The sequence below is a fragment of the Puma concolor genome, chromosome C2, assembly GCF_028749965.1.
Source record: "Puma concolor isolate L17-30 chromosome C2, mPumCon1.1.hap2, whole genome shotgun sequence".
Lineage (NCBI taxonomy): Eukaryota > Metazoa > Chordata > Mammalia > Carnivora > Felidae > Puma > Puma concolor.
Genome location: NC_141675.1, coordinates 106,907,930 through 108,061,362, shown reverse-complemented (window position 1 = coordinate 108,061,362; position 1,153,433 = coordinate 106,907,930). Strand labels below are relative to the sequence as shown.

General features: G+C 36.3%; 2 protein-coding genes, 3 long non-coding RNA genes and 3 pseudogenes across 15 annotated transcripts; 3 read left to right on the top strand and 5 right to left on the bottom strand.

Annotated features, from left to right (window-relative positions):
• Positions 1–195,527: 195,527 nt before the first annotated feature.
• LOC147577482 (uncharacterized) lies at positions 195,528–323,127 on the bottom strand. The gene is made up of 4 exons (XR_015240334.1): positions 323,060–323,127; positions 215,034–215,281; positions 196,527–196,749; positions 195,528–195,606 (listed from the first exon to the last, which is right to left on the bottom strand). It is a non-coding gene; the product is annotated as an uncharacterized LOC147577482 (long non-coding RNA).
• A 108-nt stretch (positions 323,128–323,235) lies between these two features.
• Positions 323,236–531,593, bottom strand: LOC147577480 (uncharacterized). The gene is made up of 3 exons (XR_015240335.1): positions 531,321–531,593; positions 347,565–347,702; positions 323,236–323,279 (listed from the first exon to the last, which is right to left on the bottom strand). It is a non-coding gene; the product is annotated as an uncharacterized LOC147577480 (long non-coding RNA).
• On the top strand, positions 370,169–386,287 carry LOC112849846 (large ribosomal subunit protein eL18 pseudogene; annotated as a pseudogene).
• On the bottom strand, positions 418,838–422,382 carry LOC147577481 (four and a half LIM domains protein 3 pseudogene; annotated as a pseudogene).
• Positions 531,594–559,238: 27,645 nt separating the features above from the next.
• Positions 559,239–562,350, bottom strand: LOC147577479 (uncharacterized). The gene is made up of 2 exons (XR_015255831.1): positions 562,170–562,350; positions 559,239–559,488 (listed from the first exon to the last, which is right to left on the bottom strand). It is a non-coding gene; the product is annotated as an uncharacterized LOC147577479 (long non-coding RNA).
• A 4,496-nt stretch (positions 562,351–566,846) lies between these two features.
• Positions 566,847–787,850, top strand: ALCAM (activated leukocyte cell adhesion molecule). 5 transcript variants are annotated; one of them, XM_025913153.2, is made up of 16 exons: positions 566,847–567,499; positions 729,349–729,449; positions 733,155–733,374; positions 740,499–740,563; positions 741,997–742,084; positions 742,544–742,726; positions 752,194–752,321; positions 753,925–754,057; positions 757,848–757,960; positions 760,196–760,331; positions 760,439–760,572; positions 763,234–763,366; positions 765,172–765,210; positions 765,503–765,620; positions 783,790–783,906; positions 785,398–787,850. In XM_025913153.2, exons 1-15 carry the CDS (start codon positions 567,427–567,429, stop codon positions 783,875–783,877), a joined length of 1,752 nt encoding a protein of 583 aa, XP_025768938.1. In that variant the 5' UTR covers positions 566,847–567,426; the 3' UTR covers positions 783,878–783,906; positions 785,398–787,850. The 5 variants fall into 5 exon arrangements, with proteins under 5 accessions (XP_025768938.1, XP_086531668.1, XP_086531665.1 ...); XM_086675539.1 differs by having other exon boundaries at positions 566,848–567,499; positions 760,439–760,576; positions 763,238–763,366; XM_086675542.1 differs by lacking the exon at positions 765,172–765,210.
• Positions 787,851–866,958: 79,108 nt separating this feature from the next.
• CBLB (Cbl proto-oncogene B) lies at positions 866,959–1,081,916 on the bottom strand. 7 transcript variants are annotated; one of them, XM_086675534.1, is made up of 19 exons: positions 1,081,785–1,081,916; positions 1,079,691–1,079,874; positions 1,066,567–1,066,817; positions 989,748–989,894; positions 970,299–970,455; positions 962,279–962,400; positions 959,044–959,181; positions 955,394–955,481; positions 952,482–952,613; positions 941,766–941,969; positions 924,346–924,531; positions 922,409–922,777; positions 914,172–914,266; positions 901,690–901,836; positions 898,291–898,388; positions 898,044–898,175; positions 895,063–895,203; positions 886,821–886,940; positions 866,959–870,586 (listed from the first exon to the last, which is right to left on the bottom strand). In XM_086675534.1, the coding sequence occupies exons 2-19, from the start codon at positions 1,079,856–1,079,858 to the stop codon at positions 870,327–870,329; spliced, it is 2,955 nt and encodes a 984-aa protein (XP_086531660.1). In that variant the 5' UTR covers positions 1,079,859–1,079,874; positions 1,081,785–1,081,916; the 3' UTR covers positions 866,959–870,326. The 7 variants fall into 7 exon arrangements, with proteins under 7 accessions (XP_086531660.1, XP_086531659.1, XP_086531661.1 ...); XM_086675533.1 differs by lacking the exon at positions 1,081,785–1,081,916 and adding an exon at positions 1,081,268–1,081,425; XM_086675535.1 differs by lacking the exon at positions 1,081,785–1,081,916 and adding an exon at positions 1,081,140–1,081,162.
• LOC147577478 (UPF0688 protein C1orf174 homolog) lies at positions 1,081,493–1,144,782 on the top strand (annotated as a pseudogene).
• Positions 1,144,783–1,153,433: the final 8,651 nt, after the last annotated feature.

Below are 1,153,433 nucleotides of genomic sequence, written 5' to 3'. Positions count from 1 at the left end.
GAGTGAGTGTAATAGGCAAGAGATGCAATTGAGATGTATAAGATATTGAAAAAAAAATTAAACTGTCATTTTTGCAGGTGACATAATTGCGCATGTAGAATATCCAAAATAATTTACAGATAAATGATTAAGGTTAATAAGTGAATTTAAATAGTAGCTGGATATATGATCAACACAACACCTGTGATTACATATGCAAGCAACAAAATTAGAAAATAAAAATTCTCACAGTAAACTATTTCTAAGAGAATAAAAACATTGAACACGTAGGAAGAAATTTAATATGTTTTTTCAGAAAATTTAAAGAAGATAAGTAAACTGGAGATATAACTTGTTTAAGGCTTACTGGAACACACAGTATTTTTAAGATATTTTTCAAATTGACCTATATATTCATTTCAATCACAATAAAAAATATAAGTTTTTTTTTTCTTTTGGTGGAAATTGGTTAGTTGAATCTGGAACACACATATACACACACAAACACACACACAGGAGCAAAAATATCTAAGAAAATGCTGAGAAGGAACAAAGTGAAAGGATTTACACAAAAGAGATAGAAATTTAAGCTGTTTAAGACAGGCTGATATTAGCACAATGATAGACAAATGTGCCAATGATTGTAGAATTAGAAGAATTTTACCTTGTTTCAAAATAGAGTCATTGCAGATCTTATTAAACATAATGTCATACTGGAGTAGGGTGAGCCCCTAAATCAATATGACTGGTGTCCTTAAAAAAAGATGAAGTTTAGATACAAACATGCACATAGGGAAAAACAGCGTGTGAAGATAAAGGCAGATCTAAGTGTAATGCTTCTACATGCCAAGGAATGGCAAAGATTGCCAGAAAACCATCAGAGGCTACAGGGAAGGCATGGAACAGACTCTTCCTCGCAGGCCTCAGAAGGAACTAACCCTGCAGACATCTCAATCTCAGATTTCTAGCCTCAAGAAATGGAAGACAATAAATTTCTGTGTTTAAGCCATTTAGTTTATGATACTTTGCTACAAGAGCCCTAGAACAATAATATAAAATCCAAACATAAAACATAAACTCATAGAGTGTCTAAAAATACACAGAAGAAAATCATGGCTCCTACTTTGGAGAAAGGATTCTTCAAGAGGACACAGATATCACTACCACAAAAGAGAAGACTAATAAGTTAAACAAGATTGACTCTAAGAATTTTCAATTACAGAGTGAAAAATCAAGCTGCATTGAGGGAGAAGGTATATGCAATATGTAAAAATGGAAATTCACATATAAAGATTTCCTAAAAATCAGGTAGAAACAAATAAACAACACAACAAAAAAATAAAGAAGTTTAAACTAAATGAAAAGAGATCTGAATGAGTACTTCGAATAAAACACTTTCCAGATGACCAAAGAATATTTTTTAAAGTTCCCAACTTTTGACTCATCATGGAAATACAAAACTAAAAACATAATGAGATATCAGTACACAGTGACCAAAATGGTTAGAATGAAAAGGACTAAGTACTCCACGGTTTTGGTCAATAGTTGCAGCAATCGCATCCCCCATACTACTCTTTGTGGGTATAATTCCATAGAAACATCATCTACTAATTGATCTTACACATGCCCTACGATCCAGGAATGCCACCCATAGAAAAATACATATGTATGTATTCTAAGATAACATATACAAGGATGTTTATGGCTAAGTTATACAGAAAGTCAAAATTTGGGAATAACTTAAATGCCCACCAATAGCAGAATGAATGAATGGATTGTTATGTATTCATAGCAAAATGCTATGCAGCAAGGAAAATGAACAAACTACAAGTGTATTTAGCAATATGTGTAAATCTCAGACCAAAATTTTGAGCAAAGGAATCTAGACAAGAAATAAACATACTATTTGATCCCATTTGTAAACATTTCTAAAAAGGATGAAATTAATATGTAGAGAAGTTATTCAGGAAAGCATAGGGTAGAGATAGATCATAGAAGATTCTAGGTGCTGGTAGTGCTCTCCTCTTGATGAAGTTGGTGATTACATAAGTGTGTTCATTTGGGAAAATGCATTAACCATTCATGCAGTCAATGAGTATAATTTTTTGTATGTCTAATGTGTTTTAATATAAAAGTTTATTTTAAAAGAGACTCTGGGAAATAATGTTAGTTTTTAATAATAGTGGCGAGTAATTACTTTAGATAAGTAGCATAATAGTCAAATAACTTTTAATATTCATTAAAATAATACTTTAAAATAATTTAAAATAATTGTTAATACTGTTGCAATTTTAAAAGTATAATATGAATGTGAAAAAAATCTTTGTGACAAGTTTTGTCCTCACTGTTTGCAAAATGATTTGAATAAATACAATAAAATAAAATTCTACATTCTGAAAAATATTTATATTTAACAACAAAGTTTTAGCTCTAAGTACTGTAGCATGTCACCAGGATAATTATTAATTTGAACTCAGTGAAAGTATCATGAGGAAGACTTTCTAAGCTAGGATCTGACTTAAAATATGATAGCCAAATTATTCATCTTAGCCCAAGTAAAATTTCGTATTTCTTTTTCCAAGTGTCATAATTGGATTTTGGTTGGTCCACAGCTGGTTTAAAATTGTCAGAGGAAAGACTAGTGAGCTGATTTTGTATATAATATAGTATAACATAATATATATAATATTTATAATGCTTATATATGTAATGCATAATAGTTTAATGTATTTATATTTGTTATGTATGCATGTATGTGTGTATATACCTGTGTTTGCGTGTGTATAAAATCTGAATGCAAGATTAATTATAAGCTCCAAAGAAACCTTAGTAGAGTCTTAGAATTCAAAAATATTCTTTTTTTAAAAGAAATTTTTTTAATGTTTATTTATTTTTGAGACAGAGAGATAGAGCATGAATGGGGGAGGGGCAGAGAGAGAGGGAGACACAGAATCAGAAGCAGGCTCCAAGCTCGGAGCCATCAGCCCAGAGCCTGACGCGGGGCTCGAACTCACCAACCGTGAGATCGTGACCTGAGCCGAAGTCGGACGCTCAACCGACTGAGCCACCCAGGCGCCCCTCAAAAATATTCTTAAAGATGATGCATCTTCTGTAAAAAGTATGGGAAATTGTTATGCTATCTACAAGAAATCCACACCAATCAAAAAGAAGCTAGAATAGTTATATTAATATCCAGAAAAACAGATTTTAGGGCAAAAAAAAAAAAATGTTACCAAGGATGGAAAGGGCCATCTCATAATGATAAAGGACTAAATTCATCAAGGGGACATAAAAACATAAAAATCACAACTGTACGCCTAATAACAAAGACTCAAAAATATAAAGCAAACCTAACAGCACTTCAGTAAGAAATGAAGAAATCTATGATTATAATTGGTGATTTCAACACCCTTCTTGCAATAATTAGCAGAATAGGTATGCAGAAATTAAAAAAAAAGGATATTGAATACTTTTCCATACTGCTACAGGCTGAATTGTACCTCCCACCACCCAAATTTATATGTTGAATCCCAAACTCCCAGTACCTCGGAGTATGACTGTATTAGGAGATGGGGTCAGTAAAGAGGTAATTAAGTTAAAATGTAGTCATTAGGGTGGTCCCTAATCCAATATGACTGGTGTCTTCATAAAAACTGGAGATAAGGACACAGACATGCATGGAAAAAGACCATTTGAGGGAACAGGGAGGAGAAAGCCATCTATGATCCAAGAAAAGAGACCGGAGAAGAAACCAATCCTGATACTACCTTATTCTTAATTCTGAGAAAAGGCATTTTGATTGTATAAGAGCCTGTTGTGGGCAACTTTGTTGTGCCATATCTAGAAAACTGATATACATACTATCAACCAGCATTAATTGCTAGTTATAGGATACTCCATTAAACAACTATAGGACATATACTATCTACAACCTGTACATGAGAACAGATAAAGCATATTCAGAGCCATAAAATATTTAAAAAGGATTCAAGTTATACAAAGTACATTCTTTGACCATGGTGGAATTAAATTTGAAGTCAATAATAGAAAAAAAATTGGAAAAGTCCCCAAAATAATATGAAAGTAAATGCAGTTCTAAATAATACATAAATCATAGAAGAAATAAAAAAAGGAAATTAGAAGTTATTTTGAACTGAATGAAAATAAAAACAAACCATATCAAAATCTAGAGGACACTGATAAAGCGGTATTTAGAGAAAAGTTTATACCACAAAACACTTACATTGGAAAAGAAGAAACACATCAGATCAATGACCTCAACTTCTACCTTAAGAAACTAGAAAAAGAAGAGCAAATAAAGTAAGGAAAAGAAAAAAAAACATAATGATCAGAATAGAAACCAAAGATAAAGAAAACTGGAAAACAATAGAATTTTTATATTTGCTTGGGTTTATTTGTGGGTTTTATATTTTGTTCTATTGGCTTTCTATTATACACCAAAATACTGCATAGAGAATTCATCATAATTTTTAATAACCAGTAGTACAAATTCTAAATTTTTATTACATTTTTCAGGGGTTTCTTGGCTGTTCTTGATTATTTATTTTTTTCATGTGAACTTTAAATCAAACCTAATGTCATTCTTTTGGGGTCACTTTAATTGACATACATATTAACTTAGAAAGAACACATATATTTATGATATTCCATGTTCTGATGCCTTTGCAGTATTCCTTTCCATTTGCAAAGTCATTTTTGTGTTTTTGTATTGTTTTTTTTTAAAGTTTTACTTATGTAGATTTTGTCAATTGCTTGTACAGTATATATCCAGATATTTTTATGTTTTTATTTATTTTTTTTTCAACGTTTATTTATTTTTGGAACAGAGAGAGACAGAGCATGAACGGGGGAGGGGCAGAGAGAGAGGGAGACACAGAATCGGAAACAGGCTCCAGGCTCTGAGCCATCAGCCCAGAGCCCGACGCGGGGCTCGAACTCCCGGACCGCGAGATCGTGACCTGGCTGAAGTCGGACGCTTAACCGACTGCGCCACCCAGGCGCCCCTATTTTTATGTTTTTAAATGTTACTTTAAATGAAGTTTTTTCAGGGCACCTAGATGGCTCCGTTAAGCCTCTGACTTCAGCTCAAGTCACCACCTCACGGTTCATGAATTCAAGCCCTCATGGTTCGTGAGTTCAAGCCCCGCGTGGGGCTCTGTGCTGACAACTCAGAACCTGGAGCCTGCTTCAGATTCTGTGTCTCCCTCTCCCTCTGCCCCTCCCCCATTCTCTCTCTCTCTCAAAAATAAATAAATATTTAAAAAATTTTTAAATGAGGTCTTCTCTTATATGTCATAGCTATTTATGACATAGTAAGGGCAAAGATTTTCAATCTTAATTTGATAGTTTGCAATCTTTTTATTTGTATGGCTTTAAGATTTTTTCCTCTCTTTTCTCATTGCTTTTATAAGATGGCTACACATAATTTTCTTTTTACTTATTTAGCTTCAGAGTATTTTGTGAATTTGCCAGTACCTTCAAAGGAAAATGACTCACAGAATATTTGCCATTCTTTTGTGTTTCAGGTTTATATTATAACTTTTCCTGAACTAGAATTTCCTAGGATATACTTATCATTTCAAAAATTTTTAGTGTTTATTTTTGAGAGAGACACAGAGCATGAGAGGGGGAGGGGCAGTGAGAGAGGAAGACACATAATCCGAAGCAAGCTCCAGGCTCTGAGCTGTAAGCTCAGCCCATGCGGGGCTCTAACCGACCAACCTTGAGATCATGACCTGAGCTGAAGTCCAACATTTAAATGACTGAGCCACCCAGGCACCCCTAGGATATCTTTATCATTTCATATCTATAACTTATAAAATTAATTTTCATGTATCTGTCTCTGCATTTGACTGTGAAACTAAGAATAGAATTTAACCATTTTGTATGTCCTACATCTAGCACTCTGCCTGGATCTCTTTAGAAATTTAATAAGTACTTATTGATTGCATGATCCATCCATGTTTATATAGAAAAAAAATTGCTAAACATGAAAAAAGTATAAATTAAAAATATATATTTCATGGGTTCTATAACAATAACAGCTTCACATGAAGAGATCAATTCCCAGTTCAAATTAGTTATTTTTAATATAATTTACTGACAAATTGGTTTCCATACAACACCCAGTGCTCATCCCAACAAGTGTCCTTCTCCCCGCCCATCACCCACTTTCCCCTCTCCCTCGCCCCCAACCCTCAGTTTGTCCTCAGTATCCAAGAATCTCTTATGGTTTGCCTCCCTCCCTCTCTGTAACTATTTTTTCCCCCTTCCCTTCCACCATGGTCTTCTGTTAAGTTTCTCAAGGTCCACATATGAGTGAAAACATATGGTATTTGTCTTTCTCTGACTGACTTATTTCACTAAGCACAATACCTTCCAGTTCCATCCATGTTGCTGCAAATGGCCAGTTTTCATTCTTTCTCATTGCCAAGTAGTACTCCTTTGTATATATAAACCACATTTTTATCCATTCATCAGTTGACGGACATTTAGGCTCCTTCTATAATTTGGCTATTGTTGAAAGTGCTGCTATAAACATTGGTGTACATGTGCCCCTATGCATCGGTACTCCTGCATCCCTTGGGTAAATTCCTAGCAGTGCTCTTGCTGGGTCATAAAGTAGTTCTAGTTTTCTCTAAACATTTCTCATATTACTAACCTATCTTATCGAAATATCTGAAATTATTCAGAAGACTTAATGTTTTGGGTTTTCTATTTTTAACAAACCAAGACGTTAGGGAATTGTATAGATATATTTCTATCTTCTAAGCTAGTTTAACAGCAATAATAGCGTTTAACAAGAATTTCTGGGAAACTTGTGCAAACTATAGGAATAGATTAAAAATGTTTAAATATGTGGATAATTTAATAAATGAGGAAAATCAATGGAAATTGCTATAATGTAAATAACAACAAAGGAACAGATGATTTTGCTATTATTTCCTCCCCATATGCGTTAAAAAGAATGAAGAATTTGTACATGTAGGAGTATTTTTGAAAATGTCCATGAGGTATTATTTGGTTAAAAAAAATAAATGAGGAAAGAAATAATACTCAAAATCAGAATAATTTTTATGGTAAGATATCAATAAGTTTAAAGTTTTTCTACATATTTGTACACGTGCATTCATATGCATTGAAAAAGTCTAGAAAGGAATATCCCAAATATTTAATAACTTGTAACCTGGAAGGAATAGGATTGTGAAAGCAGGGATGTGAGGATACCGCTTTAAATGGGTGTTTTCTATGTTTATTGTTTGGTTAAAAATGTGGCAATACAGGGACACCTGGGTGACTTGGTGGGTGAAGCATCTGACTCTTGATATTGGCTCAGGTCATGATCTTCTGGTTCATGATTTTGAGCCCCACATTGGGATCCATGCTGACAGTGCAGAGTTTTCTTGGGATTCTCTCTCTCTCTGTCCCTCATCCCCCCCTCTCTTTTTCAAAATAAATAAATAAACTTTAAGAAAATATGGGGCGCCTGGGTGGCTCAGTCGGTTAAGCGTCCGACTTCGGCTCAGGTCATGATCTCATGGTCCATGAGTTCGAGCCCCGCGTCGGGCTGTGTGCTGACCGCTCAGAGCCTGGAGCCTGTTTCGGATTCTGTGTCTCCCTCTCTCTCTGACCCTCCCCTGTTCATGCTCTGTCTCTCTCTGTCTCAAAAATAAATAAATGTTAAAAAAAATTTAAAAAAAAAGAAAATATGTAGCAATATATAGTATTACATAACATTTTCAAGTTGTATAGATTTGCAGTTAATGAAAAAAACAAAGATAATTGGTTAGTCTACTGACTTAGTGAGCTTGCCCATGTCTTCCCTCACTCCTACTTATTATCTGCAGCTGCAAACTATGCCAGGTTAGTATTTTGGAGGGGAAATAGTTATTATTTCACATAACAGTAAAATCATCACAGCAACATTCCCTTGGAAATGTTGGATTGGAGTTGGAAAGTTTTCTATTTTTTTTTTTTTTTTTGCCAAGAAATGGAATCTTTTGCTATATTTAGGAGTGCTTTCGAAAGAGAATAGAAAAGGAAGAAGGTGGCAGGTTGGCAGTGTTTCTTCTTCTACTAAAAAAAGAAAAAAAGCTCACAACTTAGGAACTAAGGGAATCCTACCCTTGCTTCTTTCCCAGGCTCGGCTTCCTCTGGGAAAAAGGCTCTTTGGGAGAAGCCCTACGTGGCAGCTAACCAAGCTCACTGCTCTGTGACTAAAGGAACGGGCAAAGTGCCCCAGTAGAACTACCCCGAGAAAAAGATGGCTTGTAGAAGAAACTCTCCCTTCCCCCATTCAGCAAGAGCACAGGCCCTCAGGGAAATATTCTGCAAGGGCCAAATGCCAGGATTAAAGAACTAGAAACTCCTGCTTAAAATTCAATGAAAAGTTATGCTCCATTCAAATATGTCGGCATGTAAATATTGAAAAGGCAAGTTTATTGGAATGTGAAGGAAGGGGAGAAAAACAGTGACGCTGGCAGATAACACAGACTGACAGACAAGATCCATTAAGACAAGATTTATAAAAACTTTCTGTAATGACTAATAGTATTTAAGAAGGACAGGCAATCAGAGAGCTGTGATTCTTTAGAGAGAAGAAAAGATTCTTATTTTGTGCTAGTGATGGTATTTCCTGGATATCTGCAAGGATTTTCCTTCTTTCACATTCCAACACGAATATTTTTTTCATTCGCATTTTTGTTTTTCATTTCAAGTCAGTTATATTTGGACACGAACTGCACTTTAATAATGATTTATTTCAGTGATAGGGCCTTGAGACACTCTTCATTATCATGGACAGGCTCTAATTTTCTGGAAGAATCCAGAAGTAGATGATTGGAATGGTAATTGAATGGCCTATGCGTTCTAAACCTTTTCCCCAACACACATACAAACATACCACACCTTACATTGCTTTGTGCCCAAATCACATCCCTTAAAGAAAAAAAGAGGCATTTTGTTAGAAAAGCATGAAATGTTTAGTGGCTTGAAGATTGGAAATCTATTAGGGTGAGTTCTCTAGAAAAGAATCTGAAGCTCTATTTCTTTAGAAAGGCAAATGTTTATTTTAGTCTCCCTTCTATTCTAATAATGTCAAGTTTGCTTTCAGCTATTATAGCTTTATTGAAAAATATTCTAACAGCAAAAGAAGGAGGCAAGTAAGGGAGATGAAATTGGAGTGAATGCTTAATTGCTGATGGGAGCTGATATCATCAAGAAAATCTGCCCAGCCTCTTCACTTAAAAGATAATGGAAAACATATATTGCATTTGAATTCTCTTGAGTCTGATACTAGGTTATGTCCTCTGACTTCAAAGAATCAGTTCACTCCTTTTATCTGACCACACATGGAGTCTCTGAGCCAGATGAGAAATCATTTGATGGGGAAAAGGTAGTTTCCAAGGTGTTTACTTCATAAACCATGTAAGAATAAAGTGTACAACTATGGGGACATTGGCGGCTTAGGACTTGCTGCTTATTTTTCTTCTCAAAATCTCAAATCATTTCCCTATCCTTAATAATATTGTGGTGTTGCACCTACTTAAAGAGAATAGAAAAAGGATAAATGACAACTTCAGATAAATAACAAATTGATGGCAGAAGCAGCATATGATCCAGCAAGTGTTAGGCACCAGGCCATTGCACAAATCCAGAATCTGTCCTTTATTATTATACTCCAATGACCACATACAGAAATGCTTATGATCATGCATAGGTTCTGCTGTAACATTGGAAGACATTATCTTATTTATTTTTAATTACCTTATGCAATATTATTTCAGCTTTGTGCTCTGATGCCTTCTGCTCAAATGAGATTTTTTTTTTTTTTTGGCAGAATCCCCTTGGGAATTACAGCAATAGTGAGGAATGGTACACAGATAACAATACTTAGAGAGATAAGAGTTTAAAGTACAGTAGTTATAATTAGCAATGAGTTAATGACATAAAAAAAAATCACAGGATATGTGAGCATGAATTTACCGGAGTATGCTGTGCCCAAATGTTCTTCCAATAATCACTGTAAAACTATAGCTCTGGAACTTTGTTTCTGAGATTCAAATCACTTACAATTATGCAAAACCAACTCACTGGAAAAAGACATTTGCAGGGCAGAAAGATTGTTTGTGTAAGCATCATGCTAAGAGTGGAAAGGTCCACAGAAAGAGCTCCGAGGCTCACAATATCTCTTATTACCCAGGCTATTGTTTCCTAGCCACCTAAGTTCTACTTTAGTCTTGAAATATAAATACCATGGAAACTGTCACAATTACAGAATTTCTGCACAGAAAGGGCTTAAGAACTACAAATTGCTTAGAAGGGGGATTGCATATGGTGATGAAAGATGTGATCTGAAAACACACTAGCTTCTCTTGATTTGTACTATATAAATAAACAATATTGTGTTAGTAAGAATAGGAAATGCAAAAATATTTTCAAAAATACTACAAAAATTACTCTTTACCTGTTTAACTGGCTGATGACACAAAACGGGGAAACTATTATTTTTAAAAATTATAATGTACTTACTTAAATGTGGTACTTAGTTGGGATTTTAGAATCAAACTACAGGGATTTGCTTTCCTAATGATCAACTAATTATTCTAGTGACAAATTAAGTAGTTCTTTCTTTGCCCATATTAAGCCATAAAATCAATTAGTCTAAGGACTTTGTATGAACAATTTGGCAGTTTTTAAGTCAATTATTATTGTCATTATTCTCATTGTTTTACTTTTATTTGAAACTGCTGGGGTCCTTCCACTAAATGCAAATTTATCTCCTATCACTATAAATTATGTAGTCTTGATTACCAACAGGAGGGTCATTTCTGAACTGAGTATGCCTATAAAACAGAACGTTGGCCATTCTTGTGGCCAAATGACCAAATCAACTGACAGTAATGACCATTTTGCTGTATTACTGGAAACACTGGGCTGTAAAGAGTTTCAGCCTGGAAAAGAAGAATCTATCAATCATCACTGAAAGAAGAGACTAAGAGATCTGGGGGAGAGGGGGAAATCGGTAAGGTCCATTTATAAGGGAATTAAAGAGAAGGGCTGCAACATGTATCATCGTCTCAGCCTAGGTCGGAAAGAAAGAGTCCGTGATATAATAATTTTATAAGTCTATAATGTTGCAATGTTTGTTTATTTTATTATTAACTGTCAGTTTGTTTCTTTAGAAGTTAGTATTCAAAGATTCAGAAAAGAGTGTGATACGTTTACCTTTAAGGGAAGCAAGATAAAATGAATATGGGAAGAATATATTTTCCTACACAGATGTTATTGGTCCACAAGAGAGGGAATACTAGCAAAGGAGGAACAGCCATGGAAAAATTGGAAAGGAGTCCCTGGGGCTTGCTCTTTGATGGTGTTAACTATGATTTGGGTGTTGCTATTGGGGTGGGAGTAGAAGTCCTCCCATCCAACAATTTCAAAACAGTTGTTATGCCTTGAAAGGAAATTCAAATAAAAGTTGGCTGTTCTTTTTCTTCTTCTGAAAATCTTTCCTTCTCTTAGGTGTCTTGACAGTTGAAGTAATTTTTAAAATATACTCATATTGAGCTTTAGCTGTACACAGCTAGATGCTCAGAATTTTACATTTCACTTTATCTCAGAACAACATGGAAAATTCAGAATTATCTTCTATTTACAAATGGAAAATAGAAAAGCAGAACTGAGTTATTGCCAAGATTACACAGTAAGGTGAAATTTGGATTTACACATGTGGTCATTGATTCGAAAGTCTATTCTAAAACCCCATTAAATCATCCTGAATCAAGGGCAAGTGCTATAGGAAAATTATTAAATACAAAAATATAAGATGTAAAGGGTGAGATTTATTACTCAATGATTTATTTATTTATTTATTTATTTATGTATTTGTTCATTCAAATATTTATTCATTCATTTATCCATTCAGTGCACAATGGTGTGTTGAATTCAAAAACATAGAAACAAAATGTATATTTTTAAAATGTTTATCTAAATTCTAGTTAGCTAACATATAGTATAATATTAGTTTCAGATGAACAATATAGTGATTCAGCACTTCCAGACAATATGCAGTGCTCATCACAAGTGCACTCCTTAATCCCCGTCACCTATTTAACCAATCCCCCCATTTACCTCCATTCTGGTAATCACCAGTGTTTTCTCTAGAGTTAAGAGTCTGTTTCTTGGTTTGTCTTTCTCTCCTTTTTCCCTTGGTTCATTTGTTTTGTTTCTTAAATTCCACATCTGAGTGAAATCATATGGTACTTATCTTTCCTTGACTGACTTATTTCACTTAGCATAATACTCCCTAGCTCCATCCACATGATTGCATATGGCAAGATTTCATTCTTTTTATGGCCTGAGTAATATTCCATTGTATATACATACCACATCTTCATCAGTCAATGGACACTTAGGCTGTTTCCATAGTCTGGCTATTATAGATAATGCTGCTATAAGCACTGGGGTGCATGTATCCTTCGAATTAGTATTTTTGTATTCCTTGGGTCGATACTTACTAGTGCAACCACATCCTTTCCAATACCTCTTGTTTTTTGTGTTGTTGATTTTAGACATTCTAAAAAGTGTGAGGTAATATCTCATTGTAGCTTTGATTTGCATTTCTCTGATGAGTGATGTTGGCATCTTTTCACGTGTCTGTAAGCCATCTGTATGTCTTCTTTGGAAAAAGGTCTATTCAGGTCCTCTGTCCATATTTTTACTTGGATTGTTCATTTGGGGGGTGTTGAGTTGTACAAATTCTTTATATATTTTACATACTAACCATTTATCAGATAATGTCATGTGCAAATATTTTCTCCCCTTCTGTAGGTTGCCTTTGAGTTTTGTTGATTGAGAAAGAAAATATTTTAATTGTGTGCTTCTTAAGAACAAAGATAAAGTTAAAACTCCATATGCACTGTCGGTACAGATTAACATTCATTAACATTATCAATTGGAGAGATGAATATTGTCTGAATTCTAAGTAATGTACTACATAGGTCAGAGAAGAAAACATTTTTCCAGTCCAAAGAGTTTGCAGGTTTGTGCAAGTACCATCTAAAAAGGGAAAGAAAATATAGCCAAAAAAAACCCCCAAATTACACATATCCATTTAAGTCATCCCTATCACAGATTTTATTTTCTTAGAATTCCTTGTTTGTTTCTTTTACTCGCTTTAACACACAGTGACTTTAACAAAACAAGTTACTTAATTTATGAAGTGTAAGACAATGAGAAGAGAAGGAAGGGGTTTTAAAATCAAGAACATTCTTGTTTCTTCCATTGAAGGCACATGCTGACCAGCAGACTCAAGAAACTACAAAACCTCTCAGAATTTGTACTTGTGAAACTCTATGAACTTACATTCATGCCACCTCATAATCTACAAATAAATCTTGAAGCTAAAACACCTAAAAATGGACTATTCCATTATTAAGATGAAATATAGCTTTATTACCTTTAAAGTTGTTCTTTCTTCATGTTTCCATACACTAAAAACACATGATAAGAGTTTCTATGAGCACTGTAATGGATACTAGACCATGCTACTCTGTTGACAGAATAGTAAGACTAGTAGTCTGTTGACTACTAGTTTCAAAGTCTGACACATCCATCATCTTGTGAGTGATTAAGAGTCACTACGTCTAACAGACTTGTTGAGATATCTGAAGCCAAGCCCCGAAATGCTCCTAACAGGACCTGAAATTGACATTCATCATCAATAGGTATTAGAAGTCACTTGCAGAAATTTTGTTATGACCATTTCCAAAGAGAAATGCCCACATTTACTACCGGTCTGACACCTTATGGAGCTAATTCTTTTCCCCCATATTTTAGAGAGCATTTTGCTACTTAAAATTTAATAGGGTGTCTCATCTGATGTGCAAAACTCTGTAGGACATTAAAGTGGTAATTATTATCTCCATTCAAAAAAATGAAAAAAAAATGAGATAATGCATTCAATGTGATCAAGTGACTTGTCAATAGTCATTGCCGATACAAACCCACAGGTCAGGGCAAAACCTGAGCATGCTAAGAAGATAGTATAGAGCAATAAGCCTGAAAAGCTGACCTTCAGTCAACCCTCAGGAGCATGTTGGGCAACCTTATGGGCAGGAAACCACCTAAGTGGAGTTTCCATAATTGCAGAAAGGAGTTGAGAGGGGGGAAGAAAATTAAATCTGTGAGAATGTCAGAAATACTTTTTTTGAGGAAATTTACAAAGACAGTTTCAGCAACAGTTAAAAGGCTGTGTTAAATGAAGTACAGAGAAACTTGTCTGATACGTAGGAAGAGGTGATCAGCTTATAAACCTAACCATCATTTTCCTCTAAACCAAAAACTGAGACATACATTATACATTTAGAAAACATAGGGGGAGGGAAAATCAGAATATAAGATCATAGTGGAAACTTAGATCCTTCTGTTCCATCTCTTCATTTTACAGATGAAGAAAATAAGGTATAAGAGCATAAGGAGATAGCAAAATTGATAAAACAAATTCATGGCAGAGCTCTGACTTGAGCTCAGACTCTCTGAGTCTTAATCCAGTCTCCTTCCTACCACAAAATCCCAACTTCCTGCTATCTTCATGAAGGCAGTTAAGATGTCTAGAAATTCCTCTCATGTCCTGGCCTTACATTTTTAGCTTCAGAGATACTACAGGGTGGTCTTTTCTTTCTGTCTCTCTCACAACTATAGTGCTTTGGCCTGTTTTGTTTTATGTTTTTAGAAAATGTAGAGAAGGCTTGCATTGATGTGCAACATAGCCATTATTCCCATATATGTGAGATGATATCAAACTCAGATCTCTGTTTAATTCAGGGTTTAGATCAAAAGAATGAAGTTCTTACAAAGCCTCTTCACAAGAAGTAGTACTTGTCCAAAAGCTGATGTCGTCTGTTCATGACTAATCAGGTAGAGTGTCTTTGAGCACATGCTTTAGGGAGGTGTATTTTCCTTGCATGTCTGGCACAAAAGCAGTGGATTTGGCAGCCTTGTGGAATTTCAGGGGTTTTCCCAGCACCAAAATGAAAGGTTCCTTTCTTGATAGAAAAAAAGAGGTATGGCAGGTATTTTTCTGATTTTCCCCTAATTCATTTAGTACTTTTCATGAGAAGATCTAAAAGGAAAACTGAGGTGCCACAGAAATCGCTGTTGGCAATCATTTAGCAAGTATGCTTTGGTAGCACAGAGACACATAAACATTATAGAAAATATATATTTTAAATGTTCTATGTTCTTCCTGAGGGAAAAATTTGGCAATTTAACTTAATTGATGCCCCGAGAACAGAGCTGGAATGCAAAATGAGAGCCAAGGACCCACCATCAGCAAAACAACTCAGAAATGCATCTCATAAAAAGAACCTTTGAAATCAGAACTAAAAAAATAATAATCTATGGAGACAAGTTATGCTATGTGATTAGAAAGTAGGTACAATGAGGTGTAAAAAGATATTTTTAACTTGTGACTTAGTGCTAAGAACTTGCTCGGTGCTCAATAAACATTTGTTAAATAAGCTAAGTGAATTTGCTGCAATGAAAATACAGTTGACCTTTGAACACTGCAGTGTTTAGAGGCACCTATCCCCTCTGGAGTCAAAAATCCACATATGGCTTTTGAGTACCCCCAAATTTTACTAATAGCTTATTGTTGGCCATAAGCGTTACTGATAACATAATTGGTCAAATAACACATATTTTTTTTATTGTTATATGTATTATATACGGTATTCTTATAATAAGGTAAGCTAGAAAAAAGAAAATATTATTAAGAAAATTATAAGGAAGAGAAAATACATTTCCAGTGCTATGCTGTATCTTCAAAAAAAGAATATTCACATGTAAGTGGACCCATGTAGTTCAAACCCATGTTGTTCAAGGATTATCTGTATATATAGTTGAATACATAGGTAAATAGATAGATGAACACATTCGTTACATGTATTGAGTGTTTATTCTGTGCCGGTTACAGTGCTAAATGTTTTAAGTGCACTATTACATTGTAACTTTATGAAGTAAATACTGATTATGAAACTAATTTTATAGCTGAAGGAATGGTTCCAAGGAAGTAACTTGCCAAAGTTTGCTCAAATAGTCAGTGTTAAAACTGAAAAGTAATCCAGTTTTCCTAACTCCAGAGACCAAAGAATTAACTGCTAAACCGTACTTCATTCTCCATACTTAAGTAAACAATTTTCAATCAATGCTTTTTGCTTAGAAACATCACAGGAAAGAATTCTTGCTATTTCAGTTTTAATAGCATATGCAAACAATTGTCCTTTGCTTCTGCAGAATATCTTCCAGGCATACCCACATTCAAATTCACCAGGAATAAGGGCTGACAAAAAATAATCTAAGGGAGAGAAAGCTGTGCACAGTCAGTTCTATGGTTTCTCAAATACATAAAACTGTATAATTCATTATGTCTGACTATCCCATTATTAGACATATTAAAAAGATGGATAGTCCAAGTTAAGTGTCTGCTCCAGGGGATGTTGTCTCTTGTTCATTCTCAAGCTTGCATGTCTATGGTGCACCAAATGATTCATAATATAGACCTTTAGAAAAGCTGAATGTAAGTAAAACGTGAAATAGGGTTGGCATATTAAACTAATCAGCTCTGGTAAATGCCCTTTCTGCAGCCGGAAAGCAACCATTCTGCAGGTGCCCTCGTGATGTCTTGATGGACTTCCATCACACAGTTTTATCCTCAGCTTTTGCAGGGATCATTTCCCTCTTGGAATAATGTGCTCTACAGTTATGTAAATCATAGTGAGAAACTCTCTGGGTTATCTAGTGGTTCTGTTACTGTTGCCCAGGTTTAAACATAATTGTTCCTTTAGTGCATTATTTATTACACGTTGACAAAATTTGAAGTAATAATACAAAACAAAACCAGTGTTTTGACTCAGATACAAATAATGGTACCAAAAGAAAATATCTAAAGCTTCTTTGGTCTTGAGAAACATCTGGGAATATGTGTTATATTCATCCACTAAGAAAATTGTACCCAAGACTTACTAATTTCCAACTATGTGCAAAGTGCTAAGCAGGATTCTAGAAGTATTTTGTTCTACTGATGATTTTGTTGTGTTTCTTTTTTACCCTTAGATATCACAATTAAAAATAATTCATTATTAAAACATTTGAAATATATAGAAACCTTTAGGAAAATAATTTTTAAATTACCCTTTACCTCATAGCTCCAAAATAGCAATATTTATCATTTTATTGATATTCACCCAGACATTTTAAACACATATGTAGGCATGGATGTATTTATGCCTAAACTTAGATGCTGCTTCACCTTGTTATTGTTGAGATCATGTTTTTATCTCATTCATTTATATAGCAATATTATTTTGTGTGTCTATTAGGTTATCTATTGCTGCATTTAACATTACTCCAGAACTTAGCAACTTAAGACAACCCACATTTATTACCTGATGACGTCTCTGGATCAGAGTTCTAGCTATGGTTAGCTGAATTCTTCAGCTCAAGAGGCCATACAAGGTGAGATCAAGGTTACAAAGGGCTGCACTCATATAAAGTTTCAATCAGGGCAAGATTTAATTCCAAGCTCTTTCAGCGGTTGTTGGCAGGACTCTGTTCCGCATTAGCTGTTGCACTTAATGGTTTAGTTCCTGCTGCTGGTTGACGGGAAGTAACCCTCAGTTCCTTGCCACATGGGTCTCTTCATAAGGCACCTCAAAACACAGCAGCTTGTTTCATCCAACCCATATAATGGGAAGAGTCAGGGAAAGAGTTTCAGCAAAAATGAAGTCACAGCTTTTCAAAACCTAATTTCAGAAGTTACATACTGTCACTTTTGCTGTATTCTATTCATTAGAAGTAAGTTGCTATGTCAAGTTCACCCTCAAGCCAAACAGTGAGCAAGGACATGAATACCCGTAGATGGGGATCACTTGGGGCCATTTTAATGGGTGGGCATAGTGATATTCTTTTTACATATATTCTTTTAGGCATCCATTATTATTTCCTTTTGACATATTCTGACAAGGAGAATTATTTGATGAAAAGGAGGATAAAATTTAAGGCTTTTGTAATATTCTCCAAATATCACTCCAGAATTATTTTGCTAACATATAACCCCATTAACAATATGAGAAAAAAAAAGTCATCTTTCCTCTTTATCGAACACATTATTATCATAGCTTTAATCACTTCAATATTTTGGTGAAAAACATAGCTTTGATCACCTTAATATTTTAGTGAAAAACATTAAAAATGCTTTAATTTTCATCTCTTTGATAACATGAAATGCAATGCTTTTTTATATGCTTATGACTCACTCAGATTTCTTCCATTTTAAATTGCTCTTATTGTTTGTATGTTTTCCGATTGGGTTGTGTATTGATCGAAAAAAGTTAACTATGTTTAACTTTTGATTTCAACTTTCTTATTTGCCTTTTATGTAAATAAAAGTCTAATATATTAACATATATACATATTTTCCTCATTGAACTATAAGGCAAAGAGTTACCCACTAGCATTCCAATGATACTGTTGTTTTTGCAATAACAACAAAACAAACAAAAAGCACATTTGGAACTGGAAGCATTCAGTGTTTCTCAAGGGCCCACAGAAACAGAAAGGCTCAGATCATATAAAATGTTGCATCTGGAAGCAGTCTAGCCTGAAAGGTAGGAATATATGGAAAGAAAGAAAATAATGGTTTATACAAATGCTACGTGATATAAAAGTTTGGAAAGCGAGAGAAAAAAACAGTAAAATTGTCTCCATTATTGTCAATCTAAATAAAATATACAGTAGCAGTCTACATTACTTAGGAAAGATGTCAGTGTGATTTCTGAGTTTCTTTTTGATACAACACTGAATTAAAATGTCCATAAGTGGTATAATGTTTTTCAGTTTAAAGGAGAATTTAAATGAGAACACCAATTTGTTTATTTTCTTTGTGACAAATATTGACTCAATTATACTAGACAATGTTGAAGATACTATTTATTCTTATAATAATTAAAGTTCTAAAGTTCTAATTAACCAATTTGCTTCATTAATTGAATATCTTTAATGGAATACAATAGTAACTAAACTGATCAGCTTTTGTTCCTTTAAATGTTGTAAACACATTAGTAAATATGTGTCATTCTTGTCATTATTCCCACTACTTAGGGAGAGCCTCACTCTTCACACATGTTATTCAAGGCACAATTTAAGTACCATCGTTCTGATACAATTGTTCCTAATCTTACACTCCTAGATCAGAACAGTCTCATAATCAAGACATTGATGTTTTTCTATTCTTCAATTCAGTTTTGGTTGTCATTATTAGTTATTTTATTACTGCTTAAAAAGATCCTTATTTAGGAATGAACTTACATTTTCAAACATATTTAATACACTTTGGGAGCCACTGAAGCAATGAATTGTGACCTCGCTTAGAACCGTGTGACACATGCAGTTGAAGATAGAGGACTGAGCCGTTTCCACCTTTACCCCCTTCCAAACTGTTAGGATGAATTGTGGTATAACCACACAATGGAGTGCTAAACATCTGTCAAAAGGAAGAAGGCTATTTTTAGAAACACATAAAAATATTTTATTTCTTTGGAACAATTTCTGGGCTGTATTAAATGACAAAAAGCAAGGGAGAAAGAAGTATGAATAGTAAACACTTTGAATAAATAAAACGTTGAATAAATATGTTTCCAAATAAACTCTTTCTTAGACATCAGATGAAAAAAGTCTTCCATCAAAATGATAATATAAAGTTATGACATGGCAGACAATAGTATGTGTTCACCAGAACAGGTGCGTTGTTCTTCTTAACACACAGAAAGACATTTTTCAGCCTGTCGTACAGTTTGCCTCGGCCTTGAGACTGAGTTCTGGTCAACGTATGCAGGCAGATGTAGTGTGGCACTTCCGGGTCTGGCTGTGGGTCCTCCTGCAGCTTTCCCCACTGTCATTCTTTTTCTTTGACTGTCAGGCAGATGCAGAAGGAATCTAGATGTCTGCAGAGCCACACAAGAGAGGGAGCTGGTTTCAGCATGACTTTGGAGCTAAGCTCTCATACCGGCCCAAGTCAGATGTGAAGTGAGTGTGACATAGCTCTTTATTATATAAAGTATGAAAAATGTTGGGTGTTTTATTTTAGCAGTTGGCATACCATGACTGACAGACATAAGGTTCTGATAACCAGACCCTACACAGAGGGGAGCTGAAAGGAAATCCAAGAATGAATGCAGTTAAATAGGCCCCAAAAGCAACAAACCTATTGTTCAATACACCTGAACAACCCAGGGAGGTCTCTGGAAGGAGGGGGAAATGGTTAGCTGATAGGTTTGTGTGGAACTTTGTTTTGAAAGGTGGCCAGAGAGAATGGGAAGAAATTCAGAATTCTTTTCTTTTAATGAAGAAGTAACTCCAGGAAAAAGATGCAGAAAACAGAATCCTGCTCTACTATTTGGATTTGCAATGACCAATATAAATGTAGTCATACATCTGTGATTGAGAAGAGGAATTCCAGTGGCGATTTTAGATTATGTAAATAAATTATGTAAATAAATATTATGTAAGACATATTAATTGTAAATATGTATGTGAATATCAAAAGAAACAATGAAAAGAATTCTAAGAGGCTATTACTAGGGGGCAGCTTAGTGTGATAAATAAGGAGGCATAAGGATATTGCTACTTTACACACTATTTAGTATTATTTAGTCTATGTGTGTGTGTGTGTATGCATGCATACATATGAATGCATGATATATATGCAATTTTGATAATTAAATTTATTTTATATAAATAAAATTAATTTTGAAAAGGCAGAATAAAGTTTGGAGCAATATTTATAAGATAACGTAGAGTAAAAGCAGCCACTTTTGTATTCACAATCTTATCGAAATTGTTCAATCTTCTATCACCTGAGCATATCTGGATGATATTTTTTCTTGTCTCATTAATATATTTTGCTTAGTTGCTTCTTTATTCACACAACAAACTTTTTGGAATGTCCTCTCTTTCTCTCTCTCCTATTAAATTATATTTAATATAACTACATCCCCAACTCCTACAAAAAAAAATTCCCCACATCTAAAAGCTTACATACTTAGTGTGATATGCTGTAGGTTTTATTTGATACATTTTGACAGATGACTATATAATAATTAGAATAACTTTATCATGAAATCTTTATTCCCCAATAAGAATGTAAGCTACCTAGGAGACCAGGTGCCTCACAGTAGACAATGAATGTTGCTTGAAATCATATTAAATCAAATTATATATTTGTGTCACACTCAGCATCCAACACATTTTTAGGCACAAACTTCATTTAAAAATATTGGAAATTAAACTTGAACTCAAATGAACTGGGAACAGAGTATACAGGGGCAAAGATGAACAACTTTTAGAAACCTGAAAATCTCCTCGCTATCAGGTTAAAATATAGCTGATGTACAGTGGCACTAATAATTGTCTTTCATGATCATGTCCTGTGATCCCTTTCCTATTTGTCTACTATTTTCAAAGATGTTAAAAATTTAAGCAGATTGCAAAGAAAAAAAAAGTGAATGCATGTTTAAAAAACTGAGGTAGCAGGGGCGCCTGGGTGGTTCAGTAGGTTAAGTGTCCAACTTCACCTCAGGTCATGATCTCACAGTCTGTGAGTTCAATCTCCGTGTTGGGCTCTGTGCTGACAGCTCATAGCCTGGAGCCTGCTTGGGGTTGTCTCTCTCCCTCTCTGTCTGCTCCTCCCCTGCTTGAGCATGCTCTTGCTCTTTCTCTCTCTCTCTCTCAAATAAACATTAAATGACGCATTTGGGTGGTTCAGTCAGTTAAGCATCTGACTTCAGCTCAGGTCATAATCTCGTGGTTTGTGGGTTCAAACCCTGTGTCAGGCTCTGTGCTGACAGCTCAGAGATAAGAGCCTGCTTTGTATTCTGTGTGTCCCTCTCTCTCTGCCCCTCCCTTGCTCACTTTCTCTCTCTCTCTCTCTGTCTCAAAAATGAATAAACATCAAAAAAAAAAAAAAAACTGAGGTAGCATTTCAATAAGAAAATGTATTTATCTTTAGCAAAATTCCTCGAATAACAACTACCAACACACAGTAAGTATTACTACTTTTAATTTATATTTGAACATTCTGTCCACAGATAGGTGCTGTCTCCCGGAAGTACCCTAGAATGGGGCCTCCATCATCAGTGCACATTGGATGCAGCGCAGGACCAAACAGTACGTTTTCTTTCATTGAAGTTTATGGTCTTTAACTAATTTCAAACTAAGTTAGATCTCTAACATTAGTACCTGGCCAGAGACAGGCACTTACCCACTACCAATGTGTGTGTGTGTGTGTGTGTGTGTGTGTGTGTGTTGGGGGGGGTTGGTGGTGAAACGAGCTGTCACCATCAATTTCAGTTTTAAAATAGGAAGTCTGCTCTGTGTTTGAATACAGATGTTGAGGCTCCAAACACACAAATACTTTCTCTTAGCTAAGGCTTTATTTTTCCTAAGAAGGACAAGTATGTTAGCAGCTTGTTTATAAGGGGAAAATGTGAATGTAGAAACACATAAGGGCATGTGGGCTAAATCTGACAGCATGTGTGCTACATAAAGGTACAATTACAAAACTTAATAAGTGTGCCACATGTCGCATAAGAAATGAAAGCCATTCCTCAGGTTCTTTTCAGTCACAGCATCCATGGAGCTATCCACATAGGTATGGGGAAACTGTAAGTATCTTACTGGTACAGTAAATCCACTGGGTGAAGACCAAAGTATGATTTAAAAGGACATTCCTGTGACTCACAAAAAGTGAGCAGGAAACAAAAAATTAATGCTTTTATTTAATGATTACAGGCTAAAAAAATTTTTAAGTATCAGTTTTATGTCCTTACCCTAAGGTGGAGCTCAGCCTGGTATGCTAACTGGAAATTATTGTATCATTAAGAAACCCCAAATTACAGGGGCGCCTGGTGGCTCAGTCGGTTGAGCGTCTGACTTCACTCAGGTCACGATCTCGCGGTCCGTGAGTTCGAGCCCCGCGTCGGGCTGTGGGCTGATGGCTCAGAGCCTGGAGCCTGCTTCCGATTCTGTGTCTCCCTCTCTCTCTGCCCCTCCCCCGTTCATGCTTTGTCTCTCTCTGTCTCAAAAATAAATAAATGTTAAAAAAAAATTAAAAAAAAAAGAAACCCCAAATTACAAAATCATGATGAGGTCAGAATTGGTCACTAGATGCAGGCAGATTCTTATTGATTACCCACTATGTATCTTGATCTATGCTTTGCACTCTACATAAGTAATAGCTGTCTGGTGATTAATTTCCAACAAATTGCAAATGTCAACAAAGCCCAAAATGTTGAAGCAATGAGACCAGTAGAGTATCCTAAGGATTTCTAACAAAGTTGCACATCTGCTACCATGCAACAAGAGAGAGACCTGGTAAAGGGGCGGTCGCATCCTTGGAAAATGAAAGAGGAAATATGGTCATAAGTGTAAATGCAGGGTCAATGATAATACAAATGTCCTTGGAATGTCTCTAACCAATCATTTTTATCCCAGTTAGAGACTCTGAGCTTGTTTAGCAGGTATATATGTAGGGCAAGTATAGACGTAGGCAAGTATAGATGTAGGGTGAGGCTTCCCCTCTAACTACTCTGCTAGGTGGGTGTCTAGTTCCCTTACAGACACCTCAGGGAAAATTGTCCACATGTCAATTTCACAGCCCGCTCTTCCTCAGTTGTCTACACAGGACAGACACACAGAAACACCTATGTATCAAGGGTCTAGCATTTCTTCAGTGCAGCTGACAGGTAACGTGGGAACATAGGTAGCTAAGTGTTCTCCTACATCCAACTAAGGAGCCCTCAAGCTGAGACAAGGTGCAGGGTGAGGGCTCCTGTCTGAGTGAAGCTGGGTGGTCTGGGACACTCCAGGACATTCAAGTAAGGCCTCTCAGAGTGATCCTTCTCTGGGTCAAAACACACACAGCTCACTCTGGGAAATAATATTAGGTCCCAGCCCTTGAAAGAGCTTTTGTTTGCTCTCTTTCCCTGATCTTTCCCTATAGTTTCTCACAAAAATTTGTTATTCTTTCACATCCCACTCTTCCTCAATGTCCAACAAATACGCCAAACCTTACTTTCTTCAAACAGTGTTTCCTTTTTCATTTTCAAATTAAACATTAGAGCCCATTAAAACAGGTATAGGGAGGAGATTAGTCTTCAAATATTCCCAAAAGATAAAATAGAACATACGTTTCATCTCTCAAACACATCATAGAATGCCAAGTGAAACTGATAGTTGTTTTTCTACTAAAACAAGTTGTCCCTCTATGACCTGTCACAGTAAAAATAGCAGCTTCAATGAGTTTGAGATTCTTGAATACATAACCTCTGATCCTGATAATAATGGTGAAGATGGTCAAGAGACATTATTAGATAAAACCCAGAGACTAGGAACCAGCGGCTCAAGGGAGTTAAGAGCCCCAAGTCTCAGTAAGAAAAAAGACCAGCTTGGCAGACCAGTAGGTTCTGAATTTCTGTTCTTTTCGCAAAACGTACCAGTCTTGGAGTACAAGAAAGAACAGGAAGGAAATCAAGCTGTATAGCTTCAAAAACACAAAGATTCTGATGGCAGAAATAGAGGCAGTTCTCTTTTAGAAAGTGATCTTTTTGAAGTAATGTAGCAAAAACCTGTATAATTCTTATCAAATACTGAGAAAATGTGATGCTGTGCTAAATGCTTCCAAGAAATGAATGAGAACCGCAGAAGAAGCCGAACTCAATCCAAGCCACATCAGAGCCAGAGAGTTTCTGCTAGCTTATATGTAAGAATTGGTCATTTATAGAATTACTTCCACATATGTTAATATATTGTTTTGTCAAGCTGTAGTGGTTTACTCAGATACTTGTAATGTTATTTCCTCAAACATATTTTTATAGTTATTCTCAAGTCCTCAGGTAAAGAATACAATAAATATTAAAGCTTGATTATGCTACAGCCATAAGAATATTAACCCCTTAAACTATATAGTGGATGAGTGCTAAGGTGATCATGGTCAAGACACGGTTAACACCATTAGCTCATGAGCTGGGATGATTACTCAAATGACATGAAACTGGAATCATCTAGCTCTCCAAAAAAAATAAGATCTGCACCAGATCAATAATGTCTGAAACAAGTTGTCCTTCACTAGAGGTAGCCTCTGATTTGAGGGAATCAATAGAATAATAAGCATTTAAAACGTAAGCTAAATACTTAAGTATACTTCTCACCTCATTGTTATTCCTTAAACTTTAGATTGGACACCATTTCATTGATTTAATTGGTCATTTTCAGAGGGACAAGAATAGTCTTTATCAAATAAGAGTTAATATGATGCCTGATGAGATTATCTCCACAGTGACCTCAAGAAGATTGTTTCCTAAATCAGTCATTAAAATTAACATGTCCATCACACCAAAGACACAAAACAATTGCTTGCTGCTAAAAACTTCATGTAATAAAGGAGTGATTGGATGAATAATTTGAATACTGGAGCGCTATTCTCACTGTCATCCATTATTTAATGGAGAATATTGGGTAAAAAGCCAAAATAACACTTTGCTGAGTTCACACATAGTCTCAGAAGACCTTTGTAAGAGCAGGAGATTGACAATGATAGAATTAGTACTTATTCACACAGCAAATGGGTGTCTGAATATTTCCTTATGCTTCTGAAATAGTGAGAATGATGCACAAAAAGAAATAGAGTTACTTTCCTATTTTCCCCATATCTAACCAAATCACTGTTACTACTTTTTGCAGCTCAGATTGCCCTTATGCTGCCTGTACACTGAGTGACATGTCTTCTTGCAAGATACAGTTTGGTAGCATTCTAGAATCATAGAGTTTTAGTGCTCCCGTGTTAAGGGAGATAAGACATTATTATTAATCTTTGCATATGGCAAGGTTTTTAAATTAAAAAAGAATGTGTTATCCTAAAAAAGATAAAATGTGTTTTAATTATGTGTTCAATAGATGAGTGTTGTCAATGAAAATATTTAAGTGGCATCCAGTTGATACATATACATATCACAGAGACACACACACATAAGCGTATTCATAGTTGGAAAACAAAAACTCATGTTATCAAAGTAGAATGATAACCTCGGAGAAAAAAAATTATACAACAAAAAGACTTTTGGCAATGCTGTCTCTCAGGGAAAAAATATATAAAATTATAAGCTATTATATCCTCTCTCTTAAAAAATTACCAATACACATTATTTCCAAGACAAAGGGTTATTTTATCTCCAATATTAATGCTTATTATAATTTAGAGGTTGGAAGCATAAAATGGGACAAAATATTACAATAACCAAAGCAAAAAGAATATCTCAAGATTATGGATACCATAATCCTTGTGAGAGTTCATAAGCATGAAACAGTCATATATATTTTTTTAATTTGGATATAAAATGTAAGACAGCATCAGGAAATGTGTTGTTAATCAGCAACATATGAATATAGAATATCCATTCAGTCCACCTCTATGTTTATTGTGGGGACATATTTGAGACTCCAAATGAGCATGACAGTGTCTTATTGGAGATAGTTCTGCTTTTTTTTCTTTTTTTATATTCATCTTCCCTGCCTTATCTGGCATTACATATCACTAAATATGCAGAGTTGTAAGTTCAGCATGTTATGTTTTAAGGCAAGGGGAGTGTCCAACAATTTTATGTATGTATGTATGTATGTACATACGTATGTATTTGGAATAAGAGGGAGAAAAAAAAGCGTGTGTGCTCAATAATCTTATAGAATGTCTACGTTGGTGTATTAGGCAGAAACACGCTCCCTACCCCCAAAGGAAATACAAGCCAAATCCTTGGGACTAGAGAAAGTTATCTTTTTCTGAAAAGGGTTTTCTCAGACGTAATTAAGGATTTTGAGAGGAGATCATCCTGGATTACCAGAGTGGGCCTTAAATCCAGGGCCCAGTGTCCTTATATGAGACACACTTGGGAAATTTGACAGACAGAAGAAGGGGAAACAATGTGACCATGGAAACAGATTGGAGTAATACTGCTGATAGCCAACCAAAACTAGAAGAATGGAATCTACCCTAGAGTTTCTGGAGGGAGCAGTGTGCTGCTGACACCTGGAGTTCAGATTTCTGGCCTCACTGGCAGAGAATATATGTCTGTTGTTTTAAGTTAGCCAGTTTGTGGTAATCTGTTACATCAATCTCAGGAAACGAATACAGATGGCAAACAAGTTTACAATTGAAATCTTGAAATGGTGCTCAATAAAATTACTATGAATTGTAGGATGGGAGACCAGGGAAGAATATAATATGTGAGGGAAATAAGTGTCATCAATTACTATGCTATGTTCTAAGGGAGTAAAGAAATTAATATAAAATGAATACGGAAGGGTGTGTGTGTGTGTGTGTGTGCGCACATGTGTTTAAGAATGCTCTGTTTAGGAAAGACATTCAAGCCGCAGGGCAGGTTAGGGTTGATGAATGGGGGAGCAGGTGATTTAAGAGATCATGTCGTTGTAATTCTGCCAGCAGCTAATTGGAGATGAAACAAATGGGCTTTAGAAATAATGCGTTATCTGAAGATGATTTTCTCTCTGGGGTGCAGGGTATCAGTGTTAGAAGACTATGCGTTCTTGAATCCACCTCGAATTTGGTTTATGTGTGTATTATTTTCTACAATACTCAAGGACTGTGGACAAATAATTCCGGGACCTCAGCAGTTCCAATAACCAAACCAAAATTGTACTTTCTATTCAGCAATGAACATTTTCAATAGGGGGAAAATGTGACAGTAATAGCTCTACTCTATTCCCCATTCTCTTTAAGTACACTCCCTTCCAATCTGGTAGAAGTTGAGATTATACCCTAGTTGTACAGAGCTAGAAGTCAGTGTTATGAATTAGTCACGTTAGTATGTACCATTAGAGCTTGAAGCTCTAGAGCTCTTAGAGCTTGAAGACTCTAAGACCAAGTGATAGTTTAGAAAATTAGGGGCTATGGACTGTGCTGTAAGTGTACCAAATATATCTTCTAAGCATTATTTTCTCACTTGTGAAATAAGGGATGGAAGACAGTTACCATTAAAACAAATAGAAATTCCCCAAGGTAATTGATGATTCTACTTTATCAATCCTAAAAGAACCTAGAAATTCATACAGTATGCTAAAATGTGTTGTTAGTCAATTTCATCATGAAATAAGTAGTGTCCAAGGGCCCCAAGTTCAAAATGAAATACTAAGGGTTTGACACAGGCATTATGCTTTTCAGATAGTCAAATGATACAGGGACAATGACAGCTACTGTCTCTCCCTCTAGCCAGAATATCAGAGCAGCTTTTGTGTCTGCCTCAGTTGAAGGAAGAGGAAATTGAGAGCAAATGTTAAAAGTTATATGATTAAAGGTCATTTTATGCAAGGCTTTGGAAGAAGGGTTTGTTTTCATGGCATAGGTGTTGGTTTACTTCAAAATTGAACGATAATTTTTATTGAATCCCTTTGGATGACTTCAACCCCATTTGATATACATATTGGGCACTAATTCATGCATGTTAATGTTCAGTACTCACACCGTGAGAAAAAACCATAGTCACATCACAGAACTGGGATTGATATTAATATTTAACAGGCTATGGATTTCAACACATGAAAAGGAATGACAGCCAACTTTGGAAACTGGCCCAAGGGAAAAAGGTAAGAAAGAAGTTTTTCCTTATTCCCATTGAATAGCTGAGATATCTTTTTAGTATGCTGAATAAAGAGATAGCCTACAGTTTTTTTTTCTAACTATTTAGGCATCCAAATCTTTCTAGTCAATTGAATTGTAAGAGATCTAGAATTTAAGAACATTTCCTCATATTTGGTCAGAAAAAAATTTCTTTATAATGAAATACTTCTGGATGAAAATATTTCATAACACACAGAATTAATTTAAAAATCAAATTGTATTGAATCTTCTTGGGTGGCCAAATGAACAGAGATTTATGCTTCAGTTGGAATGTGACATGTGTTTTAATATACAATGTGATGATAATTTACTGTGGTGATACATTAGAATGGTGTTTAACAAATTAAACATTCCATAGTTAAAAGTTTCATGCAAGTGTACAGGAGAATGGAGAAACAGAAGTGAAATACATTTCCAGATCTCTGTTAAAAAAAACAGAATGGATAACAAAGAACACAAAACTTTTTACATAATTTTAAAAATATTCAAAAAAATCAAAGCTTGTACTGAGGAAAACTTATATTTTAATATTTCAGACAATTTGCTCTGAAAGCAAATTCTTATTTGTTAAAATACTAACAAATATTTAACAAGTAAATTTGTATTTAAAGAGGAGTACACCTAGTTAGTCTAAATAATTATAACATTTTTGGCATGCCTGGGTGGCTCAATCAGTTGAGTGACCGACTCTTGATTTCAGCTCAGATCATGATCCCAGAGTCATGGGATTGAGCCCTACTTCAGGCTCCATGCTAAGTGTGAAGCCTGCTTAAGATTCTCTCTCTCTCTCTCTCTCTCTCTCTCTCTCTCTCTCTCCTTCTACACCTTTCCCCCACTCATGCTCTTTCTGTCTCTAAAAAAAATTAGAAAAAAAAAAAGATTTAAACATTTTTATAAACATTTCAAATATACAAGTCAGTGTCCTGAGTAAGAAGTAAACATCCTCTGATTTTTCTGTGTGTCTTCAGCAGAATCAAAGTTCTCAACTACTTTAAAACATGTAGGACATCTAAGTACATATACCTTTAACTGTATTCCTTGAAATCTCATGGCCATAACTGGTATTTAGTCACTTACCAATGTACCAATCTATCTGCATATTACATGGGATTACAGATCGTAAAAAAGGAATAAAGTATACTTAAATTTCCATCGACCCCCTCCCCAGTCCCACACACAGAGACCCTATACATTTTGGAAAAACGGGAGATCCACAGATCAACAGGAAGAGAGAATAAAACATTGCAATTAGGAGAAACAATGTCTGAGGCATGAAGGTCACTGGTGGTCAGGGATACCACCTGGGTTACTTTAGTGAGGCCTGAAGATAGCAGCAATAGCTATAGTAATTAATAATGGCAATTGCATGCTGGAGGTGTCCAAAGAAAATAGTACAGCAAGGAGGTGTGGAGCTGCAGACGGTTGCTGAGAGAAGAGAAGCAACAAGGATTAGGATACGACCACTTGATACATAGGACTTTTGGAGGGAGAATGGAATGGAGCCTTTCCTAGAACATACTCTTGTATGTTAGTGGGGTCAAAAGATATAAAGCTTTTATGTGCTTTGAACTTAAGTCATAAGTCTGCTTGGTTTTTCTTATATCTTCAAACAATCCTATTTCTTGAAATTATGTTAAAACCAGATCAGTGAAATCTAAATAAGGACAATCTAAATTTATAAATCAAATAGGCAATTCATAAATATGTTCACAAAATGTGTGCAGTATACAAGGCATAATTCTAGGTGCTATGGGAAATTCAAAGAAGAAAAAACAACTAGCATTTGCTGAACGCCTATTTTGTGTCAAGTTCTGTCTCTCTTTTTGGTGGTGGTGGTAGTGGTGGGGATATGTGAGTAAGTGAAGACATACATAGAGAAGTAAAGTAGAGCAAACGCTTGAGCTCAGTGATGCAGGTTTTGGGTTCATTGCCCTGATGCCACACTAAGCTCTCTCTTTGACTGCATACCATTTATATCCATATCAAAAGATATCATAAACCACATTTATAAGGAAAAGTTTATCCTCAACTAAGTTTATTCTATCCTGAAAATAGGGATGACTATACAATGAGTGATTTCCTTAAAGCATTTTTTCACATCCTGTTGAAAAGCAAATATCATATTAGTGGTAACAGAATATAATGTATTCACATCTGTAGGACAGGTAGGAGAAGACAGATATAAAGTATGGACATAGTCAAGGGAGAAAGGAATTAAAAAGAGGAGGTGGGGCTGGTAGACTGAGCCATAAATATGGATCCTCAGTTCACTTGAACAACACTAATTACCCAATTTTACTACTCTCTTGTCTTTAATATATACATAACATTAAAATTAATCACAATAACAGTAAATCTTTCAAGCTATTTAAGTTATGTTTTGGTTTGCTATTACTATGTTGCAAATTACCACAAACTTAGCTTAAAACACTCATTCATTACCTTGTATTTTGGTAGTTCATTCTAAGTAAGTTCAGCTGGGGTCTGTGCTCAAGGTAAAAATCAAACTATTGGCAGGCAGGGCTCTTACCTAGAAGTTTCTAGACAGAATCTGCTAGCAAGTCCATTCAAGTTTTTGACAGAATCAAGTTCCTTGCAGCGGTAGGACTGAGATCTCCTTGCTGGCTGTCAGGGGCCTCTCTCTGTTCCTTATTGCCACTTGTGTGTTTTCTCATGTGACTTTCTCCATCTTCTAACAAGCAAGGGTACATAGAGTCCTTCTTAAACTTCCTGTCTGTCTGACATTTCCTTTTGCCACCAGCCAAAGAAAGCTCTCTGTTTTTCTGGATTCATGTGAATAAATAGGGATCACATAGATAATTCAGGACGATCTCCCGACTTTAAGGTCAATTATGCCATATAACACAACAATCATGCTCAGGTTCTAGGAATTATGATATCTTCACAAGGACATTCAAAATTCTGACTACCACAGTTATAAAATTGCACTCCAAGAAGTACAAAACACAATGACCAAGCAATACTGATTTATTTTTCCCTACTTAAAAAAAAAAAAAAAAAGAAACTTGAATCATGTGGTAGAATACAGGGGCTATCCATCTAGTTGTTGTTTTCTTCAGAAATGAAGAATGAAGACATAATTGTGATTGTCTTGCTCTGGAACATCTTATGGCTGCCTTTGTGGGAGCATTACCAAGATCAATGACTCTTTCCTTCATGTCTTCCACATTCAGATTCATAATCCTTCTAAATTGCCACGATTTCTAATATGCTGCTTGGGTACATGGATTTAAACTTCCACATTTAATGGACTTTAGAGATCAATATAGAGATGTCCTGTGCTCATGAAGGGTTCATTTTACCCTGTAATTGCAGTTCTTTACTGAAATTGAGAGGCAGTCAGAAGGCTTTTGAAAATGAACTTACTAAAGGGACTCAGCCCAGTCCTTATGCCATACATTTCAAAATGTGATCTTCATACCCCTAGGAAAAAACCTTTAAGACATACAAAATGACAATAGGAACTTATGTTTTTAAAAAATAAAGTTTGCCAAGTGGACTCTTTAAAAATATGTTTATAGGGGCACCTAGGTGACTCGGTTGAGCGTCTACCTCTTGATTTTGGCTCAGTTCATGATCCCAGGATTGTGGGATCAACCCCATGTCTGGTTCTGCACTGAGTGTGGAGCCTGCTTAGGATTCTCTCACTCTCCGTCTATCCCTCTCCCCTGCTCAGGCATTCTCTCTCTTTCTCTTTCTCTTTCTCTTTCTCTTTCTCTTTCTCTTTCTCTTTCTCTTTCTCTCTCTCTCTCTCTCTCAAAATAAATAAATAAACATTTAAGTTTTTAAAAAGATAAAAATAAGGGGCTCCTGGGTGGCTCGGTCGGTTAAGCAGCCAACTTCGGCTCAGGTCATGATCTCACGGCTCATGAGTTCAAGCCCCGCATTGGGTTCTCTGCTGACAGCTCAGAGCCTGGAGCCTGCTTCAAATACTGTGTCTCCTCTCTCTCTGCCCCTCCCCTGCTTGTGCTCTGTCTTCTTTCTGTCAAAAACGTTAAGAAAAAAGAAATAAAAATAAAAACAGGTTTTTCATACATTCTTCCAGTGTTTTTATCTACCACTTAGAAAAATGCCTTGAGAAGTTACCATCATAAGACATAAAACTTCTCTTCCACTTTATATATCATTAATGTAACATATGCTCAAAGGAACACCACAGAACCTCCACTATGCAGCATTTCGGGTAGCTTAACAGAAACACAGAGCACACCTAGACACAAAATTGTGTGTGTGTCTATTCACATATATATGTTTGTATGTATATATTATATACACATTATCGTAATCATCACATTCTCTAATTTACCTTCCTAAACTTGCACTCAGAAATATTTAGGCAACCAATTATAGGTTCCCAAAAGATATTTAATTTTTCTGCCTGTGTATTTTAAAAATTCATTGTTTGTAAACACGTGGCAATAGATATGGTAAATGGCATGTGCCTATCTCAAACAGATTATTACAAAATGACATGTTGTCAAAATAATTACATATTATTAAAAGTAATTTTCTGAAAGATAAAGATATTACCTATAATTCCACTTCCACAACGTTTGCACGTTATCTTTTATCTATGTGTACTTGTATATAGAGTATAAGTTCATTTTTTTCAAATATTGTTCAAATAACATTATACTAATAGAGACTGCTCTTGTGTTTTCATAATTTCCAAAGATTACATGATTTTCATTAGTTCCCTCAGCCATGCCTTTTTCATTAGATATTTAGGTAATTTCCAGTTTGGGTGCATTTTGTGTGTGTGTGTGTGTGTGTGTGTGTGTGTGTGTGTGTGTCTTGTCTGCAACAGAAATAGAAAATAATTAAATTACAGCAAACTGAAAGAATTTCTTATACATAACCTTGCCAAGTGCATGCTTAGAATTGATATTTTCTATATTTCATATGTGTCTGTTTTACCTTTTTGGTTCTTTTCCTGTTTCTCTCTACTAGATCATTGGCCCAGCTGATTTTAGCAAAGGCTTCTCACTTCTCGGACAGAGAAAAGCACACAGTAACTCGGACAGTGTTTCCCAAAGTGTTGTGCACACACTCAGGTGCTTGCTGAAATAGAAGAAACCCTGGCCCCACCACAGATCCATTCAATCAGAATCTCTATGGTGGTGGTGGGGGCTTCATAAGGAATATTTATTTTAAAACATTTCCCCAGGATTTCTCCCCTTTGCATGTTAGGAAAGCATTTTTTTTCCACTTTGCTTCTTCTATCCATTCTAATTTATTGATACAGTTTTTTTAGGAATTAATTTTAAAAAACAAACTAATCAAAGATTATTATCTATTGTTCGCTGCAGGGTACATTTTGTAAAATGATCTTTCATAAAATTGCCGTCTATGTTTAGAACTATTATTTATAAAATCATTACACTGAAGCCAGTCCACATTTTCCCTCTAATGCTGAGTTTGCTTGATAATTTTCTTTGTTTTTAAGTGCAAAACTGACTCACAAGGGGGCTTTTCTCAATGTCTCAACATCTGCTATAGCTGAATCTAGAATAGCATTTGAGATTCATTTGATTTCAAATTTATTAAGTTGTGCTACCTTCCACAACAGCATCTACAATCCTGTTTTTTTATTTGTTTCAAAAAGCCTACCTCTAAAAAATACAAGGCACTTACAGTTTGTCTTAAAGGGGCCATCTCCGCTAAACAGTTGTGCTAATCCAGACTCCTCCTCAGTGGAGAACTTAACTGCTGGAGCTAAAGTTGTACAGTGAATGGGTTCAGGAGGCTTCCACAATCTCACTCAAGAACTCAAGGTTACTGCTTAATACTCCTAACATCACAATTATAACAATAAAAAAATAATAATACAAATACATATTTTGCCAGTCTAATTGCTTTTCAAATATTAACTCATAAGACTCAAAACAATGTTATAATAAATACTATTAACCTCTCATCCCCATGATTCAGGTGATGATAGTGAAATGCAGAAAGGTTAAGTAAATTGCTCAAGGTCCCAGAGCTACTAGGCTTCATAGACCGGGTTTGATCTCTGCAGGAGATCTGCAGGGTTTGATCTCTGCTAGTCAGTTCCCTTAACCATTAGGATATGCAACAAATTCCTGCAAGAACTGGGTTCTGGTGGTGATTATAATCTTTCCTGAGCCAGTATGTTTTCCTAAACATGATATGGGATTTTCTTAAATATTAAAATGCTTTGTTATTTATTCCACCTCATTCCAAAAGTTAGTTGAATTTTGAAATTTAATGGAAACCAACAACAGTTGTATTCTGCTACCTTTGTCATTTGCAGGCAGTAATTAAAAAGAGATACTTAATTTACATTTTTGTTGATTTGCAATTCACATATAATTGTATGATCCTGGAGATAAGAACTATGAGTTATGCATTTTAACCTCTCACACAGTGACTGACCCAGTGTTTTGTTCATAGTAAGCGTTCAGGAAAAAATTTCACTCAGGAAAAAGTTACTAATTTTATCAAAATTTAGAATTTAGAGACATACACTCTAAAAGGTACATTTTGTGATTCTGGTCAAATAACTTAAAATTATATTCTTCCTATTAACAATTTTTATTTCAATTAAATTTTCTATGTCAAAGTAACTTGCACAAGGTTAAGCATTTACTGCAAAGAAAACATTTATACTATTATTGATGTCACATTTACTACACATATTCAATTAAAATTTTGTGAAAACTTTTCCTTTGTACAGAAAAAGGAATCTGTTTACTATAAAAATTTGTGCAAAATATAAAAGAATAAACAGAGAGGAATTATCCATAAAATAGCTATTCAAATTTAAATATCTTCAACACATCAGATTACTCATTTACATTCAAATTCTATAAGTCCAGCCTATTTATTTTAATACTTCTGTGGATAATCTCATTTTGTTTCATTTTCCTAAAGCAATGAGAATTGTAACAGTTTTTTTCAGAATTCTCTGAGATTTTTTTTGTTCGTTTAGTTTTTCTGTCCTAATATCTCAATTATTCTTGGGTTTGTAAGAAGTGTGTATGCTCTGTTGACAGCAGCAAAGCCAAATATAAATATGCTAGTTATTTATTCATTTATGTTACATTATTTGAACCACTTGAAAAAGAAATGAAAAAAAAACCCTATTTTACTCATAATAACAACCAAAATACAAATGGTGTATGCTTATTCCAAATGAGAATGAATGTAAAAAATATGACATATAATAAATGTTATACTTATTACATATTTATAGTATATAAGTTTGCTACATAGTTAATGCATGATCTATAGTGAGTTATAATATATATAAGATCTACTAAGATATAACCAAATTTACCACAGGTAAAATTTTGAATAAATGAGGAGACTAAATATAATAAATGCCATTTTTCTTCAAACTAATCTATAGTGTTTAGGTAGTCTCAGTGCTTTGCTTACTTGTTTATATTGTTTTATTTGACAGAGTAATTAGAAAATACCTCTGGGGATAATAAAAGGTGATAATATCAAAGAAAATTCTGAAAAGATTTGAAAAGAGTAATAAAGAATTTGAAATAAAATTTATTTTAAAGGTATAATAATTAAACTATGACACTGCAACAGAAATAGAAAATACATAAAATGAAGAAAATGCAGCATCAACACATTCCATCATATTAAAAATTCATATTTTATTTTCAAACTACCATTTCTGAAATATATATGGAAATAATTTTTGCTGTTTAATATTCCCAACTTCTAGTTATATTCCTTTTCTTTTTTCTTTTATTTTCCAGAATTTAATTGAATTTTCCCTATGCCTAATATATGATTTTTTTTATAACTTCATTGGTTCTGGAAACAGATTGTATTATCAGTAAGGTAAAACATCAAAATACAATAAATGCATATTTTCAGTTACTTTAACTTCCATTTTGCTCTTTGTCTTAATGTTTGAATTTCTGAGCTGGTAAAGCTAAGAGAATTTCATTAAAGTCGCAAATACATATTTATGTATTTTGGTGCCATGCTGTTCAGTACAAAATGATTTCTAACATTTATGTCTTTACTGTGAATTGTGTTTCTCAGAGATCTAAATCCCTTAGTCCCGTGCAGGTTGTTTTTAGTTGTTTGCTTGATTATTTTTCACTCTATGAATAGGAAGTTTAAGTTACCTTATATGACACTTGGTCATACGTTCAGGAGAATATGAAATAAGATTCCAGATGGCCTTTGACTAAATGTTGTCCATTTTGTACAAAAGTAGGAGGTATGCTGCGTCCATTCACTCATGTTCACATTCATCTCCCCCCCCTTGTCTCTCACACAATAGGGCAGCCTAGCAGAAAGAAGGGCGCTTGTCATGTTTTCCCTACTCAGGCTACTGTTTAAATAGTTTGTCAAAGATCTCTGATGTTCACTATATTTTTGATGCTCCTGATTGTATGTTTTTGCTCAAAGTTGAAGAGTGGTCTTGGTGTGGGAGGAAATATATTTTTGAATGTTAACTGAGCAGGAATTTAGTTGTGAGATTTTTATTCTCTAGTTGAGTTAATTTTCTTTTGGGTTATAATAGAGATTCTGACCTTTGCAGAAGGAACTAATTATATATGTTGTTGTAATGGAAATACTTGAAGATGTATTTGCCAAGTTTTTCTATGATTTCTGTTCCACATGCTTCCTTGTTTCCTTCGTTTCTATGGCAAACATGTTGCATTAGTGATAAATTGGGAAAGACCATATCAGAATTTGAAACTGGATTCTATTTTGAAATGAAAATACTTAACATTATTTTTCATATTATTACAAACATTAAAAGTGAAATTATTAACTATATTTTTATAAGAAAAAATATAACGTAATTACTTTCTCCCTTCCTCTATTTAATATTTCTGGAATAACAATGAATTTAGAAATTTGTAACCAAATGCTTATTGTTATTAAAATTTTAACTTTATGCATCTGCCGCAATATTTTTGGTATTTGCATTTTTACCTTTGTGTTTAACTAGTTTCATGGCTCATCACTAGTCTTCCTACTTCGATTTCTCCAGACTTGGGAGTAAGATGTTTAGGTCAGACAGATACAGAATGGTAGTATGTGTGCTCTAATTACTGATGGTGTGACCTTCACTCTCTGAGATTAAATTCCTTTTCTTATAAAATGAGATTAAAAATAATTACCTCCTGGGTTGTTTTAAGATTACATTAGACAGTGAATCTAAAACATTCATCATACGTCTGAGACATAATCAATGGCACTTAACAAATGGTAGCTATCTTAATTGTTTTTTATTTATACTCCTCTTTCTTTCTTTTGATTAAATATGTAAGTCATTTTGCAAAGTTTCTAAGGCAAAGAGTCTCCAAAAATATTTCCTTTTATTGCCTTTGCCAATGCGTGATAACTTCTTGATATAGTTACTGATTTTCTATTGCTGTCATCACAAATTACCACAGATTTAGGGGTTTAAAACAACACAGATTTGTTAACTTACATTTTGTAGGTTAGAAGTCTGACACAGGTCTCAGTAGACTAAAATCAAAGTGTCTACAGGACTGTGCTCCTTTCTGGAGGCTCTAAGGAAGAATGTTTCCTTGAATTTTGCTGTTTGTAAAGGATAGCCACATCCCTGACTTGCAACCCCTTCCTCCATCTTCAAAGCCAGCAGTGACACATTTTTCTGACTTTTCTTCTGTTATAGCATCGCTCTCTGTCTCTGACTATAACCTAGAAAAGTTGTCTACTTTTAAAAATTCATGTGATTATATTGGTCCCATCTGAATAATCCATGTTAATCCCCTCCCAATATTAAAATCCATTATCTTAATCACATCTGCAAAGTCCCTTTTGTCATGTAAAGTAACATATTCACAGATTTCAGGGATCCATAATATGGACATCTTTGGGCCACCATTTTTCTGCTTTCAAAATAGTACTACTTACTCATAATATTTTATGTTCATAATTTTATAGCAGTATCTTTCATATCGTATCTATTCTTACAGAGATGTTTGAGGTTAGTCCGTTTTTTTGGTATTTGCAGTTACATTGATGATGATGAGGATGTTTTTCTTGTTTGTGTAGAAACATTTGGCTTTTCATGACATTTAGAACATTAAAAAATATTGCTTATGCATTATTTGTATTCTTTCCTTTCTAGTTCTTAATGTATAAATTGAATTCCTCATATCTGTGAAACTATGCGTCCTTTTTTCTATAAATATTTGAATTTTTGCATTCTTTTTACATGATTCTCACTAACTTCTTTTCTCCGTCATTCTCTTAAACACAGAGCTGGTAAAGGGACTGCATATGTCCTAGAAACTTACCCAGACCTGTCCACACAAGGAATTCCAGAAAAACTTGAAGCATAGTTTGAAGAGTGCTCAGGCATTGAGTATCCTGTTGACTCCACAAACCCCATCCTCCATGGGAAGAGGAGACACACGGTGGAGCTCCCTACAGTGTGGTAACTACTGTAATGGGCTCTATCACCCTTATCTAAGCAAGCAGGTAGGATTTTCAAGCAATGAGAAAATAAATGATTTCGAGAACCAGGAGGTGACAGAGTGAATACTTGAGATAACTAATTGGTTCTCCCTTTCATTGGATGCTCAATTTTCAGTATCAGGAAGAAATGAAGTGTATGTCTTCATGGGAATAGGACTGGCAATTCCAAATAATTGGTGTCTTCAGTCTGACTTGTTCCCTGAAACTGTCTGCTACTCTCAAGTTTTGCAAGGTATGGAATTCAGATCCTTAGGTCCATGAAAAATAGAATGCCATTCTATCAGGTAAATGGGGACTAGGGTGAAAGGGGATGTAAGACAAGGGTTGATTGCATTTTCTCTAACAGTTGAGTAAGTAGCTGTCAAACAACAGTAATGGTTCTGTGTAAACCTGGAATCTATGCACCATTAGCCTTCCCTGCAATACTTTAAACATAACCATTCCACTTGGTGTTATTCCTTCTCTGTTAAGTTTGATCCGGGAGCACAGAGAGGCAGCAAGCAGTCCTAGGTTACTAATTCCATATTGCCTCTAAATAGTATTAAATTCTAAGTATTTAAAAGTAGCCAGAACCCAAGATGATGTTCAACTAGTACTAGTTTGGTAAGGCATGAAGTTTTGTCCAACCTAGCACATTTGTTGGGCAATACGTCTCTAGGAATGCCAAATTTGTGTTTATTTATTGCTGCTGCAGATAGAACTCCATATAGAATGTAACAACTTATTAGCTTTTCCCCTTGATAGAGTTGTTTGCTTGATTTTTTTTCTTATGCCTTGTGGGTAGGCTATTAAATATTCCACTTTGGGCAACATGCGATCCTAATATGCCTTTTCAGAACAGTAAATTAGAAGTAGAAAGGGGCAGGTTGGTATATTTAGAACATTTAAAAATTCAATGACCCAACAGGTCCTAGATAGCTCATCTTCCTTTAGGAATTATTTTGGCTAAACATAAAGACGACTAATAGCCTTGGGTGGTGGTGGTAATTACCCAAGGGGTAAATCCCACTTGCTACAAGACTACATTATTGACTTGATAAATTACAGCATTGCAAAAATAAAATGGCTTACTATCACGTTAGCCTCGGGGGCCTCTAAAAGTTATAGCTTGACTTCTGATTTCAAAGTTCAATGATTCACAAAATTCTTGAGGCCAGAAGTTAAAACCTCAGAAGAAAAATCATTTCTAAAATGTTCATCAGGTTGTGTGTTCAATGATTTATCATTGTTTACACACATATTGGATCAGTTTATTTGTTATCCACAATTTGTCAGATCAATTTCTGAAACACAAATGCACTTGTTCTTAATAATGTAGCTGGCTTTGTATCAATGGCTGCCTTATTTTATTGTTGGGCACAGTAATCAATACTACATACTTTTATTTGAGCAGAGTAGAGAAAGCTCTCTACTGAAAAGTACCTTTCTCACTTGTTGCTAAAGTGATGAAATTCTACTGCTTAAGACTAATTTTGTTGGGTAGAGCAGTGCCCTTTCTAGTTATATTTCTTCAAATGAAAGCTTGCCTCACAGGCAAAGACATCAGGTCACTAACACTTTAGTGTTATGTATTTCTCTCTTTTCTTCTCATGTTGGTAGCAGAGCACCCAACATCATCAGAATCCTAAGCATGAACTTGAGGGAAAAGAAACTTAAAAACAAAAGCAAAAGCAAAGCAAAGCAAAACAAAACAAAACAAAACCCTGAAAGGTAAGTGATGGGAAATTTTTAAAGAGGTTAAGTAGTTCTTTGAATATCTTTAAAGGTACATCTTCTGCAGCTATCAATGACACGAGGTCTCCTTAATCTCTACTGCTGAAGAGTGGGTCACAACTCTTCTTAGAATTCCCCATAGCCCTGTTGATAGTAAGCTGTAACATTTCACCAAAATTTTACTTACCACTCTCACTTATAGAGGAGTTAAGCACAGAAGCTAACCTCATAACCCTTATGGCTAGATATTCTGTATGCTCAATAGCCTGTGGGCCCATCTCATCTTCCTGCATCTTAAAATCTTGAATGTGTTTATATTCTGGAGGTTATAAATTTTTAACATTCCTCTGTGTGACTATCACTGACTAGACAGTGAATGGGTAGAGAAATCTTGGATGTTATCATTTAGCTGAGTTATCAAGACCAGTATATTTGTTAAGCAGTCTTTAAGATAGTACTCTGTATCTTATATCTCTCTCTGTAGCAAAATTGAAATGAATAATTAAAGAAAATTACATATCATTAACACAGCTAACAGAAATGTACTCAGAGTCAAGGCAAATGTTATAGAATCAGAGATCAGGAAAGAAGATAGAAATATTCTGCAACAGTGGGTATATTTTGCTCTTCTTGATATTGTAGTTTAATCACAGGTTTCTAAAATGAAAAACACACTTCTTTAAAGAGATTATAAAATTTTCATCCACCTAAACTTCAGTTCTCTGGATATGTGGGGACCAATGAAACTCTGCTATTGTAACATGTGAAATATACAGATCTGTGGTGATTTCCAGTTTCCACCCTGGTATCAATTTTAAAATATCCATAAATAAAACAAGCAACTAAGTAAATATTATTTAAAGAAAGTTTCCCCTGCATTGGTTCTCTTTTGATTCTGTTTATTAAACTTTTGAAACCCTTGCCTTTTTTTTTTTTCTCCACTGAGCTTCTAACGACATTGTATGTCAGAGCTTTCTGATCAGAGATATTTCTACCTGCTTTTAAAGACTGATGCAAACAATTCAGTGAATTGTATAAATGCCTTGTGGCTCTCCTTATTCCTTCAAGTGCTTAAATGAAGCCACAGATGTGGAGCAGGAAGAAATGAATGAACTCATTCATTCTGGGATCAGGGTTCCAGCTGTGTTTGCTGCACTCTTGATATGTTAAGTGCCAATTTGACCTCACCAGTAAGGAGATCAAAGATTACTGATGCCATAAAAATGCATTTTTTTTTTTTTTTTGCTCAGTTAGCCAAAGCGATGCACTAACCCCTCCTTTTGTGATAAGTTTCTTCCTTCCTTGTCACTGATTTGTAATGCTAGCTAGTAGTTTTATACTTGATTGAAGGTCTGGATTTTGGCCAAAATAAAGTGCGCATATATGGAATCCTACCTATTTCTTTCCACCTCCCCTTACCTGAATGTTTGGCCCCATCATTTCACATAATAAGTACCACCTACGTGGCTTCTATTATTGTGAGCTTTCTCCAGCATGATGCTACCACTGATTACGTATTCCAGGCCACAGACTCTAGTGTTATCCTCAGTACTAGCATTGGACAGTGAACTTCCAATACTAGTGTAACACATTATACCTAAATAAGTTCACACCAATTCTTATTCATTTTGGTAAACTGCTTTTTTTTGTCCTTAACCTACCATCTCTCCCAGCCCTGCTGAACTCACTCTAATTGGACATTCAGTCAAGTTAATTGCAATTATAAAATATCTAGTATTAATAATGTATAAAATAGGATATGCTAGGCTCTACATTTCTAAATGGAAAAAGTGAGACATGGAAAGTAAGTTTAGTAACATACAACATAATTATTGGATATGAAGAAGGAAAAAAAAAGAAAGGAAGGAAGGAAGGAAGACTGCCATGCCATAAAAAGTTGGCTCCTGAGACACTTAATTGAAAAACTGAAGCAAATGTATTTTTATTTATTTATTTTTGGACAAATGTTTTTTTTTTTTTTTTAACGTTTATTTATTTTTTGGGACAGAGAGAGACAGAGCATGAACGGGGGAGGGGCAGAGAGAGAGGGAGACACAGAATCAGAAACAGGGTCCAGGCTCTGAGCCATCAGCCCAGAGCCCGACGCAGGGCTCGAACTCACGGACCGCGAGATCGTGACCTGGCTGAAGTCGGACGCTTAACCGACTGCGCCACCCAGGCGCCCCTGGACAAATGTATTTTTAATAAAATTTAACTAAACTCTTAAACCTTAGCTAAAAAAAGAAAAAAGATACAGGGTTTGTTAGAAAAGATCTTTAAAATAGTTTGCTGATTTTCGGGAAAAGCCCATGACTTATTCTAACAGTTTTGTATTTGTTTGACTTAGAACTCTTAGTAATGGGGGCGCCTGGGTGGCTCAGTTAAGCCACTGACTCTTGGTTTTGGCTAAGGTCATTATCTCTTGGTTTTGTGAGTTGGAGCCCCACATCAGGCTCTGCGCTGACAGCATGGAGACTGCTTAGGATTCTGTCTCCCTCTCAATCTGCCCCTTCCCACTCGCGCTGCCTCTGTCTCTCTCAAAATAAACAAATAAACTTAAAATTAAAAAAAAAAAAACTTAAAAAAAAGAACTCTTCAGTAATGTCACGTTGTATTCCATCCCACAACTGACCACATTAAAGTTTGAAAAAGAGAAAAATAAGATTGAAAGAAAACACTGAGATGAAGGGTAGGCAATGAAAAATATCTACAAATCTATTAAATGGGAAAATATAGAATTTAGAGCCAAAAAGCAAATATTCAAGTCTCAGTGTCTTACTGATTGTATGATCATCAACTAGAAAAGCAATTTGCTTTGCTGAGCCTCAAATGTTTATCTGTAAAATTAGTATAATAATGAGACATATAACCATTCTTTCATAAATATTTTTTAATGTAAACCCTGTGCTAGGCTCTGTGTTTGGTCACTGGGATACAGAGTAGTCAAAAATGGTCAATTGCTCAGTACTCAAGGAATTTACAATAGAGTAAGGGAATAAATAATCACAATATTCTAATATTGAAATTGAGATATGTGCCAAAATAAAGGGTACATCATGGTACAAATTTTATAGCAGGGCAATCACTTAGGGAAATCCAGGGCAATGATAGATTGAAGTGGGATTTGAAAGAGCAGGAATTAACTATACTTAATCTGTTTTGAGAGCATGTGCATTCCTAACAGAGGGAACATTGTTTTAAAGAATGTATCATGGAAAGGAGCATGTTTGTTCAAGCAATGGGAAACTTTTAAGCATGCTGTAAAAAAAGACGAAAGACGGAAAATGGCCAAATTATCAATGGCCATTTACAATATATGCAGCATGGCTATAATGCCTGAGGTAACGTTAGTCTAAGTGTTTGGAATACATAAACTACTATATAAATGTTTGGTGTTTTTGCAATGCTAATCCAAGAAGTTAGTTTCACTCAAGCAAGAATGAGATTGCAATGTGGGAAAAACAGAAATTAATTCGACATTGATTAGCCTATGAGGCTGTAGATTGGGATCGCGTTCATTATGATATATGTCTTCAGCACATCCAAAACCAGATTTCATAGACATATTGAAAAAATAGACTTTCCCCATTGAAAAGTTGCACAAATGATACCCAAATCTGAGTTTGTACATTATGTTTAATGTGCATAAAAGGAAAAGGAAAACAATAAACTCTGAAAAATATATGCAACAATAATAATGAATGTGTAATTACTACTGTTTATAAAAGATACTTACAAATATTTTTTACAAGATGGGCTTTCTAATAGAAAAATAGAATAAAAACATGTATAGGTTATCTCAAAAAGAAATATGAATAGCAAGTAATATGGAAAAGATTTGCACCTCACCAATTTTTAAAATAAGAAAATTAAAATATGTAAAGTAATATATGTAAATAACATTATTAAAATTAGTTTATTATAGTAATATACATTACATATTACATGTGTAATAATTGTATATTATATTATATTATATGTTATTTATTATATATTATATGTTGCTATATGTATATCATTTTAATTTTATTATCCACGAGTATATATTATATATTGTATATTATATATCACATATTATAATACAATTAATTTAATGTATACTTTATATTACTTTATATGTATTGATTTTATTTAGTAAGTGATGACAAGATAGATGTGTGAAGGCCTGCTCACATACCCCTAGTACAAGTGTAAATTGAAAAGTATTTCTTAAAGACAGTTTTGCAATATATATTAAAATAACATATTTCCTTTGTCTCAGAAATCACCCTTTTAGGAATATGTGTAAAGGAAATTATAGACAAGTAAGGAAAAATATATACTGATGCACACACATACATTCATATACAAATGTGTATGGATATATCATATGCATATGTATACATGTATAAAGTGTTTATCATGGCAGTTTTTAAAATGCCAAAATCTTGGAAATGAGCTAAATATTCTACAATAAGGGGTTGGCTAAATGAGTTGTATATTTGTACATTAGACAACATGCAATCACTAAAGTTGATGATATGGGTGAACATTCTATGCAGTGCATATTATGGGATATTTCTTGAGTGATGAGGGACTTCTCTTATGTAATTTTGATAAATACTCCACCTTACCTCCCTTCTTGCAGGTTCACAATGCACATCAGCATGTGAACAGCTCCAAATCTCACCTATTTAATATAGTTTTATAAAAGTAATTTGATCATCAAAACCCCTTTATTACATAGCACCTACAGACGCTGCTGGAGTTATGCCTGTCAATTGCCACTTGCCTTGCTTTCTCTTTTAACCAAAATATTAAAAATAGATTTTCTCGTAGTTACAAAGAATTTAGAAAGAATTTAAGAAAACTGTATAGAGAAATACATTTTGGATATGCAGGATTCATGGAAATATAAAAGTAAAACAGGGGCACCTGGGTGGCTCAGCCGGTTGAGCCTTGAACAACCGACTTTGCATCAGGTAATGATCTCATGGCTCATGAGTTCAATCCCTGCATTGGTCTCTGTGCTGACAGCTCAGAGCCTGGAGTCTGCTTCGCATTCTGTGTCTCCATCTCTCTCTGCCCTTCCCCTGATCGTGCTCTGTTTCTGTCTGTCTCTGTCTCTCAAAAATGAACAAAGATTAAAATAAATAAATAAATAAATATTAAAAATTTTTAAAAATAAAACAAATTTGTAAGTATTGGAACAGAATATTTATGGGTAATATTAGTTCTTTATCCTAACATTCATCCATGGAAAAATAAATAACTTCGCCTGTTAAACAGTGGTGAAAAAAATAATCTTGAAAGTGTTTCTGAGAATTAAATGAGATAGTCTAAGTGGAACACCATGTGAATCCTGGCATGTAACAGACACTTAAATATTAATTGCCTCTTCTTCAACTGCCCCTATACCACACAGGGAACTTGTATGCTTGACTCAGAAACAGTGCCTTCTCTTGGCTTCTTCAAACAGGTCATTAAACATCCTTTTTTTTTCAGTTTCTCCCTTCTTTAATCAACACTTCCAGGGGCAAACCAACTAATGGGAATAAATCAATGTTTTATTCCATGGGTGAATAGTTGATGTTTCAAGCTCAAAAGACTAGAAAGTAGTCTACTCTGAAGGAGCACAGGGAAAATATTTTTGCCCTAGTTTGGTTTAAAGGGGATGTTTATTTCTCATTTATCCTCAGTTTCAGAAAAGGGCAAAGTTTTGGTGGAAAGAGTCTTAAACTCATTAGATGAGTAATAACGTGGGTTGAGGATATTTTCACATTAACATTGTTGGAAAATGATTTAACTAGTTTAAACATCTTGTTTTATTAAAGACACCTGGTCAACAGGATAGAAAGAACTTGGCCAATTTCAAGTGTCAAAGAGATGCTTGAAAAGGAGCATTTAAAATTTAAAATTTTAGGAGTGCCCGGGTGGCTCAGTAGGTTAAACATCCAGTTCTTGACTACGGCTCAGGTCATGATCTCATGCTTTGTGGGTTCAAGCCCCATATCGGGCTCTGCACTGGTGGTGCGGAGCCTGCTTAAGATTCAATCTCTTTCCCTCTCTCTGTCCCTCCCCCACTTATGTGCTCTCTCTCTCCCTCTCAAAAACAAAATTAAAATTTTAAGTGCTTTATTTTAGAGTTCTTCATTGAAGTCAAGATATCCCTTGAAGAGAAATGTATTTTGAAGTTTAGTAGAAAAGAGACTGAGAAAGATGGCAATCAACCAAAGGAAAATATTAAATATGGACATTAGAGATAAAGGAAAGTGTATAGATGTTGTAATAATAGCTGAGGCAGAAAAAACAGAGAACTCAAAATAATGTGGAAATATTTGAAAGGGAGACCAACTGGTTAGACACTCCCTTCCGATCAAGTGTCCCCCGTTTTCCCCAGTAAAGACCCAATTGATTAGGCAGCCACTAGTTTCTGGATGTATGTCAATAAGATAACCTGTTCAGAACATTCTCTTGCCCAAATGTTCCAGGTGCTCAAAATCCCTCAATGGCTTACCTTTGCCTACAGTATAAATCCAATTATTAAAGGTATCCAAACCCTTCTCAAATGAGATATTATCTTTTTTCATATATTCCATAGAGGGGAAATCTAAACTGATGAAGAGAAGAGCGAGTTCAAGAAAATATAAAACCATTGAAAGGCTTCAAAGTGATTGCCTCAGTGCCCTGTGAGCAGCACACATTTGATAAATGTTTGCTAATTGAAGCTAATTGAGCATTATTTCTTAACTTTTTCCTGCCTCAATATTTAGTTGCTATATATGTTTCAGGATACTTTTCTTGCCCGCAGCCTTTGCTGTGAAACGGCCATTTTCTGTACCATGTTACTATTTCCCCACCCCACCAACCACTCCACGTGTGGAACCATCTGTGGAAATTTTTATCCAGAGGGGCCTCTCTGTATACTTTTCTCAAAAATCTACTCACTGATATTCTAAAAAGGAAGATGTAGTAAACTCTGCCTAGATTGTACAAATTGAAAGGGAATAGGAATAAGGGAGATAAGCGAGTTAGTTCACTTAAAGGAGGAGAAGAAACAAGAAATACTATAGGCTGTGGCTGACTCTTCCTAAAGTCTTTAAAAATATATCAAATGCATTTATTGTTCAGTTAGATTACTTTCTTTCTGCAAAAGCATTTTTATAACTCTGAATATAAGAAAGTATGTATTCTCTGATTGGTTTGATTATTGTTTTTGTTTTGTTTTCATTTTTATTTCTGTTTTTTTTTCTTTTTATTACCTTTTTAGAGGAGTTTTAGGTTTATGACAAACTAAGAAGTACAGAGATTTCCCATATGTCATGTACCCCCATAAACAGCCTATCCCAATGTCAACATCAATCACAAGAGTGGTACATTTTAACAAAGGACAAATCTTACACTAACAGACCATAATCCCACAAAGTCCATAATTTACACTAGAGTTCATTCTTGGTGTTGTGCATTCTATGGGTTTGAAAAAATATACAATGACATATATCCATCATTATAATATCATACAAAACATTTTCACTACCCTAAATATCCTTTGTGTTCTGCCTGTTCATCCTCCAACCCCCATATCCAAGGACCTTTGAACTGTCTCCACAGTTTTGTCTTTTCCAGAGAGTCATATAGTTGAAATCATATAAGTATGTAGCCTTTTCAAATTGGCTTCTTTCACTTAGTAAAATGCATTTAAATTTCATTCATGTCTTTCTATGGCTTCATATCTCATTTCTTTTTAGTACTGAATAGTATTGCATTATCTGGATGTACCACAATTTATATATTCATTCACCTTCTGAAGGGCATTGTGGTTGCTTCCAAGATTTGGTAGTTATGAAAAAAGCTGCTATAAACACCCATGTGCAGGTTTTTGTATGGATACAAGTGTTCACTTCCTTTGGATAAATACAGTAGAACACAATTTCTAGATTGTATGCTAAGAATATGTTTAGTTTTGTAAGAAACCACCAAACAGTCTTCTAAAGTGGCTGTACCATTTTGCATTCCCATTGGCAATGTGTGAGAGTGTGTTGCCCCACATACTTGCCAGCATTTGATACTATCAGTGTTCCAGACTTTGGCCCTGCTAGTAGATGTGTAATGTTATCTCCTCCTTTGATGACATACGACGTGGAGTATCTTTTCATGTGCTTAGCTGCCATTTGTGTTCTTCTTTGGTGAGATATCTTTAAGGTTTGGGCTCGTGTTTTTCATCAGGTTGTTTATTTTCTTACTGTTGACACTTGTTAAGAACAGAGTGTTCTCAGGGGCATCTGGGTGGCTCAGTCTATTGAGTGTCTCACTATTGACTTTGGCTCAGGTCATGATCTCACGGTTCATGAAATTGAGCTCCGTGTCAGGGTCCATGCCAAGCTCATGTGCACATATGCACTCTCTCTCTCTCTCTCTCTCTCTCTCTCTCTCTCAAAATAAATAAATAAACATTTAAAAAAAAATAACAGAGTCCCCTGGATAATTTCAAAAAGGTGTCTTTTCCCCACCCCTTTCTGGAAGCACATAGGGATTTTCCCCCAGTATTTGCCGTGGGAATCCAGTCAAGTTTCTGGAGATAAATCTCACACTGTTGTGGGGTTCCCCCTATTACTGGGTCTCCCTAGAATTTTTAACTATTATACTGGTCCACACTAAGACTCCAGCAATTTGCCAATTGCATTTCAGGTCTTCCTCCCTGGCATTGGTTCACAGTGGTTCCACTTCCGAGTCTCTGTTTTGGTAAGCCACCACTCCCTGTATTCACTTGTATTTCTCTCCAGTCATGAGGACTGAGGTTTGCCCTGTGTTTTCCCCTCTCTTATGGATCCAAGAAGACTTGTTGATTTTTTAGTCTGTTCAATGATTTACTCGTTGTTAGGACCGAGTAGTGACTTCTAAACTTTTGTGTGGAACCCCAAACTGGAAAGTTCTTATTACAGTTCTTAAGATTTTAACACTACTGTTGTTATATAACAAAATTGTTGTCCTAGTTCTTAGTTAAGTCACACATCACACACACACACACGCACACGCACACGCACACATACAGAAATTCTGAATTTACTTGATTGTGAAGAGGTATGTTTATACTGCTCAACAAGAATCTATAGATCTATAGTATGGATGGGGTGCTTCATTTCACCTCACACAAATAAGCATGATATACTATGAAATGAGAGTAAGTTAGTCCTCATTGGTAGTGATGGAGAAGGACAGAAAAGAAAGAGCAATTTGAAGAAAGCTCACTGACAGAAGTGGCCTCATTTCTACATGGCCCCTAAAATAGAGAAAGTGAGCCTCTTGGGTGCTGAAGACCCCTGAACCTTAGTTTTCTTTCTCTTTTTCTGTATTTAATCGGCCCTTCTCCTTGAACCATAGACCTCTAATAAGATTATTTTGTCATTCCCCCTCAAATATTCAACATGCATTTCCATGTCTATTCATTTGTTGATGCCTTTTGTTGGTGTAAAGTTTCATTTCCCCTTCTTTCCAGCTATTACTTCAAGAATAAAATAAAGTATCACTTCTCCCAGGAAGCCTTCCTCAACCTCTGAAATCTTAAGTGACCAATCTCTCACTAAAGTCTGGTGGCATTTTTGTATGTACCATGTGTTCGGCACTTTATTTCTGCTACTTCAGTCTTGTCTGTGTACATCCATCCATCCATTACCTAATTGTAATTTCTTTTTTAAAAGTGCATTTATTTTGAGAGAGAGAGCCAGTGAGGAAGGGGCAGAGAGAGAAGTGGACAGAGGGTCCAAAGTGGGCTCTGTGCTGACAACAGAGAGGCTGATGAGGAGTTTGAACTCACAAACTGCAAGATCATGACCTGAGCTGAAATCAGTTGCTTAACTGACAGAGCCACCCAGGCACCCACCTAATTATAATTCCTCAATTGCCAAGTATTAATGTCAACTTCAGTGCTCTCAAACTTCTTGATGCTTCATAAAATTTAGTTGACTATGAAGATGATAAGGAGCGGTAGAAGACAGGAAGTCCTAAGCTTCTTAAGTGACTTTGTGAGAATGTTTCTCAAAGCGGATTTGCAGAGCACCTGAATTAATAACTCTAGAAAAGGTATTAAAGTGCAGATATTTTCCATAGACCTTTTAAAACAATATCTGGAGGAGTAGTGTGGGATCTACATTTTTAACAAGCTCCATATGTACTCACTACTTTACTGACCACTTAACCTACAACTGGAAAAAAGACATAAAGGTTACATATGGAACAAAAAGCAAGATAAGAATGGTGAATGCTCATGCATTGTGTTAATGAGGTACAGGAGAACTAAAATTTGGTCATATGGGTCTTCCAGATATCTTACATCACTCTTTGTAGTGTCTTATTTCAACTCTATTAAGAAGCTGAAACGGCATATGCCATACAAAAAATTCAATGCCATAACTTACAATGGAGAGCCTACTATTTTCAAGAAACTTTCTACAAGGTGCTATAGAAGAATTTTGGAAAAGAGAAATAGATTGATTTCCAATATCACTGTGTTTTGTTTGCTAGGGACTTTTCAGAATTATTTCAAAGATTGGAAACATGTGAGAAGTCTACAATTTTTTAGGGAGTATAAGGCTTTAAAACCAACAACAACGAGAATTATTCGATTAGGCTCTTTACCAAACACGGCCAACAGAGCCACATGTTTTCACCTCAGAAACCTCATTTCAATTATTTTGCCTATTATTATGTGGTATTCTCATTCACCAGCTACAGATGAATCAACTGCTACAAGTAGAGATGGTGCTGTATATCAACTGACAAGGAACAAGATAAGGATTAAAATTTAAAAAAACACCCGCTAGCTGGAGAAAGTGGCAGATGATGGGTGCATAACAAAGCCCATTACACCTGGCCATTAAGTTGGACAATTAACCTGTACTGCTTAAATTTTCCATTTTCATATGAACCCAAGTAAACATGCACTGATCTCTCTCTCCAAATTGTCAAAGCAGATGTTGGTATAAAGCTAGCTTGACAGGTATAAAAATATGCTGAATTATCCATTAACTAATTGCAGGAGTTGGCTAGAGCAGAGGTCAGCTCCGAGTGGCCAGTCAGACAGTCACATAAACAGCCTATCATTTTCAAAGAAGAAAACAAAGGATGATATTGTCAACTGATTTAAAGGAAAAGTCCACTGTCGTACACACAAAAACTAAATAAATTATAAAACGTAGATAATTTGCCACACTGACAGAAGCAAAATTAAGAGATTTAGTTTCTCACACCCATTTAATTCACTAATGTCCCTACTGAAACAATTAGCAGGGTGACATTTGCTGTAATTGTAATTTTTTCCCCTACATGTGCTTAATTTGCAGGAAGTTTAGCATCTGTGAGGCTGCTCATCTGACAGCCCTAGAGACTAAAGTCTGTTTATTGGCAGAGGAGAATGGCCGAGGCAGCCTTAAAGTCTGAGCTAATATTATCACCTTTGCCATGCTTGTTTTTCCTCAATCTGGAGGCTAGTGAGCTGGGAGAAAGAAGTCTGTGAGAACCATTAGACAATGATTAGTTTCATCTCCTGAAGTATGCATTTTGGGCTGGGCATGATGACATAAAACAAATTTTATATTAATTCCAAGACAAGATACTTTCTCCCAAAAAAGTCTTTTTAAAGATACAATATCCAGAAATCAAGAGTGTGCTTTCATTGCTAGAAAATGTTGAATTACACTTCCCGGGTCATATGACCAAAGTTTCATGATTTTCTGTTCGAAGTTTGCTTTTGCTAGAGAGGCAATAAAGTTTGTACTGATCAAAGCCCAGGCTGTCATCGGTTCTCATGGTAGAACATTGTTTCCAGCATTAACTATGATTTTGCCAAACTGTTTTCTGTTTCTGCATCTTACCTCCTTTTTCTCTAAACTAATGGATAATAACTAGTACTTATGTCATAAGATTAATGGGTTAATACACATATAGCACATAAACAGTGCTTGGTACAAGGAAGAAATAAATAGATATTACTGCTATTTTCATGGGGGAAAAACAGTAGTTATCTTAACAGTTACTTTACCTTAGAATGAGTCTTTATTTTTTGTGACATACATATGTAATTTCTCCATGGTCATCATGAATATTCAGGGAGAAGTGAATACATTCTTGTTCCTCTCTCTCTCTCTCTCTGTCTCTTTTCCTCATTTAAATCTTAATTAAAAACTATTTTTTTAAATGTCAAATTCTCAAGTTTTGAGTCTCTTTGGCCAACTTGCTTTCTCCCTCTAGGTGTTCATGAAGTACAACAACTCCTTTATACCACTTTGTGAGTTCATGGAATGAACTCATTTGTGGCTGGGAGTGGTCCCACAATATTACTGAAGTTTTTAGGCTATATTTTACATCCACTGGGGCTGTGGACATTTTCTGTGCTTGCTGCTGATTATGCTGGTACCTGCATAGCATTGTTTCCTTTATCTTCACTTAGGCCTTGCTTACAAATGTGTCTGAATAATTGATTTTGGACAGACCCAGCTACATAATTTGTGGGGCCACGTGAAAAATGAGAATGTGGTTTCCTTGTTAAAAATTATTAAGAATTCAGGGGCACCTATGGCTCAGCTGGTTAAGCGTCCTTTCAGCCTAGGTCATGATCTCACAGTTTCCCAGTTTGAGCCCTGCGTTGGGCTCTGTGCTGACAGCTAAGAGCCTGGAGGCTGTTTCAGATTCTGTGTCTCCCTCTCCCTCTGCCCCTCCCCTGTTCATGCTCTGTCTTTCTTTCTCTCTCAAAACTAAATAAAAATTAAAAAAAAAAATTTTTTTAATTATTAAGAATTCATTATAGCAGAGCATTAAACCAAGTACAGTTTCTTCTGAGTACAAGATCTTATATGACTGCCCAGGTCACATGGTCATGAAGCAGACCTTGATTTGAGATAATAGAACTTTTTATTCAGAATCTAAGCTAATCATCTGTTGGTACTTGCATTAGTGTTTTAGCAGTAAAAGTTTTCGTTTTTGTCTTTCCCGGTATGTGGACATAGACTCTTATTTATAGGTATTTTGACAGCCTTTAAATTGCAAAGTAAATATCCTTATTTTTTATAAGTTCTGATTTTCGCTGACTTCTTAGAAGCTTCCCGGAATATTTTAGGAAGAGAAAATACAAAAAAAAAAAAAAAAAAGGAACATAGATTTCATACCCAAACACGAGCCCTTGATCTCCATTCTGAAAGGGTTGATTCGTTGGGATAAGGAAAATTTACTAGAAAAAAAACAAAAATAAAGAAAAAAAAGAAAAAAGAAACAGAAAACAAGTGATGTGTCTGAAAATCTACAAATTCTCCTCTTATCCAGTCTCCGTTTATATCACAAAAACATTTTTGTCAATTGATTTAATGCTTTCATTACTTAACACCATTTATTAATATGATGTCTTAATTCTTTTGATTCTAATGACAGAATGATCAAAATATTTTTATGTGGCATTTCCTTAATATTTCTGCAATTTTTCTCCTCCTTTATTCTTATTGGGGAACTTTTACATAAAAACAGATTTTAAAAAGATAATATCATTCACTGTTTACCATTTTCAGTTGAAATGTTCAGCTTACAACATTATAATCATTTCCAAGAAAGCCAATTGAAAAACTGAAAAGTAGAACATTATGATGTGAAATAAGAGAACTAGAGAAAACTCTAATGGTAACCAAAATATAATACTAATGGCCTTAGGTCTCTACATACCAATTCACCAAGCATTAATCATACAAGTAAACCTATGGTTTTAATCGAAAGACATAGCTGCAACCTTTCTGGTATCACTGGTCTCTGGTATCACAGTAGTTAATTTATGCATATATCACCTTAAAGGTTGTAAAGGACTTTACATACATTTTGCATACATAGACAAAAGAGTCCTGTGAGGGCATAATTATTATGCCCCACTTTGTAGAAGATGAAGCTCTGAGAAGTTCAATGATATTCTCCAATGTCATACAGTTAATAGCAAAATGTCCTTTAAGATCTTGCGGGAGAGGGCATCAGAATCAAAGAGCAGAAGTGACATAATTGCAGTGGTTCACTGTAAGTTACTTGGAGAGTTAGAGGGAATGCATGACTGGTAAACAAAACATAAAAGAAAGACACCACAAGCTTATTCACTGCTTCATTCGTGTTTGTACCCATTCACACATGTATTCAAACATTCTTTCCTTTAATAACCACAGACCGATGGAAGCCACAACCCATGCAGATGGTTGTCTTTGTCAACTGAAAGTAGTAACATGAATATATTCTTGACTTTTCTTGACAGTTTCGAATTCTGCCAAGGAGGAAAAGTTTTTATTGAGGTGGAAATGGTGGAAATCTTGTGACAAAAAGGAATTGAGCACCAAGCTTTACAGAAAGCAGATTTGAAAGTCTTTAAATATTTTTCCTCAGCCTTGGCTGCAAATTAGACTAATATGAGAATTTTTAAAATAATGTGTTCATAGAAGCTTTCTTCAGAGGTTCTGCTTTAGTCTAGGGTGAGGCTCAGATGGGTGTGTGAGTGTATATATGTGCATGTGGTACGTGTTTGTAACTTTGTTTTGCAATAAGAAATTCAAGAAGGATAAACCAGAAACTGCAGAAAATAGTACCTAAGTGGGGTGAGTGGACTAGGGGAGAAGGAATAGGTCTGGGAAACAGGGTATGATCATAAAACAACTTGAGTTTTGAGTTTTGAAACATGTAGATATTTTATATATTTAAAACAATAAAATTACATTTAGAATACTGGGGGAAAAAACGGGGCACCTGGTGGCTCAGTTGATTCAGCATCCGACTTGATCTCAGCTCAGGTTTTAATCAGAGTCATGAATTCAAGCCTCATGTTGGACTCCATGCTGGGTATAAAGCCTACTTTAAAAATTACTGGAAAAAATCAAATATTAAAAGTAAAAGTAGGGGCGCCTGGGTGGCGCAGTCGGTTAAGCGTCCAACTTCAGCCAGGTCACGATCTCGCGCTCCGTGAGTTCGAGCCCCGCGTCGGGCTCTGGGCTGATGGCTCGGAGCCTGGAGCCTGTTTCCGATGCTGTGTCTCCCTCTCTCTCTGCCCCTCCCCCGTTCATGCTCTGTTTCTCTCTGTCCCAAAAATAAATAAAAAACGTTGAAAAAAAAAATTTAAAAAAAAAAAAGTAAAAGTAAACAAAAACTGGTGAGCACAGAATCTGAACTGTGTGGTTAGTAGGCTATATAGTTGAAAACAAAAAGAAATGCAAAGATATTACAACCCAATGTAACCTATGACCCTTGACTACCTCTTGGATAGGAAAATTTTTTTAAAGCTATAAAGGAAATTTGGATGATAAATAAAATAATTGGCATATAAAGTAAATGTCAGATTATATTATTTTATCAATGTTACACTTTTGGATGTGTTAAAGGCACTATGTTATGTAAAAGAATATCCTTGTTAGACACTTGCTGAAATATTTGGAGCTGAAAATACTAAAATTTCTTTTTGTGTTTGTGTGTGTGTGTGTGTGTGTGTGTGTGTGTGTGTACAGGTTGAGGGACACACAAAGAGAAAGAGAATAAATGTGGCAGAGTGTTTAAAATTGTTGAGTCTAGGCAAATGGTACACAAGTGTTCATGTTGCTATCATTTCAATTTTTCTGAAAGTATGAGAATATTCAAAAAGTGTTTTGAAAAATAAGATGAAACTGGTAGAAAAGAGAAAATAAATTTAAGAAAATTTAAACCATCACACGTAAAATTTACAAATTAAAAACAAAGGGAGTGACCAAAAGTAACATAAATAAAGGCCCTTAGTAATCAATCTGAAAAGATAAACATCCCCAAAGGAAAATAGCCTGCAAAAAAGAATAGAAATTTAATATAAAGAGCAATGTAATTTCTCATTTAATATAGAGAAATTCAACTTCACTAGTAATAAAAGAAACCGGCAGTTAATGTCATTATAATGCCTATCATTAAAGAGGTTCATTGAAATTGGTTTTCCTATAAAATCTTTCTGGAATAAAACTTGGTAAATACTTGTATAAACCCTTAATAATACACTTTGTGTTTTGGTTTATACATGATCATGGAAATTTTATTTCCAGAATTAATCATAGGAAATTAAGGATACCTCTAAGAGGTAAGCACAAAGACATTCATGATAGCATTGTGTAAAATGGTGAGAAATTATAAATAGCCTAAGTGGAACAAATAAAGACTTGGTAGTCTACACAATTGAATATGATATAGACATTAAAAGATATATAGTACAATTTTATTTATTGATATGAAAACAATGTTGCAATATGGAAGAAGAATAAAAGGTTATAAACCAGTTAGTCCAAGTGCCTTTTTATTTAAAAAACAGAATATGCTCTTAATCCCTTTCAACTGTTTCACCCATTCCCCGTCCCCCTTCCACACACACAGTTTTCCTCCCCTCTGGTAATGATCAGTTTATTTTGTATATTCTCTAAGGGCCTATTTTTTTGGTTTGTCTTTGTTGTTGTTGTTGTTGTTGTTCATTTGTTTCTTAAATTCTACATATGAGTGAAATTATATGGTATACATCCTTCTCTGACTGACTTATTTCATTTAGCATAATACTCTCTAGACCTATCCATGTTGTTGCAAATGGCAAGATTTCATTTCTTTTTTATGGCTGAGTAATATTCCATTGCATATATACACCACATCTTCTTTATCCAATCATGTATGGATGGACACTTGGGCTGCTTCTATAATTTGGCTATTGCAAATAATGCTGTAATAAACAGGGGTGCGTATATCTTTTCAAATTAGTATTTTCATGATGAGCACTGAGTAATATATAGAATTATTGAATAACAGTATTGCACACCTGAAACTAATATAACACTTTTGTTAACTATATTGGAATTTAAATTAAAAAAAAAGAAAAATGAAAGAAAAAAGAAAAAATGTATATGTAATATACATATATGCAAATAAACAAATGGAAGGAAATTTAATAATGTATTATGTATAGCTATCTTTGTAAGAATGTAGGTGGCTTTTTCTCATTTGTGTATTTTTATTTTATAATGATTTTTCAAAAATTAATTCATATTATCTACTTGAAAAAAATATCTTCAAAAAAGAGAAGCTTACAAAATAGTTGAGAGTGCTCTGAAGAGAGTTCTAAAAATAACACAGATTTTAAGGACTTTATTCAAATAAAGTAAAGGAGCATTTCCAAAAGCATCACTAGGTAGTGCTAAGGACAGTGGCAGAGCATCAAGGGCATGATGAATTTAATGCAAAATAACAGTGAAAAGGGATGGTCTGTTGTTGTTGTTGTTTAGAGCAGGGAGAGAGAGGAAGGCAAGACAAAGGAACAGAAAAGGAAAAGGAAAGGATAGAAAATAAGAACCGCTTACTGCACTTTCCTATCAATAAAAGTGATCTTTAGACTATTAAGGGAAGAGCAAACTTTGCTAACAATCAATGGCCTCCATATGAAAATTAAAAAAAATCATCAGAACCACGTAGACTCTCTAAACATGTTCGTTACTTGCCTCAGAAACATTATTCCTCAAGGAACTGAATATGACAGTTGATGAAAAACTGAGTCCAGTAAATATACTTTCAAGAAAACAGGAAGTCTTTGTGGAGGCTGCTTTGAGGCAACAGGCTTGAGCCATGGACACCAACGCAAGGCAGAAGGGCCCACAGGAACCACGGAGCTGAATACAAAGAGGCTCATTAAGTGACCCACTTGGAAATAGCCATAGGCCCTGACTGACCAATGGGCTACTTACAACCCGGCACCGTTTCAAAGATGATCCCTTACTCTATCACTGTGGCCCCTCACCACCTCCTCACAGTAGACAATCTCTCCTTTGCTGTCCTGCCCCCTGCTTCCTTGCAGTGTGTTCAGTGCACTTCTTTCTCCTTCGTTCTGTCTTGAGTGCATTCTTTCACCACCTGCATTGCTGGTCCCCGCCCAATTGGAACGCCTCACAGTTTTGAAATTTTCAGGGTGTCTCTCAGTTTGCCCATTCAAGAAAGTCAGTTCACCAAAACTTGACGTGCAGGATAGTGAATTCATGAAAATCTATTCGACAAATATTTTAACAGTATCTAGAACAATCTGCCACAGCTGAATATCCACCTGAGGCAAAGGTGGTGGGCTGGGCTGAAAAGGCAGGAACAGTAGAGGACAGTGATAGATTCAATGCAAGGGCAGAGGCAAAGATGGGGCTGAAGCAAGTAGGTACTTGGGCAGAGGTGGTGCTGGTAGCGGTAGGGTCAGGGAAGATGGGATAGGCTCCATAGTTCTGCGGAAATAGAGAAAACAGGGGAGGCATTCTGGCAAAAGCCAACCTGTGGCAAGTGGGAATCCCAGGGGCCAAGGGCCAAATTTTGCATGAAGATTATTTTTGAGTTAAAATCAATAAAACCCCCCAGCAGATTCAGGAAAGGCTCTTAACCCCCCACCCCACAACTGCCTAAAATAATTTATATAGAGGACATGTTCCAAGAAGACAACTATCACCATAGATACCTACATTATGATATGGTAGACAGAGAGGAACCCAACAAGGCCTATTTGATCAAAATCTTCTATGTCCCATTGTTTCTCAGTGGCCCAGCAACATTTGTTTACCATTTCCTTTTTCATCCTCCTGTAAATTGTTTTCCATCCCTTTGAAGTCTGAGACCCTTACCCACTTCTTCTTAGTTCAGAATGACATATATACCTCATTTTGCCTGACCTGTCTTTGTAACTTGTATTTCTATGTGGATTTCCCATAAGTACAAAATTAAATTTGATTTTCTCCTGTTAATCCTTTCCATGCCAATTTGATTTTTAGTCCTACTAGAAGTACTTGAAGGGCAGGGGAAATTCACCCTCCCAAACAGCCCAAACAAACATAACTCACATTATTACAAGATTACCAATATGTTATGAATTATAACATATAATATTATAGGTAATTTATAATGTATACTACCTTGAGATTATTCATAGTGAGCATCGGAGTGCCTGGGTGGTTCAGTCACCTAAGTGTCCAGCTTTGGCTCAGGTCATGATCTCGTGGTCTGTGAGTTCAAGCCCTGCATCGGGCTCTGTGCTGACAGCTCAGAGCCTGGAGCCTGTTTCAGATTCTGTGTCTCCCTCTCTCTCTGACCCTTCCCCCTTCATGCTCTGTCTCTCTGTCTCAAAAATAAATAAATGGTTAAAAAAATTTATTCATAGTGAGCATCTATTGAGTGTCCATTTATAGCTGACACTCAAGAAGTGTGTTTTGTTTATAGTATAACTGAATTTTCACAGCAACACTTTGAAGTATGTACAGTTATGTTCTTCACTTTACAGATGAAAAATACTGTTTATTAGTCTAGTGAGTCCAGACATGAGCATAGATTGAAATGTCTCCAAAAATGGGTGCCCGGTTTCCATACCATTTTAACAATTGGTTTTATACCTTTATACTTTTTAATTTTGAGATATTGGAAATTTATGAAGATAACTGCCATTTTTCAGAGTTTTTAACTGCTTTGGGATTCTCTCTAAAAGGGACATAGGCATTATCTATATGTTTGGCAAAGTTATCTACGCTGTGGGCGAGAGTTCCATATCATTAAAGACTGCAGAGAAAGAAGTATTGCCAGGCTTATCCCAGGTTCTACATTTCTCCCCTACACCCCGTTGTGGAGGGTAAACCATGACAGAGAACAATAAAGAGCTCACCAGCTCAGTGCTCTGAGATTTACCTTCGACAGCTTTGCCAGGAATTCAGGTTGAGTCTTATTCTCTGATAGTGATAACTACGCATCAACTTCAACTCTCAGTTTTCTTAACTAGACTGAAAATTTTAGCACATAGACTGTTTTGCTCTTGTTAGCAAAACCAACTGTACTCCAGACTGAATTCGGGTTCCTAAATCTTATCCCAAAAGCAGACACTCCCTAGCAGCCTAGGGACTTCTCAGATTCAAATTTTCATCGACCGTATTTTTAAGTATTATCTGCCCCAGATCATTCAGTACTGTTCATTGACCCTTAATCTGACATTCCAGCACCACAAAGAACATTTTATTGTTGGTCTTATTAGTGTAAGTAAACAACCATGTATAGATTCCCAATTACATGCTAGCTACTGAGATGGTTTCAGGAGAGAATATAAAAATAATGTACTACCAATACTCAACTGAGTGTTTTTTCTTTTTTAAAAAATAATTTTATTTATTTATTTATTTATTTATTTACTTATTTATTTTAAATATGAAATTTATTGTCAAATTGGTTTCCATACAACACCCAGTGCTCAGTCCAACAGGTGCCCTCCTCAATGCCCATCACCCACCCTCCCCTCCCTCCCACCCCCAATCAACCCTCAGTTTGTTCTCAGTTTTTAAGAGTCTCTTATGTTTTGGCTCCCTCCCTCTCCAACGTTTTTTTTTTTTTTTACTTCCCCTTCAGCTGATTTATAAACTACGTTAGCTTACCCCAGGCAGTCTCAAATTCAGGATTATATTCTGAGTATTTTGGTTATATTTACTTACCTTTCCTACTATATAGGAAAGGCCTCATCATATTATTCTAAGGATGATCAATATGCCATTGTTTGAAGGATCAGAATCTAATCCCTAGATACTTTTTAGATTGGTTCAAGCTATCGGAACCGAGGAACTTCTATTGGACTTCCAGAAAATTGGAACTTGTCAGGAGCCATCAGTTCTTTCTCATAATGGGCCCTGATTTGTCCTCAGGTATTCAGAAACTGTCCCAGTGTTCTTTCAGAGATCCCACTTAATGTGAGGAATTTTTTCATAGGATTTCCAAGGCCCTGAGCCCATCATTTTGAAACCAATTAAAAAAAGCAAGACCCTGGGGCGCCTGGGTGGCGCAGTCGGTTAAGCGTCCGACTTCAGCCAGGTCACGATCTCGCGGTCCGTGAGTTCGAGCCCCGCGTCGGGCTCTGGGCTGATGGCTCAGAGCCTGGAGCCTGTTTCCGATTCTGTGTCTCCCTCTCTCTCTGCCCCTCCCCCGTTCATGCTCTGTCTCTCTCTGTCCCAAAAATAAATAAACGTTGAAAAAAAAAATTAAAAAAAAAAAAAAGCAAGACCCAAATTCTAAGCATACTAAAACAAAATCAACCAACCAAACAATAAACAAATAAAAATAAACAAACAAAAAAAATCAAAATCCATATTCTTTCTCACACTGTATTTTGGCAAAGGCAATCTGAATCATTTGTGAGACTCCCTAAATGTCTCTCTTTCTTACAGATGATGGATATGATAAGGTATTTCAATTTCTTCATTGACTATTAACTTCATACTTTTTAACCTTCTTTTAGGGACGTGCTATAGTTCAAGAGTAATTATCTTTGGCGCATAACATAAGATGATTTCATTTGTCCTGGCAGTTGACAAATGTTTTATTTGTATTTGCTTAGTTTCTTTATTCTTTTCCTTTTTTTTGTCTATTTACTCCCGCTCCATTGCATAACGTAATTTGATGCTCTGTTCTATTTGTTTTAGCTCACAAAAAGAAATGTGGGGTGGCTTTGTGAAATGAAAACATTATAAATGAAGCTTCCTGGGGAGAAAAGTGAGTTGGAGTCAGGCCCCTGAGTATCAGTCTACTCATAGGCCTGCAAATGACTTTCTTTAGTACATCTGGTTCAACCTGACAGCACATTTCTGGTGTCATATGTACATTTGGATCCTCTGTAGAAAAACAACTTATATTATGATCTAACATTGTTGTAGGAATCAAACTGATTATAAACCAGTAAACATGCTGATATGAAGGCTACATGATTAATTTTTATCTTGTATATTCTCTCATAAGACAGTCTATCAGGAGATTTTCAGTCAATAGCAATAATTATGCCTCTTTTTCTAATAAAAATATTCAGTGAACCATTACTCTCTCTTGACTAAGAACTGGATAGGCAAAAGAGGAAGTATGTCTTTCAGTAAGTTGTTCTGACCTATAAGCTCAATAATGCCACCATGTATTAAACATTCAGTATCTTTGTTAAAATTAGAAAGTAAGCTTACTTGTACATTTTCTATATTACCTTTATTCACAGGTGATGTTTATAAATTTCCTTCAAGCTGACTTGAAGGAAGTGAGGTTTGCTTGATTTGCTCTTTTTTTAAGTGCTGCATTCTCTTTACCATTTCAGCTCAGGGTATATTTACTGGAATCTCATGCTTTGTTATTCAGAGCTAGATAAAAATGAATATTATCATGCAGCCTGAGTAGGAGGGTAGGTGGGGTAAGGGGTATAAGAGAGTGCTCAAAGTACTATCCCAAGAGAAATCTTAACAGGGGAAAGTCCTACTTCAGACCTTTTTAACTTAAAATTCTTGGTACGGAGCCAGTGGCACCCTTGGAGAACCCTGCAAACTCTGGGCATTCTGCTGCTCTTATCCACTCAACATGATGTTTCACAGTGGGTAGATTTGAGGGGAAGTTTGCACAGCACTTGAAATAATTACAAGAATAATGATTGGTTTGGACAAAATAATGTATTGCCAAAGAATATTGAATAATGGATGCTATGAGTAATTTCCCGGTTTAAGCTATCTTCCACCCAGTGTCAGAATGATTGCTTTTTTTGTAGTACCTAAACTGCATACGAGCAACTATCCATTTACTTGCAGTGGCATTAAATCCTCTTTCCTACAAACCATAAAAGCTCCATTTTCCCAGCTTGCCAACTTTTATCCTACCCACCAACTATGCAGTCAGAAATAGTAAAAAAAAATGTGGGGCCAACAAACTGCTGAACTGTTCTATCAAACAATATGTCAAGGTCTAGGTCTTTACTGCCTTTTATGAAAAGTTACTACTTTTCTTGTGAGTGTTGATCATCCATAGTTCACACAGATAGCAGTTATGTGACTCTGGGTGCCCTCCATTCACTACCACCTTAAAAGACACACTGATATTTATGAACACATAAAATCACACGTGATCTATTTATCTAACCAGATAAGTTCCATTATAACATCAACTCAATTAACAGCCATGAATCTTTTTCTGAAAAGTTGCCAGAATATAAGCCTTCTCTAACAAACGTGCCAAGGGTAAGTAAGTGGTTGAAATTGCCACAATATATTCAGATTTGACAAGCAAGTGATAATGTCTTGAAATAAAAATTAAACCATGATCAGAATGTTGAAAATGTTTTTCTTTACAGGGAATTGGGAAAGATAGAAAATCATGAATTATTTACTTATTGTCATTCTATAACTTTGTATGTGTAAGGCCCACACCTGATTTCACACACTAAAAATTAAAAAAACAAAAAAAACAAAAAAAAAGGGAAAATATCTCATTAATAATTTTTACATTGATTACTTAAAATAATATTTCTGGGGGAGCCTGGGTGGCGCAGTCGGTTAAGCGTCCGACTTCAGCCAGGTCACGATCTCGCGGTCTGTGAGTTCGAGCCCCGCGTCAGGCTCTGGGCTGATGGCTCAGAGCCTGGAGCCTGTTTCCGATTCTGTGTCTCCCTCTCTCTCTGCCCCTCGCCCGTTCATGCTCTGTCTCTCTCTGTCCCAAATATAAATAAACGTTGAAAAAAAAAATTAAAATAATATTTCTGTTATGTTGTATATATTGGATTAAATAAAACATAAAATTATTACTGTTTCATTTTACTTCTTTTAATGTGACACTAAGAAAATTTTAAATTATATATGAGCCTCTCAGATGTATCTTTTTAAAAAATTTTTTTTTACATTTATTTATTTTTGAGAAACCGAATGAGACAAAGCATGAGCAGGGGAGGGGCAGAGAGAGAAGGAGACACAAGAATCTGAAGCAGGCTGCAGGCTCTGAGCAAGCGGTCAGGGCAGAGCCTGACGCAGGGCTCGAACCCATGAACTGTGAGATCATGACCTGAGCCGAAATCAGACACTCAACCGACTAAGCCACCCAGGTTCCCCTCAGATGTATCTTTAAAAAAATTTTTTTTAAGTTTATTCATTTATTATTTCTGAAAGAGAGAGAAGAAAGAGCAAGCAGGAACAGGGGAGGGGCAGAGAGAGGGAGACACAGAATCTGAAGCAGGCTCCAGGCTCTGAATTGTCAACACAGAGAACGATGCAAGGCTTGAGCTCACCAACCGCAAATCATGACCTGAGCTGAAGTCAGAGGCTTAACTGACTGAGCCACCCAGGCACCCCTAAAATTATATAGTTTTAATATAGGACACATTCTGACAACATGGGGTGTGCTGTTTACATCATCAATTTAAAAATAATAAAGTTGGGGGTGCCTGGGTGGCTCAGTTGGTTAAGAATCCAACTTCGGCTCAGATCATGATCTCAGGGTTTGTGAGTTTGAGCCCTGCATCGGGCTCCTGCTGATAGCTTGGAGCCTGGAGCCTGATTCAGATTCCGTGTCTCCCTTTCTCTCTGCCCCTCCCCCACTTGTGCTTTGTGCTCTCTCTCTCTCTCTCTCTCTCTCTCAAAAAATGAATAGACATTAGAATTTTTTTAAATAAAAATAAAATAAAATAAAATATGTGGATGGTGCAAATTCCACTCTTGTTTTTTGTGTGTAATATGTTAGTTTTTTTAGGCAATGTTATAAAAATGTATGTGTAAAAGTCCAGAGATAGGAAGCCTTTAGAAAAGCATGTGTGTAATATACTACTATATATAAGTAACTTTAAAATGGAAATTAAAAGCCTATAATGTAGACTAATAAACGCTTTTCTTAATAGTTGAAACATGGACTATAGTTTGTAAAAAATAAAGTGTTTGCTAAAAACAAAACAAACAAAAGAACAAGGATACATATTAAATAGAACACAGAAAAAGAATCATCATTATATGAGAAAATACTAAGTACCAAAGAAAGAAGCCAGTTAACTAAAACTTGTCCTCATCCCAAAAAAAGGAAAATTGTAACAATACATACTGAAACAGTGCTAGTAGTGGATAGGGAAGTTTGGTTTCTGCCTTTAGCCTTGGGTTAGGGGTAGTGTCTTTTTCTTGGTTCTACTCAAAGTAGAGCCTGAGACAAGGGCTTGCTTGTCAGTAGTTTGCCTAATTACCTGATCTGAGGGAGGAAGACATGCAGCACAATGGGAGTAAAAGGGAAGAAAAGAAAAGCCAGTTCAAAAATGTCTTATCAAATTGAACCTTGATTTTAGGGCCTTTTGTGGAATCTTATGAAATATGTTGCAGAACTGTCTGCAACAGGGTAAAAAGGGGGTGGGGCACATTTCCCATTGTCTCCCAACTCCATGGGTCAGGAATAGATGCACAGGCATTTAATACCATCAGACTTCATTCATCCATACCCTGATAACATGGGTCTGCGTTGTGCTTGGCCCATACTGTGGTGCAGAAGAACCTGGAGACAAGAAGTGAAAAGTATGCTGAGTCCAAGACATGGGGTGATTCCATCTTCATGAAGCCCATCAACATCCTTTTGGGACTGGTTGCTGTTGCTGCATCAGTGGCAAATAAAATGAAGCAATACGATTTTGGAATGACGTGGGAGAGAAGTGAAAACATTAAGTGCCTACATGGTGCAGTTTTCCCACTCTGAAATGGGAATGATAATAGCACCTTCTACGTGCCATTGTTATGTTATGATTACAAAGTATTTAGCACACTGCTTGGTAGAATGCCCCTTCCCAGTGGGTCTAAATGCTTCGATTACTCAGGATCAGCTACATTTTTAACAAATAATCTCAAATTTTAATGATTTAGGAAATAAATATATGTGTGTATATAGTCCATTGTGCGTTGGCAGGAGGAATCTGATCATTGTGGTCACCCATGAATCAAGGCTGATGGAGTCACAATTGTGATGATAAGATTGATTTAAAAAAAAAAAGGAGGATGAAGAAGTAGGTAACATTTCAGAAGGACAGAATATAAACTTTTATATTTTACCTATGCAAGAAGCAGCTCAGAGAATGAAATGATATCTGCTTTCCAATGACCTTCTCTATGCTTGTGTCCCAAAGACCCTGATTTTCAGTCTTGTCAAGGACATTAAAGACCGTGTAACCAAATTACATTGAATATAATTGTATTAAAATCAAGATCATCAATGAGGAAAAATAGGGATAAATTACATATTCCACAGGTAGAAACTTGTGGTGGTTATTGAATACTACAAGGGTCAAACTGATGAGAGGTCAGAAAACAAGAAAGAGGTTGCATAGGAAAGAAGGGAAGTGCAGAGTCCCAAGGAGAACACAGCTGGGTCCTTTCTCTGTTATTCGAAAAAGGTAGAACAAACTCCAAGCCTTCTGCTGGCATCTTGTTTTCCAGAGCCCCCTCCTGCTGCGCTAATGAGGTGAAAAGTGACCTGGCTGTTCATTTTCTGCCTCCTTACTCAATAATGGTGCAACATGCTGCAAAGCTGACTGCATACGCTGTGTCAGAGATTAGATCATGCAATGCCTAACAGATGCTCTTAGGGTCTTTGAAATAGCAACTCTAAAGTTTCAAAACTGCATGTGTTTTTCATCTAAGATGCTGAAGGGGTAACAGTGCTCCTGCTAATTTCACACACTTTCGCATATGGTTCATTCATTACAATGCGTCACAAGCTAGTTGCCTACAAATTACTCTATTTGCCATTCCAATCAATAATTATGAGCTATGAGGAGTCCTTGAGTGTCCAATTTCATTGGGATATATTTTGCACTCTGATCCTCCCGTAAGAAAGTATCTTTTGAATGCATTAATATCAACTTTTAAGGTTAGCCTTGCAAACTCAAGCCTCAAGGTGCTTTTTCTTTTGTTTTGTCACCAGATGAAGGGTGTCTTTTTGATTATGGCACTGAAGTTAATGTGGACAGAACATATGTGTGTCTAAGGGTCTGTGTTCACCTGCACAGGGTAGGGAGGAAGGGAGAGGAATTTACCTGGAAATGAGTACAGCATGCTTTGTAAATTATACTTCAAAAAGAATACAGGGAAATAGGTTAACATAAAACAAATGCCAGATTTTTCTAATCATACAGTAATAGAGCAGCATGAAAACAACCCTGACAAGCTCTCTCTCTTTGGTCAGTAGTGAAAGGGGCCATAGATTGTTTTTTTTCCTCCCTGCATCAGAAAAGTAATGGCTTAACTAGGACTACTGAAAAAATGTGGTGTAAAGTCTGGGTCATTCAGTTTTCTAAACAAAAGAAAAGATTATCTTTATTGTGACAAAAGTCGTAGCAAGGGGAATACCACTAATCCCTTCAGGTAACACAACCTCATAAATAGGAATGAAGAGAGTAGAGTCTGGAAAGAAATATGCCATTTACTAGTGGGAGATTCAGAGCAGCATTCTAGTGTTTACATAGAATAAAATTCTTGAAGAGATGGCATAAATTTAAGTTCAGAGAATAAAAGATTTGGTCTTGAGTGCAAACTATATATATATATATATATATATATATATATATATACCTTCAGACTTCTTGAATGGGATGTTTTCCCTTCCTGTCCATTGCTATATCAAAAATATTTGAAATATAAACTCTTTCTATCATGTGGGAAAAGAATATGAAATTCTTAAAGGGATAAGTTTATTTGGTTGTTTAGAGCCTGGATCTAATGCGCCATCAAGTATTTTGTGAAGAAAAAGAAAGAGTAAAGAGGGTTTACAGAGGAGGCAAAGGGAAGCAAATATATGAGCTTAGAAGACTTAGCGCTCAGAAAGATTGTTCTCCCAGACCCAAAAGAAATAGCTGGAATGTGATCAAAGGAGAGAAAAGAAGACAAGAAACGAGGAAAAGAAAGGAGAGCAGGGTAGAAATACAAGATTATTTGCAACTTATCTAATGGAATCTTTCTAAACACCATAAACCTTTTACAAAGAAAAAAATTAGAAGGAAATTACTGGGAAGATATTGTTCTTGTTATTGAATTATTGACCTTACCTGTTCAAGGTCTTCAAGATACAGTTTGGTCTTGACACAAACATTTATCAAACTGTGGGTCCATAAGATGGAGTAATTATTTCAGGGCTCCCAGTCCTGAGAAGTGTCCTCCTTCCCAACTCTTTGGTCACCTACTGGTGTCAGATTCTTTAACTTCCCCATCACATTTGGAACATTGATAAACAATTTTCATTATAAAAGAATCTTTACTTTGATGCATCTGAATTCCAAGGAAAAGACATGATGAAGGGATATCTACTACAAACTGTTATGGACTTGTGATCAACCAGCCTGTGCAAATCAAAGGGAGAAGAGAGAGGAACTAGGAAGCATGTCTTCCTTCTCCAAACCAACACTCACTCAGGAAAAAGATGCTTATTGTATCCCAATTCACACAACCCAAGCTTTACGTCAAAGTAGCAATGGACCTCCTGAGGGTCATTGCTGATTTGCTTTGGAATCAGAAGGGAGCTGAGTCTGCCACAGGGTAGCTGACCTCTTACATACCACACACTACCTAGAACCAAAGAAGACTAGCCAAACTTGATCAGAAGCCAGATTCTTTTAGCCCACTGTTTTGTAGGAGGCATGCCCAAGGGCCCGGTTCCTGTTTAGCTTGTCCCATTTAGATGTATCCCCTCACGACACTTCCAGGAAACCCATACACCCAAGAAAATTTTTTTAAAAAATTCCTGTGCCTACACTTTAGGAATGAGTTGGCAACTAATACACTTTGAGGTTCTCTGAGCTAGTAATGTGGTTAATGAAATACTTTTATACAAACATAAAAAAACCACTGTTGACATGAAAATAAAAATTCCTTTATTCACTTCATGTGACTATTCAAGACACCTGTAAGAAGTGGGATATCAAAAGGAGGACAGGTATTTGCTAGGACAGAAGCCTGCAAACCTGTTACCTTCCTGGAGAGAATCTGCTTGCCACAGAAGCAAGGTAGGAAAGGATTGGTAGGTGGTTAGGCAATTCTAGCCAAGAACCCCAAGGTAATCTGACAAAAATAAGTATGAATGGGTCATATTTTATTTTATGAATTTTGGAGGTTTTTAAAGAATTGAGGACGCATGCTTATTTTTGTAATCTTTTGAATTCAGAGTTTCGGTATTCCTTCTGCCCACATCATATCTCCTGACCAGAGAGTTTTTCAGGGCCTTGATTCCAGTGGAGGTGGTGACAGGTCTCATTTCACGAGCAGACCAGAACACCCCTCAATGAAACTTATCACATTCAGGCCAGGGACCAAACACTGCCCACAGCACACAAGGAGAGCCTCTGCTAGATGACTGGCCTGAAGGATAGAGCAACCAAACACAACAGCAGAGTGCATTCAGCACACACTGGAGAATCTCCCTGCAGTGCCAGGTCCAGGGCACTAGCTGACCTCTTCTTGGTAAGGCCATTACATTCAGGAGCAGGAGATATAAGAAAAGCAGGAGGAGACTTAGACAAAATACAGAGGAATTTTTCCCAAATGAAGAATAAGATAAGGCAATGGCCAGAGATCTAAGAGAAACAGATATAAGTAACATGCCTGATTGAGAATATAAAGCAATGATCATAAGGAAACTCACTGGGCTTGAGAAAAGAATGAAAGACATCAGTGAGACCCTTGCCAACAGAGATAAAATAATTAAAAAAGAATGAAACAGAGATGAAGAGTGAAATAAAAAAGATTAGAAACACAAGTGATGCAATGAACAGCAGGCTAGAAGAAGCAGAGGAATGAATTAATGATCTAGAAGACAAAGTAATGGAAAGCAATGAAGCTGAATGAAAGAGAGAAAGAAGAATTATGCAAAACGAGAATAGTCTTGGGGAACTCAGTGACTCCCTCAGATGTAATAACATTTGTATTAGAGGAGTCCCAGAAGAAGAGAGAGAAAAGGGGGCAGGAAATGTATTTGAAGAAATTGAAGAAATTATAAATGGACTAAACACTCCAAACAAAAGACATGGGGTATCAAGATGGATAAAAACAAACAAACAAACAAAAACAAGCCAAACAAAAACAAAAACTTCCCTAAGCTGGGGAAGAAAACAGATATCCAGACCCAGGATGCACAGAGAATTCCCATCAAAATCAACAAAGGCAGACCCACATCAAGACATATTGTAATTAAACTGGGGAAATCTAGAGATACGGAAAACAAAACTTAGAAGCAGCAATATAAAAGAAGACAGTTACTTATAAGGGAAAACCCATAAGGCTAGCAGCAGATTTTTTACCTTCTCCAAGCCAGAAGGTAGTGGCATGATATATTTAAAGTGCTGAATGAGAAAAATCTGCAGGCAAGAATATTCTATCCAGCAAGGTTAACATTTAAAATAGGAGAAATAAAGAGTTTTATAGACAAATAAAAATTAAAGGAGTTCATGAACACTAAACCAGCCCTACAAGAAATATTAAAGGGAACTCTGTGAGTGGAAAAGAAAGACAAAAAGTTACAGTTTGAAGTAGGAAATACAAAAGCAGTAAAAATTGATATTTCTATAAAAAGTCAGTTAAGGAACTCACAAAATAAAAGGATGTAAAATATGATAACATATACATAAAACATGGGGAGGACAGGAGTAAAGAATGGGTTCAAACTTAAGTGATCATCAACTTGACGTAGACTGCTATATTCAGAAGAGCTTATATACAAACCTAAGGTAAATAGCACTAATAATATGCAAAGAGTGAAGAAAAAGAAATCCAAATATATCATTAAAAACATCAACAAAACATGAAAGAGAAAAAAACAAGATCAGAGAAAATCTCCAGAAACAACCATAAAACAAATAATACAATGGCAATAAGTACATATCTATCAATAATTACTTTGACTGTAAATGGACTAAACACTCCAAACAAAAGACATAGGGTATCAGAATGGATAAAAACAAACAAACAAACAAACAAAACAAGCCGAACAAAAGCAAAAACAAAACAAAACAAAACAAAAACCAAGACCCATGTGTATGCTGCCTACAAGAGACTCATTTTATTTTTTTTAATTTTAAATGTTTATTTTTGAGAGAGAGAGAGAGTGCACACACATGCACAAGCTGTGGGGAGGAGGGGCAGAGAGAGAGAGGGAGAGGGAATACCAAGCAGGATCCACACTGTCAGTGCAGAGCTCGCTGCAGGGTTCAACCTCACCAACAGTGTGATCATGACCTGAGCCAGAATCAAGAGTCAGACACTCAACTGACTTAGCCACCCAGGAGCCCCAAAAGACTCATTTTAGACCTAAAGACACCTGCAGATTGAAAGTCAGGAGATGGAGAAATATTTATTATGCAAACAGATGTCAAAAGAAAGCCAGACAAGCAATACTCATATTGGACAAAATAGATGTTAAAACAGAAACTGTAACAAAAGATGAAGAGCACTATATAATAATAAAGAGAACAATCCAACAAGAAGGTATAACAATTGTAAATATGCATCCAACATGGGAACCCTCAAATAAATCATAAATAAATAAATAAAATAATAATAAACATAAGGAAACTAACCAAAAATAATAAAATAATAGTAGGAGAGTTTAACACCCTACATGCATCAATGGATAGATCATCTATGAAGAAAATCAACAAGGAAACAATGGCTTTGAATGAAACTGGAACGCATGGACTTAACAGATATATTCAGAACATTCCTTCCCCAAATAGCAGAGTACACATTCTTTTCAAGTGCACATGGAACGTTTTCCAGGATAGATTACATATTAGTCCACAAAACAAGTGGACTAATTCAACAAATTCAAAAAGAGCAAAGTCATATCATGTATCTTTTCTGACCACATGATATAAAACTAGAAATCAACCACAAGAAATAATCTGGAAACACTACAGATACATGGAGGTTAAATAACAAGCTACTAAACAATGAATAGGCAGACCAGGAAATAAAAGAAGAAATAAAAAAGTACATGGAAACAAGTAAAAATGAAAACACAATGGTCCACAAGCTTTGGGATGCAGCAAATGAGGTTATAAGAGCAAAGTATACAGCAACACAGGCCTACCTTAGAAACAAGGTTATGTTGTTACATAACCTTACACCTAAAGGAGCTAGAAAGAAAAGAACAAATGAAGCCTAAAGCCAACAGAAGGAAGGAAATAATAAATATTAAAGCACATATAACATTTAGAAACTAAGAACAAAACAAACAAAACAAACAGTAGATCAATGGAAACAGAAGCTGGTTCTTTGAAAAAATTGATACAATTGATAAACCTCTAGCCATATTTATCTAAAAGAAAAGAGAAAGGACATAAATAAATAAAATCACAAATGAGAGAGAAGAAATAACCAACATCACAGAATTACAAATAACTATAAGAAAATATTGCAAAAAACTATACACCAACAATTGGACAACCTCGAAAAAATGGATAAATTCCTAGAAACATACATTACCAAAACCAAAATAGGAAGAAATAGAAAATTTGAGCAGACCAATAACCAGCAAAGAAATTGAATCAGCAATCAAAAAACTCACAACAAAAGTCCATGGCCAGATGGCTTTATTGGTAAATTCTACCAAACATTTAAAGAAGAGTTAACATCTATTCTTCTCAAACTATTACAAAAAATAGTAATGAAAGGAAAACTTCCAAGTTCATTCTATGAGGCCAACTTTATCCTGATACCAAAACCAGATAAAGACATCACAAAAAAAGAGACCTACAGGCCAAAATCTCTGATGAACATAGATGCAAAAATCCTGAACAAAACACTATCAAACCTAATCCAACAATACATTAAAAAAAATCATTCACCACAATCAAGTGAGATTTATTCCTGAATTGCCAGTGTGATTTAATATTCACAAGTCAGTCAATGTGATACTTTACATTAGTAAATGAAAGGATAAGAACAACATGATCATTTCAATAGATGCATAAAAAGTATTTGACAAAGTACAATATCCATTCATGATAAAAAAAAAACCCCAACAAATTAGTTTTAGAGGGAATATACCTCAGCATAAGAAAGGTCATTTGTGAAAAACCCACAGTTAACATCATCCTAAGTGAGGAACAACTGAGAGCTTTTCCTCTATAGCCAGGAACAACGTAGGGATATCCACTCTCACCCATGTATTCAACAAAGTACTGGAAGTCCTAGCCACAGCAATCAGACAACAACAACAAAAAAGGCAGCCAAATAAGCAAGGTAGAAGTAAAACTTTCACTATGTGCAGATGACATGGTATGAGTTGCTAATTATTGAAACTGAGTGATAAATTGATGGCTTTCCTATAATTTGTATATTTTTGAAACTTTACATAATAAAAGAGTAAAAAAAAGAACTGGGGAATTGTACATTTTCTAAGTCTGATATTATACAATGTAAAAACAAAATTATCAAATACTAAGGACATAATTGGAACACAAAATTTGGAAGCAAACGATGCTCACAAACAAATGCAGTCCATCATGGCCTTTTCTTAAAAAAATGTAAGAACTAGTATACATTCCTACATATATATCACTATATAGCCAACTAAATCTGAATTGCAATCCAGAACAATATTTTTGGAAATATTCCAGACTTTAAGGAATCTAATGATATTGCTATAATAAGACTATCTGTATATGATGTGTACACAGACACACATAGACACGTGCACACGCGTGCACACGTGCACACACACACACACACACACACACAGCTGAAATCTCATTCTTTTTTTGTCTTAGTTTCATTATCTGCAACTTATCTAATGCAATCATCCTCAACAGAAAAAGAAGAAAAAAAGAAGATGACTATCGGAAAACCTCAGTTCTTATTATTGCAGTGATTCAACTCACCTATATAATACTTTTAAGATGGGATTTGATCTTGTCACAGAAACTTACCAAACTGTGGTTCCACAAGAAGGCACAATCATTTCAGGGGTCGTGAGAAATGCCCTCCTTCCATCTCTGTATTACCCACATGTCTCTTTAAACCACTTATCACATTTGGTAATACGATGAACAGCCTTTCTCAGTACAACAGAATCTTCCCCTTGATTGGTGGGGTTCAGGACATGCTACCCCACAATATGGCACTTTGGCATATTGACTATCTTAAGCTGCAAGAGTCTGAGAGAATGGCAGAAGCTGGAAGGTCTGACTCACCCCCACCCAGCCTTCTTCCCTGAAACTGGCCATAAAACTCTCAAATGGGAAGTGCACTCCCTGTAGGAACATCCTTCTCTCCGTAGACAAAAGGACACTTAGAGGAATCCTAACAAACAGGTTTTGCTAAATCTCCCCCACGTCACCATAGTTACCTCATACTCTTTTAACCTGTCACATTCCTCCCCTGTACTCTTCATCAAACCTAGCATGAAATACTCAGGACTGTTTCTTTGGATCTTCATTTTCTTATAAAGGCTCTCTTGTCACATAAAACTTACATTAAATAAATTTGTATGCTTTTGTCCTGTTAGTCTGCTTTGTCAGTCTAGTTTTCAGAACCAGCGGGAGACCCTAAGAGGGTGGAGGAAAACTTTTTTCTCCCCTACAGATGATGTATCTGGCTTTCATGGAGAGGACATGATAAAGGAAAATGTACTGGAAATGTTCTGGTCTAGGCATTAACCACTCCTTTGCAAAGCAAAAGGACTAGAACCAGTAAAGACTAAAGTTTTTTACAGGTATAATATTCTTATTCGTTCCTTTAAATTTATATTTTAACAACTTACTAAACACACTCTACCTTCTCTTTAAAGTGGGAATTCCCATCCTTTGGGGGGAAGATTTTTATTTAAAGGTTATATTCTTCAGTTAAAAATATCACAACAGCATTACTTCTTTGTTTTAAATTTGTATCGAATTTAGTTTACTTTACAAAAGGCAATGACGCACTGTATTAATTGAAGAATTCATAGAAAGAATTCAGGGAGATTCATAAAGCCTAGAGTAGATTGATGTCATTTAACAAGTTTGGACAGAAAGGTTGGCTATCTAACAAATTGTTGGTTCAAGTTGTTCAACCAGACCAGATATTCAGGAAATTTTTCATCCATTGATACCTAAGTTGAACTCACAAAGTATGTTTCCTGAAAACATGAATTTGTTTATGTAAATGAATATTCTATATGCAAAATGCAGGCAGAAATTTCCATTTAGGCATGAAATTACCTTTTTTATGTGCATAGGAACATTTTGTGAGCACAGACATGGGACCTAAAGTTTGAGCATCTGAAAGCAGTAAAAACCTCACCAACTAGCTAACTGATAAAACAAACAAACAAAAAAAAACCCAAAAAACAAAAAAAAAAACCATGCTACAATTTTAGGTGCATGTTCTAAGAAACTTTCAGATTGGTCCTGACTTTAGCTTTAAATGACAAAATCAAGACCTAAATCACTTATGAATGTCTTTAATTCCCCACTTAAATAGTCTCATATCTGTATCAAGCCTGATGTTAGGCAGGACAGGCTTTCCAATCTAGTCTCTTTTTCATTCTTTATGTAACTACAGCTAATATTCTTATTCCCTCCTTTGGTTCATTTGTAAATCATATAGGGTATACTTGGGAATTTAAATGGAACTTATTATTAAGTTTTTCCTTTTTCTGAGCCATAATCAATTTGATTTTGATGACTGAACTAATCTTGTCCAATGATTTTCATTATCTCTTTTGTTAGCTGCTGCACCATCAATAACTTCAGGTGTATCAACCTTTTGCTGGTACATTACGATCTTCCTTACTCAGAGCAATTTTTCTTAAAATAATATCCTTTATTCTAATAAGCACATTGTGTTTTTCAAATGTCTCCAAGTTTAGAAAAAAAAATGTTTTGCTAAAAAGGAACAAGGTCTATTTTCCACTGCATCTTAATAGATCTATAAGTTCATTTTCTATACATTGCCTAACATATGGTCATGTGCCTGATGAATAGCTAATATTTTACAGGTGACACTGGCTTTGTGAAAACCACATTAAAAAATATATTGCAATATTTGGGCAAAAAAAGGATAAGTTTTACCATTGCGAAAGCGGTGTTCCATTTCTACGCTAGATTACCATTTATGCATTTTATTATGCCTTAAGTAAAACTAAAACTAAAATACCTACATTAACGTTATTCTGAAATTCTCTATCAAAGAAAGAATCAAAACTAGAAGCGTGCTCATATAAAAAAATATCAGAAAAATAAATGGAAAAAAAACATAGGCTTGGTTTTATTTTTAATTTCTATGACCAAAACTTTTCAGAATTTTTTGGAGGGGGGTGCTGGGAGAAGTAACAAAGATATATAGTTACTTATGAGGACATAGGGCAAATCTGCATATAAAATATGTAGGTTTAATGTCTTAAATGAGCAAGTTTGTGATTAAAAAAATTCTCAAAATACTTCCTATGAACACTAGCTCATCCAAAACATTTTATCTTAGGCATATTTCTGGGAAAATCACAAAGAGATATCATTCTTTTGCAATCAGAAATAATTATGAGAAACCTTTTAATAAATGTATTTTTATAACACCACTGACTACATAGAATTATTATTCTTAGAGTTAAAGTAATAGAATTAATAATTCCATGATCATAATACTGATCTTTTTATATAGGAATAAAACACTGATAATCAAATGCAAAGCAAACTAGTAATAGACCCCAGCAAATTATCCGTTATACATACATTTCAAGGCATCATGGCATACTTGCTTTAACTCAAAGGAAAAAAAATTGATAAGATTTTAGTTGTATTCTAATCAGCAGGCCCCTAACTCAATTCAAGTTAACCCTCCTATTCCGGATGCCAGTAGATAATATCCTGGGATTTGCCACAGGCTGGTGAGACTGCAAACCTATTCATTAGCATGCAGCCCGGTGGAAGAACTCAAAAAGCCTGTGCATAAAGAAGTGGAGGGACTCCTAGTTCTGCATACTGATGGCCTTGGAGGAGTCTGTGAGCCCCAGCTATCCTGGGAGCAGATCAGAAATGCATGACATTCTGAGTCTCGTCCTTTATCAATGGACAACATATTTAGTTTCCATTGGAAAAATTGACAGAATTTTCCCCAACTTGTGATTTGCCTAATGGTTTACAATCATTTGCCCACATGAAGGAACAATTAAAATAATGTTGGCTTAGGTCCAAAAACTTTGCATGAGAAAAAAAGTAACAGGAAGGTGGGGGAAGTGAATTTAAAGTTATGTCCTTAACTATGAGGAATTAGAATTGTGTAGTAAAACATGATAAACATTTAGTTATACATGTATTAAAATGCAAACAATTTTCCTGCTGAAAAAGTACTTTCAAGTTTTCCACTTGCATTTCTCTGTACACTTAGATTGGTCAACAAATAAAAATCTTAGCCCTTCCCCTCCATTGCTGACTCACTAAGCATTCCCTTTTTTTTTTTTTTTTATAAAAGGCAAAATCAGCTAGAAGCATTTAGATAAAACTGCCTTTAGAAACCTAAAATCCTCATTAGACAGAAAAAATAGAAAACATTGAGATGAAAGGTTAGCCTTTTTTTTTTAACAATATAAGGAGAATTTTTTTTTGCAGATAATTTCTGCTGCATCTTATAAGCATATTTCCTCAGTTTGAACCCAGATGACAGTGGTGACATTTTCCTTACCCTGCTCCGGTTTAAGGAAAACCCCAAAATAGATCAGCACTGAACACAGAGGACTCTGCCAAATTCCAAATCTGCAGCCCCAACAACACTCAAAATATTTTCAACATTTTACGCACAAGTAGCATGGTTACCCACTGCTTTTCAGAGCCATTTTTAAAAGCTTAATAGAGGATTATTTTGGATGAGGTCCTGCTCTAACACATTTCTGCTTCTTAGGCAAAGTCATGCTCAGGGAAGTATTACTTTATACTCTGGAATTAGGCTTAAGAAAGAATTGGGATATGCTTGCCTAATACAATTTACTACATCCTCTGGTATCTGGATTCACTAGAGATCAGGGAAGGGAGGGAGTGAATCAACATTTTGCTCTAGTTTCTATTCAACTCCTGGTTACCCCCGCAGGAGTAATCTAGAACTCTATTTTTCTCACCTTGAATCATTTCACTGCTCATTAGAAAGGTGATAACATTTGGAAGGCAAACATTATTTTCTTCAACAAGTATTTTCTGAATGCTTTGTGAGCAAATGCATTATACTAAGCTTTGTTGTAGGGATTTTACATTTTGTGAAAATATTTAAATTGCTTCCACTTGAAAAACAGCTGAGTGGTTGGAAATAGAGTGAAGCTGGGGGAAACAGGAGGCACTCTTGACCACTATTATTACATGTGCTTTGGATCCTTTTCCTAGAGCCTTTCCTTCTCCTCTCCTTCTCCTTCCCTTGCCCTTCTCTATCTCTCCTCTCCTCCTCCTCTTGTTCCCTTCTTCCATTATAAACTAATAGAAAAAGAATTAATTTCCAACACATTAGGAAAATTTGGCTCAATTGAGTAGCATAGGATTCACTCACGTGAACTTTACTTTTACCAGTTATGTCTTAAATTTTGGCTAAAGCAATAACATTTCAAAATCACAAACTTGTAATTTTGAAATACATGGGTTGTTTAAAGTTTATAATTTCATTGCTTTCCCCCCCAGTTCTCTTATTGAGCAAGCCTGACTTTCAATGCACAGTAGCTTCCTCTTCTATACCTATTAGTTAAGGGGGTTACACTTAGGCCTGCCCATAATATAATTTCTAGATGAATCTTATAATTTCTTCATTGTACTATTCCCTTTAGAAGTCATACCAATGATTTCTGATATTGTCTTTTACTTTTCTTGACCATCTACCAAATTTTAAGCTCATTGCTAACTAATGTAATTAGTTAACACATGTTTTCTTTATTTTTCTTTCTCCTATCCTATTCTCCATAATATCAGTTTCAGAGACTACAATCTGACTTTAAAGTTTCTTAACATGCTTCACTCCTATTAATTCCAGCTCCACTATTTTCCTTTTAAGTCATCTTATATCTTTTATCCTGTGTATTGGTCTAGGATTTTTCAGCTACAATTGGCATAAATCCAACTCAAATTTTATTAAAAGAAAATATTGGTTCATGGAATTGTGAAGTTATCATGGCTGGATCCTGATCAACCAAGAACCTTAGAAATCTATTTTTTGTTTTCTTTTTCCCAATTTCTTGATTATGCTGTGCTCTGTGCTATTTTCAGGCATGAGCTCCTCATATAATGACAGAGATAGTCATTTTTTAAATCTAGCTTTATAGGTCTTTTGTAGAAGATGCCCAAACAGAGATCTGTCATATATCTATCCTCTATATTCACACCAGTCAATGGAAAAAAATCAATTATTCCTGTGTGTGTTACCAAAGAAGACCACCAAACAAGATAAATAATTGAGAATTAGTTGGCCTGAAATAATTCCTTCAAAAAGGAAGGCACAGTATGTTGAAGGGTATATTAGTTTTCTATAGCTCCTATGACAAGTATCACAAATTTAGCAGCTTCAAGTAATGTAAAATTATTCTCTTATAGTTTTGGAGGTCAGAAGTCTGAAATGGTTTTACTGGGCTAAAATCAAGGTGTTGGTAAGACAGTATTTCCCCTGGAGGCTCTAGGGGAGAGCTGTTTCCTTGCCTTTTCCTCCATTCTTTCGCTCCTGGCTCCTTTTTCTATCTTCAAATCCACCAGCACACCATCTTCAGATCTATCTTCTCACTGAACTTTGCCTTCACCATCTCTTTCTCTGACTGATTCCCCCATCTCCTTTTTATATGGAAACCTTTTAATTACAATGGGCTCACCCACATAATCCAAGAAAATCTCCCCATTTCAAGATCCATAACTTAATTACACATAAAATAAATGTCCTTTTTGTTATGTAAAGCAGCATATGTATAGGTTCCAGAAATTAGAACATGGGCCATGTTTTAGGACCTTTTTTTTTTTTTTTTTTTTACCTACTACAATAAGCAAACCTAGAAACACCTTAAGCCTCCTAGCAGAAGAGCAATACTCTTTGAATGGCAGCCTCACAAATGGGGATATGATTGTGTCTCCCTCAAATACATATTTTGAAAGTCTAATCTTCAACTAGATGTATTAGTGAGTGAGCCTTTGAGAGGTGATTAGGTTTAGATGAAGTCAAGAGGATAGACCCCCTATGATGAGATTAGAGTGTCCTTGCCCAGAAAGAAAGGGACTAGGGCTCTTTTAGGCTGTCTCCATGTGAGAACACAGCAAGAAGATAGCCATGTACAACCCAGGAAGTGGGCTTTCACCAAAACCTGACCATGCTGGCATCTTGATTTTGGACTTCCAGCCTCCAGAACTGTGAAAAATAAGTGTCTGTTGTTTAATATACCCAGCCTGAGGTATTTGTTACAGGACCCTGAACTGACTAAATTGGAATAGAACACATTCCTAAAGGGGTGCCTGGGTCTACTGTAGGTTAAGCCTCCAACTTTGGCTCAGGTCATGATCTCATGGTTCATGAAATTGAGCCCTTCGTTGGACTCTGCACTGACAGTGTGAAGCCTGATTGGGATTCTCTCCCTCCCTCTCTCTCTCTCTCCCTCCCCCTCTCTTACTTGTACAGTGCTCTCTCTCTCTCAAAACAAATAAATAAACCTTAAAAGAAGAGAACACTTTTCTAAAGGAACAGAAGGATTTCCAGAAGAAACTCAGCCAGCTTCAGATATGTTTTTTATAATATTATTAGCCTTTAGTTGCCTGACATTATCTGGTATACTCAGTAAATAATCTGAAGGTCTCAACATTACTCATAAACTCTCACTCTTAATAGATGACTTTACTTTCTAAATCAAAGCTATATGCTATCAGAGCTTTATCAATATCAGTTGCTCTATTCATTTACCTTTATTTAAAAAAAATTAATGTTTATTTATTTTTGAGAGACAGAGCATGAGTGGAGGATGGGCAGAGAGAGAGGGAGACACAGAATCCTAAACAGGCTCCAGGATCCAAGCTGTCAGCACAGAGTCTGATGTGGGGCTCGCACTCACAAACTCCAAGATCATGCATGACCCGAGCCAAAGTTGGATGCTCAACCTACTGAGCCACCCAGGTATCCCTCACTTTCAATTTTTTTTTTGTTACTGTCTACATTCATTTCTATTGTATCAACTGAAACTAATAAATAATTAATAAATGATTCCCAAATCTTTATCTCTTTCCCAGATCCCTCTACCATGCTTTACTTTCAATCTTTCTTTGATGGGCATTTTTGCCTGAATGTCTCACTGGGATCCTTAAATCTTCATTTCAATGTCAAATTCATTTTCTTTCTTCTCAACTCTTTCATTCATGGATTTTGCTATTAATGACACCATCCTCATCAAAGTTGGAACCCTGGAGTCATCTTTGTCTTCTCCCCTTTTTGTTTCATTTCTAATCAGTTGCTAAAATTCAATACAGTCTATCTCCTAACTGCATGAATCTGTGTTTTATTTCTCCTTATCTCTCATTTGAACCACTACAGCAAATTTGTTGCTTCCATGTTGTCTCCCTCAAAGTTTTCCCAATAAATATTTCTAAAATGAGTTTATGATATTTTTTAGCATCTCAAAATTTTTCAAGTGTTCCTCAGTGCATTGAGAATTAAGTAATGATCCTTTACACTTGCATAATAAGGTTTTATAATTAACAAAGCACTTTGCATCCATTATCATGTTTTTTGTTACAAAAACAGGCTTGTAAAATATTTTAGTTTTTATTATGATCGAGGAAACTGAGATATGCAGAGGTGGAATTTTGTAATAGACTTATTTGGTAAGTAAGTGATATAGATTTATGTCATACCTATTGTACTCAAATCTACTCTCTTTTTTGAGACAAAGAAACTCTTCTTATTTGGGCATTCAGTGTTTTCTATTGGAAAGACATAAGCACACCCTTTAATAAAATTCTACTACCTAAACCTCTCAATTTTGAGTCATTATAATGTTATTTCTTTGTTAAGTCTCCATCCTTTCCCTTTTGTTAACCTATACATTCTTCTAATTCTTCATGAAATCTAGATATTGATTCAAACTGATCTCTTTCTTGTGCTTCCTTTCTGTGTGTGTGTGTGTGTGTGTTTGTGTGTGTAGGTGTGTATTTTTATTTTGCCCTTAAGCATTTGAAGCAATGATTAGTACAGACAGGACCTTTTGTATGTGAACCACTTAGGACAGAATGTTAAAATATTTTATTCCTTTCTAGAACATGCTTAAAAGAGCATGAGAATTCCTATGTTGGTTTTGACTCCAGCTTTCTGTCTTTAGCAGAATAAAGATAAGATGTATATTCTGACACTTGTTAAACACAGTAAAGAAAACTTTATCAGGACTATTTGCAGTAGGTGTTTATCACAATAGGGGAGAGAGAAGGGCCTTAACTCCAAAAACAGAAAGATAGCTGGGGATTAATAGTCAATAAGAAGAATGAGGGGGTCAGTGGATGAAAAAATTGCCAAAAGGAGATGATACAGGTAGGGAGATTATTGCTAAATTGACCTAATAGGAGTCTTGCTGAAGGCAGACGAAGATTGTCCAGATATCAAAAGTTGGGGATTTTCAATAAACTGACGTAGCAGGATTTTTGCTACAGCTAGATTAGGCAGACCAGTGACAGGGCCCAAGGATGAGGTAGTATTACAGAGTGCTCAGAGGAGGCTGCCTAATGTTGGTCAAGGAGAGAGTCTTCTTCACATTGTAGGAAGCTTAGGAGAGAAACAGTGGTTTTCTTCCCCTAAACAGTCATATTTCCCATTATAGATTCATAACTAATAATGTTTGCTGAACGTCTTACAGTCTGTTTGTAGTTTTATTTCATCTTATTCTCAGGAGGTGTTAACAGTTTAATGAGAGACTACCTCTCAGAAGTTGTCAAGGGATAGAGATTAGGTATCCTAGGCTTGGAAATGTGTTCTATGCATAGTGTCCATACTTTTCTTAATATTAACTACACTCCTTCTCCCAGAGTTTGCCTTTCACAACTGAGAAATAGTCACCTAATTTACCTCCATATTCCCTTTTGCTGCATTGTTTTTGCAACCTTTCTTTGGACTTTTTCTATTTCAATTTTAGCTATATCACACTGTGACAATTAAAGCTGTAAACATTTTTCCAGATGGCAAAGCATCAAAACAGTTTCAAAGTTTGAGATAATATCTTATATGTTCTTTTTAATATGACATATGCTAATGTTTGATATTTTAGTTGTGTTCTTGATCAAGTGAAATTTTAAGCTTTTAAGACTGAGGTGATAGCTTGCAGCTGATAATTATAATACAGATTGTTTTCTCATTCACTGCTTCCCCATACAAAAACTCATCAGCCACTTGTATATGCACTCAAAATTTGGTGAAAATTTGGTCTAGCCTACTGTAGTAAATTAATACTAATTTTATTTACCCTTATTTTCAGATCACATGTCCTGATATTTTAGTCATCTGAAAGATTTTTGCCTTCTTAAAATTTCAGGGTGGTATAATTGAGAAGTTACTTTTGAACTTCTCTAATTAATACATTGTTTTAATTTAATTTATATTTTAAACCTCAAGCATAGAGGGATGAACAGAGGCCAATGTTCATAATATTTAAACTCCATTAAAATAAAAGGTTTAAATTTTGTCATTCTTTTAAGGAGTAAAACAGTATAGATTCAGTTCACATCTTTTTGTATTCTTCCTGAAATCTATTCTCCTCATCCCTTTCCCAGAAATAACCACTTTGTTAAAATTGTTTTCCATGGATTGCAGAAAGACAGTCTTGGGAATCTGACAAAATCCAGTTTCTCTGAGCCAGGTGATCATCTCTCTAGACCAGGCTTCTATATTTTTATCTTTACTAAGCTTCCCCGTGGTTTTCCAGAAAGACAAATGAGTCTTTTGAAATTACGGACACATAATACTGTTTGATTTTCACGTGTCACATGATTTCACCTCTTGCTTCAGCTTTCACATTATAATTAACCAACCATCTCCAGGGTGTGCATATCTTCAAACAATGAAATGTCATTCTAGTGCAGCCTATGTGACAGCTGAAAGCTTACCTCTAAATTATAATCAAGAACAGGTCACATGCTGAGAGCAAATGCTGTGAGTATATTAGGTTGTCACCAGATTTATCCATTTTCATGCTAAATTAACTTCAGCAATAATCATTTAAAAATATCAAAAATATCTTTAAAATGTGATTGATCTGACCCCCATCAAGAGTTACAGGTAAGGTAATGATGAATTTTATAAGAAAAACACATTTAAAATTAAAATAAAAGAAAATGATATATCTTAATCTTTATTAATAGAAAAGATGAAATCTCCAAGTAAAAATAATATTTTCAAATCTTTAGAAATATAAGAATTAAAGTTAATCAATGTTTATTATCTTTTTTCTCTCAATAAAATTAATATTCTCAATAAAGAATAACATTCTTTTCAATAAAAATAACCAGTGAAAATTAGAAATGCCAGGGGAAGACCACAGTTAGCAATTACCTCTATCCAGCCACAAATATCTACAATAGGACAGCTAATATTAGCCACTGCAACTACTCAGGAACCATTATCAAATGGGATGGGTAATGTAACAGAGGCCAGAAAAACAAATCTGTGCATGCCAGGAGCTTATTCATTATTATTAATTGATGATTATTAACAAATAACTATAACATTATTTTATACTCAAAAAATCAATCTACCAGAGCCCATCTAGAGTTTCTCCACTTTTATATCAACAAACACATATGCAATGTGTAAAATGTAAAATGTGAATATGACATGGAGTAATCCATATCTAATTCTGGCTTTTAAACATCATTTAGTTTTATAAACAAGTTTTCTTTGCAATAAAACCTTTTTTTTTTAAATTAGAGTGTATCCATTGCAAAGGGAAAACTACAATTTTTAAATTGTCAGGGTCACCCCTATACTCCATTAATGAATTTGCAAAGAAAAAATCTTTTCCATCAGGCCTATAAGCTTTCCTTTATAATTTCACCTTTGGCTTCACCTGGGTGATAAGTAAAGTCTAGTAGTTAGCCAGGGGAAGCCAATAGAAGCTACTTACATAAGCTTTTAGGGTAAATGAAGTCCTAATTTGGACATTTTTCAATAAAATCACTCATCGAGGTAGAAAAGACACAAGAATGAATAAGGGATATGCTATTCAAAAGTTAGAAGGGAAAAAATGTATTTAAAACAAATAATAGCATTCCAATTTGTCAAAGGGCTTTAGCAGAGGAGTATACTAAGTATAATGAAAACAAAAAATCTTGATGGTGTCCAGGAATCAGGTATATTTCAGTTTTATTTAATATATATGTGGGACTTGGGAATACAAAAGAAGGATATTCAAATAGAGCTAAAAAAGTTTAATAATCTCTATTAAATGGTGTTACTCATTTTAAGAGAGCTATGCTTTTGATTACATAAAGTCTTTGTAATCTTCTCAACAGCTCTATGAAAGAGTAACACATGTCAGATCATTTTGTTACAATCACCCACCTGAACTGTGGAACATGGTTCTTTTATTTAATCTATTTGAGGTTCCACAAATCTGTACCTCTATTTTATTTATTGTTAGTAGTAGCCTTCATTTTATAAACTATCAGCATAATGTGAACTAATTTCAAACAGATTGGTGAGTCACTTGTGCATGTTTATTTTTCTAAATAGTGAAAAACATTCTTTTTTTAAAAATTTACTGTTTATTTATTTTTGATGGGGGGGGGGGAAGGGGCAGAGAGAGAGGGAGACACAGAATCTGAAACAGGCTCCAGGTTCTGAGCTGTAAGCACAGAGCTGGAAGTGGGGCTCGAACTCACGAGCCAGGAGATCATGACCTGAGCTGAAGTCAGTCGCTCAACTGACTGAGCCACCCAGGTGCCCCAAAGAAATTCTTAATCTACTCACTGTTTATAAAGTTGTAAACTTCTTTTATATATAAATACCTTGGAAACAGTCGACGTTAATAATAATCAGACACTGGAAGGTAGGACTGAGGCTGAATACTTTTTGTAAATTAATGTGAGATTAAGAAAGTGGAGGGCTAAAAATTATTTATTTATTATCTTAAATAGCTGTCTCTCCTTATAGTTCCATAGACTTGATTTTTTAAATTATTACTCAAGGTTACTTTCCATTCATCATTGATACAAATTTTGTAGTTTTAAGTTGAAATGCAATATTACACATTTGTATCTAGAAAATATTGGACTGTTCTTTATTTTATTTTTATCTTTGATCTTTTTTTGCCAATCCAACAGGTGGTAAGACACATAAAATAAAAAATACTACATAATGGAAAAGGGAAAACACCAATAAATTCAAATCAGTGAAGCAAGAAAATGGAAGTAGCATGGGGGTGAAGGAGAGGAAGGCAGAGGCGGGTTATTAAGAAAAAAATAGAAAAAATTATTTATAAAAGTATTATAATTAATGAATTATGGTTATCACAATATATGTAAATTTTGCATCATTATATTTCTAAGAATGTACAATAAAACCTTGGTTTGCAAGCATATTCATTCTGGAAACATGCTTGTAATCCAAAGCACTTGTATTTCAAAGCTAATTTCCCCATAAGAAATAATGGAAACTCAGATGATTCATTCCACAACCCAAAAATATTCATATAAAAATTATTATAATACTGTAGTATAATACAAAATAATAAAGAAAATACAAAATATAAAGAAAAATAAACAAATCAATCTACACTTAGATTTGAAAACCTGCGTGGCTGGTGTGAGGGAGACAAGAGAGAGGAGGATTATTGCATAAGATGACTTACACTATCACTATTAGATGGTGACTATAGTACAATATTAATAAATTCTTGTCATATACTGTATTTAATGGAACTGGCAATAAGGCAGCAGAGGAGAGGGTCTATATCTGCAGGCAGCCTGACCTAGAATGAAGCAAAGCATTCTTAAGCTTATGCTTGTATGGAAAAGCAAAGGACTGTCCATAGGTGCTTTGAAGTGACAAAAAATACACTGGTACCAGTTGTGGGCACCTTCCAATGTTCTGAAAACTCACTGATTTCTGCCAAACATTGCAGTGTGAGACCAAGGATCCAAGCATGGGAGACAATCATCCATAATCCCACAGGGACAGAGAGAGAGAAGGAATAACCACTGGCTAAGTTGTGATCGTGTGATGTTCGGTGTCACATACTACTTGTATTATAAGACATTGCTCGTTCATCAAGTTAAATTTTATTAGAAATGTTTGCTCATCTTGCAGAACACTCGCAGAACAAATTACTCATAATGCAAGGTTTTACTGTATTCTGAGGATATAATGGGACAAATGTATAAATATATATGAAAAGGATGTTCAAAAAGAAGTATTTTTATTACTGAAATATTGATGCAATCTGAATATCAGATATTAAGATATGGTTTCTAAAAATACATTTCAGTCATAAAAGGGGACAGAGGCAACATTTGAAAAGGAACTTTATCTTATTAACATGGAAAAATATTCATGGCGTATTTCTCAGGGTAAAAAGCAGGTTACAAAGCATAATGTACAGTAGATCTCCGATCTCATAAAAATAATTGTATACATTTATATTACATAGTGTATGCCTAGAAGAACATAAATAAAAATTTTAACAATCTTATCTCTTGTTCATTCAAATATATGAGATTTTCCCTTTTTCTTTTTGCTCACATGAGTTTTCTATTTTATTTTTTGCAATGAACATGTAAAACAAATTGTTCTTAAACCTGTCTTTGGGCAATTGGGCTCAGTTAGATGAGTGTCCAACTTTTGATTTTGGCTAAGTCATGATCCCAGTGTCATGGGATGGAGCCTCATGCCGGGCTCCATGCTGAACATGGAGCCTGCTTAAGATTTTCCTCTCTCTCTCTCTCTCTCTCTCTCTCTCTCTCTCTGCCCCACTCCCCCACTTGCACACTATCTCTCTAGAATGAAATGAAATGAATAAAATAAAACAAAATAAAATAATAAAATAACCTGTTCTTGATAGCACAGCTGGTGGAAAGAAAATGCTAATGTGGCACTGCGTCTTCTAAGATTTCAAATGAATTACAGATATAAAAATGTTAATGTATTAACTAAATTCATCTCTATTAGATGTGCACTAACTAAAGCTGATTTGAACAGTATAAAATGAGAACCAGAGTTGAAAGTCTTAACTTCTTCAAATATGAAATAAATAAGCCACTGTTTCCATCTGTGAATGCAAGATCACACAGATATTGTCTGTGCAGTGATCTCTATAAACATTGGGTGGTGATTCCATTTTAATTAAGAAGGTTCCAGAAAAAATAAGGACTGAGGATGCAGTAATGAGTAGGTTCCCTCTCACACTCCTTATCAGTTAACAGCAACTTTCTATAATCTCCACACTGCAGTTTCCGTTTCTTTTAAAAGAAATTCTCCCTGGTAAGGTGAGAAAATACTGATGCCAGTAAGCTGTTTATTCAGAGGGAGTATCCAGCATTATAACAACTTGTCCCAGATCATGAATATACAGTGCTGATGGGGTCCAGAATAAGCCAAGTATCAGAAAAATTATTTTGAGCTGAAAACTTTCTGAGAACAGATTTTGAAAGTTTGAAAACTTTCTGAGAACAGATCCATGAATTCTTTATCTGTCTAAAAGCAGAGACTCCCCAAAGACCTCAGTTGTCATAAATCCCCTTCCCCGGAGTTTCACAACCAGGGAGATAGACCCTCACTGCTGGAGAAGTCAGCACCACACCTAAACCGCTAATCCCACAAACCTACCATATCTCCCATCTGTTCTCTTCTCTTTGGGGGCTCTTTTGTCTTTCCTAAAAGTCATTTGTTTTCCCATAAGTTTCCCAGCTTCCTCACCTCTTCTCATATTAGAAGTCTTTCATTTTCCCAGGAATGCCCTTTGCCTCCTTTCCTACACCCTAATATGTTATATAAACCCTAAACTCTAACCACCTCTTTGAATCACATGTTTCTGTGAACTTCCATATGTACATTAATAAAAACACATAATTGAACTTTGGCTTTCATTTTCTTAATCTGTCTTCTGTCAGCTGAATTTGCAGTCACCCAAAAAAATGAACCTAAGAAGATAGGTGTAAAAGTTTTCCTTCCCCAAACTGCTTTTGCTGACATAGACAGAGATGTTTACTTAGAACGATGCCAGTAAATTTTTAGCATATTTTAAATTTTAATTCCACTGTAGGTAACATACAGTGTTATATTAGTTTCAGATGTACAATATAGTGATTCAACAATTCTATACCTTACTCAGTGCTTATCATGATAAGTGTACTCTTAATCCCCTTCACAATTTCATTCACCACCCCCCCCCCACCTCCCCTCTGGTAACCATCAGTTTGTTCTCTATAGTTAAGGGTCTGTTTTTTTGTCTCTTTATTTCTTTGTTCATTTGTTTTATTTCTTGAATTCCACACATGAGTGTAATCATATGGTGTTTGTCTTTCTCTGGGTGATTTATTTCATTTATCATTATACATCCTAGATGCATCCAAATTATTACAAATGGCAATATTTCATTCTTTTTATGGATGAATAATATTCCAATATATATATACCACATCTTCTTTATCCATTCATCTATTGATGGGCATTTGGGCTGCTTCCACAGTTTTTCTGTTGTAGATAATGCTGCAATAAACATAGGGTACCTATATCTTTTCAAATTAATCTTTTCATATTCTTGGGGTAAATACCCAGTAGTGGAATTCATGGATCACAAAGTGGTTCTATTTTTAATTTTTTGAGAAAACTTCATACTGTTTTCCACAGTGGCTGCACAAGTTTGTATTCTTATCAACAATGCAAGCGGGTTCTTTTTTCTCCACACCCTTGCCAACACATTTTTCTTGTTTTTCTTTTGTTTTATTTTAGCCATTCTGACAGTGTGAGTTGATATCTCATTCTGGTTTTGATTTGCATTTCTCTGATGATTAGTGATGCTGAGTATCTTTTCATTTGTCTCTTGGCCATCTGTATGTCTTCTTTGGAGAAATGTCTATTCATGTGTCTACCCATTTTCAAATTGGGTTGTTTTTTGGGGTGTTAAGTTTTACAAGTTCTTTATATATTCTAGATACTAATCCTTATCAGATATGTCATTGGCAAATATTTTCTCCCATACAGCAGGGTGTCTTTTAGTTTTGTTGATTGTTTCCTTTGCTGTGCAGAAGCTACTTATTTTTATGTACTCCTAATAGATTCTTTTTGCTTTTATTTCCCTTGTCTCAGGAGACATATCTAGAAAAAAATGTTACAGCCGATGTCAAAGAAATTATCAACTGTTTCTCTTCTAGGATTATTATGATTTCATGTCTCACATTTAGGTCCTTAATCTATTGTGAGTTTATTATTGTGTATGATATAATAGTCCAGTTTCATTCTTTTGCATGATTTTTCCCAGTACCATTTGTTTAAAAGATAATCTTTTTCGCATTGTATATTCTTGCCTCCTCTGCTGAAGATTAATTGATGATATAATAATGGGTTTATTTCTGGCCTCTCTATTCTGTTCTATTGATCTCTATGTCTCTTTTTGTGCCAGTGCCATATTGGCACTGTTTTGATTATTATAGCTTTGTAGTATATCTTGAAACTTGGGACAGTGATACCTCCACTTTTGTTCTTCTTTTTCAAAATTGCTTTGACTATTCAGGGTCTTTTGTGGTTCCATACCAATATTAGGAGTATTTTTTCTAGTTCTGTGAAAAATAATGTTGCTGTTTTGATAACAATTGAATTAAATCTGTAGATTGCTTTGGGACATTTTAACAGAAACTTTAACAATATTTGTTCATCCAATTCATGAGTGTGAAGTATCTCCCCATTTAATTGTGTTGTCTTCAATTTCTTTCATCAATGTTTTATAGTTTTCAGAGTACAGGTCTTTATCTCCTTGGTTAAGTTTTTTCCTAGGTATTTTATTATTTTTGGTACAATTGTAAATGGAATTATTTTCTTAATTTTTCTTTCTGCTAGTGTATATAAATGTGACAGATTTATGCATACTGATTTTGTATCCTGCACTGTACTGAATTCATCCAGCAATTGTAGTAGGTTTTTTTTTTTTATTGTTATTGGAGTCATAGGCTTTTCTCTATATAGAGTATCATGTCATCTGCAAAGAATGAAAATTTTACTTCTTTCTCACTATTTTGGATGCCTTTATTTCTTGTTCTTATCTGATTGCTGTGGTTAAGATTTCCAATACTATGCTGAATAAAAGTGGTGAGAGTGGACATTTTTGTCTTGTTCCTGACCTTCGGGGAAATGTTCTCAGTTTTTCACCATTCGGCAGCTATAAGGTTTTCATATATGTTGAGGTATATTCCCTCTAAACCTACTTTGTTGAGGGTTTTTTTTAATCAAGAATAAATGTTGTACTTTGTCAAATGCTTTTTCTGCATTTATTGAAATGATTATAGGATTTTTATACCTTTATTATTGAAGTGATATATCACATTGATTGATTTAAAAATATTGAATTACCATTGCATCCCAGTAGTAAATTCCACTTGACCATAGTGAATGATTTTTTTAATGTATTGTTAGACTCAGTTTGCTAATAGTTTGTTGAGGATTTTTTCATCTATAGTCATGAGAGATATTGGCCTGTGGTTCTCTTTTTTTGTGATGTCTTTATGAATTTGGTGTCAAATGAATTTGGAAACTTTCCTTCCTCTTCTACTTTTGGGGATATTTTGGAAAAGGTAAGTATTAACTATTTCTTAAAACTTTTTAATGTTTATTTATTTTTGAAAGAGAGAGAGAGAGAAAGACAGAATGTGAGTGGGAGGAGGGGCTGAGAGAGAGGGAAATATGGAATCTGAAGTGGGCTCCAGGCTCTGAGCTGTCAGCACAGAGCCAGTCGTGGGACTCGAACCCACAAACCATATCATGGCTTGAGCCAAAGTTGGATGCTTAACTGACTGAGCCACTCAAGTGCCCCTAGTATTAACTCTTCTTTAAATGTTTGGTAGAGGGGCGCCTGGGTGGCGCAGTCGGTTAAGCGTCCGACTTCAACCAGGTCACGATCTCGCGGTCCGTGAGTTCGAGCCCCGCGTCAGGCTCTGGGCTGATGGCTCAGAGCCTGGAGCCTGTTTCCGATTCTGTGTCTCCCTCTCTCTCTGCCCCTCCCCCGTTCATGCTCTGTCGCTCTCTGTCCCAAAGATAAATAAACTTTGAAAAAAAAAAAAAAAAAAAAAAAAAAAATGTTTGGTAGAAAAGGGGCGCCTGGGTGGCTCAGTCGGTCAAGCAGCCAACTTTGCCCAGGTCATGATCCCGAGGTTTGTGAGTTTGAGCCCTGCATCCGGCTCTGTGCTGATAGCTCAGAGCCTGGAGCCTGGAGCCTGCTTCAGATTCTGTGTCCCCCTCTCCCTCTGCCCCTCCCCCACTTGTGCTCTGTCTCTCAAAAATGAATAAACGTAAAAAAAATTTTTTTAATAGTAAAATAAATGAATAAATGTTTGGTAGAATTCACCTCAGAACGATCTGGTCCTGGACTTATGTTTGTTGGGAGTTTGTTTTCGTTTTTGTCTTTTTTTCTGATTCATTTCTTTGCTGGTAATTGATCTGTTCAACTTTTCTATTTCTTCCTGATTCACTTTTAGTATTTTATATTTTTCTAGGAATTTATTCATTTCTTTTAGGTTGTCTGGTTTCTTGGATATAATTTTCCGTAATATTCTCTTATACTCCCTTGTATTTCTCTGGTGTCAGTTGTTATTTCTCCCCTTTCATTTTTGATTTTGTTTATTTGAGTCCTCTTTTTTTTTATTTTTTTCTTTGATGAGTCTGGCTAAAGTTTTATAAATTTTGTTGATCTTTTCAAAGAATCAGCTCGTGATTTCATTGATCTGTTCTATTGTTTTTTTTTTAAGTTTCTTTTCCATTTATTTACACTCTAATATTTATTATTTCCTTCTTTTTGCTGGTTCTGGGTTCTGTTTGTTCTTCTTTTTCTGGCTCTTTTAGGTGTCAGGGTAGGTTGCTTATTTGAGATTTTTCTTTTTTCTTGAATTAGGCCTGTATGTCTTTAAACTTCCCTCTTAGAACTGCTTTTGCTGCATCCCAGAATTTTTGGAGCATTGTGTTTTCATTTTCATTTGTTTCCGTGTAATTTTTATTTCTTCTTTGATTTTTTGGTTGACCATTCATTGTTTGGTAGCATGGAGTTTAAACCCATGTATTTGTGTTCTTCCCAGCTTTTTTCCTGTGGTTAATTTCTAGTTTCATAGTTGTGGTCAAAAAAGATACATGGTATGACTTTGATCTTTTTTGAGAATTAAATTTGTTGAGACTTGTTTTGTGGATTAATATGTGATCTATTCTGGAGAATGTTCCATGTTCACTTGAAAAGAATGTGTATTCTTCTCTTTAGGAAGCAATGTTTTGAATGTATCTGTCATATCCATTTGGTCCAATGTGTCATTTCAAGCCATCGTTTCCTTGTTGATTTTCTGTTTGGATGAACTATCCATTGATGAAGTGATATATTACAGTCCCCTACTATTAATGTATTACTGTTCATAACTTACTTTTTTTTGTTATTAGCTACCTTATGTATATAGGTGATTTCATGTTGTGTGTATAAATGTTTACAATTTTTAGATCTTCTTGTTATTTCTGTTATAATATGTGGTGTCCTTCTTTGTTTCTTGTCACAGTCTTTGTTTTAAAGTCTATTTTGTCCAATATATTTATTGCTACTATAGCTTTCATTTCACCTTCATTTTTGTGATAAATGTTTTTCCATCCCTTCACTTTCAAATGCATTTGTCTGAAATGAATCTCTTGTGGACATTACATAGATGTGTCTTGTTTTTTTTATCCATTAAGCCATACTATGTCTTGATTGGAACATTTAGTCCATCTACATGCAAAATAATTATTGTTAAGTATACACTTATTGCCACTTTGTTACTTGTTTTATGGTTGTTTTGGTAGTTCTTCTCTGTTCCTTTTTTCTCTTGCTCTCCCCTCTTGCTATTTGCTGACTTTCTTTAATCATATGCTTGGATCCCTTTTTCTTTATTTTTTGCATATCTGTTACTGGTTTTTTTAATTGTGGCTACCATTAGGTTTGTATATAACATCTTCTGCATATAGCAGTCTGTATTAAATTGATGTTCACTTAAGTTTGAACCTACTCTTTATTCTTCCTTCTCCTCCCATGTTTTAAGTATATAGTGTCATAATTTAGATTCATTTATTTTGTGAATTTCTTGACTTATTTTTATACATACACTTATTTTTACTGCTCTTGTGCTTCTTACTTTTCTTACTCCTACTAATGATATTTTCTTTCCACTCAAAGAGTTCCCTTTAACATTTCTTGTAGGGCTGATTTAGTGGTCATGAATTCCTTTAAATTTTGTTTGGGAAATGTTTTATCCCCCTTCATTCTGAATGGTAGCCTTGCTGATAGAGTATTCTTGGCTGCAGATTTTTTTGCTTTTAGCACTTTTAAAATACTCTGCCACTCCCTTCTGGCCTGCAAAAGCTTCCACTGAAAAATCAGCTGATAAACCAATAGGATTTCCCTTGTATGTATCTGTTTTCTTTTCTGTTGTGCCTTTAAAATTCTCTTTATCATTACTTTTTTGTCATTTTAATTACTTTTGTGTCTTGGTGTGGACCTCCTTGGGTTGCTTTTCTGGGAACTCTCTGTTCATACTGGTCTGGATTTCTGTTTCCTTCCCCACATTTGGGAGGTTTTCAGCTATTATTTCTTCAAAGAAATTTTTTGCCCCCTTTTCTTTCTTTTTCTGGGATCCCTATAATGTGAATATTATTATGCTTGATGGTGTCACTGAGTTACCTAAGTCTATTTTTATTTTTTCTCTCTCCTTTTCAGCTTGATTACTTTCCATACTCTGTCCTCCAGGTCACTGATCCATTCTTCTGCTTCCTCTAGTCTACTATTTATTCCACTATTGTATTTTTAGTTTTACTTATTGATTTCTTCATCACTGATTGGTTATTTTTTATTTTCTATCTCTTGTTAAGGGTCTTGCTGAGGTCCTCCACTCTTTTCTCCAGTCTTGAGTATCTTTATGACTATTACATGAAATTCTCTATCAGGCATATTACTTATCTCTGTTTCATTTAGATCTCTTGCTGTGATTTTAATTTTGTTTTTTAATTTTAGTACCTATTCTTCTATCTCCTCATTTTTTCCAACTCTCTCTGTGTCTGTTTTTATGTGTGAGGAAAGTCAGCTATGTCTCCTGCTCTTGAAAGTAGTGGTCATGTGGTGCTCTGCAGTACACTGCTTCCTGTTCACCAGAGCTTGGCGCATCAGGGGTATCCCCAATATATGTTGCATGTGCTCTACTGTTGTGGCTGAACTATATTTGCCTTAAGTCCAGTCATGTGCAACGGCTTTTTTTGACTGTTGTGGGCAGGGTTTGGTTTCTGTGTTGTTAGTGGGCCAGTTTCAAGCCACCTTACCCTTGATTTGGGTCAGACCAGGCATTTACCAGAGTTGGGCTGAACTACAGGGTAATTTCTCTGTGTTGTCTCCTGAGAAGCTTTCATTGGGGGTGGGTTCTGCAGTCAGACCAAGTGTCTGCCCTCAGCCCACCACTGGGGCTGCAGTGAGATTGGTGTGTGTGGTTATCTTCCCCTCTTCCCAGGGTAGGATTCACTTTGGAGTGGTGCTAGTCCTTGTCAGGTTCCTTGCACACTGCCAGGCTTATGGTAGGAAAGGTACCAGTAAATTTTGTCAAACTTTTGCAGAGTAAAGACCAAATGCACCCTTTTCTAGTGGATATATTTCGCAATTAATACAAGTTGTTGCCATTGAATTTTAACTACAATTGATCTCAACTTAGAGCATAATCTAGTAAATAACATTTATTAAAGAAAGGAAGTAAGCTCATCTATTCTAGTGAATTCTGCCAACTTTATGTTTAAATCAGATGATAAAAATCAATATCTCTTTTATGAACCTTGAAGTTGTTTTCTCATTAATGAATAAGTAGATGACGTAATATAAATGAATAATATTAAAACTGAAATATATAGAAAAACATAAAGAAAAATAACAATTACCTACAGTAGAAGATGATGATGATCATAACCAATGATGACAAAAACACTGGCAATGGTGCTAATGAGAATAGGAGCTACTGTATATTGTGTACTTACACAATGTTGGCACTCTGTGTAGTGTTTTATGTATTGATAATGTTCAGCAATTATCCTACTTTCCAAGTGAGAAAACTCAAGTTTAGAGGATTGATTTTTGAATCAGAAGAAGGTAAAAACATTGAAGTAGAGGAATAGAGATCTCCTAGACCAACTATTTTAACAGATGAAGGTACAGAATGCCAGACAGGTTTAAGAATTTAACTAAAGTTGGAGCATTAGTTAGCTGCAGAGGTAAGATTATGCGCTTTCAGACTCAATTTTGAGTCCAATGTTTATTCGTATATATAATGTTTTTTTAAAAAGGTACGGTTTAAATCCCTATTTTAATCTCCAAATTATTTTATTATTATAATTTTAAATCAATGAAGCTCTGTACATTTTGCAAAGATTTTCCAGTTTATTTTCAAGAGCAATTGTTAGTGTATCTAAAAGCTATTCTTCACCTGCTTCCATCTTTCCAAGGAAAAAATTATTCAAAATACATTAATAATAAAAAATATATGGCCTTTTTTTTTTTTTTTTTTTTTTTTTTTTTTTTTTTTTTTACAAATTTAGCGTCTTCAGGGGTACCTGGGTGGTTTAGTCAGTTAAGCGTCCGACCTTGGCTCAGGTCATAATCTCACAATTCCTGAGTTTGATCCCTGCATCAGGCTCTGTGCTGTCAGCTTAGAGCCTGGAAACTGCTTCAGATTCTGTGTCTCCCTCTTTCTCTGTCCTTCCCCCCACTCATGCTCTGTCCCTTTCTCTTTTTCTCAAAAATAAATAAAAGCATTTAAACTATTAAAAAAACAAATTTAGCATCTTCTTTTCTCAGAGTTTTAAACAATTCATTTAAATGGTTTTACATCATCTGCAACAACATCCAAGGAAATAAAAAGTAATGTGTGTTCAGAAAGTTGTGCTGCCTGTTGAAGTGTGAGAGAGGTGGTCAGGGTAAAGTTAATAAATTTGTTTTTGCTTTTCAGTGGAGTGTGCCAGGTGCTTAAATTGTTCCGCGGTGACCTCCTGTCCTGACACCCCCATCTACTGTGATCCATTTTGTTTAAATGAAAAGACCAACTTTGTAATATAAAACACAGCTGAATCATTGACACTTCAATCAGCCATTATTATGCTGAAATCACAGTAGGATATCCCTTCTACCCAGAATGTACTGACACTAAAGTAGAATTGATTTCAGTCTGAAAATGAAAGGCAAGCACATCAATATTTGTCTATATCTGCATAATAATCTAGCATAGTTTTATTATAACTGTGTTCACCCAAGAGCAGTACTCATCATGAGATAGACCTGAATCTGGCTGTTTCTATTTACAGTTCTAGAAATAAGAAAAAAAAATGAGTTTGACAACTTTATTTATACAGGTTTAATAATTCCTATACTAGAAGAATATGTAGTGCGAAGAATGTCTTAAATTTGTAAATCACTTGGCTTTCTCTGACCTGGAGAGTTATTTATTGGCACAAATATTGAAGTTTACTGAAGGTTATTTTGACTTGTCAGATAGGTACAGACTTTACAGATGGCACAGCTAGAATAGTTCATCAGATAGGGGGTCATCAGTGTCAACGAAGAGAAAATTCACTGAAAATTAAGCGAATAGGCATTGGGCAATCAGCATTGCAATTTGGGAGACACAGATTCAGGTACAAACTTGAAGTATGTTCCCAGGAAGACAAAGAGGGGGCAGTTATACATGCAAAAGGCTACAAGTGTAGTTCTCATTCAGGTCCTCTATGCAAAACAAGGATTGAAAGTAGGTAAACTGGGATTGGTTGAGTTAATATACAAGTGAGGGATTGAAACTTGTTATGAATTGCATTGGCTCCTTTGGAAGTGGAGAATGCAGATGATTCAGGTGTGTGGTAAGGAAGCTAATCCAGGCTGAGGGTTTACAGCTGGCTGGAAGGTCTTTTTAAAAGTTCCTAGTTTCTTCGATGAGCATGTGCATAAATTCTTCTTCCCTTATGGCCTCCCATCCCTATTTAAAAAAAAAAAAAAAAAAGAAGAAGAATGGGGGCGCCTGGGTGGCTCAGTTGGTTAAGCGTCCGACTTCAGCTCAGGTCACGATCTCGCGGTCCGTGAGTTCAAGCCCCGCGTCGGGCTCTGGGCTGATGGCTCGGAGCCTGGAGCCTGCTTCCGATTCTGTGTCTCCCTCTCTCTCTGCCCTTGCCCCGTTCATGCTCTGTCTCTCTCTGTCTCAAAAATAAATAAAACGTTAAAAAAATTAAAAAAAAATAATAATGTTTATTTATTTCAGGGACAGAGAGACAGGCACAAGCAGAGGAGGGGTAGAGAGAGCCAGAGACAGAATCTGAAACAGGCTGCAGGCTCTGACCTGTCAGTGTAGAGCCCCACATGGGGCTCAAACCCACGAACCCACAAACCCACAAACCGTGAGATCATGACCTGAGCTGAAGTTGGACACAACCAACTGAGCCACCCAGGCGCCCCCTCCTACCCTATTTTTAAAAAAGCCACTCTTAGCTAGGCTTGTTCACTCCATTTTAGAAATCTCAGGTCCCTTCAGTTAGGTAAAAGGAGATTCCAAACCTATTGCCAATAAAAGAGATGTGGGAACAAATATATATACATGTGTATACAATGTGTATATATATATATATATATATATATATATATATGTATATATATACACATACCTGAATACATATATATGTGTGTGTGTGTATATATATAATATTTATATGCACACAATACACAGACTATGGCAGTAGAATCAAATTTAGATTTATATATCAGCATGGCTAAGCAAAGAAAATATGAAATGAATTACTGTGATTAATTAATTTAATTGCCTATTGTCTGGAATCAAACCCCTGCTTTTCAGAGAGAAAGATCAGGAAAATGAGCAGCTTCCCAGAGTTTAAGTTCTGCATTGTGGCTCTTAACTGAACAAGCAAGATTTGATGTTTTTAAAGCATACTCAATATTCTGTTTGCTTAAATTGAATGCGGAATAAAATCCTAAGCAAGACTACAAGTTTGTGAGGAATGTGTTGGCTTTTGTCCACTAATAAAGTTGAAACAAATCATGTTGTTGCCTAAAATGTTTTCTGGGCCAGATGAAAACAGGGACTCCTACATAATGCATATGTTCCATTAATTGCAGGAAAAGAAAAAAAATCACAACAATAACAAAAAACAAGCTGTAGTTTAGAGAGAGAACAGTACTCAATGCATAAAAATGCCAGCATGAGCAAGAAAAATAAAAAAAGACTTACAAATGAGTATATTTACATGCAGAAAAAGAATTTAAATAACCAAAGCAGGTGAGCCCTTTTAACAGAGATCAGCACATTATTTAACAATAGGCATTACATCTAACTCCACAGTTAAATCCATCTTGCAAGGTGAAGTGAAATAAGAGCAGCAACCTGAAATTGTCTACAATGGAAAGTACTCCTTATGCAGAGACATCAGATGTCATAAAACTTGAATCTATTCAACTTAGTTAAACACAAGGAGTCTTACTTTGAGAATGTGGATCTTGAAAAATCAATGAAAGATCCATCCAGAGTTCATGAAATTAGCTCAGATTTGCTAACTGTATATGAATATGATGGGACAGAATTGTTAGATTGGTTTTAATTTTTGCAAAGCCTCAACTTCATCTATAAAACAGCAAAAGATGAACCAGCAGTAGCCACGTGTTTGGCATAATTTAGTATATAAAGAGTTTTGGCACTTGGCAATATCTGATCAGAAAATTATATGAAGTCAAGTTACTAAGTATGCTAGAATCTGACTAATAAAGATACATAACAAACATCGTTTTCATCAATAAAATAACTTAATTTTTTTAATTGAATATGTATTATTCAGAAACTGTAGGCTTTAGTATGCTAATTAAATGACATTGACTCTCCAGCTATTTACATGGCTTTCAGCTCTCCAAAGCCAGTGACCTAGTCAGATTAATGTTGGCCTCAACTTAAAAGTCATCTGTATAAATAAATAATTCACACCCTCTGCATACTTATTGCCTTAGCAGTTTCAGTGCAGAATTCTGCTGGAATTATGAAAAGTTCAGTAGGGATAAAACTGAGAATGCAAATAAAATATATTTTAGACCATAGTCTACATTGGAGCATGAAATTGTAAGGTCAAAGTTGTATTATAATAAAGAGTTACAACCAAAGATAAAGACTTCTTTTAGTTTTATCATCAGCCTAAGACTAAGTGCTTAAAATATATGAATATGGAAATTCAATGTAACAACTGCATCTATATGGTAAAGGTGATTTGGAGAATAGGATATTAAGAAAAAATGCAGATCCTGGATGGAAACTAAAAACATAGTTTGAAATATAAATTTATGCCATATTTTGTTTTCTTTGTTTTGCATTTTTAGCTCTGTGTTAGAAAATGTATTAATCAAGGAGTGTCTGGGTGGCTCAGCTGGTTAAACGGTTAAGCATCTGACTCTTGATTTCAGCTCAGGTCATGATTTCACAGGTTCCTGGGGTCATGATCTCACAGGTTCCTGGGTTCGAGTCCTGCTTCAGGCTTTGTACTGACAGTGTGGATCCTGCTTGGGATTCTTTCTGTCTCCCTCTCTCACTGTCCCTCTCCTTGCTCATGCTCTCTCTACCTAAATAAACTTAAAAAAAATATTCTAAAATGGAAAAAGTCATTTAGATAATTTAAGCATTTGTATATGTGTATTTTATATTATCTACACGGATTAATCATTATTTCAAGCTGAGTTTCCTGAAAAAATGTTGGTTAACCATGATTTAGTTTGTTGGTTAACCATGATTTAGTTTGTTGTCATGTTCTATTTTAGTGACTAATTGTATTTTAATTCTCATGGGGACAGAATTTCAAAGCTGGCCAAAGGTCAAGATGCATTTAGCTTGATTCCTATTAAAAAAGAAAACATGGGGCACCTGGTTGGCTCAGTCAGTTAAGCATCTGACTCTTGATTTCATCTCAGATCATGATCTCATGGTTGGCGAGATGAAGCCCTGTGTAGAGCTCTGCGCTGACAGCATGGAGCCTGCTTGGGATTCTCTCTCTCCCTCTCTCTCTGCCCCTCCTCCCACTCTCTCTCTTTCTCTCTCGAAATAAATAAATTAAAAAAAACTTGGGGTGCCTGGGTGGCTCAGTTGGTTAAGCATCTGACTTTGGCTCAGGTCATGATCTTGCAGTTTATGGGTTTGAGCCCTGCATCAGGTTCTGTGCTGATAGCTCAGAGCCTGGAGCCTGCTTCGGATTCTGTGTCTCCCCTTCTCCCTGCCCCTCCTTTGCTCATACTCTGTCTCTCTGTGTCTTTGAAAAATAAATAAACACTAATTTTTTTGATTAAAAAAAATAAGAAAAATCTACACTAACTTAACAGTGTATGCCATTTTGTTCCTTGTGTAGTCCCTAATCTATTCATATGAAGGGAGTCCTAATTGCTTTATCAATTGCTTTAGCAAACTCTCTTATATACATATATTTTACATATACATATACATATACATATACATATACATATACATACCATAATATTGAAAGAGGACTTCAGCTACCCCATTTTGACCTCCATCTCTACTTTGTAATTGATTAAATTCTTTCCAGCTTATCTCTTGACTCAGGTAAAAGACCCAGCTGGCAAAGCATCCCATGATGGGAACTGAAATTACTCCCTGCAAGCAATAACCACTGCCCTGATGCCAGCAAGACCCCACATGATTGACATCAACGCAATGATCAACCTGATATTTACTGCCCACATGCACGTACCCACCACCGTTTGTCCATTTTCCTTCTATAAACCTTTAAGTATTTTCAGTACTTTGAGACAGTCTTTGAGACATTAGTTGGCTATCTTCCCTTTATTGGTCTCACTGAGATAAATTCCTTTTGTGTTTCACCACCACTCATCTCTCTGCCTCTGGATTTTGTCGGTGGCTGAGCCTGGACTGTTTGGGACCTGGACAGCCAGGTTCTCTTGCACCCCTATATCCCGGTTACAACATTTATAGATTGATCCATAATTTGTCGTAGATAGTAACATAATTTCTGAGATAATTTATTTGTCTGTCCAATATTAACAACACTGTTATTGATTAATATTAAAAATACTACTGTTTCTCAATATAACAATAACTAATGAAATGATAAGTGATCCTTATCAAATATTATTAAAATTATTGAAAGTATAAAGAGTTTTGCATGTAAATGTGTGTGTCTGTGTGTGTTTGAGGAAGTATCATAGTTGGGAAAACTTCAGCAATTTCAAGAATTAGAAATAAAAATAATTTGATATCAGGGCACCTGGGTGATTCAGTCAGTTAAGCGTCCGACTTCATCTCAGGTCATGATCTCACTGCTTGGGAATTCGAGCCCCATGCTCTGCGCTGTGCTAACAACTCACAGCTCACGCCTGGAGCCTGCTTCAGATTCTGTCTCTGTCTCTCTGACCCTCCCCCACTCATGCTCTGTCTCTCTCTCTCTCCCAAAAATAAGTAAATATTTTTTAAAAACCTTATTTAAAAAATGTAGGTTTTAATGTAAACAGTTTATCCATTTGTTTCCCAACTTTAAACTTGCAGTATTTGATTTCCTGTATGGAATCCTGGTTTATGTGCCACAACAGAATTTGGTAACATGTGTTGTCTCATTCACTGTTTGATTTGGGCCACTGGGTGCTATTTATGAAGATTAAAATTAGCTGCTTCTAGAAAACTTTGTCATTCAATAATTGTTGTTAAGTTCTACCTCCTTCTGGGTCATATGATCAAGTTCAAGTTCTGTTGGTCAGGTATTTATTGAAAAATTCTAGGCTTCACATCACTGTACAAATTCTTAAAAGGAAATAAAATGAGATGTGATATTTTCCTTCAAGAATTTGCAGACAGGATGATGAGACAGCATTAATATTTAAAGATATAATTAAAAAAACAAAGATATAATTATATTACTTTAAAAACTTTGAAAGCAACAATAATGAAAGAGAGTGATGGTTAATTTTATGTGTCAATTTGACTGGACAATGGGGTCCCCAGACATGTGGTGAAACATTATTCTGGGTGGGTCCATGAGAGTATTTCATGATGAGATTAACTTTTGAATCAGTAGAATGAGTAGAGCAGATACGTCTTCTTAATGTGAGTGGGCCTCATCCAAACTATTGATGTTCTTAATAGAATGAAAAGGTCGAGTAGGAGGGAACTCCTCCTTGCTGATTGCTTGAACTGAAACATTGTCTTTTCTGGCCTTCAGATTCAGACTAAAACATCAGCTCCTCTTGGGTATGGAGTCTGCTGACTTTCAAACTGGAACTGACTGTATCAGATGTTCCCGTGCTTAGGTCTTCAAACTAAGATTATAATACATTTCAGTTCTGATGGTCTCCAGCTTACTGTCTGTAAATCTTGACACTTGCTAGCTTCTATAATCATGTGAGTCAATTCCTTTAAATCAATCAATCAGCCCACCCTTTGTGTTCTGTTTCTCTGGAGAAGCCTGACAGACACAAGGCTAGCCACTGGGACTGTGAAGAAAGAAGAAACATTTTTCCCCAGAATGACTAAAATTATTTATTCACTTTTATGTTCTCCTTTCTCACCACCTCTCTACTGCTTCCCTCTACCCTTTCCAGGATCCAGAAATGTTTCATTGCTATAGTAGTAATAGAAGAGAATATTGTCAGAAATGTGGGAGAAATCTGCTCCAAGTAGAAGATCCTGAGCATAGGGGAAGATATCTAGATATTCAATGTTTGAAAAATAATGAGAGTGGTACAGAGTCTTATGATAATAGTTTGGGGAATTATTGCATTAGGCCTCAAGTGCCACACTAAGAGATCTGCAACGCTGGATTATAATGAAAACTTCAATATAAGAAGCAGTGATGGACTAGTAGCAATATGAGCTAGTATTTGAGTATGAGTAAGTACACTAAGCTTTCTTCTAAGTACTTTGTTTTAACTCACATAATCCTCCTATTCATTCTATTAAAATGTTTCTAATTTTGAAGTTTTACATATGAGGAAACTGAGACACAAATAAATTGAGCAACTTACCCAAGGTCATACAAGTTTAGTCACTGGTAAAGCTGGGATTTAAGTAGAAGACAAGGAGATATTAAAAGCAGAAAAAAAATTAATCAGAGTCTATTAAATGATGCAGAGGAGTTATGAGGTTTGAAATAAAATAATAATTATAGAAATGAAAAAGAAGTGCAAGGTGAAAAAATTATATGGTCAAATTATGCAGCATTTGGCTGCATAAAATGGATATGAAGCTAACAATGTCCAAAATGGACACCAGAAAATAGGAAATAGAAGAAGGCAAATTTCATTTTGAACATTTTACATTTGAAAAGACATACTATTTATGTATTTAGGAATGTAATAAATTTTTCTAAATCACTGAGTTGACTATTCTTCATGTGGCTGAGATTATTACTGTAAACCAAATATCCCTTTTTTGATTTAAATTCCCCAGTGGCATTCATCCTGGTTGCATTATGTGATTAATTCTTACCAGCAAAAATAATGAAGTTCAGAAGTGGTGCTTCCTGTCCCTGCTCCCTCATCCACATGACTGGAAAGCAAGGATACCTCCATGGTGTTGTTGCAAGATAGAAGTAGACTCAATCACTGACTCAAACTATGAAGGAGAGCCCTAATGAGAGAGGCGCATGACTCACATTGATTTGTGAAATGAGTGAAAAATCCAAATTTGATGTGTTCAGTCACTGGGATTTTAAAGTTTGGCTATTACTGAAGCATAGCATACATAACTTATCTTGACAAATATGTACAACAGTAAAAACGTCTAGCCCTAATACTACCTTTGAGATCTCTGACTTTGAGATGTCTTGTCGGATCTCTGACTCTTTCACTTTAAGCAACAGGGATAGAACAATTCCTAATTGGAATTGGAATGCTTAATTATTCCTAATATGGTTAAGAACAAACTAATAAGGTATTTAAATGTTTTGTAAATCAAAACCAGTGTATAAATAAAAAAAGGATTCATATTCTGTTGTTGAATACCAGTCAAATGTTATCACAAGCAACAAAAATATTAGGGCTACCACAAATTTTTTTAAAAAGGAGTTTATTGGGCTCTCAAAATTCATTAGAACGTAGGAAAATGTCTTGAAAAACAGTAGGATCTATGGTAATTTTCGAACTCCAACAGTCTACTAGCGAGGCCAAAGGCATCTGTAGCTATTGAACACTTAATATGTGGACAGTTTTAATTGAGATGTATTCTAAGTGTAAAATATATATATAATTTTGAAGAATTAATATACAGGATGTAAAGTAACTTATTAATTATTACAGTAAGTATCTATTGAAATGAAGACATTTTGCTTACATTGGGTTGAATAGATTATGAAAGTGAATGCCCTGTTGTCTTTTACTTTTTAAAATGCTGCTACTAGAAAACTTAGAATTGTATAAGTGGCTCTTATTTGTAGCTTCTATCACCTTTCCAACGGAGAGTACTGACCTAGACCTTTCACCTTTCCCAGAATAAGCTGAAGGCTATCTTACACCAAATGGGGTGAGCTATCTCATAAAAGGATCTGCCAAATAGCCTCCAACTGGAAAAATATTTTTGAGGTAGAAGGTAAAGGGGGTAGAAAACAAAGGAAGAATAATTGTCCCTATTCTGAAAATTGTTAAGAGAACACTTTTTTAAAAAAAGATAGTCATGATTCTTACACAAATACAGAACCAATACATGTCAGATTTTATCCAACTCATTATAATGTGAGAGCCAGTAAGATGCTGCAGCTGCTTCAAAGTTGAATTCCAAGGACCACATACAGAGAGAGGATAACAAATTCTGAAATTAATTTACAAAGAGATGCAAAATGGGTCTATCCATAGGACAATAATCACTTTCATTCCACTGGACACAACTAATTTGCATTTCTATGCACAAGAATATTTGGTATTATAATCAATGTTTTGTATTATAATCAACAATTTACATATTCAATGTCAATGATAGAGACACACATATGGGTGAACCAGAGAGAACACACATTAAATTTTTCCCCCATTTCAGAATCTTTCAAAACTTTCCTGGCAGGATGAAAAAATTAAGAAATGAGAATTTATAAAATTATTTTCTCGGCATGACAAGGGCAATCAATGGAAATTCTATAATCTAAATCATGACCTTTGAGTTGTAATATATTCTGTGCCAATGATGTATTTTTCACTGTTTTAAAAAATTTTCTCTATCCATTCATCAGTTGATGGACATTTAGGCTCTTTCCATAATTTGGCTATTGTTGAGAGTGCTGCTATGAACATTGGGGTACAAGTGCCCCTATGCATCAGTACTCCTGTGTCCCTTGGGTAAATTCCTAGCAGTGCTATTGCTGGGTCATAGGGTAGGTCTATTTTTAATTTTCTGAGGAACCTCCACACTGCTTTCCAGAGCGGCTGCACCAATTTGCATTCCCACCAACAGTGCAAGAGGGTTCCCGTTTCTCCACATCCTCTCCAGCATCTATAGTCTCCTGATTTGTTCATTTTGGCCACTCTGACTGGCGTGAGGTGATACCTGAGTGTGGTTTTGATTTGTATTTCCCTGATAAGGAGCGACGCTGAACATCTTTTCATGTGCCTGTTGGCCATCCGGATGTCTTCTTTAGAGAAGTGTCTATTCATGTTTTCTGCCCATTTCTTCACTGGGTTATTTGCTTTTCGGGTGTGGAGTTTGGTGAGCTCTTTATAGATTTTGGATACTAGCCCTTTGTCCGATATGTCATTTGCAAATATCTTTTCCCATTCCGTTGGTTGGATAAAGAAATTGTGGTTTATATACACAATGGAATACTACGTGGCAATGAGAAAAAATGAAATATGGCCTTTTGTAGCAACGTGGATGGAACTGGAGAGTGTGATGCTAAGTGAAATAAGCCATACAGAGAAAGACAGATACCACATGGTTTCACTCTTATGTGGATCCTGAGAAACTTAACAGGAACCCATGGGGGAGGGGAAGAAAAAAAAAAAAAAAAGGAGGTTAGAGTGGGAGAGAGCCAAAGCATAAGAGACTGTTGAGAACTGAGAACAAACTAAGGGTTGATGGGGGGTGGGAGGGAGGAGAGGGTGGGTGATGGGTATTGAGGAGGGCACCTTTTGGGATGAGCACTGGGTGTTGTATGGAAACCAATTTGACAATAAATTTCATATATAAATAAAAAAAATAAAAAAAAGAAAAATAAAAAAAAGAAAATTTTCTCAGTGGTTTTGAAGAAATAGCTCAGAAATTGACAAATTTTATACCTTTTAAAAACATTTATTTAGAATTAAATGTTTTTCCTGAAGCTCCAGTCTGGTAGGTATAACACTCCCCCCAAACCCATCCATCACCAAAACCAAACAACCAACCAAACAAACACACAAACTATCTTCACCCTGATTCCTGGAACCTGGTACCTTATTTATCATTAATTCATGATTAATTAATTAATTAAAGGGAGGCAGTTTGCAGATGAGATTGAGGCTGCAAACCATAAAACTGAGAGATTATCTGAGATCATCCAGGTGAGCCTGGTTTATAATCATATGAACACGGAAAAACAGTAAAGTTTCTCCAGTTGGAAGCAGAACAGATTGCAACAAAAGAGGTCAACAATTCTCACTCTGGGCTGATTTTTAAGAGAAAAAAAACCAACAGGTACTTTGTGAACAGCTGCTGGAGAAGGACAGCTTCTAGAAGCTTGAATGTGACCCTGAGTTGGCAGTCTCAAGAACATGGGTGCTTTCACCCAACAACCACAAGGAAATGCATTCTGCCAATGACCAGGGAGCTTGGAAGAGATCCCCCGGCCTCATATGAGAATGGTGGCCTCAGACAAAAGCTGGATTTCAGCCTGTGGGACGTGATCAGCGGAACCAGCTAACTAGGACCCAGACTCCTGAGTTATGGAAACTGTGAGATGATGAATTTGTCTTCTTTAAATTAGTAACTGTGTGATGATTTGTTATAGCAGCAAGAGAAAATGTAGATACCCACTCTTGTGCCAAGTTGCTCTTTTTTTTGATTTGGAGTTTTGGTCATTAGTGTTTAGATTGCAATCTCTTTTATATTTGTGAATGATATGCCATCACCCATAAAATGAAGTAAAAGTCTTGTCTGGCTTACTACTCTAAATACCGGATTTCTCAAAAATGCCTGAAACAACCAGACTGTAACATGAGAGCTGCCTGATGCAGTTTTCTTTTAGCTTATCTCAGGCAGAGCTTTGTTGTTCACTTTGAAAGAGGAAACCAACACTTTTGCTGGTTAGGGAGATAGGGCTACTTACTGGAAGCATTAAAGTGTTTAGTGCTCACATGATTATCAAGGATCATGTTACTTGATAATAACTTTGTACAAACTCTCTTCAGCTACAAAAAGGTTGGATGCAGGAGTCTTAAGAGGGATGCTGTCAGATAGGAGGAAGATCAGAAGTATTGAGTGATAAAGTATCTGGATAGGAAGTAAGGTTAAAAGTGTTAACTATTAACAGATGGGTCAACTAAAATAGGAATGGGATTAAAAGCACATTATAAATTTCTAAAGTTTATTAAACAGCAAATTTAAGAGGTAATTGGGAAGAATATTGCAGCTGGATTTTAAGTTAGATCATAACAAGGTTAAGCATTAAATAAAAGAGGATATATCAGGCTAGAGAAACTGATACAACAAACAGCTTTCCAATCTCAGGGCCTTAATGCTTTCTAGCCTGCATCCATAGTTCACTGTGGGGGTGGGGTTGGGGGGTTGAAGGGAGTGGGGAGGAAGGATGCCTCCACATGAAGCCATTCCACAATTCAGGCTTCTACCATGTGGCTCATCCACCATCTTATTGAGGAAAAGTAAGAGAACTAGGACCCATGAACCAATTCTGGCCTCAAACCTGTTTTCACTCTTTGCTCATGACATATGAGCAAAGAGTGGTTTTTGCATTTTTAACGGCTAGAAAAAAAGAACATGACAAGCACAAAATTTACTCACTGGCCTTTTCAGGAAAAAATATTGCCAACCACAGTTCTGGGGCCTTGGGAGCCCCAACCAGAGTCTCAGCATCTAGCTAGCATGTGAGGAAAAGGAGAGACAACAAAGGTTTGTGTAAGAGGTTTTAGAGGCCAGGTCTGGAAACGACAAATATACCACTACTCACATACTAATGATGATAAGTATTTAGTGGGGCCCTCCCTGCTCTCTGCAAAGCACAGTTGCAGGTACAGTCTAGGTCTGTGAATAGCTGCTAAAGTAATAGAAATTAAAGAATTATTGGACGTGTTTTACGGCCAGGGAAAGAGTTTTCATAATTTGCCATAAGACCAATTTCTGGTTAAGAAAACCTAAAATGTAAACATTTGAAAAATGTATAATAGAAAATAACTACTTTAAGAAATGTTAATTTGTAGGGGGGAGAAAACCCAGAAAGGTCTAAATTATCCAGATTATAAATTGGATGCCAAGTAACTGTGGTTCCTGGCATTTAAATATATATGTTAATATCATACAGTCATAAATTTGGCCTAACTCTTGAACACAAAACTTTTGGAAATATAAAGTATGTTGGTAGGCTTGTCGAAATGAAAATTAGACTTTGTCAGACAGCATGCCCAAAGCGGAATTAAGATTATTCTCTAATTTTCCCGTGAACTGTCCCAAACATAGGCTGAATAGAATTGCTAGATTCTTCTCGTTCCGTTAACTCTTGTTGCCTACACGTTATTCTTAATTCAAAACTTTATAAACATAGTCATAAAATTAGTTCTAAATAACCAAACACACTGAGCAGTGAGCAGTGTTTTATAAACATTGAACATAAGCCTAAACATTCAGGAACAATATATAAAACTATAAACATCACTACAGTATGAGTCTTATGCTAACTGGAAGTCATTCTTCCTTGAGTTTGGTGGGAACCATTCGTGAGTGTCTGAGAAAACCCTTTGTCCCTATCTTGCCAAGATGTTATTCCTTTATTGTCACAATTGTGTTTCATCTGCTGTTATACACATTGATTAATGCTGGACAACAGCAGACTGCTCGTTTTCTTAATTCAGAGCCAGTATATTAATTAAAAAATATCTTTCTTTCTGTCTGAAACTACTTAAAGATCAGCCTCTAAAGTAGTTGAAATAGGGGCGCCTGAGTGGCTCAGTCGGTTAAGCATCCAACTTTGGTTCAAGTCATGATCTTGCGGTTTGTGGATCTGTAGGGTTCACGTAGGGCTCTGTACAGACAGCTCAGAGCCTGGAGCCTGCTTTGGATTCTGTGTCTCCCTCTCTCTCTGCCCTTCTCCCACTCCACATTCTGTCTCTCTCAAAAATAAATATAAAAAAAAGTGTTTAAAATCAGTGAAATAGTTGATTACACAGATTTCACCAATCATTTCTCTTCTTCTGGCTACATCTATTATAATTTATATTGCTTACACCTGGGAAATGGCAAAGGTAGGGAAAGAAAACCTGTCAGTGTCTTTTCAGAAGACCTTTTCAATGGAATGCCTTCCACAAAGCACCCTCTGCAAGTCGTCTGCTTCATCTGTTGTGGGAATGAGTTTATTTGTTTCCTTCCTTCTTTGTGGGAAAATATCTTAGATGGTAAATGTTGCTTGCAACAATCACCTATATTTCTCATCTTCCTTTCCCTTTACAGTTGTTTCCTCCTTTGTTTATCAGGAAACACCAACCTCGTTCCACCACAACAGTTGTTGGGACTTCACCTTCTCTGTCTAATGTCTTCTAGGAGTTACTGTTAAAGTGTTTACTGCTTACTTGCATGTGGATTAAACACCGACAGGCCGTAGGTACATATCATCTGGTTGTCACCAGGCAGCCTCCCCAACTGGCATCTAGGAAAAGCAGTGAGAAGGAAAAACTCAGGGAAGAGTATCTGACCAGGATGTTAAATCTGCCAATCCGGTTCTTTAAACCATGCCTCAGCAATGACTGTGGAAACACTCATTACAGGGTTTCTTTACTGAAGGAAAAAAAAAAATGATTCTGCGTCATAAAGCCCTTGACTTTCCCTCCTAAATCTTGCAAAGGAGACGTTCTCCTTTGGCTGCCATCATCTCCTGTGGATTGCAATTTGCCACATTGCAAAAGTACATTTTGACTTCTTGAGAGGCTTGTGCTTTCCCATGTTGTTCTGTGAATGGGTTCTCAACCATCAGCCTTGTGCGTGTGGTGATTTCACGCCACACACTACCAAAAACTTGTTACAAGTCACATCCTTAGGGACTTTGTGCAGTGTGTTTACAGAAGGCCTTATGGAGGAATATGATCAGCCGTTAAGTCAAAGAAAAGAAAGGCTATGGAGATTTTCTTTGGTACAATGCTAGCTCTGTGTGAAAGTATTTTATGAAATCTGCGTTACTGAGTTGAAAAGATTCGTTAGAGTTACTTTACCCTGTAAAACTTGTGGAGGCTTTTTAAGTAATGAAAACCTAAGATTGCCCCTCTTATATATTCTCACAATCTCAGTGAAGAAAACCAGCCAACTATTTCTGTTATCTGTTCCCGTCTAATAGTAAATATAGAATATATATATTTAATAGATGTCATATATATTGATATTATATAAATATAATATCACATAATATAAAAATTATTATAAAATCACTATCTAAAATATATAATATAATATAATTTATAATATATACAAATAATATATAATTCACTACTTCTTTGAACTACCCTTGCTGTAGACATAATTGCAGTCTAGAAGCACTAAACCTACTCATACCAGAAAAAGACCTCAATATTCTCAATATTTTTACTTTACTTGAAGAGAAGTGGTGAATAATCAACTGATGAAAACTCATTTAACAAGTCATACCTCGGTCACTTTGCAACCCCTTCCATGAAGTGCGTGAATGTCCAGGTCACGTGGAATGTGCTCCCTCTCTATTTTCGAAAGTTAAAGTGCAAGGCTGGAAATTATAACTATATTAAAGCATAAATCAAGTTATTATGAGTTTTCTGTAAGAGACAGCTTCTCTGAGTGTCACCTGGCAGAGCAGGAGAAAGTTTCACACAGTCAAACTATTTTTTAAGAAATGCTGTGAATCTGAAGTGACATCTCCCACCATAGGTTGTAGATCCTGAGAAAAGCCAAGGAGAACACAGCATGACGAGGAGGGTAATGTGGGGCAGTATAGGAAGCAATGGAAGTTAAATCATGATGTAGGCATATGCCATGATAAAAAACCTGTTAGAAAGTAGCTTCCAGAAGAACATCAGGACAAGAGCAATGGACAAGATAAGTGGGGTCCCAAACTTCTCTGATTATCTGAATAAAGGATAAAGAAAGGATCATTAGCCATCTACAATTGAAGACATGAAAGAAATCAAAATAATGAAGAATGAAAAAAGATGGTAAGTGGATTGGGGTGTTAAAATTATAAAATAAGAAGGAAAAAGAAAGAAAAAAAGGTGTTCTTATTTGCCAGGTTTCTTCCTTAAAAGGCCATGGGGATGAGGTTTGCAAAGAGGAGCAGAATTGAGTAAGTGATATAAAATCCTGATGGAAGAGAAGAGCAGAAAGACATTGCCAGTGTCATTTTTACAAATATTAGTCATTTCCCCAGAAAGAAACAATGTACTGAGGCATAAATATTCAATTTTAATGAATTTGAAGGTGCTATAACTAAAACAATTCAATTGCTTAGGGGGCCACTGAAAGATTCATATTGAGAAATACAAATACAAATACAAATTTTTATCATTGAAAAAAAACTAGTTCAATATGGATGAGATTCAACTTAGTAGGTCAAAATAAAAAAATTGTTTCTTTTTTATAATGAGCCAATGGACACAGGAGAGGTTGTGAAATAATTAAGGCAAATTGGGATAAATCAACAGTTATGGTTAAACTGGTACACAGTTTTGTGTCTTGGACTTGGTAGTAAGTTACAGAGTAATGGCAACGTAAGAATAAATTATCTACGTTATATGTAACTTTGCATGGAGTGAGGGGAAGGAACAATAATTAAACAACTGTGCACAAATAATGCTCGGTATGAGGCTTAGGACATTATTTGACGTGATGTTTATGACACAAAGAATAATTGCATATTAAAAATAAGAATTACTAATTAGAGCATTTATTTACTAAGTGTTAATAATGTGCCATACATTTACCCAAGTGTTCTCATAAATACCATTTCATTCACACATGCATATACACAAGTTATCATGTGTACTAATACTCAAATTCCCACAGAATATTTCCTAAGAAACCTGGGGGGGCAAAGTGTGCCTGGTTTCACCGACTCAAGGAAGAAAAACACACAATAAATTTCTCAGTTCCTATCATCACCAGAGGAGTCTTTGGGGGCTCTAGAAGATAAAGGAAATAAGAGAGGTTTTAAAAATAGATGTGAAAAATAAAGAAGATGGTTTTCACGTTGTGATGAGAAAAGATAAGAGGCACCATGTAAAAAGTAGCTGAGCCTAAACAAGAGCTACAGCAGGAAGAAGACAGCTCTTGTGGAGTAAGTGAGATGAAGCATATTTATTTTTGAGCAGTCAGCTTCGTGTGAAGTCTAAATATGAGGGAAACGGGAATGGAGAAGGAAGACATTAATACAAACGAAGGGAGGATAAGCCAAAGAAAACGAATTAGAAGTCAACCAGAGATCGAAGCCAAGTTTCTGATGCAGGATAAGAAACATAGCTCAGAAACCAGGTAATAGAAAATAGCCACATTTGGAGAGCTGCAGGTTAAAAAGAAGAGTCTGAAAAAACTACACAAAGCCACACACTTATAGGTCAAGTAGTTCCTGAAGTAGGATCATGTAACCCAAGCAGCATAAGCACAAAGGAGGCACAAAAATGCACTTTATGCTCCTCCAAAGAAAGGAAAAAAATAAAATGTCCGTACAAGAAAAATTCATATGAAAGGAAAATACCATAGAAGAAGGAACTAATGTTGGACTTCTTAAAAAATGGTTGGGGCGCCTGGGTGGCGCAGTCGGTTAAGCGTCCAACTTCAGCCAGGTCACGATCTCGCGGTCCGTGAGTTCGAGCCCCGCGTCGGGCTCTGGGCTGATGGCTCGGAGCCTGGAGCCTGTTTCCGATTCTGTGTCTCCCTCTCTCTCTGCCCCTCCCCCGTTCATGCTCTGTCTCTCTCTGTCCCAAAAATAAATAAACGTTGAAAAAAAAAAAAAATTAAAAAAAAAAAAAATGGTTAGTAAAGGGACACACAAGTACAACAAAGGAAAAAAGGCAATTCCAACTATCTATTCAATTAAATTTATCCCACAATATGAATCTATTAGAATGAGTATGCCCACAACTAGCATTAGTTTTCCCAATTAGATTGGTTTTCCCAATCATCCCCTTAAATTAATTTTAAAGTGAAAATTTCTTAGAATTGGTTATCTTTGTGCACCTGTATGAGATCTATGAATTGGGACATATTAAAAACAAATTTAAAAAATGACTGGACTAAAAATGACCTATGGAGAAATTATTTGATTTCAGTTTCATTATAAATAAGCCAATAATTTATATGGCTGTCCATTCATTTATTTGATATAATTTCAAAAGCAATCTATATTCATTGTTAAAACTATAGAAACCCTCTCCACAGCAGCAGTGCAAACCTACAGGTATGACATGGTGTTCTCTAGATCATCTGTGCAAGTATCTCTGTATATCCTTGCATATACTTTTCAGTAGCTTGTCACAATGGTGAGGATGACCTTTTGGGTCATCACTCTGGAGTGGTGAAGTAAATGCCTGTAGATCAATTTGCAGAAAATCCATTCACCAATAACCATTCATCACAAGACCAATTTGCTGCATGACCAATTTGACAAATTATTAACTCCCCCAAAATGTGTATCTACTCACTAGTTACAAAGCTGATAGCAATCCCTATTTCACCAAGACCAGTCAATTTTCAGTGTCAGTTTAGGTACTGCAATTTCTTTTGGACTTTGAATTTTAGGTAGAATATACCATTTGTGTCTAAGAATTTTAAAGCTATAGATTGGGTCTCTTGCAAAACGGTTTCTATCCAGTCTACAACAAATGAATGTAGAGACACTGTCTGGGGAATTGTGAATCTTTATGTTATGTTCTGATAGCCATAAGGACTTAAACCAGATTCATATAAACCAAAACTGAATAAAAATAAATCATGACCCAAAAGGAAATATTTTATAAACATAAGGTTCTCAGGCTCTTTAAGACATAGGAAACTAATGTTGTATATATATTGTTATTCCTGCAACTAGAACTGTTTGCTTTACATAAATTTCCAAAAAATAAGAGTAACTGAGCTACATCAATGAGTAGTTATTCTCAGCAATAATTGGCTACACAGAGAAAAGAAATAGGGACTGTACATTTCAAATTCTTTAGCACTCTTTAAATGCTTAGTGTTTTATATACATATGGGTAACTTTTCCTATAGCTGCAGTTTAGACTGACAAGGATATGTGAAAATAGACAATCAGGTGAAACTTCCACTTGGTAGTTTAAAAAGCAGTTGGTCTCCGTGTCCATCTTTCATATTATGTATACAATCAAGCATGCACAAATAAGGCACATTATTACTTATTGGTTCAGTGGTATTAACAAATTGCTTTCATACACTGGATTTATTAGATCATCTATTTAGGAACTATTTTTAGAAAAATATAGACAAATTGACTATAGTTATTTAAAAGCTTGCAAACTTATAAGTAACTATCAGTATTTTGGAGGAAGAAGCAGAAATAAAGAGTAAGCACATAGTGTTTTTTTAATCTTTCACAACTTTATAAAGTCTCAATGCACTCTATAATTTTTTTAAATTATAAAGATAACACAAAAACAAAAATTAGAATATTACATTGATGAGAATAAATTGATGCAGCAACTATGGAGAAAAGTACAGAAGTTCCTCAAAAATTAAAAAAATAGAACTGCTATAGGCCCAGCAATTCTACTTTTGGGTATTTTTCCAAAGGAAACAGAATCACTATCTCAAAAAAGATATGTTCAGTTTCCTCCATGTGTCTCTCACACCACTTTCTATATTAAACAGTTTTAGTTTTATTCAGGAAATACCTATTGAATGTTTCTGGGGACAATAACTGGAATTTGTTTTTATGTTTATAGCTACATTATCTTTTTTCCTACAGCCCATCTCTTGGTTCATGTTGGGTCTTTGCTTTTATGCTGAGGGTTTTACTTCAAAGCCTGTGTCCTTGGTTATTCAGATGAATTTATTAACTAAGGATTATGTTAAAGTAGGTAGCTGGCAAAGGTTAATATTAAACCGGGTACAGGAATGCTTTCCAAACTAACCTCTATTTTGATTGAAAGTGAACTATTTGTTTATAACTGGAGCTGGTATTTCAACAGGCAGGGTTCACAAACTGGAATATGGGAGGAAAGCCGACAGGGTGAACATCGGATCTGACTGCCACATAAATGGGGTTTTACTCTGGAAAGATGAAGCAATTCAGTTTATTTTATTGCTCTGCCAAATTGTCTCCCTATTCTCCCACATATTGTTTCCTCCTTTTCTGTTGATGAGTTTCAGTTGATGCCTTACTCTGTTCACTACTTTATTAGGACGAAGCACCTTCCTAAATTCCCATCTCTCTGTGTAGCTATCAAATCATTTAACAATAGCTGTCTCCAGCTCTGTGCTATGGGCAAAAGCTGCTGTATTTACAGAGTGTAAAACAAAAGTTGTCCTAATAGCCAAGTTATTTTAATACAGTTCTTTAATAAATTAATCTGATGCTTCCCCTCTCCACCACTCTTGATGTAAAAGCTCTTTGAGGCTTCCTTGAGAAGAGCCTCACTTAGCTCCAGTGACTCAGACCAGTATTTCCTCTGAGTCTCCCCTAGTCATATTTACCTGCTATCAGTATTGCTGGAATCATGTAAAATTTCCCATGCAATCTTTCATATACTCTAACACCGTTAAAGCTGAAATAATTTTATAATTATTAAGTAAACCATTTTTATATAATTTCTATAATGATTTAGAAGGATTGAGAGAGATGTTCTTGCTTTACATCAGGAGCTAGAAATATGCAATGAAATTATTTTTAAGAGAAAAAAAGTCTAATATAAAAGGAAAGTCTCACTGATTCAATGACAAATATAATCCAAAATGTGCATTTTAAAAGTGGAATACTTTATTCAAAACATATTTAATCAAATAATTGGCTGAACAATAAATTTTCATTGGTGTATTTTCTAACTGGTAATCTTCTTTCTATCTCTCATTCGTTGGTAGCAAATGAGATCTGCTATAATCTGTACTTTTCCAACAGAGAGCAAATAGCTTTTAATACTGCCGAATAATATATTTAAGCAGAATTAATGGAGATGCGTAATATGATCTTAATTCCCTGAGATTCTCAAGTTTGATGGCATAAGTTATGATTTAATTATAGAACTAGATTTGTTATACATCTAGAATGATGGAAATCATCTCTCCTATCTTAATGCCAGCATGCATATAACATACTTACATCTAAAAGTGTATCTTTCTTTCAGAGCGCTGCAAATCTGTAGTCAGCTAACTCTTTGGACAGAGAACCATGTATTTAATTTTTAATCAGATTCTTACAAAATTAAGTACTATTACGACTCTCTTTGGAAATGACCACTAAGACGTAGCATGCCCCTCTCTAATAAACTTGTAACAGATACAAAATTGCTCGTGGGAATTCTTCTTAGAATTCGACATCTAAACTGGACAGCTGGTAAGAAAACATGTCTTTGTTGTCTTAGAATAAATCATTTATTTTTCAGCCCTCAAGAGATTACACCTTTGGCAACCAAACACTTTCTTGCCATCTGTAGCAGGTGGGAAACACAGATAGTTTGTGAAATTCTGGTTCATTTCAGTGGTCAAAGTAAATATTTATAGAAAGAATGTTTTTGATTTTATGATAGAAATTTCATATATTTTTAAGAAATGCTCCCCCTCCACTTCATCTCTATCAGGATGCTGTCCCTTTTCTGAGGACGTTACTGCTTTCCTTCCCAGAGATGTTGAAGATGGTGTTAGGAATTAGCCATTTAATGTAGTCATAGATCATCCCAAGAGTTATTTAATAACCATATTTCAAAGTGTGATTTCTGTTTTAAGTTCCATTGTTATCATATCCAGAAGATGTTAATTTCAAATTTCAATCCTATTTCAAATTTCACCATTTTTTCAACCATCTCCCTGTTTTCTCACTCTCAAACCTATGTAAACATTGTACACTATACCTACGAGCTAGCAGGGACTCCAAATTAGCATACAGTTTGAATAGCAATAATTTTTATGGATTTTCTATTTCCTATAGCTTTCTACACTTGAATGTTGCATTCAGGATTGTATAAATCTCATAATTTAATTATGTGTATGAACAAAACTCCTCACCAATTAATATTGTAATGCAGAAAAGATATATATATGTATATATAGTTATTATATATTCCTATGCATTTGTATTTATTATTTATATATTATATAATAAACTATATTATGGACTCTGAATAAACACCTAATTACCTGCTCTCAAATGAATGAATAAATATTATTTCAATAAAAATCTAGTTAACCATACAAATCAAAGTATTCTCAAGAAAGATAATTAAGGTTCCCCTTTACAACTGAGTCAGTGCCCAAAACATTAAAGGAAAATAAAGGATTTTCAACAGTAATTTTCAAGACATTCCTAAATTGATGCAGCTTTTTATTCAAGTGAAATATTGCTTGGAATTTCAGTATGTAAAATTGGAAAAAAGCGAGTATTTCATTGAGCAGGATAAAACAAGAGGGCGTATGCCCAACCTTCTGTCCCTGTTATCTCTCTTTGTGACATGATTCACTACCTCTAATCTGGAATTATAGAGTCCAGTTTAAAACTCATGTCTTATGGGAAAATTGATTAATGCTAATCATTGTGGTATACTGTTTGTACTATATACAACTTGAGGAATTAAACTAAGACAATATATATTACCTTGAAATTTAAAATTTATTTTATGTTTGATCTGGAAAATATAATTCAATATGGAATAATTTTGGAAAACAAAAATAACATAGCTAAAAATAGTTAAGATTTTCAAATATTTTAGTTTACATTCATTTTAGTTTATGAAAATGAAAAGTATGGAACTTATAAAATGGCAAAGGATATCAGCACACTAACTTCTTTATAGGGACCAGCTAGCTGAGCTAGTGATGGATCAAAGGAAACAACCTATTCCCAGTAAATGCTGGAAAGTGAGTACCCAATGAGTTAGTGAGCTCTAGAAATTCATTATCATTGAGGACATCTGCTTAACCCTGGCAGTCTGGAGACACCAGGGACTTTCATAAGCCTTTTGGCAAAGAGACTGGTAGCAAATCACAGAGACCAAGAGGAGGATAACTTTCCACCCACATAAAACTTGGACATAATTTAACACATAATTGCATAAGGAAAAATGAGAACAAAAGGCAAAATTTACCAGATATCAGAAGATTCTCAGAATCATAACTATTTATCTATTAAATCCTGCAGTTTTGAAGCCAGAATTTCTACCTGAATGGGTGCAAAAACTTCAGGCCAAAAGATTAAATAGTAATAAGCTGGTGAAATTTTTAGGCAACTGATTGAAGCAAGCAGAAATTATTTCTAGAACAGTGTACTTCAATAGAATCCTCAAATAATTCAAACAAATAGAGGTCAGAGGAATAAGCAGTTACCATTAAAAAAAAATCAACACAGGTGCCTGGGTGGCTCAGTTGGTTAAGGGTCTGACTTCAGCTCAGATCATGATCTCATGGTTAGTGAGTTTGAGCACTGCATTGGCCTCTGTGCTGACAGCTCAGAGCCTGGAGTCAGCTTCGGATTCTGTGTCTCCTTCTCTCTCTGCTCCTCCCCCACTCAAGCTCTGTTTCTGTCTATCAAAAATAAATAATATGCAAACAAACAAACAAACAAACAAATGAAATCCACCATCATAAACTTCAGCAGAAAAACATCCATGCAAAATAAGTCCTTGGAGATCTCATATATTGAAATTGTAAGCAATACGGTATAAAATAAATGTATTTTACATAGTTAAAGACATTCTTTGAAAATAAACGGAACATTTAAATAGAAAATAATTGACCAAGCTTATTTTGGAAAACAAAATCTAATTTTTAGAAATTAAAAATACAATAATTGGGGCGCCTGGGTGGCGCAGTCGGTTAAGCGTCCGACTTCAGCCAGGTCACGATCTCGCGGTCCGTGAGTTGGAGCCCCGCGTTGGGCTCTGGGCTGATGGCTCAGAGCCTGGAGCCTGTTTCCGATTCTGTGTCTCCCTCTCTCTCTGCCCCTCCCCCATTCATGCTCTGTCTCTCTCTGTCCCAAAAATAAATAAACGTTGAAAAAAAAAATTAAAAAAAAAATACAATAATTGAAATTAAAAAAAAAAAAAAAACAATAGATCAAACTGCAAACTGGGCTTAAATAAATAGGGACTTAGTGAGATGAGTAATGTATACATAAGGAAATTATATAAAGTAAGGCATAAAAAGATCTAGAGAAATAAATAGAAAGTAAAAATTAAGAGAGTAAACCAAGAAAAACAGGTGGAAAATTAAATTTCTATCATTATAAAAGAGAAAACTGGAATGAGACAATTATCAAAGAGAAATAGCTAATAGTTTTCTAGAATTGAGAAAAGATAAAATCACAGATTCAGGTAGCTATACAAAGTACAAGAAAAACAAGTAAAAAATGTCCTTCAGGATCGAGTATGTGAAATGGCAGAACACCAAAGAGAAAGAGAAAATTTTATAAGCAGAGATCAGATGGATTACCTACAACTGAATGACCATTAGTCCAACAGCTGCCTTCTAAATATCATAATGGAAATACAAATACCATGGATAATATATTCATAGTGATTAGAGAAAATACCATTGAATTAGAACTGTAGATCCATTAAATTGTCTTTCATGAAAGAGTCCAAAGTAAAAACATTTTCAAAATAACAAAAGTTTGTATTCACTATTTAAAAAAATATATCACTAAAATAATCTATAAAGCAGTGCTATCTAATGGAATTTTCTTCAATGATGGAAATATTCTACAACTGTCCTGCTCAATATAGTAAGCACAAGCTACATGTGACTTTGAGCTCTTGAGATGTCACTACTGTGACTGAGAAAGAGAATTTTAAATTTTAATTTTAATTGACTTAAATTTAAATAGCCATATGTATCTAATAGATATGTATTAGATAGCCAGTTCTAAAAATATGATTTAAGAAGGAATTATGTGCAAAAATAACAGTAAAATTATATATAAATATTAAATTATATAAAACAATAAAAATATTTTATTGTACTGTTAAGAAAATCAAGATATAAAACTGAAATCATAGCAATATGATCTGGGAAAGAGATAATTACAATTAGAACATTTTAAAGTCCTTGTTTAGTAGAAGAGTAAAGTAATATTGAGCTTTGATAAGCTAAAATAGTTCTAGTGAATTCTAGGAAGACTAATAAAAGGAAAACACTAACATATATAATTTTCAAACTAGGAGATATATGAAAAAGAGTGAGTGGAAGGGGCAACAAACTCAACGAAGGAGAAAAAACACCATATACAACACCATATTGTTGTATAATATGCAACAAATAAAGGGCAAAATAAGATGAGTAATTGCCATAAATCTAAATCTTTTGGTGATAATATTAAATGTAAAAAAATATTTTTTTCTACCAAAAAGATAAAGATTACCCAAGTGTGTTTTAAAAAGACCTAGCTATATGTAGTGAGTGTATAAGAATGTAAAATTATCATAAGACAAAGTAAAGAAAAATATATACCAGGTAAATATAAACCAGTAGAAAATTATTGTAGGTATATTAATATCAGAAAAAGGTAGCAGTTAGGGCAAAAATTTACTAAGGGTGGATATTTCTGTTAATAAAATGTTTAATTCGTAAGGATGGAGTTAAAATTTTTAAACTTGTAAGCACATAATAAAATAGTTTCAAATACATAATAAACCTGAAAATACTAATAAGAGAAATTCATAAAACTGGAATAATTATAGGAGATTTTTCACACATTTGGCCACCAAATTATAGATAAGAGAAAAAAAATAATGAAGACATGGCAGTTAAAACAACATAATTAACAAGAATGATTAAAGAAACACACAAATACTGTCATCAATGCAATCTCTTCATGCATACATGGAAGTTTTCATGAAAATCGACTACAGTCAAAGCCACCAAGCAAGTTATACCAAATTTCAAAAAAAGGATATCAACAGTGTTGTAGAGATTCTTAGGTGATCATCAAACCCATATCATCTTTTGAGAAAACAGCTGGATTACATTTCTCAAACTTAATTCCAGTTAACGAAAGAAAGTGCATGCAGTGTAAATTGCCACAGATGCTATTTTATTCAGTGAAATGTGAGCAGAAATGATGTATGTTTCTTCCAAGCTAGTACTATAAACATGTCCCACGAATAATTCTCCATGCTTATTCCAATACCACCTTTATGATGCTGTGCAGAGATACAGAAGCCCTTTGCAAAGATACAATAGCCATGATTTGAATGGAATTTTGAAACACTGCTTAGAGAAGAGCTTCTTTCTAATCGCGACCATGTATGTTGGAGGCTTCCCATAAAGGAGAAATTAATTTATATTTTATTAACTCACACAGATTTTAGAGTTTATCTCTTATAAAGCTAATGTTATTCTATCTAATACAGAACTTGGTATCAGAAACGGTATACTATCGTAGAAGAAACCTAAAATACAAATTATCTTAGTAATTCAGCATTCATTGATGGTGAATTTCTTATTGAATATTAAAGAGATGGGAAGATATGGAATGGTTAGCAAAACATTTGGAGACATGTGACCTATAATAATTTGAGAGGCAGACCATGTGTCTCCTGAGCCAGATACTTCAAGTAAATGGGTTGGAAAGAATCAGTGTAATAATGTATATCAGATTCTGATTCTGGTGACATCACAAGACAGATATGACTTCAAGTAAACATTTTCCATTTTTTGGCCAAAATAAAAAAAATAATAAAAAAAAACTGGCAGAGAAAATTCAGAAAAGTCAATTGTTGCTAGACCTCAAGCAGTAAGAGCTAATTCTAAACCTATGAAGATTCAAATCTGTAAAGATCAGTGTATTAGTTACCTATGATTACATTACAAATTACCTTAGGTAGTGGACCTAAAGAAATAAAACCTTAATCAATAGAATCCATGAATGTTACTTTATGTAATGTTTTTTTTCCAGATGTGATTAAGAATTTTGATATGAGGAGATTATCTGGATTATCAGGTGGGTCCTAAATCCAATCAAATGTGTCCTTATAAGAGAGAGGCACAGGGAAATTACACAGAGGAGTAAGGCAATGTGAATACAAAGGCAGAGATTGGAGTATATACAGTTACAAACCAATGAATGCCATAGCCACCAGAAACTAGAAGAGGCAACAGATTCTCCCCCAAAGCCCCGAAAGGAATGGTTGATACCTTCAGTTTGACACAGTGAAATTGTTTTCAGATTTCTAAGACTCCAGAACTCTACAAAAATCACATTAAACTACCTAGTTTGTGGTAATTTGTTATAGCAGCCATAGGAAACTAATTATACCCTAAAACTTAACAGCTAAAAAACCCAAATATTTGTTTTCTCATTGTTTCTCTCTGTCAGGAATCCAGGAGTGTCTCAGCTGAATTTTTCTGTTTCACAGTCTCTTCCAAGTCGGTGATCTAGGTGTCTGTAATCACCTCAAGTCTCAACTGGGGAAGATCCCTCTCCAACCTCACTCCTAAGGCTCTTGGCAGGTCTCAGAAGATCTGCTTCTAAGCTCACTCATGCAGTGTTTTCCACATAGATGCATCAGTTCATGGCAGCTGGCTTCCCCAGAGAACAATCTGAGAGAGATCTAGAGAGAGCACCGAAATGGAAACCACAGTCTTTTTCTAATTTAATCTTGAAAGTGAAATCCCATTACATATTAGAAGTGAGTCAATAAATCCAGCCTATATTCAAGGGGAGCATATTGCGCAAGAGCATCATAGCAGGGGGGGAGATCACTGGGGGCCATGTTAGAGGCTACCGACCACACAAACATAGATTTTATGAGTGAATACTTAAAAACACTGGAGAAAATCTTATCCTAAAGAGAGGCGGAGTAAGAGGGGAGGATGTTTTTTATATTCTGGGTGTAATTCTGTATATTCTGAAAAAGAAGTAAAAGTATTAGAACAGAAACCAGATTATCAATTGCCAGGGGTTGCAGGTGGGACGATAGACAATTGGCTATTGTCTTGGTGGGACGCTTAGTGGGACGGTTGGATGGCTCAGTCGGTTTCCTGTCCGACTTCAGCTGGGGTCAAGATCTCGCAGCTTGTGGGTGTGAGCCCCAGATTGGGCTCTGTGCTGACAACTCAGAGCCTGTAGCCTGCTTCAGATTCTGTGTCTCCCTCTCTCTTTGCCCTTTTGCACTCTGTCTCTCAAAAATAAATAAACATTAAAAAAATAGTAGCTTGGTGGTGATGAAATTATTCTATATTTTGACTGTGGTTGTAGTTACCTTTGCTCTGTGTGAACCAGTGACAACATTAAAGGAACAAATAAGTCTAATCGTATATAAGAATTTCTGGGGAAGAAAAATAAGAATACTCTTCAAATTATTTTATGACGTTAGAATAACCTGAGTCCCCAAATCAGAAAAGAACACTAAAGCATCAGAAAATAAGAGACCTATTTCATTCATAAACATGGACATAAAGTTAATAAACAAAATATTTATAAAACAAATATTTTCTTTAATTTTTTTCAACGTTTTTTATTTATTTTTGGGACAGAGAGAGACAGAGCATGAACGGGGGAGGGGCAGAGAGAGAGGGAGGCACAGAATCAGAAACAGGCTCCAGGTTCCGAGCCATCAGCCCAGAGCCTGACGCGGGGCTCGAACTCACGGACCTCGAGATCGTGACCTGGCTGAAGTTGGACGTTTAACCAACTGCGCCACCCAGGCCCCCCAAAACAAATATTTTTAAATGTAAAAGAGATAATATATCATGACAGAGTTGGATACACCCAAGGAATGCAAAATTAGTTTCTCATTTAAAAAAATCAATTAATATCTTTCATAAATATAATATTAATAAGTAATGAAAAGAATTCAATAAATGTCAATATCATTTACTTTAAAAAAAAAAAGTACTTCTCACAAAAATAGTAATAGGAAGAAATTTCCTTTCATGGATTTGAAAAGCTTGTAGTTACTCTTGCCAGTGTTTTGTAAGCAACAGCCGTCATGGATTTAAAAAGAAAAACAAAACATCTTCCCAAACTCAAAATAGTAAGGTACTAGTATGAATGAATTCCTTCATTTACCAAATTTTTTTGTTTGCTTATTTATCAGGCTTTTTTTCTTGTTAGTAGAATCCACTTTTGTTCAGAGTTACATTGGTGTCCTTACACATGTTGAGCAAGCAAAACCAGTCTAGGCTGTCATGATAATTTTGTATTCATTTGCCAGATGTGAATTTTCCAGTGTCCCACTGCAGCCAGTTATGGCCCTGTAAAACCTTTCTGGTGAATGGAATATAGCACGTGACTACAATTTGATTGAAATCGCTTCTAGAAAAACTTATTTTCTATTCAAAAAGAAGCATACACATGACAGCACCTTTCTTGCCTTGACATAAATACAACATCTAAAACTGAGGCAAGTCATCTTACATCCATGACACAAAAAGTAACCTGCTGACAATGAAACATAGAAGGATGAAAAGAGCCTAGTTATTTCAAGATACTGTGAAGCCATTATACCAATAATGGTTTTTTTTTAATTAATTTATTTTTTCAGTAATCTCTGTAACCAACATGGAGTTTGACCTCACAACCCTGAGATCAAGAATCTCATGCTCTTTATGTCTAGACTTCTTATCAAGTAGCCTTATTAATGTTTTTGTTTTTTTTAAGCGAATATAGGTAAAGAATTTTGTAATTGTAGCTGAAAGTATTCTAACAAATATTAGTAATCATCTTAATTTCTCATATGTTTAAATTATCTTTATTTCTAACTCATGAGAATGAAGATGGAATAATTGGTCCTTTTTCCTTGCAGCAAAATTATTTGTTCATATATCTTATACTGAAAATAATGTATATTCTCAAAGAACCCATGTTTCAGTTATAGAATTCCCTGTAACAAACTAATCCAAAATCTATTGGCTTAAAACAGTAATGATTTATTATTTTCCATTATTTCTTATAATTTTGAATGTTGGCTGACCTAGTTGGAGTTTTCTCTGTGCCATGTAATGTTGGTTGAGGATACAAATGTTCACTTACTTGGTTGTCTTTGACTAGAGGCATGGCTGGGACAGCACATTCAAGATGATTGTATTCACACTCATGGCACCTCCACTGTGGTATCTGGAATGCCTGGGGGCTAGCTGGGGCTGTTTCTTACCACTCAGTAATCAATTGTATCCTAGCTTTTATACTTTTGGCTGGATCCCAAGAGAATGCAATGGAAGCTGCCAAGCTCTAGAACTCACACATCACTTCTTCCTCATCCTCTTAGTTCAAACAAGTCAGAGAGCCAGTAAGGATTCAAGAGACAGAAAATACCTTTGTATCTTCATGAAGGAGTTTGAAAGAATTGTTGGTGGCCAATAATTCTGTTGGTTAACTGGGTAATCTACTTTTAGCCTGCTTGTAAATATCTTCCCCCTAGTCCCATTATACTTTTATAACAACATGTGCCATCTTACTGTAATACATAAAATAAAAGGTTATTCTATACAGTAAAGTATTGCTAAAAAAAAGTGGAAGGTAGTGTATAGCTTCAAATACATATTCTTTATTCTATATTAATTCAAGCTAAGTCATGGTTTATTGCTACAGAAGAACTGGAAGTAACCAAATGATTAATAGAGAAAAAGTGATAGTGCACTAAGATGCAACTATTTTTTCATGTTATATATTTTCTCTGCATTTCTCCTGCCAGACATTTGACTTTATTTTGGAAGGAAGGTACAATATGGCATTATTTTGCATTTTTATCTTATGATGTAAAGTTTCCTTTATTCAAATATAAAAATTATTTTTTACATTTTCCATAAAAATATATAATATAGAGATGATCGGAGAACATTTTTCTATTACCCAAAAATAACTTAAAGGAGTAAAACTACAAGTTATAAGACAGAGTCCAAAAGTGCCAAGTATGATTACACATGCATAGGTTGCATTCATAAATTATTATATATTTCTTTTCTCTTTAAAAATCTGTTATTTTAAAGCTTACTAAGGACTTTTCTGTAAAATTGAAGTAAATTTATTGTTTTGCTTTGTGTGTTTAAGAAAGGTCCTTTATGTATACACATATATATGTACATATATACATATATATTTGTGTATATATATGTATATAAAGCTCCTTTATATATATATATATATATATATATATATAGCTTCTTTATATATATATATATATATATATATATATATATATATAAAGCTTCTTTATATATATATATATATACACACACACACACACACACACACACACACACAATGGAATATTATTCCACCTTTAAAAAGAAGGAAAACCTGTCATTTGCAACAACATGGATAAACACAAGGGTATTATGCTAAATAAAATAACCCAGACAGAGAAAGGAAAATACTGTAAATACTACATGGTATCACTTATAAATAGAATCCAAAAAAGAAAAAGAAATGTCAAGCTCATAGAAAAAGAAAGTCAAAAAGTAATTGTCAGGAACTAGGCAGTGGAGGAAATAGGAAAAGTTTGGCAAAAGGGTACAAACTTTCAGCTACAAGATGAGTAAGGTCTGAAGCTATAATGTAAAATATAGCGATTACAGTTCATAACACCATATTCTATCACTGAAATTTTCTCAGAGAGTAGAACTTAAGTGGCCTCACAAAAAAAAGTAAATAAGCGAAGTGATGGATGTGTTAATTATTTTGATGATGAGAATCCTTTCATGATGCATACATACATCAAAGCATCATGTTGTACACTTTAAGTATCTTATAACCTACATTGTTAACTATACCTCAATAAAGCTGGGGGAGAAAGCATGGGTGAATTATCTAACGTATCATAGCTTGTAAATTCAAATATCTTTTTAAAGATATAACAAATAACTTTTAATTTTTTTAACGTTTATTTATTATTGAGAGACAGAGAGACACAGAGCGTGAGCAGGGGTGGGGTAGACAGAGGGGGAGACATAGAATTTGAAGCAGGTTCCAGGCTCTGAGCTCTCAGCACAGAGCCTGAGGCGGGGCTCAAACTCACAAACTGCAAGATCATGACCTGAGCCGAAGTGGGTCGCCTCACCAACTGAGCCATCCATGTGCCCCACAAATAACTTTTATAATTTATAGAATTTATTTTCTCCAGTCTAGTTAATCATGATTCTTTATTTTGTTACCTATTAAAAAAAAAAGTAACTTTTAAAATCCAAATTATCAAAAATTAAAACCACTTAGAATAGATGGGGTGCCTGAATGGCTCAGTCAGTTGAGCGTCTGACTTCAGCTCAGGTCATACTCTCACAGTTTGTGAGTTCGAGCTGAGCGTGGGGCTCTGTGCTGACAGCTCAGAGACTGGAGCCTGCTTTGGATTCTGTGTCTCCATATCACTCTGCCCCTCCCCCTCTCTCTTTCTCTCTCTCTCTCTCTCTCTCTCAAAAATAAGTAAAAATTTAAAAATTAAAGTAAAAAAACCAGAACAGATAATATCGTATTACATTTTATTGATCAGTACAACATCCTTAGTCTCCTCTATACACATACCCATGCATGTACGTATATACATATTTATGTACATATATACATATATGTATTTATAAATGCATGCATATATGCACTATAAATATATATAAAAAAATTATAAGTAAATATATTTAAAAAGAACGTTGAAAGACACTGGACTTAGAGAATTACTGTCATTACATCCAGTCAGAGAGTACAGCTGAATTGGTAATTAAATAGCCACATTCCCACAGACAGGTCTGCAGCTATGTAGCACTCATCCTGAGTATGAATGCATCGAGACTCATATTGAAAACCACCGTCAAATAGACTTACTTCAGGCATGTTCAATCTCTTTGGTCATAAAGTGCAAATTATGAAATTGGGACTAAAAGGAGTCACGAAATACCCAATTTTTATCAAATGGTACATACAAGGACAGAAGCTGAAAGGAAATTGTATATTTTAATGCATTGACACCCCAAAATGGTGACATTTGATGTTATCTATTAATAACGTGCCAGATGTATTTTTGGCTCAACAGAAGTAAGTTAGAGTCAATTCCCTCAATCATTTCTAGAAAAATTTAAACTAAAATTCAAAGCCACCCAAAATATTAAAATAGTACACAGACTGCTACTACCAATAAAAGAGCACTCCTTATAATCTCACTGAATTCTATGCAGTTTCCAATAATAGCAATTATATTATAGCTATTACAACATAGATTTGCATAGTGATTATTTGTCCAAAGAGCCCAATTTTATTTTATAGATGTTATTCTGCTCTACATAATACACTTCTGGAAGTAGGAGAAAGTAGCATTCCTACTTGGAATGGAATATTATGCAAGGGGGCATAATTTTATACTTATCCAAGTTCAAAGAAAACTATATTTTGTGAAACAACAGACCTGAAACAGATGTCTCTTAAACTCCTGGCCAGTGCCTCTACTTTAACTATATCCTCACAAGCCACTCTTTATATTAAGATTCCTGAAATATTTCTGCATGGTTTTCTGCCATTCTGTTCTACCAAGATAATGGGTAGCTGAAGGCCTGTGGTCATAGTGTGAGTTTAACATAGCCAACTGAGTAATGCAGAGCCAGAGAATGCATTACTAGTATGTCTGCCTTCGGCTGATTGGTTGATAATATCGTCTCCAAGTAATAATTTTGTTGCATGATTTGAACTATAGGTAGTTCTTCTTGGCCCTCTGACCTATGAAATGGAGGACAACAAAAGACAAATCATAGTGATACTTTACTCTATCACTTAAAATTCTTCCCTATTGACCTATTTACCTGTCTTTCTAGTTATAATCCTGTTGATATTTTGGCCTACATGGCCCCTGATGCAATAATGACAATTTTCCTCTTCTTTTTTCTCTAATAGCCTGATTTTGATCCATAGCCTTTCTCTGACTTGTGATTCTATATATCAGAACTCATATTCCATGTCTGAATCCAAGCACCACTTTGACAACAAGTTGTTCAAACTTCCTAGGCCAGACCACCGCGTCTGTCTCTTCTGCCTGGTCTTTCATTGGCCCTTTTGGCCTCAACCTTCAGCAATCTGTATTTGTAAGTGTCAAATCAAGCAGTCAGCATCTCGACCCTTTTCCTTCTCATCATGATTTCCTACGATAACATGTTTACCATCACTTTCCTTCCAGTGCAGCTTGAGTCTGTATAAATGTTTCAGTAAGGTACCTTCCTCAAATCATGCTTTTGTTCTTGATCTAATGTACTCTCCATAGGCTGTATTTTCTATAATGAGGATTCAGTGCCATGGTTACTATTTGGATACATCTTATTTAGTTGGCACATTCACATTAATACAAAATCAAATTTGGGGAATAGTAGGAGGACCCTAGACTTGCCTCATCCTGTGAACACAGCTAGATAAATATCAAATCATTCTGAATACCCAAGAAATCGATCTAAGAACTGAGAGCACAAACTGCACAACTAGAGGGAGAGAAGAGGCCACATCGTGGAAGGTAGGAGGTGAAGACATATGATTTGGGGAAGAAAAGTATCATGGGTGCAGTGGAGGGAGCCCTGGTGACAGAGAGAGGCAGAAGAGAGACAGAGAAAGAGTGAGAGAGAGAGAGAGAGGGAGAGGAGCACAAGGGGGGATTGCACAAGGAAAACACTTCCCGAAAGCCATTGACGGGGAAAATAAGAAGGGCTTATTTTTGTGAGTTTTTACAACCAGTTGGGCTCAACAATGGAAGTTTTAGAGGTCGATGGCATAGCTGGCATGGAGCCTTGTGGGCGCTGTAGTGCTCCTGCGGAGAAGGATGGCAACAATCACCCAAAAAGGGATGGCACAACTGAGGATCCCCTGAGATGCACTGGGAGAGACGGTTCCTCCTTCTTGGAGTGCATCTGGAAAAGGTGGCATTGCCTCTCTGGGGACAAAAGAGTCAGCGGGCAACTTTTCGCTCCCCAAACTATCAGCGTAAACTAACTTTAGTAAATAGCACAGTGCCAACACTCGTGGCCTGAACTGCTTAAATCAAAACCCACATCTCTGTGCTCTGCAAATACTGCTTTTTTGAAAAAGTGAGTTTCAGAACCAGAGCGGCAAGTCCCTCCCCAAGAAGACCAGCACAAACCCCTGCACACACCTTGCCTACTGACCATAAAGTTCTATAAAGCTTCAGCTCTGGTGGAAATGGCATCAGGTTTTTTTTTAAACAAGTATACCAGGGTACAACTAGTGAAAACTCACCATACTCTAGCCAAGGGCCAGACACTCCCCAGGGCAGGCAAGGAGAAATTCTGCAGAAGACTGACCTGAGAGAAAGAGCAGTCAAAACACAGCAGGAGAGAATACACAGCATACAGCAGAGACACTTCCTGAATTACCAGGCCCTGGACAGTATATGACCTTTTCTTTATAAAACCGTACTCTCAGGAGCAGGAAACACAACAGGCTTTCCTAATACACAGAGAAAGACAGAGACCTAGACCCAGACTTTGTGCCAAGACAGAGGAATTCATCCCAGAAGAAAAAATAAGAAAAGGTCATGGCCAGGGTTCTAATCAAAACAGATATAAGTAATATCCCTAGTCCAGAATTTAAAACAATAATCATAAGGATACTAGGTGGGCTTGAGAAAAGCATAGAAGACAAGAGGGAGGCCCTTACCACAGAGATAAAATACCTAAAAAGTAGTCAGGCCAAAATAAAAAATTCTATAACCAAGATGTGAAAATGACTGGATGTAATAATCACAAGGAAGGAAAAAGTAGAAAAATGAATAAATGATACACAAGATAAAATTACAGAAAATAATAATGGTGAAATGAAGGTCAAAAGAAAAATATTAGATCACAAATGTAGACTTGGGGAACTCAGTGACTCCATAAAGCATAATAACATTTGTAACATAGGAGTCTCAGAAGAAGAAGGGGAGAAAAGGGGGCGAAAGGTTTATTTAAGGAAATTATAAATGAAAACTTCCCTAATATGGGAAAAGAAACAGACATCCAAATCCAGGAGGTACATAGAACTCCCATCAAAATCAACAAAAGCAGGTTGGGTCACCTGGGTGGCTCAGTTGGTTAAGCATTGGACTTCAGCTCAGGTCATGATCTCGAGGTTCATGGGTTCATGGGATCTCATGGTTCAGGTCATGATCTCGCAGTTCACAGAACCCACAATGGGTTCTGTGCTGACAGCACAGAGATGGAAGCCTGCTTTGATTCTGTGTCTCCCTCTCTCTCTGCCCCTCTCCTGCTCAAGCTCTGTCTCTCTCTGTCTCTCAACAATAAATAAGTGTTAAAAAAAATGAAAAAAACCCACAAAAAACAAAAGTCAAAAGCAGGCCAACACCATGACATATCATAGTTAAATTTGCAAAATATAAAAATAAAGAAAAACTCCTAACAACAGCAAGAAAAAAGAAGTCCCTAACTTCTAAAGGAAGACACATAAGTTTAGCAGAACACCTGTCCACAGAAACTTGGCAGGCCAGAAAAGTGGCATAGTATATTCAATGCGCTGAATGGGAAAAATCTGCAGCCAAGAATATTCTATCCAGCAAGGCTGTTATTCAAAATAAAAGGAGGAAAAAAAACAGTTTCCCATACAAACAAAACCTAAAGGATTTTGTGACCACTATATCAGCCCTGCAAAAAATATTAAAGGAGACTCTTTGAGTGGGAAAGAAAGACCAAAAGTGACAAAGACTAGAAAGAAACAGAAAAAAATCTCCAGAATCAATGACAAAACAAGTAATAAAACGGTAAATTCATATATATCAATAATTACTCTGAACATAAATGAACTAAATGCTCCAATCAAAAAGACATACAGTGTCAGAATTGATTAAAAGAAAGAAAGAAAGAAAGAAAGAAAGAAAGAAAGAAAGAAAGAAAGAAAGAAAGAAAGAAAAAGAAACAAGACTCATCTATATTCTGCCTACAAGGGACTTATTTTAGACCTAAAGACACTGTGGATTGAGGGTGAAGGGAGCCATTTACCATGCAAATGGATGCCAAAAGAAAGCTGTAACAGCAATTCTTATATCAGACAAGCTAGATTTTAAGCCAAGGATTGTAGCAAGGGATAAAAAAGTGCATTATATCATAATAAAGGCATCTATCCAACAATAAGACCTAACGATTATAAATATTTATGTCCCTAACTTTAAATACCCAAATATGTAAAACAATAACTAACAAACATAAAGGAACTCACTGATAATAATACAATAATAGTAGGGGACTTTAACACGCCACCTACAACAACAGATATATTCAGAAGATTCATTCTAAAGCAGCAGAATACACATTCTTTTCAAGTGCACATGGGATATTCTCTGGAATAGATCACATATTAGGTCACAAATCAGGCCTCAACAAGTATAAAAATATTCAAATCATACTATACATATTTTCCAACCATAAAGCCATGAAACATGAAGTCAACCACAAGAAAAAAAATAGACAACAAATACATAGAGGCTAAAGAATATGTTACTAAAGAGTGAATAGGTCAACCAGGAAATTAAAGAAGAAATTTTTTTAAATGCATGGAAACAAATGAGATAAAAACATGAAGGTTCAAAACTTTGGAGATGTAGCAAAAGTGGTTATAAGAAGGAAGTATATAGCAACACAGGTCTATGTCAAGAAGCAAGAAAAATCTAAAATGAGCAAGCTAATCTTACACCTAAAGAAGTTAAAAAAAGAACAATAAATGAAGCCTAAAGCCAACAGAAGAAGGGAAGTAATTAAGATTGGACCAGAAATAAATGGTAGAGAGACAAAGAAACAAACAAAAAACACACAATAGAACAGATCAATGAGAAAAGGAGCTGGTTCTTTGAAAGAATTAATATGATTAATATTCCTCTATCCAGACTTATCAAAAAGAAAAGAGAATTGACCCAAATAAATAAATCAGGGATGAGAGAGAAAAGATCATAAACAACACCACAGAAATGCAAACGATTATAAAATAATATGAAAAATTATTTGCCAAACAAATTGGGCAATTTAGAAGAAATGGATAAATTCCTAGAAACATATAAACTACTAAAACTGAAACAGGAAAAAATAGAAAACTTCAACAGACCAAAAACTAGCAAAGGAATTGAATCAGTAATAAAAAATCTCTCAAAAACAAAGTCCACAGCCAGAGGCTTCCCAGGGGAATTCTACAAAAACATTTTAAACTGTTCCAAAAAAAAATGAAATAGAAGGAAAACTTCCAAACTCATTCTATGAGGACAGCATTGCCTTGATTTCAAAACCAGACAAAGATCTCAGTGAAAAAGAGAATTACAGGCCAATATCCCTGATGAACATGGATGCAAAAACTCTCAACAAAATACTAGCAAATAGAATCCATTAGTACATCAAAAGAATCATTCACTATGATCAAGTAGGGTTTATTCCTGGGCTGCAGGGGTGGTTCAATGTTCATAAATCAATCATCATGATACAACATATTAACAAAAGAAAGGATAAGAACCATACGATACTCTGAATAGATGCATAAAAAGGCATTTGAAAAGTACAGCATCCATTCTTGTTAAAAACCTTCAGCAAAATAGGGATACAGGCCATATATCATCCTCGGTGGGGAAAAACTGAAAGCTTTTCCTCTATGGTAAGGAATAAGACAGGGATGTCCACTCTCACCATTGTTGTTTAACATGGTACTGAAAGTCTTAGCCTCAGCAATCAGACAGCAAAAAGAAATAAAAAGCATCCAAATCAGCAAGGAAGAAGTAAAACTTTCACTATTCATGGGTGACATGATACTCTATGTAGAAAACCCAAGGGGCACCCGGGTGGCTCAGTCAGTTATACCTCTGACTCTTGATTTCAGCTCATGTCATGATCTCAGGGTTTATGAAATCAAGCCCCACATCGGGTTCTGTGCTGGCAGTGTGGATTTGGCTTGGGATTCTCTGTCTCCCTCTCTATGCCCCTCTCCAGCTCGCATTCTCTCCCTCTCTCAAAATAAATAAACATTAAAAAAAAAAAGACTCCACTGAAATATTGTGAGCACTGATACATGAATTCATTAAAGTTACAGGATACAGAATCAACATACAGAAAACTGTTGCATTTCTATACACCAATAATGAAGCAGCAGAAAGAGAAATCAAGAAATCTTACAGGCAATCCCAATATTAAGAAAGAAAGTAGAGCCACTCTGGTTGAGTAAGAAGTGGGAGGAACTGAGATTCTACAGCCTCTTGCCTGACACTCTAAACCACTAGAACCTTGCCACTTTCCCTGAGAAAAATGTGATTATCTCCAGTGTCTCTGCCTTTATTTTTGGTATTCACCAGTGCCTGGTACCAGCCTACTGCCATGATTTATATCGCACTTGCCTCACTTGGCTTCTTAAGTCATTCTGTAAGCCAGTTCTTACCTGGCCTATTTTGCATAACCAAAGTGCTAGCTAATAAATATGCTCTTTAACTGTCACCCACCTTTACCATGGGTTAGATTTAAGTCTAAATTCTTATCACAATGACTCCCAAAATTTAACTGAATGCTCTGTGTGTGTGTGTGTGTGTGTGTGTGTCTGTGTGTGTGATGGAAAGGAATCATTACAGTTGAAGGGAGATAAGAGATTAAATTTAAATATAATTGAGAGCATTTACACATTTACCCAATTCAGTTTGCTTTAGTTAGGTTCAAAGAGGTGAACAGTGTCTATCGTCAATACCAAAATTTCCAGGTACCTCTGCTTGACTTTGCCACTAATGATTGTGGTTCTATGGTCCACTGATTTCCATATTTTCTCCTAACCCTTGCCACACAGAAATACACAACTACCTTGTGATGAGCTACTCAGAGCTCATCTATTCTCTCTTACTCCCATTTGGATTCTAAAAAATCTTGTCTTATCATCTTGACTTATTGTTCTCAAACATCACAATGATTACCTCATTTTTAACCTCAGTAATTAAATATTATATCACTTACTGAGAATGTTCTTCATGAGTTTTGTTAAGCATTCCCTTATTTCCCAAAATTCTGGTCTTTGTAAATTTTTCAACTTACATGAATTTCTTCTACTGAAAAATAATCTCATAAGATTGTGGAATAGATTCGGGATTTCTCCAAAATCAATTTTCCTCCTTTTCATTTATTTATTTTGTTTTCTTTCTTTTAGCATAGGAACTCCTAATTTTCAAGTAGGCTCATAGCCTAAACTTACAGTAAGGCTGACAAAATTTCAGAAAATAAAACGTGAGCTGAAATAATGTGATCACTTGCTAAGTCATGCTGCTAGAAGGAAGGGACATGCAATATCTTTTTTTATTTTTTATTTTTTTCATCTTCTTATTGATTTTATTCTTTACCTTTTTTGTATTTTGTCTTTTAAAAAATAAACATTTTAAAAATTTTAGAACGGCTAGAGATTTACAGAAAAATTGTGCAGATAGTACACACAGCTTCTACTATTATTAATATCTTATATTGTGATACTTTTATCACAGTTAAGAAACTAATATTGATATATTTTGATTGACCAAAGGCTATTATTTGTTCATAAATCCTTAGTTTTTCCCTAATGTTCTTTTTTCTTTTCCAGGATTTCATCCCAGAAACCACATTACATTTATTAACCATGTGTAATTAAGTTCATTTTGGCTGTGAGGGTCTTATTTTTGGTGACCTTTAAAGTTTTGAAAAGGACTGGTTAGTTATTTTGTAGTATGTCTCTCAATCGGTATCTATCTGATCTTTCTTTCATGTTTAAAATGTGGCTGTATGTTTTAGGGGGAAGACAAAAGAGGTAAAGTGTCATTGTCACCATATTAGAAGTATATATTTTTAAAATTTTTCTTTTCAATCTTTATTTATTTTTGAGAGAGAGAGAGAGAGAGAGAGCACAAGCAGGGGAGGAACAGAGAGAGAGGGAGACACAGAATCTGAAGCAGGCTCCAGGCTCTGAGCTGTCAGCACAGAGCCCAACACGAGGCTTGAACTCACAAACCATGAGACCATTACCTGAGCTGAAGTCAGATGCTTAACCTACTGAGCCACCCAAGTGCCCCAGGAGTACATATTTTTAACATTAGTTATTAATGTTGATGTTACATTTAACCACCTGGCCATAGTAATGTTGATCAAGTTTCTCCACTGAGAAGTTGCTCTTAACAATGCCCTTTTTACCATATCCTTTTGCAAACTTTTTGGAAGGTTGTTACCTACTCTTAAGTGAGAATTAAGCTTAAACTTTTAAAAAGTGGAATATCTGCATAATTCTTAAAAAATCATCTACAGGGAGTTTTATCTATTCTCCTCCATTTATTCATGCATTTAATCATTTATTTATATCAGTTTGGACTCAAAGTATTTATTTTATAAAATGCTACATTATTTTGTTGCTAAGATTTTTCCAGCTTTGGAATTCTTTCCAAATTCCAATTAGGAATTCTTTCTGTTGGCTTCCATGCATTAGTGCAATAGCTAGAACTTCTAGTATAATGTTGAATTGGCATGGTGAAAGTGGGCACTCTTGCCTTATTCCTGATCTTAGAAGAAATGTGTCCAATTTTCCCCAATAATTAAGAGCAATGTTAACTGTAGATTCTTTGGTAGACATTCTCTATAAGTTTGAGGAAGTTCTATTTGAGGATGTTCTCTATTCCTAGTTTGTTAAAAGCCTTATTATGAATGAATGGCCAATTTTGTCAAATTCTTCTGCATCAATGAATATGATCATATGATTTTTCATCTGTACCCTTTCAATATGGTAGACTCTGCTGATTGATTTTCTAATGTTGATCCAGCTTTGTGTACCTGGAATAAATCCCACTTGGTCTTTTTATGCACTGGAGGATTTGAATTTTTAATGCATGCTCACTAGAGATATTGTTTGTTAGCTATTCATTCTTATTACACCTTCATTTGATTTTGTTATAAGAGTAATGCTAACCTCAAAGAATAAGTTTAAAGTGTTACTTATGCTTCTATTTTCTGAAGATATTTTGGATAACTAGTATCATATTCTCCTTTAGTGTTTGGTAGACTTCCCCAGTAAAATAATCTGGGCCTAGTGGTTTGCTTGTTTGGGCAATTATTGATAATTGACTCAATTCATTAAAGATAAAGGGCTATTCAAGTTATCTATTACTTCTGTGAGTTTCAGTAGTTTGTGCCTTTAAAGGAAGTGATCCATTTCATCTAAGTTATAAATTGGTGGGCATAGAGTTGTTTGTAATATTACTATGTAATACTTTTTATGTCCATGAAATCAGTAGTGACTACTTCTCATTTGTTTATGATTGTATTAATTTGTATCTTCTTTTTTGCTTGGTTTACATGGTTAGAGGTTTGTAAATTTTATTTATCTTTTCAAAAAACTAGCCTTTGGTTTCACCTGTTTTTTCCTACTTATTTTCCTATTTTGAATTTCATTGATTTTTAGTCTTTTATTTTCATTGATTTTTACTCTTTTTTTTTCCTGCTTCCTTTAGATAGATGTAAGCTACTCTTGTTACTCTAGTTTCCTGATGTAGAAACTGAGGCTATTGATTTTTAGATCTTTTAGCCCATTATATACACATTTAATGCTATAAATTTTCCTCTAAGCCCTGCCTTTTCTATTTCCTACAATTTTTGATAGATTGTTTTTTAATTTGCATTTAATCTAAAACATTTATTAATTTCTAAGACATCTGCCTTAACTTGTGCATTATCTAGAAATGTATTGTTTAGTGTCCAAGTCTTTGGAAATTTTCCAGCTATGTTTCTGTTGTTGATTTCTCGTTCAATTCCAATGGGGTCTGAGAAGATACTTTTTATGACTTCAATGCTTTCCAACTGGTAAAGCTTTATTCGCTTACTGTGATAGTGTAATCGAAAGGCAAAAATAGATTCTGCCTCCCCAATGTTCCAATTTTCCCCATGGAATAACACTGAGTGATGGTAAGATGATATGTAGCTCAGGTAGGAGGAATCATCTCACTGCCAAGGAGCCCGGAACCTATACGCGCAGCAGTAACGGGAACGTATTGATTCCAGCAGAAAAGTACTGATTTAGAGTGGTGAAAAAAGCGCCTCAGCCAAGACTTTGTGATAAGGAGGTGTTAGGGAAGGCACCTGAGAAGTGCATCAATGAAAACCCCAATACAGAAGCCTCCAAACAGAGGTGTTTAGGCTAGAAATGCAGGGGGTGAGTGAGTGTTCTAAGTGCCTGACTGCAACTCCTTTTAGAGAAATACAATTCACTGGCTGTGCACACATTCTGGTGTGGAGATAGCTGCCTCTTCTTCTCTAACCCAATGAACCTGCCAGGCAAAGCTTGTAATTGCCTGTGGCTGGGCCCAAGAGATCACACCTAGAATTTTGACCTGGAGCCAGACACATCAATGCTTCATAATGTTTTTTCTTGAAAATCAGACAACTTCTTCTCAGTAATGGAAATTGAGCTAAGTAGACCTCTTATATAAGGGTTACATTAATTCAGTTAGGAGCTGGGCTGTGTTTAATGTTTGCTCTAGCTATAGGTACCAAAGTCTTCAGATCTTTCCAATGTCCTTGCTTTTGTATCCCCTTTTGATTTGGGCTTTCTCTAAGTGCTTCTCAGAAAGATTTTGCCCTGTAGCTCTTTCAGCTGTAATGCACTACTATACTGGGGCTCTTGGTGTGACGACCAGTGAGCCATCTATGAAACATGTCTCTGTTAATACTTCTGCTTCTCTGCTTCATACTGACATTGTGTCAGTTTAGACCCCAAAATGAAAGTCACTTTTGGAACTGGCAGTGCCCTTCAGGACATTCACCCTAAAGGGAAATGACTATGTGTGGAAGCCATCCAAATCCTAGTTCTTACTAGAGTATGTGCGGGTTCTTCGGAGAGTGTGAAAAGGGTACTTCTTTCCTGATGTGGAAGAACTCCACTCCACCACTTCTTACTGCCTGGATTCCTTCAGTCAGTAGGTATCCTTGAGATACCTACTGAGACAAATATTGAGAAGACAGAGCCCAACAGTATTCCATCCATTTATATGACTCAGGTCCTCATCTACACAAGTTTAAAGGACATGTGTGAGGAGGATGTAGGCTCCTTCACTCTTGACTCCACCAACTCTTTTCTAGTCCTTTTCCTCTGTTTAACTGACACAGGAGCAGGTCAGCATGTTTGCTGGTTAAATATATATGTTTCTTGAGGTTGTCTTCCTTGTTCTGTCACTTTTAATTCTGCATGCCTCAAAGGCTGTAGGCTCCTATCTCTCCGGGGGTCCTTTCATATTGATTTGGTTTTGGAGTGATGTTGAGGGTTGTTAGGCCAATTCTGATAACTCTTAAGGCCAAAAGGAAAAGGAGAAGTATTCGGTCCCAACTGTTATAGCCTCTCTGAAAGTAGAATATGGGGTACTTAGTGCCTTCAGTGTTCAGCTATGGTCCGTAATTGCAAATCCAGGAGAAACAGAAGAATATAATAATCTTATTATGATTTTTAAACAAAGGGCTGTTCCTGTAGTTGATGTTTTCCACTTAAACAAATTTCTGATTCTTTAGACATATATAATAAAGGATTCCCTTGAAAACAATTCCCAAATTCTTCTGAAATATGATTCGTCTTCCCAAATCAGAGTATCTATAATGTTATCTCCCCTTTTTCGTAGATAGCACTTACCTTCATCTTACTGATACTCAAGAATTGAGAATTGATGTTTGTTAAAGGTCTGAAAACATTTAGCTTAATTTTAAAGACATTTTTTCTAAATCCTTTCAAATCTCAAAAGCCTTTCAATAGTAATTATTCACTGACAGATCAACATTCTGTAATCATCTCATTTAGAGCACGGAATGCAAATCCAGACTCAAGTGGGTGCAAAAATACTTAGTAATTTATGAACTGTGCAGAAAATAAACTATGGACATTCAGTCTGTCAGTGATCTGGTTAAGAGAGTATCCTAATGAACCATACACACTGCCTGGGGTTTTACCTTCTCTAATCAGTGAAGTGACCTTGTAGATATAATCTTCATATCCATCTATTTTCTCATATATCAAGTGACCAAATTCTACTGGAAAAGGAAGGGAGAACTATGCAGAAAATAATATGAAATCATTGAAATTCACCAAAATTTAAAGCCATGAAAAATCATAACTGAAAAGCAGAGTATAAAAAGTGAAGTTTTAAACATTTTTTACTATATTTTTTTGTTGATCACTCTTTCTGTAAGAAAATCAAATTTCATATAGATAGTACGTATTCATTAAAAAAACAAGTTGTAAAAATGGCTATAAATTTGAGCCTTAAACATTTTGTGTAATTACCAAAAGCAAAATAAAGATAAGTTAGTTTTTTCAAAATAAGATAATTTAAGCATCAATTTTCACAATTACATTTATAATTACTTTCTATTTTTCAATAGTTCATTGCATATAAAGAAGGTTCATTTATATAGAATGTCTAAATCATAGAGAGAATCTGATACTTTCAGATCACTTAACAGAATCTCAACTCTCTCTTACAGTAAATGAAGTTCCATTTGTCCATTTAAAATGCTGAATTTTTAATATGTCCCTCTGCTCTTCCTCTGTCTCCTCTTCCTTCAGTCCAGAAAGCCCAGTTCACATCTTAAAAACCCATTAACTTCCACAACATGCCACAGGATAGGAGTGGTGTGGGAAAAAAAGGAGCTTCTTGCCTTACCACTAACCTTTATATCAAATGTAAAGATAACCTCACAATTTTTTTTCTTTGCTCATCATGTACATTTGACGTGATGTAAGTTCATTAGTATGTTACCTTTACCATTTCCAAGTAAGATTTCAGTTTGACCTGAATTGTCTGCCACAGACACAGACTTTTTTACAATAGTAATTTAGGGCAATTTAGGACAAGTATCTACCAACTAAAAACTTGAGGAAGACTGTTAGGGAGAATTGAGGAACTTGAATTCAAAGATAATATTGTTTTTAAAGAGAGATGTGAAGTAATTTCTTCACAGATTTTTAAAGTTAGTTATATAAAACTATCAATTTTTAATGGGTACTTTGAAACACATATTCTTTCGTGTAATATTAAATCACACATTTTCCCCAATAATGCATATAAAATATTATTTTAAAATAATTGAGAAGAGAATAACAAAGTGGGAAGAGTAATAATAGATATTGTGTAATTAGTACTTACTACATGATGGTTCCTCCTAATATTTTACATATTTTATATGTTATTTTATCTTGAAATGACAGAAAATGGTACCGTTGTCCTAATTTCTAAGTGTTTAAAAGGAAGGTTGAAAAGGCTGTTACCAGGTAATAGCATATCAGTATTCCAACCTGGTTATGGTTAGCTCCAAAGGCTGTTCTCCTAACCACTCCCCTAATAGTTTGTAAATAATTGTGGCTTGCAAACAAATTTCAGGAGCAGCTCCAAAGGATGTTCTCGTAACCACTACTCTAATATGTTTGTAAATAATTGTGGCTTACAAGCAAATTTCAGGAGCACAAATGTTTCACAAAGGAAGATTTAAAATTTTTAAATGCTCTCTTATAGATCTAAAACTTTAGTTAGTTATGCAAAATCAGAGTACTTTTCTAACATAATTTAGATTGTATGATGTATCATTATTACAACATGCATTATTTCTTCTTCAAAGAGCAATCTCTTGGGACACCTGGATGGCTCAGTTGGTTAAGCGTCTATCCAACTTTGGTTCTGGTCATGATCTCATGGCTCGTGAGTTCAGGCCCCGTGTTGGGCTCTGTGCTGACAGCTCGGAGCCTGGAGCCTGCTTTGGATTCTGTGTCTCCATCTCTGCCCCTCCCCCACTCACACTCTGTCTCTCTTTCCCTCAAAAGTAAGAAAACATTGAAAAAAAAAATAAAAAAAAAACAGCAATCTCTAGCATCATTGATAATAGTAAATCAGCAAATTTGTCTTGGGAAAAAATATAATATTTTAAGTCATCTAATGACTAATTCTTTTTCTCCTTTTGATCAGATTGATGAATTATATAAACATATGTGTCCAAAATAAGGTTTGTTTTAGACAAGACTTCAAAAATACTCTGCAGACTGATTTTCATCTTGTAGGGAGAATTCCACACTCTCAATTTCTCTTAATAGTTCTGATGTACCTTTTAAATATAGAAAACCTTTTTATTATTTCTATTGATACTGTCAAAGGTATATACAAAATAACCTGATGTTAAGCTTGTTTTCCCCTATCCGATTTTGTAGCAAAAAGTCTACATTTTAAAAGACATAAACTTTCAGATGGAAATATAAAGGCTTACAAATGCATGCCCTTTCCCTACAAAATGGGTCACCACTCCTGCTTTTCTAAGTTTCTGTATCACAATGAGTGGATTTTTGCTCAAGGGACAAAACAGTCAATTTCTTTTCTTTATGACTGAAACTACATGGTGATCATCGAAATTCCATTTGACTATAACAAATAAATGACTCAAAAGAAAAAAAAAAAAGAAGTCACCTGCCAGATTCCAGAGGTAGCCTGGATTTTATATTAAATGACAATACTTCTGTTTCATTTTTCCAAAAATTTTTAAAAAAATTTTTAATGTTTATTTTTTTTAACGTTTATTTATTTTTGAGACAGAGAGAGACAGAGCATGAACAGGAGAGGGTCAGAGAGAGGGAGACACAGAATCTGAAACAGGCTCCAGGCTCTGAGCTGTCAGCACAGAGCCTGACGCAGGGCTCGAACTCACAGACCGGGAGATCACGACCTGAGCCGAAGTCGGATGCTTAACCGACTGAGCCACCCAGGCGCCCCTTGATGTTTATTTATTTTTGAGAGAAAGAGAGACAGACAGACCACATGCAGGTGAGGGGCAGAGAGAGAGGGAGACACAGAATCCGAAGCAGTTTCCAGGCACTGAGTTGTCAGCACAGAGCCCGATGTGGGGCTTGAACTCACAAACAGTGAGATCATGAGCCGAACAGAAGTCGAACACTTAATTGCCTGAGCCACCCAGGCGCCTTTCATTTTCCAAAATTGTTAAAAACTACATAGAATATGTCTGTGAAAGAGAACACAGTGGGCAGGTTCAGTAGGGGCTAGATACAGTTTTTCAAGAATGAAGAATGTAGTGAATGCCAAGTTCTACCTCAACTAGAACCCCATTCTACTAGGACTAAGAGAACTGATCCAAATCCTTCAAGAGAAGAAGCTCAGAGAAAAATAGCAGCAAAGTGAGAATAACAGTATATTGAGCAAGACTGATTTGTGATAAAATCAAACCAAATTACTTTTGTTTCCCAGTGTTCCTTTAAAATTTATTAGTGGAGATAATCATCCCCTGCCTCTGGGTTAAACATTAGAAAGTCCCATGACTTTAGGATTTGCCTCTTTTCTCTTAGGCAGTGGAATATGCAGATTTTATAGGGCCTAAAACTTACATATTTTGAAATTATTTCCTTACAGAAACAAACACAAAAATACAAATGATGTTAGAAATGAATATTTGTCCAGGAAGAAAAAATAAATCATAAGAATTTACACATTTTTTAAAGCGTTCACATACCACAAACATCACAAATGTCCCTCTCAGCTTTTCCCCTAAGTTAGACACAGGACAGGGATATCTACTGTCACCACTTTCATTCAACATACTACTGGAAGTCCTAGCCACAACAATCAGACAACAGCAACAGCAACAACAAAAAAGTAAAAGGTATCCAAATCGGTAAGGAAGAAGTAAAAATTTCACTATTTGCAGATGACATGATACTATATATTGAAAATCCAAAAGACTCCATTAAAAAAAAAAAACTGCCAGAACTGCTAAATGAATTCAGTAAAGTGGCAGGATACAAAATCAATGTACAGAATCTGTTGCATATAGGTGCATCAATAATGAACAACAGAAAGAGAAATCAAGAAACTGATCCCATTTACAATTGCACCAAAAACAATAAGCTATCTAGGAATAAACCTAGCTGAAGAGGTAAAAGATCTATACTCTGAAAACTAAAACACTGATGAAATACATTGAAGATGACACAAAGAAATCGAAAGGCATTCCATGCTCAGGGATTTGAAGAACAAACATGGTTAAAATATCTATACTACCCAAAGCAATCTACACATTTAATACAATTTCTATCAAAATACCGTCAGCATTTTTCATAGAGCTACAACAAACATTCCTAAAATTTGTATGGAATCATAAAAGAACCCTAAATAGCCAAAGCAATCTTGAAAAAGAAATGCAAAGCTGGAGGCATCACAATTCCAGACTTCAAGTTATACTACAAAGCTGCAGTAATCAAAACAGTATGACACTGGCAACAAAAATGGACACATAGATCAATAGAAGAGAAGAGAAAACTCAGAAATTAACCTACAATTATATGGTCAAGTAATCTTTGACATATTAGGAAAGAATATCCACTGGAAAGAGAATCTCTTCAACAAATGGTGTTGGGAAATTGGACAGCTACATGCAAAAGAATGAAACTGTACCACTGTGTTACACCATAGACAAAAACAAATTCAAAATGGATTAAAGACCCAAATGTGAGACCTGAAACCATATAAATCCTAGAAGAGAACACAGGTAGTAACTTTTCTGACATCAACTTTAGCAACTTCCTTCTAGATATATCCCCTGAGATAGGGAAAACAAAGGCAAAAATAAACTATCAGTAGTAGCATCAAAATAAAAAGCTTCTGAACAGCAGAGGAAACAATCATTAAAACTAAGAGGCAACATATGGAATGGGAGAAGATATTTGCAAATGACATATCTGGTAAAGGGTTAGTATCCAAAATATATAAAAAACGTATATAACTCAACACTCAAAAAACAAATAATCCAATTGAAAAATGGGCAGAAGACATTTTTCCAAAGAAGGCATACAGATGGCCAACAGATGCATGAAAAGATGCTCAATATCACTTATCAGGGGAATACAAGTCAAAACTACAATGAAATATCACCTCACATCTGTCTGAATAGCTAAAATCAACAACACAAAAAACATCAGGTATTGGCGAGAATGTGGAAAAATAGGAACCCTCTTGCACTGTTGGTGGGAATGCAAATTGATGCAGCCACTCTGGAGAGCAATATGGAGTTTCCTCACAAATTAAAAGTAGCACTACCCTATGATCCAGCAATTGCACTACCACATATTTACCCAAAGAACACAAAAATATAAATTCAAAGAGATACATGTACCTTGATGTTTATAGTAATGTTACCTACAATAGCCCAATTAATGAAACAGCCCAAGTGTCCATTGATTGCTGAATGAATAAAGAAGATGTGGTAGATATAAATAATGGAATATTACACAGCTATTAAAAAGAATGAAATCTTGGGGCGCCTGGGTGGCGCAGTCGGTTAAGCGTCCGACTTCAGCCAGGTCACGATCTCGCGGTCCGTGAGTTCGAGCCCTGCGTCGGGCTCTGGGCTGATGGCTCAGAGCCTGGAGCCTGTTTCCGATTCTGTGTCTCCCTCTCTCTCTCTGCCCCTCCCCTGTTCATGCTCTGTCTCTCTCTGTCCCAAAAATAAATAAACGTTGAAAAAAAAAATTAAAAAAAAAGAATGAAATCTTACTATTTGCAATGACATCGTGGAGCTAGAGAGTATTATGTGAAGCAAAATAAGTCAGACAGAGAAAGACAAATACCATATGATTTCACTCATATGTGGTATTTAAGAAACAAACAAGGAAGCAAAGGAGAAAAAAGTCCCGGAAACAGGCTTTTATCTATAGAGAACAAACTGATGATTACCAGGAGGGAGGTGGGTGGGGTGATGGGTCAAATAGGTGATAGGGATTAAAAAGTATACTTGTAATCACCATTGGGTGATGTATGGAAGTTTTGAATCACTATATTGTACACCTGAAATTAATATTATACTATATATTAACTGGAATTAAAAAAGTCTTTTAAAAATATTCATCTCATGTAAACACTGTATTCATGAGTGTATTCATCTCATGAAAACACTGTTTACCTGCCTGAAACACCCATGTAATAGCTTTTTTGGTAAATTTTCAACAGTGTTCTTTGATTACGTTCACATTCCAACAATTTTGTAGTGACTTGTTTTTCATAGAAACATACATCAGTTTTTATCATGATTTAACAAAAAAAAAATATTTAGGAAGTTTCTTCAGCTTCACACCTGTTAAATTTTTAAGATCATTTTGAATTTGGGGAAACTCTCAGGTTTTCTTTACGTATGAGCCGTCAGATGTCAAAAGTTTTATCAAATTTCTGAGTCTGTATATTACAAACCTTACTTCTACTTCCACTAGTCACAGCACTAATCACTACTTCTTGTGCTAGTAACAGCACGGAAACATTTAAGTTACAACGTGATTTGGTGGCTCTGCACCTTTGTGTAGTGGTGCCCAAGGAGTCCATGCACCGGGTAGCAGGGGCATTGCTGGGACCACTGCTACACCAGCAATACCTTCGCTATTCATGGAAGTGATTAAGAATGTAAATATATTCCACAGAACTCAAGTAAAAGTATCCCCAACTCAACCTCTCTGAAGCTGGATCCTAAAAGCATCGAAGACAGCATTAAAAAGCCATGATTGGAAGGCAAGTGTGACCCTGGGATGTCAGAGTGGAAAAAAACAGCTGTACTGATTGTGATTAAAATATAATTTGCAAAGTTTGCTAAAAACAATGACCATGTGACCACATTAGAGTGGATTCCAGGCTTGTGGCATTGAGGGCCCTGAAGCCTGATGTGTGTCTCAGTAAATCTGCCTCTGCTCTGTTTCGATAGCCCTACAAGTGGTCTTCTGGGGCCATTTTATAGGCTTGGGGGTGCAATTGTGCGTTTCTATCCAACTGTGTTTTCAGTGACCTCATATTGAGAGATGGAAATTGGCCATGGTGGGAGAATTTACACCATAGAAAAGGGCAAATGCCACAAATAAAGGCCTTTATCAGGGGTGGGGGTGGGGGAACTGCTCTTTATCAGCAGAACACTTGTCCTGCTGTCACTTTAAGTAACACATTTAAAACATAGAATGAGAGTTCAAGATAATAATCAATATTCAAAACTTGAATTAACATTAAATTAACTTTAGCCTTTTTCAGACTAGAAACCTGTCCTGGAAATAGGTTTAGAACTCAGGGTAGTTCTCTAGCAATTCTCCTTCCCCAGTTACCAACAGCTGCAGGTTCTCTGTGACTAAGGAGTCGAAAGGCAGCAGAAAGATCTTCTGGTAGTTTTGCATTATTTAGGCTTAGATTTTCAACTGACCCTTTTTCCTACAGGTATTTTTAATTTTTGTCTTGTTTCTCTTTCGTTTGCATATTGCTATTGCTGATTTCTCTGCTTCAGTTCCTTTGATTTGGGCTGAAGAGTGCAGTGCCTATTTCTAGAGAGCCGTTTTCAAGTTCTTTCACAGCCCCTAGAAATCTCAGAGTTCATCTCCAGTCTTCTGCTGCTAGGGTCCTTCTATCTGCTAGGTGCTTTCTTGAATAGAACACCAAAAAACCTCATACTGTTTCTCTCTCCCATGTGGCCCATTTGCAGTTCACAGAAGATAAGCATACCTCCCTTTCCCAGATAATTTTTATACCTTAACTGCATAAGTCACGTAGTTTTCTGAGCCGTGAGTCACCTATAAGCCCCCTGTGTCCATCTTCAACTTCAAGAACACGTTTTAAACATGCCAAGCAGGTTTGTGGAAGTCCCTCTCCTTTATCTGGAAGAGAATGTTACATCCTCCTACTACACTGTGCTTGACTGAGAGTTTGTCATAGGTTCAAGTCATATGTGGAATATATTCCCCCAAAATTCATATGTTGGGGCCCTAACCCCTACTACCTCAGAATATGACTCTATTTGGAGATAGGGGCTTTAAAGCAGTGATTAATTTAAAATGAAGCCCATAAGGATGGGCCTAATCCACTGACCGGCATCCTTACAAGAAGAAATTTGGATACACAGAGACACTAGATGTGTGAACACACAAAGTAAAGACCATATAGAGACACCGCAAGAAGATGGCTTGTCTGTAAGCCAAGGAGAAGCCTCTGGAAAAATTAAACCTGCTGACACTGATCTTGGACTTCTAGCCTTCAGACCTGTGAGAACACAATCTGGAGATTAGGATATGAATATCTTGGGGAGGAGGTGGCATTATTCTGCCTACCACATAGACCATCATCATGCTCAATAATGTCCTAGTTAAGAGTCTGGTTTTCCGCTTACACGGATCTTTGTTTGAATTCCAGTTTGGTGACAAAACATTATTTATGATTTTGGGTAAATTGCTTAATCTAAGTCTCAGTATCCTTTGACTGAGAAACTAATAGTATCTACCAGGTAAGTTTGTTGGTGGAATTACATAAGGAAATATTTATGATGTTCTTAGGGTATGGCACATAGTAAATGCTCAACAAAATTCAGCTATTATAATACTTATTATCAATAATTGAATAAAATGGATCTACCTCATACCTGCAACCATTTTATAATCAATTTTAATATCCCTAGACATCAATCTTCCCTGTGCACCAGAGTGGCCCATGTCATACTCCAGACTTTCTTTAAAGTATTCACATGCATTTCCAACCTCTGTGGAGTTTCTGATTAGACTTCTCACAATATAATGCATCTGTTCTAATTTATTCAGGTGATAAATGTTCTGTCAGAATTCTTAAACATTATAAAATTTCAACTATGATAGACAATAAGATGAACTTCCTATCTATTTCTCATCTCAGCCAGATAGCCCTGCTAAGCAAATATCTTCAGAGGCAATTCTGGCTAAGCATCCTTTTAACCTTCTCTAGGATGAGGTCAGCCAAATGCCTTTGTCCATATGCTTTCTAACAGCATCTCAGAACTCCCTTCATATCTTTCTTATTTATCATTAATGAAGTCATTTATCCAATACTTTCCCCTAAAACAGACACACACACACACACACACACACACACACACACACACACTATGCTGCTCCTTAACCAGTCTTAACACCCATGATGCTCATTAACAGACTGTTGGAATAATGTGAACACACTTTGAATACTACATAGCAGTGTACATGTGTAAGGCATCACACTGCTGATGCTTATCTTGACAATGGAGACATCTGACATGTTCAAGTGGTTAAGAAACACCTCTTCTAAAACTTTGTTAGCTATTCTTACTTCAATGACTAAAAAGGACTATCTATTGTTCTCCTGGAAGAAGATTATCTTGGTCATTATTTGTAGTAAAATAAAAATTAAGAAAGTCTTTGAAATGATATTATGCTTAAGTCCAGGGCATTCCTCCTGTGACTATTGCCTCCATAGAAACCAAAAGAAATAGAGCAATAATGTATACTCTTTGGCCTATATATCTGTTGCCCCAATATTTCATTATTCATTCTTATTCAAAATTAAATGTCAACTAAATAGAGGTACTACTATTATCCACTAGTCCTTCATTTTAAAATGTCCCTCCCATATTTCTATCTTGTAAATACAACCAACATATATAACACCACCTTCATTGTGTGAAAGTTTGCCTGATTTCCTTGGGTAATGAGTTCAAAAAATATTTATATTCTGGTGCTACTGTGTTCCTGCCCTGGTAGAAAATTAAACAGATAATGTTTCCATAATGCTTACACATCAGTGTGGATATAAACTATGTAAGAATAAAGTTTGTGTGTGTATTATATATATATGTATGTACATGCATATATATATATGTATCACTAAATATATCAACTCTACTTATACAAGTTTACTTGTGTATATACAGTGATAAGCACTGCCAAAAAAATAAAAGGCTAAAATAAGGAGCTATAGTCCCAGACGGTATTAGGGAAGTATTCTCAATGATAGTGGTATTTGAGGATAGGCCTAAGGGAAGATTGGAAAGGGCCAAGTAATCAACTGAGGAAGACCATGCTGCAGGGGTGGGTGAGGAGAGGCAAATGCCCTCATGTGAGCAGGGAATATATTCTGTATATATGAGAGGTAGCAAGGAGGCCAGTGTTAAATTAATGAGGGCCAGAATGGTTGAAACTAAGTTAAAGAAGTGGTCAAGGTTCAGATTATTTGGACTTGTATGCTGTGATAAGGATTTAGAGTTTCATTGTGAATACAACAGAATTCTGAATGGGCAGAATAACATGATCATACCTAAATTTTTAAAGAATCAGTGAGGCTGTGTTGTGTAAATAGCAACTGGTGAGGAGTGCAAAAGTCGAATTAAAGAAACCAGATAGAATTTTATTGTAAGAGTTCTGATGAAAAATGATGTCAGCCTTGTCTTTCGTTTTAGCAAGTGGTAACATGTGGCCAGATTCTGTATTTATTTTAAAAATAGATGCAAGGCACCTGGGTGGCTCAGTCGGTTAAATGTCTGACTCTAGATTTCAGCTTAGGTCATGATCTCATGGTTCATGAATTTGAGCCCCATATGGGGCTCCACACTGCCAGTGTGGAGCCTACTTGGGATTCTCTCTCTTTTCCTTTCTATTCCCCTCCCCAGATTCTCTCTCTCTCTCTCTCTCTCTCTTAAAGTAAATAAATAAACTTAAAAAAATAGGTCCAAGAGTATGTGCTCTCAGATAAGAAATGAAGAATAAGAGAATATAAGGTGTCAAGGATAATTCCAAGGTTTTTGGTCTATAAAACTGAAATGGCAGAATTGCCATTTGCTGTGATAGAAGTCCACAGGAGATAGATGAATGGTTTCCTGAATTCGAATAAAGAATGAGTCAAGTTTGGAATAGATGGGCATTGCTTCAGACAGTCTGGAGTTGCCATTTACCAAGACGGGGAAGACTTCAGGGTAATCAGGAGTTTACTTTGGATACGAAAAACTTGGAATTCTAATAAATGCTCAGTTGGAGGCAACAATTAGGAGTTGATTAAATACACAGAACTGGATTTCAGGGGGGAAAAAATTCTGTGTTGGAATTATACATTTGAAAGTTGTCAGTGCAATTATAGTATTTAAAGCCATATGACTGTATGAAATCATCTAGGACACAAGTGTAAACAAAGAAGAGAAAATGTTCAAGGACTGAGCCAATTTATTTTGATGAGTATATTGAAGCCCAGACTAATTAAGGGATTTCCTCTAGTTTAGCTAATGATCTCCAGGGCCAGGATTAGAAATACAATCTCCTTAATCTCTAGCCAGTTTTCTTTCCAATAAATTTGCCTCTACCTTGGGTTAAAATGTAAATATATATTTCCTGTGTGGCCACATATTAACACACCCAAAGATAAATAAATTCTAGGGGCGCCTGAGTGGCTCAGTCAGTTGAGCATCCAACTTCAGCTCAGGTCATGATCTCACAGTTCGTGGGTTCGAGCCCCACATCAGGCTCTGTGCTGACTGCTTGCTCAGAGCCTGGAACCTGCTTTGGATTCTGTGTCTCCTTCTCTCTCTTCCCCTCCCCCACTAATGCTTTGTCTCACTCTCTCAAAAATAAATAAATGTAAAAAAAAATTTTTAAAAGATAAATAAATTCTAAGGTATCCTTGTAGCTTTGAATATATCCAAGTATGTGGATCCCAAAGGTACCCTTCACCTCAGAGCATCATACAACCAAAAGTCATTGTGTAGAACAGATCAACACACTCTTAAGACATGCCTCCATATTGCAACTGCTGCCAAGACAAAAGTCCAGTCATCTACTACATCTCCAAAATAAAAATCCTGAAAAGAAAGGCATAGAGTTTATTGCATAAAGAAAATAAAATAATCTCTTTGTATCTCTTTCAATGGAATGATCACTTTCCCCTTGTATTACAGTGAAATTCATCATATATCTCAACCACCAGATAGGGAATTCCTGAGTGGCAAGGATCTTTTGTTATAGGTATTTGTACTCTCCTGGTTATAGAAATTGGTACCTGGCAGTTTCCAACAAATGGTTTTGAAGGAAAAAGTGAAAGAATGAAGGAAGGAAAAAAAGATGAAAATACTGTACCATTAACACTGAGAAGCCTAGGAATTGAGAGAATTTGTTAATTGACACTCATTAGTCCTGAAAGAACAGTTTCAGTCAAGTAGGGAAACTGGAAAAGATAACCCTAAGAAGTAGAATAAAGAAAGAGGAGTATTATGGAAGAAAGGGCGAGATCAGGACAGGAGAGCCTAGAACCTAAAAAAAAAAAAAAATACACACACAAGAACAATTCAGTCCAGATGAGAAAGTTTAAAGATGAAAACAAATATAATAGGTGTCTCAAGGCCTGAAGGATATGGAGAGAAAGAGATTAAGGAGGGCTGGCACACTGATTAGTTAGACTTGCAAGAGCAGAGGAAGTTTTTCTTATGACACAAGAAGGTAGTAAATAGGTCAAGATCATTTTGATGTAGAAAACAATTCAAAGAGAAAGGTGAACGCAATCACTGTGAGGTGGGAAGCAGGGTCATTCTTTGAAGTGGATATGATGGTGTTATTGGCTAGTGTGCAAAGTCTAGGAAAGTATCAGAACAGCCACTGTGAGGATTCTGATGAAAAGTCCCTGGGGGGGGGGGTGGGTATATGTTTTTCTTTTCTTCTTCTTCTTCTTCTTCTTCTTCTTCTTCTTCTTCTTCTTTTTTCCTTTTTTTAAGTGTTTATTTATTTTTGAAGGAGAGAGAGAGATAGAGCATGAGCAGGAGAGGGAGACAGAATCTGAAGCAGGCTCCAAGCTCCGAGCTGTCAGCACAGAGCCCGATGTAGGGCTCAAGCCCACAAACCATGGGTTCACACGAACTGTGGGATCATGACCTGAGCCAAAGTCAGACGCCTAACCGACTGAGCCACCCAGATGCCCTGGTAGATGGTTTTCTGAGTTAGAATAAAGGATGAGAGCAATATGAATTTGGAATGGAAACCGTATGGCTTCAAACAGTCTTTAGTGGAAAAAGTTTTACTGGCACTAATTTGTAAAATTATGCAAGTACAATTGAAGATAGTTCCCATCTTTGGAAAGATAATTTACTGAGAGTTTAATACAAACATATCACTTCTTGAGTAATTTACTGTGTGCTGAGGTTTCAGTTTAAGCTCCTCTCATGAAATAACTCATTTTATCCTCCACCAAATTCTATGAGATAGAACCTATTAACATCTCCAATTTAGATATAACTAACTGGGGCATAGAAGTAGGCCAAACTTTGAGCTGGAGTTCAGATGCCATGGTCTTAAACACAGAATAATGAGTGAGTGACCAAAGTTAAATAAATTTGTGTGTTCATATGTGTGTGAAGCCTTCTCTTTTCTTACCAGGACTGTGGTGACAAGAAAAAAAAAAAAAAAAAAAAGAAAGGGCTAAATCAAAAGCAGATCAAAGCTGGGACACCATAAGACAAAAATAATGAAATGAGACAGCAGTATTCTGAAAAATGGAAAATTTCAGTAAGAAAAACATGCATAGTGATTTAAGAGATGAAAAATCCAAAAATATGTGGGGTCAACATATTTCACTTGGTTAAAACAATATCTTTGGTAAAGGGAATGTTTGGGAAAGAGTCTTATTTAAAATGATAATGGCCATTAAAATTCACAATATAGAAATTTTAATCAGGTTAGAAGTGAACTTCTTCCAGGATTATAAAGGAATATGTATAAACTAGAAAATAACTCATTAAAGAATACTATATATTTTTTATGTCTTGGAATAGTTTGAGAGAAGGTCATTCACTCATTCATTCCTTTAATTTATTTAACACTTACATTTGTGCTTAGGAGTGTGTAGTGGCAATTTAATCACGCAGTAGTTAGGAAATGAACATAGACAATTTTGGTTCGTTGACTTTAGATGGCACCTGCGTAACTTTATCAGTGGAGTGTTTTGGCTAAAGGAAATTCTTTTGGTTGTCAAAATAGGAAAGTAGGGAGTTTCTACCATATTAGGTAAGAAAGAATGCTTACGAAAACAGCTCCTTTGGCTAGGCTCTGGAGACCTATGTCCAGTGGGTCTCTCTCACCTACTAGCTCATGACTTTGTGCAGATTGCTTATAGCCTCTAAGCTATAAGGAATTGATCTTTGAGGACCCTTCTGGCTCTACAGTCAATGAGTATCCAATATTAAGATTGCAGCCCTTATATAAAGAATATAATCATGACTCACTGATGATAAGGACTCCCTTCTTGACCAAATTTCACTAGGACTTGCCTTTGGCCCACTGAGCCCATTTTGTATAGAAATTCCATCTTTGATACCTAATCAAGTTCTTCATCTTTCCCGCCTTGATAATTAAGCAAGTTCCTTGTCATAATTTTCCATCTACTGCCTCTCTCACTCTGTACATTGACTATAAATCCACAGATGTCTTTGCTGTATAAGTTGAGTTCTGCTCTATACTGAAGTATGTGTCTCCTACCATAATAGCTCAATAAAATCTGATCTGCTCTTTTCAAAGATGCCCAGTGAAAATTCTCTATGACACTGAAGATATCAGAAACTGATCTCTACACCTATTGGATATAGAAATTTGAGATGAACACAAAGACGAAGAGAGAGAATACATGGAATCTGATTTCTTAATATTAATAAGCAAACTTAAAAATTAATACTGGTGTTGGGGGGTAGTTGTGGATATGTGTAGAATGAGAGAGACAGAGACAAAGGGAAACAGAGAGAAGGGACATGCAGAAAGATTGATTTTAACAAAGAGCTATTATGCAGATCTTTTTGGAAAGAAGGTATGGTATTATCTGTCTTCCTGAAAGATTTTGTGTACTGGCCATTGCAGAGGGCTCCATTTTTCCTCTTTATTTAAAAATGAGATAAAATTGTGTCCCTGTTCTAGTTTCTTTTTTTTTAATTTCTTTAAATGTTTATTTCTTCTTGAGAGAGAGAGATCACATGAGAGCGGAGGTGGGGCAGAGAGAGAGGGAGACAGAGGATCTGAAGCAGGCTGTGCGCTGACAGCAAAGAGCCGGACACGGGGATCAAACTCACATGGGACTTGGACTCAGGAACCGTGAGATCATCACCTGAGCAGAAGTCAGATGTCTAATCAACAGAGCCTTCTGGGCACCTCTATGTTCTAGTTTCTGATGGGCAAATGGGATGTTCATTTTCTATATTTGAAGTTTTATACAAATTAGATGAAGGGTTGCACAGATTGTGGAGTCCTAGAGCATAGTTCTTCCTTTCTTTGTCATATCCATGTTTAGCCATTTAAATTAACATGAAAACAATACACATAAATTTAAACAGTATTTAGGCTAGCCCATCATACCATGTTTAAATAATGAATAAAAGGTAATCCCTAATAATGTTTAGCTCCCCTATCCCAAGTGGAAGAACCTGTTCCAGCTCCAGTGGGATTTTATGAATTATATTTATTATAAAAAGATGTGTTTGATGGGGCGCCTGGGTGGCTCAGTCGGTTAAGCGTCCGACTTCAGCTCAGGTCACGATCTCACGGTCCATGAGTTCGAGCCCCGCGTCGGGCTCTGGGCGGATGGCTCAGAGCCTGGAGCCAGTTTCTGATTCTGTGTCTCCCTCTCTCTCTGCCCCTCCCCCGTTCATGCTCTGTCTCTCTGTGTCTCAAAAATAAATAAACTTAAAAAAAAAAATTTTTTTAAAAAGATGTGTTTGAAAATAAGACAATTTGTTCTTTCATTTATGATCCTAGAAGAGATATTTATTGTTACTGAGAATGTTTTGAATCACATGCTAGAAAATAAAGATTCACACCTAAAAATAGTTTGTGTTTAGAAACCATCTGAGAAAGGCTGCACATGCATGAAGACTATTTCACAGTATGTTGGTAAAAATTGTCATCGTTATTACAAAGGTCATAATTATGGAAGAAGGACTTTTACTTTCCATGAGCAGTTTCTCATACATTTATAATGGACAATACCTTACTTGAGATTATTAATTTTTTAAGTATTCTTATATAGGCCAATTATAATTTAGGGATTTAAGAACAGCAAAAAACCATTTTCTTGTATTAAGAATATTGATGGGGCGCCTGGGTGGCGCAGTCGGTTAAGCGTCCGACTTCAGCCAGGTCACGATCTCGCGGTCCGTGAGTTCGAGCCCCGCGTCATGCTCTGGGCTGATGGCTCCGAGCCTGGAGCCTGTTTCCGATTCTGTGTCTCCCTCTCTCTCTGCCCCTCCCCCGTTCATGCTCTGTCTCTCTCTGTCCCAAAAATAAATAAACGTGGAAAAAAAAATTTTTTTAATTAAAAAAAAAAAAAAAGAATATTGACAAAAAATATGAATGTGCACTTCCTGAAACATCTGGAGCTCATCCAAGCTGTCACCTTGGTTAACTTATTCATGATTTAAAATGATATGGAGGGATAAATGGAAAGTAAATCTAATTCACATTGGGAAGGAAGACTAGAAATTCAAATGGCAACTAAAATAGATTTATCACAGGATATTCAGTAAGTGAAGAAACAAAAGAAATGCATATCAAATCATAAAAAAATATTTAGAATACAAAGTAGCATGCTTAAAATGTTTATATGTAGCACTTACATATTTAAAATTCATACATTCATTCTTTGATATTGAAATAACCTAAAAGAGTAACTTGTAGGAAAAAGGTACACATAAATATAGATAAAAGAGGACATATAAGAAAACATCAATGCTTAATAGGTGAACTCAACAACTACCAACAAGGTGACTTTCACTCATTTTAAAACTACAGTGAAGATCATTAGTACTTTGGCTTTACTCAGTCCTGGGTCAAGTTTCAAAGTAGAACAGGTCTGAATTTGGTTGGCCAGCAGTTTCCTTTCAATAGCTTTTTTCTCTTTCTAATACTCATTCTTTTCCTAAGCAATTCTTTATTCTGCATCCTAAAAAGCCAGCTAGCCTGATTCTAGTTTGTTGTCAACATATCCCTGCTAAGCTTATTATATCTCCTAGGAGAGTTGCAATTTTAATAAGATTTCATATTATAAAAAAATTGTGTCTCTTTACGCAAACTATTATTAAAACAATATAATAAAAGAGAAACTTGAAAATAAAACCAACTAAATAATAATCCCAATACAATAGGCCAATAGTGGTTTTGTAATTTGTGCTACCTTTTAGTCTTTGACCATATACAAAATTAATGTTCATATAATTTTGAACTCTGCTTTTTTTTCTTATTTAGTACTAAATTGTATGACTGTGAATCATTAAATGATTTTTCAGTGTTTTGGTATTTTTTTAATGCAATACATCACATCTTAGAGATGAAAAGTTTTGTTTTGCTTCTGTATTTTTTTAACTGATTAAAAAATGAGTTTAAGAAATCAAGTGTAGAAACAATTTTCAAGGTCTCTAGAATAGTGATACTGCTTTTCAAAAGCTCTGTACCAATTTACAGTGCTACCAGTTAATGCATAAATGTACCAGTTTTACCCCAACCTCATTAGCATTGGGTATTATGTTCTTTAATTCAATAGGCTTTAAACGTACCTTTTCATTGTTTTAATTTGCAAGTTTTAATTACTAGAGAACTTATTCATGTTACCAGATGTTTATTTTCTACCTAGATTTTTTTTTTTAAATCAATTATCTACTTGGGGCGCCTGCGTGGCTCAGTTGGTTAAGCGTCTGACTTCAGCTCAGGTCATGTTCTCACAGTTTGTGAGTTAGAGCTCCACATTGGGCTCTCTGCTATCAACCCACAGTCTGCTTTGGATCCTCTGGCCCCCCGCCCCCCGCCCCTCCCCTGCTCTCTCTCTCTCTCTCTCTCTCTCTCTCAAAATAAATAAATAAACTTAAAAAAATAAAATAAATATCTATTCTTTTGAAGATCCACTTACCTACTGATATCTTGATATTTCGTAACTTTGAAAATGTACTCTGTACTTTCAACACTATCCATTTTTAATGTTTAATGTATTTTTCATATACTTCTTGTTTTCTATATTGTTTAAATTTATTTGTGTAAATTTAGATGAGATTCCTAGTGGCTTTAAACTTTTTTTGACCATGGTAATATAGGCACTGGTATTTTGAAAGGCATCTTAATTGTTCTGGCACTGTTCAAAACATACAAAACAGGGGCGCCTGGGTGGCTCAGTCGGTTAAGCGTCCAACTTCGGCTCAGGTCACGATCTCGTGGTCCTTGAGTTCGAGCCCCCTGTTGGGCTCTGTGCTGACAGCTCAGAGCCTGGAGCCTGTTTCAGATTCTGTGTCTCCCTCTTTCTGACCCTCCCCTGTTCATGCTCTGTTACTCCCTGTCTCAAAAATAAATAAAACGTTAAAAAAAAAAAAAACATATAAAACAGGCATGCTTCATTAACACCTTTACCATCACAGATCCTGGTAATGAGCTCTTTTATGCAGGTCTATGGTACAAAAAGATTCCTGATAATGAAATGCATCTAATAGGAATATGTATTTAAATTAATAAAGGCACTGTGATAATGCAACAAAAATGGCTAGGCTAAAAGGATTGAGAAGGAAAGTCATGGTAAAGCTATAAAATGTATAGCTTCTCAAATTAGATAGGGAAAGGCAAGTCATATTCTAATGCTTGGAGAATGTAAGCAAAATACAAAGGAATATAACTATAGTAATGAGATGACCTGACAAAAAATTAATCAAATATCATTTTTTTTTAGTCAGCTCCTATGTATTAGGTATACATACAACAACTATTACTGCAGTTTTGTTTGAGTCCTTTTCCAAACTTTTATGAATAGAGAGGAAAACTGAGATGTGTTAACTAACTTATTAAAGTTCACAGACCAAGACAGTGACAAAATCAACACCTAGTTCACAAATGCACTACGTTTGTTTTTCTTTCAACCTGGGTTTCAGGACTTCCTCACATTGTATTATATTGGACAGATGCAGGGAGGCAGGGAGTTAATAACAACCAAATAAAAAGAAACAATAAACAGTGCGAAACATTCTTGCAGTGGTTTTGATGGTTTGGCTAATTAGAGAATTGAGTGTGGTGAAACCTGTTTCAGCACACCTGGCACATCCCACACAGAGCTCAAACCCTGTTGCCAAAAAAATCATGTTAGTTTATTTCTTCATTGTCTTCATCTGATGTAGGATTCATCATGATAGCATCCAGATTTATTGTGAAATATTAATTAGTGAAATGGTACTAACTTCACTGATGTGAGGTTTTCATTTTTTCTAACACATTTATGTAAAGTTGCTATTAAACAAATACACTATTTGCAAGTTCTTGAAGAGCCACAAGACTTACTATGACATCTGAATAACATATATTTAGCAGAATTCTGGGCTTAAATTGAATTGATTTCTGACTTACTTGATAAAGATCTCTTCAACAATATTCGTAAGTTTTCTTTTTTCCTCTAAATTCTTCAATATTCTTTCACTGTATATATATATATATATATATATATATATATAGAGAGAGAGAGAGAGAGAGAGAGAAAGAGTTGGTACTTTTCAATTGCTAGAACTCAATTCCTTATCCTCATATGCAAATTCCACAGAAATATTTTAGTCTCATCTTTATATTCTTTCTCAATTTTTTAAGGAATGTAATTGAAGACTACTCCTGCAAGCCTAAAGTAAATATGTCATTGTTTTTCGGACAAGAATATACTTATTTTGGAATGTACCAAAGTTTGGCAACTCCTATAGTCTCCCACAACAGATTCCAAAGTAGATACTCCTGTTGAAATTCTAGATCTTGAATCCTGAAGGATATAGTGTCAAGAAATGTTGGGTACCAATTTAAAATTAAAATAGATGGTACGCCTGGTACCAGTCAGTTAAACGTCAGTCTCTGGATTTCGGCTCAGGTCATAATCTCACAGTTCATGGGTTCAAGCCTCACCCCTGGCTCCACAATGGCAGTTCAGAGCTTGCTTGGGATTCTCTCTATCCTTCTCTCTCTGCCCCGCCTCTCCTTCAAAATAAATAAATAAGCTTTTATTTATTTATGTATTTTTTAATGTTTATTTTTCAGAGAGACAGTGTGAGTGGGGGAGGGGCAGAGACAGAGGGAGACAGAATCTGAAGCAAGCTCTAGGCTCTGAGCGATTAGCACAGAGCCCGGCAGGGGGGCTCAAACTCACAAACTGGTGAGATCATGACCTGGGCCGAAGTTGATCACTTAACTGACTAAGCCACCAAGGTGCCCCAATAAATGAACTGTTAAAAAAATTAAACTAAAATAGATACCTGAGAAAAGAGAAGCAAGTCAAACCTGGTTCAACAAATAACTGAAAATAGAAAAAAACTAAGGTAAAATAATTTAAATAATAATAAAATTGAGGGAAGAAATTTATTCAGAAAGGAGATTAAAATTGGCTTAAAAAAGAAAGCAAACAAACCAGGAACCCAAAAGACACAAATATGTAAAGGTATAAACAGAAGCAGAGTGATTTTCAAGTAACTGAGCATTACAACCCAAGAAAATTTAAGAAAATACTGGGAAGTAAAGGGATTTAATATACTTAAGCATTTGTTCTTTCACACACTAGGGAAATAAATTAAGAACACATCAAATAGTCCCCATGGGTTCTCTTTTCTTTGCAAGCAACTAATCATTTTCACTTTTGCCTGCATAGCTGAAACCTCTGGAATGAATTTAGAGCAGATTATCAGTGACTGTTTTTGGTTGCCTGATTGAGTCAAAAGGGTGTAAGAAAATAGTTAATGGACAATTAAGATGTCTGCCTGTCCTGGGCCACAGATTCGTTTTTATTCTAATGTCTCTCAGCTGCTGAAAATTCAGAACAAAACAGGCTTGATATATAGAGAGCAATTAGCACTTTTCATGCATACACAGATTAGGGGCAACCTTGATGTTAGCAAGAAATTGGATGGTGGTAAAAGTTACCTTGAAAGAATGGTAGAAATGCCAAACTTTCGTAGATTTGCTACACCACAGGTTTGACATGCTACCATCTAAGTCCATCCCAAATCAGGAGTTACTAAACTCAAACTTACTATTGGAGCAATGCAAAGTCTTCCTGGATGGTTTAGAAACAAACAAGCACACAAACCGAGGAACAAAACAAGAAAACAGAACTTAGGACTATCTTTTGAAATGAACTTGTAACAATCAGTGGAATTTCTGTGGGAAGAACAAAGCTAATTACAAGTAGCAATAATGATCCCAGTTCTAGGAAAATAAAATTCCACCAACATATCCCTCTGTAGTTCTCCAGAATTGTACTGAGTCCATAGACTCTCCCTTGACTCACCTAACAGTTGAAGAGTTTGGAGTGAAGATCTGAATTCCCATGATTCTGTAACTGAGGTTCTGAACATTTTTAGATAAACATTATTTTATCTTTTCACTGGAAAAACTTAGACTATAAAATTACCAAATATTTAATACTCAATTCAAGTTAAAGACCGCGTAGGCTAGTGTATTCCATGGCACTTATGAGACACTTAAGAATAAGAATGATGAACAGTAAATCCAACTATATTCCCAACTTAAAGGACATTTTGGAATGATTTCTGTTTCTTTTGATGTGTAAATACACTTGTCTGACTATGATAAATAGACACATTTTTATTTAAAAAATTTTTTTAATGTTGATTTATTTTCAAGATTGAGAGAAAGAGAGAGAGAGAGAAGAGTGCGAGCGGCGGAGGCCAAAGAAAGACAGGGAGACACAGAATCCGAAGCAGGCTCCAGGCTCTGAGTTGTCAGCACACAGCCCGATGCAGGGCTCAAATTCATGAACCATGACATCCTGACCTGAGCCTAAGTTGGACACTTAACCGACTGAGCCAACCAAGCACCGCTGAGGTTTTTATTTTAAAATGTAGTAAAATATTGGGGTCCCTGGGTGATTTAGTTGGTTAAGTGTCCACCTCTCAATCTTGGCTCAGGTGAATGATCTCACAGTTTATAGAATCCACCCCAGCATTGGGTTCTGGGCTGATGGTGTGGAGCCTGCATGGAATTCTGTCTCTCCCTCTTTCTCTGTCCCTCCTTGGCTTGCATGCATGCTTTCTCTCTCTCAAAATAAATAAATAAATAAACTTAATAAAAAAAGTAAAATGTAGTAAAATATCTTCATAATATGGCATCAGAAAAGCAGATTAAGATCACATGTGTTTTTCCTGACTGGTTCTAGATATAATAATTTATGATACAATAATAATTCAGATCTGACAATCTATGTAGCATACCAACTGAGCATAATAATAGCCATACAGTGACTTTTTATACCTTATTATAAACTCATTTAATTATTAATCCATTCATGTTATTGATTTCTTGGGTACTTACTAGGGGCCAACAACCATGCAAGGTATGGGGTGGGGCTTCTCAACTGCAAAGACTCTTATTCTCGACTTCAATAATGTTAATATTTAACTAATGTTAGTATATAAAATATAAATCTTTCAGAGAAAACTCCATCGTTTTAGCTTTATTCTCCCAATAATAGACTGATTTCTTTCTTTATAAACAATAGAAGTGGGGATACTGCTTCCACTATGTTGTTTCCACCACTCATTCTCTCAGCAATTTGTGTCAGGCCAATGTTATCATCAAAATTCATATATCAACCAAAGTTAATGTTATTTTGACTGAGGAGAAACCACATATCCTTCACCTTTTATTGATCAGTTCTTAAGAGAGGAAATGCTGGTAAGTTACACATAATAAAAATAACACATAATACATTTTAATTTGTGAACAAAAGACACTGGCATGGACATGTAAAAGAAAGAAATACATAAGATAGATATAAAAATTCAGAGAAAGCATCTCCCTGAGAAGTTATAAAAATAGAAAGCAGAGAATAAAATACAACACAAAATAAGGGCCATATTAAAAAATAATAAATATATAACATAGCATAACATGGACCCTACTTCTATTGGAAAGATGCCAAAAACCTACTCTTGTGTCTCTGAGTAGCAACAAATGAAGTAGTTTGATGAATGATGTTCTGGGCCCTAGCTTTATCCACAGAGGTCACTGAGGCTTATTGATGATCCAGAATAGATAAAAGCATTGGGAAGAAGAATTACAGCACCACGAGTGACAGACTCAATCTGATTACAGAGTGCAAGTCTCTGTCATTCTCTGGATTAATATTGAGTTGTAGTTATAATGATCTTACTTAATATCATTGAGTTATTAATTAATTGTATAGGAAAGAAAAAATAACAAAAGAAAATAAAGTACCTATAATTTTGAAAGATGTAGAAAGGGGAGTCAGTAAATAGAATTTTCTTTTCTTTGACAGAGGCTGTCCAGAAGCCAGAAGCTCTGAGGCAGCTTTTTTAAGACTTGAAAAAGCTTGATCACAAGTGTCTTAGAAAGTTCAGAGGAACTAATGGAGGTCCATGTATCCCAATAGAGTGACAGGCAATACTTGTACATGGGGAATGGCAGGACCAGACCTTTGAGTTTCTCTGGAATCTTCATGTCTTCATTAGTTTGGTTTTCCATGAGCTTTATGGGTTATTCATAGTTGCTTCAGCTAGTGAGTGTAAGCAATAAAAAAGTAAGCATGAATTTTAATAACATTAATTTTGACCAGTATAAGTGCCACTAAGCAATACAGATGCATTTTTTTTAATGAAAAGGATGTTGTTATATGATAGACTTCTTCAAGCAGCAGTGACATTTTTTTTTTTCCAAAACATCTCTTACTTTGCTTTTTTTTATCTGTATTTCATACCTTTCTAAGCTTGACTTTACTAGTTAAGGTCACCAAAAGTCATTAAACCAGGAGAAAAGATGTATAAAAATTAGATAGCTTTATCCATATAATATTAACATTGCCACCATTTATATTTTTTGAGCTATTTTCAGCAACTGTACCAATAAAACTAAACTATAACATCAGGAAAGTGAAAATTACATTATATAAAGTTATGAAAATTACAGCAGAGGGAATATAGTCAATCATACTGTAAAGAAAAAAATTGTAATTTTAAATACTTTGTCAAATCTGTATTTGCATGATCTCAAAGCGTGAAGTATGGGCAATCTTAATTCAGTATTAATCGTAGAGTGGGAAGGGGCTATAGACATCATACATTTCAGGTTCCCATTTTCTTCTTCAATGTCTCTAGACAATGAACATCAAGCTAATATTAGCTTCTAGTGTGGACAGTATTAATAGTGTTTAACAACCTAGGCTCCGGACTAAGGCTTTGTGGTGAGTCCTGCCTTTGCCACCTTGAGCAACATACTAAATCTACTTTTGCAATATCAGACAAATTACTCAATTTTTGTGGCCTGCCATTTCTTTGCTTTAAAAACATAGATAATAATAGTACCTACCTCATTGGGTCAGCAAGGGCATTAAATGAGTAAATCACTGAAAACAGTGCCTGACTCATAGTGAAATCTGTAGAATCTTCAGCCATTATTAGGAGTAGACCCTGTGATTGCCTTATCCTTTGTTGGATAATTTTTAATATATAAAATTATTCCATATATTGAATCAAACCTACCTGCCTGAAACTTGGTCCCATTTATATTTCCAAAGGAAGAAATTTAGTGTTTCTTTTACTTAACAGTTATTCATAATTAGAAAGCAGGGCACATGTTCCTTCCTTCCTCCCTTCTTTCCTTTTGTTCTTTGTTCTTTTGGGATGAAACACACCTAGTTGTTTCTAAACATTTTTGTAACATTTTTCTAAACTCTTTGCCATCTAGCTTCCCTCCCCTTAGATCTCCAATTCACTAAAGCCATTCTTCAAATATAATATTTATATATATATATTATTAATATGAAAATCTAGTTACATACACACTTACGACTTCTCATTAGAAATCTTGTTTCCTTCCAACTAATTCAGTTTCATATTGCATTATTTTAATCTAGAGCATCACAATTTTGTTGAATGAGCATTCAATTTACTCATAAAATGATAGAACACGTAGAATATCAGAGTTGGAAAAGAATTTAAAAATTAAATAGTCTAAATTCCTTTTTCACAAATGAGGAAATTATAACTGAAGACTGGAGAGGGAAAACAATTTTACTAAGGTCCCAAGGCTTATTTTCCTAATATCAGTGAAATCAGACCCAGGCCCAGAATCCAAGACCTATACATCAATATTTTAAATTCAGCATCAACTCTAATCGATTGCTATTTGTCCTAATGGGGAAAATCTCAAATTTTAGCCTGGCTCCAAGGGAAAGAGTGCTGACTATTAGAAATGTTTGCCTTAGCAAAGAAATGGGAAATGGTACACTCTTACTACACATTTCCTAGTTTTAATCTAGAATCCTCTTAATCCAGGGTTGCCTGTGTGGCTCAGTCAGTTTAGGGTCCAGCTCTTGATTTCAACGCAGGTCATGATCTCCTGGGCATGAGATCAAGCCCAGCATCATCCCTTTCCATACTGGGCATGGATCCTGCTTAAGATTCTCTTTCTCCTTCTCCCTCTGCCCCTCTCCTGATTGTAAGTACACACCCCCTCTCTCTCAAAAATAAAATTTAAAAAATCCTCTTAATCCATATCATTCCAATACTGATTAAGCAATTGTTTTTTTCTGAATCAAAGTGAGAAATTTCACATTTATATTTATCAAAGTATTAATTAGTGTTTTGAGCCCATTCTAGTCTGTTAACCTATTCTTAAATCTTGATTCTGATATGAAATATATTTGCTATTCTTTATATTTGGAAGATACACCAATTTGAAAAGCACAGCAACTATATCTTTATCAAAATCATTCATTAAAGTATAGAACAAGGATATCTTTAATAATTTTATAATATCTATCTCACATATTTCCTAAGCTGGAACAGAAAGCAAACATTCCATCTGCCTAGGGTATATCTAAGAACAATCAAGGAACAGGTCATATTTCAGCTATTCCAATTTCCTTTTCAATATGATTTCATGGCAATATGTCTGTGAGGAGAATAATTACATGTACTTACTTTAAAAATACTATTATTTACTGAAAATAGGGGACTAAAAGAAAGAAGGAGTAAACGGTTTAGGAGAGGGGGTACATAGGAAAAAAAATGCTAAGGACAGACAGCTGCAGGGAGAAGAGGTGATATATTTCCAAGCTAACCATTTAAAAACTCAAATTAAAAAAAAAAAATTAGTGTAAGTATTTTATAGATCCAGGCAAGAACATCAGCTAGACCAGACAACTGAATTGCGACTCTGAAAAGGACTTCCCGTATTCCTTCACCACGAGGTAGGACAATGCCTAGAGCATTCACGCAGCATCTAGTTCTGAAGTGGAGCAGGTCACCGCAAGCCCCCAGTGCTTACTGGCCAGTTCAAAACATTTCACTCCTGGGACCATTAAAGGAGTAAGTTGTGGATATTGAAGCACTAGCCAGCATGACACCTGGCTGCCCAGGAAACATTTCATTTGCTATGCCTTAAAGGCAGCTTGCTTATGGGCCTTTAAAAATCTGTACTGGCTTCTCACTGCTATTAGAGAACACTAATAAGCAAACGAAATTAAATTCCAGCTTCTTTCTCCAGTTACCACAGATTCAAATACTGGGACTCTTTTTACTATATCTGTATTATGAACCGGGTCCTTACTTTTCCCTCTCTGCCAGTCCCAAAGCTAAAAAAACACATAAAGAAAAACCAAGAAAGCAAAACAAAACGTAAGTAATCAAGAAATACACTTCATGCTATAGGAGGAATTGTGACAGCAGCCAGCACCTGGGTGTGTGTGCGTGTACATATATATGTATATATATATGTACACACACACACAAGGAGCCATTGCAGTTGTGTGTATTTCTACTGCTCAGTCAAGGCAAACAGCAACCAGCTGGCTGTGACTAGCTCTGACTAATAAGCATAAAATGAACATAGGCTGATCCAGGCTGACTATCAGCATCTGTTGGGCCATTGTCTCTGCTGCTATGTCAGAGCAGAAGGAAGATCCAAACAGACAGCCTGCTATGAGGCAGAACACAAGATGAGGAGCCCCTAACCACCTGCCAAGTTTTTCGGTGGAGTAGCAATGGTAGAAAGGAGAGGTAGTGAAACCCACACAGAAGGTGCTTCATCCAGCCTATAAACTCCGTGCCTTCCCCTGGTGCACCGCATTTAGCCAGTTTTAAACAAAGGTAGTGAAAAAAGAGCCATTGATGGGTCAGGAATTAGGATTAAAGATCAGGATATGTAAAATCATTTCGTGCTTTATTACTCTTATCAGAGAGAGCCAGATGAACAAACAAGGCAGACCATGTATCACTGCAACAAACTGTGAGTTTTCCTCTGATCTGGAGAAGTAATATTGAAAAAATAAGCCATTTATTCTTATATCAATATGGGGAATAATTTACTTTTCACCTATTGTTTCCTCATTCTGCTGGGATTTCTGCCCCTAGCTCAGCTCTTTCCCTGGGCATATCTGCCACTTCCTGTGACCTCAGAAGCACTCAGGACCTTACCATTATGCTCAGAGTCTCCCAATGCTTGATCAGTCTACAAAGCAAACTTTTCATCTCTCCTGGCAGGATGGCCTTTAAACCATAATTTAAAGGCCAAGGCAGAAAACTGATGACAAGACAAAAAGTGCTATTCTTTCCAGTTTCTCTTGTCTAGTGTGCCAGATAGGAGGCTTGAAAATAATTATTTCCTTTTACTATTCCTCAAATAAAAATAAACTGAAAACCACTTGACATTTTCTAATAGGGTAAGAACCTCAGATTTCTGAAGAACGCTTCCTAAAATGGAAGAGTATGGGTGTGGAAGCTTAGCGTGTTAAAGAGTTGTGTTTTAAAAGCTAGAGAGATGTATGTGATTGGTATTGAAAGGGGGCAGAATGCGCCACTCCAAAATATACCGCTTTGTTACATTAATTATTTTGAGCCACAGGATCTTCATAAGCAGCAAATGTGGGAAGGCTTCTCTGAACTCCCCTTATCTACCTAAAGACAAAGCTGCCAAAATGAGCTCAGTCATCATAAATCCCCTCCTCAGGGGTTCAATCAACCAGGAAGGACCAACTCATCACAGGAGAAGAAAATAGAAATGGATGTCATACCCAACAACCTTTGTCACAAACTATCATACTTCTTACCTCTTCTTCTTCTAAGAGCCCATTCATCTTTCCTAAAAATCACTGACTCTCCCCTATGAGGCCAACATCTTCCCTCACCTTTTTTCTCATAAGATGCTATTTAATCCTAAATTCTAACCCACCTCAAGGAGTTAGTCATTTTTTTTTTCACTGGGTGTCTCCCATGAATACAAGAGGTATACGTGTTAATACACTTCTGTTTGTTTTTCTCTTATTAACCTGTGTTTTATTACAAGGGTCTCAGTCTAGAACTCAGGGGGTAGAGGCGATATTACTTTTCCTCCCTGGTAGTATGCAAACATTCAAACATTTGTGTGGTGGCTAAAGAACACATGTTACGAGTCTTTTAAAAAGAAAACCGAGAAAAACTGCTGTCTTAGTTCACAAGAAGACATTAAAGATAAGAGTGAGGAGAAGCAGAAGAGATCAGAGACATAGAATTTGCACTATGTAGTATAAACGCAAAAAAAGGGGGGTGGTTTTTGAACAAAATGTGATGATTTATAAACTGTGAATCACTCTGGGAGAGAAAAAAGAGATTGATGTTGCAAATTGGCTTGGCATTTTTATGTTTTCTAATTTTTCAGAAAGCCAAGTAGAGCACATTAAAAAAATCAGAAACTTGTAGATCAATGCTTTTCCATTTTCTCTGTGCATCAAAATTAGCTGGCAAAAGAAAAAAAAATAACTTTATACCCCTTCTTCTGCTTACCCTATAGTTTAAGTATAATTTAGGGGATGGAGCCAAGGGAAATGGGGAAAAGAGAGTTTGGGCACCATATAAAGTCACCTTTACAGGATTTCAGAAATCATATATGTGTGGTTTGGGGAAGTTTCGACTAGATGATAACAGAGAGCAAAGACTCCAGTCTCTTCAGTTACTGGAACTTGATATATCAAGCTTTTATAAGACCAAATAAAAAGTAAAGCTATATCGGTTCAGTTGCCACACTCAAGGTTTAGGGATGGATCCATAGAGAGAAGTGACTTTATTTATTACCTGCGAGGAACTATATCTCAGGATGGAGGTCTGATATCCTCTTTTCAGTGCCTATCCTTCTCTATCCATGGCTAAAATAAGAAAACAATCAATTCTGGAAATGTCATTATGAGTCTAGAGAACCCTTATCTTGAAGTGTGGGTCTCAAGTGAATTTGGAGGAGAAGTTGACAGAGCAGAGGGAAGAAGGAAACAGGGGTCACTTGAAAGTCTAGTTAACTCAGAACCAAAGTGCTCATTTAGCTTAGAAAGTTGAGTGAGACAACTGGGTATTCATATATAAGAAAAGAAATAAAATATTTATAAAGATAAATTATAAATTATAGATTTATAAAAATAAATTATGGTTGTCTGAAAAAGACTCAAAAGTGAAAAGATAAATTACAATAATTTTAGAACAAAAGACAGCACATATTTAGGGCCTCAGGATAAAGGTTCTTAAGTCAATCACAAAAGTCACAGATCATAAATTAAATAAAATGTAAATGTGACTATAATACACACACACACACACACACACACACACACACACACACAATGAACGTTACCATTAAAAAACTGAAAATTCAAGATGTAGGCTGGAAAAGAATACTTCAGTAATACATAACAGGGACAGAATTAGTGTACAGAATATACAAATACAATTTATATGTTAAAAAATAAATATAAAAAATAGGCAAATTTTTAATTCACAGAAAAGGAAATTCTAATAACCAATAAACATTTTAAAGTATATTCAACCTTCCTAAGGAAATGTAAATTAAAGCAACCAGAAAATACTCTTTAGCATGCCCCAGATTTGCAAGATAAATAATAAATGACAATTTCAGATATTGACAAAGGTAGAAAAACATTAACTTTGAAGCCCCTCTATGTGGAGTATAAATTGCTCCAACCCTTCTCAGGAGTAACATGGTAATATCTAGCAGGTGTACATAGAAAAGACCAGAAGTCTCACATGAAGGTATGTGAAAGGTATATATATATATATCCTTATCTTGAAGTGTGGGTATATATATAAGAGTCCTTTATGAAACTCTCAAAAGCACACAAAATAAATTATTCACTAAAGTACTTTTTATTAGCAAAACAAAATATAAACAATCAAAATATTCAACATGAGACTCAGAAGGTAAATGGTGGTATATTTTATATTGGAATTTTGTATAGCTGTTAAAATAAACAGACAAAGCCATATGCATTGGCATGTATATTGTATATTTGAAAGTTACTAAGAGTAGATCTTCAAAGTTTTCATCACAAGAAAAAAAATTGTAACTGGTGACGGATGCTAACTAGACTTATGATAGTGATCATTTTACAATCTATGCAAATGTTGAATCATTATGTCATACACTTGAAACTACTGTAATGTTATATGCCAATTATGTCTGAATTTTTAAAATATAATTTATTGGCAAATTGGCTTCCATACAACATCCAGTGCTCACCCCAACAAATGGCCTTCTCAATGCCCATCACCTACTTTCCCTTCTCCTCCACCCCTCATCAACCCTTAGTTTGTTCTCTGTATTTAAGAGTCTCTTATGGCTTGCCTCTTTCCCTCTCTGTTTGTAACTTTTTTTCCCCTCCCCTCTTGTCTTCTGTTAAGTTTCTCAAGATCCACATATGCTAAGTGAAATAAGTCCGTCAGAGAAAGACAGATACCATATTATCTGAATTTAAAAAAAAAACTACATAAGGTTAGGTGAAGAAAGGCAAGAGGCAGTAAAAAAGACAGAGAAGAGAGAAAGTTCATTGCTGTTGGCTAAACAACTTTCAGAATTAGTGGAAAAACACTGAAAGAGGTACTGTAGTAAATTAGTTTAATAGCCTGGCCTTTGAAGTCAAGCGGATCTGCACTCAAAATATTTATCTGGGGGCGCCTGGGTGGCGCAGTCGGTTAAGCGTCCGACTTCAGCCAGGTCACGATCTCGCGGTCCGTGAGTTCGAGCCCCGCGTCAGGCTCTGGGCTGATGGCTCAGAGCCTGGAGCCTGTTTCCGATTCTGTGTCTCCCTCTCTCTCTGTCCCTCCCCCGTTCATGCTCTGTCTCTCTCTGTCCCAAAAATAAATAAACGTTGAAAAAAAAAAAATTTAAAAAAAAATATTTATCGGTTATTTTCAATGTGATAGTAGAAAAATGCCTGATCTCTATAAGCCTATTGTGATTATGTCTTATATAAGAATAATAAAGTCTAACTTATGAAATTGTTTCAAGCATTAAATTAGGCAAGGAAATATTTAAAACTTTTCCTTGCTTAAGGAAATTGTTGAATTAAACAAAAGAAATGGATTACAATGATACTTTTTCCATCTTCTTTGCTTTTTGTCACATATTGTGCTAAATGCTAAAAACAATATGTTGACTAATAATACCATCTCTACCTCTACAAGGCATATTTGACCTTTATGAACTAGACCTTAATGACAAAGTCACACCAACTGCAACAGAATCTCAAGTATGGAACCTCTAACCTCCATATGTTTTCATTCAACCAACTGAACAATCAAAGGACCTAAAACAATCTCTCAAACCAGACAATCCATGATCATCAAGAACATCTCACTCTTTGGAAATGGATGCTGCCGTTATTGTAAAGGTCACTTCTTCAGACAAGCTTTAGATGAGGAGTCTTTTAGAGAAAGTAACATATTGGACTAATCCTGGCAGGATTCGATGATTATATTACATTATCAAGCTAGGCATATATTACATGCTTTAACTATGGGCTAAATGAGGTAATGTGCTCCACTTTTAATTGGTCTATATTTATTGACACATCATGGACCAAAAGCCATTTCAGAGCATTAGGTTCATAAATAAGTGAATACATTTTCTTGCAGCGTCTAACTACCAGATTTAAGATTTGAGTTTCTCACCCACTAGTAGCCAGTATCCAAGAAAAAATATACAAGTTGAGAAAGAAGTTTATGTATGTGCTGCTGTTGTCCTCAAGGTCTCTATCTGTTTCTCTCATTCGAAACTTCAATAACAGTGCTTTACGACAGCGCAACATAGAGTAAATTTTACGAGAAGTTGTACTGAACAGAATAGATTGTTTTACTTATACACATAGGAGTCATGGTTGTACTTCAATAGTATGCTTGTATATTGCAAAACAAAAATAAACTTTTAGAAGGTCAGAAACTGTGTTAGCTGACACTAACAACAATAGTAAAAACCTCACATTTTCCTTCCTATGCAATAAAGACTAGTTCTATAAGATTTTAACTTCTGAAATGATCCAAAATTGAACAAACAATAAGCTTCTAGTAATACTATATAAAGTGGTTTTGAAAAGCTGTTTGATTTGAGTAGGCCCTTTGTTAATATATTTAAACAAAACAAAGAAGATAGAAACAAAGGAAAAAAATTAAAAACAAAATAAAGAAGGGAGAAATAAACGGTACATTAGATAAAGCAGCATTAAAATAAATGTAGAATATTTACTTCAAGAGAACTTGTTCCAATTACTTAGGTCAAAGTTATGCAAAGGTAACTTGAGCATTTTGTTAGAAATGGTAAAACTAATTTTCAGTGAACCAAAAATATGTTCAATCTCTGAGAATGTATTCATTAGATAAATATTTATAGAACACATTCATCAGATACAAAGATGAAAAAAACAGTCATAACTTTCAAATAACCTACACTTTATTATATAAAGAAAACAACATGCACAATAAGAGGAAATGCATTAGCAGAAATCTTTTCAGATGTGGTTTTTAATCAAGTTTTGAAGGATGAATACAAGAGGATTAAGGAAGATGGCAGGGTATCTCATCCTAGAGAAACGAAAAAGCACAACTGTAAAAAGATATAAAACTGCAGCTTGTACTTGAGTAAAAATAAGTATTGTATGCAGTCTCCTGATGGCAGTAACACTAATCTTCCAATGGCAGCCTGGTTTCTCAATCTCACCGTCCACTTGAAGGGAAATGTCATTCTTTTCTGTCACAACATCTCCTCTCCCAGATCAACATATGCATCGTGAAATATGGCCACTTTGGCTCTACATTCTGGTCTCCTAGAGAGAGGTTAATGTTTCAACTTAATGTTTATAGCAAAGATTACACAGAAAATTTCAACCAATTTCAAGTGGCCGAGAGGGGAAGAAACTTGTTTTTGTAATTGCACTTTTGTTCTCTCTCTGCATCTTCTCCCACTCATCTACATATTCTCAGCTCCATGACCTAAAACAACAACAACAACAACAAAAACAAAAACAATGCCACTAAACTCCATGTGACCTGCCAGCTGTGACTTATGCTTAGTTTTTTCTCAAAAAATTTTAAAATTTATTTATTTTGAAAGAGTGCGAGCTTGAATGGAGGAGGGGGAGGTAGAGGGAGAGAGAAAGAACCCCAAGCAGGCTCTGTATTTTTAATTTACAGTTTAAAAACAGGTTACTCATTCTATTTTACATTTTCCCAAGTGAAGTATTAGAAGTTATTAGAGTGTTGTTAGTGTTGACTTTGAATGATGTTCTCATGAACCATGATGAACAACAAATTATTTCATAGCTCCACAATGTTTAAATGTAACAACAAGTTCTTGTCTGTGCTTCATGGTTTGGGAAGAAGTTGTGCTATGTCCCTCTTTATTATACTAGATTTCTGAGTTTTGCAAAGAGGGAATCTTTCTTCTCTTCGTTTTACTATCTCAAAGCTGTTTAACGGTCAAATGTAGTGAAACTCTTCTGTCAATCAAAAGATTGATAGAACACTGTGTTAAAGCTGGGGTCTACAAATGACTACTAGATTACATATGGTTTTGAACTTTACAAGGAATGTAAGAAGGCAGCCCATGATTAATTTTTCATTGGTTCTGTGAGTTCAATGGAGGATGAGATCATAGCAGATAATTTTTAAACAATGAAATGTAATGAAGTGATGTGAATTTTAGAGAGGTAAAGTGAATTCAGAAGCTCTTGCTAGGTAGTTTGGATCAACAGTAACTTTATGTTTCTTCCTGTCTCTGAAATAGAACTAACTCACTAGCAAATTTAAGAATTGGAGCCACTCATATATCTATGAGCTATTTTTAGGAGGAAGAAAATATTGGAAGAAAGTGTCACGTTTTCATACCTATACCCTGCTAGTAAGCTTTTCAGGGTTAAAAGTCAATTTCTAAGCAGGATCAACTTCATTCAGAAAGAAACTTATCTAATCTAATCATTGTGATTCAAGACAAGTTCTGGATAATATATTTTTTAAACCTACCACCTGTCATTCTACAAACAGACCCATACTTCTTGGTCTTAAAGGCTTTTATTTTCAAGAATTTCCTATTATAATGCAAATTGTACTTAACTGACCCTTTAGGCTCACAAAATTTTTTTCACAATTAGTTGGCAGTGTGGTTTGAGTAAGAATGATGGAAATGAAGCTCAGAATAATTGTTGAGTTCTGGAGAGTTAGAGAGACCTTCGGGAGAGGGAAGAGTTTGAGGTTGTTAAACTAGTCTGAACAGAAAAGGCATCCAATGGTCAAACAGAAAAAGCCCAAAATGTTTTGGCCAGAAGATCAGTTATTAGAGAAAACACAGGGAAATCCTTAAATAGATAGATGATTGTAGCCTAGCGGGAAGCCTTTTTCAGTCCAAAATCTCATTACTTACTGACAAAGCGTAATAAAGCTTCAGCCTACCTGTCCTGACAGAGCAGATCATATAGCATTCAGGAACCAGTCAATTCCATAATGGATGACAGTAGCTGGCATAACTCGTGGGCTAAACTCCTGATTTTTCAGACCATCTGGATTCCAATTTTTGCTCTATTACTACCAAGCTAGGTGGCCTTAGGCAAATTACTTAATCTCTCCAATTGTCAATGTAAACGTGGGATGTTGCTAGGGAGTCAGAGGGGAAACAAACCGGTAATAAATATAATGACTGCTTTGATGGGAATGGAAATGGTAGTGTAGAAAAAGAAGCAGAAGCAGCTTAGTTTGCCTAGGGGAGTTAGAGAAGGCTTCTCAGAAGAGGTAAATTGAGCTAAGATCTAAATCATGTTTAGGAATTTGCTAAATTTGAGCTGTGACTTTCATGCAACAAAAGCATTATGCAAAGACAAGAAGGTATGAGAGAGCATGGAGCCAACAAGGAATTTAATATGGCTGGAGTCTAAAAAGCAAGAGTAACATAATATAAACAAGGAGGCAATGGGGAACCACAAATTATTCAGAGCAGGAGAGTAACACTATTAGATTTTCTTGCTCGAAAGGTTACTCTGGTGACACTCTGAATTAAGTCAAAATAATATTACAAAATTTCAGCTGAGCATTGATGAGAACCTGAATTAGGGCAGAAGATAGAAAACAACGCACGATAGGGGAAATATTTAGAAAATGTAAACAATAAAGCTCAAAAATTAATAGGGTGGAAGAGAGGAAGAAGGAAGAATCCTGGAATGATCTGTTTCAGTGGGAGCCTCTGGGTGGGTGGTGTTGAGCGTCACTGAATTAAAGACCACAGATGTGATGCTGGGGCGCCTGGGTGGCTCAGTCGGTTAAGCGGCCGACTTCAACTCAGGTCATGATCTCGCAGTTTGTGGGTTCAAGCTCCGTGTCAGGCTCCATGCTGACAGCTCAGAGCCTAGAGCTTGCTTTGGATTCTGTCTCCCTCTCTGTCTGACCCTCCCCTGCTTGCATTCTGTCTCTCTCCAAAATAAATAAACATTAAAAAAATTTTTTTGAAAGACCCCAGATGTGATGCAGAAGGTAAAGAGACAGACCCCTGCAAAAGCCAAGAGGAAACAGGACTGAAAAATGCTTCCCTTCTTAAGACCATGAGCAACTATATGAAGCATTTCTGTAAGAAAACACTAAAAGAAAGCAAATCTCTAGTAAATAAATTTAAAAAAAAAAAAAGTAAATCTCCAATAATGAAAAATTAGTACCTAACAAGTAGCAACAGAGTTAGAATTATACAAATACAGCTGTACTGATGTAGGCATTTTGAACAGTTGTAGAGCAAAAGTTTCACATTTCTGTAATCAATTTGAATGTGGATAGATAGAAAGCCATTAACCTCAGGAACTGAAGATGGTCAGGCAAAGAAAGGAATGTAGCTACCATGAAGACAGAGATAATCGCCTCAGCTCCAGCAAATTAAAAATTTTAATTCATGGTAGAGGGATGAAGAACTGACAGCAGCCCAATTCTTAGGGCTCTTCGTAGCATGCTACTCATAACAGAACTCAGTTCAGTCAAATCCACATAGTCATGATTCAGTAGTGTAGTTTAAAATATTCTCAACAAAATTTTCTTTTTTTATAAAAAAAAAAAGCCCTACATTAAACATTTCAGAAATATAGAAGACAGTTATGTGGCTGGGATTTCAACTGACAATTTGTCTCCTGCCTAGAGAGACCAGGGTAGTAACTCCTCCCAACAATTTTAAAAGCCATTCTAAGTAAGGATATTTCTTCCTTGGTAGGCTAAGGTGGAGGTGGGAAGTTACCAAAAATAAGATTTTTTTTTAAATCCCAATACCTGCCCTAGGACTGGTCCTGTTCTTTCAATATAAAACTAGGGTGTTTTTCTGCAGATCTGTGGACAACAGCCAGTAGAAATCCAGTATTAGCTTGATAGTGACCAGAATCATTTTTTTTAACCAGAGAATAATCAAATGGAGAGCTGAGCTTGACAGGATAAAATTTTCAGTTAGTTGTAGGAGCTGTAGGATTACATGTGTAGGTTTCAAGAGAGGGTCCTTAGTAGTTCTATGTCTCAAAGTCTCCAACTACAACATTGTGTATAACACATGTCTGAATGTCTTGTAAGAGAAAGTAGAAGTAAGTGTGCATCAGATGTAGTGCTATCCCTTTTCTGGCATTAACACAGCAGTGCAAGTCTGACTAGTTAAGACCCGTATAATCTATTCTTAGACTAAAATCTCCTGATCATAGAGTACATTTCTAGTAGGTCTGCTTTTTTGAACTAATGCCAAAGGACGTCAGACAAATCCAGTAAGTAGCAAGCAAGGCAATTAATTGCCTTTACCTTTGCAGTTGCTCATTTCACTTTATGTCCTTGTAGTGGCTACACATTTACTAAACCACAGACTTGAATGTACTGAAATTTATGTTTTACAACTAAACTAAAATGTCTATTTTAAGCCACCATTCTGTCTGATACAGAAAACTTATTCTAGATGCTTACAGAAAACCCTCTCAAGTTCAGGATTTATAAGTTATCTCAGTCAGGTTTAAAACTCAGTCATTTTCTGGTATGTTCTTCTCTTTGCTAGAGCTGGTTCTAAACACCCTTGCTAATTCAGTGGAGTAATCGCCGAATCACTATCTCTCTGCTAGCCAACGTCCACATTCCATTCCAAAGGAGCAAGAGGACATACAGATGTTCTCCCATGTTACAATAAAGTACTGGAGAAGTCAGAGAGTTTGGGGAGATCTTTCATACTTAGACAAGTCTCAAGAGACTCTCCACAAGGCCTGTCATTATCTTCCATGTCATCCAAGAATCAAGTATAGGTGAATAATACCACTATGAACATGGGTACACACTATTTCTTTGAGATCCTTCAATTCTTTTGAGTATATACCCAGAAGTGGAATTGCTGGATTATATAGTATTCTTCTCTTCAATTTTTTCAGGAACCTTCCAAAGCAGTTCTCATTTTAAATTCCTACCAATGGTGCACAAACTGCCAATTTCTCCACATCCTTGTCAACACTCATAATTTTCTGTTTGTTTTCATACTAGCTATCTTCATAGATATAAAGAGATGTTTCATTGTAGTTTTTATTTGCATCTCCCTAATGATTGGTGATGTTTAACAACTTTTCATGAGACTTTATTGGTCATTTGTATATCTTCTTTGGAGAAATATCTATTTAAATTCCTTGCTCATTTTTTAAGTCAAGCTGTTTGTTTTCCTATTGTTGAGTTTTAGGGGTTCTTCATGCATTTTGGATATTAATCCCTTATCAGGAATATGATTTGGAAATATTTTCTCCTTCTCTGTGTATTGCCTATTCTGTTGATAGTGTCATTTGATGCACAAAATTTAAAAATTTTCATGAAGTCCAGTTTTTCTATTTTTTCCTAGCACCATTTGTTGAAAAGACTGTCCTTTTTCCCACCGAATGGTCTTTGTACTGTTATTAAAAACCATTTGGCCATATACATGAAGGTTTACCTATGGACTTTGTTCTATTACATTGGTCTATATGTTTTTCTTTAGGTCAAACACATTGCTTTCTTACTTTAGCTTTGTAGTAAGTTTTGAAATAAAAAGTGTGTGTCTTTCAGCTTTGTTCTTATTTTTTCAGGATTATTTTTTTCTCTTCAGTGTCACATGAAATTCCATGTGAATTTGAGGATGGGTGTTTCTATTTCTGCAAAAACGAAGTTATTGATATTTTTACAGAGATTGCATTAAATCTGTTGATCATTTTGGATAGTACTGACATCTTAGCAATATGAAAGTCTTTCAGTCCATGAACAATTAATGTCTTTCCATTTATTTGTGTCTCTTTTAATTTCTTTAGAAATGTTCTGTAACTTTTATTGTACAGCCTTTTACCTCCTTGGTTAAGTTAATTCCTAAGTTTGTTATTATTTTTGATGGTATTTTTAAATTTTTTTTTAGATTATTCATTGTTACTGTATATAAATGCAACTGATTTGCATGTGTTGGTTTTGTACCCTGATACTTTACTGAATTCACTATTAATTACAACATTTTTTCTGCATATTGTAGAGTTTCTCACATGTAAGATCATATGATCTATGTACACAGGTCATTTAATTCTTCCTTTCCAATTTGAATGTCTTTATTTCTTTTCCTTGACTGATTGCTCTGACTAGGACTTCCAATACTACTTAAAAAAATTTTTTTAATGTTTTATTTATTCTTGAGAGAGAGAGACAGAACATGTGTGAGGGATGGGGAGAGAGAGAGAGGGACATAGAATCCAAAGCAGACTCCAGGCTCTGAGCTATCAGAACAGAGCCCGACGTGGGGCTCAAACTCATGAGCTGTGAGATCATGACCCGAGCTGAAGTCAGATGTCCAACCGACTGAGCCACCCAGGTGCCCCACAATACTACTTTTAATAGAAGTAGAGAAAGCAGGCATCTTTCAAAAGCTTTTAGTCTTTTGTCTTTAAGTATGATATATACTGTGGGTTTTTCATGTATGGTTTTTATTGTATTGAGGTAATTTCCATCTATTCATCATTTGTTGAGTGTTTTTAATCATGAAAGTCAATTGAACTTTCTCAAATTTTTTTTCTGTATCATTTAGGATGATCATGTGCCTTTTCCCACCTTATATTCTGTTGATATGGTGTATTATACTGATTGATTTTGCTATGTTGAACCATCTTTGCATTCCAGGAATAAATACTACTTGGTCCTGGTGTATAACTCTTAATATGCTTCTGAATTTGGTTAGCTAGCATTTTTTCAGGATGTTTCCATCAATTTTCATTAGGGATATTGGTGTATAGTTTTCCTTTCATGTGGTGTCTTTCTCTGGTTTTATTTTTCTTTCTTTGAATGAGCTATGCTTTCCTGTTTCCTTGTTTTCCTTGTGATCTTTTGTTAAAAACTGAATATTTGAACCTAATAATGTGGTAATTCTGGAAATTAGATTCTCCCCTTTCCCATGGTTTGTTGTTGTTGTTGTTGCTGTTGTTTAATTTTTGTATACAGCCTCTGTGCCTAAGGTATAAACCTGAGGTCTTCTCAGTTCTTTTATGAGCCTATACCTTCCCCTGGGTATGTGCAGTGTCTTTCTAATTTCCCCTATATATTCAGGGGAAATTCTTCTTGAATGTAGTCACTCAGCCCAAGAGAAATAACTTGTAACAATGGCAGAAGTAGGACAACAGTGGATGCTCCCTTATTGTCTTCATCTCTATGATTACAAGCAGCAATCAGTGATCAGAAGATAGATACATGATATTTGGATGACAGGGTCTTTTCTGCCCACTCTGGCTCCACGAGCTGTGTATAGGCTGCTCTGGGACCACATGCACAGTTGCCTTCCAAAGGGCTAATGCTTGGGGAATGGGTAGCTACTACTGTGCTAAGACCTGAAATTGACTAAAATTAGCCACAATTTATCATTCACGCCTCTTCATGGAAGTTGTGAACCTTTAGTAGACTCCTGAATTCCAAACCAGTGACATCAAAGAGATTCTTCCAATACAGCTGTTATATTGGTGGGGATAGATTTCTGGTGCTTCCTGTTCTGCCACCTTCCCAGAAATGAAATTCAATTTTTTACCACTGCTTTTGCATTTATTAAGAATGTGTATGAGAAACAGCTATAAGAGAGACATTTTTTAGCTTCTTCAGAACTTTCTACTATATTATTCAATAATCATTATAAGGAAAATGTATAATACATTTTTACTATTTTATTTATTCATGAACAGTTTTATGTCTCCTGGAGTATATAGGTATGCAGTCTGTGATCTGAGGAGTGCTTTCAACCTATCTAGTCTTACTTGTGTGTTCATTGCCAGAAAGTTTGGGGCTAAAATGATTGCATAATTATTTCTTTTTTTTTTTTTTTTTAATTTTTTTTTCAACGTTTTTATTTATTTTTGGGACAGAGAGAGACAGAGCATGAACGGGGGAGGGGCAGAGAGAGAGGGAGACACAGAATCGGAAACAGGCTCCAGGCTCTGAGCCATCAGCCCAGAGCCCGACGCGGGGCTCGAACTCACGGACCGCGAGATCGTGACCTGGCTGAAGCCGGATGCTTACCCGACTGCGCCACCCAGGCGCCCCTCATTTTTTAAATCACTGTTTAATATCACTCCTTTTATTCTTTTAATGGAACAAAAATATCTTTATTCTCCAACTAGACTGTTTTTTTTTTTGTTTTGTTTTGTTTTTTGGTTTTTTTTGGTTTTTTTTTTGTTTTTTTTTTTTTTTTGTCATTTATTAGACTGTTTTATACTACATTTTAAACAAGGTCTGTTTATTCTTTATCTGTTGTATAATTAATGCCCTTATTCCTTCTGCATTATCCTTCAATCACCACCAGTTTATAACCTCTTAGTTCTGTATTTATTTTGGATACACTTTTTTCAGCTTTTTTCAGCTTTATTGAGTTATAACTGACATATAAATTGCAAGATACTTAAAGTGCACAATGTGATGATTTGATATACATACACATTGTGAAAGAATTTTCCCCATTGAGTTAATAAACACATCCATTACCTCACATATTTACTTTTGTATGTGTGTGTATGAGAACATTTTGTTCTACTCTCTTAGAGAAAATGTTAATGATATTACACAGTGTCATACATCAGATCCTCAGACCTTATTCATCTTATAACTGACTTTGTACCCTTTTTCCAATCTCTCCCTATTTCTCTTACCCCCCAGACCCTGGCAACCCCACTTTTCTACTCTTTATTTCTATAAATTTGACTGTTTTTTATTCCACATGTAAGTGATCCCATGCAGTATTTCTCTTTCTCTGTTTGGCTTATAATGCCCTTCTGGTTCATCCATGTTATTTCAAATGACAGGATTTGCATTTAAAAAATAAATTAATAATATTTCTCTGTGTGTGTATGTATCACATTTTCTTCAGATGTTTTTTATTAAAATTTTTTAATGTTTATTTTTGAGAGAGAGAAAGAGACAAAGTGTGAGGGGAGGTTGCAGAGAGAGAGAGAGGAGACACAGAATCCAAAGCAGGCTCCAGGCTCTGAGCTGTCAGCACAGAGCCCAACATGGGGCTCGAACTCATGAACCATGAGACCATGACCTGAGTTGAAGTCGGACACTTAACCGATTGAGCCATGCAGGTGGCCCACACATTTTCTTTATTCATTCAACAATTGGCAGACAATTAGGATGTTATTCTATACCATCCATTTCTTTACATAGCTGACATTTTTAGGTTTTACCTTTATTCTTAAGTATCTAAATATGTTTTGAAAGGCAACCCAATCCCTTCTGGAATGTAAAAGTTTATATGAATTATAAACAAGAAAACTTACTGCAAGCATAGTAATAAGTGTCAGTGTAGCAGGATTAGCTTCATCAAATGTAAACTTAAAGGATATCTTGTGGATAATTAATAGTCTACTGTAATCATCTTCTCACAGTGCATTCAGTATTAGTTTTATTCTCAATTATTTTAAAAATTAAAATTACAGTAAAAACTTAATTCGTCGATCAGCTTACCTAACATTTGATTGTTAGTATACTGTATTAGCAACAGTGTCATGCTTGCTCACTTAATCCCTAACTCCTAAACTCAAATATATTCCTTCGTTTGTATCTTCCATTAATTCCAGAGTTCCCTTTACTTGCCTATACCTCACAGGAAGACAGTTTCTCTTTTATTATACAAATGTTGCTTTACTTTATATCATGATGTATTTTTAAAACGTCAGGTATAAGTCAATCTTTCTTTTATTAATTTCTTTAATGTTTATTTATTTTTGAGACAAAGAGACAGAGCACGAGTGGGGGAAGAGTTGACAGAGAGGGAGACACAGCATTCAAAGCAGGCTCCAGGCTCCAATCTGTCAGCACAGAGCCCTATATGGGGTTTTAACTTAGGAACCATAAGATCATGACCTGAGCTAAAGTTAGGCACTTAACCAACTGAGCCACCCGGTGCCCTATAAGGCAATCTTTTAAGATTCAATTGTATTTAAATACATAAATTCTGTACTTTTAAAGCATTGAGCAGAAAGTATTGTGTGTGTGTGTGTGCATGTGCGTGTGAATTGAATCATCATTTTGTAAAGTTTCATAATTACTGGCTTTTAATGTGGTTCAAGAATTTTCAGTTTTATCTGTATTTTTTAACTCATGTTAGGTTATTATTATTACTATATTTGTTGCATTTGTTTCAAACCCAAAATATTCATTATTCTGATTGTTTAATTCTAAGAAACTATAATAGATGGTCTGTGTTTCATTATGATCTCCAGCAGTTTAGGAGTGAACTTGAAAAGTTTGGATTAAGGTTGACCATGTAAGTATTAACATTTAGCTGAGCATGTCAGAACAAGCAATTTGGGATTCATTTGGTGAGTGATGTTGGAAGCAAAAGTTGGATAGAGAATTAGTTACTTATTGGGGAATTAAAATGTAGCTTGAGTTTGAAAAGACTGGAAAGAAAGAAATCTGATGTTTTGCCATATGCTGGTGTTGGCTGGCATCTGTCTCTACAGCTAAGAAACATATTTTGTGGGAGTTCAGGAACTAGGCCATTAAATGACTCCATGAAAATATACCAGAATCATAAATAACATCATTGACTATTAAAGTTGGAAAGGATTTTTGAGACTATCCAATATAAGACTTCCATATTTTAGATTAGAAAATGATAGACCTAAAAATAAAGTGATTTCTCCAAGGATAAGTGTATTTGTAGCAATGTTTGAATAAGAATTTCACTTAGCTTTGTGCAAATATTAAATATCTCTCTTTTAAACTCAAAATGGAAAACTTTGCTTCAAATCCTCCCATTTAACACCCCTCTGTTTCTATGATATACTTCTAGCTCTCGTTAAACATCTCAGAAATAACATCAAGATGATACCAATAAAGATGTCCACACTGACCATTTCCAAGAACTGAAATCAGTTTCAAGAGACAGCACACATGAATGAAGTTGGCTAGAGCTTTTGGTAATCTTGAACTTTCATGTTCCCTTGGAGTTATTGTCCCTTATATTTTCTTTTCAATTTATACATTTACTCAAATATATTTTGTATCCAGTCTTGAGATAATTTTCTTAGTTTTTTTTTCCTTTGCTGGGAATGAGTGATGTTTTATCAATCGTTTAATTTCTCACAGGCAAGTTGTTAATGGTTCTTTAACTATAATTTGTCAGTGGGAGAACATATCAACTAGACTTTTGTTACTGAAGTATGTTCCATAGATCAGCAGAATTGATGTCATCTGGAACTTGTTACAAATTCAGATTCTCAGGCCCTATCTCAGACTTTCTGAATGAGAATCCACATTTTAGCACAATCCCTAGGTGGTTCCTATGAATATAAATGTTGGAATTACTGAAGAAGATCAATACAATTTTTGTAGATACCAAGATACCTACAGTAAGACCCTCTGTTATTGACAATTTTCAGTAAAAAGGAATAAAATAAGAAAGGGACAGCTAAACATGGGACATCCGATACACATGGATTAGACTATTTTTAAATATTTTATAGCTCCTTCTGTTATTAATTTAAGCAAAACAAAATTATAGTCTCCAAAGCCACATTATCTGTGTTAACAACATGGATTTTTCATATTTTAATACCCAAAGTTATGCAGATTTCCAGAAACAGAGTGATTATTTAAATCACTGAATGAATGAAAATGGCAACTCCGGGACAAGATTATAGCTGAGAGGTGGGAAGAAACAGTGCAGGAGACTGAAATACTTTTGAAAATTAATCATTTATAAGATAATAAATTCATATGTCATTATCTCATAAATGGAGTATGTTATAGACCTGAATACTCCCCACTCTTGCAACACATGTTGCCTCAAGTGGTTTTGTCAACAAAAACATAGGACATGTCAATCAAAGGAATACCCATTCTGCTTTCTACCATATTGGCAGAAACAATCTACCAATCTAAAGTATATATATGTCTTTGATTTGATTGGGTGTTTATAATGGGTCAAAGTAATTATTTTAAAACATTTTTTTAAGGTTTGTTTATTGAGAGAGAGAGAGAGAGAGAGAGAGAGAGAAACAGAATGCGAGCTGGGTAGGGAAGAGAGAGAGTGAGACACAGAATCTGAAGCAGGCTCCAAGCTCTGAGCTGTCACCAACAGAGCTCGATGTGGGGCTCAAACTCACAAACTGTGATATCATGACCTGGCCGAAGTCAGAGGCTTTACCGACTGAACCACCCAGGGGGCTCTGATTGGTAATTCTTCTTTTAACATGTTTGAGAAAGATAAGGAAATCTGGTGGAAGAGAAGCATTGAGATTATCATACTTTTGCTTCTTTTCAACAGAATTTGCTCTAGGAACCATCTACTTTAGGGAGTTAGTAAATTATATGTTTACTAAAACAATAGTCTATTATAGTAGGGAAAATAAGACCTACTTTTAAACAATTTCTATATTTGAGTAGCTGCATGGCATATCTTTCAATCTAGGTAGTCTGAGTGATAAACCAATGACAAATGCTATAAGGTGATTGATGAAAGCCATCATATAATTCTAGCCAATTGTCAGGACAATGATGTGCCACTGATCTCTCAGACAGATACAGGTGAACAAGTATCCACTATTGCAGTATTTTGATTGTAACTTGTAGAAAAAAGGTTACGAAATAGTTTCATTTCTAGGAAGAAACGCATTATTTATACACTTATATCGGCATATGCTACAACTGAAGAATTACAACTGAAAAGTCAGAAAGGAGGATCTTTTTTATTTTATTTTATTATTTTTTTAAATGAGGCTCCATGCCCAATGTGGGACTTGAACACAGGACTGTGAGATTAAGAATCGCATGCCCTACTGACTGAGTCAGCAGGTGCCCCAAGGATTGTATTTTAAATTGTTATTGTTCCTATTTCTAGTCTGTATTGGACTCAAAATAGGATAAAGCTTCTAAACACACAGGTGTAATGGGAGTGGCTACTACAACAATTATCATTTTCCTCTATACAACAAATGTTAGCCATTCAAGCGCAGAGATTATCATGATAATGGCTAGTGGAGACCTACAGGGCAGGAAACACCACCAATGTGCATGCTGCCTTTTCAAAGGAGGCTATAAAAAAAGAAAAGGGGAGCTAGCTATTTTCTTTAACAAAATGAGATGGCCAAAATAGATGTTTTATTAAAGGAAATTATTTGCCTCAATGTGTTATTCATGTTAAAAAACTCCACAAGTATGTGTTCAGATAATGAATAGTGGATGAGTGAATAGCTTTGGTATCAATAAACTCAAAGAAAAACTCTTCATATTTTCTTCTATTTAAATAAAAATGGTAAATAACTGTTTCAAATCTTTGATTAATAAGCAAGTGTCCTAGTCAGTTAATAAATACTAGTATTATGTTCATTTAGCAGGAAGTTGTTAATCTCCTACTAAATGTCGGACATTGTTTTAGGCTCGGAGTGTGTAAAAATGAATAAGTCACATTCATTGACTTAAGAAGCTCAGGGTCCAGTCAGAGTGCAATTAATGCTATGCCCAGCTCTCTCTTTTATACACAAAGCACTCATTTTTCCAGCTGCTGGGCGGGTTGTTGACTCTTCCCTGGATCCCTCTCTGAGAATTTCCCTTAGCTGAAGAAACCTGTTTGATGTAATATCATATCCCTTCCCCTGAGGTAGTCCACATCCAATGAGTAGTTGTTATGGGTGAATAAAATTCTGCCTCCCTTGCCTGAAGGCAAATAACTGTGAAGTAGTATCCCAGGAAGTCCTGAGGATTTGGTTGAAGCCTGCACTGTCACTGATTTGCACCGTAACTCTTTCCTTTACCAAAACCTATACCCTCATCTCCCAGTTGATATTGCTTCCGAGGGCTCCTCTGACAAACTCCTTGCACAAAAACCTCCATCTCAGAGTCTATTTCATGGAAAACACAAACTGAGAGCATTGATACCAGGAGGATGTCATGTCTGAGAGAATGGAGATTTGGAGCCAGCTGCAGGGCAATGAAGTGCCATCATTAGTGTATGTGGAACACTAATTGCTCTCGGAATGTTGTAGGAGTGCAACTGTCAGCATTTTCATGAGGGGTAAGCTGGGATAGGATACTGGTAAAAGAAACGATACTAGCCAATACAGTATCGTGGGCTTTTAAGAGTATATACAAAATATTAACTATATAGGCAATAGGAATCTGGTGACCTTTGCTGAATGACCCAGGAATATTGAGAAAGACTGAAAAGTTCAGGTTGTTGAATCACCAAGTGAAGGTAAAGTGTGAAAATTAGAGTAGCTCCGTGGCAGCGTAATGAACAGCATAACGAAACTCTCATCTCCTGCAACCGCAGGCCAAAAAAAGCTGAGGGTCAGGCCCAGGACATAATTACTAGAGTTTCATAGCTCCAGGGAAAGTTGAAATCCCTGCCCCAGCAAGTATGGTCTGTTAAGATCATTGTCCTGGGTGGAGAAAGATGGGGACCCTAAAACATAGAATTGAGTATATATAGGATGATAAATTCAAAACACTGAGGTTCTATAATACCTTGAACTCTCTGAACCTACACCATGAGAACTTGGATCGAAGAAAGTTACCAAAATAAGTAATAAAACACTGTGCCCCATGGTCACGATAGATGGGCAGTCAAATAGATTGTCAGAAGGTTAAGGGTTGCCATCACCCCAACAAGTCTCAATCCTTTACCAAGTTGCTGGTAGTGAGGCAATTTTCAGACCCGTGATCTACTGATTGAAGGAGGAAAGCATAATCTTTAAAAATCTAGTACTACCGGGGCACCTGGGTGGCGCAGTCAGGTAAGCACCCAGCTATTGACTCCAGCTCAGGTCATGATGTTATGGTTGGTGAATTCAAGCTCTGCATCAGGCTCTGTGCTGGCAGTGTAGAGCCTGCTTGGGATTCTCTCTCTCTCCCTTTCTGTCCCTCCCCCACTCATGTGCTCGCTCTCTCTTGTGCGCTTTCTTTCTCTCTCAAAATATATAAGTTTGAAAAACATCTAGTGCTTCTGGGCATAACAGGACAAATGAAAGGACAAATTATTGCCACTTGCATCTTCCATTACTAAGAAAAAAGCATAATATCTAAGTAGACCTCTTTGGCTTTTGTAGGCAATATATTCCAATTTGGGAATATAATGCTCTAGCCCAATTTCCAAGTGACACCAGCTGCCAGCTGGTAGAGGCAATCTGATCTAAGAAGTGACGAAAGTCAAAGGAGCAGCTATAAATCTATATTATAAAGCATATGACAGAGGTAAGCAACAGTGCCACTAAAGCATAGTAAAAGTATTCAACGAAGACCTGATAGGTTGTGGAGATTCAAAGAGGTCAGGGCAGTCTCCTCAAGTAAGATATTATCTGTCTCCTATGTGGCTCAATTTGAGTAGAGCCCTTAACCTGTCCCAATTATGACAATATAATACTCGAATTTTACATGCAGATATGTGTAACTGAAACCTAACTATTTGCCTAAAAGAATTAGGGGTGATCTTTTCTCATCTATTAAGAAGTTTTCAGGTAAGTTGTCCAAAGTTGGTATGGCAGATCCCTAATGTCACCAGTGACCCAGATTTTTTCTCTATTTCAGCTCTACCATTTTTAGTGTGTGATTGTTTTCCTCAGGCTCACAGCCTAATTTCTGAATCTATAGGCATTAATTTTCTTTCTCCACAGGTAGAATGAAAAAGAATAAGAATGGGAAAGGTCAAAGGGCAAATTGCACCAGGCAGAAGTCAAATGACTTTGTCCCTTTTAAAACATTTTTTCAAACACCTCTCCCAAGCAATTTCTGTTTCTAGCTCATTGACCAGAACCAGTTACTAGGCACACCTAACTGCCAAAGAATGTAGGGAGCAGCTGGTCACCTTGCTCCTTGAGCAAATGGAAATTCTGCTGATCAGGAAACCAGAGGAAACAGATAATGGGTAGACAACTAGTAGTATCCATAACAGGAAATAACCCTAAAAGTAACACGAGAATAAAGAGCAAACTATTTATCATTGTTACTATGGATTATATATGACTCAGTAAATTGGAAACTAATGTTATGTAATATCATAACAAGCTGTTTCCGAATAACATAAAATATATTACAATGGTTAGAAGAACTCACTAAAATAAGGAGGAGGACAGTTAACATGTTTGATGAAGAATCAATTGTATATGCAAAATAAAGAAGTTTAGGTCGATAATGTCGGAGCAATTTTTCCTTTCATGTACCATGTTAGTTTAAATTGCAAACATTAAAGATCAGGAAATAATCCAACTTACTGCAACTTCTGTTTAAGTACAACTTTCCATTGAACTCACAAACCCAATTCAATGAGCATTTTATTCACACTGTGACTTACACAGAATCTCAAAATGATTTATAAACTTAAGTAATACAATTACACAGTTAAATAACCACAAAGGGAGAAGAAAATTAAGAGAGCTTTAGGCAAGAGAGAAGAGACTTTCAAGAACTATATGAAAAGAAGAAGAGATAGCGTCAATGATGCAGAGAAATGCAAGAAGTTTCCTCCAGATGCCAAGAGCAATAAAGGAAAAGGCTTTTGATCCTATCTCATGAAAAAGTACCATGGAAGGAAGGGAGAATTAATGCCAGAGAACTGAGGGAATGGGCTGGAATGGAGACAAATATTTCTTGAAATACATTTTCTAGCCACAAGCAGATGTAAAATTTTAAAGAACATTGGGGATAAAAACAGTTTGAGATACAGAAATCATTTGATAGCACATGTATGTATATGGTTCCAAAATTCCTACCATACAACTAGACCCAGTTCTCGAAGCAGGAAATATGAGAACACATCTGCTTCACAGTCCTGACAAGACCAGCAGTATTGGATTAAAGGGCCCTCTACCTCCACCCTGATGTGCATATGCCACAGTGCTTGATGCATCGGAAATAAACCTGTTATGTAAACCTTCTGTTTATTTTATGTTAAAGGCAGTCCACACTTCAAAAACCATCTCTACTACAGGAAGAAATGCTATATATGTGAGAAGTCTCTTTATTCAGCTTCCCCACCTCCCATACCAATTCCATCAACTCCCGTACTTCTTTTATGTGGAACATTTAGTCACAGCCTATTCTTGTGGCTTATGTACTGGTTATGCACTTTTGAATGGAATTCTGAGGTATTATGAACACAGTACTAGATTTGAAGATTTAAAAACAACAATTTAGTAACTTTGCTCAGCTATTCTAGAGTATACTGAACAATGTGCCCTTAACTTTTTTGAATTTAATTGTCCTCATCTATGAGAGAGGATAACAGTTCAAAGACCACTGAGACAGAAACAAATAAAATAAATTTTATGACAGAGAGAAGAGATAAATGAGACATACTTAAACAGAAGGAAAGATGGCATCAGCTAAGACTAAAAAATTGGTTTATTCCAATATTGTAAAAGGAACTACATAAAACATATGTTGAGAATTTTAAATATATACATCTAAACTAGTCAGTTCAGTAAGTCCATTCTATAGGAAGTAGGATCAATTATGAGGATAATCTTTGCAGATGGAAAAGCACTGTGGCCATCTCTTCCACATTAACTCAACCATCCAGATCTGCTCTTAGAAATCTTCCTTAATATGGATGCTTTCTGGAAATGTTCTATCATCCTATTGTAACCAACCCATAGGATATCCTCACACACCATCTCTTCTCTGAAAGATATTTTGAAAATATAATTCTCCTTTATTGGCCTTTACACTGGATGGCTAATTAGTGTAAAATTTGTAGGATACTAACAGCAGGCAAAATTATATGTAATAGATACTGAAATAGCAATATTTGGTTACTCAAAACCCTGTCTTGTGCACTCTATTTGTGGTATAATGTGGATTTCATTAGCAGGTTTCTTTGCCTTTTATTGTCTTGCTTGATGGAAAGAGTTGCAACAAAAAGAAAAAGGCTAAATGGAATTGCCTGGCATGTGTACGTCAGAATGGAATAAAACCCACAGTTAGGAGGGAAGAGTGGGAGGAGACAGGAGAGCCAGCAGAGACCAAGATGGGGAGGACACTGGAAATGAAGGATTGACAGCTACTTGGGGAGCAGCTCCAGTGACAGGTTTTGGGGACTCTGATGAGAAGGGAGAAATTAGGACAATTTACCATGTGTCATGCCAAGCATTTTTCTGTTTTTCCACTTTTGTGTAAAATACACCTTTCCTTTCAAGCCTTTTATTTTTAATTTCCGACTTGTATTTTCTTTTATAAATGAGACTCTGCTGAGACAGGTCTTGAGGCAATGTAGTTAAGATGAACATAGAGATGTCTTTACAGAGACACTTTAAAATACATTATTATTTACACATACACACACACACACAAAGTTTTACAGTGGTGGAAAGATATGACTTTGAGAAAAGAAAAACTGACATACATTTAAAACAACAATTTTAGAGACACCATACATCTAGATTCCTCTGGGACCTGTTATGATCTACAATTAGAGTTTAGCACTGACAATATAAGACTGCTCTAGTAGTGTTTCTAATGAAACGGATGGGTTAAATGGAATAAATAATGCCTAGAGCAAAATAAATAAAGCAAATCATACACACACACACACACACACACACACACACACACACACACAGCTCCTATGTCAACATCATAAAACTTGCTTTTAAATCTTATTTCTCCTTCTTTTGAAGGAAGGGAGTATTAATATGGGGAGTTTTCCCTTCTATATCCCTCTGGCTACCAATCTGACCCTTACTATGAAAAACTCCTGAGGCCCCAAATGTACCATTTGCAATAAATTATAATCCAAGGCTCATAATTTTAATTGCTTTAGGGTGATTTCGTTCACCTCGGTTTGCTGTTCTCCTTGGCTTCCACATGATGTTTTCCTAAAGTCTCCATCCAACAGAGTTTGCTTATTAAAAATGTTGCAGAGAGAACAAGAAAGTGATGGATATAAAGAGCCAGAAGGAGTCACTATCATTTAAAATTGCTTTAGTCAGTGCAGTTAAGTGAAAACATATGTTGATAAGAGTCATATTTTTCAGTAAAGCATATTCTGTGGCTTAATTTGTTCTACAAGCCCAACCTCTTCCTCCCACTGTTTCTGTCTAAACACAATATTACTTTCCTTCTTTAATTATCTTAACAGCAGCCTGTAAATAAACACAATAGCTTAATTGTACTTATTTGTGAGCTATCTGCTTTAGTGTGGTTCTAAATGATTACCTTTTTCAATTATTTTTGTGAAGCTGCTGCTCATAAAAATAAGATAAAAGCCAGTGGCTACAGTAACAAAGAGTTGAAGAGTACATTAAGAATAGCAGAGAACTGCACTGTAGAAGGAATGGAAAGAGCTTCCAATACCAGCTAGTCCTACCTACTCATTAGAATTCATCAACTTCATTACCTGAGGCCCAGGTAAAGAACTAGCCAAACATTCATTAATTAGAAGAACTCTAAGAACGGCAGAATAGGAAATGCTGTGGTTTACCACCCAAATCTGCCTTCCACAGCTGAGGCACTCTCCAGCTGCTGGGAGTGTTGGCTGCTGAGATGTCACAACTTAGACCTCTCTACGAATTGTCCTCAGAGGAGGATGTGGTCTCACCCAGGATTACACTCCTTCTCTGGAGTATCCCAATCAAAGGACTGATCTATGTGGAAGCATGGCCCCTTGGACTCCACTTCAGATATCTCTGAATGTTCATACAAGCTCTAGAATTCCCCTTGAGATGAACGAAGGCCTTGGTGCAATTGCACCATATTTCAACTTCTCTCTCTACACATTTGGCTTCTCTCTTTCCTCACAGGAATTGTTCAGAGTAGCATTCTGCAATAAATAGTTTGCATAGAAATTTCCCCCTCAGCTTTTGTTTCCCAGGGAATCCAGTCTATGGCACACAGTGGGACCAATTTAACAGTTGTCTAATTGCCAACTTTGGAAACATATGAATATTCTAAAGTGTCTGAATTTTTAATCACATTTTAAAGGTCAGGAGAGTAAAGAAAATAATAAAGTGAGTAATTTGAATCCCTCATCAGTTATTCCTCAATGTTAAACTAAGAAATATAAGTTCTCTTATCACTGACAGTTATAAAACGAGTACTTTCAAAACTCGGTCACTTGTACTAGGCAAAGATTTACTGAGTCTCTGATACATATCCCACATAATGCAAAGAACTATGAATGTTAAGAGAAGTATGACACAGGTTCTGTCATCAAGGAGCAGATATTTAATCACCTATTTGCAATAAAGTGTATAATTGAAGTAATTAAAGTATGTATCATATAAAGAAATGGGACAAAGGAAAAATGATTACTCTGTTTTGGTGAATCCAAGGAATCCTCAAATAGAAGATATTTTAGCTGTAATTATAAAAATTAGTAAAGAGCTAATGAGGTATAAAAGGAAAAGGTGGGAAGAGTTATTCAGGCAACTCTAACATCATGTACTAAGGCACAGAGGCAACAAGGACATTCTGTTGGAGGAAATTCAAGTGATTCAAGATGGTTGTCATGGAAGGAAAGAGTAGCAAGACAGACAACGGGGTAGGATGGACTACGGAGATTGTCTCCCAAACTAAGAAATACACATATTCTCTGCAACATCATAAAACTTGCTTTTAAATCTTATTTCTCCTTCTTTTGAAGGAAGGGAGTATTAGTATGGGGAGTTTTCCCTTCTATATCCCTCTGGCTACCAATCTGACCCTTACTATGAAAAACTCCTGAGGCCCCAAATGTACCATTTGCAATAAATTATAATCCAAGGCTCATAATTTTAATTGCTTTAGGGTGATTTCGTTCGCCTCGGTTTGCGTTCTCCTTGGCTTCCATATGATGTTTTCCTAAAGTCTCCATCCAACAGAGTTTGCTTATTAAACTGTTCTATGTTTCAGAAGGAGCATCCTGGAAATGGCAGGGAGAGAATTTTAGAAGAAAGCAAGATTGGGAATAGGATAATAAGGTAAGATACTTGGGCACAGGTGTAAACCAAGACAAATGACCAGGACACAACGACCAAGTCCCCCTAATGCAAGCCTCCATTTTATTGATATGTGTACCCTCTGTCATGTTAACATGTAGCCAGGTCTTACGTCTAAGTATATCCCAAGTGACTATGCCAGAATAAAATCTAAGTGTCCCACAGTCATGTCTTTAGGAACCAGCTAGTTATCCTGGCAAGTTAATTTATGGTAGACTTTAATTATTCCATGTTCAACATCTCCCATATGTATCTGTAGTTGAACCAGGGTCTTAATGGATATGTCATGTCTTAACACTGAGGGATGAACCACTAATGATGAAATTGGAGGTTGCTGTGAAGTCTTCCTATGCCTAAGGTCAATCACATTTCCAACTACACACATCTCTTTCCCATCTCTTAGTGATAAAAAAAAATCAAATATCACTATGTTACAAGCTGTGCATGAAAGGAGATTATTTAAAATTGGAAGAAAAGAAAGAATTCTGAAACATCTAAACTTGTATTTTAAAACTTTACAAAGAGTATTAGGGTCCTCACATTCCAACTTTTGAAATATACAGATAAATCAACCAATACCATAAAAATAAAGTAATGAGCCCCATGATTAAGTAACTTGTCCACATTGGCGAAGAATCCAAGGTTACAATTCAGGTCACATGTATTCAATATTTCAATTCAGTCTTTTTTTCCAACACTTAATGCATAAAAAATCCACCACAATTCTACTACATTCTAAAAGAATGAGGCATATAATGGTGACTTGGTTGGAATTACAATAGCCAATGTTAGTAAATTCTTTTCAAGCCATTTTAATCGAGTTTTTAAGAAATTCTGCACTTACCCATTCAGCCGAGATTTTATAGAATCAGAATGTGTGGTTCATCTTTTGTAGATTTCTTTCTAAATTATGTTTCTTGTCAAAATTGTTCCCTTGGAGCAACCTGAGCAGGTTTCTCCATTGCTCATCTCTGACCACAGGGATACTTGTTCCTCCAGGTGTGGGAACTCGCTCTTCATTTAGGAAGCCAGTTTGAGGGCTTGGCTTCAAATCCTTCTTGGTCATACTGGAAGTTAAATAGATTCAATTCAATAATACTCAGCTTTTTAGGCTTCTTTCTTCTTATCCTTAGCAGTTATGTTTACTTAGAAACATGGAGACCAAACATTGAAAATTTCTTGAGTTACAGATCCTCAAAAGATAAGTGGAGGAGGCAGACAGAGGCAGGCATGAAAAGAACTCTATCCTCTGACCTCCCATAAAAAAATAGTCGATACACATATAGAGTCATGATTGTAAACTAAAGTGCTGGCATTATAAACCAACTGTAACAAATATATAAACTATTAGATTTGTGATGAAAATAGTCAGAGGAGAGCAAAGAATAGTTAGCAAGGAAAAAAAAAAAGATACACTAGCAAGAGATGCCAGGGTTACACCTAAGAGCTGCAAATCCTTCTATTAAATGATTTAAGATAAATAATATTTGGAACTTAAGTACATTAAAAAGTTTATAATAGAGTTTACAATGGTATTATCTGATTGACCAACACATTTTAAAATTGTTATTCCTGAGTTACATATAAAATGCATCAATGCTTTTAAATGAGAGAGATTCATTGTTAATCTACTAGAATTTAAATAAAAACTTGAAACAAAAAAAAAAAAAAAGAGAGAGAGAGAGAGGTGCCTGGGTGGCTCAGTCAGTTAAGCATCCTACTCTTGGTTTCAGCTCAGGTCAGGATCTCACGGTTCATGAGAAGCCCCACATCAGGCTTCTCACTGAGCATGGAGCCTGTTTGAGATTCTCTCTCCCTCTCTCTGTCTCTCTCTGTTTTTCCCCCTCTGCCCTTCTACCCCGTTCATGAATGCTTTCTCACTCTCGTGCTCTTTTGTGAAATAAATAAATAAAAACTCAAAAAAAAAAAAGAAAGAATCCATATTCTGTGCTATAAGGTAGCATTTTAACCAAGTAACAAATTTAATTCCATCATATATGATTTACTTTGGCAATTCTGTATGATGAAGACAGATAATGTTTATGAGTGAATATCAAATTAACCATGGCTTTTAAGAAGGAAAAAGCCATAGGCTTATTATTGGTGAAAAATTCTAAGTAGAGTAGAGTAATAATCTATATAATAAATGAAATAAAAGTAAGCTTTCAACAAAATAAAAATGATAATTATCCTTACGATAAATAAATAAGGTTCAAAAAGAGACTCACTGAAAAAGAACCACAAGTTACTATCTTTTTTTATGGATATAAGTGATATATCTATGTCAAGTAAATTACCAAACATTTCAGACCAAGCAGAAAATCTCAAGAACTCTATTATAAATTAGAGGTTATGTGAGATAAGCACTAGATAGCACCATTGATATTTTTCTATATGATATCAATATAATTTTATAACACATAGACTGTTACAATAATTAAATCAATGAAAATATGATTAGCAATTACATTGTTAGTATTGGGCATATTTACTAGTTAAAGTATATTTGATCATTTATAACTGTTATTAAAGCATAAAATGAGAAGATTTTGAGTTTTCGTCACAGAGTGTTGCTTGACATCTATTAAATGTTTAGATAAAAATGTATGCTCATGTATATGAGTTATTACTACATCAGAAAATCTAATAATGAGATTCAGCTTGCTGAAAGAAGAGGAAGGGGGTGTCTGGGTGGCTCAGTCGGTTGAGCGCCCAATATTTGATTTTGGCTCAAGTCGTGATATCAGGGTCATGAGATTGAGCACTGCACTGGGCTCTGTGCTGAGCAGAGCCTGCTTGAGCTTCTCTCTGTCTCTCCTTCAGTCCCTCTCCCCCACTTGCACTCTCTCTCTGTTTAAAAAAAAAAAAAAGGAAAAAGAAAGAAGAGAAAGGGAGAGGAAGAGGAGAGAGTTACATAAATGGCAAAGGATCTAAACTGATACAGTAACTTTTAATTCAGAAAAAGAGTTGACCACAGTATTTAATGTATATCTGTCAATTAGCATTGTCAAAAATACATGTGGTTTCATGTGATCTAGGAATGGGAATATTCCCATGGTCTTCATTACACTCTAAGCCACTTTAATTCTGATTCTAATATATTGATTAATTTAATTAACGTTATATGAAAGTTTTATTCAATTCTGATGAACAAGTGTAGTAAAAAATTTAAGATGGTTATCCACTCTGAGTTAAGTAAAAGTTTCAAGCTATAATTTTTCTTTAATGTAGTCAAGTTTAAAATGCAATACAAGGGGCGCCTGGGTGGCTCAGTTGGTTGAACTTCCGACTTCTGCTCAGGTCATGATCTCACAGTCTGTGAGTTCAAGCCCCGCCTCGGGCTCTGTGCTGACAGCTCAGAGCCTGGAGCCTGCTTCAGATTCTGTGTCTCCCTCTCTCTCTGACCCTCCACCATTCATGCTCTGTCTCTCTCTGTCTCAAAAATAAATAAACATTAAAATTTTTTTAAATAAAATAAAATAAAATGCAATACAAGTAGAGGCTATCTGCAATTATTTTTTTACAATTTTTAAAGAAAGAATTTATGTAAATCTTTTCATGATTCACAGTCATGCTGACTTCAAAATGATCAAATAGCATGTTATTGTTATCAGCTAGCAAGTAACAAAAACATGTGAAAAATAGGTGGAAATTTTTTATGTTAATTATTTTGCCTATATTTCATCACAGGGCAGGAATGCAAAAAGAGATAACACAAATAAATTTCACCGTTAAAAAATGATTCAGGCAACAGTTAAACAAAATAGAACAGTGAAAATCATATGCTCTGTTCTTTTAATGTCCTGCTACAAAGACAATATCACTTTTCTTAAACACATTGATTTCTTCAAGTATTGTATTTCCCTACAACACTAAAAGAATCAGATGTTAATGGGAAGATGGCTTGTAGATTTGCATGTGTGTGTGTGTGTGTGTGTGTGTGTGTGTGGAGAGAGAGACAGAGAGAGGGAGAGAGAAACACAAATGGAGAAAGCTAATTATATACAAGCTACTGTGCAATTACTAAAAAAATATACAGACCAAATAGAAACTGGAGACGTAGGCAAACAGAAATATATCTATAAACAGAAATTATAGAAAACTCAGGTTAAAATGTATTCAAAAAAGACATGGTAAGATGTATGCAAATGCCTATTTGTGGAGACAGTAGATGAAAAAGATGAAAAGCCATCCCAAAGTACCTTTTAGCATTGGAAAATTTCTAAGAGGTTTTCAGAAATAGACTTCATCAAAGATAAAGATGGGGGAATCCCCAATTTTGGTGAAATGGCAAAGGCTGATAAACTTTGATGTGATAGAATATGAAAAATTATGGACCAGCTAAAAGAGAGCTAAAGAAAAGGGACCTCATCCCCTAAAATTACCTCAGGTCCTTCCTACTCAGTTCCAAATCTGCCTCACATACCTACTAGAGGAAGAGATATGCACTCTAATGTAGAATAATTTAAATACTACTTAGAAACAGTCTGTCAATAGTAAGGCAGGCAATTAAGAATTGTATGGGGGGTGCCTGGGTGGCTCAGTCGGTTAAGCATCCAACTTTGGCTCAGGTCATGATCTTACAGTTCATGAGTTTGATCCCCGAGTCAGGCTCTGTGATGACACCTCGGAGCCTGGAGCCTATTTCGGATTCTGGGTCTCCCTCTCCCTCTGCCCGTCCCCCACTTGTGCTCTGTCACTCTCAAAAATAAATAAACATTTTTTAAAAAATGTACGGAAGGGGGAGCGCCTGCATGGCTCAGTCGGTTAAGCATCCTACTTTGGCTCAGGTCATGATCTTATGATTTGTGAGTTCTAGCCCCCGCATCGGGCTTTGTGCTGACAGCTCGGAACCTGGAGCCTGCTTTGGATTCTGTGTCTCCCTCTCTCTCTTCCTCTCCCCTGCTCACACTCTGTCTCTCTGTCTCTAAAATAAAATAAATAAACATTTTAAAAAGGTATATAAAAAAGAATTGTGTGAAAGTTGTTGCAACTGAAGTCTAGAGAAAGCTTCAACTATACCAACAGAACAACCAAAAGCAACTCATGAAGTAGAGGAAGAAGATAAGGAAAATGAAGAAGAGGGAAAGGATAATAATAAATAAAATTATATAAAACAAAATAGACACCAATCTTTATGTGAATATCTTGGAATAAGATAAACACCACAATCAAGTGCTTTACTTTGGAGATATTATGTACCAGCCTCATTAAATGTACTTTCAAAATGGGATAATGGTTGCATATAGTTGCTATAGACGCTAGAGATTCTTTAGATTGTGTGACCAGAGTACATAAAACAGCCGTGAACATTTTGTATGTCATTCTACATTTAAAAAATCAAAAGAGGTTCTCTCTTCCTCATTTGGTGCACTTTACTCTTGGTTAACGTGACACGTAAAATGTTTTGTGATTTTTAAAAAATGTCTCAGATGTCCTAGACAGTAAATTTTCTCATGTATTTTTAAAAGCTATGAAATTATTGAAAACATATTTAGAATTTTGATAAATTAAAAAGAGAAAATTACCTTGATGTTTTTATAGTTTCGTAGGGTAACATTGCCCTTTGCACAAATTATGTGTAATTATGCCACAGTGCTCATTCATTAAATTTAGAGTCATTCTGTATACAGAGAATTAGAATTATATTTTCATTCTTAGTTTTGGAATGGGGCTCATTTGACATGATATTTTATTTTATTTAGTTAGTTAAGTGCAGAGTTTTATAACTAAAATGATAGACCTACCTTAGCAAATGAAGAACCAATTCAGCTATTAAAATTTCTATGAAAAACCTGTATTCAAAACAATATGTATAATGTCAATTTTGTGCATGAGGAATTCTGACATGTAATTGAAGCAAAAAAAAAAAAAAAAAATGGAGCTCCATTAAAAATATCAGGTGTTTTTATGTCAGTATAAGAGCCTGAGAAACAAGGTAAAAAAGGAAAGTTAATTAATTGTTTAAGTCCTTAAGATATAGGGGTGCCTGAGGGGCTCAGCTGGTTAAGCATCCAACTTGATTTCAGCTCAGATCATGATCTCATGCTTTCTGAGATCAATCCTTGTGTTGGGCTCTGGGCTGACACACAGAGCCTGCTTGAGATTTTCTCTCTCCCTCCCTCTCTGCCCCTCTTTCTGTCTCTCTCTCTCTCTCTCTCTCTCTCAAAATAAATAAATAAACATTAAAATAATCCTTAAGACATAAAAAGATAAATGTCCATGAAGACTGTTGGGTTAGTGTAGTGGAATTATGGGTAATTTTATAATTTTCTTTTTTCTAAGCTTTTCTTTATTATAATAATGGTGTTTTTGCAAAAGTAAGAGAAAAAAAATTTTTTTTTTAATTTTTTTTTTTCAACGTTTATTTATTTTTGGGACAGAGAGAGACAGAGCATGAACGGGGGAGGGGCAGAGAGAGAGGGAGACACAGAATCGGAAACAGGCTCCAGGCTCTGAGCCATCAGCCCAGAGCCCGACGCGGGGCTCGAACTCACGGACCGCGAGATCGTGACCTGGCTGAAGTCGGACGCTTAACCGACTGCGCCACCCAGGCGCCCCAGAGAAAAAAATTTTTAAAACAGTACATCTTAATTCTTTACAAGTAGCTCCAAGCTTAAGGCATCAATGTTCATTTAGACCAGAGCAATAGCAGCCCAAACACTTAAGGAAATTCAAACAGCAGGTAAGTAGATGACTGAGATTACCTTTGTGATTGATTTTATTCAGCAAATATGATTTTTTTTTTTTTTTTTATTTTAAATTTTTTTTTTTTTTTTTTTTTTTCAACGTTTATTTATTTTTGGGGCAGAGAGAGACAGAGCATGAACGGGGGAGGGGCAGAGAGAGAGGGAGACACAGAATCGGAAACAGGCTACAGGCTCTGAGCCATCAGCCCAGAGCCCGACGCGGGGCTCGAACTCACGGACCGTGAGATCGTGACCTGGCTGAAGTCGGACGCTTAACCGACTGCGCCACCCAGGCGCCCCAGAGAAAAAAATTTTTAAAACAGTACATCTTAATTCTTTACAAGTAGCTCCAAGCTTAAGGCATCAATGTTCATTTAGACCAGAGCAATAGCAGCCCAAACACTTAAGGAAATTCAAACAGCAGGTAAGTAGATGACTGAGATTACCTTTGTGATTGATTTTATTCAGCAAATATGATTTTTGTCTAATATTCAAGAAACAAAGTGATTTTCCTTCCTTGTTGTAGTGTATATGTATCCTGCTCTCTTTCCTCTGAAGTATTGTCGTAAAACATGTGCTTTTCCACACCAAAGCTTAAACTCGTTTTCCTTTCTAATTCTGAAAGACGACAATAAAGGAGGTCACTCCTAACTGCCACCCACATTGTAGTGTTGAAAGTATTTCCCTATGTACCAAATAACCCCAGCAGGAGAGAAACAAGATCCTGCACTCCGTGTGTATCCTTGGACATTTCTGACGAGTAGAAAGAAATTTAAATACCAGCAGAGTGTTTCCACAAACTGACTACATACAAACATTTCTGCTCAAGAACAAAGCTACACCCCTCCTGAAGTGTCTGCTTTGCCAGTTACTTTGTTCAATGCAATTTGTTCTTGAGAAAATATTGTCCCTGTAATTCTACCCAGTCAGTGGATCCTTAAGCACTCTGTCTTCTAGTTGCAGGTTGTTAAAGTTAAACCATCTGCCTTTGCAGAATATGTTTTGTAATTATTTCATGGGTCAGAAAAAAATAACTTTTTCTTATTTGTAGCATTTCTGGTTGTCCACTGTCTCTCAGAAGTGGGTATGTTCGTTGCCCATTGACCCATCAGGCATCAATTTGATCTTTACTCTCAGTTATTACTTCTTAGTTATAGAGTGCAAACATCTATTTCACATGTACTTTCTAAGTAAGTTATAATAATACCCACAGGGGAGTCCATAGTTTCAATTATTAATAATAATGTCCTGAGTGAGAAGGAATTTACTTTTTGAAGTTAGATTATTTATGTTCTCAGTTGCTACCCACACATTTTTGGGGGTTGGGTTTGGGGGCATGTTTTATTATTATATTTTCTTGAGTTTAAGTGGCCTAAAATGTACAGCTCAACAGTGTCAGAAGTCATATTTAATACTCATAATTCAAGGATGAAAAACATTTATCTCCTCACAAAACAAAGCAATCTTCTCACCAAAGCATATTTTATCTGATATAAATGTGTTTATAATACGTAATACTTATCAAAACCCACATCGACTTCATTGTTGGTTTCTATTCTATTCAGCTCTCTCTCCCCCCTCTTTTATGATTAGCACTTTTTAAAGAAGTGCATCGTTTTATAACCGATGTTCTCTGTTTGCTGTGTATTTTTTAACTGACAAAGCAAACAAAGTTTCTGGAACAGCTCCTCTCACCACTATCGACCTCAGGCCAAGCCCAGGGAATGTTCTCAGGGAGGAAGCAGCCACTCCTTCCCCTGGGAAACATCAAGCTAAAGATATGAATAAACTAAGGGAACTTTAGTCCACTAAGACAACAAATATCAGTGAATCATTTATTTGGTGACTGGCTCTATTTCACCTCTCACTCTGTCATTCCTGTAAAAGAATGTAAAAGAAGAAAGTCATTGTGGTTTCACAGATTCAAATCTATAGTAACAAAGTGAGGTATTATGACCAGGTATAGCTGGTCCAAAACAGAAGATTCAAATGAGCTGTCAGGTAAGGCAAGAATGTGGTAACTCCCTGAGTAAGATGCATAGATTAACACAGCTTTTGGACTCTAAACACAAAGTACTTCCTTTACCAAGATGTTGGTATCTGAAAGAGTGGCCCATGTGACATCTGTCTAAAAAGAAAGTGTTTCTTCATATATATAAAAAGTGTTCTTTCCACATAAAATTAAACTTGGACACAGCTGAACACAGGCAAAGAGAGGTCAGGGATTACATATGATGAGAAAAGGTAAAGCAAAACAAAATAGAGCATAACAAAATAAACGTGCAAATGAAAATAATAAAAGGAATGACATAAACACATGATTTCCAACACGAACATGTTCCATTATGTCAAGTGAATTACTTACAGTATATAACAGAATTCCAACTATTTTGTGAAGCATTCCATAATTTAAAAACAAGTATTTGCCTTTTCACCATGCCCACAACATAAAGTAAAAATATGCCCCTTCGTAGAATATATAAGAGCCTTCGTTATCTCCTCTCATTCTGGTTTTTCTAATCCCTCCATACTGTGTTAGGTTACAGTCATATCAAATGATTAATCTCCAACAAAATCATTAATTTCACAAAAGTGCTCCTTCTGTCTAGAATGCCTTTGCAACTCACCCCTTGCACTCCTTTAATATTCCTCAGCCTGAAATAGTTCTACCTAATATGAAGACTATTTAAATGTCCCTTCCGGGGCGCCTGGGTGGCGCAGTCGGTTAAGCGTCCGACTTCAGCCAGGTCACGATCTCGCGGTCCGTGAGTTCGAGCCCCGCGTCAGGCTCTGGGCTGATGGCTCGGAGCCTGGAGCCTGTTTCCGATTCTGTGTCTCCCTCTCTCTCTGCCCCTCCCCCGTTCATGCTCTGTCTCTCTCTGTCCCAAAAATAAATAAAAACGTTGGAAAAAAAAATTAAAAAAATAAAAAAATAAATGTCCCTTCCAGTGCAAGTTCCTTCTTAGACATTCCTATAACATATCCTACCTGTCTTTATTACAGTCTTTTCCACATTGTCAAGTAACTATTGACATGTCTGTGACATTGCCTAATCTGTGTAAGGTAGGGGATCATATTTTGTTCATTTTAGTATTTGTAATATTATACACCAGTGAAAACCAATTTTTTTGTTGACATGTCTAGGAGATAAGAAATTATTGAAGGATATCTGTTTGGGTACTTTTCTCACAGTCAGTTTGTCAGTAAGAGCTATTCTAAGTATTCAAAAGCTCATTGGTAAAGGGAAACCATCTTAAAACTTTCTTCTAGTTAAAACTTACAATTTCGTGCCAAATATTTCTTTTTTTTTTTTTTTTTAATTATTTTTTTTTTCAACGTTTATTTATTTTTGGGACAGAGAGAGACAGAGCATGAACGGGGGAGGGGCAGAGAGAGAGGGAGACACAGAATCGGAAACAGGCTCCAGGCTCTGAGCCATCAGCCCAGAGCCTGACGCGGGGCTCGAACTCACGGACCGCGAGATCATGACCTGGCTGAAGTCGGACGCTTAACCGACTGCGCCACCCAGGCGCCCCTCGTGCCAAATATTTCTTGACATCAACTCGTTTCTGATGTAACTGTCAAGCCCCAATTATTAAAATTTATATATTTTTCTATTAGTTGTCAAAGAAAATATACATTCTTGGGAAACGTTACTGTGTATGTCACTTAGCAATTTTTAAATTAGGTACTATGGAGATACAAGACTGCTTTGTAAGTCATTGATAAATCACTTATAAAATAATACTTAGAAATATTGGCGTTGCAATTGATTCAACAATGCGTATTTCTGTAATATTTTGTCAGATATAACAAATAGTTATCTTGTCTTTATCAGTTGAAAATATACAGATTTGAAAATTTAGATCCACACAAAAACCTACATACAAATGTTTATGACAGCTTTATTCATGATTTCCAAAAATTGGAAGAATGAAGATGTCCTTCAATAAGCAAATGGATGAACAAACCATGGCACATTTATACAGCAGGATACTGTTTAGTGATAAAAATCAGTGAGCCATCAAGTCACACTTTGATGGGTAATTTTTTTAAATATTTTTAAACATTTATTTATTATTGAGAGATAGAGAGAGACAGAGCGTGAGCAGGGAGGGGCAGAGGGAGAGGGAGACAAAGAATCTGAAGCAGGTTCCAGGCTCTGAGCTGTCAGCACAGAGCCCAACGCAGGGCTCAAACTCACGAACTGTGAGATCATGACCTGAGCCGAAGTTGGATGCTTAACCGACTGAGCCACTTAAGGCGCCCCGATGGGTAAATTTTTAAAGCACGTGGCTAAGATAAAGAAGCCAGTCTGTAAAGGCTACCTAATACGTGATTCCACTTGTATACTATTCTGGAAAAGGCAAAATTATAGAGACAGTAAACAGAGCAATTTTTTTTTGATGAACTGGGGCAGGGCATTGAAAAGAGGATTTCTTTATAGTGCCTTATAACTATTCCAAATGGTACTATAATGGAAGATACATGACTAGAATGATCCATAGTGACTTCTTTCCAAAGATAACAGTATGAAAATTATAGAAAATAACTATACCCAGGTGACCAAAGTTAAAATCAATAGAGATAAACCATATTGATAGCATGTCATCTTGATATGATGTGATGAGAATGGCATTTTACCTCTGTGATTTTCCTCCTCAAAACACATAACTCTATATAATCATGACAGAAAAAAAATTAGAACAAAAGCAAGACAAATCCCAGTTGAGGGAAATTTTGCAAAATAACTGACTAGTACTCCTCAAAAACAAAATAAAAAACAAGGAAAGTCTGAGAAAATTTCATAGCCAAAAGAAACCTAAGGAGACATGATGAATGAATGTGATATGGTATTCAGGATAGGCCCCTGAAACAGAAAAAAGACAATAGGTAAAAGCAAGGGAAATCTGAATAAAGTGTGGTCTTTAGCTCATAATAAGTTATCAATATTGCAAGACAATAACACAGCAGAGATGTTTTTCTTGTTAACCTTGCACTTTCTCATTCTCTCTCCCTCTCATGTATAAACACACACGCATTCATTCACATAATGCACAGAAACTGACAAGCTATGGCATTGTTAGTGTTTACCTTTAGTAACTCCATTCTTATTTCATGTCAAAGAAGACATAACCGAGAAGAATTTGGGGTGTTTATCTAACATCTATGATAAAGATTACCTCTAAATCACAGCACTTCCAAATGTTTGAATCCTAAATTAGAAAAACTTAAAAAATCAAAATTTTTTCATTGTTTTATATATTTTATTTTTGATGAGTCTCTTCAGTTGATTAGGATTTTGTATTTTTTAAAAAGTGTATAGGAATCAGAAAGAAATTTTTTTAAATGTTTTTATCCTTCACAGAAGTGAATTCGAATATTGACTATTCTGTCCTAAATCTGTCCCTTTAGGAAACAGCTATATTGTCTTAATGCACGGAGGAAAGGCTTCTAGAAAAAACATTAAGTCACAAAATTACTTTTTGTAGCTTGAATCAAAAACTTTTGGGGCGCCTGGGTGGGTCAGTTGGTTAAGCGTCCGACTTCGGCTCAGGTCATGATCTCACAGTTCGTGGGTTCTAGCCCCGCGTTGGGCTCTGTGCTGACAGCTCAGAGCCTGGAGCCTGCTTCAGATTCTGTGTCTCCCTCTCTCTCTGCCCCTTCCTGCTCTCACTCTGTCTCTCTTTCTCTCAAAAATAAAATAAACATTAAAAAAACTTTTTAAAAAAACTTTAGGCCAACAACCCAGCTAGTGGATAATGAGCATAGTTTTATCATCTAGTTTCTACAAAAGCTGAATTCTTTGAGACTTGTCTGTTGTCTCATGTGTATATTTCAGAACCCATGCAATATATAGAGTAAGGCCATGCAACATATACAGGTAGAGGCCATGTGTTATATGAAAGCTCAGGGAACATAAATGTTCCAGAACTATGGGGTGTGGCCTTGAAGAGCTAGTAAAATCAGTATGCTACCACTGATGAGGAAACAAAACTGTGGCTGTATAAAGTTAAGCTTTAGCTCAATTTTTCTAAAAAAATGGGCTAAAATATTATTGAATTGGAGGAACACTTAATCTGCTGAGCCTCTGTTAGAACAGACAAAACTCATGATACTTTAATGTATCTAACCCTGTATTCAAATAAAATAGAAGAGATGAAGAATTCAGTGAATTGTGCAATTTTTGGAGTATCCTTCATATCTGCAATTAGCTAAGCCTTTTAAAGATCAAATTACTTACACACACATATGTGTATGTGTGTAAGGAAGAGAAAGAGTAAGATACAGAGAGATAGAGACAGAAATAGAGCTGGAATATTAAAACACAGTCTCAATAGATCTCTCTACTTCTCAAATTTATACTGAAGAAATCAGAAATTAGTTTTCAAATAACATCTCTTAAGCATTTATTACCCCAGTTATTTTTGGTATTTTTGCGGTTAACAAAAGGAATTCAGAAGTCTTGGATATAATTGGCAAATGCAAAGATGTGCCAGGTAATAGATTATCTTTGATATTTGGCTCCATTTCAACTGACAACTTCTGAAAGCATTTTTGTAATCCGGTGGATGCAAGGATAATGCCATTGTCATAATTTAAAATTATGTGATGAAGAGTTCCTTATCACATTTCTCATATGAAAAACACTCTTGGTCAAATTGGAAGGTATTTAAAAATTTTGCTTCAGTTTCTTGATATGCTGAGGGCCAATATGACAGCTCTGATCTTTGGTAGTTGATTAGAGAAAGGGACTACAGTTCATCATTTTCCATCATTTAATCTATCAAAGTAAAGTTTTGATTTATTTGATATTTGCATGCTAACAATTAAAGTAAAAAGAAGACCACTTTGAAAAACACATAATGCAAATAAAAAATTTAAATTATTTACCAAATCATTGGCAATGTAATTATAATTATATATGATTAAAAATTAAATTGAGTCATTTACATTATGGTAACACTGTCATAAATCTCTATGCATGTCAAATTTCTGTTTTTTATTGTTTTTATTTTTTAGACCTTATTAATTAATTAATTAATTAATTAAACATTTATGTAGTAATTCTGATGAGTCATATATGCCCCTGGATCTCAGAACTATACATATCTCTGTGAAGTAGACTGTTAGCCATTTTTTATAGGGAGTAAAGTAGGTCCCAGAGATCAGGTAACTCATCGCAGCACACACAAGGAGAGGTGAAGGAGCCAACACTGACAGCCAATAGTCTGGTCCAGAATCATGTTCTTAACTATTTTTTTCAGCTTTCTTTGTCAATTATACTTCAATAAAGCATGTTCTTAACTATTATGTCAAACTGCTTCAATTTCACCTAGGCCCTTACTGATATTATACATAAAATACAATCATTTTATCGAAGCAGAGCATTATCTTTCCATGTTGAATAACAACCATAAGGGTAGACTGCTTAATAAAGTATTACTCAGCATAAATGCCTAATTTTGAAAATATAAAATGAAGAAATTGTTTAAAAAATACAGTTTTATTATACAGAACATGTTAATCTCAGTTTGAACTGAAAACATCAAATTGTTTATGTTGTCATTCTTTTTCTTGTGATTTTGAGCTTAAAAATTGTCATTTAGTAAAAACTTACTGTTACTAATATTAAGTAATTGTATGTAGCTGACTGAGTACTTGCTGTAACCTGTGAAATTACAGCAACATTCTGAATTTTGTTTTGGGATTGATAGCAGTTTTACCAAAAGCTCAGTGAGCTATCACTATTATAAGAAAACCAGGGACCACCTAATTATCTCTAAATATTTCGAATAATTATTTTAGCAAGTAAATAAATATGTAAAGTCAAAATGACAAAGCCTCACTCCATCCTACTTGGTATGGAGAGATAAAGATAATTTTCTTTTCATAAGCTATTTTGAATTTGTCCAAACAAAGCCAAAGGGGAAAGAAAATTTTCCTACGATTTATCTATTACCTTTCCTTTTAACCTATTCAAAAATTCATAATGGTAAAATTATTAATCAGCACTATTATATAAATATTCTAAACATATATGCTGCAATTGCAAACTAATAACATTATAATGACATTATTGAATGGCGATACTAAAAAGTAGCATTTCAACTTTTCATAAATTACCATTTCAAAAATGTATTTTCTCGAACCAAATTTCTGAAATTGTGATATCTGTTCCAGAGTGGAATAACATCATTATAGAAATAAAAAATTATTGAATATTACAGATCATCACTGCATTTTTCTAATAACCTGACAGACTCTTTACAAAACATTTGATCATAACACTAGATGAAAAAATTAACTGGCACTCTAGTGCTATCTTCTTTGTAGAATGGGGTTGTAAAAAAGAGGTTGTTTTGAAAGGTGGGGAAAAAAGGAAATAAGTCTAGGCATGTTATACTAGATGTTCAGATGAAAAAATCCAGAAAAGATTGAAGATAGATAATTGGGAGTCACAAGTATAATGGACATTGAATGAGTGAAGGTTCTTTTTCCTTCAGATTGTGCAGGAAAACTATAATCTAGCGCAAATTACATCAGGATTTTTATACTTTTTGGGATCCACACTGCTATGCCTGTTGTCATGTAGAGTCAGTGTGACAATAGAGTTGTTTTTTAAAATCTTTCCCATCAGCATCAAACTTAACTCTTAAAAAAGAACCAGTTGAGGTTAGAGATGGGGAAAGGATGAATGGGTAGCACCAAGGATTTTTAGGGCAGTGAAAATACTCTGTAGGATACTGTAATGATGAATACTTGTCATTGTACATCTGTCCGAACCCATACAACATATAACACCAATAGTGAATTGTAATCAACTATGAACTTTGGTTGATTATGTTGTGTCAATGTACTTTATCAATTGTACTAAACATATGATTCATGTGGGGGTGTTAATAATGGGGGAGAGACAGCAAGCAGGGCAGGACTATATGAGAAATTTCTGTACCTTGCTGCTCATTTCACTGCTTTAAAGAAAATAGTCTCAATATTATTAAAGGTAAAAAAAAAAGAGCACATCTACTCAGAAGTCTTTCAATGGAAATAAACCTATGAAAGACAGTTTCCCTTGTCCAACTTGTGAGCAGTTTCTGTGTCCACTCCAATTTGGATGCCACTGTGTAAGAAAGATTCAGTTAATCCTGATCACCAAGGAAAGCAGGTTCTACTGAAGAGGCACCAATAAAGTAAGCATTTACCTTTTTCCTTTCATGATAACTTTGAAATTTAAAATTATTACTCTCGAGGTATTATAAGGAAACTAACATCTCAGATGTTTTCATACATCCTAGTTTAGAACATACTATGCTATATTCCACACTTCACAGCACTTACTTCACAATGTATCTAATTTTCTATAATTTGTGAAATTGAAGAATATGTTTTGGAGGCCAGTAGAAATCAGGGAGTTTCATGTTCAATATGCCAAACAAATAAAGGGTGAATTTGTCTTCCTCTTTGTTTTGCTATTTGTACTGTAATGTACAATGATATTGGAGGCAAACAATAGGAATTTTCTTTCAAAAGCTCCTTTCTTTACTTCAGTTTTTCAAACTCCTCCACAAATTCTTTATTTCCTTATTATAATACCAAAAATAGCAGCCAAGTTGTTCTTAAGCAAATGCTCAGTTTAAGGACTGCGTCCAATTATTTTCTTTTAAACTTGTGACCTGGTGAAGGAAATAGGGCCTCTTTCCAACAGGAGAGTTTACTTTTTTGTCATTCTTAGATGGGGGAGCACTGGGAACAGGAATAAAAACAGGCTTCATCTCATCCATGGGCACAAGGCCAGAGAGTCAGCATGCCTCCAAGTTAGAAAGAGCTGAGAGTGTTATAAAACATATTTCCACCTTTCTGCCCTTTTTGGGTTGAAAACAGCGTGGATTGTCTGCCTTGGCAGCTCCCAAAGTTAGTCACAAAAAAATACGGGAAGGCTCAGAAAATCCTTACTATCTAGAATGACATTCTTAGCTATGGGACTGAAAGCTACCTTAAAGAAAGAGACAAGATTTAATAACATAAAACTCCAAAACTTCATAGAAATATTGTTTTGGGGAAAGGTGAAGGGATAAAATAGGACTTCACAGATTTTCAGCATACTCCAAAGCATACCACAGGGGCTATGGCCACCTCTCCTCCACACCGATAGTGGATTCTAAAATGAACTATTTGACCAGCACTAATGGCAGATTCAATGAACTGTGTCACTCAATTAAAGATAATTCCATTTGCTTGGTTTTGTTTCACCAAAGTGAAATTGACCTTTGCATGTGTAAGTAAATTGCAAGGGCATCTAGTCCTTGGGAACTCATCAATACCTACAGGAGATACAGGTTCCTTATATATCAATTTAATAGAAAATAAGACCCATTTTTTTTTTTTGCCATATTCTGTACTTTACCAATTTCATAGTCATTTTAGTCTTTGTGGAATTAATTTCTTTATGGTATGGTACAATAAAAAAGAGATACTAAATTATGACTGTTCAAATTAGAAAATCAGGAAATAGAGTTAAGATTTCCAAATCAGAATGACTTTCTTAGTAGCAATACTGGTGTATGCCAAAATGTAAAGGGATCATAAGACAGAGACATGAGCATGATAAAAATGAATTTTAAGGTATCTGGAAGTAAAGGAGAATAAAATCTCTTCAAATGAGTCAGTGATTCAAAATGTAATGTATTGACCCTAAATACTCTCATCTCATCTCATATAAAAATGTTATATATTTAAAAGTTTTAATGCTTCCATCATTCCCTTTCATATATTCCAGTCCATTTTTTTACCATAAATCATGTAATATTCTTCCAATAACTTATTCTATCATGCTTTCTCAGATGTCTTGTTCTTCTTATTTCATGGTTATATATCTGTCAAACCTCAGTCATTTCCTAACCTTGCCTTAAAATTGCCTCTGGCTAAAATTAGCTGAGCCTCGTCTTACCTCAGATCAGGTAAAATAAACCTTGTGGGGGTGAGGTTCACCAATACCACTGAGCATGAACAGAAATATAATTTGGGCTAAATAGCAGGAAATACTCAAGGTTATCTATCATATAATTGAAGATCAAAATATTTCTTGGTTTTAGCATGATTTTAGAATTATAATTTCATTCTTCATTTTATAATTGTTAATGTTCAAAGCATAAAACAGTGGTATAAGAATGAGCTTTTAAAACTTTGCTCCTAAAGCACCTCTGATGAACCTTCCCAGATGGCCAGGAATTGAAGGATTTTTCAGCACTGATTTTTAGCTTTGAACCCTAGAAAGTTCCAGGAGAGAGTTTGTCACTCTAGTTTGTATGTGTGTGTATGTATGTGTGTATGTTCAGTGGAGGAGGACGGTTTGGATATTTTGGATGGGTTTTGGAGGACTATAGTTTGAAGTGATCCATGAAAAATGAGAAAGTTTTTAACAGTTAAAAATATTTAAGACCCAGTGTTAGATTTAAAAGTCATGCAACCTTGCATTCTGTACTATATCTGTGACCAGTTGAATATAAAGCCATGGTTTAGCTGTGCTGATGAAAACTCTCTTTTTCCATCCCCAGACTTCAAGTTAAAAGAGGTGTTTCACGTTTAGCATGTGGCTTTCAACGCCCTCTCAGCACACTGCCACATACCTTGGCAAATTCAAGGAATTACCACTTATATATCCCAACTCTAATAAAATACAGACTTCTAAACTGTTGATACACACACACACACACACACACACACACACACACACACACACACATTGGTTTATTTCATTGTGAAATATAACACGTATGAAATGTACACAAAATATAAATACACAGGTCAAAGGAGTATCTTAACTGTGCCCCTGTCACCCTGGCCATGAACTAGAACATCATCGGTGCCTGGCAAGCTTACCTCATACTTCCTCCCAAATAATAACCCTTTCCTCCAAAGTAGACCACTGTCCTGATTTCAATAATAATCACTTGTGTGCTTTATTCTTGTCTTTATCTTTCCAGTGTATGCACTATACCTCTCTAAACACTACTGTTCTACATTTCTAGTCTTTTCAGCTTTTACAAAGAGTATCAAACACTATGTATTTTTGTGTATCTGGCATCTTTTGCTCAATTTTATGTCTGTGATGTTTATCATGATGCTATGTGTTGTAGATCATTTATTACCACACAGAATTCCATTATATAAACATAACATAATTTATGTAACCATTTCAGTGATAATGAACAGTTGGATTGTTCCCAGTTTGCAGCTAACAAAAACAAAATTCTGCACTGAAAATTATTGTACATGACTTTTGCTGCCCAAGTGGACATTCTTCTGTGGTGCTATACTTAGTAATAAAATTATTAGGTTATAGAAATGAGTAACCTTTTTGAGTAGGTTATATCAAACTATTTTCTAAAATGGCTCTGAACATTTATATTCCTACCACCAATATATGAGTCATCATAGTTTTACATTGTTTCTCACTTTTGGTATGGTCAGTCTTTGTTTTTTAAGTTTATTTATTTATTTTGAGAGAGATAGAGAGAGCATGCATGTGGGTGGGGGAGAGGCAGAGAGAGAGAATTCCAAGCAGGTTCTGTGCTGTCAGCACAGAATCCAACGTGGGGCCCAAACTCACAAACTTTTGAGATCATGACCTGAGCCAAAATCAAGAGTCAGACACTTACCCAACTGAGGCACCAGGCACCCCTCAGTCTTCTTAATACTGGCCATTTCTTGATTAGTTATTGTGTTAAATATGTTTTCAAATATTTCATTTGAATAGTATCTTTTGTGGAGTGCCTTCAAGTCTTCTTCATACTTCTTTATTAGGTTGTCTGTATTTTTAAAACTTTGTCATTTTTTAAAATATTCTTTATATGTATCTTCTGTTAGTTATATATGTTTCAAATATCACCTCCCACACTGCAGGGTTCTGAAGAGAAGTTTGAATAAATTTTGCCTATCATTTCCTCTATGCTTAGTTCTTTTTTGTCACCTGTTGAGAAAATAGTACCTTACCTTAAAGACATGAGCATGTTTTCTAGTAGTACCTTATAAAAGTTATTTGAAACTTCAACTCCTGAAATTGATTTTTTCATATGCCATGACGTAAAGGTTACATTTCACTTTTTAAATCATGAATTTTACAGTTTTTCCATAGATCATTTCTTGAGAACACCACCCTTTCCCCTCTTTATCTTAAACTAAGTGTCTAAATATTTATGGGTCTGTGTGTGTAATCAGTACTATCTTATGTTCCTCTATTAGTACTGTCTGGAAGCAGTGCCACACTGTCTATATTATTATAACTTTAAAACAGGTCTTAAAATCTAATAGAGCAAGTTTTCCTACCTGCTTATTTTCCATTAATAATATCTTTCTTATTTTTATATGAATTTTAACATTAGCTTATATAGTTCTAAAGATATGCACACAAATGCACACAAACTCACATGTACATTGACACACACAAAGCAATTAAGATTACTTTAAAACTATAACTCAAGTTTGGAATAATTGACTTCCTTACAGGACTGTCTACTCAAATCTATAAATATGACAGATATCTTCAACTGGTTAGGTTTTTATGTAATTATCTCTATAGTCTTATAGTAACTTTTTAAAATAAATAATTTTTCTGTATGAAGATATTGGATATCTCTGGTTAGGATAATTTATAGGTGTGTCATTTTTTATGCTGTTTGGTGACATATTTACATTTCATTTTCTGCTTGCTGCAGCTCATAAAAATACAGGTGATTTTTGTATGTTGACTTAGCATACAACAATGTTTGTATGAAACAAACATTGTTTGTTATTAGTCTTACCTCATTGTTATTAGTTCTAGTAAGTTATCCATATAACTTTGAAAACATTGTTATTAGTTCTAGTAAGTTATCCATATAAACCTTTGGATTTCCTATATACACAATTAAATTGTCTAAATATTCACCTAAATTCACCTTTCTAATAGTTATAATTTTAATCTCACTGATATACCCTGATATATACTTGCTGAAATACTTGGGTGTATTTTTACATTTTACAATTTCCTTTTAATTTGTCCTACTCATTTTTTATCCTTTTTTCTGTTTTTGCAGTCACATTTGCTTTTTATTTTCTGTTAAAGAAATCTTTGCCTAACTCAATATTACAAATATTTTACCTGTGTTTTCTTCTAGAAGTTTATTTTAACCTTTACCTTTAGGACTATGATCCATTTTGAGTTAATATTTGCATATCATATGAAGTAAGAATTGAGGCTCATTATTTTGTGTACAGAAAAATTTTTAGCACCATCTGTTTAAAAGACCATACTATCTCCATTAATTTAATATGGCACTTTTGTCTAAAATCATTGACCATATACGTCATGACTATTAATGGACTACCTATTCCGTTTAATTCATCTGTGTTTATGTATTGTCTTGATTAGTGTGGATTTATAGAAAGTCTTTAAACCAGGTAGTAAAAGTTCTCCAAATATATTAATTATATTAATCATTTTGAAAATGTTTTATTTTATCCAAGTGATTTTGCCATTTCATATATATTTTGATCAGTTTTTCAACTTCTTTAGAAAAAACTTATTAAGTTTTTTTGTTTGTTTGTTAATTTTTGAGAGAGAGAGAGACAGAGTATGAGCAGGGGAGGGCAGAGAGAGAGGGAGACACAAATCCAAAGCAGGCTTCTGGCTCTGAGCTGTCCACACAGAGCCCGAGGCAGTGCTCAAACACACAAACCATGAGATCTTGACCTGAGCCAAAGCCAAATGCTTAACCGACTGAGCCACCCAGGTGCCTCAAAACTTATTAAGATTTTGACTGAGGTTGCATGAATATATATAAATCAATTTGGGGAGAAACGCCATTTTAATAATATCAGGTCTTTCAATCCATGATTATGCACATCTCTCTACATATATAGGCATACTTAACTTTCCATTTCCAATGTTTTATAGTTTTCATAGTACAGGTTTTTATTCCTAAGTAATATTTTGATGCTGTCATGAATAAAAAAGCTTATGTTATTTTCTCAGTTTTCATTGCTAGAACATAAAAATACAATTGACTTTTCTATATTGACCTTGTATCTTGGAACCTTGCTAAAGTCACTTAATAGTTGTAATAGCTGTATTCTGATTTCCCTTAGAGTCTTCCACAATTAGATTATGTCTTATGCCTTTATTTCTTTTCCTTGCCCTATAACACTGGATATGACCTCCAGGACAATATTAAAATGGTAAGAGCAGACATTCTTACTTTGTTCCTGACCTTAGTTTGAAAGCATTGAGTCTTTCACAACAGAATATGAGGCTAACTGTAAATATTTCATAGAGGCTATTTAATCAGGTAAAGAATTCTGCTTTTATTTCAGGTGTGCTCAGAGTTTATATAATAAAAAGTTTTGAAATTTGTCATTTTTTTTGCATTCATGGAACTAAACATATAATTTTTCTCTTTCATTCTATTAATATAGTAAATTACATTAATTGATATTTACATGTTTAGCCAAACAGCATATTTAAGAATAAATTCTAATTGGTCATGATGAATTTTTCTTTAAAATTCTTGTTGCATTTCATTTGTACTTATTTTTAAGGGTTTCTGCTTCTATGCTTTATGGGATATTGGCTTGTAGTTCTCTTTTATTGTGTTGTCTTTGTTTAATTTTTTAACTAGTATAATCCAGACATCATAAAATTATTTGAGAAATAGTCTCTCCTACTCTATTTTCCTAAAGTGTTTGTCTAAAATTGGTATTATTTCTCCCTTACATTTTGGCTAGAATTCACCAGTGAAGCCAGCTTGGTGTGGAGTTGTCTTTTGGGGAAAGATATTTAGTTACAAACTTAATTTATTTCATTTACTTAAGACTGTTCAAGTTTTCTATTTGTTGTTGTGCCAGTTTACCTAATTTGTATCTTTCCAGAAATTTATGTTTCGTACAGTTTTTCAAATTTATTTGGCATAAAATTGTCCCCCCTTTCTTTTCTGATGTTAGTAATTTATGTCTTCTTTCTCTCTTTTTCAATCAATTTGGCTAAAGGTTAATTAATTACATTGATTTTTAAGAACTAGAATTTGGTTTCATTGATTTTTCCCTATTGTTTTCTATGTTATATTTTGTTAATTTCTGATTTTTTTCTTCATTATTTACTTTTATATATGTGTTTTGGGTTTTATTTGCTAATTTGTTCTCAGTTTCTTAAGGTGGAGGATTAAAACATTGATTCGAGATTGCACTTCTTTCTAACAATGGTACTTAAAAACATTAACTTCTTTGAAAGCACTGATTTATCTATGTCCCACAAATTTTTAAAAAAATTTTTTGACATTTATTCATTTTTGAGAGAGAGAGAGACAGAGAGACAGAGAGGCAGAGAGAGAGAAAGGGAGACAAAGAATCCAAAGCAGGCTCCAGGCTCCAAGCTGTCAGCACAGAGCCCGACACAGGGCTCGAACCCTGAGATCATGACCTGAGCCGAAGTCAGATGCTCAACCAACTGAGCCACCCAGGTGCCCCAATATATCCCACAAATTTTGATGTATTTTCATGAATATTAATTTTCACAATATTTTAAGTTATTCTTTTTGCTTCTACTCTTTCTTAATCTGAATTCTGATTTCTTTGTCGACCCTATAATTAGAAGTATATGGTTAGTTTCAAATATTTCCGGTTTTTCTTTTCTTGTTATCTTATTAATGTTTCTAGCTAAATTCCCTTGCAGTCAGGAAACATTTTCTGTATAATTTCAAATGTTTTAAAATTGTTGTGATGAGTTCATGAATGTTTGTATCTTGGGTAATACATCATATGAACTGAAGGAGAATATGTATTCTGTTGTTGTAGAGTGAATTTTTAATATATAAATATCAATTAAATCAGTGTAGTTGATAGCACTGTTCAGACCTTTGTCTCTTTCCTCATGATTTGACTAGTTGCTCAGAGAGCAGCTATGAATGTGAAGTTCTTTATTTATTCCTTTAATTCTGTCAAAATTGTTCCATGTACTTCAAAGATTCATATTTTTAGCTGTTATATCTTCTTGTTGTCTTGAACTTTATCATTATAAAATGTCCCTCTTATGTTTGCTAGTAAATTTGACTTTAAAGTCCATTTTTTTATGAAATTAATATAGTCTCTCCAGTCTTTATAAGACTACTATTTGCATGATACATTTTTCTTATCCATTCACTTTCATCTTGTGTCGGTAAATTTAAAATATGTCTCATGAAGACCACATAGAGTTGCGTCTGGTTTTTGTATTATTTATTTATTTATTTTTTTTGGCCATTCAAATAGTCTCTGCCTTTTGACTGGAGTGTTTATTCAATTAAAATTTAAAATAATATAGGTCTACCATTTTACTTCTTGTTTTCTACTTGTCTCATATTTTTCATCCTCTGTTACTCCTTTTCTAACTTTTTACAAGATTATTTAAATATTTTCAGAATTCTCTTTTAACTTGAATATTCTTGATGCTTTTTTGGCTATTCTTTTATTTTCACAGTCATTGTCATATACGTGATATTTAAAATAGCCTCATTACTATATGGAAAATGTAAAATATAAAAGTGTTTATGGGGCGCCTGGGTGGCTCAGTCGGTTAATCATCTGACTTCAGCTCAGGTCATGATCTCAGTCCGTGAGTTCGAACCCCGTGTCAGGCTCTGTGCTGACAGCTTGGAGCCTGGAGCCTGCTTCATATTCTGTGTCTCTCTCTCTCTGATCCTCCACCATTCAGACTCTGTCTTTCTCTGTCTCAAAAATAAACATTAAAAATTAAATTAAATTAAATTTAAAAATGTGAATTTGCCTTCATTTTTAAAAAAATGTAGCCAGAGAAAGAATTCTCGGTTAAGAGATCTTTCTCATTCAGCACTTTTAGAAATTTTTCCATTCCATTTTTGGGATTTCATGGTGTCTGATGTTAAGTTAGCCATGAATTTGGACATTGTTCCCCTACCCAGAATATGTTTGTTATTGCTTTTATTTTTTCCCTGCTGCTTTGATACACTGTTTAGCTTTGGCTTTTAAGAGTTTGACTATAACGTATGTTAACATGGGATTTTTTGAGTTAACCTTGCTTAGTGTTCATTTAATTTAAAACCTTATATCAGCCAGTATCTACTTTTCATAAAATTTGGAAAAATTTTAACCATTATTTCTTTAAATATTTTTGTGCCCCAATCTCCCTTTTCTTTCTGGTATTTCAACATTCATTCAATCATTTGTTATCACCTAACAGATTCATGAAGCCCTGTTCATTAAATTTTTTTCTATCTGTTACCTATCTTGAAATATTTGTAGTGTGTCTATATTTTGGATCATTTTTTTCCTCTTTCACATTCATTTGGCTAATAAGTCCACCTACTGAATTTTTATTTTAGGATATTGTACATTTTTAGTTATAAAATTTTAATTTGGTTCTTTTTCCTTGTTTTTATTTTTTTATTAATATATTCATGCTTTGGAAACATTTTATTTTTCCTCGTTGATGATAGTTATAATAACCTCTTTAAAATTTATGTCCCCTAGCTCAAACATTTGGTTCATCCCAAGGCCAGACAATTGATTTCCTTTTCTCTTGAAACTATGTTTCATTCCTAGTTATTCCTAGTTATCAGGTTTTTTGAACTTCATTTTGGACAGCATCAATGTTAAATTGCAATGATTCAGGATTTTGTTATTTCACTCCATTGACTGTTTTTATTTGCTTTAGGAGGTAACTTTCTTGTCTGAGTTTGAACTGAAATACTTTGTTTAGTATGAGATACCTCTGGGTTTTGTTCTGGTAGTTTTTCTTTAATTGGGTTTCCTTAGTCTGTTCTGCAGATGCATGATTTGGGAGTCAGATAAATGGATAAACAGATTTGGGGATTCTTCTCTCCAGCTCTTTTCTCTTCTGGAATTCCTACATGGAATCTTGAATCCACTTTTCTGATTCTCTAGCCAGAAATATGGCAACGTTTTTCAGGGAGTTCCCTTCACCCAACCCTAACTCTTGGGCATGCTGTAAAGACTACAATTATCTCTAGTCTAAAAGTTATAGAAAAGAGAACTTAGTTGAGGAGACCTGATTTCAATTTCTCCAGTAAATGTGTACTGCTCACCAGCATCTACCCTCCGTTGTTCACATACTCACGTATACAAGGCAACAACTTAGACTCATTTCAAATTTTTCTCTTTGTCTTACATGCTTGGTTTTGCATGTCATAAACTATATAAGGTGATGGTACATTTTAAATTAAGGGAAAAAGGCAATTATAAGTAGATTTTTGCATTCACTCAAATCAGGACCAGCTATATAATTGGTAACATCAAGTTAAAATTAAAATGTGGGGCTCTGTTTTTAAAAATTAAGAAAAAATCTTTTCTTTTTACCACAATCTCTCTCTCTCGTAACTTGTCATGGTTTTTTTAATTTACTATTTAATGTTAAGCTCTCTCTGGCTCGAGGATATTCATGGAGTGAGTCCAGATCTTCATATATGATCAGCCCCCAACTCATTTCAGGGTCCTGGGCACACACACCTGACCCTGACCCACCTTAAACCTGTAGCCAGGCCTATGCTGGGGGCAGATAGCAGTGATTCCTGGATGTAGGCACCTAAGAAGTCTCCTGTAGTAGTGTTGGAAGTAGCACCATGTGGGAGCTGAGACTCCAAGGGCTTAGGTACCCAAGTGCTTCCTTATCCCATCAGACTTCCCATACAAAAGAAAAATTCAAAGACAAAATTATTAGAGGGGGTGGCCTTGGTGGTTCAGTCTGTTAAGAGTCTGACTCTTGAATTTGGCTCAGGTTATGATCTCATGGTTTGAGAAACTGAGCCCTGCACTGGGCTCCAAGCTGATAGCCTGCTTGGGATTCTCTCTCTCCCCTTCTCTCTCTGTCCCTCCCCCACTTGCGTTCTCTCTCTCTCTCAAAAACAAAATAAAACAAACTTCAAAGATAAAGTTATTAGAAAATTCAAAATGGAGGTCACAGAGTATTTATTCCCAAGCATAGGGCCTCCTTCTTAGCTTAGAATCCTTTTAAATTGCATTGGTCTCACAACCATGAATCTAACCTTGATCCAGATAGTTTCCACTTCTGATGTTCCTCACTCTTTCTTGAGGAACTAGTTTCTCTTCATCCTGAAGAACTTCTTTTAGAATTTCTTATTGTGCAAGATTGCTGGCAACAGATTTTCTTGCTTGCTTGCAAAGATCTCTTTCTATTCTTCCAAGCCTGTGTGAACTCTCCACCAGAGTCCAACTACATCTTTTCACTCCTTGGTAATTTTAGGTAATTGTTTTTTGCATTATGTCTAGGTTATTAGCTATTTTCTGCAGAGGAGGGTTTTCTGGAATGGTTTATCCTATCATTACTGAAAGCAGGACTTGATAATTTTTTTTTTATTATTTAGTCTACTTTTCTAGGTGACTCAGTAAGAATAGCTATATAAATTATATGGTTTTCCATTCTCAGAATCTGAAAACTTTGAAAAACAACAAAAATATTGCAATGATTATTTTCTTCCCACAGAATAATTATTATCTGTTTCCTTCCTTTCTTTCTTTTCTACTACAGAACATTTCCTTTGAGGAGCTGTTCTGTCATATTCTCAGTCCTTTTTGGTCAGGACTGAACATATTTTGTAGAAACTATGGAAACTATGTGGTTCAAGCCTGGTTAATCAAATCTCTCCAATTTCTTGACTATATCCTTTGATTAAGAGATTGGTAAATAACCCAAGCTTAGGCAACTGAGGGAGAAAAAGATCTTGCTTTTTCTACCAGGATCAATAGCTGAAAAAATAATATTTGTCTCTGTTGCTAACATTTGTTGAGGACCTGCCTAAGAATGATGTCAGCAAAGAAACAATGAAAGCCTTATATGAATTAAAAAAAAAACAAAACTTAATTCATTGAATGATAACTGCCTGTTATTTGAACCTCTGCTATAGCTGGGCCAAAGCCAACATCATGGCTAAACTACCCAAATATATAAACCAATAAATTCACTTCGTTTGTTTAAGACATTTGTCACTTATAATAAAATGAACTCTGTCTAATACTTTTTGTCATTTATCAATATATACGTAAAGTTATATCTCAAACTAAGAAATTAAATCAAGTTGTTTTCAAGGTGTACCTTTTTTAAGAGGTATTTCTCCTACAACCTAGTATTAAATAAAATCAAGTAATATAATCTTTAAAGAAGTTATTCCTTGTGTATATATTTTAATGGAATGACACTGTAAAAGCTAATCTGTAACCCATTTATTTACCTAAAATATTGTAAGTATTTTATGGTAGAAATTTTTCTAATGGCAAATTTGATAAAACTTTTTGTATCCCTACCTTCTATAATCAAAGATCAGCATTCCTAATAAAAAGCAGTAATAATAGCTTTGATGAAATACTTTAATTCTGTAGATTCATAAAGCATAATGATGCAGTGTTATATATTTATCCAACATTAAATTATTAAATACTAATATGGATATAATATACTCATAAAGTGTAAGCATAACTTAATTGATATTCTAAAGTTATTCTTTGTAGAAAACTAGATTTACAGATCCTTAGGGAAATAATAGATTCCCTTGTCTTAATAAATAATGCAAAACTATTTCCAATGGTATGCAGAACATAAGATGAGTAGAATCTCTTTGTTTAACTACTATTTAAAAATTTGTGTGTGATATCAACTAAGTGTCTAATTTGAATTTTTATCTTACCTTTTATACTTTTTTACTGTCTTATACACAAAGTTTAATGATTTTCATTTTAGAATTAAAGGCTAAATTATACCATTCCCATTGCATACAGTTTTTCTAGATAAACATTAGTTAATAATTTTAAGTGCTGTGATGCATTGTTTAAAGATCACAGTAATTATCATGTTGTGATGTTGTGAATTAAGCACACAAGTTGGCAAAGTAACTAAAAAAGCACATGTTGCCATAAGAATGTTGACTCATCCATGCAACAAAGTACTGCATATTAAAATGTATATTCTTTTAAAAAATGAACCAAAAGTTTAATTTCCTTTTGGAGCTCAACAAACTGTGTCTTTCACAGAACTTTTCTGTTGTCTTGAATCAAAACAAAGAAAACATAAGAACAGGAAAAAATTCAATGAACTAGAAATAGAAGGAAATTTCCTCAACCCAGCAAAGATCGTCTATGGAAAACCCATAGCTAACACTATATTTAGTGATGAATGACTAATTGCCCTACCATTGTGACAAAGATATCTGCTCTCACACTTCTAGTCAACACTGTGCTCATGGTTCTAGTCAAGGAAATTATGCACGAAAAGGAAATAAAAGCATTCAGTTTTGAAAAGTAGAAGTAAAATTATCTCTGTTTGCAAATGGTATAATCTTTTATATAGAAATCCTAAAGGACACACACACACACACACACACACACACACAAATACACAATTAGAACTAATAATGAGTTCTGCAAAGTTGAAGTATACAGGATCAATACACAAATATCAACTGCATTTCTATATTTTAGCAAGGAATAACCTGACAAGAATAATAATTAAATAATAATAATTAAAAGAATAATTCTAATTGCAGTAGCATCAGAAAGAATGCAATTCTTAGGAATAAATTTACAAAAGAAGTACATTATACTAAAAACTATAAAACACTGTTGAAATAAATGAAAGTGGACCAAAATCAATGGAAAGACATCCCATTTTCATGGTAGGAAGACAATATTGGTAGATGGCAATACCTTCCAAATTGAGATACCACTTTACACCCTGTGGAATGCCTAGCACCCTAAAGATAAATGATAACAAGTGTTGGTGAGGAGATGAAGAAACTGGAACCCTCATACATTGGTGGTGAGAATGCAAAATATTGCAGCAGTTTTAGAAAACAGCTTAGAGCTTCCCTAAAAGGTTAAATATGGAGTTACCATACAATCTAGTAGTTCTGCTCTTAGTTATGCACCCCCAAGAACTGAAAGCATATGTCTACCCAAAAATATATACAAAAATGTTTATAGCAGTATTATTCATAATAGTGAAACAGTGGAAACAAGTGATGAATGCATACACAAAATGTAAAATATCTATATAGTGGAATATTATTCAGCCATAAAATATAAATGAAGTACTGATACATGTTACAACATAGATCAAACTTGAAAATATACTAAGTGAAAGAAGCACTGTACAAAGGGCAGTATACCATAGGATTCCATTTATCTGAAATGTACTGGATAGGAAATTCCATAAAGACAGAAAGTAAATTAGTGGTTTCCAGCATCTGGGAACAGGGGACAGGGAGAGAGTGATAGCTAACAGGTACAGAGAGTCTCTTTTTGGGATTCTGAAATTGTTCTAGAATTAGATAGTGGTGCTGGATGCACCACTGAAATGCACACTTTTAAAGGGGGTACTATGGTATATGAATCATGCTTCAATAAAGTTATTTTTCTAAAAGGACAGAAAGAAAGAAATAGTAGGATGAAAGAATCCCATCCTGATGTGGACATTATATGAATATTGAACAGAGTAATTTTCTTTGGTATTTTTATTTATTATTTTTTTAAATTTTTAAATGAAGATTCTTTCTCTAGATATCTGAAAGTAATGTACACCTCTTTCATGGTAATGGTAGAGACCACCTGCTCCTCACCCGAAGCTCATTTCCTTCTTTTTTGGACAAAGAAGCAAATTATTATTTTTGACCATCTGCATGAGTCCTGACCAGTTACGGAAAGAAAAGTATTGATATACACATCTTCCCATACTGGCCGAGATAAAACTCCCATGCGAGACCCTCCATGGTCTTTCCCATTTATTAGCTTAATACAGAGAAGCAAGAAGGAAGCCATGTGCCAACGATGGCAGAGATACAAGGAAAGACACTGAACAAATGAAACAGCAGAAGAGAGTTTCTCCTGTAATCGTTAACATCTATTTTGATATTTAAATAAATAAAAACAAACTTTTATTGTCTTCTGCAAATAACCTGTTGGGGTTTATGTGTTACTCCAGAGGTTTTTTTGTGTTTTTTTTAACTATAAAACTATTCTTACTGGGTGAATTCCAAATTAGTAAACCAATTATGAGAAAATCAAGACAATCAGAAGCATCACATGGGAACAATTTTTTTACTTCAGGTAACAGAGTTTGCATTGCAGAAAAAAAGTAAAACTGACTCTGAATAGTCATAAAAATGTCACATAGCATTCACTATATAAACAAAAACTGATAGTTGAACATTTAGATGCGGAGCTTATACTTTAAACTTCTTGGAAAAAAAACTTTTCAAATTTCTTATATGTAGTAATTGGTAGTAATACAAACTTTTCCATCACCTCAATTTCCTGAATAAGGAAAATTATAAAAACTCTAATGTGAAAATACTTGAAGCCAGCTTTACAATGCTTCTTCCTAAATTATTCTCTAAAAATTTAAAAATATTATGTTTAGTTTCATAAGTTCAACCTATAAAAAGCAAAGACAAATTGCTATAACTACTTCCTTCATGCAGACAATTTTCACAATTACCTTTCAAAATTTTAATTACTTAAAATTACTCTGAAATTATTCTTTTTTTTTTTTTTAATTTTTTTTTCCAACGTTTATTTATTTTTGGGACAGAGAGAGACAGAGCATGAACGGGGGAGGGGCAGAGAGAGAGGGAGACACAGAATCGGAAACAGGCTCCAGGCTCTGAGCCATCAGCCCAGAGCCTGACGCGGGGCTCGAACTCACGGACCGCGAGATCGTGACCTGGCTGAAGTCGGACGCTTAACCGACTGCGCCACCCAGGCGCCCCTGAAATTATTCTTTAAAAACAAAATGCCTTATTGTAATAGAAACTCATACTTCAAATATGAGGAAGAAATTTTACTCAGATTTCTGTAATGTATATTTGATTTGAGTACTAAACAGTTAACCCAAATTACACATCACATATTATAAAAATTGAGGTCCATTTTGAGTTCTACTCAATTATTTAGGGTGACTATCATGAACCTATATGGTAATATTTTGCAGTCCCAAATAAGAATACATCATTTTAAGGTTAAAAAAAACTTGACATGGCCATTTCAGTGCGTCTTTATATAGGCACATGAAAAACAAAAAAAAAATGTATTGCTTTTAACAGTTACAGTGTGGGTGCATCACACTTCCTTGATCTGTATCTTCTCCATGGCTCCTCCCTTTAACTGGAATTCCTAAGGCTGAGACTTGAGTACTGACTTACAGTTGTGTTCAGCACTGGGTTGAAGAGTGGGGATGTGATAGGGATGCTATTTACTCACATTACATGGCAATAAACATTCCAAAATTCTAGAGGCCCAAACACATCCATGAAATAGGACGTTCCACTTGCCAAACAGACTACTTTTTGCCACCTGAATGCAACATGCTTGGTCTAGCTTCCATCATTTCTTGTTTGAACTACTGTAACAGCATCATAATTGGTTCTAGTCAATCTCACCACATAAAATAAGTCAACATAGAGCATCTTTTAAAAACATAAATTAATTCCAGTCTCTCTAATACTCAAACTTTCCATAGCCTTGTAAAAACATCTAAACGCTGATACCAAGACTTCAGTGATTATAGAATAGGACCACTGACTCCATCTCTGACCATATCCCACATGGTTTTTTTTCTTTCTTTACTCTATAAAAGTCACATTGTTCCCTCCCTGTTTCTTTTCTTTCTTTTTATTTTTTACCTGCTTTATTGAAGGATATATTACATGCCACAAAGTCCACCAATTTTAAGTGTACATTTTAACAAGTTTTAGTATATTTACACCTTTGTGCAACTAGCAGCACGGTTTAGTCTTAGAACACATTATTTATCCCAAAAAAGTTATCTTGTACCCATTTGCAGTTAATTCCTACTCCCATTCACAGTTTTAAGAGACTATGGATTCGCTTTCTATATTTATAGTTTTGCCCTTTCTGGTAATTGAATGTAAATAAAATCGTACAATATATTACCTTCTGTCTCTGCCTTCTCTCATTTAGCATAGTGTTTTTTAGGCCTAACTATATTGTAGCATATAACTATATTGATGCTATATAATTGTAGCATCTGTGTACCATGCTGAGTTATTGCTGACTAATATCCATTTAATCATTTCACGGAAATTTGAATTTTCTCTATTTTTGACTCTTTTGAATAATGTGTGACCACGGATATCCAAGTGTTTGTGTGGACATGTGTTTTTGCTTTTCTTTGGTAGATAGCTAGGAACAAAATTACTGGGTTATATGATGTTTATGTTTAGCTCTTTAAGAAACTGCCAGGCTATTATCCAAAGTAACAGTACCATTTTGTTTGCTACCAGCACCAGTTTCCAGTTTCTCCACAGCTTAGCAATACTTGATATTGTCAGTCATTATTCTAGAGTGTATAGGGCGTCTCATTGTAGTTTAATGTGAATTTTCCTAATGACTATGTTTAAAACCTTATATGTGTCCAGTTACCATTCCTATATCTTCTTTGGTGAGTGTCTCAAATATGTTGCCCATTTAAAAAAATTAGGTTGGGGGCGCCTGGGTGGCACAGTCGGTTAAGCGTCCGACTCAGCCAGGTCACGATCTCGCCATCTGGGAGTTCGAGCCCCGCGTCAGGCTCTGGGCTGATGGCTCGGAGCCTGGAGCCTGTTTCCGATTCTGTGTCTCCCTCTCTCTCTGCCCCTCCCCCGTTCATGCTCTGTCTCTCTCTGTCCCAAAAATAAATAAACATTGAAAAACAAAATTAGGTTGTCTTCTCATTGTTAGCATATGTTTTTATATAAATTGGATATGTGTCCTTTACCAAATAATTTTCTTTCAATCTGTAGGTTCTCTTTTTATTTTCTTCCATTTCATTAGTTGTTACTTATTTATTTCTTTATTCATTTTTATGAAGTCTTAAGTCCTTTTTGAACAAACCAAATAGGCTTTAGCTTTCTTACTCTTCTTTTTTTGCTAGGAATGTTCTGTTCCCTGTTCTCATTTCCTCATTTCTTTCAGGTCTCAGTTCAAATGTTACGTTCTTGGAAAGTGATTCTTTGACTCACACCCCTTCTTGCTGGTTATTGGTGCTATTTAACAAAGATGCTTAGGTCTGCTTCCTTCCTGGCCACCCTGTGGCCAAGTGGACCTTGCAATTAACTTCGGGCAATGAGTTGTAAGTAGAAGAGAGAAATATCACACTTCTTTCTGGTTCACCTTCTCCCATATCTCTCTTTTTCCTTTAGCACAACAACCAACAACACACAAGACTGCCTGATTCTTCAATCTAGGTCCCTCAAAGATTACAATAAGTAGGGCCTGGTGCCAATGTACTGTGTACATACAAAGAACGTTCCCATGGAAATTCTTTATCCATTTACAGAGATTTTTCTTTATAGAATTTAGTGCCTGACTAAATTCTTGCGTTGTCTACTAGCACATGAGGTGGGGATGTAGTTTGGATCAGTGTTATATCCCTAGCACTAGAACACAGCCTTGCACATAATATGTACTTATGAAATATTTGTTAAATGAATTTGTTAAATGAATATGGCCCCAGATCAACAGAATTGTGCTAAATTGGGCATATAAAAATATAATGCATTCTTTAAAATAGCATCTGAGAATATTTCCAGGTTTAATTTTGCTCTAGCTATTTATTAAAAGCAGCAGAGTTTGAATGTACTTATAATTGGATTTTCATTGCTTAAAGTTCCTATCTTTGATAAAACTTATAAATAAAACACTAAATCAATTGAGAATTATTTAATTCCTCTAAGTCTATACACTGTATACATTGCTTACTAAGCAGGAAACTTGGGCCAATGCTTTCAAATGTAAATACATGTTAGTCCTGCATTATCTTTTAATCACTTCTCACTAAGGAATTGTATCCTTAGCTAGATATGGCAAGGCACATTATTTTACCTTGCTGTCTCAGCATCTTTTCTTTATCTTGGTTCCTCATGGTCTGCTGATCCTCATCTGTGTACCAAGTTAGTCTGCAATAGATTGATCATGTCAATGGCTCTTTCTCCTCATTGTAAATGGGTGTCTTAACTAGTCTGGAGAAGGAACATTAAGGTTGTTATCCTACAGAGTTAAGACACCAGCCCTATGATCTACTCCTTCCCTGGCCGCCAGGATACCCCCTCCTCAGAGACTGTACATTTTTTGCACACTCTTTCTGGAATGATCTCCTTTCAGAAATCTTGCCTCACTTCTTCATTTTCCTTCTATCTTGGCTCATATGTGCCCTTCATAGGCAGGAGATTCCCAAAAATTCCATGTAAAATTGAAAATCATCCTCAATCCTAAAATGACCTCTAATCCCACTCCCTAGTCTTATTTATCTCTTTAGCACTTACTGCCATCAGAAATGTTATTTTTTTCTTATTTATTCTATCAGCACCGCAGAGAAAAAACTACGTAAGTTCACAAATTTTTGTCTCTTTTTGTTTAACTCCTGTGTTCTCTGTGCCTACATAACTGCCTGCAATATGGTAAACAATGAATACATGTTTATTGAATAGAAGAATTTCCTTACTCAAATAAGGAATAAGATGCTTCCTAGAAGGATAGGCAGAAGCGATGGGGATGGAAGACTTTCCACAATGATGCTTCGACATATACATATATGTTTACTAGACTAGGGTACCCTGACAGAAGACAAACCATAAGGTGTACGGATAAAAAAACTTGTTATAAGGAGAGGTACAGTAAGTCATTCTAAGGAGGTGTGCAGGGAGCAATGACAAGGCTTGAGAACACGTTTCAGTGCCAAAGAGTGAGATTAACCATTAATGTAGTTCTGCTCTGGCATAAAGTCCCCCTACCCTTGGGTAGAGTAGTGGTACTACTTTGTTGTGTGAGTTGTTGAAAGAACTGCATCATACTTATGTCTGTGACGTTTGGAGCACTCATAAAAATTTGCTTTAAGAGCCAAAGCTTTGGTCTCATTTCATGGGGGCAGTATGATCAAGACAGGCCTTCACATCCACAGATGATATCTAATGACAATGACGGGTGGCAGAATTTAAACTCTATCAGCACTAGTTCTCAGAGGATGTAGCAGATTTACACTCTGCCACCACTTGGGTTTGGACTCATAAAGACAGGAATGTTGGGGCGCCTGGGTGGCTCAGTCGGTTAAGCGGCTGACTTCGGCTCAGGTCATGATCTCGCGGTCCGTGAGTTCAAGCCCTGCGTCGGTCTCTGTGCTGACAGCTCAGAGCCTGGAGCCTGTTTTGGATTCTCTGTCTCCCTCTCTCTGACCTCCCCCATTCATGCTCTGTCTCTCTCTGTCTCAAAAATAAATAAACATTAAAAACATTTTTTTAAGAAGACAGGAATGTTATGGCCTGTAGCTACACTCCTGTGAAACTGAGATTGCAGAGTGCACACCAGACACACTGAAAAAAAAATCAACACTGACCATGGGCGTATTGAGGCTCAAGTAATCTACACAAGCCCTCGAGGAAGAGTAACAAAGAAGGCAGGTTCTCCTTCCCATTTCTGAGCAGCTCCAATACAAATATATGTGATTGAAGCACAACAATCTGGTATTGGTTGCACTGGCTCTTGGCATTATTTATTTCAAGTTATCCCATATGTACAAGGTGGAAAGGTAGGTGGCCATATTGGCAGTGTTGCTGGCACCAACCTTCTAACTGAGTGAGCACCACTGTGGAAATGTTAGAGACTCCTGACAAGACTATCTTCGCTTGACAGCAATGAGCAACAATCACAACAGAACTCTGGGCACTTGGGATTCCCAAAATTAAGGATTTCCAACCTTACTTAGGTTGTATGTGGGGGGGAACTCCAAAAAGAGTCTGTATTCCTTTAACCAAGGGGAAAATGGCAAAGAACATTTTACATTTGGGGACCACAAATGTGGCCTCCAACTGAACACAGACACTTGAAACTAAGTACGAAATATAGTAAATTCTCAGGAATCTCTGCTTTAAATGTTTATATTTTAAACATGGAGTTTTTATTAACTGAATTCACATAACCTGGCTGCTGCAAGTACTAACACTCAACCATACATATACAGGTAACGTAGACTCTTAGAGAAATATGCCCTTCAATGTAGTACTGGAAAACATATGTTTTACCTGTCTCTTAAGAATGGCTGTAAAACATTGCCTGCCATGGTGGTGGTAATAGGAGGGCTTTAAAAATTCCCTGGTGTTTTTGGTTGGGAAATTAAAGCTATTAGGCAAGTAACATTACTCAGTCTTCCTCAGTGAACACAAATTATTACTGCAATAGTTTCTATATCATAAGTGTTCAATAATCTCACTGTGTGTAACAATCCTCAATTTGTTTCCTGGTTAACCATTTAATCCTACATTTGTTATCCTGGCATAGAAGAATGGAAAATAATATTACTACCTTTTCCCTCCATATGGATTTATCTCCACGCTGAAAACTACATCACCACTATTAGCACTATAGCACCTCTGTAGCAAGCTAAGTCAATTTGTATAGGCAAAGCTAAGGATGCTCAACTCACAGATGCCTTTATAAGAGCATTCCAACTTGAATATGCTCTGGAGTGAATTTTAACCATTCAACCAAACTCTATTATTTCTAGGGATACAGAGCATATTCTCTTATTTCTTCTTACTCTAGTCCTGCCTGTATGAAGTCCAGCCTTTTGAAAATTAGGCCAGGAGTAAATTTGTATAGATAGCAGAAGACCCATGTATAGATAGCAGAAGACCTCAAGTTCAAAGGATTGGGTAAATCCAAGGGTTATTCTAAAAACTCTGAAGTCTAAAACACCAGAGAGAGTTTCATGTAGTCACCAAATCTGAGAAAATAGGATTCAGGATTCACCCTCATAGAGGTTCATAGGGTTGAACCTCTGTAATTATTGAGATATTTTAACTGAGTGATTAGAAGACAATAGTGAAGGCAGGAGGTCATTAAACAAAAGACTAGGACTGCATCCATCCTGTAGCTTTCGCTTAAAAGTAAATTAAGACTTGGTGCCTAAATAGATTGGCCTGATTTAAAAGGCCAGATGCAAAGTAACATTCATATAGTTAGACATCTTTATACAGGTATTTGGTGCAGTAGCATCAAATGTGAACACACTGTTTTAATTACTGAAAATATATGCAAGCAATCATTCTTCATTACCTTGGCTTCATCTCTAAATGTGAAAAGAATAATAGGCTGTGTATGGGAAGAATTAGGAAATAGGTAAAGAACTGAAGTTAATCTCAAAAATGGAGAGGAAATTTCTGTTCATTCACTTTTTCCTTTTACTCAACAAAATGTTTTTGAATGTCTATCATTGTTAAGCAGAGGCATCTGTTACGCACTTGATTTGGCATTGTTTACTAACCTAGAAATTTATAGTTTGATTTTAAACCCTGTTAAATAATCCAGACTTTTAAAAAGGGAGAAAAAAATAATTGTGAGAAAATAGGCCATATCAAAATATCGGGTACCTACCTACCTCTGTTTCTTTGAAAAAATACCTATCAATTTATTTTTTGAAAAGAAGAAAATGACTAACATATGAGTATTCAGAGTCTTGTTCCCTTTAATATCTGCTAAGGTATTGTCTGATTGACAATGATCAACCTTTCCTCCAAATGTGTGTGCACCAACACACTCAAACTTTATCATCAAGAGTGGCCTGGAGGAGCCAAGATGGAGGAACAGCATGGAAGTTTGTTGTGTGTCTTGGGTCCATGAAATACAACCAGACCAACACTAAACCATCCTACACACATAAAAACTGATTGGAGGATTAACACAACAATCTGTACAACCTGAACCACAGAATTCAGCAGGTATGTGGTGCGGAGAGCTGAACTTGGGGAGTGAGAAGCCACGGCGGGAAGGGAGGTGCTTTCACGGGTGGAGAGAAGACAGAGATGGGGCGGGGGGAGAATATGGGAAAAGCACCCCTCCCCAAAAGCAGCTGGAGAGAAAGTAGAAAACTGAAAACAGCCACAGGACTAAACTAAAAAGGGAGAAAGGAGAGGGTTTAAGTTACATTAAGACTGTAAACAAAGGGAGCGCAAAGGCTGCAACTCCACAGCTCAATACCTGGTGGTGCTCTGGTGGGAAGGGCAAATCCTCAGGAGCAAAGTGGGGTCCAGGAGGTTCTCTTGGGAACATGGGGAAAGCGGTTCCACTGCTGGAAGGACATTTAGTAGAGACTGTTGAAGCCACCTGTAAATTTGACTATGATATGCCTTGTTGATGGTTGGTTTTTGTTGAATCTAATGGGGGGTACTCTGTGCTTCCTGGATTTTGATGTCTGTGTCTTTCCCCAGGTAAGGAAAGATTTCCGCTATGATTTGCTCACGTAACACTTCTACCCCTATTTCTCTCTCTTCCTCTTCTGGGACCCCTGTGATTCTGATGTTGTTCCTTTTTAATGAGCCACTGATTTCTCTAATTCTTAAATCGTGCTCTTTTGCATTAATCTCCCTCTTTTTTTCTGCTTCATTTTTCTCTATAAGTTTGTCCTCTATATTGTTGATTCTCTGTTCTTCCTTGTCCATCCTTGCGGCTGCAGCATCCATCCACGATTGTAGCTCAATTATAGCATTTTTTTACTTCATCCCATCTATTTTTTACTTCTTTAATCTCTGCAGAAAGGGAGTATAACCTATTTTTGACTCCAGCTAGTATTCTTATTATCGTGATTCTAAACTCTGGTTCAAACATCTTGCTTGTATCTGTGTTGGTTAAATCCCTGGTTGTCCTTTCTTTGTGCTCTTTCTTTTGGGATGAATTCCTTCGTTTTGTCATTTTGAAGGGAGAAAAGGAATTAATGAGGTAGAAAAATTGAAATTAAAAATATTAAAATTAAAAAAAAATTTTAAATTAAAAAATTAAACACAGACACACACAAAATCAAATAAATGATGCTAGATCCTAGGTGTGTTTTGGGTCTAGGTGTTGAAAGTGTTTTGACAGATTAGAGAAAAAAAGTGGGAAAGAAAAAAAAGAAATCATTTGAGAATTTGAAAAAAATGAATACACTGAAGTAGACTGAAATGAGATGATGGGAGTAAAATAGAAGTTGAAAAAGTTTACACAAAAGAAAATAATTTAGAAGAAAAAATTAAGAAAATATATTTTTAATAAAAATTAAAAATAAAAATGATTTTTTCTCTTTCTGTATTCAAGAAAATGAAAAGAAATGAAAAAGAGAAAAAAGAGAAAAAAAGGAAATCATTTGAAAATTTGAAAAAGTGAATACACTGTAGTAGACTAAACTAAAATGATGGAAGTAAAATAGAATTTGAAAAAATTTACATAAAACCAAAAAATATAGTAATGAAAATTAAAGACAAAATATTTTTAATAGAAATTGAACGTAAAAATGAAGTTTTTCTCTTTCTGCATTCAAGAAAAAGAAAAGAAGAGAAAAAAAGAAAAAGAAAAAAGAAAAGGAAATCATTTGAAAATTTGAAAAGGTGAATACACTGAAGTAGACTAAAATAGAATGATGGAAGCAAGATAGAATTTGAAAAATTTACACACAAGTAAAAATATAGCAATAAAAATTAAAGAAAAATGTTTTTAATAAAAATTGAAAATAAAAATGAATTTTTTCTATTTCTGTATTCAAGAAAAAGAATAGTGTAAAAGAGAAAAAAAAGAGAGAAATAAAGAAAGAACATTGAATAGATGGACCTGCTAACAGATTGAAGTAGGACTGAAATTTCTTCGTTTCCCCTAGAAGTCAGACTTTGTAGCTATGTAGCGTTATATTCCACAAACTAAGTAGGCGGTGAGACTTGTGTTCTTGACAAGCGAGGTTGGCCCAGTTGGGCGGGGCTCAGTGTAACAGCTCCGTTCTCCACTAGATGGCACTACTAGCCTACTGGGGTGGATTGTTGCAGTGCTCGTAGGTGCGTATGCGCAAGCGCGGGAGTGGTGAAAATGGTGTCACCCAGCTACACAATCTCTAGTATGGGAACAGTTCTCTCTGATCAGCAATAGCGCACCCATCCTCTGTCTTCAGCTTTCATCTACTCCCTGCTTTTTCACTCTCCATGACCAGGCCCCAGGCAGTACCTCTCTCCCGAGTTTTGTCTCAGATGCGGCTGTTTTCCCCGGCCCCTTACTTCTGAAGGACTGTGGCTTTGACTTGTTCTGCTCCTTTGCGGGAGGGTCACACCGAGCAATGGTCGAATGTCAACGGCACCCAGGGACACTTGCTAAACCCTGCTGCTGCTGGTGCCCTGAGACTGTGGCCAGGTGCCAGTCTGCCCCAGAAAAAGTTCACGAGACAGTGTAGTAGCAGCGTTTCAGGGTTTATGAAAAATCACAACACACATCTGGCACCAGGCTTCACCCCCAATGATCTGTTCCAGCACCAGCAAATGTTCTCTGGGGTCTGCTGGGACCAGGTGTCTTCAACAAGTGTTCTTCCAGCAGTGGAACTGCTTTTCCCCGTGTGGTCCGAGAACCTCCCAGACCCTCTCTGCTCCTGGGGATTCGTCCTTCCCACCAGAGCACTGCCAGGTATGGAGCTGCAGAGTTGCAGCCTTTGCGCTCCTCTTGTTTACAGTGTTAATGGAATTTAAACCCTCTCCTTTCTCCTTTCTCCCTTTTTAGTTTAGTCCCTGTGGATGTTTTCAATTTTCCATGTTCTCTCCAGCTGCTTTTGGGGAGGGATGCTTTTCCTGTATTCTCCCCCCACCACTCCATCCTCTCTGTCTGTGAAAGCACCTTCCTGCCCAGCACGGCTTCCCGCTCCCCAAGTTCAGCTCTCCACGCTGTGTACCTGCTTAATTCTGTGGTTCAGGTTGTGAAGATTGTTGTGTTAATCCTCCAATCAGTGTTCTAGGTGTGCAGGATGGTTTAGTGTTGGTCTGGCTGTATTTCTTGGACACGAGGCACACAAAAAACTTCCATGCTATTCTGCCATCTTGGTTCCTCCCTATTGTCTTTGTTTCTTAACTGAAAATGTACAACATAAATAAATTTAAAAATAAATCTAGTCATCTATACATAAAATAGTCTAGTTTAAAGGTTTTGATATATATGACTTAGAAAGAAGGGAAAAGGTATATAGATAGTAAAGCTGCTAAGATTTTCCACCAGCTGGTGACATTTTAACAATCTTGTAAATGAAAAAATGTACAATGCTTCAAATTTACTTTAAGATTGCAAATAAGAATCTGGAAAATAATTTTATCAAAAAAGTGACACAACATATAAAGAATATATCATATTTATAGGTACTAGACATTTGTAAGTTTGGTTTTTATACAATCCAAAATTTCCTGTGTTATTACCTGCATGCTTTTGTCTTCTACACACAGAATTCAGAATTTTGTACCAGCAGACAAACCAACATTTCAGGATTTACCATCTTTGATTTTGCTGTATTGTTTTTAAAGTGAATATAAAACAGTAGAAAAGAATGTGTTGTGCTAAGTATAAAAGGCAAATCTCTTAACTTTAATGTAATTGAGATAATGATTGCAATCATTGTATATGCCAATGTGAAAATCATTAGGTGTGAAAAAACTTCAGTCATAAGACTTCAGCTTGTCAAGTGTGGATTTAAATGTGAATTAAAAGATCAGAATTAAAGCACAGGTATGAAATCCTGGATACATCATCAAAGACCCTAAGAGATGAGATATAATTAAGGAAATTACAATATTTTTAGTCATCTCAGTAAAGAATCTTTTTTGTGTAACATGTAAATACAATATTCCCCCTTGTCCATAGTTTCACTTTCCCTGGTTTCATTTATCTGTAGTCCACTGTGGTCAGGAAGTAGATGATCCTCCTGACATGTTGTCAGAAGATCAATAGCAGTCTTAACACTATGCTGTGATGTCTACGTCATCATTCACCTCACTTCACCTCATCTAGGGGGTATTTTATCATCATCATCACAATAAGAATGGTGAGTACAGTCCAACAAGATATTCTGAGAGAGTCTAATGGAGAAAGGGGACTATTATATATTTTCTAACTTCTATTTAAGTTGCCCTTACATTTGCAAATTGGCTCATGATACAGAGCAATAGAAGGAATAATCAGTCAAACCCTTATCTTTCTGATTCCAACAATCAGGCATTTACCACTAAACCATTCTTTTTTCTATAGATGCAAAACATTTTATTCAAGATCTAAATTTCAAGACTCTAGCCAACTTCAAGAAGAATCAATGAAATTGGGAGTGAATGTCAAATCTGAAGAAATTCGGCAAGTTATTTAATCCATATTATCTCATTTTGTGACTAAAAATTTTAAAAATCAAAAGATATGAAGGCTAGGGTAACACGCTTTTACTCTCAACCTGATTCTTCAATAGCAACTACTTGGGTTTTCACCAGCATGAAAGTGCAATTGGAACGAGATGTACTTTCAAGTCTTTGTTTCCTTCTCTTATGCTTGTTTCTATCTATGTGTCCAGGGAATCCAGCATCTGTTGCCAGTTAAGCTCATCCGCACTCTTCCATAGGTTCCCTGCTGCTTCACTCACTCTTTATAGTGTATCAGCAGGGGCCTATGGCTGCTTGGGATGTCATTTTAAGCTCCTCCCTGTCAGTGTCCAATGGGATCCATATGTGAGCCTGAGCACATATGCACATCATGGTTTGGATGCCATGACAACTAGTGGATGACAGTCATTAAGAACACAGAATAGTTGGGGCACCTGGGTGCTCAGTCATTTAAACGTCCAAAATTGGCTTAGGTCATGATTTCATAGTTTGTGAGTTTGAGCCCCACATCGGGCTCTGTGCTGACAGCTCAGAGCCTGGAGCATGCTTCAGACTCTGTGTCTTCCTCTTTTTCTGCCCCTCCCCCGATCGTGCTCTGTCTCCCTCTCTCAAAAATAAATAAACACTAAAAAAAATTTTTAAAAGAAGAACACAGAATAGTGGAACATTTGCACATTTTCATGACTGCCAGTTGAGAGATTTAAATGCTGTTTTCTAAACCATATGTACAGCCATTAGGGGTCATCAGGATATAGCATTTTAGATGGACATGGAAAATACTTTTTACTTTGCAGTTTTAGAAATATTTGAGCTTTGGGCTTTTCATAAACGACTTTTATGATGTTTAAGTATGTTCCTTCTATCCCAACTTTCTTGAGGGTTTTTATTAAGAAAGGATGCTGAATTTCGTCAAATGCTTTTTCTGCATCGATTGACAGGATCATATGGTTCTTTTCTTTTCTTTTATTAATGTGATGTAGCACATTGATTAATTTGTGAATGTTGAACCAACGCTGCAGCCCAAGAATGAATCCCACTTGATCATGGTGAATAATTCTTTTTATATACTGCTGAATTTTTTTGCTAGTATCTTATCAAGAATTTTTGCACCCATATTCATCAGGGATATTGACCTGTAGTTCTATTTTTTATAGCAGTACTTTCAACAATAGCCAAATTATGGAAAGAGCCTAAATGTCCATCAACTGATGAATGGATAAAGAAATTGTGGTTTATATACACAATGGAGTACTATGTGGCAATGACAAAGAATGAAATATGGCCTTTTGTAGCAATGTGGATGGAACTGCAGAGTGTGATGCTAAGTGAAATAAGTCATACAGAGAAAGACAGATACCATATGTTTTCACCCTTATGTGGATCCTGAGAAACTTAACAGAAGACTATTGGAGAGGGGAAGGAAAAAAAAAAGTTAGAAAGGCAGGGACCCAAACCATAAGAGATTCTTAAAAACTGAGAACAATCTGAGGGCTGATGGGGGCTGTGATGGAGGGGAGGGTGGGTGATGGGTATTGAGGAGGGCACCTGTTAGGATGAGCACTGGGTGTTGTATGGAAACCAGTTTGACAATAAATTTCATATTTAAAAAAAAAGAAATATTTGAGAAGTAATGTATGTATTCTGGGTTCTGTTGCATGTGCTCTAAACATTTAAATATTCTCATGTAATATTTAGGTTTGCATGTTATAGGATAACTCTATTTTCAATTTGTTCTCTGTTATTTCATACACCACATGAAAAACTGTATATATACTTGGAAATATTTTTAAAAGGTTCACATAACTTTCTCCAATTCAAATTTAGATCATTTAACTAACCTAGAGATATTTGAATCTATTGCTTTTGAAATTTACATAAAAATAAGGCACTGACTAGATGTTATCCAATCAAATAGGGGCAAAATTATAATTGATGCTAGCATTTTTAATGTAATGATTTTTTAGAAATTATCTTTTTCTGATAATTTTATCTTTGTCATTCACAATGAAGCACAAACTAGGTCTGGATTATAAAACAAGATATGTGATCAATATAACCATGTAAACAAATAGTCAATATCCACCCATTGTTAAATATGTATATTCACGTATGTATGTGTGCTTATATATATATGTATATATACATTTAAATTTGGATTAATATACTTATAGATATAAAATAATATTGTGTAATATCTTTTCCAGCCTTATTGAGGTATAAATGACAAAGAAAAATTATATATATTTAAGGTATATAATGTGATAGTTCAATATATATATATTCTGTGATAATTATTGCCACAATCAAGCTAATTAACACATCATCATGTTACATAGTTACCTTTGTGTGTGTGTGTGTGTGTGTGTGTGTGTGTGTATGTGTGTGTGTGTGTCTGCATCTGCGTCTGTATGTGTGGTAAAAACACTCAGATCTACGCTCAGCAAATTTCAATATATAATAGAGTATTATCAACTGTAGCCGCTATGATGTCTATTACCTCCCCAGAAATTATTCATCTTGGAGCTAAAGTTTAGATATTTGACCAACTTCTTCTTGTTTTCCCCACTCCTCCACCCTCTTTAACCACCATTCTTTTCTCTGGTTCTAACTTCAACTTTTTAAGATTCCACATGTAAGTAACATCATATAATTTTTGTCTTTCTCTGGTTTATTTCTTTAGCATAATATCTTCCAGGTTCATCCATGTTGTCAACAATGGCAGGATTTCTTCATTTTTATGGCTGAATAATATTCCAGTCTACATATATATACCACATTATCTTTATCCATTTATCTGTTGATTGACACTTAGGTTATTTTTATATCTTAGATAATTTGTGAACATGGGGATGATGATATCTTTTTGAGGTAGTGATTTCATTTCATTTGAATATAAACCCAACAGTGGGATTGCTGGATTATTTTGTATTTCTATTTTTAATATTTTGAGGAACCTCCATACTATTTTCCACAGTGGTTATACAAGTTTACATTCTTACCAACTGTGCACAAGTGTTCCCTTTTCTCTACATCCTTGCCAACACTTGCTATCTTGTCTTTTTGATAACAGCCATGCTAACAGGTGTAAGGTGATTATCTCATTATGGTTTTGATTTGTGTTTCACTAATGGTTAGTGATGTTGAACCCCTTTTCATGCACCTGTTGTCCATTTTTATGTCTTCTTTGAGAAAACGCCTATTCAGGCCCTTTCCCCATTTTTTAATTGGGGTATATGGTTTTTTTGCTCATTAAGTTATATAAGTTCCTTGTATTTTTGGATATTCACATCTCATTGGAATGTGGCTTGCAAATATTTCTCTCAATCCATAATTTGCCTTTTCATTTTGTTGGTTGTTTCCTTTGCGATACAGAGCTTTTATTTTGATGCCCTATATGTTTATTTTTCCTTTAATGTCTACATCTTGGTGTCATATCCAAAACATCATTGCCAAGGAGATTTTCTCCCATGTTTTCTTTATAATACCTTAATGAACAAAATAGGTTTTGAAGATAAAGAAGCCAAATGTAGGGAAAAATAGATTTTTAAGGGGCGCCTGGGTGGCGCAGTCGGTTAAGCGTCCGACTTCAGCCAGGTCACGATCTCGCGGTCAGCGAGTTCGAGCCCCGCGTCAGGCTCTGGGCTGATGGCTCGGAGCCTGGAGCCTGTTTCTGATTCTGTGTCTCCCTCTCTCTCTGCCCCTCCCCCGTTCATGCTCTGTCGCTCTCTGTCCCAAAAATAAATAAACGTTGAAAAAAATGTTTGTTTTAAATATTAATTGCTTTCAAATGTATTTGTTTATGGCCTTCTCATTTGAGAGGGAAAAGTAGCACCTAAAGATTCTCTCACCACCTTTTAAAATGATATCCATAGAGCCTTCTTTAATCTCTCAAAATTTTTTTAGAATAAAGCTGATAATGAATAAGTATATGAATATAATAGTTGGCATGGTTATTAGATTAATTGGATACATATCCATTTCTAAGAGAAAAATCAAAGAAAGGAATTTCACTTATGCTAAAAAATATATTAAAAACTGAATGTAGTCTCAATAAAATAATCACTGTCAGAAAGAAAGTTTGCTACAACTACGCTTAACTATATTAACTTTGTTAAATATTTGCAATTTTCTAAACGGATAATATAAATACAATCACCAAAAATATACTGGTGGACCCATTAATATTAATGTTTTGTTCTACGAAAAGTAAATATCTTATAACCCATAATGATGATTATTTAATGGTTTAAATTGTTTGATAAGCCTTGAATTTAAATTCTAACATGTGCAATGAAAAATTACCCAAGTGTTTGAAATAAAACAACTTACTTCTGAGAAAATTTCAGTCTTGTTTGGGGGCACATCTTTTCCCCACACCTATGCATATTTTAGGTGGTCTCCTCATAATAACATAAACAATGTTGTCATTTTAATATCAAGTTTGTAGAATAAATGGTCCCTCTTTAACCAATTTCTCTTTAGGACAGTGCCAAAGAATTCAATAACACAATGATTGACATTCACCACATGCTCTCTCTGATATTTGAGAAAGTTCATCTAAAAGATATGCTAAATTTCCATTTCTCTAGGCCAGAGCTATATTTCTATATTATTACATCTGGTCTGTATTATCTTGCTCCCCTACACACACACAGTTATGCCTTCACTGCCAAGATGTAAAGCTATGTCTTCAGCTTTTCTTTCACTCTACTTTACTAGAAACATCACTTTAAAGGTTCATATCTTTTGTAATCCCGCTGTCAAAGATATTTGGATATTAAATTATATTATATTTATTGTAGAACCAGCTGTATGATTGATTTCTCTTGAAACTTAGTATTAGAAAAAATCTGGTCTCCGAAAATGAAATTGTACCTCTTTATTATAGAAGAATTATATATAGCTTCTGTGTGCGTGTATATATGTGTGTGTGTGTGTGTTTTACTCTGTATTCTGAGAGCTAAATTCAATATTCAATGGATATAACTAACCATTCTGGTTACTGGTACAATGATCTTTCTTCTTTCTCTGAGGTAGTGGCCCCCAACATGTCTGGGCCTGTTCATCCTTTGTGAACACTATCAAAGTCATGAAGCCATTCCCCTGATTAATGAAAACCTACACATCAAATTGAACATAAACTTTCAGGGATTTCAATGATCCTAACTATGGATGCTGGGTTAAGATCTCCTTTTTTAAAGGATTTCTTTTTTACTTCTTTTTTTTTTAATCTTCACAGTACTGATTTTGATCTTATAAAGTTATTTAGAACTTCTTTAGTAAAAAATGAGGTACAAATTATAAATTAAAATAAATTCACTATTAAAATAAACAGGACTATTAATATAATAATATTATTAAAATAATAACTTACTAATTAATCTCAAACAGCATTAATAAAGTCAGATTTATACTATTTTCCCCTTCCTTCTTTTTGCTCAGGGTAGGCAATAAACAGAAACCCAAGGTTTTATATACCAAATACTGAATATTAACATTATATCACTTCACACCTCTCATTCAAGCTGTAAAACTCTGGTTATGCCACACAATAGGATCTGGATTCCTTGACTATTCACTGTGCACCTTGATTTGGATGGACCCTAAGTATCATTTCCAGGGCCCAGAGTTAGAAGCCAATGCTTGATTATAAACTGAAAATTAGATGTGAACAATCTCCTTGAAAACATCATCATAGCTCATAATATGTTTTGTTATTCCCTTTAATACATTGAAATGCTCTACAGTCACAGGTATTTATAACCACTCTCTGCTTCTCAGTTGGAAGTGTTATGGCAAGTGGTGATTTTTTTTTAAGTAGCTCCCTGACTTAAATATTTCATGTAGAGTCCAATTCACATCTTTAGGAAATACTTGAAACAATATTATTTGCCATTTTGGATTTTTAAAAAGAAGAAAAATTAAAATTCCGTGTGAAAAGCCAAAAAACAAAAAAGGCCACCCACTCCACCCTAACATATGCAACACAGTATGTGAGGACGCAGTAAGGGAGAACAAAATAGCTTCTCAAAACATCATTCACATATTAAAGTTCTCCGTATTCATCTCTGCACATCTAATACAAATAAAATAAAGCAACCATTTTTTATAATTCTTTCTCTTTTAGTCATACTTTTTTCTATCACCATATTTTGCGGAGCTGATACTCATGTTATTGAATATTTCCTAAAACATTATGAAGTAAATCCAAAGTAGAGACTGATCATCTAATGGAAGTGCTCCTGGTTCTTCCTATATTAGTTCCTAAGGCTGCTGTAACAAATCTTCAGAAACTGAGAGGTTTAAAACAGCAGAAGTGCATTCTGTCACAGTTCTGGAGGCCAGAAGTCCAAAATCCAGGTGTCAGTGAAGTTGGCAGGCTCTAGAGATTCTGAGAGAGAAACTGTTCTCTGACTTTCTCTTAGCTCCTGGTGGTTGAGGGCAACCTTTGATGTTTCTTGGCTTGGGGCTAAGTACCTCCAATGTCTGCCTCCATCTTCATAGGACCTTTAATTTGTTGCTCTGTGAGCTTCAAATCTACCTTTCCTTTATTTTATAAGGACCCCAGTCATTGAATTTGAATCTAGGATGATCTCATCTCAAGATCCCTTAACTTAATTACTGTACAAAGATGTTTATTCCAAATAAGGTCACATTCTGAGTTTCTTCGTGGACATGAATTTTGGGGAGACAGTATTCAAACTACTACATCCAACTTAGAAATTATCTCTAAAATATAATTTAGCATCACCTGTTCTTTTTCCTTATGGTGCTGTTACTGACTCTGTCAGACACTGCTGTAATAGTTAACTTTTAAAATAGCCTTCGTCTGTCACTTCAAAATCTTCTAAAAAGCTATTTTTTAAAGGCATTCATTCTTGTTCTTTTTACCAAAGCAATAAATGTTCATCATTGAAAATTTGGAAAATATGGAAAAGCATGAAGGAGAAAATGAAAACCACATGTAATTTCAGAGCTAAAGATTTTTAATATGTTTTAAGTAAATGCTTTTACTAGTTTGTGCAAACATCCATATGCATTTCTTACGAGGGTGAAATCATACCAGGCATATTTTTCACATAACAATTTAAATTATCTTAAATACCAATCCATTTCAGACTAAGAATATATAGTTTTGTTATGTCACGATTAGATACTACAAACCTTAATAGGCTATAAGCAATCCTGCAATAAATAACCCTCCTTGAGAGAGCTGACTGCTAAGGCATGAGGACCCCAGGAGAAAAACTTTCTTTAAGGTATATCATCTGAATGCAGGAGCTGAAGGGCATAATGGGAATTTAATCAAGAAGTCTGTCATCCATGTAAACAATGCACTGTGGGAGCCCTTAATGAGAGGACTCATTGAAGAGTAAACAAAAATACCCCACAAGACATATGGGCACCTGGCACACAAAAGAGTACCTATTACAAGATTCCAATACCACCAATTACCTTTCCCTGCTAATACTCCTTACTCGTTCCCTGTTGTGAAGGAGTTGGAAGGAGTCGAGCAAAAGTGGACAGAAGTAGAACAGATAGTAGACCGTTCACCATTCTGAGTGCATTCGTAGGAGAAGACTAAGTAGAATTGGTGAGAGGAGTAAAAGGTTTGACTCACATAGAAGTAGATTTTTTTTATTACACAGAAATGAGATGGGTTTAGCTCCCTAAATGATCCCAAAGTACTCAGATCTGCAAAAGAGTTTGCTAAAGGAGGAAGAAGGAAGATACAACAGAAACAATTGAAAAATCATTAGGGAAGGAGATATTCCTAATTGTATCCTTCTGATTTCAGCTTCTTCAAGGAACAGGGAAAAGAATAGTTGTGTTTTTATTTTTCTTCTTACTTCCAGATGAATTACAGAATCAGTATGCCAAATTCCAAGTTCTATTGAGGTTTTGAAAAAAAAATTACCTTTAGAGATTTTGTTTTTAAAATTTATAGACAAAGTTAAATCATTTAAAAATGATATTAACAATTACCATAAAATAGCTATGCCTCATACTTCTCTGACATCATGCTCCTACTCAGTTTGGGTTCTACTTTTTAAAACATTCGCCATTCTTTAGAACAAGATTCACTGTTATAAATGTTCTAAAATCAAAGTTATGTTATGTTCTTTCTGAGTGTTGGTTTGTATTCGCTTACAATTTAAGAAAAGGTTAATGCAGAATATAAAATATTTTTCAGACTATATTTAATCTATTTCTGAACCAATGCTTATTTTTGCTTGTTCTCATCATTGTGCAATCAGATTTCCATGGATTCAAGGGTGAATAAAATTCTACTCTCAAAAGTTTATAATCTCATAAGAAAAGAGAATATATAAACAACTGCATGTAATAGAAAGAAAATAAATTGAGTGCAATGAAAATAAAGTTTCATGAGAAAGAAGAGGAGAAGCAATTAATTTTGATGAGGGCAATCTAGGGACTTCAAGATGAAGTAGCCATGTCCAGAGACTATTTAAGTTGATTGTTGAGGCTATCTAGACAGATGACCTACAAATTGACAGACAATAACTTTTCTCTTCTCTCTGCTGCTGTGATAAGAGACATCCTGGAAGTTATATATATTTTTTTTAATTTTGAATGCATATATAATTCTTAATATATAGTACATTTCCTTCAGCGGAGTCTCTTTTGCATTATCTGTTCATTCTTTGTTTGGCTAAACCTTTATGTTCCTTGATGCATCATCAGTTTTGATATTTAGCTTGAGCCCAGATTAGTAGATAGAATAAATATTTCCTCCAACATAACTTGGCAAAATAAATCATCTTTACATAGTTTCATTTGGAGAAATGAAGCACAGTGTACATTATTCCCAAAGCATTGAAAATAAAACCTCTGTGTACCTCTGTGTTCTCAGAGGGTATTAAGGATGCCAAAGCTATTTTTAAAGACATGTATAACTAACTGCCTTTGAATACAGTTCAGAAGCTCTAAAGATTCCAGTCTACTAAGAAATGCTGTTCTCAGTCACAAAAGCTAGTAAACTTCCTGAAAGAGAAGAATTTTTATTGGTGAGGAATGTTAAAATGTTAAAAATGTAACCTCTACGCAGTGCCATTTTTCACCTTTGAAATTGCATTCCAAACAGTGATGGTTTTTAGGGGCTACCTCTATCCTACTGTCAAAGGTCAAATTTTCTTAGAATAAGTAACATATTCCAATAGATAAATCTGAGTTTTTACAAAACACATAAATTAAGAGGTGATTATTCACACTACAAATGATTCACTGCAGGGTTCTTCTAAGCCTCTACTAGCAATTTAAAGTAATTGTTTATAGTTCATTAATTACTCCTTAGAAAGATTAGAGGAAACAGAGAGCCTTAATGCTAAAAATTTCTGAAGGTCGACCAGAAATAAAGAACAAAATTGGAATTGGAAGGGCTCTAAAGGAGCAGGTAAACACATTTTAGTTTTGGAGACAAGGAGTGAGGAGAAGGTAGAGTTGCCCTCTAGTTGTCATCCAGCTAGTTACCTGAATGGGTAAAACAAAAACTTAACCTTTCCCACCCACAGCCTAAAAGTCTATTCATTACACCAAAGCCGGCTAGTTTGCAAATGTGATCACCAAGAGACTTTTCTGTAGATATCTATTCTACGGTGAAGAGTCATTTCACTTATTTTTCATGGCAAATAAAGAACTGTCGATTTTATTACTTTATCAGATCAAAATCTATAAAATAAAGTAGAACAGAAGGGATGCAAAAAAAAAGTTAGTTTAACAGGTTACCATTAAAGTGCCTCTTTCAAAATAACAAAAATTGAAAGTAACAGTTGCAAAACCAAGAAATAGTCCACGGGATGCAATAGACCATTCGCTAATTGATGCTGTGTTGCAGGTTGGCTTCTCCAGCTGAGATGGACTATCATGTTTAGGGTATTTGAGGCAGTACACTTAGAATGAACTCTTGTGGAGAATGGAGTAGGAATTAAGGTCAAGCTGAGAAGGAAGTTGATCTGTATAACACAAGCAGGCCAAGAACTTCAACCAAGCACACAAGAAGCTCTAGGGTTAAATTAGCCCATCAGAGTTGTCTCCTATCAAGCCAAAATACTGGAATTATCCTTGTCCCCATCAGTCAATGAATGGATATGGGCCACCCCGGAAAGGCCATAGCCTTGAGCTGAGAAGCTCTCCGCCACTGAGCGATCCTTTAAGGAGCAGTTAGTGCAACATATCATTAATCAGAAGGATCTATGCCATGCATCAACATGACTATCACACTCTCCAATTCAGAATTTCATGTATAATCTTTGAAGATAGTAAAGACTAGATTGAAATTTCTGCTTTCTCATTATCATTAATATAACTTTGGATGATTCATCCAAATACTCTGAGCCTCAGTTTCTTTATCTTTAAACCAAAGTCAATAGTACTTACCTCATAGAACTACTTAAATACCAATGGTTAGCCTTAAAAGATGGTTAATTAATAGTATCTTTAGGGACGTATTTTACTGATTATTTTATTAATGGGTAAGATTGTGTTTTTCTTACTTTGTATGTGGCAAATAACAGTTTCTTCCTAATACTTATGTCTTAAAAGAATTATTACAGAGTCAGGTGGTCGAGAGTTGTTTGGATTGGCATTATAAAATGATCCTAAGATCTTCAAATTACAAAACAGAAATTTAAGGTAATAATAGTAATAAGTATTTTATGTATTGATTACTGGTCATATTCAATACATAAAATGGTGTATATATATATATACATTTTATATGTATATATATGCTATAGATGTATATATATGCTTATGTAATGTATAAGTGTATGTGTGTGTGTGTGTGTGTGTGTGTGTGTGTGTTACTAAGTCTCACAAATTACATAATCTCATTAAATTTCTCTAATGACTTTATATGGCAGGCAACCTTATTAACTCCATTTTACAAGTGAGGAAATTCAATTTTAGTTAGATTAAATGATTTCCCCAAGTTCAGTTTGAGTTTCAGATCTGCTACCCTTGACGTCCTGGTGAAGACGGGAGGACTCAGTCTCTGAATGCATATTTTTTAAATGATCACATTAAATATTCAAAAGTCAATTGTTTCACTTAAGGAAAATACTCTATTTTTTACTTTGTATCAATTGAGTTTCCTCTTATCTAATTTTAAGTTCTAATTAAGTTGAAAATCACGCATAGTTAAGAGTTGTATAGATAATTAAAATCTCATATTTTAAATGTCCCTGTCATAAGACTTCATTTTATTATATTTTTGTTGAATATACATATATGTTCATATACCACAATTCTTGATTACACATTTGTGTTGGTTTTCACACTATTCACTTCCAAATAACCAGTTAAATTCTTCTTGAAGACATTATTAACATCCATTGATATAATCCTATGGACTTTGTCTATTTTATTTACTCTTATATATTAGATGCTTAAAATAGTGTCTGACACATAGTAGATATTCAATAAATTGATAACCATTTTTCACTTGTTTGCATATGTGTCCATATCTCTGCAACTAACCTTTCAGTTTCCTAAAGGCAATGGTTATGTTTTATATTCCTTGTGCAACTAGGCCAGTGTCTTAAACATAAAAATGCTCAGTAATACTTATGTTTTTTTTTTTTTTCAAAGTTTATTCATTTTTGGGACAGAGAGAGACAGAGCATGAACAGGGGAGGGGCAGAGAGAGAGGGAGACACAGAATCGGAAACAGGCTCCAGGCTCTGAGCCATCAGCCCACAGCCCGACGCGGGGCTCGAACTCACGGACCGCGAGATCGTGACCTGGCTGAAGTCGGACGCTTAACCGACTGCGCCACCCAGGCGCCCCGGTAATACTTATGTTTTGATACAGAATTCTGAAGAGCTATTTATACTACATTCTAATACCATTAATGTCTACAACATTTCATAAAAGATCATGATTCAGTATAATAGCAAGTGGCCCATAAACACATGTCTGCATAATGAGAGCTAATCAAGGATATTGATTAACAGGGTTAGCCAGGGTTTCTCACTGAATGATACAAAATACAGTATGGAAACACTATTTAGAAAAGCCCTAATTCATATAAAATGAAAGTACAAAAGTAAAATAAATTTAACTTAATTAAATGTTCAACTTTATGTACTTTCCAGTTTGTTCTGTTTCAGATTTTCAAATATGTATTGGTTTTGATTTGACTGTACACTAAATCGTTTGACTCCTTACATTTCTTTCTGATGGCCTTTAGACAGACTGCTCTCTTATTCTTGCTCTAGTTGCTGCTCTAATTATGGAGATTGTGTTGGTCTAATAAAAATACATATCTTTTATTCTTATGAATATATAAATGATATATTCCCCTATAGAATTTGAGTGAAGGAAAAAAAAATAGGAATCTACAGCAAGAAATAGAGTTTCTATATTATTTTCAATGTAAATGCAGTTTTCCTCCAGGCTGTAAATCTTTAAGTAAATAACAGAGAGATAACTAAACAAAGAAGGGGGGAAGAGCTCCATCATAGTCTTTTTCTCCCAGAAATGTCACTCATCTTCTGATTTGGAGGGAGGCATAGATGGAAGTCATAATGGATTTTTTTTAAATCAGAGACAGAAGAGAGAACACAAGTGGGGGAGAAAAGCGGAAGGAGAGAGAGAGAGAGAGAGAGAGAGAGAGAGAGAATCTTAAGCAGGCTCCAGGCTCAGCACAGACCCCATCACAGTGCTTGTTCCCCCAATCTGGGATCATGACCTGAGCCAAAATCAAGAGTCAGGTGTTCAACTGACTGAGTCACCTAGGCACCCCAAGGAAATTTTAAAATAGTATGTTTTTCTTAAATAAAATACCAAACTCTATAACCCTATTTTAAAATAACACTATACACAGATATATAGTAATATATAGTAATTTGTTGTTTAAAATAAACAAAAATGAGCAAAATACTAAATACTTAAACAGTAAGCAAATAAGAATTAGTAAAGTCCATATTTAAATGTGATAAGTAATGAAATAATTTTATTATTGACTATGTTTCAACAAAGTAGAGTTTGGAACACCACGTTTGAGTGGTAAGTAAAGAATACTGGAAAGTTCACATTTTTAGGAAACACTGAATGAAAGATGAGACATATTTTGGTGAGCTGTAAGAAAAGAGCATTTACTAGAGAAGTGAAGCTCAAAAAACCTTTCAAGTAGACATAAGATGAAGAAACAAAAGCAATGCAGGGAAATATTATTAGAGGGGTAGTATAATATATATATATATATATATATATATATATATATATATATATATATATATATAAATAGGCGGGGTGCCTGGGTGGCTCAGTCAGTTAAGTGTCTGACTCTTGATTATGGCTCAGGTCATGATCTCACAGTTTGTGAGTTTGAGCCCCGAGTCAGGCTCTGTGCTGACAGTTCAGAGCCTGCTTGGGAATCTCACTCTCCGCTGCTCTCTGCCCCTACCCAGCTCGCACTCTCTCCATCTCAAAATAAGTAAATAAACTTATTTAAAAAAAAGAAAAAAGGGGGGAAATAAGTGAAGGATATGACAATTACGGTCTTGTTTTGCACTGAAATTTTGACACTACAGAAACACCTAAAGGCTACTCCTGTAAGGCATTTGCGGCCATACTTTGATAAACATGGAGTGACATTTGGGAAAAATTTTTATAGAATAAGAGTGAAAATAATATACACCATTAATTGAGTTTATCTCATGTAATCTTCACCAAAAATTATGATCTCCATTTTACAGATAAAGAACAAGAGAAGCAAAGTAATCAACAAAATCCTTATAGTCTGAGGATGGGAAAGTCAGAATTTTACACCATGTGTAACACCAAGATCAGCATCTTGATTTGTATTTCAGGTCAAGGAATTTGGTCTTAACTCTTTAAGAAACAAGCAGCCATTGCAGATTTTTTTTTTTTAATTTTTTTTTCAACGTTTATTTATTTTTGGGACAGAGAGAGACAGAGCATGAACGGGGCAGGGGCAGAGAGAGGGAGACACAGAATCGGAAACAGGCTCCAGGTTCTGAGCCATCAGCCCAGAGCCTGACGCGGGGCTCGAACTCACGGACCGCGAGATCGTGACCTGGCTGAAGTCGGACGCTTAACCGACTGCGCCACCCAGGCGCCCCATCCATTGCAGATTTTTGAGCAAGGTTCAGAATTCTTTTGTCAGTAGTTCTGTCCTATTATGATCCTAGGTAACTTAATTATTGTAGCATCAAAATCTTTCCAGAATCTAAATAGGATTTGTGCATTTTAATGTCCCAAATGAATATACATGGAATGTTTAAAAGAAAGAGAAAGACCCTTCCACAGTCTTTTCTCTGTTTGGTTAAAAATATTTGTCCTGAGAAGCCCCCTTATTTTTTCCGCTTATAATCTATCACTGTTCATATTCATTAAAAAGCCCAATGGCTCTCATGGCATTGCTAAGTTCTCCCTTCATACCTAATAGCAACAGTTCAAAATAATTCCATAATTATATAGAATGGACATATCACTATGAAAATGTATAAACAAAATATTTAATAATAAAATACATTAGTTATAGGTTATTACCAAGCTACCTCTTCAGCAAATGAAGAAATGCAGGATTTCAGATGAATATTTAGAAAGAGATATTTGTTAAATCAACTTTGTATTTAGACTCCCAACAACGAGTGGGGAATACAGCCCCACAATTATACTGAAGCCATACTCAACAGTTTGTAATACCTCTTCTGGTTCCTGAGTTACACAACAGAAACCAACTCTGCTTATGCAAAAATTTCATTTATTGTGAATATATTATAGAGAACAAATAGGAACAAAGGGTATCAGTACACATCCTAAACCCATAATAGTCCCTTGATTTATATCTGTGTATTTGACTAAAACTAGATCACAGACTTCTACTTCAGGTCAAGATGGAGTAACAGGGACCAGAGTTACCCTCCCACATGAAACAAGTGACAAACATGGACAAAACATACGAAAATAAAGGACAATGAAGACTGAATATCAGATAACAAAGGGCAGGAACCCCCTTGAGACAGAAGAAACCATGAGACAGTCCTATCATTGCTCCCATCTTATTTCTTCTTGAGAGTTGCCATACAGGGATGGGAAATTCAGACAGAGACAGGAAGTATCCCTGAATTGAAGAGGCAGATGAGAATCTGGGGAAATTAAAAAAAAAAAAAAAAATCATCTGCCTACAAAGGCACAAGTGTGTTACTACTTGTTAAGACAGATACTGGCAAATAGTTTTGGGTATTTCACTTTGCTGCCTTATAATCTCCATTATGGCTACAATTACTACTCTTTAACCCATTATGCATTTTTGTGTCAATCCCAGAAAACAATGTTATAATTTCTGGAGGTGGGCATAACAAGTATTTCCCTTTTCTTCCCACTCTGAGCCAGGCTTTTTGGCCTCTATATACTCTTATTTTCTTTTATGATTTCCCCCACATAAGAAGAATATAAGATTTCTGGGTAGCCAAAATAGCAAGTGTCCCCTACAAGCATGAAATAAATATAGCAAGCACTATTGAGTGTTTCCTATGTGGAAGCTCTCTATGTGGAAACTTTCTATGTGGAAGTTTTGCATAGGTGGCCTCATTAAAATCTTTCAACAATACCATGAGATAGGTATTGTTATTATATTCAGTTTACAGAGAAGAAACAAAAGATTTAGACAAGTCATATAAGTAAGTGGTGAATTCAGGTATAACACATGAATTTGCACCATTATTGAGTGTATGTATCACCTTTCAAACAATTGTAATATTCTTTACATAGCTGACAAGGGGAAGAAATGTGGCTCCATCAGCCCAAAGGCATTTCATCCCCAGGAAAACAGCTCAAAAATAAATGAAAAACAGCTTTCCTACTAAAGTTTTTAATTCTTGCAGCACTTGACCTAATGCATTATACATACTCTATACTCACAAATTGTTCCACAATTATTAAAATCAGAATGTATAACAATCTGAGAATTGAGAAAGAATAATTTCTAATCCTTCAAAAAATCCTCCCTTCAACTAATGTTTAATGAAACCTGCTTGGCTTTCCAAGTTTAGTCCTGATAAAACCTTAGGAACAAATGTAGAAGCATGAAATCACCTATATTCTCCTTCTCAGGTCAAATGGAATTTCAGCCTGAGGAAAAAGACACAATTCTGAATAGCTTTGGAACATGACTGTGGACACTTAAACCATCTCTTGAGTATACACTAGCATTACAGAGAAAGAAAAACACGCAGCTGGTAGACATACAAGGACTACATGAAAAAGGAGGTGCATAGCAGATGAATAGCATGGGCCACTTAGTCCTAGCGGGACAATCAGAAGGAATATTGTGGTACAGACCAAACCCCTGCAGATTAATGAAAGGGACTGAAACACCTGGAGGGGGAAAAGGTAGCAGAACTGACACAAAGGTTGAATGATAAAGAGTAGAAAAATACTGAGAGGGCACCATACCTCTCTAGGAGGCCACAAAAAAAGATCACTAGTAGACAGTAGATCACAGTCTATAACTTCAAGTTAAAAATATAAATGAAGTAAAGGAGTTATTCACAATCTCTGAATGTAGTAAGGAAAAGATCAGTGCCCTGGAGCTAAAGAAAAGGTACTTTAAACTTATATTTGGGGGAGGGATTTTTTAATACTGTGAACAATTGGACAATAGGCTTAACTCCCAAGGGTATTCCATGAATTGATCTTCCTACAGACACAGTATGAAAGGTCATAGAAGAAATCAGTCAGACCTAAGGACTAAGTTGTTATCACAGTGGTAGGAGTGGTTGAGATCATCTTTTTTCAAGCAACAAAGATTCTATGACTTAAAAAAAAAAGATCCAAATATTTACTTTGCTTGGTCAAACATAGTAACTCCTTTGGTGCCTTCTGAAGATCACTAAATCACAATGAAAGTTCAACTTTCAATATGTATGAATAATAAGTGACCATGTATCAGGTGCTAAATATACATCCAGAGGATTCTCCAAAATGGACTGTATTTAGTGAAGACTAACTTCTGTAGATTTGTGAGCATGTATGTGGTTTATCATAATAGATCCTTTGAATACCGCTAATCAGCCACATCAATGTAATAGTATGACTGTACTCCATTTTATATCCCCCTAGTCACTATTCACTCTTCTGAAAATGTTTACTTCATTCTGTACTTTCCTGGGCAAAAAAAAAAAAAAAAAAAAAAAACCTCTTCTGAATACTATTTGTTAACACAGATACTGGCGATATCATTCAGATTCTGTATGCATGTCACTTACAAAATATTTTAACTAGAAATGGATGAATTAGAGGTGTCTTTTCCTTATTTTGTCAACTGCAAACTAAATGCATGTATATGAGATGTGGTTATAAAGTCTTCATATCCATTATTTTCTTTAGGCAGAGGACTTAGACTTTGAGATGCTGACATAATTCCAATGGTATGCTATTTATCAAAGAATCCCTAATCTTTGTTTTTTTTTTAAACTAAATAGAATCCAAACCACTTCCTTCCTCTCTCATGAGCTGCAGCTTTTGTTAAGTTCTCCCTTGTTTCATCAACCTAGTAATTACCTACTTAACTTTGTGTACTAGTATAGCCTGTATATAATAATAACTGATAATAACAGACACTTTTATATGTGAAAGACATACAACATCTAAATTGTCCTCAAAATAGTCATAAGAGTGAATTAGTTATTTTTCCAATTTACAATGGAAGAATTTGATGTTAAGTGTTTATATTTTGTCCAAGGTTTTATATTTATTTGAATAACAGGGTCAGCACTTGAATTCAGGTTTGGCTGATACAAATGTTCACACTTTTAAATACCCTTTTATATTGTGTCATATCCATGTCATAGATACTTAAAATCCCTAAAACAGGAGATGCATTTAACTAAACTTCTGTTTCCATCCACTAAAGCAATAAACCATGTTTGAGATCAGGGATGGCTTCTTATTAATTTCTATATTTCAGTATAATATTTGATACACAGTCTATAATAAACAATCCATAAATAGATGGTCACTAATCACCTGAAATAAAAAAATTCCTTCTTCTTCCATTATATTGTGTGTAAAACTACTTCCTTGTGATTATGATGTGTTGTGTCCTTTTAGAAAATCTCTAAACCCAACCTTGATCTGATCCTTTATGTCTGGCCAGAAGTTTGTATTAATAGCAAGATGACTCTGGAGGGCTAAAGTTATTACTTATAATCCTGACTCCTTAGGACATTTGTGAAACTGGGCAGATTTCTAAACTGTGTTGAGTAAAAACTCCCTAATATAAAAAATGGATGCTTCACAGGTGTTATTGTGGTACTTACTAAATGAGATATCTACAAACAGTACAAACAGTGGGCATCCAATAAATACTAATGCTCCATCTGCCGTTAATCCCAACATACTCTATTACCACAAAAACCTTCATTAGATCCTTGAGAAATGTTTAATATAGAAAACTTCTGGGAATGTGTATCAGTACATATTCCAAGTCGAGTCCGGATCCTCACGAGAGTTAGATGTTAGTCTATTAACAATAAAGGTTACTCGGTCTCTGCTCTCAAGTGGTTCCAAGTCTAGTGGGGAAAACAGATAATGTAAATAGATAATTAGAAGACAGTGTGTTCTGTTCTACAATCATGGTGTGAACAAAGTGTTATGGGAACACAGAGAAAGGAACAATTAACTGTTCAAGGACAGAGTAACCTCAGATAGGCTAATTTAGAGGAATAATTAATAAAACACCCATAATTTTCCAAAGTACAGGTAATATTTCTTGTGGGTTCACTAGACAAAGAAAAATACTAAAGGCTAGAATTTTCTCTAAGCTAAAATATAACTGGGTCTTACTGTAGACAAAGCTTCAGAATCACAAAAGCACTTTTCTTTAGTATTAATGTAGTATCAATTTTATAACATAATTTATAGGCAAATAGTACTCAGGTACACGCAGGCCAAAACTCATGAAAAAGGTTATTGAATCTGCAGTATGAAAGGCCAACACTGCTGACTTAAATGCACCAAACCCTTCACTGGGGAACAATGACTTTGACTATATTCTTTGAGAATGAATCCTATGAGGCTTACTCTCATGAAATCTCTCAAATTTTGGCTTAATGCCACTATTGATTTTTATTGAAACTCTTGTGTAAAAGAAAAGTAGTGTAAATATCATCAAAGAAGGAAAAGGAGGAGTTTTCCCATGTACAAGAGGCCAAATTTCAAATGTCTTAACAGTACAAGCAAGTGGTATGAGAATGTCACTAGAATTCATAGTGTTTACATAAATTTAACTCCACTTTTCCTGGGTTTATCTTTTGTGGATTTGAAAAACATTGCATAAAATTAAACAGAAGTCTAAAGAGTATTGAGGAAAATTATCTGTTTTCTTCCAAATTTTAAATTATAGGCAACATTAGAATTAAAAATAAGTCTTGATATCTTTCATTTCCCATCTCTCTGCCTGTTTTCTCATCTCTGAAATAAAGTGGCTTGACCACCCTTCTGACGCTAAGATTTATTTGTTTCAACATTGAGGCTTTTAGTGTCATCAGCCACATTGTCTGCTTTTGAAGAGTCATTAGTGGCACCTTACTCATTATAGATTAAGTGAACTATGATGCTAGAATATTTTTAAATCTTATAATGGTTTGAGCTTTGCTCACAAATTAGGTAATAAGGTGATTATTATTATTTTTAATTTCTATTGAGTTGAAGTAGGTAATTTGTTTAAAATGCAAGGATGCATCTGTATGTTACATACGCAGGATGAGTTGCTAAGGTGATTCACAAACTGTGTATTTGTAACAGCTACTAATTATTGAATGCTTGCTATGTGGTAGACATTGCTAATCCTTTAATATATATTTTTCATTTCATCTTTATAGCAACCTTATGAGGTAGACATTATAACTGTCTCTATTATGAAATAATAAAACTAAGACCTAGAGAATGGAAATGACTTGCCCAAGGACACAGAACTAATACATGTCCAAGGCAGGATTTGTACATGGATCTTTTTGACTCTATACCTCAAATCACTCTCTTAGTCATGACCTTTGTGTATAGCCCCAATAGCATGCTTTCATTCCTTGTATTTCTGTATTATTTGGATATTGCCTTAAAAACTTATTACATTTGCGGACAGGAAAAATAATGGATGGCCCCAATTTTAAGCCATTTAAATCTGTGATAATACATGTCTAATAGCTCCATGAAGGCAAACATATAGCCTGGTTTTACCAACATAGTGTTTATTCCTAGTGTTTGTTACTAGGCACATAGCAAATTCATAATGGACACATAATATGCACATTTGCCAAATCACTGGATTTTAATGCATTAATGGCAACAACAACAACAACAAAAAGCATGAGAAATTACTCTCTCTGTATCACGGTATTCATGTAAGTAGAAAAATAGGCAGGGTTGATAAACACAAACCAAATTCACTTAGTAACACAGCAATAAAATCCAACCAAACCACTGCCTATCGGTGATGAGTGCTCCAATGACTAGTGACTAGTACTGGCCTTCCATTCATGTATATGAATTGCATACTCCATTCTTAATGGTGACTCAGAAGTTTGTGTTTTTCTAAATGAGTTGGTTTTTAATATTAACCTTCACCCCTCTTCAATCCCCATATTCAACCATGACTATGAAGAACCTATTAGGAGTCTAAATTTCAGTTTAAAAATCACTCATCCTTACAAAATCAAAACAGAGAAAAGATCTCTTATCATAAAATGCTCCCACATTCTACTCTTAATTGGTTTTTATAACCAGTACAAAATTGTTATCAAAAAAGCTGGCTTTGTTTTCAGATTTCTACAAATTAGTTTATTCCTTCCATCAAAGTCCATATGTCCAAATAGTCCGTTTTACACATTAGAGATAGATAAATTCCCTATGAACCTTTATCTAATAGGAATCCTGGCCCTCCAGGACTGTGAAACACTCCTATCTACCCAGGATGTTAAGGGAGGGGATTGTGCCTGCGTGATGTTCCCAGATTTGCCCCCACCCCCAGGGTTGAAATGGTTTAATAAAAATTCCTTACTGACTTGTATTAATACAAATTACTAGGTAGAGAACATAATCCACAGCCAAGTACAAATTTTTATTCAAATAATTCTATTAGCATAATTATCTTTTTTGAAGAAATTAATATACATTATTACACTTGATGTGCCACAAATTATACAAGCAAAAATTTCACTTGTAAGGTTCTGCAGTTCTCAAGTAATTAGCCATATTGCACCCTGGAAACTAAAATTAAATACATAAATTAAACCAGTAGGGGAGATAATAACATTGTAAAGAGGGTCTGGATATAGTGTAGCATGTCATACCTGAGACTCAGCCTTAGAAGAGCCACCCTAGGCTTGGTCATACAAGAACCAAACCAGGTTTCCCACAGTCCTGAGTTTGTGACTGAAGAAATCACTTGGCACTCCTCTAAAGGGAAATTCTACCTCTGATGAAATATGACTTATGCAGATAGGTCTCTTTTGCATACTTTCTGAACATTGTTCAGTTCCTTAATTTCTGTGATACTCAGGGTGTGAATTCAGCAGCGAGGTGTTACATAAATTCAAAGTTATAGTTAATATCGTTTCCAATTTATACAAATGAAACTTTCAGCTCTTAGTTCTCTGAAGACTCACACATGGAGATATAACAAGGACATTCACTATTCCTCTTACTGGAAGTAGCTTGGGGTTGAACTTATAATATTTATATTAGATACATTTAGTGGTAATTGCTCCCCAGTTCACAAGCCTAGGGATTATTCTTTCTGTTAGCTAATGCTACTTAGTTGGATGGAAAGATCAGTCTGACACTAAGTTTAATAGCAAAAAGCATAAAAAGAACGTGAAATCCCTGTAACATTTTATTCCCCTCCATATGTAGTCATTATTTCTGATAATATGGGAAGTAGGTAACAAAATAACACTATATATTAGATTCTTCCTATTTTATTCCCAGACATAGAGTGAAACCCATCTTAAACACAAGCTCTTCTGACTCCAAAAGACAAACCAAAAGATGAAGGGGTAGGGTTCCCTCACTAGTGATACTGGTATCACAACTTAATCCAATACTCTCCATATACACCTGAACAGCCAATCCATAAATGTGCATTTAAACCACATTATCTTTTAATATAAAATATGTATTACTAGAGCGGAAGAGATTTTAGGTTATAAGCTACTTACCATCAAATAGATAATCCTCTTATCTGGTTTAATGTACAACCCATGGGAATGGGCACTAAGTACGAAGATCTTTGTATATCATTTTAATGCCCACCAGAAAGTACCCTTCACTGAGGAATCAAAAACAACTAACTGAGGTGGATGGGTGGGGTGGGGGAGACATATAAAGAAAATTAAAGTACACTTATCTCGATGGGCACTGAAAAATGTCTAAAATTGTTGAATCATTATATTGTACACCTGAGACCAATAGAACACTGTATGTTAATTATACTTGAATAATAATTGTAAAAGGCCTACAAATTAGAAAGGGAGAAATGAAATTATTCCTATTTGCAGATGATATGATGGTATAGGTAGGAAATCCAAGGGAACCTACTGGAAAAAAAAAATCTAAATGGTTTTACCTAACCAGTTAACATCAGTTAGCCTTTGTTTTTTGTGCTAGCATGATGAATACATGGTAACCAAGTGTATATATGGGCCCAACATCATGGGCTAATACTCACCTGATCTAGGTACTATTGCTGATCTAGGTACTTTTGCCGCCTCTTATCCAACCTGCCAGCCACAGAGAGTATTGCTAAGTTTAACACTTAGCACTATCCCTCAAGGTGACCAAACAGGCAATTTATGGTAAGTTGATTTTCTTGAACACCCCCAACCCTCAAGGTGACCACTATCCCTCGAGGTTATCAAACAGTCAATTTATGGTAACTTGACTTTCTTGAACACCTCTATCCCAGAAGGGCCAGAGACGTATTCTTACTAGAATATATATATATATACATACATATATATATCTGCATATAGATTTGCCTGTCTTGCCCACAGAACCGTCGTACAAGAGGTTTCAGAGTATTTGATCCAACAACATGGAAGCCCAAATAATATATTACATCAATAATAGAGACAAATTTTACAGTAAAGAAAATTTGGAATTTGGCATATGACTACAGTGTCTGTACATCCTATTACACACTGTGCCACCCAAAGCCATTGGCCTAGTATGCCAAGGAATGGAATTTAAAGGCATAGCTGAGCTACAAGCTCACAGATGATATATTGCAATGATGGGTACTCTCTATCCTCCAGGATGTAGTATATACTCTAAATCAATGATCCTTTTATAATGTGGTGCCCCTAGTTGGTAGGGACTGGAGAAAAAAGTGTGGAATCAGAAATGGCCCTAATTATGATCATTCTCAATGATTTATTCAGGAAATTTGTTCTTCCCATCCTACAACTCTAGGTTTTGTGAGTTTAGAGGTCTTGATATCAAAAAGAAGAATGGTTCCATCAAGAACATATAAATAGTGTCCTCAAATTTCAGGCTATGGCTATCACCTTAGCACTTTAGACTCCATGCTGAGATACAGTGTATAAGAAAAGAAGTGACTACATGGCAAATGTAATTGGCCATATCCGTCAGTAGCAGGTAGGACTGCTATTATGCAGAGGGTGATGAGAAGATTATACTTGATAGTTAGGTGATCTAACTTGATGTTTGTTTTTTTCTTTCTCCCACTTAAATGCTATACAGACAAATATAATGGCTATAACCTGAGAAGGAAACAGTGATCAAGAGCTAATATCCTTCATGGATTATGGTCTGAATGAGCTAACCATGAATGAGAGAAATCTACGATGGAGGGTAGAATGGAGAAATTATGAATCAAGAGTATCAATTTAATCTCATACTAGCTACAGCTGCAAAGGTTGTAATTTATGCTGCTTACAGTCCCCTTATAAACTACTCCCTGGAAAAGAAGCCCATCAGAGTACCGAAGCAGCTACTCCTAGAAATCATATACACAGGTGGATTTATATAGTGCCAAGCCTAGGTTATAGTGGATGCTGTGCTACTGCCCAGATTCCCCAACCTCCTCTGGATTGAAGCATTCATTCCCCCAAACTGATGAAAGTGAGTAATTGGTGCAGGACTATAAAAGCCCAGCTCCCTTCCCCTAATTTGGGATAATTGTAAAGGTCATCCTTTTCCAGAATTACTTGTGGGATCAGGTGTTCTTTGTTGTGACTGTATCAAAGTCCAAACTCTTCCTCTCATCATTCCTGCTTCATTTAGTTTCCCACAAGTGTTGATTCAGAAAAAAAAAATGTTCCTATACACAAAGATCCATCTCAAAGTCTGCTTTCTAGGGAAACTTACCTATGAGAAGAACATTGCAGAAAACTAATAGCACAATCTATATTAGCTTCCTAGAGTTGTTGTAACAATTTACTACAAACTGAGTGACGTAGAACAACAGAAATCTAATCTCTTAAAAGTCCTGAAGTTTATAAGCCCCAAATCAAGATGTCAGCAGGGCTGGTTACTGATGGAGTTTCTAAGGGAGAATCTGTCCCACACTTCTCTTCTAGATCCTCATGATGATTGAAAATTCTTCATATCCCTTGGCTTTAGATACACTGTTTCAATAACTGGCTCCATTTCCATGTTCTTCTATCTGTGCATTTGTGTCTACATTTCCCCTTTTATGGATACCAATCTTTGAATTAAGACCCACCCTAACACAGTGTAACTTCATTTTAACTTGATTACACCTACAAAGACCCTATTTCCAAATAAGATTATATCCTTAAGATCAAGTGGGCAGGAAGTTGGGAGCTGGGGGCACTATCCAAGCCAGTACAATACAATAGAATAAAGAAGAAAAACTATACGATAATCTTAATCAGTGAAGAAAAATTATTTGACAAATTCAACATCCATTCATGATTTTAAAGACTCTCAGTTAACTAGGAATAGAAGGGAACTTCTTTGACATTTACATAAAACTTACAGCAGTCATCATACTTAATGATGACATCTTGAGTACTTTTCCCTAACATAGAGAACAAGGCAAAAAGGTTGACTTCACTTATTTTCAGCAATGTTCAGTAAGAAGAAGTAAAACTCCCTTTATTAATAGGCAGCCTCATCGTTTCCATGGAAAATCATGAGAAATTTACAAAATACATGTAGAAATAATGAGAAAATATAGCAAATTTGACAGATGTAAAGTCAACACAGAAAATTCATTTGTATATGCATATAAATCCCAGAAAATATCGAACAGTAAAATTAAATTTAAAATACTATCATTATGAAAACATAAAATATATAAGAATGCATTTGACAATAATGCTTAACAACTTTACACCAAACTGAAAGCTAATATGTCTAATATATAATGAAAGGAGATCTAAATAAATGCAGAAAATTTTCAAGTTATGAATTGAAAGACTCAGTATTATTAAATTTTTAACTCTCCTCTAAATGATATTTGCAATCCCAATTAATATGTCATGGAGCTCTTTTTTTTTTCTCCAGAAAAAGTAATAAGGTCATTCTAAGTTGAAAGCCTCCCTCTACTTTATTTAAAGTCTTATTATGAATCTGTGAGCAATCAAGACAGTATGCAACTGGTATGTTAACAAACAAGTACATCAACAAGATAAAATGGAGATTACAGAAGTAGATTCACACAGACACCAAATTATTCTGTGGGAAAATAATATTTTTTCCAGCTAAATATTATCAAATAACTTTATAAGCTTTGGAAATAAAATAAACTTGAACTTCTACTTCAAACAATACACAAAAAATTAATTCAACAGAGACCAGAGAACAAAAGCAAAAACAACAACAGAAAAGATAATATATTAGATGTCAAGGCAAGTAGGAGATGTGGTAGGTAAAGAATTCTTGACTAAGGACAAAAAGAAGATAATGATAAACTTGATTTCTTCAACATTAAAAGCTTCCTTCCGCAAAAATTACATTAAGAAAATGGTAAGGAATCCAGGAGCTGGGAAAAATATATGTCCAATACACATATGGAAAAAAGACTTGTACAGAGAAAATAAAGAACTCTTACAAATCAATAACAAAAATACAAAAAGTAAAAACTGCAAAAATTATCTGTAAAATATTTAAACAGAATCGTTAAGAAAAGATGCAGGGGCATCTGGGTGGCTCAGTTGGTTAAGTGTCTGACTCTTGCTTTTGGTTCAAGTCATGTCCCATGGTTTGTGAGTTCAGGCCTCATGTTGGGCTCTGTGCGGGCAGCATGGAACCTGCTTGAGATTCTCTCTCTCCATCTTCTCTGCCCTTCCCCTATTTGTGCTGTCTCTCTCTCAAAATAAATAAACTTAAAAAAAATTTAAAGATGTAGAAAGTGATTTTAAAATGTATAAAAAGATATTCAACATCATTAATCATCAGGGAAATGAAAATAATTAGGGATCTGAGATATCCATTAAAACACAGGGAGATTCACCCATTACAATGGAAAACAAAATAAGAGTGACAAGAGCAAATATTAATGAAGATGAACAGTGAAACATGGTAAAATCGCTTTGAAATATTGTTTGGCATTTTCTTATAAAGTTAAACATACACCAACCTTATGACATAGGATTTCTATCTATCAAAGAGAAATTAAAAATATATCCACAAAAAATATACAAGAATGGTTCTAGCAGCTTTATTCAAACTTTATAGTAATTAAGACAGTGGAATTCCTATAAGGGTAGAAAACAAGTCAATGAATAGCTGATTATCTAAAAGGCAAGTTCATTCAATGGGGAAATTCTTCCCAGCTATTAGCACAGGAACAACTTGATAATATGTTCATAATAGCTTGTACCTGATAACAACTCATATCTCCATCAAAAGAAGAGAAATAAATTGCCATCTACAATGGAATTCTACTCCAATAAAAAAAATAGGATGAATTTTTGTTGCACATAAAAACATACATGAGTCTCAAAAACATTATTTTGAGTAAAAAAAACCATGGACAAAAGAGAAAATATTGTTATGACATCATTTATATGAAGCAAAAAAAATAGGAAAAACTAATCTATAACGTTAGAAATGAGAAGAGTTGGGGCGCCTGGGTGGCGCAGTCGGTTAAGCGTCCGACTTCAGCCAGGTCACGATCTCGCGGTCCGTGAGTTCGAGCCCCGCGTCAGGCTCTGGGCTGATGGCTCAGAGCCTGGAGCCTGTTTCCGATTCTGTGTCTCCCTCTCTCTCTGCCCCTCCCCCGTTCATGCTCTGTCTCTCTCTGTCCCAAAAATAAATAAACGTTGAAAAAAAAAATTAAAAAAAAAAAAAAGAAATGAGAAGAGTTACCCACAACTAGTGTGTGTGTGGAAGGGATTAACTGGAAATGCACAAAAAGAAAATTCCTGGAATCATGAAAATGACCTATATCTTTATTAGGATGTTGGTTACAAGGATGTATGTTTGTCAAAACTCTGAATTACCCATTTAAGATATTTGCATTTTACTTGGGGCGCCTGGGTGGCGCAGTCAGTTAAGCGTCCGACTTCAGCCAGGTCACGATCTCGCAGTCCGTGAGTTCGAGCCCCGCGTCAGGCTCTGGGCTGATGGCTCAGAGCCTGGAGCCTGCTTCTGATTCTGTGACTCCCTCTCTCTCTGCCCCTCCCCCCTTCATGCTCTGTCTCTCTCTGTCCCAAAAATAAATAAACGTTGGGAAAAAAAAATTAAAAAAAAAAAAGATATTTGCATTTTACTGTATGTAAATATTCTTCCTCAATGAAATAAAAAAATTAAATTAATAAAAAATATTTCGGTTCTAAGTGAATTATAACAAAAGAAAAATTTCAGATTATACTAAAGCAGTCATTTTGTGGAATAGAGGCATCTCAAATAGAAATAATAAATAATTTGAGTATTTTTAGTAAATAATCTAAGAAACAAAAGAATGAATCATTGGAAAATGATTTTAGTTTCTTTCTGAATTGACATAAAAACTTGTATCAATGAAGGTAACATAATAAGCCCCAACAAGGTCATCAATGACACTGATGGCAAAGTGAGGTATGACTGCCATGAATTCAAGAAGTAAAATTAGTTACTCCTCAAAAGAAACTTTAAATTGCCTATTCACACTTGATAGATAATCCAAAAAGTCTTTCTCAAACTTGACAACAATTCTGAAACATTGCATGACACTATCAGTAATAAATTATAGAGGCAGAAACTTTTTTAAACTATAAATAAAAAAGAACAACTTCAGATCTACCTTGCTTGAGGAAAGACTTAATTATCATTCTATTCTCCAAAGAAGATATTATTACAAAATATTTATCATATGAAAAAAAGCAATCAAAGAGTATGCTGCCAAAAATGTGGGAAAAATGATTACAGATGTCTGTCAGGACTTTCATTAATAAATATATTAGGTTATTACTCTGGATATTGTGATTATTGTGGTGTATTCTAACATGTTATAACCTGTAACTTATGATTTCTCATTTTAAATAAATACTTTCCCACCCTAAATAATAATAATAATTTTGTAATCTTTTTTCTTAAGGAGGGCATGAAAAATAATAGGAGATTCAATCTCCATGAAACAAGAGGGATTTGAGGCACCTGGGTGGCTGAGCCGGTTAAGCATCTGACTTCAGCTCAGATCATGATCTAATGGTTCGTGGGTTTAAGTGCTGTGTTGGGCTCTGTGCTGATGGTGCAGAGCCTGCTTGGGAGTCTCTCTTTCTCTATCCCTCCTTGCCTCAAGTTCTCTCAAAATAAATAAGGATTATTTATTATAGGTGGTAACAATACCTGCTCCCTACACTCCTAGGATATTGCACCATTGTTGTTATGGTACATCCACCCTCAGCCTCACCCCTACCAGCTACTCTTCACTACTTCTCTATTGCATAACAGATTAATTCCTCTTGAAACTTTTGAACCTAAAGTTCAAGAAAGGACTGATGGTTTCCTTATCATTTGTTTCTCTCCAAACACATAACCAACATTCTATCTTGTCAATCAACTGTGATATTGTTTATATTATTGCCTCTAAATCATGTAGATAAGACTTCTATTCATAGGAAAGTAAACAAAATTACAAAACAGAATAGATATCACCAGCTAATTCATAATTGATTTAATACCCTTATGGCTGAATAAATATACACTACAAATAACAACAATAAGATATGATAATATAATACTCAACTCCAAAGACAGAGGGGAAAAGTACAGAGGTCTATTCTGACTCCCCCCCCACCCGCCTTTTTCATCTAGACCTTACAAAATTCACAATGGGCAGCAAATAGTTAAGATTTGCAAGATGGTATTTTTGCCAGTGGGTGAATAGAGGTTTTAATCCCTGTTGCCTCTGCTTGGTTGGCAGAAGTGTTTAAAAATGAAAAATTGGATTTTATGCAGTTATTTAAAATGATGTTCACATTAAAAAATCATGACAAAAATATTTAAAATAAATTGAAAAGATGGTTTGTACAGTATACTAGTTTTTATTTTTAAAATATTCTATATATGTATGCAAAAGTCCAGATAAAAACAGAAGAAAATGTTACCAGTGAACGATATCTCTAGGTGGTACAATTGCTGAGTTTCTTTCTTTGTATTTGTCTATACTTACCATGATTCCACATTAATACTTCCTAGCAGTACTGCATAAAGCCAGAACTTTCCTACCTCAAGATGGGTATTACCCAAATTTTGGATAAATCTCCAAGCCTCATTGAGAAATTGAGAAATAACAAAGCTCAGACATAAAGAGTTTTCAGCCCCAACCATAAAAAAAAAAAACAAAAAACTACGGGATCTTGCACTATGAGGCAGCAGATCGGTAGGGGGTGGGGGGATGAAAAATGCAGCATGAGAGGAATGCAAATGACCAAACAGATAAGCAACGATATTTGTAAAGTTGTACAATTAAGTCAGCAAGTTCAGGAGCAATTACTGGTTTGACTTTGAGACCATAGAAGGTGCCTGTGGGACTCCAATACACAAAAAACCTGAACAAAGACATTTCAAGGAAACATTATCAGCTCAGCCAATAGGATCAACAAAAACTGAAACAGGAGGAATCAACATGAGATTCAGAGAAGTAAGGGTCCCAAAGTTCCCCCCTCCCTCAAACACAGAAGCATTGAGACCAGAATATTTGGAATTCCAGGAATCTGGGCTACAGAGTGACAAAAACATATCCAGGGGGCCACAGGGACAGCTTGGTGGGCCATAGGTGCATGATTACGAATTGGGAAAGATAAAATGGGTAACGTAGGCACAGAGGGGAGGGATCCCCTTCTGTGGAGAGACAAAAGGAAGAGAAAGAAAGGCTGTGGAAGTATAGGATTATATTTGGACAAGAGCTAAGAAGAGTTAACAATTATAAATGTCTATGCACCGAATTCAGAAGCATCCAAATATATAAAACAATTAATCACAAGCATAAGCAATCTTATTGGTAAGAATGAGGTAATTGCAGGGGACTTTAATACTCCACTTACAACAATGGACAGACCATCTAGGCAGAAAATCAACAAGGAAACCATGGCCTTGAATGATACACTGGATCAGATGGACTTGAAAGATATATTCAGAACTTTTCATCCAGAAGCAGCAGAATACACATTCTTCTCAAGTGCACGTGGAACATTCTCCAAAATATGTCACATACTGGGTCACAAAACAGTCCTCAATAAATATAAAAGGATTGAGATTACACCATGCATATTTTTAGATCACAACACTATGAAATTCAAATCAACCACAATAAAAAATTTGGAAAGCCTCCAAATACATGGAGGTTAAAGAACATCCTACTAACGAATGGATGGGTCAACCAGGAAATTAAAGAAGAAATTTAAAAGTATATGGAAACAAATGAAAATGAAAACACGACAGTCCAAACACTTTGGGATGCAACAAAGATAGTCCTAAGAGGAAAATACATTGCAATCCAGGCCTGTCTCAGGAAGCAAGAAAAATCCCAAATACAGAACCTAACCTCACACCTAAGGGAACTCGAACCAGAGCAGCAAAGAAGCCAGAAGGCTTCCCCAAAGCCAGAAGAAGAAGAGAAATAATAAATATTAGAGCAGAAATAAGCAATATAGAATAAAAAAAAAAAAAAACAGTAAAACAGATCAATGAATCTAAGAGCTGGTTTTTTGAAAGAATAAACAAAACTGATAAACCCCTAGCCAGACTGCTCAAAAAGAAGAGAGGGCCCAAACAGATAAAATCATGAGTGAAAGAGGACAGATCACAACCAACACCACAGAAATACAAACAATTATTAGAGAATACTATGAAAAATTATGTGCCAACAACTGGACAACCTGGAAGAAATAGACAAATTCCTAGACAGCCACACACTACCAAAACTCAGATGGGAAGAAACAGAAAATTTGAACAGACCCATAACCAGTGAAGAAATTGACTCAGTTATCAAAAATGTCCAAACAAATAAGAATCCTGGGACAGATGGCTTCCCAGAGGAATTCTACCAGACATTTAAATAGACATTGAGATATTTTTCTCAAGCTGTTCCAAAAAATATAAATGGAAGGAAAGCTTCCAGACTCATTCCACGAAGTCAGCATTACCTTGATTCCCAAACTAGACAGAGACCCCACTAAAAAGGAGAATTACAGGTCAATATACCTGATGAATATGGATGCAAAAATTCTCAACAAAATACTAGCAAATTGAATTCAACAGTATATTAAAAGAATTATTCACCGTGATCAAGTGGGATTCATTTCTGGGCTGTAGGTCTGGTTCAATATTTGCAAATCAATCAATATGATACATCACATTAATAGAAGAAACGATAAGAACCATATGGTCCTGTCAATAGATGCAGAAAAAACATTTCACAAAATACAGCATCCTTTCTTAATAAAAACCCTCAAGAAAGTAGGAATAAAAGGAACATACCTTAACATCATAAAAGCCATATATGAAAAGCCCACCACTAATATCATCCTCAATGGGGAAAAACCGAGAGCTTTCCCCCTGAGATCAGGAACATGATAGGGATGTCCACTCTCACCATTGTTGTTTAACATAGTGTTGGAAGTCCTAGCCTCAGTAATCAGACAACAAAATGAAATAAAAGGCATCCAAATTGGCAAAGAAGTCAAACTTCCACTTTTCACAGATGACATGATACTCTCTATGGAAAACCTGAAAGACTCCACCAAAAAGCTACTAGAACTGATATATGAATTCAGCAAAGCCACAAAATACAAAATCAATGTACAGAAATCAGTTGCATTTCTATACACCAATAATGAAACAACAGAAAGAGAAATCAAGGAATTAATCCCAATTACAATTGCACCAAGAACCATAAAACACCTAGGAATAAACCTAACCAAAGATGTAAAATATCTGTATGCTGAAAACTATAGAAAACTTATGAAAGAAATTGAAGAAGACACAAAGAAATGGGAAAATATTCAATGCTCGTGGATTGGAAGAACAAATAGTGTTAAAATGTCGATACTACCCAATGCAATCTGCACATTCAAAGAAATCCTAATTAAAATTGCACTGGCATTCTTCTCAGAGCTAGAAGAAACAGTCTCAAAATTTCTATAGAACCACAAAAGACCCCAAAAGCCAAAGTAATGTTGAAAAAGAAACCAAGGTTGAAGGCATCACAATCCTGGATTTTAGGCTGTACTACAAAGCTGTGATCATCAAGACAGTATGATATTGGAACAAAAATAGACACATAGATAATTGGAATAGAATAGAGAACCCAGAATTGGACCCAGCAATGTACATCCAACTAATCTTTGACAAAGCAGGAAAGAATATCCTATGAAAAAAAACAGTCTCTTTAGCAAATGGTGATGGGAGAACTGGGCAGCAACATGCAGAAGACTGAAACTGGACCACTTTCTTACACCATACACAAAAATAAATTCAAAATGGATGAAAGACCTAAATGTGAGACAGGAAAGCATCAAAATCCTAGAGGAGAAAACAGGTAATAACCTCTTTGACCTCAGTCACAGCAACTTCTTACTCAACATGTCTCTGAAGGCAAGGGAAATAAAAGCAAAACTGAACTATTGGGACCTCCTCCAGATAAAAAAAAAAAAAAAACAAAAAAAAAACAAAAAAAAAAAAACAAAAAAAAAACAACAACTTCTGCAGAGCAAAAGAAACTAAAAGGCAACTGACCGAATGGGACAAGACATTTGCAAATGACATATTGGATATAGGGTTAGTATCCAAAATCTATGAAGAATTTACAAAACAAATAATACAAATAAAGCAAATAATCCAGTGAAGTAATGGGTGGAAGACACGAATAGACACTTTTCAAAGAAGATATCCAGATGGCTAACAGACACATGAAAAGATGGTCAATATCTCATCATCAGGAAAATACAAATCAAATCCACACTGAGATACCACCTCACACCAGTCAGAGAGGCTAAAATTAACAACTCAGGAAACTACAGATGCTGGTGAGGATGTGGAGAAACAGGAACCCTCTTGCACTGTTGGTGGGAATGCAATCTGGTGCAGTCTCTCTGGAAAACAGTGTGGAGGTTCCTCAAAAAATTAAAAATAGAATTACCCTATGAACCAGCAGTAGCACTACTAGGAATTTATTCAAAGGATACAGAAGTGCTAATTCATAGGGGCACATGTACCCCAATGTTTATAGCAGCTCTACCAAAAATAGCCAAATTATGGAAAAAGCCCAAATGTTCCTCAACTGATGAAAGGATAAAAAAAGATATGCAATTGAATACTACTTGGCAATGAGAAAGAATGAAATCCTGCCATTTGTAACAATGTGGATGGAACTGGAGGGTATTATTCTAAGTGAAATAAGTCCGTCAGAGAAAAACAGATATCTTATGTTTTCCCTCGTATGTGGTATTTGAAAAACTTAACAGAAGACCATGGGGGAAGGGAAGGGGAAGAAAATAGTTTCAAACAGATACAGCAGCAAACCATAAGAGACTCTTAAATGCAGAGAACAAACTGAGGGTTGATGGGAGTTGCGGAGGAGGGGAAAATGGGTAATGGGCATTGAGGAGGGCACTTGTTGGGATGAGCACTAGGTGTTGTATGTAAGTGATGAATCATGGGAATCTAGTCCTGACACCAAAAGCACACAGTATACACTGTATGTGAGCTAAACTGACAATAAATCATAAAACAAAATAAAACAAAAAAACTGAAACACATACACACACTTAAATACACACACATACATTAACATACATAAATACACACATACATACATGCACACTCACACAAAGGCTATGAATTGTGAATCCAGCCCCCGAATCACAAATCTGCTGCAATAATGGATTCAAGGCTGACAAATGATTACCAACTATTTAAAGAGGCAAAGGGTTGGGACGATGAGGATGGTGTCAGGTATTCCTGGTAAATTAAATTCACACAGAGAATATTTAGTAATAATGATGCCCACTCTTAAATAAAGATGTTAATTCTTTAATTTTTTTTTCTTCCAAGATCTTATTTAAATTCAAGTTAGTTAACATATAGTGTAGTACTGGTTTTAGGAACAGAATTAAGTGATTCATCACTTGCATACAACATCCCCCCATAGTGTGCTTATTGAATTATTACCAGATATCTTTGTTCAAATTTGACAAATATAAATTAGTACAGTCTATTAAAGAATACTGGACCCTGGCAGGTTTTAAACATCATCATTAACACACCAGTGCCCAAGTAAGGATCAATTCTCCCTGAATAAAGTTGACTGCAACTCAACCTACCCTGCATGGTGAGAAATTGTGCAGTAAGGGTGATTTATATGTACATACAAATATATATATGTGTGTAAACATATGTATATATGTATATATTATTTATAAATAATATAAATATATATGAATTTTATATAATATATATTTATATACAAATTTTATATAAATATAAATAATATATATATATAAACATTATCAATTGAAGGCTATAGCATCCTAAAAACAAAACTAAAAAGCTGAGGTGAGCCTGTATATGTCAATATCCTCTGAATAGTACTTCACAACACTTATTAACCTCTGTGTACTTTGGATGTTATCGGTATATAAGTATTTATTTCATCTAACTGGATTGAATTGAGAAGGCTATGTATCATGAAATTATCAAAAGGTTACAAGGAATATTTTCAACTGTACTTCATTCCTGAATTAGAATGGTTTTCTAGTACCTTATCCCAGGGAACATTCACATGCTCCCTCTCAAGGGAGGCTCCCATCAACAGTGCCAAATTATGTGTGATTGTTGGTGCTGGGCACAAGTCCATGGGGAAACTAGGAACTGGACCAAAATCACCACTGAACTTTTAGAGGGTAATAACTTCTGTTGATTTCTACCTTACCTATGATTCACCTCTGAAAAGCCATTTTAAAAAATCACATTAACCATTTAATCCTTCACAAAACAAGAGCCTAATCTCTTTTTAAATCTGCTGTTTACATTGATATATATGATTTTTTTATGTATGCATGAAAGACCTAATTCTGAGGTAGGGGTGGGGGATGATGCACATATGGTTTGAGTGCAATAGCTTTCTGTTTTTTTCAAAACAGATTACCTCATGTAACCTAATCTCTGTCTGAAAATTGAGGAGATAGCAGAAATGGGATGGGATTTTAAAAAGACATATAATGAGCATGGCAGATAATGTTTATTAAAGGATATAGTCAAGAGGGCAAGTAATGTTAAAATCAGACATTCTCTAGAACAGTTACTTGAACACACTTGTCATTTTTAGAAGAAGCAATACTACCTCAATTCTATTTTCAAAGGTTAAATGTCAACTCCCTTTGACACTAAAATTCTAACTTTAAGACCTTAGAACTTAAACTTAGTATGATATACAAAAATAAATCACTCTACTGCAAGAGAATATCTGGACATATCGACACTTGGTAATTAATAATTCATTGGAACTATTCTAAAGATCATTGCTTTGTTTTATATATTGTTCTAAAGGTCATTGCTTTATCTTAAGCATGGATTAAGCTATGGAAAAAAGAAGATGAAAAAGTCTCAGTATTTCATATTGTTGTAAAACTTTAGCAAATTCCCATCCAAGGTGTATAAACAAATAACGATAACATCTATTATTAACTGAATGGCCAATATTTTGCTAACTTTGCCAACTTGATACCTAAGTTTCAAGTCAGGTACTATTCTCTTAATTTTATAAACCATAACCAATAACTGTACAATAAGAAATAAAATCAGGATTCTATCATGAGGCTTCTCTTTTTCCTTTTTCTCTTAGTTGTTTTTCATTGTGAAAACTGCACCATTTGGGTTGGAAATAATACAACAGACATCTTTATTAGGTTTTTAAAATCCCTTTTATCTGATTCAATGAAATAAGAGAGGTCAAACAAGAGAGATCTCTCCTAGCTTTTTTTATACCTTCACACTATTCTTCCAGATGATAAAGAACTATTGCATTAACACTCAGTTCATTCATTCACTAAATTCCACCCATCCATTCATTCATTAATTCAATTCAATAGGGAAATAGTCATAATCAGGGCATTTATAGTTCTCATTTTCACAGGATTTATAACTTCATAGAAGATATAGACTGTTGAAAAGTTGGTGCAGCACAATGAGCCCTATGATAAGGGAATTTGAAACTTCAGTACTGTGAGGGGCTCCCCAGAGGAAACAGACTTGAAGATGAGTGGATTTAGTCATGTATGCTTGGCAGATAAAAAGAAAAAGAGTCCTGTCTCCTGTGCTTCACTGTCAGACATAGCCTGGCTCAGTCAACTTCTGAGGTATCCCACACTCCAGAAATCTGCTGTCCTCTACCTATTCTTTTCATGTTCTTAACCAACAGACAATCAATAAACAATTAGGTAATCTTATTAATGGAATTGAATAGTTTCCTAAAGAGCATCCAATGTACACAGAGGAAGTGTTCTCATACAATGAAATCTCCAAAATGTAAAAGAGCAGATGAAAATGTGAGTGCTCTGGCATCTAGCCTATTCATATTTTCTATTCAGCCTCATTTTGCCAGAAGTGGGATGGAGCTACATAATACCTGCTTCATAAAACTGCTCATCCCTGGTATAGATATTATACTATTCTCTATATCTACACCATTCTCTAGATAAGGATGTACACAGGGTCAAGAATGATAGAGACATAAAGTCAGGATGGATTTTAATTCCTGGTCCTCAAGAATTCCATTAAGCTATATAGTTTCCCACAACCATGATTCTACCAATCAATTACACTAATAGTCTAAAGGAAACAACCAAACCACAACATTAAAGTAACAAATAAGTGTTTCTGTTTAAGGGAATGGCATGAGTACCTTTAAAAACAGAGATAATTATATATAAAAGTATGTATTTCAAAGAGATTTTTGTGGTATTTTCCAAAACAAAACTATTAAATTTATCCTCAAATAATAACATAGGAGGTACTTAAGAAATCCATATTAGAAAAAGATGGGTAGATTAATGGATAAATATCATATTTACTTATTTAATTCCTATTGAATGCTATACTCCAAAGACTCTTTCCAAGTATGAGCCAGTCCTCTAAGGTGCCCACCCCCAAGAAAATGAATTCTGTGGTCTATGAGAGAAATGAGGAAGTTCTTCTGCTGGAATATGCAGAGAAAATAATACAGGAAGAGCTTGACAGCACAGGTAGGTCTCATATAATGTGAAACCATCTCAACAGTTGAATTTTTTTTAAATAAATGTTTATTCATTTTTTGAGAGTGAGAGTGTGAGTGGGGGAGGGCAAAGAGGCAGGGGACAGAGGATCTGAAGCGGGCTGTGCACTGACAGCAGCTAGCCTGATGCAGGGCTCCAACTCATGAACCATGAGATTATAACCTGAGCTGAAGTTGGACGCTCAACTGACTGAGCCACCCAGGTGCCCCAGTAGTTGAATATTAACATAGTCTAATTTATGTTTTTTTAAAAAGTCACTCAGATCATTGTCAGGTTTGCAGAGGGCAAGTATGTAAATGAGGAGATTAGTCAAGAGTCTTGCCAGTGGGAGATATTTGTTGGTAGCTTAGACTACGGTGGTATTTGAGCAGATGGAGGTAAAAAAAAAAAAAAACGACTCCAACTAGGTTTTTAGGTTCAAAACCATTTCTAGTTGATAAACAGCATGGGAAAGAGAAAGGGAAGATAAATCAAGGAGTTGAGTAACTGAGTAGATGATGATATCAATTATTCTGTTCAAATAAACAGAGTGCAGCATACTTGGGGAAGGTCAAGGGTTGCATTTTACTCATCTTCTGAAATGCCTGTTAGACATCTAAGATGAGTTTGCTGGATATATCATCTAGAGATGCAAATTGGAGATTATACATTGAGAGAAAAGGAAAGAGAAGAAGAGAATGTATAAAGACTTGAGAGATGAGTACTGAGTTTGGGATGCATTCCAACATGTAAAGATTTGGTAGAGGAGGAATCAGCAGAAAAAGACTAAGAGCCAACAAGGTGGATGATTAGTGAGGAGAGTGAGAAGTCATGGACACCAAGAATGCCACGAAGGAAGAAGCTGTCAACTATGCTGAATGCTGCACAAAAGCCAAGGATGACAGGGGGCTACATAGGTGAATCTTGAACTTGGTATTAAGAGATCACTTGGTAATTTAATAAGCAATTTCAGTGCAATTATATGGACAGTAACTGGAGTGGAGTGGGAATGGATTTGTAGTGAAGACAGGGAGGCAATGAGTGTACACAGTTCTTGAGAATTTTTGCTATAAAAAAGAGCAGAGAAATGGAAAGGCAGCTAAAGCAGAGTTATGGAGTCAAGAGATTTTTTTGTTTCGTATGTGATTATTGCGGTGTGTATGTTCAAATTAAAAGTGCATTGTACTAAAAGCATGTTTGCATATTATATATGCAAAATCATATAAGAGAAGTGAAAATCTGGGGCACCTGGGTGGCTCAGTGAGTTAAGTGTCCAACTTTGGCTCAGGTCATGATCTCACAGTTCTTGCGTTCAAGCCCAACCCTGGGCTCTGTGCTGATAGCTCGGAACCTGGAGCCTGCTTCAGATTCTGTGTCTCTTGCTCTCTCTCTCTACCCCTCCCCTGCTCGTGGTCTGTTTCTGTTTCTCTCTCAAAAATAAACATTAAATTTTTTTTTTAATTCTTAAAAAAAAAAGAAGTGAAAAATCTGAAGATTTCATGATTCAGGTGAGAGAAAGGATAACTGCAAGTGTGACATCCATGATAAGAATAAGAGTAAAGATGCAGAATACAAGAGGGTAGGTTGGCCCAGGATAGAATCAGGGACTCTTTTTCCATTGTGAAAAAGTGGGAATAATAGAGTAGAATGCAGAGTATGGGTATCTCCTCCACCAGTTTTCAAATTCAGTGAATTCTGAGGTGAAGGGCATTGGGTAAGGTGAAGCAGAGATATCTTGTGTGAGCAGGGCTAGCCACTTAAATTGTAGAAGCTAAGTGCCAAATGAAAATGTGAGGACCTTGTTGAAAGGCAGAAAATAAGTACTACAAGTAATAAATATAAACTTTCCTTTTTTCTGCTCTTTCTCAACTTGGCATAATGTGTTTTCTTTGTCATTTAATGTCACTCTAAGTAAGGAAAAATTAAAATATTAAAATACTTGCATAAATTTAACCATTAAGTTTTACATTGTACAATGCCAGTTTTCCAGTTTTAATGGAAAATGTGAGAGCATTGACTCATCTAAAGAATTACCAAAATTCTACTAACTGCCACCATGTCCATCCTAGACCCTTATATGGAGAGAAAGAAAACAGCAAATGAGGGTCTCCTCCAAATAACACAACTCGATTGCTGCTCTATAAAGAGCAAGAGCCTTCCTAAGGTAGGGAAACTGGGCAGGGTATGGGGTTTCAGGGAGAGCAGATGGCCTAGAACTCATTCCCAGAGGCAGAGGTGGGCAAGAGGCAGGATTATGTATAAGCCAAGACTACGCCTCCATGGACATTGCAATACTCTATGATCTTATAGGACTTCACTTACAAAACATAAGGTTACATAACGTTATTCAGAGTTTCAGGACAGCGACCACAGAAAATCACACACCATTAAACCATGGTAGGGGATGGGATTCTAAGCATAGGGTTTTGTGTATTTGTACTAGTTGTGTATCAATAAAGATGATCCAGTGTGGCAAGGTTTTAAAGAGAACATTTGGCTAGGTTCAGGTGTGTTGGCTTACTCCTTGTGAAACCAAACCCATTAGCATAGCTTAATTGAGGAATATTTCTCCATGAATCTCTCATATTTCTGCATACCTTGCAAGCAGAGTCACTGATTGCCTTTAGTTCAAGAGTCTTTTCAAGGATGTTTGTATAGTGAACAGCCTTGAAAGACAGAGATAGTGTCTTTATCCAAAGCAAAGAGGAAGCATACTTTTTCGCATTATTAAAGATCTAGGTTCTCTAACCTTGGGCTTCCCCTCCAGTAAGTAGTTCATGATGTGTGCTGCTGTCATCTGGTCAACCTCCTGTCTCCCTGTGGGAACTGAGGCTTAGAGAACAGGCAAAATAAATGAATGAGTCAATCATTCATACATACATACATACAACATAAATACATAAATAAAATAAATGCTGATACTCTGGCTACCAGTTAGACACTCACTCATCTCTGACCCAGGGATCTCATGTCTTTTAACAGCATCCATTAAAGCTTGGCAGGCTAACTTATTAGCTTGCAATTAAGGTAATAATCCTACTTCTTGATAATTTTGCTTTAGTTATGTTTTTTCTAATCAAGACTTTCCAGGAATAATTGAATTAGCAAAACACACTCTAAAACCCAGGTCATTATCATTTCCCTGTTAGCAGATACAGTAAATGGAAGCACACTGTCTGGAATAAAAGCATCCGGCTTGTGAAAAAAACAGTGATTCACAAAGTGTGCTTCACTGGATCATAATTGATGGAACATACATACTGTAAAAAAGAAACAATAGGCTCAAAATGGAGTCACTTTTGCTAAACCCCACCAAGAATTAATACCTAACATAAATGTAATTTCAACCTCTCCCAATAGAATTTTAAACCAGTATTGAATTTCCTGATCAGCTCTAGTGAAGCAATCTGCATAAGATCTCCTGCCCTACTCCCTAAGTGAGGCAACCTTGGCTAAAATAATCCTCTTTTCTTTTGCTAGTAACTTCCTTATTCTACTCCATTTCTGCCTATAAAAGCCTTCCATTTTGTACAACTCCTCAAAGCTCACTCCTATTGGCTAGATGGGATGTTTCCCAATCCATGAGTCACTGAATAAAACCAAGTAGATCTTTGTAAATTTACTCAACTATGAATTGTCTTTTTAAAAATAATATGCATAAAGTCACCTAAGTTGATATTATTTCAAAGTAATATCGCTTTACTATGTAAGTTCTAAGATCCTTTAATGAAGAAATCTCTATTTTTTCTTCAGACCCTTGATCAATACTAATTTTGACCACATAACCCCAATAGATGTGTATGTATTCATATATAAATTAAATAATTATGCTATTGTGTTAATGTTATATACATTATAAAATGTACAAAAGTAAAAAGAAATTTAAAATATCCTAAAACTCAATATTTTTTCAATGTTGTCAAGTTTCCTTCTTACCTCCTCCTGAATTACCTTGTGCACCCTATGATGTAGATGCATCCCATTTAGAGAGCACTGCTTTAATATGTTGATATACATTATAAATCTTCAAAAAGGAGTCATAATGTGCAGAGATGCTCTCATATATGTGACCGTGGAATGTGGAAGTTTTTCTTTTCCTAGAGAATGTTCTAAGATGAGTGTTTCTTAGAATGCACCTTAAAAATACTGATCTATTCTCCAGAGGTTGCAAACTCTAGAGTTGCAAAACCTTGGTGGCCCAGTGCAGTCTCATTAATTTTGGATGAGTTTTATTCAGCAATGTAGCTACTCTCCAGTTTACCTGATCTTCAGTATTTCTTTCTGTATTACAAGTCTCCTCTACACATTCATCTATCTAATATATAAAGTTCATTAAGCTTTTTACTGTCTCTTGGATTGGTTTGAAATACCACACAGAGTTTAGTGGGAAGCTTCAAGGCCTGAGAAGAGCATAATTCCTTCCCAATGAACAGACAATTTTGGCCAGGTTAGCTTGCTTGAATTGGACCTACATCAAATAGTTATGCAAGGTAAGAGAATGTTTCATGTCCCACTAACATTTTAGGGTTACTTGTGCCAAAAGACATGATCCCTAGATTATTTATGATTGTCACATTCAAGGGGATTATAACTTCAGCCCACGGCCAAGTTTGAGAAAGACAGGTTGTTGGCTGATACAATAATTAAAGAATAAGGCACATCACTTTGTCATTTCTCTTTCTTTTCCAGCCCCATTAGCTAGAGATTCAAAATTTTTATATAAATTAAAATTTTTAAGTTTACTTCAGGTTACCTTATTGGATTTTAAGTCAGCTACAAAGCAAAAGATGATTTAAATGCTTCCAAAATTCTTATGACGAAGGTAAATTAAACATTGCAGAAACAATAACTAAGTCATACTAATACAGCGTAATTGCATTGTTTCTGTGATCCAGTGAGAGAAATAGGAGAACAAATGATGTAAACAATAGAGTTAGTGTCTTCTTTCACTTTAAATGCTTTCAAATGTTACGCAGAAAAGAGAGACGTTTTGCAATGTTTTGTGCCAACTGGAATTGCATTGGCATGCTTTCTATTTCCACAGGGAGAGAGTGAATGAGACAGTAATTGATTTCTTCCAAGAGGAACCATCACCTATGACTCAAACTGTTCATATACATCATTAGTCAAACAAAGAAAGTTTCCTAATAAGATTTTTAGATTTTCCAGAATCTAAAAAGAAAAAAAAAGTATTTCCCTATGTTTTAATTATTAAATTTCAAGATTGTATGCTACATCATGTTTTGGTCATTTCAACTGATAGAAATAGCCAATTAGCATGAAATTGGATTAAAACTTGGGAAGTAATATTGAACAGAATCAAAAGAAGGTCAAATGAATAAGGTATCTAGACGGAGGTATTTGCCATAGGTACAATACAGTAATGAAGTGGGCATAATAATATAATTTAATTATCCTGCGGAGGGGAATGTTTTGGAGACAGATTAAAAAAATAATATTTAAATGACTGACCAAAAGAGGATAAAGTAGGCATTAAAGATGTCCATCATAAGTATTTTTAGTTCTTACCAAGATTTTTCTCTTATACCATTAAGAGTTAAGGCACTGTTTAGTATTCCCTAATTCATTCTAGCAGTTGAACTGAAAAATTGTAGTAGTAAACAACAGAAAGAAACCAGAGCCAGAGAGTAGGATGATAAACATGTAGTCTCATATTCAAAAAAATCAATAGACTTGCATTAGGTTTTAAATGGTTCCCATTATACTCAGTAGAAATTCAGAAAGCAGAGTGTGAAATTTTATCATCTTATGAGTGTGAGCTCTGTCTCTCTGTTTTTGTATATTCATACATCTATGTATGTACATATATCTCCATATATATACTTCTATATATGTTATAAATATATATGCTTTATATATATACACATTTAAAATGTAATAAGGGCCGCCTGGGTGGCTCAGTCAGTTAAGCATCTGACTCTTGATTTCAGCTCAGATCATCATTTCACAGTTACTTTCATGAGTTCGGCCCCACATAGGGCTCTGCGCTGACAGTGCAGGTAGATTCTCTCTCTCTTCTCTCTCTGTTTCTCCCCTGCTCAATCAAGCTCTCTCTCTCTCAAAATAAATAAACAAACATTTAAAAATAAAAAATACAATGTAATAAAACAATTTTAACAAATGAACAAGGGTGAAAAAAGAGGCAAATGAAGAAATACACTCTTAACTATAGTGAACAAACTGATGGTTATCAGAGGGGAGGCAGGGAGGGTTGCATTAAATAGGCGATGGGGATTAAGGAGTGCATTTGTGATGAATACCAGGTGTTGTGAGGAAGTGTTGAATCACTAAATTGTATATGTGAAACTAATATTACACCATATGTTAACTAACTGGAATTTAAATAAAAACTTGGGAAAAAAAGAACAAGTTACAAAAAAAATAATTTTGCAAACTGTATACACAGACTTTTTAAAAAATGTGTCTCAGTGGGAGCAGGATATAATCCCCTCTTTGAAGTTTCTATCACACTGTATTTTCATGAGCTTCTAGTTTTGGCAGGCTTAGATGGTCTAGGATGAAGAATCTTATAAGGTAGAGCTACCTGTCTATAGCAAAATACAAACACAGGGGATAGAAGCAAGATATCAGTTAACAGTAGGACTTTTTCTATCCCCAGGTATTGATAATATTATCAACACCTTAAAGGATTAAAGATATATATCCTGAAATGTAAAACACCAGCTGTCTCTTTTTTAGCTGCATGCTGCTAAGGTGGTGACTAAATTAATAATTTGATTGCAAGGTATGAAGTTTATTAATAGCACGGGCGAGGGGGAAAAAAGCAGAAAGAACTTAGAGAACAGTGTTGATGGTAGGTAGCACCAAATATTAAAATATTAAACCCCCTCTGCACAACTAAATTCAGTGCTGAACATTTGCAAACAGAAGAAACTAATAAATTTGCTCAGCCCCCCTCACCCAAAGTGAGGAAAATGCTAAGCCATGTACATACTTCCAAGGCTGTGTAAATACTGTGGAAGAGATGAGGACAGAAGTCCAGGCCATGGGTTCATACTTAAACAGACATGAAGAATCACAATCTAGAATAATGCAATTTTGAAAAAATATTAGTAACACTGACTGAACATCCAGAAAGTAATCTATGCTGAGTCAAATACTGAATACCCTGATTTGTGTTACTAACTTGGTTCTTCAGACAGACACCAAGCTCACCATACCAATGTTGATTTCCCCCTTTTCCTTACCCAGTAGCCACAGCACAGATTCCATTCACAGTATCAGAATGCATATTCATGATTATAATTCATGAATTTGGCAACATTGGTCCCCATTTGAAAGAGCAATCGAATAACCTAACCTCTGACCACCTTTAATAGAGAATGGTCATGTTAATCTAGGCAATCCTAACTTTGTTTCATCTCAGCATAACTACTTTTCTGCTGATGAATTAAATAGCAAATATTGTTTCAGGTTGTGTTTTAAGGCTGTGCCCTAGAGAGAAATTCAAGAATCAGCTTAGTCGACAGAGCTGCATTTCTTTGCCTACATTTGATTGAATGTGCTCTGTCCACAAGGTGCTTTGGAGCAAAGACGGTAGGTGATATATAATAACTAAAAAGGCAAAATTATATTGGGGCACTTAGGGTGGGAAACAGAAGAAACATAACCATTTATCGATATTGCCATCAGGCTGTTCTAAGGGAACCTTTTACAAAATATGTTATCAGTAAGAGCAGATTCAATGACTGTTATTAACATAGGCAAAAATCAATTACTTGTGGAAATATTATTTTGAAATATTTATTTAATCATCAGGTTTTGTATCAAAAGTGCTCATATTCATTAATTTCCCTTCTTATACCATTTTCATATTCTATACTTATAGCTTAAAAGCCCATAATTATTTCTTTTGGACAATTTTTAATTGCTCTCAACAATACTGATAATCTCTAAAAAGACTAGTATATAAAACATCCTGTTGATACCAATCAATCCACAGAATTATTGAAGATAAAAAAAATTATTGTTTTAAAGCCACTAAGTTTTTTGGGTGGTCTTCACATTCTAATATAGATCTAAAAACAGCATAGAAAACAATTAAATTTTTGAGATTTGCTCTAAGTTTTTTAATTTTCCCACATTGATATCAAAATGTGAAAAAAAATTAATGGCACAACTCAGTCTCCAATTAAAAATTAATGGAAAAATCATACATACACACAAACACCCACAAGATATTATCAAATAGAAACAAGTTTTGCATTAAAAGAATAACAAATCCAAACAAGAGTGGTTCATGCCAGCAAAGAAAGGGTAGTACAATGCTAGAATATGATGAACACCTGAGTAATGAGGCATTCTCAGAATAAACTGGAACAACTTTTGGAAAGGTAATATATCCGATTCAAAATTTAACATACATATTTTTTTATCTAGGAACTCCATTATTAGATATTTATCTGATGGAAAGACTGAAACAAAAATTATGGACTAACGTACACAACATAGACTATTGATTGTAGCATTGTATGTAATAGCGAAAGCTGAAAAATAAAAACTAAATACCCATAGATTTAAAAATGATGGCATGATTTATAGAAAACTTGCCCATCAGGATGAAGTTTAAAATATGAATTAAGCAGGTGCTTAATATCTCTAAGATGGATTAACTGGGGGAAATTATGTTATAAAATAGCGTAGAATAAAGTGAGTTTTTGATACTAGCTGCAGAAAAGGTGCATGTGTTTTTTCTTGAGTTGCATATAAAAAAAGTGAAGTTTATTTATTTACTTAGAGAGAGAGGGAGAGAGGGCAAGGTGGGGAAGAGCAGAGAGAGAGAGAGAGAGAGAGAGAGAGAGAGAGAGAGAGAGAATCCCAAGCAGGGGGATTGGGCATGAAGCCCAATGCAGAGCTCGAACTCACAAACCATGAGATTATGACCCGAGCTGATATCTAGAGTTGGACGCTAACCAACTGAGCCACCCAGGAGCACTAAGCTTGCAGATAAAATTTTAAGAAGGATATACAAGAAACCATTAAAGTCATTAAAGAAATTAACTTGGTGAGTGAGACAGGGAAAGAAGAGAGAAAAATTTACTCTTCATATATCACATTTATATTTGTTTTAATTTTTTTAATGTTTATTCATTTTTGAGAGACAGAGCATGAGTGAGGAAGGGGCAGAGGGAGGGAGACACAGAGTCTGAAGCAGGCTCCAGGCTCTGAGCTGTCAGCACAGAGCTCGACATGGGGCTTGAACTCACGAACTGCGAGATCATGACCTGAGCTGAAGTCGGACACTCAATCGACTGAGCCACCCAGGCACCCCACATTTATATTTGTTTTAAATTGTTATATGCACAAATCCTTATTATAGATACTATATACAGTATATACTATATATATTAGTATTGAGTGCTTATATATTTGTGCATATATGTATTCTCTTTTTAAGCATTGGTCTCAGCAGTCTCTGATGTATTTCTTTCTTTTCCTCACTCCTGTCATTATTTTAATTAGGTAGCCAAGGGGTTTTTGATAGTATCTCTCTTAATAAAATTTAACAAATTTTATTACATTTCTTAACTATTTGTTAAAAGGAAGATAATATAAATGTATTTATTTTTGAAGCAACAGTTCACTTCTGGAAATAAAGTCTAAGGCAATGTTTTGCAAGCTACTGTTTTGTGGAGAAATCAATTTATCAAGTAGAAATTAGAGTAGAATAGAAGTAAAACAAAAAGGTGAAGTTCATCAGATGTAGAAATAGCAAGTATTATCATGGGTTACTTGAGATATGTAAGTGTGCATGTTTGTGGGCAGGCAGGGGTTGTGACAAATACTTGTATCTTTAAACTTTTCCCTTTAAACAATGAACCATCAATCAGCCAAGAGCATGCAGCCACTTCATCATAGATTGTTGTTATTGACTAAGCAGACCGTCCTACCTTATGTCCTGTTTGCTTTATATATTTCAAGGCCACATTACTTGGTGCTGAGTGAGAACCTAAAGCTCTAGAAATGAGAAAAGCTTAACAAATCACCAAATCATAATTTTCAAAGCCCTTTACAGAGCTGAAGTTACAAGGAAACTGGATAAACTGTGTTCCAGAATGTAACAAGACCCTTTGAGAAGTAGAAGGCACAGTTTCATTAGGGCAAGGAAGGAAGAGAGGAAGAAGTCAGGCAGCCTTCAAAAAGCAGGCGAGAAGAAAACAACTAAAATTTAACAAATGTTAAAGACTCAGTGTGAGCTGGTATAACAACTTAGAATACTTGGGAACCTCAGATACGAGAAGATTTTTCATCCACTCACTGTGTTTTTTCCACGAGCTTCCATGAGGTTCTCACAGAAAATTGGGACAAGGCAGAAGACCTGTGAATGCCACCTGAACAAGAGTCGGCCTAAGTTTGAGAGTAGAGCAGTAACACCTGGAGACATCATTCGTGCTTCAGGACATGAGTATGTCGGGGGTCAGCTGCCCCTAACCGGTAGGCACAAAATCTGCCTGCATTATGGAACCTTGTCTCCTACAACACAAGAGCCGTCTGCCGTTGGGGAAGGAACAGAAAACCTTCCATTTCCCAGGACTTGCCATGACACCTTGCAAGCTCAGCTGCCACTGGACCAAGCCTATATTAACACAGGCAAAAGCCATCTGCCAGTGGGAGGGAGGCAGGATACCTAAATATGCTCAAGATCCTGCACAGATAACAGGCAGAATTCATTGCAATGGGGAAGAAGGGAAGGGGCTGAGAGAGTATCCTTAGGTAGGGAGAGTTGGCTGCTTGCCTCTAGGGGAGGAGCAGGAATGCTGAGAAAATGTCATCATTATGCTTTTTTTTTTAAATGTTAGACTAATATTTGAAAGTAGACTCTTATGAATTCAAGTTCTTATATTGTAGACATTAGAGCACACTTTTGCAACTTTGGCACTATTGACATTTTTTTTTTTTGTAGTGGAGGCATGCCCTTGTACTGTAGGATATTTAGTAGGGTCCCTAGCACCTGCAGTGTAGATGCCTGTAACATCCCCCAGTTGTAATAGCCAGAAAGTTCTCCAGCTATTGCCAAATGTTCACAGATGCCTCCATCAGTGATAGATAAACAGATGAAGTTTAATCATGAGCTAATAAAGGAGATAAAATTGAATTATAAAACCTAATAAATTGGGGGGTGAGGGCACCTGGGTGGCTCAGTTGGTTGAGCAACCGACTTCAGCTGAGGTCATGATCTCACGGTTAATAGATTCAAGCGGCACATTGGGCTCACTGCTGTCAGTGGGGACCTGCTTTGGATCCTTGGTCCTCCTTTCTTTCAGCACCTCCCCTGCTGGCCCTCTCTCTCTCTCTCAAAATAAACATTTAAAAAATGATACTAATAATTTTTAAGTCAGGAAAAAAAGGAACAAAGTATAGATGTGTCAAATAGAAAATAAATGACAATATAGATATAAGTAAATAATCTAAGCACTCCATATAAAAGTTAAAAATTGAGGGGCGCCTGGGTGGCGCAGTCGGTTAAGCGTCCGACTTCAGCTCAGGTCACGATCTCGCGATCCATGAGTTCGAGCCCCGCGTCGGGCTCTGGGCTGATGGCTCAGAGCCTGGAGCCTGCTTCTGATTCTGTGTCTCCCTCTCTCTCTGCCCCTCCCCCGTTCATGTTCTGTTTCTCTCTGTCTCAAAAATAAATAAACGTTAAAAAAAATTTTTTTTAAAAATTGCATTCCCACTTAATATCACAGCATCTGTCCAATTTGACATTTTGGGTATCTCAGAAGTTAGCGAAGGTGCGGTGACACCTAACCCTCCTCACTAAACTCCTTGTTTCCCCCCTTTTATAGATCCACACACACACAGTGACCACACCAGTCATCTCACTTTTTTAAGTAGATCATGTAACTCTTCACCAAACATTCAGGGCTTTATATTATCCATCAAAAAAGTCATTTGTTGTGTATTTTGCTAATAGGTGTTTTGTTTATACCAAGTTTTCTTCTTAAAATTATCTTTGACATTTCATCATCTGTTTTTCTCACAGGCTCTATACAGAGCTTCATGAGGGCAGGGATCTTAGTTTGTTTTGCTCAATAATGATATTCAAGTTGTTAGAACAGTGCCTGGAACAGTGCTTGGAACCTAGAACTCAAGAGAAAATATTTGTTGATTGAATAAATGAATGAACAGATGAATGAATAATTGAAATGATGCAGTAATAGTATTTGTTTCCCCTTGAATTAATCTGCACCTCCTTTTATAAGGAAAAGACTGCATTCCTCATTTTATGGTTTTAGTTATTTTAATCTTTAATTTACATAAAATTAAGATTAATTGATTAACATATATTTTTGAGTAGAAATTCTTATCCAAAAAGAATTATAACTACCAAGAAATAATGGTTTTTAAAAAATTCAGAAGACAAGATTCTTGCCCTCTAAGAGATTAAAAGTAATTTATACAATATTAAAAAAAAAACAAATATATCTAAGAATAGCTACAATTCAATTTGCCAGTCAGTAGAGAACAATCAACTATAAAATTGAAAGATGTCATGTGAGCACAATAGGGAGTGAATCCAGGAAAAATTCATAAAAAGTTATTTTCTGACCGAAATATTGAATTAAATGTTAGGACATGGATTGCCAGCTCTGAAAAGGAAAGACATTCTCTAACAATTAAAAAAACTGACAGTAAACATAAGAGAATTTAAGTGAACTTTGTTATATTAGAGCAAAATATTAGAAATGAAAAATAAGAGTTCAAATGATAGAAGTTCAATGTTAAGGTGAGAATATGAGACACTTTACCAATAAATCCAAATACATGGAATAAAAATTTAGAATTGAATTAATAATACCTTCTAAATTGTTTAGTAAATGTCATTGACGGGCTCTGTGCTAACAGTTCAGAGCCTGGAACCTGCTTCAGATTCTGTGTCTCCTTTTCTCTCTGCCCCTCCCCAGCTCGCATTCTGTCTCTCTCTCTCTGTCTCAACAATAAATAAACATTAAAGAAAAAAAAAGAAATAGTCTCTTTTCTTAATGTTCTTACTATATTAGGGGAAATTAAGACCACACACACACACAAATACACAGACACACACAGACACACACACACACACACACACACACACACACACGGCTATAATACAATCCAGAGTTACGTCAAGTCCACAAGAAAAATAAATTCAAGTTCCATGTGCTAAGAGATAAGATCTAATTGTGTGGTTAAAGTAATCTTTATAGAGACAGTGCCATCTGATATTGCTGAAAGCAAAGTAGGAATTCTTCAGGAATGTTGGGATGTTCCAGAGATGAAAAAAGAGTCGTTTGCAAATATCTTCTCCCATGCCATCAATTGCCTTTTAGTTGAATTGATTATTTCTTTCACTATGCAGAAACCTTTTATTTTGATGAAGACCCGATAGTTTATTTTTGCCTTTGTTTTCTGTCAGAAAGGTTAAAATCAACAACCCAAGAAACAATAGGTGTTGATGAGGATGTGGAGAAAGGGGAACCCTCTTGCACTGTTGTGGAAATGCAAACTGATGTAGCTATTCTGGAACAGTATAGAGGTTCCTCAAAAAATTAAAAGTAGAAAACTACCCTATGATCCAGAAATTGCACTACTAGGTATTTAACCAAGGAATACAAACATACTAATTCAAAGACCTACACGCACCCAATGTTTATAGCAGCATTATCTATGCAAATCAAATTATGGAACTAGCCCAAGCATCCATTGACTGATTAATGGAGATTATATATATGTGTTATGTATGTGTATGTGTGTATATATATATATATATATATATACATATATATGTATATATATGAATTCATATATATAGAATTCATATATAGAGAGAGAATATATATATATATACATATATATAATGGAATATTACTCAGCCACAAAAAAAGAATGAAATCTTGCCATTTGCAACAACATGGATAGAGCTAGAGAATATTATACTAAGCAAAATAAGTCAGTCAGAGAAAGACAAATACCACATGATTTCACTCATATGTAGAATTTAAGAAACAAAACACATGAGCAAAGGGAAAAAGAGAGAGAGAGAGGAAAACCAAGAAATAGACTCTTAACTATAGACAACAAACTGAAGGTTACCAGAAGGGAGGTGAGTGGAGAGATGGGTTAAACAGGTGATGGGGATTAAGAAGGGCACTTGTGATGAGCCCTGGGAATTGTACAGAAATGCTGAATAACTATATTGTACACCTGAAAACTAATATTACACTCTATGTTAACTAACTGGAATTTAAAAAAATACTAAAATAAAAATAAGGGCAAATACATCAAGATGAGAAAATGTTGGACATACCAGATGACCAGAAATTCTCAGTTGGCTGTATCATATGGTTTTGGGGGAAAAGTGAGGGTTTAAACTAGAAGAGGAGATATCAACTATATTTATAGATGAACATATATACAGGTACATAATTAAAAATCCAACTCAAATATTTCCTGAATTCTCTTGAAGAACATCAAAATGGATCTGATTGAAAACTTCTTAAAATTATTCCCTCCCCTTGTTTTTCTCATTTTTCACTTATACATACACCATAGTATCCATCAAATATCTTTCTTACTTTCTTTTTTTGTCAACTCCCCAAATCATTCTCTCTAAAGCAAACATATACACATCAACTGTCCTGCCTTCTCTTATTTGATGTTTATTTATACAAATTAACATTTCTTGCTTCTTTACATTTTTCCCTACTCATAACCATTATTGTATAAACTGAAAGAAAACCAGTCCCTGATTGACATCAAGTAAGTAAAAGTCATTTTCCTTAGAATGTGGTGGAAGAAGGGGATTAAACTTTGTAATATATTATGTATCCTCTTAACCTTGTCACATAGAAATTTTTCATAAATTCAGCAGAAAATGAGCCATTGAATATTTATAAGGAGGATGACAGTAAAATTGGAATTCTAAATTAGAAAGACTAATCCATTAGTACATTGGATGCATTAAAGCAGGTGATGAGACTCAAGTAAGCTGGATGAGAAGTTCTTAGAAGATCATAGTAAGGCATTGGACTAGAGTGGAAATACTGAAGTACTCTGAGAGCAGAAAGACAATAGATATTTGGTAGGTATGACAATTGATCAGATGTTTGGAGTCAAGTGTTCCCAAAACAGAGCTTAAAATTTTGGGTAATATGGAAAAAAAAAACAGTTTTCAGCTATTCATTCAAGCTAGACATCCAATAATTAGTCCCATAGTGTGCTTTTACTACAGATATATGCATTTAAATGTGATATCATTTGCCAGTGCTCCCCAATATTGACTACTTGACCTTCTCAAAATGCCTTCTTCCCTCAACTCCAGAGTCCTATCATTTAATTACTTCTGCCAATAACTTCCCAAAATGTTCCATTTGTCTCCTTTCCTGTTCCCCCATATTAGTCAAGGCCACTATCATTTCTCCTAATAAGTCTTCACTTCTCTTACTCTTTTCCAATCTTCTTTTTACATTATACCAGAAAGATATTTTGAAATATGAACTGGAGCCTGTCACTCACCTTTTAAAAATCTTTTGATATCTTCCTACGAATAAGCAAGACAAAAGGCCATAATAATCCTATCCTCATATATAAGGTTATGCATTTATAAATCCTGTCTTTTTCTATATAGTTATCTTATAAATATATTATGTTGTATTGATAGAAACAGCAGCATATATTATTATATGGTCATGCCATGTTTCAATAAATGTAAATATTCTGTTTTTATTTCAATTTTTGAAATTACTCCCTGCCCAACCCCTCTCATTTTAGGACGTTTATTCATGATGTTTTCTCTGCCTCAAATATGCTACATTTTTGCCAGAGGAGGCCTTAAATGAGCTCTCATATTAAGCTCACCCTATTGTTTTATGTTCCCATATTGCCCTATACTTCAACTTTTTAAACATTTACAGGTCTAATTTCTAGTTCAATGTTTGTCTTCTCCATTAAACTGTAAGATCAACCACCATTTGTGCACCATTATATCCCCAAGACTGAATGCAATGCTTGGAAAATAGTAGACTCAAAATCAGTTACTTAATTAATTAATACCATGTTTCATTTTTAAACATTCATTTACCTTATATATAATGCATTTCTACACATCTGTTAATTGTAATTAGTAATAAAAATACTAGCCAAAGTTGTTTTTGGTTTTATGTTTGTTTTCACATAGTTTGATTAATTGATCTAAGAGAAATGATCTATGGGTAACTTTATACTCAAGAATTTCCCTGCTGTTTAAGCAAATACATAGCATAGATAGGGCACCCTATTTCATTATTACTTAACACCATGGTAAAGCAGTGTTTGCACCATTTCGAATCAAGAAAAACTCAGTCACAAAGAGGTCGCTTAGCCAACAAGACCTCTAGGTTAGATACTGGCAGATAATAAACTCTATGTCAAGATGAATAAAGAAGGGTTTGAATAATATGTATCAAAACACTGTAGCTTCAAGTGTCACTAAAAAAAGGAGGCAGAGATGAACATTTTTCAAGCACCATTAATAATCCTATCATATACTTGTGCCATTTAGAGGGCTAGAGCATTTCAGTGATTCACCACACCCACCACTAATCTTTCATTTCCAATGCTATGTACCCTGATGTAGAATATTAATTAAATCAGTCCTGTACAGACATAGTCTCATGAAGTCCTAAAGCAAACACTTGAAGTAGTCTCACTGAGACTGTTATTAACATCAGGTTCATCTACAGAATCCCCTGAGTACCTGAAGAATACATACTTAAGGTTATGAAAAATGTTGGGTTCCAACATTTCAATTTATTCAAGTATTTTGTTTCATTTCCATAATCTGTTTTCATACGCTGCTTTTTCATTTTTAAAAATGTGAGTGAGTTGAAATTAATTGCTTGGTTGCATGAGCCTTAATAATTATGAAAATCTCATATGGTTTATAAAGCACACTCCATTTTAAGAGATGCTTATGAGTAAGAAAAACTGATTGCAATATAGTTTTATATATGAATGCCCTTTTCATGAAAAACAGCCTCCTGAACTTTTGGCCATTACAATAAAGCTTTATATTTTTCCATAACCACGTCCCAGATGTTGTTGACTTTCAATTTTAGTTAAATGCTCTGCCATAGAGGCCACATTACATCGTCTTCAAGAAATCCGTTCTTCTACTAAGCTGTCTACTCCACACAATTCCTGAGAGCCTCTAAAGCATGCACACATGTCCTCAAATCCATCCTGCTTGTCACTCTCACCACCTGCTTTCAATCTGAACCACCGATGCTCCCCAAACCTGCAGGTCACCTCCTGCCACACGTAAGTGGCTTCCCGAAGCTCCTGTCATTCACACAATACAAATATTGGTAAGGAGCTGCGTTTTTCCTTCCTCAAAGCATGCCTTAGATCAAGGCATAATATTTTTAAAACATTTTCATGGAAGAGATAAGAAAAGAAAGCTGAGAGCCCAGCTTATGTCTCAGCCTAGCTCTCAGCAAACTGACATGGCCGAACCAGCTCAGCCTTCACCAAAGTTATCTCCCACTTTAGTGTAAGAACGCCACACTGCTCCTATTCCCAAGGACAAAAGGAATTCTCTTGGCTCCAATCCAAGACTTCATTGTTCCTTACCACAGAATTGAACCCTTCTCCAGAGAGGCAGTTTTGAATTCTTTCATAGGAAAATTCCCATTTTCACCTTCCAAACAGCGTCTGGGATTCAAGATAATCATACTACTAAAAACACTTGAATTATTTTCTGTATCTGACTTTTAACATTAAATAGCATTGCATGTGGCATACTAATAAAGCAGCACAAGTTAGACCATAGCAGCCTCCATGCAGTTCACAGTCTTTCTAATAATATGGGATGAAGACACTATTCATTTTATACATCTTTCCTGGAGTGATCTGTTCTTCTGACAAATGCGAATAAATGTTTAGATGTAAAAGAACACCATCACCCAAGGATAAATAATAGTTGTCAGTCATGGTATAGCATATTTCCAGATTCAAGAAAATAAATTCATTTCTCTGTCTCAGCAGGGATATAGTTTTGCATAAGATAAACCTAACTTCTATCATTAGACAAAACACATCTTGGTTGAAAGCAGCTGAATTTTGATTACTTCTCTTCTTCAGGGTTACACTATAAGGAGAGGGTAGATATTTGCTTTATATATGCATGAGTGAAAAAGAAAACCAGAATAGGAAACTTCCTAGTCAATGCAAACAAACACAAGGTCCAATTTCTACCCCCTTCCATCACTGAAACTTCTGGCAAACCCAACATAGCAGTTTTTAAGTTTTAGCATTTTAAAATTCAATTTTCTTTATACACTCACATTAAAAAATTCCACACACACACACACACACACACACACACACACACACACAATAGTCAGTGACTCTTTTCACTTTATCCCCTGAGAAAAGCTGACATACTGTATACTTCCTCTAACTTTCCTTCCTGGCCAGTGCTAATTAACCTCTTTCCTTTTAAATCTTGTAAATCATTAAGCAATTAATCATTCACTGCCTTGGAAAATCTTTTCTATTGTTTCTCAGTATTGCTTTTAATCCCACATTACTGGCTCATTTCCCCAACTCAACTGTATACTTGGAGGGTACAATTGTAGAGGAGAAACAGATTTGTGTGTCTTTCAAATTACCTTGAACTGTTTCTCTGCATTCAGTAAGTGACTAACAAATATAGGTTAATCCTATTCCATGGACATGTTCAGAATAATATGATCTCCAGATGGTCTTTTATCAACTCCATCCTACCATCACAAGTTACCTTCATTTTAGTACCATTGAAGACTGAATATGCTATCTCAGTTAATACTGTCGTTGTATCTACTAAGTTAGAAACGACCTCAGGGCAACTGGCTGGCTCAGCCGGTTAAACATCCAACTTTTGATTTGGGCTCAGGTCATGATTTCATAGTTGGTGGGTTCCAGCCCTGCGCTGACAGCATGGAGCCTGCTTGGGATTCTATCTCCCCTTCTCTCTCAGCCCCTCCCTCTCCCCCGTTTGTGAGCACACGCAGGCATTCTTTCTCTCCTTAAATAAATAAACTTAAGAAAGAGTTATAAATCACCTCAGGTTTTTAATAACTCCCTTGTTCTTATTGTCTCAGCTAGTTATACTATGATTTGTCTAAAATTTTATCTCAGAAAAGAAAAGACACTCAGAGGTGTGTCTTACCTCTTTGATTTTCCCTTAGCTTAGAACTCACCTGGAATATTCCGAGGACTGCTAATAATTTTCTATACCTCCAGCCAATTAACATGACTGCTCATCATTTCTACTAACTCCATCAATATATTGCTGAACATAAAATTTATTTTGTCATCCTCTTGCTTAAAACATCCCAGTGTTTTGCTATTATAAACTTAGTCTGGCATCCAAGATCTTCACAGTCTGGATCCATTCTTCCTTTCCAGTTTCATACCCACCAAATTATATTCTATACACGGCATGCTGCCACACTGAAATTTCCACTTCCTCTTGGATATAGCACTTATTTTGTGCATGTGTATGTTTTGGCATAAGCAAAGACATGTCAGCACATCTTATTCCTGCAAAAACCCATTAGTCCTTAAAACACAGGTTAAATATTACTTCCACTGTAAATTCATCTGTGTCTTTTCAGATGGAATTATTAACAGCTATATTTCCATAAATCTTTGTTCATATCTGTACTATAGCACTCACATTGTTTATTGTTTGCTATTTGCTTATATGTCTTTTTCTCCCATTCTTCAATGGAAATTACTACATATTTATAAACTATAAACTTTACTCCATCTCTGGGAAATCACTGATTTCATGGCAGAAAAAAGGTATACAACTCCAAGTTATAAAGATAGAAGTTGAAATTTCAACTCTATTATTGTGTTCAAATCCAAGATCCAACACGGACCAGCTATAAGGAAATAATTCCAACCTCCTGTAAATGCAATTATCTATAATGCAGGGCTTATAATACTTATCTAATTGTGTATCATAATTACCAATGTGATTCTACATCTATCAATCAGTTCATTTTCTTAAATGAAAATTTTTGTTATTTCATGTTAGAAAACAGTTAAGTAAGTGAATACTTTAACTTCAAAATTTCCATAATTTTACTATGTGATTTTAGCTTCTCACCAATTAGTCTGCTACTAAAACAGGTCAAGAAATAAGAGATGTAACATTAGGTCTCTTGCTTAGATGTAAAAAGCTGCAAAGAATGTTACTCCTACCTTAACAATGAAAATAAAAAGCTGGAAGAAAACACAAAACCATAACTTCCTGAACTATCAGGGAGCGAAAATCACAAGGCACCCATTAACCAGGTAAATTCCAAAAAGGGACAAGCTTCTCCAAGGGAAAACAAGGCACACAAACTGTCACATTTGTGGCAGGGCACAGGATAAAGAGACACCAGCCACCATATAAGCAGGTAAGCAAAAATAGCTAACATTTTATTTAACTGCCAAAGCCCAAGTGTAGACAAGTTTGAAATAACAGAGTCCTGGACATAAGAGAAGTCTCCATTCATCTGCAAAACTTTCTTAAAGGACTCTACCAGGTGAGACAAGAAAGATTGGGGGAAGGACATAAGCCAAGAGTGAGTAATACAGGTATGAAGAAGTAACTGGAGCTTGGAAGGAACAGTAATTAAACTTTGAATATTTCTCTAGACCTTTCTCTCCTATGAAGCAAAAGCTTTCAGCCTGTTGATGGAGGATAGCAAAGTCTGTCACATCCAAAGTGCAGGGAAAGGCTCCATGGCTGGGGAAGAATAGAAAAATAATCTTTTTTTTTTTTTTTAATTTTTTTTTTCAACGTTTATTTATTTTGGGGACAGAGAGAGACAGAGCATGAACGGGGGAGGGGCAGAGAGAGAGGGAGACACAGAATCGGAAACAGGCTCCAGGCTCCGAGCCATCAGCCCAGAACCCGACGCGGGGCTCGAACTCACGGACCGCGAGATCGTGACCTGGCTGAAGTCGGACGCTTAACCGACTGCGCCACCCAGGCGCCCCTAGAAAAATAATCTTTTAGAACATAGAAGGAAACCGTCTTGTGCCTAAGTTTCTATATTGATATCAAAGAGTGATTTATTATTGCTAGCTGAAGGAAAGGAAACTTCCATCAAAAGGAACAACAAATATAAGACAGTGTTGGACTGTCATGAAAATGAAGGGCTGTAATGCTGAGAAAACCATGTCCCCAAAGCCAAGGCACACAGGGACTGCCTAAAGAAAGGGGGGGGGGCAATGAACCCATAGCAACAAGCAACACCAATTTTCTATGGGGGATGGGGCAAGAGTATGGATAGGGGCCTCTAGCTGTGGTACAGATTTTCAGGAACAGCTCACACCTGAGGATGAAATACGTTGGGAGAAAACTCATCCAACAACACAACCCAAACTTTTGGAGCAACACAAGAGCAGCCCATACTGAAGAAAATTGGAACCAGTGATACACTAAAGCTAATCACCACAAAAATAAAACCCACATTCATCTCAACTCCTGACTAGATCCACTTAACCCCATACCTAACAACTTAACGGAATAACAAGCGTGATTTTCCCAGGCATAAAAAGTATTGACTTTCACTCTGACTATTCTAACATGATATCTGGCATTCAGTCAATGATTGTAAGACACAAATAAAAAAACAAGCAAAAATTTATGCATATATATGTAAATGTATATATTTTATAAAACATTATTAAAATGTTGCTTATACATATATGAGGTATATTTTTTACATATATAATAAGCTGAACTAGAATAAGAAATGACCATATGTTGTAACTCTCTGAGAAAGATTCCAAAATAACTATGACTAATTTTTTTTAATCTACTGAAAAAAACAAAAGAGACACATGCATTCACAGATGTAGAATTTCAACACAGAGTGGAAATTATATAAAAGCGTCAAGTGAAAATGCTGAAATAAATTTTTAAAGATTCACAGAATAATTCATTTGGCTGGCTTATAAGTAGATTTAGAACTGTTAATAAAAGAATTAGTGAACTTAAAGATAGATCAATAGAAATTATCCAAACTGAAACAAAAAGGAAAAAGAAGTGGGGGTGGGGAAAGGGCAAAGAGATTATCCAGGAACTGTAGAAACTTTTAAATGGTCTAACATAGTTGTAATTGAGTTCCAGAAGAAACAGGAGGAGGATGGAGTAGAGGAAATATGTGAAGGGACATCAGTAGAGAATTTTCTAAAATAATGAAAGACATAAATGACATACTTAAGCATCCTACTTTGGATAAACTCACACACACACACACACACACACACACACACTCACACACACCATGCAAAATCTTAAAGGCAGATAGAGAGGGGGTAAATGCGCATTACATACAGTGGACCAAAGATTTGTATGATAGCAAACTTCTTTTCAAGAATTACACAAGTCAGAAGATAATTGAGTGACATCTCCAAAGTACTTAAAGTAAAAGGCTGTCATCCTAGAATCATAAACCCAATGAAATATGTCTCAAAATGAACATAAATTAAGACATTTTTAGATAACAAAAGTTTAGAGAAGTCATTTCCAGCAGACTTATGCTATAATAAATGTTAAAGGAAGTTCTTCAAATAGAGAAACATGATACCAGACAGAAATTTGTTTGAGGTCCAGACATAGCACAAAAATCAAAGTAAGTTAAAAAAAAAATTTTCCTTACTTTTACTCAAAGAAATAATTTGAAATCTAAAGGGGAAATCTAAAGGGTAACTAATAAAAACCTATTGTGGGTCTTATAACACGTATAAGTAAAATGTATCATAACAATACAAAAATATAAAAAAGAAATAAAAAATATTATAAATTTCTTACAATATATGTAAAATAGTAAAAATACAAAATTAATCCAAAGCAGGGAGAAAACTAATCCCAAAAGATAAGACAAATAGGAAGAAAATAGCAAAATATTAAATTTAAATCGAACTATATGTTATTATGTTGAATGTAATCAAGAAAAATAAAATCATATTGGATTAAAAAGCAAAACTGAAAAAAAAAGCAAAACTGAATAAATGTTGCTTCTAAGCAATTCACTTTAAAAATGAAAATAGGGGGGCGCCTGGGTGGCGCAGTCGGTTAAGTGTCCGACTTCAGCCAGGTCACGATCTCGCGGTCCGTGAGTTCGAGCCCCGCGTCGGGCTCTGGGCTGATGGCTCAGAGCCTGGAGCCTGTTTCCGATTCTGTGTCTCCCTCTCTCTCTGCCCCTCCCCCGTTCATGCTCTGTCTCTCTCTGTCCCAAAAATAAATAAACGTTGAAAAAAAAATTTTTTTAAAAATGAAAATAGGTTAAAAATAAAGTGATGAAAAAAAGTAAAATATTGAAAAATTGACATGCAATCAATAAAGAAAAAGTAAAATGGCTATATTAATACCAAACAAAACTGACTTCAGAACAAGGAGAAGATAAAGGAAATCATAAAGGGAAAAGTTCACTAACATACAACCACCCAATATATAAATGATTAAATGAATGAACAAATGAATCAATCAAATAAAAGAGCTTCAAAATGCATGAAGTAAAACAGGACTGAAATAAGAAAAAAGAGAAATGCACAATTACAGCTAGAGACAGTAATAGCCCTCCTCCACTAGCTGATAAAACAAACTGAAAATCAGTAAGGTTTTAGAAGACCTAAACAACACTAAACCATCATAAGAGTTATAAAACATAAACCAGTAGTGGGGATAAAATGGGATGATGAAAAACACTCAGTAAAAACAAAACAAAATAAAAATTGGAAGGGAAAAAAAAAACCTGGAACAGATAGGATGAAGAAAAAATGAACAAGATGGTATGTTTAAATATAACTGTATCAGTAATTTCACTAATTGGCCTAAAGCTTCAAAATAAAAGACAAAGTTGTATTAGATTGAAAACAAAAGAAAACAAGACTCATCTATATGCTGTCTATGTGAAATGCACTTTAAATGTAATGACCTGGATATATTAAAAGTAAATGAATAGAAAAAGGTAATTAAATAAAAACTTTAAAAAAAAAGAATTGTTTTATTAATAAAATAAAATAAACTTCAATAGAAAGAATATTGTCAGGGATATAAAAGGAAATTACAGAAAGACAAAGGGTTCACTTGATCAAGAAAACTGAACAGTCCATATCAGGCATGCACCTAATAACGATCTTCAAAATATATAAAGCAAAAACTTACAGAAGTTTCAGGAGACAGACCAATGCACAATTAAACAATGACACTTCCTTCTCCATATACAATGCAACAGAGACCAAAAATTATTATAATATGAAAGATTTAACAATACTATCAATCTGATCCAATTGATGTTTGTATAACATTCCACCAAACGACAGAAAAGTACACATTCTTTGCAAGTATGTGTGGAACATTTACTAAAATAGCACACTGTCAGGACCACACATACAAAAAATCTCCAACCAACATAAAAAAATTGAAATCATACAAAGTATGTTGTCAAACTACATAACAATTAAACTAGAAGCCAGTAACAGAAAGGTATCGAGAAAATACTTAAATATCTGGAAATATTTAAAAAAATTTAAATTAACTTATGAGTCAGAAAGAAGTTACAAGGAACTCTTGAGAATATGTGAACTGAATAAAAATTGAAGTAATACACATCAAAAGTTGTATGGAAGAAATGTAGAGCTTAGAGTAAACTTTGTTTTATTAAATGCTTATATTAAAAAATAACAAAGTTCTAAAATTAGTGATCTAGGGTCTATCACAGGAAACTAGAAAAAGAAGAAAAAATTAAACATAAAGCAAACATATGGAAGGAAATAACAAAGATAATATCCTAAATCAATAATATTGAAAACATTTCTAAAATACATAAAATCAATTCATACAAAATCTGGTTCTTTTAAAATCTCAATAAAATTGATAAACCATTAGATAGACTGTTCAACAAAACAGAAAAAGAGAGAGAGAGAGTGACAGAGCTATTATAGGAGCAACAATTGTATTGGGCCCTACCCTTATGACTTCATTTAACCTTAATCTTGTTTAAAGTCCCTTTCTCCAAATACAACCACCCATCAAGAGTTAGGGCTTCAACATAAGCATTTTAGGGAGACACAAACAGTCCATAACATCCTACCCTTGTTGCCCCCTAATATTCACATCTTTCTCACATGCAAAATATGTTAATTCCATCCCAAGAGCCCAAAGTTTTAGCATTAACTCTAAAGACTAAAGTCCATTGTCTCCTCTAAATCAGCTATGGGTGAGAAGAGAGGTACAATTCATCCTGAGGCAAGATTTCTCTCCAGTGGTAGACATTTGAATTCCAAAGGAAACAAATCAGAAGAAAAAATGGTGGGTCCTAAGCAGGTCCAAACATAGCAAAGCAAATTCCATTAGATCTTAAGGCTTGAGTATAATCCTCTTTGGTTTGATGCTCAGCCCTGCAGGCCCACTGGGGTAGCAGTGTTACCCACATAGCCCCTTTGGTTCATGGAGTATCCCCAAACCCATGGCTCTCCAGGAGGGTCCTGCCCATGCTGTTTGCTGTGGTGGCTGCCTGGCTGACTGAAAAGGCAGAAATGGAGGAAGTGGAAGCCCTAACAATCTCTGATCACCTTCATTGTCATTCTTCCCTTTCCTTGAAAGATAAAATATGTTTGCAGCTGAGTAGCTCTATTGACCTGTCCTGAAGAATCCAAGAAGTCCAACAAGTGACAGACAATACCTTACTTCCTGTTAGTTACCTTACTAGTTTTGTTAATTCAAACTAGCTGTGTTTCTGCTAGTATAATCACATCTCTATTCTTGGTTCTGCAAAAAATGGCTTAGTAAATCATGTCACACTCATGAACTCTTCATCAAATGGTTATTCAGTCATACTTTAGTCTTCTCTTCAAAACATGCTTCTTTTTTTAAGATTTTTTTTTTCTTTTTTTGTAATAAGGACAGGATATAAATTTTCTAAATGTTCAAGTTTGGCTTTTTTTGACTTAACAATTATTTCGTTTTATCTTCCTCCTCTCATATTTTACAATAAGAGATAAGGAGAATACAAAGCCACCCCCTAAACACTTTTCTTAGAAATATCCTCAGCTAAATATCCAATTTCATCAGATGCAAATTCCACCATCCAAGAACACAATTCAGCCAAATTCTTTTCCTTTATAACAAAATGCCTTTCCTCCAGATTCCAGTAACATGTATTTCATATCCATCTGAGATCTCACCAGAATAGCATTTTAATGTACATATTTCTGTCAACATCCTGGTTTTGATGATATATGTATTCTCTAAGACAATAGAAGTTTTCTCTAGAGCTCTCCACTTTACTTTGGGAGCTCTCACCAGAATCAACTTTAACATCTATATTTTACCAACATTCCTTTCAAGGTAATCTAGGCTTTTTCTAGAATTTCCCTTAAATTTCTTCTAACCTGTAGCTATCACCCAATTCCAAAGCCTCTTCCACATTTTTAGATATTTGCTACATGATCTCTTCACTTTAGTAACTTTTTAAATAATCACCAAGATCTAGAAAATAATCTAAATGTTCTTCAACAGATGGATGAATGAAAAAAATACGGTATATGATAGAATACTACTCAACAATAAAATGTGCAACACTATGATGAAGTCCTTCCATTCTTTGACATCTGTAGAGGTACAACTATGGAAACCGAAAAATAGATTCCTAGTTGTTAGGTTCTTGAAGTGGGGAGATAAGAGACTATAAACAGGCACGTGGGAATGCTCTGAATGGTGGAATATCATTGATTATAGTGGTGATTACATCACTGTATACCTTTTTCCAAATTCTACTGTATATGAATCATACCAAAAGTGGTGGGTGGGGAGAAGAGGATGAAGAGAAGACTAAATACAGAAAAGAGGGGGAAGGCCATAGAAATGTGGTTATCTGGCTCCCAGATTATCCCCAAGTGATCTTTGCCCCTGGCTTTCATACCTTCATGTAGACCACTTCTTCAAAGAATTGAGGCTTACCATGTGTGAACCAATATAATATGGCAGAAGATTCATTACTTCATCTTAACAATTTCTGAAGTTGGGTCATAAAAGACCTTGCTTTCTAGGAATATTTATTTATAGAGCCCTGAACTGTGATGCATGAAGTCTGAGTGTCTTGAAACCACCATGGTAGAAAGAATACATGGAATACATAGAAATATCCTGGAGATCCTGAGACTATAAAAAGTGAGAAAGTTGCCACTGTAGCCCTATTTGTTCTACCTGTCAGTGTTCCAGTCATCCCAGAAACTGTGGATCAGACACCACTCGTCCCGCCATTCCATTTCATTTGCCCTGAATAAATTAGATTCCTGAGAAAAATAAATGATTGTTGCTTTAAGCCACTAGTTATTGGAATGATTTTTTATGCAGTAATAGATAAATACAACAGAAAATAAAGAAGAATATAATGGTCAGTAAATGTACATAAGTCATCAGAATAAATATTAATATATCAGAAGCAAAGAAAATAATATGACAGAATTATCAAGAAAATAATTCCTCCTACTTAGGAAAACTTTTTCCATGCTTTTCTTTTTTCTAAAACTCTCTTGAAACATCTGTTAATAGAGATCACAAGATAAAAACAAAAACAAAGGGGCACTTGGGTGGCTCAGTTGATTAAGCATCTGACTCTTGATTCAGCTCAGGTCATGATCTCATCGTTCGTGAGACTGAGCCCTGCATCGGGCTCTGTACTGACAGTGTGGAGCCTTCTTGGGATTCTCCCTCTCTCCCTCTCTCTCTCTCTGCCCCTCTCCCACTCTGTCTCTATCCTTTCTCAAAAATAAATAATGAAATAAACTTAAAAAAAATAAATGAAGCATTGTATTCCTCTCATATTTTCCAATCTGTGATGTCTTAGCCATCACTGAGTGTCAGGATGTACTATTTCTCACATTTCTCCATCTCCTGACAGGATAAAATCTTTAAAAGTGCAACAAGCTAGAATAAAAATTCAAAACAAATTTATTGAACTAACATTTATTGGCCTCCCGTTAATTGCTGTCTTCTTAAGGAACTCAGAGTCTAGCGTGGAACGTAAAAAATAAAATAGTTTCAGTAAGTTGTGTTAAAAGGAACAACAGAAGCCTGCACAAAGCACAGATGTGGCATAAAGGCACAACTAATTCTCCCAGGCTACAGCAGTCCTGCTGAACACATCAGATGGACATTTATTGGAGACTTACCTGAGTTTTCCAGGAGGACAAGTAGCAAGAAGGACTTCCTAAGCAGAAGGAATAGCATCTGCAAAGACATGAGTCTAAAAACTGTATAATGCTTAATATTTTTATGTCATAAAGTATGATCTCTTCACTGAAAGAGAAAAATGATCAGATAAACTTTTTTTGTTTTTTTGAGAGAGAGAGCAAGGGGCGGGGTGGGGGGGGGAAGGGCAGCAATAGACAGAGAGAGAGAATCTTAAGCGGGCTCCACACTCAATGTGGATCAAGATGCAGGGTTCAATCCCACCACCCTGGGATTATGACCTGAGTGGAAATCAAGAGTCCTACAGACCCGAAGCCCCAAGATAAACGTTTTTAAAGGGTTACTTTAGCCATAGTATAGAGGATGGCTAGAATGAAAGATATTTAGAAACAAAGAGACTGCTAAGGAGACAATGTAATTGTAGTAAGAAGGCAATGCCTGAAAAGTGGCAATAACAGTGGCCATGCCATAGAGAGAAGCCAGTTTTGAGAACACTTAAAGAGCAAGATTTGATGAGTAATTATATGTAGACATTGAGCATGAGCAGAATTCTGGAATAATTCCTAGATTTTACCTAAGGTACTGAATAGCTGGTGATTCGTCATCTAATTCAAGGTGTATAAAAGGAACACATTGGGGAGGGATGATAATGATTTCAAGTTTGGAACCTGTGAGTTTAAAGTGACCATAGAAAATACAAATAGAAATGAAATAGGCAAAGAATAGTTGGGATTTTCTCTGGCATTTAGGAGTCCTACCTAATCAGTGGCGTTCTCTGGTTACATTTCTATTAAGGCATATTTTCTATGACCTACTTCATCAGAATATCATGGCTTAAGAGCATGGACTCTGAATCCAAGATCCTTGGATCTTGTTCTACTACTCTTGTTCTACTACTTTTGGGTTGCATGAACTCGAGCAATTACTTAACCTTTCTTAACCTAGCCTCAGTTTCTTGATCTATAAAATGGGGATGCTAATAATATCTATTTCATAGAGATAGTATGAGGATTTAACGAGTTATATTAGCACTGCACTAAGACAAGTGCCTGATCCATAGTGAGGACAGTGTGCTTACTATAGGAGATAAATAAGGCCTGGGAAGAGAAACCGTTCAATATGAGATTATTTGACCTGGTATGGAGACATACCATAGACTACATTTTGTCTTGATTGTATTCCATAAAGGCAAAAAGAGTTTTTTGTTTTTTAAGTATTTTGTTAAAAGTGGATAAGGCACTTGAATTATGTGCTTCTAAAGAAATAAGGTACAGGGCTTAATCTTTATGAATTTGTTTTTCTATTGATTGCACTGTGGTTTACAGGAGACACAAATCTTGTTAAGGCTCTTCTGATTTGAATTTTAGCATTTAAGTGGTTTATAATTTTTCATAGGAGGCCATTAAATCTGAAAAATACTCTTTTCATAATTTAAACTTAGTCTAATTTAACATTGGGGCATAGGAAAAAAGTACCCTTATTTTAGGACAATAATATAATGATGGAAAGGATATAATTTTCAGTTCAGTGGAAATGTACCAGGGTTTTTTTCTAGAAAAATGAATGTTTCCTGAGCTTACTTTATTGTATAACCCAGAAGAATGGTTCATGAACCTTTTCTTTCCTGTCAGGATGCCTTTTCATCATCTTATTAAAGTTCAGTGATTCCTTTCAGAATCCTTCTCACTCCCACCCTTTTTCACTCTTGCCACCTCATCAACGGTTAATTTCTGCTTCTTGCTCATCACCCTTTGTTTTGGCATTTCAATTTTCTGTTCCCCAAAGCCATCAGGAGTTAAACATCTGACTCTTGTGGAGACATCCCATGAACTTGGAGAGTTATGGGGGAAAAAAAACATGCTTTTGGAACAACTATTATAAATGCTGCAATTATAAAGATGAACCTGAACATATGCTGTAATTCCAAAATTGGAAGAGATTGTATCTGAATTAATGGTGCTTTTTGGGAAAAGAATCATGCAACTGGTTAACTTTTCACCTCAACTCATATCTAGAATATTATTTAAGTTTACCTAGGAGTGATTATATTCGAGGGATCATTCTCTTGGTACTTGCTATATGGAGAAGTGAAGATCAACAAACAGGAGGAGAATCAGTCTTTTGAATAGTCTCAACTGTATAGTGCTCTCACCTTTACCTAAAATTTATTTTATTAAGTAAGTTCATATTTTCTTATGGAGGAAGTCAGTAATTTGATAGGACATTCTTAACTATTTCTCAATACAGTATAATACAATAGATAAAATGAACAAAAAGTCAATTTCAGAAGTTTCCATTTTAAAACAATACAGTGATGTCATCCTTGCCAGATTACTAGTTACACAATTCACCCCAAAGTTGAAGCATAGTCAGGGTGATCACAAACCTCATTGCTCTCATATCATATATTTAAAATAGAATTAATGTTACTTATATTAAGGAATATATTTGTTTCCATTACAAACATTTAGCAGGCTTTTGGAGAATAATTTTCTTGGCCCAGGTCTCTTTTTAAAAGCTGTCCAAAGATGTCATGAATTCATGCCATCTTTTTATACATTTCCCTGTAGCAAGCAGAAGCATTCAAAATCATTTCATTTGTTCAGATGGTGAGTACTCTCTAAAGGGACTTAGACCTTTACTGCAATCACCAGCACCTGCAGAATTTATTCTGAGGCTCAGCACACACCTGTGAGCCTTCATCCATCCACATCAGAAATACTGCTTAAAACCAGGGCAGAGGGATTATAAACCTCATCATGGGATTTGCTGTCAGATTTCCACTGCACATTCTAGTGAGGTATCCACCCACACATTCAGGGTGCTGATCTTCTAGTAACATTCACCACCTTTTCCATCATGATTGCTTAAGTCCGCACTCTGTCTATAGACACTGTTGCAATTTAAGCTACCCTGCTTGCCTTAGACTGCCTGTCACTGACCTCAGCCCTCACAAATGACATCATGGATTCCATCTCTGGAAGTTTAGTTTGACAGTTTGACAAATACATTTATTTTAAGAAGAAAAATCATTGGCCCCAGGAGACATGTTTGATGATAGTGATTTACAAAGTTCTTTTACATACATTGTTTACATTGATCATGATAACCACCCAATGAGGTAGGCTGTCAGGCTTTTGTCACAGCCCCTGCATACAGCCCCTCTCCCTACATGCTCCCTACATCCCAGCATCCAGGGCTGAATCCACTCATGGTCGCCAGTCATAGAACAGGGCTGAGTCAATCTCTAAGCTAATCAACAGTAGAGAAAAGTAAAATTATATTTTATTGGAGGCTAGAATTAAGTGGTGTATTCTAGGCTAAGTGATTTAGCCAAGATATGTGGGTGCCCCGGTATCCTAAGATTCACTCATGCATAAATAGAGTTTCAGTCTGAGGACAACCCAAGATAACCTGTTCCTACAAAGCTCCATCCAACATTTGGCCCCTTTCATAAATGTGTGCATGTGATTGGGTTCCCCTCTCTTACTTTGTCCTGCTTGTTTGGCTTTGTACTTCTTGGCCTCAAATCAGGGTTCTGCTTTATACCCCAGACAGGAACACGTCCCCTACCTCTTGTCAGATCTCCTTTAAGACACTGGCTCCTTTTCGTTGTGTGTCTCCTTCATGCACTCCCCTGCTAGATCCCTGAAAAATATAAATTCCTGAAATGGATGTCTCTTGACTTCCCAATTTTAGTTATGACTAAAATTTCTCTAACTTCACAACAGCAGCCCCACCCCCAACACAGAGTGCACGTAGATATATTTTTTTTAAATTAATGTTTATTTTTTTTAGAGAGACAGAGCATGAGCAGGAAGGGTAGGAGAGAGAGAGAGAGATGGAGACACAGAATCTGAGGCAGGCTCCACACTGTCAGCACAGAGCCCAATGCGGGGCTTGAACCCACAAACCATGAAATCATGACCTGAGCTAAAGTCAGATACTGAACCGAATGAGCCACCCAGGTGCCCCTATTTACTTCATTTTATTTATTTTTTATTTTTATTTTTATTTTTTAGAGAGAGGACACAAGTGAGCAAAGGGTAGAGAGAGAGAGAGAGAGAGAGAAGCAGGGCTCATCTGGGGCCTGTGTTTTTACCTGAAGTGGGGCTGGAGCTCACCAGAAGCGGGGCACGAGCTCACCCAAAGTGGAGCACAGGCTCACCCAGTGTGGGACTTGACCCTCACCAACAGTGAGATCATGACTTGAGCTGATGACAGATGTTTAACGACTGAGCCACCCAGGCTCCCTAGGTATATTTTAATAATAATAACAATAAATACTTCTTGAAGTTTCTACCATTTAACAGGAACTATTCTAAGATGTTCACATATAGTAATTATTTAATCTTCAAAATAACCACCGTATGAGACAGAAAATGTTATTCTTTTCATTTTATAGGTGAGGAAATTGAGCCACAGATGAGCTTAATCACTTAGTCAGGAAATAGTGAGCTAGATTTTAACCTCAAAGTTGTTTTCCTTCTGGAGTCTGTGCCCTTAACCAAGATTTATCATGTCCTGCCTGGGCATGAACTTGGGATATTTCACTTGGATCACTCACTGGGATTCCTTTGCAGGGAGGGTTACTATTACCAGTCTGTGTCCCTCAGCACCATCCTGCGCCCAAGCCCCATCTTTAGCACTCGCCTTCTTTGCTAGATAATTTCCAAATACAGTCATACTAATATCTTCCATATTGCACACCTTCTACAATGAGACTTAACCACTTCTCTCATCAAGTGATGGGTCTGATTTTTAACCCCTTGAATGTGGGCTAGCCTTGTGACTTGCTTTGCCCAATAAAATGCAGTGAAAGGAACACTGCAGGGCTTCCAACGTTACACTTTTTTAGCTTTGTAGCCCCCATGTTCACATTCTTAACATCCTCCTTATTGGAACACTGCTTAAGACCAATAGGCAGTGAGAAAGCCTAAGCTAGCTCCATGGAAAGTCCCTGAGGAGGAAAACTGAGCACCAAGGCTCACTGCCCCTAGTCAATCTCAGAGCTAGATACAACACGAATGGTCTAGGGCAGACCAGAAGCAAACTCATTATGTCAACCCACAGAATCATAAGAAATAACCGGGATGGTTGTTAAGACAATAAATTTGGGGATGATACGTTATACAGCAATAAATTAGTGAAACAAATTCCCAGACCTGAGGTACCTGGATGGCAACATACCTCATCCTTGAGCTACCCTAAATAGCACAGGTATGAATGCAGAAAAGATGAAAATGAAGCTTAGAAAGAGTTAGCGAACTGTTCTACGTTATGTTTGTGAGATACAACGCCTAGACTCCAAATCTGGTCTTCTAAATTTTAATGGCTATAGACTCTTAAACCTACTGACTTCCCAATACCAATACACCATCTACCACTCTGTCTTTAAAAACAACGCAGTCTAGCAGCCATGAAAAATCTCTAACCAGCTTATGGTTAGCCCACTGCATTTTGCCTGAGATGTTTCCCAGGCACGGCCCCTCCTGGAACACCTAGTGCAGTGGCTGATACCATTCATCTTATAATTCTGCTCCAAGAACTAAAGTGAATGCTTTTAAATAAAAAATAAGAGGATGCTTTTCCAATTGACAACCATTCTTTTTAATTTTTTTTAAAAGTTTATTGATTTTGAGAGACAGAGATAGAGACTGCAAGCAGGGGAGGGGCAGAGGGAGAGAGAGAGAGAGAGAGAGAGAGAGAGAGAGAGAGAGAGAGAATTCCAAGCAGGCTCTGCACTGTCAGCTAGATCATGACGGAGCTGAAATGACAGAGCCAGACAATTTTAACCAACTTGAACCACCCAGGCACCCCCAACAACCGTTCTTAAAATAATAGATTTATATAAGAGTTTTTTCCTCTTATATTCTCCTAAGGCCTCGGTCTATTCAAAAGAACAGGTGAACCTATTTAGCACAAATTCATCAAAAGTTAAGGCTTACTAATTGTTTATCATTGCCCTTGTGTATAGCACATTTTAACACTTGTTCACAAAATATCAGAGCCCTTCAAATGTCTTTGAAAGGCCTCAGGGATACAACAGTTTAGCCTTTCACACAGAATTTTACAGTCAACTTCTGAGAAGTTTGTGTGTTCCAGCCATTCAAGCATTGTTGGCTTGGAATAGCCAAACTCCTGTGAGGAACGGGTGGTAATTAACAAAGCATCATTAGATGTTTCATATTAGAGAAACTGGGAGACTATGTAACCATGCAAATATGAAAGGAATAATTGAATTTCATTGATTGTTTTTAGTGGGAGTTTGGATTCTGTACCATAAGATTACTTTCTAAAATGCTTAGATTTTGTAAGAAAACAATGTAGATAAAAGACAGTAATATTACATTATCCTTATTATTTTTTTCTAAATTAACTTTCTTCATTCTGTCACAGTTCAGAAACAGTACTCCAATAAATAACAGTCATTTGTGCTAAATATTCCTGGACAACCCCAATCTCATGCGATTTTATTTATTCCTGTAAATGAGATTCATTAAATATAAAGCTGAACATGACAACATGACACAAAGATTTCCATCTTTGTATAAATTTTTGTATTTAAAAAATAATTTAAAATAATGTAGGTCTGGTTACATAATGGTATTTTTGATTCAGAAAATGTTCGAATCATAAGCATATCATTCCTCTCCTCATGTTCCAACAAAAACAAATTTAGAAAAATAGATATACCTGATACCCCTAAGGCTTAAGTAACATTAAGATTATTCTGTCCAGGGATATATTCTTAGAAGCAACATAACGATGGAATCATGAAGACTACTCTGCCAAAAAGAAATCCCTTATGTGCCATTTCTCGATTTTAACAATAACATTGTCATGCTTCCTTCTCCCTTATTGACTTATAATAGAAAATCCAGGGGCGCCTGGGTGGCTCAGTCGGTTGAGCGTCCGACTTCAGCTCAGGTCACGATCTCACAGTTCGTGAGTTCAAGCCCCGCGTCGGGCTCTGGGCTGGTGGCTCAGAGCCTGGAGCCTGCTTCCGATTCTGTGTCTCCCTCTCTCTCTGCCCCTCCCCCATTCATGCTCTGTCTCTCTCTCTCTGTCTCAAAAATAAATAAACATTAAAAAAAAAAATTAAAAAAAAAAAAAGAAAATCCATCCCAGCGAAATACCTAAAATATTATTAGAAATATTTTAAATTACATGCTCAAATACAGTCAGAGTGATGAAGTTGTCGTAAATGATTCATACATTTTAAGAAACGTAAACTAAAACTAATAAAGACAAAAATGCACGTTTCACGTAGACATCTCAGATGTAACCATGGATAAGTCATTTTATCTATTTGTAGCTCAGTTCCTGAACCTAGCTTCTCTTCAAAGTACTTGCCTATGTTCACGTATACTTGCTGTGTGCAGCCCCAAGGATTCTTCTGCAGATGACAGTGAAATTAACACGTGTTTTACATGTATACTGGCTTATAATGAGAATTAAATAAAATTGTAATTGTGGAAGGGCTGTGTACACTGGGGAGAGCTCTAAGAGTACTTTTTGAGCTTATTTAATTTGTTAAGGATCCAAACATTCTTCAAACATTATCAGAAATTTAAATGCACAGATTGAGGCTGGTCAGTTTTGTGCATCTCATCACCGTCTCTGACTGAAGTACCACAGTTAAGAGTAGAGGCTAATTTTAACAAATCAGGAAGCAGTTGACTTTTGTCTCCTACACCTTTAATTTTCAGAACAGCTTTGCCCTCCAGCTCTCATCATTTCGACACCCATTCCATGCCATGTTCTTACAGAATTGGGTGCTTAACTGGCATTCAACTGGAGGATTAACAGAAATTGCCTAATATTTTCTAAGATAAATTGCAATTTAATAGCTACAATTTTGACAATGAAAAATGTTTATACCAAAGGAGTGAATCTGTAACAGTGAAATGACAAGCTGTTGGGACTTATTTTATTTTATTTTATTTTTTTAATATATGAAATTTATTGTCAAATTGGTTTCCATACAACACCCAGTGCTCATCCCAAAAGATGCCTTCTTCAATGCCCATCACCTACCCTCCTCTCCCTCCCACCCCCCCATCAACCCTCAGTTCTCAGTTTTTAAGAGTCTCTTATGCTTTGGCTCTCTCCCACTCTAACCTCATTTTTTTTTCCTTCCCCTCCCCCATGGGTTTCTGTTAAGTTTCTCAGGATCCACATAAGAGTGAAACCATATGGTATCTGTCTTTCTCTGTATGGCTTATTTCACTTAGCATCACACTCTCCAGTCCCATCCACGTTGCTACAGAAGGCCATATTTCATTCTTTCTCATTGCCACGTAGTACTCCATTGTGTATATAAACCACAATTTCTTTATCCATTCATCAGTTGATGGACATTTAGGCTCTTTCCACAATTTGGCTATTGTTGAGAGTGCTGCTATAAACATTGGGGTACAAGTGCCCCTATGCATCAGTACTCCTGTATGTTGGGACTTATTTTAGCACAACGATTCCCATCTACTATTCCATCAACTCCAAAAACATAGATAGGATCCTGTTCTGCTTTCTCTTGAGGTCACTATGACAAGGCCTTCTGTTAGTGTCTGTTCCCATGACGATAATTCTCACATGAGAAGCATTTTTCCTTTTTATTACTAAGAGGAGAGGCAATTAAAAAAATGAGCAAGCTCACACACAACTTTTAAAAATAAATATAGGCATATTAAACAAACATGCTAAGTAATGAAAACCTGAGCAACTCTGACGAAGTTCTATGACCCTGCAGAAATGCACACTTAGATTGAAGTTTCTATCTGCATGGTTTCTTACCTGCCACATGTCAATTACTACCCTATTAAACAAAACTTGGGTGTGCACAAGGCAAAATGTGATGAGCCTGGGTGAAAGTTAATGACTCAGGACTCAAATAAGGCTTAGCTTCCAAAAAGTCTTTGAGGTTCACATCTGATCACATCCAATATGAAGGAGAGCAGACGGTATGTCAGCAGCAGACAGGGTACTGGCACTCTGGGATTAGTGTGGCATCTCTGTAAATGTTCTGAAATGAGGATTAAAAACTTCCAGGTTGGCAGATACTTCTTCTGCTCCTGCACTCTAAATGTCATATAACTTCATCCTGGCTAAACATGACAGATGATGCTTCAATTCCAACCCCCCCAATTTTGCTTTGCAATATCATTGCAAGAAATGTGGAAACAATCAAGATAGACTACTTTTCAACATCAGCCTGATCTAGAGCTAGCAGAAATATAAAAATGACTCGGAACCAAAATATCCATAAAGAGAATTTTGACAGCTCTCTTTGGGTTTATTCTTTGGAAGTGAATCTCTACATACTCTCTACATGTCTCTCCCAGCAGTGAACATAAACCCTGGAATACGTGCTTAAGAATGAGAAGTAACCTGGGTGGGTCAAATGGCAACCAGGTGGAGAACAAAAAGAAAATCAGGCTACAAGCCTGAAAGATATGATGGCGCTCCGCCTTTCTATTGTCTTTTAGTTTCACTTTCATTGTGTCTTTGTGGGAAGTATGTGTCCATATGCCGCTGCCACAAATTTGTAGTGTAATAAGTAGAGGTGAAAGTAGCCAAAGAGGAAGAAAGAATCTGCAATAAACGCTGGACAGTCAAAGCAGATGTAGGTTCAGGTAAAATTAGATAATCAGCAGGGGCACCTGAGTGGCTGTCTGTTAAGCGTCCATTTCAGCTCAGGCCATGATCTGACGGTCCGTGAGTTTGAGCCTCACATTGGGCCCTCTGCTGTCAGCACAGAACCTGCTTCAGATCCTCCCTCTCCCTCTCTTTTTGCCCCTCCCCTGCTAGCGCTTTTGCTCTCTCTCTCTGTCTCTCTCTCTTTCTCTCTTTCAAAAATAAATAAACATCTAAAAAAATTATTTGCAAACTAGGCCCGAAGACTAATATGAGAGGAAGAAAAGTAAAAGAAGTAATAAAGAATATAGAATTAATTAGCTAGAAAAGGAAAAACAAAATAGGGATCAATGTGACAACACCTAGGTCCTAATAAAGAGCCAAATTTGCCAAAACCTGAGCTACTATTCTATTTCTTTGCCCAAGTGTGAAATCATCAGGGTAATGCACAGTGGCACATCAGACGTAGCAACTTAAAAGGAAGAACTTCACAGCACTGAGGGGTCTCTCAGAGGAATAGAGTCCTGAAAAGGGATGTCTGTGAAGTTATTTCTTTTACATAAAAGAAATTGATTGCATCTTTATCCGATGTTCTCGTCAAGTTCCAGGCTTTGCTCAGCATTTCTATGAAAAAAAACCAAAAAACAAAATAAAACAAAAATATAGACCCATATTCATGAAGCAGAATAGTCTATAAAGGGGTTTGCTTTCAATAATGGGAGGTGGATATTTAGAATCCAATCCCATCACTGTTTGAGAAATGAAAACTAGTATCAGGTTTGAAATACTCATTTTTACCTGCCTTCACAGGTTCCAATGATGAGCTTCAGGTAGTGAAAGAATCCCCTGAAATACAATGCTAAATGCATGTGTAACTTTTGGGGAGAAAGAGAGGCCATTGCCTTTTATCAGAATTCAAAAGGATCTATGATCCCAACAAACTTAAGAGCTACTAAGCCAGAAAATTTTTGAAGTCCTCTCCAGTTTCATGCTTCTGAGTTTGACACTCTTTATATCAAGATAAAAAAAAAAACCTGATATCCTTTGCAAAATACAATTAGAAATTATAATAATACAGAGATGAATAAGTAATTTTCTTGAATATTTATAATATGCCAGGTATTTGTCTTTCTGTTTTATTCGTCTAATGTGTACAACAGCCCTATGAAATAGATATTTTGGGTGTTTGGGTGGCTCAGCTGGTTGAGTGTCCGACTTCAGCTCAGGGCATGATCTCGCAGTCCGTGGGTTCAAGCCCCACATTGAGCTCTGTGCTGACAGCTCAGAGCCTGGAGCCTGCTTCAGTTTCTGTGTCTCCCTCTCTCTCTGCCCCTCCCCCACTCACACTCTGTCTCTCTCTGTCTGTCAAAAATGAATAAAGGTTAAAAAGATTTAGAATTCATTAAAAAACGGGGGGGGGGGCATCTGGATGACTCAGTTGGTTAAGCGTCCAATTTTGGCTCAGATCATGATCTTACAGCTCTTGGACCTGAGCCCCTTGTCAGGCTCTGTGCTGACAGCCTGGAGCCTGCTTCACATTCTGTGTCTCCCTCTGTCTCTTCCCCTACCCTGCTCATGTTCTCTTTCTCAAAAATAAAATAAACATTAATTTTTTTTTTAATTTAGAAATAGGTATTTTCCTTGCCATCGATACTAGCAAACAAGAGACTCAGTGTAGAAAAATGATTAGCCAAAGATCAAAAACTGGGAAGTGGCAGAAACTGTCATAAAACCTATGCGAGTCCGACTCCAAAGCTGGTGTGTTGATAACCACACCTTAGAACTTTTCATAAAGACATGATTTTGTAGCCTCTCCCAAGAAACAAACAACAATGAGAATTTTCCATGAAAGTCCAGGGCCATGCATAAAAGACTACCCAGAGAAAGGGGAAAAAAAACTCATTTTGCCTGCCACCATTTAAATCCATGTGTATTTTGACTACAACAAGTGTTAAATGGTAAAAAGAAGAAAAAATATGGAACAGTGTATGCGGACCTGGCGGGTCCAGACCAGACAGCCAGGGCCAGCAGAAGAGGCTCAGGTGTTTTGTGTACCACTCAAAGGCAACAGCAGTGTCTCATTTTCCAAGCCTCTTAGGATCCCATCTTCCCTATAAAGGCTATGAAGATACACATTTACTCTACCCTAGGGACAGCTCTGCTACTGACATTAGGGAGACTGCAGAGGGGAAGGGGTGACCTTTGCAGGGTCAGCTTCCCAGTACAAGAACTGGTAGACACACAGGACTCCGTGTTCAGACGAGCCCTGAGATTGCTTGAATGGTCTGTTGTTGCCATCGTGAAAATGTTAATACTTTCTGGAAAAGGGGCACCACGTGTTTATTTCACAATGTTCCCTGAAAATTATGTAGCCAGTCCCGGGACCTGGTTTGAAGCTTATGTACCACTCTTTTGCTATTTCGTGTAAATTAAATTATCAGGTGTTAGTCACACGAAGAGTTCCAGCTTACATACACAGTACCATTCACTGTCTAACCATCCATACTGCTTACCACATTCCATTTCACCCTTATAATCCGATGTATACTAAACGTGGGAAAATGCCTTAATCTTCATCAAATTGATACTTCTATTTTTACAAGTAATCGAGTCAGTTCAGTGAGGCTGATTCAAATAATGAAAAAGCATTCAGCTAAGCCCTTTCCCCTTAGGTCCTGAACACTGGCTGTCATGCACAGAAACACAGTCTGATGAGAGAGACTTCATGCTTGATAGGTGAACTTTGGCAGGTGAACAGGGCTGCTCATTGGTGTCTAAACATGCCAAAGCTGCTTCACCCACCCACTTGTGTGTCCCAGTCCCTAAGTTGCTGAAATAAACACTCTCAATTTAACACCTGGTCCGCAATATCTTTAATTTACAGGGCACTGCAAACTATTTGAATTCAGTTTTCCTAACCCTTAAATACAAGGACCTTTTTGGTAGAGCAAAAAAACATCTACCTCTCCTTACCAATGCCACCTACATAATTATGGAGTGTTTAGTCTCATGGCCATTGAATGTAAGATACAAATTAAAATACATAGAATGTATTTTCTCTGGAAAACATACATTAAATTTAGGAAACCTATTTGCATTTGTGTTTTTATAATTGCCATCTGACCATCTTAAGTATCTTAAGAGAAATTCACAGAACTCTTTTAAGAACCGCTAATCAATTATTTTTCATACATGATTACAGAATGGGAAGAATATATTTTAAAATGCCTTATAAAGTATAGATAGTAATAAACCATTGGTTTCCCTTCTAAGAGTGATTATTTTGAGTTCCTTTCCCAGAAAATTACTTTTGTAAAAAAAAATGTCAACTTATACACTGAACAATTTAAAATTATATAATTGCTTTGTATGTTGAAACATAAGCTCTACATTGAACAATAAAAGAAGAATGACGTTTTCTATTGTTTGACAGTTGTATTCAGGTATCTCTGTGATGAAAATTTTGCCCCACAAGTCAGATATAGTGCCTAAAATGTTATCACAAGGAGCCAAGTTTCTATTTCTCATTTGTCCAGGTATGGCTTACCTGGGTCCCCTCTCAGATTCTCATAAGGCTGCAATCCTGTATTGCCTCTGCCTTTTCAGCTGGAGGCTTGACTGGATAGAGATATGACTCCAGGCACACTCAGTCTCTGCTTCTGTGTGCAAGTATTATATCTACTATTGTCTCCTGGGAGAGCTAACATATTAAGAAATTTGCTTTTCCAGTTCTCAGGAGTAAGGAGTGGTATAGTGGTAAAAGAAAGTTTGTTGTTAGTTTGTTTTATAGTAACAGATTTCTTTTCAAAAAAGATTGGACATGAAGGAGGTGCCTAAGTGAGTCCCAGAGCATCCAGAGAGTAACATAATTCTCCTGAATGTTGGAGAGAGAGATATAGATACATTATCAAAGTGTGTGTCAAGTGGTGAGCTTGGAAGCAGAAAGGGAAAGTACTTTGTTATTTTTCCCTCTTCCTAGTTTTTTTTTTTTTTTTTTTCCTGAGAGTCAGTGCACACTGAGATCTTAACATGAACTAGTCATAAGAAACAAGTGTGATACTTGTTAAGGTGGGCTTAGCATACTCATTGGTTGTTCTGGGTGGAATCTATGAGATGAGGCAGAATTAAAAATCAGTTATGCGTCTAAAAAGCTTTTCTTCACTAGAAATGTCAGTGGAATACAGTAATGGCTACTATATAAGTAATACATAATATGGACTGGGAACTCTTTCTCTATAATCTTACTTAATCTCCAAAGAGCTATGTGGGTAAATATTACCATCCATTGCAGACACACCCAAAGGTGACCCCCAGTGAGTCATGTTCTTGTATTAGTCCCTCCCCTTGAGTGAAACTAAAATCTATCCCTTGCTTTGCATCAATAAAATATAGCAACAGTGATGAGATGTCACTCCCTTCATTAGGTTACATGAGATTTGATTCCTATAATCATGTTATATTATGTAAGATTATTTTAGCAGAATAGGGCCAGAGTCTCTCCTTGCTTACTCGCTGAAGTAAGCAGCCACGTTGAGGAGGTCCATGTGGTAAGAACTTGTGGAAAGCCTCTATGAGCTGCAGGACCTGAGGACAGTCAACAACCAATAGCCAGCAATAAGCCAGGTCTCTGAGGCATGCAGTCTCAAGGAAATCAATTCTGTTGCCAACCTCAGTGAGCATACAATCATATGTATCTCCAGTCATGCCTTCAGATGAGAACGCAGCCCAGCTGGCAGCTTGATTACAGACCTGTATAACTCTGAGCAAAGGATATAACTAAGCTGTGCCCAGACTCCTGACTTAACAGAAATTGTGAGATCATAAATGGGTGTTGTTGTAAGCCACTAAGTTGTGATAATTACTTATCCATTTAATAAAAAGATAGCATGGAATTCTATTTTGTAACAGGACTCAAATATTAGACAGGATAAGTATCTGCATTGGTCCAGTAGCCAACTCTGTGTTTCTTTCATTCTCATTTATATAATCATCATGCAGTGAACTTTTGCTCTTTTCCTTGAAACACCACTTTTGGATCCTATATGTATTTTGCTTTTTCTCCACCTTCTCAAATTTCAGGTATCCTTTACAAGACATCCTCCACCACTACTCACCATGACTTTCTATTGAACCCAAACCTAGGATTAAGATTTGGGTGCTGATATACATCCTTTTGGTTTGGCTCAAATCTGATATTATTTCAGAAGTTTTTTCATTGCTTATCCTTTGTATTTAGAACAGTAACAATATATAAACTGGAAAGGTTATAAATTCAATTTCTGTTTTAAGGTGGAAAAGTTTAACAGGACTATTTATAATGTTTCTGTTTCCTTCAAGTTCTGTCTCTATAGACAGAACTGATGCTTTTCGCTGTTATATTTTTACAGTTTTATGGAAGAAACTAAATAGTTGACAAAATACATTGTACATTTTTATTGACTGTATATTTGCATCTCCCCAAAATTCATATGTTAAAGCCTTAACATCCAGTGTGACTGTATTTAGAGATGGGGTTTCTAATGACGTAATTAAGGTCAAATGAGATCATGAATAGGACCCTTATCCAATAGAATTAGTATCCTTTATAAGAAGAGACATCAGAGAGCTCACACTCTCTCTCCTCATGCATGAATCAAGGAAAAAGCCTTGTAAGGACAGTGAAAAGGTGGCTGTCTGCAAGCCAGGAAGAGTCCTTATCGGAAACTGAACCCCACTGCTACCTTGCTCTTAAACTTTTCAGCCTCTGGAACTATGTGAAAATAAATTTTCATTGTTTAAGCCACCCAGTCTGTGGTATTTTGTTACGGCAGCTTGAGTAGCCTAATGCGTACACCTTTCATAAAAATAAAAATAAGATAAATAAAAACCTTCAGAATTAGTGTACAAAAAAATATTTCTATTTCAACAATAAGGCGGAAATAATCAAAACTTCTCACATCAAACCAGCTGAAAATCTGTAGAATAAAGTTCCCAGAGCACAACCCCCATTTAGATTCTGATTTAATAAATCTCAGGAGGAACTCTGTATTTTAAGAAGTACTGAAGAGCAATGTACACTGAGTGATTCATTCTATTCCTGAGATGCTTGAGCCGTGCATTGAGAAGTATTATGTTAAGTGTTCTTAGAACACTAAGAATATCTAAGTATTCTTATCTAAGTATGTGTCTGTAACGAATTGTGATGAGGGAATAAGGAAATATTCAAAGCAATTCAAAGGCATACTTAGTTATTTTTCAAGATTAAAGAAGATATTTATTTAGAGCTAATAACTTTCTGAATGGATATATGGAGGCATGTATGTTCAAATTTAATCACTAAATTTTCCCCTTACAATAAAACAATAAAATTATTGTTTGAATTAATTTTTTCTACTCCATTCATCATGTTGCCTTTTACTTCCGAATTAAATACACACAGGAATATTCTTTTGCATGCTTATTTTACAAAGTTAATATACATTTAACATTATGGAAAAGAATCCCAGATCTAGAAAACTGAATAAGAAACAGATGTTGGGAAATTAGTGAGATCTAAAATGCAGCCTACCTTCATTTCTATTATAAAGAGACCTACATCAGGACCCCTGTTGTGGCTATATGCTCTCAACAGAAGTTTCATTTGGATGTTTTTCCAGTAATGAAACCCAAGTCAGGAAGTTTTCAAGCTGCCAATACTCCTACAAAGACTATGGATGCTTTGAGACAAGTGTTATTTTCAAAATACCTGTCCCATTCAAAAGATTGCTGCAGGGCACCAAAGCAATAGAAATGTTTCAAGCCCTGCTGCCCCTATCATATCCTCTCCTGGTGCCCAGCATGATACTTCACCAGCAAATACATGAGCTACTTGCTAAAGAAGAAGTGCTCTTTTTTAAATTTATTATTTACTAAATCCTGGGGGTTCTCAGAACATTCCCTACACATGCCCTTCAAATCTTCACTTGGTAGATTCCCAGCTGAGAAGACAACCACAGGGGTATTAAGAAAGACCTACTTTATTAAGATTCAATTGGGTTGATCCTTCTTCTAAGAAAGGTGACTGCCAGGTCAAAATGAAACAACAGGGCATCTTTGGTATGCATTAATTTTCAATTGGGTTTGAGAAACATACCATTTTGGTGTCATGAGTTTTCAAAAGAAATGACTAGCTTAAATTGATTAATGAGATAAGTAGTCAGGAACACAAGCGAAGTGAAGGAATATAGCAGGCATACCAACTATTAAATACTTATTTTCCCCACATTCATAAACATTTTTGAGTTTTTAAAGGTAGTTTTAAAAATACAAGCCTACAAAAAATAAACTTGTGAATTAAAACAATTAATATTCTCTTACCATTTTGTATATTTTTTACAAAATTAAGGTGTATTTTTTTTTTTTATTTTTTACTTATTGTCTTCACTGAATCTTTTAATTGCCTATTGGTACTTTTTTTTAGATTGAAGATCTTTTTTTTTTTTTATATATGAAATTTATTGTCAAATTGGTTTCCATACAACACCCAGTGCTCATCCCAAAATGTGCCCTCCTCAATACCCATCACCCACCCTCTCCTCCCTCCCACCCCCCATCAACCCTCAGTTTGTTCTCAGTTTTTAACAGTCTCTTGTGCTTTGGCTCTCTCCCACTCTAACCTCTTTTTTTTTTTCCTTCCCCTCCCCCATGGGTTCCTGTTAAGTTTCTCAGGATCCACATAAGAGTGAAACCATATGGTATCTGTCTTTCTCTGTATGGCTTATTTCACTTAGATCTTTAAGATTTAAACCTAGTATTTGCTTTCTTTCTTTGTTTTCTTCTTTTTAAAAAAAATCAATTTGGGGCGCCTGGGTGGCTCAGTCGGTTGGGCAGCCAACTACAGCTCAGGTCATGATCTCACAGTCTGTGAGTTTGAGCCCCACATAGGGCTCTATGCTGGCAGCTCAGAGCCTGGAGCCTACTTCTGATTCTGTGTCTCCCTCTCTCTCTGCCCCTTCCCTGCTTGCTCTCTGTCTCTCTCTCTCCCTCTCAAAAAATAAATAAATAATAAATAAACATTGAAAAAAGGATTTTAAAAAGAATTTTTTAAAAAAGGAATTCTGCATCTCTTTAAAAGAAAAAAAATCAATTTGAACACTTTTCCCCTTCAGGTCACGTCTCCAACACACACCACAATGTCCCCACACATCGTATTATTGTTCTACTATTCTACCCCACTACTCAAACAGTGTCACAGATCAGTTAATCAAAGGCATCTTCTGTAAAAATAGTCCTCTTCCAAATTTATATCATGACTTTTTAGATAAATGTAATTTTCATTAATTTATTTATAAATTAGGAGACATTTCTCCTCACAGTAATAACAACAAGAAAGCAAACAAACAAACTGGGCCTTTCTTATGAGACAGTGATTTAGATGTCCATAATGTTGTGGTTAATGCTCCTAAATAGCTAAATATCTTCTCTCTGGACCATATCTCCACATCATTTTCCCCCAAAACCTATTTGATTAAATAATATTTCCATTATATGTTAATTGGTATTAGGGAAAGGAAGAATACACAATCAAATAAATGCAAGAAATATTGTTGCAGTTAAACACAATTTACCAGATGTATGTATTTTTACAGTTTAGCTGGAAATGAGCAAGGCATACAGAAACATAGGATGCTTCAAAATTATATGTGTCATTCCTATACAAGGATATGATCATCTGTTTCCTTACAATTTTTTGGTATAAGTGCTGAGGAAACACAACTGATTTACTTTTCGTATTGTAAGGTGTCTTAGATCATCGAACATGCTAATACATTTTATGAATTTTCAATGGGAGGAGGAGAATGCAGCCAAATATCTGACCACAAATCCCTCTCATTCCCCCATTTGTTGCCATCGACCCTTCCCCTTACAATACTTACCCAGAAAAGTCCTCTGGGGCACAGCCGAGAAAATCTGCTCTAGACTGAATCTTCAGAGTGTGATATGCCAAAGAAAACACCATGAAAACAGCTCAGCATGGTGGATAAGGCTTTGGAGTCAAACAGATTGGTTTTGAATTCATTTCTCAATTATGCAACTTACTTGCTAACATTACCTGAGGATGTTTTTTAAATCTCTCAGAGGACACCATTTCTGCATCTATGGAATGGAGAAGACACTGATGTGAATCTCATTAGTTGTCATGATTTTTCATAAGATAAGTCTAGGACCCTGTATTCGTTAGCATTCAGGGAGCAGTATAAAAGTAAGGTGGAGAAAAAGTAGATCACAGGTGATTTATTGGTTGTAAAATTTTGTGGGGTTTCAGCAAATGCTCACTTCTTTATGGTAAATTTATGATCCTTTTTAATCAAGTCTCTTTTTTTTCCCCTCAGTTTTAAGCTCCTCTAAAACAGAAGCCATGTGTCATTTATCTTTTCATGTACTGAACAATAGTAGCTAATCAATTTAGGTACATTTAATTAAAAAATGTTATGTCACAATGTCTGTGGCCAATCTTTCCCAAGTATTCATACCTAACACAACAAACATCCATCCACTATTATATCACAAATGATACATTAGTGTATTTTATTCATTTACTTATATATGTAATTACAATTTAAAATCAAATTACCATGAGATGCAATACCTATTTAACCCTATTTTTCAGTTTATTTAGACATGAATGTGTAGATATCTGTGTCTAAAAACTAGGGTCCTAAGTGGAAGTAGTTTCTGTCAAACAACTGTCCCTCTGATTTGGAAGAACTTTAACTCTTTTAACAACTGTATGCACTGTCTTAAGTTTAAAATAGATGACTTGTTTAATGCTATCTTTTAGTAAAAATTCCAAGATTAATTTTTAAAAAGATACAGTCACCAAATTCTCAGAAATGAATGATTGTCACAAATAGCCACCAACTATAAGTTCCTGAAAGCATCACCATTTATAAATCAACAAGTATGACTTTCACATGACCAGGGATGCTTGTGTATTTATTGCCTACAAATCACACACGAGTTAACTGTTGAAAGGAGGGTAAAAGGAAGCCAAGCAAAACTGAAAAATAGTATTTAAGTGCTTTCTAGAGAGAAATTTGAATACTATAGATTCTCAACTTTAACTCTGAGATCTAGGCATTCTCTGAGGCTTCAGATTAAAGTTCAACGATTTCAGTACACGGAAACATAACGTAACATAAAAATAACATAAATTCCATACATAGAGACAGAGCCAGCAACAGAATGTGGAAGCTGTGTAGTCATTCGAGAGTCCTACATTTGGTTTAAAACTCTGCTTTTGTGGTCTTGAAATTATTCATACTTTTAATTTTGAACTTGTGGGTTGCAAAGGAAGTCCAATGGGACAAATGGAGCATGCACGTAAGCAGAGGAGATGTGCTGAGTGCACACACAAGCTCAGGCCAGAGAGCACGGGGCAGCAGGCAGTCCAAGCAGGGGACCTGGCCATGTGGTGTGTATGTCCAGGCCAGCTCCTGGCATCACAGACCCTCATGGGGAGGCTGGGATCGGGCCCTGGAGCCAGACTGCTGGCAAGGGTAGCAGCAAAGGCAGCTGCTGCAGCAGCAGGGACATCAGTGATGGAACACCAGCCACAGCCCTTCCCTACCACACCTGCACACATATTCTGCTGGAGCTCAGGCAGCGACCGTGTCCTTAAATTACAACAAAATAAAAGTGTGTGCACAAATATTACAATAAAGAATATCTGAGAGCTAACAGAAGTCTTCAAAGAGTTTAGACTCTCATTTTGAAAACCACTACATTGCAAAACAAATATCCATAAACAGAAATAGAAAGTGAATTTAAAGATTGTCACTTTTGAGGTAAAAGAACACTATTTTCATATGAAGCATCGAATGAACCAATTATTTACAAAGAAGATAAATTTTAAATTAATCTTTCTTGTAATTTAAGAGATAGCGTCAGAAACAATTAAGAGACATTTTGAATTATAAACAAATCATAAAGTCACTTTTGTTTTTTTGTATAATGTCTACAAGTTACAGAAAATGCCAAAAAGACATTAAAATGCCACTGTGCAAATTTGCATTTAAAATTAAATTTAGACTTACATAAAATTGATTCATTTGAGGAGTTAAATATTTTTACTTTTTTTTTTAAATTTACTTATTTTGAGAAAGAGAGAGAGAGAGAGCACTAGCAGGGGAGAGGCAGAGAGACAGAGAATCCCAAGCAGGCTCCGCTCCAGCCTCACAAACCATGAGATCATGACCTGACCCAAAGTCAAGAGTTGGACGCTTAACTGACTGAGCCACCCAGGTGCCCTGAGTTAAGTATTTTTAGAAAAATTATTCCTCAAGAATCATCAGCTCTAGACACACTAAAATTTTATTTTGAAAGAATTATTAGAAAGTTATTCTAGCTCCAGTAACAGTTGTCATCAGGAAAAAGATCTTTTCAAAAATAAAAATTATCAAAAATTATTTGAGAATTATTGGTAACTGATGTTACTTTCATTTATATAGATTAAAAATGAAGGTGTTAAGAGTATAAATCTGATGACCTAATAAATAAAGTTTAGAAAAGCATGTCAGAAAAAACAAGTTATCTCATTAATAAAATATTATCATTACAGAATCACATATAATAAAGTGTATATCATTCCATATGTCATTATTATACTGAAAATTATGAGATCAAACTATTATTCTTCCTGCGAGTTTTAAGATCATATTGTCCTTCATGTATCTCTACTATTCCTTACTACATTTTATAACTATTTTTTAAATTCAGTGTGCATATAAATCACCAGAGAATCTTATTAAAATGCTGATTCTGATTCTGAAAGTGTGAGTTGGAGCCCAAGACTCCATCCAGCAAACAGATGCCCAGGTAATGTTGATCCCCAAGATTCCAGCACTATAGTTCTACTAGCAACACAGCTCCCCACACTGAAAAGAATTAAAAAATTAAATATATCTATTCCAGGGGCGCCTGGGTGGCGCAGTCGGTTAAGCGTCCGACTTCAGCCAGGTCACGATCTCTTGGTCCGTGAGTTCGAGCCCCGCGTCGGGCTCTGGGCTGATGGCTCGGAGCCTGGAGCCTGTTTCCGATTCTGTGTCTCCCTCTCTCTCTGCCCCTCCCCCGTTCATGCTCTGTCTCTCTCTGTTCCAAAAATAAATAAAAAACGTTGAAAAAAAAATTAAAAAAAAAAATATATATATATCTATTCCATTTCAAAAGGACATAATGATCAAATAAATTTTGGAAATTCTAGGTTAAATATTAACTTCAGGATTCCTCAGCGTCCTCAAAATGCTGAAGATGAGTATTGTCACCAAGATGGAGACATGATACACCACGGTTTCCATATTTTCTTGGCTCCTGTTAAAGAAAAAAATATGCATGGCACTTGTTAAAAAGTAGTAAGGCAGGCTTTATTCAGGGGCACCACTGCAATGAAGTTTTACATTGGAGAGAGAGATTGAGCTCAACTCCAAATACAATAAGGAAAAGTAGGGATTTATAGCCAAAGAGCAAGGTGAAAGGTCAGTGGATGGAAAATCATTAAGAGATAGGAAAGTGTTTTTCTAGAATCACCTAATGGGATTCATTCTGAAGACAGCCAGGGTTATCATATTCCAAGGGTGTGGGATTTTCGCTAAACTGTCTTAGCAGGATTCTTGCTAAAACTGGAAGAAGTGGACCAAGGAAAAAGGCAAATTGAGGCCTTGTTAAAAAGAGGGCTCAGAGGAGCCTGACTGGAGTGAGGTCAAGAAAGAGTCTCGATCATAATTTTTTTTTTTTTAGGAGCAGTGAGGGACAATAATGTATTAGCTTTTGATACTACATATATGCCCGCAAAACTTAAGGAGCATGAAATATCTTTGTATTTCATTTTACTTGGAGAATATAAATGGGGGGGGGGGAACCTTTCTAATACAATATCTTATGTAAAGAAGCAAAAAAATAAAAGATTAATTATTCCTATAATTTAGGCATTCAGTTAACAAATACTAATTGGGGGCGCCTGGGTGGCGCAGTCGGTTAAGCGTCCGGCTTCAACCAGGTCACGATCTCGCGGTCCGTGAGTTCGAGCCCCGCGTGGGGCTCTGGGCTGATGGCTCGGAGCCTGGAGCCTGTTTCCGATTCTGTGTCTCCCTCTCTCTCTGCCCCTCCCCCGTTCATGCTCTGTCTCTCTCTGTCCCAAAAATAAATAAAAACGTGGAAAAAAAAAATTAAAAAAAAAAAACAAATACTAATTGAATACCTCCTTTTCTCAAGTGAGTTCTACCTAAAGCTTATACAAAAGAAATTAAAGTAATCCTAATAGATTCTTAATAGAATATTTAAAAAAAAAATTTTTTTTTTCAACCTTTATTTATTTTTGGGACAGAGGGAGACAGAGCATGAACGGGGGAGGGGCAGAGAGAGAGGGAGACACAGAATCGGAAGCAGGCTCCAGGCTCTGAGCCAGCATCAGCCCAGAGCCTGACGCGGGGCTCGAACTCACGGACCGCAAGATCGTGACCTGGCTGAAGCCGGACGCTTAACCGACTGCGCCACCCAGGCGCCCCGATTCTTAATAGAATATTAAGAATATTCTTAATAGACTCTATTAAGAATAGAAGAATCGAAGAATCTTAAATTGGTTTTGAAAAAGCTTGGATCACCAGCTGGCCAGGTTTTCCAGTATGGGTTTTCACGATAGCAGAAAATATGAGAAGGATTTCCTCCCTTGGGCAAGCTTGCCTTGGTTCCAGGGAGCTGTTGTCTCAGCTGGCTTGTGTGTGCTGTTGCTGCTTTTTTCACTTACTTACAAGCTCTTTGACCCTAAACGGAGCCACTGGTTCCTGAACATACTTAAGAATCGGAAGTACTTTGCAAGAGAGAACACTGAGACAGAGAAAGATTTAACAATTGAGGACTCTAGGTCTGGGTAAAGCATATGGGTACTTTCCATACAACAGTTTTCAAAGTTTTAAAGTCATTGAACATAAACTGTTAAGAAAAGTTTACACCGCCCCACTTCCCAGCATTCTGCTCCATTTCTTGTCTCCGCAGCATGTTTCACCTTCCAGTGAGCCATATTACTAAATAATTTACTGATTCACGATGCTTATCGTGTGCTGTCTTCCCCCACTAGGAGGTAGGCTCCATGAGGGCAAAGATTTCTCTCCCTTTTGTTCTCCAATGCTTTGATCAGAACCTGGCAGATAGTGGCCACTAAGCACCAATTTTCTTATCTCCAGAATAAAATATATCACTGCAAAGATATATCATCGATATCTGTATTTACCTTCAAGATTTCTGTTGTAGTGCTATAACTCTTTTATTTGTTGCTCAATATTTTCAATCATTTAAAAAAAAAAATTCATTTATTTATTTATTTGCTTATTTAGAGATTGGGGAAAGGGGAGAGAGAGAGAGAGAGAGAATCCCAAGCAGGGATGCAGGGCTCAACACAGGCCTCCATCTCATGACTGGGAGATCATGACCTGAGATAATATCAAAAGTCTGACACTTAACCAATTGGGCCACCCAGGCGCTCCTTTTTAATTGTTTTAAATCAACTTATTTTTATTTACTTAACCTCATTTTACACGAAAATATACACGAAATTATGATTTTTATGTTCTTGCTATACTTTTAATAAATATTGAAGCTTGAATTATTAAAATCCTAAATATCAGAATTATCGCTAAAATTCCCTCACATTCTACCAGCAGTACCAAGCTACATGAAAGCACCGAATACAGTGACCAGTTCATGATAGTTGCTCAATAAACATTTAAATCTTACTGAAGTCCTAGTCTAAAAGCAGCTGCTTATTACAAATAAATATATAATATTTTATAGACAATCACCAGATACATTAAAAATTTTCAAAACTCAGTGTAAAATATGGAAGAAAACTTGTTCAGGCAAAAAGAGAGAAGGAAATAAAGGAAAATAATAAAGGACATAAAATTAAGTCATTTAAATACAACAAACATAAATCCAAATGCATTCATAACAAAAATATGAGTGAAATATATTTTCCTATTGAGAGATCCTCAGATTAAAGCGCTTTTGTTTTGCTCACTTTTTAAAAAGTTCATCAGAGCCTGGGTGGCTCAGTCGGTTAAGCGTCCAACTTCAGCTCAGGTCATGATCTCAGGGTTTGTGAGTTCAAGCCCCGCATCGAGCTCTGTGCTGACAGCTGGGAGCCTGGAACTTGCTTCGGATTCTGTGTCTCCTTCTCTCTCTCTGCCCCTCCCCTGCTCACACTCCCTCTCTCTCTCTCAAAAATAAATAAAACATTAAAAAAACTTTTATAAAAAAAATTCATCAGTATACTGTTTACAGTGGGGAAAAAAATGACAAAGAAAGGTTTAAAACAAAGATACAAGGCATTTAACAGATCAATTCCAGCTAACAGAAATTAAGTACGAAACTGCTAATACCAGATGAAGTGGAATTAAGGCAGACAAGTTTAAATAGGATACATAAAGCAAAATATTTTAAAAATTTTGTCAAAATTCAATGTTCATCAATATAATTTGCAATAATGGATGCAAAACTGCTAAAATAAAATTTTAAAATGACACACGATGTGAGATTTTAATACACATCTCTAAAAACCCAGCATTTAATAAAACGAAGGGGATTAAAAAATTAAAACTACAGATAATTTGGATAGCACAATTAAATGTATTTGCCTATACATACACTTTTCACAGTCCTATGGAACAGCCAAAACTTCAATAAATTCTACATAGCAGAAAAAAAATATGCCACATTCTTTGAACATAATGCAATAACATTAGAAATTTACAAGTAACATTTAGTCAAAATTAATTTTCCACTCAGGAATTTATTAACTCTTTTAGATAACTCTGCAAAGAAAAAGAAATAATTAAAGTAGAAAGCATAGATTTTATATAAATGAAGATTAGTAAGAGTTTTACATAAAAATCCTGCAGGACGTGAACAAAGAACTATTGGGAACAAATTATGCAGCTATATATATAAACTATACACACATGCATATACTAATGAGGGGAAGAGGTGAAACATAAATTAGCTATGCTTTTAAAACACATTAATCTAAGAGAAAGGCATATTTTAAAATATTTTCACATCCTAGGATGTGAAAGTTTAGCAATCGATATCTTTTTCAAATTTCCTTCTCACCCATCCTTCAGTCTTGCTCCTCCCCTGTCCCAAGCCTTTTGGAAAATCGTTCTTCACCACTCACGAATAAGGTAGCTCCTGTGTCCCAGATGACTGATCACTGAGAAGCCATCTGAATGAGTGGAGCTCTTAATAACCAAGTCAGCAAGGTGAGCTAACTCTCTGTTCCAGCCACACCAGCGCGGGCTCAGTACACTAATGATGAAAATAGCTCCAATGACAGGAAAGACGCCTCCATAGAAACGTAGAGCTGAGAATCTCCCTCATCAAAGATAACCTGGCTATACCTCTGCAGAATACCAAATAGTTTATCACTAGCAACCAAGTTCATGATAATAATTCAGTACCAAATATTAGGGTTCAGGGACCAGATAGAGCTGATCAGACAGTGTGGCATATCGAGCACCTTGTAACTATGAGCAAGAATGAACTGAACTCACTTAAACTACACAATATTCTGAAGGGTCATGGCCAAAAAGGATTTATTCCAGGAATTCCACAATGTTTCATTGTTTGTTAGTCTATTAATATAATTACTAATCTAAGACCCAAACACTTAATTGTTCCAATATATGCCCCACATTTATCTAATAAATTCAGTAGATATTACCATTAAAAGGAATAGGTGAAAATGTCATAAAAGTAAAGTGCCTAAAATAAAATATCATTTCCCCCAAATTTTCCTTAAGATTAAAAAAATGGGGCAAGAGTTCACAATATCTCTGCCCTTGTTTATAGTATTTCTGGGGGTACCTGGATGGCTCAGTTGGTTAAGAAGCCAACCGTTGATTTGGCTCAGGTCATGATCTCACAGTTCATGGGATTGAACAACAAGCCTGGTTGGGATTCTCTCTCTTCTTCTCTCTCTCTCTGCCCTTCCCCCACTTGTTCTCACTCTCTCAAATAAATAAATAAGCATTAAGAAATAATCACTAGCCTGTGTAATTAAAAATGTTAAAATAAATAAAGTGTGTAAATACCATGTAAATTATTTGCCAAAAAAAAAAATATGTGGGGACAACACAGAAAAATTTACTGAAAAAATTACAATAATTAGAGAGGTCAGTGTGAAAGCGGGTAGAACAATTAACACAGAAAAATGTCTGCACTGTTTCCAGTTTTAAAATGTCATAGATGTGCAGATTACAGTAAAAATGGTAAAGAATAACATTGAAGTTATAAGAATAAACATTTCTAAAACGTGACAATTTGATTTAAAAATGTGCAAAGACATAACAAGGAAATCCTTCACAAACATATAAGTATATAACATTCCTGGGTGGGAATCAAAAAAGAAGTTCTGGTGTAAAGTCTGGGGACAAGCACTGATGACACTTCACTAAACTTCAATTAAAAGACACATAAGGGTGACAGAATAGGCACATATTGCATACGTTTTTTTAAAAACATAGAAACAACATTACCACCAAGAAACTGAAAAGACAGAGTGAAGAAAAAGTAAAAAATAGACTAATCTACCAACTTCTTCCTAAGAACTTAAATGAGAATATAAAGAAATCCTTTGACGTTGATAAATGGAATCATTTTGTACCAGCCTCATTTCTAAATCCACTGCAACATGCATCTCCCATATTCAATTACTTTTGTAAACAAGGCATTACGTTTCTGATATTGACCATTCTTGGTACTGCAGTTATCAACATGACCCAAGGAGTCTGATGGCAGTTGACCGCAATACCTGGGGAGAAAATTTATCTACAGACTTTAAGGATACAACTGAATACTCATTACAGATGCAGTTTTCATAATTATAACCAAAGTCTAAGTCATGAGGATTTTGTTTTTATCATCATTAATTTCTAATTCCTTCTGGCCAGCAATTAATGAAAACCCACTAGAAGATTTAGAGAACTCCGCGTGTCTAGTCCAGACAGACTTTCTCTTCTCAGTGATCCATGTTCTGCTGTTTCTCTTCTAAGTGCCTCATATAATTCTTCCTGAAATAATTTCAAGCTCACATCATGACTCTCATTACCAATCACAGAAAATTCCTAATTGCTACTTAGGTCCTTGTTCTTGTCTGTGGCAGAAAGTATACTACCCTCAAAGCCTCCCTGATAAATACCGGCCACCATTAAGGATGACCTTTTAAGGATGACTTCTCTCTTTAGGTGCAGGCTGAATCCCCACTCTATCCTTGCGACCTAATGCATGCTGTTCTCTGGCCACTGTCTCTGTATTCTCAGGCTGGTGCAATGAGATGGATATCTAAACTCGGCACTTTCTTAGGAAGAATAGGAAGTTCTCTTGAACAGGAAAATGAGCATCAGGACTTACTGAGACTAACAGCCCTCTCCTTCTTAACCTACCCTACAGTATAAGAAACTAAATATTTGCTTTTAACCATTTCATGTCTGTTTCTGCATGAGCTTGAAAATAGTTCATCTAATGTTATATAATTTTAATATAGATAGATAACATCAGTTAATTTGCTGAGAAAGAACATGTATTCTCTTTTTAAAAAAAATGTTTATTTCTGAGAGAGACAGAGACAGAATGTGAGTGGGTTGGGGCAGAGAGAGAGGGAGGCACAGAATCCGAAGCAGGCTCCAGACTCCGAGGGGTCAGCACAGAGCCCCAGGCGGGGCTCGAACTCACGAGCTGTGAAATCACAACCTGACCCTAAGTGGGCCGCTCAACTGACTGAGCCACCCAGGCGCCCCAGAACATGTATTCTCTTAATTTATCCCTGCTTGAGTATCACAAAGCATGCATTGCTTTTAACAGAAGGAAGAAGTATGCATCAATTGGGGCACCTGGGTGGCTCAGTCGGTTGAGCGTCCGACTTCGGCTCAGGTCATGATCTCACAGTTCTTGAGTTCAAGCCCCACAGTCGGGTTCTAGGCTGACAGCCTGGAGCATGCCTCTGCTTCTGTGTCTCCCTCTCTCTGCCCCTTCCCAGATCACACTCTATCTCTTAAAGATGAATAAACATTAAAAAAAATTTAGAAGTATGCATCAATTAAATAAAAGGATATTAATTCATACTGTCAGAGATATTACTAAACCAGTGCTTTTTAAATTTTAAAGTGAGTAAAACTCACCCAGGGATCTTGTTAAAATTCAGATTTTGATTCAATAGGTCTGGGGCTGGGGGGAGTCTAAAATTCTACATTCCTAACTTATTTCCCAGGTAATACAAATGGTACCTATCTATGGCCCACACCTTGATTTGCAAGGATTTAAGCAGACTTTAAAAAACATCTTTGCCTTATTGTTGTTACTAGAAAATTATGTATGCGCGCACACACACACACACACACACACACACACACATACACAGACATACTCACATATAGAAATCCTTACAAACACATTTTAAAAATAACCTTCTCTATGATAAGGACATGGTGCTTCTTATGGATTTCCTTTTTCTAATACTTAAAAGAAGAGAAAGCATTTCCTCACTAGAAGAAAATAGAAAAAAAAAAAAAAGGAAAAAATCCTCATAAAACATAAAATCATTACATTGGAAGTTGATGATTTTCTCCCCTAACTCCTAGTGGACTTTCTTAGACTTTATGACAGCTTTTGGAAAATCAAAGTAATCTGCTACCATAGATATCATGAGGTAATGTCCAATTTTAAGTGGAAACAATCACAAGAAGGATGTGCACATGATACCAGCCACAGGAATGAAAGCCAGCCTCAATAGCCAAAAATGTTTTGGTATACACATAGGAGACATTTTACTGAAGTCTGGGAGAACTTGTCCAAGTAAATGATATACTTCAGGGATCACATGCTGATTTAATAAAAATACTTTAACCAGTTCCATAATATTTAAAACAGATTTGTATCTTTTTATATCATAACTGTACTTCTATTACCATTCTAACTGTATTTTTAAGGAACTGAGAGAAGATTTTCGTATTTTATAAATTATTTTCTGAATCTTTATTGTAAAAATAAGTTGCTATAGAATATAGCCAAATGATAATATTATCATTTTGGAAGCACTTAACTAAGTGCCACACATATGCAAAGCACTTTACATGGGTTAGTTATTTCATACTCAAAACATTCCTTTGAAATAGGTGTTATTATTATGATTAATCCCATCTTACAGATGAAGAAACTGAGTCTCAGAGAAATTATTTTTCCAAAATTATATAGCTAGTTATGGCAGATTTCAGATTCTCACCTAGGTTGGTATGATTCTAAATGATTTAAATATGTGGTACCAAGAAAATATATGTTGTACCATTTCAAACACCATTCTATGTTAATGGTTCTCAGAGCTTGATCCTCAGATCAGAACCATTAGCATCAGCAGGAAAACTGTTAAAAATGAAAATTATCAGGCCTGTCCCAGATCTACTGGAACAGAAACTGTAAGAATGAGACCTAGTAATTTGTGTCTTAACAATTCTTCAGGTAGTTAATAATTTGATTTTCCTGAATGAGTCATGATCAGGGATACGTATTTGGACAAAGAAGAAAAATACCTGAATGGAATTATATTAAAAATTCTTGGAAGGTGTGCCTACCCAAAAGAATTTTTACTTGACATCTCAGTTCATGGTGAAACTTCTTTAACAAAGAACAAATGATTTTATACAATTAAAGATAAGGCACAAGCTGTACATTCTTAATCACATTGCCTACAACCCACATGCCATGATGTTACTTATAAATAATATTTTAATGTTCTTTTTCTTTGTTTCTTACTTCGTAATTCAGAGTCTCCTGAAGCTTCTTTTGATTGGATCCACTTATAACTTTCACCATCAATGGAAGTGTACCTTCTGTCAAGAACCATGAAGGGCCTGAGAATTCACCCTCCTCTCAGGCTAATAAGCTAGCTTGCCGGTTTCACAGATGTTGTCAGAAATCACAAGACCTTGTCAGAGACAAAAGACAAAGGACTTTCTGACTGGACCGCAACAACAATAACCAGAGAATTTGCTATTTCTTGTACAGGTTCCCCAAGCCCCAGTTCCCACAGGGCGATGCAGAGAACCAGGTAATACTTGCACACACTGCGAATTGCATTATCAGAGTGGAACACAGAGCTTAGAGGACTTGAATTTTTTGTAATAGGCGGTAAACAAGCTTGCCCTTCCCTCCAGAAGAAGTCACTGTTTCTATCTTCAGGGGTTTAAGCAAATCTGCTTTTGCTCTAGATGGAGACACAATCTCTACCTTCCAAAATCGTTCTCTGTGCAAGCATCCTCCAAAAACAGCCTGCTTAAAAGCTGTCAGTGCCTCGGCTTGGAAGACGTGCAGAAACCTAAAAGACCCATGGAGAGCTCTCTCTCAACGCTTTCATTTCTTGAATGTTTGGTAAGAGTACCACTCTTCATGAAAATGCCAACTGGATATAACTAATACCTGAGTGCTTATAAAATGCCAGATTTGTTTATAATGAAATTGCTTATTAAATTTTGTAAAGATGACAGATGCTATGTATTTTAAAGTCTTTTGGAACTTGAAAGAAATCACACTTTGATCAGGAAACTTTGTAGATCATCTAAAATAAGTCCTGCTTCATGTATATCAAAGATACCATATAGATGTACATATTATTGGATGTTAAATTATAGATCAAGAATAGTTTTTTGAATGTGACACTAAAACCTTAGAATTCAGCTTTTCTCACTATGTGGTGTTGCTTAGCAATGAGGCCTAGCAACACATTGCTTCTAGAGAGGAGCCAAAGTATCAAATTGAAGTGTCCCAATAAGAATCATTTAGAAAAACAGCAATTATTTGCAATGCAAGATATTAATGTCTGATACAATTAAGACCAACACTTACTTCTCTGTTTGGAATCAATTCTCTGATTTAAGTGCTCACAACATCTGCCTGAATCAGGGGAAAAGACAAGAGGGGTAAGAGGTGGCTTCAGGGGAAACCAAGGTGAATTAATGTGGCTCCATTTATATTTCTTCTTTTGTAAATATTGTGTTTATTTTAGGCCTATAATCCATGAATAATTACTTTGGATGTGTTTTAGATTTTGATATCAGATGATAATTATAGTTTCTTGCTCTTGTTTCCTGTACTAACTTAATTAACTTAATATGTTAAATTGCTTTCTAAAGAGACGTTTGTTTGCTAACAATACAATTAATTTCCATATCCTTCCTCTCTGCAAATATCTTTCAGAACAAAGAACAAATGAACTGAAATGATAGAAGGAAAGGAAGAAGGGAAGGTGAGAGAGAGGGGAAAGAGAGAAAAAAATCAGAAAGTAAAGGGAAAATAATTTAAAGCAATTTAAATACATAAGTGTTTCTTCAGTGATGTGGTGGACACTGAGAGAGACATTTTAAAGAAAAAAAGTTTTCTAAGTTAAAACCAGGCCCTGTTTCCCAAGAATATTTGTTTGGGATTGGGTCATCACCTATTATAGAAACAATAGTTCAAATATTAATGAACACAACAAAATTTACATAGTGTGCAACAGTGCTGAAAACTTATTAACAGAAACTTAAAATAATTTTGAGTCTTCTTAGCCTTCCTGGGAGCAAATTCTAATTTTCCTTGGCACTGTTTGTTATTCAGAATTTCATTAGTACACCAAGCTTTCTTTTCTCAAGGCTCATGTCAAAACTTATCCTTCAGAATTCCCCGTCTGATATTCTTTTGCGTTTCTTTAACATCTTCTAATGTTTAAGTCTTTGGTAAATATGTCCATGTATGTGGCAGAGTAAAATGTAAATTATTCTATAGATTCTTAAAAAACTGTTCCTAAGCTATAGTGTTGATTTACTATATATCAATGTATAAGGACAAAACTCTACTGGTTATTTCCTTTAGTTTTAGTTTTGTTTTGTTTTGTTTTGGCTATCTCCCTTCGGTTTTGTTTTGTTCTGTTTCAGGCTTTGTCTGTTTTATTCCACTACATTAAGTTAAACTAGAAGGCAAAACAGGAACCTGTAATTCATAAAGATCAAGAACTTCCTCTCATTCCTGGCTATTTCCTTTTGTAAAGCCCGAGAAAGTAAAAGGTGTGTAATCATACACTGCAGGCAGAAAGTACTCAATACACAATGCTACTTAATGCATTAGCACTGTGGTGATGTGAAGTAAAACTCAAGGTAAGATCGTTGCTTAAGGGACACCATGAATAAAATTCAATAAATTAAATGCCGGGAACGTATTTCAATCATGTATTGCTGCATGACAAATCACCACAAAATGTGGGTTAAAACAACAAACACAATTTGGGCTGGGTGCTCATCTGGGCAATTCTTCTGCTAATCTCTTGTAGGGTCACTCAAATGGATGAAGTCATCAAGTGGCTGAACTGGGGCTGAAAGACACATGATAGCCTCAATCACATTTCTGATGACTGCTGCCGGTCTCAGCTGGTTCGTCTCAAATGCATTAGCTGCAATGACTCATCTCTGCTCCTTGAGGCTTTTCATCTTATGGTGGGCAAGACATCACATGACTTGACAGTAGTAGCATTCTAAGAGGTCCAATGTAGAAGCTACAAGGTCTGCTGACACCCAGGCTCAGGTGTTATACAATGTAACTTTCACCATATTAAATTGGTCAAAGCAAGTCATAGATGAGTCTAGATTCCAGAGGTAGGGAAATAGACTCTATCTTTTGATTGGTGAAGTGGTTAAGTCACATTGCAAGGGGGTGTGCATAGAAGTGTAATAAGGATTATTGTAGAAATCATTACAGGTAATCTAGTATAGAATTGATTAAAATTTCATCCTAAAATTTATAAGTATTAAGATGTCTAAAAATCAGGAACAGAATAATCACACACACTCACATACAGGCACGCACGTGTGCACACACACACACACACACACACAGCCTGCACACTAACACACAAACTGCTCTTTCAAATATAGGAAGCATTAGAGTCACCATTTCTTTTTATTTCCTATTCAAAGAGAAAGCACAAACCAATGTCATGCAGACATTCTTAGTTCATCTTTAACTCTGAAGTACATACATGGCATAGATAGGCATAGGTTGGATCACTCAACATTTTCAAAGATCAAGTTTCAAATGAAGAGTTCAGAATTTTTACTAAATATACAAAAGTGCACATGTACACATCTTTGGGTTTAAGAATTGTCCTCTCTGATGCTAAGAGTTTCTGCTTTTTAAAACTCTATGCAAAGGCAGCTCAATAAATTTGTTCCCTCACCACCAGCAGAACCCAGCCACTGAGTTCCCTGCCCTCACTTCTCAAAGTAGATCACTACAGAGACAGTTTAGATTATAAAAAATGCTTATAAATATTTGTGGAATGAAGTCTTGGCCACTGTCTCTTCCACCACTCAGAGGAACTTACACTATTTACTCACCAAACTGTTCATGAGTAAAACCCTCAATCAAGGCCAATTAGCTATTTTTAGAGAATTCATAACACAGACTCCTTCATAAAAAGACAGAAATTAGAAACTCTAAGACTCAAGTCAGAAAGCATCCTGTCAAGGTATATGTTACTGTATTTTTACTAATATTTTGTTTGTGGTGGCCTCTTAAGAGTCTGAAGCTACAATTCATTTTCTTGAAGAAGGTTTGTTCCAGAGAATGCTGGAAATAGATAAAATAGACAATCGGAAAACATTTTACCATATAGCTCTTCCTTTATTTCTCTATTACTGCAGTAATTTCAGTTTGAACATTGCTTTTTACCCTCACCATCTGGCATCTCTTTTTCCCTAAACCCAGGAATAATCACCTGTTTATAAAATGTCTACTGAAACGGAAAGGATCCAAATTCCAAATTCTGTGTTTATTTCCTAAACATTCCTTCTCAAGAGAGGAAATATAAAACTTAGACCTCACCTGATCCCAAAACATCAGAACAAGATTGAATCTGAAAAGCTAAATTTCTAGCAATGACCTGAAAAGGATGTATAAATACAAAGAAGGAGGCCTTGACACCTCCACCCACACATGATGACTCCGATCCAGTGTTAATATTATTTATTAAATATTAGCATGTTCTTTGATGCCATGTAATTCATAAGAGAAATCAGTCATTAACCCAGGGCATGTATCTTCAAATTCTGCAACTGAATCCAGCACAGTGATAATATGAGTACAAATTTCTCTCCTATATGCTATATTGTGATATTTTCCTTTGTTAACATCTTTGATAAATTTTTTTTTCAAAATAAGAAAACAATAAGAAACCAAGAGTTTTGTGTTCTTAAAAAATTACATGGCTTTTCCACAGCTAGAAACACTGACTCAGAAAAATAAAGCTTGAGATTTTATATCTATTAATAAAATATTAGGGCCTGAGATGATGGATAAAAATCCAAAAGCTTTACTGATATTTCTAAAGTCAATGTAAAAAAATTAGAAAATAAGTTGTGGAATCATCATAGATTCTAACTGGAAGAGTTGACTTTGTTTTGTGGAATTCCCCTGCTTTCTCTCTTTGTCAAGACTTCAGCTCTGCTTCCTTTTAGAAGAGGAAGCTTTTGCATTGTATCATGTTCTGGGCACCCCTCCTACATCTCAAGAAGGAGATAGAACTAGCAGGAGTCTCAGAGAACAAGAATCTTTTTAGAATTTGTCATGGTAAATGTTCTGAATGAAGAAGAAAGATAGGAAATACAGAGACTGAGACTCTTTTTCCCTTTCATTATTCTTTCAAGTAATCACTAAAGAATCCTTAGGTATTTTCTTTTTTAAGTTTATTTATTTATTAAGAGAGAGAGGGTGGGGGGAGAGAGGATCCCAAGCAGGCTCCACACTGTCAGAGCAAAGCCTGATGAGGGGCTCAAACCCACGAACCTGTGTGATCATGACCTGAGCTGAAATCAAGAGTTGGACTCTTAACCAATTGAGCCACCCAGGTGCCCCAAGAATCCCTAGACATTTTCGCATACAAAGTAGGAAATATAGTCCCAAGGAGGTAGGGGTTGAGGTGACAGTTATGTGAAATAGTATGTGTTATTTGCTAATATCTCATTATATAGAAAATAATCTTCTATATTTTATACACAATCTGATTTTAAAGCAGTAGAACACAAAGATGGTATTTTTAAGTCAATTCTGAATGATTTCTCCCTTACACCCATGTGAAGGGTAATCTGTATGTTGACACTGATATTTGCATTGAGTCCATATTATCCAGCAAAGTAACCAAGGATCCAAAGCCCATAGATCAGGCCCTAATCTATAAAAAGTTCTGGGCAACACAAGGATGGCTACAAATGTCCATAGTCCATCAGTTTCCATACCTCCCCCTAATAATGATAAGTCCTTTTGTCCTTATAATATTAGAAACATAGCAAAGTAATCAGTTACTTATTAGGATCATAACAGCATTATTTACATGCAATTTACCAAATATCAATTATATCAATAAACTGAAGGTACATACAATTTTGAGGTCTTTTTATTTTAATCATTGAATGCCTACTACTCTTTATCTTTGATTTGCTATATTTTGAACACGATATGCCTAGATGTACCACTTTTTCTCATCCTTCTGGGTGTTCTCTGAGCTTCTTGGATCTATGATTTGGTATCTGAAATTAATTTCAGGAAATGCTCAGTCATTATTGTTTTGAATATTTCTTCTCTTCCTTTCTCCCTTTCTTCTCCTTCTGGTGTTCCCATTACACATATGTTACTTTTTTTGTAGTTGTTGCATTGTTCTTTGATATTCTGTTTTTTTTTCTGTTTGCTTTTCAATTTTGGAGATTTCCAGTGAGATATCTTCAAGTTCAGAGATCCTTTCCTCAGTGTTCAATGTACAAACAAGCCCATGAAAGACATTCTTCATTTCTGTTACAGTGTCTCTGATCTTTAGCATTTCTTTTAGTTCTTTCTTCAGACAGAGTTCTTTCTCTGTCTACATCATCCATCTGCTCTTGCTTGTTGTCTACTTTATTCATTAGAGCCCTTAACATATTAATAATCATAGTTGTTTTAAATTCCCAGTCCGATAATACCAACATCTCTGCCATATCTGAGTCTAATTCTGATACTTACTCTGTCTCTTCAAACTGTGTGGTGTTGTTTTTGTTTGTTTTTTTGTTTGTTTGTTTTATCCATTAGCACACCTTGTATATTTTCTTTATAACTGACCATGATGTACTGGATAAAAGTAGCTGCTGTAAATGGACCTTTAATAATGTAGTGTTGAGGTGTGAGGGGAGAGGGAGCATTCTACAGTCCTATAATTAGGTCTCAGTCTTTTAGCGAGCCTGTACCTCTGATCTGTGAACCTCACGAGTGCTTCTTAGGTTATTTTACCTTCCTTAGGTGGGACAGAGTGCCTACAGTGGGGTGAAGCTTTATTTTTTTCAGGTCAGTTAGGCTCTGATAAAACCCCAACAAACGACACAGGCTTTGGTTACATAGGTTCTCCTGAGGGAAGACCTTATAAAGAAGACTAGAAAGCTCTGGCATATTTCAAAATGGTTCATTTTCCCCTTCCCCTACTAAAAATTCATGGAGGTAAAACTCACAAAAATGTACCACCTGCCCCTATGACTCCATTCCCTGGACTTTGCAAGTCTCAAATTTATCCACACCGATCCTCCAGCAATTCATCAGTTACAGTTCAGTTTCCTACCCCAACACTGCTTCTCCTGATGTTTCTACTCTAGGGCTTTTGTTCCACTAAGTTCTGATCTTCTATATTCACCTGTTAGTCTCTCCAATTTTGGAAGCAGTGGTTTGTCCTATGACCTAGTTCCCTTATGGGTATAAGAAGTGTTATTGACCTTTAACTTGTTCACATTTTCACTTGTTAGGACAGAGTGACAACTTCCAAGCTTCTTACATGCGAGACTAGCCTACGACTCTTTACTAAGCAATTTAAATACTTCATCTCAGAAAACTCTCACAACACTCAGTTAAGAAGTATCATTAGCCCCATATCAAAGAGGAGTAAACCAAAGTTTATGACAATTAATTATCTTAACCAAGATATCCAGGTGGCACCTGATGGAGCTATCATCAAACCCAGGAATGCCTGTTACTAAAACTACTACACCATTTCTTTGTCCCCATCCTTGTCCAGCACTTCCACTGTCCTACTCCATCATTATCTTCTAGTTTCTTTCTTAAAGTGGTCCATGACTCAAGCTTTGGAACCACAAAACCTTCAAATAATATAGAGCTATATACAGCTTTAAGACTCATTGAAATTATTTCAAGCCCAATTTTCTTATATATAAAATGAGGAAAATAGTCATCATAAAGAGTCATTATAAAGATTAGGGAGAAACAGAGAGAGAGAGAGAGAGAGAGCAATATATCAATTAAATGGATTCTTATATCTACATATCTATAATTATTTATTTTTTATATAATGTTTATTTATTTTTGAGAGAAAGAGAGAGAGAGAGTGCAAGCAGGGGAGGGGCAGAGAGAAAGAAAGAGAGAGATGGACTCTGAAGCAGGCTCCAGGCTCTGAGCCATCAGCACAGAGCCCGATGCGGAGCTCGAACTCACAAACCGTGAGATCATGACCTGAGCTGAAGTTGGATGCTTAACCAACCGAGCCACCCAGGTGCCCCTATAATGATTTCTACAGTCATACATGTGTATTAAGTGCTAAGTACATTTATGTTAGCCAGTATACATTATATGCCACTTACTTACCCCAATCTGTATTGTTTTGAGAGCACTCATTTCCATCATTCATGCTTTTCTCCAAAGCAAAGTTATTCTGCTATTACCTACTATGAGTCTTGTCTTACTGAGTTCAATGGCCTTTGGTAAAAAGCATTTCTTCTAGGCTGAGTGCTGACTAGAAGACAATTCTTTATTTAAAAAAGATAAATTTCTAGCTATCTATAAAAACCAAAACAGTTACTAACTGCCCAACCCACAGCTACAGAAGATCATATTATTATTAATAATACTATGTTTAAAAAATAATAATAATACTATGTTTAGTTAATTGCTGCCACTTATAAAGCACTTACTATTGACAAACAGAACGTGCCTCACTGAACAAATATTATCTTGCTTAATTTGTCCAGGCTGCTTATTGACTGATGGAGATTTTGCCATATAATCATTTCATGCCCACTTATGCTTGAATTACAGTAGAAAATCAAAGAGGAGGGGTAAGAAATAATGAACATTTTCATTCTCAGTAAAAAATCTTGGATCTAGAGCTTTAAGCAAGAAACTCTGCTTCTACTTTTGATGGACCAGATTCTCCAAAGGGCGCTGTTTTTTATTTTATTTTATTTTATTTTATTTTATTTTATTTTATTTTATTTGTTTATTTTAAAGAGAGAGAGAGCAGAGAAGAGGAGTGGGGAGGAGGGGAGGCAGGAGAGAGAATCTTCAGTAGGCTCCAGGTTCAGTGTGTAGACCGTCACAGGGCTCAATCCCAGGACACTGGTGACCTGAGCAGAAATCAAGAGTCCAGTACTCAACCAACTGAGCCACCCAGGCATCCCCATAGGGCGCTTTTTTTACAAAACACTAGATCCCAGCTACACTGGAATAAACACAAGGTAGATTCTGGCTCCTGAAAAGAAACCTAAATTGAGAAACATGAAACTATGCTTTGACAATGACCCATGAGAGCTGTTCACAACCAGCCCTTATGATTACATCTTGCATTTGGTACTGGCCACATTTGTTGTCATTTTGGCTCACTGAAATTCCAGAAAGGGACTTGGGTTTTATCTCTCTTACAACCTAGCCACCAGGTATTTGATTACACTTCACATGTCTGAAGTGACAAATTTGATTATGTGTCATCATATGTCTTGTACCCCTTTAAAGGTTGTGTGTTTCAACATTTGTCAGAGCTTTTATTTAATATATTGGTCAAATCATAATCTTCCTTTCCACAAAATTGTGTGATTGTTGGGCTTATTTTTTTTAATTTATTTTTTTTAATGTTTACTTATCTTTTAGAGACCAAGAGAGACAGAGCACAAGCCAGGGAGGGGCAGAGAGAGAAGGAGACGCAGAACCCGAAGCAGGCTCCAGGCTCTGAGCTGTCAGCACAGAGCCTGACACGGGGCTCGAACCCATGAACTGTAAGATCATGACATGAGCCGAATTCTATCACTTAACTGACTGAGCCACACAGGTGCCCCTGGACTTATTTTTAATACGTCTTTATTATTTCCAACTGAATTGCTTTGCTCTTACTTGATTATAAAAACAAACAAAATACACAAAAACCTGTAAAGCCTTAAACAGAAATCATTAAAGTCATACATTTAAGTGAAGGGATAGTCCCTAGCCCCTGGTTTAAAGAGAAAAGCATTTCCTTAAAGGGCAGTGCAGTAACCAATTAGCTCTTCCCAACTAGTTTGAATTTGTTAATCAGATTAAACAGGGCCACTGATTGAGGAGAAGGAGGGAAAGGGAAGAGAAAGGCAGAGAGAATGGCACACAGCCAAGAGATAAAAATGAGGAGCTAAAGTGTTAGACCTTTAGACGCTATGGATTGGCAATGTAAAAATAAAGGGAAGCACTAACACAAGATCCACAAAGATAATTCCAAATATTTCAAAATTTTGCCTAAGGCTAACTCTAAAAGACAAAAACATATCTCAGAAAGGTTGTCAACAGTGTAGGAGAATTTATACTTTATTTTACCTAATGGAAACAAGTGAGAAAAGGAGTGCTAAGCTGCACTGAAAGGATGTTTTCTTCCTCTACATCAAATAAATACTAAATTTTCATCCACCTTTTTTTTTAAACATGCCCTAACTCCCTACTCAGGAGTCCTGTAGATTTCAAGCATTAATTCGTAATTGTGAAGTCAATGCAATTCACAGGAAAAGCAGATGAGCTATCTTATTCTTATTAAGTTAATATCTTTAAAGAACAAGAAAAAATGGGGGTTGGCTGATTGTTAATACACATCATAAAGGCAAAGAGGTTGAAATAAGTTCTACTTTTGACAATGTTATGATGCATGTGGTTTGCACAGTATGTTGTTTTCAAATCCAAACGCAGAGTACAGAAGGAAGGTGCGTTTCAAGATCAGAGGATTGTTAAGGGACAATCTGGCTCCTCTGTGTTTGCACTAACCCCAAATTAAATATCAGAAGATTCTGTCACATTGGTTTAAATTTTTGCTCAATTTTACCTTACTAGAAGGAATAGGCAGCTTGTTCTCAAAGTAAACCAGTAATGAAGAACACAGAAAAATCATAGATCTACTGATTGCCTACTGACTTAAAGACAAACTTCAAATTATAAAAAGTTATTTTGAGTCATGTTAAAAATTGTAATCACTTTCACATTTAGTAACGTAAGAAGTGGTTTTAACTTCCTAAACCAAAAGCATCGCTGGAGATTTCCTGACCCCTAACTTTAAGAGTATGTTTATTTCCTTAAAAAAATATTTGAGTGACTACAATGTACTTAGCGCTCTTATAAGTCTTGGGGATATGTCAGCGAACAAGAAAGTCTACATGCAAAGAATTTTCTAGCGGGGTGAGGCAGTGTGCTTGTGCATATGCATGTATGTGTGCTTGTGTTTGTGTTTGTGTGGGTGTGTGTTTGTGTAGGAGTAACAGAACATGGACTGTAAATAAATAGACAAATGGGAAAAATACGAAATTTTAAAAAGTACTACTGAGGAGAGAATGACTCAATTACTAGTTAAGATTTGATGGACAGGGAAATTTAGATGCTATTTAAACTAAGATCTCAAGTGACGAAAGGAGTCAATGAGGCAAAGATTAAGTGGGACAGTTGGCCCATAAGCTTCTGGGTGGAAATGAGGGAGAGACATCCAGTGTGGCTTTATTGTATTGGCTGAAAAAAAAGTGCTCCAAGAAAGCTCCTGGATTAGATGGGGCCTAAATTGTATAGAACTTTGTAGCTATTTGGATTCATTCTAATTGTGATAGAAAGTCATAGGGAACTTTAAAGGCTAAAATAACTTGATATATAATTTTAAAGCATCTAATTTGTATGAATTGTTAGCTAAAGCACAATCAAAATTTTATGATGAAAAAGGTACAGTAGCCTATCCATGGTGTCCATCATTTTTTGTTCATTCTCAAATAGTTGAGCGCCACTCTGGAGACAAACACTGTACTCCTTGCTAGAGATAAATGTAAGTTAACTCAAACATGGGTTCTTACTCTCATGGAGCTTACTTGCTAAGAAGAAACATAGACATTAATTAAATAGCCACACTAAAGATATATAATGACCATCTCCAAAAGTGTTCTGAAGAAAAGGAACAGCATTATATCTAAGCATGTAATAAAAGATCCAAATCCAAATAGGAAGTCATTGACAGCTTTATGTGGACCGTGATCAAAAAAATGAGTAGCAGTCAACAGATGATATTTACTTTAAGTGCAATGAAAGTTTTAATCCAGCTTTAAGCGGAGGGATGACATGATTCAATGTGAGTTTTAAAGTGATCATTCACTCTGGCTTCAGTTGGAGGATAGATTGGAGGGAGAGCAGAATGAATGTAGAGGAGGCACATTAGGAGGTCCACTTAAGAGACAATGGTAGCTGAGAACAGAATGAAGGTAACAATGAAGAGAAAAATAAGATTCTATGGATATTGAGATGATAAAGGTAATTGGTCTTGGTGACAGATTAGATAGGAATAGTGAGCGATAGGAAGAAGGAAATGGCCCGAGCAAGTGGATAAATGGCTGTCATCTACTGTGAGAAGGATAGTGAAAGAGGAAGTTTAAAAAGAAAGACCATGAATCTGGTTGTGTACATCATGAATTGTGGTATCTTCAAAACATCCAAGTGATATGTCAAGTCAATAGTTGGATATACTGATATACCAGAGAAGAGCTCTGGGCTAGAGAAATAAATCTGGGCATCACCACGGTAACCAGAACTGGCAATGTGTTGAAATTTCCTAGTAAGATACTCCAAAAAAAAAAAAAAAAGCGCCTATTTCTGACCTTTAAGAAACTCAGGATTTGATGACCCAGTAGAAAGGAACATCTTCCAGAGGGCATCTGATAGGCATGACAAGAGAACGTCAAATAATGTCAATTTTTATCAAGAACTATGAAAGGTCTGGTAGTTCTCCCTAAAAGAAAGTTAATAAGCTAGTCTGTTACTGTCTTGTGAATACCGGCACAATACACAAGACTCCTGGGTTAGAGACAAAGGACTTTATTAGTCATAGCAAAAAGAGTGGTCGTAGGAGCAGCATGATTGTCATGCTGGTTCTCCATATGTTCTAAGCGTCATGGAGTGATGCGGAGTACCCATGATGGATGCCGGCACAGGCAGTGGGTTGCATTATAGAAAAGCAACACTAAGCTTGAAAAATTAATCACTTTCATAGTTAGATAGAAGCAAGCGTGCTCTTTAACTGGAAGAAAATGCTACCTTATTCCTCAATGTTTGCTGAAAACACAACCCTGAGAAACGTCACAAGAGTAGTCAGGGACTTGAATTCTTGGCAGAGTCAGGAAAAACTTCCAGGGGCACTCAGGCCTATTGGAGATTGTATCTTCCAACAATGATCTGAAAAGACAAAACAAATTGAGGCCAGGAAAAAACATCTCAAAAGGATTTAGCAAAATGGAGATCAGCGTTAGCTTGATTAGGAGCAATTTCATCAGTGTGGTGTAATGTGAAAACTTATTATAGTGGAGTGAATGTGGGGTGTGGAAATAAGGTCACAAACACAAAACCATTTTTTTAAGAAGTCCAACTCTTAGAATATAAAAACAGGAATGACAGCTTGAGGTGGTATATTAAAATGAGAGAGGATGTTTTTGTTGTAAGTCTGGTCTTTGTAACTGCTGATGGAAATAATCAATGAAATGTTCAAAGATCAGAATATAAGATGATGTTAAATTTTCATTAATCCTGTTTAGGATATTGTTATGGGTTGAATTATGTCCACTGCCCCCCACCCCCAAAAGACACTGAAGTCCTTACCCTCAGTACTTCTGAGTGTTACCTTATTTGGCAATAAGGTTTTTGTAGATGATCAAGTTAAAATGAGGTCATAGAGTGGGTCCTAGTCTCATATGACTTTTTATAAGCATAAAAAGGGGAACTTGGGACACAGGACAGACCCATAGAGGAAGGAAGATGTGAAGACATAGGGAAAATGTCATCTCTCTAAACTGAGGAACCCCTCTGAGGCCACAAGATTAGGACAGAGTCATAGAACAAATTATCCTTCACAGCCCTCAGAAATGAACTTTGCTTACATTTTGATTTCAGACTTCTAGCTCCTAGGACTATGGGAGAATAAATTTCCACTGTTTAAGCCACCCAATTTGTGGTACTTTCTCAAAGCAGTCTTTGGAAATGAATATAGACATCATTTTCAGAAAGACTGTATTCTGATTATAAGAAACAAAAAACAAAGATTAAAACTTTCATACTGATGCATAGGGGCACTTATACCCCAATGTTTATAGCAGCACTCTCAACAATAGCCAAATTGTGGAAAGAGCCTAAACGTCCATCAACTGATGAATGGATAAAGAAATTGTGGTTTATATACACAATGGAGTACTACGTGGCAATGAGAAAGAATGAAATATGGCCCTTTGTAGCAACGTGGATGGAACTGGAGAGTGTAATACTAAGTGAAATAAGCCATATAGAGAAAGACAGATACCATATGCTTTCACTCTTATGTGGATGCTGGGAAACTTAACAGAAACCCATGGGGGAGGGGAAGAAAAAAAAGAAAAAAAAAAAAAGAGGTTAGAGTGGGAGAGAGAGCCAAAGCATAAGAGACTCTTAAAAACTGAGAACAAACTGAGGGTTGATGGGGGGGTGGGAGGGAGGGGAGGGTAGGTGATGGGCATTGAAGAGGGCATCTTTTGGGATGAGCACTGGGTGTTGTATGGAAACTAATTTGACAATAAATTTCATATAATAAAAAAAATAAATACAAATAAAAATAAAATAAAATTTGTTGGGATACAAATGTGAAAAAAATTAAAACTTTCTGAAAACTTTATTTCACTGCATTTCAGTAAGACAACGATCACAGCATATGTCTTTTTTAAGAGTGAATCATGTTGAGAGCACTACTAAAATATTCATTCTTAGAGAAATCTCAAAAAAGGAAGTAAAAGAAGAAGGAACAAAAACTCTCATGGAAATCTTCCCTTAGCAAAATAAGAAGTCCAATTCAGACAGCTTAATTCATACTCAATTACCAACCACTTTGTATTTGTTAATATTTTTTTAAATGGAGAATACAATTTATTTTAAGTTGCCTGGAAAATGGTAAAGTGGTTAATTTTTCAAACTTAGTGTTGCTCTTTGGGAATTGGCTTTCTGAAATGGTCTAAGCCAGTAAGCAATGACTCCTCCAGACTTGAAAAAAATTACCCAACCACTATGGTTTTATGTTTACTCATCTTCACACAAAGAATTACATTAGATTACCTCCCAGAATGATTATAGGAATTATCTCAAAAACATAGTTTTTAGTATAAGTGCCTTTTCTTGTACAAATTGAACACATAACAGGCTTTCTTGCTGCTGAAATAATTCTTGATTACTTACCAGTAACCTTTATTCTTATATGTGATTCCTATGCTTTTGACACAGATGTCAAGAATTTTCTCTTTTTCTTAATTTATATTTTTTCTTACTCCAGTTTCCCTAAATATGACTTTCTAAGGTCTGCCTATACTCATTGGGGCCCAGCTATAGTTAAAGGAAGCACACATTTGCACTGACAGCTGGTCAAGGGCTTTCCAGTAGGCAAACAATGGTCAATCTTATTTAATATAGCTCAGTTTATATGGTTTCTAGCTCCAAAATATTTTCTGTATCTTAACATTATTATTATCATTTTTTTGAGGAAGTGAAAATATCTCATACTTCCTCTCATGAATCAGTCTTTGGGATATTTCCATTTAGCTTTCCAAATGCCTACAGACACCACATGAGTTTCTACTTGTAGCAGGAATGAGACATAAGTCAAAGACTCTGACCATGTGATCACAGAAATATTCCAGCAAAACCACAGGTAAAGAAAATGCTCATGGAAAACCCAGAAGAATATCTACCCATTGGAGCAAATGGAGACATAAAACTGGTCCAAATTGTTGAAGTCATTTCAAATTATTGCCAATTCCTCAGAACATACACTCCTGTGATGAAAACAAAATCAAACATTGATAGTATAGTTCACAATTACCTATCTTGGTCCCCTAGCTTTTTGGAAAAACATTCCAGAGTAGGCAGTGAAGGCTACACTCTCATTGTGCAGGTGAGTACTCATCAAATAAAAAAAATAGTTCAATCATCTGAAAAAATCTTCCTATAAAGAGCAAAATAGCAGGCATACCAGCCTAGCCTTGCACACTAGCTATGTGCACAGCATAATTTCAAAATAGCCTCTAGTCATAATAGTTCTGGAAATATGTTGTGGTATTATCAAGACAAATAAAACATGAAAAGTCCATTTATTTATAAAAATAAACCCATCTTAACTTTTCATTTATACAAGTATGCTTTTGTGAAGTGGTTTGCCTCTCAAAAAATAAAGCTTACATTTAAGAATTCTGCAATATCATTGGGGTGCCTGAGCGGCTCAGTCACTTAAGCAACTAACTCTTGGTTTCGGCTCAGGTCATAATTTCACAGTTTGTGAGTTCAAGCCCCACATCAGGCTCTATGCTGACAGCACAGAGACTGCTTGGTATTATCTGTCTCTCTCTGTCTTTCATCCTTCCCACCCCGTCTCAAAATAAATAAGCATTTAAAAAAAAATCCCTCAATATCAGGATCCTAAAAATTAGCTTTATATTTATTATTATCATCACTACTATTATTATCTAAAAGCTATATGGAGTATTAGTAACTAAGAATGTAGTTACACACATATACACACTTCAATATAATTGTATAGTTTATACTAAATTGTTTTCATTACATTATTTGGGTATAAATAAACTCCTAGAAACTAATATTAATATTTTCCCCCTAAGAGCAGTAGTTTGGCTTTGGGGGCAAAAAGAGGGGAAGGGATATTCTATATAAAAATAATTTAAATATTTGGGGGAAAAAACTTTTCACAGTTCAGTACCCTAGAGATTACACTCAATGTTCTTTCTTAAATTTATTTCTCTATAAATTAAATTCAGACAGTAAAGTACTATATCCATTATCAATTTTTTTCCAGTAGCTGAGCACATTCTCAAGAGAAAAACATGTTATTAAAATTATATAGGGTATTTGATATATTTATTAAACGAAATGGTTATTTAATGCTCTTTTTAAATGCATGAATTTTATTACTTAATTATGCTTATTTATAACATGAATATAATCAGTTTTAAGCATAGTGAAAGAATGTTTATAATACAATTCTATCATAAATGTTTTGAAATATAACTGAGGACTATCCCAGAGATCTTTTGATGTAATTAATAATAACATATTATCCTGAGATTTTTGGTTTTGGTTTTTGTTGCTTTTTTTTTTAGCGGGGGTGGGGATTGTGATCTGCCTCTTATGTTGTTTTCACTGAGAACTCCGACAAAAGTAAGGAATGAGGATCATTAAAATTAAATATATACTTTCTTAGCTGTCCTGAAATGGAATCGGAGACGACTACCCTCACGTGTCATCATGAATACATTCCCTTTGGAATGTATTCAGCAATCAGTTGAAAATGAAAAATCAGAATTAAGGAGGATGAAGGGACTGGGACAGATTTAAATGTCATTCAAATAACAAGGAAATTGAAACTCTGAAAAAGGAAGAAAAACCCCAAGAGAAGACATCATAGAAGAAAAACATTAGGCCAATGTATGAGGCTTGGGAAAATGTCACCTGAGTCAGGCAAAACTATATATCAGAATATGTGTAATGTTTGGGGTATTTCAGGAAAATTTCCAGGGACCAGACTTCCATAACAAGTCATAGTGTAATGAGTGTCTGAGGGAGGTTAAGCAAAATTGCCCTTTCTCCCTTTCTTAAAAAGTACAGATTTATTATTGACTTTAATTTTTAACACACAAATGCTACATTGGATTCATTTGGACAATGTCTACTAAGTATACAAAAACTGAAATTAATAAGATTATAATATTATTGTTTTTAACATGCCAGAATTGTGGATTCCAGCTTCATATAGTTATATTTATAGATGTCACATACATTCCAACCCTGCCACCAGTGCTCAAGATACCCTTAAAATAGCTCTCAAGGCTGTAAGTACATTAAGTAGTGACAAACTTCCTTTTGAAGGTACGCTTGATCTTGGGGCACCTGGGTGACTCAGTTGGTTGAATGCAGACTCTTGATTTCTGCTTAGGTTATGATCCCACAATCGAGAGTTAGAGTCCCTCATTGGTCTTGGCATTGAGTGTGGAGCCTGCTTAAGATTCTCTCTCTCTCTCTCTCTCTCTCTCTCTGCCCCTCTCCCTGCTCTCACTTTTTGTCTCTCTCTAAAAAATAAAAAATAAAATAAATTTTTAAAAATTGAAGGTCTGCTTGATCTTTTCAAACAACTATATAAACATAGTTTATAGTTTAAAACTACTATACACAAAACGCTTGTTAAAATCTTAAAAGCCCTCTCTTAAAAACTGAGAACAGGGGCGCCTGGGTGGCGCAGTCAGTTAAGCGTCCGACTTCAGCCAGGTCACGATCTCGCGGTCTGTGAGTTCGAGCCCCGCGTCAGGCTCTGGGCTAATGGCTCAGAGCCTGGAGCCTGTTTCCAATTCTGTGTCTCCCTCTCTCTCTGCCCCTCCCCCGTTCATGCTCTGTCTCTCTCTATCCCAAAAATGAATAAACGTGAAAAAAAAAAAAATTAAAAAAAAAAAAAAACTGAGAACAAACTGAGGGTTGATGGGGGGGTGGGAGGGAGGGGAGGGTAGGTGATGGGCATTGAAGAAGGCATCTTTTGGGATGAGCACTGGGTGTTGTATGGAAACCAATTTGACAATAAATTTCATATATTAAAATAAATAAACAAATAAAATCTTAAAAGTCCTCACCATTCCTTCTTCATTTCCCTTCTCATCCTGGTCTTTCTCCCCTTCAAATACCCAACTAGATGTTCTCAAACCTGGCTACACTAGAGTATTTTAAAAAAATACTTTTGCCTGCAATGTACCTCTGGAGTCGGGCTCATACCCTGGTATTTTTCAAAAATTTCCACAGATGGCTCTTTTGTGCAGCCAATGTGGAGAAAAACTGATTTAGACAATTTTCTTCAATTGCCTCAAGGAGGGGATATGATAAAACTGACAAAAAAAATCTTGAGTCCTTTTCTACCTTTGTGCGTCAGAAGTCTGTGTCATTAAGAGAAAGGTTTAAGGAGTTGATGCCTCGCCTTGGACTAGTAAACGATAGGAGATATGAAATGATGGTTCACACCTTCCCAGGAAGAGAGGGCTAAGACAAAAAAGACAAGTCACAACCAAAGGACAATGTGAGGAGGATAGAGCCAGCATTGGGGACTGTGTAGTCTCTTAAAATCAGTCTAGATCCCAGCTCCACAGGATGGAAGCCCTTAATCACCCACAACAGGGATCACATTAGCTGTTTCCTCCCATCACATCCATTGGCAACAACCTTTTGTAGTACCTCATGCTTCTCCCGGATGAGCCAGTTTGTATCTTGAGAGCTGGGGTCTGTCCTTTCTCTTTTTAACTAAACCTTGCAGCTTCTACTTGTAAACCCCAGAGAACTGGATGTGACAGTCTTTTCCTATAGAATTACTTATGTCAAATTTTCAAAAGGATGAAAAAGGAAAAAAAGAACATTTCAATTTGGGGAACGTATCATGAAAGGTTTTTTCTGTTTCTTTCCTTCTGTCTTTAAAATGTATAGACAATAAAATTCTTTATAATTATTTAGTGCTTATATTACAACAGGTTATCTCATTTTATAGATGAGAAATATAGAGCGAATAATCAGGAATTATCCTTAGTCACAAAACAAAACAAGCCCTGAACCTATTCTTTAGCCTACAAAATCTCTCCCATTTGGGAACTGAATTTTATGCCATCTGGCTCCAAAATCCGAGCTTACAATGTCAGGCAGTACTTGGAGAAAACAGCTGCATACAGATCACTCTGAAGCCCTCATAAAAATATATGGTAGTAACATTTTTTTCTTTTTAAAAATGTTTTATGAGATCCCCCATAGTATCTTTTGCTAGTCTTGCTGTAAAAATAATGTTTATGGTGATTGAATATACTTTCAGTAAATAGCTTCTGTGGCTATCAAATGACTGTTTTTCTTCTGCATTTAATCACCTGGGAGGAAAGAAATGATGGCAAACAGATTTCACTGCCTTAAACAATATTTGTTAAAGAAAGACTTTTGCCCTGGAGCATCTTACTCAGAAAGTAATTTCCTGGTCACTGCTTTGGAGTCATTGCCTTATTATTTAGGATTTTCTTTTTCTTCTTTCTTTTTTTTTAAAGCATGAATCAGCTCTCTTTTTTTCTTTGTCTTCCTCTATCTACATAGCTCTGAAGTGACATCATGGTCTCTTAATATCACAGTGAGTGAATAGCACTCCCAATTTGTTTGAGACTAACCAGGCTCAGATATTTCTGCACTGGTGATGTTGCAAGTACCATATTTTGTATTTTTAAGGGTCCAAAGATGTTTCAGTAGACTGTGGATTCATGTAGATCTATGTGGGTCAACTTAGTTATTTGGCTTTTGGTCTTTTTTTTAAATGTTTATTTGTTTATTTTGAGAGAGAGAGAGAGAGAGAGAGAGAGAGAGAGCAGGGAGGGGCAGAGAGAGAGGAAGACAGAGAATCCCAGTCAGGCTCTGCATTGACAGTATACAGCCAGACAAGGGGCTCAAACTCATGAACCTTGAGATCATGACCTGAGCCAAAATCAGGAGTCCGATGCTTAACCATCTGAGCCACCCAGGTACCCCTTAATTATTTGGCTTTTGAAATAAAACCTATCCTGAAACTTGTTATCCAGAATAAAATGTAATATCTTTGAAATAACTCATGAAGCAAATTGACACTAAACGTCAAGTAATCCATTTTTCAGTGGATTTAATATGTAAGTTTTCATGTAGACATCAGGTAGATTTTACAAGTTCTAGTAATAATATTAACAACAACAATGATAAAACTGCAGCAAATATTTTGGGATTTTATATAAAGTAGATTAAATATCATTGAAAGACAAAAATTCAGTTGGAAGAAAATATTTCCTAAGGGAAACCAAACGGGGCGCCTGGGTGGCTCAGTCGGTTAAGCATCCGACTTTAGCTCAGGTCATGATCTCGTGGTCCATGAGTTCGAGCCCCACGTCAGGCTCTGTGCTGACAGCTCAGAACCTGGAGCCTCTTTCGGATTCTGTGTCTCCCTCTCTCTCTGACCCTCCCCCGTTCATGCTGTCTCTCCCTGTCTCAAAAATAATAAATAAACGTTAAAAAAATTTTAAGGGAAACCAAACATTAGTCAAATGAAATATAAAATAAATGATAGTGTCCTGAGAAATAATCTGGCCTTGTAAAGAATGCTGTGAATATGCAAAATATTTAAATTAAAAGAGAGTATCGCTAATTTACCTTTGCAGTGGTAATCTTTCGGTTATTTGGATATTATCACTATTTTTCTGTACCAATTGCTCTGTAAACACACTCTCAGGATGAGTTACAATTCTGCCCAGAAAAAAAATCATGAGAAAATTATTTTATTTATTTTATAGCAATATTTGTGAACATCTGGGTTGAAGAGAAACTTTACAATGATTTTATAGCCTTGATGATTCTGATCTTGGTTTGTCCTCTCTGCTACCCAGCTACAAAAATTAAATCCTGATTTTTAACTAAGTTCTTTCTCATCAAAAAATATGGGTTCATTTTTGCTCCTTATGAGTTTGCCCAAAATAATAGTAGAAATCCTAATAATCAGTGGCTTCAACTTGAGAACATTTATTACTTTTAAGAATACATGTAATGATACAGTAATATGTAAGGCAGAGTTTCATCCAGTGTTACAGTGACCTCTGAAGAATGCAAAGATCTTTCCTAGCATTTCATTCTTTTTGCCATTGCTACACCATTTAAGTCTTGACATTTTGCCTTCGGGAAACAGCAAAGAGTTGGTTCTCTGTAGTGGTGACCCTAGCAATTCTTACAGTTGTATGGCTTTTGCAAAACAATGAGGCTGTACTAAATTGAGTCCCCTGTCATATATTCATTGGTGCACTACATTCGCTCCTCTAATGTCTAGCAAGCAAGGAAAGGTGTGAAGGTCATCTGGGCACTAGTCTTTGGAGACTAAGAAAAGTAAAAAATTAGCCACTGCCATTTACAATAGTGATTGGATCACAAATGGACCTGGAAAGGAAGGATTTAGAATTAACAGGAAACAGGGTTTGGGGAAAATAAATCCTTGTTTCTTCTATTTCCCAATAAAGATAAGACGGTCTAAGAACCAAGTCCATTTCTGGAGTTTCAAAAGTGTAACTTTTAACATTTATTTATTTTTGACAGAGAGAGAGAGAGAGAGAGAGAGGGAGAGAGAGAGACAGTGTGAGGCGGGAAGGGTCAGAGAGAGAGGGAGACACAGAATCCGAAGCAGGCTCCAGGCTCTGAGCTGTCAGCACAGAGCCCGAGGCGGGGCTCAAACCCACAAACCGTGAAATCATGACCTGAGCAGAAGTCAGACACTTAACTGACTGAGCCACCCAGCTGCCCCTCCAAAAGTATAATTTTTAATGAGGCAAAGAACAGAGTATTTGTGGCTTCCTAGTTGTTGTTTTTAAGTTTTACAGCATAGCATTTTAAAATGACAATCGCCAATCATACGTATGTGTGTTTGAAATAGACATGCTTGACATTATTACACTGATCAACTATTACCACTTTTGAAAAGATATTTATTAGTCAAGTTACTGACAACTATTTTAATGCAAAATAAAACTGAGACTTTACAAGCCTGCTGTGTTTATACAGCACAATCAACATTATCTTATTTAGTTCCAAAATAATTCCTTGTGAGGGCAACACAATGCCAATTATCAATCTGTTCCCAAGTCAGTGTTTCAGTATCCAAAGCATACTTTAGGTAAGAGCCAGTATTTTCATAGGAATGTGTTTTCAAGCTCTACTTAAGAGTGATGATTGTGTTATGGTTTTTTTGCACATCAATATTAAACAGTAGCTACTAAAAGTAAAGGTGTGAGCAAAGACTAGTCATTAAAAGAATACACAGCTTGTGGTTGAAAGCAGGCCAGAGTTGACACGGTGACACTTATCATCAATATGAATAGTGCCAAATATGCTATGAAACACACAAATTAGCTATATTTTTCATTTCCACACTAGCATCTGACTTCTTATATAAATCCTATCCTCTATCAAATAAAAATATATAACCAATATGGATTCACACTAAGATTAATGCTCATAAAATGCATTTTTTACTTAAAAAAGAATTTCTGAGGATGCCTAGGTGGCTCAGTTGGTTGAGCCTACAACTCCTGAATGTGGCTCAAGTCATGATCCCAGGGTCATGGGATCAAGCTCTGCATTGACTGTTTGGGATACACTCTCTCTCTCTCCTCCTCAGCTCCCCTCCCTCAACTACACTTGTGCACTGTCTCTAAAACATAAAAATTTAAAAAATAATAATAATTTCGGGGCGCCTGGGTGGCGCAGTCGGTTAAGCGTCCGACTTCAGCCAGGTCACGATCTCGCGGTCCGTGAGTTCGAGCCCCGCGTCAGGCTCTGGGCTGATGGCTCAGAGCCTGGAGCCTGTTTCCGATTCTGTGTCTCCCTCTCTCTCTGCCCCTCCCCTGTTCATGCTTTGTCTCTCTCTGTCGCAAAAATAAATAAACGTTGAAAAAAAAATTAAAAAAAAATAATAATAATTTCTGTAATTAAAAAAAAAGAATAGGAAAGCTACCAAAAACGAATTCCAATTTTGTAATATTTCTGCATATATTAATATTAAGTTAAGGACAATTGGCCCCATAAGCTTATTTTTTTTTTCTTTTAAACATTCTACATTAGCCAAGATCACAGATAATGGTGTATCCACCTTATCATCAACCAATGTGTGATGTTTGCATAGTTTTGAGGTGAATACAGAATGGAATTTTAAAAAAAGTTCCTATAGGAAAGGGCATTTTAAAATTAGGGATTAGGTTATGAATGATTTTATAGCCCACTTTAATTGTCTCAGAGATGCTATAAAAAGTTACATCAATTTGTAAAGCGCTTTCGAATTTTCCCTTGCTACATTTTTTCCTCATAAAACTCTGTAAGGTAGGCGAGGCAGAAAGTGTTATCCCTAATGCACAGGTGAGTAGATTAAGAGTTAATAAATGTTTAATGATTTGCTTATCGTCTCCAGTTTTTTCAGTGTTGTCAAAATTTGAATGCAAATGATAATAATGTAATACATCAACTTGCAAAAATATGACAGCATAACAGTCATTAACTTCTCATTGTCCACCATCCCAAGACTGTCAAATATACCCTCTTAGGTGGAATCATGGGTAAACTGACCCAGATTTCCTGACCCAAGAAAATATCTCAATGTATAACTAAGAGTCTATCATGAAGCAGAAGTTCTACCTGATATCCTCAAAATGACTATGCTCTAATGAACAGATACAAAAAATTATTCAGAGAACATAAAACGATGAGGAGAATTATTAAAATAATTTTGGTGTGAGCTTTCCTACCTTATTTACCCCTCTTCTCACACTTATGTTTCTACATTTAAAGCTCTCCTAGATGCTTGGCCACCTCACAGACAAAAACTGCTACACAGAATGGGCACCTGGGTGACTCAGTTGGTTAAGCGTCTGACTTCAGCTCAAGTCATGATCTCATGGTTCATGAGTTCAAACCCTGCATCAGGCTCTGTGCTGACAACTCAGAGCCTGGAGCCTGCTTTGAATTCTGTGTCTCACTGTCTCTCTGCCCCTCCCCCGCTTGCACTCTGTCTCTGTCTCTCTCTCAAAAATAAACATTAAAAGAAATTGCTATGCAGAAAAAGTTGTCTGAAACATCCAGAACAAGTTTGTTCAACCAAATTAAAAAAAAAAAGTGATAAACTAGGAGATGTAAAGATACAAAAAGAAGAAATGAGAACAGAATAAGTAAGGTTGTGAATACTTTGTGAGGGGAAATAAAATTGTAAGAATGAAACAAAACAAAACAGAAAATCCTAATATCTAAATATCTTTCAGCATCCCCCAGTACTAACCTGCTCATCAAGACAAAATGATGTCTATTTTATCTGGATTAAATTACCTATCCCTTCCTCCACGCCTTTCTCTCTCATCATTTTCCTTGTTTAGAATGTCCTCACGGTCATATTTAGGGATAGAAAATATGAAGCAGATATGCCACTGATCCTTTACCCTACACCTAGGGCAGACACAATGAAACATTCCTCTGTCTGCATTCTTAACCTAGGCTGTGAAAATATCATATATATATATATATATATATATATATATATATATATATATATACACACACACACACACACACACACATACACACACACACACACACACACACACACACACACACACATATATATGCTTGAGAATAATAGGGAAAAATGCTTTTTCTTCAACCCCCACGTTTACCCCTTTCTTTTTTTTAATTAAATTTTTTTTTTTTCAACGTTTTTATTTATTTTTGGGACAGAGAGAGACAGAGCATGAACGGGGGAGGGGCAGAGAGAGAGGGAGACACAGAATCGGAAACAGGCTCCAGGCTCCGAGCCATCAGCCCAGAGCCTGACGCGGGGCTCGAACTCACGGACCGCGAGATCGTGACCTGGCTGAAGCCGGACGCTTAACCGACTGCGCCACCCAGGCGCCCCAAACGTTTACCCCTTTCTATAACAAGAACTACTTGGTCAGGTGGAGGTAAAAGACACTCATTGCTTATGCATGGCACAGCCTGTTGACTCCAGTTTTACCTCTGGAACTCACCTGCCTATAAAAGGAGTAGACTTCTTTTCTATTGTCAATATGTTTTTTTGTACTCTTGCTCTCTGAATTTCTTTATCTTACCTCAACAGGTTGTGAAGTATCTTGAGGCCCTCCAGGTAACTGGCTAGAAAAGGATCTGTTCTGTCTGCTCACGTTTCTCCATAGGTTAGGTTTTAAAGCTTAATATATTTTAAGTTTTTTTTTTTTTTTTAATTTTAGAGAGAGAGCATGAGCAAGGGAGAGGGGCAGAGGGAGAGAGAGAGAGAGAGAGAGAGAGAGAGAGAATATGAGAATCTTAAGCAGGCTCCGTGCTTAGCACGGATCCCAATGCAGCAGAGTCAGAGTCGGAAACAACTGACTGAACCACCCAGTTGCCCTTCAAGGTTGAATTTTTAAGAAAAAAATTATAGGAAGTCATATTATGACCTCAAAGAAGACATATATTCTGCATTCCAATTTTCCTATTAATAAAGGTGATAGTTTTGCATATTGATTGAGTTGGTCTTACAATCTTTAATATCAGTCACAGGAAGCCACTACAAATTCTCACTCCAGTTAAATTTTATGTGTCAGTTCTGGTCTAGGTCATACTTTTCCTTTGAAGACCAATTTGTCTCTACCTTTTTAATGAAACATCCCCCCAATACTTCAATTTATTTTAACCTGTCCCTACTAAATTCCAATGACCCTCATTGATGCTACCACCCTTTTAGTACTTAGCACATCCTAGCTCATTATGTGAGCTATATTTTCAAATATATCTTCTCATTCTTTAAATGAATCATAAGCCCACTCAAGGGAAGCCCTGCTTCTCATGCTTTTTATACCTCTGGAGTCTGACATGCAATGCTCAATTAATATTCTTTGACATTAATGATGAGATTCTAAGGAAATTACCACAACAGACTATGGTGATAGTGATTTGTGTACTGAACTACCCTTGATCCATTTTATGCATATCTGCCTGGACTTCCAGCCTTTTGGGCAGATTAAGTAAAGCAACATAAGGAAGACTTCTTTAGAGAAATCTCAGTTGTAAGGATGGCTAAAAGTTGCCTAAAATGGAAGAAGCAAATATTTCATATTTCCTAAATATTTCCTAAATATTTCATAGGGCATACACTGGTGTCTTTGAATTTAATGAATTAGCATTTCACTTTTATTCTGACATCTCTGGCAAATAGTAAGGAATATGATTTCCTGACTATACAGACATTAAAAATGGAAAAAAGTTCTGATAAAAAATGACTACATAGTTCTGAAATCTCTAGGCAATATCGTTCCATGTTTGGGCAAAGTTGTAAAAGAATGTAAAAATAAAACTTGATACAAGCTGCACTAAATATATCCAAGTGAACACTTCTCTCGCTGACCTTCTCAAGTAAAATGTCATTTTAAGTCAGATGGTCATTGAATTTGCCAATCCAAATCATCAGTTCTCCTACTAATTACTATATAACCTTGAGCAAGTCTTTCTACTTGAGTTGATTTCTGTTATCTAGCTGTAACACGAAAATATTAATGCTTACTATTTGTCAGATTTCATGAAGATGATATGGACCTCAGATATTTTTCAGAAATACTTTGTGTTCTTCAAAAGAAATATGTTTAAATAATTACAAATCTTTGCTTTCAACTAAAAGATTAAAAGAATAATACTACCTATGAGAGATTAATATGTAAGCTAATTAGTCAATGGATTCAACATGTTCTAGAAATTTAAAAATTTAGTAAATATGTTTTGTCATTGTCATAACTTCTTCCTTAGTGGTTATCTTTGTAAATAAATCTATTGAATTCGTTTGAACCCCTTTGTAGGTTTTCTATGGAAGAGAGGATTTATCCTGTAACTTGCATTAAAACAAGATAAGAGAAATTTGTGTCTTAAAAGCATAATAGGGTGCATTTTTACATGTTGACAGAACATGCTTCTGCATCTAGAATCTAAAAAAATATTTAATATGCAAAGTTAGCGGCAAACAGAGAAAGTAAAGATAGTTACCAACCATGCATCCCCTTTGGTATATTTAACTTGGATATTTACCCTTCTCTTAGTGACATGAATTCTTCTTGTGCAAACATTTAATAAATACTGTCCAAGGTTAACTCTAAACCTCACAAGCCAGCAGAATGAACTCACATACTTTTGCTCCTAAAATAAGCCACATATTAATGCGATAGCAGAGGAGAAAAACAAAAAAATAAAATAAAATTCTTAACCACTAAATGAAAAACTCTAGAAACTTCACTCCCAGGTCTCTATAACCTAAATGATCTCAGAACGTGAACATATCGACCCATACAAACGTTAACAGAATGGAGAAAACCTCTACCCTTTAAAATTATGTCAGAAAAGTCAAAGTAAAAGACTTAGAATCAAATCAAGGAAATTTTGTAGCAAGATCTTAATAAGTTGCTTATTCATGGATTCTTTTTTTTTTTTTATTCTCAAGTTAGTTAACATACATTATAGTCTTGGCTTCAGGAATAGGACCCAGTGATTCATCACTTACATATAACACCTAGTGCTCATTTCAACAAGTGCCCTCCTTTTTTTCTTTTAATGTTTTTTGAAATTTATCTTTGAGAGAGAGAGAGAGAGAGACAAAGCACGAGCAGGGGAGGGACAGAGAGAGGGGGGTACACAGAAACTGAAGCAGGCTCCAGGCTCTGAGCCGTCAGCACAGAGCCCAGTGCGGGGCTCGAACTCATACACTGTGAGATTATGACCTGAGCCGAAGTCGGACGCTCAACCAACGGAGCCACCCAGGTGCTCCTGTTTTCCTCTCTGTTTTTATCTTATTTTTGCTTCTTTTCACTTATGTTTATCTGTTAAGTTCTTGAACTGCTTATATCTGAGATTAGCATCCACCTCCTTCTGAAGAGTTACATTGTGCTCCTTTGCCCCCTTTTTAGTAGCTATTTAAATTAATAACTGACCATTAATCTTTCTAACTCATCCTCATCCCTCAAAACAAAAGGGTTCTAATTTCACTCAAGTTGTTCTATAGTTGCAATGTTCCTAACCTGTTCCTTATCCTTCCTCCTCTTCTTTCAATAAAATTATTTCAATAAAATTGAATAATAATAAAATTATCCCTTATAGCTGTAATTGACTTCCATGGAGGACCTACTAAGTGTCCAGTACTTGGAGTACTCAAATACTCAAATCATATATATATATATGTATATAGATACACAATCACATACATAAATCCAGTCACATATGTATATATATACATGCATGTACATATAATCACATGCATACCTTACATATATATATGCACATACACAATTATACACAATCCACAATCACATACACATATGCAAGCACTTATTTATCATAAGCACACACACAATTACACACATACACAATAACATAATCATATAATCACATATTCATATACAACTGCATACACACATACAATCATACATACATAATACACATTTAATCCTCCTATAAATCCTATGAGTTTGGTTCCTATTATCATTTTTCAAATAAGGAAGTGAGGTACAGAGACCTGTACAATATCAAGCAGCTTGTAAGTGATGAGGCCTGTTATTTGAAATGTAGACGTTTAACTCCAGGGTCCACATTCTTAATCAAAGTATCTTGCACCAACAAAGTATCTTTAGTATTTAATTCTAGTAACTGATTTCCCTGTCACTCTTCTGTGTTTAGCTCATAATCATTCATTGTCTGCAGTATATTTTAACCATGTTGCTAGCCCCCTATCATGACCTCTCAGATGGCTGAATCAGTTTTTATATAATTCCTTTTGTAAAATACATTTCCTTGCATTGATAAATACTTTGTTAAATGTATTTTGACCATTATTATAAATTTAGATAAAAGAACAATCATCTCTTAATGTTAAATATTTTCAAATTAATATTTTACTAAATTCTAAATATTAAATGATATGTATATACAAGCATATTCTTGCTTCTCCCATAATATTCCAGCTTTATCTTTTTCTTTTCTCACCCATTGTATTCTCCTCCCGTTTTGAGATCTACCTTTTCCATATTCTCTACTATTCCTTTTATTCAAGCACAGAAACCTGGGAAACAGAAAAGGAATCATGTCTACCCTGAATCTTTGGATTCTGTGTCAGGACTGATTGATCAATTGATTAGAAACAACAGTCAAACCAGTCCCTGGAATATGTGGTCCCATTATTAAACTGAAGGGTTTTTTTTTTTCTTTGTTTTGTTTTTCTTTTTCTCTAGGGTAATTTACTAAATTGATTTTAGTAATTTTGGCTTCTTTTGTCTTATCTTTTTTTATAACACTTAAAGATTTTTAATGGCTGCCTCTATTGACATAGGTTTTCTTTTGAGCAAGAAACTCCCCTCCATTCCAAGAATATAATACATTTTATCAAATCATTTTACAAAAAGAAAATGGAGACTAAAAGAAAATACAACCCTTTTTATAGGGCATTTTACCTCTCTAGCAATATAGTAAAAATGGCGGCAATAGGTTGTTAAAAAAAAAAAAGGTCTTATCATTAACTTGTCTAAATTTCACTTATTTATACATTTACCAATTGTTAGAATATTATATAGGCAATACCATAAAATTTATTTTCTAGCAAGAACAATTATATCCAAAAAAGAGGCCCTCTGAGTATCCATTTGGGAAGGAAAATAGGTATTTCATGAGAGCAAGAAACTGTCAGATAACCAATTTGTAAACCTACAAAACTATGAAAAAGCATGAATTTAAGCTCAGTTTAAACCATCCCTCAGAAATTTACAATCCTATAAAAGTAGACACTAAGCTCACGTCATATTACTCAGCTCACTCTCCAGCTCTCTTTGTCAAGCCCCATTTTACAGACCAAGGAATCAATGTGCAGAAGAATGTATACCACTTGTGAATTCTTTAAGAAGTAGTCATCTATCCCAAATTCAATGTCATTATAGATTAAATTTCTTCCATGCTCCTTACAAAGCAAATCTTGCCTTAAAATAATATATATAAATATATATAATATATATATTATATTCAAACTACAGAATCTATAGAAAAGTCCAGATACTCATGAAAAAATCAGCAATGACCTCACTACAAATCTCAATGTAAATTATTAATTCATGACAATAATTTACCCCCACTAAATGTACCTTACTAAGGACACTAGAATTTTAACTGTTCTACTTATTGATACACATTTTTCTTCAAACAATAATGCATAAAGTTCCAGGAATATAATGCATTTCTTTCAAATCATTTTACCAAAATACGTGGAAACAAAACAATTCAAAATTCTTCATAGAGACAGTTACCTCTTTAGCAAAGTGGCAGTTGTCTTTAGTGTAAAAAAAAAGTCTGCAGTCGATTGCTTAATAAAAAGAAAAATCTTGTTTAAGAACTTGTGTCATGGGGGCACCTGGGTGGCTCAGTTGGTTAAGTGTCCAATTCCGGCTCAGGTCATGATCTCGTGGTCGGTGGGTTCAAGCCCCACATTGGGCTCTGTGCTGACAGGTCAGAGCCTGGAGCCTGCTTCAGATTCTGTGTCTTCCTCTCTCTGACCCTGCCCCACTCATGCTCTGTCTGTCTGTCTCTCAAAAATGAGTAAAAGTTTAAAATAATAATAAAAAAATAAGAATTTGTGTCATGGAAAACACTCAGGTTTCTAAGCTTCTTGGAAATTCTGATCTATTCAAGTGCAAATGATATTCTCTACCACCTACTCCTCTTTGGTGTTTTGGGTGTTTTCCCCTATGTCAGTCCAGCTAACAAATGGTTAAGAAACATTCTCTTGGCAAGCATCTTTCTAGTTTAAGAAATTTCATTTCCTCTGTAGTTGAGGTCATGAACTTGAAACCCTTTCATAAAGGAAAAAACACTCTCAGAGTCACATAGGTGTGAATCTGCTTAATTCAGTGATAAAAACAAAAAAAAAAACAAAAAAAAAACTAAACTCCTGCTTTGATACTATTTTTAAAATTTTTAATATTGCTTGGAATTTATGCTTATCACCCAGCTGGGTTTAGCAGAAAACTGAGGAGGTATACATTATTTCTTTCCAATACTAACTTTAAAAATTTACAATTTTTTTTGCTAATAAAGTTAATGTTACTCTTATTGGTTTAAAAACATTGAAATTACTAAAAAGCAAGGGGAGTTGAATAAAAGTATTCATCTTCCCACACTAAGAAGGCTTGTATTATTCTTTCAGTGGATTTCTTTCACAGTATGCTTATGACACAATGTACCTTCTAAAATAGAAACAACAACACAGAAGCAAAGAGATTCAGAAAAGGACAAAAAAACAATAATTCAATTACAGCAAGTTTCCATATGTGTGTTATTTGGGCACTTGGATTGTGACATCAACAAAATAAATTTTAGTCATTAATTCCAACTATCTTCATCAAACTTTTGGAAAAAAAAGAGGTGGCATGAAATGGAGAAACTTTTATAAGCAAGAAAAGGAGAGTTAAAGAAAATGACATTAATGAAGCCAGGATAGTCCACACACTAATCAATCAACCTCTAGATTTTTAAAAACATGACATTATTTATCCTGTAGTGATTATTATGACTTATTTAAGTTTGAAGAGCTTCTTGCCATTTACATCCTAAATCCAGTTTTCTCTTAATGCCATAATTTCCAAAATATTCAGTGCCTAATAGCTAACAGTAAAATCTAGAATGATGTTTTTGTCATACTGAAATTTCTAGGTGCTATATTATTCAAGCCACATGAACATATTTGAAATTTAGTTCACCGTTAACTTTTTAACAAGATGCTTCTATTTTAAATCTATTTCAGAATCACTTCAACTATTTTTAACCGAAGAGTCATTCAGTTTTTGGTGTCACTCCAGCAGCATAGCCCTGCACTAAACAATGGAATAGGAGAGTAGCGAGTGTATAAAATATATGCCAAGAGTCTGGTCCATAGCAAAGGGCACTTAGTCTGTTTAGTATGTTCAGTAAATTCAGTTATTTTTCTTTCATCCAGTTGAATAGGTTTTCTTTCTGTAGACAAGGCCTGTCTTTCTTGTCTGCTGCTTTTTTCTTTTCACCTAGCCTAATGCCTGGCACAAAGAAATAAATATATATAAGCAAACGAGTCAATTAAATAAGACAGCCATGTAGAGATTTAGTTTGTGTTAAAAGCGCCATTTTTAAGTCTTTTTCGTGTATCTTCAAAATTTTGAGAATTTATATTCTGTTTCTTACTAAATTGGTAGTTATTTTAAATGAAACTTTTAATTTATTGCCATAAAATAAATTGTCTAGGACAATGTGCCATGTTTGCACGAACTTTTCCGGTACCCACAGAACAGCATCACACAAATCGGTGCAGACATGACCCAAATTAGAGAATATCTCACAGAATTTTAATAGTTCATGAAAAGATTATTACTTGCCAAACTTTACATAATGTCAAAATAATCCCAATTTTTAAAAACCCATCTTTGTTATTTAATGAGAAAAGATTATATAAAGGATTTACACATATTGATCAACCCAAAATGAATATAGAACATTGAATAATAAAATACAACTTTTATCATATTTTGAAGGCCAATCTTCACTCTGAGAGTTGTCTGCATGGGAACATTGACAAGGTGTCCAAAATCCACCTTAAAAACCTGAAGTCCACTTTTATAAATTTGAAGACCCCTAGCAATCTATTCTCAGGCAATCTTTAACACCACTGCATTCACCTAATAATTTCACAGCAGAAAAAAAAGACCAGTTAAAACCATTATTTCAATGAATTTTGATTGAAAACTTCCTGCCACAAGCAGCAGTAGATTCCACATGAGGTAGCAAATCGTTTTTGACACTAAGTCAAACCATTGTTATCAAGAAGCAGAGGTAATGTATACTTTGGGAAAACCCATCTGCCATATTAGAGCGATCTTCTAAATCTCAGTATTAGTCATATCATATTCTTCTTCAAAAACTTCAATGACTACTCATCATCTAACAAATAAGTCCAAGCCTGTGGAAGAAGTTGGGATAGAGTACAGGAGCATGGCTAACAAAGACCTGACTACCAAGGATTAACAAAATTGGCCTTTTTTTTTCCCCCACGTACCATGAAGTCCAGAAGTAAATGAAGGAACAGTAGAATGGCTCCAAAATGCCAGAACAGATTAAAGATTGTTTTCATTCACTCACATGAAACTTTTATCCTCACAATTCTTATTCTATGATAGCAAGACTGCTACTGTGCTTCATCACTGCACCCACAGTTCGTGCAGGAAAGTGTGGGAGGAAACTTTCATGCTTCCCAGATGTTTTTCTCGGTCCATTCATTTCCCTACTGCCAACCAACAAGGACTAGTTCATAGGTTCTCCTCTACCTAAGCATCCATACCTCCATAGCACGTCTTCACTTTCAGGTCATGACTTTGCCTCATGTTTCCCTGAGGAACGTGAAGCAAGCAACAGCAATCTTGATAAACTTTCATTTCCACATCTTCTCAACTACCTCACTGGCTGCTTCTTCTAAATCTCCTTTGCTAATTCTCCTCCTCAACCTGAACTCTTGATGTGGGAAAGCCCCAGGATTTGGCATTGTATCTCTTCTCTTCTCCTATTTACATGCAGTCTTTTGACAACCTTTTGCAGTCTCAATGCTTTAAAACTGTCTACACTGACGACATCCAAATAAATCTCTCCAGTCAAGATTTCTCCCCTGCCTAAATCTAAATGTCACTTTGACAGCTCTATGTGAATGTTAATAGGCCACCAAAATTTTAAAGGTCCCTAGAAACATAAATAACAAAAACAGAATGACAACAACAACAACAACAACAAACACCCTGTTTATCCCAAATCTTTTGTATTTGGCTTTGTCAATTAATAGTCATAACATCCTATCATTAACTTAGAATAAACTCTCATAGTTTTCTTCAAATACTATGCATTTCTCACCCCCTATATACCATGTCAACAAATTCCCTATCTTCAAAACACAACATACCCAGACTTAGACCACTTCCTTCCACTTTCCCTACTACCACCATGGTCTGAGTCCTTAACATGGCTCACTTGGAGACTCTAATAACCTTATAACTTGCCTCTCTACCCTCAACTTTGATCCCTTACAGTCTACCATAAACATGACAACCAGAGAGATCCAGTAAAGAACCAATACAGGACTTGTCATTCTTTGGATCAAAATTTCTAATGGCTTCCAAACTGACACAGAGTGAAACACTTACAGAATTCTAGAGCATCTAGTTTATTTGTTTATTTTGAGAGAGAGTGAGCACAGGAGTGTGAGTGGGGGAGGGGTAGAAAGAGAGGAAGAGAGAATCCCAAGCAGTCTCTGTCCTGTCAGCACAGAGTCTGATGCGGGGCTCCATTTCACAAATCATGAGATCATTGCCTGAGTCAAAGAGCCAGAAGCTTAAACAACATAGCCACCCAGGCACCCTAAATACATGTTTCTGAACTTTTGTTCAAGTGTTTTTTTTTTTGTTTATTGTTGGTTTTGGGGGTTTTTTGGCAGGGGGGGCTGAAATTCATTCTCCATATCTCTACCTAGAGAAATCTTCAAACTTGCATGACATTCTCTACTTCTCTTTCTGAAGAACTCATATTTTCAAATGTGAAGACCCAGTTTAAGTATCACCTCCTCCAGAGAGCCTGTCCATTCCATCTATGGGCTTTCATAAAACTTGAAAAAATAAACATTAAAATTTTTTTTAAATAAAATTAAGTATTTTATTAGAAGGTGATAAAACTAACAAATAAAAGTGAAAGAAGGAAAGGAAACTGAAATTATTGTATTAGCCCTAGAAGAATAATCAACAAATGTTTACAAATGGCTACCTATTTAGTTATGAGTACTTTCTCTTTTATACCTTTGTACATTATCCATTTTTTCTAATGTGTTATTTACATAAGAAAGCACTTAATCTCCTTGTTTATCAGCACAAACATAGCCTTAAAAATATAAAAGCAAATAAAATTTAAAAATTTCATTGTCACAGCTTTCTATAGAATTGAGGTTATCCCAGATCAAGATGATTTTCTGAGAATGGGAGGAGTCCCACTTCTGAGACATGAATCAAGTAATCACGGCAATGTGTATTGAGAAACTGACAAATGTTGAGAAGGATGCTCAGAGAATACCAGGTAAGCACCCTTGCTGCTTCCCTCACTGGGATTATTGGGCAACCTCCTCCCTACATATATACTACCTATAGATCTGAAGAAACTTGAGGGGAAAAAAAATCAAAGCAACATATTATTGTAAAAGAATGACACAATGAGGAAATCCTTCCAAACCATCAATTTTGCCATTTTACTTTCTAACTAAAATTGCTAGCTTCAATATTTTTAGCTTCTGTTCATTGCAACAGTTCCACACTCTGCTGTTGCTAAGTGGTGCCTTTTAATCTGACAAATATTTTGGTCTCATCCTGCTATCTCTTACTTGACCCTAGAAACAAGTACCACCTCTGAAGCCTAACATGCAATACAGTGATTCACTTATAAATGTATAACAACACTTGGTCCTGTGTGTGTGTTTAGGAGTGTGGAGGTGTCCTAATTTGTACCATTTGCAGATTTCTGTAGTGCGAACACTCTCATCATAGCTGATTTCCTGGAGGTGGAAAGAGAGACATAATAGGCTCTCATGAAACAATTCAAACCAGTTCCAGCACACCACTAAGCCAAGCTCTCCATCATCTGTCCACTTCATGTGTTTAACCTCATCTTCTACTATTCCACACAGGAACTCTCTGCTCCTGTGATCATCCTTTACAGAACACCCTTTACACTCTGACCATGTTCCCTGGGCCTGCGCTGCTTCCCTCACTGGGATTATCAGACAATCTCCTCTCTGTCCACGTACTACCCATGGTTCCATAGATTATTACCCATAGATAGTCAATTGAATTATTCAAATTCAACCTATGTCACATGATGAAGATCTCTTTGTTCCCCCCATTTCTCTGTGCTATTTCCTTCTTCAAAACTCCTCCAGCTCATATTTCTTAAGGACTTGCACGTTAGGCACTACACGTATAAAACCAAACAGCCACAGACCATGTCTTCATAACACACACTTTTAAGACAGGAATCAAGTAATAGGAAACAGACAAAGGTTGAGAAGGATGCTAAGAGAATGCCATGTCACAAATGACTTGATCTCTTCTGGGGGATCCTGTGTTCCACCTCTGCATCATATGTATCTTATTTCTAAAAGTGTATTGTGTTCCTCAGTTTCAACATATACAATTGTTACGTCGACACTGGCTGTGCCTTGTCTCAGCATTATCTCTGCCTTGAGTATGTTTTCAGGAACAGACTTAGGACTTTAAAAAAAGGTCTTGCTCTGACTTAACCTGAAAGCAGCTGATGACGTTGAAAGGAGGGCAACAGGGCCTATGGATCTAAGAGAACACCAGAGGAAGAACAGGGCCAAGCAAGAAGTGAGGCTGACCAAAGACCCTGACCAGAACAATAAATTTGGTTGGGTGGAACTACCCAGGGAGCTGATAGCCAAGAAGAGGTTAATCAAGTCTAAAGATCACTGATAGCAGCTCACTGAAGATCAGATGAAGAAGGCTCTCCACCTCTCGTTTAACCAGCTTCCCAAATTCAGAAGTGTAAAGTGGTCTTTAACTTCAATTCAGAAAACCGGTATCCTAAAGAAACTGGATATTAGCAAACTTACATCATTCCATTACTGATAATAAATCAAAAGGATTGGGGGCAACAGTAGGGTTTTAAACAATCAATAGGTGACTTCATAGTTTGAGGCATCTTCTTTACGAAGATATATTGATTGACCAAGGCAGGCTTTCCGACCTCTCCAACACTCACAGTCTCATTTAATATCCTTTATGGTTTGATTTAGAACAGAAAGGTAGACGCATTTGAAGAGGAAAAAAATCTTTTATAGGTAGAAAAGTTCTGATAGCTTCTACAAAAGAGATTAAAAAATAAAATCAGTGTGAAATTACTGGGCTTCCCTTCTTCCACTTTCACAGAAACATATGATATTGAAGTTTAACCCATCTGTAATATTTTCCTCCTACTTTGAACAGATAACATGCATATTACAGATGAGATGATAATGCAAATAACTAAGGCATTCTTAAAGACCAATTCTTCTTAGATTTAACATAATTTAAGTCATTTTTCCTTATGAATTCATTATAAAATGGATGTTGGGGAATGCAAGATGTTGAAGAACATGAGTAAGTTAGAATAAGACTTCCAGATAATTGTAACCAACTTACTTTTTTGCCCTCACTTGTCCAAAACAACTACTTTGAGAACCACTGGTATACAACCAGCAGTGCTCACACTAAGTCTTGAATATATTTGCCAATATCCCTCTTCTATGCTAGTATCAGCAATGTAGCTCAAACTACCACAAGTATAAAAATAACTTTGTCCAACATGAAAGTAGCTTGATTTTATAATTCCCCTTCACTGAAACATAATTATTTCCACTATAAAAAAAATTGCTACCAGTATAAAGTATATAAAACATTAATATCTTTGTAATGAAGCAAATTCTTCTGGCTTCTTTGATTTTCTCAACCTCAAAGAACTAAATTAAACCTCAAGATTATCATTAATTTAATACCAAATCAAACTTTTATTTATAAAAACAAATGCTGAATGTGAGTGACACTTTCAGATGATCATAATCTGGTGGCATGTGCTAAATCTTTCAGAATGCCCTGCACCCTTTCTTAGCTTTCATTTGTGCACAGAACAAATTATTAGATTCTAACATCTACATCTCAGCAGCAACCATATTTTCCTTAATGACCTCCTTCTGCTATTTTCAATACCTTATCAAAACTTTAGGATTTCCCTGACTTCTTTCAACATTTTCAGTGGTAAAGTCACCATAAGCAATCAATGTAGACTTAACACAAATCTCTTGTCTTCCTATGCAAACATCAAAAAGTATATACACCATATAACATAAATTTGCTGCCAAGTCTGAGATGGTTTGACTTCTAGGAGTCTGTCTTATTTTTCGTTTGTTCTAGTTTAGAGTAGTGGTTCTTACATATTAGCATATGTCAAAATTAGATGTAGAACCTGTTAAAACATAAATAGTTGGGCCTCAACTTTCTGACTGAGTATGCCTGGGATAAGACCCAAGTATTTCTTTCCTAACAAGTTTCCAGGTGACAGTGTTTCAGGTTAGGGGACCATCCTTTGAAAGCCAGTGACTTAGAGATCACAGAGTTTCATTCTAGGATAACCTCTGCCATCCACTAGCTGCATTTGATCAAAAGATTCTTCTTCTTTTTTTTTTTTTTTTTTTTTTTTAGAATTTTTGTTTTGTTTTGTTTTAACATTTATTTATTGTTGAGAGACAGAGAGACACAGAGCACGAGCAGGGGAGGGGCAGAAAGAGAAGGAGACACAGAATCCAAAGCAGGCTCCAGGCTCTGAACTGTCAGCACAGACCTCAACGCGGGGCTCGAACTCATGAACCACGAGATCATGACCTGAGCCGAAGTCAGACAGCTCAACCGACTGAGCCACCCAGGTGCCCCTGATCAAATGATTCTTAAGAAAAGTTCATAGTCATAACTGAAATTCCAATGTGAGAATTAATTTTCATCTATTTTTTCAGTCTTCTTTCTACAGCCCTGCTGGAAGGATAGTAAAAAGTATTCAGCCCAATCATAAACAAAGACACATCAATGATTTTAATATTTCAATGGAAGAAGAATCAATGAGTGCACAACATATTGGTTAAAGGTTAACAGTCAGAGGACAGCTATTATTACCTTTTGCAATAAAGAAATAGAAGTGCTAATAGCTTAAGGGACTTACCCAAAGTCATTTAAAAAATTTCAGGTGTATTTAGAAGAGGCCCTGATCAACATTCCTTGTTTCTTATTTGTTGTAATCACAGGATAATCTGCCTTCTCTTCCCTATTTCTTTGTTTTGATACTTAAAAGACAGTGTTTTGGAAATACTCCATTTTTAAATTATGATTTTAAAAAGAATTTAACACAGAAAACGAAAATGTTTTAAAGTGTTGGTTGGCCATGCATATTATTAGAAATAGATAATAAATGAAGTTGTTGTGATAAAATACTTGCTTGCATCAGATGTACAAATACAAAGGGCTTAAAATAAACAAAACAAGGAGAACAAATTCATCTTCACCAAGTTGGATTCACCAAGCAAATGAGCAAGGCTACAAAGGCCTCACCTCTCACTCCCAACCATGCCTCCAAGGAGTATTTGTGAAAGTCAGGCCACCTCTCAGGACGTAAGTATCCTCCTCTGTAACAGGGATAATACTGAACTATGCAAGTATCAAATTCATTCGAGCCCTAAGTTTATAGTTCACGTAACAGTCTAGCTAGGAAAAACTTATTTCTTTTGTTTTCTTCTCTTTAAATTAGGGGTGGCAATTAGTCCCAAATAAATAGCAAATTTTAAAAACTGTATTGCTCTGAGCAAGTACATTAAAAACAGACTCACCTCTTCAGTGAAATGATTGGTCCCAAAGTGAATCTTATAATAAAAACCAAATACATATATCCTGTTAAAGTTATTGCGCACTGTAAGAATGATAAAGAATAGATGTATCATAATTTTTAAAACCCTGCATAAGTTGTTATTATTGTTGTTTGTTAACATTTATGGGTAATTTTTTTTCCTGGTAAGCTATCAAACGCTATTTTAAAATATTGTCTTGTTTTTTCTCCTGTCTCTGTCTCCCACACACATGTGCTTTTTGTTTCCTCCATTATGTCAACTTCAAAATAATTATGCAAAAAGATCTAAACTGAAATTACAGTCAAGGTCTGCTTACAACCCCAGAAAATACTCCAATTGCTAAATTTAGATATCCAGGTAACTTCAGTAAAGGGTGCTCACCAGGAACCAAGTTGCTTAAATATTTATTAGGGATGTAACGTCACCATTATATAAATATAAGCATTGCCTCAAAGCAATATATCTTAAATATGTTTCATGAAAACCATTAAGCTATTTTATCATCTAAACAGATACATGAACATTCTGTTTAATTTTTCTTTCAAAATAGCTTATCTCTTTGTGGACTCTAAGGCCAGAAATAATTACTAATGTGTCTCACATAAAAAGGCTTTTCTAATATAAATATTAGTCATAGACCTTTTTATTACAAGATGTTAAAATATGCAAAATAGATGACTTCAAAATCCACACTGACCACCACTGATTTGTACTATGTCAATTCATGTTGGCCAACATCGTTATGCTGAAAGCAGTAAACCTGGTCATAGAATTCACCCTGCCATTATGACTAGGGAAAAAACAAAACTCTCCATCCTAGAAAAATCTCTCTCAACTTAGCATTAGATTTGCTATTATGAACATTTTTAGAAAGCTACGCTTAACAAGTATTTTGAATGACCGTTGACAGTAAGCCAAACACGCTAGCAACTTGAAAGTCACATTGGTGGCTATCACCCCAATGTAGAAAAGAATTTAATTGAAGATTGCATCATTCTTAATGCATTAAGATCCAGATATAGTATTGATTTACTTTTACAGGTGAATGATGGATATTTCCAGAAATTATTTATATCATCATCCCAGATTTTCATCATTTCTTTATGGATTCCATATTTAGCAATTATTATGCCAGTGACGAAGACAAGTTTCAGCCCTTTTTCCACTCCTCACTGAATGAATCTTGTGAGGCAGGTTTGTCTCTCTTTCTTTGTGATCCCTCCAGGTCAATCATAAGAGAGGTGCATGTTCTCACTGGTAAAGAATGTAACAGGCAAGGCCTCCGTCTGCTGCCCTCCCCAGAGTATGTGCAACATGTTCAAATGTTCTCACAGTTCATTGCAGTGCAGCCCACTTCCTTCAGAATTTTTCCGAATTATTTCTCCAAAACGCATTGAAAAATTGGAAGAAAATACATGAAGATGGAACATGTGGTTTCCCTTGTTTATAGATCATAAAAGGCTTTTATTTTTTAAGACTTTAGTCACATTAGTTTTTAAATTATTATTTTTAGGATAAACATTTTAAAGTACCATGAAGAATGATCTCTGGAAGGATCAGTAGAAGCAAGGGACTAAATCCTTATTCTCTTATATCCGTGCAGAATATATGCCTGCCATGACTTTTCAGAGGTCAGCAGAAACCCTGGTCAGGCAAGAAGTAAGTGTGTGCTAAGGGAAGCAAGTTTAAGAACAGAGAAATACGAAGAAATGGACACAGAAATGTAAGACAGAGAAGGAAAAGAAAGCAGAAAAGGTGATACTCTCAAAAATATTCATGATGTCCTGGATATTAAATTTAGTCACCAATTTAGGTATTAACACAAATATAAAGGTGATGATACTGGACACGAAGTGAATGGTTAAAATTACGACTTCATGATATGAAACAAGGGAACATTACAACCACTATTTAATAAAAGTATTGTTTGTTTATTTGTTTGCTTGTTTGTTTGTTCTCAGAGTCCAGCAACTTTCACTTTTCTTAGCTTTTCAATATATTTTAAAATTATGAACTGGGATGAAAAGAGCCACTAAATTTCTGATCTCCTTCAGTTTGGCTGTGTGCTAATGAATATTACATAAGAAAAATTTTTTATCACACAAAAAACTTTATCTACATAAAATATATTATTAGAAATTCTATTTTTTTAACGTAGGACTTATTCTAACTTTTGTTAAATGCTCTGATACACAGTGCCCCCCAATGATGAAGATGTGCTAAAGACAGACATTTATTTATTCAATTTCTAAAGTTATCAGAACTCATAAACAAAATCAGCCATGGCTTATTATTAAAATTCCATGAGCTACATATTCAAGATATGTCACAAACTACTAGATTGTGGTCGTATTTCTTGTCATCCATCATTCCAGAAAGTGAAGTAAGAAGGTTCCTGCTAAATTAAAATCCAAAGAGATTTTGGAATTTTTGTGTAAATATGTTGTCCCCATAAGTACAAAAATAAAATCATAAACGTGTGCTTTGGGAATTAAGCTTTTAGAGTAACTACACAAAACTTGTTCCAGAAGATAACAGGTTCTAATAGCTATATTAAAGTTAAGCCTAAATATGTCCACATGATGCTTATCCTTATACAGCCTTAGAATGAGTACAAAGACTGCACAAAGAAAACTGTCTTTTGATTTCAACCCACAACCAGCTTGGCGATAATATCCAAAGCAAAGAGGGATTAGATTTAAACAAAGTTGTTATTCTTATCTCAAATTTGCTACTTGACTGAAAACCTATGGAAGGAAACAACTCTATCTAAATCACCACTCCACCTGTAGCTACTGGCAAGGTGCTCAATAAATGTTTTCTAGTATATTCACTCATTTTAATTGAAATCATACTTAATAAATATTGGCTCTATGATAGGTAATAGTGATACCAAAAAAGGCAAAATATGGATCTCAGCATAATTTTAGTTATTTTGGCCTCCATTTCCATATCTGAATAAAAAAGATTCTGGACTGAATTATTTTTAATGTTCTTCCCCACCTTTAAATGTTATGATTCTACTACCCTAATTATTAATTATTTAGCTGTTAAAAAATTCAAGGCCACATTATTATCAGCTTTGAATGATCTCTGTTAATGGTAAAAAGTAGTACAGGGTAGTGGTTTAAAAGCATGGAAATTGAGGTCAGACAGCCTTGAATTTAATCAAGAGAGAGTAATCACACAGTAATTTAAAAAGGGGAAATTTAATATAATGAACTATTAACTACAATGAGGGATTGGAATAAGAAGATATTGGCTAGTAAAAAGTAAAGAGACCTCTAAAAATTATAGGAACAACAGGTATAAGGAGCAATGACTACCCCTATTGCTGAGAGAGAACACTATCCCCCATCCCCCAGGGCTGAGATACAGACCTCATAGTAGAGGGTGTAGCTGTGACCCACTGAATGGCACAGAATTTGCTGTGATGCTTAGCTGGCAGAAATTGCTGGAAACGAGCTCTAAAACGTGGGTGAAAGCTATTCACAGAGAGGTGCCTCTCACTACCAAACCACCCAAGTGGTAGCCTTTGTCTACTAGGTGCTGCTGGCTGCCACGACCTGCAGGAGCCCGATGCTGAAGACTCTACCCACCACACGGAAGTTGGCTGCTGGAGGTGCAACTGCCCACCAGAGGAGTTTCAGAAGCTGAGCAGTAAAGAAGCTATCCATGCCATGGGATCAAACACTCCAAAACCAGAAAACAAAACCCTTTCTACCTACATTTTCTCTCCATCGCTCTTTAGCAACAAAACTTAACATTGTGTCAGTTGGCAAAAGGCCCAGATCCATTTTCACAGAGCAGGCAAAAAGGTCAATTAGAGCTGATAGGCAATAGATAGACAAAGGAGTACAGCCCACTCCTTTGACTCTGGACATCCTTGCCCCTGGCTTTAGCTTCCATACAGCAACAGAACAACCTCATATAGCAAAACAACTTTATGTAACAATGTACCATTATCCTTCTTAAAAGAGAAGATTTTATTCTTTTCCCCCAAATGAGAAATAGTCTGACAAGTCATTGCATCCATTACTAGCTATATTAATTGTTCCTCAAATTCAGTAACAGTCCCACTGTTACATGAAGTCAAAATTGTAAATGTAACCACCAATAGCAGGTGTCTAATTAACATAAAGAGAAAGCAAGAGTCGAAGAAAGTGGTTAGCATACAAACGAACACACACACTCACGTACACCTGTCCAAAAAATCTTGTGAAGCTTCTATAGTCCTCATTTCTGTAACTGGTCATTTTAATTAATTAATGCCTTTAATTAATATCTTTGGCTTCCTTCTTCCATTACCCATTGGTCATTACCTCTACCATCAGCCAGAACCTCAATTAGCCAGGGTTTGAGCGACTCAAATCTTCACTGCCAAAGAGTCTGAGTCGTCAATTGTCCCATTCTTACCTTTCGTAAGTTGCTCGACCTTTCCAAACTCTTGTTACTTCCTTCATAAAATGGCAACAGAGGTACTAGTTCTCACTTCAAAACTTTCTGATGAGGACTAAATAAGTTAATACATAAGGAATTCTTCGTACATAGTAGGAATTATTATGAAAGTCTTTGTTATACATATCAATTCTTCCTCTTTTAATAAAAGTATTAGGGCACACATTAGAAGAGTTGTATGTGCGGCAATATTTTCCTTTGGACTTCCAAAATAATTTTAAAGAATTACATTTACAGATACTTTCATCATGGTTCCTATTTTTCAGTATGATCTGAAAACTGTAGGGTAAATGTTGTATCTCTGAAAGGTGAAATCTTTCCAGGTTAAGATGGAGCACAATTTCACTTTTTCTTTATATATATCTATGGTATTCAAATTTGTTACTACAAGTATGTATGATTTTTGTCCTAGCCCTGTGTCTGCAAATTTCCAAAATGTAATACCTGGAGGAAATCACTTAACCTACCTGGAGTTATTTTCTAATCTACAAAATAAGGGATGTAGAATAGATGTCTTCTAAATTTCTTCCATCTTTAACATATATGATTCTATTTTACAACTTCAGAGCTCTGTTCAGGTATACTTCACATATAGTGAACAAATGAAACTTTAGTTTATGTAAAGTTTATGTGAAGTCCACTCTTTGGACTAAGATAATATCAGTTCAAGTGCTACCATTTACCAGATGTATAAGTTTGAGTGATTGTAGCTATGCTATGTTTTCAGATTAAAGTCTGCATTGATTCTAAGACATATTATCATTATGTTATCATCCATGAAGAAAGAAAAATAAACAAAAGAAGGGATGGGGCACCTGGGTGGCTCAGTCACTTAAGCGTCCAACTCTTGGTTTCTGCTCAGGTCATGATCTCATGGTACGTGGGTTTAAGCCCCAAGTCAGGCTCCGTGCTGACAATGTGAAGCCTGCTCGGGATTCTCTCTCTACCTCTCTCTGCCCTTCTCCTGCTCGCTCTTTCTGTCTCTCAAAAATTAAATTAAAAAATTTTTAAATTAAATAAAGGAAGGGAAAGAGGAAGGAGAGGAGGGATGAAAGAAAGAAAGGAGGAAGACAGGGAGAGTTTCCAATTAAATTACTAGTAGATGTGTTCCAATATCAGAGATGGATATCCCAATGTATGTGTTTGTGGTGGAAGGGTGGGGTTAATTTTTAAATTAGTAAAATAAGGCATTACTGTTATTATTATCTTCTGCACATATACCACTCTGGTTGAAAAAGCAACAATCATTTTTCAATTCTCAATTCCAACAATTAAAATATTAAATCAATACTGTAAAATGTGGGAAATGTGTGTCCTTTCCAGAAGGGTAGGGTCAGTGTGTTCTATGATGAATTAATTATTGAAAGGCTGTTGGCTGATTGAAATACAGTAGTGAGCTAAAAGAGAATCCCTGTTCATATAGCAGCAGATAACCTGGAAAGGGGGGAAGAAAAAAAGTATTCATGTAATTTGGTGAAGACAGAGTAAAGATAGGAAGTATTTGCAAAATAAAAATGGAGAACAAAACTGCACTTTTTTCTCTTAAAATAGAATATTAAATCTTAAAAATGTGGACATTTTTAAGTACCTATTCTGGAAAATTTTACATGTGCAGAATGTAAAAAAGTATCTTACATTGAATCAATGCAAAGCAAATGATTCAGTGACTAGAGCAAGGTGCTTCTAGGATTAGAATAAGATGCCTAAAGCATTAGAAAGAAAGAAGCACTTAAAAAGAAAGTTAAAACATCAATCCTCTCCAAAGAAAGAAGCATGATAATGAAAGTTAAAACATCCATTTCCAATATACCCATTGATTTACGAATCTACTGTCTTCAAGAATCTAGGGTTTTGATTCTTGAATCAGACAAATAAAATATATGAAAGAAAATAGATTTGCTAGTCCAAACACAAAGAGGGGTGGGAGGTGATTCCATAGAACAAGCTTCTAATCTGGAAACAAAAATGATTTGCTTTAAGTCATCTCACTCAAGAACAAGCAAACATTCTTTAACTAGGTAATAGTGGTCATGGTAACACTGGGCTGGCTACAGAGCCAGAAGGCATTTAGTAATCTTTTATTTACTCAAAAGTATACCTTGTATGTCTAAGGCGGAAAAATAATGTATTCATTTTTCTTCTATCTTGTATAACTTGTTTTGTTTTCATTTAAAGCTATTATAGGATAGGCATTTTGATCAGTGTTTTTCACAATAAAGCAAGTCATTGATAACATGTAAGTGATAAATAGATTAATGAGACTTCTAAAGGTAATTTTGCCAACTCTTTTCCCTACAGAGTTTCATAGGCAGAGGGATGTCAGCATGAAATTGTATGGACTTCTATAGAAAGGAATTCTCCATTTCAAGTAGTCCATTGGTATTTATACATGTAGGCAAATGCTTTACTTGTGTTCCATTAAATTTGGAAACAAAATATGCAATATACTCTGTCTTCTGGTCCCATGGAGATCAACCTCTTAAGGAAACACTCTGTTAGGTATGAAGTTTCGGATTTCATTGGTGACCTTGTAACAATATATATTATTTAGCAATATTTTTCCAACATTTCATTTTGAAAGAAGAAAAAAATTAAGACTATATATGCTATATAATGTAGTTAAATGAAAATAAATATCTTTTTTTTTTTTTTTTTTTTACCTCAGAAGATAACTTGACCTATAATGGCTACCGTGCTATTTTTTTCTTCTATTCTTCTTTCTTTGCATCTCTATGCCTGATAAATTTTCAATCCCTAACCTTTCTGGACTCTTGTTTCCCCTCTATCTACATGTTTAATATTGACTAAACACTTAAAATTTGTTGTTGATTAAAAAGGAAAATAGGGGGATAGAATGCCTTATTTGTATAACTAATAATGCATAAGAGTTACACAAATATTATCTAACATATGCTTATTATCTTAAAACAAAATTATATTAGAAAGGAAATAAATTATATTAGAAAGGAAATAAAACTTCAGAGGGTGAAGAAAAAGAGCTATTTCTGAATAGATATTGTGGGAGAGTAACCTCAGGAGCACAGATTCCCCTAAGTTAGAAAATACAGCGCTAGAATTTGGAATGTGAGTGATGAGAGTTATAATCCTTTGTTAATAATGATCTTATCCATAGAAAAAGAAGTGAGGCCTATAAGATAAAATAATAACAATACATTTCTAGTACTGAGTACAGTAAAAGCAAAAGCAGAAAGATATAATTCTAGAATAAACCAATCCTAACAAATGCCAATTTATGAAGAGTAGATACATGAAAACACCCAGAGAGAGAATTTATACAATTCCAAATTTCCATTCCCACTATAGGATTTGGTATCCAATCTGCCCACAGAAGGATCTTTCAGTACCTTGATTTTTACTTACAAAGAAACCTACTTAGGGGCTCTTGGGTGGCTCAGTCGGTTGAGTGTCTGACTTGATTTCGGCTCAGGTCATGATCCCAGGGTTGTGAGATCAAGTCCTATGCCAGACTCCATGTTCATTGTGGAGCCTGCTTGAGACTCTCTCTCTCTCCCTCTGCGCCTCTCCTCCACTCGTTCTCTCTCTCTCCAATAAAGGAAAAGGAAAACAAAAGAAAGAAACATACTTAGAATTTTCTGGTTAAACTTTGTGAATCTAACATATACATTTATTTCTGATCCATCTAAACTCAAAAAAATTATAGTAATTAAAAAAGGGTGGGCTCACAAAGTGTAAAATGAAAGAAAGAAAGAAAGAAAGAAAGAAAGAAAGAAAGAAAGAAAAGAAAGAGGAAGGAAGGAAGGAAGGAAGGAAGGAAGGAAGGAAGAACAAAGAAAGGAGGGAGCAGGGAATGAAGGAAGGAAAGAAGGAAGAAAAGAGAGAGAAAGAGAAAGGAAGGAAGAAAGAAACTGGAGCACTGTAGAAAAGAGACGTTAAATAATTTTGGAAACTGGAAGCCAACTAGGCAGTTATTACTAATTTAGGAGACCTGAATGGAGATGTTTATGTGTGTGTGAGAGAAGAGGGATTAACAGCAAGAATGTAGCTGTTTCACACCACAGGAGCCTGAAGAATTGAAGGGATCAGTTACTTCAGTGAAGATGCAAGGCAGAGCAGAATGCAAGATAAGTGGCTAAGTCTTTAAAAAGAGCTGCTATATTTTCTTGTATCCCAAGCAGCCAAGTAATTATCTCTCTCCTACCTCTGCTAAAGATAAAGGGTTTAGTCTCTGGAAAAGCTGAACAATGGAGGATCTTATCTAAGGATATAAAGCATAGGTGAGGGAAGAGGTAAGTAATGTACTAAAAATAGAATTTGAGGGGCGCCTGGATGGCGCAGTCGGTTAAGCATTCGACTTCAGCCAGGTCACGATCTCGCGGTCCGTGAGTTCGAGCCCCGCGTCGGGCTCTGGGCTGATGGCTCAGAGCCTGGAGCCTGTTTCCGATTCTGTGTCTCCCTCTCTCTCTGCCCCTCCCCTGTTCATGCTCTGTCTCTCTCTGTCCCAAAAATAAATAAACGTTGAAAAAAAAATTTTTTTTTAAAAATAAAAATAGAATTTGAGTGGTAACTTATTTACTAAACACTGAGTCCACCAGTCCCTTGACTATCCTGGTACCTGTAATACTAACATCCATATCTAAATCCCCCAAGCAGGAAAAAGAAGGAAAAATTAGATTAAAAAAAAAAAAAAAAAAAAAAAAATCCTGGCGTGCCTGGGTGGCTCAGTCAGTTGAGCGTCCAGTTTGACCTCAGGTCATGATCTCGCAGTCTGTGGGTTTGAGCCCCACGTTGGGCTCTGTGCTGACAGCTCAGAGCCTGGAGCCTGCTTTGGATTCTGTTTCTCCTTCTCTCTCTGCCCCTCCCCTATTCATGCTCTGTCTCTTTATCTCTCTGTCTCTCAACAATAAATAAATGTTAAAAAATTTTTTTTTTTTTTTAAATCCTATCCATACCAACAATGGGAGAGCCCCTCAAACAAAACAAAAAGCCTGAATTCTCCCCTGGGTAAAATTCATCAGTAAACCAGCCCCACCTGAGAAAACGGGGCTCCAATAAAGCTCTTAGTGCCTCATTCTTTTTTTTTTTTTTTTTGATTTATTTTTGAGAGAGAGAGGGAGTGCAAGCGAGAGAGGGACAGAGAAAGAAGGAGACACAGACTCTGAAGCAGGCTCCCGGGTCTGAGCTGTCAGCACAGAGCCTGAAACAGAGCTTGAACTCAGGAACTGGGAGATCATGACCTGAGCCGAAGTCAGACACTCAACCCACTGAGCCACCCAGGCTCCCCTATTGCTTCATTCTTAATATAAATGAGAGGCCAAGGGCCACAAGCCAGTTGTAGAAAGTCTCCAGTATAAAACATGAAAATTAAAACATACAGAAAAACAACAACAGAGATAAGTGAATTTAAGGAACAAAAGTTTTAAAATATTTTATTGTCCTTAAAGAAATGAGAGAAACATTTACCTGTGGCCCCAAATCAGAATGCTACCATAAAAGGGGGTTATTTCAGGTAACAAGAAGAAAAAAAGTCTTAGCAAATTAAAATATAGTAAATTAAAAATAAAATAAATATTGAAAAATAAAGTTGAGGATATTTCTCAGAAAATAAAACAAAAAAAGAGCAAAGAAAAATAGGAGAGAAAATATGAGAAAAAAAAAAAAAGATTGATTCAGTAAATCTGACATTTATATAATAAGAGTTCCAGATAAAGAAAGCAGAGAAAATGAGAGGGAAAATTATCAAAAAAATAAATTAAAACAAGAAAAATCCCCCTAATTTAACTGGTATACATGGATCTCTACATTGAAAAGAGCTTAAAGTACCCAACAGAAATGAATTGAAAAACAAAATAACTCACACCGAAGCCCATCACTGCAAAATTTCATCATCTGAATAGTGAGGGAAGATCCTGAAAATTTTTCGGGTAAAAGGGAAACAAAATTCACAGGCATAGGTCTGGGCATAAAAGTACCATCAGCCTTCTCAGTAGCAATGCTGAAAGTAATAAAACAAATGTAAAAATGCTTTTAAAATCCTGAGTCTTGATTTGCTACCTAAAAATTTAAGTCTAGGGGTACCTTAGTGGCTCAGTCAAACGACTGACTCTTGATCTCGGTTTAGGTCATGATGTCACAGTTGGTGAGATAGAGCCCCAAGTTGGGTTCTGCGCTGACTGCACAGAGCGTGCTTGGGATTCTCTCTCTCTCTCTCTCTCTCTCTGCCCCTCCCTGCTTGTGTTCTCTCGCTTTCTCTCTCAAAATAAATAAACATTTAAAAAAAAAATAAAATAAAAATTTAAGTCTAAACTATCAACTATGAGAATATAAAAAAAATTCTAATATAGGTGTTCTCAAAAACTTTTCTCCTTCCATATAATTACTGAAAGTCGCTGGGGAATGGTCTCCAGCAAAACAAGGGAGTAAATAAACAAGGAAGGTGCGATATATCGCCAAGCTCTAGAGCAGCCACAGTTCCTAGTTCCAAAGAAGATGAGGAGCCTGGATGATTAATTGATGAAGAGTTTATCCAGAAGGTACAGTTAATGTAGAGTATCATTGGAGGGGCTACAACACAAGTCATTCCACAGCACTGTCACCAGAGAAATGTAACATTTTACACCTCCTGAGCTGTGCTGAGGTTGGGGTGTGGGAGAGGTGCCATCATCAGAGTTGGCACCCTCCACAACAAGGGCCAAAAGGTTAAGGTTAAGAGCCCGACAGCCAGGACACCGACCCACGGCTGTTGGTCAGGCTGTACAGTTTTCTTCCCAAACAAACCAACTCCACCTTCAACCAAGATGTGCTGAAGAGGTGGTTCATGAGTCGCACCAAACCAGCTGCTTCTGTCCCTTTCCTGGATGATCTGGAGGATGAAGCATCCTGACCAGGAAGACAAAAAAAGCTGTGGGTGCAGGAACTGTAACGAGTGACCTCAGTGAACAGGAGGTACCCAAACTGAAAAGAGTGCATGCTGCACCGCAAGCAGCTATGTGCGGAAACTTCATCCTCAAGGTGGGGGCAATATCCTCACCTTCAACCGGCTGGCCCTGGACTCCCCCAACCGCTATGGCACTGTCCTGCTCTCTGCTCCTCTGAAAGGTGAGATGTGTACAGGCATTCTTACAAGGCCGCAGGAACCCTGTGCAGCCACACTACACGCTATGTGCACTCCAAGGGCCAGAAGTTTGAGCTCACCAGTGTTCAATGGGCTCACCGTGGTTACAAAAACTACCCCTTTGTTATTTAAAAGATTTTGGATGCAAAAAGTTAATTAATTAAAAATTTGAAAATGGATTAATCAGTCCTTTTTATTTTGCACACAAAGCCACCAGAGATCTTACCTGCGGACACCTCGGGAATTGCAATGTAGATATACATGGCTCCAGACACTTGGTGGGAAACAAACGTGAGAAAAACTATTAGGGAGAAACACTTATTTACAGACTGGAGTTTCTGGTAGGGCTCCACATGGTCAAGCATGGCTTCGGTAGTGGTACTAAGAAAGCAGCAGGAACATCACAGGGATGGGAGAGGGCAATTAGGTACCAGAGGTCCCTGCAGGTATTGGCTGGGGACCTTGAGCTGTCCCTACCCACACCAAGAATCCCACCTTACAAACACTGTTAACTCTGCTGCCTTCAGAAAGAGCACTCCCTGGCCCCTCTTTGACACATCATGAGCCAAGTTACTGTCATGAACATATTTTTTTTTTAAGTTTATTTATTTTGAGAGAGAGAGGAAGAGTGAGCAAGGGAAGGGGCAGAGAGAGAGGAGACAGCAAAAATCCCAAGCAGGCTCTGCACCACCAGCATGGAGCCCAATGTACGGTTTAAACCCACGAACCATGAGATCATGACCTGAGCTGAAGTCGGACGCTTAACGGACTGATCCACCCAGGCGCCCCTGCCATGAACACATCTGACTGAGCCATCCTAGCTCACACATTTGTGTCCTGGATAAAAGAATGTCAGTGAAAATGAGAATCTAGCCTTTTCAGCTACTGTACAGTAAGTCAGTCATTACTTTCTTGCATTGTCCATAAGAATGAGGATTTCCTTTATCACAGAAAATGCTTCAGATGCTAGGCATGCAAAACCAACAACAAATGTCCTTTGTAAATGAAGTCCATGAAGTAATGGATCCAGCACAGGAGAGAGGTGAAGAGAATTTTCTGGAAAACAACAAGAAGGGTGAGGATGATGGACATATGTCCAACCTTAGAGAAAAACCAGGCAAACTGAAGCAGATGAGGTAAGTTCTGGCAGGAATTTTCCAAAATTCCTATGACAATAAATAGCTTATTTGACAAGTTTGACTTCGTGGAAACTAGGACTGAGAAGTGAAGATTATGGGAATAATTTAGGCCAAGACTGTAAGAAAACTAAATTAACAAAATAATAAAGGGCAATTAACTCCACAAAACACCAGCCAAAAAGTTGTACAAGAAAGGAAATTTAGCAGAAAGTCTCAACTTGGTTCTGAATTAAACAGTATATGCATAACTATGATAGTTAAAAACTCTGAATACAGATTTCAATTTACATGTTGAAAACTGGGTTTGTTTGATGGGAAGAGGAGACATGTATCTGTGAGAGGGACATCAGAGTATGAGAGGGATTTAAAAGAGCTAAATCTTCAGTTTGTATAGAAGGAATACGCAGTACACAATATCTAAAACTTAGAAAGATATCCAAAATAAGTTATTTTGGAACCGGGCTAACCACCAGAGAAGACACTTGATGGCATCCACTTGGGGAGCAGAGAACCGTGGGGGGAAGGGACAGACAGGAGACTGCAGTTTAACACCTTCTATTACTGCCTTTTGATTTACTTTTAATTGATTTTTGATTTTTAAAGCATTTCTAAGAATTACTTTGAGAGAACGGCACACTTAATCTGTAAAAAAATAAAAATCTGTAACTATGGAGAGTGTAGTACTTACTGCTGATGACATTACAAATTACATTATTTAAAAAACTATATGTCAAAACATAGCAAAAACTATAAAGATTTTTATATGCTTTGATTCAGTAATTTCATTCATGATAATTTATCATAAGGAAACAATTCAAAATAGCAAAATACTGTTCATTATAGTGTTATCTATAATAGCAACAAATATAAAATATATGTCCAAGAAGAAAGGATTTATAAATTATGGTAAGCTTAAGGACATAAAGGATTTATAATTAAAATTTGTAATTATAAGTGCCATGTAGAAACATAGGAAATTGTGTGTGATATATAGCCAAATTAAAAATCATATGTACAATGCAATGGCTACTATTTAAAACTATGTTGCACATGGGGAAAGAACAGAAAGGATAAGTAAAGCAAGACTAAAAAGCAAAATTAAAATAAAGTAGATATGCAAATTAAAAAAAAAAAAAAAAAACAACAGATTGTTTAGCCACCAAAGACAATGTGCAAACTGGGCAGTGTTTGCAATACTTTAGGGAAAAAAAGCCGTCATCCATATGTGAGTTTTTGCCACGTGACAAAACACCCCAAAATTTAGCAATTTAAGACAAGAAAAAATTAGCTCATGGTTCTGAGATTGTTATTTTGGGGGTTTTGGTTCTTTTGCTTTTTGCTGGGTTCATTCATGTTGCCGAGTCTAAGACAGGCTAAGCAATGATGGCTCATCTCTGCTGCATATGGACTTTCATTCTCCAACAAGGTCTTCAAGACTGGTCCACGTGGTAGCTAAGTAGGATTCAAAGAAACTGAGAGAAGCATGCAAAATCTTTCGAGGCCTCAACTTGGAACTGGTACAAGGTCACTTCTGCTGCATTCTATTGACCAAAACAGGTCCCAAGCCTAACCTTCATACAAACCAAGTGGGGAAATGGATGCTAACTTTAGAGAAGGAGAGAAATGTGTCCATTTAGAAATGGACACAACCGTTGCAACCAACCATAACTCTTAATACATGAAAAAGGTTTTTTTTAAAGAGAGAAAACAAAAAGCCAACAACTTTCCATAAAAATAGCTTGACGATATGATCGTATAGCTCACTGAAAAGTAAACAGAAAACCCATTAAACATGAAAAACTAATGTCATAATAAGATAAATCCAAATCAAACTATATGGGGATACCATCATTTTGTTTATAAAATTTATAAAATTCCAAAAGGTCAAGAATATACTCTGTTGGTGAAGCTGTGGAGAAAAGAGCATTTCCATACATTATAGGTGAAAATGCAGAATAGTGGAAAAGAATTTGCCACTATACAGCCAAGTTGAATATGCATTTATTCTTTGACCCAGAAATCTCACTTCTAAGAATCTATCCCAAAAATACAATGGCAGGGGTGCCTGGGTGGCTCAGCCAGTTGAGTGTCTGGCTCTTGATTTAAGTTCACGTCATAATCTCACGGTTTGTGAGATGGAGCCCCATGTCAGGCTCTGTGCTGAGTGTGGAGCCTGCTTGGGATTCTCTCTCTTCTCTCTCTATCCCTCCCCCTGCTCTGCCTCTCTCTCTCTTTCTGTCTCTCTCAATAAATAAATAAACATTTAAGAAAAATATAATGGCAAAAATATGGGCAAAATTATGCACAAGGCTATTTATTAAAGCACAATTTGTAACAACTAAAGATCGGAAGCAAACACATGGTAATTAATAGGGAACTAGCTGAATAAATGATAGTAAATCCACATAATGGAATATAATGCAACTGTTAAAAAAAAGAGAGAGAGAATGCTATAGGCAGTTATAATCTTCAGGATTTAATGTTAAGTGGAAAAAAAAGTCATGCTAACATGTATCTAACAAGTCATATGAATATATATTTGTTTAGTTTCAAAAGAGAATGAGAGGATAAATCATACAATTAGTAAAATCTTTGTCTATGAAGGAGAGAGTAACATGGTTGGGGAACCCATGATAGAAGTTAGACTTCCCTTGAATATACTTGCTTTGTAGATGGATTTTGAACCCATTAAATATTATATAATTATAAGGTAAAAATATATTAAAATAAAAAAACTGCAATCCTCAAAATTCAGAAGTAAAACCAAACTTACCATATATTTACTTAGTTTCTGACTTACCTAACAAAGAAAAATAATTTCAATTAATGAAAAACAGAGATCTACCTGCCCTTCCTGAGTGGAATTACCTTAAAAGAGTAATCTTTTAAAAGGGAATCTTTACTTTTTTAGCAAAAAGAGCTGCAGATAAAACAAGCAAACAAACACTTATATATATAAATGGTTAAAGCAACTATTTATAAATGTTAAATACATAAAAAGGAAACACAAAATTAAGAAATCAATGCAGTTAATTAGAATTCCATAATGAAATCTTATTATAAACTCACGATTTACTTTCTCTTAGAAAATGATATTTGGGGCACCTGGGTGGCTCAGTCAGTTAAGCATCTGACTCTTCAGCTCAGGTCATGATCTCACCAGTTCAAGCCCCTCATTGGGCTCTGCACTAACAGTACAGAACCTGCTTGGGATTCTCTCCCTCCCTCTCTCTCTGCCCCTCCCCCAGTCTCTCTCTCTCTCAAAATAAGTAAACTGAAAAAAAATGATATTCATAAGCTTGTCAACTAAAAACAGAGAAAGGCCGAGAAACAACAAGCAACCACTGGTTAAAACCAATAAGCAAACAGAAAAAAACCCTAGCTTGCTTTCCTTCTTTTCTTTCTCTTTTTTCTTTTTTTATTTTTGTCAATCACAAAATACCTTTTTGTGATTTGAAGCAATGGTTAGTTCCAGGTTTGGCAAAAGTCATGTTAAAGATGATCCTGGTCATCAGTTCATACCTGATAGCTAAGAACCTATCAAAGACAACTTTGATAAGATTATTTTGGGGATGATTCCCAAAAAACGGGGTTATATCCAATGGATGGAGGGGCAAACTTGATAAGATCTGAGACAAAGATGGACAATGTGTGTGTCAACAAAGATGAAAACTTCAGTGGATTGATGATAATCAAACAGGTTAAAAATTCACAGTTCAGGGGCTCTTGGATGGCTCAGTGGGTTAAGCATCCGACTCTTGATTTCAGCTCAGGTCATGATCTAGAGCCCCTCATGGGGTTTGGTGCTGACAATGAGGAACCTACTTGAGACTTTCTGTCTCCTTCTCCCTCTGGCCCTCCCCCCACCCAATAAGTAAACCTTAATAAAATAAATTCAAAAAATCCACAAGTTCAAAATGGTATTTAAAATAAATTAGTCACTTTGGATGATGGTAGATAACTACTTCATTACTTAGAAAGTGGTAAATAAAGGGAAAAAAACAAGCATTTAGCCTGTCTCTCTCATAAAAAAAAAAAAAACAACAACAACAAATACTCAATTTAACAAAATACTTGACTGCTAATCTCAAGACAGAGGGAAACCAAACATTTTGTGTCTCCAGATGAAAGATACAACACCACATCAAAGTGTTTTTACCCAAAGCAACAAGTCTGAATCAGATCAAGATATATAAAATCTGGTTTTCAACAAACAAATTGCAAGAACAAAAATTAGTAGGAGAGGTAAACTACAGATTAGAAGATACTAAGAAGACATATCAAAATACATGCAATGCATTCACTTTATTTGGATACTGATTTAAACAAAAAGTTGTAACCAAGCTTTTATACAATTGGGAAAATTTGAACACAGACTGGGTAATACTAATAGGGTATTTCTCATTTTTTTTTCGGTATGATAATATTGTGGTATGTTTAAAAGGGAATCTTTACTTTTTTAGCAATATATGCTTATGTGTTTACAGATAAAAATATATAATATGTAATTTTTTTTTCAAAACAGTGCTATTTTGAGTTATAAGAGTAAGTAGTGATGCAGCAAGGTCACAGTCAAGAACAAGATCAAGTTAACATACCACTTGTAAGATGCATTTACCCATCCCCAAAGGGGACAAATGCTGGTAATGTTTTGTAAATTTTCTTCTCAAAATATATCCTATGAAGAAATGATTGAAATGAAATTTAGGGGGCACCTGGGTGGCTCAGTTAAGAGTCTAACTTTAGCTCAGGTCATGATTCTGTGGTTTATGAGTTCAAGCCCTGCTTTGAACTTATGAGTTCTTATGAGTCCTTATGAGTCTGCGCTGACAGAGCCCCTCTCTGCTCCTGCTCTCTCTCTCTCTTTCTCTCCTTCTCCCTCAAAAACAAATAAACATTAAAAAATTTTAAAAAGAAATGTAGGATTGTTTTTCATTCAGTATATTAAAAATCAATGGTATAAACCAAAGAGAATTTTTGATGCATTATATCTCATTCAATTAACAATTCAAACTAAGTAAAATTTTGTCTCTCTTATTCCATTGTTCCTGCCTTTTTTATTCACTTTTTCTTTTTTCTTTTTTTTTTTGTTTTGCATTTACTCTCTAGGTTTATATTTTATCCTCTACTCTTTTATCATATTATTTACTTTTCTGTTCCCCACTTCTTTCTTTATCAGATAAACTTACCTATAAGGGAACTCCATTGTGGAAGTGCTTTATGAATGTCTAAGGTGAGCACAAACTTCAAAAAGTTGGAAATGTTAGCTGTAAAATTCCAGTGTAACCGATCTTGCTGTATAGTTTTTCCATAGTTATCTACTGATGTATGTAAAAAGATTTAATCACAACAGTAACACCAGAGTTCTCACATGGTCCAACTGTTAAATAACTCAGCATAATAAATTTAGCTGTTTTCACATGAACCACTGATGCGCAAAAATAATTTCCTGCTAATCAGTAATAATGACTATATACCCAGTGAGTCACCGTTACACTTTAAGAAGAAGACTGTGCTAATGCGTGAATAATTATTGACCTGATTAAGTGTCCAATCTTGCTCTTGGAAAAAAAAAAAGTGCACATCATTTAACAATTCAGCTCTATATTGTCTGTGCGATAAAAGCAGGAGGTAATTTGGATAACTAATGCACCAGCTCAATTCCGTGAGGCAGTTCCCAAAAGTAGATGATTTCCATCTCCCTTAAACATTTCAGGAACTTACATTTTTCTCTGCCTTGTGTCCTTAATATGCTGTCAACTATTTTCTAATTTTTTTTTTCCTTAGAGGCAAAGGGAAAAAAGAATTAGAGAAAATGAAGTAGATGATAGGGTTTTATCTATCTCTCAGTTAAGAGGGCTTGGGGTTCAGAGAAAGAGCTATTACTAGTTAGCACACAGAACATTCCTCTGCAAGGCCACTTTTTAATGCTGTTAGAAAAGCAGGCGTCTTTGGGGAATGAGAAATGCACATGATTCCATATATTTAGCAAAGACCAAGTCAGCGTGGGATGAAGAGCTAAGAGCTACTATTTGTCAGGTGACAGTTGTCTTTGATCAAATGCTTACTTGCGCTCGTTTTCCCATTAAATACAAAGATTATCTTACATTAAGTACAAAGGAGCAGTTTTGCTGTCCAGAAATGTCTTGACATTGTAAATCAGGTCAGCGGCGTAAAGCAGAAAAGGAGAGTGCAAGCTGGAAAGGATACAGTGCTCCTTCATTTATGAATGAGTGTGGTGAGATCATGAATGCTACATTATTCACAGCTGGATAAATATACTAGGTCAGAAAAACTTTCTGGAAAATTAAAATCAGAAATAGTCTGAATCCTGGGGCTTTTGGTTGGCTCCATCGGTTAAGCATCCAACTCTTGATTTCAGCTCAGGTCATGACCGTTCATGGGTTCTAGCCCTGTGCGTGGCTCTGCGTTGACAGCACTGAGCAGTTTGGGATTCTCTCTCTCTCTTTCTCTCTCTCTCTCTCTCTCTCTCTCTTTCTTTGCCCTTCACCTGCTCACATGTGTGCACACTCTCACTTCCTCTCTCTCTCTCTCTCTCTCTCTCTCACAGAAATAAATACATAACCTTAAAAAATATAGTTTGAATCGTGCAGCAAATCTGTTGAGACACCACCATAAGAAGACTCACTATATACCACTATTTAAACATTTTTGCTCTACTGAGAGAAGAGGAATTAGTCCACAATCAAGTTAAGGGAATTGGACAGCAAAGCAATGTCTTTTTCTTCAAAAGAGGCATTTGTTACCCACAATGATACTGTTCATCACCCAAACTACATCAGAGCTAAACAAGATAGAAAGTATCCCTGCAACTGTCATTTCAAAACAATTTCAGTGATCCTGATGAGTGATCCAAGGGCCTTTGAGGAATAACTGAAAACAGATTGCAACTCTGAGAAGGGCAGAATATTTTCACTGAATGCAGCATTTGGGCATAATAAAAAATAGAGAACAGAAAACCTTGAGCCGTCTCTTTTTTGGAGATGTTATTCTTGTATCAGTTTTGCCCACTTCCAACCATTTACTTTAATTTTAAGGAAAATGTGAAGCTACCTCAGAGGCACGTTGAAACAACAGAGTAATATTGAGTTTTGGTCTCATGAGGCAAGTATATCTATAAGTCTGCCCCTCAATATTAACTCCAGGCTTTAACCATTGAACCTTTCAACTTCTTATTTACTGAATGGTATTCTCTCGTCTCGTGCCATAAAAATATGGATTCCCCACTGTACTACACTAACGAGTCACTGAGAAGGATGCACCCACTTCAGACTATAAATAATACCTCTATATTATATCACCAAATAATAATTGTTCTTCATTCTCATGACTTTAGGTCATTAATAAAATGAGTATGTAATGATCATTATGCTCTATTTAGAAAGGTAAAGCAGTATATAATACACTTTAGAATGACTTCTATCCCAAATGGCTAAAATATAAAGCTGTAATGAATAAGGATAATTTGTGTTATCAAGAAAATTTACTGGCCAGAAACCATTTACATTCCATTATACTGTATAAAGTGCTGCTATAGCAGCATAATAGTATTTATCAAAATGTTTATTTCAATATAGATTTTTCCAACTCTAAAGAGACCCAATATGGTATTTCTTTCTCTGAAATAGACCTATCCATATTTGACTGGATTTACATCAGGCAGAAGGATTCAGAAAGGTGCAGACAAAATGTTAGATGAAAATTGTGTGATGTTTATGCCCACAGAGATAAAGTTTATGTTTCTGTTAGATGTATTCAGCATGGCAGAATGGGTATTGTTTTTGAGTTGTGCAGATTCTAGCAGTTTTCCCCTACCTTGATTCTGAATTCCTCTCTTCAGGGATTTCACGTCAAGAGACCCGACATAGGTATCCTGCTCTCTTGCCCAGTTAAGCCTCTTGATTCACTATCCTTCATCTCATCTCTGAAATAAAAATCTATTCTCCTTACTGGCATTGCATTAACATTTTTATTTCTTTGAATTTGAGTCACTGACTTGATGAGATTTGCCCCCATGATGCTGCAGAGAAATAAGGGGGTTCTTTGTATCTCTCTTTCTGAAGGCCAGAGTAACTATGAGACTTCACTGCAATTACACTTTTGCAGGGGCTAGCCATGTTGAGTATATGGTCTAGAGCAGGGAAGGGGGGAAGTATGTTTGTGAAAAAAACCCTTCGATTGCATTTATGATTGTCTAGAGTGGGGTATCTGCTTGTCATCATAGGTCAAGATCTTTATAAAAAATTGAACACTTTGCTCTACCTACTTCCGGAAAAAAGTTTTGTGAAATTGAAAATCAAAGAAATAGTGACACTTACAATATGCTTTAGGGGCCCCTGGGTGGCTCTGTCAGTTAAGCATCTGTCTTGATTTTTGCTCAGGTCATGATCTCAGTTCATCAGATCAGGTCCCACGTCCTGCTCTGAGCTGACAGCGTGAGCCTAATAGGAATTCTCTCTCTCTCTCTATCTCTCTCTCTCTCTCTGTCCCTCCCCCACTCATGCTCACATGCTCTCTCTCTCTCTCAAAACAAATAAATAAACATTTAAAAATATATGTTTTAAAAAACTCACTAGAAAAACTGAATTGGTTAAATGAAAGGGAGAAAAATAAAAATATCATACCAGAAAACCTAAGCTCAAGAAAATCCTACAGTGGAATGAGAACATCCCTGTCTACCAAAAGAAAGAAAAGGAAACAACCAGTTGTTGCATAATTCTGATCGTCAAACTTTAGAAAGTTTATCAAATTGTTGGGAGAGACTAAGTTTCCTTATGTAGGAGATGTGAAAGGAAACAGTAGTTGACTAATTTATTCTCTGTACCAACACAGTTTGTTTTATTTTGTTTTTTGAAAATCTATAACTGGGACAGAGGGAAATATGAGAGGGTGTGTTTCTCAAATGTATACTGCTGACTAAGAGATGTCTGACTTTTTGCTTTAATCTATACGACAATATTTCTTTTTTTTTTTTTTTTAATTTTTTTTTTCAACGTTTTTATTTATTTTTGGGACAGAGAGAGACAGAGCATGAACGGGGGAGGGGCAGAGAGAGAGGGAGACACAGAATCGGAAACAGGCTCCAGGCTCCGAGCCATCAGCCCAGAGCCCGACGCGGGGCTCGAACTCACGGATCGTGAGATCGTGACCTGGTTGAAGTCGGACGCTTAACCGACTGCGCCACCCAGGCGCCCCGACAATATTTCTTTAATATGAAGTATTGCTGAATATCTCTTTGGCTTCTGTAGTATTCTCCAGACTGTGTGTATATTTCTCCATAAAAAGCAAAATTAGCACAAAGATACAAATTAATGAGAATAAGTTCACTGATATAATAGCGAAAATTTTCTCTTTTTCTATCACAGGCTTTTGCCTTTGGTCATTGTGATTGGCACATCCAATTCTACAAGAAGAAAAAAGGAGATAAAAGTTAGGTTTATAACTTCAATGAGGCTCTCTTCAAAGATTTAGTGGGAAGAAGATTAGAAACATAGGCCTGGTTGAGCTTTACCATACACCATAGATTTCTATTTTCCATTTTTTTCATAGCTTCCTACTATCCAATTCATCAAATATTTATGGAATACCCACACATGATTGGCTCAGACAGTGTTAGGAGATAAGGGACTGAAAAGAAATACGTAGAATGGTTTCTTCCCTAGATAACCTTAAATTCTTGTTAGAGAAATAACACAGGGTGCTCTGGTGGCTCAATCGGTTAGGCATCTGACTCTTGATTTTGTCTCAGGTCATGATCTCATGGTTCATGAGATCAAGCCCTGAGTCAGGTTCCTTGCTGGCAGTGCAGAGCCTGCTTGGGATTCTTATGCTTCCTCTCTCTCTCTCTGCCCCTCCCCAGCCCTCACACTCTCTTCCTGTCTCTCTCTCAAAATAAATAAATAACATTTAAAAAAAAAGAAAAGAAAGAACACATAGAGATTTTTTTTTTTTTTTTTTTACATAGGTAACTTTTAGACATCAAATGATCAAGGTCATGAGTGAAAAATACAAAAAGAAAAAATGAGATTAGAAAAGAATGGTCTATAGAAGACTTATAACTTGGACCAGACCTTTAAATAAAATTGGTAATCTAGGCCAGGGAAGCAACTTCAGCCAAAACAAGAAGAAAAAATAAGTCTGAGACTATTGTTGGAGATAGAGACCTGTATATAAGAGAACTGGAGAGCTGACAACATGAGATAAACATGGATGATGACAATTAACAGTAAATAGAAGACTAATGATATACAGTGAGCAAAGAATGTAGTCTACATGTGTCCTGAGTTTCGTAAAATTACATACTTTATAGTTAAATGACATCATGTAAATTTTTACATTATAAACTGAGACGTTGTTTTGTTTCCACATCTATGAGAGTCTGAGGAAATTGCAGAGGTAAATTTTATTTCCTCTCCACACTAACTGGCAGAGTGAGTCAGAAACCCTGGCAAGCTCTGAGGGCAAGACATGTTTTACTTTTGCTTGAAAACATTAGCAGCTATTAAAATAATTCTCTTCATTTCATCTGTTATACAATAGACAGGAAACGCATGGAAGAAAAACACACATACCCAGGATCCATTAGTCCTTTCACAGCTGGGGAGAAATGAAACCTTGCTTTATCAAAGTAATTGGGTTATTATGTGAGACTAACTTCATTCCAGACCCCCTTTCTTTCTGTGGAGGATACGTAAGTGATCAGTGTGTCATATTTCCACCTCACTACACTCCTTTTAAGAATATTTCTTTTATACCTCAGTAGATGATACATATATTTTTCAGCTTAAACTTATTATCATAAGCTTATTAATCATTCAATTATTATGTAAGGGCATGTCAGGTGCTCTTATAAGTACTAGAAATAAATGATAAAATAAAGACTAAGGTCCCAGCCATTGTGGAGCATACATTCCAGTGAAGGAAGACAGCAAAAAATAAGAGACAAAAAGTAGACATGATGCTTTCAGGCTACGGTCAATGCTATAAAGGAAATAAACAAGGTCACATGACAGAGAGTGAAGGGAAAAGGATGAGGCCTTCCCTTGAACAGGGTGGTCATAGAAGTGATCCCTGAAGAGGTACTCTTGAGTTTAGCTGGAAAGATGTAAGGAAGGAAACAGTAGACAGAAGAGTTCGATGAAGAGCATTCAGGCAAACAGAACTGTACTTGTGTCAGTCCTGAAGTACCTACAAATAACCCAGTGTGTTAAGGGAACAGAAAGGGGGCAGTGTAGCTTGGCTGCAGGTGGTAAGGGGGAGAAGGTAAATTAGCTTGGAAGTCGAGGGGGGGACCCCACTGTGGAGAATTTTGTAGGGTTGGGAATTGGGAAGAAAAGAGTGGATCAGGCAAGAAGTTGAGGACTGTGGGGGAGAGTCCTCTCACAGGGTTAAAAACAAATCTTCTAAAACATTATTGTCTTGACAAAAAATGTACTCTTTAGTTTGCCAGCTTCTCAAACAGAGAATTTTACTTTTAATTAGCTATTTGAAGCTGTGAGAAGCCAAGACAAAGTGAATTGAAATTTCACTTTCCCTTTGTCTTGGACGTTTTCCAAGAATGTATATACAAAGGAAATCTAGTAGAAAACTAGAAAACTTCCAAACTATTAGTCAATAAAATTAGACAAGTGTTTATTAATCCCTTACTGTCTATGTCACTATTCCAGGCATGCCAGAATTACAAAAGAAGGCAGAAATCATGGCTCCTGCCCTCAGGGAACTTAACCTGAGAAAACCTGCATAAATGCAAACACTAGGGTGTAGTCCTATCACAAATATCTAAATCAGCAGAAGGGATTGGAGCATAAGTAGTACCCTTCATTTTTTTAAAAGTTGTAGAATGATATAAAAACCACTGTGAGGTGTATTCATCCAAGGATATTGTATGACGTAGTTGAGGCAAAGCCTGGTTATAAAAGGGGAAGGAAGTGGATTTCTAAACAAGGGATAACATTCACAAAGTTGGAATTGAATACTGGATTTCCAGAGGGAGAGTAAGACTGCAACTGAATGTTTATCTGTAGCTAAGGAGAAAGATTAAGAATAATTAGGCAAGGAAGGAAGATATAACAGAATTTCTGTAAAACCAGACTAAGCTATTTGTATGTCTCCAAGAGTTGGCAGAAAATGATTAAACTTTTAATCAGTAGGCAATAAAATGTATTTTTTTTTTTGGTAACACACAACAACAAAAATAGCAAACACATATAGTGTTTCTCATATGAAAGGTACTTTAAGTAAGTCTCCTTAAAATCCTTATAGCAACTCTCTGAGGTAGATAATTAATTTCAGGTAACAGACAACAATATTGAGGCATGTACTGTTACCTAACTTTCCCATTGTCACCACATAATCTCTCATAAAACCAGACAATGAAACTCACAGAGTATGTCTCACAGCCCAGTTTTTTTTTATGTCATCAAAGATTACACATTGTACCTATTCTATGAGCAAATATGGCAAAACAAAAAGGGACCAGGGACAAAGCCCAGGTAGAAGGGTTTGGTACCTATGAGCTGGAAGCCCATATCTCAGTGCTAACAGTGTGAATGAGGAGGAAGGTATAAATCCAAGAGCTCTTCTAAAGGATGATTGTCCAAGCTTTCAGAAAATATGCATATAACCAAGGAAAAAAGGAATAACATCAAAAGAACTCAGGAAGTGGGGAGGGTAATAGTGTAGTTGGCACGAATATAGAAATTGGAGAAGAGGATTAATTACTGGTAAAAAAGGATAGTTGTCTGGACATAGAGTTTAAGGAGATACAAGAACTTCACCGGGAAGGTACTCACAGGCAATTGTAAAGCACATAGAGAATCAGTTTAGATCTTCATGCCAAGTTGACTTCAAGTCAAAGTAACTTTTCTACCACTGTCTTTCTTAGTTTTAGATTTGACTGCAAAAACTGAGATCCAGAGAAGATTCTGGTTTAATTGCAGATGAATAACTGTAGCAGCTGTGTCTAAGACTAGTCATTCTCAGAGGTGAGGGGGTCACACTCCACAGTTAACTTGACATTTTGTTTAAACTGAGCTGCCCATCTGCTCTTCCAGACTAATGGAGCTGCGGTTCACAAAAAGAGAATATCTTTGTCACCTATGACTACATTTGGGAAGTAGACATACAAGAAATGATGGATGACTTTACTTCAGCAAAGTGCAGAGTAGAAGTGGGAGAGAACAAAGGTGAGAGAGTGAGGAAAGTTTATCAGGCACTGAGAAAAGAATCCAGCTTTCCTTTAATTAATTCTTTGCTTCTTTACTGTTTCACCCTCTTGTCTTAGAGGTGAACCCATTGCGACTTTCCATCTCACTTTTATTTTAATACCAATGTACCACAGTAATGATGCATAAAGCAGCCACATATTAAATTTTCCTATTCTTCTCTCTCAGAAGACCCACGGCAACAGATGTTAATTGGTGCAGATGTGGCCTACACCCACAGGTGTATGAAAATCATTTATTTTTCAAGATAACCAGCTTGCTTATGAACTTTTCACCATCTTTCCTTTCCTTCTCACAGAGAGAAAAAAAATAGGGCATGACAGAAACTTAATTGTATATTAGCTCTGAAGAACAAATCAGTTTAAACTTCTTTGATGTGGCAGAATTCCCATAAAAACAATATTACAATATGGCGTCAGAGAAAAGTATCCTTCCGCCTCAAGCCCTAGAGGCCATTTGTTCCACACTTCATGAAGAAAACCAAGTAGAATAAATCTTGAACAGCCATCCCAGTTTCATTTCAGTAAATCATCAATCTGAAAATAATAATTTGAATAAAGAATCATGGCACAAACCTAAGAAGATCTCATTTATTGATGTAGGACTGCAGTAATGCTATACTCTGGGGCCAATGTTTAATTTGTTACCAAATTTTAAGATAGGTATTTATATAAGAGAAAAGGCAGAACCTTGCCCCACATGCGATATATGTAATAATTTCCTTCCCTGCCTAATAATAACATATCACATTTGTACAATGCAAATGAAATCTATAAAAACGTGGACTCACAGGTTGTTTTTTAAACTCTATAGCAAGAAGGAGAATAGCGAACTCCTATCCACAATTCTCAAGTCAGTTCGTTGTTTTTTTCCCCAAAATAATTCAGGAGAATAATGTTTGAAAATCTTTCAGTTTCACAAAGGCTTATTTGATTTTCTATTAGCTCCATAGATAAGCCAGCCATCAAAATAAAAAGTACAAAAACATCAAGGTATTATTTGTATACCTAAAGAGACTACTAACTATACAGTTCTATGAAACATATTCAACAGACAAGTGTTTCCTTTTGTACTGACTTGCAATAAATTTGGCATTTATTTTCTTAAACAGCTTTCAGGTTTTTCAAAATGGTTGCAATTTGAAGTAAAAAGTGGTTTACTTATGTCTTTATAAAATGTTTACAAAGACCCAGTCATCAGACTCTGTGCTATCCACAAAAGCAGAACATACTATTTTGAAAATATAATATCCTTTAATCTCTTGTGGCAGTCTTTTGTCTGACAAATTCATGTGCTTAGTCCCTGATTTAAGCTAAATAATACAATAATAACAGCCCTGAAGTCCTCTCCACCTTAAGGCAGCTGAGAGGAACTTGGTCCTCAGGATGCCTTGACAGTTCTACAGCCCTCTAGTCAGCATTAAAGATACTGAGTTGTTTTATTTTGGGGGCCTTCTATCTTATTTTCTAAGTGTGTATGAGAGTAACTCACATTCAGGTCAGCTGAGTCTCATACAGAAAAGTTACTTTCCCACAAAAGAGTGTGTGCATATGTGTATGCAGAGAGAGTGTTAATGATAGTACATGCAGAGCAATTTTCAATCAGTTTTTGTTGTTTTGCTGTCAAATAATGGTAACAGTTCCACCCCGGTAAATTAGTTTTCTTAACTAGATTGCCTCACTTGGTGGGAACAAGAGAATAAAAGCTTACTGCAATGAACTTACCACCAGACATGTAAAAGATGATCATATTATCATTTTGTTTTCATATTAGCCATCATTAAACATGGTCAGGTTTGTTTTGTTTCCTTTCTTTTCATAGAAATACCCATTATTCTGCATTCTAGCATATGCTGGTGCATAAAGGGTAGAAACTTCTTGTGGTTTTATCCTAGGTCATATGTTGATATAAAAACCTGCTGGTCATATGCCATATTATTTTAAGAATAATATTTGAAAAGCCTCGAATAAATTTAGATGAGTTGATGAAATGCTTTGTTCTTTTTTGTTCTTCCTTTCTTTGTATCCTTCAAGATTCAGGGGAAAGTGGTCCTATCCCCCAATTCCAGGGATGAATCTTAATTGAACTAAGCCAATCATAAAACCTCCATTCCCCTCTCAACAACTAGTTTTAGTAAGGACACTTGCCACAATTTTGATGAATGAAACATGAGGGAAAGTCTGTTGGGGACATCTGAGGAAAGTTTCTTTACTGATATAAACGAAGACACATATGCTGAAATTGTCACATCTGCATCTAAGGCTTGGAGCCACAGCAGTCATCCTGTAATCATAAACAGGACCCAACCCTTCCCCAAAGGGTCATCCTATTCTTTATTCAGTAAATATACTGAATAAAAATAAATACCCAATTTCCTATAGAGCCTGTCTGTGGAAGGTTGATGGATACTCAGATCCAAAGCTCTATCATGACCACCTATGAGAGTAAGGATATGCAGGGGTTCTGTAATAAACGGAGTCCTGACCCATGTCTGTTTTACACAGACCTGTAATTGCTTTACAATTTCTGAAAGTGAAATCCAAATAGGCATGCTCTGTAGCTGATGAAACTATCACACTGGAGTCCATGATAGCTTGAGTGATCCCAATTCACCAAGTAATAATGTGGGATGAGCCCAATAGAAATCCATTGTAAAACACCAGTAGTTTTCCTAGGATTGTACTTGAGCAGGTCTAGAGGGCACAAGTTAACTGCACAAATAAGTGTCCCAGACCTCCATGTTACCTATCACTTTTATATCTCTGTCTCTCCATCAGCTCATACCTGTGGCCTCATAGAAAGTTCCCTAATATCACCTATCAGAGAAGGAATAACTCAGCTTAGCTCATGGAATGAGTTTACTTCACATATAAATCCAAGCTATAAACTGTTACTGTGCTGTAGCCCCAATAAAGGATAAACTTGATAGACCAATGAGGAAAGCCCCCCAGGGCACAGAGCTTCTGTCGGTGTTCCTGATCAGCCACTTTTTTGTAAAGAGAAAAAATGCCCCATGGTAAGGACTTACATAGATTCATGGGCAGTGACTCTTTACTTGACTGGTTCATCAGCAATCTGAAGAAGCAAGATGGGAATACCGGGAATAAGTGGATAAGGGGAAATGACATCTGGAGGTACCATATATCAAATACCCTTAATAATTGACTGGCCAGAGGGGGCGCCTGGGTGGCGCAGTCGGTTAAGCGACCGACTTCAGCCAGGTCACGATCTCGCAGTCCGTGAGTTCGAGCCCCGCGTCGGGCTCTGGGCTGATGGCTCAGAGCCTGGAGCCTGTTTCTGATTCTGTGTCTCCCTCTCTCTCTGCCCCTCCCCCGTTCATGCTCTGTCTCTCTCTGTCCCAAAAAATAAATAAACGTTAAAAAAAAAATTAAAAAAAAAAATAATTGACTGGCCAGAAAGAATGAAGAAATGGACTCTTAGAGTTGTAGGTGAGACTTCAGTTTGATCATAATACCTTGCAATGATAGAGACTTTTTGGGATGCATAGCCAATACAGTATCCCCATTAGATAGAATGCATGTGTCCATGAATCAAGGTGAGTAATCAGGAGGGACCCTATTCATCTTATTCATCTTCAATCTCAACAACCTATTTGGAATTGGTGCTTCCTGTCATCTCAAATTTGGATTTTTTTAAAAAAAATATTATAGTTGATATACATTGTTATTAGTTTTAGGTGTACAACATAGTGATTCGACAATTCAAATTTGGGCTTTTTAAAGCCATAAGTCTCAGTTTCCAAAGCAATGGACAATGATGCTTCCACCAGAGAATACACTGGGAATCCAGCTTTAACAAACAAACAAACAACAACAACAAAAAAAAACCCGCGGGTACAGCCAGTTTGGGACCCTATTCTTGTAGGTTACTAGTCAAAGAAAGGAGTTGGGAGTTATCATACTAATAAGAGCAATTGACCCTGGTCATAATTAGGGGATAGGATTAAGATTGCTGCTATATAACAAGGTCTAGGAGGAATATGTTTGGCACTCAGGTCATACACTGAGGGATCTACCCTATGTAGAGCAGCTTTGTGAGCTCGGAATAGGAAATAACTGTGCCTGACCTGGAGTAGAATTGCAGTGTCAGTCAGGATATATACAAAACTAGAAATATTTTCCTAAATTTTATGGAGTAGGTAAATCTCTCAAAACTCTTGGATGATCCTAGAAAAAGAACATTAGCTTCTAATAACCATGACTGAGATTCTATTTTCTGCTAACACTGAAAAAGGGGGATCAAGTCAGAATTTTTAATTAGGAAAACATCAAAATGTAAGATATTTATTTTTCTAAATATTGTTATGCTATGGAATGTATTCTTACCGGGTATCTATCTAAATACTATATATAGTGTTATTTCCCCTGGTACTAAAACCCACCAGATCCACTAAACAAGTCTTGCTTCAAATTGTTAAAATGCATGTAAAATACTAAAATACTTTTTCTTCCATAGAATTTCTTTAAGTATGCAATTCATTCATGTGTGTATATAATAAATACAGTGTAAAATAACATATTATATTATTTTACAATCAGGTATTCAAGATTAAATTATTTATAATTTTGTTGGCATTAATGATTTCTAACAGGCTGGAAGTAATTGCGTTTTTTATTCATGTGTTCACATGTTTTCAACTATAGCAGATGCTTGGAAAGAGACACACCTGTGTTTGAAAGATAGCTTGGTTATGATTTTTCTAGCTATGTGACACTGGACAAGTTACTTAAACTCTTCAACCCTCAGATTTCTTTATCAATATTATTTCTTATCAATTAACAATTCTTATCTTACAGGGTTCTTATAAATATTTTATGCAAAACATCTAGCGGGTTGGTGACACTAGGTGGACGTTATTCTTTTAAAAGAGAAGAAAATTACCCAACACATGCTATTATTTGAATTTTTTAAAATATTGGACCAGAGCCCTGGATGGCTCAGCTGGTTGAGCATCTGACTCTTGATTTCTGCTCAGGCCATGACCTCAGGATCATGGGCTAGAGCCCTGGATCTGGCTCCATGCTAATCATGGAGCCTGTTTAAGATTCTCTCTCTCTCTCTCTCTCTCTCTCTCTCTCTCTCTCTCTCTCTTTCTCTCCTCTCTCTCTCTCTCTTCCTCTCTCCTCCTTCCCATACTCCCCCGCTCACTCTCTCTCTCTCTCAAAAAAAAAAAAAAAAAAAGGAAATAAAGAAAAATATTTGACCAACTGTTCCCAGAATTATGCTACATGTAAAGCACACAAGTTTATAGTGTTTCTCTGTTTCTTGTCAAGTATAAGCATCTATTGTGAGGCTGTCCTGGTTCCATCTCTAGGTATGCCATGCAGTCATTCTTTGCTGGCTTAGAAAGAGTGCAGGTTCCTTCTGCTCCCTCTTGACTTACTACTTGTAGAGAATATCTCTGTGGTCTGTGTGAAGAGTGCCTGATCTCCCTGCTTGTTTCCGGATGTCCCCTCCCCGACATACCCACGTATTAATTAAGAATAGGCTAAGCTGTAATAGAAACCCAAAATGACAGTTGCTAAATAAAATATAAATACAATTTCTCTCATGCAAAAGTCAGAAGTGGGCTGTCCAGGAGTGATAAGGGTGTATCTGTTATACCAAATCTTCTTCCATATTGTTCTGCCATGCATGGCCACCATTACCAATATTAACTCATGGTCCCAGATGGCTGCTTGGTTTCAGTCATCATGGATGCATTCTGAGTGTCAGGAAGACAGATGAGACAAAGTAAACAGAGGCCAAGGGTACACAAAGACCTACTTTGAAGGTAAATGTGGTATAGGACACTCTGTTTACATTTTTTAGACAAAACTTATCCCCATGTCCACACCTGGTTTGCAAAGAATGCTAGAAAATGAATTTATTTTTCTGGGAAGAAATATCTAAAACTAGAAGTGGAACTATTGCTGTGGAAAAAGAGGAAAAGAAATATTGGGGAGAATTAACAGTATCTGACATGGCCCACCACAAGCCACTTGACTTAGTCCAAAAATATCTAAATCTTCCTTAAGGCTTTGACTTAATGGAACATAAAAATCAGAAAGGTGTGCAGACTGTTTCCACCTTCTGCCCCTCTTCATATCTCCTCTGAGGCACTGAATAGGAGCAGGCTTCCTTCATTAAAAGATAAAGAAGAAAATTCAAGGGAAATGAAGCTTAAATTAGCATCTGAAGTATTAGGGAATTATATATGTCAAGTAGCTGACTTAATAAGTACTCAACAAGTACTCAATAAGAGGTAGTCATCTTAAATTATTATATTGATTAGTCCATGGTATTATACATAGGGACAAGATATTTTTCAAACTCTATATCATGATGAAACATTACCCTTCTCAGTTTTTCCCCAGTGTATTGTTACTATTATTTCATGTTTAACTTCAAAGAGGAAAAATAAATGATTCTATAATTCTACTTACAACTCACAAAATTCCCTTTTACAGGCATACTACAGATCATCTTATGAACATCGGAACATAACATTATTTTTTGTTAGTTTTATTTAGATATCAGTATAATCCACACATGTATCAACATTAATGACAACATGATATAGTGAAAAGAACCCTGGATTAGACAGAAAAAATTAATGACAGAAATAAAAGTCATATTTCTTTTATTTTATTTATTTCTAAAAATTTATTTCTATTTTATTTATTTAGTCAGTTATTTCTATTTAGTTATTAATTCTCGACCTTGGGCAAGTTATTTGTTTTTTTATTTTCTGCATTTATTTTGTAGCAAAAGTAATATGTGATAAGAAAATTTACAAAAAGTTATATAACTTTTAAAAGTTAATCTCCCCTCACCAACTCCACTCTCATTGCTCAGAGATATTAATATCTTTCATGCATATCTGTCCATGCTCTTCACAATTACACAAATATATATAAACATATAAACAACACGAGTAGAAATTGTGTATTTCTACTGGAAATAAAAGAAAGGGTTGGTTGTATTTGCCTTTGTCACAAATACATTTTAGTCAACCTTTCAGATACACATGTATCTGAAATATATATATATATATTTCAATGCATTCTCATTATTCATGGCAGTCACTGTGAGCACTGCATTAGCAAATACTGAATCATTGTTCTAGGTGAAACACAGGGTTAGGTTCCTGAAAGCCTCTAGCCACAAAATTTCCATCAAACAATCAATATATAACCTTGTTTAATGTGTGTTTCTGTTTAAAGTCACCTTATTTAATATATATTGGTGATTAATTAACATTGAACTCACTGACAACAGCGTTATAACTCATGCCTGAAAGAAACCCATGGAACACACATACTTCTTCAATAAGATTCATCTCAACCTTTTTGCAGCTGGGAACACTACACGGCACTTCACTACATTTGAGGGCTATTTTATTTTTTTTTTTTTTCAACGTTTATTTATTTTTGGGACAGAGAGAGACAGCGCATGAACGGGGGAGGAGCAGAGAGAGAGGGAGACACAGAATCGGAAACAGGGTCCAGGCTCTGAGCCATCAGCCCAGAGCCTGACGCGGGGCTCGAACTCACAGACCGCGAGATCGTGACCTGGCTGAAGTCGAACGCTTAACCGACTGCGCCACCCAGGCGCCCCGAGGGCTATTTTAAAGAACAATATCACCGCCATACAGAACAAAAATGCAAAAATCATGGCGCTAAATAGACCACAAAAAGAACACTTGTTTACAGTATGAAAGTTTAGATATGAAGGCAGAACTATCTTTGTATTCAATCTCAGCTAGAAATGTGTGCATTGGACAATTCAAACCTTCTGCCATTCTACACATGCCTATGTCCACAAATGATTGTGAAAGTGTCATGAGTATTGATCTGAGTATTAGAAATAAATTTTAGGAAGTAGGAGAATTTGCAAATACAGATGGTCTGTAAATACACTATGCCTAGTACAACCTCATTATTTGTGGATTCTATATCTATATGCACACACATGCATATATACACACATATATAGAACTAACTCATATCTTTTTTTCTGAGACAGAGAGAGAGAGAGAGAATGAGAGAGAAAGAGAGAGAGAGAGAGAGAGAGAGAGAGAGAGAGAGAGACTGAGAGTCTTAAGCAGGTTCCACACCCAGTGTGGAGCCCGACCGGGAGGGCTCCATCTCATGGTCGTGAGATCATGACCTGAGCAAGAATTAAGAGTCAGATACTTAACCAACTGAACCACCCAGGGGCACCTAACTCATATCTTAATAACAATATAATATTTCATAGTATGAGAGTACCACATTTACTTAAGTGTAGTTGAAGATATGTTTACACTCTGCCAATAATTCCTTTTGAATATTCAAGTTGATTTGAATTATTTTATCATTATAACCAATGCTGCAACAAATATCCATACATATTTAGCCTCAAAACGTTCATATTTATAGAAATTTATGGAAGTAAATGAGTAGGTGTATTATTTTATTTGAATATATAGTTCTTCAAAAACAACTTTCCAAAAAAATTGTAGCAATTGACTCTCCAACTAGAAATACATAAAGGCAGCAGCAATTCATAGAAAAGTTACTAAATCTAGTTTTTCATGCTTCACCTGTAAAAAGTAAAAGTGCATCAATTTTTCAGAATTGTGGTAAATATAGAAAACAATGTGTGTGGAAATATCGTATATGGTTCAGTGCTACTTGTTTATTCACTTGAAATTGCACTCTGAAGAGTATTCCATTAATGGGAGCCTAAGTGGCTCAGTTGGTTGAGCGCCAACTTTGGCTTAGGTCATGATCTCTTGGTTCATGAGTTAGAGGACCACATTGGGCTCTATGCTGACAGCTCAGAGCCTGGAGCCTGCTTCAGATTCTGTGTCTCCCTCCCTCTCTGCCCCTCCCCAACTCATACTCTGTCTCTCTCTGTCCCTCAAAAATAAGCAAACATTAAAAGAAAAAAAAGAGTATCCCATTAAAATGCTTTTTTCAAGGGGCGCCTGGGTAGCTCTGTCAGTTAAGCATCCAACTCTTAATTTTGGCTCAGATCATGATCTCACGGTTCAGTTCATGGATCAAGCCTGGCTGCGCTGACTGTAAGGAGGGTTCTCTATGCCTTTCCCCTACTCACCTGTGCATGCTCTCTCTCTCTTAAATACATAAATAAACTTAAAAAAAAAGATAAGAAAATTATTTTAAAAAATGAAATGATTTTTCCAATACTTAACCATTTTTTTCTGATGGTCTATCAGATATTTGCATTTATTATTATTATATCCTTCTGGATCTTTTCTGTAAGGGATTAGTAACTTTTGCCTTACATATTTTGTGGATTTATTCTACATGTTTTTTACTTAATTTTATGACAGAATAATTTTTTCCCAGACACAATTCCAATAGCCAAATAATGATGAAACATGTAGCTGAATATACCACAATATACTGAAATTCCTCCGCTATTAGACATTTAGATTTTTTCCCATTGTTTTCAATTAAACTTTTGCGGCATAATTTTAAAACAATAACCTGAACTCATTGAAGGAGTACAATTCAATTAATTTCAAAAGTTATACATATTCGTAAAACAATAACCACAATCAAGATACAGAGCATTTCACTTTCATAAAAGAATCGTCTCATACTTATTTTCAGTCAATTCCTTTCTCCATCACAGGACTCCAGAAAAACAACGATCTGCTTTCTGTCATTGTAAATCAGTTTGCATGTTCTAGAATCTCATGTAAATGAAGTTATATAGTGTACATTTTATCTGGGTTTTTCACTGAGCATTCATACATGTTATTGTATGTATCAGTAGCTTTTTTTATTGCTGAGTAGTATCCTATTGCTTATATGTGCTATCATTTTAATTACTCATTTACATGGTGATAGACATATGAGTATATTCCATTTGGGGGATATTTTGAATAAACCTACTATGAACATTGATGTACATACAATCAGTGTGTGGTCATATGCTTTATTATGGAATTGCAGGATGGTATGATATATATATATATTTAACTTTATAAAAAAATCTATCATATAGTTTTCCCCAGTGCTTGTGCCATTTCCCATTTCCATTAGAAGTGTACAAGAGTTATAGTTTTTCCATATCCTAACCAACCCTGCTAGAATTTTTAATTATAGCTCTGTTAATGTGTACACATTGGTGAAGGAGTTCAGAACAGGTCTTCCCAAAATATACCACCTTGGCATGTGGACTATTTTGAGCCGAAAGCAACATGACCCAACAGACTCAAGGAAAACTTTTACCTGTTCCTTAAGTACCTAAAAGAATTTAGATAGGGGACCTGATCCAAGAAAAGAACTATCAGAGACAGTTCCAGAGACAACTACAAAGAACATGGGCTAGTTATAGTAAACTGTTGAGAGGGAGGAGGAATGGTTCGGTATGTCTTGAAAATCAAATTCCTTCTGTGCCCATTGTCTGCATGACATGGCAAACATTTGTTTACCAAAAATTTGCCGTTCCTATCTTCCTGTGAATCCTCTCTCCTCCCTTTGAAGTACCACCCACTTCTTTTTAGCTCAGAATGGCATTTGACCTTCAATTACCTGACTGCCTGTGTCTCATATTGTTAGAGGACTCCTGCACATTTGTAATTAAGTTTCTTTTTTCCCTGTTAATCTGTCCTATGTTAGTTTGATTATTAGACTAGACAAAGAATTAAGAAGAGTATAGGGAAAATTTTCCTCCCCAACAATTTTATTTCATTGTGTTTTAAATGTGCATAATCCTAATAACCAATGATGCTGTGCATCTTTTCATATGTTTTTTGGCCATTCATACATCCTCTTTTATGAAATGATCATTTCATTCGGTTTTGCCTACTTTTCATTAGGTTGCTTTCTTAGCACTGAGTTTTGAGAATTCTGTACATATTCTTTGCCAAATAAATATATTAGGAATATTTTCTCTCCTTTTGTAATAGTCTCTTTTGGAGACCAATTTTTTAAATAAAAGTTCAATTTATCATTATGCCCTTTATGGTTTTTGCTTTTGGTGTTCTACATTGGAATTATGTATTTGCCCTCTTTCTTTTCCCATGGAAATTTTATACTTTTAACTTTTACATTTAAGCCTGTGCTCCTATTCAAATTAAATTTTGTGAATGGTATAAGGTAAGGGGTAAGGTTCTTTTTTTTTTTTCATAAAGATATCCAAATGTTCCAGAATTACTTTTTAAAAAGAATTCCCTTTCTCTCATTGAATGGCCTCAGGACTCTTCTCAAAAATCAGTTCACTATATACCTGCATGGATCTGTCTTTCGACTCCCTGTTCTGTTTATCTATAGTTATCCTTTCACTTATACCACATTTATTTTGATTATTGTAGCTTTTATAAAAGTCTTGAAATCAGGGATTATGTGCTGTAATATTGTGATTTATAACAAGAAATATATATTTGGTGCTTCTCCCCATTTCTGGCACCATCTCCTAAAATCCTTGAAATTTCCTGAGCCATAAGAGTGACAAGAAACATCTTTTGTGACAATGGTTGGTCTATTGTCCTCAGTTCCTGAAATTACTTTAGAGCCATAAAGGTGAAATGAGTGTCTTCATAAGAAGCTCCTTTTAACCACAACTGAGTTTATATTAATGAGGTATCTTTTGGAAAATCCTTCAAGATGGGGGTTGCTGGTTGCCAAGGGAGCCAACCTTGTGATTAGACTTTCATTCTTATCCCACCACCACTCTCTGGAAGAAAAAGAGGGCTGGAGATTGAGTTCAATCGCCAATAACTAATGATTTAATCAATTGTGGCTATGTAGTGAAGCTTCCATAAAGACCCAAAAGGATGGAATTCAGAGAACATTTGGAGATTTGGGGAGAATGGTGCACTGCCTTTTTCTCATACTTGTCCTACTCATCTCTCCTACCTGGCTATTCCTGAGTCATGTCCTTTCATAATAAACCAGTGATCTTGTAAGTAATATATTTTTCTGAGCTCTATGAGTCACCCTAGCAAATTAATTGAACCCAGTGGGGAAGCCCTGGAACTTCCAACCTATAACCTATTTGTTCAGAAGCCCAGGTGACAACCTGGACTTGCAATAGACATATAAAGTGGGAGAGCGGGGTGCAGTCTTATAGAACTGAACTCTTAATCTGTAAAATATGATTCTGTCTTTGGATGGATAGTGTCAGAATTGAGCTGAACTGTGGGACACCCAGCTAGTGTCCCATAGATTGCCTGGTGTTGTGGGGTAGTTCTCTCTCCTTGCCCCTGCCAAACACACACAGACTGTAACTGCTGACCAGAAACATTTTATTAACCCCCTAACTTTGTTCATCTTTATAAATTGTTTTGTCTATTCCAGGATATTTAATTCCATATAAATTTTAAAATACACCTGTCAAAAATGGCTCACATTTTAGTCTTTTATTTCTTCTTTTTCAATCTATATACCTTTTATTTATTTATGACTTACTAAAATTTCTAGGACCTCCAATAGAGAGGTTGACATCCTTGCCTAGCTCCCAATATTAGGGAGAAAATAACTAAGTATGATACTAGCTACAGAATTTCCAGTAGTGTCCTTTATCCAGTTAAGAAAATTCCTTTTGATTCTCAGCTTGCCAAAAGTTTGTATCTTGAATAGATATGATTTTGTCAAATGCCTTTTTAAATGTATTATGCTTTTTGCATATTGCTGATTTAAATTTGCAACTATTTTGTAAAAGATGTTTGTATCTATGTTCATGATGGACATTGATTTATAATATTTTTCTTGAAACACCTTTGTCTAGTTTTGATATCGGTGCAATACAGTTCTCATAAAATAAAATAAAATATACTTCTTTATTTTCTGAAATAATTTATGTAAGATTGGTATGATTTCTTTCTAAATTTTTTTTTAAGAATCACTAGTAAAATCCTCCTAGCCTGAGATTTTTTTTTTAACAGGGAAGTTTTAAATTATGAATAAAATACATTTGATACACTACAGATATTCAAAAATTTTAGTTCTTCTCCTGTCAGTTTTGTAATTTTTATCTTCTAAGGAATTTTTCCTGCTCAAATAGTCATCAAATTTGTTAAATAAAGTTTTCAATATCATATATTTGTTGCTCTTTTAAGTTTTGAAGGCCTGTATAAGCATCCTCTCTTTTGTTCTTGATACTAATAATATAAACTCTTTTTATTATGATCAGTCTTTTTAGGAAATGAATGGTGAACTGTAACTGTGGACAAATCTGTCTCATTATTGTTTTTGTATAACCCACAAGCTAAAAATAATGGCTTTTACACTTCTAAATATTTGAAAAAAAATCAAAAGTTCAAAACTATTCCATGGTACTGCAAAATTATATGAAATTCAAATTTCACTATCAATGAACAGTTTTCTTGGAATACACCTGTGCATATTCATTTACAAATAGTCTAAACTTGCTTTTATGGGAAGTCAGCAGAGATGACCATTTGTAATGGAGACCTTAATGCCAGTAAACATTAAGGTATTTAACATTTGGCCTGTTATAAAAAATGTTTGCTTATACCAGTTTAGAATGTTATCAATTTTATTGTTGTTTTCAGAGAACCAGATTTTGCTTTGATTGATTTTTCTCTATTACACATCTATTTTCTGTTTTACTAGTTTCTGCAATTATCTTTTTTATCTCTTTCTACATAATTTGGGTTTAATTTTCTCCTCCTTTTCTACCTTTGCAGGGTGGAATAATTGATCATTGACTTTAGATCTTTCTTGTTTCTTAACATAAGCATTTAAAAATATAGACTACACTCTAAGGAGAGATAAGCTGCCATCCATAAATTTGGATATGCTGTATTTTCATTTTTATTCAACTTAAAATATTTCTTAATTATTCAAAGAAAAAGAAGATAAAAGAGAGGAACCTACTCTATCATATATGGGCATATGGCAAAGTTATAGTAATAAAAAAGGAGTGGAATTAACCAATCAAAATAGTCAAATAATAAATTTGACTATCATTCAATTAGGGACAGATTAGACTAAGTCAATGGCATATTAAAATCTATTGTTGATAATAAATTGCTCTAATATCGGTGGCTTTAAGTAATAAACATTCATTGTCTCACAGTTTCTAAGTGTCAGGAATCCAATTTAGCTGCATCCTTTCAGTCAAGGTCTCTCATAAAGCTACATATAAGGTTCTGGCCAGGGCTACAGTCATCTTAAAACTCCACTGGGGATCAATCTGCTCCCATGCTCATTCATTTGGTCATGGGCAGGCTTCAGATCCACTTCAAGCTCATTCTTGTGGCTGTTGACAATGCTCAAGTCCTACTTGCTGTTGGCTAGAGATGTCAGTCCTTTGTCATGTAGCTCTCTCCATAGGGTAGCTCACAACATGGCACCTTGTTGTCCCAGAGTGAGAGAACAGAGAAGGAGAGGGCAAAAAAGAAGTCACAGTCTTTTGTAACCTAACCTTGGAAGTGACATCCCATCACTGGCCATAATCTGTTGATTGGAAGCAAGTCACTCAGTACAACTCACTCTTAATTGAAAGAGATTACTCAAACAGATGAGCACCAAGAAACAAGGTCATTGGAGGTCATTAGGAAGGCTGCCTACCGAACAAAGATGGTGTTAAAAGACTGGCTTGTTGTATGGAGAAGAGTAAAACTAAATCTCTACCTAACATCACATAAAAAGATGAAATCCATATAAATTAATAATCTACAATTTGAAAGATATTATAACAAAATAGTATAAAATGTAGATTTAGGTATTGGAAAGAATTTTTTAAATAAAAGTTCAAAAACAAACTATAAAGAAAGTGACTGCTTCATTACATCAAAATAAGGAATTCTGTAAGATAAAAGATATGATGAAAAAATTAATTACAAAAAGAACAAATGGAGGAAGATATTTTCAAATTCTAAACTTCAAGCAATTAGTATCTAAAATATCCTGCAAACTTATCTAAATCAACAAAATCAGGGGCACCTGAGTGGTTCAGTCAGTTAAGCATCTGACTTCAGCTCAGGTCATGATCTCATGGTTTGTGGGTTCGAGCCCCGTGTTGGGCTCTGTACAGACAGCTCAGAGCCTGGAACCTGCTTTGGATTCTGTGTCTGCCTCTCTCTGCCCCTCCCCTGCTCACACTCTGTCCCTGTCTCTCAAAAATAAATGTTTAAAAATTTAAAAATAAATAAATACATAAACAAATAAAAATCACAGAATCACTCCAGAAGAACAGATGCAAAAAAGATAAGAAGATGCAATTTAAAAGATGAAACCCAAAGGTTGACAACACAGAAAAAAATGTTCAAACTCATTACTAATCATTGAAATGCAAATTAAAAGAACAATGAAATAACATTTTAAGTCTCAGCCTTGCAAAAATAAGTACTCTGAATAATGCAGAAAGTGAAAAGGAAGTATGGGTATAGGGACCTTTCACAGTAGAAAGAGTAATATCACAACCTGACAGTATTTAGCCAGATTAAGTATATGCATACCTTATCACATCAGCCATTCAATTCCTAGCTCTTTATATCTTAAAGAAAGTCTTATAAAATTCATTAAAGGGGAATTTATAAAAAGAATGTCATTGCAGGACTATTCAATTTATCAGGTAGGTAGAGGTTATCTGGCATCCATCATTGGGAGAATAAATATAAATATGAAAAATGCACCCTTGTGGAGATTGTGCAACAATAAGATGGAACAGATTTAACATTCACATAGTCACACAGGGGGATCTTGTAAACACAGTACTGAGTGAAAATAATACTAATAAAAAGGAACAGAATGAAATAGCTAACATAATACCTTTTCTAATGCAGTATAATATTTTATTCCATGTATATACCATAATTCATTTAATAACTAACATTTGTTGAATATTTAAATTGAGCATACCATATACAATCATTTTTGCCACATCACTATTTCTTAATGTTTATTCTGAGAAATGAGATTGGTGAATCAAAGATTAGAAATTTTGAAAGTATTTCTATGTACGCTGTCAAAATTTTCTAGAACTAAAGTTCCAATTTATGTTTCCATCAACTGTGCGTGATAATACTGTCTCAACTATAAACACTTGGAATTTAATTCTAAAAATATATTTCCTAATTTGAAACATAAATATTTTAATATACATTTCTTTGATTTTTAGTACAACTATTTTCCATAACTTGATTGGCAACATATTATTTTTCTAATTGAAATTTTTTAAAATGTATTGAGGTAAAACAGATATACAACAGATATATGATATCTGCATATATTCAATATGTACAGTTTGATGTATTTGGAAATATACAAGCAGCCATGATGCCATCACTACAATCTAGGAATAGACATATCCAACACTTCCAGAGTTTCCTTGTGTCCCTTTGCTTTGTTTTTTTTTTTAAGATTTTTTTTTTTTTAGAACAGTTTTAGGTTCATAGCAAAATTGAAAGGAAGATACAGAGATCTCCCATTTACACTCTTTCTCTACACATTAATAGCTTCCTCTACCACCCTTGATTTTTTTTTTTTTTTTTTGTGGTAAGAACAATTATCAGGAGATTTACCCTTTAAATTCTGAAGTACACAGTACCATAATGTTAACTATTATACAGCAGATCTCCAGAACTCATTCATCTTTCAAACCAAATTTTTATACCCAATGAACAAATGAACAACTCACTATGTTCCCTACGGGTCATGCTTCAGCTTCTGGCAACCACTATTGTATTCTCTGCTTCTAAGAGTTTTACTATTTAAGATACCTCATAAAAGTGAAATCATGTGGTATTGGTCCTTCTGTGAATGACTTATTTCACTTAGCATAATGTCCTCCAGGTTCATCCATGTTGTCACAAATGCTGGGAGTTTCTTCCTTTGTAAAGCTGAATAATATTCAATTCTATGCATATACCATATATTCTTTACTCATTCATCTACCAATGGACACTTGGTTTTTTTCTGTATCTTGACTACTATGAATAATGCTGTAGTGAACATGAGAGTGCAGATATCTCTTCGAGATCCTGATTTCAATTCTTTTTGATATGTACCTAGAAGTGGGATAGCTGGACCATATGGTAGTTCTACTTTGAGTTTTTGAGGAAACTCCCTACTGTTTTCCATAGCTGCTGAACCATTTTACATTCCCAAAAGTACACAAGGGTTCCAATTTCTCCACATCCTCACCCAGTATCTTTTTAAAATGTGTAATAGCCATCCTAACAGGTGTGAGGTGATATTTCATTGTAGTCTTGATTTGCATTTTCCTGATAATAATGTCAAGCATCTTTTTGTATACCTGTTGGTCATTTATATATCTTTGGAAAAATGTCTTTTCAAGTCATTTGCCCATTTTTCAATTGGGTTATTTGGGTTTTTTTTTTTTTTTTTTTTTTTTGCTATCAACTTGGATGAATTTCTTACATACTCAGGAAATCAACTCCTTACCAGATAAATAGTTTGCAAGTTTTCTTCCATTCTGTACATTTTCTTTTCATTCTTTTGATTGTTTCCATATTTGTGCAGAGGGTTTGTGGTTTGATGTAGTCTCACGTGAGTACTTTTACCTTTGTTGCCTGTGTGTTCTTACTGTTATATTCAAAACATCATTGCCAACACCAACGTCAAAAAGCTTTTCTTCTACATTTACTTCTAGGAGTTTTATAGTTCAAGTCTGTGTTTAAGTCTTTAATTTTGAGTTGATTTTTGAGCATGGGATAAGGTAGGGATCTGATTCTTTTTTTTTTTTTTTTTTTTGCATGTGAATACCCAGTTTTCCCAGCACCATTTGTTGAAGAAACTATACTTTTCCTTTTCCCATTGTGTCTTCCTGCCACCTTTGTTAAAAGATCAGTGGGTTTATTCCTAGGCTCCCTATTCTGTTCAATCAATCCATATATCTGTCTTTATTCATGTATTGTACTGTTGTGCTTAAAATAGCTTTGCAATATATTTGAAATCAGGAAGTGTGATGCCTCCAGCTTTGTTCTTCTTTCTCATGATCTCTGTGCCTATTCTGGGTCTTTGTGAATTTTAGAATTGTCTTTTCTATTACTGTCAACAATGTCATTGGGTTTTTAAAAAGATAGTATTGAATCTATAAATTGTTTTGGGTAGTATGGACATTTTAACAATATCAAGTCTTCCATTTCATCAACACAAAATATCTTTATGTATATATATATATATATGTGTGTGTGTGTGTGTGTGTGTGTACTTTGCTTTCTTTAATATGCTTTCTTTAATTTATTTTGGAAATGTTTATAATTCTCAGTGAACTTCATTACTTCCTTTGTTAAGTTTACTCTACAGTATTTTATTATTTGATACTATGTAAATGAGATTGTTTCTTAATTTCCCTGTCAGATGGTTTGTTGTTAATGTATAGAAATGCAACTGTTTTTTGCATGTTGACTTTGTATTGTATAATTTTGCTGAATCCATTTATTTGTTCTAATAATTTTTTATGTATGGTGTTTTCATAAAAGTCATGTCACCTGCAAAAAGATAAGTCTTATTTCTGCCTTTCTGATTTGAATGCATTTTCTTTTTCTCACCTAGGATTTTTTCTTTCATAGGACTTCCACTACTTATCTTGAATGAAAGTGGTGAGAGTTGACATCCTCTTCTTATTCCTGATCTCAGAGAAAAATTTTCAATTTTTTACTATTGAGTATGATGTTAGCCGTGGGCTTATCAAATGTGGTCTTTATTATGTTGAGTTACATTCTTTTTATACCTAGTTTTTTGAGAGTTTTTGTCTGAATGAGTGTGTATTTTAAATGCTTTTTCTGCATCTAGTGAGATGATCTTGTAATTTTTATTCTTCATTCTATTAATGTGATCTATCACATTTATTGATTTACATATGTTGAACCACCCCTGCATCCCAGAAATAAATCCCACTTATCATAATGTATGATATTCTTAATGCACTATTGAATTCAGTTTACTTGTATTTTGGTGAGGATTTTTGCATCTATATTCATCAATGATATTAGCCTATAATTTTCATTTCTTATAGTTTTCTTTGTTTGGCTTTGGTATCAGAAATGCAGGACTTACAAAATAAGTTTGGAACTATCACCTCCTATTCAGTTTGGGGGAAGGGTAAATTCTTCTTTGTTTTTATTATTTTTATTTTTTCCTCACACTGCTTTATTGCAGAATCTGAAAGGCAGGTGAACCAGTTCCATCCCTCTGCCCATCTGTGGGCAGAATGGAGCTGAAATGAAATCAGAAAACATTCAACAGACATGACTGGGCAATATTATAGGACCTCCTTAAACAATGAACTCCTGATTTGCTGCCTAGAGAGCCCTAGCCCTGAGGTTGGGTGGCATGGGGTGAGGAGGGTCAAGCCTGAATATACTCCACTTTTGAGGACTTCTCTGGCACCCATGGGAGAACTAAAGTCTCTGGAAAGAAGTCGAGATTGAAGAGGGCCTAGGTCCCAGATTGCAGGTTTGGAAGGTTGAGTCTAGAGCCCTGATTTGGGAAGAAGTTTTGGTCTAGGAACCCAGACTATAGGGAAGATGGCTAAATTCTGGAGTCTAGGCTTGCAGCGGGGATTTGAATCATGGAAGCTCCATAAGATCCCAGGTTTGGGGGTCCTGGGTAAACAAGTACCGGTCTGGGTATGTTAGAGCATGGAGGCTGAATCCTGGAGCCCAGAAGGACCCCAACTGGGTCCCAAAGGTGGTTTGGAAAAGGAGTCTTAGTCCTAGAGCCCTGGTTTAAGAGGCTCTGGACCCAGGAGTCCTGGTTCAAGGCCTGATGAGCCGCACCCCTGGCACAGCACTTGGTCTCCAGCCCCCCCCACAAATCCTTGGTCCACCAGGGAGGTGGCACAGAGGGCACAGGAGATGGAGCTGTGGTGCCAGTGGTGGTCTTAGAAGGGCACGTACTTGCCTCCACCCAGTCCTATGATGCTACACTTGCAGCTGCTGCACTTGGGTGCAAACACTTCTCCAAAACCGGCCACTCAGTAGGGATCATCATCCCTAGAAGCAAACTGCTGCTCTGCCATGCACATTTGGCTCCCTGTGCAGACCAGGCATTCTTGATGCCAGGGCCGATCACGGTATGTTACGCACCCTATGTCAATGACTGGCTGCGGAGGGTACGGCGAGGAGAAAGCTTGTTCTCCTGGCAGGGCACGCAGTAATGAGCTTGTGGGGCACAGAGGAACAGGAGCCCAGCAGCTGCTCACAAACCATTGCACCAGAAGCAGCGCTCGGGCCCTGTCTGGCCTCTTCTGCATTCCAGCTTCCGGGACCCAGGCATAACGGCGTATCCTGCAGGTGAACTCCCAGGACAAGGCACTGCTGCAGCAGTCAATGCACAGCAGCTCACTGTACTGGCAAGAGAAGCTCTGGCACCGCAGCAAGCCCACCTGGATGTGGCGGTCTTGGTAGAACACCTCCCTTGAGTCGTGCCCCACATGCGGCTGGCACTCAGCACAGGCGGTGGCAAAGGTGTTGTCATAGCAGGGCACACAGTCGGGGCCATCATCCATCCGTATGTATTTGAGTCCATACAGGGATTCGCTGCATTTTGCACAAAGTCCTAGCTCATGGTGGCTATGAGTGAGCCCCCTAAGCCGGTGGCGGAGCCAGAAACCGCAGTTCCCTTGCGTTTTCTCCATTATGTTTTGTCAATTACGTCTAATTATTGATAGGGAAGGACTTACTATTGCCGTTTTGTTTATTGTATTCTGTCTGTTTTGCAGGGGCTTTGAGGGGAGTGGCTTAGAGGGCAGGGGGCTGACAAGAGTTAGAAAAGAGGTCAGGGAAAAACAAGAGTTAGGAAAAGGCTGAGCAAGAACCCACGCTAGAGTCTGTGCCTTCAAGATTTGTGCTTTAGACTGGAGGTTCACAAACTGGAGTACCAGCCCACCATCAGTTTTTGTGCAGCTCTGGAGTAAGAATGGTTTTTACACTTTTAAAAGGTAGAGGAAAAAATCAAAAGAATAAAATTTCCTAACGTGAAAATTCTATGAAATTCACATTTCATGGTACATAAGTTTTATTGGAACCAAGGCACACCCATTCATTTACATGTTGTCCATATACTTTCATGCTGAAGTAGCAGAACTGAGTAATTGGAAGGAGACCTTTTGGCCCATAAAGCCTTAAATTTTACGATCTGACCCTTTACAGAAAGACTGCTGACTCTTTCTGTAGAGCTTTGCTGCTCAAAGTATGATCTACAGACCATGAGCAAGAAGTATCATATGGGAGCTGTTAGAAAGGCAGAATCTCAGGTCCCACAAAAGACCTGCTGTATCCAAATCTGCATTTTACAATGATTTGTGTCCACATTCAATTGCACGGAGCATTGTTATATTAGTGTCCTGTTTTGGCAGATGGGTCAGTAAGTCTAGCAAGTAGGACATGGGTTGGATTAAGAGTAGGAGACAGAGGAGGAAGGGACAGGGTCCACAGACATTTAAGGAATGTCTGTCACTTGGGGGTGCACAAGAAAGCACACATTCTTACCCTAGGCTTCTGAGATTCCTGCATATAAATATATGGATAATAGGAAGTCATATGCAAGTTAACATAAAAGTTTGCATTTCTTATTATTAAAGTATGCTTTGCCAAAGCTGATCAACAGGAAGATAATCAAATTAGCCAATATCCACCTTCCCATCTCCAGCCTCAATGTAGGTACACACACAAGAAGAGTTTTCTGACAAGCAAGAATGCCATTTTTACTAGAAATTGGCCAGAAGCACTGCTATGGGGAAGTTTCTTAAGAGGTAGTAACTCAAATATTTTGCTAAAGCATTGTTACAAATGCTAGAATAGTCATGAATAAGATGGTACAGAGTACAGTCCTCCCTCAAAGATACCCTACAAGAAAATTCACCATTTGATGTTCCTTTCCTTTCCTTTTCTTTCCTTTCCTTTCCCTCCCTTCCCTTCCCTTTCCTTTCCTTTCCCTTCTTTTCCTTTCCCTTCCCTTTCTTTCCTTTCTTTTTCTCTTTCTTTCTTTCTTTCTTTCTTTCCTTCTTTCTTTTCTTTCTTAATGGGAACTTTTAAGATTTACTCTTTTAGCAACTTTCAAATACATGATACAATACTGTTAACTTTATTCACTATGTTATACATTACATCTGCAGAATTTATTTATCTTATAACTGGAATTTTGTACCTTTTCATTACCTTACCACATTTTGCCCACTCCCCACCCCATGTTCTTAGTAACCACATCTGTTCTGTTATCTATGAATTTATTTTTAAAGATTCCACATATAAGTAACACCATATGGAATATATTTATATATTCAATTTATATTCAATTCAACATTTTCTTTACCAGTTCATCCACTGCTGAACATTTAGGTTGTTTCCATGTCTTGGTTATTGAGAAAAATGCAATGAACATGGGGTGTAGCTTTCTAAGAGATAGTGGTCTCATTTCCTTCAGATATAGACTTAGAAGTGAAATTGTTGGGTTGCATGGTAGGTTTATTTTTAATTTTTGAACGATCTCCATACTGTTTTCCACAGCGACTACACCACTTTACATTCCCACCAACAACACACAAGCTTCCCCTTTCTCCACATGCTGACCAACAATTGTCATCTCTTGACTTTTTAATAATAGCCATTATAATAGATATGAGGTGATGTCTCAATATGGTTTTGATTTGCATTTCCCTGATATTCGTAATTTTGAATACCTTTTCATATTCCTCTCGGTCATTTGCATGTCTTCCTTGGAAAACTGCTCAGTTCCTTTGCCCATTTTTTAAATAAGTTTTTTGGTTTTTCTTCCTTATTGAGTTGTATGAGTTTATATGTATATGTATATACATATATATAAATATACATTAATTAATTATATATTAATATTAACTCCTTATCAGATATATAAGGTGTAAATATTTTCTCCCACTTCTAAAATATCAGGATATTAGCTGTAAGCTCCACCCATTTCCTTCCCTGTTTAAGGAGAAGATTCTAGATTGTATGCATTTTTCTCTATCTCTCAGAGCTGTGGTGGCTGCTGAGAGCCACCTGCACATTTTCCTCTGGACAATACACTGAATGGCGTTTGGTGCAGTGGCCACTTCTCTCCTTCCCTTCTAACGGAAACATCTCGGGATTGTGCACCTTCTTTTAGTCCCACAGAATCATGCTGTTTGATGAAAATGAACTGCTCTCTTTTCTGTAGGGAAACACACTTAAAGGCCCAAAAAGTGGGTGCAGCTTCCACTTCTCTCCCTTCTTTCTGGTGGAGATGTCTGGGGATTGTGCACCTTCTCTCAATTCTGCAGCACCACAGGCTGCACCACTGGCTCCTGAGCGACCCCCACCTCTTTTCCCTGGGGTCTGTTTGGGCTGGAGTGCCAGGAGGTGGGTGCAAGTTCCACCTTTTTTCATGTGCTAAAAGAGAAATCTCAAAATTGTACACCTTCTCTCAATCCCACAGACCCATGCTGACTGCTGAGAACCACCCATCTTTCTTTGTTCTTAGAAGCCCACAGGCATTCTAACTATGCTGACTGCCTCAGCCGTCTCTATAAGGTTACACAGAAGTAAATTTCTTGGGCAGGATTCCCAAAGTCTAAAAATATTGAATGCATGCTTCACTCACTGCTTGCCCCCCTGGAGAAATCTCAGGCCACTTGGATCTCTCTTGGTACTGAACTGTGGCAACTTCGGGGAGGGGCTGACCCAGGTAAACTGAAACTGCTCTTTTGACCTGTTTCACGGTATTTTTCCTCATTGTGTTTATCTGGGGAACTGTAATTTCTTAACTGGTCTCTGGAGTTCTCAGAAGGTATTTTGGCTCAAGTAGTATTGTTTGTGTGTGTTTATGTGGAGGGACAATTGTTCCAATTTCTTATTCTGCCATCTTACTGATGTCATTCTTTAATAGTTTTTAATATATTAAAATCTGATGCACACAGAAAGCACATTTTTGAAAGAATACTTGCAAACACAAGTATACAAATTTTAAAACTTAGAACCACTACTAGGAGAGCAGAAATAAAAGAAAATGGAAAATAGTTATAGCAATAACCCTACAAGCACAAATTTATCTTCCAACTGTAAGGTAGTTGGGTATTGGAGAAAATGAGCAGCCATAAGAGACTAGTAGTGATTTTCTCAGAAGAAAGATTTAATAAAGAAAAGTGTTTGTGAATATAGGTAAGCTTGCTTGTAACATGGAGAATTTCATAGGACACTGGGAGAAACTTGGGGATGATACACAGAGTTAGAAATTGAGTTAAATAAAGACACCACTGAGCATTTGAGAAATAATACGCATAGTAATCAGTTTGTGCAAGAATTCACATTTTGGGTGATGACCCAGGACAAAAAGAAGTTGGGCAAGATGAATTTGGCTTTAGCAGCCTCCTGAAGATAGGAAGCAATCCAAATTTATGGACTTCAGCCTTAGGTTGGAGTGAAAAGACAGATGGGTCTAACGTGGGATAAAATACTTCTTTTCTCTCTCTTTTTTTTTAACTTTTCTTAATATTTATTTTTGAGAGAGAGAGAGAGAAAGAGAGACAGACAGACAGACAGAGTGTGAGTGGGGGGCAGAGAGAGAGACACACACACAGAATTGAAAGCAGGCTCCAGGCTCCAAGCTGTCAGCACAGAGACTAACACGGGGCTCGGACCCATGAACTGTGAGATCATGACGTGAGCCCAAGCTGGATGCCCCTAACATTTCTTTTCTTTTATTCTACAGGAAAGAGTGAAGCTAAGGAGCATAATCTTTATGGTAGGTACTTATGGGAGGTAGTTGCAGCATTCCCTTCAGAAGGGATGGCAATAGGATGAGGTCTCTGCGTCATCATGCTTCAGGTTGGAGCCCAGCAGACAGCATGATCAGCACAGCAATCCAAAATATAATCCCTGTGGGGAAAGGCACCACGTCTGCTGCTTTCCTCACTCTGTCCACAGAACCTAAGACATCAAGTAATGCAATAAGTATCTACTAAATGAAGGAATTAGATACCAGTGAAAAACTGGAAACAGAAAGGCAACAAAAGGGAAAAAGTCAAATACATTATGGTATATCTTGATAATGGAATTTGATGAAATAAACGAAAATCATAGTTTGGAAGTATACTGTTAATATCAAAAATATTTGGGGCGCCTGGGTGGCTCAGTCGGCTAAGCGTCCTACTTTGGCTCAGGTCATGATCTCACGGTCCATGAGTTCGAGCCCCGCGTCAGGCTCTGTGCTGCCAGCTCAGAGCCTGGAGCCTATTTCAGAGTCTGTGTCTCCCTCTCTCTCTGACCCTTCCCCATTCATGCTCTGTCTCTCTCTGTCTCAAAAATTAAAATAAACATTAAAAAAATTTTTTTAAAGAAAATATTTATGCTATACAATTAAATGCTAAAAGACTGCAAACAATATTTTGTATCATCTTTTTTTGGCAAACAAATAATTATTCATAGAAAAAAGTTGACAAGAATGTACATTAAAATATTAACTGTAGCTATTTCTGGATGTGATAAGTGACGCTTCCTCTTGCTAATGTAAATTTATGAATAGTTCAAGATTCACCTGAATTATGATGAAATTCTGAAGGTACAAAATATACATGGATTTTGAGAATCAATACCTGCAAGGTGAATGAATTCGTTTTTAAAAACCATCTATGCTAAGAATTTATACTTAGTTGTGATTGTACCAGTTAAGGAGGTATAAAATGGTTTAATAGTCTTCTGATTTGCATTTAATTGCCATATGCTTATGTGGTTAGCAGCTGCAAGCTCCTTGAGGGCAGTGATAACATTTGTATGAGTGTCCTGAGAACCTAGGTGTTCAATAAATGTCTGTTGAACTAAGTAACTATTTTATAATATCCTATAATAATTTGCCATGCTGTTGAAAGTTTTCTGGAAATATTAAATGAACACTTTGCATAATACTGATTTAACTTTTTCTCTTTTTCTGAAACTGCTTCTGCATGTATGTTTCTAACTTAGTTGCCATCTTCTTTGCACAGAAGCTTAAAATTATGATTTAGTCTGTGGTTGTTTTTTCATGTTAGTATTTTCTGTAACTACTCTGCTTACCAAGTGACCCCTCTGAAGCTCTAGTCAATAGTCATTTTTTCCTCTTCCCTGTAAATTTTAGCACTTAAAAATTCTTATGTATCCAAAGTTTATTTGGTTATTTTAGTTTATTTCCATAAAAAAGAAACCTCATCTTTATTTTTATCAATTGACTCTGGATTTTAACACATGGGAGTTAATAATTCTCAATTCTCTTTTTCATAAAACTCTTTGATATTCTAGCCTACTTATGCTCCCAGATGCATTTGTAGAAATTTTTTTGTCAGTTTATAAAGAAAATCATGTTGATGCTTTCACTAAGACGATATCAAAGCTGTAATGAAAGTTGGAACATCTGACATATTTAGAACATTATCATCTTCATATACAGAAATACAGTTTGCCTTTCCATTTATTTCAGTATTCTCCCAATAAACCTTGGTAATTTTATGCATCGTTTTCAGCTCTTGAATTTATTTCTAAGTATTTTAATGCTTGCTTTATTGTGAATTGAATCTTTTTTCCATAATTGTTACCAAATATTTTTATTTTTATCACTTTATTTTTTTCTATATATTTCTTTCTTTTTGGCATGCTGCTTTATTCTGTTCCTAAATACTTTAGGCAAAGGCTTAATTCATTGTTTTTCCCTTTTCTCCCATACAAACACAAGAATTTGAGTGATAAATTTTCTCCTAAGTGCTATTTTGGCAGCATTCCATACTTTTTATGTATATATTGTATTTGTATTTTCACTGCATTTTCTTGTTATTACATTCTGGATTTCTTCCCTGACCTAGGCACTTTTAAAAAACACTTTTTCTTAAGTTTTCATGCATTTGGCACATTTTAATTCCATTCTCATTATTTGTTTCTATTTTTAATGCATTGTGGCTTAAAATATAATGGGTAGTATATCGGTTTTTAAAAATCGCTTGGGTACATTTTTGTTCCAGCATGTGATCCTTCTGAAAAACATATTATTACACTTGAAACCAAGTGCATTTCCATATTCCGTTCCTATTTTCTCTCAGGATAACGGTTAATTCTATTCTACTAATCATGTTATTCAGGTAGAACTTTTAAAATTAATTGTCTCCTTGTTATCAATCTAATCAAGAGAATCTTACTGTGGGAGTTTCACTCATCTTTCTATTGCTTGGATCTATTACTGACTAATTTAAGTTGACAGTCCTCTATTGGCTAGCCAGTGGCCTATGAACAAAATAATCATATGATTTATCATCTAAACTGGAAAATTTTAGATAGTGGAAAAGGATGCTCCTAATAATTATGCTGGATCAGCAGGCCTGAACCAAAACTACTTGAGCAAATCCAGGATAAATCTACCCTACCTGCAGGTAATCTAGCAGGAGGGCTCTATCCACTAGAGGTGTTCTATAGTACTCATTCATCAAAGCAGCATTAACTGAATTAGCCTGACTGAAACTTGAAAAAGTCTAACAGCATTTACTATATGTAAGTCTTACAACATGTAAGAGAGGATGGATGTAAGTGGATGTAAGCTACGGGGGTTATTTTTGTTTCCCTCTTTTGCTTATGTGTATTTTCTAAATTAAATGCAATTACTTTTGAAGAAAGAAAAAAATAAAGTTTTCAAAAGAAGCAGGGGATTTAGAAAGTATGGACATTTGGGGCAATTCTAATTCTCCATTTTAATAGAGAGTAAGGAATTTAAGAAAAAGGGTGGAACAATATTTACAAGGAAAAGTTATCAAGAGGCAGGTCACTGGCGTCAAACTGCCACATCATTTACTAGATGTGCAACAAGTTAGACTTACTTCCCCTTACTTTCTCCTTTGACAAAGTGAAGATAACAGTAGCACCTTCCCCATGAGGTTGTTACGAGTATTACATGAGATAATAAGATAGTAAGTATTACATGAGCAAATAAGCAAAACACTTAGACCAGTGCTGGGCTTGAGGAAAGTGCTCAGGGCACTAACTATTAGCTAAGGGCAGGCAAGAAGGTGGCAAAGGAAATAGGAACCTGAAGAAAAAAGTTGAGAATTGGCATGAAGATAGAAAAGCATTCTCAGATTGGGCCTACCTTCCTTTGCTCCATTAAACCTTGGTCCTCAGCAGGATGCTGACTATTCTGGAAACCCATAGGACTTCTTTAAGTTCAGAGAGAGGCCTTCCTTTCTTAAGTGCCCCCATCCTACTCTTCCCCTTCTCCAGGCTACGGAGATCCTGTAGCCCTGTTCTGCCCCATGCTGCCAGACAGATGTTTTGCCCCTTGCAATTAATCATTTGCCACAGAAAGGGAAGCAAAATCCTGCTGATTGCAGAGTTGTAACATTTTACCCAAACAACGGAGAAGGGCTTGCTGCATGTGGCATGTATTATTCTCTTTCTTTTTTAGCAACAGGCCAAATGGAACGATGTATAAGAAAATATGTTGGAAAATAATGTAAAAAGAAGTATCTAGTGCCTGTGAGTGTGCAGAGTTTGGGAACAAGGGCTGCAGTAATGAAGAAGAAAATTATGTGGGTACTAATGTGAATTTGTGGCATTCTATTTATATTTTCTTTGCAAGTATTAGCCTATTAACACTAGTGCTTTAGACATTGCCCATTAAAGCATGTTACAAAGATAACCTTTGTTTTCCTTAAATTTGCCAGACTGAAAGCCTCAGAGACACCGCCCACATCTTCTCCATCTCAGTATTCTCAGCATGTGACACAATGCCTGGCACATAGTGGGTCTTCCATACATGCCTGTTAAGCAGAAATAGGACAGAACAAATTCACCCTACAGAACCAGTTTGCAAGATATTGTGTAAATCTATAAAGGAATCAAAAGACTTTAATATGCTTTGGGGAAAAGGGGAGCTGTAATACACCTGGGTCAAAAACAAAAGCTGGATGAAAAGGTAAGTATTTAGTAAACTGAATTTATTGTTGTTGTCAATGCCTCTAATCTCCTTGCTCTTAAATCTACTGTTTGACTCTAAAGCTTCTAACTTGGGCCTTTCATTTTCTGACCTGTTTAATTAGTTCCAGAATTCCACAATGGAGATTGAAAGCAACTAATTAGCAACGGTAAAACGAAACTACAAAGAATACTACCATCTGAAATTTTATTTAGGTTATTCCTCTAAGCTGAAACTCCTTCTGCAAGCTCTTAAACCTCACATACTCCAGCTCCCCTTACATTTAACTTGGGTCAGCATCTATAATTTAACCAAAATTACCTAGAGCCTACCTTGTGCTGAGAACTGTTATGGGTAATTTGAATGAAAGAATAATTAAACTCTGATCTTAACATTTCTGATCCGTCTTTGCATTGTTGGAGCTTCACTGGTTCAGGGCTGCTACTCCAGATATCTGACTCTTGTAGTTGTTACAATAATGTTTGCTTCTATAATCAGTGAACTCTATATCCTCGGTAGTCTAATTCAGTAGAAGTTTCTTTTTCACATAATGCTCAAATGAATGTTCTCTGTCAGTGGGTGGCTTCCTCCAGTCATGTATTCAGATACTAAGGTTCCCTTCATCCTGAGCTCTGCCACATTCAACATAGGCCTCACAAAGCCCCCTTGAGTTTTCTCTGTTCCATTTAGCCTGAAGTGGAAAAGAACACGGAGGATTGTGCATGGGAGTTTGTTTGTTTGTTTGTTTGTTTTTTAATGTGGTTCACGTAACTTCTATGTCGTTTGTTTATTTATTTATTGGAACTCAGCAACATGTCCACACATACCTGCAAAGAATGCTTGCAAATATGGACTAGGATGTGTGTCCACAAAGAAGAGAAAATGAGTTTGGTAAACAGTTATCCAGCCTCTTATATATCCGCCACTCTGTTTACTGCAACTGCAGACAAGAGGCATTACTCCCCATATCCCACCCAGACATCTGGAAAACAACCCATCAGCTGGGCCCATCGAGCCAAATCTGCCCCCTAACCTCAGCTACCCCTGGGCCAGGACAAGATGACTTTCTTTCAGAGTTTCTCAGCATTGCCTCATAAAAACTATGTCACTAGGATCGACTCTAACCTGACCCCCCAAGATTCCCACCACCTATGACGCATGCCCCGTGTAGCTCCTTCCCTTGAGTGTGTGTTGGTCGTGGAGACCAAATTTTACTAAAGAATATGACAAAAGTGAAGGGATGTCACTTCCAGGAATAAGTTAAAAAAAGACTGAGTTCCAGGGCGCCTGAGTGGCTCAGTCGGTTAAGCATCCGACTTTGGCTCAGGTCATGATCTCACAGCTTGCGAGTTTGAGCCCCACGTCGGGCTCTGTGCTAACAGCTCAGAGCCTGGAGCCTGCTTCAGATTCTGTGTCTCCCTCACTGTCTGTCCCTACTCCGCTATTGCCCTCTCTCTCTCTCTCTCTCTCTCTCTCTCTCTCTCTCAAAAATAAATAAAGATTAAAAAAAAAAAAGACTGAGTTCCTTGGGCATTCACTTGCTCTTGTGCTCTGAGGAAACTCAACTACCACGCTGTGAGTTTCCCTGTGGAGAGACCCATGTGACAAGGAACTAAGGGAGGCCTCTGTTCAACTGCCAGTGAGGACCTGAAGACCTCATCCATCCAATAACCAGTGAGGAACTGAATTTTGTCAACAACCAAGTGAGCTTGGAAGTAAATCCTCTGTGAGTTAAGTTGTGAGTTAGGTCAATTAAGTTAATTCAGTTAAGACTATAGCCCCAGCTGACACCTTTCTAGCCTTGAGCTGGAGGCACCCAAATTCCTTAGCCACAGAAATGGGGAGATGTTAATTGTTTTAAGGCATTACGTTTTAGGGTAATTTGTTACACAATAATAAATACCTAATAAACATGTGACTTATTGTCAGCTTGGGCTTCCATGTTCCCTCCCTTTTGCAAAACACCCATATTCACATGCTTGCAGTATTATGGTTCTGCACAGTGTCCTCATATGCAGTCTGGCACTGCCATACTTGCATATTTTATATACGTGTATACTTTAATTGAATTTATACATGTATGCAAATGCATGTATGCAATTCCAGAAAATCCAGATTTATGCAATTTAATTTTATTTTTAATGAAGCTAATTTGTTCACGGTATAAATTGGATTTGTTTATCTTTTGTAAAACTGAAAAACTTCCCAGTTCTCTTTGGTCCAATATTTGCTTGTAAAAATATGATCATTCTCTGATAATATTAAACTTTAAGCATGAAATGTCTATATGAGGGATACATTGCCTAATTTAAGTTTAGAAGAAAAGACGGCATAGAAAATGCATAGCCAACCCTTGAGAGCAATAGTCTTAATGCATTCATCATTGTATTGCCCATAACATCTATCACAGAGTATTGCATATTGGAGCAAATAATAAAAGTTAGCCTGGCTTAAGGTGGATTTTCTCCCAGATTCTATTGAATTCTTCATGTGAAAAGAAGAAAAATCTTAGAGCCCTGACTTTTCATCTGCAAAATATAGAAGTCGGTGTTTACTCTTCTATCTTCTTAAGGGTGCTATGAGAAATAATGTAATAAAATGTTGAGAACAAAACTTTGGAGCTATATCTACAGGACTTTATTTTTTTAATGTAAAATTTCTGGCGAGCTTGCAAGTGGAAATTGCCTCAGCATCAGCCATAGACTGTTGAAATAATGCGGGCTTTGAAATCAGAATATGTTGTATCCCACCTCTGGTATTTCTCTATAATTTCCAATAACTTCTTTGAACTGGTTTCCCCATCTTTAAAATGAGATTATAATATGTCAAAATAGGTTGTAGTGACATGTTTTATTTTTGTTTGTTTTGTTTTGAACACTTTCTTACTTTCCAGCGCAATATATTTTTAGAAATCCTATTGTAATAATAATATGCCCAAAAGTCCTTATTTTCAACATTGGTGTATCCCAGAAATAACGTGGGAAGTGTGAGCTTCCTACAGCTCCCTCCAGCTCATTTGCAAGTTTCTCTCCAGACCTGTAGAAGTACAATCTCTCTTACACTTCCCTTCCTTAGGGCAAATGTTTGGGGTCATAAACTCCTTTGAAAATCTGATTAAGAAAAAAAACAAAAAAACCCCACAAAACCCCCTGTGATCCCCAGAAAATATATGTAAGTACTCATCCATTAAACCTGCATGAGATTTCCTGTCTCCTGAACCACCTGAAGCTTACACATATACCTCGCTTTACGGCTGGTCCTCGGTTCTCAGAGAAAACATGCAAGCAAGCATCTATCCTGGAGAAGCATATACCAAGCGCCGAAGTCGAAAAAACACAATCGGTCCCTATTTAAAATCTTAGGATTTTTTAGGTGAAGTACACTGAGAGATCATGCTAGTACATTCCTAGAGATAGGAAAGTAAGGCTTGCCAAAATAAATTGACCTGCCCCAGGACACCGTTCCCATAAGACCAGCCTTGGCCTCACTTCTGACTCTAAATCCATGGTGGTATAGGAGGATTTGATCTTGCTACCGTGAATGTAGGCCAATTTAGCTTTTGATCTCTCTGCTTTTTCCTGAGCTGCTGAATGAAAAACCCCTTCTGACTGATGCTATTATTTACCAACACCTTTCTCCCAAATCACTTCAAGCACAAAACTAGAGAAGTAAATAAACCACCAGCCTTAAAAAGGCAGATCTGCTGATCTCTCCAATTCTTACATTCCCTTCTCCTGTAGTCTTTTCTCTCCAACAATATAGACAGTTTCCTTTTTCACAGACGTTCAAAGAGTTGGAACAAGTCAGAAGGAAATGAAGGTTTAGGCATACCTTCTTTGGGGAAGCACTTGAGAAAATAAGCATCATATTCCTTTTCAGATTCATGCCTTGCCCAGTTTCCACTATGAAGATAAACTGCACTTTGGGATTTGGAGATGCATATTGCTATGCCTGGGGCTAGAACTAGAGAAGCCAGGTTGACTGTCCTTGGATTGGGAGGAGAAAAGGTACATAACGGATTCATCATCAACCTCTCCCTAAAAGTGTCCTGCCGGCCCCAATCTAAAATCTCCTTAGAAGAATATAATTAGCCAGCAAGATTATTTTGAAAGAAAAGTTCTCCAAGGGTAGTCTCGACCCAAAAGTATTATAGGAAAGATACAATGGGCACTCTTCAGCTAACATGAAGAACTGTAAATGTCCATGGACTTGAATAAACAGAGCAATTTATACCTATTCTAACATGCTCTTCAATGAGGTTGACCTGTATAAAGCAGTAGAGAAACACAGGGTAATACCATGAGTATATTGTCCATTTAGAGTCAGGAGTTCCATCAGGAATAACAAGCCGCGATGCACTCTACATTATCTGTGGACATGAGTCAGGATCTTCTATCAATCACTACTCTAATTTCTACTTTCCAGTTAATAAATTTGGGCTTCCAACAATCCAATGTTGCCCATGGACATTGAAGGAAATAAAGGCTACCTTACTGACTGACCATGAAAATAGCAAGGCAAGGGACCATGTGACAAATGCAGATTTAACATAACTGATCTCCAACCTTGTCACTTTATTTCAGATTGAAACACGTGAAGAAAATAGCTTCCCTTAATGGAGTAGAAACATCAAGTTATATCTAATGCTAAATAAGTCTTAAAGGGGTTATTTTTCCTTTCATGAGATTAAATAATGAAAAGTCAGGATGTTCACATACTTTTGATCTGATAAGGATCACTGCAAGAAATCACCTAAACCCAGAAAACAGATCATTTAACCCTTCAAAAGCAGGTTCATTTAACTAAAAATTAGAGAAGACAGCTGTCTTCAGAAATCTTTCAAAGAAAAATACACAGGTTAGACTACCCTTTCTTGACTGTTACAAACAAACACAAAATTGAACTATGATGAAAAGGAAAGACAACATTCAATGGGTTTTGGCCACGTAATCCATAAAAATTAACTAAATCCTTTGAGGTTCTGATATCTTCCAGCAAACAGGTAAGGTTCAAGGTCTTTATAAAAAGCTGGAGTACTGACCTGTTAAAACTACATTCCTCACAGTGTGCTCTGAGGCTCTTCCTGGGAATTAGCTGCATCAGAACAGCATGGAGGGGAGGGAGGGGGCATGATCTAATGCAGATTCCTGAATCTACTGCAGATCAACTGGATCTAAATCTGGTTCTGCAGGGGTGTGGTCTCCCCAAGTGATTTGTATACCCTGAAGTGGGAAGCCCCTGCCTTAAAAGCAATGGAATGTAAGGGAAAATGCCTTTTTAACTGCTAGAGTGCATTCTTAGACAAAATTGGCTTTGAGTTTATGATATGGTATTGTTCAATCTGATCAGCCTCAGCACCTGATCGTAAATTTTGAAAACAAAATGATTTTTGTTAAGACAAGCAACCACTAGGACAGCCGAGGAGTTTTATGTGTGGATCATCTAGAATATTCATGTAAAATGAGAAGTTGTACTCTGCATAAAATGTTCAGTTAAGGTTTTTTTTTTTAATTTTACAAACACTTATCTACCTAAAATATAGGGAAGTTTTAGAGCAGGTGACAGAACTTCCTCCTAAATTATGTTTCTATGCCCCTTTCCCTAAAATATCCTTCACTGCATTGTCTTGGAGTGGGGTGGGGGGGGGGGTGGGGGGCATTGTTGATTCAGCATACTCAAATGTGACTAAAAATTATTTCACAAGTTGAAGTTCTTAGTTTTCCAGTTTTCAAAGGGCATGATATCCCATACACTCTAAACATACCCATCTTTAAAAACTGCTCTGTGTTCACAGCATTATTTACAATAGCCAAGATATGGAAGCAACCTAAGTGTCCACTGATAGATGAATGGATAAAGATTTGGTAATCTGAAATATTACTAAGCCATAAAAAAGAATGCAATCTTACCATTTGTAACTACGTGGATGGACCTAGAGTACATTATGCTAAAGGAAATAAGCCAGACACAGAAAGACAAATACCATATGATTTCACTCATATGCGGAATCTAAAAACAAAACAAATGAACAAACAAACAGATACAAACCCTCAAATACAGACAATAAACTGATGGCTGCCAGGAGGGAGGTGGGGGGAAGAGCAAAATGGGCGAAGGGAATGGGAGGAACAGACTTTGAGCTATGGGATGTATAAGTCATGGGGATGAAAGGTACAGTGTAGGGAATGCAGTCAATAATACTGTAATAATGACACATGGTGACAGGTACGAGCTACACTTGTCGTGAACACAGCATAATGTATAGAGTTGTCCAATCACTGTGCTGTACACCTGAAACTAATTGTGTGTCAACATTACTTCAATAAAAAAAAAAAAAAAAGCTCCATGGCATTTTGATCCATGCATCAAGCTAAATTTTTACCAAGCAGTGAATGGAAATAAAAGAAGCTGTGAAAGTATAAACAAATCTTGTGAAAATAATCACTAGGTTCTGAATCCTCAAAACATATTTGTAGAAGCCAAGTACCACGGTGCTCCACAAACCACCGCTTACAGGATAACGGTAAGCCCTAGGGCGAGTGCAAAGAGCCACTGACCCAATCTGAGCCCAAGTTCCACTTCAAGATTCAGGTAACCAAGGTGAGAAAGTATGCCTGTTCTTTGCATCCTAAGCAGGCAAAAGAAATATATTTTATGGGCTTTCACACTTTATTTGAAGATTACCATAAACTGTGAATTTCATATTATAAAAGCTCTAAACAGTAAACCTTTAATACAGCCTGTCATGCATCACAAAGGCTTCTGTGAAACAGCGTTGTCTGGATTTCTCCTGCAGAGTTGAAAGCATCAGACTTAAAGGTAAAATGCTACATTTTGAAGTCAGGAATTATTGTGCAATGAGCAAGGCCTTCTTAGACAAAGCTTATTTACATTGATCATGTCAGCATATTTTCCTGGGTTTTAAAAAAATATATTGATTCTAATAGCTATTATATTTTCATACACCATCCATTGGTGGGTTTCAAGGCAGATTTGATTTACTGCAGCTTATAAGATGAAACTTTGCTTATCAAGTATGAAAGTGAGGAATCAGTGTAATCTGAGAGATGCAGTGCTACATACATTTGTTGTGTTAGCATCCTAAACTGATCTATAGAAACAATGAATGGATTTGGTAATCAAGTGGTGTTCCAGCTCATTAGAGAGACCTCACAAAGAAGCACCCTACTTAAAAGGGAATGTCACATGCCTGCCCATTTATTAACCACAGTCATTTTCTTAGATGCTGCTTGGGAGACTGTACTTCCAATTTGCTTAATTGCTACTGAACAGACAGCTGAACACTGTGCAGACTATTTAAAAAAAAATCTGATAACACAGGAAGTAAACGATTTCCCTCTTGAATGAATAAATCAAAATTATAAAGATTCTGAATGGGGTAGGCAAAACCAGTCCAAGGAGAAATTTAGCTGTGAGAAATGGGATGAAGTCAGAGAGAACAAGAGACTGGTGTCTCCTCAACACAAAGCAATTGCATGGGGGGCCGACAGAGGGGCAGATAACAGGGGTGGAGCAGGTCGGATCTCATGAAATCATCTAATGAAATAAAAACCTTAACAAAGAATGAAAACAAAGATGGAGGACTTTAATTGAAAACTTGATCAATTAGCAGAGAGGCCATAAGATGGAGGCAGCAGAGCGTGAAATCTGATTAAACAGAACCATACGTCCCACTTCATTTCCAGTGATGTAGTGAAGGAGATGACCTTGAAAAGAGAAGACGTTTGGCAAGTATGAAATAGCCCAGAATGGTGGTTAACACATAGTTCTGAGGTGAAGTTTTGTATATAAGAAAGCCTTAAATTAAAATTCACATTGATATTCAAAGGAGAGAGTATAGAGAAGTAAATTTGGATAATTGACATATAATCCAAATTTATGACACCATATCAGGGCAGATGGGATACAGAAAATGGTTTCATTCCATAAATGTAAAGAACTGAACTTATCATAGTTTGCTGACTAGTCATATTCTCTCTCATTTTGGCCCTATTTTCATGTGTTCTTTAATGGCGGAATGAAACAGGTCCAAATGGCAGGTCTGATTCCAGTTAGAGCAAATGCGTGTGGTAAACCCCTTCCAAGAAATGCCTTGTGGTGATGCTCAGTATATTCTTTTACAAGAAGGTGGTAAAGAAAAAGAACTAAAGCAAAACTAGAATAGTCTATTCCCCCTGCTACAATTTGGGGCCACTCTGTGTGCTGCTGATTGTCAAAACTAGAAGCAAAAGTAGGCATGCAAATCTTCATACATTCAGATATGAAATAGTTAATACAGGGAACACGTACTAATTTTTGTAACCTTCTTTCCCCCTAGTAGCAACTTATGGCTAAATATCCCTGCGCCTTCTGGTTACTTGCCTTTTGGTTACTTGTCTCTTCAGCTATTTCCTTTCTAATTTCGCCTTGTCTTCCTTCCATATAATGTTCTCTCATCTCTTCCCCCACTGCTGGTACCCAAAGAGGAAAGTGAGGTTTTGCTGCTGTCTTCTGCATATATATGTAAGTGGTCTCTTATTATCAGAAAAGAAGAAGGTATGCAATGAAAATGAGATTTAAAAAAAGAAAAATAAATAAAACCCTCAAAACTTTAAAATAATTTTTTTTAATGTTTACTTATTTTTGAGAGAGAGAGAGAGACAGCACAACTTTACTTATTTTTGAGAGGCAGAAGGAGAAGGAGACACAGAATCTGAAGCAGGCGCCAGGCCCTGAGCTGTCAGCACAGAACCTGATGCAGGGTGAGAACCCACAGACTGCGAGATCACAACCTTAGCCAAAGCCCCACGCTCAACCGACTGAGCCACTCAGGTGCCCCAAAACCTCAAAACTTTAAATCTAAAAAAAAAAAACCAAGATCTTTGAGGAAGTAGCAGTGAATTTTTACTTAAAAGACTACTAACTACTGTAAGAAATTTGTTTCTTGGAAGACTAAAGATGTTCAACTCGTGTGAAGAACAGAAACGCTCACCATTCTGGTCTACAAGGAAGATTATAAACAAAAAACCACAGGGGTGGAAGTGCTGGTGACACATGACTGTCACTAAGGGGGACAATGTTTCAGCCAGAAAGTATTAAAATATATCTGCAGGCTCAGATGTAACATACTCTTTCCGTAAGCCCATACTGTCTCCGAAACAAAATAATGTGATTTCTCCTTTCTCCTCTTATTTCAGCTGCCTTCCCTTCCATCTCTCTTTCTATGATTCCATCCATAGCTCATTGTTTCCTCATAACTGTGCCTGTATAAAAAGGTTAAAGCAAGAAGATAGAGCAGCCCCCTCTATCCAGCCTACACCCTACCTCCGAATATCATACTAAGTACTAGATTAGAATATTGAGGGAGCACCTCAAATTTTAATAGTTCATGCTTTTCTGTATAATGAGGACACAGACCCAAATCTGCAAGTCTCACAAGTAAATTCAATTTTACTTTGGAATCTCCAAGAGACACACCTGCTTCACCTTCATTCTAGGGATAAATTTGGGCTCTTAAATTGGGTAATAAATCTTAAAATGAATTGTGTAAAGTTTCTCCCACAGTGATTCTCAAGTTTTAATGTGCACATGCATCACCTGAGGTTCTTGGTAAGAAGCTGAATTTAAAGCTGTAAATCTGGGGTGGGGCTGAGATTTTGTATTTCTATCAAGCTCCCAGATGAGACTGATACTACTGGTCTGAGTAGCAAGGTCCTACGTTCTGGCATGTGGTAAATATTGCAAACAAAACAAAACAACAAACAAACAAACAAAAAACCTTAATCTAGAGTGTTGTCTAATACCAACACTAATTTTCTGATTCTTTATCCAACTGGGTATCTACAATTCAATTCTGACACTAACCACAAGAAGTCAGCGTAGACCCTGTGGATTGAGGATTCAGTCCCACAAGACTGCCCCCAATTCAGATTCCAATTGCAAGTCCCGGGTTGTTACCAGTACTTCTGAACAACCAGCAATAAACTGGGGGATCCTATGACCCCTTCCTGTATTTCGATAATTTGTTAGAATTGCTCACTGAACTTGGAAAGGCACTTTACTTAGGTTCATCAGTTTATTGTAAAGGATACAAGTCAGAAAGGGCCAACGCAAGAGATTCCGAGGGAAATGTAGTGAAGGATGGAGCTTCCACGCTTTCTCCTGACTTATCACCCTCTGGCACCTCATTGTTCACCAAACTAGAGGTTCATCAAATTTTGTTGTTTAAGAGTTTTTAGAATCCAATCTTCAGCCACTCCCTCCAGTTCTCAGAGGTCAGTGGGTGGGATTGAATGTTCCAACTCTGTATTCACTTATCTTCCTTTTGACCAGCCCTGTCATGAGTCTATCTAGGGGCCCCACTCTGTCACCTCAGTAGCATAAATTCCCCTGTGATCAAAAGGGATTCCATGTAAATAACAAAAGCTACTACTATCACTCAGGGATTTCCAGGGGTTTTATAAACCTTGTTCCAGGAACCAAGGACAAAGAATGAATAGATTTCTTATTATACTACAACTGGTTACTGATATGTTGCTACTGATGGTTTTATAACTTCTAAGATAAAGTTTTCTCTGAGACAATTCAAGTGAGCTCCTAGGATCAATTCCTACTACCTATGTCTTGATCCCCAGGCTTAAGCATGTCATTGTCCCCTAGAGGTTGGCCCAACAAATTTAAGGATTACCAACACAATGAACAGAGTTAACGAGAATAAAAACTGCAAGCCTGACTGGTCACACACAGCTGCCTTTTGCATAATGAAAGCTACTTTCCTTCTGATGCTGCCAACAGATACCACACATTCTCATTCCCAAGTGGTAGCACTGACAATTTCTGTTAAACAACATCTAGATCAGATGGAAAACCTTTTCTCACTTCTTGGAAATCTTGTGTTATTCTACATCCTCTCCTCGAATAGAAAGAGAACAATTGAAGGGACAGCCAGATGAATCACTTTATTTATTTATTATTTATTTATTTATTTATTTATCCTTCAGAATTTTGTTTGCCCTTGATTCCATGTGGTACATATTCGGTCTACCTGAGGGCTTCTTGGTTTTCTCTCTCTCGCACACATCTGTTGCCCACCTCTCACCTTGTGTATTAAAAGGTTCTCTAGGGGCGCCTGGGTGGCTCAGTGGGTTGGTTGAGCCTCCAACTTAGGCTCAGGTCATGATCTCACAGTTCGTGGGTTCAAGCCCCACGTCAGGCTCTGTGTTGACAGCTCAGAGCCTGGATCCTGTTTCAGATTCTGTGTCTCCCTCTCTCTGCCCTTCCCCTGCTCTTGTTCTCTCTCCGTCTCTCTCTCTCTCTCTCTCTCTCTCTCTGTCAAAAATAAATAAACGTTAAAAAATTTAAAAGGAAAGGTCTCTATCTGCTGTCCACGAACATTGCTTGAACTACATCACACCAGGTAAAGTGTATACATGAGCACTATTTTCTAGGACTAACAGCTTCCACATTGTCACGGAGATCCATCAATACAATTAATAAACATGGTGGAATCAGTGGTTGGGCAGTGTGTTGGGAGTGCCATCAGTTCAAAGAAAAATCAGCGTCTTGGAAAAAGAATAAAACACAATAAGCAAAAGAGAAGGGTAATTTTCATGCATATTAAACTGCAGGGCTCGTGGGATGAGAAAGTTTTTAAAGTGTGTAGGGTTTTCGTCGACCCACTTATAAGCTAACCGAATTAAAAGATTCAGAGTGTGAGCAAGGGAGAAAGCGACTTCATGAAGTGTCAATCTAATTACAGCACAGAGCGTCCCTTGAGGCCCATTGGGAGCTGTGCATCGTCACTTATGTATGTCACCTTAAACAAGTTCACTCTGATTTTTTCCACCATCTTTATGGGAAAATAACACTGCCTGACAACTTCTCCTCTTTTGGGGATAGTAACTTTATAAGTTTATAGGACCACTTTTCTTCCTTCAGCTTTCACATTAATTATAATAAAACAAAGTTAAAATTGAAAGTCTCCACCCTCTCGCCCTATGTCTCTAGTCGGCTTTTTCATCTTTAACTGAAATTTGGTTCTGAAAGTTACCTCCCTCATCACAGTTTTATCTGCCCTTCACTATCTCCCCACAATTGCTTTGGCTTTCAGACACCTTCCCCTATGTTGAAAAATTCAAAACATTGCCAATAAAAACTATCTTTTGTGCTCAGGCTGGTCACATGCAATACCTTTTGCGTCTGTCCACTGATACATACACTGGGTTTCCTGCCATCACTTTACTCTTAGAATCTGAGCTTTGATCTTAGAACTATATGTTGGTACTGCAGCCTTGTGATTCATCTTCAGAGCGAACTTACCAAAACAAATGTAGCCTCGTCCAACAACCAATCTATGTAACCACAGGCATTAATATCTTCAAGGGTATAGAATATAGCGGTGATCTCCAACTTAAACTCTGTAACATTCTAAAAGTTGGTTTCTAAATTTGATTTTTTTTAACATTTTATTTTTTGGGAATTGGATTTCAGACAGTGACTGCAAGAACAAATATACTCTCGCAGGTCATGGTTCTAAAGGGAATTGAATTGCTACAGATTTGATGCCCATTTACCTCCCTCTCCCCCCCCCCACCAGTTAATTACAATAAAACAATAACAACAACTCCACATGAAGCAACTCTTTTCCAGACCTCTAAGAAACTTCTCAAGCTTGTTCCATACCCTGCAAAATATTTCCTGTTTATGATTGAATCAGTTTGGCAGGAAACAATTAAATAAAATGAAATGATGGGAGGAGGAAAGGAAAGAAAACTGGAAAGGGAAAAAGAAGATATGATCAGAGGATGGGAAAGTTGGAGCAAGATAAAAGAGAGAGAGTGCACACAATACTGAAGGGAACAGAATGCAGTGGGGTATTCTGTATTGGATCACGGAAGGGAAAACCAACACTGGTGGGAAAATGGTGAAATCCAAATAAAGTTGGTAGTTTAATGAATTCTCATGTCGCAATGCTAACTTTTGGTTTTGACAAAAGTACCATGGTCTCATAAGATATTAACTTAAGGGAAATGGAGAGAAGAGAACAAAGGAACTCTGTACTATCTCTGCAACTTTTCTGCATATCTAAAAGTATTGCAAAATAAAAAGCTTATTTTTAAAAAATGAAAGCGGATGAGCTAGAGGAAGACAGAAAACAGAATATGATCAACTCATTTTCTTTCCATTTTTAGAAAGGCAGAAGAACGCTGCAGTGAGAGCTCAGGTTTATTCTGATGTCGCCACTTTACAGTGACCTGTGAAGAGTTTCCAAATCTCATGTCCTCCGTTATTATCAAATAGTAACAATATTGCCTCAAAGGCTCTCATGAGTTTTAAATGAAAAGCAGTGTGTAAAGTGCTCAAAGCAGGGACTGCCAACTCTTAGACTTGTACTCATTTACAGTGTTGCGATTTGTCTTGAAAATAAAATTGACTTGCCAGTGTATTTATTCCTCTAGTCCAATCTAGTGAGGTTTCTCCTTTTATTTTCTCTTTAACTTTGAAGCTCTATCTCAGTAGCCATTCTTCTCTCCTTCCTTCTTATCTTAGGGCATAAGATGACTAAATTATTTCTAGAACTATCTTCTCAAAAAGAAAGGTAATAGTTAAAGTATGTAACACACGTGAGGCGCCTTGGTGGCTCAGGTGGTTAAGCTGCAGCCTCTTGGTTTTGGCTCAGGTCATGATCTCACGGTTTCTGATGTGGAGCCCCATGTTGAGCTCCATACTAAGTGTGAAGCCTACTTGGGATTCTCGCTCTCCCTCTCTCTCTCTCTCTCTCTGTGTCTCTCTATGGCCGTCCCCCACTCACTCGTGCACTCACTCTCTTTATCTCCCTCTCAAGATAAATAAATAAACGTATGTAACACACAGTTTCAAGCATTTATGACACATGCCACAACCAATCAGTCCAGTCAAACAGGCACATATTAGTGACTAGCAGCCATGATTGTAAGAGTCATAGATCACAGTGGCTGTCAGTTCATAACAGTTCCTTCCAACAGACCATTCGTATTATTCACCAGCTCTCCTTCTCCCTGGTTCTATGGATTTTGAACTAAAGCTCTGCCATTATCTTGGACACAATGATAGACCTAAAAGAGGACTCCTGACCCAAGGTGAGCCATCATTTACCTCAGTGTCCTAGCAACAGTGATTAGTTGTAGGGGAGAACACATGATTGATGCTGGGACAAAGAAGCCACAAAGGGCGTGAGGGATAGGTGTTGCTAACGTATAGCATGTGAATCCAGTTGAGCCAAACACAGAATGTTCCTATAATTTTCCCAGATAGAGCCTTTCCTCCTCAAATGAGTCTTTCAGGGATCTGGGCCAAAAAGCAGCTGGCAGTTCATAGCTTGTTATATTCTTTTTTTTTTTTTAATTTTTTTCAATGTTTATTTATTTCTGAGAGAGAGAGAGAGAGACAAAGCATGAGTGAGAGAGGGGCACAGAGAGAGGGAGACACAGAATCCGAAGCAGGCTCCAGGCTCTGAGCTGTCAGCACAGAGCCCGACGTGGGGCTCAAACTCACGGACCATGAGATCATGACCTGAGCCGAAGTCGGACACTCAACCGACTGAGCCACCCAGGTGCCCCCATTCTTTTTATGAGAGAGACAGAAAAAGAACGGTTTGGTTACATGAATCAAGTTTCTCTCCTTTTGGTCATGGCTAGTTCAAATTGCGTTTCTATCACTTGTGACGAAAAGACTTCCATCTGAAATTTCACTCCATCTGTGTCCCTAAATGCTATCCACCCCCAATCCCTTTGAGAGCTCCCATACACATATGTACACATATTCAGTTATCCTTTCCTCTCACCAAATATTTCATCATTTTTACTCCAGTGACTTCTTCTGTCTGCCTTGAAATATTCATTTGTCTGGGTCTCTTATCTTGAAATAAATCTTTATGTGACTCTCATGCCCCTCAAGTTAATATTCTGAAATATACGTTGAAGATTTCAAAGGCCTCATAATTTTTTTTATCATTACAAATATCCATCAGAATATATATTATATCTCACAAAACTTTATAGCACTTCTACTGGAAGGTGATCAATACAGTAGGCTTAACCTGGAACATTTTTGTAACTTCCAGAGCTCAATCATCTACCCATGATGTTTCCACTTGGATATCCCACAATTACTTCAAAGTCATAATGTCAAGAAATGAAGCTATACTTAACCTAAACTTAATCTCTCTGTCTAACCAGACTCTCTATTTTAATATGTTAATCCCACAGGTAAAGGATCAATTTTTTTTTTTTTTTCTGAAAAGGGCAGATAGTACATATTATAGGTTTTGCAAACGAGAGGGTCTCTGATCCAAGCATTCAACTCTGCTACTGTAGCAGGAAATCAGCCATAGACAAACAATGAGTAAGTGTGGCTTTGTTTCAATAAGACTGTATTTATAAAAATAAGGACTGAGTCAAATTTGACCCATGGACTAGTGTTTGTCAGCCTTTGCCCTAGGAAAAGCAGCAAAAGACACCACATTAGGACAATAACCAATTACATCTCCATGATGTCTTTTGTCCTCACTTGAACCCATTGCTCTTATGATTTTTACAAAATATTCTGACAGGATTATTCACTTAGACCTTACTATTTCTTGGCTTGATATTTTTGTATTGCTATCACATTAAAGAATCTATTAATTCTGCACATAACACAGCATTATGTATGGACTTGCACAGAGTGGATGGATACTCATCTAAGATTTATCAGAGTAACCTGTCACCATATTCATTCCTGGCCTTTTCTTTGCATGGTTCAGGGGGTTATACAGAGTAGGCACTATGAAGAGAAAATTCAGTTTTAGTCCTGGATGGCTCAGTTTTGCTCACAGAGTTGAGAAAACAATAATCTCTTAACTGCTAATTTTGGCTTAAAGAGAGGAGCCACGTGAAGAGTGCTTGGTGAAGAAAAACTTAATTTGTAAAAAGGATGTGGGGACATCAGAAACATCAGCTTCTCTGCAGATTACAGGTTCATTCACAATCTACTGATTCTTCCTGATGGTGTCATCTGAGATTTTGGTATTTAGTTGGTGTACTCACTGGTAATATAATCATATGCCACACCTTCTAAATGTGATTATTTTAATAATGGGGGATCACCATGATTTTTTACAACTACTAAAGGCTATGAGTCCTCTAATTTTCAAAGCCTTGACTTCTTTCACAATTGCTTATAAATCCATTTTCATTCTGGGTGAAATCACAGCTACATAAAACAGCAAGGAAGATGAATTGTAAGCCATCTGAACCAGAATTTAATGTAGGGAAACTGAAAAGAACGCTCCGTCCTTTAATGACTTCCTAGATCAACCCAATCTGAAGAAACACACTACAAACTAGACAACTTTGTTTCCCATTGGGTTTTAGCTTATGGCACGAATGTATATATAGAAATCCAGCAACTATTTGTTAAGCATTTTATCCATAATACTTCCAAGTACATTAGCAGATAAGATAATTTGCATAAATAGAACATGCAAATAATGATCTAGGAGCAGGAAGGAAAGAGGTTAAACCTTTATATTAGTGGTAATTTTCTGCTTTTAGACTAACCACTCAGTTAGCATTGAACAAACTTTAAGATGTAATTTACTAATTGCTACCAAATGGCCTACAATTTAACATTTCACTAAAAATTGACCAGAAGGTTACAACTCTTTAAAATATTAATTCATTTATTGGGCATCTGCTAACCTTGTCACATTGGCAATAAAATTCTTTAGATCTCCAAGTTGCCCAAAAGCATTTATGTTTTGATGGGCTGAAAATGGAATATCTGGTTTTTTCCAGTCATCTAAATACCTTTTACTCAAAATGTGCCTCTAAATCTTTCACTCAGTATAATCCACATGCCAATCTTTGTGTATATATATATATATATATATATATATATATATATGCTAATTTTAAAAATCCTAACTCCTAAACATATATAATTAAATATTAATTGATTCAAATGAAATTTATAGAACAAATATATGGGAACAAGAAGAGAACTTTATAATGTAGTATTACGCCAAATATTCTATCTTTCCATCAAACTTCCAAGAATGAAGTCAGATTCTATAAAGCCTAAGCTTATTACAAGAGAGATGAAACTAATTATGACAAGACATCACCTTGTATTATGTTTAGAAACCAGTAATAAGAAAGATGACTAAAATCACAATACTCACAGAACAATTCAGACTAAGATCATGCCATGAGCAAGTGAATCATTACAAAAAATTTATAACACAGTGATAAATCAGGAAGAAACATTTGCCTAATTCAACTGTGACCAAGAAGTTTCTGAACTGAGTTACAGTATTAAGGGAAATAATCTTGATTGTAGATTCCATGATGAAAATATGGTTAAAGGCATCATGGAGTACAGGGAAGAAAATGGGAAAACATATTGTCTCTGTTAAATACATAAGGGCCAGGGGCACCTGGGTGGCTCAGTCAGTTAAGCATCCAACTTTTGATTTCGGCCCATGTCATGATCTCATGGTTGGTGAGTTCAAGTTCTGAGTTGGGCTCTTCACTGACAGTGCAGAGAGCCTACTTGGGATTCTCTATCTCTCCCTCTCTCTCTGTTCCCCTCCCCCACTCATTCTCTCTCTCTCTCTCTCTCTCTCTCTCTCTCTCTCAAAATAAATAAATAAAGTTAAAAATAAAAGAAATAAGGACCAAGGGAAAAACAAATTTCATCTAAATTTTGATATAAAGAAGAATAAGATAATATTGAAAGCCTTGGGAAACTCAGAAGGAAATTCCCTGGCCTGAGAAAGAACCCAGGAATGGTTTTTAAAAGAAATCATCTCAGTAAGCTTTGAAATTATCTTGTAAATTTAAAAAAAAAAAAAAGAAAAGAAAAGAAAAAAGAGCACTTGTACTAATATGAGTATACGGGATCAACTTGAATTGATCTAATCAGGACACCTATTGTGAGGCTATAAATAGGTCAATAGCTTAATGTTGTTGGAATTAATTGTTGCAAGTAGATGAACAAAGTTACTGTTCCCATAGAAAATAGCTCAGTCACCACTCATACTGACTTCTAACATGTTCATGGTGCTTCCCAAGTAGGGAAAATATTGACACAAGGGTGAAAAATGAGTTTCCTAATCGCAGATCCTGCCTTGTTCCAAGTTTTTTAAACTATGTGAGAGATTTCAAGGTAAAGACAGCCAAACAGAAAAGAATATTTATTTTCTATGCTGTACTGAAAACCATAAGGAGTTATGAAATTTTCCTCAAATCATATGGATGAAGTAGAAGCCATAATTTAGCTATTTATAATGAGCTATGTTTCCATCCCAGCCTGAGAGTTTATGCTTTGATAAGTTTCTTTAAAAATACATTTTCAGAGATACACTTCTATAATGAATAATTTATTTGGTATGTATGTAATTTGTGTGAAAGATGAGCAGGAAAAACAAACAAACAAACAAACAAACTAGCATAGCCCTTATCACACAAGCTCCTTCTCCTTTATCAATAGATTTGTGTGGTCCCCTAAAAATCACTGCAAGTTCCACAGCTATAGACTCATGTCCTTAGGTATTATGTAATGTGCATGCTTTGATGCTCTTATTGCTTAAGAAGAATATTTTCCAGCTGTGTTTTTGCTTTAAAGAAAATGTCTCCATTAGTATAAAGCTCTGTGTTATAGAACCCCTTGAGGATTTTGTGGCATATGGGCACATCACCGGTGGAGTATAGAATGGTGGGTGTGGCCTTCAGGTTACTTCTTTGGGAAGTGCTGCTTCACTTTCACTCCAGGATCCACAGTAAAAGTATAAATTTGCTTTATACAATAAGAAAGTAAATGCCTTTGCCAACCTTTTGGCAATATCTTTTCCTCAAGCTGGCAAACGAAATTCAGCAGATGCTTCCCCAGATGACTCCGCGCTGATGAGCGTTATATATGCAATCTATCTCATATGATTGTACAACAGAGATCATCATAAACATTGCATGTTTCACAGTCTGTCTACAAGTGATCTATGATTCTGGAGGCTTCCTGGGCATGAAATCCCTGTGCATTTCATTGACCACTAATCTAGGTGGGACAAATAAAAGTTATGACCACAAGTCTTGGCTTCCCTGATTTATCAATACAGGTGAAGATGAAAAGGATGAGTTTTGAGCAAGCTTTCATACAGTGGATAGCACAGAAGCAGGAGAAGTCAAAATGTAAATTAAAACTCAGATATCTTGACCAGAAAAAGTTTAACAGTTCAGGTGATGAAATCGTCCTTTGCTTTGTAACAAAGGAAAGAGCTCTGCGTCCAATTTGGAAATGCACGGACAGTGCTGGATGGGCTCTCATCTGCCCTCTAAACTCCTGCTGCCTCCAGTCTAACTGTGAAAGGAAAAAAAAAGTTTAATGTTGGAACTCAGGGGGCCTGGTATCCAATTTCACATCTGCCATTTATTTGCTATGTGACTTTTGGTATATTAATCCACTTGAAATGTAAAATAACAATAAGTATCCTTTATGAGGCATTTTATGAGGTCTTGATCTCTATGAAAAGGACACTATGAAAAACCCAGAGTTATCACCTAATTTAAAATTCACCATAATATAAGATATGGGTTAACATCACCTCTATTTTAAAATAAGAAAGTTAAAGCCTAGTGCATTTAAATTATCTGACTAAGGTCATACAACAAATAAATCACAGATCCTTCTCAAACTTATGTTTTCTTGCACATCCAAACTACCACTGCTTAAGAACAGACCCTATCATCTCTTGCCTAAATAACATCAAAAGTCTCTTGGGAATGAAGAAAAAATAACATTCAAGAATGACTCCTACGTTTCTGGATTGGGAAAGTAGAGAAATGATAGTACTCTTAACCAAGATATTTTAAATAAAATATATATTTTATATTATAATATAATAAGATGTATTATTATATTATTTTATATAATATATTGTTGTTTTATTTTATAAATTATATTATATATCATTATATTATGTTACATAATATTATATTATCTATTATTATAATATATTATTTTACATAAAATACATAGTAGGGTACTGGGGTAGAGGGAGATGATGAGTTCAGTTCAGGGAAACTTTTAATGTTTAGATTATAAGAACAAAGAATCTAAACTAGAAAAAAATGAATCTTATGAAAAAGAAGGGAATTCATAATTGTTCCATGTTCTATAAAAACTTAAACCCGTTGATTAAGTAAAACAAAAATTTAAAGATAGCAATAAAAATAACAAAAGATACAGAGGGGTGACTTAAGAGCCAAGGAAAAAAAAACTAAAGACTAAGTTTATCTATATATAACTGACAAGTTATATTAGAACAAAGAAAGCAACAGAATAGGTATCTTTAGAATTGGAAGAACTGAGAGAGAGGAAATACTGATATCATCAAATGAAACAAAAATGAATTTCAAGAAATTGGAGACAAGCAAATGACATTAAAAATGTTCCATTAGAGGGGCGCCTGGGTGGCGCAGTCGGTTAAGCGTCCGACTTCAGCCAGGTCACGATCTTGCGGTCCGTGAGTTCGAGCCCCGCGTCAGGCTCTGGGCTGATGGCTCAGAGCCTGGAGCCTGTTTCCGGTTCTGTGTCTCCCTCTCTCTCTGCCCCTCCCCCGTTCATGCTCTGTCTCTCTCTGTCCCAAAAATAAATAAACGTTGAAAAAAAAAAATTTAAAAAAAAAAAATGTTCCATTAGAATGATAATTGATATCCCTGTAGTAAGGATCCCATCCATAAAATGAATAAATAAATAAAAGTCTTTATTCAATGATGTAGATCAAGATAATTTCTTTGGGAATAAAAGGAGAAAGACTGTAGATTGAAAGAGTATACAGGAAAATTCAACATTGGCTGGTCACACCAAAATATATTATTGTACTGAGCAGTTGAATTTCAAGAACTTAAAAAAATGTTTTTAGATATTAAAATGGGTTTCTGGTTTCTGCTGGGAGGGGTAGGGAAGGATGATACATAGTTTAAAGGAGACAGGAGCCTGTAGGAATAGATAACATGTGAGCATCTGTTTGTCTGAGGCAGGCACAGCTCAACACCTGTAACAATTGAGCTAGGACTGTGAACAAATTGGGGAAGTGAATATGGGCTACTAACAGAGTGTGGGAGCCCATCAGCCTGAAGACACAAGGAGAGTTTGTATTATCTTGCTGACTTTTGTTCCATGGGTCCCAGTATTGAGGGTCCTGTAGTATATGGGTTGGGGAGGGAGGGGAGAAGAACCAGCAGCCACTATGTGTGTGAGGGGTACAAATCTCTACTGGGACTCTTACACCCATCATCCCTATAAACAAAAGATTTAATGTGTAAGGGAAGGGTAAGAAAATCTGTCACTTTCAGTGCACTGGTAAAAACCCATTGCATGTAAGGAAAGGAGAGAGAAAAAAATACTTTACCTCTGGAGGAGGAACAGAAATGTATTCTGGACCCAGAACTAAGCTGGGTTAAGAACATGAGCATGAGGAAGGCCACAGCACTGATACCCAGGGACACAGTACCTGCTTAACATTGAGGCTTAATCAGAGGAGTAAAGAATATGACTTCCTACCACCACCACCATCACTGCCAGACTAATAACAATGGAATACAGCACCAGGAACATGGAGATGACCTAAATCTGAGGGTAGAGCAAGCACTGAGAGAAACTCTGGTGAATTTGCCCTCTTAACCATCGGGTATCACTGAAGGTATTTGATGCCTATGGTACGTTGAAGATAAATAAAGCAACAACAAACCTCCAATCCAGTTCAACTCCAGACCAGATTAAGTCAAACACCCATTCTAAAGTCCTCCTAGAAAGAAAGGTGTATCCATTTCCAGAAATAAAAACTATGTAGCTCAGTATCTACTATCCTATACAAAATGGCAGCCATCAACAAATACTGGTGAGGCATATGAAAAGGCAGACAAAACAATGTTTCCAAAGAGCCAAAAGAATCAACACAACCAAACCAGACTGACATCAATGTTAGACTTATCAAGGAATCTAAAATGACTGTGATTAATATATTCAAGAACCTAATAGACAAAAATAGACAATATGCAAGGTAAAAAAATCCTTTTAAATATGTATCAAGGTATAAAAAAATAACATCACCTACAAAAGAAAAACTAAATCAGGCTGGCCTCAAATTTCACATCAGCATTCAAAAACAGAGCAAAACAGACTAATCTCCACAATGTCCTGGGGCAGAAACTGTGACCCATATACCCACCCAAAATACCATTCAGTTATATAAGCCAAGAAGTCATTTTAAACATAAAAAAAAAAAAAAAAAAATCTAGGAATATGTTTTCCATAACTTCTCTTAGGAAAAAATAGCAAAATGCATATAACTTAGATTTGAATTGATATACACACCTGAGAAATAAAGACAATATTAAAAGAAAGACATGGGAATGAATACTGAATTCTTTCTCTAAAAATATAGCCATCTACTCATTCAACTCAGTAAATACTATTGAGATAGATAAAATTCAGCTGAATAAATATTGAGTGTATAAGTGTATACTATGTTCCTAGCACTATTCTAGGTAAAGAAGAAAGAGCAAAACAAAACAAAACAAAAAACAAAAACAAACATAGTATCTTTGTGTGCATGAAGCTGATCCGTTTAGACATAAAATGACCAAACAACTAAGAGAAATAGGGTTACAAAACTAAATGTAAATTTTATAATTCTAGAAAATTCAAAAACAACTTAAAAACAAGAAACAGGGTAGAAGAATAGGAAAACTAAGGAGATGTGTTAAAAGTGCTAAATTCTACTCTTCCATAGCAGGGCTTCCTTGTTTAAAATAAAACATGGGGCGCCTGGGTGGCGCAGTCGGTTAAGCGTCCGACTTCAGCCAGGTCACGATCTCGCGGTCCCTGAGTTCGAGCCCCGTGTCGGGCTCTGGGCTGATGGCTCAGAGCCTGGAGCCTGTTTCCGATTCTGTGTCTCCCTCTCTCTCTGCCCCTCCCCCGTTCATGCTCTGTCTCTCTCTGTCCCAAAAATAAATAAACGTTGAAAAAAAAATTGTTAAAAAAAAAATAAAATAAAACATAATGACTCCAAAGTCTTAATTATTTTCATAAATTATCTTAGAATTTTTTTAGAAAAATCTTTTGTTAAAGACAAATTTATTTGAGATGGACAGTTCCTTAATTTCATTACTGTCTCTTTTTCTCCAATGATTTCAAGTAAAAGTAAGATTAATGTTCTTTGACCTTTGAAAGACATCTCTAGTACAATCTAATATTTGTAAAAAAATTTTTCTCTTATTTATTTGGACTATGTCTAGAATAATATATGCCTAGACTAATGAAGATTATTCCTAAATAGTGGGATTTGCTTTTTTCCTTGATGTTATTTTGTACTTTTCTGTACTGATTAAATTCTCTACAGTGGGCAGAAATTATTCCTACAAAAAACACTATAGTATTTTTTTTCTTTTTAAATGGCAACTTGTGGAAATACGAATGATGGTTATTTTCTTTTTGTATTTTTCTATATTTTTAATTTCTAAAACAAAATTAAAACAGAACAATTTACAGTGGAAAATGCTGAGTAATATTAAATGAGACAACTAAGTAGGAAAAAAAGGGGGGGAACTGGGCAGACTGTTACAGAAGTAAATCTCTAGCAAGATGATGGGATACCTACCTTGAGCATCCCATTAAGCATGTCCAGTAGTTTCCCTGTTAGCATCTTTGCCTTAGACATCTTTGTAGCAAACATTTTCATTGCAAACATTTTCACAACATAACTAATCGGCCATAAGGCAATTTTGCCGTAAAAGATAATATAACTGGCTGACAGTTTGATTTGACAGTTTGGTTTCATTTCTCAGTTGATGCAGTACTCCCATCTTTATATTATATAAATCTTAACCCTCATAATGTTCCATATAGTGGCACAGAGTTTAGAACACACATTTCCCACAAAACTTCGGAACCTTTATCAATGAACATGTAACAATATGCCACCAACAAACAACAGTGTAGAAAGCTTTCACAATACAAAACTCAGTAACAATTATGCATCCTGGTATTTGTCAACCATTATGTTTCTTAATGAAAGAAGAAATGTTAGCGAAAAAAAAGGAAAGGAAAGGAAAGGAATGGAAAGGAAAGGAAAGGAAAGGAAAGGAAAGGAAAGGAAAGGAAAGGAAAGGAAAGGAAAGGAAAGGAAAAAGAAAAGAAAAAGTGCAGTGCAGAACAAGATGAACCAAAAAAAAAAAGTATAATGCCAGGAACTTTGAAGACAAGTGCTTAGTTATAATCCACAAAATAAATTGTTATTTGCTTAATCTTGCCATGAATCTACGCTATGTACATTTCGAATGTATTCAAGTATTTTGTACCTCACAATATAGTCAATTTTGAAGTTTGTTTTCTAATTTTCATGCTTTGTTATATCCTTTTTAATGAATTTCCCTCTTTTATTATTTTTTGTGATTTTTATCTTTTACAGCAAAATTGCTTTATGGCCAATTAGTTATGCGGCAAAAATGTTTGCAGCAAAGATGATTATAATGAAACTACCTAGACCCCACCAGGAAGGGTCAAGTGAGGGCATTCTCTCTATCCCTTTTTAACATTGGGTGGGGTTGTAGTCAGAGACCTTTGAGTGAAACTTCATTTCCCAGTGGAGATAGACAGATAATTCACGCTGGGAACAAGACTCCTGGGTCCATCTGCCTGGCCTGCTTCAAGAAGTACACGTGGGTATTAGTGTCTGTCACATAAGTGGTCTGCATTGTCTCTCTTTTGTTAATAGGATCCAATATTCTGAACTGATGGACCAGACTCATACTCAAGCTGCTTTTCTTAAATCTTTGTAAAGAGAAACAAATCGCTTCCTTTGAAATATTATTATTTAATACACCTAAAATATACCAAGCAGGCACTACTGTTCATCTCTCTCTGAGATATGTTAATGGCTGCGCGGTAGCCTTCCCAGGAAATGATTAAAAGGAAACAGGGAATGAGTCCAGATTCCCTTTCATTGTTTTTGTCAACTGATAGCACAGATCCTCTTGAAACCTGCAGCTCATCCCGCTCATTATCTAAAGTGGAACAAAAACTGCCATTAGTGTTCCAAAGGGGGCCTAGGGCGGGAGGGCGGAGACAAGGGAAGCTTTATAATGCGGAACATTTAGCGCAGGCTGGAAAATGTCAGAAGTAAAGTTTTAGAAGAGAATTATAGTCCACACTAGATTGCATATTTTCATAACGTACATTTTCTGAGTGAGATATAGCTGCAAAAGAAAGCAGTTCTGGTTACCTTCACGATGTGGCCTGTGTTCTGAATACATCCACTGTCAGATTCTGTCTATACGTAAATAGCAGCCCTTCAAATTCTCAGGCCATAAGAACATTTATTTTAAAACAATAGTGAAAGTCATCAATTAGCAATGAAAAAAAAAAAAATGAAAGCCATTCCTCATCCAGCAGGGATGCCTTTTAATGCTTTCTTGTCAGACCCCTATGGTTCACACACTCTGTCAGTTACTTTAGGTCTCAGATGTGGAACCTTTCTTTCAAAAGGTCATCCCTACATGGCATTTTCCCCCATTTATTTTTAGATGTTCTAACCCCAGTAAGTTTAACCACCTAACAGCCTGAGATTGACAACATATTTCAGTGCTATTGAAACTAGGGTTGGGGGGCGCCTGGGTGGCGCAGTCGGTTAAGCGTCCGACTTCAGCCAGGTCACGATCTCGCGGTCCGTGAGTTCGAGCCCCGCGTCGGGCTCTGGGCTGATGGCTCAGAGCCTGGAGCCTGTTTCCGATTCTGTGTCTCCCTCTCTCTCTGCCCCTCCCCCGTTCATGCTTTGTCTCTCTCTGTTCCAAAAATAAATAAAAAACGTTGAAAAAAAATTAAAAAAAAAAAAAAGAAAGAAACTAGGGTTGGATTAAGCACAAACCTTTGTAGGTATTTTCTACATGACATCTCAGCAGCTTCAACAGCCATCTCAAACATCACCCACTTTGCAAGCACTGAAGGTCACATGGTATTGTGAAAATTTTAAAGTACCACGTGATTTGATTTTTACTTCAAAGTAATCAAAGTCTGAGAGATGCACACAGTCCAGAAGTCACCTTTCAAGTCATTGTTTACCTTTCCCCTTAGGGAAAAGGTGAAGTCAACTTCAAAGCTTCAAATACCTTCTAAGCATCTAGGGACTTGTAACCACTAAGTATCTATTTAAGGACAATGAGAGCTGGGAGGCTTTAGCTTGTAAATTCACCCAGAATTTGAGAACAGAGCTGAGGCAAGCTTAAGAATTCTGTAGCTAAAGTGGCCCAATACATCAGAGGAATGGTCAGCTAACCTCTCTGTTATAACTTGAGGCAGAAAAAAAGATGCTCTGCCTATAGTATTTTCATCAAGTCTGAATGAATAAGCACCATCATTAATACATGCCTGTAGCACCACAGAGTGTGTGCATGTGATATATGAGCACATGTGTTTGTGTATGTGAGTGTGTGTGTGTATTTAAACTAAGAGGTAAAAGTTAAGAGGGGACTGGAAATCAAGAACCACATGTAATTAAATTCAGTAGATGTTTATATGGTGATAAATCCACTTGTGCATCCCATATAAGGTACCATGTTTCATGCTGGAGGCAGTGAGTTACAGTGACACTTAAAATAGATTATAAAGAGCTTACAATTTGAGACACCTGGGCGGCTCAGTCAGTTGTGCATCCGACTCTTGATTTCAGCACAGGTCATGATCACAGGATCACGGGATCGAGCCCCTGATTGGGCTCCACACTGAACATGGAGCCTCTCTCCCTCTCTCTCTGCCCCTCCCCCCCCTCCAGCTCACACGATCTCTTGCTCTCTCTCTCTCAAAATTTTTTTTAATCTTACAATTTTAAAAAATGCAGGTTAAATTTTTCTTTTCGTAAGAAGAATAGAAAATAAAAGCTTAAAGTTGTATTGAATAAGCACAACAACTCCTTAGTTTATAATTTAGCACTATTAGTATGTGAAAGGAAAAGTGAACAAGAAGGACAGAAAGAGAAAGAGAAAGGGAAGCAGTAAGAGAGAAAGTGACGGAAAGATACACATGGAGAGACGAATACAAAAGAAAATGTCTTCAAGGGACGAAATCACTTAAAAGGAAATCAGAGAGAGAGAGGATGAAATGGAGATGAAAGAGAAAAAGGAGGAGAAAAAGTCTGAATGATGGGAAAGACAGAGAAGTAGAAGAGTCCACAATAAAGAAAAATGTTTTAAATACCTTGAAATCTAGAGACTGACAGAGGAATGCTGAGAAGCACAGGAGACTCTGAAACACGAAGGTGGATACCCGCTGTCTTACCCCAATGCGCTTTTGCACGGAGTACATGGTCAGCTTCCTTTGAAGTTCTGTCCGAGCACTGCTCAGATCCCAGAAGATGACTTCTGAGTTTATAGCCAGACTAGCTCATTAAAAAGAAAAGCTTTTTTCCATTACCAAAAGTATGGTTGATGAGATTACACTTTAGAGTACTTTCTGCTAAAAAAGTGGGGGGGGGGGGGGAGGGATCTAAATTTGGCTGAGATTTCCAACCTCTAAGATCTTCGGAAGCTTCTTTGACTATTCTCCTCTAATTCAAGGTTTCTCAGTTGCAGCACTATTAAAATTTTGAGTAGGATAAATCTTTGTTGTAGTAAGGCCTTTGCCTTGCAAGATTTTAGCAGAACCCGGGCCTCTACCTACCTAGTGGATGCTAGTAACACACCCCAGGAATTACAATTAAACCTGCCTCTAGAGATTGCTAATCATCTCTGCAGAGGGGGTGGGTGAAATTATCAGGACAGAGCAACGTTGTTGTAATGCATTAACATTGGTGAGGTTACAAGATAGCGAAGAATAGGAAATAGGTGTTTCTTGAATAAGGGGAACAGAAATTTAATTCCAATTTCTCCTCATTTATCTTCATAACGCCGTAATGTTAGCTCAGTTCTGTCTACCCCTTCTAGGATACCCAAGGACTTCTGCTCTAGCTAGAGTTTAGGCAGAATCCCCAGACCACCCAAACTCAGTCAGGGCAGTTGATTGGTAGACACTGGATTGAGAGTGTTGGCCACACAATCAGATAGGCCAACATGAATAGTGAATGACAAATGCTTTAGAGTCAGATTAACTATGGAACAGCAGGGGAGCAGGACTTTCTGGCACAGAATCCTCCATTAGAGTGCCATTTTCCTCTCTCACATCTTCTATTTGAAAGCCCTCAGAGAACATTAAAAACCTTGTTTTAGCAGGCGCCTGGCTTTGCCCAACTTCAATTAGGATGAGCAGTTTCTAAATTACCCCCCTGGATGTCAGCTGCAGACTACTGAAACACAAACCAGGCAGGATGCAGGCTACATTCTGAGGATTCAAGGTGACTCCATAAGGAACTTTAACTCCCAGCGACTTTTGAACCTTACCAGTACCTTTATTTCTGCTATTTTAATTATGTAGCACTCTGACGAGGCATATCCAGCTATATTATTTTTTGCTATATTATTTTTTCATAAGCAGCTGCCTTGCTTAGATGACCTTTATGTCAGCCTTTGGACCATGCTTTTTTGTACATAGATCTGTCTTTTTAGTACATTTTTTAGTATGGAGAATATAAATCTAACTAGTGGATAACTCTCTTGATACTTGTTGAGGGAAACAAATAAAGGTAATAACATGTATAAAGGTTAGAAAGTTCAAACTGTACCCAAAAGGTATAAAATGAGGAATGAAAATCTCTCTCCTTACACTCCCTCATCCTTCTTCTCAAAGGGCAATAGTTCTTTACTGTTTCTAATGATTCCGGCCACAAAGAACCATTATATCTAAATACATGTATATATTCAATTATAATTTTACGTGTAAAGATTTTTTATTAAGCATCTTATTTTCTACTTTTATTAAAATCTATTTTAAAGATTATTTCATCTATTTATATAGTAACCTAGCTCATTCTTTTTGAGGCCTGTTTTGTGTGAAATTGTATGGATATATAACTTCCACAATCTATATACCCTATTGAAAGAAACTTTTCCATTTTTTTTTATTGTTTTTGTTGATGTTGATATTGCACAAAAAGCAACAATGAATATCCTTGGACATAAATCTCAGCGTACTTTTGCAAGTATCTCCATAGCAAATTATTTTCTAATGACTACAGAAGTATATTACCTTTGGACTTTCTCCCGGAATCATTCATTACAAGACAAATTCCCAAAAAGCCTCTCATATTCTCATCAACAAATACCTATTGAATAGTATTATTTGCATCAGTTTGGTCCAGTAGATGTTTATACTCTGGAAGTTTCATTTCATTTTATTTGAATTTGACATTTAAATCCCTGCTATAATCTGAATATGTGGGTAAAAGTTTTTTAGTAGACTAATTGTAATGTACTTTGTAATGCTTTTCTAAGGAAACTACTGTACTAATAATCGTATCATTCAGATCAAAAATCAAAATGCATTTATTATTTACATGAGTGTTTTCCTCTAATATTTTAAGAGAATATTTAAATACATTATTAAATATACTTAACTCCTCAGACATTGCTAATAAGAATGTAAAATACTGCAGCAGCTAAGAAGCAATTTGCCAGTTTCTCAAAAATCTCAATGTAGAATTATCCTGCAACCTAACAATTCCACTCCTAGGTATATACCCAAGAGAACTGAAAACATGTTCAATATTATCAACCACATAAAGGGATAAAGTGCTGATATATGCTACAACATGGATGAATGTTAAAAAACATCATGCTAAATGAAGAAAGTCAGATACAAAAGGCCACATATTGTATGTTTCTATTCATATGACCTCTCTAGAAGAGGCATATCCACAGAGAAGTAGATTAGTGGTTGCCAGGGCCTACAAAGTAGCAAGAATGAAGATTGAATGCTAATGGGTAGCAGTCTTCTTTTGAAGGGGGTGAAAAGAATGTTCTGGAATTAGACAGTGATGATTGCACAACTTTGCAAATAGATTGAAAACCACTTCTTCATACACTTTAAAAGGATAAAATGTATGGTATATGAACTATATTTCAACAAAGCTGTCATTAAAAACATATGCATACTTACATATAATTAATACGTAAATGAGGAATAATTTTGCAAATAAATGAGAATACGAACAAGCTTTGAGATTTCTACCTAGTTAGGCCTAGAGTGACCCAGAGAGTAAAGTGATACTGGCCTTGGCTTCAGAAAAGGTCAGCCCGTATTCCAGGATTCCCAACACTTTTTCAGTATTTGAAGGGCATCTCTAGCTAAGTGTATATGATAATCATATTTTCTGACCCAGTACTCAGAGACTGATGCAACTGGTACATACTTACTCATAACTAGACACAATCAGACAGAACTTTTGAGAACAGGTCTTTTCTGGAAAGCTGAGAGCTGAAGTTTTGACACAGACAGGAAGATATTTCTGAAAGCTAGACGTATACTGGGAGCTAATAAGAAGAAGTAACACCTCAAACCAATACTATATTACTTCTTATTAAATGTCTACTTGGAATTTCCAATTGTCTCTTTCACGTAGAAGGGTCAATTCAGATACAAAAACCTTAAAATAAAAGTTGTCCAATTCACAATAGTCAACCACAAGGAGGAGGTTAAACATCAGAGTTGAGGCGTATATATCCCTGGTATGTTATTCTAAAAAGAACAATAAAGAATATTCTTTAACTTTTATCATGAGAGTCTTTGTTTGACAATCATCTGATTTACATAAAATCAAATTTGGAAACTGAAAAGAAAAGGATAATTATATGCAATTACTTTGCCTTGGAATATGGTTCCTATTACTAAATAGACTTACATTTCTTTTTTCTTCCCCAATTATTACTACCTGAAAAGAAACAGAAAAGTCCTTCACATTAGCATTCTTCCATAGCCATATTTATCATTTGGGGATAAAGGAAGGATCCCCTTTGATGATTCATTCTTGGCTAATGATGAGGCTTTGGTATGCTGCAAACTGATAGAATACAAAAATCAACTCATTTACTATTCCAGGTATATGCACTGATTTGAATCAGGGTGTGTTCTGGTCAAACCAAGTAGTTATTTGGAAAGGTTTTGGGCTTTCTGGCTACAGAATGGTATAAGCATTAGTGTGTTCTTGCCTTACACTTGAACAGTCTTGCATTTTTTTCCAGACCAGAATAAACTCTCTGAATCATTAAAAAAAAAAAAAGAAAAGAAAAGAAACCTACCATATTCTTTACAGAAATTTGAAGAAAAAAGGAAGAAAACAATGATAACAGCCTTAAAAGGCAAGTTGGGTATTATTACAATTTTTAAAGGGAATTTAAAAATACACTGAAATGCAGTGACAACACATACACATACATAATTTTAGGGCTTTTTTTCCTTGCTCATTGGAATAAGTTTAAAAATCTTTATTTTATTTTAATTGGATTAAGTATAAACTATACATATTATCTATTCTTTAGAACACTAGATTTATAAATAGGGTATACATATACATATGTATGCATACACATATATATGCACACGTGTATACACACACACTCATATAATACATGTATAGCTGCAAGCTGACTTGACTATTCACCAGGAGAAAAAAATGCAGAGTATGCCCAATAGTCTAGATTATGTTATTAGAGGGTTTTCTCACTACCTATAAACTAATATAACTAACCTACCATGCTCTATAATTTACATGAAAATTAACATTATACCTTTCATCTACATTTCAATGGTTTGAGTCAATAACTTATTTTTTACTTTTTTAGAAAATGAAAACCTATACTTAACATGGAGTTTGCTAAATTCAAAAATCCAGTCATCTTTTAAGCTTTCATTCCTACCAAAATTATAATGTTGAAATTTGAAAAGTGAACATGAATTCCAGATTAAAGCCAGGGGAGTAACATTCATTTAAAACACTTAATCTTATAATTAAGAAAATCAGATGGGTATAACAGCTTGATTTTTCCATTCAGGAGAAAGTAATGAAAAAGAACAGAAAGAATACATTTTGAAAAAAAACATTTTAGACTTGTGAGGATTTTTCTCATATTAAGAAATTCAAAAGAATGGTTTCCCTAATCGTGGACATTGTGCACTTACAAAGATAAAACAGTTCTCAAGAATAATTCTGGACATGGAGCCAGATCCAGAGAAAGAAGGAGAGAGAAATGAATTCTACAGCCACCTTGACTATTAAATGGACCTTCTTTTCTAAGAAAAGTCAGAAGAATTTCATCCTGTCAGCTGTTCCACAATTGATGCAGGACCTCCAGTCTGGCTGAATTATAGCAACTACCAAAATGCCTATAAGAAAGAATGTTTCCCACTTGCACTAGTCTCCTATTTACACATACACACACACTAGAAAAAATCAGAGGGCATCTTTTTTTGTTGTTTTTATTTTTACCAGTATAAAATTTTGCTACTAAGTTATTTTGTGCAAAAAGATCATAGTTGGAAGAAAGCAATATTGATGCTGACATATGAAGACAAATCAGCATAGCCTTGAAAATTAGCATGAGCCTATAGCTGCAAGGACAGCCCCACCAGAAAAGAAGTGAGAATTGAATTTTCATAAATGGGAAAATATACACGTACTATATCCTTCTTCACTAACACTAGTTTCATCATTGCCATGGCTCTATGAAGTGCGGAAAATATCTCAGGAGAACTAGTTAAGGTCTATCAACACGTACAAAAAAAGCTATATCTTAAAACAAAAGCAATAATTACTAAAATGTGTAAAATACTTCATTTTGAAAAACAATTCTATCATTTGTTCTTTTTTTTGTTGTTGTTATTCTACACAGGGCAGGTTTTTATCTCTGTGGATAAAGAAATGAGAAGCTGTAAATAAAGAAATGGTGAGGTGAGGTGATTTGCCTGGGGTCACACAGCTTTAATGATTCTGTTCATGATTTCAACCCAGGACTTTACATTTGAAATGACTTGTTGCTAGGGCATAGGGGGAAAAAAAATACACTGTGTTTTAAACTTTAGCTTTTATCTTATATAATTATACACATGGTGCCACATTGATCATTTTATACAATAGACACCACTGATTGGCTGGAAATGGTTACTAAGCAATTATTTGAACTGACTTTTAAATTCAGCCCCAAACCAAAAATTCCATTATGACTGTGCATACAGTCTGAATAACCATTCCTCAATTCCCAGTAATTGTAATAAATTTAGGCAATTTCACAAATTTCACAATTTTAGGCAAAAGAAGTTGGTTTGCCCTTTTGTTGGGTGGGGGTAGTTACTTGTTACTTTTAAGTGAAGCTGAATTTCAGATACTCTTTTAAATAAGAGGATAATATCTGTTAGGATAGAGGAGGTAGAGAATTTTGAGTCATTCAAGATGTAAGGAAAAGCCTACAGTATAATTCCAATTTTGCTATTGAGTTCATTTATTCTGGACCCTTGGTTTTGTTTTTGTATGGGACCATTTCCCCAAGGTAAAACCCAAGCATATCACACCCCTTAACAACTGGGAACATTATGAATAATAAATGAAACTAGTGAGGCACTTAACTGAGGGCTATAGAAGTAATGTGTTTTTTTGAGAGGAAGAAAACGTTCATATGGGAATTAAAAATGATTTCCTTTTAGTACCACGTGGCAGTTTCCATGTTAGTAAAAAGAATAGCCCGATTTTTTTTTTTTTAATGAAATAAGATTTCAGTTTAGTTCAAGACAGGATCCCACTGGATGAAACCTCTAGAATATCACAACGCTAAAAAATAACTAAAAGTCACCAAATAATCTACGTTCAAGTCTCTAAGGTCAAGAATAAGAAAACCAAAAATATTATGATACTTGGAATATGACAACGTACACTTCCAAGTTAATGAAATTCCTTTTTAAGGCACAAAGGAGAAACTGTCATTTACATAATATATACCGAGAAATTTTTGGCTGGTAAAAAGGAAAATCATAATGCTATTAATACATAAAGCGTTAAGCAAATGAATGAGTTCAAGAAATTGATTTCTTAGTGCACTTAGTTCAAGGTGTCTTCTAGTTAACCCACATGTTACTAATCCAAACCATTAAACTTTAGAAATAAACACAGTTTTAAGAAGCATCTAATCTTTTATCCATCAAAGGCCCATTTAAGAATCTGTGAATGGATTCTTTTTTTAAAATATTTTTTAACGTTTATTGATTCTTGAGAGACAAAGCATGAGTTGGGGGGCAGGGGGTGGCAGAGAGAAAGGGACACACAGAATCTGAAGCAAGCTCCAGACTGAACTGTCGGCACAGAGCCCAATGCGGGGCTGGAACTCTTGAACCATGAGATCATGACCTGAGCCAAAGTCAGAGGTTCAACCGACTGAGCCACCCAGGTGCTCCTGTGAATGGATTCTTAATGTACATAATTAGTAACTTTTGTATATTATTTCGGGAGACTCATGGCACCTGGTGAGGTCTATTAGCAGACTCACTAGAAGTCCAGACCTTTACTCTAATGCTTTTGTTCTGTTCTCCAACCTTCCTCCTCTATATAATTAATGAAGAATTGTTCAAAAAGGGTATAGGGCGGGGCGCCTGGGTGGCTCAGTCGGTTAAGTGTCCGACTTCGGCTCAGGTCATGATCTCGCGGTCCGTGAGTTCGAGCCCCGCGTCGGGCTCTGTGCTGACAGCTCAGAGCCTGGAGTCTGTTTCAGATTCTGTGTCTCCCTCTCTCTCTGCCCCTCCCCTGTTCATGCTCTGTCTCTCTCTGTCTCAAAAATAAATAAACTTTAAAATTAAAAACAAAAAAAACAAAAAGGGTATAGGGAAGGGGGTCAGTGTCACGGCAGAAATATTAATAAGGCATAAAGTGTTACCAGCACTTGTAGATTTGGAATATTAATTAATTAGTAGAATCAAGACACTATTGCCTGGGGGACACTTAGTGGTGATACACAAGAAGTGTCACATGCTATGGAAATGGAGAAACTGCTCTCACCTCAGACTTATTCCTACTAAAGGAACGTTTAATCATTTCTCTTCACCACACATCTGTTTTTACACAAAACCAATTGCTACCAGAAACATTTTGGTACTAAAAAGAATGAAGCCACCCCAAAGCACTTCTAGAGCATTTCAGTGACCTATAATGTCACACAGCTATTGCTGAAGTTAACAATTAAAAACAAAACAAAAAAAACAAACAAAAAACAAAAAAAAAAAAAAAAAAAAATATATATATATATATATATATATATATATATATATATGTTTCAGGGGTGCCTGGGTGGCTCACTTGGTTAAGCTTAGGACTCTTGATTTTGGTGCAGGTCATGATCTCATGATTCGTGAGATCAAGCCCCAAGTCAGGCTCTGTGCTGACCGTGCAGTGCCTGCTTGGGTTTCTCTTTCTCCTTCTCTCTCTGCCCCTTCCCCGCCCCCTCAAAATAAGTAAATAAATATTTTTTTATTTTTAAAAATACTGGTTTCAGTAGTAAACATCCTGAAGATGGAAAAAGACATGTCACTGTAGGTATGACATCATGAGAAAAGAAGAAGCTTGAAGGGCATCTGGACAAGGTCAACACAGTTGCCTGTTGTGCTAATCACACAAGAAATAATACTAGGAAAAGAGTTAGAGACTGATATCAAAACCCATCATATATCCTTCAGAATGCACTGAATATTATATCTGATGCCATCTGTTTTATAGCCATAGTACATTTTGTATAGTTTTCATTAGAGAGCAGTTTCAGTGATTTTCAGAAAATTATTTTGTCATCTTCATTCAAGTCCATATTTAAAGAGTCCTTCAGAGTTTTGCTATAGTTAGATAAGGTCCCTTAAGTGATCTATCCATCTTAAAATTCGTCCATTTTCCTACATTATTTCTTCATTAAATTTATGTAGATCATTCTTTACATGCAAGTCTTTTAAATCTTTTACATCTTTTAAAACATAAGCTCATGATGCCAAAAGTTCATACCACTAATGTAGAAAGCTTATAATAATTAACTAGAACAATCAGAGGAAACTTAAAAGGAAAATTTGCAACCTACATATTATTAACCTCTACTTTTAAAAGTCTAGTTTACATTCCCTACTGAATAATCCTTTCCAAATGTAATAGCACAAAGAACATTGTTGGAAAAAAAAAAAGTGAGAAATAATAGAAATAGAAAATAAACTGAGGGTTGTCCAGAAAAGAAGAATAACATAAAATACCATTATCTGTAATGCTGTACTTCACATTAAATCAAGTGCTCTTATCTTTTGTACTTTATTCATGAGTTTTTACAAAAAGTAACATCATTATTTGGATCTGGTCCATTTGAAACATCAAGCCTATGCATATATTCTTTAGAATTGTTAAGTTCTTTTTATAATCTTCCCTAAGTAGAATAAGACATTAGTGATTTCTAACAACTTACAATAGGTCATAGGATAAAAATTAAATGGTAAGTTTAATTCATCAATTTAGTATATTTGTACTAAAAGTGTCATTGTTTCCTTTTTGTTTTTATGATCGCACAACTCTATTATGGTACCGAGTGATTGTTTTCTTCCTTTCCAGCATCATTTCCCACTACTTAAGTAATAGAATGCCTCTTAAATCCTCTTAGGGAAATCCATTTAATATGCTTTGAAAAAAAGTTTATCTTCATCTACCTACCCATCCCTTACACATGGTAGGCTCATGAGTATATCTTGCCAATAATAATATTTCATCTTCCTTGATAAATTAACTCAAGATTTGGTACATGATCTCATTCAGAGTTTCCTTGGGAGTTTTTGACCAGAAGTATCAGAGAGGTGCTTTTTTTTAAAGCTGATTTGAGTTGAGTTTCCATTGCTCACATTCAAAGTCCTGATGAATACTTCAGTGAAATCTTCCCTGTACACAGAATTAACATTTCTTTGAGTATCAGATATGAAATTGGAGAGATATGAAAAGATTTTCTGAATTATATACATAAACTCTAGTGCAGTCCATTTTCTTTTCCAAGATTTGGCACATATTTATAAGATGGAGATAAGAACACTGTCTGTGTTTACACAATTTTGTTTTATATCACGGAATTCAACATTCTAAGCTACAACAATGAAACAAAAAGAATATAAAATCTTTACCGGCATGTGTATGAAAATGAGACACATGAGTTGTGATAGTTGGCTGAACATTCGTCTTCCAAACTGAGAAGTTTAATTATCATAAATATTTTATTGCAAACATTAAGAGGTTTTGTATAAATCTATAAAACTGATTATCTGCTTCATTTTAAAATAATAATGAAGTTCCGGGGCACCTTGGTGGCTCAGTCAGTTGAGCATCTGACTCTTGGTTTTGGCTCAGGTCATGATCTCACAGTTTTGTGAGTTCAAGCCCCATGTCAGGCTCTGCACTGACAGTGCAGAACGTGTTTGAGATTCTCCCTCTCTCTTTGCCCCTCCCCTGCTCACACACACACACACACATTCTCTCTCTCTCTCTCAAAATAAATAAATAAACCTAAAAAAATAAAATAATAATGAAGTTCTAAAAAAATCAAAATCATGTCATAATGGTATTATGACTAATACCATTTGCAATAGTAGTCAAGAAAATACACTGCTTTGAATTCAACAAATGAATATGGGTCAGGAAATTCATGAACATGCAGTCAAGAATGACAAAACAAAAGGAATTTTTCAAACCTCAGGTAATTAATAACATGAACTATACATTGGCTTGGATTTCTAACCAAAATCCAGCCCATTCTTTATTGACAGATTCAAAGCATTTTTCATTTTTCCTTTGGAAGGAGCAATGAAATGCTGCCAGCTTGGGCAACTGAATAGATGAGCTTCCTCAGGAAGAAATTATGGAGAGCTGCCACATTTTCAAAATTGATGCTTCAGAAATCAGCAAACATAAGTCAATTTAATTAAGAAATTCTTTCTGATCATAAGATCTTCTTCTGTGACCCAATGGAGTTTTCAAAAACACAGTAGACATTTTCAGATTGAAAAAAGAAACCAGGGGTGCCTGGATGGCTCAGGGGCTAGAGTGTGCAACTCTTGATTTTGACTTAGGTCGTGATCTCAGGGTCATGGGATCAGTCTCCTCATCTGGCTTGCACTGAGACTGGAGTCTGCTTAACATTCTCATTCTCTCTCTCTCTCTCTCTCTCCCCCTCTGCCCTTCTCCCCCACTCATGTTCTTTCTCTCCTTCTCTCTCTCTCTTAAAAAGAGATTCGTAGATCCAAGCCACTGTTGCCTGGGGAACACTTAGTGGTGACACACAAGAAGTGTCAGGTGCTCTGTGAATGGAGAAACTGCTCTCACCTCAGACTTATTCCTACAGAGACAGACAAAACATGTCCTTTCACTTTCTGAAACAAGATAAATGTTTAATTGACAAAGATAGTAAGATAAAAGTGATATTATCGAAACCAAAAAAGCTTCTGAACGTGTATAAATATATAACCTTCAAAAATATTAGGAAGTTTAATATTTATAATCTCATCTAGCCTAGTATAGTTGTGGGGAAGCTTCAATAGAAGCATGAAAAACATTTTACCCAAACAGAAAACAAGTCTTACCTAGTGCTTTTTGCATTAACCCTTTTAGGAAATAACAAATTACTGTGAAGCTCTGACCCAGGTAAACATAGCAGAAAATGAGTTTATGTAACTAAAAATGACAACATTCCATGCTCAGAATTCAATGTACATAGAGCAACAGTTTCACCTTACAATTAAGCTTTAAGTAGTGGTACCCAGGAAAGCATGTCTTCTAAAACAAAATACAAAATATTATATAAAGAAATATAAATGAAGCAGATACTTATAAATCTTTTCCATTATTAAAATATTCAAAAAGTCTCATTAATTTTGGTATTTCAAAATCTAAGCCAATTGTTTTCAACTCTGTCTGCATATTAGAATTATCTATAGAATTGTATAATATTATATATTCTCAAGATTTACCACCACCTCCATCCTGAGACTCTGCTATATTAGATGCGGTGTGGAACCCAGGCATTTGTATTTTTTAAAGATGCCTAGGTAACTTTAATGAGTAGTCATGATTAAGAGATATATGTCTAGATAGAAGCATTAAGTAGGTACAGGTTTTGAGGGAATAGATAAAGGAATTAATTGATAAAGATAGAATAGTACAATATCTTTATCAGAACCATTCTCTTTCTAGCTCCTTTGTTACTAAAGACATGTCACTTCACCCAACTCTTTATAGGCTTGACCCTGTTGCTCCCTAGGAGGCCACAATTGTGCAGCCTCATTCAACATGGTAAGACAATAATATTTTAAGCAGTTCTACCCACCTTGATTGTGACCTCCCAGTGTATACCAATGTTATACTCTTAAAATGAAAATACCATGAATACAATCCACTTCACAACAGACATAGGAACTTTTAAAAATGCTGTCTACTCTAAACGCTTGAGAAAATTATCATCTATAAAGAGACTAGGATTTGGTAATTTTGGTTTAAGAAATTAAGGAAACATCATTTTGAGAGGGAGAAGTGTTTTAAAAGAAATTCCCTTTTAAATCATGAAATTCGTGAATATAGTAACTATAGTTTATTTGCACATAACTATCTATTAATAAATATTTGTGAAAGTTAGGACACAAAGCTACCAAATTTTTCAAAGGAAACTCACCAGGTTGAATCTAAATTGAAAAAAAAATGTATGGAAATTAAAATATGCAAAATTTTTATTCCCGTTTAAAAAATATACTATAAATATACACGCATATACTAATTTACATAAAATTATCATGTAGTATTTTAGAATAAAAAATCATGTTAGAAAGGACTATGACTAGAAGGAAATTTATCATTAACCTGCAATATTGTCTAGGTACTTCTTTTCTCTCTCTCTTAGATGGATGACAAGGCATTTCACTTTATATTTTGGTCACCAAATATGATCTCACAGTTTATATTGTCTTACACATTGCAAGTCACCCAAATATGTCCTGATCAGCTATCTCCATCCATCTCACCTTTCCCCTGGAAACTTGGTATAATTTTTTGTCTTTTCTGTCAACTGAATGTACCAAAGCTGCCCAATATTATGAAACATGTTCACCCCCTCAGGACTGCAGCCATTTTGAAAATGTTGAAAAATCACACAAAATCGCCAGCTGCAAACCAATGCCAAGCTAACATGTCTCTTTAGTTACTAATTCCTCATAAAGAAATTCATGTATGTGTATAAACTCTATATGTGTGTATATGTATGTGTATAGAATACATATCACTTTAGTTTTCGAATTTTGAGAAACAGCCAAAAGAATTATATAAACTACAACAATGGTTCTCAATGATGAAATAAAATACATGGGATTCTAGATACAACTAGATGGTGGATTTGTGGGATTACTTACTTTCCCTTATTTATAAATTCTCAACATCTCTCTTTTCAAGAAAGTCCTGCAAATATAACTATGGAGAAGAAGGTAAGATTTAAATTCCAAAAATCAAAGTATAACTCTTCCTATGATTCTCTGCTAATATGAAATAATCTCCAATCATAACTTGATATGAAAATACCCTGGAGTACATATCTTTTGTATGAAAATTATGTCAAAAATATTAAGAAAACAAATAAGCCTTTTATGTAATACATAGAAGCCTACTTTCTTCTATTTGAACTTAATTGAAAGTGTGTGTGTGTGTGTGTGTGTGTGTGTGTGTGTGTGTGAGAGATAGAGTGTTCAAAACTTTTATTATCCTAGTTCAAGGAAATGTAAACAGGGTTCATCCAAATCAAATTCATGAAATCTCCGAAGTTTGTCTTATTTGCTTCAATTTGTGACAAGTATGAAAATTCCTTTACAAGATAAATCTCCATGCCTCACTTTTTCAACTTACTGCTTTTATTGAAGAAATAAATATCTAGCAACCAATTGCTTTGGCAACTAGATCCTTTATATCTTTAATAATCTGTAAAGTTTCTATAAAAACTGTTTTCAGGGTGCTGGGTGACTCAGTTGGTTAAGCATCCAACTCTTGATCTCAGCTCAGGTTATGATCTCAGGCTTTGTGAGATAGAGCCCCGCGTTGGGCTCTGCACTGACATTGTGGAACCAGCTTGGGATTCTCTATCTCCCTCTTTGGCTTCCCCTCCCCTTATGTCTCTCGCAAAATAAATAAATAAAAATTTAAAAATTCAATTTTTAAAGGATAAACTAGTGGGGAAATTTGTTGGGGAACAAGGGAACCCTGAAATACTATTGGGTAAATATTCCAGAACATTGGTGATGGATATCAACTGGACTTAGTGTGGTAATTATTTTTTTTTTAATTTTTTAATGTTTATTTATTTTTGAGAGACAGAGACAGATCATGAGCAGGGGAGGGGCAGAGAGAGAGAGAGGGAGACACAGAATTCAAAGCAGGCTCCAGTCTCTGAGCTGTCAGCACAGAATCTGACCCAGGGCTCGAACTCACAAGCTGTGAAATCATGACCTGAGCCAAAGTCGGACGCTTAACCAACTGAGCCACCCAGGCACCCCAATTGTGGTAATTATTTTGCAATAAATATAAACATTAAATCATTATGTTGTACACCTGAAATTAATATGATATGTCAATTATATCTCAATAAAGAATAATAATAAAACAAATAAAAATTTAAAAATAACTGAGCTATGGGGCGCCTGGGTGGCGCAGTCGGTTAAGCGTCCGACTTCAGCCAGGTCACGATCTCGCGGTCCGTGAGTTCGAGCCCCGCGTCAGGCTCCGGGCTGATGGCTCCGAGCCTGGAGCCTGTTTCCGATTCTGTGTCTCCCTCTCTCTCTGCCCCTCCCCCGTTCATGCTCTGTCTCTCTCTGTCCCAAAAATAAATAAAAACGTTGAAAAAAAAATTAAAAAAAAAAAAAAATAACTGAGCTGAATAGAAGCTTGATTGATACATTAAATGAACAAGAGCTATAATTTGTGGTCCATGGACCATCAAGTTTTACAAAAATAGATCGTAGGACATCATGGAATCTCCTGAATTTAGAACTTCCAATGGATTTGAATACATGTGTGTCCTAAAATGTTTAACAGGATACATTCTGGGAAAGAATCCATAATTTTCAAGATAGTCTCAAAAGGGGTTTTGGCTGCAAAAATTAAATTACTGCTACATTTTTTTTCTTACAGATGCATATGTAATTTCTGTCAAAATTTGTAATTTAATTGTCATTAAGTTTCTTTTAAAACTATTTTTATTTTGTTTAAAATTTTTAATAGTTTTTTTAACATTTATTTATTTTTGAGAGACAGAGAGACAGAGCATGAGCCGGGAGGGACAGAGAGAGAGAGGGAAACAGAATCCAAAGCATGCTTCAGGCTCTGAGCTGTCAGCACAGAGCTTGATGCAGGTTTGAACCCAAGAACTGCGAAATCATGAGTTGAACCGAAGTCAGATGCTTACCCAACTCAGCCACCCAGGTGTCCCATTTAAATTTTTTCCTAACTTACATACAGCAAAGCTCACTTTTTTTGGTGTACAGTTTTGTGAGCTTTTTTTTAAGTACTTAGAGTTTCACAGTAACAATTGTAATACAAAACAGTTTCCTCACTCCCAAAAATACCCTCATGCTATTCCTATATAGTCAAACCTTTCTGCCATGCTTAATCCCTGGTAAAAAAATCTTTTCTCTTTTCCTGTAGTATGGCCTTTTCCAGAAGGAATTGCCATAGAAATGCAATATCATAGTAGGTAACCTTTGGTGTCTAGCTTAATTCACTTAATATAATGTAACTGAGATTCAACAATTTGTCCTTTTGGGGTACCTGGGTGGCTCAGTCAGTGACCGTTCAGCTCTTGATTTCAGCTCAAGTTGGTGCATTTCAGTCCTACTTCTGGCTCCATGCTGAAAGTGCAGAGCCTGCTTGGGATTTTCTCTCCTTCTTCCTCTCTCTCTGCCCCTCCCCTCCCCTCAAAACAAATAAATAAACTTTAAAAATCTTTAAAAAAAACAATTTGTTCCTTTTTAATTGATGTGAAGTATTCCATTGCATGGAGGTCCTATACTTTGCTCATTCATTCACTCACTGAAGACTATTTCAATTGTTCCTGAATTTGTAATTATGTATATTGCTGGTATAAATATTCATATACTGATTTTTATATGTATATATGTCTTCCTTTCCCAGGGTAAATACCCTGGAGCAAGATTGTTAGGTCATATGGCAAGTATAGGTTTAACATTCTGAAAAATTACTGCAGTAGTTTCCAAAGGTTCTATATGAGTTTTCATTCACGCTAGCAATGTAGGAAAGTCTGAATTTCTCCACAATCTCATCAGCACTTGATACCCTCAGGTTTTACATTTTAGCTACTAGAATGGCTATGTAGTGGTGTCTCACTGTGGTCTTAATTTGTGTGTCCCTAATGACTAAACTTTTTTGTATCTTCCGTGGGTTCATTTGTCTTTTTTTTTTCTCCTCTTTGATGAAATACCTCTTCAAACATTTTTGCCTATTTTTAAAGGGTTGTTTGTTTTCTTATTATTGAGTTTTAATTGTTCTTTACATATTTTAGATACAAGTCCTTTATTAGATAATGTGATTTGCAAATATGTTCTGCAGTCTTCTCAATCTCCTAACAGTGTCTTTTCAAAGCAAAAGTTTTAAATTTTGATAAACACTATTATCTTTTTATTTTTCTCGAATGTATTTGCCTTTGGGATATCTAAAGACACTTTGCCTAATCCAATGTTCCTAAATTAATCTTCTATTTTTTTTCAAAGAGTTTAAAACTTTTACAGATTACATTGAAGCATATAATTCATTTTGTTTATTTTTGTATAAGGTATGAGATATATATATTGAGATTCATATTTTTGTATATAGATTTCCAACTGCACTGGCATAATTTTTTGAAAACAATATGGTTTCTTTTTTAAATTGCCTTAGCATCTTTGTCAAAATTCGGTGAACCTCATTTGCATGGATCTATTTTTACACTCTATTCTGTTCTATTGATCTATGTGTCTATGCTTTTACCAATACCATACTGAGTGCTATAATGTTAGAGACAGTCTTAAAATCAGATAATATGGATCCCTAAACTTTGTTATTTTTCAAAATTATCTTGGAGCCTCTAGTTCCTTTGCCTGTCAAAATAGATGTTAAATTCAATTTTTAATATCTACAAAACATCTTACTGGCATTTTAGTTAGGATTCCTTTCAACATTTAGATTAATTTGTGAAAAATTACATCTGAGCAATATTGAGTCTTCCAGTTCATAGCATTGTCTCTCTATTTATTGGGTTTTTTTTTAATTTGTTTCAACCAGTGTTTGGTAGTTTTCAGCATACAGATGTTGCACATAAATTTGTTAGATGGATACCTAACATTATTTTCATTTTTTTGGAGCTAATGCATGTAGAACTGTCTTTTAAATTTTGGTTTGCTATTGATCTTTGCTAGTATATAGAAACACCAATGATTTTTAATATCTTAACCTCATATACTACAACACTGATAAACTTACTAATTATTCCTAGTAATTTTTTGTAGATTCCTTGGGATTTTCTATGCAGACGAATCATGTCATTTGTGATAAACAGTTTTATGAGTTCATTTACTATCTGTAAACCCCTAACTTCCTATTCTTTTTTTTTTATTGTATTACCTAGGACTTCCAGTAGGATATTGAAGAGCAGCAGTGAGAGTACTCATCCTTGTTTTTTGGTTTTTGTTTTTCCAGAACATAGAAGAAAATCATTCAGTCTTCATTGCTCAGTATGTTATTAAATATAAATTTTATGGAGTTGTATGTTAAAGAACTTCCATTCTATTCCTAGTGTGCTGAATTTGTATGTTGAATATTTTCAAATGCATTTTTATCTTTAATAAGATAATGAGGATTTTCTTCTTTGTTCTATGAATATGATAGATTACATTGATTGATTTAATGACATTTTACCAGCCTTTCATTGTTGTGATAAACCCCATTTGCTTGTCAAATATTATAATTTTTATATATTACTAGATTTTTCTGTTACTTTCTTGAGTTGTGTAAAAGTCCATGAGGGAAGTTGACCTGTAGTTTTCTTTTCTTTTGCTGATTTGTTTTTGTTTTTGTTTTTTGTTTCTTTGCTTTTTACTGGTTTTGGCATTAGAGTAATTCTGGCCTTGTGAAATGATTTGGAACTTCTTTTCTATTTTCTGAAAGCAATTGTGTAGAATTGGTATTATTTTTCCTTATATACTGATATAATTTGAGAGTGAAATTGATTGTGGGACATGGTAGGAAGCTTTGAATAGGAACTCAATTTCTTTAATAGATATAAAACTATTCTGGTTATCTCTTTCCTCTAAGTGAGTTTTGCTAATTTATGCTTTCAAAGAATTACACCAATATGACTAAGTTGCAGAATTTATCATTATAGAGTTGTTCATAGTGTTACTTTATTACCCTTTCAAAGTTTGTGGAGTCTGTAGCGATAGCCCTCTTTCTTCTTGATGTTTATAATTTTTCTTCTCATCTTTTTTTCTTGCTCAGTCTTAATATTTATCAGTTTTATTTTTTTTTTCAACGTTTATTTATTTTTGGGACAGAGAGAGACAGAGCATGAATGGGGGAGGGGCAGAGAGAGAGGGAGACACAGAATCGGAAACAGGCTCCAGGCTCTGAGCCATCAGCCCAGAGCCCCACGCGGGGCTCGAACTCACGGACTGCGAGATCGTGACCTGGCTGAAGTCGGACGCTTAACCGACTGCGCCACCCAGGCGCCCCTTACCAGTTTTATTTTTGTCCTCAAAAAACATCTTTCAGATTCATTAATTTTGCTTTATTGTTTTTCTCATTTTTTTGTTTTTTGTTTTTCTCACCTTATTATTTAATCTCTTCTGTTTGTTTTATATTTAGTTTGTTGGCCCTTTTCTAATTGCTAAAGATCCAAACTTATACTATTGATTTGAATACTTTCTTCTTTTCTCATATAAACCTATAATGTTATAAATTTCCCTCTAACGTCTTCCTTGGCTGCATCCCACAAATTTTAATATATTCTAATGTTGTTTTAATTTAGTTCAAATATACTGTAACTTCTCTTGGTAACTCTTCTGTGACCTATGAATTATTTAAAAGTATATTGTCCATTTGTAACTATTTAAATACTTTCATTTATCTTTCTGTAATTTAGTTATAATTTAGTTTTGATACGGCCAGATAACATACTTTGTGTATCAATTCTTTTAAATTTGGTAAAACATTTTTTTAATGCAGAAAATGGTCCACTGTGGTGAATGTCCAAGCACGCTTGAGAAGAATGTGTGATCTGTTGATGTTGGATAGATTATTTCATAAATTTCAATTAAATCAAATTGATTGATGGCACTGTTCTGGTCTTCTAAATTCTTTCTGATTTTTTATCAAATTGTTCTCTTTTTTAAAGTTTATTTATTTTGAGAAAAAGAGAGAAAGAGAGAGAGAGAGAGAGAGAGCACAAGCAGGGGAGGGGCAGAGAGTGAAGTACAGAGAGAGAATCCCAAGGAGGCTCTGTGCTGTCAGCACATAGCTGGATGCGGGGCTCAAACTCACAAACTGTGAGATCGTGACCTGAGCTGAACCAATAGTCAGATGCTTAACCAACTGAGCCACCCAGGCACCCATTTATCAACTTGTTCTATTCATTGCAGAAAAAGGCATGTTGAATTTTCCAAATAAACTTGTGGATTTATCTATTCCTCCTTCTTTTAGATTTGTATTTTGAAACTCTATTATTAAGTGAATATACACTTGGGATTATTATATCTTCTTAGTGTACTGACCAGTTTTTAATTATGCAATGTTCCTTTTTATCTTTGGTAATTACTTGTTCTAAAGTCTATTTTGTGTAATACTATTGTAATCAATCCAGTTTTCTTTTAATTAGTGCTTGTATGCTATATATCTTTCAATCCTTTTATCTTACCCATATCATTACCTATAAACTGGGTTTCCTGTAGATAGCACAATACAAGTTGAGTATTATCTTTTTCATTCATTGTTTTGTTCTTTTTCCAATGTAGCCATCTCTGTCTTTGAATTGATATGTTCAGAACAATGTATTTAATGTAATTATTGATATGGTTGGATATATATCTATATATATTTATTTATTTATTACCCTCTTACTTTTAAGCTCTCTTGTTTTACTTCTCCTGCCTTCTTTCTATTATTTCAAAACCTTTAGTGTTCAGTTCTGGGCAACTGGTTTCTTGGCTTTCAGTGCTCACTGACTCATGGTATTGATTCCTTAATGAATGTCCCAAGAGGTTCCATACTCTAATAGTCAGAACCTGTGAATATGATGAGATATTGCTCCCATAATTATGGTAAGGCATGTTACATAGCTGATCTTAAAAAGGCAATTATCTGGTTGTGCTTAATTTAATCACATGAGCTCCTTTAAAAGAAGAGAGTTTCCTCTAGTTGATATCAGAAGAGGGAATCAGATATGAAACACAAAGGATGTGATGTGCCCACATTGGCTTGAAGATAGGAGTGTCTCATGAGAAGGAATGTGAGTGGGATTAAGGATCTAAGAAAAGCACCCTCTGACAACCAGTAAGAAAATGTGAAGCTCAGAACAATAATCACAAGAAAGTGAATTTGAAAGGTGACTGTGTGGCTCAGTTGGTTAAGCTTCTGACTTGATTTCAGCTCAGGTCATGATCTCACTGGTCATGAGTTCAAGCCTCATTAAGGGCTCAGTGCTGACAGCATGGAGCCTACTTGGGATTCTCTCTCTCCCTCTCTCTCTCTGCCCCTCCCCTGCTTACTCTCTATTTCTCTCTCTCAAAATAAATAAATACACATTTAAAAAATCTACATACATTTTAAACCCCACCATACTATATAATATATAGTTTCACTTTCAGAAATTATGCACAGTTTAAGAAACATAAGAGGATAGAAGTAACCTATCATATTTACCCATATATTTATTATTTCTATTGCTCTTCTTTTATTCTTAAGTTTTCATGATTTCCTCTGTTATTTTACTTTAGCCAAAGAGTATTATTTGGCCTTTGTTTTAGAACGGGTCTACTGGCAATGAATTCCATTAGTTTTCCTTCATTTAAGAATGTATTTATTTCATTTTCATTCTTGAAAGACGTTTGTGCTGGTTAAAGAATTCTGAATTCACAGTTTAAATTTATTCATTACATTAAAAAATATTGTTCCAATTTCCTCTGACCTCCATGTCTTCTAATATTTTTCTTTGTCATTGGTTTTGTATCAATTTGATTATGATGTGCATAGGTGATGTTTTCTTTGAGTCTATCTTGTTTGAGTTTCTCTGAGTTTCTTGATTCTATAACTGCATGTCCTTCACCAAACCCAAGATGTTTTAAATCAGTATTTCTTCAAGAAAATTTTCTGTATCAGAAAACTTCCCCTCCCCTCAATCCCCAATGACATGAATGTCAGAACTTTTGATATTGTCATACAAATTCCCAACACCCACTTCATTGCTACATTGTTTCTTCCTCTGTTGTACAATTTGAAGAATTTCTATTAATATATATTCAAATTCACAAGTCTACTTTCATCTACATTGAGCACATCCAGTGAATCTTTTTGTTATTATATTTGTTTCACTCTAAGATTCTATTTGGTTCTTTTTTGTAGCTTCTGTCTTTTTGCTGAGAGCATCTATCTTTCCATTTATGTCAAGAGTGTTTGCCTTTATTTCACAGAGCAAAGCTATAGTAGTTGCTTTAGAATATTGTCTAATTCCAACACTGGGGTCATCTCAGGGTGAGCATTTGCCAACTGTCTTTTTCTTTAAGCAAATTAAGATTTTCCTGGTTCTTTGTACATCAAGTAATTTTATAATGTATTCTGGACATTTTAAATATTATGAAACTATAAGTACTATTAAAAACCTCTGAAGAATATGGACTTTTAATTTTCTTGTTTGTTTTAGTAGGCAAAAAACCCAGTTAGATTCAGACCATTAGTTTTAAACTTTCTTTTGTGGATTGTTTTTTCAATTATCAGTTTTGTTTTCAAAGCTTTTGTGAGTTACTTTGTGCAAATTGCGTGTCTACTACTCAAAGATAAAAGTCTGGAACCTGGATAGTGATCTCAACTATAGTTGAGTTTCCAAGGCTTCCTATGGTGTTTTGTTTCAATTCCAAAGTGCAGCTATGGAATTAGCCTAGGACTTCATATGCAGATTTAAAGTATCCAGTTTCTTTTCCATGATTTTTCTTATACTTCTGGTTTCCAGGGGCTCTTTACCTGGTATCCTAGCTAGATAACCAAAGTTTTTCACCTTTTTATGTTGTCCATACTTTTTTCAACTAGATCTTCCTCTGGACAAAGTAGTAGGGAAAAGAGAGTAAAAATCACTGGGATCCCCTCCAAATAGTTCAGATCACATACATGTCTTTTCCAAATGCCTCTGGTAAGAGAAAAGGATTTTCCCAGTGTGTCTACTCAGCTTCTGCTGCCACTACAGCTGCCAATATAGTAGTAAGGCTTCATGAACAAGGTTTGCCTCAGGTCAGGACCAGGAAAAAAAGAAAAAAAGGCGGGGGGGGGGGGTTGCACACACACCCACACACACACACACACACACACACACACCCCTTCCATTTCACAAAAGCCAACTTCCTGGTCCTTTAGCCTCAAAACCAGATTTTCTCTGGAGCTTTTTCTGCCCACAAACACTGAAATTCCATGATTTACTCTGCCTAGAATCTAAGCCAGGAGAAAAAGAAAAGAAAAATAAATTAAAATTAAAAATATAAAACAGGAAACTTACCACTGTACTGGTTATTTTGTGGGTTTTGGTTTCTCTCCTGAATCTGCCTATTATTTACTTTTCAGAGTCATCAGATAGTTGCTTTATAAATTCTGTCCAGGGATTTTATTAGTTCACAGTGGGAGAAATAGGGTGGAATGGTGTACTTCTTCTTAGCTGAAACTGGAAATTGCCATTTCAAGATGATGATAGAATCATTTACATTGTTTCCTTTTTCACTACCTTAAGGCTTTAGAGACCAATTTCTTGCATTGTGGCTCATTTTTATTAGTAATAAACCATATTTAAGCACTTGACTCCCTAGTACATATCACACTGTTTTCATTTTTTAATGATGAATATCTCTTAAAAATAAGGGCCCTGTCTTTGTTTTCCAAATCTGCCTTGGGAAAGTTAGGCTAGGAAAATTTAACAATCCCTTCACTATAGAACTTTTTAGGGTTTTTTTAAATACATTAATCTGCATTCTGAATTTCCAAAGGGACAGGATAACACACTGCATTTCCCAAACGTATTTAATTTCTGAAACCCTTGTATTTCCCACAAACTGACATCCTACAGAACAGAATTTGGAAAATATTCTAACCACTAACACAAGCTCTTTATATGTTACATTAGTCATGTTATGTGCCCTAGCTTCTCTTCCTTCTGTACTTATTAAATGCTATTCCAGGACCTCCGTGGGGTGTACCTTTTGTGAATTTAAAGTGCTATTCCAGACCTTTGCTAAAATGACTCTGCTTTTAATAACATTAAACATATGCTATCACCTAACATTGCCAAGTATTCTGAAGACAAGTTCAAGAAAGAATGTATAGGATTGCTTAATTTTAAACATAGCCTGTGAATACTATAGCTAACTCAGATATAGATAGGCACATTTACTAAGCTTTATAGAAATAAAGGGGAATTTGAAATTATAAAGGGGTAAGATTTGACATGCCATTGCTAGTATCTTCTTGAGTGAAATAGTAATGAAAAGATTAAGTGACTGATGAATACCAAAGTAATACATAAGAAGATATTTAACCTCAAATACAAACTAATAATCAAAACTATCATTTATAAAGAAATTCACATATCAAATATTTGATCACATGTTTATATTGGAAATTTGTGGTTGCTTCTAGAATATTTATTCTCTTTTTCCTGAGAACCCCTAATATAGGTTTGAGAATTTCTGTGATTCCAAAGATGAGGAAACTACCAAGCTAATGATTGTATTCCATAGCCTAGACTCCACATTATTTTAGATATGGCCATGTTACTTAAGAAAGCTCAATCACACTTTCAGAATTCCTTCTGGGAATGCTTGAACAAAAGTGATCTCTTTGCTCTGAACCATATATTATACAGATGCAAGGCAGTAAAACAAATGTAGCTATTTTTCTTCCATAATCAAAAAAAGTCAACACACAAGGGAAACCAGGACTTAGGAAAAAAGTAATCATAGAGAAACATAGCCAATTCATAATCAAATCATGCCTAAAATTTATACCATCTTTAGATTTTTTTTTCAATAAGGTAACTTGTATTCACTATATATTACTGAATGACAAAATGCCCTAAAATGTTTTGGCTTAAAATGACAATAAATATGTATTGTCTCTTGATTCTATAGGTCAAGAATTCAGATAGAACACTGTAGGATGGCTTATCTCTGCCCCATAAGTAGAAGTTCTCAACTGCAGGGGTGCCTAGGTGGCTCAGACAGTTAAGCATCAACTTTTGATTTCAGCTCAGGTCATGATCTCATGGCTCCTGGGTTCAAGTCTCTCATGGGGCTCTGTGCTGACAGCTCAGAGCCTGGAGCCTGCTTTGGATTCTGGTCTCCCTCTCTCTTTGCCTCTCTCTCTCTCTCTCTCTCTCAAAAAAATAATAAATAAATAAACATTTCAAAATATTAAAAAAAAAAAAGAAGTATTCAACTGCAACACCTGAAGGCTTGAAGATTGTGGGCTACAGTCATTTGAATCGTATTCAATCACACATTTGGAAACATGCTGGCTGTCAGCTGGGAAACTAGCTGGGACTGTTGGCAGGAACACCAATACATGACCTCCCTGGGGATGGGCTTCCACCCACCAAGGTAGCTAGGATCCCAAGAAAAAGAAAACAGAGAAAGAGAAAAGACACACACGCGCGCGCGCGCGCACACACACACACACAGAAACAGAGAAGCTATTGCCTTTTATGATCTAACTTAAAAATTCAGGTAGAATTGCTTCTACTTTATTAATTGGTTGAGTCTCTTACACATGTGTACCCCCTTTCAGGGAGAGGAAAAATAAACATGTACTTTTCTGTGGAATTGTGTCAATATCATATTATAAAAAGAGAATTTGATGTAGAGTTTGTATTGGTGGGACCAACTTTGGAAAAAATAACCTACCACACAAGCCATGAATATACATTTATTGTGCAAGCCAATTTGAATTAAACTGTTTGTTTCTTGCAAGTAAAGCACCCAACTCACATCACACTTAAATATGCTATTTCATTTAATGTGAACAACATCTATAGAAAGGAAGTACTTTCTTTAGTACCTGGATCAGTCAGTTTTGCCAGAGAAACAGAATTAATCAGGTAATAAGATAGATGATGGATAGATAGATAGATAGATAGATAATAGATAGATAAATCATCTCATGTGATTGTGGGAGTTGGCACTTCCAATATTGGTGGAATAGGTTAGAAACTCAGGCAAGAGTGATGTTGTGGTCTTTAGTTTGAAATCTGTAAGACAGGCCAGCAAGCTGGAAATGCAGACAGGAGTTGATGTTTTAGTCATTTGTCTGAAACCTTTAGGGCATTCTGGCAGACTGGAGTCTCAGGAAAAATTTCTGTGTTATAGTCTTAAGGCAGAATTCTTTCTTTTCTGGGAAATTTTGGTGTTTTCTCTAAGGACTTCAACTGCTCAGATGAGTCCCATCCTCATTATGAAGGGTAATATACTTTCCTTAAAGTCAGCTAATTATACATGCTAATCACATCTATAAAATATCTACACAGCAACACCTAAGCTAATGCTTGACCATTTGGTCAACTGGATACCACAGCCTAGCCAAGTGGACACATAAAATTTCGTCATTTATAGTTACCTCTTGTCAACTTGGCACCCAGACACATCTCCTCAAACCATACTTAATCTTTAAATAAAGACAATAGCAAAGTCATAAGTCCTTCTCGACTGTCTTCAAGAAAAAGAACAGGAGGAGAGAGGGAAGATGGCGGCTTAGGAGGACGCTGGGCTCACCGCGCGTCCTGCTGATCACTTAGATTCCACCTACACCTGCCTAAATAACCCAGAAAACCACCAGAGGATTAGCAGAACGGAGTCGCCGGAGCCAAGCGCAGACGAGAGGCCCACGGAAGAGGGTAGGAAGGGCGGCGAGGCGGTGCGCGCTCCACGGACTGGCGGGAGGGAGCCGGGGCGGAGGGGCGGCTCGCCGGCCAAGCAGAGCCCCCGAGTCTGGCTTGCAAAAAGCGGAGGGGCCTGACGGACTGTGTTCCGACAGCAAGCGCGACTTAGCGTCTGGGAGGTCATAAGTTAACAGCTCTGCTCAGAAAGCGGGAAGGCTGGAGGACAAAGGGAAGGAGAGCTGCTGAGCCCCCGGACGACAGAGCTCAGTTTGGTGGGGAACAAAGGCGCTCGCCAGCGCCATCTTCCCCGCCCATCCCCCAGCCAAAATCCCAAAGAGAACCAGTTCCTGCCAGGGAACTTGCTCGCTCCGCGCAAACACCCAACTCTGCGCTTCTGTGGAGCCAAACCTCCAGCAGCGGATCTGACTCCCTCCTGCTGCCACAGGGCCCCTCCTGAAGAGGATCACCTAAGGAGAAGCAAGCTAAGCCTGCCCCTCCTGCCCCTGTGCACCTTGCCTACCCACCCCAGCTAAGACGCCAGATCCCCAGCATCACAAGCCTGGCAGTGTGCAAGTAGCCCAGACAGGCCACCCCACCCCACAGTGAATCCCGCCCATAGGAGAGGGGAAGAGAAGGCACGCACCAGTCTGACTGTGGACACAGTGGTGGGCTGGGGGCAGACATCAGGTCCGACTGCGGCTCCGCCCACCAACTCCAGTTATACACCACAGCACAGGGGAAGTGCCCTGCAGGTCCTCACCACGCCAAGGACTATTCAAAATGACCAAGCGGAAGAATTCCCCTCAGAAGAATCTCCAGGAAATAACAACAGCTAATGAGCTGATCAAAAAGGATTTAAATAATATAACAGAAAGTGAATTTAGAATAATAGTCATAAAATTAATCGCTGGGCTTGAAAACAGTATAGCGGACAGCAGAGAATCTCTTGCTACAGAGATCAAGGGACTAAGGAACAGTCACGAGGAGCTGAAAAACGCTTTAAACGAAATGCATAACAAAATGGAAACCACCACGGCTCGGATTGAAGAGGCAGAGGAGAGAATAGGTGAACTAGAAGATAAAGTTATGGAAAAAGAGGAAGCTGAGAAAAAGAGAGAGAAAAAAATCCAGGAGTATGAGGGGAAAATTAGAGAACTAAGTGATACACTAAAAAGAAATAATATACGCATCATTGGTATCCCAGAGGAGGAAGAGAGAGGGAAAGGTGCTGAAGGGGTACTTGAAGAAATAATACCTGAGAACTTCCCAGAACTGGGGAAGGAAAAAGGCATTGAAATCCAAGAGGCACAGAGAACTCCCTTCAGACGTAACTTGAATCGATCTTCTGCACGACATATCATAGTGAAACTGGCAAAATACAAGGATAAAGAGAAAATTCTGAAAGCAGCAAGGGGTAAACGTGCCCTCACATATAAAGGGAGACCTATAAGACTCGTGACTGATCTCTCTTTTGAAACTTGGCAGGCCAGAAAGAATTGGCACGAGATTTTCAGTGTGCTAGACAGAAAAAATATGCAGCCGAGAATCCTTTATCCAGCAAGTCTGTCATTTAGAATAGAAGGAGAGATAAAGGTCTTCCCAAACAAACAAAAACTGAAGGAATTTGTCACCACTAAACCAGCCCTACAAGAGATCCTAAGGGGGACCCTGTGAGACAAAGTACCAGAGACATCACTACAAGCATAAAACATACAGACATCACAATGACTCTAAACCCATACCTTTCTATAATAACACTGAATGTAAATGGATTAAATGCGCCAACCAAAAGACATAGGGTATGAGAATGGATAAAAAAACAAGACCCATCTATTTGCTGTCTACAAGAGACTCATTTTAGACCTGAGGACACCTTTAGATTGAGAGTGAGGGGATGGAGATCTATTTATCATGCTACTGGAAGCCAAAAGAAAGCTGGAGTAGCCATCCTTATATCAGACAAACTAGACTTTAAATTAAAGGCTGTAACAAGAGATGAAGAAGGACATTATATAATAGTGACAGGGTCTATCCATCAGGAAGAGCTAACAATTATAAATGTCTATGCGCCGAATACCGGAGCGCCCAAATATATAAAACAATTACTCATAAACACAAGCAACCTTATTGATAAGAATGTGGTCATTGCAGGGGACTTTAACACCCCACTTACAGAAATAGATAGATCATCTAGACACACGGTCAATAAAGAAACAAGGGCCCTGAATGAGACATTGGATCAGATGGACTTGACAGATATATTTAGAACGCTGCATCCCAAAGCAACAGAATATACTTTCTTCTCGAGTGCACATGGAACATTCTCCAAGATAGATCATATACTGGGTCACAAAACAGCCCTTCATAAGTTTACAAGAATTGAAATCATACCATGCATACTTTCAGACCACAATGCTATGAAGCTTGAAATCAACCACAGAAAAAAGTCTGGAAAACCTCCAAAAGCGTGGAGGTTAAAGAACACCCTACTAACGAATGAGTGGGTCAACCAGGCAATTAGAGAAGAAATTAAAAAATATATGGAAACAAACGAAAATGAAAATACAACAATCCAAACGCTTTGGGACGCAGCAAAGGCAGTCCTGAGAGGAAAATACATTGTAATCCAGGCCTATCTCAAGAAACAAGAAAAATCCCAAATACAAAATCTAACAGCACACCTAAAGGAAATAGAAGCAGAACAGCAAAGGCAGCCTAAACCCAGCAGAAGAAGAGAAATAATAAAGATCAGAGCAGAAATAAACAATATAGAATCTAAAAAAACTGTAGAGCAGATCAACGAAACCAAGAGTTGGTTTTTTGAAAAAATAAACAAAATTGACAAACCTCTAGCCAGGCTTCTCAAAAAGAAAAGGGAGATGACCCAAATAGATAAAATCATGAATGAAAATGGAATTATTACAACCAATCCCTCAGAGATACAAACAATTATCAGGGAATACTATGAAAAATTATATGCCAACAAATTGGACAACCTGGAAGAAATGGACAAATTCCTGAACACCCACACTCTTCCAAAACTCAATCAGGAGGAAATAGAAAGCTTGAACAGACCCATCACCAGCGAAGAAATTGAATCGGTTATCAAAAATCTCCCAACAAATAAGAGTCCAGGACCAGATGGCTTCCCAGGGGAGTTCTACCAGACGTTTAAAGCAGAGATAATACCTATCCTTCTCAAGCTATTCCAAGAAATAGAAAGGGAAGGAAAACTTCCAGACTCATTCTATGAAGCCAGTATTACTTTGATTCCTAAACCAGACAGAGACCCAGTAAAAAAAGAGAACTACAGGCCAATATCCCTGATGAATATGGATGCAAAAATTCTCAATAAGATACTAGCAAATCGAATTCAACGGCATATAAAAAGAATTATTCACCATGATCAAGTGGGATTCATTCCTGGGATGCAGGGCTGGTTCAACATTCGCAAATCAATCAACGTGATACATCACATTAACAAAAAAAAAAGAGAAGAACCATATGATCCTGTCAATCGATGCAGAAAAGGCCTTTGACAAAATCCAGCACCCTTTCTTAATAAAAACTCTTGAGAAAGTCGGGATAGAAGGAACATACTTAAAGATCATAAAAGCCATTTATGAAAAGCCCACAGCTAACATCATCCTCAAAGGGGAAAAACTGAGAGCTTTTTCCCTGAGATCAGGAACACGACAGGGATGCCCACTCTCACTGCTGTTGTTTAACATAGTGCTGGAAGTTCTAGCAACAGCAATCAGACAACAAAAGGAAATCAAAGGCGTCAAAATTGGCAAAGATGAAGTCAAGCTTTCGCTCTTTGCAGATGACATGATATTATACATGGAAAATCCGATAGACTCCACCAAAAGTATGCTAGAACTGATACATGAATTCAGCAAAGTTGCAGGATACAAAATCAATGTACGGAAATCAGTTGCATTCTTATACACTAACAATGAAGCAACAGAAAGACAAATAAAGAAACTGATCCCATTCACAATTGCACCAAGAAGCATAAAATACCTAGGAATCAATCTAACCAAAGATGTAAAGGATCTGTATGCTGAAAACTATAGAAAGCTTATGAAGGTAATTGAAGAAGATTTAAAGAAATGGAAAGACATTCCCTGCTCATGGATTGGAAGAATAAATATTATCAAAATGTCAATACTACCCAAAGCTATCTACACATTCAATGCAATCCCAATCAAAATGGCACCAGCATTCTTCTCGAAACTAGAACAAGCAATCCTAAAATTCATATGGAACCACAAAAGGCCCCGAATAGCCAAAGTAATTTTGAAGAAGAAGACCAAAGCAGGAGGCATCACAATCCCAGACTTTAGCCTCTACTACAAAGCTGTCATCATCAAGACAGCATGGTATTGGCAGAAAAACAGACACATAGACCAATGGAATAGAATAGAAACCCCAGAACTAGACCCACAAACGTATGGCCAACTCATCTTTGACAAAGCAGGAAAGAACATCCAATGGAAAAAAGACAGTCTCTTTAACAAATGGTGCTGGGAGAACTGGACAGCAACATGCAGAAGGTTGAAACTAGACCACTTTCTCACACCATTCACAAAAATAAACTCAAAATGGATAAAGGACCTGAATGTGAGACAGGAAACCATCAAAACCTTAGAGGAGAAAGCAGGAAAAGACCTCTCTGACCTCAGCCGTAGCAATCTCTTACTCGACACATCCCCAAAGGCAAGGGAATTAAAAGCAAAAGTGAATTACTGGGACCTTATGAAGATAAAAAGCTTCTGCACAGCAAAGGAAACAACCAACAAAACTAAAAGGCAACCAACGGAATGGGAAAAGATATTTGCAAATGACATATCGGACAAAGGGCTAGTATCCAAAATCTATAAAGAGCTCACCAAACTCCACACCCGAAAAGCAAATAACCCAGTGAAGAAATGGGCAGAAAACATGAATAGACACTTCTCTAAAGAAGACATCCGGATGGCCAACAGGCACATGAAAAGATGTTCAGCGTCACTCCTTATCAGGGAAATACAAATCAAAACCACACTCAGGTATCACCTCACGCCAGTCAGAGTGGCCAAAATGAACAAATCAGGAGACTATAGATGCTGGAGAGGGTGTGGAGAAACGGGAACCCTCTTGCACTGTTGGTGGGAATGCAAATTGGTGCAGCCGCTCTGGAAAGCAGTGTGGAGGTTCCTCAGAAAATTAAAAATAGACCTACCCTATGACCCAGCAATAGCACTGCTAGGAATTTATCCAAGGGACACAGGAGTACTGATGCATAGGGGCACTTGTACCCCAATGTTCATAGCAGCACTCTCAACAATAGCCAAATTATGGAAAGAGCCTAAATGTCCATCAACTGATGAATGGATAAAGAAATTGTGGTTTATATACACAATGGAGTACTACGTGGCAATGAGAAAAAATGAAATATGGCCTTTTGTAGCAACGTGGATGGAACTGGAGAGTGTGATGCTAAGTGAAATAAGCCATACAGAGAAAGACAGATACCATATGGTTTCACTCTTATGTGGATCCTGAGAAACTTAAGAGAAACCCATGGGGGAGGGGAACAAAAAAAAAAAAAAGAGGTTAGAGTGGGAGAGAGCCAAAGCATAAAAGACTGTTGAGAACTGAGAACAAACTAAGGGTTGATGGGGGGTGGGAGGGAGGAGAGGGTGGGTGATGGGTACTGAGGAGGGCACCTTTTGGGATGAGCACTGGGTGTTGTATGGAAACCAATTTGACAATAAATTTCATATATAAAAAAAAAAAAAAGAAAAAGAACAAAGATCAAAACAAAGTAAAAAAAAAAAAAAAAAAAAAATAAGTCCTTCTCACATAATACAACTATCCTGTGTACACCTGAGAAAACATTAGCTCTTTCCCTGAAAGGGATGCAAAGTCCTTGAGTGATATACACTCTTCTCCTTCATATCCTGGCGTTACTTCATAACGCCATGACGTAAAGCTAACAATATTTAAATACTATAATATATAGTTAATACACCTTATGTTATAAGAGGACAATAAAGGAAAGAAAACAAATATATTTGCTTAATAACATTCACACACAAACATATTCATAACAAAATAAGGAAGAAATAGTCATAACAATTAGAGTCCTCATTTCTGCAATTGACCATGTTGTCATAAGTGTTGTTTATAACTATTTTCTTCTACCTACTCCATGGTCCCTTTTCCCTTAGCAAGTACCTCAGCTAGTTGTGATTCTTTGCCTAGTGGGATAATCTAAATTTTCATTCCTGAAGGATATGGTCCATTAGCAGCCCTAGGGGCCTGAATGGGGTTATTGCAGTTTTCCATTAACTTTAATCACAAAACGTGGTAGTACTAAGAAAAACGCTAAGGGATCTCCTGTAATCTAGATACACTCATCCTTCCCTACATTGTGTAGTAGCAGTCTGACTTGCCTTTAGTGATATGGATCAATTATTCCAACCGGTACAGTAAGTACGTTCTTTGCCTGTTGCTTCAGAGGCACGAAGTGCCTGAAGTGACCAGGTGGCTTTCTCAACCTCCAGTTCAAAGGGTTTGTTGTTGCATCTCCTGGTACAAACACTACTATCTTTGGAACTAACACCCCAGGACAGCAGAGCATAAGGTGATGGGGAAAGAAAGAAAAAAATTTGCTGGCAGATCACTAAAAGTGGTGGTGTCTCTCCCATTTCCACCCCTTGACTCCTGGACCTCTGAATCCTGGTTATGGAAGAGACAATAGCGCATGTTGAATACTGATTCAGGGAATGTAGATCAACCCATTTTGAAAATATCTTAAGATTAGAAATCAGATTGCTTTAAGAAGCATGTCCAGGATTTCTCCACTAATAAATAGGAGAAAAAGAGTTTGAAGTAAAACTCTCTGGCATCAGGATATGTTCCATAATAATTCAACATGGTTTATTGAGTTTGAGAGTCTTTAAAAGGCTTTCAGGATTGTGGCTACATCCAGATTTGACTCTGGTTACTCAATGAACTGCTTGAAGGGAAGTTCTCCATTTACCTCTTTAAACCCACTCTCCATCCTTGTCTACTCAGCTCCATACTCTGTACTCTGGACACCAATTTTTGGATTGTACCAAATAGGCTTGTCCTCTTGTTTCTGGTGTGTGTGGCTAGAAGGAGATGTAAAGATGGGGAGAAAAGATAAACCAGGGTATTTCATTGATGCTCTTCAATGTGTGACTATTTTTCTACCTATGCTAGAGCTCACATTGATGCTGGTAACTTTCTCTCCTTTTCCCTTTACCATAATTGCTGAGTTTAACTGTGATCCCCTAATATGACACCATTCTCTGGTCCAGGCACAATGGACACATTCTATCATTGACAGGGCAATTTTCATCACAGGAATAGATACAATAGAGATAAACCTTCAGTGCCTTAGAAGGTTTTGCCATCATCATCAGTGGACTTACATAATGCCTTTTCCATCACAATGGAACCACATATAATATCACCTCTGGCAAAGCAACATATTTCATGTTTAAAGTGTTGTAAAACTGAGTTCACACCCATATTACCATATGTGCCTTACCACTAAGAAACAATGGCTTGGAAAAATAGTCAAATGGCCATTGAAGGTTCATTTGATATACATCTTAGATACCATCCTATGAGGTTTCTGAGATTTATACTCTTTTTGGATGTAGGATACATGTTTAATCAGTAGCCAGTAGAGGGTACTGCCATTATTATAGTCAAAATTAATATAACCGGCAACTAAAAGATGAGATGGGATGACCCCTTCTTATCATTACATCAAACAATTTACTTAAGAAATTTATGATTCTGGTACATGAAGCTTGGTGAATTTGGTAGTCACTTTGCCTACGAGAGGCATTGTTTCACCAGAGAACAGAGGTATGGTTATCTTAAATGATAGCCCAGACTGGCAAATGGTTATTTTGTGTGCCTCATTAAAACAAATGGAAGAAAAATACATCATCCTATTAACTGGCTCATAGATACCAGTTAACAAGGAGAAATTGGTTTTCTGCTTCACAATTAGGTCAAGGAAGACTATGGCTGGAATTTAGGGATTCAGTGGACACCTCTTACTACTCCCTTACCCAGTACCCTGGCTAATAGAAAACAGTCTAATAAATATAAAACCAGTAAGAATTCATACTCTGGGAGTTGTGTCACTCAGAAGGTAAAAGCCTCAGTCAAGGTGCTGACGGATAGTAAGGGGACTGTGCTACTTTATATGAAGTACACTGGTGATGGTTAATGATTTATATTTCTGAGGGAAAGGGTGACTGAATTAACACCACTCCTCTCTTGCATAGGGACACAAGATTTTCATGCAAAGCATTAGGAATGGATGCTAAGAAACAACAGAGGTAGTCTATGATGGTTATTCTGTCACACCAGCTTCTGCCTCTATCTTGCTTTACCCTCCTTTTTTGCTCTGGAAATCTCCAATTTTTGTGGCTTCTGTTTGGGTTTAGTTGATAGAAGACACTGAAGGTAAGGGGGCAGGAAGAAAAACATCAGCAATGGCTTTTTCATCTTCTATAGGCCACAGCTCTTGTCAGGCTTTTCTCTCCCTCAGTTCTGATAGGCACTGCCTCCTCCTTTCTTTCAGGCATGGGTGGAGGGGGAGGGAGTAATAGCTTCCTGATGTTGCTAGCCCCAGGGTCCTTCACCATCCTTGTTAATTTCACTTAACCGTGTTCACAAAAGTAAATGGTGCTTTCCTTAAACTCTCTTCAATCACACTTTTGAGGATGCCTTTTGTTTCCAACAGGAAGAATATTCCAGGAAGTGACCTGCTATATTCTAGAAATGGTTATCCTTATATTTAAACTAACAACTTATTATCCCCTATATCCAAACCTAAAGGTGCTATACTTATATGAACGTGGTTAGATGGTTCTTACTCCAATAATCTGGAGTTTAGCCAGATCTGCAAAAGATGAAAACTGGATACAAGTAGCATTGTCACTACTTCAGGGATTAAAGATTTCTTAATTCCTCTTAAATTATCCATGATTTCAAAGACCAGCAAGCAAAGTCAAAAGAATTGCAGTTAAAAATAAAAGGAACTCAATAGAAAGGGTACCTTAAGTCATCATTCTTATAAATTAAACAATAAGAAATATGAATTTGTGACTTCTGGGAGAGATGACAAAGTAAAAGGACCCTAAACTCACCTAGTCCCATGGATACAACTAGATAACACCCGCATTAGTATAAATAACCCACAAAACAACAAAAAGCCTGGAAGAACAGATTATCCAGAGCTCAGTGTAGAGAAGAAGCCAAATGTAGAGAAGAGCAGAGACACAGTAGGGAGCTAAATGACCTATGGGACTGTGTGGGAAGGAGGGACACCACCGTCTCAGAGACGGGAAAGAAACAGACCCTCACAACAGGAAGCCTGTATGGGCAATCCCCATAATGTTTGGCTTTGCAAACTAGAGAGGCCAAATTTCACAAGTTATTACAATCAACAGGACTTAAAACTGGGAACTTTATTTTTTTAAGGGTTTTTCTTTAAGTTTTTAACATTTTTTTTTATTTTTTTAAGTTTACTTATTTATTTTGAGAGCGACAGAGATAGCATGAGTGAGGACAGCTAGAGAAGGAGAAAGAGAATCCCAAGCAAGCTCCACCCCATCAGCACAGAGCCTGACACAGGCTCAAACCCACGAAGCTGTGATATGACCTGAGCCAAAACCAAGAGCCAGACACTCAACCAACTGAGATAACCAGGTATGTCAAAACTGGGAACTTCAAAAATTAGCAGGCTTAGCTCTGGGAAAGCTAGGAAGGTGAGGGGGAACTGAGTCCCCAGCCTTAAAGAGACAACACAAAAAATAGTCCCACAGACCTACAACACAGAAGCAGCAGTTTGAAAACAGCCTGGGGTATATAATGGGAGATTTGTTTAATAATCTCAGAGCATGTGCTGCAGGGGCAGGGATCTTTGGAAGATTCTCCAGGAACAAAGGAGATGGCAAACTCCATTCCCCTCACCTGGCCCCAAACTTAGACACACAGACACCCGTGGGAACTAGCATGGGGCCAACACTCACTATCTAACGTGCTAACATGCCTTGCACCAGTGTTCTACTGCAAATACATCCTCTCCAGCTAGGCTGGGGCTCCAGGTCTCCCTCCCATTGGACCAGCACAAAATTTGCTAATACCACCCTCTCTGCTACCACTTTTTCCTGTAGTCCTGCCCCTTCCAATATGCTCTTGGCCTGAGCCCATCCAAAGAAGTGTCACTAAGTCTGGCAGTGTGCAAACAGCACAACAAAGGCCAGCACCACTCCAAAGTGAACCCTGCCTAGAGAGAAGGGAAGATAACTACACACACCAGTCTGATTGCAGCTGCAGTGGTGGGCTGGGGCACACATCTGCTTTGACTGCAGGATGTACCAACCAATGAAAGCTTCTCAGGGTACAGAACAGAAAAAGCACCCTGAAGTTTGGTGCTATTGCATCTCTGGCAAATGCCTACTCTGACCCAATTCAAGCCCACATGTCCTCAGACTGGCTCACTAACACCACAGGGACCAAATAGGTAAATAGAGCCATTAAAGACAACTATACTGAAGGCAAAAGCAGCACAACCACAACAGAAAGATGCATGAAACACACAAAAGACACACCCCTGAAGCACCAGGTTCTAATGAACAAAGACATTGCCCTGCGGGTCACTATAGGACCTCCTCTTCATGAGAATACTGCTTTTAAGAGCAGAAGACATCGCTGACCTTCTCAACACATAGAAATAGATACAGAGTTAGACAAAATTAGAGGGCAGAAGAAAATATCCCAAAATGAAAGAGCAGGACAAAATCACCACAAGAGGCCCAAGTGGAGATAAGTAATATGCTTAACAGAGAACTTAAAATAATGGTCATAAAGATACTCACTGGACTGGAGAAAAGTGGAGGACCTCAGTGAGATGCTGAACAAGGAGATAGAAATATAAAAAATAACCAATCAGAGACAAATAACTCAATAACTGAAATTAAAAATACACTACATGGAATAAATAGTACACCAGAAAAAGTGAAGAATGGATCAGTGACCTTGAGAACAGAGTAATGGAAAGTAATCAAGCTGAACAGGGAAGAGAAAAAAAAAAATAAAAATAGACTAAGGGAACTCAGCAACACCATCAAACATAATAATATTCACATTATAGGAATCTCAGAAGAAAGAGAAAAGGGGCCATAAAATTTATTTGAAGAAATAATAGCCAAATACTTCCCAAATCTGGGAGAGGAAACAGAAATCCAGACCAAGAGGAACAGAGACCTCCAAACAAGATCAACCCAAGGAGATCTACTCCAAGACATAAAGTAATTAAAATGGCAAAACATAATAATAAAGAGAGAATTTTAAAAGCAGCAAGAGAAAAGAAAGCAGTTATATACAAGGGAAACCCCACTGGTTTATCAGCTGAGTTTTCAGCAGAAGCTTTGCAGGCCAGAAGGGAGTGGCATGATATATTCAAAGTGCTGGAAGAATAAAACCTACAGCCAAAAATTCTCTATCCAGCAAAGCTATCATTAAAATAGAAGGACAAATAAAGAGTTTCTCTGAAAAACAACAACAAAGAAAAAAAAAAAGCTACAAGAATTCATAACCATTAAACCAGCCCTACAAAAAATGTTAAATCCCATAAGTAAAGAAACAAAGACCATAAGTAAGAGAAAGAAAAGTAAAAACACAAAAGTAGAAAAATAAGTATATCTATAAAATTCAGTCGAAGGATTTACAAAATGAAAAGATGTCAAATATGACACCAATTCCTAAAACGTGGAAGGAGAAGGAGCAGTAAAGAATAGGTTCAAACTTAAGTGACCATCAACTTAATATAGACTGTTATATGCAGAAGATGTTATATACAAACCTAATGGTAACCACAAATCAAAAACCAGTAATAGCTAAGAAAAAATAAAAAGAAAGGAATACCAGTATATCACTAAAGAAATCCAGCAAACCATGAGAGAAAAGAGCAAGAGAAGAATGGAAAAGAAAGAACTACAAAAACAGTCATAAAACAGGTAAAAAATGGCAATAAGTACACCTATCAGTAATCACTTTACATGTAAATGAACTAAACACTCCAATCAAAAAAACATAAGGTGACAGAATGGGTAAAAAGTAAGACCCCATCTATATGCTGCCTACAAGAGACTCATTTCAGACCTAAAGGCACATGAAGATTGAAAGTGAAGGGATGGAAAAGAATTTGTCATGCACACGGAAGTAAAAGGAAGTCAGGGTAGCAATACTTATATTGGAGAAAAGACTATAACGAAAGACAAAGAAGGAAACTGCATAATCATAAAGGGAATAATCCAACAAGAAAGTAAAACAATTGTAAATATTTATGTACCCAACATTAAAGCAACCAAATACATGAAGTAGCTAATTTCAAACATAAAAGAAGTAATCAATAGTAATACAATAACAGTATGGGATTTTAACCCCCACTTACATCAATAGATATATCATCCAAACAGAAAATCAATGAGCAAACAATGGCTTAGAATGACACATTGGACCAAATGGATCTAACATATATATTCAGATCATTCCATCTTAAAAGAGCAGAATACACATTCTTTTCAAGTGCATATGGAACATTCTCCAGTATAGATCACCTTAAACAACAAAACAAGTCTCAACAAATTCAAAAAGATTGAAGTCACACCATCCATCTTTTCTGACCACAACTATGAAACTAGAAATCAACCACAAGAAAAAATCTGAAAGAATACAAATACCTGGAAGTTAAATAACATGCTACTAAATAATAAATGGGTCAAGCAAGAAATCAAAGAGGAAATAAAAAAATACATGGAGAGAAATGAAAACAAAAACACAATAGTCCAAAACTTTAGGGATGTAGCAAAAACTGTTCAAGAGGGAAGTTTATAGTATTACAAGCTTACCTCAAGAAGCAAGAAAACTCTCAAATAAACAACATAACCTTATACCTAAAGAAGCTAAAAAAAAAAAAAAAAAAAAAAAAAAAAAGCAAAACGAACAAAACCCAAAGCCAGTAGAAGGAAGGAAATAATAAATATTAGAGCAGAATAAACAAAATAGAAACTAAAAAAAAAACATATTAATAAAACTAGAAGCTGTTTCTTTGTAAAGATCAATAGAATTGATAAACCATTAGCCACACTCATCAAAAAAGAGAAAGGGGGCTTATAGAAACAAAATCAGAAATGAAAGAGAAGAAATAACAACTAACACTATGAAAATACAGAGGATTATAAGAGAATATTATGAAAAAGTATATGTCAACAAATTGGACAACCTAGAGGAAATGGATAAATTCTTAGAAAAATACAACCTCCCAAAAACTGAATCTGAAAGAAATAGAAAACTTGAATAGACTGATAATCAGCAATGAAATTGAATCAGTAATCAAAAACCTTCCAACAAACAAAAAGTCCAAGACCAGATGGCTTCACAGACGAATTCTACCAAACATTAAAGAAAAGTTAATACTTATTCTCAAACTATTCCAAAAAATTCAAAAGGAAGCTTCCAAATTCATTGTATAAAGCCAGCATTACCCTGATACCAAAACCTGATAAAGACAATACAAAGAGAGAGAGAGAGAGAGAGAGAGAGAGAGAGAGAGAGAGAGAACAGGCCAGTATCTCTAATACACAAAGATGTAAAAATCCTCAATAAAATATTAGCAAATTAAATCTAGCAATACATTAAAAAAAAATCATTCACCAAGATCAAGTGGGATTTACTCCTGGTATGCAAGGGTGGTTCAGTATTCACAAATCAATCATCATAATACATCCCATCAACAAGAGAAAAGATAAACACCACATATCATTTCAATAAATGCAGAAACAACATTTGACAAAGTACAACATCCATTCATGATTAAAAAAAAACAACAAAACTCAACAAAGTAGGTTTAGAGGGAACATATCTCAACACAATAAAGGCCATATATGAAAAAACTATGGCTAACATCATAGTCAATGGTGAAAACCTGAGAGCTTTTCCCCTAAGGTCAAGAACAAGACAAGGATGTCCACTCTCACCACTTTTATTCAAAACAATACTGGAAGTCCTAGCCACAACCACCAGATACAAAATAGAAATAAAAGGCATCCAAACTGGTGAGGAAGAAGTAAAACTTTCATTATTTACAGATGTCCTGATACTATATATAGAAAAATCCTAAAGCCTCCACCAAAAAATTACTAGAACTCATAAATGAATTCAATAAAGTCTCAGGATACAAATCAATATACAGAAATATGTTACATTTCTATACACTAATAATGAAGTAGCAAAAAAAGAAATAAAGCCATCTCATTTATAATTGTACCAAACATAATAAAATACCTAGGAATAAACCTAATTGAAGATATGAAAGACCTGTATTTTGAAAATTATAAAACATTGATGAAAGAAATTGAACATGATACAAATAAATGGAAAGACATTCCATGCTCATGATTGGAAAGACATTCCATGCTCATGGATTATAAGAACAAATATTAAAATTCTATACTACTCAAAGCAAACTGCAAATGTAATGCAATTCCTATCAAAATACAGCAGCATTTTTTCACAAAATTAGAACAAATAATACTAAACTTTGTATGGAACCACAAAAGACCCTGATAGCCAAAGCAATCTTGAAAAAAATAGAATAAAACTAGAAACAGGGGCGCCTGGGTGGCGCAGTCGGTTAAGCGTCCGACTTCAGCCAGGTCACGATCTCGCGCTCCGTGAGTTCGAGCCCCGCGTCAGGCTCTGGGCTGATGGCTCGGAGCCTGGAGCCTGTTTCCGATTCTGTGTCTCCCTCTCTCTCTGCCCCTCCCCTGTTCATGCTCTGTCTCTCTCTGTCCCAAAAATAAATAAACGTTGAAAAAAAAATTAAAAAAAAAAAACTAGAAACAAACCCACAATTATATGGTCAATTAATCTTTGGTGAAGTAGGCAAGAATATACAATAGTAAGAAGTGTCTACAAAAAATAGTGATGGGAAAACTGAACAGCCACATGCAAAAAAATTGAAACTGAACCACTTTCTTACACCATGCCCCAAAATAAATTCAAAATGGATTAAGGACCTAAATGTGAGACATAAAACTATAAAAATCCTAGAAGAGAGTACAGGCAGTAATTTCTCTGGCATCAGCTATGGCAACATTCTTCTAGACAGGTCTCCTGAGACAAGGAAAACAAAAACAAAAATAAACTATCAGGACTACATCAAAATAAAAACCTTCTGCACAGCAAAGAAAATCATCAACAAAACAAAAAGCCAACTTACTGAATGGGAGAAAATATTTGCAAATACCATATCAAATAAGAGGTTATTATCAACATGTATAAAGAACTAATATAACTCAACACCAAAATAATAATAATAGTGATAATAATAATAATCCATTTTAAAATGGGCAGAAGACTTGAACTGACATTTCACCAAAGAAGACATCATCATCAGGAAAATGTAAATCAAAGTCATAATTAAATGTTACCTCAGACTTGTCAGAATGGCAAAAATCAAAGACACAAGAAACAACATTGTTGGCAAGGATGTGGAGAAAAAGGAACCCTTATGCACTGCAGGTGGGAGTGCCAACTGGTGTAAGCAATGTGGAAAACAGTATGGGCATTCCTCAAAAAATTAAAAATAGAACTACCATATGATCCAGGAACTCCACTCCTAGATATTTACTGAAAGAATAAAAAACAGTAATCTGAAAGATTTATGTACCTCTATATTTACTGTGGCATTATTTACAATAGCCAAATTATGGAAGTAGCCCAAGTGTGCATCGATGCATGAATGGATAAAGAAGAGGTGGGAAATTTTTATACAATGGAATGCTACTCAGCTATAAAAAAGAATGAAATCTTGCCATGTGCAACAACATGGATGGATCTAGAAAATATACTCCTAGGTGAAATAAGTCAGAGAAATACAAATACCATATAATTTCACTTATATGTGTAATTTAAGAAACAAAACAAACAAAGAAAAAATGAGACAACCAAAAAAAAACAAACCAGAGAACAAACTGATAGTTACCAGAGGGGAGATGGGGGGGGGGGTGGAGAGTGAAATAGGTGAAAGGAATTAAGAGTACACTTATGTTGATGAGCAATGTATAGAATTGTTGAATCACTATATTCTACACCTGAAACTAATATAAAACAGCATGTTAACTCTACTGGAATTAAAATTAGAACATACAAAATAATTCTTTAAAAAAGAAATTTGAGGGGCGCCTGGGTGGCGCAGTCGGTTAAGCGTCCGACTTCAGCCAGGTCACGATCTTGCCGTCCGCGAGTTCGAGCCCCGCGTCAGGCGCTGGGCTGATGGCTCAGAGCCTTGAGCCTGTTTCCGATTCTGTGTCTCCCTCTCTCTCTGCCCCTCCCCCGTTCATGCTCTGTCTCTCTCTGTCGCAAAAATAAAATAAACGTTGAAAAAAAAAAATTTAAAAAAAAAATAAAAAAGAAATTTGATATGTAATTCAGAAACAACCACATACTCAAATTTTGACAATTTTAACTTAAAAGAAAACAAATTTCTAAATTAAGTACCAACTTAAATCAAGAACAGGACTAGAATAAGTTGAAAAATTGCTAATAATTTTAAACTAGTTAAAAAAAAACTTTCAGGGGCGCCTGGGTGGCGCAGTCGGTTAAGCGTCCGACTTCAGCCAGGTCACGATCTCGCGGTCCGTGAGTTCGAGCCCCGCGTCGGGCTCTGGGCTGATGGCTCAGAGCCTGGAGCCTGTTTCCGATTCTGTGTCTCCCTCTCTCTCTGCCCCTCACCCGTTCATGCTCTGTCTCTCTCTGTCCCAAAAAATAAATAAATGTTGAAAAAAAAAATTTAAAAAAAAAAAAAAACTTTCAGAGAAAATTAATTCCAAGACGTAGTTTAATGTTCTAAGAAAGCACTAGTAGAACATGCATGCTGTGATGCAGTGCACGAGGTGAGACCTCCCATGCCTCGCCTACCGGACAACTGCTAACAGAGCAATATCAGTACAGAGGACACAGATGAAACTAAATAAAAGGGTCTTTCTAAAAATATGCTAATTTTTAAAAAATAATACATCTTTCTGAACATGGGAGTGCTTTGATCTTAGTGAGTACCCAGCTTTGCCCCACCTCCCACTTAGAGTGAAAATAGTAGGGAGAGTAGGGAGGTTTCTCACTAACTACATCAAATCATAGGTTTCTGTGCATCCAATTCTACAGCAGATATGAATTAAACATCAATGTTGTGTTGAGGCATTTCTGAGGCAAATTAAGGAATGAACAGGTAGGATAAACACTCCTCTTTCAGATACTCAAATGGAAAACAGAATTTATAGTTTAATCTTTGTTTTTTTTTTTTAAATCAAACACTTATTGTCTAGCACAGGCTGAATCTTACCTATTTATTTATTTACCTATTTATTCATTCCTATTAATATATAATGAAATGGGAACTCCTCTATGTGAGTTCTTTAAAAAGAGTCAAGGAAAGACTATGCACGGAAGCAGGTATATTCCCACATGATGGAATAAATCTGAACTTCCTCAAGTTCATGCCATGTTGAAATCTTTTTTTTTAATTTTTTAAATGTTTATTTTTGAGAGAGAGAGAGTGATTGGAGGAGTGGCAGAAAGAGAGGGAGACTCAGAATCCAAAGGAGGCTCCAGGCTCTGAGCTGTCAACACAGCGCCCAAAATGGGGCTTGAACTCACGAACTGCAAGATCATGACCCAAGCCAAAGTTCAACACGTAACCGACTGAGCCACCCAGGACACCCTACCATGTTGAATTCTTAAGCATCATAAACAATAGGCTATAAATATGACAGTTTAAGGATTTACACCTGCTAATTTTTACTTCTCTTATTTAGAACAGACTCATGTATGTAGAACAGGAGGATAATCCACAGCAGAAGATCTGGGCCCCATCCCTCTTCTTCTCTGTCTATGTTCTGCATCATTTTCTCAGCAGATATACTTAAAGAGACCATCAACAATAACCTTTAATGAGGGAACGTTTGACACAAAAGGACAAAGGCGGGGATTACAAAATGAGAGTTTGGCACTCTTGTCCTTTTCACTTAATGATGGAATGAGAGTTGGTCTTATAGATGCTATTCTCTAATTGTAAAAACAATGTATGTGTTATAGGGAAATCATATCGAGTGATATCTTGCTACCACATGTGGATTTTCTCACACTATTTTTTTTTTTAGTGAAAGGGGGAAACCTCATAAAATGCTTAAGGGAATTCCTGCTAGTGAACTCCCCCCACCACACACACACACACACACAAAAGATTCCAACTTCTAACACAGATCTATTGTATGGAAATAAAGTTTCTAGGATTAAGATATCCTGGAATGAAGTCTTTTCTCCAGTTTCTGCAGTTACTTTCTTATATTCAGTATGTCCTAATGTAAAAATTTATAGAATTTTTCTACTATAATTCTTCTGTTTGTAGAACCTGGAAAGTAACATGACTGAAATCACTGAGATTAGCAAGACATTCTGGAAGGAGTGAATGGTATATACTCTTATGGGGAGAAAATTTATTAGTGTTCATTTTTAACTCTTTCCAAAGGACTCATAAAAACTTTACAAGAAGTGTATAAAAAGAGCAGTAAAAAGATGAAACTATTTGAGAAATACATTAATGAGTTAACAAGTTATAATGAGTTAATAAGTTAATAAGTGAAGATATCATGACCTTATAGCATAATTTGCTTAATCCCTCAGACATTTAAAAACGGAACATAAGAAGCATACAATAGAGACGAGACTAAATCACAATGATATGATTGTGAATAAGCATCAACTGACTGGCCACTTCCAAAAACCATTCTTAATAACATTATACACACTTAGCCTTTCAGTTTCCAAGGATACAATAGAAAATGGAAAGTAATTGAGGAAATGTCTACACAATGACAAAAAATAAGAAGTAAAAATTAATCCCTGGATACTTTGAAATAACCAAATAGCAGGCACCATAGAGATAGAGACAAAATTCTGCATCCTTGACTTCCTAAATTTTCACCAAATTACTAAATTTTTTAATAACATCTTTTTCATTAGTTTTATTGGAAATGACCTTATATTTACACAAAACCTTTACATTTAAAGGATGAGGAAAGTGAGTCACAGTTGTTAGGTTAGTAACATATCTAGCTTTGATCTCTCTATCTACCTAGCCCAGCTCCCTAAATCAGTTACAGTACTCACCATGTCCATGGGATAAAAACAAATCAACCACCAAAAAGGAGGACAGGTTTTTTTGTTTTCATTTTTTGGGGGATGCGGATGGTGTATTCAAACTAATCAGGAAGATCGTTAGGTATCTTTATCAAGAGGCAATACCAAGAAGCTCAGAGAGGATAAGTGATTTGCCTAATGTGGCACAGTCAGTAAAAATGCTATGTCCTGTGATCTTCACTACTGACCTAAGTATAGGTAGAGCCTTCAATAGTTTAACAAAATTAGAATATCAATCTTTGGACTGTGTCAGTGAATCGGATAAAAATTACATGAGGTGAATCAAAGACTACCTTTTTTGTGAACACTGAAAATTACTACAGACAACTACAAATAGAGCCCATATATTTAATGTGACCCGGTGGTTTAAAAAAGCAAAAAACTTTTTTTTTTTTTTTTTTTTTTCAACGTTTATTTATTTTTGGGACAGAGAGAGACAGAGCATGAACGGGGGAGGGGCAGAGAGAGAGGGAGACACAGAATCGGAAACAGGCTCCAGGCTCTGAGCCATCAGCCCAGAGCCTGATGCGGGGCTCGAACTCACGGACCGCGAGATCGTGACCTGGCTGAAGTCGGACGCTTAACCGACTGCGCCACCCAGGCGCCCCTAAAAAAGCAAAAAACTTTTAAATAGTTTGACAGCGAGTCTTCTCTCTCTCTCTCTTTTTTTTTTTTTTTTTTTTTTTTTTTTTTTTAAGAGGGAGAGAGAGCATGTGTTTCTGCACATGAGTCAGGGAGGGGCAGAGAGAGACGGAGAGAGAGAATCCCAAGCAGGCTCTGAGCTGTCAGTGCAGAGCCCACGTCAGGCTCCATCTCATGAATCATGAGATCATGACCTCGGCCAAAAAGAAGAGTTGGATGCTTAACTGACTGAGCCACCCAGGTGCCCCTAATCAGCGTAAATAATATTCATAGACAACATCAAGGTACAAGAAAAAAAAAAACTAAAATTTGAAACATTTCTTCATTTTTTTCCATGATGGTTTGTACCTGCACCACAAAGGGGTAACTTTTGTTTCAACTAAACATTCAAATACCTCAAGGAATAGCTTGACTTGTGGATTAAATTTCAATTTTGTATTTCACAGAATTCCATAAATTCTATGTCATTCCTGAAGTGTACAATGAATATTTTATATGTACCAAACGTAATGGTAGAGATTGGCATATTGGAAAAAAATTTAAGCTATGATGGCATTGCTATATATTTACCTCCTTTGAATTTTGAATGAATTTATCGGAATCTGTTGCAAAAAAAATGAACAGAACAAATGATAGCTGACGGTAGTAAAACATTAGTGAGTTTTGATCGATTCAACTCACAGTCATACCCAAGAGAAGCTTTCCTTCAATGTTCACTATAAGAACATTAATAAAAACGTAACCCAAGACCGGTCAGCTCTAGACTGCTGCCAAAATGTAAAGAAAACATAGGTAATTAGTCTACAGGTATTGCTAACCACCATTACTCATCTTTCTCTTCCAGGGTAAACATTGCATTTAGGTCCACCTCTTGGTGTTTGGCAATATACTGTGTGGTTTATATGTGTTATTCAAAATGCCTGGATTCATATTTGGTGGAATGAATCTTGTATGCATTATATAAGCTCAGTGATTTAGATTTCTTATGATTCTCTTCCTCCTAGCCTGTCCTCCTTCATTTTCTACACAACGCCTTCTAGTGCAGTGCTTATCAAACTTTAGTGTACATCAGAATCCCCAGGAAAGCTTGTCAAAACACAGATTTCCAGGCCATACGCAGAAATTCTGGTTCATTTGGTCTGGGGTGAAGGTCTAGAATTTTGTCTTTTCTACAAATGACACTGATGGTGCCAGTCTATCAGTCCTATCTTAGTGGCACTGCTCTAGTAGTTATTACTACAAGTGTGCTCTGCAAACCAATAGAACCACCATCACCTTGAAGTTTGTTAGAAATGCAGAATCTTGGGGCACCTGGGTGGCTCAGTCGATTGAGCGTCTGACTTCAGCCCAGGTCATGATCTCGCGGTCTGTGGGTTCGAGCCCCGCGTCGGGCTCTGTGCTGACAGCTCAGAGCCTGGAGCCTGCTTCCGATTCTGTGTCTCCCTCTCTCTCTGCCCCTCCCCTGCTCATGCTCTGTCTCTCTCTCTCTCTGTCAAAAATAAATAAACATTAAAAAAAAAAAGAAAAAAAGAAATGCAGAATCTTGGACCCCACTACAGATGTTTTCCTCAAACAGTACCATATGTCAAATTACACATCTGTAGGGTAAAATCTGTCATTACTAGAGAATACACAGCAAAAGACCCTGTAGGTGTCTAGGATCTGTGCTCAACTTGCTTGCTTCCAGTTTAGGCTTCTATTATCAAATACAGTTCTTGGTACTTGTGGTATCTTATAAAATTAGCCATAATACTCGTAGCTCCAGGTCGCCTGGGTGGCTTAGTTGGTTAAGTGTCTGACTTTGGCTCAGGTCACAGTCTTGCAGTTTGTGAGTTCGAGTCAGCTGTGCTGACAGCTCAGAGCCTGGAGCCTGCTTCCGATTCAGTGTCTCCTTCTCTCTCTGCCCCTCCCCAACTTGTGCTCTCTCTGTCTATGAAAAATAAATAAATGTAAAAAAAAAAATCAAAAAAAAAAAAAAACACTTGTAGCTCCTCCCATCAAAGGGTGGAGTCCATTTCCTCACTTCTTGAGTCAAGGCTGGCTATGTGATTCACTTGGATCAATAGAATGTGCTGGGATCGACACTCTGACAATTATAAACCAAGGCCTCAAAAAGCCTCAGTTTCTTCTCTTACTATTCTAGTGACTTCTGCTGTTGGCACCACAAAAAGAAGGTGAGGCTAAACTCCACAAGATGTTGTGGACCATGTGGCCCACTGTTGCCTCAGTCAACAACCAGCCAACCTGCAGAAACAGAGCTAGCTGACTGGCAGTTGACTTCAGTTATGGGAGAGAATCTAGCCAAGGTCAACAGAAGAATCACCTAGTTGATTCCAACCTGTATAGCTAAGCCAAAAAATTATGAGCTAAATAAATGGTTGTTGATTTTTACAGTAAGATTTAAGGTGGTTTGTACAAGGAAAAGGTACTGATACATGCTTCACTTTGCTAATTCATTTTAATATCTATAAAGACTAATTAAATTATGATAGAACAAGCTCTGAGATTTCTGCTATTTTCATCTGCTTGGCTCTGTTTTTCCTCACTAAGGCTAGACATAATTGTTGACAATGGTTCAAGGACCAAATCACAATTCTAGCAAAGACAAACAACTTAAAAAAAAACACACTTCTAATTTATATAAATGACATAGAGGAAAATTATCAATTTTTGAATATGTTCCTGAAGAATATGGAAGAACTAGTTTGGGTATCTTAGGAAATCCAAGTCAGTGATCCAGAGAGAGCCTCAGGGGTGGCTGACATATAGCCTCTTATTTCTTGGAGTCTTTTCAGTATGGAGGGCTTGGATACTCTCACTCATATATTCAGATTGGTTGGGAAAGTTTAACTTCAGGGCTCGACATGTTTCTCCTACAAGATAGTATTAAGTATAAAGAGATACCACTTTGCTCAAATAAATTCCTTGTATTAGCAAAATTACCACCAACATTCTAATGATTTTTTTTAATTAGAAACCTAATATTTGAGTTCATTTTGGTTATATAAACAGGTAGAAATAACTTTAAAAATAGAATTTTTAACAATAGTAATCATGGAGGATTAACCTGAGAAAATTTTACAAATAATATGAAGCCACTAAAATTTAATCATAGGCAAATTAATGTTTAAAAATAAAGCCTGAAGAGCACCTGGGTGGTTATCGATTAAGCATCCAACTCTTGATTTTGGCTCAGGCCATGATCTCACAGTTTGTGAGTTTGAGACCTGCATCGGACTCCATGCTGACATTGTGGAACCTGCTTGGGATTCTCTCTCTTCCTCTCTCTCTTCCCCTCCCCTGACCCACCTCCCCTCCAACAACCCTTAGTTTGTTTCATTCCATTTTTAAGTTTTACTGTGAGATTTTTGAGTAATGACAAAAGATTGGATAATGAAGAAAACGTTGGCAAGACTATGAAAGAAATAATAAAAGATGTTGACAATGGTTCTTGTCTCATAACCCTAGGTCCTCTTCCTGACTTTCCACTGCTCTTCCCATTTCTCTGCCATTTCCAATTAATTTCCCTTGTTAATAGGTTAGTTCCATGGTTTTCATTGTGGTTTCTTTTTCCAAGTCATAACCAGCTATCAGAGTTTCCTGATTCTAATGTCAGAGTCAACCTGGCTTTCATTTTTCCTTCTGTAATATATTCTCAAGATATATTTTCATGAATAGCAAATTTTATGAGTAATGGGAGATATTCTTCTATTTTATAAAAATCACAAACTTTCCTACCTTTGTTCCCTGATTCTGGAATTCTTATGAGGAGAACATTGGCTTTATAGAGTCGTGCTGAATAGCACTTCACTTTTCTCTAATATTTTCCATCTCTTTGGCACATTTTCAACTATGTTATGGGAAATATCCTTGATTTTAACTTCCATATCAGCAGTTTGCTCATTAGTCTTAATCAGTTATAGTTTTATGTCTTCATTAATTTTATTTTCAATTGTTAACCAATTTTTATTTTTAATTTTTGTAATCAAATTTTTGACTTCAAAAACCTCATGATTTTTTGCTCCTTTTTCATAGTATTTTCTAGTTTTACTACTGAAATATGTCCTCAAGTGTTTTAAGTTCTCTCCTTCCTCCTCAGTAGTTTATCTTGAGCACTCTCATTCAGCTATGACTATTCCTTAACCATTTGTGCATATGGCTTTAATAAGGACCACTAATTAACATAGCTACATGGCACAGGTTTTGTTTACAGTGTGTAAGTCTATTTCCCCAAAAGGACTCCTCCATATGGAAAAATTGAAAGCACTAGATTTTCCTCTTGAGAAATCTTGGAAACGACTATTCACATCTCTAATGCTTTACATCCTTATGTTTCCCCAATCATTTTCCCTATTGGCCCTATTTTCTGTCTTCCAACGTTTCCTTAAGATTTCTGCTCTTCTTTTGCTTCCTTTCTTGATTTTCAATGGTTTCAGGCTTTATTCTTTTTCTTCATTTATATATTTCCTCCCACTTTTTTTTAAATTTTTTTTTTCAACGTTTATTTATTTGTGGGACAGAGAGAGACAGAGCATGAACGGGGGAGGGGCAGAGAGAGAGGGAGACACAGAATCGGAAACAGGCTCCAGGCTCTGAGCCATCAGCCCAGAGCCCGACGCGGGGCTCGAACTCACGGATCGCGAGATCGTGACCTGGCTGAAGTCAGACGCTTAACCGACTGCGCCACCCAGGCGCCCCAATTTCCTCCCACTTTAATGGGACTTTGAAGGGAGATGAGATAGATGAATATTCTTAATCTAGTATCTTTGTAGTTCTGTGTACCTTTAATAAGTTACTTATCACATTTTGTTTTGTATTATGTTTAATATATGTGTGTAATCTAGCAGATATAAATCCCTTGACCTTTCTGACTCATTATACCTTTATCACCATACCCAACAGAATACTGATAAAAAAAAGTTTCTACTAACTAAATGCTAACTACCAAGTCCTTCCAATTCTATCTCTAAAATATTTGCATATTTAGTTCACTTATTTCATCCTCCTTAAATCTTCAAACTTTGATCACCCATTTCTTGAGACTTTTAAACAGTCTTCAACTGATCCCTTCATTTCTAATCTCTTGTCTCTCCAGCTCCTTTTCCAAACTGCTGCCATCCTGGAATTCAACACTGATTTTATATATATATATATATATATATATATATATATATATATATATATCACTCAAATATATATATATATATAGCTCCAAAAAAATATATATATATATATACATATATATATATATATTGCTCCAAAATTTAGCCTAATATCCCAAATTCTCTCCCATCTAAGTCCAAAAGCCTTTTCCAACTTAAGTTCTTAAGATTGCCCTGTAGGTTGCCTTGCTGACAAAGTACTTTCTTCTCAAACATCTCCCACCCATCCTACATTGCCCATTTTCACATGTCCAAATCCTGCCAGCCTTCAAGTGAAGCTCAAATGCCATCACCTCCACAAAATTTTCTCATCTCTTCAGTAATCTTTTCTTTCTCTGAACTACATAGCTCCTTACCAGTGTTACTGATATAAAACGTCTTCCTTTTGACTGAGCATGTGGGTGGCTCGGTCTGTTGAGTGTCCAACTTCAGCTCAGGTCATGATCTCATGGTTCATGAGTGTGAGCCCCACATGGGGTTTCCTACTGTCCGTGCATGGCCTGCTTTGATTCCTCTGTCCTCCTTTCTCTCTGCCCCTCACCTGCTTGTGTTCTCTCTGAGTCACTACTGTACCAATCATACAAGCTAACACAGGAACTTGTAGGGTTAAAAATAATTTTTGGTAAAAGGCAATAAAATCAGATATCAATAACTTGCCTTAATAAATAGCTCAGTTAGAAATTATTAAAATCCAGGTAATCCAAACTTTCACTACTCATCCTTCATAAACTATGCTTATTAGAAACAAACAAACAAAAAAAAACCATAAGGAACCAGACCTCATAGAACTAGAAAAAGGAAAACAAACTAAGCCTAAAGTTAGAGGGAAGGAAATAACTAAGAACGTAGTGGAAATAAACTAAATGGAAACAAAGATGACAAAAAAGAAGATCAACAAAACTAAAAGTTTATTTTTTTGAAAAGATAAACAAAATAGACAAGTCTTTAGCTAGACTTACCAAGGAAAAGGGAGGACTCAAAAAAATAAAATTAGAGATGAAAGAGGAGACATTACAACAGATTTCACAGAAATACAAAGGATCATAAGAGACTATAATGACTTGTTACACTCCAACAAATTGGAAAACCTAAAAGAAATGGATTCATTCCTAGAAATATACAACAACCAAGACTAAATCATAAAGGAAGAGAAAATCTGAGTAGAGCAATTACTAGTAAGGACATTGACTCATTAATCAAAAACCTCCCAACAAACAAAAGTCTAGGATCAGGTGGCTTCACTGGTGAATTCTACCAAACATTTCGCAAAGACTAATACCAGTCCTTCTCAAACTCTTCCAAAAAATAGAAGAGGAGAGAACACTTCCAAATTGTTTTATGAGGCCAACATTACCCTGTTACCAAAAGCAGACAAGAATACTTCAAGAAGAGAAAATTGCAGGCCAATATCCCTAATGAACATAGATGGAAAAATTCTAAACAAAAATTCTCAACAAAATGTTAGCAAACTGAATTCAACAATACATTGAAAGGATTATAAACCATGATTAAGTAGGATTTATTCCAGACATGCAAGGATAGATCAACATTCACAAATCAATCAATTTTATAGGCCATATTAAGAAAACGAAGGATAAAAATCATTTGAGCATTTCAATAGACGCAGAATAAACATTTGACAAAACGCAACATCCATTCATGATAAAAATTCTCAAGAAACTGAGTTTAGAGAGAACATACATCAACAGAATCTCACAGCTAACATCCTACTCAACAGTGTAAAGCTAAAAGCTTTTTCTCTAAGCCCAGGAATAAGATCAGAATGCTTACTTTCATCATCTTTATTCTACATAGTACTGGAAGTCCTAACCAGATCAAATAGGCAAGAAAAAGAAATTAAAGGCATCCAAACCAACAAAATGAAAAGGCAACCTATAGAATAAGAGAAAATATTTCCAAATCACCTATCAGATAAGGGGTGAGTATACAAAATATATAAAGACATTATACAACTCAATAGCAAAAAAAAACAATCCAATTAAAAGATTGCCAGAATATCAGAATAGATATTTTTCCAAATACATATGGCCAACAGGTACATGAAAACATACTCAGCATTGCTAATATTCAGGGAAATGCAAATCAAAAACACAAGGAGATATCACCTGACACCTGTTAGAATGGCTATCACCAAAAATATGAGATAAGAAGTGCTGGCAAAACGGGGCGCCCAGGTAGCTCAGTTGGTTAAGCATCCAACTTCGGCTCAGGTCATGATCCTGCAGTTCATGATTTTGAGCCCTGCATCAGGCTCTGTGCTGACAGCTCAGAACCCACTTCTGATTCTGTGTCTCCCTGTCTCTCTGCCCTTCCCCCACTTGCACTCTGTGTCTCTCTCTCTCTCTCTCTCAAAAATAAACAAAAACATTAAAGAAAAAAAAAGAAATGCCTGGCAAAGAGGTGAGGAAAAGGGAACCCTCATGCACTATTAGTCGGAATGTAAACCGGCACAGCCACTATGTTAAACAATATGGACTTTTCTCAAAAAATTAGGAACAGAACTTCCATATAATCCAGCAATTTTAATTCTGGGTAACTATCCAATTGAAATTAAATCACTATCTCAAAATGCTAATGTTCATTGCAGCATTATTTATAATAGCCAAGACATGGAAACAATCTAATTGTCCAAGGATAGATGAATGGATTTAAGAAATGGACAAATATACACATAAACAGCCAATGAAGTATTATTGGCTATAATGAAAAAGGAAATCCTGTGATTTTCAAACAGCATGAATGAAATTTGAGGACATCATGCTAAGTGAAAGAAGTTAGAAAAAGACAAGGGATAATCTTACTTACATGAGAAATCTAAAAAGAAGGCAAACTCACGGAAATAGAGAGTGGATGGATAGTTGTCAATGGTAGCAGGGTGGAGGAAATGGGTGAAGAAGTAAAAAGGATATAAACTTCCAGTTTTAAGATGAATAAGTTCTGGAGATGTAATGTACAATATGGTGACCATAGTTAACAGCATTGAATTGTTCACTGAAAGTTGCTAAGATCTTAAAATCTCTCACCACAACGAAAAAAAAAAAGTGAAGTGATAGATGTGTTAACTAATCTTATTGTGTTGATCATTTCAAAATACATATATCAAGCCATCCTTTGTACATCTCTAAATGCACAATGTTACATGTCAATTATATCTCAATGAAGTTGAAATAAAAAAATTAAGACAAAACACCTATTGGCATAAAATATATGCAAAATACACATCTAATAAGGATTTTTATTTATGTATGTATAAAGATTTTTTACAGACTCCAAAATGTATAAAGAATTGTTATCAGAATAAAACTAACACTTAAAAATGGGCAAAATATTTGAACATTGTATCAAAGAACATATACAGAGATGACAAGTAAGTACTTATAAAGATGCTCAAAATCTTTAGTCACTAGGGATTTTTCAGTAGAAATAATCTTGAGGAAGAGTTTGTTAACTTTCACATAATTAATGGTATCTTCCTAAGGTCATTCTTTTTTGTAAAAAGAAAATGATGAGTTATAACCTATTGCCATGTGTTGGCATTTATCTTTTAGAAGTATAGCTATTGAAAATGCAACTATTGAAAAACCACTGGAACCCTGTACAACTACATTATATATTCTGAAGTAAGCCCATTCTCCAAGAATGAAATACTGTTAAATATGAAAAATACCAGTGATCATTAACTGACACCATGCTGTAATTCTTCAAATGTTTAATGATTATTTCACCTTAGAAATGACTGTGCTGAAAACATAAAGGCAACCTTCTACTAAAGTTTCTAGGAAAGATGTCAAATGCCTCTCTTATTCTCCCATTTTTATTGGGCAAGTTTTGGCAAATATGGGCTAGAAGCATCTGGAAGGACACAAAAGATGATATGGGTTTCCAAGAACAAGCTAGACCAGCTGGCTTGCCAAATGTCAGTGTATGTGGGTGGGGAGGACTGTTATTTTGATTTATAATGGTGATGTTATGTGGGACGCACAGTGAATACCTCTGTCAAAGACCACTGCATGTCTAAGTTTAAATTCATCCTCACTGTTGTATAAACAACTTAAAAGTACAAACAAAGATGGAACCTCTCCATGTGGAAATTACTGCTAAAAACCAGTATTGTCATTAAAATGTTCAACAACAGAAGATAGTCCTAAATATCAGTTATAGCATTTATGCCAGTAAATATTACTGTAGGATCTACAAATAAAATGATACCGCTGGCAACCCTTTAGAATGGATTTTCAATCACAGCACTTTATGAAGATGAAAAAAAAAATTTTTTTAATTTGACAGATTGTTGGTGGTGCTACCATCAAAAACATGCTTTCATTAAGTAAATATAAGTCCAGATTGAACACTACGACAGGAGAGATGTTCAGCAGACTCTCAAGAGTCCCACAGTTACTTCCTGGGAAAATATATCCAATTCTGATTTACCAAATGTATAGGGAAAATGTGTAAGACATCCAGCTGTTTACTACTTTGTAGTGAACAGCTAGACTCTAGCCTAGATTCAAATTAATCTGTGAAGCAGTTCAGTATAGGCATACAACTCAGTAATGATCTAACAAGGAAATGTATACTCAGAACACATTGTATAGTGGATTTGGAGGTGTTCTCACTGCATACTAAAAAATAAAGACAGCAGGAATGAGAAAAAGCTTTTCAATTATGGAAAATGCACTGAAGAGATTCTCAATTTGGGGGGCAACTGTAGTAATAAATGCTTTTTCCCCATGAAGTATTGACACTGAAAGAGAAATGTCATTGCTTCCTGTAGAACCACCTCATGTCCTGGATTTTCCTAGGAGACAGAAGTCATATGTCAAGCAAAATACACTGTCACCCTGGTGACTGAAATATTGCAAAAATGATTTCAAAAACAAGTGTACTGTATGTGGCCTGGAAAACTCCCACACATTGCACATTCTTTTAGGAAATTCTAAGCCTTGCCTTTCTATAGAATATTTGAGTCCACTTAAAAAAAATGACGTTTCTAAACATATTCCTTTAGTGCATGCAGTGGCCCAGACTTTACTGTGCCTAAGAATCATACGAGAATATGATATTAATTCAGCAGGTTTAGGGTGGGGCCCAGGTATTTCTGACAAACTCTTAGATGATATTGATGCTACTCGTCTGCAGATGCATTTTGAATAACAAGGCTTTAGAATATTCTACACTGACAGCTGAACACCGTAAAATCTGTAACCTATTTGCACAGTAGCATTCTATCAGTATTGGTGAGGTTCTGTCTTTAAGAAACGAATATTTAAGGGGCGCCTGGGTGGCGCAGTCGGTTAAGCGTCCGACTTCAGCCAGGTCACGATCTCGCGCTCCGTGAGTTCGAGCCCCGCGTCAGGCTCTGGGCTGATGGCTCAGAGCCTGGAGCCTGTTTCCGATTCTGTGTCTCCCTCTCTCTCTGCCCCTCTGTCTCTCTCTGTCCCAAAAATAAATAAACGTTGAAAAAACAATTAAAAATAAATAAATAAATAAAATAAATAAATAAAAAAAAAAAGAAACGAATATTTGAAAATACAGCCTATTCACTTGAAAAGTGTGTAACCGGGAACAGAAAGTTGAGATAAGGAGCATGAAGACTGAAGTGGAATCTCAGAGCCCTAGAAGGACTTGCAGGGAAAGCTTTGGCTATGAATACGAAATGGCCACAGTCGGTATCCCATCCTTCTTTGTTTCCCAGAATGATTGAACATAATTTAATCTTGATCTCCCTGTATACTTCTGTACCGATGCTTGAAATTCTTTTAACAGTGCATGTATTCATTTTCGGGAGCTGCATAGCAAAGTACCACAGACTGGGTAGCTGAAATGAAAAATTTTTTTTTCTCACAGCTTGGAGGCTAGGAGTCTGAAATTAAGATGTCAGCAAGACTGGTTTCTACTGAGGCCTCTCTCCTTGGTATGTAGATGCCCTCTTCTCCCTTTTTTTTCACATGGTCTTCCCTCTGATGTGTCTGTGTCCCAATCCCCTCTTCTTATAAAGACTTATAAAGATACATTGAATTACGACCCAATCGAATGACCTCATCTTAAATTAATTAACTTTTAAAGACCCTATCTCCAAATACAATCACATTCTAAATACTGGTGATTAAGACTTCAACCTATGAATTTGGAGAGGACACAGTTTATGCCATAAAAGTCCATATAAATATAGAAAACTATAAAGGTAAGTAATTGGTATATATTTACATGGATACACTGACTGACTTATGACAAAAGCTGATTAAATCAACACAAAACTGGGGCACCTGAGTGGCTCAGTCGGTTAAGCGTGGGACTCTTGGTCTCTGCTCAGGTCATGATCTCACAGTTCTGGAGTTTGGGCCCCACACTGGGTTCTGCGCTGACAGCATGGAGCCTGCTTGGAATTCTCTCTGTCTCTCTCTCTGTCTCTGTCTGTCTCTCTCTCTCCCCCACACCTCACTTGTGCTCTCTCTCTCTCTCCTAAAATAAATAAACTTAAAAAAAGTTAACACTAAACTATAATAAAAAAAATGATGTCAGAGTCTTCATGGTTCTCCTGGTCTTGGTGCCTGAAATGAGGAACTAGAAGGTTTGGTCTATCTGATATGCAACATACTAGAAAATGAGAGACTTTAGGTGACACACAATCTTCACCCACGTTCTTGTGAATCCCTGTCCCAAATCTCTAAATCCAAATTCTACATAGTAGTTTATCAGCTCAGTTAGTTTTCCAAAAGTAAGACCTAACTGTTCATGATAATACTGAAATATGACTTGCCTATTTCACTGTCTTAATATTTGTTCTGATGCTGCAAAAACCAAGAGTGGGTGAAAATGCTGGTGCCAGAGCACAAAACAAAGCCGTGGCACCGAACAGAATTAGTTGTCATTACCTTCCTCACTGCTACCCTCTTTACCTAACAGTGGCCTTAATGAAGCAGTGAAGATTATTAATTTTATTTCATTCCAACCCTTGAGCGCATGACTTTTAAATATAAATCACTTTTGCTGTACACTGACATGTGATGGTTACCTGAAGGAAAAGCTCTTGTGCAATTGTTGGAGTCACAAGCTGCACGAGCTGCTTTTTTTCACGAAAGCACTAAATTTACTTGAAAAGACCACAGACAGATACACTGTGGTTATTCAGACTTGGGCATTGGGCAGATATTTTCTCGAAAATGAACATAGTGAGCCTGACGCCCAAAGGAAGTAACTGAAAGCATTTGTTGGCAAAGACAAACTTTGAGCTTTCAAGCAAAAACCAGAATTTTGAAAAATGTAGATCTGTCTTTATGAGCTTGACACTTTGTCAATACGGAAAGACTTTTCTAATGAGATTTACAAATGTTACTACTTAATAGTGCATAATAAAATGTTTCAACATTTGAAAATCCGCATAATTCAGTGGACCAACATTCTCCAAATGACAAATGCCTGATGTTCCAAAATCAAGTGTGGTCGAATATGCACGAGTCATCTAATGATTTTAATGTAACAGGGTAAAAAAGTTCACTGGTAGTGTGAGTTTGTACACTGCAACTAACCTTTAAGAAATGACCTCTTTGGGGCGCCTGGGTGGCGCAGTCGGTTGAGCGTCCGACTTCAGCCAGGTCACGATCTCGCGGTCCGTGAGTTCAAGCCCCGCGTCAGGCTCTGGGCTGATGGCTCGGAGCCTGGAGCCTGTTTCCGATTCTGTGTCTCCCTCTCTCTCTGCCCCTCCCCCGTTCATGCTCTGTCTCTCTCTGTCCCAAAAATAAATAAAAAAAGTTGAAAAAAAAAATTAAAAAAAAAAAAAAAAAAGAAATGACCTCTGGTCGAGCGGGGTAGTGTGAAGAGAATATACAAGACTGTTCCAAAAATCTATGAAAATATTCTTTCCTCTCCCAGCTACATATCTTTGTAATGCTGGCTCTACTTTGTTTACTGCACCAAAACAACATATCTTAACCGACTGATTGCAGAAGATATGTGAGTGCGGCTGCCTTCTAGTAAACCAAATAGTAAATAAATTTGAAAAAAAAATAATTATTCATCATTTTTTGCTTGGGATAATACGGTTATTTTCATAAAATGGTTTTCATTTGTTTTTATTTTTTTAATGTTTATTTATTTTTGAGAGAGAGAGAGAGAGAGACAAAGCATGAGAGGGGGAGGGGCAGAAAGAGAGGGAGACACAGAATCTGAAGCAGGCTCCAGGCTCTGAGCTGTCAGCACATGAACCTCAAGATCATCATCATGAACTGAGCTAAAGTCACTTAACCAACTGAGCCACCCAGGCACCCCCATAAAATAATTTTTATATTAACGTGTGATGGGCTACGTATTGGCATTTTCAAGTGAGTTAATAGTTTTTTTTCAATATTAATTTCTAGTACAGTATATATAAACGACTATAATCTATTTAAACAAAAACTGTCATCTTCAGTAATTTTCAAGTTTAAGTGTCCTAAGGCCAAAAAGTTTACAAATCACTGCTCCAAGATATACACACGCTTTTTTATTCTGGCTGAGGATTCTGTACAAACTCCTATGTGGCCACCCATTCTTATGTGAGCTAGACCAACCATGAAATTCAAAGAGCCCATTTTATATTTCTTCCTCTCGAAACAAAATAGAGTTTGGTCCTTCCTTTCCCCAAGATTAACCCAACCATAATCGTCCTTTCAGAGTTGTCAAGAGGTTCAAAGAAAAGAAAGCCCATCCAGTCTAAATCTTTTTCCTCTAATTGGAGAAAGAAAACCTCTAACATTTTTTATACTCCTCTTTGTAAACATAGTACGGAATCATTCATAAGGAAGCCTTGGTTCTTCCTTCCTAGGCCTATTCAGCTTCTAAAGGCAAGTGTTTCCTCAGTGAAAAGCTAAGAATGAGGCACCATAGGAAGATGGAAAAGATTATGAAGGAAGAGAGATTTGTCCTCGTCTGGGGCTACTTTCACTGATGTCATCATCACTGTCATAATCATCATCATCGTCGTCATCATTACCGCCACCACCCACCACATCCATTTATCCAATACCCATAGCTACTGAGACTTGTATCTTATATGCCAGGCACTGTGCTAAGTACTTGATAAGAATCACCTCATTTAATCTCTACCACAATCCTAGAAGGCAGATATTATATCATTCCCACTTTTCAGATAGGAAATTGACACTGAGAAGTTAAATAAATAACTCAAGTCCTCAGCTAATAAGTGGGGTTATCTGGGATTTAATTAAACCAGAGTCTTAACCACTCAACAGAAAAGCTTCGCTGCTTCCTATCAAGTTTATGTACAGGGGGGTTAACGATCATCATTCTGAGAGACCTCCCTTGCATTTTGTTTTTGTCAAAGCCCCTTTTCCCTAAATGATGGGGTAGGAAAAGGGGCTGCATTCAAAATCAGTGTTTATAACTTTGAGAAGTTATTCTGGGAGACTCCTTGTTATGATAGAAGAAGCTTCATTTTGAATAATTTTATGAAGTTTTGATTGTATATATACTAACATTGTAAATGAAATCAATTGTCTTATATGGCTTTCACTTACTGGTAAAAAGAAGCACAGGAGTATTCCTGGTAAGACATTTTTTTTTTTCCCCAACACAAAATTTAAGGAGGTCATTATCATGTGGAGTCTTCTATGAGAGAGCCCAGGTTACATAATCGACAATGTCTTCAACTATCATTTCTCAAGCAACAAAGAAGTGTTGTTCAAATGGCCGTTTCTTATATTGACCCTCTATAAGAGCTTAGGACATGACATTAAATAATATATCCATGAAATATTTCTGAAAGGAGCTAAGTTAATATCACTCATGTATGTTATTCTGTCTGACCCAACCTGATCAGAGACTATGCTTAGAAAACCTGGAGAAATGAATAGTTAATATATACTTAGCCTCCATTGTTACATCTCCACTGAGCTGATGGTAAGTGTTGGCTCACAGTCAACTCTTGATTAGACTTCCTGACATTGCCTGAAGAAGTGATATTATGTTTTGTTTATCAGAAAGAAATCTTGTGCTTTAGATGCCAAACATTCAGGCAGCCGGCAAATCTGTTTTAAAAATTTAGAAGACTGTCATATTCTTAGCAAGAGAAACATTCTGAACTATACCTGGTAACTCTTAGGCATGCCTTGGGTTTTAGCCTCATTTTTTTCTCTCAGAGGGACAGACGTTGAATCTATCTAAATCCTCCCTATAGACAAGCAATAGCTCCAGACCTTGAGCTTGAGTTAGGGTGAGACTGGCCATGAAGGGGCAAATTGTAGACCAAAGGATGCCTAGGGTAAAACACAATCCAAGAATCACTGAGGTTTCCATCAAAGGGCACTCAGTATGGAGGCAGAATCTTAGGAAAAGTCAGCAAGACAGAAAGCAAAGCTACCACAGGGGATAAAGGTCTTCCAACACTAGAAGTAGGAGATGCTGGGGCCAAGGTTCATTTTCAAATGTCTCCAGGTCCAGTATATTTGAAGAAAGGGATTTGCAACTAGGACAAAGACTGCTCAAACAAAATCTGATCAAGATCTCAAAGAAATATTCAGTTGAGACCACAATCACTACCATTGCTGCCAAGTCCCCCTCCTCACCCAGGAAAATAGGGAAGAAAAGGTCATATTATTTCCAGAATAAAATCTTATTAGGATGGGTTAAGGATAATAAAATTCCAATATTTTTTATTTTAACTCCCTTAAAATTAGCAGGAAAAAGTCTTGAGGTTACAGAACACAATAATTCCTGCTATATTATTAGCTTCCTATTGCCACCATAACAAATTACCACAAATATAACAAATTAAAATAGTAAAATTTTATTATCATTTTATAGTTCTGGAGGTTAGAAATCTGAAATGACCATCACTGGATTAAAATCAAGGTTTTGGCAAGGCTTCATTTTTTTTTCTGGAGGCTCTAGAGAAAATTCCATTTTCCTGCCTTTTTTAACATCTAAAGCCTGCCCTCATTTACTTCCTGCTTCCTCATTTACTTATAAGGATGATTGTGATTACACTGGGCCCATCTGGATATCCAGGAAGCTCTCCCCATCTCAAGATTAACTGATGAGCTACCTTAATTCCATCTGCTACCTCAATTCTTCTTTGCATACAACAAAATATATTCACAGGTTTCATTATAGGGAGGCCATTATTCAAACTACCACACAAACCTCCCTCTGTTCCTCCCTCACTCATGCTCTGTGTCTTTCACTCCCTCTCTCTCAAGAATTAATAAACATTTAAAAAAAATTAAAAAATAAAAAAAAGATAAAGGGGTGCCTGGGTGGCTCAGTTGGTTGAGCATCTGACTTCGGCATAAGTCATGATCTCACGGTTTGTGAATTCGAGCCCCACATCAGTAGCCTGGAGCCTGCTTCAGATTCTGGGTCTCCCTTTCTCTCTGCCCCTCCCTCACTCATGCTCTGCCTCTCTCTCTCTCTCTCTCTCTCTCTCAAGAATAAACAAACATCAAAAACTTTTGAAAAAAAAAAAAAAAACTACCACACAAACCTATAAAATTTACTTAATGGATACTGAAAAACAAAATTAAAACGAGGCCACAGCCACAAGCCAGTAGAGGGAGATTTGAAGGTATGTAAGCGCTTTTTGACAATACATTTCCTCCTTGAATCTATTGAAACAAAGCTTTTGGTATGATAGGAAAGTTCTCTGACATTTGGCAAACAAACTAAAAATTCAAATTTATTTTTTTAAGTTTATCTATTTATTTCGAGAGAGAGATAACACGTGTGAGCATGGGAGGGGCAGATAGAGAGGGGGAGAGAAAGAATCCCAAGCAGGCTCCACACCGTCAGTATACAGCCCAACCCAGGGTTCGATCTCACAAACCATGAGATCATGACCTGAGTCAAAACCAAGAATCAGAAGCTTAACCGACTAAGCCACAAATGTGCCCCTCAAATTTATTTTTAGGAAGATACAGTGTAAGTACAGAGTTAACTTAAACATTATAATTAACTCACATCAAGATCATACTATTAATCAATAGTTCCTGACTACATATTAATACATTTGTGAAAAATTCTTACACTACTCTTATATTCTCAACATAGTTTAAGACATTTTTTGTATTATAAATAATTCCTGTACTTATTTATTCACAGTGTGTCAGTAGTTAGTAATGGATTATATCTATACAGTCATTGTGGAAGATAATATGTCAAGATTCTACCTTAAAATTTGTTGAGAGAGATGTTAGAATTGCATTCTGCAGGAATATTCAGAATAAAGTGGCATTCTAATCTGGAATGGATAAAGGATCTTTCACTAATGTAAAGTATAGTAAACTTTGAGTCCATCCTGAAGAAAATACGTCTGAATTTTATTTACAACAACATAGATATGGTCCAATCATTTAGTTAGAGACTGAGAAATTCTTTTGACAAGAAAAAAAAAATTCTTACATCCTTTTCAGCTTTAATTTTTTTAGATCAATGAAGTTACTGGATCAGGCTGTAAAAAATCCTAGAAGTTAGAAAATGCAAATGAGTATGTCATAAAACTGTAGAACCTAGAGAAATAATATGCATTGTCATCATTAGATGATTTCAATCAATCATTTATCTTCAGAAGTAATTCCACAAGAAATAGCATTCCCCACTGTACCTTCATTATTGGATTGGAACTGATGGCTGAGCCCAAGACTCCCATTGATTTAATTCAATTTTTAAAAGAATAAGCTACTTATAAAAGGATTTTAACCTAATACATTTATGTGTGACTTCATCTGAATTCCATTTGAGGTGTTGTCCCTCTAACTTTGCCAATTATTTTTATTATATTTTGTTTTATTTGTTTTTCAACTTCCTGGAAGTCTTGATCAAGACATGGGAGTCGGGAGGCACAGTTTAAGCACAGAGTACTCAAAATTAATTTCTTGGCAGTTTTTTCTAAAACACAACTGAAAGGATTTGTCATAATTATTTGGACTCAGAATGTTATTTGTGCAACTAATTCTTAAAGCAGCCATTTCTCTATTTTAACTTTCTTCTGTCCTTTGGTCAGACTCAGGAACAATATGGAGAACAACATTAACAGTTATGGAAATTGTGGTCATTTTCAAGCTTGACTACAACACTCATTTCCAGAATTAAGCCAAACAAAAGATGATTATTATTAAGAAATAGTGTTAAGCTTCCAGTTGGATATAACCCTTGAGGTTTACCTGGTCCACATGTGTTGGAGAAATACAGGTTTTAGTGCATACTGGTAATTAGTCACCTGGCTCCCGACCGTATGCATCCATACCACCTTTCCTCACTTCAGTGTTCCAATTTCATTGGGTTTTCACCATCTTCCATGCAGTCATGTGCTAAGGAAGGTGACTTGATCCCCAGAGCCAATCCCTGCTCCCTTCCTCAAGAGCAAGCCAAAAGCTATCACATGGACTCCATTATCATTTCTCCCGTGGCTTACAAAACTCTCAGAATGAATGTAAACTGTGGAAGATCTTGAAAACAATACATAACTCAAGACAGTAAAAAAAAATGTTCCTCTACTCTCTCACAGCCCCTAACCCTTTAAACCATCTTCCTCCTTTTACATATCTCCATGAATCATTAAGTCATAAACTCTTTTCTCAACCTTATAATAGAACTAGGGACACAAAACAGGTTGAGCTACTTACTGTATTTCTCAAAAGTATTTTAAGTTGCTTAGCTCCTAGCTCTTTCATTTCTAACCAGTCTTTTTCGTAGTAGCTACCAAAATACCCACTGAGCTGTTTGGAACTCTCATCCTTACCAGGGCAAGGCTCTGCAATTGCTTCAGCTTGAAGACAAGAAAAGTTGGCAACTCAGCTGACATACCCCTTTTCATAGTGTAATAGAAAGGAGGTGGCCGGGGGGGGGCGCCTGGGTGGCGCAGTCGGTTAAGCGTCCGACTTCAGCCAGGTCACGATCTCGCGGTCCAGGAGTTCGAGCCCCACGTCAGGCTCTGGGCTGATGGCTCAGAGCCTGGAGCCTGTTTCCGATTCTGTGTCTCCCTCTCTCTTTGCCCCTCCCCCGTTCATGCTCTGTCTCTCTCTGTCCCAAAAATAAATAAACGTTGAAAAAAAAAATTAAAAAAAAAAAAAAAAAAAAGAAAGGAGGTGGCGGGGGGGGGTGGCGGGGGGGGGGGTGGCGGGGGGGGGTGGCGGGGGTGGCGGGGGGGGGGTGGCGGGGGGGTGGCGGAGGAGGATCCTACTTAAGTAAAAAGATGATGGCAGACACTTTCATTGAAGAAAACCCCTTGATGAGCCATGGCAGATCTTTCAGGGTAACAAACAGTGGTGTGCGTAGGCAACTGGAGCTGTAGTATTCTACACAATAACATGAGGGCAATATAAGAGAGGATGTGTACAAAGAGAAAAGAGGGAGAAAAAGAGGAAAAGGAATCTGATCAGCAGTCTTCCTGCTGCCTATCAAACTTTTCCAGCACAGCATAGTTCAGTCCAGAAGAAAACTCTCGGGGTCATAGAACACGAATTGCCTCTCTTTGTTTGCTGTGACTTAAGTAAAAATACAAGAAAAAGAAAAAGTAATAGCAATAGCACCGCAACCTCTATTGTTAAGGCCAAAAGTCTAATATTTTAGAGACTGAATCCTAAGCATTTGTAGATAGAAATAAGTTCATTTTGGTGAACATATCAACTTGGATGGAATCAGAATGGATAGCACAGAGTACAACGGGAACAGCATGGATTCAAGAAACAAAACACCAAAGACCATATAAGACGTAACAGAGCTGGACAGATACACTAGTAGATTCACCAAGTAAGCAAGAAATGATTTGTACAGAAAAGCAGTGTGGTGTAATAAACTGAACATACACTTTGTTTTAGACCTGAAACAGGCCTGGGATCAAAGTGTTAACATTAAATATTTGCACTAATAAGCAGGCATCTCTAGATGTAACTCATTTTTTTACAAGTCTGTATTTATATTCTGCTTCCTATTTTTTATTTATATTAACACTGCAGTTTTAAATAATTGATTACAATGTATGTATTGATGAATCTTCTTGTTGCCAGTATGTAATTCTAAAATAAAGATCAACTTCAGTTCTTGCTAAGGGAGAGAGTTCATTGTGTTGGACTTAACCAACATCTCTTTACCCTGATGCCCTAACTGGTTAGACATATCCCTTACATTTCATTTTGCCTGGACTTGTAGTCATCTGGACTTGTAGAAGTGATAACCTGAGGCACTTTATATGTTCCTGATATGCAATAACTCTTAATAAATTATGTCATCTTTATGCCGCAGAAAACCCCTGAACACTCTTTGTGCTGAAATTTAACATAACATATACTGAAACATTTCATGCATTTACATATCTGTCCTCATATAGATGTTCACTTATGTCTCTTCAGCACAGCTTTTACTGGCATCAGTTACCTGAAAACAATCTCTGGCATACTTTTTACAATGTAGACACATGCAATGAAAGGGTAGAACTTAGAGTTGAAATAAACTGATACTAAGCCATAGTATTTCAAACTAAATTGTTACAGTTGTGTGTGCTTTTCTCGACCTACCCTGCCCTCTAGTATCTTTCACAGCTCTCCCACCCTGTCTGCCAATATCAAGCTTATTAGATTTGATTGAAATCCCTTTATTTGCATTAAACAGTTTTGTTTGTTTCTTTTGGCTTGAGATTCCGTGATCATTGAAAAAATGCTAATGTCATGTAAACCAGCCAAACACTTTTGTTCATAAATATTGGATGTGCTAGTATTTTGCATGTTTTATACTTCTTTTAAATTTTAACATTTAGCTGAGCATAGTATCATTTACTCTCATTATTCACTGAACTAGAAATAGAAGTGTAAAAGTGATGATATAATGATTGTGATCTTTTTAATATTAAATAACAGTAATTGTGTGATAGTAAAAAAAGAAAAATACATAGTTCTCATTGTGCTTATAGTAAGGAGAAAATGTCTTGAAAACAAAACATTACTTGCTGGCATTCAGTTTGCCAAAATTTTCAGTAAATTATTTCACTAAGGATAACATGATTTATCTTCCACTCAATCATCATTCTCTTACATTACTTTTTTCATGTTTATTAAAAAAATCCTGGTGTTTGGTCAGTACCTTGGCTTCATTCATAATCTACAATATCCCCGAAGCAGTAATACAGTAGGAAGTTGCATACCAGAGGCTTGGTAATATTCTTAATACTTATATGAAGCTCTGTATATTACAAGTACTTTATAATATTTTATATTTCTTCTCAACATCCTAGTCTAAAACCCATGTTTTAAAACAAAAACCAATGGAAGATTATATTATTTTCAACAGAATAATAAATGGCAGTATCAGACAATAAAATAAAAATTTCACAAATGCAGTTTATATTTTCAATTTAACTATAACGGTATGACAGAGATACAGAAATACATAAATAGGCACCCATTTCATCCATTTATTCTATTCTCCCCAAATATTTTCAATTTGGTTCTGTAGGCATATATTTGCCTGTAATTTCCTTGGACTCAGAGCATTGCAGAACAATAATGTCTTCAGATATTTCCCCCTTCCTCCCCCCTGCCCCCCCCCAAAAAAACTGGAAAGCTTTAAATGCCACTCAGACAAACAGACCTAGAAAATGAGGCCTCTGAGCACCACCTGGAGCATACCACCAGATACAAGATAGCACTATCATAGCTCTGAAGTCAGCAGCCTCCCTCTATGTGAGAAAGGGTATGCCCAAACTTGTTTTGACTCTCGGTTCTTTCAAGCCATCCAGGAGGGTACATGTATTTCACCACCAGCTACTCATTGACTGAGAGGTTGAATAATGAAGTACACAAGAATAAGAGATGAGCACAGCTGCATATAGTTCTTGGTTCTGGCATTTACTTTGAGCCTGTCAACAACTTCTTTAACTTTTCTGAACCTCTGATTCTTCCGATGTATAAGCTGGAAAAACTACTAACTAATTGGTTTTCTTTTCCTGATAATTAAATAAGAAAATATATGTATAGTATCGCTGCCAGAAATTTTTCAATAAGCACTGGCAATTATAGAGCTTGCAATTATAACACCATTAGGGACATTCACATTAGTAGAAGTCATGAACCTGGACTCTAAGTTACTTATCATCCACGTGGGAGCCTTAAAACCTTAAAACTTGCATCTACTCCTTCATTGCATTCATGTGTTTGGTATACCCACCTGATCAAGGATTTTATTAAGCGCCCATACCATAATACAAGGTCTTCAATACAAAGACTTCAGCATAGTATTGTGGAAAATGACACTTCCAGAGTCAAATATTTTTTTTAATATTAGGTCTGTCTCTTATCATGTGATTTGGGGAAATAATTTAAATATATTAAGCCTCAGTTTTCTATTTTTTTTTTAATTTTTTTAATGTTTATTTATTTTTGAGACAGAGACAGAGTATGAATGGGGGAGGGTCAGAGAGAGAGGGAGACACAGAATCTGAAACAGGCTCCAGGCTCTGAGCTGTCAGCACAGAGCCCGACGCGGGGCTCGAACTCACGGACTGTGAGATCATGACCTGAGCCAAAGTCGGACGCTTAACCGACTGAGCCACCCAGGTGCCCCTCAGTTTTCTATTTTTTAGCATAGGAGTACTAATAGGGCTTTTTGAAGATTAAATGAGATAATGTACAGATGTACGTAACAGATAATGTTTACCATATACATAAAACAATAAACATGAAATTAATATTATAGAATAGATGGAAAGAGAGAGATTAAATGTATGGCACCGACGGTAGGATTTAAGAGAAACCAGAGACCACATAGGCTAGAATTACCAAGGGAAATATCATTAAAAGGTAATATCATTACTGGACTTTAAAGCCAAAATAGAATTTGACAAAAGCAAAGATGGGGCCAGGCTACAGAAGCAAATTACAATCTGAAATCAGATTGTGGACCATCTTGAATGACCCACTTGAGAAGAGAGGATTCAAACTCCATTATCTATTGCCTCACTGAGTCATGTGAACTAGGCTTTCACTTTCAAGTCCTATCCAAGCAGAATGCAGTGATCTCTTCTATTGCCAGCACCAGTCTTTCCATTATGCTTGATTATTCCAGTTTTTGAGTTTAGAAGTAATAAGATTCCAAGTGCCCAAGATAGTGTTTGTGACATTATTATTCCTGAATAACCACAAAACTGTTTCTAAGATTACTTCCCTGAGATGACTATTAATTTACTTTTCTATAAATTGCTTACTGGTTTAGTGTTAACAGTTTTCAAAATTCACCTTTCAAAAAGGAATCCTTTGACGCCATGGTGAAATACCTAAGATTTCAATGGAAATAATTGTGAAATGTTTCTTCTGTCTGTCTGAAAGACTTTTTCAGACTCCTTAGCGTGACTCCACAGACACTGAGAAGCAAGGATGGCATTTCATTTACAAGCTCTCACTAATCTTGTGGGTGAGATGTACACCAGAAACACAACTTGTCACTTTAAAGTGACTTCCCTATAATTTCCCTATAGGGAAACTTTAAAGTGTTTCCCTATAATTATGGTGCAGGGTACTTTGAAATATTTTATAACAATTAAAAAGATGTTCTACCTAAATTGTTTTTAAAATGGAGACTATAGAAATCATCATAATTAATGTTATTTACTAAATCACTGATAATTACGTAACCATGGAATTGTTAGTCACAATGATACATATTCTGAGCTTTTCCCTTAACAATGTTATCAATTAATAAAAATATTCTGCTGGGGCGCCTGGGTGGCTCAGTCAGTTGAATGTCTGACTCTTGATTTCACCTCGGGTCATGATCCTAGGGTTGTGGGATGAAACCCAGCATCAAGTTCTGCACCAAACATGGAGCCTATTTAATATTCTCTCTCTCTCCCTCTGCTCCTTTCCCCTGCTCACACTCTGTCTCTAAAATAAAAGTTTCAAAAAAAAATAAAAATTAAAATAAAATAAAATTTTCAAAAATTAAGAAATATATGTAAATATGCCGCTAATATGATATATATTATATACTATATGATATATACTATATTCATTACTACTTACCACATTGTGAGTATCATATATGTCCTTGTTTTATAATACACTAGACATAGATGTATTAAAAAGTGAGAAATCCTCAAGAAATAGGGAATATTTACTAAAAGGTACTGTCTTTAACAAATATCTTAAATAATCTGTAAAAACTGGATACATTTCTGTAGAAAAATCAATGAAGCTTTACCTATCCACTAATTTGACTGGCACTTTGGTTTTAAAAAAGCAATTGAATAGATGACTTAAAGGCTTATTTTATACCCTGATTCCTGTAAATATGAATATGAAAACAGGGGGGTGATATATGTGAGCAGATTTAATTTCACTAATTTATTCTGATTAATCCCGGTTGATTATCAACAATGTACAAAGAATCTTAACATGAGAAAATATATGGGTAATTGGCATGCATTGCCTTGTTTGAATAAGTAGTTTATAACACAAAGTGACTCCCCAAAAGAAAATTAGAAAACAAGCAACATACCCAGGAGACACAAGTTATCAGCAACATCTCCTGCATAGTTTTATCCTAGATTTCCTTAACTCACAGTGTCTGTAACAGAGCAAATGCTATTACTGCTACTTTTCCGTGGTCACAATCTATCTTCTAATTTTATTTGTCATGATCTGGGGATTTATATTCAATCTCTTATCTTAATGCCTTAGTACGTGTATTCTTCCTAAGGCCAAAGTGGTGACATGGATCCTTTTACTACTTTTCCTACTAATGCCTCAACTTTTACTTTATTGCTTTGAAAATAAAATACGGAGAAAATAAAGTTGCCTCTGTATCCTGCAGCATCATCCACAATCTTGCAGGTTTATTTACTGGTCTTCAGAAACAGGAGTCAGAGGCTTCAGTCAGCATCAGGGGAAGCAGCTTGTTCTCAAAGCCACTTGTATTTATTTCATCACAATTCCCTCTTTATACCTTCTTTGTTGTAAGAATCCAGTGACTGTTTTCAGGGTTTTCCCCAACTCATTTAAAATTCCCCGTGATATTTAGCTTATCTTTCCGAGTTTCTTACCATATGTTCTTAGTCAATCATTCAAGTCTGCATCTGCTCATTTTCCAGTATACCATGTCCTCGATATCAACTCCGAAACAATTGGAGTTTAGTGTTAAGTAATTGTGTGTGGCAGTAATAATCAACTTCTGCTTCACATTATTTTTTTTTCCTTAGAATTACAGCAGTACATTTAGTATACTAGTGAGTTATATTAGCACATACTTAGTATATTAGTGAGTTTTGACATAGTACTTCAACCTGGGAAGTTCAGCTACGGGGAAATTCGTTACCACTACCCTTCTCTGAACTCTATGCTATTGTATCACTATCTCTACTTAAAATATAATGAATAGTATATAAATATATTTTTCCTGTTCTCTATCGGGCTCCTGTCAATGAAAATATTTTCAAAACTTGAAAGATGTTTGAATATGTACTCTAGAAGTAGGGCATGGTTATAGACTTTGCTCTCAATATTTTTTTATAAAATGGTAATTTTGATGTGAAAGCAAACAACTGAGCATGATACAGCAGTTCCGTTTTAAGAGTACTGAGTATCTTTTTAAATACAGTGCCGAGTATTTCGTATATTTTAGTTACATAAGGAAAATTGTATTTTGGATAGCAATACAAATTTCCAGAAAAAAAGAATTAAAGAATATCACCATAGAAATTAAATTTTTAGATGTGATAGTTTCAGTCTGTCATTTTCACAAGTGTCTGCTAACACTTTAAATGGCACGCGGAACCTTGATATGCATTTGTTGAATGCATGAATGAATGAAAGTGTCTTGGGGTGATTCTGGCTTTGTCTGGAGTCTGGTAGTCTTTGAAGGCCTGCATCTAGTCATAGGCAAATTTTCCACCTTAAACCCGTGATGCACTGAGCAGCCCAGACATGTGGGAATATGGCCTTGTACAGAAGGTTTGGGACTAGGGTGAGACGACGTAGTTGCTTAAGGTACAAAATTTAAGTGGTTATAAAAAACTCAGTCAAGGAGTTCATTTTAATGTCATATTTTTTTAAAAATCAAATTAATGCAAAAACATCCAAAATGGAGAAAACAATCGGAGTGTTAAATGGTGGCTGCTCCCACTGTTTGGAGGATCAGATGAAGCACTGCCCTACGGTGCCAGGGAACAATCCAGAAGCACAGAGAGAGGTAACATCCAATGGGTCTAACTTTAACCAGTGAAAGACAGGAGACAGGAAGAAGGAAGCAGACAAGCGCTTAGGTCTTCTTCCTCCTGTGACGTGACTCTTCCAAAGCATAGTTTTTCTATATGACTATCCTGGAAGACATCCCAGGTGGCTCAGTAACCAGCTATGTCATCTGGTGAAGCTGTGATCAGCTCAGAGCACTGGCCTAATATTTTCTTTCCTTCCTTCCCTGGCCCACTTCCTTTTTCACACTCTCTCTACCCTGAAATCACACCTTTCTATAAAGTATAGCACATAACAGCTAAGACTACAGGTGAGTAAGATGTTGCCCTGCCCTCAGCGGTTTAACTGCCAAGTGAAATCTACCCCTGATAAATTCAATAGACAAATTCAATGTGGTGTAATAAGTGCTCTGTGAGCCCCTCACGAAGGAGAGCTAGGCACTAGGTGAGACAACTGAGTTTTGAAGAATGAAAAAGAGTTTACAGACAAAGAACCAGCAGGTTATGTGTACTGCAAGCAGAGAAACAACAGTAAATAAAAGCAGAGGAGTTGGCAGGAAACAGCATCTAAAAGAGCTCATTCTGTTCTCACATGTTACAAGGTGCTTGATTAAGATACCTTTCTAGAGACCTCCTTCTCATTAGCTCTAAAGCAAGGATTATAATAGGTCTACTCTACAGTATTATCTAACAGATTAAATGAGGAAATACATGAAAAAGCCCTTAGAAAAGTGGCCAATAGCAAGATTTCCCTCCCAACTTCCTTACGTGGCTGATACACTTTTAAAATCCTATTTTCAAAGAAATACACTGAGATTGCTACTACATCGAGTCTTTTCCATCTTTGGTCAAATTGAATTGCATGTTAATAATTTGAGCTATTTTAATATGCATTTAAAACTGACTAGTAAACATCTGTTGAACCTCCCAGAAAATGGATTTCTGAAAATGAACTAGGGACTTAATTTAATAATGTGCAGGAAAGTCATCTAGCTATCAAGTCTCAAACTTGACATAAATAAATTTTTTGACATTTGTGTTTTTCCACTTTTACTTTTTTATTAAAAGAATCTATATTTGTGCTTTATGGAACACTGAACAAAAATTACTAATACTGCAACTCTGCACGGCCTTCTCTTAATAATCATTTTTCTGGAATTATTTTTGCCATGTACCTTTTTTTATTTGCTTTGTAAGAGACAAAAATGCCAAAAAATGGGTTTTTTTTAAGCTATAATTTTTCTGGCTTACAATATCTTTAATACATTAACGTACAGACCTATTCTTTCCTACTAAAGTGCAGAACATCGACACAAGTTGTAAAGAGGCTTTATGTTGGCTGAGTAACTTTTGTGTTTTTATTAGTCCATTCAATAAACATTAATTTCTAGGTTCAGTAAGAGGTTTTTGGGGTTTTTTAGTATACATTCCACTACATCAATTAACTTCTTATGATTTGAAATATGGAAACCTGCGTAGGGAATTTAAAAAAGCAGGATGTCACAAAGATGAATGTTACAAATAATTATGCTTCAAGAGTTTAGAATGAGATACAACTATGGACTGAAGCCCAGGAGGATGATACATGAAGGAAGAGGGACTTAAACATTGTTGAAAAGATATTCTAGCTGCAAATTGTGAATCCACATAATCTCTCACATGATTATTGTCTAAAGCGGGAAAATGTCCTGAAACAATAATAGGCTGATACTATTTTTATATACACTCATGGTTTAATCTCAAACACACTGGGAATATGTATAAGTGAATTGGTAAAAGTATTAATCACTTTCCTATAAAATACATATTTGAATAATCTACGGTCTGTATATATTCTATTACTAGGTATCTGACGATATAGGAAACCAAATAGCAGACACTTAAAAAAGGTAATGGGAGAAAAATTAATTCTGTAACATATCTTGTGGTTTTGAATTTATCTTTCTCCTCTTTTTTCCCTACTCCTTTTGAATATTTTTTTATCCTTATAATCCTTATAATAAGGAACACAGGAAAAATAAACAACCTGCAATAACATGAATTCATAGATCTTTTAGGCAAACTCTAAGTAATCTACACTTAGTTTCTCCATGCATGAAGAAACAGCAATAAATCTTGCAGATGTTTTTTCTAATATCCCTATCTATACCAGTAATTACAAGCAATATCTCAAAAACACAGTTGCCATGTTTACTCCCATGTTATAATATCAGGCTTCTATAATCATAGCTTAGTAAGTTAGAAAAGAATTCAAACAGGATTTTGATTCCAGCAAAAATTAAGTTCTGAATATTCCGCTGTTGGTTTGCAAATTGGCCCCCGTACACAGAACACCAGGAGAGACAAGAAAAAGGCAGCCACTCCAGACTGACAGGTGGCGGTTTTAATAAGCAACGGAACTTATTTACAGGCTAGTCTCAGCAGCCGCAAGATGAATGGATCTTGGCACCCACACACCAGAAACTTAAAAGTTTACATAGAGGCCTCACCTGGCTTAAGTGTACCGTCCAGGGTCTCAGCCACACGTTGCTCTCTCACGGCTGTGTCCTCAAAAATGGCTCCGTGACGGGAAAGCGGGGCAGAACGGGAAGAACCAGACCGTGCATTTCGAAGACGCGGAGGGACTCCCATCCCCCGCATCCAGCGTACAGGTCAACGGCGGTCATATCCTCTCAATGACCCCTGCCAACGCTCCACATCTTAGAACCAGCTCTTAACAATCTTATACACACCTCTCTTCAGAAATGTGCCCTGAGCAGTCAGGAAGGGTTTTCATCAGCACAGAGGTGACCACTTTGGCAGCTATCTGGCTGTAATGGAAAATACCACGGCAACAGCCACGTGCAAGAGAAAACAGGTAAGATAATGATTCCCAAAATAAGTAACAAGTTTTTCCACCAAGAGCCCCATGATCCAAACCACTGATTTATTAAGTCCCCTAGTCTGGGCTTTGGTCACTCAGGGTGTTCACTTGTGTGATTTAATAAAGATGATACATTAGCAAACTCATCAGGTATGAATGTACAGCATTCTGTTTGGATAATAGCAAAGGTGCCTCCTTGTGAGGCAGTAATCATGTCCAAGGCCATTCTCTTTGGAGGACAGCTTTTCTCATTAGAGACATTTCAGTCTTCAGTAAAGAATGCCTTTACTGGCTGTCATTTAAGGTTTACTGGGTAAGTGTTTTAAGGGCTTCTATGTATGCTGTAATGTCCTCCAGGCTAATGGAGCAAACAAAGATGGCAGAGAAATGACTGTACCAGTGGAAAACAGAATGTGCCCATCTGGCTTTAAGGAGAGGGAAGTTGGGAGCTTTAGGAACTCAACCTGTTTGTACATGCCATACGTGTTGGCCAGGGGAGGCAGCACTGTCAGGCAGTAGACTGGGAGTGGGACGTGCCTGACTAGGACGGGCACCTTCTCCCCTCTTTCAATGGTATGTGTTCCATTTCAGGTTTAGCATGTTTAAATAGGGCCAGCTTGCAGCCAGATGGTAAGATCTGAATGGAGACTGAGTAGTTCTCTTTCACCTAGGAATGCAAAGTAATAACTCACCCATCCCAGTGGGGCATCCCATTGCTAATCCCAGTGTATAATACCTTTCCCAGGCATGATGGGGCTCGGTGCTCTCAGCAGCATAGCACACTGACCAACAGTGAGAGTCTGGACAATGGCTATTTCCAGAGATTTCCATAACTTTATGGTGCTGGATGCCTTGACGGGGGTCCCCAGTCTGGCATATGGACCAATAGCCCCACTAGTTGATCATTCATATGTATGAAAGCCCAGGAGAGTATATTGGTCAACCTGACCAAGGTGGTTCCATTTGTTAGTAATTTAATCTGCTGCTATAATACTCCATTTTCCTTTCTACCAACCCTGCTGCTTGTGGGTTATAGGGAAGATGGAATCTCTATTCAATGTCATATTCTTTTGCCAGTCTTGCATATTATGACCTTTGAAATGTGACTGATCCCTGATCACTGTCTATTCAACAAGGTTATCTGTACATGGTACTCAACTTCTCTAATGCCCTAAGGTGGCAGCCTGGTTTATGCAGTGACAGAGGAAAACTTGAGTCAGACCAGACGTGGAGTTCACACAAACCAAGGCATATTTAGAAACCTTACTTAAAGGGAGGGGGCCAATGTAATCAATCCCCCCATGGTTGAGAACTCCAGTGGATGGCTCCAGACTCTTTTGGCAGTTGCCTTGGGCATTGTTTCAAAAACATACGACATGCTCTTACTACATTAATCAAGTCACTGTATTCCAAGGACAAGCCAGCATCCTTGGCAATATGCCATCCCACCCAGGTTCTACAGTGGCCACTCTTGCTTTGCACCCAATCTGCTCTAGCTACTGGCGGGTCAGTTGCCAAGGTTTGTACCAAGCAAGGACACTAGTTTCCTGATTTCCAGGGAGTGGCAGTGCCTCATGAGCTGGGTGAGGACATGGAAGAGGATGAAGACTGGCTTCAGGTTCTTGCAGTTGAATCCAAATGTCTTCCTATATATCCTGACCCCACAAAGCCTTATACATGATTATCTATCCTTTGGCATCCCATTGTCCAAGTCATAGGGTTAATCCCTTTAGAACAGCCCAAATGTCAGCACAAAGGGTTAACAGCCTGAGCTCACGAGTGATCACCAGCCCATCTGCTCTGACCTCAGCCCCCTGGTTGCTGAGGTTTGTTCCTGTTTCCATCCTGATGGTGTTGAGCTGAATAGTGACTGAAGTCCCTGTGGGTGGGTTGCCCTGAACTAGACCAATCTGTATACCAGACATCAGCAGGAATTTCCCCTACTTCCTCTCTGCAGGTCACAGAAGCTACCACAGGAAGAGAGCTGGCGTATTTGGAGGATCTACCCAGTAGCACCTGTGTTTCTAGAGACAATAGGCCAGCAGACAGGGTGCTCCTCTGCTGCAGATAGTCATGCTACTTAGTCAAAATGGGAGTTTGAGCCATGGCAGAGGTGAGTCAATGGAACAGATTCTCAATCCCACCTTGATAAGAAGGGAAGTTCTTACCATGACATGCTATTCCTTCATGAGAGGCTCTACCTAGAGGAGTGCTAGCTACACTGCTCAGAGCTATTGCTCTATGGAGATACATCAGGTTATTGCTCCTTCCAGAGCTCGGACCAAAATCCTAGTGGTTCTCTCTTTTTCTGTTTTCTCTGCTACCGTGTCCAACCCATCCCTCCTGGAGTCACAGATACATCTAACTTAAATGGTAGCCTTGCTTGGCAGATTCCCAGAACTTTACTCTGCATTACCAGTATTTTTGCCGTCTCTAAGACAGATTGCTGCCCTGATCCCCAGTCCCACACATGCCCTTTCTTCACCAAGCTGCGTAATGGGCAGAGGCACTGCACCAGGTGAGGAATAAATGTCATCCCAAACCCCAAAATCCCTACAAAGGCTCACACCAGTTTCATGTTCATTGGGGTTGGGATGGGCTTGCACCTTATCTGTCACATTTTCTGAGACAATGTGTGTCGTACCCAACCAAATGACTTCCAAAAACTTTATGGCAGTGCTTGGGCCTTGATTTTTCTGTGGTTTCACTGCCTATCCTCTCCCTCAATGATGCTGAAGCAAAGTCTGCAGAGTGTCTTGCAACAGAGGCAAGACTTCACATATCATCAATATTATGAGCCCATTTTATGGATGTGGGGAAGGAAAACAGGGACAGACCTCAGGGTACCATCCCATGACATAGCTTATGGCTGTATAGCCTAGGGAAGCAACTGAAAGGTCTGTCTTTTCCTCTCCTAAGTTAAGGCAAATTGATCTTGTGACTCAGAGCATTTGCTAAGTCCAGTACAGCCTGGTACATGCCAAGAACCATGACCACAGTTTCTTAGATGGTGGCAATGCTGAGCATAGCCATATAGATGGGAGGCCCTGCCTTGTTCAATTCTCAATAGTCCACAATCATCTGCCATGAGCCATCTGGCTTTTGTACTGGACATCCCAAGCACTATGAGCAAGGCATAAAATACCCATTCAGTGCAGTTCTTAGGTAGTTTCTCCAATTTCTTTATGCCCCCCCCCAGAAATGTATATTGTTTTACAGTTAACATTTTTTGTGGGTGCAGTAGACTTACAGGTTCCCAGTTGGCTTTTCCCCTCGGCACTGGTTTGATGACTCTAACCCAAAGGTACGCTTCACTGACAGAGGTTGGTAGTGTTTGGTCTTGTGAGATTATGTTCTCTGGTTTTGGAAAGATAAAGCCTCATATTTTTGTGGGGGAGAACACCCAATTTTCAGTGTTACAAGGACTTTTTTCACCATACTGTTTGCCCTTCATAACACATAGATGGTGTTGAGGGGGTCAGAAAATTTCTGAGGATTAGATAGTTACCTTCTATTAGAGCACATTTTGCTCCAGTTGATACTTGGGGACCAGTGAATAATGAACTCAACATGAGGCCTCCAACTGCCTCCAACCAGTCCTTCACTTGGAGGCAATCTTGACCTACATCCCGAACTCAGGATGTGGGAGGAACCCACCCCAAATAAGACCATATTCCTGAGGTCTCTGCTGGAAATGGGGCATCAGGGATGATAGGAGCAGGTGGGGAAGGTCAGAACCGTTAAGTTTTAAGGCTTTCCATAGGTCAACCAATACAGCTTTAGGTTGCTGGTCTATCTCTTCGCAGTGTTGGGTTGCCAATCTATCACTGCAGCAATGGGATCAAGCCACATTTCCTTCAGGGTTACCATTATTACACCATTTACAGCCAAATGGGATAGCCTTTTGGTTCTTCAAGTTCCCTCTCTGTCTCAGGTCTTTCCTACAGTCTATACGTATTACTGTGGTTTGTCAGTTTCCCCCAAATCAGCAATGGATTGCCTAGCATTGTAAATCACAACTGAGCTCAGTATGGATATTAGCATCCCATACCAAGTGCTGAGGACAAACTAGAATATCTTGGCTTTCATTCTTGTAGTGACTATGGCCTTACCAGGGCTGTCAGATACAGGGGCGTAGGTTGCCTGTCTCATTCCCAACCCCCTAAGGCTTTGTTATATAACCTCTATAGATTTCCAGGATTCCATGTGCCCAGTGAGATACCCCTCATTGGGCCAAGCATCCCTGCAAGCTAGAATAATCCAGTCTATAAGGAAGTGAGTTTCTTGAATCTCTGAAAACTGTTCAGGTGTTGCCAGAAAGCAGTGTGTGGTGATACCAACTTTCTCTGTCTTTTGCCCAGAGAAATGCCATCATCCCCAATATCCCATAGCCACATTAACCATGCCAGGATACTTTCCTTGGCTTTTTTTCTGGAACTTTGCAGTGATATCAGTAAGCTTATGGGGAGTATATTCTCTTATCATGAACATTTCCTGAATTGGGGGCTATCCCCTAGCTGGGGTCATTGTTGCTGGGGTGTTTCTTTTCCTTTATATTAGGGGTCAGTTTGCACAGGAGGTTCCATCTGTTTCACTGTCCATCATATCTTCCTCTTTGTTCTCATTTTCCCAGGGATTCCACCTCTTAGGGTCCCAATCAGGCTTTGTCACAAGTACTTGGACCTTAATCCATAGCAGCTTGCACGCCACTAGCTTTGCAAAACATCCAGCTAAGGTCTCCAACCTGTGATCCTGCTCTCCCACCTTGTCTGCCAGCCATCAGAGTGGTAGACACCTGCACGTCCTTCTCTGATCTCAGACCTTCCAGCTTTCTAACTCATGCTTCCACCTCTAGTTGGGCATCACTATCCAGCTGAACTGCCCACATAGAGACCAGCCCACTGTGGCACCATTCACTTCCTTCTCGGCCCCAGTGCACTCTATGTATTTATTTCATCAAATAAACTCATTAGACCAGCTGGCATTATTGGGGGCATCCTTGTACTCACACAGTGGTCCATAAGCATCTAACATATGGGCTACCCCTCCCAATAGAGAGATCTATGGCCAGCATGGGATTTCCCCCAGGGTGCTTCTTTCCCAAAACACATTTTTTAGGTACCTGGCTGGCTTGACAATTGTTGGTTCTCAAACTGGCCCCATAGACAAAGGGCAAGGAGAGACTAAAGGGAGAGGAAGATATCTCCAGATTTTTCTTTTTTCCTTTTTCTCCTTCTCCTTCTTCTTTCCCTTCTTCTTCTTCTTCCCCTTCTTTTTCTTCTTCTTCTTCTTCTTCTTCTTCTTCTTCTTCTTCTTCTTCTTCTTCTTCTTCTCCTTCCTCTTCCTCTCCTCTTGAGAGAGAGAAAGAGAGAGAGAGAAAGGGGAGGACGAGGGACAGAGGGAGAGAGAGAATCCCAAGGAGTCTCCACCTCCAGCATGGAACCGTACACAAGGGCTTGATCTCACCACTGTGATATCATGACTTGAGCTGAAATCAAGAGTTGGACACTCAACCAACTGATCTACCCAGAAGCCCCAGTAGGTGGCAGTTATAATAAGCAAGGGAACTTACATATGAGTCTTGTCTTAGGCAGCCCCAAGAGAAGTATATCTCATCATCCACCAACCAAAATCTTAAGAATTTATACAGAGGTCTTCACTGAGTTCAGCTCTGTATTCAGTCCTGATGGTCTCAGCAACACCTACTCTTAAAGCTATGTCCTTGAAATAACTCCTGCTATGGAACAGTGGACAGAGGTACATTCCAAGGACAGGGAAGTTTATGAGGAGCCTCTGATTGCCTGGGTCCAGTTCATAGGTCCACCAGTGGTCATGTCTTCTTGATGACCTTCTCTAACATCCGTCATTAACTATATTTGATAAATCTTTATTTATATATTTGGTTGTTCTATTTTTCCTTCTTCCCCTTTTGCCTTCTTTAAACATAAAATCAACTTCCTTCTATAAATTATCTAGAGATGTCCCATTTTCTCATTATACAAGCTTATTAATTACCTACCTCTGACCACCCATTTATTCAGAATTTGAAGAGCTCAAAAATAATATAATTGATGAAACTATATACTGCAGTTCTGAATTAGGCTGGCCTACTATATCACTCACAAGTTGTGTGATCCCAAATTCCTTAACTTCTCAGTCTCAGCTTCTTCAATATAATGGGGAAAAGTAGATCTACCTCACAAGTCACTACAAGCAGATGAAATGAGATTACACACATTAAGGAGCACCAGGCCTAGCAAATAGCACAGTCGATACATTTTAACCATTGTCATTTTATTTTCCAAATATTAAGTATGCTAAAGCACTTTTTACTGCAGTAGACATGGAAATTTAGTACAACTCAACTCAATAGATAAAATACATTTGAAAATAAAGTTCTGTGAAATATCATAGCTAAGCATCATTAATTTAAATAATCATTTGTTAGTATGTTAATAGGAACTCAATACATTTTAGCATTATTGTTGTCATTATTTTAAAAATTATCCAAGCCACAGCCACTTTTTTGTTAGACAGCTGAGAGCTGAGTACTAGGAATTACATTAGAGAAAACAAATGGTCTATTACAATTGCTTTGGTAGATTAACATGAACATGTGCATATACACGGATACACATCTGATTGTAGGCATATTGACAAATTAACTGCTAGTAAATACCATGATTTGTCTTTCAGATAATGTAATAAGTTTTATCAATATACAACTATATTCTTCCATGTTTCAAAAACAGTAGTAAACTGTGAATTCTCTCTCTGTACTCTGTTTCAGTAAATGTAATCAAAAACAACAAAAACTTTTGATAAACATTTTCCTCTTCTCTTTGTACTAACCCTGATCTGATAATGATTATTTTTTAAATTTATTTATTTTGAGAGAGAAAGCACGGGAGGGGGAGAGAAAGAGGGAAAGAGAGTCCCAAGCAGGCACCACACTGTCAGTGCAGAGCTCAATCTCACAGGGCTCAATCTCACAACCATAAGATCATGACCTGAGCTGAAATCAGAGTTGGACACTTAACTGACTGATTCACCCAGGCACCCCTGATGATTATTTTAGATCCCCACAGTAGCAGTGATTATTCATAACAGTCATACTCAGTAATCTGGGATATGGGCATCACTATAAGAAGGCTGAAAGATATTTTAACCAAAATACTCCAAGAATTTGAAAGTAAGGTGCTTTTGCAACAAACTAGAAAATCAGTATGTAAGAACAGTGATTATATGCTAAATCACATGGAAGAGACCCCCCCAAAAACTTGGTAAAATATACTTTCTTATATAGTATTATTTATGTCTATAGTATATAGTACATATCTACAGTATACTATATATATGTATAGTATCTTTATCCATTTATAGTATATATAATTATATATTATATATAGTATATGTTATAAATATCTATACTATATATAAACATATGTACACAATAGTTATCTTTATACATATATGTTTGTATATAGCATACAGATACATGTATACTTATACATATATATCTATACTATATATATACTACATATACATTGACATATACAAATCTATATATCCTATATATACTATATATACTATATAGATCCATAAATCTATATATAGATACAAAGATATGTATATATATACATATATACTATATACAAATACTATACAGATATAGTATAGTATGCATAGTATAGTATGTATACTATATATACATATGTATATAAAAATCTGTATATACTATAAATATATAGAGATAGATACATAGATATGTATATACAAATGTATATCTATACATATATACTATAAATAGATGCTATAGATATGTAGTATAGTATAGATATATATAGTATAGATATGTATATATGTAGGTATATACATAGTATAGATGTATCTACATATATATATATGTAGATATACATATTTATTTTTATATATCTATGGTATACTATTATACTGCAATATGGTATACTACAACATAGTAGTATATATAGTATATAGTATACCATAGATATATGTTATAGTATATATAGTATGCCACATATAGTATAACTATATATAAATCTACTTATATTTATAGATATCATATAGTATAACTTGACAAAAGATAGTATCATATCTAAGAAAGAATATATCAATATGAAACGGAGTTGATCATTTTTAAAAGAAAAGGAAAGAGAAAGTAGAAATTTGTGAAACATTTTCTATGTCCATCTTTGTACTGTCCTTAGAAGGGAGACCCAAAAAGCTAACTTGTGATTGCATTCTGTTTGAGAAGTAGGTAATGACATTTTTCACAAGTGGATGCATCTAGTTGAAAAAGTGATATGACCATGAATTTAAATCATGTATCTCGGGGCCCCTGGGGGGCTCAGTTGGTTGGGCAGCTGACTGGATCAGGTCATGATCTCGCAGCTTGTGAGTTTGAGCCCCGCGTAGGGCTCTGTGATGACAGCTTAGAGCCTGGAGCCTGCCCTGGATTCTGTGTCTCCCTCTCTCTCTGCCCTTCCTCCCCCCATCTCAAAAGTAAATAAACATTAAAAAAAAAATTTTAAATCATGTATCTCCCCTGCCTCTGCTCCTTTATGCTACAGTAATTATTGCTGTTTACTAAATATTTCCAGCTCTCCTCTGTGGGTATACATGATAGAATCATGCTTCCCAACCCACTTTGAACTTTGTGTCACTTCCGGATTGAAGCTTGAATGGTTCAATATGTGTTTCACTATATTCCTTTTCCCTGACCTGAAAATCATTGAAGCGTGAGACTGATTTATTGTGAAACTAATTAAAAAAAAACAAGTTTTAGGGCCACTCATTTCCATGGGCCCACTTCAAGTCTCTGTATCGAATTTGTATTTTTGTATATATTTCTTAAAAGGAGGGCCCAGAACTGTATAAGCCTCACATCCTACAAATATTGGATCTTCCCTCAATGCATGTGACATGGATCCTGCATCATCCTAACTCCTTGATGCAGAACAATGAGATCACCCTGCTGACAAGGGTTGGATAAGTGGGAGCAGGAAATAAATCTTTGTTGTTTCAGAACACTGAGATGGTGAGGGTGTTACAGCAGCATAACCTAGATCATCCCAACTGATACAGTTAACTAAATAACTCCCTACAAAGGAAGAATGTGCTAGTCAGATCAAAGTAAACACCTAAGTTTGCTGCCAGTTAAATGTCATATTATAAGTGAATTATCTAGAATTTTTATTTGGTTTTCAAATTGTCCTAAACTTAAATAACTTGAGTGAGCACTTTTGTATCCAACCCCCTAAGAATCAAGCAAAATCACCTTTGTAATATCCAAAACTGCTTGGATGTTGGAAACCATTCTAGCTTAGTGATTAAGAGAGTTTATCTAGTTTTTGATTGAAATTCAGGCAAGGTACATCTTCAGTGGTGTTTTATACATGATTGTAAAGCCCCTGACTCTACCTCATTTTCTGTTTATATTTATTAATAAAATAGCTGCAGTATTCTAATCTATTTATTTTTTATTACATTGTATTAAATGGAACCGATGAGTGGCAGTGAATTTAAATCCTAACTCAATCACTTACTAATTGAATAAACTAGCATGAGTTACTTAATCACTCTAGGCTTCCATTTTCTCACCTGAAAATGAGACAATTAATATATCTAACTCAAAGTTTTGTGGTGAAATTTAAATGGGATAATCTTAGTAGATAGAAAAATTAATGAAAACTTTTAGAAAGATGAAGAACTGAAAACAGGATACAACCATTTTCTGGCCCTTCAGTGCACTGTGTTTTACATTTAGGTTTTTGCATTTGTGGTAGCCTCTGAGATGATCTCCAAATTATATTTTTTTCTTTTTTTAACGTTTGTTTATTTTTGAGAGCCAGAGAGAGATAGAGCATGAGCAGGGGAGGAGCAGAGAGAGAGAGGGAGACAGAGAATCCGAAGCAGCTCCAGGCTCTGAGCTGTCAACACAGAGCCCACCATAGGTCTCAAACTCACAAATGGTGAAATCATGACCTGAGCCAAAGTTGGACACCTAACTGACTGAGCCACCCAGGCGCCCCCTCAAATTATATCTTTCTGGTATTCATACCTTTATATCATTCCTTCCCCCCCTACCCCACAATGAGTAAGGCTGATCTGCTTGATAATAGAATATTGAAGAAGTTACAGTATGTGACTTCTGAAGCTGAGTTACAAGGACATGGGGTTACCATCTGGTACTCTCCCAGACAGCCCATTGTGAGGAAAGCCAGAAGCCATGTCATGAGAACATTCAAGCAGCACTAAGGAGAAACTAACAGCTAGCATAGGGAGGAACTGAGGCTGCCTGCCGACAAGAAGCATCAACTTGCTCACCATGTGAGTGAGCCATCTTGGAAAGGAGATGCTCCAGACCCAGTCAAGCTTTCACATGATTGTAACTACAGCCAACGTTTCACTTAGCCTCATGGGTGACGCTGAACCAGAATTGTTGAGCCAAGCCACCCTCAAATTATTGACCTACAGAAAACAGAGATAACAAATGTTTACTTTTATTAAGCATTAGGGTAATGTGTTGCACAGCAAGGGATAACGAATCCATTGTTCTAGTTGGTTTTTTCCAAGTAATGAAACCATAACCAACTATTAAACACTAAATTTGTATTCTCAAAGAGATCCATGAAACTGTAGAATGCTTCTTAGTAGTCTAACGTGCTGCTGTGTTGAGGACCACATTACTGCCTAGGTGCTATCACTTTTTGTAACTAATCCCACCCCACCCCTGAGGTATTAGCCCTTTCAGCAATAAACATAGAATCACCTTCGGTTTCCATTTCCTTCTCCTTGTTTCATTAGCCTACTCTAGTTATTTCCAACACAGCATCCTAGGAAAGTGTGGACTTGGACGTCTCTATCACACTGTTTCACCCCATAGCTTGTAAAGTGGCTCCGTTTTTCAATGTGAGAAAGCTTTTGGTAATAAAGCTCAGCACGCTGTACACATACAGTTCTCTCAAGTTAGAAATGAAGTTGGGGAGGATCAGGGCCTTGACTGCTACAAAATCCACTCCTGGCTAGCACAGGGTCTGCAGCCAAGAGGTTCAAAATTGTAACTGATGAGGAAAGGACTTAAGGCACATTGTTTCTACACGTAGATAGTTCTCCACTGGCTAACAATAGTTGATTGAATGCCTTTATGTGTGAGGCACTGTGCTGCTATGTGCTGGGGACCTGGCAATCTTAAGGTTCTTCCGTTCTATTTTCCATTGCCTTTTCTTTTTCCCCTTTCACGTAAAATGCAAAGGACAGAAAAAAGAAAGAAGAATTACTTCCAAATGTATATAAAGAAACATACTTTAAAAAGTCATAAAATTTTTAACAACAGGTCTTATTTATAGCATTTATAACAGTACCCCCTTCCTAATACAACATCTTTGGGATTAGTGCAGGTAAGCTACTGCTCCCAGCTGAGTGCGTGAACGCATGCTGTCCATAGCTGGCAATCACAATTGATGTCAACTGAAATCCTGATAGAAAATTGGCAATGAGGTGGGGTTATTTATGACAAAAATGATACAGTCACTATTCTGTGACCAATAAAAATATCAATGAGATGAGTACAATGGAGAACAACTGAAAATTGTGAAAGTAAACGGGCCATAAATACTTAAATGGATTTTCAAAGATTTTTTTTCCTGCCACGTCTGCAGATGTGATTGATCTGTACTATCTGCCTTGTAAGCATCTAAGAATTTATTCTGCTCATTTTTTATCCTACAGAGGAATCCCATGGACTTATCACTGGCAGAATTAATTATGTTTTAACATCTATAAGGATGTTGGAATTCTCTCTAGAAATATTTAGGATTCTTTCCTACCTGTAGTGCAAACAGCAAGAAAGCATTTATTTGCTGATGGAAGATATATCTCACATCTTAATCTAATGCATGTAACACCTTATTAAGAAATGAATTTTGAAAGTGATCAGTCATTCTGAAGAAGAACTACTAATTTTCTGTTCTAGCCACCTCAGGAAAATATTGTTGTTGCTGTTATACAAACTATCCAAGCTTAACATCCAAATGAGCATTGCTGGAACCATGAAATTGCTGGTCAGACAGTATGACAGAAAGTGGTAATATTCCAAACAATTAGCAAATTGAATGGTTCTGGCATCAACAAATCAAAATTGACACTGGCTGTAGAGCTAAAGTAGGGTTTGAGATCCCTTGTCATACCATGAATTAACCTAGTATAGGGAAGAGGCAGCTGAAAAGTTGAGAAACCATACTCGGGGGAATTTAGGTTAAGAGCTATTGGTAATAGGTACAGATTTATTTCTATATTTTAAAACTGATATAGTTATACAGTGTATGAGTGAAGTTAACATGACTTGATTAGGTGAAAAGGAGTCTTTAAAATTATCTAGAGATTTTGTCACTGCCTAAACCATGTGTGGAACTCCTTTTTGGTATTGCTTCAGAGCCAGTTTATAAGCTTGTACAAGTAAATGTCTCATTAATTTCATCACAACTCATTTTTTTTACCAAAAATGGTATTATACAACTTGTTCATTTATATTATTCACTAACTTGGCTCTGAGTAGCTTTTAGCTATTTCCAAAAATCTGACTCAAATTCCAAAGATGAAGATGTATTGAGGATTTATTTTACAGTGTTTTATATAGCATCTAAAACAAATGTAAGTGAGGAAAAGAAAAATCAAGTTTACTAAGGTCCTATTACATACCATTACAGTAATAGAAACTTACATATAGTTATCCTATTTAATTTTACATTATTTTACTTTACACTGCTGATCCCTTGAGATTCTGACCTCCAGACATAAACAAAAATTTCAGAACAAAAATTTACAACTCTCTAGAGAGATTGACTTTCTCTTGTAAGATATTCTACCTCCTAATTATAACTTGTGACTCTAATTAGTAGATTCATGGATAATAACATATTAAAAGAAACAGGACAAAGCTTCCAAATATCTTAAAATAAAAGGAAGCTAAGATTTATTGAGTGCCCATTACATGCCAGAGCTATCTCATGTTAGAACTAGTTATTGTACATATGTAACAAATTTTAAAAGACTCTTTATTTGGCCTGGCAGTGTGTTATGTTTCTACATCTCTCAGTATTAACCAATTGCTAACTGAAAAAGAAAAGTTTCTATTGTTGTATTTTTTAATGTAATATTTTTCAGCACCCACTATATGATAGGCATATATGAAATTATTATACATTGTATTATTTAATCTCCACAATAACCCCTATAAAGTAGGTACTATTAAAATTCCCATTTTATAGATGAAGAAAGGGAGACCTAGTGATGTTGAGAAGATTATCTATGGTTTCAGGGCAGAACCAGGATTTTAACCCAGGTACCCTGATTCTCATCACTATGTTCTCATCACTATGCTGCATCAAAGGGATTAATGAGAACATTGATATAGGCTTGCTACTTGTTAAAATCAGAATTGTGATTATATGCTTAGTACAGAGTTTGTGCTCTGTTGTATGATTTGCATACAGATGGGCACAGAGGAGTTGACCAACCTGGAGGACTGAAAAGAGAAAGATGGAACTTGCATTATGTGATAGAGTACTCATTCCTCAACGTCCCCAAAGTATCTTCCCTGATGTCTGTTCCCCAAATGGTTGAAATTCTCTCTATGAATCCATCTTCTGGGTAAAACAATGATTATGCTGTCTTGACATGCATTGCAAACTACATGTCACAAATAATTAGTTACCTATGTACTTCAAATATAGAGTTTTAAAAATTGTTTACTTTTTCAATTTGCTTTTTCAGAAAAAGTTTTGTTACTCAACATATACACACAGAAAAGAAGAAACTTATGTAATCACCACCCAGTTAATAATTACATCAATGCTAGAAACATTGAGTGTTTTTTCCCAATCTTATCTACTCCCTTTTGCACAAAGATAGCTACAAGTTATCCTGACTTTTGAGATTTCGTCTCTTATTTTTCTTCAGTTTACCACTCATGTAGTTATCCCTAAACATTAACTTTTTTAGTTTTGCCCCTTTTTAACTTTATGAAAATCAAATCATCCAGTGTATATTCTATGACTTTCTTATTTTTTAGTGTTTCTATGACATTCATGTATGTTGATGTGTAGCTTTGTTTATTTTGGGGCCTATATAGCATTACGTTGTACACCTCAGTTCACTTTTTCTGTCTATTGTTGATGGATAATTTCATTATTTGTGATTTTTTTGTTGCTAAAAAAATGCTACAAGAATATTCTTATACAATGTTTTCAGGTGCACATTTAGAAATGAGTCTTTAGAGTACATACCTACAAGTAAAATTGCTGTGTCACAGGGTATGGTGGAGATTGTTCATTACTATCTATTCTCATTCCATAAGAATAAAAGACTACAGACTACATTTCCCAGCCTTCTTACAGCCATTTGTGGCCATGTAACTAGGTTCTTGCCATTGGAATCTAAGTGAAATGGAAATAAGTCTTTCTGGTATAGACCTTAACAAGGTTTGCCTTCCCACACTCTGGGACATTGATATGCCTGCAATCCAGATTATAGATGATACCAACATGGACAATGGCCTAAGAAAGTCGAACAAATGAGATAGATGATTCTCAAATGACTGTAGAAGAGACCACCCCCAAAACTGGACTATTAACTTGGAACTATTATATGAAAGGCAAACAGCACTGGGATTTTATTTTATAGCATCTTGGCCACTTTACTATGTAATATATAGCATATTCACATGTTTAATCTGACTAGGTTATGCCCAAATGTTTTCCAAACTGGCTGTGTCAGTTGGCACTCCCATCACTAGAGTGTGAGGGTTTTCATTACTGTCACTCTTCCCTTATATTTGGTATTGTCATTCATTTTAACTTTGACAGTTTCCTTGAGTATCAAATGCTAGCTCATTGAGTTTTCAGTTACATTTCCCTGATTACTATTGAAATTTTTTCAAACGATTTTTCCAAACAGGTTTCTTCTTCTGTGGAATACGTGTTTAAGTGGGGTTTTTTTTGCCCATATTTCTATTGATTTTCTTTCTTTTAATAACTTGTAAAATTTCCTTATAGTTTTGGGGAACATGCTAGTCTTTTGTCAAATAAATATATTGCAAATATCTTTCATTTCGTTTTTGTGGATTGGTGATGGTTTTTGTTTTAATGAAGCCAGATGTCTCAGCTTCTTCCTTCATTATTTGTGCTTTCTTTTTTTTTTTTTTCTTTTCAACATTGTGGAAGGAATTCTTTTCTTCCCTAATAGCACAAAGATATTAATCTATGTAATCTAAAAATGTCAGACTATTGCTTTTCACATTTTTGTACACATCGTTGGTATACTCACTCACTCAAATCCTGATATGCTTTTTTGCAAAGAATAGTAAGGGGTGGAGTTAAAACTGGCAGATAGAAATTTCAAATAATCATGGGTGTGCCCATGGACATTTGTATTTCATGTGAACAGTCATTAATGTGTTTTAAAAGGAAAAAAAATATTGGGAGCAACAGGTTGAAGGTATTATTTCCATAACTTTCTTTAATGTGACTGAATAGAAATAAATATTAATCCCTGCTGCTGGGTTACACATGTACAGAACAGGCTGGATGTGGCTTATCATTGCTTCATGTAAAAAAGATGTGGTGTTCTTGCTCCACTTCTGACTGTTGACAAGCTAGACATACCTACAACTATATGATGTGACTGTCAATAAATCTAATGAGATCTCAGCCTCCATTAAAAATAGAATGCCCGGTCATGGAAGATAATATCTCCCCTGTAATGTGTACTAGTTAAGACAAAAACTAGGGTCTTGCATCTCTTTCTGGTTTAGCTTTTGAAGAGGCACAGAGGTAAACTAGATCTCATCATGAGGAGAGTAATCAGTTGGTGATGGGGTGATAGACCACTACAGGTAAATAGCAGTGGAAGGAATTGGAAAGTCTTAGCTTGAAATGGAGAAGATATAATAGGCTATAATCATTGTATTTAGAAATTTCAAACATATCCTTGTGAAAGAGAAGGCACATGTCTTAATTCAGTCTACTAAAACAAAATACCATAGACTGAGTATTTACAAAACAAACATCTATTTCTCACAATTTTAGAGGCTGGGCAGTCTCAGCCAAAGTGCCAGCATTTTGATTCTTTGTGAAGGCTCTCTTCCTGGTTTGCAGTGTCTGCCATTTTACTGTATGTTCACATGTCCTTTCCTCAGTACATATTTATGGAGAGAGAGCTCCTTTATCTCTTCCTCTCTTTTTTAGGACACTAATCCCTTCATGAGAGCACCACTCTCATGACATCATCAAATTTAATGACCTGTCCAAACCCCATCTCTGAATACAATCACATTGAGGGTTAGGGCTTCAATATATGAATTTGGGGGCATACAAATGTTCAATCCATATTAGTACGTATGTATACTATGTTCCTCCAAGTTAACACTTGGAGCCTCCAATGGATGGAGGATATAAGGTAGCAGGTTTAGGCTAATTATGAAAGGTCTTTGTAGCAGGTAGACAATGTGTCTTCAAATAGAACTGATTAACTTAAAAAAGCGGTGATCTCCTGCCCCAACATTGATGGCATTGAAATTGAGACTGAAAGACCATTTATCAAAGATGCTATTAGTCATAGATAATATTTATTAGTGGTTGCTACTGGCAGGAAATTATTCCATGCACTCTTCCTGAATTTTCCTATTTAAAATTCACATTGGCCCTAAGAGATAAGATCTATTTTGACATCATTTTTAAATGAAGAACCTGAAGCTTAGAGAGGTTAAGTAATTTGCCCAAAGTCACATTATTTGTAAAAGGCAGAAAGCACATCTGTCTTATGTCCAGAGACTGAATTCTTACCCACACTGCTTTTCACTTGCCAATGTTGTAGAAAGATTTGCTGCACTAGGAAAGAAGCTATAATATGTGGTCTTCCAATTCTGAGACTACTTCATTCTGATAAAATAAAAATATATTACCTAGGAAACATAAAACAGTATGAAAAGCAGACACCAGAGAGAATGGAAAAAGGGATAGGTAAAATTTAATGAGGGAGGAAAACGTCTGGAAAGATCCTAAGTAAAAGGCACTGGTCCAGGAAAAATACATTCCTGGCTGGGTGTAGGCAGGGGGTATTTCCTGAGTGTTGTCCACATATGAGAGCAAAGTGAAGGGGGTGTAGGAGGCAACAAAGACATGAGACATAAGAAAATATTCCCTGCTCATAGCGGAGACATTATTTGGAGATTTGAAGTTAGGTTCCAAACACCTCCTTTTGTTGATACTCTGAAAGAACTAATGAGGAAGGAAGGAATATCACCTCCATATCAAGTGTCCAGGGACCTTCAGTGAACTTATTTTTTGTTATTTTTCTTCTAAGTAAGTAAACACCTCCTTTTGTTGATACTCTGAAAGAACTAATGAGGAAGGAAGGAATATCACCTCCATATCAAGTGTCCAGGGACCTTCAGTGAACTTATTTTTGTTATTTTTCTTCTAAGTAAGTAATTAGAACCCCTTAATTACAAAAAGCAGTGACAGAAAGATGCTAATTAGATCCAAATGGACAAATGGACCATTTTCAAGCATTAATTCACTCATGCACACATGCATTCAGTTAGCAAAAATTTATTGAGTGCCTACCATTTTTTAGGTACTTTTCTTAGCACTGGGGATACAGCAGAGAAAAAGTAGTCCCCACTTGCACCCTGCAAAATAATTTCTTATCTTCAGAGAGTGTATTCTCTACAGCAGAAAAGTACATGCAAAAAACAAGATTGAATATGTAAAATGTAAAGTGTGTTAAATAAAAGTGCTAAGGAGAAAAAGAAAACAAGGAAAAAAGCAGGAAGTGAGGGTGTATGGAGAATTGTCAAAAATTTTGACAGAATTTCAGGTGAATATTCAAACTAAAAAGAAGAGAGGGAAAATAGTTTAGAAAAGGGATATGTTGGAGTCCCATGCGGTTTCAAAGTTCATGCTTATGAATCACAAATACCGTGAAAGGTTTTGTGGCAAAGTGAAAAGGACAATGGGAAAATCACTTCCCTTATTGTATCCTCATTTCCTCATCTTTAAAATGTGAATGCTGACATTCGCCCTCTAGGCAACACAGATATGTACATGTCTCAGATGGACTTGGCCTTCAAAATGTAAAACGATGTATACATGTTACTTCACTTTATTACAAAAAAATAATTTGTGTTTTTGAAAATTCCCTCTGAATCTCTAAATCACACACACACACACACACACACACACACACACACACACACATTCAACTATATATACATATATATACTCTGAATCTCTGAATATGTAGATGTATATATACTCACACACACATACACACATGCACACAATACATTGCATCCATCCCATCTCATATCTCATATAACCCACCTAGTACAAATATTCTGGCAAGGAATAGGCAAATCTGTGGTGGAATAGGGTTCTTCGAGGCTTCCAGGAGCCTCTCAGCAGACCAAGAGCAACACATTCCTTCCCCACTCAGGTCTTCTGAACACTTTGCAGAGTTTTTTAAATCACCTCCTGAAATGCTGGTTTCCTTCCTCCATCCAAGATACTCAACAAAATGGAACTTGTCAACTGTGTTTATGGTAATAAATCTCCTTTCCAACATTTCTCCTGACATTCTAATGCCTTCCTGAACATAATAAAAAGGTCATTTTCCACCTGAATTCATCTTCTCCAAGTTACCTTATATTTCTGCAAATCCAAGTTTCAACAAGTTTGATTTCATTTCTTCTACAGTATTTTATTTGCTTTAACCAAGCTAAAAATCCCAGCTGCAACTGCAACCCTGTGCTCTCCTCTAATTGCTTGGGTGGGGATTAGGTTTTATTGGCTGACTGTATAATGTAGATACATTGTGAAAGCTCAACTGTTCCTTTTTCTTGAGTGGCACAGAATTAAATACTCCCTTTCAGATATTGTCCAAGGATTTCTTATGATTTTATTTCCCACATCAATTCAATAACTTTCTATGTATCAATTATGCCACGATCAGTATTCTCACTGTAAACATACAACAATCTCCTAGAACCACTCAGACCTGACCAGGCCTTTCATTTCGTGCAACCAACTCAGCTATATTGTCAGGTATTTCACAATCCTGTCTCCGGTTTCCAGAGGAGCTCAGGTAGCAGCCTTCCAGAAGTTACACCTTTTTGGTTCCGGAGGAATTGGTTCCAATAAAAGTAGCTGTATTTATCCTTGGTAGGTGCAGGTATTGGTTTAAGTGCGATTGTCATTCTAGGCAACATTATTTGGAATATAGAGACATTTGCAATAAAAGTTTATGAGGTGGGGCGCCTAGGTGGCTCAGGTCATGATCTCAAGGTTTTTGGGTTTCAGCCCCCCATCGGGCTCTGTGCGGACAGCTCAGAACCTGGAACCTGCTTTGGATTCTCTCTCTCTCTCTCTCTCTCTCTCTCTCTCTCTCTGCCCCTCCCCCACTCATGCTCGCGCGCGCGCTCGCTCTCTCTCTCTTTCTCAAAAATAAATAAACATTAAGGAAAAAAAAGTTTATGAGGTGAGTGGGACCACTAGGAGCGCCCCCAGGCAAAGATTTGGGAAAACCTGTACTTCTTGCCAGTGATAATGACAAGACACACACACAGTACTTGTTTATTCTGTTTAAGACATTTTGTGACATCCCTCTCTGAAGGCCAGTGCATCCACTCCCGGGAAATGATGAATCAATGACTTCAGACCAAGAAAGCAGGCGTGGCTCTTCACTACAGGAATAGGATCTCAGGTCACTTTGAGCACGACCTCTCTTGCGACAGGCAGGAACCACGGGATCCTGGGGGCGGAAGGTGCCCCAGGCGGCGCGTCCAGAGCGTGCACCGCTAGGACGCAGGCAGCAGGGCTCTCCCCGCCCCAGCGGTCCCGAGCCTGCAGCCAAGGACTGGGAGTACCCCGCCAGCTCTCCAGTAGTTTCGATATGCCCTCCTTCCGGGCGCTGGGCCCGGGACGCTGTAGGGAGCAGGTGACAGCTAGGCAGAGGATATGAGGGACCCCCGGGAAGCGGAGGGAAGGGACTGGAAGGGAAGGACAGAAACCGAGACGGAGAGAGAACTAGGTTAGCCTCCTGGCCTGTTAGGGTCTCGGGACCAAACCCAACTCTGGTCTGCAGAAGGGATACAGGGTCAAGCTGCTGGGGGCCCGGAAAGACGCAAGCCTTGGACAGCAAAGGAGAGAAAAACCTTAAGAAAAGCCTCGGTTTCAAGGAGGGAGGAGGAAGAGAAGACAAAAGCATCCCTCTATTTTGGGGTTGTTTTTTTTTTTTTTTTTTTCGTCTTTTTACTAAATCCTCCCCCCCCCCCCGCCCCAGTTTTTATTTTTATTTTTATTTTTTGTTTTTTTCCGTTACCAAGTGGAAAAGGCAATCAGCCGCGATTCTTGGTCTGGGGAGAATCCATTATTGAATGAAAACAGGAGAGCGGTTTTCTTCTTTGAAATAAATTCAGCAGCACCGTTTCTCTCTCTACCTCGTCGTTCTTCTTCCCCAATTTATTTTCTCCTATAAGACCCTCGCCGCACCCCTACTCTATTCCCCGCTGGTCTTTTGGACTAATTGAAAGAATTTGTCTCAGTTTTTAGGTCCTGTGTATCAGGTTTTTATCTGCTTAAATGCCTTCAGAGTAAGCTATTCCACTAATTTGGACTTCCACTCTCAATGTTCCAGTCCTTTCTAGTCCAAAGATTTCATTATTAAGTGAGCTCAGTCCCTCCCTCCACCCCCTCCTTCCCTGCAGGAACACACATTTTCATTCCAAGCCCCTTGCATTCCAAGCCCTTGCTGGGTTGCTTGCTGTTTTGCCCTGAGGCTCTCCAAGCACATCAAAGAAGTTTGCTTTGACTGTCCTTAGACCCAGGTGGTGCCTAGTGGTGGGGTTGCTCTCTAGACTGGGAATCCACACCTCTTCATTCTCCGCCCCCCCAAGACTGTTTCAGTTCCTGATAATAAAAACAATCAAAATACTTAGACAAAGCTGTGAAGTAGGGTAATTTGACTTGTACTCTGCACTCCCAATACAATACTTCTCTCTCTCCTCTCTCCTCATTTTCCTCCTCTATGCCCTTTCTCCATCCTCAGTTTCCAGCATCTCGAAAGTTCATTCAAAATCATGGTATCACATATGAGAAAAGAGCTGGTAACTATCACTTTAGCTGTGCTGTAAAGTAGCACAACATTCAATCTAGAAACATGCATTGAACACTTCCTAGGTGCCAGACACTGGGAAGTGATCCAGGGACTGAAAAGTTAAGTGTGTTTCTTTTTTCATCACACTCTCTCCTCCTCCTGCTCTCCTACCTCCTCTGTCATTATCATCGGTATCATCTCTTATAATATTGATTGAGTCCTTAATGTATGCCATAGAGGTAGCAGCTTTACGTGCATTTTCTCTTTTAATTATTATGAGGACTTTTATAATGGAGCGTTCCATTTTATAGGTGAGAAAAGTTGAGATTAAAGAAGCTGAGTGGCTTCCTCAAGCTCATATATATAGTGTGTGCTGGTGCCGGGGGTTTGTAAAGCAGACAGTCTGACTCCAGACTTGTGGTATATCACTTCTAAGGAGTCACTGTTTCAGTGGAGGAGCCAGACTTGTAAACAGATAAATAGAATTCAAAGAGGTAAGTGCTAGCATTGTAGAAATAGAGGAGCAGCATGACTAACACTGCCTAGGGGGGATCAGGAAAGGCTTAAAAGCCAATTTGACTTGTGAGGTGGGTCTTGATTGAAGCAGGAGTATCCCAGGAAAACAAAGGGATGGGGGTGGTGGGTGCATTTCAGGCTGAGGAATCTATATGCCAAGCCTCAAGTTGAGAAAGGCTGCCATGGTATGTTTAGGAAACAGTGCAATCTGATTACAACATAGGCTTTGTGAGACTGTTGTGATGTGAAACTAACATTGTCAAATAGGAAACTAGAGGCAAAAATGTCAAGGACTAGAGATTTTGCTGGGAAGTTTAGCTCTTGTTTTGTAGATAAAATGACTCCAAAAGAGATTTTCAAGAAAGGGCATGACATAATCACATTGGTGTCTTTGTCTGTCTGTCTTAAAATGACCAGGAAAAGTCTGGGAGAAAGGAGAGTAGAGGCAGATGGCAGAGATCCTAGTTGGAAACTTGCTATACAGTTGATGGGGGCCTGAGCTAGGAGGTGTGAGACTGGAAAGGAGGGATTTTGTTCACCAAAGAATATTAGCATTAAGTGTTCTACTTGATTCTAGAACAAAGGACTTCAAGCACAAAGAATTCTGTTCAAAATAAAAAGGCCTCTTAAGAGAGCACTAAACCAGCTCTTCTATTTTTATAGGTATAGTTAAAGTCTGTGAAGCTTAGGAAGATTAAACCACACAATCACCTGGAATGATCATTGCCACCTTTTATTTAGAGACGACTGTCCACACACTTAGCATCCTTTAAAACATTTGACCCTCCTAACTTTTGAAAGTGAGTACAAAGCTACTCTTAAGTCCATTTAACAGGGGAAGAAGCTGAGGTCAGTAACTTGGTGAAGGCTGCACAGATAATTAGAGACAGAACTGGGATTCAAAATTATAGTTATCTGATCCCAGAGTTCATGCAGTTTTCATGTGTTATGTGCAGAGATTGAAATATAGACATCCTTACTCCTAAACTAGTGCCCTCTTCGCTAGTTATTGCAGCCTTTATCATCTGCGATATGCAGCTTAGGCATCACTGGGCACACATTCCTGATATCTGAATGCCTATGCTACAAATGCTACAAATGTGCCCTAGAGTAGCATTTATTGTGGGTTCACTATCACATACGTTAAGCAAGACACTATGATGATCCTTTATAAGACTGGCTTTTTTGGTGAAAGAAAGAGCAAATACAAGTGACATCAACATGCAATCAGAAACCTAGCTAATCAGTGGTACAGGAATGAAGGACCAAGGGCTATTGGAGAAATAGCTAATGTTAGTTAGTACTTTTCTGCGCCAGGGGCTTGATATGTGTTATTTTATTAAAGAGCACTGACTTAGGTGAAATAACTTGCTCAGTGTCACACAATGCTAAATGGACGAGACAGAAATCAAGCTCTAGTTTATCTGGCACAGCAAACTCAGCTCTTCAGCACAATTAGATGGGTTAGTGAAGGCTGAAGTTGGTTCCATGGACAGTACTACGCTAGTAAATGTTTAACAACCAGCTCTCAAGCACAAAAACAAAAACAGCTCTGATTTGTGGTGTTGCCAACTTCCAGTTTCCAGAGGGTGTAAATGATCCACAACAGTGTATTTCAAACTGCCCGTGTGACATCACTGAAGTCAGCACTGGGGAGGGATGTGCACAAGTGGTTTGGGAGAGCCTGGAGCATCCAGCTGTACCGCGGAGAAGGAGATGCTTGGGCAGTGTGTTAGAAGAGTAGTGGAAGAGATTTGGGGTAATTCTTAGAGAAAGAAAGGCTGGTGAAGGCTGGAATGAGGATTAGACTAGTTATATTCAAAGAAAGTAGATAGATTGAGCTAATTGTGGTTAGGTCAAGTAGAAAGCGGGGCAGTTATTTGCTTAAACTTTTGCTATTCTTGAGGGGTGGAAATTTGCTTGAAAACGAGATCTAAAAATGGACTTATCTGAAACTTTCCATTTCCCTCGTCTAAATGACTGACATGACCAAAAACATGCTTAAAAGACTGAAATCAGGGCTAGGTGAATCAAAAAGATTGGCCAATATGGATTTCTGGCTAGTTATCTACTTTCGCTTTCTTTATGACAAGGACAACAGCAGCCTAATGAAGGCGATAAATTGATAGAAAATGAGTTTTAGCGAATATATGGACAGTAAAATTGAAAAGTTACTCAGTGCTTCCTTTCAAAAGAGATCCTGAGGAAATACCCTCTTGTTCCGTGAGACTTGCCTGAATGTACCTTACAGTGACCTTACATCTGGGGGAAATCAATATATTTGCAAATACTTCAGAATATTTATCTTGTCACTTTGATTCACATCTTTTTTTGAGCATAAAGCAACACTAATGCTCCCCCTATTCCCACATAATCAGAAAGCAAATAGGATAGTAAGGAGAAAAAACATTACCAAGGACTTGCAAATAATGCCTGTTTCCCTCTGTGGCAATAATCTAGCCCTTTAAAAGGAGAAAGGATGAAAATAAAATTAGTTTTCTCATGATGCAGAATATTTCTATTCTCTCCCCCGTCCCTCGATAATCAAAAGCTCTTGTTGTACACAATCTCAACAGAAAACATACTGATCCTAAGAACCAATAAAAAATAATACAAAGGAAATTAAGTGGAAGTCTCCTGCTTTTGTCTGCTCTTTGGAGAATGCCCCCCATTCCTGCGATTCTAAAGTACTGTCAAGCGTGATGCCCAGTGCCTGGCCTACAGGGGTGACTACTAGACTCAGACCTGGTCATTCATGGTCCTGGATCTTCCAATTCACAGCAAATGACTCGAGAGATGTGGGAAAGCAATCACACTTTTTTCCATGAATAAGAGGGTTTCTCTTCCTTTAGTATTTCAGTCTCTGTGGATATGAGTTTAGGTCTGAAGATAATCATCTTTTTAGTATGTGGGCTGCATCAGAGGAAATTGAGAAAATAGTCAAAGACAAGCAAAAGCATGTCAAGGTAAGAGATGGAAAAAAGGACAAAAAGCCTTGATAACTTTGCTCAAATGCCTTAAACCAGCTATGCCTAAACATATATATATATATATATATATATATATATATATATATATATATATATATATATATGCTTTTGTAATTCCCAGTCATTTAAATCAGTAAGTCATCCCCCTGGTTGTTTTTTGTTTGTTTTGTTTTTTAGACTCCTTGGACTGGAACTGGAGTTTTTGTCACTTTCAGTTGAAAGTAACATGACCATTACAAAAACCTTAGTAAAAATTCCCCAACCTGATGACAAACTCCTGCTGGCTGACTGAGATTATGAAAATAACATCATCCTAAATTGAACAAAAAGGCAGGGGCACCTGGGTGGCTCAGTCAGTTAAGTCATCATCTCACGATTCGTGAGATTCAGTCCTGCATCAGGCTCTGCACATACAGTGCATGGCCTGCTTGACATTCTCTCTCTCCCTCTCTTTCTCTGCCCCTCTCCTACTATCAAGCACACTTTCCCTCTCTCTTCTCTCTGTCAAAGTAAATAAACTAAAAAAAAAACAAACACCAAAAAAACCAAACAAACCCTAAAAAGAAAAAAAATAAAATCAGAGGAGAGAGGATGGGAAATACCAAGAACTAAATTTCTTTCTTGGCCTGTATTCTAAGATATGCTACTTTATTTTATTTTGTTTCTCTCATCTGTGACTCATCACTCTTTGGACATCTCCTTCTTTCACTGGCACACAGACCACAATACAGTCACTTCTTTATTCATAAATTATCATGGCTTTATTATTTACCTCAAAATGCAGAGCCCTCACAGAACAGGCAAAAGACAAGGTATGAAGTTGGGAGGAAAAGAAAGGAGGAAGATGTGCTAATCACTTTAGAATTGGAAGGACAAATCAGCTCCAGTTCTTTCCTTTTTAAATTTCATGGCAGATATTTGAGCAGATGGTGAAGAATCACCTCAAGATAGACTAGTTTGGGATTTTTCTTAGTTTTTCTGAGAAGATCCCAGAAGTTGAAGACTGTAGGAGGGACAAAGTGGGAATAGAAGATGATTCAGTTACTGGTCTGAGGGAAACACCTAAGTAACTAAGGCCTACCCTCTCAGGCCCAGTGAGTATAATTCCCCCTCTACATAGGCATCTCAAACTGCCCTTTGATGTGTCTCTGCCTTTAAAGTTTGAATTTAGTGCTTATTTAGTCGTGAAGTCAAGCTTTGTCTAAATCCTGAAAAAAATTAAAAATCTAAGGAATAACTTGGAGCTTGTACTCTTTTGAAATGTCCTTAGCCTAAGGGGGAAAAAATTGAGAGTTATACTCTTTGGGACTTCTCTATTAATTTGATACGTTAACCACATCTGGAAAAAATATTTCACTCTATAACTTGGATGTTCGTATTCATAAAAAGGCAAATAGTTTTCCTTAAGAGATGTATGTATCAATTAGCCAGTTTTAACAGAATTTCAAAACTGGAAGCTATAGCCAAAAATCATTTCATCTACCAGCTAGAATACATAACAGATTCTGGTGATTTCAATGAAAGCATGTGCATGTTTATGAATCTTTTCATGGGCTGGCTTATATAGCTGTTTTAATATGTACTGCATTTTCTCACAAGCTTTTCATCTTGAGGTACAATTATTAAGTGAATTTCTAGCCCTTACAAAGGAAAGTAAACACATTAAACACCTCCATGCAAAGTTAAAATGTTGGACATTAAATATTTGTCCTGTATCACTGCTAATTTAATAGGCTAAGAATCTGTGTTTGTTGAATACAATAATTTTAGCAAATCCACTCTCTAAAGAACAAAGTATAAAGAACATGGAGGCTTAAAATCTTGAATACTGAACCGCCTCTGTAGACTTTGCAATATTGATACAGCATCCATAATCATGCCTTAGTGAAATGTTATACAGAACATTATTTAGAATGTTTGTTCTGGAGTTTGGATAAATGTATTGTATTTGAAATTGATTAATGCTGTCTGATATGCATCCAAATTTTTTATTATTTTGAGAATTTGTCTTAAAAGTTACAGGGTATCTTGTATATTTACTGTAACTGAAAGTGACCCATTTGCATTTGAGGAAAAAAACCAAAAGTGGTACCCAAAGCTGTGTTTAATTTTGGTTATGTCTTTGGGCTTCTGGGACCTCTGTTACCTCATCTACCATATGATGTAGTTAGACTGGCCCATGGTTTTCTATCCTTTCTTTTTAAAATGTATTTATTATTGAAATATAGTTGACATACAATGTTATATTGGCTTAAGGTGTACAATATAGTGATTTGACAAATCTGTATATTAATGAATGTTCACCACCAGTGTAGTCACCATCTGTCATCATACAATGTTTTACAATGTTAGTGACCATATTCCTATGTTGTCCTTTAATCTCCACCACTTATTTATTTTATAACTGGAAGTTTGTACCTCTCAATCTCCTTCACGTATTTTGTTCATCCTTCCATCCCTCTCCCCTCTGGCAACCACCAGCTTATTCTCTGAATTTATAAGTCTGTTTCTGTTTGTTTGTTTGCTTGTTTGTTCATTTGTTTTATTTTTTAGATTCCACATATAAGTGAAATCATATGGTATTATTTTTCTTTTTCTGTCTGACATATTTCACTAAGCATGACACCCTGTAGGTCCATCTATATTGTTACAAATGAAAAGATTTCACTCTTTTTTATGACTAATACCCATCGTGTGCATATACCATGTCTTTTTTATACATCCATCTATGGGTGAACACTTGGGTTGCTTCTTATTTTAGTTATTATAAATAATGCTATAATAAAATAGGGGTGCACATATCTTTTCAAACTAATGTTTTTGTTTCCTTCAGGTAAATATCTAGAAGTGAAATTACTGGATCATAAGGTATTTATATTTTTAATTTTTTGAGAAACCTCCTTACCATTTTTACATTGGCTGTATCAATTTACCTTCTCACCAACAGTGCCCAAGAATTCCTTTTTCTCCACATCCTTGCCAACACTTATTATTTCTTGCTTTTTTGATTCTAGCCATTCTGACAGGTTTTAGCTGATATTTCATTGTGGTGTTGATTTGCATTTCCCTGATGATGAGTGATGTTGAGCATCTTCACATGTGTCTGTTGGCCATCTAAAAAGACATTTGGAAAATTTCTATTTGGGTCTTCTGCTCACTTTTTAATGATTTCTGGTGTTGAGTTGCATAAGTTCTTTATATGTTTTGTATATTAACCTCTTATCGGATATATCATTTGTAAATATATTCTCCCATTCAACAGGGTGCTTTTTTATTTGGGTTTTCTGATTATTCCTTTAAAGTCTAAAGGAGACAGTAAAACTTCAGGCTGCTTTTCAAACTTCAGCCAAAGCAGCTCCACCTATATCAGATTAATTACTTCATACAATAATTTATTAGTCATCCATGTATTCATAAATGGATTAAATCATTAATCAAATAGTATTGCGTGCCTACTATGTGTTTGCCTATTCTATGAATATAGCAGGGAATAAAACAGACATAAATTTCTGTTCTTGTTAACATTTCAGTCCAGTAAAGGGAGGCAGATATTCAATATTCAGTATTCAAGATATATAAGGTTATTTGTTATATGGTGGTAGAGTCTATGGAGAAAAAAAAGAAGCAGAAAAGGGAGATAAGAGTATTGGGGCTGGGGGGGGGTGTTGAGATTTTAAATAGTTGTTCATGGAACAGGTCAATAAAAAAGGTAACATTGGGGAAATACCTTGAAAGAGGTGAATAAGCTACAATAATGATTGTGGGGGGAAAAAGTTCCAAGGATTAGAAACAGCAAGTACAAAGTCTCTTATATGGGAATAGGGCAGGTGTATTTAGGAACAGTGAGGAGACCAATATGGTCTGAATGGATTGAACAAGGGAGAGATAGGAATTGGACTTCAGAATAAACCTATATTAGAAGAAACAGCTTTGTATTTTAAATTTTTTTTTTTTCAACGTTTATTTATTTTTGGGACAGAGAGAGACAGAGCATGAACGGGGGAGGGGCAGAGAGAGAGGGAGACACAGAATTGGAAACAGGCTCCAGGCTCTGAGCCATCAGCCCAGAGCCCGACGCGGGGCTCAAACCCACGGACCGCGAGATCGTGACCTGGCTGAAGTCGGACGCTCAACCGACTGCGCCATCCAGGCGCCCCTGTATTTTAAAAAAAGAGTGAAAAATGGGGTGCCTGGGTGGCTCAGTTGGTTAAGTGCCTGACTTGGCTCAGGTCATGATCTCACAGTGGGTGAGTTTGAGCCACGTGTGGAGCTCTGTGCTGCCAGCTCAGAGCCTGGGGCCTGCTTCGGATTCTGTGTGTGTCTTTATCTCTGCCCCTCTCCCACTCGCACTCTGTCTCTGTCTCTTTCTCTCTCAAAAATGAATAAACATTTTTAAAAATTTTTAAAAAGATTGAAAACAATTTATCTAAATTACTTGTGAGGCTCTGAAAATCATAAAAATTTTAAGGCTCTTTCTGATATTGCATAATCAATGAGCCTTTATTCAGTGTTATTAAGCCTTTTTTTTTTTTTTTTTTTTTGTCTAAGTATTATCACTCCTTAGGGATTATCTGTTTATCTAAGAATGTCTTCTTAATACTTTCCTGTAAAGTCAGCCATCTTACTTATTTTGAGGGAAAATACTATGGATGAACTGAAATTTGTACTTAATTACTTTGCTTTCCAGAAGTCCATTAAATCCATGGTGATTTGTTTGCTTAAAAGAATCAAATATACATTGTTTTCATATTTCTACAGTCATGTACGTACCTCAAATTCCTGAATAAAAATTTCATAGATTGCAATGGCTAAGAGGTACATGAGAAAGCAAGTAGAGATAACTTGGAAACTTCATAAGAATTAATCAAGTTAAAATTTCCTTCAAGATATCAAACATCTGAATAACCTCACTCTGAGTCACCTATTACTCATTCAAAACCGAAAAGCTGCTTATTTCTGTTGAAAGTTGAAAATATACAGAAACCTCTGAAGAGAAACTCTCTCAACAATAAAGTTCAAGGAAATATTTCTTAGCAGGATGGCTACCCATCTGTTCTCCAATCCCTATCTGGAGTGATTTTAGGAATTACTGACCAAAAAAACCTTGGGGTCCAGAAATAAAACAGAGTTTTGTTTTACCTACATAATCTCTATGACTCTTTAAAAGAGTCGTGTCTTCATAGACTTAATATAAATCCAATTTAGCCCTCTGTTTCAATCTTTGTCATCAGTGTATTAACCCAGGTGCTTGACCATCTCCTGCCTGGTCACTTAGAAACTTTACTAGTCAGGATTCTATTCCCAGCATGCTGCCTACCCTTTTTTGTTTTAAACAAAGTGGCATGGCCCTTCTTGTTTCATTCTCATTAGGGGCAAATAGTTTTTATCATGCTCTTTCTCTTGTAGATTAACTTCTTCACTTTATATTTCAGAGATTTCACTGGTGACTAAAACGTGACTCATTCTCTTTGCCTTTCCTAAACTTTAGTCAGCTAAGTTGTGACATTGTGATTTATAATAAGAAATATGTATTTGGTCTTGGATCCATTCCAAACAAGAGCTCCTAAAACCCTTGGAATTTTTTAAGTGGTAACTGTGATGATGGTGTCTTTTGTTATGTTAATGAGTTACTTTGGAAAAACCTTTGGATAATCTAAGAATGAATGTTGGTTGCTAGGAGGCCCAATCAGGTGATTAGAGGGTTGGAATTTTTAGTCCCACCCCTCCTGGGTGGGGAGAGGGACTCAGATATTGAGTTAAAATCACCAGGGGCCAATGATTTTAATCAGTCACACCTATGTAATGGAGCCTTCTCCAAATGTCAACGGACAGGATTCAGAGAGCTTAGAGGTTGGTGAATACATGGAGATTTGGGGAGAGTTGTATCCTCAGAGAGCATGAAAGCTTTGCTCTCCTTCCCACACATCTTGCCATATGTATCTCTTCCATCTGGCTGATGCTGTCTCCAGGTAGATACTGTCAGAATGGAGTTGAATTCTAGAACATCCAGCTAGTGTCCAACAATTGATCGGTGGTGTGGGGGAGAAAACCACACATTGGAACTGATAACGGAATCATACTAGTCCAATCATTAAAGACCCACTTGAGGGGCGCCTGGTTGGTGCAGTCGGTTAAGCGTCCGACTTCAGCCAGGTCACGATCTCGCGGTCCATGAGTTCGAGCCCCGCGTCGGGCTCTGGGCTGATGGCTCAGAGCCTGGAGCCTGTTTCTGATTCTGTGTCTCCCTCTCTCTCTGCCCCTCCCCCGTTCATGCTCTGTCTCTCTCTGTCCCAAAAATAAATAAACGTTGAAAAAAAAAATTTTTTTTAAAGACCCACTTGAAACACCTTTCATCTCCTTATATCACTGCCCCTTGTAAGTTTGTTTTGAGGTTTATATTCTGTGAGAAAGTTCACTCACCATTCAAATGTAATTATTTATAGAGTGCTCAGTGTATTTGCAAAGTATTGGCTAGAAATGTCTAATCATCAGTGGGGAGGTGGAGGGGAAGAAAGTGAATTAGATTTATTGCATGCCCTTGAACTGCATTACATGTTTTGTTCAAAAACTAGAACCTTACACAGAGCATGATGATATAAGGTGGTAGGAATAAATGTCACCAGCCTCCAATACCATCTTTAGTGAAATTTCATTTCTGGTAGGAAACTGTTTACATTAGAACAAGAACAAAATCATCTCAGCTTTTCAAATGTTCACGTGCCTGACCTATGTTTGTCACATACTGTTGGTTAATGTTTTAGTACAGGGCAAAGGTTCCTGGTCTGAGCCTTAGGGGTCCTGAGTTCTGATCTCAATGGATTCTAAGTAGGAGAGTTGCTTGGTGTGCTGTGTCACTGCCTAGAACACACTGTTCTGATTGATGATGAACTCTTTTATATGGAAGATGCAAAACTCTTTTCATGTTCTTGGTAACATGAAATGTTTTTCTCTGGCTGACCATTATTCCTTTTACCTCTTGTAGTAAGAAGTACTCATTATGATGCTCTGATGTGTGACTAAATCGTCTGGTAAATATCATTGGAATAATATATATTTTCAGTTGTAACAAAAGCAATTGTAATCCAGATGCAGTTGGAAAAGCTCTTCCTCTTAAGAACAAGGTAAGGTGGATCCAATCCCCCATTCTCTAGATTCTGAAGGACAAATACTCTCTTTACTACATTGTGGGGCTTATATTCTCAAGTTTCTTAACTCTAAGTTTTGCTTATGGTAAATTATTTCAGTCTAGAAATGGCCTTGACATCTCATATGCACTGTACCTGGCTCATACAGATAGGATGCACTGCCTGATTAGTTAATTTCCCCAAGGAAAATATGTTTGAGGGTAGGAGACTTTATTAAAGTTTCAGAAGGTAAAGAGTTTTCTATCTAAATCAAGCCCCCCCAAACAAACAAAATAAGTCATAAATTTATTGTTAGACATCTCTAATAAGCAAAGTGGATGATGAGCCAAGTTGATAGGGAGGAAGCTCCAGAATGAAATATGTTTTCCTCTGGTTGAACACTATTCATCTGACCTCTTGTAGTAAGAAGTAGCCATTCTATGCATGACTAAATTGACAGGTAAATATCATTGGAATCATCTAGAATCAAAGTGTGTGGGCTAGAACAAAGGCTTTACCATTGCTATGAATCATGAAGTGACCTTCCTGTCTCTGGGTTTCAGTTTCTTCATGAGTGAAATAAAGACACCAAAGACACCTATCTCCTAAGATTTTTTCGAAGAGGTAATTATTTCAGTTCATATAAGTTGCTTAGAATAACCTAACATACAGCATGTGATCAATAACTGTTACTATTTAATTAATTAAAGTATATTTGAAGGCCTTCAGCCATTTCAAACTCATAACAATATGGCTTGGTCTTTGTCCCTTCCTTTCTCTCAGCATCATCTTCTTCCCTCCCCTGTTAAACTCCTATGTTTATTTTTATCATTTCATAATTCTTATTTAAGTTTTTATGATGTTATTTAATAAATTGTCAGATGACCCTCACTTTCGTGGTCTTAGCTATATATAACTAGTAGCCTTCTTTTGGTGTTACTGCTCCAAGTGGCTTATCAAGGCATTTTCCTGAACTAGGACATATTCCTCTGTAAAAGGAACTCTAGAAGCAAGTGACTTTACAGATAAATATGTATATTGCTTTCAGAATTCCACACATGTGCATGTGTGTGCATAATATCCTTAAGTTATGGAATATATTTTGATCCAATCTAGCTGCACCCTTTTGAAGGTGGCACTTCTACTAGGTCATCATACTTTAATTATGAGAGGCTGACTTTTGTTCAAGGTCAGTTGCTGAGTAAGTGCAGAAGAAAGATTTTAACCAGACTCTGACTATTCCCCAAAGCCAGAGCTCCTTCTACTCTCCCTAGGCAGTTCTTTTGTGTGATCTCACTTAATCCTCAACAGTCTCAAGAGAGTGGTACTATTGTTATCACTTTTTACAAGTAAAGACACTAAGACTTTGAGAGGTTAAGTGAATTGACCAACATCATGCAGCTAGTAAATGTCAGAGCCCAAGTCAGACAGTGTGCCTTTTGCAGATCTACTTTTTAACAATTATGCTGTATTAACTCCAACCCCAAAACAAAAGGGAGTCAGGTAGACAGAGCGGAGGATCTAGGCCGAATATAGTTAGGATGATTTGTTCTAGTAGGAGCTACTTAAAGCTGCTGTTAAAAGAAAAACAATTTCCTAAAGGAATTCTATGAGATCCCTTCGGAATGCTAGCAATTCAGTCAAACTTAGCTTATGAAACACTGAACTAAAAGGCATTTGTCTCCTAGCGTTAGCCTTCCAGTTGGTTCATAAGACGCAAAAAAAAATGTTAATGTTAAATCCAACAGGAAAAAAAAAACTACTTATTTTAAGAGGGAAAATATATAAGAGCTCTACTCTAGGATACTGTTGATATAAAGAAAACCAGGAGGACTAGACAGGCAGGCTTTTGACAAAAATCACAGCTGAAGACAGAGCTTGATAGTTTCCAGCATAAAAAAAGATAAAAGAATTCAGAGACCATTCTGAGAGAGAGAGAGAGAGAGAGAGAGAGAGAGAGAGAGAGAGAGTGTGTGTGTGTGTGTGTGTGTGTGTGTGTGTGTGCCGGCATGTGTCTACTTGTCTTAATAAGCTTCCCCTGCCGCCCAACTCTTCACCCCCATCTAGTTGGTGACTCGAAGCCTTCAGATGAAAGCTCAGTATGTGAGGACTACTAGTTGGCATTCTCTGCAGGAGACTATCCTCACACAGGGGTGACCCTGTGATGCAGGAAAGGCTATTTAATGCCCTGGCGAAGTGGTTGAGGGACCAAGATTTCATTATGCTTCCGGGATCAGAGTGGTGATCCAGCATCCCTGATTTAGAGCCACTTAGGGCTCCAACAGCTCCACCCCGGAGTTCAAGAGGAAAATATTCCTGCATGGTCTCTGCCTGATCTGAAAAAGGCACAGCTTCCCGATGTTCCGCCTGGGAGATGGTTCAGTCTTTAGAAATTGCCAGAGAAGCCTGTCCATCTGCTGGGATGCCTGGCTTTCTGGAACGGACGAGAAGGAGTTAGACTTTTAATCGGAGTAACTTGAGGATTTTCTGTTTGTAACTAAAAACCGCCGCATAATTCAAAATAAAAAAGACACATGCTGTGGCAGGTAGACACTGGGAAAATCCATGTGACGAAGTATGATCTAAAAATTCCTCATTTAATTTCCCCCGGGAAAGAGTAAATATTTTCTCTTTGGTACTGGGGCAGTCGACTCGAGTGATCTGCCTTCAAAAGAAGGTGCGTTCGAGAGGTGGGTTGGTTAGTGGGAGCAAAACGGGGAGGAATTAGCCCAGGATTTGGATTGCTCCCGGCCAACCAGAAGCTGCTCCAGTTAACTCTCAGGAGGAGAGTTTCCACCGTTGCCACCCCTCCAGACCCTTCTTCCTCCTCCGCTCCCGCCCTAGGACCCAAGGCGCGCCCCGCCCCACCAACCCGGAATTCTCCACCCCCCCAGCGTCCTGCCCCGCTACTCTCTTCGTTGAAGATGGAGGCTGCAACATCACCGCCGAAAAATCCCTGCGGAGCGAGCCACTGGATTCTGCGTCTGGGGACAAGCGCTTTTTGAACCCTGGCGAGGTTGCGTGGTGACCAAGAAATGGGAGGCCGGACCGAGAGGGCGATCGTAAAGCCGCCGGCTGGAGGCAGCCCCGAGGGCTCCCCTCCCCGCGCGCTCGCGGCGCCTGTGTCTGCTCCGTATTGGCTAGCGTGGTTCCGGGGGCGGAGTCACGGGAAGCACCTCCCACTCGGGGGCCCCTGGATCCCGCGAGCGCCTCTCCCGCGGAGTTCCAGAGCTGGGCTCCGTCTGCGACTCGGTCCTGCAGCGCCTCTAGGCTGCAGGTCGGTGCTCCAACCACCTGCTCGGCGCTGCGTTTTGGGAAGCGGGGAAGAGAGAGGAGGGAGGGGGGGCGGCGGTGGGGGGAGGAGGAGGAGGAGAGAGGAAGCTTACACACGCCTTCCAGTCCCTCCACTCAGAGCAGCCCTGAGACCGCTGCCGTCGCCGCTGCTTTCGCTGCTACGGCTCTGCCACCTGAGGAGACCGCCTGGACTCGCCGCCCCTGTGGCCACCCCCGGCGATTCCTGCCTAGCACCGGGCTTTTTATGCACACTGCCACTACCATTATTATTATTATTATTCCAAGAGAGGGAGAACAACAGACCAGCCTGAAAGAACCACGTACACCTTTCTGAAATAGTGAAGTGTCTCCTGGGAAGAGAGGGTCGTCGGTCCCGGGAGAAGGAGCCACTGGGGCCAAGGGCAGGTGTTGAAGGGGAGGAAGGAAGAGTTGGGGCACTGCGTGGCGGAAAGTTGCTTGCGGCGGAGAGCCGAAGGTCCAGCGCCACAGCCCAGGGGGGGCGGTGTGCCTGGGAGAAGCCGCTGCCCCCTGCGTTGGGACCTGCGAGCTCGCGGGCAGCGCGGGGCCGGGACGACGCCCCCTCCTGCGGCGCGGACGCTGTCGGTGGCCCCCAAAGAGGACGAGGAGGAGGAATATGGCATCGAAGGCGGGCCCCTCCTGCCGTCTAGTCTTCTGCCTCTTGATCTCCGCCGCTGTCCTCCGGCCAGGTGAGCAGGGGCCTGGGAGCAGCCCAGGCCAACGTGGAACGGGGGCAATTTCCTGAGTCTGCGGCGCAGGCCTCGCACCTCCGGGGCTGTGAGCCGGGGCGAGTGGGGGCGGTGCGGGCACACATCTGGCCCTGGGTTCAGTCACCTGTGCCTCACGTTTGGGCTCGGCCGGCTGGCTCAAGTTTGGGCAGGGACTGGGGGCCTTGGGTAAATCTCCAGGAACTTTGGGTGCTGCCGGGGTTCGGGCTCCCGGGGCCCACGGGCAGTATTCGTCTGGTTCTCTCCCCGTTCCCCCCCCCTCCCCCGCCCTTGCAGCTCCCGCCTAGGAGGCGAGCCCTTGCCCTCTGACAATTCCTCCAGTCTTTGGATATCAAAGTCCACGTCACTGCGCTCCGGGCAGTTTTCCTTTCGCTTAGCTTTCCGAGAAATAACTGTCTGCACTTTTGGGGGGATAAATCCCCTGGTAACTTCCCCTCGGTAAGAGGTGAAGAAGGGGTAGGAAGGGTAGAAGAGAAAGGGAGGACTTTAATCACTCCTTTTTAGAAAAACCTCCCGCAGCTTAAACCGTGGTTTGAAGCCCCCTCCCCCATTGTCTGGGTGGGTAATGAGTGCAGGGGTGGTGGCAGGCAAAGGACGCAGCCTGAACTGGACTTGGCAGCCAGGGTTGTGAGACCTTAGTGAGTGGCTTGTGGATTTTACAGGACCTGTGATTCAACCTCAGTTTTCAGTAATGTACTGAGGCTCAGAAGCAAGAAACTCAAAATCCCCAATAACTAAAATATCTAGCCGGGAATCCCTTTCCTACCCTGGGGACGGCCCCTGTGGCTGTCATCCTGAGACCCACCGGTCGGCTGCCGCGAGTTGGTCCCTAACAGGGCATTCTGTATGTTCGCCGTCACTTGATAGAGCAGCAGGTTCATTTGCTCGCTAGACTCGAGTAATTTTTGGAATTGTTTTCTCCCTTTGAAGTTTTATCTCCAGCCCTTCATAGACATTTGCAAGTAAAAACTCCTACTTCCTTTTTTTTTTTCGGCTTCTGTTTGTTCTTTTACCCTTTTCTTTAGTTTTTAGCAAAGAAAGACTCACTTCCTTTCCGCGTCTTTAATTTCTGAACATCCCTTCAGTTACCAAGCTGAGGCCAAAAAAAAAAAATGTTTGGAAGCCTCCGGGTCTCTCCCAGGGAAGGAGGGAAAGTGAGGCTGGGGCTGGAGCCAGAAGATCACAAGTGTTTGTGAACTGCTGCTGCTGTGTCGGCTTCCTGGTGGTGGTGCGGAGGAGGGGGGTGGGTGCCCTCGCCCGATCTCTATTATAAACTTACATTTCTGGGTGAGGTCCTGAGCTCACCTGCAGTTCTGAGGCTAGAGAGAACCATCTGCGAAGCATCTCTAGCTCCGGGGCGGGGCGTGTGAAGCGCGAGTTGAACCGGATCTGAAGCAGGTGGGTTGGGGTAAGCACACCCGGGACGTGGCCAGGGGAGAGCCGCCTGACTTTGGCACATTGTGGATTTCACTTTTTCCTGATCCCATTGTCCGATGTAGGAAGGAAGGGCACTCACTCTGGGGCCGAGGGGCGAGGAGGGTGGACGAGGGTGAGGTAAGTTAGTAAAATGCAAAGATCCACCCTCCCCACGGTTGGTTTTCAGTTTTACCCTCTGCCCAGTTGGAGAGTTGCAGTCTCACCACACCAATTCCCCGGGAGCACACGCGCCCGCCCGGTTTCCTTTTCCGTGCGGTCGCTCTGGAGTCAGTTTTCAGTCGGGCCACCTCCGAGGACAGGTTTTCCCTCATATTTAGCTGCTAAAAAGGGAGCGGTTCCGCTTTCAGACTTCCTTCTCGGAGATTCTTTTGGAGCCGCAAGCTCGCGTTTGCAGCCGGTTCCCAGCGGCGCGCTTTCGGTGAGCTGGATGCATTCTAGCCGCGCTGCCAACCTCGGCTGATCTGAGGGTCAGAAACCTCAGACCCTCAGATCAGTGGTTTGCTTGGATTTATTCGGTTGGCATATGTACAGAATTCTCGGGGTCAGTGTGTTTAAAAGAAAGGTTTGTGGCACTAACAGCGCCTCGTCCAGACTCGGGACGCAAGTCCTGGAAGGCAAGTGCGCCTCCTTCGGAGCCCTCTGCATAGCTGCGCCCGTTGGGGATACGTGCCAATGGCCAGGCTGGCTTAATCCAAGAGACCAACTGACTTACCCGCCTGCAACCCTTCATTTCGGGAGCACTTTTAGTAGTGTGTGTTGAGACCTAGAGAACAAAAATTCGCGCCTGTGGAACTGCTCCTGCAGGTCTTTTGGGCTGTAGTCGCTACATAGTCATTGATACGTTCCGGGCATGGCCTGTCACCTGTTTTGAAGGGAGGGGGACAGGACGTATGAACCACAGAAACTGAATTCAGAGATGAAGGCAATGAAGTAAGTGCTGAGCATCCGAGGAAGCAAGAATCTCATTATCCTTGTAGAAAGAGCGTCAGCCTGTGGTGACATTTTGTATTGCTTTTTTAAAAAAATGCTTTCCTTGATTACTTACAACAAGGAGGTGCAGTTAACTGTTTCTTCTCTTGGATCTTTGGTGTGCACCCTTCTCAGGAATTTTTCTTAATTTCTTACTGATACAAGGTTAATTCTAAGACATAAGCACACTTAAGTTTTTCCCCCAGAGTGGGGTATTATGTTCTCAAGGCATTGTTTATCTCAGTAGGCCTTGGGGAAAGCATCAACTCAAATAATGTCTTTGCAGACTGCCTGATGTGGGACTATTAAAATTTATTAATTTAAAAATGGCAAACTGCTTAGTAGCCAGTAAATATTGCTTTTTCCTTGATGATTTATTTAATCCAATAGCAATTTACAACTTAATGGGATACTATTTTCAGTAAACTGCTTTCCTAGGCTTGGCTCAGCATCATTCACCTTTGGGCACTTGAGCAAGTTATTTCACATATTTGGACTTCAACTCTCTCATATGTAAGTAAAACGGTGGACTAAGGATCTACTCTCTGGGATCTCTTTAGCTCAAAACTGTTTCTAATGACCTAAGGTAAAATGCTGATTTGATCAAGGCAGAGTCATTATCCACAAAACAGATGAACATAAGGGAAGGTAAACAAAAATAATATAAAAACAGGGAGGGGGACAAAACAGAAGAGACTCATAAATATGGAGAACAAACTGAGGGTTACTGGAGGGGTTGTGGGAGGGGGGATGAGCTAAATGGGTCAGGGGCGTTAAGGAATCTACTCCTGAAATCATGGATTCACTATATGCTAACTAATTCAGATGTAAATTAAAAAAAATTAAAAATTAAAAAAAACCTGTTTCTAATGACCTAAGGTAAAATGCTGATTTCGTCAAGGCAGAGTCATTATCCACTTGTATTTTTCTAATGCTTTCAGACAGACCCAATGGATACAGTTCATATAAATTGTGTTGCTAGAAAATGTCAGTGGTACCCAATTGCGAAATTTCCATCTCTTTTCCTACTTGTTTAAACCCATTATAATACCTTGTGCTTATTCCTCCAGGCCTGAAGAGGGCTATTAAAAAAAAAAAAAAAAAAAAAAGAAGTGTGATAGAGAGGATTTAGTCTCCTACTATCCTGGGAAAAGAGAGATTTTTAGGTCTCAGAAAATGCCATTAGTATAACCCATATGTCCTGGAAGACTGCCTCTATTTAAACTGCATATGTGGTTCCTAGAATGAAATGTTAAGTGATCGTTGATGCTATTATATTCATGTGACAAAGCCTTATATGTACATCCTTAAGATGCCCCTAAAATAATTGATTTGCAAGGTGGTTTTAAGTGCGCTATGGAAGGAAGTAGAAAACAGTAATGCTTTCCTGTGGTTTTAAAATCTATAGAAATCCAAAATATTTTCATGACACAATTTCAAACTTTGACTTTTTAGAAAATTCAATTTAGCTTATCTTTTTAAATAGAATTTTGGAAGAGAATGCTTGTTTGCTGTTAACTTATTAAAGAGAAGAAAATCAATAAAAGTCTACTTTAATAGTCTTAAGTGTTACCAGAAATTATTTTTTTATTGGAGTCAGCACTCACATGTTCAGTTTTCAGTTATGTCATATAGGAATGTTCTGACTTTGGGAAAGCTATTTTCCTCCTCCTTCTTATTTCCCATCTGTAAGTTTTTCTGTCTTTGTAATGCATGGTTCTGATTTTGGTGAGATTAGTAATTCCCTTGCTCAGCATTTGAATTTTTCAACTAAAGCATGTTATATTATATTAACATGCTATATGACATTATATTATTAATAGAAAAACACTCTTTAATTTATTACATTTAATTATCACTTTGACCATTTTAAAACTTAGTTTTTATTTTTTATCTTAGGGAAGGGGGAGGGACAGAGAGAGAGACAGAGGGAGAGAATCTTAAGCAGACTCTGTGCTGATGGCACAGCCCCATGTGGGGCTCTGTCTCACCGTTGTGAGATCATGACCTGAGCAGAAATCAAGAGTGGGGCACTTAACCAACTGAGCTGCCCAGGCGACCCATACACCATTTTTTTAAAAATCAAAAAAAATGTCTCTTTTTATTTCTTTTTTCTCCTTTTTCTTTTTCTCAAGTTTTCAGGTCACTAAACATAGGCCTTTGTAAAATTGATCACTAAGTTGTTAACATTACTTGGTGTAAGAAGTTAGTATTTTGTCATACAGTATCTTAGATACTTAGATCTTAGTACTTAGATCTTAGATACTTAATCACCTTGTTTTATATTCTTAAACACACTTCTTTCTGTTCTAGTCATTTATTTAGCATAAAATATCACCAAAGGCGTCTCACTCTCTGAAGCTGTTAACTCAAGCAGTCACAGATATGTATATTACCAATTATGCAAGAGAGCAACATAGGTGCAACTATGATAAAATAGTGTGTATACACAGAAACTTGAATTTAACTTCTCAGAGTGTCAACTTTATTCTTCATTGTTAGGTTTTAACAAAGGCCCATTTCATTTTTTACACATGAATGTATGTGGCATATTAAGAAATGAGCTAACTCACTGGCATATTAAAGTTTCCTTAAGAGTGGTGGGTATGACATAACATTCATCTATGTGTTTACTCTTGGATATAAGAGCCCCTTCTTATGTTCAATAAGAAATGAAAAAAGACTGGAAAAATGTTCATTTGAATTTCTCATTACATTTTTTTTTATTTATTTATTTTTTTTTTTAATTTTTTTTTTCAACGTTTATTTATTTTGGGGACAGAGAGAGACAGAGCATGAACGGGGGAGGGGCAGAGAGAGGGAGACACAGAATCGGAAGTAGGCTCCAGGCTCTGAGCCATCAGCCCAGAGCCTGACGCGGGGCTCGAACTCACGGACCGCGAGATCGTGACCTGGCTGAAGTCGGACGCTTAACCGACTGCGCCACCCAGGCGCCCCTACTTTTTTTTTTTTAAATTAGGGCAGAATTTCCCCTATGGAGAATAAAGTCAAGACTAAAATATATGTTTTATATTTAAGAAGAGGATATTATATGCTATTTGATAAGGTTAAATCCTACAGTTATTACAAGTATCCTTACAGTGTACAAAGTATTATATATTTGGAGTTACTTATATTGCCATTCAGCTAATTTCTCTGTTTAATTAACAGGATTTATATGCTTCCTCTCACCTTATTACTAGATGTAATATCATATATATTTCAACTAGGACTAGTTCCAAATATGCTGTGGTATTCAGTAATTGTTTTATGGTAACCTATTATCATAGTCCATTACTGTAGTGTATTTTCCAAGAATGAAATTAGCTTTTAGTGCTTACTCTCTTATTTATCCAGTCAGTTCTCAATTATCCATTCCATTCAAGGGGAAATCAGTCCAATCCAAAACAGTTTGTAATCAAAGGATTACTTAATTCGACTTTGAATTGACGTATTTCAGTGAACATGCCTGTGTCTGATCTTCTAAGAATTCATAGCATTGCAACATAATGAAACTAAACTGGGAGAATAGATTAATCAGAAATCAGACTGCTGTCCAGCTTCTCTGGCTTGTTAGCCCCCCTGTCCTCCCCCCTTTTCCCCCTAAAACTCTCTCCTCTATTACTCTGTGAGCAATACATCCTGATATATCCACAACAGTCCTGGTTTATCCTGATGTCCTGATTCAGTTATTAATGGGACCTTACTTCACCTTGAGAAGTGCAGTTTGGATGACAAATTATATGGTCACTATGAGTATTAATGACTTGCCTGTTAATATGTCTTAGACTACTTAACTGTAAGTACTCTCATGCTGACAAAGTGCATATTTCTAACCTTTTTTATTTATAAGCTATAGGGAAATATCAATAAGAGGCCACATGTCCTCCCTATAGTGTCAAGTATAGGAGAGATGTAAAGTAATAGCCTAGAACCTCAGAATATTGTAGTGGGTGTAAAACATTAAGGATCCCATGGTTTGGAATGGAAACCAAATTGACCTGAGATACCAAGAGAATAGTAGTGTTTGGAATTCACCTGGGAACTATACTTTGTACCTATGAAAGCCTATTTCAGTCTGATTCTGAAACCCTTTCTCCGCCATTTGCACAATTCCCATTCTGTACTTCTATGAGGTTTCTCAGTAGATCCACTATCAATTTGGATATAAAAATAATTGTCAGGGATGTCTATACAATTGAAGGAAGCTCTTAAGTCTTTTTGTACATGTAAGGTGACTTGACTTGGGGCAGCCAACAATATGGCTGGGACATTTGGTGCCAACACTGACTTCCTAATTAGGTGCCCATGTGTTTTTTGGTTCATCTATATCTAAGTGTCTCAAGTACTCAGAAAACCCCAAAAGGGAATGGAGGTAGGAAAGGTGAGACATTATTATCTAAGCACACAAAGGATGCCATAATTTTGTTCTTGATAATACAGCAGAATGAAGGGAGACGGCGTTGGTCATTGTGGCTAAAACTCTTGTCAGCACATCCCCAAGTATTTTCCCTAATTAGTTGGGGAGTTTATCAGTGTGGAATTTACCTAGTTCCAAATCAAGAAAACATAAAAACCCATGTAGCTACTCTTATTACATTTTTGAACCATAGTATATCAATTAATTGTGCTGTAAAATAGAACACTCCAAAACATAGTGGTTTAAACACCAACCATTTTATGCAGTTCATTATTTTGCAGGCTGGCAATTTAGATTGGACAGTTGGGTGTTTTTATGATTTTAGTTAGATATCTTCATTTTACTGTAAGCTGCTGTGGGTCAGCTGAGGTAGCTTTGCTTCTGGGAGTTGGCTGATTGTCGTTCAGGGAAAATTGACTCTTCTCCATGGGCTTTGGTTCTCTAACAGGCTTCCCTAGATTTGTTCTCTTGGTGGAAGCAGGGTTCTGAGAGGAAGCAGAAATCTGCAAGCCTCCTCTGGCAAACCATCACTTCTTCCACATTCAGTTGGTGAAGACAAGTCCCAAGCCCAGCTCAAATTCAACGGTGGGAAAATCATCTATTGAATGGAAGGAGCTAGAAACACTTGGCAAACAGTATGCATAAAGATCAGGGGAGAGGATTAGGACCATTTTTGCCATCAGTCAACCAGTGGGGGATGTGACAGAAGCTAGTATCCTTACTTAGCCCCATATTCATAGTTTACACCTTCCTCTTCTAGATCCTTTGGCAAGAAATATAACAGATTATAGAGGCTCAAGTAGTGTCAGTAAAAACACTATTTCCTATGGCTAAACCCTTATCTTCCCTTGGAATAAAATTATGGAAAGTTAAGTGTGTGTGTGTGTGTGTGTGTGTGTGAGAGAGAGAGAGAGAGACGAGAGAGAAAAGAGAAAGGGAGAGAGGAAGAGGGAGAGAGCACACACAATTTTGAAGGGTTAAAGGCATGTAAATCATGGTCTGAAGTAAAATGCGATAGAAGAGGGATTGTTGGAAAAAATGGGAAATTACCTTAGATATTCATCTTGTTCAGTTTTTTTTTTTTTTTTTTTTTTTTTTTTTGAGAGAGAGAGAGAGAGGGAGGGAGGGAGCGCATGTGTCTGTGTGCAGGAGAGGGAAGGGCAAAGGGAGAGAGAATCTTAAACAGACTCCATGTATCATGGAACCCAATGCCAGACTCTGGGCTCTATTTCACTACCTTGAGATCCTGACTTAAGCTGAAATCAAGAATTGGGTGCTTACCTGACTGAGCCACCCAAGTACCCCTGTTTAGTTTCTTATTCAACAGCTGAGATAGATGAAACCACAGGTGAAAAGATTACCTAAAATTCAATAGCAAATTAGCCAGTTTTTTGAGATAACAACGTCCTTAGTTTCATTTACCCCTAAACTCATAGATTCAAGGCTTGGAGCTATACAGGACCATAAAATTATTTAGGTACTTGCCTAAGTGTCACAGTGTTGGCCAATCCAAGATAAAAACTCATATAACTTAACGTGAAACTAATATAACACTGTATGTTAACTAACTGTAATTAAAATAAAAATTTAAAAAAAACTCATGGAAATGAACTATTCAGCATTTATAAACAGCATTCAATAGATATTTATTGAGTGCTCAAATGTGCAAAATATTCTGCTTGGTGCTGGGGATATTGCAACAAACTAGTTACTAGACAGTCAAGGTCTTATCATTACAGGAAATTATCTTCTCTCTGGAAAATAGATATCAATCAATGAATTATATAATTTGCTAGAAGTTTTGCTAAGTACTACAAGGACAAATAAATAGCATTTTACATCAGAGTGGCCAGATGTGACCCAGGCTGTAGGAAAATATTAGAAAGGTTCTTTCAGGAAGTGATATCTGAGGTATATGCTGAGGAATAATCAAGCAGAAGATATGGGCTGGGAGAATGGCATGAGTTAAGATGCCAACATGGGGGGTGTCTGGGTGGCTCAGTCGGTTAGGCAGCCGAGTTCGGCTCAGGTCATGATCTCGCGGTCAGTGAGTTTGAGCCCCGCGTCAAGCTCTGTGCTGACAGCTCAGAGCCTGGAGCCTGTTTCAGATTCTGTGTCTCCCTCTCTCTGACCCTCCCCCATTCATGCTCTGTCTCTCTCTGTCTCAAAAATAAATAAACGTTTAAAAAAAAATTAAAAAAAAAAAAGATGCCAACATGGAAGGAACATGACTTCTAATCCCTGGAGGTCACCAGGAATTCATTCCTGTAATTTCCCTAATTTACTCACCAGTTGTGGGGTTTAAAGAGGATCTATTTGATCTTATTCAAATACTCACATACAGTAATACTTGCATATATACTTTTTCCCTTTAAAAAAATCAAGTGGGAACATACTATACATACCATTTTGTGCCTTTCCTTTTTTTGCTTAATAGCACATTTTGGAAATTAAGAGATTATCCCATATCAGCACATATAGCTCTACCTGATTTTTAAAGATGTATTGGATTTTATTGTACACACCATAATTAATTTAAGCATTTCCCTAGTTCTTGAAAATGTAGACTGTTTCCAGTGTTTTTTGTTATAAACATGACTATAGTGAACATCCTAATACATGTCTTATTCATATGCACTGTTACGTTGGTAGGAAATGTCCTGGATGTGAAATTGCTGAGTCAAAGAATATGTGCATTTTTCACTTAGAAAGAAATTCTAAAATTACAGTTCAGAAGTATATACTGTATTGTATATATTTGGAAGCTACTAAGAGAGAAGATCTTAAAAATTCTCATCATGAAAAAAAGTGTTAACTGTGTGGTGGTAGGATAGTAAGTAAACTTGTGATAATCATTTTGCAATATATACATATATTATATCACTATGTTATATACCAAAATAATACAATGTTATATGTCAATTATTTCTCAATTAAAAAAGAGTGTGTATCTTTAAAATCTCAACAAGAGTGTATGAGGATGCCCCTTCCTCATATTAATAGTACAGAGTTATGGGGAAAGTGTAATTTAAAAGAAAACAGGATAATAGGTTGATTCTTATTTATTTAAAACTATGGGAAAAGTGAGAATTATAGGAGTAATAGGCACACACATGCTCACGTGTAAGGTAAAACTATAGATTGATCGGTGCTTAGCTTTATGATGCACGTGTTGGGACCAACCTTGGGTGAAAGACGTGCATTTATTTGAATTATTACCATTGCTCTTTCCACATGGCTTTCCATAAAGATGGCTAACTTTGAGAAGATAAACTATGTAAGTCATATTTTCTTTCATTTTGGAAGATTCATACTCTATAGGGTCAGATTAACTAAAACAGTGGATTAAGAGACAACAACATGTGAACCTTAAGGATAGTTGATATTGGGGCACCTGGGTGGCTCAGTCGGTTGAGTTTTTGACTTCAGCTCCAGTCATGATCTCAAGGTTCATGAGTTTGAGCCCTGCATCAGACTCACTGTTGTCAGCCTGTCAACGCAGGGCCCACTTTGGATCCTCTGTCTCTGCTCTCTCTGCCCCTCCTCCGCTTGCACATGCTCTCTCTCGAAAAATTTAAAAAAAATAAATAAAAATTAATTAAAAAAAAGAATAGTTGATATCATTTTATGTTACACAGATGGTTTCCAAATATTTGTGTTAGTTCATTGTAGGTACAATATACATTGTGTAGGTGGACTAATGCCATTTTGTAAGCCCTGTATAATAGGTCTTACTAAACAGATTTCACTTATTTTTAAGTAAGTCATATTTTGAACAATTATTCCAACAAGTTTAACAGTCTCATCAAAATTGTTTACTAGTGGATAAAACGTATCATCTTCTGTAAATTTATAAAAAACATCAGTGCCATTAAATATATTTTACCCTGTAATTTTTAGATCTCTTATGGAAGGGAGTAAAACATTTTTATTCCAACTTCTATAGAAAAACTATAACAATATGTTTGTGAAGAGTTTTCAATAAGTATGTAATGAAGATATATTTTTTAAACAAGGCAACAAATATTCATAGTGGAGTTAATATTAATATGTACAAACTATAATTTCATAAATAAAGCAGTTTCTGCCTAGTATTTAGTTTTAAATGTTTCGGCTTGTGGCATTTGTACTTCATTCTGCAAGCATTTTCTCTACCTGGTGATAGGTATGACACTTTCTAAGAAAAATGCTTATGTCAGTTATAAGCATAGGTTTTATATTTTTGCAGAGATCGGCATGACTCTAAATATGAATAATGCTTTTGCTATCAGATCTGAGAGTAAAACGCAATATGTATTTGGATTTACCCTGTTGGATTAATCCTTTACTCTACCCAACCCCAGTGGATGGTAATCTAGTTCTCAAATAGAAATTTTCTTTAGGAAATGACTGTTTTAGTATGAAATAAAATTGCTTTTCTTATCATAGTAGAATGACAAATAAGTATCTGTTTATTAAAACAAAACCTGCATCTGCTTAGCTGTTTTTCTCTTTGCTGATAAGAAATATGTCTCCTTTCTAAAATAAATGATAAAACAGTAAAACAAAAGAGTAGAGTTTCAGGGTATGGTTTAGAGGTTATCATTTTTTGGGATTTATCTAAAATGTTTAGTTAGAAAGGATGTGAACAGCCTGAATAGTGATTTTATTGTAGATAGTATGGTTATACCTTTATGATATTTTACAAAAGTAATTATGTGCTTAATTTTTGTGGACTGTCAATGCTTACAGATTTCACAGACTGTAAATACATAACCTAGAAATGCATCAGAGTTCAAGGGCGTGGGTGATGGATCAGAACATTAGTTTAATATTCTAGCTCTTGTCTCTGTTTTCTGATTTGTAATATGAGGGTAACAGTATTTCCAAGTTCATTTGATATGGATGTTCCAATAAGGTAATGAGTGTATAGCATTTCTCAGTGCCTGACATATAGTGGACTCTCAACAAATTATAAAAAAAAAATTTTTTTTAATGTTTATTTATTTTTGAGACAGAGGGAGACAGAGCATGAACGGGGGAGGGTCAGAGAGAGAGGGAGACACAGAATCTGAAACAGACTCCAGGCTCTGAGCAGTCAGCACAGAGCCTGACGCGGGGCTTGAACTCATGGACAGCGAGATCATGACCTGAGCCGAAGTCGGACACTCAACCGACTGAGCCACCCAGGCGCCCCTCTCAACAAATTATAATTGTTATGAATCACATTTTTTAGTAGTCATTTAACTGTAATATCAGTTTATTCATATCAGAAAATACCTCATTTTACTGATTGGAAGATCAATTTCAGTTCCATCTAAGGACATTTTGGGGGGTTTCCATAACAAAGTTGGACTTCATATTCTTATTAGAATGTTTCATCGTCCCACTATCTGTCAAGCAATTTCAGTTTTAGCAACTAAAGGAAAACAAAAGAAAAACACATAACTGAAAATTACAATCTTAAATGTGATTTCCTGCAAGAAAAAGCTGTTAAAAAAAAAAAATACATGTTCTAAAATTATAAGGACTTTGTAATTTACAATATTATCCTTAGAAATTTATATTGCATATGGTTTCTATAATTTGAAAGATATTAGACCTTAGAAAGAGAAAAAATTTACTATTATTATAATGGAATCATTTTGATGATAAAATTATGATTTTAAATACAAGGCACATTTTCTCAACTGTAATTCAATAGAGGGAGCTCCACTACTTTCCTTTTATGAGCACTGTAGGGTGCTTCTATTTATTATGATTTTCTGGTGATGTTTAATTTAATAATGAAATTATTAAGAATTTATAATTTTAATGTTAACTATTTTAGAAATTGAGTAATATCCTCTTATTAGTGAGATTCAAAAATGGTTCTACAAATAATATATACTCTAAAATCCTAGTTTTTAATTCTCTGTATCTGTTGGATAATAAATCACTAGAAGAAATCAAAGTAGTTATACCCCCGAAAAGCATACTTCACTCTAATATAGAAGGCATCAAAGGAGAACAAAGTTTATTTCCAATGGTAAAATGCTAAATTTTTCGACACCACTTTTATGGTATCTATTAAATGAAAATAGCTATGTATTTGAATAGGAAACGAAAAATAGCTGGTATTTTTCTCAATTACTCTGCCTAGATTTTTATCCAGATGATTATAGATTTCTACATGGAACTATTCTGCACTCACATCTTTCTCTCTTTTTAATTTTCCCAAATGTCCTCTTGATTTAACAACTCCAACTATATTTTCAATCTAAGTTGATCCATTACCTGTGTGTGACCCTGACAATTTATTTACCTTTTATGACATTCACCTTTGTCATGGAAGTATTGTACCATATGATTTCTAAGATCTTTACAGCCTAAAAATTCTAGGATTCAAAATTATATGTGATTTAGAGAAATATGTTTGAAATGATGGTAAGCAGTAACTTTTATTGGAGCTCCAATTAAGAAAAAAAATTTGAAATGATGATCCCTGTTGATTTTTTATTCAAAATGGGAATTATTTTTTTGAGTTTTGCAGAAAATTGCATAATTCCATGCATTAGATCTCTTAATTTATTACTAAAATGCTGTCAGTTAAAGAAATGGCCCAGTTCTCTGGCGTATTTAAGACTAGCCAACACAGAGACAACTTTTAAATATTTCTTATTGAAATAAGACACACTGTTAAGAGGGTAGCCTGGGGATTGAGGCCTGTAGCTTACTCATTATAATTTTAAGCATTCTTTAAAGTAAGTAATTGTTTTATTGTGCTTACTTGCCATTATAGATTAGAGTTTGAGAATGTGACTTCTGGAGCCAAATTGTGTGGTTTTGAAACTCATATCTCTACTCTCCACGAAAGAGCCAGGTGACATTGAATGGCTTAACCCTTTTCCTGTTCTAACCAGTGCAGTAGGGATAAGCTCATTCATCAGTGTGATTGTCAGATAGTAAACTCTTCAATCTCTTCTCTCCTCTGCCTCCAAAATGATATAAGATGAATAGAATCCTGTAACTGCTCTGCTTAAAATAATTCAGTGGCTCCCCATTAGAGTAAGGATAAAATATAAACTCCTTAGCATAGCATTTAGGGTTCTAGTTATGTTTTGTAACACAAGTCTTTCTTGGAATTCCATGCTCCCACCATACTTCTAAATGTATCATTGCCTTCTTGTTCCCTGTCCCTTTTTTTTTTTTTTTAATTTTTTTTTCAACATTTATTTATTTTTGGGACAGAGAGAGACAGAGCATGAACGGGGGAGGGGCAGAGAGAGAGGGAGACACAGAATCAGAAACAGGCTCCAGGCTCTGAGCCATCAGCCCAGAGCCTGACGCGGGGCTCGAACTCCCGGACCGCGAGATCGTGACCTGGCTGAAGTCGGACGCTCAACCGACTGCGCCACCCAGGCGCCCCTCCCTGTCCCTTTTTAAATCCAAGAACGCTACTGTTATGCCCTCTCCCATCACCCTTTCTTTGCCTGAATAACTAGTATCCTCATCTTTCAGAACACAGTTTAGATGCCATCTCCTCTAAAAATTCTTCCTCGGTCTCTCTAAAGTGCTCTGTAGTTTTAAAGCTCATTTCACTTATTGCCTATTTATTCTTGTCATTCTTCCCTTAGAGGTTTTGAGATCCTGCAGGCAGGGTCTATGTCTTCTTAGTATTTTTTCAACTCCTTGTCTATTGATATATAACGTATGTCCAGCACATATATGATGATTGAATAAATGGATTAATAAAAATTAGAAAACTTGATTATTAATGAAGCCGATTTATAATTGGTAAATATATTCACATATGAATAGGAAATATTTATATTGAGATAAATTTTTAGTCGTTTTCATAAATTTAATTAGCGAGTAAGTCTCCTGAGTTCTTAAAAAACAAACCCACAAAAACGGTATTTGCCATATTCTACCCAAGCTGTACAAATGAAGTATAAATAGAAATGGAATTGAGTTAGTATCCATCTGAAGATATTCCATGTTCATGTATTGGATGAACCAATATTGTTAAAATGTCCGTACCACCCAAAGCAATCTACAGATATAATGCAATCTCTATCAAAATACCAACAACATTTTTCACAGAACTAGAACAAATAATACTAAAATTTGTGTGGAACCACAAAAGATCCTGAAAAGCCAAAGCACTCTTGAGAAAGAAGAATAAAACTTGAGGTATCACAACCCCAGATTTCAAGATATACTATGAGCTATAGTAATCAAAGCATTCTGGTATTAGCACAAAAATATAGATCAACGGAACAGAATACAGAGCCCAGAAATCAGTCTGTCTGTCTGTCTGTCTATCTATCTATCTATCTATCTATCTATCTATTGTCAATTAATCTACAACAAAGGAGGCAAGAATATACAATGGTAAAAAGGTAGTCTCTTCAACAAATGGTGCTGGGAACCTGGACAGCTATCATAAAACCTGGACAGTTTTATGATAAAGGATGTGATCACAGGAAAAGTGAGTATTCTGTAACTGGAGAGCACAAGAGATATTTAAGAGGACAACTTGTCCTGCTGAGGGAGGTAGAGGAGGGAATGAGAGGACCTCTCTACAGAGAGAAGAGAAAGATAAGACCTGGAAACAAGCATGAAAAGGAAATTGCTATTAAAAAAAAAAAAAAAGATACTTCCACATTATATATGTGGACCAGTAGCATTATACTATAAAATAATTTTTTTTGCTTTGTTGAGACACCTAGTTGATAATACATTCTGGTAATTCTAAATTTGAATCTCTCCTGTTAGTAACAATCACTTAATTTCTTTTCTTGAAGTGAGAAGAACAAGGGCTGTTCAGAAACTTCTTACAGAGAAATTCTGATGCAAGGCTCTCTTGAAATCCTGAGAATTATTGACCAAATTTAGCAATGCTTTTCAAATTTGACAATGTGAATTATGGTTCTTTATCAAAATTTAGGTATCTGAATGGCATTAGTTTGCTAAAATTCTAGAGTTAAACTAAAGTTAAGTAATGCTAGGGAATATCATTTAATAATACAATTAGGTAAATATACAATGTACCTATTAGTTTCCAACTGAGCATATATCTGGCATATACTCAGATCTGTGGGGAAAGCTAGAGGCTTGTCTATACAGGTTCATGCCTGAGCCAATGAGAATGTAGTAAGACTGTTTTTGAAACTCCTCCCCCACAGATGGATGGAGCATATATTATTAATATACTACTGAGTGATCTACTCTAAACCCAGTGTGCCTGAGGTAAACTTGAGCATTGAGCTTCTCCTTCCTTTTACCCAAAGAGTGGGGTTAGGGCTAGAATACAGGCGTTACTTCTCAAGTTTGTAGAGGAAGTTAAAATTAGAGAAATGAGTTTGAGAGAGATAAGTGGTGATTACTCAAATTCTAGAAAGGGAAGTCTGATGAGTGAACAAATTTGAAGGAATAAGAAAAGGATGTTAGAAAAGCAGAATTAGGAAGACAAAAATGAGCCAGTGAGATGTCTGGTTAGAACAAGTGCCTGTATATCTGTGTGGAATCAACTGCACAATGCTTCATGCATGGACCAACTGAATAGAACTATTCGAGGCCGGAATAAACTGGAGATTTGGTTATAGTTTCAGGTTTTTTTCCATTGGCTTATTCACAAATAGAGCCCAATGAAATCCATTTTCATTGGCTATGAACATTACTCCCCATGCTTAGATTTGGGAAGACATTCCCTCACTCCCTACCTTCTTACCCCTTTCCCCATATTCCCTACCCCTAGATATTGACTATTTCCTGACAGCTTAGACTTGACCTGCTTATCATATTGAAGTCAATATATACAGTTTATATTTATATTTACTTGGTTTCTTAGTGAGTTGTGGATTTTTTTCTTTAAAAAATTAAATTCATGTGGAAAGGGATGTTATATTGTTTCCTATTGAGTTAGGCACATATATGAGAAGCATGTCTGCTTGGACACAAAGCTCTAACTCAGGAACTACTAAATAATTACTATTATTTTATTCCTTCTTCAAGCAGTCTCCAATGTTTAGAATGCTATTCTTCTGAACTTAATCCTTTAATGTGAAAACAAACATCAAAGGTACTATGAGCAAGTCACCCAGTAAAAATGACTTTCACAATAGTTTTGATCTCAAATCTCACTCTGGTTAATACCATATTAAGTGTTAATGATATTTCAAACTGACTCCTCTTTTTACACCAGGTCATTTTTTAAATAGAAATTTAAGGATTTCTCCATAAAAGAAATAGAGTAACAGAGGAGTAATTACATTTCAACAGCGGTATTTAGTAGTCAAACAGGCTGAGCTTCCAAATGAGTTTGCTATAGGAATGGCAGGCGGAAATAAAAATAAAATAGTCCTCTCCACCCACAAAAAGAAAAAAAAATAAAACAAACAAACCAAGAAACCATCAAACAAAACCCAGAAACACTTCAAGCATAAGATCATATTTTACTTTACTTTTTTGCTGGTTATTTACTTTGCCTTCTGGAAATATTGCATAATCTATTAGCTTTTTCTGTTTAGATGTTGCTGGGTACAAAACGTACTAATAACTTTTAAAAAATAAACATTGATTCTCACGACATAAGCAGTGAGGAATTTTTAACCACATAACTACATTGTTGAATATAGTTGCTTCACAAATAACGAAGTAAAATGAAAAAGAAGTTAAGAAAACAGGCCCCATTCAAATAGTCCATATACTCCACTAACTTTATTATTTTGCGGCTTAAACTAGGAAACATTTAATAGTGAGTGTTGGTATATTATTAATGAATCAATAGCAGTAACCAGGACCAGGAACTTGCCTTCCCAGTGGCCTGAATGCCAGTGGTCACTGAGGAGGTGGATGACTGGAGACGGAGTATCAGCCCCAGGTTTCAGTTCTGCCTTTGTCAGCAGCCCTGAGATTTTGGTTAGTTACTTCTTATTTCTGTTTTCTGTTTCTTTGCTTATTCAATGACGATCTTAGGCTAGAACTGAGTGGGCGTCCTTCCATGTGATTATGAGCATTGTGTGATTTTATTCCACTGCCAAATAAGAATGATCTTTGCATTGTGTCTTTTTGTATGATTTATACTTCTTTTGTTCTCTTCAGTATGCTCAGTTAAGAGCTAGCCACGTAACATTTCCCAGATTGAGATTCCTAGTCACAGTGGTCCATTAATGAAATAATTGAGCCATAGAAATAAATGCAATGTAGGCAAGTGTTAACAGAGTGTAAAATTATGACAAAGAGGGATACAACTTCTACTTTACTCAACACTGAACAAACTTCATGAGAGTACAGTATTATATTCCATTTCAGTCTCCCTATTTTAAACAAAGAGAAGTTGGATTTGGTTTAAGAGAAAAACAAAACAGGTGCTGTGAGGAAGGGTTAAGGTCAAGAAGGAAGGGGAGAAGTGAATTAATAGCTGTGATGAGAACATTGATCCTTGAGTCCCTGTCTCCATAGACAGCTGTTTCATAACAATAATGACAAAATAGGACTCAACTGCTGAAGAAAAATCCTTGACTTTGAATTTGCTACTTTTGGACAAGACTCAGAAACTGCTATCTCTGATAGTGTCATAAAATGTTACAGCCACTTGTTGGTCTGGGGTATTTTATATGTATTCCATACTCCAGTCAGAGATTTTCTGATGTCTCTTTCAATTTAGAGATGAGTACAAAAGGATAATAAATGTGTTGAGAAGTGCTTCATTTTTCTTATCTATAAAGTGATAGGAAGAAATTATAACTTACTTGGCTCAAGTGTTCTATGATCCTTTGAGTGTTGGGATGTTGGATCTAAACCTTAGCTTAATATTTTATTATAGAAATATTCTTCTAGGATACCTGTTTTAGTTTAAGAAATCAATCTTTTCTTTATTCTTCTTTTAAAATATAAAATGGGCATATTTTGAACTTAGTAACTGGATTCCAAATGGTTCTAACCACACCCTGAGGATCTTTTGCCCTTGAGGGCTCAAAGCCCTGAGAATTTATAGTCAAGATTTAGAGACTATGAACTGAGTGGCTATAAAGATTTTGTGAAAGAATAGAGGAAGATTGAATAACTGAAATAAGTTGTTTAAGTGCACAAGTTATATAATATATCTATGTCAGTTTCCTTATCTGTAAAATGAAAGGAATAATGGTAATTATATCAGAGGTTTGTTGAAAGAACTAAGATAATGTTTGTAAAGTGATTAGCAAAATGAATGGGAAGTAACAGGCTTTGGAAATGTTAACTATTATTATTAATATTGCCAATATTGTCAGCATCTTAAACTGAACATTTTAATATATTGTACCTTCCAACAGAAAGTTCAAATATGACACACTTCAAATGTAATAGAAAAGATGAAAAAATTTCCATGTAAAGTGGAAAATTATCCCACTACAGTTTTCTCTATTCTTATTTATTAAAAATACAAGGTTGAATAGTAAGGAGTGAAAGAACAATGTGTATCGTGTGCTCATTTGCATGAAAATGTATTTAAATAGACATAACCATTAAACATGCCTGGGTATACGTTGATATTTTCTCTTGAAAAATATACAAGAATCTTTAATATGGCTATTTGTGAAAGGAAGAACTGGGGATAGGAGATAGGAAGGAAGCCCTTTTTAAAACTTTGTGCCATTTTTTATTAAGTTTATTTATTTATTTTGAGAGAGAGAGAGAGAGAGAGAGAGAGAGAACACATGGGGAAGGGGCAGAGAGAGAAAAAGAGAGAGAATCCCAATCAGGCTATACACCACCAGCACAGAGCCTGACGTGGGGCTCAAGCTCACAAACCACGAGATCATGACCTGAGCCAAAGTCAGATGCTTAACCTACTGAGCCACCCAGGTGCCTCCAAAACTACATACTCTTTTTTAACTAGATCACTCTTTTCGTGATGTGACTATTTATAATGTGTGTATTATTTTTAAATAAACTACCAGGGTGAAGATAATGGTAACAATGATGCTACTACCAAAACTGTAGAAGAGACATGCTTCCCAAGTAGTAATTTACTTATTTTGAATGAAGAAATTAGGATATTTAATTTTACATAGTGCTATCCATGATTATGAAATTTTAGAGTACCAATTTTACTCATTTTTATATATTTCATGCTTATCTTTCCTTTGGCACATGAAAGTTTTCTGATTTATTATAGTATGCCTACAAACATACTGGAATTAAAATGATCCGTCATGTTTATTAGCATTTAAAGAAACATCAGTCCATATTTAAATTTAAACCGCATTTAAGATGAGATTGCAGAGTTTGCTTGCTGATTGGTGTTTTGAAGTGATTTGCAAATGTAAAATTGTATGCCTGTTTGGTGACTTGCGAAAGATTGCTCAAACATATAGTTAGCAGATTTACACCTGTGATAACAAGCTAGTGAGTATGAGAAGAAGACATACAATGAGAGGAATTCACATTTTGTATCAGTAATAATTTTTTTAACACCAAAGGTTGTTGAACCTTGTTTAATGGAATGGATTATTTTAGCAGCTGGTGGCATAGTAGTCCCAGAGAAATGTTTCCAAAATTCATGTGATCCCAATAATGAGGACATGCTCAACTTCATTTGTGGAATGGTGTATATTTATACTTACTCTTGGAATTCACAGTACAAATAAGCTTTGCTAATTCCTGATGTAAAGAAATTTGTTTAACACTGTTTAATCTGATGTCTAATTGGAGATACTTGGAGAACCACTGCGTAGGAAACATTACTATAGTTATATCTACAAATATATATCATATAGAAATATTACACAAATGAAACATATTATCCAGATTTAGGATTATTTAATTTCTGGCATCTTCTAGAACTATATTTCTGCATTATAAGTAAAAATACAATAGAACAAAAGAAACCTGTTCATTTCTATGAGTCTGCATGTAAGATTTTTGCATGATTTGGAATTTATATCATCCAAATTTAAGTTTTAAGCTTACCCAAATATGGGCAATTTTGAATTTGAGGAAGTAGCCAATAGTAATTGTATTATTATTTTTTGCCTGATGTATTGAATGCTTAATACCTCGTAAATGGATGCTGGAGGCCTCAGAGATTCTCAAGGATATAACGTCACTACACAGAATATAGAAAAATTTTGTGGCTTTCTATTGTGTTGCCAAACTATTTTTCTCAGTCAGGAAACATTTCAAAACATGGATATCTATAAGTAAAACATTTTTGTTTTTCTAATTAAGGAACTGCCTGGAGAAGTGGAACAATATTAGATCTTTTCTCTCCATTAGAAGTTCAGGGGAGGAATTTAACAGAGTTAAATTCTGCGAGACAGACTTAACCCTCCTAGAAACCTTTGCAGCATTGAGGTTGATTCTTTTTGAGGCAGATTCATAAAAAATATGTTTATAACTCACCTGATTTAAAAACACACCAATTGACCACCATCTCCCTGTAGCTATTAACTCTGGCATTTTTCAGAAAGATCACGCATAAAATGATTCTTTTATATTCTGGCAGTCCAGGGGCACCTGGGTCACTTAGTCGGTCAAGCATCTGACTCTTCGTTTCTGCTCAGGTCATGATCTCAAGGTTCATGGGTTTAAGCCCCACATCAGCTGACAGTGCAGAGCCTTCTTGGGATTCTCTCTCTCTCCCTCTTTTTCTAACCACCCCCCCCAACCCATCATGCGCTCTTTCTCTCTCTCTCTCTCTCTCAAAATAAATGAATAAACTTAAAAATATATATATAAATAGGTTCTGGCAGTCTGAGTAATGGTATCTTACTTTTAGATTGTATTCTGGCATTTACAAATCCAAACTGTTCTGATATCTTTGTCCTCCTTTGTATCTGAGATTTAGTTTACAGCTAGTTGAGAGCTAATTTAAAAGAGATTAGACTTTAAAATATATGTAAACATGTTTTAAAAGAAACAACTGAGAGAATAAGATAGTATAATTAAGACAGGAAGAGAAAGTTTTTACTGTTGCTGTTTGTTTGTTTTAAATTTAAAAATATAATGAACACCTGCCTGTAAGTAATCAACAATTCCAGAGTATTTAAACTGACCTCACTGTCCAGCCTATTTAAGTAAAAGTGCTTTAAATTTATGAACTGGGATGAATAGTTTATGAAGGGCACTATGAATCCCCTCAAATTGCAATAGTAGTCCAGCAGCTACAGGAGCAAACGAAAAGGCTTTGTGTGTTTTCACAGTATAGTTCTAAGCTCATTTCCCCAAGAATGCCACATCAATAGCCCAGGTACGATGGCACTTTCACTAAGTGTGGTAACAGCCTGCGAAACACCTAAAACTGGAAGAATTGAAAGTAATCCTTAGATAATTGAACTCACTAAGAAAGTACAGGATAGTTTGGTGCAGAGGTTGATCATGCATTCTCCTTCTACCTCACCATGTGTGCCCATAATACAGGACTCACTACCTATCTGTGTCTCTGTCTGAGATGTCAGTACCTAAACTGGATGTGTGAGGAAGGGGAAGCATAGACATCTTGAAACAGTTCTAGTTTCTTGTTGCTGACACACACAGTCATGGTCAGGAAGCCACTGCTCTCACTCACAGATGCCTAGGCTTTTCTCAATGCCTGATTTCATCTTCAAGAAGCCCATAGAACATTTTCTGCTTCTTTGCTGCTATTTACATTTACTAAGACCTCAGAGATTTTCTTCGACTCCTTCAACCTAGGCAGACTTTGTAAAAGCTGACCTTTGTGCCAGAGGATTTTTTAAAAAAATTATCACTTTGGGGCACTTGGGTGGCTCAGTCAGTTAAGCGTCTGACTTTGGCTCAGGGTTTGTGGGTTCCAGCCCTGCATCGTGCTGTGTGCTGACAGCTCAGAGCCTGGAGCCTGCTTCAGATTCTGTGCCTCCTTCTCTCTCTGCCCTCCTCTGCTTGCATTTTTTTCTCCCTGTCTCTCAAAAATAAATAAATGTTTAAAAATAATTTTTTTTAGATTATCACTTTTTTTTTCTCCTTTGCTTTTCCCTATAGAGAACGAATGGATAGTTACCAGAAGGGAGGTAGGTGGGGGGATGAGTTAAATAGGTATTGGGGATTAAGGAGTGCATTTGTTGTGATGAGCACCGGATGTTGTATGGAAGTCTTGAGTCACTATTATACACCTGAAATTGATATTATACTGTATGTTAACTAACTGGAATTTTAATAAAAACTTAAAAAGCAGTTATTAAAAATGCAAGACATGAAACATATTCCACAAAGTACTCCTGAAAGTTATTTTCCTTATTTCAGAGTTACGTTGAGTATATTTAAAACTATGCAGCTCTATGCCCTCCTAGAACTCATGCATTCATTGTCATGAACATTTATTTAGTTTGGGAAGTGATTTTTTTTTTTTCCATTTAAGATTAATTGCACCCATACAGAAAGTGTGGCAAGCCAATGATTATATTTTGGAAAATTAGTAATTCATTAGCTTACAGAAATTGCCTTTGCCTTTTCTGAGTTCGTTATAGTGGACTGATGCGGTTTTGTTCTGTGTTGTTGTCCTTTCCATTAATGTGGAATGTAGAAGTAGTTTTATAATTGGTGAAAAGAATGCAGAGTAAGTAATAATGACCACGGTTTACATAGAGTTGTTCATAATATTATAATTGGAAGCATAGTAAATAAAGCATGCGTCTCATGCCACAAATATTATACCCAAAGCTTATACCTTTATCAAGTGACCCTCCTGCCAATTTATTGACAAAGGATTTGTGCTATTAAAATTTTTTCATGTTTACTTTGGCCTCTTTGCACCTTTGCATTAAAAAATATGGTTAGTAGGGTGTCTGGGTGGCTTAGTCGGTTAAGATCCTGACGTGATTTGGGCTCAGGTCACGATCTTATGTTTCATGAGTTCAAGCCTCACGTCAGTCTCCACGCTAACAGTGGAGAGCCTGCTTGGGATTCTCTCTGTCTGTCTGTCTCTCTCTCTTTCTCTGTCTCTGCCCTTCCCCCATTTGTGCATGTGCTCTCTATCTCTCTGTCACAAAATAAATAAATAAACAAAAAAATATAGTTAGTGGTCACAAAGAAGTATGATTTTACATTTTAGGTTGAATAATATTCAACAAAACTTTTTTAGGATGATGTTCCATACATTGTCATCCCAATCCTATATAGTAAAATAAATATCTAGAAACTTTTGTCCGTGGAGAATATACAGAAATTTAGAAATCTAGAGCAACAATTAGGCCCCACTTTGCACATGCAGATATTCTTTCTCACTAAATTTTTCTGTTTATACTGATGTGATACATTTTTTTTATGTATGATTTCAAGTGGCTTTTCCACATTAGCTTTCTAGTTAGATTATTTTCTCTGGAAATATGCTTTTCTCTTATTAAGTTACAAGCAAGTAACTAGATGTGACTCATGATTCTGGCACCTGTGTTATTTAGGGTATTTTATGGCAGTGACCTACAGGATCTAGTCTACAGGATCTAAGCCTAAGCAAAAAAATGGGGAATGTATAATAATATATTTTATATACTAATTTGTTTTATATAATGATATATTTTTAATATAATATAATATAATATAATATAAATCTCTGTAACCTTGGGAGATGATCTAGCTATAACTTACGACTCGGGAACTAATTAGAATCAAGGGTATAAATGCTGCCAGTTCTCTCTGTCTTTGTTTCTCAGTTCTTTCTTTTATGTGCCTTCTTCTCTCACTCTATAGACTATCAAATTTGATTACAATGCTATATGACAGTCTATAGCTCCTGGATTTAGTTTTCTTCCATTAATAAACTAACCATCATGGTTTGCCTCATTTTGATTCCAAATTTGCACAGAAAAAATTCTGATTGGCTCAGTTTAGGTTAAGTACTGACTTAAGGCCAATCAATTATAATTGTGGGAGGGGATGTTGGCAGATTTCTGTGAAGTTTCAGGAAAACCGTAACTGTGGTAACAGAAAGGACTAGGCAGGCAAGATAATACTTGCTTTCTATAGAACTTTGTAATTTAACTTAATTAACTTAGTATTTCTTACACATCCACTATAAGCAAGCCATTGCATATAGCTATTGTGTTGAATAAAGATGAATAAGATACAGTATCTGTATTCAGAAAGTGTAAGGGAATACAGCTGCTGCACAGATCATTGGGGTATGGTACAGACAGAGAATGGGGTTTGGTGCTGATCATACGGAGAGAAATAGGAGGTTAGGAGATGAAAGGTTTGCTCCCCTGGAGAGTTTTTGGAATAGAAAAGGTCTAAGTATATGTGGGGCCCAAAAGAAAAAAGGAGCAAGCCAAAGGAGCTGGACTAAACTTAGAAGCAAATGAGGATTGATTGAGCAGAATGTTAGAATTGGAAGAAGAGGAGGAGACAAGAAATGGAAGAAGAGGGCTTAGGAATTTGTTTGGTTTCTTCCTCAAAGATGAAACCAAATGATGGATAAAGGCATTAGTAACAGTTGTGTTGTTAAATAGGGTTGTAGTGGACTTAATAAAGTTTGGGACATTCGTCAGCAATATCTACTACTTAGGAGTTAAAATGTGGAACCATTTCTTCCCCATTGCCTGGTCCTCTGTTTCTTTGATTCTTTCCCCCTGTCCGTGATGCTCATGGTGTCAGCAGTTGTTGGCATGGTTAACCCCACAGATGGCATTCAGGAAAGTAGATTGTCTTCCTAAGGGTTATCATTTCTTTCCAAAGATCATGGCTTCTGGATTCACTTCTTAGCAGTTCTTTTGTTATATGTTAGCATGTGAAATAATAATATTTATAAAAAGGATATGTGTATGATTAGGTGTCATTAAAGTGTTTGCTAACTTACTGCTTGTTGGCCTTCAGATAATTTCCAGTTCATGGTGACAGGTTTCCTGTTGCAGGTGAACTGAATTAATTTTTTAAATAATTTTTTTTTCAACGTTTATTTATTTTTGGGACAGAGAGAGACAGAGCATGAACGGGGGAGGGGCAGAGAGAGAGGGAGACACAGAATCGGAAACAGGCTCCAGGCTCTGAGCCGTCGGCCCAGAGCCTGACGCGGGGCTCGAACTCACGGACCGCGAGATCGTGACCTGGCTGAAGTCGGACGCTTAACCGACTGCGCCACCCAGGCGCCCCTGAATTAATTTTTTAAAGTAATATTTTTTGGTAAGGCTATGTCAAATGGTATGTTAGATTTCAAATGTATTACTTTGCCCCATTTGTTATATTCTACAAACTTTTATAATTCAAACAACAAATATAATAAGTGTGTCTCCGAAAATTGTACCTTGAGGAATGATGATGGCCATTACTCTCCCCTTGAGGTTCATGAATTTTCCTCTTGGCATTTGTTCCCTTATTTAACTGGCAATATAAATTTACAGTTTACAGACACAAATCCTATCATTTTTTTGTTTTTGTTTTCGTGCATTTTCTATAAACAATGATTTTGAAAAAATAAAGCCTATATTTTGCAGGTTGTACACATGTACATATGAATTTGCCCATACACAGATTTAAAACTATATATGTAATGACTTTCACAATATCTTTTTAAAGAATATTTTGTTTTTCAAATTCAACCAACTCTAAATTTGAATGAGAATTCACCCATTTTAGTGAAGCCTTTTAAAGTTTAACATCTGTTCCATAAATGAAATTATTTCCCAGCACTAAAAATACCTAAAATGATTTTTTAAGAAAATGTTTTTTTTTAATTAATTCATTCAACAAATGTTTATTATTTGGGGTTGCCTGTTGTACTAGGCTGGGTGCTGGGGATACAGCAGTGAACACAATATGGTCTCATGAAACTTTCATTTCAGTGGAACAGTGGTTCTCAAACTTGGACACACATCAGAATCACCTGGAGAGTTAGCTAAAACATAGATTATTGGGCCCAACCCTTAGAGTTTCCAAATCAATACTTTTGATGTGGGCTCCAGAATTTGCATTTCTCACAAGTTTCCCATATGTTTCTGATGCTGCTGGTCCTGTGACCACACTTTGAGAACAGCTGTGCCAGAGGAAGGCAATGCTGTCTATCCACCAGCCTATGTGTGCCCTGCTGACCCACGCCCACTGCAGGATCCCCTTTGTACTCATTTCCCATAGTAAAAATGTTTTCTATAAATGCAATTTGGTGTGTGGATAGTGCACAGATTGTGGAGTTGCTTATCAAATTATCAAGAAATTTACAAGGTCAGAGAGACATAATTTTCAAAGACAAAGCTACCTTGTTTATCCCAATGTATAAAAATGTATAATCAGCATTATGGCCTGATTTCCAATTTAATCATCACTTTATTTTAACATAAAGCTTTTCTTTCTGATCTTTTGGTAACCCTCCAGTTTTCCGTAGTCTTTTAAAAGTGATGGCCAGTGGTTCATTTATTGCAATAATTAAGATGGATAGCAGCATGCCAGCTGGAATGACTACACTTGTGTTTGTTGTATAAATTATTTTCCTAGTATGAAAGCCTCTTTTATGGCTCTTTATTTGGTCATATTGTTTGTACCCTAACCCGTTAAACATAGCATGTTTAAGAGAGATATTTATAAAGACGCTGGTAATATTTACCAGGTTTTAATCACTATTAATTCATGTCTGTATTTCTCTTTACACTGGAGACTGCCTTTAACTTTGTTTCTTCTGCCAAGAGGAGCAGAAAGCCCTTCTAAGCCCTCATAAGTCCCCCCCACCCCCCCTTTTTTTTTTTTACTACCTTTACACTCCCTTTATTTTGTTCTGATTCTCAACCCTTTCCCTTGTGAATTTTAAGTGGCTTTGGGCAGTTCACCCAAAGTACATAGAAACACAGCCCCCAATGTGTATTTCTTACAAGGCATATTGAAATTCCCTTAAAACACAGATAGCAGTTGACTTTTATTTTTACAAAAAAATGCTAGTTGAGTTTGATAGTCTTTCCCATTGCAAAAGTAAATGCATCTTAGATTCAACAGAAACTATTCAGATAAAGTTTGGACCCCGGTTGCCTTATTTCTGTATCTGTCATAGTACCTAGTACATTTCAGTAAGTATTTGCTGACCTAGTTTTGTTCTATACATTTTAGCTTCAAAGGAAATTGCATGTATGTTATTATTCTGAGCCTTAGGATATTCACTGTTGCTATATTTACAATATGCATCTTCCCTTTTAAATTATAAATCTGAAAAGATAAATAAGAATATGACACTCTGTCTAAATATTAATTTAGTTATTATCTGTATGTCAAATAACTAGTTATAACAATTTAGAGTAGCTAACAAGAAAATTTAGTTAAATAAGTATATATTATTATGTGTATATATACATATTAGACCTAAGTAGATTTATTGTCCGCAACTCTTTAACTGTCCTTATCAGATTTCAGTATAAAGAAAAACAGTGAATGAAATAAGCAAAAGACTATACCTGGTTGTTGTCAATGATATTAATTTCTCTATCTTGTAACTCTCTCTATATTGTGATAATTTTGTGCTTTTGGTCCAATCTTGCAGGTTAGACTTTTCTGACCACCCAAACCATGAAAATTTGCTTTCCTTGGTAAATGTGAAAGAGCCGGTCAGTTCACACAAAGACAACAAGGGTCACTCTGTTTGGAAAATGTTGGCTTTCTTTCAGCTGGGTTGCTATTGGCCTAAGAATACAGAGTATTCTTAGTAGCTAAAATTAACTTGGTTAGTGGATAGGCTGTATCCCTTTATACATAAACATTGTTTTCTAAAAGTCACAAAAATTGTCCTAAATCCCTTTACCCTATTCCTACTACCATCATCTACTTTGTGTTACTTACTTGCCAATATCTTTATTCTTATACACAAATTTGATATGTTGTCATCACTCCTATTTTCAAATAATTGAACTTAAAAACATAATAACCGTAAGGAGTAACTGCATTGTCTTATAAAGGCTGATAAAGTTAATTTAGGTACATTTAAAGTATAAAGGAAGAATAAAAAAGTAAATATCTCTCTTCTTGATAATCAATAAGAAGATGAAATATTTTTCTTATAGAATATTTTAGACACCTGAAAGCTTTAATTTGCCATTGGTAAACAGATAATTGTTTTAAAGATTTTTTAATAGCTTATTTATTTATTTTGAGAGAGAAACAAAGAGAGAGAACATGAGCAGGAGAGAGGTAGAGACAGAGGGAGAGTGCTGGCAGCACAGAGCCTGACACAAGGCTTGATCTCACAGACTTCAAGATCATGACATGAGCTGAGATCAAATCTGATGTGCAACCAACTGAGCCACCCATGTATCCCCCGAACAGTTATTTTATTATTAGGTTTTGAAAACTATTTTTTGACATCTGCTCGACATCTGCTCTAAATGTCATTTATTTGTAAATGACAAACAAAAATAAAACATCATCTTTTTTACATGCACTACAATTTTTTAAATTTAAAATAAAAAACTGTAATGTCATTCAATAAATAGTGTTGAAGGAGAACATTTGAGTAATAAACTGATCAAGCATAATGTATCCCTTCTTTTTCCTTAGCTTGTTTGAGATATAATTGACATGTAACCTTATAAATTACAAAATGATTACCACCATAGCATTGGCTACCACCTCTATCCTGTCACATGGTTACCATTTCTTTTTTATGGTGAGAATATTTGAAATCTACTCTCGGCAATATTCAACTATATAGTATAGTATCATTAGCTGTAATAACATGCTGTACATTAGACACCCCAACATGTTAATTTTGTAACTGGAAGTTTTTACCCTTTGAGCAACATCTCTCCTTTTCCTCTACCCCCAACTTTTGGTAACCACTACTTTACTCCCTGTTTCTCTGAGTTTGTCTTTTTTAGATTCCACAAATAAGTGATACTACACAGTATATGTCTTTCTCAGTCTAACTTATTTGACATATGTGACACCCTCTAGGCCCATCCATGTTGTCACAGATGATAGGATTTCCTTCTTTCTCATGGTCTAATAATACATATATCACATTTTCTTTATTCATCCATTGATGGACCCTTATATGACAAAATGTCCATCAAGAATTGGCACATTAAAAAAATTTTTTTTAATGTTTATTTATTTTTGGGAGGCAGAGAGAGACAGAGTATGAGCGGGGGAGGGGCAGAGAGAGAGAGAGAGAGACACAGAATCTGAAGAGGCTCCAGACTCTGAGCTGTCAGCACAGAGCCCAACGCGGGGCTCAAACTGACAAGCCGTGAGATCATGACCTGAGCCGAAGTTGGATGCTTAACTGACGGAGCCACCCAGGCGCCCCAAGAATTGGTGCGTTTTTTGACAGAAATTTCCAGTGAGTATAAACCACTTCACCAGATTATCTAAGAGTAAGTTGTTTTACTTACTTTCCATATCTTGGCTATTATGAATAATGCTACAAGAAATAGAGGAGTGCCAATATCTTTTTGAAATACAGTTTTCATTTTCTTGGATATATACCCAGAAGTGAGATTGCTGGATCCTATGGTAGTTCTATTTTTAATTTTTTGAGGAATCTCCATAACATTTTTCATAGTGGCTGCACCAAGCATAGTGTATCCCTTGCATTTCTGTAATGGTTTTGTTAATGCTCTTCTGTAATTTGATTAGATTCAGAAAAGTAATACAATGATGATAAGCATGTTTAACACTTTTCAGCCACAGCTTCAGAAGTTTGATATAGAGAAAGAACTCTTCCCAGACAAAATGGAAGAAATATTCAGGTGAAAGTTCTCCTGAAGACAAGGTAGTGGTAGGTAGCGGAGGTGGTGGCGGGATTTGCTGGGTGAGAAAGGAGAAGTCAGAAGCTGTGGCTCAGACATTGGGGTCAGACAGCCCAGGGATTAGATTCCTGCTCAGTCATCAGCTAGCCATGTGCTTTTGAGAAAGTTACTTCAACGTTTTGATCCTTTTATTCCCATCTCTAAAATGAGGAAGTTAATACCTTTTTTATGATGTTATTGGCACCATTAAATTTTTTAAATGCATATTAAAGTGTTTTACACATGCGTTAGGCACTCATTAATGAGTGCTATTATTAAAAAGTCTTATTATTAAAGAAAAGAGAATAAGCTACTATTAAGGAGAAAGCAACAATCTTTGAACTGTCAGAATCGTACAGCACATGTAAGATGTTTCCCATGGAAGTTGAACCTTAATCAGAGCATAATAAGGAATTGCTACAAGCATTGGTATTTTCTTAGAAATGGACTAGTGACTTCACAAGGAAGACGTGCATCCTGATCAGTGGTGATTCCCTTTCATGTTGAATAGAGAAGACTGCAATGACACACTAAATAACAAATTGAGATATGAGTTATCTCTCTGGAATTTGTATCTTATATTTGATGGAGCATCACTGAGACTTATGAACCTTGCTGACTTCCAACACAACCACCTGAGAAACTTCTTCAGGAATGACCAGGAGCAACAAAGCAGAGGCGTAGGACAGAATTTTCGGGAGAAGATAATATGCAAATACCTTTGTCATAAGAAATATGTTTTGCTTCTCAAAACATTCATGCTTGCTCTCAATATGGTTGTTTGTTCATTCGTTTGTTCAGTAAATTTTTATCAAGTGTTTATTTTGTTATTAAGAAGGAGCTACACATGGAAATATAGTAATAACCAAGACAGCTATAGTCCCTGCTTTCATCAAGCTTATAGTGTGTCCAAATTTTTTTTTAAAAACCGTTCCAAGTCTTTCAGAGGGTATCTGTCATATCAGGTAGAAGAAATGATGTAAAGTTATCACTCCCTTCCTATAACTCTTCTAATGACCCCTGCCTTTCTCATTATTAGACATGACCAGGTGCTTTAGATGCTCTGAAACAAAGTAAATGCCTCTAGATCAGTGGTTTTCAACCCTGCACTTGGAGAGGTTTAAATACCAATACCTGAGTCTTATCACAAGCAATTGAATAAAAATCCTGGGGCCTGGGGTCCAAGCATCAGTATTTAAAAAAATTTTTTTTCAATATTTATTTTTGAGAGACAGAGAGAGACAGAACATGAATGGGGTAAGGGCAGAGATAGAGAGACACAGAGTCCAAAGCAGGCTCCAGGCTCTGAGCTGTCAGCACAGAACCTGACATGGATCTCGAACTCATGAATCACAAGATTATGACCTGAGCTGAAGTCAGATGCTTAATCGACTGAGCCACCCAGGTGCCCCAGTATTCATATATATGTGTGTGTGTGTGTGTGTGTGTGTGTGTGTGTTTGTGTGTGTGTGTATATATATATATATATATATATATATATATATATATTTATTTATTTATTTTGAGAGAGAGAGAGAGAGAGAGCGCTCCAGAGAGGGGCAGAAAGGGAGAAAGAGAATCCCAAACAGGCTCTATGCTGTCAATTCAGAGCCTGATGAGGGGCTTGAACTCATGAACCATGAGATCATAACTGGAGCTGAAACCAAGAGTCAGGTGTTTAACTGACTGAGCCACCCAGGCATCCCGGGCATTAGTATTTTAAAAAAAAGCTTGGAGTTGATTCTAATGTGTAGCCATGATTGAGAATCACTTCTTGAGAGAGAAGAACAACAGCTATAGAATTCTGGGATAGTGAGTCCTGACAAACACCAACCAAAGAGAATGATAAAAATAATACTTCTACAACTTTGCCAAACTTCCTTTGCATGTGTTTCAAGTATATGGTTTATACAGAAAGCAAGTAAAACAACTTGCTCTTAGATACTAGTGATTTCATTTATACCCAGTGGAAATTTCTGTCAAGAAATCTGTCAATTCTAGACATTTTGTCATGTTGTTAGGAATTTCCTATCTATACAAGGTGGATTAATGCACCATACTTGGTCAACAGGAGCTATATAATTACAATGAATTGAGGTCAGACTGATCTATGTATTTAAGATGATAGTACCTACATGAATTTGAATTTGGGACTTGTAACTTTAAACTATTGGCTTTATTTGATCCTCCCAGTCACCTTTGATGTTGTAACAGGGCCATCTGAACAGGGGTACCATTTGCAATTTCAGTCTCCAACGTTGCCAATCTGGGTCACCCAGAATTAGCACAATGGAAGAGGCAGACGGAACAGGCTGTGTTAGAAATTACAAAGGCAAGTTGTCTTATGCTGGAGGAAAGGAGATAGTGTCTGTTGTGATGAACACCATAAAATCCATCAGAAATTCCATTCAAAGTCAATCAGGGCAGAAGAGTTAACGTCCATTTCTCCTTTGTGTATGTGTATGTTTGTATGGTGTTTGGGGGTGTGTGTGTGTGTACCCCAATATTGTTTGAACCTCCATGGAAATAGGCTTTGCTAACTTGGTTTATCATCTACTGTTGGTTTATTTGTAAATCTAAATGCTAACTCATTTATTCTGTTTTCCTTCCTGAGGCAGGCAGGCTTCAATTCACATAACAGCATGTGAGCGACTCAGAGACTGTGAAATCTAATCACATTTTGACCCATCCTTAAATTGCTTCATATCCACACGTTAGACTTTTCATCTGTGAAAAAATGTATGATGATGCCATATTCTTCCGCAGGGATTTGTTTGAGGAATAAATATTAATAATGATTGTGGGGCACTTTGAAAATACAAAGTGTTATGAAAAGTAAATTATTTTTAAAATTTTCTTTGACATCAAGAAAAAGTGTAATGTTTCCCATTATAAGCCTTTTAGAGAAATTTAATATTTGGTTTCTCTTTATAATTTTCTACATACTTGGGTACAATACTTCTCCCAACCCATTAATGGAGTGGGTAAACATCATATAATATTGAAGGATATTTCTATTAGGCCAACTTTCAATTATTCATGTTAATGGAAGAACATTAAAGCAGCTCTTACAAAATGACAGACTGTCAGAAAGTTCTCAGGAAGGATGAAGGGCCAGAAAACCTAGAGGCCCTCATTTGTATAAATTTGCTGCACTGTCTTTGTCAACTGTGGCTAATAATTGTGTTAGAGGTCATGTGGTCAGGGAGAACCCCTTCCACCTGTGCAATCAAGAGGAGCTGGGAATTGGGAACAAGTGATCCCCATCCCTCCAAGACATCCCAAGTTCACTCTGAATGCCCCGCTTGGTAGAAGAAAATTCATCTATCATGGTATAATAACAGTAGGAGAGGTATCAAAGATGTAAGAGTACTAGTAAAAGAGGAGTAGTAATAACAGCAGCAGTAGCAGCAACAGTTCTAGGAGTAGTAAGAATGCTATCAGTGGCACCAGGAGAAAAAGCTAGCGTTTATTGACACTACATGCCAGGCACTATTCTAAGCTCTGTACATGTTCTAACTCAGTTAATTCTCACCATAGTCCTTCTAAAATGGGCTGTTTCCATTTTATGGGATATTGTCTATGAGAACATTATTCATCAACCCCAGCAAAGGGCCAAAGGGCAAATTGGTATGCAGCTTTGAAAGTTTAGAGATGCTGGTTGGTCATCTGAAGAGAGCTGAACGGGGACTTCTTAGCAATGCTGCCTTTAAGGCAGCAGAAGTCCTCAGGTGACTCTTTGAGTATGTGGCATAGACAGCTTCGGATGCTAAAGAGCAGAACATTCTAGAAAGTTCTTCAGTCCTCTGTGTTTGGGGTCTAATGTAGATGTAAAACATATTTATCCTGAAGATGAAAAGTACAGAAAATGACTTAATCACATTTAAAAACTTATAAACAACAAAACAAAGGAAAAAAGTTCACAGTGGTAAGGGCATTTCATGAACTGATAGAGGTTGCTGAAAGAGGAAATGGAATCTTTTCCCTTGGAGACATTCAGTGTCAGGACTGATGGCATCAGGATAGCATCTGAGTAAAACCTGGAGAAAGAAAGGATGAACCTCTAGAGTTCTTTCAGACCTATGATTTTATAAAGTAATTTGTACATTTTTAATATCTCAGAGCAGTACTCATAATGGGAGAAAGAGAAGCCTGTGTCCAAATAATTAGAACTTCAGTTTCTTTCAGCATTCTACCTTAACAACCTTGAAGACTGTGGCAAATAAATAAACAAACAAACAAATAAATAAAAATATGAAGGTCATAAAGGATTAAAAATAAATGTGCTTTTTTCTCATTGTGAACTCATGGGAGATAATGTTTGAATTATATAATTAAAATTAATTTGAAATATAGTCCTCAAGGTTTAAACAAATACATCTTTTTCACAGTAACACTGTTAGAGGTAAAATACAGTAGAGTGATTTTGTACTGAAAACCAGTAAAATTAGTGATCCATAAGTGCCTGTTTTCATGCAAGTTATTAATCTGGTACTATTATGTATGGGAAATACTAAACTGTAATTCAAAATTATATTTTTTTAAAGCGCCATGTTGTTTCCTTTACACATGAGATGATTTACAATCTTAAGTGCTATGTTATTCCAAAGAAAAATGACTTAGGTATAGTACCAGAAGTCAACATGAGCAGAAAACAAATGATGATTTTGTTTAGTTTAAGAAAAATTTCCCCAGCTCCCTAAGTTTGGAAAATACTGGGAGAAAAATGTGAATAAAAATATGAAATACATATTAACGTTCATCCTGTATGTTTAAAATTTTATATCACATAATAAGAGCTGATGGGTGTGTCAATGAGTATATTAATTAGAATTTCTGCAAAGAAACATTTTAAAGTAAATGATCATAAATCTCATGCATATATACTTCTCATTATGTGAAAAACAATAATAAAAGGTTTATCTAAGTGTAACGTTTTCAGATGCTTATGATTTGCCTGGATTCTATGAATTTGTGCATATAGTTAGGAAATATATCTTGCCATTCCAGCAAGCCTTCTTCTAAATCAGTGTTCTGTCACTAGCTAGCATTATGACCTTGGATAGCTTTAATAATGTCTGTGAGTTTCCCTTATTTCATCTTTAAAATGTGTATAATGATAGCATTTACCTAAGTATTCTTGCAAGGATTAAATCAATTAGTGAATTAAATGTTTGGCACAGTGATGTCTAATATGTCACTGAAGACTATATTTTATACTTATATAATCTTAAATATATCTGATAACAATACCAAATATTTTAGATTAAGTATTATAGGTTGAACAGTTATAGAAATAGTGTATTTGTATAGTAATTCTAGTGCTAATTTTGTGTGCAAATTTGCTGTATAAATCAGGCTACATAATAGTTTCTCCATCTCTATGCACATTCTCAGATCATTTCTATCTTGCAGAACAGGATTTGTACTATACAAACAGATTTGTACGACAGTCTAAAACATGCCTAGGCTCTATAATCAAATATACCTGACTTCTAGTTCCTGCTGTGGCACTATCCCATCTCTGAGCTTTAGTTTTCATCTGTAAAATGAAAGAATTGATATTTAACTAATAAATTGTTTGAAATTATAGATGTAACAATGTCAAGTATCTCTATTGTTGACATAGAGCAGGCTTAATACTAAATAGATATGTGTCTTGAGCTCTTCCTTATTGCTACATGTGCTTGATCCTTGTAGGCTTCCTTTTAATTACAGTCTCTTTTAGTGAGGAAACACAAAAGAAAGATAATTAAAAAATTGAATGTGTAATGTGTTTGGCTGAAATTTTGTACTCACGAAACAGAGGAAAATGGTATAGCACACAATTACATTTATGTAGTCCTAAAATGGACATGTGGTTATTTATTAAACATTTTCAGTTTAATTTAGCAATTGTAATGCCTACTGTATGCAAAACATCATGTCCAGTGTTGATGAGGGGGATAAATGTAAATTAGATACAGTTCTGCTGTTTTGTGACTTCAAATCCAGTGATGGACAAAAACATAGTAACATGAGTAGTAACTTAAGTAATGTAAGTTATGAAAGTGTTTGGGGAGATGCACATTCAAAGTGCTACGGATTTGGAGGAGAAATACAGATTTGTTCTAACTGGAATGAATTGGGTAGCCTCCTTATATAGTTAGCCTGTGAAGGATGGGAAGGCTGCTAGGAAGTTTAAGGCACTCTAGGAAACACCTTGAACAAAGACTCAAATTTGAGAAAACTCAAGAGTATGTTTATGGAAATGGCATAAAGGGTGTGTGTGTGTGTGTGTGTGTGTGTGCGCACGTGCGTGCATGTAAGCAATGGGTTAAGTCAATGTAGCGAGAGATAAAATTCAAAACTTAAGTTGTAGTTATACCGAAGAAGGATTTGAAATCTAGGCTTAGTGCTGTGGAGCTTATTTTGTGAACACATCAAAGGCTTTTTCGGCTAGGGGAATGAAAAGTGCCAATTTATATTTGAGAAAAGCAAGGCTGATGCTTGTATTTAAGATACATTTTCAGAGAGAGAGAGTGGAAGGAGAGAGAACATTCAGGAAGCTGTGGTGAAGGTAAGAGCAGGAGGTAAACTCGATCTGATCCAGAATAGTGTGAGTAGAGCTGATGAGATATAGTAGAGCACCAACAAGATCCGTGTCAGCTCTGATAGTTTTGGCTTCTCTGTAAAGTACTATTTTGCATGAACCTGGCAAGCTAGTACCCTGGAATGTTGTAAAGTTCTCTTAAGAAGCACCTTGGAATAGTTGATGGATGTCCATTTTTCCATGCTCATTTACTGAGAGACTGCAGGCAGGGTGCCTAAATTTGCTCTTTGTCAGTAAACGTGAATTACTTGCCTTCATCACTTTGGTCTCAGAGAGGTTTTAAGGATTAATTAGTTGAGATAAAGTTCTTTGGAAAGAAGAGCTACAGAACATATGGTTGTCCTGAAACAAATAAATCTTACAGATGTCTCTAGATCTGTGCTTTGGAAGTAAATTGTGAAAAGGCAAAGATTGTGTCAAGTGAAAGATAAGCAGAGATCACCAAATAATAAGCCCCCCAGGACCAGCTTTTACATAGGAAATGAAAATTTATGTCCACTGACAACAGTTTGCAGATATACCTTTAAGAAAACCTCCTGATTAGCCTTAGAGCCACATTAATGCCAGCAATGGAAACATTTATTGGTTCTCTTCTGGAAACCATATGAATATATTGAATCAAAGTGGCCTTGTAGTTTTATTTGAATGTATATTCTTTTAGTTATTACTGATAGGATTATATGTTGTCTTTTTCTACCATGATATTTGTCTTAGCCCCCCTCTTTCTTTTTATTTTTCTTTTCTTTTCTTTTTTAACGTTTATTTATTTTTGAGACAGGGAGAGACAGAGCATGAATGGGGAGGGTCAGAGAGAGAGGGAGACACAGAATCTGAAACAGGCTCCAGGCTCTGAGCTGTCAGCACAGAGCCCGACGCGGGGCTCGAACTCACGGACCGCGAGATCATGACCTGAGCCGAAGTCGGACGCTTAACCAACTGAGCCACCCAGGCGCCCCTCTTTCTTTTTAAATTATGTCTACAAATTTATGTCCAAAGATATATCTTCATTATACTTTTATCAGTAGTTTTTTTTCTTTGATGCAACCATAAGTGAACACCAAGCAGACTTTACAGAGAACATTCATTCTATAGGTTTTACTCTTATTCTGTAGGTTGTATGCTTAAAATGTAGTCAGAATAACAACATATTTGGGGGCCTAAAGTCAATCTATGTTTTATTTTATTTTATTTTTATTTTCTCATTGATCTTTATTGCATCTCTATAAGACAACCATGCACTCTCAGTGCCCTGTCTACCTGCCAACAGACAAGGCAGATGTGCTTGGTAATGCTCTCCGGGGTAGTCTGCCAACTCTCCTTCTTGTTTCCAAATTCGGCCCATTTCCATTATCTTCAAACTGGCTCCTGATTCTTTGCTCCATCTGTCATTCCCAACTTGACCTCGCTTTCTCTCTCTCTCACTCTCTCTCAGCTCTCTCTCTTTCAAGGGTGTAGTGTGGACTCTCCTTACCAGTGATTTCTGTTGGAGAATCAATTCCTTAGGATGTCCCCATAGGACCTGAGACCACTGACGGGAGACTTTGGCAATGCTTGAACTATCTTTTTCTAAATATAGCATTTAATCTCCCTTTAATACTTCTTCTTTTACATCCTATCCAGTTGGCATTGGTACATACCAGCTGTGCAAGTTACTAAACTTTTCAGTTCTTAATTTTTCCACTTGTAAAATTGAGGTAATAACTACTTCAGAGGGGGTGTTGTAAGTAATACATATAAAGCACTTAACACAGTTTCTGCCACAGAGTTCAACAATTGGCTATCATCATCGTTATTATTAATAGTAACAATGCTATTATTCTAAAATTGCCCCATATGCTTCTCCTTCTGTGTTCCCAATCTTGATAAGTGGCACTGTATCCAACCAATTTTTAGACCAGTATCCCAAATTATCCTTGACACATCTTTATCTGTCATATGCTACAATCAGACAACAAATTCTGTGATTCTACATCTCAGATACCTGTTGCATCGCAACACATTTTCTCCATTTCTATACATACTCATACTCTTAATTGAAGCCATCACCATTTCTTCCTTGAGCTACCACAATAAATTCCTAACTCATTTCCTACATTTCTCTTGTAGACCTGCAATTTATTATCATATTATAGCTGGATAGATCTTTAGAAAGTTCAAATCTGATCATATTAACTTTGCTTAAAATATTTCAATAACATGACCTCTTACAGAATATCAAATATCTTTGATAGGAGTGATAAGAAAATCCCAGCACCCTGTGTTCTTTGCCTAATTCCCAAGTGCCATTCATCTTCTCTGTACCCAAGCTTCAGGTTTGCTGAACTTGCTTTAGTTCCCCAAAAGTCTTCCTACCCCTCTTCCACCCAAGGCCTTGACACACACTAGTTCCTCTGCCTCCAGAGATCCTGTTTCACCTGGCTAACTTTTACCCTTCAGCTCTACTAACTTTTCCCAGATTTCCTGATACCTTTCTCCTTCTCCACTCTACCCCCTACTGACCTATTATTTTTAATTATTTTTAAATTATTTTCAATGTTTATTTTTGAGAGAGAGAGAAAGAGAGGGAGACACAGAATCTGAAGCAGGCTCTAGGCTCTGAGCTGTCAGCACAGAGCCCAACATAGGGCTCGAATTCACGAACCATGAGATCATGACCTGGGCTGAAGTCGGACACTCAACCGACTGAGCCACCCAGGCGCCCCTTACTGACCTATTATTAACTCTAGAATTTTTATGCTACCGTTATTGGGTTTTATTTACTTATTCTGGGTCTAGTGTTCTCCAACTGATTCTTAAGTTCCTTGAGGACAGTGACAATTCTGTTTTTTTCCACCACTTTTACCCAAATGCATAGCACAAATAAGTAATAAGTATTTAGTAAGTAAACACTGGATGAAATTAATGACCTGTAGTGAGAAGGTAATAGACTTATGTTAACCATTCGGACCTGAGCCTGAATCTGAGCATGATGACTTGGTGACTCTGTACCTTGAACGAATTGTTTAGTCTCAGGTTATTTGTTTCTTGGTTTCTTTTTTTCTTTTTTTTTTCAAAATCAGGAAATTGGGAGATAATTATACTCTCTTCATGATGGTTATGAAAGTTAAATAAGGTAACATATGCAAAGCATTTAACATAGTGTCTTTTCTATAAATGCTACTTCTTCTTTTCCCCATTTATATTTAGAGTCATTCTTTTGAAGTAGTAGCAGTGATTTTGAAGCGTGAAGCATTCACTCCCTGTTTCGTATACTCTCCTAGGACATACAGAACACGCTTTGCTCCCTTTTTCGGTCAGTATTCTTGGAATGATTGATGATGAGCCCTTTTACTGTCTCTAGGAATGGAGGGATTATTACACCACCTTTTATTTTACAGGAATGAGTATTACTTCCTTTGCTATAACTTGAGGAGAAGGGGTGCTCTAGGGGCTACAAGTAGCAGAAACAAATTGTTCTTTTGCTGATTGATTGGAGATGTCTGATCGTATGGTGTTTGGGTGCTGACTCACTCCGAGTGAAGACATGTGTTCCATTCTCATTTCATCCTATGATGTATGGCTCTGCTTGCCCTTTCTTATGGAAATCTTTACATTCATGGAGTATAACCTGTAATGCAAATCAGATGTGTTTTGAAAATATGCCTTACTTGATGTTTTTAAAGGTAAAGAGAACAGAGGGGTTGAAGAGGTAACTCTTTTGGTTTTAAGAATATTAAGATACAATCTTCACCAGCTGTCCATTTAAAAATTAGATTCCTGTTTCTTTCATTGGGGTACTGTGTATATTGGCTAGATTTAGAGTGAGAATTAAATGCTCAAAGAGCTTTGAAGTTAATTCTCCACTAAGAAACAGCTGGGAGGTTGAGTATGACACCATTTCTCCTTGAATCTGCAGTCAAGCAGATGTGTTTCTTTCAGTCAGTGCTACCATGAGATTAACAAAAAAAAAAAAAAATAATAATAATGACAGTTCAAATTAATTTCATTGAGGAAACTTTTTGGTTTAGTTTATTAAAGAAATTTTTTTAGAGAGAATGCACGAGAGCAGGGGAAGAGCGGGGGTGGGGGAGAGAGATAGATAGAGAGAGAGAGAGAGAGAGAGGGAGAGGGAGAGGGAGAGAGAATCTTAAGTAGGCTTCATGCTCAGGGCAGAGCCTGACATGGGGCTCGATACCAAGACCCTGGGATCATGACCTGAGCTGAAATCAAAAGTCGGACACTCAGCCAACTGAGCCACCCAGGTGCCAGAGCCACCGAAGTGCTCCCATAGAGCATACTTTTTTAAAACCATGGGTTGCAATGGTTGAGGAATTGGATTTTTTTTTTTTTTTTCTTCTGATGCGTTACTTTTTTGTTCATTTAGCTGGTTTGGCTTGGTTTTGCTGCTAAGTTAATTTGATGTGATAAGGCTCACCTGCCTCAGAATTTGGAGGGTTTTAGCATGAGAAAGCTATGACCAAAATACAAATGAGGGGTGCAGTGGTATAAAAAACATATTTAGGACAAAAGTTAGTGTTTGATATTTTATGTAATTCAATTGTAGCTTTCGTTTCTTGAGTTTCCAGAAATGGAATTTTTTCCAAGTTCTATTTTTTTTATACCAAACCCTAAAATATTTCCTTACATTTCTTATATGTTATCAACCACCTGCTCTTTCATTTCTACCATTTTCTTGTTTTCTTACAAATAAACCTTTTCTTATCAATTTCTACTTCTGTGTTTCTTTGAACAGTTGATACATTCTGCTTTCTTTTGGGATCATTTCTCTTTTTCTCCAAATTCCAGTGCCTCTACAGGATCTCTGATTTTTATAATCCTCTAAAAGAAGGTTCTATAAGATTAAAAATTAACATATAATACCTGTATATACAAAATAATAAATTTCTCCTAATTTCTCTCAAAAATGTAAAATAAAATGCAGTGTTATCATTTGAATTGTTACTTACTTTTTTATAGGTTAACATGAGGCCAAAAAAAAAAAAAAAAAGAATTTAGGGAATAATTCTGGAAAGTGTTTAAGCTCAATAGGCAACTTGATTTCTGAGTCACATTCAGATTGGGGCCACTTCTTTTCAATCCTTAGTTTGAGAAAATTGTGACAGGTAGTTAAGTTTGGGCTATATAAGGTATAACTAATGAAAATGAAAACAACAAAACAGGGGCCAGGGAAACACTAAGGTTTCTAGAGCACTAACGGGAAAATGAGGTAATATGTCAAAAGAACTGTATTACATTTGCCTTGAGAATTGATAAAAGTGACGGCCGAAATTACATTACAAGGAGCACAGTAAGTCTGTGATGTTTCCAGGATCATTTTGACAGGGAGAGTCCGGAAGTAAAGAAGGAAAATGAATATAAAATACTGAATTTTGTTAGATCTTAAAGTTGATGGTAATAAAATGGTCTATAATGATTTTTTTTTAATGTAGCATACTAGAAATTATAAGTGGTCTCCAAAGAGTCTTATTTTCCCAGTTGAAGTAGTTGCTACAAATCTGAAGCTTTGAAGTGTGGTAAAAATAAACAGGTGTTTATGAAAAATTAAATTTCCCTAGAGAAATGAGTAAATAACAATGACATGGAAATAAGTATAGTATCACATGGTTCACATTGTGAAGAAGGTCACATAGTGAGATAAATTTAATTTCATCCCCCCAAATGAATGTTTGTTGAGTGCCTACTGTGTGCCTGCCACAGCTATTGGCACTGTTCTAACCATCTGGATATGTATATGGAAGATAGATGGGGCAGAGAAAGACATAAAACTTTTTCAGATGCATAAGCACAATACAAAAGCTTTTTTGGAAGTTTTAAAGAATCACAATATTACTTCATAGAATTTTTTTTAATGTTTATTTTTGAGAGAGAGACAGAGAGTGAGTGAGAGAGGGCCAGAGAGAGATGGAGGAGACACAGAATCTGAAGCAGGCTCCAGGCTCTGAGCTGTCAGCACAGAGCCTGACGTGGGTCTCGAACTCATGAACCGTGAAATCGTGACCTGAGCCGAAGTAGGACGCTTAACTGACTGAGCCACCCAGGTGCCCCAACTTCATATATTAAAGTCAGAAATATTAGCAAATATTAAATACTTTTTTACAATTCTGTAAAAAGTAGGTGCTTCAATGTTATCATAGACGCTTGACTTATCTAATGTCTTGGAAAGTGCCACTGTTGGGTGTTCTCCTTCCTCTCTTCCTTTTTTTCTTCTCTTTTCTCTTCTTTCTTACCATGATTTCTTCCATTTCTTCTAATTATTTTTTCATCTTTTATGAAGATGAATTTAAGTTGCTTATATACATATACATTAACACATACGTTTTAACTATAAGGTAATATGTCAGAAATGATTTGAAAGAAAAGTAGATATTCTTATACCAGGTGTATGTGTGTTTGGTCTGCCATTACAAAATCTCATAGACTGATGGCATAAGCAACAGAAACTTATTTTATTACAGTTCTGGAGGCTAGGAAGTTCATGATAAAGGTGTCAGACAATGTGGTTCCTGGTAAGAGTTCTCTTCCTGGCTTATAGGTAGCTGTTTTCTTGTGGTGTCCTCTAATTCAGGGACACAGAAAGAAAGAGGCAGAGAGTGATAACTCTATGGTTATGATATCACTTATTTTTTTCCTTTGTTTTTAATGTTTATTTATTTTTGAGAGAGAAAGAGAGAGAGCAAGCAGGGGAGGGGCAGAGAGAGAGGGAGACACAGAATCCCAAGCAGGCTCCAGGCTATGAGCTGTCAGCACAGAGCCCGACGCAGGGCTCTAATCCGCTGGCGGTAAGATCATGACCCTGGCCAAAGTAAGATGCTTAACCGACTAAGCCACCTAGTAGTCCCGATACCCCTGCTTATAAGAACACTAATTCTGTGGGATCAGGCCTCAATCTTATGAATTCATTTAACCTTAATTACTTATAAGTAATAAGTAATTACTCCTTATAAGTCCTATCTCCAAATACAGTCCCACCAGGAGTTAGGGCATCAACATATGGATTCAGGGGGACAGAATTCAGCCCATAGCACCAGGGATACACAGCAGGTAGTAACTGTCTTTGTTCACTAAGTGTGGCATTAGACAACATGCTGTGCTTGAAAGAGCCTCCCTTTAGGGTCACAGAGAATGCTGAAATGCTCAGCCATATATGACAAATAAGTAACTTTGGACGAACTGCATAACTCCCCTGCATCTCAGTTTTCTCATTGCAAAAGTAGGGTGGACAAAATCCACTTTTTTGTGTGTGTTATTGTAGTAATCAAATAAAATTAGTGCGTGCTGCATCTTATGCAGTGCCCTACATGCAGAAGGCATCCGTGAACTTCACACTATCTCTTCTAATTTCTTGAATCTAGCGGAAAGAGGGAAAGAAAATGATTATGTATATTCCATTTTTTAAAATAAACGGTAAAAAGATTCATGTAAGGAAAGCATGTTTAGTTCCAATTTTAAGGAAAAAGTAAAAACTACTTCCTATTTTTATTTAAAAGATTTTGAGGAACATAATGAATGCATGATTTTAGCCACGGTTAAATATATACATGTATATAAATACATATATACTATACATGTGTATAATATATACATGTTAAGTGCATGTATATAATACATATATTTTTCAAATGAACATCTTTTTTGTATTGGTTCTCAATAAAAGCTTAGGATAGTTCGTTTACATGTAACTCAATTTAACTCTTGCTTATGGACACCTAACCTGATGTGACGCATACATGGTTTTGGTTATCCAATGTAGTATATGTACAGGGGTTCTCAATATTGATTCCATACATAGGCTTCAGCGTGTGTTAAATCTTTGAAAAATTTGTGGTATCTTATCACTTGCATTTTTCTGAGGGGAATTTTCATTGCTTTTCTTAGTTTCTCAAAGAGGTCTTTACCTCTGAAAGGATGAAACCAATATAATACAGAGACTGAGCTTCAAGTGCCAAGAGGAAGGGACAGTTTCTACATCTCTGTGGCCTCTTCTCTCAAATACCAGACATACAAATTGTACTTTCGGAAGGACTGGATAAGAGCTGATTCAGGATTGTGCTCACTAAGAGTCCCTGAGGTTCCTTTATTCCCCAAAGAGTGTACAACCTAGAAAATAGTTACAAGGCGTTCAGATACTCAGGATGCAAATGCAGACAATGAGAGGTCTCCCTTTTCTTTTCACTCCAGAAGGGGCAGCTTTCTCTTTTCCACCTTGCCATGTATAGACCACTGGCAGCACCTTAGACACACTTAACGCTTTTCTTAAAAACAAAAGAAAAAGTGCTCCAAAAGTGTTCAGTTCCTTAGGTATGTAATGTCATTTATTATATTCTCAGAGTTCTTCTTTTTTTAATGTTTATTTATTTTTGAGAGAAAGAGAGAAACAAAAAGACAGAGCAAGAGTGGGGGGAGGGGTGGAGAGAGAGGGAGACACAGAATGTGAAGCAGGCTCCGGGCTCTGAGCTGTCAGCACAGAGCCCAATGCGGGGCTCAAACTCATGACCTGAGATCATGACCTGAGCTGAAGTCGGACACTTAACTGACTGAGCAATCCAGGCCCCCATATATTTTCAGAGTTAGAATTGCCCAATATTGACAAGACTATTTTAACATAGAGAAATTCAAGGACAAAATCTATGTGCTGATATCCACCATAAAAGGACCCAAATTTGGCTGTAAGAATGATTGCCTTAAAGAAATATTGTGTCTAAACATCAGTCAAAATGAACTAACTACAAACTGAAGTGGCAGGGAACTGAGTGGTTTGATTTGCTGGATGGGAATATTTGGAATTATATACTTGAAGTTTGGAAATTGTCTCGTCAAATAGTAATTTTTGTTGTAACAATCTTTCTTAGCACCCAGAGCACCTATTTCTTAATGCCACTCCTGGGGTTTTGAGTTTGGCAGTCATTTAGAGAGAACCTAGCATGTTCCGGCAGGTACAAGGTTTTTTCCTGGATGCACTTACAGTGCAGCTGAAATGACACACATATTCACTACTAACTATAATGCATTGGGAATGAGGGTTATAATGGAGATATTGCTATGGGAACATAGATGAGGGAGCAATATATTTTAGTGGAGGGGTGGAAGGTGTCTGTGCTGGAGAGAGGAAGGTAAGAGGAGGGAGATTTATCATCCCTGTGGGAGTACGGAGTAAAGGATTCAGGGTTTTAGACACAATTTGGCTGTATTTTAAGCGAGGAAATCAGTGATGGATTCGTAGTAACTTTAATCTGGGGCAGTTTTTTCAGGATTGGCAACTGGTGAGCAAATGATTTAGTAAACATTTGTTTATATTCCTCATACTCTACTTAAACACACTTTTAGATGTTAGGTGTTTTACTTATGTTATCTGCCTTAATAATAGCAATAACCCTCTGAGGTAAGAGTGTTAGCTTTACTTTAGAGAGAGAGAGAAATAGCTTTGGAAAGAATAAGCAAAATGGTTCTGGTTACACGGTTAATAATCACCACCAACATTCTAGCTGATTGAATTAAATATAAGAGAAACCTACAAAAATGAAGAGACAAATTATGGAATTGATAGAAAAAATAGTATCTGTGTTATGCTTCTTTTGAGACCCATAAAAAATAAATTTAGTCTTTGTGTTGAACACAACATTGAAAATGCCAGATCTTGACGACATAATCTATTTATAATAAACTTCTATCATGAAATGCCAATAAAATTGGTAACTTGAAGAATTACTTTTCTCACTATTTTTAAAATAGAAATGCAAATAGATCACTTTTTAATAGTGTCTATTCTTTTTCTTAGCCTCCCGTGTCCTAATGAAGGATCAAAAAGGGTATGGTGTCTGATAGAAAAGTGCCTCTCTGAAAAGTGGATTAAGACTTGTTCACCCTAGGGGCGCCTGGGTGGCGCAGTCGGTTAGGCGTCTGACTTCAGCCAGGTCACGATCTCGTGGTCCGTGAGTTCGAGCCCCGCGTCAGGCTCTGGGCTGATGGCTCAGAGCCTGGAGCCTGTTTCCGATTCTGTGTCTCCCTCTCTCTCTGCCCCTCCCCCGTTCATGCTCTGTCTCTCTCTGTCCCAAAAATAAATAAACGTTGAAAGAAAAATTAAAAATAAAAAAAAAACTTAAAAAAAAAAAAAAAAAAAAAAAGACTTGTTCACCCTTGGAAATCCTGGGTTTCCCAATCTTGCACAGTCCATAGCAGTCAAAGAGGAGCTCCAAAGAAGTGCTCTAGTTGAAAAAAATTCCTGGGAGATTTCTGTTTTTGAGTCAAACGCTTGATGAGGTTAAAAATATTTTACTCCACTTCTAGGACCTGTTTTGAGCAATTTTGGCCCCTCCAGGGAAACAATACTTGAAACAACTAGTAATTTCAACATTATTTTTAGTGGTATTGGTCTTGCAGTTGAGAGAGAATGTGTTGACTTTCTTTTTACTTGAATCAATGCATTTTATGGAGACTGATTAATGAATCAGTGCTTCTCAATTTTTGCTTTGCCTTTGAGATATTTTATAGCCTTGGGCAAAATATGCACTCTTACAAACAAACCACAAATGATAAGTGGAAAAAACAGTGCCTTTCTTCTCTTGATGGGGGCTGTAGCAATCATTTAATGTGTGCAAAATACTAGATGTTATCATTATGGTAAAGTATTGGATTTCTTTGCTATATTATGGAGCAGAATATTGAACAATAATAAGATAGAACAGCTTTTCAAACAACTGGTGTTCTAGTCACTGATAATTCTGAAATTATGCCAGACGATCTTGTGTTTTCTCTAGTCACTTCCTAAAGAGTCAGTGGGATACAAAGTGTTCTAGTTGGGGAAAGCACTAATGGACAGAGAGAGCAAGCGTAGTTATTACTCTAGGGAATGTATACTTCAACAATTGAACACATTTTCCTGGAATTATTAGACTCATAACTAACAGTTGTACTAGTTCTGTTTGAAAATATAGTAGCCATCCCATTTAACCACATAGTATATAGGTAGGTCATAGAGTTTTACTATAATTTTCTAATGTAAGTTTCTACTGTTAGTAATGAAAGCAACAACTGGCGACTAGTGCATTTTTTAAAAAGGTAGAGGAAATAGAAATTTTGTACAAGATCTTTATTTCTATATTATAGATGGAGAATCAAAAGTCTCTTGCACAATGACTTTATCACAATAATTTATGACAAACATTATATTATACTACCCTTAGTCCTTTACTATAATATCCTTGGTTCTTTGCTAAATCCCACTCCCATACACAAACACCCAATATTCAGTGAAAGTATGTGATGCATTTATTTCAGGGCCTATGAAAAAATTAAATATTGTGACATGTGACTGTTAACATTGTCTGTGGAGTCTCATTTATGTATAAATGCCTCCAGTGGAGTACAAACAGGGGCAAAGATTTAATAAAGACATTAGACTGAATCAGTTATCCTGGGATTTCAGGATAGTTTTTTTTTTAATTTTTTTTTTTAACGTTTATTTATTTTTGAGACAGAGAGACAGAACATGAACGGGGGAGGGTCAGAGAGAGGGAGACACAGAATCTGAAACAGGCTCCAGGCTCTGAGCTGTCAGCACAGAACCCGACGCGGGGCTGAACTCAGGGACCGCGAGATCATGACCTGAACCGAAGTCGGCCGCCTAACCGACTGAGCCACCCAGGCGCCCCTCAGGATAGTTTTTTTAACTGCAGGAAATATTTAATCACATTTTGTTGGGCATTTTTTTTTTTTTTTACATCTGTTCTTTTGGAAAACAACAACATATAATCAGGTATTCTTAAATTCTGTACATTGTGCTTCTAATTCTCTGCCAGGACTATTTTTATTTCTCTAATGACTAGGATTTGTATTAGTTCAGTATTAATCAGATTACTTTAGTTGGTAACACACTATTGCCACACATTTAAGTAGAAAATTGTGTATAAACATGTCATTTTATTCTATAAATTGATGCTGTTCTAATTCTATAACATAAGGGAAAAAAAAATCCTTACTAGTTGAATTCCAAAGCAATCACCACTTTAGTAAACCTTGAGCCCATAGTTAAGAGTTCATGCACTTTTCACAAAGGGAAAATAGAGCCTGTAAGGGCCTAATTATATAGTCAGTAACTGATTCATGGTGACTATTTTAAATTGAGTCAAATAAGCTACCCTTATTTGCATAGTTTGGGGAAAATGCAACTAATATTTTTTTAAAGAAATGCATTTGTATTAAAACTTCATATTACGCATTCATTTACTAACATTTTTGGTTACCAGGTACACTATTCTAGATACATAATTTTTTTAGTAGTTAAGAGTGCCAGCTCAGAAGCTACATTCTATTTACTGGGAAATTGCTTTAGCTTTCCATGCCACAATTCCCTCATGCATGAGAGATAGTATCTTGTACACTTCATAAGATTCTTGAATCAAATGTATAGAATGGGGCCTGAGCCGCAGTATGCTCTCACTAAATTATATGTATATGTTATTACCTATTATTATGTCATTTAATCCTCACAAAAAGCCTGTTGGGTAGTTTTTCCCATTTTACAAGGAGCCAAGCTATCCTAAATTACACATCTAGTTAAGTGTTGAATTCAGATTAACATTTAGAATTTCTAGAATCTAAAAATCATGTTCTTTTTATTACACTGACGATGAGAAGGCCTTTCAGAGCAAAAACATGTTGATATAGGACTAAGAATTTTTGTGGTACTATACTGAAGGATTAACTGCTTGATTTTAGGTTTGGGGGTAAATAATACTGAATAGATGTAAGACCGGTTTATAGAACATGTTAAAAGGCATTATAATTTGGGATTTGTTAAAGTTGGTATTTGGAGGCATTGATAACATTTGGATATGTCTAAAAGTGACAGGAAAAGGCTTTTTTTTTGGGGGGGGGGGAAGACAAGGTTAGCAACAGAAGTGGGGACGACTTTACAGGAATCTTGATGTGGAGTGGTGGCCAGACTAAAATGTCATCAGACAATGAACCCATGTTCAAGATGCCACAGACATTTCAAAGAAACAAATGCTTTGTTGATAGACTGGCTATGATAGGTGAAGAAGAGGAAAGAGCAATATCCTTTCTAACCCGGGAGACTGGCTTCATTCAATCAGGATGAACAAATCAAAACTGACCACCTGCTATGTGTCTGCCATTGTGTTAAGCACAATGGAGTAAGTGGTAGAACTGGAACTTCAACTCTGGGATGTTTTACATGGTCTCTACTCTCAGTTTCACTGTGCTGCCTCCAACCTGTGGGTGGCAGTAGGTTCAGCTATTTTGAGTCTCATTCTAGAGAGGGAAAATGAGGCTCAAAGATGCCTCAAGTTATCTTAATAATAAAATAAAAGAATGAATGCTAAAATTCAGAACCTTTGCATTCATCTTCCATGTTTCATGATTGTTAAAATTGTCTACAGTTCTTTTAGCATAAGTGATAGTCTCTCAGAAAAAATTAAGTTCTTGAGTTCAGGTTGTTCTACATGCTCATATGTGGTGACACACTGACCGTTTCTTTTTCTCTCTCTCTCTCTCTCTCTCTCTCTCTCTGTGTAGTATCTAGCTAGGCTTGAGCGGGATAGGGAAGCCAGTATCATCTCCTCTTCCAGAGTGGGCCCTCTTCAATCTGTCAGAGGACAAGCTTCTATTAGACGAATCTTGCACTTTTAGTGCTTCTGCTGAACACTTTCGAGTCTAGAGAATTGATTTTTTTCCCCAGCAATAATTTAAAGAATAATTTATCATAAAAATTAAATAGATTACACTGTAAAAATCATATAATTACTCCTGTAACACTACAGATGAAAGCAAGCACAGAAAATTATAGTGTAAAGTTTTTAATTAGCTTCTGATTAGCTGTAAGCTTATGTTTTAAATGTACCATGCAGTACCTTATAATAAGTATGTATAAATTAAATAGCCACTAATATGTATGTGGTGAAAAGATTAATTCTACAGCTACAAGGCATTTTTGCTGTCACAGTTTTGATACTTCTTACTATAAATGAAGGTAAATTCCGTGGAGTTGGAGTTTCCATCACTTGATAGCTGGAATGGCAAGATATTCTTTCAGAACAATTCTTTCAGGGCAATAGTCTTACCTAGTTGCTTTGTGATTGGTGATTGGTCATCTCTTAGAAAATGAGGAGTCTGTTTTTCAAAAATAAGATCCTTGGAGGGCTTCTTTCTTTGCATAGGAGATCTGCTCCTCTGGCTGAAGGGAACACTAAGGATCATAGCAAAACTAAGCTCTGTTTTGCTACTTTTGTAGGAGCTGTTGTGTCTGTGTTCCTCATTTTAGAGTTATAAACCGGAAACTCAATTTGAATGAGAGTCAGAGTATTTTTTTCACTGTATATTTAGTGACTTTTAAGTTGCTGGGTGACCTTGAGCAAGGCATTTAAACTCTCTGGGCTTTAGTTTTCTAATTAGTAAATTAGGAAGTTAGGTTAAATGATCTTTATAGTTAGTATGAAACCAAAGGAAATCATATTTCTACAGTCATTCTATTTTTGAAGATTTTTTGGCACCTAAGTTCTTTCAATATTATCTTAGAAATCAAAAATATTTAGAAATGTTTTTAAAAAAGAAATGCCTCAATATTTTGACATGAAGATAAACATCCAATTGCTTTCCAGTTATGCAGATTGGATGTTACCTGCTTAAGCAACTAAGATTCTTCTGAATTACACTTGGGATCTCATTGGGAAAAATAGCATAAAATTTATAAACATGCCCAGAATTCAATAGGATTTAGATACAATCCCTAGACATATGTACTGGGACAATGACGATTATTTACATCTTTTTGGTAACTTTCAGGATTAACAGAAAATGGAGGAAAGACTATAGCAGCTGACAAACAAGGTTCAAGAGTGTACGTCATTTTATGTTTTTGAAAAGGACTTTCCTCAGGTCATAACTGATTTTGGATATGGTAAGGAAAGTCTGGCCAATGTAGACTCACTACTCACTTCAAATACAAAATGCAAATTAGCATATAAATGTATTTTTTCCCCTGGGCATTATAAATATGGCCAGGATTAACAACAAAAAAGTGTCATTAGAAAGACTTCTTTGAACTTATTTTTAATGTTTCTATTATTGATTAAATAAAAGCACAATTTAACAGAATATAGGCAGTTTTGTACTTATATGCAATGACTGGGATATTTCTCTTACATTTGGCCAGTCATTCCTTCTGGAGAGATATGGAGATTCTGCTCAGTGTAAGATGGGATTGTCCTGTGCTGGAAGAGATCCTTAAGGAGTGGAGAAGAAAAGCGGAAGAAGGCAAATTATTTTATTTGTCACCACTCCCTATATTTTCCAAAGGACCTTCATTAGTTCTTAGTAATTCCTTGCACATTGGGGAAATGGAAGGAAAGAAAAAACAAGAGGGATAGGATATGGAGGTGACTGGGTGGCTCAGTGAGTTAAGTGTCTGACTCTTGATTTCTGTTCAGGTCATGATTTCATGGTTGTGAGATGGAGCCCTTTGGGCTCTACGCTGACAGCTCAGAGCCTGCTTGAGATTCTTTCTTTTCGTCTCTCTCTGCCCCTCCCCCACTCGTGTGTGTGTGTGTGTGTGTGTGTGTGTGTGTGTGTGTGTGTGTGCGCGCGCGCGCACTCATGTGCGCATATGCATGCTCTCTCTCTCTCTCTCTCTGTGAAGAAAAAAACATTAAAAAAAAAAAAAAAAAGGAGGGCTAGAATATGTGGAGAGTCAGAAGTCAGGGTAATTAGGAGAGCAAAATGGCTAGCAAAGGTAATCTTTATCACTCTTTTACCAAACACTCCCATTGGCTATTTCTCCTCTTTTTACTGAACAAGCTTCAGCTGCCCTTGCCCTTATGGTAACTTACTTTCTTCTGTAATCAAGAGGTAGAGGAGAAGGAAGGAGGAAGAGCTGGGAGCAGAGAAAAAAAAAAACAGGTGAGGGAAGAAAGGCAAACTCTAATTTAGATCCCGTTAAAACTTCCATTGCTGCCACTTCTTGCCCTTTGTTGCCGCTGCTTTAACACCTTAGGCCGAAGACTGCCTTTGAGTGGTGAGGGAAAGAAACAGGAACCTAGGGCCCTGAAAACTCTAGTCGCCTTCAGTATCCACCATTCTTCATCTATTTCTTCTGCCTTGTCTCATGCCTTACCTAGGACAAGAGCTCTTAACCCCTCAGCTTCCTCATCCTTAACTGTGCTTCACAGTATTCTTTACTCCATAGAAATGTAGGCAAAGTTTGGAGTGTCTCTGAGGGTTTGGAAGGGGAGGGATCTGTAGAGTTTATCAGGTTCCTAAATGCATTCTGGACTTCATTTTGTCTCAGCATAACCTAACCTACCAGTGATAGTTAACTCTTCCTTGGCTTCTTCTTACCAACTCTTCCTCAACCCTTGCCTTGCTTCTGTGGGTTCTCCTGAAAACCCAACCCCCATGTGCACTGAATTGTTTCCATTGAAAAATGCCTACAAGTGATATACCAGTTTCCAGACAAAGCACTTCAAGATTAGATACAACCTATAATATTCATTTAAAATAAAATAGTAGGGAAACCAAATGCTGGGTTGAGAAAATATATATTTCATCCTCCCTCCCCCCCCACATGAGAATTTTAAAAAGGAAAAGAAAGGCATTTTAAAATCCTTCATTTGTAATCTTGAAGCATCTGAACTAAATATTCAAATGCCTAGGAAGACCTGGAGTTGCTATGTGCTTTTGGGATCACACTTCTCATATCCTTTGTAAATTCCTCGTGATTGAGTAAATATTATCAGACAAACTTAGAATTAGAAGCTTATGTTTTTGACCCAGAGACTTTTCAGGCCCTTTTGACAGAAAGTTCCTCTTAAGTTTTAATGAAACTCGACACAATAAAGTCTAAAAAACAAAACAAAACAAAAAAAAACTATGCACATCAAGAATTTTCTCTCTCTTAAATTCTCACCCTTATATCCTTGAGCCACTTCCTTTTCTTATCTGCAAAGAAACGATTTTCCCAAAAGTTCCTACTTCCAAGATATTGTAATACTCATGTTTTCTGACACAGGAAGAGATTAGGTAAGTACTCTTTACGTATTTTTAACATACCTCATATAATGCATGTTTTATAGATGAATACTAGGAATACATATACAAACACCACTATTTAATTTTCTGCTAATCTTGTTAATGAGGGAATTAGATACTGAGCAAAGTGCAGGGACTAGACATTATAGTGCTGACTTTTTTTGAAAAATTTTTTTTATGTTTATTTATTTTTGAGAGACAGAGACAGACTGTGAGCAGGGGAGGGGCAGAGAGAGAGGGAGACACAGAATCTGAAGCAGGCTCCAGACTCTGAGCTGTCAGCACAGAACCCTATGTGGGGCTTGAACTCACAAACTGAGATCATGACCTGAGCCAAAGTCGGACGTTTAACCGACTGAGCCACCCAGGCACCCCTGTAGTGCTGACTTCTAATAAACATTTTCAATAAGTATTTTAAAAGTTAATTTATGAAACACTGCATTTATATAGCTCTTAATAATTCCATTATTTATCTTTCCTGTGTAGACATGGCAGTTGGTCTGTAGACCATTATGCAACGCAAAGGTAGATTAATACTACTAGCACCTGAAATACTTAACCAAAAATTTTTATTAAAACTGGAATATGTGGTTGTGAGGGCATGCAAGAAAAAGCAGTGTTACAATGCGCTGAAGATGGTCTCCAGACAGGAATTGGCATAAACAGACCCTGAAGAAATGAAGAAATGAATCTTTTATCTTTATGACTTGGTAACTCACTTAACATTTCTCTATTTATCCTCAATATAACCTTCACACTGGATATAAAAAGAAACACTCTTGATGAATTTATGTTGATATTTTCATTTACAGAACAAAAATCAAACGTAATATGATTCCATGATAACCTACCACTGAAAGCTGTAATTTTTGCTTCTGTGTCATGCCCAACTTCGGACAATAAAACTTAAAGCAACATTTTTAAATTGCTCAACTCTCTACTTCTACCTACATAAAATCCCTTTTGCTTTTTAAGACTTAATATTAGGTTTCAACCACGCTTTGTAGCACCCTTCGTTTGATTGCCACATCAGTAGACAAGGAGACTAAAAGCATCTGCTTGATGCAAATACACTGCAGTTCATTGCCAAACAGAGATTCCCAAGAAACCAAACAGAGAAGGGATAAAAATGAGAGGCGTGTTTTATGAGATGTCTTCTACACCTGCTTCCTTCATCTTTTAGACCTGTTTACCAAAGCCCACTGGATATCCGTAATTTTTTTTTTGAAAGCCACAAGGCATATGAGTTAATGGCTATTTTTGTCACTGCTCTAAACACTTGTCTTGTAATATTAAATTATTAAGGATAATGGCCGAGTATTAAAAAATAATAATGTTCTGTATGTAGGGGAGCCCCATGAAAGCTTTTTAGCTGAGAAAGGTTATAGTTGCTAAGCAGATTTGTTATTTATTAAGCTAGCACTGTAAATAAAGAGTATTTAAACAGCTGGTATCTGTGTGATCCTACCATTAATCTTTTCCAGAATGAGTGTGACAAGAAGTGATATTTGACAATAGTTTTAGAAAATGATAGTGAAAACCAACTGATTTTGCAATTTTCATTTTATTTTCAAAATTATATTAAAATAGTATGCAATCTACTCATTTAAATTCATTTTAGAATTAATATTAATTATTTTAGCCTATATATTTATTTTAACTTTCAGAGTGAGATACTGTATGTTTATTAATGATCTAAATTAAAGTAGCAATCAGTTAAAATTAATTTGTCTATAATAATACTGTTTGTAAAATTACAGTTTTTCAGGTTTGGAAAAAAAAGTGCCTGAAAGTCTGATAGAACCTAACTAGATAATGAAAGGTAAAACAAGCAAATCTGGGCATCTGGGTGGCACAGTCAGGTAAGCCTCAGAATCTTGATTTCGTCATGATCACACGCTTCATGGGTTCAAGCCCCATGTAGGGCCCTGTATTGATAGTGAGTAGCCTGCTTGGCATTCTCTCTCTCTCTCTCTCTCTCTCTCTGCCCCTCCCACTCATGCGTGCACTTTTTCTCAAAATAAACAAACATTTAAAAAACAAATCAACAATATATAAACAAAAAAGATGTGTAAAACCAACCAAAATCTTCACTCTGTGCAGTATAGCGATGAATGATAATTTACAAAAAATGCGTACTTTATTGACATGTATTTTAATAGACACTATATTTTTAAATGAAAGTTTAATTTTAGACCATCTTTGGATTTATAGAAAAGTTGTGAAAATGGGAGAGTTCCTATATACTCCATACTGTGTCCTCTATTGTTAACATATTACTATGATACATGTACCACAATTAATGAGCTGATAATAATTACATAATTATTAATTGAAGTTCATACTTTATTCAAACTTTCTTTTTTTTAACTTCTTTTAATGTTTATTTATTTGAGAGAGAGAGAGAGAGAGAGAGAGAGAAGGGGAGGGGCAGAGAGAGAGGGAGACATAGAATCTGAAGCAGGTTCCAGAGCTTCAGCACAGAGCCTGACATGGGGCTTGAACTCACGGACCACGAGATCATGACCTGAGCCGAAGTCAGACACTTAGCTGACTGAGCCATCCAGGGGTTCCTATTCAAGCTTTGTGAATTTTTATCCATTTTTTCTGGAACATTAGAATTCCACATTACATTCAGTCATTATGTCTCTCTAAGCTCTTGGCTATGACAGTTGTCCAGACTCCTCCTCTTTTTTTTTTTTTTTTAATGGTCTTGACAGTTTTGAGGAGTACTGGTCAAGTATTTAGCAGAATATTCCTTTGTTGAGATTTGTCTGATGTTTTTCTTATGATAGTACTGTGATCGGAATTAAAGGTTTTGGGGAGGAAAACCACACAGGCAAAATGCAGTTCTTATTACATCAAAGATAAATACTATCAACGTGATTTGTTACTGCTGAGGTTCATCTTGATCACCTGGTTGAGTTGTGGGTTTGTCAGACTTCTCCATTATCTTTTCCACTCTTTCTGCTGTGTGCTCTTTCGAAGGAAGGCAGTATGTGCAGCTCACACTTAGAAGTGGGTACTTATGCTCCACTTCCTTTAGGGTAGGATATTTACCTAAATCATTTGGAATTATTCTGCGTGGGAGATTTATCTATTATTTATTGACTTATGTATATTTATTTTATGGTTGGATTATAGTTCATTACTACTTCAGTTGCTCAGTTTCAGATATTATCTTTTGAACTGTTTATTATATTTGGAAGTTTCTAGTGCAGTGCCAAAAACATAGTAAATGCTCAGTAAATGCTAACTTAATGTGAACCTAAATACAGAAATGTGCTCAGGGCACCTGGGTGGTTCAGTTGGTTGAGCAACCGATTTTGGCTCAGGTCATGATCTCACGGTTCATGAGTTCCAACCTCACATCCGGCTCAGTGATGTCAGCCTGTCAGTGCAGAGCCTGCTTCAGATCCTCTGTCCTCCTCTCTCTGTCCCTCCCCTGCTTGTGCTCTCCCCCAAAATAAACAAATATTTAGAAATATGCTTGAGGGCTATTTCCTAATTAAGAAATAGAAAATGTACTTTATTGAGATGGACTTAATCCTTAATTACAGAACTCCACTTATGCCCTTGGAAAGAAGAAGAAAATGAAAGGAGACATAGTATATAACTTAGATATTATCATGTAATGGCACGTTATAAATTACCACCAAAACTTCTCAGCAAACAACAATAAACATTTGTTTAGCTCATGAGTCTGTGGAATTCAGCTGATCTGTGCTGAGTTTGGCCGATTTTGCCCGGGTTCATGCATATGTTTATGTGGCAGGTGTGGGAGGAGTGGGAGAGTGGTTGGGGGGATCACCTGGCATTGGTTACGCCTCACGGACACAGAACAGGACAACTCCACCCTGGTCCACTTTTGCCTCTCATGAAGGAGAACGGCTGAGCATGTTCTTGTGGCGATGGATAAGGGTCAGAGAGCAGAAACGTGTAAGTGCTTTTCTCAATTCTCTGCATCTTGTTTACTGTCATTCCGGTGGCTAAAGCAAGGCACCAGGTGTGCCCGGATTCAAGAAGTGGGGAAAGAGATTGTGCCTCTTTAGTATAAAGAACTACAAAGGCACATAGTAAATGTGTATAAAGGAAGGATAAAGAATAGGGCCATTAAAGCAATCAATCTGCCGTGCATAACTATGCAAGGGAAAACATCTAAGCTCTCTTGGGCGTGTGTTTATTGTTTTTGAAATCAGTTTCCACTCTGTTTTTGTTATGAATTATGCCAGTAAGTAGAAGTGTAGCATTATCATTAACTGTCATGTTTCAAAAGCTGTTCATTCCAAACTGAGGACCAAATCATTTAAAAGTATAAGATGGTAATTTACTTTTCAGTTCCACGCACAGCTCGGATTATAATGAAATCTTATTGAACAAATGCTTTTTAATGGGATGTATTTTCAATATGAATGAGAACTTCATGCAGCAAAACTTGAAATATAATAATGAACAGGTCTATAAAATGAAAGAATTAGCTAAGCTGATAAATCTCTTCCATATACATTTATGCCAGAATTAGACATATGAATAGTCTGTTCTTAGTATTTAGGAAAGGATAAACTCTTCCTTATACAGAGAACTCCATGGAAATGCTCTTTCAAATAGTTATTGACAATTGCAAAACATACAACTTGCAAATTTGTTGTTTTAGTGTTTGTTTAAAATAAAATAAGCCTTTGAGATTTCATGCATATCAAATCCTAATTTTGTCTGTAGAAAAACTGAAATCTTTTTTTCTCAAAACATTTGAAAATAATGTATGAGCTGTAATTAAACATAAACTTCTTTGTTTACATCTTCTGTGCTAAATACACTCCTGAAAGCAGCAGTTTCTATTACACTTCCCTTAGAAAGCTGCTTATGTTTGAGGCAACACTTTGTAGAGAAAAAGAAAAAAAAAGACAAAAGAGTTTCAGATCCGGGGAGATCTGAGTTGAAATCCTGATCTGTCTTTTGGTTTAGCAGGGTTTTTAACCTCTGTGAGCCTTAGTTCCCATATCTGTAAAAAGGAAGTGTAATATCTATCCCATGTGATTTTTAATGAAAATTTACTGATAAATAAAATGTCAAATTTAGCACAGTGCCTCACACATAACAAACCCCTTACTAATATTTTGATATCACTGACTTCCAAGATAACACTTTTACATTTACTTAATGTTTAATGTCCCACTAGCTACCTTTAAAAAAGTTTTTGTCAGGGCACCTGGGTGCCTCAGTCTGTTAAGCATCTGACTCTGGATTTCAGCTCAGGTCATTATCTCATGGTTGTAAGATTGAGCCCTGCATGGAGCCTGCTTGAGATTCTCTCTCTCTTTCTCTCTCTGTCCCTCCTCTGCTTATGCACGTGTGCATGCATACGTGTGTGTGCTCTCTCTCAAAATAAATAAACTAAAAAGAAAGTTTATCATCATATGCTGGGATGCTGTCCTCACTTAAAAAAATTTTTTTTAATGTTTATTTATTTCTGAGACAGAGAGAGACCGAGCATGAGCAGGGAAGGAGCAGAGAGAGAGGGAGACACAGAATAAGAAACAGGCTCCGAGCCATCAGCCCAGAGTCCGACGCGGGGCTCAAACCCATAAACTGTGAGATCATGACCCGAGCCGAAGATGGTCGCTCAACCGACTGAGTCACCCAGGCGCCCCTGTCCTCAACTTTTAGATTATCTACCATATACTATCACTTTGTAGGCAAATGTAGGCATGGGAAAATATATACTAGAAAAGAAATCATCCTCAGAGTCTGAGCAAAACAAATTACTAGCACAAACAAATTATGTTATTGCAAGGATTTATATATACTCTTGTTCTATTCCTATTCTCTGAAATGTAACAGGAGCGTACGTTAACATTGGTTTGATAACCACTCTACGTGAAGAAGGTTTTCACATATATGTGTGTATACACATACACACACAAGTTAAGGTGGTGAACTTTGTTTAGAACACTCTGAGCTTTGAGAAATATCTACATAGGGAAGAAAACAGGATTCCAAATATTCAACTTCAGTTTAAGTATCACTTTTTCCTCTTTCCAGAGATGATGAAAACTCTTGCTTAGGGCTATAATGTCAGGCTACACTGTGAGATACATTTCTAAAAAACGTTCTTAGTTTGATTCTTTTGTTATGGCCATATGTTTGTCACCAGGTATCCTAGATAATGCCAGGTCCTCAGCGCCAAAGTCAATAAAGGACAAACAGGTCCAGTTCATAAATGCATGTTCACAATGTGCAGTTTTTGATATGAGCTTCTTCACCTCTTGGTTCAATGAAATATTCTGGTATTCCAGTCAGGGTGTTTCACTAGAAGAGTCTCAATATCATATTGTATAGAATCTGTAAACAAGAGTTATGTCTAAGCCACCACATTCCTCCTTTACCTGTTAGATAGTGCTGAGTAGAAGGTTGAGGTCTCCAATAGAACTTTACATTACTTCCATCATGGTAAGAAATACATGCACACTCCCAGACAAGCGGACACATTGAAAACTGGACTAAAGACAGTGTATTTAAATTTTGTGATGGGCATGTGATGAACAAATCTACCAGTTAGTCCTTATCCCACTGTGAAAAGTGCTCTGGATTTGTTCCCAGAAAGAAGACTGAATGATTAATCAAGAACAATTTTTACTCTGATTTCTCTCCCTCAACATCAGTTACTTCATTGCCCTGCCAATGGGGATATATGCAAGGGTCTCAATTATCAGATGGAGTGGTCTTAAAATGTGACTAAAGTGCCATTGATATTAAGAATTCCTTATGATTTATATCAAATTTATAATCTATTCTCCCTTATGAAATGACTCTCCCTTTTAAAATTCTTTGGTATTTATGCAATTAGTAATGTGTTGCATTAACACAGAGCTTTTCATCCAGGAACTTCAAAGCACTTTTATTTGTCCCATACTATGGTTATTTCGTGTGACTATAAATAGCTTTTATGATTGATATGGAAGTGAGAGAACAGTGAGAAAAACCAAGTATAATTTTGGGAAAGTTTTCAAATACATAAGATCTCATTTTAATGAACTGTATTAGTTTTCTGTAGTGCATGGTAGACTGAAATATGCTTCCACTTAAAAGTTAGCTTTGCTAAGATCTATTTCTTTTAAATTAGATTTTAATTTAAAATGGTTTGTCCTTATTTCAAAAAATATAATACAGAGAATATTTTGTCTCAGATTTTGAGTTTCCTTCACTAAAAATTTCATATCTTAATATATGTAAATGTATTCTACATTGGCCTTTTTATCCTCTTGGGCAATTACTAAAGTAATTCATAGACTATTCTTTCTGGTAAGTAGGAATAGATTAAATTTGTTAGGACACTTAAGTAGTATTAGACAAATTAAGTTCCATTGACCTAAAAGATAGCCAATTCTCTAGAAAAGAATCAGTTTATTTCTTAACTCTTATATAGGTTTATTTTGGAATTTTGGAGGTATTAACGAAATCATTGTTTAATGAGCTCTTAGAACACACTATGAAAATCTTTGTCATTCATCCAAGTGATAATACAGGTGTGCAGAAATTGCGAACCAGTTTTCTCTATGTAAATAGAATTCTAAGCTTCAGTAAATATTTTGAACTCTTATGTATGTGATTTAAAAGCAAGTTTCTGGAAATAAACTGCAGTATAAAAATAAGTAAAATCATAGTATGGTTTGCTATATTATAGTTCTTGCCTCTGCTACTAGTCAGTGATGAGACGTTAGAAAAGTCTCTTAATTTATTTCAACAGTAAAATGAAAGTATATAGGTTGATTATTCCTGAAGCCATTTTAGGCTTCTATATGATACAATAAATTGTAACTTTCTAAAACATGAAATATTCTTTCTCTGTTTTTAAATCATGCCACCAGTTGTTTGCTATTGACAAAAAAAGAAGTAATGATTAATTATAAAACTTACTTCAGTTCTACAGTCAGCAGTGCTGAAATCAGTAGCAGGTCACACAAGGAAAAATATACTATCTAGAGCTGTTGACAAAAAAATAATGCAATTTTTTCTCCTTATGAAATTTTATCCAAGTAAATTAAAGGACACAAACATTGCTGGGCATTTTTCCCCAAGTTTTAATTTAAATTCTAGTTAGTTAATATATAGTGTAATATTAGTTTCAGGAGTAGAATTTAGTGATTCATCACTTAACATATAACACCCATTGCTCATCACAACAAGTACTGTCCCTAATACCCATCACCTATTTAGCCTATATTCCCACCCACCACCCCTCCAGCATCCTTCAGTTTGTTCTCTGCAGTTGAGAGTCTGTTTTATGGTTTGCCTCTGTCTCTTTCTTTTTATTTTCCTTTCACCTATGTTCATCTATTTTGTTTACACATATGAAAGAAAGCATATGGTATTTGCTTTCTCTGACTGACTTATTTCACCTAGCATAATACACTCTAGCTCCATCCACATGACTGCAAATGGCAAGATGTCGTTCTTTTTTATAGCTGAGAATATTCCATTGTATATAAATACAACATCTTCTTTACTCACTCATTAGTCGATGAATGGGCCCTTTCCATAATTTGGCTGTTGTTCATATTACTGCTATAAACATCAGGGTGCATGTGCCCCTTCAAGTCAGTATTTTTGTATCCTTTGAGTAAAATATCTAGTAGTGCAATTGTTGGGTTGTAGAGTACTTGTATTTTTAACTTGTTGAGGAAACTCCAGACTGTTTTCTAGAGTGACTCCACCAGTTTGCACTCCCACCAACAGTGTAAGAGGGTCCCCCTTTCTCTGTATCCTCACCAATATTTCCTGTGTAGTTATTTTTAGCCATTCTGACAGGTGTGAGGTGATATCTCATTGTAGATTTGCATTTTCTTGATGATGAGTGGTGATGAGCATCTTTTCATGTGTCTTTTAGCCATCTGGATGTCTTCTTTGGAAAAATATCTATTCATGTCTTCAGCCCATTTCTTAACTGGATTTGTTTTTCAGGTGTTGATTTTGATAAATTATTTATAGATTTTGGATACTAGTCCTTTATCCAATATGTCATTTGCAAATATCTTCTCCCATTCTGTTGGTTGCCTTTTAGTTTTGTTGATTGTTTCCTTCCTTGTGTAGAAGCTTTTTATCTTGGTGAGGTCCCCATAGTTCATTTTTACTTTTGTCTCCCTTACCTCCAGAGACCTATCTAGTAAGAAGTTGCTACAATGTCAAAGAGGTTACTACCTTTGTTCTCCTTTAGGATTTTGATGGTTTCCTGTCTCACATTTAGATCTTTCATCCATTTTGAATTTATTTCTGTGTGTGGTGTAAGAAAGTGGTCCACTTTCATTCTTTTGCATGTTGTCCAGTTTTTCCAGCACCATTTGTTGAAGAGACTGTCTTTTGTCCATTGGATATTCTTTCTTGCTGTGATGAAGATTAGTTGACCACATACTTGTGGGTCCATTTCTGAGTTTTCTCTTCTGTTCCGTTGATCTACGTTTCTAATATTATGCTAGTACTATACTGTCTTGATGCATACAGCATTGTAATAATAGTTTGAAGTCTGGAATTGTGATGCCTCCAGTTTTGCTTTCCTTTTTCAAGATTGCTTTGGCTATTCGGGGTCTTTTGTGGTTCCATACAAATTTTAGGATTGTTTGTTCTAGCTCTATGAAAAATGCTGGTATTCTGGTAGGGATGGCATTAAATGTGTAGATTGCTTTGGGTAGTATAGACATTTTAACAATGTTGGTTTTTCTAATCCGTGATCCTGGAATTGTTTTTCCATTTTTTTTTTTTGTATCATCTTCAATTTCTTTCATAAGTGTTTTATAATTTTCAGAATACAGATCTTTTACCTCTTTGGTTACATTTATTCCTGGGTATTTTATGGTTTTTTGTGCAATTGTAAATGGGATTGATTCCTTGATTTCTCTTTCTGTTCCTTCATTATTGTTATATAGATATGCAACAGATTTCTGTATGCTGATTTTGTACTGCTGGATATTTCTAAGAGTATTGCTATGACTATCACTGTTTTCCTTCCATAGTTAGGTGACTTAACATCAGCATGGTACTATTAATTTCTTCTGTGTATAGGGAGAATAAGTAGTTAAGTAATTAATGCATTGGTATTGGAGGATATATTTGTTATGATTCTTCCAGCTGCAAATAATAGGAATACATCTCAAATGAGATTTATAAAAATGATATTTATGGATCATATAAGTTCAAAATAATAGGTTAGAACTGGCTTCAGTTCTGGAAGTGCAGAACTTAGATGATGCTAAACTATACATTTTACTATTCTTTGGCTTGATGTTTTTTATTTTGACTTCATTTGGACAACTTCTTGCCATGGTATGTTAAGATAGCCAGAATGGCAGTCCATCCACTCAGCAACTTCAGTGTAAAAAGCTCTTTCTTAATAGTTTCAATTAGATATCTTCTGCTGAGTCTCCTTGGCCTAGTGTAGATCACATGCCATCTGAACCATTCATATGGCTCAACAGAGGACTCTTCCTATTGGCCAGATTATGTGTGTACTTGTCTCTGGAACCTGTGAAGGTTAGGGGTGGGAACAGTGTCAACTTGCTTGAATTACATAGGCTTGAGACCTGGAAAGGAGTGATGATGTAGTGACAGTCAAGATATTGTTCCCAGGAGAGTGAATGACTGCTGGGCTGGCTCAAGCAATAGATACCCATTTCAATAAAGAGTCAAAGAGTATGAAAAGGGGAAGCCAAAAAGGAAAGCACCATTCTTTCAACAACTATATTTTGAGTGTTACTATGTGTCCTATACACTGAGAACACAGAAGTGATCAAAACATACAAAAATCCTTGTCTGGTATTGTTTATTCTGGTGGGAGAGATAGTGTTGTATGTTGACCTCCAGTGAAATACTGGTGTCTTGGTCCTTTCAGGCTGCTATAACAGAATGCTATAGACAGGGTGGCTTATAAGCAACAGAAATTTATTACTCATACTCCAGAAGTCCAAGATCAAGGCATCAGTGGATTTGGTGTCTGGTGAGTCTTATTTTCTGGTTCAGAGATGGACATCTTGTGTTCTCACAGGGCAGAAGGGATGAGGGAGCACTCTGATCTCTTTAGCTCTATAGTCCATCTATAAGTACACTAATTTCATACGTAAGAACTCTACTCTCATGACCTAATCACCTCCTGAAGGCCCCACCTCCTAATACCATCATATTGGGGGTTAGAACCCAAACATCTGAATTTTGGGGAGATACCAACATTGGTCTATAATAATTAGAATAATATATTTCATGATATGGGAGCTATTTGGATTCAAATTTAATTCAAGACTAGATTTCTCACCTCTACATATTATAATTTTGTGGACGAATGCTAAGGATTTTGTTTTATTCTCCTAACGATTGTTGTCTATACTAGTTACAAACCTCTAACAACTTAATAATAGAATTTTTAAACCTACACTATGTCATACATTTTACTAAATATAATAGGCTTTATTATTTTCTTAAAATTCTTAGTACTTGAACATTGCATCAGTCCTTAACTATCTGGCAAGTGTAGATTAATGGAAAAAAAATGTCAAACTCCTATCCCTATGATGAACTGTTCATGTACTAACGATATTATATTAAAAACGTATTGAAATATGTCAATTACCAACCAAGGTGTGTGGAATTGGGATGTTATATAGCAGTTGCAAAATAGGTGAAAGTGTTTGTTCTTCATGATAGGATGAGATGGTTGCAGAGTCTTAGACAGTGAACAGCCAAATGTTGAAAGGGGAGACTTTGGCTCCGTGCTTATTAGTACCTGGGTAATGAATGAGGAAATTAGGATAAATGACAGAGGATTTGTACTTCTCAGTAGTCAGGAACAAAAGCATTTTAGAATCCTTAAAGTAAATAGGTCTCTGAGGTTTTAAATTACTTATTAGTTATTACAAACATATATAATTCTGGACCACATAGATCATTTGAGTGGCTTGTGCAATTGTTACATGCCTCAGTTTCATTATCAATAAAAATGGAAAAACAAAACCATTTTATTTGCTTGGGTGTTTTTGTTATATCTTAAGAAATCATGGAATTCACCTTCTACATGGTAAGCACTCAATGAATTATACTTACTATGATCTGGATAAAGAAATGGTCTCTTTCTAAAATGAATTTATGATTCTGTTGAGAAGTCATAATACAAGTAATACAAATGAATGGGAATTGAGGATGTGAAGAATTTGGGCTCAGTGTGGAATTTTGAGCCTTTTGTATTCTAAAATGAAAAGTTGCAGCAAGTGTTGATCTAGAATTGGAAAGGCCAGGTGCACTACAATCGGGAAACAAGTATTCAGGGCATAGAGTGAATCCAATCCCAAGGCAGAGTGAATAACTTCTGTGATCTATTTTGTATTTCCTGAAGGAGTCTTCTAAGCTGATGGTCAGGGCAAAAAGTACAGTTGCTTCATAAAGAATAGAGTCCCTGTGGCCACAGAACTTGCTGTTTTTGTTGTTGTTCTTATTGCTAATATTTGGCTATGACAAAGAAGGAAAAGGGTGACTATAGGAATGTTTTTACAGTTCCAGTCTGTAAATATAATTTAAAAAGTTAATAAGTATTAATAAATTATTTTTCTAATATTACAACTTATGTTGTCTTAAATCATATGAACTCTTTTTGTGTATAACAGTAATTCTTCCTCTTGGTTTTGAGTTTGTCTTTAACTAAAGTTAGTTATGCGAAAGTTCCTAGAAGAATTTGTAGAACGTTGTCTAGTCTCTTTTTGTTATTCTTCTTCTTTACACTTTACTCTGTTACATCATCATCGTAAGAAAATGCATATAAATAACTACTGCATAAAAACTAAAAAAGGAAATGTAAGTTAAGGTTTCCATGATTAGATGCTGATGAAAGTAATGCAAATAAAATGAAAACTAGATTAAGTTACATCAATAACATCATTTCTTCTAATTCTTTTTTTTTAAAACAAATATGGATGGGGTGCCTGGGTGGCTCTGTCAGTTAAGAGTCTGATTTTTCAGCTCAGGTCATAATCTCATGGTCTGTGAGTTTGAGCCCTGCAATGGGTTCTGTGCTGACAGCTCAGAGCCTGGAGCCTACTTTGGATTCTGTGTCTCCCTCTCTCTCTGCCCCTCCCCACTCACACTCCGTCTCTGTCTCTGAAAAATGAATAAACCTTAAAAAAAATTTACAAAAAAATAAAATTAAAAAAAAAACAAAGATGGAAAGAAATTAATAAGAGTAAATACATTTTACTTTTTACTATACAAAGTTTTTAAACTAACATTCAAGTATTTTTTGAAAATTTCTAAAACTAAGTTTTCATATGACACTATTCTGAAAAAGAAAATCATTTTATTTCAGCACCTTTGCAGTTTTGTTTTCAAAACCTTATATTTAGTAATTTCTGAATTTGCATGCTATTTCTGTCCTCTCACTTCATTACTTATTTACTTCAAGGCATAAATCAATATGTTGAATTAAAAACCCTCAACCTAAGCACGGATCATCTTTAGGATGATAGTTACTTCCCATTTAGCTTTAGAAGTTCAAAATACCAAGTGAAACAAACTATCATGGTCTTTCCTCTTAGTTTATGATTATAAAAAATAAAATATTTAGAAATAATTTCTTAAAAATTGATCATTAGCCCTGTAAATAATTTTTACAAATTATTTTAACAATATTTTGTTTTAATAGGAGAGATTCTTAAATGAATTCTACCAGAAAACACTGTTGTGGCTGATGGAGAGTGCTATCCTTTCGTCTTTAGCCTCATTTGTAAATCTTTTTTTTAAAAAAAACAGATAAGAATGACAAAATTTAGAAGTACTTTTTGACTGGTGCCTTTGTAAAGATGAAAAATATCAAATGTTAATACCTCAGAACCAGTTTTCATCAACTGAGTTGAAGTTTCAGTAAAACTTGAGTAATCTTTAGCTATTGATTGTATTAAATTCTTTTCTCCTTATTTTCATTTTAATAAAAATTAAGACTTTTTTTTTTCTGTTAGACTGCAGCATTTGATTTATCTTGCATTCAAAAGAATATGTTATGGCCATACATTGGGTAAACTTGTTCTTTCTAAAGATTATTTGGATATACAATATTATTGTATTCCTGTGGGGAAAATATCATCTATATATCATTCATTTAACAGTATGTAAAGGCCACTTAGTATTTGCAAGGAGCTCTACCAATCATTGAAGATTTAAGTGATCAGTGTAAGACAGATAAGGAGATAAGGAGAGAACACATCTGGGAGTTGTTTAGGTGTGGATTTATAAGGAATAGCAACCAAGTCAACTCCTAAGTCAATCTTAGGGCAGGAAAATCAAGAGAACAGAAAACAGGAAAGGAAAGCACCTTCTAGGAGGCAGCACTTGTAATAGGAAAAATAAATAAACCATTTGCTGAACAATTCGAAAGCTAAAAAGCAAAATATTTGGTGATTACTGCTCATTCTAGGGTAGCACAGGGTGTTTTCAGATCTGCTCTACTTTGTTTTATTTTGCTTAATTTTTTGTAGTTGTGGTGGGAGCAGGGGTATGGGTTGGGAGAAAACACCCTTATGTTTTAACTTCTCATCTTCAGGGGCTGGAGAGTGTCCCCTTTATGTCCCCATCTTCAGTTCAAAGCTCAGGTCTAGGAAATAAGCAACTGCCAATTAAAAAAAAAAAAAAAAAAAAAAAAAAAAGGCACAGTCTTTAAAGGGTTGCCAAGTTACTGATCTCTTATCTACAACATGCCCTAGGGAAGAAGTTAGCAAAGAGCACTAGGCCTACCACCTCCTGTCACTAATCAGGATCCATTTATGTTAATAATCCCCCCCTTTCTTTTTTTTAAAGCAAGTCAGACTGGAAATTTAAGTCCATTCACACTTCTACATAAATTACCTCTATCGGAAAACCAAACAAATTGCTTTTCTTTTTATGCTATCTCAGATCTCCTGTCCCAGGATATTTTTTTTCAAGCAGTAGAGGAGAGGTGTGAGTTTCTTTGGGAGTCATGGCCATTGGGATCTTGGTGTATTGGCTTGGGGAATAGAATGAGGGCATTGAAACACAAGAGAAAAGTAAAGGCAAAACAGAGAAAACACTGAGAAGAAACTTTGTTTTATTTTCATTTAGGGTTTATGTTTAAGTTAGAAAATCCTTTCAAGAACATTTGTTGTAAGTTGCTGACGCCAGAACTAATGTAAAATAATAAGACCCGAATTTATGACTTTGTTTTGTACATCAATCATAATCACTGGATAATAAACAGAATCCTACATATCATTTGAACATTTGCCAAAGGCCCATGACACTTTGTGACCAAACAAGAATAAAAGGTAATATTTAAGTTCTAAATATCTGACTTTTCTTGTGGTCTTACAATTTTTTAGTCCAGGACTAGCATTGGTTCTGCTTTTCAAATTTACTCATATTATTTAACTATGGTAACTAAGTGGTCTCAATGGTATAGTTGTAGAGAAAAAAAAATTTACCTTATTTTCAGGTTCTTCTAGCTGGACTAAGGATTAAATTGACATGAGACAGATTAACAGGAGAAAATCAAATTTAATTTCATACATACAGGGAATACACATAAATATGAGATTCCAAAGACTGGCAAAATGATGTGTATATGTCATTCTGGACTAAAGAGAAAGGGATAATGTCTGGGACATTAAATGGAAGGAATCAATTCACAGGAAGATAAAAATAAGTAAATGTTTGGCAAACAAATGTTTGCTGAGCCATTCAGAAATGATGGGACATAGAGAGGACTTTGGTCAAAGGGGCTTTGCTAAGTTGCTTCCTAAATACCACAGCTATATCATATGCAACTGTAGTTATCTATGGTGATGGCTCTTTTCCTAGAGTAGCTCCTCCATCTAAATTCTTTTAAGCAACTGTGGGGGTTGGGAGGGGTGGGGTTTGAGTTTCTTCCTGAGTCTTTTGGGCCTTGATTGTTTTCAGCCTGGCATAATCTACATGCCAAAGTGGCCCATATTGGGGTGGCCCACCCTTGACCCAGACTCTACAATAGCCAGAGTTCATGGGTCAGTGTCTGTGGTAATGTAATGAATAAGGTTTCTACCCCCCCACCTTTCTTTTATAAAAAGGAAGATTGACTGAAGAGAACACTGCCACCTTTTTCATTATGTATAGCTCATTAGTTCCCTTGTCAACTTTTCTTTGCTTTTAAACATTTGAAGGAAAAAGGCTTCACAGATTTTCAGTAGGAAACATATGGAGCTGTAACTCATCAGTAATGTGTGAACTTAATTTAAAGGTGCAGCTGACCTTGACCATGCATCCTTCCCAAGTTGCCTCTTGTAAATCCTGTGATCAATAAATGAAATAGTATTTCAGCCCCTTCACAACTCACCTTCAAATGTCTGTTTCCCCACAGATCATCTAAGCTTCCGTAAAACTTCCCCCCCCCCCACTCTGTAACAGGAACCAATCCTTTTTATATTACAAGTTTCATAAAAGAAAGGTTTAGCATTTTTCCTCAATATTAAGTTATGACTAAAATAATGAGTTAACAGATTGATATTTTAAGAAGTCCAACTCTCTTTAAATATCTAAATAAATGCTGCATCCATCTAAGGAGTCACTATGAGTGACAGCATATTTATTTCAAGGGTTTTGCCATTGCATGTTGGTTATTGGTGTTCCTTTGGAATGGCATTTAGAATCTACTTGCAAGTTTCAATACGTTACAGTTAAGCCCTAATTTTCATTATTTACTCAAGTGAAGCTTTCTCTTCATCAACTTTTAAAAAATAAACAATGGTATTGAACATCCACCAGTATATTTCTTTTTCTCTGTATGTATTTGTGAGGGTGTTGGGAAGGGTAAAAGATTGGAGATGGGTTGATGCTGGATATGAGACTGGATGAGATTTTATATTATTAATTTGGATTAAAATATGCCTAGAACTAACTTATCTTGGGCCTTTATACTCCTTTTTTTGTCTCTTGGGTGTGGGGTATCAGGGTACATTTAGGGTCATCCTAACTCTTAGAAACATCATGGGCTTAAGTAGAATGAACTTTATTATTTTCAAAGTATATTAAAACATTGCAGGATGTTGGCTAAGTAACTTGTAAAACTTACTTGTTTTACTATAAGGGAATAATGAGATACCTTTCCACTTTGTTCCTTGGAATAAGGGAGAAAAATATTTAATATTTAAGGATAAAAGATTTTTTTTTAAAGAGAGTTAACTGTAAAATAAGTAAACTTTAAGTTCTCAGGTTGGAAGAGGCATTTAATGTATTGAAACTTACTGTTAAAAGAGGTAGAAATTACATTACTAAAAATAATTCTTTCAACTAAAGATTTTTTTTCTCAATTCTATTTTGAGTGTACTTTAAGCTCTCAAGTATACTATTAAAATGTTATATGCATTATTTGGAAAACAGAATTGAAACCTTATCCATTTAATCATTGATTTTTATATGAGGACAAGCATATATTCCTGGAAGGGGGTAAATTATGAGGCTTAGAGAGATTTTTTTCAAAATGCTTTCCTACCTTCCCAGCCTCCTCCAGATCTGATATGCCTCCTCCTGTGGCCTTCACTTCTCCTGTGTGGAAAATCATACTGTGCACATGCAGTGTTTCTGAGTGGATTATGTTCTGCAAATAAGCTTTCTAACACTGAGGAAATATTGAGAACCAATGAATTAAACCATACCTATCTAAAATACATTGAAAAATAGTAAGAGGTATACAATAGAATTTAATATTCATTAATTAACACTATAGCTGGGGTTTTCCCCTAAAAGATTATTGACTTTTATAACTAGGAAATATATACTGAAAATCTAAAACAATTTCTCTTGAAATTGTAATAAAACATATATATATATGTTGGTTGGATCTTAAACACTGGGCAAAAGTAGAATGAAATGCCTATGCTTATTTAAAATAGGTATAGACAAGTTTCAAATGATTCTGCATATAAACTTGCTGATATGCAGAATTCTAAATGAGGCCAGTTATAGCTTTCATTCTTTGGACTAAATTCAAAATTCTGTTACTTTCACAGTATTACAGAAAAAAACTAAATGTTTTTAGTTTCATTCAGTCCACACCCAATTTGAAGGACTGCTGTCAACAATGTCAAAAACATGTACTGAACATTTAATAACATTCCTGATATGATAAAGAGAATCTGGGGTAATTGTATACCATAGTCTGGTTGCTGAACCCATTTCATACTTTTCAAATAAAACTAAGCTACCACTAGTTTCTTAAAGGTCTTTAGAAAAATTGACTGCAAGAACATGATTTGATCATAGAGCAAAATATGCCATTTTTTATAGTGCATTCAAAATGGAGGTAGTTATGTTTATTTTTAGATGATATTGTGATTTATTTTCTATATAAGTAAAAAAAATACTGACAATGTAAAAACACAATGTAAAATCAATTTAAAAAGCCCCAAAATACTTTTTAAAATTTGTTCTGAAGATAAAAAAAAATAATTAAAAATGTTGTAATTTTTGGGGCACCTGGGTAGCTCAGTTGGTTAACCATTTGACTCTTAGTTTTGGCTCAAGTCATGATCTCACGGCTTCGTGGATTTGAGCCCCACATTGGGCTTTGTGCTGGCATTGTTGAGCCTGCTTGGTATTCTCTCTCTCTCCCTCTGTCTCTGCCCCTCCCCAATTTGTGGTGTCTCTGTCTCAATCAATCAATCAATCAATCAATCAATAAAATGTCATAACTATCTAAATCAGAAGGTGCCATTGTACAAGGTGTTTATCTTCACAATTAGAACCAAAATGCTTAGTAATGCTACTTTAGTTTATATATGCCTTCAAAAAGTATTCATGCCCTTTATCTCCCTGTTCTTTTATCTTCCTCATTTTCTTTTTCTTTTTTTTTTTTGAAGATAAACAGTCAGGTAAACAATCACTGATGCGGTTTTATAATAAATTATGACACCAGTCTGTTTTATCTTAGTACGTATGAACAATGACCTTTTCTTTGAGAATATTTAAAGCATTCCTGGAAAGAAATTATATATATGTATATATATTTTTAAATGGCTCATATATTCCAAGTACATCCAGGAGACAACAAACAGTTTCTTTGATGTATGATATATCAAACAAATTACTTAAGTGACTTTCGTTTATCTTATCCTAAAAGACAATAATAGTATTTCTAATGAGCTCAAAGAACAACGACATTAAAAATGGAGAAACTAACATTGAAGTTATAAAATAAATAAAGTCATTCTATCACACAATTTCTATGTATTCAAATACATTAAATGCTGGCTAAGTAATACATGAACAGGTAATTTTTATCTTTAAAATTTGGAAGGATTAGCTAAGAGGGAAAAATGTTTTAATTTTTAAATTAAATTTTTAATTTAATTTTTAAATTAAATTTTTAATTTAATTTTTAAATTAAATTTTTAATTTAATTTTTAAATTAAAAAGGGTTTTAATTTCAGCAGAGTGGATTTCAGAATTTTAAACATTTTTAAAGGTAAATTATGACCTGTCCATTAAAAGGGAGAAAAATCTTTGTTTATAATTTAAAAAATATATAGTTCTGAAAATTCTAGCATGTTTTTGTCAAGGTGTTTTGCTTTTGTCATCAAAGTATGCTGGCATTTGCCGGTGGAATGGGATTCAATTTTCTTTCATATCATTGTTACCAGTATATACATGAATAGAATAAAAAGGTGTATTTCATTTTTTCTTTATCATGTTATAGGAGTAGGTTGAGAATATGAGCAGGAAGTTGTTTCGATAATTCTGATTGTATTTTTGTCATATAGATTTCTAGATTTCTGCAATTGGATGTGTTTAACATCAACCTCTGATATATAGTCATCACAACTACCCACAAAAAGCAATTGGGATTGTGAAGTTCTGATAGTATGGAAGGTGCTTTCATTTTTTTTTTTTTTTTTTTTTTGGAGGAGAGGTTAGCTATTTAAAGATCATCTGAAGCTGGACTGTTCGTATTTCAATAGATTCTGGAAATAATTTGGTTCTAATTCAGAGACCTGCTTCTTGTGATCATTTTAAAACATTTTCCATACACACATACATATTTGTTTAACATATATTCTGATAAATAAATTTATAAGTACATAGAAATCTAGGTGTTAAATATATATTTTTACATTTCAGACATTATAAAGTCATAAAGTTGAAGTTTTATAAGCAGAAATAAATAATATGTAAAATCTTATGTAGTATATGATTATTGGTAAGTTTGTGACTGCTCTGATTAAATTCCTTTAAGATAAAAGAAAAATGTCACATGCAATTGTTTAGTCTCTGTTAAAGAAACAATTCCAGTAATCTTCTGAATCCCTTTTCAGCCAACAGCTCTGTAACATCTTGCCTTGACACGTGATGCTGCCTTTTTAACTAATTCCAACTTGGAGAGTTGAGTAACCATGGCTCCATCCAATTTTCCCCCTGACATCTGTGGCAGCATCGGCATTCATGGAACCTCTCCTGGAGAATACCCCTTAGGTGGAGTTTGAATTTCTGTAAGAAAGTCATTGACACCGGAATCAGTCAGATTCTGCTTTAGGACTAGAAGCTTCCTGGGTTCAGATGCTGACAAGGCCATGTTTCTTATCTCTGAGATTTCCTGCCCCTCCCCCACGATGCTCTGTTCCTCCAGGCTGGCAGAGAGCTTGCCTGTGGGCTAGAGGGTGACAGACCCCCTTTGATGATGAGCATCCACAGTCACAGGGAGCAGACTCCTGCTATTCATCGAGCTGCACAGCTGTGGCAACTGGATCCTGCCTGGGTGTCAAAAATTGGGGGCAGGGCTTCAGTTTAAGCAAAAAGAGAAGACCATTTAAGTACAAATGAACTACTTTTGGCTCTCTGAATTTATTGTCCTCCAGTTGCCCTGATTTAAGATCCACCCTTTATTTTACTGAAATGTCAGAGTAGACCATCTTTTTCCATGGGCGCATGGAAAAAAAAAAAAAAAAAAAAGACAAAAACCACTACCACCATGTTTTCACACCTAAAAAGACATTTTCATATATAAACAGGTTGGTGGATCTTTGGCATTAATATTTTTTACAACTTATTTCTTATTAAGCCATGGGTTCAACATGAAATAAATTCTTGTTGATTCATCTTCAATACTATTGCCTGGTTTGCCTGACTGCAGGTTGTGTGGAATAATAATATTCAGTGGATTTTCATTTTTTTGTGAAAAGAAACTTACACATTTAATGAATGAACTGCTCAAATCTTGAAGGAGTACAGGCATGTTCACCAGGCATTTTTAGAATGACACTAAATGGAATCTATAGCAAGTGGCTATTTCTAGCTATGCAAAGCTTAAAAAACACATAAAGAGTTAATTCAACTGTACAAATGAATATGCTAATCAGGGCATAATTTATCTCTGAAGAAACATATTTATTGTGTCTTCTATTTGATTAGATGGCTTCAATGTTCAATTAATCAGTTACCTTTCAATATCATTCCTGAGAGCTGCTTAATTAATCTGTTGCACTGCAGCCCTATTCATTCTACTAGCAATTCCTCGCCCCATTTCAAATGACAAGACCCAGGAACTGTGCCACATAAAGACTTTATGTCAGTGTCAGGTGAAGGTTGATAAGTGGCTGACTTTTTTTTCTTTATTAGGTTAGTCAAACCAATCAGCCTTATAGGATTCACATTTGTCAAAACATTTTCATGCATTGAAACTAATGAGAAATAGAGGAGGAAAATCACCAAGAGAATGGTGGCATTGTTTGTGTGTCTCAACGGCAGTATTCTGCTTTCATCAAATGGATTATTTGCTTGTCTGTTTCCAAATGGTGGATTTTAAAAATAGTGCTAATTGAACCCAAATTAGTGTTCTAGATGTTTATTGCCTTCTGGGCACTATTTATTGCTTCCCAAATGCTATCAATAATCATCCCAGTAATAGTTCTATGAATATTTATCAGATAATAATCAGTTTGAAGGTACTCTGTTCACAACATAGAGTACCCATTACCAAATAATTATTGAGATAACCCACCTTTAAATTGCAGGTTCATGGCTGTTTCTCTCATCTGCTCCCCACACTTGGAATCTCCCTTCTATTTCCTTTCTCTTCTCTGGATACTGACTGAGCCTCCACATTGTCCCTCCATGTCACTCCCTTTTGCTCTGCAGAAGCAGAAGCATTTTGGTAGAAGTTGCACCAAATTAGTATGCAGACCTCATACCGTCTTCTTTGTCTTCCCAGTGTCCTAGGCCCAACTTTCATCTCCCAACACCACCTCACGCAGACCCACTTAGCTTTCCAACAAGGAATTAAAATACTCTGAGTCAATCATTTGTTATTCCACATAACTTCTAAAATAAAATACTCCTGAAAGCATAGGGTAATCTTTATCTTTATGTGGGTACCATAAGTCCCTGTGAGAAAAATAATAGTGATAATCATAATATTTGTATATACTTGAGTTCTTTTAATTTACCAAGTACATTTTAATTTTTATATAAAATATGCATTATTTTATTTAACACTATCTGAAATTATCCCTATTGCTATTATTTTACTCATTGTACACATGAGAAAACTGAGACACTGGGAGATTAAATAACTTGCTGAAGAGCATGCACCACCCTATTAAAAGGGAGATAACATTAAATGTATAATTAAAAAAATGTAATTCTGAAAATTCTAGCAGGTTTATGACAAGTGCTTTGCTTTCATCATCATCTAATACTATTGACAAATAATCTTCTCCTTAATTTATTCATACCCATAGAGACTAATTGCGCAAAATTATCCAAAATATTATCTTTTATATAAATCTAATTTAGTGGAAACTAATAGTAAACAAACTATTTTAAGCAAAAAAGAAAATTAATGGTGTGGAGTACTAGGAGATACCAGGGTACAGTCCTAGGCATGCTTGGATGTAGGTACTGAAATGCGTCATCAGGATATCACCTCCCCCTATCTGTCAGTATGCTCTCCTTCATAGTAACTTCATTTTTAAGAAAGCTAAGTATACCAAAGTTTAGAAAGTGGACCTCAAGTCACTCAGCTTGTGTTCCAGTCCTGGCTCCTTCATTTATCAACTGGTAACCCGGTGATATCCCATTAGAGAAGTTCTGAGTAAGCTCTTCCTCATTATTTACTGCTAAGTAGCAGCCAAAATAGTATTGACACATAGTAGATGATAATTAAAATTTATCGAATGAATGACATTATGTAATAACAAACCCTTGTTCAATTACTGAAAGAGATTGAGGCAAACCCCTGTGTTTTAAGTTATCGAAACTAAAATGTTATCCATAAGCTTGGTGATATGCAAGGTGATATTTTATCCAAAGTCTGATATTTATAAAGAAAAGTTGTTAGAGACGTTAAGTTCAAAATATAGAAGAGGCAATGTAGAAATGGTACACATGAATAACAAACATTAAAGCATATATTGAATGCCTTGAAAAGTTACAAATCGCCAATGACAAAATGCAAATAGATACTGGTTAGTTATTCACTAATTTATCCCCTTAAAAATGATTTCAGTGTTATATTGGGAATTAAGAATCCCTTCTTGTTGTTTTTTCTATGCATTTTAAGTAAAAGCATATTCATAGTTTTTTTAGTAATTGTTTATTCAAGCTTGAATAAGACTTGTCCAACAACTACGTGGGGGTTCCCTGGACTCCTGTTTATGTTTTATGTGTGGATATACAGTCAACTCAATCTCATTCAAGTATTGAAAGGTGATGTGATGTGTTTCTTCTTACTGTGAATGCAGTTGAGTCCAATTTGGGATTATTTGCCTTTGTTCTAAATGTCACTAATGTCACTACTACCATGACCCCCCTCCTTAAGTATATATAAATGTAAATGTGTGTGTATATATACACATATACATATATACACATTTATCTATATTTATACATATGTGTATATTTACATATATGTACATACATACACGTATACACATACCTATACATACATGTCCTGTCTATGCCAAAGGACTTACTGCTCTTTACACAATATATTTTAAAAGACTTTAAAAATTAATGTTAAGAAAGTGAGAAAATCAGAACACAGATGAATTAACTAAAACCAATGAGATGAGACGAGGCTGGAGACGATATTAGTACAGTGTGTGTTATGAGGTACTGTCCACTTGGCAGAGGAAGGCACAAGTGACTAGCAGCCCACGAAAACAGGATGTTATATGTGCTTTGAGTTTCTAGGTTGTGCAGAAGAATCAGATGTACAGAAGAATGTACGGAAGAATCAGAATCAGGTCCTGAGAAAAACTTTTAAATTTCCATGTCTTCTTATTAAATGTTCTCTAATTCTACCTGGAATGTCCTGCCACTCTTCTCTTGGCTAACTTGAAACACTTCACAAATTCCTCATCCATTCCTGGAATGGCATTGTTAGGTGCCCCTCCTCTGTAACGCTATCATTTGAGACATATTGCTGTCATTGTGCTCACAATATTGTATTATAATTATTTGTTTAATCATCTTTCTTCGCCATCATTTCAAAAGCTCCAGAATGGCAGTGCCTATGTATTATTATTCATCGTTTAATCTCCAAAACCTAGGACAGTGTCTGGAAAATTATGAATCAATAAATATATCTTGAATGAATGAAAGGATACTGGTATTGTGCTTCAAAAAAAAAAAAAACCTTCTAAGTGACATACTCATTATAAAGATAAAACACTGTTTTCTTAGAGCTGTTTCTTATATAGCCTTCCTGACTGTACATGCCGTTCAGAATAAAACCCCCCAAAAACCAAAAAACAAAACTTTTTTTTTATAGTCAAGCTTTTTTTATAGTCAAATTGATTCACTTGACTCAGAGGTAAATTTCAGAGGAATGGTTTGATTGCAAGTCATACAATCTTAAGAACTTATTTCAACCAAATAGTTGATATATGTTAAGCAGTAATGAGTTCAAGGTTATCTTCTCTGGAGATTTCCTTGAGTGCAGTAGTGCTCTGTAGCTTTCAGTGAGGAGCCATATGCTTTACCCGTTAGTGAAACTGAGTGTACCATTGACTTTTGCAAGAAAGCCACCCTATGTGGGCCAACCCAGGATTCTATTCCAACATGTAGAGAAATGTTAAATGTCATTAAGCATGCTAGAAATAGTGTCCTAGTTGTTTTTGTTAATTTTTAATTTTGTTTTTGTCTCTTTCTTTGATTAAGCTATTGGCTGTTACTTTTTACTGTTCTGTGAACACCAACCTCCCTACCTACCAAAAACTTCCAGTTTCTAGTTTAAAGTGGATCGGTAAACCAGAGATTTATGCTGATTTTTAAGTTATCTAAATAAAATAAGGTGTACCTCTGATAGGTACCTGAGAACTTTCTGTTAAACATGTGGTGGATATCAAACCTGCTTTTCCTCCTGGATTTCCTATCTAGATGAGGGCACCATCAGCTCCTCAATTGTCCAAATGTGGACTACTGCAGGGACTTCTGGTCTGGTCTCTCTAATCTCAACCCCTCCAATCCAACCATTACACTCACTTCTTGAAAACTTTTCCCAAGTGCAAATCCTTTATATATATATATATATATATATATATATATATATATATATATATATATATATATATATATATATATATATATTTAAAACACCCTTAGGGTAAAAGTCAAACTCCTTAATCACTCATTGATCCACAGAAAAATTTAATACCTATTATGTACCAGGCACTGTGTGGGTACTTAGAGTATGCAAAAGCTTTCCAGGATCATATTTCTTTCCTGGTTCATCTTCTAGCATCTCCCTAGTCAGATCCTGGGAGTAAACTCATCATTCAGAACTACAAATTCTTCTTGAAAGCAGAATGTACTTTCATACTTACAGGCCTCTGCATGTCATGGTACTTTGGTATGAAATGCCCTTCTTTCTTTGTCCTTCAAAATGTATCTCCTTCTTTGTAAGAACTTTCTTGCACTGCCACCGTATCTGGGCAGAGATAGAAACTTTTTCTTTGATGCCCATATAACCATGCTTTCTATACTTAAATGCTCATTTTAATCATAATTGTAACTCTTTCCATGCATTATTTTCCTAATAGACTGGGAAGGCCAGGGGTATTATCTTTTCATCTCACTATCCCCAGGAATTTACACAGCATCTTACAAGTAGTGAATGCCCAGTTAATGTCTTCTGAAGAAGTTGCAGAATGGCCACCTGCTGCTTTACACGGGCAATAAATTGATGATGCTTTTGTGATCCAAACCCCATTGTATGTCATGGTTACTTGTAAAATTGTCTTCTTTCCCTTTCAATTAGATAGTAAGCCCCTGTAAGGCAGGGAGTTCTCTCTCCTGTGGTACCTAGTAAAAGACTTTGCACATAGTAAGCACTTAGTCTATAACGGTTGAATTGAATTTTAAAATCACTCCAGTAAATTTCCCTGTAGTCTGTTTGAACTTCCAACATGATGACTTCATTGCTGTATGCTCATTAAAGAGGTATAGAGAAGGAATTGCAGAACTTCCTAGGGAAATCATTTCTCCTCTTCCTGTTCTCCTCTGGCTTCTCGCCCACTCTGATTGACTAAGCATTAGGATTGAGAAGAGAAGGGGCACAAAACTGTGGGAGGAAAATGCGTAATATGTAATAGAGGCCCCACAGAAATAAAAAGTCAGTTGGATTTTTTAATGGCAGAAAGAGACTGCAGAAAATTGTTGGAAATATTAATTCAAGGAGCATCTTGGGTGAGAGGAGACAGAAACAGAGGAATGTGTTAGGGGGAGGGGAAGGAAGCAGTGAAAGTGAGGCAGTTTTGACAGTCTGTGGTGGATACTCTCTCTGGTATGACTAATTGAGAATTGATTGTGCATGCAGAAAGGTTATGTTTTATTAAGGGAAACCTTTTTCCCTTTTGTCTTTATGAAATCCGCTCTTCTGTAGATGTTACTCTCTTCCCATACTAAACCCTCATTAATTTATAATTCACCACATTTGCTTTAAAAGTGCTGTGCAGATTTCCTGTTTCTCTCACATACAGTGCTTCTAATAGAGAAAGTCAAGTAGGAAAGAAGTTGAAATGCTACTTGTCTTGAGGGCTGCATGCCAGACCTGCTGGTGCCAAAACATTTCACCGAGTGTGTCTTAGATCATTGTAAATGTTTCCAAGTACCATTTTGCAAGCTCCATGAAAGTGAATCTGGGCTCTAAAACAAGTCTTTTACTGTTGACTATAAATTGACTCTGGTTTCTAGAACCTAAAGTCAAAGCTAAGTGGAGTCTTCTAGTAGGGCTCTGTTAATTTCAAGGACAGGTACCCTCATACAGAGAGGGGCACCCTCTCACCAAATGCAGACTCTGAGGGCAGAGGCAATAGAAATGGAGAGAAGAAAATTAATCTCCCTCCACCATCCTAACAGTTCTCTCTGCCAATAGATTTGACAGAACCTGGGAAACCAGTGCATATAGAAGTGTAGAAGAAGTGAAAAGTTTTTAAATGCCCAACATGCCATTAGTGAAGATATAATTAAAGAAGGAGTAGGTTTAACATCAGATTTCATTGAATCCCACTTTATACATATAGAGAAAATAAGACAATTTGACAACTTAGACAATTTTTAAAAATTTAAACATCTTGAATATGAAATGCCTAAGAGATATATATGGATATAGCTATAGATAGAGAACTCAGGTTTTTATTTAAAGACTTCAAGTAAGTTAGGAGTGTGTGTGTGTGTGTGTGTGTGTGTGTGTGTGTGTGTGTGTGTGTGTTGGGGTGGGTATATTAGCATGGACTATCATGCAGGAGTTAAAATCTCACCTAACCCATAGATTCTGGGAAGAGAACATAAGTAAAGCAAGCTAGGTGGAGATTGACAGAAATGTGTGCCTGGACTAAAGAGACAGTAGCTATTCATCTCTGGTTGATCACTGCCAAACAAGAATACAGGCCTGGTGTAACCAGATCTTATTTTTCTCCCAAAAGTATGACTACTTTTTGGTCATACAATCTTACATGAATATCTGCAAGTAGCCAAACATTGACATTTTGTGATGGTCAAATAAAACACGTACAGGAGACAAATTTAGCTGTAAGTTTTTGACCTCTGGATTGCACTTTTATTTATTGGGGAATAGAAACTTCAGGTTAAGCAATTCAAGAGTAGTATATCCCATTAAATAATGAGATTTTAAATTAAATAGAATAAGGTGTTTGTTGACAAATTTGTAAATGTAGAAGGGGAGAGATCAGTGTTGGCTGAGGTTAAACAGAATTATGTGAAGAAGTGGGATGTCATCTGAATCTTGAAGAGTGGATGGCTATCAGTGGCAATAAGCAAGGGAGAAAGCATCTGAAGCAAGGAGCCAAGAGATGGTAATTTGGGGACAGTGAATGGATTATACTAAATAAGAACAAAGAAAGGACTAAACCATTTTTCTTTTTTTTTTTAATTTTCTTTTTTAAAATTTACATCCAAATGAGTTAGCATATAGTGCAACAATGATTTCAGGAGTAGATTCCTTAATGCCCCTTACCCATTTAGCCCATCCCTCCTCCCACAACCCCTCCAGTAACCCTCAGTTTGTTCTCTATATTTATGAGTCTCTTATGTTTTGTCCCCCTCCCTGTTTTTATATTATTTTTGTTTCCCTTCCCTTATGTTCATCTGTTTTGTCTCTTAAAGTCCTCATATGAGTGAAATCATATGATTTTTGTCTTTCTCTGACTGACTAATTTCACTTAGCACAATACCCTCCAGTTCCATCCACGTAGTTGCAAATGGCAAGATTTCATTCTTTTTGATTGTCAAGTAATACTCCATTGTATATATATGCCACATTTTCTTTATCCATTCATTCATCGATGGACATTTGGGCTCTTTCCATACTTTGGCTATTGGTGATAGTGCTGCTATAAACATGGGGGTGCATGAGTCCCTTCGAAACAGCACACCTGTATCCCTTGGATAAATGCCTAGTAGTGCAATTGCTGGATTGTAGATAGTTCTGTTTTTAGTTTTTTGAGGAACCTCCATACTGTCTTCCAGAGTGCTGTACCAGCTTGCATTGCCAGCAACAATGCAAAAGAGATCCTCTTTCTCCGCATCACCAACATCTGTTGTTGCCTGAGTTGTTAATGTTAGCCATTCTGATAGGTGTAAGGTGGTATCTTACTGTGGTTTTGATTTGTATTTCCCTGATGATGAGTGATGTTGAGCATTTTTTCATGGGTTGGTTGGCCATCTGGATGTCTTCCTTGGAGAAGTGTCTATTCATGTCTTTTGCCCATTTCTTCACTGGATTATTTGTTTTTTGAGTGTTGAGTTGGTAAGTTGTTTGTAGATTTTGGATACTAACCCTTTATCTGATATGTTATTTGCAAATAACTTCTCCCATTCTGTCGGTTGCCTTTTAGTTTTGCTGATTGTTTCCTTCTCTGTGCAGAAGCTTTTTATTTTGATGAGGTCCCAGTAGTTCATTTTTGCTTTCATTTCCCTTGCCTCCGGAGACATGTTGAGTAAGAAACTGCTGTGGCCAAGATCAAAGAGGTTTTTGCCTGCTTTCTCCTCAAGGATTTTGATGGCTTCGTGTTTTACATTTAGCTCTTTCATCCATTTTGAGTTTATTTTTGTGTATGGTGTAAGAAAGTGATCCAGGTTCATTCTTCTGTATGTCGCTGTCCAGTTTTCCCAGCACCACTTGCTAAAGAGACTGTCTTTATTCCATTGGCTATTCTTTCCTGCTTTGTCAAAGATTCGTTGGCCATACGTTTGTGGGTCAATGAGAACCATTTTTTTCTAACTCAAGTCCTTATCTTGATCTAGGATAAAATAGAGATAGTATAAATTAAGTAAATATTTACTGAATGCCAACTATATGCCAAGCACTACTCTAGGCTCCAGATGACAGTGGGTGTTAATGCTATTTACATACTCTCCCATGCACATGGACACAGATGAAATCCAACTTTATTACAAATTGATCACATCAGTAGTCATACTAGATACATTTTAATTATTCTAGAAGGAAATGGAATCAATTGAGGATTTCCATAATCCTGGAAAAGTATAACCAAAAAATAAATTTTGCGTATGAGATTCTATAGTAAGTGTCAAATACTCATTTCAAATATTTCTAGAAGCAATTGATTGAGTATAAAACAATCTCATGTTCATCGACAATTTATAAGAAATTAGAAGTGGGTAGTCAACCAAAATAACAGTTTGTCCAGTTAATGAACACACCCCATTCAACATCCATCAAATGACCACTTAGCATTAGGACAAATATTCAGATCAGTATAAAAATGTTTTTATATTTTGCTTTCTTGCTTCTCACGTACTTTGAGAAGGTGGCATATGCAGAGAAATAGGTAAAGAGAATAAAAAAAGAGAGAAAGAACAATTGTGTTGGATAGGTTAATATCAAAAAGTGTTCCCCAAAAGATCTTTAATTATATGTAGCATTTCATCTTATGAAAAAAAACTATGCATGTATAACTATAAAAATTACTTAGCTTTCTGGCTTCAGCAAATGCCTTTATACTTTCTAAAATATGTAAGTGATGAATCACTAAATTCTACACCTGAAACTAATGCACTGTATGTAAAATAACTAGAATTTAAATAATTTGGAGAAAAAATATGATAATCTGTTTTATAGTTTAAGTATATTATGTATCAAAGGACCCATATTTAACAGTGTAAAATGTAATCTATTTAAAAAATAAGCACTTTGTTAATCAATGAATATGAGTAAGTACTGGGAGAAAAATTTATTCAAGTGTTCATTGTCCCTAGCAAAGTAGATTGTAGAACATAAAGCTTACAAAAGACTATGCTGACGTTTCAAACTCAGTATCACTCTTAAAACAAGATCAAACATTTGAAAGCCATTCCAAAAGCATTAAAGTCTAGGTGGTTTAATATAAAATATGTACTTATAAAGCTTGTGTTGCATAGTGACATTCAGTTCAAAAATGTTATACTGCTGCCCTAACCTTTCTATCTGTTTCGCATAGTCTTCTTATCCAGGCACTTTTCCAAGACACACAGAATATTAGCTGTGCACTAAGTTTAACCTGAAAATTGAGAGAGATCAGATCCATATGTTCAAGAAAAAGTGTCAGCAAGACCATCTTTAATCTGTATTTTGGGTATTATTTTTAAAAGCTACTCCTTCATAGCTGATATACTATGAACAAATATAATGCAGTTGAACCTTATTTTGTTGAATATCTTTCACAAAACCCTTTCAATCATGAAAAGGGATACAAATCAATATGACTTAATAATTTTGATTAAAAACTATGTACCCTAAAGGAACATCCCAGTATTTGAATTTCAGCAATATTTCACCTCCCTCAGTCCAAAGTCTGCTGTGTCAGCACAACATTATCTTGGGCAGCAGCCATTAGTGTGGTTGTTTCTCTAATGCTGGCTCTCTTGCATACATTTTACTTCTTGCTCTGATGGAATTTTTATCTTCACAAATATGTTTTCTCATTTGTCTATTTCTGTGTCCAGTAAGTCTATATGCTAAGAAGGTAAAGGTGCAGCAATCTTTAAGTTACTTAACCTGAAAAGCAGAATTTTCCTACAGTGAACAACTTGATATACTTTCTTTAGGCACTTTTGATAAAAAATGAAACTTTCTTGTTAAGGTTTTTCATTTGCAGTTTCCAAGAATTGGGAGTTTGGAGGGTTTTGAGAAAAAGAGAATTATTCAATGGATACCACCTGCATCACAAGGCTAGACTAATTCTCTTGAAAAGTTTAAAATTTGCAATCACTCTAAAAAAATCCTTTGTTGACTTTTAGCGATAATGCAGATGTCTACTATATTTTTTTATGGTGAATGTATTATAACCTGTAACTGTGGAATGTTAAGGCCATGGATTCAAACATGCAAAAAGCTATTTAGATATTTGGGGGATTTTGTTTGTTACTGAAGTATTTTCCCTGAAGTCACTTAGTCAATAGAAGGAATAGCAATTTCCCAGGGACTGCAAATTACTTTATCTTGATGGTTGGCAATTTATAAAATTCACATCCTTCCTAAGGAAGGGTTTTTATAATGCACAGATATTTTTTTTCACTGCGATCATGATTAGAATAAGCTAACAAATGTGAAGCTTGTTTTATCATATTTAATACCTATAGAATGTCTACTTCTCTCAAAAGAGTTAATCTGTTAACCTCCATAATCAGCATAAGGGAGTACATGAAACAGAGATAGTCATGTCTTAAATAGTTAAATACATATTTGTCTGTCTAAGTATATTATAAAGTTTTGGTAAATCAGATTTTTATAACCAAAATTTTCACTGAGAGCTTATACTTAGAGGGATATTAGATTTTATGAAATCCAGTATAATGGGGTAATAATTGAAAACATTTAGTGATTTGGTAATTGTTTATATTGTGCATAATCTTGATTCCCAAACATAAAATTTCTGTGTATAGGTCTTTTAGTTAGTAAAAAAAAAAAAAAAAAAAAAAAAAAGCAAGCATTTTTTTCTTTTTAGCTAATATGTATGGGGGACTTTGGTTATCTACAGCAACCAAATTTCAGTCCACAAAGAGGTTACAATTATCTTTGAGTGAGGGGCCCAGCTTTTGTTTATATTTTCCTACTCTAAGCACACTAGGACAAATAATAAATTTTATTGCTTTTGATGCCCTTGGAGTAATACAGTATATTTTCTACTTTATAGGAAATTATTTTATCATCAAAAAAAAAAAAAAAAAGTCTTATCCAGGAGTAATCCTTTCCAGTAGAGGTGACTACATTTGCTGATTAATGGGGTTTTATACAAGGTTGTTTGGTTGTCTTTGGAAAAGTACCTACAAAATAATATTTGGTGGAAAATTCCAAGCTGCTAAGGAGCAGGTTCCAGGGTATTGGATGACATGAGTTAGCCAGGGTTGTTTATGAGCAAGATGGGTTCAACAGATAATCAAAAATGTAATGATAATTAGAGCATAGTTGGTAAGCATCAAAGGAATGGCAGTTACTAGGCAGTTACTATGAGTAATACATTTACACCCACTGGTTATTTGTGGTGAGCACTTGTGACCATGTTTAGCGTGATGTCTGAGAGTAGCTACTGACAGTCCATACCTAATTTCTTTTTTTTTTTTAATTTTTTTTTCAACGTTTATTTATTTTTGGGACAGAGAGAGACAGAGCATGAACGGGGGAGGGGCAGAGAGAGAGGGAGACACAGAATCGGAAACAGGCTCCAGGCTCTGAGCCATCAGCCCAGAGCCTGACGGGGGGCTCGAACTCACGGACCACGAGATCGTGACCTGAGCTGAAGTCGGACGCTCAACTGACTGCGCCATCCAGGCGCCCCCATACCTAATTTCTTATTCCAGTTTTAAAGAGGCAATGTGTTTATTTGAACATGACATGGTTGATAAACCTTCAGCAACTTTAGGAAATTTTTTATTTGGTTTCAACTCCTACTGTTATTGTAGAGATGCATAAAAATGAATTAGTTAACGAAGTCCTTCCAAAAATAGGATATTTTTGTAGTTTTTTAATCCTTCATAAAAAATACCTGGATCCGAGGTTAAACCTGACCAGAGATCTAGACCACTGTATATTACCAAAGAGGTAAATAGATTCTGACTTTAAACACCAGGAAAAATACACAAAGAAGGAGGCAGTTGGCCTTCAAACCCCAGCTCTACAATGGTTTCACTAACAATCAAAGTGATGCCAGTTTGTAAATTGCCTTCTATTCTATAGACATTAATTTTGCATTCATGTTTTATTGAAAGCAGTCCTTATGCACAGCGTCTAATGTCTAATTTAAAAAATGTTCTTCCACCATATTTTTCTTGGTCCTTAATTTCCAAGTCAAAGAATGTGATGATAGCTGCCTGGTTATCCTGCTCTATGGTCATGCTTTCTTAACTCTTCAAAATTTTCGGAGAGTTTCTGCCCTTGTTGACCCAGATTTACCTAATTTTCAGTGCTTTCTCTACCTAAAAAGTGTCTTTCTGGTTATCTTGGGTGTTCTCCAAAAAGCATGGATAAAAAGACCAGGGTGAGAGCAAATAACAGCCATTTCACAAATGAGGGGCCAGAGATCAGGCAAAAGCATTCTTTAAGATTGTGCCATCTTCACATTTTTATTTAGGTTACTCGCTTATTAAGGTTGCATATGTTCCAAATATTCTGTTCCTTATGTAAGAAGTATTTAAGTGCTTTTCTTAAACCCATTTGTTCTTTTTATATTAAAAAAATTCTGTCTCTTCCCAGCTTCATTAGTTATCAAAACCATTCTTTTTCATGTGCCAGGATGCAGCTCAAAGGTTAACTTGTCCATCCAGCTTAATCAAGAGGTGACTGTACTCTGCTATCCCTGAGACATGCAGAATGAAAAGGTTATAAACCCTGAATGTTTAGAACATTGTTTCAGCACATATTAATTAGTGACAAATAACCTGAATTGATTCTGTCTGGATTTAGGTCAAGTGAGCAAGCAAATATTTGACTTCTAGCCTTAGATGCTAGAAGCCTGGCTGTTGGATATTTCCAGCAGTAGATCCAAGGCCTAGTATCAACAGCTTAAATGAGTTAGACTTTTGATTTTATCAGTCCCTCAGAGGGTAAATGAGTAGAGTAGGCTCTGCAGAAGTGATTTACACTAAGCAAGCTCATCAGAAACTGATTTATAGAACAAAATGGCATTTTATCAATTTGCAGTGGAATAGAAAGAGCATGGACTTCGGAATCACATAGAATGAGGTTTAATTTTCAGCCTCACCATTTGACATCTGTGTAACTTTGGAGATATAATTTAATCTCTCTGAATTTAATTTTCCTATTTGTAAAATGAATGTAATGCTTATTCAGGACTCTACTGAGAATTACATAGGCCATATATGAAAAGTACATAGGATCCTCCCTGGAATATATTACATGCCAAGTAAATACTGGCTTCTTTTAATTCATTCCTATTGAGAACAGAAATGTTTATCTCAGAAAAGTTTGCACTTATGTGTAGATTCCTTCAGAAAATCAGTCTACAAATTAAATAATTATTTCATGGACATAGAATGACACAAAGGGTGATACCTTTCTTCTAGGAGTAGCTTAATGAATTGGTCTTCTACAATCTAGGAATATTTCAGGACAGACAACTAATGTTAGACATTAATCTTAAAAAGTCTCATCTGTGCGGATTGTGAGACACACACAGGAAACGTTATACTGTATAGCTCACTTTTTTCAATTTTCCTTATTAATGCATGATTCTCATAATATAATCTTTCCTAGAAGATGACATTCTTAGCTAAAGGGGCTCCTAATATTTTGTGACACATTTTTGATTAGGAATACATTTTAGGATGTTCAATGAGGTTTAGACTTACCTTAAATTTATTTATTTATTTGTTTATTTATTTATTTATTTAATGACGCTAATGTTTATTTTATTTTTATTTTATTTTTATTTTTATTTTTTTTCAATATATGAAATTTATTGTCAAATTGGTTTCCATACAACACCCAGTGCTCATCCAAAAGGTGCCCTCCTCAATACCCATCACCCACCCTCCCCTCCCTCTCACCCCCCCTTCAACCCTCAGTTTGTTCTCAGTTTTTAAGAGTCTCTTATGCTTTGGCTCTCCCCACTCTAACCTCTTTTTTTTTTTCCTTCCCCTCCCCCATGGGTTTCTGTTAAGTTTCTCAGGATCCACATAAGAGTGAAAACATATGGTATCTGTCTTTCTCTGTATGGCTTATTTCACTTAGCATTACACTCTCCAGTTCCATCCACGTTGCTACAAAAGGCCATATTTCATTCTTTCTCATTGCCACATAGTACTCCATTGTGTATATAAACCACAATTTCTTTATCCATTCATCAGTTGATGGACATTTAGGCTCTTTCCATAATTTGGCTATTGTTGAGAGTGCTGCTATAAACATTGGGGTACAAGTGCCCCTATGCATCAGCACTCCTATATCCCTTGGGTCAATTCCTAGCAGTGCTATTGCTGGGTCATAGGGTAGGTCTATTTTTAATTTTTTGAGGAACCTCCACACTGTTTTCCAGAGTGGCTGCACTACTTTGCATTCCCACCAACAGTGCAAGAGGGTTCCTGTTTCTCCACATCCTCTCCAGCATCTATAGTCTCCTGATTTGTTCATTTTGGCCACTCTGACTGGCGTGAGGTGATATCTGAGTGTGGTTTTGATTTGTATTTCCCTGATGAGGAGCGACATTGAGCATCTTTTCATGTGCCTGTTGGCCATCCAGATGTCTTCTTTAGAGAAGTGTCTATTCATGTTTTCTGCCCATTTCTTCACTGGGTTATTTGTCTTTCAGGTGTGGAGTTTGGTGAGCTCTTTATAGATTTTGGATACTAGCCCTTTGTCCGATATGTCATTTGCAAATATCTTTTCCCATTCCGTTGGTTGCCTTTTAGTTTTGTTCGTTGTTTCCTTTGCTGTGCAGAAGCTTTTGATCTTCATAAGGTCCCAATAGTTCATTTTTGCTTTTAATTCCCTTGCCTTTGGGGATGTGTCAAGTAAGAAATTGCTATGGCTGAGGTCAGAGAGGTCTTTTCCTGCTTTCTCCTCTAGGGTTTTGATGGTTTCCTGTCTCACATTCAGGTCCTTTATCCATTTTGAGTTTATTTTTGTGAATGGTGTGAGAAAGTGGTCTAGTTTCAACCTTCTGCATGTTTCTGTCCAGTTCTCCCAGCACCATTTGTTAAAGAGACGGTCTTTTTTTCCATTGGATGTTCTTTCCTGCTTTGTCAAAGAGTAGTTGGCCATACGTTTGTGGGTCTAGTTCTGGGGTTTCTATTCGATTCCATTGGTCTATGTGTCTGTTTTTGTGCCAATACCATGCTGTCTTGATGATGACAGCTTTGTAGTAGAGGCTAAAGTCTGGGATTGTGATGCCTCCTGCTTTGGTCTTCTTCAAAATTACTTTGGCTATTCGGGGCCTTTTGTGGTTCCATATGAATTTTAGGATTGCTTGTTCTAGTTTCGAGAAGAATGCTGGTGCAATTTTGATTGGGATTGCATTGAATGTGTAGATAGCTTTGGGTAGTATTGACATTTTGACAATATTTATTCTTCCAATCCATGAGCACGGAATGTTTTTCCATTTCTTTATATCTTCTTCAATTTCCTTCATAAGCTTTCTATAGTTTTCAGCATACAGATCTTTTATATCTTTGGTTAGATTTATCCCTAGGTATTTTATGTTTCTTGGTGCAATTGTGAATGGGATCAGTTTGTTTATTTGTCTTTCTGTTGCTTCACTGTTAGTGTATAAGAATGCAACTGATTTCTGTACATTGATTTTGTATCCTGCAACTTTGCTGAATTCATGTATCAGTTCTAGCAGACTTTTGGTGGAGTCTATCGGATTTTCCATGTATATCATGTCATCTGCAAAAAGTGAAAGCTTGACTTCATCTTTGCCAATTTTGATGCCTTTGATTTCCTTTTGTTGTCTGATTGCTGATGCTACAACTTCCAACACTATGTTAAACAACAGCGGTGAGAGTGGACATCCCTGTCGTGTTCCTGATCTCAGGGAAAAAGCTCTCAGTTTTTCCCCATTGAGGATGATGTTAGCTGTGGGCTTTTCATAAATGGCTTTTATGATCTTTAAGTATGTTCCTTCTATCCCGACTTTCTCGAGGGTTTTTGTTAAGAACGGTTGCTGAATTTTGTCAAATGCCTTTTCTGCATCAATTGACAGGATCTTATGGTTCTTTTCTTTTTTTAATGTGATGTATCACGTTGATTGATTTGCGAATGTTGAACCAAGCCCTGCATCCCAGGAATGAATCCCACTTGATCATGGTGAATAATTCTTTTTATATGCCGTTGAATTCGATTTGCTAGTATCTTATTGAGAATTTTTGCATCCATATTCATCCGGGATATTGGCCTGTAGGTCTCTTTTTTTTTACTGGGTCTCTGTCTGGTTTAAGAATCAAAGTAATACTGGCTTCATAGAATGAGTCTGGAAGTTTTGTTTCTCTTTCCATTTTTTGGAATAGCTTGAGAAGGATAGGTATTATGTCTGCTTTAAACGTCTGGTAGAACTCCCCTGGGAAGCCATCTGGTCCTGGACTCTTATTGGTTGGGAGACTTTTGATGACCGATTCAATTTCTTCGCTGGTTATGGGTCTGTTCAAGCTTTCTATTTCCTCCTGATTGAGTTTTGGAAGTGTGTTGGTGTTTAGGAATTTGTCCATTTCTTCCAGGTTGTCCAATTTGTTGGCATATAATTTTCCATAGTATTCCCTGATAATTGTTTGTATCTCTGAGGGATTGGTTGTAATCATTCCATTTTCATTCATGATTTTATCTGTTTGGGTCATCTCCCTTTTCTTTTTGAGAAGCCTGGCTAGAGGTTTATCAATTTTGTTTATTTTTTCTAAAAAACAACTCTTGGTTTCGTTGATCTGCTCTACAATTTTTTTAGATTCTATATTGTTTATTTCTGCTCTGATCTTTATTATTTCTCTTCTTCTGCTGGGTTTAGGCTGTCTTTGCTGTTCTGCTTCTGTTTCCTTTAGGTGTGCTGTTAGATTTTGTATTTGGGATTTTTCTTGTTTCTTGAGATAGGCCTGGATTGCAATGTATTTTCCTCTCAGGACTGCCTTTTCTGCATCCCAAAATGTTTGGATTGTTGTATTTTTATTTTCATTTGTTTCCATATATTTTTTAATTTCTTCTCTAATTGCCTGGTTGACCCACTCATTCTTTAGTAGGGTGTTCTTTAACCTCCATGCTTTTGGAGGTTTTCCAGACTTTTTCCTGTGGTTGATTTCAAGCTTCATAGCATTGTGGTCTGAAAGTATGCATGGTATGATTTCAATTCTTGTATACTTATGAAGGGCTGTTTTGTGACCCAGTATGTAATCTATCTTGGAGAATGTTCCATGTGCACTTGAGAAGAAAGTATATTCTGTTGCTTTGGGATGGAGAGTTCTAAATATATCTTTCAAGTCCATCTGATCCAATGTCTCATTCAGGGCCCTTGTTTCTTTATTGACCGTGTGTCTAGATGATCTATCCATTTCTGTAAGTGCAGTGTGAGAGTCCCCTGCAATTACCACATTCTTATCAATAAGGTTGCTTATGTTTGTGAGTAATTGTTTTATATGTTTGGGGGCTCCTGTATTTGGTGCATAGACATTTATAATTGTTAGCTCTTCCTGATGGATAGACCCTGTGATTATTATATAATGCCCTTCTTCATCTCTTGTTACAGCCTTTAATTTAAAGTCTAGTTTGGGGGCGCCTGGGTGGCGCAGTCGGTTAAGCGTCCGACTTCAGCCAGGTCACGATCTCGCGGTCCGTGAGTTCGAGCCCCGCGTCAGGCTCTGGGCTGACGGCTCAGAGCCTGGAGCCTGTTTCCGATTCTGTGTCTCCCTCTCTCTCTGCCCCTCCCCCATTCATGCTCTGTCTCTCTCTGTCCCAAAAATAAAAAAAATAAATAAATAAATAAACATTAAAGTCTAGTTTGTCTGATATAAGTATGGCTACTCCAGCTTTCTTTTGACTTCCAGTAGCATGATAAATAGTTCTCCATCCCCTCACTCTCAATTTGAAGGTGTCCTCAGGTCTAAAATGAGTCTCTTGTAGACAGCAAATAGAATGGTCTTGTTTTTTTATCCATTCTCATACCCTATGTCTTTTGGTTGGCGCATTTAATCCATTTACATTCAGTGTTTTTATAGAAAGATATGGGTTTAGAGTCATTGTGATGTCCATAGGTTTCATGCTTGTAGTGATGTCTCTGGTACTTTGTCTCACAGGATCCCCCTTAGGATCTCTTGTAGGGCTGGTTTAGTGGTGATGAATTCCTTCAGTTTTTGTTTGTTTGGGAAGACCTTTATCTCTCCTTCTATTCTAAATGACAGACTTGCTGGATAAAGGATTCTCGTCTGCATATTTTTCCTGTTCATCACATTGAAGATCTGCCATTCCTTTCTGCCCTGCCAAGTTTCAGTAGAGAGATTGGTCACGGGTCTTATAGGTCTCCCTTTATATGTTAGAGCATGTTTATCCCTAGCTGCTTTCCGAATTTTCTCTTTACCCTTGTGTTTTGCCAGTCTCACTATGATATGTCGTGCAGAAGATTAATTCAAGGTACATCTGAAGGGAGTTCTCTGTGCCTCTTGGATTTCAATGCCTTTTTCCTTCCCCAGATCTGGGAAGTTCTCAGCTACTATTTCTTCAAGTACACCCTCAGCACCTTTCCCTCTCTCTTCCTCCTCTGGAATACCAATTATGCGTAGATTATTTCTCTTTAGTGCATCACTTAGTTCTCTAATTTTCCCCTCATACTCCTGGATTTTTTTCTCTCTCTTTTTCTCAGCTTCTTCTTTTTCCATAATTTTATCTTCTAGTTCACCTATTCTCTCCTCTGCCTTTTCAATCCGAGCCATGGTTGTCTCCATTTTATTTTTCAGATCATTAATAGCATTTTTTAGTTCCTCCTGGCTGTTCCTTAGTCCCTTTATCTCTGTAGCAATAGATTCGCTGCTGTCCTTTATACTGTTTTCAAGCCCAGTGATTAATTTTATGACTATTATTCTAAACTCATTTTCTGTTATATTGTTTAAATTGTTTTTGATTAGTTCATTAGCTGTCGTTATTTCCGGGACGTTTTTTTGAGGGGAATTCTTCAATTTCATCATTTTGGATAGTCCCTGGAGTGGTGAGGACCTGCAGGGCACTTCCCCTGTGCTGTCTTGAATAACTTGGGTTGGTGGGCGGGGCCACAGTCACACCTGTTGTCTGCCCCCAGCCCACTGCTGGGGACACAGTCAGACTGGTGTGTGCCTTCTCTTCCCCTCTCCTAGGGGCAAGATTCACTGTGCGGTGGCATGGCCTGTCTGGGCTACTTGCACACTGCCAGGCTTGTGGTGCTGGGGATCTGGCGTATTAGCTGGGGTGGATCGGCAAGGTGCACAGGGTCGGGAGGGGTAGGCTCAGCTGGCTTTTCCTTCAGAGATCCACTTTGGGAGGGACCCTTCGGCACCTGGAGGGAGTCAGACCCGCCGGAGGGATGGATCCACAGAAGCACAGAGTTGGGTGTTTGCGCGGTGCAAGCAAGTTCCTTGACAGGAACTGGTTCCCTTTGGGATTTTGGCTGGGGGATGGGCGAGGGAGATGGCGCTGGCGAGCGCCTTTGTTCCCCGCCAAGCTGAACTCTGTCGTCTGGGACTCAACAACTCTCCCTCCCATTGTCCTCCAGCCCTCCCGTTCTCCGAGCAGAGCTGTTAACTTATAACCTTCCAGATGTTAAGTCCCGCTTGCTGTCAGAACACACTCCGTCCATCCCCTCGCTTTTTCCAGCCAGACTTAGGGGCTCTGCTTTGCCAGCGGACCGCCTTTCCGCCCCGGCTCCCTCCCGCCAGTCCGTTTAGTGTGCACCTCCTCTCTCCTCTCCGCCCTTCCTACCCTCTTCCGTGGGCCTCTCCTCTATGCTTGGCTCTGGAGAATCCGTTCTGCTAGTCTTCTGGCGATTTTCTGGGTTATTTAGGCAGGTGTGGGTGGAATCTAAGTGATCCGCAGGACGTGGTGAGCTCAGCATCCTCCTACACTGCCATCTTCTCAGAAGCCTAGATTTACCTTAAATTTATCAAAAGTGATTAAGGTGTGGTTTCTACAAATTTATATTGGTTCTTATTAACTTCAATTTCAGATGATTTTCAAGCCCTCATTCTGAAATGAGAACACTTACTAGATGCCTCCAATCTCCAGTAAAAATTTTGGTTATGGACAATCCAAATGCGGGATCTCATTTTTCAAAACAGTACTGTGGCTCTTAAGATCCTATTCATGACTACCACTGCCTCAGACATCTTGTAAAACTTCTTTCCCCATTTTTTTAGTTTTTGATCCCTCACAATTTTTTTGAGAGACTCTGTGTATTCACACATGGAGGAGGGGCAGAGGAAGAGAGAGGATCTTAAGCAGGCTCCATGCCCAGCATGGAGCTGAGCTGGGCACAGGGCTTGATCTCATGGTCATGAGATCATGACCTGAGCCCAGATCAAGAGTCAGATGCTTAACTGACTGAGCCACCTGGTCTTTTCTTCACTCTCAACCTTTCAGCTTTGTTGAGGTCTTGAAGGAAGAATCAACTTGGGAATTCTTTCCACGTGGTGGCCTATTCCCCAAAAGTAGTAGTATTCATACCTGCTCTCAAGAAGTTTGAGTATGGTATGGGATGCAGGCAGTAAAGTAACAATTATAATAGAATGTGCTAATTTCATCACTGAGCAATGTACCTGGTGTGGTGCGAGAACAAATTGCAGGTTTAGGAGAGGGAGAGTGTCTGATTCAGACTGAACATGTACCTGAAGTTTAGCCAAGAAATAATGAGACACATTTTACCAAACTCTTAGCTTTACTACTCTTCTTCTGTACCATTTCTAAAGACCAGGATACCTATAAAATATGTAATAAAACCAGCTTAATTGCCAACTAATAAAGGCAAGTTATTAAGAAGTCTGGTTGACCAGCTGGGGTTGGTTGGATAGTAATGCTGAGAGATCTAATAGCATAGCTCTGACTACTCCATACCCTTCTCAAGTAATACCATATCGTGAACTCTTTTTAATGGTCAGAGGGTATCTATCAGTGTGACCAGAATCTATTCCTTTATATTAATTTTTCACAAAGGAATAGAAAATCTGGATGATTTTTTCATCCTGTCAGCAATGCTGGAAAGTCAACCCACAAAGAGGCATGACCATTGACAGAAGTCTGTGGTTCCATACCTACGAAGGTTAGTACATATGAAAAATTGCGACATAATTTACTTTACCATCTCTATCCCTTTCTGAAAAATAATTCCTCACTAACAGCTGAATAAGACCATAAACAATGACCAAGAGCACATAAAAAAATATTTAGTTCAATTTTGTACTTTGTTTTTACTTGAAATGTGAATCTGGCATGTCTGAAAACAGTGCTGTTTATGTGAGCAAATGCTATATGTCCACACCAGCCTCTTATTTTAGGTATTATATTTTTCAATACCAGAATTTTATTTGGTTCCCTCTTATTTCTTGATGTCACTTCCTACTTGTTTATTGGTTTGTAGCATAAATGTTTATGTCTTTGAGGATAGTTATAATAGCTGCTTTAAAATCCTTGCTTGCCAATTGTAGAGTCTGAGTCTCACAAGGGCTGGTTTCTTTTGATTGTCTTTTCATTATGTGTGAGTCACATTATCCTGTTTATTTATATATGTAGTAATTCTAGATTGTATATGGGACATGTGAGTAATACATTGTAGAGACTCTGGATCCTGTTATATTCTCCTAAAGAGTGATTTGTTTGTATGTTTGTTTTATGAGGCAGTTAATTCCAAACTTTATATGCATTGATGTGGGGAGTAGCTGAAGTTTCTGTTGAGATGTTTTAGCTATTTAGATGTCAGTTGGGCTTTTTAGAGTCTCCAAAGCTTAAGCATATAGGTCAGGATTCTGCTAATGATTAGGCAGAGTTTATATATACTATTTGTCTCCCTCCTTCTGGCTATTTCTTTTCCAAGACTTTCCCCCTCAGTCTCCAGATGCTATTGTATCTCCAAACTCAAGTGAGAAATTGGGTCTTATTGTTATTTTTATAACTTGAAGGCACTGGAGAGAGATGAAATGCAAGCAGAAAGCAGAGAGGAGTTGACAGTTGAACTAAGAAATAGAGAATGGCATTGGGTCAATTCAGGCAAGTTTCCTGGTTTTACAGGTTCCCTGATGTGAGGGCCAAATGAATAAACAATGTGTATGTACAAAATATATACTATATGTATTTTTATTCCACAGTTTATAGATTATAATTTTTACATGCAGAAAGTTGGTCTGTTTGGAAGTCTAGAATTAGAACTCTAGTCCAGGTTTTAAACTCTTATATCTTCTAGAATGCCACCTTGTAATATCTGTCAAATTTATTTCATATTCTTCCACTTTATCAACCTTTTAGGACCCAATTCTAGTCCTCTAGGAATTACTTTCTTACTATACTGGCTAACAATGTAATTTCCATCTCATATTGGGACTAAATATAAACTCCCTGGCTTATTGAATTTCACTGAACCTCAGTTTTCATATCTGTAAATACAGAAAGAATTATTTTCCCTATAAACACTATGAATATTAGTGCCATATATGTGCATGTGTGTGTTTTTGTGTGTAGGTGTGTGTGTATGGTGTGTGTATAATTATATATAGTGTTTTAAAATGGTTGATAATTGGTAAATACTCAAAAAATGAAGTTTAATTTTTGCCTACAATCTTTATCTAAATCATGCATTTTATTTTACTTTACTTAAAAAAAAATTTTAATGTTTATTTTTGAAGGAGAGAGAGACAGAGCGTGAGCAGGAGAGTAACAGAGAGAGAGGGAGACACAGAATCTGAAGCAGGCTAGAGGCTCTGAGCTGTCAGCACAGAGCCCAATGCAGGGCTCAAACCCACAAGCCATGAGATCATGACCTGAGCCAAAGTCAGACACTTAACCGCCTGAGCCACCCAGACTCCCCTAAGTCATGCATTTTTTAAATTGCTCTCTTAAGTTAGAAAGCAGAAACCATGTACCAAAGTTCAACAGTGCTTTGTACATGGTAGGTTTATAATATTAATAAAAAAAATCATTGTAAGAAAAACTTAGATTACTATGTACTTTCCTGTCCTCTCCTTTGCATAAACATTCCATCTTCTGTACACTCCATATTTAGGAGATGTGTAACCTGTTTCATTCTAAAAGCTCTTCCTATTTTCACCAGGATGAGAAAGAACTTAATTAATTTATAACTCAAAATAACCCTTATTCCAGGTTCTTCCATGCCATAAATAGCAAATGTACTGGCATATCTTGTCTTATTGTGCTTTGCTTTATTGTGCCTCACAGATACTATTATTTCCCCCAAATTGAGGCTTTGGCAACCCTACCTCAAGCAAATCTATTGGCATCATTTTTCCAATAGCATTGTTCACTTTGTGTGTTTGCGTCACATTTTGGTAATTTTCTCAGTATTTCAAGCTTTTTCATTATATTCATCATGGTGATCAATGATCTTTGATGTTACTGTTGTAATTGTTTTACTGTTGTAATTGTTTTGGGTCACCCTGAACCACACCCATATGAGGCAGCAAACTAAGTCAATAAATATTGTATGTATTCTGGCTGCTCCGGTAACTGGCTGGTCCCCCATCTCTCCCTCTTCTGAGGCCTCCCTGTTTACTAAGACACAAAAATATTAAAATGAGGCCAGTTAATAACCCTATAATGGCCTTTATATGTTCCAGTGAGAAGGAAGAGTTGCACATCTCTCACTTTAAATCAAAAGCTGAAAATGATTAAGTTTAGTGAAAGGAGGCTCGGTGAAAGCTGAGAGAGGCCAAAAGCTAGGCCTCTTGCTCCAAACAGCAGAATTGTGAATTCAAAGGAAAAGTTCTTGAAGGAAATGAAAAGTGTCACTCCATTCAACACATGAATGATAAGAAAGTAAAATAGCCAAATTGCTCATGAGGAGAAAGTTGAAGTGGTCTTGAGAGAAGATCAGACCAGCCACAATATTCCCTTAAACCAAAGCCTAATCTAGAGAAAGGCCCTAACTCTCTTCAATTCTGTGAAGGCTGAGAGAGATAAAGGAGCTGCAGAAGAAAAATTGGAAGCTGGCAGAGGTAGTTCATGAGACTTTAGGAAAGAAGCTGATTCCCTAACAGAAAAGTGCAGGGTGAAGCAGCAAATGCTGATAGAGAAGCAACAGCAAGTTATCCAGGTCTAGTTGCAATCATTAATGAAGGCAGCTATGCTAAACAATAGATTTTCAATGTAGAACAGAATAACCTATTGGAAGAAGATGCCATCTAGGACTTTCATAGAGGAGAAATCATGCCTGGCTCATAGGGACTAACTTGAAGTTGAAGCCAGTGCCCATTCTGAAAATCCTAGGGCCTTTAAGAATTATGCCAAATCTACTTTGCCTGTACAGTAGAAAAAATGGAACAACAAAACCTGAATGACAGCGCAACTGTTTATAAAATGGTTTACTGAATATGTTCATCCTACTTTTGAGACCTCCTTCTCAGAAAAAATAAATAAATAAATAAAAATAAATAAAAAATAAAATAAAATAAAGATCCCTTTCAAAATCGACTGCTTATTGACAATGCATCTGGTCACCCAAGAGCCCTGATGGCGATGTGCAATGCAATTAATTGTTTTCATGCCTGCTAACACAACATCCATTCTGCAGTCTATAGATCAAGGGATGATTTTGACTTTCAGGTCTTATTATACAAGAGAGATGTTTTATAAGGCCATAGCTGCCATAGTTAGTGACCCCTCTGATGAATGTGAACAAAATCAATTCAAAATCTTCTGGAAAGGATTCACCATTCTAGATGCTCTTGAGAACAATTGTGATCTATGGGAAGAGGTCAAAATATCAACATGAACAAGAGTTTGGAAGAAGTTGATTCCAGCCCTCATGGATGACTTTGAGGGGTTCAAGACTTTAGTGGAGGAATTAACTGCACATTGGGTGAAAATAGCAAGAGAACCAGAATAAGAAGTGAAGCCTGAAGATGTGATTGAATTGCTTCAAGCTCATGATAAAACCTGAATAGGTGAGGAGTTGCTTCTTATGGATATGCAAAGAAAGTGTTTTTTTGAGATGGAATCTACTGCTGGTGAAGGTGCTGTGCAGATTGTTGAAATGACAACAAATACTACATAAACTTTGTTGATAAAGCAGCAGTAAGGTTTGACAGGACTGACTCCAATTTGGAAAGAATTCTACCATGGGTAAAATGCTATCAAATATCATTGCATTCTACAGAGGTATCATTCATGTAAGGAAGAGTCAATCAATGCAGCAAACTTTATTGTCTTATTTTAAGAACTTGCCACAGACACCCCAGCCTTTAGAAACCACCACCCTGATCAGTCAGCAGCAATAAACATTGAAGCAAGATCCTCAACCAGCAAAATAATTCGAATTCACTGAAAGCTCAGATATGTTTAACATTTTTTAGCAAGAGTATTTTAAATTGTCGGGCACATTTTTAGACATAGTGTCTAAACATATTTAGTAGACTACATTATTATGTAAACAACTCTTATATGCACTGGGAAATGAAAAAAATATTCACTTTATTGCCATTCACTTTATTGCACTGGTCTGGAATCTCTCAATTGCACTCAAACGTGCAGTATCTCTGAGGTATGTCTGTATTTGTGTCAAGAAATGAGTTCATTAATAGAATAAGCAACCATGTTATTATAAGTTAGGAAACAAGTGTTTAGGGTTTAAATATGATGAAAATAATTCATATTTTACCAATCAAAAATTGTGTATGTAAAATTATCATAATTTATTATAAAAAGGTTAACTCTAGTTTATCACAATTTTGTAACACTCAGATTTGAAGGAAAGAAAAAAGTAAGGGGAAAAAAAGCAAGTTATAAATAGGATTTATTCAGAAGAGAATCTTGTGTGGCGTTTCTTAAAGATTATATATAATCAGTTCAAAGTCCTGTACCATCCCAGAAATATACAATGAGAATTGTTATTCATAATGATAATTCTGAGTCACATGATGTAACCTATCAAATATGTACATTCTCCTCCATAGATTACACTTAGTAAGCCAAGGAAGGATTCAATCATTTTAAAATGATTTTAAAGAAGGATTGAAATTTTAAAAATGTTTTCTTCCTGCGTTTACTTTAAGTTTATAAGAAAATTTAATTAGAACCTCTCTTTTTATGAGTATTGTACTATTCATGTATAAAAGATATTTTTCTTTCTTCTACTTTGTTATTAGTATATCGAAGTGCTACCTATTTCTGGGTATTCATTTTGTATACTTCTACTATATTGAATTTGTTTATTACTTCTAATAGTTTTTTGGTGGAATTTTTTAGAGTTTTCTATGTATAGTATCATGTCATCTGCAAATAGTGGCAGTTTAACTTCTTCTTTACTGATATGGATGCCTCTTATTTCTTTTTCTTGTCTGATTGCTGTGGTGAGGGCTTACAGTACTATGTTGAATAAAAGTGGTAAGAGTGGACATCCTTATCTTGTTCCTGACCTTAGAGGGAGAATTCTCGGATTTCCGCTATTAAGTATGATGTTAGCTATCGGTTTTTCATATATGACCTTTATTATGTTGGGGTATTGTCCCTCAAACCCCACTTTGTTGAGAGTTTTTATCATAAATGAATGTTGAATTTTGTTAAATGCATTTTCTACATCTATTGATGTGATCATATGATTTTCATCCTTTGTTTTGTTGATGTGGTATATGATGCTGATTGATTTGTGAATATTGATCCATCCTTGCATCCTTGGGTTAAATCCCACTTGATTGTGATGAGTGATATTTTTAATAAATTGTATGCAGTTTGCTAATATTTTTGTTGAGAATTTTTTGCATATGTTCAGCAGGAATACTGTACAGTAATTCTCTTTTTTTGTGGTTTCTTTGTCTGCTTTTGGCATTAGGGGAGTGCTGGTGTTGTAGAACATATCTGTAAGCTTTCCTTCTTCCTTTATTTTTTTATAGTTTGAATATGGAATAGTTTGAGAATGATAGGTATTAACTCTTTTTTAAATCTTTAGTGGAATTCACCTCTGAAGCCATCTGGTCCTGGACTTTTGTTTGTTGGGAGGTCTTTGATTACTTGTGTAATTTTGTTACTAGTAATTGACTTGTTCCAATTTCCTATTTCTTCCTGATTTGGTCTCAGAAGAGTAATGTTTCTAAGAATTTATTCATTTCTTCTAGGTTGTCCAGCTTATTGACATATAATTTTTTATAGCAATCTTTTACAGTCCTCTGTATTTCTGTGGAGTCAGTTGTAACTTCTCTTTCATTTCTGATTTTACTTATTTCAGCACACTCTTTTTTTCTTGATTAGTCTGGCTAAAGGTTTATCGATTTTGTTTATCTTCTCAAAGAACCAGTTCTTGGTTTCATTGATTGATCTTTTCTATTTTTTCATTTCTATTTCATTTATTTCTGCTCTGATTTTCATTATTTCTTTACTTCTATTAACACTGGGCTTTGTTCTTCTTTTTCTTTTTCTTTTAGTTGTAAGTATAGACTGTTTATTAGGGATTTTTCTTGCTTCTTGATGTAGATCTATATCGCTATAAACTTCTCCCCTAGAACTGCTTTTACTGCATCCAAAAGATTTTAGACTGTTGTGTTTTCATTTTAATTTGTCTCCAGGTATTTCTTGATTTTCTCTTTGCTTTCTTCAAGGATTCATTGGTTGTTTAGTAACATGTTACTTAGCCTCCCTGTGTTTGTATTTCTTCCAGGTTTTTTTTCCTTGTAATTGATTTCTCGTTTCCTCCCTTTGTCAGAAAACATGCTTTAAATGATTTAAATCTTCTTAAATGTATTGAGACTTGTTCTGTGGTCTAAAATGTGATCTGTCCTGGAGTGTGTATTATGTGCACTTGAAAATAATGTGTATTCTGTTGTTTTGGGGTGGAATCTTCTGTATATATCTGTGTAGTCCATCTGTCTAATGTGTCATTCAAAGCCACTGTTTTCTTATTGATTTTCTGTCTCAGTGATCTATCTATTGATGTAAGTGGGGTGTTAAAATCTCCTACTGTTACTGTATTGCTGTCAATTTCTCTCTTCATGTCTGTTAATCTTTGCTTTATACAGTTAGGTGATCCTAAATGGGTGCTAAATACTTACAGATGTTACAGCCTTTTGTTGGATTGATTGCTTTCCATAATTGTAATGAGCTTTTTTGTCTCTTGTTATAGTCTTTGTTTTAAAGTCTATCTTGTCTGATGAGTATTGCTACCCCTGCTTTTTTTTTTTTCACTTCTATTTGCATGAAGTATTTTTTCCATTCATTCACTTTTAGTCTGTACGTGTCTTTAGGTCTGTAGTGAGTCTCTTGTAGACACCATACAGATGGCTCTTTTTTTTTTTTATCCATTTAGTCACTCAGTATCTTGATCGGAGCATTTGGTCTATTTACATTTAAAGGAATTATTGATAGATATGTACTTCTTGCCAGTTAGTTGTTTTCTGGTTGTTTTTATAGTTCTTCTCTGTCCTTTTCTGTTGTGGTTTAATGGCTTTCTTTAGGGTTATGTTTGGATTCCTTTCTCTTCATTTTTGTTTAGCTATTATAGAGTTTTGGTTTGTAGTTATCACGGGGTTCTAATACAACATCCAATGTGCATGGCAGTCTACATTAAAGTGGTGGTCACTTAAGTTTTAACACATTATAAAAACACTAAATTTTTATGTACTCCAGATTTTATGTATATGATATCATATTTTACATTTTTTAAATTTCTGTAACCCTTGACTAATTTTTTTTAGATAAAATTGATTTTACTATCTTTTAACCTTTTACTGACTTTATAAGTGATTAATCTATGCCTTTACTATTTGTTTGCTTTTAATCAATGAAATTATTTCCTTTCATGATTTTCTTCTGGTTGTGGCCTTTTCTTTTTACTTAAAGAAGTCCTTTTCACATTTCTTGTAAGGCTGATTTAGTGGTGATGAACTCTTTTAACTTTTATTTGTCTGAAAAACTCTTTATCTCTGCTTCAATTCTGAATGATAGCGTAGCCAGGTGAAATGTTCTTGGTTATAGGCTTATTCTTTTGGCGCTTTGCCACTGTCTTCTCTCCTGCAAAATTTCTGCTGAAAAAATAAACTGATAGCCTTATGGTATTTCCCTTGCATGTAGCTGTTTGTTTTTCTGTTGCTGTTTTTAAGATTCTCTCTTTATCTTTAATCTTTACCACTATAATTATTATGTGTCTTAGTGTGGACCTCCTTGGATTCATGTTGTTTGGGGCTCTCTTTGACTCCTGAACAGGCATGTTTATTTCTTCCTCAGATTAGGGAAGTTTTCAATTAGGTTTTCTGCCCACTTGTCTCTCTCTTCTTCTGGAACCCTTATAATGTAAATGTTATTATGCTTGATGATATTTCAGATGTTCGTTCGAAACCTTTGTTTCTTTCTATTACCCTGTCTTCCAGAGCACCAATCTATTCTTCTGCATCCTCTAATCTGCTATTGATTCCCTCAAATGTCTTTTTCATTCATTTATCATATTCTTCAGCTCTGACTGGTTCTTTTTATATTTTGTATCTCTTTGTTGAGGTTCATCCACTCTTCTCAAGTCTTGTGAGTATCTTTATGACTATTGCTGCAAACTCTTTATCTGACATATTGCTTATCTCTGTTTCATTTAGCTTCTTTTCTGTGGTTTTGTCTGATTTTTCATTTGGAATATATACCCCCATCTCCTCATTTTGTGTAATTCTCTGTATATTTCTATGTATTAGGTAGGTCAGCTACACCTCTTGGTCTTGAAAATAGCAGTCTTTGTAGAAGGGGTCCTGTGATCCCCTGTAGAGTAGTCCCCCCCTTATCACCAGAACCAAGTGCTCCAGCAGTGTCCCCTGTGTGGACTACATACACTCTCCTGTTGTGGCTGAGTTAAGATTGCTGTGGGTGCTCTGATGGGCAGGGCTGACCCTCATCTCAGCTGCCTGCAAAGACCTGCTTTGCTTGCTATGGCTCACTGGTGTGCAGGCCTTGTTCCCTACGTGGCCAACTGAGAAGCTAGGCTATAATGGACATGGGCTTGCTGGTTGGCGGACCTGGCACTTAGCCTGTCTATGTGTACTTAGCTTCTGGGACAGCTGTACTGCACAGATGGGCAGGGTTTGATCCCTGTGCAGCTGAAAGGCTCAGCTGTGGAAGCTGTGGGTACACTGGTTTGTAGGGTTAGCTTCCCTGTTCCCTAGGGCAGGAGTCAGTTTCCAGGGGCTTTGGTTTCAGCCAAAGCTGCCTTTGGGTGTGGTGAGGTGGGAGCCACTTTTGAAATTCTGGGGCAGGGCATCAGATGCTAGCAAGGTAGATGGAGAGTATTAACACTGGTTCCCACAAGTGTCAGGCTATCGAGACTAGGGAAGGGCAAGAAAAATGGTCCTTACCAATTCCTTTGCTCCCTGAGAAAGCTTCTGGAGTTGTCTCCCTGACACACATCCTAAAATTAGTCAATAAATCTCCTTCATATATAAGCTAGGTGCTTTTCAGACTTGCTTCTCTGCTGTGTCTTGGGCTGAGTTATAGGGTGTGCTGGTTCATTAAGGGTGCAGCCTTGCTTTCCTGTTGCCCTCCAGCTCTCCTGGAGTTAATCCCTGCTGTTTTTTAAAGTTCCTGGTATTAAGCCCCACTGGTTTTTAAAGCTTATAGAGTTAAAAATCTGCCCCCAGCGGGTTTTCAAAGCCAGATGTCAAGGGACTATCTTCCCACTGTGGTTCCTCAGGGCTGGGTGTGCTAGTATGGAGTCTAATCCCCTCACTCCTCTGTGCTTGTGATTCTCTCCCATTTGTGGTTAGTTCTACTGGAGGTCTGTGTCTTCACCCCTCCTACCCTTTTTGACGTGGCCTTCTCTCTACAACTAGCTCTGGAGGATCTGTTTTGTAAGTCTTCAGATTGTTTTTGGAGTTAATTGCCATACATGGTATATCCATGGAACTAGATAAGCTCAGGATCCTCCTCCTCTGCCATCTTCCTTCACCAATGCTTATTATATTTACTTTTATGCTAATTTGCTGTTCTCCCAAAGGAATGGGGCTAGGGAAAGGAGAAGAAAGAACATAGGAGCCATTTATTCTTATACATGTAGGTCAGTTTATTGGTTTATCTTGTTTAATTTGAATACTCTTTGGAGAGTTTATTAGCATAGAGCAGATCAAATCTGATAGAATGGGGAAGAAGTGTCTTTATTGTTAAAAATTAAATAATTCTCTTTTGGAAGCCATAATTTAAATCTTATCTGGCCAAACTATTTAGAAAAGAAAAGAAACCATCTGAAAAGGAAATTTATGGGAAGGAACAATGTCATTTTCTAAGAACATCTTGGCTGTAAAAAACCTGATTATTATCATATAAGAAGATCAGCAAATGGAAAATGGGTATAAGTAAAAGGAGACAACTTTAGCAGGACAGATTTGGTGGTGTGGTAAACTTCTATATGAATGCTACTTAATGTTAGACTAATTATCTTCTGGGGAGAAGGCTGTTATGGTAAAAAAAAAAAAACTTACAAAATTGGTACTGTAATTGGTCAGCTGAAATTTTAAGTACCATACTTCAATAATAATAATAGTAATAATAATGAAAATAATAATAATAATAACAATAAAACTTCTTTGAAGCCAAATATCTTTGCTCCTGTGTAGATAAAGTGTTTTTCCCTTCTGGCTTCTTTCAATATTTTTTAAAAATTGACTTTCTGAAGTTTGAATATGATATATCTAAGTTTAGACTTTTTGGCATTTTTCCTCATTGATATTCTCTGAAATTCCTGGATTTATGGCCTGTGTGTTAAAAGATTTTTCACTTTGCTATAAAATTCATAATGAAGTTTTTGTTATAATATTTTTGATTAATATTTAGGAATGTTAGGAACAACTGCAAAATACCATCAGACTGATAGATTACTTACCTGTTTTCTTCACTACGCAATGAAACAAAAATGGTGCATCCTTACTTTTTGTAGAATTTTGTCTTGGCAGTTTTATGCTTAAAACTGGGTTTTTTGAAAATCTAAATATTAATACCCATCTACATTTTAAAAATAAACAATTCATTGTTGCATTGTAACTTACATATGTCTGAAACTGAGGTTCACGTAGACTAAACAAAGAATGTAAAATTCATGTGGGCAGGTAGCACATTTGTCTTGTTTATCCTTGTGTCTCTGCCAATTAACACAGATCCTTGTACATAGTTAGACCTTTGTACTGTCTCATTATCAGTTGCTGCACATTCCAAATCTTGGGTTCAAAAATCCCATTTTCTAATCACAGTGACATATCCTTCTTTTTCTTTTTTTAAGTTTATTTGTTTTTGAGAGAGAGAGAGAGACAGTGAGTGAGTTCAGGGGAGGGATGGAGATCGAGAGCGAGAGCGAGAGAGAGGGAGAGAGATAATCTGAAGCAGGCTCTTTACTGTCAGTGTGGAGCCTGAGGTGGGGCTCAAACTCACTAACTGTGAGATCATGACCTGGGCAGAAATCAAGAGTATGAGACTTAACCAACTGAGCCACCTAGGTGCTCCAATGACACATCCTTCTGTTTGAATTTCTCTATCTTAGACAAACAGATTTGATATGACAAGATAATACTTTATTTTCAAGATCTATCAGCCTTCTCCTATCTTGTTCTTACTCCCTACTTTCCCAGCCTAGATCCTATGGTTTTTAAATTTATTTTTTTTTTCAACGTTTACTTATTTTTGGGACAGAGAGAGACAGAGCATGAACGGGGGAGGGGCAGAGAGAGAGGGAGACACAGAATCGGAAACAGGCTCCAGGCTCTGAGCCATCAGCCCAGAGCCCGACGCGGGGCTCGAACTCCCGGACCGCGAGATCGTGACCTGGCTGAAGTCGGACGCTTAACCGACTGCGCCACCCAGGCGCCCCGATCCTATGGTTTTTAATTGTAATTAGATCCTTACAAACTGTAACTTACTTGTCCCTTCCATCTTTCACTTTTCTTACTGTACAAACCCCAAGTTTCTATAAATTCAGCTGTCTACCTACTCTGAACTTTTTTGTACAAACTGAGCATAGCTGGAGAAAAATTACTATTATTATTAGTGTCATATGAAGTGCATGACTATGAATCTCAGGTGAACATGCACCACTACTCAGGAATCTTACAATATAGCCCTAGAAAGTCCTTTTCTCATATATCACTACAGCACATTATGACAAAGGAACGTGTGTATAAGACTCCCATCCACAGAGTTTCATGGCACATTCCATCTCCTGTGCCATCCTTTCCTGCTGAAGTCCTGGGATGGTATTTAGATCAATTAAGCCACTAGGCCAGGCGGGCTGCCGATAATGGGAACCAACATAGTTTTTCTTTAAAAGTCAAGGTGGCTGTCTTCAAATGTCTGTCATACCCAATTATTTAAAAGGTTGCACTCAAGGTTGAAGCCATGGTTTTTAAGTGTCATTGACTACTTCATTACCAACTCCATCACCGTGTATATGTTCCTGTTCTATCAGTACCACAGGTAGTGGTTAGGCTTTGTAGCATTTGGTATCACTCTCAGTAATTGGGAAAGTATCCTTTGAGGTTTTAGCAATTACCCAAAACATATGCTGTTTTTCCAACAACATCAATTAAATTATGTAGACTTTGTTAAAAGAATTTTGATGCTGTTCTGTTACTTGCCCTCTCATAATTTTGAATTAAAGATGTAATTAGACACTGAACTGTTAGTATGTACTATGCATGTCAACTCTTCTCTGTGGTGTTCATGCTGCAGCTTTGCGTGTTTATGTATATGCTCCAGCTTGTTCCATGCTGCAATTCTTAGACTAGATTGAGGTATTATATGGAAAATTTTATAAAAATGTATTTTCTCTTGTTCTGTGAGAGTGTGGTGAGTCTGTTAAAATTTTTCCAGAACTTGAGGTTAATATGTAAGAGATCTATAGTGCCCATCTGTGACTTTAATCGTAATTGGTCTCATTTGCTAGGTACCTCTACTTTCAATGAAAATATTTAGACTTAAGACTTTTCTTATTTAAAAAAAAAGGAAGAAGGAAAGTTTTATCATCATTTTACATTAAAAGTTATTTTCTCTTTCCATATTTGGGAGTAAGTGATAGTCTATCTGCTACCTTGATAATGAAGAAAATTTGAAATAATGAAGAACATTTGACAGTAGGCAAGCTATAATTCTAAATTATTATATTTCACTTATTATAATGCATTTATAAGAATTGCTATTTTTAAGTCTCCTTTGGCTACCCACTTCTTTTTATTTGTGTCATATGTAAAATGTTTTACAGTTTCCAGACAGTCCATTGACTTAACTGGCCAGTTGAAGACCATCCCCATAGTGGCTCAATTAGAGCAAATAATGTCTGATTATCTGGCAACTGTGTTGAATTATGGCTGGTGGAGTCATCTAATCATACACTTTGGAATAGTTCTGCCAAATTCTTGTAGATGTAGCCAGAGTCACCTACCTGGCCCCCTACTGTGGCTAAAAACCTGGCAAGGCATTTTCTAACCTACTTTGTCCTTGAGAGTGTCTGATTACATTGTCAGTAGGCAAAGGGGGGGTATATTTCAAAGGCTGGATTTTGAATTTAAATCACCAAGCAAAGTCTATTAATGCAGAATTTTTAAAATTTATAGTTTCCTCAATGAATACATTTAAAAATGGTACAGATAACCCTATATAATATCCTTCATGTGAGGTTAGCTTGTATGCCAGCAAAATTTTAAATGAAATTTAAGAAAATCACTCTGGTTGCTCTGAGGAGAAATCACTCAGGTGAATCTGCAGAAATGTGACACTAAATTGCAATATGTGTGCTGTTCATCTGTTTCAGTTGTGTACTTGCTTGAAACTAATTTGCTGGTTAAGTTATCATTTCCCTTTACAATGCTCTCTTATCTGAGTAGATAAAACATATCCATAACTTTTGATTAATTGGGGCATACATTTTAAATACAGAAGACTTAACCACATAGACACATGCACACAAAATTTGCTAGTAAAATTTTTCAGCATCAGATATAACTACTTTATAGATCTCATGCTCAGCGAAATATCAGATTATTTGAGTAAATCTAAGAGAAAACTCTTCCAAAATGCTGTCTCTGATTATTGAAGTAACTCTAAAAACTTAAATAAATCCTATATGTTATAGCTTCTTCCAATTTCTTCTCCCAATTTACACTGTCTTGTGTCTATACTCTCTTCCCCTGAACTGGATCTTTGCTATCATCACCATGCTCAGAATTCTCCATCTTAAAAAACGTATTTTCATAACCCTACTTTCCTCCATTATTTTAACTGCCACTTTCTTTTTCCTCTTCCTTTTTTCTTTTTTTTTAACAGCCAAACATCTTGTAAATAGTTATTTGTAATAAGTTTCCATTTCTTCTTTTTCTACACATGCCTTTCTCTTCAGGGTCTAGTTTTTCTTCAAGCTTCAGCCCTCCTTCAGCCCTCGCCCCTCTCCCCCCAACACACACACACACACACACACACACACACACACACACACACACAGATTTCTCCAAAGATCAACAGAGCCCTGGATTACTAATGCAGGCTCAGTTCTTGATCTCACAGTTGTGAGAAATAAAAATTACTAATTTTTATTTTACATGACTTCTCTGGTACATCACGAACTATAGACAATTCCTTGCTCCAGATGTTGTTTTCTTGCCCTCCATCACACTGCACAACACTTGTTTCTTTCCTATCCCTGGCTCACTCTCATCCACCTAACCTTCAAATGCTGGAGATCCTTGAGCCTCAAGTGGCATAATTTATACCAGTTTTTTCTTTCTTTCATGTTCTCATTTGCAACCATAGCTCCCATTGTCCTCTCTGTGCTGACAAATTTATACCTCTAAACCAAAACATCTCTGACATCCACCTTTGTATTGAGCTGTATACCGAAAAATCCTCCTCTGAATGTCTCTCGTAGCACTCCACTAAAATTCGGTTCGTCCCGATAAGATTTCTACCTTTTACATTTTTTTTTCCAGCAAATGGCATCACCATCCATTCAGTTGCTTAAGCTAAAAACCTGGGAGCCATTGTTGATTTTGTCCTCTTTTTCATTCTCCAAATCCAGAATATCTGCTATTCCTTTCAGTTGTAAATCCTTTGTCTAAAATGTCTCAAATGGTTATCCAGTCTACTTAGGGAAACAAACAAACAAACAAACAAAAAAACCCCACCTTTATTTGGTCTACCAGGCTCAGCTGATAGGCTTTTTCTTAGATCTTTCAAACACATTTTCCCCTTTTGATGCACAGCCTCACACATTCCTTTCTCTACTCAAAACTCCGTTCGTTGATTAGTTAATTTTTATTCATTCTTCAAAGCTCAGTTCCATTTTCTGTCACTGGAGGATATCTGCTCCATGTTTTGATATCACCATTTACTGTACTTTCATTGCACTGTTGTAATTACATAGTTAGCTATTTTTACTATTGTATTTACTGTCTTACTTCCGCATTAGAATATAAACTTTATTAGACCAGAGAATATTGATTATATCCCTAACTCATAACATAATGCCTCATATGTACATAGAGGTAATTTTAAAAAATAACTATCAAATTAATAAATACATAATAAATGAAATTATTCTTCTCTGTTTAGATTTTAAAAGATAAATGTTTCAAAAATTAAAACAATACAAATATAATGTTTGATTATATGCCTAATAAAAATAAATGTTTAGGGGCGCCTAGGTGGCGCAGTCAGTTAAGCGTCCGACTTCAGCTCAGGTCACGATCTCGCGGTCCTTGAGTTCGAGCCTCGCGTCAGGCTCTGGGCTGATGGCTCAGAGCCTGGAGCCTGTTTCCGATTCTGTGTCTCCCTCTCTCTCTGCCCCTCCCCCGTTCATGCTCTGTCTCTCTCTGTCCCAAAAATAAATAAATGTTGAAAAAAAAATTAAAAAAATATAAATAAATGTTTAGAGCTTTATCAAAAATTTTTAAAGCTTTCTGCTACTTGCACTTAGAGAATTGAATTAAAATTTTTTTGTTGATGAGGTTGCAGTTGCTCATTTACTAAATTTTAAATCATGAAGTTAATAATTTATAAACATTTTCTTCTTTTGTTGTACAACATGGGGCTTGATCTCACAACTGTGAGATCATTAGCCGAAATCAAGAGTTGGACACTTAACTGACTGAGCCACCCAAGCACCCCAACAGCGATTTCTATTTAAGATTGATTGGATATTAACAAATAGATTTACTTATCAATGATTTACAATCAATGAAAAATACTCAATACTAAAGACTAATGAATTTTTCAAAATTAAAGTCTTTTTGAAAGTATAGCAAAAATAGACAACTGATTTCATATCTTTTCATTTATATCCCTTTCTGTTAAGGTCTTAGAAATACAAATTCTGAAAGAAAATTTACTAATTCATTGACTCCACATATCTAAATATCTTAAAGATACTTAGGAGACTCCAACATTTTGTTTACATCTGAGCTCTTTAAAGCTCTTAAGTACTATGAAAACTTGAGTATACTAGAGTAATACATTGTATGTATTGTTTGGGAAAGTTATTTTTTTCATAAATCTGTTTCAAAAACAACTAAAACTTAGCATTTTAAGTAACAAGTATTTTTTTTAAGATATTTTATTATTTATTGATTTTAATTTAATTCCATAGCAGTCAGAGAGCACATTTTTTTTTTAATTTTAATTCTTTTACATTTGAGACTTGTTTTATGGGACAACATATGTCTGTCTTGCTGTTAGTATTATGTGTACTTGAAGATTGGGCATTTTGCATTTGCTGGGTATAGTATTATATAAATATCAATTAGGTCAAGATATTTGATAGTACTGTTTAGATTATCTACATCTTTTTTTTTTTTTAAGTCTAGTTATTCCATCAGTTTTGGAGGATATTAAAACTCTCCAACTATGATTGTAGAATTGTTTATTTTGTCCTTTAATTATACCCATTTTTGTTTCATATACCTTGAAGGTCTGCTATTAGGAGCATATACATTTAAGATTTCTGTGCCTTCATATTAAATCTCTTATCATTTTGAAATGCTTCTTTTATATTTAGTAATACTCTTTGTTTGGGTCAGTTTTATCTGATATTAAAATAGCCACTGTGTAGTTTCTTATGTTTACTATTAACATGTGAGTATTTTTTCATGTACCCATTTTGAAACTGTTTCTTTATATGTGGGTTAAATAGCCATTCTTTATGAGATTAGATGATGTTATTGATTTCCTAAAATCCAATCACATCTGAGGTCTGTATCTCAAAGCTTTGAACCAGATTGTATAGTATGAGGACTCTACTCAATTGTGGCTAATCTATTCCTACTCCATACCAGGCACAATCTGAAATAGAAAGTCAGCCTTTATTCATAGTATCTTTATATCCCTACTACTCATCCTAATAATATGAATATACACATTTTGGCATAATCTATTAACACATAAAGATATCTAGAACAAAACACAGTAGCAATAAGAGTATTTTTAAAGTTTGGCCTCAAATTTCTGGTCTAGTTAGTATTTTTCAAAGTTCTTTATATAATTTATTGTCAAATTGGCTAACATACAGTGTGTAAAGTGTGCTCTTGGTTTTTGGGGTAAATTCCCATGATTCATCACTTACATACAACACCCAGTGCTCATCCCAACAAGTGCCCTCCTCAATGTCCATCACTCATTTTCCCCTTCCCCCACCATCCACCCTCAGTTTGTTCTCTGTATTTAAGAGTCTCTTATGGTTTGCCTCCCTCCCTCTGTCTTTGTAACTATTTTTTCCCCTTCTCTTTCCCCATGGTCTGCTGTTAGTTAAGTTTCTCGAGATCCAAGTATGAGTGAAAACATATGATATCTGTCCTTCTCTGACTGACTTATTTCACTCAGCATAATACCTTCCAGTTCTATCTATGTTGCTGCAAATGGCATGATTTCATTCTTTCTCTATTGCTAAGTAGTATTCCATTGTATATATAAACTACTAGGAATTTATCCAAGGAATACAGGAGTGCTGATTCATAGGGGCACATGTACTCCAATGTTTATAGCAGTGCTTTCAACAATAGCCAAATTATGGAAAAAGCTTAAATGTCCATCAACTGATGAATGGATGAAGTATTTTTTGAAGTTCTTGTTACTGGAGACAGAGATTGAGAGAGACAGGGTGTGTGTGTGTGTGTGTGTGTGTGTGTGTGTGTGTGTACTGTGAAATATTTGAAATAGTTCCTAAGAAGTGGTTTGAGAAGGGAGCAGAACTCTGAGCCATTGGCTTAACAGAAAATCACAGAGCTCAGATCCAAATTTCTCCAAAGCATGGATTCAACATGGTAGTCATCTGGGATTGTTGAAGGGGCATATCAGCTAACATGCAGCAAAAGAGAGCTTGTCAGGGTTAGGACTTTTCTCCATACATAGATAAAGCTTCAGACTTCAGATTTTTTAACTTTGTGTGGTATTATTTTGAACCTCTTGTATTTATGAAATAAAATTTCACATTAAATGCACTTTCTGGGGCACCTGGGTGGTGCAGTCGGTTAAGCGTCCGACTTCAGCCAGGTCACGATCTCGCGGTCCGTGAGTTCGAGCCCCGCATCGGGCTCTGGGCTGATGGCTCAGAGCCTGGAGCCTGTTACCGACTCTGTGTCTCCCTCTCTCTCTGCCCCTCCCCCGTTCATGCTCTGTCTCTCTCTGTCCCAAAAATAAATAAACGTTGAAAAAAAAAATTTAAATGCACTTTCTGAAACAATTTATTATATGTTGGAAAATGCTTGCTAGAGATATAAATGCTGTCATTTGTTCCCTGGTCTTACACAGTAATCCAACAGAATTGCTTGTTTGGGGATTCTTTCCTTTGTTTCCACTCGGGTGGAAGAAGGCACCAGAGAGTGAAATCCTGTTGTCTGATTGATGAGATTTTGTTCAGGCTGTGACAGTGCATAACTCCTCTCATTGACCTATCTGTTGACCCCCAGAGAGGCTGAGAATAGCACAACCTTGGGACATAAAAAGTTTTGAATTTTTTTTTCCAACACTGTTTACAACAATAGGAACCATCAGCGGCCATGATAGCGGAACGTGAGTGTATTTTTAAGCCAGAAAGTGAAGAAAAAATTGATGAGTTCAGGTTGCTTAATGGGGCTAATAAAGCAAATGCCATTAGACTTGGCAGTTATATAAGACATATAAAAATATTCTGTTTTCCCAAACCAAAAACTGAGCCCATAACTATAGCCCATAATCATGTTTTCAACGTTACTCACAGATTGCAATGGGAACCAGGGCAGACTTAGATTATGTGTAGCTTAATGCTATTCAAGTTCCCATACTAGGAAAGAACTGGAAGTATTTTTCATTGATGGAAGTGATGGCTTTCCTTTCCTTTCTGAAGGACAGAGCATTCATACCACAAAGTTATAGGTCACCAAGTGAAAAATGTGATGTTAGGCATTAAGAGAACTTAAAATTAAGTGAAATGATGATAAAAAATGGCGTGTAATTCTGAATTAGTAGGTTTTTCTTATCTTTTTCAGAAAGACTAATTCTGCAAGCAGTCTAGACTAAATACAGACTTTAAATGATGCTTTTATCAAAGGGAACCAATAGGGGAGAATTTGTGTTTATTGAACTTCCCCATGTATTTCATAAAGTGAATTAAGATATAGAGTGGCACAAGAGAAACCATAAGAGACTCTTAAATACAGAGAACAAACTGAGGGTTGCTGAAGGGGAGGTGGGTGAGAGGATGGGCTAAATGAGCAATGGGTATTAAGGAGCGCACTTGTCTGGTGAGCACTGGGTGTTATATATAAGTGCTGAATCAATAAATTCTATATCTGAAACCAGTACTACACTGTATGTTAACTAACTGGAATTTAAACAAACAAACAAACAAACAAACAAATAAATAAAGACAGACAGAGTGGCACAAATTTAGGGATGAGAGATTTTCTTGATGGACAAAAAATAAAGCAAAACCTTTGTCTATTGTTTAGGTATTTCTTAGTCTTTATAAACTTATAAAGGTGTAATTTGAATTGTTTGACTAATTCATTAAAGGAAGTTTGCGTGTTTAAATTCAAAATGAGAGTTAAATCTATTGGCTCTTCAGAATTTACTGAATCATTTTTACTAATTAAGGATATATAAAGTTATTATTTTATAGGTTTCAAAACTGTAGACTAATTAACCCTGAAGAGAAAGTTTAATGGAAAACAAATTTTAAGCAAGAGCCAAGAAATACTGCCTGAAACTTAATCATTTTTTACTAATGTTAATTCATATTATAAAGAAAGAAAGTTTTTAAATTTTCAAGGGGAATTTATTTTACAGAGAAGGTATTAAGAAAAGTTGAATTATTATTATTACTATTCATATTAGTGCAGAGTTTGTCCCTACCAGAACAAATAAATATAAAAAGACCCCTGGAAAACCCCATTCATTTTGAGGGTCACCACATAGCTGAGACCCATGTAGAACTAGAGCATAGTTCACAGGAGGCCGAGACTGAATGTGATCCTACTATAGTTATCAGTATGTTTGTGCAGCCTATACTTTATATTAAAACATAAGATTCATTTGAATTCAAAAAAAGTTTATAGAATAATGCAATCTATTTGTTTGAAGCCTCATGTTTCATGATTTGTGACTAAAATTTGGGGACAAGTCTTTCTCTCTGAGTCTTTAATTTTGTAAGACAGAGATCTGAGGTCCTTAAGGAAAAATTGTACCCAAGTGCATCAGCAGTCAAAGCTACCTGGGGAGTAGAAAAACTAAATTGGTCTATGTGGAAACCACTGAATTTCCCTTTGTCACACTCCAGTTTTCTCCTGTTACTCAATCTAAAGATATTAACAGAAAACTGATAGAATGTAAATGAATAAATAAATTTATTCATTACCTAGGTTTTCATACTTTAGGTAGACTTTTTTGAACCCAGCTTAAAGTTCCTCTCCTCTACGAACTTTCCTGGAACATAGCATGCATCATATAGCTCTTTATCTCTCTCTGTTTGTTAGACGATGACCTAAATGAGGGTAGAAACTATGTCTTGGTTATCATTCATTTGTTCATTCTTGTTCTATTCATTCATCAACAAATATCTGTGGAGTACTTACTATGTGTTAGCCATTACAATGGGCCATGGTAGGATGGGGAAGGTGAGGAGGGGACAGATGACAGATATTCATGTAAGATGTCAGGATGACTTTGTTATTGGTTAGATATGGAGAACTCAGGGTGGTAGAGAAATCTAGAATGCCAGTCCAGTGCCCAATTTGATTGCCTGTACAGATTGTTGAATTAGTAATCAAGTAGAAAATAGAAGAGGAGAAGCCTATGGATAATAGAGTAAGGAAAATAAGAAAATCATTAGTTCAGGTTGGGCCATATTAAGTTTGAGGTGTCTGTGAAACATTCAGATAAAGAGGACCTGTGAGCAATTACAAATATGGATCTGAATCACAGGAGCATGGTCAGGGCTGGATATAAAGATGGAGAGATCCCCACAACTGGATGCAGTTCATATAATCTAAACAGCCAGGCAGAGAGCGATAGAGAAGGATTACTGAGAGGATACAGAGTGCCAGGAGAGCAAGATACCATGGAGGTCAAACAAGGAATGTGTATTATAGAACACATGTGACCATAAGTTACATTGTGCTGAAAGAGGTGAAATGAACTACATACAAGAATGAGAAATTTTTATTAGAGTTATAGTTTGGTATATACTGAATGCCAGAGCTTAGGCTGTCTGAGGTTTTACAAAACCCAATTAAGTTATAAGTACCTTTTTAACAAGCTGTATGTTCTTAAACAAATCTCTTTATCTTTTTTTTTATTTGTAAAATTTAGAAATTCAATAAAATGATGTGAAAGCTCTCTCTCAGCTCTAATATTTTAAACATACAACATTGGAAATAAGCAGCAAAATACTCTTAGTAGAAAGCAATTTCTGAGAAAATAAAAGTAAATGAATAGAGCCATCATATGTCAAATTCATACTATATATCAGAAAAATCAACCATACAAGAAAAATTTGAAATCACTGAAATATAAAAGTTACAGAGCAGTTATTGAATTTTTTCCTCTACTGGGTGAGTTATTTTCATTATACAACAAACTGGGAAACCAAATCAAGTATATCTATAATTAGGGTTTTAGTGATGTTTTCCTTCACAGACTTAAACCAAATGCATCTTATATGATTGCCACATCATATCCCAAAGAAAAAATGTTAAATATGAATGATTCTAGATGAACGAAGGTCAGTGAACCACATTATTATTACTAGTCAATATTAATACATACCTTCATGGGAAATTTTTCAAAAGGTCTATATATTGAATTTACACAGTTAACTGAAAACTATTGACTTAAACTCAAGCTTTTTTACCCAAAGTCAATGTGGATGACTTTGTATTATCAGGATCATGATGACCCAAAGAGTTTTGTACATAGTAATACCAAGGTCACGTCAATCAAGGGAGAGGGAAGAAGATGAATCATTAACATCCAAAGGCATTTTATACATGATCGTAATTGTCTCCAGGTGCTCAGGTTAATATGCTTTCAATGGAAACATGTGGAATAAACAGCTGTTGTGGATATGTGCCACCAAAATGAAAGCTTTGCTCAGCCAGAGGAACAATTGGCAGGCTAGTGAACCAGTACGTGCTTACACCTTAGGAAAACAAATACTTTTCACTGGGACCATAAGCAAAATTAAAACCATGCAAGATTTCTTTGGAAAATGGTAGAAATCTTGAAAACATACTCAGTATTACTGAGTGTTTCATAAATACTGGCTCATATTTTAAAATATAAAATATAACTTTTTATTCACTGTCCAATTTTTAACAGTTAAATCTTGAGTTATGAAAATAAACTTAGTTTACATATGGAGATAAAAATAAAAGTAGATATTCCGGCAAAACTCAATCTTCCATCTTTAACGTGGCATAAAAAGAAACCTGTGAATGATGTGTCCAAATTGCTGGTATCAATGCTCATACACATACTGCTCCTGGTCAAAAAGCGTCCTTATGTTTTGCCTTGAGTATTCTATTGAGATAAGTTTGAAAGAAATCTTGTGATTACAATCCTGAAACCCTGGTAGACAATCTAGTTTAATTTTTTTTAACGTTTATTCATTTTTGAGAGACAGAGACAGAGCATGAGTAGAGGAGGGGCAGAGAGAGAGGGAGACAGAATATGAAGCAGGCTCCAAGCTGTCAGCAGAGCCCGATGTGGGGCCCTAATTCACGAACCGCGAGATCATGACCTGAGCCTAAGTCAAACGCTTAACTGACTGAGCCACCCAGGGGCCCCAACAATCCAGTTTATTTTTGAGACTCCAGACAGGACTACATTTTGTGTGTGTGTGTGTGTGTGTGTGTGTGTGTGTGTGTGTGAGAGAGAGAGAGAGAGAGAGAGAGAGAGAATGAGAGAGAGAACAAGAGAGAGAAAGAAGAAAAAGAAAAGGAAAAGAAGAGAGAGTTGGATGGTAAGACTACTGCATATAACCAAAAAAATACAGAAGAAATACATCTGCTTCTATGCTTCTTAGAATGCAGAAGACACAGTAAATCAATACAGTTTAACTCAGAAAGGTGGATTGAGGATTAGCTATATAAGAAGACTGAGAGATGAGTTATGTCAACTCATTTATTTGGTAAATATATAATGCAGACCAACTCTCTGGGTTATTAAATGATAATCATGGTTTTAATGAAATTATATATCTATCAACATTGGTTGAACATTATGAAACTACCACTATGTACTCATATTTTACCTCAAAAAAAAGGCTATTTCATATTTTGGAACTTAACATTTATCACTAAGTCATGATAAATGTTAATGGACAGCTTGTAAAGGAATTGTAAGTAAAGCACAATTTATATGAATCAAAATAATGGGAATTTAAGCTTTGACTCTACAGATTCACCCAAATTATATCAACTTACCAAAAAGGCTATTTTTAAAAAACTGAGCCAAGCAAGGGCTGGCTCCTCTTGATGGTTTATCAGCTGCCAAAATAGCAAGTCAGATTTCTTATTAGAAAGTTATTGCCTATAGAACTTTTTAGATTAAACAGTTGTTTCAATAACTTTTAACGAAAACATTAAAAGAGTTAATCTATTTGTAGCAACTTTGAACCTTTCTAAATTTAATGTTTTTAAATGAAAGCATTGATCCTCCCATGCTTCATAAAGCAGCATCCTGCTGGGCAGTGTCATTACAATGATAGTCCTACTGGGAGAGACACCAATCCAGTTTATAAAATGAAGAGCTTAATATTGTGATAAATACTTCTAAAGCTCAGCTTGATTTTTAAAAAAAGGCTTTCATGCCTAGTCGATGCTTACTGTACTCAGCTATTTGCGATGCTGTGGCACTTCCTGGATTTTCACATAAAGTGCTATTCTCTGAGTAAGATATTACACCAGCTTTTATTTATTTTTTTATTTATATATGAAATTTATTGTCAAATTGGTTTCCATACAACACCCAGTGCTCATCCCAAAAGGTGCCCTCCTCAATACCCATCACCCACCCTCTCCTCCCTCCCACCCCCCATCAACCCTTAGTTGGTTCTCAGTTCTCAACAGTCTCTTATGCTTTGGCTCTCTCCCACTCTAACCTCTTTTTTTTTTTCCTTCCCCTCCCCCATGGGTTCCTGTTAACTTTCTCAGGATCCACATAAGAGTGAAACCATATGGTATCTGTCTTTCTCTGATTTTTCTCTGTATGGCTTATTTCACTTAGCATCACACTCTCCAGTTCCATCCACGTTGCTACAAAAAGCCATATTTCATTTTTTCTCATTGCCACGTAGTATTCCATTGTGTATATAAACCACAATTTCTTTATCCATTCATCAGTTGATGGACATTTAGGCTCTTTCCATAATTTGGCTATTGTTGAGAGTGCTGCTATGAACATTGGGGGTACAAGTGCCCCTATGCATCAGTACTCCTGTGTCCCTTGGATAAATTCCTAGCAGTGCTATTGCTGGGTCATAGGGTAGGTCTATTTTTAATTTTCTGAGGAACCTCCACACTGCTTTCCAGAGCGGCTGCACCAATTTGCATTCCCACCAACAGTGCAAGAGGGTTCCCGTTTCTCCACATCCTCTCCAGCATCTATAGTCTCCTGATTTGTTCATTTTGGCCACTCTGACTGGCGTGAGGTGATACCTGAGTGTGGTTTTGATTTGTATTTCCCTGATAAGGAGCGACGCTGAACATCTTTTCATGTGCCTGTTGGCCATCCGGATGTCTTCTTTACAGAAGTGTCTATTCATCTTTTCTGCCCATTTCTTCACTGGGTTATTTGCTTTTCGGGTGTGGGGTTTGGTGAGCTCTTTATAGATTTTGGATACTAGCCCTTTGTCCGATATGTCATTTGCAAATATCTTTTCCCATTCCATTGGTTGCCTTAGTTTTGTTGGTTGTTTCCTTTGCTGTGCAGAAGCTTTTTATCTTCATAAGGTCCCAGTAATTCACTTTTGCTTTTAATTCCCTTGCCTTTGGGGATGTGTCGAGTAAGAGATTGCTACGGCTGAGGTCAGAGAGGTCTTTTCCTGCTTTCTCCTCTAAGGTTTTGATGGTTTCCTGTCTCACATTCAGGTCCTTTATCCATTTTGAGTTTATTTTTGTGAATGGTGTGAGAAAGTGGTCTAGTTTCAACCTTCTGCATGTTGCTGTCCAGTTCTCCCAGCACCATTTGTTAAAGAGACTGTCTTTTTTCCATTGGATGTTCTTTCCTGCTTTGTCAAAGATGAGTTGGCCATACGTTTGTGGGTCTAGTTCTGGGGTTTCTATTCGATTCCATTGGTCTATGTGTCTGTTTTTGTGCCAATACCATGCTGTCTTGATGATGACAGCTTTGTAGTAGAGGCTAAAGTCTGGGATTGTGATGCCTCCTGCTTTGGTCTTCTTCTTCAAAATTCCTTTGGCTATTCGGGGCCTTTTGTGGTTCCATATGAATTTTAGGATTGCTTGTTCTAGTTTCGAGAAGAATGCTGGTGCCATTTTGATTGGGATTGCATTGAATGTGTAGATAGCTTTGGGTAGTATTGACATTTTGACAATATTTATTCTTCCAATCCATGAGCAGGGAATGTCTTTCCATTTCTTTAAATCTTCTTCAATTACCTTCATAAGCTTTCTATAGTTTTCAGCATACAGATCCTTTACATCTTTGGTTAGATTTATTCCTAGGTATTTTATACTTCTTGGTGCAATTGTGAATGGGATCAGTTTGTTTATTTGTCTTTCTGTTGCTTCACTGTTAGTGTATAAGAATGCAACTGATTTCTGTACATTGATTTTGTATCCTGCAACTTTGCTGAATTCATGTATCAGTTCTAGCAGACTTTTGGTGGAGTCTATCGGATTTTCCATGTATAATATCATGTCATCTGCAAAAAGCGAAAGCTTGACTTCATCTTTGCCAATTTTGATGCCTTTGATTTCCTTTTGTTGTCTGATTGCTGATGCTAGAACTTCCAGCACTATGTTAAACAAGAGCGGTGAGAGTGGGCATCCCTGTCGTGTTCCTGATCTCAGGGAAAAAGCTCTCAGTTTTTCCCCATTGAGGATGATGTTAGCTGTGGGCTTTTCATAAATGGCTTTTATGATCTTTAAGTATGTTCCTTCTATCCCGACTTTCTCAAGGGTTTTTATTAAGAAAGGGTGCTGGATTTTGTCAAAGGCCTTTTCTGCATCGATTGACAGGATCATATGGTTTTTCTCTTGTTTTTTGTTAATGTGATGTATCACGTTGATTGATTTGCGAATGTTGAACCAGCCCTGCATCCCAGGAATGAATCCCACTTGATCATGGTGAATAATTCTTTTTATATGCCGTTGAATTCGATTTGCTAGTATCTTATTGAGAATTTTTGCATCCATATTCATCAGGGATATTGGCCTGTAGTTCTCTTTTTTTACTGGGTCTCTGTCTGGTTTGGGAATCAAAGTAATACTGGCTTCATAGAATGAGTCTGGAAGTTTTGTTTCTCTTTCCATTTTTTGGAATAGCTTGAGAAGGATAGGTATTATCTCTGCTTTAAATGTGTGGTAGAACTCCCCTGGGAAGCCATCTGGTCCTGGACTCTTATTTGTTGGGAGATTTTTGATAACCGATTCAATTTCTTCGCTGGTGATGGGTCTGTTCAAGCTTTCTATTTCCTCCTGATTGAGTTTTGGAAGAGTGTGGGTGTTCAGGAATTTGTCCATTTCTTCCAGGTTGTCCAATTTGTTGGCATATAATTTTTCATACTATTCCCTGATAATTGTTTGTATCTCTGAGGGATTGGTTGTAATAATTCCATTTTCATTCATGATTTTATCTATTTGGGTCATCTCCCTTTTCTTTTTGAGAAGCCTGGCTAGAGGTTTGTCAATTTTGTTTATTTTTTCAAAAAACCAACTCTTGGTTTCGTTGATCTGCTCTACAGTTTTTTTAGATTCTATATTGTTTATTTCTGCTCTGATCTTTATTATTTCTCTTCTTCTACTGGGTTTAGGCTGCCTTTGCTGTTCTGCTTCTATTTCCTTTAGGTGTGCTGTTAGATTTTGTATTTGGGATTTTTCTTGTTTCTTGAGATAGGCCTGGATTGCAATGTATTTTCCTCTCAGGACTGCCTTCGCTGCGTCCCAAAGCGTTTGGATTGTTGTATTTTCATTTTCGTTTGTTTCCATATATTTTTTAATTTCTTCTCTAATTGCCTGGTTGACCCACTCATTCGTTAGTAGGGTGTTCTTTAACCTCCATGCTTTTGGAGGTTTTCCAGACTTTTTTCTGTGGTTGATTTCAAGCTTCATAGCATTGTGGTCTGAAAGAATGCATGGTATGATTTCAATTCTTGTAAACTTATGAAGGGCTGTTTTGTGACCCAGTATGTAATCTATCTTGGAGAATGTTCCATGTGCACTCGAGAAGAAAGTATATTCTGTTGCTTTGGGATGCAGAGTTCTAAATATATCTGTCAAGTTCATCTGATCCAATGTCTCATTCAGGGCCCTTGTTTCTTTATTGACCGTGTGTCTAGATGATCTATCCATTTCTGTAAGTGGGGTGTTAAAGTCCCCTGCAATTACCACATTCTTCTCAATAAGGTTGCTTATGTTTATGAGTAATTGTTTTATATATTTGGGCGCTCCGGTATTCGGCGCATAGACATTTAAAATTGTTAGCTCTTCCTGATGGATAGACCCTGTCACTATTATATAATGTCCTTCTTCATCTCGTTACAGCCTTTAATTTAAAGTCTAGTTTGTCTGATATAAGGATGGCTACTCCAGCTTTCCTTTGGCTTCCAGTAGCATGATAAATAGTTCTCCATCCCCTCACTCTCAATCTAAAGGTGTCCTCAGGTCTAAAATGAGTCTCTTGTAGACAGCAAATAGATGGGTCTTGTTTTTTTATCCATTCTGATACCCTATGTCTTTTGGTTGGCGCATTTAATCCATTTACATTCAGTGTTATTATAGAAAGATATGGGTTTAGAGTCATTGTGATGTCCATAGGTTTCATGCTTGTAGTGATGTCTCTGGTACTTTGTCTCACAGGGTCCCTCTTAGGATCTTTTGTAGGGCTGGTTTAGTGGTGACAAATTCCTTCAGTTTTTGTTTGTTTGGGAAGACCTTTATCTCTCCTTCTATTCTAAATGACAGACTTGCTGGATAAAGGATTCTCGGCTGCATATTTTTTTCTGTCTAGCACACTGAAAATCTCGTGCCAATTCTTTCTGGCCTGCCAAGTTTCAAAAGAGAGATCAGTCACGAGTCTTATAGGTCTCCCTTTATATGTGAGGGCACGTTTACCCCTCGCTGCTTTCAGAATTTTCTCTTTATCCTTGTATTTTGCCAGTTTCACTATGATATGTCGTGCAGAAGATCGATTCAAGTTACGTCTGAAGGGAGTTCTCTGTGCCTCTTGGATTTCAATGCCTTTTTCCTTCCCCAGTTCAGGGAAGTTCTCAGCTATTATTTCTTCAAGTACCCCTTCAGCACCTTTCCCTCTCTCTTCCTCCTCTGGGATACCAATTATGCGTAGATTATTTCTTTTTAGTGTATCACTTAGTTCTCTAATTTTCCCCTCATACTCCTGGATTTTTTTTATCTCTCTTTTTCTCAGCTTCCTCTTTTTCCATAACTTTATCTTCTAGTTCACCTATTCTCTCCTCTGCCTCTTCAATCCGAGCCGTCGTGGTTTCCATTTTGTTATGCATTTCGTTTAAAGCGTTTTTCAGCTCCTCGTGACTGTTCCTTAGTCCCTTGATCTCTGTAGCAAGAGATTCTCTGCTGTCAGCTATACTGTTTTCAAGCCCAGCGATTAATTTTATGACTATTATTCTAAATTCACTTTCTGTTATATTATTTAAATCCTTTTTGATCAGCTCATTAGCTGTTGTTATTTCCTGGAGATTCTTCTGAGGGGAATTCTTCCGCTTGGTCATTTGGTGAGGACCTGCAGGGCACTTCCCCTGTGCTGTGGTGTATATCTGGAGTTGGTGGGCGGAGCCGCAGTCAGACCTGATGTCTGCCCCCAGCCCACCGCTGTGTCCACAGTCAGACTGGTGTGTGCTTTCTCTTCCCCTCTCCTAGGGGCGGGATTCACTGTGGGGTGGGGTGGCCTGTCTGGGCTACTTGCACACTGCCAGGCTTGTGATGCTGGGGATCTGGCGTCTTAGCTGGGGTGGGTAGGCAAGGTGCACAGGGGCAGGAGGGGCAGGCTTAGCTTGCTTCTCCTTAGGTGATCCACTTCAGGAGGGGCCCTGTGGCAGCAGGAGGGAGTCAGATCCGCTGCTGGAGGTTTGGCTCCGCAGAAGCGCAGAGTTGGGTGTTTGCGCGGAGCAAGCAAGTTCCCTGGCAGGAACTGGTTCTCTTTGGGATTTTGGCTGGGGGATGGGCGGGGGAGATGGCGCTGGCGAGCACCTTTGTTCCCCACCAAACTGAGCTCTGTCGTCAGGGGGCTCAGCAGCTCTCCTTCCCTTTGTCCTCCAGCCTTCCCGCCTTCTGAGCAGAGCTGTTAACTTATGACCTCCCAGACGCTAAGTCGCGCTTGCTGTCGGAACACAGTCCGTCAGGCCCCTCCGCTTTTTGCAAGCCAGACTCGGGGGCTCTGCTTGGCAGGCGAGCCGCCCCTCCGCCCCGGCTCCCTCCCGCCAGTCCGTGGAGCGCGCACCGCCTCGCCGCCCTTCCTACCCTCTTCCGTGGGCCTCTCCTCTGCGCTTGGCTCCGGCGACTCCGTTCTGCTAATCCTCTGGCGGTTTTCTGGGTTATTTAGGCAGGTGTAGGTGGAATCTAAGTGATCAGCAGGACGCGCGGTGAGCCCAGAGTCCTCCTACGCCGCCATCTTCCCGGAACCTACACCAGCTTTTAAACCCTGCTATATTTTCTACCTTCCAAATGGGCATTCAACAAACTTCAGTTGTGTCTTTATATTATACTGAACTATAAATCAGTAATTCTTTAAGGGGGAGAAGAGTAGAAAGAAAGCAAATCATGTGATAGCGACCATATTAGGGAGAATTAGTTTTTAATAGAGGAGAATGTGTTCTGCATTGTTTTGAATTGTCATTTTATGCCTCGTATAAAATATGCATATTTGTCACAATTGCACTGGTTGTTTACTATATAATTTACCACTGGGCAGGATGCATATATGGTTAATTTAATTCACTAGATATGGAGCATTTTGGAAGGTCAGCTGCTGACAATTAACCAATCCAAAGGCATTCCTAAAAATACAAATGGAAAACTTGCTTCAGGAAATAACTTCCGTTTATCTTTCAACATTAATCTTCAAATTGGTTAGCATAAGGCCTAACTTTAAAATGGATGGATTATATTTTGAAAATAAACACTTGCATTAAAAATTAGGTTATTTTTAACAGTGAATTATTCTTGTGCTATCTCTCTGAGCAGAACACAAGATATATTTATTTATTTAGTTGCTATGCTAGGCTAAGATTCAAAATAGGTTACTAGTGGAGGAAGATTTTTGCCTAGTTTTGCAAGTTTTATCTATAAGCCCTGTGAATAGGAAAGCTTTCTTTGGCAAATCCAGCTAAGATTCAAGAGTCATATGTACATTTTGGAGATGGAATAACTATACACAAAAAAATCAAACCATGCAAAACTGTGAGGGCCCATTGAAAGAGGGCTCCCTCCCATTTTATTCTTCCAGTCACATTTGTCTCCCAGATCCTCATAGAGAGGTATGCCTAAGGGAGACTCCAGATAAATTAATACTTTTTATTACTAATTAGGGTTTAAACTTAAATCCCTATGTAATGTCTGCTCTTGGCTAGCTAAGCTGAACTTCCGCCTAATGGAGTGTACATCTAACATAAGGACTAGACTAAACTCTAATTTGTGGGGTCAACTCCTGCTCCCTTTTCCCTGGTTTATGTCATAGGTACATGAGAAGGAAATGAAGTGTTCCTGCTTATGTTCCCCTATTATCTACACAGGAAGAATAGGAGAAAAACAATGCAAAGAGGACAAGTAATCTAAGAGCTGTAGCAGGTTCCAAGAAAGGGACAATGGAAGGAGAAGAGCTCTTGATTTTTTTTTTTGTTTCTTTCACCAGAAAGCATGATCTCTCACAATTTTGCCTTTGCCATGAGTACTAACATTGTAACTATTCTTAAAAGTTAAGTGTGGGTTCAGAGGAGGAGGGGCTGAGTGTTTTTTGTTTGTTTGTTTGTTTTTATCTTAGCCCCAGAGAGGAGACTAAAGATTTACAGAGTAGAGAGCAAGATCAGCTCAGGAGAGCTAGGAATGGAACAAAGAAAAAGTTAAATTGCTGGTTTAAGAAGAGACCCTAGGGGGGCACCTGGGTGGCTCAATCAGTTAAGCGGTTAAGCCTCTAACTTCGGCTCAGGTCCAGAGTCAACTCAGGTCATGAGTCAGCTCAAGTCATGAATCGGCTCAAGTTATGATCTCAGGGTTTGTGAGTTTGTGAGTTCGAGCCCCATATTGGGCTCTCTGCTGTCAGCGCAGAGCCCGCTTTGAATTTTCTGTCTCCCTTTCTTTCTACCACTCTCTGCATGCATGCTGTCTCTCTCTCTCTCTCTCTTTTTCAAAAATAAACAAACTTAAAAAAAAAAAAAACAAGAAGAAGAAGAAGAGTTCCTAGACTGAGCCAGCAAGATTCAGGAAGTTGGAATGAATGCCACCAATCTGAATGTGATGGACAATCCAGGCAGAAATGGAGACCAGAGCTGCAGGGGAGAATGAATAAAGTTTTAATTTAGACACAGGCCCAGCAGCAAAGATGTAACTAAGTGGGAGACTTAAATTAATGGGAACCCCACTCCAAGTCTTGTTAAAGATAAGTAGAGAGAAACCTAAGGAGAATAAACCCATTAGATAGCTCTGACATTGATGTGAGGGAAGGGAGTGAGCACATGAATTTCAACAGAAGGCAAAGCAGAAAAAAAGAAACGAAACAAAAAAAGGAATTATTACCATCAACAAACATGTGAATGTGTGATTAAAATAGAATAAATCATATTAATGCTTGATTATTATGGTAAACCAAGTCACTTCACCCCTCTGAACTTCAGTTTTGTCTTCTGCAAAGTGAGAGCAGGTTGAACCTAATGATTTATAACGTTCCTTAAGGATTTATTTTATTTTATTTTATTTTATTTTTATCTTATTTTATATTTTTTAAGATGTATGTTTCATTTATAGAAGTTCATTTGATTCTTTGTCCTTAAGGATTTAAAAAACCCATGATTCATGGTTCTAAATTGAGTTGAATCTATTTATTATCTAGTTATCTGCAACAAATTTATTTGAACTCGGAAAGTTTTTCCCAAAGATAACAAAATTTTTGCTGAGGGCATGTCATATAATGAGGATATTCCACAAAGGTAAACTGGACAGTATTAAAGGAAAAAATTGAGATTCAAGAACAGAAAATCCTGATTTCTCAGTAATGAAAGTCATCATTGGAGAACTTTTTATCAGAGAGTATTATGTTTGAAATCGGTGCTTCTCAGACTTCATGTGCATAAAGAACATGTGGGGCCATTGGCAAAATTCTGATTCAGTAGGTCTTAGGGATGAGGGTAGTGCTAAGCTTTTTATTTCCGACCAGATCCCAGGTAATGTCAATAAGTACCACTTTTTTTTTTTTTATATTCAAGTACATATTGTATTCTGATGGTTTAAGGTGAAAAAAAACAAATACAAGTATACCATATTTATTAAGCCAAATTACAGTGATACTCATCCAGAACTAGCTCTGTATTTATCCCTAAAGCAAAGAGGAGAAAGTGCTACCGGGACTTAGATAATGAAAAATAAAATTTAATGAGTGTACTGATTTAGGTTTTAATGTGAAAAATTAAGACTGCTGGGTTTTAAATCTCAGTTGTCTGATTCCCTCTTATGATTTAGTTCATTTTGGTAGAAGACAGGTTAGAAGTAGTAAGGACAGGAAGGGAAAAATCATTAAACCAGACATACTAAGGAAATGATGGTTGATAGCGATGAAGGAGATCAAAGAATCAGAATTTACAAAAACACAGCAATCCAGAAGGCACTTAGTGGATGGTCCAACACATTCAAACAACATAGTATCTCCCAGGGGATTCATTCTCTTAAATAAAGGACAATAGTTATGACCCTCATATCATCAAAAATAGGCTACATTATGTGCAACATATTACCAAGTTTGATAGGTAAATCAGTGGAGTGTTCAATGCGTTTTGGAAAGATTGCCATCCAAAATGTCAAAGCATGCTTTGTTAATGTAATTTTATAATTAAGTGACTATATTTTAGTTAACTTGAAAATTTTCTCATCCAGAACACTTCATTCCTCAGGGAAACACGTTAAAAGAAGTGTCAGTGTAGGTATATACATTTACATGCTGCCTTTAGGCATGATTCCATCTATTTGATTGGACTGAATATAAACTATGTTCTCTGAAGACTGTGTTGGCATAGTGTAGACGTATTACTGTAAGTAAGTTTTATCTTGGTATTTTTTCCCATACTTCATTTGACCTCACTCAGCTGGGTCACCACTCAATAATTTTCACCTGTGTTACTTTTCACATTCCAGTCGTTGTGCCAATGGCCCTTTAGAAGCAGAGTTAGTGCTGCCCCTATCAGTTTCTCCCACTTGGATCTGATTACAATGTACATTTTAAGATATTTTGTTTCCCTAGCAAAGTAAGGAATTTGGAGAAGTGAGGCTCAAAAATATATCTTCGGCTGCAAGTGGCCTCTCTCCTAAAAGTTTTCTTTATTGAGAGTCTTTAGGTCACAAGCGTCTTTCCTATGAAGGCATTGTAGTCAAGTTTTTATTATCTCACATTTCTTAAATACCAACTGTTTGAGCCTCTTCTGTCCCTACCCTTTCACAAACATTCAGATGATGCTTTAAAACTAGAAGAGTGATGCCAAGGACCATGCTGGATAGATGTTCTTTAACACTTAACTAAAGAAATCCGGGAAATAACAGGTATCTGTTCAGCTTTACTTTGACACTGAATCCTCTTAGCGTGTAGTACCTTTGAAAACAGGAGTAAAAGTACTGTTCTTTCTTAGGTATACACTTGTGTTCTACAGTTCTTTATTTCCTGCATATTTTCTGTTATTTGAGAGGTAACTATGTGTGTGTAAATGGGGATGTGTGTGTGTCATTGAGAGGAATGGTTGAGAAGAAAGCAAGATATAGATTGGGATTTAAATTTTTGGTTTCTAAATATTCTTCTCCATGTACAATTAAATTAAAAATATACTTCCATTGGACTGTTTCCTTCTTCATCATTTACTGAACCGAACTCAGTAAATCTTGGATGTTGTTGGCACTGACCTTTCTGGATACCATTATCTTTGACCCTGCATGAGCTCCCATAAATGAAAAATGAATTTCCAATATCTGCAGTTTCTACCTAATGTTAATCTGTAATTTGAATATAAATTAACAGAGAAGAATTCTCCAAAGAAAAGATAATTTTGAACAGAATAACCCATACTTTGAGCATCATGTATGTTTGTATTTATTCTCAGGACACTAGCCTATTAAGGGATATAACAGTGCCATGAGAAGATATTTTGAACATGGCTGGAACTTTGTGGGGAAATATACTTTGCCATTTGTCAATTACATGTAAACCAGAAATTTCATCACCTGTGCATATTTCAAATAGCTAAATTTATTGCTGAATAGGCTTTTGGTCAGATAATACGAGTTATTTTGGTGATGAAGTAACTTCTTTCCATGCAGTCCTAAAGAAAAAAAAAAGTGCAGAATTTACAAAAAGGAGTGATGATTACAAATGATTTCTTTAGACATTGGTAGAACTTTTCTGTCAATGTTTCTCATTATTCAAGTAAATTTAATACAGCTTTGCATCAGATGTCTAAAAATTTGAAAAATTTTGCCTGGGAGGAACATCTAAAACTGATATTTATAAGGTTATTGGAGGAATAAGAGATAATAACCACCAAATGCCTTATCATAATTTGATTTGTTTGTGTTAGAGAATAGAAACATGGTTTTTGCCTAGATTCATCTATGTAAAGTATTGATATAGCCAAAATGGAACTGTGGACTTATGTTAGATTTGTAAGATATCCTTGGTCTGTGTTTATTTGCCTCTAGCAGGGTATATGTGTAAGTATTTTCAAACTGTATCCCACAATATTTCAAACAATTTTGCTGGATCGTCTATTTGAATCAACATGGAAGCTCTTAGAAGAAAAATGAAATAATAGGTTAGTGATATCATGCTATCATAAATTGGAAATGAAATAAATTGTTTTCTTCTTGAGGTGTTAATTTTGCCTACAAGCATATCCACTCAGAACTACAGGAACAAAAAAAAAAGAAAAGAAAAGAAAAAAAGGAAAGTAAAGAAAAATGCAACAGAAAGCAAGCAAGGGGGTGGGCGGTACCTGGGGGCTCAGTCAGTCAGTTGAGCATCTGACTTTTGATTTCAGCTCAGGTCATAATCTCACAGTTTGTGGGTTCTAGCCCCAGTTCAGGCTCTACGTTGACAGCTCGGAGCCTGCTTGGGATTCTCTCTCTCCCCCTCTCTTTGCCCCTCCCCTCCTCTCACTGTCTCTGCCTCTCTCAAAGGAAATAAACTTAAAAAAATGACAAGTTTATAAAAATTAGCAAGCAAGGAAAAAAAGAAGCACAGAGATACAATATCTGTGCTCTAAAAACTCACTTTTTCCAAATCTAAATTTTAGTCTGAATTCAGTGAAGCTTAGCAATTGTAAGTATTCTTCCTAATACATTTTAAGAACATTGCTATGTAAGGCAGAAAAATTACTGCTTTGTTTTTCTAGTGTTCTTGGTTTTCCAAATTAAGTGATTAGTTTGATATTTTGAGGTCCTATACAAACTAAATTTCAAATTAACTTTAAATATTAGGTGTACAGTTCCTATTACTATTCTCAGCACTGTAATATAGGGAAAACACTGTTGAGTGAGAACTATGAATTGTGGAAAATCAACATCAACTGACTCGGATAGCCTTGTGCAAATCAGTCATTTCCCATCTCTTGTTGTCTGATTCCTCATTTGACAAATGAGCAGTGTGGATATATATTAAAGGTCAGGGTCATGAAGTAATACCTAGGGTTTAATAGCCTGTAAGTGTATGACCATGCTAATGTCAATAAAACAGTAATGATACTGATACTACTATGAAAGTAATAACATTTATGGAGCATTATTCTGGGGTACTGGGCTGGGGAAAGCAGAATAATTCATGACCTCACTCAAAGATGTCCACATTCTATTCCCCAGAACCCAAGAATATGTTGCTTTGCATTGCAAAAGGGACTTTGCAGACGTGGTTAAGGTTAAGAACATTGAGATGGAGAGATTATTCTAGATTTCCTGGTAGGCCCAACCTAATTAGATGACCGCTTAAAAACAAAAGCTTTTCTGCTGCCATGAGAAAAAGAAGCAATGTTGTTGGCTTTGAGAATGGAGGAAGGGGGCACAAGATAAGGAATGTGCTGCACACAGCTTGTGGAAGGCACTGAAAACAAGGAAATAGATTCTCCCACAGAGCCTTCTGAAAGGAACATAACCCTGATGAAATCTTGATTTTAGTCCAATGAGAACCATGTCAGATGTCTTACCTCCAGGAACTGTGAGATAATAAATTCTTATTTTGTAGCCACTATGTGGTAATTTGTTACAGCAACAATAAAAATTCTCATGTATCAGGCTCTCCACTATGGTAATTTAAATGAACTCATTTTGGCCTCACAACGACCCCAAGAAATAAAGACCATTATTATCCCCAGTTTACACATGAGGAAATTGAAGTTTAGGGTGTTTGAGTAATTTCTCAAGCTCACAGCTTATAAATGATGAAGCCAGCATTTGATCCCAGGACTATTTTGTCTGACTAAAGATGATGTGTTTTAAATCCTCCTATATATCAAAACCATTTAAGAGTTTCCTGTTTCATTTCCTCTACTAGTTGAATGAAACAATTTTTTTTTTTTTTAACTAATTGCCTGCTGGAAAGAAGGGCCAATGAGGATATCTTTGTGAGGATTTGGGGTCCTTTAGAAAAAAAATTATTGCATACTTTATGTAAAATTAGTTTTATTTCCTTTTCGAAATTCATCAACTTCTACTTTTCTTGTAATCAGAATGATTTGCTAGTATTTTGTGGAAAGAATAAATAAAGCATGACATCACTAATCTGACATAGTCTAGAATGTAGCCAAGAATTTTTTGTTTTGATGATGAAATTTTTTCTTCCTTCCTTTTTTTTTAAGCCTAAACAACAACTCATTTACTTAAGAAGAAGAGAAAAGGATTTGATCCCTCTTTAAAAAGATATGTTTAATGCCAGTTTGCCAGGCCACAATGCTTTCTTTTTATGCTTCTGATGTCTCTTATTTATCTTCTTTTATTCTTATTGCTACGCCCAGATGTCTCCCTTCTTTTTGGTTCTTTAATACTTTTCTCCTTATTTCAAAATCTTTCCTTCCTCTCTCCTAACTCATTCAGGTTAGGAGAGATTTTTCTTTTCTTTCTTTTCTCCTCCTTCTCCTCCTCCTTCTCCTCCTCCTCCTCCTCCTCCTCCTCCTCCTCCTCCTCCTTCTCCTCCTCCTCCTCCTCCTCCTCCTCCTCCTCCTTCTCCTTCTCCTTCTCCTTCTCCTTCTCCTTCTCCTTCTTCTCCTTCTTCTCCTTCTTCTCCTTCTCCTTCTTCTCCTTCTTCTCCTTCTTCTTTTTTGGCTTGGGAGCTTTGAACAGTTTTACATCCTCTTCATCAATGCTTTTTATTTTATATGTACAAAGAAAAGGAGAAAGGGGATAAGGATGGTGGGAAAGGAGAAGGAAAGTTAATATTTTAAACTCTGTCACCTAAACAGGCTTTTAAAAAAGCTCTATGTCCTCCGCAGTCACTAAAGAGGAAATGTATATTTTATATCTTCCTTTTTCTTCAGTTTCATTGGACTTTATACCAGTTACCACAGACATCACTCTGCATGACCCCTCTCTTTCACCATTCTCTGTATTGTTTTGACATTCTTCATTTTTAACCACATTAACAGAGCAGTCACTGAGATAGATAAGGCTACCTTAGGTAAAGTTGTAAGGTAATTTATTAATAAAAGGGCTCCTTTTTAAGAGATTACTTCTCACCCTGATCAATGAGGTTAGATAGTTGTCCAATTAAAAAGAAAACCTCTGCATGGCTGTGTGCATGTGAGAGTGTGTGTGTGTGTGTGTGTGTGAGAAGTGTAAGAAAGAGACCAGAAGGAGCAATGAAGAAATGTAGTAAAGATTAGCCCTCAAACATGAATGAATGAAGTGAGTCTTCTCCATCTCCCTTACCCTCTATTATTGCTTTCCAACTATTCTTAGTTGTGAAAGGAAAAGGTCTTCTACCCTATTTTTTAATTGAATCAATAAAAAAAATGTTTTATAGTATCCTTTAAAGGAAAGAATTACAATGAAGTGTACTTTCCACCTAAATAAACCCAGAGAACCATGAAGATGTTTTCTTTTTTATTTTCTTTAAACAGCAATGAATCATTCTCACTCAGAAAAGGGGACTTTTAAAAGGTCACAGGATATTTTCAAGATAAGAAATGATTTCTCTCTAGACGCTAAATAGAAGAGGGGTAAAGAAGGAGGAAAGACATTCCCCTGGCCAGTCCAGATATTGATTAACTTCCTTTAAGTTCTCTTTGTCCTTCTATGTGAATCTGAATCTAACATATCAGAATTGGTTGTCACTATACTTTACATTAACATGAAAAGTTGAATGCAGGGTTTTTTTGGTTTTTTTCAGAGAAAATTACTGTCTGGAAATGTATTGTGCTTTACTTATTCCCTCCCACATACCTTTTAAATGAAGACACCAAAGTGTGTTAAATAAAATTCCTTTAAAAATAAATGTGCTCAGATACTCTCCTGATGTCTACATTCCTCATAGCATGATAAACACCCATCAGCGTTTTACATTTCCAGTTTCAAATATTCTGTTCTGCTGTCACTATAAATGCATTCCTACTCGACAGACTATGTCCTAGTTTTTCATTTGGAAGATATGATCACTGAACTTGTAGGTTGCCAAACAATTTTCTTGGTTCTTACAGTTTGAAAGGAACAATTGAAGTATCCTTTAAGAATACATACCATGTGCAGATTGATCGATGTCCTACATTCATTATTCACTTAATGTTGAAAGGTATAATTATTTCCATTTTACAGATTGTGAAGTGGAGAGGCACACAGGTTAAAAAACATATTCAAGATTATACAGCTAGGAACTCAGTGCTAGGGCTCAAACCATAACATTTGAATACCAAACTTCTGTGTTTTGCACCCGCCCCCCCCCCCCGCAGTCTCTATTATATTCTGCCTCACTATTCAATAGTTTCTGGTCAGACAAACTAAAATGTAAAATATCAACGTTAACTTAGAAGTTTTCTAATTTCCAAAAATTAAATGTGAGTACTGTGCTAAGAAATTTAGAACTTAGGTTCTCAATACTAAAAGAGAAGAATCATGATGCAATTTGTCTTCATTCTGATAACCTTGCATCCAGCCTGCTCTGTGTGTGTGTGTGTGTGTGTGGTGTGTCCTAATTATCTGTTTACTAGTGTAATATGTGTTTATTTGTCTTGCTGTCATCTGGTTAGTGTGATAAGATATTAACTATGTTCCATTAGGGAAGATTCAAGGAGTTTTGTGCCTGGACCTGGGGGCACTGGCTTTGAAGAAAATCTAATAAAGCTCTTCAACCTAAAACCTTCAGAGGCACAGAATGATCCAATAATGAAACAAAAGTTCAAATAGAAACATTTTGGTTTCATAATTAAAATCACCCCTTGCTAAATCCCTGTTGCATTATTCTTGTATACAAGAATACAATATGGGATATGGTACAATGCCTTTAGTATTTTCCCCATAGATTTAGTTCTACCACAAAGTGCTGTAAAATAGAGTGAAACAGTTTCTCCAATATGTTACATAAATATATGTAAGTGTTACACAAATATATATAAATATATATATTTTTTTCAAAATGATGTATATGTTCAGCAACAGGTAAGATGCAACTGATCTCACCTTTCTCTAAGCAAATGAATGACAATAAACTACAATAGCATAATGTCACAAAATTACTTCTGAGTTCATAAAAGTAGTTAAAAGATACCAGCTGAATAGAAATGATGTTTAAGTCACTGTGTAAATCCAAGCAAAGTAGACTTTTCAAAGTGGTGTAGAGTGGAGATCCCATATCTTCAATATCAAAGAGTTAGAAAACAATTTAAAATGTGCGTGTTTTTCATACCGTCTAAGTGACTTTAGGTGAGAGGAGACTAAAGATTGATAAGTGAAATGCCAGTTAGCTAAAAAAGAATGTAGAAATTATGCTGGTTTTTCTTTATACTATAATATTGTAAATTTAGTAAATGGACCCAGTGATGAGGTATGCTTTATTAATTTTCTCCAAATTCCCAGCCAAAAATCTCACATAGGTCTGATATCCAATCATGTGGAGAAAAGTCTTTGAATTCCATCCTGCTAAAGAAAGAAATATTTTTGGCCCTAAATATGTGTTCTATGAATTTGTTTATGTCTATCCTTCTCCATACCAATTAATTTCTGTTCATTGATTAAAATCTTCTGGGCTTGCAGAGGTGGTTGTATGTAATTGACCTATCAAGTGTAAATGCTATTGATTAAGTAGGGCAAACACTAGCAGGGACGGCAAGCAGAACTAAACACATTTCCTCATGATCCTCTGGCAGAAAGCTGGTGTGATTTCTAGAGAACACCAAGTTCAAATATGGCTACCCCCGCACGCCAGCCCCACTTAATTCTAGGAATCCCCAAGGAGAACTGCTTTTTAAAATGGATTTTTAGAACTGCTAGTCTAATAAATACTGGTCCTTTAAATTGATACAATATCTGCTGTCTTTTCTTATTTCCAGTTACTTTACCTGAAAACTGCTTTGTTTTCAGAACCCATTTGTAAAGGTCAGTGTGTTGTTGATCAGCTTCTCTCTCACAGTCCACTCAGGGTCCTCATTACAGGGTTTATTTAGGACTCCTACCAATTAAAATCTACAAACTTATTTCTTACATGTTATACTCTATTTACCAGGGCAATGGAAATTCTCCAGAATTCCACTCCCCAGGCTAAATATGTGAATCATCATGAATATATCATGAGAACAAATATGCAAATATTTAAGTCAACTTCTCCTAATGAAGGGAAAAAGTGTACTTGACTTTTTTGGTTGTTGTCTAGTATAAACATATTGCAGAGTAGGTAGTAAAGAGCTAAACTGACTTTTCTAAAGTGAGATAGACAAATATTATTTCATTATGTTATTCAAATGAATTACTGTAATCTCAAGATCATCACTTCATTCTCTTTCTATTCCAGCATGGTCATTTGACAAACAAGAGAATGAACTTATAGGCACCCATTTTTTCCTGTTCTCAACCCCTAAGAAGAATTAAATATCAAGTCAAAGCATTCACTCACTTGAACACCAAAATATTTGGTATTCATTGTGTTGGTTAGTTGACAGTGAAATATTTAGTGGGAATAATAATAAGTTTTTCAATTACACCATCACTTAGAAGTGACCGATTTAGTCACCCTTGCCCTGATGCCAGGAAGTTGGAATTGAAATATCTATGTTGACTTAACCACAAACTAATTATAGTTTTTTTTTTTTTTTTCAACGTTTATTTATTTTTGGGACAGAGAGAGACAGAGCATGAACGGGGGAGGGGCAGAGAGAGAGGGAGACACAGAATCGGAAACAGGCTCCAGGCTCGGAGCCATCAGCCCAGAGCCCGACGCGGGGCTCGAACTCACTGACCGCGAGATCGTGACCTGGCTGAAGTCGGACGCTTAATCGACTGCGCCACCCAGGCGCCCCTAACTAATTATAGTTTATATTAGGATGGGAGAAAACTCTTAAGATATAAAAGTTTCCATGTTTCCTTACTATTAATATTGCACAGAATAACTTCCCAAGTTCTCCTGACTTCCTTCCTTCCTCCCTCCCTTCCTTCCTTGTGCTCACTTTTTCCTTTTCTCCCTCCTTTCTTTTTTTATTTTCTTTTTATTTTAGGATTCTGTATTTGCAAGATACAAGTTTTGTATGTGGTGGGTAGTCCAAATGATATTAAAAACAATCAGTATCTCTTTTAAATGTTTTTAAAGCAGTATCTCTTTTAAAATGTTTCCTCTCCAACTTTAGAAACTATGGAGAAAATACTGATACAATATTTACAGTTTAATAGTGGGAAAGCAATCCTTCTATTTTATATTTCTTTGCATGTCATATAGTCCAAACACTTTGAAAATGTGTTATCTTCATCATATTATTTGTGCCCAGCTTTTAAAAACCCAGTATCTTAAAAATACCAAGGTGGGGGCGCCTGGGTGGCGCAGTCGGTTAAGCGACCGGCTTCAGCCAGGTCACGATCTCGCGGTCCGTGAGTTCGAGCCCCGCGTCAGGCTCTGGGCTGATGGCTCGGAGCCTGGAGCCTGTTTCCGATTCTGTGTCTCCCTCTCTCTCTGCCCCTCCCCTGTTCATGCTCTGTCTCTCTCTGTCCCAAAAATAAATAAAAACGTTGAAAAAAAAATTAAAAAAAAAATACCAAGGTGATGTAGGGCAAATGCATGGTGTAGTGTTAATAAAGAGAATGTTGGATCGAGAGTCAGAAGAGTTGTTTCCTTAAGTCAGTTCTGCCTTTTACACTAAAAATTATCTGGCCCAGAGCCTCCTTGGTTATATGATGAGTTACCTGCAATAAATAATCTTTTAGGTTATTTTGCATTCTAATGTACAAAGTCTCTAAATCACTAGACATTTCCTTATAAAAGCATAATAACAGATGTATTTCATTGAGCCAGAGGCTTCTTATCTGCCAACCTCAACCTTTCAGAGCCCAGCCAAGAACCCGTGGGAAACACAGAGGTTCTGGGCAGCCCAAATAAATGCTGATGTCCATGAACTAAAGCTTCTTCTTAAGGAAACTCCTTGGAGCCTTCACTCAGAGACTGTTTACTCTTTAAATAGAATCTCTTTTTAAGTTTGATCATCTGGTTTTCAAAGGCCTGGCACTTTAGTGGCAAATTGGAAAGGGACTACGAGGCAATCACAAAATGGAACAACGTCTGGGAAAGTGCTTTGCAGGCTCTGAAGTACTGTGCACGTGTGAGCTGTTCCCATTAACAAGAGTGACAGCTGACAGGAACTCTGAGAGAAAAGATCAATCATTTCAAACAAAACACAGCAGTTGCAAAATCCTGTTGGGGTGGGGCTGTTTAGTGTACTGGCAAATTGGTCTAGTCACTTCGATAGTTCCCGAGATCCTCCCTGAGTTACAACATAGAATATGCTTATAGAAATAACTGAGTTATCACAGAAAAGTTCATTCACATTCTGAATAATATTTGGTTTAAGGTATGATATACTTGGAAAGTGCATGTTTAAACACTATATAAATATATGTTAGTCATAATTTGATTTGAAGCCAGGAGACTAGACAATGTGGTACAAATATTTCCCATCGAAAGAATTAAAAATTAAAAATACATATGGTACATAAGGGGTTAGATTTCAATTACATAGGAAATTATATCCAAATAATCTTGAATACATGAAATACTACTCTAATTTTTAAATGCAGTTAATTTTTATTATCCACAATGGAAGTAATTAAGGTAAAATAATAATAACTCATTTTGTTCCACATTTTAAACAAAATGATTCTAATGCTTGGATCAGAATTTTATGCAACATTTTTTTAAAGTCATGAGCTCACTATGATGGTACTATTGGAGAGATATAAAACATAGTATATGCTAATACCCAAAACATATTTTGAGGCATTGTAATAAAAATTTTTAATAATTCTTCAATGATAGTGGCAACGAACCTAAAGCAAACTCGCGTTACATCTAAAAGCATTTATCAATGGATACAGAGATAAAAACCAAAACCAAAGTTTGTTCATTTTCATGTTACTAAAATATTCATTGGAAACTCCAACAGCAAAGTTATAAGATAAAATAAGAAATCTGATATATGTTTTAAGGTTTTGCCAGTCCAGACTCAAAGGTAATATGGTCTCAAATCCCAGCTAAAGTTAACTATGCATCTCTCATATTGGGAAATGTGAATCCTAGAATATTTAAGACTTGTTCTATATTATATTATACCTGAATAAACTGAGGCCCAGGAAAGCAAGGTCACAGTGATTTAGAGATGAAGATGAGACAAGAACTCAGGTCTCTTTATTCTGGTATTCTTTTAACTCTGAGTTAGAGAACTGATATTCGATACTGAGATTTTAATAAAGATGTCTTATCATTTGCTATGTAACATCAATGGCAGGCATTTTAAGAGTAAAGACTATGGTGGACAGGACAGCCCATGATCCTGAGGGCTTGAAGCCATAGTTTTGGAAATCATTTCCCAGAGTTGGGGCATTTAAGGAGGACACACCAAAGCAACTGAATGGTGAATGGGAGAAGGCCATTTAGCCAGGCAGATGCAGGTTAGTGGGATGGATTGAATAACAGGAAGACCAGAGCACAGATTGCTCAATTACCCTTTGTACAGCAGGGAAAGAAAGACAAGAACGCCAGAGGCTGCTAACTCCTGACTACCAGCAACTTCCAAAAGAGATATGTGAAAGATATATGAGTAATATTTTCCAATCTCTCCCTGTATAGGACAGGCATTGTGCATCAAGTCAAAGCTGAAATTCCCTAAACCAAAGGTAGCAGCAATAGTTCCTGGCAACTATCTTTAGTCACACTTTCACTTGAACTGGAATATTTATTTATTTTTTAAAAGCCTGTTTATTTTGAGAGAGAGAGAGAGAGAGAGAGAGAGAGAGAATCCCAAGCAGACTCCATGCTGTTAGCACAGAGCCCCATGCAGGGCTGATCTCACAACCCTGAGATCATGACCTGGGCCAAAATCAACAAGAGTCAGATGCTTAACCGACTGAGCCATCCAGGCACTCCAGGGAATGTTTAAATGATAACAGCACAATGGCTTTATACTTTCTATCAGAGCTTTGCATGAAGTCTTTGTTCCACTCATCAGTGCTTTTAGAAAAACTTTCTGGAGTCCCTAATAAATTTAGAAACTGCTCTAAAAAAGAAAAATTACTGGTTACTGAAAAGCATGATAGTGTAGGTCTTTTTGTTTTACATTTCATCTTGTGCTTTCTTTCTAATTGGTAAGTACAAAGCCTAAAAAGTAAGAAAAAAGACAGTATTTCTTAAGGACTATTTAACTTCTTAATTTCAGCTTTTCTCTTTCTGTAGTTTGTAGTGTTTACTAAGAAGGGCTTGCTTGCATTAAACCCAAAATTCATGTTACGTTACCGATTTGTGTTTAGAAATCCAGGCACCTCACACCACCAGTTAATATTTGCTTTGGACAGTTCTTCTTATTTAGTGTCAAGCTTTTCCAAAGAGCTAACACAAAAAGGTAGCTTTCCTATTTGCCTAGTGAACGTGTGCTTTCACATAGGGTATGATATGTTTCTGCAGAGACTATTAGTTATTCTTCACATGAGCAATGTCCTTAGCTATGTTGGGAAATGCGAACTTTGGATATTTTTTTTTAATGCTTATTTATTTTTGAGAGAGAGAGTGCAAGACAGAGTGAACAGGGAGGGGCAAAGAGAGATGGAGAAACAGAATCTGAGGCAGTTCCAGTCTCTGAGCTGTCGGCACAGAGCTCAACTCGGGCACGAACTCTCTAGCTGTGAGATCATGCATGACCTGAGCCAAGTTGGAGGCTTTACCAACTGAGCCACCCAGGCACCCTGGGAAATGTGAACTTGGTAGTTGCACAGTGCAGCAAACTTACTGAAGCTCATGTTGTTTTTAAATCTTGGAAATGTCTCCTCTTTACCATGCTTCCTCTTCTTCATTCCCCTGCTCTATTTTATATGAGTACATGACCTAAACATTTTAACTTTCTTTTTTAAATGTTTGGTTTATTTATTTATTTGAGAGAGAGAGAGAGAGAGAGAGAGAGAGAGAGCATGCTAACAGGGGGGAAGGGCAGAGAGAGAGGAGAAAGAGATAATCCCAAGCAGGCTCTGCACTGTCAGCATGGACCCCGACATGGAGCTTGATCCCGTGAGCGAGATCATGATCTGAGGTCGAAATCAAGAGTCAGATACCCAATGGACTGAGCCACCCATGTGCCTCAACATTTTAACTTTCTTAAGAGAGTTACCTTTCTCCAGTTCCTCCATCTGCTGATTATCCTTCACACTACTGCTAAAAAAATTTCCAATAGAAGAAATCTGACCATTTTGCTGCCATCCTTCAAATCAAACCAAAAACCAACAACCTATTTATTGCCTCCATATTCCTTGCAGGACACAGTCCAAAATCATTAAGCTACTATTTAAGGGCTTTAAAAGCCTCATGTGCACAGCTCCCTTCCCAGCTGGATTTCCTTCCATTGTCTCTCATAGGCCACACTGGCCAAACGAGGTCATGCCTTTCACTTCCAATCTTTCTTCTGCATGGAGTTTCCTTCATTCTCCTTTTCACTTGAAGAGATCCTCATCTGCAAAGATCAGTATGAATGTCCTTTTTGAGTAAAGCCTTCTCCAGTCTACTCAGCAATCTCTCCTCTGCTTCTACGTTCACACATAATCTCTTTCATTCTACTGAATAAAAGCCAGACGGATATAATAGCTAGCATTTTTGAGCTTTATTGAAGTATTATTGACATAAAAATTTTATATAAAGTGTACAATGTGATGTTTTGATGTACACTATATTGTGAAATGATTACCACATTCAAGCTAATTAACACGTCCGTCAACTCACAGAGTTATACTTTGTGTGTGGGGGGGGCACATTTTCTTTATCCATTCATTCATTGGTGGACACTTAAATTGTTTGCATATCTTGACTACTGTGAATATTCATGAGAGAGCAAATACCCCTTCAACATAGTGATTTTATTTCCTTTGGATATATACCCAAAGTGGGATTTCTGGATCATATGATAGTTCTAGTTTTCATGTTTTGAGGACCTCTATACTGTTTTCTATGGCGGCTGTACCAATTTACATTCCCACCAACAGTGTACAAAGATTCCATTTTCTCTACATCCTCACCAACACTTATATTTGACTTTTTAGTAATAGTCTTCCTAATAAGTATGAGGTGACATCTCATGAGTTTGATTCATTTTCCCTAATAATTAGTGATGTGGGCATCTTTTCATAATAGCTAATATTTATTGAACACTTATTGCATGAGAAATACTTGTTTAAGCAATTACACATTATTTAATATTTACAGTAACTCTGTGAGTTTGATATTATTGTCTTCCATCTAGTAGTTGGGAAACATGAACACATATAGGTTAAGTAACTCTCTGGAGGTCACCTACCCTCCTAGTAACAGGGCGTGAATTATACCATGACCTTCAATCCAACCATGCCTTCACTGCTATGTTGTGCTACCTATTGCATTTCATTTGCCTCTTCTTCTAGATTTTAATCTCTTTGTCATAGATAACTTATTTATGTTTGTATGCCTAGTAGGAATGTAATATCTGACATATTGAAGCTAAATAATAGCTTCATGTCCAATGTATTTGAACTAATATGAAATGAAGTCTTTTGGATTAAAACAAATACTATTTTCAGAAGTTTATAGAAACAATTAAGAAATTATGTAAGGAACAACTAAAGAAAAAATTAAGGAGTGTTTTACAAAAGTCAGTAATTAAAACTTATTGATACTGATGAGATGCAGCCTGTGGCTCTTGATGTTTAGCTTATACTGTTTACAGTTTCTCAATTATATCAACAATTATATCAATGGTATGTTTCACCCATACTTACTATATTCTGTTCTTCAGGCACATGAATTTCGCATTGTTAATAGATTACACTGGCTTTCCCATGTACATCATCATAAATTGTCTTACAGCTACAAATTTTGGAGAATGAATAACACACTTCCGTAAGGATACCTTTCTGAAGCCCGTGTTGTCAGTTGTTTTCATTGGCCATGTGTGTTTTCCTTGGGTGACTGTTAGGTAAGATGTTGCATTGGAAATTTCTTTTGTAAAATAGCTTCCAGCTTTTAAAATTAGAAGTGAGAATCAATGGATTTCTGAATAACAAACTCTAAAGCCATACTGATTCTACCTAGAAGGTATTTACTATATACTTACTGATTGAACATGTACCATTAATCCTATTTGTATGTTGAGGCTGGCTGCTGGCAATTCAGAAATGATAAAAAAGAAAAACATGTAAAGTTGATTTCAGAGATGTTCTTTATCACCTGTTCTATATACACAGAGAGGCAGAATTGTGGCTGAAGAACACGCACGTAGCAGGATTTTGTAGGACTCTTCACAGGGAACTAACTTGAAAATTAACATTGGATTTTCCAACAGTGACACAGTCTAAACATATCAGTCTTTTTTATTTGGTTGATTTGTTTGTTTTCTAATTAATCACTTCTGGGGAGGGGACGCTTTAGGAGTACTTTCAGTTATAGAATTCAAATGAGATTCATAAACAAAAGACATACAATCTGAGGCTTTGCTGAGATTCTTACAGCTCATCTCTGTAACCCAGCAATCTTCTAATGTGTAGGAATAATGAACATTTTTTTAACCTTAATGACATTATGGTCTTTAAAAGCTGTTAAAAATAGCAGAGCCAAAGAGGTAGTATAATATTCAGTTTGGGAGAATTTTGAGTGTCATTATCTCCCTGAGCAGTAACCACGAACAAATGATCAAAGACGCTGTCTCTTTTAAATGGAAAGATGAACCAAATGTATTAGCACCTCACTGGGATTGGGAATACGTGGGAAACATAATCATAAAATAGCAATTGCTGGCTGCAGCACGGCCACCCAGGACACTCTGTTCAGCAGAGGTCCTGATGTTGTCAGCACCTGCTGATAGCTGCCTGGGGATTCAGCTGCCTAGATTGAGATCACCTTTGCTGGTGGATGCAAAGCTTTGCCCTTGGTTTTTATGTCCTTCCTTCTACCATAATCAAGGGAATTTAGATAAGATTGTCTAAATATAGAATGCATTCCATAGGCTGAAGAAACTATATGCACCAATTTTTTTTAAATAGAATACTTTTTATCTGTTTTAGGTTTATAGAACAGAAAGTAGAGTTCCCACATACTCCTTCAACATTCTCCACCCTCCAGTTTCCCTATTATGAACATCTTGCATCAGTGTGGTATATCCTTAGAAATGATGCATCAATATTGATACATTATTAACTACAGTCTATAGTTTATATTAGATTTCTTTTTTATGTTGTACATTTTATGGGTTTTGACAGATGTATTCAAAATTATCAGAGTAATTTACTGTCCCCAAAATTCTCTATGCCCCACCTACCTGTGCCTCCCTCCCTTCCTTCAAACCCCTGGCAACCACTGATCTTTTTACTATCTTCATAGTTTTGTCTTTTCTGTCATGTCGTACAGTTGGAATCATACACAAATGTAGCTTTTTTAGATTGGCTTCTTTCACTTAGCAATATGCATTTAAGATTCCTCCATTGTCTTTTCCTGGCCTGGTATCTCATTTCTTCATTTCTTTTTGTTAGTGAATAATATTCCATTGTATGGCTGTACCATAGTTGTTTTATCCATTCACCTATAAAAGGACATCTTGATTGTGTCCAAACTTGGGTAAATTATGATAAACCTGCTATAAACATTCATATGCCAGCTTTTGTGTGAACTTAAATTTTCAACTCACTTAAAAGTTGTAATTACGAAAAGATTTTTTGATGGAAAGACACATTTTTAAGTTAGAAAAGACTTGATTTGAATCCCAGTCTTTTCATGTTGTTTATCCAAGAAATTTTTCTTGGCAGTCTATTATCTCTACTGTGTTAGGTACATAGATAAAATGTTACTCTGCCTGTCAACCAAGTGTCTTGTTTACGTTAAAGAACCTTAATATACTTCTGGTTCCTTATCTGGAATGCCTGCCACTTCAGTTATTTGCAGTTTTCTATGTTACTTAGAGGATTAGGTGAACTATCATGGACAGGACTCAGTTTATTCCTGGCAGCAAATGGTCCACTGCTACATAACATCACAGTGAGAGAGAGAGAGAGATGATCAAATATATTCATTTGTATTTTTTCTGGTCCTTCCAATCTACAAATTTTTAAATTTTTTTTTTCAACTTTTTTTTATTTATTTATTTATGGGACAGACAGAGACAGAGCATGAACGGGGGAGGGGCAGAGAGAGAGGGAGACACAGAATCGGAAACAGGCTCCAGGCTCCGAGCCATCCGCCCAGAGCCTGACGCGGGGCTCGAACTCCCGGACCGCGAGATCGTGACCTGGCTGAAGTCGGACGCTTAACCGACTGCGCCACCCAGGCGCCCCTCTACAGATTTTTAAATATTTAAGTCTCAATATGGAAAATGTTTTAATTCTTTTCAAATAATATTCTCAAATTAGCCACAGTATAAAATAACATAAAAACATGTGGTCATTTTCTGTGTATCTAATAGTGATGAGAATTGAACCCGAGTTGAGAATTAATTTTGAACTCTGGCTGCACTACATACTATCTTGGTCATGTTCAGTTAGTCTCTTGGTTTTGCAGGGTGAACAATGCCTTATCTGAGTAAAGTGAGGTATCATAAATTTATTCACAATACAGGTTTATTTGCTCATCATACAGAGCTTTTGTGAGAGCCAAATGCAAAAATGTACAATGTGTATAAAAGAATGTTGCAAGATACAAAGCACTATTAAAATGTCACTTAGTATTACTATTATTGCTCTAAAGTATCTTTATTTTTAATTTAGCTAACCCCTTACTAAATCAAGTGTACTTTTTTTCACTGTGTCCATATCAAAATCCCAATTTTCTAGAATCCAATAGTCTACTAATGTCAGAGAATCAATATAGCTATGTTCTGCCTAATTCCTCCCACGTGTTAGCCAGGATCTTTTGAGAAGCAGATGTCAAATGGATTAAACGTGTAAGGATTGTACTAGGGGAAATACCTGGGTGAGGAAAAAAAAATGAGGAAGGAGAGGTGGGCTAGGAAAATTATCAGAGTACAATGTGAATCTGAGCCCAGGGGAAAGAGAGACAGACAGAAGGAAGATGGGTGGCCATGTTCTAGACTGTTATGCAGTCTAAGAAGGTTTCGTCAGGGAATCAGGGAGCCCTTGAGACAGGGTCAGCCCTCAGAGGAGTCCTTTGACTCCAGGAACCTTTGTGTGCCTTCGCAGCCCTACTCTGCTCGGTCATGGCAACAGCTGAGGTAAAGTGTGGCCTCAGCACAACTTGGTGATGGATATGAATGCAGCAGTTAGGGTCCTGTGGTTGGAGGGGGTCTGTGAAGTGTGCTTTCAGTTTCATCATCCTTCACAGTTTTCCCTTGAATAATAAAGAGGAAGCATTTGTTTAGTTGCTGCTTAAATAAGAATGTGAAGCTGTGAAACAGAAGCAGGGGAGATATGACACACAAGCTTTAACAACTACAGAAAACCCACCTGAATGTGGGTACTTTCACAGGCTACAGAAGAGCCATTTTTCTGCTATAAGAACTTGTTTGTCTGATCTGGGTTTTGTTTTGTCTTGTTTTTGAGGGATTACTTTGTCCATGATTGCTAGTCTTTCAGAAATTCTTCTGGGGGTGGAAGGAGTCATTAAACCGTTTCCTAAATTTCAGCATAAGTATGGCACATTTAAAAAAAATGTTTATTCATTGGGGTGCCTGGGTGGCTTAGGTGGTTAAGTGTCTGACTTCGGCTCGGGTCATGATCTCACAGTTAGTGGGTTCGAGCCCTGCTTGGGGCTCTGTGATGACAGCACAGAGCCTGGAGCCTGGTTCTGATTCTCTGTCTGCCCCTCCCCTGCTCATGTGTGCTCCCTCTCTTTCCCAAAAATGAAGTAAATAAAAAATTTTTAAATGCACACACAGGAGTGGGAGAGGAGCAGAGAGAAAGAAGGAGAGAGAGAATCCTAAGCAGGTTCCACGATGTCAGCACAGAATCCAGCACAGGGCTTGAACCACAAATCATGAAATCATGACCTGAGCCAAAAATCAAGAGTGGTACACTTAACCGACTGAGCCACCCAGGTGCCCCACCCACGTATGGCACATTTTTAAGTTACAATTGGCCTCTGGTGCTCTAAGGCGAAGCATTCAGGAAGTTAAAATCTTTGGGAGTAAGGGAAAGTTTCAAAGCTGGAGGCAATTTCAGGTCCAGATTTTACAAGATATTTAAAGCAATTCCTCCATCTGACACCCTTAGAAATGATAAAACTACCTTTCAATACAGCTTCTTATATTTTTCATCTCTACTCATTGCCTTCCTAAATTATCTTGTTCTCTTTCCCACTTTTCCTCCTACTCATCAATTAAGAATAATGACTGTCAGGGAAAATGGAATATATGAAAAGTTATTGTTAATATTAATAGATGGCAGTATTGTCTTTCTAAGTTTATGCATTCCAGAGTTATTCCACTGAGCTTCCACGGTGGGCAAGCTATAATGGGTATTGTTTTGCAGGCTTACTTGGTCCATGAGGTGACATAAGATCTATCAAAGCTGGAAGATGATTTCTGTTTCATATAAGAGATTCTGCTGATTTTCTAAGCATGTGCAATATTTGTTTTATTTTAAAATCGTATCTTTCCTGTGGCTTTATTCTCTTTAAAAAATCACTGTAGACAAATGTTTCTATGTTTCCTTCCTCCTCAAAACCAGAAAACGAGATCTTGCAGTACACTGAGTTTCTTTTCTTTTTTTTAAAGCTTTTTTTTTTTTTTTTTTTTTTTTTAGTTTTAATGTTTATTTATTTTTGAGAGAGAAAGAGAGAGACAGAGCATGAGCAGGGGAGGGACAGAGAGACAGGGAAACACAGAATCTGAAGCAGGCTCCAGGCTCTGAGCTGTCAGCACAGAGCCTGACACAGGGCTTGAACCCATGAACCACGAGATCATGACCTGAGCTGAAGTCGGATACTTAACCGACTGAGCCACCCAGGCGCCCCTAAACTGAGTTAAATTCTTAAAGAAAGGGAAACATGTCATAAAAAGCAATCATTTTTTTTTCTATGACCTTACCTTATATTACAACCCTTCTGGAGAGATGTCAATTAAAAGCATGAAATTTACATAAATCTAAACCTCAGAAATCAGCCAGCAATCTGCAGGAAAACCTATTAAGTAGCTTTTTAACCTTTCTTACTTACCATGTTTGATTGTACAAATCTATTTCCTCAGGAGACATAGGCAATGCTAATTGGGATTTGTGTGAAGAAAAGAGCAAAAACTGACTTCAACCCGTGTAAACATTTTTTGGTACCCAGTTAGACACTTAATGTGGAAGACACCAGTAGCAAGCAGACTAGACAAGACAACTCAACCAATCAAGAAGAAAAAGCCTACTACTTTGCTCATTCAGTAGCCCTAATAATTCGTTTGTTTTCCTGGTTAATTCACTACCTCAATTATAAAACAAAATTCTCTAATGCTATTGAATATTAATTGAAATGCTAAAGAAATACAATTAGCACAGCTGTTATTAACAGAAGCTCTCTGTGAAAACGATGATCTTATTGACTAAAAGTCTTTTCTGATATATTTTTTTCTAAGGCATTTGAGGAATATTAAAGCTATTAGGAATTTGTCATTTGGGGGTTTGGAAGTGTTATCAAGGACAGCTTTGATTTTCTCAAATCAAGGGTCTTTTTGTTGTCATGGCATTAAATTATTTGCAGAAAACAAATTTTATATGTCACAATAATTATGAACCCTTTCTGAAGACAGACTCTAGTCTAAATGCCGAGAAAGTTTCCATTACTTCAGATGATGCAATTAAGGCCTTTTGTGAAGTGTTGTGCCTGTTTTCCTGTTGATAGTATTTTTCTGTTGATAGTGTTCTCATGAATACAGTGAAGTTATTGTTCTTGTTAAAATAATTGAATTCTATTCACAATTTCAGTGCAACTTATATGGCAAGATGCACAGGAAAATGTAACTTTTCACCATTCAAATAGAACTGATGGTTTGAATTAGTTAAATCTGGACATTCCTGCAGAGAAAATGTTCAGAGTAATAGAGCATCAATGTATCCGTCTCTCCTTTGCATTATTTTAACCTGCAGGATATTGATTTCTTCTATCTACCTGCTTAGTTAAGCTAGTTCCCAAATGAAGTCCTCAGATTCTGGACACAGACAATGCAAGAACTAATGAGGGTAATTGAATTGGGGGTGGGGAGCAGAAGGAAAATAATATTTTGTCGATTTTTTTCATTGTATTGACCAATTGTATGAGTGGAGGATTCTCCATATATATCTTTTCTTATTTATTTTTATTTATTTATTTAATATTTATTTATTTTTGAGAGAGAGAGAGAGATAATGAGAGAGAACACGAGCAGAAAGGGACAGAGAGAGAGGGAGATATAGAATCTGAAGCAGGCTCCAGGCTCTGAGCTGTCAGCACAGAGCCCAATGCAGGGCTTGAACCCACGGACTGTGAGATCATGCCCCGAGCCAAAGTTGTACACTTAACTGACTGAGCCACCCAGGGACCCCCCTCCCCCATATATAAGCATCTTAAAGACATAGCCTCAAGTCCTACATACTTAGGAGACGTATGATAGTAGAGAATAGTCAACTTTGTGAACTCAACTAACATAAATTATTCATTACACAAATGCTTTTATTTTTTGAGTAAGCTATATAGTATAAAAATGTGTTTGAACATTCTCCTGTCTACTATCTATCACTATGAATATCTATACTAAAATAAAATATAGAATTTCATTCTTTCCATATATAAAATGAAAAATTTGATGTTCAATGTAGTCTCTCTATCTCCTCCCACCCATCACCACACATACAGAGCATGAAGTGTTCTCAAGTATTTTCATTTAAGTCTGTCCCCACGAAGGGACCAATGTTTTGGCATTTTGGCATAGACCCCACAGGCTCATCAAAAACTCATCACTGGGGAATGATGGCTTGGAAACACAGAGGGTCCTTTGTGGCACAGATGTGTGGAAATCCCAGTCTCGTCCTCAGAGTAAAGAATATGAGAAGACTTGCCAAACAAGTCCTAAATCCTGGCACTTTTAGTGACATTTCAAATGTAAATCTAGATCTGTGCACTGGTTTGCATGTATGGTATATTCCATTAAAACGTTTTTAAAGAAGAAATAATAGCACTTTGGGGTTGACAATTTTAAGATAACTGATTTCTAAACACTACAGCACCCCTCATCCCCACCTTTCTGGGTTCCCTAGAATTTCAAAGGGTAGTATATGGTTTTCTGGATTGTTAAATGCAGAGAAAAGAATATGGGCTATAAGAATATGATCTTTCCGAGTTCTTTTCGATGTAGTGCCGTGGAGCTTTATTTTACCCATTATTATTGAACTCCTGCAACCTTCATGATGCTGCAGCAGATTTCAAAATGAGAAAAAATGTAGGTCTTTCTTTCAAATAGCTTGAGGCATAGTGGAAGAATTAAACTGGTTATTTCCCCTTTTTTCAAAAAGAAATTAAACATTTAAATACATGAATATGTATATATGTTTTAGAATTTAAACCCATGAGGACAGTTTCTTGTTTTGTTTTTGTTTTTGCATACTGCTGGTCACCCATCCTGGAACAGTGTGTGGCACGAAGGTACTCAATAGTCAATGAATGGAAAAATGATTAAAATTATAACCACTGAAATATGTAGAAATGGGTCAAGTAGAGCATTGTGTGCATATGCACTTTATTGTGCTTGTATTAACAAACATTTAAGTCCCTCCAGTTTTTAACATTCAAAATAATGCTGTATTATCTTTGTATATAATTGTGCATTTGTACAAAAATTTTCATAGTATAGATTCCCAGTGGTATGATCACTGGATCAGAGGGCATTAGCATTTTAATTAGACAGATAGTATCAAATTGTGCTTCCATAAGTTCTACTCAGTTTAGTACAATGAACCTCAGACATTTTATTTTTTTTATTTTTATTTTTTTTAATGTTTATTTATTTTTGAGAGAGAGAGAGAGAGACAGAGCGCAAGCAGGGGAGGGGCAGAGAGAGAGGGAGACACAGAATCTGAAGCAGTCAGCACAGAGCCCAACGTGGGGCTTGAACCCACGAACCGTGAGATCATGACCTGAGCTGAAGTCAGACGCTTAACCGACTGAGCCACCCAGGCGCCCCAACCTCAGACATTTTATTTTTTATTCAAGGTTACCTTTGACCATATGATGAGAGCCTTAAAATCTCTTTTTATAAAATTAAATGTTTTAATATACCACAATTTGGGGATCTTTGAAGTACATTTAGAGGAGTCATACATGCCCTAAAGTTCATTCATGGATCCCAAGTTAAGAAATTCTAAGAAGCACAGTAGACTCTTTATATTTGTCAATTTAAAATTCATGAAGTATCCCTCAGAAAATAAAAAAATCACAACTTAAATCAATTCTGTTGCTGTTAAATCATTTTTATTTATTTATTTATTTTTATTTTTATTTTTTTTTTCAACATTTATTTTTGGGACAGAGAGAGAGAGCATGAATGGGGGAGGGGCAGAGAGAGAGGGAGACACAGAATCCGAAACAGGCTCCAGGCTCTGAGCCATCAGCCCAGAGCCCGACGCGGGGCTCGAACTCACGGACCGCGAGATCGTGACCTGGCTGAAGTCGGACGCTTAACCGACTGCGCCACCCAGGCGCCCCTGTTAAATCGTTTTTAAATAAACTTTTTGCTTGTAATTTGAAAGTGGCCTTAAAAGAAATCCAAACGCTAGTGTTGGTGATGAAAGTAAAGAGAAGTAGAGAGATCTAACCATTTCTTGCATTTATTTAGGGACATTTTATGTTCATTTATGAATTTCAGAAAACTGTCAGTCAGGACATATTCCTTATGAAGATCAAAGATCTACTATGTAGAAATTACTGTAATCAAGAAGGAAGTTTGCCATAAGAGAGAAAACCGAGGACCACTCGGTGACTCTACATGGTCCCTGGCTATGACATACGGGTGAAGTGGTACTTATCTTCCTATTCATAGAAACCTTTATTCAGTGTTTAGGTCAATTGAAATTTCCAGCAAGAGGCCTTTACCAGTATCCTCAAGCTCATTGCAGGGATTTCTTCCTCTGCATTCCCACAGCACTTTGTTTACAGCAGCTCGTGTTCCTGGAGGAATAGGCTTTGGTATTTATATATGTGTGTGTATATAATGTGTGTGTGTGTGTGTGTGTGTGTGTGTGTGTGTGTGTGTGTGTATTCATTCCCCTCCTCCAAAGACATTGAGCTCTTTGCCTCTAGTAGGTATTCAATAAATACTTGATGCATGATCAAATGTTTAAATAGATGATTCAACAAAGGCCCAAAGAACAATGATAAAATGAGGCAGAGATGGGCTTTAGGCTTTGCCTGAAGTACTTGGGAAGAACTGAGACTTACCTAGCCTCATAGATCCTTTCATGCTTATAGTGTGATGAAATATCTTGCAGTGGTAAATTGAGAAAATAGTTTTCAGCACAGTAATGTAAATGCTGATATATTTTTATTTTTTTATTTAAAATTTTTTTCTTTTTTTACATTTTATTTTTGAGAGACAGAGCACGAGTGGGGGAAGGGCAGAGAGAGAGTGATACACAGAATCTGAAGCAGGCTCCAGGCTCTAAGCTGTCAGCACAGAGCCCGATGTGGGGCATGAACCCACGAACTGCGAGATCATGACCTGAGCCGAAGTCGGATGCTTAACCGACTGAGCCACCCAGGCGCCCCAATACTGATATATTTTAAAAATATAGTGTTTCTGTAGATCTCCTTTCTATGATGTAATATAGATTATTATTATATTAACCTGTAGTTTACTAAAGAGATGAATATTTCAAGCATTATGATATACCAAACTTGCAAGTAAAGAGCCCATATATTAAAACATTTTCCTGGGTACTAGCAATATTGTATAATTTAGTAAAACGGCCCTTCCCCCTCTGAATGTTATTCCACAGTGGTCTAACCATTTTCTAAAAGATATAATCCATGTAGAGAATTTCAGGAACCTCTAGAAGAAAGAGAAAGAAAAAAAATCACTATTTTTCTTATTTGTAACTAGGCGTTACATAGTTACATCTATATCAGAACATATGACACTGGGGAAAGACCATGCAGAAAGCAAATTTTGAATAAACATCTTCCTATTGCAGATTCAACAAAAACCCAGTTTGGTTCAAGTACCTGTTTGTTGAAGGGAAATTGAGAAAGTAGGAAAACACTTTCCTGTATTTTTCAAAATAACATATTTGATCAGATGTCTTCTGTCTGCCATCCATTCTAAATTACTTGAGGATTACAAGTTTTCTCTCTCTCTCTCTCAAACTCCTCTTTCATCTTACTTGTTGTATATCACTTGGCCTTGACAAAAATCATAAATATATTTAATGCAATAAAGAATAGGAATTATGAAGTAACTTTGTGTCATTGAGTCACAGAATCACAAGTTTGGAAAACTTTATTTTTTTAAATTATTTTTGAAAGGGAGAGAGAGAGTGCAAGTAGGGGAGGGGCAGAGAGAGAGGGAGATGCAGAATCCAAAGCAGACTCCAGGCTCCAAGCTGTCAACACAGAGCCCGACGTGGGGCTCGAACTTACAAACTGTGAGATTATGACCTGAGCCAAAGTCAGACCCTCAACCAACTGAGCCACCCAGGCGTCCCATGGAAGATACTTTAAAGGCATCTACTTCATGGTCTGTCAATAGAGTATGGTATTTTATCATATTAAATAAAATACATGTGATATGTATAGCTTAGAAAGCATATATGGTGTGTATAATTTGTGCTTGATCGTAGTACATGAAGTAGATTTGCTAAAACAGAATATAATTCTGTGGGGTGCTAGGGTGGCTCAGTCGGTTGAGCTTCAGACTCTTGATTTTGGCTCAGGTCATGATCTCGGGGTCGTGGGATTGAGACCTGCATCCCAGGACCTGCTTGGCATTCCCTCTCTCTCTCTCTCTCTCTCTCCCTCAGCCACACCCTCTCTCTCAAAATAAATAAAAATAAACATTAAAGATGAATATTATTTTGTAATCTCAGTTTAATATAATATGTCTCTATGAGGAAAACAAAATTGATAATAGCTAAGTGTTAATATGTGCCATTTCTGCCTCAATCCCTCTATTTGCATTCAGTGATTAGTTAGTCCTGTACTAAGATTCTGTTTTACAACAATGATCTCTTTAATGGAAAGCAATTTTCTTGAATAAAAAAGGCCAGTAGTTTAAGATCTAAACTGGTGGTTTTCAACTAGATGGGAGTTTGGTGGGCAGTTTTGCCTTCCAGGGGATATGTGTCTTGTCTAGAGATTTCTTGTTGCCATAACTGAGGGGGAGAGTGCTATTAGTATCACCCAGTGGGCAGAGGCAAGGATGCAGTCCCAACAATAAAGATTTATTCTGCCCAAAGTGTCAGTAGTGATGAGGTTGAGAGACAGTGCTATAAACTGATGTGACAAAATATTTACATGTTTAATTGGAATTGTACACATCTTAATTCATTAATAAAGCACATAGGAACACTAACATGTTTATCTGTCAAAATCAAGTAAATATGAAAGTAATTTCTAAGGATACTTTTCTCATTTCTACTTACCTTCCTCCCCGACAGTTCATCTGCAGAAATAAATTTCTCTAAAATTTCTGTGGAACTGTGATTTAGTTCTTATGTCATAAGCCCTGTGCCAGTTGTAACCTTCTATGGCACCTAACAGAGCTACAGAGCTCAAAACAACGCTTTTTTTTTTTTCAAAACAACACTTTTAAGGATGATGATGCTATTGAAGTATCAGTGCAATAAAAAAAACCTAACCACACCAAATTACAGCATGTAAAAATAGACTCTTTAATTCTTACCCTAGTTTCTGTATTATTTACTGTTCTGCTTCAAATATGGTAGCAAATTCTGAAATTTAATATAACTTTTAAGATACTCGCATGTCTCTATTTTATCAATGTGAAGAGAATGATTACTCTGAACTTGATAGTCTTTAAGAATTAATTTATACAGAGGGCACTGGGTGGCACCGTTGGTTGAGCATCTGTTTCTTGATGTTAGCTCAGGTCTCGATCTCAGGGTTGTGAGTTCATGTCCAGTGTGGGCTCCACACAAGGCATGCAGCCCACTTAAAAATTAGTTTATATGGAAAAAGCATATATCACCAATATGGCCAAAATTACTATATTTTTATTAGTGCAGTTAGAAATAAACTATGGTCACCTAATTTCAAAATTACACCAGAATCTGCTTCAGTGCCTCCTTAAATTATTTGCTGTACAAAATCTATACCTATGTTGTATTTATGATCACTTGTCTGAGATGTTATATGTCGGAATTATTGGGCCACCAGATTTTTCCTATGCTATGCATTTCCCGTTGTATTTTTATTGAATTCTCCTGTATAACCTTTCCAGTTCTCTTGGTCTTTATCTTTAGTTAATAAGTCTTTGTAAAAAAAAAATCTTAAATAATTACATACTGCTTCTCAAGTATAACGTGTTTTTGCATTTTATTTTATGTCAGACATTTTGATAGCAATAGCAATATTAATAATTCATAACAATACCTTATATTTATAAAACATATTTACTACAGAAGGTTTTTAACCCAGTTTAAAATATCTTATGGCATATACATATATGCATAGATATAATGCGTACCACCTAGAAATGCATACATTTGTGCGCACACACATTCTTTCCATATTTTATCTTTAGCTTCTTTGAGGAATGACATCATAGCCATTCTATATTTGCAATAGTCCAATAATCTCTAGGTTATAAAACCATGAATAATTTAACCAACTAATATTACAGGGGAAAACTGCAGAGGAATTTTAGTGAGCTAAATTCAATTCAGACTTGGCAAATCAAAGATAAAATCTTTTGCTTCTATGAAGAGTACAAACAGAACCATTTATGTTGACAGGTTCTTTGGGTGTGTGTGTCACTGACACTTCATCTCAAAGACTGAGACATCTGTAGAAATCAGGATGCTAATTCATCACCAAATCACAGTGGTTTTGTAGCCACTCTATCTCTACAGGGTTAGGGATGTTAGCTCTACTGCACATTCAAGTAGTCTTAGTCTCTGCATCAGATGAACCTGGGAGTTGGTATACTCTTAGGAAAGAGGAAAGTTGATGTTTATAGCCAACTTGAAAATGATTTCTGAAATCATCACATCTGTGACTCCTAATACAATCCAACTGATTATTATTCATTGTGCCCTAGGTCTGTAGACCAGTTCTTCCGTCTGTAACCGTTGGCCTTTTACCTACTGCCCTCATTCTTGTCACATGTCTTATTTCCCTTAGGTTTATTATTCTCTTAAGAGTCCCGTCCTGGCTAATTTGGGATATCAAGCTGTCATTAAAAGACCCAATTCATGAATTCTTAAATACTTTTAAAAACAACCCTTTGCTTTGTAGTCATCACGGTAAGAAAAAAAGACATTTCACATCATCGTTTGCAAAACACAGAGCACAAATAATCCTTACTTTCTCTTGAAATTAATAAGTAAGTTCCATAGAGAGAAATATTCTCTTCTATAGTGTCATCCATGAATTATCATAAGATTGTTTGCTTTGTGTTTGTTTCTCTTCAAGAATGAGTGCCATGCAAGCAAATCCACGTTCTCTGCACATCAGAGACAATCTAAGACAGCCTTCAGAATCCCCAAAGTTACACTGTTGCCAACTTCTCCCTGATTTTCAAAGATGTTAATGTAATAACCAAAATGGAAAGGACTTCAGAATATTCAAGTGAGAAATCTAATACGATGTCTGTTCAATGCCAGGCATTGCTCTTGGGGATACAAAGATAAGAATATTTTGTCCTATTCCTTTATTGTTGCACTTCCATCATGCTAATAAAACGCTATGTACTTGAAATTCATGTAACTTTAAATTTTATTACGGGGGCATCTGGGTGGTTCTGTTGGTTAAGTGCCCGTCCAACTCTTGATCTCATCGGGTCATGATCCCAGCGTCGTGGACTTGAACCCTGTTTTGAGCTCTGCACTGACAGCACAGAGCCTATTTGGGATTCTCTCTCCCTCTCTCTCTCTCTCTCTCTCTCTCTCTCTCTCTCTCTCTCTCTCTTTCTGCCCCTCCCCCACTCATGTGCACGCTCTGTCTCTCAAAGTAAATAAATTTAAAGAAAATAAAATCTGGGGCGCCTGGGTGGCTCAGTCCGTTAAGCAGCTGACTTCGGCTCAGGTCATGATCTCGCGGTCCGTGAGTTCGAACCCCGTCGGGCTCTGTGCTGCCAGCTCAGAGCCTGGAGCCTGTTTCAGATTCTGTGTCTCCCTCTCTCTGACCCTCCCCCGTTCATGCTCTGTCTCTCTCTGTCTCAAAAATAAATAAACGTTAAAAAAAAATAAAAAAAAGAAAAGAAAATCTATTGCAAAATTTAGTATCTATATAGCACATTAAAATTCTATAGGGAAGAAAAAAGTGGTCTGTAAGAAATAGGAAAGAATTACAAAATTCTTTTTTTCTATTTTTACAAAAATAATTTTCTTATTTTTCCTGTATACCTGGTAAAGGATTCACTTCATTGGTACCTAAGCTTTATAAACTGTTTTCACTTCTTGATCACCAGTTGTCAAAAAAAGGTGTGCTTTTATAATGATGGGAAATAGAGGTGTGTATCCTGTCATAATTTAAGGTACAGATGGAGATCATCTTAGAGTCATTACATATTTAAGCAACTTGCTATATACTGATGAAAAAACAAAATGTCAAATCAGAAAATAGTTTTCTTGGGCTGACGTCCCTGCATCGGTGTAGTACATGAACAGATTTTAAAATACATAATAAAAGTTCCACATCTAGGATACAAAGTAGTATAGAAAACAAGCACTATATTGAAAAATAAAGTAATTTCTTAATTCTCATTAGTTTGCATATCTGCAACCACATATCTAAACCCTCACAACTGAAGAGACCATTTCTTCATTTACAGTCTTATGCTCTGCGATGGTTCTAAGTTAAAAGGAATTAGCATTGCAGTATGGGAAACACTAAACAATTTATAAATTAGTGAGGTAATTTTTTTATTATAATACCATACATACAATAAGCAGTTTTGGTAAATTACTTTAATAGCAAGTGAAAAACACATTATTATGACTTATAATTTGTATTCTTTATTTTAATCATGTTAAAAATTCTGGAAACTAGTTGTTCTGTGGCATGTTTACATGAAGTTTGTGTTTGTAATAATGATTTTGTTCACTGAGCAAAATTGCTTTAAAGGGAAGTATCTTCCTTGGTTGATAGAATTTTAAAATAGGAATTTTATTACCTTTTTTTTTTCTCTACTAAGATTAATGATTTTTATCCCCATATGAAATTTTCCTACACGTTGTGACGGATGGGTAATAGTGAAAGATAGTGTTCATTCTGTCTTGTTTCCTCAGTAAATCATAAAATGGTATTTATTTGTGTTGCAAATTGCCTTAGCTTTGCACTTCAGCACCACCTGGTGGACAAAATATCTTTTTTCCCCCTCTACAGTTTAAAATAGCCCCTTCATACTCTATATCCAATTATGACACATCTTAATAGATATTTAATTGAAAACATATTTAATATTAAAAACAGTTGTGAACAAACTAAGATTAAAAAATCTGAGATGTTTCCTAAGTACTATTGCCAAGTTAAATCCCTGAGGCTTTTAAACTTCATGAATATATACAGATTTGTATAGTATGTTGCATACATATGCTAAAGTTGGGGGGGTTTGATAATTTAATTTTTATCATCTAAATTTTTCCTCGATAAAAAATTAAATAAGATCAGGAAGTTTTCTGTACTTTAGTAGCAGATTATGGTTTGAGTTAGATTGTCTATCCAAAATTCAGAGTAACCACTTGGTAAACACTTTACGAAGAATTTTTATGCTACAGATTCCTGTCTTGTTAATATTTTATGTGTAATTAAAATTAAAACCAGTATATTAACCATTGCTACTATAAAATAAGCCATTTTCAGTTTCATTTTTCTACTTTTAAAATTTAGTTGTGGTCTTATATGTATTAGTTCTCAGTTTTTAATAGTTTTTTAAAATTTTCCAGAGGTTAAAGTTGACAGTATTTTCAATGAAAAACACAAATACATATAAAGCTAATTTTGAGAATTTTAAAAATGATGATCTTTGTGTAGTTCCATGTGACTATGAAATAGAGTATAATTTTTTTCTTATGACATCCAGTTAAGAAGAGAATATCCTTTCAGATTCCACTATGTTCCTTTGGGATACACACTTATCTATTCCCTGGTAAAATTGAGGGGTCTATAAATTTGAATGTGTGACATTCCAAAGCTTAGTAGCTGAAGAAGAATTGTTGCTATTTAAGTAGGAAGTATGTTCTAGCTTCATGCTTTCTATAGTCATATAAGATAAAATTATAATAGATAATCTTCATTAAGACGTGTATCTTGAACTGAAGTTATTTGCTTGGTTACTTCAAGAAAACATTTAAAATCTCTCTTTTTGCTTCCTTTCATCTAAAGGCCTTGGATGGTATACTGTAAATTCAGCATATGGAGATACCATTATTATGCCTTGCCGACTTGATGTACCTCACAATCTCATGTTTGGAAAATGGAAATATGTAAGTGTGACCTACCTTGGACTTGGTTAACTGCTTCTAGTTTTTGATTTTTGTTTGTTTGTTTGTTTGTTTTTGAGATACTATTCCTTCTGTGAGTAAATGTGAATTTCAAATGAACATAATGGCAATATTCAACTGTGAGTACAAGTGTAGGAAGGTAGAATTAATGTGTTGAATATCTCAAAAGAGTAATTCCTAAGTCTTACATAAGAAGTGCTATTTTAAAATAAAGCCAATAAACACGTAATTCTTAGATCATATTAGTCTGAAAGATTTAGCCTTAAATGTTAGAGGCAGAGGAAAAGGCAGAGTTCCAGAGTAAAATCAGTGGAATATAGGACAGAGCTCAGTGAAAGACGGCAGCCTTTCTCCATATACTCATGTTCTGTTTGGTGTGGCTATTGCAAAGGCAAAATACACTAGTTGCTAGAGTACCCAAATATTCATTGGGAATTAGTCATCAGCGTTAGAAGCTTGTTTTTAGTATTGTCTTAGGAACATATTGATGTGGCAGGTCCTTTTTACATTTAACATTTGTTCCTTTAGTCATTTCTTACAGATAGCACATCATATCTTCTCAGGTGTCAAGGTACAGATGGGTCTGGAAATGGAGGGTAGATATCCTGGTAGATGGATATAGGGTGGCTAGGTAGCATCTAGTGATAAAATGTTTCAACCTAATTACCGAAACCAACAAAAGGTAGCTGTGTGGCACAATTTCCTAAGGCTGAATCACACGAGACTCATGGTAGTTTGCAAGCTTAAAGTAGCCATATATTTCCTTGAACACAGTAGGCAGTTTTTCCCAAGTTCCCTGAAATGTTAAAACGTATTTAAATAGGAAAAAAAAAATCCGATGGTCAAATAATTTTTGAAAACTTTATCACAATACTTCTCAGAGCTTTTCACACACTAAAATGCATTATGAATTGTCTAAGATTGATTCATTTCTTAGATTTTTTTAAACACCAACTTTTTCTTTCAAGTATCTGCCAGAACAAACATTTTGCAGAATACACTTTGGGAAATGTACTTAAGGTTGCACTCAAGGAAGGATAGAACACAGTCTTTCAAAATGTACGTTCTTAAGTCAGACTGACATATTCTGCCGTATACTTGTGGGATTCTGGACACGTGAATGAACCTCCATTGTCTCATCTAGAAAATGAGGTGATAAGAGTAATCTTCCCTACAGTGTTGTGAGGGTTCCATGAAGTAATTCTTATCAGAATATTGACTGAGCCCTTGGCACAAGGTACCTGTTACGACTGTTGGGCTGTGAAGCTCTAAGCCTACGTGCTTGTACGAGGGTCATATGGAAGCAGAGGAAGGGCACTTCCTCTGTGCTCTCCTTCTGATACCTAGATCACAGTGGGCAATTTTGAACTATTTCTGCCTTCTTATAAAACTAGAAATAGTAGGAAGCTATGGCCTATGAGTCTATTCACTCCCCTAAAACTCCAAGCGAGACTACCACATACTTGACCTGTTGCGCCAAACTTCCTGCCAAAATAAATGGAACACAGATGGTGAAACACTGTGATCATAAACATTCCTGATGATAATTCAGGGAATAATTTTCACCTAAACTGAACTGGTACAGTGGTAGTGGAAACAATAATGACAATTTTCAAATTGTTAATTAAGCCAAAAGCTTCAGCAATAAACTGATGAGATATATATGAAGTACCATGTGCTCTAAAAACAGTGTTGATTTGTAGACATAGTACAAAGGCTCTAATTTAATGAAAGATAAATGGTAGGTTTGGAAAGAGTGAAAGGGAGCAAACAGGGGAAGGATGGATTAGCTTCTCCCCACCTGCACAGTAATCCCCCTGTGAATAGAGATCATAGTTCCCTGAGTGCCTGTCCACACCTCAGCCCCACCTCTTCTCCAGCATCTGCCTCAGTGCCTGGGACAGAAGGGGTATCTGACAGCTATCAAGAGCAGTACGGTACAGTCATGATGGAGCTAGGCTGCGGAACTTCAACCTTGGCTCTCCTGGGATACACTAGCTGGGCTCCTGGATGATTTATTTAAGCAACCTCTGTCTGTACTGTGTAATCTGTAAATGGATCTAATATTGCAACTCTAACCTTCAGGGTTGTTATGAGTATTAAATCAGTTAATGCATGGAGAGCCCAAAGAAGATACCTGGCATATAATTAAATGCTCAAAATTTAATAACTATTATTCATTATGTAAATGTTTGAATATAGAAATATAAGAGACTGGTTTAACATCTTTCTCTCAGTGAAGGAATGATTTAGAGCAAGGATTTGCTTTGTAAACCATGGGAAAATTAAAAAATTTAAGGAGAATATTATTGATGTATTCAGATGTTCAACCAAATAAAACTTTTGGACTCTAAAATTAGCTTAGTAATTATCTTGGCTTGGGGCGCTATAACAAAATACCATAGAGTAGGGAGCTTAAACAAAATATATTTATTTCTCATAGTTCTGGAGGCTTGGGAATCTAAGATCAAGGTGCTCGCAGGTTTGGCTCTTTGTGAAGGTCCTTCTTATTTGCAGACAGCTGCCATTTTGCTATGTGCTCATATGACCTGTGTTTTCATGGAGAGAGAAACCTCTCTTCCTCTTCTTATGAGGCTACTAATCCCATCATAAGGGCACCATCCCAGGACCTCATATAAACCTACTTACCTCTCAAAGGCTTCCCCTTCAAATATCAACACACTGAGGGGTTAGGGCTTCAGCATATGAATTTGGTGGTGACCCAAACATTTAGTCCATAACAGTAATAAATATTAATAATTTTAAAAATGTAACTTCCCACAGCACCTTGAACTTTGCCATGCACTTTAAAATATTTTATCATATTTTATTTTCTCAAAGGCCTTGTGAGGTAAGTTAAAGGGATTGGCTGCTATGTTAGAGTAAATTGCTTATTCGGTAAAAAGATTTTTGTGGGAGCAAAGGAAGAGATGAATTATATGTCTCGGGCTCTTGGCATAATTGCTCATGCCAGATTATATTTTATTTTGATAATAAGTTTTTACACGAAAGCTCTTTGAGCTAAGTTTTATGACTCAGATAGCAAAACTATGGATTTTAGTGATTAATCTGATCCTGTTGCTTAATGGACATGATTGTTTCACAAGGGCAAATACTGTTCCTCCGTGAAGACTCATTAAATTATGTTATGAGTAAAGGTCAGCTGTGTCAGTTTTGGCTGAAAATAAAAGGTGTGGACATTTGAAGTATGTGGATTAAAGTAATGAATATGCAAAAGATAACCGTCCAGGATTTCTAAATTAGTGTTTGCAGCCCATGTGTATGCTTGCTGGGAAGGTTAGCTGAATATCATTTTGTACATTTGCATGTTTGTTTTCATCTATTTTTTTCTTTTATATTAGACCTAATGCCAGCCCTTGTTGGTTTCAGAACAGTCACTAATTCTGTTGTTTGGATGCAAGGAAAGTTAAGACTCCAATAGCTTTGTCTTTCAATTTTCACATATTTAAACTGATAACCTGTAAAAGAACTTACAGCCTCTCCTCTTATGAAGAGTAATTTTCTGTAACCAAAGAATTTATGTGAAGCTCATATCCACAATGACTCTTCGTAGACAGAACTATAAATATTGGTAGAAGAATATGGCCAAGGAAATTGTGTTACTTTGGATGTAATCCTGAAACATCTGAATATGCTTGTTTTAAAATGTGTTATTTTAATTTTTAGGAAAAGCCCGATGGCTCCCCAGTATTTATTGCCTTCAGGTCCTCTACAAAGAAAAGTGTGCAATATGATGATGTGCCAGAATACAAAGACAGATTGAGCCTCTCAGAAAACTACACTTTGTCTATCAGTAACGCAAGGATCAGTGATGAGAAGAGATTTGTGTGCATGCTAGTAACTGAGGACAATGTGTTTGAGGCACCTACAACAGTCAAGGTGTTCAGTAAGTAGTCTGTGGTGTAACTGCTAAGTGGGATTGATGGCTTGTACTAGAAAATGTTCTTTAGAAAGAAGAGTGAACTCTCTGTGGTGTCTCCACAGCAGGTATCTGTAAAGAGGACTTCTAACGATCTTCATTCTGCTCATGCATGCTGTCAGTGAGGAAAACCAAAAACCTGAATTTCAAATAGGAGTTTTGCAGTGAGGAACTAGAAGAATATCCTCTGTTGTTTTGTTGGCTAAAATTTCCTGTGATATGAAGTACTACAAGTGAAAACTGGCATGTGATCTTTAACTTTCACTGACACGTACAAATAAATGTTCTGTGAAATATACATAGCTATACGATACACATATTTGTGCATATCAGGCATACACACACACACACACACACACACACACACACACACACACACATATATATACATACATATATATATGTATTAGGCTGAATAATATAAAATTAAGATTTTGATATATAAAAACAACAAAATACAGGCAAATCCAAGCCATGTTATAAATGAGAAATCTAAGCTTTCTGCATGCGTGTGTGTGCATGTATGTATAGTACTATATACGCACACATGTGCACACACACACATATATATCCTGGCCTTTAATGCCATTGCTATATTTCTTCAAAGTGTTCAGTTGTATTAGCAAATTGCTCCAAAATTAAAAAAAAAAAAAAAAAGCTCACCACACCCTGAATGTGTATGTGGAATACACCAAGGAGAAAAAGTAGAGTAGGGTTGGAAGAAGAGAAGTCGGCAGAAGAAACTTGGAGTAATTACTGTAGTCATTATGGCAAAGTTACTTTGCCTAATGATAATATATAGTTAATGTTACTGTGCAAATAGCTATGTAAATGAGTGACTTGAGAAGTTCTAATTAAAACATTTTATCTTTTAATATTCAAATAAAAATCCCACCTCATATTACATCATAATATTTTAGAAATTACAGGGAGAAAAATTGGTCACAAACGTTTCAGAATGCCAGTCTGTTTTAATTAGGGTAGAAGGTCTCACTTTTCAATTTTTTCCCTGTTTTCTGATAACTTGACAGCACCTAGAAATTATTAAAATAAATAGGGAAGACAGAAACCTAGAGGGGCTTGCTACTACAGAAAACAATCATGGATTTTCCCCATTTTTCTTGTAACAGCCTATGCAACTAAGGAGAACTGTCCCTAAGTATTTACATAGATTTCAAAGCTCCTACGGGCTCATGACATGGATTCAAAGAATGTTTGTACTATCAAAGGAAACCTTTGTTCTCCAGAACCTTGTAAAAGCAATTATATGTTTCAATTGATTACCTTTCAGCTTAGAAGGCACTTTCCAGAAAACATCCACCCTTTTCAGTCATTTTATGACTCAAACCAAATTCCAAGTATTTGCCAGTCATGCCTTCCATTAAATACCCCAAATAATATGCATCCTTTATTTACCAGTGTTCCATGTATTTTTCTTTTTCTTTCTTTCTTTCTTTCTTTCTTTCTTTCTTTCTTTCTTTCTTTCTTTCACTTCACTTTGATGTTATTAGGAAGATGGATGGTGCACTTCTAGGGACACTTTTTGTAAAGAGAATAAACCAAAATAATTTTTTTTTATTAGGCCATGATGTCATAAATATAAGTACACAACAAGAATGTCGCACAGTAGGTAGAGATTAAGTCACAGCTCCCTGAAGGTTACATGTATTGATTTGTCATTGTTGGGTTTCTTTTTCACTGTGTTAAAAATTATCAAATAGCAAGATGGTCTACAGGAAAGTTGAGAAAATCCAGGTTGTTTCCTTTAGAAGAATCATTTGTGACAATTTTCAGAATACACTTTAAAAATATCATACAGCAATCTGAAAAAAAAATCCAGTTGGTCTACTTTGATAAAATTTGTATGCTATTTTGGAATACAGAGGATTTCCATGATTGTGAAAACAAACTCACACCCCACATACTGTCAGCACCTCCCTACCCCCCCTCTCTTTTGAATGTTGTTGAAAACAAAGTGATTCTCAGAAACAGAATTTGCATTCTAGGCTCTGGGCCAGGGAGAATTTAAACAGACAAGTTACACACTCTTGAAAATGGCATTTTATATTAGAAGCCGTGGGACCTCCAAGTCCAATTAAATGAACAGCGCAGCTCATGATAAGGAAAGTGTTTGCAAAAGCATATAGAGGCTTTGCTTTTTTAAAAAAATAATGAATTTACTTTGGGTCACATTTTGTGAAGCAAACAACAGCTGTGACAGGGAGGCTTTTATTCTGTGCATGTATATATTGCAGGCACTTAAGAGTTACTAGACTCATCAATCAGTCCTCTGTTTCCTTCTGTCAAATCACCTAGCAACGTGCACTGTGTACTATAGAATCAAGCATGGTTAACGTGAGCTAATCCCAGATCAGCTTGCTGCAGAGTGCCATCCTCATGGGCAAACTCAAACTGTTTTTATTCAAAGTGAGGCCATGACTGATGACTCTGTTACCTCTGGTGTAGGTTTGTTTGTTTAGTTTTAAACTGTATCTCAGATACAATAGTCATGCCCATAAAGCAAGCCAGATTCAAATAAGTCCCATTTTTTATTGCCACTAGTACAGCTTTTTATTTTCTTTTTCCTTTTTTTAAAGTTTATTTATTTTGAGAGAAAGACAGCAAGCAGGGAAGATACAGAGAGAAGGAGAGAGAGAATCCCAAGCAGGCTCTATGCTGTTAGCACAGAGCCTAGTGCAAGGCTCAAACTCATAAACCATGAGATCATGACCTGATCCCAAACCAGGAGTACAACACTTAACCGACTGAGCCACCCAGGTGCCTCTTGCACAGCTTTTTAAAAAATAATTGGATGGCATCAGAATTAAACTGTGTTTGCATTTAATGCACATTTGAAGTTCATAAAAAAATTTCAGAATCAACAGTAGAGACTTTAAAGGTCTGAAAGATTCATTGCAGTCATTGTACAAAAGTCTTGGAGCTCAAAAGAGTACCCAGATTGCCAACTGGCTGTCAGTAGTTTAACAGAAACATCACCCACTGGTTATCAGAAGACCTGGCTTTGTTAGGTCTGCTGCTAATTTCTGACTTTGGGGAGGTTTACTAGTCTGGCACTACAATTCTCTCATCAACAGTAAAATGACTGCTTTGAATTTGTGGGTGGTTTTCCTACTGTGTTCCTAGGATTTTCTTGAGTAGCTAATGAAGAGGGCTGGTAGGTCAGGTGAGGCACTGCTTCGATTAGTTAGCCTTCCACCCACTCGATATTTCAAAGTTTTTTCGTGATAATTCATTTAGAAACAACAACATAAAAGGGAGAATGGCTCTAGCTCTAAAAAGGCATTTGAAAACCACAGTCTAGGCTAATTGGTAAGCCCTCCTGTACTCTACTGTCTGGTGTTAAAAGGAAGACTGTTTCCATGACATAGAGTCAGTGGACACTTGGACCAGCTCTTCCCTTAGAGATGGGCAGTGCTGGTTGACTTCAAACAGTTACTTTAGAGCTTTCATTTGAACACTGTTCTCCATGTTTTATTAGAACTGAGCACCCTTCCTCTCCCCCTGCCCTGTAAAAGTTAATCAACCTGCAAGGAATTTTTTTTTTTTTTTTAACTGAAGGAAGCAGAAAATGACCTATTTAACAAATGAGACCTACACAGTATATTTTATTTTGATTCTCTAAATATAAAAAGTACTTTCCCCATCTCTTGAGGAAAATAAGCTATAAGAGGTAAAGTACTCTTATAAAGTACAAAGTACTTTATAACAAAGTACTTTATGACAAAGTACTGAGAAGCTCTCGTGAATCAATGTAACCAGTGCACCTTTTTTTTCTTTCTTTCCTCCCATATCAAATTGAGCTGTCCTATGTGTGGTATTTGGTAATAGCACTGTATATTGGGGGTGATATAAGAAGTTTTGTCTTCATCACTTCATCCTCAGCTGGCTGTGATGCTCTTGCAAAATTATTTTACTAATGCAAATAAATTTCTTGTATGACTTTTCCTTTCAATTCTACATTCAGTTATGAATCCCTAAATTATAGTAAGACATAATTCATGTAAAGTTTTTTTTTTTTAAACACTTCGGAATCAATATGCAATTTTGCTAAAATAGTACGTGTCCTCTTTTATGGCTCTCCAACTAATACCCATTGATTGTTACAAACTAATGTAAGAAAATTACATATAAAATATCTAGTGGGTTTGAAACCAAAGTTTGGGAGAAAAGAACTCAAAGAATTCCAGTAGCCATTACCATTATTCCACAATACCCATTGTGACTCTTCCAAATAAAAAAAAATGAGTTACAAAGTGGAGTGGTCTAAACTTTAAGCACTCTTCACTGTTTTTTCCAGTTTCATTTTATTGAAAAGAACTGTTTTTTCCAGTTTCATTTTATTGAAAAGAACTATACATTTTAGAAAATGTTTATGGAAGAAATGTAAACATGGCCATGTGTAAAGGACCAACATTTGTAACACAACAAGTATTTATGATCTTATGTGCACTGGACATCACAAGGTTACGAAACAGAAGAATATATATATATTCTGCATAAGAGGACATATGCGCCCAGCCGTTTTGGTATATAGTTTTTTTTGTCAAACTTAGAAAGTAATGAAGCTTAGCAACACCACCCACCTACATTTTGTATTAAGAGCCTCAATTAAAAAAAAAAGGAACCTCAGATTTTTTTTTCAGTTGATTTTTCATATCTCTTTATATATTCCAGGCATAGATACTACTGAAGGGGAAACAAACACAAAAATTGTTCTTTTTTTCTTCTTAATTTTGATTCTTGATTGACTACATAAATTAATTTAATATCTTACCTCTCTTATGCTCTCAGAGAGGTATCACTAAATAATTGATTTTGGTTCCCAGAGAACTTTGGCTTACTTACTTAAGCACCAAGAATTTTCATCTTGTTTAAATATTTTGAATGTAGCCTTCTCTCAAATGTTTTAGACTTTGGCTTAAAACATAAATTCAGAACGGAATGTAATGTTTTATCAGTAACTCAGGGTTGTAATTGTGGACATTAATGACTTTACATTAAAATAGTGATAACACCAGTGCTTAACTGATATATGGAAGGCTTTAGTCCCCTACCCTGTGTTTCCCAGAAATTGCTGTTTATTTTGACTTTTTTTTGGTCTGCTTTTAATAATTTTTTGGTCATATTTCTAACAGCCAGAATATCAGGTTTCACTTCTTGTTTGTGTTAATGTAATTGTCTCTGTTATACCTTTCCATTCTTCTGTATTTTGTCTATTTTCTCTTTCTTATGTTTTGTTTCCAATCTGTATATTTAGAAAACAATCATCTTATGAAAATTGAATTAGAATTATATTTCTAGAGTCAATAGTAAGTAGGTGCTCCTATAATTGAACTGCACAAGCTGAACACATAGGAAGATATACTATTATTATTCATTGTTCCAATTTCTAATATAAAATAATTGCAAAAGGGAAATTAACTCTTAATATTAACATGAAGAAGTTTACTTTTTTTTTTTTTTTTTTTTTTTTTTACATAGTCTTGGTGATATCCATTTTGCCGTTCCAAAGACTTTTTGTCTTCATCTTTATTTTCTGTAATTGTCTGGGTTGGCAGCATATCTGATAACTGAATTGCAAATTGAGTAATAATTATATAAAAGCCAATTTAATCTAGTTTGGTAGTAAAAATTAAAGGTACTAGAGACAGTAATCCATTAGACCATGAACAAAAGAATAACTGGTTGTTTTTATTTGTGTGTTTATATGAAAATAGAATAGTTTTGCTCCTTGAGATTCACAAAAATCAATACAAAGAGGCAAATTCCATTTTATATAGACTAATTGTTAGAGCAAATTAAAAAGTCCATCAGTGATAGATATGTAACATCAAGGAATAAATAAAGTTTGAATAATGCCTTATTGCTAAGATTTTTAAACGTTTATTTATTTATTTTGAGAGAGAGAGAGAGAGAGAGAGAGCGAGCAGGGGAGGGGCAGAGAGAATCCCAAGCAGGCTCCGTGCTGTGAGCCTGGAACTGATGTGAGGCTTGAACCCAGGAACAGTGAGATCATGACCTGAGCCAAAACCAAGAGTCAGATGCTTAACTACTTACCCAATTGAGCCACCCAGGTGCCCTGCTGAGATTTTTAATCAGTTCTTTCTGAGGGCTCTCTTAGAATGGATGCTTACAGAAGTTCCTATATTTAAAATGCTCTGTCCATTATCTCAGTTCCAAATTTGAAGGATATCCCCACATTTAAAGTTTCGTAATGTGACTTCACTTTAAAGATGAGGTTTGAGATACACAGAAAACTTGAGCTTCTATATCCCTTAACTCTTTTTAGTTACCATGATTTTAGAGGCATGATTCTCAGTGTGCCTGAGAATCTTATAGGAAACTTGTTTTAAAAAGTAGATTTAGGGGCGCCTGGGTGGCGCAGTCGGTTAAGCGTCCGACTTCAGCCAGGTCACGATCTCACAGTCCGTGAGTTCGAGCCCCACGTCAGGCTCTGGGTTGATGGCTCAGAGCCTGGAGCCTGTTTCTGATTCTGTGTCTCCCTCTCTCTCTGCCCCTCCCCCGTTCATGCTCTGTCTCTCTCTATCCCAAAAATAAATAAACGTTGAAAAAAAAAATTTAAAAAAAAATAAAATAAAAAAAAAATAAAAAAAAAAAAGTAGATTTATATAGGACTTCCCTAGATACTCTGATTCTGCATTTTTAACAAGTACCCACTGTGGATTCAGGTCTTCACCTAAGTAGCTGGAAGTTATTAGTAAATAGAAAGTACACATGATAATCAATTGGAAACAACATTCATATTTAGTATATAAACCTCTGTTTCACTATCAAATCCATATTCACTGTTTATAAAGCATTCAGAAAACATTACCAGTATTTTATTTAAAGGTGTAATAGGCATTTAAAATAGTATTTAATATAATAAAGCAAATATTAGGAGATAGTGGGCTAACCAGATTTCTTAATTACAGATTATATGGGAATGTGGTCTTCATTGCTTGTGCTTGTTTTTCTTTGAATAAGTGAATTCTTTTTCTATAATCCAAATCATAAATGTCTTTTTGTTCCTTCATGTGTACTTAATACCTTTCTCTACTTAACTTTAGAGCAACCATCTAAACCTGAAATTGTAAGCAAAGCACCTTTTCTCGAAACAGAGCAGCTAAAACAGGTAAGAACTTGGATTAATTGCCTTCACTTAGCTTAATGTTAAATGTCTTCTCCTGGCTTCAGATGCCAGGACAAATAAGGATAGACTTTGCTCTTATGGAGGTGGCAAGGTTGCCAGTGCCAATCAGAAAGTCTGCCCGAGTTAGAGTGGGAACACGGAGGATGATGTAATCATTTCTGAAGGGAGAAGAGTGGGGAATAATCAGACATCAGCCTTTCTTGTTTGAATGAACTGAATGTTAAGTGGAGTCTTAATGTTAAGATGAGTAGATTTTCTCCAAGCCAAGGGTAGAAAGGCTTTCCAACAACATGATACACTATGACATGAAGGAGAATGGCATTTTTAGGAAGCATCAAGTTATTCACTTCGCTGGAACTTTGTGTAGCGGAACAGTGGGCAAGAGAGTACAATAAAAGATAAATCTGGAGAAGTAAAGAGAAGCTGGGTTATGACAAGCCGTATGTAATGGTGGGAGTTTGGACTTTATCCTATTGACAGATCAAACTGTTGAAAAGTTGAGGTAAAGATGTGATAAGATCAGATTTGAACAATCGCATTAGCAGAAGTGTGAAGAGAGGCTGTATTGAGAAGGGACAAACTGGAGTTTACATTTGGGCTAATGGACTAATGATATTATTTTCACTAACTGAAATACCTAAATTTTCCTTTGTGAAGAAAAAACCAAACAGTTCTTTGAATCAGATTAAATTTTTTCTGCATAACAGGGGTGCCTGGGTGGCTCAGGTTGGTAGAGCCTCCAACTCTTGGTTTCAGCTCAGGTCATGATCTGGTGGCTTGTGAATTCAAGCCCTGCCTCAGGCTCTGTGCTGACAGTGTGGAGCCTGCTTGGGATTCTCTCTCTCCCTCTCTGTCTCTCAAAATAAATAAATAAACTTAAATTTTTTTTTTTAATCTTTAAAAAATTTTTACTGCATCACATTTTTTAACAATGCTAGCTATTAAAGTTATAACACGTTTGAAAAAAGTGGTGGGAATTATAGATTTGGTAAGTATATAAGTGTATGTATCTGAACTTGATATAGTACGAGACTGGAGAGGCAGCCCCACTTAATGACTCTTGCATACTAAGATCTGTGAACCATGGGAAAAGCCAATGTTAATGTAGTTATGTTATTTAGTTAATGTTAAAAATGAATAATGTCGAAATGAATTTGGTAATGCTTTTAAATGAATGTGATTTTATTAAAAGTGGCAGCATCTATTGCATATTTTTAAATGGGCAAGACCATAATTTTAAGTATGAGACCTTGTTTTTAATGCAAGAGAGCATTTATTCAGTTCCTCGTCCATGCTCAGATAATGAATGGGTCAGGGAACCTTTGGAATAACTGCATCCTCTGAGGAGTCTAAAACTTTCAAATTGACAACCACTGATGGAAATGAGGTAGCAACATTCCCTCTTCTTTTTGCAGTTGGGAGACTGCATTTCAAAAGACAGTTATCCAGATGGCAACATCACGTGGTACAGGAATGGAAAAGTGCTACAACCTCTTGAAGGAGGTGGGTATGCAGTGGGCAATAAATTCAGATGACCTATTTTGACTTTCTCTTCTCTTGGCATTCCTTAGACTGTCCTGCATCTAAACATATTGCCCTCTTTGATCTATGACTCTATGCTTTGTTACTTTAAGTAACCATTAAGTCATTAAGTGATTCTTTAAAACATCATTTTAGCCCTTGTGTGGAAGAATCAAGAGCAGAGAAAAATTATTTCTGTATATGGCATGTTCTAGACGTTAATTAAAGTGAGTGGGAGATAGGATTCCAGGATTCTATTTCTGTCTATTTCTCTGATTTCATCGTTCTGAAAAGACATTCTACCTCAGTACATGTCAATTTTCCCTCCTGTTAAATATAGTAAGAAGGACAAAACCACTTCTCAAAGATTTTGCGACATTCTATTAAGTGTTGTGATTTTCCAATGAAAGATGCTATCATTAGTATTCTTATTTTCTTCAGTGGTGGTCATAATTTTTAAAAAGCAAATGGACCCGGTAACTCAGCTCTATACCATGACTTCATCCCTGGAATACAAGGCAACCAAGGCTGACATACAAATGCCATTCACCTGCTCTGTGACATATTTTGGACCATCTGGCCAGAAAACAGTTCATTCTGAACAAGCAATCTTTGATATTTATTGTAAGTAACTATATAATTATGCAATTTAATTTCTGAGAGTATTCAAACGGTATTAATCTTCTAAGTCCCAATCCACATGCTCTTTGAATTCTGCTTTCAACCCCCCATTTCTGTTCTTCACTCAAATAATATCTTTCTCCTTGGAAGACCTTTTAAAATGAATGCTTAACTATGCTATGAAACCTTTCACTTTCCATTTGTCATTTCTGAACATCTCTTCTGTATTCTGCTAGATGCTAAATTCCTTAAAGACATGATCTCTGACTTAGTCTGACCCCTTTGGGTAGTCCTTAGCCTGGCACACAGCTATGAATTTTGTAAGAGTTCAAAATGCCATCTGATTACTTTCTGAATGAATGACAGATGAATAGAGGCTTATGACTGATTGGTCTTCTAGATATGGGATTTCCATTTTAATGAAAAGATGTATTTTAATAATGGGATCAATTGCATAAGTTTAAATAGGATGTTGTATTCCAAGACATTTGGTTAACTTTATTTAATAGATTGGAAACATAGAATATTATACTAAAAAGGAACCTTCTTGATCATCTGATCTAACAACATTATTTTACTCAGCAGTAAAGTGAGGGTCAGAGACTTGCCCTAAAGTGCCGTGGAGACTGGGTTAGAATCCTTTTCTGCAATGTTGTTCTCTATACTGTAAGGCAGGTGCCAAGATTCAGAGCAAACATACTCATAATGCAGGCCCAGCTCAGTGTGTTTCTAGAAGAGGAGCTTAACTACTTTTGGTCTCAGTTTGGAAAAAAAAAATAACTCATAGTGTTGTTATGGAGATTAAGTGAAATCACAGATCTAAAATAGCATCCTATTATCGCTCATTAAACTCTTGTTATTAAGTTAGTGTTATTATTACTATACGATCATTATTACTATGTAAGCATAGAACTAGAGATATCACTTTTGGAGAAATGTAAGAAAGCATGTCATTATTTTTAAAAAATGAATCAAAACTTCTTATAATACTACCGTATGGGTAGAATAACCTAGTACTTCTGCATCTATTCTGGAGAAAGAATAGAAATGCCAGTTGAGCCTTTGGAGAGTTTTGTCTCATCTACATTTCTATTTTGGTTCCATAAAATGCAGAATATTATATAGAAACAAAACTAAAATTCCACTCGCCCTAACAAGAAGAGATTGTTTTGCCTTAAACGTTGTATGTAAGTTTCAACTTGACTTAAAAGCGAGGATTTAAAAGATTTCACTATGTACAGCTTATCTAACATCAAACTATTATTTCTGTAAGTAAAGGCAGAATTCTGTCTGTTCAAAAATATCCAATTGGAAATAAACTATCTTGGTGTAAGTGCAAGAGTACAAGATAGGAAAGAGCATCAAGATGAGTAATAAGGATGGGGAAATTGGCTTAAGAAAAAACAGGAATGTATGTATCAGTCATGAGGAGTTGGGTAGGCAGAAAAGTCCTTGGAAGAATAAGAAGGAAATGATTTTACTGTGGCTGGATTGGGGGGGGGGTGCATTTGGCACAGCTTTTAAGAAGGCAAAATGTATGCAGTGCTGGGCTTCACAGTAAAGATATAAAAGTGCTTAAGATATAGTCCTGGCATTCAAGGAGTTTACTACTCCAATAGAGAAATAAGATAACTACATCAGGAGGAAATTGTCAGTGCAAGGTTGCAAATGGTAAGTGACACTCAGAACTCCGTAAAATAGCCCCCAAAGCTCAGATGCCCAAGGACAGTGATTCTCAGGCTTTTGTGTGCATCAGAATTACCAGAAGGACTTAGAACACAGATCACTGGATCCTGTTCTGAAGTTTCTCATCCAGTAGTTGTGGGGAAGGGTCCAGCACTTTGCATGTGTAACAAATTCCTTGGTGATACTCATGCTGTTCATCAGAGGACCACACTTGGAGACCCACTGCTCTAGGTGACTTCAGAGAGGAGAAGGCGGGAGCTAAACAGAAAGGACAAAGAATACATTCATGATACAGAAATTTGATCAATTTATCTTGAGAAAGATGCACTAGTCTACTCCTACCCTCGTCTCCCTTACCCTGTCCAGTCAGTAATAAAGTTTTATAGAATCTAGTTCTTTAATCTTTGTTTGTCTGATTCTGCCTCTGACGCTGCCTAAGAATATGCCACCATTTGTCATCGCCAGTATTTCTGTGATTTCCAAAATAATATTCCTTTTGTTCACTCCAAACTGCCCTCCAAGCTGCTGCCAGAAATATCTTTCTAAAAACAAATGTGACCATGTTAGTGCTGTGTGATGACAGTTTTTTAATGACTCCTCAGATCTCTCAGATTAACCTTCACACCCCAAATATTTTTTCTTCCATGTTTTAATTTAAATTCCAGTTAGTTAACATACAGTGTAATATTAGTTTCAGGGGTAGGATTTAGTGATTCATCACTTACATACGACACCAGGTACTCATCACAAGTGCAGTGCCCTCGTTAATCCCCACCACCCGTTTAACCCAACTCCTGCACATCTCCTCTCCAGCAACCCTCAGTGTGTTCTCTATAGTTAAGAGTCTGTTTTATGGTTTGCCTCTCTCTCTTTCTTTTCCCCTATGTTCTTCTGTTATGTTTCTTAAATTCTGTATATGAGTGAAATCATATGTTTCTTTCATAAAATTGTCTTTGATTTATGTTGCTTAGCAAGATACTCTCTAGCTCCATCCACATCATTGCAAATGGCAAGATTTCATTCTTTTTATGGCTGAGTAATATTCCATTATGTGTGTATGTGTATGTGTGTGTATATTCCATTGTGTGTGTGTGTGTGTGTGTGTGTGTGTGTGTACACATACAAACACACATCCCACTCTTCTTTATCCATTCATCAGTTGATAGACATTTTGGCTCTTTCCACAATTTGACTATTGTTGATAATGCTGCTATAAACATCAGGGTGCAAGTAACTTTCAAATTAGTATTTTTGTATCCTTTGGGTAAAGGATAGTGCAATTGCTGGGTCATAGGGTAGTTCTTTTTTTAACTTTTTGAAGAACCTCCATACTGTTTTACAGAGTGACTGTACCAGTTTGCATTCCCACCAATGGTGCAAGAAGGTTCCCCTTTCTCTGCATCTTCGCCAATGCCTGTTGTTTCCTGTATTGTGAATTTTAGCCATTCTGACAGGTTTGAGGTGATATCTCACTGTAGTTTCGATTTCAGTTTCCCTGATGATGGGTAATACTGAGCATCTTTTCATGTCTGTTAGCCATTTGTATGTCTTCTTTCGAAAAATGTCCATCCATGGGCATGGTCTTCTGCCCATTTTTTAACTGGATTATTTGTTTTTTGGATGTTGAGTTCTATACATTTTTGTATATTTGAATACTAATCCCTTATCAGATATGTCATTTGCAAATACATTCTCCCATTCTGAAGATTGGCTTTTAGTTTTGTTGATTGTTTTGTTCACTGTGCAGAAGCTCTTTATCTTGGTGAGGTCCCTTTATAGTTCAGGTTTCTTTTGTTTCTCTTGCCTCAGAAGACATATCTAGACATATCTATGAAGAAATTGCTACGACTGATGTGAAAAAGGTTACTGCCCTTGTTGTCCTCTAAGATTTTGATGGTTTGCTGTCTCACAGTTAAGTCATTCATCCATTTTGAATTTATTTTTGTGTATGGTGTAAGGAGGTGATCTAGTTTCATTCTTTTGCATGTTGCTGTCCAGTTTTATCAGCACCATTTGTAAAGAGGCTATCTTTTTTCCATTGGATATTCTTTCCTGCTTTGATAAAGTTTAGTTGATCATATAGTTGTGGGTCCATTTCTGAGTTTTCTATTCTGTTCCATTGATCTGTGTCTGTTTTTGTTCCAGTACCATACTGTCTTGATGACTATAGCTTTATAATATAGCTTAAGGTTCAAAATTGTGATGCCTCCAGCTTTGCTTTGCTTTTCCAAGGTTCCTTTGGCTATTTGGGGTCTTTTGTGGTTCCATACAAATTGTAGGATTGTTTGTTCTAGCTCTGTGAAAAATGCTGGTGGTATTTTGGTAGAGATTGCATTAAATGTGTAGATTGCTTTGGGTAGTATCAACATTTTAACAATATTTATTCTTCCATTCCAAGAGCAGAGAAAGTTTTTGCATTTCTTTGTGTCATCTTCCATTTCTTTAATGAGTGCTTCATAGTTTTCAGATCTGGACTCTGAAAACTTTTACCTCTTTGGTTACATTTATTCCTAGGTATTTTATGGTTTTTGGTGCAATTGTAAATGGGATTGATTCCTTGATTTTTTTTTTTTTTTGTTCTGCTGCTTCATTATTGGTTTCTGGACATTGATTTTGTGTCCTGTGACTCTACTGAATTCATGTATGAGTTCTAGCAATTTTTGGTGGTGTCTATCAGGTTTCTACACAGAGTATCATGTCATCTGCAAATAGTGAAAGTTTGACTTCTTCCTGGCTGATTGGATGGATTTTATTTCTTTTTGTTGTTTGATTACTGAGACTGGAACTTCCAGTACTATGTTAAATAGTGGTGAGAGTGAACATCTTTATCTTGTTTCTGATGGTAGAAGAAAAGGTCTTAGTTTTTCCCCATTGAGGATGACATTAGCTGTTTTTGTTGTTGTTGTTGTTTATGTGGCCTTTATTATGTTGAGGTATATTCCCTCTATCCCTAATGTTTTTAGGGTTTTTATCAAGAATGGATGTTGTACTTTGTAAAATGTCCTTTCTGCATCTATTGATAGTATCATGGTTCTTATCCTTTCTTTTCTTAATGTTGGTGTATTAACATTGATTGATTTGCAAATATTGAACCACCCTTGCAACCAAGGAATAAATCCCACTTGATCATGGTGAATGATTCTTTTAATGTACTGATGGATTCAATTTGCTAGTATTTTGTTGAGAATTTTTGTGTCCATGTTCATCAGGGATATTGGCCCATAATTCACTTTTTTAGTGGAGTCTTTGTTTGATTTTGGAATTAGGTTAATGCTGACCTCATAGAATGAGTTTGGACGTTTTCCTTCCTTTTCTAGTTTTTGGAGTAGTTTGAGAAGAATAGGTATTATCTCTTCTCTAAATGTTTGGTAGAATTCCCCTGTGAAGCCTTCTGGCCCTGGACTTATGTTTGTTGGGAGATTTGTGATTATTGATTCAATTTCTTTGCTGGTTTTTGGTCTGTTCGCATTTTCTGTTTCTTCCTATTTCAGTTTTGGTAGTTTATATGTTTCTAGGAATTTATCCATTTTTCCAGATTGTCCAATTTGTCGCCATATAATTTATCATAATATTCTCTTATAAGTGTTTGTATTCTTGTTATGTTGGTTGTTATTTCTCCTGTCTCATTTGTGATTTTATTTATTTGGGTCCTTTCTTTTTTCTTTTCGGTAAGTCTGGCTAGGGGTTTATCAATTTTATTAATTTTTTCAAAGAACCAGCTCCTGGTTTCATTGATCTGTTCTAGCTGTTTATTTGTTTCTGTATCCTTTATTTCTCTTCTAATTTTTATTATTTCCCTCCTTCTACTGGCTTTAGGCTTCATTTGTTGTTGTTATTCTAGCTCCTTTTGGTGTAAGGTTTAATTACGTATTTGAGATTTTTCTTGCTTCTTGAGGTAGGACTGTATTGCTATATACTTCTCTTTTATGACTGCTTTTGCTGCATCTCAAAGGTTTTGGACCTCCATGTTTTCATTTTCATTTGTTTCCCTATATTTCCTTGTTTTTTTCTTTAATGTCCTGTTTGACCTATTCATTCTTGAGTAGGATGTTCTTTAACCTCCATGTATTTGTGGTCTTTCCAAATTTTTTCTTATGGTTGACTTCAAGTTTCATAGCAGTGTGGTCAGAAAATATACATGGTATGATCTCAATTTTTGTTACTTGTCAAGGCCTGATTTATGACCTACTACGTTATCTATTCTGGAGAATGTCCCTTGTGCACTTGAAAGAATGTGTATTCTTCTACTTTAGAATGAAATGTTCTTGATATATCTGTTTAGTCCATCTGGTCTAGTGTATCATTCAAAGCACTTGTTTCCTTGTTGATTTTTGCTTTGATGATCTGTCCAGTGATATAAGTGGAGTGTTAAAGTCCTCTTCTATTATTGTATTATTATTGATGTATTCCTGTGTGTTTGTTATTGTTTTACATATTTGGGTTCTTCCAAGTTGGGGGAATAAATATTTACAATTTTTAGGGCTTCTTGTTGGATAGACCCATTTATTATGATATAGTGCCCCTATTTACCTCTTGTTATAGTCCTTGGCTTAAAATCTAGTTTTCTGATGTAAGAATTGCTACCCTAACTTTCTTTTGGCATCGATTTGTGCGCTAAATGTTTTTCTATCCCCTCACTTTCAATCTGCAGGGGTCCTTAGGCCTAAAATGAGTCTCTTGTAGGCCGCATATAGATGGGTCTTGTTTTTATTTTTTAATCAATTCCGATACCCTATGTATTTTGATTAGAGCTTTTAGTTCATTTACACTCAGAGTAATTATTGATATATATGAATTAAGTGCCATTTTATGACTTGTTTTGTCATTGTTCTGGAGATTTTCTCTGTCCCTTTCTAGTCTTTGTCATTGTCATTCTTTCTTTCCTATTCAAAGAGTTCCCTTAAATAGTTCTTACAGGACTGGTTTAGTGATCACAAACTCCTTTAATTTTTGTTTGTCTGGAAAACTCTTTATCTCTCCTTCTACTCTGAATGATAGCCTTACTGGATAGAGTATTCTTGCCTGCAGATTTTTCCCATTCAGCATGTTGAATATATTATGCCACTCCCTTAGGACCTGCCAAGTTTCTGTGGAGAGATCTGCTACTAACCTTATTGGTCTTCCCTTATAAATTATGGACTTCTTTTGTCTTGGTGTTTTTAGGATTTTTTTTATCTTTATATTTTGTAAATTTAACTACAATATGTCTTCGTGTTGACCTGGTTTTGTTGATTTTGAGGGAGCTCTCTGTGCCTCTTGGCTTTGGATGTTGGTTTCCTTCCCCAGATTAGGAAAGTTTTCACCTATAATTTCCTCAAATAAAACTTCTGCCCCTATTTCTCTCTCTTCTTCTGGAACTCCTGTGATCTGAATGTTATCATGTTTGATGGAGTCTTGGGATTCCCTAAGTCTACTTTTGTGAACCAAGATTTTTCTTTCCCTCTTCTCTTAACACTCCCAATTTTGATATGCCTTGAATCTCTTGCAGCCATGGTCTCAATCTTTACCACTTCACTGTATCTTCTTCCATCTTGTTCTGTTTTCCAGATGCCTCCCATAGAATACTGCTTACTTGCCTATCCATTTGCTGTCACCACCTTACTTTTATTTTCTAGCAAACACCTACTTATTCTTTAAAACCCAGCTATAGCATCAACTCCTACAATATCCTTCCCAGTCTTATGCATCTATAAGCTACCAATGATCACATTATATGCAATTTTTATGTTGTTACAGACCTTATAAATAGATTGAAAATCATGCTGTTTTCAACTTTATAACTTTAGCACTTAGTGCCTGCACAAAATAAATATTAGCTAAACAAATGAATTCATGATTGGGCAGAGCATAAATGGAAAGATGGGACAAGGAAAATTTAAAATAGACTCTTGCTTATTATGTAGTGGTATATATAGATATATAGTTGAACTAGTTGAAGGCAATTATGGGTACAAGGTTAAGAAATTTTTATTTCAATCTTCACATATTGGTATCACATGAAGGATCTTGCATATCATTGTAATATTCAAAACACTACTTCAAAACTGATTTAAAGGAAATATGTATGTGAAGGATTAGAATGAGGGACTGACTAAAGTTTGAGGGTAGTATTTCAGGTAATCTGTGGGAGAACTTGGATTATAGAAGTGTTAGTAGGAATAAAAGGAGAGAATCAGATGCAAAAAATAGTATTGATCACTAAGACTTGGTGACAGAGTAGATAAGAGAAAGGCAGAATACCTGGCAGAATGATTTACTAATGGACAGAGCAAAATAGGGACAACAGGAGAGCAAGTGATGGTTGATTTTGTTTGAGGCATGTTCATTGAACATCTAGAAAGTTACTGTTAAAACTCACATCTCTCTGATCTCATTGTAGTTCTTCAGTTCTCTAATGCAGAGCAGAGCCTATTGAAAGAGGACACAGAGAAGGGAAGTTTTGAAATAAAGCAGGAAGTCAAATAGATTGTGATCCCTATCTGTTCTGATGTCAGTTTTGATTGAGTAGTCTCACAGTGACAAGTGACAGGACAAAACTGTCAGTGAAGGGCCACATAAAAGAGTGAAGAAGACCTAGAAATGGAAGGTCAGAGAGGGGGATGGCAAAAAACAAACTTTATTTACTTTCCAACTCTACTGGGAACTGCTGATCAAGGAACTTCCTCACGGAAATTCAGGAAAACTAACAAAAAGTATATTAAACCAATCACTGTTTACCTTCAGAACATCCTGGGCAAATATTCAGAGAGACCCCATGCATGAAGAAAAGGCAACAAAGTAATCTATATCAACCCTTTTAAGTTTTGTATGCATTTTGATTTTGGGAAGAGAGAGAAATGATAGCAAGAGATAGAAAAAAAAAAAAACACCTCAGAATCTATCACTTATTTATTTTATTAGCTAATAAAAAAAGTAAGTCTTCATAGATTATTATTCTACTCCTACTCTTATTCTATTATTCTTATTATCCAGCTATATAACAAGTATGTATATTAGAAAGTGGGTCATTTGTAACTGCCAACACCCCCTCCTCTTATTTCCTGTTTGCTACATATGGTCCATTGTATCCAAGCTTTTAATTTCTTTAGTGTTCTGCTATTAGCAGTAGCCTCTACTAAAGAATACCCTTTAGCCCTATTTTCTCCATAGAAAGTGACTAAAATGGAATGGAAAGTGCACCTTTGCCCCAATGAACAGAACAGAATTACAATACATTTACAGTCCTGTTGACTGGGTTAAGGATCTCCTTCAGTTCACAGGATTCATCTTTTTGAAAACTGATCTACTCTCCTGCATGCCCAAAGTCTTGCTGGTTGTTTAGCTCATGTCTCTTTTTATTCAATATAAGGTATTATTATATAAGATGAGCATAGGGGTGACCTAACAGTTTTAGCTACTATGCTAGCTGATCCAGTCTTTCCAAAACGTGAGGTTCATATAATAGAGTTAAATGCCCTTATAATGAAATCATGCAGTGAGATTGTTCCTACTGGTCTTTTACACATAAAATAATTATGGTCATTTCTACCTCAGTTAAAGACATTTTGCTAAGAAGAAATTGGTTTCTATGTAACAAGGTCTCTTTGTAGTTTGCTCTAACCAAGATTAGTACTTGTTTTAGCAAGTAGCTATTAACTTCAATCCCTCTATAAAAAGATACATTTAAGTAATTACCATTACTAGCTTCTTGAGAAAATTGTGTATAATTTAGTCATTTATATTGTGTGTACAGAGTAATTTGGTACTTGATGAAAATGGTTAACTTGTGTCTGTGACTCTTGTAGATCCTACGGAACAAGTGACAATACAAGTGCTGCCATCAAAAAATGCCATCAAAGAAGGGGATAACATCACTCTCAAGTGCTTGGGAAATGGTAACCCTCCTCCTGAGGAATTTTTGTTTTACTTACCAGTAAGTGCTTACGGATTATTACTTGGGCTTAACTACTATCATTTTGTCCTGTTGTGTGGCAGCTAGCTGACATTAAAAATTGTATGTACTTGGACAGCTTAAGAGAGAACGGTGTTATTCTTGGGGAAAAGGGACACCTGTAGAATGTCCTTTGAAAGCTGTAGGGGGTTTTTTGTGATTGTTTTTGGCATCTGCCAGTGATCCTGCCTTTTCCCTCAGTGTTAAGAGATTTCAGGGGGAAAGAGATAAAAAGCTGCTCATAGGAAACCATAATTACAAAAACTCAAGTTTTCATTATCCAGATAAGCTATAAAAATCTCTTCAAAAACAGGTAACTCTAAAATGAAGAATGATGACAGCAAATGGCTTGATGTAGATTCTAGGTCTACCCACAATGCCTTCATGAACACATCTCTGAACCTCCAAAGTAGGACCATTCTGTTGTGTGTTATATTTAGCTAGATAAAATAAAGCTAGGGGCTATATCTTGCCATCATATATGGTCTTGAAGGGCCAGCCCCTCAGCTTTTATCAGTATCATAGCTGAAAAGAATGATACAGACAGAGGATAATTTGGAGCATTCCTCTGGGATGTATTCTAGACATCTAGTGGTATGGAGCCAGATAGAGAGAGCTGTCTGAGATACTAGTTAGTTCTCCCAGAGCTCTTCCCAGGTTTGGGTACGACATAACCTTCCACTGAGAGAAGCCATATACAACTTTATATTGCATTTATTGAAGGGATATGTTTACAAATGTCACCTACTACGTTTCTCAGTAATGTTTAAGAATATCATCTACTACATTACTCAGAAGACTAACATAACTGATTTCTTTTAGACTTAAATATTGGCAGAAAACTTTGTTTCTCCTAATAAATTGACATATTGCTTTTGTTTCATATGCAAATGGACTTCTGAAACTAATTATGTTTCTACTTTGGCTATCCTAATAGCCAAATTTGACAGATTTGACAAATTTGTGTCTTGGTTTTAGCAATAATATCTAATGATTATGGGTTTTTTTTTTTTTTTTTGTTGTTGTTGTTGTTGTTACTATGTGCTCTTAGTTCATCTATATTCTTTCTATTCTTAGTTTATTAATTCTTTTCTTTTCTTCACTTTTTAAAAAAAATATTTTCCTCTATCTTTCTCTTTTTCTCCCCATTCCCTTCATCCCTCCCCCCTCTTCTTCCCTTCCTTTATTCCTCCCTTTCTTATTTTTCTCTCCTTTTTATTTGGATATGTGGTATGTTTTCTTTTAAGCTGCCTCAAATATTTTTGTTGAGTTAGTCAAGGCATAAATATAAAATGAAGTTTTAGAATTAAAAAAAAAAACTGCCTTAACCCTCAAATCTGAGCCATGCTATCAATGGAATAGATGTCATCCATACCATGTATGTGAGCTCCTCAATTTCCTTAGAACCCAAATCTCAGTTATTTTTCCAGAAATCAGATAACACAAACTCTACTCTCATTTGTCCAATCATAGAAACACGTTCCTTTTTTTCTTACATAAGAAAATGCCATTTTCATCAAGAAATACAACTCATCTCATTGTAGCTACCAAGTGTAATCATCTGACATTTTACCTCTATCAAAAGGGACAGCCTGAAGGAATAAGAAGCTCAAATACTTACACGTTGACAGATGTGAGGCGCAATGCAACAGGAGACTACAAATGCTCCCTGATAGACAAAAGAAGCATGATTGCTTCAACAGCCATCACAGTTCACTGTAAGTCACCTTATTCTTCATTACCAACTTCGCTTTAAAGGCCTCTAATAGTCTAACTAGCTGTCTTTTCAAGTAAATTGCAACTATATTTTTCTCAAATGATGTGTGCTTTCAATAGGCTTATTAAGTGCATCAAAGCAAACTCAGCTTTGGTCCAGATTTCCACTGCATTATTGAAATCTGGAGTGGATCTAACAAGTGCAACTTTTGGCAGTGGAAAACTTCCATCTCCTTTCTAAATCTCTTCTATATGTGCTATTAACAAAGTATTCATGGGGATCTTAAAGAAATTACTCGTTTTGTATTTTAAGAAAATACTTAGATGTTCTCAAAGTTCACAGTGTTTGCACTTGGCCCAGAAAAAAAGTATAGATTAAATATATTTTAAATTTTTTATTGCAGAATATCATTAGTGCCCAAACCCAAGCAACATAAAGTTACTATAGACTCAACTTTTGGAAGCAGCAGAGGTAGAGACCACTAAAAGCCATTTATTGTGTGTATAGAAGGATAGAAAATTTCTGGAAATAGAACCTCTTCAAAATCACCCTAAACATACCTATTCATTAACTGTTAACCTGCTTTTGATCTCCATATACTCCAATAGTTATATTTACTCTAGTGTGATAGGAAAAAATATACACACAAAAAAGCACCTTAAGTCCTTTACTTTGAAACTGCTGACAGTCTATATTCTTGATGCACCTGATGCATTATGGAAATGGGGAACTAATTTGAACCGTTCCCCAGTGACACTACAATTTACAGAGTGCTTTAGGCAAATGTCAGTCTTGCTTGGAGGTATAGGCCAAACTTTTCTAGTAAGTCCTTTGTACCCAGTAGCACCTCAAGACATGATCCATTGCAAGAAAGTTTCTCTAGACATGATCTGCTATAATCCCATTGAGTATGAGGGGTTTTGTTGTTTCAAAACCAAAAGAGACTTTTGAAATTCTTCTGAGGTAATGATTGTAAGTCTTTCTTTCTGCCTATAATGCTTGGAAAACATATAGAATGGAAGCTAAGACTTTGAGGGAGATACAAAGCTATACACTGGGGAAGAGAGTAACCAGATGGTTGCTTTGAGTGTCTGATGTTGGGAGCACACCCTGGGGAACCCTAGAAAAACAGCAAACTGTTAAGAAATGTTCACCACCAGGCCATTTCTCTGTTTGTTCCATGTTCATGTTGTATAGATCTGAGTGTGTCTGCCATCAGAAGCTGGTTAGAAAGAAAGCAGTGACCTCTCAGGATAACAACAATGCTACTTTTTCTCTGGGGACCAGTCAGTCCTGGGACCATTTATCCAGCCTGTTCCATGACCACCCCATCCCCCAAAAGAAATGAAGTGAGAGAACATAACCAGCAGATAGAACTGCCTATAAAATAACTCCCTGATATCATTGTCCATGAGATCTGTGGGCCAATACCAATAATCCAGTGCTTGGAGATGGTACAGTAAGCTTATATTTAAGAGACCCTAAAAGGAAAGAGCCCTTATTTATGTTACTTGTAGATCAGCAGGAATGGATAGATAACAGAGTGATAAGGCAAAAGACTTGGGTGCAGCCACATTGTAGCTCAATGATCAACTGTGATAAAGAAAAAAATAAAATAAACAAAAGTATGTAACAACTTAATTGGATTTCACTGCACTTAATTGGATTGAAATGATTTTTGGTTTTGAAAGGTTGACTATCACATTGGGCTTTAAGGACTGTATTTCTCTTTAACTACAAATAAAACAAGATTTTACTCTGAATTACGTGAAATGAAAACATAAAAATCCTATTTTTTGGTCCATTTATCCTTGATTGTTGTTTGTTGTCTGAAAACAAGATTTGTCTCCTTTGCATAGATGACTAAAGGGAGTATGGATAGAGAGGCAGCAAGCCACGCTTGCACATGTTTGCAGAAGGTCGTCAGGGCTTCCCGCCCACAGATCCATAGTTGCTGATGAAACATCTACTATTCCTCTGCCGATTCATGCACAGATAGAGTCCTCATCAGAACTTCCAAAGTCCATCATCATCCTTTAAAATCACTTCTCTTATCTCCTCACCGGCAAGTTAACTGTCCGACGAGTAAAAGCTTCTAACTCTCCCTGAATAGGATGTTCATCTAAGTGTAATTGACTCAAACTTTCTGAGGAAACTCCACTTTTCTCTGTGACAATGCATATCTTAATATTAATGAGAAACGGGGAAAGCATGCTTCTTTCTTTCATTCAGTAATTGTGTTTCAGAGCCTACCATGTAGCAGACATTGTGGATACTCAGTAACAACTCAAGGAATGGCTCCTACCTTCACAGTTCTTACAATCTTTATGTATTTTTTTATCTCTTTAAAGTTTATTTATTTTGATAGAGAGGGAGAGAGAGAGAATCCCAAGCAGACTCCGTGCTGTCAGCACGGAGCTTGACACAGCGCTCGATCCTGTGAACCACAGATCACGACCTGAGCCAAAATCCAGAGTTGGACACTTAACCCACTGAGGCACCCCAATAGTTCTTACACCCTACCGGAAAAACAAGTATTAAAAAGGATGTTACAAACAATCAATGAACTTAAGCTATAACATGTGTAAAACCAAGGAAAAGCACAGGGTGCAATAGGAAATCCCCACTGCCATAGAATAAAGTCTCAACTCAGCAAGGTAAGCACAGTCCTTAGGGTCTGGCTTCTACTAATTATATAGGTTTATCTTTCATGTGTTCTAATCATTCATAGTAGATTACTCACCACTATTAAAGCTGCCATACGCCCTCAGCTCTTTGCCTTTGTTTATGTGGCAGGAGTTTCCCTGTTTCTCCATTTATCAAAGCCCTTCTCAACAGTCAGGGACCACAAGCAGACACTGTCTCCTATACAAGGCCTTTATCAGTGGTTTGAAACTCAGTTTGGCTCTGTTCTCTACACTCCCATAAGTCTTTGCTTGTACCTCCATTTGTAGCCCTTCCTTTAGTTTTTCAACAAATATTCATTGAGCTGCTGCTGTATTAGAGTCACATAGTTGAGTGCGTATTACTTCTACCTCAAAAATTGTAAATTGTAAGCTTCTATTCATTTCTGTATCTCCTGTCAGAGCTTGAAACATAGTAGCTGCACAATAAATGTTTGTTCTATTGAATTAAATTTTCCTCATACAGATCATACTGTGATAGTAAGATTTTATAGAAATTACTTTCCATCTGAAAGATTATGCCTACTTAGATGTTTTTATACTCTATTTTAAAAATGATACCTGCCAAGAATGTACCTAACAACTGATCTTATTTAAAATTTCAACTGCCTGAGAAATGGAATAGCATTTTTTAAAAATCTACTATAGTCAATTCTCTCTGAAGAAACAGACTTCCTCATGGTTTTTCACATTATCACCTGCTGTCTAAATATACTTGATTTTCTCCTGGCATGGCTTATCAACTCTTTTTATAATATTTACCTAGTCATCATCTTTCGTTTCTTCCAGAGTGATTTAAGAAATATTTTTCTTAAGGTAATAGACCCCAGGGGAATACTTATATGCAGTCAAAACATCAGTCATGTTAACTCCAAATAAATGCATAGTCAAGTAGATTGACCATTCACATGTCCAAACTAGTCTCAAAGCTGGCTTGAAATACTGGACTTATTATGCTACAGTTCAGTTATTTTGGTCACATAAATCAGTTCTGAATTTTGACTACAGTTAGAAGGATTTTTTTTCTTTCATCTTTTCTTCTCAAAAATATTTTGACTATCTTCCTTTCCTGGAGTTTGCATTTCAAGCAGATTTTCTGCTTCACAGATTTGGATTTGTCCCTAAATCCAAGTGGGGAAGTGACCAAGCAGATTGGTGATGCCTTGCCTGTGTCATGCACGATATCTGCTAGTAGGAATGCTACTGTGGTATGGATGAAAGTAAGTATGATTCCTTGGTACTGTTACACTGTTTGGACTGACTCCTTTCTGGCTTCTTTTGCATTTTATATGACATCTAAATATGTATATCCATGGGTAATATGTTTATACACCCACACTCATGCTCTTTCTCTACATTATAATAATATAATGATGTCACAATCAAATTTTAGAGGTACTCAACAACACTATGGCATCCATAATTGGTTGTCTGAACTTTACCTTGGGACATTGATTTGTGTGTATCTACTAATTCTACACATACACACGTACTCACAGACACACACATGTATGCAGTTACATGCTGTAGAGCTTAACAATTTTCAGTGTGTTTTAAGCCACATTATTCTCACAAGACCCCTATGAAATATGCAGACATTTATTATATCCTCATGTTATTCATAAAGAAGCTGGTGTGAGAGAAATCAGAAAGGTCTCAAGTGACAGAGTTAGATTCCAATTCAGGCCTCACTGGGTACAGTAAATGCTGTGCTTCTGATCACCCAATGTTCAGCTTCTCTGCTGAAACTGATCTTAAGTGTCTGTGAGTCCATTGAATTAGTAGCTCCTTGAAGGTAGGGATCTCTTTTCATCCCTGGGTCATAGTAGATCACAGTGGAACTTGGTCAGTATTTCCTGAGTGAGTGCTTATATTCTTGTAATTGTCTGAAATGCAAGCAATTACTGAGAACCTAATCACTGTTCTTTTTAGAGTGTGATAGTAGGATTGGTAATTGCTAACTTGAGACAAGGTTATCACCAGAGGGAAAGATGGTAACTATAATCCCACCAGGAAATCATTGCCTAGTATATCTAAACATCCAGTGCATGTGTTGACAAACACATACAAACCATTTCACATAGGAGTTGACAAGAATTGTCTTTATAAAAAAATGTATTGTTAGAATTTCTCCTTGCTGAAAATATACATTATTTTGTATTGATTTTTTTAAATTTTTTAAACATTTATTTATTATTGAGAGACAGAGAGAGACAGAGAATGAACATGGGAGGGGCAGAAAGAGGGGGATACACAGTATCCGAAGCAGGCTCCAGGCTCTGAGCTGTCAGCATAGAGCCTGACGCGGGACTCGAATCCACAAACCATGAGATCGTGACCTGAGCCAAAGTCGGGTGCTTAACCAACTGAGCCACCCAGGCACCCCTTGTATTGCTTTTTGATCTCTTTTAACACTAGATCCCCTGTGACTTGTTTTTTTCTTGTAAAGCTCATCTTTGTATTTTATTTTCTTTTAGCCTCCTCACTCTTCTTGTGTTCATTCAGATAATTAAAATGTCACCCTGTAGACTGCATATTTAATAGGATGTATTTGTAGTCGTTGATGGTCAAAGGACTAGACAAATTCTAGGCAACTAGACTACTCAGCAATCATATGAGCACTCATAGTTTGTTTTACTACAGGACTAGAGAAACTAAATTTACTTGGCTAAACCAGTTTCTACATCTGCAGATGCAGTCACTGTTGTTAATTGAATGCCTAATGTCAATAAGGCTGATCAAGATTACCTGGCCATTGATTAGTTGATGAGGAGTGGAGAAAAATTCACAGTGGGGAAAGACCACATGATTTTAAGATTGTGTTTAGTTTTCTGCTTAGGAGAATTTCTATTACTGGTAATGATAGAATTGTTTTCTGTGTATCAAATGATTTTTAAAATTAAATGCTATTTCCTTTGTTCATAGAAATTAGGATAGTAAGCTGTTATTAATGGTTTCTTTAAAAAGCATTTTGTCATGATTGTCATGGCACTGCAATGGATCCCATGTCTTGAGAAAATGACATTTCTAGCATTTATGCCTATCATTGATAACATAGCGTGGGTCTCCAGGGTCTTTCAATACTAGTTCATCTACATTTACTACAAGGGGTAGCTGTTATTAATTGGGAACTTTCCTGAAAGTTCTTATTACTTATATAATTAAGTCCTCACAATTCAGTATGGTAAGATTATTATCCTACTTCAATAATAAGGAAACTGAGTCTTAGAAGTGTATGAATTTGTTCCAAATTATAAATTCAGTAAATAATACAGTGAAATAAAACTGAATCTGTAAAACTACAAAGGAAAAGGGAAATCTATTTTTGAAAGCATCTGAAGTTAAGAAAAAGGAACTTGCCTTTTCTTTAGACCCAGAAGAATAATTTTAGGCTCCATGATTATCTAATAAATATATGTGGACCATATGAAGTAATTAACTTCTTATTTAATCAGGATAACATCAGGCTTCGATCTAGCCCATCATTTTCTAGTCTCCATTATCAGGACGCTGGAAACTATGTCTGTGAAACTGCTCTGCAGGAGGTGGAAGGCCTGAAGAAAAGAGAGTCGTTGACACTGATCGTAGAAGGTAATAAATACTGGCACATCAATTCAAAATTTTCTTTGAGAATTTGGTATCTAGTTTCTCTTAAGAGCTCTGTTCAACATCTTACTTTAATTGTAATGATATTGCAGGAAAACCTCAAATCAAAATGACAAAGAAAACTGATCCCAGTGGACTGTCTAAAACAATAATCTGCCATGTGGAAGGTTTTCCGAAGCCAGCTATACAGTGGACAATTACTGGCAGTGGAAGCGTCATAAACCAAGCAAGTATTTGTCTTCTTGTTATGTGCTGTACTTGGTATGATGTGGGGTTTTACTGAAGTACCTAAACTGTAGGCTAGCTTGTTAGCAGCATGAAATTTGCAGTATATTCTCAGAGGAAGCTTTTGCTAACTTCCTAATTTTTCCGAAGGAAAGAACGTGGCTCAAAGAGAAATTTTAAATCCCAGGGCCATGGAGAAGGGAAGAATCATTATGTTGTGGTCAGTATCTGTTTTTAAAAGAATGTAAATTGAGTGCTGTTCCATGGTCGTTAATTTCTGAAACTTGGGTGATTAAAACATTAAGGTATACACTTTTCTGCATCATAAACTTACACATCTGAGTATAAGTGGCCTCCATTACTTTGCTTACTTATGCACGTTAAGGGATATTTCTTCTTAAAACTGGGCCCTGGGGGGTGGTGAAGAACACAGTCACCATTTGTAAACATATGGTCTAATTTGTGTATGCCAAGGCTAGGGCCAGAATAAGGCTGGCTAAATAGATAGTGTCTCTCTAGGATGTTTCCTTCTGAACAAAAGTAGACATAAAGCAAACTTTAATATTTGTACCTTTGTCAGGACATTTTAATAATAGTAAAGGGCTAATAACTTATGGACACTACCAATAATTTTCTGTTTGACAGAAATAATAATAATAATAGAATCTGACCTGTCACTAGGGGTTCAGTACTGTCATCCCATTAAATTGCTAGTCTGCTTGGGTTACTGACATACTTGTTCATTCCATTTTCTCTACGGTAGTTTTCATGGCCCTGTTCTTAGTGGAGCCAGTTAAAGACTCTTTAGGAACACCCAGCAGTGCCATTTGATTATCTGAATCTTCTGTGCTGCCTTCTTCCCAGCTTTGGACACAATTGAAATCCGAGAAGGCATTCATAAAGCAGAGTTGCATTTAGTTTTAAGTTAAAATTTCTACTCTTTCTCTGCCATGGAAGTTGGGCTGCTGGTCCAGCTTATACAACATAATTTTGCAGAGCAAGGAGAATTTTGGCTCTTTTACCTGTGAGTGATGCATATGTATTTGCATAACTCCAAGTATGGAAGGTCCCCAAAGGAGTGGACATACTTGAAGCAAATGACTCCTGATTTGATTGGGTGTGATGGGGACACACAAGGCAGCATACATGAGGAAGGCAAAATGTCTCTAGACATTTTGGCTCTAAGGAAATTCAGTTTTCTTATTTCAGAAAAAAAAAACAAGAAACACCAGAATTGCTGACAGTGTACAGATCTATGTTTTTTTTAGCATCAAAAATGACTGTTTTCTGTTCTATTATTTTTGTTTCTAGTTCAACTAAGTGATAATTATAGCAAAAAAAACCCACCTTTATATACTGGAAAATAGAAAAATAAGCACACAACAGATATTTGATGAACAGATAGAGAGATTTAAAAGGCCACCCTTGAAATGAATAAATACATTTTACAGAGATAAAACAAAAGCAAAGACTCAGTGAGAAAGTCATGTGAAAAATACTAGTGGGAAGTGGAAAAGTAGCATGTGAACTTACTATGAGGATAAAAATAACAATGCCATTCTTCATTGTCAAGGAGAAGGATTGATTCTGGCCCGCTAGGTGATATGTTATTTTTCTTGTTCTAGATTTGTGCTGATCCATCCATAATCTTTTATTTGTTCCCTGCTCAGTCACATGGTGAATCTATTATTTTATAACTACTGATGCCTCTAACCACTCCTGTCCCAGGGACTAGATAATCTCCCTAAGCAAGAGACTATCCTATGACCTCAAGGCTCTTACAGTATAGTTGGAGGAAGCAAAGAACAATGTAGGACATGGTGTGCATAACACAACTCAGAAAAGAGTCCAAGTACATATTTGCTTTAATCCAGTTGGCCCTTGGAGTCAAGTCCTGGGAAAGAAATTAAAGTGAATTGTCTCGGAGCAACTGGGTGGCTCAGTCAGTGGTGCACACGACTTTTGATCTCAGGTTTGTAAATTCAAGCCCCATGCTGGGTGTAGAGATTGCTTAAAAAAATAAAAAATACAAATAAAGTGAATTATCTCTTATTTTTGGAGGAATTGAATTGCAATGATTGTCCTCATTAACACCTCACAAAAAACAAATGAACTTACCAGTCACTGAAAAAGAATCCATTCCGTATTTAGCTCAGGAAACAAGAAAAAATAGTTTGATTTTCCCATGAGCAAATCATACATATGTAAGTACTTAGATATAATGTTGAAGTTAAAGGAATTAACCCCTGAAGTTAAAAACAATGACATAATTTACAAATAAAAATTAAATTCTTAAATTTATTAAGAGAAAACCAGTGATTAGATCATTGCTGATTAATCATTTTGAGACAAGTACTCTCATGCCAAAGTACTAACTAGCCTGAGAATCTCGAAAAAACAGAAAGAGTTTAATTAATTTAATAATTACAATAAAAGAATAAACAGAATAGAAGAATAAACAGAAATTTGATTTTGGATCCACTAATCTTTCCTTCCCTGCTGCAGATATAAACCTGAATTGGCCTTTTATCGTTGACCTTATATATATCTCTGAACACCAGATAGCACTACAAAGCACCTCTCCTGGTTCACTCAGTATTACTCTTTTCCATGTGTTTAATCCATATATACTTCTAAGTTCATCTTCCTTCTTCTTTTCCAGACAGAGGAATCTCCTTATGTAAATGGCAGGTATTATAGTAAAATTATCATTTCCCCCGAAGAGAATGTTACATTAACTTGCACAGCAGAAAACCAGCTGGAGAGAACAGTAAACTCCTTGAATGTCTCTGCTAGTGAGTATTTCATTTCTGGCATTAAAAAAGTAAGAAAATTTGAAGTTATTCTTCATTAGTTTAAAATCTTCAATTCCATCTTCCTGTACTGCATTATGGTAAGTTTTATTTATTTATTTTGCATTTGGTGTCATCATCACAGGCTCTTTTCTTTTTTTCTTTTCCCGGTGTTCATCCTTGTACTATCCTTGTCTTGACCGTTAAACCATTTCATGTTTTATCAGTCCAGAGACCTTATCTTGTCCAGGTATACTTCCCAAGAGCAACAGAGGATAAGAACTGAGTTGTTCTTTTTTAATCCGTGTTTTGTGTTCCGAATAGAGATAATTCAAAGATTATCTGAAAACACCTTTTAACAGTTTTAATTTTGGTAAAATTTTAATTCCCTTTAATCTATTACTTTGCATTCCAATTCTTTGAGGTATTTATCCCACCTTTATTTTGAATAGGAATGCCACATGCTTAGTCATTTAGCAAACTGATAGAAAACCGATACTCGAATTTATGAAATCCAGCTTCCAAAGTTGATGCTTTTGAAGATGATATTTGAGTCATGACTACAAATTAGATCAATGCAATTATCTTAGAAAAGTGAAAAAAATCTGACATGTTGAGCAACTTCTTCTGAAAACAGTTTTCACTTAATTTGAAATTATCTATCGTCTTCAATTTTGTCATTGTTTCTATCACTGGTCAACATTAAGCTGGACAGGATGCTAACTGACCTTCCAGACTTTTATTTTTCAGTCAGTTGGAATCCTGTATGTGACATGAGCAGGATAGGGATATACTGACTAGGAACTAGCTGGAGCTAGGAAAAAATAATTGTGTAGAGATAATGGTCCTTAACAGAATATGACTGAAATATAAAAAAGCCTGATGGATTGACAGGACAAAAGAACCAAACAAATTTAACTCTAAAATAGGTGCATTGACTTCTCAAAATTCAATTTAGCAAGTATTGATTTGTCCAACCTACAAAAAGAACTTATCCTTTCTTCCTGAACACAAGTTTCTCTTTTATTCCAACCCATTGAATAGCGGTTTCTAGACCTTGCAGTGGCTTGATGAACATGTAATACAGTTGTTTTCAATTTCACTGAGCACGTCCTAAAATTCCAATATAGTATATATGAGGACAGTCTGGGAATCTGCATTTTAACAAATGTCACTGGAGGTTCTGATGCAGGCCCATGCACATAGAAGAATATTTAAGTAGTTTAATATTAGATGATAATCCAGCACATCAGCAATTCTTAAAATGGGCCAGGAGCATGGTGCTATCAGAGTCATTTGGAGGGCTTCTGCAAACATCACATGGGATACCTCTTTGTCTCTGAAACATCCCTAGTTTTAACCTCTGCCCCCACCACTGTGAGAACATCGCTAATGACAAGTCCCTGACACTAGAGGATAAAAATGAATTCTCCACTGAGGCAGGAAAAGTTGAGAAACTGCATTGTGATATATGGCAACTTGTTTCTCTTAAGGAAAAAAAGCCCTATTAAAAGGTGGTAAATAGTGGAGAAATTAATACGGATTTCAGATTAACACTAAAGCTTGTCAGTTGTGAAATTTTCTATGGTAGATTAATACCTTCGCAGTTTTAACGACTCTCCTTAAAACAAGATTAATTTCTTTGTAGGGAAGTTCACGCTCTATTAAATGTAAATTTTTTTCTACCCTTAGCTGTAGAATAGATATTTTATCTTTGAGTATTATTACATCATACTATAATGGTAAAGGTGACTTTCATATATCAACAAATTTTGTTTTTAATTTCATATTAACATTTTTCATTTCAGTAAGTATTCCAGAGCACGATGAGGCAGACGAGATAAGTGGTAGGTACTATGCTGCCGACTCTTCTTCCTTGACTATCAGCTCAAGATTTATGAAGTGTCATTGTATAAGTAATTTCTTAGCTGCCACAATTTTGACTTGAATTAAAATAGCAAATGAGACCAGATAGCAAGAATGCTAAAACTTTTATCTTTTAAAAGCACAAGTTTGCATGTTACTCATAGTAGTAGTAAGCCTTAATTATTCTTAATAAGAAATTATAGCCAGATTGACTTCTTTTCAGAAATCCTTGGCGGTGTCTGTAATTGCATGGACTTTTCTTCTCTGTTGTAGATGAAAACAGAGAAAAGGTGAATGACCAGGCAAAACTAATTGTGGGAATCGTAGTTGGTCTCCTCCTCGCTGCCCTGGTTGCTGGCGTTGTCTACTGGCTGTATATGAAGAAATCAAAGTAAGTTATGGAAAAACTAACGTCCCTGGGGAGAAAATGCAGTGTGTCAGTGATGCTAACGTCAGCTGGGTGTACAATTTCTGTAACTGGAAAGGCATGTACCCCAAATCAGGCTGATGGTGTTTTGCTTTCAGCTCACAGTGACTGTTTTGTCAGCATCGGGGAATTCGCTTGGGGTGTGATTTCACAGGTGTCCCCTTATTTTTCTCAGTCAATCGTCTAAATTCAGTGCTGGTGTGTGTGGGGGGCAGGGGCGGCGGGTATTACAAAGCATATGCTGCCAAAAAAGTCGGCCATTCTAAGCCATTTGGCTGAGGTTGGTAGAGAGGAATTAAAAATGGTTAGTACAGGGGGTACCGGGTGTCTTAGTCGGTTAAGCATCCAACTTTGGCTCAGGTCATGATCTCATGGTTCATGGGTTCAAGCCCCTCGTTGGGCTCTGCACTGACAGCTCAGAGCCTGGAGCCTGCTTCAGATTCTGTGTCTCCCTGTCTCTCTCTGGCCGTCTCCTGCTTGTTCTCCCTCCCTCCCTTTTTCTCTCTCAAAAATAAATAAATGAACATTTTAAAAAATGGTTAGGACATCCTGTGGGAATGGCCAGGTGTCTGTAGTGACAGTTCTGGCCAGCAGTGAAACTGCTGGTGAGATAGTATTATCTTGTCACTTCTCCCCTATTCTAGTTAAGTCACTTAGGTCCATAAAAGGATCTAACTCAGAAAAAAAAAAATCATCATTTTTTTTGTCTGTAATTTAAAAAGAAAATTAGACAAAGTACCAAGACTACTTAAAAAATTATTTAAGTTAAAAAATATTACTCATAAAATAATCCAGTAAGAACCAAGTTTACAAATGATCTAATAATAGTGGTTTATAATGAAAATCCGATTAGCCAATGAAGATTCTTCACATACACACATGCCTAATACTCCTCATCACCCCAGCCTTGGCCCCAGATTCAGATGTGGAAGGGCAGAGATGGAGTTCTAGAGTTTTGCGTTTTTAGTTTCATTAGTGATTCTGTCGCATACCATTGGTTTCATACATGAGGAAATTGATTTTTGCAAGGGGGGTGTGTATAGCTAGTGGCCACTTCGGACTTAGTTTTATATTTTCTTGATGTCTGATATAACCCCTTTCAACAACTCAGGTAAGTTAACTTAAAAGAAAATGAAAAGAAAAAGCAGACTTAACTAAGACCCATGATGTTACCTTGTAAAGAAAGCAATTTCGGTGAAGCAATATTCAAATGGAGCTGCCATCAAAGAGAGGCAATAGCTTAGAAATCTTTAAAGTCACATAATGTAAGCCTGTATTTAGTTCTGTTTTGATCCTGCAGCTCATCTCTGAAGCAAATAGTATTATTATTCGTATTTCATATTTGAAAGAATTAAGGCAGAGAATAGTTTTAAATTACTTGCTTAAGGTTACAGTTTGTAAGGGCTGGAATTGTATTTGGTTTAAGACGAGCTGTTTTAGCATCTTTGTGCTTAATTACTAGGTCTTATTGTCTATCACCATGCCTTACTTTTTCCATGGTTTGGGATTTGTTTTTGTTTTTGTTTTTGTTTTTGTTTGGTTTGGTTTTGGTTTTTTGGTTGGTTTTCATCATGTATGTTCCTGGTATGTATTATAGTTGTACTGGTTCACTCTCACGTAGGGGCACAGTCCCTTTTGATCTTGGCACCTCACTCCTCAATCGTGAGCAGTCCCACTATCACTTGGTAACAAATGTATTCTTTTTGTCAGTGTACATTTTACCTGCCAACACTTTATGTGGGTTTGTGCCTGTGGTTTCTATGGAAAATTTAGAAGATCGCCTGTTCCCTGTGCATGAAAGGAAATGCAAACTGTTGCTCAGAGACAATATCTAATAAAAAATTTTTCTATCTGTAGAGGTTTCTTGATGGTCAAAATTCTATTCTCCCTTTATAATCCCCTATAAAGTATTCACAAACCTAACAGCTTGGACTTTGGAGTATTTCCCTTTTATTTACTTCAGATTTCTGATGCATTCCAATGTAATTTTATTTCTTAAAAGAATAAAAATGAAATTTCTCTGTATCCTGGAACTGAGCTGAAAAATAAACGGCAATACTCTACATTATGACAAAATAAATGCTGAATTTTTGGAGCTCCCCCAATGTTTTTAATCATCCTATTCTAATTGCCAGGATCTCATTAGACCCCATTTATTTTTCCATGAATAAAAAAATTATGTGTGTAGGATTTTTTTTTATTGTTACTTCATTGGCTATTATCATGGTGACCGAAAATTAAAATCATGGATAAATAAATTCTGGACACTCGGCCTCATAGTGTCTTTAGGTTAAGGGTTAAGACTTCATGAATTTCCTTTAAAGTGCCTCATTAAATTAAGAGCAGATTTTACCATCTGACTTGAACATTTGTCTAAATAACTGTTATTTAATTGAAAAGTGCATCAACTTTGCCAGAGTTAATATTATTGGTAATCAAAGTAATAAATTGCAATTCTCATCCCAAGCATCAGAGCATTTTTATGAAGAATTGTGGAACTCTTCAGATTTGCTAAGTATTTTGCATTCCTGATTACTTATTCCTTGCTAGTGCCCTCTGAGATAAGCCAGCATTTTTGCAACATGAGTCATTGTTAATCCTTGTGTCCAGAGTAAGTTGCACATTCATAATAAGAGCTTTCAAGTTAAGAATTGCTACATCATTTTGGGCTGTACTATACTCTCTTTCTTTCTTCTTTTCTATATAATAATTTCGACTTTACAAATCACTACAAGGGTTTCATTGCTGTCATCAGCTAATTCATCACCATTTTACATGGGTCTGAGAGATTTCTAATAAACATATAGTCCAGAGGTTTTCCCCAGATATATAACCCTATGTTTACCATTTTGAAAAATAATACCATCAATAATGTTGTGAGTCACCATTATGGCAAACACTTTGAACAAAGATTACAAGTTAAACATCTTATTTAAAAGTCTCAGTTATACAGTTCCCAGAGCAGGAAGGTTTAAGTGGCATTTAGAAGTTCTTTGCATTGGCAATTTTAAAAGTCAGTGGAGAGAGAGGAGAGAAGCAATCTTTCATGCCCAAGTAGAACTTAAGAGTACATTTGTTAACATGCCTAGTGGCCACTTAGCTAACATGCATTCCCCATTCCATTAGTATGAGCTGCATATTTTCGTATCTATTTCAAATATGAAGAATTGCAGCAAGAAATGCTTAGCAGTCATGCTTGGCATTTTGATCTGGTATATTCATTGTAGAGTAAGGACTCACGGTGATTCCTCTGCTGCTTTAAATCATATGATTTCTCATTACAAGTTATTTTCCTTAAGTTGGATGTTTTTTAATAATGAAAATGGATGACTGATCATTTCCCATGTATATAGAGAATTAATTCATAGTACTACGCAAAAAGCATTAATTGACTAACTTCACTTCATTTCTAGCTGTCTAACAGATAGAATATTAAAGAAATAGAGGCTATTCAATTATTATTTTTTATTGGGGTGCCTGGGTGGCTCGGTTGAACATATGATTTCGGCTCCGTCATGATCTCACAGTTCATGAGTTCAAGCCCACATTGGGCTGGCTGCTGTCAGCATGGAGCCCACTTTGGATCCTCTCTTCCCCTCTCTCACTGCCTGTCCTCCACTTGCATTCTCTCAAAAATAATAAATAAACATTAACAAATTATTATATTTTATTATTTTCTCCATTTCTCTTAATTCTGTCCTCTGAACATTGTTTTTAGCTCCTCAAAGTTAAATGTTACTCTTGAGTTCCAAATCGTCTCTTGCATATCTTGGAGTACAATAACTAATGAAAAATTAAAAGCCAAAGATAAAGGAAAAATAGAAAGGCAGCATAATGTAACCACTAACTTATTCAGGCATTTATTAAAACCATAATTTCCAGGTTGGTTGCATTTAAGAGACCCCTGACCACCATACTTCTTATCACTAAACTGCGAGTAAGCATTAACTAGACATTTGTAATCTCAAAATACACATTGTGTGAATCTTGGAAACTTACCAAGCGATTTATCTTTTGGAACTGTGGAACTCATGACTATTTTCATGAAGTTTTTCTGTAATATGTAGACAAGCTGTAAGTCTAAAAATCACAAATATCTTGTCAGTTCTGCCTTGTGTAATGCTATATTATTCCACTACTGCCTCAGAAAAAAAAACAGAGACAGTCTTAAATTGGCAAAAAGACTAAAGAAGACTTGCCTAAAACCCTGAAATTTTAAGAAACAATGTTATTTGTTTCTTAACCATGCTATTAAGCCTTTCTAAAATGTTTCTCATAGTATCTCTTGATATGTAGAACAAGATCTTGTAAGAAACTTGATTTTAACTGAATTCTCTTTCCAATCAATACTCACTCTAAAATCAAATGCATGTTCCCACGAGGGAAAACTGACCCCCCTACTGAATAAATTGAGAAGATAGTGCTTGAGGACCATTTATAGCACATTTTTAATGACTTTCCTCATTTATTGCTATATAAGCACCTACTAGTCTTTTTTCTATTTATTTTTTTTTTCACTGAAATTCTCAACAATTTAATGAGTTAAATGCAGGTAACCCTATTTCACAGTGTCCAAGTCCTTGTGAAATTAACCTGATCAAGGTAGTGCGTGCAGTATATTATTCCATATCCCCATGTAGTTTCAAATATATTTTGCTGCTTTAAAACTTCTTTGGAATTAAAATTTATCTGACTTGGATTGGTTGCTGGCATTTAATATAGTGCGAGGGATGGGAAAGTGTGCTTTAAAATGCAGGCCTGACATGGCCTCTCTCCTTATCTTATAAATTGGGCTAATCCTTGGACACCTAGGTGGGCCAGTTGGTTGAGAGCCCCCAACTCTTGATTCGTCTCAGGTCATGATCCCACGGTGATGGGATGAAGCCCTGTGTCAGGCTGTATGTGGAGCCTGCTTCAGATTCTCTCTCTCTCTCTCTCTCTCTCTCTCTCTCTCTCTCTTCCTCTGCCCCTCCCCCTCTTTGCTCTCTCTCAAGAAAAGAAAAAAAAAAGAAATTGGCTAATCCAAATATTGGTTTCTTTCTTTTTCCCTATCCATAACCTAGCAGGCAGCCAGAAGAAGGGAGAAAAGAAAATACCCCATGAGTCTATCAAACCATAAATAACAGTGGACTAGAGGGAAAATAAGATAATGTAGAAATGCTAGAGTCTTCATCCAGTTGATCAATCACAAGGTCATTGGCCATTCAAAGGGCAGAACCATCCATCCGTGACCCTCTTCTCCCCTGCTAGATATTACCTGAGATGTTTCCAGAGGAAAGGGCTTGCATCAAAATATAATGTTTTCAATTTTTAAAATCTTTTCTAGCTGTCTGTATATACACATTTCATTTTTTTTTTAATTTCAAATATGTTTTCTCTTCAAAAGTGAAGGGAAGCCTTGTTCCCTGAGCCAAGCTATGTGCTATACCAACATTACCCACCTTAAGGAAACATTTTGAACAGTAAGGCTACAGGTGGCATCCTGTTTTTGTTGCATATTCAGAATTGTTACATTTATTTTAATTCTCTAATTGTTTATGTAGTAGATGGTCCCCATATTCACTATTGGCCTAACCGAAAGGCCATTTTTTGAAATTTTTACTGAAGACTTAAGGATTTCCTATTTTAGCAGAGTTTCTTTAGTGAGTCTTAGAAATTCCTAAGGATATGAAGTTGGAAGTAGCAATAATAAGACGAACTATTTATTTTTCTTCTTTTCCTTCTTCAAACCCAGAAAATGCTGACAAGTCTTCTTCTGAGACACAGGGACTAGAGCCCTCCTATCCTCTAACTCTTTATTAAGCTTGGCCCAGGAGGAAACTCACTTTGCTGAGAGCTGTGACCAGGGAAGGAAGAAAAATAACTATTCTCTTGGATATGACCTTAATTGCCTGCACAGGTATCAATGGCCAGTTTACTGAAAGAGGCAATTCCACACTCTCAGGGTCCCAGGCTTAAATGTCAGTAGCCTTATTGCCATTCTGTGGGGTCTGCCAGGCATGCCAGAAATGAGAAATCACAGAAAACGTCCCTCTACCTAGGAAGTTTTAACGATTACTCATGCTCCCTCTGAAAGAGTTTTCAAATTTGTTATACGTAAGTCTGCTTTTGAAAATCCCAAAATCTTATGAACTCTTCCATGTGCAAGCTATTTTAAATGGGTATTTTTTTGTTTTCCAAATATGCAATTCTAGTGTAACATTTTATATATCTTTTCATAATACCACCTCGCAAGATTGTGATGTATTGGTTAGGACTGCCACTCTCACCCTCCTTCACTTTGCCAAACTTCTTCATTCCCCACTAAATTATTTTTTTAATGTGGTCGTTGTTGACATACAACATTGGTTAATAAGGTGGACGACATATTGATTCAATACATTTATATATGGTGATAAGGTTACCACCAGAGTATTAGCTACCACCTCCATCATGTCACATAATTATCACCTCATTTTGTGGTGAGAACAGTTAGGGTCTAATGTCTTAGCAACTCTGAAGTGTTAAAATGAAGGCACACTTAGTTGATACTACCATTATACGTTCCCTACCTCCTTCAAAAGAGATCTCCAAACAAGTCTATAATACTGAGGGAAATCTCACCAAAAAAGTTGGAGAGTCTTCTCAAAAGTTATTTAAAAGCAGTTTGAACCCTTAATAGGCACTGCATTTATGGAAATGACACAGAATGAAGAGTTGAGACTTAAGTTTGAGCTCCCTTCTGCTACTTAGCGGCTATATGGCCGTGGACAGCAGCTCCATGACTCACGTCAGTTTGGTCAGCCTCTGTCACTGCTGAGGGCTTTGCTGTCCACTGTCACATTTACCCTCATATCTGCCCTGCGAGCAGATCCTGTTATTCCCTGTTTATAGGTGAGCAAGCATGCTTCAGAGGATGTATTTGTCCAAGCACTTGCAACTCAGACTTGACACATGAGGATGAGAATCCAGGCCCTCTGACCCTATGACCAAGACTTTACTCAGTCTCACAGATTAGTCTAGATGGTCACCTCGAGGGCTTCCTCCATGATTATTGCAATTCTATGATTTCAATGTTCTCTTAAAGTTACATAAAAGCTGAACAATGAAGAAAGTTTAAGGCAACCAATAATAATTTTGACCCAAGCACTCATTCTTCATAAATGCCTAACCTTGTCCTTCAAATCAATTGACTGGAGAATATTTTGCTAAAGAGAATGACTTAAATAAATTTTTCTAGGGTGTCTGGGTGACTCAGTTGGTTAAGCATCCAACTTTGGCTCAGGTTAAGCATCTGACTTTGGCTCGCTGTTGTGAGTTCAAGCCCTGCGTCGGGCTCTGTGACAACAGCTCGGAGCTTGGAGCCTGGAGCCTCCTTCAGATTCTGTGCGTCCCTCTTTCTCTGCCCTTCCCCTGCTCACACTCGGTCTCTCTCTCAAAAATAAATGAACATTAAAAAAAATTAATTTTTCCTCTTCCAGTAGTAGAGGTATTTATAACCCCTATAATTATTTCAAATCTCTGCTATTTTCCAAAATTAAAAAAGATACATCCATAAAGTTGTATTTATTTTTACTATATCATTTTAAAAACCAAGCCAAAGTAATCAGAATAATTTTTAAATGCTTTTCCTGCTAGATAGAGTGGAGTCTCAGTAATACAAATGGAAAGATCAGTGATAAAATTTATGTAAATCTCATGTATATAAACACAATATATACCCCCTCCCCCACCAACCACACTATTGTTATTTCTATTTAGCACATTTCATGATGGTTAACACTTAGCATATTTGTATAACTGTGTAATATGGTGCATGGATGCTAAGACCCCTGAAGTTTGAATCCTGGCTTTGCAACTTAGTAGCTGTGTGATCACAAGCAATTTTATTAATCTCATTGTAATATCTGTACCACATTTAGAACAGTGCCTGGCACATTAAGGCATTATAAGGGTGTTAGCAGTTATAATTTTGGAGAGTGAGTTTAAGAAGGGAGATATTTGCTTTTCATTTACAGTTTCATTTTCATATATATATATATATATATATATATATTTTTTTTTTTTTTTTTTTTTTTTTTGCTTTGTAAACTTTAAAATAGGAAAGACAATTTGCTTTGTAAACTTTAAAATAAGAAAAACAATTTGTATGGGGTGCCTGGGTGGCTCAGTTGGTTAAGCATCTGACCCTTGATCTCAGCTCCAGGTCATTATCTCACAGTTCGTGGGATTGAACCCCAAGTCAGGCTGTGTGCTGACAGTGTAGAGCCTGCTGGGGAGTCTCTCCCTCCCTCTCTCTCTGCCCCTCTGCCACTCGAGGTATCTCTCTTTCTCTCTCTCTCAAAAATAAGTAAACTTAAAAAAAAAGAAACAAAAAGCAATTCATTTGAAGTTACTCAACTCTAACTCTACAAACATTTTCTACAAATATTTCATGTTGCCTTTAACAACCCTTTTTTCAAACTGTGAACAGTGATCTTTGGCCTGATTTACCTGAACAAATACACTGAAAAATACTGTGATTTGCCCTGAGTAAAGCTTCCCTAGGGAAAATTCTAGTCACTCCCTTTTTCTTGATACCTCTTTCTTCTATTTGATGTAACTTGATGAAATCATCCCTAGACCAATATATCCACCTAGAAAGTAAATAGAAAGGGAAATAAAATGGTATGCAGTTTTTCACTGCACATATTCCCTGGTTCTTTCGGTCTCTGACTAGAGGCATATGCTTTAGCTTGTGGCTCTGTATGTTTTTATATTAAGGTAAAATTTGCTTACAATAAATGTGCCATCACATGTTTTGAGAAATGTAATACACCTTGTGACCATTACTCCAGTCACAGAATGGAGCATCTCATCACCCCAGAGTATTCCCTTGGACTCTCTTCCTGTTCAGCCCCACTATCCATGTTCCCTGAGGCAACCACTGTGCTGATTGTTATCACTAGAGATTACGTTTGTCTAGTCTGGAGCCTCATACAAGACGTACTCCTTTGTGCCTCGCTTTTTTCTTTTAACATAGTGTTCCTGAGATACATATATTAATGATTTGTTGAAATTACTGAGTAGTGTTCCATTGTTAGAATATGTCACATTATTTTAATCCATTCTCTTGTTTATGGACATTTGGATAGTTTCCAGTTCGGGCTATTATGAATAATATGGCTAAAAAAATCCTTATATAAGCATTTTTGTGAGTATTTGTTTTCACCATCTTGGGTTAATACCTAGAAATGGAATTGCTAGGTCATAGGGTAGATATTTTTCATAAGAAATTGCCAAACAGCTGTCCAAAATTCCCGCTCCCACCAGCTATGTATGAGAATTTTGGTTCTTCCACATTCTTGCCTAACTTTGGTATTGTCATTCTGTTTAATTTTAGCCATTCCAGGAAGTGTGAAATTATATCTAATTTTGGTTTTAACTTGCATTTCCCTGAGACCTAATGATTTTAAGCTCCGTGTACTTATTGGTCATTATCTTTTGTACAGTTACTATTCCGGTTTTTTACTTGTGATTTTACCGGTATTTGGGTTTGTGTGTGTGTGTGTGTGTGTGTGTGTGTGTGTGAATGATTGATCTGTAAGAGTTCTTTACCTGTTCTGTATAAAAGTCCTTTGTTATAGATATATTGTGACTTTTGTTCTAGTCTGTGACTTCTTTTCTTTTTTTCATGCTGTCTTTTAATGAGTGAAAGTTTTTAATTTTATTTATTTATTTATTTATTTTATTTTTTTTTTCAACGTTTTTATTTATTTTTGGGACAGAGAGAGACAGAGCATGAACGGGGGAGGGGCAGAGAGAGAGGGAGACACAGAATCAGAAACAGGCTCCAGGCTCCGAGCCATCAGCCCAGAGCCTGACGCGGGGCTCGAACTCACGGACCGCGAGATCGTGACCTGGCTGAAGTCGGACACTTAACCGACTGTGCCACCCAGGCGCCCCGAAAGTTTTTAATTTTAATGAAGAACAACTTATGAATTTTTTTCCTATTATGCTTACTGCTTTCTGTGCCCATGGTACAAAATGTTTGCTTATCCCTAAATAGCAGAGATATTTTTCTATGTCTTTTTCTAGAAACTTTATACATTTAAGAATATGATATATCTAAGATTTTGTGTGTGATACAAGACAAAGGTGGCTTATTTGTTTGGTTGGTTTTGTTTTTGTTATATTTGTCAACTCATTCCAGCATCATATGTTAAAAAGATTTTCTTCTGGCCTTGGAACTTTTGTAGTAGTAATAGTGGTAATAAAAATAATGATAATAAAATGTAAGTCTTTCAACTTTGATGTTCTGCTTGTGTTAACAATCTTATTTCTTTCCATTTTCATATAGATTTTAGCAACTTGTTAATTTCTACCAAAAAAATTTAAGAGCTTTGTGGGATTATGGTTGCTTTGAATTTATAGATAAATTTGGGTAGATTTGAATCTCAAATTTGACATCTCTTAGCCTTCCAATATGTGAATATCATTATTCTCTCCATTTACTTTCCATTTTTTCTTAGCAATATATTTTTTAAAATTTTAATGTTATTTGTTGAGAGAGAGATAGTGAGCAGGGAGGGCCAGAGAGAGGGGGAGACTGAAAATCTGAAGCAGGCTCCAAGCTATCTGCACAAAGCCCAATGTGGGACTGGAACCCACGAACTATGAGATCATGATGGGGCCAAAGTCGGATGCTCAACTGACTGAGCCACCCCAGCACCCCGCTTAGCAATATTTCATAACTTTTAATGTAGACATGGACATGTCTTATAAAATTTATTCTTATGTTTTATGTCTTTTGCAGCTATTATAAATGCAATTATTTTGCAATTTTATTTTCCATTTTTATATAAAAATATGATTATTTTGTTGTTGTTGAAATGTATACAGCCACCTTCCTACATTCACTTGTTAATTCTATTCGTTGTCTTGTGGATTCCTTAAGATTTCTATGTAAACAATCATTTCATCTGGAAATAGAGATAATTTTACTTCCTCCCTTCCCCTCTGTATGCTTTTTCTATTTCTTTTTCTTGCTTTGTTGCACTTATAGAGATCTCCAATACAATGTTGAATAGAACTGTTGAAATCTTTACATGTTCCCAATTTTAGGGAGGGAATTGTTCAATATTTGCCATTATGTATGATATTTGCTCTTTGTTTTTCATATATGCCTACCCAGAGTTAGCCAGACTGTGGGGCTAAGGTACGATTCTCCCAACTGCCAAATCTTCCCAGACTTCTGACCCCCAATGCAAGGAGTTAGTGTGCAAATACTGAGTTAGAAGGAAGAGTCCACATAAGAACATACTTGCTTCTGATACTAGTTCAAGTTGAGGGTTTCCCAAAACCACACTCAGGTTTGATCAATTGCTAGAAATACAGAGTTTTACTGGAACCTAATATACTCTCGTTTATGTTCATTACAAGTAATAGATATGTTGAAATTGGCCAAGGAAAAGAAATAGCGCAGAGTCTGGGAGAGTTCCAAATGTGAAGTTTCCTTTGTCTTCAGACATGTTACTCTACTGCCACTGATGTGTGGCAAAAGCATGGGCTATTGCCAATCTGAGAAGCTCGCTTGAGCTTTACTGTCCAGAGTTTTTATTAGGGCTTTGCTACACAGGCATTATTGATTGACTACGTGTCCATATGGTTTACCTCAATCTCCAGCCTCTCCCTTCCTCAGAAATCAGGCTGATACCACATAGCCGAAAGCCCTAAATCATATGGCTGTTCTTACAGGATGGCCAGCCCGCACCCTAAGACCATTGGATGTTGATGGCCATATGCTCAGACAACCTCTCAGCATAAACTATTCCATGCGATTGGAGATGCACCAGGAAAAAGAAAGCCACTCCTAGCACTTAGGATATCCTAACTATTTAGAGATTATCTCCCAAGAACTAATGACAAAGCCCAGATTTTCTTTGGGCAAGGCTAAATTCCTTACTACACAATGCCCTTTAAGAGGCTAAAGAAATTTTTTAAATATCCCTAGATTACTGAGAGTGATATTCGTGATAATTTTCTATCACAGATTATCATTGAATTTTCTCAAATGCTCTTTTGACATCTACATTACATTATATCTGCATTTACATTATTTCTATAAAAAATCATATTGTTTTCCTATATTCTTTATTCTGATAAAATGGTAAATTATATTGATTGATTATTGAATATTAAGCTAGTCTTGTATTCCTGGAATAAATCCTACTGTATTATGATATATCATATTTTTTATATATTGATGTTTATCAACATTTTATTAAGAATTGTTTTGTTTACATTCATGAGGAATAGTGATCTGTGATTTTCTTTTCTTATAATATCTCTGCTAAATTTTTGTACTTGGGTAATGTGAGCTTACTAGAATGAGTTGGAAAGGGTCCCATCCTCTTCTTTTACTGAACGATGTTGTTACTTCCTTAAATATTTGATATAGTTCAGAGATAAAACCACCTGGGCCTGGAGTTTTCTTTATGAGAATTTCTTTTAAAACAAAAATTATGATTTCAGTTTCTTTAATAGACATAAGGTTGCTTCCTCTTGAATAATTGGTAAGCTTTTCAAGAAAAATGTCCATTTCATTTACACTGTTGACACTTTTGCAGAAAGTTACCCATAGAATTCTGATTCTGCAGTGATAACACTTTACTTTCTAATATTGTTAATTTGTATTTTATTCCTTTATCATGCTCAGTGTTTTTAGAGAATTAATCAATTTTCTAATAATTTCAAATAACTTTCTTATTTGTTTTATTTTTATTTCTATTACTTATTTTCAATTTTAATTCTTTTTGCTCTTAGGATTACTATTCTCTTTTCTACTTTATTTAGAAAGTTATTCAACTTTCTCTTCTTTTTTTAATTTCATAAATGAATTAAAAATTTAGATCACTGCTGTTAGCCTTTCTTCTTTCGTAACACAAGCATTTAAACTATGAATTTCACTCACAGCACTGAGTTAGCTGCATTCCACAAATTTCAGTATGTTTTATTTTCATATTCATTCAGTTAAAAATGTGTTTCAATTTTCTCTGTGGTTTCTTCTTTGGAGCCAGGTAGCTCAAACTGTGTTAAATTCCACACATTTCTCCTTGACTTATGTTTTGTTAAGACAGCCTGCTCTGTAAGCTTTTAATCTTTTGAAATGCGTTGAAAGTTATTCTTTCGGCCTTCCATGCAGCCATGCAGCATTACCTGGAGGATGCTAGATGAGCATTTGAAGAAAACACTTTGGTGGTTGATGGGTACGGTGTTCTATAGCTGTATGTCAGATTAAGATAGATAACAGTTTGTTTAAATCTTCTTATCCTTACAGATTTTTTTTTTCAAATTATATAACATCACTTCACATGTAAGAGGGTTACAAGCCAGTACTTCCAGTACTAGAGCTAGCTCAGTACTAGTAACTTCATCATGATTGTGCATATGGAATTTTGGTCCATTAATCCTATCAGCTACTGAGACAGGAGTATTAGATTCTCTAAATAAGGTTGTGTATTTGTCTGTTGATTTCTCCCTTTAATTCTGTCAGGTTTTGCTTTATGTTTTCATTAATTACATACACATACAATTGTCATGACTTCCTTGTGTATTGAAACTGTTGTAACTATGAAATGTCTCTCATTGGTGCTGTAATGTTCCTCGTGTTGAACTTTACATTGCCCCATATGAATATAGCTATAGTGCTTTCATACGCTTCCTGTTCACAGGTATATCTTTTTCTCTCCTTTTATTTTCAGTTTGCGATCTCTGTATAGTTAAAGTGCACCTCATGTATGGTAAAGGTGATAAGACTATGACTCTCAGGCTGCTGTCTGATTTTGTAAAGAAAGGTTTTTGGTAGCACAGTCATGCCCATTTCTTCGCATGTGCTTTGTGTTGTTTCACACTATCACGCCAGTGTGGAAGAGTTGGAACAAAAACCATATGGCCTCCTAGCCTGAAATAGTTACAATCTGGACCATCCAGAAAAAATTTTAACGCCTGGAATATCGCATTTGCTTACTTGCTTATGACAGTCTGACCGTCTCCCTTTTATTTATTTTTTAAATTTTTTTTTTAAAGTTTTAAATTTTTAAAGTTTTTTAAATTTTATTTTTGGCAGAGATAAAGAGAGAGACAGACAGACAGAGCATGAGTTGGGGGAGAGGCAGAGGGAGGGAGTGACAGTCTCCCTTTTAATTGGAGGATTTAGCCAAGCTACACTTAAGTATTGATATAATTACATTTAAGATCACCATCTCACTATTTGTTTTCTAGTTGTACTCTGTTTTTCTTTTCCTGCCTTCTTTTGACTTACTCAGATAAGTGTTAGTATTATATTTTAATTTTTCTAATGGCCTTTTAACTATACCTCTTTCTATTCTTTTATTGTGGTTGTTGTAGGGATTACAATAAGAACTCTTAATTGATAACAATCTACTCATGTAATAATCTAAAACTCTTGAAACATTATAATTTTAGATAACCTCCTTCATGTAATTATAGTGTGAGGTTGATAATAAATGAGTTGTAATGAATATGATAACAATAGCAAAAAGGATGAAGGAAGTTAAATGAAATTATAATGTTTCAAGGGTCTTACATAATGCAGTATGTATCGTATTAAATGATTGCCTTTATAAAAATTGTTTTGAATAGTATTTATATTTTACCACACACATATAATCTGAATTCATTCTTTCTTGTCCATCTGAGTTTCCATGTAGTGTCATTTCCCTTCAACCAAAGAACTTTCTTTGATACTTCTCAGCACAAGTCTGCTAGCGATAATTTATTCCAGTTTTCTTTCATCTAATTTTATATGTCTTTATTACCTTTGCTTAAAAATCTTTTTACTGGATATAAAATTCTGGGTTGAGATATTTTTCTTTCAGCATTTTAAAGATGTTTAGTTATCTCCTGTATGCATTTTTTTCCTGAGACATTAGCAGTTATTCATGTCATTGCTCCTCTGCCCAAATTTTCTGTGGCTACTTTCAAGTTCTTTTCTTTATATTTGCTTTTGGTTAGTGTGATTATGACATACATAGGTGTGTTTGTCTTTGTATAATTCCTGCTTGGGGATTGCTGAGCACATTGGATCTCCAAGTTAATGAACATGAACAAATCTGGGAATATTTTTCATTGTTTCTTTAAATATATTTTCTACCCCCTTTGCTTTTGCTTTTTCTACTGGGACTCCAATTACACATATGTTAGACTACTCAATATTGTCCTACAAGTCACTGAGGATCTTTTTTTTCCTATCATCTTTCTGTTTTTAAAAATTTATAATTTATGTTGTTTTGTCCTGTAGGTTCACTGAGGCTTTCCTCTGCTACCTCCAATCTGTTGATATGATAATTCAGTGAATTATTCATTTGCAGTGGGAATCATTTTTGTTTACATTTTTTTTGCACTGAAATTTGTCTATTCTCTCATTGTCACCACTTTATTCTTTATGTCATTTAACATGTAATATAGTAACTGATTTAAAGTTCTTCCTTTGTATTTCCAAATTCTGTGTCATCCAAGGATACTCTCTGGACTTTATGTTAACATTTTTCTATTTTTCATATGTATGGTAACTTTTTTTTTATTATATATTGGTCTTTTGGGGGTGATATGTTATAGAGATTCCATGTTCCATTATATTCTCGTAAAGGATATGGATTGTTTTTCTTGGCAGGCAGTTCAACTTCTGGCTGATTTCCTTGATTTTGTGAAAGTTACATTTACATTTTATATGACACACATATCTTAGGTTGAATACCAAGACTCATCACAGAGTCTTGGCTTTTCTGGGATTTCAGTGGAAAGATTGATATGTTTGCCAAGGACTTTTGGCTTGGCGAGATTCAACTCCAAACATATGTTTCTCTATGTAGGGTAGTAGCTAAAATCTATGTCACTTTTGTTTTTAATATTTTTTCATTTTTGAGAGAGAGATTGAGAGAGAGAGAGAGAGAGAGACAGAGTATAGGCAGGGGAGGGACAGAGAGAGAGAGGGAGACACAGAATCCGAAGCAGACTCCAGGCTCTGAGCTGTCAGCACAGAACCTGATGTGAGCTTGAACTCATGACCTGAGCTGAAGTTGGATGCTTAACCCACCCAGGCACCCCTGTAGCACATTTTTAAGCTTTCCAGTTGTTGCTTTCTACTTGGCTAAGTGAAATTTCTCGCCTCCAAGGGAAGAAATAACATCCAAAGGGCTTATTGTGATTTACACAAATATTTGGGGGTTCTCACCACTCTGTGGCTCTCTTCTTTCTGAGATTTTTTTTCTCCTTTACTTTCAGAGTTTTAGTTAGCTTATGCCTCTCCAGCTGGGAAGTGACCTCAGAGGAAAAGTTATGTAAAAATAGAGCTCATCCAGTATAAGGGTCAAATTTCCTTTAGTTTCTACTTGATTTTAGATAGATATAGATATAGATATAGATATAGATATAGATATAGATATAGATATAGATATATAGATATAATGTAGACAGCATATGTCTATATGTCTATATGTTATATATAAAAAATATATACTGTGTTTATATATTTTATATGAGAAAAATATGAGAAAAGGAGCAAGGCCATTTGCATCATTCTTCCATTTTCCTGGAAAATATATATGATAAGGTTGTTGTCATTCACCATAATGTACCATTTTACTGCAAGGTAGGAAATATTTATGTGATAATATGATATACATAGACTCCAACTGACGACATGTCTTATTTACATTTGAAATGTCTGTTGTAAAATGCTATTACATATTTTAGCACTTCTCATGTTGGCAGAGTTTGAGCTTGCTCTCCTGCCTTATGAATGGACTTAGAAGGCTGTAGTTTCAGCTAAACTAAGAATTTTTAAGTCAAAAATTAAATTAAATTCATGCTAAATATAATGAGTGTCCCCAGTTTAAATGAGCCATATGTCTTTATCTCACTTGGACATATATCATATACCATTACATACCTCTTTCTAGTAAAGTTGTGATTCTTAGCAAATGAATCCATTTCAATAATGGAAATACTTTTAAGGGAAAAATGGAGTTTTCTCCCCAGTTTCCTTGGCACATCTGGATATATATATTTTTTTAAAAATAGAAATATTATTAGGAATTATATGGCAATAATAATTTAAACTACCATATCACTGTGGTTCTGCTGATGAGCTTATAACAGGGAGGGAGAGAGTTAAGGAAGGAGAGAAAGGAAGGAAGAGGGAGGGAGGGAAGGAGGGAGGGACAGAAGGAAGGAAGGAAAACAGGAGGGAGGGAGGGAGGAAGGAAGGGAGGGAGGGAGGGAGGGAGTGGTACACTTTTTGAAATAGTTATGGTTTCTCCTGGGTCATCCTAAAACCAAGGAATTTATCTGTGTGCTTAAGAAAACCTGATTTCAGCTCTTAAAGGATAGAACCCAGTCATGTGTAACCATGGCAGCAACTCTCAAACTTTGGCAGAAGCTGAGCCACCAGGGAGCCTTGTTTATCATGGATTGCTGGCCCTCTCCCCAGAGTTTCTGTTTCTGTTGTTCTGTTTGCACTTCTGTCAAGTTCCCAGGGGGTGCTGATACTGCTGGTCTAGGACCACAGTTTGAGAACCACCATGTTAAAGCTACTTTGGCTTCTGCTGCCAGATTCCTGTCATAAACTTGGGTCTCTTTCTAATCTTGCTTGTGATTTATTTGATAAAACAGAATTCATAAACAAAGATACAGGACATTAGTTCAATCTGGATGCATAATACGGAATGACAAAAGAGAAAGGCACTAATGAAACACCCTCAGAGAAAATTTGCAGAAAGTATTTGCCCAAAAGGAAATTTTTGATTATTGAGTTGATAATAATTACTTCCCAGAAAGTGGAGAGGAAAAAAAAAACAGCCCAAAACATGATGAAACTAAGTATGTATAGTCTGTGTTCACAATAATTAGTTGGTTTTTCTCCTACCATATATTTAATGCAACGCCATTACCCAAGGTAATCTCATTGGAACGTGTTCTGTTACCAGTCCGGGTTCACAGATGTGGATTTGTTCACCCCAGTAGTTTGTCTATATTAGATGTAAAACATTTGCTTTTCAAAGATACATTCATGTGAACCCTAAAATTAAAAAAAAAATTAAAAACTTAAATACACATGTGTCAATGTGATGATATTTATTTAATTTTCTTACAGGACTGCCTCAAAACATGTAAACAAGGACCTTGGTAATCTGGAGGAAAACAAAAAGTTAGAAGAAAACAATCACAAAACAGAAGCCTAAGAAAGAAACTGTTCTAAAGTGTTGTCCAGGTGGGTAGGCTGTTTGAGGTTTATAGAAATAATTCCCAATGAAAGTACAAAACACCCTAGGAGACAAAAGGGAAAGTAAGCCTTGATGTTGAGATGCTTCGTAATTGCAACTTTCCAAACAGGAAGAGAGTTTTTGCCAAAGGAAACTTTGGTAACTCAGAAAGGTGTTCTCAGAAGAATGGAATCTCAACAGTCTACCCATCTTCTAAAAAATAATCATTATTCTGTGACTAATTAAAATCAGTGTTGAGATTGTAACATTCAATTAGCATTTTGTCTTCTAATGCCAAAATTTTTGCTGAGTGCAAAGAAGTTGAATTTTCTAAATTGATTCTTTGGTTGGATGAGAGCTTGTTCTAATACTTCAAATTTATCTTAAAAAGCAATTATGAGAAGAACTTTTAAATATAAAAATTTTAATCTAAGGATTTAATATACTTACAAGTGTCGTGTATTTATGCAGCCATTCCCCAAACTATTTTAGTGAAAAAATTTGTGTAGACACACAAAACTTTTGCAGATAGTATGTGTATTATCTATATGTGTGTGTATATGTATATGTGTATCTACATATGCACATATATGTGTATGTGTGTATAATGTATATATCAGTGTTACATATATTGCATATATTTATATATAATAGCTATATGAGTATGATTTTTTTAAGACAATCTCAAAAAAAGTCTTTTCCATGGTATTGCCACTTGGAATTTGAGCTTTTCATTTTTATTTATGATCTCTTCAGCCAGCCAAACACAGAAGCCATTTGGACAAATTATTTTGTGTGTCCTTGAGAATAACTGTTGCTGTAGTTTACGCATGTGATGTAACAGTCCCCAACAACCACAGTAAAGCTTTGGTTCATTATAAATAAAGCACAAGTCACAATCTGAGTAGGTCACCCCAGGTAGCAAGCATGGGAAATAATTACAATTGGAAGGATACACACAGGAAAGAAAGATCGAATAATTGGGGTAACACATTTTTAGAATCTGAAAACTGAGATCTCAAACTGCTCATGTGAAAGAAGTAAGAGCTGGGTTCCTTCCCCCATCCTGCTGTCCATTGGAGGCCAAGTATGAGCATTCCCGTCGGACTTTTTTCTGCTTCTCTAGGTGCATTCCTCGATCCTTTGTAAACATAGAATTTACCTTCTGGTTATCTTCAAAATTTGATAAAGTCTCAAAGAAAAGTTAAGCTTAAAGACAAAACCTGCAGAATGAAATATTTTCCTGAAAAAAACCTTCTAATAGTCATATGAATTAAGCAATTTTCATAAAAATAAAGACTCTTCAACAATTCAAAAAAAGTATTTGTAGAAGGGGCTGCAACAGTGCCTGGGATCACAGATGGGCTCAGGGACAATGGAGTTTTATGAAAGGCTCCTATAAAGTAATTCCTATCACTTTTAGTACAAAGCATCTGTTGGTGGTGAAAAATGATTGCTATGGTAACTTACTAAATTGTGTTTTTTTTTCATCATTTCAGAGAAAAAAAAACTATATAGACCAATTGAAGCATGAACGTGGATTGTATTTAATACATATACAAAGACATTGACAGCAATTCATGGTTCAAGTATTAAGCAGTTCATTCTACCAAGCTGTCACAGGATTTTAGAGAATTATCTCAAGTAAAAACAATGAAGTGAAATTACAAACAAAAACAAGTTTTGGCAGCCATGATAATAGGTCATATGTTGTGTTTGGTTTGTTGTTTTTTGTTTTTTGTTTTTTTTCTGTAAATGTCTGCACTGAGGATTTCTTTTTGGTTTGCCTTTTATGTAAATTTTTTACGTAGCTATTTTTATACACTGTAAGCTTTGTTCTGGGAGTTGCTGTTAATCTGATGTATAATGTAATGTTTTTATTTCAATTGTTTATATGGATAATCGGAGCAGGCACACTTCTGATTCTGATTGCTATCAGTAATGCCCCCAAATTTTCTCACAAGCACCAAAATCCCAAAGGTGGCAGCTTGTGAAGGCTGGGGACACACACATTGCTCTATTCAAAAACTGTGATTTTTTCTATCACAAGGGAGATGGAGGCAGAGAGTCAGACTGATGAGCAGCCGATGAGCTGATTCTGATCATGCACCACCAGCTGACTTTCCGAAGTAAATCACACATGCATACGGGCGCACATACATAATAATGGTACTCCCAAACTGACAGTTTCGCCTATTTGAAACAGGACATAACACAGAATTTGGGCAGCACTTACCTTCAGAGACAACTGCTAATGTATTATTTTCTGTCAAAAGAAAAATGAGAGACAGTTTGGAAAAATCATGGATAACATTCCCATTTTCATAGGTCACGATGTAAATCATTGTAATTAAAAATTGGTGTTAAATCCTTTGGGTTATCCACTGCCTTAAAATTATATCTATTTCCTTTAAAAAAAGATATCAGTCAGAATTGGAGATTTTTAACAGTGGTCATTATCAAAGCTGTGTTATTTTCCACAGAATATAGAATATATATTTTTTTCGTGTGTGTTTTTGTTAACTACGCTACAGATATTGAATGCACCTTGAGATAATTTAGTGTTTTTAACTGGTACATAATTTATCAAGCAGTACATGAGAGTGTAATAATAAAATGTCTATGTATCTTTAGTTACATTCAAATTTGTAACTTTATAAACATGTTTTATGCTTGAGGAACTTTTTAGGGTGGTAGTATAAATGGAAACTTTTTGAGGTAGACTGGATAAGGGCCAATAGCTACTTGTGACTAGACTTTTAAACTTTGCTCTTTCAAGCAGAAGCTTGGTTTCTGGGAGAACACTGCGCAGCCATTTTTGTCCCAGGATTTAAATAACTTTACAGAAAAAAAAAAGTGAACATCAGATTTCCAGGTAAAAAACTGTATTCTTTAGGAGCAAAAGGAAAACTGATGTTTATTTCTTAGACTGACAGAATAAAAAATTATGATGGCAATGAAAAACAAATAGAAGATAAAGTCAGAAAGAGATTGGGAATAATATTTTACCACTTCTGCATTAAGAAACACATGTTAGTGTACATTTAATAAACTGTTTATTGTCTGGGCAGTAGTGACTCAGTTTAATAAAAGCTTCCTGTAGTGCATTGGTATGGATTAAATACATAAAATATCCTATTAGACTCAATGCTGTATAAAATATTATGGGGAAAAAGAAAATATGTTATTTTGCCTCTAAACTTTGATGTATTGAAGTTTTATTTGGCAGGAAAAAAAATTGAATCTTGGTCAATATTTAAACCAAAGTGAAAGGGGAAAAACCAAAGTTATTTTTTTTGCATGGCTAAGCCATTCTGTTATCTCTGTAAATACTGTGATTTCTTTTTTTTTTTCCTTCTCTCTTTAGAATTTTGTTAAAGAAATTCTAAAATTTTTAAACACCTGCTTTCCACAATAAACCACGAACACTAAAATGAAATCACTTCCATATAATTTTTTTTTTCTTTTGGTGTGGGAGATCAAAGATTCAAAGTCTAACTCCTAAGATCTATTTGCAGAAAGAAGCAATGTTGCAATAGAGAGGGTCATACTACAATTATTTCTTGGCTTCCACTTGCTGTAGTAAACTGAGTGCAAAAACAACTGTCAGAACCTAGAGAGCAGAACATTCACAACTCAGAGTTCTGGACGGACAGCAGAAAGTTTGCCAGGGCAAAGGGGACAGCGTTATTACAATTGAATCGATGCCGGGATAAAAAGCGGAGTGTATTTGTGTAACGGCAGCCATCTGCACAGCAAGACTGGGAAGGAAGATAATGCACAATCCTCAACTTCTGAGGTTGCATCTCTCCAATTTCACTCTTTGGAAACAGGAGACAGGTTTTGCCAGTTCAAGTTTCACTTCCTATCTGTGATTACAGGAATTGTATGTGGAAATGGATTAACATACCCGTCTATGCCTAAAAGATAATAAAAATGAAATATGTCTTCACATCTCTCTCACAGCTGTCTTCTTGTCTTCATGAACTAGGCTGTTCATGTGTAGAAAGTAGTCGTCTTTATTAAACAGGGGGGAAATCATTGTGCCTGGAGAGGGAATGCGGCAAAATAAAATTGTCCATACCTTCCCATTATGTCAGGCGGGCCACCTTAGCCACTCCTAGATTGCAGCAGTGTCTGGTTCTAGAATGTGTCTCCATCTTCAGTGGTAGGATTATACTTACTGTGGGTATCCCATGTGGCTGTCCTAGAAACTTAATTAAGAGGACACTCTTCTATTTCTTCACTCCCTCCATTGACACACCATTCAGCCTACCATTTAGAATTACATAGGCATGAACTTTTACTGAAATTCTTTCCCTTCAAAGTAAGATAAAGCCAGCTATGTATACATCAGAGAAAGAGATTACTATTTATTGAAGCAATACTATGTGCTAGGGTCATCCATACATTATTTTATTTAATCCTTAGTAGTTGTAAATATTATTAAATGTTCCCCATTTAATAGCTGAAAACTAAGGTTTAGACAGGTTCTATAACTCCCCAATACATTTAGCTTTTAAGTAGGTAAATTGGGTATTAAACCTGATCTGAGGGGCGCCTGGGTGGCTCAGTCAGTTGAGCGTCCGACTTCAGGTCATGATCTCATGGTTCATGGGTTCGAGCCCCACATCAGGTTCCATGCTAGCAGGACAGAGCCTACTTGGGATTGTCTCTCCTCCCCCTCTCTCTGCCCCTCCCCCACTTGTTCTCTCTCTCTCTCTCTCTCTCTCTCTCTCTCAAAATAAACTGAAAGAAAGAAAGAAAGAAAGAAAGAAAGAAAGAAAGAAAGAAAGAAAGAAAGACAGACATGACCTGATTCTCAAGGTCATGTTGCCCTAGTCTACTATAGTCCCCAAACTTCTTTAATAAAGAAGTTATTCCTTTATTCCTTAATAAAAGAATCCTTCTTTTCATAATATGTAAAGTTGGGAAATATTAATTGACACATGAAAGGCTTACACCATTATTAAATAATTATTCTAAGATGTTCAAATCATATAATAGGCCAATATTACATAATTTTTAAATATCTGTATTTAGATGATTAGATATTTTATTATACATATATAATTATATGTGTATATTTAAAACATATATATTTAAAAGTGATATGACATACATTGCACACATAACATGTGATATAGATATGTCACGCTACATTTTTAAGCAGATGCATATTCCTGTCATACACTAAATACCAGTGACGAGACAGGCACTATGTTGATGTGTTATTTATATGGTTTCACTTTAATCCACACAACATCCTGCTACAGGAGGTGCTGTCTCCACTTTACAGATGAAGACAACGTAAATAACTTTGTCTACAATCACAGACACCAGAGGTGATTGAACCAGGTGATTGAACCCATGCTTAAGTCCAAGTTCTATTCACTCTACTGCTTATTATCTCTGTTAAAAGAATAAACATCTATCTATGCTTGGGGAGGATACCAAAAAGATGGATTTGTAGTAAATAACCTACTCAATCCTCTTAAGTAACTAATGACATTCATATTTAAAGTAATATAAGAAATACGTGGAAACTGCTTTAAAAACAAATTCTATATAAATATTAGTTTTTAATTTATATGTCTAAAGAATCCAATGGAACGAATTCTACTATTAAGACAATTGTCTAGATTTGGCTTTATAGCTATAATACTTTAACAATAAAAATCCCTAAGTTAAATATGGAATGCTTATTCCTCCTCTAAGCTTTAAAACCACACTGTCTTTCGAAAATATGAAGTCAAAAAATGAGCTCATTTTTTTCCCCAGCATGCTGTCTTCACCTATTCACCGTCCTTATTCTAATCCAATTTATTTTTGCTCCAAATCTGTTCTTCTCTCATTTTTCCTTATAAATGCTCCTCAAATGCACAACTATTCATTGGGGAATGAATACACAGGCATAGATATCCAAAAGCAGATCCCACTCTCAAGTTATCTGTCTTGTCCCTTTTTATTAGCTAGCTCTGGAAAAGGTTTTACCTTGTGATGGCCAAGCAGCTGAATGAGAGAAAGATGCTCAGTTACACACACACACACACACACACACACACACACACACACACACACTGTGGGCTATTTTACCCCATTTCCTAGAAGGGAGGACATAGAATTTTCTGATCAAAAAAGGAATGTTTTGAAGGACTGCAAAACGCAGCTATGGAGTTAAAATATTCAAGATATTTGATGACAGCCATTTGTACGTGTAGTAAACAGGTACAATAGCACATACTAGACTCAATAGTTGCAGTGAAATTTGTATGAGCGAACCTAATTTTATAAACTCTATACTTCAAAGAAATAAATAAGGTTCTCAACATCATAGAGGCTCAAAATAAATTATTATATTCTTTGAGAAAACTTGTATTATCAGAGAGTAGAGGCTATGGTCTCCAGAAGGTACAGCATTTGCTAAAATTGGAAGCTGACAGCAACTCAATTTAGACTATTTATGAGATAATCAAAATGAAACCTCAGCTTTTCCCATAAATATTTTTTCTGATTATATTTTCCCAGGTAAGCCAGGATAAATTAAGCTTCAATTAGCAGTTTAAATTGATGGCTTGATTCATATACCCTCTGAGATGTTCACTTCCACAGAAATAACTGTTAAAATTTTGGCAGCCCTATACATTTCTTTGAATTCTCATCAGTAAGAAAACCTCATTATTAGTAAAATAAGATGTAGTTACTGCTTGGAAACTGATTCACAGCACTCTCCCTGGAATGGCTCATTAAGGAAATGGAATATTTCTGTTAAGAAAAGGTTTATGTCTTAACAGAAGTCTATGGGGGAGGGGAAGACAAAAAAAGAGGTTAGAGAGGGAGAGAGCCAAAGCATAAGAGACTCTTAAAAACTGAGAACAAACTGAGGGTTGATGGGGGGTGGGAGGGAGGGGTGGGTGGGTGATGGGTATTGAGGAGGGCACCTTTTGGGATGAGCACTGGGTGTTGTATGGAAACCAATTTGACAATAAATTTCATATTAAAAAAAAAGAAAAGGTTTATGTCTTAACAGTCAATCTTTGGATGCTAAACTGTTACGAAAACTCAAGTCACCCAGAAAATTTGGGCTTCTACATTATTGGCAGTAAGTAACACTATGTTCCTTTTTCTCAGACTGATTAGAAAGCTTTCAAATAGTCTTTGTATTGAGAGACAGACATTACCTATTGTTGAATCTGATTCCAAGAGGAATGATTATTTTTAAAAAAACATTTGCAGGTTCTCTTACAGGAGCAATCCTTCTGTGACTTTTCTTAATTTGGAGAGCTTTGTTTTTCGTATATAATCGTTGCATATAAGCTGTTTAAAAAGAGGACGAGTTTTTGGTCACAAAGGCAACACCACAAAAAACACATACGCAACACCAACTCCCCCATGTTCCTAACTAATAATCTGTTTTCACAGAAACACAATTAAATAGTGCCTGTAGTGACTTTGTTACTCTTTCATTCTTTGGAGTTTAATTTTTCTCAAACACAATAACATGTAATAAAGTTATTAAGATATCAGATATGTACTGCACAGTTATCACCACAGGACTCCTTATATTTTTTGGTGTCCTGACGCTAATGCAATGTATGGAATCAGTGTTCAATTCAGAGGGTTGTGAAGATTTGTGAGGATTAACGCTGCTGTTTTTTTGTGGAATTTCTGCAAAATAGAGCAAGTGAAATTTACACAAATCCCCCCACCACCATTGCCTGGGGACTGTTTGCACTGAAGAGAAACTGGCCGTGAGGCAGCTTTTGTTGGTTTGGCTCCATTAGCCCCCACTCCTAGTGTTGGAGGTAGGGTCTGTATGTGTATATAGGTTGGGGGTTGGGAAATCTGCTTCTCAGTTTCTCCTTTAAAATGATTTTTCCAAGCATTTGATCCCAGCGGTTGGGAGCAAAGTCAAATGGGCTTTACCAAAATAGTTTACATTCCGATTTAGAAGTGAAAGACCAGAATGGAGCAGCAGAAGTTTGGAAGGTTGGATGAGCACAGGGAGCTGTTCACTTATGATTTGGTTCCCCAAATGAGCTCAAGTTTCCAGATTTAAAGCACATATCTCTATAATTACAGTTAGCTGAGCTTTTGCTAACAGTTGACTTTGTGTGATGAAGCACGTCAGTAACAGTTCACACAGTCTTTGATTTTATCTTTGGCTCATATTTTCTTCTTAAAAGAAGCTACTATAGCTATATCAAAGTATGGGCCCTTTCCTTCCATCCCACTCTGTGTATTTCAGAAGATGCTTCCTAAAGTTAAATGCTTTTGTAAAAAAAACACCCTGTTCCTGTATCTTGTGTGGTCTGTTTGTTGCCTTAGATGCCCTAATTCTCCACTCTTACCTGTCTCCATCCCCTTTTGCATGTGTGTTTGCAGTTTTACCCACAAAATGTCAGGCCATATTTTTTCACCCCTTGACATTAGTTTCAGCCATCTGATTTGGTTTAGCCAATAAAATCACATGGAAGTGATGGTTTTATAGTTCTGAGTCTGGGACTCAAGTGGCCTGCCATGTTTCTTCTCGCCTCTTATACTGTCATCACTGTGAGAAAGGACAAGCTAAGGCAAGCCCGTTAATGCCAGGAGGAGGTTGAGGACACACGGAGCAGATCTGCACCAGTTAAGGTGCTTCAGACAAGCCCAGTCTAGAGCAGGGCTCCTAGCCAGCCCATAACCACATGAGCAAACCCAACCAAGATCAAATCTACATCAATCTACATATGTTGGGCATCAGTTGAGCCCAATCTACGTTACCTGTCAATCCGATGATCCATGGACACGTAGGCTACAATAATAAATGAGTACTGTTTTAAGCCACTGAGTTTTGATACTGTTATGCAACAACAGGTCGCTGGTACACCTTTTCAGAAGCAACTGACTTTCCTGGTTGGTTGATTAGGTCAGGATAATATCAAGAACAGACACATCTTATTAGAGCCACAATTTTAAACTTCTGTGCTTTTGAAATGTTTCCTTCTTTCCTGAGCTTCCTAGGACCAGCATTCACTACCTAGGGCCCCCAAGGCCTGTACATGCTATTAAATATACGTTGGCATCAACATGTAAGAATTATTTGTAGTAATGCCAGGTTGCTATTTAGAGATCTTTCTTAACTGTGTAAATCACATGCAACTCTCTTGACAGACGGGGCACATTATGTGTTCTTGTCTGGCTGTGGTCCACATTTGTCCTTTTACATTGTTCTGGAAGTTCAGCATTCAAGACAGGTTCATATAATTGCTCTCTCTGTATGCCCCCATAATTACATGCCAATACCTTTTCCCAAATTAGGAATTATATTCAGGCTAGATATTCTGCTGACACCACATTCCTCACCAAATGTCAGAGTCTCTTTAAAAATATTCTCTGCTCAAAAGCCCTAATTAGGTTTTCAGTAATTCATGTCATTGGTCATTAGGACAATCATACAAATCAGCAGGCTCTCAGGTGCCGAGGCACTAAATCGGAAAGTGAATCTTAAAGATCACAGGCAATATCCTAAAAGAGATCAGAAGTTTCCTCATTGCTTTCATTAAACTTTTTCTTATGTTTTCACATTTTAGGCATAGATTCTTTAGACCTGTAAAATTGCTCCCCAGAAAGTTTCAATGTTAGGAGAATGAGATATGAATGGGATTGTTTAAATAAGAAACAAGCGGAAAGAGTTAATAAACATACCTACGCATACACCCTCGCCACATTTTCCTGCAAGCCATGCGGCTTCTGACTACCCACTACATCCTGGATAAAGTAATGGTGGCAGTGGTGTAAGGGTAGAGGTGGGTATTTTGTTTTTTGTGTCCCCCAAACAGCACAGGACATTTTTGAAAGACTGGTGCACTTACTGGTTTAAAGAAAAAATTGTAGTCTTTAGAAACGAGTAGACTTTGAATGGACTTCTAAATGAACAGGGATCTACAATTTACTAGCAGTGAGGCCTTGAATGTAACACCAGAGACTTTGAGCCTCAGTTACCTCATCTGTAAAATGGCAGCAACACTAGTTACTTCAGAGCTTATTGCCCTTTAAAGAATAAAATGTGCATGTGAAGCAGAAAATGACACTTTGCCCAGCTGTTGGGTACAAATTAGAGATCACCACAGGGTGGGAAAACCCAGTTCAACAGAATGTAGGTTACAGAGACCGAGGCAGTAAGCAAAGAAACGGGCGTTATTTATGCAAACTAAAAGTGTCTTTTCTCACTTTGGGGAAGCAGAGTCTCAGCTCCACTGAGGTCACAGCACCAGACTTGCTCATGGTGGATTAGTCTATTTAGATTAGTCTATTAGATTAGTCCTTGGGCAAATGCTGGCCTAGCTCTTCATGGGTATTTCTGGAAATGGTCTCCTCATGTACGTAAGAGTTTTCATTTTAGCTGAAGTCAGGTCTGTGTTCCTCTCAGCAGAGTAGATGGCAATGTCGAGGTTTGATAAAGGCAAAAGGATGGCAGTTCCTGCTGTATAGTAAGCACTCCACATATGTACGTTCATCTTACTGCGTCCTTTTCTACTGCACTTAGCGGTCATGTGGACCTACGCGGCCCAGTACAGGTAAGATCGATGGGATGCTGTTCGGGGTGACATCGCCTCTTCCAATTCCATCCGTTTAGTTACTTGCTTCCTTTGTATCTCAGTCTATAGGAGCTCTGTGGCCTGGTATGCTATGGTGGGGGAAAATAATAGTAATAATAATAATAAATTAAAATAAACAGCTTTAAATATCCTCCAAGGCCAGAGATCTGGAAGCCATCAGTGGGTAAGAAACTTCCTACCTCACTAGTGTTTTCCCTCCTCCTTCCCCATGCTCCACGTCCAGAGAGTTGAAGCTTGAGAAACAGAGTCAGGATGGGATGGGGATGGACAAAAAAGCAGGCACACCCCAATTCTGTGCCCAAGTCTTAGAGCAAAATGAGAAAAAGAAAGGCTTTATGTCACAGTGGAGATTAAATTGTTAATTCCTGTCTTAAACTGGACACTCTACTAAGTTGAGACTATGTGACAAAAAACTGACTGTTATCTCTCAGGGAAACAAAAATTCATGAATCTTGTTTCAGTTTCCATCCAGGGGTAGGGAATGAAAAAACACAGCTCTTTTCTGTTTGAGTGTCTGGTTCTTGAGACTGAAAGTCATTGAATGGACAATACAGCAACCAAGACAGTGGCTAATTTTGCCTCATTTCTTACTTGTATACCTCGGCTTAACAAGGAAAAATGATCGTTTGCACTGTGGAGTCCATAAATGACATTGCCGAGGCTGCTGAAAGCAATCAGGTGTTTGTAGACAAGAACTATGTCAGTTGTAATTTCTTTCTTACGGTTCCTTTCACTTTTCCTCTCTTTTGCAAGTCCTACACACCCCACCAAATACCGGATGGCACAAATTATCTGATCACCATTACAACTAATGAGATGAGCTTTCTATTGTGCACAGTTGCAAATTCGATTTTGTAAATGAATCTATCTTCTGTTTGTCCTGATAGGAAACTTTTTAAGCAGCCTTATAGAATCCTTGCAATTACTGCCAGTGATAGCAGATTTAAAGGATTTGGGGTCATTGATCTAAATTAATGCATGGTCTGATTAGAAAGCACACTGCAATGTAATTCATCCTTTAAAGGATCTTTTCCAGAATTAAAATAACACACGGTTAGAGTATCATTTCCTTGAGCTTCCTCTGCATCTCAGGCAGCTAATAATTAACATGCAAGGAGGATCATTCCAAATTCAACATTTAATACCGCTGACATGTCCCTCCCTTAGAAGCTAGCAATTTTAACCCCTTTACTATTAATTTGATTAATGCAAACTACTGTTATGTGGCTGTGAAGGAACAGACGCAAATCAAATGTAGCACACTGATTCATTAAAATTTAAATTGCTGAAAATGATATGCTCTTTGGCTTGTGGTATCAAGCAAAGGAAAAAAATATTCCCCGTATAAAATAATAGATTTGTTCCTATATGAAGAATCCAGGGAAATATCTTAAATTCAAAATGGCTATGTGTATCTGGGAATGATATATATCCTCTGTGGATTTAAGGGAGGAAAAATAAAATCTGTAATACACATGAATGACAGCAAAGGAACCCCAAAGGCAACTTAGTTAACCAAGAACTCATGTGCTAAATAAGAGGGTCATCTGGGCTGCAAACAACACCTTAGAGAAATATAACCAAGATCATTTTATAAACGTCATTTATGTTTCATTTTCCATGCTGTTGCCCTTTTTGCATTTCACTGATCATCATTTTAGGCAGAAGTTTTTCTTCTTCACCTTGAAGAATACATGATATTCTGTAGAAAATAGCTCCATCTGTAATTGTGATTTTAAAGTGTCACACCCATAGAAACACTCACATACATACGTTTATTTGTGTAATATGCAAATATAAAGAATTTGAAGGTCAGGAAAGCAATTCCTAAAGAGTCCAAATTGGTAGCAGAGAAAAAAAATGCATTTCTTATTTCAACATTGTTGACTTGTGATATTGCATTCATCTAAAATGTCTTCCCCCCTATAATTATCAAATGCTTCAAGACTGAAACCAACTGCATAAAGTTGTGACCTTTATTTACTTTTCTAATGACTTCCAAGCACCCATGCTAATGTCTACTTCATGATAGGCAGTCAATAAACATGTGGAATAAATATGGAAGGGAAGGTGGTGAGAAGGTAGGGAGACAGGAAGATAGATGGCCACTGGACACAAGTCGGCAATTAAAGAGAGGATTTAAACCCAGGCACTCAACTAACTGCTTTGATTAGATTCTGTCTCCACATGTCATGATGTTTAAGTGAACCTTTTTTTTTTTTCTTTCTAACTACTCAGCAATCCTAGGGCCTGCATTTTACTTCCTCACATTTAACATCTCTGTAATCAAGATACAAGTTATGCCCAATGATGCTTTACTTTGCCTGGCAGCAATCAGGACAGTTGTCACTTTAAGAGAAAATATGAAAAGCTTCAGCATTGAAACTTACAAAATTAAATTTCAGTACATTGGAGGAAAATTAGAAGCATTCTTTTAACCCGTAGGATATAAATAATTACAGGAGGAGATAGAAAAGGCATGGACCAAATGGGTTGAATAAGTTCCAAATGGAACTCAAAGGCAGGCTACGTCTATATCATTGCAAAACTGACTTAAAAGTCCAGCACCGTGGGCTTTAATTATGTTTTGGTTCTTGATGGCACAAAGGAAAATATGTGGAAAAACATGGACCTTGATTACTGAATTGAAGAGCAACGTGGAAAGTCGTACTCTGGTAAGAAATTTTAGGAATTCTTAGCCAACATAGTTTGCTAATATTATCGATTTTATGTATACTAACATATGCTTCAAAACAAATGTCTGAATAACACTATAGGAATTCCTTCAGAAGGTAGCAAATAAAAATCAATATGATAAAACATTGTGCTAGAGTTTAATTGACGGCATTTTTCTTTCCTGTTATATAAAATAATTGTAAGTCTTAAAATTGATGATATTAGGGGCGCCTGGGTGGCGCAGTCATTTGAGCGTCCGACTTCAGCCAGGTCATGATCTCGCGGTCCGTGAGTTCGAGCCCCGCGTCGGGCTCTGGGCTGATGGCTCAGAGCCTGGAGCCTGTTTCCCATTCTGTGTCTCCCTCTCTCTCTGCCCCTCCCCCGTTCATGCTCTGTCTCTCTCTATCCCAAAAATAAATAAACGTTGAAAAAAAAAATTAAAAAAAAAATAATAAAATAAAATAAAATTGATGATATTTGAATCAATGAAATATAGTTTATGATAAATAAGCCAAGGACAAAACACAAAGAGTGATTTGCATTAGCTAGATGGCATAAGCAATACTCTTTAATGAATTTGCTATTCTACAGATAAGAAAGGAATGACATTGAACCTTTGGAAACTTCCCTGTTTGTAAGCATTGAGTGTCCTTGGGGAAAGTTACTTAACCTTTTCTTAAGCCTCAGGTTCTTCAACTGTGAAACAATAAAAATAATGCCTCCCACAAAAGATTGTTATGGGAAGTAAATGAGTACAAGAAATCCAGTGCCTGGTCCCTAGAAAGCATGTATAAGCAATTGCCATTATTTTTATTTGCTTGTGTCTACACACCTCTCAGACAGACATTCAAGGTCTTCCAGAATATGGCTCAATGCCTATTATTTCCCAAGGGAACTACTTGCTCCTCCCTTGCTCCTGTGGTTTAGTACCTGCATCTAATGCTCTCCTCCCATCACTCCCATTTCCTGTCAAACTATAAAATCCTACTTATCATTCCAAATTCAACTCATTCGTTGCCCTGTACTCCCTGTAAATTGGTCGTTAAATTTGGATACTTGAGTAGATTTGGGTGCCATTATTTAGGTAAATATCTCCTATAGGCTTTTTGTATCACATCAGGGGGCACATGTCTGGTGGTCTCACTTTTTAAAAAACGGTAGTAAGTATATATGACATGAAATTTACCACCTTAATCTTTTTTTTTAAGTTTTACTTATATATTTATTTTGAGAGAGACAACGTGAGTGGGTAGGGACAGAGGGAGAGAGAATCCCAAGAAGGCTCCATAGAGCCAGTGCAGAGCCCTACGTGGGGCTTGAACTCGTGAACCGTGAGATCATGACCTGAGCTGAAATCGAGAACTGGACTATTAACTGACTGAGCCACCTAGGTGCCCCCATCGTAATCACTTTTAAGTATACGGTTCAGTCAGATTATATCATTATCCATTCCCACAACTCTTTCCATCTCATAAAACTGAAACCCCATACCCATTGAACAACATCTCCCCATTCTCCCCTCACCCCAACCCCTGGCAACCACTATTATCATTTCTTTCTGTCTTTATGATTTTGACTATTCTAAGTGTCTCATATGAGAAGAATCATACAGTATTTGTCTTTTTGTGACTGGCCTATTTCACTTACCATCATGTCTTCAAGTTTCATCCATACTGTAGCATGTCAGAATTTCCTTCTTTAGGACTGAATAATATTCCACTGTATGTAATTACTTATCTATTCATCCATTGATTATCCCTTGGATTGCTTCTGTATTTTAGCTATTGTGAATAATGCTGCTGTAAACAAGGGTATACAGATCTCTCTTCAAGTTCCTGATTTCAATTCTTTTAGGTATATACCCTGAAGTGGAATTGCTGGATCATATAGCATTTCTCTTTTTAACTTTTTGAGGAACCACCCTACTGTTTTCCAGTGGCTGTACCAGTTTACATTCCCACTAACAGCGCACAAAGGTAGCACTTTTTCTACATCTTCACCAACAGTTGTGAAGTGGTAGTCTTACTTTTAGTGATGACTGGATTTGGGGTTCAAGGTGCTTATCATGATGCTTCCTATTGACATTTAACAAGTGGTTGAACCTCCATTGCTGACCTTTTCCCAGTTCCGTTGGTAATTTAGTGGTTTATAACATGACAACTTTCTAATTATATCATTTTGTCTGTATTTATTAGACGAAATTCTTCTATAAAGAACGTTCACACAGTCATTACTTGGTTACCCTAAAATAGGTTTATACAGGAAAGGAAGAACAGATGCCCAGTTCTTTGATCAGTTTTTAATTTTTTTAATGTTTATTTATTTTTGAGAGACAGATCACGAGTGGGGAAGGAGCAGAGAGAGAGGAAGACACAGAATCCGAAGCAGGCTCCAGGCTATGAGCTGTCAGCACAGAGCCCAATGTGGGGCTTGAACTCACGAACCATTAGATCATGACCTGAACCAAAGTCGGTGCTTAACCAATCGAGCCACCCAGGCACCCCAATCAGTTTTTTAGAAAAATTGGGTCTAGGGAGCTCCAAATGGTGACCAAGGAGTATTCTTAAGAATTTTAATAAACAAATAGATTTTTATATATGTTGTGTGTTCCAATTCATGTGGTCATTATTCTTTTTCCATATATTGTTCTATTTTAGGCCAGGGTGAGGGAACCCTTTCCTTTTGGTTTCTGTTTTCTTCTGATATGAACTCATTGGTCTGGATAAATTCCTTATTTCCTGTTACAATAAGATGCCCCAGTTTCATCTTCCCGATTTCTGCCCTAAGTCTGGCTGAAGTCAGCTATTTCACCAAAAGTCCTAGGATGTTTCAGTGTAAAATCATGTTTACAAACCACATGAATTCTCATTGCTACTAGGCTTTTCCTGTGAACAGTCAGGAAATAAATGTAGTTTTTTAAGAGAGAAAAAAATGAGTTTCCAAATCAAATTTAAGATTACAGGTTTTTTTTTTTTTCTGTTGTTATATTTTATACAGGTATTTCTTTCTCTGTTTTCTTTTTGTTTGTTTGTTTGTTTACTTTTTGATTTGACTTTATTTTTTATTTTTGAAAATTTACATCCAAATTAGTATATAGTGAAGCAATGATTTCAGTGGATTCCTTAATGCCCCTTACCCATTTAGCCCATCCCCCCTCCTACTCTCTGTTTTCTTTTTTAAAGTAAACTCTACCCCAAGGTGGGGCTCAAACTCATGACCACAAGATCAAGAGTCACATGCTCTACTGACTGAGCCAGCCAGGTAAACTTTTCTCTGTTTTCTCAGGCTGAAAAACCTCCTTCTTTAACTCCATTAATAATTACCTATTTTTACCTTAAAAAAACTGTTGCATATTTTATTTTTAAGTTTATTTACTTTTCAGAGAGAGAGAAAGAGCACACACACAAGTAGGGGAAGGGCAGAGAAAGAGAGAGAGAGAGAGAGAGAGAGAGAGAGAGAGAATCCCAAGCAGGTTCCACACTGCTAGCACAGACCCAGTGGGGGCTTGAACTCACAAATCCTGAGATCATGACCTGAGCCAGAACTAAGTCAGTTGCTTAACCAACTAAGCCACCCAGGCGCCCCAATAACCACTGTACTTTTAACATAACAATGTACTTACTTGGGCGCCTGGGTGGCTCAGTCGGTTGAGCGTCCCATTTGGGCTTGGGTCATGATCTTGCGGTCTGTGGGTTCGGGCCCTGCGTCAGGCTCTGTGCTGACAGATCGGAGTCTGGAGCCTGCTTCGGATTCTGTGTCTCCCTCTCTCTCTGCCCCTCCCCCGCTCTTGCTCTCTCTCTCTCTCTCTCTCTCTCTCTCTGTCAAAAATAAACATTAAAATTTAAAACAACAACAACAACGTATTTACTACTAAAAGTAGTCACTTGAAGCTTTTTTTTAAACCTGAAGGAACTTTCTGGGATGTTACATAATCAACAGCTGAAATCACTTGTTTCAGTTCGTTTTTAACTTAAATTTCTTCTTCCTATTTAATATATTTTTCTCAACTGTATAAAACATTTTTATATGTTTTTATATGTTTTAATGTCAAAATTATAACACAAGTTCACACCTTAACCTATCTCCTTCTTTACTATAATGCTTCCTTCCTGAAAGGTAATCATTGTTAATTGAATTTTTAAAGTTTCTTTTGTTTCCTTCTGAAAAGTAAATAATCTAATATCTATTCCAGATAGTTACAGACAGACAGACAGACACACACACACACACAAGTTCATATCTTCATATTTCCTGCACTTTTCACAAAACACAGCATATGATAATAGTATTCTGCTCCTTGCCTTTTTTCACCAGATCATACACCCTGGTGATCACTGCATGTGAGTATATAGAGATCAGCCCCTCCATTTTTATAGCTACATTGTATTCCATTCTGTGATTGCACCATGACTGACTCAATTAGTCCCCTATTGGTGAATGCTTCTGTTGTTTGCATTTTTAAATATTACTTATAAAGCTTCAGTGAATAGACTTGTGCACACTGAACCTCAAAATTTTTTCCAGTATATTATTTAGTATATATTCCTAGAAGTGGAAATTCTGAGTCAAGGTACACCTCCATAGAGTAGGATAATATACCCCAGCAATGCATGAGTTGTGTTATTTCACAACCCGTGAGTGTAATATGTAAGAAATATATCTTAGTTTAGTTTTAATGTGAATTCTCTTATTTCAAGAAACATTAAATATCTCTTGTCAAACTTCTTTTTCTGTGAACAGGTACAGGACTGTTATTTGGCGGGGAGGAGGGGTGGAGTGGGGGGGGAATGGATAGGTGGGCACAGGGAATCTGTACTTTTATTGGCCCAGCAGGCAACTTGAGGGAGAAGAAGCAAGAGAAGCACGTGGCCCCAGTGCAGGCAGACCATGCCTCATGAGCTGGTAGGTGAGGGAGAACTTGCCTAGGTAGTGGCCAATTATCTCAGACTTGATTTTCACCTGGTTGGGGCTTTTGCTCTTGTAGATGCCCACTATTTGCTCACCCATTGCAGCAGGATGATTATAACAGACAGGTGCGTCTTCACTACCTTGGGCTTCTCCAGGGGCCACACCTCCTATATAATCACGAGCAGGCGCAGCAGCAGGATGTGTTACCCGCAGGCCCTGGCCATAGCCTGTGCCCCTCTCAGGCCTGTACATTTCTCTCAGCTGCTCCTAGGACACGTCCAGCAACTGATCAAGGTCCATATCAAGGTAGGTGAACTTGAGGATGGTCTGCTTCTTCTGCTGTACTTCGGCTCATTTTATTCTTGGGTTGTTGGCTTTTTCTTCTCAATTTTAGATATTGTTTTATTTTAGGGATTCTCCAAAGAAACCCAGTTGGGCATAGATATATATATAGAGAGAGAAAGACTTATTTTAAGAAATTGGCTCATGTGATTGTAAGGGTTTGCAAGTGTGAAATCTGTAGAGCAGGCTGGAGATTCATGAAAGAGATGATGTTTCAGTCTTCAGGTCACAATTTGTAGGCTGGAAATAGGCAAGGTTCTACGCTGTAGTCTTAAGGCAGAATTACTTCTTGAAGAAAACTGTCTTTGTTCTTAAGGTCTTCAGCTGATTATATGAGGCCACCCACATTAGAGATTAATTTGTTTTATTCAGTCTACTGACTTAAATGTGAATTACATCTGGGGCACCTGGGTGGCTCAGTCGGTTGAGTGTTTGACTTTGGCTCAGGTCATGACCTCATGGTTGGTGAGTTCAGCCCCGCATCAGGCTCTGTGCTGACAGCTCAGAGCCTGGAGCCTGCTTTGGATTCTGTGTCTCCCTCTCTCTCTGTCCCTCCCCCACACTCTCTCCCCCTCTCAAAATAAACAAACATAATTTAAAAAATTACCTTAAATGTTAATCACATCTAAAAAATAACTTCACTGGGGCGCCTGGGTGGCGCAGTCGGTTAGGCGTCCGACTTCAGCCAGGTCACGATCTCGCGGTCCGTGAGTTCGAGCCCCGCGTCAGGCTCTGGGCTGATGGCTCAGAGCCTGGAGCCTGTTTCCGATTCTGTGTCTCCCTCTCTCTCTGCCCCTCCCCCGTTCATGCTCTGTCTCTCTCTGTCCCAAAAATAAATAAATGTTGAAAAAAAAAATTTAAAAAAAAAATAAAAAATAACTTCACAACAACCTCCAGAGGGGTGTTTGACAAACAACCGGGCACCATAACCTAGCCAAATTGACACATAAAACTGACCATCACAAATACTAGAGATGTTTTCCCCAAGTTGTCAACTCTATTTTGGCATTGTCTAGCTCAAATGTGATACATAATAAGTATTCAAATATTTGTTGTATTATGTTAACATCTATTTACAGATATTAGCCATTTTTAGAGTAAGTTGCCCACTGAGAATTATTAAATTGTATTAAAGTCTTTGCACTTCAATTAGAATATTAGTCATTTGTTTATGTGAAGATTACTAATACTTTGCATTCATTTTTCACTCATAAGTCTGAAGTGAAAACTTTTTTATATACTCACAGAAACATTGGGTTTAAGAAATAAGTCATAGGATATTTCTATAAGAGGAAATGTCCTTTTAATTCTCAAATATACACATATGTGGTTCTACTATGGTGAATGAAAACATTTGAACATCTGAGGATGAATTCCCACAAAATATTCCATGTATGTGAATTTTTATTTCCCCAGAAACACACCAAGCCCTTTCTCTCCCTGGAAAAATTTTTTTTTTTTTTTTGTAATCTGTCATACAAGTAGTCCCCACCAGCATCTTAAACACCCCGTCTCTTGGCTTCAGTGACTGGTTCTTATCAAGATAGAATGATTTGTGTCCTTTCCTGGGACTTCTTACCTGGGGAAGAGAGAGAGCCAGTTTCAGTCTCTCTCTATGGCTAATGTAATCTTCTGAATCTATGCTTTCTAATGTGTTTTGAAGGAGCTGATCAACTGTAAAAGTAAATAATGCCCACCTAAGGAAGAAACAGACCCACTACAAGGAGCAAGCACTTAAGCTTCCAAACCCACCTGTTCCCAAGGTACCTAACTTCCACCTGTTCTTTATTTAAGCTGCCTTTTGGATAAGCTGGTATGGCTTTGGTTTCTGTCACGTGCAACCCAGAGAATCCTAATGTACATAGGTGCTCAGAAGTTTTGCACATTGTTTTAGGAGATTTAGGGGCTTCCTAAAGAAGTCCATCTTTGCAACCTTATCCTCAAATATGAATCTCTGCTCAAAGCTACCCTTCAGTTCTGCCAACATTAGTCTCTATGTACAATTTACCCAGGAAAACACTAATTATAAAACTCTTTTGCCTCGTAGCTTTCATGCACTTGATCACATTCAGCTCTTATTGCCACAATTCACGCAAATAGACATCTCGTCCTCATTTTCTATCTAAAGACCCTGAAGCTAGAAAGGTTAAGTAACATTTTCTAAACTGATACACCTAAACTAAACCTGGTATTTTTGTTTCAAATCTGGAGTTCTTTCTCCCATTGCTTCTTAGCAGTATTGACTATTGCTTGTTAATAATTATTTTAAGTGACGGTTCTGAAATTTGCCTTTTAATATATAATTTAATTGAAACAGGAAATTGCTGTTGCCAATCTAAAAATATAATAATGGAAATATGTATAAAATGTACTTGTAAAAGAAAGTTTTAGATTGCTTATTTGCATATCACCTCACCCCAGTTTTAAATAAACTGATGATTAGCAATAACATGCTAAAGCACACTGAATTCAGAAAATCCTTAGAAGAGCTGTAGTAATAATAGTGTCATTATAAATAATTAGAAGTGTCTGTAACACATCCACCTTCAAAAGTTTGTACAAAATTACTGGCAAGTAACCCGCCTAGCATCATCTTCCCACTTTGATTTCGTTTCTACGAGAATCTATTTATCCCAGTGGAGAGCGAAATCCACAGAAGACGACCATGAGAACAAAGCGCATGACTATGTGGGAGGGCTTGCGTTCCTTTCCTAAATACAAGCACACGAATCAGCTCTTGCAAGTTTGCATTTCAGAAATAATTGAGACAGCAGGGGAAATCATGCTCCACATTATCCCAAGTGGGACAACCTGTTCTTCAGATCGTTGCTCGGCTAGGCAGAGGAGGGAATCCACAGAGGAGATCAACAAGCCTGTGTTCCACCTCTGCTCACCTTCCCCACCAACCCCAGCCCCTCACTGGTGAAATAAGAGATTTTTTCCTTTTGATCAGGCAGTATCCGCAAACGTCACATGAGAACGTGCAAAAAAGCACAGTGAATACAACCGGAGGACTTTGGCTTAGCCGTGGCTGTGCTGTAACCGCTGTCCTAGATTCTGTCCTCTCTGTCCAGCGACTACGTGAGCTTTGTCTTCGCTGGGTTTACAAAAAGGCTTCTGTCCTCCTTTGTGACTGGAATACATAGATTTCCGGTTCTCAGTGGGGTTTTCAGGTTGTTCAGAAGCTCTGTGATTTACAAGTCCCCCTGGATGCATTGGATCTGGTTAACTCCCAATTCCCTTACTCCGGGAATGAATATTTTCTTGGCTAACAGAATACTTGCAGCCTAAAATTAGCTCCTCCTGGGTAGAATACATTGTGCTGCGACATCCTTCCAGCTAACCTTGACTCCCCTGCTTCTCTCAGACTTCTAAGCTGTTGGCAGACAAGGCAGCCAGGCAGGAGGTCTGTCTTCTTCCTTTGTCATCCCTCACAGAGCCTAATCAGGTGCTTTGAGCCCAGTAGGTGCCCAGAAAATGTTCTTGTCTGTCAGGCCACCCCTGGTCTCCCAGAAGGTGGGACCAGAGTGCTACTTCTTCCCAGGAAGGCTCCGTTCTTCCCATCCCCACCACCAAGCACTAAAGATCTGGAATCAGACAGCTTGGATGTATGTCTGCAGCCACTTGCTCAGCGCTGTTCTGAAGTTGTGACAGGGCTAGTTGAAATGGGCGCTGCATTCAGAGTAAGTTTTTAACCGAAGGTGGGTCAAGATGGACAGAGCAAATCTGTGCATAAAGAAAGAGTATTAGAAAGTTGAGCATGAACTGCATGCTAGGCATTTTCCATTCATGCATTCACTTCATGCTGGTAAAGAGTTGATGCTTATTGTCTCAATGCTTTTGCACAGAAGTAAGGCTTAACTGATGCAGTCCCATACAGAAAGACCGGAGGGACTATATCGGACTGCAGAACTCAGGCCCTTCCTCTGAGACCATTCTGCCTCCAGAGAAGGAAGACTGCAGGGCACACATTAGTGTTCGCTTCACATCTCACAGCCAACATCTGGGCAGGAAATAGAGGGAGAGAGGATTGTGGAAGATTACAATTAATACAATAGCTTAGAAGTAGAGAGTGGCTGGAAATTTCCTAGAAGCAAACTTGCAAAACAAATTTAAGAATATAACTGGCTTTAGAGATAAACATAAAAACTGGGACATTTTAGTATGTTCACTAACTGGACCTTAAATAAAAACTTAGGAAAAGAAAATAACAGCACATTTTAGGTTTGCAATTCTAATGAATGGGCTTTCCCATGCTATGGAAGTATGCAAAGTTGCTGGAAAGGGGGTAGTTAAGGATGTGTTCACTCTTGTATCCATCCAGGACCATATTCTGAATTGGTTGCCAGCACTGGCTCACACAATCTATTTGGGTTTCTTACTTCTTCAGAGGAATGGTCAGCAGACGTGGGCAATCAAGCATCACTATCTGCTAACAGCACATCCAAGGAACACTTGTGTGGCAGTCAATAGTGGCCGCTGCTCAGGAAGAGATAACAGGTTTTCATCAATCACTCAGAGTGGGAAGGAATGTCTGGGGCTACAACCCACCTATTCAAGTGTGGCATCCATTTGTCTGGAGTGGAGTCTCCCACGGGGAAGGTTTGGGAGGAAATGGCAAAAGGCATTAACACTTATCAGATCCCTCCTACTTCCTACTATCTTTACATTAATTCCTTTATAACTATCCTGAGGTAAAGGTTACTGCCCCATTTTACAGAAGAAGAAGTGGAGATTCAGGAAGGTGAAATAAGGTAGCCAAACTCTTGGTTGTCGGTAAGTGGTTTCAAACTCTGGCTGATAGGATTCCAAAATTGGCTATTTGCATTTGACCACAACTGCCTCATTATGCATAACTGTTAATACCCAGATTATATATTGTCTTGGAGCCAGACAATAGCAGCAGCAGCAGTAGTAATAGCAGCAATTTTTATGAGATTTCCATGTGCTAGGCATTTTACAAAGATGGGCTAATTTAATAGTCAAAACAACAAGTGAAATAAAGACTTTTTTTATGATTCAAGACATGAAGAATTTTGTCTTTCCTCCCCTTGGGGCTGGAGTGTATGTATGTGTGTGTGTGTGTGTGTGTGTGTGTGTGTGTGTGTGTGTTGGAAGGAGGAGGGATACAAATGACTGCTTGGGCTCGTGTTAGTAGCAATGGAATAGATCTGATAAGCTCTAGGCTCTATCCTTGAAAACTAAACAACAGGAGAATATCTTTTTTTAACCAAAATTTAGGATGTCAGTGAATCTATGGAGCTTTTCCAACTTGACGTGTCTTGTGTTGTATGAGACGTTGATAGTTGAGTCTGTGGCTATCATGGTCTTCCTCATTTTTTTCCCTATGTTCTGAGATACGTGCATTAACCTAAGATTTTTAATACTACAGAGTATTTCTTGTTCTTAGTCCTGTGTATATACTTTAAAATACATGTATTTCTGAGAGCTGTTTCCTAAATAGTACTCCTAAGCATTTGTGTTGATAAAGTACAGATCACAAAGCCCAGGGAATCATGTGAAGCTGTTACCTCGTTTTGAAGAGAACAGATTGCCATTAAAGGAGATTCTTCCTCTTCAGTTTCTATCACAATCCAGGTCTCCCCTCATAGTAGCAGTGTTAGAGCCCTCCTATAGTCAGTATCCTGACTTTCTTTCCCTTCCATGTGTGTAATGCTGAATAGGCATTACTCTTGAGGTCACTTGTGTTTTTCTCAGCTAATATAGCATTAGATTCATATTCAGTTATGTCCATTGTTACCAGCTTAAAACTTCACCATAGGTCACGTACTGAACATGCACTTATCTTTCACTTCTGCCCTAATTCTAGCAGCTGCCTTCTGCTCAGAGATGGGAACTTTCCAGAAGGGAAAGAGCCAGTACCCCTCTGAGACTCATCCACAAAATCGATTTTTACTTCCATTCTCGACTTGCCCTCAAAACACAGATGCTGTGCTTAAAAGACTAATTGATCATTTTATTTCAATTGCACAGAAATGATGTTGAAAAGTGAGCAGACCTTAGGCCATTAGAGCTCAATACTTGGCAAAAGCAATCTGCTTATCAATTAAAATTAGAAACTCAAATCCTCACTATTTTCAATTGTCATAGTAACAAAGAAAAACATGTACCTCCACATGGTACATACTACCAAATTCTTATGAAACTATATCTAATGTGATGTTTATAATATTAGCATTGTCAATTATAAATTTCCTGACTCTAATAGCTAATAATTCCTATGTATTTTACTTCACAGTCCATAAGTTAAATGTGCTATTCTTCATATGCCATAGGTCTGACTCCCTTTCTACCACATGCTTTACATGAAACCATTTGCTATTATCATTTGTATAATTTAATAACTTTCTCCCTGTACTATTCTTTATATTTTACAAGTGGAATGGCACTTGGCAGTGAAAGAAGACCGGGAAATCCAAACTACTTAGGGAAAACAAAGGCAAGACAACAACTTGCATGACTAAATTATCACATTTCTTCTGTATTTAATTACTATTTCCAATCGACATTTACTTGGTTCCAATTATGTGCTTTGCACTGTACTTAGCATTATAGTTGAATCAAAGGAAATTAACACAAAGGACTGGCCCACATTTAGAAACAGATGTGAAAACTGAGCATGATAAAAGGCCAACCAGGATCAATAATCCACTTGCAGGGTGTTGTTGGAATGCAGAAGAAGGGATTCTTTTTCACTAAAGGGTACCAACAAAAATCATGGAGAAAATAAAAGTTTGGTTAACAAATGAAAAGAACTGGGGCGCCTGGGTGGCTCAGTCGGTTAAGTGTCCAACTTCAGCTCAGGTCAGGATCTCACCATTTGTGAGTTCGAGCCCTGCATCTGGCTCTGTGCTGACCCCTCAGAGCCTGGAACCTGCTTCAGATCTGTGTCTCCCTCTCTTTCTGCCCCTCCCCTGCTCGCACTCTCTCGCTCTCAAAAAATAAATAAACATAAAAAAAGTTTTTTAAATGAAAAGAACTTTACTACACAGAAAAACGGAGGTTGGAGTCTCCAAGCTAAGGGAAGAATGCCAGAAAATGCACCTGGGTGTAGAAACGCAGTAGTATTTGGGGCAAGTGTCGGGGATTTCTAGGTCATTAGACCACGTGGCCTGGGGAGATGAATTGAGATGAATCTGGAGAGTAACGTCTGGCAGACGTTTTGAAAATGGTCTCAGATACTGTGGTAGATTGTAAAAGTAGTCATAAAGTCTTCTCATCCCCTCTGTACACCCCCGTTTTCTAAAAAAAAAAAAAAAAAAAAAAACTTTTTAAAAGCATTTAGATTTACAAAAAAATCGTGTAGAAGAGCTTTTCCATACACTCCTTCACCCCTTGCCCAACTCCCTCTGTTCACACACTATGGTTTCTCCTATTAACATCTTTGTAAGTGTGGTACATGTGTTACGATTGGACCATTACCTGAAATCCATAGTTCAAACTAGGGTTCACTCTATTGTGTATTCTATGGGTTTTCATAAATGCATATCATGTGTCTACTATTTGTGTCTACTACACAAATAGTACTGCCTAAATACCTTGTGTTCCACTTATTCTTTACTTTTTCTTGCAACCTTTTGGTATTTATTCATTTTATACTATCTCTAGATTTGCCTTTTCAAGAATATCCTATATTAAAATCATGCAATATATAGACTTTTCAGACTGCCATTTTTCACTTAGCAATATGCACTTACATTTCCTCCATGTATTTTCATGGTTTGATAGTTCATTTGTTTTTAAACACTGAAGAACCCTCCACTATATGGGTATTTTACAGTTCATGTATCCACCTATTAAAGGATACCTTGGTTCCTTCCAATTTCTTAAATAATTATCATAAAGCTGCTATAAACACTCATGAACATTCCTTTTTAGTGTGACTTTGCACCTCCTCCCAGCAAGACATTGTCTATTTCTCTATATTTCTCTACCCCTTGAAGCCAGGTTTGATCATTGACTAGTTTTGGCTTGTGGCCATTAGGAGGCATGACAAACACAGCTTGTCTCTTGCTGACCTTAGAACCTTGCACGAACCATGTGAGGAAGCCTGGGCGAATGAATAAGATGATACATGAAGATCACTTGTCCCTGGTTGTGATGGCTGACAGCCAGTGAGGCCATCATCCTAAGCCATTCAGCCACAAACTTATTTGTTATCTGACCTCAAACATATGAGAGATCAGACCAGAGAAACCACTCGGCTGACTCATTCAACTAAATAAATGGTTGTATTTTAAATCAGTAAGTTTTGGGGTGGTCCGTAATCTAGTAAAAGCTAGCATACCAATGCCATGCTAAATATGAACTAATCTATTTTATGATAAACAAGAAGTTGGAGACTACAAAGAATGACATTATTTAAGTTTATTTATTTGAGAGAGAGTGTGAACAAACAGGGGTGGGACATAGAGAGAGAGAATCCCAAGCAGGCTTTGCACTGTCAGTGCAGAGCCAGACACATGAAGCTTGAACTCCCTAACTGTGAGATCATGAACTGAGCTGAAATCAAGAGTCGGACACTTAACCGATTGAGCCACCCAGGTTCTCCCAAATAACATTATTTAGAAAACTGTTGCCTTTAGTCTGCATGAGAGTGTCTAAGGATCAACACTTTGAATGATCATCAGAAAAAGAATGATGCTAAAGAGATTGTAGCAGAGAAGAGTCTGGAAAAGAACATTTATCCATTTCTTCATGGAGTTTGAAATCATTCATAAACAGAAAAATCTGCAAATACCAATGTATTACATATATATCAGTTTCATTTTATTTAAGAAGAAACATGGAACTATAAGAACATTTCTGTGGGAATTCTATAGTCATACTGATCAATTTTTGTATATACATAGCTGTTTGTATTAAAAGATCTCTGTCTGGAAATAAACACTTCAAGGCAAGTGCAAGCTATCTAAATGTACAGACACAAAAAAGCTTGAAAGGCCTACTCTGTTATATTCCAGGGGCCAGCTTCAGAACAAAACATATCAGGAATTTATTAGTGTAGAGAGATTTATAATTAGAAAATTAACAGACACTTCGGGCAGGGACAAATTTATGAAGGCAGACTCAGCCATAGGATGAGGGAGACTCATAAGACAGGTGGAACATGGGAGCAGCACGAGAGCGTAGTGAAAGGTGGCAACTGACTACTGGTGTTTTAAAAAGGTACCTTTTGAAATGTCAATGAAGTCCAGCATGGACAAATGTAGTATCCTGGCAAGTAGACTAAGCCTGGTCATAGAGAACCTTGTAGACATTGAACAGGTGGATAAATAGAACTGTGTTGGTGATAAGGTAACCTACTTAACAAAAGTCCAGCCATTGGGTCACCAGATCAGATATTAGGTCTGCGAATACCTTAATCCTAAATCTCATGCTACCTGGAATGTCCTTCTTCCATGTATGCACATGAGAACTAAGTAGCCACTCAAATATCCCCTATCCCAGAGACTTTAATATTAGAATCTAAAATGTCCTCTAGTTCCCACAGACACATCCGGTATCCTATCCCCTGCTCTCTTTTTCCTTCCCAATTAGCACTTCCGGTATTTTATATAATTTCCTCTGTCCCATTGTCCCCATAAAAGTGCAAGATTCGTGAAAACAAGGGCATGGTTGTCTAGTATATTCTCAGGGTTCAGTACAGTAGATGGCCTTAGGCACTTAAATATTTTTGAATTACTGAGCAAATAAAAAAATAAGTTGTTGTGTTCAAGCATGGCAGGGCATGGAGCTGTGTCCTTACTTAGTTAGGAATGGGGTTCTTGCAATCCTATGTGTGGACAGCATCTATGAAACACCTATAACACACTAAGGCAAGCAGAATTGGGGCTGTTATGATGGTTGAAAAGTAATGATAATCAAATTCTCATGAGTTTGATTGTATTGATAGTAAGACACCTGTGAAAAGGGTATGTGGAGGGGTACATCTCAGAATTGATAAAATTCTACACTACCGATTTCATAATTCTTAATTATTATTAACTGGATGTTGAAAATGGTGAGAAAATTCCAGCTGAAATCCACTATCCAACTGTAGCAGAGATGCCATTGTCCTAGGAACTATCCATTCTTCTGTCCTCCTCAATGACAAATCCCTAAGTTTTACCATGAGTTTGTTGACTCTCAGAGTGAAAGGCTATATCCCCCAGATTTCCCAACAGTGCTTCTCGTGAGATGTGGTCACATGCTAAGTTCTGATCAATGAAACATGGGTGAAAGTGTTGGAGACTTCAAAGAACGTTGCTAAAAGAGATCTGAGTTGGGAAGCACTCATTTTTAGCAGGATTCTGTAATTCTCCACGCAACCTTCAGTGAGGTGGTGATGGTTGGAAACCCTGGAAATCCAGCAATCCTCATGGAACATACACCCATGCTGAGAATGGATCGTGGCCATGTGCTAGGATAGAGAGGAAAGAAAGATCGGATCCTGGTCTGTAATGATTCCCTAGAGTCACCATAACCGCTCACAGCTTCCCACCTCCAGACAGAGGCTGCTACTGCTGTTGCTGGTATATGAAGCTGATCCTGATTCTAACAAACATGCCTGGCTTCGAGAATCATAACAAATAGATGAATGCAAAAAAAAAACAAAAACAAAAAAAAAAAACACTGGATTTATATTGAGACAACTGTTGTCACTTAAAACTGGGAAAATAACTAAGTCTAAGAATCTTCTTTTGCATTTTAAAATTTGGGAAAATACTACATATTTGGAAGTTGTGACTTTGTGTAAAGCTCTATATGAAAGTGCATTATATAGAGTATTAACAGTAATTATAAGTAAGGAGTCTTTGCAAAAAAAAAAAAAAAGGTGCTTCTTCTGGCCTATTTAAACATTTCTAAGAAGCCACCAATCAATGGTTTCATCATAAAATTTAAATGACAGAACCACCGATTATGTGCAAATCAGTATTAGATGCTTAGGTAAAAAGATAAATTATAATACCAGCCCCCAATCACATGTATTCTAAATAGGAGAAATTTTTGAAAACTCAACTATTACCTCATCATGAATTACTACAGTTCCCTTCACAAACAGACTAAATGATGCAAGTGACAAAAATGAATTTTGGTTTCTATCCACAAATCTATATCTGGCTAGGCCTTACTCCTTGGAATAGTTGACTAGAAGAAACTGAGAATCTTCTGATTATTTTCTGACAATTCACAGGCAGGAAAGCTTTCAAGCCACATTTTAGAGTACATTTGGCAAAATTCTCTGTTTCAACCTCAGGCTCCTCCATAGCATGAATAAAATATTTTGTTGATAATACTTAGGAAAAGGAAACTGAAGATTAAGAAAAAGGGAGGAATAAGGATGACAGAGTAGAAAGAACTGTTTTTGCCACACATTCTTGCAAGAAACAAGCAAACAGGGACAAATAGTGCTGAGACCTTCGACCTACACTAGTGTATTTTGTGGGAGGAGATAAATGAAAAGTGGGTTAAGAAGTTACTAACACAATGTAGTAATCATTAGTGATGTTTACAAGTCTTTCTGCCTTCTCACCTTTGGACACATAGAATCACGTGCTTTTTGACCCCTTCGTGGATAGGTGAGGAGGTCCAGGAAGAAGACATATGTCACTTCTGAGCCTAACCATTCAATTATTGCTGCCAGATCCCCCAGAGTTCCCTTTCCTTCTGCAGTGTGGTCACCAGTGTTTGAATGGTGGTTTCTTCATCAGACTGAGTTCTGGAGTGTGATAAAAAGGCACAAAATCCCAGCTGATCTGCACTAGATTATGTAGAATGAGCGAGACATATATTTAGATTTTTTTCTGTCACTGAGATTTTGGATTTCTTTGTTGCTGCAACATAATCTAGCCTTTCCTGACTAGTCTATACAATATCAGAAAGCTTGTCATAGTATGCCACAGCAAGGCCATAGGTAGATTTTGGGCTATAAGTTAAATAATGGAGACAGAAAAAACATATAACTTGTTGTTAGTAGACATTTGCTGCGTAGCTAAGTAAGTTAAAAATATGATAGAAAAAATTATGTTGGAAAAATAATGAGCTGTTTACTGACTCTCAAAGGAATGGAGTATAGGGAGGTTGTATTCTTTGCTGAGCAAATGGTTAGGCTGGGAATGACTGTTAAATTGCTCTGTACCAAGTGAAAAAAGAAAAGGTCGAATTCTAGCAAGACCTGAGCATAGAAGTGGGGGCAGGTGGGGGAAACTGAAGCCAAGAAGCTAGAAAAGGTGGGTGCTGGAAGGGTGGGAGGGAAATGATGTGATTACAGGTGAATTGGAACTCTGAAGGTAGAACTGAGGAGTCTAACAGGAAATTATATTAAGTATTTTTGTGTGGCATGTAAATGCAACCCTCTCCTTCTCCTTCCTGTAAAATCCTTACTGAATCCCCCAAAGCAAATTTAATTTCACAGATGCTTAGAAACTGCTACAGGTTTTACCGAAGTGTTGATTCCTGCTTCAATGTAGGTATAGGATAAGACCATGAAGTCCCCATGGGCCCGAGACATAATTGGTAAACAAACATTTTATCCCTGTTTTTCAAACATTCACATTACTCTCTGCTTCTAGAATCACCCTAAGACTTTTCTTGAGACGACAAAAAATGAGTCAAGAGACAGTTTTATAACCTCAAAAGTTGTCAAAGCTATAGGAGACAAATTTATAAGTACCATTTTTATAGTTTTCAAATATATTTTTTGGGGAAAATAGGTTGTCTTCCATTTTAAGTCAATATTATTTTTTAAAAATGCAGCTGTGATCTTGCTCTCAATAAAAACCTGTGGCAAGTTTCAACAGTGGCAGCTTAAGGGTGGGGAGGAGGCCAAGACAAATAGCTCTCAGCCTCTAACATTTCTCCCATTCAATCAGAGTGTCTTTGTTTTTATGTATTTTAAATTTTGGGTTCCCAGAAAGAATTCATAGTGGGTTTTGTCTTGTTTTTTAAGAAAAGGTGTGAAAGTTCAGTTTTTCTGGGAAGGTTTGAATACTTCTGTGTGTATTCTCTTTATTCGAATAAAGATTTCAAATACTTGCCTGTCTGGTCTCTTCTGAAAAATTGCCCTAGTAAGTTCTTTGCATGCTGTCTTTTACCCCCAATCAACTCTACTTCCTCATGCAGCTCCCTTTATTGGACCCTCAAGACAAATGCAGATCTGCCACACTGACTTTTTGTGCTTGGAATATCTTGTGGCATTTGGCTTGACTTCTGCATCCCTCTTATTTTCTACCAACTATTTTTCTTTCAAGTTTTGATTTCAGACTTTTATTCCAAGCTTGGTATTCTCCCACATGTCTCCAACTCCTTAAGCATTAGGAGTGGTCTGTGAATTTGTCAAAGTCAAGCACCAAGGCTTTAGCTGTAGAAACAAAATCAAAATATTATCTTTAAAGCAGAAGTTAATTGCCAGTTTACACATGCATTTGTATGGCTCACATTAGAGCTCTGAGTAGGGATTCTGCTGGATTTAAAATAAAAACAATCCTAGGACAGTTCTGCCAAGAGGAATAGCGATAACAGGACAAATCTTCCAAATCTTCTAAGAGGGCATCAGTGAAGTGGGCTGCCAAGTTTTATTCTTCAGTCACCCTGTCACTGGGAACTTTCTCACAAAGCAATGTGAGAACAAGAACGAGTTCAAGAACAAGAACAAGTTCAAGTTCCTGGTCATTTGTCCTGTGGAGACTGACTTCTTCACTCTTTACCAGGACCAGCAACAATCCAGAGCTGTATCTCAAATGGAGCGTAGTTGCTGAACAGAGTGTTTTATTGCTCAAAACTCTGAAATACTCAAATGGAGGTTTGTGGTAGGCTCCATTTAGAATTCCAATAGCCCACAGGAAATTTAAGCACCATCAGGTCAGCTGGGTGTTAAGGCTCAAGTGATGAAGTGTTGGTAATGCAACCTGGGACAGCTGGGGAGCTGTCACAAGGCCATATCAAGAGTTGTACAAGTTACTTGGTAAATGGTTAGAGTAGCAGATCCACATATCATTTCTGTTGCATCCAAAATCAGAGGCCCACTAAATGTTTAACTTTCTCTCTGTGGTTGGTAGGATAAAGTGTAGCAATTGTCATTCCTTTGAAGGCTATAGCATGCCTGAAAAGTGGACATCCAGAAATTTCACTGAACTTCTATGTCCTTGAATTTTCTTGGGGTGGACCTCCCAGCATCTTGTATGCATTTTTCTTCCCAAGATATGGGAAGGTATGGGTGTTATGCTCACCTGGTCCAATATGCATGATGCCTTTACTGCAGTGGATGGTATAACGTTCTGTGGAAATGTGAGGTGATCAAAATCCCTGTGGATTTACTCATAATAGAGAACTAGAAAATTAACAGATGGATTAGGATTGTAAAAAATACTGTTGGCTCTGCCAGATGAAAGAAAATTGATTCCGATAGTCTTGGTTTATGATTTAAAAAAATACTTATTTTTTTATTTATTTTTGAGAGAAAGAGCATGTATGGGGGAGGGCAGAGAATCCAAAGCAGGCTCTGTGCTGACAGCAAAGATCCAGACACATGGCTTGAACTCAGAACTGAACCATCAGATCATTACCTGAGTCAAAGTCAGATACTTAACCTACTGAGCCACCCAGGTGCCCCAGGATTGATTTATGATTTAAAAATCATTTGCCTTCTCAATAACTTCACACCAGTTACTAGAGGATTTTGTTGATTTGCTCCAGTCAAATGCCCCTATCTGGTAAGTCAGCTCCAACTGAAGTTTCCCCTTGGTCTGTTAAGATAATCCAATGTCATTCTTGAAGACCCATCTACATTTTCAGTGATGAAACAAGGAAGTAAAATGAAGATGAAAAAGGAAAACCACCTACAATAGTTTCTTAGGGATGCTGTAACAAAGTTACAAACTGGGTGCCTAAAAACAACAGAAATTTATTGCCTCACAGTCTTGGTGGCTAGGAGTCCCAAATCAAGGTTGATGGGGTCATTCTTAGTCTGAAATCTGTAGAGGAAAATCTTTGCTTCTTCCTACACTCTGGTGGTGGCCATCAATCCTTAACATTCCTCAGCTTGTAGATGCATCACTTCAATCTCTGCCTACATTGTAACATGGCATTCTCTCCCTGTCTGTGTCATAACATGGCCTTCTCTTTCCTGTGTCTCTCACCTCTTTACTTAAAGGGACACCAGTCATATTAGATTAAAGGCCCACTCTACACTAGTAGGATGTCCTCTTAATTTCACTAATTACATCTGCAACAACCCTATTTCCAAATAAGTTCGCATGCTAAGGGACTGGAGGTTAGGACATCAATATATCTTTTGGGGGAATACAGTTTAACCCACAACATCACCCCTATATCTTATCAAGACTTTGATGTGGATTTCTGAAGTTTCCCCAAAGATTCAGTATTGTGTTTTGTGTAAAAAGATTATCTCAGGGGCTTCAAATATGTCTTTCTCTTTTAATACCCTTCATTCCTTTGGTCCGAGAGCCAATATGGGATTCTGCTAGTTATAATATATAATATAATATAATATAATATAATATAATATAATATAATTATGATATAATATAATAATTATAATATAATATAATATAATATATAATATATAATATATATATATATATGTGTGTGTGTGTGTGTGTGTATATATATATACACACCAATTTGTGTGTGTGTATATATATATATATATACCAATTGATATATATATATATATATGTATGTATATATATAAATTATGCATTTAGAAAGAAAGAAAATAACCTCAGAGTGTATTGGCAATCTCACTAGTCCTACCCAATATAGACTTAGGCTGAAATTCCATTTATCTCCTGACCCCATACCCTAAGCCCTCACTCTGACTTTTCTCACTGTGGTGGTCTGACCCCCAGAACTAGTGCCTGAATATTGCTCTTTCCTAGTTAATGATAACTCTAGCAATGAGAGGAGGGATCTTTTGGTGGAAGGTTGTAAAGAAACTTCATATTATATACTTGTGACAATGCCAGAAGAACATGTTATCTCTTGATTCAAAGATCTCTAAATAAAACAAGTCTGGGAAGTGGGTGAAAGGCAATGACACTTCATTATAGTGATAGCAATTCAAGTTATATGTACACTGGCCAGATCTATCATTTGATAGTTTTGTTTGTTTTTTTTGTTTGTTTTGCTTTATAAAAAATCTGTATGACAACAGCCTTCTGCCCAAATATTTTAAGCCACTGCCAATGATTTCCAATTATTAAAGGATTATTAAAGTCCATTAACAGTATGGACTTGATTGCTATTATAGCATTTATGCTTCTTGATTTCTGTGTTGTCATTTGTCTCTATTAGAACCAGTAGGAGAGAAAGTGAGAGATTTCAAGAAATTGGCTTCCTTGATTATAGGGGCTAGAAAGTCTGATATCTCCAAGGCAGGCCAGCAGGCTGGAAACTCTCAAGCAGGAGCTAACTGTAGTCCATAGGTGGAATTTCTTCTAACTTAGGGACACCTCAGTTTTGCTCCTTTTCCCCCAGTTTTATTGAGAAATAATTTACATACATCCCTGTATAAGCATAAGGTGTACACATAATGGTTTGATTTACATGGATTTTGAGAAGATTGCCACAATTGATTCAGCTAGCATTCATCGTCTCATAGATATAATAAAAAGAAAAGAAAACAAATTTTATGGTGAGAACTCTTAAGGTTAACTCTTAACAAGTTACCTACATATCATACTATTATGTCAGCTATAGTCATCACGTTGTACATTGTATCCCAAGTACTTATCTTACAGCTAGATGTTTGTACCTTTTGCCTATCTTCCTCCAGTCTCATTCTCTGCCTCTGCTAACTACACATCTGATTCTTTTTTATGAGTTTGCTTATTGGTGTATTTTGTTTGTTTGGTTGTGTGTGTGTGTGTGTGTGTGTGTGTGTGTGTTTAGATTCCACTTATAAGTGAAATTTTATAGTATTTGGTTTTCTGTCTTATTTCATCTAACATAATGCCCTCAGGTCCATCCGTGTTGCCACAGGTGGTAGAATTTTCTCCTTTTTTTTTTTTTTTTTGCTGAATAATATTTTTCCCTATATATATACCACAACTTAAAAAAATGTTAATGCTTATTTACTTTTGAGAGAGAGAGGCAAAGCATGAGCAGGGGAGGGGCAGAGAGAGAGGGAGACACAGAAACTGAAGCAGGCTCCAGGCTCCAAGCTCTCAACACAGAGCCCAATGCGGGGCTTCAACTCACAAACTGTGAGATCATGACCTGAGCCAAAGTAGGACACTTAACTGACTGAGCCACCCAGGTGCTCCAATATACCACAACTTCTATATCCATTCATCCATTGATGGACACATAGGTTGTTTCCACTGTTGGCTATCGTAATAATGTTGCTATGAATGTGTGGGTGCAAATATTTTTTCAACTTAGTGTTTTTGTTTCCTTTTCATATATTCCCAGATATGGAAATGCTGGATCATATCGTAACTCTTTTTTCAACTATTTGAGGACATTCCATTCTGTTTTCCATATTGACTGCACCATCCCATCAACAGTGCACAGGGGCTCCCTTTCTCCACATCCATGCCAACATTGTTAATTGCTTGTCTTTCTGATGATGTTCTTTCTCAAGGGGTATGAGGTGATATCTCATTGTGGTTTTAATTTGCATTTCCCTAATGACTAGTGATGTTGAACAACTCTCCATGTGTCTGTTGGCCTTTCATATATAATTTTTGGAAAAATGTTTAATCAGGTCCTTTTCCCATTTAATTGGTTTATTTTGTTGTTTTGCTGTTTAGTTGTATGAGTTCTTTATATATTTTGGATATTAACCCCTCATCAGTTTGCAATTTTTTTCCTCATTCTGTGGGCTGTCTTTTCACTTTGTGAGGGTTTCTTTTGCTGTACAGCAGCCTTTTGTTTGCAGTCCCACTTTTTTTTTATTTTGTTGCTTGTGCTTTAGGTATCCTATCTAAAAAAATATTACCAATACCCATGTAAAGGAGCCTTATTTCTATGTTTTCTTCTAGGAGTTTCATGGTTTTAGGTATTACATTCAAGTTTTTAATCCATTTTAAGTTAATACTTTGTGACTAGTGTAAGATAGGGGTCCAGTTTCATTCTTTTACATGTGAATATCTAATTATTCCAGCACTGTTTGTTGAAAAGATCATCTTTTCTTTATTGAGTATTAGTTGATCATATATGCTTGGGTTTATTTCTGTGATCCCCATTCGGTTCCATTGGCCTATTTGTGTGTGTTTATGCCAACACTATATTGTTTTGATTGCTATAGCTTAATGATATAGCTTGAAATCAGGAAGTGTGATATCTCTTGCTTTGTTCTTCTCTCTCAAGGTTTCTTTGGTTATTTGGAGTCCTTTGTCATTCCATGTAAACTTTAGAAGTGTTTTTTCTACTTCTGTAAAAGTATGTCACTGGAATCTTGATAGATTTCACTGAATCTGTAGATGTCTTTTGGTGGTAGTGACATCTTAACAATATTAATTCTTCCAATCTACAAATTTGTTTCCATTTATTTGGGTCTTCTTCAATTTCTTTAGTCAGTGCCTTATAGTTTCCAGAATAGAGCTCTTTCACCTCCTTGGTTAAATTTATTCTTAAGTATTTTAGTGGTCTCTTTTTTTTTAATTGAAGTGTAGCTGACATACAATGTTACATTAATTTCAGGTGTATGGCATAGTGATTCAACAAGTCTATATATTATGCTGTGCTCATCATGAGTGTAGCTACCATCTATCACCATACAGTACTATTACAATACCATTGACTGTATTTCCTATGCTGTACTTTTTATCCCTGTGACTTATTCAGTACATAACTAGAAGGCTGTATCTCTCCTTCCCGTCACCATTTTGCCCATCTCCATTTCCTCATCCCCACTGGCATCCTTCAGTTTATTCTCGGTATTTATGGATCTGTTTCTGCTTTTTGTTTTTTTTTCACATTCCACATATAAGTGAAATCATACCATATTTATATTTCTGTATCTGACTTATTTCACTTAGCATAATACCCTCTAGATAAATCCATGTTGTTATATATGAAAAGATTTCATCCTTTTTATGGCTGAGCAATATTCTATTGTATAGACAGATGGATGGATACTATAGCTTTATCCATTTCTTTTTTTTTAACTTTTCCTAATATTTATTTATTTTTGATAGAGATACAGAGTGTAAGTCGGGGAGGGGCCGAGAGAGAAGGAAACACAGAATCTGAAGCAGGCTCCAGTCTCTGAGCTGTCAGCACAGAGCCTGACATGGGGCTCAAACCCACGAACTATGAGATCATGACCTGAGCCAAGATCAAATGCTTAACAGACTGAGCCACCCAGGTACCCCTATTCATTTCTTTATTAACAAAAAGTTGGGTTAGGGGCACCTGAGTGGCTCAGTCAGTTAAGCGTCCGACTTCAGCTCAGGTCATGATCTCACAGCTCCTGAGTTTGAGCCCTGCATCGGGCTCTGTGCTGACAGCTTAGAGCCTGGAGCCTGCTTCAGATTCTGTGTCTCCGTCTCTCTCTTCCCCTCTCCCGCTCATGCTCTGTCTCTTTCTCTTTCTCTCTCAAATAGAAATAAATATTTAAAAAATTAAAAAAAAAAACAGTTGGGTTGCTTCCATATCTTGGCTATTGTAAACAACGCTGCAATAAACATAAGGGTGCATATATCTTTTTGAATTAGTGTTTTGATTTTCTTTGAGTAAATACCCAATAATGCAATCACCAGATCATAGGGTATTTCTGTTTTTAATATTTGAGGAACCTGTGTACTTTTTTCCACAGTGGCTGCACCAATTCATAGTCCCACCAACAGTGCATGAAGATTTCTTTTTTTCCACATCCTCGCCACCACTTATTATTTCTTGTCTTTTTGATTCTAGCCATTCTGACAGGTATAAAGTGATATCTCATTGTGGTTTTGATTTGCATTTCCCTGATGATTAGTGTTGTTGACCATCTTTCATGTGTCTGTTGGCCATTGTATGTCTTCTTTGGAAAAATGTCTACTTAGGTCCTCTGACAACTTTTTAATCAGATTATTAGTTTCTCTGGTGTTGAGTTGTATAAATTCTTTATATATTTTGGGTGTTAACGTCTTATCAGATATATAATTTATGAATACCTTCTCTCATTCAGTGCCTTTTTGATTATTGATGTGCCTATTGGTTATTGATTATTGATCAAAAGTGCCTTTTTTTGCCTTTTCTATAAATTTCTTTTTTTTTCCAATATATGAAATTTATTGTCAAATTGGTTTCCATACAACACCCAGTGCTCATCCCAAAAGGTGCCCTCCTCAATACCCATCACCCACCCTCCCCTCCCTCCCACCCCCCATCAACCCTCAGTTTGTTCTCAGTTTTTAACAGTCTCTTATGCTTTGGCTCTCTCCCACTCTAACCTCTTTTTTTTTTTTTTTCCCTTCCCCTCCCCCATGGATTTCTGTCAAGTTTCTCAAGATCCACGTAAGAGTGAAACCATATGGTATCTGTCTTTCTCTGTATGGCTTATTTCACTTAGCATCACGCTCTCCAGGTCCATCCACGTTGCTACAAAAGGCCATATTTCATTCTTTCTCATTGCCACGTAGTATTTCATTGTGTATATAAACCACAATTTCTTTATCCATTCATCAGTTGATGGACATTTAGGCTCTTTCCACAATTTGGCTATTGTTGAGAGTGCTGCTATAAACATTGGGGTAAAAGTGCCCCTATGCATCAGTACTCCTATATCCTTTGGGTAAATTCCTAGCAGTGCTATTGCTGGCTCATAGGGTAGGTCTATTTTTAATTTTCTGAGGAACCTCCACACTGCTTTCCAGAGCGGCTGCACCAATTTGCATTCCCACCAACAGTGCAAGAGGGTTCCTGTTTCTCCACATCCTCTCCAGCATCTATAGTCTCCTGATTTGTTCATTTTGGCCACTCTGACTGGCGTGAGGTGATATCTGAGTGTGGTTTTGATTTGTATTTCCCTGATAAGGAGCAACGTTGAACATCTTTTCATGTGCCTGTTGGCCATCCGGATGTCTTCTTTAGAGAAGTGTCTATTCATGTTTTCTGCCCATTTCTTCACTGGGTTATTTGTTTTTCGGGTATGGAGTTTGGTGAGCTCTTTATAGATTTTGGATACTAGCCCTTTGTCCGATATGTCATTTGCAAATATCTTTTCCCGTTCCGTTGGTTGCCTTTTAGTTTTGTTGGTTGTTTCCTTTGCTGTGCAGAAGCTTTTTATCTTCATAAGGTCCCAGTAATTCATTTTTGCTTTTAATTCCCTTGCCTTTGGGGATGTGTCGAGTAAGAGATTGCAACGGCTGAGGTCAGAGAGGTCTTTTCCTGCTTTCTCCTCTAGGGTTTTGATGGTTTCCTGTCTCACATTCAGGTCCTTTATCCATTTTGAATTTATTTTTGTGAATGGTGTGAGAAAGTGGTCTAGTTTCAACCTTCTGCATGTTGCTGTCCAGTTCTCCCAGCACCATTTGTTAAAGAGACTGTCTTTTTTCCATTGGATATTCTTTCCTGCTTTGTCAAAGATGAGTTGGCCATACGTTTGTGGGTCTAGTTCTGGGGTTTCTATTCTATTCCATTGGTCTATGTGTCTGTTTTTGTGCCAATACCATGCTGTCTTGATGATGACAGCTTTGTAGTAGAGGCTAAAGTCTGGGATTGTGATGCCTCCTGCTTTGGTCTTCTTCTTCAAAATTACTTTGGCTATTCGGGGCCTTTTGTGGTTCCATATGAATTTTAGGATTGCTTGTTCTAGTTTCGAGAAGAATGCTGGTGCAATTTTGATTGGGATTGCATTGAATGTGTAGATAGCTTTGGGTAGTATTGACATTTTGACAATATTTATTCTTCCAATCCATGAGCAGGGAATGTCTTTCCATTTCTTTAAATCTTCTTCAAGTACCTTCATAAGCTTTCTATAGTTTTCAGCATACAGATCTTTTATATCTTTGGTTAGATTTATTCCTAGGTATTTTATGCTTCTTGGTGCAATTGTGAATGACATCAGTTTCTTTATTTGTCTTTCTGTTGCTTCACTGTTAGTGTATAAGAATGCAACTGATTTCTGTACATTGATTTTGTATCCTGCAACTTTGCTGAATTCATGTATCAGTTCTAGCAGACTTTTGGTGGAGTCTATAGGATTTTCCATGTATAATATCATGTCATCTGCAAAAAGCGAAAGCTTGACTTCATCTTTGCCAATTTTGATGCCTTTGATTTCCTTTTGTTGTCTGATTGCTGATGCTAGAACTTCCAACACTATGTTAAACGACAGTGGTGAGAGTGGGCATCCCTGTCGTGTTCCTGATCTCAGGGGAAAAGGTCTCAGTTTTTCCCCATTGAGGATGATGATAGCTGTGGGCTTTTCATAAATGGCTTTTATGATGTGTAAGTATGTTCCTTCTATCCCGACTTTCTCAAGGGTTTTTATTAAGAAAGGGTGCTGGATTTTGTCAAAGGCCTTTTCTGCATCGATTGACAGGATCATATGGTTCTTCTCTTTTTTTTTTATTAATGTGATGTATCACGTTGATTGATTTGCGAATGTTGAACCAGCCCTGCATCCCAGGAATGAATCCCACTTGATCATGGTGAATAATTCTTTTTATATGCTGTTGAGTTCGATTTGCTAGTATCTTATTGAGAATTTTTGCATCCATATTCATCAGGGATATTGGCCTGTAGTTCTCTTTTTTGACTGGGTCTCTGTCTGGTTTAGGAATCAAAGTAATACTGGCTTCATAGAATGAGTCTGGAAGTTTTCCTTCCCTTTCTATTTCTTGGAATAGCTTGAGAAGGATAGGTATTATCTCTGCTTTAAACGTCTGGTAGAACTCCCCTGGGAAGCCATCTGGTCCTGGACTCTTATTTGTTGGGAGATTTTTGATAACCGATTCAATTTCTTCGCTGGTGATGGGTCTGTTCAAGCTTTCTATTTCCTCCTGATTGAGTTTTGGAAGAGTGTGGGTGTTTAGGAATTTGTCCATTTCTTCCAGGTTGTCCAATTTGTTGGCATATAATTTTCCATAGTATTCCCTGAAAATTGTTTGTATCTCTGAGGGATTGGTTGTAATAATTCCATTTTCATTCATGATTTTATCTATTTGGGTCATCTCCCTTTTCTTTTTGAGAAGCCTGGCTAGAGGTTTGTCAATTTTGTTTATTTTTTCAAAAAACCAACTCTTGGTTTCGTTGATCTGCTCTACCGTTTTTTTAGATTCTATATTGTTTATTTCTGCTCTGATCTTTATTATTTCTCTTCTTCTGCTGGGTTTAGGCTGCCTTTGCTGTTCTGCTTCTAATTCCTTTAGGTGTGCTGTTAGATTTTGTATTTGGGATTTTTCTTGTTTCTTGAGCTAGGCCTGGATTGCAATGTATTTTCCTCTCAGGACTGCCTTCGCTGCGTCCCAAAGCGTTTGGATTGTTGTATTTTCATTTTCGTTTGTTTCCATATATTTTTTAATTTCTTCTCTAATTGCCTGGTTGACCCACTCATTCTTTAGTAGGGTGTTCTTTAACCTCCATGCTTTTGGAGGTTTTCCAGACTTTTTTCTGTGGTTGATTTCAAGCTTCATAGCATTGTGGTCTGAAAGTATGCATGGTATGATTTCAATTCTTGTATACTTATGAAGGGCTGTTTTGTGACCCAGTATATGATCTATCTTGGAGAATGTTCCATGTGCACTCGAGTAGAAAGTATATTCTGTTGCTTTGGGATGCAGAGTTCTAAATATATCTGTCAAGTCCCTCTGATCCAATGTATCATTCAGGGCCCTTGTTTCTTTATTGACCATGTGTCTAGATGATCTATCCATTTCTGTAAGTGGAGTGTTAAAGTCCCCTGCAATTACCACATTCTTATCAATAAGGTTGCTTATGTTTGTGAGTAATTGTTTTACATATTTGGGGGCTCCAGTATTCGGCGCATAGACATTTATAATTGTTAGCTCTTCCTGGTGGATAGACCCTGTAATTATTATATAATGCCCTTCTTCATCTCTTGTTACAGCCTTTAATTTAAAGTCTAGTTTGTCTGATATAAGTATGGCTACTCCAGCTTTCTTTTGACTTCCAGTAGTATGGTCAATGGTTCTCTGTCCCCTCACTCTCAATCTAAAGGTGTCCTCAGATCTAAAATGAGTCTCTTGTAGACAGCAAATAGATGGGTCTTGTTTTTTTATCCATTCTCATACCCTATGTCTTTTGGTTGGCGCATTTAATCCATTTACATTCAGTGTTATTATAGAAAGATACGGGTTTAGAGTCATTGTGATGTCTGTATGTTTTATGCTTGTAGTGATGTCTCTGGTACTTTGTCTCACAGGGTCCCCCTTAGGATCTCTTGGAGGGCTGGTTTAGTGGTGACAAATTCCTTCAGTTTTTGTTTGTTTGGGAAGACCTTTATCTCTCCTTCTATTCTAAATGACAGACTTGCTGGATAAAGGATTCTCGGCTGCATATTTTTTCTGTCTAGCACACTGAAAATCTCGTGCCAATTCTTTCTGGCCTGCCAAGTTTCAAAAGAGAGATCAGTCACGAGTCTTATAGGTCTCCCTTTATATGTGAGGGCACGTTTATCCCTTGCTGCTTTCAGAATTTTCTCTTTATCCTCGTATTTTGTCAGTTTCTCTATGATATGTCGTGCAGAAGATCGATTCAAGTTACGTCTGAAGGGAGTTCTCTGTGCCTCTTGGATTTCAATGCCTTTTTCCTTCCCCACTTCAGGGAAGTTCGCAGCTATTATTTCTTCAAGTACCCCTTCAGCACCTTTCCCTCTCTCTTCCTCCTCTGGGATACCAATTATGCGTATATTATTTCTTTTTAGCGTAGCACTTAGTTCTCTAATTTTCCCCTCATACTCCTGGATTTTTTTTATCACTCTTTTTGTCAGCTTCCTCTTTTTCCATAATTTTATCTTCTAGTTCACCTATTCTCTCCTCTGCCTCTTCAATCCGAGCCGTGGTGGTTTCCATTTTGTTTTGCATTTCGTTTAAAGCGTTTTTCAGCTCCTCATGACTGTTCCTTAGTCCCTTGATCTCTGTAGCAAGAGATTCTCTGCTGTCCTCTATACTGTTTTCAAGCCCAGCGATTAATTTTATGACTATTATTCTAAATTCACTTTCTGTTACATTATTTAAATCCTTTTTGATCAACTCATTAGCTGTTGTTATTTCCTGGAGATTCTTCTGAGGGGAATTCTTCCGTTTGGTCATTTTGGATAGTCCCTGGAGTGGTGAGGAACTGCAGGGCACTTCCCCTGTGCTGTGGTGTATAACTAGAGTTGGTGGGCGGGGCCGCAGTCAGACCTGATGTCTGCCCACAGCCCACCACTGGGGCCACAGTCAGACTGGTGTGTGCCTTCTTTTCCCCTCTCCTAGGGGCGAGATTCACTGTGGGGTGGCGTGGCCCGTGTGGGCCACTTGCACACTGCCAGGCTTGTGGTGCTGGGGATCTGGCGTATTAGCTGGGGTGGGTAGGCAAGGTGCACGGGGTCAGGAGGGGCAGGCTTAGCTTGTTTCTCCTTAGGTGATCCACTTCAGGAGGGGCCCTGTGGCAGCAGGAGGGAGTCAGATCCGCTGCCGGAGGTTTGGCTCCGCAGAAGCGCAGAGTTGGGTGTTTGCGCGGAGCGAGCAAGTTCCCTGGCAGGAACTGGTTCTCTTTGGGATTTTGGCTGGGGGATGGGCGGGGGAGATGGCGCTGGCCAGCGCCTTTGTTCCCCACCAAACTGAGCTCTGTCGTCCGGGGGCTCAGCAGCTCTCCTTCCCTTTGTCCTCCAGCCTTCCCGCTTTCTGAGCAGAGCTGTTAACTTATGACCTCCCAGACGCTAAGTCGCGCTTGCTGTCGGAACACAGTCCGTCAGGCCCCTCCGCTTTTTGCAAGCCAGACTCGGGGGCTCTGCTTGGCCGGCGAGCCGCCCCTCCGCCCCGGCTCCCTCCCGCCAGTCCGTGGAGCGCGCACCGCCTCGCCGCCCTTCCTACCCTCTTCCGTGGGCCTCTCGTCTGCGCTTGGCTCCGGCGACTCCGTTCTGCTAATCCTCTGGCGGTTTTCTGGGTCATTTAGGCAGGTGTAGGTGAAATCTAAATGATTAGCAGGACGCGAGGTGAGCCCAGCATCCTCCTATGCCGCCATCTTCTGACCTCTCCCCTCAAAAGTGTCTTTTTGATTATTGATGGTTTTTTACACTGTGGAAAAGCTTTTTACTTTAATAGTTTATTTCTTCTCTTCCTTCCCTTGCTTGAGAAAAATAACTACAAAAATGTTGCTAAGGCTGATATCAAGGAAATTACTGCTCATGTTTTCTCCTAGGAGTTTTATGGTTTTAGGTCTTACACTTAGCTCTTCAATCCATTTTGAGTTCATTTCTGTGTGGTATATGAAAGTGGTTCAATTTCTCCACCACCACTTCTTGAAGAGACTCCTTTCTCCCCATTGTTCTTGCCTCCTTTGTCATTGATTGATTGACTTTACAAATGTGGGTTTATTTGTAACACTGATCTGTGTGTCTATTTTTGTGCCAGTACCATTCCATTTTGGTTACTACAGCTTTGTAGTATATCTTTAAATCTCGGATTGTGATACCTCTAGTTCTTCTTTTTCCAGATTGCTTTGGCTTTTCAGTGTCTTTGTGGTTCCATAAAAATTTTAGGATTGTTTTAGTTCTGTGAAAAATGCTGTTGGTATCTTGATAGAGATTGCATTAATCTTGTAGATTGCTTTGGGTAGTATGGACATTTTAACAATATTCTTCCAATCCATAGGCATGGAATCTCTTTCCATTTGTTTGTATCGTATTCACTTTCTTTCATCAGTTTTTTATGCTTTTCACAGTACAGGTCTTTTGCTTTCTTGGTTAAGTTTATCCCTGGGTATTTTCTTCTTTTTGGTGCAATTGTAAATGGGATTGATTTCTTAATTTCTCTTTCTTTTTTGTTTTTTAATGTTTATTTACTTTTAAGAGAGAGAGAGCACTGTGCTGATAGAGAGCCCAATGTGGGGCTCAAACTCCTAAACCATGAGATCATAACTGGAGCTGGAGTCAGACTCTTAACCCACTGAGCCACCTAGGCACCTCCTTAGTTTCCCTTTCTGCTACATTGTTATTACTGTACAGAAATATAACACATTTCTATGTATCAGTTTTGTATCTTATACTTTTACTGAATTTATTTATTAGTTTTAATGGGGTTTTTTGGTGGCATCTTCAGGATTTTCTATGTATAGTATGTTATCTGCAAATAAAATTTTACTTCTTCCTTGCTGATTTGGATTCCTTTTATTTCTTGTGTGATTGATGTCACCAGGACTTCCAGTACTATGTTGAATAAAAGTGGTGAGAGTGGACATTCTTGTCTTGTTCTTGATCTTAGAGGAAGAGCTCTCAGTTTTTCACCACTAAGTATGTTGATAGCTATGGGTTTGTCATATATGACTTTTATTACGTTTAGGTACATTCCCTCTAAACCCATTTTGTTGAGTTTATATCAGGAGCAGATGTTGAATTTTGTCAAATGCTTTTTCTGCATCTACTGAGATGTTTTGTTGATGTGGTGTATCATGATTGATTTGCAAATATTGAACCATTTTTGCATCCCAGGAATAAATCCCACTTGATTGTAGCAAGTGATTTTTTTAATGTATTGTTGAATGTTGTTTGCTAATAATTTGTTGAGGATTTTTGCATCTTTGTTCCTCAAGGATATTGGCCTGTAGGTGTTTTATTTGTTTGTTTTTATTTTTTTTTTTTTCTGTTTTTGCTATCAGAGTAATGCTGTCCATGTAGAATTGCATTTAGATGCTTGCCTTCCTCTTCTTCTTTTTTTTTTTTTTTTTGGAATAGTTTGAGGAGAGTAGGTATTAACTCTTCTTTAAATATTGGCAGAATTCACCTCTGAAGCCATCTGCTCCTGGACTTTTGTTTGGGAGTTTTTTGGTTACCAATTCACTTTTGTTATTGGTGGTTGGTCTGTTCAGATTTTGTGTTTAGTATGAATCAGTTTCAGGAGATGGTTTTAGGATTTTATCCATTTATTCTAGGTTGTCAAAATTGTTGGCAGTAATTTTTTGTAGTATTCTCTTATAATCCCTTATATTATTGTTACTTCTCCTCTTTAATATCTCATTTTATTTATGTCCTCTGTCTTTTTCTTTCTTGATTAATATGGTTAAAGGTTTATCAATTTTATCTTTTCAAAATAGCAAGTTTTTTTCATTGATCTTTTTATCTATTATGTAGTCTCTTTCATTTATTTCTCCTCTGGCTGTTATTGTTCCCTTCTTTCTACAAACCTTGGGCTCTTCTTGTTCTTCTTTTTCTAGCTACATTAGGTATAAGGTTAGATTATTTATTTGAGCTTTCTCTTGTTTTTTTGAGGTAGGTCTATATTGCTATAATTTCCCCTCTTAGAACTACTTTTGCTGCATTACAAAAATTTTGGACCCTTGTGTTTTCATCTTCATTTGCCTCCATGTATTTTTTTATTTGCTGTTTGATTTTTCTTGATCCATTGGCTGTTTAGTAGCATATTGTTTAGCCTCCACATGTTTGCATTTTTTTTCCAGTTTTTATTTTGTGATTAATTTCTAGCATCATACTGTAGTGGTCAGAAAAGATATATGATATTATTTCAATTTTATTAAATTTATTGAGACTTGTTTTATGTTATAACAGATCTATCCTGGAGACTATTCCATGTGAACTTGAAAAGAATATATATTCTGTCTATTTTGGGGTAACATGTTCTCTCTCTCTCTCTCTCTCTCTTTCTCTCTCTCTCTCTCTCTATATATATATATATATATCTGTGAAGTCCAACTGGTCTAATGTGTCATTCAAAGACACTGTTTCCGTATTGATATTCTGCCTGGATGATCTATCCATTGATGTAAGTGGGATGTTAAAGTCCTCTACTCTTATTGTAGTACTGTCAATTTTTCCTTTATTTCTGTTATCTTTGCTTTATATATTTAGGTGCTCCAATGTTGGGTGCATAAGATATTTAAAACTGTTACATCGTCTTGTTGAATTGGCCACTTTATCATTATGTTAATGCCCTTCCTTATCTGTTGTTACAGTCTTTGTTTCAAAGTCCTAGTTTATTTTGTCTGATTTAAGTATTGCTATCCCAATTTTTCCACCTATTCTATTTGCATGGTATAACTATATCCATTCCTTCACTTTCAATCTGTATGTGTCTCTATGTCTGATTTGGGAAACCTCACACATAAAATTAACTATCACAATTATTTTACCCATCAGTAAAATAAGTTGGGCCATTTAAAATAGCATCATTTCCCACCTTAATGTTAGCCCACAAGGGATAATTTATATACCACTTTATATAATAATCTGGTGCTTCTCTAACATGCATTTCTTAGTGCTTTGATGAGCAGTATGGGTCTGAGTCTTCCTACAGACGTAATTACAGTTTGGATGAGTAAACTACACATAATAAATCTACCCCTTCATTACTGTGTTCCCAAGTCTTTGTATTCTTTCTAAAATACACACAGAATGTTCTGGAATGCTCAAATCATTCCATATAAGCCAATCTTGGATCAGAAGCACTTTCAGATACTTAAGCTAGCACGTTGACTTAAAAATTTCTGATGAATGTACACACATTGCTAAAAAAATGTAATATAAAAATGTCCTTCTTTCCCACTTAGGACCTTAGAAATCCATTCTCACACATATTTTTTAGATGCAAAATAAATTAGGAAAATCTTGAAAATTTCTGCTGTAACTTTACCCCATTCCTTGTTGGAATTTGCTTTTGGCTCCTGGGCATGTGGGATCTGACTCTATTCTGAGAAACATAAGTTTGGGGTAGTATCATGAGGAGAGTTGGTTTTTGCTTGCAAGGTAACTACCTAATGCGAAGACTCATAGGATCTCTAAACAAAGTAAAATCAGCCTTATAAGACAGAAATGAGGAGCTGCTTCTGCCAACATGGGAGAACTAGTAGGCTTGGAGGGCCTAAGAACTCAGATTCCTTTGAATCCACCTAAGTATATTCATTCCACTAGTGAGTATCCACTTTTATATGAAAACTTGCACTAAATTATATGAATCTTGATGACACTCTACTCTAATTCAGCCTACATGATCAGATTGTACCTTTGATTTTTAGCTATATCATCATGATAAGAGATCATTTTAGAGTAGGCTCCTGATCCTTGATAATTCCTCAAACTAAGAATTTATACCTTGATTTATTTTCTTTGACACTCCCTCTCTCCTTTCCTCTATTCCTTGTTCTGTCTCTCCTTCCTCTCTTTCCATGCCTCTCTTTTTTTCCCCTCCTTCCTATTTTCCTCTTTCTCCTCCTCCTTTTCCCCATTCTTCATCTGGTATCTATATCTGGTATTAATTATAAACTACCAGTCCAATTTACAGTCACAGCACTCATTTTATCAAGACTCATTTTAGAAACCTATTGTTCTAATAAAGCCTAAGCTTTACTTCTGTTGATATTGGATGATAATTTAATCTTTAAAAAATTTTTTTAAGGTTTATTTATTCTTGAGAGAGACAGAGCATAAGCGGGGAGGGGCAGAGAGAGAGAGAAAGAGAGAGAGAAAGAGAGAGAGAGGGGCAGAATATAAAGCAGGCTCCAGGCTCTGAACTGCCAGCACAGAGCCTGATGCGGGGCTTGAACCCACAGACCGTAAGATCATGACCTGAGCCAAAATCAGTCACTTAACCAACAGAGCCACTCAGGTGCTCCAAACTTAAACTTTTTTTTTTTTTTTTTGTCATTTCACGCAATTTTGTGTGTCCCTTTTCTAATGGTATTACACCATTATTGCCTTTAATCCAAACCAGGTGAAATAATCGCAGAAGTCATTCTTCAGTGTTAACTTCCTGCTTCAAATATTGCATTAGTGTTGGAAACAGAAACCACTTATATTCAGAAGAAAAAGTTTAATTCAGAAAATTAGGTGGTCAGAGCATTATTTGAAGGGCTTAAGAAGACTATCCTAGAGTTGGTCTATAGGAATGATTTCTAGATATACACAGGATTAATTCACGAGAGCATTGTTTCACTGGAGGCCAATACTAGTGCAATAAGTACAAGAATACTCTAGGACTCTAATTCAGGCTTTGGAAATAAGCTGTCATGGAAAATGTCTCTTAACACAGAGGAAGAAAGATAATAGACATTTAAACATTGCTTCTTAACAATGCCTCTCCTAAATCTTAAACTAGTCCATCCAACACGTAGAATTTAATTTAGGTAAAGAATCTAAGTTGCAAGGGACTCTGGAAAATAGAGTTTTCACCTTTCCAATCTCACTAATAGGATGGTGGACTGGAGGTTGAGGGATCCTTACTCCATTTTTACCAAAGATAGAAATATGGCAACATAGGAAGAGCCTGAATTTCCTTCCTTCCACGGACATACCAAATATGCAGCTACACACAGAAGTTCCCTCTTCAAGAAATCCAAAAACTAGATGAGTGACTTCTACACATCAAGCAACTGAGAACAACTCACATCAGAATAGGAAGAAAAGCTTAAGATACGCTCTCACCAAAAGCTCCACCCCTGCCACAGTGCCATAAAATTGAGAGGGAAACCTCAATTATCAGCTTCTCCTTGAGGAGCAAAGGGTTTGAACTGTACATCCAGAGCTCCCAATTTTTAAAACTATTTTATTGACAGACAGCTAACCTACAGTATTAATTTCAGGTATACAATATAGTGATTTGACAATTTTATACATCACTAAGTATAGCACTTCTACTTTTGAGGCCAGCACCTGAGAGATGGGCCCCCAGATACCTTAGCTCTGAAAGCCAGTGGAGCTTGCATTCATGAACACCACAGGGCCACAGCAAACAAAGAAGCTATTGTTAATGGGCACATGAGCACTGGCCGAGGCTCTTCCCTCCAGGACTCAGTGTAGAGGAAGCCGGCAAAAACACCCATTTGCCAGACTTTGGAGGGGATTTGACTGCATAGTTTACGAGCTGCTACCTGAAAGTCTGACTTCTAATCAAACTACATGTGGGTGCTGACTATGATCCTGCCAGGGGCCCAAAAGCCAGTATGCATTTGCCCTGATTTTATCTTTTGGCTTGGTCCAACAATAAACCAAGATTCTACCTTCTCCCTGGAAAGAGCTTGTCTACACATCTAGAGCTCCAACTTTTGAGGCAACCACTTGAGGAACAGATCTTCAAATCACCTAGCTCTAATACCCAACAGGGGTTGGCCTTCACAAACCCTAAAAAAATGCAGTTTTCAAATGGACAAAAACACTTCATGTAACTATCATTCAGAACTAAGCACAGATGGAGCAGGCAAAAATTTCCATCTCCCATTTTCTCCCATACCGGGATATGGCTGAATGCTTTCCCAGGTGCTGCCTGAAGTTCTGGATTTTCATCTCTACACGTGATGACTGGGATCCTCCCAGGAGCATGGTAGAGCTGGTGGGCACATTCTTTGCTGTTTTCCCCCAACTTATTCTAAAAATAAAAGTCAAGTATCCAGTTTCTCCCTAGAAGGAGCTTGTCCACATATCTTTTACCCCAAGTCTTATGGCTGTCACCCAACTGTTACTCAAAAATCACCCAGTGCTAGGATCTGACTGTTTTGGCATTAGTGAGTCCCCAGGGATAACACAAAACAAAGAAGCAGTTCTACTTGGGCACATAAGCAAATCCAGAGATTCTTCCCTCTGGCTCAACATGGAGTGAATAGGAAAATCTGTCACCTAGCTTGAGTTTCTCCCTGATGGAGGCTAGACTACCTATCTAATGTCCTGACTTTCCCAGCTGCTGCCTGAAAGTTGAGCTTCTAGTTAGCCTACTTCAGAATGCTGAAGGGTGAGACAGTTAATTTGTAGTCATCCTGGTACCTGAATAGGTATATGGGCATTTCCCACACCTTTGGGAAACTGACAAGTCTTGGAACATCCTAAGCTGCTTCGATCTCAAAGGTTTGAGAACCTCATCCTGGGCTAATTGATGAGGCTTGTCTACGAGAAGCCAGTCTGATGAGATAGAGAGGCCTGTTTTAGCTAATGTGCAGAAACCTACATATAGTGATAATAAAAACTAAGAAATGAAAATATTTCCAAACAAGATACATCTCTAAAAACCAACCTTAATGAAAGAGAGAAATGATTGAATTAATAAAGAGTTCAAAATAATGGTCATGAAGATGATCACTGAGGTAAGGTGACTAATGCATGAACAAAGTGAGAATTCCAATATGGAAAAATATTTAAAAGTACCAAACACATTTTAGAACCGAAGAACACAATAATTGAACAGAAAAATTCAACAGAAGGGCTCAACAGCAGACTAGACCAAGCAAAATAAATGATCAGAAAACTTGGATCATATGTTAGACCACAAAACAAGTCTTAACAAATTTAAGAAGCTTGAAATCCTATCAAGCATCTCCCTCTACAACAATAGTATGAAACTAGAAATCAATTATAGGAAGAAAACTGGAAAATTCACAAATATATGGAGATTAACCAACATACTCGTGGGCCACCAATTGGTCAAAGAAGAAATCAAAAGAGAAATTAAATACCTTGACATAAATGAAAAGGGAAACACAATATACCAAACATAAGGGATGCAGCAAAAGCAATTCAGAGAGGGAAGTTGAGTAATAAATGCTTGCCTTAAGAAAAAGGCAAGACCTCAAAAAACCTAACTTTAAACATCAAGGAAGTAGAAAAGAACAAGATAAGGCCAAAGTTAGTAAAGGGAGGAAAATAATAAAGATCAGAGTGGAAATAAATGAAATAGAGACTAGAAGATTATAGAAAAGATCAATTAAACTAAGCTGTTTTTCGAGAAGGTAAACCAAATTGCAAATGTTTATCTAGATGAACAAAGGGGAAAAAATAAAATCAGAACAAAGAAAATAAAATCAGAAATAAAGGAGGAGACATTACAACTGGTAACAAGAAATACTAAGGATCATAATAAACTATTAGGAATAATTTTATGCCAATAAATTAGATGACCTAGAAGCAAGAGATAAATTCATAGAAACATACAAGTTACCAAGTCTGAATCATGAAGAAATAGAAAATCTGAACAGAGTAGGGAGATTGAATCAGTAGTCAGAAACCTCTCAACAAACAGAATTCTAGGGCCAGATGGCTTACTAATGGATTATACCATGTGTTTCAAGAAAAATTAATATCATCCTCTTAAATACTCCCCCAAAAGAGAACACTTCCTAACCAATTTTGTGAGGCCAGCATTACCGCAATAGCAAAGCCAGACAAAGGCACTACAGGAAGAGAAAATTGTAGGCCAATAGCCCTGATGAACATAGATGAAAATTTTTTCAACAAAATACTATCAAACAAAATTCAGCAGTACATTAGAAGGACCATATGCCATGATCAAGTGAGATTTATTCCTGGAATGCAAGGATGTTTCAACATAGGCTAATCAATAAATCTGATACACCACATCAACAAAATGAAGTATAAAAATTATATGACCATCTCAATAGACACAGAAAAAGCATTTGGCAAAATTCAACATCTTTCCATGATAAAAATTCAACAAATTAGGTACAGAGGTACTTCAATATAATAAAGACCATATATGACAAGCCCACAACTAACTTCATACCCAAAGGTAAAATCCTGAAAGCTTTTCCTCTAAGATCAGGAACAAGACAAGGATTCCCACTCTCACCACTTCTATTCAACATAGTGCTGGAAGTCCTTGCCACCATATTCAGACAAGAAAAAGAAATACAATGGATGCAAATTGGAAAGGAAGAAGTAAAATTTTCTGTTTGAAGATGACATAAGTATAAAAAGCCCTAAAGACTCCACCAAAAAACAGAACTAATAAATTCAGTAAATCTGCAGAATATAAAATCAATATACAAACAAAACCCAGTTATTTCTATATACCAACAAAGAACTACCAGAAAGAGAAATTAAGAAAACCCATTTATGGTAATCATCAAAAAGAATAAGAACAAATTTAAGCAAGGAGATAAAAGATCTGTGCCTAGCAAACAAAACATTGATGAAAATAAAATAAAAACACAAATAAATGGAAAGATATTCTGTATTCAGGGATCGAAAGAATTAATATAGGTTAAATGTTCATACTCTCCATGTAATCTACAGATTCAATGCAATCCTACAAAAATTCCAATGACCATTTTCACAGTAGTAAAAAATCCTAAAATTTTAATGGAATCACAAAAGACTTCAACTAGTCAAAGTTATCTTGAAATACAACAAAGCTGTAGATGTCACATGTCTTGATTTCAAACTATATTATAAAACTATAATATAAAGCAGTATTATGGTCATAAAAACTCCATGTAACAGAACAGAGATTCTCAGAGGCAAACCCTCTGAGAATCCAAATAAAATGGATTAAAGAATTGAATGTAAGACCTAAAACTATAAAACTCCTGAAAGAAAACATAGGTGAGTAGGATCTTTATCATCGGTCTTGGCAATGACTTTTTGTATTTGACACCAAAAAGCAAAGGCAAGTAAAACAAAAATCAACCTGAAACGTTTTTGCACAGTAAAGGAAACTATCAACAAAATGAAAAGGCAGCCTACCACATGGGAAAAAAATATTTGCAAACCTCAGATCTGATAAGAGGTGAATATCCAAAATAAACAAGGAACTCCTACAATTTAATAGCCAAAAACCCACAAATAACCCAATTTTAAAAATTGGTCAAGGACCTGAATAGATATTTTTCTGAAGAAGACATACGAATGACCAGCAATTACGTGAAAAGATGCTCAACATCACTAGTCATTAGGGAAATGCAAGTCAAACCACAATGAGATATTACCTCACATATTTTAGAATGGCTATTACAAAAATAAGAGATAACAAATGATGACAAGGATGTGGATGAAAGGGAACACTTGTGCCATGGTGGTGGGAATGTAAAATGGTACAGCCAATTTGAAAAACAATATGTAAGTTTCTCAAATAATTAAAAGTAGAACCACCGTATATACTTCTGGGTATATATCCAAAGGAAATGAAATTACTACTCAAAGAACTCCTATGTTCATTGCAACATTGTCAACAATATCCAAGGTATGTAAACAAACTAAGTGTTGATCAGTAATTAAATGCTATATAAATATGCACAGCGGAATATTATTCAGTCTTAAAAATATAAGAAAATCGTAGTATTTGTGATAATAGGGATGATCTGGTTGGTATGATGCTAAGTGAAACAAGCCAGAGAGAGAAATACAAGTACTGAACAAGGTCACTTATATACAGAATCAAATAAAAACAAAAGCAAAAACAAAAACAAAAAAAACCCCAAAACAACAACAAAAAAATGCAAAATACCACACTCAAAGGAATTAAGAGTAGAATGGTGATTGCAGAGCCTGGGGGTGGGGGTTGGGTGGGAGAAATAGGGACATGTTGGTAAAAGGTGCAATTTCCAGTTATAAATTCAGCCTGAGAATCTAATGTGTAACATGGCGACTAAAATTGATTGGATTGGATTGCATAATTGAAATTTGCTGAGAGACCATAGAAATTAAATGTTCCTATTACAAAAAAATAAAAAATAAAAAAGTTTGTGGGGCAGAGACAGACCACCCAGTGAAGTTGTTTTTCCTAAGGACCTGTCCCACACCCTTGAGTCACATGTGAAGTCTGGCTTTGTTAAAATCCTAAAATTTTTACTACACATTATAAGATGTCTGACCCTCATTCTGACAGTGATTCTAACTTTGTGTCCAGGAAGTACAAGGTCAGTAGGCTGGAGAAAGGACTGCTCTGAGGGGCATTGAGCTCATTCCCAGGACCCTGTATTGGTACATCATCAAGGATAATGAGCCTAGGCAGGGTTCCCTATTTTATAAGTAGGAACATTGACCATAGACCTTGTACATCAACCATTTCATACCTCATATATGACATTCCTTCTGGCAGGATCTAAGATATTTGCAAATTTGGGAGGACTTTCTACAGTGGTAGGGTGGTAAAAATAGCTCTGGAGGCAAAGGGAGCCCTGACTTGTAGTGTTTGTTTTTGGGGTATAAATTCTTCTGACATAATGCCCAATGTCAAGCTACCAACCTGATGCCATTGAACACAGGAAGAGACGTATATAATCAGCTCTTGAGAACCTTCAGGATGGGCTCCGGTACTTCACTGAACCTCTGGCTTTCTAGCAGAGTAGAGGAAGTTTCACTCAGGTACAGCTTTGACTCATTCTAGAGGTAGGCTGAAGCAAGTTAGTATACCTGCTCACCGTAGTTGAAGTTTTTATTACTACAGTTTAGTTATAGGGGAGGGTTAGAAGTCTAGGCAGTGGTGTTTGAGTCAAGGTGCTTGATCTAATTCCCTGACTGTAGGGCAAATGAAACTGCAAATTACACCTAGGATACAGTTCATCCAGAGGAATCCCAGAGCACTTTATAACCTGATTAGAAAGCACACATCTAGGATTCAGCGCACTTAAAATTGAAATGCTCCTGCCTCTGGGGCCTGTCCTGGCAGTGCTTTAGCAAAAGACAGCCATGCCACACTCAGACCCAAAGAGGCCTCTGTATAACGAAACCATACATCAGCTCCTGATTCAATGTCATGGAGCTGTGTATTACGAAGCACAGTCTTGAAATGAGAATGTCTAGAAAATTCATTAGGACCAGCCACCCAGGAAATTATGGTGTTTTTCTCTTATAGCACAGTGACTAGAACATGGGCTTTGGAGTCAGACTATCGTTGGAGCAAAACCCAGTTTGACTATTTTTACTAGCTGTGTGATTTGGGCAAGTTATATAACTGCTTGAAGTCTCAGTCTCCTTAGATGGATGACTTTTTGTAGTAAATGAGATGATGTAAGACCTAGCCCAGTGCTTAGGACTTAGCATATGTTTAATAAGTCTGTTAACTTCTCCTTCTTCCTAAAAGTATTTTTCTTTTTCTAAAAATTTTCTTTTTTATTTATATTGTCCTCTTCCTCACCACCATTTTAGATACACATATATCATATACATTATATAGTGTGTATGTGTACCAATATAGTATTATATATATTATATACAATGATTGTGTGTGTGTGTGTGTGTGTGTGTGTGTGTGTGTATAAAGGGTGGGTTTTCAAATGTACTCTTGCTCCACCCTGCACCATTGTCAAGAGGGATGGACTTCACATAGGAGAAAAAGAAGCTCTCTTATGTTGTCAGGTGGGGAGGCAGAGTCTAAAAGTGCACATGCTCATAGGTGGATAGATCTGGTAATGGGAGTCTTGGGAGTTTTTAATGATTGGGTCAAGTTTCTCATTTTTTCACTGAAGTGGAAGAAAAATGATCAACTAAGAGTAAAGGTCAGACAGGAGGTTTTGCATCTTTGAGGAGAAAGAGAGGTGTGTAAAGTAATTATCTAGACAAAGATGAGAATAAATGGCCAGGGTAGATATGGCAGGATTTCTGGCTAGCGTTAAGGACCCTCTTGAGGCTTGTGGTCGTAATTTTAAAGTGAGACCAGTCAGCATGTTTGTATTTTTCTCTTGGTATGTTTAGCTGCATGATGTAAGCATGGAGTAGACAGAATTTGATTTATCCAAGGTTTAAATTTAATCAGGGTTTAGCATGGCCAAGAAAATAAGAGAAGGGTAAGGGAATGGGCAATGAGTGCAATGAAGGTATTATAGTGATTGGCCTAGTATTTAAGCTGTGATAGGAGAAATCCCATCAAGGGTATGAGGGAGCATGATGGTGGAAGGATCAGTAGATTAGAAGTACTAGTAGGGTTAAGGGATCAGGAGTCAGGTTACAGGAGGGAGATGATGGTTAGAGAACTTGCTGTATAAAATTGAGATTATGGAGGTTTTCAGCTGTGGGCAATGAGAAAGTTTAGGGGGTGACCTAGGAGTGACTGGCTGAGGTAGAATAGAACACAAGATAATTGACACAAAGAAGGTCAGAGTGGAAGGGGGTCACTGAGAAGGATCATCAACTTAAACATTAAAATCACTAAGATTTACAACAGCAATAGTGTGAGAGAGAATTTGAATTATCGAGGACTTACTAAGAAGTGAAGGGGAACGATCAAGGTGTACGTTTTTGAACACAACAATAGAGAGAAGTCATTGATGAAGTACAATCCTATGAGATCCATAGGTGGTGGGAACTGAGGATCCTTCTTGGTCTGTGGTGATAGAAATAAAGAGACCTGGGGAAAAAATAAGAAAAGATTATCTTACCATCCAGAGCTGATAGAATTTAGGATGTGTTTTTGCAGATTTTTAAAGATACTTATACTGGATGGAAAGAGTGGTAGAGTCAGTACCAACAACAACAAAAAAGATCTGTGTGTCTGCTTTCCTCTTTACCTCACTGAAGAAATCAGAGGGAAAAAATGTAGGCTACTCTTAACTTAAGGAGTCAAGATTGGGACCTCCAGAAATGTTTAGCTATTTTCTCGCCATAGGCATAAGAGTTATAATCTGAAACCAAGTAGAGAAAATATATTGCGGGAATTTGGGAGTAATGTCCCCAGTTATATACATGGAAGATATCTTTTTCTGTCTGTTATTGTTTATATTATTCTTTGTAATCAGATTTACAAATTTCTGTTGGGAAGAACTTTCATTTCCCTTGCTCCAAGTTTCCTCCAAAGGGGCAGGGACTATTCAAGCCAGTATCTCACATGATGGAGAGCAAACTGGCTAAGGAATAGAGTTATATTCCCTAGCAAACTATAGAGTAATAAAAAGTGATCTTTTGATCTTCGTCTCATGAAGTTTATTCCTCAAAATAATTCTTAAAGTGGAAAGAGAAAATTAGGGAGTTATGTATTTGTCCATCCATTACATATACGCATGTTTTATGTTTTCTGGTTTTAATGTCTCATTTCAAAAAATCTTACCCCAAACAGATAATATATTTCCCACATTGTATTCTAGAATACTTATGTTTTCATCTTTCATATTTAAGTCTATTACTCAAATTTATTGCATGAAATAGCAGTTTATATTTTTAAAATTCTAAGTTAGTTGTCCCAAAGCCACCTACTGAATAGTTTAGATTTCTCCCACTGACTTGAAATTATAATATTTAATGGCCTATCTATCAGAAAATATCATCTTATATTTGGGACATGAAATGGTCTTGAACTGGGAACATAGAAATTCTTGTATTCTTTGGATACTCTTACAGAAGCTTATATTCTTCAAGGAGTTAAGATGGCAGAGTAATAAGGGGCCCCTGGGCTTGTCTCATTCCTTGAACACAGCTGGATCAACATCAAACCATTTTGAACACCTAGGAAATCAATCTGAGGATTAACAGAACAATCTGCATAATTTGATGGGGAAAACACTGGCAAGTACATAGTAGGGAGAGATGAATTGGGAAGGAGACTAGCCAAGGTGCTTCAGAGGGGAGGGAGCCATCTTCATGGAGAGGAGACGGGGGAAAGAGAACAGTGCGTTGGGTTTGCACAATAAAACACTCCTCCTGAAAGCAGCTAGAGAGAAAGAGTGAAGACATGCACAGGGGACTGCACAAGAAAATTGTCCCCCAAACCCACTGATAGAGAAAAAAGGAAAGGGTTTCAAAACTGCCAGTTTTTTATAAACAGCAGAGCACAGAGCCTGAAGTTTCAGAGGTCACCACCTGGTGGTACTCTAGAGAGGAAGCAGGGTGGAGTCCCGGGAGTGGGACTCACAATCTGAGGTCCCCTAGGTCGCTTGGGGAGAAGCTGTTAACCTGCTTGGATGCATTTGGTAGAGGTGGTATGGCTTCTCCATGGGCAAAACCCCAGGGGTGCCATCACGCTGCTATGTTCACCCATATACGTGCAGGCTAAGGTCATCAAACCCTGGCACCAGCTATGTGTTACAATTTACCATAAGCTCTGAGCCCCAGCCACTGGGTGGTTACATGACCATTTCCTGGAATGAGCTGGCCCTGGCCATAGCATGGTGAGACCTTCCCCCAGAAGATTATTGTAGATCCAAACTGTGGGGGTCTCTGAAGTGTGGGGTTTTGAAACAGCCACACCTGAGACAAAACTCTGGAGAGAGGCACCACCTGGTAGCTGGGACACAGGGGGAAGGCAGGGAGTTGATGGAAGTGGGAGGCACGGGGGTGGGGGGGATGACTGATTACATGTCCGAGAGGACACAAATTTCCCACCCTGGAGACAAGAGAATGGGGTGAAGTCATTTTCACCCTTAACCCACCAACCCTGATCTACTCCAGTGAGATACACAGTGCCTCCAAGTGGAGAACAAGAGCTGTTACACCAAGTCCTGCCCCCATGCCATCCAGGCACATCTCCATTGGGGCAAGTCAGTCAGAGAATCAGAGCAGCAGGCCCTACCCCCAGAAGACCAGCACAAACCCCTTCCACTAGCTTAGTCTAATGACCACAGACTATTGCAAAGTTTCAGCTCTAGAAGAAACTGGATCTAGCTTCATTTGGGTTTTTCATTTGTTCAGTTTTGTTGTTACTTTTGGTTTTGTTGTTGTTTTTCTTGGACACAGAGCAAAAATTTTTATTTCGTTCTCTTTTTCTATCAAGCTTCTTAAAAAAAGTAGAGAAAGCATGAATGTGAGAGGGGGAGAGCAAGAGAGAGAGAGAGCGGGAGAGAGAGAATCCCAGATAGCCTCTGCACTGTCAGCTCAGAGCCTGATGTGAGGTTAGAACACATGAACCATGAGATCATGACCTGAGCTGAAGTCAGATGCTTAAACAGTTGAGCCACCCAGATGCCCCTTATCAAGTTCCTCTTAACAAACAGACTAAAACATATCTAGGGTCTAGCTTCCTTTATTTTTTTTTCAAAAATTTAAAATTTTTATTTCATTTTATTGTTGTTATTGGTTTTCTTCATCAAAAAATGACAAGATGGAGGATTTCACCTCAAAAGAAAGCAAAGGAAGAAATGATGCCCAGGGATTTAGTCAATGCAGGTATAAGTAAGATGTCTAATCAAGAATTTAAAATTATTATAAGGATACTAGCTGGACTTGAAAACACAGGAAACAGCAGACAGAATACCTTTCTGCAGAGAAAAAAAACTAAAATCTAGTCAGGATGAAATTAAAAATGCTATAACTGAGATGCAAATCCAAATGGAGGCCATATAAATGAGCATGGATGAGACAGAGGAATGAGTTAGTGACACAGAGGATAAGATTAAGGAAAATAAGCTGAAAAGGAGAGGGGAAACAAAGGTCAGGGATCATAAAGGCAGACTTTGGGAACTCAGCAATTTTTTAAAATGTAATAACATTTGTAAATTTTCTTAACGTTTTATTTTATTTTTTAAGAGACAGAGAGGGACAGAGCATGAGCAGTGGAGGGGCAGAGAGGGAGGGAGACACAGCATTGGAACCAGGGTCCAGGCTCTGAGCTGTCAGCACAGAGCCCGATGCAGGGCTTGAACTCGTGAACTGCGAGATTGTGACCTGAGCTGAAGTCGGAAGCTCAACTGACTGAGCCACCCAGGCTCTCTTAAAATGTAATAACATTTGTATAATAGGAGTCTCAGAAGATTGAGAGAGAAAAAGAGGCAAAAGTTCTATACGAGCAAATTATAGCTGAAAACCTCCCTATCTGGGGAAGGACACACACATCAAAATCTAAGAAGCCCAGAGAAATCCCATTAAATTCAACAAAGCTAGCCATTGCCAAAGCATATCATAGTCAAATTCACAAAGTACACAGACAAGGAAAGAATCTTGAGAGTGGCAAGGCAAAAACAAAAAAAGTCCTTAGCCTACAAGGGAAGACAGATCAGGTTCACAGCAGGACTGTCCACAGAAACTTGGCAGGCCTTTCTGGCAAGTGGCAGGATATATTCAATGTGCTGAATGGAAAAAAATATGCAGCCAAGAATACCCTATCCAGCAAGCTGTCATTCAAAATAAGATGATAAAGAGTTTCCTAGACAAACAAAAAGTTAAGGAGTTTGTGTCCACTAAGCCAGCCCTGCAAGAAATTTTAAGGGGGACTCTTTGAAGAAAAAACAACAACAAAGACTAGAAAGGATCAGAGAGTGTCATCAGGTAAACCAACTCTACAGATCACATAATAACACTAAATTAATGTCTTCCAATAATCACTATGAATGTAAATGGATTAAATGCTACAATCAAAAGACATAGGGTATCAGAATGGGTAAAACCAAACAAACAAACAAAAAAACCCAAACAATACCCATCTATATGCTGCCTACAAGAGACTCATTTTAGACCTAAAGACACCTCTGATTAAAAGTGAGGGGGTGGAGAGCCATTTATCATGCTGATGGACATCAAAATAAAGCGGGAGTATCCATACTCCTATAAGACAAACTAGATTTTAAACAAGACTGTTTAAACATAAACGTAAACAAGAGATGAAGAAGAGCATTGTATCATAATTAGGGCGTCTATTCACCAACAAGATCTAACAATTGTAAATATTTAATGCCCCCAACGTGGAGACACCCAAATATATAAATCAATTACTAACAAGCATGAAGAAACTCATTGATAATAATAAATAATAGCAGGGGTCTTTAACATCCCACTTGCAGCAATGGACAAATCACCTAAGCAGAAAATAAACAAGGAGACAATGGCTTTGAATGACACACTGGACTGATATATGCAGAACAAATATATTCAGAAAACTTCATCCTAAAGCAGCAGAGTACACATTTTTTTTTCAAATGCACGTGGATCATTTTCCAGAATAGATCACTTACTGGGTCACAAATCAGCCCTTAACAAGTACAAAAAGATCAAGATCGTACTATGCAAATTTTCTGATCATGACACTAGGAACCCTGAAATCAATCACAAGTAAAATTTAGAAATCCCCCAAATACATGGAGGTTAAAGACCATCCTAATAAAGAATGAATGGGTTAACCTGGAAATTAAAGAAGAAATTTAAAAAAATACATGAAAGCAAATGGAAATGAAAACATGACAGTCTAAAATCTTTGGGATACAGCAAGGAGTCCTGAGAGGAAAGTGTATTGCAATTCAAGCCTATTTCAAGAGCAAGAAATGTCCCAAATACACTCTCTACCATTACACCTAAAGGAGCTAGAAAAGACACAGAAAATAAAGCCTAAAGCCAGCAGAAGAAGGGAAATAATAAAGATTAGAGCAGAAATAAATGATATAGAAAGAAAGAAAAATAAAAGAGATCAGTGTAGCCAAGAGCCGGTTCTTTGAAAGAATAAATAAATCCCTAACCAGACTTATCAAAAAGAAAATAGAAAGGACTCAAACAGATAAAATCAGTAATGAAAGAGGGGAGATCACAACCAAGACCACAGAAACACAATTATAAGACAATACTATGAAAAATTATATGCCAACAAACTGGAGAATCTGGAAGAAATGGACAAATTCCTAGAAACATATAACAAAACTGAAACAGGAAGAAATAGAAAATTTGAACAAACTTATATAGCCAGCAAAGAAATTGAATCAGTAATAAAAAATCTCCCAACAAACAAGGATTCTGGGCCAGATGGCTTCCCAGGAGAAATTCTACCAGACATTTAAAGAAGAGTTAATGCCTATTCTTCTTAAACTGTAATAAAAAAATAGAAATAGAAAAGTTCCAAACTTATTCTACAAAGATAGCATTTCCTTGATTTTAAAACCAGACAAAGACCCAACTAAAAAGGAGAACTACAAGCCAATATCCCTGATGAAACTGGATGCAAAAAATTTCAACAATATATTAGCAAATTGAATTCTACAGTACATTAAAAAAATTATTCAACATGATCAACTGGGATATATTCCTGGGCTGCAGGGCTGGGACAATATTTGCAAATCAATCAACTTGATATACCACGTTAATAAAAGAAAGAAGAACCATATGATCCTATCAATAGATGCAGAAAAGCATTTGACAAAAATACAGCATCCATTCCTGATAAAAATTCTCAACAAATTAGGGATAGACAGAACATAATTCAACATCATTAAAGCCATATATGAAAGACTTACAGCTAATATGCTCAATGGGGAAAAACTGAGAGCCTTTCCCCTACAGTCGGGAACAAGACAAAGATATTCGCTCTCACCAATACTATTTAACAGTACAGAAAATATTAGCCTCAGCAATCAGACAACAAAAAGAAATAAAAGGCATCCAAATCAGCAAGGAAGAAGTCAAACTTTCACTATTTGCAGATGACATGATACTCTATGTAGAAAACATGAAAGACTCCACTGAAAAATTTCTAGAAATAATACATGAATTCAGCAAAGTTGCAGGATGTGAAATCAATGTGCAGAAATCTGTTGCATTTCTACACACTGGTAATGAAGCAGCAGAAAAAGAAATCATGGAATCAATCACATTTGCAATTGCACCAAAAACAATAAGATACCTAGGAATAAACCTAACTGGTCAGCTAAAAGACCTATACTCAGTTGAAGAGCACACAAAGAAATGGAAAAGCATTCCATGCTCATGGATTGGAAGAACAAACATTATTAAAATGTCTATGCTACCTAAAGCAATCTACACATTTAACACAATTCCTATCAAAATACCATCAGATTTTTTGCACAGCTAGAATAAACAGTCCTAAAATTTTTATGGAACCACAAACAATCCCAACTAGCCAAAGAAATCCTAAAAAAGAAAAAAAAAAACAAACTGGAGGCATCACAATTACAGATTTCAAGCTATATTACAAAGCTGTGGTCATCAAGACAGTATGGTACTGACACAAAAGCAGACACATCGATCAATGGAACAGAATAGAAAACCCAGAAATGGACCCACAACTGTATGAAATAGAAAATCCATATTCTATTGATAAGGCAGGGAAGAATATCCAATGGAAAAAAGACTGTGTCTTCAACAAATGGTGTTGGGAGAACTGGATGGCACCGTGCAGAAGAATGAAACCAGACCATTTACACCATACACAAAAATAAATTCAAAATGGGTGAAAGATCCGACCTAAATGTGAGACAGGAAACCATCAAAACCCTAGAGGAGAACATAGGCAGCAATCCCTTTGGCCTTGACTTGAGCAACTTCTTAGGAGACACATCACTGAAGGCAAGTGAAACAAAAGCAAACATGAACTAATGAGACTTCATAAAGATAAAAAGCTTCTGCATAGAGAAAGAAACAATCAACAGAACTAAAAGACAGCCTATAGAAGGGGAAAAGATATTTGCAAATGAAATACCTGATAAAGAGTTAGTTTTGAAAATGTATAAAGAACTTATCAAACTCAGCACCCAAAAAAACCCCACAAAATCCAGTGAAGAAATGGGCAGAAGACATGAATAGACACTTTTCCAGAGAAGACATTCAGATGGCTAACAGACACATGAAAAGATGCTCAACATTATTCATCATCAGGGAAATACAAATCAAAACCACAATGAGATACTACCTCACACCTGTCAGAATGGCTAAAATTAACAACTCAGGAAGCAACAGATGTTGGCAAGGATGAGGAAAAGGGGAAAACTTTTGCATTGTTGGTGGGAATGCAAACTGGTACAGCTACTCTGGAAAACAGTATGGAGGTTCTTCAAGAAACAAAAAATAGAACTACCCATGATCCAGCAATTACACTATTAAGTATTTACCCAAAGGATACAAAAATATAGATTTTAAGGGGTACATGCACTATCAGAATTATCAGCAATAGCCAAACTACAGAGAGAGCCCAAATGTCCATTGACTGATGAATGGATGAAGAAGATGTGGTAAATATATACAATGGAATATGAGGCATCAAAAAGAATGAAATCTTGCCATTTGCAATGACATGGATGGAGCTAGAATGTATTGTGCTAAATGAAATAAATCAGAGAAAGGCAAATACTATGTGATTTCACTCATATGTAGAATTTAAGAAACAGATGAACATATGGGAAGGGCTGGAAAAGAGAAGAGAAGGAAACAAACTATAAGAGACTCTTAATGATAGAGAAGAAATTTTGGGTTTACAGAGGGAGGTGAGAGAGAAATAGGCCAGATGAGTGATAGGTACTAAGGAGGGCTCTTGGGATGAGCACCGGGTGTTGTATATAAGTGGTGAATCACAGAATTCTACTTCTGAAACCAGTGTTGCACTGTATGTTAATTAAAATTTTAATTGAAAAAAGAAAAAAATATATATACGTGGTGTAAATAAAATATATGACATTTAAAATAAGTTTTTATTCTACTCATTTTAGGATTACATTGAATGACCTCAGCTTGTGTTTGAAAGAAAATTGCGTTTTTTTTCTTTTTTCTTTCCTTTCCTTTTTCTTTTTTTTTTTTTTGTAGGTAGATTCTAGATTGAGAGTTCATTTATCACTTTTAAAACATCATTTCTTTGCAATAGTTTTTGGCTGGAAAGGGAAGTGAAAACTAGGGTTTTCCTAGTGTTTATCTTAGGATTTGTTGAGTCTGTTGAATCAGTGTCTCCAGAGTTCATCAAATTTCAAATCTTTCAAACAATATGTCTCTACATAATTTTTCCTATGAACCTCCCTCCTCTTGTCCAGAGTCTCCAGTTATATATACATATGTTGGAGCATTTGGAATTACATCACAGGTCAACTTCTATTTTTTTTTTTTTTTAGTCTCTCTGTGTTTCATTTGGATATATATGTTGCTGTTCTATCTCCAATTACTATGTTTAATTTTCGTTAAGCCAGTCTCGGGAAATTTTTACTATAGACATAGTTTCCATCTTTAGAAGTCTCATTTCTTTCACTTATTTTTGTAATGTCTATCATTCCTCTAATTGTATCCATTTTTTTCCTTTAACATATTTAAAATTATAAATATTGTAATGTATTTTTATGCTTGTTCTATCATCCCTGACATTTCTGTATGTGATTCCACTGAGTGAATTTTCTCCTGGTTACATTTTCTTGCTTTTTGACATACCTAGTAATTTCGGTAGGATGCTGGACTTTATGCTACTTTGTTAAAGATCGGGTTTTGTTGTCTAACTTGGGAGACTGCTGGGATTTCTTTCTTTCTTTCTTTCTTTCTTTCTTTCTTTCTTTCTTTCTTTCTTTCTTTCTTTTTTTAATGTTTATTTATTTTTTGAGAGAGAGAGAGAGAGGAGGGTCAGAGAGAGGGTAGAGAGAGTTCCAAGCAGAACACACTATTAGTGTGGAGCCTGATGTGGGGCTCAAACTCACGAACCATGAGATCATGACCTGACCCGAGATCAAGAATCAGACACTTAACCCACTGAACCACTCAGGTGCTCCATGCATGTTTGCTGGGATTTCTTTTCCTGTTTAATGATCACTGAGAACTTTCCACTCTGGCTATTTCCACTCAAATAATTCCTAACCCACTGTGAGCTCTGGTAATTGCACTCTTTACAGCTCCCTAGTTATTCTTTATTCCTGTTTGCGGAGTTTTATTCTGTGTGTGTGTGTGTGTGTGTGTGTGTGTGTGTGTGTGTGTGTGTATGACAGAGAGAGAGAGAGAGAGAGAGAGAGAGAGAGAGAGAGAGAGATGGGCCTTAGCAAAGACTCAAAGAAAAGCTGGTGTAGATATCTGGGGTAATTTTTCTGCATAACTCTCTCCATTTCTGGAACTCTGGCCACAAATTTCATCTGCATTGGTCTCCCTAACACTGATCTCCAGCATCTGAACTCCGTAAGATGTCATATACTATTTAGCGTCTGTCTGTATCTATCCATAAGTTTGGAAACTTCCTTTTGCCTAATGTGTGAAAACGGTTGTTTTTTCAAGCAAGCAGGCTTAGTTTTCTGGTTATTTATGTTAGGTTAAGTCATGTTCTTGTTTTTTTCATGGCTGGAAGCAGAAGTCAAAATTTTTTCTATCAGCCTATCCAGTTATATGTGGTCTGTCTTTCTACTATATTTACTTTCAAACTCTCTTTTACAGCCTTTAAGAATTTCACTTCAGGGGTTTCTGGGTGGCTCAGTGGGTTAAGCATCCGACTTCAGCTCAGGCCATGATCTCACGGTTCGTGGGTTCAAGCCCCGCATTGGGCTCTGTGCTGACAGCTCAGAGCCCGGAGCCTGCTTTGGATTCTGTGTCTCCCTCTCTCTCTGCCCCTCTCCCACTTGCACTCTGTTTCTCTCTCTCAGAAATGAACAAACATTTAAAAAAATTTCAAAAAAGAACTTCAATATTTCAGATCCATCTTTTAGTTATTTGGTCTCTGTTTCCAGATGTTCTAATTGGTCCTTATTAAAATTTTTATTGTTTTTTTTCACCTTGGGGTTTTTATTTTTTCTTTATTTCAACAAATACTCCTATTTTGTGCTGTTTTAGAAAGATTATACTCTATCATTTCAAAGGTATTGTCATTTCAATACCTAAATATGCAGGATTTTCAAAACTTAGCTCTTCAAATTTTTAAGGGATATTGGTTTCAATAGAGTCTTCGTTGAGACAGGTAAATTTTCCTTTCAATTCCATGTATTATGAACAGACTTTCATAATCTGCCTTTTGCTGAGTATTTAGCCATTTGAGATTCTAGTTTTATATAGGAGTTCTAGCTCCTACTTTGCAAAGGCCCATGGCCCTGTCAACTCTCCTTGCATGAGCTTAATAAAAGAATACCCTCCATAATTTAGAACAATAACAGCCCCTTGGGCAGTGACAATGTAAGTTCACATGTTTATTACCTTAGTTTTCAGTTCACTGTCTGTTTCTTGTACCTTGAGATTTTCTTTTCTTTCTTGCAAGCTCTATTATGAATCCCAAATTTTTATTTTATTGTGTTCAGCATCTATACTTACTTTTAAGAAGAAATGTTTCAGTTCCATAAACAGTCATGTTGCCTGACCAGAAATACTGTATTATTTTCTAAAGCATTAAAAATGAAATTCTTCTTATATGAATCTCTTATAAAAATGAGAGTCATAGTGGTCAAGAAAGATTTCCTAACTCTTCTTAATCTTTGCAATTATTGATTTCATTTCATTTGAGAGGGATATACTCACTATATTTCTTTTTATTAATAAATTATCTTACTGAAGTTGAACATGCAGAGTTCGAGGCTTGAACTCACAAACTGAGATCATGACCTGAGCCAAAATTGGCCGATTAACTGACTGAGCTACCCAGGTGCACCTAGAAATCTTATTGCTATTTTAAACTGCTATATAGCACTTGAATTTTTATTTATAATTTCCATTTAATCTTTTTTACTCAAGAATATCTTGGGACCAAATACTTTGAAATAAACAGCCTTCAGTTCTACTGTGCTTAATATAGCACTTAATACATAGGTATTCCGTGACTATTTAATTTATTTCATGGTCTTTATTTGACATGCATTTTCCACATAATCATCAGCCCCCTGATCTTTCCAGCTTATTTAGCCATCCTTTTCCTCAGCTGTATACATTCTTAAAATGATATATGATTATTGAGAGGCTATTTCATGTTTCACCTGAACACTCTTCCTGTGGTCCTATCTACCTGCAATATTCCCAGGAGCATCAAGAATTTCCCTGAGGATTGCCACAGTATCAAATTCACACTCATTAACACTATTTTAAGGCAATAAGGTCTACCTACCATTAAACTTCAAATCTAATCTAGAGAGAATCACAGTAGTATATTTAAAGATCATAGCCCAAAAGTAAATACCTGTTCTGTTCATCACAGAGTAACTGATAATAAATCAACCTACAGGTCAATAAAAAGAAATGATGTGTGTGTGTGTGTGTGTGTGTGTGTTTTGGTGGTGATGATGATGATGACAATGATGACATTGGAGAGCAACTAAGCAGGGGAATAGAGCACAAACAAAAAGCACTGATTTAACCTGGTTGAAAATACAGACACCAGGGCTGCCAAAGGGGTAAAATCCCAGAGAGAATGAAGCCACAGAGAAGGGAGGATAGAAATCTATGTATCATTTCCCTTCAAGTTATTGACTCCTAAACTGCATAAACATACAGAAAGATTTTACAAAACCCAGAAGATAGTGGCCGCTAGAGATTGAAGAGCTGAGTAGAGATTTCAGTGCCTTGTGAGTGGCATGCAGATGGATGTTCAAATTCTGTTCGATTAGACGGGTCCGCTAAACAGTCAGGCATTCCCTTGAGGCCCATCCTGAAAGATCATATCCTAGGATTAAGAGCAAACCCCAAATAGGCCATATGTATGAAAGACTAAAACTAATCTTCAAAAGAGTAAGCGATCCACCTGATTTCTAGATATTTTTAAAAACATTTTAATGGTTTTTGTAGAAAACACCATCAAGAGCCTCTACAATTCTGCATCCACAATGTCAAGCTTCCAATCAGAATTATAAAGCAAGACAAAAAAAAAAAAAAAAAAAGACTGGATACCAAGAAAAATAACAGGTAATAATAGGGAGAGACAAATAGATGATTCAGATATTTATATTTTCAGGAAAGAATTTTGTTTTATTTATTTTTAAATTTATCTATTTAAATGTAAGTTAGTTAACATATTGTGCAGTATTGGTCTCAGGAGTAGAACCCAGTGATTTTTATAATTTACATGTACCCCCCAGTGCTCATCCCAACAACTACCCTCCTTAATGACGATTACCCGTTTAGTCCATCACCCCCACTTCCCCTCCAGCAACCCTCAGTTTGTTCTCTGTATGTAAGAGTCTCTTATGGTCTGCCTCCCTACCTGTTACCTAATTTTTCCTTCCCTTCTCCTATTTCATATGTTTTGTTTCTTAAATTCTACATATTAGTGAAATCATATGATATTTGTCTTTCTCTGACTGGCTTATTTCTCTTAGCATGATACACTCTAGTTCCATCCATGTTGTTGCAAATGTCAAGATTTCATTCTTTTATTTATTTATTTATTTATTTTGAGAGAGAGAGAGAGAGAGAGAGAGAGAGCGTGCGATGAAGAGGCAGAGAGTGAATCACAAGCAGGCTCTGCACCATCAGCACGGAGCCAGTTGCGGAGCTCAAACTCACCAACCATGAGATGATGACCTGAGCTGAAACCAAGAGTCAGACACTTAACTTACTGAGCCACCCAGGCATCCTAAAATTTCATTCTTTTTGATCACTGAGTAGTATTCCATTATAAATATATACCACATCTTCTTTATCCATTCATCAGTCAATGGACATTTGGACTCTCTCTGTAGTTTGGCTATTGTTGATAGTGCTGCTATAAACATGGGGGTGCATGTGCCCCTACGAATCAGCATTGTTGTATCCTTTGGATAAATACCTAGTAGTGCAATTGCTGGATCATAGGGTAATTCTATTTTTAATTTTTTGATAAACTTCCATACTGTTTTCCAGAGAGGCTGCACCAGTTTGCATTCCCACCAGCAATGCAAAAGCTTTCCCCTTTCTCCTCACCCTCACCAACATCTGTTGTTTCCTGAGTTGTTAATTTTAGCCATTCTGACCAGTGTGAGGTGGTATCTCATGGTATCTCATGTTTCTCTTGCTGTGCAGAAGCTTTTTATCTTGAGGAGGTCCCAATAGTTCATTTTTGCTTCTATTTCCCTTGCCTCTGGAGACATGTCTAGTAAGAAGTTACTGCAGCTGAGGTCAAAGAGGTTGTTACCTGTGCTCTCCTCTAGGATTTTGATGGTTTTCTGTATCACATTTAGGTCTTTCATCCATTTTAAATTTATTTTTGTGTATGGTGTAAGAAAGTGTTCCAGTTTCATTTTTCTGTATGGTGCCATCCAGTTTTCTCAACACCATTTGTTGAGGAGACTGTCTTTTCCATTGGATACTCTCTCCTGTTTTGTCACAGATTAGTTGGCCATACATTGTTGTGTGTCTCATGGTGGTTTTGATTTCTATTTCCCTGATGATAAGCGGTGTTGAGCATTTTTTCATTTGTCTGTTAGCTATCTGGATGTTTTCTTTGGAAAAGTCTGTTCATGTCTTCTGCCCATGTCTTCACTGGATTATTTGTTTTGGGGGTGCTGAGTCTGATAAGTTCTTTATAGATTTTTGATACTAACCTTAATCATATCTCTATTCTGTATCATTGATCTATGTGTCTGTTTTTGTGCCAGTACTATGCTCTCTTGATGACTGAAGTTTTTTAATACGGGAAAGAATTTTAAAATGAGTACAGTTAATATGTTCAAGAAAATAAGAGATTCCTGGAAGTTAGAAAAGCAAGTAAAGAGAAATTCAGTTTTAGGACAGATAAACATAAGTCTTCAATATTCAGTAGTTGTAAAGGATGTGTATTGTAATCTCTAAATTATTTTTGTTAACTACCAAGGGAATAATGAAACATTGTATTAAAAACTGATGATGGAAGAAAAGTAGAATAATTTTGAAAAGTTTTACTTATGCAAAGGAAGGCAAGAAAACATACACATAAACACAAACATATGAAAACAAATACCAAGACCATAAACTTAAACTTAAGAATCTGAGTAACTGAAATTCATTAGGATTAAACCCTCCAGTGAAAAGATGAAGGTGGCCATACTGGCTAATTATATTAATGTACATATATTTAGATGAACTACACTTTAAATATGTGAAGGAAAAGTTGAAGATAAAGAATTTTTAAAATGTACCATGAACACATTAGCCAAAAGACTGTGTATGTGGCTTTATTAATATCAGGAAAATATTTTTGAGGAAAAAATATTATAAGAGGTAGTGAGGGACCTGACATTTCATTATGATAAAAGTCAATTGATTAGGAACCCGTGACAGCTCAAATTTATATACATCTAATACCATAGCTTCAATCTCTATAAGGTTAATTAACAAAAAAGGAAATAGAAAAAAAAACATAATTAGCTAAAGATTTTAGCGATCAAAAAATGAGTAAATACATGACCAAACAACTTGACTTAATTGGCATCAATTACATTTATAGAACATTGTACTACGTAATTGCAGAATATTCTTTTCAAGCACACATGGAATATTTATAAAAATAGTGCCTACACTGGCATCAAAGCAAATATCGCCAAATTTCAAAGGATTAAAATTATTCAGGGTATATTTTCTACTTACACTGGAATTAAACTAAAGTAAGAAAAAAACTACCTAGAAAATTTCATTTGTTTGCAAATTAAGCAATATACCTCTTAATAACCAAATTCACTCAAGAGAAATGAATGCATATGTTCACTAAGAGACATATGAGTGTTTGTAACAGCTTTATTCATAATACTCCCAAACAGGAAATAATCCAAATGCCCTTCAATGGGTGAATGAACAAATTATATTCATGCATAGCAATTAAAAAGAAGAAAGTGCTGCCACAAGGAACTGTTTGGATGTGTTTTATAGACATATTGTTAAGTAAAGGAAGCCAAACACAATAGAGTACACACTGTATGATTTCATTTATGTGAAGTTCAACGACAGGCAGAATTTATCCTGATAGAAATCAAAATAGTGGTTATTTCTGGAAGAGAAGATAGTTTTGATTGGGATGCCACATGATGGAGCATTTGGGGTGAAGGAAATATTTCTATATTTCCTAGGAGGAAGTCACACAGGTGTTGAGTGTGTTTGTGTATATACATTTACTTTCAGCATGTTATTCTCCCTGTTAGGGACTGAACTGTGTCCCTCCCAAAATTCAAATGTTGAAGTCTTAACTGCTGGTACCTTAGAATGTGACTGTATTTGAACATAGGGCCTTTAAAGAGGTGATACGTTTAAATAAAGTCATATGGGTGGGCCATCATCCCATCTGACTGATACCCTCATAAGAGGGGAAGTTTAGACCCCAGAGACCCCAGGGTCACGTGTGCACAGAAGGAAGACCCTGTGAAGAGTCATCAAGAGGATGGCCATTTGCAAACCAAGGAGATAAACCTCAAGAGAGGCAAAGCCTGATGGCACCTCAATCTTGAACTTCTAGTCTCCAGAAATGTGAGAAAACAAATTTCTGTTGTTTAAGCCACCTACTCTGTGGAATTTTGTTATGGCGGTCCTGGAAAACTAATGCAACCCCAAATTCAAAAATAATAGTTAATTTTTAATTGTTTACTATATGCTTACTTAATCCTTTCAACAATGCTATGAAGTAAATCCAATTGCCCTTATTTTACAGGTAATACTTAGGATAAGTGACTTGCCAAAGATCATGAAAGTAGTAACATGCAGTCCAGTGATTTAGTTATATGTTGCCTGACTCCAAGGTCCATACACTTTTATGTAGTTAGCTATTGGAGAGCAAGGTTGTGCAGGAATTTCCATCAATATTCTTGGACATGAGCACTGGCGGAAAGTCCCAGAGCTTGGGAGATTGCCAAAAAACAGTAGTGTTAAAAGGACCTCTAGCTTTGAGGGTGTGGGTGATGAGAGGTACCCTGAGAACACCTATCTTCTGTGTACCCATCAGCAGTAGTGAAGAAGCTGTTCACACTTGTAAGTTGATACTTGATTCATTCTACTCTAGCTAGTTATGAATGTTTCCCACCTTAGCCCTACACCATGAACTCTTGAAGCAAGGACTGTGTCTCATTTCCATTATCTTATATAACATGAGACACCAAGTAAACACTCAACAAGTGTAGGCTGAATTAAATGGAAAGGACTGACAGATCTTCCCAAATGATCTTGCCCTACTTTACTTGTTTTCCTCGAAGCTAGTCCTACTCTCGTCTCAAATATCTAATGATGAAAAATAAATTGCGGGCTCACATCCTACTTCATGAGTTCTCTTGAGTTTTATTTGTTACTGCTAATCAATTACGCCAAATCTGACAAATGTCCCTGTTGAAAATAAAATGTGATGCAGCAGTGGATTTTTGGTGCCATATTTTCTCTGTTCTTTTAATATCTTTATTCTCCTCTAGAGCTTTATTTTATCTCTGTTTCTTGCATTCCCCAGATCCCTTCCCCTCTCTGCAGTTGTCTCCCTGTCTTTTTCTTCCATTTCCTCTGATTTACTCCCTTTTTTGGTGGATGTCACTGTTTCAGCATCTAGAGATTGATAATAATGTCTTGCTCTTGCACTGTAATTGCTGTGTCAAGACGGCAGGCGCAGCAGGCTGCCACAATTTTAACACTGACTAAAGAGGATATTTGCTACATGCTGATTAATTTCAGGGGAGGGATGATGCCTCACATGAGGATGTGGCTCTCAAAAAAAAAAAATACAAAACCTCCTTGCTTCACTTTAAAGACAGAATCACTAACTATGCACTAGCACCCTCATTCACAGTGGTCAAAGTAATGTATCTTTCAATACGTTATTAATTGGTGTTGAAACATCTTTTCAGAACTTTTTAAAGATAGTGCTTCTTTAATTTTTCCCAAGTTATTTTAAATAAATGAGAGATTGTAATACCATTTTTCTTTGTAGATAAGGAGACTGGGTCACAAATAACGTCATTATCTTTCTCACTGTCATGTGCAGAATCATTACTGATGACACAGCTAGAACTGCAGGGGATTCTTCCATGAAACCATTTTCACCTCCAACACACATACAGACGCACAGAGTTAATTAATGTAAAAACTAATAGAGATAATTCACAGTAATTCGTCTGTAACAATTATATTAAAGATTTTCCAATAAAGATCTGTGGGGTGGAATTTTGTTAAGCTAATGCACACATTCCATCTCACTAGACAGTGAGTCCCTGAGGAAGATGTTTTTGAAGCAATTCTTCGGGGCCCTCGATGGTAAAAGTTGCATTTGCATAAATGAAGCATGGGATTGTAACTGGCACCCCGTGGCACTCCTAGTTCGAGCTGAGGTTTGAGCAACACTGACCATATTTGAATTATAGGTAGCCAAAATATATATTTTAACCTAGGGGAAGCTTCATTTAAAAATACATTAAAAATTTGCACATGGCCTCAGTGTTGGACAGTCTTGTAATACGTCATGATTTCCTTGGTTTCAATTTACACAACTAAAAAATGCTGACTGCTTTGAACTCCCCTTCAAGTTGGAAGGAATATTATGAAATGACCAAGGATGGCAATAGAAATCCAGGCAAGCTCGGGTCTGGATGGCACATGGTGCGTATATCTCTTAAGATGACAAGGGCAAGGAAGATGAACACAGTGAGTTCTTGAGGGCCCTTCTGGGTCTACCCGTCTATGAAAATAACTCCTCAGTAATACCCCCAATAAGTTCACATTTAGCACATGGCCTGGAAAGGTTTCTTCAAGTGGGTAGATTCTGTAGTGTGTGCCGTGGGTGTCCTCAGATAACAGGCATGAATGTAAAGCTCTCGGCGGCAACTTATCTCTGGGCTTCCAGAATTTAAGACTCGAGGATTTACAGCAAACCCACTGCCCTGATGGAAACCAAGGTCAGTTATCTTGCTCTGAACTAAACCAGGATGTGCTTAAAGTTAATCTCCCTAATAACGTACCAAAGACAGGTGCATCGTGAGCTGAAAGCTGGTGCAGAAGTTTCCCAGAAATTCTGCCTTAAATTCTGTTGGCTTTCAAATTCCTGCATTTACTGGAGTTTGCCTGAAAGTACACCCTCGTCTACAAAAGCTTCACACATATTGCTTCTGAATTCTCATTAATTGGTGTACCAAAACCCAGATTGCGGTGTGTATGACATGTGTATCATGAAGGTAGCCCCACCAGTCCTCTAATGGGAAGGGAATGGAAGTCTTCAACCTCAAAAAATATAAGATTTGATTGTCTTCATAGTTTTCATCAAGAGATGAAGTGGCTTACCTAGAATATTTTCCCCATATAGATTTATATTTTCAGATCTCTATTTTGTCAGCTTTATTGAGGAATAATTGACAAGCAAAATTTTATATTTGAAGTGTACAACGTGCTCATTTGGTATAGACATTGTGAAAGAGTTCCTACAATTATCGCATCCATACCTCACATATTTACCTTTTTTTTTTTTTTTTTTTTTTTTTGGTAAGAACACTTAAGTTCTAGAAAATTTTAATTATAAAATACATTATTATCAACTATAATCACATTTTTATACATTAGATCCTCAGACCTTACTTATCTTATAACTCAAAGTTTGTACCTTTTAGCCAACCCTTTTGCTCCTCAGGGAAAAGTTACAGGTTCAGGGTTGCCTCTGGACCACCTGGCACTGTGACTGGCATGGGGTTTATGGCAAGAGTGCTTTTCCTTGGTAGGTAGGTAGCTTTTCCTACCTTAGGAATCCCTTCTCTAGGTTTCGGATTTCTCTCCGAGAAAAATGATCCGTGCGTAGCTGCGTATTTGGTGCGTCAATGGGAGGAGGGGAATTCAGAAGCCACTTATGTTGGTGTTCTTGGTGTTCTTCTCCCATATAGATTTAGATTCGAAAGAACGTATAGAAAAAAAGTCTAACCTTGACATGTTGTAGATGCAGAAACGTGCCTAGAGAGATGATAGTCACCGATTTGATTAACATTTCTCCTGGGTTTTTATATGACAAGAAAGTTGATACTGAATGATATCATGGACGAATGACTTCTGAAGTTATGGGTGAAGAATTTTAAAAGCCAGAATTTTTTCCGGGGCTTTTCTCACTGAGATGACCAAGACTTTAGAACTGCTAAGAACTTGAATAGCTGAAACTATCTGTAAGCATGTAACTATCACTGAAGCCACCGAAAGTCTTTTAAACTCACCTGTGGATTTGCACAGTATCCTGTGGCATATATTCTTTCTAGATGAAGAAATTTGGGCATGAAGTAAAATCTGAGGATGGTAGAGTTTAACTTCGCTAAGGAACACAAAATAGAGTCTGAGCACTGCTACATCTATGCGGTGATTTAGCGCTTTGTCAGTGATATTTTATCAAATCCTTGACCATTCTCCTGGGGAAAGTGCAGCTTGAATCTCCTTGTTTGTATCAGAACAGATCTTAATCAACAGTAGAGGGTTTGAACACTTTTGCATACTTTCAAATTTTCCAGGTGGAATGGTAGCGTGTGGTCCAAAAGGAAGCAAGTGCTCTTGTTCCAATCTTCAACTCCAAGTGAATTTAACTTAAGGGGTAATACCACAAAGAATTGACAAGTCACGCATCAAAGTGGTAGTGGTCCTTTGAGAAGAGAACAAGAACATTGGTCTTCTCAAGGCGCCGAAGTGCTGATGAGAGACATAAGTGTCCTTACATGCCATTAATGTGAAAGGCAAAGTATATTGAAGCTGAATTTGCAGTGTCCTTAACACGACAAGTTTATAGCCTCTCAGAGATTAATTGCATGATGGCCAAAGGTGCTTTTGTGTTACACGCTGGAGCTTTATAATGAAACAGATGTTTTTGGTTTAACCTGTGAGAATATTTGTTCCCCTTCCCTGCTTATTGGCTCTTCACTGAATCAATTATCTGCCTGTCTTTTGCTAAGAAATGGTAGGCTGTAATGTAATTTTTTTCTTTTCCTTTTTAATATATACAGTGAATTAATAACAAAATAGGTACTTATGCACATTGAAAATGGCTAGTTCGAATGACCCATAGTGTTAAGCCATTTTGCAATGCAGATTTATTAACTCCTGCACATTTTCAAGTTGTTATCACTTTGTGGGATTTGCAGTATATAGTTCAGCTTCAGCTACATGAGAATGTTTACTCATAGTGTTGACCAATTGCCAAATCATTTTTAATACAGAACAACTAGTCAATAAGGAAATATATTTATCTTGCCCACACTGCTGCCATATGCAATAATAGCAGTAGGTGAAGTCACGTGCTCATTTTCAGTTCCCTTGCTTGCCCACAAAACGATTGCTTAGATCTTGCCTGGCTGTTTTGAGATCTATTTTTAATATCTAATCTGTAGAGAGGGACTAATTGATAGGTTATAATTCGAGCTCTTCTTGTGAATTGTTGAATTGTTGAAAGTTATTCTTGACTCCGGCTTATGAATTCTCTTTATGTGCAGAGAGAAGATGCCAAGGATAACATACCTATTTCAAAAGAGCTTTGAGAACTAGAACCTTGAAAACAAAATAGAATACTTTCCCAAATCCAAAGTACTATATAAATGTTTAATTATGTTAGCACTGATTTAAAAGCCCAATAGAGATACATTAGTCTTGCTTTCAACCACCTATTCCCCCTTATTTTGCAAGAAATTTCAGATAAATAGCATTGCACATCGCTCTTGATTAAACATTTATACAAATAACTGTCTTGGTACTGCTGTTTTGATTCATGTCTGACAAGCCTCAGGCCTAGGTACTTGTGGTTAAGTTTAATTTTCTGCAAAGATATTTTGCATCTTACACTGGAACATTTCTTCCGGGAAATGTGCGGTTCCTTTTGAGAGTAATTTCAGCACAATCAGTGATATTCTAGGTAAGTTGATGCCAGATGTTTATTTCATGCCCCACATATTTACCTCATAAACCAGCAAACTAATGAGGTTTGAATAGTTTCCTGTGGGAAAAGGAATGTCTGCCGTGAAGGGAGGGAGAGTTGGGGATGAGGCTGGACCCCACACTGTTGGGTGATGGAGATAAGAGAGTCTTCACTGCAGTGACTGTGGGGCAGATAACTGGAGTTTTCAGCTAGAGGGCTGGACAGGGCTGAGCTTGCCAGGCAGGAAGTTACTCCAGAGACAGAAATGGAGTTGCCCAGCCCACAGCATCTTCCTAGTGAAGGACCTTGCAGTGATTTTGAATGCTTTTCTTTAAGCTAAGGAAACCACCAAAGTCAATTTTAAATAAAATGGTTTTTGTTTTATTTTTAGTAACCAATTCACTGAACACTGTCAACCTGATGGGCTGCCGACACAAGTTATGCTGTAATTCCGCCCCCCCCCCCCCAATATCACGACTTTTGACTGTCAGTTCTCTCTTATCTGGTCACCAACATTCTAATCCAGTCTAGTCTGTTCAGGGTCTCCCAGCCCTGGCCAGGCTCCAGCCTCAGGGGTTAGAAGAAGAGAAGGAGCAAGATCTATTCTGTTCTACCACTCCTCTTCACTTTTAGGTGTCTGCTGCTTCAGGGTTGGGACAGGGGACAGAGAGTTAAAGGGACACATTCTCTTTGCTTCACAAGTGCAACTGCAGCGAATCCTGGATGTTTTTCTTTCATGTGTGTGGCAAGTCCCTCAGTGGAGGCTCTCATTGTGTTCTTATGTGAGTTCTTCAGGAGGTCACTAACTGGGTTATTGTCTGACTCATAGGATACCCATTGGCCGAACTCCCTCATGACTGGTTTGGTAGCATGCACCCCAAAGTCTTTTGCTGCTTGGGTTATTGTGCCTGGTAGGTAGCCTTCATAGTTCCTGTCAGGATGGCTGAAGCTCAGAAGCCTTGACAGGAGTCTGCCTGTCCTGGGGGATATGATGCATCCTTGCCCTCCCCATGGTGGAGCTGCTTGTCAGTGATTCACTGCAGACCATTTTGTTTTCTTTTAACTCACATACTCACAGATGGCAGATGAGTAAGTCCACTGCACAGACATCCAATAGAAAGAAATGACAGTTTTCTAATCTTTGCAGTTGGCTTTCTGGAGCTATCCCTTGGATAGGGAGAGGTGGACTCAATCCTTAACATTCTTATCCATCACTCACTTCTCCCAGGTCAACCCCTGAATCCATCGTATACTTGGGAGGGTGCAGAAGAAAGTTCTGCCGCCAGCATCTTAATGAGTCCTGCAGAGGTTTGCTAGGTGGGTTTTTTAGAATATGGATGTGTTTCATCTGTTGTTTTATCTTTGGAGCTTTAGCTTCCTCATTCTAGGAGAAAAGGAAAAGTCCACGTCAACATCTGGCCACATTTGGTATGAGGGGACTAAAGAACGCCACGAGTTTTCTTGCTTTTCTCTCTACCCTAAAGACAAAATTAATTTTTGTGCCTGAACTAGATTTTAAACAAATGAACCAAAAGGCGGCCTCTTGGGTGTAAATAAGGAGCTTCTGAATATTTGGTTTAGGTGGTCGTCAATGGGGAAGAAAACAGCTCTCAAGGAACCACACTGGCTTTGGCATTCCAGCCAGCTCACCACCTGTAATTTCTACCCTCACTGTTCTGGATTTTGAGTAACAAGCACAGGAAGAATGCATGAATGGTAGCGAAGGTTTTATATTCAAAACTCAACTCTGCAGTTTTTTGGCAGAATGTGTAGATCATTACCCTTAAAGTTTCAAATTTCCTGTTTAGCCACAACAGTCTTGTTCCACTGTTATCTGCCCTTTGCTTTGGCAGGCATGCTTCTCTCTGTGGTCTACTCTGGGGATTCCAAGAGATAAAATGTGGCTTAAGTGCCCTGGGTAGGGCATGTGGTAATGACAGCTGCCATTTATTGAGCATTCAATGGTACCAGGCATGTTCTGAGTTCTTTAGTGCATTTGCTCATTGAGTCCCCCAATTATCCTTTACTGTAGATATGGTTGCCATCTTCCTTTTACATACGAGGCAACTAATGGGCAGAGAGGTTAGGATACTTGCTTAAGGTCACATAGCTTGGAAGTGGCAGAGGTAGAGATTGATCCTAGGTAATCTGGCTTCACAGCCTGTACTCTTAACCACTGTCATGTTGCCATAGGAATTTGTGAGCAGTAATCTCTTAAATAGACATTTGTCATAATCTCTTTATGAAGAATTGAGTATTCTCTTATCTTTTCAAGTTACTAAAAGACAGGTTTGAGCTTTACCAAAGTAAATTTTATAATCTCCTAGCTTTTACTTGGTGCATCTGAGTTTTTTGGTTATAAATAATTTTCCCTATCTCAACAGGGAACACAAACTGAGGTATCTACTGTGGTCATGTTAGTGAGTAGTTACATGTATCTTCTGGTCCATGGGTGAAGCAAGCAGGATCAAAGAAAGATACCATTTCACACAGAAGCTAGTGGCAAGCTGAAGCCAGAACTTAGGGTTGTTTCTAGCATTGCCTATTCAAGGGTGCAATTTTTATTTATTTGAAACATCTTATTGTGCACTACGTACCATGTTCTGTATTAAGAACTTGGGACACAGAAGTCAGATGCGCTACCTTTACGAAGGAAGTTCAGTCTAGTTGGGACCATCTGTGGGATAAGGTGACTGCAGAACCACTTAGGTGTTATATTGTGCTGTGTGAGACATAAAAAGATGATATGCTCGACTCAATCTGTGGGATAAGATAGGGGGTGACTCACACAGGGAATGCTTGAGCTGGGCTTTGAAAACTAAGAGTAGGCCAGACTGGGAAAAGGGAAAGGGATATTCAGGAGTAGCACAAAGACATAGAGCATATTTGGGCAATTGTAAGCTTAGCAAAAGTGATGAGGGCCTCAGGTGGGAGGGGAGTATAAACAGGAATGCAGACAGGGAATCCCTATCATCGGAAGCCACTGGGGACTAACATTGGATTTGAAGTTCAGAACCTTCATTCTGTCTTGCATTGGAGCCTGGAAGTCAAATTCTAAGAGAGTCATAATTCAGACCTAAAGGAGGGTAGTGGCAGTAGGGATGACAAGGAAGCAAAAACAAGTAATTACGAATACTGTTCAAGTTTCATCTGAAAATCAAGCAAAAGAGGGACACGAAGAAAAGGCATGGAAATTAAATTTCCCTTAGCCTATTGCCTGCCATTTGATGTGGCAATTCCTGTTAGATACACCCTAATTCTGGTTATTTTCATGGTTACTGCCAACTCTGACCTCCAGCAACAGATTGCTAATTCAATGGTTCCTAGAATCTTAGATGTCTTGCACAGTCCTTTACTAAGAGGCACCAACATACTCTCTTCAGCCTTTTCTGTGTTCCTCAGACCCATTATTTCTCACCTTTGCCTAAGTAGCCGTGTTTTAGCATGTGGGCTACTCTTAGTTGAAATGTTTTACCTCTGGAGTTTTCCTCTTTTAGGCTGACAAAATGCTATACAGCCTTATCACTAGTCAAAATTTCCAGAAGGAATGTGTCACTCCCTACTTTACTTCTGAGGTCCTAGAAGAGGCCTGATAGTTGTTAAAAGTATTAAATGTTTTACTAAGTTCACATAGTAAGGGCCCATATAGTAGTACATGGTATATACAGTAAGGGTCCCATAAATGTTCTTAAGCATTTACTATAAATACATAATTCCAGTACAATGTGACCATTTCTTTGTAGCATTTATTGTATTGGAATTATTTGCTTATATGTATGCCCCCATTTGATTGTATGTGCTTGGAGGGCATAACTATTAAGGGTATAAATACTATTACAAATATGCATGGGATTCTGCAGGTACTACTTTCACATTTTATGGTTCTTGATATAAAAGTAGTTATTAACCTTTTTTTTTCATTTCCATTGTTCCCTCCCCATTATATACTGGCCCATTTTATATGCTCTCCATTATATAACAAATGATTAAAACTATCAAAAATTTAGAGAAAATTAGATGTTAGTTGATTAGGAATTATCAATTATATAGCATGTCATCTGAAATGCTTCAGCCTTTCCCAGATAGGATTCTTGTAACCTTACCAGAACTCTGACTTTCACGTCTAAGACACAGAAGGAGCTTATTTATGTAAATATCTTAAAAGGATATGGTTTTGGTAGTTAATAACTAATACCCATCTGGGATGGGCATTTGGTACCATTTTGTCCAGTTAACTTTTGAATCCAATGTCTTTTGTTTAACACAAAGAAAACATAGAAATGCTGGGAAAGAAATGTTTGTGTTCATTAGAAAAATATATACCAACTCTGCGTTTTGTTAAGATTCATTTTATAAAATACCTTAAAAGAACAGATAAAGTACTTGAGTTTACATAATAACCAGAATTGAAAAAAGATGAATATAAATTAATTGAACACATAACTATTTTGCCACATTAGCCAAGTTTTAAAAAGGCATTAAAAAAAAATAGTAATTGGGAAGAAACGCTTCACTCTATTGCTGTCTTTTTCTGGCAACTTTTCCTAGAAGCACTAAAATTCCAGGTCAACAGGCAGTACCTGTATTGTTGAAAACACACTGTAATTTGCTTCCAAATGTGTCAGCTTAAGAGAAGAAAATGAAATTTTTAACCAGGGTAGATAATTCAGTGCAAATTAAAGCTTCAAGTTGAAAATTCAAGAGGAAAAATAAATGTCCCAACTGTAGGAAATGCTTATGGAACTGAAAAAGAAAAAAATTCACATTATGAAGAAATCTTTGCAAGTGTTCTTGTGTGTGAAATATTGAGTTAACAAATGGACCCTCTGAAGTTGCAATTAGAGCTTTAGTAAGACTATTTGCAAGGTGGGCGATGGGAGGTGAACAGGCAAGAGCTAAAGGTCATTTTGTGGAAGGAGGATCAAGTTAACCATAAGCGCTACTCTGATTCAATTGTAGAAAATTTGGCCAGGGTATTGCAGACATCAAGGGGAAAAAAATTATGGAGACTAATTTACTGGGTTATCATTGAGGATAAGTACTTCTATCCCCAGAACATGTTGGGGGATGGAGGAGAGCAATATTGGCCATGATTTAAGTATATGGACTATATGGTGTACTGGCGCAAAAAATAATTGTATTACTAAGTCTTGAGAAATGGGAGGAATGTCTAACTTTCTGGATCACAGTGAAACCAAGTCACCTTCATTTCCAACCCTTTAATGGGTAGTCACTTCTATGATTAAAGTATTTAGGTTTATTTCTACAAAAAATTTTTTTTTTTTGAGTCTGGTAGTCGTTGGTAATAGGTAGCAATGGGCTTTTCATGACTGTTTGAAAGTTTCCCTCTTTCCATTCCACTCAGGTTTTTGATTCATTCTTTTTCATGATAAAACTGATGGCTACTATTGGGTACAAGATGCAGAGATTTTAGTGGGGGCTAGCACATTTTCTTTGCAAAATAGATTTAAAAAGTCTAAATTTACTATATTATCACCAGTCTTTTTCTAATTCTCACTGGAAAATTTCACATATTTGAAAATTGAATGAAGATGTACTATGTTTCCTAACATTTGTATTTTATCTCATTCTGTATTAAAGTTATAACAATGTTATCACAATGAAGTGGCAACTTTTGGCTTTTAGTTGTACCTATGATCAGCAAGTCATAAAAAAACAAAATATACAGTGCTATTTCAACGTGACATCAGAGACTGGTTAAACAAAAAGTGAATAATTGTGATATATGCAGAGTTCATAAATCAATGAAGAATTAGCTGATGCAATTTTTAAAAGTATAAAAACTGCACTCCTCCACCTGGAGGAAGAACATCTAAGGAAAAGTAAAAATTCCTCTCCAGTGACATTAACCAGTGCAGAATCACTTGAAATTAAAACACCCAAGACCTGTGACTCTTCTCAAGTACCTCCTATCGTGAGAGCCAAATTGACGAATAAGGACATGTGGCACATGCCGCTTTGAAAACAATGCATTAGTTCACCTCCCCAGGTTAACCTGGTGGCTGTTCCAGTCCTGAACATGGACTTCCCTGGGGTCCTGCTAGCTGTTTGGTCCTGTCCTTTCAAAGCCTGAAGCTCTCAATCAGATGCATCCTATTACATCACACTGGGTGTGAAGTTTAGAGAGGGAATGGTAGAAAGGTGCACAAACCCGCAATTAGTCCATATTTAGGGAACCTTCTGTGGGTTCAAGCATTTTACACAGGCCTAGTTTTTGTCCCATTTCTCCACTACTCATTGGGCTTTGTCCATCAGAGAGAGACTTTTACCACCAAAAGCACAGATAAAGAATAACAAAACATTATATTGGAATCAGTTGCGAGTTTGTGCTTTAAAAACATAGTGCCTAATGGCATCAAGCACATCATAGATGCTCAATAAATATTATAATAAATATTTGTAGATTAAAATAATGTTTCTGAAGAACCAACCTCCATTTTGGGGGAGAAAAAAAAAGCAAAACTAGATGAATTTCTTTCCCCTGACTAGATGGAGCAATGAGAATCTACAAATCAAATATGAACTTTAATTTGATTGCAGAGATTTTGCCAAAGGAAAAAAAAAAAATTGCCACAGTAGCATTGGCACTTAACAGTGCATCAAAGATTTAACTTTTCCACTGCAATGTGAACTGGTTCCTAAACCTGTTAGGTACCAGAGTATAATCACTCAAATAGGAAATGAACTCTATTCCACTTCGGGAAAGGTATGGTAATTTTATCTGAAAATTATTAATATATTTCAGGGAGACGGCCCTCTTACTCAGCATGCCTCAAAGTAATGCAGGCATAAATGTCAGGGGACCTCATTATATAACTTCAGTACGGCATTGTCATGTGCCAAGTGTATTTCTCCCACATCTGCAGTAGTTGCTAATATTTTATATTTTTACAGAGTAGTGACACCCCTGGGATGGCAAAGATGAGAATATGGGAGGTTAAAGATCAAAAAACTTACACTAAAAAGGGATGTTCCTTTAGATCATATGAAAACCCCTTATCAAAAGGCAGTTAGTTCATTGACAAAAAAATGCTTTATACATTCATAATTTTCCCATCTCACAACAGCAAAGGTTTCCAAAGAAAAGACTCAGTAGTGAAGGCCACACACTTTTTTTTTTTTTTTTTTGCATTAGTTTGACACATTGAAAATCAGAACCTTTAAAGCATCTTGTAAATGGGAGAAATGGAACTGGACCTGGGCAGGAGTGGGGACGGGGCAGGGTGGGAGAGATCAAAATGAACATGTGACTTAGCTGTTGACGTGGACAGTGAGGGAGTTGGTGGGAGATGTTACAGCAGACCTGACCACTCTACCAAGGGTCTGTAAAGAACACAGTACAGGTATCAAAAAAACAAAAACCCTAAAACAAATCTAAAAACAAAAACAAACTGCAACTTCGCCAACTTGTAAACAAGGAAAAGCATTTCACAGACTCAAAGTTCAAGGGAAGTAAACGTCTTTAAATTATTTTTGTCAGTTCAACCCTGATTTAAAAGTATGGCTAGCAGAAATAAGCACAGCTGTTGACATCCTGAGCAAGCAGCTGTCTTCTGAGAAGCAGCACTTCCAAGCCTCTTCTCGAGATGCCACACGAGGAGACACCTTCTCTCACTTGTCTCTTTTCCATGATCCTGGAATATCGAATGCCTGCCATTTTGGTGTTGACAGTCTTGGCTGCTATAGATTTAGACGTGGAGAGACTGGAGGTGGGAAGGCAAATTCTCGGAGGATGCTACGCGCCACTTCGACGTTATTCTGAGCTATCTCTAAGGCTCTCTTCACTTCTTCAAAGGCATAACCCTCTCCCATGAGTTTTGCAATTTTCGCATCAACATTTTCCAATGCTGCCTCGGGCCCATGGGGTTTTCTGTGGTGGATTTCTGGTGCAGTCCTGCGGGGTCGTGGTTTAGGAGGTCTGGCTGGTGCTTGTGAACCATCTGTAGATTTTAAAAGAGAGACAGCATGTAAATAATGGGATAAAAATAAAGACAGCTTATCGGTATGATCTCATTCCATATGAAAATGCTGTTTTTCATTATCTCCATAAAAAAATTTTTTTTCTCATTTTTATATACTATTGTAGGCTAGGTTATATTGTCCCCATTTTGAACATTTAAAAAACGGAGTTAGAATGTGTTGGAAGTTTGAGAAATTAATACAGATTTCTTCCCAATTCTACATAGTATTCTTTAAGCCATATTAAAAAAAGGGATAGAAAAGGGGAAAAAAATGAAAAAAGAAAGGCTTTCAGTATGGGAACACAGCTTATTTTTTCCTACTATGGTGAAGGAACTTTTTGGGGAAGTTTCTGCCAGAGGAAACTGTTACAAGGTTGTCAACATTCCTGGGAAGACATCCCCATCAGGCCCTCCATTCCACCCAGGCCACAGCACAGTTACTCTGAGCAATATGCACTGTAATGTCCTGGCCTGTCTGATTTTTTAAGTTAATAATGCTGTCAACTGTGCTGGGGAAGGGGGGAAATAGTAGGTGTTTCGGGTCTACTGTTAGTTAACCGGCTGAACAGAAGTAAACAGTGCTTTGTTCAAATACTGTATCCAGATTGCAACTTAGGAAGTTTTGCTAAAGAAAAAGCAAAGCCAGTGGAAACCTCAGCAGTGAAGATTTGGGCTCCATATCAGTCCCCTGATAAGTTTCTGCAAGTTAAATCAAATGACACTGGTAACCATGAATGGAGAGTAATCTTACTAAGAGAAAAAGTTATAGACCACCATGGCACACAGATCACCAGGGCAGGGACCAGTAGCTTGAAAAGGCACTTCTGTTGTGGAGTTCCATAATATCTATACTTGGTACTATATATCAAAAGCCTAAAATAAAAAAAAAAAAAGATGAAAATAAAAATTGTCAAATTTATGCCATGAAATACATTTATGGATTTAAGACTCTTTAAACATCAATGCTTCTTTAATATCTTCCGCAGACCACTGACAAATGTCCGATGATAAATCAAAGTTAAGTGAATGAGGAAGTGAGGGTACAATCCAAATGCCTTGTGACTCTGGTCTCCAGCCTCTCCTTCCTAGTCTCTGCTGCTTTGCCAACTTTCCCAATACCTTCATGGGAAATTGTAAGCAGGTATTTTCAATAATAATCAAATTGAAATAAAAAATTATCTAGTCCATTCTTTTATATTTTTCTTACAAGTCTATTTTTCCATGAGAAGGTAACTTGTAAAAAAATACCCTGTTTACAATTCTAGCAATATAGCAGCATAGAATACATATGTGAAAGCCTCCAGTATGAAGATACTCAGTTCCACACCACATTGTATGGTAGTCTTAAATTTTCTTATAGGATACTGCCCAGTTTGAAAAAAAGATATAGCTGTAGATACAGCTTATTAAATTATGCTCATATACAAGAACATACATTAATTTCTGGTTCTTGCTCAAGTCTGTACTGTTTCTTGCATCTGTAACTAAACATCTCAAGTTAATTATGGTCTGCTAAATTGCATTTCTTACTGTGTTTTCAGGTTCCATTTATTTTCTACTAAGTATTTCCATTATGTCACACAGAGATGGACAATAAATTTTACTTCGCTTCTAATCATTTCCAAAAAAAAAAAAAAAAAAAAAGATTAGAAATCCTAGCAAGCTTTCTGAGCTTCAACACAGAATTCATACATTGAAATCTTGTCTGTTCTGATTTACTTTTGGGTGAGAAAAGTACTTAGACTTAAATACAAGTCTAAATTCCTCGTATTCTATAGGTAATTCTTTAAGAGTTTTTTTAATACTGTTATTTTGTTTTTGTCCAAAATACGGAGAAAGGCGCATGAATGTCAAGCATCTTTGAAAAGAACAGCTAAATATATCACATAAGTGGGAAGGCTACTGTGGCAGCCAGAGACACATTGAATAGTATAACTGACAATGAAGTCTTAAGATTTAGAACTTTTAAATTGAATAAGCTTATGTATTTTTAATTGAAGTACAGTTGACATAAAATATATTAGTTTCAGGTGTACAACAATGATTTGATATTTATATACATTACTAAATGCTCACCACAGTATAGTTACCATCTGTCACCAAAGTTATTACATTATTGACTATATTCCTTATGTTGTACTTACAACTGGAAGTTTGTTCCTCTTTTATTTTTAATGTTTATTTTTGAGAGAGAGAGCGCAAGCGGGGGAGGGACAGAGGATGTGAAGCAGGCTCCATGCTGACAGCAGAGGGCCTGATGCAGGAACTGAACCCACGAACTGTGAGATCATGATCTGAGCTGAAGTTGGATGATGAACCCACTGAGCCTCTCAGGTGCCCCTCGAAGTTTGTACCTCTTAACCTCCTTCAGCTATTCTGCCCATTTCTCAACCCCCATACAACTACTAGTTCTCTGTATTTATGAGTTGGTTTGTTTTTTTTCTTTTTTTTTTTAGATTGCACATACAAGAGAAATCATACGGTATTTGTCTGACTTATTTCATTTAGCATAATACCCTCTAGGTCAATCCACATTATTGCAAATGTCAAGATTTCATATTTTATGGCTAATCTTCCATCCAGTGTGTGACTTTCTGTGTGTATATACACCTTTATCCATTCATCTATGGATGGACACTTACATTGCTTTCATGTCTTGGCTATTGTAAATACTGCTGCAATGAACACAGGGGTGCATCTATTTCTTTAAGTTAGTGTTTTTGTTTTCTGTAGAAAAATATGAGAAGTGGAATTACCCTCTACCCTTTTAATGTGTTTATGTAATATTGCATATACTTTTATTATGCACCTCCCTTAACTAATTATTGTTGATACAGTTGATTTTACCACTTTATAAGTAATTGACCTACTAGTTTTACTATGTAAGGCCTTTTTTATTTTTCCACTTAAGAAGTCCCTTCAGCATTTCTTGTAATGCTTGTTAAGTGGTGATAAACTCCTTTAACTTTTGTCTGGGAAACTCTCTCCTTCAATTCTGAATGATAATCTTGCCAAGTGCAGTATTCTTGGTAGTAGGTCCCCCCCCCCCCACCCCCCACTTTCAGCACTTTGGATGTATCATGCACTCCCTTCTGGCCTGCAAAGTTTCTGCTGAAAAATCAGCTGGAAGTCTTATAGGTGTTCCCTTATAGAGGTAGTTGCTTTTCTCTTGTTGCTTTTAAGATTCTCTTGTTATCTTTAATTTTTGGCATTTTAATTATTATGTGTCTTTGTGTGGATCTTTTTGGAGTCATCTTGCTTGGGGCTCTCTGTGCTTCCTGAGCCTGACTTTATTTCCTTTATCAAGCTACAGAAGCTTGTAGCTATTACTTCTTCAAATAAATTTTCTGCTCTTCTCTCTTCTGGGACTATTATAATACAAATGTTAGTATGTTTGATGTTGTCCAAGAGGTCCCTTAACCTATCCTCATTTTTTAAAATTATTTTTTCTTTTTTTCTGTTCAGCTTGGATAACTTCTACTGTTTGGCCTTGTAGATCACTAATTCATTCTTCTGCATCCTCTAAGCTGCTGTTGATTCCCTCTAGTGTGTTTTTCAATTCAGTTAGTATATTCTTCAGCACTGACTGGTTCTTTTTTATATTTTCTTTGTTGAAATTCTGAGATCATTCGCTCTTCTCCCAAGTCCAGGAGCATCTTTAAGACCATTTATTTGAACTCTTTATCAGGTAGACTGTTTATCTGTTTCAATTAGTTTTTCTTTTTTTTTTTCCCCCTGAGGTTTTGCCTTGTTCTTTCATTTGGAAATTATTCCTCTGTCTCCTCATTTTGTCTGACTCTGTTTCTACATATTAGGTAGATCAGCACTGTCTCCTGATCTTGAAGGTAGTGGTCTTGTGTAGAAGGTCTCCTATAGGGCCCAGAAGTACAGTCTTCTCCAGTCATCAGAACCAGGTACTCCAGGGGTATTCCATGTGTGGGTTATATGCGGGTGGGGCTGGCCTCTCCCCACCCCAAGGCAGGAGTTGCTTCGGGGGGCAGCATGCTGGTCCTGACCATGGCTGCCCTCCAGGTGTGTCAGGGCAGGAACCACTTTGGAGGGACATCTGTAGGAAGTGGCAGGGTGGGTCCACAGGGGAATGCCAGGGTGGGATGAGCAGTGCTAGGAAAGTAGATGGAGGCTGTCTGAACCGGTGACCACCAGCATTGGGCTAGCTAGGCTAAAGGAGGGCAAGAAAGATGGTGCCTGCCAACACTTCCACACCTGGAAAAAGTTTTTACAGATCTCTGTCCCTCCTGCGCATGTTCTATGATAATAAATTAACACTAATGGCACCAGTCCTTTTTAAAGCGCTGCTTCAGTGCTAACTCCTGGAGTGAGTTTATGTGTGGGCCCTTTAAGAGTAGAGTGGAGTCTGAATTTCCTATGGCCCTCTGGTTCTCCTGGAGTTAATCCCCACTGATTTTCAAAGATATTATGGGGTCTCATATTCCTGATGCAGATGCCTAGGGTCGGTGGGGGGGTACCCAGTGTGGGGCTTGAACTGCCTGTTCCAGCGAGGACCTCTGTCCCCATGATATCCCTCCTGCTTATGGGCTGCCATTCCAGGGGTTTGGCTCGCAGCCACATTTCCTCTCTGCCCCTTCTACCCTTGTCAATGTGGCTTTTTCTTTTTGTAGCTCTGGAAGAACTTTTTGCTAGTCTTCTGGTCATCCTCAGAGACAGTTGCTCTATGTGTGGTTGCAGGCTTAGCGTTTCAATGAGAAGAGGTGAGCTCAGGATCAATGATGCTACCATCTTCTCACCCTAAAGGTATGTATTTTTGATCCTAGTAGATAACACTAAAAAAAATGGTACCTTTTACCAGGAAAAACCCCCAGGAAACCCATCTGTTATATAAGGCTGCTATAATTAATACTGGCAATGTAATTTGCAGATGACTCTTCTTTACTTGAAAAAAATTAGTAAACATAATTCAAGAAATCTAAGTTAACAAGGAAACACACACACACACACACACACACACAATGATTAAGTCAACCCTAGGGTAGTGAAGGTATCTCTGATCCTGAAACTGGTATTTTTTCATTTTACACACAAAATATCAACCAGGGAAAGTGATTCAAATGACCTCTAAAAGGAATCAGGACAGATTTTAAACACAGTTAAAAAAAAAAAGACTTCCTTAAAGCAAAGATTTATTTTCCCAATAGATATTTTCCCTTGAAATTCAAAACTCACATATCCCAGCTCATTTAAACCTAGTCCTCATTGCAATGTTAGGGCAATGTTCCTCAAAACAATGCTGGCATCTCTTCAAAATCTTACAAATGCTTGGAATTTTAATTTTATCATGTATTGGAGCCTACAAATAGAAGTAAAATGGACTCTCAACTTTTGGCCACTTGTTATATATATATTTCCATTTATTAATGAATATTTATTCAATTTGGCATAGCTTAATTTTTGTTCGACTGTTTTAATTGGATAGAATAACTCTGTACCAGGTAATTGACAGCTACAACAGAGACTTTACTTGATGTAGATGAGGAACACTACATAGAGATGGGATTGGTCAGATGCATCTCATTCTCACAACTAAGATTTTGAGTGACCTTGAGCTAAGTAATTTACTTGTACAATTCTCACTTTCTAAATCTACTTTCCTATCTCATTTTTAGAGGTATTATTTATCCCTTCTCAGTCAGGTAGTATGCAAATTAATTAATGTAATGGCCTCTTCAGCACATATACTGAGCATTAAAAAGAAAGGACAATGAATTCACTCTCTATGATAACTGCTATACTTAAATGCTATGGAACAGTAATTACTCTAAATTAATAGCAATGTCAAAGAAGTGTGGAAGAGGGGGGAAAAAAGCAGGGGATTTGTTGTGAGTGCCTATTTTTATACAGAAAGCTTTTAAGGAAGATCTGTTATAACCTGAACTAAGAGTGGAAACTATTAAAAAAAAAAAGTGGGGAGGCATTTTCACACTCATCATTAGAGCAAATTACTTAAAACCAATCCTTCTTTCTACTACAGACAGCCTTCACTTTCCCACTTGTTATTTTTTTACAATGTCTAAAAGAGACAACGGGTCCTTATTCCCTTTAGAATGTATAGGTAATAGAAAGCAGCAGTGAAACAGAAGATGAAATTCCCGAAATGTTCCCGAAATGTTACTATAATTTTGGAGTCCGCTGGAATTACTATGAATTTTTCCAACTCTATGGGAATTTCTGTACCTGAATAAATGCCATCCTTGTGTATTCTGGTGCCGCTGCCCATGCTCATCATCGTTTTGAACTATGAGCAATGGCAATGATATCAAAGTGAGTGCAAGAATACTTGGAGCGTGGGTTCTAAACAGTACATCTTTTTGAAGCACCAGTTTTACTTGAGGAAGTGAGAAAGTCAGTGTTTTTTTAAATAGCAAAATGAATACAGATTTACCAAGGAGGAAAATGTAAAATTTGCATAAGTTTTTAAGATAAAACAGACTTTGAAGCAACTTCCTGATTGTCCACTTTTGGTTAAAGCCACAGTCTCTGTGCTGTTCAGAGAAAGTGTATCAACAAATGATATAAAATACATACATATATATATATATATATATTATTTATAACTATATAATTACATGTTATATATATTATCTCTCTATACATAATCTATATATATATTTAAAATACTCAGCTTAACATTTGGCCCACAGTAACTGGCTTTTAGAAATGATTATTATGTACAATCTGAGACATAATCTCTGTTAATTACTACTTCATGGCTATTTGATTACAGACACCAAGACTTAGACTACTGATTTTCTCAACTAACGATATCTGAGAATTAATGAAACTAACGATATCTGAGAATTAAAAGAAAAATACAAATTTAACTGATTTTAAACACATCATCATTATGACTTCGTTATTCTTTAAGATAGATCAACTAACTCTGGAACTTATTTATATCATAAGCTTCAATTGCTATCCATAGAGATACTCTGATTTTATAAGCACAGGTTTTAATACAGCTTTCACTAAATTACAAATAAAAAAATCTTCACATACATAGTGGTAGCTAATTATGATAGTTAAGGCTAAAGTTATGTAATTTTTTAATACATCCAAAAAACTGTTATAGGAGAATTACATTATTAAATTTTTAAGAAAAAAGATTCCAGATATTGTGCTTTGAGAACTAAAACTGTAAGGAAAGACGTTTGAGGCAGTTGAATTGTGGTAAAACCTTAACACTACGTTTTCCTTTGTTGAAACACCAAACAAAATCTTATACATATAATTTATCTTTAAACATCTTATCACTAATAACTCCACAGTTCTAACCCTTGAGTGAAGTGAAGCCATGCTTTTCAACTGAGATCTTAATAGAGATAATTATAGAATATTTGGTCTTAATATAAAATTCACTCAATATTCTATGACTTTCCTATAACCTAGTTAAAAAAAAATAGTAGTATTGGAATTAATTCCTCTTCTGATGAGACTTCCTTTATTTTGTCAGTGTATTTGGTAATGAGAGCTTTTACCAAACACATTTAACATAAGTCATGTGCTGAAATTCTAATTTTTTAGTAGTATCTTCAACTGCCTTCTAAATGTTGAGAAAATGACAAAGCTTCCCCAGAGCAAATGCCACATTTCAGCAGCGTGAGCACAAACATACCATTATGACGTTGTTACTCTACTATAACTTGGATTCCCTAGATTTTTAAAGAATGGCATTCAAACCATAGCACATTATATCTTACAACAAGAGAAGAGGAAACTGGAAAATTTATAAAAATGCACACATTGCCAGTATAGTTATGGACCTATGTGACTAATATACCCATGTTAAAAAATAAGATTATTAAAAAAAAAATGTCTGCCTCACATACAGGTATATATGCGAATTTTAACAGTCTGGTGAAATCCACTTTTCTTTTTTGGAAATCCACTTATTTCTGATGAACTATTATGACATTCATATCATTAAAAATCAACTGTCACATCTAATATATTTTTGGGAAGCAATAAAATATTTGGAAGACTGTTGGTATATGTAGACATACATGTACCCAGTCTTTTTAGACAAGAAGATAAGGAAATATTTGTAAGCAATGAAAAAGTATTTTTAAAATTATAAAATTTTTTTTAATGTTTATTTTTGAAAGAGACACAGAGTGCAAGACAGAGACATAGAATCTGAAGCAGGCTCCAGGCTCTGAGCTGTCAGCACACAGAAAAATATTTGACCCCAAATATTTTTAAATTTTTAAAAAATATTTTTCACATAAAGTGGATACTTAGAACAACATAAAAGACAAGAGAAACTGAATTTGTAGGATGCAGCAATTATACAAGAATCCTTAAAGGTCACCTTAAAAAGGCCTTAATGAAAACATGTCATGCAAAATAAGGGCTATTAGAATCCTAAAGGAACACAGCACCTAGTCTCCAGTTTTCAATGGAGAGACCTAATCCAAAAGACAAAGCCAGCCCCTTTGCTGCTGTGAAATACACTAGTGGACAGCCTGTTAGTCCTGTGAGCTGCATGACAGCAAATTATCTTGATGGAAAAAAAGAAATCTTATTTTTCTGTGGTTTGACTGTGTTTGTAAACAGAGTTCAGGGAGAAGGTTGAAATGTTTGATGTTACAGCTAGCTGAGGCCTTCAGAGCAATAATCAAGACAATTTTATCACTCAGGTAAAAGCCAGTTGAGGCTTCTGGTAAATCCCTATTTGGGTATATTTTCACAAGGTTGTGACTCAAAGTTCCTCCTTGAAATTTCTAGTGTAATGCTAATCAGAATTCCTACCATCTGAAACCGTATGTGAATGATGTTCCTCTGGGCTATACAACACCCACATATTATGAAGCAAAACTGTAAAGAAGCTGTGTAAATACAGCATTTTGGCCACAACTTTCAAAAAACTTGAATATATGTTTCTTTTAATCCAGAGTTGGTGGCAGTGAATATGTTATTTTAAATCAGTCATGGTACTTTCCTCAAGGTTATATTTTAATGTTATTCCTTAAGGGATTTGTTTCCTTCTCATATATAGAGGCTGTCAGATAATGTCACTCCTTGAATTACACATTTTTTTCATCTGTCTGGAAATCCAGCCCTTTTGACTATTGTTTCAATGGCCACCCATGGATATATCTGAAATCTTGGAAGGACTAGAAGTTAATAGGCAAGACGGCGTGGACCAAAATTTGAAAAGGTTAATAGAATTTTCTATACTTTTCTGAGATATCTTAAAATGTTAAAACATATAAAACCATAGGGGGACTTCTACTTCTCCCATGCATATCATCAAGTAGACAAGAACTACTGTGTTAATAATTCTTAAAGCAACTCATTAATTATCTTTATTCCGAGGTTACGGAATGTATGGCTGTCACTATTAACAAATCTTCTGTGAACTGAGCTGTGAGTTTAAAAAAAATCTTGAAAAAGGACAAAAATCTACATAGGAAAAACTTATGATGTTTACAATTATAAGACAAAAATATTGTTTACATTGGTCAAAAAATGCGTGTGTTCAATTCTGGTCCAAAATGGTGACATAAGAAGACCCTTATCTCACCTTCTCCGTGGGGACACACCAACTCTGCACCTATTTATAAAGCAATTCCTCTTGAAGAACTGAGGGCCAACTGAACAGCTTCTGTGCAACGAAAGAAGCTTCCCCAGAGCAAAACAGCAAGAGACATGGAGATTTGGTAATGAAGGGAACCCAGATTTGTCTGCCTTAGGGCATAGAAAAAAAGCTGTGGTTTAAAAGAGCAACTAGAATATAAAGGGACTAGCCCTAGAACCCTGCCCAACAATGGGAAAGCTGCTGAAACTCCAGGTTGGAGAGGCTGGTGAATGCACAGTATATTTCCCCCTCCACCTTGATAGAGAGGATGGGAAGCAGGGTCCAGGCACCTTAACTGGACTACCACCTCACTGAGCCCTCGGCCCCCAGTCCATACCAGCCCTAGAATCCCACAAGGCAGCTCCAACGTGGTGCACCCTGGTCAGCACTCAATACGGTTCCAGCTGTTGCACTGAGGTGGCAAAGGTACAAAGAACCCTGGAACACTTCCTACACCGCTTCAGCTTCAGACAGTTTGCTTGGGCACCCCGGGGTGCAGAGTGCTCTGGGACCTCCTGGCTCACGCCTGTACTGGCTCCGAGTGCCCTGGGCCCCTACAGCCGACGTTGGCTCCAGTCACCCCTCCAGGGCAACTCCGCACTGAGCATCCTGTGACACCCTGGCTTACACCCACTTCAGCTGTCCTGCCAGGGCGTTCTCTGCTTGGAGATCCCTGGGACCATGCCAGCCCGGGCACACTTCAACTTAGGGACCTCCAGCCAAATGCAACAGGCACACAGTCTATACAAAAGAGGACCATACACGAGACTGTTTCATCATGTTTAGAAGTTGCCGTTCCACCTAATTCATAGACACCAAAATCACCCAAAATGACAAGACAGAGAAACATGCTCCAAATTATAGACAAAACCTCAGAAAAATAATTAAATTAACACAGATTATTAGGCATATTGCTTAAGAGTTTAATGAACATAAAAATGAGCACTGGACTGCAGAGAAGAGTAGAACTCAACTTCAACAAAGAGATAAACAATACAAAGAACCAGTCAGAGCTGAAGAACAGAATAAATGAAAAATACACTAGAGGAAATTAACAGTATTTTAGCAGATGCAGAAAAATGGTTCTGTAAGACAGGATAATGGAAAGCACCCAAGATGAGCAGCAAAAAGAAAAAAAGAATTCAAAAAAGAAGGCTAGGTTAAAGGATCTCTTGGACAACATCAAGCAAACATTGAAAACATCTCTAACTTGGGGAAGAAAACAGGAGAATCTGGAAGAATTCAGGAAGCATACAGTTCAAAACAAGTTGAACCCATGAGGTCCACACTATGACACATATTCATTACAATGTTAAGATTAAAGATAAAGAGAATTTTAAACGCAGCAAGAGAGAAGCAAATATATACCAGGGAAATTGCACAAGGCTGATCTCTCAGCAGAAACTTTGCAGGCCAGATGGGAATGGCAGAGTACATCCAAAGTACTGAAAGGAAAAACCTACAACCAAGAATACCCAGAAAGGCTGTCATTCAGAATTAAAGGATAGAGTTTCCCAGACACAAAAGTTGAAGTTCGTTGGCACTAAACCAGTTTAAAAAAAAAAAAAAATGTCAAAGGAACTCCTTTGAGAGGAAAAGAAAAGGTCATAATTAGAAGAAAATTGTGAATACAAAGATATAAACTATGAAAACATATACATAAAATGTGGAGGGGGGAGTGAGAATGTTCTTTGAGCATAGGTTCAAACTTAAGTGACCATCAACTTACTATAGACTGCTATATACTTAGGATATTTATATATGAACCTTATGGTAACCACACACCCAAAACCTGTAATAGGTACATAAAAAATAGCTAAGCATAACACTACAGAAAGTCATCAATCACAAGTAAAGAAAGAAGAAAGGAACATAAAAACAACCAAAAATTAATGAAATGGCAAAAAGTACATACCTATCAATAACTACTTTAATGTAAATGGTCTAAATGCTCCAATCAAAGGACACAGGACAGCCAAATGGATAAAAAACAAGACCCATCTGTATGGTGTCTACATGAGACTTGCTTCAGATCTAAAGACACATACAGCCTGAAAGTGAAAAGGTGAAAAAAAAAATTCCATGTGAATGGAGATGGAAAAAAAAAAAAAAGCTAGGGTAGACAAAATAGACTTTAAAACAATGACTGTAACACGAGACAAAGAAGGGCATTACATAATGATAAATGGTTCACTCCAACAAGAGAATTTAATGGTTTTAAATATCTATGCCTTGAACATTGAAGCACCTAAATATATAAAGCAAGTATTAACAGACATGAAGAGAGTACTACTGACAGCACTATGATTGGGGACATTAACACTCCACTTACTTCAATGGATAGATTATCCAGGCAGAAAATCAATAAGGAAACAATGTCTTTGAACATTGACAATGTCTTTGACACATTAGACCAGATGGACTTCAGATATATGCAGAACATTCCATGCAAAAACATCAAGACACATTCTTTTCTAGTGCACATGGAATATTCTCCAGAATAGATCACATGTTAGGCCACAGAGCAAATCTCAGATTTAATAAGAATGAAATCATATGCTACATCTTTTCCAACCACATGTTATGAAACTAGAAATCAATCACAAGGGAAAAAAAAAGGAAAAAAATTCAAACATGTGGAGGCTAAACAATACACTACTAAACACCCAGTGGGTCAACAAATCAAAGAGGAAATAATTTAATAATACATGAAAACATGAAAATGAAAACAACAGTATAAAAAATTTTAAGATACTGAGAAATCAGTTCTAAAGGGAAATTTATAGTGATCCAGATCTACCTCGAGAAACAAGAGAAGTCTCAAATAAACAATCTAGCCTTCCATTTAAAGGAACTAGAAAAAGAAGAACAAACAGAACCCAAGGTCAGTAGAGGGAAGAAATAATAAACACCAGAGCAGAAACAAATGAAATAGAGACAAAAAAGAAAAAAAAATTGCAAAAGATCAATGAAACCAAGAGATGGTTCTTTGATGAAAAAAAAAAAAAAAAACAGACAAAATTGATAAACCTTTAGCTGGATCATCAAAAATAAAAACACAAAATTAGAAACAAAATAGAAATAACAACTGAAACCACAGTAATACCAAGGATTATAAGAAACTACTGCTATAAAAAATTCTACGCCAATAAAATGAACAAAGTAGAAGTGGATAAATTCCTAGAAACATCAAATCTTCTGAAACTAAATCAGGATGAAATAGAAACTCTAAACAGACCAATTACTAGTAATGAAATTGAATTGGTAACCAAAACCTCACAATAGTAGTCCAGAAATGAGTTAAAAAATGAGGATTCATAGGTGAATTCTACCAAATATTTAATACCTATTCTCCTCAACCTATTAAAAAAAAAAAATAGAAGCTTCCAAATATATTCTGAAAGGCCATAATTAGCTTGATAGCAAAACCACCAAGACAAGGACACCACACACACACACAAATATCCTTGATGAACATAGATGCAAAAGTCCTTAAAATATGACTAAACCACATTCAAAAATACATTAGAAGGACCATTCACCATGATCAAGTGGAATTTATCCTAGGGATGCAGGGATGCTTCAATATTTGTAAATCAACATGAATATACCAGATCAACAAAACAGGATAAAAATCTTATCTTAATAGATACAGAAAAAGCATTGGACAAGATTCAACATCTGGCTGCTCATGATAAAAACTCTCAACTAAGTGGGGTTAGAGGAAAGAGACCTCAACATAATAAGAGCCATATATGAAAAACACACAGCTAACATCATACTCAATGGGAAAAACTGCACTTTCCTTCTAAAATCAGCAGGAAGACAAAGATGTCCACTCTTGCCACTTTTACTCAACATAGTACTGGAAGTCTTAGCCACAGCAATCAGAGAAAAAAAAAAGAAAAGGCATCCAAATTGGTAAGGAAGAAGTAAAGCTGTCACTATTTGCAGACAACATGATACGATTTATAGACAACCCTAGACGCCACTAAAATCTGCTAGAATAAATGAATTCAGTAAAACTGCAGGACACAAAATTAATACACAGAAATCAGTTACATTTCTATACACTAATGATGAAGTAGCAGAGATACGAATGAAAAAAAATCTCATTTACAATTGCACCAAAAAGAACACAATACCTAGGAATAAACTTAACCAAGGAAGTGAAAGACCTGTACTTTGAAAACTGTTAAGACATTGGTGAAAGAAACTGAAGATGACACAAGCAAATGGAAAAGTATTTCATGTTCATGGATTGGTAGAATTAAAATGTCATAGTACTGAAAGCAATCTACAGATTCAATGCAGTCTCTATCAAAATACCAACAGCATTTTTCACAACTCACAGAACTTTTCACAGAAATGGTACTAAAATTTGTATGGAACCACAAAAGACCCCAAATAGCCAAAGCAATCTTGAAAAAGAAAAACCTAACAGGAGGTATCTTAATCCCAGATTTCAAGATATACTACAAAGCTGCAGTAATCAAAAAAGTATTGTACTGGCACAAAAATAGACACATAGGTCAGTGGAACAGAATTGAGAGCCCAGAAATAAGCCCATGATTATATGGTCAATTAATCTACAACAAAGGTAAGAATATACAATGAGAAAAAGACTGTCTCTTTAACAAATGGTACTGGGAAAACTGGACAGCTACATGCAAAAGAATGAAACTGAACCACTTTCTTACACCAGACACAAAACCAAAATGGATTAAAAGTGAGTCTTGAAACCTTAAAACTCCTAGAAGAAAACACACAGACAGAAATTTCTTTGACATCAGCCTTAGCAACATTTTTCTAGATAGGTCTTCTCAAATAAACAATTGGGACTACACCAAAATAAAAAGTTTTTGCACAATGAAGGAAACCATCTAACATACTGAGTGGGAGAAGATATTTGCAAATGATACATCTGATTAGGGGTTAACATTCCAACTATATAAAGAACTTCTCAAACTCAACACTCCTCCCCCAAAATAATAAAAAAATGGGCAGAGGACCTGAATACATTTTTCCAAAGAATACATACAGATGGCCAACAGACACATGAAAAAATGTTGAACATCACTATCAGGGAAATGCAAATCAAACCACAATGAGATCACCTCACACCAGTCAGAATGGCTAGAATCAAAATGAGAAAAAATAACAAGTGTTGGCGAAGGTGTCCAAAAAAGGAACCCTCCAGCGCTGTTGGGGGGAATGTAAATTGGTGCAGACAACAGTCTGGAAGTTCCTCAAAGAATTAAAATGGAAATACCATATGATCCAGTAATTCGACTACTAGTATTTGCCCAAAGAAAACAACACTAATTTGAAAAGATACATGTACCCCTATGTTTTTTGCAGCAGCATTATTAATGATAGCCCAGATACGGAAGGAACCTAAGTGTCTACTGATAGATGAATGGATAAATATTGTGTGTGTGTGTGCGCGCGCAGAAACAGACCCACAGAGAACAAACTGATGGTTGCCAAAGGGGAGGAGTATGGGGGAGGATGGGCAAGATCAGTAAAGGTGAATTGGAGATACAGGCTTCCAGTTATTAAATGAATAAGTCATGAGGATAACAGGTACGATACAGGGAATACAGTCAATGAGATAGTAATGGCACTGAATGGTGAGAGATGGTAGCTACACTTGTGGTGAGCATACCATAAGGTATAGATTTTTCAGATCACTATGTTGCATACCTGAAACTAATGTAACATTGTGTCAACCGTCCTTCAATAAAGAAAAATGTGTGTTCAGCATAACCCATACATCAGCCACTCCTCTACTCGGCCATCCACCTATCCAAGAGCCACGTGCTAGGCACTCTTGTGAACGTATGCGGATACAGCAGTGAAGCAAACCATAGTCCTATCTTCAAAGCATTAATATTCTAGCAAAGAAGATGGACAAATAAGAATTCAAGCAAACGAATGGAATTTCAGGCGGTGACAGATGCTATGAAGAAAAATAAAGCACAAGAAGAGTGCAGAAAGGGACTGCGTAAGGTATGGGGAACCATTTTAGATATGCTATTGGAGGAAGGCCTCCCAAAGAAGCAAAGCAGCGGCATTTCATTATTAATGGTTAGGAGTATGACTGGTATTTACTGAGACGGCACATTCTTCCCTCATTCTACGTAATAGCTGACAGGGGAGCACTGCAGTATCACCCTTAAGTAAGTTTGGAAAATTAATAGTTTGGTGCTAATATTAATTCTAAAGAGAATTCTCCCTTTAATAGAGAAATAAGAGAATGCAGCGTGTTAATGCACGAAGAGATTTTTCCCATTTCTCATCTCTGGTATGGCAAAACAAAGGTTAGAGAAGGAACAGACTCTGAATCAGAATATGTGCTTTACTGAGTGATAAGGTTAATATGAAAGCTGCTTCTTTTTTTCTTTTTTTTTCTTATTTGTGGGGCAGTTTCGTAGGGATTCCACTTGTAATACAAGTTTTATAAGCACACTGTAAAGTGACAAAAATACTTTGCTGGGAGTGCTCATTAAATTCTGTAACGAATAAAAAAGTGCTCTGAAAACCAGCAAGCACTGTATAAATGCAAGGAAGCATTATTACTATTGTTCGCTAACTCACCTGAAGATGAAGGAAGCGGATCATAGTCCTGTGATGCTCTGTTGGCTTTGACATTTTCGCCTGGTAATCTCCTAGCAGGAGGCAAAGGAACTTGGCCACTTGCTGGATCAAGAAAGGGATCTTAAAAGTAAAGATAATTTTCAAATTAAAATGATTATCTCTACCAAGTGGCTGAAGGAAAAAAATCCTAGAAATTCTCTATAAAGATCAAAGGTTTTGGAAATAAATTAGTAAAATAATTTCATGACTGGTATTAACCATTTTCTAATCCACTTGCCTATGTCTAATTTATTCATCACTTGCTCAAATATGCTCCTCCTATTTATTCCTAGATAATACAAAATACTAATTTTATATTTAAAATTTTCAGATCTTAATTATAAAATTCTTGGTGATAAAAGCTGCTTCAAATTATTATTTTCTGTCCCATTCTGTCCTACACAATGAACAGAAGCTGTTGTAAAAAATTTTTTTTGACTTTTGCCTATAAGTGTCATTATCAAATCAGTTAATCTTTTTTTTTTTTTTTTTCAACGTTTATTTAGTTTTTTGGGACAGAGAGAGACAGAGCATGAACGGGGGAGGGGCAGAGAGAGGGAGACACAGAATCGGAAACAGGCTCCAGGCTCCGAGCCATCAGCCCAGAGCCTGACGCGGGGCTCGAACTCACGGACCGCGAGATCGTGACCTGGCTGAAGTCGGACGCTCAACCGACTGCGCCACCCAGGCGCCCCAAATCAGTTAATCTTTAAAATGGACCTGACATTTGGGATTTGTGAGGATTAAATAAACTCATGTACATAAATTTCTTGTACATATAAAGTGTCTTTTAAAATACTACTATATTGGGCATCCTATGCTAAAAGTCTTATTTTTGAGACAGAGAGAGAGAAAGAGACAGGGTGGGGGAGGGGCAGGGAGAGATGGGACAGAGGATCTGAAGCAGGCTCTGTGCTGTCCGCACACTTCAGGGCTTGAACTCACCAACTGTGAGATCATGACCTGAGCCTAACCATGTGAGCCACCCAGGTGCCCCTAAAAGTCATTTTTAACTGGCTCACTAAACAGTAAATTCAATTACTAAAAATTGTGCTATTAACATTAAGGTTTGCACATACACTAAAAAGTGACATTTTCAACCACCTTGGCAGTCAGAGAGGGGGTATCTGAAACAGTGCAAATTGTGAATTGTACACAAATAAAAAATTATTTTGCTACTTCTGATGTTTATTAACTGGAACTGAAGGCAGAAAAATAAATTTTGTCAGTGGTACTATGGTAAATTGTTAGGATCATAAACCTAACTGATTTAAAATTAGTAGTTTATGGATTTAAATCCATAGAACTGGTTTCAGTTCTGAGTAGGTCCACATTACCTCTGCCATTTCTGATTCACTGATAATTTACTTAGCCATACCACTTCTATCTCTGGTTCCTCTGTTTTCTTCTCTCATATTACTTTCTTTTATGTCTGTCAGTATCTCCAGAGGTACTCTAAGTTCTTTTGAGGGCAGGGGTCTTACGTTACTCATCATGTTTGAATTATGTCCTCTAACACACAGTACCAAGCACGCTGCTTGGCAAATAGCCTAAACTTCAAAAGTATTTGCTTTTAACTACCAAAAACAAACCCAAATAGATTAATATTTTTCACAAATTCAAAATCAGTTAAATCTGAAATGCTACCATAAGTAAAAATTGTAGATATTAAGGATCCGATTATATTTCATTGTTTGAACATCCCTTCAAGTTTGTCATTAAGAATATGTAAGGATTATTTATAAGAAGAAAATGAACACATATTTATACTAGTTTTTGACTAGATAATGTAAGGCAAGAGTTGAAGTCTTTGATTATTATTTTCCTCTCTTGAGTACAGTAATTATTCCTGGCTTTGCTGGAGGCTTTTTGACCTAAGTAAGGCTACTAAACTTGCTTTCATTAAATTCGAGATTAAAATTTGTGTTAGATTTAGCACTTTCAGTATTTGAAGAGTCAATGGTTCAGCCTCATTAACTTTGCTGAAATATTTTAGGAAGCAATGAGAAGATAAATCAAATTCCATGCAACAAATGTTAATCATTTGATTTGGAAGAGTAACCAATGCAACCAAGTATGGTGATTTCTGCATAAGTTTAGAAATTTCCTCACGATTTAGATTTAAATATTCATAAAATTTACTTTCAGTTATTGTGCATTTTAAACATCACTGATATAACATTAGGTCAGAGGAAAGAATGCCTTTTACAATACACATACTTTTTAAAAATTTCTTTAGGGTAATTTATAGGTTTGTCAGATATGCTGTTACTAATCATGCATTTAAGACTAAACATTAGATTCTGGATATACTACAGGTCATAAGTAGACTAAAATATACAGCTGTATGATAATGCTCCATGAAACTATTTCACTTAAAAAGTCACTAGGTACACTAAAAATATGGTCATAAACAGCAAAAATACTTAGTTCAATTCTGAATCACTACCATACGTCTTCCTTCATGCTAAGTTTGCTACTGGGCAGGTATAGGGCACACTGGGCTTCTATAGCAATTTGTAAAGTTGAAAGTATCCATGCTTCATTGGGAAAAGATAGACAACACAATTACTACGGAGAGTATAATAATTATCAACTGTCTCCTGATAAAAAGAAAATTTGAAAAGCAATAAGGTTTTCAAAAATAAATTCTTCAAAAACTGAAGTAAAATTTTGTATCCACACTTAGAATTAAAACGTACAAATTGAAAATACCATAGCCGATGTACCATTTATATAGTAATAAAAGTTTGAGAAATAAGTGAATAAACATGATGGGATTAATCTATTCTAAAAAGCAAAGTGCTATTGCCTGTGATTTACAGTATGGTAATGCTAAATTGAAAATTTAATACTTCATTTAAAGATTATAAAAATCTAAGGAAAGACAGGGAGGAAAGGTTTGCTCACTGTAAAAGAAGTGGGAAAATTTGCATCGACCAAAATTATGCTGTGTAAGAAGGAAACCTATCGAATGGTTATCTCAAGGAAGAGGCGTCATGGAATGTTTTTCGTAATTCTTGTTTTTGTTATCTGAAATACTTCCAAATTTTTACTCAAGTGTAGAAAAAGAGGCAAATAAAACTGGACAGTTAAAACAGTGGCATATTTCCTCTGGGGCTGTCCAAGGACCATCTGCAGTATTTACCAGTTATCCCCCAAATTTTAAAAGAACATCAATGCAGGATCTAATAGCTAGAAGGGTTTGAAGAGCTATGTAGGTGAAATAAAATTCCTCTCTCTCTGTGGCCCTCACTCTTTTACTCACATTTACAAAATCCACACTGTGATTAAATCCTCCAGTATTAGAGAACTCACTACCCCTCTGAGATACAATAATTCTTTAAAAATTTTTTAAGAATTCCTTAAGAATTTAGGAAATTACGATGAAATTTCATTCTTAATTATTCTTCTCTGGTCTGCCTTGGAAGGAGACACTGAGGCTATCTAACCCTTCTTTCCCAAATATTGTAACTAGATACAACTCTTTATATATAGATATATAGATATAGATATAGATATAGATATAGATATAGATATAGATATAGATATATAGAGATAGAGATATAGAGATATAGATATATAGATATAGATATACATATATATTTATATATATGTATATCTATATATATCTATATATATCTCCAAGGTTGTCTCTCTCATTAAATGTTGCAGTTCTTTTAATCTGCTATAGTTTTTTGCAATCAGGTGTAAATTCCCTTCAGCATCCTGGCTCTCTTCCCCCAGGAATACCCCAGCTCAGTATTTTTCAAAATTGAACATGCCTCATAGTCCCCTAGAAGGCTTATGGAAACACAGATTGCTGGGTGCAGAGTTTCTACCCCAGAGTTTCTGATTTAGTAAGTCTTCTGTGGAGCCCAAGAATTTTAATTTTTAAACAAGTCCCTCTGGCAGGGGACCTGGCTCAGTGGCTCAGTGGGTTAAGCTTGACTTCAGCTCAGGTCAAGATCTCGTGGTTCATGAGTTCAGTTAGTCAGCTGTGCTGACAGTTCAGAGCCTGGAGTCTGCTTTGGATTCTGTGTCTCCTTCTCTTTCTGCCCTCCCCAACCCCCACTCGTGTTGTCTCTCTCTCAAAAATAAACAAACTTAAAAAAAAAATGGTTTAAAATTTTTTTTTTTCAACGTTTATTTATTTTTGGGACAGAGAGAGACAGAGCATGAACGGGGGAGGGGCAGAGAGAGAGGGAGACACAGAATCGGAAACAGGCTCCAGGCTCTGAGCCATCAGCCCAGAGCCCGACGCGGGGCTCGAACTCACGGACCGCGAGATCGTGACCTGGCTGAAGTCGGACGCTTAACCGACTGCGCCACCCAGGCGCCCCCCAAAAAAAAAAAAAAATGGTTTAAACAATTCCCCTGGTGACACTGATGGTGCCAGTCTGAAGACTATAATTTGAGAACCAACCACTGTTCTAGCCCATCAGTCCTTCAACATGTCACCACAGTGGTCCCATGCCAGCCGAGCACTGGGGAGGACCTCACCTCACCCCTCCGATCTGATCTCTGTGAGTGAAACCCTCAAATGTCACGAGCTCCCTTGGTAGCCACATCATGATAGTGTTTCATAAAGGTCATAGTTAACAAAACTGCCTAAATTCCCTTCAATAACTCTTGCTAACAATCCAAATATTCTATTTTACTTGTGAAATTGCATTTCTGGATCCAAATGGAAAACTTTCATTTGATTGTAATAAAGTCAAATTTGCTGGCTTTTAGAGTTGAATTGTGACTTTAAGATTAGAGAAGGACTTCAAAAGAGATCCAGGTTAGAAAAATAGTGAAAGGAAGGTTCAATAAGGGCTGCCAGATGTGTTGTGTATTTTGTGCACTGAACAAAGACATGCAGTTATGGGAATGAGCAGAGTTCAAGACAGCCTGGGCTTTGTTCCAGGAGCACCGGCCCTGGCACAAAGTGGAAGGATGGGTGCCTCTTTCAAGGCACCAGCACAAAAGAAGTGCCTCTGTGAATGGAACAAAAGCACATATATGCTAACAAAGTGTAAGGCTTTTTTTGAGGATTCTTGAGGTTTTGTGAAGATAGGACTATAGCCCGTCCAGAATGGATGCTCATGCACAGCAGTGGGCATTACTATTTGCCAAAAGAAATCTTGCATGAAGGCTGAAGACAGAAAACAGATAAAAGAAGCATCAGAGCTGTGCCCTGCTTTGCTTCCCCTCCAGCTCCTGCAGGAATCCTGAGGCTCCTTTGCAGAAACGCAGGACCTTGCAGTTTGAAAACTGCTGTTATAAGGCTGGAAAGGTGAACCTGACTCTGGTGTGCAGGGCACTGAATACTGGGAACAGAGACGGAGGTTTGATTAGGTATTTAATACAACATCATGAGGAAATCCAATCTTTTTTTTTTAAGACATCTATCCTTTGTCTTTAATTAGGGATAATGATTTCATCAAGGAAACCAAATCTCAATCATGCCAGTAAAGGTTACACTGGACTAAAATTGTAAAGACTGAACAATATGAAAACAATGGCAGTGCAATGCTCATACAGTCTGTTTAATGTAACAATCACCTCTGTTTACCTTTTATGGTTCTAGAATTATTGAGTCAAACTTTCATTTATCATTTACAGAGTATTTCACGAAATTCAATGAAAGAAGAGTGAAGAAAGGTCAAAAGTCTTATACTTTAGATATACAGTGTGTTAAATAATTTGTAAAATGATACTCAAATACTTATTTATGAGTGAAAAGAAACCTACATGTCCTATTGTTATGTAAGAAAAATTACAGTATTTCTTTTGAAAAAGAGGAGAGCTAACACATGTGGCTTAAGAGGGTACAAACTTCCAGTTATAAAATCATAGAAATTAAAAGTACAGCATAGGGAATGTAGTCAATAATACTGATATTACACTAGATGGTGACAGACAGTGACTACACTTATTGTGGGGAGTACTGACTAGTGCATAGAATCACTGAATTGATATGTTGTACACCTGAAACTAATATGACATTGTATGTTAATTATGCTTTGATGAAAAATAAATAAAATTGAATAAAAACAGTTGTCTCAATGGATCTCAGAAAGTATTTGGCAACAGACTAGAAATTTGTCATGTGAATGATATGAAAGGCTAGAAGAGGGAAAAAAAAGTTTTTTTCTTGGAAGTATTTATGATCAAGGGATGCCAACATTATTGAGAGTGGAATTAGAATACCTCCATGTATAAAAGAAGGTCAAGAATGACAGTCCCAGGTTCCAACAACCCCGCCCTGGCCCCATGCTAACCTCACACCACAGGTTAAGGCTGAGTACTGCCAAGATGCCTGGCAGCCAAGCAAAATCAAAAACAAGCAAAACTCTATAGGAAATAAAACCGCTTACGTAAGTTTTGTTTTACTGAATAAAAGGGGCATTTTCATTCTGTAATTTTTTAATAATGAGAGCATTTTTGTGAAGTTTTTTATATGAAGCACCATGAAAAATTAAATTATGATAAAGAACTCAAACATTTTACAACTAACTCTTTTGATTAAAAACAGGTAGACGTCTGTATTTGTGTAAAATGTTCTCTTCCAACTCCTGGAAGGCTTGACTTAATTTTAAAAGAAGGCACTACATTGGCTTTTACTTAATGGGGCCTAAATCACATATATAAAAGGTAATAGATACACTGCAGGAATCTGACCAGAGACTATCCAGAAATTAGCCTTGGGAAAGGTTAAGATTTAGAGTAATTTTTTTTTTTTATGTTCGAGTCCACGTGTAAAACAAAGATTTGAAGGAGAGAAAAAGATAGCAAATGTTATCAGTGTTTATAAGAATGAACAGGAGTCTCATAGTTATCTATGCTTTCTGCTTTGATTCGAAGGCATATGAGTTTTCACCCTCTGATTAGCAGAACCCAGTGAATTCACTCCAGGAGATCAGGGAGGCATCCAACACAGCAGGTGACACAGAAGACAATTCAATCAGTATTTACTGATGAAAAAGTGAACTCAAAATTATTTCTTAAACTACTTTTAGGAGCTGAAGCTACCTATTCTAAGTTACAGGTGTGTAATTTGTAGGTCTTATCCATAAATGACCTCAAACTTTCTAGGTTATCAAATTAAGTGGAAAAGAAAACCCTAGAAGAAACATGAGTGCTGAAAGTGAGATAATAGTTAAGATTCACAAGTTTTCACTGAGGCACAGAGGAGGCCAAAGCACAAATTGAGCACTTATTAAAAAGTGATTTTAAAGTTTGCTTATTTATTTTGAGAGAAAAACAGAGAGGAAGAGAGAGAGGGAGAGAGAGAGAGAGAGAGAGAGAATCTCAAGCAGGCTCAGTGCTGTCAGCACAGAGCCTGACACTGGGCTCAAGCTCACAAACTGTGAGATCATGACCTGAGCCAAAATCAAAAGTCGGACAGTTAACCAGCTAAGTCTCCCAGGCACTCCGCTTATTAAAATCTTTTAATGATTTATCTAATATACAAATGTATCCAAAGTAAATTGAGATAAATGTTTCCGAACACAGATCAATCTCACCAATATGACAGACTGGAACAGTTAATATCAGCAGATTCACTGTAACTGATTATTTTTTCCTGACAGTTCTGGCTAATGGAGCAGATGGCTTATTAAGTCTCCTTATTTTTATTTTTACTCCTCATTTGAAAGGTTTAAAAAAAATCTGTGTATTAATTTTTCCTGGAAAAACAATAATTTAAGTAGATACATTGAGACATTAAAAATAACGATGGTAACAATAAAATGTAGATATTTCAGAAAAACTTCTCTACTAATGCTGTAATAATGCAATTTACCAAAATATTATCTTTTTGAATAAAATTATAGCCATAGCTAGTAAAATTAAAACTTATTAGAAAAACATACGGTACACAGAATCGGGACAGTCTAAATTCTGTCGTCATCACTAATAGGTTAATCACGGAGCCCTTTTGGTTCTCAGGGAAGCCTTGTGTGACATTAGGGTGTTATGTGGATTGGAGGAGCTCCATAGAATCTATGATTCTTATCACTTTTGTCATTTGTGGAATCCTTTGCATTAAAATCAACCAACTGACAAGGAAACCTAAGCAATTTCTCATTTTCTCTACCCAGAATGTTCTGCTAGGGAGCTAGAAACCAATAAATTACTGATGCTTATTTGACGGTATGATCTTAGAAATATTCTTGTTTTAAGTGAAAAGTTTTCTTTGGCTTTTTCCTCTCACCTGAAGGAAGAAGGAAAAGGTCCTGTCCTGAGGATGGTCGGCTATTGGAGCCAGGAGGTTTTGAGTGTTCGATGAGGCTGTGCCTTGCAGGCGGTGGGGGAGGTGGCAGGGATGGGGGGAGGGCATCAAAAGCATCTTCACCTGCATTTAAAGAAAGGTGAATATCAACAGCAAAACCTCATTAATGAAAACACAGCATCAGGCCAAAGCAATGATTGATTTTCTCTTGCTGCTCCTAAAGAACTTCACCGGCAGGGTTTATCTAGCAGTTTACCAACTTTGATAATGAAAGCTAATTATTTTCTGGGAGTGTTTGGAGAGAAACACAGGCACACAAACACACATGTACAGGTGTAAACTTTTCCTATCACCCAGGCCTTTCTGTTAAAAAAGCAGTACTGCGGGTTATGAAAAAGCTGATTATCTACTTATAACCTTTATAATAGTAAGACACGGGAAGTTAGAACTAAAAATTATTATAGGTCATACCATCAAAACCAGAATTTTTTATGTAACAATAAGAGTTCACAGCCTCTTATTAGAAAATCACACTATGCACAAAAATTTTAATGTTACAGAACAGAATAATCTTTTTTTTTTTTTTTTAATTTTTTTTTAACGTTTATTTATTTTTGAGACAGAGACAGAGCATGAACGGGGGAGGGTCAGAGAGAGAGGGAGACACAGAATCGGAAGCAGGCTCCAGGCTCTGGGCCATCATCAGCCCAGAGCCCGACGCGGGGCTCGAACTCACGGACCGTGAGATCGTGACCTGAGCTGAAGTCGGACGCTTAACCGACTGAGCCACCCAGGCGCCCCCAGAATAATCTTTTAAAGTTTGTTCTGAATTTTAATTCATTTAAACTAATGTTCCACATATTTCATTGTTAAAATATAGAAAATGAACATACAGTACAGGAATATATTTGTCTACTTATCAGATATTTCTAAAAAGGAACAGCTAAATATAGAACTATGTTCTGTGGTCCCCAAACTACTTATATCTGCATATTTCCCAGCTTTAGTAACTACAGAATATTGCAGAATGCTTTTATGCCTACCTATTTTTCCCCTGCCACATCTTACTATTCTACTCACATTTTCCCATATCTTGATTCTTTAAAACAATAAAATTGCAAAGTATGTATTTTTGTAAGTAATCTCAAATACTTTGTGAATCAAACAGGATATAAACAAACACGTACATGTTCCAGTAATAAAAATGCATGTATTTAAATTTATCGACTTAAGCCAAAGTTACATTTTAAAGAAAAATGGTTTTACCATTCATCTAACTTGCCTTGCAAAAAATATTCAAAACACATTCTCTAATGATCATAGATATTTGTCTAACTTAAAATATTTGAAGGTATGAGGGTGGAGGGAGAGAGCTTTGCTGTCAGCCCAGCCTTCAGCTATTTGCTACATTCATCATCTTATTCATTCAAATCCTTTTTCAGCCCCTAAATGTCAGGTCCCATGCTAGGCACGTGGGTAACTATGAAGATCAAAATCACAAGGACCTGATCCAAGGAGCTTAGAGTCCACAAGGAGATCTAAGAAAAATTCACAAAGAGGTATGATTCACAGGTGAAAGTATCACAGGTCCCACAGAGAAAGCTACACGTTTAAGAGGGAAGGGAAATGTAGAAAGTGGCATTTAGCAAGGTGTTACCAAGAACAGGAAGGCCGGGGATATCAGAGCCTCAAAATCACTTATTCATCAAATGCTAGGATGGTATCTTCTTGACAGACTGAATAGTATAAAATAAATAGTATAAATAAAGCATGAAATGCACATGAAGAGCTAGAGGAAGGTTGAGTTGTAAAGACAGGCGGAACACTGATCTGCACTGTCCGATGTGGTAGTCAGCATCCACACATGGCTATTTAGCTTAAATTAAAATTCAGTTCCATCCACAGTCACACATGTGAATATATACATTCATCACTACATAAAGTTATATTGGACGATGCTTGATTTAGATCATCAAGACTTGGGTAGCAGGTCAAAAACCAGCATATAGGAAGAAGTGGGAGGGAGAAAAAAACTGGAGGAAAAGAAGTTAGCAGGTGCTTGTAATTCATGTAGTTGAGAATGAAGCACTGAACCACAGAATGAACAGGAGCAAAAGACACTGCTGTTACATAACTAGAAACACTGGTTGATGGGGTTTGTGGAAAAACTCAAGAGTCATTTCACATTTCTGGGAGCCTAATAATTAATTCACATAAGCCTATAAATGGACCTTCATCATACGCTATGTTACGATGACTTGTGAAGCCTTAAGGTGCGTGGAGATTCTAACTGTCTTCCTCTAAAAATAGGGGGAGAAGCTTCCAACTTAGAATTAATGAAATCAACACAGATACCAGCACCAGCCAAGTTTAACATATATACACACATGTACCTTCACACATGTACACACACACACAAACTAGTGTACTTCATATTAAAATTTGAACCAGAAAAATTGAGATTCCTTGGATGTGCAGTTGCAATGATTCTATGACAAAATCTATTTCTCAGTTCTCCAGAATAAAATATGTAAGTTTCCAAAATGTAATTAGCTAAGTGAATGGGGTCATTGTATCCTGAAAGAAAAAGTAAGTACACATTCATTAAAGAATTGTACTTAAAGAAAATCTCAGATGAACATTTCAAGTCTAGTGGAACACAAGGCCTCAGGGGAAGGAATGATGCTCTGATAGGTTTTTAAGATTGCATTTAGTACATGAGAAGACAGCTTGATAACACGGAGATTGATGGCCAGCTACGTACACCATTGCTTCAATCATATAAGTGGAATAATGGTTACATGAATTTAAGAGCCACCACTATCCAGAGAATCCATTCTAATTCAGACCAACTCATAACCTTGTAAGTCTGTGTTACACTGAACTCTGAATTCTAATAATTCAGATATTAACTGAAAGAAGAGGCAGGGTGGCTTATTTGAAAAATTTTTAAAGGTTTCAACCTAATGGAGGGATGAGAAGATCATAATCAGAGGGCGTCCTGTTGAGTGAAGAACCATGCTTTGGATTGTCCCGAGTTGGAGGCCTGGCAGGTGGTAATGGCACTGGATCAGAGGCTGAATCAAAAACATCTCCTAGAGGATAACACAAAATCTTAATGTATTTTCAGTACAACAATGGCATGGAATTTTGCCTTTAAATTCTGACCATTAAGATGAAGAACACAAAGAGAATAGGTTTTATACATACCCTTTAAATATATGCCTAATTCAGGGATGTTTGGTTTCTTCATCTCTGAAGATGTACCATGTGTTCCATTCAATATACAATGACCATTATCACAGGACCTAACACAGAGATCAAAGAACAAAAATCATAAGGAAGATTACTTTCCATTTAAAAGTAATTTGGAGAGGTGATAGGAACTAGCAACCCTGCTCATATGCTAAAGTTTGAAAATAAATGTGATTTCCTTTTCTGGAAAAAGTGTAAGAAATATTATTCAAATATTCTTTTTAGATTTTTTTTTTTTGAAAGAGAGAGAGATGGTGCACACACACCTGTGAGCACACAGGGAGGTGGCACAGAGGGTGACAGAATCTTAGGCACCATGTCCAGTGCAATGCCGGACCCAGGGCGGGATCTCATGACTGAGATCATGACCTGAGCCAAAATCAAGAGTCAGACACTTAACCAACTGAGCCACCCAGGCGCCCCTATCCAGATATTCTTACTGAACTATTTTTGCAAAGAAATAAAATAAGTAAAAAGATAATCTTTAAAAAAAAAAAGAAATAAAGAAATACAAGCACTACAAAAATTGTTGATTTCCTAAACACATCTGTGAAGTTAACATATCATTTTGGACAAGTTCAATAATACCTTGTCAAGTTTTTGAAAATGTAGTAAGGCCTATATATGTGTGTGTGTGTGTGTGTGTGTGTGTGTGTGTGTGTGTGTGTGTGTGTGTGTATACACACAAATACACATGTAATAGTCCCAATGACTTTATTATTTGTTAATGATGTTTAACATATTTTTATTTCTGTAATTTAAACTTTCCTTAAGGTAAACTAGAGCCCACAAAGAAGGAGAATTATTAAATGTTCTATAATTTCATTAAAATTTTGATAGGCATATTCAAATACCTAGGGTCTGTCACAATTTCACTACTACTATGAACAAAACCCCGCCCTTCTGATAACTGTAGAAAAATGACTTTAGCAAAGGCTTTGGGTACACAACAAGGTGTCTGTAAAGGATAATACTTACTAAAGCAGTATTTTTGTTGTTAGTATTAATACTTTGAACTATGTGTTCATTAATACTATGAACACAATGGACAAAACTGGGGCGTGGGAAGATAGTAGGAAGAGAAAGTACAGAGCATACTTTGTCTTTAGAATATAGCTGTGTAACAATGAACTCTCTGCTCACCAAGCTATTCTGTTCATAAAAAGCTATAGAAAACAGAGTTTACATTTTCCGTTTCTCTGATTTACTCTGAATTCTTGGGGCAAAGTAAAAGTACATACATAATGGAGGAGATAGCGGATATTTAAATAGTTATTGCAAGAGGGCTTCATCTGAAATTCATTTCTATTCTCTCTGGTGGCCACATCTGTTTCAGGGGCCAGAGATGGTTCATTTTAAAATAGTTATCATGTATTGAATTTTCATAATAATGATGGATTTTTACTGAAACTGAATTGAATTATTCATCTACTGTTTAACTTTTTCTGCATATTGATAATTTATCTCTTCTGATGTTCCAAAGGGTGGGGGAAACATATTAGGATAGGAAGTATTTAAGCTTACAGAGTGCTCTGTGGAGGAAAGAAGGTACTTCATCCATTGGCTTTCAAGAACAAAAAGATAAAAAATTCACTCCTATTAAGTTTAGGGATAATCAACATTTATTACTTCTCTATAACAATGGAAAGATAGTAATGGTGGTCATAATTCAAATTTATTTTCAGGATTTGGGAGGTCTGCCACCAAAAATCTCATCTGATATGATCTAACAATTAAAATTCAAAGTATTTCAAATATAACTCTCACCTCTTCAGCAATGAAAAAAAAATGAAATCCCAAGAAGACCAAAAAAGCTCATCTTATTTCAGTCTTTACACATTACTATACATTTGTAGGAGCCAAAGGGACTAAAAATTGTGACCATTTGTATTCGATATGAAGGAGTAACTTTCCTCTAATAAGAGTAGTAGACATTTGGTTCTTCCAAAATAACAAATTGCCTCTCAGTCATTTATCTTCTCAAGGACACTATTTTATCAACAAATGTCTTAAACACCAGTGATTAGCAAGAAATGAAATGGTTCTTGTTTTGAAATATGAAGCCCTAGACTGCAGAATGTTAGTGATCCTGGTTAAGAATTCTGTAGAGTGTTGATAATTTTAACCAGGATCACTCATTTCGACAGATCTCTGGTTAAAATGAAGATTTGCTTCTCTTTTCCAAGTATTGCATTTCACCTTGGTGTGATAGTCTAAGAAAGACACTAAAACATTCTATTTAGATTTTTCATCTGAAAAGGAGGGAACACTCCACTCACAGAATGCTTTCCATTGATGGACTTGACCTTAAAACGGAAACGATGCACGAAGATAAGACAGATGGCTGAAGTGTTCAGTAGTTTTCCTATCCTCATTCAAGAGGTGCTGGAAGGCAGGAAGGCTGAGCCACCAGCTGTAGTGAGTGAAACCCCGTGCTGTATGCCAAGCAAAGCTCCAGGGATTCCGTCATACAAAGGAAATGAGCTCACTAAGTTTTAAAACTGAGATTTGACTTATTGAGTACTTCATGTAAGTCAGATGAGATAAAGAAAAATAGTATTAGATTACAGATTAATAAATCAATTATACAAGTGCAGAATCATCCTACTTAAACACAAACTAATATTTCAGTACGCACCACCCAGTTTTAACAACTGCTCTATACCTCAGTGGGGCTGACACTTCAAGGTTGTCTCCATTACAATGAGAACAAACAACTGGCAAGAAGAAAAAAAAAGAAAACCCTATTTCTCACATTCTTATTTGATCTAAGGAAAAGTAAAATAGTACCTCATTAAAAAAGGTAAATACTTCTTAGTCTTTTTTTCTTAACTTCTTCAGGATATGATAAATAGAAGTAGGCAGCATATCAAGAAGGGAAATGAATATAAATTATACTTACATCAAAAAAAATTACACCAAAAAAAATTCTAAGAAAGGTAATACTTTAGTTTCTGGGCACTGATTTTTCCTCATGAGGTATGTACTAAGAACTGATAAAATGCATTGGAAAATAGTATATTGAAAATTCATGAATTAATTACCACTATATGTAATATACAGCAAAGTTTTATTAGATTATAATTTGTTTTGGGGGGAGAGGGGCAGCAAAATGTTCCATTAGATTTACTAGTCAATTAGTTTAGTCAACTGACTTCTTGAGTAATGAGAAATCTGCATCTTTTAGTTTTCTACGAAAGGAATGCAGAAAATAGTATATAATAAGAGGAGGCTTTGACCAAGAAATCAAGGATTTTTATTTAAATAGCTGTGATTCAGTTGCCTACAAACAAATACCACACATGATAATGCTTATGCAGATGTGAGATGATAAAAAGCTGCCCATATGCTTACCTAAGAGGAGGTTTTACGTTATGGCAATGAGATGGTTGTGAATTCAGGGAAACAGGATGGGATGAAGGAACCTTGTATTCATCGTCATCTTCCTCTACTGGGTCTCTGGTTTTCTCTGAAAGGGAATTTGCTAACGGGCCAGTACACCTACCAGAGAGGGAAAAAAAAATCCAGTCTAGTTTAAGCATAACAATTCAGAACAGGCAAGTTGAATGTGATCTATTCAAATCAAAGGAGCTACTTTGTACTTGTGTTCATTTTTCAATTACAAGGTAACATCAGAAGGGCTGTTCTTATACTAAATACAAATGAAAGGATTTTCAATCTTTTGTTAAGACTCTATTGACGAAATAAAAGAATTTCCATACTTATAATTTTAAATGGCAGAGTAAGAAAAACTAGTAACCTGTCAAATTAAATACAAAGATCTTGAAGTTAAAACAGAATGTATAAAATTATCCAAACCAAAGCTATTAAAATATTAACAATTTTGTTCCAATTTAACTTAAATGGGTAAATTAAGATTATATATACATATATATACACACATATATATATATGTATGTATATATATATATGTACATGGTAGTTTTATATATTAATGAAATCTTTATAAAAAGGTCAACTTTGTCTCTTGTGAATATTACCTGTAGTTGAAAACAAATCCAGTTCAATTAAATGAATTATTTCTCTGGTAAGGTTCAAGTACAATTCAAATTATTAATTTTTTTCCCAATAACTAAGAACTAAAAATGACTGGAACAATTAGAAGTAGATAATAAGAGAACTTATTAAGTCTTTGAGGTAGAGTACATTATTTTCATGGCTTCAATTCTCTAATAAAAAAGAAAGAAAATGAGTAGAACAATCACCCAATATCCAAAGAAGTTTTTTAAGCATTATACTCATCCTTGAGAGTAAATAAAAGAAAACAAAGCCAAACAAACAAGGAACCCAGACCTTTTTCACATTTTTCACAATTGTTATTAATGGAGTTTAACTCTTGCTTATGCAAGTGAAAAATATCAAAGTAGAAACACACAAACATACCCTAACGTTAGGACACCCAACTAGTTTGCAAGACAAAGCTTTTGATAATCATAGTGAACGTCTGTTTCGTTTCTTTTCTTTCTTTCTTTTTTTTTTTAATCTTTGGAACTGCAATTTTGAAGCACCTTCTGTAGAGGGAGCAAGAGTCCTTTGGTATATGTGCCATTGAACCTGAAATAACTTTTTCATTTAGATTTCTTCTCGCTGGTTAGAATGCGAAAAATTTTAAGGGCTTTTCTTTGTGCCCATTACAAGAAGGCATTGTGAAAAACCTCGAAGTTTTCAAGCTTCAACTATGTATTTGAGTCTCTAGAAAGTTCAAAAATTAAAGAAAAATCTCTCCCAAGATTTTTCAAAAGCATATTTCTACCTGTCTTTGAAGACTTTTTCAATACTGATTTTTGAATTTTTGTTTGTTTGAGCAACCTCTGAATTCAAATGACAGTTTACAGTGAGATAAAATCATAGTAACAGACTGACAGAAAGTCCACTGTCACTGACCAGAGCCCAAGCTAATAACCTTATGAGGAACTACCCCTCCTATAGTGTAACCTTAGAAGAGATACATTCCAAATGAAGGCTGGTGAGTACATGCACTGCAAAACTGTGATCTGATGGATATTATGGTAGGGATTTCAAACATGACCTTTCCACAAAATCTTATACACATGGACATCAATTTAGCTAACTCAAGGACCAGAATGGGTTCTATTAGCAAATGAAACAATATACATCCTTTCTGTGCCCTACTATACTTTCATTCATAATGAATCTTTTTTTGCCAATGCAATTCAAGCATATCCAGTATTAAAGAAAAAGGAAAAGACTTCTTGACCAAATGTTCAGCAACAACATCAATGTCAGAAATCTATCTGCCGGTTGGGGGTTACTTCCAAAAATTTAAGAGTTTCCAAAGAAGCACTGCATATTGAGGCAAGAATGGACAGTTTATGAAATCACATCTGTTGTGGATGATTCTATATTTTCTTTTCAATGATGAAGAATTTCGTCTGGGTAATTCCTCCTAGTCTTTTGCCTTGATGCAAATCAACACATAGAATATTTCTGAAGAAGGTGAAAAATAAAGCTCAAATAAGATTTTTGGAATAATAAAGGCTTACCACTAAAATTTACTAATCAGAGATTATTAGCTTAAATGGATTTTACTGGATTACATCTAGAAGGGGAAAATGTCTTCAAGTGGCATTTGTATCTAAATCCCAAAAAAGTGCTTCGATATCCCATTTATCACCTTTTTAATAAGTTCTAAAGTCAGATATTCTTCTTCTTCTTTGTGTTTTTAGTGCAAACTTCTGATATCAGTATAATAGTCTATTTAGAGAAGCCAGTTTATAAGAATATCATTCCAGTGCATTTTATTCAGTATTACATAAATTTTTATATCAAATTAATCTTACCCAGTTCAGAAGGAAAAAAAAATAAAAGCAGTTTCTATAATAAAAAATAGGAATGTACACTATGGGCTTCGGGTGATTACATATCAAAACAGGTTCATCCATTTAACAAATGTACCGCTATAGAGGAAGATATTGATGGGAAGGGAGAGGTACATGTGGGGGCAGGAAGTATATGGGAAATCACTGTACCTTCTCAATTTTGCTGGGAATCTAAAAAAACAAAGTCTTTAATCACTCTAAACTTGTCTAAAAAATAAAGTTTTAATAAAAAAGAAGGTACAAGTGAGATAAAGAAGTTGTATATAAAATATCAAAAAAGAAATCTCGATTCATGTAAATAATTACACTATTTGTAAGTATACTTGGGATTTTTTTTCCTTCACAAACTAATTCAAAAAGTACGTTCAGTTTTACTTGAAATAAGCGGTAAAATAATTAGTGTAGCAATTTTCATAAGCTATCATGTAAGTTTACTTTTGGCAGTGAAGAAAATATCTAACTTAAGGGACACAAGAACACTTCATTCATTGATGTGGCTTCTGAGAAATGTTTGGGATATCAGAGGAATAAAACAGAGCAAATTATTATTTGGTTAGTTCCAAGTTAAAGCGGCCAAGTAAACCATCTTACCATTTATACCTATTACTTCATTCCCTTTGTATTATCATCGTACATCCATGGACTATTCTGCACTGTGGCTGTCATTCTGGAGTTAAAACACGGGTAATGAACAAGGCCACATTCTCTCAAAGATGCACAGCCATCCTCTCCCCAACCTGCACCTCCTGTTAAATTCACTGCGTGTTAGTTATCTGAGCCTCCGGTGAGAAATACATCCACTTTCTGCAAGTGCACACTTGGAACCAACCAAGAATACATTTTGCAATGCTTTTCTTAGTGATTTTTACATGTTGAGACAAACTCAGATACACTCCTCTATAATATTTGATATTCTTGGTGTGAGAGGCACATCATCAGAGGGGTTTATCTGTGTAACTTTTCTTTCAACTTTAATTCTTTTGATTAATGTACATTTAGTATATGTGCCTTCATTGACATTGTGTTTTCTATATATTCATTTCTGTCTTTCTGTCCTAATTGCAAAATGCTTAAGGGTAGACCCTGAGTCAACAAAGGCCTGGCGTAGTATGCGTGAAGGGGGGCACTCCCGGCTTTTAGACAAAAATGAGTGGTTATCAGAGAAAAAGATGACAAAGCTGTGAAAGGAGAGGGAACAATCATTTTTAGGATTCTTTTATAATCTAGAAAAACATTTTTAAATATATCATTTCGCTTGCTTTCTACATGTAAGAATCTTTATTTAGTAATTTCTGAAGGCATGGTTTTTTTAAAATATCTTTTATTAAAACTAAGTCTTCAGAGCTTGCCATATACATTAGTCCATATTTCTTGTATTAACTATCAGAATCCTAACAGGGAAAATAAAATACTTAACTCAGAGAAATCAGTCCTGAGAAGTGGTAACACAAAATAAAGCTGTATTTGAAAGGATTGCACGTATGCCACAAATAAGTAATTTCCCCAGAATATCAGAGTGAGCTTTATAATACTGATTTTAAGCGTTCTTTCATGACATTAAGAAAAGTCTGTGGTATATTATTAGGTTTAACACAAGCTTTCCTGTAAGCTTTAATTATAAGCATTTCACCTACTTGTTTTTAAATTGGAGAAACAGATTTTAAGTTACATTTTTAAGTTAACTTAGAACCAATATGCATTTCTAAAATTTTCTGGGGTCTGCTTTAAAAATCAGGAAGACAGATACTGAGGAAACACATACTTTTCTTGCGAATCTAATTTTCCAGTATGTTGGACGTTAAAGACTTCACGATGATATTTACAGTGGCATTATTTGTAATTGCCAAAAACTGGAATCAACCCAAATGTCCCTCAGTGGAGGGATGGATAAAGCATGCCTTATAATGGAATATGTACTCTGCAGCAATAGAAAGGAACCAACCATTGATACACTTGACAACATTGATGAATCTCAAATGCATTATACTAAGTAGAGAGAAGCCAGACTCAACGGGGTACGTACTGCATGATTCTATTTATATGGCCTTCTGGAAAAGGCAAAACCGTACTGGACATGAATTAGGCTGGTAATTTCCAGGGGTCTGGCGTGAAGGAAGAATCTGACATAGGCACAGGGGGATTTTTTGGAGTGATGGAACTGTCCTAGAACTTGATTGTGGTGGTGATTACGTGACCATGCTTTAGTCAGAACTCACAAAACTGAATTCTACTGTACATAAGTTATGCTTTAATAACTGAAAATTTTCTTTTTAAGATTAAAAATTCATTTTAACTCATTTCAGGTATTGCAGATATGCATCTTTCACAAATATGCTGAATATTCTTAGTGGCCTTCACATAACTTATTTAATTCTATTTGAGACTACGGAGCAACATTAACAGAAGCATGATAAATGCTTGACTGTTGTGGAATATGCAAGGATGCCTTCCCTTAATATGAAAATAAAATCTCATTTTAATCCTATACATTTTCTATCAATGGATCAATATGTTCATGGACAAATGGAGGATATAGGATAGATCATGCCTCTGTGGGACAAAAAAGAAACAGTATAAGGAATATATTTTACATTGTATATTTAAATAGAATCCAGTGGCTCACATTTCAATGGCTAGGTTTTTTGTGATCATAAATCAGCTTTTTTGTAAATGATAACTAACAGGTTTGTCAGACTATTAGGATTAATGTTATATCAGTTCTCATCAGAGCTTTTAGTTAGAGACAATGAAAGATTAGTGGAATTAGTGGTATTCCCCCTACCAAGATTATAGCCATCCACCAAATTTCATTTTCCCAAAAAGATGAGAAGGGATTATTCTATGTGAATTTAGAAATTACAACACTAGAATAAAAAGGAGAGAAATAATACTCATATTACTGCTTTTTCTGTTGAGACTGGTTTAAAATGATATAGTGGCAACCCTCAATTGTTTACATCAAGGCATCAACCAGTAGTTTCCAGGGATTCACCACAAAACACCAGAATATCTGAGTTTGGATGGTCAAGTTACTTTGCAGGAGATTTGAACAAAGTTTATTTTGCTGCATAAACTCACCGATTTATAAGTTAAGTCTGAGTTTCAAATATCAAGTCATATCAATAGGTCAGACTCAAATGCACAAACATTCTACATGATACAATGAGAGAAGAACACCACAGTGATCACAGTGAACAAACTGAAAAGAAAGACCCACTCTCCACCATCCCTTATATGTCATGTCAATTGTTACCTACAGGAGACCGCCATCTTTGGTAATAATGCACCTTTCCATTTACCCAAGGTAGAACAAACAAAAATAGTGCAATATCTTGGCCAGTCTTAAAAAGATTTTAAGGTACTGGAGGAAAGCTGGTTCAGAGACTAATGAAAGAGCAACCATATTCATTTACTAGGATTAAAAAAATAGGGGCGCCTGGGTGGCTCAGTCGGTTAAGCATCTGACTTCGGCTCAGGTCATGATCTCACGGTCCGTGAGTTTGAGCCCCACGTCAGGCTCTGTGCTGACAGCTCAGAGCCTGGAGCCTGTTTCCGATTCTGTGTCTCCCTCTCTCTCTGACCCTCCCCTGTTCATGCTCTGTCTCTGTCTCAAAAATAAATAAACGTTAATAAAAAAATTAAAAAAAATAGAGTAGCCTCTTAATTACAGCTTTATCTTCCATTGAAAAGTTTTCTACCATATTTGTCTTATACTTAAATCAATAATAATTTCTTATCATTGGGCATAAAAAGGATTCATGTAAAACCAAAGTACATTCAGTCTACAGGAATCCTCAGGTGAATAACAACAGAATATGTTTTCCTGCTTTTTTGACACTGAGCACAAATAATGAGACCTGGTATGCACCATATACAAAATAACACACTTCCATCAAGCTCATTCCCTTTCAGTGGTTTTAAGTTACAATGTGATATTTGGATTGATATCTCCCAAGGCTTAGTACTTTTTTCTCTTCTCTGTCTTCAAATCTTAGTCAAAAACAAAGCAAAACAAAACAAAACTCTCCCCTCTCCCATGAGTTTGCCAAATAATTTCATTCATATTCATCTAACTTTATAGTTTTACACTTACATTTACATATAGACCATTCTGGAGACTGTTTAAAGACAACCACAATCCCACGCGCGTTCACATGCACAGATGCTGATGTTTGAAGTGTGGACCTTTTTGGTGACTCTGGAGGGTGGCAGTAGTTGAGGTTACATTCACAAAACTACATTTCTAGTTTATTTTCTGAAGCAATTTGGTAATAAATGGAGATTTTGATAAGAACCAATAATGTTTTTACAATCAACATTGCAGGGGTAAGTGGTATAGTCTCCTTCAAGGTAATGCTTTAATATGTAAGTTCGTATACTGTTGAAAATCTCAGAGTTACATTTGTATGCCTAAGAGCGTAGCCAATCTACTAAATTTGTGATTTGACATGTAGAAATAAATTTATTAGCTTTAGATAGTACCTGCTGAAATATTTACCTGAATATAATATTTGGATGTTATGTCTAATTGCTCCCTCAACACTTCAATTTAGGTGTGTGTGTGTGTGTGTGTGTGTGTGTGTGTGTGTGTGTGTAACAGGCATCCCAAACTCTTCAGGTCCCTCAGTCTCCATTTTACACCTCTGTCCTGTTCCCACATCTGTTCGTTCTCCAGTCTCCCTCACTTTGGAAAATGGCACCAACCATTCACTCGGTTTCTTTAGCCAAAAACTTATGTAAGAAGAGTCTTCACTATCATACCTCACAGATATCCAATTTATTAACAGGTACCACTGGACCAAAATATACCCCAAAGCTGACCCAGTAACTCCATCACCGTTACTCCAGTCAGAGCCCTGACCATCTCTGACTGGTCTACCACATCAGATGACGGCACTCTCCATTGGTCTCCTGCTTCCCCAAAGACCATTCTTCACACAGCAGCCAGGGAAATTCCTTAAAAATGCAAACCAGCATCATGTCATAATGCTGACCAAAACTTTCTAAAACTCACCAAACCAAAGTTCTTACCTTGGCTTTAAAGACAGTATACTATTTAGCCCCTGAATACCGTATTCAACTCTAGTCACACTGTCCTTGCTGCTCTTCAACATGCTGAAGGGATTCACGTGCCTCCCTTTTCTACACTTGAGTCGTCTAGCTTTCATGCTCTTTACCCAGATAACCTCATGGCTTGCTCCTTTACTGCTTTCAGGCTCTGGTCAAATATTACCTTTCCTGATGACTTTACCTAAAGTATAAACCTCCATATACTATTTATCCCCTTCCCTGCTTTATTTTTCCTCCTAGCACTTACAACTACCTGACAAAATACAATATCATTATTTGTTTACTTTCTGTTCTCCTAACTAGAGCACAAGTTCCAGTGAGGATGGGATTTTATCTAGTTCATGCTGCATCTCCACTTATTACACACAACTGAGTAAAAAGTAGCTCAGGCAAAAATTAGAATTCTCTATTCACCGAACTGAAAATGTTATTAGCACCTTATCTGTTTGGAAAAGCAGGTAACAGTGATCAACACCACTGTCTCCAACAGCAAACCTTTCTTTTTTTTTTTTTTTTAATGTTTATTTATTTCTTACAGAAAGAGAGCACACACGAGCATGTAGGGGATGGGGCAGAGAGAGAGGGAGACAAAGAATCTGAACAGGCTTCAGGCTCTGAACTGACAGCACAGAGCCCGACGTGGGGCTCGAACTCACAGACCGTGAGATCATGACCTAAGCCGAAGGCAGACACTCAACCCACTAAGCCACTCAGGTGCCCCTAAACCTTTTTTTTTTTTTTTTTTTTTTACAAAAGTATTAATCAAATAATATTTGTTCAGCATGCATTTGAAGGCTTAAGATTAATATTCCAAAAGTACAAAAGGTGCATTTCTAAAAGACAAGGCACCCAAAATATTCTTCTGAAAAAAGAAAATGACATTCATCTGCATTCTAGAACATCTTACTTGAAAATAATCATTCCATTATTACTGGCAATAATTCTTCTATTTATTTGTCAATATCTTGTGTCAAGTGAAATAATTTTTTTAACTGTTTCAGATTTCATTTAAATTTTAAAAAATCAAATTATTTCAAGACAAATATAATTTAGTAAAAATTTAGTAAAAATGTAATAAAAACAAACCACATAGGATTTTTTTCATTCTCCCCCTAGAAAATAGTAGGCACTCATGTTTCAAGCTTTTATTTAAAATTTTACATTTGTAGCTAAATGTCAATGATGTTAATTAAATAGAAACATTTAGAAAAACTAAAAAAAAAAAAAAAAAAAACCCAAAAACCAAATCAATGTATACTAGTACAGTTTCAGCTTTCTTCTACAAACAGGATATTTCTTAAAAATAAATTCTGTATTCTAGGCCTCAACATAAGTCATACAATAAAAGTCACATAATTGCAAACAGTTTTACAAGAAAGTAAAACTATCACAGAGTAGCCTCTTATATCAAGTAAACGGTGATCAGAGTAACATCAAATAACTTATTACACTTCAGTAAATATTTATAACAATACAAAGTACATTTAAAGGTAAATGCTAGCTGTGACTTTCCTGAATTCAACACTGAGGGTCTCAACATTTGTGAGAACTGCAAAAGTCTGAGTAGTAATTTGTGATTTTGCTTTGGACTTATTTTGAAACATGCAGTAAGAGTCTAACATAGAATTAGGTACTTGAACATCCAACATCCCATTTCGTCCCTATTTGCTGAGACCTCTGTTCTATGCCCCTCCAGTACTAAGGGTCTATTCCTCACTGTACCCTGGTTTACATTCTAATGAGGCCCAGATAGATCAAACATAACAAACGCAAAACTAGAGCAGTAATCCAACTCACGCTGGCTTCAGCAATGAGACACAACGAGCCACAAATGAACATTTAAGCTGCCAAATATTTCATGTAAGTCAGCATTATAGATGAGCATCCCTTAAAACACTGCATAGAATCTAAAAAGTCGAAGCTCAAAAGGAATTTGGAGATCATTTAAGATAAACACTTTTTCATTTATCAGATAGAGAAAGCGAGGCCCTGAGAAGTTACTTTGTTCAAAGACAAGACAAATATTTAATATGCTGGAGTCAGGTCTGAGACCAAGTCTGATTTAATTTTAATATTCACTTCAGAATTCTATGCTGGTTTCATAATAAGACAGTCCGTAAATGACTACGGAAAATGCCTACTAAAATATTAAATAACAAAGAAGGGCATGGAAATTATCTCTATAACATAATCTATGTCATGTAAAAAAAAGTCTAAAAATGTCAAAATGTTGAAACTCTGGACATGGATATTTGGAGTATGTAGATGCTCGAATTTACATATTTGTTAAATTTTTGTCATTTCTAGTTTCCATATTTTATACAATGAACAAATGCCACCCATATAGTCAGAATAAAAAAATTGAAGAGATAAATGTGCAATGAAAAGTCAACTCTTGCATTGTTAACTATGGTTAATTTGCAGCATGCAAAACAAAACTAATTTGCTGTTAAATCTGCATTGTTTAAGTATTTCTCTGTTTAAGTAAAGCAACTGCACTGTTTCTGAGGGAAAAATCAAGAATAAATGGAGAGAAAATATACTTACAAGGACTTACAAACTGAAGTACTAGAAAAATGTCAATACATTACACTATGAATTTATTCTTACTTTATAGGAGAAACACGTAACTAAAATACATACGAAGCACACTGCAACCTCTGCTTATCTCACTTGCCAACATGAATTTAATAAACAGAATGTGAAAATTTAACCTAATTGGCAAGGTTTTATTTACTTTGTTTCTGAGGTTCTCTGAATTATCAGAATTAATTGAACTTAAGATATTTTATTACATATATTCAGAGTTCATCTGAGGCTATGATATCATACGTTCTTACTGATTTAGAGCCTACTATACAGAATATGTGTATTTGCTTCCAACTTTTATGTCAGCTACATTATCTGGCAGTTCCCAGAAAAGTTACCAGTGGAGAATGCTCCAATGAGCTTAGTTTCCCACTGTCCCCTGAATGATGGCAAACTTCACACTCTTGCTGCTTCTCATCTGCTTCCCTTTTGAACTGTGCCTATTCTCCATGACTCAGGAAATTTCCATCTCTTTATGAAACATCCTTGACTTCCAAGGTCTGTAACAGTCTTTCCTCCAAGTGAAAGTAAAAACTAACAACTAGAATTGTACAAGTCAACATAATGTTCTCCAGAGGTTTCATGTGTGTTAATTTTATTTTCTAGAGTAGAGTGCAAACTTCAGGGGCTGGGTTTAGCTTATCCTTCTTTTGCATCCATATGTATAGGGGATCTCAGTGACCAGCAGAGAAAGGAGTAAATGCTCTAAGACTTTCAGTTGGAAGTGAGGATCTTACCCGATAATCAACCAAGTAACCACATATTTGTGATATATGCACCACACAGCAAAAACAGTAAAGTGTTAGGGAAGAATCAGAAAGGACAAGAAAAATATTTTGCTCTCAAAACCTTATGACCTTTTTTTTTTAATGTGAAGAAGCACTTTAAAATTAGAAAACAGTGGAGCAGAGTACGTAATTAAATGTAGACAATAAACTGTAGGAAGAAGACTGAGAATTAGTCTTACCACTTATTATCATTATGAATGAAGAAGTCAGAGAAGTTTTCATAAAGAAACAGAGCCTGAGACATGGACCTACAGAATAAAGATTCTGAAAAGGTGGTGCATAGGAGGAAGCAGCTTAAAAATTCACAAAGCCAAAAAAAAAAAATCAAGACAAGATTGGAGGGGAAACATTAGGAATTACTGAACAATATTTTAGTTGGGTAAAATTCTGTGGATCTTACTGCTAGCAGAAGAGCATAGATTAACTTAAAAGGAAAGAAAAAAAACAATGCTGGGTTTTGAGCAGGAAACTGATCTGGGGAAAGCAGAATGAAAACAATTCAGCTGTGTAAACAAAATATATTGGAGAAAAGGCAGGTAGCCTGATTTAATATAAAGAGTGAAAAAATTGGAATCAGGAGACTTGGTTTTATCCTGGTTTGACTTGGGTACCTATATTAACTAACTGCCTAATGTGCTTCTTGTGTCCCCATTTTTCAAATGAGATAACCCAGGTTAACTTATTTTTCAGTTAATGCATTTTAAAATCCATTGATATTAATTCTAAAATCATAACACATCATCCATTATGTCTGTTCTTCCAGACATCCAGCTATGAGGCAACAGGGAAGATTAGCTGACTATAAAAAACTTCAAAAGAACAAGCAAATAGGACTTACTGGCTGAATGGATTCAGAAATTGTGAAAATTGAAAGAACCAAAGATTATTTTCTGATATCACACTGGATAGTTGGGATAAATGTGACACCACTTGGGAAGAGAGATAAATTGAGGGGAAAGCTCACCGTGCTACTCTGTCCTCTTTATTTTTATTTTTGAGAGAGAGAGAGAGAGAGAGAGAGAGAGAGAGAGAGAGAGAGAGAGAGAGCAAGAGAGAATGACCACCGGAGCATGAGTGGGGGAGGAGCAGAGAGAGAGGGAGAGGGAGACACAGAATTGGAAGCAGGCTCCAGGCTCTTGAGCTTTCAGCACAGAGCCTGATGTGGGGCTCGAACTCATGAACCGTGAGATCATGACCTGAGCTGAAGTTGGATGCTTAACTGACTGAGCCACCCAGGCGCCCCTGCTCTCTCTTCTTCTTAGATACAAAGAAGACTCAAGTTCTCTCTCCCTGTTGTTCCATATGCAACCTCAGAGTTTAGGTAAGTATCACATATGCTGTGGTTACCAGCAAAGAATCAGGAAGGACCTTGACTTCTGGTACTTTATAAATCTGGCTGAATCACTTTTATTGATGTTTATTGTGTTTTATTGATTCACCTTGTACTTTCTGTATTGAGTACCTCATATCGACTATTTACCATATCCGTATGCATGGAGAGATGCTCTGCAAATTCAGTAAAACTCACTTGATGCTAGGGAGAAGGGCAGCAGCTGGAGGAGGAGGAGAAAGCCGGGGAGGAACATCATATTCTTCACTTCCCAGGTGACCATTGGAAAAGACCTGAAAGGAAATCCAAGGGTTCATTTAGAATTTAACTTCTGGAGGACCTTAAAACAGTAGAAGCTCTTAGAAAACCTATAATTTTGAAAAGAATATGTAATTTCTGTTTATTTAAACAAGCGCAATATCATATAATTTACTTAGGAGTCAGTTGCACCATAGTGATTATTCACCACCACCACCCAAAGGAACACCAAGTTATATGTAAAAAGTATAATACAACACGATTCTTAAACACATTGAGAAGGAATGCGTACTATAATTTCTATAAAACAGATACACACAGCTTGATACACAGATGGTGAAATTCCCCAAATAACCATCAGTTTTTATTGAAAAGTTACCATTCTCCATAGGATTCAGGGAAGAAAAAGCAGTACCAGTGCAATTCTTATTTCAATTCTCCCAAATAAAAGTGTTCTAAATTATATCTCTCTGGGGTTAACAGAACATTTTTAAACTTCTTGATAAAACCTTACAGAAATGCCTTTCATCTTTCAAGGCTGAAACATCAACACTATTGGGAAGTAGAGCCCGCCTGCTCTTTCAGAGCACGTGCAATTTTAACCAGAATTTTCAGTGTGAACACCACCAACTAAAACGGTTACCTTGCTCATAAGGTACCGGCAGAGAACCAGTGTTTTGTTACTCAGAATCAGAAATTCTGATTCCCAGGTTTCTCAGTTACACTACAGGGACTGAGCAACCGCGCTTGTGACTAATCCAAGAACTTGAAATAAAGCAATTAAAAAAAGAGAAAATAACTTCATATAGACATATTCACACACATACAAAAAAGATTAAACCTATTTTGAAATCTTTAAGTAATTATTAGTGTTTTATCATGGGGCGCTCACCTCAACTCTTACGAATTCATATTTAAAAGATAGGCTTAAGTTGGAGCAAAAGGCTATAATGTAACCTGAATAGCCCTAAAGCCCCATCAATGACCTACCAATTTCTTTTCCTCCCCCCGCATTTCTAAAATGCTGCTGAAGCTTTAGAATGCAAAATTGAAAAGCCCATACCTTCTCTATCAACTTAAAACAAGAAACATGGTTTAAAGAATACATTTGAAATACATCAATATTTGCATTTCAAAGTTGCACAGTCTAAACCTTATGGCATTGAAGTTTCACTCTAAAAACTAGGACCTGTGCTAGAGTTCCAATGTCTCCTTTGCGCGGCTCCCTCATTCGATGCGCTCTTACAGTTACACTATGATAAAACAGATCCTAAACACGGTTTCATTCTGAATTCCATGTTCCCACCTGTACCCACTTCACTAGACTTAATCATTTTAGCTGCCGCTACCTGAGGGAGTGCAATAAATTACAAGTTGGGCTAAAAATAAATATTTTATGTTCTCTGGAGATTTGAAAAGCCTGTTTAAAAATAGGAGAAAACAATAATTCCTCAAATGTGCGGAAGGATAGCCATCGACTGAAGCAGTTCGCACTGAAACCCCACAGATTCAGGCCTTCTTTATTCAACTGAGGAAACAACTTTTTCCTCTGTCCCAAATCTACCGCAATTCCACTGAAATTACTACCAACTTAAATATTCTGATACTATTACTCCTCTGCCAAAAAAATAGAAAAACAAACAAAAACAACAAAAAAACCTGTAAGACCTCTTTCCTAACAAATTAAAGATAACATAGTATAGAATTCAAGACTCCATATTATTGGTTAGAATCTACACTGCCATAATTTCACCTATCCTGCCTATTCTCTCTCTCTCTATTCTATCCATTGAAAATGGACTTCCTTCGCTATGCATATTTTCTCTAACCTCATGCGGTTCCTTCCTGTCGTGTCTATAAAAACACCTACTAATCTTTTCATGTCTATAGCCAGTGACCTTCTTGTGTGCAGCTTTCTTTATTTGTTCTTTTACACTGCATCTCAATTTGATTTTTTTTTCTTCTTGAGGATCCCATATTGTATTTTCTGAACGCTTCTCTTACGCCTTATCTTTTAGTTAATCATACACCTGTCTCATTCTCACCACACTACACTGTGCTTTATTCATTTTGTATTTCCCATGCTGTCTTGAACATCCTAAGTACTCTTACAGCTAAAGGAGGTTGAAGAATGAGGAGACATTAAGGTAAGTTTGGGCTTATGGAAGAAGTTTCACCTGAGTTATCACACAACTTACTATAAATTCTAGGTTATCCTAGATTAATATTTTTCTATATGCCTCAAGACAGCATTTGTTACTAATCTTGGAAGTTTGAAATGTCTTATGATTCAACTGTTGTCTAAATATTAAGCTTAAGGTGTTTGGGATCCTTGAGATTCAGGGAACACATTTGTGATAATCGTAGCACAATTAAGACAAACCTTTTTATCTGTACAAAACCCCAAACCCAACCCCTTTTCCCTATCCCACACATGTAAACCCACACAAAATCTACCCCAAAAATATCACTATAGTTTGTCCTTCTACACCATCAGATTGGCAATGAAGCCAGTGAACATAGAGGACTTATTTCTTGATAGACAGCCCTTGAGATTTAGAGATAAGTTTGAGGTCATTCACATAAACATGTGCCTCTCCACCAAAAGAGCAAAAGCCACAATCTCAAAAAAAGGGGAATCTTTCGATGCATTTATCTAGCAGCATCTTCAAAAGATTATTGTACACAGGGTCATTTTAGAATAATGTCACTTGAAGTAACATAACAAGTCAGAGATAGTTTTTATCACATTAGAAACAGCAGTATTCTTAACCTTTCGAGAGAAACCAATAAAGACAGCTTAACACAACGTTAGCATCTAGATCTAAGTAGATAAATCTCAAGTTTCCAATGATGTTTTAAAGCATTTTAATGCAGGGGCGCCTGGGTGGCGCAGTCGGTTAAGCGTCCGACTTCAGCCAGGTCACGATCTCACTGTCCGTGAGTTCGAGCCCCGCGTCAGGCTCTGGGCTGATGGCTCGGAGCCTGGAGCCTGTTTCCGATTCTGTGTCTCCCTCTCTCTCTGCCCCTCCCCCGTTCATGCTCTGTCTCTGTCTGTCCCATAAATAAATAAAAACGTTGAAAAAAAATAAAGCATTTTAATGCAAATATTTTCACCTCAGCTAATTAAAACAAACCAACAACAGTAAGTATCTAGCCAACAAAATACTTATTAAGGGACAGGTGTCCTATTAAGGGACAGGTTTCTAGAACGCAAGAATTTCAGAGAAAGGAAACCGTACTATAGGAAAGAAATCTCTTACCAATAATACAAGATAAATAAACCTAGTAATTCTTAGCTTGCAGATTCATGTTAAAAGTAAAGGATTACTTCAGCTAATCTGGTAACGAAAGGTAGGGGTGGGGGGATAGGGAGTCGATGAAAGTCACAGGGAATTCTTACACTTCATTTTAACGATGAGCTGGACAGCTCTTTCCCTAACAGCTCTGTACAAGTAGGAAATGCAGGAGAATTTATTCTTGCTGTCCTTACCATTTGCCAAGCAAAGATGCAAATCAAAAGGGCAAATGCCTCTAGTGGATGATGGGAAGTGGCACAGGGACAGAGGGCACATGATGAAGGAGAGCGAGGTGTCACTTCATGTACAGGGTGTCCATTTTATGAATTCCCTTATGGTAGGTATTCCACAGGTACACTTAATTCTAATGTAAACATTTGGTGCTTATTTGGGTTTCTTATCTTTAAAATGGGAAGATGATGTTTAATTTGAAGTATTACCTCTAATGAAAATAAGTCTAAAGGATAGTTGCTCCTATTTCAAACAAGAATGCATTTGCTTACAATTAATTGGGGAGACTGATGGGTTATGTGAAGGTACATCAACTTCCAGATATCTAGATCCCCATGCCCTTTATTCCCATGATAAAATGTTCTAAAAACTGCATACTAGGTAATAGGTATGGAGGGTGAAGATACATTGTAACATTTACCATTCTCATTAAAAACAGGAGGAAAAGAAATCCTATTTTAAACAAGATTATATTCTACCTTTGGCAGAAGGCCAGTGCTGGAAAAATACATTAAAAACTGTTTTTCTTAAAAAAAAAAAAAAAAAAAGGTGGAGGGCACCTGGGTGACTCAGTCAGTTAAGCGTCCAACTTTTGGCTCAGGTCATGATCTCGCAGTTCATGGGATCGAGCCCTGCATCAGGCTCTGTGCTGACAGCTCAGAGCCTGGAGCCTGCTTCGGATTCTGTGTCTCCCTCTCTCTCTGACCTTTCCCTGCTTGTTCTCTCTCTCTCTCTCTCTCTCTCTCTCTCTCTCTCTCTCTGTCTCTCTCTCTCTCTCTCTATCAAAAATAAATTACATGAAAACAAATTTAAAAAAACACCAACAAAACAACTGTTTTTCTTCCTTTTATGTCACGGGTGTTCTCTTCCTCCAAGCCCTCTCCTGCCCTGCCCTCACCCACACAAACCCAGCACACATACACTCTCTTGCTTCTATCATAAGCTTCAGTACTGTACTAACTTAACAATCAAGTGCTTACCAAGTGCTCATTAGGAATTATGCTAAATAAAATGAGAGGAGAGAGAGACAGAGATGATGGTTTTGGTTTTAAATTTATAAAAAAGAAAGGACAACTATTTTGAATGAGGATGTCGAGTGTTACAACTTATACTGCTACTTCGTGTCTAGTTGTTACTTTTGGTTTTATTCCAGACCTGAGGTGTATGAAGATTTAGATATTTGGAGAGTGATTATTTTCCCAAGATACTAGGTACTATTATTCTTCCACTTCATAAAGTAAGAAAAATAAGAGAGACAAAGCAAGAAACAGACTCTTAACTAAAGAGAACAAACTGATGGTTACCAGAGGGGAGGGGGGTGGGGGGATGGGGGAAAGACCTGATGGGGACTAAGGAGTGCACTTGTGGCGATGAGCACCAGCTGGTGCATGGAAGTGTTGAATCACTATATTGTACACCTGAAACTAATATTACACTGTATTAACACTATACTGGAATTTAAAATTAAAAAAAAATAAATATTTCTTATGTTCTAAACAAATCTATTCATTACAAAAAAAGGTAAGAAAAATAAGTGGACTTGGGACAAAGGTGTAGGAAGTTGTTTGTATCCACAAAGCCAGCAAATTCTAGAGCAGGAAGTAAAACTCAGTTCTGATTCCAGAGCCTGGTTGATCTGTATTGATAAGATTTTTAGTAATGTTGAAATGCAGCTATCGGGTTTGCTTGATCCCTATCATTTTCCTTCTGCCTGAAGGGGCCGAACAGTTCCTCTGCTACAAAACATTGTTAAATTTGAAAGGGAAGGGGGCGCCTGGGTGGCGCAGTCGGTTAAGCGTCCGACTTCAGCCAGGTCACGATCTCGCGGTCCGTGAGTTCGAGCCCCGCATCAGGCTCTGGGCTGATGGCTCAGAGCCTGGAGCCTGTTTCCGATTCTGTGTCTCCCTCTCTCTCTCTGCTCCTCCCCCGTTCATGCTCTGTCTCTCTCTGTCCCAAAAATAAATAAACGTTGAAAAAAAAAATTTGAAAGGGAAGAGAACACTGGGATTCTGGTCATCCTTGAACATCAGAAAGGTCTCGCACAAAGAACACACTTAGAAATGTGAAATTAAGTCAGTTTGGATGGAGGACATGCAAAGATTAACAAGGCGAGAAAAGTCCAAGGCAGGATCAAAGAAACTGAGAAGTACAAGTCCCAGGATGGACTCAGTCTTCTGTTAGATGTTAGTTAGTTGAAGCCAGCCTCTTACTCCTCTGGAGTGAAAAGAGAGGAGTGAGGCTTTTTCTACTTTATGTAAATTATGATGTACCTTGCAGTCTACTGAAGTTCCTTTGTAAAGACAATAAAAGAGAAAAAGAGGAGACATCTAGTCATAGCATTTATTACATTAACTACATATAAATCCTTCTTTATAATCCACCTTAGAAGTTGAACTAGACTGAAGTCATAAATCTTATAAGTTTCATTTTGGTTAAAACTTCATGTCTAGGGGCGCCTGGGTGGCTCAGTCGGTTAAGTGGCCGACTTCGGCTCAGGTCATGATCTCGGGTCTGTGAGTTCGAGCCCCGCGTCGGGCTCTGTGCTGACAGCTCAGAGCCTGAAGCCTGTTTCAGATTCTGTGTCTCCCTCTGTCTGACCCTCCCCTGTTCATGCTCTGTCTCTCCCTGTCTCAAAAATAACTAAAACATTAAAAAAAAAAACAAAAAAAAAAAGACAAAAATACTTCATGTCTAGTTGTTGTAACATGAAATTAGCTTACAGAGTATAAGCACTGCATTAGTAATACACACAACATATGAGATTAGACCTTAAAGAATCTTAATGAGGGTTATTTAGCCAGAACTAAACACGATTAAAATCCAGCTTTCTGTAAGAGATATTTTGCAATTTACTCAATGTTCTCTGGGATAGTAACATGTATCAATGATCAGGACATGAAAGTTTGGATAGAAAACATTTAAAGGAATCTTCATAACTGAAGTCACTATTAATATTTCATACCTATAATTAATAAAGTAAAATTTCATACCTATAGCCTAAGAAATTATAACCTCAATTTAAAAAATGGTAACCTTCCATACAAAATTAACATCCAGTGTTCTAGGGCTTAGAAGGACAGGTTTATATTCGTGCTAAAACTGTATAACATATTATGTAAAATAACCCTGAAATAAGAGATCTTCACTGAATTGGCTAAGATAATTATAAGTATTTCCACAATCTGTTCAAGAAATAAATTGTAATATGTTGCTGAGATATAACCATTCAATTCACGTCAGAGCCTGTTCTGACACTTCTCATGACAAGCATGATCATGTATGAATGAAAAGTAATAGAGGTTGAAAGGAAAAAGAAATTATGCAAAAAACCCAAAAAACAAAAAATGAAAAAAACCAGCCGGTCCCTCCAATCCAGATTCCAGGTTGTGGAAATATACATTTGAGCTTCATAAGCATTCCATTTTCAGAGAACATTACTAAAAATGCTTTTGTAAGTACTTTTTCTTCTATTTACATGTTTAGATAACCTTCAGTGAAACTTTTAGAGATCTTCATATCTAAGATGAGAGACTGAACTCACCAAGGTGAGTCACTGGCAGAGTCATGGCAAACCCCCCCCACTCTTCCCCTTTCTTCTGAATGCCACACTAGACATTGGAGTCTTCCTATCCTGGAGACCCTAGAATATCACTGAGGTTAAACATTATCATATGAACTTTCCATTATCACCCAACGATGACACACAAACACGTGTGTGCACACACATGCATACACCACACAGAAGCTGAATGTGTGTCGTACTTCATACTTTTTGTTCTTGAATATATGGTTAACTCACCAACTGCAAACCGTTATTTTGAAGGAATTGATTACTATCCTAAAATAACAAAGGTCAATAGAGAGGAATCAATTTAATATTAGTCTTCAAAAGAGGCAAAGCCTCCTTCAGCTGAGGGAAGATGGCAAGCATCTGATCTCACAGCCAAAAATATCATGGAGGGAGGCAAACACCAGAAACTATCAAGAATACCAAGAATTCTAAACTCATTGATTTCTGCTGCTGCCTCTTTGGTTCCCTGTACACTTAAATTCTTTCCTGGGTATTTAAATGATAGTGGTGATATCTTTCAAGCTAGAGCTCAATATGTGTGACAGCCTTTCAGTTTTATGGATAAAGAACCTGCTTTGTGAGAGTGACTGGAAGTGGTGCTTTTATGTAAGGGAGAAGTTCATTTTACCTGGATGCATAAGGCGTCTGTCCTTGGCAACCATTCCAATGACTGATTTACAACACGCTATAATTATTCAACTGTTTTTCAGATTAGATAGAACCAGGACAGCTTAAAAAAAAACAATAGTGCCGATTCTCCCACCAACAAGTTATTAATAGGAAAAAGTTTTGGCAGATGAAATAAGAGGAGGTGAAAGAAATCTTTGGCAAAGTGTCTAGTCTCTTCACATTAAAATTAAATCATTACTCTGAACCTTCTTCCTGACTTCTTTTAAGTTCAAGTTTTAATGAGCTCCTGATTATTTATAACTTGGAGATAATTAAAGACCTTCAGGGAAGTGCCACACCAGGCAAAAATCCACAAAAAACAAAAAACCATTGCCCCACCTTTCACACTACCTCCTATCAGAAGAGTTGGAGCAGCCTGGTTAGCTTCTGCTTTGCTTATTTCTTACCTTGGCTCCTTCTAAAGGCAAATCATGGCGTCTGTGTTTCCGCATAAGCACGGGGTCAGAGCCCACTCTACTGTGTCTTCCATTCACATTTGAACTTGCTGTGATTCCAGGCTTTGGAGAGCCATCCCCTAAGAGTCGACATCCCACCACCGACTGATTACTCCCAAACACATCCCGAGGGCACCAGGCTTCAAGAGGCATTGGCTGGTCTCTAGAAGGCACACTTTCCACGTGATGGAAGTGACGACTCAGTCTATTGTCAGGTGGGATTGGGGGAGGTCTCTCAGGTGGAGGCGGAGGAGGATCTCGTAAGGGAGGAGGAGGTGCGGGGAGTGGTTTATCTTGCTTTCTCACCATGCAAGGAGAAGACTGAAGAGATACAATAGAAGAATAAATAAGTTAGAAGTTGTACTATTGATGCACTGAAACATGATTTCTGGACTCGTCTACCATTGCCTTTGTTTTCTAAGCCATAATGGAGTTTTATTAGATTTCTGTGTCATCTTTTAATGTTTCTTTTTATCATCAATTAATGACATTTTTAAAAATTAATGAAAATCTTATGTAAATATATCTCATTAGAACTCTTTTTTTGTAGAAGATGAATACATAAACTCAAATGTTAAGGACTATGAACACTACACAGGAAAAAGTAGCAGGGCATCGAAATTATATGATGATTTTGACTGGTTGACAGTAAAATAATATTTAGTCGTTTATTTATTTACACTTTTACACAATTTAGGAGAAATAAAAAAACTATCAAAGTTGTTGTTGTTTTACTTTTTCAAAGAGCAACTTGATTTGTAATATCTCCGAGGGACTGAAAGTATAGGTTCTGCCATTTTTGTGTTTCCACTGCAACATAAAGCAACTAGTAAGGGGAAAACTTGCTCTGATCTTGTCTTTTATAGTTATTACCAGAATAGTGGAAAATCACAAGTAATACAGCAGCATTATTTATAAAACTTACTTGAATTTTTATGGATCCTTAAAATGGAAAAAAATTGGTCTAATTCTTATATGGAAATATGAACATATATACACTTGAATTGAATCTATGTGCTTTTTATGATTTTATTTTTATTTACATGGTTCATCTGATGAATGATTTTGTGTTTTTATGGTTAGAAAATCATACAGAAAAAGGGAATGTGTTTACATAATTCTATGTTCACACCATTCTGACTAAACACCATCCAAAAAAGTCTTAATCTGATCTTAAAACCCAAAAATCTTAACGTGATCTTAACTGTAACTGAGATCAAATACTACTAAAATGTCGTGCTTCTGACTCATTTTAGACTCTAAAGCATATACCAAGTGGAATTAAGTTTTTAAATCTTATATTTGATAAAGCAAAATATGCTGTAATCAAATTTGGAAAAAAAATTCCACAAAACTAAAATAAACTGCGGGCTTAGATTTACACAGTTAGAATTATATCTTTAATATTAAGGAGTAATGTAATTACTTTGCAAAAACTGTAATTCTTTGTAATTAATTCCTTCAGGTGAAGGTGAGTCACCCTGAAACACACATCTTAAAGCCCTTATGCAAATATACCCCCATCACATTTTTCTTGTCAGGACACTGTGAAAATGAGTGTCAAATATCATTCAATAAAAGCATGCAATTTATTTTAATACATATAATGATTTTCAAAATCCATTTTACAGAATAACTAGATTTACTCTCCTCTGCATTTTTACAAATCAGGGAACTATTACAGACATATGCTCTGAGTAATTGTGCAACTTTTATAGTAATAAAGCAAAAAGAGGATAGTGGGCTCACCACAAACAAAATGAGGAACATGTCAGAGTTCTTCATCAACAATTGAGAGCCCAAGAAATACAAGTAATGGAATTCAAAGGAAACTAAGCAATCAATAATTGTCACCTACATTCTGTGTGTTTCTAATAAAATCAGTTTACCTTTGGTGAACCAGTGGGGCTGCCACAGGGAGACCGAACTATGCCTTTCTGAATTAAGTCCAGGCGAGGAGGCACTGGTGGCAGGCTTAGATGTGGGATCTGGAGAGGATCTGGATGCGGCTTTCTTCTCTGTGCAAGGGGAGAGGATCCTGGTGATGTAACTGGTGAATTCTGCCTGTCAGTGCACTAGAATAGAGAAGGACAAAGATCATGTGATATGATGTGTAAAGTGTATGCCTTTCAGTTCTTAACAAAGACCTTTGGTTTCGAGAAGGTGTCTGCCATTGAACATCTGTTAAAATAAACTCTGTTTACTCTGATTAATAGATGGCAAGTGCTCACATTGTCCCTCAAGGGCAATATTACGTAAAGAATAAATGGATAAGTTTCTCCTGCATATTACAGAAAGGGTCTAGGAAAAAAGAAGAGCAAAAGCATAGTTTAAAACCAATCAAATGCAAACATCTCCGGCAAAAGCCCATCCACAGTTTATGAGGAAACCAGAAATACACAATGCAGTGATGCACATTGCTCTTGGTTTCTGTACTATGGAATTTTCTTAAATCTTCAATTTACAGTATATGCTAGAACTTAGAAGTCATTTTGTTCCATATAAAATATGTATCCAGAGCATACTTGCCTACAAACCAATTAAATCAGGCAGAGTGTCAAAAATAAAAATGTGTATTTAAAATAAAAACAGCCTAATTGTTTTTTCCTGTAGGACTTCACATGGAAAAGAAAGCCTCAAGTTTTTATTTGCTACAACAGGTTTCTACTTTGTCTGGTAGATAAAATGGCATCAAAAAGCCAGTAAGAAGTACTTTGATTTGTACCTATGTAACCCTTTTTATTTTGTAATTTTTCTTTTAATGTGACATAACTTGATTGCAATTTGGTATAAAAATCATACTAACTAATCAAATAGCTTTACCAAGGTAAACAATATTATCATGAAATATCAGGCAGTTTCCTTTTCAAGGCTAAGCTACTAGCTCTTTGGAGATCTAGGCTTGATTTTTACACCTACTATACTTTGATAGTCATCTATTTCCTAATGCTATTATTTTTAGAGTTTTAAGCTGTTGTTAACCCATTTTTCCTCTATCAGTCATTTTTATAGGAGCAGTCAATGTCAACAATTGACGATTTAATTCAAACTGTGGCAATAGTGAGACAGATTCAGCCATTCTGTCTTTATCCGACAGGGGATGATAGATTTTTGTTCACAACCACACTTAGGTACATTGTGTAAGGCTTTTGCTAACTAACTAAAATAGGGGTTTGTCTGGTGTTTTTCTCATGATTACACTCAGGTTATGGGGATTTTGAAGGAAGACCACGAAGGTCAACAAATATTTTAATAGCATCATATCAAGGGTCCACGCTACCAATATGATTCATCACTGTTGATGCTGACCTTGATTACCTGGCTAAGGTACTGTCTGTCAAGGTTTCTTCACTGTAAAGTTACTCCCTTTTTCTCCCCCTGTCCATACTGTACTCTCTGCAAGGAAGTCACTGTGCACAGACCACACTTAAAGGAGTGGGAAGTTACAGTCCCCATTGTAAAGACTTTTTAGATAAATTTGAGTGGCTACAAAAGCTTCTAGACCATACCTCAGATATGCCTGAATATTGTCATGACATTGCTAAACTGCTAATTCTTTGCTTCTTTCTCTCAAGGGTGCCAAGTAACTAAAATAGGTCAATAAATTTACCCATAATTTTACATGACAATTTTAAGAACCTTTCTTTCTTTTTAGTAATTTCATGATTCTTTTTTATATGTCTTACCCTATGATGAAGCAAAAAAGGAAAAAATCTTAACTGCCACTAAAATTAGAAGAGAAAAAGTAGAAACTCTGTAGTCACAATAAACTGATTCTAATGCAGCCATTGATTCTTAACAAAATAAAAATTCTATGCAAAAAGCTATGGGAAGTCTCAGATGGTCAGGAATTTGAACTTTCTGGATTAAAAACAATCCAGAAATGATCATACACAGAACAGAAAGAATTCCTGATGTAAACTATGCACATCACAACATCATAGTATTTTGAGTTAGGAAATGTCACAGGACCTCTAATTCTCCACAATTCCCATTAGGATAAATTACATTCTCTGAGAATTAGCAAAACCATTACCTGATAAAAATGCTTTGTTGCTCTGGTTATTATCCTTTACAAAAAAGACTCAAGAAGCAAAACTATCAACAGTTCCTATCCCAAACTACATACACAGACACATGCACATACACATACACACACAAACACACACAGGGAGAAAGAATATTAACGCATAGCACTTTATCCATTTAGTTGTTTGCAGGGAAATTTTTCAGTGCTAGGTGCACACATAGCAGACTGCCTATGAATAAAACCTCTGCTCCTCTGAGCACTTTTCTCTCACAACTATCTTCCTGCTTCCCTCAATACCTGAAAAAGAGAATTCTGATACAGCCAACAACCCACCATCACTATTGGACCTTGACTTCTGCTTTAATTACTAAATTTAAGCAGTTACCAAATTCCTAATATGTTTAAATAAAGGGATGGATTTGATGTGTGGTGAGTGAACTGTTAGATATAGAAAGGGTATACTAAAAATCCTCAGGACAGACATTCATACCAAGTGCAGCAATAACCTTGAACCTTAGATATCTCCAGATAAGCACATTCTCAACAGCTTTGTGAATGTAAGTGGAAGCAGACCTTGCCTAAGCACAAGTCATACTGTACCCTCAAGGTGATGATATACTGTCTTCCTGAAAAACTAATCCATTCTGAAGCATTACAGTATCTGTAACTTGGCTTAGTTAGAAGAATTTTATGGAAGATGTATTTGTATATGAAGAAACAAAAAATATTGCATCTTTGTGATTATGTGGACTAAATTCACCATAACTCATTTATTTTCCTGAGTTCCCCTGAATTATATTAAAATCCCCTTGTAAGAGAAGATAATTAATAATGCCCTTTATTTTTTTTTTTAATTTTTTTTTTTTAACGTTTATTTATTTTTGAGACAGAGAGAGACAGAGCATGAATGGGGGAGGGTCAGAGAGAGGGAGACACAGAATCTGAAACAGGCTCCAGGCTCTGAGCTGTCAGCACAGAGCCTGACATGGGGCTCGAACTCACAGACCGCGAGATCATGGCCTGAGCCGAAGTCGGCCGCTTAACCGACTGAGCCACCCAGGTGCCCCTAATAATGCCCTTTAGATAATCATGCATTACTCTTTGCTGAACCTTTTGCTATCTCTATGAATAAATCTGTAATTAAGAGATTTGCATTAAAACTAAAACTTTGCATTAACTTTTGTTGCTGGTAAAATTTCACACTAATGATGAACATTTGTAAACATTCTTAGTAGACATTTTTAGTAGATGGTTACATAAATGGCCCCTTTTAATTTATTTGAATAACCGTCATTTTTCTTTTCTTCCTATTTGGTAGTCTAAGGAGAAAAGATACCTAACACAATGTTTCACACCTCAGCCCATAATTAAATTCTTAGATGAGACATTAAAAATTCATGACATCAAAAGTGATTAATGCAATGTAAAGAATAGAAAGTGGGTCCTTTTTGCCTGTCTGACAATAAAGAGAAGCACAGATTAGATTGATTTAATGTGGACCCAAAATTATTTCTCCTTTAACTACACCTCTATTTCTATATAATATTTGAATATTTAATGGTCTTTTAAAGGACTTTGATTCTACAGTATCAGAATTTCCCCTTGTATAGGTAGGAACAACAAATGCCTCTAGAGCTGAGCTGTGACAAAGGCATATGGCCAGTCATATTTAGTCTACAGATCAATATTATTTTCCAAATAGATTCTACAATCGGACATTCCCCTCAGCTCTTCCTCCTATCTTCTTCTACAGATCTAATCCCCATCCCAAGATCACTCAGGCCATATATCTTTCTCTTCTGATGTGTGATAAAGGGAGTTATTGGGGAAAACAACAACATACAACAAACCTGGAGCTTATTCTCTGGCTAGGATTTAAATTCTAAATCTATGAACTATGCAAACTTAACCACCTCTTACTGATTTGCTCAGCATTCCTCATAATCACTACAATCTCCATTCTGTATAGAAATGCAGACTTAATACATGTACATAAAACCTCAAGTAGAAGAGTAGGAAAACATTTATTTAATCCTGAATAATAACAGTTAAGTATTTTGTTGCTAGGGAATTGGAATATGTGAATTTCAGATGTGGCTACCACTCAAACTAAAATTCTAAAGTCAACGGATTATTAAAAGAAATAACCATATAATTAAACATATAATCCGATTTCCTACACATATATTTTCCATATATGTGAATTTCAGCTAGAACTTTAAAATGTCATATAGTCTTGCACAAATCACCCACTTGTTAATATTGTTACCCGTAGATTAAAAAATAAGGTTAAATCTATTTTGTGGAGACTTTATGGGATAATAAAATTAAATGAAATATGAAATAAAAGCTGCTACAAAACATTGAATTTTTATTTGGATGATACAGTTAGGAGTATTGACTCTTTTATACAGAGGTGATAGAATGCAATCTATTACATCTTCAAAAGTCCAAAGTTTGCTCATCTTCACTACCAAGAGATAATTCTACTAGAGATATTTTTAAACCAAAGTTTCCCCATCTTTATTTCTTATTTTGTCCTAGACAGTGCTAGATAGCTCTCACTACCAGGTCTAAACAAATTCAAGTATCTAAACAAATAATTAGACTAAAGTCTTACAATACATTCAGACATCAAAACTGTCATTTGGATTATTTATAGTTATTAATTCTGACCATTAGCACAAAATTCTAGAATGTAATAAATTTTTATTTTTTGCCTCTTGATTTAGAGAACATGGTAACTATAGAAATAAATAATAAGAGAAAAAGTAGTAAATTCTAGAATTTAACATAAATTTTTTTCATCTTGATCTGGAGAACATGTCAAATACAGAAATAAATAATAAGAGAAAAAGTAGTACAAAGTAGGTTTAAAAGTTTAGGGTCACACATGTTGTCCGACTGTTCACCATAATAAATAAGTTTTACTGATTTTGGTGCTCATCTCCTTATATCTTTACAATTGTGTTTTCACCATTCCACTTTTTTTCTCATTATAAAGAACACAATTTCACCGCATAAAATTTGGAATTATAGGAAAATATATAGAGGTTTTGAAAACATGTGCACAGAGCCATTGGTGATGTTTCCTAATCACATACACAATTTTTAATCTACTCTATGCTGGATGACAGTGTTATGCCGAAGGAATTTTAGTGGCCACTAAACATTCTTCATGAATGTAATTTTAAAGGGTGAATTATATGGATATACCAACATTTACATAACTATTTCCTGCCATGAACACTTGGGCTATTCTCAAATTTTTTCTACTATAAAGTAATAACATAAAAAGGTCTTTCATGATATACATTTTAATCTTTTTGTAGATACTTCATTTAGTTAAAAAAAAACTTTTTATTTAGTATAATTGACATACTTTTTTAATTTTTAAGGGAAGAATCACAGAATGTTAAAAAAATTTTTTTAATGTTTATTTTTGAGAGAGAGAGAGAGTGAGCAGGGGAGAGGCAGAGAGAAAGGGAGACACAGAATCTGAAGCAGACTCCAGGCTCCGAGCTGTCAGCACAGAGCCCCACGCAGGGCTCGAACCCATGGACCACAAGATCATGACCTGAGCCAAAGTCAGATGCTTAACCAACTGAGCCACCCAGGCGCCCCTAGCATGTTTTGAGTGTAAGATAATAGGGTTATAACTAAACTCAGTAAAAGTTTATGAATATGCATAATATCTTTTGCTGCCCAGAGAGTAAAATCAATTTATTTTTCTACCATTTATGTGTGATGGTTACCACTGCACAAACCTCAAAAGCATAAAGTATTTTTAGTTCTGAATTTTTTGTTTACTTTGATAGTTGGCATTTTAGTGGCACATGTTAATGTTTCAATTTGAACTGCTTTAATAATTAGAAAAAACTGCAATATTTTTGCCATGTGTATTTCTTCTTTGGGTTACAGTCTTTGTATGTTCTTTGTGTCATTATCTATTATATTCTTTTATGTACCCCTCATTGATTAGAATGACTTCTTTATATATTAGGATTGTGATTAGTTCTATGTTACAGTTGTTGTAAATACTTTTTTCCCCAGTTTATTTTCCAATTATTTTATGATAGAGACTTTACCTCTGTTCTTCTGGTTTTAATCTCCTAACAAATAAGTAAAATCTAGTTAGTATAATAAGGGGGCATATTAATCAAGGGATTCTTTAAAGGATCATGTCCATCCTGCCACTGCCTTAAATGGAGTCCTTTCTTTGTCACCCCTTCACTTTTATCTGTCTACTGTATTAAGTTAGAAATGGAAAGCTATGGAAAAATTAACGAGTAAAGTATAGGAAGCAGGATGTGGACATGGAATTAACTGTACAGAATTTATGCACCATATAAAACAACCATTTACATAAATACAACTGCAAGAGATGGGACGATGGAACCATATTTTCACATCACAGAATGGTTGATTCATAGTTTCATTCCTTTATCTTGCTTTTGGGTAATTCTCACCTTTTTCTACTATTACACTTGCTTTTAGAACTTTAGAATAAATTCTCTTTTTTCATTTCAGCTCTTTTCAAAATATAAAAGCCGAACACTTTAATTCCTGCCTGTATTACCATCATACCAGCATATTCGTCTAACTAACAATTTCTCCTCAGTTCTTTAATATTGGTAGGTGATGAGTATGTCTTTAACAAATTGGAATCCTGGTGCTCCACAAATTTGAAGACCACATCTGATTCCTTTATGTCTACATGCTTATCAATTTCTCCTAGCCCTTTGCTTCCTTGAAATGAACAAATGCTATTCTTTATTTTTCTGACAAAATTTACAGAATTCTTTAGTACTTAGAAAAGGATGCTAATGACCACCATAATGAACAGGGGAATCCAAATTTGCAATTTTAACGGAAAATCCTGAGAGAAAAGGCCTGAGAAGTAAAGTAGTCAAAAGCCCATCTCAGCATGCTCAGCAATTACCAATAATAATCGGGGACTCATTCTATTTTAGTCACTCTTCATTTTATCCACACCTTTTAAAGAGCGATTTTATAAAACCTTTAATAAGATCCATTATTATGGAAATGGCAAAACATTGGTAAGAAACTTCAAACCCAGCCAGGCTATTATTAAAAACAGGACAAGAGAAAACCTCTCCAATTACTATTAAGATGAGAGTACTGACAATCCCAGAGATAATCAAAGTCAATTTTATAATATTTCTAACAAGATTTTTACTTAATGAATTTTCATATCTGAACAAGGTAGATACATGTATTATAAAGATGATGAGAAGGACTCTTAGAAGGTCAACATTTTTCTCTAAATGCATGAAAATTAATGAAGGACACTGATAAAACTTTTATCATTAAAATATAATATCATAAGGATATTTTCCTTGCTGCTAACTATCCTCTTGGTTCTTTTCTCATATTAATTTGTGAACATACAATCTCAAGTCTTTTAAATAATAGCCTATGCAGAACATTATTCAGAAGGTATCCATTACAAAACACTTATCACACACACATACACACCCATAAGTGATTATGACTCATGGTGTCTATTTTGGAATACCTGTACCATTGTTTCCTTTTAGATAATAAACAAAACTTGTTTGAGAAATATGATATAAAAGCAATATAATCATGCCCTGCTTATCCACAGTCACACTTCCAGAAGACACTTCCAGAAGCTTTAATCTGTAGGAAACTAGGGAGAAACTGAGAGTAAAAAAGAAAAGTCCTCCCAATTTGATCTACAGATTTAATGCAATTCCAATCAAAATCTCAGCAAGTCATTTTGTTCATATTGAACTATTCTGAAGTTTATACTGAGACAAAAGACCACAAATAAACCCACATGATATTGAAGAAGAACAAAGCTGGAGTGACTTTAAACACTTACTATAAAACTATAGTAATCAAGACTGTGGAACTGTCAAAAGAATAGCCAAATACTTCAGTGGACCATAATCAAGAGCCCAGAAATAGACCCACATAAAAACAGTTAACTAATCTGTGACAAACGAACAAAGATAACACAATGGAGCAAACACAGCCTTTTCAACACATGGTGCTGAATCAAATGGACACCCACGTGAAAAAATTAAAAAAAAATCTGGACACAGATCTTGTACCTTTACAACAATTAAAATGGATCACAAATCTCAATGTAAAATGCAAAATTATAAAACCCTTAGAAGATAAATAGGAGAAATATAGATGAGCTTGGGTTTGGTAACCACTTTCTGGATACAACACTAAAGGCATGATTCAAGAGAGATAATTGATAAGCTGGACATCATTAAAATTAAAATTAAAATTTCTGCTCTGGAAAAGAAACTATCAGGAGAATAAAAAGACAACTAGAAACTAGAGGACAATATTTGGAAAAGACACATCTGTAAAGGACTGTTGCCCGAAATATATAAAAAAAAAAAAAAAAACCCTCTTAAAACCCAACAATAAGAAAGTAATTGGATTAAGAATGGGCCAAATACCTTCACAGATACCTCACCAAAGATAAACTGATGCCAAATAAGCATAAATGGAAAGATGCTTCACATCATAGGTCATCAGGGAAATGTAAATTAAAACACTGAGATACCACTATATATGTCCTTGTTGCCCAAATCAAGAACATTGACAACACTAAATGCAGGCGAGAATGTGGAGCAATAAAACTCTCATTCACTGCTGGCGTAAATAAAACATGGTACAGCCACTATGGAAGACCGTTCCGTGCTCTTAGAAAACTATACCTATTCTAAATGCGTATTACTAAGTGAAAGAAACCAATCTGAGAAGGCTACATAGTGTATGATTCCAACTCACGACATTTTAGAAAAGGTAGAGCACAGAGGATTTGGGGGGCAGTGAAAATTACTCTGCATGATACTATTATAGTGGATACGTGTCATTAGACATTTGTCCAAATCCACAGAACGTACACCACCACAAGCGAACGCTAATGAAAACCATGGACTCTGGGTGACAGTGATGCATCAAAGTAGGTTCATCAATTGTTAACAAGTGTACCACTCTGATGGGGGATGAAGATAATAGGGGAAGAAGCTACACATGTATTGGGACAGGGGGTACATGAGAAATCTCTATGATCCCCTCAATTGTGCTGTGAATCTAACACCACTCTAAAAGTCTTAAAATAAAAGTCTTAAAATCCCTACATGAAACAAAACAAAAAAACAACCAGCCAAAACCAAAAAACCAAAAAACCAAAACCCAACAAAGTCCTCTAAAGAGGGGGAAAAAGTCTGCTGCATTTCTTCCTGTAAAACATAGTGTAGGCACCATGTTCCCTCGCTAAGACAGATATTTGATTTGTATATAAAATGATGTTCAATATTTTAAATTATCATTATTGCTTACATTCCACTAGTAACTTCCAGATGTTTTTAGATACTATGAATTAGAAGTAGTGAAGAACAGGAAAACTGCTGAGTGGAGGAGGAGTTGCCTTCCCTAAGGTTTGGCAGGGAGGTGGTTGATAAAATTGAACTTTAAAGAAGTGCAAACAGCCTCACAAGTGGAATAACCCCAAAGACTGCTCCATTGAAATGTTAAACACTGTTAACTACACTGAGCTATGCTGCTTCCCCTGAAGCACCTGTTCTGAGGACATAATCCCCTGGCTTGTGACCAGCCTCCGTAACCCTCCGTAACCCTGAAATCTCTTTGAAGTTTACATTTTACTTTAAACATTTATATGAATTTTGCATCCTGATCCAAATATATATGTGATTTTAATTTAAATTTTGTTCCCCTTTCTTCACGCAACCTTTCCTGAAATCTCGTAGCAAACATAAGCTTCAAGAAGTATGTCATGCTGATTGTAGTGGCTTCTCATGCCCTTGGATTCACTCAGCTGCATAACCAATTTTGAAAACTCAGGGAAGGGTGACATATAATTCAGAAATATTTCCATAAAAATGGCTGAGAAACAAGAACATTCTGGGGATTAAAGGAATAAACTTTAGTCGCTGAAAAATGCCCTCATGTGAAACCTATATTGCTTGCAAAATACCAGGTACAGCTGGTTTGAACAATAAGCAATTACTATTTAGTTACTGTACTTCTTCACTGTCCTTTAGAGACTACTTAATTACTTCAATTTACTTATGTGGAAAACAAGACTACTGTAAGCTTATCTAAATTATTCAGTGTTTAAAATAGCATTTCAGCTGACCTGTTGGCAACTTTGCATTTTTTTTGAGTTTTAAAGACTAAATAAAATAATAAATTATTTTAACGTGGCCATGCAATGAAATCATAACTATGTAGATATTAACAAAGAAACAAAACCAACTGCTTGCCAAACCAACACAGTTTTGGTGTCTAGTTCTTCCTAAATAATAGCTAACAGTATCTAAAAGAAAAAAAAAAAATAAACCTCCATAGACATCTCAAAAATACTGATATTTAATTCTCAGAATCACAGCAAGATCTCAGGAGTCTTAAATATTAACAGTATATAAAAATGATGTTTAATTACAACTAATACTTAGCATTTACTATGTACCAGCACTGTTCCAATGGCTTTATATATAGTAACTCATTTAATTTCAACCCTAAGAGGTAGGGTTTCAAAGATAAGGCCACTGAGACACAGAGGGTTAAATAACCAATGCAAAACACAAAAGATATTAAGTAGAACATAAACCAGGTTGGTAGACTCCAGGGACCTCTTCTTCAGTGTCACTACTGAGCATTCAGTTAAAAACAAAACAAAACATGAAATCATGCCACTTGCAGCACCGTGGATGCAACTGGAGGGTCTTACGCTGAGTGAAATAAGTCAGTCAGAGAAGGACAGATAGTGTATGTTTTCACTCATATGTGGATCTTGAGAAACTGAACAGAAGACCATGGGGAAAGGGAAGGGGGAAAAATAGTTAGAAAGGGAGGGAGGCAAACGATAAGAGACTCTTAAATACAAGAACTGAAGGTGGATGGGGGGGGAGAGAGGGGAAAATGGGTGATGGACATTGAGGAGGGCACTGGTTGGGATGAATACTGGGTGTTATATGTAAGCAATGAACCAAGGGAATCTACCCCAAAAACCAAAAACACACTTTACACACTGTATGTTAGCCAATTTGACAATAAGTTATATTAAAAACAAAACAAAGCAAACAAAACAAAACAAAACAAAACAAAACAAAACAAACCTTTCTCCATGGTTTCTCCTACCTCCACCTATGTGGTAGGTACTATGCAAGTCTCTGGGAAGGAAAAGAAGGGCAAGGCACAGCCTCCGGTCTCCAGGAGCCTGCGGTCTACCATAGGAGACTGACTCAAACCAAGTACAAGAGTTCAAGTGCTTGCTGATCCTAAACTACTAATTATTCAAACCATTTTTAAGGAATACATAACAACATCTTTACAGTCACCTGTAACATCATATGGCACTTGGACAAGGCAGTTTTTTCCTTTGTTAATCACACACTAATAAAAAATATGCTACTATTTTGCATGGAGAGCTTTAAGAAAATCAGTGAACAGAATGCAATTAAATGGCAAATGATGAACCTGTGACTTTGGATTGCTTACGGTCACCCATGACCACCTACATTGCGTGGAGGGAGGGGTGAGGACTACTGGCATGTGATCATAGTAATTCTTGGGTAGCACTGTGCCATGGGTTGCAGGATGTCTCGTATCTCTGGCCACTAACTGCCACAGATTTCTCCCACCCTTGGTCATTGTGAAAACCAAAAACATCCTCATATTATTTCTGAATACCTTCAGGAGGCAGAACTGCCTGTAATTGAGACCGACGTCCTATATTCTGAATGTCTACTGTCATTTTTGTAATTCACTTTTGTTCTAATTTTGGTCTTTTCTACTCTCCAACATGGACCTGAGCTCTGTGGTTGGAATCAAAGTCATATTAAAAAAGCAACATTTTCCTAAAAATACTGAACCCTACACATAACTCTTTCCTTAGGATCAGGAATACTATGGGTCTTCTCCTCACACATTATTATTAGGAAAAGCAAGAATTAGGTAATAATATCAAGTTTTTAATTAGTAATATGTATTTTAACTGATGAGGGCAACATTAGGAGAATGCATAAAAAAGTATAAAAGAAGAATAATTACCTTGATCTCGGGTCACACATGTATTTATTTTTATAAGGCCATTCATTAAAATTTTAAATTTGGTTTCAAGAAAATATAAGATTTAAGACCAAAGGAATAAATCTCAGTTCATATACTAGCTCAGTCTGTCAACATTTTCACTTTGAGTGCAAATCTTCATTTTATTTTACGTATGTGGTGAAAAATATGTTCTATCAACATAATTGCTGAGGAATTGTTAAGCCTCTTTACACTCTTGACAAACAAAATTCTGACTGGCAACTGACACCTTTTCTTAGCTCTGATCTATTGAAGTCAGAGAGAAGGACATGATCTTACCAATCAGACCCTAGACTTCCTCTGAGGACTCACTCAGATCCAATTATCCTAGAAATTCTGACAGCTTGAGACCTCAGGCAGTGCTACAATTTCAAGCAAAAGCTAAAACATTTTGTAGTTAAAATTACAAATAGACTATTTCTAGGGTGGTAACCAATATGCTATACTGTAGAATTATACATTCAGTTTGCTTCTGTAAGATTAGCATTAATATATTTATAAAATAAACAATAAAAACATATTCTATATGTTCAGTATGCTACTATTTATAAACTCCAGCTACAGGATATCACCATGGTAACAGGAATATACAAACAGCTCCATTCTCCATGCTATGATAGAAGCATCACCAATTTAAAGAATGCAATATGCTTAAGATGGGCAAAAATTATTTCCAAATATAGTCAACAACCTGTTCATGAACAGGAGAAAGAGAACTACTGAAACAGAAGAAGATAGAAGAAAACAGAATTGTTCTGCTGCACAATGACTTACAGTCACTCTTGGAACTGAGAGAATGAAATGTTTAAAAACGAATGAATGAATGAATGAGCGAGTGAGTGAGTGACTGAGGCAACAGAATGACTGAAAAAACAGAAAGGAAGAAAATTCAGGTAGAAGAGCTACTATGTCAAAATGACAGTGTGATATTTGTTTATAACCTCAGCTGTAAGAACTGAATAGAACCTATAATTTGATATTTTGTACATTTATATTCAGTCTTCAGTTTGGAACAAAGATGTATAACATCGGGTCACTGATTTCAAAGAGCATGTGAACATGCATGTACATTTGTTATTTCACTTAATAAATATATGCTGTGTGTGTTTAGGCACCAGGAAACACAAAATAAAGAAGACATTGACACCAGCCTTAGGAATTAATAGTCTAATGGATAAGGCAGTCCTCTAGATAAAACATAACAATTTAGTGTAACTCCGGAAACAGAAGTACATATAAAGCACTATGAGAACATAATGACATGGCAATGTTTTTCCCAATTAGAAAGAACTGATACTTGTATCTACACTAAAATCTAGGTTTTACTGAAAGTTAAGTGGCAGTGATTTATGAAATATTATAAAACTTACAATCTGTTTAATTGACTAGAGGCAGATAAGTGTACACAAAGACATTTACTTGAAATATGATTGCTCAACTTAAAAACAAATAATTACAAGTTGTTTAAATTTCTCCAATACCTAACTAGTGTCAAAGGAAAGCAGAGAAATAACGCTGTAGTGGAGCTTTATTAAATGACACTGTTGACTTCCAAAAAAACCACCGAAGGGTGACTTCTGGAACAATAAATGTCTGAGACCACCATCTCTTCTTGGGAAACTAAAAAGATCAATGTAAAAGTCTCTGAACTCCCTTGACAGAGAGCTCACCAGTGTGCCCAGGGAAAACAAAACATGCACGGTCTTGAGAGTAGGTGAGAAGATGTAGGGAAACCACGAGAGCCACCTTTGAATATTCTGCTGCTCATTTTACGTCACCAGTGAGTCCTGTGGTTGTCAGGGTTCCTAGTGAAGCAAGGCTCAAGTTTCAACTTAATTCAGTGGGAAATAGACCAAGACTGCAACTTTGCCTAAACTCATAGAGGGCAGCTACTGTTTCCCAGCGAGCAAAGTATACAAAGTTCTTGAAAGAATTACCCTTAAGACCCCATATTCTCCCCTGACATCAATGAAAGAAGAAAACCCACTTAGTAAAGAAAAGTGAAATGCCTTTTTCCTAGCTAGAAAACATTATCTCCTAGGTCACTTGAACTACTTGAGCTGTTGTGTGTTTCTTAAATAACTTTCTGTCTTTCCCTATTATCTATGCATTCAATAAACATTCTTTGTGTGCTTACTGCATCCTAGATCCGGGGAATGCAATCTTTTTCTTAAAGGGCCAGATAGTAAATATTTTAGGCTTTGCAGGCCAAGAAGAAAAAAAAAAAAAACAACAGAAAACAAAAAAACGAAACAGAAACAAGCAAATTATGTAGCTACTTATAAACGCATTTAAATATATAGCCATATAAAATGTAAAATCATTCTTAGCTCACAGAAAAACAAACCAACATAAACAGGTCATAGCTTGCTGATTCCAGTGCTATAACACTGTCAAATATCCAGGCCAAGCTAAGACCATTAGGTTATTAAGTTAAAAGGAAAGGTTTTGCATCAAGAGCTAGCTTCTTCCAATAACAGCTTACAGGGGAGATCTAAGAAAGCTCTGTCCAATACAATTATCTATTGGAGAATAGATATTTCTCTTATTTCAATAGATATCTCAATACCTATAGAAAATGTTCTATATCTATACAGTTCAGTACGGTAGCCACTATACCCAAGTGGCTACTGAGCATTTAAAATATATTCAAGGGGCCCTAGGTGTCTCAGTCGGTTGAGCGTCTGACTCTTGATTTTGGCTCAGGTCATCATCCCAGGATTGTGGGATCGAACCCTGCCTCAGGCTCCATGCTGAGCGTGGACCTGCTTGGAATTCTCTCTCCCTCTCTCTCTCTCCTTCTCTCTCTCTCTCTCTCTCAAAAAAAAAAAAAATATATATATATATATATATATATATTTTCAATGTGACTGAGGAACATTTTATTAAACTTTAATTATTTTAAATTTACATTTAAATAGCCACATATGGCTAGTATACTGGACAACAGATTTAATAGTCATTATATATCAATTAACAGGTCTTAACTGAATTTGCTTGGGTTTTTGGCGACCTATTAAGTTAGCGTGGGTGTAAATATTTTTATAGGGCATAAATATATTTATTTTTATAATTTTACGTTTTTACCAAGAGATCAAATTCAAATTATTTTTAATTTCTAGTTACAACTGTACTGGGAGTCCAAAATTATTCATGATGTACATTATATCATGGAGCTGGAAAGACCTTCAGAGGACAATTAGTTACATTCTATCAAGTTCAATGTGTGTGACATGTTCCAAAGAGGGCAAAAGAGGCACATTACATGATGGCTCCAAACTGGATTTTTGGAATTAGGAAGATCTGGAATAAAGTACTGGTTCTACTATAGAGTAACTAGGATCTTAGGCAAGATATTTCATTTCTTTACTCCTTAGCTTTATCTTTTATGAAACAGGACAGTAACCGTAGCTTCTCTATTGGGTTGGAATGATTGTCGAATGAGATCAAGAACCCAGAACAGCATCCTGTCACTGAAATCATCAATGTCACTATTTAATTACCACCATTATTTAAACTTAATAATACTGTATGATAAATATTCTAGCAATACACTCTATAATCTGACTTAGTAGGAACCATTTCATGATTCTGCATGGGAGAGAGTTACACATGTGGTTTGGGATACATCACTGTATTGTTATCCAGAAAACGTAAGTTAGAATCTAGTTTCTACAACCTACTAATGTAGCCAAGTCACATGTGTAGTCTGAGCCTCATTTCCTTATCTGAAAAATGAGAAGAATATTTGCCTCTCCAAGTTGTTGAGAGAATAAAATACGTGAAAAATCTTTGTTCCTATAAAAGACACTGAGGAATAACTACTTCCTTTCTTCTATCTCTGGGGTGAAAGGGATTATATCCTTCAAAACTTAGTTGTCAGGATTAAAGGACAGAATCAAGAGTAGTTTCTCTGCGAGTTAAATTATGACATTTATGAAAATTAATGATATGAAGAATAGAAGTCATCTCAGACCAAAAATGTCAAAGTGGCCATGTTGGTGATGGTAACATACCTGCACAGGTGAAAAATCCCATGGGCATATGTCTTTGTTGAGCATGGAACATTGAAATGTAGAAAATACAGGAAGCCAGGAGATAAACTTAAGGCAGTTAAGGAAGGAGTAACCCAAACAAATGCCTCCTCTGTTCTCTGTGCCAAGTGTTTCTCTACCACGGAGACAGATGCAAATGATCTGATGCCATTACACATTATTATCAGTCCAACTACATGGCAAATAAGATTCATGTTACCTGCCAAATCCTAATGAACTGCAGCGGAGGTTCTATAAGGCCAGGTCTGACCTCAGTAGGGATGAGCGCCATGATTGATTAGCCCTGTCTGCCATGAGTCAGGAGGAGGGCCAGGAGGGGACACCTTCACACTCCATTTTCAGCAACTTTTGTACCACTCATTGCTAGTTCTCTGATTTTGAGAACGCAAAACTTTGTGAATATGACTTTCACATATCTTTCCGTACAGAGCATGGCCTGATATCTGAGAGGCCAGCTCTCTTAGTCATTATATTTCTGGCTTGTAAATTATTCAGTTGGCATTCTGGTTTATTGACTAGTTTCTTGTGGGGTTAGTTACTCCAACTGGGCATGTAGGATCCATTCTCAATTCACAAAGTCCATTTTCTGAGTCAGCAATTTTGATAAGCAAACCCCACACTATGGTAAATTCACAAAGGTAAATATTATGTGACAGAATTCTCAGTAGCCAAATGGAAGCCTGGCTCTCCTGGTCAGAAAATCACTATCAGACACTTCTTTTAGACTTTAACAAAGACTATTTGTAATCAGTTTCATCATTACCAATTTTTATATTTTCTTAGTTTTCTTAATTTTTCTTAATTTTTTATTCACAGGACTGCTTTTGCCCATCTTAGACGATCTTGGATTCTATATGTAAGCTCTCACCATCTCTCATTTTGAAGTTTAAAAGCAGCGAAAGAACTTTGAGTAGACTCTAGTTCTTTGTGTATGATTTCATCAGCCTATCAACATTACCGAGGTCTTCACCTTTCTTTTGATTCTTCCATGTTTCTTTCCCAAGCCCCCAAACACTCAGACATAGCCCATTAGGGACAGCATCATTCCTTTTTCATGTCCACACATGACTCCGATTAAACCTGCGTTTTATAATTTTACCTTTCGAACATTTGCCAACCGATTCATCATCAAGGACTCCTCTCGGTCATCATCATCATCCAGGTCCAGCATCGGCACTCCAAAGGGGTCAATGATGCTACAGCACCTGGAACCTTCGTCCCTTGGATCAAAGGGGTCGACGATGATGGGCTCTGTTCCTTTTATTTCACAGCGACAGAAGGGGCAGCCCTGGCCATCTGACTCCTGAACAAACAAAAAATGTAATTGGTTTTTGTTCAAATACAACAGTACTGAGAGGGGCCAATGTTCTCCAGCTATAAAAAGAAGTTGCATACAAGAGGTTTTAGGGTAGGCAGTGAGAGTGAAGGAAGATCTGTCTTGAAGAAGTTAACAGAGTAGAACACCAACAAAATGTGATAAACATTCAGTATGTCAAATTTTCAAAGAAAGATTTATCTAAAAAAAAAAAAAAACTCTGATTTGCCTAAGAAAAGGAGCCTAACTATTTTTCTGAATGTTCTTTTACAATTGTAATGTTTCAAAACTTCAGGGTCCTGTAGGAAAATGGAAATTGAATCATATCCCTCTTTACCAAAAGGCACCAGCTAATTAAACATTCTACAAAAAGGACATTTTGATAAAAATTCATTATAAACAAAGTAGCAGTATCAATTAAAACAAGCCATTCAGCCATTCTGGAAAAGTTCCTATGCATGTAACTATGGATAAATATTTCCATTTAATTGCCTAGGTTTTTAAAAGTCTTGATTTATAATTGGTGGGAAAAAATAAAAGTAAATTTACATCCAGAAACCATCATCTGTCCTGAGAGCCTGTCACTCTGACCCAGCTCATTTGGGATATAATGCCATGTGAAATATTAAATTCTACCTCTCATCTTGCTTTCAAATTAGATACTGCAAAAAGATCTGTGCTAATACTTTTGGGCCAGAAACTCATTTATTGGTAATTATTGAAGGTTTTGTTCAAAGTCTCCCAATTCCGGAATTCACAATTGGCAGGGAAATAGGAGAAGACTGTGTTCTCGCCCTGCATATGATGCTGTCTTCTAGAAATAGATGGTGTCTGATACTCACCATCGTTTTTTGTTTCTGCATTTTACCCTGATTTTAGTAGTGTGTTATTTAAAAAATAGTAAAAAGCAGGGGCGTCTGGGTGGCTCAGTTGGTTAAGCATCTGACTCTTGATTTCTGCTCAGGTCACGATCTCACGGTTTGTGAGATGGAGCTCCATGTCGTGATCTGGACTGACAGAGTGGAGCCTGCTTGGGATTCTCTCCCTCTCTCTCTGCCCGTCTCCCCTCCTCTCAATAATAAATAAGTAAGCTTTAAAAAAATAGAAGAAATCATAAAATCATTTAAAGGCAGAAATGAGATGAATCAGCACCTTTTTAGAGATGAGACAGGGATGCAAAGAGAACTAACATCTTTAAAGAAACCATTTAGTACTTAAGACTGTCCCACCCACTTGTTATGGTCGGAAACTGGTGATCTACATCCCCTCCGGTGACACTCTGATCAGTAGTGGAGTGATACTTTTGCTTCTCCTCTCACTGGACAATTGCTGATCTGTCACTCAGGCAGATCATGTGCTGGATGGGTTATTCTTTTCCAAATATCACTCAGATTAACAAACTGAACATCTCTCTTTGCCACACCAATTGTTAAAAAAGAAAAACAAACATTCTTTGCATAGGTCAATGAAAAGAAAGCAGAGCATTTCCTTATTCATTTACTGTTAGATAATTTGGGAAAGAAACTTGGAATGGTAAAGTAGTTGAACTAAGGTGCTGTGGAGAAATACAGGCATGCCGATACAAAATCCTTTGATGTTTATTGCTGCATATGCTTAAGCTGGTGCGCTTCAAGGCAACTTAAATATTTTGCTCCATCATTCTACAACAGATGATAAATCTACGCCTTAATTATTTTATATTACATTAACATTTCCTAACACAGGAATAAATACTTAAGGAAAGCTAAACCTTTCTCCTGTCTTTTGTTAACAGGAACATTAAACGTAAGTGCATATTCAATATGTTGTCATCTAGATAAAATCCCCTTATCAGAAAAGTCAAAAGGGATCCATATTCTGTGACTGTAATGGAATTTTCTAACAGATCTATGTAAGATAATTTCAAAAAGATAGTCTAATATATAAGGGCAAGATAGGAAAGATGTTCCTTGTTTGTCTTTAGTGCACGAAGGATAGAAAGTAGGACTCTGGGCCCTAAGTAGACACATCTTTTGTTCATATGTTAAAAAATATATATATAGAAAATCTGAAACATATACAGAAGTAGAGAGAAAAGGGTAATATGTTTGTATACACCTACCACTCCACTCTAACAACTATCAGTTTATGTCCAATCTTGTTCCATCTGTACCTTCCACTTACTCACTTGGATTATTCTGAAGCATATCCTATACATTACATAAATTCATCTATAATGTTTTAGTGTGTATCTAAAAACAGAAAAATTTATTAATACTTAACTAAAGTATAATTACCATAACTAAAAATCAGTACCCTTGATGTAAATATTAAAGTCATTATTTTTTAGTACAGTGCCCACAATGTTTATGCCACAGCACTCAGCTACAAAAGCTTCTCTTAGAAATTTCAATGTCACTTCGCACATTGCTTTGGGAAGGATGACTTGGAGCTCCCAACAGAGGGTAACTGAAAAGAGGGGTTCGGAAAGAGAGCAGGGGGAGGTAATAACAGCATCTTGGTGGTACCAAGAGAAAGATTAGGAATAGCTAGCTCTTCAATACCTGAATTTAGATTTCCTCCATCTCTGCTATCTGGAAGTTTAATACTATACAAATTACTGACGTATGTTAGAGTAGCTGTTTTGTGAGTACACATCACAAAAAATATTTTCTGTTTAGCTTTATCTTTGTAGAGGGTTCACATTACTCACTGAATGAAAAACAAAAAAAAATCCCCCCCAAAACCCAGCTGCAATGTACATCCACTTTGATTTGCAGACATAGATCACAATGAACGTGTCTCCTTAATGATATTTACTCTAATATGACTTCACCCATCACTCTTTCTCTGTAAACTAAATACTGCCATATGCAAATTAGGTCTAACTATAAATTCTCAAATGCCACTTTGATACTCTGCCTTAGTTTCTGTCATATGGTTGATTGAATACACATGAAGAATGTCTTCGATAGACATATAACTCATCAGGATTGTGCCTCAATAATTAAAATAATGTTTCTGTCAACATATACTTAATGCAAGATCAAGGAACATATGTTAATAAAGAAAACCAATAAATAATTCCTTTTCTAGTCCTCAACATATTCACATTCTGAGAATGTTAAGAGGAAGCATTTGGGACTCCATCCATTCTAATGGACTCAGATTTTACTTCACAAAAGACATTGGTGAATCTAGGCTCTTCTGGTTTTAACTTGTGAGGCCCATGAAAACACCAAGTCAGAAAGAAAGCACAGACATTCTGAATCAGGACACTTGAATTGGAACCCTACACCCACCAATTACAGCTGTGTGATCCTGGGTAAGCTATTCATCTTATTCTGTAGGGTGTAATGAGGGAATGTACAATTTAAGGGATATCTCAAAAATAAATTAATTCAAATCTTTCAAAGTGCTATGCAAATACTGGCAGAATTACTATAAAGATAATTTCAAAAGCAAATTAGTATAGTAAGATAACTGAGGAAACATGTCTTAACATCTGAAAAAATTCACACAACCACAAGAATTCCCACCTTATGAAATGAATGCAATTTTTAAACTACTTTTAAACCACAGAATCACCAATGTTCATAAATTAAGAATAATCAGAAATATGAGACAGTTTCCTAAATGATACTATCAGGTACTACATTAGGAACAATACTAAGATTCCAGGCACTGTTGAAAACACTATACACGTATTAATTCATTTAACGCTATGAAGTAGGTACAATTATCATCCTCATTTTACCAATAAAAAAATGAGAGTTTATATAATTTGATGGAGGTCACATAGCTAAGCATCTGTGTGCAGGAAATTACATTCAGGTGGCCTGTTATATGAATCGAATCATTTCATCACTACACTACCACTATCCTACACTGCAGCATCAGGGTGTAGTTCCTTAAGATCAGATTCATACCCTAGGTTAAGATGAAGTTTAAAAGTAGCTGCCTACTATTGATCATTCAAAAATGAAAAAAAAACCCTATTGTTCAAATTACAAAACTACTTTAATCAATAAATATTCTATTCACTCGAATTGAAAGGTTTCAGCTTTTAATGAAGATGAAAAACTTGTCCTAGTAATTATAGGATTCCTTGGGATATATTTTTACATAGTAAGAGCTTTTAAAATAGTTGTTGCTAGAACCCAATTTAAAATGTTAATTCATGAAGTTTATGCGTTTGCATTCTGAGGATGCTTTATTTAAGGGAGTCAACTTTTGAAGCACCTATTAAAGGCCTTTGTTAGATCCAACTGAAAATGTTTCCCAGGTGCCAATACCTGCTATTGTCCAGGCACAGCACGATACAGTCAGACCCCATTTAATACAGTCACTGGGGGCGCCTGGGTGGCGCAGTCGGTTAAGCGTCCGACTTCAGCCAGGTCACGATCTCGCGGTCCGTGAGTTCGAGCCCCGCGTCGGGCTCTGGGCTGATGGCTTGGAGCCTGTTTCCGATTCTGTGTCTCCCTCTCTCTCTGCCCCTCCCCTGTTCATGCTCTGTCTCTCTCTGTCCCAAGAATAAATAAAAAAAAAAGTTGAAAAAAAAAAATACAGTCACTGGACTCAAGCATTTGCTCTACCAAATTTTATTTTCTCCTCCTTTTCATTCCTACTGTCATCACTGTAGTTCATGAAATAATTGTAACATCTTTTAATGACTCTAGTAGCCCCTACATCACTCCCACAGTGAAACAGGAGCTCCAACACTTTATCACTTTTATACAAAAAGACACAACATGTAATCAAGGGGAGAAATACCAATTTACAACATTCTTATAGGCAAATATAATTTTATTATTTGTAGTACTAAGGTTACAAAATTACACTGAGGCTAGAAATGTGAAGGTTGGTTGCTTTTGAGGGAAGATACAGAAAAAGATTATTTCTTTGTGCCTTAAATGTGACCATGTGAGCTGGCTTCTCTCCTCTCTTAGATAACTACACATTTTTTGCCCCACAATGCTCTCTAAATATGGGACATTCATAAATCTCTTTAATCATATTCCATATTAAAATCAGGGCTTACTGATTTTCATCTAATGACTCTATGAAATATTATTTTGAACATTCTAATATCTTTCCTTTAAATTATTTGGAAAAAGTACAGAAGTAATAATCACAGGAAAAAGTTAATTTTACTTTTAATTGAATTAAAGTCCTTGGCAGTAATTCAAAACAAGGCTGCATATCCAACTGATATATATGTATCCATTTTTATTTTGAATTTTTTAAAATGTTTATTTCTGAGACAGAGCATGAGTAGGGGAGGGGCAGAGAGAGAGGGAGACACAGAATCCGAAGAGGGGCAGAGAGAGAGGGAGACACAGAATCCAAGGTAGGCTCCAGGCTCTGAGCTGTCAGCACAGAGCCTGACGCGGGGCTCGAACTCACAAAACGCAAGAGCATGACCTGAGCCAAAGTCAGTCGCTCAACCGACTGAGCCACCCAAGTGCCCCTACCCATTTTTATTTTGAAGATTTGAAGAATATAGTTTGGAATTTGTGCCATTCACAAGCTCAGAAGACATTTTCTAGATTCCTGGAGCAAAAAAACAACAAAACAAAACAAAACAAAACAAACCAGTATGAAAAGAGCCCCTTACTTTACACCTCATGTAGTAAGCCTGCACCATCACTGCTGCTCAATCTGCTGCTACAAAAAGGAAGATATGGAGGAGTTCTGGATGAAGAAGAAAAATGTTTTGTTAATATCTATGGAACAGCAAGGAAGTGAAAGAAAACTCTGCAGGTTTTATTGCCAAAGACAGAACAGAAACGCCGCACCCAGAGAGAGATTGCTTCAAAGATTGCCTCTAGAGAGTTGATTATCCAACTTATTTAGTATTCTGTGCAAACTCTGCCTTGCTTATTCAATTTATTAAATAACACAGATGTTTCAGAAGGAGAAAGAAGTATCTGACACCTCTTCAGAGGCATGACTAATGGGCCATTATGACAAAAATTAAAGGGTAACCACTTGCAGCCTGTAACAACTAAGTGACACCGCTACTGTGCATTTCTTAGGGTTTCCATTAATTACATAAAATTTAAGTTTGCAGTGAATTCAATTAAACCAAAAGTAGGGCATCAAATGGAAGGAAAAGTTGGTGAAGAATGACTTGCTGAAAATGCATACTGGCTGGACACATAATGTTTTATGGTCAGGGTTTAATATTTCTTTCCTATTGGACTCTGATTTATCAGAGCTTCTTGGCAGACATGCAACCTTTAAAATCCTTTTCCTAGCAGCATGCCCAACCAAAAGAGTAGAAAGTAACAAAAGATGTCTCAAATCCATAATTAAATTTGAAAGATAACAGGATGCTCATTTCAAGTAATTATTATTAATACCATGCCTCTGTATAAAACTTTCAGATTTACTTGTAACTTCTTGAGGGTCAGGCCTGAGTCTAAGTATTCTTCCTAGCTCACAGATTCGTACAGAACCAGGACAGAGCAGATGCCCAGGAATGTTTCCTAAATAAAAAGATAAGTAAACGGACTTGAGAAGTTGGAGAATGATGGATGAAACAAGCTATGTATGCTTCTCTCAAGTAAAGTAACAAACGAGCCTATGCATAAGTGAGTTGGAAAACAACCTTTTCTCTACAGAAAAAAGAAACAAGCATATACAACAAAAACTCTGGCTTTAAAGTCAGGAAATATGGACTATAGCTCTGTACCAGTTTGAATCTGGAAAACACTGAAAAAGAGAGACATGAATACTGTACTCTTATCCAGACTTCATACTCATACATTTCCCACTGCATCTACAAGTTTAGATACAATGCCTGACATTATACTGCAGAACTACAGAAATGTTCAATAACTGTTCTTAGTTCTCTATTCACCATCAATTAGGTTAAATCCTGTGAGCAGTGATTGAGGCCATAAGGTGGGCTTTTTAGCAGATCTATAGTTTATCAACTGCATTTTAACTGGAATAACTTTGTAACAATTTGATTTTTATTAAGTAATGGGCATTTTACAGTAACATATTTAAATGATTGTCAAAAATTGCTATTCATATTATATGAAAATAGGCAGATGTGTTGGTTGGCAGGAAGTACTACTTTGTGAAATCTATATGCAGAGGTAGAAATATTCAGGTTATCCCAAAGTGGAAATGTTCAAAAGTTGACATTTCCTTTGACCACTAAGATCCCACTGAGACATAAAGACTATGGTATATCACTTTGGAATTCTTAAAACCTGGCCCAAGAACAATATTCTTCAGTGTAGAGAAAACGTGAATCAGGGGTCACCATGTGTGTTTTTTTGGTTTAAAAAAGTAATAAAGAGGAACTCAGTTTCACTGCCTCTAGGTTAGTGCCAGCATTATTGCAAGCAATAAACGTAAAATAATGTGGCTTAAAAATAAGTGGACAAAATCAAAATGTGAAAAGTTGAAGGGAATCATCCAGCAGCTACTGAATAGAACAAATCTGAGAATTAAAATTCTTAGAATTCATTCTCAGATCTTGAGCATAATAAAAGGTCTTTGAAAAAAATCATAGTTTTCAGAAGAGAAATGAACAGAACTAAGACATCTGATCTACAATATCAACAATTTATCTAATTTATCTATTTAACATGTTTTCAATGTAATCTTAGTCTTCTCTCCACACTATTTACCATATAGTCCATAAATATTTACTGAGTAACAATACTAGAAGAGAGGGATTCTAAACTAGGTTCTAGAAGAGAAATAGGTAAATATATAATGTTTACAATACAAATACAATGAGGTAAGAGTTTACAGGGACATACATAAATTTTTTTTAATTACAAGAATATTTATTAATTACAAAGTATTTTGTGTGGGAAGAATTAAAAATAATGCTGAAATAATGCTTTTGAACATTTTTCATTAACCTATATGCAAATTTCTATGACCAGATTAAAATAACATTATTTGCTAATAAAAGTGTGATATAATCTGATTATTTCAACTTTCTGAGTACTTTTGCATTTGTCATTTTTTTTTTTTTGTTTAGTTCACTTACTAAACTACTACTGCACTTTATAATGACCTTCTGCTAAAATTTTACTCAAAGACTGTTTCCAGTGCTTGGCAATTTATTCAGTTCCTCAATTTCTAAAAGTAAAATTGAGAACTACTTCAGAGTAAAAAAAAAAAAAAAAAAAAAAGTAAATGTTAACAATTTACAAATATGACTGGGCACATCTTAATTAAGGCCATTAGACCAGTATTAGAAATCATGAAGTGAATCAAGGCACTGAGGAGCTGTACCATTTGGAGAATACACAGTAATATACAGAAACGTGTGGTGATATAAGGGACAAAGGATTAATAACACAGTCATGGCGACAGGGAAACGTTCCTGTGTCTTTTGCACATAACATACCTGTTGCAAATAGTTCACAAACTTACTAAATAGAATGTATACTATTGTCCCTGAAATTTTTAACATAAACTTCTTTCAAGATGTATACAAAAATTAAAATAAATAAAATCTGTTTGTTTTATATTCAGTCATACTGTTTTACTTACTCTGGGCTTCGAGGTAAACAGCTATTTTGTATTATGCTTTAAACAATCTTTACTAATCAAAGGTTTCTTCCAAACTAATGGGAGCTTCTGACTTTTAACCCACTTAACTTCCAAATACCAGGTAGGTAGCAAGTTAAAGGCGCCAAGTCCTGCCATATGTAAATATGTGTATGCTCCCAGACTAAGGCCCCGAGAGTAGAGGCCAAAACCAAGCATAGGTCCACAGAGTACTGGGATTTTGTACCAGCCTAAAATTCTGGTTTTCTTTAGGAAGAAATACAAAGTTTTAGTTTCTTTGTACCCATGAAAACCATACAACCACCCTGAAGGCATAAGTCAATACAAAGTCACAATCCAACTATGACAAATATAATTGGCCTCTACTAACCCTGAGACACCGAATGGGTTATCAGGTAAAGCAAATCATCATAACAGACACAGTCCTATCTGTCAGGCTCTGACTCAATATCTCTGTATTATTTTCTACTGATTGATGTGAAATACACTTGCAAACATAGTTCTCTCTTCTACCAGCATAACTTGTTGAAAGTCATTTATAAAAAGACATTGTTACGTCTGCAGAAAAATTATTAACATAACTTACATAGCAATCAAGTGCCTACACACTGAGAATGAGTTTGCTGATGCCACACTGAGCATCCCTCTTCCTCCACCTTCTCCCTGTACTATACAAAATTCACCAACATCATGAAGGGATAAAGGGAAATTAGGGAGAGTATATCAAGGAAAACCTAAGTAAAATACAAACCTATGCACACTGAAAGAGAGAAGTGTAGGGATGTTGAACAATTTTTACTGAGGTGGCAAAAATGTCTGGGAGTTCAGAAATGGCATTGAAAAAGTAAATCAAATTTAACTCACTTTCTAGTTCTTCCTCTTTTGCTTCTTCCATCTTTCAAACCTCCCCCAAGGAAGAAGGCGTTCCTTTTCATAAGATTGTGAAAACCATTATATGTTATTACCAAGTAATGAGCTCAATAGCACCAGCGCTCCTGGGCCTGCATTCTCCCGGCCTGAGCCTCTAAGGCTACCCCTCTTCCACAGGCAATGCCAAGGCTATGGGTTAGACAGAAGATCAAGCCTGACAGGGCTCAGGAATGGGGTAGGGATGTCGATTATATACTCAATAGCAAAATTTCTAAGAAGGTTTGAAAATTGAATTACTTGCTTTCTTAACCCCATCAACAATATTGACTTTGATACTATGTTACACAGCAGTGAAAAAATGACTTGATCAAAATCTTCTGTGAATCCTTCAAATATTCAAAACTGGAAATCTGTCCAGACTCATTTTCAATCCACAACCTCTGTTACAGATAAAGAAACAGAAGAAAGCCCATGGGGAAACTAGTTAGTCTCTGGGTCTTATTCTAAAACATCAAACCAATTGGTATTTACTGAATATCTGCATAAGAGGTAACTTGGATTCTGCTTCGGTAAACTGGAAAATGTTATGCCTGCTTCTGTGAGAACTGTAAGTATTCGGGAGACTTTCCCCATCAGATTTTCCCATTCGTAGCCACTGACATACATGACATAGGAGCCACATCTCCTCCTAGGAAAAGGGCCTGCTGAAACATCAACATAAGATTTATCTCCTAGGATTTACTTTGCTTCAGAAAGTGACCTACTATAAATAGAATCTGACCCACCATAAATCACATCAATATGATTAGTTGGAAATACTGATGTGACATTCTGAAATCAGTGGTGTCACAGAGTTACAAACTACTCATGACTAAATCCTAAAATTAAATTGTACATGCAAAAGAAACAATATAAAACACAGCCAGCAAGAAAAATGAAATTATATAAGACAGAAAATCAAACACATAAGATTTTTCAAATTACTCCAAGAAAGCACTTATCAGATCATTTGCTGAATGATTAAGATGAAGAAAACTGAAAAGAGAAATAGCAACAGAGAATATAAGGAAGACATGAGTGTTGCTCATTAAATCTTGATTATACCTGCCATGCTGTAAGGCAAGAGGTGCACATCAAATGCCCACAAGGCTCAATCTTGACATCTTTGTCGTTCTCAGCACAAATTTTACAAAGCTGAAAAGTGGAGCCCATTTCACAATATAATTCATATTGTTCCTGGAATTTGGGGGGGGGGAAAAGGCAAAGTTAATGTATTTCTGACATGAACTGGTACTACTGAATTTTCTCAAATACAATGACTTACAGTAAATGCCTCACACTTGATCCTGTCAGGAATGTTACTACTGAAGACATGTTTTAAATTGGTAATCACAATTTGGTCGACAAAATCATTTTTTAAAACATTTGAGCTTATATCAGCAATTTTATAAGCTTTTGTAATACTTCAGACTACTTAATGTTTTGTACTGTTCCTTTAGGAAGGGATTTGCGTTAATAGTGACTCAAAAGACAAAACTTACGGTTTTAAAAGAAAATATAAATAGCTTTAGTTTCTTTGTAAATGCCACATTCTCACCTAAATTCACTTCAAAATTGCAAATACATATATATAATATATATAATGTATATATATAATATGTATATATAATATATATATAATGTATATATATATATAATGTGTATATATATATATATTATTCTAACTGAACATTAAATTCTGGAACAGAAGAAAAGCAGCATTTGCCAAGCCCTTCCTGCATGCTACATACTTTGGTACACATTTATTATGTCATATAATCTCCAAAGCATAATAAGACACATTGAATTAAAAAAAAAATCTGAGGCTCAATAAGTTTAAATTATTTTCCTCAAATTCTATATTAAATTTCTAACTCTAAATTGCATACTGTTTTCCCAATCTAGCACCATCAGGAAAACTAATCACTTCAGCAACCAAAAATTGTTTTATGAAACATCTATTCTCTTGATTAACTAGTTTTGAACATTTTGGCATAGTAAAATTCTTGGTGTCTAAATATTGAAAAGCTCTAGGTCACAAAGAAGACACAAATGTATCAGTAAGTATAAAGAAAATATGAAAACAAAAGGTGTTAAAAGGGATACAAAGAAAAGTAATTAAAATTCATTTAAAAAAGGCAGTGTTTTAGTCAATAAGTGTCTATTAGGAACCTGGCCCTGGGCAGGATAAATAAATGACAATATTTAGCCTGTAGCATACTAAAAGATCTTATCATCCTGGTGAGAAAAATACATATACATCTACATACAAAGATACACACACATGGATGCATGCACATTCATATATAAGTTGTGTCTACCATGAAGTATGTATGTTTGTATAATTTTTACAGAAATAAAAAAGATGACAATGGATCAAGATAAAAACTAAATAAATATGAAAGCAATTAAAATTAAATTATAAGTTGGGGTGTCTGACTTTTGATCGCGGGTTGTGAATCCAAGCCCTATATTTGATGTAGGTAGAGGTTACTTAAACAAAACTTTTAAAATATATAAATAAATAAATTTTAAGTCCCTGAAGTCTCTAAAGTAATAGGTAAGTATTTAAATTGTTATGACACCCAAAGGACCACTTTATAATTATTTAAAAAATTACAATAAGCTAAAATCACAGATGCAGAACTCAATGCAACCTAAGGGGTAACTTATTCAAATATTTATGAATATTTTAATGGGATGATACTACTCCTGAATATATATAGTTTTAAACAGTGGCTTTAAAAAGTGGAACTATTTTTGCAAGTGTGCTTTCACATACATGTGTTAGAACATATAGAATCATTTACCTAATCAAAATAATGTCAATTATATATTAAATTTCAAAAACTGCCCATCAACTGTACATATGTCAACAAATGTGTTTCACATAATAATACCAAGACCATTGGGACTAAATCTAGACAATTAGAAAATAAAAAATTATCTCTTGTCTTCCCAAAATCTTTAATTTCTGATTTTTATTATTATACAAAGCACAAAATATCTAAATTATAAAGTATTTTAAAACTAGATTAACATAAAATACTCATTTTCTCTCTTCAATCTTCTTCCTAATTCCCTAAAACTTCTTACTTCCTCAGTTAAGTAATGTTACCAGTTTGGTAGTTTTTAATTTTTATTTTTAAAAAGATATGTTCATATGTTCATATATGGTAATTTCTTTCTTTCCAGAAATTGAACTTATGTAATGTTACTTTACAAATGAAATGTTATATAATTGAACTTTACAGTAATGGAACTTTTTTTATATAATAAAGATGCCGAAGTTCCCATGTGAGTATAAAGAGCTACCTTCCTCTTGGTAATGACTTCAATATAATGCAGTATGAATATACTATGCTTTACTTAACCTATGATTAAATAGCTTGGTATTTATAATTTTTCATTTTTAGGAAAATTGCTAAAGTGAAAATGCCGATGTACAGATGTTTCTGTGTATATGTGAGTGGTATATACAGAATCAAGAGTCAAAAATGGTTTTGTTTAGATTTTGATTAATTACTGAATATCACCCTCAAGAAAGGCTTTATAACCAAGCTACACTCCCATTCAATTTATGGGGTCGCCAACAATGGATTTATAAGAATATAATTAAGACCTTCAATAAACTTCAATTACACACTTGACTCTAAAAGCTAATGCATATTATTATTCCAATCTTCTTTGGAGTTTTCTCAATCTGTAACTCTCTCCTCATATGTATCTGCCTATCTATGGGTTTATCTATGTCTCTGCATAAATGCCAATATTATATTGGAAGTAAGAATATTAACAGCAGACATTTTTATCCAAAAAATGGAGAAAGTATCTTTTTCAAATACTCTTAGAATTCCTGTAAGTATCTTTTAAATGAAATGCCGGTACAAAATTTTAGCTACAGTAAAAGAGGATGCTTTTTATTTCAAAAATATTAGATACATAATTATAAATGCATTACCAGAAACTGTCCTTACCTGGGTAACTTTTATATGATCATGGGGTGTAGGTTCACACAATCCAGTTAAATCAGGATTATAGCTCCTCCCATCAGGATAAAGATAGCTAGATTATAAACAGAAACTTTATTATAAATACACAAGTTTTAATTGCATTTAAGATGATTTAATCAGATTCTTCTATATTCAAACCCACATGTTGAAGTTTCCTTTTTATGTAACTTATATCAAGAAGCTTTGTTATTGTTTGCATAATATTACAAGTTACTTTTAGAACATTTAAAATCATTTTCATATCAGATTTCATATCTAGTTCATATCAGAACTAGAAATCATTTTCATATCAGAAATACAGGATGAACATGGACTCAGCCACTAAGCAACCATTTTCAGTTAAATACTTTTTACTGTATGTCTTTTAGGTAAGTTAAAAATTTATTTTTTCTGGTCACTCATGGTCTATTCCAAAATACTCGGAATGTACACCTATTTGCAACGATTGTGTCTTTTCATGTGAACTGCATCGTTTTACACCATGCTTAGTAACTTGAGGGAAAAATGGAATTAAAACCCACAGGTTTCCTACAAGAGTTATGCAAATACTGCTTTGATATTCCTGTTTTTCCAGTTTCTCATCCTCTGTGTTTCCATTTAAATTATTACACACATACAAGTCTACAGCCACACACCAACACACTCACATGTACACACACACATCTAAAGATATTACAAAATGCTACAATTATGTTTCATTTACTTCAAGCTACAAACACAGAATCACTTATAACTATGAGGCTCCATTATTAATTTTATTTATTTATTTTTTCAGAAAGAGCATGTGTGCACCCAGGGGAGGGGCAGAGAAACAGGGAGAAAGAGAATCCCAAGCAGGCTCTACACTGTCAGTACAGAGCCCGACCTGGGGCTCGATCCCATGAACCATGAGATCATGACCTGAGCCAAATTCCAGTCAGACACTTAACCCAGTGAGTCACCCAGGTGCCCCGAGGTTCTACTATTACAGAGGATTAAAATTAGAACTAAAAATTGTAGTAATTATGCCATCTTTTTGTGCTATAAGTCTTCATTCATTCATTCAAAAATGAAATTGTGTTGGTAAATATCTATTAAAAAATGGTAACATTACTGCTGGATTATGCTGACTGATTAAGGTATAGTTAATTTTGTTTAAGAGCTATTCTAACTAGCTGCAATGAAAAATTAAGAATGTAATATACCATGGTCAATATTTTTTTTTTTTTTTAATTTTTTTTTTCAACGGTTTTTATTTATTTTTGGGACAGAGAGAGACAGAGCATGAACGGGGGAGGAGCAGAGAGAGAGGGAGACACAGAATCAGAAACAGGCTCCAGGCTCTGAGCCATCAGCCCAGAGCCTGACGCGGGGCTCGAACTCACGGACCGCGAGATCGTGACCTGGCTGAAGTCGGACGCTTAACCGACTGCGCCACCCAGGCGCCCCACCATGGTCAATATTTTAAGGAGCAAAACTATACTAAATCTTTTCTGTGAAGTAACAAAAAGTATTTATCCTTAGTCTATAAATATGTTCATAAGTGTTAAAATTCACCCAGGAAAACCAGAAAAATAATTGAACTTAGATGACAGATAATTCTCATACAGTAAGGAACAGATCAGTGAGATATTTTTTTTTTTTTTTTTTACAATTTAGAGAAAGGAGTTGACTACATTTGTAATGACATATTTAGAGTGTTATCACAGGGGTGGATTAAAATTCTACAATTATTAAATGAAGAGCACTAAGCAAAAGTTGGTAAGTAGCTTTCTTTTTATATCCTAAAATGGGGCCAGATTTAACAATTATGACATAACATTTTGCTTATCATCATCACACTTTAAAAACACATATAAATTCTATGACGAATTCAAAACTGAAAGATTATAAAAATAACAATAAGGTTGCTAGAGGAAAGGTTAAAAGTTCTATTTAACGTGTAAGGGGCAATTCAGTGATTACTGTCCTCAGTAAATGAGGGTGTACTGATGAGACCCTCTCAATGGCAAAAAAGGAATAAAGAATCTTGGCTGGTTATCAAAGTGAACTTCTTTATTACCTATGTCACACTATACTGGGTTAACTATAAGGAAAAGACAGCTGACCTTGATAATAGCTGGACCAGATAATATCCTGTGTTTTACTCATCTTAGGGAAAAAAAAAATACCGAACATAATAATATCTATTTTAATGTAATCTAAAAATCTAATCTATTTTTTAAGTAAGATTAAAATGTTAATCTGACCTATTTTAATGTAATCTATCACTAAAGTTCAAATTCAACTAACTAAATGCCTCTGAAGGGGTGTGTGTGTGTGTGTGTGTGTGTGTGTGTGTGTGTGTGTGTAAATATTAACAGCTGATTTGCATAGGAGCTCAGAGGCTAAACACTGATTACAATATAACTTGTTATTTTTTATTGGCTTTTAAAAACCAGATAGAAGGTATTGTAAACAATATAAATAAGCTGTATCAAAATTACCAACTTTACACATTTGCCCACTCGTAACCTCTATTTATAAAGTAAAACTTTACAGCACATTTTCTTAAAAACAAAATCCTGTTATCAGTGAATCAAAAGCTATAAAATTTATGATAATTAAAAAAAATATAAACACACACTTGGTACCAGTTTGCCCTACAATTCTCATGTAACTATTTCTTGAAAGTTCATAACTTATAAAAAAAAATGCATTTTTTTCTTCACATATATTCCACCACTTTTTCTCTTTTGCAATTATTTTAGAAAAGGTGTAACTTAAATTATTTGCTCTTTGCTAACTCTGGTGGACTTTCTCCCGCTAGGTTTCTATCACAATCTGTGCTATAGCAAATAAGGGAATATCTGTCTGTAAGTTACTTAGCAAAGGCAAAGGGCAAGAAAAGTGAGCATAATGATGTGACAATAGAACAAAATAGAAAATAAAACAAAAGCATGAAGGGAATGGCACATAGACTACAATGACTAAAATGAAAGAGAGGTATTTACTATGAAGGCACCTATCAGATTATCTACACTTTGTAGAGGAAAAAAGATATTCTTACTCTAAAAAAAAAAAAAAAAAAGGAAAACTTATTTTTAAATTTAAAAAAATAATAGCTTAAGATAAACTGAATTCAGCTACCAACATAATTCTGGAGCAAGGATTTAATATCAGAAGACAGCCACAAAGACAAAAGGAAAGGAAGGAGTGAGAAAAGCGTAAGAAGAAGAAATAGAAAATCTGTTACTAATGGTCAAAAAGTAAAACTAGCAATTTGAGGGTTACATGAAGCAACAGAAGTTAGTTATTTTAAAGAATTATCTTCTTATAAGTTTTTTTCATCTATTCTAAACTACTGTTAAGTGCTTTTTTTTTCCCTGTGAGAAATACAAACTCATGTTCTAATTTGATGTAGGAATTTATCGCCTATAAAATATAGTTTAATTCAAATCGGTTACCTAAAATGGCTATTTTAAGAGATGAACAATAAAAAGTAAGGAGCACCCATTCCTTAATCTTGAAAAAACAAAATAAAACAAAACAAAACAGCCAGATCATCAGACAATCTTTTCTCTCCATTGCAAAGCAGTGTCTATCTTTCAAATTGGGGAACAGTAAGCACCCTGACTCCCATTTCTCATACTCACAATCCTTCCCTGCTGCCGTCAATCAGGGCTTGAAATAAGGGCTTGTTATGCGGTATGGTCTGTAAGATATTGCCATCCCCTGTCACATAGCCAATGGCCCACTGTCCCAATCTAGTGCAGCTTAACCGGAAAATGTAGCTGTAAAACATGAGAAAATGATGTTTAGTCACATTCAGAATGTATGCTAACTACTAAACAATCTCTTAGATTTTTTTTAAAGTCAAAGAATAAACAGAATAATTTAGAAAAGCTGAAATAAGTTTCTATCTTCTTATTTTAAGAAGCTGTCCTTCTCCATTCATTGATCTGTAAAACTCCCTTCATTGAACTGTATAAGAAGCTCTGATAATAATTCCATTTAAATACCCCCAGGGCTATAGGACAAAAGAACTGAAGTTGATGTACTTGAGTATCAAAGGTTCTACTGCCATCCCCATCAGCAGATTCCCTATATGAAACAGTTGACGGCATGAAACAGCTAGGACCTGAATCATTTTTGGAAAGTAAAAAATAAAGAAGTAACAATTTAATTTGTCACCTCAGACAGAAATTGAGTCAGTTTATACTGTGTAATTCAATATATTACTTTGAAACTTTAAAACTATCCATATTTTGTTGTTAATGACTTGTTTATAAATAACAACTTTTCTTTCAAGCATTTCAGCCATTCACCCTTAAATGAAAGATCAAAAGAGCCCAACTATATTAATGAGACGGCAAACTAGATTAAGTTCACGGCTGCCGTCTAACCCTGTCCAGTTCAATGTCTTGCAACAGGAAGCCAAAATAGTTCAAAAATATAAATCAAATTGATGACAAAGAGACACTGACTTGGTTTTGAATTCATTGTCATTTATTTATTAACATAGCTATCTACTTATTTCATTTTAGCTCATTTATGTTTAAGTGTACTGCACTCAATCTTGCCACCATGAAAACTATATGTGGATTTTATAACCCCTTAAGTAGCTCAAAAGTAGGTAAACAATCTGCTATATTTGAGTACCGTGATTGCTGTACGCATGTGACAAATTCCTCTCTCCTAATAAACATTAGTTACTGATGAACCAAGTGCTATAAAAATAACTGTACAGGATACTTAACATATATAACAGCTATTGAATCTAATTAACTTGTATCTTTATCACTGCAATGTAGTTTCATTTTCAAAGAAAACTGGGTTCTTAAAGAAAGGAAGAAGTTGTGGTTTTTAGATACGAAGAACTTCATACTCGTTTTAGATCCTTTGGAAAGGACTCTTCAAGAAAGTCCAAAAACATATTCTCCTAGAGAGCCTGAAAATAGAATATCATCCTGCCAATTAATGGAATCCTTAATCAGAATCATAGTCAAAATAATTGCACACAGATTTATGGTTGTCAGCTGGATCCCCAAAAAAGCAAAACGAGAGAGACTCAAATGTCCTTGGAATAGGCCCCACTATTTTCTCTACCATGAAGCCAAGGAGAAGAAATACTTTCCAAGAGGAAGTAACAGTTTAGCAGGTATTCCACAAAACAAGTACTTATCAAAATTATTTGTTCACTGAGTTTTCCTAAACTTTACATTTTAAATACCACATCCCACTTTACACATAACAATTTACCACAGACTGACCATTTCATCTTTGCCTAAAACCTAGCAGAATAAATTGTTACAGGGCAAGCTGGGAAGGAAAGGAAGACATCCTTTCGGAGGGCGCTGTCCTTTTATTAAGAGAACTATTCCAATAGTGATGAGGCCTGGCTTTTGCTCCCAACAATGTTCTCTCCCAACATTATTTATCTCTGTGATCTTGAACAAGAGAACACAAAAGGGACTCGGTTTCTTAATTTCCCAAATAACTTCTGTGTTAAATTTGTATGATTGTGTAATTCTAAACATAGCCCATCTTTCAAATCATACTCCAAGAACAAGAAGATACTTTGATGCCAATCTATGGAGTAGAAGTTATGGAAAAATCTGGCTATGAGAGATCCTTGACCCAAACAGAATGAGTCATTTAAGCCACCATCAAAATCTCAATGAGAACCAACTCTCCTTAGTCTACACAGAAGACTTGCACAGGAACTAAACTGTTTTCTGTACCCCCTGCCTTCTTTTTATATACATATAAATGTTTGAAAATATAAAAAAGATGGAGATTTTCATTATGGCAGAGAAAAAGGAATCAACAGCACTGGCTTGTACTATAAACTAGGTTGTTAAAGAACAAACACCATTTGCATTACAAATCAAATAAAAATGGTATTAGAAGAAAAATGCAGCCTTAAAAAAAAACAAAGAAATTCATTCCTACAATGAAATGACTCCAATATGGAAATCAGTATACTCATGGATGTTGGAATGGCATCTCCTACTAAAATGTGAGTGTTAGGACAGGTCTCCACTCTCATTGCTGCCACACCCAGCTCACTGCTTGCCATAGTACAAATGCCTACTAGGTACCTAACACATTTCTAAGTGGGACGTGGGGAAAATGCACAAACCAGGAGACAGACTTTTTGATCCCAGATTGACATTAATAAAGTATGATTTCTCAGCCAAAGCCACAGGGACTGACAAAAACAGCCAATCTCTGTGAGTTTTACCCAGTTTCATCATCTGGAAAATAAAACATAAATTCTGAAGCTATAAAGAAGCATAAGGTATTCTGGAAGAAATTCTTACGGACATGAAATTGGTTGGATTGTAACAATGGGCTTATATATGTTTACATGCGTTTATCATGTATGTATAGGTAAATGTATATATATATACGTATATTTGTTTATATGTATTTACATATCATTATGTGTTTATCATTTAACAAAATTAAATATCGTGAAAAATACTTTAAAATAATGAACATGAAATTGATTTACTTTGTGTTTAGCACAATATTTAAGTATTCAAATATACACATACAATTTTATACACAAACACAGGTGTCATGAAAACAGACAATATGCTAATACCCTACTCTAATTTGAAAAATCAGAGCTCTGAGACTTAATGAAATTTTAAGTTTATCAAATTACATGGTATCACATCCTCTTTTACTTTATGAACACAGTTTCAGTACCAGCACAACAAAATCAGTTTAAAGGACACAATTAAGAAGTACCAGGAGCTCTATTAGCATTTCCTTCCCTCCCTCCACTCACCTGGGTGTTACTGATTTGCCTAAGAATGACCCAGAGAGAACTCTTCATCATTAGATATACCTCATAATATTACTGTTAAAGAGTCTTACCTTCCGGGTTTGGTGCTGTATTTCTGTAGTCGTGCTTTAACTTCATCATATGTGAGAAATGCCATGTAACCTGGATGTGTTACAGCTAAGAAATTCCAATTCCGTAAAATAGAGCCCCAAGGCTAAAAATATGAATAAATGAAAAGATATTATCTAGATGATATCAATTAACAATTATATGCCAACTCATCATTTAATATAGTTACTGAAATCTCCTGGATGAGTTCATGTGGCTTAGGTCAACCTTCAATGCCTAACAGCAAACATGTAATACCTTCTTCTATTTTGGAGAAATATTAGGCAGAAAGTAGGACGGAATACAGAGAGCAAAAAAGAAAAAAACACACAATTTCTTTACAAATTCTATTCCCAATACAGCATTTGTGATCACTTTGGAACCTAACACACATCACTGTCCTGTTTAAAACCCTCTAACTTTGAGTAAAAGCCAAAGTCCTTATAAATGGTCTAGAAGAGCTTCACAGGGTTGATGTCCAGCTCCCTTTCTGTGCCTATCTGTCATGACTCTCCCACCTTCTGGCTCTTCTCCAGGCACCCTGGCTTCTTTGTAGCTGGTGTGAACACAAAATTACTCTTCTTCCTCAGAGGTTTAGTATTTGCTGATTCCTTTACCAGAATTCTTTCTCCAAATACATAAGTGATTCTTCTCCAATGTTACCTCAATGAAGCATTCTCAGACCACTCTACTTAAAACTGTTAACTCTCATCACATTCCTTATCTCCCTTTGTGTCTGTTTTGTTCACTACTGTACCTTTAAGGTATCTAATTTTATAGAACAAGAAGCCATACCATGGAATGTAAGTGATTTGGCAAAGGTTACATATTAACCACAAGCTACATAAGAGTAAGGAACATGCAGGTCTTGTTCACCAAGGGGATACTATAATGGACGTAGGATCAGAACATAGTGACCAGGAAGGCATAACTGTTGTTGAAAAGTTCCTCTAGCTAGTGACTTGTCTGAAAGGCCCTGACTCCCAACCTACCATTCTTTCCATGGTAAGAGACTGGTGCTCATGCTCACATTTGCCTAATTCTTGCACAGTTACAAAAGGTTTATTTATGATTTAGCACTCAGGAAATTAAAAATCTTTCACAGAAACACACAAATGCACACACACAGAATTTGTACCATTCTTTCATGTGTTTAGCTATCCCTCCAGTTACCATGGCAAGAGAAAAAAGGCAGTCAGTGATAGACAGTTTTGCTTGAGGGTGTGAGTGAATCATCTCTGCCACATTTTTAAGGCTGAAGCTACATTTATTCCAAGGACTTGGCAGCATACTCTAGCTGATGTGCCAGATTATTAACTCATATCTTCTACATAAAAGAAAAAAAAAAGGTATTTTGTGTTGCCAAGTGAAAGTGGTTGAAATTGGTAGAAGGCTCCTGGCTTTTGTTTGTTTTGAGACTTGCTCCCAATGATTGTTAAGCAAGTTTCAGATTCACAAGGTGGAATTCTTCAAGGATTGTATCTTTGAGATGAGGATAACAAAGGAAAGAATTATTTAGTAATGAAAAATTTTTTAACCTTTTCTGACATAACAAGAAAAATCTTCAGGGTATTTCCCTATCACACTAAAATATCTAATTGGGCAAAAAGGAGCTCTGGAGAACACTATTATCAGAGTTTCTACGTACTTGGAAAAAACCAAAACATGTTTCTAATTTTCTTCCAAAGTCATGACTAAAAATTGCATAAATAATATTTGGAAGATTATCACCCTATGTTTTTAAAAACAGAAATAACTGCTAGTATAGGCACTGGGTTTTGTTTTGTTCTACTTCGCACCTACAAAGGGCAAGGATGGAAAGAATATAAAATATTTGGGACACTTCCATTAAAGTCTACAAAAATTAATGGAAGAGTTGTTAAAAAGATACTGAACTTTACAGAGAGCCAATGCACAGATCAGAATACAGGTGGAAAAAAACTGAAATTGGGAGTTTTCAGTCAACAGCTACAGTATTAAGCAACCATTTCTTAGTACAAATCCACAGGGCCAGCTTCTAACTACAAAAATATTTTTGTAATAGAAAGAGTCTGTGTACTGTTTTTCTTGTGAATGCAATCCACAGTCAGAACACATGGTAGTTACGTTTTTTTGTTTGTATACTTGTTTTGTTTTCTTAAGTATTTTGCCAACTAATGGCTTAATGAAGGCAAGATAAAATGCTTTGGAGACAAAGAATTATTTTTATAATTTGTTTTTAGATTAAAGGAAATGTTTTCACACCCACCAACACAAAATGTACAGATTCTTAAATGATTACAGAAATTAATTAAGTGAATTAAGGAAGCTATTCCCTCCATTCTTCCAAAATGCTACTATTTTCAAGAATAGCTGTCTAATGACTTACAACTTATACTGGAAGAGGGGCCTGGATTGGTCTGTCCAGACTCACTCTCTTCTTGCTATAATGGACGACTTTCCTTCTCTTCTTTTGTTCCCTATTCCATTGCTGCTATATATTCCATAGTCACGAATATATTCCTTCAAATCACACAATCCTTATCCCACCACCCCTCAAATTTATTGCCCCATTTCTCAGCAACCCAATCTCCTCTAGTAGTGGGGAAATGGAAGAAGTGGGGCAGCAGCCCTGGGGAGAGAGTAGAGAGAAGCAAAATCCATCTATTTCTGTTCCAGGACTTTAGTACCTGCCAACCCCAGAATCTCTGAACTTCCTGGAAAGGAGAAAGAGAAGATTAAAGGCAGAAGAAAGAAGAAATGAGGAAGGTCTCCGCTGTAAGATCATTCCAATGACTTCCCGGCATTTGTTCATGTGCTGGCAGAATATCAGGATAAGGGAAGAGTGGAAAAGAACGTATCTAGTATCCGGCTTTACATTCTTTTCTTCCCTTCTTCTTCCATTTCCTGGCCAATTCTCCTAGTCCCCGCTGATGACCCCGCTGATGATAGTGTTCTTCAAACCCTAATGCTAGTTCTCTACATCAAACCCCAATCTGGAGCATGTACCTTTCCTACTTTCAGATCCCATTCTGCTAAATATCCCATTCCCGACAATTCAGATATTAGAATTCACTACTAATTAGCCACCGTCATTGTCACTGCAGAAGAATATATGTTCATGCAGGTACACTACTCACAAAACTTACATTTTTTCATACAGAATGCATAATTATAACTTAAAAAACTATTACTCAAAGTTGTATAAAAATGAAAGGTAAGTAAAGTTCATATGTCTACTTTCCTATTCATAGAATGAATTTCATAATATTTTAAGGGACATGTATGATTAGTTAAAGCATTTGAGTAATGAAACCAAAAGAAGTGAAAAGTCACAGAAATATATAGGAGTTAACAAGAGCTCTTTAGCTACTTCTATAATTATGTGTTTTAAAGGAGACTAGACATTTTTGGTCCATAGATATTTTTTTGGTTTTGTTATCTAAAACTTTTCACAGTAATTCTATTTAAAAAGATTCTTTTCCTCTCCCATCCCAGTGAGCATAAATAAGATACATGTAATTTACACTATTAAGATTACCTGCACTCTTTTAAATGAAACAGCTTATAAGAAAATATGTGCACATATTAAATAGCAGTTTGGTAAGTGTTTAACCAACATTAAGGTGGCCTCATAACTCTAATATATAACTGAGGCGTTCTAGCATTTAACTTCCACACTAAAAAGCTGTCCAGGCTCCCTACAAAAAACACATTCTTCCTAGAATGAACAGTTAGGTTTAATGTATGAAAATAATCTTTTTTCTCTTCCTTCAGGAAGAGAGGGGAAGAAACAAAGCTTCTACTATTTCAAATGTCTTTGTTGTATCATGTTAAATAAAAAAAAAATTGTAAAATTATCAGAAATCTTTAATGAAAAGAGAGGTTCTGTTATAAAATGATCAGTATCAGGGAGCACAATCTTTTTTATAAAATGTACCTTAAAATCATTTTAAAAAGTAACCTAATAGCCTATACAGGCATACCTCATTTTATTGTGCTTTGCTTTACTGCACTTCGAAGATATTGTGTTGTGTTTCTGTGGGATTTTTGTTTTCAGATCGAAGGTTTGTGGCAACCCCATACTGACCAAGTCCATCATGGCACCATTCTTGCAAAAGCATTTGTTCACTTGAAGTCTGTCATATTTTGGTAATTCTTAAAATATTCCAGATATTTAAGTCATTATATTTGTTATGGTGACTCTGTGATCAGTGATTTTTGGTCTTCCTGATGTAATTTTGAGGGGTATCATAAACCACATCGATAGAAGACATCAAATGTAGCCCACAAATGGGTGTTCTGACTGCTCAACTGACCAGCCATTCCTCCATCTCTCCCTGTCCTCAGCCTTTCTCTCCCCTGAGACACAGCAACATTGAAATTAGGCCAATTAATAAGCCTGCAATGGCCTTTAAGTGTTCAAATGAAAGAAAAAGAGTCACACATCTATCCCTTTAAATCAAAAGCTAGACATAATCAAGCTGAATGAGGAAGGCATGTTGAAAGGCAACACAGACTGAAAGGTAGGCCTCCTGCACCAAACTGTTTGCCAAGTTGTGACTGAAAAGGAAAAGTTCTTGAAGGAAATTAAAAGTGTTACTCCAGCAAACACATGAATAATAAGAAAGCGAAAGAGTCTTATTGCTGATATGATGAAAGTTTTAGTGGTCTACATAGTGGCCCTAACTCTCTTCAATTCTAGAAAGGCTGAGAAAAGTGGGGAAGCTGCAGAAGAAATGCTTGAAACTAGCAGAGGTCAGTTCATCAGGTTTAAGGAAAGAAGCCATTTCCGTAACATAAAAGTGGAAGGTGAAACATCAAGTGCTGATTGATATAAAAACTGCAGCAAGTTCTCCAGAAGATCTAAGACAATTAATGAAGGTGGCTACACTAAACAAGAGATTTTCAGTGGAGATGAAGTGGCCTTCTATTGGAAGAAGATGACATCTAGGATTTTCATAGCTAGAGAGAAGTCAGTGCTTGGCTTCAAAGCTTCAAAGGACAGGCTGACTGACTCTCTTGTTTTGTTAGAGGCTAACGCGGCTGGTGACTTAAGTTGAAGCCAATACTCATATCCTAGTCTGAAAATTCTAGGACTCTTAAAAATTATGCTAAATCTACTCTTCCTGTGCTCTAGAAATGGAACAACAAAGCCTGGATGACAACATATCTGTTTGCAACATGAGTTCCTGAATATTTTCAGCCCACTGTTCAGCCAAAAAGTTCCCTTTCAAAATATTACTTCTCATTGTTAATGCACCTGGTCATCCAAGAACTCTGATGGAGATGCACGAGTTTAATGTTGTTTTCATTCCTGCTAACACAACATCCATCCTATAGCCCATGGGTCAAGGAGTAGTTTCAACTTTCAAGTCTTATTTTTTAAAAATACATTTTGTAAGGCAATAGCTGCCATAGATTCCTCTGATGGATCTGGGCAAAGTTAACTAAAAACCTTCTGGAAGGGGTACACCATTCTAGATGCCATTAAGAACATTTGTGACCTATGGGAAGAGGTCAAAATATCACCATGAACAGGAGTTTGGAAGAAGTTAATTCCAACCAACAAGGATGACTTTGAGGGGTTCAAAATTCCAGTGGAGGAAGTACCTGCAGATGTGACGGAAACAGGAGGAGAACTAGAATCAGAAGTGGAACCTAAAGAGGGACTGAATTGCTACAATGTCATTATACAACTTTAATGGATGAAGAGCTGCTCCTTAGGAGTGAGGGAAGAAAATGGTTTCTTACATAGAATCTACGCCTGTGAAGATGCTGTGAAGATTGCTGAAATGACAACAACGAAAGAGTGAGAATATTAGTTGATAAAGGAGCGGGAAAATTTGTGAGGACCGACTCCAATTTTGAAAGAAGTCCTGTGGGCAAAATGCTTTCAAACAGTATCATATGCTACAAAGAAATTGTTCGTGAAAGGAAGAGTCAATCAATGCAGCGAACTTCATTGTTGCCTTATTGTAAGAAATTGTCACAGCCAGCCCAGCCATCAGCAACCACCATCCTGACCAGTCGGCAGCCATCAACATTGAGGCCAAGACCCTCCACCAACAAAAAGATTACGACCCCGTGAAAGCTCAGATGATGGTTAGCATTTTTTAGCAATCAAGTATTTTGTAATTAAGGTATATACATTGCTTTTTAAAGACATGATGCTGTTACACATGCAATAGACTACCATATAGTGTAAACATAACTTATAAGCACTAGGAAACCAAAAAGTGTTTTGAACTGCTTTATTGTGATATTCACTTCATTGCACTGGTCTGGAACCGAACCTGCAGCATCTCCAAGATGTACCTGTATATACCAAGGGAATAATCATGAAACTAATGTAAACTGAAAATATGCAAAAACACAATTTCTGCAATCATTTATCTAATTTCTTATCCTATACACCTAGGTAGAATTATGATCTGAAAGTTGTAATAAAAACAATGTATTCTATAAGTATTGTTGACAAGAGTTAATTTGCCTTCTGTTAACAGGTTCTTTCATAAATTAAAACTTAATCCACACAATTTTATATTCTTACATAAATCAGTCACCAGATCCTTGTAAACTAGTGCCAAGCAGAATCATAAATCAAAGAAGCAAAATTCTTATAACATGGAAAACATGAAAACCAATATTATACTCCAACATTTGTTGAAAGCACGTTTCAAACGCATAAATCTTACTGAGACTTAAAATAATAAAGAAATTCCATCAGGATACAAGCAAGCCTGTGTTCTGATCAATTTACCTCACTTACTATATAATTTATATTACTATAATTATAAAGATTTTAAGTGGGATTCTTTCATTCTGTGACTACTTGAATTGAACACCATAGATGATATACAATTTAGTGGCATAGTCAAATTCAAAGCACAAATTTCAAGTCTTCATGTTTAATGTAATTCCATGAAGACATACAAAAGAATAAAATGATAGCACACAGCTTACATCATTTAATGGTACCTACTTCTTAAAAGCTATGTGAAGACAATTATAACGGATAGATTAAAAAAGAAAAACAATAAACAGGACAAGAAGGTTAATGTCACAGTCATACATATTAGAAAACAGGAAAAAAAAAAAAGAAACCCTAAATTTTCCAAAAGAGGAATTTGTTAAAGTAATGACATACTATTTTGATGAAAACATTACGTAGCAACTGAAAATCAATAATTATATTGATGAAAAAGATTTATTGACATGAAAACACGTTTATAATATGTGGTTGAATGAGCAACGTAAGTTGTAAAACAGTATACACCACAGGGATCTTCTCTACAGAACATGATAAATTTACTATTTATTGCAAAGTTTACTATATCTCTTCTCACCTAATGAACACAGGACACAAAGCAGAAAAGTTGGGTTCCAACCTCAGCATATACCCACCCATAAAATTTGCATTCTGTCAGTTACTGGGCTAAAAGGACAAAGTAAAGTGAGAAACTAGGAAATTTATTTTTTTCTTTTTCCAACGTTTTTTTTTTTTTTTTTTTTTTTTATTATTTATTTTTGGGACAGAGAGAGACAGAGCATGAACGGGGGAGGGGCAGAGAGAGAGGGAGACACAGAATCAGAAACAGGCTCCAGGCTCTGAGCCATCAGCCCAGAGCCTGACGCGGGGCTCGAACTCACGGACCGGACCGAGAGATCGTGACCTGGCTGAAGTCGGACGCTTAACCGACTGCGCCACCCAGGCGCCCCAAAACTAGGAAATTTAAAACAAAGCTCCTTTCCATGAATCTTCTCAAGGCTAACAAGCAATTACCAGCCTCACAGCACCTGATACGCCAAACTTTAAACCTTAAACTTATACCAATGACCAAAAACTTACACCAGCGACTTCAAAATTATACACTACCAAAAAATGAGACTATTTCTCACATGCTAGTGTGTGTGAGAGAGATGTACTCACACATGTGCACACGAACAAACGCGTGCACACCACATGCACACATAGGAAGGAAATCAGGAGGGAGGAAAGGATTCAGCAAATAGAAAGCTTACCTGAAAGAGTCTGGTAAAAATATCAAATTCAAAAACTGAAATGTAATCATTACAAGTTAAATCAATTGTTGATTTCAGAGCCATTGCTTCCAGGCCGGAGCTAATTTGATGAACCTCATGAAGGCACTGTCTGAATACTTTCCATGGCACGATAGTCCTGTGTAAGAAAAAAAAAAAAAATGAGTAATTGAATCAAGTGTCATTTAAGACATACCTTCCACTGAAACAGAAGAGTTCAATCATAATGTAAATAGAATTAATTGCATTTGTACTAAAAGATAAATAGTTGACAAAAAAGACAAAGATGTTCATAATTCAGAACATATGTAATAGGTTTTGCTAACTGGACTGTTTTCCATTTGCTAAGAATGTGACAAAAATCAAAATCAACTTCTCTCTCAAATAATCCTTGCCTATCAACATATTTCTAAAAATATGTCCAAAAGAAGGGATTAGGTCAAAGTCCTATGTGTCTTACCTCTTGTGTATACAAGATCATTTGACTTTGCATCAAGTTAATTTTTCCCCTCTATTTTCTTAAAATAACGGTAAGACTATGGGTTCATATAATAGTAGGAATTATGTACTCATGGCACAAAAGAGTAATTTACATCCACCATTTTGAGAAAGCTCAGGTGGAAAGTCATGAAGACATGTTAGCCATTACCTCCTTGTATTCTGCAGATAAAAAGCATATGCTATTTAACCTTTCATATTAATACAAAGGAAAATGTTAATATTTTTAACCAACAACACTGGCTAGCATGTGGAAATTTATTTATTCATAACTTACTTTTATTAAATATTATGCATCAAATTTTTATTAAGTAATGCATTTACGTACTTCAAAAACTTAGAAGAGCAAAAAATGGTATTCAGGGAAGTCTCCCAGTCTGTCCTCCACCTGACCAGTTTCTGACATTCACCTACTTCCTTCCCACCATGAAAATAAGTAACACTCATTTTTTATCCCTTAATTTTCCTCCTTTTGGAATGTTAAATGCCTATTCTTGAATAAGTGGAAGAAAGAAATCATTTGTGTTTCTTTAAAATTTTAAGCTGCAGTTTTCACAGTAGGACATCAGAAGAGCTATATACACCCTCTTTTAAGAATGTACATATTTAGGTATTAGGTTTTTCTTTACCATTATCTCTTAAGAAATAAAAGGCTCAGAATGGACTACATTGGCCCTTTCCTATACTAATTTTCCCAGTGAAGCATCACCATAAATGTACAACTTCATATTCACTCAATAATTATCCATTTCAGTGATTGTCAAACTTGAGCATTCATCAGGATCGTGGAAGGGCTTGTTAAGACAGAAATTGCTGATCCACAACCCATGATATTCTAATTCAGTATGCCTGAGGTGCAGCTGAAGAACTTACAGTTCTGACAAGTTCCCAAGTGATGCTGACACTGCTGGTCTGGGGATAACACTTTTTGAGAGTCACCGATCTATTGCTAAGGCAAGGCACTGTCGAGAAATACACCTATGAAAATAGAAGATACTATCTGTCCTTGAAGAACACGCATACAGGGTAGAAATAAGATGTGTAATGCTAAAAAACATAGGTGGGGAGGGGAGGCATATTTAAGGCAGTGCTGGAGGAGTTCCAGAGAAGGAGGGGTCTGTGGCAAGCTGAACAAATGAATGGAGGGACAGGCTTATGATACTATGCTGCATTTATAAGAAAGTTTAGGCTTGATAGACCATTAAAAGAAAGAAAAACATGAGGCTGACTACATCAAAAGGCTTTTCTCTATGTATGAAAAAAAAACAGGAAACCACAGAGAACCGAAGAGATACACCACATCAGACACCGTTTAGAAGAAACACACATCAAGCTCTGATTAAGGTTAACAAAATGCTGCTGTTTTCAGAAAACAAGGATAACTTTTGATAATGTTAGGAGGCCATTGATTTATGGCAACGTGTAAAAATGAAATTGTGTCCAGTTACATTACAGTTACTGCTAAAGTAGTGCCTAAGAAGCACAGTTGTCTTTTCCAAATTAAAGTTTCAAATATTCAACACATAAGAGGGACATGAACCCTCATATTCAAAATTTTTAAATATTAAACAAAGAACTACTGACTTAAGAATGGCATGTTTTAGTTTTGTATAGAAATGTTAAGAGAAACTTGTCTTGCATATAAAGTATAAAAAGGAAATCAATGGGCCTGATACCTTTAATACCTGCTACCATAAAAATATATATATCTCAATCCCAATATTTAAGGAGCATGAAGACCATAACTCCTTCCAATACTCAATGATTTCCCAGAGAAAATTATATTAAAAAAATGTATGAACTTCTAAAACTGTAGTCTGACATACTACTTTGGGACAGTAATTTACAAAGGAGCAAGCTACATTTCTGTGGCACTTGTGTAAATGACACTTGCTCACAGTTCACTTGTGATAAACCGAAGGTCCAAATATGCTTACATAGGGTAGTGACAGGGATTAAGAAGGGCATTATTTGGTTAACTAATTATATACAAAATTTGCAAACGGGTACCTTTCCTTTGATCAGCTGAATCAAACACCCACCATCGAAAATATCGGGGAGGAGAAGGGGTTCACAAGTGAAGAGCAGAAACAGCATGCAATGACTTCTTAAAAAAAAAATTGTTCTGAAACCGCGGCACTAAGGATCTAACCTTTCCAAAGAGGACGTCAAGTTGCTACCACCTTCTTTCCTGATGTGTGTGGGGGGAGGGAAAAAGAAGAGGATGGCTTTTCACACCTTTAATTAAACTGCAGCAACAACACATAGTGGTTTCTACTCTCTTTCCCTAGAGATGAAGCAAGTCAGAGAAAATATTAATGACAAATTGTTTTACAAATACATACAAACTTCATTGTGCTAACAGAAATCTGGGAATATGAAAAGAGGAAAAAAAAAACAAATAGAACATAAAAGCTTCATGCTCTCCCTAATCCAGAAATATTTTAATCTGTGCTTTTGCCACTTTCAATTATAAATCACTGTGATTACAAGTTAATTCAAACTTCAAAATCTATTGAAAAGCACAAGTAACTGTTAATCCACAAAGAATGGAATACAAGGCCAGTGGTCAGCCAGAAACATAATAATTATGATTTCAGGATTTTTTAGACTTGCAATAGGAGTAAGAATAAGAGCTGCCACTTACTGATGGTCTACTCTCTCTGCCAGTCATCACGCACTTTATGTCTATTACCAGAGTTTGTCATGATAACACTACAAGACAGATAATATATTTATCTTCATGATACAGTTGGGAAAACTGAGGCTTAAAGAGGTTGAGTAATTTGCCTAGGAAAGACTTTATATGTTCCAGGTACTGTGGCATGTTCAAACCACTTGTGAATAGACTATGTTGTGCCATTTGCAAAAGCTATAGAAAAAGATGAGGGTGCCTAGGAAATCTCATGGGATGAAGTTCCTTGAACCGCATCTTATTCACCTTGGTACAAGACAGACAAGGTGTGCAACTAAAATTTGTGTAATTAAATTAAACTGTGTCTAGGGAAGGCAAGGGAGTGTTACATGGAGGAGGAGACCAGAAATTTGGGCTCCACTCCCTTTCTCCACTACCCAGAAATCTTCAAGACAAAAGAGTTATAGTCTGTTCATATAATATCAGGACAGATAAGAACTTAACATAGGCTACGTTACAATTTTGTTATTAGATAATAAGTCTTGGTCTATTTACCAAGAAACAAAAGAGTAATTATATTTTTTTAGACTTGAAAATAGAGTTAGTGGCCTTTCAGATAAAAACAGATACAGGGAAACAAAACTGCAAAGGTGTCAGTAAGTCAGCAACTGACAAGTCACTCAATCTTCCAGGCTTTCTCCTTCTCAGTAGAAGTTGGAAAGTGTATTAGATATTCTAACTTGACAATCTTGCAGTTTAAAATAAAACAGTAAAAGGAATGGAAGACAAAAAATGTTAGGAGATTATAACAAAAAAAAGGCACAACATTTTCATAACACCACAAGTTCATAAAAGGATATATCTTTTGTTTTTAATTCATATGAAAAAAAACCACATAAGGTGTGAATCTCAACAAAGCCTACAGTATTTGAAAAGTCATATACTTCTGGTGTGAATGAGAATTTATACAGCATTTCTAGAAGGCAATTTGGCAGCAAGTGTCAAAAGCCTATATTTTTTGAAAAATCTACTTCTGGGATTTCACCTAACAAGATTATGTAAAAAAAAAAAAAAAAGTATACACACACACGTATATATCTATATGTATATATATTTATACACATAAATACACAGCAACACAAATATCTACCCATAAATCTCTTCAATACAGTATTGTTCATAGTAGCAAAAAATTAAAATAATATGTTCAATAGTAATAATAGGAAATGTTAAAATCTTTGGATATAATATGTAACAGTAATTAACAGTTGTAAAAAAGAATATTGTCATGGAAAAGTGTCCATGGCATATTTAAATGGGAATTGCATTTTTGAAATTGTATGTCCTTTATGATCCAATGCTGAAAACTATCTAGAATGTTTGGAGATATCAATACCCATTTTAACTGATGATAACTGGATCGTGGTAGGAGTATGAGTGATTATTTTATTTTTCTCTGTAAGCCATTAGAGCATATTAATAAATATGCTAAGAAATAAAATATATACTAATACTTTTTAAAAAAATTTTTTAACATTTATTTATTTTTGAGAGACAGAGCACAAGCAAGGGAGGGGCAGAGAGAGAAGGAGACACAGAATCCGAAGCAGTCTCCAGGCTCTGAGCAAGTGTTCAGCACAGAGCCTGACACGGGGATCGAACCCACAAACCATGAGATCATGACCTGAGCCGAAGTCAGTCACCCAACCAACTGAGCTACCCAGGCGCCCCAATATACTAAAACTTTTAAAGTACATTATGTAATCATACAGGAATCATTTAAAAACAAGAATTATAACAGTATTTGTCTGAGACTGGTTTTATATGTGTAGTATATGTATACAAAAGAATTTGCAGATTAAAGATGAAATAAGAGAATTCAACATGGTTGCTGAATATAAAACCAATACAAAAATCAGCTGTATTTCTATAAATAAGCAATATATTGTTAGAAAATAAACCTTGAAAATACTTGACTTTTACAATAGCATCTGAAAATATTAAATAAGTAGAAATGAAGCTAAGAAAAGCTGAACAACACACAATCACAGAGGGATATAACACTTTAACGGACTAGCAGATTCAATATTGTAAAGATATCAATAATTCTCAAATTGATGCTTAGATTTAATATAACCCTAGTCAAAAATTCTAGGAGACATTTCTGTAATAAGAAATGATAGGCCGATTCTAAACTTTATAGGCAGATGTCAAAAGCCAAGAATAATCAACCCAATCTTCAATAGGAACAACACTGACAAACTTTTACTCTTTACATAATTAAGACAATGTGATACTAGCACAAGGATAAACAAATAGATGGAACAAAACAAAAATTTTAGAAAGAAATGCAATCATATTTAGACACTGGATATGTAACATCAACTAGATTTAAACAGCAGCGGGGAATGAATGACGTTTTAAGTAAATGCTGCTTGGTCAAATGGATATACATACAGAAGAAACTACCCTTACTTAATACCATATAAAAATTAATTTTAGACTATTGTTTTCTCTTTCATATTTAGGTATAAAATTAAAGTGTTTTTTTTTTTATTTTTTTAAGAAGAAATTAGAGAATATCCTCATTATTCTGGAGCAGGCCAAAATTTAAAAAGGGCCCAAAATGCTCAACGGATAAGGGAAAAGATAAATTGTAACCTGTATTCATGAAAAGATATCACTAGCAAAGTTTAAAAGAAAGCCACATATTGGGAGACACTATTTACATACATATAAACAACAAAAGATTCACATCTAAACAAGTACTAAAAAACTGAGCAAATGATATACACAAAGAAATCAAAACGTTCAACAAAGATCTATTCAGCATCAGAGAAATGTACATCAAAAAGACAGTGATATTCCACTGGACCCCACCAGTATGGCTTATGAAGGAAAACAAAAAAGTAAAAAAAAAAAAAAAGACAAAGGATATCGAAGAGTTGGGGAAGATAATATGGAGCAACAGGAACCTTTAGGCACTGCTCATAGGTGATTCAGTTGGTAAGCCACTTTAGAATACTAAAAGCTAGGGGCGCCTGGGTGGCGCAGTCGGTTAAGCGTCCGACTTCAGCCAGGTCACGATCTCGCGGTCCGTGAGTTCGAGCCCCGCGTCGGGCTCTGGGCTGATGGCTCAGAGCCTGGAGCCTGTTTCCCATTCTGTGTCTCCCTCTCTCTCTGCCCCTCCCCCTTTCATGCTCTGTCTCTCTCTGTCCCAAAAATAAATAAAAAAACGTTGAAAAAAAAATTTAGAATACTAAAAGCTACTATAGCTAAAATTGTGCGGGAAGTAGGAGCCAGCAATTCCATTCCTAGATACACATTCAACAGAAAAGCATACATAGGTTTTTAAAAATACAAAAAGAAAAAGTTCATAATAGCACTACTGATAATAATCCGAAAGAGGAAGAACCTAACGTTCATTACCAACAGAATCAATAGGTAAGTTATAGTGCAGCTGTACAATGGAGCAAGAATGAAGAGTGTGTCACATGCAAGAACAGGGGTGAATTTCATAAACATAAAGAGTAAAAGAAGCCAGATTTTTTAAAAGAACATAATTGTATGATTTCAACTATGTAGGATTCAATGATGCTAGAAGTCAGAACACCACAAGCAAACAGTGACTGTATGGAACTTGCTGAGGGTTTGGGGGTAAGAGGTGTTCTGAATTATAGATAATATGCTATTTATTTGGGTGGCATTTACATTGGTGTGTTCACTTCTTGAAAATTCTTCACCTTACACTTATGATTTATGTGCTTCCCTGTATGTATTATTAAACTTAATATATACAGCTTTAAACATTTTGACAATAAAAATCTAAGATGAAAAAGAGTGGGAAATGTGGGAACGGATGAAGTACCTGCTGAATAATAAACAAGGAAGTCAATGTTTATTTGTTGTTTGTTGGTTTTGTTGCTGTGGTGGTGGGGGTGGTGATGGTCGTAGTTGTTTAAAATTCATTCTAGCTCAAGGAGGTAAAATGTCATCTTGATTTTAAACAAAATGAAAATCTGTTCTATCCTTATTAACCCATTCCTGTTTTTAATTTCATCTGAATTTTGTCAGAAAATTCACTTCAACCAACAAAGATGTATTTAGTGTCAGTACCTTTAAATTGAGTGCTAGCTTTGTTCTGAAGATAATGAAACATTCATAAGACCGTTTATATGTTTTGATTTTTATTATGGATGCAAAATATTAGGACTGTGGTTCCTCAATCTGTTGATACTTATATCTATAGTTATTTCCTACATCCAATCTTTTTCTATAATAACTTCTGTAATTTGTTAAAGAATATGAAAATAGATTGTTATCGGGCTATACTGTTCGTACTCTCCCATCACAATTGTTTCTCAAAACAAATGCTTTTGTTTGTTTTTGAAAAGCACATATTTTCCAGCAACCCACACAAAGAACATATTAAAACTCTGGTCAAATAGTTGCCTCACAACTCATCATGGACAGGATGGTAACCATGGTTATCAAGGATATTCATAATTAGATCTAACCATTCCTGTGAAAATTCTTGACTCTCATACAGAAAGACACAGATGATGGATATTTGTGATTATTTTTGTCAAAAATGTTTGTAACATTTTGTCTATAGTATGGACATTCATTAATTCTCTGTAAAATGGACAAGTATTCTCATTTTCACATTCTGAAACTTACAAACACCTTTTGTAAGATTGCAGAAACAAGGAAAATAGCTTCTTCAACATTATTCCTGATTTTCTCACTAACCTCACTCATATGATAAGTTTGAGGTTTTCTGACTTCTGGTCTCACAGCCTGACTTTTGAATATGATAAATTTCCTAGAGCCATGAAATTACTTTGTACATAATTCCATTTATTTTCTGACTTTGAAATAAAGTTTATTGGTGAAAAGGGATGGGAAGAGGAACTATAAATACAATCCATAAGAATATGTCAAAATTCCATATTTCATTTTCTACTTACTAGCCACTGACCATAGCAAAACAAAGATTCTGGTCTTAAAAGAGGATTTGTTCTTTTCTTTCTCATGCACAACCAACTGTGCTTCGCTATATTTTCTTTGAAAGGTCAGCGATACTTGGTAGCTTTGTAAAACACGTAAGATACAATAGCTCATGGATCACAGCAAAATACCTTTGATCTGCTGAGGTCAGATTAAACAAAATCAGGAAGTTGTAGATCCTAAAATTAGAAAGTCCTGCCACAGAAGGGCTTAAGTAAAGCTTTATTTATTTTTTTTTTTAATTTTTTTTTTCAACGTTTATTTATTTTTTTGGGGACAGAGAGAGACAGAGCATGAACGGGCTAGGGGCAGAGAGAGAGGGAGACACAGAATCGGAAACAGGCTCCAGGCTCTGAGCCATCAGCCCAGAGCCTGACGCAGGGCTCGAACTCACGGACCGCGAGATCGTGACCTGGCTGAAGTCGGACGCTTAACCGACTGCGCCACCCAGGCGCTCCTTAAGTAAAGCTTTAAATGGTCTTCCTTTTAGCATTAAGAGTCCAGTCTGTCTTATAAACAACAAAGTCAGTAATGAAACAAAACTCTTCATAAGTCTCTCTTTGTAGGTCAAATAAATTAACAATCGATGGGCGAAATCTGATAGATATCTAAGTCAAACTGAGGTAAAAGAAATATAAAACTTCCAAACCTCTAAAATCCTCATTTAATAAACTGCATAAACACGTGGAACCTATTAAAGCTTTGGTTGTAAAGGAGACTTACAGAATTTTTTCTTTAATAGAAAATAAATCAGGTTATAAGCGCCTTGTTACTACATCTAATGGAAACTTTTAAGTCTATCTTGTTTGATCGTTTAGTACTATTATCTGGTTCATCTCCCTTTTTCTTTAAATCTTATCTTCCTTTAGCATCTATAATACCACACACTCTTCAAGTTTTTTCCCCCTACTTTTCTGACCATTCCTCCTTAACTTAAATGTCCTCTGGATACTTCATTCATCAGAATTCTTTAAGGATCTGTCCTCTTCATTCTCCCTGCACATTCTCCATGGTCTATATCATTTAGTTCAATGGCTTCACACAGCTTTCAGAGAATGTGAACTCAAATATCTAGGGACCAGACAGTTAACAGAAATAAGTAAAGAGATCCAGGTGAGGATTGCAATGAATTGAAGGAGAGCACATCTAACTTGGGCAAGCTGGCACCCAGGTATAGCCAAATGCTGCCTTGTCAGAATTCAGATCTAGTGGTGCCATCACTCCCAATTATTCAGTGAAACTCAATACAATATTTTTGTGGAAAATAAATCTTTAAAAGTTACCAACTAATTTTTTAATTAAACATTTCATAAGGCCAAGAAAAATATTCCACAGGCTGTCACTCTGTATACTCTCATAAATACACTGTCAATTCTAAAATCTCTACCCCTATTCTATATTCTTCCCGTACCCTCAAGGTTGTATATCCAACCTAATATATATCACATGGAGTTATTTAGGTGCCCCAAACTGAACTTGTCTGTTTGCCAAAACCCCTCTTCTTCCTACTTTTCCTGTCTCAGTGCAGGATACCCAGTTGTTCAAAGCAGAAATTGAGATACCACACTTGAATTATTTCTTTTACCTCATATATCTTAATAGTCAAGTATGGTTAATTTTATCTTTATGTCACTCTCAAAGTCATGTACTTTTTACTTATATATATGTACATTTATTTTGTGTACTGATTATATATTATTTTATATATTGATTTTATGTATATTATAATTTGTACCTAGTTTTCTACAATAGCCTCCTATCCGTCTCCTATTTCTAATTCTTCAGGTTCTAATGGGGGAAGGCAGTCAGACCTTAACATGATTATTTTTTAGATGGGAAGAAAATATTGAAATTCTACTTGCATTTTTTTTTTTTTTTAAATCAACGTTTATTATTTTGGGGACAGAGAGAGACAGAGCATGAACGGGGGAGGGGCAGAGAGAGAGGGAGACACAGAATCGGAAACAGGCTCCAGGCTCTGAGCCATCAGCCCAGAGCCCGACGCGGGGCTCGAACTCACGGACCGCGAGATCGTGACCTGGCTGAAGTCGGACGCCTAACCGACTGCGCCACCCAGGCGCCCCTCTACTTGCATTTTTATGTAGCTTTTAAATTCACATTATATGTCCTTTATTTGTATTACATATGAGAATACACATTATTTGTGTAAGAATATATGTATATATTCAGATCATAAATAATATGCTTAAAAGTATTTAATAATAAGTTAGTAATAAGGAATATAATCAAATGGGTTTGGAAGCCACTACTCAAATTCATTATACCTACTTTGGCAAGAGTCAGCCACCTAAAATCCAAGTGTGACCACTTTCCTATTTAAAACCCATCAGTGGTTCCCCATTGTTCTCAGGGCTCCAAAGAACAGAGTTTTAAAAATGCAACTTTGTATATGGAAAAAGAAATACAAAGGGGAAGAAATGAACAGAGCTTTCAAAACACAGTGCAAGAGAGAAATTAATAGTTACAAGTACTTTGGTCTTTGAGACAGGGTAATTCCCCATGGTGGATCATAAACCACTATTTTTTATTTGGATTCCTTGTTCATCAAGGAATTTTCTAGATAGGATATGGCTCCACACATCAATTATCAATGGGGACACACATACCCTCATCCGCCTGACAGTGGCGTTAGTCACTGTAAATTAAAAAATAAAAATGTGGGTTATAGATCAGTTTATGAGCTCAACTGAATTGTGTCTACTCTGTAAATACACTCTTGGTTGTATGAAATCAGATTTCAAAGCTGAACGCCAGAACCTAAATCATGTTGATTTTGCTAGGTAAAGGTAACTTAGTGAAGGATTCAGAGTGGAGAGAAGGAAAAAGTGGGGGGGGGGGGGGGGGGAGAGGAGGAAAAAAAATGAAGGCATTTATGTAAACTTGAAATTATCTGTACCTTTGTTTTGAACTCCAGCAGACTGTAACACCTCAGTCCCAATCACAGCATTTTCTACCCAACAGACTGCTTGACTCCTTAGGAACGAATACCCAAATACCCAGTAACCCATTTGTTACTCCTTAGTAACAAATACCCAAAATACCAGCTCCTCCACGGCGCCTGAGCGGTCCACTCTAGTAAATAATTCAGTATTTGTGACATTCCTTAGGCACCTTTCTAATGGAACAGAACTGGTTTCAAATATTTATCAATTCTGGATATACTATCGCCCCCAAATTGAATACATACTGCCTAAAGGTAGAAAACTACAATTTGGCATCTTATTTGCTTTTATGTATCTTGTTATAAGGAGTCAAACAAAATAGGCCTGTAATTTCATTTTCCTTATTAATATAGAGAGCCTTAGTTTTTTTTTTTTTTTTAAAGGTGACAATAGAAGTTGCCTAAATAATAGAAATATTAAATAGCATTCCTTGAGTTCTAGGTCAGTTTTTTTTTTTTTTTTTCTCTCTGTACAGTTAGTTACCTGGTGAAAGTCCTTAATTTCTCTTGTGTACCTCCTCCTTTAATTAAATATGACTAAGCTGCCTTTTCTTTGAGTAGAGGAAACGGCTGATCTAGCTATTATGCTAGAAAAACATGTATCTCACTCACTGGAAAGGTAAAGAAACTATCGTCCTTTGTTTCTTATTAAAAGTGAAAGGAAAATACAGGAAACCAAAGAAGGTCCATACCACATCCCCAGGAAATCAAAGGTAGAGGCAATGAACTGAGCTTTAAATAGATCATTTTTCCTCCCCATGGTAAGCAGGATAGTTTCTTATATTCTGTCCTATGCCAAATTTTAGAAAATGTATTATTTATTTTTGGCTTTCGCTTTTATGTTTCTAGGGACTGTGGAACACCCATCATACGAAGTTGAATATTAACTATATTATTTGCAGAATAATTAATATAATGGAGTCTTTAGGGAGATTGAAGGTTTAAATTGGTTAACTATTCCACAACACAGAGGGCTTACTATGTGCCAGACACTATTCTACATGCCTTATAGGTAGAGTTTAACTCTTTTAACCTTCACAACAACTCTGGATAGGAGGTATTATTGTCATTTTATCAACATTTTATAGATGAAGAAACTGATGCATGGAGAAAGCAAGTAGCTTGCCCAAAGTCACAAAGCTAGTAAATGTTAGGGTCACAGCCTGAGCACACCCACCTACACACGCACCCGTAAGCACGCTGCCTCCCAACCAATTAAGTGAGCAAACTCTGTGTCTCTGTCTTTATCTCACGTATGCAGACGCTCACACACATCCCTTTACTCCTCAACTCATTTAAATTAATGACAGTTCCTACAAGTCTAAATATGAGACATTGTGCTAAGCTACTTCAGGAAATACAAAGATGAGTAATAAGCCTGATTTCATGGAGCTTATACTCTAATGGCAAGTAAAATAACTAGGCAGATGATATTAAAACAACAAAAATAATAAGTACAAAGCATAAGCAAGAGTAGAGGAGTTTAAGGAAGAGATCTAGTAATAACAATAGGGATAGAATCATAAGCGAGGCACACTTTGAGGGATTGAGAATATTTATGCCAGAGATTATAAACACCTTAAGAGGGAGGAGCAATATGGGCACAGACATAGAAACCTGTAATTGCTGATGTGTCAGGAAAGAGCCAAAATGTCCCACCTGACAGAAGAAAAGGACAGAAGTAAAAAAGAAATGCTAGAAAAATACATCATGAATTAATCCAGCAATTACTGTCTGTTATGTATACAGTACCTAAAGGACACATTCAATACATATAAAGGATAATAGTTAAAGACTATAGTAAAATGAAGTTAGCATATGTGAAAGAACTACACACAGAGTCTGACATATAATAACTCTACTAACGTATCTGGATGAAATTTTGTGGATAAAATGTCAACAAGGAACTTCATAGTCACACAGAAAAGACCCACACAGTAAACATACATTCAATAACACAAACAGGTCTACAACACAATAGGGACACAACGCATGGAATTATTGAAGTTGAACATACGGAGGGATGTATATTAGTGAGAACACCCCAGAAATGGAGACTTCTGACCTAGACCTGAAAAATTCTGGGATGGTAAAAAAGAAAGAAGAGGCAAAGGAGGCTTCCAGGGAACTGAACTGTTGGAACTGAGGATTAAAAAAAGAAAAAAAATCAATTTGTAGATAATAAAGTCATTGAATATTTTGAGCAGAGAGTAAACATCATTCATCCATTCACCTATCCATCCAACTATCCATATAGTCTGCTGACATTTATTAGTGCCTGCACATTCCAGGAGGTGTGCCAGGTTCTGAGAAACCAAAACCAGGAAGGCAGGTCCTTGCTTTCAAGAAACCTTTCTAGTCTATTAGGAAGGGTGATCGTGTCAACAGTTCACTGCAGTCTAATATGACAGATATGAGCAAAGGCGCCTGGAACAGAGTATGGATATCCACCTTAGAGTAGGGGAGCTTCCAAAGTGGCAAGGCTGACTGGCTTTCCAAGCAGTGGATGCCATCTAGGAAAACAAAAATACATTGGGCAATAAAGTGTTGTGTAGTTAGGTTCTTTCTTTGAGAATGAGCAGAGTACAAAGAGATGAAGCCAGAAAAAAACAGTTCCTAAAGCTGGTCATGTTAATGGGATTTGAGATTTTAAACTAGAAGCAGTAACAATTCATGGAAGCATTTCAGACAAAGAGACAGAGAGAGGGAATGATTAGTTCTGTTTTTTTGTTTTTGTTTTTTGTTTTTTTTTGAAAGAGCTCATTAGTCTAAGAACAACAGGATAGGTTGTTACTGAAGATAGGAAGACCAGTCAGAAAGTTGCTGCCGTAATTTAGGGAAGGGTGTGAACTTGAAATTGAAGAACAGAACTTGAAGTAAGAATGGAGAGAAGATGACGTATAAAAAGATTCAGGTTTAGAATCCATGATTCTTACTGAATTACAATTTTGTTGGAAATGCAAGTCCAGATCTCCCCAGTATGAAGTAGTACTTAGCACCATTAGCCCCAAAATTGCTACCTGACGTGCTTAGAAAAATGTCACCCAGAGTCTAATCACATCAATGGATTTCTGTTGGTCTAAACAGTGGGTAACCCATTTTTTCAGGCTCATGCTTAAAGCTTCTGGACTCTAAACTACTACTCCAGAGTAGTTGCAGAACACTCCAGAGTGCCAAGATTCAGTTTGGTACTGATCTTATTTTGCAGTATTTACCTAGACACATTTCTTCAATAGTGTCACTGCTCTTTTCCCATGTATTTCTACTATCCCCTGGTCAGCAGATTAAGAAAGCAAAAGCAGGACTCAACTATCAAAACATTCGATGAATTTGCATAACCACCTAACAAATGTAGACCTTCCAAACTAATTTACCTGACACATGAGTATTATTCACTTTCCTTGGGACTCCAGTCAGGCACAGTCTCTTGGCAGCTGGGCTTGAGTCCTGAGAAGAGAGGTGGGTCCTGCCATGACTTCAAAAAGTTGAGAAGCACAGAAAGGAAGTATTTGGCATGTAACACCTAAAATTTTTGTCTACTGGGATACCAACTCAACATAGAGAAATCTCTCCATTTCTATACACTAATATTGAAGTAGCAGAAGGAGAAATCAAGAGAACAATCCCATTATTACTTGCACGAAAAAGAGTAAAATACCTAGATATAAACTTAACCAAGGAAGTGAAAGACCTTAACTCTGAAAACTGTAAAACACTGATGAAGAAATTGAAGATGACACAGAAAATGGAAAGACCTCCCATGCTCATGGATTGGGAGGACAGATATTGTTAAAATGTCCATACTACCCAAAGCAATCTATGGATTTAATGTAATCTGTATCAACATACCAACAGCATTTTTCACAGAACTAAACCAAATAATCCTTGAATTTGTATGGAACCACAAAAGACCCTGAAATAGCCAAAACAATCTTGAGAAAGGAGAAGAAAACTGGAGGTATCACCATCTCAGATTTCAAGACACACTACAAAACTGCAGTAATCAAAACACTACTGTATGGGCACAAAAATAAGACACACAGATCAATGGAACAGAACAGGGAGCCCAGAAATAAACCAATGATTATACGGTCAATTAATCTTCAACAAAGAGGGAAGAATATGGCAATGGGAAAAAGACAGTCTCTTCAACAAGTGCTGGGAAAACTAGACAGCTACATGCAAAAGAATGAAACTGGACCACTTACTTACACCATAAACAAAAATAAACTCAAAATGGATTAAAGACATAAATGTGAGACTTGAAACCATAGAAATCCTAGAAGAGAACACAGGAAGCAATTTCTCTGACATTGGTTGTAGCAACATTTTCCTACATATGTTTCCTGAGGCAAGGGAAACAAAATCAAAATAAACTAATTGGACTACATCAAACTTAAAAGCTTTAGGGGCACCTGGCTGGTTCAGTCGGTAGAGCACACAACTCTTGATCTTGGGAGCACGAGTTCAAGCCCCATGTTGGGCATAGAGCTTACTTGAAGAAAGAAAACGAAACAAAACAAAAACTTCTGCACAGCAAAGGAAACAAAAGGACAACCTACTGAATGGGAGAATTTATTTGTAAATGACATATCCAATAAGGGGTTAGTATCCAAAATATATAAAGAACTTATACAACTCAACACCAAAGAAAGTAAATAATAAAATTAAAAAACGGACAGAAAATATGAATAGACATTTGTCTAGAAAAGACAACCAGATCTGGGGCATCTGGGTGGCTCAGTTAGTTGGGCGTCCAACTTCGGGTCATGATCTCGCGGTCCATGAGTTCAAGCCCCATGTGGGGCTCTGTGCTGACAGCTTAGAGCCTGGAGCCTGCTTCAGATTCTGTGTCTCCCCCTCACTCTGCCCCTCCCCTGCTCATGCTCTGTCTCTCTCTGTCTCAAAAATAAATAAAAACATTAAAAAAAAAAAAAAAGAAAAGAAAAGACAACCAGATGGCTAACAGATACATGAAAAGCTGCTCAACATCACTAATCATCAAGGAAATGCAAATCAAAACCACAATGAGCTATCACCTCAAATATGTTAGAATGGCTAAAATCAAAAACACAAGAAAAAAGTATTGGTGAGGATGTGGAGGAAAAAAAAGAACCCTCTTGCACTGTTGGCAGGAATGTCAACTGCTGCAGCCACTGTGGAAACCAGTATGGAAGTTCCTCAAAATTTAAAATTAGTGGGGCACCTGGGTGGCTCAGCTGGTTAAGTGTCTGACTTCAGCTCAGGTCATGATCTCATGGTTTGTGAGCTCGAGCCCCACATTGGGCTCTCCGCTCTCAGCACAGAGTATGCTTCAGATCCTCTGAATCCTTCTCTCTCTGCCCCTCCCCCACTGGCACACTCACATACATCCTCTCTCTCAAAAATAAATAAACATTAAAAAAATTAGAATTACCATATGATTCAGTAATTCCCCTACTGGGTATTGACCCGCAGAATATGAAAACACTAATTTCAAAAGATGCATGCACCCCTATGTCATTGCAGCATTTATTTACAATAGCCCAAATATGGAAGCAGCCCAACGGTCCATAGATAGGTGATTGGATAAAGAAGAGGTGGTATATATGTACAATGGAATATTACTCAGCCATAAAAAAGAACAAAACCTTGCCATTTGCGACAACGTAGATAGATCTAGAGGTTTAATGTTACATGAAATAAGTCAGTTAGAGAAAGACAAATACCATATGATTTTACTCGTATGTGGAGTTTAAGGAACAAAGAAAAAGAGACAAACAAAAAACTCTTAAATAGAGAAAAAACTGGTAATTACCAAAGAGAAGGTGGGTGGTGGATTAAGTGAAATAGGTGATGGGGATTAAGAGTATGTTTATCATGATGAGAACTGAGTAATGCATGGAAATGTTGAGTCACTACATTGTACACTTGAAACTAATATAACACTGTATGTTAATTACACTGGAATTAAAATTAAAAAATAATAATAAAATAAAAAATCTTGTCTGCTTCCTATTTTTATGAGATCTGAATACCAAAATTGCCTTTGGGAGTTTTACAAAATCTCTTGAAAAATAGCTTTGTCCCAATTTTAGTCCGAGCATAATATCTTTTTCTCTATGACCATTCCTTTGAAAAAAAAAAAAATACAATACTCCTTAAGCTTAAAAACTACTTTATAAAAATCATAAGCTGTTTGGCTGTTTTTAGAACTAACTCCTCAATGCTTCTGCTTTTAGAAACAATACTAGTCTCAAGTTTAAAGGTACTGGTTAGATCAAATGAAAGCATTCTCACATGGCCTCAATGTGTAGCGAGATAAATGACAGAAATGCTTCCGTATGAGAACTAAGTTATGTGAAAATATAAACTAGTATTAGAGCATAAGGAAGATAAAAGAATTCAACCTTTTGAAAGGCTACATCATTCATTCATTTGCTTGCTCATTCAATAAAATACTGTGAAATAAGGTGAAAACCCACAGAGAATATAAAGATGGTTTCTCCAATGATCTAATAAAAGAATCATTAATTTTGATGACTATGGAAATATGTCTGAGTTCCAGAAGGAGCTTTAAATTTGGCTCTCATCCCAAAAGTAAAATATTAAAGAAAAATGGAACAGCTTTCTCAAGGAAGTGAAGACAGAAGAAAAAGGTATAAAGGTTTTGGAGGTAAGGACGGTATTTAATCAGTATTTCAAGAATCCCCCACTTGATTTAATAGTGCTTTCACTCATGTAGCAGTTGGAAGAAATTTCAGCCCCTTGATGTCTATGGTTATAAATAAAGGGAAATAAAGAGGCCTCAAATGCATAATTCTCTGTGGCTCGAAGTGCCAGCAAAACAAAGTCTGCTCTTAAAAAAAACGTGTGAGCAATCTTTCCATTTTCTACTGACCTTTTGACAAGCAAACAATTTCATAACTCACCAGAATTTTCAGTTTTCAAAAAGAAATACCACAAACATTTTGTCCTGTAAGTTTACTTAAAATTTTAAGATAAAGTATATTTTGAAGGTTACCAACTGTTTGCATTAGGCTCAAAGTATTAATACATGAGCTGTGACTTCAAGAAATCCTCTTGGTTCTTACGCCCAGAATTGGGCAATGCCTTTCTGCTTTCTACAGTCCACAAATATTTAATTAGCATACTTTTGGCTGTTATTCTAATTTAGATGAGGATGAACCTTTCCTTTTAATTTCTCATTTGTGAATGCATATAGGAGCATTATAAATAGCTAGATTTCTGGAACACAAAATGTCCATGTTAGTGGCAAAAACCGTATTTCCCCCTTTAGTGCCAAAAAATCATTCAGAATATATTTTATTTAAGAAATAGGAAAAGGGCTTTAATACTTCCAAAGTCAAAAGTTAAGAAGCTAAGCACTTAGCACTTAGATAAGCAGAGTACTTCATAGAAGAAAAAAAAAAAAAAAAAAAAAGGGAAACCCACTGTTACAGTTAATTTACCAGTGTCAAAAGATGAAGACCATCAAAAGTATATACCAACATTTTATAGGTCTCATTTCACCAGTGAATGTATAAATACAGACATTTAAAAAGGGGATAAAAACAATAATCTATGTGTAAGTGATCACTCCTCTCCTTTAATACTCAGCCAGGATTCTGTCTACATTCAAGGACATTCTGAGGGTGCTCACCAAAGTTTGTGTCTGGGGAGGAAGTATCTAAAGGAAATCATCTTTATCTAGCTACTTCGTGATAACACTTCTATAGCTTGTTTACACAAGATCCTCATTTCTATATCTTGTTTACACAACTCAAACTCTGTGCAATGATACAAAGAAAACGTGAAGTGGGGTGCTAAAGTATTCTCTTTCAGCTGAATATCACTTCTCAACCAAGCTTACTAACCACCTCCTCTAAGAAGCAGTCCCTGATTCATTCAATCATGAAGCAACTGTTACCCTCTCTGAATTGTCAGAAAAACTTATTTATGCCATTTTTAAAGTCTCTATCCCTTTCTGCCTCTTATTTTATATACGTGTCCTAGGTGTGTACTAAGTTATAAAAAAGATACGAGCTTCTGAGAGATTCCATCTTCTATACCTCTGCTTCTTCGAGGTAAACTATTTAATTCAATGAATGCTCATCAAATAAATAATAGTATGACTGCTATTTGCTTTATAGAAACATAAAACTATTTAGTAACTAAGGCATACTTTTGGTGGCTAAACAGAAAAATTAGCAATCAAAACATTTATCAAATATGCTCAAGTACAGTCTCAAAATATTCAAGTAAAATCTATACCATATGGAACTAGAGGTAAGATGAGGTCATTCTTCAAAAATGGATGCAGATGATAATAATGATTTGTACTTACTTGTCTCCAAAAAACTTTCTCCAGAACTCAGCAGCGTCTGCTTTCGTGATACGAAAGTTATCTCCCTGGAATTGCCCATTAGGAAAGATTGCTTTAATTTCTGCCAGCATATGACTGAAGATAAGGGACAGTTTGGTGAGATTTCGTCTGTAGACATAGAGGGGGGAAAATGAAAAAAATATATATATAGGCACACGTTAAGTTTTAATGGGAATACATATTATGAAAAATAAAATTATGAATAGTATTAACATAGGTCTTAGTGGCTGATCATGAACCTCAGCTGAATAATGCATCTAAAATCAACGTTCATATAAACTATACATTTAAATTCCTAAGAGGCTTTCATTTTATATTTATCCATGTATTCATTTAACATAAACAAGAACAAGATAAATTACATGATTTCAATGAGCTCACAGCTTAATGGGAGAGGTAAAAAAAAATCATAATCAAATATAAATGCTGAACACAAAAGTCAGAGTGACTATTTCTACATGAGGAAGAAAGGAAAGATTTATCATCAGAGGAGGATCTAGGGAAAATTAAGTAGTTTGACGGATGAAAGACTTGGAGTGAAAGGGAGGAAGGGAAGGAGAAGGTATCAGGGTATTAGCAACAGCTTCTATACAAAAGTATAGAGGGATGGAATAGAACTATTTATGTCATTTCCAGGTTTAGCATGGCTAGAGAAGAGCAGAAAAAGATGGAAGAAAATGGCATGACACAGGGTGAGAAAGTTTGGTGAGGACGTGAAATAAAGAGGCATCTGGAACAATGACCAAACTTTTTGTCAAATACGCTTCTACTCCCACTAAGAAATGAGAGTTTCTATTGATGGGCTCCAGATATGCTTATATTTCAGAAGCTCCTTGAGCAATTCTACTGTACTCCCCTTGTGAGGAGCTACTGCTAGAAGGAACAGGGAACCAAAATGGATTAAAAAGACGGAGCACATGATTAAATCTGTTTTAGGAAGAAAAGTTATGGTACACGGCACCCAGGTGGCTTAGTAGGTTAAGCGTCTGACGCTTGATTTTGGTTCAGGTCATGATCTCCCGGTTTGTGAGTTCGAGCCCCACACCGGGCTCTGTGCTTACAGCACGGAGCCTACTTGGGATTCTCTCCCTCTCTCTCTGCCCCCCCCCCCCCCCACCGCTTGTGCTCTCGCTCTCTCTAAATAAATAAATAAACATAAAAAAAAAAAAGACAGAAAAAGTTATAGTAGTATGAAAAAAGTGGTTTAGAATGTTGGGAAAGGCAGGTGTTATCTTCACTGTAATTACCATGGTAAGTTCTGGGGATTCTGACAGGGTTTAAAACATGATTCATACTTCAGAATACTACTATCACCTGCACTCCTTCCTGCCACTTCGTAAGAACTTTATAACATTATCTTAATCAGCCCAAAACTGCTGGAGTTAACCAGTAAAGAAGCAATTGAAACACAAAACACTAAAGAGCTTTTCAATTTTGAACTGACCATGCTTCTTTATATTCCTGTTTACTCAGAATCACCAGAACTCAGTAGATACATATATATAATATCTTTCCATTTTGAAGCTTCAGCTGCTTTTGTGTGTGTGGTGAGGGGTCAAGGGTGAGGAGAAGGGGGAGGCAATTGCTTTAGGACTAAACATAGAGGATAATTAACAGAAAAAGCCATCACATTTGCAATGCATTTAAAACTATACAATATTTCAATAAGCCTATGACACTAAGAGATATGGTTCTTTGCCCCGTTTTCATTCATGTATTTGTGTTTAATGACTCTCAAATAACAAGCAAAAACATGTTAGGTACCAAAGACATTACACAATATGCACCTGTCAATAATGTCAATGAGTATCACTCTTTCTAAAACATTTAGAAAAGGAACCTATAACTTCCCATGTAAGATGAATACAGAATAAAGGAAGGTACTCATGATAAAAAGCGGGAAAAATAGGAATGAAAGGAAAACAATAGTATAAAGTACTCTATACCTCAATGAATTCAGCTCTATTGGAAAACCAAAACTGTCCCAATTTCCATAATGTTTATAATCTATGAGAAGACTTATCACAAAGAGGAATCAGAAATTTAGGCCATATTTTAATGCTTAGCAACAGTAAACAATCTGCAAAGTCATTACGGTTATACATAATATTCCATTATTTTCTTTCTTAGATTCAGCCACACTTCCACACAATTCAGCCTAATCCAAATGTGAAAGTTCTTTAGTCAACTTTGATCTTAGCATTTATGTCAATACATCCTCATTTAGTATGTATGGTAGATACAAGAAATTCAGTTGTAGGAAATGAAAACGGAACTATAGAACTAGATCAAAGGGAAGAATTGTGGCCAGTACAAGCTGCAACTGACTTTTGAAATTTGAGTTGAAGGAAGAACATAAAGTCATTTTAGAAAATCTGCAACAAATTTACTTATATAATTAGGCAAAAGGGTTAATTTTCCACCAAACTTCCAATTGATAGATACAGGGGGAAAAAAAAAGAAAACATCAATATGGCTATAATTAGGGTAAACCAACTGTTCCTTATGTCTGAATTGGTTGCTCTCCATCCACTTATGCCTTTGTTCTTTAATCATATCCAAATGTTTTTCATTTTTATTTGTTAGATCTAAAGTCTGAAGCACAATGCCAGTGATTACCCATCTCAGCTATGTGATCAACTATACTTTAAAGCAGAACTACTAACATTTTATCTTTATAATTTACAGTCTAGAAGCTGTAGTAATCACTAGTACCTATATAAATTAAATAATCAGTTTTAAATTATCAAATGTAGGTAAGAGTTCAACTTTCTTAATTCCTGCAAGTGGATCACCACATTTTTTTTTTTTACATTTTGCATAAACTAAGGCAGTGGAAAAAGATATAGTTTTGCCTTTAGTCTTTAAAGAAACTTAAATTCAAGTTGTTAAAAATATGTGAATGCAACAGTGTTGTATTACCTTAATTTTCACAGATGAGAATATATATTTGTATTTATTTTATATCTAGTTTTTAAATACATGCACATACCATACACGTGTAAATGATCACCTTGGAAATGCATTATTTTTAAAAGATCAGTTTTTAGAAGTTGTAATTCACAACAAGATATGAACTGACATCTAACTGTACTATCCAATGTCATTTAAATTTATTATCACAGCATATGGTTTTTGTCTTTTAAATAACGGTGGGGCTTTGTTGTTGTTTAATATTATTTTGCTATACATTACGTGCTTTAATTCCCCTTCTCACTTTTTTTAAATAACTTCCAATTTTGAAAACAAAATCCAAGAATATAATTATCTCTAACCATTGAGCCACAGGAGGAAGAAAGGCAACAACAATACATCTTCTTTCTAGACGAAATGTTTTTTCCTTATTATGAAAATTTTCCATATTTGGCCAATTTTCCCTAGGCCCACTGACTGCTGCTCATCATAACACCAAAATGACGAGTGGTTAATAAAGGATTTGATTACTACTAATTAAGAATGTATTTCTATCATCAAAACTCCCCTACCCCAAAACATCTAAAAAAGTATAAAAGCTCGTCCACAAAGACTCAATAACCTTGTAAACGTAACTTTAATTTCACAAAGAATTCTGCAACACTTTCACAACAGAGATATTTTGACTAATTATTACATCTCCCATTAATCAGCACAAGCTATGCCATTTTTAACACTGGTTTTGTGTGAAATTTTGTTTATTAAGAAATAAGCTTTAGAAAAGAAATATCTTGAAATACCAAGTGATCAAAAAGTAGCTTCCAGATGGCAATACTGGGTAAACCAGGAAAGATGCTGATATTAGAGGAAATTTGAAGAAGAGGAAGGAAGGGTGGATGAGAAGGAAAGTTAGCTGCATTATTTTAAAAAGGATGCATCAGCAGTGTCAATATTGCCCATGCAGCAAGGTACCTCTTTTTATCCTGGATTCAGCCACCTAATATTGTATTTCTTCAAAACAATATGAATCAATTTCTCCAAAAGTCAGATTACATTACTGCACAGAATGTGAGGTTGAACCAGAGGGAATTAGCATGACTTCTGGAATGATGGAGTTTCCCTGTTTAGAAGTAAGTCTCAGTAGCCTAAAGTGGCTACAGCCAACATCCTAAGAGACTGGAGGCACATGATGATGAGGGATAATACAACCCTACCCTTAATAAACACAGCACATCGTATGGGAAAAAGAGACATGAACAGATTATTATGATGCAATACGGCAGGGTCAACACACCAAACAGCCGTCTTGACATGATAAATTAAATTTGAAAAGTGCATAAAAAATATATCAGGATTCGATTAGTAGCCTCCACTAAATGTGAGAGAGACACAAAGAATGTGATCTAATCAGAGTGCATATAGTCCTTGCATTTTTTTCAAGAAACATCTGTGTCATAAATCAAGGAAAAAATAAAAAGCTTTAAATGCTGAATTAGTGAAAAACTTCATATGACACTTTATATTAGTGAGGTCCAAAGTTTGTGGGCATGTACTACCTTTGGTAGAAGAAAACAGGGGACCATTTTTAATCTAAAAACTATTAATTCAATTCTCACGTTTAAAAAGTAGAACATGCTCTTCTTAATCTTTACAAGGTGAAACAAATTCAACATGAAAAGAAAGGCAGGACATAAAAAATATAAACAGTAGCACTTAAAATGAGACTCACGTCCAGTTAAAGAGCAATTTCCATTCACTGTATTTCTAATGTAGTGCCCTCCAAGATGGGTTTAGAGAGTTATTTCACACTGTTTTTGACCTTGGGAACATTTAGATTCCTAAGAAAGTGAAGAGACTAGGCTGATGTAAGCCTTGCCTTTCATTTCTCCCTCGTGGGAACAGACTATTATTAAGATGGATCCTGAGAGCCTTAAATTAAACTGGATCTTACCCATTCCCTGCCCAAATGCTTTAAAGTTTCCAATATTTCCAAGGGAGTGTGAGGCAGAGCTTCCAAGACCAAATACCAACAAACACTCAGAGTCCACCCCAAGTCAAGAGAGGAGTAAAGAGTGTGAGCAGAAACTAACCTGAGTTGCAGGGGAAAGGATAATTTTTCAAGCTTCCCCATGTTACTTCTTAGAAACTGAACTGCTCGCTTAAAAAGGAATTTAGCAAACAATGTCAGTCCCAAAACTGCACTAAGTTGGATAACAAAGGAAAGACTTTTTCCTTTGCTAAAGAATGTATCACCTACCACTAACATGGCTGGGAAGGCCAAGCCCTACCTTCTGGCTGGGGAAGATGAACGCTGGGCATCCTTTGATCTCAATGTGGCATATACTCCTGAATGTGTTGCCTGCAAAGGTCTATTAAGAAGAGCAAGACGCCATCTCTCAAATTAAGGATGTTGTTCTCACAGTAAATAGATTTCCTTTCCAAAACAGTTTTAAATGGACAATTTACAAATGCCTTACTTAAGCCTAACTCAAGCATGAAATATGCCTATTATGTTCAAATATAATATCCTTTGACAAATTCCCAGGTGATATTCAAAAGATATTCTGCTTCATCTGTCAACTATTCTATATTAAGGAGTGTGGCCCTGAAATGGACAGTACTAGGTTTATATCTGTACTCTTGAACAAGTCGCTGAACCAGTCTGCATCAGTTTCCTCACCCCCAAAATTTTAAATAAAAATGCTTGTCCCACTGAGTTGTCACGAGTAAATACGGCATGTAGGTAAGAGCCTAACACATCAAATTTTTAAAACAATAATTAAGAGTTATTATTAGTTCTACCCACCACCCCTGTTTAAAAGTGTAAGTATCTATCATTAGTCTTTCTTTCTTCTTCCATATATTATTGTTCATTAAATTGAGGGCCAACTTTAAGGCAAAAATCATCATTCTCACTTTATCAAGATCAACAGTTGTCAATGGTAGCCCTTTACACTTCCACGGCAAGCAATAGACAAGAACTGGGTTCATCCATTCAGTCATTTATTCCACACATCTTGAGTATCTATATATACTAGGTTTGGTTTAGGCACTGATAATGCAAGGATGATGGCACAATCCTACTCTTCATTACTTTAGGGGGCTTAGACATCTCCAATGGCACAGGACAATGCAGTGGGAATAATGCTGGGAAAGAACCAGAACAAAGGTGGTAATCAGTGCGGGAGGCAGAGGAGTTTACAACTTCTGGGGTGATGCAGAACTGACCAGAATGTAGCCCTGCAATGGGTAGGTACAGTAAGGTGAATGGGACTTCACCCAGGAATTAGATAACTCCAAGGTTAAATGGGGTCATTTGTGTGGATTTTGAAATTTCTTATGATTATGACAGTTTACATAAAGATAATAACTACAATAAACCTTATCTCAATATATTCAAAAAGGCTTCCAAAATAATTGTTTTAATGTCAGTTATTTTAACTTTGTGGCAATGCCAAAGTGGGATTAACAACATCTCTTCGAGGATTTCAAGTTTTATGTGGAAAATTTATGATGAGAACATACTTCAGCATGATATCACTAGTACTTTCAACTGGTGTAGAGGCTTAACAATATCCACTTCAATAAAGAAAACTCTTTACTATTGGACGTGTTTTGATTAAACCTAGTCTTTAACAAGTATCCTTTTGTAAAAGAAATCTTAAAATGTAGACCAGTCTATCACTTGAGAGAGAAAAGAAAAAATCTATTCCTACATCCTTTTTTATTTAAGATAAAATACAATGAAAGTTCTGTGAACTAAGTGAAGTCATCATCACTGTGAGATTCATATAGAAGCAACAAGAACACAGAACTTTGTTTTCTTTGTTAGGTTCTTTTTCAAAAGAAACACTAGAAGTTCAAACTATACTTTGATGACCCGGCGTAATGTGATAAAAGACAAGTCTCATCAACAAACAAAGTGAACTCTGAAGCAACACTTTTTCTTTTTTTTTTTAATCTAGATTTATTTTTTTGTTCTTTGCAATTCCTTGTAAACTACCATAAAAAAATTACAGTGAAGTAGTAATCTGAATTACTCAATTAGAAGTATTGTTTCCAATGGAAAATTCTTAATTATCTTTCACTTGTTACACTCCCTACCCCACAATTTTTATTTTTCATCACATTTGACACTTCAAAGGTGGTTTTTGTTTTGGTTTTACTTAATAAAATATGGTTTAAATTTTTTCCTAAAATATTTCCTTCAAGGATTTCTGCCATCTGTGGGACAAAGCTACCTTTCCTCCATTTCTTTTTTTGGTTTTTAAGTTTATTTATTTTGAGACAGAGAGCATGCACGAGTGGGGGAGGGGCAGAGACAGAGGGAGGGAGAGAATCCCAAGCAGGCTCCACGCTGTCAGCTTAGAGCCTGATGCGGTGCTCGAACTCACGAACTGTGAGAGCATGACCTGAAGTGAAACCAGGAGTCGGACCCTTAATGGATGGAACCACCCATGTGCCCCCTTTGCCATTTCTTTCACCATTTCTGTGTGCTCTCCTCCAGCTATTCAAATTGTCTCCTGCTTTCTCTCTCCACACCTTGGGGTGACCCATCCTTTCCTTCTCTCTGATACAAAGCTTCCATGCCTCAGCCTATTGAGCTTCCACTTGTACCAATTTTATCTCAAAGAACTCCCATGCTGGGGCGCCTGGGTGGCTCAGTTGGTTGGGTGTCCGACTTCAGCTTAGGTCATGATCTCACAGTCTGTGAGTTCAAACCCCGTGTCGGGCTCTGTGCTGACAGCTCAGAGCCTGGAGCCTGCTTCAGATTCTCTGTCTCCCTGCTCTCTGCCCCTCCCCTGTTCATGTTCTGTCTCTGTCTCAAAAACAAAAATAAAAACATTAAAAAAAAAAGTACTCCCATGCTATCTTTCCTGTATTCCTTTCTCAGGTGTGATCTATCACACGTCCACCACTTTACATTACCTGCCACAGCCCAATAGTCTCTCTGAAGAGCAGCATGATTATGTATATACACATTGCATTTCACTTCCAACAGAGCAAAACTCTTTTTTTTTGGAGAATGAAAAGTCTTATTATATTTTTAAAAGCTTCTTATGCATAATAGATATTCAATAAGTGTTATATTTAAGGATCATGAAATTTTAAGAACTATAAATAAGAAAGTTTTTCCTGACCCCAAAACAGTGCCAATGAACAGATATAGATAGAAGCAGTATATAAAAACAGTAGAAATGCCACACAGTAAGGCATCAACTTTCCAAACTTTGATGAAAAGAAATTTTACTGAAAGCTGCTTTAAGAATTAAAAATCTGGGGGCACCTGGGTGGCTCAGTGGAGTTAAGCCTCCAACTGTTAATTTCAGCTCTGGTCATGATCTCACGATTCATGGGTTCAAGCTCCACATTGGGCTCTGTGCTAGGAGCATGGAGCCTACTAGGGCTTCTCTCTCTCCCTTTTTCTCTGCCCCTCCCCTGCTCACATGCTGTCTCTCTTTCTCAATATAAATAAAGACTTAAAAATAAAGAATTAAAAATCAGGGCGTTGACTCTAAATTAGAAAAACAACATTTGTTCTAGAAGTCCTAAGATCTTTCCTCCCTTATCTTTTTTAATTTTCCTTGTGAATGGAAATATCATACCAGCAAGCTAAAGGAAATTAGTGCTATATCCCCCATGTATAGTTTCCAGAACCTCAATTAAATTGAACATTTGTCGTACTTTCTGAGGAAGCATAACATAGTTTCCCATCACATTACTTGTTCCTGACAGTTACTTCCTCCTTTGGCTCTGGAAATTTTCCTAATTGATACCTCTGCCCCACTTCAACGTTGCTCTCTTGGAGCAAGTAAAAGATAAACGAGAATAAAGTTCTAGTGCTCATGTTGTGCGTGACAGCAGAAGAAAACTAAAATCACAAGGTATTTTTTACATCTCTTCTCCTTGGGTTAGAATTATCTTTATTCAAATGGTTGGGGGAAATACAAACACGATTTTTCCAAGCAATTCTCATTTATTTTTGGTATAATCTCATGTGGATACCACATTATAACACACTGAATGTGTATGTGCATGTGTATGACATAAAAGAGAGAAGAGGAAAAAGGATAATAAATAGTATGCCCACTATAGTCTTAGTTCTATTAAAAAGCTGAATGTAACATTATAGATAAATAGAAAAAAACTATAGGATATACACAAAAAGATACAAACAGTAGTACTCTCTGGGTAATTTACAAATGGTTTCTCTATAATTTTGTCTTTAAATTTTCCAATTTTCAACAAGAAACAAAAATGTCTTCAGAGAGTCATTATACTGATCTTCTCGAGCAAATCTGTGATGTACGTATCAGACAGTGAGTAGAATTCCACACCCACTGCAATGTCCCCATCCTGTGACAGGCCCCACTGGCATCTAGGCTGCTTTGGCTTTCAAGTCAAGTCAAGCAGCATCTCCAGTACAGTCACCCCAAACCTCTTGACCATTGATTCCCAATTTTCTAAAATGCATTAGCCTTTTGACCACAGTACAGTCACCAATGGCACACTAGTACTTTCCCAAATCCCTCTCTAACAGAAGAACTCAATTTCACATTTTTAGAGCATTAAGCAGGGACTACAAAGGTCAAATAATCGAATACTGCTAAACAGAATAAGGAGTCATCTCAATCTGTTTCAGTCTCATTATCTTTAAATGTAGTTGGTGATTTTATCTCCTACCTTTAAAATAGTCTGCTTAAAAAACACAATTCAAGTGGATTAACTTCTCAGGAGTACAGTTTGATAGTTATACAGACAAGTTAGTACGTCACATATAATCTTTGTCATGAAACAGCGTGAAAGTAATTTCTAGTTACATATGACCAAAAGATTCAATTACCCACATTTTTTTCTTCAGCTTACCAAATATATGATATGTATACATGGCAATGAGTCAAGAGAAGAGAGTTAATTTAGAGCCTCACAGAGAAATGCTAAGGTTCTTAAAGCAATGAATATAGTGAGACATTTTTTTTTTTTCTTTCAGAATGAAAAACAAAAAGGTAAAGCAATCATACGAAGACATGGCTGTCACACGTCTGTTAGCAGTATGATTTCCCTGGACCACTGTAAACTTTTTAAACTTTCTGAACACAGCAACGAGAGATACATTAAAAAAAATTTTTTTTAAGGTCTAAGATTTTCTTAAACTGGTGAAAGTTCAACTGGATTTAACTTATTCTGTAGCTGAGTGGTGGTGATGGGATCTTTTGGACAAGTAGTTTCTGCATTTCCAATAACAAGCCTCGTGAAGGAAATACTATAATATAGTGGAGGAAAACAGGACACTGGTAGTGTAGGGTTCTAGACGCAGCTCTGTCTGCCTCATTGCTCCATGATATGAAAAAAGAGCTGAAAACTTCTTATTCAAATTTTTTCCCCTCTATAAAATGAGGTGATTGTGGTACATCCTTTCTGAGGTCCCATAATATTCTATAAATCTATCATCACTTTTATTCCAGCCGGTAGGAGGTAACTAGATAGACCGGGCACAAAGAAGCCCATATGATTTAGATAAAAATTGTGAATCCATTTTATAGCCTGCAACCAATATGAAGTGTAAGGTGCTATATAATCTCTCCAATTTACAAACTTCCTTTAATATGCCTCCATCTGGGACTGCAGAAACCCTTAAGTCGGGATACAAAAACCGAACATAGAATTGAAGTTACAGTAAATACAAAAAATCATTAGTATATTTGGAAGCTGTAATTTTTATTGTTCTTTACCATAATAGGCATCTCTGACATTTATCTTTTTTCAACAAAGAAATCCTTGAACAACATTGGCTCTCAACAGAAAGAAAACCACAAAGCAGCAGAAGTAACAACAAAAAAGACAATGTAAAAGCTCTATGTTTCATGTTAATGAATAGTAAACTCTAGAATATTGAAACCATATGAAAAATGTAGACTTCTAAAATAGAATATGCCCACTGGGAAACTTACGGTTTAAAAAGTCACTTTTATTTATTTGTTCTTGGTAAGGAAATGTGCTAATATGTGTAGTAAGCATAGGATAACAATAGGTCTAAGAATTTTAACTTTCATCTCAATCAAGAGTTTAGAAATATCCAAATTTAGGGAGACTATTATGTTTACCACATGGTGGCTGATCAATAATATGAATCAAATCCCTTTACTATTTCAGTATGATTGCAAACAGAATAACACCCACATCAATAAAACTCCTTCAGATTTTGGTTTTGGAGTAGAAAGACAAATAGATCGAATCTACCTATACTCTGAAGGCAGTATATTACATTAGTTAAAAGGGGCCAACCTGAGTTTAAACCATTTAGTACCACTGAATGACCTTGAGTACTAAGCTATACCTTTTAAACTATGGTTTCCTCATCTCTTGAGATATGAATTATATGAGGACTAATCTCATTGGATTTGTGGAGGATTACAGATGGCCAAAAATTCTTTACCACTCCTCCCTTCATGGAGTGGTTTCTACTTCCCTTCCCCTTGCACCTGGACTAGGCTATGCCTCGCCTTGATCAATAGAATGTGGTAGAAATGACACTATATAAATTCCCAAGCTAGGCCTTAAGAGATCTGCAGTTTCTGCCTTTGCATCTTAGAAAATGTTCTTGGCATTTAGCTGCCATGCTATGAGGATGCCCAAGAAGTCATGCAGAAAGACCCAGTGTGTTCCCAGCTGCAAGGCAGCAACACATGCTAGGTATGTGAGGGCACTGGACCTTCCAGTTGAGCCAGTATTCAAGCCAACATCATATGAAGTCAACCTACCAAATCATAACAAACAATAATTGTTGTTAAATTAATCCACTAAGTTTTGTGGTGGCTTGATATGTAGCAGTAAATAATTGGCTTAGGAAACTGACACATAGCAAGCATCGGATAAATGTTAATCATTATTACTAGTATTATTAAGTACTATCAACTTATTATGATAATCATTATCATCATCAATAGCAGCAGTTGAAAGGACTGGACACTCTTCTGTCAATATGAATAAATGACATTGATTAAAAAACATCAAACTTGTTATTTAAAAGCTGTATTTCTACCTAACAAAGTATTTTCACACATTGGAAATTATAAAGTTTTCAAGCACTGTATTTTCTCTGATACTAAAACCAACCAATCAGGAGATATTTTTAGACAAAATCTGGACTAACTGAAAGCAGCCTACTCTAATTTGGATCAGAAGGAATTTACTACAGTTAATTTCCCAAACATATTTATTTATATAACCACACAATGAACTGAACTGTGAAAATACCATTAGGTTAATCCACTGATTTCTACTGACAACAGACTTAATTTCTATAAGTAAATGCTCAAAGGTAGAGAATCCCCTTAGTATTATTGTATGAATGTAAAATGTATGCAAAGACCTGAAATGTTTACAGCCTGTATAGAAAGGTCTTTTAATTGAGCTGCCACTTAAATCCCATGTTTTCGGAAGACGACTTAACGTAACTAGATTTGACATATGTCTAGATAAGAAATCATCCTGGGTTTTGGCTTATCTACTTCTATTCACTGGGGTCTCTGCTTAAAAGTCAAGCACTATTGGGGCGCCTGGGTGGCTCAGTCGGTTGAGCGTCCGACTTCGGCTCAGGTCACGATCTCGCGGTCCATGAGTTCGAGCCCCGCGTCAGGCTCTGGGCTGATGGCTCAGAGCCTGGAGCCTGCTTCCGATTCTGTGTCTCCCTCTTTCTCTGCCCCTCCCCCGTTCATGCTCTGTCTCTCTCTGTCTCAAAAATAAATAAATGTTAAAAAAAAAAAAAAGTCAAGCACTATTAATAACCCCTTATCAACACTGAAGTATACACACTGATTTTTTTATTTAAGCACAATTCTTTCAGCTTTCAGCTGTACCTAAATCATCATTATAATGTCACTTGTGAAGACATTTAAGAGGGCTGCTAACAGATCACTGTACCTGTCTACTATGTAAATGCTTTTAGTGAAATTGTTATTCAATAGATGTACTGGTATACCCAAAACTTGCAAAATTTAATTTATACACTAAGCACAAGAATCAATCATCATTCCTCTCCTGGAGATACCTATCATTTAAAACTCCACATGAATAAGAAAATCCAATTATTTTAAAAAGTAGAAACCATTTTTAATATTTCAGTTAAACATCAGAATGATGTGAGATAGATTGTGTATTAACTTATGAAAGTTTTATTTTCTGCTTAATCAAGTATTTCTTAAGGAATCAAATATTAGGAGAGAAAGAAAAGCTACAAATAAACCAAAAAGATGAGGCTCTAAAAGCAGCACCAGTTAATCTTTTCATTTGCTGGAAGATCTTACTCAGAATGCAGCTCCCTACTTCTCTGAAAGTCTAGCTTGTTTGTACAAACCTAAGCTCTCCCTATTTTTTAGAATAATTTCATATTCATAGAGATTCTGATCTATATCTACATAGATATATACAGATACATGGAATTCCGGTGACTTTAAATAAAATTATTCACTCAATAAATATTTTCGAGACACTAGTATGACCTGCCACTAACACTAAGCAGTGGGGATAATAAGATGAAAACCAGTTACGCCCCTGCCCTCCAGGAGTTTATAGTCTAAATGGGTAATTATATTTAAAAACACACATTTACAGTATGGTGTACCTGTATAACTGAGGTGCATTCAATGTGCGTCAGGAACACAGAAGCTAACAGAAGAAACTACTCAACCCTGGGCCTCTTAAAAAGGAGAGAGAAAGGCACAGGAAAGGCAAAAGAACAGGTCAGATAAAAGCAGCAAGCCTGGCAGACAAGCCTGTGGGGGTCAGGAGTTTGGCAATATGACAGATGGTAGGGTCAGAAGTAATCTGTATTCAGGAAAGAGACTGATAGGGTAACAAGACCATGCTATAGATATTCAACTGCCTACCTATCTGGGCCTGCCCATTTTACTAGCACAGGCCCACCATCTACCCAGGCTGCTAAGGATGCAGAGGTCTATCTATATATCTGACCATAATTCCATCAGGGAGGGCTGCATCTGAGGAGAGTTTGGAAAAAACAAAAACAAAAACAAAAATTTAATAGAATGCATCACAAGGTGTAATTTAATAACTAGGGATTCTTTGATCGTTATCCAAATTTAAAAGCTTTTGTTGAAGATTTCTGTCATGATAATTGAATTTTGAGAGTTTCTTACTTGTGTCCTTGATGGAATATAAGCTAGATTTAACAAACTGACAAAACAAGCAAAAGAAAACAATAGCAATGCAGACAGGAATGCACCAGAAGCCTATGTCTTAGAAGCAGATGTTCTACTTTGGCAGGCTCTCAGCCTCTGGTGTATTTCCATTTGAAACAGGCTCAGAGATCACATTGCTGAAGCACATCTGAAAAGATGTGTTTCTATTTCAAAATACCACAGTAATTCCCTCACTTCCAGAAATGATTCACCAGATAAAAATTTAGTGAAGAGATGTGTCCTTTTCCATGATTTAAAATAAGAATACTGAACTGAGTATGGCCAACCCCAAACACAATTATTATCAATAGCCAATCAAATACCATGCCACCAGGTGACATTCTAGTAGATAATTCTCTGGATAGGGGGACTGCCAAAGCTCTCAAGAATAAGACCCAAATGGTTCCACTGAATACACTGTAATCTGTTCTTTAAAAGTGGACTGCAGTTAAGCAATACATTTTTCCATTAAGTTTTATGGAGCCTGATGTATTTCCTGTGTCAAAATCTGTCACAAAAATCTGTTTTGCAGACGTCTGTTAGGTATAACACACATGTGAATATGGTACCACATGGAGATGTCTGCAAATAGCAATGTGTAGCCTGGCATTTGGTTTCTGCTCAGAAGGAATTTCTGTATGTTGGTTGGGGATTTAATTTGGATCCTGTTCCTATTATTTATCACTGTTCTTCCCGTAATACACCTATAATATATATGCCACAGGGAAAAATAAAATTATCTTCTTCACTATGAATAGCATCTCCATAGTCAAGTGGTAAGAAAGAAAGACTAAACATGAAGAAGAATGAGTGGTAATAGTTATTTACTGGGCCATAGGTTTCAGTTCAACATTTAAGATCTAGGGCAGGAACAAAAATAAATGTCTAACAATTACCCTCAAACTTCAGTCCTTGGACTAGCAACAGAAAAGAAACATCACCTCACAGCTTGTTAGAAATGTGAAATTTCAGACTCCACCACAGAACTGCTAAATCAGAATCTATGTTTTAATAAGACCCCCAGTGATTCATATGCATGCTTAACATCTGTAATATACTGGTTTAGCAGGAACCTCAAAAGATCTCTTATTTTTCATTGTTCTACCTCTAAGTAAAACTGCATCAAAAGCAGCCTCAAGATCTAAGTACCTAATTAGAGATTTGTGAAAGATTCCACTCTGTTTTCCAAATCACGTATCTATCCATCCCTCTCATGACACAGCCAATGTGCTAGGAGTCAGCTAATGTCATCACAGGGCTGGAAAGTCATTGTTTTGGAATGATTTAGCTTCTCTTTTAGCACAGACTCAAGGGCAACTACTGATGGGTTTTCATTTGTCATCACTCTTGCTCAATAGCCCTGAAGAACTCACCCTGAGTCCTGGATGGCCCAGTCCTGGAACAGTCTGTACTTTGCACATTCGTAAATATCAACATCAGGCTGATAATAACCTCATCACCACGCCCCACTTCACCCCCACATCTCAATCCTAAGAGAACTAAATTCTTCTGAGTGGTTAATATATTGCCAGAGGTCAAAGAGAAGGCTTGCTTCCTCCTACCACAGGAAATAGAAGATGACCACACACATCACTAGTTCAGCCTAAGTGGTTCACCTAATTTGAAAAAGGAGCAAATTAGAGGGAGATTATTGAAGGCAGAGCTATCACCATTAACCTTTGAGATTCCTAAATGAAAGCAATTATTTGCTATGTTTGGTTCTACCCTTAAGAACAACGGGTGGGGGGGGGGGGAGGAGCACTGGGTAGCTCAGTCAATTAAGCTTCTGACTCTTGATTTTGGCTCAGGTCATGATCTCAGGGGTTCATGGGATCACATCAGGCGCCCTAATGATAGCATGGAGCCTACTTGGGATTCTCAGTCTCTCTCTCTCTCTCTCTCTGCCCCTCCCTGCTGGCATGTGCGCGCTCTCTTTCTCTCTCTCTCTCAAATAAATAAACTTTAAAAAAAAAAAAAAGAACAAAAGGGTGGGGGGAGAGTAGAGAAATTTCTCTGCCAGCAGAAAATTAAAAATATCTTCTCCAAATGCCACTGAAGTGCTTTCTCCACCTAGAACTAATTTTTCCCACTGCTATAAGTCTCCCTGTAACTTAATAATTAAAGAGCAATCAGGGCCTCCCTGCCTATCCACCAGCATAAATATCCTTGGAAAATGTCAATCAAGCCAAGCTAACTAGTTTTATCATGAGAACCTCTAATCAAAGAGAGAAAGATGTTGGCACTGCCTGTGGGGGAGTGATGCTCCCAACACCACAGGCTGGAACAAGGCCAGAGAGCATCCAAGTCTGAAAGGAGCAGCTGTGTTATCCTAAGGGTGATGCTACTCCATTCTGGCACCTGAGAGAAGGAAAGTAAAAGGCAGAAACAGACTCTCTTGGCACTGAGCATATAGCATGCCCAGTGCTCTCTCAGAGGCCAGCTTGGAGTAATAAATCAAGGGTAAAATTAACCAAGGCGCTCAGAAAAATTATGATGCAGAGAAGCTAACCTTTTTAATATAAAAGGGCCAATGGGGGAAGATGTTCTATGACCGTTTTCCAGATGTTTTTATTTAAAAGACCTTGACATGTTTAACAATAACAAAAATAGGGGAAACTAACATAGGATTTCTACTTATTTCACTAAAGGGCATTAGCACAAAACCTGTCATGTATTTGATATTAAATAATATTTTCACACCACCAAAAAAAAAAATAAGAGGGACATAATTTCAGGAAAAAAAAAATGTATTCCTTAAAATGAAATAAATTGAACTCCATGAAAGATTCGCTAAAATGCCTGCCATGACTTCCAGTTCCAGGCCAGGGATGGGTCTGAGGAACCTTTGTGAGGAGAAATTCAGAGACTCCTACAGACTCTAAAAGTTTCATGCTGCAAATCCTCCACATGTCCCTAGTCACAGCGAAGAACTGAGCTAGGGACACACTACAGGCTTTGAAAAGAAATGAAACAAAAAGTGACAAGTTCTCACAAAAATGAACTATATCTGGCCTGCAGATAAGAAATTATTATTCATCTATTAAATATTTGCTCATTTTTCTCCAACTCTGAAACTGACTCACAAATACCGATTATACATGGGAAAATGCCATAGGAAAAAAGAATGAATTATTGAAATATACCCAGCCAACACTAAAAATAAGACCATACACAATGATCCCCATTTGATTCATTTAGCTCAACCGAAAGTTTAACACAAAATTCAAAGATTTCTTTGGACATGAAATTCTAGGTTATCAAATTATTTGGATTGTAAACTTAGTACTGTAATTTCAAACATTCTGTTAAACTTCCTGAAAACTGTTACCATGTAAGGAAAAAAATCATTTTAACATGGGTCCTATATGAATTAGCCTATTAAAAGTCACGCCTGTTAACTGAAAAGCCCAAATATATCCCTGCATATCCCTTACTTACTATTTACTTACTACTTACTTACTACTACGTAGTTTTGTTCCTTGAGTTAGCAGATCGCAAAAGCACACTTCTGTCACATTTTCATGGACATTTCAAAATAACTACACAGAAATGTAGAGATGAAATCATCTTATAAATCATATAATTATTCCTATATTCTCATTTATAGAAGTGGAACCAAAAACCCAAAAGGGTTGAGGCAGGCCCAATATTACAGGCCAATCAGGGGCTAAAAGATGAGTCTTTAAACCCTTAATTATACTGAAACCACAAATACATTTAGTCCCGAATATAAATGGGCAATACTTTTTTGTGGGCTGGCCAATTAATCAAGCCATAACTCACTTTTAAATGACCAAGAAAGTTAGCAACAGATACCAAATAAATATACTGAAATGTCAAAAATGTATACATATATTCTAATAAATTGGAATACATGCAAACTCTATGACCCAGCAATTCCACTCTTAGGGATATATAGCCATCAGAAAGGCATGCATATCTGCACCAAAAGACATGTTCTCGAATCTTTCACAGCAACATTATTCAAACCGAAACTACTCAAATGTCCGTGAATAGCAGAATGGATAGTGAAATATTCCCCAAACAAAATACCAAACAGTAATGAAAATGAACGAACTACAACAGGCAGCAATGACGCTCGCAATCATAATGTTGAGCAAAAGAGATTCAAAAGTGTATACTATGTGACTTCAGTTCTCAATATTTATTTAGATCATATATGGATATATTACCTATTAATATAGATGTCCATAAATATGTGGATATGTATATTCTATACACACATGTACGTATACCCACACACACATACACATTTCCCCCCACTCTCTGGGTAAAGGAGGAGGAAGATTTCTGCTCTTTTCTTCACATTCACTTCTTGAAACACAAGCTTATGACCTCAAGAGACTGACCTCCCCACTGGCTACCTTTCAGTCCAAGCTCACCCCATTAAAATAAGACAAGCAGCTCCAAATGGAGCTCCAAATGCTAAATCCCATGTCACCAAACTGAGTCTTAATTACAGTTTTGGCTCTCCCAGAAATGGAATCTTAAACCAGTTAATCAAGAATCAGCTCACTGGTACTAGTTACAAACTCTAATAGACCCCTACCATCCCCTAAAGTAAAATAACCCTGGAATAACCAATCTGCTTTTTTCCTCATATAACTTCCTCATCCCCACTCCCTTCTACCTATAAAAATATTTCCTTTTACTTTTTAATTTTTAAAAAATCTTTAAGTAAGCTCCACACCCAACCTGGGGCTCGAACCCATGACCCTGAGATCAAGAGTCACATGCCCCACCGACTAAGCCAGACAGCTGCCCCCAAATCCTGCCTTTTCTAAAGCTCCTTGGAGCTCCCTTCTTTCTGCCAGATTGTATTCTGCCAGATTTTAATTGATTTTTGCTCAAACTTTTAAGATTTTTGATATGCCTCAGGTTATCTTTTAGCATCCCTAAAGCAAAATGTGAAACTGCCAAAGTCCATGAATTGAGGCTAATATCAGAAAAAAGCTGGCTCATCATCTTTTCAACCTGCAACTGTGGATACCACACTTTTTTTAAATTAATATTCCTTCCCTTGAAAAATACAACCACTAACTTCACATAATAAACTCAAAATTTCAATAAAAATTCAGTTTTCCAAAAAACAAAATACTTCTGAGTTTCTAAGATAAACATGAAAAACAACATAGGTAAAATCAGGCCCACTTTAAGTTTGTAATTTGTAAATTCAGATTTCAGGACAGCTTCATTTTCTTGGGTATGAATCCCCCTCTCTCAGGTATCTTTTAATTCTGTACATTGAAGCAGAAAGAATAATTTGAGAAAAGGAAGCTCTGTCTTTTTCATTAACCTATTCCATCTTGAGCAAGGCGGTTTTCCCTGGTTGTATCCACCACAATGGTAAAAGTAAGACACAGGCTAATTACTGAGCAGGTGTCAGCTGCCGGGTGAGGAGCAAGTCTCAACCACCTTCTAAGGGGACACCCATTATTAAAAATGCAGATATTGTAAGAGACAAAGTACACATAGAATACTCTTGGGAAATTATGAAACATGTATCTTAGTTAAAAATGCTACTTTAAACTTGTTATATTGAACAAAGAGATGCAAAGCACTAATTTTTTTTAATGTGTAGTTTTAAAAATACACAGATATCCCACACCACCATGTGAATTCTGCCTATGTGAATTCATTACCTGTTCAAAAGTTAAAATATAAAAACAAATTATATTATAGTAGATGAATTAAAAGTCTGGTTTTTGTTTCTAAAACTAGTAGATTTTTTTAATGTGTAGATGAATTAAACAGATCTGGTTTTTATTGTTTCTAAAACAAGACAAAAACACATGGGGCTCAATGGTAACTTCTTTCTTTCAGAGTTTCATTAAAAGGATGATTCAGGGGCGCCTGGGTGGCGCAGTCGGTTAAGCGTCCGGCTTCAGCCAGGTCACGATCTCGCGGTCTGTGATTTCGAGCCCCGCGTCGGGCTCTGGGCTGATGGCTCAGAGCCTGGAGCCTGTTTCCGATTCTGTGTCTCCCTCTCTCTCTGCCCCTCCCCCGTTCATGCTCTGTCTCTCTCTCTGTCCCAAAAAAATAAATAAACGTTGAAAAAAAAAAAATTTAAAAAAAAGGATGATTCAATTTAGCCCTCTCCAGAAGTTTGAAATGCTGGCATGCTGCATTACAACGACTCAGAGAAATATAAGGCATCGGGCACCACCTTTAGATCTCCTGTTACAAGTCATTAACCAAAACATCTGACCCTTCAGACTACAATAAAAATAGAAATGTTATCTGAAATCAAACTGTTTGGGGGGTAAGAGCAGGCCGAATGGGGATTTAAGTCTTTTTTTTCCCCCCCATCTGTAGTCAGAACCAGATGTCAGAGATTCAGATTACGGGTGGGGAAGAAAACTTCCTCTTTTAAAACCCAAGAACTACCCTTTGTTCCCCTTTGCTTATTTTGAGTGACATGAGTTTAAGCAAACGTACAAGGTTTCAAATGAAAAGTGGCAGCTTAGATGTCAAAATCTGTTAGTGAATGAATGCATGTGAGGAGGTCAGGAATTTGGGGAGGCATTTATGGTTTTGTTGTGTTTGGGGATGGAAGGGCATCACACAGAAAGCAAAAGGTTGATTAAGTTGGACTCCTTAGAAGAGTACCACACAGTGGGAGGATGAAGCAGCAAGGAAGGACCAATTCCTTTTAAAAGAAACATTAATACTTCTAAAAAGAAATAGTAAAAAATGAAAAGAGATCCCCAGGGTGATAATTTGTTGCTAATCTCTCAAAATCTAATAACATGTCTAGACTGAAAAATAAAGTGTATAAAAATGACCAGAATAATAAAGATGGAAATGCAGAAGAACAGAATAGGAGTGGAAGAAAAGAACAGGTGATAATTAATACGAAAGAACAAAGAAAGCAAAAGATCCCTGCAATTGAGAAAATAAAGGAGGGGCACCTGGGTGGCTCAGTCAACTGAATGTCTGGCTCTTGTTTTGGGCTCAGGTCACGATCTCACAACTCGTGGGTTTGGGCCCTGCATTGGGCTCTGCACTCACAGCACGGAGCCTGCTTGGGAGTCTCTCTCTCCCTCTCTCACTGCTCAAACCCCCCTACACTCTTTCACACTCTCTCTCTTGTGTGCACATGCGCACTCTCTCTCTCTCAAAACAACCTTTAATAAAAGAAAAAAAATGAAGGAAAAACATAAAGAAGGAAAACACCAATAAGGAATTAAAAAAATAAAGAAACAAAATAAAGGGTAGAGGAAAACAAACAAGAATTTTAATGTAGATGTTCTAAAAAACAGGGTAAGCAGAGAAAAGCTACAATTTGACAGTCCTTTTCTATTAACTACATATAATAGGTATAATTGGTACACATTTGTTAAATAAGGCAGTAGTTGCATTCAGAAGCTTTAGTACCTCGTAAGACAGACTAGTCCCATCTACAATTAACATATTTGTATAATAAGCAGAGAAACAAGAGCATTTCAGCATTTGATTCTGAAATAACATTTGTGCGATGTTATCGCTGAGTGGTAAGATTATATACATGTGATTTTTATTTTGTTATTTACACTTATATACTTCCATATTTTCTGTATTTATTCACCCTATAATCCAGACAAGAATAAAACATATTTTGAGGTATGATGTGAACACAGGGTGAAGGAATGTTCTCCTAGGAATTAGGATTTTACTGTGTACCTTGAATTAGTGTCTATACCAATTACCCCTCCCCCACAAACATATACACATACCCAACACATACACATACCCAACTAGTCAGGTTTGTATAGTCTTTTGTTTGTTTGCTTGTTTGTTTTTTTAAAGTAGGCTCCATGCCCAGCATGGTGTTTGAACTCAGGACCCTGAGATCAAGAAAGAGTTCCGTGTTCTACTGACTGAACCAGCCAGGCGCCCCCAGGTGTTTACAGTCTTAACGCTATTGTTGTAACTGATAAACCTACTCCATGACCTGCAACAAAACTCCAAAACAAACATCCACATAATCATATTTTTAAAAGGAAAAAAAAAAAAAGGATGCTCTACTGAAACATCAAAATTCAAACCTGTCATCTATTGTACCCATTTCTGTTACAGATCCACAATTAAAAAAAAAAAAAAATGATGTCCCCAGAAAACTTTTTTCCTGCAGAAGCAGTAACAATTCTTCATGAAAAAAAGAGCAAGATGTGAACAAACCATCACAAAGTTACTTCTCTTAAAATGTCCCTTTTGCTTTCAAAGGATATCTATCTTGTACCTTTAGGCCATTAATATTCTATGAAGAATAAACAAGTTGTAATCCATCAACAAATACTTACTGAATAAATTACATAGCAGCTACAAATTCCTTCCATACCTGTATGCACATGCCTTTGCAATGTGACTGCTCCCTCCATCAAGAGGTGGAAACTCATGCTCCACTGCTTTAAGCAAGGCTTAGTCATGTGACTTGCTTTACCAATGAGCCATTATTAAGTGCGGCAGAAGCAGAGGCTTAGGCAGAAGCAGAGGCTTATTCAGCCCTTGCGCCGCAGTGGCTCCCTTCTCCTGCTGCTGAGAACCATTATGCAATCTTATGAACATGCCCTGGCTATCCTCTTTAAGGATGAAACACATGAAGAGAAGCTCCAGACACCCACATGAAGCCTCAGACACACACAAAGGGATACCATCCTAGGCAGTCCAGCCATAGCTGAGCAGCCCAGACCAAAGCAACCACTCAGCCAACCCAAAGAATCAAGAGGAATAATAAATAATTGTTCTCTTAAGCCACTAGGTTCACTGTGCAGCAAAACCAAACTGATATACATACTAAGTGCTAAATATGGTGCTAATATTTGTAAAGTACTAACTACTTAGCATCTATGATCACTTTATAAATGTTAGTATCTTATTCTTTTATTTTAGGTCCTTCAGAGAATACAAAAGGTATGTTAATCCTTACCTTAGGACAAATTCAGTAACTCTGGGGTAGACTGAGAATTTGCCTTACCAACCAGTTTCCCAGAAGCTGTTGCTGCCGCTAATTCTGCACATTTTGCAACACACCTGCCCTAGGAGTTTACAGTCTACTTTGTTCATTCAACAAATATTTCCTAAATACACCCTTACGTTCATGAAGATGCTAAATAAAGACTACAGAAGGACGAGTCTATTAAAGTTTTGTGGAGGATAGAGGTATTTGGTCTGGGTCTCAGATTCCTCATCTAAAAAAAAAATTGGTGACCAGTGGTTCTCAATTTTGCCTTTGTGCTACAATCACCTGACTAGTCTATAAAATCCCCATGCTCAGGCAATATCCTAGAACAACTAAAACTTCTGGGGATAGGGCCCAAATATCAGAGCTGTTTAAGCTTCCCGCATGATTCCAATGTGCAGCCAAGGTTGAAAAACGCTCAGTAAGAAGATCTCCAGGTGCCTTCCAACACTCAACAGTTCCAACCCTGGGTTGCACATCAGAATCACCTGAGGGGCATGTATAGCCAGCCCATCATTGTCAGGGCCCAATCCACCCCAAGTCAATCATAGCCTCAGAGTATCAAGGCCCTGGTGTTGCTTTTAACACTCTCCAGGTGATTCTGACATACCGCCATGATTGGGAATCACTGGCAAGACTCATATTTAATTTACAGAAAAATTAACTTTAGAATTCTTTAAATGGCAAGCACTTAACTGTTTCAAATGGGTTTACTGACAAAAACCTGGGATTACAAATTTCTAGGAAAACAAAATCTATATAAAACCACTAACCCCAATCCAAAATTGTAAGCCAAGTAATATCCCAAATTATCCTACTCATAATTTTTCAATAAATCCCTAATATGGTCTCATTGAGAAATTACATTTATAGAATTGGTATAGAAAAAAAAGGAAGATATGTAATGACATAATTTGGGTGTCAGCAAACAACTACACAAATCAAACTGAGTAAATAAACATAAAAACAAATTGTGAAAGACCGTCAAATGAATATGTAATTAAAAAAGACTAATGAGGGGTGCCTGGGTGGCGCAGTCGGTTAAGTGTCCGACTTCAGCCAGGTCACGATCTCACGGTCCGGGAGTTCGAGCCCCGCGTCGGGCTCTGGGCTGATGGCTCAGAGCCTGGAGCCTGTTTCCGATTCTGTGTCTCCCTCTCTCTCTGCCCCTCCCCCGTTCATGCTCTGTCTCTCTCTGTCCCAAAAATAAATAAACGTTGGAAAAAAAAAAAAAAAGACTAATGACCCATTTGACTTATGCAACCACATGAAGACAGAGAAAATGATACCTCAAAATATTTTTTAAAAAAATCCTGCATAAGCCAATTTGGCAATAAATTATATTTTAAAAAAGTCCTGCAAAGGGATTTAAAACATGTTTTATGTTTGAATGTCTGACTTATGAGTTTTCATGAAAAAAATTTTTTTAATCATTCATGACTTGAGCAGGTTGAAAGCCAAATTTTACAAAGGATTTACTATATCATCTGTCACTGAAATATTGGTTTAGTAATAAAAATAATCTTTAGAGCACCCAGGAAAATAACATAAAAAGCAGCAGCAGCCATTATTAACACATAAATGGCCTATAACTTTAATAGCTTGCAACCCAGGTACAGGAGACTAAAATGATACTTAATTACTGTGTTAAATACCGTACTTATAAAAGTGGGAAAAGACAGTATTTTTAATGAGCAGGCATATCATTTTTAATATTTCAACTTATTATAGACTATTTAACATATGTTTTGCTACTTAAAGGATAATGAACTCAAAGGTTAGAAAGAGTAATCTAACAAATGGCTACTCCAATTACTCATTTAGTCTTTATAAGTAAGCATTAAGCATTAAGACAGGTCTGAAAAATTTTAATTTTCATTTTATAAAGAACTTTGTTGTGCTTAACCACATCACTGAATTCATTTACATGAAATGGCCTTCTTCCTTCAGTCTGTGTGGTCTTGTGAACAGTGAGGGGACTTCTTAAAACAGGCTGGGCCTGGCCCACTGCCATCTTGAAGACGACTCTGCAAGTTGTTGTCTTTGTTGGCATTATTTGGGCCTGGGCAAGATACTCTAAGCTAACAACAACAACAATAAAGCCTGTTAAAACTCCTAAGAGTAAGAATTAAGAATAACAGGATTTCCCCCCAAAACATGCTTCAGAAATGGGGACAAGCTCAGGACTCCACCTCTGTTAGCAGGTCACTTTGGGCTGTAGCCGAGGGCAGAATCCTGAAGGATTGCAGGGATATCTGGAGGAAAACAAGGAGGTTCCCTGAATTGTAAGAGGGAGTCGAAACAGCTCTCTTCAAGCACATAAAGGAAAATACACATAATTAAATCAGAGTTGATAAAGGATATCAATTTGCCAAAAATAATTAGCTGAATCATATTAATAATTTTCAAGCTAATCCTGTAAGCAAGCCACTAATGGGACATAAATCGAACATACCTCCAGAAGAAAGTCACACACTCACAAACACCCACATCATATTGGATGTCAGATTCCTGTCGTTCATGATGTGGTCCTTGCCTCCAGCCTCATTCCTTACTGCAACCTTCACACACACAATTTGCAGTTACCTAAACAGCTGGTTCTGTTTCGGGCATCAGTATGCCTTCTTACATCCAGTCCTCTCCAGCTGGAACAGTTCCCAGTTTGCTTCTGAGCCTCATTAATTCCTCCTTGGTCTTACGCAAAAGTATTCGTGTGCGTAACTACATCTTTATGGGAAAAAGAATCCACAGATCTCTACCACATTCTCAAAGGTGTCTGTGAACCAAAAGAGGTTAGGCACCCGTGCTCTGCAGAGTTGCTAGCTAACAACTTAAATGGAAATTCTATACTGCATGTGTGCTAAATACCAAATTACAGTCTCAGATGCTCACTACCAATGCAAGTCTCAAACAGTTTCCAAAGAACCCACACCCAGCACCAAAAGATGAAAAAAAAAAAAAAAACCCCCAAGAGAGTCTACCCATCAAAGTCACTCACTTGCCCATACGTTTGGGGAGAGAAAGTCAGAAGAGAAGAGGAGGATGTTCAGCTGTCTCCACCCGGACACACCTTCAAATCTATACTTGAGAATGTAAGTAGCTTAAAGTAGCTCAGATATTTTACAGTATCAATGGATTTTACTCTTAAATTGTTCCCTAAACCATTTACAAGACCCTGTATTTTTATATTTATTATATATTTCTATTTATTTCAGAAGACACTGAATTTAATAATGGGGAAAAATGTATATGACATTAGCAAGAGGATGAACATACGAATAAAGAGGTATTTTCCTAGAATTTATAAATATAATTGTGTGTGTATGTGTATATATGTTTTTTTTGTTGTTTTGTTTTGGTTTTTTTTTTCAACATTTATTTATTTTTGGGACAGAGAGAGAGCATGAACGGGGGAGGGGCAGAGAGAGAGGGAGACACAGAAACGCAAACAGGCTCCAGGCTCTGAGCCATCAGCCCAGAGCCTGACGCGGGGCTCGAACTCACGGACCGCGAGATCGTGACCTGGCTGAAGTCGGACGCTTAACCGACTGCTCCACCCAGGCGCCCCTGTGTATATATGTTTTAATTTACATCCAAGTTAGTTAGTATATAGTGCAACAATGATTTCAGGAGTAGATTCCTTAATGCCCCTGACCCATTTAGCCCATATTTGTATATATTATTATAATACAGTATCTGATTTTGCCAGTTTAACTGCTTTATTCTAAGAACAGGCAGATACTGAGGCAGCTAACACTTAAACCTGTAGTGTTGATGAAAATTAGAGAAATCAGGGAAGTCTTCACACCAGCGAATGCTAACAAGCACTCCATTCATTATAAATAGCTCTCATGCATAGTCATTTTATGTACAAATTTTGGTTACAGAAAGATACTCCCCGAGCAAACAATTCCAGGTAATTTGCTAGTTGTGATTATGGTAATGTGTAATTTTTAGTTGTGATAATGACCCAAGAGATTTAGAATACACAACCTGAGGAATAATTATGGAACTTCTGTTTATTTCTTTGGGCTCAGTATTTGAGGACAGAGCCCGAATTTATGAGGCCTGAGATTAATTTCTCAAGCCCCTACTGAGTTACCTTTGTATGAGAGTGGGTATGTCCCTGAGTCCCCACTATAACGGCTATCCGTTATTGAATACAGCCCCTTTCAAAGTGTCAAAGACATCCAGAGTTTATTTTTGTTGAGTGAACCACATCCTCACGTTTCTCAAAGCTCTGTAAAAAGAAGCCCACCTCGAACCGTTCTGTGCACACCTTCCATCTTCCTGGAGTGAAAAGTCAGGGTGGTGCACAGTGAAGTTGTAGCTCGACGTCCTTCACAGATCTCAGCTCTTTCCCAGAATTCTTTCAAGTGCTAGTTTTAATTATCTCTTCTATTATTCTAATGGGTAGAGGATGTGGGGGAGCAACTCATTCTTAGTAGAAAATCAAATTAAAGTTGATTAATGTGACAAAGTTAATAAAACTGTGTATACATTCTTTAATATAATAGAATAATTTAAATTTATTATGTTACACCTCTTGAAGTGGCTACTTATTTTTTCATTATGCTCTTTCTTGTTAAGTTACATTTTCCCTCAAAAACGTATTGCTGGCTTAACAATATTTAAAACAAGGAACAGTTACCAGAACTAGCAAGACATTCCATTACAGGACTGCTTTCTAGGTTAATGCTGAGAAGTTACTTCCATTCAGCCAAGAACCTATGTTTTGTCTCCTTTAAGCTACAACTTTATTCCAAGAAATCAGCAGTTTTCACATAGCACTCCACACATTCCAAATAACATTTTGAATATGTATAAATTGTAGACGATGTAGAAAAAATGACTTCCCAAACCTGCACTGCCCTATACGAGCAGTCATTAGGCACATGTGCTATTCAGTGCGTCAAATGTGCTTACCCTAAACTGAGGTCTGCTGGACGTACAGATACATAGTGGATTTCAAAGACTTAACATGAAAAAAAGTGTAAAATATTAAGAACCTGTAGTATTGATTACATGTTGAAATTATAACATTTTAGATATTTTAGGTTAAACCAAATATTATTAAAACTAATTTCACCTACTACTTTTTACCTTTTTGATATAACCACTGGATAATTTAAAATTATATAATGCTTTGCGTATTTCTGTTGGACAGGGTTGCCCTTTGAGGTCATCTGCTCCCACTTTCTATTTTATCTTTTGCTTTGTTTCTATTTTTCTTTAGTTTTTGTCTCCTCTTTACAGATCCTTGAGTCCACTTAGATATTCCCCTATAGTAGCTATTCCCCTCTTCTCACTCCACAGTGAGAAAACATTCCATCTCTCATACCTGTCACTACCAGCTATCTCAAAAAATAGGCAACACTATATTTATTAATTTCTCTTTCTCAATACACAGTAACTTCCACATCTACCACCAGAGTAACTGTTCTTCAGAGGTCAGACCCTCAGTATCTCTCATCCAAATAACAGCCATGGGCACCGATCAGCTCCCCTGCCTCCGATCTCTCCCCTCTGATACACTTTCATACTTTCCCCCATGATGGTCCTTCTAAAGCAGAAGTTCTATCATTTCATTCCCCTACTAAAACAAATGTCAATGGTACATACCCTCATTTTAATAAGTCCACATTTCTGAGCATCACATTCATTCTCTCTAGACTGAATTGACAATCCCAGCCACACTTATTCATTACACCTCTTCTTAAAACATCTGACTCAGCTTCTTATACTATTACTTGGAATCTCCAGAATGCCAACTGCATTTACAACCTCTCTTTTTACACATGCTATTGCTTCAGACTGCAAGACCCTTCCTTCAAATAGCTGCTATCCAAATAATCCTCCTCCAAATAGTGAGGCGATCTCCAGCTCCTGAATTGCCAAATAACTGCCCTGCTTTTTGAAGCCCTCATACCACTTTGCCCATATTCATAGTGCCCATATTTATATTTTTACTTCCCTTGAATTATATCCACATATCTGTCTCCTCTGCTGGGATTCTTTTCAAAAAAAGAACAAAAGAATGAAAGGGAGGGATGGAGAAAGGAAAAGGGGGGAAGCGTTGGGGGGGGAAGCACACAAAAAAAAGATTCTTAAGGATAGGAAGCAGGTCATGTTAACCACTATGTTCCCACAGTACCTATTCTCACGATGTGCACATAGCAGGGACTCAGTAGGATAAGTGGCTGCTAAATACAGAACTGTATGAATGACGTTTGTTCTGGTTTTAAAAGCTCAGAAATTCAAAGAGATTTTTAATTATCATTTTCATGTGGCATTACATATAACATGTGTGAGTTAATTAATAAATGAATTAGCTTCTTACACTCAGATACCGTGTGCCTGGAAGATCTCAACAAACATAATCATCTCTACCACATAAATGAAATTTCAGGACAATGGAACACAGTCCTCCAACCTGCCCTATTCTCAAGTGTTCACTAAACTCCACTTCAAAGCAAAAGCAGAACTTATTATTTGTTCATAGGGTCTAATGAACTGACTCTTAAAACTTCTCAAAAAAGGCAGAGATAGTAAGTATGAGACCCCATCTGTTATCAGCAAGTGGATAGTCTTTTTAAAGGTCACAAAGATATGGTGAGCCTTAACCCCTCGCTAATAAGCTTTGCCAAATACAGGGCTGAAAAGCAACTGAAAGAAAACAGATATGCCACAGGAAGCAGCATGTTATACCAGGTTATTTTTATTTTTAAGTTAAAAATTAATGGGTAGAAATTTCCAAAAAAGAGATACAGAAAAAAAAAAAAACCTGAAAACTGTTAATACAGATCAATAATATAGAAATATTTAGAAACTAAATTTTAACTTATCCGAATTAAACTTAAGTGGGGCCAATTCTAGATATAGATTTGTTGTAAAACACAAATTTTGTTGCTTCCAAAATAAAAAAAAAATGTATATTTAAAGCAACTCATTTTAATTACACAATTAAAAATGGAACCATATGAATTACTAAGGTATTGTTGCTGAGCTATTCAGAAACACAAATCAAGATTTTCTTAGGTTTACTCACTGTCTAACTATGTCAATGAGATAGTTTTAATTAGAACAAATACCAAATTAAATACTTAAGTCAACTAGTACTTAGAATAGTAGACCATACACATATCTAATACAATACCATTATACAAAGGAAAACAAACATTTCTAAGTAAATTTCTACTAATACATCCCAATTTCATCGAAATAAATTTTACAGTTAAAAAAAATTTTTTTTAATGTTTATTTATTTTTGACAGAGACAGAGCATGAGCAGGGGAGGGGCAGAGAGAGAGGGAGACACAGAATCCAAAGCAGGCTCCAGGCTCTGAGCTGTCAGCACAGAGCCCAATGCGGGGCTTGAACTCACAGACCACAAGATCATGACCTGGGCCGAAGTCGGATGCTCAACCGACTGAGCCACCCAGGCACTCCTAATTTTACCAGTTTTTAAAGAAAGATTAATCACCTACTTTCCTAAAGATTCTACTTTTCATCAAAAAAATCATGATAAAGACATCTTTCATTATCAGCAGTTTAATTACTGTACTCACGAGCAATGTAATCTTGTAAAGAATCCTGAGAATTTACTATGTGTCCAGTAAGCATTTTTAATGGCTCAATAATAATTTTACTTGTGAATCAGCACCACAATATTAACAGAAACACATATAATTAAGGGAAAAATATATAAAAATAAAATAAGTATAATATGTAAGTATATAATATATATTGTAAACATACCTACACCAAAAAATAAGAATTTATAACCAAAAAAATCATATTTGTTTTAAAAAAGAAAAAAATGGTGATCCTTCTCAAGATCATGCTATTAGTGCAATGATTATTCAATGCTTTTGAAATAGAATCTAATATATCAATATAGGGCTGGAAAGAACTTCAGAGATTATGTGGTATAACTCCACGAAATCACGGATATGTAAGAAGGCCCAAGAAACGTGCCTGACATCACACATCCAGTTGGAAGCAGAACCAGGACTAGAATCAGAATCTCAAGATATTTCCTTCACTATTGATTACACTATTATTGTGCATGTAATAAATGTGTATTTACTTTATGTAATAAGATCAGAAAACCAGCCACCAAGAAAGAACCTATAATTACAAAACTTTTCCCAGATGATATTGTTGATCCTTTGTCTGTCTAGCCAGCTTGACTATTTAGGGTTCAGTACTCACATTTTTCTTCTACTGAGCCTTCTAAACCATAGGAAAAGGGTTTTTGCATATAAGTTTGAAAAGAAAAAAAGTTAATTTCTCATCCTTCTATAAAACATCATTCAATTTTTCATCTGAAATGGTGTTTTGTTAAAACACTTAAGCAGAATCCTATAAAATTTATGTATTTACGTATATACATATGTATGCGTGTATTTTAGAGAGAGGGAGCAGGTGAGCAGGGGAGAGGGGCATAAAGAAAGAGAGACAGAGACAGAGAAACTTAAGCAGGCTCCATGTTCAATGCGGAGCCTGAAATGGGGCTTGATCCCATGACCCTGAGATCATGACCTGAGCTGAAAAAAAGAGCAGGACGCTCAACCGATTGAGCCACCCAGGCACCACCCTATAAAATTTATTTTTAAACATCCTTAGCATAACATTAAACCTGTAAGACTTAAATTACTAATGTTATTCTCTCCACTCCAACCTTAAGTCATGCTCAATCCATGTCCCATATTCTATAGTAATACATGTTTCTCTAAGGATCTATTTTAGTGGAAGGCTGTTCAAGCAATTATTCATTGACTAGACATCCAATTAGGACTAACTCTTGTGTTTTCATAATATAAATTTTACATCAGTTTCTCTACATAGTTTCATGCCATATCATAGACTTTCTTATGTCATCGTTGGTACTCAGTTGGTTATGTATGTCATCGTACTGTATTTACCCAACTATACTCTTATGGTTCTTGAAGGCAGGAGTCATAATTTCTGTTTCTTCTGTTTTGTTCAACCTGCTTTGTACATAAATATATAATAACTTAGTTAAAAATAACAGAATCCATGACACAGATTTCATTCTCTGAGACACCAACAACAGACATTCAAGATAAAGAATTTAAACATGAAAATAGCATTAATAGATATAATTCATTGCCAATATGTTCAAACAGTAAGTTGCTTGTAGGGTGCCTGGGTGGCTCAGTCTGTTAAGTGTCTGACTCTTGATTCCGGCTCAGGTCATGATTGTACGGTTCAGGAGATCGACCCCGGGGTCAGGCTCTGTGCTGACAGCGAAGAACCTGCTTGGGATTCTCTCTCCCTTTCTCTGCCCCTCCCCTGCTCATGCACTCACGTGCTCTCTCTCAAAAATAAACATTTTAATAAAACTAAAAAATATTTAAAAATAAATCACTTGTTTATTTGGTTTGTTTTATTTTGTTTACAGAAACTAGCATCTATTGATGTGAATACTTTCACATGACAATTTTAAAAACCATTTTAGGACAAATTCAAGACAAATTATATCTAAAAACTAGAAGGACTGAAAGTTACTTAAGAAAAAGTCCTAAAACTAAGTAATGTTCTAGCTAACTTAATTGTAACTTTTAGATTTTAAGATCAGAATCAATGCTCTGCCAGCTGCTTTAAATAAAAACACAAAATAACCCTACATTTAAGCAGATTCATTCATTCATTCCCTCTTTCACTCATCAAATATTGAGTCCAGCTATCTTACAAGCACAATTCTGGGCAACAGTGATACAGCAATGAATGTATAAAACAATACTTGGATAAACAAATGAATATATATAAAATATATTTATATATTTATTATATATATGAAAATAGACAAATTTATGGATGAAACAAATTTTGAAAAAATAACTTTAGTTTCATCAAAGTCTACTTTGTTATAATAAAATCCGAGGTATTTAAGAGAAAAAGTATACAAGCAATGTACTGCATCTAAGAAAAGCTCAGGAAAAAATACTCAACATTTGAGTTTAATCACAGTGATGATTAATATAGTTCAACTGAATGATACAAGGAGATGATCATTACTTGAAAATTGTATCAATAACCGTTTGACTGCTATGTGAAAGTCTAAGGGCTGCTGGGGGTAGGCAGGATACTGTAAAACCACCTCAGGATGATATATCTGTCACACAGACACTCATCAGCCTACCAAAAGTGCCTTCCGACTTTGTCTTATTTTTAGGCACACACATAGTCTGTCAAGAATAACAAGCAAAAGAATAACCTAAGGCAAAACTATGCAGACACTAAAAAAGATCAGTAGTTGCTTGGGTGTTGGGGGAAATGAACAGACAGAGAATAGATTTTTGGGGCAGTGAAAATATTCTGGATGATATCATGATGATAAATATATGTCATACATTTGTCCAAACTCACAGAATAGACAACACCAAGAGTGAACCATAAGGAAAACTATGGTATTCAGGTGCTAGGATGTGTCAGTGAAGGCTCATCAATTATAACAAATGTGCCACCCTAAAGGAGGATCGGTTGATAATGGGGAAGGCTAGGTATGAGTGAGGGAAGGGAGTATATGGGAAATCTCTGAACCTTATCCTCAACTTTGCTATGAACTTAAAACTTCTCTAAAAATGTACAATTAAAAAAATAAAATAACATTATCAATGTCTTGTATTTTTTTAATTCCAACATACCTAATAAAAGGTCTGCTTTATGCTCACTCTTGTTTATGGTTATTAGCATCATAAAATCAAGGACTGGGAGACAGGAATGTGTACAAATCCCAGGCAGACCCAACAAACTGCCAAACACTGTTCTTATTGTTTTCCTTTGCAAATCCTGGTTGGTTAACTGCTTTCTCAAACAGATGAGGGCTTAGATGGGGCAAAGGTCACAGACAATGTTTAATGGTATGTAGCAAAACAATAAAGCAGTGGTAAACTACACATGTGGCTTTAATGTCCCATTATCATCTTCTGAAATGAAGAAATTTAGTAAAAAATGAAGTTGGGACATTTACAAACAGAACCAGCACTCCCCTAATAGCTTAAGTGTAGCTAGCATAGCAAAAATAACAAGTCTAAAATTCCTAACCAAACATGTTTATAGATATTAAAAGAAAAAAAAAAGGAACTTTGAAACTCTCCACTGACTTGAAGAAGAAATATAAGCTAATGATCCACCAAGTACACAAAGCATACACCCAAGACCATGCTTTCAGCCTGGCTAGGAGCTCCACAAATGAAGTGAAACTGGTTTTGCTATGGATTTATGCCCGTTTAAAATCAATGACTGCCTGCAAATGGTGCCAATTCAAAGACATTTCCTACTGGGAAATGTTTTTCCTAATTTTTATTAAATGAAATTAATGATACACTGTACATTTTTAATTATATTTGATCCAGCATTCTCTATTTTATTACTCAAATAAAAGTTTCTTGGCTCAGAATCTTTAAAAAAATTCTTGTAAAAAATTACAACATTCAATTAAGATACCCAAATGTTTTGTGAATCAGATTTATTTGAAATGGTTTTTTTTTGTTCTAAATTCATAAGAATCACATATTTAAAAAGACAAGTTATATTCCAGAGTCAGTCTATCCTAGTGAATTACAAAAACGAATTAGGTATAACTTGAACTTAAGACAGAAATATCCAATCCTGGGTAACGTTTCATTCCTAAATCTCCTAATGAAAAATCAGAGAAAGCCAAAACACTGTGTTGGTCATGTCAAATGATAGAAAACTTAATGACCCCAATCAAAGACATTCCAAAGCTTGAGAAAATACTCCACAGTTATGAACCATTTTTTTCTATGATCATAAAATGTAAACAAGACTAAAAAGAAAACTTGCAGGGTGCCTGGATGGCTCAGTTGGTTATGCCTCCAACCCTTGATTTCAGCTCCAGGTCACGACCTCACAGTTCATGGGATTGAGCCCCATGTCACGCTCTGGGCTCACAGTGTGGAGCCTGCTTAGGATTCTCTACCTCTCTCTCTGCCCCTCCTCTCAAAATAAATAGATAAACATTTTAAAAAATAGAATGACTTGTAACACAGGAAGAAATTTGATTATCAGATTCCAACACCAAACCAAACTCTTACGTTAATTTCTTCATACTTGTTGGGCACAAAGAGCTGCTACTTCCAGGAAATACTCAGGTTGCCCACAGATCAATTATAAACCTCAAGTACTTCACAAATATAAGTTTAAAACACTGATTTTTAAACTTATACATTAAGTGTACATATTCTATAACATGTATAGTTCAGATACCACATTTTTAAAACCCATTAAGTCTCCACTTTTATTACCACTTTTTATTATCAAAGCAATTAGTTACCAGAAGAAAAGCATTAGCAGATATACATGTGATTAAAAACATTTCTTTTTTTATTCTAATCCAGGTGATTAAGAATAGTTTCAGGAAACCTTAATTAGGCCTTTCCCTGAATATTAGGGGATTCCTGCTGGGCAAAAACAAGAGTCAGGCTTTAATTCCAATTTCTGACATAGATCCAAGTTGATAAAACGAAATATTTTTATTCTGCATGAACACAGTTGACTAATAGGCATAGTTAATATCTTTCAAGATAGGAAGATTAGGAAAGTTCTGGCACTAATGCTAATAAACAATCCCTGACATTGGTAGAATTCTATATAGAACTCTGCAGCAATATGGAGTTTAAAAATCAACTATTTAGTCCCATGGCTTAGTAGTGACCTTGAGCAAATCACTGAAGCAAGTCTATAAACTTCTATTTTCTCATCTTAAAAATGTTTAGCCTATACACTCACTCTCTCTCTCTCTCTCTCTCTCTCTCAAATGAGTGCACGTTTAATTGGAGAGACCTGAAGGAATTTTGTGGATGATGCCAATGTCAATTTTTTGCTACTGATATTGTGCTTTAATTATAAAGGACAGGGTGAAGGGGTGGCTTGGTGAAGTTCCAAATAAAAAGTTGGAAGAAAAAGAGTTGCCTAGATAAATTCCAATATTGCATCCAGCTCTGAAATTCTGTAACCCTGTGAAAATTACTTCCTCTTTTTTTTCCTACTTGGTTTGCCTCCCTTTCTTCCCTTTCCCCTTTGTATACCTGTTTGTTTGTTTGTGTTTTAATATACCCTCCAATGCCTTGAGCCTACCAGTAATATCCACATCACTGCATTGCTATTAGTGGCACATAGAGTACAAGGGGATAATGCAGACACTGACAAAGATGATTGGCTGAGTGCACATATTAAGAGACTATGGTGGGAATTTCAGTAAAGGTAGTTTCAGAAACCCATCCACTCATTCAACAAATATTTACTGAGCACCTCTATGTACCAATATGCATGCTAGTCACTGCAGGGTCCAACAGTGAATAAAAACAGACCTAGATGGGGCATAGTCAATCACAGAATTTACAGGTCAGTGTGAGAAAGGCAAGAATCAAACTATCATGCAAATGAAAGTGCCCCTGCAGCTGTGCCAAGGGCTATTCAAAGGCATTTGACCTAGCAAGGTCTGGAACATCTTTCCTGAGGAAGATGAGCTCTGAAGAACAAACTGGAATTATTGATAAATGACAGGAAGAAAAGGACAGCTCCAGACAGGAATGAGCATGGGCAAAGCTCTGTGGTAAAGGGAGCAGAACAATTCCAAGGGATTGGAAAAAAGGGTCAGTGTGGATGCAAAAAAGACATACGGAAATCTGGTCTGAGATAAAGCTAGAGGGCTGATAAGGGAAAGACTCAGGAGGACCTTTTAGGTTATTTTTAATATTCAAGACCTATCAAATATTTGAGAATCTTATTTTTTTTGTTTTCCTATTTCAACAAAAGAAAAAAAATATGTAGGATAACTGCTAAGCTTCTCCTTAACTACTACTGTTTTAAATAAAATCAGTGTCTTAATTTCAGAGCCCTAATTTCTTATTTCAACTTAGTCATCTTAGGTCACTTAAACTGACAGTCTATCAATTTTCTTAAAAATCATCAAGGCCATTTATGTCTCAGAGCTGGTAAGAGATTTAGGTGGCAAATTGCATTTTAAAGGATGAAGCAAAAATGAAAGTGGTATATGAATTCAAAAGTGATATTTCAAATGCTGTTAAAACTAACCTACAAAAACTATTTTTAAATGGTTAAAATTCGGCTACCTCAGTAAACACAAGGGGGAAACAGTGATAAGTTATTTTCTCTGAAAAGGAAGAAGAGTGATAAATTAAGAAAAACTCTAGAGAATACGTCACTATATCATAACACATTCTAAATGACAGATATAAATATAAAATAGGAAGAGGTCAAATTAACGAGATCAAACAAAATCTCCAAAATGGGTATCTTGGAGCTCATCTCTGTTGGCTTGTTTTTCTTTATTTACTTATTTTTTTAATGTTTATTTATGTATTTTGGGAGAGATGGAAAGAAAGGGAGCAGGGGAGGGGAGAAAGAGAGGGAGACAGAACCCCAAGCAGGCTCCACACTGTGAGCACAGAGCCCGAAGCAGGGCTCGATCCCACGAACGATGAAATCATAACCTGAGATGAAATCAAGGGTCGACGCTTAACCAACTGAGCCACCCAGGCGCCTGTTGGCAAATTATTTTTAAGAAATCATATTTTTAAGAAATTGGTAATGACAGATTTCAGAATAAAAGAAAACCCACTTTATATACAATAGTTATTAATTATTCTAAATTATTATTAATATAAAATGGGTACTCCTTAATCACTTTAGTATATTTGCAACACAATTTTTATCCAGAGTCTTTTATTTTTGAGTAAAGTTACAAAATCCATCGTTTCTCCTCCTCCCAAACAGTAGTAGCATTTTTTTCTACTATGAAAATACTAGTCCAAATTATAAATACAAATTCATCTTTCAAGGTCTGTAAGATCATGGCCCCAAGGGCCAAAAATAATATTGCATTTATAATTTATCACAGAAATATTACAGAATATATAATTTTGTGACAACAGATTCACAACTGAGGCCCAAGTCAGCAGCTGCACATACAGAACCAATATTTGGAGATAACCAGTAAGCCTATACCAAAGAAATTCAGTAACAAGAACTCCAAGTTGGTATTACTCAACTACTCTTAGAAAACTGTGACTACTTGTTTGTCTTCCCCACTCCTGGGAAATCTGCTTTTCTCCTCCTCATCATTAATTGCAGCAATTCAGTAAAGAAAATCTGTCTTATATGCTGCCTGCAAAGCCTATTAGATTCTCCCATGAAGAAAAATCCTAGGGCAGAAAAAAATTGATCGAGGATACTGACACTTAAATGCAGTCTGACTTAAAATGCAGTTAAGTAATTTTGATTTTTTTTTTTAAATTCTCACTAATGAAAATGAAAAGAAGGATCATCTGGCTTTTATGCTCATTCATATCTCAGAATTTGAGAAAACAAAGAGTAGGACTCAAAATCTGAATAGGAATTTGGACAGGATTAAATTCTCCCAACCAAAGCTTTTACATACTTTATTTGTTCATCAAAGATAATAAGAAAAATAGAATTTGATGAAAATAGAACTTATAAGATACAACACGGGTATCAGGATCTGCCAGTACACCTAAGTCAACTAATGAGCATCACTGAGGCTAAGTAAACCTGTTGCTTTCATTTTGTTTTGTTTTAAGCAAAACAGTATATTTAACTTGAATTAAATTCCATAACAAATCTGATATCATTTTTTTTTGTCATGAGAACAGACTTTGGTGCTACAACTAAAATCTTTTAATCAAGTATCTTCCACTGTTGACCATATTTGAGATGGATAGTATAAGTATATAATATATGCTGACAAGATCACTAAATAGAGTCGTGGAAGCATAAAGGGATGTGGTACTAAGTTTTGCTGATTCTTCTGAAATCACTCTTATGCCCATTCCTTATTTCCCATTCTCACTGGCACCACCATAAATTTAGACTTCAATTACTTCTTATTTATATACTACCATCACAATCTCTACAGGAGTGTCCCAATCATCAACTTCATCAAACTTCAACTTCTCCTGAACAGTGGTATCAAATCTCATAAACACACCTCTGGTAATGTCACTGCTCTTTAATTATTCCTCATGGCCTACTGAGTATGAGACATATTCCTTGGTCTACGATTCAGGTACATCCAAGATCTGGTATCATCCACCTCTGAAGCCAAAGTGTTTTCCCCTCCTTTCCAATCACCTCTGTATACTTTGCATCTGCCGCCTCCGTGCCTTGCGTTGTATAGTGCCTCCATTTCCCACCCTCTGCCCAGTAATATCCCATCTATTTCTGAAGCTGGAATCAAGTGCTTTCCACAAAATTCTTCATGTTCGGGCCAGCCTGGCATGAGAAATCCCTCCCTCTTCAGGAATTTTTTTTTATTATACTTCTTTCAAAGCACTTCCCATCACCTTTCTATTCAAAATAATAACGTCTTTTGTATACCTATATATCATTTCCCTAATTTGGTAACTCCTTTGGGGCAGACCAAGCTTTAAATCTGAGATTGCCTTACACACCTGCAGGTACCTATGTCTTTATTGAATAAATGGTAAAAAATATCTTTGTTTCCTTTGAGTTCAGTATTGAAAGAATAGTTAAAAATGAAAGCATCCATCCCATTCAAAGGATGATAAACGAAAACCACAGGAAGAAAGGCTGTTAATGGATTGATATTACAATGAAATATCAATGGTAACTTTTATCAGTTCCACTGAAACATACATAACTTGCATGGTGTCATCTGATTTAATCTTGTTTTCTACTTTAACTAGGAGCAAGCTGAGTGCCACAAAGCCACATGAAGCAAACCTCTCAATTAATTTCATCTAAACCATTTAGATAACTACTGAGCAGGTTTGCTCAACCTTCATATTTAGCACTTGGGCTTTTCTTTGTTGAAAAGTTTAATTTTGCTATGTTAAGCTCTTGGGTACACCGATGGTTCCTAAGAACCTTTATTAATATAACTCTTACAAATACTAACCATCATTGATTGCCTATACTAAAAAATACCTTCAAAAAATAAGAAATAATAAAAATAAATAAAAGCACTCCATAAAGTAGTCTACAAAAAAAAAGAAAGAAGTATTTTTTAATAGTAACTACAGGAGTAAATTGTGAATACACTGGATTCTACTCTATGTGTTTGTATACGTGGGCTGTTCATCTAATGTCAAGCTAAGCACTTTCAAAAAACAAAAGTCTTTATTTGGAGATGCATTATCTACCACCCCCTTAATCAACTCCATCAACCATCAAGTTTACTGAGCACCGCTACTCCAATGGATACCTAAAATAAATGATCTCTAACAAAAGAATCTAAATTGTCATTGAAGTGACAGGTCTACCACAATTGCGAGCAATGTAAAACAAAGTGTTCTTTGGAGTACATTAGCATCCAGCTCTTGGAAGCTAAAAACAGGTTCAGAAGGAGACATCAGGAAGCCCCAAAGTCTCACGTTAGAGCTGGGACAGGGACCGGGTGGACAGAATGAAAAGTTTCCAGATGGATGGGAAAGGAAATCATGACCAAAGGTACAGAGACAAGAATTAGCATGACATGTTTCTAGGATTATGAGGGAATGACAAAAAGGTGGAGACAAGACTGGAGCAGTAAGAACTGAGATGGGGTATATAAAGAAAACCAGATTACAAAGAAGACATATAATCTTCCGTAACAAAAGCAGATGCCCACAAGAGGGATTAAAGTGTTCCCTAGCTTTAGCAAAACAGAGGAACAAGATACTGAAAGGCCAGCCATTAATAGTAATCTAGCCATGAGGGAGAGAAGTCTGAAATAACACAGTTGTAAGAAAATAGGAAACAGGAAGAAGCAGAAAAGTTCATATTTAGGGGAGAGGAGATTTAATGAAACTCAGAAGTAAATGAAGAGGGGAAACAGATGAAAAAGATGAGTAGTCATAGAGTACACTAACAGAAGCAAGGAGGAGTTCAAGTTCATTAATTTGAAATGATGTTATGGGTTCCAAGCATATGTGTTGATAGGCAATATGGAACTAGAGCAAAGTTGAACAGAAAGAATTACAATCAAGAGAGCCATAAGCATGACAGTGATAATTGTGAGTTCAATAAAATCGTCAAAAAGAGAGTAGACTTGTGTCAAAGACTGAGCCTTGGGGAATACTGGCATTAGAAGGGAGAGAACCCAAGAAGAGGAATGCATATGGAATAGTTTAGAGGCAAGAAAGGAATTGAGACAGATGTTATTGAAAATCTGAGAGGCGAATATCTCAAAAACCAGTGGGAGGTGTGGCAGACGCCAAGCCACAGAGTGGAACAATAAGGTCAAAGGAAATCTCAGAGCAAGTTCTGAAAAGTGGAATATGTCAAAGTCCAAATCCAAGACATGACCGAAGGTACTGTTTAGAACAATTAAAGAGCTGTGTATGCCACTAGTTTAGCAATAAAGGCAGGCAGAAAAGTGACTGGTAAAGGTTTCAGGTTGACGTGAGAAAGAAGTTATTTAACAAGCAACGTGAGAGTGAGAGGTAGTACACACACATACATACAGCAACATATACCGTCAGAGCCAATAAGATCGAAGTTACATTAAGTCTTATGTCTGTTCATTTATCATTTTAGATCATTACACTGAAACTTGTTTCCAGGAATGAAAATGCCTTGTGAAAATAAATAATTACTAGTTCAAAGGTTTAATTATTTTATCTCTTGTTTAAATATTCTGGTTTCCAGAAATCCTTGTACTTTCATTTAAATATATCACAATACTACTGAGGTGGCTTTAAAAAAAATAAAATACTACAGGGGCACCTAGGTGGCTTAGTCAGTTGAGCACCCAACTTCACCTCAGGTCATGATCCCGCAGTCTGTGAGTTTGAGCTCCACATTGGGCTCTGTGCTGACAGTTCAGAGCCTGGACTCTGCTTCAGATTCTGTGGCTCCCTCTCTCTCTACCCCTCCCCTGCGTCCTCTCCCTCTCTCTCTCTCTCTCAAAAAAAATAAACATTTAAAAAAAATTTTTAAAAATACTATAAACTTGGATAGAATTAGTGAAAATTTTCCCTGAAAAAACAAAACAAAACAAAACAAAGAACATCAGACGATAGTAATTCCAAAGAATGGATAATAAATTGGTGATAATAAAATGTATTTACATTTTATTGTGTTGTAAAATACAATGCATTGTACTGTATTTTATGTATTGTCAAATCAAATTCTGGACTTAAACACAAAGATCTTTCATTTCATAATTCAACTTAGCAAATAAGCCCATTGATTTTAACAGTTCTTCATCAACGATCAACATGTACTAAGATTACACTACTGTACTAATAAAAGGAAGGCTTGAGGCAGAAAATCTCCAGATCCTTACAATGCAGGTAGGAAAACTGGAGAGACATTTAAAAAGTAATGAAATGGGTTCGTGTTAATAGTATTCCCTATTGAAAGTATAAGAGTAATTGAAAAATAAAGCACAACTGACTATACAGTGTTTGCACATCAGTAAAAATTCTGAGAAATAACACTGACATTTTTGAAATTAAGGCAACAAATTAAAACTCAAAATTAAATTAAAAGCAAAAAGAAAATCATGCATACTTTTGATAATAAATAAGCCAGAAACACAACTGTGTACTACCACTGAATTTACTGCAAAGGGTTTAAATAATTCTAAACACAACAGAAACTGTAAGAATCCTTCAACCAATAAATTAAATTATAAAAAGCCTACAGAAGTTTAGAAAAATGGATAATTGGAAAGGTTAACTTTATTTAAGCAATTTTAAATAAGACAGTATACAGCTATTTTAAGCTACTCTATTACTTCAACAGCTTTAGTAGTTTACTAACTATAAGGTATAGAAAAATTAAAGCCAAAAATTTTGATTGAGAAAAGTGAGGACTTCCCCTGGGTACTGACTTGTAAAAAACAAAAAAATCCTCAGAGCAAGTAGTTATGTCAGTGAGCAAAAGCAAAGCGGAAAAAAAAGTTCCTTTCAACTCAACTCCCTCTGACTTAATTTCACAACTGTACCTGTCAGTCCGCAAAACAGAAATCCTTCCACTAATAATGTAGACAATAACTCCATTATGCTTCAAACATACTTGGCATACTTAGATATAACCTAAGTCTAGACCCATATATCAGCTAAATGCAGTCAACCACTGTGTAAAGTAGTTAAAAGGAATAATTATAAATACTTAAGTTGGGGCATTAGATTTCTCTGAAGGTCAAAATTAATAGATGTATCAAAATATATAATGAGGTAAAAGTAGGTAATGTAACTTAGTGTAGGAAGTTGTCTTCTACACTTGTCTTTCTCAGTCTGAAATAATTCACTTAGCATAATACCCTCTAGGTCTATCCATGTTGCTGAAAATGGCACAATCTCATCCTTTTGGAGTTATCATATTCCTGTGTGTGTGTGTGTGTGTGTGTGTGTGTGTGTGTGTGTGTATCCATTTGCCTATCAAAGGACATACAGGTTAATTCCATATCTTGGCTACTGTAAATAATAAAGCAAAATTCTTTAAATGGATGCCATACTTCCTTTCAGTTTTACACACTCTACGTATAAAACATCAAACAATTCCAAAATTCCATTGATATACTATTTTCCTATTATTACATAGAAGAAAAAAATCCTAAAATGAAAAAATTTATTTTACATAATGAAATCCACTCATCTTAACTATACTAAGGTTTAGGAAGAAGAAGCTAGCAGAAAGCACTTAGAGTAGTAGAAGCAAGATTAAAGGAGAGGGCTACATTTAATTTGATTCTAGGAATCAAGGCTAAGATATCAACATCCATGCTCACCAATTAGTTCTCCCCACGTGTTCCAGCTTAGAGAGAGGGCATCAACTCATTTGCTTTAAATTTATCACCATAATTAAGTTGTATGAATTTCACATACACACAAAATTAAAATATGAAACCTCAAAGAGTACAGAAAGAAATTCTTTGAAATAAGCCTTAAGAATTTTATACCACAAGGGCGCCTGGGTGACTCAGTCGGTTAAGCATCTGACTTTGGCTCAGGTCATGATCTCATGGTTCGTGAGTTCGAGCCCCACATCGGGCTCTGTGCTGACAGCTCAAAGCCTGGATGGAGCCTGCTTTGGATTCTGTGTCTCTCCCGCCCCCCATCCCCCCATCCACTCATGCTCTGCCTCTCTCTCTCTCTCTCTCTCTCTCTCAAAAATAAACATTAAATTTAAAAAAAAGAATTTTATACCACAAAATCAAGAAAATACATACCAAAAAACCAGACTTGCCCCCTTGTAAGGAAATCAATTGAACTGACAACCTGGAAATTCATTTGGCTTAAAAAGTCATAGAAAGTGTTTTTTTCCATCTTTGTAACTCCCCACTCTATTTTGCTCTTTACCAGGAAAAGTAAAATTCTAATTTTAGAAAAACCACTAATTCAATAATTTTAATGGAGGTTCATAAGATGTGGTTTAAAGAAACCATTTTACCAAATCCTTAAAGGTAGAACATAAAGTGATGGCTGTGAGGTACCATAAGACACCATCATCTCCAACACTTAAAATTTTAAACAAATGCCAAATAAAAACTAAATATTCCATTGTTTCTATTTTGCTTGATTTTATAGGGTTCACAAAATTGAACTAGGTACTCATTCTGTCCCTTATATCCAAACACAAAATAATTTAGGTGCCTGACTAATATTCTTCACCAATCTTTGTCCCTTAAAGATTGGAGGCACATAACTTACTATTCAAATGGTGAACAGCTATCTAAGAGACCCATCAATATTCCAATGCCAAACAGTCCAAAGGTTTACACACTCACCTCCTCACCAACCTCCCAGAAGTCAAGTGCTAGAGCAAATGATCTAAATAGTAAGTCCTTAGAAATTCTATCAACAGGTAGCATCATCCTACCAAAAAACCAGTGTATAGACAAGATGTTAAAATTTCACAACAAGAATACCGATTCATACAAAATACTAATGCCAAAAGGGGGAGGGTAGAAGGAAAGAAAGACACAAAAAAGAAAGAAAATGTCTAGAAGGCAGGTAGAAAAAGAACCTGATTACAAAACTCAGTGGCACTTCAGCATGCTAGTACCAAATATGCATTTGTATTCTCTCCTCTGAACATATGAGAAGGTGCTGTAATCACCCAATAGATGCACCTACTTTCTCAAGATTCCCAAGTACTAAAATGTACATTTAAAAAAGACAGCGGGGCGCCTGGGTGGCGCAGTCGGTTAAGCGTCCGACTTCAGCCAGGTCACGATCTCGCGGTCCGTGAGTTCGAGCCCCGCGTCGGGCTCTGGGCCGATGGCTCAGAGCCTGGAGCCTGTTTCCGATTCTGTGTCTCCCTCTCTCTCTGCCCCTCCCCCGTTCATGCTCTGTCTCTCTCTGTCCCAAAAATAAATAAAAAACGTTGAAAAAAAAAATTAAAAAAAAAAAAAAGACAGGATTTGTGCTCACTGACTTCCCCTCCTCCCTTCCTCAACTAATTTTTCATCACTTCAATATTTCTCTATATCTTCACCCAACTTCTTCTCCCCTCCTGTCTCAGGAAGAAACAGAGCTGCTCATTTCCAAGGTCATGACTCCATCCCTTCTTATCTCTTCTCATAAACAAGCATAGATGTAAATGAGTGTGTCTGCATATATCCCTGTTCCCACCATGTTACTGTACTAAACACACCTGTCTGCATCTTGTTTTACTTTCTTTCTGTATAAAACCTTGTAAACTGCCAGCAAGCACATATCGATACAACTCATTACTTTTATAAATGGGAATATTCCATTGTATGGATGTATAATTTCCTTAAGTGATTCCCTGTCGTTTGCTACTATAAATACAATTGCTATCTATAATTATTTTTATTCATATGCATTTATATACAAATATATAAATATAAATGCATATAGTATATGCACATACATAGAGGCAGCATTTAACAACAAATTAAACTTTTGAATGGGATAACATGCTAAGTATCTCTAAACACAAGAGGCCTGGGAAAGCTGCTCAAGGAAAGCTGGAGAATATGAAAGAAAAATGTTTTAACTATTCTCAGACCTGTTAATCCTTTAACAACTCCAATAGCTCCCATCCTATTCTTAGGATGAGCATGCTAACAGGCAAACATTCTAAGTCTTTCCATGGCTGGTCAATTCTGGAGCGAACTGGTACTCCCTATTTTGAGTACTGTGAATGGGCTATCCTCCCCTTGAAAGTGAACTCAAATAATGTTCTCACTCAGTTACATTTGCTGGAGGGTTAGTATCTCTTCAGGCACAGTCAGAGCCAAAGTAAACAAATAAATTAAATCTAAAATAAAGTGAAGGGATAACAGTAGGACTCTTTCAGACATGGATGGGAAAATAAATCTCCCGTGTGAGAGGATTTAAAACATTCTTCAAAGTCTCCTCTGCTAGTCTTAGCACCCAAACAATTCTACTCATTTTGTTTTACCTTTCATCTTATGGTTTCTTTAAAAAGCAACATGTGTTTAATCGACGTATAATATTATTCACATATCAGCCAGGAGCACTGTCCAGGGAACTGAGTAATGGCAGTTAAGTGCATCAGCATTTTCTGATTTATAACTTCAGTGTTCCTTAAATCAAAGACAAGAGCTGCTTCCCCAGACTGGAGCAGAGAAAGCTCTCCAGCCTTGCCCCTCTCATCACATCCCCTGTCTTACTGACATGATACCATTGTGAGGCTTGTGTTCCTGTTTATGACTCAGAAAAGTACTTGTTTATAGAACCCATTCAATGCCCTATTCATCCCCAGAAGTGAAGTGTGTTGAAATTAAAAGGCGGTACTTGAATTTGATAAGTTTAATGACAGAGAACAGAAAGTCTAAACAGCTTTAGTTTAGGCCCTTATAAAAGGCCCTAAAATTCAAACATCACCTCTGACATTCTTCCTGCTTCTACCGAAAATAGACAGCAAGGTTAAACTTCACTGAAACAGCTGTTTCTGGTTATGATCAGTGTCACTGACAGACAAAACCACACGGAACGGAAGGCTCCCTGGCCTGATCTCATCCCGGCCTCTCTTGGAGACCTTCCATCCACACGACTACGAAAGGGTGAGAAAACTCTCCCTCCCGGACTGAACCACTAGGATTGGCATGTCTTTTGCTACACCAGACCCCCTCAGGGCCACAGCAGTGCAGCACAGACAGTTTCAGACCCACAAACCATTTTTGTTATAAGAAAATCTTGAGTTCAAAATAATCAGTTTAAGAAACACACAGGACGTTTTATGTTTCTTGATAAGCTTATATCCTACTTCTAAATCAAGCAATCCATCAACTCCAAATATCCCCAATTCAGTCACCTACACGCTTTGATACACCAGCTATTGCCTTTCCTACTGGGTTACCGTTACTCTTCCTACAGCAGAACACAGGCTGAGCCACGCACCTCACAGGCTGGACCTTTGAAAAGGAGGATGCTTTTCTGTCTTGGTCACAATTACTCTTTGTTTCAAGTTGCAACTTATCTTCCCTTGTCTGGAGCTCCAATTTGCCAAGGTCCCATAAAGCCTGCACTTAGAAATTCTCTCCAGCCCAAAACCACCCTCTAGGGCTCCCTTGAGCCTCCCTCCTTACTTCTCCATCACTCTCCTTCTTCCAAACCAAACTCCGGCCCTACTACTATTTCTAATAGCTGACTCTCCATCTCCCCGCTATGTTCCGAGTTCTTCTTTAAGAAATCCAAATACACTTCTTTCTCTCCATTTCTCTCCACATGGCCACCAATCCTACTTCACCTTTTGAACTCGGGGGTTCTCTAACCCCTGCGTCACTCTTCTCCCCAGCATCAGCCCTCCTGAGGAGCAGGCAGTTAACTGGGGAGTTTAAACATAAGCCTTCTGGTATGTTCTTCCTACAGAATCACAATTCCCTAAGCTCCAGACTGACAGGCTGTCAAATCCGCCCAAGTCCCTCTGCAGCCCTGCTCACTCTTCAGGGAGAAATGACAGGGGGCTGCAGTCTTCCTGCTGCAAAGGGCAACATTACGCACAAGGGGCCTCATCAAGGGGTGCTATTTGTGGAAACTGTTACCACAGCCTCAAATTCAAATCAAGTACTCCCCTGCATGTGAAATGGACTATAACGGGCTGGTTTTCTGCCGTCCAAGCAAGTCTGCTTTAGTTAACAAATGTACCTAGAACCTAAACCAAATGCCACATGTTTTTGTCACCTTAAGAAGGTCAAATACCGCAAACCTCGCCTTGGTTCAGGGAAGCTGTGAAGCAGATTCAGGCTGTCTTTAGTGAATTACACCCTCCCCTCTCTGGGTCCCTTTCTTCTCTGTACCATTCCCTGGGGCTGATCACCCAGCCCATTCCCACTCACAAGTGACTTATGGTAGTGACAACTTCGAAGAGGATTTCGATACAGACTGTGGAAGACCAGGTGGTAGAAACGGAGAAGGAAGCTGACACAGCAACCACTCCACTTCACACCAGCCACTGAGAGAGAGATTTCACTTCTCCACTTTCTCCCTTTTGGACTTAGACCCAAGCAAGAACTATCCCCACTCCTTGCGAAAGTCTTAATAATGACAACCCAGAGCTTTACTATAAGAGCATCTCCTCTTTTTCTATCCTCTTACCCCAGATGACTCTTCCTCAGAGTACTTACCACTAACTGAAACTACAGCATTTTGCATGTGTTGTTTTCATGGGCCGCCTCCCCTACTGAAACGTACACTCCATGAGGACTGGAGCTGCAGCTGGTTAGCTCGCCAGGGACGCCCCTGTGCCTGGACATGGCTGGTGCAGCAAAGGCCCTCAACAGGTAACGATGCGATGAAGCTAATCAATCTGGTCACAGTCATCTCTCTTGTCACAGTTCTGCCGCTAATGTCTTATGAGACACTGTGCCAAGATTTAAACCCAGGGTGGGAAAACCATTCCCTTAAACCAATCTTCCACTCCAAATTCCCACCTCCTCATCTCCTTGAACACTGAGATGGGGGAGGAAAAGAGGAGCAGGGTGGTAACGGGAAGGAGAGGAAGATGACAAAAGAGGAGAAGGAAAAAAAGCACTCAAAGTAAAATGTAGATGATGTTCAGTGTTTCTGATATTTTCTGTCTGTTTTCTATACACGTGGAAGAGGATTCAAGCTCAATAATTCATAATTCCCCTGTATGACTAAAACGGGGCCAGGACAGAGTAGGTGCTCAACAAATCATGTTGAAGGAACCAATGAATATAAATACATGAGTTAATAAGAATTTGAAGAGTAAGGTAAACTAACAAGAGCAGATTTTACTGCCATGTGTCTCTTGCCTCAGTTTTCAGATTAAAAACAGCTCCTCGTTAAATTGTTTTAAAGGTACAAAGTGGTTCAGGTGCCTGGGTGGCTCAGTTGGTTGGGCGTCTGACTTCAGCTCGGGTCATGCTCTCGTGGTCCATGAGTTCGAGCCCCATGTCAGGCTCTGTACTGACAGCTCAGAGCCTGGAGCCTGCTTCAGATTCTGTGTCTCCCTCTTTCTCTGCCCCTAACCCATTCGCATTCTGTCTCTCTCTGTCAAAAATAAACAAACATTAAAAAATAAATAAATAAAGGTACAAAGTGGTTTACCAGTACCTGAAATTCTCACCTGCCTTTGACTGACTATTCCTGACGAACAAGTGTGAAGGCAATAATTTAAGAAGCATTATGTCACCATCCTAGGTTGGTATTAAGCATTCACTTTCCAGTATAATAAACACTGCACTATATCACCAAGTGAACCCCAATCTTTTTCATTCATATTTCATTTGAAATCTGAAAGGCATATTTGAGAGTATTCTGATAACATATAAATCCACAGAAATTATGCAAAATCAATGTAATAAGATTAAAAATCTTGAGAAGACTCCCCTAATTAAGCACCTAAACAACAACTACAAATGCTTTTGAAATTTAAGGCCGACAGGGCGCGTGGGTGGCTCAGTTGGTTGAGTGCCTGACTTCAGCTCAGGTCATTATCTCACGGTTCATGGGTTCAAGCTCCATGTCGGGCTCTGTGCTGACAGCTCAAAGCCTGGAGCCTGCTTCGGAATCTGTCTGTCTCTCTCTTTCTCTCTCTGTCCCTCACCTACTTGTGCTCTCTCTCTCTCTCTCTCTCTCTCTCTCTCTCTCTCTCTCAAACATAAATAAATAAACTGTAAAAAAAAAAAAAAAAAAGAAAAAAAGAAAAAGAAAGAAATTTAAAGCCAAGCATTTCAGGCTTCTAAATGGTTCCACCAGGACATGTCTCCTATTTTCTTTATGGAGACTCAAGTTCAATGTACAACTCAATTAGAGCAACAAGATAGTAGATACTTCAAAAGAAATCCATTATCTCATTGAACAAAGAAATGAATTCACATTTACTACATACATAAAATTTTCTCTATTAAGTCATTCATAAAGAAGTAATAAAACCATGTGGTGCAAAATGTAACAATATAAAACATGACCTACATTAAGAAGAGACAAAATATGAGATGAGACACACTAACCTGGGAACGTTACAGCTTCAGTATTTAATCCAACAAATTTCCTATCCATTTTCTAGCATTTAGCACTATCACATAAACTGTGGAACTGAGTAACCTTTCACATGAATGATTTAATTGGTGCCACTTCACTACTGAAGAACCTGCAATGGTTCTCCACAGCTTCTGTAAGATCAAATCCACACTCCTTAACCCTCCCTTATTTTGTCCCCAACTTCATTCACCTGTTCGTCATCTTTTATTCTCTCAAACAGTATTACAGACAAAAGCAGCCCACATTAATGTAATAACCACTAACTGCCTTGCACCATATTAGACAGTTAACCAATGTTTTTCTATATACTCTCAACCTTGCCACTAGATGGGTATTATAATACTTTTCTTATGAGTAAAGATATTGAGACACAGAGAATTCAGATAATTTACTACAAGAGCTAGAGTTTGAACCCTGACTAATGATTAATGGGATTCAAACCGGGTATGGAAATGAGAAAAGCCTAAAGAGAATCAAGAGGTCAGAAGAACAGAGTCGGAATAACAGAGAATATCAATGAAGTTTAAGAGCAGACTTCATGGGTATGAGGAAATAAGAGAGCTGGAAGGACTGAGAGTATGTGTGCTGAATGAGATTTTGGACTTAAGGATTCCAAACGACGGCACGAGTTGGCTAGGGATAGACACGACTGAGTGGAATAAAGGTAAGAGCCCCTGATAATGAAGTCAATGAGGTAAGAATTATAGTTGCCTCGAACGCAGGTAACATCTGGGGTGCAAAAAGACTCAAGTTCCCTTCAAATGCTAGTGTGTGCTCTGAAGACTAATATTGACATCTATAAAGATGTGTCTGCTACAGGAGTCAGAAGATTGTGGAAGTACTGACAGGGAAAGTTTTTGAAAGTAAACAGAAGAGTAATGGTCCACAAGTGGGCTCCAGTGAAACAAGAGAATTCCAATAGTGCTCCAAGGATCAGAATACAGTCTGGTCCTAGACGGTTTTCTACATTGATATGGAAGGAAACGTTCCTTCAGATTTTCCATGCACATATAAAATGAAATTTAAAGTGAGGGTGAATCACAGGCAAGGAAGATTACATGTGGTCATTCCCTAGTTTTCTTTAAATGCAAGATGCCTGGTGTTTGCAAGCAGTTCTATCTATGCATACAGAATGTGATGGAATTTGGCACAGCCACAAATAGAGAGTTTGGAGAAGACATCAATAGACGCATATGCATTGTTCTTGTAATATAATACTGCCCTTCTTTCAACTTTCCCACTTAGAGCTTCACACATAATTTACAATGATTCTGTAGAAGCTGAGTATTTCAATATAATGAAACATAACTAAATAACTCAGGCACAAACCACATCATTCAGTGAAGCTATATCCCATCCCAGTGTGATGATGTAAGTTGCCTTTTGGACTGAAAATGACAAAGCTAAACAATGCTTTCTGAAAATTTCTCACTCATCATTATGAAACTTTTCTTTTCCTAGTACTCATCTCCCACACAAAAGTTGGTTCCTATAACATGCACAATTTCTTGTAAGTGTTATTACTTAGTCTAAAAGGTTGCAAAGCACAGGGCATTTTTCCATCCATTATAATATAAGCCCACAAACTCCCTAAACTCAGTTACTTAACTGAATGTCACCAGTGTGCATGTTCAGGAATAATGTCAGGCACCTGGTCTCTATTAAGGTCCCAGAGCTCTGGAGAACTGGCCAGGCAGAGCTGTACCAGAGTTCCCCCCAGACACCAGCCAAAGGTAGAAGGGGAAGAGAAAGATGTGGGGGATAAAGATAAAGGGAAGTATAGGAAAGCAGACACAAAGACTACAAACAAAGGAAATCTGGACTATCAACAGATAATATCTGGTTAAACTCTTGATGCGTCATGATATCCAACAGTCAGGAATAGTCACACAATAGTATGACATAGAATAACTGTATAATATAATCCACAACAATATAATATTAAAGAGCCTCATTAGCATGAATTCAGTGCTCCCTTTTAGCTAAACAAGGCACAGTTAATAAAGCTTTATTTCACATGGCTCTCCCTTACTTATGACTATTATCCAAATTGGAAACTTGTATCTCAAAAACTGCAGCAGAAATGGTTAATATTGTCAGCATAGTGGTGGATTCTAGCATCTCGTTTTGGCTGTATGCAACACTGACACAGAATAATAGTGGCTTATGTTCACATTTATTTCCCTCTCATCTAAACGTATGGCAGCTATAGCCTACAAGATGGTCAATGATCAAGGCTCCTTCTCCCTTGAAGTTCTGCCACTCCTCTGCTATCGTGCTCCTCTATGTGGCCTAAGATGACTCATAACCATCTTCACATCCTGGCCAGCAGAGAGCATGAAAAGAAGTGGGAGTTTATGTGGTCTCCCTTTAAGGGCATGATCTAGAAGCTGCACACCTCACTTCTACTCACATCCAATGAGTCAGAACTTACTCACAGGGTTACATCAGCTCCATGAGAGCCCCCCAAACACTCTTAACTATAACAATGGATGAATACATTATAATAAGAAAGGAGCCAAATGAATTTGGAGGCAGAAATGACGAGGGAAACTGCAAAATGACTCTCATTAAATATAAGTGAAGCTTCACTGATTGAATTAAGACAAATCAGATGATCTTTCCTTAAAGGAGAAAATATTGAGATACATGCCAAAACACATTAAAGATAGGATTTTGTGGGGTGCCTGGGGGGCTCAGTTGGTGCAGTGTCTGACTCTTATTTTCGGCTCAGGTCATGATTTCACAGTTCATGAGTTCGAGTCCTGCATCAGGTTCTGTGCTGACAGCATGGAGTCTGCTTAGGATTCCCAGTTACCCCTCTCTCTCTGACCCTCCCCCTCATGCATGAGCATGCACATTATCTCTCTCTCTTTCTCTCTCTCTCAAAAACAAATAAACATTTTAAAAATAAAAATAGGATTTTTGTGAAAAACTAAATATTTTTTAAAACACCAAAAGGAATATATTTTGAATTTTAGTCTTATTTTTTTAGCATAGGATAAACAAACAAACAAACAAACAAATAAACAAATAAATAAGCAAGCAGGCATCAATAGGTTTAAACAATATTACCCTTAAGGTTGGGACAAAATATTACCTTTCTCTAAGTGGTAAGCTTACGAAAGAGATGATGATATATGAAATATAAATTGAAGTATTTTCATAAACTTACTTATCTGAACACAACCTACTTGATTTTTTTTAAATAATCAGCAGGTCTAAGATATCTCAGACTTCAGTATAGAAAAGGTCAAAGGAAGTTTTACACAACTTTCTCTTGGCACATCTCAAGGTATCACCTACATCAGCAGTAATGAAGTAGTCTGAAAAGGTGAGAAAACATTTCAACCACAACGGAACAGAAGCTTCTAGGGAAATTCTATGCCACATTTCTAGACCAGAAAATTTAACATGTACAACTTGCTGCAATTATTTTTTAAGTTACAGTCTTTCTGAGGGTAAAAAACAATTTAAATAACATTTTTTTTAACCTTCTATCCCCCTGTGTAGTAACTGCTAAAGAGACACTATAATATCCTCTAACATAATGATGAAATACTATCTTAAAAACCATTTTTATGTTTCCGATTCTGTGTCTCCCTCTCTCTCTGCCCCTCCCCCGTTCATGCTCTGTCTCTCTCTGTCCCAAAAATAAATAAACGTTGAAAAAAAAAATTAAAAAAAAAAAAAAACATTTTTATAAAGCTCATGAAAATACATACATCAGGAAATCCACATTGCTTTTCCAATCTGGTTTTGTAGTTTATGGCAAAATAAACACTTTAGCATTGAACACACAGGTGAAATCAATGTAACGAATACTGGTTATCTACATAGTTTTTCCACAGTGAAGGCAGAAGATCAACTCCTAAACACAAAACTGCAGCTATCTTTATGATATGGAAGATTTCCTTCTAAAGTCAAATTTTTCTGTCCTTCTCCTCTACTTCTGTTGGAATGAGACCTGATATCAGGAATTCCTAGCCCTGTGGCATTTCACAATTCTCCCAGTTGTCTTTAAGATGAACCAAACTCTAAAAAGAAAATCCTTTGAAGGTTAATTAGCATTTACTTGAATATAAAATTCCATATCACTTCATCTAGCATATCACAAACAATTTTTAAAAGATCCATTATTATTATTTTGGAAACATCTCTTCATATTGCTAATTCATTGTCCCTTTGTAGAGGAAATTCTTGCTATCGAAAGCCATTACAAGAAGGGCAAATAATTTATTACTACTGAAAACTGAACTCAGTGCAGTCCTGATAACAATATTTGAAGTGCTGTTTTCAAACACTGACTATATTAATTTCAAGAGATACCTAATTTTATACGTAATTAACACACCTGTAAACCCAAGAACTCCAGCGATCGGGTGCATCTGACTTGACTCCATTTTCACCTGAACACTTGGGAATTCTGCTTTAGATGTTAAGAAAAAAAATAAGAGAGCAATAACGCACAGTTAGGATCTGTGCTTTCTACCCCTCCACCATAATGCACTGTTGTCAACATCAGAACAACTTGTCTGTGGTATAACCACTTTATAAATCCTGGAGAACCATGACAGGAAAAGTCTTCTAATAAAGCCACTGAATAGGTGTCCAAAACTGCCTAATAAGGTTGTCCCATGTTTATATGACAGACATTTAGATCCTTGTACTTCATTTCCTAAAGGAAGCAACATTTCCTATTAAAGGCTTTTCCTCTAAATGTCTAATACTTTCCCCTCAGTCAGCAACACAAGAATCTGAATATTTTTCTTCCGCTAGGGGAAGAGTTGGTCACCTTGAGTCAGGATCAATTTTATGAAGCGTCACATAATAATTTGAAAGATTAATCAGATTTTGTTGTGAGACACAGATGAGAACTACATTGTTTTTTCTTTTAAAGAACCACTTCTGTCACGAACAGTTTGTTTAAAAAAAACAACCTACAGTCTTAAGATGAAATGTTAAAGTTGAAGTTATAAGATAGTAAAATATCTGATTATAGAACTTCAGAGACAAAAACATTTTAGAGTATGCAAGTAAGACACACATCTGTTCATCTCATGAGCCTAAGGTGAAACACAATGTCCACTACAACTTCAACCAGGGCACAATGAAGACAAGTGACCAAGATTAAAAGTCAAACTCTTTTCTCAAAAGTTGGTCAATTCCTTCAGTGCCCATTGTGCGTGCGGTACATGGTCCAGGGCAAACCATTTAAAACAAGTGAGACACCAAACATACAAATCAGTAGCACTAGACTTCATGAAATATCCTAAATGCAAAAGTGTCATTTAAATATGAAATTGTGCGGTATACTATCAGAGTAACTTCCTTTCTTTTTTTCCCCCAAAACATACTCCCCTCCCCACATCAGAAACATAACCATACTCATACTTAAAAAGTCAGAATAGCAAAAGTGAAAATGTCCGAAAAGGAAACCCAAGTCCCCCAATTCCCACCCTTCTGGGTACCCCAAACCATAAAACCCCAACACAATATGCATTTACATACTCCTGAGCTAGGTGGGTATTTCCACTCCTTTCAAAGGTCTTCCATGCAACACTTGCCCTGCCTGTACCTAACTGCTACTCAGCCCTTGAGAACAGCTCACACGTAATTCCCCACCAGACATCTTCCCTGAACCCCAGGTGGGCTCAGGGGCCCTCCTCTGTGAGTACTGAGGACACTGAGTTTTACCCACTAGATCTAAGACATTCAAAGGACCAAGACAGAGCTAGGTTTCTACTCAACCAACCACAGTGGTTTGACATATATTAAAAGCTCAAAAAACTCAAGTGCTGACACTTAATTACTGAGAAAATGTACCAAGAATAAGAACTCCCATTACAACTTGAAAGAAAGGTAACATAATTGAGGAAAAGAAGAAAATATCAGCAAACATTCAAAATACTGATTGGCACAACCTATCAGATGGAGTGGTCAAAGAAGACCCATTTAAGGAGGTGATATGTACACAGATCTTTGTCTCTATCCTAAAAATGGGAAGTTAGGGGAAAAGCTTTTTAGGAAGGGAAAAGTATTTGAAAAAGCAACAAGTGGAGAACATCTTGGCACCATCCAGAAATTGAAATTAGACAAGTGAGGCTGAAGTGTAAATTATTCAAGAGTAAGCAAGAGATTAATATGGTAAATTTTTAAATTATTTCCAATTAAAGGAACTAAATAAACAAAATATTATGGAGAGAATTACTGTAGTACGCGATACTGAGTAATGGACGGAGGTAGAGAATACAGTTCAAAAAAGTAGGATGGAGCCCAAAAGCTCGTCAAAGTAGCTTCAGGTTGATGGAACTGGAAATAAGGAATCATTTAAAAACTGTTATAGGGGAGACTGGGTGGTTCAGCAGGTTGAGCGTCCAACTCGATTTTGGCTTAGGTCACAATCTCACGGTTCGTGAGTTCGAGCCCCACATCAGGCTCACACTGACAGTGCAGAGCCTGCTTAGGATTCTCTCTCTTCGTCTCTCTTTGCTCCTCCTGCTCTCTCTTCTCAAAATAAATAAGCTTTTAAAAAATTCTTATAAAAATATAATCATGCATGATATAATTATTAAAATAAAGGATGGCAATTCGTTTACAAAGGCAGTAAGGAATGCCTGAATACTGTTCACCTGCTCCAGGAAGAGATAATATATATCACAGACTCCTGTATATAATATATTCATAATACTATATTCATTAACTTAAGAGTCAGAACTGGGAAAGTACCCAATGACACCTCTGCCATAGGGCTTTTGAAATTTTCCTTTACTTTGCATGAGGGAAAAATATTACATGGATGCATCAGGTGCCAATTTCGTGTTTCTCAGTAAAACTTTTAAATATGCTAATTTGAAGCAGCAAAATACAACAAACAATTAAATATGTTAAAAGTGGCTTCAGTTGTAATTCTGATGTTTCTGTGCTATTTAGTTCTCTGAAAACACAGATTCTAGACACTGGTTCTAATTATGGATCAATAGGCAGAAGAGGGATGCATGTGGTTTCAAGGCCCTTTTCATCCTCTCTAAAATGTCACATGAAAAGAAAACCTTCAGCTGATTAAAAGAAATATTTCTGGACCATGCAAGATTAGCAAGCCCAACTTAATTAAATTTCTCTGGCTTAATAACTATTAAATTTCTCCTTCCATCCCAAAAAGGAAACAAAACTGAACAAAACAAAAACAAACTGACAACAGCTTCTGTCCATACATAGGTTCAAAACCACCTGCCAAGTTTCATGATGCTCCTTAAATAGCACATGGCTTGAGATTAGCGTACACGCATCCCTGACTCCTTTCATCCATGGTGACTGCATACCTACCACGTGTAGGATTTGGAGGAGGCACTAGGGAGACAGCAATGAAGAAAAGAAAGATTATATAGATTAAAACAAGATCTGGAGAGAAGAGAACAGAGGACGACAGAGAAAGTAAAGTGTGGAACAATTTAGAGTGATCGGTCAAGGAAAGCTTCTGAGGAAGTGACATTTCAGCTCTGATCTGAAGGATGAGCAAGAGTTAAATAGCTGAAAAAGCTTTCAGGCAGAGGAAGCTGTGGATGTGGAGGTCCCGAAAGCCTGAAAAACTGAAAAATGAGTGGCTGGAACAAAGACCAGAGGGAGATTGTCTTGAGATGAGGTTGGAGAGGCAGATAATGGAGAAATATAAATGATAAACCACTCATATGAATAAACAGTGGTTTTCGTTGTGTTATTACTCAAGCTGCCAGCCATCACAGTTTCCATTCATTCCAACCATATGGTCTTGTATGAGGAGAATAGATTTTGAGGCTAGCAAATAAAAACGACTCATTTGGCATGATGGTTCTGGACAGCATTCCAGAGTCCTGCTTCAAGCAGAATAGTGAAAGCAGACCAAATACCTTTCTCTGGGTCAATTAGGCTTATTAATTTCCATGACCAGTTAAAACTAAAGACAAAATTTAGAGCCTAATATAAGATAAAAGTTAGTAATGTTTACTTTTTTATAAATCATGTGGCTTACAAACAATCAGGATATTTTTGTTCTGCTTGTGATCACTTTCGTTTTCTGAATAAGAAATGCTGCTAAGATTTGTTTTCAGTACCCAGAGGTATTATAATCATAAATGTCTGATTTTAATTCTGATTTAAAAATAAGGGAAAACTCACTCACATTCCTAGGTATTTTCTTTATAACTCAAATAATTTTATTTTTCATAGAAATTTCAAAAATTGAGTATGCATCTCTTTTAAATCTAGTGACATCAATAATGACTAATTTTGAGATAAGGCTTTTTTGTTTTTCATTTGGAACTGCATAAATTTTAGAATGAAAACTCTGAGCTTTACTTTCCCTGAGACAGTTAATCACTAAAGGCCAGTATTCTAAAGGAATTAGTACTTGATAATTATATAAAACACATGAGTTACTCTTTTTCTAGATCTTAAGATTTCCAGGTCCAGAATAAACGAACTCTCTCAAATTATCCATCAAAGAGCCTGTTTTCTACTGATGTTTTGGGTTTTTGTTTGGTTTTTACTTCAAAAGATAATTAACTCCTTAAACACCGTACGAATCAAAATTTCCCAGTTGTGTATTAAAATGAACTCAGTGGCGTCTGTGTTGCTCCATTGCTTGACAGTCTGACTCTTGGCTTCGGTTCAGGTTATGATCTCACGTTCATGGGATTGAGCCCTGCGTCAGGCTCTGCACTGATGGCATGGAGCCTGCTTGGGATTCGTTCTCCCTCTCTCTCTGCCCTCCCCTGCCAACGTTCTCTCTCTCTCTCTCTCTCAATACATAAATGAGCTCAGTAATTTGACAACAAATTATTAAGGACTAGGGTAACTCTGATAATAAAAGATTACATAGGGAAGATCTAGCCCAAATAAGAATGTCATAATTGTGCACTGCTTTTATCATATTGACATCATCTGAAGAAATAATTCTATAAATTCTGTAACATACAATGGTATAACAGACTTCCTAATGGTAATTTTTTAGGGCTTTCACTCAGAATCCAAGAAACTACTTCTTACACAGTTGTATACAGTGGGTGGTATTGTTCCAACAAAACAATGCTAAGTGCCACCTAAAGAAACAAAAAAGGTAAAGGAAACACAAATATATTTCTAGCAATTGAATAGAACCCGAAAGATTTCTAAAACTAACTAAAGAGGGGACAGGACTACATAACATTGATATCATGTTGTATTTACAACTAATCTTAGCACAAAATTCACTATGTAAACTGATAACAAACCCAAAATGAGAAAGAAACTAAAAGGATTCACTCATGTTAAAACAAAACAAAACAAAACAAAAACAGAACACATATTGTCTACAGGTCTTTCTCAAAATTCTAATGTTATCCTGTCTAAGTTTATAACATTTAAAGAAAGTGGCTTTTCAATTTTAACTTTACTATTACCATATCACGACTCTATTCTTCAGAAATGCTGTCATCTGGAGGGGAAAGAAAAATCAGCCATTAAACCTTTCACTGTTCAATTTTCTTGCTCGCCCAATTAGACCAGGAATACATGCAATCCCTAGAACCAGTAAATTGCACAAACTATGTAACACTTTGCAACTCAAGACCAGTCTGCCCTTTGCCTATCACTTACTAACCTCCATAAACTGTAACACCAGTCATATTTCAAAGCTTTATATTTTTATTGTACTGGTAAGAAAGAAGCAACTGTTTTTTCAAGATCTTCATATGATTTGTATAGATGAAAAAAATACATAATTAATAAAGAATAACCTGAGAAGTCTTCACATGTGAAATTATTTTCCTATACCGTGCTTAGTTCTAAAACCAGCTTCTATCTGAAAAAAAAGCAAAAAAACAAAAAACAAACTGTGAAGTCCCATTTCACAGAAATTCTTTTTGAAAACTGAAGAACAGAACTCTGAAATACATGTAACAACTACTATCTCATGGTGGAGAAAACCTCTGGTAGCGCTGTGGGAAATTAAAAATAATCACCATGAAGAAAAATGAAAATGAGCTTACTAAAAGTGAAAGGTATCAGAAGAAAATTTTCAATCTTTAAAACAAACAAACTTGATCCTGAACTCCAACCAGAAGTTTAAAATAGTATTATCAGAATTAGGGAGAAAAATAGTTTTGCTCTAAGGCACACTGGGACCCAGGAAATTTTTACACTCCTAAAAACATAACCTACTAGTTCCAGATGAACTTTCAACCACATGCAGTAGACTACTGATATGTTAAAACACTTGGTGTACATTCTGCTTCAGTCCAAGCTTCAGTGACCTGCAGTGAATTGGAAACTTCCTAAAATAACAACTAATTAAAATTCTTTACAGTAGTTTGAGATTGTAATACAGCAAATAAAGTCCTGCTCTCACCTTGTTTACTTGCCATCTGTCTCTCTCTTAAATGTCAAGTTCTGAAAATGCTAAAATTATTCTAGTTATTTTAATCCCACAGAAATGACAGTTTACAATGAATGCATACAAGGAAAATTTTAACTTGCTGCTGGAATAATGCCACATATATAGTAGAGAAAATAAAGAGCAGTTACATAATAGAAAGTTACCAGGGACACAAGACATTTACACTGTTCTCTGAATGTAATGGTTAACTAGGGTGACTAAAGGAAAACACTTTGTCTTTTGCTTCTCATCTTAAGGCTTTACTCCCCAACCTTAAAGTCATGCAAAAGATGTACAGGCCCATCATGCTACATTACTCCCTGGAGTGCCACTTCTCTCAGAAAACAGTAAAAGGGCAAAGACATCGATCTCTGCCTAGACCACCTTCTCTTTATATATGGTTCCTGAAATCAGAAGACCCATTCAAATCAGTTTCAGGAGCCTCATCCTCTCTTTTAGACAGGGACTTCCTCATCCCTGATCAAAACAATCTGTTGTGATTATCTGTGTCTAAAACCACCTCCCAGGAAATGAAATGTGGATTTAGGAGTGTTCCCAGTCTCAACATAATGAATAAAATTAAATTCTATCATGTAAGAAGAACTATCAGGATAAATTGAAAAGGACAACTCAAGGAGGTTCCCAAATTAGTCTGGGGAAATACCATGAACATATCACCGAAGCAATGTGACACAAACAAACAGAGTATATATCTTAAGAATCAGGTTCTGTTATAGAAAGGGAAAAACTATTTGGCAAATATTTTTAGGGCAAGTTTCAGGACTAAAATATTGCCTAAGAAATGGATGGATCATAGCCAATCAAAATGGTAAAGTTGAGATTACTGACATCCCACACTAGATAACTTACAAAAACACACAAAACCACCCCCACTTTGGTATAGTGAGTCAAAACAAACCGCTGACAAATCCTAACAGCTATGTGAGGGGGCGCAACAATAACACACAGTGAGAACACACATGCCTCTGTTTTCCTTTAAAGTCTGCTTTTGAGTCTGCATGGTTGATGTAAGAGAACAGCAATTCCTTGCTTTAAAAGCCCTGTCTACGTGTTCAGAATGTCTCAGGTGTCCTTCAGAGCCAGTATGCCCATGCAAAAGAAAAAAAAAGAAAAAAAAAACTGTATATACGGCAAGAATACCAGATCCAACCATCCAAACTTACCTTTTAAAAGGAAAGAAAAAGAGATGGCACTTAAATAAATACATAAATACAGGAAAATTTTAGCTAAAATCTGAAAACTAATTTTCAAGTTTGAAAATCCTTCTCTGTATTAGAGAATTCCATCCATGAGAATGATCACCATAATAAGACTTTTTAAATCCGTGAGCAGGTACTTATGCACTCTGAAGACGTAACTACCGTCTGCTGCGCAATAAGCTATAAAGAGGATGAAGCACTTCTGGCAAAATATATAACAAACGAAACTGGACTATTCATGTCGAAAGCATGGAGGATTCCCCAGTTGCTAAAAAGTCCTGTGTATTCAGAGTCATATATACAACAGCACAGAAACAAAAACAGTCTTTGAAGAAATGTTAAAATCAGAATAAGAGGAAGTGAAAACACTCATAAGAGCTCAGATGGAGCACGAATAAGCCAATAGGAAAGCCATGAAATATGCTCGTTGCCATGTGTAGGTTGTGGGAACATGCAGAATGGTGAAGCTGTGTTTCAGGGCTTCATCTTACAGGTGCTAAGGGGGGGCTACAAGGTCACTCCATTAAAGAAGTGCTTCCCAATCTCAGTAACTTCACTAACTTTATCCAAGAATACCGTTCCATTAAGGCATTTTGTGTACACACAGAATTAAAAAATTGTTTTAAGATATAAATAATCTATAATAAGTAATAATGGTGTGACTATGCGTATGGACATGTTTGCCTTCTAAAATCAATGGCGCTCACTGCCAAATCTGAAGGTGATATTCAGAGCTCATCTACAAATTCTAAAAGCTAAGCCTCTGGACACTTCACCAGACACTTTCCAGTGTAACATTTTCACTTTCTCCTGTTTCTATGACCTAGTAGCTCATAATCAAGGAATAAAGCAGAATTTTCAAATAATCTTACAGTAGTTCTGGAGAAATTATATACACACACACACACACACACACATATATATATATTTTAATATTTCTTTATTTTTGAGAGAGAGAGAGAGAGAGAGAGAGAAAGAGAGGTAGGGGCAGAGAGAGAAAGACAGAGAATCCCAAGCAGGCTGTACACTATCACCACAGAGCCCGACGCAGGGCTCAAACCCACAAACCATGAGATCATGACCTGAGCCAAAATCAAGAGCTGGAAGCTTAAATGACCAGGCCATCCAGGCACCCTAAAATAATACATTTTTTATGAGTATTTACCAACAATGCAATGTCTGGATACTGTGAAAGATAACATAGAAGAAATTAGTTTTGCCTTAAAGAATATGTAATGGGATATTTAAAATGATCTGTCTTGGGGCACCTAGGTGGCTCAGTTGGTTAAGACATCCAACTCTTGATTTCGGCTCAGGTCATGGTCTCCCGGTTCATGAGTTTGAGCCCCACACCGGGCTCTGTGCTGATGGTGTGAAGCCTGCTTGGGATTCTCTCTCCCTCTCTCTCTGCCCCCCCCCCACTTGTTCTGTCTCTCCCTCTCTCAAAAGTAAATAAACATTAATTTTTTTAATAAAATTAAAAAATAAATAAAACGATCGGTCTTCTCGCCATTTTCAAAAGATAGCAAAATTTGACAATATATAGTTAAGTACCATAAGAAGGGCCTTGATAAATGCCACAGTCCATGGGAAAAGAGATACTTCAGCAAGTGTCTTCAGGAAAACCTGATGAGGGTGGGGGCGAGGGGTCTTAGCTATATTAATAATAAGAAAGACTTTGCATAAATGGGGGATGAAAGGAAAATGGCAGGATACAAGGCTAGCATGCCAACGCAAATTCTCAGGGTGGTGATTCAGCCAATCTGAAAAGAATATAAAATGATAATTTCAATCCTTCTTTTCTTTTCGAACAAAATTCTTTCAAAGACCTTACTGATACTTATCTTTCCTGGGGATCCTTTAAAATGACGTACAACTGGGAGTGGAGTCCTGCAGTGGTGATAAAAAAAAAGTGTAGTAAAGTGAAAGATCTGTCAGACCCAGGATCCTTGTCCAGCCCTGCCCTCTCAGTAGTCTCTGGTAACTGCACACTGAAGGTGCGATGATTTCACTCAGGGGAACTCTGAGAACAAGCACGACATCAGAAACAGGTAGGGCACTTTTAAAAATGTCGATACTCAGATCCCAGCTGGTAAGGGCAGAGGTAATATACAAAGTCAAGGACCTGCACTTTATCATTCTAGAAGATGAGAACACATCACCTGGTCTGTGGACTCTGTAGGGAAACCACTAGATAAGATGACTGCCAAACACGTTAGTGACATATCTTGTGTTAAAAAAAAACAACACAAAAAGTTTAAATTTTATGCACTTTAAAATTATATACATCAGAATACTGACACAAGACAGGAAGTGGGGGTCTCTAAGAACTTTAGCTTTCAGTCACAGATGGCCTGCCATTAATATTTTAATGTCCTTAGAGGATGCCAATGGCCAGCAATTCATATAGCATTAGGCAGAAATAGGGGAGAAAAGAAAAAGCAAAGAAAATGTTTCTGTTTAAAAAATGCCATGTTTCTAAGACTGCCATTGGTGATTATATCAATCCTGCAGGGGTTGGTAAACTTTTTCAGTTAAGGCCCAGATAGTACATATTTTTAGCTTTGTGGGCCATAGAGTCTCTGTGGCAGCTACTCACTTGTGCCACTGTAGCCACAGAATGGGTATGTCCATGTGCCACTGAAATCTTATTTACAGAAAGAAAAAGAGGCTGGATTTGGCCCACATGTTGTCATTTTACCAAATCTGATGAAGTGGAAAAATGCACTGTGATAAATCACTAACTTCAAGACTTCAGTCACTTTATAAAAACATAACTGAAGTGTTTGAAGCATCTGTAAAAAGAGCTACCAATTTATTTTCAGAAAAAAATTTTCATAAAAAAAATTTAGGTAAACTTTCCAATTTCCTTAAAGGGGAAAAAAACACTTTGCTCATCTAGAAAATTAAAAGCTTAAAAAGTCACAAGCAGAATTTGTCTCTGTCTCTGTCTCTCTGTCTCTCTGTCTCTCTCTCTCTCTCTCTCACACACACACACACACACACACATGCACAAAGGCATGTAAAATGAACTTTAAATGAAGCTTTAAATAAACAGTCCTGAATTTAACTAGCAAATATAAGCTGTCTTATTAAAAAAAAAAAAAAAAGTTGCACTGACTGACCATTTGACATACAATACATACAATATTCACACTGGTTTAAGGAGGATGAGAAAACACCTCATTTTCACAAGCATAAAATGTGCTAATTGTTCAAATAAGTCCTCCTGAAACAAAGGTGAAAAGGCTCACAATGCTGATACCCTTCAGATGCCAACAGCTGCAGGCTCACACATGCCAACTTGGTAATGAGACATCATTTAGAAATATACCACACGTAAATATATACAATTCTTGTCAAGTCCTGTAACCTGCAATCAATTAAGCTTCTCTAGATAGAAAATGGAACTGGAGGGGCGCCTGGGTGGCGCAGTCGGTTGGGCGTCCGACTTCAGCCAGGTCACGATCTCGCAGTCCGTGAGTTCAAGCCCCGCGTCAGGCTCTGGGCTGATGGCTCGGAGCCTGGAGCCTGTTTCCGATTCTGTGTCTCCCTCTCTCTCTGCCCCTCCCCCGTTCATGCTCTGTCTCTCTCTGTCCCAAAAATAAATAAACGTTGAAAAAAAAAATTTTAAACGAAAATGGAACAGGAATACTAACTACTTGCCTCTGAGGTATAGTCATTGGTGACAAAAATAACTTTTTTCTTATAAAACATAATTTCAATGGTCCTTACCATTGAAACAAAGTATTTGCTTTTGGCTATTTGTGTCTAAACCTAAGTTTACAGTAGTCAAAGTCTAAAAGAGGTATTACTCAATGAAAAAAGAAAAAATTGTTTTCTCTTTTAAAGGATAACCAGTTTGAGATGAAGCTATCTTAGTATATTTGTTCCTTGTTTTATTTTTAAATATTTTTTTCCCATAAAGTTAGTAAGAAGAGACAGAGTTTACTCTAAAAAGTTTTCACTATTGTTCTGGATGTCACAATTATTTCATATATATGAGATCCCTAAAATATATATTTGATACTTCACATATACATAACTTATTACACATGGCAGAACCCAAGGTTTTGGTCTTACTAACAATCTGAAATACTGCCATAATATATTATTCTTGAGATTCAAATTTCATAACCTAAGACACAACTAGGGTTTCTAGGAAAGAAATGAACATATATATTCTGGGAGAAAATTCTCCATGGGTCTCTCACATGTCTGTCTGCATGTATTTTGACCACAAATACTGACACCCTTTGTTTGGGACTATTCTTTCAGAAAATTTTTTTTTTAATTTTTAAATTTTTTTTAATGTTTATTTATTTTTGAAGGAGAGAGACAGAGTGTGAGTGGGGGAGGGGCAGAGAGAGAGGGAAACACAGAATCCGAAGGAGGCTTCAGGCTCTGAGCTGTCAACACAGAGCCTGACGTGGGGCTTGAACTCACGAACTGCGAGATCATGACCTGAGCCGAAGTCAGACGCTCAACTGACTGAGCCACCCAGGAGCCCCTCAGGAACATTTATATAGCAAACAGCCTTGGGTGACAGCAATAGTGTCTCCTTCTGGAACAAAAACACTATCCAGTGTCTCCTTCCAGGGCAAAGGTTAGGTCAGTTTACCTCTCATTATAAAACTCATTTCTTGAGGCGCCTGGGTGGCGCAGTCGGTTAAGCGTCCGACTTCAGCCAGGTCACGATCTCGCAGTCTGGGAGTTCGAGCCCCGCGTCAGGCTCTGGGCTGATGGCTCAGAGCCTGGAGCCTGTTTCCGATTCTGTGTCTCCCTCTCTCTCTGCCCCTCCCCCGTTCATGCTCTGTCTCTCTGTCCCAAAAATAAACGTTGAAAAAAAAAAAAATTTAAAAAAAATAAAAAATAAAAAAATAAAACTCATTTCTTAAGTTCAACGTTCTTCAGTAATGCAACCCATTGGATGGGCAGGTGTAACCTGTCCTTTATGTCCTTCTATAGGAGTTGGGAGTCAGGGAACTGCACAAATAGTGATACTCTGCCTCTTGCTATTACTATGACTAATAAACAGTCATTTTGGTCCGACAAACATCTGTATGTCTTCTGTCAGCATTTATGAAGTGCAGATTAACTTCAAAATTAGTTCTTGACAACATAGTTTAAAGAAGTAAGTCCTACCAAGTTACACCATAAAATATGTCCAAGTTAGTTGTGTCTATGGACGTTGGGTTTATTTATTTGGGCAGATACCGTAGACTGAATACCCCTTCCCAATCCTTTTCTCTCTTGCCTTCCTCTAACATGGAGGCTGAACTTGAAAATTTTGAAAAGACCAGTCAGCTTTGTAGCAAGAGGAGATTCTATGTCCTAAAAAGACCTCAGAGAAATCTGCTGGAAGGAGCAAATCAGGTAGAAAGCTTCCAGGCAGCTTTTTGATCTGTGATAAAAAGAGGACAGACATATGTGGTGCTGCCCTGCCCTTCTTTCCTGTCTTGTAGCCTTAAAAAAGACAAAGCCACAGCAGAAATTTTACAACCATGAAGTGACTAGAATGAGGACAAGCCCAACTAAGAAAGGAGATTACAAAGCCAGAAAGAGTTTGGGTCTCTGATAGCACTGTTGAGAAATACACATCCCTACACTTGTAAACCACTGTTGGTCCCATACTGTTACTTTTTAAAAAAAAAATTTTTTTAATGTTTATTTATTTCTGAGACAGACAGCATGAGTGGGGGAGGGGCAGAGAGAGGGAGACACAGATCAGAAGCAGGGTCCAGGCTCTGAGCTGTTCGCATAGAGCCTGACGCGGGGCTCAAACCCACAAACGGTAAAAACCCACAAACCTTAAGTCAGTCGCTCAACCGACTGACCCACCCAGGCACCCCACGTACTGTTACTTTCAGCCAAATTAATTGATGCAACTTACAGACTCAGTCATGTTGATAAAACACTTTCAAAATTTTACTGTCCAAAAATAAGATTAATAATACATTAAGCCAAGAGTTGGCAAACTATAGCCCACAGCCAATTTAGTCTACCACATGCTTTTATACATAAAGTTTTGTCGGAACATAGCCATGCTTTCCTACTATAAAGGCACTGCTGAGTAGTTGCCAGAGACCATGTGGCAAAATCTAAAATATTTACTATCTAGTTCTATATAGTTTGCTGACCCGTGGGTTACGCTATTCGACATGCCACTTTTAGAAAAAATTATTTACTATTTTTTAAACTAAAATTCTTGAATTGATTACCTAAAATCCTAACTTGAAATCCATACTTATAATACTTTATATCATAATATTAAAGGCACAAAGTAAATGTGAAATGTAGCATTCCCTATGCCACCAACATGGAACACACCTCTCACCTCTTTTTAATTACAATACAGAAAACTTTGTTAACAGATTTAACAATGATGATGTAAGTCATAATCATATTTAAACTATTTTAATTAATCCTCCAGAGTTTTTATCACAAAATAAAAGAATAAAACTGGGATTCTTAATCAAGGGATAATCATGATTCTTAATATTATAACCTTTAATTAAATATACATATTTATAGTATAAATAATTTCTAAAGATAGCATTTAATACATTGAAATCAGAAAGAATGTTTGTTGTAACAATGTATTTATAAATTCATTTATGTCAACATATACAAAAATACAGATGAAAATGTAATGCACCATGCTTTTAATATATGCATAAAAATTAGTCAAGAAATTAATTCATATGCTTTTTATTATAAATCTTTAAAAATCTACAAAAATTATTGACCTACAGGTAGGTCCTTCAAAACAAAAATGTTTAAGTAATTTTCTTTGACATTATCTTCAACAGAGCAAAGTTTTTCAGACTTCTCATGTCATGAGAATGAGTTTCCATTTTCTTCTCCTCCTGACTATAAATTTTATACTACCATCATTTGGTCACTATTATGGGTTGAATTGTGTCCCTTAAAAAGATCCACTGAAATCTTAACTTCAACCCTACCCTGAATGTGACCTTATTCGGAAACAGGGTCTTTGTAGATGTAATAATTGAAATAGAGTCACCAGGCTAGGCCCTGATCCATCAATACTGGTGTTCATGTACAAAAGAAGGAAATGGAGACACAGGCAGAGGGAGGAGAACACCACGTGACGACAGAGGTAGGGACTAAAATTGTGCTGCTGGAAGCCAAGGAATGCCTGGGGCTACCAAAACTGTAGTCCTGGAGGCATCCTCCCTAGAGGGTTGAAGGGAGCACAGCCCTGCTGACAGCCTGATTTCAGACTTCTAGGCTCCATCAGTAAGAGAGTCAACTTAAACAGAAACTGCTGTTTGGGCCCCTTGGTGTATAATATTTTCCTACGGCAACCCTAGGAAATTAATACAGTCACATATATTTGATTAAGAGATCACATGATCACAAGATCAGATGTTCAAAGTAATACAGTTCAATAAATCTAAATTTATCTTTTTTCAACGGTTCTACCAAACCAAGCAGCCTCAATCTCTATTATTTGAATCTATAAATGAGTACTTTTTGTAATAACCTCATCTGTATATCCTGCTATAATCAGCCCATCTATAAACAATTGATTTATAAATGCAAACTCAAACAAAAACTCATGTTCCAAAAACGAGCTTAAAGAGACAAAAGATTAATATTAAAAATGGATTTAGAAAACCAAATATTTCTGAAGCACTTTATTTCAAACAGTCATACATGAGTACTATTTTATGACTTACCCAATTAGTGCTGGATGTTAAAATGTTTGGATTCCTGGAAACTCTACTTTGTTAAATCACTGAGGGAAAAAAGGGGGTGCTTCTTGGGCTAGATTTCCAAGCATTCTTCAGGCTATAGGATTATTACTGCAGCTTGTCAGTTTTATAAACAGACTTCAATTTAGTTTTTTTAAGAAACTGCCAAAGGAGCTGTCTTTAACTAAATAACAAATCTGCCACTTGAAAGACATCATTCATCAACCTTCTTTGTTGGGAGCATTGTTATTACGAAACTAAAAACAGGCATTCTTTCTTGAGTGCTTCTGGATTTTAATTACCAAATTTGAATGTCACCAGATAGTCACTGAAAGGGAAACATCAATTTTAATAAGCTGACTTAAGACTGAAAAACATAAAAGGTATTCAACCATAAAGTCAAGTTCACTTTGAGTCTCGTAAGTTGGCTTACTGTCTTATAATACGATGCTTATTGCTCTCAAGAATTTGTAAACATTTAATAAACTCTAAGCTGTAGGGAGGAAAAGTCTCCAATTTTAAAATCAAAATATTATATGTGTATAATACATAATTTGACTTGGAAGGTATTTAAATAAATTGCAGTAAAATTTTTAAAAGCTAATAAATCAGGAGTTAGGGGCTGCATGATATTAACAGAGGGCTGGGGGAAAAGTAAATAAAATAAAATGGATTAAATATAAACATCTTATTTAAAAATTTAAAAAATAGTGAATTTTATTTTAAATTACATCTTAATAACTTCTTTTGTATTTTTAAAATGTACCCCAAAGGGGAAATTGCTGGCAAAACCCCTTTCACTTTTCACTTACATGAAAATCAGTAAGAAAATCACTTTGTGTCTACTTAGCAAAAGCATCATAGATGAAGTTAGTCATAAAGTCCTCAACAGTCAAAGATTCTTCAAGCTCTCACCTGCCCACTCTAACAGACTCCCTTTGTTTAACTTCGAAAACATTTGTCTAAGTAACTTTCTTGTGGTCTCTCCTTTCACAGTGTGTTAATAAGCCCCTTCATTTCCAAACTTTAGAAAAGTATATTCACAACTCTCAGATGCTTAAAATATGAATGAAAGCATTCTTATCAAGACTAAATAAACTTTCTATTCATTTATGATAAGTCAGCCTGAGGAAGATGTTCAAGTTTTCTAAAGAAAATTCCATTTCCTACCTGGCAGACACTGCTACCCAAAGGAGTCGACCACTATTTGTCCTCTGCATCATACTTGTATATTATCATTTTAAAATATCAAAAATTAGTCTTTTGGTTCCTCTAGTCTTCCACCGAAAAGGAAAAAGATATCTAGAATGCAGACAAACTGCAAAAAATTGAATGGCAACTCAATACGTTTATATTAAAGAACTTGTGTTCCAAAAAGATTAGGAATCTATTTTGATTTATTTAGAAATCATATTTTTCTGTTTGCAACCTGTCCCTTGTCCTCATGAAATGTAAAAGCTCTGCAATTTTCACCATTAATAAACAAAGAAAAGAAAGAGACTAGATCATTTTTTTTGTCAGATTATTTCTTAAAAGACTAATAATCGATTCCCTCTCGTGCATCATTAAACAAGAGATATTTCTTAAAATATAGGAAATACATTCAACACTGTACAAGTTATTTATATAAGAAAGATATAACTTCCCTAAGATTAATTCTCCTGCAAATGGTTATTATAAAAACAAAGACAGTATTTTTACTAGAAACTACTATTGGATTTGGAAAATTATTTATTTTTTTAAACTTTACATTTTTTTATGTTTATTTATTTATTTTTTTATTTTTTTGAGAGAGAGAGAGACAGAGTACAAGTGGGGGAGAGGCAGAGAGAAAGGGAGACACAGACTCGAGAAGTGGGCTTCAGGTTCTGAGCTGTCAGCACAAAGCCCGATGTGGGGCTCAAACTTAGGGACAGAGAGATCATGACCTGAACTGAAGTCGGACACCTAACCGACTGAGCCACCCAGGCGCCCTGAAAAATTATTTAATAGACTAGTACAGCAACAGTAGTAGCCTTTAGTTTGAAACAAACCACATCTTTGTTTTATGATGTTGAAACGTCTGAACCAAAAAATATTGTGACAATCCAGAAAATAAAGACTAAAAACAACACAGATCAGAAACACAGATCACAGGTCAGAAAACCAACCAACGCTACAAAGAACACTTGGAGCATAAATGACAACAGACCATTTGAAAGCACTCTTTCCTCATTTCCTTCTCGCAACTTATAGTGCTGCCTATGAGAAAACGTAGAACTTACTGTGGCATTTTAAACAAGGCCATAAACCTGTGAGTTCTAGTAATAATTAAAACTACTACCTAGAGCCCCAATTGTGCATACAGGTCAATCTGTTTTTATGGTTAAACTGAAAACCCAGGGGAACTTCAAGCCTACTTCCATGACCAAGCAATCAACAGCATTTACATTTATACAAATTTAAACACTTAAACTGACACACTATTATCTGGCCAAAGCAATGCTGGCATACGGTGGTATGAAGAAAGCCAAGTAGGTTTATTTGCAGCTTTGTGTTTTGTTGTTCCTGTTAATGTTGTTGCTGATATTTTTTGATTCGATTTTTAACTTAACCATGAATCTTTAATATATCAGTTCCAAAATGTTCTTGGTATACTATCTCATAAATTACAACACAGGTATAAACAGCAAGCATAGTGATTGGTAGTCCTTTAGAGGAAAAGGCACTTTATTATATTAATACAGCCAGTTTAATATAGCATTTTTCTTTGTTCAATCAAATGGTCAGTGGAGAGGAAGATTTTTGCCTGATACTCCTGAAGGATTTTAAGTAAAGGCTAGCATCTTCCAGGACGAGTTTTTCTATGTTGAAATACTTTTTAAAAAAATCTGGTTTGGAACGAATATTATTATACAAGCTATGCACACTGTGATTTTCGACAATATATGTGCATGAGGAACAGCCCAGGGGCTCTGAAATGACATTAATAATAAGACAACATCTATGTATTATCCTCTGGTGTGAATTTTTTAAAAGCCTTCATTTTCTTCACTGATGGGTTATCAAACACAACTATTTTTTCCACCTCAGTTGACTTTTGGTTTTGTTTCAGTGGTTGTAAACCAGAGTGTGGGAGGGGAAAATGGTTTGTTGCACTCTGGTTCACTGAAGCAGCTATGAAATACGGAAAATCTGAGTATCCTTAGGCCATCACCTCTGGGTGTTCTAAAACAGTGTCTAACACCAGGCCTTGCTGAGCAGGTAATTAACACACAACTTTTTACATGAAAGAGTAAATTTTTCTATCAAAATGGTCAACTGATGAAACTACCAGTCATATCACTGAAGAAGAGCCCCTCCTGGCAATTCTACATTTGTTAGCCTCACATTCATTCGGACTTTTGCCACTAAAAATGTAAGCCATGGGATATCAAGTTTCACCTCTTCTCTGTACTTGAAACTACAAATTCTCCCTTCTCTACATGATTCCCAACCCCCACCCCATATATACACACGAAAACTTTATGGGTGCCTGATATCACTAAATTACTCTTCCCAGAAAGAAACACCAGCTCCGAATGGTTTAGACATTCAGCTGGAGATGCACTAGCTCAGTGTGAGGTTCAACCGTTTGTCAGAAAAAAAAACAAAGAAACAAACTTGGGAGAAGTGATGCTAGAAAAGAGGTTTGCCATGAAAGTCAAGCAAGGCATGCAGCATGCCTCTAACCAGAAATCGTCATCCCACCCCGTTCTCCAAGTGAGAGGTTTGCCCTACACCCACAGTATCTATTTCACTAGCAAATAAACTTTCTGCTTCTCACCTAGAGACAAAAAATACACTGCATGCCATTTGCTATACTTATTTTCCTATTTACCATATTTGTCACAATTATATGAAACTGCTTTAAAAATTCAGGCCACTCATATTTCAGCAATTAATTAAAACCGAGCTTAATCAAAGTAGACACCTGAAATTTTCCCATTTGCCCTTACGTTTAAAACAAATCCACAAAGAAGTTTCTTTTTGACACAGCAGGAACATGAAAACAAACTTTTGGATTCGTGAACTCATCCAGCACTCTTTTTCTCAACAAAGTACGTAATTTGCTGGTGGCAATGCTGATATAGTCAGTGGGCTCCAAATCACTATGTCTCCTATTACTACCTCCTTCAGTTTTAGCTTAATAATACCAATATCCCTACTGACATTATTTGCAGAAGCAAAAACTGTTCAGAGAATTTATAATATACCCAGGAATCACTGTGTCATCCATGTTAGATAAGAGTCATTGCACCAAATAGAATACTTTGTTGCCTAACGACCATAAGAACATTCTAAGAAATTTCTTTTGTTTTCTATAGAGCAAAATGTCTCACAGCTCCATATACAATGGCACACTTTAGCCTCAGCTTGCATTTAAAATACTAAGGCAACCTAAAAATGAATGTGTAAAAATATGTAACTACCAAAAGAAACATAGATCAAAACCTATGTTCTTACTATGGTGTACCAAGAGTGGTACATTATTATGAATTTTGATTAAACATGTATCAAATGTAAGTTCTGCATAAAAACAGTGGTCAAAGAACACCATCAGCAAATGGAACACAGATGACAGAAAAATTCATTTAGGAACACGCTATACCAGCATAGAAACTAATAAGCTCTCTCTTAGGGTTGAATTTAGCAGAGTGACAAAATTTACTTGGACACTTAAAACACAGAATTTAGAGTCTCCTCGACCTAATCAATCAGCAATATACAACCTGTCATCATCTGTGGAAATCTACACACAAGCAACCAACATTTTACAGAGATTCTCCCATGATATGCTCCCACATAAAAAGTCCAAAATACCAAAGTTTATAAGTGAAATGGTAATTATAAAGACATCTACTGGGTTAGGAAATGTTTCAAGTTTCTAAAGAAGTTATAAAAGTGGGGTACAAGTTCACCACATCTTATATGACTACATCCAATGAAAACACTGTATCCACTCAAATTCCTAAACTGAGAAATTACATGCCCTCTCACTGGACCAATATCCTAAAAACGTGAAATTAAATGGATTTCTTTGCTGACTCATGAAGAATTTCAGGGCTACTAAATGTGAATAAGAAGTAAAAAGACAATTATAAAACAACTTGATTTTATTAGATCACTTGTAGAACAAAGTAAAAATACAGTTTTAAACATAAACAGCTGGCTTCCCTATAACTGGTCATTCTTGAAAGGTTTGTTGTGCCCTATAACTGGACATTCTTTGTAAGAAACCATCACTACTATATTTCCCTACTTTATTTATGATACCATGTGGTGATTCACACTCTGCTTGGCAGTCCAGGAGAGAGTCTTAGAACTTTACAACTAAAAGGCAACTGAAAGATTCACCATCCTCAAAACGTGTAAACTGTGATCCAAGTATATTACATAATGAGCCTATAGTTACAATTGGTTAACACTTATGATTATGTTAGGTTCATCACCAATTTAGAGAGCAAATTATAAATAAGTAAACTTTTATGCCATTTTACATTTTGGCAGATGGTTTTTCTTTGTTTGATTTTGATGGTTTTACTCACTCCGGGTATTTGTTTGGCCAGTATTTACAGACAAGTTCAGAGTCTACACAACTAGATAAGTAAACTTGCTATTATACAACCCTATGTTTTATCAGACTGAATGAGGCTAGTTTTTCTGACCTGAAAGAAACATTAGAGGTTTCTTGGAGGTTTCCCTATACGGAAGGAAACTAAAATACAGAGAAGTTAAGTGTCTTAAACAAAAATTCAACTTAACCACATTAAAGTCATATATATTTTAATATTTGTTTTCAAATTTGGAAATCTAAATATACTATTACTATCAGTGAATATTCTAGATATATTTAAAATATCCCAGAAATGGAAAACTAACTTTCGTCATTTAAGATAGACCATAAAATTTAACATTGAAATAGCCAAACAAACTTCAAAGGGGAGCCTCTAAGTCTGGAATCCTGGCTGTAAAGTGAGGATTCAGTTGATGTCCCTTCAGTCTTCGCCACCCCTGTTCAGTTTCTCACTTAACAGTCAAACACTGAGACTCAAGCTATATCTCCCACCCACGTCTATCACATATACATATCCAGTCAAGGCAGTGCCTCCAGTACCAAATACGGTAGATGGGAGCAACAGGAATTCTCATTCATCACTGGTGGGAATGCAAAATGGCACAGCCACTTTGGAAGACAGCATGGGAGGTTCTTACAAAGCTAAACATAGGCTTACCGTACGACCCAACACTCATGCTCCTAGGTAGTTACTCAAATGAACTGAAAGCTTACGTCCACATAAAAACCTTCATATGAATCCTTACAGCAGCTTTATACATAATTGCCAAAAGCTAGAAGCAACCCTGATATCCTTCAATAGATGAATGGATAAACAAACTGAGGTACATCATTACATGATAATGAAATGGCAGATACATGACATGTATTTGTCAAAACCCACAGAATTGTGCAACACAAAGAGTGAATCCGAATATAAACTATGAGCTTTAGTAAATACTACTATATCACTATTGGTTCATCAATGTACCACACTATTCAAGACAGTAATAATGGGAGAAAAGCATGTTGGCAGGGAGGGGTAGATGGGAACTATGTACTTGGGAGTAATTTTTCTGTAAACCTAAAACGGTCCTAAAAACTAAGGTCTATTTTAAAAAAGAACGGCATCTCATGAATTAGTAATTATCAAGAAATTTAAGTAAAACTACAAGGTTTAAATAATGTGAAAAGCAAAACACAAATGCAGTATTTCTTCCAAAAAACAAAAAAGCTGACATTTATACTATGATGCAAAAAGTAACATAAATATGACCTTATCACTAAAAAAATAAATAAATCTGAAATATTCTTACCTGTCCTGTGACTGCTCTTCGTACATCCTCTCCTTGCCTTCTTTAAAGAGTCTTATTGCCCGTTTTGACTTTTTCATTAAACTGTCAATGTAGATTTTAAAATACTCATTCTCACTGAGTTGGGCAAGTTTTTGGTTGTCATCATATTTACTCAATATAAGTCGCAAATGTTGATATGTATCAGGTAAAATATCAAGTATGTATGGTGGGCTATTTTTCAACTGAAGTTTGGGATTTTGGCACAGTCTGACCTAAAAAAGAGACAAAAATAAAATACTTTCATATGAATCACAATAACTTGTTTCATAGAAAAGTTATGAAATTCATCAAACTGTACTATTTCTTCATTTTCCATAATATAAATTTTGATCTTAAAATTACTATCTCCAAGTTACAAAGAATTGGTAAATATTTGCATCTGTCTTGATATAATTAAATCCAATTTTCTTCTCCTCCCATTCATGCTTACTATGTCACACCTTTACTTTCCACCTCTTAAGTTTTCTTTCTCTCTTCTACAGTATCCCATTGTTCATGGCTTCACAGAACTCCAGTGTGCTAATTATTGTATACCACTTATAGTCTTTTTCTTTAAATAAAAATTAGGAAATGGGCGTCTTCTGCTGGCAACCAACGTCGCCTCACATTTAGATATCATTTTACTACACTGAACTCCCAGCTAAAGCTCTTTCATAGATTTTAATTAATGTTTTGGCATATTGTTCCTGAACCCTGAGGAGAATAAAACAAAGAAGTGCTATTTTAATAACTGAGTTATTAAGTAGTAAATGGGTATCAGGTCAGAGTGAGTCTTTTCCACCTCCCCATATTATATCCCGTGCCTGTAGACATGCGTTCCATAAAGATTCAGTCATTACATCGGGTGTCACCCAACCACTGGGGCATTTGGAGCTGCCTGCAGAACCTTCTGCTAGGATGAAAAAGCAGCAGCTCAACTACTATATTCAATTCTACATGTTCATGCAATTTAGTCAAAAGTTAGTTAATTCATCTTATTCCTCCTATCCCTCAAACCAGGGCATAAGGAACCACCCAATTAAATAATTTGTAAATGAATTCATTGGATACTGCCCAAGAGCACACATAATGTAAAGGTGCACAATCTCACAAAAAGCAAAGTGTACAAAGCAAAGGCAGCTTTACTGAGAAGCCAGTGAAGCATAAACTTGATGGTCCCTCAAATAGCTAGCCCTCTTCTAAGGCTTTCATCACATATTTTTGTAACACTTTCAAGAGCAAGATATTTTATTTTATTTTTTATTTTTGAGAGAGAGAAAAAGTGTGAGCAGGGGAGGGGCAGAGATAGAGGGAAACACAGAATTCAAAGCAGACTCCAGGCTCTGAGCCCCTCAGCACAGAGCCTGATGCACGGCTTGAACTCACGAACCATGAGATCATGACCTGAGCTGAAGTCAGTCGCTCAACAGACTGAGCAACCCAGGTGCCCCAAGAGCAAGAGATTTTAAACACAAGGTTAAGGGGCACCCGGGTGGCTCAATCAGTTATGCCTCTGACAGCTTGATTTTGGCTCAGGTTGACTGGAACCTGCTTGGGATTCTCTTTTCCCCCTTTCTCTGCTTCTCCCCCCGCCCCCCTCCCCCACCTCACGCTCTCAATCTCTCTAAATATAAATAAATAAATAAATAAATAAATAAATAAATAAATAAATAAATAAAATAAAAAAACACACAATTGGTTATGATTTCTTTTTCCAGTATGACTTCCCTTTCATCACACTTAACCTCCTGTTGGGTGGCACTGAAGTGGCTGAAGGTATTTTTCAAATCTGGCTGATGGGAATTTGAGTTGGAAAATACATTTAGTGTGGCTTTAGTAGAAGGTATGTGAGATGTACAGTTATTTCCAGGACTAGTTAAAATACTGTCAGCCAATGCAACAACAACAACAACAACAAAAAAATGGATTCAGGAATACTTCAAGTGCCCATCAAGCAGCACACAGCATAGGAGCAAGAAGATCCAATTCCAGTTTGGTAATTTAAACATGTCCAATGGTACCCAAGGCCATTTGGCACATTAAATAATGCCAAATCATTAGAAAAGTATAGTTAAAGGGGCTGATAAAGCTTTTTACCCTCCTTTTACTTTGTGACACTTTGATATAATCATAGAAGCTCATTCTGTCCTAACGACTGATGAAATACTAAACAGGTCAATGATTGAATAAATTCTGGTTCAAACAGCATATAGTTTTTCAATTCTTAAAAAATAAAATAGTATCACAAGTATGCACAAATTTCAAAAATATTGCCAGCGACATCATACAGCAGACACAGTTTAATTTCAGCAACATAAAACTTGCTACAGCACCTCACAGATTGATAAATTATTAACTTGTAGTTAGGGGACTATGCAGTTTCAAATTAATTTCCTCTACCGGTGAACTTTTTAACTGTTAAAAAAAAATTTTCTCTCAGGTATTTTCTTCAGATATTCCAAATAAATATTCTTTAACAGATTTTTTTTTAAGTGTTACAGATTTTTAATTTGCTATTCTCTACTTGACCTTTTTCTCATTTGCTTTATTTAAATTGTAATTCTATCTGGGAATCTATTATTTTATTCGGTACAATTGTTTGCATAACTACTATATACCAGGTACTGAGCTTAGTGCCAGGAAATTATAGATGACTACAACATACTTCCTGCCTCAAGAAGTCTGGCAGAAGAGACCTACTTCTCTATAATTAACTTAGGAGCAATGTAATTCTTGCTCTGAGGGATCTTAGGAAAGATCCTGTCCAATCCATTCATTTTCAGATAAAGAAACTAAGAACTACAAAGATTAAGCGACTATTAAAAAATCATTAATCCAACACAAGAGCCTGCATCTTCTGAATCTCAGGCTGATCTTCTTTCTAACTATATCACAATTTAATTAGAATTAGGCATATAATTAATGATCTCTGGCTAACCTCATTTACATTTTTATTTTTATGCCATTTGCAAATTTGCATGAATTTCAGGACCCATTTGTTAATTCTACAAACCTTTCTGTTTCAGGCATTGTTACAGGCCCTAGGGAATGCAGAATGAAATAAATCACAGACCTGTCCTCAAGGAGTTTTCTAGTGAAAAAGACTGATGGCTTAAAAAGAATTCCAGGAGACATTAAGTGCTATGATGGAGGAGAGTACAATGTGCTAGAGGAGAAAATCAGCAGCTCACTCATATTTTGACATGAAGATACCAAGAAAGGCATTCCTAAATTTGCAAAAGGAATATTCCAGGCAAAAGGGTATGCAAAGGCTTAGGAGGCACTAGAGAATAGATCAGAAAGAAAGGAGTCGATGCAGTCATTCTAAAAGGTAAAGGCACAGGAAGCCTAGGGTTGAGTGGCACAAGTAGATTTAAAATAGGTGAGATTCAGTTCATCAAGGCCCCTGTAGGCCACACAGTTTTCTAAATTTGCATTTGGGAAAGTGTAACATACAATGCTGATATGCTGCTGAGTACACAGTTGATCAGCTGGATTAGTATTAAACTCTGTGATTTATGACAGCTTCTGCCAAAAATGAATAACCCTACACCAGGACTATGACTTCTAGGCAGGTCAAATTCAATTCGATAAATATTTATTGAGTGCCTGCTATGTGCAAGTAACTGTGAAAGCCAGAGAAAGAAAAATTGCTTTTCTAAAAACAGTATGTTAAGGAGAAAAATCAAGCTCACCACAAGGTTCAAGTTCAGATTCAAATGACTTAGCCGTCTTCTAGAAATATCTAAGTTGCTCCCTAAGATGAAAGGTGGTCCCAACACAAAAAAGCTTTAAAAAGAACAAACCTACAATCTTATTATACAATGACGAACTTCTTAACACCAGTGCATAAAAGGACTGGTTCATTAGCAATGTTACTCTTTGCTTTTAAACTAAAAGGCAAAACATTTACCACTGAATTAGGCCACAAACTCCATGAGAGTCATTGACTCAAAGAGTTTTAGAGCTAAAGAGGACCTTGGAAATCACTATGACCAATTCCCTCCTTTTTACAGAAAAATACTACAACACAGAAATGGAACATAGCTGAGTTTACTGCTCTCAACCCACTAATGTCTAGACTTGAGAGAGTCAGGCACTCTCTCCATAACAGTATGCAACTACCTACTGTATTTGTTTAAATGTATTTAGAGATTTTTAAGGGGGCCTCTCTGTATATGTCCATACCATTTCACATACATAAAAATATATGTCTAATCTTTACATATGCTGTACACATACAATATGTATTCACATACATTAAATATATCTTCAACAGTATCAAAGCAAAGGCACAAATATAAACACAGGATTTACTAGTGCTATAAGAATTTTCAAAGCCATCAATTATTCTTGGAAAACTCTTGCATTTAAAGAGTTTCTCCACTGAGCCTTAATTAAAACTTCTAATCAAAAGGTAACAAAAAGGTATTAGGTCAGCTAACATATTTCTTAGGTTCAGGACCCAGCCCCCGAAATGCATGAAAGAAATTCTCCTGAAACAAATGGCAAACTTCACCAGTAAGGAATTGTGCCTATACTGTAACAGACTTTCATTATAGAGCACACCTCACTTCACAGGGCATTCAGTTATATTAAATCATGTACCCCTGAAGTGAAATATCCCATTTTTAACAACAGTATGGAAAGCCTGAAAGAATCCCTTGTCTGTGCTCCTCACGTAAATGTTTCAAGAGATTCCTTACTGCAATTACACAAAAGTATATCATTATGATAAAAAGCATCTATGAGTTGAGTTCTTCCCATTTTAATTTAGCAAATCATCCTAAGTGTATAAAACTATATAAATGTATCCAGTATAAAATGTAAAAAGTATAAAGATAATACATAGAATACATAGTGTAAAGATTTCTACATAGAATATTAATTGGGCAAAACAAGTAATTAGCATATCAAACTGGTCAGGAGTCTAGTATATTAATTGTGGTAGCATTTAGGGGCAACTACCCAATCATTTATGGTTTTCAATGAAGTTTCTTTAAAAGATTTACATAAACACATTAAATAATTGACTAGTTGTAATTAAACTATCAATTGTGTATTCATTTGTTCACTTTCTTCCAAATAAGAACAGATCTTCCTTAAGGGTGGAGAACATATCTCTCTCACTGGTCTGTCTCCATCACCTAATGTAGAATCTTGCAGAGAGTAAATGCACAACAAATACTTGATGGAGGAAAGAAAGTGTAGAAAGGAAAGAACAAAGAACTTCTCAGAAGAAGGTAATATTATACATAGGAAAACCATACCTAGAATGACTAAACCTGTCTAAACGAGTACAAAGTTTTGAAAAGAATTTGATCATATCAAAAATTAGGGGGTGAAGATCTTTTTGATTCACTTCTCACGGAAAGGTGAAGAATCATATTATTCCATGGTCTGCTTGAATCTTCATACTATGAACACAGATGCTAGAATCAATCAAACCTAAGATCTGGTGCTGCCATTTATTAGCTTTACAACTTTGGGCCAGTTTCTTCCTTTAGAAAACTCTTTGGATGTTATAATTCTTAGAAAAAGAAATGTAAAGTGCTCTGCACAGTACCTGGCACATAGTTGACGCTCACTACTTTTTAGAACTTCCCCTTCCATATTTTATATTATACCACAACATGGTCAACTCTGCAGATTTTGCCAACATAGATAATTAGACCAAGGGCACTGACTGCTCTGTTGAAGATCATTAAGAGTTTCTTTGAGATCCTGAAGTTCTTCATACTACCTGAAACCCTGTAAAAGTCTGGAGTGTTTTGTTCAAGAAAGCAGCAAACAAGGCTAATAATACATCAGCAGTAAGTACTCAGCTGATGTGGAATCTGAACAGGTAGAACATTTAATAGCTTTTTTTGTTATTGCTATTGGAAGATAGCATGAGTCAGTCAGTGGCTAAAATGAACAAATCAGGAGACTATAGATGCTAGAGAGGATGTGGAGAAATGGGAACCCTCTTGCACTGTTGGTGGGAATGCTAACTGGTGCAGCCACTCTGGAAAACAGTGTGGAAGTTCCTCAAAAAATTAAAAATATATCTACCTTATGACCCAGCAATAGCACTGCTAGGAATTTACCCAAGGGATACAGGAGTGCTGATGCAGAGGGGCACTTGTACCCCAATGTTTATAGCAGCACTGTCAGCAATAGCCAAATTATGAAAGAGCCTAAATGTCCATCAACTGATGAATGGATAAAGAAATTGTGGTTTCTTATGCAGATCCTGAGAAACTTAACAGTGTTAAGACCATGGGGGAAGGGAAAGGGAAAAAAAAAAGTTAAAGAGGGAGGGAGCCAAACCATAAGAGACTCTTAATAACTGAGAATAAACTGAGGGTTGATGGGGGGTGGGAGGGGTGGGTGATGGGCACTGAGGAGGGCACCTGTTGGGATGAGCGCTGGGTGTTGTACGGAAACCAATTTGACAATAAATTTCATATTAAAAAAAAAGGGAAGATGACATGAGTATATTTAACAATTATTTAAATATTAACGTGTTAAAGAGCTAAAAATTTGGTCACTTATTTTCAAAATGCTTCCTTCATTACCAGGAAAGTATCAGCAACTTACAATTATATATTTAAAAACAAAACAAAAACCTTAACTATATGCCCAAGCAGAGTGGATAAAAATAGTATTGTGGCATGATTTAAGTCACAGCATGTTTCTAAAATGATCTTAATCTATAAGATAAAAACTTATTTCCAATGTTTTACTTATATACACATTTCATTGCTGAAGACTGATTAAAATATACATTGTTCATTCTATAATAAACAGTTTTAAAACATGGATTCAACACTACAAATGTTATTCCTTAAATCACTTCATGACAACCCAATGTAAAATTTACAAAATCTCTCAACACTCTGTGTATTTCCTAACTTCTCTCTTATCTAAGTAGAAGTTAGTTATCTACCCCGGTTCACTCTTCAACTTGTTCTTACCCTTTTCCTCCCACACTGTAATCTTCTAGGATGCCACTATATTATTTCTTCTTTCTTTGCATTTTAAATCACTCTCTACCTGTATCCCTTCCCTTCAATCTGTGAAGCTCTCCTATAGCACCCACACACACACAATGTTATGTTCTACTCAAACCGGCAAGTTATCTATGAGAACTTTCTTCTTTTCACCAGTTGTCACACTTCTAGAATGACTGTTAAATGACCCACACACTCTTTTTAATCTAGTGCCCTCATGTAAATGAAACCACTCTTGAAAGGTCAATAATGGCCTCTACTCATGAAATTTAGCAACTTCTTCAATTTTCATCCTGCTTGGTTTTCTCCACTTGGACTTGAACTTGTTTTTCTCAGAATGTGAAACTATCTCCTTAATTAAAGCTGTCTCTACCCAAGAAATCAATATGCCCTAATTCTTTTCCAACCTCTCTCATCAGTGTTTTTTGTAAGATTCTCTCTCCTTCACTGCCATCTAATTATAAGTACAACCCCACAGAGCCAAAATGCCAATCTCTGACTTTTTCTCGGACTCTCATCTTCTGCTCTGCATTGCAAATCTCTTGCTGTTCTACAACTTGAAATACAAACTCTGTGGGCATATCTACTAAACATATGTCTCTAGTTTCAACTTCTCTCTTTAACTGTACATTCAACTTTTTGACTTCAAAATGGATTTCACTCTGGCATGTCAAACTCAACATGGCCAAAAACAAACACAGGCACCAACTCCCAGGCTTCCTCTTTTTCTTACTATGTTCCTGATCTCTTTAAGGGCATCACTGCCTTCAAGCTAAACACCTCAAGTCACTTTCACTTCACCTTCTCTTTCATCCTCTATCTCTAAAGGGTCACCAGATCTGTAACTTTTATCTCCAAAGTGCCTCCCATGCTTGAACCCATACTCGCTATACAGACTCTCAATTCTCTAGCTCAGCCCTTCATTATTTCTTGCCCAGTCTGTTTTAATTTCCCTGGATCATTACTCCTACTTTTAAGTTTCTTTTCTCTTAATCCATCCTTTTCAGAGTCAAGAGAGTAATCTATCACAGCATAGCCTTGACTGTTTTTCACACTCTGGTCAAAGATTTTAAATCAAGTCCAAACTCCTTGAAAGAGCAGAAAGCCTCTTCATCTTTCTCAAACTTACCTTCTTAACAATCTCCCTTTCCCCACATTCCTTCAGCGTGATGTGTCCTCCACCTCACTGGAATCCAAAACATCCGCAAAAGAGAAGCGGGCTAAGTCAACTCTTTACCTTAGCAAGCGCATTCTCCTCCACCACATCCTAAGTCACAGCACTTTATTTATATCCCATTACAACACTTACTACACTCTGTAGTATGTAGAATACACTATACTACATAGAATGGAAGGGGTATTTACAAATCTCTATCTTTCCATAAATGGAATTTGATAAATGAATGATGAAATCAATAGACAGGATATAAAGCAACTTCAAAGAAAGGAAAAGTTGATTCAAATGAATGGTAAAGATTTTATAAGAGTTAAAAAAGATTACTAACTAGGACACCTAGGTGGCTCAGGCAGGCAAGCTGCCAGCTCTTCTTGATTTAGGCTCAAGTCATGATCTTGGTGTTCATGAGATCGAGCCCATGTTGGGCTCTGGGCTCTATGACGACAACATGGTGACTACTTGGGATCCTCTCTCTCCCTATCTCTCTGCTCCTGCCCCACTCACACTATCTCTCTCTCTCTCTCTCTCTCTCTCTCTGTCTCTTTCTCTCTCAAAATAAATAAATAAGCATTTTTTTAAAAATTACTGATTAAAGCTTCTGTTAAATGAATGCCCTATACCACAAGGATAAACCAAGGTAACTTGGTAGGATTTTTTTTAATGTCTTACTTTGTAAAAGTTTTTCCTAGAAGTAGAAAAGTAGCAAACTTTGGGATCACTTCATTTATCTAAGCACAAATTCAAAATTTCAGTATTAAAACAAAATTGTCCAGATATTTAATGTGTTATCATCTACCCAAGTCAGGCAGTGCCCATGATTCTGCTAACACGGAACAACTTCACTGAGGAAAAGGAAATATGTGAAGAATAATTCAAATAAATGCTATTCCCTATTCCAAGGACCTAAGGATGGTGGTATCTCAAACCCAACAAACACAAACAATAGGCATCCAAAACCTAAGTTTCATCCCACATATAATTTTTTAGACTTATGGGGAATTCATCTTAGAAAAAAATACCTACTATTAGTTTTTTTTTAAATAGCATGTATTCCAAGCATCTTTGATTGACAAACTTTAAAATATATCATGGTTGCAGTAAAATTATAAAGACAGAGAATGAATTGCATTCCAAGCTTGACAAATGTACTGAATGTACTGAGGGTAAAAGGCGGAAAAGGCTATTTGGCATCATCGCTTTTTAAATGCTTTTAAAACTCTTTCAATAATGTAATTTCAAATAAATGACAAGGACAGCAAGACAAAACGTAGGCAGGTATTCAACTTGCTTTGCTCTTTGGCATCAATTAATTAGTTTCTAATTTCCTGAACATCCATGTAAGTCCAGTACATTTAGTATCTATTAGATGGAAAACTGTTTCTTCCCTTTTCCATCACCTGGCTAAGACACTTATGAATACCATGCTCAGGAACCTCGCATGAATAAATTATCATTCCTACCATACTGATTAGCAATCATTTCCTTACCCTCACCTCAGCACTTCCAACAAGAGTACAATAATGCTGTTCCTAAAGGTAGTGCCCAGCAGAATCCAGACAGACAATTGTCTGAACGGCAGCCAGAAAAACAAGGTGGATACTCTTCACTTTGCCCCCAGTGTACTTCGTACAGGTCTGTATTACAGCCTTGTCCATACTACATGGCAATTACCTAGTAAATATAATAAGTAAATAATAAATTACCATGTATATGTCTGGCTCCGATGTGGGTCTCTGAGTTTTTTGACAGGTCAAAGGCAAAGATATATCTTATGTAGCTTCATCCCTAGCAATAAGCACTTATTGTTGAACACAGTATAGGCCCTCAGTAAATGCTGACTAAGTGTTTAAGAAACCCATCTCTGTAACAGCTTTGGAACAAACTCCACATTCCAGGTATATTTGAACCGAGATATGTATTCACGAGTAATAGTTCTGTCACTGTATCAACCAGGCATCCATGGACCTGAAGAGTCTGGGGTTAGCTACTGACTTAAACTGACACATAGAGCTAAGGCCAAAAAATACATCTAAATGGGATGCTTTGGGATATGTTACTGTTCTTTTTCTCAATAAATGTACCTTGCTAACTCTGTGCCACTGATGTTTTATCACAAAACACTTCACATGTCACAAAAAACACCACTGAGCAATGACTCCCTCCTACTCTCAGTGACCTTGTATAGAAAGTCTGCCCTCTGAAACCATAACAATTAGTTGGAACTGGAATCCCAGTTGACTGTTTTAAATCCTAGAGGCCAGGGAATGGGAAGACTACACACTTATTGGGTATTTTGTTTCATATCCCCTACAAAATAAGTGATTTTACTTTGTAGGTAGCTGAAACATACTGAACTTTAATCTGGTTTCATGTTTATACTTCTAAGATCTGCCCTTGTTGAAGAAGCTTCCTAAAGACAAAAATATTAACTAAATATTTAACCCTGCCTTTTACGTAACTACCAGTTAGGCTTGACAGTTACTTTTTCTGTTATTCACAAGCTATACTCATGCTTATCGCAGTTATTTTATGAAACGGTTAGGTAATGTGTCAAGGGATTAACTTTTGGACTAATAATAAAGATCCTGATGTAATCACCAGGACAATGTTGAGGTTATGAACCACTTCCTTCACCACTGACAAAGAAAATAAAGGTAAACACATGTGGGGGGATGATGCTTCTGCATTACACAATTAAATAAAATATATTTTCAGTTAGTAACTCTCAATGCCTTTTTATTAGTGTGTGATTGAGTAGTAATAAACATCCTGAACTCTTTTATAATGATTTATGTGATTTCCCTCCACAAAACCCATGGATGCATTTATAAATGAACACAATTTTTATTCTTGACAAATAATGAAGACAAATAGGGAAAGCCATACCAATGCACCTTTGCCAGCACCCAAACCCTCATTCCACTAAGTACAGACTGTCAATAATAGTTTCCCTTATGAGTCGAGTTTCTCGATTGGAGAGGCTAAACCCAACCCACAAAAGGGTTAATAAAATAAACAATGGCAGAAGCTTAACTATCAAAAAACCATCTATTTTACTATAACTCATGGTGACATAATTAAAAGTGGCTAAGACTTATGTTAACAGTTACAAACCAAAACTATGAATATATTTCCTCATGTTTGAAAAATAATGACTTTATATTAACTATAGTTCACCACTTCCTTATATAAATCTTTTTTATTTGATGTTCTCTCATTCACTCACAAATGCACAAATTCTGACCACTCACAGAAAGGGGTGGGGAGGGAGGTGCAGCTCGTTGGGAGAATCGGACCCATCTGTTGGCCACTCATATAACAGGTAAGTTAGAGAAAAACCTTGAATTCCTTCTCTTACACCCAACTAATGATGTAGGCAGTTAAGAAAGACCTTAAAGTGCATACTCTTTGGAAAAGCAAAGACAGCTAGCATTGTGCCTGCCAGATACATGCAGCTCTTTCAAGTGCACACTCCTTATTCTTAAGTATCTAATGCTAACATCAAAACCTGACCTCAAGCAGCAAGTTGCAAGGTTCTGACACTATGACATCATTCTGTCTGGAGCATTTTAATATCACAATTTGAATAAACTGGCAGAAGCTTAAATAGGTCACACTAAAGCCAAGAACTAAGGATATTTATCTGGCAAAAATTTCTGGCTCTGCCTTTAGCACCACCGGCCATAGAATCGCAGGCCTATCGTTCATCTATCCATCTGTACTTCCTGCAAGGATAAATGAAGATAAAACAAATCTCATCACCTTCCTGTACGGCTAACACCACTGGCGGTGGCTTTTTGTGGCAAACATTCATACACAACTACAAGCCACGGTAAAGGCAACTGCTACCATAAGCTTTCAAGGAGGCTCTTGCACATCCCTACAAAAGATAGTTTTTTAAAACTCCATTTCTGCAGTCACAAAAATATCAAGAGCCTTGCATCAACTAAATTTATAATTAGCCCCAAATATCTATGAAATGAAACCAGATGGTGCTACAAACGTTTACCAATATATAGCAGACAGTACCACTGCTTCAAAAGCAAGAACTATTAATTCTGCACAGCAGCATGCTACATCTTAATCATATTTATTTCATAATCCTACTTGGTAACAGAGGACAATGGAAGCTACAGTTTCTCAGTAGACCCCTGTAAAATATTCAAGTTGCCTAGACTTCTCAGGGTATGGACATCCAGCTTGATTTCTTCTTGAAATTAGAATTCATCTGATAGCAACATGCAGAAACCACAGAAGTTTCTGATACTCTCCGCCCCACCACCTCCATCATAAATTTTCCTTTCACAATAAACAATGTGCAATCGAAAAGGTTTCCTGTTTCAAAATGGAATAGATGAAAGAAACTGTAACTCTATCATTGACAACAACAAAAAAGTTCCTTAATGAAGATGAATTCTCAAAGATGAAAATGGAAACTCTCTCAAATACTGCTTCCTCACTTAAGGACTAATCTGGTTCTTTCCCTAGTAGATATTCTCAGCATCAAGTACTGTGGTTTTCATGAGGGGTCCATCAGAGGCTTTTCTTAAAATACTTGCCTGCACTCTTTTGTTATTTAACAGTAACACGACGTCATAGAAGACAAACACTTCCAAACTATTCTGTGGCCATGTACCAACAAAGGGCAGCCAAGGGTAAAAACTTTGCATATCTGAGTCATATAGAGGAACTTTGAACCTTAAAGAGCAGGACAAAAGGTGAAAAAACAAGTCTGTGTTCTGATTCCAACTTTTTAAAACATAGAGTGGATGTTAGAAAAATGGTCAAGCCAAATCAATAGACTGTTGCCATAATAATAATTATTAATTAATGGTAACAATACTATTAATTAATGGTTCAAATAAAACCATAGAGGAAGAAACCATATCCAGGGCAAATGAGGCTGCACACAGGCACAAGCATACAGAACTTACCACTTTGTCCATGAGTTTCCAAGTTTTCTCCACAGTCCTGCGATCTGCTGCTGCTTGCTTAGGAGGTCCAACTGCATCTTGAATAGCATCAATAATTCCCAAAATTCTTCCTTTTCGGGGGTTTCCTCCTCGACCACCAGGGTTTCTGCCATTCATAGAATTTGCCATCTGGAACCTTAGTTCTCTGACAGGCAGATTAAAAAAAAAAAAAAAAAAAAAAAAAGTTAGTTGGACATGAAAATGTTTACCCAGGTGAACTGAACAGGTTAACTTGTACCCACTACATTCTCCTTCATCAGTGAGGAGAAAATCCTGGGTCCCCGATTCAACTTTTCAATAGCCTATGAATTTGCATTCTCAATCTGTACACCCAACAAACAGGTTTAGGAGCACTGACCTTACATTTGCTTTTGGAACAGTAAGAGTTAAAGATGCAACCTTCTCACATTTCATGTAGCAGAAGCCTTGATTAATAACCAACTCATAACAACAACAAAAAAACTTAACATAGGTTTTCTCCAACTAGATAAGAACACGATGTTCTCCCCATCCCTGCCTTAATCACAATTCAACGTACATACACTAGAACTAAAGCCCCCAGAAAACATTCTGAAAGCCTCACTCAAAAACTGCATTTTCACTCTGTTAGATTTCCTCAAGTTATATAAACGTAAACATTATTTTACAGGACCATAAGAGACATATCTGTTGTCAACAAAGGCTTAGGATTTGGATTTTCCCCGCTAAAACCAACAAGTATGGACACAGGAACATAGACAACCGAACACACAGTTCTTTAAACCAACGCGGTGAGGAGTTAGCCCCAAGTTAAGAACCAAATAAACCAACAAATAACCCATTTTAAAAAGAGGGTTAAGAAACTGACAAGAGCGGGCACAGAAAGGAGAAGAGAGTTCACTTAGATCGTTCCTTTCCTCTCGTCTCACCCCAGGGGTATGGGGGGGGGGGGTCCAAAGCTTTGTTTCGGGACGTCTTTGCCCCCTCCTTGTTCAGGCCCCTCTCCGGCCACTCTCGGACCTCAGCTGGGGGAGGAAGGTGGACAGAGAAAGGACGAGGTACCCCCTCGCACCCCCAGAGCCCGCAGCCCCGTCAGTCTTGGGCGCCCGGCATTCGGCTCCTAAGCGGACGCACCCCCCCACCCCGCCCCGGGATGTCTGCAATCCCAGCCGCCTGTCTCCCTCTACTCGTTCTCCTTCCTCCCCTGGCCAAGCCAGGGTTCCGGTCTTTAAATACCCCCTCTACAAACTGTGCAGGCGGCGACGACAGCAGCTGGAAGCCAGGGCTGTCCCCTCTCCTTCCGTGGCCCGCGCCTGGCTGCCCCAGGGCCCCCTGGCCGGAAAAAAAGCGGCAAGCCTCCCCGGCGTCCCGTTCCCTCCCGGCCTCCCGGCGCCGCAGCTGTCCAGAGACACGCGTGTGCGAGGGTCCTACTTTACACACACGAGCCCAGGGTGCGTGGATAGCCCGGGCAGGGAGTGTGGGATCGCCGTAAAAGCACGTTCCCGAGGAAGAAGCAACCCAGAGCGCAGGCCACCGAGACAGGGAAACGCAACAATTACCGTCAAGACCAATCCACACCCGCTCTCCCCTCCCGCCCGATTCTCGGGGAGGCCGCGGGACGCCGCAGCAGCACTAGCTGGAGGAGGAGACCACTCGCTGGATACCCCACCCCTGTAGGATACACACACAGAGAAACCCAGGAGCGGGGCGGAGCCGAGGGCGGGGCCTCCTGCGGCTAGACCAATCCTACGCGCCCTTGCACTGCCCGACAGCGGGCAGCGCCAATGGTGGGGAGGCGGCCGTCCTCGCACTACCACCCAGTCCACGTCTCCCACAGTACACAATGGCCCCAAAGGAAGGCCCGCTCGCGGCACGTCCCAAATGGAAAGGGACTTGGAGGGTAATGGGAGGACTGGACTCACCCAAGAACGAAAGTGGAAAAGGGAAAGGAAATGGAAGAAAGGATGCCAGGCACTGGGGAACTGACCAATAAGGAGTGGGCGAGTGGGCGTGAGCATTGGGAGCCGGAGCCAAAGCCAACTGGGGCTAAAAGGCGGGACTTCCTGCTTCGCTCACCTTCCTAGTCTTTTGTTTCATAGCAACAGAGTAGTGGCTGAGAGGGTGTTGCTTCTCTACTCTGGGCGGGTCCGAAGCTGAAGAATTTCATCTCCCTAGGGCTGCCAAACTCTTCTACCCAGGACAGCAGCCAAACAGGTCTAAGGCATTGCTTCTTGCTGGCTGTCAAAAAAAAAGCACAGCAATCACGCAGCTAGCTTCTAAGATGAAATATAAACCTCGCATAGAGTAGACTAGGGTTAACACCTGAATGCCAACCAAAACTTCCTAAGTTTCTGAGTGTATCCCTTTACTGTTAGTTCTAGAAAGAGTGAAGATCAAACAGCAGGCTCATGAAAAAAGCAAATAGTTGACCCTGCTGACCAAATAGTAGCTACTAATAAGGACAGGGCAGTAAAAGAACCAGACTATGGGAATTGCTAAAAATGCAACCCACCTCTTAATTAGTATAAGTTTCTTCCTAAATGACTGAAGAGGAATCAGCTTTTGTATTTTGTTTGAGTCACTTTATATAGATTTCTCTCCGTCTTAAAACCAACCTCATCGTATCTGCCATTCTCTCCCAGCATTTGTGATCTCTTTTCTGTAGTTCCATCACTATGCCCTTAGAAAGAACCACATCTGGCTAATCTTAAAAGGAAAAATCTGTGCTGGGACCCCTCTTTCAACGAGATCGTAGATTAAATAAATGCCTTCTCTTTCTGTTTAACTTCAATCCTGCCACAGGTGCTACTGACAATTGCTCTGAACTGTCATGCTTTGGAATTTTCTTTCTACCACCGTTGGTAGTGCTGAATACACTTTACACCTTGGACTTCTCAGATGTGGTGATATTTTGTGTCTTTAATATATTTCTAGGGGCACCTGGGTGGCTCAGTCAGTTAAGCATCCGACTTCGGCTCAAGTCATGATCTCAGGGTCCGTGAGTTCGAGCCCTCCCCCCGTCGGGCTCTGTGCTGACAGCTCAGAGCCTGGAGCTTGCTTCAGATTCTGTGTCTCCCTCTCTCTGACCCTCCCCCATTCATGCTCTATCTGTCTCTGTTTCAAAAATAAATAAATATTAAAAATTTTTTTGAAAAATTATTTCTATTCTTTCTCTAACCAGTTAACCTGATAAAATATTTCTCAATGGTCCTGACTTTCTTTCTAAATAACCATTTTAGTACTGTGATCATTACTGTCAAGGATCCTAACTTGTTATAATTTACTGTGCAGCCCTAAATTCAGATGGTTAAGATTTTCATTTGATTAAAACAGGAAAAAGGTAGTCAGGTGATAAAATGTGGTTCAGGAAGTAATTTTGTTTCTTTCCCATTATTTCTATGCCAATAATTAAAGAGTAGTTCCTTGTTTTTACATTGCATTTATCTACAAAAGTGTTGACCTCTCCATATCTCCTCCACCCATTCATATCTCCTTTACTCATGTTAACAGTAGTTATATTTACTAAGGGGAGACTGTAAAAGTGAAAAAATTATTGGCTCGCCTTTTAAACAAATTCAAAAACATATAAACTATGTATAGAAATTTTTTCAGCATGTAGAAAAACAGTGGCTTAAGGGAACACTGTACATGCATTACTCACACTCACATCTGGATAAATGTAGAGTAAGTAAAATACATGTTATAGCATGTGGCATTCCTTTTGTATTAGTTTTGAAACTGGAAGAGATGACTTAATTAGAATACGAAATGTCCTATGTTTCAATACCATATTGATACAGATTATAAGCTTTGTGGGATATGGTAATATATACATGTATATATGTATGCACATATAATACACACAGGCACATTCACACACAATATCAAGAAATTACAGCTTCAGTCTCAACTAGCTATTTTATCAAAATCATCTAGAGTCTATGTTAAGTTCTGACATAGCAGGGTTCCCATCTGAGCCCAAACTAGGATTCATGGTTTGCTTATGAACTAACTGATGGGGCAGTAGCTCTCCCTGCAAGCTGTTAGCATGAGTTGATGTACATAGGAGAATACAGACCTATTGGGATGAACTTCATACCCTAGGAGCCTCCAATGGAAACATAAGAGATATAGTATAAGAAAGCACTGCATACTGAAGGGCTATAAATAAGAACACAAAAGAATGCTTTCATGGGAGACTTGGGAGCATAAATGGTAGCATTTCAATGTGGCAGAGTGGACTGGAGATCTAGTTTCCTCATTTCTACATAGAACACCTCAATTGCCAAAACAGTGAGTTTAATAATGCAGTATCCTTTGGCAGTGTGGGAATTTGTAACCTAGAGCAAACTTGGAAATGGTATCTTCACAGGACAGGAGTGTTGTGGAAGATCCTGACATGAAGCAGAGTGGTAAGGGATTCCTACCTAAGAGTCTTGCAAGCACCATAGCAGCCAGTAGGTGAATAATATGCAGAGGCTCATCATAAGCACGTGGGAGACCTTCCCCCTAAGATTCCCAGAAAAGCCTAGGAGGCTTCATGGCTGGAGTACTGAGAAATTTTGTAATGGTAACTATGAACGCTTATAATTCAAGCATTAATGTCTGACATTAATATCTGTACTTACTGGCTAGTGTCATCTGGGGAAATGTAGATTACAGTCCTATCTTTGAACACTTTTCATCTTTTTTTTTAAATCTTTTCAGATACTTTCCATTCAGTTCAATTTTTTTCTCTTCTTTTTTTTTCTAATTTCTCCTAATTCACAGGTGTCCCATGTGATAAAGACATGAGTTGACTAAATAACAAAGCCTTCCCACAATTTACTTGACCCATAATAACTACTCAAAAACAAAATACTCGTTAAATGAATGAATAGACTGATCAAGGGTATTGCATAGGAAATATAAGGTTGTTCCTGTTTCCATGCAATGGAGAATCCATGGTATTCACAATTCCAAGCAAGATGTTACATTTCCGGGGTGCTTGGGTGGCTCAGTAGGTTGAGTGTCTGACTTTGGTTCAGGTCATGATCTTGCAGTCCATGAGCTCGAGCCCCATGTCAGGCTCCATGCTGACCACTCAGAGCCTGGAGCCTGCTTCAGATTCTGTGTCTCCCTCTGTCTCTGCCCCTCCCCTGCTCACTCTCTGTCTCTGTCTCTCAAAAATAAACATTAAGAAAAATTATTTTTAAAAATGTTACATTTCCCACAAAGCAGATTTACAATGCCCCTCCTAAAATAAAAATAGAGAATGATACACTACAAAAAAACTAATATGGACACAAATTCACAGGCTAGAGAGAAATAAGAACATTATTATCTAGTCATATTTGGGTTTAACAAGTCATTCCTTGTTAAGAGGAATAGATTTTCATCTGTCTTTAACAACACATACTAATAGCTGGCAGTGAGGAGTAATGGATATATGGTTTCATCAGACATAACCAGACTCCTGAGTACAAGTTTGGGCTCAACTGAAATTCTTTCTTAACAGCAACAGCAACAACAAAAATAACAATGACAAACAAGATAGAAACTTATTTCTCTCACACACTGAAAAAAATCTGAAAATAGGAATTACAGATAGGAATGGTGGGTCCACAAATTTCTTAAGGACCTAAGTTCCTCTTTCTTCTGTATCATCCCAGTACCTGGCCTCCTACCCTCAAAGCCACCTTACATTCCAAGATGGCTGTCGGTGCTCCAGCTATTTTTACTGATTATCAGAGTAAAAGCTAAGAAGAAAGTGGGAGGCTATATTGAACTTCCAGCTGAATTAATCCCCTTCAAGCAATTTTCAGAGAACTCCCCCAAATATTTCTCTGTAATAGTTCAAGGCCAAAACTCAGTCCCATGCCCAAACTTAGCTGCAAAGATGTCTGGAAGACAATGTGCTTTTTATTATAGGATGCAATATAACCAGCTAAAAATTAGAGTTTGGGGTCTAAAGAGAAGAGCCTGAATAGGTGTTTGGCAAGAAACTGGCAAATTCCACCACAAAGATCTTGTTTTAAAAATTAAACTTATGATTAATAAATCAGTTCTTGAAACAAAAGTTGTAGTTTCCAATACTGGTGGTATGAGATAATAAAAATTTGGGATACTCAGCTGAAATCCAGAACAATATACATATATATAAAGACATGTATTATAATAAGTTATCAGTTCCCAAGCAAAACCTAGTGTCTGCTATTACTAGATACATACATGCTTAAGATTTATTATATGAGAAAGTATGCGTTGTAAATTATATCTAATTCTCATTACAGAATGTGGGCTAAGTAATCCTAAACAATTCAAAATCATAGGGTGCAGAAAAGGCAAAATCAAGTAATTGCCTCAATACATTTCCACCCTAAAGCATGTATCAGATTAGACAGTTACTTAGGTGAAAGAAAAAAAAAAAACCTTAAATGAATTTCTTTGTGATCTTTTTTCCCAGATAATTGATTCCCAGATCAATATTTTCCAGAAAATGATTTGACAGTTGTTATTTGTAATAAAAAGGATTTACGAGCGCCTGAGTGGCTCAGTCAGTTAAGCTCCCGCTCTTGATTTCAGCTCAGGTCATGATCCCACAGTCTTGAGATGGAGCCCCAGCTTGGTCTCTGTGCTGGGGCATGGAGCTTGCTTAAGATTCTTTCACTCCTTCTCCCTCTGTCCTCCCTCTCAAATAAATAAATAAATAAATAAATAAATAAATAAATAAAATGTATATGACAGTGTTAAATATAGTTACTTTAACGCTTGGAACAAACCTACTACTGGGGCGCCTGAGTGGCTCAGTTAATTGAGCACCCAACTCTTGATTTGGGGTCAGGTCATGATCCCATAGTCATGGGATCAAGTGCTGAGTCAGGCTCCGGGCTAAGCATGGAGCCTATTTAAGATTTCTCTCTCTCCTGCCGCCTGGGTGACTCGGTTAAGCATCTGACTCTTGATCTCCACTCAGGTCATGATCTTATGGTTCATGAGTTCAAGCCCCATTTTGGGCTCTGTGCTGATAGCTCAGAGCCTTCTTGGAATCTCTCTCCCTTTCTCTCTTTCCCTCTCTCTCTGTTCCTACTCCACTTGTGCTCTTTCTCTCTCTCTCAAAATAAATAAATAAATGTAATTATTTTTAATTCTCTCTCTCCCTCTGCCCCTCTTCCCCCTCAAGCTCTCTCTCTAAAATAAAAAAAAAAACAATTTAAAAACCTACTACTTTGCCTCAGTTCAGTATTCCTTCATACCTCCGCTGCAGTCTTCATATTTCATAGTACATTTTCCATGTTCACCTAACATACCTTGATTTGTAAAAATGTAGATAATTTTCTTTTCCCTCAAGAGTATGTGTGAGGAATGTAAAATATGATAGACTTTGTCACAATAATTTCTCTATAATCCCTACGCATTTTGATTTATAACATATTAATACAAGATTGAATTTTTATTTTAATTTTTCAATTTAACAAAATATAAATTCAAAATTTCAAGGCTGAAGGGATCTTGGTACTGATCATATCATTCAGTTTGGCAGGTCTGGAAATTAAAAAATTTGTCCATCGTGATTGAACCCTAAAAAATATAGATAACAAACCCAAATTCAGGACATTCATGTGTAGTATACAAACAACATAATTGTGTGAGAAATACGACTGCTAATCAGACCCGTATTAATATAGACCAGCTTTATATTCATTTTTCTACTCAAGAAGCCAAATTATAACCAGAAAGTTCTGAAATGAATGTATAAATCAGAAGCACATTACCTCCAGGAGTAGCTCTAATAATGTCAACAGAGATCTAATATATTCCAAGTCTACAGAAAGTCTCTACTGGTTCCCAAGTTCACAAATCTCAACAGACAAAAATTATCCTTTTAAAATTTTTTATTGTTTTGAGACAAAACATCTACTAGGTATCCAATTTTATTTTATCAACAATGACTTCTAACTGCTCATTTACTCATTTATTCAACAAACCTTTTTGAGCATCTAAAACATGCCAAGCATTATGCTAGACACCAGGGAATACAAAGATGATTAAGCACTAGTCATTGTTTTCAGAGAGAAAGCAGGCATATTCAGAGATCATTATAAACTCAAGTGGTAAAAGCAGTAATTTCGTGAGGCAGAGATCATTATGAGAAATTGGGGAAAAACACCTAACCCAGCTTGGAAAAAGTGATTACAAAGCTGAAACATAAACAGGCTTAACAGTTAATCACAAAAGGTCATTTCTAATCAGAGGGGACCTCGTGAGCAAGGACATGGAAGAAAGAAAACAACTTTTTATGCACAGGGAGTAGGTGGGTCCATTTTGTGGGAAGCAAAGAAAGGTAAATAAAAGAGAAAAAGTGGCAAACGACAAGTAAATTAAAGTAAGGCCTTAGGTGCCCAGTTAATGACTTGGATTTGATCCTTTTTGACAAGAAGCTGTGGAAGGGTTTTAAGCCACGGGGGAGTACACAGGATTAGAAGAGCCAGGCAGGTGCCATTGTAACATTCCCATTTCAGAATGTTCATCCTAATGGGCGGGTTGATGATAGACAGCAGAGGAATAAATCTGAAAGTGGGTGGCCAGAAGAGGAGGACAAAATGCAATAAGTGATGAAGATGACCTAAAACGAAGCAGTGGTACTGTAGGTAAAAGAACAAGTGAGATATTTGAGACATATTGAGAAAAATGGTTTCCAATCCTCTCTTCCCATTAGAATAGCCAACTTCCAAGTCCCTCTCCCAGAGATTCTGCTTCCTTTGACCTAGGATGGTTTTCAACTTTGCAAGGTGACTCTAGTTATCCTAACTAATCCTGTGAACCAGATCATTTAAGTTAGTAGTCACTGATAAACATAGAAATATTAAAAGTGCAGGAAATGGAGGAGTCAAAAATGATGGTCAATATTCTAGTTTTAATGACTTGGCAAAAGAGAACCTCAACAATTATCACAGAGAATATCAAGGGACAGTCTATTTAGGGGAAAGGGAAAATTAATTAATTAGTTTATTCCATAACTTAAAAACTTAAGGCATCTATCAAGTAAGCAGATGGATATTTTAATTAGACAATTGGAAATATATGATGATAGGTTTGGCAACATTGACAAATGAGTAATTACCTCAGAGTCGTAATGGCATAAAAGGAGATTATCTGGGATCAGAAGAACATTGAGTTGAGAGATGAACCTTGAAGGTCAACATTCAGAAAAAATCAGGGAAAAAAATGGATTCACAAAAAAGATGGAGGATCACAAACAAAACCAGTTGGGTGTGGTTTATGGAGACCAGGGAGTCTAGTATTTCCATGGAACAAAAAAAGTTTCAATTCTAGGAGAGGGGTCCAATAAAAGAAAGGCAAAACGCAAAACATCCATTGGCATTAATAACTGAGAGATCCTTTGTGACCTTAATGAGAACAATGTCAATTAAAAAATGGGTTTAAAAGAATGGAAGTTGAGGAACTGAAAAGTAGAGATGAGTCTTTTAAGGAATCCATGTAAGGATGGAGAAGAGAATTTAGACAGTACCTATAGCCGAATGTAGAGTTGCATGGAGTTAGGGAGGGCAAAACTTTGCAATCAAAGAAACTTCAGCATGTGTGTACATGCTGAGAAATAAATTACAAAGAAAGAGACTGAAGGGCATAGTATCCTACAAGAATGGGAAAAAAAGGAGACCTGAGAATGAAATGGGAGGAACATGGAAAAATTAAAATAATAAATCTATAAAAAAATCTTAAAAATAAATCCATAAAACTAAACTATGTGTACTTTTGGGGCACCTGGGTGACTCAGTCAGTTAAGCATCCGACTCTTGATTTCAGCTCAGGTCATGATCTCACAATTAGTGAGATCAAGCCCTACTTTGGGCTCTGTACCAACAGTGCAAAGCCTGCTTGGGATTCTCTCTCTCTCTATCTCTCTGCCCCTACCCCCACCTCCTGCACTCTCATGTGCTTTCTCTCCCACACAAATGAAATAAACAAACATTAATAAAAACTATGCATACTTTCATTATAAATACATTTCTAGCTGTGGTAAGAGGTTGAGGGTGACCATGTTTGATCTTCTAACTCTACTAGACAAAGTGGTAGACAAAATTGACTTCTCAAATTGAAGGAAACTTAAGAGGGGTGAAGGTTTTGAGTTGAAGAAAAGAAAAAGGGCAAGGAAAAGAAAGACTGAGAATCTCTTCTAAGAACACAGTGGAGTCTGGAGACCGTGAATTAGACCGTGATGCTAGCATGGAAAGATTTGTAAAGTTCTCTAGCAGGGTGCCCGGGAAGTAAGAGTGTAGCTTCAAAACAGGTTTGTGTTTTGACTGAATAGTTGTTACAGAAATACAAGACTGAAAGAAATCAAGAAATCAAAAAAATCAAATCTTTCCTTGAGAATATAGTTCAGATGATCAGCGTTAGGGTTCAAGGTGGGTCAGGAAGAAAGAGATAGTACACAGAAAAGAAAAGACAGTTTATCTTTTTAACATAGTGTTAACACACCTCATCATCAGCAAAGCCATGTTATAGTAATCCAACCACAAAAGAAATTATTCTATTTCCTCATGCCTGTGTGCATTTGTTTGTGTAAAATTTTACATAATTGTATATGGCCCTTTATATCATTAGATACACTTCTATGTACAGTCTGTGTTGTTACACATATTTAAATACTCTATTTTTTATAGCAAGTTTTGTTTTCCAGTAGCCAGAGTGAAATATAAAATAAGATACTTTCTCATATAATTAATAAAATTTTGATTTAAAATGTTCATGGTAATATATTTTTCACAAAATAATGAAACATTAGAAAACAAAACTGTTAAATTCATTTTACTATTTTTAAATGGTTCTCCCAGACTGCAAAGGTAATTTTTAAAAACCAAGAGGGTTATTGGCTTTTTATCCATTTGTATATTTTAACCACTGACTTTGTATGTGCCTGTTCACACTGAGTGAAGCAATAATCATCTAGAAATAAAGTAGCCTCGGGGCACCTGGGCAGCTCAGCCAGTTAAGTGTCCGACTTCGTCTCAGGTCATGATCTCACAGTTTGTGAGTTCAAGCCCTGTGTCGGGCTCTGTGCTGACAGCTCAGAGCCTGGAGCCTGCTTCGGATTCTGTGTCTCCTTCTCTCTCTGCTGATCCCCCACTTGTGCTCTGTCTCTCTCTGCCTCTCAAAAATAAATAAAAGTAAAAAAACATTTAGAAATAAAGTAGCCTTCTAAGATGACATACAGAAACATGGGACACCCCAAGGGCAACTTTCTGAACTACTAAATGCCCTACTACATGTCATTTTAATTTTTTGATCTATGAGTAAAAGGTATATACAATTATTAGTGGGATTCATTTCCAGTAATAGAGTACTATTTGTCGAAGAATCCAAAGCAGCATCCAAAAAAAAATTAACAATATTGAGTCCTTCACCAAAACTCATGTTTATATCAACTGTCAGCATCTCTGAACAGACATTTTACCAGACCATGCCATTTATGAACTAGATTTCCAGTGTTTTTGATAAGGGTTGGACCTGGGTGTGACCGGGATCTTCTGGCCATTGTCAATGGTTTCTCTTGTTTGCATCTCTTTCTCACTTCATGGCAATGCCCTCTACACATTGTGTGCATACACACATACTGACATTCTTTATGTGGCCCATGCGACCAAACCTGCTTGACTTAACCAATCTCAAGTTTCTAGGACTCAGCTGTCTGGGCTCTTTAACATCACAGTGTACCCACATTGTGCATATTGTATTCAGATTGTATTCAATTTCTTTCAGACAAGCTCCTGTTTTCTTTCTCTCCCCTCCCCCTCTCCATCCCTATCCCCCAGTTGCTTGGTTAAAAAATTATGACAAATTTTCCTGCATGATTGGTATATGAGCTCAATGTGTTGTCACTTTCCAAACAGTTACATTTTATTCCAGAGTAACAGGATGTCTTCATCAGGTAGCATTTTATGAAGTGTCAGGCTTGGGTAGGGCTGATGATTTTGGTTCTGTGCACCCCACCACCCCACCACCACATCAAATACCTCCTCAGCAGGAAGTCACTTGGTCCACTTATATACATTTTTCTTCTCTGTCACGTCTTGTTTTCATTTCGCCTGCTAACCAGAAGAAAGCGTCTCGTTCCAATATTGAAAGAGAAGATCAAGAAGACTTCATGTTGCTATTTAATTTTTGACATTAATGAAAAAACAGATGTATGTTTAAAATATAATTTTATGACCAGCGAGCCAGGATGAGAGGCAGAAACCTCAGTCAGGAGACATGCGCAGCTTATATTTTCTATACTATTGAAAAGAAATAGTCACATGAATAATACTTACCTATGAAATATAGATCAAAGCCTTTTTTTACCAGCTACAGTTGCATCTAAATATGAAGGAAAATGGATTTGAAAATAAAAGATAGCATTTTGGAAGACATCTGGGAAGGGAGTAAAGTGATGAATACAATTAATTTCCTACACTTCTTCCCCTTATGCCTGCTCTCTAAATGACCTCTTCTCGATTTTCCATTTTACTCTCACAGGTCACAGAAGATTTCTGAGAAAGCAATCAAAATTGTGAACTTGATTTTTTTAATGCACATAGAAAAATAAATGAGAAGATTGTATGACTTGAATGTTAACAGCAGAGAGAGAGACCGAACTACCACCTGCTAAAGTTGGTCAATTTCCTAAAGAAGCATTAGGAAAAAAAATGTTTATTAAAATTCTTGGGGTAATTAACCACTTCGATACTTCTCAGTTGCTAAATCTCTTGACAATCACCCCCTTCTCCCCGCCTGCCCCAGTTACAGTAAGTCTACCCAAAAAAGGAAGAAAGGAAGGAAGGAAGGAAGGAAGTTAATTCATACCCTAAAATTCTCTTTTTTCCCATATTTGTCCTTACTTGTTTTTTTTTAAGCGTTAAATAATTCTACTATTGCATCAATGCATATAAAGAGTAGCCAGAGAGTCTTTGCTCTGGATCAGGTACAAGGTAATTCTTGCATGAAATTAGCTATTTCTTGGCAGAACTAAAACTAAACTGAGATGCTACCGTGGCTCATCCAGTTTTCAAGCAAGTTTCTATTCTAAATTCTGATGTAGATGGCTTATCCTCTGCCTCTTGGCCACAATGCTCCTGATGGAAGTATTTCCTCTGACCTGTGGATATTGACAGAGACACATGTTTTTTTCAGGGTCTAATGTTGTAGGAAATAAATGCTATTGTGAAATTGAGATTATATAAAGCACAATGAAGCCATGTTATTGGTGGAAATGAACAGGACTATATTGAGTATCTGGGGTTTCTCTCATACACATTGTAATTAGCTGCTATAAGTTTATTCAACAAATATTTTTTGTCAATATATAATTACAGTGCCTCCTATAAAAGTAAGAAAGAAAAGGGTATTTAACTTGAGCAAGAGAGTGAGGGAATGCCCCGTGGAGAAAGTAAACTACACCTTCTAGGATGTTGAAGGAGGGAAATACAAGTTGGGAGATGGGGGTTAAATGGGGTGTATACAGGAAGTATAACAAACAATTAAATGTGCATATCCAAGGGAAGACAAGGTGCCAGCTCCTATGCCAGGAAGTTCATTTTTAAAATGACAAAATGCAACAGATAATAAAAAAAAAAAAAAAACTATGGGAAGTTTTAAATGATATAATTGGGAGTTTGTACCAATTCTGCAGCCAAAATGGAACTTTAAGGGTTACTGAAGAGGGTAAAGGCAAAATAAAATCAGTATTTGAGGGAATCATTACTGGTATGGTAGACTATCTAAAAAAATATGGAAATAAGGAGAATAGTGGCAAGGGCTCTTATTAGAAGACTGTTGACCCAGTTTGGATTTCTGCAGTTGAGGGTCTGCAATGATGGATAGCTCTAGCAATAGGAAGAAACCAAAAGGATAAATGTTAGACACACTTTTAAGCAGGAGAAAGATCATGAATTTGGCTCTAATTGAATATGATTTTAAATAATGTAAAAAGTATCTGAACATGTATGGATTTGATAAAAATCGAGAAACAAGTAGGGGAACAGACTTGGAGTTATAGTGAGTCCATTTTCATACGCATGGGTTTGAGGCCCTATATAATGACAAAGAGCTCTTTTTCATGGAGGTTTACTGCTTTCTTCTATATCGCAATATCTAACAATATCTGGCAAAATAGTTGTTAGTTTGATAAGCGGGAAAAATCTCAGGGTGGAGGAAATCTCTGGGTTAAGAAGATCTACTGCTTCAGTTCCAAATACAAAACCCCTACATACTGATATAATAACTTTTGGTTAAACATACTAAAAGAGTATTCCATTTCCATCTGGACATTTCTGATTGTGAGAAGAAAGCTCTTCCTTACAAAGAGCAAAAGTCTTTGTACTAGAAGATAATTCAACGACCTCAGTTCTGCCGCTTGGAACCACAGAGAAAAGTGCAATCTTTTTGGTTGAAAGCTCTTCACAGTATATCCATGTGACAACATACAGTCCCCTGAACCTCCCGTTCTTTTTTGAAGTACATATTTTATTTTATTTTCATTATTCTTTTTTTTTTATTGAAGTATACCTGACACACAATGTTGCTTTAGTTTCAGGTATACAACATAGTGATTCAACAAGTTGATACGTTATTCTACGCTCACAACCAGTGTAGATACCATCTGTGACCTTGCAACACTATTACATTGACTATATCCCGTATGCTGTTCTTTTGTTCTCACGACATTCATTCCGTAACTGAAAGCCTGTATCTCCCACACCCTTTCATCCATTTTTTTCCATTCCACTGTTTCCCTCACCCCTGGCAACCATCAGTTTGTTCTCTGTATTTCTGGGCCTGTTTCTGCTTTTTATTTACGTATTCATTTGTTTTGTCTTTTAGATTCCACATGTAAGTGAAATCATACAGCATTTCTCTTTCTCCATCTGACTTATTCCAGTCAGTATAACATCCTCTAGATCCATTCATGATTTTGCAAATGGCAAGATCTCACTCTTTTTTTATGGCTAGTAATATTCCATTTTCTATATATGCCACATCTTTTTATCCCATTCATCTATCAATGGACCCTAGGTTGCTTCCATATCTTGGCTATTGTAAATAATTGTAAATATTGTAAATATTGTAAATAATGCCTAATTGGCTTAGTTGGTTAAGTATCTGGCTCTTGACCTCAGCTTAGGTCGTGATCTTAGGGTGATAAGTTCAAGTCCCATATTAGACTCTCTGCTGGGCATGAAACCAACTTAAAAAGTAAAAAGTAATGCAGCAATAAACATAGGGGTGCATATATCTTTTTAAACTAGTGTTTTTGCTTTCTTTGGGTAAATTCCCAGTAGTGACATTACTGGATCATATGGTATTTCTATTTTTAGTTCTTTGAAAAACCTCTATACCATTTTCCATAGTGGCTATACCAATTTATATTCCCACCAATAGTGCACAAGGGCTGAACCTTCTATTCTTTAAAATAAATCATCTTAGTTTCTTAAACTGGTCATCAAATTATTTGGTTTCTATCCCTTTACCTCTTGGTGTTTCTTCTCTGGTCATACTCCAATTTATTTGTATCTCTTAAAATATGATGCTCACCTAAGGTAAACTATGGACTTTGGGTGATTATGATGTGTCAATGCAGGTTTATCATTTGTAACAAATGTACCACCCTAGTGGAGGATGTTAATAATGGGGGAGGCTATGCATGTGTAGGGGCACAGGGCATATGGGAAATCAGTGTACCTTCTCAGTTTTGCTGTGAACCTAACTCTTCTAAGAAAATAAAGTCTTAAAAAATATGATGCTCAGATATGAATATTATTATACTTGGATTTATAGAGTATATTCAGGCTTAGTCATTTTATAGACTGTAAGTTTATAAGTCAGCCTTCTACATGATTAGCTGTGGTCTATGGGCTCCTTTGTTTGTTTAAGTTTACCTATCTTGTTAATTGCATAAATACACTTTTTCACCATCCATCAGTTAAAACGTGTACACACATGTACAACACACACCCAAACTCTACGGATGGATAGGACAATTTGCCATACAGCAGGCTCAAATCCAAGAAAGTTTTTAAAGTATACCTTAAATGACTTTTATACCAAATCCACTTCAGGTAAATTCTCTTACTGATTAAATTCAACATTTATGTAAGAGAAGACATCAGATGACATGCAGCTAATGCCAGAAATGGGTAAGCCTATTCATCAGGAATGCCTCAACATTCTTCTTGAGGTGTCCTCAAAGGTTACACTTTAATAAGAAACAGAAATTTAAGAGAAGAAAAAAGTGTTACAATGACTTAATACTGATATATGATTAAAGAGTTGTGCTGATTCAGGATTTGAGGAGAATATTCTTGTTTTGCAAATTTTAGGTCTGTGTTTTCTTTTTATACATGGCAACTTCTGATAAGTAAAACTTAACTAGCTAAGAAAGCTTATCATTCTGGAAACAAGAACGTTTACTTAAAGTCTGAAATGGAATAGGTGGGTTTCATTACAAAGAGGTCTCAATGTTGTACGTATAATAAAACCCATATTAAAAATAGAAAAGGAGGTGAGCATAGTCATTAAAGCACAATGTATGAAAGTATTTAATAAATACTGGCTTATCCAAATAGTAAAAAAAAAAAAGTGGAGAAGGGCTCTGAGAGTGAAGGAAAGTGCTTTACATCAGTGTAAATTCAACTACTCACCTGACATGTAAGAGAAAACAAGGCTGGATCAGATTAGGCCAGAAAAAGTGCAAATAGAAATTGAATTAATAACTCTTGAAGGAACAACAACAACAAAAATATATAGCCGTGGAGGGAACGAGCTGTGCAGTGAATAAATTTAACTGTAGAGGTTGGTGGTTCTTGGATATCAGTGAGACCCACCCTGTTCATGGCCAGAAACAAGATTTATTTATAGATTCTTATGTCGAGATATCAGAAGTATAAATACTATAGTAGGTACAATCAAAATATTAATAGGACCTGGAGGTGGGCACCTGCCAATACAGAGTCCATAGGATGCTCTAATTTCACTGCCTTTGTCCTTAAGATAGTCCCAGAAAATAGGAAACGGTGCCTATAATTTCATGAGAAGAAAAAATCACACCAAAATTATGGCCACTATATTCACAGTTTGATGTAGAAGTCAGATTTTTCCATTCTGATCCCAATGAAATGAGGAATAGGAGAAAATCCTATTCTATTGCTCATACAATGGAGAACTAGTACTTCTAATTATCTCACTCAAAATAAATCAATACAGGCTTACAGAAGTAGCATTTTCAGAACAACTGGGTATAATGATAATGGTAACAGTGATTATATCAATAGTCATAGTAATTTTAACTTATTACTTATTTCATAAGTTTAAAAGCTTATTTGCAATTTAAGGATACAAAAGGCATTATATTAAACACTTACAGTGAGGACCAGTTTATGAAGTTAGACCTCAGGGGGCAGCAAGAGTGAGAAAGAAGGTACAATGTAAAGACTAGACAGAAAGGCAAATGAAAACAGCAGGAGAAGATTGCCTGGAAATATTTATTTGTCCATCCATCAACGATGAAAATAGAGGGAAGGGGAAAAAAGAGAGTGGTCTTAAATGAAAATAAACAAATGAAAACAAAACAAATCACACACACACACACCAAAAAAATCTAAGTTATTCCTTTCTCAAAGTGTTGAGATTTTGAATAGAGCAACAGTTTAGTTGAAACTGTTTCTCACATCACAAAATGTTTTTGAGTAGCAAGGGGAAGAAAAGCTTTAAAAATGCTTTAGTTTGTCTATGTTAAATAGCTGAACTGCTTAATTTTAAATCAGGATATGTTATCACTAAACACTGACATTTCAACTTTATTTAATGTACAAATGGAGGTGTGCTGGTATACAAGCTAAACAATGAAAAAGCATTGTATTAAAACATTTTTAGGTTTAAGTGGTGACAGCCCATCTCAAACCAGTATGTGTAAAAGGGGGAAGGGGGTGTGGGGAACAGTGCTTTTGTCTCAGGCCCACCACAGTCTCCATGGGCTCAAACACTGCATTGCCTCTGCATTGGTTTTATTGGGTAGCAAGTTAGCCATGGCCAGTTTAAAATTTTTCTCATTCACTCCACCTACTATCCATGTAAGGAGCCTCTCCTTCTGATAGTTTGAGGAAACTAATAGGGAAGGCTTTGATTAGCTTGGCTTGTATCATCCATCAGTCCATCTCCCGGTTACTGGAGCCAGGAGATTGAAGTGCTGATTCAAGGGTCTCCCTGCAGCCATGTGGAGTGAGAATGGAACAGGGAGGTCTAGATGCTAACTGGACAAAAAACAAGTGTCCCCTAAGATATCTCATAGTTATGAGAGTTCTACATGTAAGATCTGAGTTAAGTCTTCACTCTACTGATTACTATCTGGTAACTAGTTACCCAGTCACATTAACTTCAGTTTCCTCTGAGGTAGAAACATAGACAGTTGTTCTCACAAGATGAAAGACTATTCTGTTCATTGAATGACAATCCCAAGACAAAGACTTTCCTAGTTTTACTTCTACCTTACTAGCTACCCTATCTTGTCTTCTGCTGCAACTTTTCTCATAGCTGGGTCTCTGAATTTGGAGCTGATTAGCACTCTGCCCTGTATCCATCTCCTGCCCTTCTCCATCGACATCTATTTCTATTTTTTTTTAATGTTTATTTGTTTTTGAGAGAGACACAGCACAAACAGGAGAGGGGGAGCGTGAGAGGGAGACACAGAATCCAAAGCAGGCTCTAGTCTCTGAGCTGTCAGCCCAGAGCCCGACATGGGGCTCGAACTCATGAACCACGAGATCATGACCTGAGCTGAAGTCAGACACTTAACCAGCTAAGCCACCCAGGCGCCCCTCAACAATGTCCCTTTAAATGATTTCATCCTCTCTCATGGTTTTAGATATCATCTCTATGTCCAGTATACATACCTATCTCCAATTCTGACCTCTCCTTGCAACTCCAGACTCCTATATCCAAATATCTACATGAATATTCCATATGAATGTTTAATAGACCCAAAAAGAACTTTTGATATCATAGACTCTCAATCCCACTTCCTCCCCCCGTTGTCTGTTGCATCTGACCATTTCTATCCCTCACCCACACTGGCTCATTCTCGCCTTAGGGGTTTTGTTCCAGCCACTCCTTTTGCCTGCTCCTCCCCTTCATCTCATCAAGACTGATTCTTATAGTCAGCTCTAAGTCTAAATATCACCCACATAAAATGTTGTTATCTAGGAAAAACTCTCTTGTTATTTCTCTACCATTCACTCAACGCTTCTGATCTCCAAATGTGTGTGGGTTTTTCTCCACATGAAGCAATTCTCCAATTCTGACCAATACCAACTGCATGTCCTAAATTCATTCAGTTCTGACACTACCCACTTAGAGTTAGCATTAGATTCCACAAATTAGGGGCTCAGTCCTGTAAGAGGCGCCCAACTCAGACTTCAGATGCCAATCACAAGTCTATGTTGTTTACCTGCGCTTCTGACTGAGTGGCTAGAAGTCGGATGCTCCCACATGATGAGAGAAAAACTTTCTAAAAGCCTGAAATATAGGGGAAGCCATTTAGATTTCTTTCTAAGTCAGCATGACTGTAGGTAAACTTTGTTTAAACCAAAAGCCTAATTTATGGTCCACCTAGCATACACTGTATGTCTGCCTTTGAGCAGCCTAAAGAAAACTATCTTGTCCTTAAGATGCCCATCAGTGTTCCTACTACTCCCCATATTCCTTCACGTTAAAACTCGGGATTCCTGTCTATATGTTAACCTATAATCTTCCGAGCTTTTACAGGATGTAGCTAACTCTGTAAAAACTGCTCTATTTTCTAGACACTTTGATCCCTTTGAAGAGCGTGTTTCTTGGGCAGCTTCCCTAACTTGGGCTCCAATAAGATTTTCTTTCTTTTAGAGATTCTAAAAGCTTTCCTCATTTTGTACCATACACACCCCTCTCCTTGGGTTAGATTAATTTGCTAGAACAGCTCACAGGACTCAGGGCAAGTTTACTTACTAGATTATCTATTTATTCTTACAAAGGATTTTAAAGGCTACAAATGAAGAGATAAAGGGAAACAGGGCCAGGTCTGGAAATGTTGTGAGCACAGGAACTTCTGTCCCTGTGGAGTTCAGGGGTGCCAAACTTGTTCACTAACCTGGAAGCTCTCTCTCCACACTCCATCCTTTCTGGGTTTTTAGTGGAGGCTTCATTATACTAGCACAATGGATTAAATCATTGTCCATTAGTGACTAAGTCAATCTCTAGCCCCTCTCCCCATCTTGCAGGTCAGAGGGAGTGGGTAGAAGGATGGGGCTGAAATTTCCCACCCTCTAATCACTTGGTTGGTTCCCCTGGCTACTAGCTCCCTTCCTCAGTGGCTTCCCAAACTCTCCTCGTTAACATACATATGGTGTGCTTGAGAAAAGAGCTTGTTATATATACCAAAAAACACCTTTATTGCTCTTACCACTTATTACGTATTGCTCTTATTTACGATGTTTAGGAGTTCTGCGCAAGGACAGGGTAGAGACCAAATATAGATTTGTTATAAATCAAAACATCACAATAGTTCTCCAATTATTGAATCAAAAATGACCATCCAATCTCACTCTTTTATAGAAGTCTGCGTTGTTTTTTTTTTTTCCTCTAAAGGACGAGGCAGCAAATACTTTAGGTCTTGCTCACCATATATTGTCTGTTACAACTAATTGGTGTAGCAGTGGGAAAGCAGTCATAGACAATCTATAGAGAAATAAAATTTTATTTACAAAAACACTTTGCCAATACCTGCTCGATTACAGCAAGCTGTTTTGATTCCCTGCTTAACAGCATCTTATTTGTGCACTGTGTTTTCAAACATTCAAATTGGGACTCTGCCCAAATATCCTCAAAAGAGTGCCCCCAGGAGAAACAAGCTTGACCATTACACTTGACAGCAACATACTTGTGTTCATTGTGGATGTCAAGGCCAACAAGCACCAGATCAAAAAGGCTGTGAAGAAGCTCTATGACCTGGATGTGGCCAAGGTCAACACCCTGATCAGGCCTGATGTAAAGAAGAAAGTGTATGTTCGACTGGCTCCTGACTAAGATGCTTAGATGTTGCCAATAAAATTGGGGTCATTTAAGTTGACTCCAGCTGGCTAAATCTAAATCTAAATTTTTCACCACACAAAAAAAATAAATAAATAAAGTCTGTAAGAGCACCAGCAACTTTGATTATCTCATTGTTTATTGCTTGTTTGTTTTCCCTAACACCTAGCTATTGGAGCAAAAACAGAGCTTGGTAACCATGCTTACTGAATGAATGGTTGGATGCATGGATGGATGCATGGAACTGACATATAAAATTCAAAACACTGCAGAAAAAAACATGACATCTCAGAGTATATACCTATTTTTTCATTAGGAAAAGAAACATCAGGAAATTATTACCATAAATAGGTGATTTTACTATTTAAAAGTCTCTATTTCTGCTTTAAATACACATAATGAGAGAAAGACAAAGGAAAAATTAAATTATATCTCCACAGTTTGCATTTTACAAATTCTACCCATTAAAAAATTTTTTTTCGGATCACGAGGGAAGATGGCGGCGTAGGAGGACGCTGGGCTCACCGCGCGTCCTGCTGATCACTTAGATTCCACCTACACCTGCCTAAATAACCCAGAAAACCGCCAGAGGATTAGCAGAACGGAGTCGCCAGAGCCAAGCACAGACGAGAGGCCCACGGAAGAGGGTAGGAAGGGCGGCGAGGCGGTGCGCGCTCCACGGACTGGCGGGAGGGAGCCGGGGCGGAGGGGCAGCTCGCCGGCCAAGCAGAGCCCCCGAGTCTGGCTTGCAAAAAGCGGAGGGGCCTGACGGACTGTGTTCCGACAGCAAGCGCGACTTAGCGTCTGGGAGGTCATAAGTTAACAGCTCTGCTCAGAAAGCGGGAAGGCTGGAGGACAAAGGGAAGGAGAGCTGCTGAGCCCCCTGACGACAGAGCTCAGTTTGGTGGGGAACAAAGGCGCTCTCCAGCGCCATCTCCCCCGCCCACCCCCAGCCAAAATCCCAAAGAGAACCAGTTCCTGCCAGGGAACTTGCTCACTCCGCGCAAACACCCAACTCTGCGCTTCTGCGGAGCCAAACCTCCGGCAGCGGATCTGACTCCCTCCTGCTGCCACAGGGCCCCTCCTGAAGTGGATCACCTAAGGAGAAGCAAGCTAAGCCTGCCGCTCCTGCCCCTGTGCACCTTGCCTACCCACCCCAGCTAAGACGCCAGATCCCCAGCATCACAAGCCTGGCAGTGTGCAAGTAGCCCAGACAGGCCACCCCACCCCACAGTGAATCCCGCCCCTAGGAGAGGAGAAGAGAAGGCACGCACCAGTCTGACTGTGGCCCCAGCGGTGGGCTGGGGGCAGACAACAGGTCTAACTGCGGCTCCGCCCACCAACTCCAGTTATACACCACAGCACAGGGGAAGTGCCCTGCAGGTCCTCACCACGCCAGGGACTATCCAAAATGACCAAGCGGAAGAATTCCCCTCAGAAGAATCTCCAGGAAATAACAACAGCTAATGAGCTGATCAAAAAGGATTTAAATAATATAACAGAAAGTGAATTTAGAATAATAGTCATAAAATTAATTGCTGGGCTTGAAAACAGTATAGTTGACAGCAGAGAATCTCTTGCTACAGAGATCAAGGGACTAAGGAACAGTCACGAGGAGCTAAAAAACGCTTTAAACGAAATGCATAACAAAATGGAAACCACCACGGCTCGGATTGAAGAGGCAGAGGAGAGAATAGGTGAACTAGAAGATAAAGTTATGGAAAAAGAGGAAGCTGAGAAAAAGAGAGATAAAAAAATCCAGGAGTATGACAGGAGACTTAGAGAACTAAGTGATACACTAAAAAGAAATAATATACGCATCATTGGTATCCCAGAGGAGGAAGAGAGAGGGAAAGGTGCTGAAGGGGTACTTGAAGAAATAATAGCTGAGAACTTCCCTGAACTGGGGAAGGAAAAAGGCATTGAAATCCAAGAGGCACAGAGAACTCCCTTCAGACGTAACTTGAATCGATCTTCTGCACGACATATCATAGTGAAAGGGGCAAAATACAAGGATAAAGAGAAAATTCTGAAAGCAGCAAGGGGTAAACGTGCCCTCACATATAAAGGGAGACCTATAAGACTCGTGACTGATCTCTCTTTTGAAACTTGGCAGGCCAGAAAGAATTGGCACGAGATTTTCAGTGTGCTAGACAGAAAAAATATGCAGCCGAGAATCCTTTATCCAGCAAGTCTGTCATTTAGAATAGAAGGAGAGATAAAGGTCTTCCCAAACAAACAAAAACTGAAGGAATTTGTCACCACTAAACCAGCCCTCCAAGAGATCCTAAGGGGGACCCTGTGAGACAAAGTACCAGAGACATCACTACAAGCATAAAACATACAGACATCACAATGACTCTAAACCCATATCTTTCTATAATAACACTGAATGTCAATGGATTAAATGCGCCAACCAAAAGACATAGGGTATCAGAATGGATAAAAAAACAAGACCCATCTATTTGCTGTCTACAAGAGACTCATTTTAGACCTGAGGACACCTTTAGATTGAGAGTGAGGGGATGGAGAGCTATTTATCATGCTACTGGAAGCCAAAAGAAAGCTGGAGTAGCCATCCTTATATCAGACAAACTAGACTTTAAATTAAAGGCTGTAACAAGAGATGAAGAAGGACATTATATAATAGTGACAGGGTCTATCCATCAGGAAGAGCTAACAATTATAAATATCTATGCGCCGAATACCGGAGCGCCCAAATATATAAAACAATTACTCATAAACATAAGCAACCTTATTGAGAAGAATGTGGTAATTGCAGGGGACTTTAACACCCCACTTACAGAAATGGATAGATCATCTAGACACACGGTCAATAAAGAAACAAGGGCCCTGAATGAGACATTGGATCAGATGGACTTGACAGATATATTTAGAACTCTGCATCCCAAAGCAACAGAATATACTTTCTTCTCGAGTGCACATGGAACATTCTCCAAGATAGATCATATACTGGGTCACAAAACAGCCCTTCATAAGTTTACAAGAATTGAAATCATACCATGCATACTTTCAGACCACAATGCTATGAAGCTTGAAATCAACCACAGAAAAAAGTCTGGAAAACCTCCAAAAGCGTGGAGGTTAAAGAACACCCTACTAACGAATGAGTGGGTCAACCAGGCAATTAGAAAAGAAATTAAAAAATAGATGGAAACAAACGAAAATGAAAATACAACAATCCAAACGCTTTGGGACGCAGCAAAGGCAGTCCCGAGAGGAAAATACATTGCAACCCAGGCCTATCTCAAGAAACAAGAAAAATCCCAAATACAAAATCTAACAGCACACCTAAAGGAACTAGAAGCAGAACAGCAAAGGCAGCCTAAACCCAGCAGAAGAAGAGAAATAATAAAGATCAGAGCAGAAATAAACAATATCGAATCTAAAAAAACTGTACAGCAGATCAACGAAACCAAGAGTTGGTTTTTTGAAAAAATAAACAAAATTGACAAACCTCTAGCCAGGCTTCTCAAAAAGAAAAGGGAGATGACCCAAATAGATAAAATCATGAATGAAAATGGAATTATTATAACCAATCCCTCAGAGATACAAACAATTATCAGGGAATACTATGAAAAATTATATGCCAACAAATTGGACAACCTGGAAGAAATGGACAAATTCCTGAACACCCACACTCTTCCAAAACTCAATCAGGAGGAAATAGAAAGCTTGAACAGACCCATCACCAGCGAAGAAATTGAATCGGTTATCAAAAATCTCCCAAAAAATAAGAGTCCAGGACCAGATGGCTTCCCAGGGGAGTTCTAACAGACGTTTAAAGCAGAGATAATACCTATCCTTCTCAAGCTATTCCAAGAAATAGAAAGGGAAGGAAAACTTCCAGACTCATTCTATGAAGCCAGTATTACTTTGATTCCTAAACCAGACAGAGACCCAGTAAAAAAAGAGAACTACAGGCCAACATCCCTGATGAATATGGATGCAAAAATTCTCAATAAGATACTAGCAAATCGAATTCAATGGCATATAAAAAGAATTACTCACCATGATCAAGTGGGATTCATTCCTGGGATGCAGGGCTGGTTCAACATTCGCAAATCAATCAACGTGATACATCACATTAACAAAAAAAAAGAGAAAAACCATATGATCCTGTCAATCGATGCAGAAAAGGCCTTTGATAAAATCCAGCACCCTTTCTTAATAAAAACTCTTGAGAAAGTCGGGATAGAAGGAACATACTTAAAGATCATAAAAGCCATTTATGAAAAGCCCACAGCTAACATCATCCTCAACGGGGAAAAACTGAGAGCTTTTTCCCTGAGATCAGGAACACGACAGGGATGCCCACTCTCACTGCTGTTGTTTAACATAGTGCTGGAAGTTCTAGCATCAGCAATCAGACAACAAAAGGAAATCAAAGGCGTCAAAATTGGCAAAGATGAAGTCAAGCTTTTGCTCTTTGCAGATGACATGATATTATACATGGAAAATCCGATAGACTCCACCAAAAGTCTGCTAGAATGGATACATGAATTCAACAAAGTTGCAGGATACCAAATCAATGTACAGAAATCAGCTGCATTCTTATACACTAACAATGAAGCAACAGAAAGACAAATAAAGAAACTGATCCCATTCACAATTGCACCAAGAAGCATAAAATACCTAGGAATAAATCTAACCAAAGATGTAAAGGATCTGTATGCTGAAAACTATAGAAAGCTTATGAAGGTAATTAAAGAAGATTTAAAGAAATGGAAAGATATTCCCTGCTCATGGATTGGAAGAATAAATATTATCAAAATGTCAATACTACCCAAAGCTATCTACACATTCAATGCAATCCCAATCAAAATTGCACCAGCATTCTTCTCGAAACTAGAACAAGCAATCCTAAAATTCATATGGAGCCACAAAAGGCCCCGAATAGCCAAAGGAATTTTGAAGAAGAAGACCAAAGCAGGAGGCATCACAATCCCAGACTTTAGCCTCTACTACAAAGCTGTCATCATCAAGACAGCATGGTATTGGCACAAAAACAGACACATAGACCAATGGAATAGAATAGAAACCCCAGAACTAGACCCACAAACGTATGGCCAACTACTCTTTGACAAAGCAGGAAAGAACATCTAATGGAAAAAAGACAGTCTCTTTAACAAATGGTGCTGGGAGAACTGGACAGCAACATGCAGAAGGTTGAAACTAGACCACTTTCTCACACCATTCACAAAAATAAACTCAAAATGGATAAAGGACCTGAATGTGAGACAGGAAACCATCAAAACCTTAGAGGAGAAAGCAGGAAAAGACCTCTCTGACCTCAGCCGTAGCAATCTCTTCCTCGACACATCCCCAAAGGCAAGGGAATTAAAAGCAAAAGTGAATTACTGGGACCTTATGAAGATCAAAAGCTTCTGCACAGCAAAGGAAACAACCAACAAAACTAAAAGGCAACCAACGGAATGGGAAAAGATATTTGCAAATGACATATCGGACAAAGGGCTAGTATCCAAAATCTATAAAGAGCTCACCAAACTCCACACCCGAAAAGCAAATAACCCAGTGAAGAAATGGGCAGAAAACATGAATAGACACTTCTCTAAAGAAGACATCCGGATGGCCAACAGGCACATGAAAAGATGTTCAGCGTCGCTCCTTATCAGGGAAATACAAATCAAAACCACACTCAGGTATCACCTCACGCCAGTCAGAGTGGCCAAAATGAACAAATCAGGAGACTATAGATGCTGGAGAGGATGTGGAGAAACGGGAACCCTCTTGCACTGTTGGTGGGAATGCAAATTGGTGCAGCCGCTCTGGAAAGCAGTGTGGAGGTTCCTCAGAAAATTAAAAATAGACCTACCCTATGACCCAGCAATAGCACTGCTAGGAATTTATCCAAGGGACACAGGAGTACTGATGCATAGGGGCACTTGTACCCCAATGTTCATAGCAGCACTCTCAACAATAGCCAAATTATGGAAAGAGCCTAAATGTCCATCAACTGATGAATGGATAAAGAAATTGTGGTTTATATACACAATGGAGTACTACGTGGCAATGAGAAAAAATGAAATATGGCCTTTTGTAGCAACGTGGATGGAACTGGAGAGTGTGATGCTAAGTGAAATAAGCCATACAGAGAAAGACAGATACCATATGGTTTCACTCTTATGTGGATCCTGAGAAACTTAAGAAAAACCCATGGGGGAGGGGAACAAAAAAAAAAAAAAAGAGGTTAGAGTGGGAGAGAGCCAAAGCATAAGAGACTGTTGAGAACTGAGAACAAACTAAGGGTTGATGGGGGGTGGGAGGGAGGAGAGGGTGGGTGATGGGTACTGAGGAGGGCACATTTTGGGATGAGCACTGGGTGTTGTATGGAAACCAATTTGACAATAAATTTCATATATAACAAAAAAAAAATAAAATAAAATTAAAAAAAAAGGAAAAAAAATTTTTTTTTCAATGTTTATTTATTTTTGAGAGAGAGAGAGAGAGTGTGAGCAGGGGAGAAGCAGAGAGGGAGACAAGGAATCTGAAGCAGGCTCCAGGCTCTGAGCTGTCAGCACAGAGCCCGACGTGGGGTTCAAACTCACAAACTGTGAGATCATGACCTGAGCCCAAGTTGGGCTCTCAACCGACTGAGCTACCCAGGTGCCCCTCTACTCAGTTTTACTTTGCATTAAGGCCCTTTTCTTTAGCAGTCGTTCTCGACCTGATGATATTGCCTCCCAGGGGACATTTATCATTGTTTGGAGAAGTGTTTAATTTCAGAACTTGGGAGGAGGGAGTACCGCCTGCATCTAGAGAACAGAAGCCAGGGATACCACTAACTATCCTACAATGCACAGGACAAACCCCTACAAGGAAGAATGATCTAGTCCAAAATCCAACAGTGCTGAGGTTAAGAAATCTTGCCTTAGGCTTATTTCCCATGAAAAAAAAGGTCTTTGTTTTTAGGGAAATTTTATAGAATTTCAGGATCTGTAGACTACTTTTGAAAATTTGTGAGAAGGCCTATTGTATTTCCTAAAATCTGTAAATTTTGTATGAGATGCAAAGCCATTCTGAAAGGTACATTTCAGTTGGGAAAAACGAAGGACCTCACTGTCACATTTGTATTCCAAGAACATTCAGACAATCTGAATATCCTAAGAGGAGTGAGACTTCAGACTGCCTGCTTGTGGACTCATACAAGGTTAAGTGCCTACTACATTTCATGATATTCATTGGCCAAATGAAAACAATGACAGTAAATTTGAGCTGACATCCTATGGCAGCAACAAAACAGGAAAGGAAGGAAGGAGCATTCCAAGGGCAAGAACAATACAGCAAGTATCCTTTTATAGTTTTCATGTAAGCCCATGGCTTTGTTGTTGAATGCTGATACCGTCCATTGTTGAGTTAAACTGGCCCTATGCCACACTATTTCAACAAGTTAAGCTCAAACAATAGCTATAATTTTTTGATAGTTGATGCTAGAAATAATCTCATACTTATTTAAAAAAATTTCAGCTCTCAAAAGAATATAGCAAGAATCTAATCATTTAAATAAAGACCCAGTGTTGAGGAAAACATAGAGAAACTCTCATAAGCATTTACTCATACCTACCTAACATAGGGGAGAAGATGTGTGTGTGTGTGTGTGTGTGTGTGTGTGTGTGTGTGTGTGTACCTGCGCACATGCGCACGCCCATGTGTGTGTTGCATGGTGGGGAAAGGGCATCTATGAGACAAACAAAGGCAATGTTTGCACATTTTGATGCTGTTCATATCATTAAATAAATAACAGGGATTATACATGAACAATGTATAATTACACCTTCACGAACCTCCACAATGTTTCATTATTCAAATTCTACTCCAGTCTCTGATTATTCCTTTCCTGCCACCTTCCCATAGAGTTCTTCCTTTTGTTTTCTCATGTGAATAGTTTTTAAAGTTCTGCCTTTGGTTTCCTCTTCTAATTCTGTATTTATTTTCAGATTTCATCTACTCTAATAGCTTCGACTATTGCTTCCCTGCTGGTGACTCAAGTCTTTACCTCCATTTTTCACCTACTTCAGGAATATCTATCCTTCTATTTTAATGGCTATGGATGTATCTGTTTGGAAATCCCCTTGGTGCCTTAAATTGCAAAAGTCCAAAACTCAGTTTGTAGCTTCCTCCTTTTATGTGGACCTTTTCCGCTGACTCTTATCTCATCCATCCCATTGGATAATACAAAAATATAGAAGTCACCCTGACCATTCTTTCCTCTGAATGTGTAATTTTCAATCCATCATAAAATGCTACTCTTTTTCCCTCTGAAATGTTTCTTAAATGTGTTTGCTACTCCCCTATTTCCCATCAGCACGTTAGTCTGTGTTACCATCTCACCCTCTGATTAAGATACTTTCATGTTTAAACATTTTCAATGTCATCCTAATGCTGTTACGGTGACAGATCCTTGAAATAGACTATAAGGATATGCATGGATTAGCTGTTTTTTGCCCCCTTACCTAGGATCCTACTTTCACTTCTTTCACTCAACTTCAGTGACATAACTATCTTCCCATTTTTCATACATACCATCCTCTTTTTCTCCACAAGGTGCTGTAGCAGTAATGGCAGTTGTTTCTACATCACACACACACACACACACACACACACTCTGCTTTAGAAGGACCTTTGCTGGCCTCTTCTTCTATTTGACTGTCACTATTAACCCTTCAGATTTCAAATTAAGTGCCATTTTATTGGGAGGAATATTTCCCCCAAAGCACCACAAGTACTTCTTTTATTGTAGCCTCAAGTGTAATTAGGTATCTCCCTTTATAGTGCTTGTCACATTTGTTACACTGTTTATATTTGTTTGTGTATTATCAAAGAGCCCAGCTGTTTTCCTCAATAGATTATAATCTGTTCTCAGCATTTTATCCCTAGTATTTAGCTCTGTTTCTGGCACATGATCGGATATCAATAAATATTTGCTAGAAGTATGTACAAAAATTAAGCTCAGCATGTCAACACATCAGTTCACCCCCAAAATGCTTATATTTATGAGTTCTCTAATTTTATTGGTGTTACCATTATCTACTAGACCCCAGGCTCAAATTTTAAGATGTTCTTGGCTTCTCTCTCTCTTTTGCTACCTCTACCTGATTATTTGCTAGTATCATGGATTCTACCCCAGAGTACATTTCCATAAGCCTTCTCATTGCCATTACTGCTCTTTCCTGCTTCAGGCCCTCCCCATCTGTCTCTAGGTGTTGTCAAATCACCCAGTTGGGTTCTGCATCTAATCTTTTCTTGTCCCAATCTTTCTTTAGTCTTCAAACAACACTTCTCATGTCGCTCCTATGATCAAAATGATTTTGGGATTCCTGACTGTCTATTCAATACAGAATAGAGCAGGCAGGTACTCTATGATCTTGACTCAATGAATATCTTCTTAATTATCTCTAAACATTCTCATTTTCACATCCTATATTCCAAGCAAGCTGAAATATTTTGTGTTCCCTGTACATGTTTTATTTTTACCACTTCTAGGACATTATCTGTAATACTTTCCTCCTATTACTTTCTGTCCTTCAAGCATACATTCAACTTTCCTTCTCTAGACTACTTTCTTATATGCAGGGATTCTCTTATTTTTCATTGTATAGACTACAGTGATTACATCAGGGCTTTGGACACAAATGATGTTTAATAGATATATTTAACAAATCACTTCATTTCTTTCTCCTTTCTCTATGTAGCATTAGTTTAGGAAAAGGTACATATTTTGTTATGTATTTTATATCTTCCTTTCAGAGTTTTTCCATGACTGTTTTTGAAAAGACAGCCCCAAAAAGGAGATTTTATGAAGTCTGCCTCCTTTGCCTTTTAAGGGTACTTCATTTGTTTCAAAACTGACAAAATGATAGGCGCAGGATTTTAAAACTATGACCTAGGAACAACAAGTACAAACACTTGTTTAAAATTTGTGCTTTTCGTACATGAAGATAACATGCAATTCATAAACTGATCAAAGACTAGAGAAAGATGAAGTTTATCTAAATTAATAATATACACCATAAACATGAAAATAGTAGCTCTGGAAAACTTTAAGTTGGCTTTCACTGCAACAGTTACCTTTTACCTCAATGAATATTTCAACTATTTCTTGAGGATGTTAACCACGAATGTTCTTAAAACTTTAAGCTAAGACAACTTGTCATGGTATTGATTATATTTATTTCTGTGGTAGTCTACCTAGAAACTGTAATTTTGAATTGCTAACACCACAGATGTTTTTTCTTTTTAAAAAATTTTTAATGTTTATTATTTATTTTTGAGAGAGAGAGAAAAAACAGAGCATGAGGTGGGGGAGGGGCAGAGAGAGAGGGAGACACAGAATCAGAAGCAGGCTCCAGGCTCTGAGCTGTCAGCACAGAGCCTGATGTGGGGCTCAAATCCATGACTGTGAGATCATGACCTGAGCTGAAGTCAGATGCTTAACTGACTGAGTTGCCCAGGTGCCCCTTTTTCTTTTCTGTAAAAACACTAAAATTGAGTTTAAAAAATAAATATTTTTAACAACTATACATATACCTTACCAAGTGCTTTGTACATATTTTCCAGTAAGACTCCATTTTTTTAACATTTTATTTTACTTCATTTTATTTTATTTTGAGAGAGAGAGAGAGAGAGAGAGAGAGAGAGAGCACCAGTGGGAGAGAGGGGCAGAGGGAGGGACGGAGAAAGGGAGAGAGAGAAAGAATCTCAAGAAGGTTCCATGCTCAGCACTGAGCCTGATGTGGGGCTCAATCCCAGGACCCAGGGATCATAACCTAAGCTGAAATTGAATGGGATCCTCAATCAACAGAGCCACCTGGGCACCCCCTACTATATTTACAATACATATATAATATACATATTTAATGTTTATTTACTTAGTTTGAGAGAGAGAGAGAGAGAGAGAGAGTGCACAAGAGAGAGAATCTCAAACGGGCTCCATGTCAGGGCAGAGGATGACTTGGGGCTCGATCTCATAGACTGTGACATCAGGACCTGAACTGAAATCAAAAATGGGACATTCAACCGACTGAGCCATCCAGGCACCCCAAAAGCAGATTTCATTTTCCATTTTAAATAGTCTCTATATGTAAACTATGTAAGGGCTGAGACTTTTTTACTAGGCAGATATTCACCTATTTTTGTTTTTACCTTAAATACCTTTTGTATAATTCATTGCTCCAAGCTGTATGCATACACACACAAACAAGTATGCTTAATATAGTGCTACAGAATAAAAGATTTATAGATTAAAATGAGAATATGAAAGTTTATAGCATAAGGTTTAAATACAATCTTTAAAGAATCTTCCCACATGAAAATCGTGGTGGTAAAGCCACAAACCAACCAATGCATGCAAATCTTTATTTTTAAGTTTTAAGGCTTTTCCAAACAGAATTTAAAGCCCTTGAAGGCTTTTCTGTGGAATAAACTGAATGTGCACGTGTGAAAGCATCTAAAAACAAAAAATTGTAATCCTTGCACCACTTTAAAATTTAAGTCTTTGTGATCATGAAACCAATAGTGAGTGTCATATTTCAAAGTTGAGATACTGTGTGGAAACAGACCACTACCTGTTAAGATGCCTTGGTATATGGCAAGAAGAAAGTTTATTTAGTTAAAAGTGAAATTATAAAAAAGGAACCTAAAGAAACTCTATTGAGTTTATTTTAACATTAACTTAACACCTCATTAATTATTAGGTAAAGGTAATTTATGAGATAAAAAGTGTTATTTCAGACACTGACGTCAGGAATATGTTGAGAAAAAGACTTTATCTTAGTAACAGCTGAGTAGGATTAATGGAATATCCCACTCCCTAATAACATCAGCAGTGACAATTATTACTAATAGTGTTACTTATATATTTGGCAGCATCTTATAGTTTTATATTTTGATTTATAGAACTTATGGAACTTACTTTGTAGCATACAAATTTGCCTTGGGTTTGATAGGTAACTATCATTTTGAACACTTCTTAGTTTACATTTGTTAAATATTGACTGGGAACCATGCACTACGCAAATTATTATACTTGTATTTTTTTTGAGGTTAATTCTTTAATTGTTCCAGCACCCTTATGAAGTAGGTGGTATTATCCTGATTTAAAGAAACCATGATTTATAAAACTAAGCAGTCCAATCAAATAATGTGGCTGGTAATTAGTACAACTTAGTGCAGACCCAGGCCATTCTGCTTGCAGAACCCATGCTTACCTCCATCTCACATCATTATTGATGCCTTACACTGAGATTTCCTGACCTAAGGCTGTTAGAAAGTTAAATCCTAACATTGACACAAAGTACAAAATGTCATGTGTGTATTAAAAATTAAAATTGTGGCTCAGTTAAATCAATTAGCTTGTGCTTAAGTGTTACACCTGAAGATAAAAACCATGGTTTGTCTCAAATTAGAGCCCATGCTGTTTTCACTGTACCAGTCCAACTGGACCTTTAGCAAATATGGATGTGATTTCTCTTGGCTCTCTAATAACATAGCTACATGTGGCTACTTGAAAGATGGCTAATGCTACTGAGGAACTCTGTCTTAAATTTTACTTACTTTTAATTAATGAAAATTCAAATTTAAATGCTACATGTGGTTAATGGCTATACCACATAGCACAACCAGGATTGAACTCAATTATCCTGACATTGTAAGCAATATATAAAGAGAACTTTATGAAAAGAAATAAATGAACTTAGTTACTAAATGAGCTTAACTTTAAATAAATGTATTATTCCTCATTCGTTAATCCTTTAATTCAATATAAACTGGAATTTCTTAGTAAAGTAAACCAGCCATATGCAATGTAGAACTCAAAAACTTTCCTTCTCAATTTTTGCTCTATTTACTTTTTTTTCCTAATTGCTTTATTTCTACTTAACTTTTTTTCAAATTGCTTAAAAATAAACACACATGCATATACACACACATTAAATCATGTTGGAAAAATATTTTGCTGTGCATCTTTGACAGTCTTTCCCTTTATTTCTCTACATCTAGAAAATGTGAGCTCTGTCTCCAACCTTTCTGCAGCAAATCTGTTTTGTATTTTACTGGTCGTGTTGTGACATTCACAGATCAGTAAATCCCAATTTAGAGGACTAGGAGTCGGGGATGAGGCAGTTAAGTCAAAGGGGATTGAATCTAATGTCACAGTTCCTAGTCTGGGCAAACAAACCAAGGCACGAAGCTTTTGGTTTTTCACTCTTCCAGTAACATGGGAAAATTACCCAGAGGCTTCCAAAATTAAATGTTTCCCCAGGCTAAGGTCTGTGATGAAAGCTATTGGAAACTGAGATGCCTTGGTACCAGTCTGAGCCGCCTGCCTGATGGATGATGGTAGCAGATCCTTGTCTCCTTACTACCCTACTAACACTGTGGAGGTCTGTGTAGGACCAGAAGATACATCAAGATATGATTTAATTTTAGAATTAGTCCTAGAATCTGGTAGGATATCAATCTGGACTTCTGAGAAACAGCAAATAAAACAACTTTTGTTTAGCTTGTTGAATTGCTGTAGGGTCTCCTTATGCTACCCCATTTTCCTCTTGCCCCACCCACCTCCAGAATCCAGAGAGTACTCCCAAAGTCACTTGATTAGGAAGAGGTATTGATCTATACTAGCACATATTCATACCTGCTGAACAATTTCTATTATGCACATTTCCCTGATTTTTCTTAGAATCCGGGTACCTTAGTGTAAACTTTGATTAAAATCTGAACTCTTTAGAAAAGGCATCCCTGGGGCACCTGGCTGGCTCAGTTGGAATAGCTTGTGACTCTTGATCTAAGGGTCATGAGTGAGAGCCCCACATTGGGTGTAAAGATTACTTTAATTAATTAATTAATTAATTAATTAAAAAAATAAAATGTAACATCGTGTTTAAAAAAAGGAAAGAAAGAAACAGCGTCTCCCTTGTCTTTGTGATTTAAAAATCAAGCACCATTCTCCTTGTCATAATCGATTCCTCTAGATATTTTTTAAACCTGATTCCAGCTTAAGATTAAGCAAAAATCTCACAATATAACTCGTATATCAGCAGTAAGGAGATGATTTCAAAATCAGTAGCCATATTTCTTGTCACACACTACTCCTGACTCATGTGAACGCTGTTATTGAATTAGGTTGATTAAATGTAAATGTTCCTGGTTTTCTGTTTGCGTTGAAATCCTGATTCTGACTCTTGCAAGCTGTGGTCAAGTCGTTTTAGTCCTCTTAGTCTTGTTTTTTTTATCTGGAAAATGGATGTTACAATGGTACTTACTCTATGGAAGTGCTGTAAGAATCACATAAGATAATTTATGTGCATTACTTAAAATATGGCTTGACATATTAAAAACACTTAACAAATGGCATTAGTGTCCTTCTATTGTGTCCATGTAAATACATGCAGGAAAACTAATGACAACTAATAAGTACACTATTTATATGCAGAGCAATGCACGGTAATGAATATTCAGCTACAACCAAGGGAAAAATTTCAGTTGACTAAAATGACCAAATTTGATATATTCTCATAGTTCTAAGATTAAGTTTTTACCCAAGCTAAAAAAGATTATTTAAGTATTAGTTATAAGGAAAAATATTTTAATTTTTACAAAATATTTATTTATTTTTGAGGGAGAGAGACAGAATGTGAGCGGGGGAGGGGCAGAGAGAGAGGGAGACACAGAATCTGAAGCAGGCTCCAGACTCTGAGCTGTCAGCACAGAGCCCGACATGGAGCTCGAACTCACAAGCTGCGGGATCATGACCTGAGCCGAAGTCGGATGTTCAATCGACTGAGCCACCCAGGTGCCCCTAAGGAAAAATATTATAAAATATCTATGAAGAATTAAACTTGGGGGTACCTGGGTAGCTCAATTGGTTGAGGGCCCAACTCTTGATTTCAGCTCAGGTCATGATCCCACAGTCCTGGGACCAAGCTCCACGATGGGCTCTGCACCGGGCATGGAGCCTGCTTAAGATTCTCTCTCTCTCTTCCTCTGCCCCCTCCCCGACACGTGCACACTCTCTCTTAAAAAAATAAATAAATTAAGCGTGAAGACAGGCTGCTCATCATTGACAACACATTTTTCCCACTATCTGAAGAATAAATAAAAACATTACCCCTACTATTTGAATCAAACATGAATAAAAAAATAATTACAATGGTTTTTCCTAAGGCTTTACCTAGAGCTACCTAATGACAATTTCTCTATTTTCAAGAAAGAAGGATTTCTCAAGGTATAAGCAGAAATGAAGCACCACTTCTTATTAATAAAATCAATTCATCTTCCTGGTTTTTTGTTTGTTTCTTCCTCTTCTTCCTCTTCCTCCTCCTCCTCCTCTTCTTCTTCTTCTTCTTCTTCTTCTTCTTCTTCTTCTTTTTCTTCTTCTTCTTCTTCTTCTTCTTCTTTTAATTTGTATTTGCTCAAGGAAGGCCTCCTAAAGGCCAAACAAGAATTCAGAGTTGAGATGAGATGAAACCCCCATCTCTCCACTACAGGTAAGCAGTAATTAGACCAGGCTTGTAAGTGTAGTTAGGTCTCAATCAACCTTGATGACAAAACGTATTTTGGCATACACTCTAAAACTCGGAGATTATCTCAAAACTGTATCTTTATAAATTTCAGCATACAGTTTTGTAACACCTTCAACCAGTATTGTTTTTTTAGATTTTCACAGGATAATGTACACTTGTGAAACAAGTACACTTGTTTCTATCTTGTGAAAATGTAGTCATGATGTTTCTATGAAATGTAAGATGAACTTGCTCTTATTTTCCAGACTAAAGCAGGAAAAAGGCTTTAAAAAGGCAATGAAAATGGAATTATAATAATGTGTATCTTTCCTCTCTGCATACTAATATACCACACTGTGAACATTTGGTACATACTGAATGTCAGCAACAGAACATAGCAGGTTCCTCAAAACATAGAGCCTAAGATATATAACATCCCACACATTTTGATAAAATTTGACAATACTATTAAAAGCAATAAAATCCACTTTAAAACTGACATAATAACCTATCCAAAATCAAAGTTAAGTTTTCATGGAGTCTAAGTGTTATCTGAGTTAAATGAGCTTTTTCAGAAGTTTAAAGAATGGCAATGCAATTATTTCTGAAAAACCATATAATATATTAATAGGCAACCTTGCAATTCATTTGCAAATATCTGAAAGATGACAAGAGAATCAGTTATTCTCAGTAAGGAATATTTGGTTGCATGCTTTTGTCTTAACTTTCAATGTAAACTTTAATAAATTGTCAAAATGTTACATGTGGGTTTTAGCAAACAAAATCCATCACTATCAGCTGGGCCCTTTTTCTTAGACAACTTAGATTTTTGTTTCAGTTAATAACATGTCCAGCTAAAAACAGACTCCTTTGCAGCTAGAAGTGGCTCTGTGACCCAGGACCAGAGAGTAGGATGTATGAGAAGACCCTGGGGAAGGTGTTCCTTCCAAAACAGAAAGGCGAAATCTTGGCAGGATGAAGGATTTTGCCGTTTGCATTTTCCACTTCTTTCTGCCTGGAACAGGGATATGATGACTGGAGGTGTAAGATCAATCTTGCAATCACGAGGATAAAAGACTATGTGTCTAAGTTGATAAGAACAGGAAAGTAGGAGCCTGATAAATCGACAACATCATGCAGCTGCTTCAATTGTCTAGACCGCCACCCTCGGACAACCTGTTCTATGAGAAAAATGAGCATGCTCACTGACTAGGCCCCCATCGGTTGGGTTCTTTGTAGAATGCAGCCAAATGCAACCTAACAGATCCCACACACCATAAAATTACAAACATTGTAAGCAGTGATGTTTAATTATTTGGCTAACATCAACTATTGAATGAAAAATGACAATGTGTAGAAATGAAAAGGAGAAATAATGATTTCATACTTTCCTTATGTGTGTGTTCTCTTAAGTATTCTGTAACCAGTCTGTTATAAGATACTTCAGCATTTTTGCAAATTTCAGTCATTCCAAAATAATGGTTTTTTTTTTTTTTAATGATTTAAAGCAGGCTATTCCGTCATCAAATGGATAGTAAGATCTTTCTTGGTTTGCTCAATTCTAAAGCAGAGTGATAAAAATGATCAAAGTCCTTAGGTTAAAATGCCCAAATCAGAAGTACTGGACTGTAGAGAAAATGGACTGTTCACTCTCTTTGGTAATTATCTCTTTACACAATATAAACAAACGATATAGTGATAGAACATCTGTTAGGTAAAAGAAGCATTTGAAAATACTTGCTAAGCAAGAAATCATTTCATGTATGAAAATGTAAAAAGTGAGATTGGTTGTAAAAAGAGCAAGGGGTGTTGCTGCATGACGTTGTTGATATTTCAAATTTAAATAAAACCTTTATTCTCTGTATTTATAGGCGCATTTAATTTTGTTATTGGATGTAAATGAAGTTTGCCATGTCTTATGAAAAATTAGAGTAAGGTTTAATTTCTATCATAAAATCTTTTGCAAAAAATACTCTGGAGCATCCTCTGTACCTATTTCCTTATGTGTAAAATAGGAGTATATTTCCTACACCCATAGGGTTGTTAAATGATATATATATTAAGCACATCAAATTTGCCTGGCACAAAGGAAGCAAATATTAATAAAATATTGTTGGGGCGCCTGGGTGGCTCATTCGGCTGAGTGTCCGACTTCGGCTCAGGTCATGATCTCATGCTTGTGGGTTTGACCCTGTGTCGGGCTCTGTGCTGACAGCTCAGAGCCTGGAGCCTGCTTCAGATTCTGTGTCTCCCCCTCTCTTTGCCCCTTCCCCACTCACACTCTGTCTCTCTCTTTCAAAAGTAATTAAACATTAAAAAATAAATAAATACAATATTGTTATTTTCACTGCTAGGGTGGGAGATAGGATGATGTGTTTCCCCAAAATGTGTGCTTTCCTTCTTCAATATTGAGCTTTTACTGGGAAGTGACTCCAGAGCCAGGGACTACATTTCCTAGCTCCTCTTGCAAATCAGTGGACTGTGTGGTTAGTTCTTGCTTGTGGAGTGTGAGTGGGTGGAATATATGACTTCTAGGTCAAGGCATTTACCAAGTATGTATGTTTCCCTACACTTTTTCTGCACATCTGCCCAGTGTATACAGATGAACTCCAAGACCCTATGAGGTGAGGAGGCATAAAGTGGAAGAACCCAGCATCCTTGAGTCACCAAATGGAGGAAAGTCATGTATGTGGGAACAATAAACTCTAGAATGAATCTATCACATGAGTAAGAAAACAAACTTCTATGATGTCAAATGACTAAAATTTGGGAGTTAATTTGTTATTTGTTAGTCAATTGTCACAAGTTTTATGAAAGTAATTTAGTAAAATTCATATTTACCACATAATCTAAAAGTAAAGCTCTAATTTTTACTATGGATTGGTTATGATATACTGATAGTTGTGTATTTTCTAATTAAATCACAAAGATAAATTTTAACATCATTACATTATTTCTTCTATATGTTTTAAAAACATTAACTTCTATGATGTTTCCTTATAAAACCCAATTAATTTTTGTGGGTTTGAAATTTAATTATTAAGGCTGGAGAATGCATTACAGAAGCTATTATAATTCAAGATTTTTTCCTTTTTTGCAAATGAATGGTCATAACAGAAATTTACAATTTAAAAACCAATTAAAAAGAAGGATGTTCTGGTAATTGATGTTCTAGTAATTTTGCTGGTGAGCAAAAATCTGTGAATGTAAGTCAGACCATCTTACACTTCACATTTGCCTGAAATGATACTACGATTTTAGTTATGATGTTATGACCAGAACCAATAGCTATTTCTTTTAAATAAATAATCAGATTTCATTTCAAAGCTTCTATAACTCAATTCTTAAAAGTAAAGTGATGATAGTTTAAAAGTTGTGGCAATACCAAAAATCTTGGTGACCTCACTTTTTTTTTTTTTTTAATTTTTTTTTCAACGTTTATTTATTTTTGAGACAGAGAGAGACAGAGCATGAACGGGGGAGGGTCAAAGAGAGGGAGACACAGAATCTGAAACAGGCTCCAGGCTCTGAGCTGTCAGCACAGAGCCCGATGCAGGGCTCGAACTCACGGACCGCGAGATCATGACCTGAGCTGAAGTCGGCCGCCTAACCGACTGAGCCACCCAGGTACCCCAGACCTCACTTTTTTTTTTAATGAAAGTCAAAAGATATTTATTCTGAGATTTTTTTTTAAGGTTTATTCACTTTTAAGAGACAGAGAGAGACAGAGTAAGTGAGGGAGGGAAAGAGAGAGGGAGACAGAGAATCCAAAGCAGGCTCTAGGCTCTGAGCCCAATGCGGGGCTCGAACTCATGGATGATGAGATCGTGACCTGAGCTGAAGTTGGAGGCTTAACCTACTGAGCCACCCAGACACCCCTATTCTGACATATTTTAAGATAGATATCTTATCTATCTATCTATCTATCTATCTATCTATCTATCGTCTATTATCTATCTATCTATTCATATAAATACATTCACAGGTAAAGTGTTTGGTTTTCCAATTGACCCAAACTCAGAGTATGAATGTGGAGCTGCTATAGCTTATTTGTTCAACTAAATGTTCTTTATATGAGCTCCAGACTTGTATATGACATTAGCAGTATGTCTGTGTTATGCATTTATGTTTGTATATGCATGATTATGATTGTGCATTTGCATATGGAAAAGGATAGATGACAACTCTTATTCAACATGTTTGGGTGGTCCACATCCTTGGAGATAATTGTTATAGAGAAGTAAAGAATTACAGGTCTCTGCCTGCAAGTATCTTAAAGCATTAATTTTTTTTTTTTGGTAATAATAATTAATGCTCTTTTTAAGGGTATAATGATATGTTTGGTTTTGGCCTTAACAATTCTTTTACTATAGAGTTTCATTGTCCTGTTATGTTGAAAACAGTCAATGGTTAAATTATGTTTACTCAGGGAAAGAGTTATACAACCTGTCCAGTTGCTATGTGAACTACATCTTATTAGTTCACTGAATTGATCCAGGCAAGAAAAAGGACAGAAACTTTGTAAGTGACTAAGGCAATATATACTTAGTAAATAAAATTTTGGGAAAACACTAAATAGTATTAAAAATGTTGGCCATAATTCTTTCGCCAAACAAACTCTGGAAATATTTTGAGATGTTTCCCCTTTACCACACATAATTTTTACTGTGGTAATGGTATTTGAATAATTTATACATTTTTTATATCATTGTTTTCCAAATAACATTTCATCAGACTTGCTTCATTAAAATTATGCCTCAAAAAGAAACACACACAAGCATATAGAATTACATAGTCTTTAAATATCACTTGGCCACCTTGCGTGTTAATGCGTTTAAAACAATCTGTGATAAAGTGCATTTATATTCCTTCTCCAACTGGTCTTTATAACATATTTTCTCTCAAAAATTACCCCATCCTCTGTTCAGAACCCATTTCACTCCATCACCACGTATACTGCCGTATGTGGGCAGATTTACACAAGGTTTACTCATGGGTATGTGTCAGACTAACTTGTAATGCAAACATACTTTTAAAGAATTAATTATCTGTGGTTGTTATGCCACATCTCTATTCCTGTTTGTTCACATATCCCTCTCTAGGATTGTTCTTTCTTCTTTGGCTCCAACTTTCATTTATTTACTCAATTGGAGAATATTTATGGGGTGCTTTTACCTGCCAGGCAATGTGCTATACACGAGCTATGATAGATAGGCCACACTTTTTGACACTAAGTTACAATATAATGTGATGTGTCAATTGGCACAAATAGAAGTATTATGGCAGAAATAGTAGAAGCAGTCAGTCTCATCTCAGGTCCTCAAGAATAGCTTTCTTGAGAGCACGGCTTTAGCAACTGGAATATTGCCGGCCCAGGATATGACTAATGGCCAGAAAAGGAAGATTTAGTTGCTATGAAGAATTTTCTCAAACATAAATTTGGTAACTCAGGTAGCTTCAGGAATGAGACATTATTCAACTGGGATAATGTGAGGTGTTGAGGACAAGGTAATCAAGTTCCATTCAAAGATTAAGGCAGGAAGGAGCTGGGTAATCTCATTTAGTTACAAATACTATAGCTTAAACTGGTAGGTCATCCAATGCATAGTACTTAATGAGCATAGCGAGCTCTCACAAACATGTGTTCATTGATATCAGTTGGCTTAGCCTAATCGGTGGGGTAGTGAAATAGGGAATTTGAAACGAAATACTGGACATTAGGAGAACTTTCTATATATGGGAGAAACATGGACAGGAAGTATGGAGACGTGATCTGGGCTTGGAAAAGGACTATAGCCCTCGGCTTTGAATTCAGCAGCCTTCACTTCCAGAGACAAAATCCTTGGAGTCTAGAAAAATTAACACCCAATAGAATCTTAAGAGAGGAACCCCAGGCTCAATCTTGTCTAATAGCCTGGGTCAACATGAAATGCAGGACTGTTTCTGTTATTGGGGAGGGCACACATTTTAGGCACCAGCTATACTGAATCCTTGACATAGTTTGGGATATTCTTTCCTCTTGAAATAAAGTATGCTCGTAGACACACTAAGCTGTTTTTTTCTCAGTCTGTAATCCTTCAAAATAGAAACTACCAAGTTTTAGTAATATTTTCAGTAGAATACTTTTCAATGATTAACTCTTTAAGAGTAAAGAGGGGAAACAACCAGAAAAGACTTACTGGGGACACACAGTCTGACAAAGACTTCCAGTTTTATTGAAATCGAAGTGTGGGCTAGGTCCTATTCCAAGCTGTCCTGTAGAAGCTGGGATCTTTGGAAGGCAGCTCGTGGAGTCTCTGGGAAGTGGCAGGGGAAGAACAGGACTCTATGCTCTACTAGTTACACTCATTTGTGAGCTCTGACAGTAGGTGTTGTCTTTGTGGATTCATGACATACAAGCTTAGGAACTGAGTAAACTTTTGAGATCAATTCTCTCCCTAACTTCCATGATGATAAACAATTTCTGCTGATGGCCTTCAAAAAAGAATCTGAGAAGGACACAAGAAATTCCCACAGACTATCTCAGGAATTCATTTCCTGACTCAACAATCCCAGTCTATTAAGCAATAGGCAGAAGCTCATGAACAGTGTCTATGACTCCTGTGAGCAGTCATATGCATGAACTTCCTCTGACCACAAAATTTCCCTGACACTGCAATCCTCTTAGAGTTCTTTATTTATTATGAAGTTTCTCAAAACTAATTGTCTAATTTATATTTAATATAAAACATTTTGAAAATTCAGATTAAGTGTAGAGAGGGAGGAAATATCCATCTGTAATTATACCGACTTTTTTCAATTTAACATGTGAAGGATCTAAGTGTTTTGAGAGTCTGTATCCTTAAAAGGGCAGAAAACCTGAGACCCCTGCATTTTTTTGTTTTGGAGGATTCTTCCTTTACCTACAAAATTATTCAGAGAAGAGAAATGAAATTGTGACTGACCTGAGGAGCAAGTGGATTTTCTACGCCTGATCCTTCAAAGGCCAGTATAATTTCTGCCCAAACCTATATAATGTTTAGAAAAAGGCTATTTCGAAAATTATGGCTGATTCATACAATGGAACATCATGCTTGCACTATGAAAAAGAAACAAAAAAGATTCTTTATTCATTAATATGAAACAATATTTGAGACATATTAATTGAAAACAAAATTACATGGTTATGATGTTCTCATATTTGTGTGATGTTCTCATATTTGTGTTAAAAGGGAGATAGGCACATCTTTAGATAGATAATGTATATGCCTGTCTATCTAGAGAATTTTTCCCGTAGAATATGAAAAAATACCCCCTCATAACTGATAACAGTAGCCTCTTATGAGTGTGTTGGGAAACAGGAAGGTTGGAGAGACTGGAAGCTGCAGAAGGTGGGTATTAGGTTGCTGGTGGGGGAGGAAGACTTAATTCTCATTTAATTGCCTTTCTTCTGTTGGATATTTTTACTATATAAATGTATTATAATTTTTATTAAAAATAGTGTAAAATATTACTCCGTAGGCCTTATGGAATGGTATAGATTTTAATCTAAAACTTACTTCTTTAGCATATGCTTGTATGAGATATCCAAATCATTTCTTAACATTGCACCTGCAAGTTAAGACTGTTGTTTGCCCATTTCCAATATACTACATATTTATAGATATCTATAAATATGGATCTATGGGGGATTACAATGCAATCTTAAGGTATAATAGTAAATTCTATCTATTCTTTCAGGGGAGGAGTTTCTATAATCTTAAAAATTATTATTTAGGAGTTCAAACTTTGATAGAATTTTATACAATATATTCATCCTCTGTTTACTTTTCATTTCGTATTGTCTTGGGCATTTAGATAAACTTCACTTCATCCCTCACTTGTACTGCTAAACAGAGGCCTCCTCAGAATACCATCCATTGCCCAACCTGACAAAAAAATTGTAAGATAAAATTTTATTCCTTTTGAAAAAGTAGTATGTACTGGATGTGAATAGCTTCCCTATAGCAACTGATGACATTCACTTCGTGAATCAAGAGAGATGTAGAATACATTCATTTGTTTATTTTTAATCCTCTAAGACAAATATAGTATTTTAAGACTTCCTCATTAGTTATACAGATAATTGCAATTTAATATTCTAATTCTCAAATAATTCTTGATGATAGCCCGGGAAAGTAAGGCATTCATAAAATCTTAGGAGATGAGCCATTTTCTGGATTTATATATTTAAGAATATATTTCTCTTCTATTATTTAAAGTCTTCTTATTTTAAAGTCTGCAAAAAGGAGATAGATCTTAACTAAGGAAATTTTATTTCATTGTGGAAGATATGTTGGAGTGTCAAGAAACAACATATTTCATTGGAAACATTACCTAAGACTTGACAGAACAAATATATGACCTGGCACTGAGTAAGCAGCTGAGAGGGAAGTACAGGGGATTTGACTGAAATTGTCTATCTTTCCACTAAGAATTTTTTCCTTAGTGTTCTTTTTTTTTTTTTTTTTTTTTTTTGAGAGCATGAGCAGGGAAGAGGCAGAGAGAGAGAGAGAGAGAGAGAGAGAGAGAGAGAATCCCAAGCAGGTTCCACAGTCAGTGCAAAGGATGATGCAGGGCTTGGACCCACGAACCGTGAGATCATGACCTGAGCCGAGATTAAGAGTCTGTTGCTTAACCCACTGAGCCACCCAGGCGCCCCCTCCTTAGTTTTTTGACTCTAGACATTTTAAATCTTATTTTTGATTGCCTAAGGATACACATCTTTCATAAATCTTTAGTCTATGCCAAGCTGCCTCAACTTGGTCTAAAAACAAATTTGCATTATAGTAAGGCTATTGAAAACTACACACATAGCCAATTTATAATCATGCAGACCAAATATACTTTCCATAGCAGCTCCACTTCTAAGGTAGTTCTGTCAGTCTTTGAAAAATCAGATCCACTCCTTAGCACCTTTTATTAGTTTTGAAAATATTCCAAAAGAATTGTGATCTGATTGTCCACAGAGGCCTCAAGCTAAAAATGTCCAAAATTAAATTCCATATTTTCCTCCAATGACTGTCCCACCAACTCTTTTCCTTGTGTGTTTCTAATCTCAGCAAAGCCTTTACCATTCTCTTCCTTTAATAATTCCATCTCCTCATCTCATTCTGTCATACTGACCTAAACATCTCTTAGATCTAATCTTTTCTTTTCTCTTATTAACCTCAGCCTAGTTAAAGTTACAATAATATTGCCTGAATAATATAGCAGGTTAATAATTAATCTCCCTTTGTCTTTAGACTTTTCACTTAAAGTCCATTCCCACAAATTCTTTTAAGACATAGATATGACTATGTTACTTCCTTCAAATGCTTTCTTTTTTACGAAGAGTTCAAGGCTCTTTACCAGCTGACATGTGCCCAGTTTTCCATGATCAAGTTTTAGTCTGTTATCCATATGTATTCTGAATTCTCAGGCATAGTACACTCATGACCACTGCTTTCCTGAATGAGACAGTTTCTCTTTTGACTTCATGGAATTGAAAGTGTAGTTGGGAAACAAGAGTCTTAGAAAAGAACTTCTGCAAATATCCCCAGGAAAAGACACAGGAGTAAATAATTTTTTAAAAAGTACATATGGGAAAAACTGGGCTTACTCTCTAAAGAAAATAAAGTATAAATATAAGAAAATGTTTTTCCCTTATAGATGGATATTAAACAAAAGACTACCAATAAATAAACCCTGGCCTTGCTAGAATGCACTTTGTGTGTGTGTGTGTGTGTGTGTGTGTGTGTGTGTGGAAATAAGGAAAAGATATTAAAGAATAATATGGCTCTACTCTTGCTATTTTCCTGACCTTGAAGAGGAAAGAAGGTCCAATAAGTAATTTGCATAAAAGTGTGAAGTGATGCCCTCAGAAGGAAGTAATGCAATGGTAATTGAAGCAGATGAAGAAATCCACCTTTCCAATGTCGCTTAAATTCAAGGCAAACCACACTCATTGCCTAGGGCTCCCTGAGGTAGCAGAGCTTTCCCTTTGAGCATGAGATTCTACTTTCAAGAAACCTTAAAAAAAACAATAGAAATTAGAGCTGGCAAAATTTAGGCACAATTCTTCTCTCTCACCACCAGACCACTGGAAATCCCTTAGACATTCCAGCAATGTTACTTTCTGTGGTTGACACTGAAATTAGGACTTGGCTTTTGCTTATCTAAAGGTTCAGTTGGCTCCTTCATTTTACTGCTAAAGCTCAATTTTGCTGAGCAATTCCTTCCCCAGTCTGCTTTCATGAAGTATCTCCTTCCTCCACATAGACCAGATACCCTCCAAATCACCAGGAGTGTAGAAAAAGGCAGGATAATATCTCTTCATCTAAACATAATCTTTACTTTACTTTTCTGACTTAGGACAAAGATAAGGCCTTGGAGATGGGGTATTTGCTTTTCTCCTCCTCCTAAGGAAGGGTCATTCTGGGCAGTTAGTTGGTTCCTGTCTCTTCATTACATGGTCAAATCCTTTCCCTTCAAGATCCCAGACTATATAACTCAGATATGGGAAAATGCACTGTAGAAGAATATATCTAGGTACTTGTGCTAAAGTTTCCTGAAAAAAAAATGAGTGAAGATTAGTCAAGAGAAGTTTTGGAAAAAGAAACACCAGAAGAGATTGCTGTTAACGTTATTATGGGGGAACAGGTAAATTAGGAAGTATGGGAGAGGTTCCTAGGAGTGGACTCTCTTGTGAGGCACTCAACTCTGCTTTCACTTTGGAAACTGAAAATATGCCATTTGCCATAAAGCTTTAGTTTTTCTTCTTCTGTTTAGTTATCATCTTAAGTTGCAGCAACAATTTAAATTGCAGCAACACTTCAGTTAAGAAAACCACTTATAGCTGCATATATAGCATGGGAGTCTTGGGAAGGCTAAAGAAAGAGATTAGGTGGTAAAAAGGTTTATCCTCCTGAGCAAAAGCAGGATCCTATGCAGACAGTGGCCATCATATCAGGAAGACTGTGACTTTTGTCCTTTTCATTTTGATCCTTAAGCTAGATACGCTTTTCTCTGAAGAACAGGGCATGATGCATCCTGTTTGTCTCATGGATAAAAAGATATGCAAGTTAGGGGCGACTGGGTGGCTCAGTCGGCTGAGTGTCCGACTTCAGCTCAGGTCATGATCTCACCGTCTGTGAGTTCAGGCCCCATGTTGGGCTCTGTGCTGACAGCTCAGAGCCTGGAGCCTGTTTCGCATTCTATGTCTCCCTCTCTCTCTGCCCCTCCCCCCACTTACGCTCTGTCTCTCTGTCTCTGAAAAATGAATAAACCTTAGGGTAAAAAAAGGATATGCAAGTTAGAAGGTCTAATGGTGAATTTTAGAAAACAAGACTGTGGTTAATCCTCAGCTGAGATATTGACTTGAATGAACATAAAAACACAAGAAAAACAGGGTCTTTCTTCACAATTGAGAGAGAGCTAATAATAAAACACACAATGACAGAATTTACAGCCAGAAAAAAATGGAGAAATTGTTCAGTCCTCATTCCTTGTTTTGAACCTGAGGTTTAAAGAAGTTAAAATCCTGTCCCCAAATCCTCCAATGTATGACAGGGACTAGGGCTGTGGTGAAGCCTAGAAACCAAGACTCCTGTCTATAATTTGTGTCCCTTAACACACCATCCTGTGCCTATTCTCAAATGGCCCCTATGAGCTGTGGTGAAAACCAATCCGTGCCTCAAATCAGCAGAGTCAAAGAGTGATCAGCTTTCTAGCCAACTGCGCCTGATGAGCTGTATGACCTGGATTTCTCCTGCAATGTCTCAATTTTTTCTTGCCCAGTTATTTTTATGACCTATTTAATAAGTCATAAAATTATATACTAAATTAAAAAGACGATAACTTGTAAGACTATATTATGAGGATAATGTCATCAGTAAGAAATCCTAAGTAGACTATTACTTTTTTAATTGCACAGATATCTATAAGTTCTGCTTGGGGGAGCTGGTTTGGCCAGGATACAAAGAAATTAGCCATATAACAATTTATCTCTTTGGCAAACCCACTTTCTTAGTTCTTTAAGATGACTCTTACTTCAGAAATGAACACATGTTCATAGCCAGTGCACAAACCTAACGGTCATTGCAATAATATTGCAAAACACTGTCTGACCTGCCCAATACATATTTTTAGGCAGTTCTATAAATGGCTCCTTCCCACGGGATACATAGTTTTATTCCTTTTTTGTGAATGAATGTGTTCCCCACTCCCGCACCCTTCATTTACAGGAAGAGGAAGAAACATTGGAATTACTAAGTGGAGCATGACTTTTTTTCCAGACAACAGGCCCAACCAGGAGAATTAGAACGTCACTTGGCAACCAGATCCTTTTTCTATCCTCAGAGACGATGACACTTCAGGAAAGAGCTTACCTCCACACACTTCCTGAAGCCTCATAAGGTCAAGAGCATTTGCTGAGAAACGTTTATTTTCCTCTGCCCAATTTAAAGGCATCTCAGTCTTTTTCAGAGAGGTTTGAACTCTACAAAATAATTCAGTAAAAAGACTTAGGATTTAAAATTTGCCATATTAAAACTACTAAAATCAATTTATTGGAATTGGCTCCAATCTAAAATAATTGTTTTTAAAATATAGCTCTTGTACTTGTGTGTGTGTGTGTTTTTAAAAGTCACCATCTTTTAAATCCTTTTACTATTGTTTTATCTTAATTATATTGAGGTTAATCAAAGACAGGGTTTTTTGCTTTTTTTTTTTTTAGCTTAACTGGCAAAAATGGAGAAGAAAAGCACAAAGTTTTAAACATAATCAATATTCAAAGTAAATTTATAGAGAAAATGTTAGATTCATCCTGTATGTAAACGGTTATTAAGTTCGTTTAGAAATCCACCAGGAAACTCTGTTCCTTAATCTGACTTGATGCTACCATTAGGATCTCTCTTAGTCATGCTGCCTGCCTAGTTCCTTTTTCATCATAAAAGCCAAATCCTCACTAAAACCTCTTGCTAGCAGAAGAACGTCACTGTGGAGCAGAAAAGGGAAATATGCATCCCAAAGATATTAGAATCTACTTGGAAAGACAAATATAGAAAGCAAATTAGTGGTTGATAAATATTGAGAGGTCTTTAATGACTGAAGTCTCATGTACTTAAATGTTATAAAACAGAGGCAAGCTGCCAGAAAGCCAATTGCTGGAAGGATTTGCTGAGCTCTTATGATATGATGTCACGAAAGCCTTTGGAAACATTAAAACACAAAAGTCACCACCCCACTTTCTTCTGAGAGAGATTCTAAATGCCACTGAAAGTTCAAGGTACTGAAATGCCCTGATCTCGTAAAGATCTTCACTCCTAGAATAAGGATCCACGGTGTTTTAAATGTTACCTGGTTAGTTGACAAAAATAATCCTTAAGTCTCAGAATGCTCTTGATCTTAAACTTATTTCTTAAATTTTGTCCAGTTACAGAAAATGTTATGGTAAAACTGCATGGAAACTGATTACATCCTGACAAATGGTAACAGGTGAGCTTAATGACTGAAGCTTTGATAAAATTTAATTCACCCTTACTACTTTTTCTTTTGTTATTTTCTTATATTTGACACACCTTATGGGATTTATGGGCAGTTTTCCATTTTAAAGCAAAAATTAAACAGGAATTTCGGTTACTTTTTGGAAATAATGTTTCTGCAAAAGGAAATTTTTATTTCTTTCGACAAAATAGGATTTTGATAGTTTAAAATAATATGGATCTGTGGTTATTGAATGGTGCTGTTTTGCTGGTGCTTCTAGAGATAGTCTTACAACATGTGGAATCAGAAATGAAAGTTTGGATGACCTTACTTGAGCTGCTAAATTCAAGTAATAGAGTTTTGTTGATTTAGCATCTCTTAACTTGACATCAATCAAAACATATAATTTGGGGGCTCCTGGGTGGCTCAGTCGGTTAAGCGTCCGACTTCGGCTCAGGTCATGATCTCGCGGTCCGTGGGTTCGAGCCCCGCATCGGGCTCTGTGCTGACAGCTCAGAGCCTGGAGCCTGTTTCAGATTCTGTGTCTCCCTCTTTCTCTGACCGTCCCCTGTTCATGCTCTCTCTCTGTCTCAAAAATAAATAAATGTTAAAAAATTAAAAAAAAAAACCCATATAATTTGTCTTTATTTACTAAAAATATTTTTAATGTTTATTTTTGAGAGAGAGAGAGAGGGAGGAGTAGAGAGAGTGGGACAGAGGACCTGAAGTGGGCTCTGTGCTAACAACAGAGCCTGATGCAGGCTTGAACTCATGAGCTGTGAGATCATGACCTGAGCCAAAGTCAGATGCTTAACCAACTAGCCATCCAGGCACCCCTATATAATTTGTCTTTAAATTCAGGTCATGTTGCTACTAATCATTATTTGCTTCATAAAGGGGCTTTCTTGGCTAATGCAGCCTTTGATTTACAGGATAAGAGATACATTTTGTCATTGAAATGGACTGCCCAGTTTCTACCCATTATCTCAATAGGAAGGTATTCCTGTATTGCACATCTAACATATTTGTAATCTTGAAGAGATTATTTAGAAATTCTTCTTGGTGTTTCTGATTTTTATTTTTTCCTTATTCTCTCTATAATAGTCTATATGCTCTCAAACCACAAGTTAGGAAAACTTAAGGAAATTAAAAATAAAAATCATATATTTCATCTTGGATAAGAAGCTGGGTGCAGAAAGAATCTATGGTAGGTTAATAATAAACTTTTACATGATCTGTGTATGATTTCATGTAAAGCAAAATTTTGTTACTGTCACAATTTTTACCATAAAAACTTTAGAATTTTTACAATTTTTAACATCATTTTTTATTTCCAGATGTTGTGACAGGTGCTTTCTTGAAAGAAAAGCATAAAGATTCAACATTAATTTATTAAAATTAGCCTTCATGATCATTAGTAAAAAAAAGACAAATAATGACTACTATCTCAAAAATACATAGTGGTAGCTGGGTTTAGAGTAAGGTAATCATAGGGGAGTTTTAGGTTAATTTGGTATATCAATATTGTTCTTGACAGAATACATTTATTCATTCTTTTAAAAAATATGTATGAAGGGTTTATTTTGCATCACACTAGGAATAGAAAACTATGGTCCTCTCTCTCAAATATGGCATGGCCCAATGAATACAGTGATTGAGTTCTTGTAAGAAGAGTCTAACCTGAATTTGGGGTGGTAGAGGATAGAGGAGGGGAATTTTCCTGGAGGGAGTTTAATTGATGAACAGGAATTGGTCAAATAAAGGTGGGTAGGCTTTTGAGGCAAGAAATAGAGTCAGTAAAGATGACTCTAGTCAGAGAGGCTTAAGACAGATGGTATCTAGGGTACTCCACTAATGTTGCTAAAGCATAAAATAGGACATCAAAAGTGGCAATGGATGATTAGAGGCATGGGGTGAAGCCAGATTACAGAGGACTTTCTATGTCATGATTGAGGTCATTGCTTTCTTATAAGCAATGGAGAAATGTAGAAGGGCGATAAGCAGGTGTAGACACATAGAAATTGAATTTCAAGGGGTTAGCTTGGAGCCAATTGAGAGGCTGCTAAAGTAATCAATTTTAAAGATAATGCACTGATAGCAGAAAAGAAAATAACTAGATATATTTGAACAATATTTTAGTGGTAAAATCAGCAGGATATTTATTAAATGTGAAAACATAAGGGTGAAGGAATAATTAAGAATAAGTATTTATGGTGCAGGTGATTAGGTAGATGGTGAAGTCAGTCACCTGTATTAAATAATCCTAGAGAAGTAAGTGTAGAGATAAAGAGGACAGGCTGATGGTGAGACATTTTGATTTTAGAGAGGGTTTTTGGCCATTCAGGTGGTACCTGGCAGACACTGGTATATACACAGTCAAAGCTCGAATATTTTTTTTTTTTTAACATTTTTTATTTATATTTGGGACAGAGAGAGACAGAGCATGAACGGGGGAGGGACAGAGAGAGAGGGAGACACAGAATCGGAAACAGGCTCCAGGCTCCAGCCATCAGCCCAGAGCCTGACGCGGGGCTCGAACTCACGGACCGGGAGATCGTGACCTGGCTGAAGTCGGACGCTTTAACCGACTGCGCCACCCAGGCGCCCCAAAGCTCGAATATTTTTAACCAGAAATATGAATTCAGAAATAATATAACTAGAAGTTAAAATAATAACTGAGGTCTCCTCGCGAAAGAGTATAGAATAAGACCAGTGCCCCAACGGCATAGTTTTTGCAAAGGTTTAAGTGATCAGAGAAGGAAAAGTTCAATAAGGAGACAGAATAGAATTGGCTGTAGGTGTTAGAAAGTTTAAATTGGAGAATAAAGTACCAATCAAGCCTAGCATATTAAGTAGAAAGTTTTATGTGTTCTATTTTTCTAGAAAGATAGATAGAACAGTTATTAATTTTGTTTGCAATAGAAAAGTCCAGAGCAGTAGAAATCACATTTGCCTATAAATACAGTGAATAAAGAAGTCATTAGTATCTTAGTGAGATCTTGTCCAGGGTTGTGATGGGGAAGAATCCTTATCACTATGCATTAGGAATGATTGCATGGATGACCAGGTGGAGACAGAAATATAAACTAATCTTCTGAGAAGGTCAGATGAGAAAAGACTGAGAAAGATTAGAAATATTTCTTAGGCGGAAATATTGCATTAAAGGGACATATGTATCTTAGGTAAGATAATCCTTACCTAACAGAGCAAGGTTTTACAAGAATCATTAGGGCACAGACTTTTTGGCTTAAAATAGGTGGGAAGCCACTGAATTTTTAAGTCCTGGAGAAAAGAAATGAGCTTGGGTTTGTATACAGACATATTTGTAGATTTGGAGCCTGGAAGTAGAGAGATCATATAGGAAGGCTTCAATAGTATCAGTGCAACTGGAGATAAGGTCTTCTGCTGAGAAAGAAGATGGTAGGAGTTGATCAGGGGATTTAAGAAGAGAGTTTGGGATCTGGCATAATTGTTGATGGAAATGGACGAAGGAATTTACCAAGGAGAATCACACGTGAACTATTGGTGCAGAGGAGCAGCTGAGATTTAGAACTCTGAGCTAGAGATGATCACAGCTTGGCTTGGTCATTTTCTGCTCAAGTGTTCTGTGCCTAGGGAACAGGAGCACAGAGGCATATTTTAGCATTATGCAAGCTTTTGTTTTTGAGTGAAGGCAGCAGAGGAAGATGAATGTAAGAAATTGAAGGTGATCTAAGAGTCATTTAGATAATCAGGTATAGAGTTCTATATAAGTAAAGAAGTCAGAGATTTCAGGAAAGACCTGATAGCTTAAAAGAAAACAGAAAGAAATAAGAAAGTAGGAGAATCAAAATTGATAAGGATAGATGGAAATAGAGAAGGAGGGGATCTAGAAAGATAGGAAGTTGCGGTCAGGGATTAGAACTAAAGGAAAATTATTGAACATACTATGACCAATATGTAATTCGGCCAAGACTGTTTTACAATCTAGCAATGACAATGATCTTTATGTCCCTAGGATGCTTTGTTCACATTAGGTTACTTCTCACTTAATTTCTGTTCTACCTAAAAAAAGAAGAAGAAGGGAAGGGGGAAGAAGAAGAGGAAGAAGAAGAAGAAGAAGAAGAAGAAGAAGAAGAAGAAGAAGAGAAGGAGGAGGAGAGGGAGGAGGAGGAGGAGGAGGAGGGGGGGGAAGGAAGAGAAGAAAAAGTAGTATTACCTTACGAATAAGAAGACTGAAGTAGGGTATACTGTTAAGAGGCTTATCAAAGCTACTAGAGAATTAATGAAGAGGGAAAAATATGTCAGCATGTTTTTTTTGGGAAATAGGGTTAAAAATGCCACTCAAACACTTAGATAAAGTTTTAACAATTTTTTCTTCTTTAAGAGATACAGGTTTTTTCACCTAACATCGCTGTAAAACTTCATGCCTAACTAAGGAGATTTGAAAGAGTAGCACAGACAAACATGGGCATGTTTAACCTGGTGAGACATTTGGAAGAAATACCAGCACTAGCCCAGTGTTAGGAAGGAGGAGAGGGAGGGAGGGAGAGAGAGAGAGAGAGAGAGAGAGAGAGAGAGGGAAAGAAATAAGAAAGGCAACTTAAATTTATAATGAAATCTATAAAAATATAACAAAACAGTTGAGGTACACTGAGAGCTTTCTTTTATATTACAGACTGAAATACCCTAGAATCCTCTGCTTCTATCTTAGTATTTTACAAATCCTCCTCTGCCTCTCTTCTCCCTCTCTCTCCAAACTTAAAACAAAAATACAAACAACTCTCCCCAAAACTCAGACTCCAGTGGGTAGTACCTTCTTCTCCCTTCTCAGCCTACCTTCCATTCTCTTCTCTACTGACACGTCTCTGATGTCCTCATCACTAAGATTCATCCTACTGGATTTCAGAGAAGTGAAGGGGGAGAGTGGGGGGGCTGAAAATCTATAAATAAATGAAATGTATTTTTCCTGTTGCCTACACTGCTGCTAAGATATTACTAGGAACAGCACTATGATATCCAAGGGTTATTCTATGTCTGCAGATTTACCTAGGGAATAAAATAGCAAATGAAGAGAAGTGTTATTAAAACGCTTAACTGTCACACTGTCTTTCTCTTTCATGTCTGTGCTATCTTGTAACAGTGAAAGCATGGGCTCTGGAGTCAGGCTGCTTGGGTTTAAATCCTGGCTCTTCTCCTTACAAGCGATGTGCCTCTAAGCACATTATTTAGCCTCTTTATACCTGCATTTCCTCATCTATAACATGAGGGTGGTGATAATAGCACTGAACTCACAGAGCTTTTGTGGAGATTAAAGGAGATAATGTTAATAACATACAGTGAGTCCTCATTTATTGTGACAACTAATATAGGAAGAAGAAGAAAAAGGAGGTCAGAGAGAAGAGAATTTAAATGTGTGTCAGTTTACTCTAGAAATAGTCTGTGAAATAGAAAGCTATTAGAATTTTCCACTACATTGAAGCACTCAAAGCTAAGAGATCAGCAAACCTTCAAGGGTTTTTGATGACAAGTTCTCTGGAAATAAGACGGTTGTTAGCAGTCCTGGGTAAGATTTAATTACACAATTGAAGTCAGGGTGAAGTGAATTTTAAAGATGATTTCAATTAATAGGTGGCTCTTAATAGTTGCATACAGTATTAAAGTTAGAATAAGTTAGAAACTGATATGAAAAATATAAAAAGATTATTGAGAAAGATATTAACAGGAATCTTAACCATACACTATATTATAAATCTTATTTTATAAAGACTATTTGATTCAGTAAATGTCACTTATGCTTGGTTTGATAGACTTTTCATTAAAAAACAAAAGTAGAAAATGTATGGTCATATAGTGCAGGTCAGGTCTGGTCCATGCTTTATATTTCAGATTAGGTGACTGGTGTTCCTACTGGCATAGCTATTTTACATTTTTAAGTAGTAAATAAAATTCTTAAAATTTGAATCTCTAACCTAAAGCTGTTAAAACAGCAATAAATTGAACTTACATGACCAAATCTTCTTACAGCTCTATAACAAGTAACAAACAAGAATCTCTACTTCTCTGAATTAATGTATTGATACTCCAGGCCACTCATTACTTACTGTATATTGTCTTATATTATTAGTTAATCTTCTTGGGTTTATTACTTGATTCTTCAGCTGATACATAAGTCTCTTGAAAGCAGTATTATTTGGTCCCTGTGTGTGACCTAAAATGCTACCTTACACCTCAGGCAGGTTTGAAAACAAATAAACGAAACTTTTACCTACAACTTTTATTTGTTTGCTTATTTACTCTCTGACGCTAGGAACTTTATCTCCATGAGCTCAGCGTGTAGTCCTGACATACTGCATACAAAAAATAAACACATGAGGGATGTAGAAATAAATAACTCTTAAAAGGCTGTAGGGTGGCTCAGTCGGTTAAGCTTCTGACTTCAGCTCAGTCATGATCTCACAGTTTGTGAGTTCAAGCCCGGCATCAGGCTCTGTGCTGATAGCTCAGAGCCTGGAGCCTGCTTCCGATTCTGTGCCTCCCTCTCTCTCTGTTTCACCGCTGCTCATGTTCTGTGTCTGTCTCTCTCAAAAATAAATATTAAATTTTTTTTAAAGTCTGTAAACAGAATAGCCTTGGGCAAAATCGTAAAATGCATAAAATTGGTCTTTGATGTTTCCAGCCTCCATTTTTCATACTGTCTCCCATTTCAGAGACATCTCACCAAAAAAGTGGCGAATGTCCAGTATTTACTCTTGGCCACTAGGCTTTCCCATGTTAAAAAAGGAAAGAGGAAAATCCTAGAGACAGGGCCCCAGCATCCTTGCTTGATCCAGGCAGTGTAGACACTTGCAAAAGAGGAAACCTGTGTATTTTCTCTTTGGGAGTGTGTTTCACTGAGTGGAGGTTGCTCTGGATTTTGATATCCAGAGGGGGTAAAAGGAAGGTCTCATTTTGTTTTGATTAAGCAGATAGAATGCCACAGAGTTCTAGGCCTTCCAAGATCTACTAGTTCTGCTGCTTGAACTTCATAAGGATGTATGGTTGATGTTGCAGCCAGAATAACCTTTTGAAGACATTGTATTTTTTACTTAATTAATATTTTCCTGACATCTGTGAAGATTGAGCATGTTTAATGTTTATCAGCTACTTGGATTTGCTCTTCCATGAACTGTCTACTCAAATCTTTTTCATTTGTGTCTTTCACGTTGTTAAGTTTTTTGTAAACGTTTTGCAAAATTTCTTTATGCATTATAGCTATTTAGACTTGCATGTGGCATCTGCATTGCAATTTTTTCTAAGGTGGTGTTTTTCTATCATCCAATATCAATATATATTACTGAAGAAAAATATTATTTGTTTATTTACTTAAAAAAAATTTTTTTTTATTTTTTTTTTTTAAATTTTTTTTTTCAACGTTTATTTATTTTTGGGACAGAGAGAGAGACAGAGCATGAACAGGGGAGGGGCAGAGAGAGAGGGAGACACAGAATCGGAAACAGGCTCCAGGCTCTGAGCCATCAGCCCAGAGCCCGACGCGGGGCTCGAACTCACGGACCGCGAGATCGTGACCTGGCTGAAGTCGGACGCTTAACCGACTGCGCCACCCAGGCGCCCCTACTTAAAAAATTTTTAACACTTATTTTTGAGAGGCAGAGCATGAGCAGGAGAGTAACAGAGAGAGAGGGAGACACAGAATCTGAAGCAGGCTCCAGACTCTGAGCTGTCAGCACAGAGCCCAATGCAGGGCTCAAACCCACGAACCAAGAGATTATGACCTGAGCCGAAGTCAGGTGCTTAACCGACTGAGCCACCCAGGCACCCCAGAAAAATACTTTTTGTAACATCTGTATTTATTTTCTTGCTTTGGGAAGATCTTTTCAATCTTGAGGTTGTGAATGGAATCTCCTAAATTTTCTTTTAAGATTTTTTTTTACTGGGTTTAAGTTTGCGGGACATTTAAGTAGTTCCCATTTTGTTTGTTTTTATAATAAGCAGTGTGCACTTAAATAAGTCATTGTTCATATATAGAATAATCACCCCCCACCCCAGACATTCAAATGGCTAGTTATTAACCAAACCAAACCAAAACAAAGGAAAAGAAAACAAAACCACCCTCCAGGTTGGAAAATGGCAGCAGAGTAGAAGTCTCCTAGGATCACCTCATCACATGAATACAACTAGATAACTATCAAACAATCCTAAATACCCCAGAAGTTGATTTCAAGACTGGCAGAACGAACTCCACAACTAAAGGGAGAGAAGAGGCCACGTCAAAGAAGTTAAGAAGTATAGAGATGTGACTTGGGAGAGAAATGGACCATGGCCACTCTGGTGGGGAGGAATCCATTGTTTCAAAGAAGGGTAAGAGACACACTAGCACACAGGGGAGCACACTTGGAAAAGGAATCCCCATAGCAATTGGCTTGGAAAGTGAGAGGGGCCAAATTTTGTGACTTCTGGCAACCAGTGGGGCTTAAAGCTGGGAATTTCAAAGTTCAACTTAGAATGTGTCCCAGAGAGGCGCCTGGGTGGCGCAGTCGGTTAAGCGCCCGACTTCAGCCAGGTCACGATCTCGCGGTCCGTGAGTTCGAGCCCCGCGTCAGGCTCTGGGCTGATGGCTCAGAGCCTGGAGCCTGTTTCCGATTCTGTGTCTCCCTCTCTCTCTGACCCTCCCCCGTTCCTGCTCTATCTCTCTCTGTCCCAAAAATAAATAAACGTTGAAAAAAAAAATTTAAAAAAAGAATGTGTCCCAGAGAGAAAGAGTTCATGGAGAGATCCCTCTGGGAGCAAATGTGTTTCCATTATTTTGAAATGGCAGGCTCCATATCCCTCCCCTGCCCCTCAGCATAAGCACAGGGCCACCTTCAGGAAGCAGCACAGCTTGGACATTCACAACCTAACTTGGTTACACTACCTAACTTGCTTACCCCCATGCTGTGGGGGAACCACTCTTCCCAGTCCTGCTTGCCTCAGTCCCCATGTAATGGAGACCCCCTCCTGCAAAAGACCAGCCCAATTCCCTGCCCACACTGTGTATCTCAACCTGAGAGTTTTGCAGAGCATCAATTCTTGCAGTGGTGGTAACAGTTCTCATTCACCAACAGACCAGAGCATGTCTAATTAAAACTCATCATATTCAGGCAACAAACACTGTCCTTAATAGGCAAAGAGAGCCTCTGCAGATGACTAACCTGAAGGATAAAGTAGCCAGGACAAAACAGCAGAGCGTCTTAGAGACAAGAGTGTCTTAGAGACACTCCCAGAAGTGCCAGGCCCTGAGGAATAGAGGACACTACACATTAGTGCACTACAGGACCTCTTCTTCATAAGGCTATTACCCTCAAAAACAAGAGACATGTAGTTTACTTTCTTAACACACAGAAACAAGCATAGAGACTTACACAAATGCGAATACAGAGAAAATTATTCCAAATGATAAAACAGGACATGGCCATGGACAGAGATCTAATGAAAGTTTTAAGTAACATGTCTTATAGAGAATTCAAAGTAATTATCATGAGGATACTCACTGGACTTGAGAAAAGAGTGGAATACATGAGTGAGACCCTTAATACAGAGACAAAGAATACATAGCAGAGATAAAGACCTCAATAAACAATATGAGAAACACACTTGATTAAAGGAACAGCAGGCTAGAAGAAGCAGAGGAACAAATTAGTGACCTAGAAGATAGAATAATAGAAAATAATCAAACTGAATAAAAGAGAGAAAAAAATTATGCAAAATAGTAATTGACTTGGGGAACTCAGTGACTCCATCAAATGTAATAACATTCATACTATAAGGAGTCTCGGAAGAAGAGAGAGAAGAAGGGGCCAGAAAATTTATTTGAAGAAATAATAGCTGTAAACTTCCCTAATCTAGGGGAGGAAACAAACATCCAGATCCAGGACTCACAGAGAACTCTCATCAAAATCAACAAATGCAGATCCACACCAAGACATATTGCAATTAAACTGAAAAAATATAATAGATAAAGAAAAAAATTTTAAAGCAGCACAACAAAAGAAGACAGTAACTAACAAGAGAAAATCTATAAGGCTAGCAAGGGATTTTTCAGCAGAAATTTTCTGAGCCAGAAGGGAGTGGCATGATATATTCAAAATGCTGAATGTGAAAAATATGTAGAAAAGAATAGTCTATCCAGCAAAGTTATCATTCAGACTATAAGGAAAGATAGTTTCCCAGAAAAACAAAAACTAATGGAGGTCATGACCAATAAGCCAGCTCTGCAAGAAATATTAAAGGGGACACTTTGAGTGGAAAGGAAAGACTGAAAGTGACAGTATAAAGGTAGGAAACACAAAAGCAGTGGAAATAAATATTTCTGTAAAAAAATCAGTCAAGGAATGCAAAATAAAAGGGTGTGAAATATAACAACATATACTTAAAATGTAGGGAGGAGAAGAGTAAAGAATGGGTACAAACTTAAACAACCATCAACTTCATTTAGACTGCTATGTGCATAAGAGCTTGTATACAAACCTAAAGGTAATCATATATCAAAAACCACTAATAAATATACAAAGAATAAAGAGAACGAAATCTAAATATATCACTAAAGAGAATCAGCAGACCATGAAATAGAGGAAGCTAAGACAGGGTCAGAGTAAATCTTCAGAAACAACCACAAAGAAAATGATAAAATGTAAATAAATACATCTATCAATAATTACTTTGAATGTGAATGGACTAAATACTCCAATCAAAAGACATAGGGTGACAGAATGGGTAAAAAACAAGAGTAATCTATATGTTACCTAAAAGAGACTCATTTTAGACCTAAAAATACTTGCAGATTGAAAGTGAGGGGATGGATCAACATCTATCATGCAAATGGATGTCAAAATAAAGCTGGAGCAGAAATACTTACATTGCAAAAAATAGACTTTAAAACAAAAACTGTAACAAGAGACAAGGAAGGGCACTATATAATAATAAAGGGGACTACCCAACAAGAAGATATAACAGTTGTAAATATTTATGCACCTGACATAGGAGAACCCAAATACATAAAACAGTTAATAACAAACAAAAAGGAACTAATTAATAATAATACAATAATAGTAAGAGACTTCCTCACTCCATTTCTATCAATGGACAGATCATCTAAGGAGAAAATCAACAGGGAAAATGACTTTAAATGACATGGACTTAACAGATATATTCAGAGCATTCCATCCTAAAACAGCAGAATACACTTTCTTTTCAAGTACACATAGAACATTCTCTAGGATAGATCACATATTAGCTCACAAAAAAAGAAGGCTTAACAAATTAAAGAAGATCAAAGTCATACCGTGTATCTTTTCTGACCACAATGCTATGAAACTAGAAGTCAACCTCAAGAAAAAATCTGGAAAGACCACAAATACATGGAGGTTAAATATTATGCTTCTAAAAAATAAATGGGTCAATCAGGAAATAAAAGAAGAAATTTTAAAAATACATGAAAACAAGTGAAAATGAAAACAGAACAACCCAAAATCTTTGGGATGCAGCAAAAGTAGTTCTAAGAGAGAAATTTATAGATACAGGCCTACCTCACAAGCAAGAAAAACCCTAAATAAACAACTAAACTTACACTCAAAAGGGCCAGAAAAATAAAAACAAACCAAACCTAGAACCAAAAGAAGGAAGGAAATAATAAATATTAGAGCAGAAATAAATGATATAGAAACTAAAAAAACAAAAGAACATATCTATGAAACCAGGAGATGGTTCTATTAAAAAATTCAATAAAATTGATAAACCTCTAGCCAGACTTATCAGGAAAAAGAGAGAAAGGACTCAATAAGTAAAATCACAAATGACAGAAGAGAAATAACAACCAATATCATAGAAATACAATTATAAGAGAATATCATGAAAAGCTATTATGCCAAAAAATTGGACAACCTAGAAGAAATGGATAAATTCCTAGAAACACATAAACCAAAACTAACACAGGAAGAAAAAGAAAATTTCAACAGACTGATAACGAGCAGAGAAATTGAATCAATAATAAAAAAAACTCCCAACAAACAAAAGTCCAGGACCAGATGGCTTCACAGGCAAATTCTACCAAAAGTTTGAAGAAAAATTAATACTTATTCTTCTCAAACTATTCTGAAAAAAATGCAAAAGGAAGGAAAACTTCCAAATTCTTTCTATGAGACCAGAATTACCCTGATACCAAAACTGGATAAAGACACCACTGAAAAAGAGTCCAATATTCCCAATGAACATAGATGCAAAAATCCTCAACAAAATACTAGCAAACTGAAATTAAAAATAAAATAAATAAATCACTCATCATGATCAAGCAGGGTTTACTCTTGGGCTACAAGGTAGTTCAATATTCACAAATCAATCAACATGATACATCACATCAATAGGAGAAAGGATAAGAACCATATGATCCTTTCAATAGATGCAGGAAAAGCATTTGACAAAGTACAGCATCCATGCATGATAAAAAACCCTCAACAAAGGAGGGTTAGAGGGAATATACCTCAACATAATAAAGGCCATATATGAAAAGCTCACAGCTAATATCATCCTTAATGGGGGAAAAAACTGAGAGCTTTTTCCAGGATCAGGAATAAGACAAGAATATCTATTCTCACCAATTTTATTCAAAATAGTACTGGGAGTCCTAGCTACAGCAATCAGACAACAGAAAGAAATAGAAGGCATTGAAATCATTAAGGAAGAAGTAAAACTTTCACTATTTGCAGATGACATGATACTATATTATAGAAAACTCAAAAGACTCCACTGAAAAACTGCTAGAACTGATAAACGAATTCAGTAATGTTGCAGGATACAAAATCAATGTACAGAAACCTGTTGCATTTTTATACACCAATAATGAAGCAGCAGAAAGAGAAATCACGAAAATATTCTTATTTACAATTGCACCAAAAATAATGATACCTAGGAATAATCCTAACCAAAGAAGCGAAAGGCTTGTACTCTGAAAACTATAAAATGCTCATAAAAGAAATTGAAGAAGACACAAAGAAATGGAAGGACATTCCATGCTTATGGATTGGAAGACAAATATTGTTAAAATGTCTTTCCTACTGAAAGCAATCTACGCTTTTAATGAAATTCCTATCAAAATACCAACAGCATTTTTCACAGAACTAGAACAAACAATTTAAACATTTGTTTGGAACCACAAAAGACTACAAATAGCCAAAGCAGTCTTGGAAAAGAAAAGCAAAGCTGGATGCATCATGATTCCCTATTTCAAGCTATATTACAAAGCCATGGTAATCAAAACAGTATAGTACTACACAAAAATAGATACATAGATCAATATAACAGAATAGAAAACCCAGAAAAAAACAAAGCAGGACAGAATATTCAGTGGTGAAAAAGGAAGTCTCTTTAATTGGTGTTGGGAAAACTGGACAACAACATGCAAAAGAAAGAATCTGGACCACTTTCTTACACTATCCACAAAAATAAATGCCAAATAGATGAAATATATAAATTTGAAACCAGAAACCATAAAAATCCTATAAGAGAACACAGATAGTAACCTCTTTGATATCAGCCATAGCAACATTTTTCCAGGTATATCTTCTGAGGCAAGAGAAACAAAAGCAAAAATAAACTACTGGGACTATATCAAAATAAAAGCTTCTGCACAGTGAAGGAACCAGTCAACAAAACTTAAAGACAATCTACTGAATGGGAGAAGATATTTGCAAATGACATATCTCATATCTCATATCTCCAAAACATATAAACAACTTATAAAACTCAACACCCAAAAAATAAATAATCCAATTAAAATGGAAAAAAAATCAGGGACAGACATTTCTCCAGTGAAGATATCCAGATGGCCAATAGACATATGAAAATATGTTTATCATCACTTACCATCAGGAAAATGCAAATCAAAACTACAAGGAGATATCACCTTACATCTTCAGAATGGCTAAAATCAACAACACAAGAAACAACAGGTGTTGGTGAGGATGTGGAGGAAAAGGAAGCCTCGTGCACTATTGATGGGAATGCGACAGGTGCAACCACTCTGGAAGACAGTACGGAGGTTCCTCAAAAAGTTAAAAATAGATTTAGCCTATGATCCAGCAATGGCACTGCTGGATATTTACCCAGAGGATAAATATGTCTATGGCAACATTATTCACAGTAGGCAAGGTATGGAAGCAGCCCAAGTGTCCATTGATTGATGAATAGATAAAGCAGGGGTGGGGAGAAGCATTAGGCCTCCTCCTGGGGGTTCCAGGCAGTGCTGCTGGGGACAGCTGGCAGCTCACGCTCCTGCGGAGCCAGAAGTTCACAGGTGGACTGAGGTCTTCAGTGTGTCTAAGAGTTCCCCCTCATTGCTCAGCCAAGCTGGTCTCTGGTCAGGAAGCCAGCCCGACATGTGTGCCAGGACAACTTCCTTGTCACACAAAGTTGCCTACAGGCAAACTCCAAGAAGTTCAAGTATGACAAAGGTCAACTTGTGATATCAGAATTACAGAAACTAGTGCCTAAGAACGATAGTGTTGCTTTGCCCAAAATACCACCCCAGAGCCCTTGTAACAGTGAGCCTCTGGGGTTGGCTATAGACCACTGCCTTCAGGGAAGGGAAGTGCACACACACAGCTGTGCGTGATGCTTGCTCAGCAGGGACTGAAGAGGGACCAGTCCCTGCCAGCACTTGGGGCTCTTGGAGGAGAGGAACCTCCCGGCAGCCATACTGGTGGGCAGACCAGTGCTGCAGAGGGAAGAGGCCCCAAGGCCTCTGCTGCTGCAGATAGATGGCAGCCTCTTTCTGGATGAGGACAGCAACCAGCCGCTGGTGGGCTGGTTCTTCGGGAACATGGAGTTCATACAGGAACTTCCAGTCTTGTCTTTGGTCTTGTCCTTCAGTGAGCAGATGAGAATTTAGGAAAATGCATTTCAGAGCCAAAATTGAAGATGACAATGATAGTGCAGAAATGTAGAGAATAAAATATGCACAGTGATTTCTTTGTATATTTAAGGCAGTTAATAGTCTGACAATTTAGCAAATTATGGGATTATATAAATTTATCTCCCAAGAAAATGTGTTCTTTTAAAAACTTTTTTTTATTATTTATTTTTGAGAGAGAGAGAGAGAGAGACAGAGAGCACAAACAGGGGAGGGGCAGAGAGAGGGAGACACAGAATTTGAAGTAGGCTCCAGGCGCTGAGCTGTCAGCACAGAGCCCCGTGTGAGGCTCAAACCCACCAACTGTGAGATCACGACCTGAGTCAAAGTTGGATACTTAACCGACTGAGCCACCCAGGCACCTCCAAGAAAATGTGTTCTTTTTTAATTTTTTAAAAATGCTTTTATTTAGTTTTGAGACAGAGAGAAAGCACAAGCTGGGGAGGGGCAGAGAGAGAGGGAGACAGGAACCGAAGTGGGGTTCACACTGACAGCGGAGAGCCCAGTGTGGGGCTCGCAACTCACAAGCAATGAGATCATGACCTGAGCTGACATCAGATGCCTAGCTGACTGAGCCACCCAGGCACCCTAAGAAAATGTGTTCTTAACTAAATGTTGAAACTCACCCATAAAAGTCCTAGTACAGAATATCAAATACCTGGAACATTTACACGTGTGACATAGAACCATCTCTGAGATTGTGCAGATGCTGCTCCCACGTGGATGCATTTTCTTGTATTTGTATGTATATGATGATGCTTTGAGTCCCCTGAGGCAGAATGGGATTCAATGAAGGAGATCCTTCCAAAGAAAACTCCTCATTTAAGCTCTTCAGTGTTGATAATATACAAGTTTATTTTCCATTATCAAAATCTGATCATTTTGATTCAGTAAATGCCAGTTCTTAAAAGAACTCTCCTTTATTTATGCATACGAAGCTAATGTTTACCTTGGAAATTTTGCAAAACACATATGAGAAAGAAGTGAAATACATTAAAAAAAGAAGAGATGGTATATATAAATAGATAAAAGAAGATATATATGTATATATATATATATATACATATATATATGTGTATATACATATATATACATATATATACATATATATATGAGGGAATATTATTCAGCCATAAAAAGAATGAAATCTTGCCTTTTGCAATGACGTGGGTGGAGCTAGAGAGTATAATGCTAAGAGAAATAAGTCAGAGAAAGACAAATACCATATGATTTCACTCATATGAGGACTTTAAGAGACAAAACAGATGAACATTAGGGAAGGGAGAGAAAAATAATATAAAAACAGGGAGGGGTACAAAACATAAGAGGCTCATAAATACGGAGAATAAACTGAGGGTTACTACAGGGGTTGTGGGGGGGATGGGCTAAATGGGTAAGGGGCACTAAGGAATCTACTCCTGAAATCATTGTTGCACTATATGCTAACTAATTTGGATGTAAATTTTTAAAGATAAAAAATAAAATAAAAAAATAAAACAACAAACAACAGCAACAACAAAAATAATTTAAGAAACAAATGAGCAAAGGGAAAGAAAAAGAGAAAGAGACAAATCAAGAAACAGACTATTAGTGATAGAGAACAAACTGATGGTTACCAGAGGGAAGGTAGGTGGGAGGTGGATGAAATAGGTGATGGGGATTAAGGAAGGCACTTGTGATGAGCACCAGATGTTGTATGGAAGTCTTGAATCACTACATAGTACATCTGAAACTAATATTACACTGTATGTTAACTAACTGGAATTAAAATAAAACTTTTAAAAATAAAAAAAAACAACCTTAAATCATAGCAACTTCTCAAATTAATGTATTTAGACATTTTTGAGAGCCTATCCTGAACAAGTCAATGCTAGGAGACCTTCTGGTCATTATTTTGTAAATGAAATACGATATTTTATGACATAGAAATACTCACGATATTTTATGAGACAGCCTATCTTTTCATACTTATGTAGGTCTTATTCTAAATTAACAACCCAATTCATTACTTAGCATTCTATTTAGAAGTAAAATAATAGAAAAAAGTAAAATAAATAAGTCTACACTCCTTCAAAAGATGCTAAAGTAGTATTTTAAGAATAAACCTTGAAAATTTAGATAATTGTATTTTTCAGAGAGAATAGAAAATTCAAGCTTCACAGTATATTAGGGTTAGGTGATGATGTTGAAGATGATAATGGTGCTTTTGAAGAAGAGGAAGAGGAAGAAGGAAACAAGGCGAAGAGGAAGAAGAAAGGAGAAGGAAGAAAGTGGTGGTCATGATAATTCTCATTACTGCTTGAACGTGGCCCATGGTAAATGGTCATTATTAAATTTTCTGTAATGCACCTTATAGAAAATAATATTTCTTGGAATTTTCTTTTTGTAACATTGACCAACAGAACATATATAAAACACATGCACATTTATAGGGGAAGGAGCATTGGTTATCATTGAGAGAACTTCCATTTATCTGAGGACATGATAGACTACAGTATTCCTAATACAACGGGTTGAATGATCGGTGTGAAGACAATGCTTTTCTACCCCAAAGTTGCTAGTTATAAATTTAAAAGATAATATAAATGATTAACACTTTTTAGCAGAGGATGATGAATGTATTTGCAAAGACATATGATAAATATCTTTGGAATACTTGTCAGAAGTGTATGCACATTATCAAATGATAATTTGATTTTTAGATGCCACTAATAACAGTACCTGACATTTACTTTATGGTAGTATTCTAGGTAGTAATTAATTTCATACTACTTTTCTCAAAATTTTATGGGTGAAGAAACTGAGGCAGTGGTGAGTAAAAGTCACATGTGTAGAAGGTAGTGTAGAGAAACCCAATCGACTCTACATTACCTTTCAAAAATGTTAAACATAGTCCACTATCTAGATCTTTTAATAACATATAAATTAAATCTTACTTTAATAAGAACTAGAATAAACTTTTAATAGTTAAACTCAAAACTTAAAAATTTTAAGTTTTTCTATGTACTTAATGTAATTATATTTGCAATCCAGGGTTTCATCATTTGCATTTACCATTTAATAGAAGTTAATTTTCAGCAGCACCTCCAGAGAGAATGGTCATTTAAAAACCTAACTTTAAAAAAAGTTAAAAAAAAAAAGTAAAATGTAATTCATGGACATTTACTGTTCTAAACAGTACTAGCCTTGGGCAGTAATCACCACAACATTCTTAACTTAAAAGGTTAATTTAGGCTTTAAGGGAAAAATAAAATGACCATTGTCCACGATCATTAATTTGATTAAAACTTTTGAAAAATTGGTTTCATCATGAGCCAGAGAACAAATTGATTTATAGAAATATATTGGCTTCATTTAATATATAAAAAATAAAAACCATGTGTATAGTTTTTGTTTTCCCTAGACCACAATCTGTTGGAGGGCTCAAATTTACAGAGGAACTTTGATGAGGAGCATGTGTTGAATTTAGAAAACAGGGCTTGGAAAATTACACTACAAACACAAACTCTTCCATATGAAGCAGGATCTGTGTGTACTTATCTTTGATAGTATTTTCACAAATAGACACAGAAGCACACTTATCTTAATCTCCAGTCCCTAGGGTATTGTGAAGGCTTTTCACTGGGTGAGAATCATTAGAGGCATATCTAGTCTGCTATGTCTGATGCATTTTCTTTGTCTTTCACTCCTCATTCTCTTGCTTGTCCATCGCCCAAAACCCAGCAGAGAAGTACCAGCAGATGACACAGGAGTAGCAATGACCACTGAGTGCTTATAAGTCATGGCCTCTCAACTCTTCCAGGAGCCAATTTTCTCCAAAATTTTCCAATTCTCTGGCCACATTCAGGGCAGCTTTTGGGGGACAATATGTAAATAAGGACTTTGGAACCAGTAGCTCACAGATCGAATTCAAATACTAACATGTTTGATTTGTTTGTTTTTGGGGTCTTTACTGTGTGCTTTATTTATTCATTTACTTTTAGACTTTATATGCAGAAAATTGGATAATAATACTCCTAATCCATAGTACGGTATTATCATGTGCCCATGTAGGACTTCTCTGATTTTTTTCTTAAATTGGTATTTCCCTCTCATTTCTCGGTCAGTTTTATCTCCCATAACCAAGGCAGGATACTAATGTGTTTGACTTGTGTCATTTAATGTACATGAAATCTTATAGACTATTTTCTTTTTCTTTGTGAATGTGTTTTTAATTTGTCTCAACGATTCTATGCCATAAGTCTCATTCCTTTTCTTTTTTCTCAATGCTACATTTTATAAATCTGCGTTGCTATGTGACATAAACTATTTTTTATAAATGTTGAATCAGTTCTAACATTTACAAATTAGAAGATTTTACATGCAAGTGCAGATTAGTGGCTTCTCTTTGGGTTTCAATTTCTGAATGGCAAACAATCATAGGAGCTACAATGACTGCTGGTTTTAGAAGGAGCATATGCTTTCTGTTTTTCCACTGGGCCCCAGTCACTCATTACCTGTATCCTGTAAGCATTTCAATTTGCAGCCCCTACACACCACGAAACTTGAGCATGTCTCATGGGATATTTTGGCCTGTTAAGCCCTGATACTTCTCTTCTCACCTCTCCTATACCTATCATAAGTCTCTGGTTTAACTTCTAACTACGAGTAGCTTTTTCTCAGTTATTAACAACTTTTTCTCCAAGGACAAAGAGTATCTCTATGATTCCTTCCCATTTTCACATTTGTATACAATTCATCCTTTTTTTTCCCATGAGGCTCTTCTACTATGTTCTATGTGAACATTTGTTTCTTTACCTTTAACTCTAATGTGTACTTTTTGTCCTCACTTATGAGACGTGATGCTGTTAGTATCATTCTGTCACTGCCTCTAAAACCAGAATCCTCTACACCCTCACACATATCTCCTCTATGAAGTATTGTATGTTCTACTTTCACTCTTAATTCCTTCCTCCAGATAGTCAGTCAACAAATATTTATTGAGCTACTAAGTGCTAGAACATTGTTCTAGTTTCTGGGAATACAGAAATGAACAACAAAAATATCCTTCCTGTTTCTATGCCCATGATTCATGGAATATATTAGTAGTTGGGAATAAGTCTTGCCCCAAATACCATCACTCTCCCATAGTCTTAAACGGTAATAACAACTGGTTCAAAAATGTTTAAATACAATTTTTGCCTTCTGTAATTTTCATCTACTGTTTAAAAAATGGATACAGGACTTGAATAGACATTTTATCAAAGAATACATACAAATGGCCAACAGGCCCAAGAAAAGATGCTCGACATCACTAATCATCAGGAAAGTATAAATAAAAACCACAATGAGATATCACCTCATACCTGTCAGATTGGCTATTATCAAAAAGACAAAAAATAACAAGTATTGGTGAGAATGTGGAGAAAAGGGAACTCTCGTACACTATTTCCAGCCAATATGGAAAACAGTATGGGTGTTCCTCAAAACATTAAAAATAGAACTACCATACTATTCAGCAATTCCATGTCTAGGTATTTATCTGAAGAAAACAAAAACACCAATATGAAAAGATACATGCACCCTTACATTTATTGCAGCATTATTTACAACAGACAATATATAGAGGCAACCTGTGTCCATCAATAGACAAATAGATAAAGAAGTTGTGTCATATATATATATATATATGTATATATATAATATATATATATCATCATACATATATATGTGTATATATATGTATGAAATACATACATATATATATGTGTATATATATGTATGAAATACATACATATATATATATGAAATACATACATATTTATTTCATAAAACAGAATGAAATCTTGCCATTTGCAAAAACATGGATGGACCTATAGGGTATTATGCTAAGTGAAATAAATCAGACAGGGAAAGACAAATACTGTATAATTTCACTCATATGTGGATTCTAAAAAACAAAACAAATGAACAAATAATACAAAAACAGAAACAGACTCATAAATACAGAAAACATGTTATTGGTTATCAAGGGGCAGGGGGAGTAGTTAGGGGACAGGCTAAATAAGTGAACAAGATTAAGAAATATAAGCTTTCAGTTATAAAATAAATAAGTCATGGGGATGTAATGTACAACATAGGAAATATAGTTAATAATATTGTAGTAACTATGTATGGTGACAGATGGTAACCAGACTTATTGTGGGGATCATTTCATAAGGTATAAAAATATTGAATCACTATGATACACACTTGAAACTAATAGCATGTTGTATGTCAATGACATTTTAATTAAAAAAAAAGGTTTAAAAGCCAGTTGTGTCTCAATATTTATTAGAATTCTCAATTAATTTGGAGAATTGTGGTTTAGACTTAGTTCCATGTTATTTGACTCCAGTTTACTACTAAGCCATCAAAAAGCAGTGAAAATAACATACTCAGACTAAATATAAGTGTGGAAACTTCTCCTAATGTCTCTTACTTCTTCATGGAGCTAGACCCTAAGTCTGCTGGCCATTGCAGCCAATGTGGATTGAGAAATCTACCAGGTTAGAGGATCCAAAGACCTGGTTCTGCTATATTTTAAAACATCGGGTTGGGGGAGAAGGTTCCTTGCTGTGCCTCAGTTACCTACCTTTGTGTCACTAGACTCACAGCCTGCCTGCCCATGCTGACCATAGTAAACAAGAAATTTCTCATCATCAGAGCCTTCCATTTTCTCTAGATGAGAGGAAATTTGACTTGGAAGTGTTTGAGCTGAAACTAAAAGGTTACTGATGAAGAGGTTGTAAAAGAGTAAATAAATAGTACTAAATACTAAATAGTATGGCTCTTTCCTAAAGTGGGTTAGAAAGAACACATACGAGGCTTATCTGTCTGATCATTTGCTTTATGTATGTGACAGTGCAATCCCTGGCCTTTAGTCATGGATGACTGAGAGAAGGGTGTTTCCTTTTAAGGCTTTTTGTCACACAAGAATCTCTTTTCTTCATCTGACTCAATATCTGGCTTGTAAAAGTCCAAGGCAACTTTCAAGGTAAAAATTTGTATATACCTTTAGAAAAATGTTATATACCAATGGGAAATTTTTATATACCCATTTCAGGTTGGATTTTGCTGAATTATTTGGTTACTATTACAGCTTTAATCTATATGTCTTGTATACATAATATATTTCTAATATTTTGGAGTTAATTTCTTTCTTTATATTGCGAGTATTGTTTAAAGTGAGAAAAATCAATAATTAATTCAACAATACCACTTGTCTACCAAATGTGTTTCTTTGTGATTTGTAATTAAATTGTACTTATTTATTTTATTCATAAAAATAAATATTGGGCGTGTCTGGTTCGTTCAGTCAGGTAAGCATCTGACTTCGGGTCAGGTCACGATTTCACAGTTTGTGAATTGGAGCCCTGCATCAGGCTCTTGGCGTCAGTGCGGAGCCTGCTTTGGAATCTCTGTTCCCCTCTCTCTCTGCCCCTCCCTTGCTTGCACTTGCTCTCACTGTATTTCTTAAAATAAATTAAAACACTTAAAAAAATAAAAATAAAGTTTTGTTCATGCTAGTTTCAAAGAGACAGGGAACATAAGTGAAGTTTCTTTTTATTCAGTGAAGACATCTAATATTTATTGACTACCTAATATTGTCAGGCACTGTACATGTTGCTATACATATTCTGTTTAAACTAATCCAAGTTAAATTGAGGATGAGATTATTATTCCTATTTTAGATATGAGAAATAAATCTCATAAAGAATAAATAACCTGGAAGAGATTATACAGATACACATGACAGAACTGTAATTAAATAATCATATTAAATGAACCCCACACCCGAACACACACACTCACTTTGAAGACTAAGCCAACTGTTCAGAACTTGGCAATGAATCTATCTAATTCCAGATCTCATAGTTTCCCCACTTTAATAATGATTGTGTTACAAGAAAGAGACAACCTGCTTTGATTCTCTTCCCCAGGGCTGACATGGCAGGGTAGGCTTAGCTGGGTTGATTTGAGAGGCTCTAGGAAGAAAGCTAACTCAGACTCCAAGAACTACCAGTCCAAATCCCCATTTGAAAGGCTACAATTTAAGATCTATTTCTTCAGGTCTTTCCTGAGGACTTCTAGGCCTTTTCAAGTCCCTTAGTAACATATCAATATTCCTAGAGTATTATGCTTTGAGTCAATGTCAATAAATCTCAGAGCATTTGTTGATCTTAAACCGTTTCTAGTGGTGACAGATACCAGAGAGCACAGTCCCTAAGGATTAAGACAAAGAATACGGTATAGGTTTTCCTATGGGAAGGTGAGCCCTACGTAATGCTGAGAGAGCCATACAGGTGGCAGCAGTTAATAAATTGCACTTATTCACTGTTTTCTCAAGTTTTATCTGCTTAGTACATAGGCATCACTTCTTGAAGAAAATACCAGGTTTTAATTTGATATTGTCAATTTGCCATAGGCATCATTTAAGAAAGTAAATATAGTACCCTACAATGTCTTGCTTTAAACAGTTTTTTTTTTAAATAAAGCATACCTGCTTTAGACATGTTAGTTGTGTTCTCTTCTGGTAATGTGTGTTATCTCAAGGTCAAATGAACCCCAGCAGGAAGAGCACAAATACATAGCATTATAAATGACCTCAGGAGAACAGAACAGAGAATATTAATCAATTTTAAGCGCTCTGAGACAGCAGGAGAC

Coding starts and splice junctions, on each gene's coding strand:
- ALCAM (XM_025913153.2), top strand. CDS start 567,427: ATGGCATCGAAGGCGGGCCCCTCCTGCCGTCTAGTCTTCTGCCTCTTG. Junction 742,085..742,543: donor GCTACAACCTCTTGAAGGAG/GTGGGTATGCAG, acceptor TATTTTCTTCAG/TGGTGGTCATAATTTTTAAA. Junction 757,961..760,195: donor CTACTGTGGTATGGATGAAA/GTAAGTATGATT, acceptor TTATTTAATCAG/GATAACATCAGGCTTCGATC.
- CBLB (XM_086675534.1), bottom strand. CDS start 1,079,858: ATGGCAAATTCTATGAATGGCAGAAACCCTGGTGGTCGAGGAGGAAAC. Junction 1,066,818..1,079,690: donor GGAAACTCATGGACAAAGTG/GTAAGTTCTGTA, acceptor TCTCTTTTTTAG/GTCAGACTGTGCCAAAATCC. Junction 952,614..955,393: donor ATCATATAAAAGTTACCCAG/GTAAGGACAGTT, acceptor CCCAAATTCCAG/GAACAATATGAATTATATTG.